The 1,153,433-nt window shown below is 46.5% G+C and overlaps 2 protein-coding genes and 1 long non-coding RNA gene across 5 annotated transcripts; 2 read left to right on the forward strand and 1 right to left on the reverse strand.

Moving 5' to 3' along the window:
- Positions 1-9,566: 9,566 nt before the first annotated feature.
- LOC146797970 (uncharacterized) lies at positions 9,567-42,778 on the forward strand. Of its 2 annotated transcripts, XR_014968574.1 has the most exons (4): positions 9,567-9,685; positions 24,381-24,603; positions 26,128-26,240; positions 36,224-42,778. It is a non-coding gene; the product is annotated as an uncharacterized LOC146797970 (long non-coding RNA). The 2 variants fall into 2 exon arrangements; XR_014968573.1 differs by lacking the exon at positions 36,224-42,778 and having other exon boundaries at positions 26,128-26,925.
- Positions 24,197-507,215, reverse strand: LOC146797971 (cytochrome P450 2C20-like). Its single transcript, XM_085625190.1, has 10 exons — positions 507,148-507,215; positions 424,452-424,656; positions 306,126-306,288; positions 270,553-270,702; positions 268,255-268,415; positions 212,992-213,168; positions 179,990-180,119; positions 42,471-42,658; positions 40,665-40,806; positions 24,197-24,573 (listed from the first exon to the last, which is right to left on the reverse strand). Exons 2-10 carry the CDS (start codon positions 424,626-424,628, stop codon positions 24,377-24,379), a joined length of 1,485 nt encoding a protein of 494 aa, XP_085481316.1. The 5' UTR covers positions 424,629-424,656; positions 507,148-507,215; the 3' UTR covers positions 24,197-24,376.
- A 448,521-nt stretch (positions 507,216-955,736) lies between these two features.
- Positions 955,737-1,121,751, forward strand: SUPT5H (SPT5 homolog, DSIF elongation factor subunit). Of its 2 annotated transcripts, none has more exons than XM_085625192.1 (29): positions 955,737-956,393; positions 1,003,376-1,003,479; positions 1,016,373-1,016,643; positions 1,017,064-1,017,150; positions 1,028,615-1,028,684; positions 1,037,195-1,037,263; positions 1,038,316-1,038,381; positions 1,038,870-1,038,900; positions 1,039,407-1,039,475; positions 1,073,364-1,073,615; positions 1,073,910-1,073,999; positions 1,080,735-1,080,805; positions 1,085,295-1,085,400; positions 1,085,493-1,085,586; positions 1,095,206-1,095,342; positions 1,096,566-1,096,721; positions 1,098,959-1,099,105; positions 1,099,217-1,099,363; positions 1,099,607-1,099,732; positions 1,100,536-1,100,620; positions 1,100,907-1,101,017; positions 1,101,497-1,101,599; positions 1,102,091-1,102,218; positions 1,103,656-1,103,761; positions 1,104,197-1,104,358; positions 1,104,464-1,104,632; positions 1,119,379-1,119,582; positions 1,120,338-1,120,433; positions 1,121,341-1,121,751. In XM_085625192.1, the coding sequence occupies exons 5-29, from the start codon at positions 1,028,635-1,028,637 to the stop codon at positions 1,121,479-1,121,481; spliced, it is 2,916 nt and encodes a 971-aa protein (XP_085481318.1). In that variant the 5' UTR covers positions 955,737-956,393; positions 1,003,376-1,003,479; positions 1,016,373-1,016,643; positions 1,017,064-1,017,150; positions 1,028,615-1,028,634; the 3' UTR covers positions 1,121,482-1,121,751. The 2 variants fall into 2 exon arrangements, with proteins under 2 accessions (XP_085481318.1, XP_085481317.1); XM_085625191.1 differs by having other exon boundaries at positions 956,227-956,393; positions 1,017,064-1,017,132.
- Positions 1,121,752-1,153,433: the final 31,682 nt, after the last annotated feature.

A 1,153,433-nucleotide genomic window follows, 5' to 3' on the forward strand; every position in this document is an offset into this window, starting at 1 on the left:
TTGTATGGAAGGGAAACAGCCTTTACCAGTAGGGCTATTACTACGCAGTATTTACCACACAGGTAAGTACATAGTTTAGGTTTAAGCCTTTACAATGCATCCTTTACCACATGGTACTGCACCACAAAGGTGATTATTATGGTTTAGCGAAGACAGAGGCAACGGCTGGTAGGGATTTTTAGAGTTAAAGGAGGGTAGAGGTGATGGGAAGTTAGGAGTTAAAAAGGGGGCCTTGCAAGGTTACCTCCACAAAAACAAAGAATGCCCCCAATAAAGATACACATTTGTGTGTGTGTATACAATCACACATACATAGATAGATAGATAGATACCACCAAAAATGCATGGTAAAGTCCCACAATGTAATGCAACACTTTGTAAAAGTCAACACATTTTATTGCATGCATGGTAAGGGCGTGCGTTGTTAAGTCGTACATCCTTAAGCAAATGTCTACATTACTTACCAGTGATATTCATTACTCCGATTCCTCATTCCTTGTCCCATTTCGTATTGCACTGGTGAGTCACAAATGAGCATTGCTCAGAAGTGTCTTTCTGCCCTTTCTTTTAAAATATATTCAAGATCACTATATAAAGGGAAGTATGATCCCTTGAGCTTCCTGTTACTCTTAGTTGCTGAAAACAAGTTGGGCGCAATTTTCCAACTGCTGAGCAAATCCTTGTTTGCAAAGGGATCGGAATTCCGAGGTGATTGCTATATACTCAGGGCCCGGTTGGCCGTAGCAGGCACCGGGCGTTTCCCTGGTGGGCCTAAAGGGTGGGGGCCGGTTTTGGACCGGTAGGAGGCATTTTTGTTACTGAGGGCCGGTTTTGCAGCAGTGCTGCAAAATCGTCCCCTTGTACCAAAAGCGCAGCAGTAGTGTGCCTGCCAGCGCTCCCCTTGCCAGTCGGACATAATTGCCAGGGCTGGTGTGCGATCCCAGTCCGGCCCTGTGTATGCTGCACCCGGTAATTACTGGGAATATTAAATATCTCACCCTTCATTAAATCCTTTGGTCCTCAAATATTAAAAGCTTCGAAAAGTCTGGACACCCAACCCTCAATAACTCTTATTGTTTGTAAAGGAGTTCAGAAAACTTAAATAGACATCCACTTTAATTCTACAATGGCTACTAACCAACGTTTGTCGAAACCTCCATGTAAAAACTGAAGATTTGTTTTCCTGGAGAATAATGAAAAAGAGGTCAAAGATTCTTCTGACACCAGTTATTCTCTTCTTGAAAGCTGTATTTTATTGATACCAAATGTCAAATGCCTAATTTTCAGTGAAGTGGGAGGAAATGCACACAAGAGTTGGGCCACTGACTTGTTAGAGCATCCATCAGTACTGCCAATGGATCCAGTAATCAAGAAGAGAATGGGGAAGCAGAGAGATGTGAAGATCCGCAAACAGATCTACTGCTAATTGACCAAACCTCTTGGATATCTCCTGAAAAACCTCAGTTGACAATCTGAGGTTCTAAGATGAAGGAAAAAGCCTACTCAGAGTATCTGCAGCTATGCTGTCTTTCCCCTGAAAACAAATTGCTCTGTGAAACACAATGTTCACAATGTTCTTCTCTGTACATAACCAAATCCTCTGTGACCTAGTTCCAAACTGCTGATTGGAGTAAGTCATTGTCACAGTTGTCTGCCCTTCTGACTGCCACTGAAAATTGAACCCCTATCCAAAAGGTCTGAAGAGTCCCCCATACTACCATGAACTCCTTCCAGTGGGAGGAGTGACCCTCTTCTTGTGTTAACCAATGATCCTAGGCTGTCTTCAAGCCTAGAACCTCTGCCAGCCAAGCTTGCGCACTTCTGTCTTTAGAACTTTTATCCATTGGGAATTCAGTTTACCTCCCCAGACCCTTGGGTTGCAACTACGATTGGAGCTGTTTCTCCAAATTTTCAGCTGCTTGAATAATAACCCCAAAGCCTTAACACTCTGGCTTCCAATGTTGAAGTAATCGAGCACAAGGGATGTTATGTTATGTTAATATAACTTATTGAGCTCACAAATACCCAGAGGTGTCTTGGCGCTAAGGAGCTACAGTAAGCCCAAAAAACTCTTGCATTAATTCTGGAAGAGCCATGTCTTTGGACTCTTTCTAAATGAGGCTAGTGAACTAACACACTTGATATGCATAGGAAACGTATTCCATAGCTTGGCCGTGCCAAAGCTAATATTTCGTCCCCCCCAGCTAGAGGTACGAATCCTGGGAACCATCATAGGTTTGGTACCAGTAGAGCGAAGCTGTCTACCCGGACGGTACCAGGAAAAGATGTTTCTTAGGAACATAGGTCCCGTATTATTCAAGGCCTTAAAAGCTAAGCATAGCGCCTTAAACTTGACACAACTTACTACAGGAAGCCAGTGGAGTCTTCAGATTTCAGTCGAAACTGATTCGTACTTGGGCAGATTTAGGAGGAGTCTTGCGGCTGCATTCTGCACCATCTGCAGTTATTTTATAAATTGTTTTTGCATATTCAAGTACAGTCCATTGCAATAATCTACTTTCGATAGTACCAGTGCAGTCAGTCGCCACGTCTTCCTAGAATCCATAGGGATATAAGGAAGGACCTTCCTCAGTTTGTTGAGCAAGTAAAAAGTGGTGGAAACCGTAGCATTGGTTTGCTGGGAAAATGTTAATTTGTTGTCAATTAAAATACCAATATTTTTTACTTTCTCCACTGGTTTTGGCAACTGTCCCATCTCTGTAGGTCACCAAATATCATCCCATCTGGGTTGGAGGTTGCCAAAAATCACTATTTCGTTTTTCTCCAAATTAAGTTTAAGACAATGCTTGCCCATCCAGCTGTTAATTTACTGCATAAAGTTTCTAGATTGCAATACAGGGGGGGCTTGCTCTTTATATGCAGCTACCACGATCTGTGTGTCATTGGCATACGATGTTAAACCAAAGCCGAAGTGCTGGATCAGTGGAGCCAGCTCCGACACATAGTTATTAAAAAGAGATGAGCTAAGCGATGAGCCCTGTGGAACCCCACATGGCAGAACATAGGGTGCTGATTTAAAGCGATCCAGGGTGACTGTTTGTCTTCTTTCCGTCAAAAAAGATGTTAACAAGGACAGGGTCAGACCCTTTACCCCTAGCTCTCCCAGGCAAGATCGCAGCAGGTGATGATTCACAGTGTCAAACGCCGCTGAAAGATCCAAAAGGATCAGGGCAGCAGCGCCACCCCTGTCCATCACCGTCCTAATCTCTTCAGAAGCCTTTATCAAGGCTGTCTCAGTACTGTGTTCAGGATGAAAAACAAATTGAGAGGAGTCGAGTAGGTCATTTTCTTGGACAAACTGAGCTAGTTGTTTATTCATGATCTTCTCCACTATCTTAGCTGGAAAAGGCAGCCTGGCGATAGGTCGGCAATTGCAAGGATCTTTTGCATCCAGGCTAGGTTTTTTTATCAATGGAAGGATCGATGCGTCCTTCCAACATGCAGGAAAATTTCCCGAGGTAAACACAGTGTAAAAATGTCCGTAAGAATAGGACTGACCTCCTTTATTATACCTCTTAATACAACAGGGGGGCAAGGGTCCAAAGGGGATCCAGATTTGATTTCCTTAATGAGTGTTACCACTTGCTCACTAGTAACTCAGGAAAAAACCTGAAAAGTATTTCTGCAGGGGTCAGTGTTAGGGTTTTCCTCAGTAAACTCCTGTGTAATGGTGGCCTCAAAAGAATCATAAATATTGTTAACTTTGTTCCTAAAAGTGTTGGCTATATCATCACAGAAGCCTTGATTGCTTTCTGTGATATTTTTAATAGGCAGGGAGGTGAGCTTCTTTACAACCCCAAATAATTCTTTTGTTGAATTCTTAGCCTTCTCAATTTGTCCAGTCAAAAAGTTCCTTTTTCTGCAACCAGCATGGTCTTGTATTTGGCCAGTGCAGACTTCTAGTCACTTTTTTCTAGTATATCGTATTGTGCTCTCCATCGTCTTTCCCATCTACGGCATTTGTGTTTTTCCTGTCCCAGGGCCTCTGTAAACCAAGGGGCAGAGGGGGGTTGCCGATTACCTGAAATGTTTCCAATCGGCACTGTGGCCTTAAAAGCTTCATTAAGCCAATCTGCATATTTGCTCGCTGCCAAATCTACATTTGTACTAAGCGTAGGTCTAGACATATCCAAGTGGGTCTGGAGCATAGTCTCATCCATCTTATTCCAGGCATTATGAGTATTTGGGTAGGCTTTGTCCGCAGCCACCACTGGTGCTTTAGGGACAGAGTGATTAAAAAGGATAATGGAGTGATCCGTCTAAGTAAGAGGCTGAATATCTTTACACTAATCCCTAAGAGACATGCTGCCTAAAAAGAGGACAACATGGAATCTGAATTAAAGATGCCTGTACCATTATTCATTCCCCATACTGCAAGTAAAAGGGTGTACATACCATGTCAGCTTGGACCTCGAGCCACTCACTGGCTGAAGCTTGACCTGTTTCTAATAGAGTATACAGCCTCTGTTTTATCCTCATGTTTCTGTACAGTGATAAGGACAGCAACCCCTTTGTCCATCTGGAACCAGGTGATGTTATACACCAAACTCTGATAGCAGAAGATGAGAATTCTGTTACTTTATCACAAACGTAAAGTTTTGAAAGACTTGGATAAGTTCTTTGTATGTTTTTCACTATACAGTCTTGGGAGTGAGGTATAATTAGCAGATTTTCCAAATATTGTTGAGTCTGGATTCTCCCTTTATGGAAAATTGCATCACTGGAGTCAGTACTGTGAACATCCTAGAACAGTGCTTCCCAAACGTTTTAGAATCAGAACCCAATTTTTAGAAAGACAATCTTTCAACACCCACGTAGGTTTAACAGACATGAGGCGGGCGCTGTTTTAATGTAACCAAAGCATCCTCTTGTAGCGCAAAGGCATTTGCAGAAAGCATATTTTCCAATGAAGTGGCTGCTAAATTTGCACAGATACGCAATATTACTGATGAAACTATATTGCCCATAAATGATATTGAGTGGAAATTGGATTTCAGTGAATATTTATCATTTGTGCATCACCCAAGTGTATTGATTTCTTTTGATCCTATTAAAATATTTTCTATCACACTTGAGAATTACAAAAAAGTATGCTTAATGTTTATAACTGCTGAATGTATGCTTTTCATTTACAAGTGTTTACAAGTGTTACAAAAAATGAAACCCTACAGCCTTCCTGTCAGACTTCTTGCACTGCTGCAAGATTGTCACATAATTCATTTTACTTTCTTTTCTCTGACTTCAAAGTGAGAGGGTTTTGCAAACACCAATCCTCATGTTATAAAATACACAGCAATTTGCCAGAAGACATAGCCTGACATTTGACTTATGTCTTTGAAGTGCATCAAATGTGACACGATAAATACATAATTTAAAAGCATTTTTATTTATTGCTTAGAAGTTCTAACTTTACTACTACTAAATGCCTTTTGTGAATACAAAAAGTAGTAAGTTTAGGAATTTATCTCACTTAAGGAGGAGTAAAGTTAGGAGTCCTAACTTTACTACTACTAAATGCCTTCTGTGAATACCAAAAGTAGTAAGTTTAGGATTTTATCTCAGATTAGTTCTGTGAATCTGCCTCAGAGTGTGAAAAGGTAGAAAATAAGTTTGGGCCTGATTACGATGATGGTGGGACCGCCACCGACTGCCCAAAAGTGGCGGTTCCACCACCATCGTAATGCTGAATCCCGCCCGCCACATTATGATGGCCGGTGGAGGCTGGCGGTCTTTTGGAAGAACATGTATTCCCTACAACAGTGGTGGTGCCTGCCAGGCACCGCCTTAGGGATTACAATGTCTCTTTCTGGCCACCTTTTCATTAACCCATCATAAAAAAGCAGGTGGAAAAGGACATTGGGGGCCTTTAACAGGACCCCCTTCCTCCCTGGCCCCAAAACATAGGCCATGGTGGGCACCTACGATGCACCCCAAAATATCCGTGCCCCATGCGGCAACCACTGTATGGTGCCTGTCACATAGTACAGGGATATGCAAAAATGGTATTTTTTGTACTGCAGCATGTGCTGTAGCCCGCAGCACACGCAGCAATACAAAATATACACTTTGAGATCACCTTGAAGGCAGTTTAATTATAATTAGCATGGTGGGACCGCTAACAGCTAGTCGGGCGGTTCCTTCACCGATATGATGGCAGTTGGACGAAAGTCTGACTGCACAAGCCTCAATGTTACGAGGTATGTTTCCGACTGCCTCCACAGCGGTCGGATGGTAATCTGTCTGGCGGGACTGCTGACTCCCTGTCGGTCGGTCCCGTTCCTGACAGGATACTGGTCAGACGCTCATCCAAGTGCCATCATAATCGGGCCCAATGTTATTAAAGATTGATGTTTATATTTTTGGGTTATGTTTTGTGTTTTAAAAATGAATTTAAAACATGTAATATTGAATGTTTGTTGAGGAAATAGGGTTTTTGGATAGGAGAGTGTTTTAATACTCAGGTTTTAATTTTAATAACTGGGTATTAATTTATTATAATTTTTAAATTATTTGGATTAATTTTTTTAAAATATAAAAAAACTCTTAGGGGTGTAAAACCCACCCCCTGGCATGGGATGTGTGGGAAAATGGGTTATTGGGTGGGGTAGTTAATTAATAGTCAGGTATTAATTTTAATACCTGGGTATTCATTTGTTTGAATATATATACAATTAATATTACTGATTAAAAAACATTTTTAAAGAAATCTTGCTGGTGTAACACCCACCCTCTGGCACGGGATGGGAGTGTTAATAGGGGTATTGCGTGGGGGTGTTTTAATAATCAGGTATTTATTTTACTACCTGTGTATTAATTTTGTAAAAAAATTAAGGGGCAGATCTACAAGGCGGCGATATAAAATTATCGCCTCTTTTGCGGCCGTTTTCCGCCAAAAATTGGCGATAATTTTATCGCTATATCAGCAAGGTCACGCTATCGCGTGAAACCTTGCCTTAGCGCCTGAATTCCTAACGCCCATCTTTGCATCTCTAATGAGATGCAAAGTGGCCGTTCCTCCCCAGGATAACGGGATAAATGTCGCTAAGCGACATTTCTCCTATTATCAAGCCTCACGCAAAGCAGCATAGCGACAAGAAAAGTAGCGATAACCTCTGTTATCGCTACTTTCCTTACGCCTGCTTTGAAACTGACTTAGCCATGATATCCTATGGAAGGTGGATATCATGGCTAAGTATGTGAGGCCCTATCAGCAAGCTATCGCCAAACTTCGTGGGATTATCGCTGGGTTTCCAGCGATAATCTCACATTTGGCAGTTAGCGCTAGGATTTTTATCGCTTTTGAGATAAGTGTTGCTAATAACACGCTCTCTCAGCGATAAAAATCCACGCTAGCCGGCGATAATTATCCTAGTGCTAACTGCGCTTAGCGATAAATATCGCCGGTTGTTGCTGATATGCCCCTAAGTAATTATTATATATTTTGTTTTTATAAAAAAATGCTCTTGAGTGTGTAACAACCACCCTCTGGCATGGAATGTGAGGTAAATAGGGATTTTGGTGGGGAAGTGTATTAATACTCGGGTATTATTTCTAGTACCCAGGTATTTATTTATTTCAATTTTTACTATCAATATTATAACATTTAAAAAAATTAGTAATTACTCTTGGATGTTTAACACCCACCCTCTGGCACGGGCTGTGAAGGAAATAGGGTGTTTGAGTGGAGGGGGGGGGGGTGTATCAATACGCAGGTCTTAATTTAATATCTGGGTATTAATTTATTTTAAATGTTAATGATAATATTAATTTTTTAAATACAAAATGATTACTCTTGGGTGTGTAACACCCACTCTCTGGCACGGGATGTAAGGGAAATAGGTGTTTTGGTTGGGGGAGTGTATTAATACTCAGTTATTAAAATACTTGGATACTAATTTATTTGAAATATTAATTATAATATTATTACTTTTTATAGAAATCCCAGAAAATACGTTTGGGAGTAATATCCACCCTCTGGCATGGCATGTCCCGGAAATAAGGGGTTTGGGTGGCGGGGGTATTCATACTCGTGTATTAGTTTAATAATTGGGTATTAATGTATTTAAGTTTTAATATTAATATTAATAAAAAAATACTCTTGCACATGTAACACCCACCATCTGACACAGGATGAGAGGGAAAAAGGGGGTGTGAGTGGGGGTGTATTAATACTCTGGTATTAATTTGAATAAAATATTTCGCATGGGGAGATGTAATACCTATTTAATATTTAATAAAACTGTAACAAATAACACTCTTTTAGATGTGGAAAAAAATATATTTGTTGAAATCATCTAAAAAAAACTGATAAAACACACACACACACACACACACATATATATATATATATATATATATATATATATAGTTTAAATTATTATATAAAAATTAATTCCTTGCAAATTAATTTTATTAGCATATTGTAAACAATTCTTTTAAGTGCTTTCCCACGCTTTTCCATTGAGTTCAAAGGGAGGAATTGTAATGTTTTCCTTTTTACTTTCAGGGTTCACGTACATGATTATGCATCTGTTTCTATAGTCGGTGGAGCATCGGGGTCAAGATCAGAACCAAAGAAGTGCTTCGGTCAGGTAAGACAAATTTAATTTATCAAACAGAGAGCATGGGTGTGGCATGCTTTATTGTAAGGAGAGAGGAGGAAGATAGTTAGATCCATGTTAGTAGCAATATGTATGTTTTGAATGTTTTAACCAATTTTTCATTCCTATGCAGCTGGCGGTTGTAGGCCTATGCCGGGTTGATTGTATTTTTTTAAATTTATTGGTTTAAAAAAAACTTACTTCAAGAAAGATAGAATTTCTTTTAAACAAAAATGAATTTCATAAAAACCTTCTTATCAACATTTTTTGCAACGTGTTTTTTTAAAATTTAGTATACGGTATTCACGGCACTGAAAACACGTGGGAGTAAGGACGAAATAGATGCCCCTGGATCAGCTATTGGTTTTTGGCGACATTTTAAACAAATTTCCTGGATGTTTTGTTTCATCAAAATTTTTGAGTATGTGCACCATTGGATTTTTGGGATTTTGGGACATTGCTTCAAATGAAATGGATGGAATACTATTGTCCAGACAGTGGATTGGATAAATGGACTTAATGCATAGGTACCTTACGGGCAATTTTATTTAGTTCACCGCATTTATAAAACAGCTCAGTGTATGCATTGCCTACCTCATACTGTGAACAACTTCTTACATTGACTATGAGTATTAAACAAGGTATATTGCTCAGATTACTCGACCAATGTAATTTTGCTAATTTTATTGTTAATTAAGTATTTTGAAAATTTGGTGCATCATGTCGATTTTTCCTTTTAAACTGTTAGGGTTTTAACTAACTATACAATAAACTTATTTCTTACTTACTTACTTACAAAATGGATTTGTTGCTGCGTTCTTCTCAAAAAAGCATATGTTTTGGGGGGTTTGCATTTTTTTCAGACTACTCCGTCATTTTTCAAACAGCTGTTTTGTTGGAAAATATGGGTATGCCAATCTGTCTTTTTTGTTAGGTTCTAACAGGTTTGGAGACCTTCATGGAATATGGAGTTGTTACTTTGGGTTAGAGGAGTGTTCAAGACTCTTGGTGAAAAGTGGTTGTTTATAAATCACCAAGAGTTGAAAAAAAGAAGACAACGTCAGGTAAGAAACCTTCAATTAAAATATATATATATTGTTTAAATGGCAAACTATTTCTTTAAAAACATGCAAAACAGGCAAGTAAGATAGAATAAGGGCCTGATTTCGATGTCGGACGGAAGCCGACTCGGTCCTGGTACCGACTGACACCCAGTCGGTGGTCCCAATCTCCGTTTACAATACAACCGAACACTGTTCGGTCGCAAGCTCCATCTTATCAATGGGAGCTCGTGTTACGGCCATAAACCAGCCATAACACAAGCTCCCATTGAGAAAAGGGAGGTGCAGTTCATCCCTGCACCCCATGGCACACAAGTTGCAGGGATTAACAGGGGGGCACCATAGGTGTCCCCTCGACCCCTAACCGGAGGTCTTGCACTAAAGGGCACCCAGCCGGGGGCCCCCAAACACGCTTTCCGATATGATTCCCATGTCGGACAGTTCGGCATGAAAACCATGTCGGAAACTGTGCATCATAGTCTCATGGGCGTAAAGGCCCGCCCTTGAGGTTACTGGCTGGCTTTCAACCGTACGACGGGCTCTCCGAGCCCATCGGAAGCCAGCCAGAATGACCTGCCGGTTTACTTTCTGACCACCTCCATCATTATGAGGCAGTTGGAAAGTAAACCGCGCAGCCCATTACGATGTGGCCCAGAAGGCTCCGACCGCATGTCAGAGCCTTTTCTGCCCGCATCGTAATCAGCCCCTAGGTGTCAATGTTTGTTAGAAATGTAGTATGCGTGCAATATTGTCTAGGTAGTCTGAAGCCCCCATCAGCGAAAACTGTTGGGTTGACCCAATAGTCGCTCGGACAAATATTTTGTTTTTTTTGAAACAAGTGGGTTCAAACTACCTGTCAATGATTGCGCTATTCTCAGTTCTTGGAAACTTTGCTCCTTCCTCAAAATTTCTATGAAATACTAAAAGTTTGGGTGAGGTTTTCCAATTGATTTGCTGAAGGAGTTGTGCCATCCTTCTATTGCATTATTAGTCTTTGCACCTCCATCTAAGCAGGTCGCGTAACAGTTCCACCATTCAACAGGGAACCTTGCTTCCTCCTGTGACCCGACCTGCTTTAAATGGCCAATCCATGGGTCCTCCGGGTAATTTAGTATGGGAGACAATTTCTCAATGTTTGTTGTAAAATACTCATATTTAGTAATTTATGTGTAGAATTTATCCACACTGTCAGGATGTACAAAGCATAATGCTTTTAGTTTGTTTAATTCATACTGCAGTTTACTTTCTGAAATGTAATCCTCAACTAAGGATGTTTTTTTGGATTTTTCTCCAATAGGCCTGTGAAAAGTGAAAAAAAATCCTTACATTTAGATATTGGGAGATAATTTAGTAATGGTGTTAATCATGGGTAATTCAAAATCAATTATCACTTTTCTAGGATTTTTATTGAGTGTTTTAGATTTTACCACTGTTAAAAATTCAGCCTATGTTGAGGTTTGCTTTTCAGGAGTAAACTGTACACTAAAGCAACTGTGGTGAAATTGGTATTGTTGTGAATAGTGTATATTTGGATGAATGGATGGGGTGTGGATTTAAAGGTCCCATCCATCATCAAAATATCACTATGCTCCAAAGGTACAAGGTTTTGGGGTGTGCTAAAGATCAGTATCCCTTTCTGAGGTTTATTGTTGTCATGCTAAAGAAAAGTTTCAGTAAGTTCAGGGGGAATGTTAATGTCTGAGGAGGTCTGGAGTGTTACTTGTTGTGGGTTACTTGCCTGTTTCTTTCTTTGTATAATTCTGTGATGATTAGGAACTGTGGGCATAAATTTGTTTTATGCATAAGAATGTTTTGGGATATCTCCCTCAAAATCGAACCACCGGGTTTATTGGCGGTGGATGCTACAGTTTTGATTTGCTGGATGTTCTCTTTAATCTCAGCCTCCATTGCAGAGGCAGAGTGGTTATGCTCAATGTTTTTTTCAACAATGTCACTATGAGTAACCGCTCTGTCTGTGCAATGGGATACATAATACTGCACACACCTCCAATGATTCCTGGGCTCAGTTAATCTCTCCTTACAGTAAAGGTGGCCACCGTACTTTAGCAGTCAATTGGCTCTGTTAGATTTGATGAAGGTTGCCTCTCTTCCATATTGTATTTGTCTGTAATACAAGGTAGATAAAGTAATTTTGTGTTAGAGTGTTTATAAATAGAAATGTTTATTAGTAAAAACCTGTAAAGAAAATGTGGTCATTATTTCTTGACTGCCATTTGACTTTTCTAAGAACATATTATTTATTCTATTGCTGGACTCTGACTTTGCCAACTAAGATTTTGCACTGTGATTTGAAGTTGACGCCTGTGAGAACAAAGGCATGTATTTTTTTTTGTATTCAGCAATTAGCAGATTTCATTATTATCACATTACAGACAAAGCCTTCTACAATACAAATACAGAACTAAGACAAAATCATTCCAATATAATTATTTGACTATAACCTTTGATCACAGCCATCCTGTTATTGGGGCCCATAATTGCTCACCAAATATCTTTCTCCTGTGGCCTTTCAATTTATAAAGAGCCATTTCAATATTATACAGAGCGAGAATCCTAGCCCTCCATACAGAGAAAAGAGGTGGATACGGGCTCAGCCACAATGAGGTTATACAAAGACGCATCACAGCCATACATATAAAAAGAAATCCCTTCTGTGGTACTGCCCATTTGCTAGTTGTTATACCAAATTCGGTGCCAAACAGAACAAGACCCACATTAAGGACTACCGGTATTTCTAGAGAGAAATTCAAAAAATGCTGTAGATCGCGCAGGAAGGCGGCTAAGGACGGGCATAGATAAAACATATGTGCAGCATCGGCTGCTATCACCCCACACCGAGAGCATTTATCCCCCTTTCCAGTCTTCCATCTTGCAATCTTAGCAGGGGTGTAATATAAATCGAAAATCGCCATATAACACTGACTCTTAAGGCTTCCAGTCAGCAGTATAGAGTTAGCCATTTCCAGAGACTCCTGTAAATCTATATTCGAAATCCCAAGCCTGTTTTCCCATTTTTGTTCCTGTATTAAGAGGTCATCATGCTGCCCCCAAGTGACTTCTCGGTACAATTGCGCCAGCTTGCATCTACCCTTTATTATCTCGAGAATGCGTATGCCCTCAAATGAACAAGTACCCCTTATAATAGCTTTGTCTAAGAAGCTCCGCAACTGTAAATATTTAAAAAAATCAACCCTGTCAAGATAAAATTTCTCCCTCAATAGAGCATACGACATAATTTGACTGTGTTCACAAAGATCCCCAATAGTCCTAACACCGGCCGCACGCCACTTTCGCGCAACAGAATCCTGAAAGACTGTGGAGAGAGCCCCCGTCAGGCCAATAGGGGTATATCAATTGAAATCCCTTATCTTGAGCAACACACGTATCTTTTTCCAGACAAAATACACAGCCATCAGGATTTTAAATCTAGTTTTCTTATAATAGCTCGGCTCTATAATCCTAACAAATAAATACCGAGCTTCTAGGCCCAAAATTAATTCATAGATAGAGGGAGAAGTAGCCAGATCCTGAACAGCTTTCTCCAAAAATTAGAACACCCATGTGCTGAAACAATGATATATAGTAGTAAAGACGAAAATTAGGGATAGACCACCCCCCACGGCTTCTAGGTAAGTAGAACCACTTCAGGGCTCTTCTCGACCTTTTATAGCTCCATAGAAACCGAGAACACATCCTTTCTATTCTCAAAAATAAAGAATTGGGGAACCATAACGGAATAGCTCGAAACAAATATAAAAATTTGGGGAAGATTATCATTTTAATAACGTTGCTTCTTCCAACAGATTGCAGATGATCTAATTTCTCCGAAGTCTTATTGGAGGCTATAACAATAGGGTCTGCATTTAAAGCAGGGATATCTTGTACTTTCGCAGAAATTTTTATACCCAGATATACTGCCTCAGTGACTATTTTGGCATCAGACGGACAGCCCCTATTTGAATGTAAGATCTGAGTTTTAGCTAAGTTCAGTTTATAGCCTGAAATCCCAGCAAATTTCTTAGTCAGAATCTCTATTCTTCTTAGGGCACTGGTCACATCCCTTGTAAGAACTGCTAGGTCATCAGCATAAGCCAATACTTTGACGTCATGTGACTGGGGTTTTACTGGGATAATCAATCAGTCATGTTCCAATTTAAAGATTAGCGGCTCAATATAAAGAGCAAAAAGAAAAGGTGAGCAGGGGCAGCCCTGTCGGGTACCCCTGAACACCCTAAGCTCCTCCGATTCCACCCCCGAAACCCAGACAGTAGCAGCTGGTTTCCTGTATAGGGCCTGAACGGCCTTCAAGAAATCAGGAGGAAATCCCTTCCAAATAAGTACTGACCATAAGTAATCCCAGGAGACCCTGTCGAATACCTTCTCGGCATCCAACAGGGCCACCCCCATCTGGGAGTCTGTCGCATGTGCCCAATCGAATAAAGATATGACACGTCTTATATGGTCAATAGTGCCTCTACCAGCGATAAAACCATGCTGGCGTATTGAGACTATTGGGATAATGACTTTGGCGATTCTCCTAGCGAGTAGTTTTGAGTAGATCTTACTATCACAATTAATTAAAGATATAGGTCGATATGACCCAAGCTGCATCCTATCCTTCCCCTTCTTCTTAAAAACCACAATCGTCATTTTAGACCACGAATCCGGAGGGGTGCCTTCAAAAGCATGCTGGAATAGAGACAATAGCTCTGCCCCCAACTCCACCCTGAATGTAATATAGAACTCCAATGGAATTTTATCAGGGCCCATCGCCTTACCACGCGGAAGTGAGAGGAGAGCCGCCTCCACTTCTTCCCATGTGATCGGCTCCGATAAAATATCTTTCTGTGCTTCTGTTAAAGAAGAGGTCACAATCCCTGCTAAATAGCTATCCGCCTTATCCATTTCCTCGTTAGAGTACAGATCCTCATAAAAGGCCTTAAAGGCTTTCCGCACCCCTTGAGGAGACTCCTGAATTATTCCCTGAATATCTTTGATTTTAGTAATTTTACTTTGTATCTCTTTTTGGCGGAGTCGATTAGCAAGAACCCTGCCAGCCTGCTCACCATACTCATAACACTCCTTCTTATGGAGCTGAAATTTGGCGGCAGCCTCATCCGCAAACTGCTGATAAACTGAGCATCTTTTAATAGCAAGCTTTCTCAGTACCGGAGTCAGATCCGCTCCCTCTTTTATTTTTTTATCCAGCTCACATTTCACGGTGCTAAGGTCCAAGATGCGCTTTTCCATGATCATTTTCATAGTTTTGCGTTTTTGTGCCGCGAAGCTCAGGGTCTCCCCCCTGAGTCCCGCCTTAAACGCGTCCCAGACCATCCCTTCTGAGGCAGAATTCCTATTATTCTGGAAAAAGCCGGACAACCAGTCCCTGATATGGTTACAGTACTCCAAATCTAGCAACAGTTTCCTATCGAAGGTCCAGTTAAAAACACGTGGGGTAAGCATATCAAACTCAATCTCTAAAACAAAGGGATTGTGATCGGAAATAAACCTCGGCAAAGTAAATATGGACACCGGGGCATGTATTTTAAATTGTTAATGTCTGTGTTTTTACCTTGGAAAGTTTTTTTGGTCTTTTGGTGGTTCAGGTCTTCTTCCAGTAGATATTATAGAGTTGGATTATTCCATTCTCGGAATGGTTGTTGGTTTGGCCTGTAAGAAAAGTTGACATAAATGGAGATACTCAAATTGATTATCTATAGTACAGCCTTTTTCTAAAAATGTTGGCTTTCTTATCTTTTTTAACTGATGGTTGTTTGTGTTTTTGGTGGGTTTTTAAAATACATTTATTTGGTTTGTTTGAGTTGAAAAATGATGTTTTGCAATCAATTTACCTCTCAAGGTCTTTCTCTTTTTGTACAAGTGCTGCTGTTGATGGTTTTGAGTCCAGATGATGTTTTTGCTTGGTCCTTTTTGATGTGTAAATTGCAAGTCCTGTGAAACAAAACGATAATGTTGGTATGTTTTACTGTAAATGCATTACATTTCATGGCCTACAACTACAAACACCTTCCTTGAGGCCAGCAACTGGTGGAGTTGGAATAGTAATTTTGCCCCCTCCACTGATCAGTACCTTCCCTGAGGCCAGCACCCACGGAAGTTGGAATAGTAATTTTGCCCCCACCACGGACCAGCACCTTCCCTGAGGCCAGCACCCAGTGGAGTTGGAATAGAAATTGTGCCCCCTACTATTTACCCACATCTTCCCTGGGGCCAGAACCCAGTGCTGTTGGAATAGTAATTTTGCAACTCACCACTGATCAGCACCTTGCCTTAGTCCAGCACTCAGTGGAGTTGGAATATTAATTTTGTCCCCACCACTGACCAGCACCTTCCCTGTAGCCAGCACCCAGTGGAGTTGGAATATTAATTTTGCCCCCCACCACTGTTCAGCACCTTCCATGAGCTAAAGCTTTTTTTTTTGTTGAAAAAATTATTTAATTCAAACTTACAGTGGTTTGTCTCCAGGTAATGTGCTTCAATAATAAGGCTGTTGGTTTATGTTCCAAATCTGTGAATTTGTAAGATAAATTGATATTTTGGGTTGGAAATGATTTGGTGTTCTTTTAGAGTGTGTTTTATGTTTACGTTTCAGTTAGTTGAGTAAATAGGTGGCGCTGTCTGTTTAAGAAACTGTTCTTTTGCTCCTTGCACCTCAGGAGCGTGTTGTCACCACAGAAGTCGGTGTATTACTGAGCACAAAATGGTTGTTGACTGAATTTCTAACTTTGTACAAATTTAAAAGAAAATATGTTTTGGAATTAATTTTTTTGCAGGATTCAGAATCTGACAGAATGTATGTTTTATTATGTGTTCTGTAAAAAGGGTTCTCTTTGTTCCTTTTTAGAACGACCTCCATTTTGTGTAGACTAGCCCTGGGTGGAGCTGACGTAGTGCCACTACGCAGAGGTCAACGGAGTTGGGGAAAAACTCAGTGGAACTCCACTTTGCCACCCGCCTCCACCCCCCTAATAAAATATACTTAAAAAGTAATTTATAAAGAAATAAAGTCACTTACCTGTACTGCGGCGTCCCCGGGCTGCCCTCCTCACCGTACATCTTGCGAGTACTGCTAAAGGCCCCCAAATTCGGAAACTGACTTTGGGGGCCTTTAGCATGGCCCCCTTTCCCCCTGGCCATCCTGTAGCATCTTTGTAAGGCCCCTTTACCCCTTCACTAACCATGTTCTTCAGATACTTGACAATATTTTGTCATCTGTTTCCTTGATTGCATGTATGAAATCTTCCAAAGTCTCTATTCAAGCAGTCCATCGATTGCTATTAAATGATGATTGTGGTTTTAAGAAGGCAGCAGCAGTATAATAATTGGTGGGCAACGGTGGTCTTTCTAACGCATCTTGGTGAACTTGCACATGCAAACCATCTCTAGAGCCTTGTGACATCTTGGCTTCAGGAGCTTTGGCATTGCCCCTGGTCTACATTTGAGAGCTTTATTTTAATGGAGATCTATAGAGTTGTTCTGAGCCTCCATTTTGCAGCTTTTTAGTGGTGGGCTGCTTCATTTATGACCAGCTCTTCATGCACAGCTTTGGTCCTCTCACTGGGACCACTTCACAGCAGACAGTCGTCTGATGACTTTCTTTAGTCATTTCGGTGAGTAGAAAAGTGTTTTCATATTTGAATGTATTTATAAGCAAATAACATTATGATATTCAATTGACTTTGTGCTTACATGTCTCCTTATAACCACCTGGTTGATCTCTGCTTTATAGCACATCAGATTACAGTTTAACTTGCACCGGATTGTCACAATACGCTGTTTTTCGAGACCTGGTTGCATCTGCCTATAGCATTATCACTCCGTATGACATATAACATTGACTTGCGTAGTAGCTCAGTACCTCCGTTTGCGGCCTTTTCATTCAATTCTAGGCCACCTATGTGTAGATTTTCAATGCTGCTATCCAGTAATGGCCGGTGTTGTGTAGGAGTGGTGGGGCAGGCGAGCGGATGGGGTCACAGGACAAAATATATATATATATTTTTTTAATGGACCTGCAGGCGGGCCCCATCAAGCTCTTCCACTACTGTCCTCGCAGGAACGGGCTCCAAGCCTCCCTTCGGCTAATCCTGATGCTTCTCTCTTGTCATGAGAGCAGCATCAGAATTGGCCTGAGTGCTCTGAATTTGTGCTCCCAGGGAGACTGGGAGCCTGTGCCTGCTCTGTCCAACCCAGCAATGCAGCTGGGGTTGGAGAGAGTTTCAGTGTGCATGACGGTTTAGCCGCTCTGAGACGGCCAGCCAAACCATCATGCACAGTACAGGGTACTATCACTCCCCCTGTGCCTATCATTCCCCTAGTCCTGCACCCAAGACTCGGCAGGAAAGGAAAAATAAAATTACAATAAAAAGTGTTTATTATCGTTTTATTTTTCCTTTCTTGCCATTTTGAGGCAGTGGGGCGACGCTCCTTCGCCATAGTGGAGGAGCCACCGCTGATGCTTTCTTTGCTTGCACAAGTCAGACTCCACAGGTGCCAGCGTCAATTCTGCACTTCGACTGCAGCACATGTGAAATGCTCAAGAAGTTTGCTGGACCATGGCAAACTCCCTGTGAGAGAGCTGTTTATCTTTGTTTTACTTATCCCCTACTCATCACCAGTTGTAGCGCCCTGCTCAGCCATGCCACACACAGAGTAGTTATACACGTCTTTATTCTTCCGTGTGTAAGCAAGAACTCAACGTTCTAAACTTGAATTCACTTCATTACCCTACAATGCTTATGTCACAGGTCTACGGAGTCCATCAGGAACCAAAAGCGTTGTGCCATTCTTTATTTACATGACACTACAGTTCAAATGTGAGGGCAACAATCCAGTCATCTTGTGGTGTCTACAGCCAAGCACCAGAGTACATTTGCTCCACTGTTGACATCAGTAAGCCAAACCAGATATCATCACTGCTACTCGAAAAGATCACACCCTAACTGTTCTAATTTTATTAATTAGATTCCCCCAGTGGATTCAAGTTGATGTGCAGCAGAAACTGAAGAAATTGTAGTTGGGAATTAACTTGAAGCATACTTTCATATATATCATAAACTGACAATCAGCATAGAGGGCATTATTCTCCAGGAACACACACTGTAAAACCCCAAAGCACAAGGCAGCAACTACTGATCTTGCAAACACGATTCATGTACAGTAGAAAGAAGAAAATTATGAGGCAGAAAGTACAGTTTGTTTTGCTTGACAAACAGGTGAAGAAGATTCTTCCTTATTGTGATATTTGACACAACCTCAGTATTCTGCAGTCTGTAGGCACTGCAAAGTCTCCTCCACCTCTTAATGTTAGGGAACAAGACATTGTTGACTTAAGTGGCAGATCAGTTTCAGGGAAATGCCTGCACCTACTATTTTAGACAATCTTTCAAGATATCCATTGTTACTAATGATTCTCACTACATTAGCAGCATCTGTTGATTTTTTATTTTTATTGTGTTTGCCATTCCCAATCCTTTGCATTTCATGGAGAAAGACATTTACAAGGCCATTTAAACTATGGTGCAAATGCTAAAACAGATGTAAATGTTCTGCTAGGACTCAGGAGGCATGTGCAGTCCCGCCAAGTTTCTCACGTGCATGCCTGATGTGTTACTCCAAGGTTTTTTCTTTGAATTCTGGGGCTTGTAGTCTTGTTTATTCCATTTTAAAACAGGGTTACAAGCCCCAAAATGCAAACAAAAAGCCCAAACTGAAGCAGCATATCAGCCATAAACCTGGGAAACATGGCAGCGGTGCATGTGTCAAGAAACATCATTTATCGATTCAACTGCTCTACATTTATTGTCACCAACATAAAAGCATGAAGCATGGTAATGGCTGTCCAAGAATGTTAGTGAGCAACATCAAGCTGATCCTTCTTTAAGGTTATTCAGGGATAACTCCATTTTACTTGCTCAGGAAGTGAAGGCCTCAATTATCCTGAAACAGACCATGATGGTGCTAGTCTAGTGTATATATCTTCAGTGGAGAACACTCCAACATTTCCATTTCTTGCAATTCCAACCCAGGAAGATTCTGCATCTAGTCTTCAGCCACACGTCACCAGATACAAAAGCAACTGATGTAAGGTGATCTATCAAAAGAATGCATTATTCTTGTTTGTATTAATAGGAAATCCCTTTGTGAAGCTGCTGTTAAGTTCCTATCAGGCCAGAAAAATATATTTCCCTTTGTGTAGTTGGGTTTCTCTGAGGAATCTCTAGTCTTCCCTTGGTAGCATGGCACACAAGCAGCAAGGTCTTTGTCAGAGAAATTGCTTGTGGTAGAACGATAGTACCAAACCAATTTAGATTAACAGAATAAAATTCAATGGTCAAAATGACAAAACAATTAAGTGAATCTGATGTATGGATCAGGAGTTATTAGGCCTGGTTCACAAGGGTGAACTCACACATTTGTGTAAGTTTACAATTGTTTGCTGTTCACGAAGGTATTTTACTAAAAGTATTTTTATGACTGCAGAGTCTCCGCACATAAAATTAGAAGACAGTCCTATCTTTTTATGTGCGTAGGCTCCGCAGTTGTAAAGATACTACTAGTAAAATACCTTTGTGATCAGCAAACAATTGTAAACTTACACAAAAGTATAAGTTTACCCTTGTGAATCATGCCCATTAAAATTTTCATTGTATTGCCATGCCTTTTGAATGAAAAGCAATAATTTATAAACGCACCAAAAGGTTGACGTGGTTCCAAAAATCAGCAGCCAAAACAGGGGAGCAATGAATTCATTTGATGGTATTCAAATGAGGCCAGGCCACCAGTTAGAAGGGGAATAGTTTTTGGCTCTTGCCTAGAGAAAGCTTTTAACTGTCAGTAATGACTTATTGTGGACCATACCAAAAACTGCAGTGGTCTTAGATCCCACATTACTTTGCATTGGTTGTCTTTCTTGTCACTCTTATTTGCTTCCTTCTTGTACAATGTCTTTACTTCCTGTTCCAGTATATGCTCCACCCCAAGGCATGGATTCTTTGCCATCCCTTTGATTCAATTACTTTTATCCTTCCACTATTCATATTCAGGGAACTAAGGGGCATATTATCAAGAAACGGCGTTGAAATTATCGCCGCTTTAGCGGCAGAAAACTGCCGCTAAAGCGGCGATAATGGGCTTGATAATATGCCCTTGAGAATTCCCATAGGTGCCCATGTTCTGGTGTCAACATGGGCTTGTATTGGAATTCTCTGCGGCATATTATCAAGCCCATTATCGCCGCTTTAGTGGCAGTTTTCTGCCGCTAAAGCGGCGATAATTTTAACGCCGTGCTTGATAATATGCCCCTTAGTTTTCTTTTTCTTTACGTATTCCATACTAGAGCATGTATTTTCTTGCAATCTCTCTTATGTTGGTATTCCTCCAAAGACCTGGCACGAGAGCTCAATGTTGCTCCTGCCTCCTCCCCATGCTGTCTCCCTTGCGTGCTACTTAATACTTGTCCCCACCCACTCCTTTCGTCACTTCACCCCAAGTCGCACATTTTTTGTATTTACATTTTTATTTATCTTCCCTCCGACTCCCTGTGCCCCCACCACTTCTCAACCGCTTCTATAATACTCTCATACATCATGTAGTCCATAATATTACAATATTTCATTTTCAAATTTCTTGGAGGGCCAAATAGCTGTGATTTGCTGCCAGGTAATCCGCTGTGAGAAAAGTGTTTGCGTGCAGTGAAAATACATTTTTTGTTAACTGTTCCATGTGACATTCACCATCATAGATCGGTAAATAAAAAGAAGAAGAAATTAAATGGTGCCTGCATCATTCCATAAGCACGGGCACATGTGTGACCTTTTGGCATTGCCACTTCTTGCTGAAAAATGATGATTATTAAAACCACAGCTTCACTCACTTTAAGTTGACAGGATTATTGTTTGAAAGCAGCTGTTAACAAAATGTTCATACCTGCAGAACTGTTTCATTTTTTTAACTATCCCTCGTGCGGTGCTCCAAAAGTTCCAACAGTTTGAGGAGCGTTCTTTGATCCATCCCATAGTCTCAAGCTAGAAAGGAGCTTTTCTCTATTCTCAGGTAGATCTACAGCCGAAGACCCAGTCACCACAGATATTCCTACTTTACTATCAAGTAGATCCAACTGCATCTGACCTAAGCACCCAACACACTTTTCAAATCTTAGGAAAGAGGTTTCAAAGCAGTAAGGTGTCTTCCAGTCATAACCCTGTGAGGAAAGCAAGAGGCATACTCCCTAAACATAAGGAGCAGATTTTCCCATTCCAGAATTTCATCTCAAAGCTGTTGACCCCCCTCCTCAGTCCTTCAGTGGGCAAATGGGAATTCCCTAGCAGGCAATTTGAAAAAGATTCTTCAGTTCCTATCAACTCTCTGACTTGAAAGTTAAGAATAGCATTTTTTAAAGGTGTACCTCAAATGTGGTCTGTGAGACCCCCTAAAGAAATGAGACTAACATTCTTAAACTATGTCACTTGAGGTTTTGCCACACTATGACACAGTTCTATCCAGATAGGCAGTAAATGGCAAAGGGTACGCTAGTCTTCTGTGTACTAGAGGATTTCAAAATGGTACATCTTAGTCTCAGTGAAACTGTTCTCCCTTTCTGCCAAAACCCCACCCAACGCCAGCCCACTCCAATACTAAAATGGCCAAAGAAAAATTCCACTCATCTTGGGCACATGTGCTACTACTTCCTTCAAGGGAGGAAAGCATCATGGTCTTCTTTGACATTCAGATGTGACATGAAGGCATTGTGCTTGGAGATCATTGCATTGTTTGGGTTGGCCACTTCCTTTCCAGAGAGTAGAGATGTGAATGATAACAATTACCTCTTAGCCCCAGTTGACTCTGTGACAGTATGGGGAATAACTTTCCAGCTCTGTATAAACATGTTTCTAAAAGTCACCTTAGCAAAAGCAACATATACAATAAAATCTCAAGTACCTAATTATTTTTACTTTATTAATGTATGTGCTGTGAAAATGACGTTTAGAATTTCTGAAAATGTAAGTGCTGGTACCTATTACATTTCAAATTTAAACACCAAACAGCTTCTACGTTGTTTAGTTCACTTCTTGGGAGATAACATGTTGTTATTCCCAAGGGGAGCCCTTCCAGGGTAGAAATGGAGGGAACAGACATGACATTGGCCACTATGGAGCTGACTTAGGAATGACACAGAAGCAAGAGTCCTGATCTATTATTATAAACAGGGCTAGGCTCCTGACCTCCCCTTCCCTCCTTGGTTAGTCCCATTGAATGCATGAATGTAAAATGTGGTTACCAGAATCCCAGCTGCTGCTCCAAGACTTGTCCTTTAATACACTTGGGATTGACCTTGATAGCTATATTCCTAGGGGTCATGAAGGCAGTCTCAGGAACAGAAAGTAAATGAAGCTGCAAATCCATTATTTATTTTGCGTTTTTTAGGCTTCTTGTTCATCCCTAATCCATCAGCAGGAAATGTCAGGCTGTTGCGAAATGATTCACTGTTCAGGAATCCACACTTATCAGTTATCCACTCTGGACCTTCTGCTGTCTTATGTACAGACAACTGTTTCTAGAAGCCACTATTTGACCACACACTGGAATATGTCCTAGGCAAGTTCCCGCAAGAAGCTGCCACCTTCTCAGGAGGAGAAAGCCAACTGCGTAAAAAAACTACTTGCTGGACAAAGACTTCAAAGGACTGAAGAAGAACAGGAATCCGGATTCTTCAGGAGTGAGGAGTTTGGATCAGCAAGTGGAGGAAGCAAGGAAACAAGGGAAGAACTACAGCTTTGTGGTGACACATCCTCCAACAAGACTGAAGCCTTTACATAGTAAAATAACAGGAAAAGGAAATTACATCAAACACACAACAGGAAACACAAAGAATAAGGAAAACCAGAAAGTAATCAAGGAAGGTGCAGCCATGATTGAAAAAGGATTGAAAAAGGAACAAAAGCCTGAACTGGACTATCTGTGGAGCAGCTTTAAACAGCAGCTTTAAACAGCAGCTTTAAACAGCAGCTTTAAACCCTCAGGTAGGTGATTTGACAATTTGGAACTGGAAGAGCCGCCGTTTGGAGACCAGCATCCCGAGGGATGGCAGCCCCAGGTGAGAGAAACTCAGTCCACAGCTGCATACTTCATGCTGCATTTACTGAGACCCGGGAACCACGAAGCCCCCAGGGTACAGCGGTTCTCAGACTCTGAGGTGGCATCAATGTCATAGTTGCAAAAGTCACTTCAACTACAGCTACCATTTTGGTGAAGCAACATGCATGGTCGAGGGCCCTTCATTACAATGAATAAGAAAACTGTAGTGTTATCCTCCTACAACACCTGCGAATGAAAAATGTGTCCCTGTTTAGGAGAACAGGAAGTAGGCATGGATTGGAAGGATTCTACAGCAAACATCTAATGTAGAGTTAAACAGAGAGAAATGTTATACCTCCTTTGCCTGAAAAAATACACAGTGTTCCTTGGGTTGAACTATGTTTTATTATAATAAATATATAATTTTACTACAATTTTAAAATAAGCAGTGTAAAACTTACAGTATCTCATGTTAGTTAAACACCAAAGCAACTCATAAAATGCACATTTTGATGTATGCTAATCTTTATATGTGTAATCTTCATGATTCCTTTAGCTGTTCTCTCAGTTCCGCTTTCAGGCCTGTGTGATGTGCCTCGGGACAGCGCGCACCTGGAAGGACAGGCCCGTGCTACGAAATGCTCTCCTCAGGACAGCGAGATGGAGGCTGGCAGGGTCAGCGACAGACTGGAAGGTGAACGTCTGCAGGAGGAAGGTGAGGAACAGGAAGATTTCCATGCGGGCCAGGCTCTCCCCTGGACACAGCCGCTTCCCTAGTGAGAGGGATAAAGACACTGAGCTAGGTAAACATTTCTGAACAGTATAACTCCCAGAAGGGCTAAAAACAGGGAAACATAGAAAAACCAGAGCTTAATTTGAGCCAGTGGTTTCCGGTGATGGGCACCTGCACTTAATTGGTTTGCGGTGCTCAGCACCAGCACTTAATTGTCAAAACTGCACTTATGACAGTCTACCACATGGTGGCACTGCTCATCTAATTTATAGATGAGCAGAACAACGGTTGTTTAGGAATGCAATGTACATTAAAAATTACTAATACCTGCCTCCCAATCACTTCCTTTAACTCTGGGGACCTGGAATAAACTGAACTGTCGCACTTGCAGGCGAGAGGGAAGGCTAGTAGTTGTTTTGGTACTGTCACTGGCAGCACTGGTAGGACCAATGTCCACGTGGTGCAAGGTGCAGTGGCCTCCTGGTCAGGGCCCAGGCACTTATTATTTTACAAACCAAGCAGACACCAACAAATGACAAAATGCAAACAGAATAACATTTTCAAGGGTAAGAATTTTCAGAACTACTATTTCATCCCATCGACCATTCACTATCAACAAGATCCTTTTTGAAACATCTCTTTCTTGTAGCTTTTTTGTATTTTGGTGTAAGGCAGCTACCTACAATGGACTTAAGCCAGCAATGGGCAGGCATCCAACCAGGCATTGATTCACAACCATGCAAACTTGGAAACAAAAGGCACATGAAATTCATCCTCAACCACTGAGCCAAATATGTGGAAACTTGAATGTAGAGTAGTGAGGATGTTGCAGGGAAAGCCCTATAGGTCACAAAAATAAGGCCGGAATGACCGTTCTTGTCTGTGGAGGAGGAGTGCATGACAACTGTATTTGTGTGTGAGGAATAGTCAAGATATTGCAATGAATATGCTTATATCTCCATTGTGGTGTGTAGCTGCTGATACTGCACTGTAATATCTACTTAACTATCATGTGTGAGCTTGTTTTTAAGTCACTAAAACCAAATAAATAAAATAAAAATAAGAGAGGAACAAAAGATGCCGATCTCACCCAGTGAAAACTCTTACATCACAGAAAGGGGTAGAGTTCTTGGTAGCATGTGACCATAACACACCTGTATATGGTCCGACTATATTTATTGAAGGAAACTGGTGATCGTACTTGCCTAAAATGTTGAAATCTTTCAACATTGTTTATTTACTACTGACTATATAATTATTTGAAACACAAGTCTCTACTTTCGGAATGAGCTAAAGATACTTGTGAAAGCAACAACTCACCACAATATAAACCTTCCCACTACTGAATTCTGAGTATAAACTTACTTTCTGCTGGGTTTACTGGGAAAGAGTTCCCCTTATATTACTTCTTCTCTTCTTCTCTGCTTTCTGCGCCCACTGTCTGCCTATTTTGTATATTTCACTCTCTTGAACAATGCTTTGTTACTGTTTTCACAATATTAGGAGGGCAACCTAATTTCCGTGTTCACATTGAACTTTCCAATTCGAATTGCGTGTATCTGTGTAATCACTCTTTTTTTCAATTACTTTACAGGGGTGTGGAAATTTGTCAAAAATCTACTTGGCCAGTGGACAAAATGTTACAGAAATCTACTTGTCCTAGGAAAATATCTGCTTTCACCACCTATTATTTCATAAATCAGTAAGGTGGGTCTGCACGGAGAGAACCTGCACTGCAATCAATGCAACATACTGTGCAATATATATTTCAAGTGAAAGTCCAATTATGTGGTGCACGGTCATGCATTCTTAAATACAACTGTTGTACTGGCTGGTTGTACAGTATGTGCGTAGATGTGTCAGTGTGCACTGCACCCAATTATCAACCAGTATGCATGTGACAAAATTTCAATTGTAGAGAAAGAGTACCTAAAGACAGAGTGCAGACTAGTATTTGACTACATTTCTTGAAGCATATTTGTCATAGACTGTCGGAATATGAACCTGTAGGACAGAAGGGTGTTCTCCATCCTAGGGCCAACTCATAGCTGTGCAGCTGCAAAAATACTCACAAGTGAACATGATCTGATAAAGGTGTGGATGGGAATAACTACACTTCTTGGCCGAGCTCATGAACGATTCATGGGACAGCCAACATCGCATAGCAGAGGTGCTGTGATTCACTGAGGCAGTATCCACAAGTACAAACACACAAGAGGCAGTAAAATCACTCTCTCCTTTTACATTCCTGGGCAGGTGAGGTTTGATTATACTATTGTGCACTCACTGCTAAATCTCTACATTCTTCTTCCACACAAGTAGCATATGCAGCACTGGCAGTAGCAACATGGTTCTCTTGTGTATAGTACTGGTATAGTAATGGCACCCGCAGAGTAAGTGTAGTGGTTTACCTGCCTCGCGCCCTGGCAGCGCGAGGCGGACATTCCGCGTCTCACGCTGTCAGCGATGACGTAGTGGTTTTGACGGTTGGGGATTACAGTTGTATGTTGTGGTTGAGCAACGGTCATTTATTCGTGCCCGTGGGAGTTGGTAAATAAAGACGTGTTGTTCAACGCTTCAGACTCCGTCTTATCATTACAAATTGGCGACGAGTTCGACTCCCACAGAACCCACATTGGACCACGGTCAATTGTACCTGAAGAACAAGACGCTTTCCGCATTCCTCACGTGTTGGTTGGTGTCTATTCTCTGCCACAGCCTTACGCGAGCGTCTGTCTCCTGGTGAACGATCCGGACAGTCTGAGGTGAGGAAACTTGTGACGACAGACGCGCTGTCTTCGCTGTTCGTCCCTCCCTCTCTGCCTGCTGCTGACACGATCTTCCCCGCCCAGCTCTTAAAGAGGCAGCGTCGTTTTTGTCACCTTCTGTGTCTATGGTCAGCTGCGCAAGGTTTATCGACGAGCATTGCTGGAGCTTAGAAAATCGGTCTGGAGTGGTCTAGGCAGTACCTACTTGTACAAAGAAATGCTTTAAGACAAAGAGAGTGGGCACGAACATAATACATTATTCTTCTCGCAGTCTCTTTGGTTGGAGTAAAAAGAGAAAAAAAAAAAGAGTACTAGCTTTGATGTAAGTTCGTACACCCTTGGTTTGGCTACTGTTCACCACTTATCAGTAGGAACATATATACTTACATTTCCTCATTCGTACTTTTGAGGAAAACTTTACATTATGCAGTCTATTCTTCCTCCACCTCCGTTTCTAGACACACCAGGCGAACCACCTGTGCCATGGAGAAAGTGGTTCGATGCATTTGAAAATTACCTGGGTGCAATAGGAGCACATAGGTTCAGGCCAGAAAGGAAAAAGTTTTTACTACTTCATTCTCTGGGGTTTGAAGGGAGAGAAACCCTTAAACATTTACCTGATGTAGTGGGTGATGAAGAGGAAGATAACGATGAATACAAAGACACAGTGAAGAAATTAAAAGTCAGATTTGATAAGCAACCCAGGGCCTCATGTAGGTAAATAAATTTTACCGGTTCTTAAATACCGAGCCGTACCGAATCGGTAAATTAGAATCGGTAAGTTACATGTAGGTAAAAATTCGGTAACAGTTACCGATTCGGTAACATTCGGTAATCACGAATCGGAATTCACCGAATCGGTAAATACCGAGGTGGTATTTACCGATTCGGAAAATACCGAGGTGGTATTTACCGAATCGGAAAATACCGAGGTGGTATTTACCGATTCGGAAAATACCGATTCGGTATGTACGGATTCGGTAAATAAAATCACATGACTTGACGAAACAGCTAATCCTGTGCAACGACAGCCCACCCAACCAGGAAGTGCCCACACCCAGGCAGGTGTACATAATTAGCCGAAGTGGCCACACCCAGGCAGGTGTACATAATTAGCCGACCCTGGAGAGGCTTGGAGTGCAGAGGAGAGGCAGGGAGCCGTTGCATGTGCGAGCGGGTAAACGAACAGCATGTCCAGCCAGAGAACACAGAAAGACGGAGGGGAAAGGAGGAGGAAGCTGAAATTTAGCCCCAAGGAACTCCAGGTGCTGGTGGAGGAGGTGGTGAAGCAGCACCACAAGCTGTTTGGAAGGCAATCCCTGCAAGTGCCTGAGGCTGAAATGCGCAACATATGGCTGGCCATCCAGGCGCAGGTCAATGCTGTGGGAGTGACCCACAGGGACATTGAGGTCCTCAAAAAGCGCTGGTATGACCTGAGGATTATAACCAAGAGGAAGATGGGCGACATCCAGAAGGAGGCCAGCCAGACCGGAGGTGGAACCAACAGGGCACCTGCCCTCACCGAACTGGAGGAGCTGGTGGCGGCCACAATCGAGCAAGAGAGCGTCGTGGGTCTTGGGGACGCCGACAGCTCTGCCAGAGCCGCAACACACCAAGGTAAGACGAAAGCACAGCAATGTAGCCCCCCCTACCCCTATCCCACATCCCCCATTGTGAAACGAGAATCACACTGCAGTCCACACGTGTCAGTGCAGACAGGCAATGCATTCCGGGAGATGTAGTCAGGGCAACACTAACCATGACGTAAATGTTACAGGGCAACATGGCATGTCACGCACTCGAGGCACAATGAGACAGAGGACATATTGGAATGTGAAATGATTTATTGTGACGCTTGCAATGCAGCCCTTCGGGGACACTGAGCCAATGTTGTATTTCTGTCCACAGATGTGACATCATGCAGGACAGGGCATGCTGCAGGAGAGACGGCACACCGGCCACAAATATCACCTCTAGCCAGCACAAGTTCAGACCAGGGAGCAGGCCCACTGGCAGCCGCACCACCAACACAGCCAGCCTCGCCGCACCCAGAGCCAGCATCACCTCACCGAGAGCCAGCATCACCTCACCGAGAGCCAGCATCACCTCACCGAGAGCCAGCATCACCACAACCAGAGCCAGCATCGCCACTCATGTTCGATTCACCGGCCACATCTCCGCTTGCAGGTGTGAGAATGAGGAGGCGTCCAGCAGCCAGGCTACGAGCCTTAGACACCTCGTCAGACGACAGCATGGGCCCAGAAGACCGCACCGGGCCCCAGGAAGGGAGCCATGCCACTGTGCCCCACACCTCACAGGCAGCACAGACGGGAGCAAGAGGGCACCGCAGGTCGCGTGTCCAGAGTCCACCAGCACCCACTGACGGCCATGGTGTCTTCTTGGGGCTCGAGGGCCAAATGTTGAAACAACAGCGCCTGCAATCAAAGGCAGTCATGTCAGTCCAGAGGCACATGCGGGTGATGACGACAACATTAGTCAACATGGACAATAACATTAGCGGCATGGCTGCGGGCATTCGGGACATGTCCCAGTCAATCCAGCAGTTGTGCAGCAAATTAGATGCTGACATCGAAGCACGGCGCCGGGAACGCCAGAGAAGGGACACTACCAGCAGGGCACTCAACCGTCTGGCAACTGCGACTTCTCTACTGTGCCGGCGCTCTGTGACGATGCAGGAGGGCCTAACACAGTGCTGCAGCGACCTGTCTCGGGGGATGGTGCAGGTGACAAGTGCACTAGGGGTGCTATTGACTAGTCAGGCGTCGACAACTGCTGCAGGGGATGCTGCGGAGAGCATCGACACCAGCAGCAGCATCACACCCCCCGTCCCAGAAGCACGCAGGAGCAGCAGGCGGCTTGGGGTTGGCTCTAGTGAGGATGCACAGGCCGTGCAATCCACCACTGCAGCGCGTATGCGCAAACATTGATGTAGCCCTGCTTAGCCACTTCCCATTGGGTGACGTAACCCTGGACATACTCCTTGTATAGATGGTATATTGCCAGATTGGCCTGTTCATGTGTTCATGGCGTGGTGCCACATTAAAACTACGTCATGACTTCTCACAACTCGCTGTGTCCCCTCACTTACTCAGAAATAGTTGCATGTGATCTCTGCCCGTCTCTCTCTCCCATCGATTGCAGTTGGCACTCTAGCTGCGTTGCCCTCTGGCTGGCCTGACTCATCCTCGTTGTCCTCAAAATATGTTAGTTCCACATCTGTACCTTTTTTCGTGGCAAGGTTGTGCAGCATTGCACAAGTGGCAATTATCTTGCAGCAGGTGATGGGTTTGTACTGGCGTGCGCCTCCGCTCTTGTGCAGGCAGCGGAACCTGCTCTTCAGTAGTCCAAACGTGCGCTCCACCACATTGCGTGTTGTTTTGTGTGCCACGTTGTATCGTCTCTCACTCTGGGTTGCTGGGTGTAGGTAGGGAGTGAGGATGAATGACCGGCATGCATATGCACTGTCGCCTGGATGAGTGAAAGGGAACCATCAGTAACATGCCTCTATACACTATGATTTGCAGGTTTCAAGGGGCGTCACTGTTACTTACCTAGCAGGTATCCCTCTCCGAATTCTCCGGCACTCAGTCGTGTGTAGATCCCACTATTCTGGAAGATGTAAGAGTCGTGGGTGCTCCCAGGAAACTTTGCAACAATATCTGTGATGATGTTCCCTGCATCACAGATCACCTGCACATTGATGGAGTGGGTGGACTTCCTGTTCCTGTAGATGTGCTCTGTATCAGCTGGTGGACAGATTGGGATGTGTGTACCATCAATACAGCCGATGACATGGGGGAACTGTGCCATGTGATAAAAGTCAGTTTTTGTTTTCTGCAGTGCAGCCTGTGTGTTTGGGAAGCTTATGTAGTGGTGCATTCTCTGCATCATGGCATCCAGGAACTTCCTGAAGAAACGTGACAGGCAACTCTGGGATACCCCACCCACCGCAGCTATCACCACCTGATAACTGCCGGATGCCAACAGATGTAGGCTGCAGAGCACCTGCACATGTGGGGGTATGGCGTGCGCCCTTCTTATTGGCTGGTCCAGGAGTGGGTGTAGGTCCCTGATTAAGTCCATGATGGTTTCGGGGTGTAGCCTGTACCTCTCATGTATCTCTGCATCAGTCAGCTGGAATAGTGTGATGCGCTGTCTGTAGATTTGTTCCTCCCGTCGCCACACCCTCAGTCCTGCTGCCTGTAGACGTAGGCGCCTTGCAATGACGTACATAGCGGCCATGTTGTCCACGCTCTTGCATTTTGGGGTTGCTTATCTGCACTGTTGATGGTTACCACCTGCTTTCAATCCGTGTTAATTACCGACTCTTATTTACCGATTTTCCTGGATTTCTTAATTACCGAGTGCTCCTACATGTCATTTTTATTTTTACCACTTCATATTTACCACTTCATGTTTACCGAATCGTTAATTACGTATTCGGTAAATCTGAATCGGTATTTTGGAATTCGGTAAATATGAATCGGTATTTACCGCCTCATATTTACCGAAAATTGGTTTTTGGACTCCTACATCTCACTTGTCTCAATACCGGTCGGTAACGGCATATTTACCGAAAATCGGCCGTTACCGACCGGTATTTGGCTACCTACATGAGGCCCCCAGTGTGGTGGTGTCTAGGCATAAATTCTTTAAAAGAGTGCAGAAAACCGAGGAAGATGTAGACACATACATTACTGCTTTGAGGAAGTTGGTGGCAGAATGTGAATTTGAAAATTTCAGTGAACAATTGATTCGTGACCAGTTCATAGGAAAATGTCTTGACAAAACCATAAGACAGAAGCTCTTATCTTTGGAAAATCCCTCCCTGGATGAATCTATTTGCATAGCGAAAAGTATTGAAACGTCACAATCTTCAATAAAGGAACTGGAAAGTAAAAGTGTGGAAGTTGTTACCCCTGTCCGTTGTAAAAAGTATGAGAGGAGAAAAGAGTATCAGCCAAATAATTTTTTCAAAAGGACTGATATCTGTTACAGATGTGGATATCCCTCCCATGTGAAAAGTGGTAGACCGTGTCCTGCGAGAAATGCAACCTGTCGCAAATGTGGGAAATTGGGACATTTTGACAAAGTATGCCAAAGCCAAAAATATAAGAAAGAACAGGTAGCATGTGCCATGGATGCAAGTGGCAGTGACAGCGATGACACTCTTTGCGAACTCAAGGACATGGTGGTAGTCGTCAGCGAAGGGAACATAAGGAGGGGTAACCCCGATGACTGCATAGATCCCTATGCCATCATTGGAGTAGGTGAAGAAAGTGTGAGACTGCTTGTAGACTCTGGTGCAAGGATCACAATGATCAGTGAATCGTTGTTCAGGAAAAAATGGGGTAACAGACCTCTGCAACCGCCTGACCGTGAACCTGTATCCTATGAAGGGAGAAGTATAGAACTGTTGGGGTACTTTGAGGACATCTTGATCTTCAAGAACAGACACATTTATGGGAAAGTTTATGTAGCTGTCAATGGATTAGACATATTGGGATGGTTCCACCAAGGTTTATTCAGTATGATGCTGTGCCCTGGAGCCAAAGAACAGATTCTGGTGGTTCGGGACCAAACACATGTGGAGGAACTACTCAATAAATATCCCAGAGTGTTTTCAGGCGAATTGGGGAAAATCAAAGGATTCAAACACAAGATTAAGATAAAGAGTGATGCGGAACCGGTAAAACACAAAATAAGGAGTATCCCTTTCAGCATCAGAGAAGACTTGGAAAAAGAACTTTTGTCCATGCAAAAAAGAGGGGTTATTGAACCCATAGAATCGTCTGATTGGTCTTCAGCATTGGTCGTGGCAAGGAAGAAAAATAACGACCTCAGAATCTGCATTGATTTGCGCAATCTAAACAAGGTCATCTGGGTGGATTCGCATCCTCTACCGAATATATCAGAAATGCTGGGTGTAGTCGAAGGTGCCAAGGTCTTCACCAAATTAGATCTGGCCTCGGCATATCACCAAATTGAACTGGACAAGGAGTCACGCCATTTCACTGCGTTCAATTCTCCTGCAGGTCTGTTCCAATTTTGTCGAATGCCTTTTGGGTTGGCCTCAGCAGCCTCTGTCTTTCAGAGAGTTATGGTCAATTTACTGAAGGGGATAAAAAACGTGGCCATATTCCAAGATGACATTCTGCTGTTCGCAAAAGACCAACAAGAACACGACATAGTGCTGAATAAGATCTTATCTATATTCCAGGAACATGGGGTAGTCCTAAAAAGAGACAAGTGTGAATTCTCCAAAGACAAAATGGATTATCTGGGTCATACGATATCAAGTGAAGGAGTCACGCCCAAACCGAGTTTGGTTCAAGCCATCGTTGATGCCTCTGCTCCCAAAGACAAAGCAGGAGTCAAATCACTGTTAGGTCTCACAGAATTCTATGCCCGTTTTATTCAAGACTATGCTACAAAGATTCGCCCCATTTCCAAGCTGCTCCAAGACAGAAGTGAATTTGTGTGGGATGATGAATGCAAGACTGCTTTCGTTTGGATCAAGGAGCAACTTAGCACTGTCAAGGCTTTGAAGCCATTTGTACAAGGGGTCCAGTGTACTTTGACTGTTGATGCTAGCAGTTATGGACTGGGCGCTGTTTTGACACAGATTGTGGACCAAAAGGAACATACTGTAGGGTTTGCATCCAGAGTATTAAGAGAAGCAGAGACTCACTATTCAGTCATTGAGAAGGAGCTTCTAGCGTGTTGGTGGGGCATTGAAAAATTTAAAAATTATTTGTGGGGACAAAAATTTATTCTTCAAACGGACCACAAACCATTAGTTGCGATTTTAGGATGCACCAACAACCGCGGGGCCACTCCCCGCATCGCACGCTTAGCTTCCAAACTCTTACAATTCAACTTTGACATTGTACATATTTCTGGGGGGAAAAATGTAAGAGCGGATGCACTGTCACGTTTACCTGCTAACACCAGTCAGGACTTACAAGGGATTGATGAATGTTGTTCTGATGAAAAGGAGGATTATATTATAGCTAGTGTTGAACTTAATAGTGTTTGTTCTATTGATCAGCAAAAATGGAGAGAGGCGTTGGCTGGTGATGAAGTTTCAAAAAAACTTATGAAATATATTTCCCAAGGGTGGCCCAGGGAAAGGAATGTAGATGTTATCTTGCAACCCTATGTCAAGGTGTGTGATGAATTTTCGATTGAGGATGGTCTTATTTTCAGGTTAGAAAAACTTGTTCCACCGGTGGACATCAGATCCACTCTTCTGACCAAAGCACATGACGGGCACCTAGGTGCCACATTAACCAAGCGCAGAGTGAGAGAGTACTTTTGGTGGCCTAAAATGGATAGAGATATTGAAGAAATGGTGCAGGACTGCACTGTTTGTTCCTCTAGTGACAAGAGTCTTCACACTAGTTGTCCCCCTCTCCAACCCATTCCCCTCCCGGGTGGACCGTGGGAAAAACTTGGCATAGATGTCCTAGGACCCTTTCACAGTTTGCCCCAACAATGCAGATTTGCTATTGTTATGGTGGACTATTACACAAAGTGGCCCGAGGCCAAGTTTGTCTCTAAGGTTGATTCCCAAGAAATCATCGACTTCCTAAGGGAAACATTTATGAGAGAAGGGTTTCCCCAAACTTTAATATCAGACAACGGAGTACAATTTGTATCATCTGAAGTACAAGAGTTTCTTAGAGAATCTGCCATTACTCATCACCGTAGTTCTCTCTATCATCCCCAAACTAACGGCTTAGTAGAGAGGCTCAATAGAGTCATAGGTGATTGTGTCAAGTGGGCTCTTGCCCACCACAAAGGTGTTCCCCAAAGTGTCAGGACAATGTTGTGGTTTTATCGAACCACTCCTCATTCTTCCACTGGTGTGTCCCCCTTTGAACTACTGAGAGGTAGGAAACCATGTACCGAGTTTAGACCGGTTTGGATGTCCAAATGGAATAAATCCAATTCTACTCCCCGAGAAATGGATGAGAAAGTGAGGTCCAAGTCTGCTGAGGTCCAGGTCAAACAAAAAGAGTACTTTGATGAAAGGAAGCGCGTTAAGGTCAGAGAATTTGCGGTGGGAGACAGGATCAGAATTAAGAAACCAGGTTTTGTGAGAAAAGGAGAAGCTAAGTATGGGGAAATTGTGGTAGTGGATAAAGTGTGTGGTAATGCTGTTCGAGTCAATGGTAAAGACTGGTGGAATAGTAACAAGGTGGCGAAAGTTAAAAATGTGCGCAATGACGTCAAGTGTTCCAGGTTGAAAAGTGAGGTCTCTCATAGGATCTCTCAAGGTAAACTTGATGTTCAGAGCCCATCTCCCAGCCACGCCGCTGTCAGGAGGAGTACCAGAACAGTTAATATGCCTGTTAGATACCGCCAATGATTTTCTGTGTTTCTTCTAGCCACTGTAGTGCTTATCCTGCTCTTGCTTTCTTTTCTTACTCTCTCTCTCTCTCTCTCTCTCTCTCTCTCTCTCTCTCTCTCTCTCTCTCTCTCTCTCTCTCTCTTTCTCTTGCTCTCCTCTTTGCTGCTCTCTCTATTTCTCCGTTCTCTAAGAAAAGGAGATATGTAGTGGTTTACCTGCCTCGCGCCCTGGCAGCACGAGGCGGACATTCCGCGTCTCGCGCTGTCAGCGATGACGTAGTGGTTTTGACGGTTGGGGATTACAGTTGTATGTTGTGGTTGAGCAACGGTCATTTATTCGTGCCCGTGGGAGTTGGTAAATAAAGACGTGTTGTTCGACGCTTCAGACTCCGTCTTATCATTACAGTAAGCTCCCCTAAAATGAAGAGGTGCAGCTCCCCAATAGATGTGCAAGTTTGTCTCACTGAGATTTGTGAAGTACTAGTCACTTTTTTCTTTAAAATCCGAGTTCTCTGACACTTGTCTCTCTCCTTCCAATGTCCCCAGCCTCCCACTGCCCACCCAAATGTGCCTGTTATCTTCTGGGAAAATCCTGTAATTCTGTTGCCGGATGCTGACATACGAGTATTGGGAAGCCTGGTGAAAGATAAGGTTTTAACATTGCCGAAACTTGTGCAATCAGTTTGTTGTTTTCAGAAGCTGAGCGTTCTGAGGGTCTAATCTAAGGGATGATGCTTGAATATTTCGAAATGGGCACATGCATAAAGAAGGCACAAAGACAGGCACACTGGAAAAACACTCCTTGACAAATCATGTAGGGAAAGAAAGACAATCCTTTATGTCACAGTCTACATAGGACGAATACTCACACAGGTGGCAGAGTTACTTTTCCTTGGATCTGGTATGGGCGCATTTTTACTGCTGACGTAACTGTGCAACCAAAGTGCCACAATACAGCAGTTGCATAAAATTCTGAGGTGGGAATATTGTATAATTTCACGCAGTTGTCAATAAAAGGCGATTGTGAGACCTACAAATTTAAATTTTGATAATTTCTGCTTTTTTTTAACTCGTTCTGCAATGTTTGCCATTTTATATCGTTGCAAATGACAGATGGTCCCCCATTGATGGCAGGTCCTGTGTACGTGCGTAATTGATTTATAACAGAGCCACTCTGATTATGAGATTCAACAGCTGAGGCGTTTTCCTCAAAATTTGCCACATAATCATGCTGCCTAAACTGCATATTTTAACAAAAAATGTTGATTCAAGGTCAAACAGATCAAAAGTTTCTAAAAAGAGGGTAACCCATCCTGCCACACAGTGAAAAGCCCATCACAGGTAGTGACTGGTCACTTTTACATTGCTATTCCTGTATGTGGGTGTTTATCTGAAAGTAATAAGGCAAAACATTTATACTGACAGTGTTAACGTATACAGATGTAAAAAAAATGAAGTAATACGATAAACATAAATGGGCTGCATTCTGCTACATAATTCTAATTATTTGTGGACACAATTTAGTCAACCCTGTCGCATAATTTAGACCTTCCCTGCTGCTTCATTAGTGCCTCCGCTTATTTAGCGCACACTGCCAGAGCACTTTGCATGGTGGGGTGGTTTACAGTAGGTACAGGAGACGAGAAATGCAAACAAATAGAGGTACAGGCTAACAGGAATGAGCCCACAATCTGGAGAATAACTGGTTTCTTGCCAGATCAAGCCTGTAAAATTGACACGGACGTTAGGCTTTTCCTCTGCTGCAGTGGCAAGATTGGAAAATAAAGTGGGGGCACTGATTAAGCGAGAAGCAGTGGAGGGAAGGTGGAGGTAATGAAATAAGGAAAAGGCAAGAAAGACTGTGGGGGAGGGTATTAGGAACGGAGACCGGAGACCCCAGGCAAAAATGTGGACATTGCGATGTTTCAGACGCCAAAAGTGGCCCACATTTCAGTCAGCTGTATGAAATACGCTGCACACATAACATTGCCTGGATCACGAAGATACTTTCTGCCTGCTGCATTATGAGGCGTTTCTTTTATTCAAATTTAGCTGTATGTGTTTAACCCCAGGAAAAAAATGTTTCAATTTACAGCGCACACATAATCTTGCAAGGCTGCCTTTTCTGTAAGACTGCCAGGTGTTAAAGTATAATCCTTTGCTCCATGCTCCCGAATGCGACCTCGTCCATAAAAGCAGACAAACAGAGTAAAGGTCAATTTCTCTAAATAGTGAGCTTAGATTCGTTGTGCTTTCACTCATTATCAACGCTGCACTGGTTGCATTGCAATAGGCGCCTCATTGATCAGCCGATAGCAGTGGAGACGTTCCCCCTTACTGTAAATTAACATGCCACACATTTGACCCTGCCTCTACGCCCACTTATCCCAGACCATTCCATGCAGCATCATAGTTAACATACTTTTCTTAAGGCTCTGACTCGCCCTGTTGGTGAAGCATTCACTGTGTCAGAGATGGCGACTTGCCGCTCACGATTCCAGGAAGTGCCCCCCAGTGCACCAAAGATGAGTGGACTGCCTTGGACGGATCCCAATGGACAGGGTGATCGAGCCCTGCAGCAATCAGCGTCAGAGAGACCACAAGGCCACCCGGCCCGCAGCGCTGGGACCCAGACATCGGCAAAAGTGTTTTCTGCCTCGACACCCGCCCTTGCACGTTCAGTAGGTGGGCTGCACCAGTGTTGAACTCACTTTAGAACACAGACGTCTAGCGTAAGACTCCCCCAGCCAATCACTGGCTAGTTAAGAGCCCAGTCATGGACTTCCAGCCAGTCAAAGGCCTCCAAAGGCTTTCTGACCGCATTTCAATTGCCTGTGAGCCCCAAAATGCCCACAGCTCATTTCTTTTTTGTGATTTAATGTCTACTTGTCCGTCGGACAAAAAAGACAATAAATCTTCTTGCCCTTTATAAAATTCTAGTTGGTTCGGTCGTCGGGCGATATGATTCCTCAACCCATGTACTTTCCATATTTTGTTTTTCAATTAATTTCCAGACGTTGGTGTCTTTTTCCATAAAGTTCTTTTTATTTAGTATCCAATTCCATAACACTTAAAAAAGACCCAGCCAAACGCGTTTCATCCCTTATAGAGACTTCATCAGGGCAATTTCATTGATCCTTCTTCTCAAAATTCTTCTTTTCCGTTCATTCCCCTTTTAAACGTCTGGGCTCTTTTCGAGCCACCTTTTGACGTGTGTATCCTCATTTTACCTGAGTGGTAGCTCTGGTTTAAGAGTCAATAAAACCTGTATAACCTGAGGAATAGCCAAGCAACCTACTAATTCAGGCTAGCTTTTTATTTTCACCCTGCCGTGGGTTAGAAGACAGTGATAATATGACAGCACACCTACCTGGAAAGGACAAGAGGCAAAAATGGAAGACGGTGGAAACAAAAATGAAGGAAAATAAAAAAAGGTGGGAGTTCAATCTGGAAAATCGTAGTGACTTATATCAAAATGTATACCAAATGATTTGAGCGGAACGGAAAATCTATTGCTTTCAGACAACTTCAGGGAAAACCTACTTCATTTTGATACCATGTGTTGAGATCTGTTTCTAGGGGAGGGGATTGGGCCACCAAAAACCTCTGAGAAAAACGAGGCTTGTCTAGCACACCATCAAAGTATTTTATTATCTCATGAGTAACCCCTCAGAACCGGCTATAATAACCTTTTTATCTTAGGGATTTCAAAATTGGGCTGTAAAAGGCACAAAGTGGCCAAAGTCTTTCAAGTCTCCTGACTTCTCAAAGAAAGGCCAGCCTCAGCAGGCACCTCTTGGTGATGGAGATAACTTTATGAATATTTACGAAGAAAAATACTGAAGCTTAAAGGCCATATTCTTTACACATCGAACAGTTAAATGTACTCTTTGGCCCCATTAGTTTAAAACAGGGGTCTCCAACCTTTTATGTAATAGGAGCTACTTATGGTCAATGAAAATCATCCTGAGCTAGCTGGTGGTGTAAAAGTGACATCAGACAAGATTACATTAGTGGTCAACTGAGCAGATCACCTCAGTGAATCAGGCTTGCCAGCAGTACAACAAACAGACTGTTCTCGTTTGGAATGACTATATGAACAATACAGAACAGCCATAGATGCAATGCTAGTGGAACCAGATACTACAATGAGTAATAGGTGTCCCCAACAACTCCCTATTTATCACGCAAATATCAGCTGCAAGGGTATTTTTGTAATGCCACCATTTTTCTCCAAACAACAGGTGTTGAGTTCTGAAAATACTCACATTATAGTCTTGAATACATGATTTTCAATCTCGATATACATATATTTATTCAACCAACCAAAAGTTTATAATTTAGTAGGTTCTGATGCACACAGGAGTGATACTCACAGGTAGCTGGAGAGCTACCAGTATCTCACAAGCTACTCACTGGAGATATCTGGTTTAAAGATTGCCTCAAGGCAGAGATAATTCTCTAAACCTTCCAAGATAGTATTTGCTAGCTTGCGTTATTAGTCAACGCAATGCTATTCTTGAAATTGTTCAGACTGGGGTTTTTTTTATTTGTCTTGCAATTTTTGAACCTCAAGTGGAAAAAAAGCAGGCAAGGTCAGGAAGCACCAGTGCAGGTACAGAAGTGATACAGCATCAGTAGCTATGAGAACTTTCCTCTGTCTTTAAGCAAATAGAATAATATAGATGTGCACTACATTTGCATTCAGACTCCCATCAGGTAGCATGTATTTCTGAGCCTCCTAGCTGAGAGATGAGTAAATGCAGAGATATGTTAACATATAACAGAGATCCTAGCAAAGCCGTTAGTGTTCTGGAAGCTACTGTGATGTAAGAAGATGCCAAGGTTACAATAGCAAAACTCAGACTACCAGCTAACAGACATTGTGTATTATTAATAAGCATCTCTCAGTAGTTTGTGCTTTTAAGTGGACATCTAATAGTCTGTATTCCACAGCAGCAACTGCCTTTGAAAATTAATTTGTTACCTGCAGAGAAAGGCATGAAAGCAGCTGAATTCTTTAACGCCCCCTTTTCATCCAGGAAGTGTGCCGGGTTAAACTCATCCGAGGTCTCCCACTGTTCAGGGTCATGCAGAACCGAGGTAAGAATCGGGATGACTTTTGTGCCCTAGAATAACAATTCATGAAACACAAGTCAGCCACAATCTGTATTGTACAATATTATTTGCAGATGGGCAGATGGGCAGAGTTCTCCCTCACTAGCTCATTCACTTACTCACTCAATAGTTACTTGCCTCTAGGATGCACACATGCCCTTGTCTCTAAGGGATGCCACACATAGGACATTCAAGAGCACACGTTAGACAACACATTTGTGGGTATGTTTTGATGCCAATATCTGAGAGGAACTGCCCTGTGCACAAGTATTTAGACATGCACCCACTCGAAAAGTACACCTGCTACAAAGATCTCTCGCAGAGTGGGATGAATCATATTCCTTCGAATGTACCAATATAAACCATCACTAAATATACCAATATAAACCATCACTAAATATTATGTTGAACATACCAGTATTCACTGACCAAACACAATGACACCAGAGCACATCAACTGTGGTCACCCACCTCAGACCATGAGGAAATGGTGCCTCGGCTTCAAATGCGCTATAAAGCTTTATAAATGGCAGCAGCTTGTAGCAGCACTTCCGTTTTTCTGACCGAGGTTCTTTACAGGTCCAAAAGTGTCTTATTTGGTGGGTTCAGGGACACAGTATCCAGTTGTGCCTTTGAAGTGGGGGTGACTTTAAAGAAGGGTCTTTAAAGTGCACAGAGGTCCTTCCTTTCCAGCCCTGGCTCCAGGCTAACTACAGGGGGGTGATCAACCCTTTATGTGGGGATAGGACACTGCCTATTCAGGTGCCAGTGTCAGCCCCTGCCTCCCATCCTGACCAGGATACCCCATCAGGATGCATATGGACACTCAGATACACCTAACCTTCTTTTGTGTGCGGCTGACTAAAGGGAATGCACAAAGTCAAGCTGTCATCCACCCCAGACGTGTATTGGAGAGAGGCTGTAGGCACACAGAGCTTTAAGAGCACAGAAATGTTCACTTTGTAAGAGTGGCATTTCTAAAATAGTAATGTTAAATCCAACGTTAACAGTAAAGAGGATTTATCTTTACCATCCCAAACATATAAAACACAAAACATGACAGAGCTACTCCTTTCTAATCAGGAATTACAGCTTAAAAGTGTAATACAGTATTACCAATGTTAACCCCACAGTAGAGAACAACGAATTTTGTCTTTTTCACACAGCACTCTGCCCTATGGGCTACCTAGGGCATTCCTTAGGGGTGGTGTAATATAAGGGGAGTTTAAGGCTTGGCAAAGGGTTTTAAATGTGAATCAAAATGGCAGCAAAACTCCCCACAGAGGCCCTGCAGTGGCGGTCCTGAGACATGTTTAAAGGGCTACTTGTGTGAGTGGCACAATCAGTGCTGCAAGCCCACTAGTAGCATTTAATGTACAGGCCCTGTCCACAGTTAATGCACTCTACTAGGGATTTATAGATAAAATAAACATCCAAATTGTGAATATAACGAATGTAACAATTTTAAGGTGAGAAGCACATGCACTTTAGCACTGGTTAGCAGAGGTAAAGTGCTCAGAGCCCTAAGACCAACAAACAAAGATTCAGCAAAAAGAGGAGGTAAGCAGGCAAATAATTTGGTGAAAGACCAACCTAAGGCTGGCAGGTCTAACAATATGATATAGCATAACATAAATGAATCTGTTGCTACCAGTGGCATCTGTGCATTCCATACCTTCGGAATGTGATAGCCATGGAATTCAGTATCGCGGGTCGTGGAGTGTGGAAGAGCAATTGGCGCTATGTCAAGGAAACGTTGAATCTCGAAAATCACAGCATTTGTGTACGTCATCTTCACACGATCATCAATGGTGGGGTGGCGCGTGGGTCCAACCACATCATCAATCTCCTGCTGAATCTTGGCTGGAAGACCAACAGAGAGACCATTTAGTTTCTAGGCTCAGAATGCATGCTGTAATGTAATGACCTAAACTACGCACTCTGAGGTGTTCAGACTCAGAATAAAAATATAGCTTGAGCTTCGAATTTGCATTGATTTTATCTTGCTTTATTTTGTTTTTTGCGGATAGTCCTGTGGCTTTTGTGCTTTTTGTAATAAAGGATTTTTATTTTTAAAATCCTGCTCTGCTTTTCTTTCCATTGTTGCATATAGGTGAAATGCGGAGTAAATGAGTGAATGGTAAGTGAAAGTCATTTGTTTTAGCAGAAAGTATGGACAACATATAGGGGTCGCAGCTGGGACTCCTGGCATGCCCCTTGCAATCTCTAGCACTGTCTTTGCGACCCCTGACCTCAGAGATGGCAAAATCATTACCAAGAACCCAGGGGCAAATCTTACGGTTGTTGGGACTGCACTCTCCTTGTTTTCTGTGCATTTATTCACTATACTAATAGTGAATAATAGTATTTTATTTACTATTAATGCAAAAACAAATGGAGCACCAAGAACTGGAATAAGACCTTTCCTGGCAGCTCAGGCAAGGAAATAAAATGTGTTTGGGCAGATGCTTGTGGGTGACAGTGTGTTTGTGTGAGAAAGACAAAGTGCATATGTGTGAGCTTGGGTGTCTGTATGTGTGTGCATGTGGCTGAACGTGAATGAGAGTTAGTGAAAGTTAGAGAATGAGAATAAGTGAGATTGATGCTAGTAAGTGAGTATTGGTGAGCCAGAGTCAATGAGAATGAATATGTGTGGCAAATGGGTACGCCCATTTAGTTCAGCAAGTTGTTTTGCTCTTTGATCACCCAGTTTGAACTTTTTTACTGTGGGTGAGTATCATTAATTACGTCTCACCCACATTAAACACATGGTTAATGGACTGCACTTGTTTACCGTCAGGGTCCATCTTTTAAGATAATGCTGCTGTGCTGCAGCTAGGATAGGAGGCACTGGTATAGTTACACATGAACACATGTGTGCACAAATGTGGAGGCTGCACATGTGAGACTACTGACGTGCGTAGCCCGGTAATTCCTTGCAGGTATCTTGGTGCAAGAGGGGACTCTGAAAGATTAGATGTTGACATGGGATAGGCCTTATAATATTACTGGGTATTCATAGGTAAGGTCCGTAGGATTACTGGTTTATCTGCAGTTTTACTATATTATACAGATTGGGGAAATCTGACCTAAAGTGCAGTTTGTGCTTTCTTTAGGCCTACAAAGCCCAGTAAGGTATCAAACTGGGGTGAAACATGTGCATCAAGTGTGAATATCCAAGCACCTACATGTACACTTTATGGGACATCGAGAATTGTCATATTTCTCTGGTTTGGGTGAGGCGTGGAGGGGTGATGTTGAACCTTAGGATTGGTCAGGGGTGCCTGACATTTAGAACGTTCCACCCACAAGTAAAAACGCTGGCAAAGGGGGGAGAAGGAGTTGGACAATGCAATTGAACACCAGCAGAAACCATGCACAGTGGGAAGGAAACACTCCCTGATGCCCGAATGGACTAAGGACTCTACCTACAGCTGACACCAAGGCCAGGGAGTCTCTCCAGGTTCAGGGAGGCTGGTTTCCTTACACCTGCTAAAGACCAGTTGAGGAAATATATGGAGTTCTGCCCCCAGCAGGAGGAGAAGAGCACCAGAGACAAAGACAAGGAGAAAAGCTGGCAAAAGGAGACTGACGATCCAGCTCCTGCAAAGAGTTCTGCTTTAGAGGCCAGGAGGCTGGCCGAAAACGCTCCAGGTAGCTCAGGGTCACTACCAGGAGCAACATGTGCCAAAGTTTGTAGATATCAGCCCAAAAGCGTCGGAGATATCAAAGGGAAAAGGATTTATCCTTTGACACCCTGGTTGAGCGACGGGGTGCATGGGGCTCCACTGCATGTCTTCAAATTATCCCCTGGGGTGTGCCAGGGCCCGGGTATTGCTTCATTAATTCATAATTAATGGCCCATGGATGGGACATGCATGGAGGCCGCACCCCAGAGCTCGGGAGGTTCTCGGGACCCCGACCCTCAAGTCATCACTTTCAACTTAGAGGCTTGGGACCCATCCCTGGGCCCTTGACGAAGGATGGAGGGGAGTGCTGTGGCCCCTCCTTCAGCAGAAAAAAGGAAATGAAGAGTCCCATCCCCAGGCCCCTGACAAACAAGGAAAACAGGAGGTAGCGCCATTGCACTCCCCGCAGCAGAGGAAAGGGGCCCGGCACCCCATTCCCAGGCCTCTTATGTGTGGGCAAGGAAGTTGTGCGCCACTGCACACATCAATACAGGTGGGCTCATCCTCACTCACCATGCCTAGTTCAGGTGGGAGCGGGACGGCCTCTGCAAGAAGAGCCCTGCCCGCACAGAGCGGGCAGTAGAGAATCAAGCTGCCGTGCCAGCAGTCAAAGGACAAGTGGGGAACAAGCTGGGCAGCATGGGATGAGCTCCCCATGCTGCCTCTACAAAAGGAGATATTGAGATGCCCGGGTGGAACTAGGGATCCACAACAAAGGAAAAAGCTCCTCAAGAAACAAGCATTGGCATAGCCAATAGGTCTCGCTTTTGGACCTTATAAGTATTTAGTTATGCAGCACAATATCCTTGGTGCAACAACATCAACTGTTGCATGGCTAAACACTTAAAAGGTCCCAAAGGCGAGACCTATTGGCTATGCCAATGCTTGTTCAAAATGTTGCAATTACTTACCTAAACTATACCGCTAGTAACAGCACAATTTATTGCAGTTTTGTACATAAACAAGTCATAACACTTTAACAGACTGTCTGCAACTTAGATTGTATAACTACTCAGCAAGCTACAACAAAAACAGTTTAGTATTAATCACATAGGCAAAACGTAATGCATTTACCAATGTTTTTTTATATAATGTTTGCAGAGGACCCAGATTAGCAAAGATGCAAGAGCACACGAAATGAGGAATCAAACAAAAGGAAACAAATAAAGCCATTTAAGTTGCAGTAGAATTGACAGTTTCCATGCCGGCCCTCCATGGAGCATGCAGCCATTCTTGAATATCTGGAAAAACATTTCCCCTGACTCAAGATGAAGTCATGAACATTTCCCGCCAACTACTGAACAGTGTTGCATTTCTCTGTTTTATTATTTGGCAAAGACAAAACATCCCCACCCGGTTTTCATAGCTCAGGCATGCCACCCGGAATCCACCCCTGATGCTTGCTGCTTCTTCTTGAGAAAAGCCCCTGAGTCACCAGACTTTGAAACTTCCAGGACGCCCAGCGCTGTGAGGAGAAGATAAACGGCGAAAGAACAGGGGGCACATTCAAGGAAGGTGGAGAGAATAGGCAAAAAAGGCACGAGAACAGAAAGAACAGTAAAGAAAGACAAATGTGAGAAAAAGTGCGAGACAAGTAACATTTCAAATGATATGAAAGAATTCTAGATGTGAAGGGATGGGAGAAAAGGAATTAGGGGAAAGGCGTGATATGGGAAAAAAGAAGAGAGAAAGGCACCAAAAAAATGGCAACAGAAAGATAAACTAAGAGGAGAGAGAAAAAGAGCAGAGGGAACAGAAATGGAAGCGGGAAGTGGGAGACAAACGATGAAAAAATGCGGGATGGCAGTAAAGGAAAACAAGATAAAACAATAGGAGAGGATATGGAGATTATAAGAGAACAGGGTAATTGAGACTTTAAAAGGGGGGTAAAAGGGAAAATTGGAAAAATGAAGCAGTAGAAAATGGAAGAGAGAAAAGATGGGATGAGAAATTAGAAAAAGGATAGAGTGTAAGGTGAGAGAACAAGAAATGGAATAGAAAAGAGGTGATGTGACAGAAAGGAAAGAGAGAAAACAAGTGCTTTCATGAAACGTCTGATAACCACGTGCTTAACAATCAGTCTTGACCCATCCTTAAATAGGTACAAAGAAAAGCAGTTTTCTGCCCACTTTAATGGTTTTAGTTTAAGGGAGGGGCTATAATGGACAAAGAGGTGGCGGAAGCTCTTTTTTTAATTATAGAGTTTTATATAGCGCTAACTAGATCCGAAGATATCAGGTATCAGCGCGCTTTACATGAGCACCAGTTTCGTTACACATACATTTTTATTAGGCACGGGGAGATTAAGTGATTTGCCCAGAATCACAGGATGTTGAACGTCATTGCCGAGGTTCGAACCCGGTTCCCCAGCTTTGAGGTCAACAGCTTTAGCCATAAGGCTACATCCTCTCCTTTGTCTCCTATAATAAATCTTTACTCCGATCCCCACTTAGGATCATGGTTGGAAATGGTGTCTAGTCATCAAATGAAGTTCACACTTAGGGGAGACTCAAAGAGGTGTGAATGTTGGCAACTGTGTGTATGGGCGATGTGGGGTAAGCAGACAGTGTGATGGGATCGCCCTCACTCCTGAAAGTTATGCCAGACACACGTGGGTGTGCTCCATTCTGTTGACGATACTGTGTGGTGGGATCGCACCCCGGTAGGACTCCAGCAGCGACTAATGCTTCTGCCAGTGACAACAATCCCAACGTGGTGGAGTCAAACCTGCCTAAGATCAGTCTGCATCCATGAGGGCCAAAGAGTGCCCAATGCCCTTGGAGTTGATGCCAGGTAAGGGTGTGAGGCATCTGGCAACCAGTACTAAAAATGGAAAAATACTCTGGGAATCCCTAAATTTGGATTAAGGACTAATCGTAGAGAGGGGGCTCAGTCGCAGGGAGAGTCATGAGGCGCTGAGTCTGATGGTCAACTTATACATTTATTTTTCAAAAACTCAACCCCAAAGGCTGTGAGGTAGAACAACTGTGGTCAAAATGAACAACCTAAATACCCGGAGCAGGGATGCCCTTGTAAACAGAAAAGTTAAAACCGGGGGGCATGGTGGACCACCGTCATATGACTAATGCCTACCCCCATAGCATATACATTGGGTACGTTAGAAAGGTCTTCAATTTAGGTGCCAAGAAAAGCTTGGTGTTTCTTTCAATGCTTGATACAGTGAAATGCAAGATGTATATTCTATTCCTCATGTTAAAAACGTAATAAAATGAATTCATAAAAACTCGTCCCCAAAGAAACCGGCAGCAAGGGCAAACGTGATGGTACGTCTTTTCTGGCTTATTTAACTGGCCACAAACCAACTGTATTTCAAATTATCTTAGGAGGCTAAGGAAGCTGTTGCAGAGATCTTTGTGCACTAAGCAAGTTCCGGGTTTTGATAACAGTAAGATTACTTTGGTGGTTAAAGTTCTTGCTGGAGAGATCTTTGTGCAGTCTAGTTCCAGCTTTGATTCATCATAAAATGGTGAAGAGGGTTACTATGCCTGCTGCAAGGTATGGCGTGCAACATGCTGGTCACAGATTTGTATTTTATGTAGCTATCTCAGTGGGTTGGTGCTGTTGTTGCAAACATCTTTATGTTACCTGCAAGTCATAAATTACAATTCTTGCAATATAGCTTTGCGAGTTATGAACAGACACCAAAGAGTTGCATCCAAACTATAACAAATACGTTTAGAACCTCACTGTTTTTTTCAGTATTTCATCATTTCAAAATTACTAACAAGTTTCCTTTAGGTACTAATAAACACTTAATAATAGGTGCTATAAAATTAGCAGAGTTACTCATATTGATAGATACATCTGACATTGTGACGGTGCATGCAAATCTCTTAAATGCAGAGCTTAGATACTTCTAAAGTGACAACAAGTGGAGTGTCATTGTTTTTCCAGGGGCCTCCAGCTGGCTACGGCCCAGGATTAGACGCAGACATTTAGAGTAGTAGTGACCCTTTAAGTGAGGCATTTGCATTGGTCTCAGCTGGAACTGAAAATAAGACACCTTTCTCACCTCCTGAAAGTTGATGCTCTGAACCCAGAGCACGCAAAGTTTGAGTGTTGCAGAATGGATTGTGGTGTTGTCATATTGTATTGGGACACGGCATATTTAGTTGAGGCCATCATGGATCCCAGAGACACCTCAGCAATATCTTCTGGATCATCTTTAAAATCCAAATCTCTTATGTATAAATTCAATTTTACTCATGTGACCCCAAATAATGCTGTTAGTCAAGCAACATTTCAACCAGCTTTCAGCTAAGGAGAGTAGTCTTTCCCCGTCAATCTGGTAAAACCTAAGACCAAGTACATTGCACTTTAAAACAGCCTCTCTTTGATCTCCCATCAACAGCACACTCACTGATCTGCAAGGAGTTTTGCTTAAAGAAAAACTTGGAAGCACAATGCTTGAAGTTCCATTTTCGTGGACAGTTAGTAGATATGAACACAAATTAAGGATGTCATATGTAGCTAGATCAGTGGGAAATTAGGCAACTACTGGTAATGCACATATTCTAAATTATGCAGTAAGCACCACATCCCCCTCAGGCAATTCTGCCCAGGTACATTTTGACAGGTCAAGTCTGCCAAAATTTACTAGGGAAAATAAACCCAGAAAGTAGCAGGACACATGTTATGCCCCATTTTGGGCATTAATTGTAATTGGCGCTATTTCTTAAACAGAATCAAATCTAATCCCGGTGGTGTCTGAGTATATTGGTGTATTCGGGATTTAGGAGGAGGTTATCAGCAAAAACAACCATGCATGAGCTATTTAGCCCACCTATAATTTTGGATCATTAAAGAGCTATCTCCATTTAACTATTGGCTAAATGATCCAGCATCATTTATTACACTGAAATGTGCATAAAATACTTTAGCAAATCTAAGACGTTACTTGGGAGTAGCCACTTCAGCCCAAAAAATTAGTTAAGATTATGATTATACAAACATGAAACTTTAGTTCACGCATTGTGCTTATGAAAGGCTGTATACCCAGAACAAGTGAAGTACTGAAGGAGAAATAAATCTGGTTTAATGGGGGAAAGAACATGCTGGGGTGGGCTTCTGTGTAGAAAGAGCACGTAGGCGCCTGGTAGGGATGGTGGTGGTTACATATGTGAAGCTGGTGGCTAACAGCCCAGAAGAAGCTAGAATTAACAATTCGAACACAGAGGTGGTATTTAAAAAAAAAATGATATCAATTAAATATAAACACAATCACATTGAGTCCTAGTTGGCATTGATGAAAGAAATGCATGTAGTGTATTCTTTTGTTTGAATGACTTGTGTTTTGGTGAGATTTGGTGAGTTTATGCGGTTTCTTGCGAGTAGCCTAGCCATACGTTAATTTTTTGTTGTTGTTTTTTCTAACAAAGGCCGACTTATTATTATTTCTCAAGACGTTTGAGTTTTACAAGATTGCTTGTCGGGATTGCAATGATTTTTCTCGGTAAACCTGAATTTGAACTTCTATGCTATAAGAAACACTCGGGAGAGAGGCATTGTGTTAGATAACACCTCTCTAAAGCACCACAGTTCTCTATGAAACTTGACGGGGGTGATGGTGGTCCTGATAGTGGTCCACAGCTCTCCGTTGCCCAAGGGGACTCCAATTACCAAGTACAATGGCGAATCGGGCGCTGAGCAGCTCCGGGTCTCCGGATGACTTTTGCTTCAAGTATAACAGAAACAAGCAATGGCCGCGCGGCCGTGAAAGTGACACGGCTGCGCGGCGCGAAAGTGAAAGTAACATGAAGCTGACCAGAAGGGAGTGGGAGAAGTGAGGGGGTAGGGAGGGGATTCACGCAGGCAGATGTGCACGTCACGCGCGCTTGTGCGCGTAACAGCAAGCTGGTGGCCGGCAAAAGCCTCTGGGAAGCGCTTTCAAAACCGGCTTACTAAATGTCTTGCTTGAGACAGCGCATGCGCTGGCTCAGGCGAGACCCAAAAAAGGAAGATGCAGGGCTGAAGCCCCACACAATGAAAAGGAGCGCTGCTGAACCCTCTAATAAAATAGACATGCTCCTGGATGGAGTGTCTCATAATACCCGGCGGAGCTTTATTCTGCTTATGTTGTTTCCCTTTAGGTGGACCCTGAGTGGCAGGGGCACACCAACATGTAAAAGAGAGTTGTGGGGGGCGGGGGGCTGCAGAAGTGCTGTAGCACCCCCAAAAGATGTTAAAAGTAATCTTAAGTGGATGGGGTAATGAAATGCATGACTCACAGACTTCTCATCATCTTACTCCAAAGGCTGCAACCTTTGTTCTACAGCCAGGGAGTGCAATGGACCCTAGGGGTTTATTCTTGGCTGCATTTTATGTGACCTAAAGGTGTTGAAGAAGGACTTTTAAAGTAGAAGGGATAAAAAAAAATGAAACTGGATAGGTGGTTGGCATAAGCGCCAATGAGCATTTGGAGGGTGTGGCAACCGAGGAGCTAATTGGGGTGGTAACATTTTTACATAAAAAGAATCAGACAGAGGAATTCGTACGAGATCTCGGGTCTAACAGGTGAGCAACAAGGAGAGCGCAACAGGAGCAGGGATTTCAATGGGGACGCATCACTCGAAGAAGAGTGCAAAAAATGCAGGCGCTTACATGGCGTGCTGATGGAAAAAGAGAAATTACGTTTACCGAATGTAAATAGTGGAAGGATACAAGTGACAAACAAGAGGTAAAAAAGCAATTGATCACTTCATTTTTAGCAAATTTTGTTTTAATTTTATTGGTTAACAAAGTGCAAAGAGAGACACATTTACTAAACAGGAAAGTATTACAATTATACATAAAATGCATAAGAAGAAGATTGGAATTCACCAGGTTCAGTCAGCAAATGCGATAACAGTGTTCATAAAAGAAAAAATGAAAACCGTATCTAAAATACCCACTGTTGTGGTCAACAGCATATGTATAAATAACGGCACCAGATATGGGACAGTGATGCAGCAAAACATGAGAGGAAAAGAGGGGTGTTTAGGACAAGAAAGGATGACCACTTAATTAAGACACAAGCAAGTGAGATCGATGAGAAAGACGACCAGACTATGGCCTATTGGGCCAAGAATTGATGTATCTCGTGTCCCGGTTGATTTTATTTAGTCATGTCAGGGTTTGTTATATGCAACAAATTATTATCTGCATGCAACAAGATTCTGTCTCAACCCTCCGACACCACCACAGCCTCTGGACTTTTTAACCAAATGATATTGTTTTCATTTACATTGTAGCACTTTTCTCACAGTACCTCTGCAGCCAGTTTGCAAAACATCATAATTTAAGTCGAATATACAGTCAGCAATAGTTAGTCATTATAAAGCTACCATTCCTGTATTACAGCTGAGTTATTTAGGGTTAGACACACATGTGAAGCGTTAGGTGTAGTGATACATCTTTTTGTATTTTAACATACTAACGAAACATTTCTGGGCAGATATATTGTGCTATTTTTATATTTAATGTATGTAAGTGTGTCAGCGCTTATCTAACATGATGCCATATTATTCTAGTAAAATGGGGATATATTTCTTTGTATGACCCTGTTGAATTGGTGACAGCACAACCTAAATTAATGCATCTTTATGTATCCATCATGCAAGTAGCTCTTGCACCAAAGCGAAAAATCTGAACGACTGGGGCAACCAAGCCTTGTGCCTCTTCATCATCCAAATCCCTTCTGTCCTTCCCATCCTTCTTCCCTCTTTCTCATCCCAAACCTTTCTGACTACTATACACTCCCAAACATCCTTCTCAAACTTTCACCTCTCCTTTTTAGCCATGCCAATCATCTAACAAGCACACACGACCATAACTTACTACTCCCCCTTTTCAAATCCATTCCTACCATTTTATCCCTACTCCAAACTCATTTTTTGGTGCTGCCTGCACATCGCTTGTGCTGTGCTTGTGAGATCTATTGTAATCAACAGAAATCTTAAAAAGGGCTTACATCCTGCCCTTACTTTTCATTTGTTTGTGTGCTTGCCACTTACTTTTGCTCTGTTTCTATTGGTTGTAGCATGCCATTTCCGGTTGTTCTTCTTGTCTTTTTCTTATCACTGGAGCTGAGCCCAAGTACTCCTTGTCATCCACTTTACAAACGTCTGTGTTATTTGTGAGCAAGCGGTTTTGGCGACTGCATGTGATTTTATTTTTGTCCTCCAAACTTCACCTAATCTCTTTATGGCTGCCTGCCTGTTAACTTTTCATCCATTTTTAGGTCTCGCCTACGCAGCGCGCATGCGTTGCTTAGGAGAAAGACCTAATGCCATCGGCACAGCTTTCCCTGCAAAAACGTGCACACGTTGCATTGCTTGCAATGGCAACGCGTACACGTCTGGCGATTTCCTTGCGAGAGCGCGCAGCGCCATATGGTGGCGCCATATGGTCGCACGCTCCCGCAAGGGAATCGCGCAGGCCCCCTCCCCTGCTGCCGCGCGAGGCGTGCGCTTGTTTGCATTGATGCGGGGGCAGTCTTGCCGGAATGGAACACTAGAAAGTCAGTGCTAACTCGATTCACCTGAAGGGCTCCCATTTTGGATGTACTAATAAACAAAGTTTGTCACATCTTCATCCTTCTGGCTCCTACTTCCAAGTTATCAACGGACAAATATGTTGACTGAAATAATACAAAAGAATATTAACGATTTGAAGCCAGAACTGAAATAGAAGCCTGTGTTTTGTAAATTGAAGTGATGATAGGGTCGACATTGCCTCTTTTGTTACAATCACTAGGGCACTCTTGTTCGCAACTGTCTGTCACCAAGCACTTTCACTGCATGATTATATTTAACTTTCAGTGCTACAACAGTGATTAAATAACTGATTTTTTGTAGACACAAGTGAATTCTCTGTTTATTAGGGAAGCAACGTAACTATCCTTCCTCTGAGGGAACCGCTGTTTTCTGTGACCTAACTGGCCCCGGCCAACATCTAGACACATTCAAACATGGCATTTTAAAAAATCTTAAACCAATCTTTCCGCACAAACTGCTTCCAAATCGGTTACAGTACATTTTGGCCTAGTGCCATGATTCTGAACGTAAAAAATTAATTCACAATGCCCTATGACATCGCTTATTGTACTGTAGTAGCTTTAGTTGCATTTATATAGTGCTTCATATACCAGTTGAGGCGCTCAAGCGCATTCACAGATTAGTAGCACACTACTTAATAACGGTTGCTGTGGCTTGATGTGAATCGTGGAAAAAGAAGAGACCAATTGGATGCCTCCACTTTCAGATGCCATTGTACGGATATCACGGAAGTGCCTGAGGGCAGTGGGTGGGGCCTATCTGGACATTGTTTTGGTCCCATGTGTGAATGGCAGAGGCCGCCTACATGGTCCATGCAAAGGTTTTTCTACACGGACGCGTGGAGTGTAACAAAGGATAGAGACAGCTGTGGTAGTGTACACCATCCTTCGGGTGATTTGTTGCAGTTTTGAGTGGGTGTTGATTTGTTGCAGTGTTGAGTGGGTGTTATCTTAAATTCTGTGTCATATATTTCTCTTAGTGGTACTCAGTGCAGTTGTGGGACACTAGTGAAATGAGCACCGTTACGACTGCCTCCCTGGATACCGGGTGAATTTCTGTTTCTTTGTCTTTACCGAGAAATAATTCCATAGCTTGCTGCTTGTATGGAGAAGGAGGCTCCGCGGATGTTTTTCTTGGGTGGGTGGTTGTTCGTTTTAGATTGTGGTTTGTATCATATATGGAAGGTAATGTAAAACCATGTAGCTGAAGTATTTTTATTAAACACCACGTACTGACCTTGTTACAATATTATGACAGTGTGTCAGCGTTTCCCTTTCAGTGAGTAATGCACACAGTATAAATAGAAAACGATGAAAGTGGGCGATTTCGTCAGCATGTTCAGGTTACAAGAAATCCTCACGGGAAATTTGCTGGTAACCTGCAAGCCTGGATAGGCATAGTTTTAGCTGCGACCTTTTATATTTAGCTGTTTTTAGAATCCACATTTTATCACATAAATATCTCGGGACGTTTTCTGTGCTTCTGTTTTTATAACTTTAACATCAGCAAGCTTTCCTTTAAAACTGTAAACTATGTCGACGCACTAATGGGTTTAGCGTTAGTCGTTTCAGGCCATGTTCGTGAAGGACGAAGGCTAACGTGATTAATATGTCAACGTGTGCACATGCACATAACATATACCCCTATTTCCTGTGGACATTGTAGTGTTCTTCGGTGGCACGTGGGGGTATGGGAGGCCTAGGGACATGGGGGGTACAGCAGGACAAATGAGGACACGACAGCAGGGGTTACTGTGTGGGCCGAAGACCTCGAGCGGTCTCGCGCCCCTTTATTTATACCGTCGGGCGTGCCCGCCCTCCGGGTGCGTGGGTGCGTGAACAGCGTGCTGGAACGGGCCGGGTGGCTCCGTTACCACATCCCTCCAATCTTTCAGATACAGAGATCATCTCTCGCTGGACAGTTCAGTTCTTGCGCACACCACGCAAAGTCTCTCAGTCTCTTACTTGGGGCCGGGTTTGGCCGAAGTCCATATGGCCGACTCCGTGGAACATCTCCTCGGCCATTGGGCGCCTCGGCCTCGGCGGGGGCCCCGCCTTCTCTCTCGTTCGCCCCGGGCAGTGGGGGTGCGTTCTGTGATGGGCTTGCCGGCAATCCTGGTGAGCCGCCCCCCTCCGGGGCCTCAAGCTCTTCCTCCTCCTGGTCGGTCTCGGGGACGCCAGATGTTATTCGTTTGAACCAGGACGCATTTCGCGTTACCGTCCGCGTCCCTCTCCTGGCGGACACCATGGTGCCCCGCACTCCGGTCACTTCCCACACCTCCGGTTCGAACGGGGTACGATACTTCCAATTCGGGTACCGGTCCTTCAGGATGACCCCGTCTCCCACCTGGAGACTCCTCCCCCGGGCTCTCCTCTTCAGACTGGCTTTCTCGTTGGAGGTCCGCCTTCTCCCTTGCGCCGCCTCTTGGTCCAGCGGCGTGGGCAGCCACACATGACTCGCCGGGATATTGTCCCTGGGGGCCTTCTTGAACAGAAGGTGCGCTGGCGCACACCTGGTTGTACAGTGGGGGGTCCGCCGGTAGGCACTTAGGAACTGCGAGAGGCACTGATCCGCATCTTCTCCTTGCTCGACTCCAATTCTCAGCGCCCGGTTCATCGTGCGCATGAAACGCTCCACCTCCCCATTCGCCTGGGGCCACTGCGGGGTAATCCTCCTGTGTCTGACCCCTCGAGCCGCAAGGTATTCCTGGAACTCTCGCCCTTGGAACGGGGGCCTGTTGTCTGATCGGACTTCCTCAGGCAGGCCCATCATGGCAAATATGCGATCTAGCGCCGCTCGCACCTGGCTGAACGCCGTCGATGACACTACTTCCACCACCGGGAACTTGGAGTGTGAGTCCACCACCACTAAGGTGTGTCGCCCATCCGGGAACGAACCAAAGTCTATACTCAGCTTGGACCAGGGTTCCAGACAGGGTTCCTCCGTGATCACTGGGTGAGGCGTCGGCTCCCCCCCGTGATGTTGCACGAGTGACAGCTGCGGATGGCTTCCTCAACCAGCGCGTCCATCCGCGGGAACCACACCTTGCTCCGCAGCCTTGCCTTGGTCTTGGAGATGCCTTGATGCCCTTGATGTGCCAACCTGACCACCTCTCCTTGGAGACTCATCGGAATGACGAGGGTTGCTCCTCGCAGGACCACGCCGTGCGGCCCCTCGCTGAGTTCACTCCGCGCGTTCCACACCTGCTGTCGATACACTTTCTCCTCTTCGGTGAGGGCCTGCACTCCATCCAGGAAGTTCCGCCAGTGGTGGGTCGCCAGCATGCGCTTCACCTTCACGAGGCAGTCGTCCAGTTCCGTGGCCTTGCCGATGTCTTCCAACGTGAGTGCCACCGGGCATGCAGCTTGCGACACTAGTCGGACGAACTCCTCCGTCTCCGCCTCATCCGCCTGATCAGGGCGCACCGGCTCCGGGTGGCGGGACAGGAAGTCCGCTGGGTTGCTGGCCCCGGGTCGGAACACGACCTCAAATCGGTACGCTTGTAACTGGACCGCCCATCTCTCGATCCTCGGGGGCCCTAGCCTCGCCGTGCCAGCGAAGAGCGGAACCAGGGGCTTGTGGTCGGTGACCACCCGGAAGTCGTGCCCATACAGGTAGAGATGGAAATGTTGGCAGGCCCACTTGATGGCCAGCGCCTCCCGCTCGATCTGCGCGTACCTCATCTCCTTAGCCGTCAGAGCCCTGCTGGCATACGCGGTCGGGACCCATTCTTTCGCCTCCGTCTCCTGCATCAGGACCGCGCCCAGCCCCACGGGGCTCGCGTCCACCACCACCTCTGTCCGCCGGTGGGGCCTGAAGTACGCCATCACCTTGTCATCGATCAGCGCGTCCTTGACCGCTTGGAACGCCATATCTTCCTTAGCCGTCCAGGTCCACGGATGACCACTCTTCGTGAGAAGCCGGAGCGGCTCCGACAGGGACGCCAGATTGGGAATGAACCGCCCGCAGTAGGTTGCCATCCCCAGGAAGCTCCTGACCTCGGTGGCAGATGTGGGCCTCGGGGCAGCGCGGATCGCTACCGCTTTCTTCGGATCCACTCTCAGGCCTTCCCTCGAGAAGATGTAGCCGAAGAATTCGACCGACTCCTGGTAGAAGGAGCACTTGGCCTCGTGCAGGGTGAGTCCACTATCCGCTAGCCGCTGCAGCGTGTCACGCAGATGCCGATGGTGTTCTTCCAGAGTTCGTGAGAACACCAGAATGTCGTCACTTAGGTTGATGACTCCACGAAGACCCGAGAGAGTCTCCCGTATGGCGTTTTGGAAAACTTCGGCCGCTGACGAGATTCCGAAGCTCAGCCGCTTATATCTCCGCAGGCCAACGTGGGTGGAGAAGGTGGTTATGTTGCGGCTGTCGGGGTGGAGTTCAAGCTGGTGGTACCCCGCGTTGAGGTCCAATTTCGTGAACCACTGCGCGCCGTTGAGGTCGGCCACAATATCGTCCATGGTGGGCGTGAGGTGTCTTTCGCGCTTGACTGCCTTGTTTGGGAGGCGCATGTCTACACACAGTCGGATGGCGCCGGGCTGCTTGGGTTTGGGCGCCACGACCAGGGGGGACACCCACGGGGTCGGACCCGATACCTTCTCAATCACCCCCAAGTCTTCCAATTTTTGCAACTCCTCTTCTACCTGTGGTCGCAGGAGGAATGGTATTCTCCGGTGACGCAGCGCCATGGGCCGGACCGTCGGGTCCACGTGTAGTCTGAACTGCTTTCCGCGTAGGCATCCTAGACCTTGAAACAGCATCGGAAAGTCCTTCAGTATCTCCCTTGCATGCAGATCGTGCACCTGATTTGCGAAGAATACCAGCGCCAGATCTTCGGCGGTGTGGCAGCTCAGCAGGGTGCCCCTCTTGCCTTCCGCCACGTGGAATGTCGTGGCCAACTTCCGGCCTTCGCTGACGACTTCAACGTCGATCACCCCTCGCAGAGACAGTGGCCGGTCACTGTCGTACGTGAAAATTTGGGCTTTGGAGGGTCTCAGGGGTGGGCGTGGCGACAACCTCTCATACTGGCAGCTGTCCATGACGTTCACCGACGCCCCCGTGTCAATGAGAGCACTCACCGGGGACCCGGCCACCATGATGTCACACATGGGCGGCGGTCTTCTCCTCGTGCCTTCTCGGCCTACGAACGACACGAAGAATACTTCCTCTTCTTCTCCCTCTTCATCGAACTCTGGCTTGGAGTTTTCACGCAGGGCGGCGGATTCCTCCGCGGTCAGTTGGTGTACACGCGCCGCCGCCCCACGTGGGCCGGAAGCACCACCGCGCCCCCTTCGGCCACTTCTGCAGACCTTCGCAAAGTGGTTCGCTCGGCCGCACTTCAGGCATGTCTGTCCCATTGCGACGCACCGGCCGCCAGGTGGGTGACCTAGGCCGCAGTTGCCACACGTGCTGCCCTGTGGAGCCCTCGCAGCTCCTCGCTGTTGATTCGGTCGCTTCTGCAGCGCGTCCACTCTCTCTTCCTTGACCACTGGCGGTTTCGGGGCAGTCGCCGGCCGATTGAGGGCCGCCTCCATCGCATCCGCCCGAGCATTGGACAGCTCGTGAGACCGGCCTAGGACCAGGATGTTGTCAAGGGAGATGCCTGGCTCCCGCAGGATGAGACGTCGCAACGGGACCGACCTGCACCCTTGTATGAGTTGAGCCCGAATCTCTGCCCTCTGGTCTGGCAGCACACAGGACAGCGAGAGTTTCCGCAGGCGTGCATAGAAGACGTCAATGCTTTCGTTTTCTTCCTGTCGCGCCTGGCGAAGCTTAAACCACTCGAAATCGGGGTTCGTTTGGGGATCAAAATGGCGGTTCAGGGCCCTTATGGCGCCCGCATAGTCGTCGTCGTTCCCCCGGTCCGGCAGAGTTTCGAAGAGGTCGTACAGTTCTTCACCACCGTAGCACATGAGGAGAGATCTCTTGACCGTGTTGTCCGTCTCCCGCACTCCGACAAAATAGTGCTCCAGCCGTCCGATCCATGACCGCCACCGCACTGCCGCCGTGGAGGGGTCCGACAATCCGCTGAATGGCGGCAGCGGGGCCACCGCGCTGTGTCCAGGCGCGGCGGCCGCGGGCTGCGCGGCGGCTGCCGGCGGAGGCTGCTGCGCCGTGCCACTTCCGCTGGGGGCCGGGGTCGTCATGTTCGTCACCTCTCACTGCTCGCGCCCCCAGACCGTCGCTGCGTGGCAGGTGTCCAGGCGAGACCACCGAAGCACTCTTCCCTTGACCGTGCCGCTGCAGGCCGCCTGCCTGTCGCCGCGTGCGGGCGAGACCTCTGCTGCTGCTGGTGCTGCGCGTGGGCGAGACCTGCGCTGCTTTGGATGCTGCGCGTAGGCGAGACCTGCCGGGTTTTTTTTTTCCTGTGATGTGCTTTATTAGTATCTCTCTCCCTCAGGCACCGCTGAGGACGCCCTCCGCTGCAAACTGCCTTCGGGGCCTTCCCCGGCAGAGCCAGAGCCAGCTACGAGCTCACCTGCAGAGCGCCAGCTGCCTTCCAGACCTCCAGCGCGAGGACGCGCGCGGCGAGGTCCTCCACGTTCCGCCTCTGCGGAGAGCGCCGGGCACCCCCCCAGGCAAGTTGTCAGTGCCGGAGAGGCGAGGCGCGGGTAGGCTCCGCCCTCGTCGCCAATGTGGTGTTCTTCGGTGGCACGTGGGGGTATGGGAGGCCTAGGGACATGGGGGGTACAGCAGGACAAATGAGGACACGACAGCAGGGGTTACTGTGTGGGCCGAAGACCTCGAGCGGTCTCGCGCCCCTTTATTTATACCGTCGGGCGTGCCCGCCCTCCGGGTGCGTGGGTGCGTGAACAGCGTGCTGGAACGGGCCGGGTGGCTCCGTTACCACAGACATGAAATTCACGCCGTATTGTTGCAGGCTGTGGAGCAGAAGAGATCATTCACGCATGTTTTTCGGTATTTAATCTCCTGTAATATGTTTGAATTAGGGGAATCCGTCCGTCTAGGGTTGTACTCCTGAATATCTAGCTCTACAAAATTCAGCAAAAGCAGAAAGTCGGTCCTACTAATTGTATCTGTACGTCTTCCACGGGAGTCTATCTGTTTCCATGGCAGATTCTGGGGCTGTTCCTAAACCTACAGATACTAACATATGTGCAGAGAGACAAATGTACAGTTCACGACTAGTGCTTAATAAATAACGTACAGGCAGGCAGAGCAACTCCAATCACGAAATTCTGCAGCCGTGCATTTTCCGCATAATTATGGATTTGCCACATTTGCCGCATAAGCTGTTGCATTATTTGCAGATTTTTACAAAAAACTCAAACAGATCGAGTGTTTTGAAAGAAGTGGCTGCACGTGTTGCAGGAAAGGGGAAGGTCCTTAGCATAGATTGACTGGTCAACTTTCTGTTGCTAATTAGTGTATTTTACATGCTGAGCTGGTAATAATGAGGCGAAACGTTTGCCCAGTCAGTGCTAACATATGTAAATATGAAAAAATAACGAAGTAATACTATCACACAAAAAATGCTGCACTACACTGTCACGCAACTGGGTCCTCCCCCTGTCACATAATTCCAAGGGTCTGGCATATAGGTGATATTCAGGAACTCTCCCCACATAACAGGCCAGGCTGCCCCACAGTTCCTTTCCACTTTCAGGACTTCCAGCTGCAGTACTAACCCTCCCCCAAAGGATACGTGTGGGAAATTCACATATAGCATCAGGCAGATATATTACTCGCAGGGGCAGGCTCCAAGGATAGCTGACACAGAACCTTTCTCAGACAGCCCGGCATAATGCACAATATGTAGGGCGGGCAATATCAGGCTGAGGAGTTCCACATTTAGAAAGCCAAGCAAAGGCTGGAGTTTCCAAGGACTACAGATAAACCGGTTTTGTTGTGAGAGATGGCCCAAACCCTCAGATTCATCCAAACAATGCACGTCATTTAAACTCAGTCAGTGTGCAAGGCAATTCGCAACCATGTCTGCGGAGAATATAGTGTGTGGTTGGTTGCAGCTTGAGAAATACAGGGCCACTTTTTTTTTATTAAAAGAAAACATTCTAACTCAGGGTCTAACTTTTTTATCCAGAAAATAGTTTATCTCTTTTAAAGAAAGTGTCACTTGGTAGAAGTACCCAGCGTTTCTGAATGTCCTTCGGGAGGAAGGAATTTATCGCATTAGCAACATCAAAACAAGAGTGCTTTCTTTTTTTCATTTTTTAAGTGGCTTCTGAAAACCAGCCTTGGCAGCTTATTTCGTTCATCAACATTTTTTTTTTTTTACAGACATACAAGAGGCCCGGTAGCTGTGCTGGGAATCTGCTGGTATATTTACATGTAAAGGCACACACTGCAACATAAATCACTGGCGGGGAGAGAAGTTGGCCTAACGGCTAGGGTGGTCGACCTGGAATCTGGGGAACTGGGTTCGAAACTCGGCAATGACGCTGAACATCCTGTGATTCTGGGCAAATCACTTAACCTCCCAGCAGTGCTTTAAGTGGGAAAAAAAAACTGGGGGTGCTCTAAAAGGGGCGTGGTTAATGTCTTGAAGGGGCGTGGCCTATCCGAGTAGGGGCGTGGTCTAAATCAAAATAACTAGCACTGTGTGCTTAAGAAAATCATGAGTACCGGCACTTCTCCGTGTTCTCCCATTGAGTACCGGGACTTCTCCTTGTGTTAAGAGAGTACCGGTACTCCTAGTGGCATGCTGTGGTCAGTCTCTAGGTTATGGGTGCTTGACAGTTAATGTCGAGTGGATTCCGGCGCTAGGTTGCGGCTGCAGCCCTACACTCCGAGCCGGCATTTGATAAGATAGCGCCTTAGGCGGAGAGAAATTTGGCGCCCTTGCTAATAGAGACTGAAATGCGGCAGCAGGGGGTCCTTTTTGAGTTGAGCTAAACAGTGACTGCCCCCTGAACCCAAACGCCTCGGGACCTCCCCAGCTCACCTAAATCACCGATAGTTTAGCTGCCTCACGGGGATGTATGACGTTACAACGCATGCTATTACAACGCATACCTTTACAACGCATTTTTTACAACGCAAGTACTACTACAACGCATTACTTTACAACGAACACTTTTACAACGCAAAACCTATTAAAATACTGAAAAGTGCTGTTACAACGAAATGTAGAGACCTACACTGGCTCCCCGTCAACAAAAGAATCACCTTCCGCCTCCTCACCCACGCACACAAAGCCCTACACGACCAAGGCCCGAGCTACCTAAACAGCCGAATCAACTTCTACGCTCCCAAACGCCACCTCCGTTCAGCCAACCACGCCCTCGCCGCGGTCCCCCGCATCCGAAGAGCGACTACAGGAGGAAGGTCCTTCTCCTACCTGGCCGCCAAGACCTGGAACTCCCTCCCGACCGACCTGCGCCTGACCCAAGACCACCTCTCCTTCAGGAAGAAGCTGAAGACCTGGCTGTTCGAGCAGTAGCGGCACCCCCCCTACCCCCAGCGCCTTGAGACCCTACGGGTATGTAGTGCGCTTTAGAAATGTCTTTGATTGATTGATTGATTGATTACAACGCATACCATTACAACGCGATTTTTTATTTTTTTTAATTAAAAGTACAATAAAATCTGGCACGGGATGCAGGGAAATTAGGGGTTTTAGGGTGGGGAAGTGTATTAAAATGTGGAGAAAAACTGAGCGTAAATCTACTGAAATGCATAACCAAATTAATACTCGAGTATTAAAATTAATACTCGAGTATTAAAATTAATACTCAAAATCCCCAATAAAATTCCGTTTTCACACATTTCAAAGTTTAACAAAAAGAACGATAGAATTAACAACAGTGCTTACACATTTTTATCATGATTAAATCGGAAAGTAAGTAAACAGAGTAAAACAGAAGACACATACACATAGGCGCCATTTTAACCATCTCACTTGTAAAACTTGTCCTACAACACTTTCTATGAAAACAATACCAAAAGACATGTTCCAAAATGGATGCCAAAACGGAGCAAATGAGTGAAAACAATACATTTTAAAATGCATTTTTAAATTATCATTTTCCACAGTAAAATAAAGTATAAAAAAAAACACATCGAACGCAGTTTTTAAAAAAATTAATAGTGACACAGAGTAAAACTTATAAATACCAGGAAGACACCATTTTGCAATCAGTTGATTATCAACTACCAGAGAGACCAGACGTCAAAACCTGACCCTCTGTCACCTCCACTGCGACCTCCTCAGAGAGAGCACTGAATTCCTTCGGAAAACCATTATTAGTAGACAACTACTAGTAAGTCAGTAAAATATTTTTAAACCATGGTTTTGCGTAAAATATGTCTACTTTCCATACAAAATATATTTTAAAATTTTTAATATTAACTTTTAAAATGTACTGTTTCTAATTTGTTATGACTAAAAATATATACCAACTAAAAACAACTACTTTCTTTTCCAAAAACAGAAACTTGCAATACATTGAGAATCAAAAATTGGTGTACCTAATTTTGCATCACCTCCACATAAACGACTCACCTTTAGTATTGTGAAGGTAAATGTAATTTAATTTAAATTATTTTAGTTTAAAAATATATTTTTAGCATTAGCTAAAGTGTTGTAATGGCATAGGTGATTTTTTTTCTTTCCTCATTCTCACTACATCATAAACGAAATGATACCATGGTGCAGGGGTAACAATTACTAATAAGACTTCAGTTAGGTACAACACCTGAAAAAGCGTTTCAAGTTACTGAGGTAACTATTAGTATTCTAAGTCCCAGAATGTTCAGCAGTAGAGTAATTGAGTGATAGTGTAGATGTATCCATTATTACTCTTATTTTAAAATGCATTCAATGTGTATTATGTTTTGCTTAACCAATTTTTACTCATACTCATTTGTCAAATATCATACTTTTCAAAAATGAGTTTTTTTTAAACCAACGTTGGCTAAGTAACATTAATTTTTTTTAAAAAAAATTTTTCCACAGTAAATCGGTTACAAAAAATATAACTTTATCCTGCAGCAAGCATTACCTTAAAGGCACGAGAACAAAAAACAACTGAAAAAGGTATTTTACATTATGAGTGTTATAATTTCCACAATTTAATAGTCATTCCTTTTGCTATTGTTACTCCACTAAAGTGCAGAAATAGGATAACTGATGGATAGTGTAGGGGTACAATTTACTATTCCAACTCCAGGAAGGTGCAGCAGTAGGGAAAGTGATGGATGGTGTAGGGGTGCAAATTACTATTCCAACTCCAGGAAGGTGCAGCAGTAGGGAAAGTGTTATGTACTATATGTTAAAATGAGTTTAATTTTTGCAAAAGGTTATTTTAAATTTGCATTTCTCTACAACGTTCATTTTTCTCATTTTTTCCTTTTATCACTTTTGCAGACAATTGTTTTTGTTTTACATTTCCAATCAATACATAAGTGTCTACTCCAGCCTACAGGCCATTCCCACTTAAGAAGACTCAGCAAGAAAACCAATTTAAAAAAAAAAAAGGTATTTTTAAACAACATTATAAGGTGCAGCAGTAGAGAAAGTGTTGGATGGTGTAGGGGTGCAATTTACTATTCCAACTCCAGGAAGGTGCATCAGTAGGGAAAGTGTTGGATGGTGTAGGGGTGCAATTTACTATTCTAACTCCAGGAAGGTGCAGCAGTAGGGAAAGTGATGGATGGTGTAGGGGTGCAAATTACTATTCTAACTCCAGGAAGGTGCAGCAGTAGGGAAAGTGTTGGATGGTGTAGGGGTGCAATTTACTATTCCAACTCCAGGAAGGTGCAGCAGTAGGGAAAGTGATGGATGGTGTAGGGGTGCAATTTACTATTCCAACTCCAGGAAGATGCAGCAGTAGGGAAAGTGTTGGATGGTGTAGGGGTGTAATTTACTATTCCAACTCCAGGAAGGTGCAGCAGTAGGGAAAGTGTTGGATGGTGTAGGGGTGCAATTTACTATTCCAACTCCAGGAAGGTGCAGCATTAGGGAAAGTGATGGATGGTGTAGGGGTGTAATTTACTATTCCAACTCCAGGAAGGTGCAGCAGTAGGGAAAGTGTTGGATGGTGTAGGGGTGCAATTTACTATTCCAACTCCAGGAAGGTGCAGCAGTAGGGAAAGTGATGGATGGTGTAGGGGTGCAATTTACTATTCCAACTCCAGGAAGGTGCAGCAGTAGGGAAAGTGTTGGATGGTGTAGGGGTACAATTTACTATTCCAACTCCAGGAAGGTGCAGCAGTAGGGAAAGTGATGGATGGTGTAGGGGTGCAATTTACTATTCCAACTCCAGGAAGGTGCAGCAGTAGGGAAAGTGTTGGATGGTGTAGGGGTACAATTTACTATTCCAACTCCAGGAAGGTGCAGCAGTAGGGAAAGTGATGGATGGTGTAGGGGTGCAAATTACTATTCCAACTCCAGGAAGGTGCAGCAGTAGGGAAAGTGTTATGTACTATATGTTAAAATGAATTTAATTTTTGCAAAAGGTTATTTTAAATTTGCATTTCTCTACAACGTTCATTTTTCTCATTTTTTCCTTTTATCACTTTTGCAGACAATTGTTTTTGTTTTACATTTCCAATCAATACATAAGTGTCTACTCCAGCCTACAGGCCATTCCCACTTAAGAAGACTCAGCAAGAAAACCAATTTAAAAAAAAAAAGGTATTTTTAAACAACATTATAAGGTGCAGCAGTAGAGAAAGTGTTGGATGGTGTAGGGGTGCAATTTACTATTCCAACTCCAGGAAGGTGCAGCAGTAGGGAAAGTGTTGGATGGTGTAGGGGTGCAATTTACTATTCTAACTCCAGGAAGGTGCAGCAGAAGGGAAAGTGATGGATGGTGTAGGGGTGCAAATTACTATTCTAACTCCAGGAAGGTGCAGCAGTAGGGAAAGTGTTGGATGGTGTAGGGGTGCAATTTACTATTCCAACTCCAGGAAGGTGCAGCAGTAGGGAAAGTGTTGGATGGTGTAGGGGTGCAAATTACTATTCCAACTCCAGGAAGATGCAGCAGTAGGGAAAGTGATGGATGGTGTAGGGGTGCAATTTACTATTCTAACTCCAGGAAGGTGCAGCAGTAGTGAAAGTGATGGATGGTGTAGGGGTGCAAATTACTATTCCAACTCCAGGAAGGTGCAGCAGTAGGGAAAGTGATGGATGGTGTAGGGGTGTAATTTACTATTCCAACTGCAGGAAGGTGCAGCAGTAGGGAAAGTGTTGGATGGTGTAGGGGTGCAATTTACTATTCCAACTCCAGGAAGGTGCAGCAGTAGGGAAAGTGATGGATGGTGTAGGGGTGCAATTTACTATTCCAACTCCAGGAAGGTGCAGCAGTAGGGAAAGTGATGGATGGTGTAGGGGTGCAAATTACTATTCTAACTCCAGGAAGGTGCAGCAGTAGGGAAAGTGATGGATGGTGTAGGGGTGCAATTTACTATTCCAACTCCAGGAAGGTGCAGCAGTAGGGAAAGTGTTGGATGGTGTAGGGGTGCAATTTACTATTCTAACTCCAGGAAGGTGCAGCAGTAGGGAAAGTGATGGATGGTGTAGGGGTGCAATTTACTATTCTAACTCCAGGAAGGTGCAGCAGTAGTGAAAGTGTTGGATGGTGTAAATGTTATGTTTTTGGTATTTCATTTATTTTGTCAGGCTAATTTTTTTTTCTTCTCTTCTCTTTTCAGATAATGTCTAGTCTGGAAGCTGCAAAGTTTATTAAATCCAAGAAGGGCAAAAATTTATTAAACCATGGTGGATACATATATAGTAAGGAAAGAATAAGTTTAACTAGAAATCATTGGAGGTGTGTGCAATACTACACTACCCATTGCAGTGGCAGAGCGGTTACTGTTGATAATTTAGTTGTGAAAACTACAGAACATAACCACTCTGCCTCTGCAATGGAGGTAGAAATTAGAGAAACAATAAACGAAATGAAAGCTATTGCAAGCACCTCCAATGATTCTACAGGATCCATTTTAAGAGAGGTTGCACAGCATGTCCCCAGTCATGTTGCTAGTAACATGCCTATAATTCCTAATTTGAGAAGAATTATTCAGAGACAAAAGCAGGCAAGTAACATTCAATTATCTACACCACATTCTTTCTCTGACATTAGAATTCCTCATGATCTTTCTATTTCTTTTTCTGATGAACCTTTCCTTCTGCATGACAACGAAAACCCTCAGAAACGAATTCTCATTTTTAGTACCCCACATAACCTTGCTAAGTTAGAAAGTAGTGAAATTTGGATGATGGATGGGACGTTTAAAAGTACACCCCATCCTTTCACTCAAATTTACACTATACATGCTAAAATTAACAATAGTGTTATTCCCTTAGTTTATAGTTTGCTACCTGATAAGACTTCTGCAACATACACTGAACTTTTATCAGTGATTAAAAGTAAAACATCTTCAAGTCCTCGAAAAATAATTATTGATTTTGAATTGAGCATGATCAATGTGATCACTAAAACGTACACGGATACCCAAATTAAGGGATGTTTTTTTCATTTTTCGCAGGCATTTTGGCGTAAATTACAGAAAACATCCCTAGTTGCAGAACATTCTCGGGATAGCAAACTACAATTTGAACTAAAAAAATTAACTGCACTTTGTTTTGTTCCTCCCGATAGTGTGGACGAGTACTACACTGCAATTATAGAATCTGTTTATTATACGAGTAACGAAGAAAAATTGGCACCCATTCTAAATTATTTTGAGGACACATGGATTGGACACCTAAGCAGATCGGGTCGCAGGAGGAAGCCACGATTCCATGTGGAGTGGTGGAACTGCTACACGAGTTGTTTAGAGGGAGAAGCAAAAACAAACAATGCCATTGAGGGATGGCATAACTCCTTCAACCACACAATTGGCAAACCACATCCAAACTTCTACTCTTTTTTGGAAACTTTGAAGAAGGAGCAAAGTTTTCAGGAAATGAGAATAGCCCAAACACTCGCAGGTAGTCTAAACCCACGAGTAACAGTCAAAACAAGGGAAATGTCTGAGAGACTATTGGCAATTCTACAACAATTTTCGTTGTGTGTGGCTATAGACTACCTGGAAAATCTTTCTAACATTCTTTCTTTCTAAAATAATGTATTAACTTACTTTCCTGCTTTGCTTCAAAATTTAATATTTTTCAAATTACAATTGGCATACAATTTTTTTTTCTAAAAACTTTTACAAACAAACAAGTCGGGTCCTTTTTTTTTTTAACAAATCTTCATTTCAAGCAAAAACTACCAATGTGTTCAAATTTACTGTCCCATAGTATTTGAACAATTTTTCTAAATCGGAACGCCATTAATATAATTACCGATAACTTCCATTATAATTTCCGTCCTAAGAAATCACCAAAACTCAAACATTTCTAAATTCTACACGTCAAACCATAATCCAAAATGCACTTTGCTGCTTAATCACCATTTTTTAATCAATCTTTCATTTCCAAATTTTACAAGTGCGCTACTTTTTTTCAATTCGAAATGAAGATCGACATTACTTTTGTTACTTCCTAAGTAAAGAAATCAACTTTCTGAACAGTAACTTTAAATTCTTTAACAGTTACAAACTTTTTTTAAATAAAAAAATAACTTTTCGCGACCCGACTTAGGCATACATTAATGACATTAATGTGGACATGTTTAAAAACATTTAAGACATCAATTAGTTTTCCCGCAACCTCTCCTTATTCTTTCCTCACTATATATGTATCCCTTTTAAAGGTTTAATCTATAATATCAAATGAAAGTATTTCCTACCTGACCGCAGATCAGCTTCCTGCTGCTTCCTCCTCCGATGCTCTGCAAAATGGCGCATTACGTCGACGCTCACGTCATTACGTCATCGCGTGCATCAAAATATTCAACGGACTACTTTATTTAACTAATCTGTTAATAAATGTTTATAAATGTAAATAAAATATTAATATGTTTTTTGGAAAATGTTACTTACATTGCAAAATTAAATAAAAATATGGTTTATTTTTTCATTATTTTTGTATAAATAAATATTTTCAAAACAATAATTATTTGCTGTTATTATTTATTAAAAAGTGATTTAAACTTCAAAATTGTAACTATTTAAATGTAAATTTACTAAATATGTTCCTTACCTCGACTCTTTTGTCTTTTCCCTTCAAAACTTCCTCTTTCTTCTCTTTCTGATCCTTCTTTTCTTGTTCCGCGGGTTGTATATTCTGAAGCTGCCAAAATAAATGAAGGACAAATAAGCTCATAGACTTCAATGCAAAACCGTGGGAATTTTGTTTTTAAAAGTAAGTACTTTTTTTCCTTCTCTTTTTTTTAATATAATATTATTTTTAAAATGCATTTTTTATTACTCTTTAAATATTAATTTTTTTTTAATATATGTAAAAAAAAAATTAAAAATTTCTCTTAATATTTTTAAAAAAAGTCAAAAAGTACTCTTCCATTTTATGGAAAATAATTATACTTTATTTTAGAAACTTAAAAATACTCTAGTATTAATCATTCTTATTACTTATTAAGTACTCTTAATTTTTTATTTTATTAAATTTATAATATATTTTTTTTTTTTTTTTAAAAACTCAAGTAATAAAATAATGTAAAAAATACACTTTAAAATTTTAAAAATACTCAAGTATTAATATTTAGTTACTCACTCTTTTTTTATTTTAAATATTAAATACTCTTTCTATTTAGAATAATTCTCAAGTATTAATTTAACTTTTTACAAACTCACTATTAACTCTAATATGTTTCAAATTAAATTTAAAAATACTCTTTCTATTTAGAGAAATACTCAAGTATTAATTTAACTATCCTAAAAAACATTTCTATTAGTCAAAATACTCAAGTATTAATATTTTGAAAAACTACTCACTTTTCAAGTATTAATATTTAGTTACTCACTCTTTTTTTTTATTTTAAATATTAAATACTCTTTCTATTTAGAATAATTCTCAAGTATTAATTTAACTTTTTACAAACTCACTATTAACTCTAATATGTTTCAAATTAAATTTAAAAATACTCTTTCTATTTAGAGAAATACTCTAGTATTAATTTAACTATCCAAAAAAACATTTCTATTAGACAAAATACTCAAGAATTAATATTTTGTAAAACTACTCACTTTTCAAAAATTATATTTCATTTAATAAAAATTAATTATACGATATATATATTTATTTAAAATAAAATACCAACATTAAAAAATGCGTTGTAATAGTATATGCGTTGTAAAAGTACTTACCATATAACATCATGCGTTGTAAATGCATGCGTTGTAAATGCATGCGTTGTAAAGGCATTTTCAAAGAATGCGTTGTAAAGGTATATGCGTTGTAAAAGTACTTACCATATAATAGCATGCGTTGTAAAAGCATGCGTTGTAAAAGTTTTTGCGTTGTAAAAAATGCGTTGTAATAGCATAGCGTTGTAAAAGTTGCGTTGTAAAGGTAGTTCCCCGCCTCACGGTGATGGGTCTGTTGGTGTGTGTATCAGCAGGGGTGAGCCGGTGAAAGGAGCGTGAAGAAAGGGACAATGAGGTGTTAAAACAGTCCGGCCCTGCTCACACCCTGACAGCGCAACAGGACAGGAAGACACCTGTGTTTTTCTAAGCTAGAGGTCTCGACATTGGAACTGTCGCGCTGTGAGTTATAGGGAAAGTTTGCAGATCCGTTGTCTGTCAGAGTGCCTTGAAAAAAAAAAAAAGTCTGCTTTCGCGTAAAACTTCTGCTTCTCATGTTAATGCCCTCGGGCTAAGTTCACGCTATATATAGTTACAACAAACGCTAATTACACCCTGCAGCTATGGGCAGAACTTGGCCAAAGGCACTTTGAACATTGAAGAAGAAAATGCTGATAGTGTACAAGGCTGCCTTGAAGCCACGCCCCCAGACACGCACCTCCCAGGCTCACCCCTATCAATTTGGTGAGTACCGGCACTTCTCTTTTTCCATTTAAAGCACTGCCTAATAGTGCAGCAACAGTGGGCAGAGTCTGAGCACCGGCAGTTTTTTTTTGGGCCCTGAAAACGGGTCCGAAAAAAATAAAAATAAAGAACGGACTACCTTTAGTAGCCACGAAAATAGAGCCCGATAGAGACCCGTTTCGAGGGCCCCCAAAAAAAACTGCCGGTGCTCAGACCCGGACAGACCCGGCCCACTTAAAGCCCTGCCTCCCAGTACCTAACAAAAATGAAGGTGTCCTCATGTAATGCAACTGGTGCTATTTAAAGCGCTCTGATACCCGATTCTGGCCAAGTTTGCGCTATATAAACTCTGTATAAAATAAACAAGCATTGGCGTAGCCAATAGGTCTTGCCTTTGGGACCTTATAAGTGTTTAGCCATGCAACAGTTGGTGTAGTTGCACTAAGGATAATGCGCTGCATATTTAAATACTGATAAGGTCCCAAAAGCGAGACCTATTGGCTATGCCAATGTTTGTTTCATTACTTTCTACCACATCATATGAAGGCGCATGTTTTCGGAAGGTCTCCCTTCCTCCTTCGCATTCCTTCTGTTTAGTTGCTTTTTTGAACTTGTGACATGCAGGTTACTATTGATGTCTGCATCCAGAGTTTAACACACGAAGCCTGCTTCTTTGTGCTGGATATTCTAACTTAGAGGCAAGCACGCACAACATTTAATTTGTAAATCTGCCTGTGTCACTCAGGCCGCTGGAAAGTAACACCTCTCTTCAGAGGCGCAACTAGAGCCAAATTTCGGGGGGGGGGGCTAAGAAAAAATTTCGGGGGGGAATGAATCTTTAAGCAATAGGCAGAGTGGAGCTGCAGGGGCTCTTAGAAGGGGTGAAACAACAGCGAGGCCTCATTAACATGCAAATGGTCTTTTTAAAGACCTGTGGAGTGCTCGGGTGCGGCTGTGCGTCTGCCCGGGAAGCTGTCTCACCCCGGGCTGCCACATACGACGGGGGGGGCGTGGGGGGCTGAAGCCCTTTGAGTCCAATGGGTGTTGCGCGCCTGGTGCACATTGTTTTCCTGGCTACTTTCTGTAAGGTGGTTTTAATTCAGAGATTTATGAAGCCTGCGAGAATTTCTTCGTGAACTTATTTTAAGGTTTGCCACTAAGTGGTATCGGCCTTTATTTATTTATTTATTTATTATGGTGGGACCCAATCCAGCCACAGTAACCCCAGAGGCGCTGCATAGAGTTTGCACAGGCGAAAAATAGTGGCTTTGCCGATGCTTGTTCAAATCTACTCCTATCACTGTAGCCTTACTCCAAAAGCTACTAACCACACATGATATCAAGAGCACAAACCTAACACAACTAATGCACAAGAAAAGAAAAAAAATTGCACTAGGCTACTCGCTATTAATCTTGGGTTAAAGCTTCAATGACTCGTCAGGGGCCATAAGCGCTACATATAACTACATTTGCAATTTACAATGTAAAGTTGATTTTCAATTCTTTGTTGACAGTATATTGCAGACAGTCATTTTTGATAAATCTTGAAATGCTTTACTGACAATCTGACAATAACGGTTGCATCGAAACATGATTATTCATTTTAATTATATTATGGTAATTTTTTACATGTAGATTATTTATCTTTTAATGTGGTGAACCTTCGACAAAACCAACATGGTTGCCTTATATAATAATAAGGTGACCTTTGACAAAGCTATTAGACCTACCTTATATATTGTTGTGGTGACCCCTTGGCTTACAAGTTACTTACCTTCTGTAACGATGTATTTGGTAGAGACGATTCTAGCGGCAGATTCCTTAACATAGAATTATCCCCACACATGATACTGGACCCGGAAAACTTTCTTGCCCAGCATCTCTGCGCGCCGGGGGGTGGTACCACGCGACTTCGCCCCGATGTCCTCTGCTGGTGTGAGGTCAGCGAGGTCACATAAGCCCCAACCCGGTGCGCTGACGTCAGTTTGCTTCGGAGAACTTTTCCGCGCCACAACGTAGAGCCATCACAACAAAACTGAGGAGAGCATGGGAACAGTGTGCGAAAAAAACAGAGAAACAAAATAGAGAGAAACAAAAGGTGAGAAACAGCACCAGGAGGCACTAAGGCACCAGAAGGCGACAACAGGAGGCCAGAGCAGCAAAAGAGCAGAGCATCACTCTGAGGAACAACTGTGCAAGCCAAGGCGAAAGCACCAGGTGGCAGTAAAACACCAGAAGGCCAGAGCAGCGAAGCTATAGCCAGAAAAGCGTAAGCACCACTCCGTGGGACCACCTTGCAAGCCAAGGCAAGAGCCCTCCTGGAGGCACGAGCATGTGAAAGCACCGTGACAGAAAGAGAAAGAGAGAGAGAGAGAGCCTGCAACCACAACCACAAGGGGAAGGTCCACAAGCCCGGAGCAGAGGAGCAACAGCAATCCATCCCCAGACCACACCGCCAAGGATGGCCATACCTCCTGAAAGGAGCAGGAGGTCAAAGGACAGGGAATCCATTAGCAGACTACAGTGTCAAGGAGGGCCATAACCTCTGAAAAGAGTAGGAAGTCAAAGGACAGGTAAAAGAACTCCCAACGAAGAAGACCGGTGGGAATCAGAGACTCCAACAACAGAGGGAAAGAGCAAAAGTAGGCCCACACGCTGGAGAGAAACCAGCTGGAGGGATGCCTGACCGGAAGGAAAAGAAGAGGACACCCACAGAAGACAAGTCAGCCAGAGGGAGGCGACTGCAGAAACCCAAGCAGAGGGTCCTCGCAGAACGGGGAAGAAGGGCGGGTCGTGAAGGAATCTGCGGCTAGAATTGTCTCTACCAGATACATCGTTACCGAAGGTAAGTAACTTGTACATTTGATAGAGACTACTAGCCACCGATTCCTTAACGTAGAATAGGACCCTTGAGGTAGATTTCTCCCCCCCCCTTCGTAGTAAGTATTCTCAACACACTACGAGAATGTATTCTCTCCTTCTTTATTGTTCCGCGTATGTTATCTCCACATGCGCTGAATAAAACAAAAAAAATAAATCAGTCCGTGAAAGGCACAGGAAGAAGGGTTTGTAGCTTGTGGGATCCACTACTTAGGCTTCTCTGGGCTCCAGGTTCCTTCTTCTTTCAGTGGCAAGCACTCGTGGACCCAAATAAAAGAAAACAAAGAGAAAGAGAGGCTCAGGCTATCTGTTTCTATTTCTCAGAAAACAGGGAGGGGAAAGTGTGCACCGTCACCAGCCCTACTGTCTGTGGGGTGCCTAATGTGCAGGGGACGTTTGTGCTTATTCGTGGGTGCCCTTCATGCATGCCCACAGCCCCTTAATTAGTGCAGTATAAATGCCCGGCACTTGTCTGCTTCCACGACCCTCCTGGGCCGTGGCATTGGGAGACCCAGCTACCTCGTGGTTGGGGAGAACAGTGGTCCCGTGGGCAGTGCTCCTCGAGCGGTCGCTGTCTTTCTCGTCTTCCACCCGACCGGTAGGCAGGTCCCACGTGGTGCTCCTTCTGCTGCCGGCGTTGGTGTCTTCCTCCTCGTCGTCCGGGCCGTTCGCTCTCCACTCTTCCTCCTTTCTTGCGTCCGACTCCGACACACCATGCTCCGCTTCTGCCTCCTACCAGTCCTTTGTAGCGGGAACGTCCGCCCGTCTTCCTGAGTCAGCTAGACCGCTGACTCCACTTCCTGGTTTCTCGGCGGCGGTCATATTGGATTGGTCGCCACCGTCGGATGGTCGGAAACCATCACAGATACCCTACCCATACCCAGAAGGGAGGAGGGACTGCAAGAGAGCCTCCCCACCAGGAGAGACACAGGGCCCCAGCAAGGGACATGTCACAGGGACAAGAACGGAAAGGCCAGGAAATCTCAAGCCCAACCAAGGGAGAACCGCCTAACACCCCGCAGGGGCAGACAGCGCCCTAAAAGCCTCAAGAAACACAAGGACCACCTCAACCCCTAGGGAGAAGAGGTGGAACCGGAGGCAGGGCCCACCTGAAGAAACACATACACAGTGACAGAAAGAGCTGTACACACCCCGGCCGCAAGCAGCGGACAAGGCAGGGACGGTTGCACCGCCAAAAGTGCAAACGGAAGAAGAAAAGCACAAGAGAATGCATCGAAGGCCACAACGGTGTAGCAGAACAAGAGGCCAGCACTGGCATGCACAGCCAGCAGCAGACAACACCATGGAACGGTGTACCCAGGACAAGCTAGGTGCCAGCCAAAAGCAGAGGCCAGGAAGGGCCAAGAAGGGCCGAGACACGCCCCAAGGGAGGGGCCGGCACACACTGACCCTCGAATGAAGTGGAACCAGGCATATAGAAAGAGAGAGGGGGATGGACCAAGCCGTCCATCAGAACACAAAAACAAGCATTGGCATAGCCAATAGGTCTCGCTTTTGGGACCTTATGTGTTTATCCTGAAGTTTTGGCTATGTTGTAGAGCATTGTGGCTGATGTGCATTATGTTTAAAAGTTATAATAAAAAGTGTTAAGCATTTTTGTTACCTTTATAAAAACTAAGACGACATGATATACAACTGAAGAACCTGATTAAAAAAATATTTTAATATACAAAATGTCTTTTTTTTTTTGTACTTATGTGGCACAGCGGTATTATGTGGAGTGTATTTGTTGCATTGAATAGAATGTAATTATGACGTGTATTTATGTTGTATTAAGTGGTATTACGTTGCGTGTATTTATGTTGCATTGATTAGAGTGTAATTATGTGGTGTGTAATTATGTGGCCCTGAGTGATATTATGTGGACTGTATTTATGTTACATTGAATAGTGTAATTGTGACGTGTGATTATGTGGTACTGAGTAGTATTTTGTGGTGTGTATTTATGTTGCATTGAGTAGAGTGTAATTACGTGGTGTGTAATTATGTGGTACTGAGTGGTGTTATGTAGAGTGTATTTATATTGCATTGAGTAGAGTGTAATTATGTGGCAGGTTATTACGTGGCACTGAGTGATATTATGTGGATTGTATTTATGTTGCATTGAGTGGAGTGTAATTACGTGGCATGTCATTATGTGGCACTGAGTGGTATTATGTGGAGTGTATGGTGCATTTTGTAGAGTGTAAGTACGTGGTGTAATTATGTGGTACTGTGTTGTGTTATGTGGAGTGTATTTATATTGTATTCAGTAGAGTGTAATTATGTGGTGTGCCCCGCCCACTCGCCACATTTAATTAAGTACCCGCACTACTTTTTTCCCATTTAAAGCACTGGGTACATCCTTAGGGGTCTGTCAGCCTCGTGGGGCAGCTCAGGCCATGGAGGGGGTGAGGCAGAAGACCCAAAGGGATGAGGGGTGTGTTACAGGTATGAGGGTCAGGATGTGCCTGATAATATGGCCAAGGGAGGGATCAGGTAAAGATCCCGTTTCCAGCCAAAGTCATCGAGAAGACCGTCAACAAGCAGATGGCCGCCTTCCTCGAAACGAATGGATCCCTCGACCCCTCACAGGGGGTCTGTCAGCCTCGTGGGGCAGCTCAGGCCATGGAGGGGATGAGGCAGAAGACCCAAAGGGATGAGGGGTGTGTTACAGGTATGAGGGTCAGGATGTGCCTGATAATATGGCCAAGGGAGGGATCAGGTAAAGATCCCGTTTCCAGCCAAAGTCATCGAGAAGACCGTCAACAAGCAGATGGCCGCCTTCCTCGAAACGAATGGATCCCTCGACCCCTCACAGTCCGGCTTCCGAGCCAATCACAGCACCGAGACCGCCCTCATCGCCGCCACCGATGACATTCGAGCCCTGATGGACAACGGAGAAACAGCGGCCCTCATCCTCCTAGACCTCTCCGCAGCATTCGACACTGTCTGCCACCGCACCCTAGTACAGCGCCTCAGCAACGTCGGAATCCAGGACAAGGCGCTGGAATGGATCATCTCCTTCCTCGACGGAAGAACACAGAAAGTCCGTCTACCACCGTACAAGTCAGAGGCCACCGATGTCATCTGCGGCGTCCCTCAAGGATCCTCGCTGAGCCCCACCCTCTTCAACGTCTACATGAGCCCCCTCGCGGCCATCGCACGGCAACACCACCTCAACATAATCTCCTACGCCGACGACACCCAGCTGATCCTCTCCCTGACCAACGACCCCGCCGCCGCCAGAGCCAACCTACACGAAGGGATGAAGGACGTAGCCGAGTGGATGACGACCAGCCGCCTGAAGCTGAACTCGGACAAGACGGAGGTCCTCATCCTGGGCTCCTCACCCTCCGCCTGGGACGACTCCTGGTGGCCTCCCGCCCTGGGCACCGCACTCAAACCGACAGACCATGCACGCAACCTGGGCTTCATCCTGGACTCCTCCCTCTCCATGACCAGGCAAGTCAACGCCGTCTCCTCGGCGTGCTTCAACATCCTACGCATGCTACGGAAGATCTTCCGGTGGATCCCCACCGAGACCAGGAGGACCGTCACCCAGGCCCTCGTCACCAGCCGACTGGACTACGGCAACGCCCTCTACGCCGGTACCACCGCCAAGCTCCAGAAGAGACTCCAGCGGATCCAGAACGCCTCAGCCAGACTCATCCTCGACATCCCACGAACCAGCCACATCTCCGGACATCTGAGAGACCTTCACTGGCTCCCCGTCAACAAAAGAATCACCTTCCGCCTCCTCACCCACGCACACAAAGCGCTACACGACCAAGGCCCGAGCTACCTCAACAGCCGAGTCAACTTCTACGCTCCCAAACGCCACCTCCGATCAGCCAACCTCGCCCTCGCCGCCGTCCCCCGCATCCGAAGAGCGACCACAGGAGGAAGGTCCTTCTCCTACCTGGCCGCCAAGACCTGGAACTCCCTCCCGACCGACCTGCGCCTGACCCAAGACCACCTCTCCTTCAGGAAGAAGCTGAAGACATGGCTGTTCGAGCAGTAGCGGCACCCCCCCACCCCCAGCGCCTTGAGACCCTACGGGTATGTAGTGCGCTCTATAAATGTCACTGATTGATTGATTGATTGAGTGGACTCATGAAGCAGGAACTGGTTCCGGACTCCTTCAAAGAGTAGGGAATGCTTGTATGGTGTCCTGCAAGTGTCTGCACTGTGAGCCATGTCCATAAAGAGAGGCCGCAAAGCCACAAACACTGACACATTGTGAATGTGACTGCAGGGGTTAAGCTACGCATTCCTGGGTCCGTGAACTCAAAGGCAGTCACGAAGCGCTGGTGCAGGTGCAGCAGGGCCCCTGTGACCGCCCCCTCTGCCTGGGAATGAAATGGTTCACAATGTGCACGGTTTTGCCTCAACCCCGGTCCCTTCTTTCCGATTTGAAGATGGAGGGTACCCAGTTTGCTGCGCTCGAGTCTGTTAACTGAGGGAGCGTACACCTGCACAGTGACGATAAAGTCAATTATCCAAGAGACGGTGCCAGGCAGCAGTAAATGCAGGCCATGCCCTGATGTTTTAATTAATGAATGCTGTCGGGATGGGAGCTGTAATGTTCTGCATAAACAATGGGATTCATTAGCAGTAATTACTACACACGAGCTGTTTTCCAGATTGTTGTCACCCATCGTTTACTAATGGGAATGCTCATGGTTTTTATGTGATGTTATGCTGAAGTGCGGTACCACATTACAGGAAATAAGTGGAAATCTATTTATGAATGTGTGATAATTACAGGCGTGCTCGCATTTAAAAACAAGCCGACCGCCTGCCATTAGATATGTGGTGGAGCAAGATTTGGAATATATACAGGATGGAGAAATTATCAGCTTTCCTGCATGATCGAGTTTAAAATTTGTTATGTAGTGTGGCTTACATTTTAAACATACATGTTGGAATTACTACGAAAATCGCAACTGTGTGAGATTTCCTCCTCATCCGATAGTCTAGAGCCTCTGACTCAGATAAACAAGCGTGCGCTTGGCTGTGGCTGTGGCTGCAGCTTGCATAGTTGACAAGCCTCGTGCTAAAAGTGGGAGGGGTGGGGGCAGTGTGGCCCAGAGCACACACAGCGTTTCTCTTTCGGGAGTGAGCCAGGGGCACCATGTGTTTGTAAGTTAATTACAAACATATGGTGTCAGGCTCGCTCCCGCAAAGGAATAGCCAAACGTGCGCGTGTTGCCATTGAAGCCAATGCACCACGTGCATGTTTTTGGGCCACAAACTGCATCAATGGCTAAAGGTCTTTTTCAAGCAATGCATGCACGCTGCTAGGCGAGACCTAACCAGGGAAACCAGTCCCCCCTGGAACACCAGACCGAGGACCAAGGCGGACAGAAAGGCAAAACCGCTACAACGCAATGCCGCAGACAGCAGGCCGGACTAGGCTAGCGACACAGCGATCCAGGAGAAGGACGGACCGGGGCGCCACGCAAGCCATTCCAAAACCATCAGCAGGAACATCGCACCTGCGACATACCGTGACGCCACGGAGAGCAGAAGCCCGAAGGACGACCACACCTCCCCAGCACAGGATAGAGCTATATAATAGCTACCAGTACCCCACATAGGGCATGTTACGTTCCAGAACATGGGAACCCACTTAGGAAAAATTTCCTGCAGCAGAGGACAAACAGAAAAACCTGCGGAGAAAACCGCAGATGGCTTGCAAAGCAGCCAATAAAGAATACACAGAAGGCCTAATCTCAGGGCCTACACAGCTTACAAACAGTTAAAACCACAAGTCAAACCAGGGTCGGACCAGCAGCCAACAGCACCAAAGTTCTAACAAAAGGACCTGAAGGCACATCAACCACACAAAATAGACAACCGGGGCTACTCGCTACAAGGCCCCAGGAAACAACGGAAGAACACCCCCCGAAACACAGACCGACTCACAGGTCACTGAGGGGGAGGAGGAGGACGAAGCCCCGCAAGAAACCTCTGAATGGCAGAATCCGCAGGGGCGTGGAACAATAGAGTAACATCAAAGGGAAGGCCCACCAGCTGTTCCCTAACGTTCTCCAGGAACACACTATCCCGTAGCCAGGCATGCCGACGAAGGGCCACTGAAGAAGCCATGGTACGACCAAGCACCTCCGAAATGTCGAGCGAAGAATAAAAGCCGCCAGCTCCCGGCCATCCAACACATGGTGCCTCAGATCAACACAGGCACCCTCTTGAGAAGAGGCAGACATAAGGGACTCTGCCGAATCCCACAAGCAAGATGTGGCCCTAGCCAATACACCAAGAGTGATAAGGGCCCGCAAAGCCGCACTGGTGGAGGCGAAGATATTGCGCCCCCAGGAATCCAACCAGCGGGCCTCCCGTGACGGGGGAGACAACACCGATGGCAGGGAGGGAAAGGCAGTCTGTAAAAGAGGGCCCCTGGTGGAGGTAAAGACAGACAGGATCATGCGGTGCAGGACAGTGGCGGTGCAGAGGTTGCTGGGACACCGGGTCCCCCGTGGCGGACCGCCCCCAAAAGAGAAGTGTGGAGCGAAGCCTCGAAGGGAAGAAGCAGTTCCCGACCACCAGAATCCTGATGGAGGACCTCCAGAAGATGATCCGTGGGGAAACGGGCAGCTGGATCGCCCATGCGCAGGATCCCCGCAGCCGTGGAAACAGCCCCAGCGAAGACAGCACTCGCCTCCGTAGGGCCCCACGGCGGGGAAAGCAGTTCCTCGGTGGGCGACGGCTGCAAGCTAAGGCGGCCGTCCCCCAGCCCAACCGGTGGAAGGAAAGGCCAAGCCCGAAACGGGGGAGGCTGGGCCGATGAATGGGGAACCTGAGGTGCCTCCGGCGAAGACTGCGGGCATGGAGACGGCAAAGAGCCGTCCTTAGAGGACGCCGGGGTAAAGGCCACGACGCGACGACCCATCTCCGGAGAAGATGAAACCAACAACTGCCGAACCTCTGGAGAAGAGGGGACGTCCAAAGATGAATCAATGACCCGACGTCGGCCCAGCGCCGTAGAGGCCGCCACCGGCGTCAGGTCAACGTCGACCGGCGCCGAAGGGGACGTCGGAACGACCTCCGACACAACATGTGGTGCAGGAGACCGAGGCGGGGTCGGAGCCTGGGTGGCTAAGGATCGGTGCCGGAAAGGCGTCGACTGGAGGGACGAGAGGGGCCCGGGGACACGCCCCGACCCCTAGCCATCCCATTTGGCGCTGCCAGGGCCAGCAACCGCCGGCGCCTGAGTGGCATCAACGCGGCCTCGGACAAGGCAACCGCCTGCCCAGGGACCCCCACGGGGGTTTGCGGCGAGACAGAGGCGCCGTGGTCCAAAGGAGGGAACCCCGAAGGGCCGCACCCCGACGGCACTACATCCTCCGAACCTGGATCCGAACCTGTTGGCGCCGGAGCCGCCACTGCCGGCGACATTGCAAGAGTCCCCGCACGCGGCAAGGGACCCACAGACATCCCAGGAAGAGAAGGAGAAGAAGGAAGAGTCAACGAGGCCTGCAAGGCCGCTGCATAGGCCTCCATCTGGGCTTTGGTCGGCCCGCGCCGGGGAACGGCGGATAGGGTGGCGACACGCGGGCCGCACCACCTGCAGAGAACCCACACCCCCAACAGGCCAGGGACCGGGCCTCGGGGACAAACTGCGACACTTACCAACAGGTGAGCGATGCCTTTGCGGCCTGGGACTGGGACGATGTCTGAGATGGAAGCGGCGTGTCTTGAAGCCTTCCGCGGGGGACGGGGGGCAGCGCCGACGCCGACCGGGACATGCGCGCTGAAAGGAGTTTCCTCCGGCGCTCCCGCCGGGACTTCGTCTTCATTTGCTGACACGCCTCGCAGTCCGTGGAGTCGTGGTGCTCCTCCAAACACCACATGTAGATGGGGTGAGGATCCGTTACCAACATCTGGCGCGCGCAAGACAAGCACGTCTTAAAGCCTGATGACATTCGCACACTGTTCTCAAGAATATAGCCTAAAACTGGAAAAAGAAGGCCTGAAACAGGCCAGGGACAAGATTTGGATCCGTGTGGCACGCGGAAAATAAGAAAACTGACTTCAGCGCGCCGGGGTGGGGCTTATGTGACCTCGCTGACGTCAAGCCCGTGGAGGACGTCGGGCGGAGTCACGTGGTACCACCCCCCAGCGCGCAGAGATGATGGGCAAGAAAACTTTCCAGGTCCAGTCTCACACCTGGGGATAATTCTACGTTAAGGAATCTGCGACTAGTAGTCTGTATCAGATAAAGCCAATAGGCTTGCCTCATATATTGATGTGGTGATTTGTGACAAAACCAATAAGTCGGTTTTATTTAAAGTGACACCCTCCTATGTGTTTTTTTGCAATTTGGTGCATGTGAGGGGACTGTGATTTTTTGGGATCAAATGAGGTTTGATGATGTCACCAAATGTAATTCAATCTGCTTTATGTATACATTTGTAATGTAATGCGTATTATTTTGTAGTGTGTGTGTAATAGATTTACCTTTCCTTTTTCAAAGAAAAAGCACTGATTGGACAATCATATGTGGGGTGTTATTATTGCAATGCCAGTAAATGGTGATTAGTAGCCCAAACCGCCTTCCCTGAGTAGGCCTTGGACTCCTCTGCTTCGCTACCTTAAGAAAGTGCTACAATGGGGTGCCTGGTTCCTGGTAAGGGAACATTTTAGACCTATTACTTGCACAGGCCTCACATCCTGTACAACTAATAACCCAATTTCTTACAATAAGTGAGAGTAAGAGGGACTGCAAGTGATTGAGAGTGGGTTAGCAAGAATGAGTGTGAGGGAGTGTAAGAGGTTGCGTGAGACTGAGTGTTAGAATGAGTGAGTGAGTGTAACTGTGAGTGAGAATGAATGAGTCAGAGTGAGGATGAGTGAGAGTAGAAGTGAATGCAAATGGCTGTAAGTGATCACATATGAATGAGTGAATGGATGTGAATGAAACAGTAAATCAGTGTGAATGAATGACTGATGAGTGAGTATATTATCACAAAGTGCAGGCAAGAGGGGCATTATGGGGCTCACGCCTGCCCTAACTAATTCAAACAAACACAAAAAGTGGTGTGATACCCTCAGAGAAATGCTGTTTGCTTCATCAGCAAGCCAGCGTTTGTACCAGCAACCCAAAGAGTTCTCTGTGTGCAGCTAGTTGTTTGTTACCTAAATTCAAGGCAATTCCAAGAATTGGACGAGGATGGGTCACTTACGTAATGTGACATGCTTCATAATTTGCCACCTCGTCCCATCCCGGTAAGATGTTACTACCAGGGAGGGCTCGACCTCAGAATGGGGCTTTCTTGTGGGAGTTCTTAGATATTTCTTCTCCCAGGACAATGTTTCAGCTCCAGTTTATGACTTTAAAAAAGCATGGGATAATCCACTAAAGTATTCTTTAATTTGGTGGTATCCCTGGTTGATTAAAAGATTACCAATGGGCAAATACAGGAGTCACACTTAGGTGTAATGACCTGTATGCATCACTGTACAAATTATTATGCCAACATGTTTCTGCCTCTAATAAGCCCTGGGTCTGAGACATTCAGCAGGGCCGTGTCTATGGCCCCTACACAGCAATTAGTAAGTGCTAAATGCATTGTAGATCAATAAAGTGCAAGCTGGGGTTGAGCAAGTTTAACCATCCCCGTAGGATCTGCGTCAGTGACCATGACCCCATTGTCATGAGAATCCAGAGATGTCAATAGGTTTGTGGGAATTAGCAACAGTTGGGAAATGGGTTTAGGTAAGTTTATATGAACTCACGTCGTCAGCTAAGAAATCATGCAGGTTGGTAAAGGACTGTGGGCAAATTGGGGTGGCAATTTAAAAACTACATCACCAATTAAAGTGCTGTTGATGCATTAAAGTGCAAAGTGGGCAAGTTCAAGCCTGTTTCCCTTGTGGAAACTGGGAAAACAAGGCACGTCTGGTTCTTCAACAATTCGATGTGCAGCAGTTCAACAAAGTGCAGCGTGTGTGGGTTCTAGAGTGCCAATGCACAGCCTTCTTATACACAGTAAAAGAGCAATGTAGAGCAAAGCCGACAGTTACGAAGATAGTGGCCTGCCCACCATTGAGGTTAGTATATCTGGTAAGACCCACGTTACAGAGGTACATTAAAAGTGCATAGTGAGCGAGTTCAAGTTTATTCATCACCCCTACTTTGATTAAAAGTGAAATGGCTGGAGTGAACGACTGTAGTACAAGCTGATTAATAGCGTGCGGACTGGGCAAACTTAGGTGCAGGTGTGTGGCTCCTGCATGCATGTAGAGGCTGCAGATGTCCATCTTCGGCAACCGATCCGACTGGCGACTTCATTTGGAGTTGTTGGTGATCGTTGCGTTAAGTGCAGAGCAGACCCGTGTTGGCATTCTCTTTGCCACCTGTATGAGATATTTTACCATCCGGCAGTTCACCTGCGGGTCCCCAGGTGCAATGCAAGCCAACACAGCTTGCCTCCATGTGCGGATACCTTTTTGATTGAAGGGGACTCTAAGCAGCTGCCACCTTCCCCCAAGTAACTCCTTGCAGGAGCATGGGAAGTGCCGCAAGTCTTCTTTTCCGTTGCCACATAGGAGGCAGACATTTGATGTAAGTTCCTCTGCCAAGGGGCGAGATGCAGTAGAGAGGGAAGCAATCCTAGGCTGTATTTCAAGAATGTTTCCTTGATGCCTCTAGAATACCCTGTATTAAAGTAATTTTGGGATGCGAGTATTCTGTAGTTGTTTAGAGTCATCCAGGCATGAGCTTTACATGCCATGACAACCTTGTCTTCAGTTAGTGAGAGAAGCTTTATTGTTTCCATGTCAGTTTTTTTTAAACTGAGTGGTTGATGGGAGTCTCATAGATCTGGTTTTGCCCGGTTACTGTCAATGATTCCTGGAGATAATCGCTGTTGGCTGAAGTATCCCTGTATTGCAGCTCCTGCCATAAATGGTAGTTTAAGGAGTTGGAGTCTGCCTTTCTGATTTTGTTCCAACAATTCATTAAACCCCCTTCTGGCCAAGGCCTGCTTTTGCAGTCCAAACTTAAGGCCTGTCTGAGTCAGTGAGGCATAGTTCGGAAGATTAAAGATTATCAAATATACTTTTGTCAATGTACTGTCCTGTATTTTGGCATATCTTTCTCTCAGTAATTCGTTTTCACATGTTATGGTTGGTAATAACTTGGCTTGTGCCACGGTAAAAGGAGGGGAAAGTGCTGGCCCTGACAGTTTTATTTTAAGATTTTTTAGTGTTTCTGCCTGTGTCAGTCCCATCACTTTCTGGCGGGCAAATAGGCAAACTTTATCAATGATTACTCCCAGGTATTTGTATTCTTCTGCTGTCTCAATCTGTGAAGTGGCTGAATACCAGGACGGTGTGCTGTTTTAAATTAATATTAGTAGTCATTGTTTTTATTTTTTCAAGGTTGATGTTCAATCTGTTCAATCTGTTCAATCTGTTCTCAGGAGAGTATTCGTACGTTGTATTAAGAAGGATCACATCATGTTATGTTATGTTATTTATATTTATAACGCGCACGGATACTCCGAAGAGTGTCACGGCGCGAGCCTCGAGGAATTAGGGGATCAAATTAAACAAAGAGTAATGTTTCCCGTTTTTTAAAAACCAAATGGGGTCCTGAATACTCTGGAGAGCGAACAGCAACGAGTTCCAGGCTAAAGCGGCTATCAGGGCAAGGGAACTGTCCCCCATCCTCTGCAGCCGGAAACGCGGAACTTGAGCCAAGAGTTGTGTGGTAGAGCGCAGATATCTCGCAGGCGTATAGAAAGAGAAGCGTTTTCGTAGGTAGATAGGGCTTGAGGCATGAAGAGTGCGGTGAGCTATAACTAAGGACTTGAATTTAACCCAATTGGCTACGGGCAGCCAGTGAAGGACGCGCAAATGTTGTTTTGCGCTACTTCTGTCGGGGACGTTGAGAAGAAGCCTGGATGCCGTATTCTGCACAACCTGCAGTTTTTTATGCAGATATACCGGGATGCCAACATACAGGGCATTGGCGTAATCCAACTGGTATAGAATCAGGGCTCGAGTGACCGTTACTTTAGCGGCCCTAGAAAGAAGTGGAAGGAATTTCTGAAGGCTTCTAAATAGCCCAAAACACTTCCCAGCTAACTTCTTGATCTGGGTCGCGAACGTGAGATTCTCCTCAAACCAGACCCCAAGATTCTTGGCGAGTTGCCCTGTTGAGGCTGGCAGAGCGAAGTCGGACGGCCAAAGTGTATCTCTAAACTGAGATGGAAACTTTCCATACAAGAGGATTTCAGATTTCTCCTCATTACATTTTAGTTGTGCAGAGGCCAGCCACTGAAAGAGCTCGGTCAAACAGTTTTTAACGGAGGAGGTGGAGCACTCATTTTTTCCCCATGTGAACAGTAGCTGGGTGTCGTCAGCATAGGCAATGATTTTAGCCCCCAAATCGTCGGCCAATTGGACTAGGGGAGTGACATAAATGTTAAAAAGCACAGGGCTCAAGGAGGACCTCTGTGGGGCCCCTGTAGACACCCTCTGTGGTGAAGACGATGAGTGGGGGGAGCCATACCTGTTGCATCCTGTCCTCCAAAAAGGATTTGAGCCAGCCCCAGGCAGTGCCAGAAATCCCAATCTCGGCGAGTTGGGTAAGCAGCAGCGAATGAGAGACAGTGTCGAATGCCGCCAAGAGGTCAACCAAAATCAAGGCTGCCCTCCCGCCAGCATTCAAACAGTCTCGGATGGCCTCCGAAACTTCCACTAACGCCGCCTCTGTGCTATATGAGGCCATGAACCCCGACAGAGCCGGATGTAGCAGGCCCCCACTTTCAATGAACTCAGTCAGCTGTTTAGTAACTACTTTTTCATATACTTTTGTCACGTTGGGCAAGAGGGAGATGGGACGGTAGCTTCCTGGGCTTAGAGGGTCAAGTGATGGATTTTTTAATAGAGGTAGAATTTTGGCCTGCTTCCAGGCTGCCGGAACATAAGCCTCCTGACGGGACATGTTAACGAGTCTGTTAACTTCAGGGTTAACAGTCTCTGTCACGTCGGCCAAAAGTCTGGCAGCGCAGGGGTTCGAGGGAGAGCCCGATTTCAGGCTCTTAAGAATTCTGAGTGAGCTAGGCAGGTCGATAGAACCACAGGCAGACAAGGAATGAGAGGGAAAAAGAGGTGGAGCCCCTGATGTCAAGGGCGCATCGGTGTCCCCTCTGCAGGAACTGAATGATGCCTGTATCGTGCGAATTTTATCCATTAAAAAACTGGAAAGATTATCACACCAAGCGATCGAAGGTGGAAGCGAACACACTTGGCCTTTGGGTGCCACAAAGTTCTGAACTATGGAAAACATTTCCTTTGTGTTGTTCCTGACAAGGTCAATACAGGACGAGTAGTAAAGACTTTTTGCATGGGCTATGGCGGTGTAATAGGTTTTTTGATTTGTCCTAAGCAAGAGCTTGGCCAAAGGGCAAAATACCACGAGCCAACCACGCTCCAATTTCTTGCACTCCTGTTTTAATCCCTCAAGATAGGCGTGAACCACAGTTTAGAAGGAGAGACCCTGGAATGCTTATGGGGGGTGGCAGGGGCTAAGAGATCCTCTGTTTTAGAGATCCAGCTTGTAAACCAACCGAGCCCCCTTCAAGATCATTGGCGGGATCGGGTCGGGATCATCAGCATATAGGAAGCTAGAGAGTGTCATGCCTCCTAAATGTTGGGCCGTGGGAGTTATCGGTGTTTTGGCTCTGCGTCAGGTCAGCCAAAACGAGGTTGAATTGGGTTCGTGCAAGAACCCACCCCTGCTTCAGTCTTTTGGTTGTTGGTATTTGTCTAGAGAGGTGTGTTCTGGTGCCCAGCTTGACCTGAACCCACGATTCTGTGTGAAGAAGTATAAGTATATCCAGTAGGACTGAGGTATATTCCAGTGACCCAGCTTGCCCCTGAGTTTGCCCCGGACTACATGATCAAAGGCTGCCTTGTAGTCGATAAAGAAGGGGTGGACAGGGTATCCAGGAGCCTTTTGTTGCATCTATAATGAGTGATATGGCCCTGATGTTAGTAGTCGTGCCTGTCGGATACCCAAGATGTTAATTAGTCTAACAGTGTCCCGGTGAAATATTTAGCTCAGTTGTCGATGAGGACCGGGCAATAGCTTTCTGCCAAAGACATGTCCCCGCTTTTAAAGATGAGCAAGATTTTGAAGCCTCTCTATGAGGCCGGTAGTGTGCCCACGAGCATAATTTGTGAGAAGACTGGTTCCAATGTCTACCCTTAGTACTCTAAGTCTTACTTGTAGAGGGCAGGGGAGATGCCATTAGGGCCTGAAACCCCTCTCTTTTGCCTTTTGCAATTTGGCATCTGAATGATTTAATGTGTGATTTTTGGAAGTGTTCTGTTCACCTGCTGCAGGTTGACGAGGCTGGAGCCAGACTAGCTACCTTTGAATAGATGTATTTGGCTGTTACTTTTAGAATTCTTGTTAGTTCTTGCCGCAAGGCATGTGCAGCTGATTGGTGTTTAAAAGGGCAACCCAGAAATATTGCCCAGGTTTCCTCAGGTATGTATGAAGTAATACCTCAGTGGTGGGTGCATTCATTTGTAGACTGTCTCCCGGTCGAGTGGCTGTCATTGTGCTTTATGTTTGTAAATAGTTTGGTCCAAATCATCTTCCGGGGACCTTTTAATAGCCCACTTTATCTTCTTGAGTGAGGTTTTGTGTAGTCTTAGCATGGTTTAAAGACCAGTGTCCCTGTTTTATGTCGTAGAGTTCTTTAGGTGTTGTTTATTGCCTTTATGAGTTGCTTCAGTTGTGTTAGTTGGGCCCAGGGAATGCTGCCATGCCCAGTGAGTGTTTGGTGAGGCCTTGATTTGACTGGAGAAGCAAAAGTAGTTGCCAGCCATTTGGTGAAGTGAATATATGACGTTATCCCACATACTTTCATCCCGCATACCATCACTCCGCATTTTTCACAACGAAAATGCAATTGCTCCGTGATACCATTACCCCTCAAACTTTCACTCCTCATATGACATTACAACGCAAATGCATGCGTGGTGGGGTCATAAACTGTGTAAAGGTGCTTTACCTATATATATACATAATATATATATATAATATATATAGATCCTCATATATATATATATATATATATATATATATATATATATATATATATATATATATATATATATATATATATATATGTATTATGTATTTATAATTATTTTTTATAAATTTTTTATATACATATATATATGAAAAACCCTGAACCCACCCTTAACCCCAAAAATACCCCAGCACCCCAAAAAAACAAAACCCACCCTGATCCCTAAAATTACCCCTGCACCCCAAAACCTAAATGCACCCTGAACCCCAAAAATACCCCTGCACCCCAAATCCTTTAACTCACCATGAACCCTAAAAATTGCACCTACACCCCAAAACCATAACCCACCCTGACCCCTAAAAATACCCCAGTACCCCAAAACATAAACGCACCCTGAATCTTAAAATGACCCCTACACCCCAAAACCCTAACCCACCCTGATCCCTAAAAATACCCCAGTACCCCAAAACCTAAACGCACCCTGAACCCTTAAAATTCCCCCTACACCCCAAAACCCTAACCCACCCTGACCCCCAAAAATACCCCTACACCCCAAAACCTTTAACTCATCCTGAACCCCAAAAATATCCCTCCACCCCAAAACCCTAACCCACCCTGACCCCTAAAATTCCCCCTGCACCCCAAAACGTAAACGCACCCTGAACCCCAAAAATACCCCTGCACCTCAAAACCATAAATGCACCCAGAACCCTAGAAACACCCCCTACACCCCAAAACCCTAACCCACCCCGACCCCGCAAATTACCCCAGCACCCCAAAACCTAAACGCACCCTGAACCCTAAAAATACCCCTGCACCCAAAAACCTTAAACGCACCCTGATCCCCCAAAATCCCTGCACCCCAAAACCTAAATTCAACCTGAACCCCAAAAATACCGCGGACTACAAAACCTTCAACACACCCTGAACCCTAAAATTACTCCTACACCCCAAAACCCTAACCCACCCTGACCCCTAAAAATACCCCAGTACCCCAAAACCTAAACACACCCTGAACCATAAAACTACCTCCTACATCCCAAAACCCTAACCCACCCTGACACCTAAAATTACCCCAGGACCCCAAAACCTAAACGCACCCTGAATCTTAAAATTACCCCAAAACCCTAACCCACCCTGATCCCTAAAAATACCCCAGTACCCCAAAACCTAAACGCACCCTGAACCCTTAAAATTCCCCCTACACCCCAAAACCCTAACCCACCCTGACCCCCAAAAATACCCCTGCACCCCAAAACCTTTAACTCATCCTGAACCCCAAAAATATCCCTCCACCCCAAAACCCTAACCCACCCTGACCCCTAAAATTCCCCCTGCACCCCAAAACGTAAACGCACCCTGAACCCCAAAAATACCCCTGCACCCAAAAACCTTAAACGCACCCTGATCCCCCAAAAACCCTGCACCCCAAAACCTAAATTCAACCTGAACCCCAAAAATACCGCGGACTACAAAACCTTCAACACACCCTGAACCCTAAAATTACTCCTACACCCCAAAACCCTAACCCACCCTGACCCCTAAAAATACCCCAGTACCCCAAAGCCTAAACACACCCTGAACCATAAAACTACCTCCTACATCCCAAAACCCTAACCCACCCTGACACCTAAAATTACCCCAGGACCCCAAAACCTAAACATACCCGGAGGCCCAAAAATACCCCAGCACCCCAAAACATTAAACGCACCCTGAACCCCAAAAATACCCCCGCACCCTAAAACCTTAAACACACCCTGAACCCTAAAATTACTCCTACACCCCAAAACCCTAACCCACCCTGACCCCTAAAAATACCCCAGTACCCCAAAACCTAAACACAACCTGAACCATAAAACTACCTCCTACATCCCAAAACCCTAACCCACCCTGACACCTAAAATTACCCCAGGACCCCAAAACCTAAACGCACCCGGAGCCCCAAAAATACCCCAGCACCCCAAAACATTAAACGCACCCTGAACCCTAAAATTACCCCTACACCCCAAAACCTTAAACACACCCGGAACCCTAAAAATAGCCCCTACACCCCAAAACCCTAACCCACCCTGACCCCGCAAATTACCCCAGCACCCCAAAACCTAAACGCACCCTGAACCCCAAAAATACCCCTGCACCCGAAAACCTTAAACGCACCCTGATCCCCCAAAAACCCTGCACCCCAAAACCTAAGTGCACCCTGAACCCCAAAAATACCCCCGCACCCTAAAACCTTAAACACACCCTGAACCCTAAAATTACCCCTACACCCCAAAACCCTAACCCACCCTGACCCCTAAAAATACCCCAGTACCCCAAAACCTATACATACCCTGAACCCTAAAACTACCCCCTACATCCCAAAACCCTAACCCACCCTGACACCTAAAATTACCCCAGGACCCCAAAACCTAAACGCACCCTGAACCCCAAAAATACCCCAGCACCCCAAAACCTTAAACACACCCTGAACCCTAAAATTACCCTCAACATCCCAAAACCCTAATCCACCCTGACCCCTAAAATTACCCCTGCACCCCAAAACCTTAAACAAACCTGAAGCCTAAAAATTACCCCTACACCCAAAAACCCTAAGCCACCCTGATCCCTAAAAAAACCCCAGTACCCCAAAACCTAAACACACCCTGAACCCCAAAAATACCCCCGCACCCCAAAACCTTAAACACACCCTGAACCCTAAAATTACCCAAGGACCCCAAAACCTAAACGCACCCTGAACCCCAAAAATACCCCCGCACCCCAAAACCTTAAACACACCCTGAACCCTAAAATTACCCCAGGACCCCAAAACCTAAATGCACCCTGAACCCCAAAAATACCCTCGCACCCCAAAACCTTAAACACACCCTGAACCCTAAAATTACCCCTACACCCCAAAACCCTAACCCACCCTGACCCCTAAAAATACCCCAGTACCCCAAAACCTAAACACACCGTGAACCCTAAAACTACCTCCTACATCCCAAAACCCTAACCCACCCTGACACCTAAAATTACCCCAGGACCCCAAAACCTAAACGCACCCAGAACCCCAAAAATACCCAGCACCCCAAAACCTTAAAGACACCCTGAAGCCTAAAATTACCCCTGCACCCCAAAACCTTAAACAAACCTGAAGCCTAAAAATTACCCCTACACCCAAAAACCCTAAGCCACCCTGATCCCTAAAAAAACCCAGTCCCCCAAAACCTAAACGCACCCTGAACCCCCCCAAAAAAACCTCCACCCCAAAACCTAAACACACCTTGAACCCCAAAAATACCCCTGCACCCCAAAACCTTAAACTCACCCTGAACCCCAAAAAACCCATCCACCCCAAAACCTAAACGCACCCTGAACCCTAAAAATACCCCTGCACCCCAAAACCTGAAACAAACCTGAACCCTAAAAATTACCCCTACACCCCTACACCCTAAACCACCCTGACCCCTAAAATTCCCCCTGCACCCCAAAATGTAAATGCACCCTGAACCCCAAAAATACCCCTGCACCCCAAAACCTTAAACGCACCCGGAACCCTAAAAATACCCCCTACACCCCAAAACCCTAACCCACCCTGACCCCGCAAATTACGCCAGCACCCCAAAACCTAAACGCACCCTGAACCCCAAAAATACCCCTGCACCCCAAAACCTTAAACGCACCCTGATCCCCCAAAAACCCTGCACCCCAAAACCTAAATGCACCCTGAACCCCAAAAATACCCCCGCACCCCAAAACCTTAAACACACCCTGAACCCTAAAATTACCCCTACAGCCCAAAACCCTAAACACACCCTGAACCCTAAAACTACCTCCTACATCCCAAAACCCTAACCCACCCTGACACCTAAAATTACCCCAGGACCCCAAAACCTAAACGCACCCCGAACCCTAAAATTACTCCTACACCCCAAAACCCTAACCCACCCACCCTGACCCCTAAAATTACCCCAGCACCCCAAAACCTAAAGGCACCTTTAACCCCTAAAATACCCCAGCACCCCAAAACCTAAACCCACCCTAAACCCTAAAAATACCCCAGCACCCCAAAACCCAAACATACACAGAACCCTAAAATTACCCCTGAACCCCCATAACATATACCCCTACACCCCAACCGCAAACCCTATACCTACCTTACACTTACATTTAAAAAACATATGCTTTTACCATTCATGCTTTTACAACGAATTTCGTATTTCAGTGATGCAACCCTCGTGTGTTCAGTCATTACCGTTGCCTCTGTGTTGGGAATGGATTGCTCTTCCAGAGCATGAGGAGTAGTGAAACCTCTGTTAACACTAGAGGTGGTTTGATTTTTAAGTGCCGGTAAATCTAGTAATTGAGAGGCCAGTTCCAGAAGTACCTCCCCTGTTTGTCTGATCACTGATCTGAATAGAAGGTAGACACCTAGTTGGATTGATGTGGCATTCTTTTTGTTCCGACTTTGTTTTGCATTTGTATTAGTTCCAAGGCGGTGTCTGGTATGAGATTCTGCTTACCAATCTTTGCCAAGTGGTCCAGTGAGGAAAGTGACAATGCTCCCCCAAATAATCTGCTGGAGTTTTGTGTTGGACTGCTCTCCGGAGTTGCTAGCATACCTTGTGTCTCAAAGTTATTGGCTGCTATCAAAGGAGGTGACCCTCAAGGAGACTTGGGGTGTTGCTTAAGATCTATAAGAAGGTCATTAAGCATAGAAGGAGTGAAGACAGTTTGTCTACAATCGGAGCGCACTTACAGCTTGCTTGCATCAAATCAGTATGACTGTGCTCGTTTGCCGAGCGAGTATAAGTACCCTAGCTTCTCATCAATGCCAGCAACGACAAGAGTTAGGGTTTTAAGCAATGGCAGCGGGATATCCATTTGTTTGCTTGATATTGCAGTGCCTCCACTGACAGCTGCACCCTGTTTTGGAGAGAGACCCAAACACTGTCCAAGCGCAATGCTTTGTCCCAGCCAGGCTTAGCCTCGCAGCCATGTGGGTCAGCTACAGGGGCATTTTCCTAGGGTGGGTCTTGTAGATATGAAGCAAGCATGTCCCCCCATTTTCGTGTTTCGAGGTAGGAAAGCACCCTCTGGGCTCCTTCCTGACCGTCCAAAATGGAGTGGCTTGTTCTATCGCTGGTGAGAGGTGAAGGGGTTCGATGACCAGCAGAGAGGTCTGATTTTATGGCATTCAAGACTTCCTCCTAGGTTGTGGTTAACAATTTATTCAGTAGAAGATTATGGATCTCTTTCTCCGTGGTCCTATAGTCCCAGAGGTGAGTTCGCCTGTCCATGCCTACACTTGAGTAAGCAAGACTGTTGAAAATCCTTTGTGTTGGCGCTGGCGGGAGGTGAAAGCCCTTGCAGGCTGATCCTGATGCCTGCATATGATCTTGGGCAATAGATCCATCCACCAAGGGGATCTGTGAGCCAGACTTGCTTAGTTCCATGATGATCTTGTTCACAGGGGGTAACCCCATCTTCAGCGACTGGCCTGGATCCTGACCTGACTCCTGAACGGTAAGTTACATCTTCGGCAGGGGAGTTCTGGGTGAGTGACCATGGACCCTTCTAGTTTGACTGGCTGCCACTTCAGGTAGCAATGGTGTCGACAGACCCAGGAGTCCATTGGTGCTTGAAAAGAGAGCAGAGCCTGTGTAAAGTTAATATAAGTACTCCAGCCTTGGTGGTTTTCATGTAGGTTTATTAGGTATCAAGTTGTATAATGGATGAGCCCCACCAGGAGCAGTCTGTATGCCGCTCAGCCCTTTCAGCAACTGTCAAACCATACCAACGTTCTAACCCTCAGCATTCTAAAATACACATATCCTGGCTGAGCAGCATACTACATCTTCTCCCTTCTTTGCAATGAAAAGACAGAACCTCAAAGGGGCACAACAAAAGATTACGATCAAAGCATAAGGTGAATAAATCTTGAAGAGATGTAATAAAGAATACATTTTAAAACATGTAATGAGATGATGATAAGTTTTTCAAACATGTAATGAATGGGTAATACATTTTGAAACTTTTAAAAGAAAAGCACTGAGAAAAGCACTGAAGTATGAAAGGCATCCTTCAGGAAGCTGAATTTAGAATATACTTTCAGCCGGAAGGTGTGTTTGAGGTTCTTGGCAGCAGTGGCAACCGTGTCCAGATTGAAAACGCCAGCTGCACAACTACCGGAGGGATCCATATTTTCCTTATCAGGTGTAATTAGCGGTGGCCCATTTTGCAGTTGTGATTGTGCTGACTGAATATGTTCTCTCCTACGTTTTTTCCCTTCTGGCCTTGTGGGGAGTGTTCCCCTTACTCTCCCCAACCTCATTGACTTTCTGGCCTGTTTTCTCCTGGGGCCTTTAAAGTTGCATGATGCCACAAGAGCAGTTGTGGGGGACTTTGAGGGGTAAAGCACTGGGGGTCCCGTGAGCTTCCTTTTCAGGTAGTGCTTCTTAGTCTATTATGTGAGCTGACAGTCAGGTTAGCGCCGCCTCACCCCTCCCATGGAGTGGGTGCCTTGATACAGTGGGTGGGGGGCACAAGCACACTAAAGTTATGCAGAGTAAAGGGCACTCTGAAGCTGGGGGGTAAAGCACTGGGGGTTCCGTGAGCTTCCCTTTCAGGTAGTGCTTCCTGGTGTATTATGTGACCTGAGAGTCAGGTTAGCGCCGCCTCACCCCTCCCATGGAATGGGTGCCTTGATACAGTGGGGGGGGGGGGGTACGAGCACACTAAAGTTATGCAGAGTAAAGGGCACTCTGAAGCTTGGGCTCCAGCCTTGATACCGGGTGTGCTGAAACCGGGGAGCAGGCCCAACTGATTGGTCAGGAGGTTACAGTATTATGGAGGCTGGGAAAAGGCACTTGTGTTATATTCCATAAAGGGACCATAATATAGGCCCAGGTAACTTCATGCCCTTCACCTATATTCTTCCATACATTACACTTATAACGGTTTACAGGGACTGACCTTTTACCTAGCCACGAGACTGCATTCAGAAGGTGTTTTTTCTCTAGTTTGAATTCTCATACATTATGCATGAGGGTTCTTGGAAGCACAGCAGGACTACCATCTCTTGCATAATATCTATGTATAAAGTTCATGCCCAACGTCATCCTTAGACCGACACAGCAATACAGCGAGTTAGGACCCCTGGGTAGACCTATGGGTATATATACATCACTTCTTGCTAAGATAGAACGAGGAGACCAGGACTTCTCAGCAGACACACTGAACAGAGACGCTGAGGTGTCCAACTCAAGACCAGGACGGGGTCCTACAGTCTCTTGCTTCAGGTAATGGGGTTGACTTTATCCTAGAGGGATTCTTGGCCTACACACATGCTAGGTACACTTAGGTACATCTAGTTAGGGAGGCATAGTTGGAGTACGCATCTTTTTAGTGTCATGTCTTTTATATACTTGTATGTATTCATGATTACTGCAAGATGATAGAGCTATACCATCCGCTTACTTTCATAGTACTGTTAATCATTTATATCTTTTACAGTCTAATGGTTGTTGCAACTCATCTATTTTACACCAGGATAACAACTGTTCAATAAATACTTATTGAAAACGCCTAGCCTGTTTATTCTGTGTACTTCTCTAGGACAGACTAAGTAAGCACGAGTGACTGAGCGAAAAGTAGTATATTGTTTCCGTGGTCCTGAGGAATCAGGGTTGTCATGTTCGATGGCTGCCAAGAACTATTCTCTCCTTGGTAAGAGGAGATTCTAGTGGCACTGTGAGCTAGCAGATACAAAGGCCAACATACCCTGTGGGGGTGTTCAGAATCGGTCCGACACCAATCCTACAGTGTATGGTGTCCGAATGCTCAGATCCTGTATAGGTTTTATAGGAGCTCCACGACATGGCGCCGCCAATGTTGGCAGTGAAATCTGAGTAGTCCAGTCATGCTAAGTCTCAGAGACCCCTACTCACAATTCCCCAGAGATGTCTGGAGTGGGTAGGTGCAAACTCCGCCACAGCTGAGTAGGCAAAAATCCTATTTTTTGGCTGTCGGTTAATCTAGCTTGAAGAACACATTGTTCCTAAACTGTGCAAAACACCTTATCTTGGTTTCCTTGAAGAGCTCTTTTTCTCTTAAAAAATGACTGAAGATATAGTAAATGCGGATGGAGTTGTGCAAGAACTAAAACTCTCAGTAGACGAAGAAGATGCAGATGCAATTTCTATTGAGGAGAATGCTAAAAATGCCGTTACCATAAAACTAGGTGCACACAGTTAACATCCAGGGGTGGACCAGTAGCTTTTGTGATTGAGGCACACGAATCATTTAGCACAGAGGTATTCTATTCATGGGTTACTTTCCCAGATGCAAATACAACAAAAACATTTCATTTCTACACAGAGAGTGAAACTCCGAACGAATATTGTCGTTATTGAAGTTCCGCTCACTTACCAGGAGCATTTATACTGGTTTAAAGGTGCCCTCCCCCATACAAGAAATAAAGTAAGACTCGGTCTGCTCAGAAGAGAAGAAGCAACGTGGCCACTATTAGCGGCCTACACACCACATCTTGACATTGAAACAATGCCAGGAGGAGACTTACTTATACTTCATAAAGAATTAATAAAAATGTACAGAAACATAACATAGTTTGTCATGAGGACACTTCTGGTCCAGCCGGCAATGGTTACAACAAACACAAATACAGGTCAAAATACAGCCACTAAAATCACACCAGAATCTTTAAACGCAGTAATGGATAAAATGCCCGCAAAACGTGAACAAATGCCATTCTGGGTAGCTCAAAAAATAACACAGCTAGAAGCAGTATTCCTGAATACTAGCTCCTATGAAAAACACAGAATGCTGACAATCTGCTTGCCCATGGGGATAACACCACAGATAGAGGACTGTACCTCCTGGGGTACAGTTTTTGCTGCCATATATACCAGAACACATGGTATCCCGTCATTAGCAGTAGTACCAGATGTATTAAGACATATACAAAATGAGTACGGAGCAGAACCTACTCTGAACTTAGGGATGAAATTACTAGGTATTTACGCTCAGGTATCAGCTATAATATTAGCAAATATTAAGCGTGAAGCAGCATCAGTGGCAATCCGTCAACGCCTAAGGGAGTTCAGTCATTTACAACCGGAACGTGAATTACCTCAAATAATTAAGACGGCGTATGCAGAGTTAGGCAGAGACGGCTTGGGTGGAAGAGCATTAAAACCCCAATTAATGGGTAGTCCCGAAAAGGACACTTTCAAACAGACACCTGCTTCATCAAAGAAGAAGTGGGACAATAACAATAAGTAAAAAGTTAAAGAAAACAGATCTCAATCCAGAGGGGGATCTTCACCACAGGAGACCCCCGAAAGAAGGTACAACCTTAGCAATAGGGACAATATTAGGAAACCTGACAGGTATCAGGATACTGATACATGTTCATTTTGTTCCTTTCAGGGTTCAACGAAAAACTTTGAGAGAGAAGGACGGTCAGACAGTCAAGAAGAGCGTACGAAGTCCACAGACAAGCAGCTCGCTCAAGTGACTACTTCCAAAAAAGAAGATAAATCTAAACCAAGGGGGGTGTGGCTTGGCGCCGATGTGAGGGGAAGCGGACTCCGGAGCTCTGTTCGTGGCTTCCCTCCACTACTAATGATCCTGTGCAGCTGAAGCGGCCCGCACCGCATAACTGGTTGCGGAAAGCCTAGTGCCCATGCAGCAGAACTGTTGAGGTGCATTGTTGCCAGTACAGGGGCGAAAAGGTAGCTAAATCCCTTGAGCGGGCTCCGGGCTGCTAAGATGGCTGCCGCGCGCTAAGGCAGAGACTTTCATCGGCTGAGGCAGTGGGAGAACTACGCTCTGATTCTGAGCGGCTGCACAGTGCACCGGAGCTCAGCCTGCGGTGAGAATCTACAGTGGCCACAAACCAGGGGGAGTGAGTTGGAGTGGCGAGATCGCCTGAATCTTCCAGTACTGTATAACGTTCCCAAGATGGCAGCTGCAGGATATGAAGGGGAGACCTGTTGCTGACGGAGGCGGAGAGCAGACCGAGGCGAAGCAGTGGAGAGGTACTGCTTGTGGGTGAGATTATTAGCCGCTGGGAAGCGCGCCTCATGCCCGAAACCACAGCATTGGGCAGTGCGATGGTGACAACCGTTGCGAAGTGGCACTGAAGACAGCAGTTGCTGGGTGATTGAGCGGCTGGGAGGTGCTCCGAAGTCATAAGGAAGAAGATTGGGGAGGCGAGGAAATCGCTGGAGCCTTCCTGCATTGAGTTCCCAAGATGGTGGCTGGCTACCACGGCACGGAGATATGATGACAGCGGAGGAGGGAGGCAAGCCGAGGTGGTGTGGTGAGGTGGTTACTGATCGCCAGTGGGGCTGCTGGCTGGTGAGACGCGCATCCCGTGCTCAGGGCCACAGCATTGCGGGGCGAAGTGGCAACTGGACCGGTCCCACTGCGCAGCGACAGATGTAAGGAGGCACGGTGGACAGAGGCTAGCTAGCGGCTGGGGGATGCGGGACTGCTAAGCTGAACTGAGTGCAGGATGGGGAACTTACGGACGGCAGGGGACTGATTAGTGCACACCAACGACTTACTTCCCTGAGGCTCATTGCTACATGTGGAAAACTGAAGTGTCCCCCTTCTATAACGGCCTGGTTGGAACTGTGTAACAGAGAGAGAGAAACCATGACGGCTATGCTGAGACACTGCATCGTCTGCTAGTTGACGCAGATGGGCACAGCGGGGTGAGAAGACAACAGACTCTTAACACAGCACCTGGGTCTCCAATAATTACCTGTGGGATTGGCTAGCTATGCGTGCCGCAGACGACCTGGAGAGTCAGTAATTCCTTCGTCCTCACCTGCACCCTCAGGTGGCTCCGGGTCACCCCTGCTCCTTTCGCCGAGGAGCTGCGCATATTGTGATTGGTCGGAAGCAATCCAGTAATCGCGTGCCACTCACACATGATTGGGAGAGTGTCCAAAAAGAAGGGATTTGCGGTCCTGCGTGTAGAGGAAGCGGAGCAACACACTGATGATGACGAAGATGTGCCTGTGAGGCGGACAGACAAGGCTCCTGTGGACCCTACCCTAGCCGACATTATGCAGGCCATCACCTCATCAAGAGAAGCACTGGAGACAAAGATAGACCCCATAGGAGCAGATCTCACCCTGCTAAAAGATGACCACCGTAAACTTAAAGAGAGAGTGATCCTCAATGAGAAAGCTATAAAGGAAGTCCCGACGGCGGTTTCTACATTACAGCGGGCTCTGAAAACTGTGGAAACCAGGGTCAAGGGGCTGGAGCTGAGGGCAGTGAGGGGCGCTCCCGTAGGAATAACCTGCATATAGGGTGGGTTCCGGAACGAGAAGAGGGGGCTGATGCCGTACAATTCCTGGAGGGCTGGCTTAAAGTAGTGGTGGACCCGGAGGGTCTCTCCCCTTCTATGCACTTGAACGTGCCCACAGAGTCCCAGCTCGACGACCCAAGCCTGGTGCCCCACCCCGCCTGTTGGTGGCGAGGCTGCTTCACTATTGTGATTGAGACCATATATTGCAACGAGCACAGGAGAAACAGGACTTGCAGATCGGAAATAGTAAAGTGATGATCTTCCCGGATTTTGCTAGGGAGGTGCAACGCCAGCGGGCTTCCTTCCTGGCCGTCAAGCGAAAACTACGACAGCTGCAACTCCCGTATGCCATGTTGTTCTCAGCACGCCTCCGGGTGATTGATAACTCTGAGACACATTTCTTTACTACCCCGCACGACGCATGGGAAAGGCTAGAGGTCCGACGGAACGCTGGAACTCGTACCTCATCACCGTGATCGTCTCGGCAGGAACTGATTACTCCTCCGCCTCTTCCGAGAGCTGCTTCGCCGAAGGGATGGAGACTGGAGCGGGACAGAGCTGTGAAAGCGGTGGCGGAGATTAGCCATGGAGACACCAGCCCGAACAGGAATATTACCGAACAAGGAACGGACAGATCTGAGGGCTCATGGGCAAGCAGCGTGCATGGAAAATTAATTGTCGATCTCCCGGACATTACCCCTCAAACTGCGGATGGCATAATCTGAAGCTCGCACATCAGGTGGTATGAAAAGGGGATTATTGCTGCTGGGAGAGGACTTTTGCTAAGGCCTGCGCCTAATGGTGACAGTATGGGGGCACTGCCGTAGAAGATGGGGCCACCACCTGACCTGAGGGAGTGGGGGAGGCTTGGGGGAGGTCTGGGTCCCACAGGATCAGTTTATGCCTGCAACCTTTTGTGCTTAATTGTTCACATGCCTTAGTTTGGATGGGAACTTGTTTGTTTGCACCTGTCCTGGGGAGGGGGAGTTGGGGAGTTTTTATTGTTGAGGGCATTTGGTTTGGGTCCAGGCATGTCACTATGGGGAGACGGCTTCAGGTTGGGACACAGCTTGCACAATGGGACCTGCCATAGGTATTAAATGTATCTCTTGGAACGTAAGTGGGATGCACACCATGATCCGATGACACAAAATACATACATACCTGATTAGGAGAGGGGTACAGATTGCCATCTTGCAGGAAACCCATTTATCGCAGAAAGGAGTTGCATTGCAGCGACGATGGAGGGGGCAGGTGTTTTATACTACATATTCGGCTTTTGCCAGGGGGACTCTGATTTGGGTGCGAGCGGGAGTCCCTTTTCAGTGTGTTAGACAAATAATAGACCCAGAGGGCAGATTTGTGGTGGTCTCGGGGAGATTGGACGGATGGGACATAGCGATAGGGAGTATTTATGCCCCTAACATAGATCAACCTGTATTTTTAGCGCAACTTTCACAGACACTAGCATCGGTATTAACGGGATCAGTGCTGTTGGGGGGGGGTACTTTAACAGTATTACTGATGTCAGCTTGGACTGATCCCACCCGCCGCTTCCTGATGCACCCACACACAGAATTGCTGAGGCTAGATGAGACTGGCAACGCCACTGGGGGTTGACGGACACATGGAGAGCCCAACATCTGGGGGAGAGGGATTATTTTTACTTTTCTGCCTTACACAAGTTACACGTTCGCTTAGACTCGATCCTGTGCTCCCCGGATGTTCATGGAGGGATCAGTCTGAGTCAATACTTGACTAGAACGATTTCTGATCACAATCCTCTGCTGGTGTCCTTGGATTGGGTACGGATTAGGCCTACAATCCCTAGCTGGCGTTTGAGACCGGAAGTATTGGAGGACCAGGTGTTTCGGGCCACGATAAGCGCTGCCATGGAGGATCATTTCCCCGCTAACACCAATACAACATAAAGCCCACTCATTGAATGGGATGCCTTTAAATCCGTTATTAGGGGCCGTTGCATTGGAGAAGTGGTGGGGGTACGGAACGTTCTCCTGCGTGAGGTACAGAGCGCAGAACAGCGACTTAGGGCGGTAGAGAAGGATAAACCGGAGAAAGTGGACAGACAAGCCAATCTCCTAGCAGCCAGAAAAATACTAGCGACACAAGTAGAAAAGTTGAATTGCTTCGATTATAGGGCCTATCTGGCTCGGGCTCATGCTGAGAGAAATACGTCTGGAGCGTTGCTGGCTTGGCTAGCCAACCCAGCACGCAGAGGGACGACGATACTGGAGCTGCGGGGGCGAGACGACGAGGTCTATTATACCCAGCAGGATATTAATCTCCAGTTTTTTTTAATATTATACTGCCCTGTATCAGAGTAGGCTCGACCCAGCAGTGCCAGAGGTGGTGGGATTTCTAGAAGATATAGAACTTCCTCAGATTGATGCTGAAGCTACCGAGGTCCTTGGCAGAGAAGTCGAAATTGGGGCGGTGCGGGGCGCCATCAAATACATGGCCAGGAACAAGACACCGGGGACTGATGGCTCCCTATTGAGTTTTATTCAAAATATGTAGACATATTGGCTCCCCACTTGGTGACCCTGTATAATAGAGCGAAACGTGACGGCCTTCTTCCTGCTTCAACAAGGGAGGCAGTGATAATTCTGCATTTAAAGCCTGGCAAACCAGCCTGGGACCGTACTAGGTATTGGCCCAAGCAGGCTTTATTCCGTCCAGGAATACAGCAATTAATATGAATGAAGACTTCTACGGATACTGGACGCAAACACGTACAACAGAGAGGAGGCATGCCTTCTATCAATTGATATAGAGAAGGCTTTTGATAGTCTCGAGTGGCAGTATCTTTTTAGAGTCCTCAGAGCGTTTGGGTTGGGAGAAGGTTTCGTAGCTTTGACGGCAATCCTATATAAGAATTCTACAGCTAGAGTTAGAACGGGAGGACTGATTTTGGATGCCTGCTCGGTGGGCAGTGGGACGAGGCAAGGTTGCCCATTGTCTCCCCTCTTGTTTGCGCTAGCGGTGGAACCTTTGGCCGTGCATGCTAGATCAGGACGTCACTATCAGGGATTAGAAGTGATCTGACAGCTCCAATTTATAGCATTATTTGCAGACGATCTCTTGATGTTTTTAGCTAACTCTGGAGAGGCTTTACGAGGAGCCAAAGCTCTGCTGGGTATACAGGAAAGAGTTGCGGGACTTAGGGTAAAGTGGGCCAAGACGTGCCTTTTGCCTGCTCTCACGGAAAGGGTTGGTCCGCTAGAAACAGAAGGCGTGCTGTGGGAAAACAGATGCTTGACTTGTCTGGGTGTTAAAATATATCACAACCCTGCAGATTTGCTAGAAGGTAATATAGGGCGAGCGATAAGAAGCACCAAAAGTAATTTTGAGTTCTGGGGGACCCTCTCGCTGTCGGTGGCAGGGAGGATGGCACTATTAAAGATGGTCACGTTGCCTAGATTGCTCTATTGTTTTGGATCGCTACCACTCTGGATCCCGCACAGACTTTTTGCCCAACTCAACACCGTGATCACGGGGTTTCTATGGGGCACCGGAAGGCGGAGGGTGGCACTTAGCACCATGATGAGTCCCAGAGCAGAGGGGGGCTTTGCGGTGCCGGGTTTTGAAGCCTATTACCATGCAGCTCAATTGCAGTGGTTCACGAAATTGATGGTGGGATGCCTCCGGAATGCAGAGGACCCTGGAGGCTGAGATCCGGGTTCGCAGTTCCTATCCCGGGTGTTGTTGCGCCTCCCCTTGAGGGATGGCGCAGCTCCTTCGGATCTACGGGCAGTACGCCGGTGTTGGAATCCATCCCTTAGACGGGCGCAGATAAGGTCTCCTTATGCGCCAGAGATTCCATTGTTGATCTGCGAGGCACTGCCCCATGGAGGAGACTGGCATAGGCTACGGACATGGAGAGAGGCGGGGATCTCTACTATTGGGGGGATTTATATGAGGACAATACCTTGCTCTCTTTTAATGATCTACTAGAGCGTTACGACCTCCCAAGAGGGGATTTCATTCTACATGCTGCCTTGACAGCAGCTATCCGGAAACATTGGCGGGAGGGGCTGGCAGAACCACAGACATCCCTGGCTTGTCAGTATATAGTGACGGCTGCCGGAGCGATTAAGGAGGTCACTTGCCTTTACCGTCGCCTCATGCAGGAGACACGACGACCCCTGACAACCCTACATCTAAAATGGGAAGCAGACTTACGCGAGACCATCGACAAGAAACCATGGGGTGAATTGTTGGAGAGGGCTTGGAAAAGTTCTAGGAATGCGCGCTTCCAGCTGATTCACTTCTTTGTCCTCCACAGAGCGTACCTTACCCCCTGTAAGATTAATAATATTTTGGGGCCCGATCCACCTGCCCGAGATGTACCCTGGAAGATGCAGGGTTTTTACACATGTTTTGGGATTGCCCGCTTCTGGGCGAGTTCTGGAGAGGGGTGACGACTAGTTTAGCGGACACAACGGAATGTGACATAGCGCTGACGCCAGGGTGTTTCCTCCTACACTGGTTTCCTCACACTGCCAGGAATAAGGTCACTAGCAAGTTTATAGACCTGGGGTTGGTGTTGGCCAAAAGGGAACGTACTAGCAATTGGAAGGCAAAAAATCCCCCTAGCGTGCTAAGGTGGACGAGGGAGCTTATAAGATGGCCGGATTGCGAAGGGATCTTCCGGCTGCAAATGGCCCAAAGAACCGGGAGCGAAAAGACATTGGAGGCGGAGAGGGCATGGGTGGCATTAGTGGAGGTCTTGAAACAGCAGAGTAATGACAATGATATACCCCCTGACTGTGCATACCCCGTAGTAGGGAATTGAGCGCTTGATTTCCTAGGTGACCCAGACTGATGCCCGAGAGATCGGGCTGCCCTGTGGAGCTCCTGTTCAGCATGGCCCAACTGTGGAACTACATCACCTGGAATAGAAAGCCCGGTGCCCTATTGGACTGATTAGCATTACCATGCAGGGAATTCGGTGAATAAGCGACATGCCTCGGGGGCGGGGAGGGAGTATGTTTGGAGGGAGGGGGGGGGGTTCTTTTTATTGGTTTATTAAAAGTTAGTTGTGGAGCAGACTACTGAGATGATACACACCTGATACATGTGGTATCGAATACTACAGGACTGCAGAAATTAGGCTGCATTAGGTGAATTACCATCTCCTTGCACTGGAGAGGGACTAATACCTCCTTGCGGAATAACAGCCTGAGATTAGTATGTGTCACCAGAGTAGGATATACACTGGAATTAGATTGTAATCACTGTACTATTTCTGCGATGCTATTGATTGTTTTACCATAAATCAATAAAAATCTGTTTCTAAAAAAAAAAAAAAATCTAAACCAAAACCTTAGTTCAAAAAGAAGAAGGTTGCAGGTCTAAAGATCAGACATGCCCAGAATTCTGAGGACTCAACTAATGAACAGGGAATGGTCTCTAACAATGCTAGACAGTGCGGCAGAAGTTACAATAGCTCAGCAGAACCTGATCGAATTTCTGGTGACAGCAGACTTGAATGATTACATCACGGTGGAAACACCTGATACTAGTGTAAGAGTCCCACATACATTGTATGGAATAACACTCCAAATGGAGGGGGACAAGCCCAGGAAAGTTAGAGGTCTCTTTTGGGAGAACCTGATGTTTGGTTATGACATTCTTTTAGCTGAACAGGATTGGCCGCCAGTATTCGTCATGGACTGCCCTAGGGGAGAAACAGTAATTTTACTAACCTTTTCCGACCCTGTTCCAAAATGTCTAAAACACACATATGCACAGGAGTGGGCGGTAGCCCTAGCCCCGGCATTATATAAAAACCATGTTGGATGGGATGAGGATTCAACCCACCACATAATTCCATTGAAAAATACTCCAACTCCACAGAGACAGTATCCAATAAAGCAAGAAGCTAAAAAACAGGTCAGGGAGATCTTAGATCAACTTGAATACCAATGGGTGAATGAAACTTGCACCTCTCAAATGAATAATCCTTTGTTTCCCGTAATGAAACCTGACAACTCATATTGTCTAGTTTTAGATTACAGACATTTAAACACTTGCACTAAAACATTTGCAGTCTAAAATGCACACAGTGCCACACTAATGAATAACATTGTGCGGACAAAATACAAAACAACACTAGATATCTTAAATGGATTTTTTTGCCAGAATATACCACCTGAAACAGGTATTTAACCGCATTCTCTGCATTAGGGTCCCAGCGTCAAATTTGTAGACTCCCCCAGGGGTATAAGAACAGCCCGGGGTTATTTTCAGCCAGAGTAACTGAATTACTTCAAAAACTGAATGAAGAGGCATTGTCCTATCTGGATGACATTTATCTAATGGATGATGACCTGGAGGAACACTTGACCAGAGTAAATACCATAATATTGGGATTCACCTCTGAAGGCTATAAATGTAATTTTAAGAAATCAAAGATAGCCCACCTCAAAGTGCTATTTCTAGTATATGAGGTCTCAAATGAAGGTAAAAGCTTAGCAGCCAACTTTTTATAAAAAGTTTGCGCTGATCCAACCTCCGAAATCATTAAAGAACTTACAATCAATACTGGGATTCCTGAACTTTAGCAGAACATACATTTTGGATTACGCAGAAAGGGTTAAACCCTTCTACGATTTGATAAGACCTGACTTTTCAGTTAGACAATGGACACAGGAGCACACAGATATCCTTCGTTCCCTACAAGCTGATATTATAGCTTCAAAACACTTACAGACACGCGTGAATCTACGCAACCTGGTGATCCGTATAATTTCGGGGCAATCAGGTTGCACATACCTAACATATAATGAAGGTGAAACAGTACCAATAGCATACAAATCACATTTGTACACAAATGCTGAGATGCGTTTTGCTTCAACATAAAAAATCCTGACTTCAGTACAGACTGCTGTAGTGAGAGAAAGAGCACTGGCTCAGGGAAAACGAATAAAGGTTGTTACCCCAGTACCGGCCTTAGAGGCTGCTACAAAGGCTAGCGTTCCTAACGCTAAAGCATTACATCTGAGAGGGATACCATGGGCTAATTCTCTTACTGCAACAGATGTAGAATACAGGTACGAACCATGTCTAAAAACACAAGCATTCCTGCAATACAAACAAGAATATGTTTTATTTTACAGAGTTTTATATAGCACCAACTTGACCCAAAGGTATCGGGTATCAGAGCGCTTTACATGAGCACCAGTTGCGTCACATGAGGACACATTCATTTTTGTTAGGCAAAGGGAGATTAAATCACAGGATTTTCCGCGTCATTGCTGAGACTCGAACCCAGTTCCCCAGATTCGAGGTTGACCACCCTAGCAGTTAGGCCAACCACTCTCCCCAATATCCTCTCTCTAATGAAATAATGGCTCTAGATCAGTATGAATTTATAATTTACACTGACGGGTCGGCTCAGCCGGCCATTGGGAGTTAGCAACAATACATTGCAATCGTTAAAGGTCGCATGCAAGATGGAAAGTTTCATCCGAGTTATTCCAAAACCCAGTCTCTAGGAGACTGCACGGCACAGCTGGCAGAATTAAAGGCTCTGTTACTGGCAAATATGGATCGAGAATTCCCCACACTAATCGTGTGTGATTCCTTTTACTGTGTACAGTCATACAATGAGTACTTCCACCACTGGGGACAAAATGGGTTAAAAGATACAAAAGGTGGCACAATTAAGCCCAAAACACTATGGGAACAGGCAGTGGAGTTGAAAAACGAAGTACCAAGGACTCAAATGATACACACACTGAGTCACCAATGTGATGGCGTTCACGTTGAAGGAATTCATTGGCGGACGAAGCAGCCAAGGGGGCTGTACGAACGGCTTCTGTAGCTGCAATAACCCATTTAAAAACGAGAATAGACGGTGAGATTATGGTTGCAATTATTGCTACACTCAATAAATCCCAAATACCGAAAAGATTCCCACTAAAGTACTCCTACAAGTTAGATGCAAACAACGTTCCATTCGCTCAGATTCCAGGAGAGAGGGGATAGAGTAATACCAAATATGGATGACAGGTTATGATTAATTCTAGCAGTATAGGAGGGTATAGGTTTTACACACGCAGGAGTAACAGCAACTGTTTCTTTACTGAAACACCGCTACTGGTGGCCAGGATTAACAAAGCAGATTAAGGCCTATGTCTTGGAATGCAACATCCTTCAGCAGATGAAAGGCTCCATCATAACACGTCCAGCGCAGACACTATTTCTAATATCAGACAAACCACTCATGTGTGTTTATTTGGACCACTGCAGCCCCTTACAAACAGATGGGGCTTACAGGTATATCATGATTGCAGTGGAGTCCGGCTCTAGATTCCTATGGGTGTGGCCCCAGCGCTCGGCTTACGCTCAAACTGTTATAAAAGATTTGCGAGTCTATATAGGGACATATGCAATTGGCACATTACATTCTGACCGCGGCCCGCGTTTAGCTCTAGGGCCCACAAGGAAGCCATGGGAAGTTTGAGTATAGCATTGCGGTACTCGTCTCCGTACCATCCAGAGGTAAATTCGGTAGTGGGAAGGGAGAAACTGGGACTTAAAGCAGTCTTTAACAGCTAGAGTATTAGGCTTGGGTGAGAGTTGAGTAAAACATTTGTATGGTGTTCAAAAAGCATTGAATAACATGCCAAGAAGTTCTCTAGGGGGTGTCACTCTTTATGAGGTCCTATTTGGGACGAGAATGTGGGTACCTGATCTTGACTGTGGAGGCACAGTGGCAGATGAGAAATCTTTTGACATCCATAAACGTTTGGCTGTTTTACAGGAGCTAAATGAATCCAGGGTACTACAAAGTAATGTCCAGGTAAAGAGGATTACCACTGGGGAAGTCAAGTCTGTCACAGCAAGACCTGTCTGGGTCCCTAAAGTCGGGGGCCTGATCAGAGAAAAAATAGCGGACAAAAAAGAATATGGGCCATCATACAGAAAGTCTGTACCTGTCCTGGCAGTTGAAGGAACAAGAACTGTACTTCTGCCGCCTCTTGCCAGTAAAAATGAGAAAAGATTTGTCTCAATTGATGTAATCAAACCACACTATGTTGCCAATACTGAGTAGTAGGCCGCGTGGACTTTGGAGAGACAGACAATCTCCTCTCGCTACTATACAAGAAGTTCAAACAGAAAGACTCATCACGGTTCAAGAGTCACCTACACGGAGTGATAACCTATGCAAAAATGCCATGGAACTCGTTCCTCTTGAACCTGAAGTTTATAATCAGAATCTAAACTAAAATGAAAGACAAATTGCAATTTGACCAAACACAGATATCTACGTCAACGTGCCTCATCAAGAGAAGGCTACACTTTCCACAAATCCTGCAGCACTACCAAAAATTGATCGCACTGCATCTGGCTATTTCTTTGACTTTGATACCTTTTCATTGGATCCAAGTGAACCTGAAACGATGCCAGCCCAAAAACACGAAACCAGCAAATTAAGGACTTTCTAAACGTTCTTATAAAGACTTACCTGGTGTCATATTGGGTGGAACTTTGGGTAACTATAGGGATACTTTTCTTTTTTTTCTGGATAGGCTTATTAACTGTCTTTAGTATGCTTATACATGGAACTTATCTTCGAAAAAGTTCTATAGCACAAAAAGTGAATCTGATTCTGAAACCGCATCTATTATCACATCGTGAGAAAAGAGACTTGTCATCAGTGAACATCACAGCAGTTCCTATACCTGATGGTATAGTGTGGGACAAGGTTGATTACGATATATTTGGTCCGACTGAACTCTTAAAAATTCCACATTTATTTAAAATATCATTGAGTGATATCATTACCTCCAGTACATTTTCCGATGATTGGGATTATGAAACTGCAAATAATCTGCTGCCTTTTCTAATAGTGAAATATTGGAAGACACATCAGACTTTGAAACAATGTATTGCTATCAACATTATGGTCATCATTTTCTGCATAAATCTGCTAATCCCAGAAATGTTGTCACATACAACCAATGGGAACATTGCCCAACACCGCCGAGAAGCAGTTCAAAAACACTTGCACAGAAATGTCCTTTTTTTCAAGGTTTAACACATCAGACCCAGTTTCATAATATTATACGGTTACACCAACACCAGCACAGAAAAATATGTTCACAAACACCAAACAGATTTATTCTGCTTCCTTTATTACCCAATTGTCTGAACAAGGTTTTGACTTATGGCAAGACACTATAGACTTAAAATCCATCTGGGGTACTAGAGAGTGGCAGGTACAGGAAACCGAACCGCCATTTCGAGCATGGTTCATTCCTCAGCAAATCATGTTTTTGAATGAGACTGTGTAACAAACTTCCTGTCTTGGAATAGCCAAGAACAAAGACTTAAATACACCTCGGATACCCACACCATCACTCACAGAGGGTAACATAACGTCACAAGAAGGGGTTACGCTAGATGGAATCCTGCAATACAATAGATCAGATCCCGATTGGAAGGGATGGTTGATTTGGCCCACATACACCAATAGATGCCAGGAAAGATTAATGGGTAAAACCAAAGGGTTTAATATACACAGGCCAGATCCACGCTATGTACAGAGAGAACATCCAGGGATAGTGACATCATACAGTGTTGGGAAGTTATGCCTTGATTGGCTAAAAAATCAACACTTACACAGGTAAAACAACACTTATCCTTACTTGCAGAAGATGTGGACCTACAGGATTTTTTATTAGGTCCTAAGAAACCACGTCATAAACGTTTCTATTATGCTCTCTATAATGAGATTTGGAAAATATCCCAACAAGAGGCCGCAGAGAGATTACAGAAATTGATCGTATAAACCTAGAGAAAGCTGTACCTGTGGTTGACAATGATTTAACTACACTAACCTCCAGGATATATTCAGGTCAACATTGTATCTTCTGCAATAGATATATTAGAACAGGATTTGTCCATATTGCAGCACGGGCAATCACAATTGCATTCTATTATACAGTTAAGGTGGACGCTGCAATCTTTGCGCACAGGCTATGTGTCTTAATGTTTTATCAACGGCACATCTCTGTTTTCTGCATACAATCTAACAGAAAAACAGATAGAAATGGCACAAAGGGGAGCAAATTATACAATGCTGCGGATTGAAATACTGGATAGATTAGCTTTTACAGTGGCAGAATCACCATCCATAGAATGGTTAATCCACGGCCACATAACTCTACCGGTCACTACTTTTCAATTTCAATATTGCCTTGAACAAAACAGGCAGGCAGATATGAAGAAATGGGTAGGGAATTCATCAAGGAATCTTGGGAATTACCGTACAGATTTTGGTGCCGGAGTGGGGATAGAGAAGTGTTTTTAAGCGGTTCAAACTGTGAGAACACTTTAAGTGGGTCACTCATATGTCAGCATATAATTCTGCATGGTGCCTGTAACGGTTGAGTAGCAAACTTATCCTGTCACATGAGGGGTGCCCCAGCTGCCTTGAGCACTCCAGTGTTCAGGCTACTTTTGAATGGGAGTTACTTGATGCTGAACGATCAAGGTTGCTGTGGGATGTTCCCGGACATCTTGTATCTGGTGACCGTCAGTTCCAGGGTTACTTGCTATATGCAAGTATTGTTTCCACCGACACATACAGTCAGGGAGGCACCGTTATGGCCTTCACTGAACGTTTCATTAATACGTTTTGATGCTTTGAGCAGAATGAAAGCCATGCTTTTACAAAAGTCTGTGCCCTTAACCTCTGCTCGAGAGACTTTTGATCTCCAGATCGCAAGGTCTTCAGCAGAGATACAGGCGCTCATACGTACGAACTGCCCCTTCCATTAAGCAGAAATCGTAAATCGGATCTTTAACATGTCTGATATGACAGGCATTGTCCACCTATTTAGGACCATAGGTTCAGGCTTATTAAGCACCTTCCAGACGGTCCTCTGAGATGTACCAAACTTTATTCACTCTGTTTCTGGAAGCATTTTTGGAGGACTGCCGCTGATCCTGTTTCTAATAGCAGGGATCCTGCTTCTTGTTTTTCTGCTACGCAATGGATGTCCCTGTCATCTTGGAGATGGAAACAGTACTCCTGGAGCTAAAATACAGTGATCGCATGGTACAACATCTAGTCACACCTCGCCTAAGATAACGAAGAGCGTCTTTGTTCCTGTCATTTAGACCAGTCTGGATGAACTGCATCTTAACTGTCTTCAGATGCCTGTTTTGCGGAGCAGAATGCATGTTGGATCTCTGTCTGACACTCCCATCATGTGCACAACTGAACGTTGATGCTTTACTGGACCCGATAACGACCCATGTTCTGCAGTATCCCCAGCGTCTTCCAATGTTAATGGCAGCATTCCTAGAGCCACCACAGGTAGTATTGGCTCCTGTTGGTATGGACATCGACTCCTCTGACACCCAGGCCTTGGATGGCACACAGGCTGCCCCAGCATCGGTTGAGGACAGTACAAAAGATATTCTGTGCTCAATTGACATAATCTGCGAGGTGTTACAGGGACCATCGTCTGCGGTAGCAGGCAACGAGAATGTTGCATCTACCAGCCAGGACACATAAACTTATTTTGGCTCGTCATGTGCTGGGAGAAATTAGATTTTTGAAACACAAACAGAAAATTGGAACACCACAACAAAATTGACTTTCTTTTTGAGCATGCATAGCTTTCAAATGCTTATAGTAGTTTGAACTGTACCTACGGACATATTAGAGCTATAGCTTGAGTGACAATTTCCATTTTTACCTTTTAGAGAATTTTTTTTTATTATTGGAACTTTTTAATATTGTTTTTAGGGAAACAAAAAACTAATGGTCTTTAACTTGTTGCGTACCAGTATCTAGCCAGCCTAGTAGTACGTTTAGAAACTATCAATGTCTTCCATTTGGAAGAGGAGTGGGTGTTATATTTCATTTAGGCACCACAATATAGGCCCAGGTAACATTGTTACCCTTCACCTATATTCTTCCCTACATTACACTTACAACGGTTAACAGGACCTGACCTTTTACCTAGATACGACACTGCATTCAGAACGCAGGTTTTCCCTAGTTCGAAATCGCATATATTATGTATGAGGATTCTTGGAAGCACAGCAGGACTACCATCTCTTGTATAATATCTATGTATAAAGTGTATGCCCAACGTTATTCTTAAAACGACACAGTAATACAGCCAGGTAGGACCCCTGGGGAGACCTATTGGTATATATACATTACATCTTGCTAAGATAGAAAGAGGAGACCAGGACTTCCTGGCAGACACACTGAACATAGACGATGAGGTTCCTGCATGCAGACACTCCAGCTTACAGTGGTCTAACATCCCTCGGGGGTGTCGAACTCGAGACCAGGATGGGGTCCCACAGTTTCTTGCTTCCGGTAATGGGGTAGACTTTATCCTAGAGGGATTCTTGGCTTAACACCTTTACACATGCTAGGTACACTTGTAGTAAGGACTCCCTTAATACGTACATACATTGTTAAGTTAGCATAACCACGTTAGAGGTTAGAAAGGCATCTTGCTGCTTTTGCGCACGACACTGCGTTCACATGTTATTGCTTAAACAAACTGCTGACTCGAGTTTTGCCTCACACGAGAGCAATCTGTTGTTACCATCCCGAGCTCTGCGCAGCGACCTTGGTCTGCACATGATGTGACAAACAGTCTGAGTTGTTAGACAATGCATGTTTTCCACTCTAGGTTGATCGACCCACTATTTAGTCATAACACACAAGCAGCTGCAAATACCTGAAAGTTGGTGCTTTTAATATCACAGACATCATGTTTATTATTCAGACCGAAGACGAGCCTTCCTGCGAGAAGACTCCTGATGCTCCTGTGATGTGATTTCACTAAGCTGATCTTTGAGGTATGGGGTCCCCTATTCAAGCCTAAGAGACCTTCTACTAGTCTAATAATAATATTAGCTTCTTAGTAAAGGGAAGGTGGTAGTATCCACTGTCATTATAACATGATCACCCCTTTTATATTCTATGGTATTGTAACGATGTTGATGTTTTTGATTTTAATCATTTGTCTGCTTGTATTAGCCAAAGTACTGCATCTTAGGACACGTGGTCTATAAAAATAAACTCTTTTTATTTACACCGTGTCTCGGTTGATTATTGTTGTGGACTGATGTGAGAATAATATACGAACAGGTATTTCCGATTCCCACCATTACTGAGAGTATACTGAGTCGCTTGTTCTGGGTTGTCTTTTCATTGGGACCGCCAAGCTAAATCTCGGATAACGAATGGGACACTTATGCTAGCCGGATACTGGGTTCTGGGTTCTGAGGTGAGTTTCTGGTACACCACAATTCACTGAGGTCCTGGGGTTCTACGCATAGTTCTGTTTATAAGCAGAATCCCTGCAACATGGCGCACCTAACGTTTGGTCTATGAGTTGAAACACCTTAGTAGTGCTTATATTAGTCCTCAACACCCTCATTCTTGTTTCCGGATAACAAGTCTGACGGATTTAAACCTACCTAGTTCTATTGATATAGGTTCCTTCAAGCTTGATCATTAAAAAGGTTATTGAACCCTTGTGCTACTGATAGCTTCGAGTGTGTGTTGTCCTAATGTCGGTGGATATTGCGGCGCATAGCCGTGCAGCTCTGAAACGTCATTTGACGCAGTATGGGGTGCCGGACACTGGTATGAACGTCATCTTTGTGGTGGGAGCCGATGCGGCTCATCCCTATGAGTTGTTCTACTCTTGGGTGACGATTCCGGCGGTGAGTGAGGATGATAATACCTTTCATTCTTACACTGCCGCTGCCGTGTCAGCGAACTATACACCGTATAGGACACAAGAAATACCAATATCTGCTTGGCAGCATCATATTTGGTTTAATGGCGCCCTTCCCCATGTGGTTATACCGCCAAGAATGGGCCCTTTATCAATTGCAGGGGCCACTTGGCCGGTACTAGCCGGATTTACGCCTCATCCCCGTTACCTCACGGTGACGGTGGCTGAGTTGCGTGTACTACACACTGCCCTTATTACGGTATATAGGGCGTTAGTGCAGTACGTGTCGCGCAATATGCAGGCGGGGGCACCTGCTGTTGCGGGGCAGCCTACTGACCACCACGCGGTGGTCATTAGTCCTGTTATGGTTAATTCTGTTATGGGCAAGCGCCCCCAAACTAGGGATGATTTCCCCTTTTGGCTTGCTGAAAAATTTGACCAAATAGAAGCGGTATACCCGAATACATCTCCTGTGGAGAAACACAGGATCCTCACCATTAGTTTGCCTAAAGACGTGGTCCCCAACATAGATGATTGTGTAAATTGGGGCAAGGTCTTTGCAGCGACGTACGCGCAGTGCTTTGGCACTCCGTCTATGTTGATGCTGCCCTCCGTTATCAAACGTGTTCAAGAGAACCATGGTGCGGAGTCTGCGATAGAGTTAGGGATCAGGCTCCTCGGACAATTTGACCTGGTGGCTACCATGATAATGGGAAACCTTAAGGGTGATGCTTTGCAGTTCCAGGTTCGTAATGAACTGAAGCGAGTTGCTGAAGAAGATAAACCGCAGGAATTTGCGAAAATAATCGCTGAGGCATACCGGGATTTGGGTCGCAGCTCTTTAGGAGTTAAGCCTGTGATCAAAATTCCCGATCTAAAACAGCAGGGTAAGGCAGAAGCCTCTGGTAAGGACGACCGACCAAGTTTTCCAAAACAGAATTGGCGGTTTAAACAACAGGGAAAGCAGCAGCAACAGAAACAGGGCTCTCGGCCTGCCTCTCCCGTACAGTCAAGTAGTGAACGCACTTATGATCTGCGCGATCGTGCTACTATTAAGACTCCTGATAGATTTCAGGTTTCTGAACAGCGTTCTCCTCGTTCTTTACAGGAAACATCGGCTACACAGTCCGGTGGCGGAGGCGGTGGCAAAGGTCGGGGTGCTCCACAACAGCGTGACCAACCCCGACAGACTGAGGGTAAAGGCAAGCAGGACGAATTTGCTCGACAAAGACACCCGTTTCAGAAGAAGAAAGTGGCGGCTCTGACGGCAAGGTATCCCTCAGATAGTGCGGACACAGCTTCGGAACCGGACATGGGCGCTGACGCTACTGGACAGCGCAGCGGAAATTACCATAGTCCGTCAAGCTCTGCGTCCATTTCTGGCGGTGACAGCAACTGATATATTGGTTACTGTTGAAACAGCTGACACCAGAGTGGCTCCCCCTGACCGACTTTATGAAATAGTCTTATTAATTGAGGGTGACATACAACGTACAATAAAAGGGATTTTTTGGGATAATCTGACCACCACCTATGATATCCTCCTAGCGGAGGCAGATTGGCCTCCAGCTTTCATTTTAGAGGCTCCTAGAGGGGAGGAGGTAATCCTCCCGTCCTTTGCGCACACAGTGCCTAAGGACCAAGCTGAAGTGTATGCTGGGGAGTGGGCGCTTGCGCTTGCGCCGGCGGTGTATCGTACTCAGGTGGGATGGGACCGATTGTCCCCCTGCCATGAGATTCCATTGCGGTCTATGCCCCAGCCTCAACCACAATATCCCATGCGTCGTGAAGCTAGACCCCACGTCGCGGCAATCCTTGAACAATTGGAATATCAGGGTGTTATTGAAACTTGTGTGTCCCCTATGAATAACCCTTTATTCACTGTAACGAAGCCTGACGGCTCGTACCGTTTAGTTTTGGATTACCGGCACCTAAATTCCCATTGCCGGACCTGCGCGGTACAAAATACACATAGCTCGGCTTTAGTCGACAGTCTCGTGCGTAAAAGGTTTAAAACAACACTTGACATTTCCAATGGCTTTTTTAGCCACAACCTGTCCACACTGAGTAGCCAGTGGACGGCGTTTACTTCGGGCGGCAAACAAAAACAGTTTACAAGATTAGCCATGGGTTACAAAAATAGCCCTGGCGTCTTTTCTGCTCGCGTGGTTTCTCTCTTAGAAAGAATTGACCCCGATGCATACTCCTATGTTGACGATATCTATCTTACGGATGATGAGCTGATGCCACATCTGTCTCGAGTCGACAATATTATAGTGAGTTTTGCTGACTATGGCTACAAATTCAATTTTGCGAAGTCTCACATCGCAGAATATACGGTGTTGTTTTTGGGCTACGAGCTCAACAATGAAGGTAAGGGGTTAGCCCCCCACTTTCTGGAGAAGTGTGCATGCTTAAGTGCTCCTACGACACTGAAGAAATTACAATCTCTGCTGGGCTTTCTGAATTTCGGCCGTACGTACATTCCTGATTATGCCCAGCGTATCAAGCCGCTTTACGCCTTGGTACAACCTTCGTTTTCGAAGTCTAGCTGGCAGCTAGAACACTCTGCAATTTTACAGTCTTTACAGGCTGACCTTCTTGCTTCACAATACTTGCTGACACGTGATAACCGCACTAACCTGGTAATAAGAATAGTACCAGGCGCCGTGGGGTTCACGTATTTGACGTTTAATGAGGACGATACAGTCCCCATTGCGTACAAATCCCACTTGTACACCTCTGCTGAATTACGTTTTTCCACGGTCGAAAAAGTTCTGACTGCTGTGCAGATGGCGATCCTCAAGGAACGCGCACTGTCGCATGGGAAACAGATTCTGGTTGTAACACCATATCCTGCCTTAGAGGCAGTGACTAAGGCAAGTGTACCAAATTCTAAAGCTTTGCATCCACGGTGGATACAATGGGCCACAACACTGACGCCGCCAGATGTCACTTACATCTTTGATGCCTCATTACAGACTCAAGAGTACTTGCAGTATGAATTCGTTCATCCGGCACCTCTGTCTTTGCGCCCGCTCGAAGAATACCATTGTGTCATATACACTGACGGGTCTGCGCAGCCCGCAATTGGATCAAAGCACGCTTATTCAGCGGCTTGCGCAATTGTCGTAGGTACATTCGTAAATGGTGAATTCCAATCTGATGCAGTGCATACGCAGTCATTGGGTGATTGTACCGCGCAATTAGCGGAGCTTCGGGCTCTGGTGCTTGCACTGGAGTTTGCTGATCCCCGAGTCACTACTCTTATAGTGAGTGACTCCTTCTACTGTGTCCAGTCCTACAATGACAATTTACACTTCTGGTCTCAGAATGATTATCGAGACACGAAAGGTAGCACAATTAAGCATAAAACGCTTTGGGTTCGAGTGGCAGACTTTAAAGAACGTCTCCCTCTCGTGAATGTTATTCACACTCTTGGTCACCAACGACTTGGTGTCCATGCTGTCGGCAACAGCTTAGCTGACGAGGCAGCGAAAACAGCAGTGGCTACATACTTAGTGGCAGCAGTTACAAGATCCAAAAGTAAGATTGATGATGACATCTTGGCAGCTATTGCTGCTACAGAGAAGGGAAGTGATTACCCGAAGGGTTTTCCCTCTCGTTATATTTATCATTTAAGTCCTGATAACATCCCATTAGTGAGGATTAACGACGTTGGTGACAGAATTATTCCCAACGCGGACTGCAGACCAGCACTGATCCTAGCTGCGCACGAGGGGTTGGCGTCAGCCCACGCCGGTGTGTCAGCTACAATATCTCTGCTACAACAACGTTACTGGTGGTTTGGTTTATATAAACAAGCGCGCGCATATGTTCTTGATTGTGACATTTGCCAACAGATTAAACCTTCTACTGTTGCGCGCCCACCACAGACACAGCTGTACATCTCTAATAAGCCATTTGGTTGTGTTTATTTAGATCACTGCGGTCCTTTTTCTTCTGATACTGCGTACAAGTATATCTTGGTTGCAGTGGATTCGTGCACACATTTTCTTTGGGTATGGCCACAAAGGAGTGCTGACTTGCGGACTGTCATCAGGGATTTGCGTGTCTTTGTGGGAACTTTTGCGTGTGGTACCTTCCATTCTGATCAGGGCCCTGCGTTCGCCTCAAAGGCTTACAAGGAGGCTATGAGAAATTTGGGGGTCCTAGTCAAATTTTCGTCCCCCTACCGACCTGAGGGTAATAGTGTGGTGGAGCGAATGAACCGTGACTTAAAGCAATCATTGACAGCACGTGTTTTAGGCACAGGCCGGAACTGGCTAGCCCATTTGTATAACGTCCAACGTGCACTTAATAATCTCCCTAGAAGGTCTCTGGGTGGGCGGACCCCGTACATGATGCTCTTCGGAATCAGAATGTTTGTTCCAGACCTTGATGGTCTAGACATGGCGGCGTCGACCGCACCCTTTGACGTAGATGATCACTGTGCTGTTTTGCAGACTCTACAAGAAGCCAGAGACTCTCTTTCGAAAGAACACTTGCCCTCCACATCTGAAGCTGAGGTTCAGATTCCGGTAGTCGGCTGGCTACCCCGAGTTGGAGACCTGGTCCGTGAGAAGGTGGAGAACAAGAAGGAGTTCGGCCCCTCTTATCGTGCACCAGTTCCAGTGCTTGGAGTGCAGGGTACAAGAACAGTCATTTTACCTCCACTTCCTGGTCGCAAAGAAAACAGGTACATCTCTATTGACAATGTCAAACTTCAGCGAGTGGCCGATACTTCTTAGTATGACTACGGCAGTTTCATGCCAGACGATGCAAAGAAATTCAATGTTGGTTCCTGCTTCTAACACGTTGTCTGATGTTGCCATCGAGATGCAATCAGTTACTGATCCCTTGCTGATACCACCGGCTGGTGGTTTGCCCGAAGAAACTGAGTATGCTTATCCTACACGTGGACCCTCGCCTGTTTTACAATCTACAGCACTTGGCCAGTCCCGTTTCTCCTTTGACACTAACTCTTTGCCCTCAACTCCCCCATTGAACATTGCTGTTTTTGTAAGCTGGTTTAAGAGACATTTTTTGATAGCCCCTTGGACATACATCTGGTTGCTGCTTTTCAGTATTTTTTTGTTTATGTCCATTGGATTTGTTACAGTTTTTTTCCGTTTGGTGGATGGCCACTATCTCAAAGAGAGATCGACAATTAGACTTATCAATGGAACTTTGGCCCCCCACTCCTCGTCCCACATCATGAAAAGGGACCAGACTTTTGTGAATATTACTGCCTGGCCCGTCATGGATGGAATCGCATGGGATGCTGTTAAATTTCAAATTCATGGGCCTACAGAGGTCATTAATGTACCTAATGTATTTCGTGTTTCTATGGGTGATGTAGTTAAACAGAACATACGTTCTGATGATTGGGATGTACACGCCATTGAGGCACTGTTTTCAGATTTGAAATATTATGCCGCTTTTGATGCTGAGGATTTGTATGAAAATGCGGCTAATTATGCAGAACAGTATTGTTTTCAACATTATGGCAATCACTTCCTGCATAAAGCGAATACATTTAGAAATTTTGTAAATTTTACCCAATGGGAACACTGTCCCACCCCCTCGTTTGGCAGTTCACATACATTAGTTGATAAGTATACTTATTTTACTGATTTCAGTGTTTCAGCCCCGGCATCCTTTTATTTTAAAGTTAAGCCTGAGTCTGCCTCCAAGGTTAGACTGACACACACCAAATTGCTTTATTCTAAGTCCTTTATGGATGAGTTGTCAATCAAAGGTTATGATCTATGGAAGGCTACTATTGATCTTAAGTCGGTTTGGTGTTCCAAACCGTGGCAGGTTCAGGGAACTGAAGCTTTACACTGTGCCTGTCTAGTACCAAATCATATGTTGTTTTTAAATTCAACCATCTTCCAAACCACCTGTTTCGGATTGGCCACTTCTAAAAAACTAAATTCGCCTTCTGTGCCGGATCTGGGCGCTTACCCAAATTGGGATAACCACACAGATCTGTCCCTTCCTGCTTTGCAGTCATTAGTTTCTAATTCATCTTTCAATATTTCGATATTTAGTAGTGAGGGATGGTTAATTTGGCAAAGCAGTTCTGATACCTGTCAACGTCGTTTTTGGGACTGAAACCGGGGTATACTCAGGAACGCGTAGACCCACGGTTTGAGTCGTCACATACAGTAACTACGTACTCTGTAGGGAAATTATGTCAGTCCTGGCTGCGACATTCCACCTTGGCATCTGTCAAAGTTCATTTATCAAAATTACATGACAAAATAGATTTGAATGATTTTGTTAAAGGTCCTGTGGGTGGCAGATCCAAAAGATGGGCGTATGCTATTTACAACGAAGTATGGAAACTGTCGCAAATTGAGGCAGCTTCACGATTGAGAGCTATTGATCAGGCTAATATGGAAAAAGTATTAGCAGTTATTGATAACAGCATTAGCACTCTTTCTTCTCGAATTTATACATTAGATAATATTGTTTCTTCAATTGTTGATATTGTGCATGATGATATGTCTGTATTGTATCATGGTCAAAACCAGTTGCGTTCTGTTATGCAGTTTGCATGGACATTACAAACATTGAAGGCAGGGAAGGTCCCTTGGGACTATTTGAATACAACATCTTTATTTCTTCCCTTTAACCTTACTGACAAACAGCAGTTCATGTCCATGAAAGATGCTTCATATTCCTTGTTACATATTGAAAAGTTGGAGCCGTTACCTTTCTCTGTAGCGGAAGTAGATTCAGCAGTGTGGTTATTACACGGATTGATAACTCTCCCGTTCGCCCTTTTTAAGTTTACCTCTTGTATGAAGCAATATGCTCTGGGTAGATATGAACAGCTGGGTACCGCTTTCATACATGAAGTCTGGTCCCTCCCTTTTACGTATAGATGTACAAGGGACGGTACTGAGGTTTATCTGAAGGGTGAGGAATGTACAACGACACCTGATCATTCTGTTGTATGTAGGCACATTCAGTTGCACGGTGCTTGTAATGTACACGCCCCGAATTTGGCCTGCGTCCTCAAAGGTATCCCGGTACCAGTGATTACGCCTACTTTCACGCTGCTTGCAAACGGTAGTTATTTGATTTTAAATAATGAAGCTTGCTGCGGGATGTTAGTGGGAATCCCATATATAGTAACTGTATCGCAGAGAGTTGTCTGCTGCAATAATGTTCTGTTTCCTCCCCCGCATGGGCGGCTGGATGTTTCCATCTGGCCTTCGATTCCAACCTTGAAAGCAGAGTTCAACAAGATGAGCAGAATAAGAGCGCTATTGTCCCAAAAGGAGGTGCCATTGACTTCCTCCCGGGAAACATTTGTCCTTCACGTAGCAAATACGCGCACTGAGGTACAGGCGCTTTTGAATACTGACCTCCCCCTGCATTTTGGAGCTTTGATCCAAACAATTTTCAATGCCTCGTCCACGACTGGCCTGGCTCATTTTTTTAAACTTGTGGGCTCGGGCCTCGTGACCTCTTTCCAAACTATTTTTGGTGTGATTCCGGCATTTTTTCATTCTATTTTCTCGAGCGTCTTTGGAGGTGTCCCGTTAATTCTGGCGCTAGTGGCAGGTGTGCTACTTTTACTTTTCATCCTACGGAATGGCTGCTCTTTCTGTGCCACACGACAGCCTGTCCCGTCTGCAGCTTCTTCGTGACAGGATGCTTGAATACTATGGCGTCCTGCCATTGGCGACTTTGAGCCTGGCGTATGGATTATCCTTCCGGTATTCCTACTTCACCTGCGTGCAACCTGTCTTCCACTGCCTAGATTGTCCCTTTGAATGGCCTATGGATTTGTGCTTAACCAACATGGTGTCTCCGGACCCGGATTATGATCGACTGATGAGGCCCTTAGTGTCTCACGAGTTCGCCTGTTCTGGTGTTCGGATTATGGCCTGCGGTGCGGGGCATGGTATCCTGGGTAATTGGGACATCGCGAGAGCGGCATATGACTTCTTGGATATGAGTTATTTGGAAGTACACGCTGGTTGCCCTCTGATGGTGCTAGAGGCTCCGCTAATGGAAGAACATGTATGTTCCTTTTCTTTGATTAACTGGATGGCTGAAACCTTCAGTGGCCGTGCCAATGATTTTCTGCTGGAAGCAGTGGCCACATATGCTGCATATACATTCATGGATTGAGTGAACTGTCGTCCACTGTGTTTTCCTCACGTGTCTTGAACAGTCCCTGTGCGTCTGCACTTCTGCCCGGTGAGGCGTTTTTTCATTTTTTTCACCCCCCACTGCACGTTTGAGGTTTTTTGTTTTTTCTTTCCACTTTTGGTTTTTTCATTCTCGGACTTTGCCTGAACTGACCCTTGTTTTTTACGTTGAATACGCCTTGTTCTGCTCTGTCGCGCTTGAACTCTGCGTTCTCTCTTTTCTTGCATACTAAGTAGTACTTCGATCAAGGGGGCATGTAGTAAGGACTCCCTTAATACGTACATACATTGTTAAGTTAGCATAACCACGTTAGAGGTTAGAAAGCCATCTTGCTGCTTTTGCGCACGACACTGCGTTCACATGTTATTGCTTAAACAAACTGCTGACTCGAGTTTTGCCTCACACGAGAGCAATCTGTTGTTACCATCCCGAGCTCTGCGCAGCGACCTTGGTCTGCACATGATGTGACAAACAGTCTGAGTTGTTAGACAATGCATGTTTTCCACTCTAGGTTGATCGACCCACTATTTAGTCATAACACACGAGCAGCTGCAAATACCTGAAAGTTGGTGCTTTTAATATCACAGACATCATGTTTATTATTCAGACCGAAGACGAGCCTTCCTGCGAGAAGACTCCTGATGCTCCTGTGATGTGATTTCACTAAGCTGATCTTTGAGGTATGGGGTCCCCTATTCAAGCCTAAGAGACCTTCTACTAGTCTAATAATAATATTAGCTTCTTAGTAAAGGGAAGGTGGTAGTATCCACTGTCATTATAACATGATCACCCCTTTTATATTCTATGGTATTGTAACGATGTTGATGGTTTTGATTTTAATCATTTGTCTGCTTGTATTAGCCAAAGTACTGCATCTTAGGACACGTGGTCTATAAAAATAAACTCTTTTTATTTACACCGTGTCTCGGTTGATTATTGTTGTGGACTGATGTGAGAATAATATACGAACAGGTATTTCCGATTCCCACCATTACTGAGAGTATACTGAGTCGCTTGTTCTGGGTTGTCTTTTCATTGGGACCGCCGAGCTAAATCTCGGATAACGAATGGGACACTTATGCTAGCCGGATACTGGGTTCTGAGGTGAGTTTCTGGTACACCACAATTCACTGAGGTCCTGGGGTTCTACGCATAGTTCTGTGTATAAGCAGAATCCCTGCAACACACTTAGGTACATCTAGTTAGGGGGACATCGTAGGAGTACCCATCTTTTTAGTGTCATGTCTTTTATATACTCTTATGTATTCATTATAACTGCAAGATGGTAGAGCTATACCATCTGTTTATACTTTCATAGTATTGCTAATCATTTATATCTTTTACTGTCTAATGGTTGTTGCAAGTCATCTATTTTACATCAGAATAACAACTGTTCAATAAATACTTATTGAAAACGCCCAGCCTGTTTATTCTGTGTACCTCTCTAAGACAGACTAAGTAAGCACGAGTGACTGAGCGAAAAGTAGTATATTGTTTCCACGGTCCTGAGGGATCAGGGTTGTCATGTTCGATGGCTGCCAAGAACTATTCTCTCCTTGGTAAGAGGAGATTCTAGTGGCACTGTGATCTAGCTGATACAAAAGGCCAACATACCCAGTGGGGGTGTTCAGAATCAGTCCGACACCAATCCCACAGTGTATGCTGTCCAAACTCGCAGATCCTGTATAGGTTTTATAGGAACAAAACAACACTTCCTTTGAGCTTAGGTGTGGTTGGAAAATGAGTTGTTGGACACTCCCGACCACAAGCCGCACCCGAACCTAGTCGGGCAGCTTCCATGGCTCAGGGCTCAACCAACCTGCAGCAGGGCCTAACCCCACTGCTGCCTCGCCAAAGCAAAAGCCACCTCTCTTGCTGGGTCTCCAGGTGAGAAGAGCTGTAAGCCGTGTACCCTGCTTGTGATTTTTGCAATACTATGCAGCCGGTGTCATCAGGGTTGAGGTCATGTGGCATCATTTCTTCAGAAGACTTAGGGTGATGGGCATTATTATCAATCCAATGTCAATGAGATCAAAGGGTGTGTGATGGCACATTCACTATCCCTCGCATTTTGAGGATTAGACACACATGGTCAAAGGAATCAGTGAGAAAATGTCGTTAAGAGTTGATACCAAAGGCAATTTGGAACAGCCACTAAAGGAGGATTATGTATGTGGGAAGTTCTGCCTATGCTATTTTTCTGAAGTTTATGCTAGAAGACATCATAAGATATACTATGGATGACCTACACATTGTGCCGGGAATCAGAACACACTGTTTACTATATTTGCTCTGTATTGCATAGAACATGTCAACCTATGCATATTTCAGAGAGGTTGTTCCCAAATATAAACTAAAGATATACAAATTAGGGGTGTGTATAATGATATAGTTTTGGGAAGGTGACAAGTTTTTCAAGAAGTCATAAGGTTTATCGCTATAACAAAGCTTCACCTTCAATATGAACATTTATTTTGTGGCAAGATTGCCCTATTAAATGTTTTTCTATATCAATTCTACTTTTGAGTACATTTTTTCCCACTATCCTTTTAGGTCTGGCTTGACAGCACAGCTGTCTCTAAGACATAGTGTTATCAGTTCTTTCAAAAATACATAAACTGGGTTTTGGCTCCACCTTGAATAGTATTATACGCTCACATTCTGATGTTGGCTGTCATTCTACCTTCCAAGTAGTACTTACGTTGGAAAGCATGAGTAACTATCTTACATCTGAAAATAACACACAATCATCACATTTATGTCTTGTTTAGTTCTTTATCACCTACAAGCAATCCACACTGAAAGCAATCATTTTGCCTACTTTTTATCCCAGCACTGGCACAGATGATAGTCTAGGCTTTAACATAATTAACAACATTTGTGAATGCAGTGCCCGTAAATAGTATTTGGTATTACCTGTGTTTACATGTGTTGGCATATTAAAGCATAATCTAAAGTCTTTGTAAATATTTGTTTAATTGGCAACATTTAGTAGCTTCAAACAGTTTGAAAATGTATGAAACAAGCGTTTAAGCATTTTACTGTGGAATACTTTTATTTCTTCAAACACTTCCAAAAAGAATTAAGGCAATTTATAGCTATAAGTAATAGAGTTTGGTATTCAAGTTCACAATGAAAAAGGAAGTTGATTTCAATGGGGAAATAGCTTGGAGGTCAGAGATAGGGGTAACTTTAGCCTGCATAGTAGAGGAGATCAACTCTCCCTCCAGCATTATGTGGTATGGGCTACCTTTGTTACTAACAGTTATGAACTTCTTGTACTAAATCATGTCTAAAAAGTTCCAGTGAGCTGTAAGTCCTTTCTGGGAAATATCAATTGTTTATCTGACAGAGACAGTTAGTTATACATTGGATCCAGAGAATTTTTTCCTAGCAGTACACCTGCACGTTGGTAGGTGGCATCGGTCGACTCCGCGTTGGCGTCGTGGTGGCTGGGATGACGCCACGGTGCCTACTTAGATGCCGCCCCTGCACGCTGACATCAGTTCTTTCTTTTTCCGTGCCAGCCTAGGCAGATCCGGAGAGAGCTACCCCTTTAGTCACTTTTTGACTAAATCTTTTTGACGTTTAGTCAACTTCTTTTTTGAGTCTTTGTCTCCTGGTGTGTGAGGGATGTCCCAAGGCCGGACCAGGTTAAAGCCTTGCGATGCCTGTCAAAGGCTGCTGTCTGTGACTGACCCACACCTCGTGTTCCTTTGGTGTCTGGAGCGTGAACAGGACCCAAAGTAGTGCATCCTCTGCCGGGCCATGAATCCAAAGTCTTTGCGGGAGCAGTCCCGAAAGCTCTTGGAGGCCCAGCGGTCGGCTCCGTGTCGCTCCCGGTTTCATTCGAGAGGAAGGTCTCAAGGCTGCTCGCGGAGCCACCACACATTGTCACACTCAAAGTCTTCTGGTACGTCGAAGCACAAAAAGAATGCGAAGAAGGACCAGCGGTCTTCACCTTCTCCCCATCGGTTAACTGACGCGATGCGGAACCTGGAGCGTCGACGCTTTAAGGCTCCGTCTCCGGTGCCTTCTTCAAGGACGCCTCAGCGCCTCCCCCCATTTCGGGGAGCCGGACCATCCCCTGCCCAATTTCATACATTTACGAAGCCCTCCATTGCATCTTTGAGTAGCCCGACTCCGCCGGCACACCTTAGGGCCCCGTGGAGCCGTCAGGGGTCCTGGGCCATTGATACCGGCAGCTCCGGTGCTGGAGGGCCCCCGCAGATCCAGGCCTCGATCCAGATAAATGCCGGTCGATCTTACCCGACCTTCCCAGGCGCCAATGCCCCCGGCACCAGTCATGCCCCCGGCCGACGCCGTCCCCATCCTCATCCTAGACCTGGAGCCGGACCAACACCGGTCGACATCGGATCCAACGTCGGAGGGTACTTTTGTTCCCCTGTTCATCCCTGATGTTCCCTATCTCCCAGAAGGTGCCGGGAACTGGGAGAGGACACCGACCCTTTACCATACCACCTGGAAGAGCCGGACTGGAGAGAGGACCTGGGTGATGCCAGTGGTCTGGATACTTCTCCAGACCTTGGCATGATTTCTCCCCCTACCTTGGCTACGGAGGAGGTAAGAAGGGCGGCAAAGGTCTTAGGGGCACCTGCATCAAGGTAGGCTTTTGCGAGTCCTTAATTGCGATTATTAAAGAATCGCAATTAAGGACTCTCAAAAGCCTATGCATGTAGGAATCGTTATTAAAATAGCGATTCCTAAACATTCCTTAATTGCGACTCGCAAATTGCTTGCCATTCATTCCTATGGCCCATAGGAATGAATGGGAAGTTGCATGCACAATTTGAAATTGCAAATTACCATCAACTTGAAGTTGATGGTAATTTGCGATTCTAAATTGCTAAAACGCAATTTGCGATTAAATAATACATCCCATTTAGGGGATCGCAATTTGCGATTCCCTAACTGCATTCGCAATTAAGGGAATCACACAAAATGCCGATTTCCTCAATTGCGAATTGGTAAAAAGGTACATGCATCTCGAAAGGCCATTTTGCGATCGCAAACGGCCAAATTTTGCAATTCGCACTATTTGCCATCGCAAAATGGTTTGATGCATGTGCCCCTTAGGCCTTGAGCTTCCATCAGTGGCAATCAGGACGAACCTCCTGACAGAGGTGCTTCAACCTACGGCATCTACTTCTGAACTCCTATTGCCCTTCAATGAAGCCCTTACTGACGTCCTTCTGGGCACCTGGGTCCAAGCCCAGCACAGGGGCTTTTGTGGAATGGTGAACCGGCCCCGGGCGACCCAGTTTTCCTCACTCAACACCCTTTCCCCAAGAAGCTGGATCACCTTGGGAAGTGCATGTGCTCTTCCTCAAGCTTAGCACTGCGGTCTGTGAATACTGCGTTCCTCTTGGGCTGATATTCCCATACCATCTGGGACTCGGTTGTGCAAGTGCTGCCTCAGTGCCAGGAGGAGGCCCGTGCCGTTCAGGCAGTGGCGGATGGGAGAGACACAGCCAAATTTACAATAAGATGTGGACTGGATACTATTGACTCACTAGGCAGAACGATTGCACCGTCTGTAGCCCTTCGGCGCTACGCCTGGTTGAGGACATCTGGCTTTTCAGGGGATGTCCAGTCTACCTTGATGGGCATGCCTTTTGATGGCCATCCCCTCTTTGGCGACAAAGCAGACTTGGCGCTGGAGCACTTTAAAGATTCCTGGGCTACGGCCAGATCTTCGAGCCTTGCTAGGCCTTCTCATCCACTCCAGTTTGGCTTTTGTCCCTTTCGTGGCTACGGAAGGGGCGCCCAGCCTCATCCAGCTCAGTCTAGCCACCGGTTCACACAAGCTGTCCAGCTTCTGCGTGTCCGCAGACATGGGACCCAGTGATCTCGCGAGTCTGGGGGCCAGTGGGTGGGCCAGCCCACCCCCCCCCCCCTGCAGCAGTCTCCAAGCCTTCCTAGTCTGACCGTTCAGGGCCATCAATGGCCAGTGGGTGGCAGGATTCACCATCACCTCCCCCACTGGCAATCCATCACGTCGGACAGGTGGGTTTTGCAAAAAGTCTGAAGGGGCTAATCCCTCCCATTCAAGACAATCTCTCCCTCCATGCCACTGTCTTTCGATCACATGTCGAAGGATCATTAGGCTCTTCTCCGCCAGGAATTGTCAGTTCTCTTGGCCAAGGGGGCTATCGAGAGGGTCCCTGCACTTGAAGTAGGTTGTGGTTGTTATTCCCGCTACTTTCTGGTGCCCAAGAAGGACTAAGACCTGCATCCTATCCTAGACCTAAGGGCCCTTAACCGCTTCCTCCGCAAGGAGAAGTTAAAAATGCTCATGTTGGCTCTGGTCCTGTCTGGCCTCGACTCTGGAGACTGGATGGTGGCGCTGGACTTGCAGGACGCCTATTTGCATATCCCCGTCCTGCCAGCCCACAGACGCTACATACGGTTCATGGTAGACCATGAGCATTTTTAATTCACCATGCTCCCCTTTGGCCTTCCCAGGGCCCCCTCAGCTCATCTGTGCAGATCAGGGGTTCCAGTCTTCCCCTATCTCGACGACAGGCTGTTGAAGGCGGGCTTGCCCCAGGCTGTCTTCTTCCACCTCCAGACTACGGCGGTCTTCCTGCATTTGCTAGGGTTCACTATCAGTGTGCCGAAGTCACACCTGACTCCCTCTCAGACGCCCCCTTTCATCTGAGCTGTTCTGGACAGAGTGCAGTTTTGGGCATATCCTCCAGAGTAGCGGGTCCGGGATATTCGGGCTATGATACTGATATTTCAGTCTCTATCCAGGATTTCGGTGATAATGACGCAGAGGCTGCTGGGCCTCATGGCCTCCTGCATCCTGTGGTGGATCATTCCAGATGGCACATGCAGGCTATGCAGTGGGATCTGAAGTTTCAGTGGGCCCAGCACCAGGGGAATCTTTCTGACTAGTTCCAGATCTCGGAGGGAACTGCACAACAACTGCAGTGGTGGTTAACGAACCAAGCTTGGGTCAGAGGCAGATCCCTCTCCCTTCCCCAACCTGACCTTATAGTAGTGACAGATGCGTCACTCCTGAGATAGGGCGGCCATCTGGGAGAGGCGGAGATCAGAGGAGTCTGGTCTCTGGCGGAGTCTGAGCTCCACATCAACCTGTTGGAGCTACGGGCGATCCACCTGGCACAGAAAGTATTTCTTCCCTCTCTCAAAGGGAAGGTGGTGCAGGTGTTCACAGACAACACCACCACCATGTGGTACTGCAACAAACCGGGCAGGGTGGGGTCGTGAACCCTCTGGACATGGTTGGAACATCAGGGCATGTCCCTGGTGGTTCAACTCCTGGCAGGTTCCCTGAACTCCAGGGTGGACAAACTCAGCTGTTGGTGTCTGGTAGATCACGAATGGCACCTTAACTCGGAGGTGGTGTAAGTTCTCTTTCAGTGGTGGAGAGAGCCTTGGTTAGATCTGTTCGCCACCGAAGAGAACGCGCAATGTCAGCAATTCTGCGCGTTGGAGTTTCCAAGGCGGCTCTCACTCGTCACCGCTTTTTGTCACAAGTGGAGTTGCGGCCTCCTGTACGCCTTTCTACCTGTACCACTTCTGCCCAAATGCTGAAGAAGATCAAGCGCAACCAGGCCCAAGTTATTCTCGCCGCCCCGGATTGGGCACAAAGGGTCTAGTAACCCGAGCTCTTGAGCATGGCCGTCGATCCTCCAATCAGAATGCCCCTTCGGGAGGTTCATCTGTCGCAGCATCAGGGGACAGTTCTTTACCCAAACCTGTCCAGCCTCCACTTCCCTGCGTGGAGATTGAGCGGCGACATTTGACAGCTTTTGACCTTCCACCCCAAGTCTGTAATGTCATATTGGCAGCTAGGCGTCCCTCCACGAAAACGGCACATGCCTGTCGATGGAACAGGTTTGTGGCATGGTGCACAGCTAAGGCTGTGGATCCCCTCTCTGCCCCTCCTTCAGAGGTCCTTCTGTACATACTTTCTTTAGCCTACCAGGACTCTGCCCAGGACACTCTTAAAGGCTACCTTGCAGCTATCTGCTTTCCTTTGGTTACCAGATCAGTCTTCTTTATTCAAGTCCCATATTGTACATGGATTTTTTAAGGGCATTACTCATCTCTTTCCTCCTCCTCACTTCATAATGCCCCAGTGGGACTTGAATCCTGTTTTAACTTACCTTATGTGTGCTCCCTTCGAGCCCCTAAACAACTGTCCTCTCAGACTCCTCACTCTGAAAACTGCCTTCCTTGTTGCCATCACCTTTGCTCGCAGAGTGAGTGAGCTTCAAGCTCTATCTTCTAAGCCCCCTTTCTTCTCACAAATCAAGGAATCAAGACTGTCCAAGAGCTACAAGGATCTGCAGGTGAACTGGCTCATAGTGGAAATTTTTAAGAAGCTCAAAATCCACTAGAGTGTTGAAGATATGGCAGACACATCAAAGGAGCCTGCAACACCCGTCTAGTCTTTATGAGAGCCAGTATTCAGCATTTCTGTGCCAGAGAAGGGCACATTGTTACCTGTAGCCTTTTTTCATGTTGGCTAAAGTTGGTCACCCAAAGCCTGGTACTTTTTGAAACATCATTATACAACATTCGGTCATATGTTATCATAGTTAATGCACTAGAATGGGATGGGAGGAGTTTAGGGGCAGAAAGGGGTTTAGGTTTCAGGGATGAGTGTAGAGTAGTGGTGGTTGGGCCTAAAACCGCTCAGCACCCCTGTTCACCTCTCCTGATCTGCGGGGTCTCCCAGGGATTATTCCTCAGCCCCACCTTCTTCAATATCTACATGACGCCTCTATCCAACATCATCCAATCTTCAAGGCATCTCCATTATCTCATACACCGACATCCAACTCATCCTTTCCCTGAAGGACAAGACAATCACCTCCAGTACCAATGAACACGAAAATGGTGGCAGTGGAATGTGAATATTCTGCACTTCCCAGGCAAGGAATACATAAGGCAAACAAATTAACATCAAGTGTGCTCAATGGACTAGTGACACCATGCCACCATGGTAGTGTACAGCATACATGAGAAAACCCTTCATATAACAAACATACAATAACATCCAGAGAACTTCAAAGTCTTTCAAAAGGTCTGCAAAATGGAAACAGGTCTGTTTATTGTAGACAATTCAATGATCCAGCTTTGTTTGTACACTAGAAGACAGCTGGCACGTGTTACGTCCTAGACCAGGGAGTGTTTGAGAAACACCATTGCTTCCCTTCTCTGATATGAGCCTTTACACCATACTCTTCAGCCATGCATCTAGAAAATATCTCCACATACAATGATAACCAACTCTCCAATTTCAAATAGATTCCATAGCATTCTCAGAGCAAACCTGGACAGTTTTTATGTCTCGCCTAGCGTTGCAGCGCATGCGTTGCTCGCTCTGCGAGATCTATTGTCGCCGGGTTGGTTTTGGAAGTGGAGTTGAAGCTCCGCCTATGCTTTTCATTGGCGCGCGTCATCCTTTATGGTAAACGCTGGCCTCCGATTGAAAGTGAGGATTTTTGGTGACCACCCTGTCTCCCTTAGGCCCTGCCCACCGGGACTGGACTTGTCGTCTGTTGCTCGTCATAAGCGCTGCGTCTCTTCACTTCTCCCTTCTCACAAGGAGGTGGGCGGGTTGGCACTTGTTATATAAATACACTTGTGTTTACACATCGCCTGACCGCGGTCCTTCCTTGTTTACCCCTGACTCTTCCGGTCTTCTCCCTTGTCACAAGGCTGTGGGCGATTCGACACTTGTTATATAAATACACTTATGTTTACACATAGCCTGACCGCGGTCCTTTCTTTGTTTACCCCTACCTCTTCCGGTCTTCTCCCTTCTCACGAGGCGGAGGGCGGGTGGGCACTTGTTATAGAAATACACTTGTGTTTACACATCGCCTGACCGCGGCCCTTACTTGTTTACCCCTGATTCTTCGGTATGTTCCTGTTTCTGTCTTTTGATAGAAGTCACTTCCGGTGGGGTTCCTTTTTTGCATTTCCCTTCCAGATGTTCTTCCGGTGCGCTGTTTTTTATTGTTCCTCCTCTGGGTCCAAAGATAGCTTCCTGCTTCTCCATCCTGGGGGCGGATGGCGGCTCGGGCATCACTGCTGCTGCTCCTTCTGGGGGTGGCTGGCACCTCCCAGGGGGGACAGGGAGCCCATGTACCGGGACTGTGTGAGCCAGTGTGACCGTAGCAACTGCACAGGGGCCCGCGGGTGGCAGTGGAAGGAGCGGCAGCTCTTCTACATGAACCTGACGGGTGAGTGGGGCAGATGGAATTGTGACTCGGTGGGCATTTTATATTTTTTCTCACTAAGGAAAGTCTGTGTATTACAATCACTTCCGCATTATTCGATGTCTTTCTATATTTGTTCTTGAGAGAAATTCGAAATATATATATATATATATATATATATATATATTCACTGAAAAAACCAAAGGTTTCAGGTGCGTTACAGTTAGGAATTGGCATTTAAAAAACCCTAGAATTTCCCCCGTTATAGTTAGTTCAGCTAACTATAACTCGCGCCCCCGCAATGCACTGCTGATGACGTCACATATTACATCACTCATGACATGGTCAGTGACCTCACTGATGACATCACTGATGACATCTCAAATGACATTACTGATGACATCACTGATGACGTCATCCAGTGACTGTGTTTCTGTAATGTTTAAATATGTTTTATATATTTATAGTGAAAGGCCTGTGGAAGAATGAGTGGGTGTATAAGTGTGTGAATGGAGGATTTTCTAGGTGCGTAACTGACTCTATAAGTGAGTCATTAAATGTATCTTACTGCAGACTAGGGACTAAACTGTGTGAATGTCAGTATGTGTCTGTGTGTTGGTCTATAAGTGGCTGCATGGTTTTGTGAATAGCAATATGAGTGTCTATATGGGTTATTGATTGGTTGTCTGAGTATCTGTATGGGTGCCTGAGTGTTTGTGTGGGTAGGGTATGTGTGACTCTGTGCATAGAGTGGGTGATTCTATGGGTGCATGGTTTTAAGAGTGCAACTGTGATGGACTGTATGTAAGGGTGTGTTAGTGATTGAATGTATATCTCAGTTGTACATGTGTCAGTAACTACATATGTGAAACGCAGTGTATATGTGTGTAAGAGTATATAACTATCTATATGTGAGAGTGTGTGATTGCGGGAGTGGCTGTATGGATGAGTATGTGCTTGTATCAGTAAATGTATAAGAGCGTCAGAATTTGTTAGTATTTTTATGAGTAAGTGAACTTGAGTGTGTTTAACTGTATAGGTGAGTAAATTGAACTGTGATTATTTATTTGCATGACTGACTAGGTGTGTCAGTACCTCAATGGATGATTGGCGGTGTGTGAGTGTCTATATAGGTGTATAAATGCATATGATAGTCCTGTACGGAGTGACTGTAAGTATGAGTGACTGTACAGGTGAGTGAGTAGAGATGTAGGTAGACCTAAGAGTCGATGAGTGGGTATGTAGTTATTGGTATTGGAGTATCTATGGTTTTCAAAATGGCCGTCTGAAATTTTGACTCGTGTATCAAAGGTTATATTAGGGTGTGAGAAGATGCACTAATTTATCACATGGATGACGTCATCAGTGATGTCATTTGAGATGTCATCAGTGATGTCATCAGTGATGTCATTGACCATGTCATGAGTGATGTAATATGTGACGTCATCAGCAGTGCATTGCAGGGGCGCGAGTTATAGTTAGCTGAACTAACTATAAGGGAGGAATTTCTAGGGTTTTGTACGAGGGAAATGTCCAGCTAACTAGAACGCCCCTGAAACCTATGGTTTTTTCAGTGAATTTCTAAGGTTTTTTTAATGCCAATTCCTAACTATAACACCCCTGAAACCTTTGGTTTTTTCAGTGAATTTCAAAGGTTTTTTAAATGCCAATTCCTAACTATAACATGCATGAAACCTATGGTTTTTTCAGTGAATTTCAAAGGTTTTTTAAATGCTAATTCCTATCTTTAACTTATCTCTGAAGATATCATGTTTAATGATTTTGATTGGATTTCTATATTTTTCAAATTCAGTGTGTCAATTTCATAATTATTTTTTTTTTAAATACTTATTTATCGCCATTTTTTTAAACTTATTTTTTCAATTAATTCTTTTAAAAATTAAAAAATATTATTTGAATTTCATGGGTTTTTCAAACATATTTTTTTATATTTTTCAAAATATTTTTTTAACTATATGTTCAAAACTTTATTTTATATATATTTTTTCCATGTTTTTGGATCCGTGCACTCTAAGCGCACCGCTCCCGATCCCTACGCGATAGCATCCGCGCATGGTATGCGTCGGGTACGTGTTTAGTGCGCGATTGCAATGCGACCGGTACGCGACTCCCAGCCTATACGCGACACGTTCGATGTACGTAACACGACGTTTACACGCTTCCGCGATGCGTCATCTGCGTCTATGACGCGGTAGGTGCGCGGATCCCACAAAATATTTAACATTTTAAAAAACATATATATATGTATTTCATGTGAATATTAATTGAAGACAAACTCTAAAGTAGTTTTAAAACTAATATATTTTTACATCTAATCCTATAATTGTTTTTAATTCAATTTCGCGGATGCGCTCTGAGTGCGTGCTGCGTAAGTGCAGGGTGCGCGGATCCCATGTGACCTGCAAAAAAAGAGATTTGATTGGTTCATTACACTTCCTCTTCTAACTATTGAAAGACCCCACCCAATTCAATCATTCTTCTTTGACCTTCTTTGGAGGAGCATCTCTTTGCAGAGAAAAAGATTTTTTAGACTAAGTTTACACGTAGGTCTAACTTTTTTCGCCTAAAAATGGCTTCAGGGCAGCAGGCATCACCTGCATCTCCTCATTCATCTGAGGATAAATTTTTGGTGGAGGCACCACCCAAAGAAAGTTTTTCTTCAGTGGTGTGGAAATTTTTTACTTTTCACGAAGGGAAGAATAAGACCAATGCCACCTTGGTCACGTGCAAGATTTGCAAAAGAGTGCTGTCACGAGGGGATCCTAACAAGAAATACTCGTGCGGCACGGCAAGTATGATGAAGCACCTGAGGACCCTTCATCCAAACAATCTTGCACGACAAGATTGCAAACGGATGAGAAACACTCCTGCTCCTGCGCCTTCCACTTCAACGCAGCCGAGCACCTCAAGAGTGCATCCATCAGCGCAAAATTTGGACATCCGTCCTCGATTTCAATATTTAAAAATACTCTGCGATGCGACTTTGTGCTACGGTGAGCAGTTGATCGATCTGATCTGCCGCCGGCAAGAAAGTCACATTTGCTAGTTTTTTTTTGTTTTGTTTTTATTGTTCCCTGAAGTTCATTGTTTGGTTCCTCCTGTTTTGTTTTTTGTTTTGTTTTTGCAGAAAAAACACAAAAAATTAAAAATTGTTCAGAAACCCCCCAAAAAATATAAAAGAAGAAAGAAGAAAAAATAAAGTTCTTGTAAGAACTAACTTTCCTGGCTTAAAAAAAGAGCTAAATTTCTTTGTTAGTGTGTGAAAGTTTAGATGAATGTATGTGTAGTACGTAATTGACTGAATGAATGCATTAGTAGCGTATGGTGAATGTATAAGTGCAGAACTATGAGGATGTGCTGCAGTATCACACAGTAACCCCTTTAACTGCAGTGTGCTGTAGTACTTCCGAAGCACAGGGATGCAACATATGTACATAAATATGTTGCAAATCTATGCTTCTCTCTGCACGGCTGCTTGAACTGCAGCCATGTGGTGACACAGGCACCCTTGCACCATAGTGCAAGGATATGTGTGTCACATGCTCTTTGTTTTTCTACAGGAAGACACACCTTCCTGCACAAAAACAATGAGAAAATGTATTTTTCTCCTACAATGTATGCTGAACATTTCAGCATGCATTGAAGATATAAAAATGTGGAGAAATTAAAACAATTCTCCTTGTTGTGCTTTCCTACACCAATTTTAGAATGGTGCAGCTTTCACACACATATCGAGATTTATGATTTCTGATAAATCTAGACATGTGTCTTGTTCTATGATTATTAAGTGCAATCATGCACAACAACACTTATAGAACACCCTTTCAACACAAAGTGGTGTGCATGATGAGGTTGTATTTACATGGAATATAAAAAGTGCACAGAGTGCCTTTTCCTCTCTTTGTAAATATGAAAGAGTATCTTGCACAATAACTATGTTACAAAAAGTGACATATTTCCGTTTTTAAAATTCCTTGCGAATGATAGAAGGTAAGCACAGAGTTTTGTCTGCAAAGATTTTCAAAGAAGAATGATTGAAATAATTGCGGTCCTTCAATAGCTAAAATGGGAAATATTATGAACCCCTCAAATCTCTTTTTTTGCAGGTCACATGATATCTGATTATGGTCAGATTTCAAAACTACATAGGTATAAACAGAGTGTTTTTAGAAACGTGTTTCAACTTTGTAGCTTCTTGCAGACCTCCTCATTCTGCATATTGAGACTTAGTTAAACTTACCTTCACAGTAATAGGAATAAAAAATGGTATACATTTTTTTCAGATTTTCATTCTAATCTAAATTCATATAAATTGCTTATTTTAAAATTTGGATCTGTGAAAGAAAAGGAAAAAAAAATTATAACATGTAATAATACATTTTTTACAACACAGCATAATTTCCACAAAGTAATTTGTTTGCCTTTTTTGCTGTTCTCAGAATATATTAAAGTTCACTAAAAATAGTGATTTCAATCGTATTCATCACTTAACAGCAGGCAAAAAAAAACAATCACAAAGATTGTTAAAAAAAAACAACATGCTATTCTCAACAAAATACCACAAGATACAAATCACAGATATATAAAATGGTTACAGCTAACCACGCCCACAACGTTTTCCCTCAGTGGTGTGGAAATTTTTTACTTTTCCCGGGGGGCAAACAAAGACCAATGCCACCTTGGTCACGTGCAAGATTTGCAAAATGGTTCTGTTGCAAGGGGATCCTAACAAGAAATACTCGTAAGGCATGGCAAGTATTATGAAACACCGAAGGACCCTTCATCCAAACAATCTTGCACTAGAAGAGTGCAAACAGATGAGAAACACTCCTGTTCTGTATCTGTAAAAAAGAATCACAAATAAATGTATATTAATAACTTTCAAATGTATACTATTCCATTACTGTACAAACACATTTTATATAAAAACTGACTAAGAAACTATAGCCCTGAACCACAATTGTGACGATCGTTAAAACACTACATGCATAGCGCATACTACTTTGAAGCAGTTCATGCCCTAAAGCCTACCTCAACAAAAGACTACATGCTAACTGACTGAATGATTACAGTACTATAAGGAGACACACTGGGTGAGTGACAGGGTGTTTGCTAGAAGTGTATGAATACTGATTGGGGAGTTGAAGGTGTGAAAGACAACTGTGTAGGTGATTAGAGGCCTGCATGCATAGTGAATATGCATTTGAAGCAGTCTATGTGCTAAGACCTGGCTCACTGCATGAGTACTTGGGAACTGACGGAATGATGAGAGTACAGCAAAGAGAGTGCCTGAGTGAATTTATATAAGTGGTTGGCTTTTGACTAGGCCTGGGCGAAGCACTACGCTACGCTCGCGTAGTTTGCGAAGTTCGCGCTACTTCGCGCTACGCGAACTGCACGTAGCACAGTGCGAACACGCGTAGCGTAGTGTTGCGTAGTGCTGCGGTCATTTTTTGCTTGCTCGCGGTCCTCAACGTCAAGTTGGCGACCGCGAGCATGGAAAATAAACCTCCCGGCGAGATTCCCAACGCGAGAAGGTCAGGTTTCTCATTGCGAGGGGTCGCGTATGCTCGCGACAGCTCGCGATGAGAAACTACCAGTTCGCGTTGAGAAAGCTGCAGCTCGAGTAAAAATCTACTCGAGCAGCAGAAAACTACAGCTTGCACTGTGCAAGATGCCATTTTCAATGATTGCACAGTGCCGGTTGCTTGTCCGCACTGTGCAATCATTGAAAACAACATCTTGCACAGTGCGAACATGTTACTTCGCAGTTCGCGAAGTGCTACGCGTAGCTCGCGTAGTGCGAACTTCACTTTGCGTAGCTTCGCGAAGTGCTACTTCGCGAACTACGCCCACCCTTACTTTTGACACAGTGAATGGATTAGTACTTGGTACTGAATGGGTCACTAGAGGAGTGCAAAGGGAGTGACAGGATGTTTGCTGTACTGTATGGATACTGACTAGGGAATTGAAAATGTGAAAGACAGTGTATGGTATGTTAGAAGACTGCATGCATACTGCATAGACATTTGAAGCAATCTATGTGGTAATATATGGTTCACAACATGAGTACTTGGAAACTGACTAAATCATCAGACTACTGCTAGGTTAGTGCCTGGGTAAAACTTTTACATGTTCAGTTCTGGCACAGTGAAGAGAATAGTACATGGTACTGCACTTTAGTGTCAAACCCTGACTCATTTTATCAATGCTTAAGCAAAGAATAGCTTCTAAAGCTACTAAAACTTGACAACATGACCAATTTTAAAACAGTTATCCGTCAGCAAATACACTGTGTTACCAAATGCTTCTCTCACAATCCTTACCCAAATGTACACAGACTCAAAGTGTGATTTTAGACAAGCAACACTATCCCTAGCAGTTTACCAAAACCCATTCACTAGTTTAGAAGAGGTAATGGTACTGCACACAATCTACATATTTAAGTACAGCACATTAGTGTCAAAGCATGACTCATTTAATCAACACATAAGCAAAGACTTGCTTCTAATGCTACTAAAACTTGACAACGTGACAGGTTTTAAAAGAGTTATATGCCAAAAAATACACAATGTTACCAAATGCTTCTCTCACAGTGGTTCCCAAATGCACACAGACTCACAGTGTGATTCTAGACAACAACCACTATACCTAGGAGTTTACCAAAAATCATTCACTACTGTGGAACTGATAAGGGAACTGCACACAATCTACATATTTCAGGACAGCTCTATTGTGTCAAAGCCTGACTCATTTAATCAAAGCATAAGCAAAAAATGGCTTTTGATTCTACTAAAACTTGACAACATAACAGGTTTTAAAACAATTATCTGTCAGCAAATACACAACGTTACCAAATGCTTCTCTCACAGTGGTTCCCAAATGCACACAGACTCACAGTGTGATTCTAGACAAGCAACACTATCCCTAGCAGCTTACCAAAACTCATTCACTACTGTGGAAGGGGTAAGGGGACTGCACACAATCTACATATTTCAGTACTGCACTTTACTGTCAAAGCATGAATCATTTTATCAATGCATAACCAAAGACTGGTTTCTAATGCTACTAAAACTTGACAACATGACAGGTTTTAAAAGAGCTATCTGTCAGCAAATACACATTTCTTCATCTAGAAGGAGTACTACATTTTAATATAGAAACATAACTCATTTCACAAATTCATAAACAATGACTGGTTTCTAATTCTACCAAAATATAAAAACAGCACAGTTATCTGTCTGCAAACACATGAAAAACACAAATGCTTATCACAGAATGGTTTCTACATGCACACACACTGTCAATAAGATTGTAGAGAAAAAAAGTACTCCCTACACTTTAGCAGGAGAAATACATTAGTCTGATCATCCCCTCACAATTAAATAACTCACCTTTCAAGTTGTTTTGTAGATTAAGAAGTATATCAGTCACACACCAGATTTTCTTTTACAGAATCTCTGCACTGTGCACCTCTCAGCAAAAACAAAGAATGGAAAAGTTTCCCTTTCATTTTCCACACATATACATGTAAACATCAGATCACAATCCTTCACACATAAATTCAAAAGCAAACACACATTTCTATTGGTTAAACATTTCAAACCTTTCCAACTGAAATACATTTCAACCCTTCCCCCAATCTGCCTCCTGCCTGTTACCATAGAAACAGGTCATGGAACACTGCACTGAGCACACAGGTCACAAGTTCAGCACACAATGTTGCTAAACAAGACAGCAAGTGTGCTTGACTTTTCAACATATCAGCTTATCATATATAAAGATCCTTACAATCTGTTTTTGTTAACCAATAAGACTCATACCTTTAAAAAACAGAAATATACACCCTACCTTTCAGTGTAGAAAGTAGTCATACAACCAATGATTTCTTATCTTTTAAAAAAAAAAATTCCTTGGATCCGCGCATCCAGCGTGAGAGAATCCGTGCACCCAACGCGATAGGATTCGCGCACCGTGCGCGCATACGTCGTTAAAAAAAAAGGGGGGCCCCAGGGGATCCTTCTGGGACCCCCTAAGCACCTCTAGAGGGTCAGAATATTTCCACTCTGCCCCCTTTATATGTTTTACACCCTTATTCCCCTTGCTTCTTCAGCCTCGCTTCTACCGAGGCAGAAAATGGCCGCCAACAGTTCCTGGTTTCGAATGTAGACAGACACTCGACAGACAATTAGCATTCAGCGCGCGATCGGGAGGGTGCGTGCTTGGTTCGGGGAAGGTGCGCTCACGGTGCGGGTAGGGTCTGCCGATCCTCCCCGGCCATAGATATATATGTACTTTTAACTCTAATTTTCTCAGGAACTACTGAACGGATTTACACCATTTAAGCAAAAGGCACGAGTCTGAACTGAGTACTACCTCTTTGCCAAATTTGGTGTCATTCCGTTCAGCGGTTCAGGCTGTAGCTGCAACAACAGATCCTATGGGAAATTGCATGGGGAAAACGCGTCTTGGGACCCCCCTTTTTTCTCGGTCCCCGCTTGACGAATCACCACGAACCTTTCAGGGTAGGAGCGGAGCGGAGCGGAGCTGGCCAAAAGTTTGGAAAATTTCACGAGGATTCATCAACCAGCGCCAGACTTATTGGGAATAGAATGTTGCGGATTTCCTATAGAAAATAGGTCCTAACTATAACTATCTACTGGCGACCGCCAGTAGATAATATATATATATATATATTTTTTTTTAACTTCCGTGATGCTCCAATCTTTGCCCCTGCTGCCATCTTCCTGTTCCTTCACTAGTTTTATAGTGATGGAATCTTGCCCTGTTTGAATGGAATGACCCTTTCCGAAAGGTCAGTTTGACTGAAACGTAATCATGCCCTCAGGAGCGTTCTCATGACTTCCACAATGGCATCCCACTCCACTGATGTATTGATCTATCCCCTATGGGCAGAGGCAGTGTAGCACCACGAGATGCTCTTGTAGTTCCCAGGGAGGGACACGACTGCTTCTAGAGTCATGCTGACGAGCGTGGGCATGCCAAGAAACACACATTTTTTCAGACTTTTCCATGCACTGTTCAGTTTGTTAACGCTTCTATATCTATTACGTGTGCAGTGCAGTGCATGCATGTATAAAAATAGTGAATAATCAAGAAGAACTAGCTATTAAATGGAAACTCAAGATGTGTGTTTCTGAAGCAAAGAAAACATTTGCTTTTTATGAAAGCCCTCACCCACCAACCTAGTTGGTGGCATGCTTCACCTTCGGGCCCCACCCGGTGGCACAGAGCGTGCCCCGGGTGTGCTTCAACGCCTGTTTACAGTGGAGTGGGTATTGATTGGTGAGTGTGCAGTGATAATGTGAGTACAGGTTAAAAACTGCCCTAGGGTCCCACTACCCACAAGGGTTATTTAATTGATGGGTCCTTGGCAGTATTAAAAACAAGGTGGCGGATGTGAGTGGAGGTGACTATGGTCTCCCACATCCAAGGTGGTCAACATGTTTCAGCCAGGCCTCATATTGATCTGGCTTTTGTCAGGACCTCTACTTGAAAAAGTGATTAAAAGGTGGTCTATACAGTATATGCGACCAGGTATGTGAGACACTCGCTAAGGTGCGATATGGGTAAGAGGAGGATCTCCTCTAACAGTTTTGTACCTGTGGTGGTTAAAAAACACATAAACTATACAGACAAACACGCATATATGAAAATTAGCTTCAATTAACACACATTCAAATTATGTGGTTCTATACCGTCGTGCCCGTGCTCTAATTGAGTAATAAGCGGCGGTGAGATACGGTACGTGACGGAACTGTGATGCATAATTGTTATTGCAATGGTATGCCCTACTGTGTCCAGAATTCAATAGCGGGATAATTGCATGCATTCACTAGGGTGACAATTGTGCAAAGAGAGGTAAAAAGCGTAGTAATTCTTACTCTGACTTGTTTGGAGAAAAACCACATGAGTTCTGGGATGGGGTCCGGCTTTTAGTCACACACTAATTTGCATAAAGGAGACATACAAAGCATAACATATGTATTAATATAATTAGAAGGTGACCCCCAGCGGTCAGCGAATGTAGGATCCCCGTCATCCCCACTTACTTCGTCAAAGCTCGAGACCCGTGTATTGACCTACTTGGCCTGCATCGGAACTCCGTCGATGTGAGCCCCTGGTCATGGTGAGGTTTAAAAGCCTTCCGTGCATCACAGGTGGAAGTGATCTCCTGTCCAGCGCGAGTAGCATCTGTAAAAGATGCAATTGAAACAAAAGACAGACACAACGCTGTGTGCGTGTAGGGGAGGGTGGACGCCCAGAGAAGTGTGGGCATGCCCTATCTTGGTCGATTGGGAGTAAACATATTCATAAGACTAATGAGTCTAACTGTGTAATTTGACCCCAATAGAATAAAACATATTAGGAGGCATGTGTTGCTAGGTGAAATGAAAAACATTCCAGTCCCCTAATAATGTGACGGCTTTTGCTAGAAAGGGTAAAAAGACTACGGTTTTGTAGTTTATAGCGATATGTAGTTTGTTAACCTGAGAGGGGGAAGCGCTTGGTGTATGATACCGGTGCCAGTGGTAATGATGTGGCACAGAGTGTTCGTTAGTAATAGGAATTTTGGGGTCTATTAGGATGGCGGTCGCAAAATCACTCCGACCGCCATGGTAGCGGGAAAACACTGCCCACTAGGACCGCGGGAAAACCACCGGTCCAATTAGTATGCTCCGCAGTCGAAATCCGACCACAGCGGTCGGATCGCGGCAGTTAACATTGCGGCGGTTGCTGCTGCCACCAGCACCACGATGTCCAAAAAAGCATGTCCTGCTCGTCGCTGCACTGTGTGGCAGGCACTGCACAGTGCCTGTCACCTGGTACAGGGACATGTAGGTCCCTAGGGGGGTACCATCAGTGCACCCACACACACCCCCAACACATTGGGGGTCCGCAATGGACCCCGGAGACATTCTCCGCATGCCTTTCCATGGCGGTCTCACCGCCGCAGAAAGGCTGGCTACCGCCGGCATCATAATCATGCCGGCAGTGCTTGGCCCTGATCCGCCATAATTGTAGCGGTCCAGCTGCACACGCCAGGCAAGCGGGCGAACTGCAACCGGCGGAAAATCACACCGCTGCGCTTACAACCGCAGTGCTAATCAGACCGGCGGTTTCCAGGGTTTCGATTGCCAGCGGATGTCTGCCGCCGGTCCAGCAGTTGCTACTGCCGGCCCGGCTCCGGCCATCCTAAGAGACCCCTTTATGATTATGATTCATATGGGTGCCCTGACGTTGTGACAGAGTGCGTCGAGGTTCCAGATGGCTCATTCTTCTAATTAATCCTGGGCAATTCCATGACCCCAGGAATTTGGCACATATTGTCTAGATGGGAACAATCAAGAATATTATGTCAATGGTATGTCATGACCAGTGTGCTATGGGTATACTGACCAGAGTACTGTGTATAAGTGCTATAGAGAGTACCTAAAGCTTTATTGTTTACGTGAGGTGTCAGGTGTTCAAGGTGTTCCAAGGGATGTTATTGTTTAATCCTTGTAGGTGAGTAGAGAGACGATATATCCAGCGCTGTTCCCTGGCAAGAAGGAGTTTGTCATTATTGATGTTGTGGCACTGAATGTGTTCAATTACAGTCCATGACATATCATTGGGTGTGTGACCTTTTTGTAAGTAATGATCCGTCAGTTTGCTGATATTCTTTTTGCATCGAATGGTGCTACGGTATTCCACAATTCTGGTTCTCACCTTGCGTGTCGTCATGCCCACGTAGCGGAGATTGCAGGGACATTCTATAAGGTAGAATACGTTTGTCAAGTTGCAATTGGTGTGTTTTAGCTCCAGGTTTAGTGTCTTGGTAGACTGTGTCAGGTGACAAACACTAGTCACCGCATGAATAATGCCCAACTACATTGGGTAAACCCCAAGCATTAAGAACTGAATTGGTAGTAGTGTTCTGAAGTGTCCTCGGATGGGTAGATACCAGTTGGTCTTTAAGGCTGCTTGCCTTTTTATATGCAAACAGGGGTTGGTCCCAGTTTCTTGTTCCAGAGTTCAGAATACGCCAATTTTTCTGTATTAATTTTGCTACTCTTTTAGGGGCCTCATTGTAAGTCGTGACACATGTGAGCGGAGCGGTTGTGTTCCTCCGTGTGTTGTCCTCCAGGAGAGCATACCTGTTCTGGTTGTGGGCACATTTCCTGGTGGTTTGGACAATTTTTTGGGGGTATCTTCGTTCTTGTAATTTCAAGGCCAGATCTGCAGATTGTTTTTGGTAGTCCGAGGTCAGGCTACAGTTCTTCCGTATGCGGAGTAGTAATTGGCCGAATGGGAGGTTCTCCCTGAGTGGTTGAGGGTGGAAGCTATCAAATCAAATCAATTCAATCTGTAAAATTAGTTAATTTTTAATGCTTGGTTTGTAGTGGTATAGGATGGGTAGTTGATTAAGTAATAATTAACAATTAATTAATCATTTATTATTAATTATTGAATTGATAATTATGTACATTATGTAATATTGATTTATTTTAGTTATATTTTTGTCACGGGTTGCTAAGTTTATAGGAGTATATGGTGGGAAGTTAATTAAATAATAACAAAATTATTATTATTAATGTACAATGAAATATTTAATTGATTTATAATAATGTTAATATTTTATTGTGTAATAGTTATATATTTTCGGTGTGGGCTGCTAGGTTTGTAGAGTTGTAGGTTGGGAAGATAATTAAGTAAAAATTAATTAACTATTGATTGTTCATTAATTGTTTCATTCTTTATCAATTATGTAAATTTCATTATATTTTAGGTGTGGGTTGCTAGGTTTGTAGAGGTATAGGGTGGAAAGTTAATTATGTAATAATCAAATATGCATTCTTTTTAAGTTGAACATTAATTTTTATATTGTTTTTGAATTTTATAAATTGGATAATTGTCTTTTACATTTTTATACATATATATATATTTTTATGATAAGTAATATTGTTTATATTTAGAGTTCTACATTTTTTCTAAATTAATAGGATTATTCAAGTTTGGAACGTGTTTGAAGTGAAGTGCTTTCCCTACTGTTGCACAGACTGGAGTGGGAATAGTAAATGTAACCCTCTGAAGTCCAATGCTTTCGCTACTGTTGCATAGACTGGTGTGGGAATAGTATATATAACCCCTCCGGAATCTAACTCTTTCCCTAATGTTGCAAAGACTGGATTAGGAATAATAATAATATTTAATAATCTTTATTTAGCAGTAATCCAGCCATAAAAGACACAGAATAAAAAAAACACATTAATAAATTCATTTCAAAGCAATATATCATCATCTGTATAAAATTGCGAGAGTCCCTATATACATCAATCATGTCTCGAGTTTCTTGATCTTAATACTGCTCTTAAAAAATTTGTAACCACAAAAAGCATGTGTATATTGGCCAATAGTTGCAAATACAAAAAGGCTACCCAAGCTTGCCTGAATCCCAATTCTTTTAAAAAAGGTTTAAGATAAAATCGTCTAGGATGGGTAAAATAGTTACATAAAAATACAAAATTTTGGGTATCCTTTGTAGACCTATTGTCGCAGCCACAGGGTCCTCTGTCTTCTACGTGTAAAACAAAACTTGCCGGAGATGCCACTTAGTGATGGAACATATTTAGTCTAAAAAGAGTAATTAAAAATCTATCATGGGCACTGTTTAACATAGAGCGGTGAGTCAATATGCCCTGTACGGAACGGACTTGACTTAGGCGAGTGCTCTGACCATGGGTTTACTAAGCTCCTTATCCTCATGATCTGCCATGACTTTTTTGAAAAGCAACTCTTTGGCCAGTTTCTTATCCTGTTGCTTCACTGTATCATATTTGCTAAAAATTTCTGCTCTTCCCAAGGCCGTAATAGTCTCCTTAATGTACCTTAACCAAGGGATTTTGTAAGCTTGGTCGAGTGAGAGGCAATCCAAAATTACTGCTCGATTGAAGGATGCCTCCTCAATTGAAGGATGCCTCCTCGTTGAAACTGGGATTGAAAATAGTAAATCTTACACTCCGAAGTCTAACGCTTTCGCTACTGTTGCACAGACTCGAGTGGGAACAGGAAATTTTACCCATCCAAAGTCCAACGCTGTCCCTACTGTTGCTTCGACTGAAGTGGGAATAGTACATTTAACCCCTCCAAAGTCCAAAGCTTCCACTATTGTTGTACAGACTGGAGTGGTAATACTAAGGGGCCGATTCCGATTCCGGCCGTAAAACGTACCGACCGACACGGACCGAGAACGGAGACCGACCGACACGGACCGGGCCCGTACGACCCGTGCAGTACGATGCAATGTATGTGGATTGCAACCAACACGTACGGAATACAAGCCGTACGACCGAGCCGTAGGAAAACCAGTGAATCGCCCGTAAACGGGACACAATTCGCACCGACCCACACACACCAGGAATGAACCCGACCGACACGTACCTGCGATGTCCGACACGCGCAGTACGATGCAATGCGTGTAAAACCAGACCGACTTGCGCGGAGCTCAAGCCGCATGACCGACACACACAGAAAACAAGGACCTGAAGCAATAGAGATCTCCGCGACTGACGCGTATGAAACACAGAAGAAAGTCAGCGTGAAAGACCCGGAGAAGCCCGCACGAGCCAACATCAGCGTCCGTCTCGGTCAGAAGAACATCTCCTTCATGCCTAAAAAACCCAAAGGAAAAAATACAAAAAAAAGGACCAAACATGCAATGACAAAGTCAATAAATATTTTTTTTTAAAACTTGTAACAAAGACACACCCACAACTCCACCTATATAAAGGCCACAAATCACTACCATGATCTTTTGCAAATTCAAGAGAACAGCCAGCAGAGAACACCATCAGACAGCAACCACAGACACACTCACAACTCACCCATCACACAACCTTCACACCATTAGCACCTCTCCAAAAGCACTCACACATACACCTAGCAAAACTGACACTTACCCACCCTCACTTGCACCCTCACACACACACATCACTCACCACCACCACCCATCACCGTGCCCCCAAAGAAGAATCCAAAGTTCACAGATAGTGAGTTAGAAGTCCTGGTAGATGAAATCATCAGAGTAGAGCCACATTGTTTGGTACATTGGTCCAAAGGACCCTCATGTCACAGATAACAAAGATGTGGGCGAGGATTGTGGACAAGGTCAATACACAAGCACCAATGTTGCGGAAAAAGGATGACATCCAGAACAGGTGGTATGATGTGCGCAGGAGGGTCAAGAAGCTCATCGAGAAGGATCACGCCTTGAGTCAGCGCACTGGTGGTGGCTCTCCTGCCAAACCAGTATACTTCAGGTCCTGGGAGGAGAAGTTGCGGGACATCCTACCACCAGAGAGCGTCCATCGTCTATCAGACATACCAGAGCCTGGTGAGTACACAACCAATATGCTCAATATTGTGTGGCAATACACACAAATCACTGTCAAAGGGACATTGAAACCATGCACCGTTACCAAAGCCACAGTAACCAACAGATAATCATCCCAAGATGTGTATGCTAGTCAGACAAACACAATACCTGCCATCTCATCGTGACTTATAACTGTGTCATGACATGTACAAACCTACCAACAAATAGAGCAAGGTAGTGGCACAAATCTAAATAAACACTGTCAGACATTTTGCCACCACAAACACACTACCTCACAGTGAAGCTGACTGACAGGAAGGAATACTGGGTATGCTGGTGAAGTGAGTGTATCCAAAAGCATGATGGGGTTTGTAGTCACAGATAATGCTCCCCCTCCCAATTTGCCCATCAAGAACTCTGAACCATGCTCACATCACAGGGAGTGGAAAATCACTGACAAGATGGCTGACACTGGGTCCTGCTGTGGGGAGCACAAGGCCCTGGTAGGGGTTGTGCTCAAATCAGAAGCAGGACACCATTGCCTGACATCCTGAAAGCCAACGTGCACGCCCTGCAATGTAAGCATGTTTCATGGTGGAATGTCTGGCCGGGTGGGAAGGAGGACTGACAGCTCTGACCATACTTACCAGCATGTTTCATCACACACACCCCTCAACACAAACTCCACACAACTCACCTGGGATAATGCATTGATTCACACTCCATTGAAATATCACCCAAAGATACACCACACTGGGTTCTGCTGTGTGAAGCACAGGGGCTCTTTTTGGACTTGTAGCCAAATAAACACCAGGACTGCACTGTCAGCCATCTTGCCATTGCTGTCAACACTCCCTCACAGGGAAGCAGAGTCAAAAGGAAGGAAGTATGGGCATGCTGGGAAGGGGGGTATAGCCAAGAGCATGATGGGAGTTGCAGTCACAGACAGTCCCCACCCACCTACATGGCCCAGCAAGCTCACACTGAACCATGCTCACCTCACAGGGAGTGGAAATGGACTGACAAGATGTCTGACACTGGGCTCTGTTGTGGGGAGCACAAGGCCCTGCTGGGAAATGTGCACCAATAAACAACAGGACTGCACTGTCAGCCATCTTGCCATTGCTGTCACACTCCCTCACAGGGAAGCAGAGTCAAAAGGAAGGAAGTATGAACATTCTGGGAAGGGGGGTGTAGCCAATAGCATGATGGGAGTTGCAGTCACAGACAATCCTCACCCACCTACATGGCCCAGCAAGCTCACACTGAACCATGCTCACCTCACAGGGAGTAGAAATTGACTGACAAGATGTCTGACACTGGGCTCTGTTGTGGGGAGCACAAGGCCCCGCTGGGAACTGTGCACCAACAAACAACAGGACTGCACTGACTGACATACTGAAAGTTAACCTGCACCCACTGCAATGGTGGCACGCTTCATGATGGGATAACTGGCATGGGGGAGTAGGAGGTCCGGATTTAAAAACAAATAACACCGATGCTGGCCATACACACACCTTCTCTGCTAAAACAAATTGCACACGTGGTACCAGTCACTCACAAAGTAAATGCCTGGGCAAGATGGCTGACACATGGGCCTGATAAATGACGTGGGTGCAAATCACACATATGCACTGGCCAACCCAAACACGTTCGCACTCACAGCCATTGCAACCGTATGTTCAAACTCACTGTCTGGGGATGCAGTGTCCAGGGGTGTGTGGTACATCACTTGATGGGAATCGACAACTTCCACCCTGGGATTGGATTCTGGGTGTTGGGGGTCAGAGTTGACCAAACAACAGGCAAAGTACCCTGGGAAGGACAGACATAAGACACAGTCAAAAGCACAGCAGAACAGAATAGAAATGCAATACACATGCACAAAACATGTCACAAGAAACCTACACAGAAACAAGTTAGCATGTCAACACTATTGTGGAGTACAGACTACCTGAAAGGACTTATCACTGAACGCACCCAGTCAAGCAGCACACAGACACACTCAAACAGCAACAGAGCAGCACCAACACATTTCAGGCTAACACAATACATTGACATAACAACCCTGTAAACTCACATTCAGTTGAAGAAGTTGTTGATGAGCTGTGTGTGGACGTCACCCTCATCATCATCATCACTGGCATCGTGGCCCAGGCCTGGATCCTCCACTGGTGGCGGATGTAGGTCATCGTCATCCTGGATGAGAGGCAACTTCTTCCGCACTGCCATGTTGTGTAGCATGCAGCATACAATGATAATTTTGCACACCTTTGCAGAGTCATATGGGAGGGCCCCTCCGGTCTTGTCCAGGCAGCGGAAGCGGCTTATCAGGAGACCAAATGTCCGCTTGATCACCCTCCTGGTCCGACCATGTGCCTCATTGTAGCGCATCTCGGCTGGTGTCACAGGGTTCCTGAGGGGTGTCAGCAACCACGGCATGTTGGGGTATCCGGAGTCACCTAAATACAAACAATTGAACAATTAGCTGAGTTTTGAAAGAGGGTGGAATGCAACATTGCCAAACACACACAATGGTAAACAGTCAGTACACACCGACAAGCCAGGCACGCTGGTTTGGCATCTGTGACATCATCGTTGCAATGCGACTACTCCTCATGATGTAGGCATCGTGCACAGAACCGGGGAAATGTGCACACACATGTGTGATACACATGTCCGCTAGACATACCACCAGAGCATTGATGGAGTGGAAATGTTTCCTGTTTCGGTGTGTCTGCTCATGTGCCCATGGTGGTACCAGGGCCACATGCGTACCATCAATAGATCCGATGACGTTCGGCATCCTCCCCAGTGTATAAAAAGCAGCCTTTATGTCAGTGAGTTGACCTGGGCTAGGAAACTTGATGTACAGGTCAAGGAAATGCAACATGTCCTCCAAGACATCGCGTAGCACACGACTGAACATAGTTTGCGACATACCACCAGCAGTAGTCACAGTGTACTGGAAGGTACCGGTAGCAAAGAAGTGCAGGGCTGCCATCACCTTCACCTCTGGGGTCAGTACTGTAGGGTATGTCCGGCCAGGTAGCAGATGTGGTGCCCACTGCTCCGCCAACTCCTCAATCAGTGGCCTGGTGAAGCGGTACCGTCGAATGCAGTTGCGTTCCAGCATGGTTTCAAGGTCTGGGAACGGTCTATGAACAGCTGGTGCCCTGCAGTACAGAGATGAACTAAGGAAGATTGTCAATTCATCCACCCATGTGGCTACGAACAAGCAAAATATCACGATACATCATGACAATACACAATGTACTGAGGTGTGTGCTGTTGGGTATGGACACATATGTCACCTACATGCCCATCATCTCACATCTCAAGTCCACATGTCTACATAAGTTCCATGTAGTGCAATGGCAAATCATTAGGCTATGTCACAGTACCTATATACTGCTTTCACGTTCACAACACACACCAGGTTCCCCCACCCACAGATACACCATCCCCAAAGTGCTCAGGCCCTCCCCCCTAACACTTGTTTGTCAACCAGCCCCCCCCCCCCCGGTCAGCCTGTTTGTGCCACTGGAGTGGGGACCGTGGACCCCCCTTCTGTCTTGCCGACCTCACCTGAACCCCTTTCCGCTCCCATGGAGTTAGGCATTGCAGTGGAGTCCACAACCACCCCGTCTGACTTGGGCACTGAAGTGGGGTCCCAGTCCACTCCATTTAGGCACTGCAGTTGTGCCAGCACCCACCCCATCTGACTTGTGCCCCACGGTTGTGACTGCACCCACTATGTCAGACACCTCCACTGCAGTTGCCAGTGACTCTCCTGCACCCACCACCCCTTCACTGCCTCCTTCTGCTGAGTCCTGATCCTGTCCCTGCGGTGCCTGGTCTGCCCCCATGTATGCCCCTCCGACTGGATGTCCCCTGTCCTTAGCAGTGCAGGCAATCAACATGTGACAGTTGTCACTCACACCCTATTTGGACTTTAGATATGGACTGGCCATTGGCCTTTGTTTTGCATGGACTTTGCATTTGAATTTCAAATGTGCTGAATAAAGCATTTGTTGTTATCCTTGTGAATTGGATTTAGCTGTACATTATGTTGATGATGTTTACCATGACCTTGCTGTTATGATGCTAAATTTTCAATGTTGAATACTGAGGTGTTGATGTGATGTACTCCATGTGGTCCATGAGATATGTACCCTATTCTGGTCGGTATCCATGTCATTCTTTGCAGCAAATTGGGTGTGTCATGATTAACAACTTTTGCACATAGATGTAAACATTTCATTTGCATGGTCACATCTGTGGCTTGCACCCATGCACATATGATGTGCTTCCCATTGTCCAATTTGTTTATTTCCCTGACTGTGGGCCCATCTCCACTGGACATGCAGGTGTGGGCATCATTGGTGTAGGAGCAACTGTATCCTCTGTGCAATTTGCTAGACATATGTATTGAGTATGTGCAGATGACTTAAGGGACACTCCCGTACCCAGACTGATGTGACCAGAGCCTTCATTGGGTGGTAACTGATAGCTGACTGACCAGGTGTTCTGCTGACATGACTGAGACCTGCTGGGACTATGTTTGGCACAGCTAAACTTCCACAGGAGTTGAGTCCCCTCAACTAAGTGTGTTGTTCCGTGACATTGCCTGGACCCATGGTGTGTGTTGTGTGAGCATGTGTGTGTGTGTCCACATCCCTTTTTCTACACAGGCTGTATTCCCTTGATATGTTCCTGTTGTTGATGCTTGCTGAGTTGTCCTGTGTTCATCCCACATCTTTGTCCTGGGCTACCCGATATGTGGCTGCATGACACACTACTGTTCATTGGTGTGTCATCATTGGGATTTGTCAATTCTGAGTGGTGATGATGTGGTCAAACGCAGATGGGACACAGTCAGGGGTCCCCATGGCACTTGTTTGTTTGCAATATCATGTAGTTGTCACTAGGTGGTACCTTTCAGTGATTGAGACAGGTGTATGTGTATGTGACTGCTCCCACTCATCAGGTTCAGAGGTGTAATGTTGGCAGTTGGCAGCATGTGTGCCTTGTGGTTCTCCTTGGCTTCTGCATCGTCCTGGGACTGTGGCAGGGATTCCGAAGGTCACTGGAGTTTTGACGTCATGGCCATGTACCGCATACTGTGCAGTATGTCTGTAATTTACCAGGGTTGTAGACTGTCCTTGTGTGAGGAGTCTGTGCACCTTAGATCCTACCAACATTACTGTGTTTGTCATGGGTGCATGTGCAATGTCACCAGTCTATGTGGGCTTCACTGATGCACATTGGTGGAGTTCAGTGTGTGTGGTGTTGAGAGTGGACAGATGTGAATGTTTGCATGGCTCGGCCTCTACCTCCCTTTTGTCCCTGGATGACAGGCCATGCTGAGTGATTTGTGTTTGTATAGGTGTGATGTACGTTTTTGGCACAGGACACATGTCTGAGTTTCACGTTTTGAACGACATCTACCTTTGTCATCACAGTGGATGTATCATGCAGGCTTCTATCACCCCAATGTATGGTCCCTGGGGGTAGTGCTGTTGTGGGTCTGTCTCTTGCTGTTTTAGTTGCTGTTCATTCCAGCTTGTGTCACATGTGTCTGTTGGGATCCTTCTCATCTCACAATGCCTGATTGCCCACTAAGGGGTGCCCAATTAATGGGTTACTTTTGTATGGCACTGTTCCAGATCCGTGTCATTGTGGTTCAGCCCCCCTCATGTGTTGTGTAGTTGCCTGGGGATACTGAGACCCACACACACATGTTGTGTCAGATGTGCAGTGTGTGGTTGCTTGTTTGTGTTTGTGCATCTGCACCAGTGCATTGGTATTGCTGTTGTGGGCCATTGGCTCGATGTTTTTGGGGTGATTTTCCCTGCTGTCCCTGTGAGACATATCTCATCATTCTGCACATTCATCCTGGTTGTTAGGTCCCATTACTGCCATGGAATCGGAGTTTGTGACCTGACACCTACAGTCTACACAGGATGTATTGATTTGTGTCTATGTTTGAGATGTGTGTATGCATAATGATGGTCACTTCTGCTTTTGTGTCATTGTACACTGTATGCAATGGCAGCCCCCATGGGTGGTGCTTTTCTGCACATGGCCAAGAGTATGTTTTATTTTCACAGCACTGTTAGCCTCACCACATCTCTGTGGGTATGGGACACAACCACTACTTTGCCACACAAGTGTTTCATGTGTTGGGACCAGGAATCATACATGCTGTTGGGCATTTGCAGCTTTTACCATGATGACACTTACCTTTTGTTCACTGTGATGATGGGAGGTTTAGACCCCATTACCACAATGCTCAACATTTGCTGCAGTTTGGAACCCCACACTTAACTTTTGGGGGGGTTAGTGCACATTGACACAGTGCTATTGTGATGCTTGACTTGTGTAGGCCACACTCAGTTTTTGGTCACACATGTGATGGGAGTTACATTGTATGTTCAAAGTCATATTCACTGTTGTGGGCATTTGTCACAGACTACACACTCTTGTCATGATGTTAGAGGGGTTGTATTTTCCTGACATACCTAATGTTGGTGTATGATGGATGTGTGGCGCATCACCCATCCTATGGGTGTGGGTGTTGTTATTGATAGTCACACAGCACCCTATGAGTGGGGTTGGCAGTAGTGTTAGGCAACAAGTCCCCTATGAGTGGGGGTGGCAGTTGTGATAGGCAACAAGTCACCTATGATTGGGGGTGGCAGTAGTGATAGGCAACATACCCCCTATGAGTGGGGGTAGCAGTAGTGATGGGAAACAGGTCCCCTATGAGTGGGGGTGGCAGTAGTGATAGGCAACAAGTCCCCTATGAGTGGGGATGGCAGTAGTGATAGGCAACATACCCCCTATGAGTGGGGGTGGCAGTAGTGATAGTAAACAAGTCCCCTATGAGTGGAGGTGGCAGTAGTGATAAGCAACATACACCCTATGAGTGGGAGTGGCAGTAGTCATGGGCAACAGGTCCCCTATGAGTGGGTGTGGCAGTAGTGATAGGCAACAAGTCCCCTATGAGTGGGAGTGGCAGTAGTGATAGGCAACATACCCCCTATGAGTGGAGGTGGCAGTAGTTATGTTATAATATTTTTAAAGCGCAAAATGCTACCCGAAGGTGTCCTGGCGCTTGTAGTGATAGGCAACAAGTCCCCTATGAGTGGGGGTGGCAGTAGTGATAGGCAACATACCCCCTATGAGTGGGGGTGGCAGTAGTGATAGGCAACAAGTCCCCTATGAGTGGGAGTGGCAGTAGTGAGAGGCAACATACCCCCTATGAGTGGGGGTGGCAGTAGTGATGGGCAACAGGTCCCCTTTGAGTGGGGGTGGCAGTAGTGATAGGCAACAAGTCCCCTATGAGTGGGGGTGGCAGTAGTGATAGGCAACATACACTTGAGAGTGTGGGTGGCAGTAGTGATAGGGAACATACCCCTTATGAGTAGGGGTGGCAGTAGTGATAGGCAACATACCCCAGATGAGTGGGGGTGGCAGTAGTGATGGGCAACAGGTCCCCTACGAGTGTAGGTGGCAGTAGTGATAGGCAACAAGTCCCCTATGAGTGGGGCTGGTAGTGGTGATGTCCATGCAACCCCTATGGTAGCCTGTTGCTAGTGGACAGGATATGGATCCCCTGGGTGTGCGTGACATTTGGCGGGTACGTGTCGTTTGTTTGTGTGGTGGGTGTCTGACTTACCATCTGCGCCGTCCGCGTCTGTTCCTGATCCGGTCATAGATGTATAGTACTGGTATGACCTGCGCGATGGGATTCATAATGTGTTTGTCTCGTACACGCTGCTTGTTGCTCCGTCTCATACCCGTAGCTAGCTGGTCTGCTTCATAACCGTAGATTGTGTTCTGGCGCGAATCGTACCTGATATGCTGCTTTCCCGGATGCTGTGACGTGCTGTACGTGGCGACCCGTCCGGCGCGTATGATTTGCGCATCGTACTTGTCCGGCCGGAAACATGCTGTGGGAACGGCTTCCGCGCGACTCGAATCGGCGATCGGAGGTACGGCTCGTACTGGAAATGCTGCTGGAATCGCAGCCTACGTGTCGGTCGGAATTGTGTCAGTTATGCGCATCGTACTTCATTGCCCGGACGGAGAGGCTCCCGGAACGTGTCGGTCACAAGGTAAGGCTACGAACAGCTCTCCAGCTCTCGGAGGGCTGTCCGTACCGGATCAGAATCGACCCCTAAATGTAACCCCTCTGAAGTCTAACTTTATCTCTACTGTTGCGCTGTCCCTAGTTACACTGTCCCTAATATTGTTTAAATATAAGTTATTTGAATATTTTTTTACAAAATAAATTTTATAGTATTTGCTTATACTTTTTAATAGTTTGTAAAGTTTTACAGTATGTTTATAAATGTGTTTTTTTGTTTTTTACATTTTATAACCCCTTCGCCGCCGGGGTAATTTCCCCACGGCATGGGGGGGGCACGCGCGGCGCCGCGGTGCTTGTGACGAGCCCAGCTTGTCATGAGGCACAGTGGAGCTGTGCTCATGACGAGCTGAGCTCGTCATGACCCCACCCACTGATTGATTCTCCCGCACAGGCGGGGAATCAATCGCGCGTGGGCGGGCCGCGGCCGCTATGACGAGCACAGCTCGTCATGAGCTCAGCTCCACTGTGCCTCATGATGAGCTGGGCTAGTCATGAGCATGCAAGTGGTTAAATTGTATGTGTGTGATAATTTATTTAATGTTTTGTAATTGAATTGTTAATATTTTTCAGTTTGTGTGAGATATATATATATATATATATATACACACACCAGCTCCGATTCACGTTTATTTTCACTTGCTGTATAATATATAAATATATATATATATAAAACATGCTTTTTATAGTAGTAAATGTAAAGAATTAAACCAAAAATAATATAATGTAAAATATGTACTTTAATAATTATCTTACATTATATAGAGATGTGTGTGTGTGTGTGTGTGTGTGTACATATATATATAGATATATATAAACACATATATTACCTACTGGCAGTCGCCAGTAGATAGTTATAGTTAGGATCTATTATCCATAGGAAATCCGCAACATTCTATTTGGAATAACATTGGCGCAGGTTGACGAATCTTCACAAAATGTTCAAAACTAATAGGGCGCTCCGGTCCGCTCCTATCCAGAAAGTCTCAGGGTGATTCGTCAAGCGGGGGCGAGAAAAAAGGGGGGTCCCAAAACGTGTTTTCCCCATGCAATTTGCCATATGAACCTTTAATCGCATCTACAGCCCGAACTGCAGAATGGAATTACACTAAATTTGGCAAAAAGGTAGCCCTTGCTTCAGAGTCGTGCCTCCTGGTTAAATGGTGTAAATCCGTTCAGTAGTTCCTGAGAAAATCAAAAGTAAAATCATATATATATCTGGGCGGAGCCTAACCACACATCTCATCGTGACATCTGATCGGCTGTCAGCACTTCATCCAAGAAGTGTTGGCAAACATCTTGGGACCAATATACATGATAGCACCTCATTAAAAAGCATTGCAGTTAATAGAAGGTTTTAAGACCTTAGTTACATTATAAATCATTTGTTGATGGTACCATACTAATTTTAGGAATAGTGGTGTGTTCTAAGGTGATTTTACCATGTGAAAAAGCCTTCTGCTGGGATATCATGAATCATGTTTGAGAGAAAACAATGTTCTCATGCTTTTCCCACAGAGGTTTGAAAGGTGATCTATAAGCTAAACTGAGAGCATATTTTCTGTAAATTCACATTATCTTTCTCAGTCATGTGAGAATGAAGTCTGACATTCTCAGTAAAACATGTACATCCAACAAGGCCAGAGACTGTCAGTTGATTACTTTGTGTTCTACTGCAGCTTCCCAGAGTGTTCTAAAGAACAACTAGAGCGCTAACAGTCTTACTTATGACAAAAGTATGGCACACCTGAAGCGTCTGGATTGGAATAAAGTGGTAACACTTAAAACATTTAATTTGCAAAGGAACAAAATGAGGGGGTTCATTTTGCTATAGAAATTATGATTAGTGCTGCAGAAAGAAAAATTAGGGCACATTTTGACTTCTCAAATCCTCTTCTATTTCATTGAAAAATTCTGACATGCAGACTGAAACATGCACTTTGAATACCAGCAGCAGACTTCCCTGGTGAGCAGTAGCTTTTCTACAGTGATCTAATGAGCAACTAGAGTGCTACCATTCAGAATTTATGGCAAATGTGTGACACATCTGAAAGCCTTCTTGATGGAACCAAAGTAAACAAGCATTGAAAATGCAATAGGTCTTGCCCTTTGTTAAAGTTAAAGCAATTCTGTTTGTAATTAGGTGGCTTTTTAGCTTTGCTCTTTTTAGTGTTTTTCAAACTTTCATGTACATAACATGCATATGTATGCATATATGTATATGTATGCATGCATTTATATTTGTATTTATATAGATATGCAGATTATATATATGTTTATATATGTATGTTTATATATACACATACATATATATATATGCATATGCCTATATATGCATATATATATGTGCATATATTTGTGTGTGTGGAGAGAGGTAGTGAGGTAGAGGTGTAGAGGTAGAGGGGTAGAGGTAGAGAGTAGTAGAGAGAGAGGTAGAGAGTAGAGGATGAGTAATAGAGAGTAGAGAGTGAGTAGTAGAGAGAGTAGCAGAGAGTGAAGAGTAGAGAGTAGTAGAGAGAGTAGTAGAGTGAGTAGTAGAGAGTAGTAGAGAGTAGTTGAGTGAGTAGCAGAGTGAGTAGTAGAGTGAGTAGTAGAGAGTGAGTAGCAGAGAGAGAGAGAGTAGTAGAGAGTAGTAGAGATTGAGTAGTAGAGTGAGTAGTAGAGAGTAGTAGAGAGTGAGTAGTAGAGTAGTAGAGAGTGAGTAGTAGAGTGAGTAGTAGAGTAGTAGAGAGAGAATAGTAGAGAGTGAGTAGTAGAGTGTAGTAGAGAGTGAGTAGTAGAGAGCAGTAGAGAGTGAGTAGTAGGGAGTAGTAGAGTAGTAGAGAGTGAGTAGTAGAGAGTAGTGGAGTAGTAGAGAGTGAGTAGTAGAGAGTAGTAGAGTGAGTAGTAGTGGGTAGTAGAGAGTGAATAGTAGAGTGAGTAGTAGAGAGTAGTAGAGAGCAAGTAGCAGAGAGAAAGTAGTAGAGACTGTGTAGTAGAGAGTGAGTAGAAGAGAGTAGTAGTAGTGAGTAGTAGAGAGTAGTAGAGTAGTAGTAGAGTGAGTAGTAGAGAGTAGTAGAGAGCGAGTAGTAGAGAGTGAGTAGTGGAGAGTGAGTAGTAGAGGGTAGTAGAGAGTGAGTAGTAGAGAGTGAGTAGTACAGAGTGAGTAGTGGAGAGTGAGTAGTAGAGAGTAGTAGAGTGAGTAGTAGAGAGTGAGTAGTAGAGAGTAGTAGAGAATCGTAGAGTGAGTAGTAGAGTAGTAAAGAGTGAGTGGTAGAGAGTAGTAGAGAGTAGTAGAGTGAGTAGTAGAGTGAGTAGTAGAGAGTGCGTAGTAGGGAGTAGTAGAGTAGTAGAGAGTGAGTAGTAGAGAGTAGTGGAGTAGTAGAGAGTGAGTATTAGAGAGTAGTAGAGTGAGTAGTAGAGTGAGTAGTAGGGAGTAGTAGAGAGTTGTAGAGAGCAAGTAGCAGAGAGAAAGTAGTAGAGACTGTGTAGTAGAGAGTGAGTAGTAGAGAGTAGTAGAGAGTGAGTAGTAGTGAGAAGTAGAGAGTAGTAGAGAGTAGTAGAGTAGTAGTAGAGTGAGTAGTAGAGAGTAGTAGAGCGAGTAGTAGAGAGTGAGTAGTGGAGAGTGAGTAGTAGAGAGTAGTAGAGAGCGAGTAGTAGAGAGTGAGTAGTAGAGAGTGAGTAGTAGAGAGAGAGTAGTAGAGAGTAGTAGAGTGAGTAGTAGAGAGTGAGTAGTAGAGAGAGAGTAGTACAGAATAGTAGAGTGAGTAGTAGAGTAGTAGAGAGTGAGTGGTAGAGAGTAGTAGAGAGTAGTAGAGTGAGTAGTAGAGTGAGTAGTAGAGAGTGCGTAGTAGAGAGTAGTAGTAGAGAGTAGTAGAGAGTGAGTAGTAGAGAGTAGTAGCGAGTGAGTAGTAGAGAATGAGTAGTTTAATTTAAAAGGAACACAATGAGGGGGTTCATTTTCCCAAAGAAATTATGATTAGCGCTGAAAAAAGAAAAATTAGTGCACATATTGAGTGACTTCTCAAATCCTCTTCTATTTCATTAAAAAAGTTCTGACATGCAGACTGAAACATGCACTTTCAATACCAGCAGCAGACTTCCCTGGTGAGCAGTAGCTTTACTACAGTGATCTAATAAGCAACTAGAGTGCTAACATTCCGAATTTATGGCAAATGTGTGATACATCTGAATGCCTTCTTGATGGAATCAAAGTAAAAAACTGAAAGTATTTCCTACTGAGGAGACTGTAGTAAATGAGGAAATTAGGAAACTTCATAACAAATAAGTCTCCCAAGATGGCCACCAGAGACAAAAGAGCCCAAATGTAGCACAAATATCACCCAGATGTAGCCCAAGTATAGCCCAATGACAGAATGTCCCAGAGTGTTCTAAAGAACAACTAGAGCACTAACAGTCTTACCTATGACAAAAGTATGGCACACCTGAAGCCATCTTGATTGGAATAAAGTGGTAACAATTAAAACATTTAATTTGCAAAGGAACGAAATGAGGGGACTCATTTTGATATAGAAATTATGATTAGTGCTGCAGAAAGAAAAATTAGGGCACATTTTGACTTCTCAAATCCTCTTCTATTTCATTGAAAAATTCTGACATGCAGACTGAAACATGCACTTTGAATACCAGCAGCAGACTTCCCTGGTGAGCAGTAGCTTTTCTACAGTGATCTAATGAGCAACTAGAGTGCTACCATTCCGAATTTATGGCAAATGTGTGACACATCTGAAAGCCTTCTTGATGGAACCAAAGTAAACAAGCATTGAAAATGCAATAGGTCTTGCCCTTCGTTTAAGTTAAAGCAATTCTGTTTGTAATTAGGTGGCTTTTTAGCTTTGCTTTTTTTAGTGTTTTTCAAACTTTCATGTACATAACATGCATATGTATGCATATATGTATATGTATGCATGCATTTATATTTGTATTTATATAGATATGCAGATTATATATATGTGTATATATGTATGTATATATATATATATATACACATGCATATATATAAATGCATATGCCTATATATGCATATATATATTCAAACAAATTGCCCTTCAGCTTTGCAGGATGCACTCAGTAACAGGCAACCCCTCTGGTTAATAATGACTGCTCGCCTTTCATGCAGGGTTTTCAATCGTTTGCCTTACGCGTTTCAAGACACGAAGTCTCTTCATCAGAGGCAGCTTTACAGGTGAGTAACGGGTTGTTCTTGTTTTATTCAAATACATGCTTACATCTCATTGGATGTTTTCCCTTAGTGGGTTGTACTCCATTGGTAACAAAAACATAATGCATGCTGGAATGTATAGTCCAAAAAAGAACAACATGACATCTCCCTTAAGTAGGTTCCGACTCACTTGTCATTTTTAAAAGCTCATTATATTCCTTTAGTAGGATCCTGGATGTATAGGCGGGCGTTTTAAGTCTTGCTTGCTGCGCCATTACAGTCCGAACCAGTTTCAAACTGCAGCCTCTCATATTATCAAGATGGTGCCATCCTGCCACGACGGGGCCGCCGTGTAGAAAAATATTCAAACAAATTGCCCTTCAGCTTTGCAGGATGCACTCAGCAGCAGGCAACCCCTCTGGTTAATAATGACTGCTCGCCTTTCATGCAGGGTTTTCAATCGTTTGCCTTACGCGTTTCAAGACACGAAGTCTCTTCATCAGAGGCAGCTTTACAGGTGAGTAACGGGTTGTTCTTGTTTTATTCAAATACATGAGCTTTTAAAAATGACAAGTGAGTCGGAACCTACTTAAGGGAGATGTCATGTTGTTCTTTTTTGGACTATACATTCCAGCATGCATTATGTTTTTGTTACCAATGGAGTACAACCCACTAAGGGAAAACATCCAATGAGATGTAAGCATGTATTTGAATAAAACAAGAACAACCCGTTACTCACCTGTAAAGCTGCCTCTGATGAAGAGACTTCGTGTCTTGAAACGCGTAAGGCAAACGATTGAAAACCCTGCATGAAAGGCGAGCAGTCATTATTAACCAGAGGGGTTGCCTGCTGCTGAGTGCATCCTGCAAAGCTGAAGGGCAATTTGTTTGAATATTTTTCTACACGGCGGCCCCGTCGTGGCAGGATGGCACCATCTTGATAATATGCGAGGCTGCAGTTTGAAACTGGTTCGGACTGTAATGGCGCAGCAAGCAAGACTTAAAACGCCCGCCTATACATCCAGGATCCTACTAAAGGAATATAATGAGCTTTTAAAAATGACAAGTGAGTCGGAACCTACTTAAGGGAGATGTCATGTTGTTCTTTTTTGGACTATACATTCCAGCATGCATTATGTTTTTGTTACCAATGGAGTACAACCCACTAAGGGAAAACATCCAATGAGATGTAAGCATGTATTTGAATAAAACAAGAACAACCCGTTACTCACCTGTAAAGCTGCCTCTGATGAAGAGACTTCGTGTCTTGAAACGCGTAAGGCAAACGATTGAAAACCCTGCATGAAAGGCGAGCAGTCATTATTAACCAGAGGGGTTGCCTGCTGCTGAGTGCATCCTGCAAAGCTGAAGGGCAATTTGTTTGAATATATGCATATATATATGTGTATATATGTGTGCGTGTAGAGCGAGGTAGTGAGGTAGAGGTGTAGAGGTTGAGGGGTAGAGGTAGAGAGTAGTAAAGAGAGAGGTAGAGAGTAGAGGATGAGTAATAGAGAGTAGAGAGTGGTTAGTAGAGAGAGTAGCAGAGAGTCAATAGTAGAGAGTAGTAGAGTGAGTAGTAGAGAGTAGTAGAGAGTAGTTGAGTGAGTAGTAAAGTGAGTAGTAGAGTGAGTAGTAGAGAGTGAGTTGCAGAGAGAGAGTAGTAGAGAGTGAGTAGTAGAGTGAGTAGTAGAGAGTAGTAGAGAGTGAGTAGTAGAGTAGTAGAGAGTGAGTAGTAGAGTGAGTAGTAGAGTAGTAGAGAGAGAGTAGTAGAGAGTGAGTAGTAGAGCGTAGTAGAGAGTGAGTAGTAGAGAGTAGTAGAGAGTGAGTAGTAGGGAGTAGTAGAGTAGTAGAGAGTGAGTAGTAGAGAGTAGTGGAGTAGTAGAGTGTGAGTAGTAGAGAGTAGTAGAGTCACTAGTAGAGTGAGTAGTAGTGAGTAGTAGAGAGTGAATAGTAGTGAGAAGTAGAGAGTAGTAGAGAGCAAGTAGCAGAGAGAAAGTAGTAGAGACTGTGTAGTAGAGAGTGAGTAGAAGAGAGTAGTAGTAGTGAGTAGTAGAGAGTAGTAGAGTAGTAGTAGAGTGAGTAGTAGAGAGTAGTAGAGAGCGAGTAGTAGAGAGTGAGTAGTGGAGAGTGAGTAGTAGAGAGTAGTAGAGAGCGAGTAGTAGAGAGTGAGTAGTACAGAGTGAGTAGTAGAGAGTGAGTAGTAGAGAGTAGTAGAGTGAGTAGTAGAGAGTGAGTAGGAGAGAGTAGTAGAGAATAGTAGAGTGAGTAGTAGAGTAGTAGAGAGTGAGTGGTAGAGAGTAGTAGAGAGTAGTAGAGTGAGTAGTAGAGTGAGTAGTAGAGAGTGCGTAGTAGGGAGTAGTAGAGTAGTAGAGAGTGAGTAGTAGAGAGTAGTGGAGTAGTAGAGAGTGAGTAGTAGAGAGTAGTAGAGTGAGTAGAGAGTGAGTAGTAGAGAGTAGTAGAGTGAGTAGTAGAGTGAGTAGTAGGGAGTAGTAGAGAGTAGTAGAGAGCAAGTAGCAGAGAGAAAGTAGTAGAGACTGTGTAGTAGAGAGTGAGTAGTAGAAAGTAGTAGAGAGTGAGTAGTAGTGAGAAGTAGAGAGTAGTAGAGAGTAGTAGAGTAGTAGTAGAGTGAGTAGTAGAGAGTAGTAGAGCGAGTAGTAGAGAGTGAGTAGTGGAGAGTGAGTAGTAGAGAGTAGTAGAGAGCGAGTAATAGAGAGTGAGTAGTAGAGAGTGAGTAGTAGAGAGAGAGTAGTAGAGAGTGAGTAGTAGAGAGTAGTAGAGTGAGTAGTAGAGAGTGCGTAGTAGAGAGAGAGTAGTAGAGAATAGTAGAGTGAGTAGTAGAGTAGTAGAGAGTGAGTGGTAGAGAGTAGTAGAGTGAGTAGTAGAGTGAGTAGTAGAGAGTGCGTAGTAGAGAGTAGTAGTAGAGAGTAGTAGAGAGTGAGTAGTAGAGAGTAGTAGCGAGTAAGTAGTAGAGAGTGAGTAGTTTAATTTAAAAGGAACACAATGAGGGGGTTCATTTTGCCAAAGAAATTATGATTAGCGCTGAAAAAAGAAAAATTAGTGCACATATTGAGTGACTTCTCAAATCCTCTTCTATTTCATTAAACAATTCTGACATGCAGACTGAAACATGCACTTTCAATACCAGCAGCAGACTTCCGTGGTGAGCAGTAGCTTTACTACAGTGATCTAATAAGCAACTAGAGTGCTAACATTCCGAATTTATGGCAAATGTGTGATACATCTGAATGCCTTCTTGATGGAATCAAAGTAAAAAACTGAAAGTATTTCCTACTGAGGAGACTGTAGTAAATGAGGAAATTAGGAAACTTCATAACAAATAAGTCTCCCAAGATGGCCACCAGAGACAAAAGAGCCCAAATGTAGCACAAATATCACCCAGATGTACCCAAGTATAGCCCAATGACATAATTTCCCAGAGTGTTCTAAAGAACAACTAGAGCGCTAACAGTCTTACCTATGACAAAAGTATGGCACACCTGAAGCCATCTTGATTGGAATAAAGTGGTAACACTTAAAACATTTAATTTCCAAAGGAACGAAATGAGGGGACTCATTTTGATATAGAAATTATGATTAGTGCACATTTTGACTTCTCAAATCCTCTTTTATTTCATTAAAAAATTCTGACATGCAGACTTAAACATGCACTTTGAATAACAGCAGCAGACTTCCCTGGTGAGCAGTAGCTTAACCACAGTGATCTAATGAGCAACTAGAGTGCTACCATTCAGAATTAATGGCAAATGTGTGACACATCTCAATGCCTTCTTGATGGAACCAAAGTAAACAAGCATTGAAAGGTCTCGCCCTGGTTTAAGTTAAAGCAATTCTGTTTGTAATTAGGTGGCTTTCAAGCTTTGCTTTTACTAGTGTTTTTCAAACTTTCATTTACATAACATGCATATGTATGCATATATGTATATTTATATTTGTATTTATATAGATATGCAGACTATATTTATGTTTATATATGTATGTATATATATACACATACATATATATAAATGCATATGCATATATATGCATATATATATGTGCATATGTGAGCGTGTAGAGAGAGGTAGAGAGAGGTAGAGAGGTAGAGGTTTAGAGGTAGAGAGGTAGAGGTAGAGAGGTAGAGAGTAGTAGAGAGAGAGCTAGAGAGAGGTAGAGATGTAGAGAGTAGAGGATGAGTAATAGAGAGTAGAGAGTGAGTAGTAGAGAATAGCAGAGAATGAGTAGTAGAGAGTAGTAGAGTGAGTAGTAGAGAGTGAGTAGTAGAGTGAGTAGTAGAGAGTAGTAGAGAGTGAGTAGAGAGTAGTAGAGAGTAGTAGAGAGTGAGTAGTAGAGTGAGTAGTAGAGAGTGAGTAGTAGAGTGAGTAGTAGAGAGTAGTAGAGAGTGAGTAGTAGAGAGTGAGTAGTAGAGAGTGAGTAGTAGAGAGAGTAGTAGAGAGTGAGTAGTAGAGAGTGAGTAGTAGAGTGAGTAGAGTGAGTAGTAGCGAGTGAGTAGTAGAGCGTAGTAGAGAGTGAGTAGTAGAGAGTAGTAGAGAGTGAGTAGTAGGGAGTGAGTTGTAGAGAGAGTAGTAGAGAGTGAGTAGTAGAAAGTAGTAGAGAGTGAGAAGTGGGGAGTAGTAGAATAGTAGAGAGTGAGTAGTAGAGAGTGAGTACTAGAGAGTGAGTAGTAGAGAGTGAGTAGTAGAGTGAGTAGTAGGGAGTAGTAGAGAGTGAGTAGTAGAGTGAGTAGTAGAGAGTAGTAGAGAGCAAGTAGTAGAGTGTCTAGTAGAGAGTGAGTAGTAGAGAGTAGTAGAGGGAGTAGTAGAGAGTAGTAGAGTGAGGAGTAGAGAGTAGTAGAGAGTGAGTAGTAGAGAGAGTAGTAGAGAGTAGTAGAGTAGTAGAGAGTGAGTAGTAGAGTGAGTAGTAGAGAGTAGTAGAGAGCGAGTAGGAGAGACTGAGTAGTGGAGAGTGAGTAGTAGAGAGTAGTAGAGAGCGAGTAGTAGAGTAGTAGAGAGTGAGTAGTAGAGAGAGTAGTAGAGAGTAGTAGACAGTGAGTAGTAGAGAAGTAGAGTGAGTAGTAGAGAGAGTAGTAGAGAGTGAGTACTAGAGAGTAGTAGAGTGAGTAGTACAGAGTGAGGAGTAGAGAGAGAGTAGTAGAGAGTGAGTAGTAGAGTAGTAGAGAGTGAGTAGTAGAGAGTGAGTAGTAGAGAGTTCATAGTAGAGCGAGTAGTAGAGAGTAGCAGAGTAGAAGAGTGAGTAGTAGAGAGTAGTAGAGAGTGAGTATTAGAGAGCGAGTAGTGGAGAGTGAGTAGTATAGAGTAGTAGAGAGCGAGTGGTAGAGAGTGAGTAGTAGAGAGTGAGTAGTAGAGAGTGAGTAGTAGAGAGTGAGTAGTAGAGAGTGAGTAGTAGAGAGTAGTAGAGAGTGAGTAGTAGAGTTGTAGAGTTGTAGAGAGTGAGTAGTAGAGAGTGAGTAGTAGAGAGTAGTAGAGTGACTAGTAGAGTGAGTAGTAGGGAGTAGTAGAGAGTGAGTAGTAGAGAGCAAGTAGTAGTGTGTAGTAGAGAGTGAGTAGTAGAGAGTGAAGAGTAGAGAGCAGTAGGGAGTGAGTAGTAGAGAGAGTAGTAGAGAGTAGTAGAGTAGTAGAGAGTGAGTAGTAGAGTGAGTAGTAAAGAGTAGTAGAGACTGAGTAGTAGAGAGTGAGTAGTGGAGAGTGAGTAGTAGAGAGTAGTAGAGAGCGAGTAGTAGAGAGTGAGTAGTAGAGTGTGAGTAGTAGAGAGTAGTAGAGAGTGAGTAGTAGAGAGAGAGTAGGAGAGTGAGTAGTAGAGAGTGAGGAGTAGAGAGAGAGTAGTAGAGAGTGAGTAGTAGAGAGTGAGTGGTAGAGAGTAGTAGAGTGAGTAGTAGAGAGTAGTAAAGTGAGTAGTAGAGAGAGTAGTGGATTATAGAGTAGTAGAGAGTGAGTAGTAGAGAGTAAGTAGTAGAGAGAGTAGTAGAGAGTAGTAGAGAGTAGTAGAGAGTGAGTAGTGGAGAGTGAGTAGTGGAGAGTAAGTAGTAGAGAGTAGTAGAGAGCGAGTAGTAGAGAGTGAGTAGTAGAGAGAGAGTAGTAGAGAGTGAGTAGTAGAGAGTAGTAGAGTGAGTAGTAGAGAGGGAGTAGTAGAGAGAAAGTAGAGAATAGTAGAGAGTGAGTAGTAGAGTAGTAGAGAGTGAGTGGTAGAAAGTAGTAGCGAGTGAGTAGTAGAGAGTGAGTAGTTTAATTTAAAAGGAACACAATGAGGGGGTTCATTTTGCCATAGAAATTATGATTAGTGCTGAAAAAAGAAAAATTAGGGCACATTTTGAGTGACTTCTCAAAATCCTCCTCTATTTCATTAAAAAATTCTGACATGCAGACTGAAACATGCACTTTCAATACCAGCAGCAGACTTCCCTGGTGAATAGTAGCTTTACTACAGTGATCTAATACAAACTAGAGTGCTAACATTCCGAATTTATGGCAAATGTGTGGCACATCTGAATGTCTTCTTGATGGAATCAAAGTAAAAAACTGAAAGTATTTCCTACTGAGGAGACTGTAGTAAATGAGGAAATTAGGAAACTTCATAACAAATAAGTCTCCCAAGATGGCTACCAGAGACAAAAGAGCCCAAATGTAACACAAATATCAACCAGATATAGCCCAAGTATAGCCCAATGACAGAATCTCCCAGAGTGTTCTAAAGAACAACTAGAGCGCTAACAGTCTTATTTATGACAAAAGTATGGCACACCTGAAGCCGTCTGGATTGGAATAAAGTGGTAACACTTAAAACATTTAATTTGCAAAGGTACAAAATGAGGGGGTTCATTTTGCCATAGAAATTATGATTAGCGCTGCAGAAAGAAAATTAGGGCACATTTTGACTTCTCAAATCACTTTGAATACCAGCAGCAGACTTCCCTGGTGAGCAGTAGCTTTACTACAGTGATCTAATGAGCAACTAGAATGCTATCATTCAGAATTTATGGCAAATGTCTGACACATCTGAATGCCTTCTTGATGGAACCAAGGTAAACAAGCAATGAAAATGCAATAGGTCTCGCCCTCGTTTAAGTTAAAGCAATTCTGTTTGTAATTAGGTGGCTTTTTAGCTTTGCTTGTATTAGTGTTTTTCAAACTTTCATGTACATAACATGCATATGTATGCATATATGTATATGTATGCATACGTTTATATTTGTATTTATATAGATATGCAAATTATATTGTTTTTATATATGTATGTATATATATATATACAAATACATATATATAAATGCATACGCATTTATATGCATGTATATATGTGCATATGTGTGCGTGTAGAGAGAGGTAGAGGTAGAGGTGTAGAGGTAGAGAGGTAGAGGTAGAGAGGTAGAGGTAGAGGCAGAGAGGTAGAGAGGTAGAGAGTAGTAGAGAGAGAGGTATACAGATAGAGAGTAGAGAGTGAGTAATAGAGAGTAGAGAGTGAGTAGTAGAGAGAGTAGCAGAGAGTGAGTAGTAGAGTAGTAGAGTGAGTAGTAGAGAGTGAGTAGTAGAGAGTAGTAGAGAATGAGTAGTAGAGTGAGCAGTAGATAGTAGTAGAGTGAGTAGTAGAGAGTGAGTAGTAGAGAGTGAGTAGCAGAGAGTTGTAGAGAGTGAGTAGTAGAGAGTAGTGGATAGTGAGTAGTAGAGTGAGTAGTAGAGAGTGAGTAGCAGAGTGAGTAGTAGAGAGTGAGTAGTAGAGTGAGTAGTTGAGAGTGAGTAGTAGAGAGTAGTAGAGAGAGAGTAGTAGAGAGTGAGTAGTAGAGAGTGAGTAGTAGAGAGTAGTGGATAATGAGTAGTAGAGTGAGTAGTAGAGAGTGAGCAGTAGAGTGAGTAGTAGAGAGTGAGTAGTAGAGTGAGTAGTTTAGAGTGAGTAGTAGAGAGTAGTAGAGAGAGTAGCAGAGAGTGAGTAGTAGAGTAGTAGAGTGAGTAGTAGAGAGTGAGTAGTAGAGAGTAGTAGAGAATGAGTAGTAGAGTGAGCAGTAGATAGTAGTAGAGTGAGTAGTAGAGAGTGAGTAGTAGAGAGTGAGTAGCAGAGAGTAGTAGAGAGTGAGTAGTAGAGAGTAGTGGATAATGAGTAGTAGAGTGAGTAGTAGAGAGTGAGTAGTAGAGTGAGTAGTAGAGAGTGAGTAGTAGAGTAGTAGAGAGTGAGTAATAGAGAGTAGTAGAGAGTAGTAGAGAGAGAGTAGTAGAGAGTGAGTAGTAGAGAGTGAGTGGTAGAGAGTAGTAGAGTGAGTAGTAGAGAGTAGTAGAGAATGAGTAGTAGAGAGTGACTAGTAGAGAGTGAGTAGTAGAGAGTAGTAGCGAGTGAGTAGTAGAGAGTGAGTAGTTTAATTTTAAAGGAACACAATGAGGGGGTTCATTTTGCCATAGAAATTATGATTAGTGCTGAAAAAAGGAAAAATTAGGGCACATTTTGAGTGACTTCTCAAAATCCTCCTCTATTTCATTAAAAAATTCTGACATGCAGACTGAAACATGCACTTTCAATACCAGCAGCAGACTTCCCTGGTGAATAGTAGCTTTACTACAGTGATCTAATACAAACTAGAGTGCTAACATTCCGAATTTATGGCAAATGTGTGGCACATCTGAATGTCTTCTTGATGGAATCAAAGTAAAAAACTGAAAGTATTTCCTACTGAGGAGACTGTAGTAAATGAGGAAATTAGGAAACTTCATAACAAATAAGTCTCCCAAGATGGCTACCAGAGACAAAAGAGCCCAAATGTAACACAAATATCAACCAGATATAGCCCAAGTATAGCCCAATGACAGAATCTCCCAGAGTGTTCTAAAGAACAACTAGAGCGCTAACAGTCTTATTTATGACAAAAGTATGGCACACCTGAAGCCGTCTGGATTGGAATAAAGTGGTAACACTTAAAACATTTAATTTGCAAAGGTACAAAATGAGGGGGTTCATTTTGCCATAGAAATTATGATTAGCGCTGCAGAAAGAAAATTAGGGCACATTTTGACTTCTCAAATCACTTTGAATACCAGCAGCAGACTTCCCTGGTGAGCAGTAGCTTTACTACAGTGATCTAATGAGCAACTAGAGTGCTATCATTCAGAATTTATGGCAAATGTCTGACACATCTGAATGCCTTCTTGATGGAACCAAGGTAAACAAGCAATGAAAATGCAATAGGTCTCGCCCTCGTTTAAGTTAAAGCAATTCTGTTTGTAATTAGGTGGCTTTTTAGCTTTGCTTGTATTAGTGTTTTTCAAACTTTCATGTACATAACATGCATATGTATGCATATATGTATATGTATGCATACGTTTATATTTGTATTTATATAGATATGCAAATTATATTTGTTTTTATATATGTATGTATATATATATATACAAATACATATATATAAATGCATACGCATTTATATGCATGTATATATGTGCATATGTGTGCGTGTAGAGAGAGGTAGAGGTAGAGGTGTAGAGGTAGAGAGGTAGAGGTAGAGAGGTAGAGGTAGAGGCAGAGAGGTAGAGAGGTAGAGAGTAGTAGAGAGAGAGGTATACAGATAGAGAGTAGAGAGTGAGTAATAGAGAGTAGAGAGTGAGTAGTAGAGAGAGTAGCAGAGAGTGAGTAGTAGAGTAGTAGAGTGAGTAGTAGAGAGTGAGTAGTAGAGAGTAGTAGAGAATGAGTAGTAGAGTGAGCAGTAGATAGTAGTAGAGTGAGTAGTAGAGAGTGAGTAGTAGAGAGTGAGTAGCAGAGAGTTGTAGAGAGTGAGTAGTAGAGAGTAGTGGATAGTGAGTAGTAGAGTGAGTAGTAGAGAGTGAGTAGCAGAGTGAGTAGTAGAGAGTGAGTAGTAGAGTGAGTAGTTGAGAGTGAGTAGTAGAGAGTAGTAGAGAGAGAGTAGTAGAGAGTGAGTAGTAGAGAGTGAGTAGTAGAGAGTAGTGGATAATGAGTAGTAGAGTGAGTAGTAGAGAGTGAGCAGTAGAGTGAGTAGTAGAGAGTGAGTAGTAGAGTGAGTAGTTTAGAGTGAGTAGTAGAGAGTAGTAGAGAGAGTAGCAGAGAGTGAGTAGTAGAGTAGTAGAGTGAGTAGTAGAGAGTGAGTAGTAGAGAGTAGTAGAGAATGAGTAGTAGAGTGAGCAGTAGATAGTAGTAGAGTGAGTAGTAGAGAGTGAGTAGTAGAGAGTGAGTAGCAGAGAGTAGTAGAGAGTGAGTAGTAGAGAGTAGTGGATAATGAGTAGTAGAGTGAGTAGTAGAGAGTGAGTAGTAGAGTGAGTAGTAGAGAGTGAGTAGTAGAGTAGTTGAGAGTGAGTAGTAGAGAGTAGTAGAGAGAGAGTAGTAGAAAGTGAGTAGTACAGTAGCAGAGAGTGAGTGGTAGAAAGTAGTAGAGTGAGTATGAGTAGAAGAGAGAGTAGGAGGAGTAGAGAGTGAGTAGTAGAGAGTGAGAAGTAGAGAGAGAGTAGTAGAGAGTGAGTAGTACAGTAGCAGAGAGTGAGTGGTAGAAAGTAGTAGAGTGAGTATGAGTAGTAGAGAGAGTAGGAGGAGTAGAGAGTGAGTAGTAGAGAGCGAGTAGTAGAGAGAGTAGTAGAGTAGTAGAGAGTGAGTAGTAGAGAGTAATAGAGAGTGAGTAGTAGAGAGTGAGTAGTGGAGAGCGAGTAGTAGAGAGCGAGTAGTAGAGTGAGTAGTAGAGAGTGAGTAGTAGACAGTGAAAAGTAGAGAGTGAGTAGTAGAGAGAGAGTAGTAGAGAGTAGTAGAGAGAGTAGTAGAGAGTGAGCAGTAGAGTAGTAGAGAGTGAGTGGTAGAGTAATAGAGAGTAGTAGAGAGTGAGTAGTAGAGAGTGAGTAGAAGAGAGTAGTGGTAGAGAGTAGCAGAAAGTGAGTAGTAGCGAGTGAGTAGTAGAATGAGTAGTAGAGAGAGAGTAGTAGAGAGTGAGTAGTAGAGAGTGAATAGTAGAGTAGTAGAGAGTGAGTAGTAGAGAGTGAGTAGTAGAGAGTGAGTAATAGAGAGTAGTAGAGAGTGAGTATTAGAGAGAGAGTAGTAGAGAGTGAGTAGTAGAGAGTAGTCAGTCAGTGTCAGTCAGTGTAAGTCAGTCAGTGTCAGTCAATCAGTGTCAGTCAGTCAGTCAGTGTCAGTCAGTGTCAGTCAGTGCCAGTCAGTCAGTGTCAGTCAATCAGTGTCAGTCAGTCAGTGTCAATCAATCAGTGTCAGTCAGTGTCAGTAAATCAGTGTCAGTCAGTGCCAATCAGTCAGTGTCAGTCAGTCAGTCAGTGTCAATCAGTCAGTGTCAGTCAGTCAGTGTCAGCTAGAGCAGCTCTGCTGACCTGGTTCTCTGGCTCTACAGCAGGTCTGCTGACCTGGTTCTCTGGCTCTAGAGCAGCTCTGCTGACCTAGTTCTTAGTCTACAGAGCAGCTCTGCTGATCTGGTTCTCTGGCTCTACAACAGCTTTGCTGACCTGATTCCCTGGCTCTAAAGCAGCTCGGCTGACCCGGTTCTATGGCTCTAAAGCAGTTCTGCTGACATGGTTTTCTGGCTCTAGAGCAGCTCTGCTAACCTGGTTTCTCTGGCTCTAGAGCAGCTCTGCTGACCTGGTTCTCTGGCTCTAGAGCAGCTCTGCTGACCTGGTTCCTAGGCTCTAGAACAGCTCTGCTGACCTGGTTCTCTGGCTCTAAAGCAGATCTGCTGACCTGGTTCTATGGCTCTAAAGCAGCTCTGCCGACTTGGTTCTCTGGCTCTAGAGGAGCAGCTCTGCTGACCTGGTTCTCTGGCTCTAAAGCAGCTCTGCTGGCCTGGTTCTCTGGCTCTAAAGCAGCTCTGCTGACCTGGTTCTCTCCCTCTAAAGCAGCTCTTCTGACCTGGTTTCTCTGGCTCTTCAGCAGCTCTGCTGACCTGGTTCTCTGGCTCTAGAGCAGCTCTGCTGACCTGGTTCTCTGGCCCTACAACAGCCAGCTCTGCTGACCTGGTTCTCTGGCTCTAAAGCAGCTCTGCTGACCCGGTTCTATGGCTCTAAAGCAGTTCTGCTGACCGGGTTCTCTGGCTCTAGAGCAGCTCTGCTGACCTGGTTCCTTTGCTCTAAAGCAGCTCTGCTGACCTGGTTCTCTCCCTCTAAAGCAGCTCTGCTGACCTGGTTCTCTCGCTCTAAAGCAGCTCTACTGACCTGGTTTCTCTGGCTCTACAGCAGCTCTGCTGACCTGGTTCTCTGGCTCTAAAGCAGCTCTGCTGACCTGGTTCTTAGGCTCTAGAGCAGCTCTGCTGACCTGTTTTTCTGGCTCTAAAGCAGCTCTGCTGACCTGGTTCTTTAGCTCTAAAGCAGCTCTGCTGACCTGGTTCTCTGGCTCTAGAGCAGCTCTGCTGACCTGGTTCTCTGGCTCTTAAGCAGCTCTGCTGACCTGCTTCTCTGGCTCTAAAGCAGCTCTGCTGACCTGGTTCTTTAGCTCTAAAGCAGCTCTGCTGACCCGGTTCTATGGCTCTAAAGCAGTTCTGCTGACCTGGTTCTCTGGCTCTAGAGCAGCTCTGCTGACCTGGTTCCTTCGCACTAAAGCAGCTCTGCTGACCTGGTTCTCTCCCTCTAAAGCAGCTCTGCTGACCTGGTTCTCTCGCTCTAAAGCAGCTCTACTGACCTGGTTTCTCTGGCTCTACAGCAGCTCTGCTGACCTGGTTCTCTGGCTCTAGAGCAGCTCTGCTGACTTGGTTCTTAGGCTCTAGAGCAGCTCTGCTGACCTGTTTCTCTGGCTCTAAAGCAGCTCTGCTGACCTGGTTCTTTAGCTCTAAAGCAGCTCTGCTGACCTGGTTCTCTGGCTCTAGAGCAGCTCTGCTGACCTGGTTCTCTGGCTCTAAAGCAGCTCTGCTGACCTGCTTCTCTCTCTCTAAATCAGCTCTGCTGACCTGGTTCTATGCCTCTAGAGCAGCTCTACTGACCTTGTTCTATGGCTCTAAAGCAGCTCTGATGACCTGGTTCTCTGGCTCTAGAGCAGCTCTGCTGACCTGGTTCTCTCCCTCTAAAGCAGCTCTGCTGACCTGGTTTCTCTGGCTCTAGAGCAGGTCTGCTAACCTGGTTCTCTGGCTCTAAAGCAGCACTACTGACCTGATTCTCTCCCTCTAAATCAGCTCTGCTGACCTGGCTCTCTGCCTCTAGAGCAGCTCTGCTGACCTGGTTCTATGGCTCTAAAGCAGCTCTGCTGACCTGGTTCTCTGGCTCTAGAGCAGCTCTGCTGACCTGGATCTCTGGCTCTAAAGCAGCTCTGCTGACCTGGTTCTCTCCCTCCAAAGCAGCTCTGCTGACCTGGTTCTCTCCCTCTAAAGAGCTCTGCTGACCTGATTCTCTGGCTCTAAAGCAGTTCTGCTGACCTGGTGGGTCTCTGCCTCTAAAGCAGCTCTGCTGACCTGGTTTCTCTGGCTCTACAGCAGCTCTGCTGACCTGGTTCTCGGCCTCTAGAGCAGCTCTGCTGACCTGAGTCTCTGGCTCTAGAGCAGCTCTGCTGACCTGGGTCTCAGTTTCTAGAGCAGCTCTGCTGACCTGCTTCTTAGGCCCTACAGCAGCTCTGCTGACCTGGTGCTCTGGCTTTACAAAAGTGCTTGGCTGTGACAGTGAGTGCATGTGGCAGTGGTATATGGGTGAGTAACTAGGTATGCGAAAGGCAGAAGAGGTGAGTGATGATGTTTGTGAGTGACGGTATGGGGGAGTGAGTACTTGTGGGAGTGGCTGTATGGGTGAGTGTGTGCTTGTGTCAGTGACTATATAGGTGAATGAGTATGTGTTAGTATCTATATGAATAAGTGTGAGAGTGTGTGTGTAACTGTATGGGGGAGTAAGTGGCTGCTTGATTCACTGTATAGGTGAGTACACAGGTGTGCGAGTAGCTCTATAGCTGACTGACTCAGTGTGTGAGTATATGAGTAGATATGTCAGTGGCTGTATTAGTGAGTGAGTGTGTGTATGAGTGGATGTATAGGTGAGTGAATGGATGTGTGTGTTGATCTATGAATCAGTGAGTGGGTGTGTAAGAACTGGTATGGGTGTGTGAATGGATTTGAGAATGGTGGTGTGGTAGTGGGTGTATGAAAGTTTATATGGGGTGTGAGTGGTTGAATCAGAGATTCTGTGGATGATGTCATCAGTGAAGCCATTTGAGATGTCATCAGTGATGTCACTGACCGTGTCATAAGTGATGTAATATGTGAGGTCATAAGCAGTGCATTGCAGGGACATGAGTTATAGTTAGCTCACTAACTGTAACAGTTACATTTCACAAGTTTTACTTATTTAAAAAGTCAAATACATTATTTTAATTAAACATTATTTTTAATGGGGTTCCATGTTAATCATTTTATGTCACTGACTCCATTATTTTCTATGGTATGGTGTTACAGTATTAGTTGGCCATGTGTAGTGCTGCATTTACAATTGCTCGTCTTTGGCTATAGTAACTTACGCTCATAAATTTGTCTCCATCCTTGTTTCAGGGGTTGGAGACTTGCAAGTCTACACTTGTGAGTAACTCTATACTTCTGGTCAAGCCACACAATTCTTACACGCACTCTCAATGCACGAGCTGGCATGGTCTTAAATAAGGGTAATTTCACCTTTTTGGGTGACTTAGATATACATCTTCATGATCTCAGTTGCAAAGGCACAATAAATCTTATACAGGACCTAGCTTCCTTACAATTGATTTAGGCATTTGAGGTACCTACACACAAAAAAGGTCACCTACTTGACCCAATCTTCAGCATTCTGCACAACGCATCAGTAATGAGTCCTAAAACACAGATTTGGTCGAATCATCACCTCATTCCTATTATTTTTTCCTATGTAGCGGGAACAACTCCCATTCACATTTAAGGAAACTAGATTGATGCTGGTCAAAATTAGACCTCAGTAGATGGGAACACACCCTTTACACAACCCAACTTGAACTCCAAAATGTAATGATTGGATTGCCTCCTCCTTAGATAAGAACATTTCACGTAGGACTCATAAAAAGTGGTTGTCAATCCAAACACGATTACTACCCATTTAAAAGAACTGAAGAAGGAATTGTAAATAGAGGAAAAGGAGGTGGAAAAAAACATATGTTTTAAGTTGAAAATCAGAATATAAAAAAGATGTAAAAAAATATCATTATGCTATTAGAGATGCATCACAAATAGACAAGGCATCTAATTAAACTAAAAATGTATTTAAGATAGAAAATCCTTGGAGAATCCAGTGGAAATGTTCACTATGCAAATGTGAGCCGCTGTAATTTATTTATTTATGAAATGTATATAGCGCGCAAATACGCTGGGGTGCCTCGGCGCTGTGGAGTAAAAGGAGAGCAGCTAAATTAGATGACTACTGGTTGAAGAGCCAGGTTTTTATTGAACTGGCTATTTTTTTTTGTTTAAGTTAATGATATATATGCTGTGCCCTTAGACAAGGCAATAGGATAATAGAGTTAAATATGTGGTAATCAGGATATCTTGCCTGTTGAAACCTCTTTCTGTAATTCCCCTTATTAGTAAAGAAGATTTAGCAGGATTAATTAAATCAGTAAAATCAGGCTCACCATTTGACCCTGCCCCTCCATTTATTATTTCACAAGGTGCAGATTCAATTTTACCCTCATTAGTAAACTGTTGAATCTTTCTCTACAGAGTGGTGTAGTGCCTCCTTCTTGGAAACATGCAGTGGCAAGGCCTTTACTAAAATAAACATAGCTAGACCCTACATTAAAGGAACGGTACAGGACAACATCCTTACTGCCTGGGATAAGCAAAATCTTAGAAAAACATGTTAAATTCTACCTATCATTATTTCTGGAAAATCAAGGCAGACTTTATTGTACTCAGACGGGTTGCAGGCCAGGACACAGCACAGAGACTGCATTGTTAGCTGTCATGGAAGAACTGAGAAAAATTATTGATCAGGTTGGTTAGCCACAGTAATACTACTGGATCTGAGAGCAGGTTTTGATACTGCATCACATCCAGTTTTACTGCAGAGACTGAAGCAAGCAGGTGTTGCCGACTTTGTTTTGAACTGGTTTTCAATGTTCCTAGAGGGAAGGAGTTTTCAGGTTTATGAGAAGCTGTTCTATTCCTCTGAAGTGTGGGGTACCTCAGAATTCATATTTGAGCCCTATGTTATTCAATCTATATGTACAACCTTTGGCGGAGATCGCACAATCTCATGGCCTTAAAATAGTGTTGCACACTCAGATTGTAATTTCTCTCACACCCGATACATCTTTCAACTCCAATCAGCCCAACTCATGCTAAAAAGATGTAGCAGAATGGATGTCAGCAAGTTGTCTGGAGCTCAATGGGGACAAAATGGAAGTGATTGTGGCTGACAATGATTTCAACTGTTGGTCAGCGATGTGCTGGCGAGACTCTCTAGGTAGTCTCCCCATCCCCAAAAATACAGTACAAAATCTGGCCATTTGGCTCGACAATAAATGCATCTTAGAAGTACAAGTACGGACATTGGCAACCAATTGTTTTGGAATCCTGAGAATGTTAAGAAGAATCTGAGAGCTTCTACCCCTTTTATCACAGAGATTTGTGGTCCAGGCACGAATTCTCTTGCGTATAGATTATGGCAATTCTCCTTAACTTGGAAGTCCACAATATGTGGTAAGAAGACTGCAGGTGATGCACAATGAGGCGGCTCACCTCCTGGGAAAGATTCCAAAACACATGTCAATATCCGCTCACTAGAGTCTCTTCACTGGCTACCTGTTCAACAGAGGATTAATTGGAAAGTACTCTGTATGGCACATAGAACTTTACATAATAAGGGTCCTCAACTAGTAAATCATCTGATACGTCCACACACTCCAAACAGGATTTGACTCATATCAATTGGCTACCCCTAAGGTCCTGAAGGCTAGAAGTGGTGGACCGTCTTTGGTATATCTGGTTCCCAGATTATGGAACTCCTTGCCTGAGAAGATACACATGATCAAAGAGGAATTGAGTTGTATTAAGGCCCAGTGGGTAGCCATGCACTTTAGAAATGCCTAGACTAGACTACTCATAAATGATGAGTAGCCAAAAGTGGTAAATTTACTCGAATGCATAAAATTAAACTTACAACTGTGAATTACTCACAGTTGTAAGTTACTTATGTGAATAGCCCATTGTGTCTATAATTCAGGACACAGACATGAGGATGTAAAAACTTGCTAACATAGAACTGTGAAACGATCATGGGATTTAATGTAAGATTCCTAAACAATGCTAAGAAAATGTTAGAATGAAAAAAAGGTGCCTGCTCTCCTGAGTTTGGCAGAGTCAAGGATATTGACTCAATTAAATCCATAAATAGAAGACCTCCATACAACGAATTCTGGAGGGCAGTAGCATACCCTTCAATCTGTTGACTCTCCAATGGTGGGCAAATCAGACGTTTAAGAGGATATCCCAATAAAGTAGTTGGAGAATGGACAGCTTCTGCAGGGTTGTTTAGCTTTGAAAAAGGGGTGACCCCATTGGAGGTTTTGGAGCCATTTTGTTAGTCGAGAATAATGGGAGTGAAAAAGATGACACTCGTCAAATGAGGGTGAGTTGCCAGGTATGTAGATGTGGCAGACCCCTTGTCGGCGCTCATTCAACTGACTTGAGGGATTAGTCGAAGATTAAATCTCAGCATTCATAAGCGCTGCTAAGAGGCTGTACTCAAGCTACATCAGTTAAACAAATAGGTAAATATTTATTTATTATATGAGGAGATTCCTTAACATCTACTTATTTTTGCCATAACCAACGGCCTGTATTAACAAAATTCTGATTGTATCCCTTCCTAGGAGAAAGCAGACCATTTAAGCTCACCAGAAATCTCTAGTAGGAACAGTATGTGAACATTTTCTAACACAAATGTACAGAGACTTTACGATCACAAACGGTCTAGACTTTGGGGAATATACAGTAGTCACTTACCCTGAATGTGTGGATATTTTGCCATCACCAACAGGCTGTACTGGAGGCTTCCCTTAGTGGTTTCTGTCCCAGCAGTGAAAATATCGGATACCGATGCTACCAGATTTTCATTCGTGAACCCAAACTCTTTCTACACAATGTGAAGAAAACAGGAAAATTATATGTTTATGGTTTATTCTAGAATTGATGTTTGCTAGTTTCATGAGCTCATTTGCAGTCTGGTGTGGAGTCTATCAGGTCAGGGGAGTCTATGACCTCTGCTCCCCAGCCCAGACAGAGGACCTTCATTAAGAAATCCTTGCCAAGTAGGCAGAGATCTCTGTGACTCTAGTGAGTCACTATTGCAGTAGCAGTATTGTAGGCACTAACTTTATGCCAGCTTGGCAAATCTTTTTGTTTTCTGAAAACCAACTCCCATAGCTGGATTTTGTTTTTGAAAACAAACTAGCAATTACACAGACATGCAGAGTTTTCTCCCAGAGTGTGACGTCTACTCTACTTATCCCCTTACAGATGTGCTTCAGCTACATAAATCTCTAGGTGACTCCCTTAATTATAAGCTGTCCCTTAGTAACTATACTACTGCTGATCCTTCCGCCCCTTCACTTATAGGCAAGGCGTGTCTATGAATGGCTTTTGGAGACTGTGCCCCATCAGTTTTTTTTCAAAATGGAAACCCTAAGGTATTTACCACCCAGTCCAATGATGGGGGCTTTTCCTTCTCCTTCCACTTGTTCATGGAGCTCCTTTTAACTCAGTTCTCTTTATCCTGTAGTACGAGGGACAGATAAATGTAGATACTTTGCAGGGACAACTGCAGATGTTAAACTGGACTATTGTGATAGAAGGGCTAAGGTTTCCAGAATACTACAATGAGTAATCATACTTGTTTTTACCTCCTGAGTCATACATTTTGAAAATTTGCCAAGCACATAAATGTACGTATCTATGTACTGTTATTTATATAGTGCAACTCTAGCTTGAGAGCAAGTGAGAGCTGTAGATTAAGAAATACAAAAAGCAATTGAAGAGCTAGTACAAATGATTGGGGGTGACTCATGAAGAACAAGATACTTACTTTCGGTAAACCTCTTTCTGGTGGATACTCTATCTAACTGCATATCGTTCACTTTTAGAATATACCCAGGTGCCAGACTAGATCCAGGGAATTATTTTGACCATGCTCCTACACTCCAATAAGTGTGTGCTGTTTGGCTCTGCGGTGACTTAATTCTGCCCAGAAAGGGACGGAGTGGAGCCACATATAAACACCACCCCTTCTGACTTCAGCTTCTTGTAGATAAAACAAATTGTATTAGACAGTGAACTGATCTTCCAACTTGCAACTTTTTAGATGTTAAGGAGGCTACTCAGCAGAACGGGGAGGTGGAAGGGTAGTGAGGAACCTATTGTATAATAGAGTGTCCACCAGTAATTGCGTTACCGAAAATAAGTTACTTTTTTCTTCTGATAAATACTTCTAAATTCAGATTCCTCACCTTTAGAATAGATACTATAGAAGTACTTCTCAAAAGTGGAGGGTCTGGAAAAATGGACTCAGACCATCAAGTCCTGCAGAACCGAGTGGGTGAAGTGACCTTCATACCAGATATACCTGTTAAGGCATTATTGCTTCATGAATATATGCACCGAGTGCCACATGGGAGCCTGGCAGATGTCTTGAACATGCACTCCTTGCATCAAAGCCATTGTAGTGGTCTTGGCCCTGCTGCAGTGAGCCCACAGGCCTTCAAGGGGCTGCTTCTTGGCAAGTATGCAGTATAATTTCTTTTTTTTAAACATATTTTATTGAGTCGAAGTGGTACCATGTGGGCTGCAACCCAGCTTGCACATAATGAAACATCAGATAAATAAAGTGTACCAGATTTCGTATGTAAAATTAACACCAATAACTTTTATAACAAGAAAAATATTGCACGGACCTTTCCATCACCCGTCAAATTTGTTAACAATGCTGTCGTGTTTGTGGCGCTTGAGCTATGGTGTATGATATGACATGTTGCGACATGGAACAGACAGGAAAACACATTCCTCATGGGGTCTGGGAAGGAAAGGGAGGAAGCTCTATGCCCCAGTATTCTGCCTATCTGGACCAATTTTTTCTATGTTTTAAAGGATAACCTCTTTCTTGAAAAACCGCGATTTTGGCCCCCATGCATCTATCAAGTTCCGTCCGCCACTTCCCGATCAACGGGTAGGACGTACCCTTCCAAATAGAAGAAATATCCCTCTTAGCAATAGTCAAGGCCAGGAATAGTAGGTGTTGTTTGTACATATTTCCCCCTATCCCATCAGTGCTGTGTAATAAGAACAGTTTGGGGTCGAATGGCAAGTCCCAGGATAACACCTCACCCAGGCAAGCCGAAACCCTACGCCAAAAAGGCGTAATGTACTACAGTCCCAGACCATGTGAAGGAAAGCTGGTCTTGCCGCTCATATAAGATGGAAAAATAGTGCGCAAATTCCGTGGCCACAGCCGCAGGAGAGATGTGGCCACGGGTCTCCAAAGTATCAGGACAGTTGCCAGTGATCGTGCGAATTGGCAAATCCTATGGAGCATTTGGCTTGATTTGTACCCCCACTGGTAGACCCTTTGCTGCGACGCCAACCAGCTTTCTTTGGCCTCGTCTATGAGATGTTGTTGTAGCTGCTGTTGGGCAAGGAGGAAGTTAAGCCGGAGGGAGGGGCGGGGGTCGCTAATATATTGTATTTTAAGGGATGTTTAATAAGCTTCTAGCTCCGCACGCTGGGCGGAATGTTGGCATTTGTTGCATGTACGATAGCTGATATCAACCCCTCGAAGTGTGGGCTTCAAAGCCTCCCATAGGGTCGTCTTAGATGGGGCTGATAGAGCGTTCACAGCAATATATACTCTTGGATGGCTAAGGTAATATTCTCTTGATAGTCTGGATCTCGAAGGTGCCATGGGGACATTCACCACCGAATGTTTTTTTTTTTTTAAATGCATAAAAAGCTTGATGCTGACTGGAGAGAGGTCGGACAGTCCCCTGGGGAGGATAGTGGCTTGAGAGAATCTGTGTATGTTCCCATGAGGTGTAAATATATAATCCAGCCGGGACAGAGAGCCATGGACGGTGGACATATATGTGTAGCCCAATTCAGCCGGATGAAATTCCCGCTAAAATGTCTGCCGAACACAGCGTGCCCGCAAGCTGAGATAATTTCGAGCTATCCCGTATAGGCCCCGAGCCAGACCCGTGTCATCTATCGAGTTGGAACATTGCATCATTCCAGTCGCCCCCCCCCCCCAAAGGACTAAGCTGTTTGGGAGTTCACTCCACAGCCAGTTGATAATTTCGATGAAAGCAGAGCCCAAAGGGGGGGAGGGGGGGAATAAATACTCCCAATGCTAATGCGTTCACCATATAATGTGCCGCATATTATGATATACCGCCCCCCCGGTCCACCCAGAGCCTCTCATATACGAATGGGACTCGACAGGGGAAAAGGATAGCTGTCCCCCTGGAGCCCCTCGTGAATCCAGCAGGGTATAGTGGTAGCCAAACCGAGCCAGGCAAGGAACCTTGGTTCCTATCAGATGAGTCTCCTGAAGGAGAAGGATGTCAGCCGCGTACCGCTTAGCCTGGCGGAGAATGGCACCTTGCTTGACTTTGATTAGTAAGCCCCTGACGTTCCAAGACACCACTATTAAATCTCATGGAATGGGAGCGTCAACCGGGGTGATTATTTATCATGTGTGTATGAATACTTGTGCCGTGCTACAAAGAGAACTGGCATGTGCGTCCGCGCATGTATAACAATCAACAGAAACATGGATAAAACCCCTTGGACCCCCGTCATACCTCCCGCCCCCCCCACCCCCGATACTGCTGAGAACAAGGAGCATCTTTCATGGCGAGGGGCACAGCCGACCCCCAACAGGGAAGTCAAGAGTCCCCCCTCCAATGGATCCCAACCTTTCCCCAAAACTTCAGCATGGGGTTTCAATGTCCGATGCTGGACAGTCTCTGCACAAGGCGTCCATGCTTACTTAATGTAACAAATGGAACTTTATCTAGTATTAATCAGCTGGTTGGGGCCAGGACCCAGAAGTCCCACCATAAGCCTATTCAGGATGCCAGTTCTGGGCTGGAGGAGTGTCTTCCGGATCCAGAAGTATGCAGTATACTTTGATTCAGAGGACTATCCACTTGACAAGATCCTCTTCTGCACCACCTAGCCTTTCTTTACACCAGTCAATCCCGTAAAGTGCTGAATATCTGTTCAACAGTCCTTTGTGCTGTTACTGTAAAAGTTGAGGTCTCTCTTAGGGTCAAGGCAATGGAGTCTCTCTTTCTAAGTTTGTGGCGGGGCAAAAAAATCTGTCAGAGTGATCATTTGGTCAACATGGAAGGGCGTCACAACTTTTGACCTGAAGGATGCCTGGGTCCTCAGTACCAATGTGACTTGAAAGAAGGTGGTGTAGGGCACCTGCAGTTCATTCACATTGTGTACTAAACTAATTGCAATGTGCAAGATTGCTTTTACCAGGTCACCACTGTGCCTAGACTCAAAGGGTGTGCACATGAGAAATGTCAAGTCAAAGTTCAGCTCACATTAAGACATAATATACGGTTTGGTGGGATATATGTGAGTCAAACCATTTATAAAATCCACCACCACTGGTGAAATAAACTCAGACGGCTGGTCAGGTAAACATAGAAAGGCTGAGGAGGCCAACAAATAACCTTTCCCTGTGCCCGCTGCAAGGCACAAATGGACATCATAAAGTTTGGCTTGTAAGTGTTCAGTGTTTTGGGAACCACACCAGGCAATAAATTGTACCAATGCTCACCAAAGATCATCCTTATGGAAGTGTATCTGACCACAAGAATAACATCAACCACATTGCTCAGTAAGTCAAACTCATTTATTTGCTACCACTCAATCGACACATGAAGATGCAGGTTGGTGAGACTCAGATGTACATCCCTACACTGTTGCAGAGACAGGAGATTCTCCTTCACAAGATACTCCTGAACTGGAAGCCTGATCAGAGCACAAATGCTCAAGTTCAGAAGCTCTGCATAACACATTCTCTTGGCAATGAGAATGACACAGGCCTGTCCTGTCTTAACCTTCCCAAAGTTTGATGCTTGACAGCTAGCATTGGAAATGCATCCAAGTGTCTTTCCATCCAGTCTGGCTGGAATGCACAAAATTGCTGACACTGCACATTCTCGTTGGTGGCAAACAAATCTAGCCAGGGCATACACATTGATCAAAGATGCCCTGCACCACCTTAGGTGGAAGATAACACTTGTGGTCCTCCAGATAATACCTGCTCAGGGACCCCGCTAGGTGGTTGGCAGCCAAGAAGATATTCTACTGGTCCAGCCACCTCCATAGGAGTAGCACCTCGTAACACAAGATCAAGGATTCACTCTGCCTTGCTTGCAATTCCACATGGCAGTCATGTTGTCTGTGAGGATCGGCACCAGTCTCCCTCTGATGGATAACAGAAAGATTATTAGAGCCAGATGGATCCAGGTAAATCTACAGAAAATGTATGTGAATTTGGCTCTTTGCCAGACTAGTGGCCTTTTATCTCCACATCTCGCAGATGTCTCCAGCTCAGCAGTGATGGCGTGCCTCAGGTCAAGTAGGAGTCCTCTGCAGCGAAACTCACAACTGATCCTGAAACATCAGGATCATATCTTCAATGTCCTGCACTTGCCTTAACGGAGGAAAAACCTTGATTTCTCCTGGACCTGTCAGCCACCTTTGACACCGTCTCTCATCACATCTTGAGCAACAGACTATCACATCAGAATTCAGGGAGACACCCTCAAATTGATTGCCTCATACCTCACTGGAAGAACCCAGAGAATCAGTCTCCAATCATTCACCTCAGAACCCAAGATGATCGTTTGCGGCATCCCCCAAGGATCATCCCTCAGCCTCACCCTCTTCAACACGTACATGACCCCCAGGTTCAGCACCGTAAGAACACATGGACTCAACATCATCTCCCACGCTGACAACACCCCGCTCATCATCCCGCTGTCAGAAGACCCCTCCACCACCAGAGCTCCCATCCACAGATGTATGATAAACATCACTGACTGGATGAACGATAACTATCTCAAGCTCAACACGAACAAGACGAAAGTCCTCATCTTTGGGAACAATACCTCTCCATGGAATGACAAATGTTGGCCTACTGAACTCTGCCCACCCCTCTCCCCCACAGGCCATGCCTGCAACCTCGGCATCATCTTGGACAGCCAGCTTTTTATGAAGAAACAGAAAACGCAGTCACATCTCTGCTTCTACACCTTATGCATGTTCTGAAAGATTGTCAGGTGGCTTCCAGTCAACACCAAAAGGACTGTCACGCAGGCCCTCGTCACCAGCAGGCTAGACTATGGGAACACACTTTACGTAGGAATCACAGCACGCCTCCTGAAGAGACTACAAACAATGCAAAACTCAGTGGCCAGACTCATCCTTGACCTCCCCAGAGGAACCCACATCACATTTCACCTCTAGAGGCTACACTGGCTCCCGATCCAGAAGAGATGTCATTTCAAGATGTTGACTCACACATACAAAGCTCTGCACAACGAAAGAACAGCTTACATCAACAAATGCTTGACCTTACACCAACCAACCAGACACCTACGATCTGCCTCCCTCTTCCTCACAGACACCCCACAGATCCCCCAAAGCACAGTGGAGGATGTTCCTTCTCACAAGTGATGGCCAAAGCATGAAATTACCTTCCCCTGCACCTCAGGACCACATCATCCCTCCAGCAATTTAGGAAAGGAATTAAAACCTGACTGTTCAAATGAGCAGATCACTGCAAAGCAAGCAGCAACCTCAGTGCCTGGAGACCCTCACTGGTGATTTGTCATGCTTTACAAATCACTGATTAATTGATTGATTGATTGATTGATTGATTGATTGATTGATTGAATGCCACCATATCCAGAATTGCCCTAATGAATGGAATTCTATGCATGGGACTCAGGTGGTACTCCGGCTCCTTGATCTTGAAACCCCAAGTGTGAGAAGTTGGCCTGGCATATGCTGGTCACTAGTTATAGTGGCCACCTTGCACCAGTCCAATTCGACTCTTATGTTAGATAGGTTAAGACAACCTTTTAAAGAAAGCTATCCTAGTGGTAGCTGTGGAGAGCAGCCTTCAGGCTAAGTCTCAGAGGAATGTAAAGCAGCTTGTTTTACCTTATAATCTCTTGAATTACCAAATGAAAGGACACCACACAGGTATATATATCAAATATATATGTATTTATTTCTAGACACACTCTACTAATCTCTTTATGAGATTAGAAGCCAGGAACACATTCAAATATCAACGTTTCACAATAAGTTAAGCACAAATATGGCTGGGGCCCTAGGGGAGTACCAGACTATATACTAAAAAAGAGGTTTAGGAAAGTCGACTTGCAAGGAAACAAGGCCTAGGGCCTGTAGAATCGCTGGGGCTTCACTAATGCAGCAAAAGCAGGTAAGTAAAACACCCACGGGAGACGCATGCAGTGTGAGAACACAGCCGAGGGTTCCCTATTGATTTCAATGGAGCAAGTCGTGGTTGGATTTTTAAAGTTTTAGGGTACTTCGAGGAAGTCTACAAGCAAGCCACTTACAAGGTTAGTAATTCGAGGGCCAACACACACTAGGGCACCGGAGTGCACGAGTTACCTCACCCAGGGAAGCCGGGTGCATAGGTGTCTTTTGGTGTCGGGTCGCGTCGCTGTTTTCTATGGAGACCAAAGAAGATTTGCTGCTTGCGAAGACTGAAGAAGTGTCCAGTAGAATCCAAGGCTGGATTCAAGATGAAGATGACCTGAAAATTGAAGGGACAGTGTTCACAGTCACTTGCCAGTGACCCGGGGCCAGGAAGATGGATGCCCACGGAAGTCGGGTGATTTCAGGTGATCAAGGGTGTTTTGACTCTTCGCTCACGAGGACCAGGAGGCATCGACGATGACCAGCAGCTGGATTCGGAGTGTTCCACAACGTCTGCAGCTTACTGAGGTGTCGGCAGCCGGATTGGAGCCAACAAGCCTTGGCAACAGCAAGTCTTGTGGAAAGTGAATAAAGTCAGCGGTGCAGACCATCAAGGTCTGAGGGACTCACCCAGCGAGGGTAAGTGAGGGCAGGCCTGGAGCAACCAGGGGAGCCCTTTGGTTTGATCAGAAAGTCTTCGGGGGACCCACAAGCCAATGGGCAAGCGATTGCAAAGACGCCTCGTGAGGAAATGCTTCACAGGAGCCCACAGTCACTCGGGACAGGGTAGGCCTCTGATTGTCGGTGCACAACCTGCTGGAGGCTTGGGCCACAAATGGTCCAAATCACAAGTTCGTAGAACGTCGTGAAGGGGTTGCACTCAACAATAGTGCACGGTTCCCAGGTATTGCAGTTCCTCGTCACTCGTGGGGTCCACTCGCCTCAGCTTTGCTGGGGACTCACAATGGCCGTCGAGAAGTCAGGAAATCTACTTCCAGGGCTGCAGGGACTTCGGACTCCGGCGGGAGCGGGAAAGTTTGCGACTGTTGATTAGAGTTTTTGGTGCCTGCCAAGCAGGGGAGTCACTCCTTGACTCCAAGGGAGATTCTTCTGTCTTCCAAAGGTAGTGGAACGTCGAAGGGCCAGGATTCTTCTTGTAAAGTGTCGTCCAGGGATATCTAACTTGCAATGGCAAGGTTTCCCTATCTTATACTGAAGGTAGGGGAGGGACTAGCTTTATGACCACTCCTCTGGGAGGGTCAGGGTAGGGGGTGGTTACACCCACTTCCCTTTGTCCAGTTTCACGCCAGAGCAGGGACAGGTAGCCCCTGAACCGGTTTGAGCTGGCATATGCACAGAGGAGCATACTGCTCCTCCAGTGCAGGACTTCAAAGCACTCTAGAAGTGCACACACCTAGCCCCAATACACTAAATCCTGTCTGGAAGTTGGTGACACCTCCCTGTGACAGGATGCCTATTGTTGGGCCTCCTCCACTGCGAGTTTCAGTCAGCAGCAGGAGGGCAGCCCAGTGTCTGTGCTGGTGGCATCCATTTTCTGATGCCAGGGCTCTTTCAGATTTCTACCGTGTTACCACAGTAGGCACATGTCGTCCCGTCTAGAAGGGTGGGATCATACTCCCACATCATGGACTGATGTGGGGGTATGATTCCAAGTTGTTTGACACCAAACATGACATGTTTTGATGCAGTCATTCCAAAGTTAGCATTTATAATGCACTTAAGAGTATATGGTTTAACCGCATCCACAAACAGCAACAGAGAATAGACTCTGCCAGCTGCAGAGGGGTCCTGCTCATGCAGAGGCACCCCCTCACATTGTAAACCAAGCACCCTGCCCTCAGGACTGATAGGGCCTGCCATAGGGGTGGCTGATAGGTTTATATGTGTGTGTATATGGTGAGATATAGGGACCTATACCTCAGTGAGGAGTGCTAACACCACCTCACCCAGGCTGCAGTAGCAGGCCTGTGGTGTCAGATTGAGTCTGCTTCCCAGGGGTGGCATAATACATGCTTCCGCCCCTGGTAGGCCTGTGAAGTGCCTATGCCCTTGGTACCTAAGGTACCATATACTAGGGGCTCATAAGGTACCACAGTATCCAATCACTAGTGCATCTAATATGCACACCAAGTCGTTTAGAGAGAACAGAGAGACTGGGGCCCTGATTAGCAGGGACCCAGCCAGACTATAGTCAGAAACCAGTGTTAACATAAGAAAAAAAAAACGGGGCAACATAAGTGCAGATCCTACTCTCCTACACAACCCCCCCCCCCAAACGCAGGGACACTAAACTAACCTTGACCAGTTGAGTCTTCGTGTTCTAAGTGGAAATACCTTGAGAGTCCATCTGCATTGGCATGTTGGGTCCCAGGTCTATGTTCCAGTGTATAGTCCATCCCCTGTAGGGAAATGGACCACTTGAACAGTTTAGGATTTTCACCTTTCATCTGTTTGAGCCATAGGAGGGGCTTGTGATAAGTCTGAAGTATGACGTGAGTGCCAAACAAGTATGTCCTCAGCTTCTTCAGGGCCCACACCACAGCAAAGGCCTCCCTCTCTATAGCTGACCAACGTTTCTCTCTAGGGGTCAGCCTTCTGCTTATGAAAGCTACTGACTGGTCTTGACCTTCATCATTTAGTTGAGACAGTACAGCTCCCACACCCAGCTCTGAAGCATCTGTTTGAACAATTAACTTCTTTTTGTAGTCTGGACTCTGCAAGATGGGGGCAGTGCACATTGCCTGCTTTAGGTCATCAAATACCTTTTGACAGCTAGCTGTCCACTGAACCTTTTTTGGCATTTTCTTAGAGGTCAGATCATTTAAGAGGGTGCTATAGATCCATATCCCTTAACAAACCTCCTATAGTACCCAGTCAGGCCTAAAAAGGCTCTAACCTGTGTCTGGGTTGTTGGAGCTACCCATTCCATTATGGTCTGGATTTTGCTCTGCAATGGTTGAACTTGGCCTCCACCTACAAGGTGGCCCAGGTACACAACATGACTCTGCCCTATCTGGCACTTAGTGGCCTTGATAGTGAGGCCTGCTTTTTGCAGGGCCTCCAGAACATTCCTGAGGTGGACCAGGTGATCCTGCCAGGTGGAACTAAAGACAGCAATATCATCTAGATAAGCTGAGCAATAGGTTTCGATACCAGTCAGAACTTTATTCACCAACCTCTGAAAAGTGGCAGGTGCATTTTTCAAACCAAAGGGCATCACCACAAAAGGATAGTGCCCACCAGGGGTTGAAAATGCTGTTTTGGCCTTGGCATCATCAGCTAACTTGATTTGCCAGTAGCCAGCTGTTAGGTCAAATGTACTCAGATATTTGGCTGAGGCCAAAGTATCAATGAGCTCATCTGCCCTTGGAATTGGATAGGCATCAGTCCTGGTGACTGAACTGAGGCCTCTGTAACCAACACAAAACCTCATTTCTTTCTTACCACCCTGGGTATGAGGTTTAGGCACGCACAAGGACTACTGGACTAGCCCAAGGGCTATCTGAAGGCTCAATCACACCTAGTTTCAACATTTTCTGGACTTCAGTCCTGATACAATCCCTGACATGGTCAGGTTGCCTGTAGATTTTACTCTTGACAGGCAGACTGTCTCCAGTGTCCACCTCATGGGTGCACCAGGAAGTCTGACTTGGGGTCAGGCTAAACATATGTCTGAACTGTTGCAGAACATGTCTGCATTCAGTTTGCTGATGACCAGTGAGGCTGCTTGCCAAAGCAACACCATCAACTGACCCATCATCAGGGTTCTGTGAGAGCAGGTCAGGGAGAGGGTCACTCTCCTCCTCCTGTTCCTCATCAGTTGCCATGAGTAAGCCCATGTCAGCCCTGTCCACATATGGTTTTAATCTGTTGACATGGAGTACCCTAAGGGGGCTCCTGGGAGTTCCAAGATCCACCAAGTAGGTGACTTCTCCCTTTTTCTCAACAATTGTATGGGGGCTCTCCATTTGTCCTGGAGAGCTGCTGGGGCCACAGGCTCCCACACCCACACTTTCTGGCCTGGCTGATAAACAGTCAGGACAGCCTTTTGGTCATGCCAAGCTTTTTGTAATTCTTGGCTAGCCTCAAGGTTTTTGGTTGCCTTCTTCATGTACTCTGCCATCCGGGAGCGGAGACCAAGTACATAGTCCATCACATCCTGTTTGAGAGGTTTGAGAGGTAACTCCCAGCCCTCCTTCACCAAACACAATGGGCCTTTGACAGGGTGCCCAAACAGAAGTTCAAAAGGGCTGTAGCCAAGCTCCTTCTGTGGGACCTCCCTGTATGCAAACAGAAGGCAGGGAAGTAAAAGGTCCCATTTTCGCCTAAGTTTTTCTGGTAGGCCTTTAATCATTCCCTTTAGGGTTTTCAGGAACCTTTCAACTAACCCATTGCATTGTGGGTGATAGGGAGTAGTGAACTTGTAGTTTACACCACACTCCTTCCACATTGCTTTTAGATACCCTGACATAAAGTTTGTACCTCTGTCAGATATAACCTCCTTAGGGAAACCCACTCTGGAGAAGACTCCAATGAGGGCTCTTGCCACCACAGGGGCTGTGGTGGTCCTGAGGGGAATTACTTCTGGGTACCTGGTGGCATGATCCACTACCACCAGGATAAACCTGTGCCTAGATGCTGTTGGAGGGTCAAGGGGACCAACAATGTCAATCCCTACCCTTTCAAAGGGAACCCCCACCACAGGTAGTGGTATCAGGGGGGCCTTTGTTGTGCCACCTGACTTGCCACTGGCTTAGCAAGTGACACAAGAGCGACATAACTCCTTTGTGTCCTCTGACATGTGTGGCCAATGAAAATGAGGGACAAGCCTGTCCCAGGTCTTGTTTTGGACAAAGTGTCCTGCCAATGGGATATCATGTGCTAGGGTCAAGAGGAACCCCCTAAACTTCTGAGGTATTACCAACCTCCTGGTGGCTCCATGGGTAGGGTCTCTAGCCTCAAAATATAGGAGTCCCTCATCCCAATAAACTTTATGGGACCCACTAGCACTCCCAGCAGCCTCAGCAGCAGCCTGCTGTCTGAGGGGTTCAAGAGAGGGGCAGCACTGTTGCTCCTTACTCAGATCTTCCCTGGAAGGTCCCCCTGCCCCCAAGAACTCAACCTGACCAGGCTCAAGTTCCTCTGGGGCAGTTCCTTCTTCAGGCTCTGCTTCTCCTCCCTCAGGAGGGGAATCTGAGATCTGCTCCAGAGGAGAAGGCACTGCCTTAACCCTAGTGCTCCTCCTCTTGGGTAGCATCTGGTCAATAGTTTCAGGATCCAGAGATGGTTCAGCTTTATGCATTTTGGCCTGCGACCTGGTCACAGCAAATACCTCTGCAGGTATGCCCAACATCTCAGCATGAGTCCATAACTCCACTTCAGACCAGGCTGAATTCTCCAGATCATTGCCCAATAGACATTCGACAGGGAGGTCTGCACTGACTACTACCTTTTTGAGGCCAGTTACCCCTCCCCAGGAGAAATTCACAACTGCCAGACTATGGTTGGTCCTGACATTGCTTGCATTGGTAACCTGGTACATTTCACCCAGGATGATCTGTGCAGGGTCCACTAGGTCCTCTGCCACCATGGTGACACTAGCACCTGTGTCCCTGAATGCCAAAGCCTGTTTGCCATTAATTATAGGCTGCTGTTTGTATTTGCCCAGATTACTGGGGCTCACTAGGAAGGACATGTCAATGTCTCCCTCACAAACCAGCATTGCCTGTGTGGTTTCTCTGACTAGGCCAGAGTCCACATCAGAACCCAGGGTCAACCCTACTACACCCTTATTCTGATTACCACTTCCACCAATACTTGTACTAGGGGGAACAGTTGCCTTAGGGGCTTGAGTGGTGGTGGTTTGGTCTTTGGACTTGGTACAATCAGAAGTCCAGTGCCCTTTCTGTTTACAGAATTTGCACCGGGGCTTCTTTTGGCCTTTTCCTTTTGTAGAATGTGAATCCCCACCAGATGCAGATTTTTGGGGCCCTTTTGAAGACTTCTGGTCTTTTGCCTTATCCCCACCTTTATCTGAGCCTTTAGGATCCTGCTTCTTAGTGTCACCCCCTTGGTTCTGGGTTTTCTGCCTCACCCTGGTTCTGACCCATTTGTCTGCCTTCTTTCCCAATTCTTGGGGAGAGGTCAGATCAGAGTCCGCCAGGTACTGATGCAACAACTGGTTTTGGCAATTATTAAGGATCTGTTCTCTCATCATAAGATTATACAATCCCTTAAAATCAGTAACTCTACGACCAACCAGCCAACCCTCCAGAGCCTTGGTTGCACAATCTACAAAGTCTGTCCAGTCCTCATTCTGTGCTTTTTGGGTGTCTCTGAACTTCAACCTGTACTGTTCAGTGGTTAAGCCAAACCCATCTATCAATGCACTTTTCAAGACATCATAATCATCAGCATCCTCTTCTCTAACAGTGAGGAGCTTGTCTCTACCTTTATCTGAAAAGTAGAGCCACAAGATTGCTGCCCAGTGTTTCTGGGGGACCTGTGGAACTTTACAGGCCCTCTCCATAGCAGTTATCCATTTGTGGATATCATCCCCACTCTGGTAGGGAGGAACAACCTTGGGCAAGTTCCTGTGGTCTGCAATGTAGTCTCTGCCTCTAGGGACACTGTTGCTGCCACCAGGGGGGTCTAACCCCTCCTTTTTAGAAGCTCTCTGGAGCTCAAAGGCTTCTCTATCTAAGGCCAATTGCTTGGTTCTGAGGGCAAACCTAGCTTCCTCATACTGGAGAATCTTGTACCTATTTTCAGAGGAAGTCTCTCTTCTATTAGAGTATGAGTTCCTCTGGTGTACAGAATCTCTGTCAAAGTGGTATGAGTGGTTAGATTCCCTTGAGGGGGACCTAGACCTCTCTTCCACTCTGTCAGCTCTCTTAGGGAGAATTCCTCTGTCCTTCAAGTCCACACGGCCTTCAAGTCAAAGAAGGTCATGTCCTTATACTGAGGTTGGGTGGACCCACTGGCTCCATCCCTTGAAGACATTCTAGTGTTATGCAGTGTTGCACTACCTACACTAGTTTGTGGCCTACTGATCCTAGCTTGAGCTGTAGCAAGGGTGTGCTATCCCTTCACAAACAACTCTAAGTTCAGTAGAACTTATTGATACTAAGCTTGACTTTTATAAGTACCTTGAGTACCTTTAGTGGTTTTCAGTTAGTAATTCAAATACAGATTTTCTGGTAAAACAATGGCAAGCTGGAATCCCGCACGCTGCCCACCAATGTGAGAAGTTGGCCTGGCATATGCTGGTCACTAGTTATAGTGGCCACCTTGCACCAGTCCAATTCGACTCTTAAGGTAGATAGGTTTAAGACAACCTTTTAAAGAAAGCTATCCTAGTGGTAGCTGTGGAGAGCAGCCTTCAGGCTAAGTCTCAGAGGAATGTAAAGCAGCTTGTTTTACCTTATAATCTCTTGAATTACCAAATGAAAGGACACCACACAGGTATATATATCAAACATATATGTATTTATTTCTAGACACACTCTACTAATCTCTTTATGAGATTAGAAGCCAGGAACACATTCAAATATCAACGTTTCACAATAAGTTAAGCACAAATATGGCTGGGGCCCTAGGGGCGTATCACACCATATACTAAAAAAGAGGTTTAGGAAAGTCGACTTGCAAGGGGACAAGGCCTAGGGCCGGTAGAATCGCTGGGGCTTCACTAATGCAGCAAAAGCAGGTAAGTAAAAGACCCATGGGAGACGCATGCAGTGTGAGAACACAGCCGAGGGTTCCCTATTGATTTAAATGGAGCAAGTCACGGTTGGATTTTTAAAGTTTTAGGGTACTTCGAGGGAGTCTACAAGCAAGCCACTTCCTTTTTTTTATTTTTATTAATTATATTTTTATTAGCAATTCCGATAAATACAGATGATCAAATCGATCGTACAATAAATATAGCAGCAATATAAACACATTAATTCACACTCTATGATGACAATAAAAAAATATACATAGCGGAAAAATACAAAGCAGTATGGAGGGACCAGTTCAATCTGGGAGAAATTCAAAGACTACTTCCATTCGCCCAAGCTGTAATCGGTGCCCAGATTTTTTCCCCCAAAATTCTAGACCGCAAAGTTCTAGTAGCATATATGGCTTTCTCTTGATTAAACACCCCCACAAATCTGGCTAACCACATCTGAAAGCTGGGCGGATGCGGATCTTTCCATTGTGCTGCTAGTATGATTCTAAAAACAGCAGTCCCTATAAAAAGACAGGTCTCTTCTTCGCGGCTAAGACCAAGGGTATTATCGTATCCAAGAATATAAAGTGTGCTAGAAAACACCATCTTATGACCAAATACCTCCTCCCAGAATCTCAACACCATATTTTTAATTGGTACTAGTGCGAGACAGTCCGAGAACATATGAGGAAGAGTAGCCGGTCCTAATCCGCATCTTGGGCAGGAGTCGTCTGTTCTTTTCCCCCATAAAAACAGTTTGGCAGGGGCAAAATACAGATTAAAAATTGTCTTGTATAATTGTGCCTTCAGATTTGAGGATAGGAATAGTTGAGATATTAAAACCAGGCTCATGTCAATATCGATATCGGGGTTACGTAGTTTTTCGACCCATGAGGCTTCAACACTGTCTAAATCGCTTGGAAGCTTCTCCAGAAGAGTATTATATATAATTCCTATCCGAATAGAATCTCTAACAATGACATCCATAAATGGTATAGTTTCAATTGAAATCGTATTGGACCCTAAAATAGAATTAATTTGAATAAACTTAAAGTAATCATTACTCGAAATTCCAAAAGTGCTCTGTAAGTTTAAAAATCTATGGCCTGTCCCAGCCCCCAAGAAGTCACCAACTGTATGTATCCCTGCTCTAACCCATTTTTTTGCAGTTACATCATTAACATGTGATGGTAGTATCGAGGATTGCCAGAGTGGTGTATATCTATTAAATTTCGGGATTTCCATCAGCTTAGCGGCCTGCCTCCAAACCTTCCATGCACTAATAATGATCCTCAGCTTGTTTTTTTTATAATATCTTGCTTCGGTTTGTCTTAAAAGAAGTCCATGACCTTCTTTCCCCAATGCAATTTCATAGATAGAGGGAATCACAGTATCTTGATTATCTACATTCATCACCAGGAGGGGCGCCATTTGTTGAAGAAGGGCTGCCCAATGGTATAGCCTCAGATTCGGAGCAGCCAGCCCTCCTCTATTTTGAGGAAGAGATAAATATTTCATTGACCTCCTGATTTTCCCATACTGCCATATAAAACTAGACATTTGGGACTCAAGCGCTTTCATGATTTTTTCCTCTAAAAACAGGGGAATTGCCCGAAATAAATACAGTATTTTAGGGAGAGTATTCATTTTTAAATAGTTACATCTACCAATAATGGATAGATGTAAGTTATTTACCCTTAGAAGGTCTTTAGTAATACTCTTAATTAGAGGATCATAGTTCAGGTTGTTAATGTTTTCTATTTTTGCAGTGATGCACACTCCTAGATAGGTCGCATTTATTGCAATCCGGGGGTCAGTAAATATAATATTTTCCGTACAGAGAATAACCGTCTTGTCTCTGTTTAGAGAATATCCTGAATATTGTCCAAATTGACGTGTAATTCTTTCAATTTCGACTATAGCCTCAGCGGGGTCTGATGTTAAAACTGCCACATCATCGGCGTATGCAAGAATTTTAGTCTCGTATTCCCCAACGATAACTGGCTTTATTTTCTGGCTATATAATAATCTAATGATCAGAGGGTTTATGTATAGCGCAAACAATATCGGGGAGCAAGGACACCCCTGTCTGGTACCTCTTGAGATATTAATAGGTCTCGATTCATATCCCATCATTTGTAACTTGGCCCTGGGTTGTTGATACATAGCCTTAATGGAATTAATAAGTCCCGGGCCAAGATTGCATTTTTCTAAAACTCCCCACAGAAATCTCCAAGACACACGATCAAACGCTTTTTCAGCATCGAGGAGGATCATTGACATCGGGTCCCCCGTTTTTGACAAAACATCAAACAGGGTAATAGCCCTACGAGTATGATCTGTTGTACCTTTGCCCGGGACAAATCCATGTTGCCACGGGGATACCAGATGTTCAATAACCCTCCCGAGTCGATTAGCCATAATTTTTGCATATAATTTAGAGTCCGAATTAATCAAGGAGATCGGACTGTACGATGTAGGTAAATCTGCTGGCTTGCCTTTCTTTGGGAAGACGATTATGTTAGTATCTCTCCAGGATTCAGGGGGGTTCCCACTTGATTGTATACCGATAAACAAATCAACTAAATATGGTAAAATTTGAGTACCTAAAATTTTATAAAGTTCGAGAGGGATCTTGTCGGGACCAGCTGCTTTCCCTGAAGCTAAGCCTGATAGAGCTAATTGAAGCTCTGCAATGTCAATTTCTCTATCCAAATCCTCCCTAGTGTCATTATCAATTATTTTGAATCCTTCCGTATCTCTCATAAATTCCCTAATAAAAGTTTCCATTTCATCTGAATTATCAGATTTATCCAAAACAACTGAACCCTCTGGGACATCGTTTTGATATAGCTTTTGGTAATACTGTTGAAAAATTTCCACGATATCCTCAGGGTTCATGTATTCCTGGCTGTTAACTTTAATTGTAGTTATAGTGTTGTATGTGGATTTCTGTCTAGTACGCATCGCCAATTGCTTCCCCACTCTATCTCCATTCTCATATAGCTTAGCTCGATGTGCTTGAAACGTCTCTGCAGCTTTCTGATTCAGCCAGCTGTTAAGTTCTGTTTTGAGAACAAGTATACGACACATACTGGGCCCCGTCTCCCCACCATTTGAAATTAACGACGTATGTTTCTCTTCAGCTGTTATAAGTTCCTGCATCAGTACTTGCTGTTCACTATTTTGTTTTTTCCGATGCCTTGCCACATAGCTAATCGTTTCGCCTCTGAGGGCAGCTTTAAAACAGTCCCATACCGTTCCCCTCGGTGCACTATAGCGATTCATATCAAAAAATTGCTGTGTCCAGTTTTTAATATATATAATATAGTCCTGATTAGATAATAATTTCCTATCGAAAGTCCAGGTAGTGCGAGGTCTAGTGAAATTATCTAGTTGAAGCGACAGAGTCAAGGGATTGTGGTCGGATAGTAGTTTCGGGAGTTTAGTGATCTCAGCATGATCAGCCAGGTCCGTTGTTGTTAATATATAATCTATTCTTACGTATTTACTGTGGGGGTGCGAGAAATAGGTATACCCAGGATCTAACTGGTTTTTTTTAACCCATATGTCCACTAAGCAATGGATATCCATAAGTTGACAAATTGCTTTATGTACTTTTGGTTTTCTTCCCACATACCCTAAACAGTTTAAGCTTGTATCTGGTAATCTCATAGATATATTAAAATCTCCACAAAAAACCATTGATTTAGGCCAGAACACAAGTTCTGATTCAAGATCTTTAAATATTTGAGGGTCATCTAGGTTCGAGCCATAAACTGAACAGATAGTTACGCCGGAGGTTAGTTCTATAATTGCCCATCTCCCAAGGGCATCAGCTTTTTTGCGCGATGTTATTTGAATAGATGATTTTACTAGTATAGTTACACCCCGAGTGTTAGATGTTTGTGTTGTACTAACAGCGATATCATATCCTCCAAACTTAAGCAGATCTTTTTTTTCCCAGGGTAGATGTGTCTCCTGTAAACAAACTATGTCGAAAGATTCTTGCTTAATTATTTGCCCTAGTCGATTTCTTTTATTTCTGTCGTTCAGCCCCGCCACATTCCAAGAACAAATTGTTAGTCTACCCATTTTGAGATATTAATTAATCTATCAGAACTTATCATCTTAGATATACCGAATGAGTAAAAGAGCCTATATGTACGTCTTACATTGCTCATCAAAAAATAAACCAGAACCATCCTCATAGTTATATGTTTTGCCACTGCTTTCGAATTGTTTATTGGAATTGCTTTTTTCCCCATTTTTCCACCCTCCCCCACCCACACACCCTTCCTGTACAGGACAGGCCCCCCCTCCCACCCAACACCCAAAGTGAGGCATACAGACACCAAGGTCTGTTGTGATGGTCGTGCTCGGTACAACCAGAGCGTGTGCCGATTAAATTTCGCTGTGCCAAGTTCAATTAATTCCTTGTATTATTAAAGCAATAACAATAACATCAGCGGAAGAGTAAATCACCTCTTCAAAAGAAAAAGAGCAAAAAAGAAAAAAAAAGAAAAAAAGAAGGGAAGAAGAAAAACAAGAAAGTAATCGGAAGCACAAGCTACTCTCTAACGGATGGATCCTAGTTTTATAGCTATGATTATATTTCCCTCCATGTCCCTCCATGTCCCTTCCCTTTCCTTCCCCTTCCCTTCCCCTTCCCCTCCACTCTCCCTCTCCTTCCCTCTCCTTCCCTCCCTTCCTCCCTCTTCCACTCCCTCCCTTCCTTTCCTTCTCTTTCACTCTCCACTTCACCCCTTCCCTCTTTCCACACCCCTTCCCTGCTCTCCCTATCTTTTCCCTGTTTTTTCCTATTCTTTCCTCTCCCTTTTTTAAATAAAGAGCTCCGTTCTCCATTCCATTCTATTCCTTTCTATTCTTTTACTCTTTCTTTCTCTCTTTCCTTTCCTCTCCTTCCCTCCTTCCTACCACCCCTTCCCTACTGTATCTACTTCAGCTCTTCTAAATACTCCTTTGCTTTTATTTCTGAGGTAAAGAACTTAACTTCTCCTCCCCAGATCACCTTTAGCCGTGCAGGATTATTTAGGTAGGCTTGAGCTTTTTTATCCTGAAAAGGTTTAATTAGCTGGCGCAGCCTCCAGCGCCTTTCAACAGTCGAGTGGCAAAAATCTGGGCGAACGAAGAACGAAATTTCATTCCTTGTTCGCCTAGACTCCGGCCTGGCCTTTTCGAAAACAGCCTGACGAAGCAGGAAGTTGCCAAAAAAGATAAGGATTGCACGAGGGTAAGTCCCAGGTTTCTGCGGTTGTCTCAAGGTAAAAGGCATACGGCGAGCCCGTTGAATTTCTTTGGCCCAATCCCAGCTAGCAAGCTCGGGCATAGTATCACGAAACAGATCTATTACAAAAGAGTGAACATCCCCGCTTTCGGCCCCCTCGGGAACCCCCAGCAGTCTTAGGTTATTTCTTCGCTGGTAATTTTCGAATTCTTCCAATTTCCATTTGACATCTGTCAATTCTGCTTCGTGAGAGCTCACCCTAGCTGCAACTGCTGCATTTTCGGTCTCATTAGAAACAATCCTTGACTCAATCTCAGTCAAGCGCTCACCAAAGGAGCTACATGTCTTTGTTAGTCTGCGCACTACTCCCTGGACTTTGCGCAAAGCAGTCTGTGCCTTACGCCAGTCCTGAGACGTTTCTTCCCGATGTGCGGCAATAGCTTGTAGGATGGTTTCGAGGGCCGAAGGTGCAGGGTCTGTATGGATTGTGGAGTCGGATTGTTGTTGAGAAGTAGGAGCAGGGCAAGGGGCTATAAATTGGCTAGTGGGTGAGTAATCCCATGCTAGGTCTCTCAAACCTGAATGAGTTTTTTTCTTTTTCAAAATCGTTTTTGAGTTAACCTCAGTATCTCTGTCCCTTTCCTCAGACCCGCTTTCGTCGGTGGTGCATGAGGCAGATTCATCTGACCGCCCCCCCCCCCCATCCGAGAGGGAAAAAAATCGCTGGGATCTAGCTCGGTATCTAGCTCAGCACCACTCTCTAAGCTATCTATATTCTCATTCTCATTCTCATGAGCGTGTGTGAGATTCAGCGGGCCATCCGAAACAATTCTAGCTATCATATTACGTTGGGTCTCTACCTCTAAACACCCACCATTGACACCTTTCCCAAGGGAGGAAAGAACCGGGACAGTCATATCTTCCTCTGCCCCTGACCTGTCAAGAGCTGCAGCCACACTGGGAACATCAGGAGCGTCAGGAGCATCACGAGTAATGGCAGCCTCACTCATCCCATCTGACACTGAGAGCGGGGATGAAGCTGCCGGCTCACCCCCATTTTCGGCTTCCGTCTCTGTCCCCAACGCCAGCACCACTACAGGTGAATCAGCTGCAGCTGGAGCTGCTTTCCCGCATTCACCGATCTTCCTTTCCTGACCCGGAAGCGGAGCTCTCCGGAACAGCTCGGCCACCGTAGGACCAGTCCTTGCGCCGCCCTCCTTAGGCCGAGTAGCGTTTCCGCGTCCTGCTGTTTTGGGAGCTGTAAGGGCATCGCGCACCTCGTCGGGGGATCTCGCCGTCTTTCCTCCCACCTCAGCATTCTCCCGCTGTGCGAGTCTTGCCGCTCTCGCCTTCGCTGCAGCAGCCGCGGCCGACACCTTCGGAGCCATCCGGGCACTCGGACCAGCTTCCAGGTGGGTTACTGGTGCTTCTTGCGTTCTACCCCAGTAGCGTAGAACGGAGAGTCCTATAAGCGTTGCCAACCTTAGTATTAAATATTTGCCCTCGGTGGGATGTCCTCCAGAAGGGATCGGAGCCATTCGATCATTCTGCACTGCACAGCATCTGTCTCAGCTTTTCCATGCCGGCACTGCTCTGGTTACCGGGCGCTGCAGCCTCAAGCGACCGCCATCTTGCCCCCCCCTTGCATCCTTTCTAAAGGACCAAGGTAAGTAATTCGAGGGCCAACACACACTAGGGCACCGAAGTGCACGAGTTACCTCACCCAGGGAAGCCGGGTGCATAGGTGTCTTTTGGTGTCGGGTTGCGTCGCTGTTGTCTATGGAGACCAAAGAAGATTTGCTGCTTGCGAAAACTGAAGAAGTGTCCGGTGGAATCCAAGGCTGGATTCAAGATGAAGATGACCTGAAAATTGAAGGGACAGTGCTCACAGTCACTTGCCAGTGACCCGGGGCCAGGAAGATGGATGCCCACGGAAGTTGTGTGATTTCAGGTGATCAAGGGTGTTTTGACTCTTCGCTCACGAGGACCAGGAGGCATCGCCGATGACCAGCAACTGGATTCGGAGTGTCCCACAACATCTGCAGCTTACTGAGGTGTCGGCAACCGGATTGGAGCCAACAAGCTTTGGCAACAGCAAGTCTCGTGGTAAGTGAATAAAGTCAGCGGTGCAGACCAGCAAGGTCTGAGGGACTCACCCAGCAAGGGTAAGTGAGGGCAGGCCTGGAGCAACCAGGGGAGCCCTTTGGTTTGATCAGAAAGTCTTCGGAGTACCCACAAGCCAACGGGCAAGGGATTGCAAAGACGCCTCGTGAGGAAATGCTTCACAGGAGCCCACGGTCACTCGGGACGGGGTAGGCCTCTGATTTTCGGTGCACAACCTGCTGGAGGCTTGGGCCACAAATGGTCTAAAGCACAAGTTCGTAGAATGTCGTGAAAGGGTTGCACTCAACAATAGTGCACGGTTCCCAGGTATTGCAGTTCCTCGTCACTCGTGGGGTCCACTCGCCTCAGCTTTGCTGGGGACTCACAATGGCCGTCGAGAAGTCAGGAAATCAACTTCCGGGGCTGCAGGGACTTCGGACTCCGGCGGGAGCGGGAGAGTTTGCAACCGTTGATTAGAGTTTTTGGTGCCTGCCAAGCAGGGGAGTCGCTCCTTGACTCCAAGGGAGATTCTTCTGTCTTCCAAAGGTAGTGGAACGTCAAAGGGCCAGGATTCTTCTTGTAAACTATCGTCCAGGGATATCTAACTTGCAATGGCAAGGTTTTCATATCTTATACTGAAGGTAGGGGAGGGACTAGCTCTATGACCACTCCTCTGGGAGGGTCAGGGTAGGGGGTGGTTACACCCACTTCCCTTTGTCCAGTTTCGCGCCAGAGCAGGGACAGGTTGCCCCTAAACCAGTTTGAACTGGCATATGCACAGAGGAGCCTAATGCTCCCCCAGTGCAGGACTTCAAAGCACTCTAGAAGTGCACCCACCCAGCCCCAATACACTAAATCCTGTCTGGAAGGTGGTGACACCTCCCTGTGACAGGATGCCTATTGTTGGGCCTCCTCCACTGCGAGTTTCAGTCAGCAGCAGGAGGGCAGCCCAGTGTCTGTGCTGGTGGCATCCATTTTGTGATGCCAGGGCTCTTTCAGATTTCTACCGTGTTACCACAGTAGGCACATGTCGTCCCCTCTAGAAGGGTGGGATCATACTCCCACATCATGGACTGATGTGGGGGTATGATTCCAAGTTGCTTGACACCAAACATGACATGTTTTGATGCAGTCATTCCAAAGTTAGCATTTATAATGCACTTAAGAGTATATGGTTTAACCGCATCCACAAACAGCAACAGAGAATAGACTCTGCCAGCTGCTGAGGGGTCCTGCTCATGCAGAGGCACCCCCTCACATTGTAAACCAAGCACCCTGCCCTCAGGATTGATAGGGCCTGCCAAAGGGGTGGCTGATAGGTTTATATGTGTGTGTATGGTGAGATATAGGAACCTATACCTCAGTGAGGAGTGCTAACACCACCTCACCCAGGCTGCAGTAGCAGGCCTGTGGTGTCAGATTGAGTCTGCTTCCCAGGGGTGGCATAATACATGCTTCAGCCCCTGGTAGGCCTGTGAAGTGCCTATGCCCTAGGTACCTAAGGTACCATATACTAGGGGCTCATAGGGTACCTCAGAATCCAATCACTAGTGCATCTAATATGCACAGCAAGTCGATTAGAGAGAACAGAGAGACTGGGGCCCTGATTAGCAGGGACCCAGCCAGACTATAGCCAGAAACCAGTGTTAACATCAGAAAAAAAGTGGGGGCAACATAAGTGCAGATCCTACTCTCCTACACCAAGGATGTTAGGCGTTTTGCAGTTGTCCGAAGGTGTTCTATGACTGACACGGCAAGCATGCCATTAACAGCCAGTCATCGAGGCTCAGGAATCCATGCACTCCTGACCTGGGAAAATGGACACCAGCCACCGGCATCAACCTAATAAAGAGCCAGGTTATGGCTGAAGGGGAGCCTGGTAAGACGTTCCTGGCTCACTATGAACTGCAGGTAGTGCCCGTGGACTAAAGAACAGGTATATGGAAATATGTGTTCTCCAGTTCAAGGATGTCATCCAGTCTACTGGATCCAGAGCTTACAGGATCTGAGCCAGAGTAAGCATTTTCAGCCCATCCTTCCTCAGAAAAAGATTCGACATGCAGAGGTCCAAAATAGGCCTGAGGAATCTGTCCTGATTACAAAAAATGCAGTTAAGCGAGTATCATCCTCCTCCATTCTTCGAGTCTGGTATCCACTCAGTGGCACCCTTGGACAGCAGAAGGTTGACTTCCAGCATAAGGATTGCAGAGTGCTCCTCCAAACGTTACTCCATAATGGGGGGAAAATGAAAAGGAGAGGAAATGAAGGGTATGTATCCCAGTTCAACAATTTGTAAGACCCACTCGTCCGATGTGGTAAATCTCCAGCCAGAGTAATTCTGTATTGTGTCTCCTACCAACAACACCGGAGTCTGAAAATGCAAACTAAAGAGGCTTGGTACATGCTGCAGCAGCGGATTAAAAAATGGAGGATTGTTGCCCCTACTGGTTTGAACAGTTTCTCATGTCACCATCTCCTTGGCTTCGAAAGGGCTGGGTAAGTTATTGCAGTACAGATTGAGAGCGTTATTCTTGCCAGTAAGCTAGACACCTGGAATAGCCTCTGGGTTTTCTTTACTGGTGAGGAAATTGTTTAGCCGTTGTCAACAGTTTCAGAGATCGTGCTGTGGAGGGACTGTCCTTGAATTATTTCAGCACAGAAACAGCCATTACTCCAAATAGCCTGGAGCCATCAAAGGACGTTTCCTTTAGGAACGCTGCACATCTCATGAAAACCCAGTTGATCTAATCCAAGGCATGCCCTCTGACCACATCACTGGTGCGAACAGCTCTTTTTGTCCAGACCAGTCCTTGAGTGAGTAATTTCCAGTGCTCAGCACCGGCAATTAATTGTGAACACCAGCACTTGTGACTTTCTGCCACAAGATGGCGGTGTCTGGCAAATTAAGAGATGACCACAACAACATGAAATTATTAATTCAATGTACATTTAAAATGACTATTACCTGCCGCCTAAGCCATTCTTATAGCTTTGGGGGCTTGAAATAGTCTGAATCATCACACTTGCAGGAGTGAGATGGTTAGTAGTTGTGTTACTATCATTGGCAGCGCTGGCAGTGGCAATGTGTTGTACAAACTGCAGTGGCCTCCTGACGAGAGCCCTGGCACAATGTTTTTCACAAATTAAGCACTGGTCCAGACCACCGCGGAATACATACTTGGCTACATCCTGCCCGTCATGTATCGTTGGAGCTAATGAGGCCCTAAGTTCCACTGGGATGGCGGGCAATATGTTGCCGGACATATCCAATAACGCATTGGTGTACCTTCCTAAAAAACAAACTGAGTTGATATATCTGAGGACTAGATTAGGTGAAGAAAAGTTTCTAAAATCACCAATTCTTTTCAGTTACCTGCTTGTGCACCTAATTTTTGCTTCTCTCTGTGGCAGTGAGGGCCACCTTGTGAAAATATAAAATCTGATTCTTTCATTTTTTGATTAAGCTATGCTTCATCCATTTTTTACCCCTGCCCTACTTTCAGCCTGGCTCTCTTCTTGACACCGCATCTGTATAAACATTAGGTAAAGAATTGCAGGTTGAGACATTGTAGGCTGTGTAAACATGCAGAGTCAGCTTGCTCGAAGGTTTTCAGGCAATAGATAATCCTTAAGTAAAGTCTACTCAGAATAGCACATCTTGTTGTTCAGCCTTAAAACTGAGAAATTGCACAAGACACCGAGGCTGTCAGATTCTTGCCTTAGCTCATTTGTGTGTTCTTTCCAAAGTTCTATTTACCTCTGGGCATTCCTTGTTTGTGATCTTCCCTATAAAACCCATGTAGCCATTGTTCAAGTTTGCTCCTTACCTTGAGTAACTCCATGGTGCTCGTTGGTTGGAGACCCATTCTGAATGCTTAATAAATTACCTATGGTTTGTACTTTGTTCCACTGTTGATTCCTCCTCACTTGATAAGGACCCTTAGCAAGAGTGGTGACCCTGCACCAAGCAGATTAAAATTAATCTGTTTCACAAGCCAACTAGCTTTTGAGTCACCCTAATAGCAGGGCAGCCTCCGAGGTTCAAGGCCGGCTACAGGCAGCAGAACAGTGTTTCCAGGTGCAGCAAAGACATCTTCTGAAGTACAAAGCAGGCAGTCCTCATATTTCGTCCACTGGTCCAGAAAGTGAACTGAAGAGTGGGTCTGAGGATCCTATGTTTACACGTGGTACCTCTTTTGAATTAGAAGTTTCCTGGGAATCCCCTTTGAAGTGCTTGAAGTTTCCTGCTTTTCCTGCCCTAGCTCCAAGCTGGCTGCATGGACAATGCAGAGGTGAAACGTTCTTTGTGTGAAGGCAGAGCATTGCCTATTCAGTTGCAAGTGGGTGTGTGCCTGTTTGCTGCCTGGAAGTATAAACAAAGTCCAACTGTCTGTCATGTGACCCAGGAACAGGCTACAGCCACCAAATAGTTAGGGCAGGAAAATAACATGTTTCTAAAATTGGCAATTTCAAAATTGTAACTTAAAATCAGACTATAGCATCAAAGAGGGTTTTAAAATACAGTTTCACAGACACCAAACATGAAATGTTTACCGATTCCCTATCAAACGTTAGCACTAATTGAATATAATAAGGCACCCAATGTTATCCCATGGGAGAGGTAGGCCTCACAGTAGTAAAAAATGAATTTACAAGTTTTTACTACCAGGACATGTAAAACTTAAATGTACATGTCTATCCTTTTAATTAAAATCCACCCTGCCTTAGGACCTAACCTTAGGGGTAATTTATATGCAATAAATGGGGAATGAGTTTAAGGCCTGGCAAGGGGATTATATTGCCAAGTTGAAATAGCAGTTCAAAACTGCTTTTATGCTGCAATGGCAGGCTTGGGATATGATTTAAGGGGCTACTTAAGTGGGTGGCACAATAAGTGCTGCAGGCCCACTAGTAGTGTTTCATTTACAGACCATCTGTACATTGTATGCCACTTTACTAGGGACTTATAAGTAATTTAAATATGCCAATCAGATGTAAGCCAATTTTACCATGTTTTAGGGAGTGAGCACAATTACTAATGTCAACAAAAACAAATTCAGCAAAATGCAAGGGTGAAGGCAAAACGTTTGGGGATTACCCTGCAGAGAGGGCCAAGCCCAACAGTCACCAATAATGCAATGCTTCTGTTACCAGCATCAGAACAAGGTCTCGGATGCTGGTCCATGATGTTTATTGTCAAGAAGGCATCAGTGATCTTCCAAATGATAAGAGATTTGAGATTTCTGAATCAATTTGTCCCACCACAAACTTTAGAGTGTCATCCCATTGATTACCTGGGCCGATTTCTTGACTTTCGACCTTCAGGATGCCTACCACGTTCTCTCATAACCCACCCTCATCAGAGGTTCCCCAGGTTTTCAGTAGGCAATTACCACTGGCAATTCCAAGTACTTTCTTTTAGACTTAAGACTTCCCCCAGGATTTTCACCAAAGTCCTGGCTCCAGTCCTGGGTCTCCTGCGCGCTGAAGGGGTGGTAGTCCACCTTTTTGCGGACTATCTGCTCATTCAGTCTCTCTCTCAGTCAGTCGGTGGAGGACACTATCTACTATCTTAACCCTTCAAAAGTTTGGATTTCTCATCAACCAACCAAAGCTTGATCTTACTACATCACAGAGGCTGTAGAACACAGGTGCCATCTTCAACATGGTTCAGGGACTCTGATCACAACCAACATCCAGAAAAATCAAGCTCAGGTACCTCTTGCAGATGTTGATGTCAAAGGATGGAGAAACAGCAAGCGAGGGCCTGCAGATTCCAAGAAATATTGTTATAATCTGATTATCTTACCCTCTATTCTCTTTTGTATCCTCAAGGATAAGAAAGATACCTATTTGTGTTTTCATTCTTCTTTCTTTCAAGTATAGGCGGCAATGTTCAAAATCAACCTGTGAGCTCGATTTTATTGGGACCAGAGGTGTCTCACATTGCAGATCACTGGCTTTAGCTCCAACAAGATTACAAGGACTTGATTCTTGTCCCCTCTTCAATCCAGAAGAAACTTTCTTGATAGATGATGTCCTCATTTCTGCACCGAGAAATATTTTCGCTTACCCCAACCTGGTAGTTCTAACAACAGATGCCATTAGTTTGGGTTGGAGAGCAGTGTTAGGTAATCAGACTGTGCACACATTCTGGAATGCACTAGATATGGGGAAATCATCCAACTGGAGGGAGTTACTAGCAGTTTGGAGAGTGATCCGGTGCTTTGCTTTTCTGCTGAAGGAGAAGGCCTTGATAGTGTCTCCCAACAACACAACAACCATGTCTTACTTGAATCAACAGTTCAGCACAGGTTCCACTCTGTGAATTACATCACTCACCAGATCTGTGTCAGGGTTGGACACAATTTTCTAAACTTCAGAGCCATTTACATTGAGGACTCCCTAAACTCCCAGGGAAGACTCCCTCCGCAGGATTGTTTTCTTGCTCCCAGGACTTTGTTCTAAATCCTGTCATCTTCCAAGGGGTATGCAGGAGGAGGGGAGTCTCTCTGTTGCATTTATTTGCAATGAGAGACAACTCTCAGCTTTAACTGTTTTTCACCAGATACCATGATCACGCAGGCATAGATACCCTAACAAGCCATTAGCTGAAGGGACTCCATTACACCTTCCCTGACACCCCACACCCCAGTTCCCCTGATTCTGTGGCTCCTTGTAAGGCTTCAGACATAATTAGTGGAGCTTCCCTTAGTCCTTTCCTTAAGGAAAATGAAACATTGGTTCTCCTCCTTAGAAACCTTCAGGTGGGTCAAGAGTGGATTCTGCCTCTATCTCCTTCCTACTTGGTTTACCCTCTTCTACCTACAGCCACCCTGGCTCGACTAAGGCTGCCTGAGAGGGAGAGATTCCTGGTTAAGGGTATTTCGCTAGCACTCTCTACAGGCTTCTAGAATGGTGTCTACTAATAGGGCGTATGATCACAATTGGGCTTGCTTTGATCTATGGTGTGCAGAAAGGAATTTCTCTCCTATTACAACTGCAGATCTTCATATCACCTAGTTTTTACAGGAGGCCTCTGAAAAAGGATTGGAGGTTTCAACTCTGAGGTTACAGCAGTCGGCATTTCAGGTATTTAGATCATCCTAGAGTGATCTATCTCCTACAGAACCTCTTGTATCCAACATATTCAGAAGGTTCAAGCAATTGAAAACCAGGATTCATAATCCCTTTCCAGCCTGGGATTTCTGTCTAGTCTTATCCTTACTAAAGGCTGCTCTGTTTAAGTCTATTGAAACTACATTTGAGAAGTTCCTCACTGTAACAGTGTTTTTTCTTTTAGCCATCACCTCAGCTTAACATTTAGGGGAGTTAGGAGCAATTGTCTGTCGACATCCTTACTTGAAGGTGTTTGAAGATCAGATTGTACTCTCCCTAGATCCTAAATTCCTTCTGAAAATCAACACGGTCTTTCATAAGAACCAAGAGATTGTCCTCCTGGCTCTACATCAGGATAACACCAATTCAGACTCCTTAATTCACCTCTTAAATGTGGTAAGAACAGTGAAAATTGACTTAAGTTGAACAGATTAATATAGGGTTTCAGATTTCCTTTTCATTAAGTTCCGGCCTGTCAAGAGTGGAGAGAAACCTTCTTCTTCCACTTTTGCAAGGTGGATTAAGATGGAAATTTCCTCGGACTATTTGAATTGTGATAGAGAGATCGCTGTTACAGTCAAAGCTCCCTCAACCAGAGGAATGGCGGCTTCCTGGCTGAATGGGCAGGCAAGTCCATTAGTGAGATTTGTAAGGCTTCCACCTGGTCGTCTCCATCTACATTTATTTTGCAATATAGGTCACATGTTTCTTAGGGCTCTAAGTTAGCTTTTGGATCACAAGTTATGTTAGGATCCATGCTGGCTTAAAGCATCTACAATTTAATTGTAACCTGCCAAGTTGTGATATCTTTTCTTTTTAATGGAGCAGGGTGACAATGACGGGAAAAAAAGCATTTCTCCTCTACATGGCCTTTTGCTGATGAAAGGGGGTTTTATAATGCTAGGATTACTTACATGTATTCTTCATGACTCAAGATTTTTCCTCACTCTTCCCAGTACTTATGACCCTCCGACCCACCCTGTCCCTTCAACAGCCTCTACTCAGTGACTTGGCAGAGAACAGGAAATTAGTTGGGAAGTGAGGTGTCTTGTGGGTAGCTTCCCTTCCCAGAAAAAAAAAATAGCATGGGAAGTGGTGGTAAGAAAGTAGTGAATGTGTACCTTCACTCCTAGAGTAATAGATTCACATGGGTCAGTATCTTCTGGAAACTAATGGATGCATACCCATTAAACTCCAATCAACACTACAGTGCAATGGGCACATACAAGCATAAGTTGAAATATGATAGAAATGACAACTGGTGGAACCAATTAGCCAAGACATAGTCATAGGGACAGGATGATGAAGCCTCTACCAGCTAAAATATCTCAAAGGTAAATTGATTTTTCAGCTGCAGAGTTAAGAATAGCATTTTCAGCTGCTTCAATAGCACGGAACGGCTAGAGGGCCCAATAAATGCTTGTTGTGGAAAACATCCTCAGACAGAATAATAATTCATATACTACTATATGACATCCCAGTAGTGTCCCGTCCTTAAGGGTGGAGGGTTCCCAGACCCCCAACTTTTTGCAAACGTAAAGAGTGTCTGTTAGGATGAGCAAAGGCCAGTTTTGTTCAGGTTAGGTAGCCAGGTGCTGTATATGTGCTGAATGCGCAGGTGCCTGGGTGCCTGAGCTGAACTTTGCCAGACTGAAGATTTCACAGCCCTCGGGGCATGACCTCCTAAGCCTCACGACAAGGGGGTGCGTCGGACCTGGGCGCTTTAGTTTTAAGCCCTGAAATGCCGAGGGCCGAATTTCCATTTGTGATGCTCTTCACAGAGTAGTGTGGGATCAGCAGTCTAACTGACCCAATCCCACTCTGTGAAGACCCATAACAAGGTCAGCCAATGAGAAGAGGCGGCAGTCCCAATCCTTCCCACCACTCGAGCTCACAGCTGTGGCAAGCAAGTTTTGAAAATGTTTTTTAATGTTTGCTGCATATGTGCATACGTATGTGTGTGTGAGAGAATGTATGTGTATTAGTGAGAGCGTGTGTGCTGTGAATGGGTGTGCGTGTGTATGTGCTGGTGCATGGGTGTAAGTGTGCACAGTTGTGAATGCATGGGGATTAGTGAGTGTGCATGTAGATAAGTGAGTGTGATTATGTGTTAGTCCCCCACCCCAGCTCGAATAACCGGCCGTCACTGTGACATCCTTCGCATATTTTGATTTAATTGATTGAAGCCTGCAAAGAAGCTCAGATACTTTGTGTGCCAAGATTGATGGCAACTCTAAAATATTTGAACAGCAATATTTAATTTAACAAAAAACATTTTATTATTGTGCTTAATGCACCTTAAAAACAGAGAAATTAATTCTATCTGAAAAGCATGTAAGTGCCTGGCATCCAAAATTACATGTTGGAGGTAGCAATGCCTTTGTTACATAAGTCACAGCAAATTCCATAATTTAATACAGTCTAGAGTGGGTGCAACCATTTTTTCCACTGAAACAGCTCTTGCATACTCGGTCAAAGCTGCTTCGGGAAAAAATAGTGTGGGATAGTGATCTGCCAATTAAGTTTTTTTCTGGAGATAGACCCCCAAAGTGATTTCCATTTCGAGGAATATCAGAGCTGATGCCCCACCCCCCCATGTGCTGTGAGTTTAAGGGAAATTTCAGGACTTTTTCTGTCCTGGGCTGTTAGGAAAGGATGCTAATGGGAATTACATTAGAAAGGCTGTCCTTAATTGAGCAGCTCCTCTAATGTAATGTCTTCTGGTCCCTGGTGGTCTCATTTAGAATGTGTGGAAGGCGGGGTTCCTAATGACAGAAAGGGCAATGGAGGTAAGCAGTCAGAAAAGTTACAGTATATTTTATGAATCTCTTATTACCCCACATATCTAAGTTAGGCTCTAAATGCTGCAGTACTGATGACCCAATGGACAGAACTTTTTTTCCTAAGTAAGTGTATCTCATTCACGGGATTTCAGGAGTAAGTTGTAAGTAACAACTGACTCTGGAGTAAGACTCATAGAAAAAGATTTGTGCATCGTGCCCAAAGAATTTGGAGATTCTGGGAAGCAGATGGATGCACGCCCAGGCAATAAGAGATGTATGAGGAAAAGGCCCTTTCGTTTTCATGAAGTAGCGGCCCTATGAGTCCTCCCTAACAAAGCCAATGCTCATGTGACACAGAATGTGGATGGAAGGCGGCTGCTTATATTTTTAAGTCACGCCTTCCAAGACGACATTGTAAAAAAGGCAGCTAATATCTTGTGCCCTGCTGCCTTCTAGAACCATTAAGGGAGCCAAATAACAGAGTTTCAGTTACCTTGTTTTCCTTCATCAGGAAACAGTCTATAAAGTCCCGAGGAGATTCTGTGTTCAAGGTCAGACGGTGTGACTCAATCTTTTTTTGGATAAAGTCCCTCAAAAAGAGGGTTTCCTTTAAAATTCTATGATGAGGTCCAGGCAGGCAGTCCATGATTGTTGGTATCGAGTTGTACAGCTGTGGGGAGTAAAACAAAGGGTTCAACATAAAATTGAAAACAATAAGCGTGAAGAAGGAAGAGAGAGAACACAAACAGAGAGAGGCAAAACAGAGTTGGAAATTAAGAGTGAATAAGAGAAACAAGCATTTGCAATGCAATAGGTCTTGCATTTGCAAGAGTTTGAGCTATTGGCATTGCAAATGACAATGCCTTTTATTCATGTGTTTTGAATCCCGACAAGTGCTGCGTAAACATGCACTTTGTACTTATTTATAATCCTTGCTTACGAGAAGCAAGGCTGGCAGTAAAAGATGCAGAGTTACTGCCACCCTTGCTTGTCGTAAGTGGTGCATAAATATGCACTTTGTAATTATAGTCCTTGCTTACGACTAGCAACGCCGGCATCAATTGCACCTCTTTTATTGCCAGCCTTGCTTCTCGTAAGCAATGACTATAAGTACAAAGTGTGTGTTTACACACCTCTTGCAGGTTTTCAAAACACATAAATAAAAGGCATTGTCATTTGCAATGCCTCAAACTCTCAAATGCGAGACCTATTGGATTGCAAATGCTTGTTGAGCTTTGAGACTGAGGCAGCATCAACCATAAGAAGGCAGGGACGGGGACGCCTGGCCGTGCGCTTCAAAAGCACGTGGGAGGAGGAGGAGGTAGATAAAATTTTAATATCATTCTGTGTTCACATGATCTTATCCACTCTAACAAATGAGATGCAATTAGAAAAATACTTTGTAAAAAGACAGATTTTAAGTTACTTTTTCACAAGGTGCAAAAAGTTACTTTTCGGAGTAACAAAACATAACTGGAGCAAAGAGAATTCGAGAGTACCCTCAATAAATAAGCATTTGGAGAAGGACAGTTCTTAAACTATACTGTCTACCAGTATGGATGACATGCGACATTTCTTAAACTATACTGTCTACCGCTATGGATGACATGCAAATCCTACACCTTGTAGTCCTCTGTCTGATGTAACATTTCCCATACACTGATTTACACACTTATGATTCATTGTCTTTGTGTAAAGTGTATGTGATGCACAGTGCTCTGACACCATACACTGGTATGAGTGGTGCTATAAAGCGAAATAAATGCATGAGAGAGAGTGGTTATGGAGACTTGAGGGACACTGTTAAAGGGTGGTAGTGAGGGAATCAGTGGAGAAGGAGGTCATTGGGGAGAACCAACAAACATTGTTGCACTGGGTGCCACCAATGCTAAAGCAGGCCCTGGACCAAACTTCCAGCAACCCTCAGATCGATTTCGGACCTGATGGTTTTCAAGAAACTGTTTACAACATGGTTATTTAGTTGTTGGGGCTGTCCCTGGTCAGTAGTGAGATGGAGACTGCTAGCATTGGGACACTTGTTTCGAGTAGCTGCGTGCTCTACAAATGCTATCATTCATTCAGTCATTGTTCAAACCACTTGCCCGCTACCACTTCTAAGGTTTGGTGTTTTTATGTTTCTCTTGAATATTCTCTCTGCAGCTCACTCTCTCCTCTTCCCTTCTTAATTTCTGATTTATGACTTTTGAAAATTAGTTTAGGCTCTTATGATTATAAGTGTATAATTTTACTGTATCATAGTTTTGTCTGCTTCTATAAAGCCTTGGCAATCAAGCACTCTCCAAATAAACATAACACAATTGCAGGGTTAGGATTATGTGATGGATTACAGTCAATGTGGCAAGTCCATCTAACAGACAGGATGTGGCTTCAAGTTTCCATAGAGTCCGAAATTTATTTGATTAAAAAACATAGTAGGTCAAATTAAAAAATTGAGCATGGGTTTCCCCAACATCAGCCAAGGATACGATCTCCCCTAGACAAGGTGAAGCACAAATTTCTGCTCTCAAACTTTAAAACCCTCACATTGGGTGCCAGAGATACTGCATGTTTAGGCTTGGAGATGGACACGGGCATGAGTAAGAAAGCGTGGCTGTTAGAGGCTACCTTAGTCAAGTAACTATACAGGGCATTTTCACATTTATAGTACAATCCCTCCTTCTTGTGATTTTCTACAATGCAAATCAAAACATCAATGCATAATTTGATCTTCATTATATGGATCAGTTCATGTCCTTTATTATCTTCTCTCCCTTGCAAATAATCATCATCAAAGTCATCAATCAGAAGCACTAGAGTGAAAGTAGATTATTATGTATTGAGGTGATGCAAATTTGTACCAATACATAAATAAATGAAAGGCAACATTAATGAAGAGGATAGCTCTCATAATCTTCATACCCCAGTCCCCATTTATATTCTGGAATTCAGACCAGAGAACCCACTGTTTAAGTCCATCAACAACAGTATGTAAGCCTTTAACATCATTTCCTAGGTTACTTATCTGCTCGTCCATCTACGTGGGTTTGTTGAGAAGAAAAACACAGCATTCAATTCCTTTTATGGGAGAGATGCCCCGCATTGCAGCCGGTATGAAGTCCAAAATCACCCATTCTATTTTGTAAAAGGACAGTTCTTTGATCAATTGGTTGGGCACTAATATACTTTAGCAACTTGGCGGATCGCTTTAGTCAACAGGATTAATCCCAGTGTGGAAACATTATTGCAAAGAATTGTGCAGTCTGTGGAATTCCTTTTTCTTGCTCCGGTACAAAAAAGAAGATGTGTTAGCAGGTAGCACGTAAGCAGGAAAGCAGGAAATAGACCACTTCTTGGATAACCACAAGAGGACGTCACAGCTTGTTCAGAAGCGCCACTCCAGGGGATTAGTACTCCAGGAGGAAAAACAATTCTAGTCATGGCAACTTCAGAAAAAATAAGGAAAGGTATATGTTCTTTGCCCTGGATTAGTTACATTACATTCACTGTGTCCCATGTATATGCTATCATTCCTTTCTTCGCAAACCAGTTCTTCAGCAGCAGTAGCTAAATGGACAACAGAAGGCAGTACCTCCTGAGCACACCTAGGCACAGTCAAATCAATGAGTGTAACACATTTTGGATTCTTTGATTTTGGGAATGAAGAACCATGTAGATGTAAGTCATTACACTGCTCCTCCCACTCAGTGCATCAGGTTCACTGTTCATTGTTACACCCCCATTGGAGTCAGTGGGCACATGGGAGCAAAGCCAGCATGAGAAAAGCTTTAGGCCTTCGTTTTATTGATCAAAGTCCCACAGGAAAGCACTGTATTTGTAGGAAAACCATTTACCTCTGGAGAGAGTGGGGGGCATTGTTCAGTTGACCTCATCAAGACTGCCACCCACCTGCTTCTTCTCATAAAACCACACAGACAGTCAAATCCTCAAGAGATGAGTTTCCTGGGATGCTTCCCACCACCCAGATCACAAGTCATTGTTCAGATGCTGCTTCTGGGTCAGTCCTTCGTTGTGTGTCCTCTGGAATCTAGAGCAGATTGGGCTTCTACAAGTTCTGTACTTCACTTGCAATGTGATGCACTGATCCAAGTGAGAGTCCCCTGCACTTTATGATGGTGTTGGTGATAAGAAGGACTTGGTAGAGCCCTCGCCACCTCAAATGAAGCGACGACATTTGCTAGTAGATCTTCACTTAGACTCATTGCCAGGCTCCAGGTTATGACACGCTTCAAACGGGGTGGTGAGCAATGCTTCTTGCACGTCAGAACAAAAGTTAATGAAACAGAAAATTAGTCATTTGCACTAACTGAGTCACACCATCAGATATGTGCAAATATAGCCAAGGTTGAGACACTGGAGGGTAAATGTAAGAATTAAACGGATCCCATTAAAATGTGTGTGGGTTCAACTCAGCTTTTTTTATTAGGAATGGTTCTCATTGCCATAAGGGCTAAGTTTAGAGTATCAGTTCACTTGAGCCCAGTTTTAACACATATTTTTGAAAAGCTATTTTTTATTGTTCCATTAAAGCACTACAACTTGCTGGTGGATTCAGTGCTATTGGCACAATAATAATGTTTACGAATACATAGCGTTTTGGACTTTTTCTGAAACATGAATAATACAAAATGAGCCCACTTATCACTTCTGATCTTAAGCAGAATCCCAAAACAAGGAATAAAGTTTCTGCTCAGTGTTTTAGATGCACTGGTTCTGTTCACCCCTGTCTAGGGATAGATTTTCGCTCTTCCAAAAACACATTACAAACCAAAAGCAGCATGGAGGAGCAACAACAGGGCTTCTGAATGAAGTCAATTTGTATGGGAATAAATTGTAGTGTAGTTCCTATATCCCTTATAGGCTCTGCGCATTGGAATAATATACACTATAGTTTTGACATAGGACTGAGGTCAGAATGTCTCTATCGAGTACATTAAAGTTAATTACTTGTGTGTGCCAGCTAACTCAGAGATCACTAGAAACTTCTCAAATAAACAAGAAGGAATTAGTTTCTGACAACCGCATAAACATGACAACTTTGTTTCCCTTAGAGTCGGAACAATCTCAGAATCGTCGAAACAATAGATAACAGTTTCACTCAGTCAATCATGCATGCTTCGTTTCTACAGAGTTACACAGAAATAGAGAGACGGGCGTTTCAATAAAAAGGGTTTATTGAACAGTCTTATTTCTCACGCAAGAGATATGAACTGCTACAATCGTAAGACAGAATGCGAAGTATAATACGTACAGCGTTAGCAGTAAGATAAAATAATACTGCAATAGAATGGTTTATAGCTATGACAGATATTCATAAAAATACATACATAAATAACACAGGCTAAAATGTTAATACTCATCTGATGCTTCTAGCTAGTTGTACCCCAGTGTACCTAACCTAAGTGTAGTACAAGATAAGAAGTAGGTACTGTTTGTCTATAGTCTAGTTTAGCTATAGTTGCCAAGATTTGCCAAAAGTCCCTCTAGGTTCTAGTCAGCTCCATACCTTAGAATGAGTGAGTTTGGAATCTCTTTTCGAGTCTCGATCTCTAACACCCCGCAAGGGGAGTCAGAAATACTGGAGTTGGATTCTATGCGAGGAGGATGACAGCGTCTGGTCAGTGCGTCAGGCGGGGACTTGACTTCCTTCCGAACTTGCCGTGGCGACCCGCGTCGTGCAAGCTGGCAGCCGAACTGTGGTTTGCCATGGTAAGTGAAGGTATTTTTATACCTTGAAGGTGTTTAGGAATTCCAGTATTGACGTAATAGTCGGGCAGAAGAACGTCATGAATGAACCCCTAAGGAATAGATGTTCATGCATAATAAATGAGTTCTTGGAGAAATCAATATTCAAGCAAGGGAAAGTCCAAAAGGCTTAAGAGTCTGGTTTTCCAAGCACTCGTTGTGACGTAGATGAACGGGTGCAGGTGGCCATGCCTGTATTTGGTTAGCATGGATAATGCCTAAATAAGGGTAGGATTTCTATGCCTAAATATGGGCAATGCAAATTGTGCCTACATAAGGGCATAAATCGGGAAACCTATATACGGTATCTAAATCGACACACAACAAAATCAGTCCCAAGGAGAAAGTTGGGCAGCAGACGAGGTTTTGGCACTGCATAAATATCACAGGCTTGAGGAGATACAGAGCTGCTGAAAAATGGTCCCAAAATAATCTGCTAAACATGTGACGTTTATGTCATGAGTCATGTCGTCCCTGCTGACATGTCCAATATCCTGATAATAAGATGGCTAAATTGAGTGACATAATTTTTGGAGCAGCCATTTTACCAGTCTTGTCTCACAACAAACCACTCAAATGACTGAGGCATCCATATTATTTCCACAGTTTATTTTCACTCTCTGGTATTAGTTCCCCCACAGTTGTAAGGTCGGGTATATTGGGCATTAAAGATGCAGTAGTTGGAGATAATGTTACATTGTAATCAAGAGAAATAGCAACTTTCCTAGCAGCATTGTCAGCAGGGTCATTCCCAGAACACACTTTGTTTTCTGAGGCTAGTTAGCAACACATTTGGCTATCACAATCTCCCTTGGGAGTTGAAGGGCATCAAGCACATTTTTACATAGGGTCCTTTCATTATTGGGGCACCAAGGAAGCAAGGAAAACCTTCTGCATCCAGAGGAGTCCAAGGTCTTGAGCAACCCCGAAGGCATATTTAAAATCAGTAAAGATAATAGCAGCTTTTCTTAAGGCTAGATTATTAGCTTGAATACTTACTACAATTCTGATAATGGAGGCTACATAAAGATAGAATTTTTGGGGTAGTTACTAGATGACTCCTAACTTTGAGTAAATGAAGTGTATGCATTATGATGAGAATGCTTGTTTTAGTAAATGTCATGGGACCTTTATATGACACATTAAAGATAACCATTCAATCAATCATCAAAATCATCATCTTTACTCAGTCATAGTTTAACCATAAAAGCACAGAATAAAAAAACATGTACATCTTCAAAAATATAAATAACAATGTAAAAACATCATTAATTTGTCATTAACGTGCATAGGTTCTCCTCAATTTCACAGCAGCAATGATATAACTAAGAACAGCAGTGCAAACATCATGTGTTTGTAAGCTTTGCAAATAGATCAAACCCTCTTTGTAAGAATTAAGGTGCTTATGCAGTAGGACAGGACGTAAAAAGCGCAATCTACAGGAGTCATAAAACGTACAAAAGAACATGAAATGCACAGTGTTTTGGGCACTAACACAGTCACAAGGGCAACATGGGAGGGAAGCAAACCAGTAACCCACTAGCGGGAAAGCCACAAGGATGTGAACTGTGTTTAGTCTCAACTTAGTGAGAAACTATCTGTACTCTGAATTTGCTATAAAATTCGGGTAAAGCTCCACATAAGATGATGTAGAAATCTGCATATATCTTGTAACTACCGGCATATCAAGGGACTTTTCTTGTTAAATTCCCTCTTTATAAGTTTTATGGCTCCTTCTGACTTCCATTTTAAGGTCAGGGCTTATACTTTGCAGTGACTCAAAAAGATGGCTGTACCCCAGGCTATAAAAGGTGTTTCGCATGCAGGCCAACCACTGGATAGCAGTCATGTTATCTAATTTTAGACAATCTAGCAATACCTTCCTCGAAACATCTACATTTGTATAGCTCCATAGCTTTATCCGTAATAAAAGAGGTGCCATAGAGATTCGATCCTCCACGAACCCTATAACCAATTCTAAATGTGCAATGAGACTTGAGGAAGTTTTAGGAATACCCAAAAGCCTGCACAAAAACCTACTCTGAACCACTTCAAGTTTCGTGCAGGCAACACAACCTCAGACTCCGGCTCCATAAGTGCCCACCGATCGACACTTGCTTTTATAAAGTTAAACCATTTCATGGACTGGCATGTGGCATAGCCTTTTTGTAAATCTGAATATTGCATCTTCTGTTGCCCACATCTTTTGGACCCTTTGAGTAAGTAGCCTGTCCCATGATCTATTTGCCTCCCACAAAATGCCAAGGTAGTTAGAAAAAGGAAGCTTTTCAAATTGTGTGTCCCCCCCCATATAAAATGTTTTGGAAAACAGGTCATAATACAACATTTTGGCTGATGTACCTTATGTTCTCAGCATAAAATCATTAAACACATTAAGAAGGTTTTGAAGGGCATTTGCGGTAACACTTAAAAGAACTGCGCCATCCACGTAGAGCAGCACGGGGACTGGCAGCATACCAATCCTAGGGACATCATCACTACAAGCCCTTAAAGTAGTGTCTAGAGAATTATTGTATAATTAAAAAGAAAAGGTGCTAATATGCAACTCTGTACCACCACTCTAGTCACCTTTATTGGAGCTGTACAGTCCCCATTCCGTGTAAAGCTCACGCTCATTGTAGAGTCCCTATGCAGGCGTTTTACCAGATCCACGAGAGGGGGATCAATTCCCATCTGCTCCATTAGGTCCCATAATATGCTCCTATCTACAAGGTCAAAAGCACAGGAGAGGTCCATGAATGCCATATGTATGGCCCCTCTCCTGACTTTGACATATTCACCTATGATGAGATTTAGGTTGAGCGTTTGCTCTACAGTCCCTAAACCGTGTCGGAAGCCATACTGGGCAGGCCAGAAAAAAGAGCTAGCCTCTGCCAGGTCCTCCAGTTTGCACAGAATTACCCTCCCAAGCATCTTTACTGTGGTATCAATCAACGAGATTGGGTGATAACATGTGAGGAAGTTGCAATCCCCTTTCTTATAGATGGCTTTACTCCATAAATCTATAAGATCGCCTTTCAATGCTACCCTCAATACATTTGTGACAAGGGGAGCCCAGAATTCCACATTATTTAAAAAAAGTATCGATTGGAACCCCGTACGGACCAGGGGCTTTTCTACTTGCAGCATTCATAATGGCTTTTTTGACTGCAGCTAAATCTACAAGATCAATTAGCCACTCCTCATTTCTGGGGTAGCGGTCGGGCATATTTGCGCTTCAGCACCCACCATCTTTCTTATCTGGATTAAAAACAGAATAAAGTGGTAAATCCAGTCAGTCTCAGTGATATGGCATTCAATGCTAGAAGCTTGGTTATCCGACAAAAAAGGTTGGTTAACTATGTTCCAGAAGAATCTGGCGTCTTTCAAATCAGCCACTTTATTTAGATCCTCTCAAGCTTTAGCTCAGATGTCTTGTTTCCTTTGTTGCAAGACTAGCTTATATTTATGTCTTGCTTCCCTTATGTCACTAAGATTACGTGGTGTTTTATTAATGGCCTGTTTTAGGGCTTTAAGTTCTCTGGTGCATTCAGAACTAAACCATGGATGCGGGGGTTGCTCTTTGAGGGGTTTATTTGATACGAGCCTATGGGATATAATTTCACAGATCTTCATAAAACAGTCTTGGATTTTGGGCGCATCTTCCTCTGTGGAGAGACAACTAGTGATTTCAATAAAAGCCTCCACCACCAAAGTGTTAAATGATTTTATGTGGATCTATTGAAACCAAATTTATAAGAACCCTCTTATTTGGCTGATAGTTAAACGCGGGCATGATATTACCATGTGTATCATAATAAGAGGAGGCTCAAAAACGTACTGAGATAGGGTTATGGTCGTTGTGGGGGAGTGAGCATACCTCATAATGTATAGGTTCACATGCCATATCCCTAGAAACAAGAACAAAATCGTTAGTACTGCCCTTGCCCCTTCCTACAAAAGTGGGTGGATTGTTTTCACCATTGCCCCAAATATCCGATGAAAAACGTTGGGTTGTGTGATAAAACCAGCTCATTAAGTGTTTCAACATAATTTGAGTGTGCGAAGTAGCCAGTGTTGTCCCCCTGAACATTGCTGAAACCACATATACAGTCACCTTTGTACAAACATTTGGAAATATTAAAATCGCCTGCCCATATCAATGGTGTCTGTTTTTTCTGTCTGTGCATAAAATCTAAAACTGACCTTTCCAGCTCTTCAAAGAATACCTATGAGGTGTGCCGAAAAAAGTTAAAATAAAAATCTATTAAAAGAATATTAAGCTGCTTTGGTACATAAAGATGAAGGCTTTGATAGCAAGGTCCCGGGGCTAGGAAGTTAGCCTTCAAATTTCTAATAGAGCATGCTGTAAAAATAGCTAAACTCCCCTTTCCTCTTCCCGCAATAGACGGGGGTGCCTCAGAGCAGTATGATATAAACCCATTGATGGTGCCTGAATCGAAAGCCCAAGTCTCCAGGCAACATAAAATATCAAATTTCCCAACAAAAGATAGCCAGTCCTCATTTTGGAGTTTGTTTAGTAACCCTGATATAGTCCATGATCGTAAATGCATGCAATGACTATTGGCAATAATACTTGATGGGTAAATATTTGCCTCAGAATCCCAGGCTCAGATGACACCACCCTAGCCCGCTGTTTGAAGGCAAACATTTTACTCTAAATCGATCAGGGGCATGAACCTGTTTCTGAGGGGTAAGCTGAGATTCAGTCAGGGTTTATTGCGAGGGTAATTTGAGCTAATGACCCAGACTTTCAGTGAGACAGATGGTGCTAAATGTCTATAATAGAAACCAAATAGAAGTATGATTATGGTGCTTGGTTTTACCCTGCTATCCTGTGCTAAAGATAAAATGTCCCCAGCAGCTCTAGGATTGTGAACAATTATGATTACAGTGTCGCCAGGGTAATTCATTTCAAGGGGACCAAGAACATAAGTTACTTACCTGTAAACTGTGGTTCTCCAGTATTGGTGTCTTTCATAGATTCACATGCTTGAATCATTCCCCGTCGTCGAAGTGGGAGTCCCAAGGTACACAAAATAGCAATAGATCCATAGTATAACAATACCATAGCTAAAAATATTCCATAGTAGAGATTGTAATATAGCAATTAATAGAAAAAACCTGTCACTTTAATAACGCGTCCAAGTCATTGGGTATAGTCCAAACTCCAGCCAATCAGGCAACAGCACCCTCTAGAACCTTCTCCCCTGAGGCTCAGACCCTCCGATTTTCTAGCACAAGAGTGTCATAATAGTCAAGTAAATGAGGGGAGCCTCTGAGGGGAGGTGAGTGGGTTGCATGTGAATCTATGAAATACACCAATACTGGAGAACCACAGTTTATGTTCTTCTCCAGTATTGGGGTGTCTTTCATAGATTCACATGCTTGAATCAGAATAGAAAGCAGTAATTCCAGAATTGCACATTGCAAACTATAAGTCAATCGTAGTCAATATATATATAAATATATACATATATATACATATAAATATATATTCTGTGCAGGAGGAGGGAAGAAACAGAGGTTCACCTTACTTAAAAAGATTACGTAGCACTGCTTGCACCACCGCTGTGTCAGCATTGTGGGCAGCTTCCAGACAGTAGTAGAGGTATGTCTGCTGGACCATGTTGCAGCTCTACAAATCTGGTGAAGAGGCACACCAGCAAAGAGAGCAGCAGAAGAGGAGACTGCTCTGGTAGAATGTGCCTTGACCGTTGTTTGAAGTGTCTTTCCCGCTTGCTGATGGCAAAAGGAAATCGTACTAGATATCCAACTTGCAATAGTCTGTTCAGTTAGTGGATGTCCTTTACGCATCCTGCCGTAGGCTATAAAGTTGGTCAGTTTTACGGACACTGGCTGTTTTTTGCAGATAAAAAACCTTTTAACATCTAAAGAGTGTAAAGTCCTTTCCGCCGGCGGCTGTGGATAAGGGAAAAAAGTCTTTAAGATGACCGGCTCATTTAAGTGGAAATCAGAAGGTACTTTAGGGACAAAGGCCGGGTTAGTGCAGAGCACCACAGAGTCCCTGGTGAATTGAAGAAAAGGCGGTTTAATAGTAAAAGCCTGTATGTCACTGACTCATCGAGCAGAAGTAAGAGCTAAAAGCAAAGAAGTCTTCCAAGAGATGAATTTGAGAGCAGCCTTATGAATGGGCTCAAAAGGGGACTTCATGAGTTGTGCCAACACAATATTCAGATGCCAAGACGGAGTTGGACGTCGAATTGGCGGAAACATTCGAAATAAGCCTTTGAAAAATTGTTGTATTATTCTTGAAGAATAAAGAGAGTTGGAACCATGCTGTTGGAATCTGGAAATTGCGGCCAGAAAAACCTTAAGGGTAGAGTGAGAGAGCCCAGATTTCGATAAAGGCAAAAGTTGCTCCTGCCTAGAATGAACCGGGTGAACATTTGAAGCTTCACATAAAAGGCAAAACCGTTTTCACTTAAGTTTGTAGGTTTTGATAGTGGAGGGTGCTCTGGCGTCAGCAAGGACCTCCCTGCAGTCCGAAGGCATAACTAAGTTGACAAACTCATAGTGTTCAGGCGCCAGGCTGCCAATCGCAGAGATGTTGGATCCAGATGGCAGACCTTTCCTTGGTTCATAGTAAGAAGATCCGGAATTGGACGAAGCACCATTGGATCGAACTCCGACAGAAGGAGCAGCTCTGAAAACCAAATATGGCGAGGCCATCTGGGGGCTATGAGAAGAATGCGACAGGATTCTCTCGGCACTTTCTGAAGAACCCTTGGGACTAGAGGAATCGGTGGAAAAGCGTAAGCATACATTTTTGACCAGTTCATCAAAAAGGCATTCCCGTACGACCCTGGTTGGGGAAGCCAACTTGCGTAGAATGGGCGGTTCCGTTTGGTCGCAAACAAATCTAGATTGGGGCGTCCGCAAATCTGAAAGATGCGGTCCAGCGTTGGTTGATGAAGTTCCCACTCGTGGTTGGAAGAGATTGACCTGCTCAAGGAGTCCGCTAGGATGTTAGACACTCCCGGAACATGAACTGCTTTTAAAGTTATTTGATGATGAATCGCCCAATTCCAAATTTGCTGAGGTTGTATAGCAAAGTGGACCTCATGCCCCCTTGTTTGTTTACATAATGCATGCTTGTTGTGCTGTCCGTCCGGCTCAACACTGAAGCTCCATGAAGGAGGGTGCGAAGGTTTTCAGCGCCAGGAATATTGCCAGCAGCTCCATGAGGTTTATGTGCCAAGTTCGTTGCTGTGCATCCCATTTTCCCTTGACTGTGAGGCCCTGAAGATGCGCCCCCCCACCCCTCGAGGAAGGCGTCTGTCGTGAGAATAAAATTTGGAGCGTCCACTACACACAAGCGGCCTGCTGAGACGTTTGGCATGTGAGTCCACCACAACAACGCTCTTTCATCTGAAATGAGATGTTGACAACATAATCGAAGTACCCTGAGACCTATTGCCATTGTTTGTCGAGTTCCTCCTGTAAGGGTCTTATTCTGAGGCAACAGTTGGGAATTAGAGAGATGCAGGATAGCATCCCCAGACGCAACTTGAACTGTCGAACAGAAACTGACTTTCTTGTACAAAGGAGAGATGCCAGTTTGCAAATTTGTTGTTGTCTTTCATTTGCTACAAACGCCTTTGCTTGCTGAGTGTTTATGATGGCTCCCAAGAAAGTTCGCACCTGAGAGGGGTTGAAGTGCGACTTCTCCAGATTTATGGACAGGCCCAGCGACTGAAACAGAGACCAGCATATTAGAGTGTGTCTAGTTGCTACTGTGAACGATTGCGCCTTTCTAAGGCATTTGTCGAGGTAGGGAAATATTTGCCCCAGCTTGATGAAGGTGTGCTGCCACCGGTGCCAAGACCTTGGTGAACACTCGGGGCGCCGAGTGGAGGTCAAACAGAAGGACCTTGAATTGGAAGTCTCTGCCAGCCACTCTGAAGCACAGGAATTTCCTATGTCTGGGTAGGACAGGGACATGAAAATAGGCAGGCACCTTGAAGGTCCAGTGTTGTCATGTAATCTCCTTGAGACAGTAATTGAAGTACTTCTTGGAGAGATAACATCTGGAATGATTGTTTCTTGAAAAATTTGTTGAGGGAACGAAGGTCCAGAATGGGGTGCCACTCCCCGGATTTTTTCTTGATGAGGAAGAATCTTGAATAGAAGCCTGCACCCCTTTGTAAATTTGGTACCACATTGATCGCTCCTTTCTTTACCATGACCTTGATTTGGCATAAAACTTCCTTCAGATGGGCAGGAGGAGGACCTCTGGGAGGAGAATTTGGGGGAAAATTTTGAAATTCTAGAGTGTGTCCTCTGTACACTATGTCCAAAACCCATCGATCTGTAGTTATGGCAGACCAGTTTGAGAAGAAATGGGAGATTTGCCCTCCAACCTTGGTTGGGTTGATGGGTAGAGTGGTTGGCAGGTGGCGGCTGTCACTGCTTTTTTGAGGAATCTCTGCCCCTGTAGGAAGATTTCCCTCTGTACTGTTAATAAGAGGCAGCTGGCGGTTGACGAAAAGACTGCTGTTGCTGGCAGAAAGAGTAACGCTGTTGTCCCTGATAGGATTGGCACTGCCGGTTTTGATTGTAGCCTCCTCGAAAAGAATAGGAGGAACCACGACCCATTACACCACGAAAACTCTGCTTTTTAAATTGTAAAGTGCCAATAGCATGTGCGGTGTCAGTATCCTTTTTAACCATCTGGAGGGCGTTGTCAATGTGCTGCCCGAAAAGTGATTAGCTGTCGTAAGGCATATCGATAATTTTAGTTTGTACTTTCTGCCGAAAAGACGTAGCTTTTATCCAGCCCTACCGTCGGAGGACTGCCGCCCCTGCCAGTTGGCGAAAACCCGTGGAAGAGACGTCCACTGCACAGTCAAAGATCTCAGCAGAGATCCGCTCACCTTCTTGGAGAATCTTTAAAGCTTCCACTTTACAGGCTTCAGGCAACATGTTGATAAAGGAGGAAATGTCCAACCACATTTGCCTGTCATAGCGGCCTAGGATAGCAAGAGAATTAGCAGCCCGGACAGTAGTTGCTGCCATGCTAGAAAACCTTTCCCAATGGAATCAAGACGTCTGCCCTCTCGATCAGGAGGAGCTGACAAAGGAGACGAGGGATTTGTGGCACGACGTTGTGCCGCCTGAGAAATAACCGAGTCCGGCTTCGGTTGACCAATTAGACAGGCTGGTGAATTGTCCAGGGCCTTGTATTTCTTATCCAGGCGTGGCAGGACTGCAGGAATGGAGGCAGGGGTTTTCATGACTTTCAAACCCTCCTGCCAGATTAAATCAATTATCGGTATAGCCCAAACCTGTTTCTGTGGTTGATCTTTGAAATCATATAGTAAACAGTCTTCGTCCTTGGTGACCATAGGGAGGGGGAATCTTTTGGCCGCTCTGTCCATGAGAACAGGAAATCCCCCTATATCAACAGGTGGGGAGTCAACGGGAGTTGGAGTGGTAGGCGGCGAAGTCTGGATCTGATAATTGTCCCACTCAGTAAGTAGGGATCTATTATCTAACTCCCCTTCTTCTCTGTCTTCATCAGTGGAATGTGTGTCCTCTATGTTTAGAGATCTTGATGCCACCGGAGAAACTGGAGCAGGTGGCCCAATGATTGATGAAGGTGTCGGGATAGGCGTTTGAGGGACCGATGAAGCTCGCTCCGAAGGAGGAAAGCGGTGGTAGTAGTCATCAAGCATATGTTGCAAATTAGAAACGAGTGACATAGGCATATGTGCAGTCAGATTTTCAGGCTGTGGTTGAATATTAGGCTCTAAGTAATAGTCATACTCTTGGTCATCCTCTATATCCTGTCACTTGATGAGAAGCTCCGAAGGACTACGAGCAGCCCGAAACCTATCATCCTCCTCTGAATCCTCCTCATCCGTCCCATAATCAAACAGTTCCACTGGAAGATTAGGAGATGCTTGAATTGGTAATAAAAGGTCCATGGAAGATTGTCTACGTTGAAGCAAGGGAACATTCTTTGGTTCTGAAGGTGGCAAAAGAGCTGCTGAAGGCTTCAAAGGGACTATAGGCATCAAAACTGAAGGTGAAACCAAAGATTTCGCCGACGAAGCTGCAGCCGTTGACGAGAGACATAGTTGAAGCTCTGTCTGTGAAGGTTTCAGTGCCGTCGACAAAGCAACCATCGACGAAGCAACCGTCGATGTAGCAACCGTCGACGAGGCAGGCGTCGACGCAGTAGGCGTCGACGAAGTAGGCGTCGACGAGGCAGCCGTCGATGGGACAGGCAGATCCTTGGAGGGCGTCGACCGTCTCAAAGAGAGGGAAGCGGTAGATGAATGAGGCCTCACCCTCACCGACACAAGCGTCGACGGAGGAGACGCCGACGACATCACCATAGTAGGTTGAGGCGAAGAGAAGGTGTCAGTCGTCGTCGTAGTTGTGATGACGGATGACTACGTCGACGGAGGAATCGACGCTTGAGACTTAGATCTCGGAGGCGTAGAGGGTGGAGACTGACCCTTAGGAAGAGCAGGAGCCCCTTTTGATGAGGAAGGCTGGTCTTCACGCTTAGAAGTGTGGTGTTTCTTCAGCACCTAAGCCTTTTTGTTTGAGGCAACAGTCTTGAGAGAAGAATCACTCTCAACATCTGATAATGGGTTATCCTTCGTCTGGAGCTTCTGTAGCCACAGAAGAAGACGTCCCTCTCTGTCTCTTAAGGTCTTTTGAGGAAAAGTCCTGCATATTTTACAATCTCTCACCTGATGGTCAGGGTGGAGGCAGTAAATACACTTTTTGTGTGGGTCTTCAGAATGAAGTCACAGTTTCCCACAACACTCACAGTGTCTGAAGAGTGATCTTTTTGTTGTAGACATTGTAGTGAAGAGGTTCTGAAGAATTCCTGAAGGGAAAAGTTGAAGTACTGAGCAGAGCTCAGGGAGACTCCCTTCACACGACGTGCGGTAGAAAATCTGAGGGTCTGAGCCTCTGGAGAGAAGGTTCTAGAGGGTGCTGTCACCTGATTGGCTGAAGTTTGGACTATATCCTATGACTTGGACGAGTTATTAAAGTGACAGGTTTTTTCCTATTAATTGCTATGTTACAATACTTCCTCTGGAATTTTTAGCTATGGTATTGTTATACTATGGATATATTGCTATTTTATGTACCGTGGGACTCCCACTTCGATGGCGGGGAATGATTCAAGCATGTGAATCTATGAAAGACACCCCAATACTGGAGAATATCCCTTACTCGACCTACAAACAAAATCTCATAATTTAAGTCCCACTGACAGTTTATTGAATTGTTTAACCAAAAAAGAACTTTATTCCGAAATTCCCCGGTTGACTCAATGGTACCTACAGGTAGATGGGGCACATTTGCCAGTATGATGACATAAGGGCAGGAAGCTGGGGGAACCATAAATTACTGGCAGATTAACCAACTCTGAGATGTTACTTTCTGCTTGTCTTCCTGATTTTGATACAACAGTTTTAGAAGATGGGCGTCCATCATCTTTATGCTGGATTTGTGAACCTATTTGTGGAGCTGTTCCCACAGTAGGGACCAAAGCCTGAGTAATACTCCTGCCATTTTCACCCAATATTGTGTTTTCAATGGGAGGCTGCAAGGCAGAGTGAGAATCCCGCTTGGTTGGTGTTCGTATGGGCTGTTGCTCGTTTGCTATGTTTGATGGAACCACCCCTGGATTTAGGGTGCGTTCGTCTGCACACTTTAAGAGCTTAGGCAAGCCAGCCTCAACGGCCAGGCATTCATAGATCGGGGATAGTTTGTGTAGGAAGGTGGAATCTGACTGCATGGTTACCCCCACTTTTTGCCTGGTGTTTTGCTGGTTTTCAACTTAGTTTGACTGGGATTCTGCTAATCAGGACCACAGTCTATCTGTTTTCTCCCTAAATTGGTTGTTCATGTACTTTAGGTACACTCCAGATTGGATTCTGGGGTACCCTTATAAGTCCCTATTATATGGTATTCTATATACCCTGGGCATAGGTACCCCAGAGGCCTCTCAGGGGCTGCAGCATGTATTATGCCAACCCGGAGAGACCATTCAAAATGACACAACAGGTCTGCCACAGCAGCCTGTGTAAGGTGGTGTATGCACCCCTTACTTAGATATAGGTTCACTATATCTATCCTTATCACTGCACATATAAACCTATCAGTCACCCCTATGGCAGGCCTTATCAATCCTGAAAGCAGGGTGCTGGGTTTAATGTGAGAGGGTGCCCAAGCATGAGCAGAGCCCCTCTGCAGCTTTCGGAACCTATATTCCGGGATTGTTTGTGATTCAGCCAACCATATTCTCTTAAGTGCATTATAACCTCACGGTAAATGCTATCTTCAAAACGGCTGCATGGAAACATGTCGTGTTTGGTGTCAAATACCTTTGAATCATACCTCCACACCAGTAGCTGGTGAGGGAGGTATGATTCCACCCTACTAGAGGGAGAAATATGACAGCTCCGGTACACCCGGTACCAGCTTTCCTAACCCTGGCATCACAAGATGGATGCTGCCAGCCCTCCTGCTGCTGGATGAAACTCTAGCAGGGGACGGCTGGACAATAGGTTTCCTGTCACAGGGAGGTGTGACCACCTCCCAGACAGGCTTTAGTGTGTTGGGGCTTGGTGGGTGCACTCTGAGAGTGCTTTGATGTCTGCACAAGGGGCACATTTGGTGTCCCTGTGCATAGTCCAGCTCAAACCGGTTGCAGGGGCTATCAGCCCCATTCTCTGGTGCGAAACTGGACAAAGGACATGGGTGTAGCCACCCCTCTGTCCTGACACTCACATAGGTGGGTCCCCAGAGTTTGTCCCACCCCTTCCTTGGGTATAAAGTAGAAACCCCTGGCTACAGGACTTTGGATTTACCTGGATGAAACTCTGCTACAGAAACCAAGTACTTCAACTATCTACACTACGTTGGATGACCGAAGAATCTCCCTTGGAGTAAAGGAGTTACTACCTTGCAAGGTAGGCACCTGAAATGCATCTGACTGGTTTGCATCTACGCAGCTCCTGAAGGACTCCGAAGATTTTGCAACACAGTAGGTGGGTTCCCAAGCTTCCCTGAGGTCGACTAGTGCTCTCAGCAAACCTGAACCCCGCAGCCCTCGTGGGGACCGAGCAACCCGTACCCCTGGACACAGTGCACATTTGCAGCAGCATATGCTTTTTGGCGATCTCTGAGGTGGTGCTTTGGGCTACGGTGATTTGGGCTACTTATAGTCCAGACCCCGAGCAATGATTCCACTGAAGATTACCGGCCTACACTCCACGAGTGTTCCGTGGGCTGGTATTTTGTGATTCAAGTTGAGGTCCATTCGCAATCCCTGGTCTGTCGACCTGTGGGTCCCTGAGAAGGGAACTTTAACTTTCAGTGGGCTTTCCTGGTTGCTCCAGATGTGCCCTGACTCTCCATTGCTTGGGGAGTCCCCAGGACCTTGCCGGTCCTCACCGAAGCATCTTTTCTCTGACTGCGTGGGTTGCAGTTGCCAAGGCTTGTTTGTTTCCAATCCGGACACTGACCCCCCATCACTCGACATCCTTCGTGGAACAGCTCACCTGCTGACTTTGGTTGTCATCGACGTCTCCTGGTCCCCGTGGCTGCAGAGTCAAGCTTCACATCTTCACACCTGAAACATCCAGACGTCGGTGGGCATTCGTCTACCGAGCCCCTGGTCAGCCTGAAGTGACCCAGACTGTGTCCCCTCTGCTTTCAGGTTCTTCTCAGCCTAGATCCAGGCTTGGATCACAACGGACACTTCTCATCTTCCCGGCAGCCGCACTTTGCAGCATCACGCCATTGAAAACGACGAAGATTCCCGACACCATTTGACACCTATGCACCTGGCTTCCCTGGGTTAGGAAACACAAGTACTCCGGTGCTCACATAGGTGCTGGCCTTAGAACCTTCTATGTTTAAAAGGATTTGCTCAAAGTCCTCTCCTAAGTATCCTTAATCTTTAAAATTCCAACTGCAACTTTCCCATAGGATTGAAAGGACCTCGCAGCTGTGTTCTCACACTGCACGCGTCCCCCGTGGGTCCCCTCTGTCACTACCCTGGGTGGTTCCTTGGGGTCCCAGCGATTCTATGTGCTCTAGGCACTATGTCTAGTCAAGTTGGGGTTGTTATACCACTTTCTTAATATATGGTTTGGTCTCCCCCTGGGGCCCACTGTGTATTGTATTATTTACTGTCGTTCTAGTGTATTAATATTGTGTACCTTGTGCTCTAATCTCATAAAGAGGTTAGTGGAGCGTGTTTAGTAATAAATACATATCTTTTATATATATTTTGTGTGGTTCTCCTTTCATTTGGTCATTCAGGAGGTTATAATCTGGTAAACCAAGCTGCTTTACATTCCTTAGAGACTGAGCCTTAAGGCTGCTCTCCATTTACCACTAGGATAGCTTTTAATAAAGGTTGTCTTTAACCTAATCATCAATAAGAATCGTTTGGACAGGTGCAAGGTGCCCACTATAACCAGTGGACAGCATATACCAGGCCAACTTCTCACAGTTTGGCATCCAGGTCAGTGAGTCGTTTGCTCACAGGCCCTCAAATATTCTCAGTCGTAAATTGTAGGGGTATCATATCAACCTGACCAACCTTTTCTAGTACCTATTTGTCGTTTTTTGCTTAAGCGCTTGTTTTGTTGCTCGTTTCCTGCGCTTGGTTATGGTTCTGGGTTAGGAGAACAAACCGGAGAGCTGGATCATCGGTCAGGACGTGCCCCTCTACCAGCGGGGAGACTGGGTTGACGGAATCTCGAATGCTACCCGCGAGCAATATAGTAGGAAGGTCGGGTTAAATATTTTGGGCATCCAATATTCCAACACTCATCGCCAGAGGAGGCATTGATGATGGCTGTTGCAATGCACAAAATCCTCTGTCGTAAGTGAGAGGTGCCGCTCGGCAATTTTTATGTCGTTTACCACAAGGTCCACGGCTCTTACCAAAAAACAGTCAATGGTGGAACAAGAAGAGTGCTAGGGCACTGTGCTATTCCCTGTAAGCGCCTTTCTTTTTCCCATGGTGCCGCAGGTTGCAGCCTCCTGGGACCAGAGGACACAGAGTAGGAGTTGCTGAGAACAAGGTGGAAGTACAGATTGGGACAAAGTCAGAAATTAAGTCAACAAATCAAATGACGACAAGGCCAGAAGGGTAGAAGTGCAGCAAAACAGCAATACAGTAGCAATTGCCCATTCACCTCCTCCCTTGGTCTTGCTGAAGCCGCTGCCTCCGCCCACACAAAGCTGTAGAGGGCCTGTAGTAATATAGCCAGAATTGTAGCAGATGTTAGCTAGGGTTGTGAGGCTGTAGAGCTGCTTAATTAGTTGATTGAATAGGTTAATATTTGCAGCCTGAGGCCATAAGTCCAGAAGCAGGTGCCCAAAGAAACCAGCAACCATGAAAAAACGGCACGAAGAACATTGGATGAGCACTGGAACAGGACATAAGGCCTCTGCCTCACATGAGCTGTGATAGTAGGATCTGCGAGCCCTTCACTTCCCCCGCTGACCTACCGTACACCCGTGCCTGCCCGTTACAGTGGCGGCAAGCAGGGGCAAAAACCAGGCCAAGGCAGTAGCATCAGTGGCAGCGTCAGAGGCAGTGATGGCGGAATAAACAAAGGCACAGCAACGTCTCGAGACCCCCAGGAACCATAGGGACTTCCGACAACAGACAAAGCGAGATGGCTGGCTGTTGGGGGCTCTACTCCACCTCCATCGGGCAGATAGGCCCATCAAGCGGCAGCTCAGGGCTGCGATTTCCCTCCAGGTTGCTCCCTCCCTTCCTGACGTGCAATGTATGGCGTGTGTGGGAGGGCACAAGCATGGCATCAGGGGAGGAGGGCCAAGGCCAGGTCATCACCTAGATGTTTTTTTTTTACACACAAAATAGAAGGGGGACTTCGTGCTAGTGATCGCTGTGATCTAAGGTTGGGGGAAAACCCAAGGGTTTTAAAATTGCCCTTACACACAGAGAACTGTGTCATGCTTCATCATAGGGCTACTAACGCACCTCAGCGCAGACCAACGCTGGAGGTGGAGCAATAGGGAGGGGGAAGACAAAACAACATGTGTGTAGAAAACAGTATAGGATCACAAGTGACATAGGAGCAGAGACAGTGTTTTAAAACTGGTCACGGGAAATCCCAAATGCAACTTTAATCTTGGATTCCCTGTCCAGAGTAAAAAAGGTCACTTAAAGACCAGTGGATTGTGGTATGGGAGGCTATAACGAGTCACCTACCCCTCCACTCTGCAAAACCATTGAAATGTTTCAGCCGGCAAAATTTAATACCCCGGCTTTCATCAGGACTCGCATAAGAAAGATCCCATGCTAGCCCTACCTCCTTGATTCAAGGGTAGGGGGAAGATACCCTTCTGAGTAAATGCTCAGATAATATTTGGTAGAGTAACTTGCTCTCCGAGGGAAACCGAGTTCATTTAAAACCAAAACTTGAACTGGCGGGGGAGCGAGGACAGCTCCCTATAGTCACACTTTCGTCAAGGTGAGCTGTGTCGGACGACTTGTCCCTCCCAGTGCCGAGCAGTTTCCACCTAGATGTGTCAGGTCCAAGTATGTTCGGAGCAGTCCTCTAAAGGTAACCAATATTGTACCCAGGGCACAAATTTGATTACCAATAGGGTCCAGAAAGTGGGATAATTTGAAGGTGACATTTGAAAAGAATTTTGTATTATCGTACATCACAGCATGAGGTTTCCCTTATGTCAGATACCCCACATGGTAGGCTTTTCACTGAGAGATGTGCTACTAAGTGTATCATCTGGTTCCATTAAATCAATATTTTTTGTGTTTTTAAAACTAGGGTTTTAGAGTTACTTGCTTGCCATACTGTCCATATTTCCTTCTGTCTCGACCAGCAGAAGAGACTTAAGCAAGATTAAATACTGAGTTTTCCTATCAGGTGAGATTGACAGTGTACTTTATTTAGCCCCTAAGGGATATTCGTGGTTCTAGGAGCCTTTCCCATGCCACTACCCCCACCGATTATACACATTTTCTTTTTTTTGGTCATCTCCAACTTAGATTTAACCATGAAGAGAAAATATGTGTTCAGTAAATATTAAATCTAGAATCTCCCAAAGTTGAGGACTGTAGCCATAAGGTAGCTATTGAATATCACAAGCAGTTTTTAGTTCACAAAGCTCACGTACACTTTAAATCAACAAAGTTTGCTTTTTAATGAAAATGCCTCTCTGACTAAGGCGGTAGTGACTACTAGGTCATAAAGCAGAATCATATTCCTCGTCAGAAAATGTTTCTGTTCAGTTTAAATGTCTCTATAGTAATGACTGAAGTTAACTCTCAAGTCACTTGTCTTTTCCTAATGCCTTTGAGACACTTCAGCCAATTCTCTGAGATTGTCGGGATGCAGAACATCTTTGTTGCTCTTTTCATTCAGGACTGATGCAATTTTTGTACACCTGATTGGTGAGATGTTCATGTACATCACTTTTCTCCTTGGTATCAGACTGCCATTCTCATTCTCAACTTCTGTTTGCACGCTGTGTGCCGAAGAGAAAAACTCTCACTCGGCTGGGTCTGCAATCAAACTGAAGTTCCTAGATCACTGACATAATATCGGAATCAACAATATCATGTAACAGAAATACCATGTCACATTTATCGTTTACAAAAATATTGATTTCCTCTCTTATAATGGCAATTACAAAAATATTGAGAAAAAAACAGTTGCACACTAATATCGTTAAAAAGTATACAAAAATATTGTTTCTTTATATATATATAGATATATATATATAGTTTAAAATAATAAATCTTACATTTTCAATATATACCATTAATATAATGTACATTGAATAAATCTCACTAATAATACTATATATAAATATATACGTATATAAACACACACATGTCAAAACACAATTACTAAAATATATATTTTACACTATATTCATTTTTTTGTTTAACTCTAAATTTACTATTTACAACTATAAAGGGCACATTATATATGGAAAATGCCAGTATACATCTGTTCTTGACATGCAGAGCTGTAGAATCTCAAGCTTATGCATAGATCGCTATCTAGTGTTGGGCCCGGATGTTTGCACTTTGTTTTTCTTCGAAGAAGTCTTCCTAGTCACAAGGTAGGGGACTCCTCCTTTCGGTAATACTGCGCATGGTCATCGACTCCATCTTCAGATTGTTTTCCCGCAGAGGGTGAGAGAATGGAGTAGTAGTAAAGAATAGAGATGTCCATGTGTATGTATAAATAGTAACAACAGAACTACAGCAGCTACAGGTACCCGGGGAGGTGGGTGGGCGCATGAGATTCTACAGCTCTACATGCCAAGAACAGATGCATACTGGGTATGTAGCATGTTCCGTTCGAGGCATGTGAGCTGTAGCTCACATGCTTATGCATAGACTATACAGCAGTCTCCCCTAAGCGGTGGCTATCCTGTAACTGATGGAGTTGTCTGAAAACAGCATTTCAAGTACTGCTTGGCCCATATTAGCTTGTTGTCTTGCCAACACATCTACACAATAATGGTTGGTGAATGTGTGTCGTGTGGACCATGTTGCATCTTTGCAGACGTCAGTAATAGGGATGTTTCCTAAGAAAGCCATAGAAGCCCCTAGTTTACGAGTGTAATGTGCTCTAGGGGGTACTGTTAGAGACCTTTTGGCTTTTGCATAGCAAATCTGAATACATGTAACGATCCACCCAGCAATACCTGATTTGGATATAGGTTTGCCCTTGTGAGGTGGTGCAAAAGCTACAAAGAGTTGTTTGGTCTTACGAAAAGATTTGGTTCTTTCAGTGTAATACAACAGCGCTCTTCTAAGATCTAAGGTGTGTAAAGCTCGTTCTGCAACGGAGACAGGTTGAGGGAAGAAAACAGGTAATTCAACAGACTGATTTATGTGAAATGCAGATACTACCTTAGGTAGGAATTTGGGATTGGTACGAAGAGCCGCTTTATCTTTGTGTAGCTGAAAAAACGGTTCTTCTAGGGTTAGTGTATGAAGTTCACCCACTCTCCTCAAAGAAGTGATTGCAATGAGGAAAGCTGTTTTCCAAGTAGGGAACTGTAGTTCACATTTGTGCATGGGTTCAAATGGTGTGCCCATTAACCTTGTGAGGACTGTATTAAGATTCCAGACTGGGGCAGGTGGAAGTCTTGGTGGTATAACTCTTTTTAGTCCTTCCATAAATGCTTTGATTACAGGCACTCTAAAGAGGGATCAATGTTGCCTATTTTGGAGATAGGCTGCAACTGCAGCGAGATGCAGTATGATGGATGTATAGGCCAATGATGACTGCTGCAAATGTAACAGGTAGCAGATAATGTTTTGTATGGAAGCATCAAGAGGGTTGACGTTATTGCTATTGCAATAGATAACAAATCATTTCCATTTGGCTGGATAGCAGGCTTTTGTGGTAGGCTTTCTGGCCTCCTTAATTATGTTCATACAGTCTGGTGGAAGGTTCAGATAACCAAATTCTATGACTTCAGGAGCCAAATCGTGAGGTTCATTTGTTTGGGATCTGGGTGCTTGATTTCTCCATGGCTCTGTGTGAGGAGACTGGGAATTAAATGTAATTTTTGATGCAGCACTAGAGAGGGTTCCAACAGGGTTGTGAACCAGGGTTGACGTGCCCATGTTGGAGTTACTAGGAATAGTGTGAGAGATGTTTGCCTGAGTTTCCGAACCACTAATGGAATAAGTGGGAGAGGCGGAAAAATGTAAGCAAATATCCCAGACCAGTTCATCTGTAGTGCATTTCCTTTGGATAACGGGTGTGGATACCTGGAAGCGAAGCTTTGGCATTTTGCGTTTTGGGGTGTTGCAAACTGATCTATGTGAGGGACTCCCCAAGCTTGGGAGTAGGGGTGGAGAACTTGAGGATGAAGTTCCCATTTGTGTATTTGATACCTCTGCCTGCTGAGGTGGTCCGCAATCTGGTTGTTGACTCCTGGGAGGTGTTCCGATAGGAGATAGATATTGTGGTGAATAGACCACTTCCAGATGTCTTTGGCTATGTGGGACAGTTGGAGAGAGTGTGTGTCCCACTGTTTCTGTATGTAATACATAGCTGTCATGTTGTTGGTTCGAACTAAGACATCTTTGCCGGACAGGTGATCTTGAAAGGCTTCGAGAGCTAGAAAGATTGCCATGAGCTCTAAATGATTGATGTGGAGCAACCTTTGTTGGTGGTTCCACAGACATTGCACTGTGTGTTGTTGAAGATGAGCTCCCCAGCCAGTTCGGGACGCTTCTGCTGTTAATACTGTCTGTGGAACTGGGTCTATGAACTGCCGTCCTTTTGACAAATTTGGTGTGTTCCACCACTGCAGTGAGCGATGAGTGCGGCCGCTTACCAACACTAGATCGGGTAATAGACCGTGTGACTGGTTCCACTGACCGGCTAAGCATTCTTGAAGTGGACGCATGTGTAGCCTGGTATGGGGAACGATCATGATGTAAGACGCCATCATTCCTAACAGTTCCATAAAAACTCGAGCTGGAAGTGACTGATTGGCCTGAAACTGGCGAATTAACGCCTGAATGTTTCGAATTCTGACTGCGTTGGGAAATGCCAGAGCCCTTTGAGTATCTAAGGTGGCTCCTAGATAGTTTTGAGTGTTGGCGGGCTGAAGATGTGATTTTAACACATTGACTGTAAACCCCAGTTGGTGAAATAACTGAATGGTGAAGGAAGTGTGCTTGCGGCATTGTTGATACGTGCTGGCTTTGATGAGCCAATCGTCCAGGTACGGGAAGACATGGATGCTTTGTCTTCTTAGATGGGCAGCTACTACCGCCAGACACTTTGTGAAGACTCTGGGGGCAGTGGTGACTCCAAATGGGAGTACCTTGAATTGGTAATGTTGTAATGTTGACCTGCTACTTCAAACCTGAGAAATTTGTGGTGAGCAGGGTGGATTGGAATATGAAAGTAGGCGTCCTTTAAATCTAGAGTAGACAGAAAGTTGTCCTTTTGCAAAAGAGGTAGTACCTGTTGAAGTGTTACCATGTGGAAATGGTCTGACTGTATGTAAAAATGTAGTTCTCTGAGATCTAATATTGGTCTGAGAGAGCCGTCCTTTTTGGGAAATAGGAATACACGCCCGACCCTTGATGTTGTGGTGGCACGGGCTCTATGGCTCCTTTTAGTAGTAGGGATTGTACCTCTTGTTTGAGGAGGTGTAGGTGATCCTGTGAAAGTTTGTGTGACTTTGGAGGAGTGTTGATGAACTCCGGGCAATAACCAGAATGGATAATTTGAAGAATCCATTTGTCTGTTGTTATTGACCGCCATTTTAGAAGGAAATGTGACAGTCTTCCCCAGACAGGCGTTAGATGGTCATGGGGTAAGTGTGGGCAAGACACTGCTTTGTATTGGAGGGAGAGGTGCATCTACCTCTGCCTTTTCTGTTGTTCCCTCTGTAACCCCCTCTGAAGTAATTTTTAGAGCCGCAGGGTTGATTATTGCCCTTGTAAGTGGATGCAGTTTCCGTGGAAATGTTTTTGGACCCTGCTCGATAGAAGGAGCGCCGAAAGGAACCACGGCCTTGTATAGATTGATTGGCTCCCATTGATTTAGCCACTTCAGTATCTTTCTTCATCTTCTCCAGAGAAGAATCTACTACAGTCCCAATGTGATGCTCTTATCAAAAGGTGTGTTCAATATGGAGGTTTGCACCTCAGGTTTGAAACCAGATCTGCGTAGCCATACGTGTCTTCGCAAAAGTACACTAGTGTTCACTGCTCTAGCAGATGTGTCAGCAGCATCTAGGGAGCACCTGATTTGGTTGTTTGACATCAACTGTCCCTCCCGTATTAAGTCTTGTGCTTTAGATTCATGTTCTTGGGGTAGAAATTGCATGAGTTGTTCCATTTCATCCCAATGCGCATGGTCGTATAACACCTGTGTATTAGCAAGTCAGCTGCCTGAGAGGCTACCCTTTTACCTGAAGCATCGAGAAGCTTTGATTCCTTAACTGGGGGTTATGTTATTAAAATGTATATCTAGGCGCAACAGCTACCCAAACGGGTTTCCCGGTGCCATGCGGAAACGACAGAGAAGAAAGTAAACTTACTGAAATAAAAAGCCAGGTTTGAAGAGACTTACGGAACAGAGTAACATTCATCTGTGTACGAAGAGACAACGGTAGAGCTTTACACATATCAGGGCCCAAATAGGAAAAAAACGGCCACCCATACTGGATAGCCTGATCTTTGGTACCTGAAATTTGGCCTGAGTGGTAGATCTTAGAGTGCGTGAAGGCAAGTAAGGGTGAACTAGATTTTGCACGCACATGGGTGCAATGCCATGCTTGATTCTGAACATATAGTTCAGAGCTTTAAACTTAATCCGATTTTCAACTCTTAACCAATGAAGGTCCCTCAAGGAAGCGGAAATAGAAGCTGTTCTCGGAGTTCGGCATAGCAATCTGGCCGCGGAGTTATGTACTCTCTGTTGCTTTCGTGTCACATCTTTGTTAGCTCCATGATAGAGGATGTTACCGTAGTCCAACCGAGAAGTAACAAGAGCCTGGACTACGGTTCTCTGAGTAGGGCTAGGAAGCATCCAAATGATTTTTCTCAGCCACTTCAGAATGGTGAAGCATGTTGCAGCAACCTTCGTGGCCTGTTGACGCATAGATAGTGAGCCGTCAATAATAAAGCCAAGGTTGCGAACATGATGGGAAGGCTGCGGTTTTGCACCCATTTCTGTAGGCCAGTGTTTTGGACCCCACAGCTCTTTGTCTTTCCCCAATACCAGAACCTCAGTTTTTTCACCATTCAGCTGGAGAAAGTTGGCATGCATCCAAGATTCCACCTTACACAGCCCAGCCCGAAGAGCAGAAGGCTCTGAATTTTTAGCCGCAGAGAGTGAGAAGATAATCTGCGTGTCGTCGGCGTAGGAGAATAACGACAACCCAGCTTCTTCGACAATTGTTGCCAGGGATCTAACATAAATGTTAAACAGCAGAGGACTAAGGATAGACCCCTGGGGGACTCCATACGGGGATGAGTGAATCTTGGAGTTTGCTGCAGAAGAAAAGACCAGTAAGAAAAGAGGATAGCCAGCTGAGAGCAGTACCAGTAACCCCTATAGATTGTAAGGCTTTATCAACGCGACATGGGACACCGTGTCAAAGGCCGCACTTAGATCCAACAGGACAAGTGCGACTGTGTTTCCAGCATCCAGATTTTGGCACAACATTTCTGTTACGCCAAGAAGAGCAGTCTCGGTAGAATGACCAGTTCGAAATCCAGATTGTGATGGATGCAAAATCCCATTATTTTCAATGAACTGCGACAATTGACCATTAATATGCCTCTCCAATATTTTTGAAAAAACAGGAAGCAAATAAATGGGCCGATAGTTCGACGACACTATAGGGTCAGCATTGGCCTTTTTCAACAATGGAATGACCATTGCATGCTTCCATTCCAAGGGGACAAGAGATTCCTTTAAAGATGTATTAAGAAGTTTCATAATGGTTGGAAGTGTGGACAGGTCAAGCTGCCGCAGTACAGAGATAGGGAGAGGATCGCAAGGAGAACCAGATTTAATATGGCCCAGATGCTGTTTAAAGGACGTCATGTCAAGTAGTAACCAGTGGTCTATTTTATTAATGGTAATTATTTCAGGCGGAGCGTTGCCAACGGATGGCCAGATTAATGGGGATGGAGGATGATGAGGTAAAGGAAGATGGCATATTCCCAGTCAAGGTGGAATATATCAATTTTACTTTGTTAGTGAAGAATTGAGCAAGATCTTCACATTGTGATTTATTCAGATTAGGGGGAGTGGGCTGCGTGGCAGCACCTGATAGTTCTTTTACCATTTTAAATAATGTTTTAGGACAATTATTGGCCTCAGATAAAGTTAAGGAAACATATTTTGCACGCGCAGCTCTGCAGAGAGAATGATATTCCCTTTTGGCAAGGAGATAAGCAGATTTAGCGTCAGGTGCAAACGCCCTTCTCCATCGTCTTTCCATATTTTTACATTTAGTTTTCTCAGCTTTTAACTTATCTGAGAACCAAGGGGCTGGAGGGCGATGATTGCTAACCCTCTTACGGGAGACAGGGAGGCAAGTATCTGTAGCTTTACTGATCCAATTACGAAACGTTACTAAATCAGTATCGAGAGTGTTATTAAAAGTAGGAGCATTATTACAAAGAAGTTTGTTAAAGTTATCTATGTCCAACTTTTTCCAATTCCTTGTTAGTTTTAAAGTGCTGCAAGATGCCATCTGCGAATTCCCCGAAGTCATTAGTTTAAAACCAACTAAAAAGTGGTCGGACCAGCACAAAGGGATAGCTATTAAATATTCAATATTGGATAAATTAGAAAATATAGGATCCAATAAGTGACCAGTTTTGTGCGTAGGTCCAGAATTATGAAGCAGAATATTGATAGCTGCTAAATCTGAAATAAGAGTACTGCTAATAGTACAGGCAGGATCCTCCAGATGGAGATTAAGGGCCCATAAAATAGAAAAATTCGCTGAACTAAGCAGAAAGGGAGTAACCAAATCAGGGAAGCTTGTGACCCATGGACTAGCCGGTCCAGGGGGTCTATAAACCACTGTCCCTGAAAAGGTCAAATGAGGAGTTAGAGTCAGTTTAAACACTGCAGCTTCGCGGGTGGAGCATCTCAAGTAGTTTGGGAGTTTTCCCTTTTACGTGCATTGGAGACTACCAGCGAGTCTAAGGGTAACTGTCCTCATTTGTACACTGGACCAGATCGTGCTGGCATATTTTTTTTATCCACCCTAGAGGTAAGGCTACATGCCCTGACCGGACCCTTAAATATGTCATCTACATGCCTGATCATTCCCTTTAGCATGGGTAACGTATGTGTAGATTTTTGTGTACTGTTGAGTGTCTCAAAGAGGAAATCGTCTTCAAGGGATTCTTTGTGGAGCTGCATACCCATGGTAATTGGCAGCCCTACCTAGTAACTCGATATAACCTACATTGTCGTCTGGTGGAGAGGGCCTAATAGGATATAGGTCAGGGTCATTGTCCGTGGGCTAGTCAGTGTTGTAGTCATCCCAGTCGTCTGTAGGTCCCATTTGGTCATCATCATTATCATCATCCCTGTCATCTTAGTTGTCAGGTGTATGTAGTAGAGAGTGCTCAGGTGAAGTTGGTACAGGTAGAGACTGTGGAGAAGGTGGTGACGGAAGAGGAGGAGGGGAAGGGTTAGTTCCAACAGTTCTCTTCTTTAATGGAATGTGATATTCCTCTTCAGTATCAGTCCTCCTCTTTAAGGTCACCTTGGTGGTAATATGTCCAGTTTTAGGATGTATGTAAAGCACCTTCTGTGTTGGGTCCGGTTTGTCAAGCGGATCGTCTAAACAGTGCTTTTTTGGTGATTTTGGGGTCTCAGTCTGTTTTGGCGCTGAAGTTTTCGGTGCCGGCGGCTTAGGGGTTGGTGTCTTTGGATCCAAAGTGGTTTTCGGTACCGAGTGGTGAGGTTCGGTTCCGGACTTGGGCTTTGATCCCGAAGGCTTTGGCTCGGTGCCCAACTTGGAGTGGGGCTTTTCAGAGCCAGAAGGCTTTTTGGAGGGCTTTGGTGCCGAGCCTGAAGGTGGGGCGTCGGAAGCCTGTTCTCGGTGCCGAACAGGGCCTGAGGGCGCGGGTTGGTCCGGAGCCTTCTTTTTAACTGGTTGACTTGTGAGTCGGGCGAAGAAGGGACTGTACTTACAGTACGTTGTCCATGCGGGATGTCCTCATCCTGGTCGGAGTCCTCCTCCAAAACAGAGATTGGATCCTGCTCCTCCTCGGCCCCAATAGTGTCGCCAACTTCTTCTTCCGATTCAGGTCCAAAGAGTTCCGGATTGGAGCCTGTGCATTGGCTCTGCATGTCGCGTCGTCGAGCCCGGTGGTTGCGAAGTGTCTTCTTGGAGCGGAACGCCTTGCACGCATTGCAGTCCTGTTCTTTTTGTTCTGGTGACAAACAGGTTGCACACTTCGTGTGAGTCGGTGCGCGGGTATTTCAAGTGTCACCGAGGGCAGTATTTAAAGGGAGTTCGCTCCATCAACTGCAAATCGAATGGAGGCGGTTAGGCCAGACGGCCTACCACAAGTTTTTTGATGAAAAAAACACGATACTCGAAGAATGGAATTCGCGATCGGAAACAATATCGTCGAGGGTGAGTGTTCTACGCACCGAGCGAAACTGAAGGATCAGTGTCGAACTGGAGCGCAGCGAGTAACATCTGAACCCGATGGCGGAAAAAAACGATCTGAAGATGGAGTCAATGACCATGCGCACTATCACCAAAAGGAGAAGTAACCTACCTCGTGACTAGGAAGACTTCTTCGAAGAAAAACAAAGTGCAAACATTCGGCCCAACACTATATGGCGATCTATGCATAAGCATTTGATGTACAGCTCACATGCCTCCAAAATATATATATATATATATATATATTCACTTAAAAAACCATAGGTTTCACACATGTTATAGTTAGCTGGACATTTCCCTCGTAAAAAAACAATGAAATTCCCCCGTTATAGTTAGTGCAGGCAACTATAACTCAAGCGACCGCAATCCTCTGCTGATGACGTCAGATATTACATCACTGTATTTAGACACCTATTTACCCATGTCTTCTTCCATTAATCTTTAGCTATACATATATTACAAATATTTATTTTTCAGAAAGACACATATTTAATCAGTGATGTAATATCTGACGTCATCAGCAGAGGATTACAAACACATAAAACAAACAAAAACTACACCATTAAAATGATAAATATTACAAAAATATATTTAACCAATATTAGGAAATGTATAGGAGTCTGGGAATAATAGATATACTATTCCCTAGCAGAGACATTATAGGACTTCAGAGGGGTTAAATATACTATTACCACTCCAGAAAGCACAACAGTAGGAAAGCTGTTTGACTTCAAAGGGTTATATTTACTATTCCCACTCCAGGCTGTGCAACTGTAGGGAAAGCATGAGACTTCGAAGAGGTTAAATATACTATTCCCACTTCAAACATATTACTTGCTTAAATAACCCTATTAATTTAGAAAATTTAAACATTACTACTTACCATAAACTATATATAAAATTAAAAAAATAAACAATTATCCAATTTAAAAATTCCATAAACAGTTAAATAACAAAGTTTTATTAAAACTACAGCTGTTCAAAAATCCCAATTTGTGATGTGTATGGCTTCAAAACACTGAGCTTTTTTCTTGGAATGCAAAAAGTTAAAGTTTCTTATAGGGTGTCTGTGGTTGCTCACTGCTTCGGCTTGTTAGTTCTACCCTAGAGACAGCCGATTTGTTTTAACAAGGAGGGGACAATGTCCTTGTAAATATGCCCCTATATTCTTGACAACTATATTTTTACAGCACAATATTTTTGCATCACGATATTTTTATTTCCATATTATTGTCTCCCAATATCGATATTTTGTCCAAATATCAAAGTTCCTAGGTCACTGCTTCTGAATCCTAGCTAGTTCCATCGGTGGGAATCTTGAAGCTTTGTGGTTGTTGGAAAACAAGGCATTAGTTGTGAGGCCTGCACAAATAATGGGTCTACATTTGTCCTTCACGGGGAACCAAACACCCCATTGTAGCGCTTGACTCTCAATGGGTAGCGTTGCAGAGTAGTCTAAGGCTTACTCAAGGGAGGTTGTGTGGGCTAGTAATCGCCATTTCCAGGTACGCAGAAATAACACTCAATGCTTGATTGTCCAGTCTGTGCTTTTCTTTATAAAAACAGAAGAGTACATTTATTAAACAAACACCACTCAATACTATGCACCAATTTACAAATATGTATAAGCTGTAGGAAATACTTTTTGACATTGCGTAAATATTTCCACCCCTTCCGAGGTGGGAGGGTCTAGTACCACCACTCAGATGTGTGAACATCATCTTGTCCCCAAATGCAACGGGTCGACCACAACCTGGAGTGAGGACCCTACCCACTGGCACCACCCCAGTGGCGGCCCACCCCATTAATTCAACAAGCATTTATAATGGGAACACCTGCCATAGTGACATATAACCCTGAATGAGTATCTCATACTGACCATACAGTATACACATTTTAATCACAGTGGCTGACAGTCTGGTTGTTCAACTAACGCAGTAGCAAGAATATATGTCTAGGCATTACTTAGAATGACCGGTACTTTCATAGCTGATTACAGGTATAATGCAAGTCAATCACAGCCCCTAAAAGGTATCACACTTAAAATCACATGATTATGTAATTACAACCAGGCACCCTGGCAAGAATGTCTGGCAACATATTTCCAAATTTCTAATCACATGTGACTTCCAGTCCCCTAAAAGAAGCAACATTATGTAAATGCACCGCTGGTGCAATTGTACCTCTACACCTCTCGGGGATGTCTGCCCGAAGATATACTCAGTTCAGCACCTCACACCTCAGTGCAGTCCTAAACATCAACACCCGACTGCAGAACAAAGGTTCTAGCATTAGGTTGGCTTAAAACCATGGCTGAACCTTTGAGGGGTTATTTCCATTGAGCCCCCAGAGACTTAGGGTGGGGACTTTCCACTTTTGTACTGGGGGAGTCTGCGTTGCTCCTGTAGCTCCCCCTGCACCTTTACACACCAATGGCGGTGACCTCATCTACTTGGGGTCAGCACACGCTGAAAACGCAGGTTTTCCTGCCGGCTTTAACATGCCATGCAAGGCATCAAGGCATTATGGGGCGCTTTCCCCCTCCTTGTGCATATAGGGGCAGCGGCTCCCCCGCTGCTACGGGGGTGCTGCTGCTCCTATATGCACAAGGAGGGGGAAAGCGCAGCAGTCGCGGCTGGTACTGAACAAAGGGGGTGGGGCAGGGTGGGAGGTAAGGGAAGGGTTTATAAAATAAATAGCACTTATCTTCTAATGCTGCCAACTCCTCTGTCGTCATCTCTTGTCCGCTTGGTCCGGTGGAACAGGAAGCACAACATGCTCCCCTAACCAATCACAACACTGCAATGCAGCGTTGTGATTGGTCTGACCACTGTGGCTCGTCACCTAGACAGGCAGTAGGAGCCTGTGCATGTTCCCCACCAGGCTGTGTATTACAACCTGGTGGGAACATGCTAAGTGTGCATATTTCCTCCTCTCCCTGCTGGCTGCGTTGACAGCCAAGTCCCGCCCGCCCCAAAACCTGCTTCAGCGTGATAAATAAAATGCTAACAACATCGTGTTGTTATCATCTTATTTTTTCTTCTTTGCACTGCTAAAAGCAGGGGCGATGCTCCTCAACCTTAGTGGAGGAGTTTCCACTCCACTCGGCATAAGCGGAAAACATGTGGGGCTCGTGGCAAGTACAAGACCATCCCTCACTATGTCACCCCTTCACTACAAAATTCTACAGTCTGATGGATGCAAGGACATCATAAAAGCTACACACTCACAACAAATCAAATATAAATAATGCAACGCAACCCACATATGCGCTGGTGAAACTGTTGTGCTTTTGGGGGGGGGGAGATCGGCGTTACCAGTGGTAAAGCAAAATAAGCCTAATCCCCGTAAAAATGCAGCCCAAAACAAAACCAGTATCCTACCATAAAAAAAAAACAACTGATGGTTGGCATCAAAAATTGCAAAAAGAGTTAAAAAGCAAGGGTGAACAGGGAGATGTAAATATAGTGGAGCTGGAGAGGGTGTTGAAGCTGGAGAATAGGGTTTGAGTCTGACGGGAGGCTCAACATCCTGTGATTGGTGAAGGGAAGAAGGAAGGGAGGGAGCAGGCAGAATGAGGCAATGAAGAGGACATGGCTTAATGGCTAGAGCAGTCGACTTTGAACCTCAGGAACTGCGTTCAAGCCTGCACTCCAATACCTTCGGAGTGTGGGACAAAAGTAATAAAAAACATGCAGTTACCAAACACGCAAATGGGAGGAACAAATGCTGCATTAACATGCAAGCACAGACAAGTAGTAAGAGCAGGAAACCAAGAAATAAATAGTAACCCAAAAAACAGCTGGACAACCATAGCGTAATTAGTCCCTAATCTGTGGGAGGAATGGAAGAGAAAGAGGAAGAACAAAGAGGCAGTACTGAATTGAGTAAGCAAGGATTTTTAAAGGACACTAACATAGGCAAATGAAAAGCAATGGGCCGAGTTGAACTCCACAAGGCGGATAGAACAGGTCGCTAAGCGACAGTGCAAGCGCTGTCTAGGCTCGACATACAAAAGGAAAATAACTGGTAAGATTTTAAGTAACGAATCTGATATACCAGGGGAAGAGAAGCCTTCACAGAGTCCAAAATCTGATAAAACTATTGGGCAATATCTCTATTACCTTTTTAGGCAAAAATAATGGAAACGCGTATGAATTTTACACTCTCCAAATTTCCTGAGGAAAATGATATTCTTGATGCAGCACAATTCAGATTCAGGCCACAATATAGCACTGAATCTGCTCTAGTGGTAGCCATGGGGAAGTTGAGTAGCACCTTAGACAACGGTGGGAAGGCAGCGATGATCCTGTTGGATCTATCGGCTGACATTGATATTGCTAGTTCGCGATGGTTTTTTCCTGTTCGCAAACGCAGTTTGCGTGTTTGGGGGGGAAATATCTCGCGAACACGCATGTTGAGAACGCGAACAAGCAAAAACTTCCGCGAAGCTGCGGAACGCAGAATTTTGGGCAATTCTGCGTTCTCCGCAAAACGCGAAATTACCCAAATTCGGCAAATTCCGCGAGCGGAACGGAATTTACCGCCCAGGCCTAATGCAGATGATACACAAATTGTGGTGTCCATTACGAATGGGAAGGAGGGGACTGCATGCCGTTTCAGTGGCTGTATGGGAGCCATTGAAGATTGGATAAGTAGCAATAGTCTAATGATGAATTCGGCCAAAAGTGACATTCTCTTTTTTGGTAAAGAGTGCATGTCCTGGGACATACATGGTGGCCTCAGGAACTCGCCCCTCCCCCACGTGTCATCTGTTAGGAACCTGGGAATATTTTTTTATTCCAGTTTGTCCTTCAAGGTACAGATTAATAAACTGACCTCTTCCTTCTTTTTCTTGCTCTGGAGGCTAAGGAAGGTGCTTCCATTTATTCCATTTGAATTTAAAAAAAAACAGTGGTCACCGCCTTAGTGTTATCAAGATTAGACTGTTTAAATGCTCTATATTTGGGCATCCACCAGTGTTCACTGAAAAAACTTCAAAGCCTACCGAATTTAGCAGCCCGCCTGCTAATGAAAATTCCTACGTTTAAGCCAGTGGCAAAGGCATTGCACGAACTTCACTGACTTCCGGTAATTAAAAGAATCAGGGTTAAGGCCCTATACCTAGCTCATAAAACGTTGTATGGAGATGGCCCAACCTACGTGAAAAAAAGCCTTTGGGGTACTGCCCCAGACGAACGTTGCATTCTACCAACTCTAGAATGGGGATTGTTGGTAAAGCTAGAACAACAAATGGAGAGGCAGGAGTTTTGTATTTTCTGCTGCTCAACTGTGGAATAATCTTCCAGGACATCTTAGACATCAGTCCAATCTTCTCATTTTGAGAAAGCAGCTTAAAACACAGATATTCTCCTGCCCAACACAATCAGCAGTTAGCCCTGAGAGTCTGTTTCTTTTCTTTCTTTCTTTTTTGTCCTCATTTGTGTAATAAACATCCTGGAAGAAAACGGGGGATCTCACTTTCTCACTGGACCAGTGGATGGACAGAGAGCAAGTCCCCAATCTTGCTGTCCCATAGGGTCCAAAAGGGAGAGGTTCTAGAAGTACCAGTCCTGATCCCTGATACCCTGGAGTGATTGTGGTAATGCTTAATCATTGGACTTCCACACCATTTTACAGCCTTAAACCCCAAAACTACAATTCTGTTCCCATATGTCCCAAATTTCATACCTCTTTGTTTCCTCCCTGCTCTGATCCAAATTTCGTATCCTTCGGATCGAGTCAAACCACTCTCTCCTTATGGGAGGGTTCGGGGATTCCCACTTAATGATTATTTCACGTCTAGCTAATAGTATTAACATGATGCAGCGGAGTTTACCAGCTCTACACATTCATATACACAACACTCATTTTGGCCCATATACATTCATACACGCAACTAGCTGGCAAATATCCGCTGGTCATCAATTTTGTTTACCCTAGGAAACCTTTACACCAGTATTCTTACCACTCCTGTCTCCTGAGTAAATGAACAATTCGAAAGATCTAGTAGTAGATTAGAATAGGGAGGAAAGACAATAATGCATTTAACTTTAATTTAAAGAACCACAGACTCAGAAGAAGTTTTAAAAGTTTATCTGAATTAATAATTTTGTGAGTCAAATCAGAACACACATGGATATGCCAAAATTCTCCATCAGGAAAAATAGTAAAGTAGGCTTATAATCAGTTTAATCAATTAAATTCTTGCAATGACAGTACCTGAGGAAAGAAAGAATAGAGAGCAAGTACGGAGCATTTACCCTACAGTTATATTTACCTAGTATGGTATAAGGACCCCGACATCAGAGAGTCAAGGATTCAGGACAGGTTCAGGACAGGGAAGGTGACCTCTTCTAGTGCAACGCCAGTGTTATACCCCTCTCTGGAGCTACTCTCTCCGGCTCGGGCTCATCCAGACCCCTTCCTAGATGTGCCTCCTTGGTTGTTCTGCGAATTTCTCTAGTGTTGGATTCTTCAGACAGATTGCAGCAAAACCAGGCAGCATCTCAGCATAGCATCAGCATCTCAGCATCAAGTGAGTCTAACTATCTAGAACTTACCAATTCAAATGTATGATCCACCCCCAAATGTTTCAATTCTATGTTCACCCGCAATTTGAATGGGCCAAGCAGTGGGGTGAGGACATCACACTATACTAAGTGCAACATTTTTCTTTAGTCTATTGTCTAGTTCTTCGCCCCTTAATTTTAATTCCCACAAGCTTTATTCCCACAGCATTTCATATGTGGATCGATACGACTAAATTACAACGTTGCATCATCTTCCTCTTGTAGGGTCAAGAGTTGGGTTTCCCATGTCCTTGCTGGGCTTAGGGTTTGGCAGTCAGTCAATTTACTTCACTTGTTCAGAACAAGCAGACGTTACACATGCGTAGAAGCCACAAGGAAACAGAGACGCGGTCACCCTCCAAGGCCCAAATATGAACTATTAATAAAGTCAAAGAAGAACAAATTAGAATACAAACTTAATGAATTCACTGTATAACACTTACTTCTACTCTAACCCCATTTACTTAATACATCTTTTGCATTAATAGCTTAGTACAACTTGCATAGGTTAGTTTCAGCACAGCATGTGCATTAGTGCGTTACTTTTAAGCGGCCATATTAAAGCTATTGCGCAGCTGCAAAGATTTCCCCCGAAGCGACAGAAAACGTCATACTATGTAGATGTAGTAGACACATGCGCAGAAGAGTTCCCGCGGTTTAGGCGGCCATTTTAGGACACTCGGGTTATTCATTAGTAAAGCACATAGTAAAGCGTCCCCTAGATACAATATGTAGAATGTGGTGCACTGTTAGTACTTACAGACAGGTTTATTATAGTGTTACAGGTTATTCGAGAGGATTGCGTACAAGCAAGTTTCTTTTTATGCGAAACCTTGCTCCATCAAACACAAACAGCAGATTTCTTCGCTTACTTCACAGATTAATCTTTAACCCCTCCTCCTTCGCAACCCCAAACAAGACCAGACTTGGCTTACCTCCAGGTTCGTGGCCAACACTGTCAAAAGGACCTCACTTACATCATGCCAAAATATCTGAAGATAGGAACATTGTTGGAACATGTGCAGGTCATCAGCTTCTTTCTCCCCACAATTAGGAGAGCTCTTGATCATTTGTTTATTCATTCTTGTTAATTTGTTCGGTGACCAGTATGCCCTGTGTATCGTAAATAAATGATTTTTCCTGAGTGGGACTGCACTAACAACATGCCACAGAGTAGACATTGATACTTGCCAAAGGTTTTGTACATCTCACGACGGCAGATCTTTTCCCCAGACCTCTGTAGGAAGTGTCAACTCTTTTTCCCCAGCAAGTAGAAGCATCCAATACCAGTCCGAAATCTCTTTTTTTCTGTGTAGGTCTCTTTAAAAACTTTGCTTCAAGGTCATTATTCCCCAAATCTTCCTTCTCCAAAGATTTCGCCCAGCTAGCCAATTGATAGTACTTGAATCTGGAGATACCACCGTTCGTCATTGATGACATATGTTCCCAATCTACGATGATCTTTCCTTCAAGCAACTGGCCCCTTCCCGTTATTCCCCCTTGAAAGTTTATCCTTCAAATATTCTGGGTTCCCCAGAGACGCCCATATTGGGGCATAACCACAGTAGCATGGGATATTTAAGCCTTTCCTGATTTGAAATCAGAGTTTACATGCCGACAGTAGTATCTTCAGCTTCACTTTATTTGAAGAATTTCGGATGCCCAAACTTATACAAAAAAAATCAACCTCCAACCATGTCATGGCTTTCCTTTCTTGATGTGCAATCAGCTAGAGGTTCTTTCTAAGGATAATATGCCTTTTAACTTAGGTTTATCCTTCCATTATTTTCAGTGGACATTAGCGCCTAGACGCCTCTGATATTCAGGCTCACTACAAATCTCCTAAAATATCAATATAAAAAAATCTCTAAAAACACCTGAATTAACTGTGTCTTGGATATAAATGATCTTATGACTGCCATCAAGGGTGTGGAGTTGGTGGTAAAATAATCACTGGACACATTGCTATCTAGATTACAGGTGGTTGAAACTTTGCTACCAATTGCTTCAGCATGATGCAGGAAATGAAATCTTTGATGTCCCATCAGGCGGACACTACCTCTATTGCCCAAAAGTGTGATCTAGCTGGGGATTGTCCATCTGTATCCAAGGAGGGGCCTACTGCTAGGATGAGAGTGCTGGTTTAAGGTCGGGATCCACTCACTAGGAGTGACAAACATATTGAAGCCTCTCTGACTTCCTGGCCTAAACCTATCCCCTCATCAAACCCTTCTCAAGTTAAGCAGTCTTTTACTAGCCATCAAGTTAATTTACATTTGCCAGTTGAGGCAGCGCCATATGATATTGTCTTAAAAAATATCCCACCCCTAGAACCCAATCAGACGGAGTCAATGGAGAATCTTAAGAATAGACCTATCCACTGGATTGGGCAGGTAAAAGGTCTGAAGAGATAACTCTTTAATGAGATCGTCATGGTCTATAGGCTAAGTTGGGTGGGCAGGAGCATAAAAAGGGCTCATTGGATTGCACTGTCATGAGTTTTAGATCTTCCAATTTGGTCAAGCTAATCTTCCCGGAAATTGGGAATGCTATGGCACTACAGCACAAAGATTAATGCTGTCCCGCTGGGTTATTTTTACAAACCCAAAGAATGTGGTGACTGTTGTATTACACAAGCACCCAATTTTTGAAGTAATTGTGGTAGTCATATTTTTGACGTTCCTATATCAAATCGTTTCTCTGTACTGAGTTAAATGAATGATAATGACTGAGTACTGGCTCACAGCACTGATATTGGTCAAACAGTTTTGCCTCACAGGAGTGTGTTTAACACATGTCCTGTGAAGGATCATCCTGGTTTTTCGAGTTCTTCTATAGACATAGCAACTAGTACTGGTTTTCAATTGCACAACTGTAAGGATCCTGCTAGTCACTGGTCAAGGTGCACTAGGGCCTGTGTCCAAAGTAATTCTGATATTATCTCTTAATAGGGCTATAAGTTCAGTCTTCATTTTTGGAACATAGCAGGCATCAGGAGTAAGATACATAATCAAGACTGGCTAACTTTTGTCAAACAGTTTCATGTGATTTGTCATCTGGAGACATGGGCCATTGATTGATCCCATGTTACCGGATATACTACATTTCAAATTCTGGAGGTACCTTCTATTGTGGGCAGGGCAAAAAGGGACTTTGTCATTTTTGTCTCTACTTTGACTCCAGTCGGAGTGTTTAGTAAAAGGTTGGACTCTCTTATTATCTGGTTATTGACCTTAATACGTTGAGGAGTTGACGCCTTGATATATTTCATTTTGATAATAATAATTTTCTTGGGACAAGGGTTCTGTGCTACAAACCTCAGAAAAGGATCTAGAAAATATCTACTCACAACTTGAGTGGTCAATTACGTGATATGGGGGGATGATTTTAATATTCATCTTTGTTCTTCTCCAGCAAGAGAAGTGTGTGGATATGTAGATGGCACTGACCAAGGTATAACTAATTTTGGCCATAATGGGTATGGCAAAAGATTAAACAACTTACTTTTAAAATTCAAACTGGTCTTCGCCAATGAGGTTACTGTTCCACAAGCACCTTTCAACTTTACCTCCCTGGACAGAGTCCAGATCAACAACAACTTATTTTAGCCGCAAATACTCTAAGTTCATTGATTTTTACAAAAACATTCTACTTTGTTAAGCGACCATGTTGCTATTGTCTCCCCAAGTACTGCTTCAAAGATTAGAGGTGTTGAACTTATAAATTTAATTGAAGTTGCCTCTTTTAATGGTTTTAGTTTGAAGTGGAGCAGAGTTATTCCTGATGTTTCAAATCTTGTTTGAGATACCATTTCTCTAGGGAATATTTGCCTTGATGACTGTGTTGAGGCGGGGAAATTAAATATGCTTTCATGGAAATTGCTAGCCTTGTGAAAAAGAGGCCGTCATGTCCAATTCTTCATTCTAGTGGGAGGCTGGTTTTATACAAAGTGTACTAAAGCCCTAGTTTATTAAAGGTGGCACTGAATAGACGCCTTAGCGCTAGCAATGAACTTGCAGTCTGTAGATGAGCTTATTTGTTAGCATTGGCCTGTAGTAGAGATGAACTAAAAACTGAGGCATAGACTGCACAAATCACTGCTAGCAAACGGAAGGACAGCAGGACATTCAGGCAGATAATTAAGAGTCCCTATCTCAAAGAACAGTGTGTTTCATCGATTGAGGATGCGATTCCATCAGAAACCTGGGAGACCCATTTTGCTTGTGAAATCTCTTGCATTTAATATATCTTAAAAGGGGCTCTTATCACTTCCTGTTACCGGAGTACTGTGTTCATCTGCTTTTGTGAGGAACTACTTTCTCTGGCTGCATGCATTGAAACCATGTAGCAGCCGTCGTTGCATGTTGTTAAAGCAAAGCATTTTCCAACGACCATTGCATGCATTTAAAGAGTGATTACTATAACGACGATAACACGCATTTAAAGCTTCTGTTGCTTGCGTACTGTTAGCGCAACATCGCCATACATTAATTTACAGCCCTTCTCACTCTTTACAAGACACTCACTGTCGAGGCGCTGTTTGCTTTCACAAAACACAACAACATCTCTTCACAGAGCAGCGACAGTCACATTGCAACAATTTTAAGAAGACTTTGGGCCTGATTATGAGTCCACTCGCGGTGGCGCAGCAGTGGCAGTCCACTGTCCGCCATATTAAGACTTCTATTGTTGTTGCGGCGGTGGACCGTCGGCTGCGCCAGGGAGCAGTCATTTCCTGGCGGTGGCACAGGAGCGCCACAAAGCAATATGCTGAGCGGGGACTGGCGCAGTCCCACTCAGCATATTACGAGTTCCTGGAACGCCAGCCTTTTCATGGCACAGCCCCACCATGAAAAGGCTGGAGGTCCAGGAACAAAGGGGGCTCTACAGGGCTTCCTATGCCCACCTGCCATGGGGATACATTCAAGGGGGCACAACGTATGCCCCCCTGTCTGTGCCCCTTCAAAGTTCCAGCAGAGCATGGACGTAGACGTCCATGCTGTGCTAGAACGTTTTTGCTGTTCTCATTGCAGTGCCTGTGTTCCAGGCACCGAAATGCGAATAGCAAAGGAACGCCTGCCATATTACGAGTTACACATTTGTAACTTGTAATACGGTCGGCAGTGCTTGCGCAGCGGAGGCGGCATTGCTCCATTGCCGCTGCACCAAAGTCGTAATCAGGCCCTTTGTTTTCTTTTTGAAGGGGAAACCAAAACAATAATTTGGGCAAAAATTACTTCAATATCATGTTATCCTCTCAGCACAAAATGGTCAATGTTTTTAAGAGCTGTATTAATTATTTTGTTTTGGGGCTCACTGACTAATTTTAAGTAATTTAACGGTAATTCTTTATCGTATTTAGAAATAAATTTGGGGGGAAGCGTGGTTTATTGCAGCATTTTGTAGGCTTTCTCCGACGACGAAAGCACGCATTTAAAGCGTGCTTACACACAGTTTATCATTGGCTTTCTTGCACAACTGTTCGATGAGCTGAGTACCGGGCAGGCCTCCACCCAAGCTCACTTTTGGAGTAGTCTCTGTAAAACCTTTGGTGAGTATCTGGGGCCTAGAGGGGAGGTCCAGTACTGTCCCAAATGTCACTCCCAGCCAAGTTGTTGCGATTTCCGGCTAATGCAATTAACATTCTGTTCAGACTGGAAATGTATTTATTAAAAAATAGGCTGTGAAACACAAGATATCTGAAGAAGGGGACCCCACGGTGTCGGCCAAGGAGGCAAGCTCCCCAAGACAAGCTGAGGCACGCAATAATCCCCCAACACAATGATCTTGAGTCTATGCATTTTCGATGTAACAACAAGCAGGCGCAGGGATGACCTCATGATCTGAAAGCAGACAACCTTCGACAGTATCAAAAATAGTACACAGTGTCTACAAACACAGCATCATTTCCAAAACCGGCTGCCAGGAACACTTCATCTCCTGGCTCGGAACGGGAACATTTCCAATTTAACAGAGTTAAATTGTGCAAGAAAGCACTTTTAGTACAGGCTACATAAGTCAAGTGTTATACAGGGAAATGTCACATTTATTTTACAAAGCACAGTTGCAAACATACAGAATGTGATGTGGAGAATCACATAAGCATAGGACTTGTGAATGGCCAAGAACCAACGAGCTGGTTGTGATTTTGTCAGTAAGCATGCAGCAGTGCAAACCTCAATGCTCATCAATGTATGGGAGTCTCCTGGACCCCTCTCTGTTCCCAAACCTTGAAAGACACTGCATGAAAGGGGTGAAGCCTTCTCTTATCGGGAAGGCGGAGCAGATCTCCTTACAAATCCAGGGCCAGTCTAGAGACACATGGCATGAAGAGGTGATTATGTGTTTGCCACTGTTTTTAGCTGACGGCGTTTTGCAAGATTAGTAAATTTCCCCATGTGTGAGTTTTTGCGTAGTTTCCCAGTTTACCTTCACCTTTTTCGATGTTTCTGTATGTAGTGAGATAACTTTCAATTTCTAATCAAATGCAGATGTTTTTATCGTGTTTGGGGCTTTTCAATGCACAATGGTGCACAAGAGAAGAACGCCAAGGACTTAATTCACAAAGCTATGTCCACATGTAAGTCTATCTTATACATGCAGATAGCCTATTTTATAAGTCCCAAACCACTTTTGACACTAAATTACAGTACACAAAGATTTTTGTGTGAGTAAATCTAATCCTGCACACTACACTAGACAAGGTAAATCCACAGCAGACATGCTCCGAAACATTGGAAACATCACTCACTCCCACCCTGGAAATAGGCAGAATTTATTCCTGCCAAAGAAAGTAAATACATCTATTTCATGAAGGGAATGAGCAGGTAACACTCCCAAAATTAGTGGGGTGCGGGGAAAAGTGTGCATTCTCATGGTGAAAGATCTTCGAAAGCACACAAGTAGGAAAGCTTTGTGTGAAGAACTCATGGGAACCTGTTATTTTCACATTTTTCAGAGGCACTCTTAGAAAGATTTGTGAAATTCTAAAATTTGGAAATCTGGTCTCAAGTAAGGTCGTAAAGCTGCAGATGCAACAATTATGTTTAACAAAGCTTACAAACTTCCACTAGAGAGATCTTCTGCAAAACCATTCTGTTAACGTAAAAAAATTATATTTTGCAGAATAAATTACAGCAAACGTTGAAAAGTTCTTGCAAACGTAGCAAAGTGAAAAACTTCGCAACCTTTGTGAAGTATAAAACATTTGTGATAGATCTTTCACAAAAACGCAAAAAACTTCTGCAACTTCACCCTCCCTAGTACTGAGTGCAAAGATGGAATCACTTTCAGTGACTGCTCTTTTAAAGGACAAAAAATTATCTTCAACTGGGCCTTCAAGAGAATGCATCCTTCTTACCTTTTGAACTCCATATTCTACCTTTACAAAACATCCCTACAACTGGCATCCACAGAACAGAAGTGTATAAACCAGCCTGCTGCAGCTTCCAGAAAAACACAAATCATTAATGTACACATCCTTGTTTCTCATTTATTCACTCTTTACCACTGCTCCAATCATTCTCTCATCGCCACAAATACACATTATGTGGCTTCATTTGTCTTGGTCAAGCACTTTTATTCTTTTTTCCTCTGTGCCTCTTAATTTGTATATTGCACCAAATTAGTTTGCATTTTGTTTGATTATAGGAGCATAAGAACAAGAAAGGTTTCAATAAGATTATTTGACGATTCAACAGAACATATTGATGAATATCAAAATAGACCGTATTATGACACTGAGGGGCATAAACAACAAGTATGTGGGAGGACACAAAAAAGCGAAATGATCTTATATCATTTACAAAATTAAAAGCACCCTTCATGTCTACAGTTAGACCTGCCATTTTCAAAGTCAGTTTTAGAAATAGGTTACATTTGCCCTAAAAAGCTATAGGTTTCACGTCAAAGGGTACTTTGAGTGCCTTTGAAAAATGACGAAATGCAACCATTTTCAGATCAAGGCAAATCACTGAATATGAATCTATCACCAAGCAAGTGAATATTTCATGGCTTCCCAGAAATATTTTCCCCATAAGTTTCCAAAAGGTAAATCATGAGATTTCTGCTACAATAGGGATGTTTAATTCACAGGCATCATTTAAGCACCAAGTTAAAACAAGCAATTGCAATGCAATAGGTCTCGCCTTACTGATAGTTTGAAGTATTGGTGTTGCAAATAATAATGCAACGCCAATAGCTCATACTTTCAGTAATGTGAGACCTAGTGCATTGCATATGATTGCATAGTGAGCCAGGAACCAGCATTGTATGCCTCAGTGCAGTACCGCAAGCTGCTCCTAGAGCTCCCTAGTGAGTAAGGCACTAGCACTGCTTGTCTAGGTGCAGTACCGCAAGCTGTTCCTATGGGGTCCCTAATGAGCAAGGCACCAGCACTGCTTGTCTAGGTGCAGCACCGCAAGGTGCTCCTAAAGGTCCCTAGTGAGCATCATAAACTTTGAAGATATGGTAAATCCAATGTACCCATAATGCATTGCATGCAAGACAGTATCACGAGTACATTCAAATAGCTATGTCCATTTATACAATTAGTAGCTTTGAAATGTGACAAAAGAATTATAATAATTCCGGATTAGGTTAGGTTGTACTCTATGTGGAGCTGATGAAGGGAAATTTATAGAAGGTCTAATATAAATGTGAGATGTGGTAGGTGCAGTACCGCAAGCTGCTCCTAGAGGTCACTAGTGAGCAAGGCACCAGCACTGCCAGTACCGCAAGCTGCTCCTAGAGGTAGTAGTAAGCAAGGCACCAGCACTGCCAGTACCGCAAGCTGCTCCTAGAGGACCCTAGTGAACATCACAAACCTTAGGTGACATATGGTACTCCCATAATGCATTGCATGCAAGACAGTACCACGAGTACATTCAGATAGCTATGTCTATATACACAATTAATAGCTTTGAAATGTGCCAAAACAATTATTATACTAATTCCTAATAGGTTGTACTCTATTGTCGCGATGTCACCAGCACCAAGTTTGAATTGCCACTAACCTCGGGAGATCACCAGCGGGAACGATGAAGCGTAGAAATATCCCCCCTCTACCCTGAGGCGCAACCCCACGCAGAGTGAAGGAGACACGGCTATGTGAAAAAGCTCCCCGGGGAAAAGGGAGGTGGAGAAAACAAGAAAGTGCTGCTAGCCAACCAGGCGTCTCCTAGTCCTGCTTCTGTTTTCAGGGTTCAGCACAGATGCAGAGGGAGCCCCCCGGGCATAAACTACATGAAGGAAACAAACAAGAAGTGTTTAGGTAAGCGCTGCCCCAGACCAGACCAATCACATTACACAAACGTTTTGTCATGTCAGCCAAAACTCCACCCAGCCACTCACATGATTATGTAGCAGCAAACACTGGATAACGAAGAGCAGAGTAAGTCTACCCGCTTTGGGTAGCAGGTCTTCAGCAAGGTTTTTTCCTTCAAGGAAATAATGTCACGCAGTGATCTAGCACTGAGTTAAAACCGGAAAGGCATCCTTGCCAAACGAAACCCCCAGTGCTGTTGCATCAAAGCAGTGGTGTTTCAAGGAAACGTGCAAACAAATGAAATGCAAATCAAGAAGGTCGAAGGGAAACAAACGGAGTACCTGGAGGAACGCTCCTGCGCACCTCTCTCACCAACATGAAGGTTCCCTGCTTGATTGATTGTCTGCCCGGCGCTTGGAATCCTCGTTGTCCGGAGAGGGTGTCTCGCCGCGCTGCGCCTTCGCTGTTAAAGTTGTTCACGGGGCAGAAAAGCACGATGGTAGGTTGAGAGTCACGCTGTTCGAAAGCTCTCCACAAATGGGAAGCGGACCGTCGTAGTCCATTGGAAAGCAACGGACAAGTACCAATCCCTCGGGGAATGCCATCCGCGTTTATCACCAGGAAGGCTGTAAACAGGAAGGATTGTCAAGCCCTGATCCCTAGGAAGGGAGGGGCTTTATAGTAACAAATCTGGCGGCGAAGCCGGATTCGACTTCCGGTTCGGCCGCCATAGGCATGCTGGAATGTGTAGTGCCTTGTGCTCAGGTACTCCCCAGCGAACCCTTACGCGCCACGCATTCCGCAAACCATACTGTTTCTTGGGGGCAAAAAGGAGGCATCGCTTGTTACGCGTCGCACCCTTGTGTTGATGCGCGCTAATCGCGACAGAACCCCCTCTCGAGGACCGCCGTCTCGGCGGTTGTCCTGGTTTCCCGGTATGCCTAGCATGAAAGCGTTCAACCAGAATAGGGCAGTGCAGGTTGTTGGAGGGTTCCTAGGTACGGTCTTCTTCCCCATAACCCTCCCAGTCTGTCAGATACTGTACTCGCCCTCTCACCATACGGGAGTCTAGTATTTCCCTCACTTCATTTTCTTCCTGCCCGTCTATCTCGATGGGAACAGGCCTCGTTGGGAGTCTCATGGATGTGGGACATGGTTTAAGCAATGAGACGTGAAACACAGGGTGTACGTGCCATGCCTGGGGTAAGGACAGTCTCAGTGCAATGGGGTTAATGATTTCTACAACATTGTAAGGTCCTATGTATTTGGGTGATAGCTTACCCACCCCTTTCAGATGTAGGTTTCTTGTAGCCAGCCATACCCTGTCTCCCACTTGATACACAGGTTCTGGTGCTCTCTTTTTGTCAGCGAAGTGTTTTTGTGCGTTTTGGGTGGTTAATAACTGTCGCTTGGCTTCGCTCAGTGCCGCCCTAAGATGGGCTTGATGCTCCTGTATGGTGGGATGGTTGGAAACAACAGGCCATTCAAACGGAAGCATGTTGGGATGGAGTCCGTAAAGAAAGAAGAAGGGCGAACATCCCAGCGTGGCATGTTCCGCGTTGTTGTAAGCGAATTCCGCCATCCAGGTCAGAGGGTACCAATCTGTGGTGTTTTGTAGGGTAAAACACCGTAGGTATTGTTCTAAAGTTTGGTTGAGCCTCTCCGTTTTACCATCCGTTTTAGGATGGTAGCTGGTGGACAAACGGCCTCTACGTTCATGGTTTTGCAGAGCGCCCTCAGAAACGAGAGGTGAACTGAGTGCCGCGGTCTGTGATAAGAACCCTGGGTATTCCATGTGCTCGGACTACGTGCTGGAGGAACGTGACTGCCAGTTCGGAAGACGTAGGAAGCCTTTTCATGGGAACGAAGTGCCCCATTTTAGTCAGATGATCGACGATTACCAGACTGGTGGTAAAACCTTCACAGGGGGGCATCTCAACAATAAAATCCATAGATACCGTGTGCCAAGGGAGAGGAGGAATGGGTGTTGGTCGCAATAGTCCTATAGGTTTGGAATGACTGGTTTTACCTTGAGCACAAACGGCGCAGTTCCTTAGGTATTCCCTGGTGTCCTTGCGCAGTTTGGGCCACCAAAAGGATCTTTCAATAGTGCCTCTGGTCTTATATTCTCCTAGATGGCCTCCGAGTGTAGAGTCGTGAGCCCAAGTCAATACTTGTGTCTGTAGAGGCGCCTTGGGAATATACAAGGCGTGGTTATGATATGCTAGATCCTCTCTGGTGCTCCTGTGTTCGGGGTCTTCTTGTATCCAGAGTTGGACGTCCACATTTGCTAAGGACACCTTGACATCCTCAAGGAATTCTTGGGATATGAGCAGTGCGAGGATCTTGTCAGGGAAGGAAGTGCTTGGTAGTATAGAAGGTGGTTCCGTTGGTTCCTCCACCTGGTATTCTGCGGGTTTGTCCTTTCTAGATAGTGTGTCGGCCTTACCGTTCTGGAGTCCGGGTTTGAATTTGATGATAAAATCATAGTCAGAAAAAAAAAGAGACCAACGTAGCTGTCGTGGAGTTAAAGCCTTAGCGGTCTTCAGGAATAGAAGATTCCGATGGTCCGTATAGATCTCGACGGTGTGGTGAGCTCCTAGGAGGTAATTCCTCCATTCTTCGCAGGCTCGTTTGATTGCCAACAGCTCTTTGTCAGAAATGGAATAGTTCACCTCGCAGGGGGCGAGCTTCTTGGAATAGAATGCAACAGGGTGTAGCTGTCGCGTGGTAGGATGCCGTTGTGACAACACCCCTCCCAGGGCGTATTGTGATGCGTCCGTTTCCAGGACAAAAGGCAAATGTGAATCCGGATGACGCAAGATGGGAGCTTGTGTGAACCAATATGGGAGCTTGTGTGAACCGTTTCTTCAGTTCCTCAAATGCTTGGTCTGCTTCGTCGTTCCAAAGGAATGGGGTATTGTTCCGTAACAGACGGGTTATGGGGTGTATCACCTTGGAAAAGTCCTTGGTGAAATGCCGGTAATAGTTGGCGAATCCCAGGAAGCTTTGCACTGATTTCACATGGTGTGGTGCCTTCCAGTGAGTTATCGCCGTGACCTTTCCCATATCCATCTGGAAGCCTTGAGCATTAATGACGTATCCTAGGAAAGCGACTTCCTTAATGTGAAAAAGGCATTTCTCCAGTTTGGCGTATAGCGAGTGTCTTTGAAGACGTTCCAGCACGGTTCTCACGTGGGTGATATGGTCTTGGAGGTTTGCTGAATAGACAAAGATATCGTCAATATATACGATATATATAGAATCCAATTGCCCCCGCAGTACCTCGTCCATAAAGAACTGGAACGCTGCTGGTGCGTTGCATAGCCCGAAGAGCATCACCTGGTACTCGTAAAGTCCGAACTTAGTTCTGAAGGCCGTCTTCCACTCGTCCCCCGTCTTTACTCGTACCAGGTGATAAGCACCACGTAGGTCCAGCTTGGTGAAGATCTGTGCGCCCTTCAACTGATCCAACAGCACGGGTATCAGAGGCAACGGCTATCTGTTTTTAATAGTAACTTTGTTGATGGCTCTATAGTCTATACACATTCTTAACTCGTCGCAATCTTTCTTAGAGATGAAGAAGAGAGGGGACGAGGCAGGGGACGTTGAATGTCTTATGAATCCAGACGCTAAGTTTTCTTCCAGGTAGTTTTTGAGGTATCGTGTTTCGGGTTCGGTAAGGGCGTAAACCCTGCTACAAGGGATATCTGCAACTGGCAGTAAATCAATGCGGCAGTCATAGGGTCGATGGGGTGGCAACCGGGCCGCCTTTTGTTTGTCAAAGACAGGCTGGAAGTCCCGGTACTCCTCCGGTAGCAGGGTAGAACAACAATATCCAGGTGTTTCATCTCCTATAGCCAGGAACCCAGCTTGGGTGTCGATGGTTGGCTCCTGGAGCATGGATTGCTTGGTACAATGTTCCCTGCAGAATGCTGAAGACAAGGAAACAGTACGGTTTGCCCACCGTATAACAGGGTCATGCAGTGTTAGCCAAGGCTTCCCCAAGATGAGGCGAAAGTGAGGGGCATCAAAGAGGTCGAAGTGTATAGTCTCATAGTGGTCCCCATTGAAGTTCATCACAAGTGGAACGGTGCGGTAACGGACGGGTCCCGAAGTCAGTGTCTTCCCGTCTACCGCTCTTATCACTGTAGGGGTTTTCTTTTTTACGTATGGAACCCTGATGTTCCAAGCGTATTGCTGGTCTATAAAGTTGCCTGTGGCGCCTGAATCCACTAAAGCAGGCACTCTTAGGGGTGTGTCAGCGTTTATCCAAAGCGTGACACAAACATTCAGGTGGGCCACGGACGGTTGTATGGTGTTTGCCAGGACAGAAGGGATCGTGACTGCTCCTGAACCCAAGACGGAGATCCCGTCCTGACTTGGGCTCTTTAGTTTTCCGCCTCTTGTTGGGTGACTGCTTGTGTCCTGGGAATGGTTCCCTTCTCCGGTACCCCTGCCCAGGCCCAACATTCTCTTTTAAAATGACCGCTTTTTCCACAGTACAGACACAGTTTTTGCTGTCGACTTTTTTCTCTTTCCTCAACGGTAAGGGGGCCTCAGATCCCTCCGATTTGCATGGGTTCGCACCCGTCTGCTGTCTTGGGATGTTCCTCCACGAATGGTTGGGGCCGAGGAAAGGCAAAACGTGGTTCTCCTCTGCTTTTGTCCCCCTTCCTTTCCTGCAACCGATGGTCCAGTTGAACAGTAAGCTCAATCAGCTCCTCACACGTCTGAGGTAGCTGTACTACTTGGGAAAGAACATCCTTCAGCTCACCCCGTAGGCCCTGATAGAAAAGGGTGGTGTGTTTCTCTTGGGGCCAATTAGTCTCCACCAGGAGGCGGTTGAAGGTAGTAATATACGTTAGTAAGTCCTGCGACCCTTGCCGCAGAGTAATCAATTCCCGGTCCAGCGATAACATATGGGTTTTTCTGGCAAAGAACTTCCTCATTTCCCCACAGAAGTCCTGAAAGTTGTGAAGTACAGGATTGTTGCGTTCCATCAGTGGAATGGTCCAGTTCGAGGCATTGTCCCCCATATAGGACATCATGAAGGATGTTTTGGATGCATCATCCTGAAATACGGCGGGTTTGCAAAGGAAATGTAGTCTGCTTTGGTTGAGGAAGGTTTAGAATTTTTTCGGATCGCCGTAGAAGCGTTCAGGGGGTGCTAGAGGTATCCCAGGGTGTAGTATAACATGTACAGTGGGGGTGGTACCTACAGAGGGAGGGGCGGCTACGGATGTGGAAAAGAAACCTGTGCCCTTTGACCCATCTCCCAGGGATGATGCTGGTGGGGGCAAAGTCCACTCCCTGATGTACGAGCCCTTCCCTGTGCCTGAGGGTTTACCGTTTCTTGAGAGACCCGCTACCTCCCTACGTAAGGTTTCCATTTCGTTCCTCAGCTCCTGGGTCTCTCGGCGTGAGGTCTGTACCTCCTGCTGGAGAGCAGTAATGCTCTCCAGCAGCGAGGACATGACCACTGCAGCGTCCATCGTTCAGGCTGGCAACAGTCGTGAGCTTGACAATCTGTTGCGATGTCAGCAGCACCAAGTTTGAATTGCCACTAACCTCGGGAGATCACCAGCGGGAACGATGAAGCGTAGAAATATCCCCCCTCTACCCTGAGGCGCAACCCCACGCAGAGTGAAGGAGACACTGCTATGTGAGAAAGCCCCCCGGGGAAAAGGGAAGTGGAGAAAACAAGAAAGTGCTGCTAGCCAACCAGGCGTCTCCTAGTCCTGCTTCTGTTTTCAGGGTTCAGCACAGATGCAGAGGGAGCCCCCCGGGCATAAACTACGTGAAGGAAACAAACAAGAAGTGTTTGGGTAAGCACTGCCCCAGACCAGACCAATCACACTACACAAACGTTTTGTCATGTCAGCCAAAACTCCACCCAGCCACTCACATGATTATGTAGCAACAAACACTGGATAACGAAGAGCAGAGTAAGTCTACTCGCTTTGGGTAGAAGGTCTTCAGCCAGGTTTTGTCCTTCAAGGAAATAATGTATCGCAGTGATCTAGCACTGAGTTAAAACCAGAAAGGAATCCTTGCCAAATGAAACCCCCAGTGCTGTTGCATCACAGCAGTGGTGTTTCAAGGAAACGTGCAAACAAATGAAATGCAAATCAAGAAGGTCGAAGGGAAACAAACGGAGTACCTGGAGGAACGCTCCTGCGCACCTCTCTCACCAACATGAAGGTTCCCTGCTTGATTGATTGTCTGCCCGGCGCTTGGAATCCTCCTTGTCCGGAGAGGGTGTCTCGCCGCGCTGCGCCTTCGCTGTTAAAGTTGTTCACGGGGCAGAACAGGGCGATGGTAGGTTGAGAGTCACGCTGTTCGAAAGCTCTCCGCAAATGGGAAGTGGACCGTCGTAGTCCATCGGAAAGCAACGGACAAGTACTAATCCCTCGGGGAATGCCATCCGCGTTTATCACCAGGAAGGCTGTAAACAGGAAGGATTGTCAAGCCCTGATCCCTTGGAAGGGAGGGGCTTTATAGTAACAAATCTGGCGGCGAAGCCGGATTCGACTTCCGGTTCGGCCGCCATAGGCATGCTGGAATGTGTAGTGCATTGTGCTCACGTACTCCCCAGCGACCCCTTACGCGCCACGCATTCCGCAAACCATACTGTTTCTTGGGGGCAAAAAGGAGGCATCGCTTGTTACGCGCCGCACCCTTGCGTTGATGTGCGCTAATCGCGACATCTATGTGGAGCTGATGAAGGGACATTTATAGGTCTAATATAAATGTGCGATGTGTAGGTGCAGTACCGCAAGCTGCACCCAGAGGTCCCTAGTGAGCATCATAAACTTTGATGAAATGGTAATTCCACCCTACCCATAATGCACTGCATGCAAGACAGTACCACAGTACATTCAATATATACAATTAGTAGCTTTGAAATGTGACAAAATAATTATTATATTAATTCTGGATTAGGTTGTACTCTATGTGGAGCTGATGAAGGGAAATTTATAGAAGGTCTAACATAGATGTGCAGGTGCACTACCGCAAGCTGCGCCTAGAGATCCCTAGTGAGCATCAAACTTTTGGTCACATATGGTACTCCCCTAATACATTGCATGCAAGACAGTACCACAAGTACATTCAAATAGCTATGTCCATGTATACAATTATTAGCTTTGAAATGTGACAATTTTATTAATTCCGGATTAGGTTGTACTCTGTGGAGCTGATGAAGGAAAATTTATAGAAGGTCTGATATAAATGTGAGATGAGTGGGTGAAGTACCGCAAGCTGTGCCAAAGGTCCCTAGTGAGCATGATAAACTTTGAAGATATGGTAAATCCACTCTACCTATAATGCACTGCATGCAAGACAGTACCACAGTACATTCAATATATACAATTAGTAGCTTTGAAATGTGACAAAATAATTATTATATTAATTCCGGATTTGGTTGTACTCTATGTGGAGCTGATGAAGGGAAATTTATAGAAGGTCTAATATAAATGTGAGATGTGCTAGCGAGTAAAGTAACCACTGCCAACCTTGTTTAGGACCAAGTGAGTGTCCTGTCTGAAGGCCTTTATGAAAATAGTGCCTTGAGGCTGTAATTAAAACCTAGGGCGTAACAACATATGTAATAGGGGATGTCCTCATGGGAGGTTACAAAAACAGACAGGGAGGTACTAAGGAAGGACTACAAAGCCTAATGACCAATAAAAAACCACCATTTACAAAGGACAGGGACAGGAACCAGATAAAAAGATGGGCGGGAAGCAGGTGGAGCTTTATACAAATATCCTGAATACAGCATGTCTCGAAGACACAGCGCAAGCACTGCCTAGGCGAGACCTAAAAAGAAAATAATGCCATTGAAAATGTGTGTTTCCCAAGTGCTCATGTGATCAATAATGTACTCTTCCACCCCACGCAGTGCAGTCTTTTTCCATACCTGACCAATAGAAGAGCGGAGGAATATGATATACTGTTCGACTATGTGCAGGATCTGCAGGAAATCACGGTCCTTATAGTCAAATCGTTCCCCAAACACAACCAAGCAGATTACATTAGCCACTGCACTCTGGAGGTGAACCATCGGGTCGAAGGCTTTTCCTGTTAGGGCAACAAAGTCGCAATAAGAAAATAAATGGGGCGCCGCTTCTAAAGCAAATCAACCACCCTGGAAATATATGGAAAGAAATAAGTGCAAAATTCATGTCTGTGCTAAGACCTTCTACACTAGCGGCCTCTTTTAGAGCTTGGCAGATAGGGAACTGTATCGGTGTACCCTGTCCACCAAACTAACTGGCCGGCAACTATATTTAGAGTCGGGTAGGCCATCATGACTCTGATGGTGGTGCCACCACTGCCGGAGGAAACCCTACAATGATGGTGCAATGGCGTTGATGGTATCACTGAAAGTACATCTCACTGTCTGCGTTACTTAGAGTGGACGTATGATGCAGTTTCTTCTGTTCGAACCACCAGTGAATGTCTAGCCGTTCCAAACAGAAAAAAAATAAAAATTACCTCCACACCCTGGGAGAAAACTCTTCAAGAGTGAGAGTCATTAGAATTTTGTTTTTAAAAACAAAGTCCTACTTTGGGAGTTTGTTTGTGAACAACAAAAATGTATGCTGAGCCTCCAGCAGTGACAGCGTCTCCTCTGAAAGCATAGAGATCTCCACTTGCCTGGCAGAGAACTATAAATATTGTGGGCGGCAGTGTGGCCAGGGTGGCAGAGATGATGACCTCTCCACCCTGGCCGATTGCGTGCCATCTGCCAAACTCTAAATCAGGCAGTAAATCTGAATTTAGAAAGATTTTTGTAAGTTTATGTATGATTATGTCTGGTCTTCCCATTCTACGAGTTGGACGCCTGAATTGTGGTGTATCTCACTCTTTTTTTCAGAGTCAGTGTACTGAACCATTCCTTCTGCCACTACCATCAATCTACATTCTTCAGCACTGTTTCTAGCCCCTTGGACTTGGATGCCCACAAACAGATTTAACTATAGTTTTACATTTTTTCGGCTCTTCCCTCTCCTTTGACAAAAGTTTTGTATTAATATTGCCTGTTATTTGTAGTATTTTGTACTTCCCCCAACATAGACAGAGATATTCTAGAAAATTCTACCATTCTTTTCTTTATATCCTCATTTTCCACTTCTACACCTCAATCCAATATATTTTGTCACTTTTATTATGGTTCTTTTGGCATCATCTCCGAATCTGAAACCAATCGCCTCTATACAACAACTCATAAACTGAGCTATCAAAAGTAATTTCTGTGATGTCTCAGCTAGCTTAATGTGGTCATGACTTGCCGCATGAAAATATCACAGGGCATCATTTAATCTAGTGTCCATCCTGGTTTCTGGGAGACCGTCAATACATCACAGGGTCCGCTAAAGCAATTCTCCTGGTTCTTGGGGAAACCTGCTGCCATGGCAATAAACCCATTATAAGAGGTTGCTTTGCCACTTTAGGGCACATCACCTGGTGCAGAACTTCACCTGGAGCAATAATTCTGGGTGAAAAAACACCACCGGCAATTCCAAGATTTTCCAGGCCCATTAAGTTTGGACCATGGGATACTGTGTCTATTTTTACTGCTGCTTTTCCAAATATTTCCACTTGCACACAGCAGGTGAAAAATGTCTGTGGATCTCTTGCTGCAATCAGAAAAAAAACATGAGTAAAAAGACATGGTATCTTTGGAACCTGTAGTTATTCCTATTCCGGCAAGAAAACTTGTGATTCCTGGAATTTGGAGCAGGGATACCAGCCAGACTCAGAAATTTCAGACCCTTGGTGTCCTGCCCAAAATTCTGGCTATATATATAGTAATGAGGCCCTTTATCCTTTTTTTGCCAGGTGTACTATTGTCACCTCACTCTACTGGGACCATTTGTTACAGTACTGTTCTCACTCTTCAACCTCCAGGTCCTGTGTGGTTAAAATTCACATAGAGTATTGTCTGCATTGTTCTTTCTCAGAATGATCATCGATAAAGTTTGTATTGCCTATAGTGCTCTCCTCAGCTCAACCCAATTGTGAACTAATCCCTTCTACTGCTTTATGTAATATATTGACTATCGCACAAAACCTTCAAGAAGCAGATATTTGGGTGGGCATGTAGAATGCCCATTAGCATCAACTGTTGGTATTACTACTATACTTCCAAACTATTTTCAGAGCTTATTGTCCCTATTGTAGTTAATGAGTTTCTAAATCAGACGAAAGTTACCATCTGTGTCTTTTATGGCCTTGATAAGTTTGTGGGCCTCCACTTGGACCCTCTCCTCCATGGATCTCTTTCCCATTCCGAAATTTCGCAGTGTAGTGATAGTAAACCTGCGCAATCTCTGCCACTCTTCTCCATTGCTGCTAATGATGCCTGTAAGCAAAGGAGAAAAAAAAATAATGCTCAGAGTGAACTCTTTTTGAACCCCATCCCATTAGCTTCTTAAAAGGTAAAAATTTCAGTCACATCAGGAGATCAACAATGATGGTATCAACTTTGATTTATTGTTAAGACTACAGGCTAGTGTAGCCTTACTTAGAGTATCTCTTGTGGCTATGTTAGGCCATCTTATCACAAACTGCTACATGGGACTCGCAACCGCTGCCCCAGTCCTTTAAGACCTTGAAGTGTAAAATAGAGACTAAGGGGCTGATTATCAGTCTGGTGGTCCGAGGACTGCCAGACTTGTGGGCCGGTGGTCGCTTCTATGAGTTGGGTGGTGGGACCACCAAAGCCCCGACAGGGAACCGTCATTCGCTGGTGGTGTAGAGACATCAATATGCTTGATTTTCATGAAACCCCTGGCACAGAGGAAAAGCCTCTGAGTCCTGTGGATGCACACAGGGGGGGCACAACATGTTCCCACCCTGTGTGCAAGCATGCCAGTTCCTGCACAGCATGGACTTTTCAGTCCATGCCAGGCAAGAACTTTTTTGGATGTTACCATTGGCTTGCCTGTTTTTATAGGTACCACCGTGGTAATTCCCCAAAAAAGCCCGCCAGACATGAGTTACTCTCTTAATCTGGTGAGTGGCTTCACCACGAGTTTGGTGGTGCGGCAGCAAGGCGGACCCAGCGCCACGCCGCCAATGTGGGACTCTTCTATGTGCAGGGAAACATGCAGATTTGTTACAAAGGCAACTGTTATCAACCACGTTTGAAGAGGCTGGGCCAGGCCTGCAACTACCTACTTTATGTCCGTGAGGCAGTCACAATCTTGATACAAGATCTCTCATCAGAGAATACCCTGTCACAATGTTGGCAATAGCTGATATACTGATTTCTTCCTGTCTCTATAATCACCACCTTTTGCTCCCTCTTCAAAAAGAGAAAGGGGCCCATTCACAAAAACATTTGGAGTATGTAAACTAATGCTCTTTTACAAACTCTTACATGGCTTTGTGGATTGGCCTCAAAACATCTAAAATGAGAATAAAATGGTAATTTGCATACAGTTAGTACAAATAGAAAGAACTGTGCCTTCTTTGCTCGTTTGCTAATATGGAGTTGAACATTTCAGGGCCAATTCCCAAAGGCATGTGAGAGGATGTAAACGGGTACTCCTGTAGTAATTCTGTAGACTTGAAAGTAGCATAGGATTATTTTGCCCCAAAATAATTTTGGTGTTGTGTCTTAGTGCCTCTCTTGATATGTATTACATGAGTAGGGCATCTAGGCGTCATATCCGTGGACGCTATAGTGTCCACTCCCAGTTCTTTCTTCAGGCACTGGGTCCCCTCTTGATATTAGGGCAACCATAAATAGCATGAATTTGTCTGAGGTGCGGTCTCTACCACTCACAGTTTGCAAGATGTCATTGCTCAGCTTCTGATAGGTGTTTCCTCACACTTAGGAGTAGCTGTGAAGAACCGGCAGGTTTCTATTGTTGACTTGCAGGGGCGGCCTCGATGGTGGCGGTCCTAGCAGCAACAGGTGTAGTTCATAGCTTGGCAATTGCAGTCCTGAAGCGGTGCAGTCCTGATTAGACAGCAGGCTGGTGCAGCCTGTGGTGGGGGTCCTGCTCAATTTTTCAAATGAAGCCCACAAACAGGGCTGAGCCCTCCGGACTTAGGCAGGTGTAGACCCGACTGGCCATCAGGAAGTTAGCAGTTGCAGCCGCAAGTGGGGCATCAGCAACTAGGTAATGCAGCCTGAATGAGCCATTAGCAAGACCTCTGACCTCGTGGTCAGGGAACTCTGCTCTCCGTCCCAGCAGCTCCTCTGTTGCGCTGCTGCCACTTCCCCTACACCTCTCGAGCCAGCCTTCACTGTCTTTTTGTCTGTCCTTTCCATTCTTACTGTGTTTGTGTCTGTTGACTGTCTTTTGTCTGTCTTTTCTGTGGTCACTGTTATTGTGCCTGTTTTTCAGTTTTTTGTATTTTGTACCTTTTGTTGTGTCCTCCGTTTCACTGTGCCCGTTTTCGCTGACCTTTTCCCGCCACTGCTGCCTCTGCATCCCTCCCCCCTGCCCGGTCCCCTCTCCGGTCTCCCAGCTGCGTTTCCCTCCCCATTCCCTATTTAATGGCAGCCGCTGCTCAAGCGATTTAGCAAGACCTCTGACTTCCTGGTCAGGGAACTCTGCTCCCAGCCCCAGCAGCTCCGTCGTTGCGCCTCTGCCTCTGCCGCTGCCCCCTACACTTCTCTGTGCAGGTAGGTGTTCAAGGCCCTCCTCCCCCCGCAGGCTCCTGCCTGCGCCTCGTGCCTGGTTGTCCAGTGGGAGAGCCTTGCTCTTCTGCTGGTCCGCTCGACCAGCATTCTCTGTTTGACTGTCTTTTTGTCTGTCTTTTCTGTTTTTACTGTAAGTATGCCTGTTGACTGTCTTTTGTCTGTCTTTTCTGTTGTCACTGTTATTGTGCCTGGTTTTCATTTTGTTTGTATTTTGTGCCTTTTGTTGTGTCCTCCATTTCACTGTGCCCGTTTTAGCTGCCCTTTTCCTGCCGCTGCTGCCCCCTCAGCCCCTCCCCCCTGCCGGTTCCCGCTCCCGACACCTAGCTGCATTTCCCTCCCCATTCCCTATTTAATGGCAGCCGCTGTTCGAGAGATTGACTAAGACCTCTGACTTCCTGGTCAGGGAACTCTACTCTCCACCCCAGCAGCTCTGTCATTGCTCTGCTGCCACTACCCCCTACACCTCTCTGTCCAGCTAGGTGTTCAAGGCCCTCCTCCACCCGCAGGCTCCTGCCAGCGCCTCATCCATGGTGGTCCAGTAGGAGAGCCTTGCTCTTCTGCTGGTCCGCTCGGCCAGCCCTCTCTGTTAGACTGTCTTTTTGTCTGTCCTTTCTGTTTTTACTGTAATTGTGCCTGTTGATTGTCTTTTGTCTGTCTTTTGTTTTGTCACCGTTATTGTGCCTATTTTTCAGTTTTTTTTGTATTTTGTGCTTTTTGTTGTGTCCTCCATTTCACTGTGCCTGTTTTCGCTGCCCTTTTCCCGCCACAGCTGCCCCTGCGGCCCCGCCTCCCGACCGGTTCCTGCTCCCAGCTGCGTTTTCCTCCCCCGTTCCCTATTAAATGGTGGCTGCTGCACCAAAGGCACGCCAAAGGCAAGCCCGTCTGCGCCCATCCGTGACCTGACCCCAACCAGCGCCAGGGACCCTGGTTCTCCGACCACCCACCACTATGACTCAGCTGCTGTCCACACACTCATCCCTGGAAGGACCAACTGCCAGCTGTCTATGCCGAACACCACCCATGGACAGTTCTCCTATCGACAAACCTTCACCAACCACTGCACCCCCACAGCCGCCGCCCTCGCACACAAGAACTCACCACCTCCAGCATGAATGACTCCTCGTCCCCCACGGAACACCTCCATTTTCAGATCCAGACCAGCCCCAGAACAATCATACTTGACTCCCATACCTACAGACCTCCCGTACCTCGAACCACTTTCACCCCAACCATTCGTGGAAGTGGCGTAGACTGGAGTGGGCGCCCTCCCAGATTACCATAACATCGTCTATATACCGCTTCAAGAAACTGATTTTTGACAAGTAGGGGTTGTTTTCATTTTGTATGAATGTTTTTTCGAAATTGCTTACATAAAGTCCAGCTACGCTTGGAGCAAATGTGCTTCCCATGGATGTACCATGGCATTGTTGGTACATAGTTCCATTGTACTCAAAATAGTTCTCAGTAAGGGCGAGTTGGAAGCATTCTAGAATGAAGTGTCCAGGTGTTTGGTGAGACCAGTTTTGTTTAAACAGTAGCTCTTCAAGTGTTTCCATTGTTTTTTGTTGAGGCAAGCTAGTATATAAGCTCTCTACGTCAAAGCCGACTAGGAGCATGGTGTCATCCGAGAATGTTTGTATTTTTAATACAATGGAACTATGTACCAACAATGCCATGGTACATCCATGGGAAGCACATTCGCTCCGAGCGTAGCTGGACATTATGTATGCAATTTCGAGAAAACATTCATTCAAAATGAAAACAACCCCTACTTGTCAAAAATCTGTTTCTAGAAGCGGTATATAGACGACGTTATGGTAATCTGGGAGGGTGACCACTCCAGTCTACGCCACTTCCACCAATGGTTGAATGCACAAGATGAATGTCTGAAATTTACCTACACTGCTGATCAAAAACAATTGGACTTCTTAGATCTGACGGTCTATGTTGAAGACAACATCATTAGGACCAAAACTTTTTTCAAACCAACTGCAAAAAACAGCCTCTTTTCTTACAACAGTTTCCACCTGCGCCCTCTCAGAGAGAATTTACCTTACATCCAATTCCTGCATCTAAAGAGAAACTGCAGTGAACTAACGGAATACAAGACACAAGCCAAGGGCCTGTGATGTAAACTATCCAAAAGGGACTATCCAGCTAAAATAGTGGCAAAATGCCAAAAGAGGGCGAGGAACCAACCACGAGAGAGTTTACTCGATACCACACCAAGAACTCCTACGCAAAACACCCTGACATGAATGAATGAAATTGAATGAATGAATGAAATTAAATTTCTATGGCGCGTAGCTACCCTGAGGCCTCCTAGCGCTAATGGACCGGACAAACAAAAAAGACACGTCATGTTAATGCGTAATACTGAAAAGATGGGTTTTGAGAAGTTTATGGAAGGCCAGTATGTTTGGTTCACCTCGAAGAGTAGGGGGAAGAGAATTCCAGAGATTTGAAGCATTCAGGGAGAAAGAGCATCCACCCCATCTTGATCTGCGTACTTTTCTTGGGGTGGCAAAAAAAACGTAACTAGAACGAAGACTCCTGGGAGGTTGGTATGGGGTGACCAGGGACTGGATGATGGCTGGGCCTGATTTCCGGATGGCTCTATGAGCCAGGCACATGGCCTTGAATTGTATCCTAGCCCGAATTGGGAGCCAGTGAAGATTCCTCAATGCCGGTTTTGTTGATTGTCTCAGAGGAATCTGGAGAAGTTGGTGGGCCGCACAGTTCTGGATCACTTGTAATTTCTGGAGTGTGGACTGAGGGGCGCCCAGATACTGCGCATTCCCATAATCCAGGCGGGACAGTATGAGGGCTTGTACCATAATCCTTCTTACCTGGAAAGGGAGCAGGGGAAGGATCTTTCTTAGCATTCTCATTAGGCCAAAATATGTTGCAGATAGCTTAGTGGCTTGATGATTGAAACAGAGGGTGCTGTCAAGCCACATGCCCAGGCTCTTAATCTCTTGCTTTGGAACTGGGGTAGGGCCGAGACAGGTCGGCCATATGAGTGCCGAAGAAGGTGACGGGAGTTTGCCCAGAATCATGAGTTCGGTCTTGTCCCCATTTAGCTTGAGGTGAGAGAGTTCCATCACATGTGTCACAACGTACAGTATAGCAAGTAATGCAGTCAAAAAAATAATAAACAAAAACTGGCGCATTGTAACATCGGGTGCACTAAACTGGCCAAAGCCAAGGTTCGCGAACAACAGAACGAGGAATATAAAAGATATGCTAGTGCATACATGACCTCAAGCTCCTCAAATGAACAATATCACCAGCACGTTATGGAACATGCCACCAGTCACAGGTCACTACCCCTGCGGACAATGTTCAGTGTGTAAACTGACAGCCACTAAGAACATACAACTGACACCGTAACTAAATTGGACGATCAGACAACACACTAATTGTAACACAAAACATGCCATCTACATGATCACCTGTCCTTGCAACCTCAGGTACATAGGAATGACCTGCCTAAAAATAAAGCAGAGGATCGGTGAACATAGGAGTAATGTTAAGTGTAAACGTGAAACGACCAAAATGAGCACACACTGTATTGAACATGGACACTCTACCAATGACCTCAAGGGGGTTATCATAGAGACACTAACTGGAATAACCCAAAATACCGAAAAATATATTTTTGAGAAAGAGCAGAGATGTGCACACCGTCTTAAGACAGACATAACAGAAATGAATGATAATATTCCATGGCTCAGTATCAAATGATCCATCTTCCTAACATTGTGTCCCTGAAGGCTAACTGAATAGAAGCAGTGCTTAATTTGTGCCGGTGCTTTCCGGTGCTTAGCACCGGCACTTATTTACCAGGACCGGGGCTATTGATTTTTTTCTCCCCTGTCAGATGAATAGGCCCAGTAATTATTAAAAATAAATGTACTTACCTGTCTGTCCTCCTCCTTCGGTTTGGATGCATGTCTGCCTGGTATGTCTTCTGAGGAACGCCCACCCAGCTCCAGGCATGATGACTGCATTATGTAAGTGATGCCAGCTGCGCATGCTTGTGTGTCAAGGGGCATCATTCTCATTTGTTAAATTGTTACGTTTGAGGGCGGGCTGATGGGTGAGCTGGGCGAGGCGCTGAGGCAGGCTGGGTCCTGGAAAGTTCAGGCCTCACTCAGCCAGATAACAAACTTAATGCGTCGTCTGAATAATTAAATATAAACGTGAGTTGCTGCCAATGCCATGGTTTTAACATTTAACAGCGCACACGCATGACATGCACTGAACTGAAAATCCAGCTGAGTGGCGTCCCAGAAGAAATATCAGAAACGAACAACAGTGCCGGACTTGCATTTCAAAGTTTACCTGGTTCCGCTCGCTGCCAGCACTCGAATCCAGACATGAGCACTGACCTTCTAACGGCTCTCCACCCACTGTAGGTGCCCAGGCCTAATCCTAGTCGGATCCTTACAGTAAGTGTAAAGTGTTTATAATGGAGCGAATGGGACCTTTTTTCTTGATCTCTTCCTTTCAGTGAGACCGCCCACTCACATCCCACCCATCGGTGCTCGCTATGTTGCTCCCACTTAAAGGTCATCCATTCTTTTATGCACCCCTTCCTTCCTCAGTAATCTTTTTGTTGATTTATTAAATCCCTCCCGCATGCTCTTCCACTACTCCCTAGCCCCTTCTTTGACTTTGTTGCGCCTCATAATATTGCATTTACTGGCTCCAAGCCCGTTCCACTATGGCAGCCCGTACCGTGAAGTATATTTTCAGTTGTACTTTTTCCTGGAGGGAACAGCAGCTGCAATTTGCTGCCACGCTCCCCATTTTAAAAACGGCACACACACTGTATGTTTTTTTTATTTACTCCTCCGTGAGCAGCATCTGTCATTTTGGAAACAAATGGTTGCCACTGTGCCATGATGTATGGCATGTACATGTTTGGTGACATCTCCAGGTGCATAATTCACCACCCTGGGGTCAGCATAGTATAACGTGTGCATCATTGCTCTGATGGTCGTGCCAGTGGTTGTTTATTCCAGGGGGTGGAGGTAGGATGAGCCTTTTCGTCACATCTCGTGCTTATTTCAACATGTACACTGGTATCTTTTTATAGACAGAAGCTCCCAAAGACAGAATAGAATTGAAGAGGTTTTTAATCTAGGCCTATGGAATAAAATATTGGAGTGATTGGTTGGCAGATGTTTCATTCATATTTTAGGCCCTTCTGCCTCGCTTGCACTTCAGGCACTTGTAAGCCCCAATAACACTTTTGGATATACAAACCTTTAAACTACACCTACACTCATGCTCAGGCTCTCAACGGAAGGCTCCCAATCTAATTTCTTAGGAAAAAGTTTTTATCATTTACGTCTATGAAAAAACTATTTTCCAACCTTCAGCTAACATATAGTTAGAACAGTCTTCCTGCCATGCTTGTACATTTCCCCGAATGCGAGCTTTACCTTAGGACCAATACTGAATTTTAACCTCTTGTAGAATCTCCATGGCAGGCCTGGGACGTGCCATAGCTGTTGTATGTGTTTTGTGGCACTAACAGTTTTACATGCACTGTCATTACATCTAGATTTCAGCAGTGCCAGTTGAGGATATGGATGGTGCCAATAGAGTAAGTAAATTGAGTTAGTGGAGGATGTGGGTGGAGACAGGGAAGTGGGCGTGGCATCCTAAAAATATTTGAGCATCTGCACTTCATATTTTACAAATTAAGCACTGACTAGAAGTACTAATCTGCAGAATACTTTAGAACCGTGATCTCTACCTAGAGCACAATATAGACCAGCAAGATGGCAGATTTACTTTGTACATAGAGATAATCTCAGAATCCTGATATAACCCTCGATAATGGATACTGCTAATATTGAAGTCATTCTGATTTCCATCTGAAGTTACTTCCATTTCCATCCGAATCTTTGAAGTCTGTCTATTAAACACAGAGATCCATGTAAGTATTTCGTCACAGCCTATGACAAACGATGCATTATAGTCAGTGGTCGAAGTGGGCGGGATCGGCAGGGCACGGCGTGCCCCTACTTCTATAATTCATTAGATCCCGTGCCCCTACTTTTCTCGTTTTAATAATGCGTCCCAGGACGGCAAAAATCGCCAAGGCCTGCAGAGAAGGCTCGTTGTTCCCGCCCTTCGGGGACGGGCGGTGTGCAGAGAAGGAAAAGGACTCCGTCTTTTGTTTCTTGCCAGAGAAGGCAAGGACAGTGTCCACTTCTGCTTCGTCGCTGGCAGCTGATCCCCCCCTCTCTTCCTCTTGAAAACCGTGACTTCAAGAAAGGGTGCTCATCCTCTCTTTCCTCCTTTCGTGTATTTCTTCCCTTGTGAAATGGATCCAAAAAAGAAAAAATACTTTTGCTGCAAGTGTTGTCTTTTTCTGACATTATTCTATTCCAGAGTACAGCTTCGGTACGTGGAGAAATAAAAGGTTCAAAATATTAAAAATAAAGAAAAAACTAAATAAAGCATGACAGTGTTCACAAAGCGGCCAGATTGAGTTTCCCAGTGAAGCGCTACTTTTGTTTTATCTTTTCTTTGAACAGCATTGTTTTCCCTGAATGAGGATGTGCACCATTCCTGGAGATACTGCAATGCCGGATAGATAGGTGGATTGGAAAACAAAATGCGTACCGCGGCTCGGTGTTCATGGATGTGGTCTTTTTACCATACTCCTTGCGTTTTATAGGACATAAGCAGTGGACATTGAAGCGGGAGCCTTCCGGGCCCTGTAGTCATGTCCTTAACTTTTCAGGCACAATCACTCACTGATTTCTGCATAGTGAGTGTAAATGCATTACGTTAACCATGTTGTTCCTGTTTACATTTCACATGCTTAACTTAATCTTGCATTCCTTATGAGTGTTTATTTTTTTCAGGATGTTGTTACGTTTTTTAGGCAGCATATTGCTCTTGTCTAGTGCGTAATTTGAACTGAGTCATATCCAGGTATTTATAGCTGGGCACAACTGGGTTGTAGTTGAAGGCCATGCAAGTTTCTCTCAGTGGGGCAGTGTGGTGTTCAGTGGGGGAGAGGATGTGGCACTATGGTCAGAGCTGCCGAATTGGAATTGGGGAACTAGGTTCAGCCTTCATGACCAGTCCACCAGACCACTCTCCTGAGGGAGCACATTCCCATGCTAGGCCTAAGAAGACCCCGCAAGACCATAGAAGCCCTGGTGTATTAGCACCAGCAGGTTTACCCTAGTGGGGGCAAGAGTGGGTTAACCTTGGAGGCCTGTCCCCTCCAATCCATACTGAAGTTCATCTCTAGTGTTGCGGGCAGGCTTATGAAGCAGCACACCCTGGAGCGAGGTCACAGGACAGGTGCCAGCACTAGGGCGGTGCGACCGGTGTGTTCCCACCGGGAGCTGACTTTAGGTGGCCCTTTGTCTTCTGTAACATTTCCTATACAGTGATTTACACACGTATTACTGATTGTCTCTGTGTAGTGTGTGTGATGTAAAGTGCTCTGAAACCCTACACTGGTATAAGTGGCACTGTGAATCAAATTAAATGCATCTGAGAGAGAGTGTAGTTATGGAGATATTCGGGGCACTGTTAAAGGGTGGAATTGAGGGAATCTGTGGCGGAGGTGGTCATTGGGGCCACCAACAACATCGTTGCACAGGGCGCCACCAGCGCTAAAGCTGGCCCTGCCCTTGAGGCCACTCTGCCTCACCCATTGGTACCTCCATTGGCATTGTTTCAGCAGTAGTAGCTGCAACTCGCCAGGGATTGGCAAAGCAGGATTTGCACGCACACCAAACTATGTTCGCAACCCTCACATTTCTCTGCTTCATGCTCAAGCACTTTTAAGACATGCTGCCTGCTTTGGGGCCACTGGAATTATGCACCAAAGGAAGACAAAATTATGTCGCATTGTTGACTAGATTATGCAGCAAAAAAAGGCTGCAACATAATGCAGTCTTTTTTCTGACACTTTATTATTTTGACATTTTTGCACATGCTAACAGTCTCTGGAAAGATTTTGCCTTATTAGTACCAGTGTAACAAACAAATGCAGCAGTGAGAAAGGTGATCAGTCAACCTTTGCAAAGGGCCGTCCTCTTCGCAGCAACACAAGTTACAATTTTTTTAGTAACTTTTGATCCGTTTAAGCTACAAACAATTTATTAGTTAAAATTGTCAGATTATGTAGCAGATGTTGTATTATGTGGCAAATATGCAGAGCCATAATTATTTAGAAAACTTTTGCAAACTAGGATACTTTTCCCATTTATGTTTGAACTGCTCTTGTGGAAAAAGGGAGAAGTGCTGTTGACAGAAACTCCATGGACCAGAGACAAATGGTTTTTGCTTCCACTTTTAAGCGTATTTGGGACATTCTGTGATTGGAAACATATCCCACTTTGTGATTGTATTTTAATGTCAGTAACTCATATTAAACCTTAAATAATTATGTGCATCCATTCATTGAATTAAATAAAATAATAAGCTGTAACTGGTCAGTGAAATGTCAAACAAATACTAAAAATTGGGACGTTTTGCGCATTCTGGCCACACCTCTGACTCCGCCCACTGATCCCGCTCTCGGGTTATTCCCGCCCTCTGATTCTCCACTCACAGTTCCCCTACTTTTTTTACCCCACTTCGACCACTGGTTATAGTGAATGTGCACGAGATCCCGCCTCTCCTGGGACCCTGAAAGCAGCGCCAGCACAAGTCGTGCAACCTGCATACGAGGTAGGACCAGCGCCGGACTACGAATGCAGAAGTCACGTAACGTACACACTTATGAACTTTGTAAATTGAACCTTACTTTGCATCCAACAGCAGGTACTAAGCTGTCAGCCGTCCCATTGAAGCCCGACTTGGGACTTCAGAAGGTACGCTACATATAAAGTCTAATATCATCGCATGCACAAATCGCGCAGAAGACTCCACGGGTCTGCCGGCATCAGTTAATATGGCCGCTGCTCACACGACTCGATTATATTTACAAATGTTGTGTAGATTTACTAATGTTACTTCTCTATTTAGACTTGTACTGGTAGATTCTAAACCGGCCTGACAATGTACTACTAACAGACTAAGGCACACGAAACGTAATTTGAACCACATAAGACCGAAACCGGCCTCACAATTTATTAAGAACAAACGAAGGCACATGACCCGTAATTGAACCACTTAAGACCACGCGGTGCTAACGTACTATCATGCTGCCACACACGAATTGTGCCACTATACTAATTCATTGCCGTAATTATACGCATCTGTCAAGACTTAACGAGAGCCACACTTTCCTCATTGTTCATATTAGTTCCAGACACATCAGTCGCTACACTTCAGAACTGGTAAAACAGCATTTAAAGACTTGCCATTTTTCCTGTTTGCTTAAAGATACAAAGTATTGCCATTTTTCTCCAAATTTCTTATTATATAAACCATATGTTAAAGTTGAACAAAGGTAGACATCACCATCCTTTTAACTATCAATCAATCAATCAGTTACATTTATAAAGCGCGCTACTCACCCGTAAGGGTCTCAAGGCGCTGGGGGGGGGGGGGGGGGGGGGTCAGTGCTCGTAGAGCCAGGTCTTGAGCTGCCTTCTGAAGGAGAGGTGGTCCTGTATGGCGCGAAGGTGGCTGGGAAGGGAGTTCCAGGTCTTCGCTGCCAGAAAAGAGAAAGATCTTCCTCCGGCGGTGGCTTTGCGGATGCGGGGTACGGCTGCCAGGGCTTGTCCGGTCGAGCGTAGGGTGCGCGGAGGAGTGTAGAAGGAGACGCGGTGGTTGATGAGTTTTGGTCCGAGGTTGTGCAGGGCTTTGTGTGCGTGGGTGAGGAGTCTGAAGGTGATCCTCTTGTTGACTGGGAGCCAGTGAAGTTTCTTCAGGTGTCCGGAGATGTGGTGGTGGCGGGGTATGTTCAGGATGAGTTGTGCGGCAGCGTTCTGGATTCGTTGCAGTTTCCTCTGCAGCTTGATGGTGATGCCGGCGTACAGAGTGTTCCCATATTCCAAGCGACTGGTGACGAGGGCGTGGGTGACGGTCTTCCTGGTGTCGGTGGGGATCCAGCGGAAGATCTTGCGGAGCATGCGGAGGGTGTTGAAGCATGCCGAGGTCACCGAGTTGACCTGTCTGGTCATGGAGAGGGATGAGTCCAGGATGAAGCCGAGGTTGCGAGCGTGGTCGGTGGGTTGGGGAGTGCTGCCCAGGGCGGGAGGCCACCAGGAGTCGTCCCAGGCAGAGGGTGTAGGGCCGAGTATGAGGACCTCCGTCTTCTCTGTGTTCAGTTTAAGCCGGCTGTCTGTCATCCAGTTCGCTACTTCCTTCATGCCTTCGTGTAGTCTGGTTCTAGCTGAGGTGGGGTTGTTGGTGAGGGATAAGATGAGCTGGATGTCGTCGGCGTAGGATATGAGGTCGAGTCCGTGTTTTCTTGCGATGTTCGCCTGGGGGGTCATGTAGATGTTGAAGAGGGTGGGGCTGAGGGAGGATCCTTGGGGGATGCCGCAGATGATCTCTGTGGCTGTGGATCTGAAGGGGGGGAGGCGGACTCTCTGGGTTCTTCCGGAGAGGAAGGAGATGATCCATTCCAGGGCCTTGCCTCTGATGCCGGCGTTGCTGAGGCGACGTATCAGGGTATGGTGGCATACCGTGTCGAAGGCTGCAGAGAGGTCCAGGAGTATGAGGGCCACGGTTTCTCCTTTGTCGGTCAGGGATCTGATGTCGTCCGTGGCTCCGATGAGGGCGGTCTCGGTGCTGTGGTTAGCTCTGAAGCCGAACTGTGAGGGGTCGAGTGAGTCGTTGATTTCCAGGGCGGTGGTGAGTTGAGCGTTGACGATTTTCTCAATCACTTTGGCGGGGAACGGTAGGAGCGAGATGGGCCGGAAGTTTTTGAGTTCGGTGGGGTCTGCTGTTGGTTTCTTTAGGAGGGCGTTGAGTTCGGCGTGTTTCCATTTCTCCGGGAAGGTGGCGGTGGTGAAAGACGCGTTGATGATGTCTCGGAGGTGGGGTGCGATGATGTTGTCGGCTTTGTTGAAGATGTGGTGCGGGCAGGGGTCGGATGGTGATCCTGAGTGGATGGAGTTCATGATGCGGGTGGTTTCCTCGGTGGTGGTTGGGTTCCAGGTGAGGATGGTGGTGTTGTCGGTGGCGGGTTCCAGTGGTGGGTTCGTGTTGGTTGTGGTGAAGCTGTTGTAGATGTCGGTGATCTTGTGGTGGAAGAAGGCTGCGAGGGAGTCGCAGAGGTCCTGTGAGGGAGGGATGGAGTTGTTTTCTGCGTCGGGGTTGGAGAGTTCTTTGACGATGCCAAATAGTTCCTTGCTGTTGTGGGCGTTGTTGTCTAGTCTGTTCTGGAAGGCTGATTTTCGTGCGGCGCATAGGCGTTGGTGGTGTTGGCGGGTGGCGTTCTTGAGAGCAGACATGTTCTCCTCGGTCTGGTTGAGGCGCCAAGTCTTTTCGAGGGTGCGGCATTCTTTTTTGGAGTCCTTGAGGTCGGGGGTGAACCAGGAGTTTTTCTTGTGGTTGTTGGTGTTTGCTTGGGTCTTCAGGGGGGCCAGGAGGTTGGCGCAGTCGGAGATACAGCTCGTGAGGTTGTTGGTGGCTTCGTTGGGGTCTGTGGTGCTGGTGGGTTGCTTCTGAGAGAGGGTCGATGTGAGTTGTTCCGTGGTGATTCGATTCCACTGTCTTCTTGGTGGTTGCTGGGTGTGGTGGTGCACGGTGGTCTTCTTGAAGCTGAAGTGGACACAGCTGTGGTCCGACCAGGCGAGTTCGGTGGTGTGGCTGAAAGAGATGTGTTTGCTGGAGGAGAAGATGGGGTCGAGCGTGTGTCCGGCGTAGTGGGTGGGGGTGTTGACTAGCTGTTTCAGTCCCAGGTTGGCGAGGTTGTCCAGTAAGGCGGTGGTGTTGTTGTCGGTGTGGTTCTCCAGGTGGAAGTTGAGGTCCCCTAGGAGGATGTAGTCGGTGGACGGGAGTGCGTGTGGGCTGACGAAGTCTGCGATGTCTTCGCTGAACTTAGTGCGTGGTCCTGGTGGTCTGTACATGAGGGTGCCTCTGAGGGTGGTCTTGGGGTCGCTGTGGATCGCAAAGTGGAAGTGTTCGGCGTCGGGGAGTGAGTTGTCGACGTGGGTCGAGATGCGGATGGAGCTTTTGTGTGCGATGGCGATGCCTCCTCCGGTGCGGTTGGTGCGGTCTTTCCGGATGATTTTGTAGCCGTCGGGGATGGCTATGGCGATGTCGGGTGTCGAGGAGGGGTTCATCCAGGTCTCGGTGAGGAAGGCGATGTCCGGGTTTGTTGAGTCGATGAGGTTCCATAGTTCGATGGCATGCCTGTGGACGGATCGGGTGTTGATCACGATGCACTCGAGGTTGTTTCCGGGGGAGTCGTTCTTGTCGGGTGCGATGTGTGTTCGTAGGCAGGTAAAGCGGCAGTTGCCTCTTTTCACCTTTAACTTTATTCACTCACAACGAGCATTGCTTCTCTTTCTTTCCAGGTACTACCGACCTTGCATTTAGAGTATTCACTCTGAATTAAATCACTCAGAATTGGACAAACATCCAATTCTCTTACTAGTTTTTAGGTCCTGAAGAAAGCCCCATGACCCTTTAGGGGCACCAAAAAGGGCTGAAACATGTCGACCATCGGATTGGACAAAGATAGTGCGGTGGATTCATAATCAATCCGTCGCTGCACACATCACTTTTTATATAGTCTTCCCATACACCAAACAGAATAAAAATGTTATTTGCAGGTAGTATGAGGATCACTTTTTAAACCACACCTCACCCTGAGCACCTATCACTTGCCATCAATTTCTGATCACTACTATAAAAACCAGTGGTTCCCTCCAGGTGGAGGAAGCATACAGAAAGAGACCCGATGATGATGCTGTCACGTATTTAATAAAGGCGGAGAATCAAGATAAACCGCCACTTGACCTGCCTACGTGAATGAGGGTTTTTTAAGTACTCCCACGAGTACTGACGGATAGAACGCATCGGACCCTGGATACAGGTACAAGTGATCCCTTCTTTTTGATTTTGTTTGTTGTGGGTGCTCCATGATGAAGACAGCCCCAGTGCAAAATGCTGTGTAAAACCTCCCTCTATCCAAAGGCTGTGTCTGGAGAACAGACTTGGAAGGAATACACTTTCACTGTCTTGGAGCACAGTACTCAACCTCCATCCTGTGCTAGGCCAGGCCAGGTGTAGCTAATGCTTGTGCTACACTGACTACACCTTCTCACACTAAACTCGCACTTGGGATGTCAGTGCGAGGTCTGGTCAAGCACATAGAAACAGACCTTTACCCAAGCAAGCTTGTGGGCCTTAATTTTAGTGAGCTAGATAAAAATGCCTGGTCACACTATTGGTCTTTCAACCATGGTATGTTGCTACCACTGCTAAAACAGGGATCGTAAACCTCTTTTAACCATAGTATGCAACCTTGAATAAAAACAAAGACAGTAATCCACTGTCAATAGTAAGCGCATGTTTGATGCACCTCAGAAGAGCAGAGAACAGGGCCAGGGTCCTTGATTGTCAAGGACAGACCAGGAACTCTACACACATGCTCAGATTAGTTTGACACCATTGCCATAATAAAAAGCTAGGATACCAAATACATGCGGTCAAGCACTCGGGACAGTGTATGAAGCCCCTTGTACCAAGCAGGGAACATTCCTGTCCAATCACCCATCAAAGATGTGGTATTACAGCGAGTGCTGCCAACTTTGGAACTGTGACATTGGCTCAATATCCTGTGATTCTGGGCAAATTACTTAATCTCCCCAGGCCTTAAAAAAATGAATGTGACCTTGTGTAATGTAACTGGTACTCATGTAAAGTTCTCCAATACCTTTTGATTAAGTTTGCACAGTATATAAAACCACAACAAAAAAGATGCTTTGCATGAATCGGACCTCCTTATAATCAGAACAGTGCGCAGAAAATGTTGTGTTGGAAAGAATGGAATGTTATATTATAGCCCGGGGAAATGAGTAAAGGCAAGCGTAAGGGTGGAGGAGGGCTCGGGGCAGTGGGTACATTGGACGCGTTTCTGACACGGGCCGAGTCAGTATTAATTCATGAGATTCAGCCGACAGAAAAGAGACTTTCCTGAGAGCCTCAGAGACTCACCATCGGTACTGCACCTACTGTATCATCCCCTATACCTGAACAAAATGTAGTATTTGATTGCTCCCCCCAACTGAGCCATACCTCCCCGGTGCATCAGCAAAATAGGTCTTCGCAGATAGTTAGTCTAAACAGCTCTTCACCCACACTCTCGGTATCCACTTCCAAAGTATTAACTCGTCAGCAAAGGGGCGTATTGGCTTCTGGTAAAGCACCTGTTAAAAAAAAAAAGGAAAGCGCGTGGTCCGCCCAAAACAACGCATCAGTCATTCAAAATGCTGAAATGGAAGCCTGTAACTCTTGGTTGGGAGGGAGGCTCAAAGGAAGCACTGATTTCTAATACGTGGGTACTGGAAATATTAGCAATACATGTAGTAACCACGAGGCGGACCTCGTAAGCAGACTCGGGGAGAAGCTTACTGCCCTTTTGGATCCGTTACTGCTGAAATTATCAGAAATAGACAAGCGATTGTCTGTAATTGAGCAGCGCATACTTAGTACTTCACAAACTTCTAGTGGGCCAGGGCAAGTAGGTATGGTTGAAGTCAGACAGGAGAGTAATACTGACATTATACTACCTACTAGTGTAGCTACGTTAACTTCCCATGTTGAGGAAAGGGCTCTCATGGGAAACTCTATGGCAATCCCCCCACCAAATGTTAATGTTAATTTAATTAATAAAGCAGGCCTAGTAGGTCCCTGGGCCCATCAACAATCTCAGGGGGGGGTTACGAGTCCTAGTATGTCCCTGCATCTTCCACCCGAAGCAACTCCATACACAATTGTATTAGCAAATGTACCAATGCTTTCCTCATGTGCCTATGAACATTGGTCGTCGCTAAAGTATAAGGCCCTACATCTGTTGAACAAAGGAACAGGGATCGGAAATGCTTTATTTAGTGAATTTAAAATGGTACGAAGAATTCCTTGGGTTGGGAAATCCGCGAAGGCCCTTATGGGAGACTGTGTGGTCTTAAGTTTTAGGACAGTGTACTTAACCAAGGACAACATTATTTTCTTCCCCTGGTGTTTTTTTACCAGTCCTGTGACGATCTTGTAAGAGGTAGGGGAGTATTGAGGGATTTAGATTCTGAACCGGGCCCATATAACTACGCGGTTCCTATATGTAATAGGTTTGAAGTCTTTTCCACTTTGGAGGAAATAGATTGACTTGGACATACACCAAGTATCATTAGTCCAGACACATACCTATTTAAGGAGCGGTGTGTGGTTGATCGTATAACGAATATTTATAATAATGGAGCACCCATATTAACAGCATCATCGGGTAACAGGAGTGATAGAATTATGAGTGACAATATGGTGGGCGAAGAAGGGGACTGTAGATCTTCACAAATAAGTATCCCGTTAGGTGAAGGGGTTCCAGGCAATGTCTCTGTAGATTACACCCGCCCCCCGTGTGCAAAGTAAATAAGCCCTGCTCCACGCCAGACCTAAAATTAGTCTCCTGGAATGTAGCAGGGTTATGCTCTAAGATATCCTCAGCGGACTGGTCTATTTTTATTGAAGGCCATGATATAATGACCTTCCAGGAAACCTGGGCTATGGACCATGTTTATCGTCAGGGATTCTTAAATTTTTCAAAACTAGCACAAGGGGGGCAGAGGGGAAGACCCATGGGGGGCCTCACAACATGGGTGAGGCAATCTGACCTCTATAGGGTGGAGGAATTGTATATTGACAGTAGGGACATTTTAATAATTAAACTACAGATGGCAGAAGTCCCTGATTTATTGCTTATTAATGTTTATGCTAGGGGTATGTCAGGTGGGAAAGCCTCTCCCACTGTAGCTCTCCTAGATATGTTTTTACATGATTACAGAGGTGTAAGCAACATGATAATTGCAGGAGATTTTAATTGTTCTTTCGAGCCCCTTGATGACAATGATGTCAACCTCAGTTCTGAGGAGGATGTCCAGTGGGGTATACCCCATTTGGATCTTCCTCCCATTAAAATATGGACAGGGGCAGCATTGCAGTTGAAAGTGTTCTGTTTGGAACAGGGGGTTAGGGCTGTTGATAGGAGGTCCGTCTCTGATAGGCAGGGCTCGCAAACCTTTAACAATGGGTTACGAAGTAGTCGCATTGATTTTATTTTCCTTAACAAGGAACTTTGGCCCTCCCTTGTAGATATGGTAGTTTGGGAGCAGACCAAGAGCGACCATAACCCCCTAGTTCTTTCCATGCAGCTCAAAGGCATTACTATTCCTGTTAGTCAGGTGCCTGGAACTGCATATGTAGAAGCATATTTAACTAAGGATACAAGGAGAGTTAAATGGACTAATGTTATTAAAAAAGAAGAGCATTTACAGCAGATGAGTGAGTTAGTAGTGAGTGCAACAGCTACTCTTCAAAATTGTGCAACTCAAGAGGAGGTGAACTTAAAGGTTTCTCAGGTCCACAGTGATTTGTTTAATAAGCTAAAGGCTTTTTTACTACTATGGCCAAAAAAAACCAGACTCATTCGGGCCCGAAGGCTGCCGCTTGGTATGGTCAATCGTGTAGAAAAGCCTATAGTATTCTAGCTAGGGCAATAAGATCTAACAACCGGGGGGATATAAGAAAGGCAAGGGTGGGGTACAAGTTGACCCAACAGAAAGCTAAAAAGGAATGGGACGAACAATACTGGGCAGAGCTGCTCAAGGCTTGTACAGGGAGAAGCATGGTCACTTTTTGGCATCTTGTGAAATGGGGTAGGGGTGAATCGAGCCGTGTGCCAGTGAACCATGTAGCTCCTGAGCAGTGGGTTTCTCATTATAAGGCCCAGTTTGCAACTACGAACCCCACATAGGAAAATTTGTAATTGCCATGTGTTAAACCTATTCTATATTTTACAAAGAAAGAGGTGGAAACATCATTAAAATCAGTCTCTAGAGGCAGGGCACCTGGGTTGGATTGCATCCCGGCGGATCTGTTCCTCCATGATATAATTAATTGGACATCCTACATTCAGCTCCTTGTGAATGCTATTGCCAGTGGAACATCTATGCCCGATACATGGTCAGGAGCAGTAATTCTCCCAATTTTTAAGAAAGGAGACCGCTCCAATCCAGGTAATTATAGGCCTATAAGTCTCATTGACGGCATACAGAAAGTTTCAGCTAGGATGGTGCTAAGCCGAATCCAGGCTTGGATGGACGAATTTGATATTTTGTCACCACTTCAGGCAGGCTTCCGTTCCTGTACTAGTACTATTGACCAGGTTTTAGGTTTATCTTAGTTTATTGATTGGCCGGTTCGCCAGAGGCACGCCCACGACTACAGCCACGCCCCCTTTGTAATATAACGCACGCTGACCTCGAGCACAGCGTTTTAGAGCTGAAACTCCTGAGGCACAGCCGGGAGCAGGGAACAGATAGCTTTTTACTTTGTACTGCCATTATTGTTGTTTTATCCGGCGTTTCTGTCCCATCTCCCTCGCTCAGCAGACCCAACGCAGCTGACGTGGGCAGGGATTTCCAGCTGCAGTAGCGTGATTGGCCGGTTCGCCAGAGGCACGCCCACGACTACAGCCACGCCCCCTTTGTAATATAACGCACGCTGACCTCGAGCACAGCGTTTTAGAGCTGAAACTCCTGAGGCACAGCCGGGAGAAGGGAACAGATAGCTTTTTACTTTGTACTGCCATTATTGTTGTTTTATCCGGCGTTTCTGTCCCATCTCCCTCGCTCAGCAGACCCAACGCAGCTGACGTGGGCAGGGATTCCCAGCTGCAGTAGCGTGATTGGCCGGTTCGCCAGAGGCACGCCCACGACTACAGCCACGCCCCCTTTGTAATATAACGCACGCTGACCTCGAGCACAGCGTTTTAGAGCTGAAACTCCTGAGGCGCAGCCGGGAGCAGGGAACAGTTAGCTTTTTACTTTGTACTGCCATTATTGTTGTTTTATCCGGTGTTTCTGTCCCATCTCCCTCGCTCAGCAGACCCAACGCAGCTGACGTGGGCAGGGATTCCCAGCTACAGTAGCGTGATTGGCCGGTTCGCCAGAGGCACGCCCACGACTACAGCCACGCCCCCTTTGTAATATAACGCACGCTGACCTCGAGCACAGCGTTTTAGAGCTGAAACTCCTGAGGCACAGCCGGGAGCAGGGAACAGATAGCTTTTTACTTTGTACTGCCATTATTGTTGTTTTATCCGGCGTTTCTGTCCCATCTCCCTCGCTCAGCAGACCCAACGCAGCTGACGTGGGCAGGGATTCCCAGCTGCAGTAGCGTGATTGGCCGGTTCGCCAGAAGCACGCCCATGACTACAGCCACGCCCCCTTTGTAATATAACGCACGCTGACCTCGAGCACAGCGTTTTAGAGCTGAAACTCCTGAGGCACAGCAGGGAACAGATAGCTTTTTACTTTGTACTGCCATTATTGTTGTTTTATCCAGCGTTTCTGTCCCATCTCCCTCGCTCAGCAGACCCAACGCAGCTGACGTGGGCAGGGATTCCCAGCTGCAGTAGCGTGATTGGCCGGTTCGCCAGAGGCATGCCCACGACTACAGCCACGCCCCCTTTGTAATATAACGCACGCTAACCTCGAGCACAGCGTTTTAGAGCTGAAACTCCTGAGGCACAGCCGGGAGCAGGGAACAGATGGCTTTTTACTTTGTACTGCCATTATTGTTGTTTTATCCGGCGTTTCTGTCCCATCTCCCTCGCTCAGCAGACCCAACGCAGCTGACGTGGGCAGGGATTCCCAGCTGCAGTAGCGTGATTGGCCGGTTCGCCAGAGGCACGCCCACGACTACAGTCACGCCCCCTTTGTAATATAACGCACGCTGACCTCGAGCACAGCGTTTTAGAGCTGAAACTCCTGAGGCACAGCCGGGAGCAAGGAACAGATAGCTTTTGACTTTGTACTGCCATTATTGTTGTTTTATCCGGCGTTTCTGTCCCATCTCCCTCGCTCAGCAGACCCAACGCAGCTGACGTGGGCAGGGATTCCCAGCTGCAGTAGCGTGATTGGCCGGTTCGCCAGAGGCACGCCCACGACTACAGCCACGCCCTCTTTGTACTCACCCCTTCACTGCCATAAAGCATGTGTCTCCACCGGAAGCGCAGCGGACGAGCGCAGCGGGCGCGACGATTGCGCGCCGAAGGCGCGCTTAAGGCAAGCTCGTCTGCGCTCGTCCGCGCCGAGACCGGGCCTAGGGCACCCCCCCCTTTCATGTTCTACTCTGTCCCCTAAGGTGTTCAAATACAGTAGGGAAACGCTCATGCTACTGAACCCCCGGGCAGAGAGAGCCGAATGCCCACGTTTACCTCCCAATATAATACATAAAGACAACAATGTATGCATCAATTGTCAAGGATGGCAACCAAATATTAATCCTCTCCCCCCTAAATCTCCTCTGCAATCCGTTTTTACCCTTGACAAGACCGGTCCCCTATCAACCTATGTGGGACATAAGCCTAGCACCAAGGAAAAATCAAAACTAATCAGCGGACTATTAAATGTCAGGTCCCTCCCGAAACATGCTTTGGAAATACAGCTGTTAATCGAGTCCAATAAACTAGACATTCTCTTTCTAACTGAGACATGGATGGCTGCGGGATCAGAATTAGAGTTAGGCTCAGCATGTCCAGTAGGATATAAGATCATTCACAAATCTAGAAATACTGGACGAGGAGGAGGCTTGGGGATCATTTTTAAGGAGGAGTTAAACATTTCAACTTTGGATATCGACACCACCTCTAGCGTTGAAATCCTTGGGATTCGCATAAAACATGATGCCGAACAATGCCTTACAGCTCTCATCTGCTACAGAACACCGGGGCATTTTAATGCCTCACAACAGCAGGAATTGATCACTGCCATAAACAATATTTCAATCACCCACAGTAGGATGCTGATTTTGGGTGATTTTAATTTATGGGACAGCGACCAATTACGCACAGCCTTGAATAACATCACCCAATCCTGCCAAATGTTAGGGCTGAAACAGTGGATAACTACCCCCACACATATACAGGGAAACATATTGGATTTAATATTCGCGGCAGAAGATCTAATGACCATGGATACTATTCTTCCAGTAGGTTGGTCAGATCACCACCTACTCACTTTTAATATATATATCCTGGCATATACAGGGCCCGTAAGGACACAGACCAGAACATTTCTTGGTCGGAACTGGAAGAATCTGTTGAAAAGGAAAGAGGAAGGTAATTCCGACTTTCGTCACATCGGAACCTCGTTCAATTCTGAGAACGATGTTACGACAAACTATCTCTCATTCTGCAATGAGATAACTAAGAAACTGGACGACATCATACCGCTGAAAATAATCAAGAGAAGGGGTAAACCCTCCGCCCCCTGGTATACGGACAAACTGAAGGATTTGAAAAACATCTGCAAAAAGGCAGAGAAGCTCTGGAGGAAAAACTATTCAGATCAGGAGAAAGAACGATGGAGGCTCACTATTTTACAATATAAGAAGGAAATTACTATAGCTAAAACTAACCATTTCGCAGATCTCATTATCAAAAGTTCTAATAAGTCCCGCGACACCTTCAAGATCATTAGAGAGCTCTCTCATCCTGCTTGTGCTGATAGCCAAATTAAGCCCTCACAAGAACTTTGTGACGGCCTTGCAGTATTCTTTCAAGAAAAAATCAATAAAATAATCGAGGGAATGAATAGTAAGCCCACCTCCACATCGCAGGACAATAGCAACCAAGCAAATAGAGATGAATTGGTGGAATCTACCAGGAGCTTCTCTCCAAACGCTAGCTAGGAAAATTTTGTGATCCCTTCTAAACAGGAATTTCTTAGAACAGCCCTTAACACGTCATCAGGATCCCCTCTAGACCCTCTTCCCCATAAAATGGCCAAGAATTTTGAGGCTGATATCTTTCCAGTTTTGCATCAGCTCTGTAATCAATCCCTCCTCACAGGCTCCGTACCAAGAAACTGGAAATTGGCGGTTGTGACCCCGTTACTAAAGAAGCCAAATCTGGACCCTAACAGCCAAAAGAACTACCGACCCATATCCCTCTTACCATACCCGATAAAGATCATAGAGCACTGGGTCAGCAGATCTCTAGCCCTCTTCCTTGAAACTAATGTCATCTTGGAAGAGGAGCAATTTGGTTTCAGACCAGCTCATGGAACTGAGTCAGCCTTGCTGACAGTCATGGATGACCTACGCATGAGGGCGGACAGGGGCGAATCAGCAATTCTCATTCTGCTGGACCTGTCCGCCGCTTTCGATACGGTGAACCATGTCATCCTGTTAAAAAGACTGAAGAACATCGGAGTTGGAGGAATTGTGCTTGACTGGTTTCGATCCTACCTGACGGACAGATGGCAGGCAGTGGCTATCCCACCATATCAATCAGAATTCATTAAAGTTCCGCATGGGGTCCCACAGGGGTCTGCTATCAGCCCTATACTGGTTAACATTTATATGCAACCCCTGTTGAGGATCATAAAAAGTCATGGCATCAGCGTAATAAATTACGCTGATGACACCCAGTTGACGATCTCTCTTGATGGAGCCCAGGCAAATTCAATGGAGACTTTCCACACCTGCATGCTGCAAATGTCACTCTGGCTGAACCATAATTCACTACAATTTAACAGTGATAAAACTGAAATACTGCATTGTGCAGTAGGAAGAATCCCTACAAACTTACCTACAGATTTCTGGCCTCAGCTGTTAGGAGACTCGCCTATCCCCGTGAACTCAGCAAGGAACCTCGGAGTCATAATTAGTAATACTCTGAGCCTTCAGACTAACGTCAACAAGCAGGTTAGCTGCTGTCTTGCCTTGCTGCGTGGATTGCGAAAACTGCTACCTCTCTTGCCCCCACAGACTAGAGCCAACATAGTTAGGAGTACCATCCTCAGCCGTTTGGATTACTGCAATGCTCTTTTGCTGGAATCTCCTGCCTATCTCATTTCCAGACTTCAAAGTATCCAAGCGGCTGCAGCCAAACTGGCACTCTCTTGGGAACGAGGATCTTCCACCACTTCTGCCCTGGCCGATCTTCATTGGTTGCCCATACATCAGAGGATTTGTTTTAAATCTTTATGTACTGTCTTTAAGGCAGTCCATGGGCTAGTCCCTCGACCACTTCAAAACAAATTCAATTGGTATGAGCCGACCCGGTCTCTCCGATCCTCTTCCCTAAATCTCATCAGTATTCGCAGAATCAAGAAAGCGACGTGTGGGGGAAGAGCCTTCAGTATTGCCGCAGCGCACCTGTGGAATAATCTCCTTACTGACATCAGAAAAACAAATGAACTGATGGCCTTTCGAAAAAAGGTGAAAACATGGCTCTTCCCAAAAAAAATCTTCCCAAAATTTCTGCTAAAAAAAAACTTACAAACTTAACTGATCAGTACCTGTCCACTGCTTCCTTCTGCTCAACAGGTCCTCAGCTGTATGTACCTTAGCGCCAGGATGCCCATAGGGTTGCAGAGCGCTCTACAAATGCTATAAAAATAATAATATAATAATATTGGCGTGTGGTAATTTTAGGCGGGGCACTATTTATCCTGCTTTTGTCGACCTTAAGTCGGCCTTTGACCTCGTCCCTCGCGCCAAAATGTGGAGAACCTTTTTGGAACTAGGTATGCCGCTTGAAATATTGGCTTTTTTGGTTATCCTACATGATGCTAATTATGCGCAGGTACGTTGGGATATGCAGGGGAGTGTCACACAAAGGTTTCCTATAGAAAAGGGGGTTCGCCAGGGGTGCGTTCTGGCACCAACCCTCTTTTCATTGTATATCAACAAGGTAGTCCAGTATTTCCAGAACTATCCCACTGATGCTCCAACCCTAGCAGGTTTGAAGATCCCGTTGCTTATGTTCGCAGACGATACTTTGATACTCTCCAAGACACAGAAGGGTTTACAGTCTGCCCTGGAGAGATTTGGGGAGTTCTGTCAGGATCACGATCTCCTAGTGAATGTAGAGAAAACAAAATGTATGGTCCTACATAAACACAAGGTTATTAATGGTAGAGTTGAAATGAAGGAATATCCTGGAACAGACTCAGAACTTTACTTACTTGGGGGTAACTATTGGTAGTAAACTTAGTTGGAAGCCTCAGATTAGATTATTGACTCTTAGGCATGCTCAACTGTCAGGTGCCCTGCTCAAGGAGCAATGTCTCTCTCACACTAAACCTGTTGCTCCAGTCCTTAAAATATATAATACTAAAATTAGTGCTTCGGTCTTGTATGGGGCCGAATTGTGGGGCTTCAACAATCTAGCCCCCTTAGTATCAGCCCAAAATAAATTTTTTAGAGTATTGACTGGCCTTCCCCAGTCAACTCCCTTATTGCCCCTATTTTTAGATCTTGGCTGTTATTCTATTGAAGATATGGCACAATTTAGACCAGTGGCGTACTGGAGAAGGCTCTGGGTTACCCCAGAGTTGTCTAGGTACGCACAAGCACTCTTGGACGTTAGGGAGGCTGACAGCACGCATAACATTTTATGGCTGAGACGAGTAAAAAAAACTCTCTGTGAGATGGGGATGAGTAGATTGTGGGTAAATCCCGTCGAAAAGCCCTTTCCTACAAAAAATGAATATAAGGAAGCATATTGGAATATGATTAAAACGAAGCGTTTTTCAGCCTTAACAACACCATCATTATCCAGGGATTACTTTGAACATAAGCATGAGGTGGAGTATGAAAATTATTGGGACCGTATCACTTCTACTAGAGACAGGAAACTTTACCACCAATTTAGGGTGGGATCACTTCCCACTAATTTATTTGTTAGTAAATGGCACACCCTGAACCACAGCAAATGTTCATTTTGTCCAACGCAGAATGAATCATTAGCACACATTTTATTTGCCTGTACAGCTTATAAAACTCCTCGGCACAGATGGTTAAAACTTATCTGTTTAAACCTGGGGACTAGGTTAAGCAGCGAAGCACTAAGGATCCTAAAAACTGCTACTAATGAATCCATTGTGATTGCCATTGCCAAGTTCTTAAGCTGGATGTGGGTTATAAGTGTAAAGGAGAGGAGGCAATGATAATTGTCTCCTTGTATGCTGTTGGGGGCGAATAATATTATGTATCGTGCACCTTTGATTATAATGTAATTATGATGATTATATATACCATGGTGGGAGCCTTTTTTTTTTTTTATTTAGAGATTTTTTGTAATTTTAATTATTTATTATATATTTATCTATCTTCTCATTGTGGATCTGCTATCCTCTTGTATATCATCTTTTTTAATGTATAAACTTGCTCCCATTGATGTTTATGAAATTTACCATTATGTTTTTATGTCAAATAACTTGCTAACATTGATAGTTTTGGATTTTTTATGGATTTGTCTTTCATGATTTTAAATCGAAATAAAGACTTAGGGCCATATGTAGGTAAGTTAAATTTACCGATTCCTAAATACCGAATTTTACCGAATCGGTATTTAGAAATCGGTATTTCCTATGTACGTAATTTTTCGGTAAATATTTCCGAATCGGTAAAATTCGGAAAATGGTTACCGATTCCACAATACCGACCGGTATTCCAGAATCGGTATTTACCGAATCGGTATTTACCGATCGGTATTTACCGAGTCGGAATTTACCGAATCGGAATTTCAAAAACACATCAATTGAGGAATCAGCCAATCATGTGCAACCCTCACCCCTCCCAACTAGGAAGTGGCCACACCCAGGCAGGTGCACACAATCAGAACCCTCTGAAGAGGCTGGGAGTGCTGAGGAGTGCAACAGAGCCAGTGCCTGAACATTGTCAACTGATCCTGCACAATGGCCAGCCAGGACACAGATGGAGGTGAAAGGAAGAGGAAAATGAAATTCAGCCTGAAGGAACTACAGGTACTTGTGGAGGAGGTGGTGAAGCAGCACAATAAGCTTTTTGGAAAGCAGTCCCTGCAAGTTGGAAAATCGGAAAAAAGAAGGATCTGGCAAGGAATCCAGTTGCAGGTAAATGCTATTGTAGTGACCCCCCGGGACATTGATGTGCTCAAGAAGCGGTGGTATGACATCCGGATCATCACCAAGAGGAAGATGGCTGATCTGAAAAAACAGGCCAGCCAGACAGGAGGAGGAAGGAACAGGACACCTGTCCTGACTGAACTTGAGCAGCTCGTGGAGTCCACGATAGAGCCTGAAAGTGTCGTTGGGATTGAGGATGCAGACAGCTCTGCCAGAGCTGCTACCAACAAAGGTAAGAAGCATGCGCAGCATTGTGCCCCCCCTTCCCCATCCCAAATCCTCAATTGGGCTATGTGATTCCCACTCCAGTACAGGTTTTTGTTCAGACCATCAATGCATTATGGGTGATGTAGTCAGTGAAACCCCTATCATGACAGGAATCGCACCGAACAACAAGGCATGTGACACACATCTGCGATAATCAGGCAGAGAACAATGAGATAGTGTTGCAGAAATGTATTATGATGTGAGCAATGCAGGGCTGCAGGTACACTGAGCTAATGTAAAGTTTCTGTCCACAGGCGACACATCGCGCAGGACTGCCCAGGAGAAGGGAGAGAGGGCACCCCGGAAGCACATCACCGAAAAGGCCACCAAGAGTGCAGGGCACACAACACCACCACAGCCAGCCTCACCACCACGCCAGCCTCACCACCACAGCCAGGCTCGCCAACACAGCCAGCCACGCCACCACAGCCAGCATCGCCACTACTGCTAGCCTCACCAGCATCAACACCACCTGCAGTGGTGAGACCTAGGAGGCGTGCTGTTGCCAGACTGCATGTGTCTGAGTCCTCCTCAGAAGACTCGAGGGGGGATGAAACAACCACTGTGCCACTGGATGATAGCAATGCTGGTGTGCTGTCCACCTTTGAGGGAGCACACACAGGTGCCGGACGCCGCCGCAGGGCTCGTGTGAGCAGTCCACCGCCACAGGGTGAGAGCCATGGTGTCTTCGAAGGGCTGGAGGCAACCATGGTGAAGGTGCAGCGCCTACAAGGCAAGGCAATACAGTCGGTACAACGGCAAATGAAGTGCCTCAATGAAAAAATGAGCAACATTGACAGGGGCATTTCCTCAATGGCTGAGGGCATGAGGGAGATGGCTGCGGGCATGCGGGACATGTCCCAGTCTGTGATGCTGCTGTGCAGTAAAATGGATGAGGACAGAGCAACACGGCAAGGGAGAGACAGAAAATGGAGCACCATACGAGGGCAGTGAACTGACTAGCTACTGCCACCTCTCTGCTCTGCAGGCGCTCCGTGGCCATGCAGGAGGGGCTTGCGCACTGCAGCACTGATGTTTCTAGGGAGCTGGTTAAGGTGACCACTGCTCTTGAGGTGCTGCTGACGAGCCAGTCTGCCAATACTGGTGCTGTGGATGTTGTGGACAGCGAGGACATGACCAGTCGGAGCAGCATTACCCCCCCTGTCACAGACACACGGAGGAGCAGCAGACGGCATGGGGCTGCCACTGGTCCCACAGCCAGTGAGGACAGTCAGTCACTGGCATCCCGCACTGTAGTGCGTGGCCGCAGACGCTGATGCAGCACACACTTCCAGGACAGAGTTGGGTGAAGTAACCCATGACTTCCTACTATGGATGTCACCAATTTGATAGCCCAGTTTGGCCGTTTGGGTTGTGGCGTAGTGCCCACAAATTAAAACGACGTCATTGCATCCAACAACTGGCTGTGTCTCCTTACTTACTTAGAAATAGTTGCATGTGATCTTTGCCCGTCTCTCTCTCCCATCTGTTGCTGCTGGCACTCCTGCTGTGTTGGGCTCTGGCTGTGCAAAATCATCATCATTCTCCTCAAAATCTGTTATTTCCACTTCTGTACCTTTCTTTGTGGCAAGGTTGTGCAGCATTGCACAAGTAGCAATGATCTTGCAGCAGATGATGGGTGTGTACTGGCGTGCGCCTCCGCTTTTGTGGAGGCAGCGGAACCTACTTTTCAATAGTCCAATCGTGCGCTCCACCACGTTGCATGTTGATTTGTGTGCCACATTGTATCGTCTCTCACTCAGGGCTGATGGGTGTAGGTAGGGAGTGAGGATAAATGACCACACGGCATATGCACTATCGCCTAGGTGAGAAAGAGGGTGCCATTAGTCACATACACCAATACACATTCATCTGCGGTAAGTATAAGGGAGTGTCACAGTGATTTACCTAGCAGGTATCCTTCTCCAAATTCTCCCGCAACCAGGCGTGTGTGGATCCCACTGTTCTGGAAGATGTAGGAGTCGTTGGGTGCTCCCAGGAAATTTTGCTACGATGTCAGTAATTATGTTGGCAGCATCGCAGATTACCTGCACTTTTATGGAGTGTGTGGACTTTCTGTTCCTGTAGATATACTCAGTGGCTGCTGGTGGGCAGATTGGAATGTGTGTGCCATCAATACAGCCTATGACATGCAGGAACTGTGCCATCTGGTAAAAGTCTGTCTTGGTTTTCAGCAGTTCAGCCTGTGTGTTTGGGAAGCTAATGTAGTGTTGCATTCTCTGCATCATGGCATCCAGGAACTTCCTGAAGAAACGGGACAGGCAACTCTGGGATACCCCGCCTACCGCAGCTATCACCCCCTGGTAACTGCCAGATGCGAGTAGATGGAGGCTACAGAGCACCTGCACATGTGGTGGTATGGCGTGCGCCCTTGTTGTTGGATGGTCCAGGAGTGGGTGCAAGTCCCTTATCAGGTCCATGATGGTTTGGGGGTGTAGCCTGTACCTTTCATGTATCTCAGCCTCAGTCTGTTGGAAGAGTGTAATGCGCTGTCTGTAAATGCGCTCCTCCCGTCTCCAAATCCTCACACCTGCTGCCTGTAGACGTAGGCGCCTTGCAATCACATAGAGAGCCGACATGGTGATCACGCTGTTGCATTTTGGGATTGCTTATATACACAGTAGCTGATTACCACCTGCTTTCACTCAGTGTTAATTACCGACTCTTAAATAACGAATTTCATGAAATTCGGTAATACCGAATTTACCTACATCTCTTTTCTCGTTTTTACCATTTCCTATTTACCGATTCGGTAAATAAGAATTCGGTAATTCCGAATCGGTAATTTAGAATTCGGTAAAGATGAATCGGTATTTACCGATTCATAATTACCGAATCCTTCTTTTTGGCCTCCTACATCTCATTCGCCTAATTACCGGTCGGTATCATGTTATTTACCGAATTTCGGCCGTTACCGACAGGTATTTAGCTACCTACATATGGCCCTTAATGACTGACTGACTGGCTTACCATTCACATCGCTGCAGGCTCCCCTGTGATTGGCTCAAGGGAGCCTGGGTGCTTCCTGGAAGATGAGCGGAGGAGGACACGACGTGGAAGAGACAGTGGAGAGAAGCGGCGATCATGTAAGGGGCGAGCGGAGCCGGAGGCGGAGGTGAGCGGGCTGTGCAAACCAGCTGACGGGCTCGCACGCCTCACCTGAGGACCTCTCGCGCCGGCTCCGGCCTCAGTGCCCAGCAGGGGAAAACTAAGTGCGAACGCGGCTGGAGCCGCGGGGGGTGCCGCGAAAAGCTGTACGGCGGCAGGCAGGAGCCGCGGGAGGCCGCGGGGAGCGCCGTGCTGTGGTGTGGCTCAACACAAATCTGCCATTTTCACAGGAAGTGATCCATTGTCTTGGTGCAGATTACTCACAGTTTACAACTAGATCTGTTAAATTTGTGAAAGTTGTTGAGAAACAGCTGATTATAAATGACAGTGAGCTGAAACATAGCTGTACTTATTGTACGTAATAATGCTCTACATACGCGGGGGTTTTTTTTTTTGCTCTTTCATGAAGGTTTTGTAAACACTGAAAAATGGTGGAGAAGAGACATATCCAGCCACACTGCGCAGGGCTACATACATTTATCAACATAGCAAACAGGGATAACAAGTGTAGTGTCCTCCCCAGCCCGGGAGCATGCACCACACATGGAGCTCTGGATTGCAGGTCTTTATTCCTCTGCATACATTCTCACTGATCTCTGATTACCTCATAACTGTTAATAACCACACTGTAGCACCTCCAAACCAGTTACATACTTCCACTACTGAGTCCACACAGAACCGCAAGGGTCCTAACATCTCCCCATTTGTTAAATAAAAAGTACAAACACCAGCCTTATTATAGAGTCATTGAGGTGCTTGCACTAGTGGACCACATCAAGTGAAAGGGAGTGGTGGGGATGCACTCTATTCAGGCACCAATGGTTTAGGTTTTGATGCTTGATCTGGACTGTCCGGCTGGACGGCCTCATCAGTAGGTACAAGAACTAAACATCGCAGGGGTAGGTGTTTGAAATGTGATAAGTCCCATGTGATGAACTGTCTGGGACTCTGTGCAGTCACCATGTGTCCTTTGCACGTCACAACCCTCCGTGGATCGACAACAAATGGGAGTGCCTGTTTTGTGATTTTGCTGCTGCCGAATGAGGACTAAGTCACCTTCATTGAAGACTGTCTTTCGGGGTTTCTCCGACGCTGATTGGCATCTGTCTTCATTTTGCACCTTCAAGAAGTATCGGTGACATGAACCTTGTAAGGACTTAAAGATCACTCTGCTGTGCATTGTGGCAGTTTAGTTCCGATGGTGCTTCCAAATTGCAAAATTGAGGGGCTTTTATCCATTGTGGAGTGAGAAGTTGAACAATAAGCACGGAGTGATTGACAAAAGTCTTAGTTCAGTTCAATCCCCTCAAAAGAGTCTTGCTGAATTACCCATTTGAGGGTACGCATAAAGTGATCCACAACACCATTTGCTTGGGCCACAGAGAAGGACTCTTTTGATGCTTGATGTTCATTCTGACTAGGAACTCTGAACTCTTTACTGTTGAACCGAGGACCGTTGTCAGGTTTGAGAATGGTGGGGATACCCCATGTTGCAAAGATGTTGTCTAACTGCTCAAAGACCATGTCATGGATTGCTGAAGACATTTTCTCTACCAAGGGGAAATATTCATCAATAACTACCATGAGATGATGTTTCTTTCGTAGGCGCACAAAGAAATCAACTGCAATCCTTTGACAAGCCTTTGTAGGAAGGTCTGACATGGTCAGTGGATGTTGAGTCACTTTGGGAGAAGGCAATTGTAAAGTTGACACTCTTTAAGTTCCCTCTCAACCCGCCCGTCTAAGCGTGGGAACCAAACTCGGTTTCTTAGGGCACTTTTGGTAGCTACAATACCACAATGTTCTTCAAGGACTAGTTCAATGACCTGTTGTCTTAGGCTGTCAGGTATGACAAGACTTGAGCCTCTCAATCCAACACCTTCTTTGGTTACAGACAGTTCTTTCTGTACATCTTTGAATTTTTGAAATTCAACATCATCAGCAAGAGGCCGAACACTCTTTTTCCAGGATTGAGCCAGAATGATATCTTTGAGTATATGCATGTTCTTGTCAGAATTAGTGGCCTCAATAATTTGTTTGATTGACATGGCCATGGAATTCTGGACTTCACAATGAAGTTGATGTAATACTCAGCTGTCTTGGATGTCAACTGTGACGATTTATAGGTACTCGTAAAAAATAATCCGCATGGTTCTGGTCCTTACCCAGCTTGTGAACAATTGCATAATCGTACTCTTGCAGTTTTAGACCCCACCAATCATTGCGAGGAGGCATCTTGGCTTTCAAATTTCTGAAGATGGTGATTAGTGCTTGGTAGTCTGTAATAATAGTGAAACGTTTTCCGTACAAAAACATGAAAATGTTTGCAGGCCCACATTACAGCCATACTCTCCTTCTCCTGCTGAGAATAGGCATGTTCTGTGTCAGACAGGCTCAGAGTGGCATAGGCCACAATGTTTCTCTGAGCATTCGTTGGGCAAGAATTACCCCCGGCCCCACCAGATTCGCGGCCACTGTGAACTGAGTGTGCAGTTTGGGGGCAAAGTAGACCATCTCAGTTGTATTCTTAATTGCATCTTTTATTCTTTTGAAACTTGGATCACATTCAACACAACATTGAAATGGGACATTCTGTTTTGTCAACTCTCTCAATGGAGCACTTACAGTAGCAAAATCACGAATGTACTGTGAGAAATAACTGGCCATACCTAGAAAGTGTTGCAGCATTTTGGCATCTAGTGGGGGACAAGTAGCTGACAGTGACTTTACTTTATTAGGGTCAGAAATCATTTCCCCATCAGAAAAGATGTGTCCTAAGAATTTGAGCTTGGTCTTGTGAAACTCACACTTTGCTGCGTCAAAGTGAGACCTGCATCAGTCATTAATTGGCACACTGGTGTTAGAGCCTTGTCATGCTCCTTTTGCATCGCTCCAAATACCAAGATGTTATCACTGTAATTAAAAGCATTTGTAACAGGTTGAATTATTCGATGTACAACATCCTGAAATAGTTCTGCAGATGACGACACTCCAAAACTAAACTTTATGCATCTAAAAAAAACAACATGAGTCGAAAAAGGGGGGCTGTACCTGCAATACTCTTCCAACTCGAGTTGATGATTTCCCTTGTTCAGGACAAGACAGGAGCAACCTTTGGCACTGTTCAGTTGCATGATCATGTCCGCTGTGTGTGGACCAGTATGTCTTTCTCTCTTGATTACTTTGTTGGCCTGGCACATATCAACACAGATGTGCACTGCACCCTCACTGTCACTTTCTTGGCACCATCACTATGGGCGACACACATGACATAGGGGCAGTAGAGCACTCAATGATGTCATGCGTCAGCAGCGTTTCTAGTTCTTTATCAAAAGCTTCTTGAAAGTGAAAAGTGACTCTGCAGTTCCGCTGGGCAACAGGGTGAATTTCCTCATTGATGTTAAGTCACTCATTTTCAGGGGGGGGACTGTGTAGCAGACATACCCGGTGACAGAAAAATAGTTAAACTTTTTCATCTTTATGGCCGAACTTGCAATGAGTTGAATGCCATGGTGACATTTTATTGAAATTAATGAGTTGTTGAATCAGTGGCTTTATGCATTCCACTTTTAGGGCCATATGTAGGTCATTTATATTTACCGATTACTAAATACCGAATTTTACCGATTCGGTATTTAAGAATCGGTAAATAGAATGTAGGTAAAAAATCGGTACATTTTACCGATTCGATAATATTCGTTATTAACGATTCAGTATTTACCGAATCGGTAATAAGGCATACCTTCCCATTCATTCCTATGGGCCTGGAGGCCCATAGGAATGAATGGGAAGCCATTCACTATTACCAATTCGGTAAATACCGAATCGGTAATAGGGGGAGCATATTCAAGGGTGGCAGGGTGTCACATTGACACCCTGTTGCACCCCTGAATCGTGCATGTGTGCACATGTGGCGCACATACATGCGCTAAGGGCATGTATGTCTGCCACATGGCACTTTTAAAAAAGCACAAAATTGCTTTTGAAAAGGTATTCAGTATGTACCATCAACTTGTAGTTGGTGGTAAATAACGAATCCTTAATCCAAAAATGCACTCACTTGAGTGCTCCCTACATAGGATTTAAGGATTCTGTAATTTACCGATTCGGTATTTTACCAATTTCTTAAAATACCGAATCAGTAAATTACCGAATCCTTCAATCCAGCCTCCTAAATCTCAAAGTGCTAATTACCGGTCGGTAACGGAAAATTTACCGATTTTCGGCCGTTATCGACCGGTATTAGCCCACCTACATATGGCCCTTAATGTTTTTGAATAACTATACAAAGTAAAATGTTTATTTATTACTTAGCCCCACTATGCTTGCATGTATGTGCAAGAAACCATGTAGCCAGGCAAAAGGTAGTTTCTAATGCAATTCCATGGTTTCATTGTTGAGACCTCCAAGAAGAAAATGTGCTTATGATGAGTCGGAGAAATTGAACATTCAAGTATTCGACTGCCACAAAATACCCCATGGCCCAGAGAACCCCAAGACCCAGAGATGACCTGACCCTGGCCAGATGAATCATTTGACCTAGATTTAAGTGGCGAAATAGAACTAAGGAATTATCTTGAATCAGGAAATTTACATGACCTTATGTTTCTAGAAAAAGCCATTGACCTTTAAAAACCATTGTGGATATGACATTATCATTGCACTTACCAACTGCGCCATTGACTTTTATGTCTGATCTTAGCATGGCTCGTCCGCTGAATTCTTCGGCGTGGTTCACCAGTGCGTCTTTCACCGTGTTGTATCCGCACAGTAGGACAACTGGCGTAGATCCCATCCAGACGGTGACCACTGGGCCATACTTCTCACTGAGCTATGGGGGAGTTGAGCTTACTTTATTATTCAATGAAAGGATACGTCTGCTACTGTTTGGTTCAGAACAACCTTCTCAACTCTTTCTGGACTCTCTCTAATGGCTCACCCCTCCACCACTTGTCTGGGGTGCCACCACCGGATATTGTAAACTGTACCAGACTACTGAAGCTAAATACAAGACCCCACTATTGGGCCCAGCCCTTTCTACTGTGCTTTTCCATTGTGCTCATAAATACAAAAAAACACAAATCAAATTTGTATTATTGTTCCCATTTTTATAATGTGTATTATTACTATTGTTGTTTTTATCATTTGTATTATTATTATAATTGTTATTATTATTGGCAGCAACAATGCTTGCTAATATATCGCTAATGCCAACAATAATAAGAACAATTATAAGGTGGTGCTATTGTACAACTTATCTGTAATCTTTTGATTGATCACAAAAGGGTTGGTTCTACTCATATTCGAATTTGTGACTCAGAAAACACATACAAATATCAGAAAAGAGTACTGGTCTTACTGAGACTTCTGACCAGCACCTCTGAAAAAGTTAAGCCATTTGAGGTTGTTCTTGTTGCAGGAAGGCCAATCAATTCCATTCTGCAAAGCCTCCTCACTTGTTTTGGTTTGTATACCTCTGTATGGGAGTGCATTGGGAGATCCTCTAAGGCATGCTTATTATTTGACTGCTCTCCCAATCTAGCCCGGTTGGTTCAGTTTCCCAAGCCCATATTTATGAAGCCTTTGCATAGTTCTTGTGTCACACAAGGCGACACAAGGACAATGCAAAGGCTTCAGTAATATTTACAAAGCTACCCAAGGCCTGATTTGTGTGGCCTTGCTTGGCTTTGTAAAGAAATGTAACACAAGACAGCTGCTTGTGCTGTGTTATGCTACATTTCGATTTGGGAGGCATTCCATGGGTGGAGTATAGGTGTTCCCATGCATCCACCCACGGAGTTTGGTGAATTCTCAGATTTACAAATACTTGTAAACCTAGGAATGCGTCATAATACTATGCCTTCCCAACTGAGGCGTAACAAAGCAAAATATCTACATTTCTCCTCGTTATTTCCTCTTTCCACGTGCACAGCATTCTGCAGCACACATAGAAAGAGGAAAATGCCTCTAAGAATTGTTTTTGTGCAGGAAGATGTCCCTTGCTGCTCAAAAACATTCCTGCCTGTTGCGCAGGCACCCTTGCACTATTGTGTAAGTATGCCTGCACTGGTGCAAGGCTGCACACAGTGCACCAGCGCAAGAGAAGAACAGAAATGCTCCATATCTTTGTAAATATGAAGCACTTTTGCTCTCTCCTGTTCACGCAACGCAGCATAGCAACTTTGCTTGCTGCCCTGGGTTGCGTTAAAGTTTCGTAAATGTGCCCCCCACTCTTTTTGGAGGTACTCGTTCCAATATGCTTGCTTTTACATGCTTAAGATGCATTTCCACAACACCCATATCAAGAGCTTTATGCCCAGAGGCAAGTCAGTGGTCTACTTGAGGTGTATTTTGTATCATCTAGTTGTGGTTCCCTCCTTTTATGGCTAATTCAGTGTCTTGAAGTTTCTTTTTTAAATGCTGAGAAGTTCTTCTTGAAAACAGTTCCCGGGTCCAGCATTCTCCTCTACAGTCTCCTCGTCTGAGACTGAGAGAGCAGTTCAGACTCTTCATGTCAAGGCTCCTGGGCACAAGTGGTCATTTAGCAGTCACACACCAGGATCTGCTAAAAGGATGGTGTGACTAAGGTGTGCCATGGAATGCTCCTCAGGGGTGCCTAGTAGTGAAGAGACAAGGCTTACAGCAAGAAATGCAAAGATTACATCATAAATAACTTGTTATTATATGTATGTCCACTCCCCAGTCATTCCTAGCCAGTCAAAGCCCTGCATGCAAACAAATTAATTGTAAAATAGGAATGGTGATGACTAATTTGAATAAGCAACAAACGCTTTACAGCTCTACCTCTCCAAATTCCGCCTTGTCCCTGGTATTAAAAGAGGTGTCATTGTAGGAGGCCGCTGTCCTGAAGACAACCTCAATGGAGAATGCTTTGGAACCTAACTAAATGTGCTGTAGTTATTTTGAAATGGAAATTGTGCCTGCTCTGTGTGGAAAACCCTGGAGAGAACAGAATGTTGGCAATGAATTCCTTGCAAGCTCCTCTTTTAATTGTGTATCCACAAATAGGTAAGAAAGTGAATTGGAGTGTTACAAGGATCCACCTGAGGGAATTATCGGTCATCTTATAATTAATTTTGTGTATGGGCTAGTTGGGGTGTGGCCTAAGCTAGTATCGGATATAGCGCAACTCTGCTAAACTGCAGGGCCGGGCTCCCCAAATATCCTCACCCACCAATATAGCGGAACAATATTCACAGAGAATATGAAAGCTTGACACTGGGAATTGCAACAACTTTTGATCGAGGTTGGAAGAGTGGTATAGACGAAAGAGAACACCACTGGAAGACGCCTCTCCCTGATACCACACTGGATCAAAATGGCCACCTCACCCATTCAGCGCGTCTATGAAGGTGAGAAAACAGCAAGTGAGTCAGGCAATCTGATCATCATCTAATGTGCCTACGAGTAATTTTGCCCCCCGCCCCCCCCCCCTTCTGAGATGCATCTACAGTGAGGGCACTGCAGGTGCCGGAATCTGAATTCCTGGTGGATTGCTGGTTGTTGCTGACAGCAGTTAGGGAGTGAAACATGTCATGCGCTGTGGCGTGGATGTTATGAGACCACCCATCCCTACTGCGCACACAGGTGTTCTGATTCTTGGAGCGGAGAGTGCTTGGAAGGCACGTCGGAGAGCAGATAAATGGAGGTTCTCATCAGTGAACCTCAAAAAGTGAACTACAAACCCGTGAGTTGAGTCAGCTGTCTGCCTGTTATGCTGATTCCTGACACCCATTCATTATTGAGCACTTTATAACATTTGCAGAGCTAAATTCTCAATGACTTCCACTAGAAGTAAAACTACCAAAGCAACTTTCATCAAAGAAATGTCGTTTATTAGCAAAAATAGAAAAACGGGCATACAAGATACAATCTAGCCACTGGACGTGACGATACTGAAGAAAACTGAGCAGACTTGACCTCCCCAACTACAAAGGGTGACGTAAACCTACTGTTGCAAGAATTTAAAAAAGGAAATTTCTACTTTGTGAACTGATTTTGCAAAAGCCACAGTTTGATCTTGACTGCTCCTGACAAAAGATAGAAAGAAGGTGGAGCGTCACATCACCTGCTGCAAGTGCAGCAGGCACACACAAATAAGTAAAATGGCATGCCAATGCCATTTTACTTATCAGTGCAGTGTGAGTGCAGGGGGTGGGCAGAATCCTGTGATTATAGGGTTACAGCTGCCCCTGCAGTGCGCATGTCAGTTTTTCCAGCTGGTTTGCTACAGCCAGCCCTATATGTGCAATACGCACCCAGCAATCCCATGGCTGTGAAACAGCCAGGGAATAGCTGACACAAGCCTGACCCTATAAATGAGCACTGGCTTAGCCTGCTCTCGCCAATCCTGGAGCTATTCACGTGCTGAGAGCAGCTCCAGGATTGGTTGTTGGCGTTCCACTGAGCAGGAAGGAAGTCCTTCTCTTTCGTGCTCGAGGACGCTGATATGAGGTGAGACGTGCCGCACCAGGGGGAGCAGTAAATATGGTGAGTTTGGCACTGTCGTGCCTCACCATATTTTTATAGTTGTAGCCGCTACTGAAAGCCAAGCCAAAAACAACCTTATGTAACAGGAGCACGAACACGAAGGACTGACAGAGTGGCTGCAATTGAGACCCAACAGGCAATTCTGTCTGGAAAACATACGACCATTAAAATCGTTTGTGATGAAATAACATAAGGGTCAAAGGCATTCTTTTCTCTGTGAGCAACTTGGAGTTGGCAACCATGTATAATCTCTGTTTCAACATATCTTGAAAATACTAGATTAGAAAAAGGTCTTAGACCATCCTCATTGATTTGATTTAACAACTTATAAAGTGTCAACAAATGCCCGAGGGCGTCAAGGCGCTAAAGCATTTAGTCTACTGGGGGACAAGAGCATCATCCTAAACTAAAAGTACATTACGAGGCAAAAAGCCAGGTCTTCAATGACTTACGGAAAGGAAAAAGGGCTTCCAGGCTAGAGATGGATTGAGGGAGAGGGTTCCAAAGCTTTGATGCCGCCACAGCAAAGGCTCTCCCTTCCCATCTTGCCCTCCAAAACCTAGGAATAACCAACGCATTTATTAGAGCTGAACACAACTGTCTACTAGGGACATATTGTTGAAAGAGATGCCTAACTCCCTCAGGGCCTGAGTTTGTGAAGTGCCTTATGAACAATACATAAGGCCTTAAATACAATTTGTTTGGCAGCCGGGAGTCAGTGCAGTTTCAAAATAGCAGCAGAGACTGAAATGATATTTAGGAAGATCCAAAACGAGTCTTGCTGCAGCATTCTGGACAAGCTGCAGATTATCAAGGGCTGTTTTACTTGTGTCCAGGTAGAGCGCGTTACAATAATCCATCCTGGACATAATTTGTGCCACAGCCGCAAGGTTTACGTGCAGAGAGAGGAAGAAACGGAAATACCTTCCTAAGGGTCTTAATAACCCCAAAACAAGATGGTACTGTCTTATTGAACTGAAGATTAAAGGACAATCACAGAAGTCCTGGGATCTCTCAGTATTAGAGTAAACAGAAGGTATGGATAAAAGATTGATCAGTTTAAATAGATCCCTGGAGGACTTGACTAATGCGAACTTCTGATTGCAGTATAAGGATTTCTCTAGCCTAATGGCTGCTTTGTATTCTGCCAGCTTGGCCTAATGGTTGGCTCTTTTGAGTGGGTCATAATGTTTACGCCAAATGCATTCTTGGCGGCGACAAGCTTGTCTAAGTATTCTCAGCTTCTCAGAGAACCAGGGAGAGGTGGGCTTCTTCCTACATACATAAGATTCTTTAAGGGGAGCAAGAGAGTCAATAGCTGATGTAAGCCATGTCGAGAATACTCTGTAGTTGCCAGATCAGTATCATTAAAGTCAGTCCAATTTTGATTGTTAAGAGCCAATAGAAAATATTCCTTACTTATACCTTTCTAATTTCTTTAAAACACCTTATTAATACCCATTTGGGGCAGTTTCTTGTGTGGCTGGGAAGGAAAGGTAACAAGCATTTGCAATGCAATAGGTCTCGCATTTATGCGAGTTTGAGCTATTGACATTGCAAATAACAATGCCTTTTATTTTTGATTTTAAAACATAAATAAAAGGCATTGTCCTTTACAATGCCAATAGCTGAAACTCGTGTAAATGCGAGACCTATTGCATTGCAAATGCTTGTTTTAGTCAGCTGGGAAAGTAGAAGAAAAGATTACCGTACCTGTAGCGTCGTTTAATTTGACATAGTTGTTCCCCTTCATTTCCCTCAGCTCACAAGCTTGGTTGTGCTGCAATTGAAACGAGCCGAGATTGTGCTTTCTGTGTTAAACTACTGCTTTAAGTTAACTTGCACGGAGGTAACTGCCACGACTTATAGCTGAAGGACACAACAGCTGCTTGGATGAATTTAGTCAGTATGTGCACAAGGTGTCTGATGAATAGCAACGTACACAATAACTGAGTTAAAGCTTTTAAAATGACCTAATGCAGAGGAGGGTTCTGGAATGAAGACCGGGAAAGCGCTCAATGGCTTATACCTCCTTAGCTCCTGAGCAAACATCTTCTGATGTCTCCATGCGTGCAAAATGTCTGTAAGTGTGTATAAGTATCCATGCACACAAAATATCTTGCGAAGTGCTAAGGAGGTGGGGTAGCTTGAAGGTCACGGGCAAATAAGGAGCAAGGTCATGGTTGTACTGAGGGATTGGTCCACACATCCAGCATGAAAGAAAATGGCATCACGGTAATTATAAACGCAGTACAGGTTACAATACATTAGTAGTGTAGATAATAGCAAGGAGGGCGGGTGCCTAGCCCGCTTCTACATTTATTTTTACTTTCGAGGGAGCCTACCCCTCTTGCCGCCGAGAAGCAATCACCGCCGCAGCCCTGTTCGGCAAAACCGGAAGTCAGGCGCCCTTGCCCGGGACGTGGGCGGGGCCTACTCCGGCAGGAAGTGAAACCAGCATGCCGTGCTAACGCAGGGCTCCCATGCTGAAGGGAGAGCCCAGCGGTGGCGGCCGGAGTGGAGGAAAGCCCCAGATCCCAGGAGGGGGCCCGGGTGAAGAGTGCGGGCGGCCAAGGCTGTCCACAGCAGCGCGGGGCTCCAAGGAGTGCAGGGAAGCCCCGTAAGAGAAGTGCTCCGCCGCAAGGAGGAGCCCCCGCCAGAAGAGAGCAGCCCGGTGAGTGAAGAAGGGCTGGGGGGCTCCGTGTGGGCTATTGTTGGTGCCTGATCTGAGCGGCCCCGTCTTGCAGTGGGCTGCTCCAACGGGGATGCCATGTGGTCAGAAGGGGGACAGGAGATGTGCACATCACGTGTGTGGACGTGTGTGTTCACGTGCGCGTACACAGGCTCCAATCCGCAAAAGCCCTGCACGTGCCCATCTCCTGTCCTACTTCCGAGGCAAGTCAGCAACAATAGATCTCGCTGCCGACAGCGCTCTCGCGCTGTGTTCACCAGGAGAGACCTAAAAAGGGACAACATGATGGCCAGACCAAGTGAGTGGAAGAGGTTCATCCACCTTAAGACGATGGTCATTAGAGAAAATGGCAGCAAGGATGTGCCCTGCATCATGAGTAGCTGTCCTTACTAATTGTTCAAGACCATAACATAACAATGTGTCTTTAAAAACCTGCAAGACCTTACAGGAGTCACTGTCAAAATGAAAGTTAAAATATCTCAAAAGGGTAAGGTTTTGTTTTCCAAGATAGGGTTCAATGAGGTTAGCGAAATCCATGGTAAAAGAAGACCAAGATCCCGGTGGCCGATAACGAAGATTTCAGCAAAGGATTTGGTCAGAACACTTTTAAAGAGAAAAATAATGCTTCACAGGAAGTTGTAGGAATAGATAATGGCTCTATAAAACAGGTATAAGAAGATTTATAATGGCCAAACTCCCCCGGACCAATTTTTGCCTGTTCTATCAAGCCTGGAGATGGTATATCCTGGAGGAATAGCATCAACCAGATCAAGACCAGAGGAGTCCCTAGCCCAGCCCAGATCTCCGTAATGAACACCCAGTCCGGCTCATAAGAAATAAAGTTGGAGATATAATTTTTTTTTTTTAACAAGTGATCTGGCATTAATGAGAAATCCAGATAGGATGTTCTCATCTAAGCAAGAGGGGAAGAGGGACATCCTGAGCTATTGTAGAGCCCAATATCAACGAAGTCGGCTGAAAGTTGCAGACAGGGCAGCCAATAATGTAGTCAGTCAGGAATTCTCCGAAATTGAGGGGGAGATAACAGGCCACAGTATTACCCTGTTCCTGTATGTTAAGAAGCTGTACTTTGGGGTAAGTAAGTCTGTTGGCCTTTTGCGTGGTACAAGAACCAGGGGTCCTGGCACAAGGCGCAGTACAGGCATGGACGGGCGCTGACAGGCACGCCCTTGGCACGCCTGCTGCGCAGGTCCACCCCAACATGCCAATTTATGGCCATTCCTTCAGGCACTAGGCTGCTAACTCAGCCGGACGTGCTCTTGCCTAATTAGAGTGGTTCCACTTCCCTCCACTCAATCGGCATAAAACAGTTTAAGGTAGGTAAACAAATTAAAATAAAAACTCAGGGGGGAATAGATAAAAACTGAATGCGGTGCAAGGAAAGATAAATTAAAAACACAGTGGGGAATAGTTTAAAACATTAATGCGGCACAAGGATAGAAGTAATAAAAAGTGAAAAAAAGGACGAGCACAACAAGCAGCCTACCATCAGGCTAACCACTGCGTGTCCACCCCAGCATGCCAATTTATGGCCGTTACTTCAGGCACTATGCTGCTAACTCAGCCGGAAGTGTTCCTGCCTAATTAGAGTGGCTCCACTTCCCTCCGCTCAATCGGCATGAAACACAGCGGCGGACCGGGGAATTGGCTTTAGGTAGGTAAACAAATTTAAATTAAAACACAGTGGGGAATAGATTAAAAATGTATGCCTTGCGAGGACAGATAAACAAATTAAAAACAAAGTGGGGAATAGTTTAAAACATAATTGCGACGTGAGGATAGAAGTAATAAAAAGTGAAAAAAGGACGAACACAACAAGCATCCTAACGTCAGGCTAACCGTTGCACTTCCGCCCCAGCATGCCAATTTATGGCCGTTACTTCAGGCACTATGCTGCTAACTCAGCCGGAAGTGTTCCTGCCTAATTAGAGTGGCTCCACTTTCCTCCGTTCAATCGGCATGAAACGCAGCGGCGGACCGGGGAATTGGCTTAAGGTAGGCAAACAAATTAAAATTAAAACACAGTGGGGAATAGATTAAAAATGTATGCCATGCGAGGACAGATAAACAAAGTGGGGAATAGTTTAAAACATGATTGCGACGTGAGGATAGAAGTAATAAAAAGTGAAAAAAAGAGACTAACACAACAAGCATCCTAACATCAGGCTAACCGTTGCACTTCCGCCCCAGCATGACAATTTATGGCCGTTCCTTCAGGCACTAGGCTGCTAACTTAGCCGGAAGTGCTCCTGCCTAAATAAAACTTGTTGCGTTTTTTCAGCCCTCCAACTGTGCAAACACCTGATGCTTCACATAATGTCATGGGTACACATATTCCAAACAAAAGAAGAAATCCTCTCAGTGGCTAGAAGGGCTGAACAAATAGATTTCACAGGGGACACTATCCCTTTCCTTCAAGATATTTCGCAGTTCATTTTGGCCAACAGGAGGGACTTCAAAGATGTTATAGCCCACTTATGAAAAGAAAATACCCCATATCGGTAGGATTCACAATTCAACCAACCTTTACTAAAACCAATAAGCATGTTTCAGTCAAAACAACAGATGGAGCCAAAGAAATACTGCAACTGGATCCCCAGGATTACAATGACAGCTGCTCAAACACAGCTAAAAACCAGAAGATTGGAGAAACAAAAAGAGATAACAACATCAAAGGGAGCACAAAAGGCATCTAAGAAATCAGCAAGGAACAGAACGGGTATTCATGAGAAAGGACTAAATACCGAAGACAATACTGCTTAAAATGAGTTATGTTCCAACAAGGGAGACCCCTTTATGGGAGGGAACTAGACTGACCGAGATCAGAAAATTGAGAGGCTTTAAACAGTGGGATCTAATAGGGATCTCCAAAATAGGGGATGTAATAGAGAAAGGCACATTGGCCCCATTCACCTCACTTCAAGTCACATATCAGCTTCATGACACTACAATCCTATGCCTATCTCAGACTGAAACATGCCTGGCAAGCAGAAGGACTAGACGCAGAGACGCCGACGGAATATGCCCCATTAAACTGCAGACTTCTGCAGGAAGTGATTCCAACTCAAGCCATCTCGTTGACATATAAAACACTGATTAACAATATGCCTGACAAACTAGGCCCACTTCGAGCTAAATGGGAACTCACCACTGGCCCAATGGAAGACATTGACCGGGAGGCCGCCCTTATGCACCCATGTGAAGTGGCAATTAAACTACGATTACGGCTCATTTAGTATAAAATCTTGCACAGGACTTACTTTGATAGAGCAAGGCTATACTCTATGGGGAGAGCGGACAACCCGGATTGCCTCAGATGCCACACAGAACGCGGTACATTTATACACACCCTCCGGGAGTGCAGTAGGGTTAAAATCTACTGGAGGAAGGTAGTGAAGGAACTAAACAATATACTCAAAGCCCAACTTGATTTGGAAGCAATATTCCTCATACTGGGAATCCCAACAGATGTGGACCTGCCACGTCAAACTCCTGTTGGCTAACTTGGGGCTGGGGTAGCTAAGAGAGACATTTTTTTTTTAATTTCTATTAAATCATTGACAGTTTGACAGATGATCATGGCGCATGAAAATACAAATTGTTATGTGACTAAACATCAGCAAAATCAGACAGCGGAAATCCCACGGATTGCATTTCCACTACAGAAAAACAAAAAAGAAAAAAAATGAGAAGGGAAGGGAAGGGAGAAAGAAAAGAAAATCTTAGATCTTAAAGGAGCAAGAAGAGTAAAGACATTGAGCAAGGAAAGTCTGAAAAAATATGCAAATATACACAGAGCCAAAATCAGAGATGTTTACCCCATCCAGCTAGCAATTGGCAACCAGATTTTCCTCCCCATTTCCCCTCTCCTACGCCCTTTCAATCTGTATACAGCTGATTCCATATTATAAGTAACTAATAACTTAGCCCGCCAAATTATAAATGTAGGAGGGTCAGGACTAATCCACTGAGAGGTGATGCATGTTCTGGCATTAGCCATTGCAACAAGTAAAAATCCACTTTCAGGTCTGGGCCGAGCCATAGTCTCCTGGCTCCCTTCTACCCCCAAGATAATCAAATCAGATGTTAAAGAAACTGGTGTGCCAAGTATCTGGTTCAAAAAGAATTCAATATCCTGGAGGAATTTGACAAGATTGGGACAGGAGAAAAACATGTGTATCATATCGGGAGCCCATGCCCCACACCTACTACATGACTTACCCCGTGGGCATGTCCATTTGGAGATCTTCCCCGGAGTATAATATAAGTCAAATACCGACATAAAATGTTGGGTCCTCAGGCTGCCGGTAGTTAGAATCTGGTTAGCAAATTCCAGAGACAACTCTAAGTCAATACCTTCTTTACCAAACTTCCTATCCCATCTATCAGTCTAGATAGACAAGTCGTCAGGGAGACCGGCCAATAGCGTTTGATAAATTATCCCAATACAAGATCTATTCCCTATTATGTCAACCAGGGGTATTTTACCCATGTTTACGTCTGTTTGAGCCAAAGTTTTATCCTGTTAACTCCTGATCTGTAAACATTTTAAAAAGTGTCTCATAGAAAGGCCAAACTTCTCTTGTAAGTTGGAGAATGAAGTGATTTGTCCCCCACAACAGACATCCCCCAGGATATTAATCCCTAAATTACCCCAACTAGACGCGGTTGGATATTGAAAAACTGAGGGTAAGAGTCTAAACGACGAGAACTGGGTATTACCATTAATATTTGAAATGCCAAGCTTCCGTCGTATCTTTTTCCTAATAGAATAGCGGCAGCAGGGAACTACTACGTTAGCTCCGACCAGCAATATCCCCATATGCTGTAGAAATGCAGGCCAGTGGTAGAGGAGAAGGCTGGGCATCCCCCATCCCCCCATAAGTCTGGATAAGATCATCCATTTAACTGCTCTTCTGGCTCTGCGATACCCCCAAAGGAATCTGAGGCATACCCTCTCGGCCTTAGAGATACAGGATGCCGGAAATTCTAAAGGCATGGCCCGAAATAAGTATACAAATTTAGGAAAAACCATCATTTTGATGACATTGCATCGGCCATGCACTGATAGGTGTAGATGGTCTAGTCTCTCAAGTGTATTATTAATATTCCTTATTATTGGCAAGATGTTTAGCTCGGGTATATGCACCACTGAAGCCATAATCTTTACTCCCAGATATGTTGCTACGGATACAGTTGGAATTTCTTCCGGGAATGAAGTAGCTGAATGTAGAATCTGTGTTTTACCAATATTTAATTTGTAGCCCGACACGGAGCCGAACATCTCTGCTGACTCTTTTAATGTCGGGAGAGCTGATCTTATATTGGACGTGAAAACGGCAATATCGTCAGCGTATGCTAGTGTTTTATAAGCGATGCTGTTAACCGCAACAGCTTTAATCGATGTATTTGCGTCCAGTTTATTAAAAAAAGGATCAATATAAATTGCAAATAATAACGGGGAGCAGGGACAACCCTGCCGAGTTCCTCTGTAAATGGTTTAGATACTTGGGGCCATATGTAGGTAGCCAAATACCGGTCGGTAACGGCCGAAATTCGGTAAAACAGACGTTACCGACCGGTATTAAGATAGTTGAGATGTAGGAGGCCAAAAACACATATTCGGTAAATATGAATCGGTAAATACCGATTCAAATTTACCGACTTCAAAAATACCGCTTCAAATTTACCGAATACATATTTTCCGAATCGGTAAATATGAAGTGGTAAATATGAAGTGGTAATACGGAAAAATGTTATGTATGTAAATTCGGTAATTAAGAAATCCTTCAAAATCGGTAAATAAGAGTCGGTAATTAACACTGATAGAAAGCAGGTGGTAATTTTCAACAGTGCATTTAAGCAATCCCAAAATGCAACAGCATGGACAACATGGCTGCTCTGTATGTCATTGCAAGGCGGCTACGTCTACAGGCTGCAGGACTGAGGATATGGAGACGGGAGGAACGCATCTACAGACAGCGCATCACACTCTTCCAACTGACTGACGCAGAGATACATGAAAGGTACAGGCTACACCCCCAAACCATCTTGGACCTGATAAGGGACCTGCACCCACTCCTGGACCAGCCAACAAGAAGGGCCCATGCCATACCACCACATGTGCAGGTGCTCTGCAGCCTACACCTACTTGCATCTGGCAGTTACCAGGGGGTGATAGCTGCGGTGGGCGGTGTTTCCCAGAGTTGCATGTCCCGTTTCTTCAGGAAGTTCCTGGATGCCATGATGCAGAGAATGCACCACTACATCAGCTTTCCAAACACACAGGCTGAACTGCAGAAAACCAAAACTGACTTTTATCAAATGGCACAGTTCCCCCATGTCATTGGCTGTATCGATGGCACACACATCCCAATCTGCCCACCAGCTGCCACTGAGCACATCTACAGAAACAGAAAGTCCACCCACTCCATCAATGTGCAAGTAATCTGCGATGCAGGGAACATCATCACTGATATCGTTGCCAAATTCCCTGGGAGCACCCATGACTCCTACATCTTCCAGAACAGTGGGATCTACACACGACTGCTTGCGGGAGAATTCGGAGAAGGATACCTGCTAGGTAAGTAACAGTGACGCTACATAGTACTCAGTGCAAATCATAGTGTATTGAGGCATGTGACTGATGTCTCCCTTCTACTTACCTAGGGGACAGTGCATATGCCGTGCGGTCATTCATCCTCACTCCCTACCTACACCCATCAACCCAGAGAGAGAGACGATATAATGTGGCACACAAATCTACTCGCAATGTGGTGGAGCGCACGTTTGGACTACTGAAGAGCAGGTTTCGCTGCCTCCATAAGAGTGGAGGTGCACGCCAGTACACACCCATCCTCTGCTGCAAGATTATTGCCACTTGTGCAATGCTGCACAACCTTGCCACAAAGAGAGGCACAGAGGTCGAAATGACATATATTGAGGACAATGATGATGAGCCTGCGCATGCAGAGGCCAACGCAGCAGGAGTACAAGCAGCAACAGATGGAAGAGTGAGACGGGCAGAGATCACATCCAACTATTTCTGAATGAGTAAGGGGACACAGCCTGTAGTTGGATGCCATGACGTAGTTTAATCAGGCAGCACTACGCCACAACACAAAGGAAACTGTATTGCAACAACAATGAACAATTAAATTTTGTGAGTTAAGGGTTACTTCACCCAAATGTGTAATTGTTTCGCATGGGGCATTAATGTTTGCGCCCACGCGCAGCAGTGCGGGATGGAATTGAGGGGGCGTCCTCACTGGCTGGGGTACCAGTGGCACCACATTGACGCCTGTTGCTCCGACGAGTGTCTGGGACGGGGGGGGTTATGCTGCTCCTGCTGGTCGTGTCTTCTGTGTCGCCAGCATCCAAAGCGCCAGCTGCTGCAGACTGGCTGGTGAGCAGCACTTCTAGTGCACTTGTGACCCTAACCATCCCCCTGGACACATCTGTGCTGCACTGTGCAAGGCCCTCCTGCATCGCAACAGAGCGCCTGCAGATCAGCGATGTGGCAGTCGCCAGCCGGTTCACTGCCCTCGAGGTCTGATCCTTCCTCTGATGTCCCCTGCGCCGTGTGGCCCTGTCCTCATCGAACTTTGAGCACAGCTCCATGATGGATTGGGACATGTCCCGCATGCCCGCTGCCATATCAGCAATGCCCCCTGCCATGGTGGTGATGCCCTTTTCAATGTTTCCAAAGGTGTTGTGTAGTCCACGCATCTGTCGCTGTACGGACACCATTGCCCTTGCCTGTACGCGTTGTATTTTCACCATGGTGCCCTCAAGACCTGAGAACACTCCATGGCCCTGCCCAAGGGGAGGTGGACTCTGCGGCCGAGCCCTGCGGCGCCGTCTGCCAACTGTGTGTTCTCCCTCAGACTCGGACGGCACACTGGCATGGGTTACATCCTGGGGTACAGTGGACGTTTCCGGGCCCCTCGACTCATCGGAAGATGAGTCGGTCACATCCAACCTAGCTGCAGGACGCCTCCTCAACCTGTGCTGTGCAGGTGGTGGTGATGGTGGTGAAACCTGCAGGACTGGGGATGCTGGCTGGAGCGGCGATGCTGGCTGGGGTGGTGTAAGTGCCTGTGGTGCCGTTCCCTGGCCGGAACTGGTGGTGGCCTTCTCTGTGCTGGGTGTGTGGTGTGCTCTCTCTCCCTTCTCATGGCCAGTTCTGTGCGCAGTAGTGCCTGTGGACAGAAAAGCAACAGCAGCTAAGTGTACCTGAAGCTTTGTCTTGCTGACATGACAATACAATTTCTAGACAGTATCTCAATGTCCTCGTATCATGTTTGGCCTTTCAGGGACTACATCTCCCATGATGCATTGCAGGCATGCACTAATACCTGTACTGGAGTGGGATTTGCATGGCACATTTTGGGAGTTGGGATAGGGGTAGGGGGGGGGCACATTGCTGTGCAAGCGTCTTACCTTGTTTGGAGGTGCCTCTGGCGGAGCTGTCAGCGTCCCCAATCCCCACGATGCTTTCTGGCTCAATCGTTGTCTCCACTAGCTCCTCAAGTTCTGTCAGGGCTGGTGCTCTGTTGCGTCCACCTCCTGTCTGGGTGGCCTCTTTTTTTAAATCTGCCACCTTCCTCTTGGTGATAATGCGGATGTCATACCACCGCTTCTTCAGGACATCGATGTCCCGGGGGGTCACTCCTATGGCATTCACCTGTGCCTGGATTCCATGCCAGATCTTTCTTTTTTCTGACTCAGGCACTTGCTGTGACAGTTTCCCAAATAGTTTCTGGTGCTGCTTCACGACCTCCTCCACCAGAACTTGCAGCTCCTTTGGGCTGAATTTGAGCTTTCGCTTCCTCTCCCCTCCTTCCCTCTCTGTGTCCTGGCTGGCCATTCTTGCAGTCTCCAGGTCTGAATCTGGCAGTTGCTCTCTTCCTCTCCTCAGCACTCCCAGCCTCTCCAGAGTCTGCTAATTGTGTGCACCTGCCTGGGTGTGGCCACTCCCTGGTTGGGTGGGGTTGAGGTTGCACAGGATTGGCTGCTTGAAGTCATGTGTTGTTGAACTGCCGATTCGGTATTTACGGAATCGGTATTTACCGAATCGGAAAATACCGCTTCGGTATTTACCGATTCGGAAAATTCCGATTCATGTTTACCGAATTTTACCGATTCGGTAAAGTTTACCGATTGTTGACCTACATATAACTTACCGATTCTTAAATACCGATTCGGTAAAATTCGGTATTTATGAATCTGTAAAAATAATTTACCTAAATATGGCCCCTGATCAGATATCCGGATACAGGCTTCAGGAAGTACATATAGTGCCTGCACTGCTTGTATAAAATCGTTAGGTAGACCTTTTGCATACACGGCGGACCAAAGAAACCCCCAGGAGACCCTGTTGAACGCTTTCTCTGCATCCAACAGGATCATCCCGAGGGGTGTCTTCGTAGCCTGGGCCCAATCAGAGCTATGGAGCGCCTGACGTGGGCCGATGTATCTCGATCCGGGATAAACCCGTGTTGGCGGATGTTAACCAATGGAGTGATAACCTTGCCCAGCCTTAGGGCAATTGTTTTAGAATAGATCTTACTGTCAGCACATATCAAAGAGATGGGTCTGTACGATGATGGGCTGAGCTCAGGTTTATCTTTTTTTTTCAAAACTACTATGGTGGTTTTGCGCCAGGAGTCGGGAATCTGGCCCTTCTGGGCCAGTTGAAATAAAGATTCAAGCTCACTTCGGAGTGTTTGCCGAAACGTGCAATAAAATACCAGCGGTAACGCATCGGGGCCGACAGCCTTACCGGCTGCTAGCAAAGATAGAGCAAGCTCAACCTCATCCCCCGTAATTGGAGCAGACAGCATCTTACTTTGTTCCGGGGTAACCTTCGAAGTTTCGTGGTCCCGCAAAAATTCCTCCCCAGACATCGCTTCTACATGTCTATCAGCAACATATAACTCCCGATAGAAATCCTGAAAAACCTTCAGGACCTCCCCAGGTTGAGTCCTGGATCTGACCTGATTGATCCTGAATACGAGGAATTCTATTAAAAACTCCCCTTTGTTGCATACGTTTAGCCAGCAATCTGCCTGAATTCTCCCCATATTCATATATGTCCGCCCGATGCTGTGCGAATTTAATAGCCAATTCATCCCCCAAAAATTGATGTATTCTGGCCTTTGCAACTGCTATCAGCTGCAAGCATTCGTCCGATTTTTGCATGTCACTGATTACCCGCATAAGCTTTTCCTCGGCCTTCCGTAGCTGTTCCACCCAGCCATTAATCTTCTCTTTAACCATCCTTTGTCGGTAAAGGGAGAAGCTGAGAGTCTGGCCCCGTACCGCCGCATTAAAAGCATCCAAAACTATTATTTTAGGTGCAGTGCCCTTGTTGATGTTAAAAAAACTCGATAACCCATTTGGTCATATGTTGACAGTATGCCTGATCTAGCAATAACTTCCTATCAAACGTCCAGGTCACAGGAAGTTGTAAAAAGGAGCTTGTTGTGAACTCGATCACTAACGGGTTGTGATCTGATATTATCTTTGGAGAAAGCTCAATATTAGCCTTTTCTGTTATTTGATCAAATGCAAAAAATAGTCCAATCGGACAAATTTATGGTGAGGCGCTGAAAAATAAGTGTACCCCGACTCCATCTGCCTATGCCTATGCCAAATATCGATCAATCCGTGTTCCCTGACCAACCCCTGTAGAGCCCTAAAAGTCTTACCCTTTCTTCCCTGATAGGGGATGTTGCTAAAGAGGTTGAAGCTGCTATTCAAGTGAATATTAAGATCACCACAAAGGATTACCGGAGCAGGCCATAAAGCCAGTTCTATACTAAAAAAATTCAGGATTTCTGGATTATCCAGATTTGACCCATACAAAGAGCAGATGGTGAAAGGGGTGCCTAGAATTATAGCTTCAGCGATTACCCATCGGCCTAACTTATCTTCCTTAGTTCGCTTACTAAATGCGATACCATGCTTGACTAAAATAGCTACCTTCTGAGGCAAGATGGCATCCGCAAGTTTGGACGTGTGAGCTGGCTGCTCCCGGGCCTCCCCCTACCCGTACCTATCGGAGTTCCTTATTGTTACGGTGTGGTGTCAACTCTGAAATGTATTTATCGAAGTCTGATGGAAAACAGAATCAGAAGCAAATAAGGGCTCTTTATAAATCTTGCAGGGAGTTGTGGTCGTGTTGAACTGTCCTGCATCTTTAGCTCCAGCTTCCAATGTGCTCGGTCTCAAGGTAATGCACCCCAGGTCTTCTGCTCTCCTCAGATTTTCGGAGACGCCGAGCAAGGACGCCGTAGCGAGCAGCTGGCAGCAGCCGCTGCTTTGCTTCGGGCGGAGGCAGTGAGTGCTTTGAAGTAATTGGAAGTGCTCGGAAGACTCCCGGCCGCAGGTGGCATAACGTGAGAGGGTGATTAGCTCTGGAGAACCTGTGGGGGGTGGCCCTGAAGGTTTGACCCCCGAGGCATGTGAAAAACTTGAATTCCGGTGGCAGTTGATTAAGGCGAATGATTTAAGAGCATCACTGGACTTTATGAAGCAGGGACCTGCCCAAAGCTATTGAAACTGTGTGTTTAGAAGGGAGTAAGGGACAAGCTGTGGAGAGGCAAGATGGCGGCTGCATTTGCGGCCGAGTGAGCTGGAACCCCATCTCCCCCGATTCTGATCTGATTTTTTTTTAGGCAAGAGATAGATGCAGTGAGGTTGTAGCGGCATAAACTTTCCAGCCCCCGCTTTCAATGATTTGGCGCTCGTGGTTTTGGCTGTGGGAGGTCCCGCTGCCCTGCAGGTTAACGTCTCGTAAAACCCATGGTCTAACAGCCTCTCTTGCTTTGGCTACCGGCGTAGTTTCATCCATGCCGGCGAAGTCAGCTTCCAGGAGCTTTAAGGCGAAGGGGCCACCGGCGGACTCTGGCAGTCCGGGAAAAATTGCTCCGGTCCAAGGAGGAAGCCCTGGTGTTGGCAGACGCCGTTCTGTCATGGAAACGCCGGGTGTTGGTGTGCAACTCAAGGGTAGAGACAGCGCTGCCACTCATGCTAAGCAGACGGTTCCTGCTCTGTTTAAAGTGCAAATTTCGAAGAAACAACCAGCAGCAGGAGTCAAAACTAACACGAAAATCAATACCCTTCCGCCCGTCCCTGAAACTGCCCACTTGGTTTTGGATGCTGCGTTAACTTTGACGGAGCGGACCCGGGGTGAGCCCACAGAAGCGGGTACTGATGGGAGGACTTTGGACCAAGGGCCTGATTGTATCAGTACAGATAGCCTCCCTGGTGAGAGTGGAGAAGCTGGCAGCATGACAGGTGTGCTTCCCCTTGAGCCGGTAGCCGGTACATTGCCCGGTACATTGCCCGAACAACCAGCCCAGTGCATTCTGGTACATGGAGTTTCTGCTAGCAATGGACATGTTAAAGGGGCTGTGGACCGGGGTCACCAAGGCAGGGAGGCTGACAGTTTACTGACATGTAGGGCGGAGGATCTAGCGGATAAATTCTACTCCCTGTCAGACCACTCTAACTCCTCCGGTGATGACAGTTGTGCAAAAGACTGGGCGGGGGAAGATAGTGATACTAGTAGCCTGCACTGGGAGGAAGAGAGCGACAAATACTTGATAAGTCCCGGAACAGTTAGAAAATTGAAAGACCGGGGCCATGACCGGCTCAATGACCTGGGATTATTCTTTTTCACCAAATTTGGAAGGAAAAGAAGCACTAGTTGGAGCTGTGGTACCTGGAGTGGCCAGCTTCAACTCCAACAAACCTGAAGAAATCCCCCTCTCCACTATATATCAGTCTATTACGGCCCACCGGGCGGAAACAAGAGCTGAGAGTTCTCGGACTCAAGGGGCCCAATTCACAGAACTAACTTAAGACAAAATCTTAAACTTACTACCATGTTGGTATTCACAGAAGGCACTTACTCATTTTGGTATTCACAGAAGTTAGGAGTCCTAACTTTAGGACTCCTAAATGCCTTCTGTGAATACCGAAAGTCTTAAAGTTAGGATTTTTCTCAGTTTAGGAGTAGTAAAGTTAGAACTCCTAACCTTAGGACTCCTAAATGCCTTCTGTGAATACCGAAAGTCTTAAAGTTAGGATTTTCTCAGTTTAGGAGTAGTAAAGTAGGAGTCCTAACTTTACTACTCCTAAACTGGGAAAAATTCTAACTTTAAGCCTGTCGGAGGATATAAAAAGGCTGTAAATGATCTTAAACTCATCTTATGAAAAAATGTTTGGGAGGAGTTAGCTCAGGCCTGTGAGACCAGTGTAGTTCCCTCTTTTGGAGGGTGACAAATAGGCCTTGTTTTGCCGATGCAAATGGACCGGCCATATGTCATCATATCTCAGAGCAACAATGGATTGAGCACTTTAAATTTTCAATTTTGGGACTAGACAAGGCGAAGGGGACAGGGTTGAACTAGCAAGCGATAAATCCACAGTTGTTTAGATTAGATGCGGGATCTCAGGGAATTCGGGCGTTATCCCGGAATAAGGCTCCACGTCATGATGGGATACCCTCTGACTCGTTTTTGGACAATATCGACAATATCTGGGGCTCAGCCTTGACATTGATTGTAAATGCTGCAGTGAGGGAGGGTGTGCCGCCCTCGTAGTCCACCAAAGTTATTCTCCCGGTCTTCAAGAAGGGGATTAAGGGCAACCCACAGTGCTACCGCCGTACATCATTGATCGATGCAGTAGTGAAGATTCTGGGGAGGGTACTTCTAAACAGACTGATGGTGTGGGCTGATGCGAACAACATATTTTCAGAGGTTCAATATAGCTTTGGGCTGGGCAGGTCAACATCTGTTTGAATGTATGTCCAATTATTAACAAGTATACTGTTGCCTGGCCGGAATCACTTCACCTGGCACTTATGGACCTTCCTTCTGTCTTTGAGAGGGTTAACCGCAGGAAGCAGTGGGGCCTGCTTCTTGCAATGGTGGTGGACCCGAACATTGTGTCTCTCTTATCAGACCTGCATGCTAACAGCTCAGCATTTGTGCAGTTCTCCCAAGGCACAGATTGTACCCAGTCTTTTACTACCAGCAGGGGAGTCTGTCAGGGGTGTATTCTTGCCCCTTTCCTATTTACCCTCTATATCAATGGTTTGGAACAAGCTCTTCTCTCTGTACAAGCAGACTGCCCGAGGGTGGGAAGATGATCGCTGCCGGTTTTATTATATACCGACGATGCGGTTCTCATGGCACAGACGGTTGTGGGTCTGCAATCACTACTGGACAAGTGTGCTGCCTTTATGGCCAAACTTGACCTTGCAGTAAACTTTGCGAAATCACATGTCATGGTATTTGGTCCGCGGCCCACGAGTTCTAAAACTTTCACTGTGGCTAATCACACTTTGGCCAAAGTCTTGGCTTTTTCTTACCTTGGGGTGATATTTGGTGCAACTAAAAATTGGAAGCCCTTGATTAAGGGGAGAAGATGCAAGCTTGTTAAGGCTACTGGGGCAATGGCTAGCTTTGCTCAGAGGCTGGGCTCCTTGTAGCCACGTACTCTACTTAAGGCTAAATGTGTCTTGATTTTCTTATATGGAAATGAGGTTTGGGGGTACACGAATGTTGATAAAATTCAGACGGCCGAAAATCTGTTTTTAAGACGCCTGGTGCAGATACCTAAAAATACCCCAGCCTTCTCTGACCATGAGTAGCTTGGAATTACATGTATGGGTGACTTAATTGCCCTTAGACTGTTGATCTTCTGGATCAAGATCTGGACTGAGGAGGGTCTTAAGATGAACAGACAGATCCTATCCGATTGCCTATCTCTGGATTATGTGCACACAATACCCTGGATTGTCTGTGGCAAGGCAGCTCTTGTCAGTTTGGAGAGGGAGGACAAGTTTTATAGCCCGTCCAGAAACTCTTTGTTGCCGCTGCGGATAAAGGGAGGAGGCGGGGGTCAAGGACTACAATCCCCAGCCTCCCCTGCGTCCGTCACTGCCGATGTTGCACCGCGCCCAGAGGCTCTTTAAATCTCGCAGCGGGCTCACGCAGCGCGGGACTCGCGTGAGCGTGACCGGGCCGCGCCCAGGCAAAGCCTGGGCCAAGGGCAGGCCCGTCTGCACCTGTCGGAGCGCGGAGGAGACTGGGCTGGGTCCCCCCTTTAACATCTAATTAGCAATACAGCGGATAGAGGCCTCGCAGTCAACAGAAAGCAGGTACCGTGTGTTAATGGTTCTAAGCCCCTATTGATTATTGCAACTCCTGCTGTGTAGGCTCCTTAGTACCTGAAGTTTGGTTTTCATCATGAGTGCACGCAAGGGATTAGTGGGGACTTTGAATGCCTTTATTATCAGGGCTGAATCGATGCTCAGTCATGAGATTGAGCTGACGGAATGGCGATTGTCATTAGACACTATCACTCTGCATAGATGCTTATCACTAGGTACTTCTACTGTGGATGGTGCTTCACAAACTGTCCGGACTGTGCACCCACAAAGCATGCAACAAAGTTCGCCTCAGCACCATCACATACCTAGTCCGGACATAGCCACTGTGACTACTTTAGATGGCCCTAATATAGCCACAAGGGCCAGGACTTCTAAACCCCACATGGGAGAAAAGAAGAGAGCGACTTTGGAAAAGAGAAAAAGGGGCGTGGGTACCCAGAAACAAACATACCAAAAAGGGTCATGAGCGGTGATAAAACTAATTCTATCAGCACACAGACTGATACTGCCCCCTACTATTAACAATGAGTCCACCTGGAGATGCTACTCTTGACACTGCTTTCGCATGGTTTAAGGAACTATTAGATAGGAACTTCACTTCCCTCTGGGATCGCTTAGATCATTTGGAAACTGCGATGAATAATACGAGTGGTCAAAGGGAGTCTTCTCAGAATGTTGTTATTGCAGGGGGGGTGCAGCCTATTGATCCAGATGTTGGCACAGGGCCCGATCCTTTGATTTCATTACCAGTAATGTCTACAGGTGTTCCAACTGGCAATTCTTGTGTAAATGTTCAACCTGTTTCAAAGTTAAGAATCTTTTTGTATCCAAGCCCAACGAAGCATCGGGTAACCAGCTTCATGTCACCAACACAAGCATTATACCCGGGACCTCTCAGAACCCGCCCTTTATCAGTCTGCCTGACTCAGTTAATAGTTTGCCTAGAGATAACTCTAAGTCAGGTAATGGCTCTTTGAACATTATGAGAATGGGCCACAATGATGCTAATGGGGAGGTTTGGGGATTACCGCCAGAGGCTTGCCCATACATTTTAGTGTTGGCAGGGGTACCAACTCTCAAGAAAGAACAGGGCGAAACCTGGCTACAATTGCAAAACAAATGTGTGGATTGGCTATCCAAACACAGAAGGTTTAAGGTGTCAGATATGCATAACATCATTATGGTCAGAAGAGTTGGGTGGGTGGGGGTGTTACCAAAGAATATTGAGGGGGACTGTATAGTGATTAATTTTCGCAGCCCGCCCATGGTCAGATCATTGTTGAGGGCACAGGAAGATTTTATTTTTTCTCACACATCTGTACATTGCCATTGGGCTATTTCTATAGGCCGGTTGCTGGACCTTTGACAAATAATGCTCCCTACCCAACCCTGCACAACAGATTTTCACCTCTATCCGACCTAGATAGTCAGGACTGACTAACATCGCACTTGTTAACCACGGAAGTAGACCCCCTAATGAGCGCATATGTGTATTCCCCTGAGCTAACGAGCCATGTCCTGCCTTACAAAGTTGACCTATAGACAAATACTGAAGTGTGCTCTTTGGAACATACAAATTATGCAATGTCTAATGTAGCCGGTCCCCTTCTGGTTGCAGATGGAAATTGCTCTGTGTTACCCATCAAGCTTATTAACGATTGTAAGTTGGAATGTTGCAGGCTTAGAGTCCAAAGTGCTTTTACCTGAGTGGTTATATTTTGTACAGGAGAAGGACATCCTTATGCTTCAGGAGACATGGGCCACAAAAGATCTATATATTGACAAGTTTGAATGTCATAATACACTTGCCCTCGCCCCAAAGCTTGGACGCCCATCTGGAGGCCTTTCAATCTGGGTGAACATTGCGGCTGGGGGTACTATAACGGTGTTAGATACTAAAGATGATAAATTCGAAGCGAGAATATATAAAAGGGGTAAATCCATATGTTTAATCAATTTTTATAACAATGATTTTTATTCAGTACCAAATATGAATTTTATCAATTTGCTTAATTTTATTGCATCCCTACAGCTCGATAACACTATGGGTATTTGTCTGGGGGGATTTTAATGCTAAAATATCCAATGATCTCATGTCACCTATAGGGACTAGCAACAAGGTACATCAATGCAATAGGGGTATTGAACTACGTGACCATTTGTATTAACATAACTTGTTAAATGTGATGGAAATTGCTATAGTAAATTACAATGGGGATACGCCGGAACCAACATTCAGAGGAAGGGGTAGTGCCACCAACATTGATTATATTTTAATTTCTCCCACCCTCGAGGATTGTTTAATTAAAGCTATGGTTATCCCTGCCATTCACGGCGACCATAATCCAATTATGATAGAACTATGAATCGCCCCCAAACCATATTATAATAATGAGTGTGGTGCACGGAATCTGACACCCTCCAACGATAAGCTAAGCTAAGATTGGTGTGGCGCGGAGTTAACTATCTTGATCTTTTCGCCAAGATGGTTAGGGACTACTCGAGTCTTATTGATTCATGTTTGACATTACAGGATCCCAACCTGGAGGTAATTTGAGATTTTGGGAAACTATGTGAGGGGATTAAGTCTGTACTGTCGAAACCAATGTCGAGAGTGGAACCTAGGTCAAGATGGTTTAATGGTGAATGCTTACTAATTAATAGACAGCCGCCTGTGGCATTATCAAAACCCCCAAGAGACCTTTTACTGGTTGAATCCTTAAGGAAAAAGTATAAGGTAGCCGTCCTACAGAGGAAAGAGCAGATTTTGAATGAGCGTTGGGATGACCTAGCAGAGGCCACCATCTTAAATAATGGGAATGCTTTCTGGGCTGCAGTCAAAAGTATGAGATCCCTCGCTCAACCACTATTTTCCATAAGCTGCAATGTGACAGGCCAGGCGTGGGAAGGTCACTTTTGATGATTTATTCATTGCCTTTACAGAACGAAGTATTTTTAGAGCTTGAAGAACCACCCCTGCGATTAAAATAACTTTGCAGGAAGTTGAAGATGCTGTTAATCAAAGTCTGAGTAATAAAGCTCCAGGTCCTGATGGGCTGCCTATTGATTTGATTAAATTTAAACCTGAGTTCTGGGTGCCGCTTTTATTAAATGTTTTTAATAATCTAATCAATGCCCCACTCCCAAGTACATGGTCGACAAGCATTATTGTGCCAGTTTTTAAAAAGGGCGATCGATCGCAACCCAACTGTTACAGGTCAATCTCCCTAATAGACAATACAATTACAATTTTAGGTTGGGTTCTGTACAACAGAATAAGGACTTGGGCCGAGGATGATTGTATTTTACAATCATGCCAACTGGGATTTCAAATCAAAGTAGGGACTATCGAACAATGTTTGAACCTCAAGTGAATCATTGGGAAATATACTGTAGCCAAGCAAACCCCTGTATATTTGGCTTTTATGGACCTTACCTCGGCCTTTGATTTTGTTAATAGGTCACGTTTATGGTCCATCCTTTTGGAGTATGGCTTAGATGAGGTTTTAGTCAATTATTTAGCATGCTTGCATAGAGACTTACGTGCTCGTGTAAGGATTAACACTAGTGGGGAAGTTTCAGGGGGCATCAGAATTGATAGAGATGTGAGGCAGGGGTGTGTTTTGGCCCCCCTGCTTTTTATTTTATATGTTAACAACTTGCATGAATCCCTTATTGTACCTACTGATGATGTCTCCAAAATTAACTGCAATTTAGTACCCACCTTATTGTATGCTGATGATGCTGTTTTAATGGGACGAACGCTGAATGCTTTACGAATTTTAGTTCGGGGTTTTGTGGATTTTATGGGTAGTCTAGATTTGTGTACTAATTTTAAAAAATCATTTATCATGTCTTGTAGCCCAAAAAAGCATCTTTTAAAATCCATTACTGTAGATGACCAAAATCTTTATTGCACTAGCACTTTCCCTTACCTTGGGCATGTTTTCTCTGCCAATGGATCATGGCTTGATCATGAGGCACATAGCAGGAACAAGTTCTCAAAAGTTATTAATACAATCATTAGTCTACCACAGCCTTAAAAGACAGGGATAATACTGGCACTTTTGAAAATTTACAAAACACAGTGCATTCCAACTGCGACATATGGCGCAGAGATATGGGGACACACAAAGTGCAACAGTATTCAACTTGAAGAAAATAGATTTTGTAGGAAAATACTGGAAGCCCCGATTTCTACCTCACAGTTTATTTGCCACGCAGAACTAAAACTACACTATGTTGAAGATTTCGTAAAGGCACGACCCGTTCTCTTTTGGCTTGCTGTTTGGAAGAATCGTGCAGCGTCTCTGACTAGAGAGCTCATTAGAGACTGCCTCAAGTGTGATAAGGGGAAAGATATACCATGGCTCGCTGCAGTAAGGGATGGTCTGTGTAGTATCAACCATGTACAGATTTTTACAAACCCGGATGAAAGCATTGACATGAATAAAAAAGTAATTCAGGGGGTTCTATATGATTACTACAGAACTTTAAGATTCAAAAGGGAGATCCAGAAAATGTCTGTAGATAGTTATTTGCCAATTGTGGAAGAATCAAATACCCCACTTAGCTACCTCCTAAAGCCAATTGAACGTTGGGAGAGGGGATTATTGTTTCGTTTAAGGGCTGGCACAGTAAAATTTCTACTGTGTTTTCCTTTGGGGTATACTGCAAATCTGGATCAATTACCTTGCCCATGTGATGACAGGAGAAGGCAGAAAACACTCCATTTCTTATTCTTTTGTAAATTTTATAGCCTATACACCCATCAGTTTTTGCTTCCATTTTTTTTTAAGAATACCCGACTTATACATCTAGAGGAAGCCTATCTAACAATTCGCAAGTTAGAAATTGATGAGCTAATGGGCCTTGTAGGTACCTTTTTAAAATTGTCAGTGCGTGCTTGCAATTCAATGTGCACCTTATGATGCTCTGTTTTTTCTGAACCAACTTGTAGATGCTTGATTGGGCCCCTGTTATAGAGGCGTTTTACTATGTTCAATGCTATGTGTTTATGCTATGTGTTTTAGAGTCGCGTGGGTTTACGCGACTCATGTATTCTCTTTGTCTGTATTCTGGATCGTTGTCATCCACTCGTGATGATTCCTTATTAACGTCACTCCGGACGTTGGTTTCTTCACGGTTGGATGGCTCCGGTCATGGGTGCTTTGACCAAGCATTAAACCACGCTTTCAACCTCACTTACCTTGTGTGTTATTTAACATCTTGGCGACAAGCGGGATTTCTTCCGGCACCCACCACCTTCTTCAAGCTATCTTCAAGAATTTCTACCGTGTTCCTCCGAGCAGCTGATCTCTTCTTCCATCCACGTCAAGTTATCTTCCAATCAAGAGACTCTGTTCCACATCGTCCCTCACGACCTCGCACTGCTGAAAGGTCGTATATATTTGTCTTTTCCCCTTTACTTCTCTGCATACGTCGGTTCGAACTCAACCGGCTCCTCGCGCTGTGTCTGTTTCAATACTCCGCCTGCACGCACGTCTTACGTCAGGCCACGAAACAACTCCAACTTGTCACAGAAATCACGCACAGCTGTAACCATGGGTACAGCGTCAAGCGTCCATATTTGACCACAAGAAATGCTTTCCTGCCTACCGCGATAGACACGCTGGTACAAATGAAGCTGTCTTCTTCCTACAGCGATAGGCACGCTTACATAAACAAAGTGTTTTTTTTGACTGAGGGAAATGCTTCCAGCCTTTGATAGGCACGTTTTTACAAATTAAGCTGTTTTCTGTCTATGGTGTTGGCTCACTTCTGTTACCACGATAATAGGTTCTCAGCTTTCAGTTTTGAAGTTCAAATTTTTCAGCGATAGGCACGCTTTCATCATCGCCTATTTCTGCAATATGGTCACCCTCATCTGCGTGATAGATCAGTGCATATCGTATTCAGCGATCTGCACGCTCTTTACTTATTGAATCTTTATTGCAATTGTTTTTGCAATTGGTCAGTGTTATTTTATTTATTTATTTATTCTGTTTCTGTCATGGCTTCATCCCAACAATTCCAAACACCAGCTCCATTTTTACAGACTCCCGGCAAAACATCTTTGGCATGGCGCCATTGGCTAAAGGGTTTCGAAAACTATTTGGTTGCCATTGATGCGGTCAAATATCCTCCTGCTCGCAAGGTTGCCATTTTATATGGTTGTCTAGGAGTCGCAGCTCAACAGGTATTTGAGAATCTTCCACCGATTCCTTCTCCTTCAGATTCAGGTGATGGTTGGGACACATACCAAGAAGCCCTGAGTCGTTTGAAAAAACAATATGATGATGAAACCAGTATTGTTTTGGAGCGGCATAACTTCTTTAAGCGTAAGCAGAGTGCAGATGAAAGCGTGGAAGATTATATTGCTCAACTCAGAATTCTCGCTTCCTCATGTGAATTTGGCCCAAGTACAGACACCTCAATTAGAGACCAATTCATTTTTTCTTGTTCATCTAAAAAAGTTCAAGAACGTTTATTAAGTTGTAAAAACCCTGTTGCAGGGATTCTGCTTATACACAGAACTATGCGTAGAACCCCAGGACCTCAGTGAGTTGTGGTGTACCAGAAACTCACCTCAGAACCCAGAACCCAGTATCCGGCTAGCATAAGTGTCCCATTCGTTATCCGAGATTTAGCTCGGCGGTCCCAATGAAAAGACAACCCAGAACAAGCGACTCAGTACATACTCAGGAATGGTGGGAATCGGAAATACCTGTTCGTATATTATTCTCACATCAGTCCACAACAAGAATCAACAGAGACACGGTGAAAATAAAAAGAGTTTATTTTTATAGACCACGTGTCCTAAGATGCAGTACTTTGGCTAATACAAGCAGACAAATGATTAAAATCAAAACCATCAACATAGTTACAATTCCATAGAATATAAAAGGGGTGATCATGTTATAATGACAGTGGATACTACCACCTTCCCTTTACTAAGAAGCTAATATTATTATTAGACTAACAGAAGGTCTCTTAGGCTTGAATAGGGGACCCCATACCTCAAAGATCAGCTTAGTGAAATCACATCACAGGAGCATCAGGAGTCTTCTCGCAGGAAGGCTCGTCTTCGGTCTGAATAATAAACATGATGTCTGTGATATTAAAAGCACCAACTTTCAGGTATTTGCAGCTGCTCGTGTGTTATGACTAAATAGTGGGTCGATCAACCTAGAGTGGAAAACATGCATTGTCTAACAACTCAGACTGTTTGTCACATCGTGTGCAGACCAAGGTCGCTTCGCAGAGCTCGGGATGGTAACAACAGATTGCTCTCGTGTGAGGCAAAACTCGAGTCAGCAGTTTGTTTAAGCAATAACATGTGAACGCAGTGTCGTGTGCAAAAGCAGCAAGATGGCTTTCTAACTACTAACGTGGTTATGCTAACTTAACAATGTATGTACGTATTAAGGGAGTCCTTACTACATGCCCCCTTGATCGAAGCACTACTTAGTATGCAAGAAAAGAGAGAACGCAGAGTTCAAGCGCGACAGAGCAGAACAAGGCGCATCCAATTTAAAAAACACTGGTCAGTTCAGGCAAAGTTCGAATAGGAAAAAACCAAAAGTGGAAAGAAAAAACAAAAAACCTCAAACGTGCCGTGGGGGGTGAAAAAATGAAAAAACGCCTCACCGGGCAGAAGTGCAGACGTACAGGGACAGTTCAAGACACGTGAGGAAAATATTGTGGACGATAGTTCACTCAATCCATGAAAGTATAGGCAGCATATGTGGCCACTGCTTCCAGCAGAAAATCATTGGCACGGCCACCGAAGGTTTCAGCCATCCAGTTAAGCAAAGAAAAGGAACATACGTGTTCTTCTAGTAGCGGAGCCTCTAGCACCATCAGAGGGCAACCAGCGTGTACTTCCAAATAACTCATATCCAAGAAGTCATATGCCGCTCTCACGATGTCCCAATTACCCAGGATACCATGCGCCGCACCGCAGGCCATAATCCGAACACCAGAACAGGCAGACTCGTGAGACACTAAGGGCCTCATCAGTCGATCATAATCCGGGTCCGGAGACACCATGTTGGATAAGCACAAATCCATAGGCCATTCAAAGGGACAATCTAGGCAGTGGAAGACAGGTTGCACGCAGGTGAAGTAGGAATACCGGAAGGATAATCCATATGCCAGGCTCAAAGTCGCCAACGGCAGGACACGATAGTAATCAAGCATCCTGTCACGAAGAAGCTGCAGGCGGGACAGGCTGTCGTGTGGCACAGAAAGAGCAGCCATTCCGCAAGATATAAAGTACAAGCAGCACACCTGCCACTAGCTCCAGAATTAACGGGACACCTCCAAAGACGCTTGAGAAAATAGAATGAAAAAATGCCGGAATCACACCAAAAATAGTTTGGAAAGAGGTCACGAGGCCCGAGCCCACAAGTTTAAAAAAATGAGCCAGGCCAGTCGTGGACGAGGCATTGAAAATTGTTTGGATCAAAGCTCCAAAATGCAGGGGGAGGTCAGTATTCAAAAGCGCCTGTACCTCAGTGCGCGTATTCGCTACGTGAAGGACAAATGTTTCCCGGGAGGAAGTCAATGGCACCTCCTTTTGGGACAATAGCGCTCTTATTCTGCTCATCTTGTTGAACTCTGCTTTCAAGGTTGGAATCGAAGGCCAGATGGAAGCATCCAGCCTCCCATGCGGGGGTGGAAACAGAACGTTATTGCAGCAGACAACCCTCTGTGATACAGTTACTATATACGGGATCCCTACTAACATCCCGCAGCAAGCTTCATTGTTTAAAATTAAATAACTACCGTTTGCAAGCAGCGTGAAAGATGGCGTAATCACTGGTACCGGGATACCTTTGAGGACGCAGGCCAAATTCGGGGCGTGTACATTGCAAGCTCCGTGCAACTGAATGTGCCTACATACAACAGAATGATCAGGTGACGTTGTACATTCTTCACCCTTCAGATAAACCTCAGTACCGTCCCTTGTACATCTATACGTAAAGGGGAGGGACCAGACTTCATGTATGAAAGCGGTACCCAGCTGTTCATATCTACCCAGAGCATAGTGTTTCATACAAGAGGTAAACTTAAAAAGTGCGAACGGTAGAGTTATCAATCCGTGTAAGAGCCACACAGCGGAATCGACTTCCGCTACAGAGAAAGGTAACGGCTCCAATTTTTCAATATGTAGCAAGGAATATGTAGCATCCTTCATGGACATGAACTGCTGTTTGTCAGTAAGGTTAAAGGGAAGAAATAACGATGTTGTATTCAGATAGTCCCAAGGGACCTTCCCTGCCTTCAATGTTTGTAATGTCCATGCAAACTGCATAACAGAACGCAACTGGTTTTGACCATGATACAACACAGACATATCATCCTGCACAATATCCACAATTGAAAAAACAATATTATCTAATGTATAAATGCGAGAAGAAAGAGTGTTAATGCTGTTATCAATAACTGCTAATACTTTTTCCATATTAGCCTGATCAATAGCTCTCAATCTTGAAGCTGCCTCAATTTGCGACAGTTTCCATACTTCGTTGTAAATAGCATACGCCCATCTCTTGGATCTGCCACCCACAGGACCTTTAACAAAATCATTCAAATCTATTTTGTCATGTAATTTTGATAAATGAACTTTGACAGATGCCAAGGTGGAATGTCGCAGCCAGGATTGACATAATTTCCCTACAGAGTATGTAGTTACTGTAGAAACAACCGCAATGGACCGCACTCCGCTGGCCCCTCCTCCGGGTCGCCCCTGGGGAAGCTGGTACATGGAGTTCTTGAGTGGTTCACCCCAGTGGGTGCAAGTCAGTACTTGTTGAACTGATGATCTCTAACATGAAGTTCTTGAGTGGTTCACCCCAGTGGGTGCAAGTAAGTACTTGTTGAACTGATGATCTCTAGACCCGATTCATGTCCCGGGTTTTAAAATATCGCCCAAGACATGGCTCGGGTTTCGGGATAAACTTCCCTCCTCAGTAGAGAAAATAGTTAGGGGTGGAAAAGAGGGCCGCCAAACAACCGTCAAAGGCCTCGTTGCCCGCACAGGCACGCAGGTGCGTCGTCCAGGAGCTCGTCAGCTCAAAGCTCAAGGGAGCCATATTTGTAGAAACAATCGCAATGGACCGCACTCCGCTAGCCCCTCCTCCGGGTCGCCCCTGGGGAAGCTGGTACATGGAGTTCTTGAGTGGTTCACCCCAGTGGGTGCAAGTCAGTACTTGTTGAACTGATGATCTCTAACATGAAGTTCTTGAGTGGTTCACCCCAGTGGGTGCAAGTAAGTACTTGTTGAACTGATGATCTCTAGACCCGATACATGTCCCGGGTTTTAAAATATCGCCCAAGACATGGCTCGGGTTTCGGGATAAACTTCCCTCCTCAGTAGAGAAAATAGTTAGGGGTGGAAAAGAGGGCCGCCAAACAACCGTCAAAGGCCTCGTTGCCCGCACAGGCACGCAGGTGCGTCGTCCAGGAGCTCGTCAGCTCAAAGCTCAAGGGAGCCATATTTGTAGAAACAATCGCAATGGACCGCACTCCGCTAGCCCCTCCTCCGGGTCGCCCCTGGGGAAGCTGGTACATGGAGTTCTTGAGTGGTTCACCCCAGTGGGTGCAAGTCAGTACTTGTTGAACTGATGATCTCTAACATGAAGTTCTTGAGTGGTTCATCCCAGTGGGTGCAAGTAAGTACTTGTTGAACTGATGATCTCTAGACCCGATACATGTCCCGGGTTTTAAAATATCGCCCAAGACATGGCTCGGGTTTCGGGATAAACTTCCCTCCTCAGTAGAGAAAATAGTTAGGGGTGGAAAAGAGGGCCGCCAAACAACCGTCAAAGGCCTCGTTGCCCGCACAGGCACGCAGGTGCGTCGTCCAGGAGCTCGTCAGCTCAAAGCTCAAGGGAGCCATATTTGTAGAAACAATCGCAATGGACCGCACTCCGCTAGCCCCTCCTCCGGGTCGCCCCTGGGGAAGCTGGTACATGGAGTTCTTGAGTGGTTCACCCCAGTGGGTGCAAGTCAGTACTTGTTGAACTGATGATCTCTAACATGAAGTTCTTGAGTGGTTCACCCCAGTGAGTCTGCACCCGCGCGCCGCCACGAAAGGTACTTAAACCTCATATTTTTTGGCAGTCTACGGCACCCCCCACACAGTCCTGCTCCCTGCTGACGAGAGGCAACTACCTCGAAACACGTGTCCAGGGATGGCATTTATTATTACACTTTGTAGCATAGGTGTACTCGCCGCTGCTACTCTATCATCCAGAATCCTATGGGGCTACTTGCTAAAGACCAGCGGAGTGCGACCCACGTGAAAATAATGTTTGAAGCTCCCTGAGCGATTGGCTGACGAGCCTGGAGTCTGCACCCGCGCGCCGCCACGAAAGGTACTTAAACCTCATATTTTTTGGCAGTCTACGGCACCCCCCACACAGTCCTGCTCCCTGCTGACGAGAGGCAACTACCTCGAAACACGTGTCCAGGGATGGCATTTATTATTACACTTTGTAGCATAGGTGTACTCGCCGCTGCTACTCTATCATCCAGAATCCTATGGGGCTACTTGCTAAAGACCAGCGGAGTGCGACCCACGTGAAAATAGAGTATGTAGTTACTGTATGTGACGACTCAAACCGGGGGTCCACGCGATCTTGAGTATACCCCGGTTTTAGTCCTAGAAAACGACGTTGACAGGTATCAGAACTGCTTTGCCAAATTAACCATCCCTCACTATTAAATTTCGAAATATTGAAAGATGAATTAGAAACTAATAACTGCAAAGCAGGAAGGGACAGATCTGTGTGATTATTCCAATTCGGGTAAGCACCCAGATCCGGCACAGAAGGCGAATTTAGTTTTTTAGAAGTGGCCAATCCGAAACAGGTGGTTTGGAAGATGGTTGCATTTAAAAACAACATATGATTTGGTACTAGACAGGCACGGTGTAAAGCTTCAGTTCCCTGAACCTGCCATGGTTTGGAACCCCAAACCGACTTAAGATCAATAGTAGCCTTCCATAGATCATAACCTTTGATTGACAACTCATCCATAAAGGACTTAGAATATAGCAATTTGGTGTGTGTCAGTCTAACCTTGGAGGCAGACTCAGGCTTAACTTTAAAATAATAGGATGCCGGGGCTGAAACACTGAAATCAGTAAAATAAGTAAACTTATCAACTAATGTATGTGAACTGCCAAACGAGGGGGTGGGACAATGTTCCCACTGGGTAAAATTTACAAAATTTCTAAACGTATTTGCTTTATGCAGGAAGTGATTGCCATAATGTTGAAAACAATACTGTTCTGCATAATTAGCCGCATTGTCATACAAATCTTCAGCATCAAAAGCGGCATAATATTTTAAATCTGAAAACAGTGCCTCAATGGCATGAACATCCCAATCATCAGAACGTATGTTCTGTTTAACTACATCACCCATAGAAACACGAAATACATTAGGCACATTAATGACCTCTGTAGGCCCATGAATTTGAAATTTAACTGCATCCCATGCGATTCCATCCATGACGGGCCAGGCAGTAATATTCACAAAAGACTGGTCCCTTTTCATGATGTGGAATGAGGAGTGGGGGGCCAAAGTTCCATTGATAAGTCTAATTGTCGATCTCTCTTTGAGATAATGGCCATCCACCAAACGGAAGAAAACTACAACAAATCCAATGGACATGAACAAAATAATACTGAAAAGCATCAACCAGATGTATGTCCAAGGGGCTATCAAAAAATGTCTCTTAAACCAACTTACAAAAACAGCAATGTTCGATGGGGGAGTTGAGGGCAAAGAGTTAGTGTCAAAGGAAAACGGGACTGGCCAAGCGCTGTAGATTGCAAAACAGGCGAGGGTCCACGCGTAGGATAAGCATACTCAGTCTCTTCGGGCAAACCACCAGCCGGTGGTATCAGCAAGGGATCAGTAACTGAATGCATCTCGATGGCAACATCAGACAAGGTGGTAGAAGCAGGAACCAACATTGAAGCTCTTTGCATTGTCTGGCATGAAACTGCCGGAGTCATACTAAGAAGTATCGGCCACTCGCTGAAGTTTGACATTGTCAATAGAGATGTACCTGTTTTCTTTGCGACCAGGAAGTGGAGGTAAAATGACTGTTCTTGTACCCTGCACTCCAAGCACTGGAACTGGTGCACGATAAGAGGGGCCGAACTCCTTCTTGTTCTCCACCTTCTCACGGACCAGATCTCCAACTCGGGGTAGCCAGCCGACTACCGGAATCTGAACCTCAGCTTCAGATGTGGAGGGCAAATGTTCTTTCGAAAGAGAGTCTCTGGCTTCTTGTAGAGTCTGCAAAACATCACAGTGATCATCTACGTCAAAGGGTGCGGTCGACGCCGCAATGTCTAGACCATCAAGGTCTGGAACAAACATTCTGATTCCGAAGAGCATCATGTACGGGGTCCGCCCACCCAGAGACCTTCTAGGGAGATTATTAAGTGCACGTTGGACGTTATACAAATGGGCTAGCCAGTTCCGGCCTGTGCCTAAAACACGTGCTGTCAATGATTGCTTTAAGTCACGGTTCATTCGCTCCACCACACTATTACCCTCAGGTCGGTAGGGAGACGAAAATTTGACTAGGACCCCCACATTTTTCATAGCCTCCTTGTAAGCCTTAGAGGCGAACGCAGGGCCCTGATCAGAATGGAAGGTACCACACGCAAAAGTTCCCACAAAGACACGCAAATCCCTGATGACAGTCCGCGAGTCAGCACTCCTTTGTGGCCATACCCAGAGAAAACGTGTGCACGAATCCACTGCAACCAAGATGTACTTGTACGCAGTATCTGAAGAAAAAGGACCGCAGTGATCTAAATAAACACAACCAAATGGCTTATTAGAGATGTACAGCTGTGTCTGTGGTGGGCGCGCAACAGTAGAAGGTTTAATCTGTTGGCAAATGTCACAATCAAGAACATATGCGCGCGCTTGTTTATATAAACCAAACCACCAGTAACGTTGTTGTAGCAGAGATATTGTAGCTGACACACCGGCGTGGGCTGACGCCAACCCCTCGTGCGCAGCTAGGATCAGTGCTGGTCTGCAGTCCGCGTTGGGAATAATTCTGTCACCAACGTCGTTAATCCTCACTAATGGGACGTTATCAGGACTTAAATGATAAATATACCGAGAGGGAAAACCCTTCGGGTAATCACCTCCCTTCTCTGTAGCAGCAATAGCTGCCAAGATGTCATCATCAATCTTACTTTTGGATCTTGTAACTGCTGCCACTAAGTATGTAGCCACTGCTGTTTTCGCTGCCTCGTCAGCTAAGCTGTTGCCGACAGCATGGACACCAAGCCGCTGGTGACCAAGAGTGTGAATAACACTTACGAGAGGGAGACGTTCTTTAAAGTCTGCCACTCGAACCCAAAGCGTTTTATGCTTAATTGTGCTACCTTTAGTGTCTCGATAATCATTCTGAGACCAGAAGTGTAAATTGTCATTGTAGGACTGGACACAGTAGAAGGAGTCACTCACTATAAGAGTAGTGACTCGGGGATCAGCAAACTCCAGTGCAAGCACCAGAGCCCGGAGCTCCGCTAATTGCGCGGTACAATCACCCAATGACTGCGTATGCACTGCATCAGATTGGAATTCACCATTTACGAATGTACCTACGACAATTGCGCAAGCCGCTGAATAAGCGTGCTTCGATCCAATTGCGGGTTGCGCAGACCCGTCCGTGTATATGACACAATGGTATTCTTCGAGCGGGCGCAAAGACAGAGGTGCCGGATGAACGAATTCATACTGCAAGTACTCTTGAGTCTGTAATGAGGCATCAAAGATGTAAGTGACATCTGGCGACGTCAGTGTTGTGGCCCATTGCATCCACCGTGGATGCAAAGCTTTAGAATTTGGTACACTTGCTTTAGTCACTGCCTCTAAAGCAGGATATGGTGTTACAACCAGAATCTGTTTCCCATGCGACAGTGCGCGTTCCTTGAGGATCGCCATCTGCACAGCAGTCAGAACTTTTTCGACCGTGGAAAAACGTAATTCAGCAGAGGTGTACAAGTGGGATTTGTACGCAATGGGGACTGTGTCGCCCTCATTAAACGTCAAATACGTGAACCCCACGGCGCCTGGTACTATTCTTATTACCAGGTTAGTGCGGTTGTCACGTGTCAGCAAGTATTGTGAAGCAAGAAGGTCAGCCTGTAAAGACTGTAAAATTGCAGAGTGTTCTAGCTGCCAGCTAGACTTCGAAAACGAAGGTTGTACCAAGGCGTAAAGCGGCTTGATACGCTGGGCATAATCAGGAATGTACGTACGGCCGAAATTCAGAAAACCCAGCAGAGATTGTAATTTCTTCAGTGTCGTAGGAGCACTTAAGCGTGCACACTTCTCCAGAAAGTGGGGGGCTAACCCCTTACCTTCATTGTTGAGCTCGTAGCCCAAAAACAACACCGTATATTCTGCGATGTGTGACTTCGCAAAATTGAATTTGTAGCCATAGTCAGCAAAACTCACGATAATATTGTCGACTCGAGACAGATGTGGCATCAGCTCATCATCCGTAAGATAGATATCGTCAACATAGGAGTATGCGTCGGGGTCTATTCTTTCTAAGAGAGAAACCACGCGAGCAGAAAAGACGCCAGGGCTATTTTTGTAACCCATGGCTAATCTTGTAAACTGTTTTTGTTTGCCGCCCGAAGTAAACGCTGTCCACTGGCTACTCAGTGTGGACAGGTTGTGGCTAAAAAAGCCATTGGAAATGTCAAGTGTCGTTTTAAATCTTTTACGCACGAGACTGTCGACCAAAGCCGAGCTATGTGTATTTTGTACCGCGCAGGTCCGTCAATGGGAGTTTCGGTGCCGGTCATCCAAAACTAAACGGTGCGAGCCGTCAGGCTCCGTTACAGTGAATAAAGGGTTATTCATAGGGGACACACATGTTTCAATAACACCCTGATATTCCAATTGTTCAAGGATTGCCGCGACGTGGGGTCTCGCTTCACGACGCATAGGATATTGAGGTTGAGGCTGGGGCATAGACCGCAATGGAATCTCATGGCAGGGGGACAATCTGTCCCATCCTACCTGAGTACGATACACCGCCGGCGCAAGCGCAAGCGCCCACTCCCCAGCATACACTTCAGCTTGGTCCTTAGGCACCGTGTGCGCAAAGGACGGGAGGATTACTTCCTCCCCTCTAGGAGCCTCTAAAATGAAAGCTGGGGGCCAATCTGCCTCCGCTAGGAGGATATCATAGGTGGTGGTCAGATTATCCCAAAAAATCCCTTTTATTGTACGTTGTATGTCACCCTCAATTAATAAGACTATTTCATAAAGTCTGTCAGGGGGAGCCACTCTGGTGTCAGCTGTTTCAACAGTAACCGATATATCAGTTGCTGTCACCGCCAGAAATGGACGCAGAGCTTGACGGACTATGGTAATTTCCGCTGCGCTGTCCAGGAGCGTCAGCGCCCATGTCCGGTTCCGAAGCTGTGTCCGCACTATCTGAGGCATACCTTGCCGTCAGAGCCGCCACTTTCTTCTTCTGAAACGGGGGTCTTTGTCGTGCAAATTCGTCCTGCTTGCCTTTACCCTCAGTCTGTCGGGGTTGGTCACGCTGTTGTGGAGCACCCCGACCTTTGCCACCGCCTCCGCCACCGGACTGTGTAGCCGATGTTTCCTGTGAAGAACGAGGAGAGCGCTGTTCAGAAACCTGAAATCTATCAGGAGACTTTATAGCAGCACGATCGCGCAGATCATAAGTGCGTTCACTACTTGACTGTACGGGAGAGGCAGGCCGAGAGCCCTGTTTCTGTTGCTGCTGTTGTTTAAACTGCCATTTTTGTTTTGGAAAAATGGGTCGTTCGTCCTTACCAGACGTTTCTGCTTACCCTGCTGTTTAGATCGGGATTCTTTATGACAGGCTTAACTCCTAAAGAGCTACGACCCAAATCCCGATATGCCTCTGCGATTATTTTCGCAAATTCCTGCGGTTTGTCCTCCTCAGCAACTCGCTTCAGTTCATTACGAACCTGGAAATGCAAAGCATCACCCTTTAGGTTTCCAATTATCATGGTAGCCACCAGGTCAAATTGACCGAGGAGCCGCATCCCTAACTCTATCGCAGACTCCGCACCATGGTTCTCTTGAACTCTTTTGATAACGGAGGGCAGCTGCAACATAGACGGAGTGCCAAAGCACTGCGCGTACGTCGCTGCAAAGACCTTGCCCCAATTTACACAATCATCTATGTGGGGGACCAAGTCTTTAGGCAAACTAATGGTGAGGATCCTGTGTTTCTCCACAGGAGTAGTATTCGGGTAAACCGCTTCTATTTGGTCAAATTTTTCAGCAAGCCAAAAGGGGAAATCATCCCTATTTTGGGGGCGCTTGCCCATAACAGAATTAACCATAACAGGACTAATGACCACCGCGTGATGATCAGTAGGCTGCCCCGCAACAGCAGGTGCCCCCGCCTGCATATTGCGCGACACGTACTGCACCAACGCCCTATATACCGTAATTAGGGCAGTGTGTAGTACACGCAACTCAGCTACCGTCACCGTGAGGTAACGGGGATGAGGCGTAAATCCGGCTAGTACCGGCCAAGTAGCCCCTGCAATTGATAAAGGGCCCATTCTCGGCGGTATAACCACATGGGGAAGGGCGCCATTAAACCAAATAAGATGCTGCCAAGCAGATATTGGTATTTCCTGTGTCCTATACGGCGTATAGCTCGCTGGCACGGCAGTGTAAGAATGAAAGGTGTCATCATCCCCAACCGCCGGAATCGTCACCCAAGAGTAGAACAACTCATAGGGATGAGCCGCATCGGCTCCCACCACAAAGATGACGTTCATACCAGTGTCCGGCACCCCATACTGCGTCAAATGACGTTTCAGAGCTGCACGGCTATGCGCCGCAATATCCACAGACATTAGGACAACACACACTTGAAACTATCAGTAGCACAAGGGTTCAATAACCTTTTTAATGATCAAGCTTGAAGGAACCTATAGCAATAGACCTAGGTAGGTTTAAATCCGTCAGACTTGTTATCCGGAAACAAGAATGAGGGTGTTGTGGACAAACGCGAGCACTATTAAGGCGTTTCAACTCATAGACCAAACGTTAGGTGCGCCATGTTGCAGGGATTCTGCTTATACACAGAACTATGCGTAGAACCCCAGGACCTCAGTGAGTTGTGGTGTACCAGAAACTCACCTCAGAACCCAGAACCCAGTATCCGGCTAGCATAAGTGTCCCATTCGTTATCCGAGATTTAGCTCGGCGGTCCCAATGAAAAGACAACCCAGAACAAGCGACTCAGTACATACTCAGGAATGGTGGGAATTGGAAATACCTGTTCGTATATTATTCTCACATCAGTCCACAACAAGAATCAACAGAGACACGGTGAAAATAAAAAGAGTTTATTTTTATAGACCACGTGTCCTAAGATGCAGTACTTTGGCTAATACAAGCAGACAAATGATTAAAATCAAAATCATCAACATAGTCACAATTCCATAGAATATAAAAGGGGTGATCATGTTATAATGACAGTGGATACTACCACCTTCCCTTTACTAAGAAGCTAATATTATTATTAGACTAACAGAAGGTCTCTTAGGCTTGAATAGGGGACCCCATACCTCAAAGATCAGCTTAGTGAAATCACATCACAGGAGCATCAGGAGTCTTCTAGCAGGAAGGCTCGTCTTCGGTCTGAATAATAAACATGATGTCTGTGATATTAAAAGCACCAACTTTCAGGTATTTGCAGCTGCTCGTGTGTTATGACTAAATAGTGGGTCGATCAACCTAGAGTGGAAAACATGCATTGTCTAACAACTCAGACTGTTTGTCACATCGTGTGCAGACCAAGGTCGCTTCGCAGAGCTCGGGATGGTAACAACAGATTGCTCTCGTGTGAGGCAAAACTCGAGTCAGCAGTTTGTTTAAGCAATAACATGTGAACGCAGTGTCGTGTGCAAAAGCAGCAAGATGGCTTTCTAACTACTAACGTGGTTATGCTAACTTAACAATGTATGTACGTATTAAGGGAGTCCTTACTACAACCCAACTCTTGCAGAAATAGTGGATATTGCTAAAGGTATTGAACGTGCAACAACTTCTTCAAGAATTTTACAAGAAAGTCAAGCCCATCAAGTCAGCGTACACACAATTGATGGAGAGTCTCCATCTGCTTCCTGCTCTGTGAATCTCGTCAGTAAGCCTTTCAGACAATCATCAAAGAAAATCATCATTTGCTATAGGTGTGGGTCAAGAAATCATCTGGGCAATTCACCTAGTTGTCCTGCATCTGGAAAAAAATGTTCTTTGTGCAAAAAAATTGGTCATTTTCCATCTGTTTGCAGAGGCGGGAAAAGATTTACCAGAGTTAATAACCTTGAACTTGATGAGAATCTAGAGTGCTGTTCCACTAGACTCAACGATGTTTCATTGTCTATTGAATGTGATTCTATCGATTTTTCAAAAGTCAAGGGTCCATTGTGTGAATTAATTGTGGGTACCATTCCTTTACAGGTCAAAGCTGACTCTGGGTCACCCATCACTATTTTATCAGACCTTACGTTTCATTCAAATTGGGGTAGCAGAGTGTCTCTTTTTGTGTCTGATGTCAATCCCAAAGCCTATGGCGAAAAAGATATTGACATGTTAGGGTACTTCCATTCTAAAATCGAATGCCTTGGTAGAAAAACTTTCACTAAGGTTTATGTCGCCCTCAAAGGTAGAAATATCTTAGGTTGGTTGGATCAAGCCAAAATGGGTTTAATTCTCAAACCCGGGTCGGACCAACCCATTACCTTGGGTGATATTCCAGATGATTATTATTCTAATCTTGAACCTGAGAACTTTCACGTGTCTGAATTATCTGTGCCTACTCATAAAGTTGATCATATACTTGATCAATTTCCAAAAGTTTTTCAAAATAAAGTTGGCACAGTTTTGGGTTTCAAGCATGAAATCCGTCTCAAATCCAATGCCCAACCAATCGTTCATAAAGTTCGATCTCTTCCTTTGAGTGCGAGGGATGAATTAAAAAAAATGTTGAAAAATCTGTGTGATGAGGGGGTTATTACACCTTGTGATTCCTCTGAATGGGTCTCTCCCATAGTTTTAGTTCGTAAAAAGTCCGGCGAGATCAGATTATGTGCTGACTTGCGCTCGTTAAACAACAATATCATCGTCGATTGTCATCCCTTACCCAAGATCCATGACCTACTCGCTAATCTGGGTGGGTCTAAGTTCTTTTCTCTTTTGGATCTTAAGTCGGCCTATCATCAAATTCCCTTGTCTCCAAAGTCCCAAGAATTAACAACTTTTGTTACACCATTTGGGGCGTACAAATATTTAAGGCTTCCCTTTGGTCTAGCCTCAGCTGCCAGCATTTTTCAAAAACGAATGGATAATCTATTCCGAGACATTCCGGGGGTACAGGCTTACCAGGATGACATTTTGATTTTTGCCAAAAATATTGCGGAACACGATCTAACTCTCTCTAGAGTGTTAGGGGTTTTAGAGAAAACTGGGATGACAGTTAGGCATGATAAATGCAAATTTGCTGTCCAAGAATTGGACTACTTGGGTCACACACTTTCGCCTAATGGCATTAAACCCAAATTTTCTTTGATAAAAGCTATTAGAGATGCTGCCCCTCCCAAAGATAGGGATGCACTTCGCTCATTCCTTGGCCTGGCAGAGTACTATGCCAGATTCGTTCATGGCTATGCTCAAATTGTTGAACCTTTAAGGAATCTTTTGAGAAAGGGCGTGCAGTTTGTTTGGTCACATGACCTACAATTAGTTTTTGAGCATGTCAAGAAACTCATTGAGGACTCACCAGCTCTTCATCCTTTTTCTGATGGTTCAAAATGTTTTATTACTGTAGATGCTAGTCTTACTGGCTTGGGGGCTGTCTTAGGACAATGGGTAGATGGTCTTGAACACACTGTTGCCTTTGCCTCTAGAACTCTTTTGCCAGCTGAGACTAGATACAGTACTATCGAAAGAGAGGCTTTAGCCTGTGTTTGGGCCATACAGAAATTTAAACCATATATTTGGGGTCGTGAGTTTGAAATTTACACGGATCACAAACCGCTCATGCACATGCTTTCAAGCAGCACCTCGAACAGAGCCTCTGCTAGGCTTGTTCGACTCCTATCAAAACTTCATGAATTTCACTTTGTTATAAAACACATTTCTGGGGGAAAAAATGTCAGAGCGGATTGTCTTTCAAGAATGTCTTTGAAGGAAAATTCAGTTGTTGATGACGATGTCGAATGTGTTGTCGCTGCAATTGATGCTATTGCGGAATGTCCACCTATATCTGAGTCTGAGTGGAACTCAGCTTATAATGATGATGTCACACTTTCCAAGGTTAAGAGTTTTATTGTAAACAAATGGCCTGAGCGCAGAAATCTATCTCCAGATTTAAGAGCTTTTGCGAATGTTTCCGAAGAACTTTCTTTAGTTAACAATATGATTATGCGTCATGAATTGTTTGTTCCACCTGAATCTTTGCGAAATTCAATAATTCGTTCGGCCCATCAAGGACATCTTGGTATTGTCAAGACATGTCAACGCATCAAACAATTTTATTGGTGGCCTTCCATTGATGCACATGTCAAGAGAATGATTGACAATTGCACTCAATGTCTTCTTTCTGACAAACATTGGAAGACTCTTTCCACTCCGTTGCATCCTGTTCCTCTTCCTGTAGGCCCATGGGATAAAGTTGGTTTAGACTTTTCTGGACCTTATGATATTTTACCTAATGAAAACAAGTTTCTCATTGTCTTGATTGATTACTATACTAAATGGTTATACTATTCTTTTTGCAATGCAGCGTCAACTGATAATGCTATGAAATTTTTGCAAACAGTGTTTGATGTTGAAGGTTTCCCTAAAACCATCGTCACTGATAATGGTACACACTTTGTGTCACAAAAGATGTGTTCTTTTCTCAAGATTCATGACATTGCTCACTTTAAGGTTGCTTTATACTCGCCTTCTTCGAATGATTTGGTGGAGAGGTGCAATCGGATAATTAAGGAGGGCATTCAGACTGCAATATCTTCTAGATTAGATCCTTTGTCCTTTGTACATGATAAGGTCTAGGCATATAACACCACACCACATTCCACCACTGGCATTGCACCTTTTACGTTGCTTAGGAAAAGGAGAGTGCATACTCATCTCAATCCCACTTGGCTTCACAAAGATGATAGTGTTTCACTTAAGCCTGCTTTCATACAAGAGCATGTTAAAGTAAAGCAAAATGCCATGAAAGCACGTTTTGATTCTGGCAAACACTTTGTAGATCAACCCTTGGAAAGGGGGGATTGGGTACTCATCAAAAATCCCAAAAGGATTCCAAAGGGGCAATCTAAATTCTCTTCTCCTACATTAGTCATTCATGTTAGTAGAGGTTCCGCTCTCCTTGACAACAAAGGATGGTGGAACAAGAGAGCTCTGGTTAAGGTATCTCCCCTTCAAGCTGATGTTATTAGACAACATACCTGTTCAGAGTCAGATTCTGAACATTGTGACTGGTTTGATTTGACCTATGAGAAACCTTCTTCTGTTGGTATTTCGGTATCATCTGGTGCACAAATTGCTCAACCCGTTGTTACTGACAGTGATTCATTGTCTATACCTTCTTCAAGTTGTGTTTTGGAACCATCTGGGAGTCAACTGATTCAATCTGTTACCTCTGAACATTTGCCATTGTCTCCTGAAATTCAGCCCAGTGCCACGGGGGCTGGTGAATTTTCGGTGGCAACGGCAAAAAGATCATCACGTTTCAGAAGAATTTCGTGTAGATTGACAGACTATGTTTTGGAATAATGTTATGCATATTTATTCATTTATTTATTTTTCTTGTTCCTCAAAGAGGGGAAGGTGTTATAGAGGCGTTTTACTATGTTCAATGCTATGTGTTTATGCTATGGGTTTTAGAGTCGCGTGGGTTCACGCGACTCATGTATTCTCTTTGTCTGTATTCTGGATCGTTGTCATCCACTCGTGATGATTCCTTATTAACGTCACTCCGGACGTTGGTTTCTTCACGGTTGGATGGCTCTGGTCGTGGGTGCTTTGACCAAGCATTAAACCACGCTTTCAACCTCACTTACCTTGTGTGTTATTTAACAGCCCCATATGAATGTGATGGAATCTATTTTTATGTAGATAATGGTGCCTATCACGATCCGGCAAAAACCGGGTACGAACCGTCGGACGGAGCATAATCTCCGCCCGACGCGTACCCGGTCGACAATTTTTACAAACAAGGAATTACGATTCGCACGGGTACACCATTACCGTACGATTCGTAAAAAAGCCCGACCGAACAAAAAACACCTACCAATGCGATCCGGGAAAGCGCCGACCTGACGTCGGGACGCTCGCAGCCAGCCATTCACGACCCAGGAATCACGATTCGCACCGACGTCACCCCGCACGGTGAATATTTTGCGGCAGCCAAAAACTGCCGGGAAATCAGGACGACGCGAACAAGGACCACCAGTACGCGACGGACAGACGACGACGCGAACAAGGAGGACCAGTACGCGACGGACAGACATGGACCCGAACCTACGAGTCATCCCTGCCCTCATAGCAGTACACCTCCTCTACAGGTTACGACGCAGACGCCGCAGAAGGTCAGAATAACTAAGGGAGGGGGGAAAGTGGGGTGGGGTGGGGGTGGCACGACCAGGGCAGGCCACAAAACAACCACATAAGTCACACACCACACATGGCCTGGACATACCTGACTCCCATGCCCTGGTCACCACGAGGGGGTGGGGGCGTGTCCTGATAAGCCAGCGACCGCCACAACGGAAGTCCGTCACCACGCGAACCGGCAACACAACCAGACAGGTACGTCCCGTACCCACGCCTGAAGAGCGTGGGTACGAGTCGGACCACGCCCACACACGTCACCCCAACAATGGCGGGACGGATCGCACCCACGTGGCAAAGGCCTGGGTACGGGCCGCACAAACATCACATAGCGTGGGGACGGATATGTACGGACCCTACCCCCACCCCGTATGCAAGGAGCGTACCCCCCAGCCCAACAGTGCAAGTACGACCCGTACCCCCACCCGCGTATGCATGGAGCGTACCCCCACCCCAACAGTGTAAGTTCGACCCGTACCCTCACCCGCGTATGCATGCAGCGTACCCCCCATGCTAACAGTGTAAGTACGACTCGAACCCCCACCCACGAATGCAAGGAGCGTACCCCCCAGCCCAACAGTGTAAGTACGACCCGTACCCCCACCCGCAAATGCAAGGAGCGTACCCCCCAGCCCAACAGTGTAAGTACGACCCGTACCCCCACCCGCGAATGCAAGGAGCGTACCCCCCAGCCCAACAGTGTAAGTACGACCCGTACCCCCACCCACGAATGCAAGGAGCGTACCCCCCAGCCCAACAGTGTAAGTACGACCCGTACCCCCTCCCGCAAATGCAAGGAGCGTACCCCCCAGCCCAACAGTGTAAGTACGACCCGTACCCCCACCCGCGAATGCAAGGAGCGTACCCCCCAGCCCAACAGTGTAAGTACGACCCGTACCCCCACCCACGAATGCAAGGAGCGTACCCCCCAGCCCAACAGTGTAAGTACGACCCGTACCCCCACCCGCAAATGCAAGGAGCGTACCCCCCAGCCCAACAGTGTAAGTACGACCCGTACCCCCACCCGCGTATGCATGGAGCGTACCCCCACCCCAACAGTGTAAGTTCGACCCGTACCCTCACCCGCGTATGCATGCAGCGTACCCCCCATGCCAACAGTGTAAGTACGACTCGAACCCCCACCCACGAATGCAAGGAGCGTACCCCCCAGCCCAACAGTGTAAGTACGACCCGTACCCCCACCCGCGGACGTACGGAGCGTACCCCCACCCCAACAGTGTAAGTTCGACCCGTACCCCCACCCGCAAATGCAAGGAGCGTACCCCCCAGCCCAACAGTGTAAGTACGACCCGTACCCCCACCCGCGAATGCAAGGAGCGTACCCCCCATGCCAACAGTGTCAGTACGACCCGTACCCCCACCCGCGGACGTACGGAGCGTACCCCCACCCCAACAGTGTAAGTTCGACCCGTACCCCCACCCGCAAATGCAAGGAGCGTACCCCCCAGCCCAACAGTGTAAGTACGACCCGTACCCCCACCCGCGAATGCAAGGAGCGTACCCCCCAGCCCAACAGTGTAAGTACGACCCGTACCCACACCCGCGGACGTACGGAGCGTACCCCCACCACACCAGTGTCAGTAGACTCGTACCCTCACCTCGAATGCATTGTGCGTACCCCCACCGTGTATGTGCCAAGCGCACATATCCTGAAATCGGAGGTGTGTGTGCAGAGTCCACCCAGCAGTGCCCTGAGACAGGAGGGGTGGGTGTTGAGTCCTCCCAGCAGTGCCCTGAGACAGGAGGGGTGGGTGTTGAGTCCTCCCAGCAGTGCCCTGAGACAGGAGGGGTGGGTGTGGAGTCCTCCCAGCAGTGCCCTGAGACAGGAGGGGTGGGTGTGGAGTCCTCCCAGCAGTGCCCTGAGACAGGAGGGGTGGGTGTGGAGTCCTCCCAGCAGTGTCCTGAGACAGGAGGGGTGGGTGCCTATCACTCCCAGCAGTGCCCTGAGACAGGAGGGGTGGGTGTGGAGTCCTCCCAGCAGTGCCCTGACACAGGAGGGGTGGGTGTGGAGTCCTCCCAGCAGTGCCCTGAGACAGGAGGGGTGGGTGTGGAGTCCTCCCAGCAGTGCCCTGAGACAGGAGGGGTGGGTGTGGAGTCCTCCCAGCAGTGCCCTGAGACAGGAGGGGTGGGTGTGGAGTCCTCCCAGCAGTGCCCTGAGACAGGAGGGGTGGGTGTGGAGTCCTCCCAGCAGTGCCCTGAGACAGGAGGGGTGGGTGTGGAGTCCTCCCAGCAGTGCCCTGAGACAGGAGGGGTGGGTGAGGAGTCCTCCCAGCAGTGTCCTGAGACAGGAGGGGTGGGTGCCTATCACTCCCAGCAGTGCCCTGAGACAGGAGGGGTGGGTGTGGAGTCCTCCCAGCAGTGCCCTGACACAGGAGGGGTGGGTGCAGAGTCCTCCCAGCAGTGCCCTGAGACAGGAGGGGTGGGTGTGGAGTCCTCCCAGCAGTGCCCTGACACAGGAGGGGTGGGTGTGGAGTCCTCCCAGCAGTGCCCTGAGACAGGAGGGGTGGGTGCAGAGTCCTCCCAGCAGTGCCCTGAGACAGGAGGGGTGGGTGCCCATCACTCCCAGCAGTGCCCTGAGACAGGAGGGGTGTAACACATGTGTGTGAGGCCAGAATTATCCACATGCATACTGGCTACAAGGGAACATGTCCCCATGAACTCATGTCAACAGACTCCACACACAAGTACAGTGATCACCAAGGATGCCACGATTGTCGCAGGTGGAGACATGGCCCTGCATGCATGGCCAAAGTAGAAGGGCTCCGTCACACACACAGCTCATGTAGACACAGCTCTGCGCTAAACATTGGGAACACCCTGCAGGGAAGAAAGCTGGGTACACAGAGGAAGGAATACACCCTGGGACAAGTGCACCATGCAGTAACTGCTTACATGAACAAAGAAAGTTAGCCAACACCTTGTGATGGCACACAGATCACAGGGTCCCACCAATGAGCAGTACACTACTACATATCCCACACACCCAAACCCTTACACACCACCCAAAACCATGTAGCAGCCCCACCAACACCAATACCAGCATAGCAGTAGTGTGATAATGAAAACAAAATTAAGCTTTATTCAGCATGAGCACAATGTCCGTGGATCGCAGGCAGTTCAATCTTCACAAAGCCCATAGGGCAGTCAATGATTCTCAGCTGGATGGGGGACACAGTGGGATGCGTGTCCCCTACATTGCCTGCACAGTCAAATGGCATCGTCTTCCACACTGGTGAGGGCATCAGGGGGGGGGGGAAGCGACAGGCACCGCAGGGACATCAGGGCAAAGGGGCGGCGTTGTGGGTGCAGGGATGGAGGACTCCACCACAGGGGGTGGGTCAGTGCCAAAGGCGGAGGCCAGGATGGCACTACACACCTTTGCAAGGTCCTCCAGGGAGTCCCCTGCACCCGAAGGGACCTCAGGCCCCAAGGAGGGGGGGGGGTCAGAGGGATGGGTCGTAGCGCCACCGGGGGAGGGTGGAGACAGGGGGGGAGACTCAACCACCCTGACCGGGGACCTCCTTGACCGCTTGCGTGGTGGTGTAACTGTGGGGCTCAGGGACAGAGCGGCCATGAAGGTGTCCTTGGGGGAGATGTGGCCAGGAGAGCTGAGGGGAGGGGATTTGGAGGGAGTGGACTGGGTGGAATGCGGACTCCCACTATGGCTGCGTGTCACACGTTTGCCCCCCGACCCAGTGGGTGTGCCTACCTCACCCTGTGTGTGCGTGTCAGGAGGAGTGCGGTGGACCTTCCCTGCTGGTGTGGTGCCCGTGTCCGTTGATGTGGGTGCATGCCGACGTCTGGGTGTACGTGTGACAGGCATGGGAGTGGGAAGTGTGGATGGGGCAGGGGTAGGTGGGGGGAGGTCGCGCTGCAGGAGACCCACTGCTGCAGTCAGTGTGGAGTCGATGGACCTCAGCAAGTTGCGTTGGTCAGCCTGCGATGAATGAATGCCCTCCAAGAAAGCCTCGATGTTGGTGAGGGTTTTGCCGTGGGCATGGAGGACATTAAGGATCGCAGCCTGACCAACCTGCAGTTGCCGCTGGATGTCCACAGACTCTGCATTGGCGGCAGCAGTGGAGACAGGGGCAGGGGGTGCGGTGCCTGGCAGGAAGGAGACATGCTGTGACCGGGCACGCTGGGAAGGGACACGAGCAAGTGGGAGGCGGCTGGTGGAAACTGAGGGGGCGGTGCGAGGTGTTGTTCCGCTGTCAGCTGCTGGTGCAGCCTCCGCCCACTCGGAGACATCGTCCCCGGACCTGTCAGCTTCGTAGTCTGATGTGCCAGTCGACAGGTCCTCGGCCACACTCTCCTCCGCCTCTGTACCACTCGATGTGCCAGACCCGATGTCACGGCTGGCACTGGTGCTCGGTCCCTCCGCCTGGTCTGTGTCCATGTCTCCCTCTGTGTCCCCCGACGATGCTGTGGGCAGGGTGGAGAGACAGAAATAATCAGACATCTGTACACATCTGTCACATGAGTCCAATCTACATAGGTAACATTGCATGGCCTGAAAAGGAAGATCCCTAACATCTACTGAACAGGGTACCGATGTAGGGCATGAAACACACAGTTGGTTGAGCCACCATGCCACTGAAATACCATGGAGAGCATGAGACAATAGCTAAACACAGGAAAAGGAGTCTGACATAGCACCCAGGCCCTGGGGACAATCCAGCACTGCATCTGCACCACACAGCGTTGGCGAAAATACCGATGACCAGGGACCATATCCATGAACTTGAGACACATGCTGCATAGGTAATGCTGAAAACATGCACAACATGACTCTGTCACTGCACATTGCGTGTGTGTCCAGACACATCACACACTGCCCAGACCCAGCAAGTGGTAATCAGGATTTAACACATAGGCATTGCCCGCCCCAACAAGACCCTACACGAGGCAAATTGTTGAGACACAGGTGGCACCAACATCTCATAGTCTGGGTGATACACACAGGGGCAGGCAAAAAGCGAGATTGGACGCCAAACAGCCAAGGTGCGCCTGTACAAATAATGAGGTACCAGTGCCCATCCTCAGATGAGTATAGCAAGACACACAGGCACTGGCAACTGTGAGTAAGAAGAAGGACAATCAGGTCAGGCTGCACAGTGGACACCTGTACAAAATAGCACGTCTATATACATGGTGACAGGGGACAATGGCAGAGAGCACAACTTACGCTGTAGACACTGACAGTGGCCACGTTTATGATGACACATACACCACTGAGGAAAAGGTGCCCCAGGGGACAGTAGTGGGCACGCAACTACATGCTACTGAATGGTAATGACTGCAACACACGTCACCATCCCTGCACTATGTGTATCGCACACTCATGCACATCATGTCACAGGCCACTACATGGGACATGCGCGCTGTAAGGCATGACACATGAGAGACCAACTCCCATGTCTGGAGTCAGCATCAGTGCCAACTGATATGGAACCCACATGCAGTGAACTTGACAGTGCACAGGCAATGTCCCACAACCTGTTACACACCACCCCCACACATGATGCTACAGACATTGTTCCCGTGGACAAAGCGCCAGCCTACATTACCCTGTGAAGGAGTGACTACACACAGACCAGGGAACACATTGCAAGGAGGGGAAGGGTGGCAGGGGCACAGCGCTATACTGGGGCAAACAGGATCTGCACAGCACCTTTAAACCCTGCCAGTGAATTCATGCTACTGTGCCCTTACAAATGCCGGTGACACACAACAAACACACATGTACCTACCCCCTTCCGGCTGCTGCATCGCCTGTAAGCGCCTCTCCAGGTCTGGAAAGACCACCGGCAGCACACGCCTGTGGAGGTGGCTCAGACGGCGGCGGCCGCGGTTCTTGTGGCTCTCAGGTGAGTCCCCCAGCAGGAGCCGTGCAATCCTCCGCGTCCAGCACCGGATATCCTGCCAGCGTTTCCTCACCTGGGACAGGCTCCGCCTCCGACCATCCACACGCCTCACGGCACTGACGGCGGTCAGCCAGATCTGCTCCTTGGCAGTGGCGCCTACCTGTGAGGAAGAACAAGTGACACCACATCAATACACCAGCCACATGTCACAGAGAGACATATGGGTACAAATTAGCTGGTTACAACAAGGCATGTCATGCAGCCAACGCATTGCACCTTTGTCATAGGGACATCATCCCCTGGTGAGGGGAAAAAGCACTACGTGCCACAGTGGGTACACAGGTGGAATGATGGCAATGTCACAATCAATGATCAAGGCTCACACTGTGCATCACACCCACCCCTCCTGTCTCAGGGCACTGCTGTTAGTGATAGGCACACACCCCTCCTGTCTCAGGGCACTGCTGGGAGCACACTGTACCCACCCCTCCTGTCTCAGGGCACTGCTGGGAGCACTCTGTACCCACCCCTCCTGTCTCAGGGCACTGCTGTTAGTGATAGGCACACACCCCTCCTGTCTCAGGGCACTGCTGGGAGCACTCTGTACCCACCCCTCCTGTCTCAGGGCACTGCTGTGAGTGATAGGCCCCCACCCCTCCTGTCTCAGGGCACTGCTGGGAGGACTCTGCACACACCCCTCCTGGCTCAGGGCACTGCTGTGAGTTCTAGGCCCCCACCCCTCCTGTCTCAGGGCACTGCTGTGAGTGATAGGCCCCCACCCCTCCTGTCTCAGGGCACTGCTGGGAGACATCAGGCACCCCCCCCCTGGGACCCCCCCGACAGTACATGGCATGTGTGTTACACCTGGACGCAATGGCAGAAGTCACAGTCACAACATAGGGACAGTCTGTGGCAGTGGCCTATGCACTCACCTGATACCCTGGTCGCCCATACAGCATGGAGTACTGTGGGAGGATCACATCCAGCAGAGCCATGTTCTCCTCCAGGGTGAATGGCTGTGTCCTCTCCACAGCCCTTGACATAGTTCCAGGGAATCAGTAGCAGCAGCTGGGTCGACGAATGCAAAGATGTGCAGGCAAGTGCTCCCTCATGGGACCTGGCTGCCTTATATGTGCCCTTCTGCCCAGTCTCATGCACAGGAGTACAGAGAGATTGGTCACTCACATTTGCATCCTATGTTTCCACCAATCCCTACAAACCTAGCAGTCTGTGGGTTCTCTATCGGTTTTATTCTCCTGCATGATGTCAGCCCCACAAACACATTGCAACAAAGTAGACAAATTCCAACTGACTTCTGCTGTGCACCTTCCAGAACAATTTCGAATTTTGAACTTGGTCTCCATGACAACCAGCATGCATGTAGGCCTTAATACTTGTCCCCTATGTAATTTGGAGCATCACACACAGGTACGGTGCGTGTGGGGGCCCTAGGGCACCCCAAATGCATGGCAACGGCCCGTACATGCATGCCTACCCTCTCCATCACTATGGGTCTGCACGCGTATGCGTACCCGTAGTGGTACGGACCGTACACTCGCATCTACGCCCACTATCACTATGGGTCTGCACGCGTATGCGTACCCGTAGTGGTACGGACCGTACACTCGCATCTACGCTCACTATCACTATGGGTCTGCACGCGTATGCGTACCCGTAGTGGTACGGACCGTACACTCGCATCTACGCTCACTATCACTATGGGTCTGCACGCGTATGCGTACCCGTAGTGGTACGGACCGTACACTCGCATCTACGCTCACTATCACTATGGGTCTGCACGCGTATGCGTACCCGTAGTGGTACGGACCGTACACTCGCATCTACGCTCTCCATCACTATGGGTCTGCACGCGTATGCGTACTCGTAGTGATAGTGAGCGTAGATGCGAGTGTACGGTCCGTACCACTACGGGTACGCATACGCGTGCAGACCCATAGTGATAGTGAGCGTAGATGCGAGTGTACGGTCCGTACCACTACGGGTACGCATACGCGTGCAGACCCATAGTGATAGTGAGCGTAGATGCGAGTGTACGGTCCGTACCACTACGGGTACGCATACGCGTGCAGACCCATAGTGATAGGTCCGTACACTCGCATCTACGCTCTCTATCACTATGGGTCTGCACGCGTATGCGTACTCGTAGTGGTACGGACCGTACACTCACATTTACGCTCTCCATCACTATGGGTCTGCACGCGTATGCGTACCCGTAGTGGCACGGACCGTACACTCGCATCTACGCTCGCCATCACGATGGGTACACATACGGCAGCACTCCCACAGTGATTTGGGAACATGCACAGGCCCTCTCAGCAGCAGTACGGCGGATTTTACACATCACTGTGGTGATAGGCGACACACATGTAGGAATAGGGCGGACATACTTGTCCATGGATGGACATACTTGTCCAGGAATGGACATCAAGGCATCGTCTGTGCATTACCACATGTGTGGGGCACAGGTGTCACAGGCTGTGATGTGGAACATGCCTCCTGAGTGGAGAAGGCACCAGATGTATGATGAGATGTGTACATGTGTACTGTGTGAGGGTGCAATGTGTGCCAGGCATGCCCTTGACTCCTTTGACATGTGTGCATGTGGGACTGCGCACTTGGGGTGAGCGTCACTGGCATGGCACCGACACCAACACACGGAAGTGTCCCATGATGCCAGGTACAGGGGTCATGACACATGACTTATCACTACCCACAGTGCACAATGTGACTATGCCATATATGTGTCCGGGATTTACATCAGGTTGATGTTGTAGCACCCTCAAAAGCTGCAGCCGTTGCAGCAACCAACATGCGGCTGTGTGTAGATTGTCATTGCACACTGTTCCCAACACCATGCCACATGTGTTCTCGGATGTGAGGTGCACATGTATGCAAGGGACACGGAGTAGCGTGACAAGGCCATGTCAGCAAACTCACAAGGAATGTGTGGTGAGTCATGACATGTGCACCTTCATGGCAAGGTGTGTGGGCTGTCCTAGTGTAATGTCATGTGACCTGTGGCTCAAGTGTTCCGCTGCCAGTCTCTGCAATCGGCATCACACTTCTGCTGATGTGTGGGTGTATGTCACTCCTGTCTTGCGTCGGGCAGTGCACTTGCACTGGGACACAGCTATTTCCATGGCGTGGCATGGGGAGGTTCTCAATCACCGTGTGTAGCTGGGTCTTGGAAGGAGTGTCACCTTGCATCCATACGTGTCCTGGGCATGTAGCACATGCCTGACTCCCTATGTGGCATGTGTGTATTGCCAGATTTACATGTGCTCAGTAGACATGAGTTGTTCTCGTAGTGCACTCACTCTTCCTTGTCACTTCCAAATTACTGCAGAGCGCCTCCTGTTGCCCGAAGAATTCCAGACTTGGCCACCATGCAGGAGAATGACAGGATCCGGCTCTACCGCTTCACCCAACCGTTGATTCTGGAGCTGACGGCGAGACTGGCACCACACCTGCAACCGCAGCACAGGTATCCTACGGCACTGACACCCCAGCTGAAGGTAATGGCTGCCCTACATTTCCTTGCCACGGGTACCTTCCAAAATACCATAGCTCATGTTGGTGGCATGTCCCAGAGCATGTTCAGCGGTGTGCTGCATGATTTCTTGGAGGCCATGTTGATTCACCTGGATGACTTCATCAAGTTCCCAAACCCTGAACAGATGACTGAGGTCAAGCGTGGTTTCTATGCCCTGGGAGGGATGCCCCATGTCATTGGGTCCATAGATGGGACACATGTAGGTTTGGTACCACCACACGCACGGGAGGTGGCGTACCGCAATCGGAAGCACTACCACTCCATCAATGCCCTTGTGGTGTGTCTGTCCAACATGGTGATTTCACATGTCTGTGCTCGTTTCCCAGGATCAGCACACGATGCCTACATCATGAGGCGTAGCGGGATGCCTGATATGATGATGCAGCTGCGCAACGAACGAGCATGTGTTGTTGGTGGGTACAGTCTGTCTGTCCTGTATTCTGTTTGGCCGAGCAGCACTACCGCTTCGCCAGTTCTAACGATATCCATGTGCTTTCCATTTAGGGGACGCTGGCTATCCCAACATGCCTTGGCTGCTGACACCTCTCCGCAACCCCATCACGCCGGCCCAGCTCCGCTACAACACCGCCCATGGCCGGACAAGGCGAGTGATAGAGAGGACGTTTGGCATGCTGAAGAGCCGATTCCGGTGCCTCCACAAGACCGGCGGCGCACTCCCATATGCCCCGGCAAAGGTTTGCAAGATCTTCATGGTCTGCTGCATGCTGCACAACATGGCAGTTGAAAGAGCTGTGCCACTCATCCTGAATCAACATGACGAGGACCATCCACCCGTGGAGGACGAAGGGCTTGGCAATGGGGCTAGTGATGTGGAGGATGTGGAGCCGCAAGAGGACATCCGGACTCGGCTCATACGCGACTTCTTTGCTTAGTGGTGAGTACCAGTGTCTGAGTGTGCACGCCTTGGTCCCCGTGTGGCATGTGTTGTGATGCGTGTCTCCACCTGCATGTATGGCACGTGAGTCAGAGGTGTGCGTGGGTGTGTCACTGGAGTGATGGTGGCAGTGATGGTAGTATTTCCCCACTCATAATTGTGACCTAGCATTTTTTCATCCATACATGTGTCGAGTCAATGCACATGCAAGTGGCTGTGCTCTTTGTGGCTGACTTCTTGTGTGTCTCTCTTCCCCAGGTACCTGCGCATGCCGTCTTCTGGTTGCATTGTTGTGGCACTGCTATTCCTCATGGACATGGCATCGTGGGCTGACTCAGCGTTACAGGCACGGACACGTTTGGAAGTCTCCATGGGGTAAGGGATGCATCTGGGGTGTATTGGGTGTGGCAGTTGTTCACGATGTGTGCACACTGGCCCGGTCGGGGTTTGGTTCCTCTGCAGACATGTGGCATCCCCATGGGACACAACATGCAGCTGGGTACACCTGAATAGATGGGCTGCCTGGTTGTCAGTCATCAGTGATGGGATAGTGGATTGTGATGAAGGCATCAATGTGTGTGACACTGCCCTCGGACACATACGGTTAACATTGTCTTGACATGGCGTGGGACTTCCACATCAGCGGATGTATGGTGTATGGCAGTCTCTCCGTGAGCAGCTGTGGGTATTTAGCTGTTAGCCGACACTTGTGTGCCAGTTCCATGGCTATCACGCATTTGTGCTGCAGAAGGGGGGTGCCAGTGTTTGAGCCACATGTTACTCCACATGATGTGTTCATGTGTACTTCAAGTTGCCTCTGCAATCCCAAAAACATGACTATTAAAGGTGTCCCTATGCCTCCAAGGTGCCTCTTCTCAGTCAATGCTGGTGTGTTGGCACGGTGCATCCTGCATGTCTGGCATGGTATTCCCAGATTGTGGCTATGTGTCAATGTGTCGAGTGGCAAGATGCAAGCTGTGTGTGTGTGCTGAGACTGTGTATTGGGCATGATGTCCATGACTGTGTGGGTAGTGTGACATGTGCCATCCCCATGCATCCAACGTTGTCCAGGCCCCCATTCTCTGCATCCACCGGACTCAAGCTTGCAGGACATGGTTCTGCCACCTGTCTACACGTACCTGGGTGCCCCCCAGGACACGGGCCAGGATCCCTGACCTCTGCGCATGACTGTTGCTGTACTCAATGTGTCTGTCAGCACGGTTGTTCGGCCACCCCCTCAGCTGGTTCTGACCATCACGGGTGTGTATGGTGCTCCATGTCTGTCTTGCCTAATAAACTGTGACCCATGTGTCCTGTGCCAGACTCAGGCCCCAGGGTGTGGATGGTTGAAGTGAACAGATGACTCAGGCATGTTTAGACTGTACAAGTACAAGACACATGTTAGGTAATAATGCTACCAGCAGGCATCTACTCTTAATAGTGTGATTTATTATTGGGGGGGGGGGGGGGGGGACAAAGTGAGGGGCTTTCCGGGATTAGGGAATCCAAAGTTCAGTAGGGGAGTTGGTGTCCTTGCCATTGGAAATCCTCAGAGTCCATGCCACAGTCTTTGTCAACATTGGTCAGCCAGTGACCAGCAGGGCCATGTGGCAGAGAATGTCTCTTGATGCTGTGATGCTGTTGCTCCAGTGGGCCAGGTGCCAGGCCAGGTGTCCTGGGAGATGGTGATGTAGCAGCCACCCTCACGGTCCTTTCCGTGGACGACCCGGCTTCCTGCGGGGAACCTCAGCAGCAGGCCGTGACGACGTCTGGGATGCTCCGTCGGATGTTTCCTCCTCCTCCTCATGATCCCTCCCTGTGGGTGGTGATGTTCTCCGCCTTCTGGCACAGGGAGGGTCGGCCATGGTGTCGGCCATCCGACGGAGTTCAGCGTGAATCCCCTGGGACGCCGTCACTTGCTCAGCCTGTCTGTCCTCCATCCTCCGTTGGTGTAGCTGTAGACAGGCTATTAGCTCCGCATGTTGCTGGGCCTGCTGGACCTTGATCCCCTCGAGGACGGACACAACCTGGGCCATGCCCGTGGTGTCCTGCCGGTATGAGTCCAGGATGTTACGGACATGGGAAAATACCGGATCCCCAGCCAACTGGTCAGGCTCGCGCCTCCGCCGTCCTCCACTCCCACCACCCCTGCCCACTTGCGTCTGGCCTGCACTTGTGGGCACATCGGGTCTCCGGGACCCCTGAGGGGTGGCATTGGCGTTGTCGCCTGCCTCCTCCTGGGTGCCCGGGACACCGTGTCCCTCCTGGCGAGCCTGGCTGCATTGTGGTGTTGGGGCAGGGATCCTGGGTGTCTCCTGGGATGTGGCAGGAGTGGGGGTGGTGGTTGGCATGGTTGTACCTGACGCAGGTGCTGCAGGTGGTTGGACACCAGAGGGGCCAGGTCGGTCGGGGTCGTCCGCAGAGTGGTGAGAGTGGTCGCTGCCGGTGGGATCGGTCTCCTGCACTCCTGTGAGTGTTCCCCCCCAGTGTTGGGGGGTGCAGCACGACGTTGACCTGTGTGTGAGAGAGAAAATGTTAATTTTGATCCATGCAACATCCATGTTTCATCCGTTACAAAGTTGGCACATTTCCTCTTGGAATTAGGATCTGTCTTGCATTCCACTCACAGTGCACTTGTGCATGTGTGTGTCCCTTGGGCACCAATTTGGCCCCTTTAACTATGTGTGGCACAGTCTTACTTGCTGCGTCAAGTGTGACTGCAGTCAGCAGTGGAGTGTGCATGTGTGCCGAGCTATGCATTTGCGCCTTCCTTGTAGCACTGTACATGTGCACATGGAGTGGATCCACACACTTATATGATGCAGGTGGCTGTCCTTGTGCTCGTGTACAGGTTGTGACATGGCCCTGCGTTTTGCCATGATGAAGAGGGGGTGTTCTGGCACTGGCCACCCTTGTCTACATGCACGCAGTCCACCTGCTGACGAGCAGACATTCCCACACACCACAGGACTGATTTGCTCTCCCTGTGTCTCCCTCCTTCTCTGTCCCCCTCTCCCTCCCTCTCTGTCCCCCTCTCCCTCCCTCTGTGTGTCAGCCTCCTCCCTCTGTCCATCTTCCTGTGTCTCCCTCCCTCTCTGTCCCCCTCTCCCTCCCTCTCTGTCCCCCTCTCCCTCCCTCTGTGTGTCAGCCTCCTCCCTCTGTCCATCTTCCTGTGTCTCCCTCCCTCTCTGTCCCCCTCTCCCTCCCTCTCTGTCCCCCTCTCCCTCCCTCTGTGTGTCAGCCTCCTCCCTCTGTCCGTCTCCCTCCCTCTCAGTCCCCCTCTCCCTCCCTCTGTGTCCCCCTCTCCCTCCCTCTCTGTCCCCCTCTCCCTCCCTCTGTGTGTCAGCCTCCTCCCTCTGTCCATCTTCCTGTGTCTCCCTCCCTCTCTGTCCCCCTCTCCCTCCCTCTCTGTCCCCCTCTCCCTCCCTCTGTGTGTCAGCCTCCTCCCTCTGTCCGTCTCCCTCCCTCTCAGTCCCCCTCTCCCTCCCTCTCAGTCCCCCTCTCCCTCCCTCTGTGTCCCCCTCTCCCTCCCTCTCTGTCCCCCTCTCCCTCCCTCTGTGTGTCAGCCTCCTCCCTCTGTCCATCTTCCTGTGTCTCCCTCCCTCTCTGTCCCCCTCTCCCTCCCTCTCTGTCCCCCTCTCCCTCCCTCTGTGTGTCAGCCTCCTCCCTCTGTCCGTCTCCCTCCCTCTCAGTCCCCCTCTCCCTCCCTCTGTGTCCCCCTCTCCCTCCCTCCGTGTGTCACCCTCTGTCACCTTGGCCCAGCTTCCTGGGCACACACTGTTAGCAGATCTTTGAGTGGCCCTTGGCCTGTTGATGTGAGTTTGTTTCTGATCTCCAGGCACCCATTTTGTCTGCTGTGTGTCTGTGCGCTGCTGCTGTGGTGGTGTGTGCTGCCACTCTTTCACACTGTTGGCTGTTCATTAGCTGCTGGCATGTGCAAAACAGTGCCTTCACCCCCATGTGTTGATGCAAGGCGTCCGCCATTTGCTGGCAAGTCATTCCTGTGTTGGGACACAGTGTTTGTCTGCCTGTGACCTAGGCCATATGGGCAGAGGGCATTGTTGTCTGCTTTGGAGTCGCACTATGTGATTCTTGGTGCCCAGCCTCCCGACATCCGGGTTACCGTGTCATGTGTTGTTGTCTTCTGTGGCCTGTGACTTGACATTGTCCAGCTGGGTGCATGGGGCATGGTGGCAGCAGTGGCATGTGCCTGCTCATGGAGTGTGGTTGAGTAATGCGATGGCTTGTGGTGGTTGCGTGCCTGTTATTAATTTTGGTTGTGGTTGCAGTTCCCCCCATGTGAGGTGCGTTGTTTGTGTACTCACCCGGGTCTCGGAGTCCTTCTACTCCTTCAACTGCCTCCACCGGCAGTATGGCCATCACCCTCTCCTCCCAGGGATGGTACTGTACGGCTCTGCGGGAGGGCCCTCCTCCGGTGGCGTTGGCCTGGTCGTGTTCCTCCTGTCTCTTGGCTCTGACCCTCCTCCGCAGATCGTACCACCTGTTCTGGCAATCCTGCTTGGTCCTCCTGGTGTCCGCAACAGCATTCACAGCATCGACGATGGTCTGCCACATGGCTGTTTTGGCTGCCTGGCTGGTGCTTCTGACCAATGTTCCAAAGATCTGTGGCTCGACTCTGAGGATTTGATCAACAAGGACCTCCAACTCTCGGTGACTGAACTTTGGATTCTTGGTAGTGTGCATGGTGAGGGGTGTGGGTGTGGGTGGGGATGGTGTGGGTGTGGGGGGTGTGTGGATGTTGGGGGGGGTGTGGATGGTTGTGTGTGTGTGTGAATGTGATGAGAGGGTGTTTGTGAGGGTGGTCGTGTGAAGGTGTGCAAGTGTAAGATGTGGTGTCGCTTGTAGTCTGGTTCTGTGGTGTCTGGCAGCAGTGGGTCTGTTGCAAAGGCTCATGGTTTGTGTGTGTGGGCCCTTTTTATTGGTCCATGGGTGGGTGTGGCAGTGTTTGAATTTTGGGTGGGTGTGTTATAAGGAGTGGTGGTGTATTGGGCCTATTGGGTTTGTTTTTGACAGTTGCAGGTCAGTGATTGTGTTATTTTAGTGGTTGTTGGCCATGTTTAGTGGCTGTGTGCCTTTCGAATGGTGTATTGTTGAGTTGTTTTGTTTTGTCCTTGTTGTGTACGTGCGTTTTGAGCGTGTGTACGGTGTGTACATGGGCCATTTGGTTGTACGATTTGGTCCTTGTGTGTGGCTTTGTACGACTCGTACATGCGGTTGTGATGTTGGGGCATGGGGTGCGCTCCGTACTTAGGAGGTTGTGTTGGGGGTGCGCCAGGAACGTACTGGGGTGGGGGTACGACTGGAACGTACTGGGGTGTGGGTGGATGGGGCTATGACACGTCCTGGGGTGGGGGTGTGGCTCGCACGTACTGGGGTGTAGGTACACGGGGGGTACGACACGTACAGGGGGGGGGGGTGTACATGGACGGTGGTACGACACGTACTGGGGTGGGGGGGTGTACATTGACGGTGGTACGACACGTACTGGGGTGGGGGTACGACTGGAACGTACTGGGGTGTGGGTAGACGGGGCTATGACACGTCCTGGGGTGGGGGTGTGGCTCGCACGTACTGGGGTGTAGGTACACGGGGGTACGACACGTACAGGGGTGGGGGGTGTCCATGGACGATGGTACGACACGTACTGGGGTGGGGGGGTGTACATTGACGGTGGTACGACACGTACTGGGGTGGGGGTACGACTGGAACGTACTGGGGTGTGGGTGGACGGGGCTATGACACGTCCTGGGGTGGGGGTGTGGCTCGCACGTACTGGGGTGTAGGTACACGGGGGGTACGACACGTACAGGGGGGGGGGGGTGTACATGGACGGTGGTACGACACGTACTGGGGTGGGGGGGTGTACATTGACGGTGGTACGACACGTACTGGGGTGGGGGTACGACTGGAACGTACTGGGGTGTGGGTAGACGGGGCTATGACACGTCCTGGGGTGGGGGTGTGGCTCGCACGTACTGGGGTGTAGGTACACGGGGGGTACGACACGTACAGGGGTGGGGGGGTGTCCATGGACGATGGTACGACACGTACTGGGGTGGGGGGGTGTACATTGACGGTGGTACGACACGTACTGGGGTGGGGGTACAACAGGAACGTACTGGGGTGTGGGTAGACGGGGCTATGACACGTCCTGGGGTGGGGGTGTGGCTCGCACGTACTGGGGTGTAGGTACACGGGGGGTACGACACGTACTGGGGTGGGGGTACGACTGGAACGTACTGGGGTGTGGGTGGACGGGGCTATGACACGTCCTGGGGTGGGGGTGTGGCTCGCACGTACTGGGGTGTAGGTACACGGGGGGTACGACACGTACAGGGGGGGGGGTGTACATGGACGGTGGTACGACACGTACTGGGGTGGGGGGGTGTACATTGACGGTGGTACGACACGTACTGGGGTGGGGGTACAACAGGAACGTACTGGGGTGTGGGTAGACGGGGCTATGACACGTCCTGGGGTGGGGGTGTGGCTCGCACGTACTGGGGTGTAGGTACACGGGGGGTACGACACGTACTGGGGTGGGGGTACGACTGGAACGTACTGGGGTGTGGGTGGACGGGGCTATGACACGTCCTGGGGTGGGGGTGTGGCTCGCACGTACTGGGGTGTAGGTACACGGGGGGTACGACACGTACAGGGGGGGGTGTACATGGACGGTGGTACGACACGTACTGGGGTGGGGGGGTGTACATTGACGGTGGTACGACACGTACTGGGGTGGGGGTACAACAGGAACGTACTGGGGTGTGGGTAGACGGGGCTATGACACGTCCTGGGGTGGGGGTGTGGCTCGCACGTACTGGGGTGTAGGTACACGGGGGGTACGACACGTACTGGGGTGGTGGTACGACTGAAACGTACTGGGGTGTGGGTGGACGGGGCTATGACACGTCCTGGGGTGGGGGTGTGGCTCGCACGTACTGGGGTGTAGGTACACGGGGGGTACGACACGTACAGGGGGGGGGTGTACATGGACGGTGGTACGACACGTACTGGGGTGGGGGGGTGTACATTGACGGTGGTACGACACGTACTGGGGTGGGGGTTCGACTGGAACGTACTGGGGTGTACCTAGACGGGTGGGGGTATACATATACGGGGGGTACGTGTCGGACGTACGGGGGCTGGGGGGAGTGTTGGGCGCGTATGCGGGCACATGTCTCCATGGTTGCTGTAGGAGTTCGGTGCGGACGGTGTTTTTTCCATACGGTTGTAACCTCGGACGCACGGGATGGATCGTGATTCCTAGGTCGGACTTGGTTTTTCAGGTTTGTAAGGTAAATCGTCCGAGGACGTGTCGGACACATTTTCCGACCCGGGGACGTGTGGGGAATGATTCCCAGTGCGGTTCGTATGGACTTTTTACCATGCGAATCGTGATTGCCAGTTCGTACGGCACTTGTACGATTCGTACGGTAAAAAGACCCGATACGAGTCGCACGGGGGAATTTTTTACCGGATCGTGATCGGCACCTACGAGTTTAGAATAATAATTGATTTATGGGATTTTCTGTATTATTTGTTTTATGTTAAATCAATTGTTAAGCATGATCTTGTTTTTATCGGGTTCTTGAGAATGGATTGCTATATTTACCCTTTTATTATGATTGAGTTGTGCTTTTAGGGATAAAATGTATCCGAATAAAGATTTGAAATGAAATAACCCTGATTCCTTGCTCCCCTTGAAATCTAAAAGGGTGAGTGATTTGTTTTTAAAATGTGTGTAGTTACACAGAAAACAAGTTGAGTTCAAGAAACCAATGGTCTGAGGGTATAAGCTTTTAAAAACAGTCCAGGGCATGGAGCCATATTTAACCCCTTCGCCGCGGCAGGAATTCCGCCGCGGAGCTGGGGGGGGTTTGGGGGCACTGCGGTGGCACCGTGCTCATGACGGAACCACTCCGTCATGAGTCACGGTTGAGCTGTGCTCATGACGGAGTGGTTCCGTCACGACTCCGCCCACTGCGCTAATCGCCCGCACAGGCGGGGAATTAGCACCGCGTGGGCGGAGCGGCCGCCAACGGCCGCAGCATGACGGAACCACTCCGTCATGAGCACACGGCGCCCGTGGCTCATGACGGAGTGGTTCCGTCATGAGCGCGGAACGGGTTAATCCAGGTATTAATTTGTTGCACCATCTTCTGCCAATCTGGCAGCTTGGTGCCCTGCGGCTGCAAAAATATGTCTCTGCAGGACACCTTACATTTTATAATGTTCTGTAAATATTTCAGCATGCCTAGAAAATTGTTGATTATCCAGTTGTTTAATTTCCTGAACTTTATGCAAACTTGTTCAGCGTTTCTGTTTCTGAAGCTGCTCTTTAACGAACATGTTTTATTTGCTGTCTCCGGTTTCTTACGAGCCACGCTGAGATCGAGGTATTCCAGACCTGACTGATTAATTTTGTTGCTGCTAATGGGAATTTAAATTTCTTTGTGATATTAAAACTGTTGTTTATAACTTTTTATGTCTTTGGTTTTTAGTTACCCCACATATATATATTGTTATTCCTATCAATGTACGTGTCATGTTATTATGCTGTTTTTATGGTTGTATCTACAACTGAATAAAGATTTATGAAATTAAGTTAAATGAATCACATAACGGGGAGCGACACACAGTGCTGCCCTAAGTGTAGTTTTAAAGATGCCAATGTAGTTGCACTGGGAGGCAGTCTCGGACCACTGGGAACAGATAATGCATACACTAAACGAAGCGTGTCACTGGGAATTACAATGTAAATCTGAGGTGTGCCTATTGAGGGTATTTTCAAAACTGAAGGCTATTAGAGCTAGTAACAGGTTTATGGACCTTCCATTTATATTGGCCAAACAGTATATAGCCATGCATTGGAGGTCAATGGGGTGTCCTCCTTATTGCAATGGTCAAGACCTCAGCAAGAAATCTCAGAAAAAAACGAAGGAATTAGGAAATACCCCATAGAGGAGGTATAGAATGATTTAATAAAAGCCTTAGAACTGCCTTATCCAGAAATGAATTCAGTGTTAACCCAACATACAAATGGCAGCGAAACATTAGTGGACACAATTTGTTGATGCATTGTGTGGGAAATATATTAAGTATGGAAATGAGATTAGCAGTGGGGGTGGCAATGAATGTAACGGGAAAATGATCAACTGTTGTTTACATTTAAGTTATAATGTTATTGATTAAAAATATGAATCTGATATGGCCAACTTGGTGTCCCCTATACAGACATAAATCTTCTTGGGAAGAAGGTAACTTAAATTGTTATGATATTGTATCAATATTACTAAAATAAAAACGTCATGTTAAACGTGGAATAGGATGGAAACAACGAATACGAGTCACGTAATCTAAGTACCATGAAAAATTTAACTGTAAAAAAACGCAATAAACAGACTTTACAAAAAAATGAAGTCTGCTCGTTTCCCCTATAGATTTTATCCTTCTATACTTATTTAGTTGCAGTGCTAGTGGTGTTAAGCAAATTGGGGATGGTGGTCTATACTGCGAGACCCAAGTTATCTATAATTTTCTGGTAAGACATGACAGTAACCTTTAGATCAACTAACTCCGCTTAAATGTCAACCTCTCATCACTCCAGACTTTCAGCACTATGGTATACTGAAGCCTCAGCTGACTCAAAACAGACGTGTAAGTGTTTGGAGTATGAGTGACGTAAGATTTATTTTTAAAGAGAAAAATTATAGTTAGCTGAAACTAACAAGTTCTCTCAAGGATGTTTCTGATTAGGAAGGAGTGTTTCAATCTCCTTAGTGCTCCAAGTAAATCTGTCTGTTCTTTTCTATGTGTGAATCCTTGTCTTCCTTATTTATGTTGAAAATTCAAACTATCTATGTGTCTTTTTCTTCTGAACCTCATATGTCTACATGCCCTGCTAGGGACTCATTAAAGTCCATCAGTGTTAGGCAATTTATTTATAGAATTCTCCCCTCTGACATATACTTAAGTTTTCCTCAGGATACATCAACTGGTTCAAAAGACAGCATGCTTTTTGCTAAAATGGTCTAGGAGATCTTTCTCTAGACACCTGAGTAATTGTAACGGTTGCCTATTTGTAAATGTGTAATCTTAATGAACCTCTGTATTAGTTTTAAAGCTTTACCAAACAAGAGTTCTACTTTTCTATGTCAGTTTTGTACCTGCTACACTCCTACTTGATATCATCACTTTTCCTCAGCTTGTTTACTATTTGTTCAGAGGGTTAAAAGGCAACGCTAGGGCATCTGTGCCTTCTCTTACTAAGTGGCTAAAATTTGGAATTCTCTTATATATGGTCTTCGTGCCAAAAATGATTTCATGAGTTTTAGGAAAAAAGTTATTTACAATTTAGTTGGAAGTGAGGCACTTGTATCTTGTTCTCATATGGTCTAGCATCAGGATGATCTCATCAGCAAATGGACACTCGAGAAATATTATAAATAAATATAAATGATAATTCTAGGAAATGTGTGTGTGAGCATGCGCACACACACATATGCAGGATAGGATCTCAGATAGTGGAAGCACAGTGACATCTGGTATCTATGGTTACTTTCTCATATTGGGTTAGCTAGGATACCCATCTCCCGGATCCCCTGGTTTTGTTAGGCAAGAGCACCACCCCAAATGGAGAAGCAGGTGGAACATTGAGATGGGCAGAACAAAGCATCACCCAAGGATTTACAGCAAATATAATCTTCCTCCAACTTTTTCTTAATGAGGATGTGGGAAGAACTAAAGATTGCAATTTGTCTAGAACTACATACTTTTCTTTCCCAGGACTAAAGGTCAGAACCCACACAGGACATAGGTGCCAATTCCGATCCGGTAAAAACCGGGTACGAACCGTCGGACGGAGCCCTATCTCCGTCCGACTCGTACCCGGTGCCAAATCCATCCGAAAATGCAAGTACGATTCGCACGGAAACACCATTTCCGTACGAATCGAACAAAACACCGACCGAACAGAAACTAAACACAATTCCGATCCTGAAAGGCGCCGACCTGACGTCGGTACGTATCCAGCCTACGTTTCACGAACCAGGAAGTACGATTCGAACCGACGTCATCCCGCACGGAAAATATTTACCGGCTGCCAAAAACTGCCGGGAAATCAGGACGACACACGCAAGGAGCAGCTGGATGCGACGAACAGACATGGACCCGAACCTACGTGCCATCCCTGCCCTCCTAGCAGTCCACCTGGCGAACAGGAACCGACGCAGACGCCGCAGAAGGTCAGCACAACAACCAGGGGCAAAGGGGGGGGCAGGGGCAGGACACACAACACCAACACATGGTACCAAATCACACATGGCCTGGACATACCTGACCATCAGGGCCTGGTCACTTCCAGGGGGTGGGGGCGAGGCCAGCAACGCAAGCGTCCGCCACAACGGAAGTGGATGGTCACGCGAACCGGTACGTACCCTACCCAGGCCGCAAGAGCGTGGGTACGGAACGTACCACGCATCCCCCTACGTCACTCCAACAATGGCGGTACGGCCCGTACCCACGTCAGAAAGGCCTTGGTACGGCTCGTACCAGCATTGCTGGGGTCATGTAGGGGTACGCGTGGTACGACCCGTAGCCACGCCCCCAAGGCCTGTGTACGGTGCGGACCCCACGGCACCGCAACAATGGGGGGGACGCACCGTACCCACCCACCAAAGGCATGGGTACGGCCCGTACCCAGGCACGCAGAGCGTGGGTAGGGGTATGTACGGACCGTACCCCCACCCGTGGAAGTACGGCCCGTACCCCCACCCGTGCATGTATGCCCCGAACCCCCACCCGTGTATGTACGCACCGAACCACCACCCGTGTATGTACGCCCCGAACCCCCACCCCAGCAGTGTATGTACGCCCCGAACCCCCACCCGTGTATGTACGCCCCGAACCCCCACCCCAGCAGTGTATGTACGCCCCGAACCCCCACCCGTGTATGTACGCCCCGAACCACCACCCGTGTATGTACGCACCGAACCCCCACCCGTGTATGTACGCCCCGAACCCCCACCCGTGTATATACGCACCAAACCCCCACCCGTGTATGTACGCCCCGAACCCCCACCCGTGTATGTACGCACCCAACCCCCACCCGTGTATGTACGCACCGAACCCCCACCCGTGTATGTACGCACCGAACCCCCACCCGTGTATGTACGCCCCGAACCCCCACCCCAGCAGTGTATGTACGCCCCGAACCCCCACCCGTGTATGTACGCACCGAACCCCCACCCCAGCAGTGTATGTACGCCCCGAACCCCCACCCATGTATGTACGCCCGAACCCCCACCCGTGTATGTACGCACCGAACCCCCACCCGTGTATGTACGCACCGAACCCCCACCCGTGTATGTACGCCCCGAACCCCCACGCGTGTATGTACGCACCGAACCCCCACCCGTGTATGTACGCCCCGAACCCCCACCCCAGCAGTGTATGTACGCCCCGAACCCCCACCCGTGTATGTACGCACCGAACCCCCACCCCAGCAGTGTATGTACGCCCCGAACCACCACCCGTGTATGTACGCCCCAAACCCCCACCCGTGTATGTACGCCCCGAACCCCCACCCGTGTATGTACGCACCGAACCCCCACCCGTGTATGTACGCCCCGAACCCCCACCCGTGTATGTACGCACCGAACCCCCACCCGTGTATGTATGCCCCGAACCCCCACCCCAGCAGTGTATGTACGCCCCGAACCCCCACCCGTGTATGTACGCACCGAACCCCCACCCCAGCAGTGTATGTACGCCCCGAACCACCACCCGTGTATGTACGCCCCGAACCCCCACCCGTGTATGTACGCCCCAAACCCCCACCCATGTATGTACGCACCGAACCCCCCCCAGCCGTGTATGTACGCACCAAACCCCCACCCGTGTATGTACGCCCCGAACCCCCACCCCAGCAGTGTATGTACGCCCCGAACCCCCACCCGTGTATGTACGCACCGAACCCCCACCCCAGCAGTGTATGTACGCCCCGAACCACCACCCATGTATGTACGCCCCGAACCCCCACCCGTGTATGTACGCCCCGAACCCCCACCCGTGTATGTACGCACCGAACCCCCACCCCAGCACTGTATGTACGCCCCGAACCACCACCCGTGTATGTACGCACCGAACCCCCACCCGTGTATGTACGCAACGAACCTGCAATAAGAATGGTGTGTGCCAAACACCCCCAGCAGTGCCCAGACATAGGAGGGGTGGGTGCAGAGTCCTCCCAGCAGTGCCCAGACACAGGAGGGGTGGGTGCAGAGTCCTCCCAGCAGTGCCCAGACACAGGAGGGGTGGGTGCAGAGTCCTCCCAGCAGTGCCCAGACATAGGACAAGATACCCCATCAACAAGTTCAGTGACCAACAAGGGTGATACCCCAGATGCAGGCGGAGCCATCGCTGAGCCAGCATGGCTATATTGAACGGCAACCCTCACACATCCAGGAAATGTAGACACAGCACAGCACAGCATTTGGGAGACACCCTGCAGGGAAAATGGCCTGCTCCACAGAGGATGGAACACACCTTGGGACAATGTCACCATACAGTGAGAGCAAACGTGACCAAATACCATTGGCAGAGACCTTTGTGATGGCACGCAGATGGCAGGGTACACCCCATGAGCAGCACACTCCAACATTTCACAGACCCCTAACACATTATCACCACCCCAACTCAGGGAGCACCAGCACCAACAGCAAGTCCAGGAAAGCATCAGTGTGCAAAACCAAAAGAAAATGCTTTATTCAGCAGGAAAATATCTCTGAGAAAATGTCCACTATGTACAAGGGCCATGGGCCAGGCCAGCAGCAAAGTCCGGGGGGGGTACACATCGGGACGTGTGTCCCCTAGCTTGCCTGCACAGTTCACAAGTCCATTTCATCCACAGAAGAGGGGGCATCAGGGGGGAGGGTGGAAACAGGCACCGCAGGGACAGGAGGGGAAAGGGTAGGTGTTGTGGGTGCAGGGAGGGATGATTCTGCCACAGGGGGGGTGCCAGCGCCAAAGGTGGAGGACAGAATGGCGCTGCACACGTCGGCAAGTTCCCCCAGCGACTCCCCCGCACCCAATCCAACCACAGGCCCCAAGGAGGGGGGGGGGCAAAGGGATGGGTCGCAACGCCACTGGGGGAGGGTGTGGACAGGGTGGGGGACTCAACTCCCCTGGCCGGGTCCCGCCTCCACCGCTTGCGGGGTGGTGTCATCCTGGGGCTGGGGGGCACACTCGCAGTGGATGATGCTGTCACCGACTGTTGGCCAGGAGAGCTAAGGGGAGTGGATTTGGAGGGAGTGGGTTGTGTGGACTGCGGACTCCCACTGTGGCTGCGTGTTCTACGTTTCCCACCCGACCCAGTGGGTGTGCCTTCCTCACCCTGTGTGTGCGTGACAGGAGGTGTGCGCTTCGACTTCCCTGGTGGTGTGGTGCCTGTGTCTGTTGGGGTGCGTGCACGCTGACGTCTGGATGTGCGTGGGACAGGCACGGGAGTGGGAATTGTGGATGGGGCAGGGGTAGGGGGGGGTAGGCAGCGCTGCAGGAGATCCAGTGCTGCAGTCAGTGTGGAGTCTATGGACCTCAGCAACTGCCGTTGGTCAGACTGCGCAGCCGACATGCCCTCCATGTATGCCTCCATCTGGGTCAGCACCTGGGTGTGGGCATGGAGGACATTTAGCATCGCAGTCTGACCAACCTGCAACTGCCTCAGGATGTCCACAGACTCCGCACTCACCGCAGCAGTGGTGACAGGGGCAGGGGGTGCGGTGCCTGGCAGGAAGGAGACATGTGGGGACCGAGCACGGAGGGAAGGGCCACGAGCATGTGGGAGGCCGGTGATGGAACCTGAGGTGGCGGGGGGATGTGGAGGGCTGCCATCAGCTGGGGGGGCAGACTCCGCCACCTCTTGGAGCTCAGCCTCGGACCCGTCTGCGTCATAGTCTGTGTTGGCAGTCGACAGGTCCTCTGCCTCACTCCCTTCGGCCTCCGTGCCACTCCATGTGCCAGACAGGACAGCACTGCTGGCACTGGTGCTCAATCCCTCCTCCCGGTCCATGCTAGTGTCTCCTTCCGTGTCCCCCGGCGATGCTGTGGGCAAGGTGAAGAGACAGGAGATAATCAGACACCTGTACACATATGTCACATGAGTCAAATATACATAGGTCACATTGCATAGCCTGAAAAGCAACAGGAGTAACACCTACAAAACAATGTACACATGTAGGCCATGGAACACACAGTTTTTCGACCCACCATGCCACTGAGACACAATGGAGAGCATGACACAACAGCAAATCACTGCACCTGAAATTTTACAGAGGAGCCAGCCTCTGGGGACAAATGTGCACAGCACCTGCACCACACTGCGTCGTCAAAAAGGGATGAGCATGAATCATATCCATTTACTCTTGCCGCATGCTGCAAAGGCAATACATGAAACCAGGCCAAACATGACTGGGTCACTGCACCTTGAGCGTATGTCCAGTCAAACATCACACACAGGCTAAACCCAGCAAGGAGGATGAAGCTTCTGACATGTAGGCCTTGTACGCACAAACCACCCACACCTGAGACAATCTCATTGAGACGGAGAAAGTATGTACACCTCTTACTCTGGGATGAAAACACATGGCCTCCACTAATTAATGACTGTACACACACAGCCCCTGGTGGGCATGTCCACACATCATTGACAGGCAAACATCATCAGATTGTCTCAACAACACACACAGGTAATGCCCACTGTGAGTATGCACAAGCAAAATGGGTCCCCCTGTACAGTGGACACATGTAGCAACCTGTAGGTCCTAACAGTTGAGCCCAGGGTACAATGCCACCCTACCCAACCCATGTCGAAGACACAGTGAATGGCCATATTGTTGGATGACGCACATGATACCTAGGAAGAGGTGCCCCAGGGCACAGTAGTGCCCACACTCCTCCATGGTCCAGGATGTACATGACTGCAAATTAAGCAACCGTCCCTGCACTTAGCAGGCCTCCCACTCAGGCACATCATGTCAGAGGGCACACAATTGGACATGCATGCTGGAAGGCTGTACATTTTGGAGACACACCCCTATGTCGTGATTCACAATCAGTGCCAAGTGACATGGACACCACAATGACTGAAATTGGCCATGGCACACGCAAGGTCCCCATACCTGTGGCACATCACCCCCACACATGATGCTGATAGCATAGGGCACCTGCATGAACTGCCTGCCTAAATAACCTTGTGCAAGAGTGGCTACAGACAGACCAGGGAACACATGGCAAGGAGGGGAAGGGAGGGAGTGAGAACAGCACTGTGCTACTTTGTGGAGAAGTTGATGCACTGCACAATCAAACCCTGGCAGTGTATCCATGCAACTGCACACTTACATTGGCTGGGGACACACAACTGACACACATGTACCTACCCCCTTCCTGCTGCTGCTTCTCCTGTAGGCGCCTGTCCATATCGGGGAAGACCACCGCCAGCACACGCTTCTGGATGTGGGTCAGACGACGGCGCCCACGGTTCTTACGGCTCACAGGTGAGTCCCCCAGCAGGACCCGTGCAATCCTCCTCGTCCAGCACCGGATGTCCTGCCAGCGTTTCCTCACCTGAGACAGGCTCCGCCTCCGACCCTCTGTACCCCTCACGGCACTGACGGCTTCACTCCAGATCTCCTCCTTGGCAATGGCGCCTACCTGTGAGGATGCAAAAGTGAGAATACATTAATCCACATGAGCAGAGACACAGAGACACACATATAGAACAATCCTCATTATGAACAGGCCATGGTATGCATGCAACTAATTGCACCTTTGTCATAGGGACATTATCCACTGTGGAAGGCCAAATGCACTACGTGCCATTGAAAGTACACGGGTGGCATGAGGGGTACCACACACTCACTGACCAGGGATCACACTGTGCCTCACAGGCTACACCAGGATTATGTACAGCACCTCACAGCAGTCACCTGCCCCAGCACACTGATGCTACCTCAGCAGAGTACACAGACACACACAGGTACAGGACAATCACATGGCATTGCCAACTGCGGGTACACACCTCACTCTGCCCATGTGCCAGTAGACGGGGGTGTCACAGGTGTGGGGCTGGCTCAGCACGGCATGCACACAGCACTGCTCCCTGCTCACATCGGATGGCCAGGCTATATCCATCACTCATGCTGCTTGTGTGCAACACTCCCCATATGCACTCACCCACATAACAGGGGACTTACACACACACCAATGTGCAGGGGACGAACACGGCCTTTGGACACTCACAGCACAGGTACACTGACCAAACACACATCCATGGGTACTGACACCTGTCACACTGGGGGGAACACAGGATCACATCAGGACTGTGGAAACAACATCCCCAGGAGGAGTATGCAGGCAGAATGTGGCATGCACCTTGCATTCATTGTCACAGTAGGCACTATGCAAGTGAGGAGTGCACACAGGAAACACAGCATGCTCTGCATGGGTGACATGAGGCCTTCCACACCCTGGGACCCACTCCAAACAACAGTGCATGTCTGTCACACATGGATACAATGGCAGAAGTCACTGGCACACAAAAGGGGCACAGTCTAAGCTAGTGGAGTCTGCACTCACCTGAACCCCTGGTCGACCATACAGGCTCTGGAACTGTGGGAGGATCACATCTATCAGGGCAAGGTTCTCCTCCTGGGTGAATGGCTGTGACCTCTCCACAGTCCTGGACATGGTGCCAGAGGAATCACTATCAGCAGCAGTGGTCATGGATGAATGGATGTGCAGGCAAGTGCTCTCTCATGGGACCTGGCTGCCTTATATATGCCTGGCTGGCCTGTTCATGTACAGGAGTACAGATTGATTGGTCAGTCACATTTGCATCCTACGTTTCATCCAATCCCTTCAAACCTACCCCAGTGTGTGCCTTTGCATGGTTTCAGTTTTGATGATGATGTCAAGTCAACATCCACATTGCAACAATGTAGATTCTTTCAAACTGACTTCTGCTGGGCACCTGGTGCTCAAATTCAAAAATCTAACTCAGTCTCCATGGCAACCATCATGCATTTAGGCCCTTATACTTGTCCCTCATGTGTCCCCTATGTGTTTTCATACATATACACACAGGTACGGTGCGTTCCACGCCCTAGGGCACCCCACAAGCAGTGATACGGACCGTACACGCGCTTGTACGGTCCGGATCACAATATGGGCGCTGGCGTATGCGTACGCCACAGTAGTACGAACTGTACAAGCGCTTGTACGGTCCGGATCACAATATGGGCGCTGGCGTATGCGTACGCCACAGTAGTACGAACTGTACACGCGCTTGTACGGTCCGGATCACAATATGGGCGCTGGCGTATGCGTACGCCACAGTAGTACGAACTGTACACGCGCTTGTACGGTCCGGATCACAATATGGGCGCTGGCGTATGCGTACGCCACAGTAGTACGAACTGTACACGCGCTTGTACGGTCCGGATCACAATATGGGCGCTGGCGTATGCGTACGCCACAGTAGTACGAACTGTACACGCGCTTGTACGGTCCGGATCACAATATGGGCGCTGGCGTATGCGTACGCCACAGTAGTACGAACTGTACAAGCGCTTGTACGGTCCGTACTACTGTGGCGTACGCATACGCCAGCGCCCATATTGTGATCCGGACCGTACAAGCGCGTGTACAGTTCGTACTACTGTGGCGTACGCATACGCCAGCGCCCATATTGTGATCCGGACCGTACAAGTGCGTGTACAGTTCGCACTACCGTGGCGTACGCATACGCCAGCGCCCATATTGTGATCCGGACCGTACAAACGCGTGTACAGTTCGTACTACTGTGGCGTACGCATACGCCAGCGGCAATATTGGCCCAGGGACCCTATACACGCACTCAGAGCGTATGTACGGTGCGTTTCACACCTGTCAGTGGTGACAGGCGGCACACAGACAGGAATGGAGCGGTCAGATTTTGCCGAGGGTGGACACCAATGCATTGTCTGTGCAATACCACGTGTGTGACACAGGTGTGTCAGGATGTGATGTGGCACTTTACCCCTGAGGTGTGGGCAAAGCACATGTACGATGAGCTGTGTACACATGTCGTGTGTGATGGTGCGCATTGTACCACACATCCCCTGCACTCCTTTGACATGTGTGCATGTCGTACACACTAGTGGAGCCATGAGTCACTTGCATGTCCCAGTCACGGACACCCGCACCTGTCCCCTGATGCCAGGTACACGGAATATTACACATGACATGTGTATGGCTGCGTTGCACGCTGCAACCATGTCATGTGTGTGGCATGTGTTTCCATGATTTTGCTGTAGGTGTGTGGTCCAATGCATCAGCAGTTGCTGCTGCCAACATGTGTCTGTGTGTAGATGGCCATGGCACACTGTTCCGCACACCAGCCCACATATGTGATTTGCCATGAGGTGTGTATGTATGCAACTACACGGAGTATCAACACAAGTACATATCCACATGCTCTCTATGTATGTTCTGTCTCGACATGTACTCCTCCAAGGCAATGTGTGTGGCCTGTCCTATTCCTATGACATGTGACCAGTGCATATCGCATCCAACAACCTGTCTGTACCATACGCATACTACTTCTGCACATGTGTGGATGTCTGTGAATCCTGTGATGCGTGTGCATGTTCACTTACACTGGCCCACAGCTAGTCTCATGCCATGTCATCGTGATCTTGCCCCACTCCGTTAGTGGCTGTCCCTTGGTAGGAGTGTCACCTGACTGGCGTACGTGTCCAGGAAATGTGGCACAGACCTGACTCAGAATGTGGCATATGTGTATTGGCTGTGTAACATGTGCTCAGTGCATTGACAATGTCGTTGTACAGTGCTCACTCTTCGGTGTTCCTTCCATTTCACTGCAGGGCTCCGCCTCTCCCTCGACATATGCCAGACATGGCTGCCCTGCATGAACGGGACTGTATACGCCGCTACAGATTCAGCCAACGGTTGATTGATGAGTTGACTGGCCGGCTGGAAGCACAACTCCTCCCGCACCACAGGTATCCCAGTGCACTGACACCCAAGTTGAAGGTGATGGCAGCCCTACATTTCCTTGCCACGGGTACGTTCCAACATACCATTGCTGATGTCGGGGGCATGTCCCAGACGATGTTCAGCCGTGTTCTGCATGATTTCTTAGAGGCCATGTTGGTTCACCTGGATGAGTACATTAAATTCCCAATTCGTGAGCAGTTGACAGATGTCAAGCGTGAGTTCTATGCCCTGGGAGGGATGCCCCATGTCATTGGGTCCATAGATGGGACACATGTTGCGTTGGTACCACCACAGGCACAGGAGGTGGTGTATAGGAATCGCAAACATTATCACTCCATTAATGCCCTTGTGGTGTGTCTGTCCAACATGGTGATTTCACATGTCTGTGTTCGCTTTCCAGGATCAGCACACGATGCCTTCATCATGAGGCGTAGCAGGCTGCCTGAAATGATGCTGCAGCTGCGGAACGAGCGAGCATGTATTGTTGGTGGGTAGACTCTGGCAGTTCAGTGTTTGGCGTCATCTTCCAATCTCACTGCCTGTGCTGACACACTTCTGTCCATGATGTTTCCTTGTAGGGGACGCTGGCTATCCCAACATGCCATGGCTGATGACGCCTGTCCGCAACCCCAGCACGGCTGCCGAGCACCGCTACAACAACGCACATGGGCGGACCAGGAGAGTCATTGAGAGGACGTTTGGACTTCTGAAGAGCCGATTCCGGTGCCTCCACAAGACCGGCGGAGCACTCCCATATGCCCCGGTGAAGGTGTGCAAGATCATCATCGTCTGCTGCATGCTGCACAACATGGCAGTGGAGGAAGCTGTTCCACTCATACTGGATCAAGATGACCAGGACCATCCACCCGTGGAGGATGAAGGCCTTGGTGACGGGGCAAGTGATGTGGAGGAGGAGGAGGCTGTGGAGGACATGCGGAGTCGGCTCATACGCAACTTCTTTGCTTAGTGGTGAGTTCCAGTGTCTGAGTGTGCACGCATTGGGCCGTGTGGCATGTGTTGCAATGTGTGTGTCCATCTGCATGTCTGCCAAGTGAGTCAGTGGTGTGTATTGAAGTGTCACTCGAGTGATGGCGCAATGGAAGGATGTTGTCTGAGGGTCATCATTGTCACCTGTCATGTTGACAACATGATACGTGTTGAGTATATGCTTGCGGATGTGCTCCTTTGGGCTGACTCCTTGTGTGTCTCTCTTCCACAGGTCCATGGGCATGCTGTCTGCTGGTGGCATTGTTGTGCTCCTGCTACTCCTCATGAACACAGCAACATGTGCTGATTCTGCGTCACATGCACGGGCAAGTTTTGAAATCTCCTTAGGGTAAGGGATGCCTCACGGCGTTTTGGGTGTGTGAATTGTTTGTAGTCTGTGTGCACTTCTCCGGTTCATGTGTGTTCCATTTGCATACATGTGGATCCTACATGGGGAACATGACATGGGGCAGGCTTCACCTGGAGCCATGGTCAGACTTGGTGACTGTCATGTGGCAGGGGATTGGGGATTGTGATGAGGCCATCAATGTGTGTAACACTGACCTCGGAAACATACAGGTTGCACCGGGTTGACATGGTGTGTGATTGCCCCATCAGGGCCTCAATGGTGTATAGCAGCCTCTCCGTGGCAGCAGGGGGTGTTTAGCTGTTATCCGTCACTTGTGTGCCAGTTCAATGGAATACCAGCATCTGTGTTGCAATGGGGGGTGCCAGTGTTGCTCCCACATGTTCATCCACATGACCTGTGTATGTGTTGACAGAGTATCATTGTCATTCCAACACACATGACTAATAAATTTGTCCCTCTGTCTCCAAGGTGCCTCTTCCCTGTCAATGGTGGCCTGTTGCCACTGTGCGTGCGGCATGTCTGGCATAGTTTTCAGAGGTGGTGCATATGTGTCTATGTGTAGAGTGACAAGATGCTAGCGGTTTGTCAGGGAGTGGGAACTGTATTATGCACAAGATGCACAGTTCCATCCACCTCAAGGCAAGAGAGACCATCCCCCAGGGCAACTACAACATCCGTGTCGAATCCTACCCTGCAGTCTACGGACATGTGCCTTACGACTCCCATGATACTTGTCCATATCCGGAGTGCATCTGCACAGCTCTGCTACTGCATCGGGCAACCAGGCCACATCAACGTCCAAACGGGATGGGGGGAATGTTTCACAGCCAGCTGCAGGATGACCTTCTCGATCCACGCCCACACTCGTGATGCAGCCCACAACCCCAACACAACCATGTGGCACTGTGATCCAAAACTCCATTCTGGCATCTCCATGCATCCAACCTTGGGCTAGCCACCATTCTCAACATCCGCCTGACGCAAGCATGCAGGACATGGTAGGGACACATGTCTAGACATACCTGGGAGCGGCAAGCCAGGTCACTCCACATGATCCCTGACCTCTGCGCATGACTGTTGCTCCCCTGAATGTGTCTGTAGCCACAGTTGTGCGGGAACCACTCAGCTGGTTGGGCCCAGCACAGGTGAGTATGGTACTCCATGTCTGTATCAGATGATACATTGGGACCCATGTGTGTCCTGGGCAAGACTGCGACCCCACGGTTTGGATGGTTGGAGTTAATTCTGAGATCAGGCATGCTTTGACTTTACGACACACACATGTATTGTAATAATGCAGATTCACGGCATCATCTTGTAAGTGTGATTAATTTATTTGTGGTGGGGTACGGGTTTGTGGGGATGGCAAGAGGTGCACAGCGGGAGTGTAGAATCCAAAGTTCACTGGGGGAGTTGGTATCCTTGCCGTAGCAAAATGTCAGAGTCCATGCCACAGTCTTCGTCAACATAGGTCAGACAGTGACCAGCAAGTCCATGTGGCAGAGAATGTCATGTGCTGCTATTGGGCCAGAGGGCCAGGTGCCAGGCCAGGTGACCTGGGAGATGGTGATGTTCTGCTGACTGTCACAGTCTTTTTCGTGGACGACCCACCTTCCTGCGGGGACCCTCGGAAGCAGTCCGTGACGATGTCTGTGACGCTCCGTCGGATGAATCCTCCTCCTCCTGATCCCTCCCTGTGTCTGGTAATGGCCTTCGCCTGGTGCCACAGGGAGGGTTGCCCATGTTGTCGGCAATCCGACGGAGTACACCGGTCATTTGGGTTTGCACCGCCACGAGCTCAGCCTGTCTATCCTCCATCCTTCCTTGGTGTTGCAGTTGACAGGCATGTTGCTGGGCCTGCAGGGTCTTCATCTCCTGGAGGGTCCCCTTGATGTCATTGAGGGTGGACGCAATCTGGTCCATGCCCCTGGTGTCACGCCGGTATGTATCCAGGATGTTGCTGACCTGGGACACTACCGGGTCCTGAGCTGCCTGGTCAGGTTCGCGCCTCCGCCGTCCTCCACTCCCGCCACCCCTGCCCACGTGCACCTGGCCTGCCGTTGTGGGTGCATCGGGTCTCCGGGACCCCTGAGGGATGGCATCTGCGTTGCCGCCTGCCTCCTCCTGGGTGCCTGGAGGACCGTGTCCCTCCTGGGCAGACTGGCTGGGTGGTCGTGTGCGGGCAGGGCTCCTGGACGTCTCCTGGGATGTGGCAGGAATGGGGTGGTGGTTGGCACAGTTGTACCTGACGCAGGTGCTGCAGGTGGTTGGACACCAGAGGGGCCAGGTTGGTCTGGGTCATCCACGGAGTGGTGAGAGTCATCGCTGGCGGTGGGGTCCTCATCCCGCGGAGCCTGGTCCTGTGAGACTTCCCCCCCAGTGTTGGGGGGTGTTCGTCGACGTTGACCTGTGTGTGAGAGAGACAATGTTAACAGTGTCACATGTGGCATCCATGTTTCATGCATTTCTGATTTGGCACTCTTCCTCTGGGTAGTTGGATCTGTCTTGCATTCCTCTCACAGTGCACTTGTGCATGGGTATGTCCCTTGGCCACAGCTGTCAGGGCTTTACGCATATGTGAGACACAATCTTAGTTGATGCATCTATTTGGGTACACAGTCAGCAGTGTGGTGTGCGGGCGTAGCGAGCCATGCAGAGGCGCCTTACGTGTTGCACTGTACGTGGCCAAATGGTGTTTTGCCAAGGCAATTTGATGTTGCAGGTAGGGGACTGAAGCATTTGTGACAGGGTTCTTACCGACACAGTGGGTGGGTATACTGGGTGTGTGGTTAGGTCTGTGCCTGCAGCACGGATGGACTCGTGCACAGATTGACACATGGACCGGTCTTCATCTACGGAAGGGGGGGTTTGAGGCACTGCCAGACCTGGTCTGCATGCACACAGTCCACCGGCTGACGAGTGGACATGGCCACACCACCCAAGGGTGATTTAGTCTCCCTGTGTCTCCCTTCCTCCCTCCCTCTGTCAACCTCCTCCCTCTGTCGGTCTCCCTCTGTCACCCTACTCCCTCCCTCTGTCTGTCTCCCTGTGTCCCCCTCTGTCTCCTTCCCTCTCATTCCCCCTCTCCCTCCCTCTCTTTGTCACTCTCTGTCACCTCAGGCCAGCTTCCTGGGCACACACAGTTAGCCGGTCTTTGAATGGCCATTGGCTTGTTCATGTGAGTTAGTCCCTGTTCTCCGGGCACCCATTGGGCAGTGTGTCTGAGTGTAGGCTGCTGCTGTGGCGGTGTGTGCTGAGACTCTATCAGAGCGATGCATCTTCATTGTCTGCTGTAATGTGCAAATTGTGCCTTCAGACCCATGTCATCCTGCATGGCAGCCACCATTTGCAGGCAAGACAGTACTGTGTGGGTACACACAGTTTGTATGGCTGTGCCCTGGGCCATATGGGCTGAGGGCATTGTTGTGTGCTTGTGAGTTGCTCAATGTTAGTTTTGATGCCCCCACTCCCAGCATCGACCACATCCTGTGTTGTGTTGGTGTTTTGTGTGGCCTGTGACTTGGCATGGCCCTGATTGATGCATGGGGCATGGAGGCGCTAGTGGCATGTGTGTGTTTGTGGAGTGTTGTTGTGTCCGGTGGTGGCTTGGGGGGGGTGGCATGCATGATTGATTGTGTATGGCATCCCCCCCATGTGAGGTGAGTTGTTTGTGTACTCACCAGGGTCTGGGAGTCCTGGCAGTCCGTGTAGTCCCTCCACCGCCAGCGTGGACATCACCTTCTCCTCCCAGGGATGGTATTGTACCGGTCTGGGGGGCGGCCCTCCTCCAGTGATGTTCCCCTGGTTGTGATTGTCAGTCATCTTCCTCTTGACCGTCCTCCGCAGATCGTACCACCTGGATTGGCACTCGTGCCTGGTCCTTCTGGTGGTCCCAACAGCATTCACAGAATCGACAATCCTCTGCCACATGGCCGTTTTTTCGGATATGCTGGTCTGTCTGACCAATGTCCCAAAGAGCTGTGGCTCGACTCTGAGGATTTCGTCGACAAGGATCTCCAGCTCCTCCTTTGTGAACTTTGGATTCTTGGTGGTGGACATGGCGTGGGGTGTGGGTGTGGATGGTTGTGGGGGTGTGGGTGTGGATGGTTGTGGGGGTGTGGGTGTGGATGGTTGTGGGTGTGTGGGTGTGGTAGTGGAGGTGTGTGTGTGAATGTGATGAGGGGGTGTTTGTGTAGGTGGTTGTGTGAAGGTATGCAAGTGTGAGGTTCAAGTATGGTGGTGTGGGTCGTCTGTGGGCTCTGGCAGCAGTGGGTCTGTTGCAAAGGCTCATGGTTTGTGTGTGTGGTCCATTTTTATTGGTCCATTTGTGGGTGTGGCTGTGTTTGAACTTTGTGTGGGTGTGTTATGAGGAGTGATTGAGTTTTGGGCCTCTGTTTGGCAGTTTGGCAGTTGCAGGTCAGTGTATGTGATGTTTGTGGGGTTGTTGGGCATGTTTGGTGGTGTGGGGAAACTCTAATTGACTCTCCTTGTGTAAATATGGTTTGTCCTGGTTCAGTACGTGTGTTTTTGGCGTCAGTACGGTCCGTACATGCACTGGTGGGGGTACGGTCCGTACATTCCCTGGTGGGGTGTGGGTACGGCCGTACATACACGGGTGGTGGTTTGGTGCGTACATACAGTGCTGGGGTGGGGGTTTGGTGCGTACATACACGGGTGGGGGTCGGTGCGTACATACACGGGTGGTGGTTTGGTGCGTACATACAGTGCTGGGGTGGGGGTTTGGTGCGTACATACACGGGTGGGGGTTCGGTGCGTACATACACGGGTGGTGGTTCGGTGCGTACATACAGTGCTGGGGTGGGGGTTCGGTGCGTACATACACGGGTGGGGGTTCGGTGCGTACATACACGGCTGGGGGTTTGGTGCGTACATACACGGGTGGGGGTTTGGGGTGTACATACACGGGTGGGGGTTCGGTGCGTACATACACGGGTGGTGGTTCGGGACGTACATACACGGGTGGGGGTTCGGGGCGTACATACACTGCTGGGGTGGGGGTTCGGTGCGTACATACACGGGTGGGGGTTCGGTGCGTACATACACGGCTGGGGGGGGTTCGGTGCATACATACACGGGTGGGGGGGGGTTCGGTCCTTTCATACACGGGTGGGGGTTTGGTGCGTACATACACGGGTGGGGGTACGGTCCGTACATTCCCTGGTGGGGTGTGGGTACGGCCGTACATACACGGGTGGTGGTTTGGTGCGTACATACAGTGCTGGGGTGGGGGTTTGGTGCGTACATACACGGGTGGGGGTTCGGTGCGTACATACACGGGTGGGGGTTCGGGGCGTACATACACGGGTGGGGGTTCGGTGCGTACATACACGGCTGGGGGGGTTCGGTGCGTACATACACAGCTGGGGGGGGTTCGGTCCGTTCATACACGGGTGGGGGTTCGGTGCGTACATACACGGGTGGGGGTTCGGGGCGTACATACACGGGTGGGGGTTCGGTGCGTACATACACGGCTGGGGGGGTTCGGTGCGTACATACACGGCTGGGGGGGGTTCGGTCCGTTCATACACGGGTGGGGGTTCGGTGCGTACATACACGGGTGGGGGTTCGGGGGCGTACATACACGGGTGGGGGTTCGGGGCGTACATGCACTGCTGGGGTGGGGATTCGGTGCGTACATACACGGGTGGGGGTTCGGGGGCGTACATACACGGGTGGGGGTTCGGTGCGTACATACACGGCTGGGGGGGGTTCGGTGCGTACATACACGGCTGGGGGGGTTCGGTCCGTTCATACACGGGTGGGGGTTTGGTGCGTACATACACGGGTGGAGGTTCGGGGGCGTACATACACGGGTGGGGGTTTGGTGCGTACATACACGGGTGGGGGTTCGGGGCGTACATACGCGGGCGGGGGGGTGGTGGGGTGTTCGGCGCGTATACGGGCACATGTCTCCATGGTTGCTATGGGAGTTCGGTTCGGACGGTGTTTTTTGCGTACGGTTGTGAAATGGGGAGGACGGGAGGGATCGTACTTGCGCTGTCGGACTTTATTTTTCCGCACGGTGGGTTTTTCGACCGGGGACGTGTCGGTGACTTTTCCCGACCCGAGGACGTGTGGGGAAATCTTCCCAATGCGATTCGTATGGACTTTTTTCCGTTCAAATCGTACTTGGCAGTTTGTACGCTACTTTGACGATTCGGACGGAAAAAAATCCGGATACGAGTCGGACGGGGAATTTTTTTACCGGATCGGAATTGGCACCTTAGTAGGGGACTGCATCTATTTCCTGCTTTTAGACTACCCATTTCGTCCTTTCCCTATACTTGGGGACACCTTTCCAAGAGAGACCCTCTCTCAGTAAGGTAGGTGCTTTGCACCTCACCACTCCTAAAGGTGCTAAGCAACAACCTCATGTGATACTTCATTACCTAGGTACTCCAACACTCTACTCCAACTGACAAACCCTCCCAAAATGTTTTGGCAGAAGCAGACTTGAGACATGCCTATCCATTGACCTGCTAACCACACTTTCAATCTGCGGCACTCCAGCACAACTCTATACTCCAGCTGACACTTCCTCCCATACCTTTCTTGTTAAGCCAGAATTCAGGCATGCCCATCCATGCATTTGCCAGCCACACTCTCATTCAGTGCGGTAAACAGTCAAAATATCGAAAATAAAATTTCGACCTACACTAATATCGAGTTTTAAATATCGAAGGGACAGAATATCGATGTCAATAATATCTATGGACAGAATATCGACCCCAAGGTAAGTATGTTTATATCGATGTTAGTAATATCGAAGTAAGTAATATCGGTATCAAATATATCGATGTTACTAATATTGATGTTACTAATATCGATATTTATATTATTGTTACGTATTTTATTATGTATTTAATATGCATGTGTTATATGTTTTTTGTTAAGTGTTTTACTGGTTTTAAAATATATGTATACAATTTGTATATGTTAATAATGGTTTTTTAAGTCAGTTTTGTGATTTAGTACTGTAGTGGGTTGTGGGTTTATAGGGGAATAGGGTGGGAAGTAATTTAATTATATGAAATTAATTATACATTTTTAGGAATTATAAATTAATTTAAAGTAATTTTTGCGTTTAAGTTCTGTAGCGGGTTGTGGGTTTATAGGGGAATAGGGTGGGAAGTAATTTAATTGTAATTAAGTAATTTATTTTCATTTATTGGTATTGATAATTATATTGTTAATTAAGTGTTAATTGGTAATTAATTTTTATTAATTGGTAATTAGTTTTTATTAATTGATTAATTGATAATTATGTTAAGTGTATCATTTTATTATTGGAGTGTGTTGTGCGTTTATAGGGGAATAGTCTTGGAAGTAATTGAAATCTTATTAAGTAATTATTAAATTTGTTGTTGGGTGTTGATAATTAATTAATTGGACATTAATTATTAATTGGTAAATATTTTAAATTATAAAATTTTGGTTATGAAAAATAATTTGTTGTTGATCAATCATTAATTGTGAATTAAATATGATTAAATATTATGTATTGATATTTCTAATTAATATATGAATAAGTAATTATTAATTGGTAATTAATGTTTCATTATTATTTCGTGGTATAATTTTTGTTAGTTGTTAAATATTTTTTAATTGGTAATTACTTTTTAATAATTCATATGTTTTTGGTTATGAAAAATATTTTATTTTTTAGTATTTGTTATTGGGTAATATTTATTAATTATTTTTTATTGGTATGTATTATTAATTTATTGTTAATTAATTATTAATTGGTAGTTATGTTTGTAATCATAATTTATTGGTATTTGTAAATAATTTTGAGTTATTTAATAATTAAATCACTAATTATTTTAAACAATTATTTTATTTATAAGTATGTTATTTTTAACTTCTACGCTATCCAACACTTTCCCTACTGTTGCACTCTCTGGAGTTGGAATAGTAATTTTTATCCCTACGCTATCCAGCACTTTCTGTACTGTTGCACTCTCTGGAGTTGGAATAGTAATTTTGACCCTTCCGCTATCCAACACTTTGCCTACTGTTGCACTCTGTGGAGTTGGAATAGTAATTTTTACCCCTACGCTTTCCAACACTTTTCCTACTGTTGCACTCTCTGGAGTGGGAATAGTAATTTTTACCCCTTCGCTATCCAACACTTTCCCTACTGTTGCACTCTCTGGAGTTGGAATAGTAATTTTTACCCCTACGCTATCCAACACTTTCCCTACTGTTGCACTCTCTGGAGTGGGAATAGTAATTTTTACCCCTTCGCTATCCAACACTTTCCCTACTGTTGCACTCTCTGGAGTTGGAATAGTAATTTTTCCGCCTACGCTATCCAACATTTTCCTTACTGTTGTTTTTTTTTGGAGCTGGAGTAGTAGTTTTATTGTCTGAGCTATTTAATATTTTTTGTATTATTTTAGCTAATGTAATATATAATTAATTTTAACAATATTCAAATTAAATGTAATTTTTTAAATGTTATATATAATTATTTAATTTGTATTCATGTTATTGTTTTATGTGTATGATGTATTTGTAATTTATAATAATTTTTAATAATTTATTAAAACAATTATTAAAACTGATTAAGTATATATATTATATGTATATGTTTAATTAATGTTTTATTAAATTATATTTATTAATTTTAAACATTATAAAATATATTTGATTGTTTATTTTATTTATAAGTATTATTTGGTTTATTTAACATATTTTTTTTAACTAAAAAATACCCTATATTTTTAAAAACGATATTTTTGACATTCTATATTTTATTTTCGATATTTTTGTACTTACCATGTTGTAGATAGGATGTCGATATTCTTGACATCTATATTTTTGCTCCGATATTTTTGTAGGTCGATTTTTTGACCTTCGATATTTTGTCAGTGATCCATTCAGTGCATATTAGCAGCCATGTCCTGTTATGTTTCATATAGGTACCCGGGTAATATCATACACCTTCACCGACATTACCTCCCTTATACTGCACAGTAACGAGCCTTTAGAATTGAACCTTTACCTAGTTCTAGTCCTGGGTGCAGAAGGAGGGTTTCTCCTGAATAGCGTCCTATAACTTCATCAATGGACTCATACAGTATGAATGAATATTTATGAGGGTTCTTGGAAACCAGGCAGGGGCTACACCACCTACCCCACCATATCTATGTACAAGGTTCATTCCACACGTCATGTTCATATCCAACAATGGCTAATACATGAGACAAGGGACAAAGAAACCCTAGATACTTTTTGTATGAATACAGCACATCTTGCTAGGGTTGGTAGAGGGAACCGAGACTTCCGGGCTGACACACTGACCAGAGATGCTGAGGCTCTTGCATGAAAACGCTTCAGCTGACAGTGACCTAACACATCCCTTGTGGGGTGTGCAACTCGAGACCAGGATGGGGTCCCACACTCTCTCACTTCAGGTAATGGGGTTCGACTAAATCCTAGAGGTATTCTTGGTTTCACACCTACTCACATGCTAGGTACACTTAGGTACATCTAGATTGGCATCGTAGGAGTACACGCACTTTTATCATGCATTTTATATTCATGTATTTATTCATGCTTATTGCAAGATGGTAGAACTGTACTATCCTTATATCCTTATATTCACGGTACTGCTAATAATATATACCTGCTACTGTCTAGCGATTGTTGCAGCACATCTATTTCATACTAGAACAACTGTGCAATAAATTCTTATTGTAACATGCCCGACTGTTTCTTCTGGGTAACTCTCTGAGACCAAATAAGTGAGCACGAGTGACTGAGCGAAAAGTAGTACATTGTTTCCACGATCCTGAGGGATCAGGGTTGTCATGTTCCAAGGTTGCCAGAAACTATTCTCTCCTCGATAAGAGGAGATTCTAGTGGCACTGTGAGCTAGTTAATGCAAACAGGCTACCATTCTCGGTGGGGGTGCTCAGTTCAGTCTGCCACCAATCCTACAGTTTATGTTATCCAAACGTGCAGGTCCTGTATGGGTAATTTAGGAACAACACAACAGTCCTGTGCAGGCAATCCATCAAGCCACTCTCCTTTTGTCATAAGAAATGTTCAATTACCCTGCATTCAAGTCTGCATGTGGCACTGCCACCAAAAGAAGACAATATTAGCCTTCACTCCAATGAGCTAGTCACTGCATTCACTAGAGCACCCACTCTGTATTTATTTACATCCATATATTATATACACCACATTTCACATTTGGCAAGAACAGTTACATCAAATAAAAGTATTTTTCAGAACATATTACACATAAAGATACAGAGAGCTTTCCTGCACATTCCCAAATTTGTTTTCTTTTAGGATGAGGCTTCTAAACTAAGCAAGACAATTTTTAAAAGCTCTCTTTAGACTATGCATTTTGTATTTTTTCGAGCATTGTGATTTGGGACTCTTCCTGTTAGAGAAAGTAACACAGCCGAGCCATCCTAAATGTATCAGCGCCATACCCATTAAGAAAGTAAGTGTGTGTGAACCACCCAGGGGGAACATAAAAGCTATCAACTAATCATAAAAACTAAAAGTATTACCCAATCACTTCTTAAAAACAAGAGCAGCATCAGACCATTTATGGTAAATAGAAGCAATACAGATCCCTTTTAAGAAAAAGTAACAGAACCTACCACAAATGGAAGATAAGAGTATTGGCTACTTGTGTCTTTAAGAGTGACTAAGCCATTCTCTTCCCTTTTTGTCTTTTAAGGAAAGCTTTTGATAGGATTTAGGCACGAAAGGGATCGAATGCACTCCTCAATTTTTTGACTCCCATAGTTAGTTGAAAGAATGCTCAAAGGCAACAGTTTGGCGTGCACACTTGAAAGTGCTTGACCCTAAAGCATGTGTTGAAACTGGGAATGACCGTCGCGCACCAGCATCAAGATGCACTGCCGATAATGGCAATAGCCCGTGACCTCACATTGTGAATCCAATAGAAGACCAGTTCTTCCCTTTGAGACTTATTGGCCTTGCAGATGCGACGAGTCGAGAGCAGAGCGGAGCAGAGACGCGAGCAGAGATTCCGGGACGCCGAGGGTTACCGGCAGGGAGGCAGCCCTCTCGATTCCTGGTTCTGCATGGCTGCTCTGGTCCTGCATGGCTCTTGGTCGGGTCAGGGTGCCATCAGAGCCGTCAGTGCTTGCGGTGTGCTGTCTGTCTGACCGCGAGAAGCTTCCCCAAACGCAGCAAGAGCGGTAGGAGCCTTGGGCGGTAAACGCCGGCAAACGCGAGCTCCTTCCCTTCACGGTGGGAGCTTTTCCTTCATGGCGGGAGCCTTATCTGGACACCTGCCCAGCCGCGAGAGCAACTTGCGTAGGCAGCCGCGGTGAGAGCCGCGAGCCTTGCCGGAACCGCAGTGGGTTTTGCCTTCATCTGGCGGGAGTCGCACAGCATTTTTTGGAGGAGGAGAGCCGTTTCCACACGCGGCGGGAGCACAGAAGCCGCAAAACAATTGCAAAAACAACTGCTACAAGTCAATTTTCAGCCGTAAACCCTTTCTTGGCACCGCAGAAAACTGGTGAGTGCAGCTGAAGCCGCGAGTTCTTTCTAGAAGCCGCAAAAGCAGCGCTGTGCTATGTAAGTGACAAGGGACTGGTGAGGCTGGTGATTCTGACGTAGCCACTCGCCACTCTCCAAATTTAATCCAATTTAGCATATTACATCAGAGGGAAGGAGGAAACTGCTATAGACTTCTGTATTGAGCCGGGTTGAGTGGGGTAGAGCCGGCTGAGCTGAGGAGGTCCCTGCTCATGCCCTTCCGCTGCCGCCGCCGCTCCCCTGCTCGGCTCCCAATCCTCTTTTTCAACCGCGCTGGGAGTATCACAATCCTATCAATCCCACTATTATTCCAGATAGGATCAACTGGAATCAAGATACCAACTGCTGGAGTACGATATAGTTGGAATGTCCAAGAGTTCAAAGGGCTTTTTCTCTTTCTATATTGAACCAATACAGATAATTAGTCTTGGTAAAGGGCAGCATGCGGTTAGGCCATGTCTGAGGAGGCACAATGGTTAAAGGCGTTACAAAAATGCGGAAGCGAAACACCAAGACGCTCGAGGGCACAAGGGATGAACCACCACCTAAAACCAGGCCAGCAACACAGAAGGACTGCTCCCCAATTGAAATAACCACAGATGTAAACATTTCAGGGAAACAAAAGAGCGGGCATCCATCAAAAAAACTGCCAAACCGCGTTCCAACCAAAAATGTACACAAATTTTTGCTTTTTAAAGAACGCAGGGGATACTTTACTTTCAAATGCCAGAGAAGTACCGGGCCTTCAATCTCCTCTTCAGCCAATGCAACCATTACAGTTTACTGGCGAACAGAGAAGCACTTACAAAAAGAGAAATCCTAGCACGACTAGTATGACAGTTAGCAGCTCATTACAAGTAACATCAACTCCACAATGTAATAAAATTCGGGTGGCATATGATACTATAACCACCGACAAGAAACTTACAATCGATACCGAACTAATCCAAGTACATAGATCTAACAAAGCACAAGAAACGTCTGTAGAAGATCAAGAAGAAAGTCAAACAGACATCCATGATACAGTTGGGGCGAGTGGATCAATTCACAGTAAAAATATAATTGGCAACTGCGTCACAATCGACGTACCAACGATCTGCGAACAGAGAAGCCCAGAGGCAACAATTCACTCTAGGAATACAAAATAAAACCAAATGAGGGTAAGGGAGGAACGGAGAGGAAAAGAACTTTCTCTGGTAGCTCCAACTTCAGTTTCACAACAGAACGAACAAGCGACAGATTACAATACACCGCTAAATGAGGGGGGGGGGGTGAAAGAAAAAGAGGACAGGCCAGCATTTCATTCCGCAGAAGAGACAGATGTCTCTTCATACCTGGGAAAGGAATAGTGGGAAGATCTTATGGCCGCCTACTCCCAAGACAAGTGCAGGAGTGGGCCTACCGCAAACAGTTTGAATATGACAACTGAAGGTAACCAGGAACAACATATGGGGTGGGGACTAAAGGAGACCAAAATGTGACAACAAATCCAGGAAGCCAGGAGGGATCACCAAAAAATACAAATTATGGAAGTGCTTGGCCAAGTTTGTTAAAAACAATGCAACTCTTGGTAGAGGCCCCCAATTACCAATCCGACAAGATGGACACCCAACTGACGCTATTAGATACCTAGGCTGTCTTTGTGGTTGCCATCAACAGGAAGTTGGGTACATTAAATACGCTTCTAGAAAACAAGTATGACCAATCGCAAGGTGCAAATTCGAGTTGCGGATGTGGTCCAATTATTGATAAATTGGCCTCACTCCCAGTAATGCTGAGTGACCTAGGTACACAACTCAAAAAGTCCCCGCAGGGCCCATATAAGCAACCTTTTGAGGGCCACACGGAAAATGAAACATACGACCCGACAAACACTATCAATTAAATCCAACAAGAAGGGATGCCCCGGGATAAAGGATTCCCTGGCTCATACGATTAAAGGACAAGAAGCCAGAGAAACCAAAACATTAGACGGCCAAATGTCTGAAGCCTCATTGGAAGACAATGTAGACAAACAAATGAATGCAAGACAAACGCGAGCAAAAAAACAAAAAGGTAGAAATCAAAAAACTAATTTAAACCAAGAAGGATTCAAACGTCTTTTTAGGACGTCATCACCATCAGTACAAAGTGAACTCAAGTCTGGAAATGACATCAGCTTAGTAGGGACCCCTGTACGAAATACAGTAAGTGCAAAAGCAATAAAGCAGACCGTCAACAGAGTGAAGGGGAGTAACTGAGAAAATGCAAGTCTTTGGGAATACTAAGAATGAAGATTTAGAAGCCCCTCATCGAGAAGGGCCTAGCATGATTCCCCAACCAACCAAAGAAGGAAAAACATATTTTGAGCCTGATCAGAACCAATTACAAAAGAGCAATACCACGACTCGTTCTATCATCAATAAAACAACAAATTGTGAATACACTTCGGTAATAAAACTCGAGAATGGAAACGACCAATGCATACTGTCTAAGAAGCCAGGAAAAACAACAAAGTGTAACCTTAAAGAGATAAATGACAGTGAACTGGCGTCCATCACTCAAGTGACTTCATCTATACATATAAGGGCCAACCAGAGAGAAGAAACGCAGGCATCCGCAAAAGAATTGGGAACCACGCTAGATGCCCCTAGGCACGGAGAGGAAGGCCAAATGTTTAAACCAAGACAACAAACAATTCGTCAAAAAGAGAGAGATGAAGTAGAATCTTCCATTTATCAGGCATCATTGTCAGCAATACAAGGATATGAGCCTACACCACTGAGACAAATCAATAAAAGGACCAGGAGTTCAGAAGAATTAAGGAATGCAACAAATTTTATATGGCTCAGTCCGGATTATATCTCGAAAGGTAGGCACGACATACTGAACAGAGGTAATATTTTATGGTTGTTATCTCACATTTCCTCTTTGGAAGAAGTGACAACTTTGGATCTGGCTTCAATCAAATTCATAGCTGAGTACGGAACGGGTGGTGAAAAAAACTAAAGCATCATGGACAACATTATTAATTGCACATAAAATACTAGCAGAGGCTCATACATTCAAAAATTGGGGGATAACAATAACTCCTTATACAAAACCAAGATACCCGGAATTACTAATTCCGGCAGCAACGGAGGGAGCCCGTGCTTCTGTAAACAGACCCGGAATATCGGTACTTAGAGGAGCAGTGGGGAAATGCGGAACAAGAAATGAGCAACATCCTAGCATTATTAGAAGTATCCAAGATGGCGCATCATCACCAACAGGATTAACTGATCTAAGATGGATTGCTAGAACAATAAACAACCATGCAAATTGACAAACCGGTTCACATTTAAGATCAAGTGAGCATAATCACCTAAGAATATGTTCATGGAAAGTTTATGGTCTAGCCTCCAAAATGTCTGACTCAGATTTTGTTAGCTATATAAGATCTTTTGATATTGTGGCTTTACAAGAAACATAGCAAGCAGAACCCGCACCTTCAAGGATTCTGCGTTTCTTTTCTGGTGCAATAAGAGTGGCAAAATACGGTCACCTTCAGGGTGGTCTAGTAACCTATGTTCCAGCCACAAGTGCCCAGGTGGTCAAGGAAGTTGGACCAACTTCTTCCGAGTCAACGACAGTAAACCTTTTCACCTTGCAACCAAAACCAGGCATGGGGAGAATCGATCTTACCTTGATCAATGCCTATGTCCATCCAAAAAGGAAATCAAAGGCAGTAAAAGAATTATGCTACTTACTGGAGGAGTGTATAAGGGAAATGCCATCAACAGATCTTATGCTCACCGGGGACTTTAATCTTAATCTTATGGGAATCTCGACAGATGACGAGAATCTAACTCAAAATTCACCTTGGGATATACCACTACAAGGGAAGTCGCAAGTATCCAAACGAACCAAATTAGGCAAACAGATATTAGAGGACCTCGAACTTTTTAACATTAGAGCATTAAATGGAAGACTTGCTGGAGCTAACCCCCCAGCTACTACATTTTACTCAACAAGAATCAATACTATACAGGATTATACCTTTATTTCATTAACCTTATTTCAACATATGGCTTCATTTCGGATAGGTGAAAAAGCTGACAGCGACCACTGCCCCCAAGAAATTGTCCTCAAAATTAGCAAGCATAAATTGGAGCTATCCTCGGTGCCGAAAGAGTCAGTTTATACTATCAACTATAAAAGGATTAAGTACTCAGCAGCAACCGATGAAATCATACTGGAAAAGGCTAAGCAGCACTTCCACGCTAGAACAGGATCTAGCGAAGTTGCGAAATGGGAGCATTTTATAACTTCTATGGCAGTTTATGCTACAAGACCTAAGCCACAAGTGCGATTGGGCCGGAGCAGCATGAAACACTTTACACAAGAGTATAAAGAGAAGATCAGGTGCATAAAAAAATCAATCTATCACACGATGAGAAAACTTCGTTACAATCCTATGGATATAGCGAAACATGATCTTTTACGGAAATTAAAGGCATTGCTGAAAAAAATATAATGGGAAGCCAAAAGATCCGTGGAGGACAATATGTGGGCAAAACTACATGCGGACACCAAACGGAGCGATGGTGCAAGATTTTGGAAAACCATAAACCACTTCACAAGACCTATGCACGACAGAGTTTCCTCTAACATTACAGAACAAGTATGGGCAAGCCACCTTTGAAATCACTTTAATCAGGATAGAGATCTTAAATTGGAAACAAAAACTGACAATGTGATAAGAAGTTTTGTCAACAATAAATCACAGACACGCCATAGGAGCTCCGGCAATCAAGAAGGTCCTACATTAACCATAAATGATGGATTGACAAGTTTACACAACATCATTAAGAGACAAATTAAAAAAGGAAGAAGAGAGGGGCGCCAGGCCCGAACGGAATTCCACCCATCCTTTACAAACAAGAGGAAAATGAATGGGCAGCAGCCCTCGAGCCGCTATTTTTGGAAATAAAACATTTTAATAGATTGCCGGGCTCCTGGAAGGGCTCAATCATTTATACAATTTTTAAATCTGGGGACAAGTCTCTCCCACAAAATTATCGATTAGTGGCCCTAATGGACAACGAGGCAAAGTATTTTGTAGGTACACTCTTGGAAGAGTTGCAGGCCTGGGCAACAGAGAATTCCTTAATTCCGGTTAATCAGACTGGCTTTGCTAAATCGGTTGGGACAACCACTAATATCCTAACCATGGGTATGCTAATAGATAAGGCTAAACAACTAAAGTGCCCATTCACTTCTGTTTTATAGATTATAAGGCTGCGTTCGGCCATATAAATCGGAACATTTTATGGTCCAAATTGAAGAGTTGGGGTACCAAGGCCTTTGTTAGACTTGCTGATCAACCTTCACACGGTGACATGGGTCCAGATAAAGCTGGGTGACGGATCACTCCGTTCAAGACGCATACCAACCAACAAGGGACTCAAACAGGGTTGTGTTTTAGCCCCCACATTATTTAACTTGTTTCTAGGGGACCTCCTCCCGATCCTCAATAGCTGTAACTCTCATGCACCCAAATTAGGAGGGCTATTATTACCATGTCTTCTCTATGCGGATGATATAGTCCTAATCAGCCATACAAAAGTAGGGCTACAACATCTTGTGAATGCTACACAGGGCTATTCGGATGCAAATGAACTGACAATAAACCTGGAGAAAACGCAGACAATGACAATCAGTAAGAAAAGGAAAAAATCATACACCTGGTTTTGGAACAATGCTTGTATTGAGGATACGTCAGTATATAAGTATCTAGGAGTAAAAATCAATAACAGTGGCCAGTTTCCTGTACAGAAAACCAGCACTAGAGGTAAAGGCCTTGTTTTAGCAATCTCTTTAAAAGCACTAAATAGTAAACTTACTGGCCCATCTCTCCTACCTCTGGTACAAGTAATACAAGCTAAACTCCTGCCAACAATTACTTATGGGAACGAAGTACAGAGAGGTAGCGATGCCAAGATTTTGGATAATACAGTCACAGCTGCGTACAGGATTATTTTTAGCCTGCCCAAATTAGGATAGAGTTTGGCGTCCCGAAACAGCTCCTGGCAAGACAGGGGGCATACCTAACTACTAGGGACAAAGTGCGAATATCCAAACAAGGAACTCTAAATGATTATCTATGGATGGAATTAGAGCAACACCCAGCCTCACCAGCTGCCAAGTATCTCAAAAGGAGCCTGGCGAATATTGGCCAAAATCAGCTTTGGGATACCTTCACAAATCATATTATGCTTAAAAAACTGGTTAGGAAAACAATGAAACATCTTTCGTGGGTTGAAGGCAAGGCATCCCTCACGAAAAGGTCACACAGCTGGATGACCCTGAACTCGTATTCCACACAAGCACCACAGAGCTACCTTGATTTGGGCTATTCCAAAACTGCCAAAATGAAGTTTTTAAAGTACAGGTTGGGCCTGTTACCCTGTATCCGACATTTCCCACATGGGCTAAAGGATAAGGCGGGCTCCCTCTGTCGCTTATGTGGTACGGCACCTGAGGATATGCCGCATTTGTTATGCTCCTGTGACAAACTGTTGGGAGAACGAAAACATCTGCTAAAATTCCATTTTAATCAGCGAGGGATACGCTCACGAAGACAAGCAGTTCTTGCCTGCTTTGCACCCCATGATCCGCAGTTGAACTGTAGTCTTGTGAAGTTTATGAAGGTGGTGGAAAGGAAAATGCCAAGACTTGATTCCTAATTGCCTTTTAGATAATATTAGAATACAAAACTGTATCTATTTTCACTTAAGGTCGCCCAAAAAGTCTACATTTTATGATTTTAAAAAGAAATGAAAAATTGTGACTTGTGATATACTGTTTTTTTAACAATGCATGTGGATGTAATTTTAATGTTTGTATTGCAATGGTTTTAATTAACTATGCAAACAAAAACTACTACTTACTTACAGTGAATGTTCATGTTTGCAAAGATGCAACTGGGTTATTCTGACAACATTTTCCTGTTTTTGTATAGCTACCCCTAACTAAGGGCTTTTTGCCCGAAATGCTTTGGGTGAATGTTTGCATGGTTACCCAAGACTAAAAGTGTATTTGAACGTGTTCCAGAAAAACGTCTGGATGGGTATTTCTTCTACATTAAAAGTTTGAAGCCACTTCGCCTCTGTGTAAATTTCACCAAAATTGGATAATTATGGTTTACCCTGGATTACTGGTTGTCTATTGGATTTACAATGTGAGATCACCGGCTTTTGCCATTATCAGCAGTGCATCTTGATGCTGGTGCGCGACGGCGCACCGGTCATTCCCAGTTTGATAGGATTTAGCCACCAATATCAACAGGGGTTATACTCCCAGTTTGTGCTTCCAGACTTATGCTAGACTTCGCCCATAGGGTGACCCTTCAGAGTCTGTTTGTCAGGGCTGTGACAGAATGTAATACCAGTGACTCTTCCTGAGGGCAAAATATAGCACCCCACCCTTACCCTTAGGAATGAAATGGCTCGAACCATATTGAGAAGAAATGGAGTCTCTAGTTGGCAGAGGTTTGCACCCTGTCCAATTAGGGACCACAGTGCTAGTCGGGGTAAGTCAGAGACACAACCTAAATCAACCTGTGCTGACCCTCTGGTAGCTTCCTACAGAGCAATCAGGCTTAACTTAACAAGCACTGTGTAAAGTATTTGTGCAACACTTTAATTACAGTAACAGTAGAAAACACCACAAAAACGACTCCACACCAAGAAAAATGAAGAATATTTGTAGTATTAAAACAAGACCAAAACAACAAAAATCCAATAAGTAGAACTTGAGATATACCAAACCAATCCAAAAAGCATTATCCCACAGAGTGGTGCCAATTACGATCCGGTAAAAAATGTCCCCGTACGACTCGTATCCGGTCTTTTTACCGTACGAATCGTACAAGTGCCGTACAAACTGCCAATTACGATTCGCATGGTAAAAAGTCCATACGAACCGCATTGGGAATCATTCCCCACACGTCCTCGGGTCGGAAAATGTGTCCGACACGTCCTCGGACGATTTACCGTACAAACGTGAAAAGTGAAGTCCGACCGAGGAATCACGATCCTACCCGTGCGTCCGATCTCACAACCGTATGGAAAAAACACCGTCCGCACCGAACTCCCATTGCAACCATGGAGACATGTGCCCGCATACGCGCCCAACACTCCCCCCAGCACCCATACGTTCGAGTCGTACTCCCCGTGAATGTACACCCCCCCCCCTGAATGTACACCTGTGTACGTGTCGAACCCCACCCGTGTACCCACACCCCTGTACGTTCGAGTCGTACCCCCACCCCTGTACGTGTCGTACCCCCGTGTACCCACACCCCTGTACATTCGAGTCCTACCCCCACCCCTGTACGTGTCATACCCCCGTGTACCTACACCCCTGTACGTTCGAGTCCTACCCCCACCCCTGTACGTGTCGTACCCCCGTGTACCTACACCCCTGTACGTTCGAGTCCTACCCCACCCCTGTACATGTCGTACCCCCGTGTACCCACACCCCTGTACGTTCGAGTCGTACCCCCACCCCTGTACGTGTCGTACCACCGTGTATGTACACCCCTGTACGTTCGAGTCCTACCCCCACCCCTGTACGTGTCGTACCCCCGTGTACCTACACCCCTGTACGTTCGAGTCCTACCCCCACCCCTGTACGTGTCGTACCCCCGTGTACCCACACCCCTGTACGTTCGAGTCGTACCCCCACCCCTGTACGTGTCGTACCACCATGTACCTACACCCCTGTACGTTCGAGTCGTACCCCCACCCCTGTACGTGTCGTACCCCCGTGTACCTACACCCCTGTACGTTCGAGTCCTACCCCCACCCCTGTATGTGTCGTACCCCCGTGTACCCACACCCCTGTACGTTCGAGTCGTACCCCCACCCCTGCACGTGTCGTACCACCGTGTACCTACACCCCTGTACGTTCGAGTCGTACCCCCACCCCTGTACGTGTCGTACCCCCGTGTACCTACACCCCTGTACGTTCGAGTCGTACCCCCACCCCTGTACGTGTCGTACCCCCGTGTACCTACACCCCTGTACGTTCGAGTCGTACCCCCACCCCTGTACGTGTCGTACCCCCGTGTACCCACACCCCTGTACGTTCGAGTCCTACCCCCACCCCTGTACGTGTCGTACCCCCGTGTACCTACACCCCTGTTTTGTTCGAGTCATACCCCCACCCCTGTACGTGTCGTACCACCGTGTATGTACACCCCTGTACGTTCGAGTCGTACCCCCACCACTGTACGTGTCGTACCCCCGTGTACCCACACCCCTGTACGTTCGAGTCCTACCCCCACCCCTGTACGTGTCGTACCCCCATGTACCTACACCCCTGTACGTTCGAGTCCTACCCCCACCCCTGTACGTGTCGTACCCCCGTGTACCTACACCCCTGTACGTTCGAGTCGTACCCCCACCCCTGTACGTGTCGTACCACCATGTATGTACACCCCTGTACGTTCGAGTCCTACCCCCACCCCTGTACGTGTCGTACCCCCGTGTACCTACACCCCTGTACGTTCGAGTCGTACCCCCACCCCTGTACGTGTCGTACCACCATGTATGTACACCCCTGTACGTTCGAGTCCTACCCCCACCCCTGTACGTGTCGTACCCCCGTGTACCTACACCCCTGTACGTTCGAGTCCTACCCCCACCCCTGTACGTGTCGTACCCCCGTGTACCCACACCCCTGTACGTTCGAGTCGTACCCCCACCCCTGTACGTGTCGTACCACCGTGTACCTACACCCCTGTACGTTCGAGTCGTACCCCCACCCCTGTACGTGTCGTACCCCCGTGTACCTACACCCCTGTACGTTCGAGTCGTACCCCCACCCCTGTACGTGTCGTACCCCCGTGTACCTACACCCCTGTACGTTCGAGTCGTACCCCCACCCCTGTACGTGTCGTACCCCCGTGTACCCGCACCCCTGTACGTTCGAGTCCTACCCCCACCCCTGTACGTGTCGTACCCCCGTGTACCTACACCCCTGTACGTTCGAGTCGTACCCCCACCCCTGTACGTGTCGTACCACCGTGTATGTACACCCCTGTACGTTCGAGTCGTACCCCCACCCCTGTACGTGTCGTACCCCCGTGTACCCACACCCCTGTACGTTCGAGTCCTACCCCCACCCCTGTACGTGTCGTACCCCCGTGTACCTACACCCCTGTACGTTCGAGTCCTACCCCCACCCCTGTACGTGTCGTACCCCCGTGTACCTACAACCCTGTACGTTCGAGTCGTACCACCACCCCTGTACGTGTCGTACCCCCGTGTACCTACACCCCTGTACGTTCGAGTCGTACCCCCACCCCTGTACGTGTCGTACCCCCGTGTACCCACACCCCTGTACGTGTCGTACCCCCCTGTATGTACACCCGTGTACGTCAGAGTCGCACCCCACCACAACCTCCTAAGTACGGAGCGCACCCCATGCCCCAACATCACAACCGCATGTACGAGTCGTACCAAGCCACACACAAGGACAGCACCGTACAACCAAATGGCCCATGTACACACCGTACACACGCTAAAAACGCACGTACACAACCAGGACAAACCAAAACAACACAAGAATACACCATTCGAATGGCACAAAGCCACTAAACATGTCCAACAACCACTAAAATAACACATTTACTGACCTGCAACTGCCAAAAACAAACAGAGGCCCAATACACCACCACTCCTTATAACACACCCACCCAAACTTCAAACACAGCCACACCCATCAATGGACCAATAAAAAGGGCCCACACACACAAACCATGAGCCTTTGCAACAGACTCACTGCTGCCAGACACCACAGACCTACAGCACCATACTACAAGCTTCACCACACCTTACACTTGCACACCTTCACACAACCACCTTCACAAACACCCCCTCATCACATTCACACACACACACACCTGCACAACCACACCCACACACCCACAACCATCCACACACACCCCCCACCATCCACACCCCTCACCATGCCCACTAACAAGAATCCAAAGTTCAGTAACCGAGAGTTGGAGGTTCTTGTCGATGAAATCCTCAGAGTCGAGCCACAGCTCTTTGGAACGTTGGTCAGACAGACCACCATGGCAGCAAAAACAGCCATGTGGCAGACCATCGTCGATGCTGTGAATGCTGTTGCGGACACCAGAAGGACCAGGCATGAATGCCAAGCCAGGTGGTACGATCTGCGGAGGGGGGTCCGAGCCAAGATGCTGGAGGAACACAACCAGGCCAATGCCACTGGAGGAGGGCCCTCCCGCAGACCCGTACACTACCAGCCCTGGGAGGAGAGGGTGATGGCCATACAGCCGGTGGAGGCAGTCGAAGGATTAGGAGGACTCCGAGACCCGGGTGAGTACACAAACAACGCACATCACATGGGGGGAACGTCATCCACAACCAAAATCACTAACAGACACGCAACCACCCCAAGCCATCGCATGACTCAACCACACTCCATGAACACGCACATGCCACTGTCGCCACCATGCCCCATGCACCCAGCTGGACAATGTCAAGTCACAGGCCACAGAAGACACCAACACATGACACGGTAACCCGGATGGCGGGAGGGTGGGCCCCAAAAATCACATAGTGCAACTCAGAAGCAGACAACAATGCCCTCTGCCCATATGGCCCAGGTCACAGCCAGACAAACAGTGTGTCCCCACACAGGAAAGACTCGCCAGCAAATGGCGGACGCCTTGCATCAACACATGGGGGTGAAGGCACTGTTTTGCACATGACAGCAGCTAATGAACAGCCAACACTGTGAAAGAGTGGCAGCACACACCACCACAGCAGCAGCGCACACACAGACACTACACCCAATGGGTGCCTGGAGATCAGAAACAAACTCACATCAACAAGCCAAGGGCCATTCAAAGGACTGGAAAAAGTGTGTGTCTAGGAAGCTGGGCTGAGGTGACAGAGGGTGACACACAGAGGGAGGGAGAGGGGGACAGAGAGGGAGGGAGAGGGGGACAGAGAGGGAGGAAGACACAGGGAGACGAATAGAGGGAGGAGGCTGACACACAGAGGGAGGGAGAGGGGGACAGAGAGGGAGGGAGACACAGGGACACGGACAGAGGGAGGAGGCTGACACACAGAGGGAGGGAGAGGGGGACAGAGAGGGAGGGAGAGGGGGACAGAGAGGGAGGGAGAGGGGGACAGAGAGGGAGGGAGAGGGGGACAGAGAGGGAGGGAGAGGGGGACAGAGAGGGAGGGAGACACAGGGAGACGAACAGAGGGAGGAGGCTGACACACAGAGGGAGGGAGAGGGGGACAGAGAGGGAGGGAGAGGGGGACAGAGAGGGAGGGAGAGGGGGACAGAGAGGGAGGGAGAGGGGGACAGAGAAGGAGGGAGAGGGGGACAGAGAGGGAGGGAGAGGGGGACAGAGAGGGAGGGAGACACAGGGAGAGCAAATCAGCCGTGTGGTGTGTGGGAATGTCTGCTCGTCAGCAGGTAGACTGCGTGCATGTAGCCAAGGGTGGCCAGTGCCAGAACCCCCCCTCTTCTCCATGGCAAAACACAGGGCCATGTCACAACCTGTTCACGAGCACAACGACAGCTACCTGCATTATATAAGTGTGTGGATCCACTCCATGTGCACATGTACAGTGCTACACGGAAGGCGCCAATGCATGGCTCGCCACACCTGCCCACTCCACTGCTGACTGCAGTCACACTTGACGCAGCAAGTAAGACTGTGCCACACATAGTTAAAGGGGCCAAAGTGGTGCCCAAGGGACACACCCATGCACAAGTGCACTGTGAGTGGAATGCAAGACAGATCCTAATTCCAAGAGGAAATGTGCCAACTTTGAAACTGATGAAACATGGATGTTGCATGGACCAAAATTAACATTGTCTCTCTCACACACAGGTCAACCTCGTGGTTCACCCCCCAACACTGGGGGGGAAGACTCACAGGACCCGGATCTGCGGGAGCCCGATCCCACCGGCAGCGACGACTCTCACCACTCTGTGGACGACCCCGACCGTCCTGGCCCCTCTGGTGTCCAACGACCTGCAGCACCTGCGTCAGGTACAACTGTGCCAACCACCACCCCCACTCCTGCCACATCCCAGGAGACACCCAGGATCCCTGCCCCACCACCACAATGCAGCCAGGCTGGCCAGGAGGGACACGGTGTCCCGGGCACCCAGGAGGAGGCAGGCGACAACGCCAATGCCCCCCCTCAGGGGTCCCGGAGACCCGATGTACCCACAAGGGCAGGCCAGGTGCAAGTGGGCAGGGGTGGTGGGAGTGGAGGACGGCGGAGGCGCGAGCCTGACCAGTTGGCTGGGGAACCGGTATATTCCCATGTCCGTAACATCCTGGACACATACCGGCAGGACACCACAGGCATGGCCCAGGTTGTGTCCAACCTCAATGAGATCAAGGGGACCCTCGATGAGATAAAGACCCAGCAGGCCCAGCAACATGCGGAGCAACATGCCTGTCTACTGCAACACCAACGGAGGATGGAGGACAGACAGGCTGAGCAAGTGACGGTGTTCCAGGGGATTCACAATACACTCCGTCGGATGGCCGACAACATGGGCAACCCTCCCTGTGCCAGACGGCGTAGAACATCACCACCCACAGGGAGGGATCAGGAGGAGGAGGAGACATCCGACGGAGCATCCCAAACATCGTCACGGCCTGCTTCTGAGGGTCCCCGCAGGAGGCCGGGTCGTCCACGGAAAGGACCGTGAGGGTCGGCGCTACATCACCATCTCCCAGGGAACCTGGCCTGGCACCTGGCCCACTGGAGCAACAGCATCACAGCATCAAGAGACATTCTCTGCCACATGGCCCTGCTGGTCACTGTCTGACCAATGTTGACAAAGACTGTGGCATGGACTCTGAGGATTTCCAATGGCAAGGACACCAACTCCCCTACTGAACTTTGGATTCCAAACTCCCAGAAAGCCCCTCACTTTATTCCCCCCCCCCCCCAAAAATAAAAAATCACACCATGAAGAGAAGATGCCTGCTGGTTGCATTATTACCTTACACGTGTGTTGTAAAGTCTAAGCATGCCTGAGTTCTCTTTTGACTTCAACCATCCACACCCTGGGGCCCGAGTCTGGCACAGGACACACGGGTCACAGTGTATTAGGCAAGACAGACATGGAGCACCATACACACCCGTGATGGGCCCAACCAGCTGAGGGGGTGGCCGCACAACCGTGCTGACAGACACATCGAGTACAGCAACAGTCATGCGCAGAGGTCAGGGATCATGTGGAGTGTCCTGGGGGGCACCCAGGTATGTGTAGACAGGTGGCAGAACCATGTCCTGCAAGCTTGAGTCCGGTGGATGCAGAGAATGGGGGCCTGGCCAACGTTGGATGCATGGGGATGGCACATGTCACAATACCCACATTCATGGACATCATGCCCAATACACAGTCTCAGCCCACACACACAGCTTGCATCTTGCTACTCGACACATCGACACATAGCCACTATCCAGGAAAACCATGCCAGACATGCTGGATGCACCGTGGCAACACACCAGCATTGACTGAGAAGAGGCACCTTGGAGGCATAGGGACACCTTTATTAGTCATGTTTTCGGGATTGCAGAGGCAACTTGAAGTACACATGAACACTTCTTGTGGAGTAACATGTGGGTCCAACACTGGCACCCCCCTTCTGCAGCACAAATGCGTGTTAGCCATGGAACTGGCACACAATTGTCGGCTAACAGCTAAACACCCACAGCTGCTCACGGAGAGACTGCCATACACCATTGATCCGCTGATGTAGAAGTCCCACACCATGTCAAGCCAATGCAAACCGTATGTGTCCGAGGGCAGTGTCACACACATTGATGCCATCATCACAATCCACTATCCCATCACTGATGACTGTCAACCAGTCAGACCATCTATTCAGGTGTACACAGCTGCATGTCGTGTCCCATGGTGATGCTACATGGCTGCAGAGGAACCAAACATCGACAGGGGCAGTGTGCATACATCGTGAACAACTGCCACACCCAATACACCCCTGATGCATCCCTTACCCTAAGGAGACTTCCAAACTTGTCCGTGCGTGTAACGCTGAGTCAGCACACCATGACGTGTCCATGAGGAATAGCAGTGCCACAACAATGCAACCAGCAGACGCCATGCGCAAGTACCTGGGCAAGAGAGACACACAAGAAGTCAGCCACAAAAAGCACAGCCACTTGCATGTGCATGAACTCGACACATGTATGGATGACAACATGCTAGGTCACAATTATGACTGGGGAAATACAACCATCACTGCCACCATCACTCCAGTGACACACCCACACACACCTCTGACTCACGTGCCATACATGCAGGTGGAGACACACATCACAACACATGCCACACGTGGAGCAATGTGTGCACACTCAGACACTGGTACTCGCCACTAAGCAAAGAAGTCGCGTATGAGCCGAGTCCGGATGTCCTCTTGCGGCTCCACATCCTCCACATCACTAGCCCCATTGCCAAGCCCTTCGTCCTCCACGGGTGGATGGTCCTGATCATCTTGATCCAGGATGAGTGGCACAGCTTTCTCAACTGCCATGTTGTGCAGCATGCAGCAGACCATGAAGATTTTGCAGACCTTCGCAGGGGCATATGGGAGCGCGCCACCGGTCTTGTGGAGGCACCTAAATCGGCTCTTCAGCAGGCCAAACGTCCTCTCTATCACTCGCCTTGTCCGGCCATGGGCGGTGTTGTAGCGGAGCTGGGCCGGCGTGATGGGGTTGCGGAGAGGTGTGAGCAGCCATGGCATGTTGGGATAGCCAGCGTCCCCTACATGGGAAGCACATGGACATCGTTAGAACTGGTGAAGCGGTCGTGCTGGTAGGCTATGCAAAATACAGGACAGACAGACTGTACCCACCAACAACACATGCTCGTTCGTTGCGCAGCTGCATCATCATTTCAGGCATCCTGCTATGCCTCATGATGTAGGCATTGTGTGCTGATCCTGGAAAACGAGCACAGACATGTGAAATCACCATGTTGGACAGACACACCACAAGGGCATTGATGGAGTGGTAGTGCTTCCGATTGCGGTACGCTACCTCCCGTGCGTGTGGTGGTACCAAAGCTACATGTGTACCATCTATGGACCCAATGACATGGGGCATCCCTCCCAGGGCATAGAATCCACGCTTGACCCCAGTCAACATTTCAGGGGTTGGGAACTTGATGAAGTCATCCAGGTGAATCAACATGGCCTCTAAGAAATCATGCAGCACACGGCAGAACATGCTCTGGGACATGCCACCAACATGAGCTCTGGTATTTTGAAAGGTACCCGTGGCTAGAAAATGTAGGGCTGCCATTACCTTCAGCTTGGGTGTCAGTGCCGTAGGATACCTGTGCAGCGGTTGCAGGTGTGGTGCCAGTCTCGCCGTCAACTCCAGAATCAACCGTCGGGGGAAGCGGTAGCACCGGATACGATCATTCTCCCGCATGGCAGCCAAGTCCGGAATTGCTCGGGGAAGAGGCGGCGCTCTGCAGGAATTTGGAAGTGACAAGGAAGAGTGAGTGCCCCACAACAACAAATAATTTGTACTGAGCACATGTTAATCTGTCTATACACATATGCTACATACGGAGTCAGGTATGTGCCACATGCCCTGGACACGTATGGCTGGCAGGTGACACTCCTACCAAGACCCAGCTACACACGGAGATTGAGAACCTCCACATGCCATGGGATTAGCTGTGTCCCAGTGCAAGAGAACAGCCAGACGCAACACAGGAGTGACATACACCCACACATCAGCAGAAGTAGGATGCCGATTGCAGAGACTGGTAGCGGAACACTAGAGACACAGGTCACATGACATTACACTAGGACAGCCCACACACCTTGCCATGAAGGTGCACATGTCATGACTCACCACACATTCATAGAGAGGATGCAGACATGTCCTTGTCATGCTAATCCGTGTCCCATGCATACATACGCACCTCACATCCGATACCACATGTGGCATGGTGTGCGGAACAGTGTCCAATGTCAATCTACACACATACACATGTTGGTTGCTGCAACAGCTGCAGCTTTTGAGGGTGCTCCAACATCAACCTAATGGGAACCCCCCACACATACATGACATAGTCACATCGTGCACCGTGGGTAGTGACAAGTCAGGTGTGGTAACCCCTGTTCCGGCCATCAGGGGACACTTGCGTGTGTTGGTGTCCGTGCCATGCCAGTGACGCTCATCCCCAGTGTGCAGTACGACATGCACACATGTCAAAGGAGTCAAGGGCATGCCTGGCACACATTGCACCATCACACATTACATCTGTACACATCTCATTATACATTTGGTGCCTTCTCCACTCAGGAGTAATGTTCCACATCACAGCCTGTCACACCTGTGCCCCACACATGTAGTAATGCACAGACAATGCCTTGATGTCCATCCATGGACAAGTATGTCCGCCCTATTCCTTCCTGTGTGCTGCCTGTCACCACTGTGATGTGTGAAAACCGCCGTACTGCTGCTAAGAGGGCCTGTGTACGTTCCATTATCACTATGGGACTGCTGCCGTATGTGTACCCATAGTGATAGTGAGTGTACGCACACGTGTACGGTCCGTATCACTATGGGTACGCATACGCGAGAACACCCATAGTGATAGTGAGCGTACAGGCGTGTGTACGGTCCATATCACTATGGGTACGCATACGCGAGAACACCCATAGTGATAGTGAGCGTACGCACACGTGTACGGTCCGTACCACTATGGGTACGCATACGCGAGAACACCCATAGTGATAGTGAGCGTACGCACGCGTGTACGGTCCGTACCACTATGGGTACGCATACGCGAGAACACCCATAGTGGTACGGACCGTACACACGCCTGTACGCTCACTATCACTATGGGTGTCCTCGCGTATGCATACACGTAGTGATAGGGAGCGTACAGGCACGCGTACGGCCCGTACCACTAAGAGTACGCATACGCGTGGACACCCAGAGTGATAGTGAACGTAGGCACGCGTGTACGGGCCGTTGCTATGCATTTGGGGTGCCCTAGGGCCCCGGAACGCACCGTACCTGTGTGTGAAGCTCCAAATTACATAGGGGACACATGAGGGACAAGTATTAAGGCCTACATGCATGCTGGTTGTCATGGAGACCAAGTTCAAATTTTGAATTTGTTCAGGAAGCTGCACGGCAGAAGTCAGTTGGAATGAATCTACTTTGTTGCAATGTGTTTGTGGGGCTGACATCATGCAGGAGAAAAAAACAGATTGAGAACCCACAGACTGCTAGGTTTGAAGGGATTGGAGGAAACATAGGATGCAAATGTGAGTGACCAATCACTCTGTACTCCTGTGCATGAGATGGGCCAGCAAGGCAGATATAAGGCAGCCAGGTCCCATGAGGGAGCACTTGCCTGCACATCTCTGTATTCCACGACCCAGCTGCTGCTACTGATTCCCTGGAACCATGTCAAGGGCTGTGGAGAGGTCACAGCCATTCACCCTGGAGGAGAACATGGCTTTGGTGGATGTGATCCTCCCACGGTACCCCATGCTGTATGGGCGACCAGGTTATCAGGTGAGTGCAGTGTCCACTGGCACAGACTGTGTCCCTTTTTAGTGACTGTGACTTCTGCCATTGTGTCCAGGTGTGACACACATGCTATGTACTGTAGGGGGGGTCCCAGGGGGGGGAATGCCTGATGTCTCCCAGCAGTGCCCTGAGACAGGAGGGGTGTGTGCAGAGTCCTCCCAGCAGTGCCCTGAGACAGGAGGGGTGTGTGCAGAGTCCTCCCAGCAGTGCCCTGAGACAGGAGGGGTGGGGGCCTATCACTCCCAGCAGTGCCCTGAGACAGGAGGGGTGGGGGCCTATCACTCCCAGCAGTGCCCTGAGACAGGAGGGGTGGGGGGCTAACACTCCCAGCAGTGCCCTGAGACAGGAGGGGTGGGGGCCTATCACTCCCAGCAGTGCCCTGAGACAGGAGGGGTGGGGGCCTATCACTCCCAGCAGTGCCCTGAGACAGGAGGGGTGGGGGCCTAACACTCCCAGCAGTGCCCTGAGACAGGAGGGGTGTGTGCAGAGTCCTCCCAGCAGTGCCCGGAGACAGGAGGGGTGGGGGCCTATCACTCCCAGCAGTGCCCTGAGACAGGAGGGGTGGGGGCCTAACACTCCCAGCAGTGCCCTGAGACAGGAGGGGTGTGTGCAGAGTCCTCCCAGCAGTGCCCTGAGACAGGAGGGGTGGGGGCCTATCACTCCCAGCAGTGCCCTGAGACAGGAGGGGTGGGGGCCTAACACTCCCAGCAGTGCCCTGAGACAGGAGGGGTGTGTGCAGAGTCCTCCCAGCAGTGCCCTGAGACAGGAGGGGTGGGGGCCTATCACTCCCAGCAGTGCCCTGAGACAGGAGGGGTGGGGGCCTAACACTCCCAGCAGTGCCCTGAGACAGGAGGGGTGTGTGCAGAGTCCTCCCAGCAGTGCCCTGAGACAGGAGGGGTGGGGGCCTATCACTCCCAGCAGTGCCCTGAGAAAGGAGGGGTGGGGGCCTATCACTCCCAGCAGTGCCCTGAGACAGGAGGGGTGGGGGCCTAACACTCCCAGCAGTGCCCTGAGACAGGAGGGGTGTGTGCAGAGTCCTCCCAGCAGTGCCCTGAGACAGGAGGGGTGGGGGCCTAACACTCCCAGCAGTGCCCTGAGACAGGAGGGGTGTGTGCAGAGTCCTCCCAGCAGTGCCCTGAGACAGGAGGGGTGGGGGCCTATCACTCCCAGCAGTGCCCTGAGACAGGAGGGGTGGGTGTGATGCACAGTGTGAGCCTGGATCATTGATTGTGTAGTTGCCCTCATTCCACCTGTGTCCTTTCAAAGGCACGTACTGCTTTTGCCCTTCCCCAGAGGATCATGTCCCTATGACAAAGGTGCAATGCGTTGGATGCATACTATGCCTTGTTGTAAACAGCGAATGTGTTCTAATCTGTGTCCCTGTGACATGTGCCAGGTGTATTGATGTAGTGTCACTTGTCCATCCTCACAGGTAGACGCCTCTGCCAAGGAGCAGATATGGCAGGACGCCGTCCGCGCCGTGAGGAGTGCGGATGGTCGGAAGCGGCGCCTGTCCCAGGTGAGGAAACGCTGGTAGGATATCCGGTGCTGGACGCGGAGGATCGCACGGGTCCTGCTGGGGGACTCACCTGAGAGCCATAAGAACCGCGGGCGCCGCCGTCTCTCCCACATCCAGAAACGTGTGCTGGCGGTGGTCTTTCCTGACTTGGACAGGCGCCTACAGGAGAAGCAGCAGCCGGAAGGGGGTAGGTACATGTGTGTGTTTGTTGTGTTTCACCAGCATTTGTAAGTGCACTGTTCCATGGATACACTTCCATGGTTTATGGTGCTGTGCAGATCCTGTTACCCACAGTGTTGCAGGGCTCTCCTGCCTCCCTTCCCCACCTTGCAATGTGTTCCGTGGTCTCTGTGTAGTCACTCCATCACAAAGTTATGTAGCCTGACACCTTCTCCAAGTGTACAATGCCTGCAGCATCATGTGTGGGGGTGGTGTGTAACAGGTTTAGTGACCTTGCCTGTGCCCTGTCCAGTTCTGGACTTGTGGGTTCCCTGTCAGTTGGCACTAATGCTCATTCCAGACATGGGAGTTAATCTCTCGAGTGCGAGGCCTTCCAGCAGGCATGTCCCATGTGGTGGCCTGTGACATGATGTGCATGATTGTGCGTTACACATAGTGCAGGGATGTTAGTGTGTGTTGCAGTCATTCCCATTGAGGAGCATGGAGTTGTGTGGTCACTACTGTCCCCAGGGGCATCTTTTCCTAGGTATCATGTGTGTAATCCGAGAATGTCGACAATCTCTGTGTCTACAGCATAGGTTGTGCTCTGTGCCATTGTCCCCTGGCACCATGTATATTGACGTGAGATGTATTACAAGTGTCCACTGTCCAGCCTGACCTGATTTTCCAATTACATACTCACGGTGGCCATTGCCTTTGTGTCTTGTTGCAATCATCTGATGATGCCCATTTGTACATGATAATTTGGACAGCCGCACCTTGGGTAGTTTGTGTGCAATATAGAAGTTTTGCATCCCATGTGTATTTCACCCTGACTAAGAGATGTACGTGCTTCCTGTGTCTCCATAGATTTGTCTCATGTAGGGGGTGGGTGGTGCGGGCATGGCCGACATGTCAAGACCTGATATCTCCTTGCTAGGACTGGCCAGTGTGTGATGTTTGCCTGGACATACACTCAAGGTGCAGTGTGCCAGTCAGGGTGGGCATGTTATCAGTATTACCTATGCTGCATGTGCCTCTAGTTCCTGCCTATGGTCCCTGCTCATCCCCATTTCCAGCCACGCTGTGTGGTGCAGATGCAGTGCTGGATTGTCCCCAGGGCCTTGCTCCTCAGTCAAAATTCCATGTCATCTCATTTGCTATTGTGTCATGCTCTCCATAGTTTTTCCATGGCATGGTGGGTCAAAAAACTGTGTCTTGCATGCCCTACTTATGTACCTTGTTTTGTAGATGTAACTCTTCCTTTGTTTCAGGCTATGCACTGTGACCTAAGTAGATTTGACTCATGTGACATATGTATACAGGTGTATGATTAATTTCTGTCTCTTCACCCTGCCCACAGCATCGTCGGGGGACACGGAGGGAGACATGGACACAGACGGCGCAGAGGGACCGAGCACCAGTGCCAGCGGTGGCATCGTGCCTGGCACTTCGAGTGGGACAGAGGCGGAGGAGAGTGAACCCGGGAACCTGTCAACTGGCACAACAGAGTATGAAGCTGACGGGTCTGAGGATGATCTCTCCGAGTGGGCGGTGGCTGCACCACCATCTGACAGCAGCCCTACATCTCGCACCGCCCCCTCCATTGGCATCAGCCGCCTCCCACTTGCTCGTGTCCCTTCCCAACGTGCCCGGTCACCACATGTCTCCTTCCTGCCAGGCACCGCACCCCCTGCCCCTGTCTCCACTGCTGCCGCCAATGCTGAGTCTGTGGACATCCAGCGGCAGTTGCAGATTGGTCAGACTGCGATCCTTAATGTCCTCCATGGCCACAGCCAGGTCCTCAACAACATGGAGGCATACTTGGAGGGCATTCATTCATCGCAGGCTGACCAACGCAACTTGCTGAGGTCCATAGACTCCACACTGACTGCAGCAGTGGGTCTCCTGCAGCGCTACGTCCCACCCCCTACCCCTGCTCCTTCCACACTTCCCACTCCCATGCCTGTCCCACATACACACAGACGTAAGCATGCACCCACCACAACAGACACAGGCACCACACCAGCAGGGAAGGTCCGCCGCACACCTCCTGACACGCACACACAGGGTGAAGTAGGCACACCCACTGGGTCGGGGGGCAAACGTGTGACACGCAGCCAGAGTGGGAGTCCGCATTCCACCCAATCCACTCCCTCCAAATCCCCTCCCCTCAGCTCTCCTGGACACATCTCCCCCAAAGACTCCTTCATGGCCGCTCTGTCCCTGAGCCCCACAGTGACACCACCCCGCAAGCGGTCAAGGAAGTCCCCGGTCAGGGTGCTTGAGTCCCCCCCCCTGTCCACACCCTGCCCCAGTGGTGCTGCGACCCATCCCTCTGACCCCCCCCCTCCTTGGGGCCTGTGGTCCCTGGAGGACCTTGCCAAGGTATGCAGCGCGCTCCTAGAATCCGCCTTTGGCCCTGCCCCACCCCCTGTGGTGGAGTCCTCCATCCCTGCACCCACGTCGCCTACCCTTTGCCCTCCTGTCCCTGCGGTGCCTGTTCATTCCCCCCCACTTGATGCCCTCACCCCTGTGGAAGACAACGGCTTGTAACTGTGCAGGCAAGCTAGGGGACACGCATCCCACTGTGTCCCCCATCCAGCTGTGACTCCTGGACTGCCCTATGGGCTTTGTAAATATTGAACTTCCTACATACCAGTTTTTGGATCATGCTGAATAAAGCTATTTATTTTTTGCCCTTGGAACACTCCTGCTTTGCTGGCATTGCTGTCAGTGGGGCTGCTGCATGGTTGTGGGTGGTGTTCATGTGTTGGGTGTGTGGGAAATGTAGTAGTCTGCTGCTCATAGGGGGGACCATGGGATCTATGTGCCATCACACGGTGTTAGCTAGCTTTCTCAATTAATGTAAGCAGTTGCTGCATGTTGCAATTGTCCCAAGGTGTTTTCCTTCCTCTGTGTACCCTGACTTCTTCCCTGCAGGGTGTTCCCAATATTTAGCGCCGAGCTGTGTGTACATTAGCTGGGTGTGTGACGGACTCCTTCAACTTTGCACATGCATGCTGAGCCATTCTCCACCTGCATCATTCGTGGCATCCTTGGTAGTCATTGTACTTGTGTATGTGGACAATTGACATGACTTCATGTGTACATGTTTTCTTTTTGGCCCTATGCATGCGTATACTCCCAGCCTCGCACACATGTGGTACATGTACTGCAGGGTCTTTGTGCACCTGACTGACATTTGTGGGCATGGTATCTGTGGCTACTCCACCCTTAGCGTTCCATGGGCACTGCTGGGAGTGATAGGCCCCCACCCCTCCTGTCTCCGGGCACTGCTGGGAGTGTTAGGCCCCCACCCCTCCTGTCTCCGGGCACTGCTGGGAGTGATAGGCCCCCACCCCTCCTGTCTCAGGGCACTGCTGGGAGTGATAGGCCCCCACCCCTCCTGTCTCAGGGCACTGCTGGGAGGACTCTGCACACACCCCTCCTGTCTCTGGGCACTGCTGGGAGTGATAGGCCCCCACCCCTCCTGTGTCTGGGCACTGCTGGGAGGACTCTGCACCCACCCCTCCTGTCTCAGGGCACTGCTGGGAGTGACAGGCCCCCACCCCTCCTGTCTCAGGGCACTGCTGGGAGGACTCTGCACACACCCCTCCTGTCTCAGGGCACTGCTGGGTGTGTTAGGCCCCCACCCCTCCTGTCTCAGGGCACTGCTGGGAGTGTTAGGCCCCCACCCCTCCTGTCTCAGGGCACTGCTGGGAGTGATAGGCCCCCACCCCTCCTGTCTCAGGGCACTGCTGGGAGTGATAGGCCCCCACCCCTCCTGTCTCTGGGCACTGCTGGGAGTGATAGGCCCCCACCCCTCCTGTGTCTGGGCACTGCTGGGAGGACTCTGCACCCACCCCTCCTGTCTCAGGGCACTGCTGGGAGTGATAGGCCCCCACCCCTCCTGTCTCAGGGCACTGCTGGGAGGACTCTGCACACACCCCTCCTGTCTCAGGGCACTGCTGGGAGTGATAGGCCCCCACCCCTCCTGTCTCAGGGCACTGCTGGGAGGACTCTGCACACACCCCTCCTGTCTCAGGGCACTGCTGGGAGGACTCTGCACACACCCCTCCTGTCTCAGGGCACTGCTGGGAGGACTCTGCACACACCCCTCCTATTTCACAATATGTACGCTCATGACATACACGGATGTGGGTACTCTCCATGCATTCGAGGTGGGGGTACGGGTCGTACTTACACTGTTGGGGTGGGGGTACGCTCCATACGTACGCGGGTGGGGGTACGTGTCGTACGTACAATGTTTGCATAGGGGGTACGCTCCATGCATTCGAGGTGAGGGTACGGGTCGTACTTACACTGTTGGGGTGGGGGTACGCTCCATGAATACGAGGTGAGGGTACGGGTCGTACTAACACTGTTGGGGTGGGGGTACGCTCCATGCATTCGAGGTGAGGGTACGGGTCGTACTTACACTGTTGGGGTGGGGGTACGTTCCATGCATTCGAGGTGAGGGTACGGGTCGTACTTACACTGTTGGGGTGGGGGTACGCTCCATGAATACGAGGTGAGGGTACGGATCGTACTTACACTGTTGGGGTTGGGGTACGCTCCATACGTACGCGGGTGGGGGTACGTGTCGTACGTACAATGTTTGCATAGGGGGTATGCTCCATGCATTCGAGGTGAGGGTACGGATCGTACTTACACTGTTGGGGTGGGGGTACGCTCCATACATACCCGGGTGGGGGTACGTGTCGTACGTACAATGTTTGCATAGGGGGTACGCTCCATGCATTCGAGGTGAGGGTACGTGTCGTACGTACAATGTTTGCATGGGGGGTACGCTCCATGCATTCGAGGTGAGGGTACGGGTCGTACTTACACTGTTGGGGTGGGGGTACGCTCCATGCATTCGAGGTGAGGGTATGGGTCGTACTTACACTGTTGGGGTGGGGGTACGTTCCATGCATTCGAGGTGAGGGTACGGGTCGTACTTACACTGTTGGGGTGGGGGTACGCTCCATGGATACGAGGTGAGGGTACGGATCGTACTTACACTGTTGGGGTTGGGGTACGCTCCATACGTACGCGGGTGGGGGTACGTGTCGTACGTACAATGTTTGCATAGGGGGTACGCTCCATGCATTCGAGGTGAGGGTACGGATCGTACTTACACTGTTGGGGTGGGGGTACGCTCCATACGTACGCGGGTGGGGGTACGTGTCGTACGAACAATGTTTGCATGGGGGTACGCTCCATGCATTCGAGGTGAGGGTACGTGTCGTACATACAATGTTTGCATGGGGGTACGCTCCATGCATTCGAGGTGAGGGTACGGGTCGTACTTACACTGTTGGGGTGGGGGTACGCTCCATGAATACGAGGTGAGGGTACGGGTCGTACTAACACTGTTGGGGTGGGGGTACGCTCCATGCATTCGAGGTGAGGGTACGGGTCGTACTTACACTGTTGGGGTGGGGGTACGCTCCATGAATACGAGGTGAGGGTACGGGTTGTACTAACACTGTTGGGGTTGGGGTACGCTCCATACGTACGCGGGTGGGGGTACGTGTCGTACGTACAATGTTTGCATAGGGGGTACGCTCCATGCATTTGAGGTGAGGGTACGGGTCGTACTTGCACTGTTGGGGTGGGGGTACGCTCCATGCATTCGAGGTGAGGGTACGGGTCGTACTTACACTGTTGGGGTGGGGGTACGTTCCATGCATTCGAGGTGAGGGTACGGGTCGTACTTACACTGTTGGGGTGGGGGTACGCTCCATGGATACGAGGTGAGGGTACGGATCGTACTTACACTGTTGGGGTTGGGGTACGCTCCATACGTACGCGGGTGGGGGTACGTGTCGTACGTACAATGTTTGCATAGGGGGTACGCTCCATGCCTTCGAGGTGAGGGTACGGATCGTACTTACACTGTTGGGGTGGGGGTACGCTCCATGCATACGGGGTGGGGGTACGGTCCGTACATGTCCGTCCCCACGCTATGTGATGCTTGTGCGGCCCGTACCCAGGCCTTTGCCACGTGGGTACGAGCCGTCCCGCCATTGTTGGGGTGACGTAGGTGTGGGCGTGGTACGACTCGTACCCACGCTCTTAAGGCGTGGGTACGGGACGTACCTGTCTGGTTGTGTTGTCGGTTCGCGTCGTGAAGAACTTCCGTTGTGGCGGTCGCTGGCTTAGCTGGACACGCCCCCACCCCCTCGTAGTGACCAGGGCCTGGGAGTCGGGTATGTCCAGGGCATGTGTGCTGTGTGACTTTGGTGGGGGGTTTGTGGCCTGCCCTGGTCCTGCCACCCCCCCCCCCCTTTCCCCCCTCCCTTTGTTGTTCTGACCTTCTGCGGCGTCTGCGTCGTAACCTGTAGAGGAGGTCGACTGCTATGAGGGCCGGGATGACACGTAGGTTCGGGTCCATGTCTGTCCGTCGCGTACGGGTACTCCTTGTTCGCGTCGTCCTGTCTGTCCGTCGCGTACTGGTACTCCTTGTTCGCGTCGTCCTGATTTCCCGGCAGTTTTTGGCTGCCGGATAATATTCACCGTGCGGGATGACGTCGGTGCGAATCGTAATTCCTGGCAGGCTGCGAGCGTCCCGACGTCAGGTCGGCGCTTTCCCGGATCGCATTTGTATTTTTTTTTTCGTCGGTCGGGGTTTTGTACGATTCGTACGGAAATGGTGTTTCCGTGCGAATCGTAATTCCATGTTGGTAGATTTTGACGACCGGGTACGCGTCGGACGGAGAATTTGCTCCGTCCGACGGTTCGTACCCGGTTTTTACAGGATCGTGATCGGCGCCAGTGTCTCATAAAAGCAGATCACAGATAAAACACATCATTTTCAACATTAAAATACAGTGAATTCATATATCAAGGCGTTAAAATTTCATACAAGAACATGATCCAAGTTAAAAGCATTGTCAGATTTAAAAAGAATCCATATTGTATTGGTTATAAGAGCCATAGTGGGTAAAAATTGTTCGGGAGACTTATTTTCAGACCATGCCACAGAAATATAACTGGAACACATAGTCAGATAACATTTAGTGGTTTTTCATATGACATCTGTAGTACGGGATCTGATTATCCATATCCAGCTTAGAAACTTGGCTACTGCTATTGTAATAAACTGCGACATATCAGTACACAATATTCTTAGAGCAATGCTAACTTGAGATATACATTTTTAAAGATTAAACTGCAAGATAGTGGTTAAAAGCATAAAGCACAAAGTGGAACGTCCGGTCGTACATGACAGGGGTAAATTCAAAGGTTCATGTCGAACGCGATGGAGCTCGGGTCTGATACAGGAACCACGCAGGCTCCACTGAAAACTGTACCTTTCCGAAGGTAGCGTCAACCACGAGAAGCAAGATGAGTCAGTTCCGAGTCACGCATTCGGGAGATGCGTCGCCGCTGAACCCTTTCTACTAAAGGCAATGCACTGTCGTTAAGCCGCACAGTCAGGAGCTGCGTCATCATCAAACCTCTTAGGATGCCGGTGATGTGTCATCTTGGAGCTGCGCAGTTGGTGCTGTGGTGTCCTAAACGGTGCTGCGTTAATAACAGCGGGAAAAGGGCCAGTTCCGACTGGTCCAAAGTTGACGATACGTGGGTTTTGAAGCGAAAAAGCCGCAGAACCCACTTCCAAGGCCCAGGACTGGATTGGCACTTCCTGGCTGGACCGGACTCACAGGCGGCAGAGTCCAGCAGATGAAGAAAGGCTGTAGGAAGTCTTTGATGTACCTGAGACTTCAGAACATAAGCCAAACCAGCAAGCTCTTGGATGCACTTAAGTTCTTTGAGAATGTAAAAATAAAGGTCCAGTACTTCTCACACCCAGACAAGAGGCAGCAGGCCAGCACAGCAAAGCAATTTAGCAGGATGACAGTCCCTCCTGGCAGCACAGCAGTCCTATTTCCTGGAAGATTGTCCTTGTGTCCAAGTATATTGAAGTCATGGTGTCAGAGGTTGTATCCATTTGAGCCTTTGAAGCGAGGGAGACTTCATAGAGAAGCCTTTGAAGTGCACAAAGTCCTATTCTTGCCCGCTTTGGCTCCAAATTAACTATAGGGGAGTATGCAGCTCTTTGAGTAGGGACCGGCACAGCTCTTTTCATGTGCAGGTGTCCGCTCAGCTCCCTTTGTGTGTGACTGTCTAGAAGGAATGCACAAGGCCCAGCCGTCACCCACCCCAGACGTGTATTCTGAGCCAGGCAGAAGCACAGAATGGTTTAAGTAAGAAAATGCCAACTTTCTAAAAGTGGCTTTTTCAGACTTGCAACTTAAAATCCAACTTCACCATAAGTTGGGGCATTAAATTGGGAGTCCAGAGACACCAAGCTTCAAATGTCTATCTTTTCCAATTGGAAATTACACTTATTAAATGTATCAAGGTAATCCCCGTGTTAACCTATGGGAGAGATAGGCCTTGCAGTAGTGAAAAACAAATTTAAGAGTATTTCACTACCAAGGCATATAAAACTGAAAAGTACATGTCCTACTTTTGAAATACACTGCACCTTGCCCATAACGCTGTCTAGGGCCTGCCTTATGGGAGACGTACATATAATAAACAGGAAGTTTTGGGCCTGGCAAGTAGGTTAACTTGCCAGGTCGAAATGGCAGTTTAAAATTGCACACACAGGCTGCAGTGGCAGGTCTGAGACGTGTTTAAAGGGCTACTATAGTGGGTAGCGCAATCAGTACTGTAGGCCCACTAGTAGCATTTAATTTATAGACCCTAGCCACATATAGAGCACTTTAATAGGGACTTATAAATAAAATATGCCAATAGGGGAGAAGCCAATGTTAACATGTTTAGAGTACAGAGCACATGCTCCTTAGCACTTGTTAGCAGTGGTAAAGTGCTCAGAATCTTAGATCCAGCAAAACAGGAGGTCACAAGGCAAAATGCCAGGGAAAACCATGCAAGGCTGCCAGGTCTAATAACAAGCAATACTTAATTACTCAGGAAAGAATATAACCATAACTCACACCTCTGTGGAAAGCAACAACTTCCATTCATTCAAAAAGAAGAAACCAGTAAAACCTCCTGAGCAAGTGACAACACCGCTCCCTCCTGGAAAAAGTTAAAAAACAAATCTCCCCATAGAAAATAATACTAAAGCCCACTTGACATAATATGTCACTCCATCAACCTTCCCATTATGAGCAATATAACTAGTTAGAGTCTTACACTCCTGACACTGCACACAATATGTTGGTCATAGTCTCTTACCTGCAAATACGTTTCATGCAGCAAGTGAGGTTTAATTGTTCTCAGTGTACCCAAGAATGGCAGAGGTGTGGGCCCGGGTGGCAAGCTGCGTCTCTTCTGATGGATTTTCCAGGAAGTAAGAAACAGACTTCCGAGTAAGATACAGACAAATAAGGCAGCTGTTACGGCTAACTCCATTACTTGTCTCCCAGACGGGTACTGCTACCTATGGGAGACAGAGGGTCAAGAGTATTGGGTGATAGGCAGTATCTTCACCTATTAAACACAAAATAAAATGTCTCAACATTTCTTTAGTCCTCCTACTCAATACTAAGACAGTTCCCTGACCCAAAGGAGACCAACCTCCTATCATTACTGGTAACAAGAAACCACTATTAAGGAGTGCAGAATCAAGGCTTTTTAAAGAATTATATGGCAGGTGAAATCTTGCTTACTGAGACTATGGGCCTAATTTATATTTCAGTGGACAGGTTACTCCGTCACAACGGTGATGGATAGCCTGTCTGCCAAAACATAAATTCTATTATATCAATTGGATTTATATTTCAGCGGATGGGGTATCCATCACAGTTGTGACAGAGTAACCCGTCCACCAAAATCTAAATCGGGCCCTGAATCTTTTGAGTAGTTGATCCAAGAGACATTTCTCTGTTTATCATTCCAGATCTCTTGGTGGTTCTCAGCACACTGAAGTATTCCCCCACTTGCTCTTTTGAATTTGATGCTAGGCTCATTTTATCAAAATGTAAGATATTTAACTTCCTTTTGTAGGGTGAACAGCACAGTGTTTGAAACAGTTCCGTTACCTTGGGACCACTTTTCATCAATTATGGTGTTCTCTAGGGTCAGCACTGCCATCAAGGGTTTTCTTAATGTAAATATTAGTGAACATTTTGAGCTGGTGAACGTCACATGCAGATAATGAACAAGGTACTTACTTTTTTTTTTAAACACTCATTCTGCTGGTTCCTGTATCTGACTGCAGATGACCCACTTTTACAGTCCTCAAATGGCACCAGATTGGAGCCCTAAAACGTTTTGCAATAGCTTCCTTGCGCAGGTAGGTGGCTCTATCGAACTCTGTGGTGATCAGTACCACCTTTGGAAGTGACAATACTGAGCCACATATATGTGCCACCACTGCATGCTTATACCAGTGTATACCATGACCAGCGCTCTGCAATGATTCACTGACAAACTGTGGATACTGACAGTGTGCATCATCTAACTTGTAACCTTATTATCTCCTAAAGGTCTACATTACAGAACAAGGAGGTGGGCAGGCGGTGTGGTATCTGCAGTTAGAGTATCTACCACAAAAAGCATTACAAAAGGTAACTTGAAATTAATCAGCACTATAACTGGTTTCTAAACAGGGCTAGAAGGTGAAGCAGTTCCTCTATGTTTAAAAAACACTGCAGATTAAATTTTAATCTGCAGTGATTTAAAGATAGAGGGACTGCTCCGTCTTCCAGTCCTGTTTAAACCACTGTAGTGAAGCGCATACCCCTTGGTGCCCTTACATAAGTTTGTATGGGCACAGAGGTCTATACACTGGGGTCGATATCCCTTGGTGCCCTTACATACTTATGTAAGGGCACCGAGGGGTATGCACTGCACTGTAGTGCATACCTCTCGTTGCCCTTACATACTTATATAAGGGTGCCGGAGGGTATGCACTGCACTGCAGTCCATACAGTTCGTTGACCTGCAGGGCATACCCCTCTGTGCCTTTGCAGAAGTGTGTAAGGGCACCGAGGGGTATGCACTGCACTGTAGTGCATACCTCTCGGTGCACTTACATACTTATATAAGGGTGCCGGAGGGTATGCACTGCACTGCAGTCCATACAGTTCGTTGACCTGCAGTGCATACCCCTCTGTGCCTTTGCAGAAGTGTGTAAGGGCACCAAGGGGTATGCACTGCACTGCAGTGCAGTGCATACCCTTTGTCGCCCTTATATACTTATGTAAGGGCACTGAGGGGTATGCACTGCACATTGCGGTGCCCACTGTGCCCCTTCATGGAACTCAGCGGAATTTTAATATAATTCCACAGAATTTCGTGAAACGAAACACCACCAATTCCGTTCACCTCAAATTTTTAACAGGCCCAATTTCTATTTAGCCAGACTGCAAAATCAAAATGTTGCAGTTTACTTCTGAGACTTTTGTATCACCTTGGGTTCAATGTACTAACAGCTTTTACATTTGCCAAGACTGTGATTTACAAAATCAAAAGCTATGCGATGACAAAATCACATCTACTAATGTGCTAAAGGTACTTTGTGAAGCAGAAATATCTTTACAATTTGAAAAGTGTCTTTTGCGACCCACTTCGAATCTCATAGGGAAGAGGTATAAAAGAGGTATAAAAGGAGCAATGAGAAATATCAATGCTTAGAAACTGCAACTCCAGTTGCAAAGCACTTCTGAAATGACAACAGAGAAATCACGGCAAAAACGTATTAGAGGTGGACCTATAAGCCTGTTTGTGTGCCCAGAGGATCGAAGAATTACAAAAAATAGTAAGGCGAGCCCTAACACACCAGGTATCATGCTTCACCACAGAGCTGTATAATTCGTCAGAAATTATTATGGTGACAAATAGACTCCCTGATTACATGGAGTATTTTGTATGAGGGTGATGATGTGGGATCCAGAGTATTAGCCTAAAAATCTCGAGGCCTCTGCCCAAAGGATATTACTGGGGGCCCAAGAGCTGATTAAAATGGAGTGAGGATGCATAGGAGGGCTATTTCTCCACCATCTTTCAGGTCGACATGCCTCAGTGGGTCGTGCAGCCCTAAAACGGGTCCCCGACCTTTATCAGAACAAGGATCTTGATGTCAATTGGTCATTGTGGCAGCAGTCAGACTATTTGCATTCGTGTAATATAGAACTATAGTTCCTAAATAGTGCTGTCCTGCAAAATGTAAAAATAAAATAAACATTACAGCAGAGAAAACTTAAAAAACATGGAGAGAAAAGCCCCTGGTAACATGGCTGCATGCATGTTTGAGTGCCCTCTGCAAAACAGACGTATGAAAGTGCACAGCAAATCACACAGAAAACGAATTTAGTAAGACTAAAGGTGTTTAATTGTGTCATACAAAACTCTTACAGCAAATTATTCTTATGCAAAAACAATAGGGATTATTTTGAATTTTCAATAGCCACAAGAATCAGAGCTTCAGAGGACTCTGCAAACCTCTCATTAGGCCAAAGTCGTCCGAGGCCCTGCTGCCTCCAGCACCACCAGGCGTATAAATTGATCCATTTTCATTTTTTGTGCCATTTTTGTCAGAATGCCCTTAACCATGTTGTTATACTAATGGGTGGGTAGCTCTGTAATTCAGATCCATATGGTAACGGTGGAGTGACGTTGGGGGAGGGACCCGAAAATGGCAGTCCTTTTATGTTTATTCCCACTGGGAAGTGTCTTGGCTGCAACTGTAAGCACAGTAATCTCCGTCCCCGATGGTCAAAATGGGTAGGCGCGGGTAGTTGACACTCCAATCCAAACGAGGGGGTCGGGTAATTCACACCATGTCTCAGTCCTGTCTCTGTACATGCACCCAGGCAACCTGAAGGGGCAGTCCACTGGGTATGGCTGCCGACCACAGCAGGAGCAATCCAGATCCACACCCACTACTGCAAAAGAGAGGAGAGGTGTTGCCAAGTCCAACAACACCTCCCTGGCCTCAAACGCAGAATCAGAAGACAAAGATAGGGGACACAAACAGTAGATCAATGTCAACATATTATCATTTTTGGAGACCTTTTCAAATTTACAGACGTAATAGCACCATCAGACTTCCAAATGCTTAGAAGAAGTGTAGAAAGCATATGTGCAAGCCTTGGGAATGTAATTTTAGGGCCTTTATTCTTTTCTTCTAGCGAGCTCGTGCAAAATGTAAGACAGATGAAAGGTGTGGAAAATGCAAAACTTGCACAAGACATTCAGGGGTATATTTACAAGCCCCTATTGCCATAGAAAGGTCACTTTTTAAGACGTTCCTGTGGCGAGAGGGGCTTTGCCTTATTTACCAGGCAGCGTTAAGTGGCCTTGTAAATAAGGCCCTCTTTCACGATTTGCTTATCGTGAAAGGGGGGGCAATGAATGTTGCTGTGAGCGTTCCACCACAGCACCCATTGATTCTGACGCAGCCCCCTATTTACAAGGAAGGCGTTAATAGGAGGCAGGCCTAGAATTAATACCAGGGAAAACCTGGTCTTACCCTGGCAAAACGAGGAGAAATGTTAAATTTCTCCTAGTTTTTGCTGTTTTCATGTGTGCTGCGTTGTACAGCACACATGAAAACAGCAAAAGGCCAATGATTGTTTACGTACAAGAAGGTCCGCCTTCCTGCATATAAACAATAATTTTTTTTAAATGCTAGCATTAAGCAGCACACATAGAAGTTACAAAACTGTGTTTAAAGATTGTTTATGTGCAGGAAGGGGGACCTTCCTGCATATAAACAATGTTCTCCTGCAAGCAGACACCCTTGCACTATGGTGCAAGGGTGCCTGTGTTGGCGCTAGGCTGCCAATTGTAGCGCCAGTGCAGGGGGAAATGCAGGGCTGCACCATATTCTTGCAAATATGGTGCAGCCCTGCGTTTCTGAAGCGGCGGAGTGAGGTGTTAAGCCAAGAATGCAAACACGGTGTTCCGCCACTTCCCTTGTACATATGCCCCTTAGATAGAAAAATTGGCCCCATCAACTTTAGAGATACTTGGATCAAGACCAACGTGTAATGTATTTCTAGAAGAAACTTCAGGGTAAAATGTTATAGAAAATATTATTGCTAAGGGAAATCAGTCTATTTAATGAGCATCATCGATAAATGAATCAATTTAATGAAGAAATACAGCAGCTATAAACGTTTAAAAGCATAACTTTTCAACTATTGGTTTTAAATCAATGCTCATACATTTAGACTTCTTTTTTGCATACTGTCTAGTGCAAAGAAGCTTCAGTAAACATGTGCTTATTAAATTAATGCAATAAATAAATACAACCATTATAATGCGATACAATTATTGTTTTGCCATCCGTTGACATCTTAGATGTTGAAGGACTGCTAGCTCCTCTTTATGGAAAAACTTAAAGAACTGCACTAGGTAATTATCTAAAACTGCAGTATAAATAATAACTTTATAGTTTACACAGAAAAAGAACTTGGAAATGGAGGGAGGGGTCACATAACTGAAATACAGACATGCCAACTCACATGGTGCCACTGTATGTCCTATGATTCCGGCTCCTTTCACAAGATCACCTGGTGAGAAGCCGAAATCACACGGTGGTAGGGGAAAACGTGCTGAAAACCACTGTAAACAGTGTATTTCCAGCTCGCTTTCAGAGGTACTAAGCAGCTGATGTCCATTTAACGATGTGAAAACTCCCCAGTAGATCGATGAAAGCCTCAATGATCTTTTGTTTTTCAGGTCTCGGCTGGACAGCGCATGCGCTGTCTCAAAGAGACATGTTGTTTTCAATCTGTGGGCTTCAGCCCGCCCATAGGTTTACCATTTGCTTGCTCCATTGTCGCTCTCATATCCTCTGTTCCCATTTATCCATGGAATGGATGCATCACGCCTCATCTTGTGTTTAGCCCTCCCCAGAGCATGGATCAAGTACTTGTGTCCATCCACTGCTCCTGTTTTAGGAGTGACTTTTTTCTTAGCATTTGAGCACTACACACTAGTGCTCTTGTTTTCAATCACTCCATTCTCTATCTCCTGTTGCCTCTTTCCCCCTCCCACCAGCACCATACCAGTATTTCACGGCACAGAATTCTCCCATGTAAGCATTTTCTGCATTAATGTACCGGCAACATACATATAACTGACATGAGACAGCTAGTGTACATCCTCACTGATTCTTCCATACAGAGCTCCCTTAGCTCCCTTTCAAACAAACTTTAGTTATTTGTTTACATGAAATATGTTAAAGTGTCTTTACAGCTGCCTTAAAGGGGCAGACCCAGAAAACGAAGAAAGATCATGGCTTCCCTGCCTAAATTGTGTGCTCTTGGCCTTCATAGCTAAAATTCATTAATATTGACAAAGCCAATAACTCTTGCATCACGAGACCTATATATAGCGCCGCTTAGTTAGCTCTTGGCAGCAGGCCCGCCCCCTTCAAGACCCCGCTCCCTCCTCACACTGTGAAACTATTTTGTAAGTTGGCAGGTATGGAAATTTATTATACCAACAAAACACTATAGAATTTAAAAATGTTTGTTTGATAACATCGAAGACTAACGATTCCTGTTGTTTTAAAGATTTCTATGTAAGATGGTAATAGTTGCTGGCGTGTTTACCATACATAAATATCTCACATGTGGCTGGTCATTTACAGTTCAACAGAGTGGTTAAGCAGTGCCATAGCTTGGCGGTGTGCCCGCCCTGCCGAACTTGAAAGGACTTTCTTTAGAGGTGGGGAATTGTTTGGTGTCTGTAGATGAAGCCTAAGCCTTGCCGCCAGCTGTTTGCTACAGTGTCTTCTGATTCTGACCACAAAGTGTGCAGCTCCACCCTAAAATGGGTGAGACCACCACCACTCATTTTTATTGTCCAATACTGGCATAACTGGTGAGAGAATAAATAAATGTTCCTAACATGCAGGGGAGACTATTCGTACACATCATGTTTTTTTAATTTTACTTTTTAGCACCAACCCCCCTCCCGCAGAAGAGGGCAGAGGCAAAGACCTCCACTGACCTGGTAGGCAGTAGACAATAAAACAGATGTCACTGCTAGAATAATGTCACTAAGACTTAACCTGCCCCAAACAGGCTTCTCACTGCTCCTTGGCCTCTGGCCCCCCTGAACACACCACCACCCCACCCACATTGCTTCATGGCAACAAACAAATCACCAAACCACAGGGTGATGGTAATAGGCCACAGTTTAGTAGTATTATGTTACATGTCTGCACCATGGACAATGACTGCGATCGGCAGAGCATATGCTGTTTGTCTGGTATCGACCTTTTTTAAAATGCGGTACCACGTAACCCCGGTCATTACAGGCCCATTTGATGTGGGCCTCACCAATGACGTGCGCAAATGTTCACACACGTGCCAAGTCAAGGCAGAAGCAGGAAACGAAGGAGAGACCAGGCAGGTGTGTGACAGCAGGAAGACCCGCCCTTCTGCTCCCTCAAACTCCCCCCTGGCCTGATCACCAGCCGCCATCGGGGCCCATTAGTCGTGGGCCTCTCAGGGTCCATCTACACCTCCCTGCCACACTCTTCTACCCTTTGAATATGTTATATAACCACTACAAAAAACACAGAGCTACAACTTTGTGATGCCAACGTTCCAACAATTGTGCATCTAGACAAGCTTTCTTTTGATTATAGGTGGTTATGTAAATTGGCCGACACAAGAGGTAAAGAATGTCTTGCACGTGCTAATATGAAAAGTTTGTCATGTATGGAAACTTGTAACTACGTATGTCTATAAAGTGGAATTTGTAATCTTTGACTGACCAAGGAAAAAAAAATGTTCCAACAATTGAAAACCATGAGGGTAGATTGTATTTATTTGCCATAAATTTTAAAAGAACTCTGCAATTGCTATCTGTTGATTATGTTTAACCTGTTTTTTGGCCTGCTCACCTTGTGTTTTTATTGTGGCTGAAATTTTGGGTAGATTTTCACTTAGTGCTCTAGTGTCTGAATCACTCTAAAGACCCCGGAAGCATGCGCAATGGAGCCTCACCCTTCATAAGATTTCAGCCTGTCTATGCGCTAAGTTGATGTAAGATTGTTTTCATCTGCAATAAAAAAGGACTCTCCAATTGTTATAATTTATATGTTGATTCTGTTAAAACTTGTTTTGTGGCTTGCTTGCTTGGTAGGTTTTATTACTGTGGCCATGTTGGGGGGATTTTCGGTTAGTAATCCAGTGTCTGAGTCACTAGAGACCCAGAGAGCATGTGCAAGGGAGCCTAGGGCTACATAAACCATGCTGTAGGCCGTACAAGTGGCAGTGCAGTGGCTGCTTCTGTCTGGAGCAGTAAAAGGACTGGACTGAACTTTCTGCAACTTCTTTCTTTGAGTATCTCCAAAGGTTTGATGTAGAGCTTGCCCCCTGTTCAAGAAGTCTCAGGAACAGCAAAGACTTCAAGTTCTTCTTCCATCAGGCCTGGGGACTATGTGTTTTGTGCTGCAACAGAAGAAAAAGCAGCCTGATTCAGTCTACGACACCGCTGCCAACTCTGTGTCCTGAAGGCACCGCTGCAATGCCGCAACACAACCCGGGTCTCACCGACGATGCCATCTGACGCTGCCACCGAGCTGCTGCTGGCACTGCGACCTGAGGGCGCCGCACTTCGCATCGTATCGCTTCACGACGCCGCCTTGGTATCCCCGACGACGACGCTCCCCGCCGAAATCGACGCTGCTGCTTGCACCAGGGTTCAAGGGCACCGCTCGTAAGTTAGACGACGCACCATCCTCATCCCGCCCCGCAGCCTTTCGACTCCAGTTCGTCAGCCGACGACATCGCTTCAGCAACGACGACACTGCTGCCTGCACCATGGCCTGCCAGCACCGCGACGAGCCCCATATCACTTCGCACCGCGACCCAGGTCTCATCGACGACGATATCTGATGCCGCCACCGAGCCGCTGCTCGCACCGCAACCTGAGGGCATCGCACGCCACTGCACTTGGCACAGCAGCACACAACACCTGCCGACGCCAGAGAACCTGACTTCAACCGCAAGGAGTTCGATCTGCAAGCATGTGACTTCAAGGGACTGACGACTCTTGCACGACCTCCCAAACCGACGCCTGCGGGTGCAGTGCTCTTCGAGCCCGAGAGGCCGCCGACGCACTACATTTCTAAAAGTACTGTTTTGAGGGTCTTCCCGACATCGTAGTTGGCCAGCGACGCCGCAGTCAGCCAGAACTGTTTGGATTTGTTTGTTCACAATGCCGTGATAGCCCCAGATGGAGCTATCGACTTCAAGAAACTGTATTTCAAGGTTATTTTGATAACTGAAGATTTCTAAGTACTGTATTGTGGATTTATATTGTTTTTGGTCTTGTCTTAAGTATATAAAAATATTGGATATTTTTCTAAACTGGTGTGGTGTCCTTTTAAACTCCTTAAACTGAATTACTGTTGGTTATGTGCAAATGCTTTACACACTGCCTCTAAGATAAGCTTAACTGCTCGTGTCAAGCTACCAAGGGGGTGAGCAGGGGTTATTTTAGGAGTGTAACTCCCTTATCCTGACTAGAAGAAAGGGTCCCTATTTGGACAAGGTGCAAACCATTTCCAACTAGAGACCCTCATTTCTAACAGTGACAGACAGTGAAAACTTGCCTTTTGTCTGACCACTTTGAATAGAGCAGACGAACAAATGACTAAACCTCTGATGGCTGCTACTTTTTTCAGACTGTCGGAGGGTACTCCGGGACTGTTGCAACGGAGTACCCTCTCTGCCAAATTGTAAATTGAGCCTTTAGAGCCCCTCAGCCAATCAGTAAATATAAAATGTTTCAGTCCCCTATTAATCTTTATGCCAGCCCGTTGACCAAATGTAACTGGTTATCTTCTGAACGTCTGACTGAGCTAACACTTTCGATCTTTATGCTACGGAAACAAAAACATTTTGAAAAGTGGAAAACTGGTGTCACTAAAAACTGGACTGAAAATTCAGCAATCGAAGAACAATGACATTTCAACAGCTAACTCCTCTATACTGCGTTCACTGACTGTGACGAAAAAACTAATGTCAAGCTTGATTACTATGCCCCCAGCATACGTGAAACCAAAGTTCAGGAAATCTACAAAATATATTGAATGTAAAAATTATACCTTTTGAAAATATAGTCCCAATGAGTGTATGTAAAATGGAGTAAGGCATCCAAAACCTTCCAAATCCTCTGTGATGCAACAAAGTAAAATTAGTTCAAGATAATACACAGAAAATGTGACAAATCTAAATGTAAGATTCGTTAGACAACATGTATATGAAAGCATAGAAATAAGAAAAACATATACTGTTGCAATATGAAATATACCCTCATCAAAATATCTTATTTTACATTTAATGTTAGAAAAATGTACATGGGTTTGTGTCAAACGTCTGCCACCATTTCATTTTCCCCAGTTGTGACCAACACTTTCCTTGTGGAAAAATACCTTCAATAATTAAAAATATAAGGTACACATAACAAAGGTCATAAATACCCTCGTATCTATTTATAAATACCTCATAATGTTGGTTATATAGATAGCATCATAATTTTTTAATTTCAGTTTTGTTAGGAAAATGTTATCATTTTAACAAAACACATACTTACTAAACAAAACAAAAGAAATATGATTTTATAACTTTGTATCAAAAGCTATGTATGCATTAATAACTTAGTTAACATTAAAAAATATTTTACATTAACAATATACTAAAAAATAAGGGGGGGCGACCATTTGGATTATACATGGTGTCTAGTGGAACCCAGTAGGCAGGGAATACTCTTTTTTTCTCGCCAGTCCACCAACTCCACACGCGGATTGACAGATTCCTCTGCTCCCTTTATGTCGCGGTCCAAGTCACCAATGCCACATACCTAGCCAAAACCTTCTCTCACCATAACCCCCTGGAGATCCACCTTACATGGTGCAGCGTGCCTACTCCGTTCCCCACATGGAAGCTTTGGCCCCAGATGCTAGAAGACGCTCCCTTCCCCAGCACATTATCCAAAGCCATCACAAATAACTTTTCCGAAAACTGAAACACTGCCTCTTCAAACTTGATTGCGTGGGATGCACTCAAGGCGGTAGTACGCGGCACTGCGATAAGCGCCACTGTAGGGGCCGGGCACGAAATACATAAAAATCTCATCAGGTTAGAATATTCACTGACTGAATTGGAGCAGGCAGAAGGGAGCGATCCGACTAAACAAGACACGCTGCGAGAAGTGCGCATACAACATGCCAAACTGCTAGAAACTCTCCGGGTGATAGATCATAGATCGTTCACACAGCTGAAGCACACTGTGGCTGACAAATCTGGGAGACTACTGGCTAGAATACTGCGGGATAATCCAACACCTACGGTTATAACCATATTAATGTTCCAGGGATTGGCATGATCCACTCACAGCAGGGCATAAACTAAGTGTTCTGCAACTACTATAGCGAGCTATACAGCGAACCCGCACACATTGACGACTCACTGGTCGACAACTTTCTAGAGGGTCTACCCTATCCACAACTCACAGCAGACACCCAGAAAAGCATCTCGGGCCCCATTACCAGAAAGGAAATAAAGGCGACCATCAAAGGACTTCCGCGAAACAAAGCACCAGCCCTTGACGGCCTGCCAATAGAACGCTTTGACTCTTACTCGGAGGGCCTCATCCCTAAATTGGGAGAATTATACAATAAGGCACTGGAATTAGGCTGCGTCCTGCACACCACTATGCAGGTGCTGGTAATATCGCTCCCAAAGCCAGGGCGTGACGACGCAGATTTATCGGGCTACCGGCCATTGTCTCTATTAGCATCAGAGTATAAAATCCTAAGCAAGATCTTGGCGAACCGGCTTCAACACCACTTGCACAAACTGATACACAAGAACCAATGCAGTTTTTTGCCGGCGTGCAGTTAAGCTTTAAATATCAGACGGCTACACCACATTATGGCCACTGCTCCTGCGAAGTGTGCTAATGCTGGCTGTATAGCACTAGACCTACTTTGGGCTCCCCAATGAATACCTCCGCTGGGTCCGATTGCTCTATACAGCCCCTACTGCGAGAGCAGGCACTGCCAGCAACATAGCTCAAGAATACACAGTACACGAGACAGGGCTGCCCCCTCTCCCCCTTATTATTTGTCCTTGCCATAGAGCCGCTGGCGCTCGCGTTACAACAAACTGCTGACCAATCGGGGATTCCAATAGCTAATACAACCCACCTGATATCAGCCTATGCGGATGATATTATTGTGTACCTACGGGACCTCACAAACTTGTTCGAACCTCTCCCCACCATTTTCTTTAACCCCTTCGACGCGCATGACTGAACGGTTCCGTCATGCACGTCGGTTGCGCTGTGCGCATGACGGTACCGTTCCGTCATGGCCCCGCCCGCGCACGGAACCTTCAGCGTGGCGCGGAAATCCGCGCCGCGCTGAAGGGGTTACGTTTGAACCCATCTCTGGTCTCGTCATTAATGAAGGGAAGTCAAACGCATTTTTCCTGCATGAAGGTCCCAGCCCAGACGTAATTAGCTTTGGCACATAAAGTATACCGGTGGCACATACTACATTCAAATACCTAGGTATCCACATTTATAGATCACACGCGGCTCTGCTTGACGGTAACTTGCTGAAAGCAATTAGTGCAGGGCGATCAAGAGTGACATTCTGGTCGTCCCTGCCACTATCGATGATGGGGTGAGTCGCCATTTCCAAAATGGTGGTACTCCTCCGCTTATTATATTATTTCGCAACCTTGCCGATACTAGTCCCGCCATCCACATTCCGCGCCCTAGACACGCTATTGTTGGATCTTCTGTTGGGGACTGGTCGCCGGAGGGTGAGTCTCAAAAAACTGCAATTAGAACCGCATAGGGGAGGGCTAGGGGTACCGGAATTTAGAGCATACTATTATGCCTGTCAGCTACAATCGCTATCCTACTGGAGTGCGGACAGAAATCTACAAGAAACAGGCTATACAACACATGATATAGATCGAGGATCACTCCACACATTGTTGCTGCCAAAAAGCAAACTCTGCCTGCTTGCACCACCACTACTCAAGACACCACTTCAGTGTTGGAAGCAAGCGCTGCATTACACACCTGTGCCATTCCCTACGCTGGAAACATTCCTCTGCTGGGGATACCAATCCCTGGTGGCAGACTCACAAAGAATAGAATACAGGGCTGGGCAGAAGTGGGAGTAGACACAGTAGGCGCCTTGTTAAGCGACAACACCCTTCTAGACCATGACAACTTTATGCAAGTCACAGGGGCGCCGGGTCACCTCTACTTAACACATGCCATGGCGTCACATTATATAAAAGAATTGGGCTCCCCAACGGCAAGAGCCTCCGTCACATGAACTAGTTTGTACATTATACTACATGGGTGAGGGTCGCCATCTCATTAAATGGCTGTATATTGGTATCCGCGCACAGGCGTCTGTCCCTCTCACCGACTTGAGAACTAAATGGTCAGAAACGATCGGTTGTGAAACATCCGATAAAGCGCGGGCACGTATACTAGTACGCCCCAAGCGAGTGTCACAAAATGCCAAATTCAAATGTATACAATGCATGGTCCTGCATAGATCTTATCTAACCCAGCGCTGATTACACCGAATGTTCCCAGACACCCAACACTGCTGTCCTCGCTGTAAATCTGAGGAAGCGGGCTTCGTACACATGCTATGGGCTTGCCCTCACCATAGTGAATACTGGGAGGGGGTGCGTGGTGCTGTTAGGGAAGTTACGCATGTGCAGATTGAAGACTGTATAACTGAATGCTTATTAGGACTCCGCAAACGCACATGTGCCCAGAAAGTTCAGCTCCGCTTCTTGGACCTTGTCTTTATATTAGCTATACGAGCTATTACGATGAGTTGGAAGTCTACGAAACCTCCTGCGATATCCACATGGTATGATGAGGTGGTGCGCTGGAGTGGCGCAGAAATTGCGGCAATCAGGCGCCAAGAGTCTGGGGGGCTGCGCAAACACAAAATCTCGGGTTTTAAAGCACTAGACCGCTTTCCACACCACGTTACCCCTACCCCATCGTAATTGGCATTCTGGACTATATTGGGCAATGTGAATGGTGGACGAAAAGAAGACTCATGTAACCGCACAATGACATATGGAGTGGGAAGCAATGTTCACACACGCAATTATTCTGCCAGACTAACCGACCTGGCGGGCCAGAATGTGGGAGGGGGAGGGAGGTTTTTTTGGGGGAAAACTGTTAACAGTTATGTTGATAACCTATTCAAACTCATGCATCTTTATTACAATTGCATCACACAAACTGTTTTGGTATTTCTTTTTGTATCAACGACATTACACTGGTGTGCCTCTGTGCCCATGATGTAATACTCTTACTAGCTTATGCTAGCTGTACAATAACAGAAAATACCTCAGTAAAATGTTGTGTAACAATTGGATAATACTTTCTGGTAAATCAATAAAGTTTGATTTAAAAAAAATAATATTCAAAAAATAAATATTAGTCTGATAGATACGCTTACCCTGTCTCAAAATAGAATGATATTCCCAAACAATTATAAAGGTAAAAAGGAATTAGGATTGTCTAATATGTTTACACCAACTATACCACATACCAAAAGGCATTAAACTCCAACATTAAGGTAAGCCTAAGAGATCCATCACTTATCACCAATAAAAACTTTACCTAAACTTCAACCCATATTAGGTTGATCTAAAAATGCAGTCTTGAAAAATCCGCAACATCCAATAGTATTTAAACAGAAAGAACATACTTTCAGAAATACTTCATAATAGTAATAGTACTAATTGTAAAATTCAGACGCTATAGGCCCAATTCACAAAGGTAAAGTTAGATCAAAAGTCTAACTTTAGACCTGATGACTAAGTTTAGACCTAAAGTCTAACTTTATGCCTGAAGTCTAACTTTACACCTGAAGTTCAACTTTACACCCACAGTCCAAGTTTAGACCTAAAGTCTAACTGAGACCAAAAGTCTAATTTTACTTCTTTTCATTATTCATAAAGGTAAGTTACAACTAGTAACTTTACTACTAGTAAACCTACTAGTAGTAGTTACTACTAGTCCAAATTACCAGTAGTAAAGTTACTAGTAGGAACTTCACTTTGTGCATCCTGAAAAGTAGTAAAGTTAGACTTTTTGTCTAAACTTAGACTTCAGTTCTAAACTTGGAGTTCAGGTGTAAAGTTAGACTTCAGGTATAAAGTTAAACTCTAGGTCTAAACTTAGACTCTTTGTCTAATTTCCCCTTTGTGAACCGGACCCTAAAACACCAACAGATTTAATCCATCAATCAGTATTTGAAATGTTAACATTTTAAAAACACATTCAACTAAAAAAAAAAAAAACTTCAAAGCACAATTTTTACCATGCAACAACATACATAACACTTTAGTGTGTTTAAAATATTTAGATAATCAAAATAATATTCACAATATCAGATACCATATTAAAATAATAATTTGTAATCAACAAAATGTTACATAATGGATCCAGAAAACAAAACCCTTCACTACGTTGCTGTTAAGTGAAAAATAATATATAAAAAAATTCCTACATTACCTGATAGTACAACATTTAACATTACCTCTAGCATCACCTCGAAATTTCATCCTATGAACCATACTACTGGCATCAATGTCAATTTTATCTTTTAGATTAAGTACATTCACAAAGCAAGTTCTTATCACGGTTGACTACTTACATCGTACAAGTGGTACTTTTCTTCTTGAATTCAATATCAGTCTCAAAACATACTGTGACTAGTAATTTCACTCCACAGTATCCAACAAGATTTTCCAAGGTTTTCTCTAATTTCACATTCCCCAATTTCTTCAAATTTTTCACATATATGTTTTATTCATATAGTGTATTGGGGATCATAAACCCATCCACACACTTTACTCCGCCCACCACCTGAATTATGCAATTTGGCAGCTTATATGATTCATTTAAACAATGTTCTCTATGCTAACATTATATGCACATACAACAGAACTAAGTAAACTCACTCTTTTCGACTTTCCATCATCAAATTTACAAACACCTGAAAAATGCCCGACTTTTCTGCACTGGTAATACTTTACATTAAGTGTGGGGCAAATATTGGCTGAAGCTACGTGTCTTAAAATGCCACAACCTTAATATTTCAATCATTGAGCATGATTTTCAGTTACCCTCTTCTGTCACGGGAGAGCAATTTAAGACACTCCTCAACTTTGGTTACCTTGATCTTATAATTCTAATTTGAAGCTCTGATAGCTTAATCAAATTCATCATCTTTTTCTTCCAGCTTCATGTCGTCCTCACCACATATAAAGTTTTTGAAACTGATAGTAGTTTAATAACTTTCCTATCTTCAACGCCCAAATTATGCTTCAATAGGGCCAATTTGCATCAGGGAAGAAAGACTTCCTCATCCACTGCCTCTAAAAAAGTTATGTTTTCATTGGAGCTCCCAACAATACGATGTTCTAATTAATATTGGAGCAATACAAATGCAATGTCATTACTGTGCTTTATGCCATGTGACAATTGAATGCCGGTGTTATGTAATATTTGGTATCCCCTCGGAATCAGTTAAATTATATATATATATATATATATATATATGTGTGTGTATGTATGTATATGTGTATATATATATATATATATGTATGTGTGTGTGTGTGTGTGTGTGTGTGTGTGTGTGTGTGTATACGTATATATATATTCACTTAAAAAACCATAGGTTTCACACATGTTATAGTTAGGTGGATATTTCACTCGTAAAAAACCAATGAAATTCCCCTGTTATAGTTAGTTCAGATAACTATAACTCGCGCGCCCGCAATCCTGCTCATGACGTCACATATTACATCACTCATGACATGGTCAGTGGCATCACTCATGACATCACTGATGACATCATCCTTGTGATAGAGTGGCAGTCGCGCGAATTATAGTTATCTGAACTAACTATAACGGGGGAATTTCATTGGTATTGGTATATGGTATTAAATGCTAAGTTATGTATGTATTATTATTTTTTTTATATATTTATTTTACAATAAACTACGTATTAAAATATATATATATTTTTTTGTTTTTTTTAAAAAAAATGAAAACATTTTTTCTGCCTTCGGGGTCCTTCAGGGACCCCCTGACAAAGGCTAGGGGGTCAGGAACTCTCTACCCTGCCCCCTTTTCACGTTCGCCACCTTCCTTTTTCACTCTCGCACTGAAAACAAACAAAATGGCGGCCGACACTTCCTGATTTCGACCGATTCGAACGTTGACTAACATGTAACCACCAATCAGAATTACGCTCGCGCACGTTAGGGTGCTCGCACGGTGCGCGGCTATAGATATGTATGTGCTTTTAACTGCAATTTTCTCAGGACCTACTGAACAGATTGACTCCATATATACAAAAGGCACATCCCTGACCTGAGGACTACCTCCCAGCCAAATTTCAAGTAATTCTGTTCAGCCGTTCGGGCTGTACCTTCGACTAAAGGTCCTATGGGAAAATGCATGGGGAAAACGCGTTTGGGACCCCCCTTTTTTCTCGGCCCCCGCTTGCCGAATCCCCCCGAGACTTTCAGGGTAGGAGCTGAGCGGAGCGCCCCATTAGTTTTGAAAATTTAGCGAAGATTCGTCAACCAGCGCCAAAGTTATTCAAAATAGAATTTTCAGATTTCCTATGGAGACACGGTCCTAACTATAACTATCTACTGGCGACCGCCAGTAGATAATATATATATATTATATATATATATATATATACATTCCTAAACAAAGGCTGAAGAAGAGATCTTTTGCTTCTGTCTGATTGTGCCTGGGTGGAGTTTCTTTTCCAAAGGCAGCCAAAGAGTAGGGGATAAACAATTCCAAGGGGATACCGGATAATACCACAGAACAACCACTCAGCAGGCCAGATGAGGTGGACCTCTCAGAGAAGGGCAGACAGCAAGATTCAGTGAGGCCTAGGACTTTTTAGCAGCACCGGTTTGGCAATGGTTGGCACAACTTGGCAGGATTCATGATGGATTTTATGTTATTAGTGTGATTGTGCCATGGAGCTCACAAAAGAGCAGTCACCTTCGCCCATAGCACACCAGCACCTCCTGTTATGTCCCCTTTAATATATAGGTGCTCCAGGGCACCTATGGAGGATGTAGTGCAGAGCTGACTGTTCTCCCAATCTTCCCAACAACTAAAAACCCAGAACCATAACTACACCAAGGATCTTTTTTTTTTTTTTACAAATTAAGTAAAAATGTTTTTCACCTCAATTATAGCAAAACAATAAATAGCGATTACTAGCATGACTCGTATAAGAAATACAGCCTGTCTATGTTCTACATTTTCAAGTAACAAATCACAATCATACCACTTGTCCTTCAAGACTTCGATGTAGTACTCTGCGCATATATGTCAATCTGAATACAAAACAGTGATGGATGGAATGCTTGAATTAAATTAATCTCAGCCACTGGTGATCACTTGCGGCTGCATCCCAATCCATCATTATTTTGCACACCATGCCACCTCAGTTTGGGCCCAAGTATGTGCAAATCAGTGTTGACTATTCTCGAATAGGAACTGTCTAGCCTGAACTGCCAAGCCAGGTCCTCTCTGACAGAAACACAAGCAACCCAGGACTGGTAGCACCCTAGTTATGGGCTTATCAGCCAGGTACAGCTAGGATCCAGTGACACAGTGTGCACGGGACCCACATCTGGACATAGCCATCCCAATTACAGTGACACAATAAGTAGGCAGCTATCTTTTCATGTAGGGTTTATATGAATTTTAATGAGCTGGTATAATGTGTTTGAAAATTTTATGTATATCGAAAGGCTTTTTAAGTACTAATTGATTATAATATGTCTCTTTTTATAATGGACTTTTCTTGTTTTAATTGTTATGCATAATGTTGCATGTTTTCTTTGCACTTTATATGCTAAGAAAATATAGCAAAATAAAGAGTTTTGACTGACTGACTGACTAATACAATAAGCATACAAAACAGTGATGGATGGAATGCTTAAATTCATCTCGGCCACTGTAAACAGTTGGGTCCCATACCAATCCATCATTATTTTGCACACCAAGCCACCTCAGTTTAGACCCAGCTATATGTAAATCAGTCTTGACTGTGCTCCAATAAGAACAGCCCAGCTCAAACTGACAAGCCATATGACAATCTGAAGCAGATTGAATTATCACATAGCTTTTAATTCGTATGGATTATCAACCTGGATATCTTAAAAGCAGTCTAGCATAATATTGCCATCAATTGAATCTCAGCCAAATCTGATAGCAACTTGATAGCATAATCTTCTGCTTTCCAAATACAGTGGGGATGATTCATATAAGCATTTATGAGTGCAGGAAATAGTACTACAGGAGTACTCTTTAACATTCTCTTACATGCCTTTGAAAATCAGTCCCATAATGTCCAACTAACTATTCTTAAAAACGCACAGAGGACACAATCCTTTTGATTTGCAATAATTATTATACGTCTATTCCTTGACTGCAACCATTTTAGATGTTTTGAGGCCAAATCAATTGCCAGCGATCAGCAGTTTTGATATGAATTTAAAACAATATAATCTATAAAGTGCTCATCACTGGTACGATACAAATCCTTTGCGATCAGGGAAAGGAGTGCTCCACTGAGTACCCAAAGTACTACTGTGCAACCAGTGCGGTCGTCTGTCTGACAATCAGTCTGCCGGAAGTAAGGAAACATCACCTCAAGCCTGCAATTGGAGCTGTGGATCTGCCTGAGAGCTGACTGCCCAAAAAGCAAACTGGAAGTGACCTGTGTGGCAGAGGATCTTCCTGAGTTTGACCTTGCCACATACATTAATTTGTCCACCTACCTTAACTGCAAAGCAACTTGTTTGCTTAAGATGGTTAAATCTGACTTTGAATGTTTGTGTTGATTTATATGGATATATATATATATATATATATATATATATATATTCACTTAAAAAACCATAGATTTCACACATGTTATAGTTAGCTGGGCATTTCACTCGTGAAAAACCAATAAAATTCCCCCGTTATAGTTAGGTCAGATAACTATAACTCGCGCGACCGCCACTCTATCACAAGGATGATGTCATCGTGATGTCATGAGTAATGCCACTGACCATGTCATGAGTGATGTAATATGTGACGTCATGAGCACTGGATTGCGGGCGCGCGAGTTATAGTTATCTGACCTAACTATAACGGGGGAATTTCATTGGTTTTTCACGAGTGAAATGCCCAGCTAACTATAACATGTGTGAAACCTATGGTTTTTTAAGTGAATTTGCAGGGTTTTTAAAATGCTAATTCCTAACTATAACGTGTGTGAAACCTATGGTTATTACAGTGAATTTGTACGGTTTTTGAAATGCTAATTTATGTATTTATTTATTTATTTAAAGTTTTTTCACCGTGCGCGCACCACGCGCCCACGCTGTGGGCGCGTGGTGCGCTTCGCGCACCGCGCGCCCACGTTACGTAGTTCGCGGAATTTTTCCGTTTCTACCGTGCGCGTACGCTACGCGCATTCGGCGATTTTTCGTAAAAAATTAATACATTTTTGCCCTTGGGGGTCCTTCTGGGACCCCCTGACCAAGGCTAGGGGGTCAGGAACTGTCCAGCCTGCCCCCTTTTCACGTTATCCACCTTTTTTTTTTCACCCCCTCAGACTGCGAGAGACAAAATGGCGGCCGACACTTCCTGGTTTCGACTGATTCGAATGTTTACTAAGATCTAACAACCAATCAGAATCGCGCTCGCGCACGGCAGCGTGAGCGTACGGTAAGCTTACGGTACGCGCTCGGAGCGCGCCCATAGATATATATATTGATTTAAATGCTATTTTCTCAGGAAATACTGAACAGATTTACACCAGACCTGAGGACTACCTCTCTGCCAAATTTCAAGTAATTCTGTTCAGCCGGACTAAAGGTCCTATGGAAAAATGCATGGGGAAAACGCGTTTTGGGACCCCCCCTTTTTCTCTGCCCCTGCTTGACGAATCACCCCGAGACTTTCAGGGAAGGAGCGGAGCGGAGCGCCCCACCTATTTTGAAAATTTTGCGAGGATTCGTCATTCGGCGCCAAAGTTATTCAAATTAGAATGTTGCGGATTTCCTATGGAAACACGGTCCTAACTATAACTATCTACTGGCGACCGCCAGTAGATAATATATATATATATATATATATATATATACACACAAACATACATACAAAGTCAAATTTAAATTCTAAGCAAATATGCACAGACACACACACACATATACACACATGCACTTTGTAATTAGCCTTTGTAGATGGCTCCATCGCTTTTAATTGCCACTGGAGCCTTGCCTGCACCACAGACAGAGTAGTTAAAAAGCAACTCCAACTGGAAAGGTTGCCTCTGTTAAATTAGAGGTCCTCTTAGCTACCTATAACTGAGTTACCAGGTCCAGGTACCCTGCCCTGCAATAAGACATGCTTGAGACCTACCTTTAGCAGTACTTTAGTTTCTGCTTCAGCCGTCTCACAAAACTGGCACTGCTGAAATTTAACTACCGCTGCAGCCCTTGCACTTTGTTATCTCCAGTAACTGCTGCAGACAAGTCCAGCCCTAATGGGAGGAAGCAAAGAGTAGGAGTGCAACCTCACTAACAATACACCACTGCTGGAAATAGAAGCACTATCTGGCAACGCTCTGAAGAAGTTTCTCTGTGCATGAACTGGGTTTATTCTTTGTTTTCCTCTACGCGTGGATCTCTTTGCCAGTCATATTGTGTCACTCATATTGCGTCACTCTGTAGGGTGACCACCTGACATGGATGCAAATTCTGGACAGGACTGTAAAAATTCAGGACAAAGGGTCAAATCCAGGACAAAAATTCAGGACAGAGGTTCAACTTTCAGGACAAAAACTCAGGACAAAAGGTAAATTCTAAGGACACATCCAAGGAGAGGCCACACCGCACTACTTTATCAGTGCACTTATTTACTATTTTCTACATAGCACTGTTTATTCACTATGGTCTTCATGTGAATGCCTCTAGTTATGCTACATTTAGGTGGCAAATTATGTCCTTGTTCAATAGTAAATTAATGCCCCTGAGCACTGTGTCAAGAGCATCACCTCTATCCAGATTTACCCAAACTTTCTTGGAGAGAAAGCAACAGCACAATTGGTATATGTTTCTGAACATTTTAAAACCTATGGCAAACAGTTTGGGAAACATTAAGGTTTAAGGTATGTGACCAACTGCTAGTTTAGACAAGGTGAACAAAAACATCTGGCTCATCTCTATGTCGATTGTTAAACAACAACAGACTAATGAGGCAGAGCAGATGGTGTGGGCGACAGTCACACCCCTAATGTCAGGATGTGATGTACCCACAACTTGTCTGTAGTCTCACAGCACTTTAGTGTGCTTCCAACACTCTACATTCAGCTCAGAACTGGGAGCTCGGAATACCAGATAAATAAAATTAAAAAGCAGGATGAAATCGACATCAACTGATTCAAAGGGTCGTTGCTAAGAACAGGAAAAATGAGGGGACAATTCATAAATCGGACAAGATGGGCCCACTATGAGTATCAGAAATGATTGTGCTCCCGGTACAGAGCTGGCTTTAAGACGGTGCAACCAGTGCCACTGCACCGTGCACTGACTTGGTGGTGGGAGAGGGTTGTTTTCAAATACATCATGTTTTTAAAAGCACCTGCTGTAGTGTTCCTTGCCTCTGGCTATGTTCAGTCAACAAGAAAATGTCAAGATAAGTTTGGTGATTAATGTTCCTGTTAGAGAGAGATGAGTTTTGTCTGGTGCCAATGTTTACTCATAAAGTAATGCAGAGAGTTAATATGCCTGCTGCAAAGAACATGCACCATGCAGATCACAGAAGTGCATATAATGTAAATAACTAAGAGGGTTACTGCTTTTGTCAGGGAGGTATTCTTTTGTTACTTTAAGTTTATAAGAAAAAAACAATTATAGAGCAGAGAGCCATCAAAGAGCTGCATGCAAACTGCAAGGTATAGGTTAAAGCATTATGATGGGGGAAATAGTCTTTCATTATCCTAATGTTGCAAAAAGTGTTCATTTTTTTAAAAACTCATTTTTATTAGTAAAGACAACCCCCAACCATGGTGTTGCGTTTTGAATTCTGAGTCTATGTTCCTTCAGCCCAAGCACCCTTAAAATATATTGCTTATCAATATTGAGGACATATGGCTCCTACACCAACACTCCTGTGTTGTATGTAATATTTCCTATACAGTGATTTACACATGTATAATCAGGGCCATTGGAATTATGTGGCAGGGGAGGGCCAAATTATGCCTCAGGATTGAGTAAATTATGTGGCAAGAAAATGCAAATTATGTGGCATAATGTGACACATTTTGCGATAGTATTACTTTATTATTTTATCATTATTAAACTTGTTAACACTGCCTGGGTATTGGCTGCACCTCATCAGTCCCAGTATTACACCCAAATATAGCAATAAGCAACAGAAAGGTGACCAGTCAACTTGGCAAACAGCCTTACACTGCGCAGCAATACATCACTGCATTCTTATTGACTTTTGAACTGTTTGAGATATGAGATAAAAACACATTTTTTGCAGCAACTCTATAATTATGCGAAAATCGATGCAGCCACACAATTGCATGATCCCAATGGCCCAGCATATGATTCATTGTCTCTGTGTAATGTGTGTGTGATGTAAAGTGCTCTGACACCCTACGTTGGTATGACTGGCGCTATAAAACAAAAAAATGCATGTGAGCGTGGGTGGTTATGGAGTCTTCAGGGTCACTGTTAAAGGGTAATAGTGAGGGACTCTGTGGATGAGGTGGTCTTTGGGGGGCACCAACAAATATTGCTGCACCGGGCGCCACCAGCATTAAAGACAGCCTTGCCAGGGGCGCTCTCACACCTGAGAGGAGAGAAACATAAGAGGCACTATCAAGTGGCTGAACAAGTAGCACCCACCCACCCTGGCAAACACTGCTGGAACAATGGTCCACTGGTCATGCTTGTGACAGGTGAACAGGGGCCAAACACCTTGGAAGGCTGTGCCCTTGGCAATTGCACACTGTGTCCATGTCTTAAAATTGTTTTGCAGTTGACCCACGTTTGAACCAGTGATCTGGCTCATCCCTAAGTGCCAAAGTATATGCAGAATCTTCAAAATATCTGCGATGTAAATTATACAAGCAAAATGTAAGAACATGATAAAGATTTTATAATATAAGAAGTGTTTTTCCTTAACATATGGTAGTTGTTAAAAATGGGGGCTCTAGTTGGCAATGGTTTAAACCTTGTCCAATTAGGGACCCTTCTTTCTAGTCAGGATAAGGGAGTTACACTCCTAAAATAACCCCTGCTTGCCCCCTTGGTAGCTTGGCACGAGCAGTCAGGCTTATCTTAGAGGCACAGTGTGTAAAGCATTTGCACATAACTAACAGTAACACAGTGAAAGCACTACAAAAGGACACCACACCAGTTTAGAAAAATATCCAGTATTTTTATATACTCCAAACGAGACCAAAAACGATATAAAAATCCACAATACAATACTTAGAAATGTTCAGTCATCAAAATAGACTTGCAATATAGTTCCTTGAAGTCAATAGCTCTGTTTGAGGCTATCACAGCGTCGTGAAAAACAAATCCAAACAGTTCTGTCTGACCACGGCGTCACAGGCCAGCTATGGTGTCGGGAAGACCCACAAAACAGTACCTTTAGGGAAGGTGGCCAAGATGGCGGCTGAGTATGACTTATCTGCTCGCAGCTCCGGCCTTTCGCCCGGGCCCCAGTCCTTTAGCCTTGTATAGGGCCCGGGAAGGAGCAGATTATTTACTGACAAGCCCGGTGACCACACCCGCAACCCGCTCCGCCCGGAGAGAAGCGGTGGCGTAGCGCAGGTCATGGAGAGCTTGTGCCTGCCGCTCCAGCGTCACTGTAGCCCCGAGCCACCCAGCCAAGGCGAGTTGCGCACGGCCTCCTGATCTGGTTGCGATCCCGCGCGGACGGCTCGGAGTGGCGGACAATGTCCATCTGGGCAGCGGAGGGAGCCAGCCGTCCTGGTGAGGTGGAGAGGTCCTCCAGCGTGAGTGAACCGGCCCGGTAATGGCGAGCCCTCTCTGGCGAAGCAAGCTGGCCCCGTCGACGTCTGGAGACTCTCTGGTGGTGTAGGGGCGGAATTCCGGGCCTCAGAGGCCGGTAAAAACTGCAGCGCGGCAGACCTCGATGCAGGTGAGCCTAGCCATCTGGGAGATGGACCACCTCCCCCTTTCCTCTGTGATCCGGCCTCCCGCAGCATAACTGTGCCTGCTGAACTGCCGCTGCAAGGGAGGGAACAGTAAGGGTGTAGGCGCCGGGAGTACATAACCCCCACAGTGGGCGCGAAGGGCACAGAGGCAACGGTGCGGCCCACTCCAGGGCCTTGAGGCACGGGGAGCCCTAAAGGACTGACTCCGGTGGCCCCCAAGGCTAATGGAAGAGCTGCAGTCTGGGAAGCTGCAAAGCGGACGATTGGGGCGAAGAGGGCTCCCATCGGAGAAGAATGACAGGGAGCAATGTGACCAAGAGGTAGGCCTGGCGGCAGTCTGAAACGGGCCTTGTGGGCTTGCAGAAGTTGGTGGTCGGATAGGCAGGGAGGCCGGTGCGACCGGGCGAGCTGTCCTGCAAAGACTGCTCTCCCCCCGCAGAGGATAGGACGGAGCCCGGTGCGGCTATCTGGGAGGGCCTGGAGACTCGAGGGCTTGACTTGAAAAGGGGCTACTGCCAGAGGGGGCAGCAATAGTCAGATCGGTGGAATCCTGGTGAGTGCGAATCATTGGTGCCCTCCCTTCCCCCCTCCAGGCTTTGCTGCCCTTACACTTTAAGTCCCTATCCGAACCCCTCAGAGGTTAGCCACAAGAAGGGCAGTGGGGTCTCGCAGCCATGGTGGCTAATAAAGACAAGAAGGAGCGGAGCGATCAGTCAAGGATCTCCTCCTCAAAGGCAACGCTGGAGGAGCTGAAACGGCACCATCCTCGGGGGGACATTCATCAGAACATGAGCAGGGTGACACTGATGGGCCGGTCACTCGTGGTTTCCTCGAGTTCCTCTTCGCTTTGCTGAAAGGGGAATTCCATGCCATGAAAAGAGAAATATCCCAGGAACTTCGGGAGCTGCGACAGGACATAGACTCAGTTGGCGACAGGGTGGACACACTGGAGACACGGGTATCGACAAGAGACGAGGAGATCGACCAGCTCCAGCAGGAGGTCCTACGCCTTCAAGTTCAGCAAATGGACCTCCAGGCCCACACGGAGGACCTCAAGAATCGTTCCAGACGGTAAAACATCAGAATTCGGGCGATTCCTCAGGGTGCGGAGGGACAGGACATACAAGCCTTCGAGGAGCTCTTTCGACATATCCTGGGTGCCCCCCCGGAGCAACAGACCAGACCCACCAGGTTGGGCCTAAGAGACCTGCTACGGCTCCCCCCCACATCTTAACATGTGTTCACGATTTCCAGCTCAAGGAACGGATCCTCCGGGAGGTGCGAGCCAAGCACCCCATAGAATTTCGCTCATACAGGCAACCTCTGTTCCAGGGCTTGGCGGCCTCCACTCTGCAAAAAAGAAGGGAGTTCAGGTCGGTCACAACCTTCCTGCGCTCAAAGGATTTTTCTTACTCTTGGGGACACCCCTTAAGGTTAATCTTTAAGTGGGAGGGCAAGCTCCGTCAAATCCGCTCCGTATAGGAAGCGAAGTTGCTAATCGCTAAAGTTGGAAGCCCCGAAACGGGAGGACCCAGGGGTTGACGTGGCGGGGCAGGCAGATGCCGACGGGTGGGAAGGTACCCTTCGCGCCTCCGCCCTGACCCTGAGACACTGGCAAAAGAGCAGAAAGCAGTTATTGCTACACTGGAGGAGGACTCAGCCGCATAAATCCTCGGGCCCGGACGGATTTTCCTCTGCCTTTTTCAAAACCTTCTATACAATATTGGCCCTGCTGCTGGTGAGGGTGTACAACTTGATTGGGGATTCTAGCCCTCTTCCACCATCGATGTTGGAAGCACTGGTCACTGTGATCCCTAAATCAGGCAAGGACAAAAGGCAGTGCGCTTCTTTCTGTCCTGTCTCCCTCCTCAATGTGGACCTTAAAATGTTCACTGGGATTTAAGCACAGAGACTCTCCACACATTTACCTGGGTTGATAGTTCGGCTTCGTCTCCAGGCGTCAATGCTCTGACAATACGAAACGCCTTCTACACCTAGTGGACAAATCTGAACGCTTTCCAGCTGAACGTATGATATTCTCTGTTGACACCGAGAAGGCATTCGATAGGGACCACTGGCCGTACCTCAAAGCGACTTTAGCCCATTTTGACTTGCCACAGCGTTTTATTGCCTGGGTGCTCAGTAGCTGCACCAACCCCACTGCCTCAGTGTGGGTGACTGGATGCTCAGTAGCTACACCAACCCCACGGCCTCAGTGCGGGTGAACCGGGTTGTTTCTAATGCCTTTCCCATCCAACAGGGGACAAGACAGGGGTGCCCACTGTCACCACTCTTGTTCGCCCTGTAAATGGAACTCATGGCCCTTCATCACAGGAGTGCACTTCGGAGGTGAAGAGCACAAACTTACTCTATACACTGACGATGTGGTGGCCACATTGGAGAAGCCACGGGAATCCCTCCCCGCCCTGCTAGCAGAGCTTGATAGGTTTGCTTTAGTGTCAGGCTTCAAGGTTAATGTGCACAAGTCACAAGCTCTTAATCTATCTCTTAGCCCCGACACCCTGGGAGTGCTGCAGCGGTTCTACCGGATTCACTGGACACAAGGTACAATCCCCTACTTGGGCCTGCAGCTCTCGGCCAATATCCAGGAAATTAACTCGATGAATTATAGGACATTGTTACAGCATGTGCGGGATTGCCTTCGTAAGTGGAGGCCCCACTCGCTGTCGTGGTTGGGCTGGATTGCGGCGATAAAAATGACCATACTCCCTAAGATAATATACATATTTCAGACACTCCCGCTAGTTTCCCCCTCTGGGGTCCTAATCTCATTACAAAGGGACATAGAGCGTTTTATTTGGCGGGACTAGAGACACCGACTGCGTAGAGAGTTAAGCTATGGGGATCCTGTCGAGGGTGGTTTGCGAGTCCCTAATTTGCAGGCCTACTGGCGAGCGGTCCAGCTGCGAGCGTTGGTTGAGTAGTCTCACCCAGAATCCGAGAAACACTGGCTGTTTATGGATAGGTTCCTTGCCAGGCAGCCCCTGTGGGGAGTCCCCTTCCTTACTAAAGCTGCCAGACCTCGGAACTTATACCTTTCCAAGGTGGCTTGTCCTACCCTCCTTGCGTGGGACATAGTAGCCAGCTCCCAAGGACTTACGACCTTCCCGTCTATAATCACGTCCATAGTGAACAACCCAGGGTTTATGCCAGGGCTGGACTCGTTGTGGTTCACACACTGGACCAAGGAAGGCCAGCGCTCTATAGGACATCTTTTTGATACAACAGGCCCCCTGACCTTTTCTGATCTCCGCAGGGAAGGAGACATTCCGGAGACAGAACAATACCACTACTTACAGATTCGGCACTGGGTGCTGCACCCCGAGGTGCGTGAGGGGGCAGAGAGCTATCTCACACCGTTTGAGAAGTGGCTGCTCACAAGGCACACAGACGCTCACAAGACATCAGATATGTACAAATTCATCAAGCACATCCCCAGTGCTGAGAAATCCCCTGGCCAGTTACGATGGGAGGGGGAATTGGGTAGATCATTGACACCTAAAGAATGGTCAGACATATACCCCAGAGTCCGACACACAGCAAGAAACATAGCATCTGTGGAGACAGCCATGAAAATTGTCACCTATTGGTACCCAACTCATCCCTGGCTTCATAAGGGTAACCCCTCTCGAAACCCTCTCTGCTGGAGGGCCTGTGGCTCGCAGGGTACCCTTACCCACCTATTATGGGATTGCCCTTCTCTGACAGATTATTGGAAACAGGTAATCGACAAGATCGACTCCCATTTGTAAACACAAATTCCCCGTTTTCCAGTTTATATTCTCTTGGGTCTCCCCAACTCCATCACCTTCCCACTAAAGGCACGGAGGAGCAGACAAATGGTGCTAGCATTGGGGGCAGCCTTACAAAATATCCTCTCCCACTGGAGCACTACGACCACCCCAACCCGCTTGGGATGGCTCCATAGACTGTGGAACATACTTGGGATGGAGAAAATCTCACTATCTCTTACGAACCCAGGTGCCTCCTTCCAGGACCTGTGAGAACCCTTTTTAAAACTGTTGACTTCGGAATTTACAGAACTTACCTGCCCTAAGTACCTGCGACTGTTACGACTGGCGGACCTGCCTACACACACAGAATCGGAAATCATGCACAACGTTAGGATCTATTCAGCAGAGCTGACTGACTGTTGAGGACTCGATAGAACACAGTACCGGCCTAACTCATTTGACAACTGGAACGGGGGAGGAGGGGAGGAATGGGTGGGGGACTCTCCTTCTTGTTTAGTGTTTACTTTAGTTAAAGGCGGCAGTCCCACTGGTGAACCTCAATATGATAGTCAAAGCACATGTTTGTCGTGTATGGCGTTATGCTTCTTGTTCTGAAAAGCAATAAAAGAAATGTAAACATAAAACAGTACCTTTAGAAATGCCGGGCCCGGCGACCTAGCGATGCACCCCGAAAGCATGGCATCCGCAAGCATCGGTTCCGGAGGTCGGTGCAGGAGTCGTCGGGCCTTTGAAGTCACACGTGTTGCAGATCGAACTCCTCGTGGTTGAAGTCGGGAGCGCCTACGTCAGGGCTGTGGTGCGAAGTGCAGCAGTGCGGCATGCGGTGCCCGCAGTACAGGCAGCGGCTCAGTGACGGTCGTCTAGCTGCGTCGGTGAGACCAGGGAGCAGTGCGAAGTGATGCAGTGCTCGTCGTGGTGCTGGCAGGTCACGGTGCAAGCAGCGGCATAGTAGTTGCTGAAGCGCTGTCATCAGCTGACGGACTGGAGTCGATGGCGCCGGCGTCAGTAGGCCAAGGCTGTAGTGCGGGATGAGGACAGTGCGCCGTGTAACTTACGAGTAATGCCCACGAACCACGGTGCAAGCAGCGGTGTCGATGTCAGCGGGGAGCGGCATCGTCGGGAATACCAGGGCGACAGCGTGAAGCAAGTCGGTGCGGAGTGCGGTGCCTACAGGATGCGCTGCAAGCAGCGGCTCGGTGGCGGTGTCAGATGGAATCGTCGGTGAGACAAGGGTTGCGGTGGGGTGTTGCGTCGGTGCCCTCTGCGCTGCCTTCAGGAAACTGAGTTGGCAGCGGCATCGTAGATGCCATTGGGTTGCTTTTCTTCTGTTGCAGCACAAAACACACAGCCCTCAATGCTGAGGGCAGAAGAACTTGAAGTCTTTGCTGTTCCTGAGACTTCTTGAACAGGGGGCAAGCTCTACCTCAAGCCCATGGAGAAACTCACAAAAAGGAAGTTGCAGAAAGTTCAGTCCAGTCCTTTCACTGCTCAAGACAGAAGCAGCCACTGCTGGCCAACACAGCAAAGCACACAGCAAAGTGGTAGTCTCCCCTCACAACTTCTCCAGTTCTTCTCCTTGGCAGTCTTCTTGGTTCCAAAAGAGTTCTAAAGTTTATGGGCTTGGGGCCCACTTTTTATAGCCCAAAGCCTTTGTTCTCTTGAGGCAGAGAGTGTCTGTGCCCAGCAAGAACCAGTCTTGTCCTCCCTGGTGCAGCTTCCGGGCAGGAGGTGGAGACTGCATTGTCAGAGGCAGACCAGGCTCATTCAGGTGAAAGGACATCTCCTCCCCTTACTCTAAATGCAGCCCAGGTCTATTCAGCCCATCCCTGTCATGGTTCGGTGGAAGACCTGCCCCCCCAAATATCTGGTGTGTGCTGCTTCACTCATGCAGAAATGAGTGTTCCTCACTTCCGTGATGCAGGCGGTTGGCGGTCCAGTTCCCGCTACCGGAACCGCCGCCACGTCACACAGCGCTTCCGGGGGAAACCGCATAACCACAGCGGTTCCCGACGGCTCAGCGCTTCGGATTGACGCCCTTGCCATTGACGGATTCCCGCCTCTGCATCAGACACTATCACAGGTATAGCGAGGCAGCGAGGGAGCATTTTCCCCAGTCTCCCTGCTAGCACGAACCGCATTGTCAGGACCTTGGTTCCTCTTCCAGTGCAAACACGCTGGGAAGTGCCTTGACAGTGTTTGTATATTTGGCACGTACTTTGGGGGTCTAGTTATTTGGTGTCTGGTCGAGCAGGAGCGCTTGTCACTGATTACCACATCGCGCTGGAGCGCTATTGTTTGTTTTCATTCATGCCGCGCAGGAGTGCTTTCTTTTGTGTGTGCCACATCGCGCTGGAGCGGTTTCTTTTGTGTATGCCACACCGCGCTGGAGCGCTTGTTTTTGTTTCTTTTGCACCGCGCAGGAGTGCTTGTTACTTTGTTTTGCACCGCGCTGGAGCGCTAGTACCTGTTTCCCATTGCACCGCGCAGGAGCGCTTATTACTTTGTTCTGCACCGCGCTGGAGCGCTAGTGCCTATTTTCCATTGCACTGCGCAGGAGCGCTTTTTAATTTATTATGTAGATGGCTTCTGGTTATATGGTGTTTCCAGTTACAAAGTAACTACTGCTTCCTGCATGTGTGTAAGGAGTGACAAGAGGAGGGTTTGTCTGTGCTTGTTGTAACAGGGTCTCCCCTTGTCTTCCTTCCCAGCCGGTGTTCATGGTGACTCCGAACAGAGGGAGGTCCTCTACTGGTCTTCTGGACACCATCTCTATCATCTTTAGCTTCCTTCCCTGATCCCATCTCCATCCTGGTTTGTGTACACGTCTCAATTGGGGTAAGGTGGGTACGGGGGCGAAAGCTCATGTCGTCTCTGCAAGATCACTCCGCAAGCAACAGGTAAGACTTGTGGGGTACTTGACAGAATCCGAAGCCCAAGTGTTTCATCTCGCCCGGATGACATGAGCGATCCCGAGATCACACTGCAGGACATAGCGGCTATGCTTACCAGCATGCAGGCAGAAAACCTCAGCTTATGCCAGGACATGACGGACTTACAAAGCCAGGTGGCGGCTGGGGTAACAGGTCCTTGGGGTCCTTCTCCCACTACTAGGGTTAGACAGGAGGGGTTACTACGTCCTCCCTTGTTCACCTTTGGAAGCACCCCCTCTGCTTCCAATCAAGACAATGCCATACAAGTAATAGCTCCCCACCCCGTACAACAAGCTTCACCCGAACGCTTTTATGGCGATAGCACCAAATACTGTGTCTTTCTTCACCAGTGCCATCTACACTTCATGGCCAGAGCAACCGCTTTTTCGGACGACGCATCCAAGGTCGCCTTCATCCTCTCCTACATGGGTGGCGATGCCGCCCAGTGGTCCATCTCATTGGTGGACAATGACGACCCCATGTTGTACAATCTGCCGGTTTTCAAAGAAACAATGCGGCGGATGTTCGCCCGTCACACCTTTGTTCAAGCCGCAGACAACGAACTGCTCAGTCTGAAGCAAGACAACACAGACCTGCTCCATTATATCACGACGTTCAGTAGACTTGTAATTGAGGCCCGTTGGCCCGAGTCCAAGAAAGTGTCCATATATTACAGGGGTTTACGCGACAAACTGAAGGACCTAATTTCACAGATGCCTGAACATCCCGAAGAAATAGGTTTGTTTATTGATCTGGTGGTCAAGGTGAACTACAGGATACAGGAGCGAAAGAACGAGAGAACCAAGGGAGGCGATAACCGGTTCTTGACCTTCAAGGACAAAGCGAAGGACGAATCGGCTCCATCCAGTGACGTGCCTGAACCAATGCAAATAGGTGGCATACGGGGACCTCTCACCAATGAGGAAAGAGACAAAAGGAGGAAACAGAACCAGTGCTTGTACTGCGGCAAGAACGGACACTGCATCAGGGAATGCCCAGTAAAGCCTACCTGAGCTAGAGTAAGAAGACCGTTCGCATTTCCCATCTCCAAAGGTGACAAGGCGGGAAACGGAGAAACCCAGTAGGTAGCGGGGTCCGACTACTGGGTTCTTCGTCCAGCAAGACAGCGGCCCCTGCCTTTTTCGGTGGCAGCCATCATTTGGGTGTTGAGTTGGTCCTACGAGCATGGACAGGCCAGGTATGGAAGCTGACCGACCTTCTCGATTCAGGAGCAACCGGCAATTTCATCGACACCCAGTATATGAAGGACCTGGGTATGGCCTCTGTACCTAAGGCGAAACCAGAAACAGTAAAGGCAGTGGACAGTACGGACCTTACCTCCGGTCTCATCCGGTACCAAACAGAGGACATGGTTATGTCATTCAAAAATAAACACCCAGAAACCATTGCCTTTGATGTCATCGATGCACCCCAGTTTCGAGTGATATTGGGTCTTCCGTAGCTGGTGAGCCACAATCCACGGATTGATTGGGCGTCCAGGATTATATCCTTGGATTCAGCCCATTGCAGTACTTCCTGTTATACGCAGATCAACTCTTCCTGTGCCCATGCTATACAGACCCACGCTCTACCCTTGACAGGAATGGGTATGATAACACAGGAAAACATACCAGAGGCATACCTAGACCTTGCTGCAGTGTTCGACAAAAAGGGAGCCGATACCCTTCCTCCTCACCGCTTGTTTGACTGCAGAATAGATCTGATTCCTGGCTCCACACTTCCTTGTAGTCGAATGTATTCCCTCACGGAAAAGGAAAATGAGCATCTCAGCTCCTACCTGGATGAGTACCTACGTAACGGGTTCATACGCCATTCAGGTCCCCGGTGTCCTCTCCTCTTTTCTTCGTGGCTAAGAAGGAGGGGATCTTAGGACTTGTATAGACTTCAGGGCTATTAACGCCATCACTATTAAAAACAGGTATCCTTTGCCTTTGATTTCTAAACTGTTGGACCAGGTAAAAAACACCTCCATTTATACCAAGCTAGACCTGCGGGGGGCTTATCATCTCGTCATAGTCCGGAAGGGTGTCGAATGGAAGACTGCAATCCGGACCAGGTTTGGCCTCTTCGAGTACTAGGTCATGCCTTTCGGGCTCTGTAACGCCCCCGCGGCGTTCCAGTACTTCATCAACGAGGTGTTGAGAGACTACATAGATATCTTCTGTATAGTGTATATCGACGATATACTGATATATTCACAAACCATTACAGAACACATCCAACACGTACGCTCCGTCCTCCAGCAGCTAGGACAACATGGTTTGTACGTCAAACTGGAGAAAAGCGTCTTCCACACCACACCTGTCGAGTTCTTGGGACATGTCCTCACTCCTGCAGGAATCCAAATGGACAACAAGAAGGTGGAAGCCATCTTGCAATGGCCTTCTCCGACCACCGTCAAGCACACAGAGGTTTCTGGGATTTGCCAATTACTACTGCCGTTTCATTACAGGCTTTTCCAGGATTGTCACTCCCATCACTCGATTGCTGCGCAAAGGAGTCCAATACTGCTGGGATTCAGAAGCCGAACACGCTTTTCAGGAACTGAAAAGGAGGTTCACCACAGCTTCCATTCTGATACACCCCGACTCAGAACAGCCATTTATTGTGGAAACCGATGCCTCGCAAGACGCTCTGGGGGGTGTGTTGTCACAAAGAGACACTGGAACGGGTCTCTTGCACCCCGTAGCATTCTATTCCAGAAATCTACAACCAGCCAAACGCAACGACACTATATCAGACCGAGAACTCCTGGTCATCAAGACAGCGTTCGAAAAGAGTGGCGCCATTACCTGAAAGACGCCAAACATCCAGTGACTATCTACACAGACCACAGGAACTTACAATTCCTTCGCTCAGCCCGTACCCTCACATCCAGACAACTACGATGGACTCTGTTTTTTAACTAATACGATTTTTATATCAGGTACCGACCGGGTAGGGAAAACGCCAAGGCCGACACACTATCCCGTCTTGAGGAAACCGACGAAACCGTGTCCACCGCTGAACCGGTGTCTATCATTCCTGAACAATGTTTCCAGGATGTGATTCTTTCCTCTGATTTCCTTTCCCAGCTACAGGATGACATAAATCAGGCTGATCCGGCTTCCTTGGCAGGGAACCATGAAGGTGTAACCACACAGAACGGATTCTTGTATAAGGAAGACAGATACTACCTTCCACTGGTGGCCCGCCAACAGCAAGCCCTGTACATGTATCATGATCACATCCTGTCCAATCATCCGGGCTATCACAAAACTGTGGAACTATTGCAGAGACGTTTCTGGTGGCCTACATTGGAAGTGGATAAAAGGGCCTATATAGCTCGTTGTGCTGTTTGTGCCCAAGGAAAGAACATGACAGGATCCTCTGTTGGGCTGTTACATCCCATTCCTGTTCCTCCTCACCCCTGGCACACCATCTCCATGGATTTCGTCGTGGAACTGCCAGCCACCGAATCTGGTTATACCACTGTCCTTACCATAGTAGACCACCTCACAAAGATGGCTCATTTTGTACCTCTGAAAAAGTTGCCTTCGGCAGCCGAACTGGCAGTGGTTTTCCTGCAAAACATGGTTGGACTGCATGGCATACCGTCTGTGGTGATAACAGACCGGGGTTCACAGTTCGTGTACCAATTCTGGAATGAAGTGTGCACTGCCATGGACATGGACGTACGCGTTAACGTACGCGTACCACTCCCAGACCGACGGTCAAGCAGAGAGGACAAACCACACCATGGAGCAGTACCTCCGCTGCTTGCTGTTGGCAGTGGAAAAGGAATGGGCGGAAGTACTATGAATGGTGGAATACGCATACTACAACAACAAGCATTCTCCCATCGGCATGTCTCCCTTCTGTTGCTCCCAGGAAAAGCATCCTTGAACAATATCATGGGAAGAACCGCAGAACAGTCCCCTGCCCACGGTTCAGGCATACCATGCCAGGCTTTGCGATCTCTGGCAACAGGCCGATTCGAGTTGGCCACGGCCAAAGAAACCTATAAACAATACGCGGACGACCGCTGGAAGATGGAACCCACCTACAAGAAAGGGGACAGGACATGGTTCTCCATTCGAAATCTCAACGTGCACGGCCCCAAGAAGCTTTTGCCCCGCTTTGTGGGACCTTATGTCATTGAGAAGGTGATCAACCATGTGTCCATGAAACTCTCGTTGCCTCCTCAGATGAAGATACACCCTGTCTTCCATGTGTCCCTTCTATGTGCCGTTCACCCTGAGTGCACTGTATCTTCTCCTTCTCTGGTTCTTAGGGACGATCACGTTGAGTATGAGGTCCGGGCTATACTTGGTTCTCGTCGTACAGGGGGAGGCTCTTTTACTTAGTGGACTGGAAAGGGTACAGTCCGGAGGAGCGGTCCTGGGAGCCCCTGTCTCATGTTCGTCACGCTCCCCGATTGGTTTGTGCCTTCCATGTCAGTCACCCGCTTAGCCCTCGCCCTGCCACCCCTGTTTGAGACTGCTGTTTTGGGTGGGGGTTCCATTTTGGGAGGGGGTACTGTCATGGTTCGGTGGGAGACCTGCCCCCCGATTACCTGGTATGTGTGTGTGCTCCTTCACTCATGCGGAAAGGAGTGTTACTCACATCCGTCATGCAGGCGGTTGGCGGTCCAGTTCCCCGCTACCGGAACCGGCGCCACGTCACACAGCGCTTCCGGTGGAAACCGCATAACCACAGCGGTTCCTGCCGGCTCAGCGCTTCGGATTGACGCCCTTGCCATTGACGGATGCCCGCATATGCATCAGACACTATCACAGGTATCCCGAGGCCGTCCTGGAGCGCTGCCTCATTTTCTTTGTGACATTTTCCCCAGTCTCCCTGCTAGTGCGAACCGCATTGTCTAGACCTTGGTTCCTCTTCCAGTGTGAACGCGCTGGGAAGTGCCTTGACAGTGTTTGTATATTTGGCACATACTTTGGGGGTCTAGTTATTTGGCGTCTGGTCGCGCAGGAGCGCTTGACACTGATTACCACATCACGCTGGAGCGCTATTTTTTGTTTTCATTCACACCGCGCAGGAGTGCTTTCTTTTGTGTATGCCACACCGCGCTGGAGCGGTTTCTTTTGTGTATGCCACACCGCGCTGGAGCGCTTGTTTTTGTTTTATTTGCACCGCGCAGGAACGCTTGTTACTTTGTTTTGCACCGTGCTGGAGGGCTAATATCTGTTTCCCATTGCACCACGCAGGAGCGCTTATTACTTTGTTCTGCACCGCGCTGGAGCACTAGTGCCTATTTTCCATTGCACCGTGCAGGAGCGCTTATTAATTTATTATGTAGATGGCTTCTGGTTATATGGTGTTTCCAGTTACAAGGTAACTACTGCTTTCTGCATGTGTGTAAGGAGTGACAAGAGGAGGGTTTGTCTGTACTTGTTGTAACAGGGTCTCCCCTCAACTTCCTTCCCAGCCGGTGTTCACGGTTACTCCGAACAGAGGGAGGTCCTCTACTGGTCTTCTGGACACCATCCCCGTCATCTTTAGCTTCCTTCCCCGATCCCATCTCCATCCTGGTTTGTATACACGTCTCAATTGGGGTAAGGTGGGTACGGGGGCGATAGCTCATGTCGTCTCTGCGAGATCGCTCCGCAAGCAACAGGTAAGACTTGTGGGATACTCGACAATCCCTGACCCATTTAGACTCTCAGGAGCCATTGCTCCCCCCCAGCCCCTGTCATCCCAAATCCAGACAGTCAATCCACAAACCCAGCAGAGGCACACTGGATGGCTAAGCAAGAAAATACCTACTTTCTAAAAGTGATATTTTCAAACACAGACTGTAAAAATCGTCTTTACTAAAAGATGCATCTTTAGATTCTAAGTTCAGGCATATTAAACTTAATTTTTCTACCTTGCTTCCAGAGGCAGTTATGTTTATAAAATGTTATAAGCAAACTCCCCATTCTATCCTATCGGAACAGTTAGCCTTGAAATAGTGAAAAAACTGAATTGGCAGTAGTTCACTATCGGGACATGCCACACACACCAGGGCATGCCCTACCTTTGACATACACTGCGCGCTGCAACAGGGGTACCTTGCGCATCATCTAGGGGTGACTCCTGTGTAAGGAAAGGGAAGGTTAGAGCCTGGCAAGTGGATGCACTTGCCAAGTCGGCATGGCAGTACTAGACCGCACACGGAGACTGCAGTGTCAGATCCGAGTTACCTTTTCAGGGCTACTCATGGGGTGGCACAATCAGTGCTGCAGGCCTACTTAGTAGCATTTGATTTACAAACCTCAGTGCACTTTGCTAGGGACTGACTAGTAAATCAAATATGCCAATCATTGAAACACCAATCCATAGTACAATTTACAACAGGAGCACTTGCCCTTTAACACTGAACAGCAGTGAGAATCTGCCAGTACCCAGACGTCAAATCAAATGTGCTGAGGAACCTGGCAGCTCCCAACCCATCAATGAGCTCATCAGCTCTGGGGATGGGGTGTGTGTCAGTTCTGGTGATGGCATTAAAGCCCACGGTAGTTCACACAAAACAGCAGTTCTGGAGTGGCACCGGGCGCAGCAGCCTTTGGGACCAAGACCACTGGGCTGGCCCAAGGACTGTTGGAGCGCTCTATCACTCCTAATGCCAACATTGGAGACCTCCTCTATGATGCTGGCTCTGACGCGGTCAGTCAACCTGTAAATCTTGTGTTTCACAGGAGGGCTGTCACCAGTGTCCACATCACGGGTACACTACTGAGTAACACCTGGGGTCAGAGAGAACAGTAGGGCAAACTGTCCTAACAACTGGTGACAGTCAACCTGCTGCTCTGGGGTCAGTGTAGGGGAGAAGATCACACCTTCCACTGACCCATCGTGCTCCTTGGTGGACAGGAGGTCAGGGAGAGGTTCACTCTCCTCTTACACCCCATCATCTGTCGCCAAGAGCATGCTCACTTCGGACCTTTCAAAGTGCGGCTTGAGGAGGTTCACATCGAGGACCCTCAAAGGGTTCCGGGGAGTCTGCAAATTCACCAGGTAGGGGACATTACTTTTGCGCTCCACTACCTCAAAAGGCCCAGTCCACTTGTCCTGCAAGGCACAAGGTTCCACTTGGGCTATAACCCACACTTTTTGGCCAGGTTGAAACTCTACCAGAGTGGCATTCTGGTCGTACCAACGTTTCATCTCCTCCTGGCTCGCTTCTAGGTTAGCCTGAGCAAGTTTCCTGAAGCAGGCAGTCTGGATTCTGAAGGCCAACATGTAGCTAAATACATCCTGGGGAGTTTTCCTGGAGCTGCCTCCCAGCCTTCCTTCACCAAACTCAGAGGTCCTCTCACAGGGTTCCCGTACAAAAGCTCAAAGGGATTGAACCCTAGAGACTTCTGTGGTGCCTCCCTGTATACAAAGAGAAGGCATGGCAAGAGGATGTCCCAATTACGCCTCATGGGTTCTGTATGACCCTTGATCATGCCCTTCAAGGTTTGGTTGAATCTCTCTTCCAAACCGTTACCTTGTGGGTGGTGAACTTGTAGGTTACATCACACTCCTTCAAAAGAGATGTCATATACTTCGATATGAAATTGGCTCCACAGTCAAAAACCACCTCTCTGGGGAAACCCATGTGCCGTAAACCCTCTAGAGAAGGGCATTATTTCTGCTCCCTGCAGAATCTTTCCTGGTGGGACCACCTTCTTGCTGCCAATGAATCAGCTCAGAGATGTCCCCCATTTCAGCTACCTGCTCCCCTGTAGGTACTGGGGCATCCCCCTCACGGTCGGCCTCCTCCCGGTCCGTGGGAACCTCAGGGACTAGTAAATCAAATATGCCACTCATGGAAACACCAATCCATAATACAATTTACAACGGGAGCACTTGCACTTTAACACTGAACAGCAGTGAGAAAGTGTGCAGAGACAGTAAACCAGCAAAAACAGAGTCAAAACCAGGAGGTTTCATAGCTGGGGTATTTGTTTGTTGACATCTAGCTACTAGATTTCAACACCCTTATGCCAGACTAGCTCAATTCCTTTATTACTAACACCTTATACAATCGTTAAATACCCTATTTTATGTCCACCACCTAGCACCAACCCCACATGAATTGTACCAGATGCTGTCGACCATAGGGACTGGTGGCAAATTGATAAGATGGGTGTACAGAGCTTTTCTGCAACATAGCGACCACTACAGGGCTTCTCTAACTAACTGAGAGATTGAAATGGCCAAACCTCTGCACGATGTGTACTGGGCTAAAATATTAAAATATATCCACACAAAGTATCTCACAGCTCCAGTTTTAGGTATATTCAATGTAATATTCTAAACTGAGCCTACATTACACCCGCCCGAATTAACAAAATATATCCGGGAGCCACAGCTGCATGTTCTCGCTGTATGCAATTAGACAACCGATTTGTTTCACATGCTTTGGTCTTGCCCACACTACTTTCATACTGGTAGAGTTCTCGAGGTGCTGTCGATCAAGAAGGGCAGTGTACTAACAAATTACCTAACAGTGGTCCTATTGCATGTATCTCCCTGCCCAAAGTTCGAGAAACCCTCCACCAAGTTCCTTAACCTGGCTCTTCTTCTAGTGAAACACAACATTTCATTGCTGTGGAAGGATTCACTTCCTCTGGTTATTATAAGTTGCACTGAGGTCTGAGAAAACGTTTTATTGCACAGACATGGGATATTGTGTTGGAGGGCTTTAAAGACTGCACCAAGGATTATTCTCTGACCCTGTAAAACACCCCAATAAATACACTCTCAGTTTCTATGTACTAGTTGTTCTTGCCACATCTAGGTAACTACTCAACTGTACTGGAACTGTACTGGAAGGTTTACCTCAATTAGACATCTCACACAAGGTGACCTTTGTTCTGTAGTGTAATGACAAGGATCATGCAAAAATGTTTTTTTATTGAAAGAATTTCCAGCAACAACATCTGCAAGTAACTACTGCTAAATATGGAATTGTGCAATTGTTTGCAATTAGTACAACACTGATTTTCACTCAGCACTGTGTTGCATGAATAAAAGTAAATCTGGGCTTTGGTGTCAAGCTTTGTGTACCTTTTGCTGAGACTCCTCTCTGTCCCCATATGTGTCTTTTGGATGTGGCCATGTACCTGACTTGAGCATATGGGTATATGTCTTACTCTGCATAATTCACATACTACGGCTATGCTCATTTTGAGGACCTCAGCATAGCAGCTCTTTCAAGATGTGGTGAATGGGGAATAATTTGCAGTATTATGTCCAGATAGAAAACTCCCCTGTTAAAGTTATATACCGGCAAAATAATGAAGAATGAACCATATCAGCTCTGTCCTGGGCAGGAAGTCAAGAGGGTACCTAGATTGTTATGCATGGTTGGTAGAGTGTAAGTTTGTAATGTGTTTTATGATGTGGGCCATAGTAGGGGATGTACTTGACAGCAAAAGGGTGCTCGTGGACCTTGAGGAATAAGTGTAGCACTTCTATGTGTACGTTATGCAAAACACTGAATAGTAGAAGAGTCATCCTTGACCTTACAGTGTATTATCCATTTATCATCATTGATGGATCTTTCACTGTTAGTTTATAGGTTGAATATAGATAGAGTAGTGTTAATGGTTGGGTGGCAGGTCAGGTACCTGGAACCAGCCAGGTTGTTAACACTCTTCAAAAATCTAGTATGGTGTGATGGTCTCTTATTCTAGTTGGGAGTGGGGTCCTCTACCTGTCTGTTAGTTTTGCAACGGAGGTCTGGAACCTTGGAAACTTGGGTGTGTTCAGAGGTGGGGATAGATTTGAGGATCCTTTTTAAGTAGTAAGTTCAAAATGTGTGTTGCAAAAAGATTGGTCCAATGCAATAAAAAATATTTGTGAGAGACACACACACTACCTTATATACGACTTGCAATCTGGAGCCAGTGTAAAAAAAGATCATAGGTGCTGAGGTGTAGGAGCTGTCTACTGAGTGCATTCTGGCTGCGGTGAGATCTGTAGAGTAGAAAAATGTTTGGCCGCAGGTATAGTTTGATGACATAATCAAGGTGTGAGACAGTCAAGGAGTTGGAAATCTGTACATCAAGAAGGAGTGAGAAAATGCAGCGATGGGTCCTCATTGTGAAAGAGGAAGATAATATCACTTGATTTACTTTTGCATTGTGAAATATAAAATATCTGTGTGGTGCCACTGACACAGTTCAAAATACAATAGCTGGCGTGGTCAGTTGGCAGAACAAGACATAGCAATGCATTGACCGGGGTAAAATATTGATCGTCAGCCCTCCTAGGATATCCAAACAACAGCCTTTAGTAAAAAGCATTGGCATAGCCAATAGCTCTTGCTTATGCGAGATCTATTTGGTTTTGCCTTTTTTTAGTGATGTTGTACATTTGTCGAAACGGATTATAATAGAATATACTATAATATATTTCAATATGATAGTATGATTATATGGTAACGTTTGTATGGTATGGCCTGGCACTGTATAGTATGGTATGGTATAGTATGCCTTTCACTAAATAGTATGGTATGGTATGGCCTGTCAGTTTATAGTATAGTATGGAATGTCTGTCTTTGTATCGTATGGCATGGTATGGCCGGTCATTGTATAGTGGCATAATATGCCTGTTGTAATATGGGAAAATATGATGTGGTTTTTCACTGTATGGTATGAGCTGTCATTGTAAAGTATAGTATGGTGTGATCTGTCACTGTATAGTATGATACAGTATGATATGGTATGGTATTCTGATTATCTAATAGTATGGAATGGTATAGTTTGTCATTGTATAGTATGTTATGGCATGGTTTGGTATGGCCTGAGTACCAGAGTGAGGCTGGTGACATCCCTTTCCAACTTTTAACAGTCACTGGACGGCTGACAATTTTAGCAGATCTTGCAATTTAAGGCATCACAGGTGATTTACCAGCGATGACTCTCTCTTACCTGGAGTCAACCAAGTACTTTCCGAGAAAATGGAGGAAAATAAATGCAAAGCATTCAACTAATGTTTAAAGTGCAATGCTTTCTACAATGCAGGAAAGACGTCCAACTTATGTTTGTAATTGATATGAAAAAATAAAAGAGGACTCCTGTCATAAATGCTGTAGGAAGTAAGATTTTTTTGTTACAATTGTTGTTGTTTTTTTTATATAAGTCTCCGTATGCTGCTTCTCAAGTTATTTTCTTCTTAACAACAATAGTTTGCCCTCTAAATCCACTGCCTTCAGCCCATGTAATCGAAATACCACTTTCCTCCCCGGTTTGTACTTAATTCCTCTTTTGATGCCGAATTATGTTGCTTCAAGTCTTAGAAAGGTAGCATGGAAAGCCACACACCCCTCCAAATGGAGGTGGAAACACACCTTTAGCTGTGTTATACACAAAGCAAAAGGACATTAGTATGTGGGCTAATTGAAAAGGAGACATTTTGACAGGGGAGACTTTTTTCCAACCACCACAGTAACGCAGTAAACATGTGAGATCAAGGAGTTACTAAAATTGAAAGGCTCTGGGAGAGGCACACAGCTGGTCAGCCTGGCTGCCCCCTTTCAAGTCTGTTGCTCTGCAGCAGTAGTGGTAGTGAGAGATATGAGATTACTTTTCTACCTCCGGCGGGCAGAAGATGGGAGCGTGGTGGGGACTGGACTGGTGCTTCAGCCTGATATGCACAATCAATCAAGGACATTTATAGAGCGCACTACCTACCCATAGGGTCTCAAGGCGCTGGGGGGAGGGGGGTGCCGTTACTGCTCGAATAGCCAGGTCTTCAGCTTCTTCCTGAAGGAGAGGTGGTCTTGGGTCAGGCGCAGGTCGGTCGGGAGGGAGTTCCAGGTCTTGGCGGCCAGGTAGGAGAAGGACCTTCCTCCTGTTGTCGCTCTTCGGATGCGGGGGACGGCGGCGAGGGCGTGGTTGGCTGAGCGGAGGTGGCATTTGGGAGCGTAGAAGTTGATTCGGTTGTTGAGGTAGCTCGGGCCTTGGTCGTGTAGGGCTTTGTGTGCGTGGGTGAGGAGGCGGAAGGTGATTCTTTTGTTGACGTGGAGCCAATGCAGGTCTCTGAGATGTCCGGAGATGTGGCTGGTTCGCGGGATGTCGAGGATGAGTCTGGCTGAGGCGTTCTGGATCCGCTGGAGTCTCTTCTGGAGCTTGGCGGTGGTGCCGGCGTAGAGGGCGTTGCCGTAGTCCAGTCGACTGGTGACGAGGGCCTGGGTGACGGTCTTCCTGGTCTCGGTGGGGATCCACCAGAAGATCTTCCGTAGCATGCGTAGGATGTTGAAGCACGCCGAGGAGACGGTGTTGACTTGCCTGGTCATGGAGAGAGAGGAGTCCAGGATGAAGCCCAGGTTGCGTGCGTGGTCTGTCGGTTTGGGTGCGGTGCCCAGGGCGGGGGGCCACCAGGAGTCGTCCCAGGCGGAGGGTGAAGAGCCTAGGATGAGGACCTCCGTCTTGTCTGAGTTCAGTTTCAGGCGGCTGGTCGTCATCCACTCGGCTACCTCTTTCATCCCTTCGTGCAGATTGGCTCTGGCGGCGGCGGGGTCGTTGGTCAGGGAGAGGATCAGCTGGGTGTCGTCGGCGTAGGAGATTATGTTGAGGTTGTGTTGGCGTGCGATGGCCGCGAGGGGGCTCATGTAGACGTTGAAGAGGGTGCGGCTCATCGAGGATCCTTGAGGGACGCCGCAGATGACTTCGGTGGCCTCTGACTTGTACGGTGGTAGGCGGACTCTCTGTGTTCTTCCGTCGAGGAAGGAGATGATCCATTCCAGAGCCTTCTCCTGGATTCTGACGTTGCTGAGGCGCTGTACTAGGGTGCGGTGGCAGACAGTGTTGAATGCCGCGGAGAGGTCTAGGAGGATGAGGGCCGCTGTTTCTCCGTTGTCCATCAGGGCTCGGATGTCATCGGTGGCGGCGATGAGGGCGGTCTCGGTGCTGTGGTTGGCTCGGAAGCCAGACTGTGAGGGGTCGAGGGATCCATTCATCTCAAGGAAGGCGGCCAGCTGCTTGTTGACGGTCTTCTCGATGACTTTGGCTGGAAACGGGAGGAGCGAAATGGGGCGGTAATTCTTGAGTTCGGTGGGGTCCGCTGTGGGTTTCTTGAGTAGAGCGCTGAGTTCGGCGTGCTTCCAGCTCTCAGGGAAGGTGGCGGTGTCGAAGGATGTGTTGATGATGTCTCGCAGGTGGGGTGCGATGACAGCGTCGGCTTTGTTGAAGATGTGGTGGGGGCAGGGGTCGGTCGGAGATCCTGAGTGGATGGAGTTCATCGTGCGGACGGTGTCTTCGGTGCTGATCGGAGTCCAGGCGCGGAGGGTGGTGGTGGGGGGTGGTGGTTCGGTCGTGGTGTGCGTTGGTTGGTTGTTGAAGCTGTTGTGTATGTCCGCGATCTTGTTGTGGAAGTATGAGGCGAGGGAGTTGCAGAGGTCTTGCGATGGGGTGATGTCGTTGTTTCCTGCGCTGGGGTTGGAAAGCTCTTTCACGATGTTGAAGAGTTCCTTGCAGTTGTGTGCGTTGTTGTCCAGCCGGTCCTTGAATGCAGTTTTCTTGGCGGCGCGGATCAGCTGGTGGTGCTTCCGGGTGGCAAGCTTGAAGGTGGTCCTGTTGTCCGGTGTTGGTTCCCTTCTCCAGACTTTCTCAAGGGCTCGGCAGTTCTTCTTGGAGCTCTTGAGTTCGTCGGTGAACCATGGGGCTTTCTTGCTGCCGGGTCTGCTGGGCGGGGTCCTCAGTGGGGCGAGCTCGTCCGCGCAGTTGCTGATCCACTTCGTGAGGTTGTCTGCGGCCTGGCTGGGGTTCGCTGAGCTGGCAGGAGGGTGCTGGCTCAAGGAGGTGGTGAGCTGGTCGGCTGTGATCTTGTTCCAGCTTCTGCGGGCAACCTGTTGCTGGTGGTGGTGGGTCGTCGTTCTTTTGAAGGTGAAGTGGACACAGCTGTGGTCCGTCCATTGAAGCTCTGTGGCGTGGCTGAAGGCGATGTCTGTGCTGGATGAGAAGACTGCGTCGAGTGTGTGTCCGGCGAGGTGGGTGGGGGTGGACACCAGCTGCTTGAGTCCAAGATTGGCGAGGTTGTCGAGCAGGGTGCTGGTGTTGCGGTCGTTGTTGTTCTCCAGGTGGAAGTTGAGGTCCCCCAGGAGGATGTAGTCAGCGGAGGGGAGGGCATGCGGGCTGACGAAGTCGGCGATGTCCTCGCTGAATTGGGTGCGTGGTCCCGGAGGTCGGTAGATCAGGGTGCCTCTGAGGGTGGTCTTCGGGTCGGTGTGGATCTGGAAATGCAGGTGTTCGGCGGCGGTAAGGGTGTTGTCGGTGCTGGTCGTGATACGGATGGTGTTTCTGTGGATGATGGCGATGCCTCCTCCCATCTGGTTGGCGGTGCGGTCCCTCCGGGTGATCTTGTAGCCCTCTGGGATGGCGATGTCGGGTGCTGAAGAGGCGTTCATCCAGGTCTCCGTGAGGAAGGCAACGTCAGGGGCTGTGGTGTCGAGGAGGTTCCAGAGTTCGATGGCGTGTCTGTGGACGGAGCGGGTGTTGAGCAGGATGCACTTGAGGTGGGTGCTGCTGGTGTTCGACTTGGCGGGTGCTGGTGCGGGGCAGGTCCGGATGCAGGTGAACTTGCAGACGTGGCAGCTGAAGGGTCCGTGGGTGCGTCGTGGTGTGGCTTGGTAGTATCCTGGGAGTCGACCGGCGTTGAGTGCGCTGAGGTTGGCGGCGGTGTACGTCAGGCGGGTCGGTCGGGGTCTTCGAGGGCCAGGGGTCCTGGCACTGGGCGCGGTCCAGGCGCGGACGGGCGTAGACGGGCTTACCTTTGGCGCGCCTTCGTCGCACAATCGGCGCGCCCGCTGCGCGTGACCGCTGCGCGTTCGCACGGTCGCCATATATGGACAAGTGCGCGGGGGGGCGGAACAGCTGGGAGGCGGGAGCGGGGAGGGTACACAAAGAAAAGGGGCGGGGCTAGCGGTGATGGCGGGAAGCGGGGAGGGATGAGACGGGGACGTGAAAAAACAAAGGTGAAGTCAGGCACAAGTGGGGAAAGAAAACAAATCAACAGCAAACAGCACAATACAAATTAGCAGATCACTATGGCAACAACGGGGAGACGGGTGCGTGAAGAAAAAACGAAGGCGATATCAGGCACAAGTGGGGAAAGAAAAACAACAGCAAACAGCACAATGCAATACAATACAAATTCGCAGATCACTATGGCAACAACAGACAGGAAGCTGGCACAGACCACGCCGCTCGATGTCAGGGGGCGTGGTCACGCGGCGGAGCCGGGGCAGCGAGGCAGAAGGCGGGGAGGCACACGCAGCAGCTGGTGGCCGTGCGGCGCGGGGGTGTCCCAGAACTGCACAATGCAGTGTATGTGTTTACAGCATGCTGCGGGGGGGTGGCAATGTGCCCGTCGGAGCTAGCCCTCAGTTCACAACCTAATGTAATTGTGTGGGGCACGTGGCTCCACTCTAATGCCTCCTCATGTTTTACCAGTTATACTGTGGCACTGTTAAATTAAAGAACAAGCATTGACAAAGTAAATACATCTCGGCTATGCCAGAGGTATAGCCTTTGCTAATGTCTTTTAGCCAAGCAGCATTCAAAGGAGGCATTTTCCTTATTCTATGTGTGCTGCAGAATGTAATGCATTTGGAAACGGGGAAAAAAAACAAGGAGAAATGTAAACACCCACAGCAAAACCCATGAAAACACCCCTTCCTCACATTGCCTTACTCCATGTTTACAAGGCCATGAAAAGCAACGCAGAATGGCTTTGCATGGCCTTGTAAATATGGGCCGGCACACTGCGCGTCCAGAGCGTCAAATAAATGACACACTGGCAGCGTAAAAGTGCCGCAGGGGCATTGTAAATATGCTCCTCAGTTTGCAGTAATTAGGATGTAAAGTAGAGCTTTGCATCAACCATCTCACTCAAGGCAGCAGGTACAGATCAGGATAATCTCTACATGAGATGAGACAAGCAGCAGGCTGGAGGTCAGTGTCTCCTTTTCCACAGCTCTGCTCAATCCCTCCTGGGTCATAAATCAGTACAGCATTATACACTGTGGGCCTCAAAGTTCTTGGGTAAACAGCCTGCTTTTCCACGAGTCTCCAGCATAGAAAAGTTTTGGCAACATCTCATCAACACAGCTGCTCTGCAGTTGCGCATCCTATTTTAAAAAGCTGTGTTAACCAGTTCACAAAGACTTGAAAATGGTCTTTTAAAGCCCTGTGCACACAAGCAGTTGATGGATGGAGCGCTGAAACTTTTCAGCACTCGCCCACAGTCACAGATCTGGGGTTGAATCCATCATCGTTCTTTAGCTCACTGCGCCACCCCAGGTCAGACCCAGCCATATGCAAATCAGACTGGACCATGGGCCTCTCCTTGGGTTTGCTTTTACAGCCCTGTGAAATACTCTTGCGAGGCTGAGATAAAATGCCAGACATTGCCTAGCCAAAGTCAAAGCCTTTCATGAAGCAGGACAGGACAAAGGCAACTGGCCTCTGGATTATTGATTGTGCTGGGTGGGAGGCCAACTTGGCAATTGGAGGGAGGGGCAACCCATAGGGAAGAAGTAAACAGATGGTCGGAGGGAACAGATGACGGAGCCAGCTGCAAAACATGCTCTCTGTTGAGCGGCTCATCAAAAAGAAAACAAATACCTCTGAAAATTGCAAGCAGTGTAAGGTCACAAGTACTTAGGCCATGATCTAGGGGAGGGTCACATGCAAGAATAGGGAAGTGCCGATGGCAGAGCTGTCCAGCAGAAAGCAAGCAATTGGGAGTGACTTTGAAGCTCACCAATGTTAAATAATGGGCGGCCTCCAAGTAATATGACCGTCAAATAACATGTCTTGAAGAGACAGCGCAAGCCCTGTCTATGCGAGACCTAAATGTGGAGCAGATGTTGGTAATTATGAAACAATTAGTACTAACATGCTTAAAGCTGTTGGCAGACCAACTAAGTTATGTAAGCAAGAGAACAGGTTGCTCTCAGAATATCCCTTTTAAGCATTACTCCGGCCCACTCCCAAACCATCACTTAAAAGACCACCCAAAACATCTATTTTTATAGACACGTTTACTTTATTTAGAGGGGAAGAGTGGGCTTGTGGATCAGCTTTGTCTTCCTCTTTTTCGTTGTCAAGCAGGACCTTACTTTCAGCACTGTAAAAACATATTGGGATTGAATCAAATCTGGCAGACTGTCTGCACCTTTGGACCCCTTTTAGTTATGAAATACCTGCTAAATGTCAGATGCTGTGCCTGCGGAGGCAAGGACACACACATGATAAACAAACACAGTCAGCAGTAATGCACAATAGTCCTAAGGTTATCATGAGTGGAAGAAGGCACAGCCGTTTTAATAAACCTTCCTCTGAATGTCATTTTCTGTAAAATTCCTAATAAGTGATGAAGAGTTTAAAGGCTTCAAAACTGATGTAGCCCGAGCATAGTAAACTAAAGACAAAAAAGTAAGCAATTGATTCTCTTAGATGTCACCATCCGAATTTTTGTACCTTCCCATTCAAATTCCTGCATAGGGATCAGAATTTACAGTCAGACACATAATGAGGCCCTAGCTGTTTCTTTACTGTTTATTGCTGAGAGTTTAGTGAGTAATTGTTTGAAGAGCACACTGAAACAGACCTGACGTTCTCAGGGTCAAAATTCACACTGGGCGCACCTTGTTCATACGTGATGACATCACAGGAAGTTACACTCTGAGGATCCCTTTAGGGAAATGAATTACGACCTCTCTGAACAAGAGCTTTCGAGATGCGTGTGTATTTGCTAACATGAACTGCAGGACGGCTCTTAACAATTACATTTTTGCCCAAAACCATGACATTTAGGCACTGAATTTGAGATTGTAACCTAGGGTTTGCGTAAGAGAATCTTCATTTCAGTGACACAATGGCCTCTATAACCTTTTTTTAGATTAGTGGAATCTCCAGTTGAGCTGCGCTGTGTATCATGGTTTCAGGTGCCCATCAAGGCGAGCTCAGTGGTTTTTGGAAACCCAGCAAGTCTTCAGATTTTTAAAAAATGTTTCAAAATACAGTATTCTCTGCTTAGGTGGTCCTCACCATCATGCTGCATCTCTGTATCCCAGTGATGATTCATAGGGTACACAGAACGTGACTCATGGATGTTGTTCCTTCCCCAGCCTATGTTCAACCAGTTCAATGTCTGACTTTATTTTGCTCTTCTTTCTTTGTTACATCACCGTTGATTCAAGCACCACCTAAGTCCAGGGGTTTTGGATAAGGGTAAGCCATGGTTGCTGCTTCTTGTCAGCCAAGCAAATTCGTGGCAGAGGTACAGAAAACCAAGGAATGAGGTGTAATCTAGAGCTCCATTAAAGACAGACCAAGCTCATGTCGATGCCACCTCCTTGCTCCACAACAATACAGAGTATGTTCTTTAGAGTGCACGTGAACCTTTTCACCTCTTCATTTGTCCAGGGCGAGCAGTGCATGATCTTGTGTCAGTGAATATCTGAAGTGACTAGGGAATTCTGAAGGTCACCTTTATGAAATAGTGAGCCGTTTCCTGAGACACACTAAGGGGCATATTAACAAGGCGGCGATATGAAATTATCGCCGCTTTTGCGTCCATTTTGGGGCGAAAAGCGGCGATAATTTCATCGCCTTATCAGCAAAGACACGCTATCGCGTGTCTTGCTGACTTAGCGCCCGTTTACAGCACGCCTCCGATCGCATCGCTAATGAGATGCAAAGGAGGCGTGCCCGACAAGGCTCCCTTGGGAAAATATTGCGAAGGCAGCTTCGCGATATTAACAAGGGAGGGTAGCGATTTTAAAAATCGCGTTAAGTATGCCTTAACGCAGGAATTTAACGTCTGTTAAATTCCTGACTAAGGCATACTTAACATGGGGGTGGATTTTGTGGCTAAGACCACAGGCCCTATCATCTAGGATATCGCCGTTTTCCACCATGGAAAATGGCGATATCCCAACTATCTCTGGAATTTTTATCGCCTCGGCGATGTGCGTTGTTAATAACGCGCAAACCGGGTGATAAATTCCAGAGATAGCCGGCAATAAATATGCAAGCGCTAAGCGCGCTTTGCGATATTTATCGCCGGCCCTTGTTAATATGCCCCTATGAGTGGCAAACTGTTTCCAAATTTGCAGTTATTGCCTTCACCATGGTTGACGTACTATTTCCAATTCAGCATGAAGATAACATGCCCACCTTGAACAAAAACGGTTATTCATTGTAGACCCTACAGACGCCAGCACTGACTGCTTTAAATTTCCATGGTGAGAGTGTTCAAGATGATTCCTAGCTAGGTGCCTGACGTACGAGGTATTAGGAGATCATCTGCTCGACCTATTTGTTTACCCCCTAGTACCAAACCTTTTGGCAGATATGGGCTTTAGTTTTTTCAAATCAAAAAGGCCACACATAAGCCAGATGCTGAACCCTTTTCTTGAGGGATTCCAGCATCACAATCATGCACCTTCTTTGTCCGAGCCATATAGTGGACACTGGAAGCTGTTGTTGGACATGTGAGGGTTGCACATTCTTCCATATTTTATATCTGCTCTAGTGCAGTGGTGGTAAGACTCTACTAGGTTGTTTCACAAAGTCTAAAGGTGAGAATTTGTGAGAAAGGGGAGGCATTCTACTGGGTGGATAACCTAGTTGAGTGTATGGACGTTTAAGGCTTTGGCCATGGTCCCTTTTATAACTGGTCTCAAATATTCCTACAGCACATCAGCTGCTTCCTACTCTGCTATCGTGGCAGTTCTAAGATTTCACGTAAATGTTGTGTGGTCTGTTTTAGGCTGGTATTTTGTCTTCCATTTGGTACTCCTGCAGAGTAGGATTTATTTTATTTTCATTCCTTGATCTGGCCAAGTGGTGGAATACTGAAATATTAGCACTGGAGGATTCTGGTCTGTGGCAACGTTGAAAGGATGCTCATAGCCATGCAGGTAGAAATTACAGCATCCCAATAAAACTGCAATTGACCTGATTACTTATCAGTTATCTTCATTACATTGAGTCCTAATGGTGGCTGTCTTTATCAAATGAAGACATAGCAAGCTAAAAGAAGAAGTCTTAGGGAATATAGCCAGGCATGGTGATAGTGCACATGTGAAAAACATTTAATCAGAAACATGAAAAGGCACTCACACTGCCATGGCCCTAACTGTAGCAATATCCAAGCAAGAGCCAGATGCCACCACCTACAACCTGTAATATTGAGCTCAAAATGTCCTAAACACAGGCAGATGTTCCTTGAGATCAGGAGACCACCATAGCTCTTTTGGAGTCCCAAAACAGATGGAGGGAAAGGTACGGCGACCTGAGACCAGGACATAGAAATTGCAACCAACCTCCACCTACTCAGCATAGAATACCTTTTCGGTCCTGAAGATTCAAAGCAACCAGAGCATTAGAGGAACGGAAAGAGGCTGTACTGGAAAAATAGATCTGAAACTCCTGGTCTCCATTCAGATGATGAAGCCGAATATAATCTGCAGTGAAATGAGAAGGACACAGGTAAAGAAGGAAGAACCTTTGACAAAAAGTCAGGGGCATGGCAGAGAAGTAGCTCCTTGGAAGGGAATGATCCCTAAAGTATGGCAGCTATTTCCCAAGAAGGTGAGCCAAAGCCATGATCACTGAAAAAACACACTTTACTGGAAGGACCCCTCAGCACAACCTCCAAAGGAAGCACATTGAAGAGTTCTGAACACAAGAGAAATAAATGTGGATGTCACTGGCAAGCATGGCCAAAGAGAATTTAAACTTCACATACATTACTCAGCCAAACAGAAGGTACAATCCAAGGAACCAGGTCAGCATGCACAGCTGCAAGTTGACCCATAAGGGTAGATGGTTAAGAGCAAAAGAAATCCACCCATTAAATAAACAACTACATATGCGGGATCTTAGCCTCGAGAAAGAAGATCACAGGAGGAATACTACTACACATAGAAATCACTGTGGTGGTCATACAATCTAAGGTTGGAAGTGAACCTTCTAAGACTGTTGAATGGAAAAGGAAATATCAGGGGAACATTATGCCGACACAACCAACACTACTCTATCCATTCAGAAGTCAGATGGGTAATTACTGACATAGGAGGACCTGCAGAAGGATAGACCAGCGGGGAGGCCGATGGGACACAGGGCAGCGACCACTCAAAACCCTCAGACAGATTGTTTTTAAGAAAGGAAAGCAATATTTCATCTTCAAGCATGAGCTACTACAGTCACATTTAATGTCCCTTCCCAGAAGGGAAAAAAGAGGGCAGGAATAAGGGGGAGCTGGTGGAGGTCATCATATCAACATAGTATATAATCCCTCCGCTCTCACACCTGCCTTCAGGTGCAGATCCTGACAAAGGAAGTTGAGTACTGTCCCTGTTTGGAGAAAGAACAGCCAGACAAAGAATAAAGCCAAAATAATGCTGATACAACGGATCCATCACCAAGACGAAATTCACAGAGTAGAGAAAAGCCCTGCCCAGAATATCTGAACACACATTCTCCACCCTCAAAATGTAGATGGAAGTCAGTGAAAACATGTCCAAGGGCAGACGCAGAGGAATGAGAGCTCAAGGAGTGAGAGCGGAAGCTCCCTTGACATTTGATTTAGGACTTGGAAACTATATGGGCCACCAGAACATGATCACCTGATGCTGAAACACAAGAGGTATGGTCAAGAGATCATGGAGAATAATTTACAGTTTCAGTATTAATTTGATTCCAGGTGGGATCAGAGATTTAAAATAAAAGGTGGGGCCCATGATCCATCACTCCGCAACTGATCTGATCTGTGTCAGTATTTCTGACTGAAGGTGGAGACAGACTACAATCCCAGGACAGAGTACCTGGAGAGACAGCGGGTGGGTCCTGGTAACCAAAACCTTCCTGTTTAAGTCCAGAGAGTCTGGGCTACAGTGGGCCAAAACATGCTGAACCAGCGGCTTCAGGTGCAAACAGATCCTAAGACTGAAGCAGCCATGTCTACTTGGAAACCACTGACTGGAAGGTGCACGAGGAGCTGCCAGTGGGGTATAACAATGAGACTGTAGTTTCTGGGTTTTAAAAGTATATAGGAATATCTTTCTATTGGATGGCTGAGGAGGCCTCCACTGTACTTAAGGTACTAACTGGGTGGTGGAAGTGACTGCATTGGAATGTGCCATCGATTTCACCACTATGCGTGGATTCAATACCCCGGCCCTGAGAATCCTGGTCAAAAAGAGTGTAATTTCTTTGGTTCCTGTGGCATAAGAGGTCCACTTATGCCGTAGGGCCGGCAAGACAAAAGAATAAGATAAACACTGGAGCTAGAAATTATAGTCACAATAGTAGGGTATTACAGATGTAGAGATTAGATGGTTTATGCAATTAACTGGAACAGTATCCCTAGTAGCCATATGGAGGGAAAGCTACTGTTTTAAGATTAAATCAAGGGTAGAAATTAGCTGCATTCATCACACAACCTAGCACTGCTCTGCTCATTACCAAAAGGGGGTATGAAAACTTTGGGCCAAATTCACAAAGGTAAACTTAGACCTGAAGTCTAAGTTTAGACCTGAAGTCTAAATTTAGACTTCAGGTCTACAGTTAGACTTAAGGTCTAAAAGTATACTTTTGGTCTCAATATAGGCTTTAGTTCTAAACTTACACTTCAGGTCTAAACCTAGGGCCTGATTCACAAAGGAAAACGTAAACGTTTAAGTAGGTTTATGATTGTTTGCTATTCACAAAGGGATATATGAGTAGTATCTTTACGAGTGCGGTTCCGCAAATAAAAAGATACACTTTTTTATGCACTGAGACTCCATACTTGTAAAGATACTACTCGTAAATTCCTTGGTGAATAGCAAACATTGGTAAACTTACATAAAAGTGTAAACCTACCTTTGTGAATCAGACCCTAAGACTTTATGTCTAAACGTAGACTTTAGGTCTAAACTTAGACTTTTGGTGTAAACTTAGACTTCATGTCTAAACTTAGACTTTCGGTCTAGGTTTACCTTTGTGAATTGGGCCCATGGTCTTCAACAGAACTGTGGAGTTGAAGCCACAAGGGTATGAAAACAATGATCCATAATGTTTTCAATTGGTCATTTTTGATAATTTCCCCATCACTGTGGATTAAACTTGCATTGGGGTTGTATTTACTTGCTGTTGGGCTTGTCTACATTACATTTTAACATTTTTATAAAAAGATGGGAACATGAAAAACATAGTTAACAATGGCAGTGTTCAGCGTAAGATACATTAAAAGCAGCATCAGTCTATCATAAGACTCGGATTTAACAGTGACAGGCCAAAGTGCTCAGCAATAATCAATACTCGGCCCTCATTACCAGGAGCTACTTAATTCCAGTGGGGCCAATAACTGAAATAACCAGACCCATTAGAATTATGAGATAAGGGGGAACAACACAGACCGGTTTACTTTAGCTAGGAGACTTCAGCTGCTAAGATCAGCTGAAATAACTGGGTAAAATCCTCTGCAAATTGAGGAATTACCAAGTGAATTGGCTCCACAGTTACGAATCCCCTGCAAGTTCTAATTTCTTAGTGGACCCTCAGAGTCCAACTCATGTCCACACTCCTGGAATTACCAGTACCTCCAGTATAGGTAACTCCAGGACCGGGGAAATACCTGCACACTTCCTTGGCCACACACAGGAGTGCCAAAGAATTCACCATTGGCAATTTTCTCTGCTGAACTTGAGTAGTGTCCTCTTTTCCCAACTCATGATCTGTATCCCATACTGCCCTCTTGCTTCAAGTCCACCATTCCTTGTTACCTGCCTGGACCTCAGTCATCCCTCCCACCATCCTGTTTTTCTTCCTCCCAGAGTTTTATATAGCGCGAACTTTACCCAAAGGTATCAGATCGCTTTACATGAGCACCAGTTTTGTTACAGACGGACACATTCATTTCTGTTAAGCACGGGAGATTAAGTGATTTGCCCAGAATCACAGGATGTTGAGCGTCATTTGTTGAGACTCGAACTCGGTTCCCCAGATTTGAGGTCAACCGCCCTAGCCGTCAGGCCACATCCTCTCCCCAAGAGAGTGTCGGGTCCTTGGCGTAACATAACGAGACTCTACGGGCCGAGCAGCCTCCGAGGACACAGAGCCAGCATTACTGCTTGCACCCAGTCTCTACTCAAGACATTCTGGGTCAGCAAGAATCATATCAGGTTTTGATCCCGTCTATATTATACCCTTTAATCCTGGAATAGAAGATAAGCCGATAATATATTTGACATGCCCTGATGAAGTCTGCTGTCATGACTACAGCTTAAAATGAAACACATGTTGGTTGAAAAAATGTAAATAGCTCAATAAAGAACAAGTTGATACCATGACCTCGACAGCTGAAATAGCCTGTAAATATGTATTTAATCTACAAATTACCTTTTATCTAATTTGTCCCAGGTTTAGAATAAATGTATGCTTTTATTTTCTATTAATATTTAACAGAAAAGTATTTTAATAATATCTTTAAGGTTTAAATAACTTTAAAATGTTTCCCTATACTTTTCCAAAGGGAGATCTCCACCCTGGTGGCGGATATTTCCGCTTAGTGTGCAGAATCATAGAATACAGTTTGAAAGTTACTATAGTCGTAAATTGGGCTTTGTCCCCTAGTTTCTGGGGGTAGAGACATGCAAATCTACACTTTTTAGTAAATTTACACTTGGAAATTGTGAATAGCCAAAAGTAACACATTTACTAAAAAGTGTAAGAGTATATTTTCGGGTGCAGATGTACTCATGTGTAGGTTTATCTTTGTGAATAGGCCCTCCAGTATTTAACTTTTCCTCACTCTTAGACATGCACACTTCATTGGCCCATCAAGTAAATTACACCCACTTCTGTGGTTAGAGAATTAGCGGGCAAAATAATTTGTATTAACTTAGGTTATGTTTCAAAAGGCACAAATCTTTTGCCCATGCAATCAAATTAGCACAACCAGCATTCACAAGGTCTGACTCCTTGTTCTTTTGTTAATTTTACTATGTTTTAGATATATTACTGCTACAATGACTACACCTGCTGTTGGTATACTTTGTCAGTAACAGCCTGAGGCACATTCAATTCTGTTCTATTGGAATTTGAGTAGCGCAAACAAACACCCAAAAGGATAACCTAGTGCTAATGGAAATGCTGAAGAAGGCAGACTAATGAACAGCACAGTTCCAATAAGAAAAGACAGGTTTAAGCGCTGCCTGGAAAGTCAAAGGATCAGAAATATGGCATAACAACAATGGAGGGCATTCCAATTTTTTGGTACCAAATAAGTGAAGGGTCATCCGCTAACCGCAGGCACCTAATCCTGGGTACCTTGAGTAAAAGAAGAGATGAGGATATGAGTGTTCTTATAGATTTGTTGGGAGTCAATCTATTATGAAAATAGGCTAGTCTAAAATGATGGACAATGCAATGACTCACTCAGAGAGCCTTGAACATTTTTTGTTTTGGGATAGATAACCAGTGAAGACAACATCTGGAGGAAGCAACGTGGGAGTCTCCAGGGACAGCACAGATCATGCAAACTGCCATGTTCTGAATATGCTGTAGAAGTACAATTAGTCTAAAAGGGAGTACTATATTGAGTAACTTACACTAGTGTAGCCTGGTCAGAATTAAAGCTTGGATACCTTTTTGGTGGAATTGAAAAGGACATACTATCAAAGTATCAGATGATGAAGCCATGTACCTTACTGATCATGTGCATATGAGATATTCTCATCAAACCAACAGCCTAGGTATGAACTTCATTACCTGGGGGTGGGAGCAGATGTGAGTACATTAGGCTACCAGTTGGCTGAAGAGCTAGCACTTTTCCCCAGTAGGTGAATATCAGTCTTGTTTCCATTGATTTTAAGAAAATTAATATTCATCTCATTAACAACTGCTAGGAGAGGAGCATTGTTGGGAGGATCATAGAAGTTAAAATGATCTGGGTGTCATCAGCATAAGTAGCTAAAAAACAGGTCAAAGAACAAATTACCCTGGTTAAAAAACAGACATACACATTAAAACATGGTGGCTTAGGGATTAACCCTACAGCACTCCCTGCTCCAAACTCAGATATTTTGACCTAACTGGTGGAAGATGAATTGCATGAGCACGATCAGAGAAGTAGGACACAAGTCACAGGCTATTCCCTGAACTCCGATCTCAGAGAAGCGAGATAAAATACTTTTCTATGTGATTGTATAAAAACCCACTGACAATTCAAGAAAGATCAAGGATATGAAGTGGCCCTGGTGGTCTGTTTGAAGTTGCATATCATCCATTCTGTCCTGTGAAAGGCACTAAATCAGACTGCGCATGATCACGGCTACCATTATGTTCAAGAAAAAAATAAAGTTAAGTATGGACTTTCTTTTCTGTAACTTGATAGTGAATGGAAGTAAGGAACAGGGTATGTAATTACATAAGAAAGAGATATGAGCTGCAGGTTTTTAAGAATTGGAAAAACCAAGACCTGCTTTCAAGAAGCATAAACAAAGCCTTCATCCAATGAACAATTGCAAAGATTGTGTAAAGCAGAAGTTATGTCATCAGTGGATAAGTGCAGGATGTGCATTGGGCAAGGATCAAGAGGTGACCCAGATGTAACAGAAAGCACCAAACATTTACGATTGACAAAATCCAAGGGTGCAAACTCGGAGAATGGGGTTTTGAGAGAGGAAAGAGGTAGAAGTGGAGGTAGCTGTGTCCGCTGATGATGTTAATTTGGAAAGGGATTCAAAGATATTATTAATTTTGTTATGAAAGAAAAGAGATAGATCATTGCATAATGTTTGCAAATGGGGAATTGAATTATTAAAACATCCAGGGGTGAGTAGAAGAGTGACTATTTGAAAATGTAGTTTAGTAGAATTTCTAGTTTGGTTCACCTGTTGTGTGAAGAAGGTGGCTCTGGTGGTTCTTAATTATTTTTGAAATACGTCAATATTTTTTGATAGAGCTGCCTTTAGTCGATGGAATAGTCTGAATGCCAATCTCTTTCAGCCTTTTTGCATAGAAGTTTAGCTTCTCTGAGTATCTCAGTGAACAGAGAGCCTGATGCACTGACTGTAAAACTTTGGCTGAGTTTATTAGGAAAGATTCAACCAAACGTAGATTCTAACAAGTTGTGGTAACTTTCCGCCACACTGTCTAAAGAGGATTGTTCTAAAGGAGGTATGTTACTATTTCTAATGTGATTTTATGCCAGGTTGTTTGAAAGACATTACAGATCATTTTGAGACTGCTGGGGTTAACAAGAGATTGCAAGTATAAAGAATCACATAATGGTTGGATACAAAAAGAGGGAGAGTGCCATATAAAAAAGACAAGTTAGGGTGAGAAAATAGAAAATCTAAGATATGATCAGCCTTATGAGTCTCAGCAGTAATCATTTGGGTTTTGCAAAGACCTTTAAAGGTTTCCAGAAGAACACTTGAATCAGGTAAAGAGGGCTGGGAGGCACAAATATTGTAGTCTCTAAGACAAATAAGAGGGATTGAGAATGATGGGGGTTAGAAAATGAGAAAGCTTGCCGTTAAATTTAGTAGCCTTCACGGGCGGGATAGACTACAATGAATATGGTGGAGCTTTTACAAGATAGAGCTAATTTGAGACCAAACATTTCTGCTTCAGGAAAGGGGTCATGAGGAAAGGATGCAGCAAGACTGAGAGATTATTTTAAGATGACAGCCAATACACCTCCTTTCTTGCCTAAACAATGAAGGTAGAGTACTGTGAAGCCAGCTAGGCCTAAATCTGGAGTGGAAGCCTTGTGAGTCCAGATTTCGCTTATAAATATAATCTTCAGCTTTAAATCTGTTATGTGATTTAAGATTTAAAATGTATGCTAACTGATATGGTATTAATTAAGCTAAATTTAAATTAAAGTGTTATCCTGACAACCAGGGTAGATGGGTGAAAAGAAATAGAAAATACCAATGGGAGGTGTGTGGAAGGCGCATAATAAAAACAGATGTAGCCTCGAGTTCACCTGGAGGTGAAGGCGCTATGCAGGGTTAATTTGGGGTTGGAGGCGTCCTGTAGGGAAAACCTCCCAGTGAAAAGTTGGTATCTTTTTTATTAGCAGGGTGTCTTGTGTTAGTGGCGAACTGGGAGCAATCAGAGACGAAGGAAAGCCAACGTTCCTCAGAAACTGAAATCTGGAATGTATGATGTTGCAATTGGCATCAAAGAGACACCTTTCAGTGGTGGACAGGGAAGAGTGGCAGTGAGAGGAAGCAGATAACTGCCCCACTGAAGCACCGGAAAGATTAAAAAACCCAAGCACTGGCAAAGCCAATATGTGTCGCACATGAGACCTATGAGCTCCGGCAATGATTTTTTTAAAAATGTTTTTATTTGCATTTTTCTCAAAACAAAAGACAAAAGAAAGCTGAGTTTCTTCAGTTAGTCATACAAAGGCATACATATACAGTCTTCATCACAACTAATCCCACATCATCATCCCTTCGGGCATCTGGAGCTTGAATAGCCCACCCCCACTGCATCGTGCCATGAATCTTCCCCGTCTTGAATGTTCGGGGACAAGCGGGTCGATGCCCACCCCCAGAGGGAATGTAAGGACCCATAGAAGGCCCGCTAATCATCACCCAGTCCTCCATCCAGCCCATAGTGGGCCCTCCATTTCCCCCATACCCTACGGAACATTCATGGGCAGCCCCTCGCCTTATATGTGACCCTCTCCGCCGCCATGTACATATCCAATTCCCATCTTCTATTCTCTGAGCTGAGGTGGGGCTGTCACTCCCCATGTTTGAGCTACGTCCCGTTTTGCCACCACCAGGGCTAACATAGCAAAAATGAGCTGTGGGCCGCCTCTGTCTACATCTCAGAGGATGCCCAGCAGTATGAATTTAGGGTCCAATGGTAGTGTCACATCTAGAACCTTGCTCAACTCCCCCAAAACAGTGCCCCAGTAGACCTTTAAGGCGGGGCAGCCCCAAATGATATGGTAAAAGTCTCCCTGTGTTTGTCCGCATCGCAGGCAGCTCGGGTCTCTGGCGCGGCCCATGCGGTGGAGCCGGGCCCTATCGTGGTAAATCCTATGTAGGACCTGGTATTGAATGAGACGGAGACGGGATTTGATAGCCACCTCGCGGTGGTGCATCAAAGCAGCCTCCCAGTCTATATTTTCAAGTGTGCCCAGGTTAAGTTCCCAGGACTCCCTCAGTCTCCCTAAGCTGTTTGGCGCATTATTATTCAAGGTCCGATATGTTAGAGAGACTGCCTTGCTAAGTACGTGCTCTTGTAGTAAGCGGCCCTCCAATGGTGTATACTCCGGCAGCAAGGAGGATAAGGAACCCTCCGCCCGCCAGGCACGTCGGAGTTGTGCATATTTGAGAAATTGGGGGGCGTGCAACCAGAAGTCCGTCTGCAACACACGGAATGTTTTGAGTTTACCCTTAGCTAGAACGTCACCTATGGTCGAAATGCCAATAGCATCCCATCCCTCGAAACCCCTCAGTTTGTGTATTTCTTTTAACCAGGGACAATGCCACAGAGGCGTTTGCTTTGTAGGTTTGCGATCCCACACCCAATGTCTTCGATGCCCTGTACCAGACCTCTAGCGTAACTTGTGTGGCTGAGAGAAGTCTTCCCTTGCCCCTTCCCCCATAGAGATAATACATGTATGTGCGGTTTGCCATTGTGTCTCTTTCTAGCCTGTGGGTAGGCTGATCTGCCGAGGCGTGGAGCAAGTCGTTCACCGAAGTTAGATGTTCCGCCCAGTAGGAGGCCTCTATATCGGGAAGTGAAATCCCCCCATTGTATTGGTTGCGGCGTAGCATGGACAATGCAATCCTCGGCTGCCTTCCGAGCCATAGAAGGGAGCGTAGCTCAGCATCTATTGCCCGAAAGGTTTCCCAGGAGAAGGGGAAGTACTCGTTCTGGAGGGCGTGAAGAAAACAGGGCAGGGTAATCATTTTAAACATAGCCGCCCGCCCTAGGATTGTGAGGGGGAGGGATTTCCACCTCTGTGCATCTGATGCAAAATTGGTTATGACCCGCTGGATATTTTTCTGGTATGAAAGTCTCCTGTCTGTAGTAAGGTAAATCCCTAGATAGGTAAGCCCAGTATGGGCTTTCTGCAAGGTCCCAGGGAGAGCAGGCCAGGCAGCCACGGCTCGTGGGCTGTTGATGACCGATTTGTGCCAGTTTATGGCGTAACCGGAGCATGCCCCGTAGAAATCCATGACTTCAAACAGAGCTTGGATCGTGCTAGTCGGGTGAGTGATATAAAGCAGGATGTCATCCGCGTACAGCAAAATCTTTTCTTCCGCAGCATCCGTTGGGGTGTTGCGGAAACCTCGATTCTCTGAGCTCTGACTAACTACACAGGCCCCAATCTCTATCGTAAGAGCGAAAAGTAGTGGGGAGAGTGGACTTCCCTGTCGGGTGCCCCTTCTCAAACGCCTTTTCCGCGTCTAGGGACAGTAGGAAGTGCGGGTCGTCCCGGTCCTGAACCGCCATGAGCCAGTTGTGGGTCCTTCGTAGGTTCAGCCGGGTCGCCCGACCGGGCAAAAAGCCCGTTTGGTCTTGGTGTACTAGGTCAGTGATAATCTGACGAAGTCGCAGGGCCAGGATAGTCACTAATATTTTCCCCTCCATTTTAAGGAGGGAGATGGGGCGACAGGACGCACAGTCCATGGGGGGCTTCCCCTGCTTGTGGATAGGTATAATCGTGGCCATTCTCAGATCCAGGGGTAGGATTCCCCCTTGAGAGGCATCCTGGAAAAGCTGCAGGAGGTGTGTACCTATGAGATCGGCGCTATTCTTATAGAATTCGGCAGGGAGGCCGTTTGGGCCTGAGGTCTTCCCAGGACGTAGCCTAGTTATAGCCAGTTTGATTTTGTCTACGGTTATATCCGAGTCTAGGCCCTCCCTGTCAGCATCGTCCAATGATGGGGTTTGAATGCCCAGCAGATAGTCGGCTATGGCCGCAGGCACCCTCAAGTCACGGGCTTTGTAGAAGCGCTGATAAAAGGACGCAAATGTCTGTACTATCTGTGTATCTTGTGTCTGTGGAGTTCCTTGGGAGTCTACCACGCTCTCCACCCAACGGGCTTCCATCTCTTTGCGGCTAAGCCATGCCAGGAGCTTTCCTGATTTGTCGCCCACGTCGTACAGCCTATGCAAGGTTGCTTGGGCCTATGCCTTGGCCTCTTGCGTAGCAAGAGCCCTATGCAGGTCCCTATGTGTGAGGTGCCGCAGTTTTAGGGTAAGAATTTGGGTTTCCAATGTGGCAAGTTCTTTCGGGCAATGATTTTTAACCATGTTGTACAGCAGAGTGGCTGCTATGCAGCATGGCTGAATATAATGCAATGTAAGATGGATTGGTAAATAAATTGTTGCACGAAATGTGCTTTTTTTAATATAACGCTTATATGCTTTTAAAAAACAAAAGGGGGAAGGGGGTTGGGGTGGGCAAATCATGGAGAATGAGGCAATACAGAGAGGGGAAGGCAGGAGAGAAAGATGTGGGTGAGGTGAGAAGGGCAAGTATGAGACAACAATCAGGAAATACTGACAATGGGGGGTGGGTGGGAAGCACACAGAAAACGGAGGGCAGGCCAGGAGGGGAAAGCACACTGACAATTGAGGATGGGGAATGGGAAGCACACAGACATCTAAGACAGTGAGGGGTGGGGATGAGGAAGCACACGGACAATGGAGATCAGGCATATGGAGCACACGGGAACAAAGGGCAGGGATGGGGAGTCATATAGACAACAAAGGGCAGGGATAGGGAAGCACACAGACAATAGAGGGCGAGGCTTGAAAAGCACAAGGACAAAAGAGGGCGGGAAAGGGGAAGTACAAAGACAACAGATGGTGGGCATATGGGAGAAGAAGAAGCAAATTGTCAATACAAGAAAGATGGGGATGGGGAAGAAAGAGCGGCACCAGAAGGTAGGTCAGGGTGTAAGCAAGAACAGCAACTGAGGGAGGGAGGGCGAGGGGAGAAACACATAGGCGAGAAAGAGAAACACAAAGTAAATGAGGGAGCAGCTGGACAACTAACCAAACAGAAAAATTAGCTCCTGAAATGAGAGCAATGGAAGGACACAAGTAATGGGTCCCTGCTCCACAGGAGTGACGATCACCAGAAGAGAAAGAAAAGCCCACCGAAGCTGATGAATAAGAAGCAAGCAAATGAATGACAATAAAGCTAGCCAATGGTAAGTAATACGCGGCTATAAGTCCTCAGTTAACTAACAATATGTCTCAAAACAGAAAGCGCATTCGTCATCTTAGGGGAGACCTAAAAGTGGCCCATAGTGCACAGCAGTCCAAGTCTCAGGAGTCCCACTCTGACTCTTCCAAAGTTAAAAGTGTTCCAGAGCCCGAAGCTCTATGCAGCAGAACAAGTTCCCGGGTACCTTCCAGCCCGGTAATCAGTCTTAGCTTCTGCTGCAGGGATTAAGTTACCAGAGGTTCCTGTAGCTTTTCACTCTCTGACATTGCAGAGGGTTGTAGCGGCTGCTGATAATGAGCAGCACCCTTGGCTCTGCATGAGCAGCAGCTTGATGTCCACCGTGTTTCCTTCAGTACGATAGTAAGTTTCTCTGATCCTTCTCACAGATACAGGAGCAATCGCAGAGGTTCCAGTCCTCAATCAGGGCTCAGGCGCTCAGAGGTCACCATGGCGTCCTGTCCCCTTTGATGATAACGAACCCAGGCAACGTTCCGCGTTCTTCATGGTGGTCACCTCTGGCATACGGGATCACCGACCTTACTCTGCACATTGGCAACAGTTCAATCAGCATGGCAGTAACTTTTTTAGGATAGAGTTGCCTCTGGTATATGTGGCTGCCGACATCACTCCACACACAAGCTTCAGCCTCATTGTCACAGCAGTCATGCAATCTTCATGATGGCCCACTCTAGCATATGGGATCACCAACTTTACTCTGCGCAGGCGCTGACTGGTGCACCCACAGCTAACTTCAATGCGGAACCCTCTCGCATATGGGGTCACTTACTTGTATCTGAACACAGGTGATCACTCGATCATGGCAGCAGCCATCTCCTCACACCTTGCTATGGGAATCCACATGCCAGGATTCCCCACTGGACCTCACTACATCCAAGCGCACTCTTCTTCCTCACAGGGTATAGTGGTCTCCGCAAGCAGGCAGGCATTGGTTCACTAGGCTTCAGGGTCCGGTGGTTTTAGATTTCCCTGGGTGATGTCCCTTTACCCAGCTGGGAGACTGGCAGCCCTTAGATCTCACTCCTGGTCACAAGCAGACTGCCTGTAGCGTTTCTCCTCCTTGATAAAAAGCCCAACAGGCTGCTTGACAGTTTGACATTTTGGAAACCTTGAGCTCCCCTTCTTATAGTCTGTTTCCAGACAACAAAGGTCATTTAGAATTTGAGTCTCTCAATTTTCTGTTGGGGCTCTGCTTCTTCTTGAAGTGCCCACTCCTTGTCCTGCCCTTCCTCCAGAAAGCAGTCTGTCAAAACAGACAAACTCAAAATCTGATGTCCCAACAAAGTCCAATGGGAGTGTCTAGAGGTTCGCACCTGGATATCAGCCACAATGATATGTGCATCAAAAGATTACTTCAAGCCCCAGTCCTACTCTTCATGATTCTCTTATCAGCTCCACGCTCCTTTCCAGTGACCTCTACCTGATACCCTTTGAAGTGTACTGAAGAGCCTGGTTGTCCTTCCTCCAGTGTGTGTCCCACTCAGCTCTCAGAAATGCAGCAATCCACAAATCTGTCTGGAGGGATTCCTCTACCTCCCCATGCTCCTCCAGTCAGCCCTGGTTCTACCAAAATGGGACCCAGAGTCTTGCATGTATTGTACCATTCATAGGCACACATACACACAGAACACACATGCAACCACATATGAGCTGCACAGCACTACATAATAACTTGATGTAGGTAGGCCAAGGTTTGAGTTAAGCACTCAGCTGTAGAACTTTACATGAATGAACCTGTAGGCTTCACTTCAGTGAGACAGAAAACAGACTTTTCATGCCTACTGATCACTACACAGAATGCTGCCACTACCTCATTTGTGCTACTTAACTCCTAGCAAAGGCAGTAGCCTTTCACCACTAGAAGGGTAACACTTTAGGCGCCCCTCCTGGTCCAAAAAGACTGAAATCTGTGAGACAGGCCTATGTCATGGCACCCACGCATTATCCGTGTTCGCCCAGAACAACAAAAATCAGCAGCAGGGATCCAAACCTTGTTGCAGCTGGGGCACTCAAGGCAGGAGTGCAGGACTGTCACGAAGTGAAAGGACACTTCCACCCCAACAATAAGCATGAGAAGTGGACTATGATTCATATATGCCTAGTGATTAACCTCAGGTTGTCCTGCAAATACATTGTATCATATCATTGATTTCCTGTGTTTGCATTTAACTTCTTCCGTGCTCAAGACAAGCTCAGCTCGTCATGAGTCACAGTGGAGCTGAGCTCGTCATAACGGCTGCGGCTCACCCACACGCGGTAAATTCCCCGCCTGTGCGGGATCATTAATCAGTGGGCGGGGTCGTGACGAACTCAGCTTGTCATGAGCACAGCTCCACTGTGAGTCATGGCGAGCTGAGCTCGTCACGAGCACAGCGGCGCCGCGGACCCCCCCCCACACACCGTGGGGGAATTACCCCCACAGCGAAGGGGTTAAATACTCATCAATAAGTTGAGTCTAGAAAATGAATGAATCTTATTTACATCATTACTGGAGCTTCCCAAAAAAATATCATTGCTGACTTGGTAATACTCTGGTTCTCATTAGTACACTATGTAGTTAAAATCATTGCATTCATTTGTAATGCTTCTTTCCAGTCCAGGGAGGACCTGGCTTGGCAGATCAGGCTGGACTGTTCCCATGCTGCACAGGGTCAAGACTGATTTGCATATGCTGGGTTCAAACTGGAATGGCATGGTGTGCAAAAAATCGATGGATTTAGGCCCAGATCTCTGTACTGGGGTAAATGTATGACATTGTTCTGCATTCTGTCCATCAACTGTTGTTTTTGCATTTGTCACCCCGAGTGGGACGGGTATGCCCGGACGTGGGTCCCATGCTCTCCATTCCACTGGACTCAAGGTATCCTGGCTGAAGAGGGGTGAAACCCCGAAACCGGTCCTAGAATGCTTGTTTCCAGTCCAGGGAGGACCTGGCTTGGCAGTTTGGGCTAGACTGTTCCCACGAGGCACAGGGTCAAGGCTGATTTGTTGTATAACTTTATTCGATATAACAAAGATATCATAAAAGTAGGTACATTTACAAGCGTTCTAAGATCCATTTATACAACAAATGATTTAAAAGCGATAAAAAAGTTTTTTTGTTTGTTCTTTTTTAAATAATAATAATAGGCAGATAGTAAAACATTAAAACAGTCAAGATAAAGCAGGGACCAAAGCTCATGTTTCTTCGATAACCTGGCTCTTATGGGATTTTAACAGTTTGCAGCGGATCATTCAGGCGCATCCCAAAAATTTGGCTACCCCGCATACCACCACCATGGACGAGGCATCCGTTGAGAGGGAGCGGAGTGCCACCTTGTTATTCTCAAACCCCAGATTCCTGCAAATGGGTCTGAGCCACTTTCTCCTGGCCGCCCTGTACAATGGGCATGCAAAGTGGAAATGGGGGATGGATTCACTAGGGGCAGAGCACCCCGGGCAAACAGCGGTTGTTGGGGACTGACAATTCCACCCTGCAACCCAGGAATTCAGGGGGAGGGACCCAAACCTAAACTTCATATATAGCGTTCTGTCGCGGGGGCATTGGATGAAGTCAAGGTAGTGCTCGGTTTTTGCCACCAGCTTGTGCTCAAGAAACAAGTTGGTGAGAGAACATCTCTTGGGGTTTCTTGTTTCCTCCCCCTTTACCCAAACCCAGTATGCTTTTTTGATGACTTGCTTTGGCGGTGGGGTCTGGTTAAGCCATGCCTCGCCATAGCCAATATCAGTCACCAAATGCTTGAGGTTGGAGATCCATTTGATCTTAGAGCCTGTGTTTATCTTAAGGATCTCATCCAAGGCGTCGGCGTAACTATCCAGTTCAGGGGTGCGTCTTAGGCGGACCCAGAAAAGCAATGGCCGTAATCTTGCGATGTCCCTGATGGGATGTTTACCCAGATCCATACGGAGCGGTAGCAAGGGAGTAGAGAGGGGAAGAGAAACCAAGCCTCTCAAAATGTGATTCTCTGATTTCTCCAGAACGGATAGGTTCTCAAACCCCCAAAGCTCCGCTCCGTAGAGGGCCGAAGGCAGTGCTTTCCCATCATAAATCTCCAGTGCCGGGATGATTGGTCTGCTGAAAGAGAGCCGCTGTTTTCTTAAAATAGCTCCCGCCACCCTCTTGTGATTGAGGAACATTTTTGCTATATGATCGTTCCATTTCATTGACTTATTAATCCTGATACCCAAATAGTCAAAAGAGTCTACTAATTCCAGTGGAGCACCATTAAGGGAGATGTTGTTCTTGAAACGTTTGGATGGGGCAAGTGTCATTAGTTTAGTTTTGGAAGTGTTGATTACTAAACCTCGTGCATCACAGAACTGGCAGAACCTATCAAGCAGCTTTTGTAAGCCGCTTGGGCTTTTTGACATCAGGAGGGTGTCGTCGGCAAAGAGGAGTGTAGGTGTTTTTTCCCCTACTAGAGTTGGAGCGTCTGAAGGGATCTCTCTCAAGTAGTCGACCACCCCATTTATATAGAGCGAGAACAGGGTTGGGGCCAGCAAGCAACCCTGCCGAACTCCCCTGTCTACCGCCACCCTGTCAGTCAGCTGACCCTGGTTGCCCCACCTGATCTTTGCATAGTTCCCCTCATGGAGGCGCGTGATGAAATCCAGTATCAGGGGGGGGGGAAACCAAGGTCAGACAGCACTGACCAGAGTTTGGAGCGAGGGACCAGGTCAAAAGCAGTCTTTAGGTCAATGAAGGCCAGATATAAGCTGCCTTTCCCAATGACAACCGCTTTCCAGTAGATTGTAAAAAACCGGAAGACCTGGTCCATCGTGCCCACTCTTTGTCTAAAGCCCGCCTGGAGGTGAGAGAGTATACTTGCTTCGTCCAGCCAAGTCCTGACCCTCATGAGGAGGACCCTGCCTACCACCTTCTGAATGACATCTATTAGGCTTATCGGCCTGTAGTTGGCAGGGTCCTCCCTGTTTCCCTTTTTAAATATCGCGACAACTTCGGCGCCCTTCCATGAGTCTGGGACAGGGTGACCTCTAGCGATCAAGTTCATTAGAACAAGAATGAAGTCTGACCAGACTTTCGGGTGTAAAGAAGGAGGTCGCCCACAATGCCATCCGGGCCTGCCGCCTTCCCTGTGGACAACCCTGAGATGGCCAAAGAGACCTTGTTAGGCTTAAAGAGATCCGAGTCCATAACGGACACTGAAAGCGCAGCTGATGGAAGGGCCTCAGGTGGTATAAGAGATGGGGAAGTTGTCAAAAGTGGCTGGGGGTTATCCGCACTATACAAGCTGGAAAAATGTGTATGCCACTGATGCGAGGAGATGTGGTTGGGAATAGGAGCCTCACCCATACGACTGCCTTTGTCAATAAGTTCCCAGAATAACGTGGCGTCCTGCAAAAGGGCCGCGGATCGAAGATCCTGCCAGTGTGCTTCCTCCCATATACGTTTAGCTTTCTCAATTGTCTTTTTGTACTCATTTCTCGCTAGCCTAACCATAATTATGTTGTTGTTTTGGAGGGCAGCTGTTAGCTTACGTCTCATCTCCCTGCATTCCCTAGAATACCAAAGATTGGTGGACCCGCTAAATGGTTTGTGGGTACGGGAATCTGGGATGCTGAGGAGAAGACCCATTTTATCGATGAAATCTTGATACTGAGACAAGAAGGGGGGGTTTAGTGCACCCATAGAGAGCTCTTGGAGGATACCAAACTCCCTAGACTTCTGCTCAACTAAGGTTTTTATTTTACACAATTTCTCTTCGTCTTGAGCAACCTTATGCCATTTAAGGCGTCTATTGCAATGAGAGGGGACTACCTCTTTTGTAGTCAGTTTCATTGCATAACCAGGTTTAGGGACAGACCAGGAGGTGGTTAAAAGCATGCATAGCGGATTGTGATCGCTATCCTGGGAAGGTGAAATTTTCATGTCGACTAAATCCTGCCAGAGTCGTAGGTCCAACAAACAAATGATGGACAGAATGCTGACAATGCATACATTCTCCCCCAGTCAAGAGATCTGGGTTAAATCCATCGTTCTTTTGCCCACTACACCACCCCAGTTTAGACATGGCCTTATGCAAATCAGTCTTGACCCTGTGCCTCATGGGAACAGTCCAGCCCGAATTGCCAAGCCATGTCTTCACTGGACCGGAATCAAGCATCCTAGGACCGGTTTCTGGCTATCAGCCGTCATCAGCCAGGATAGCTTGACTCCAGTGGCGTAGTGAGCACGGGTCCCACGTCTGGGAATACCCATCCCACTTAGGGCGAAAAGCGTTACAAAAAACAAATGATGGACGGAATGCTGATAATGCATACATTCTCCCCCAGTCAAGAGATCTGGGTTAAATCCATCGTTCTTTTGCCCACTACACCACCCCAGTTTAGACATGGCCATATGCAAATCAGTCTTGACCCTGTGCCTCATGGGAACAGTCCAGCCCGAATTGCCAAGCCATGTCTTCACTGGACCGGAATCAAGCATCCTAGGACCGGTTTCTGGCTATCAGCCGTCATCAGCCAGGATAGCTTGACTCCAGTGGCGTAGTGAGCACGGGTCCCACGTCTGGGAATACCCATCCCACTTAGGGCGAAAAGCGTTACAACAAACAAATGATGGACGGAATGCTGACAATGCATACATTCTCCCCCAGTCAAGAGATCTGGGTTAAATCCATCGTTCTTTTGCCCACTACACCACCCCAGTTTAGACATGGCCATATGCAAATCAGTCTTGACCCTGTGCCTCATGGGAACAGTCCAGCCCGAATTGCCAAGCCATGTCTTCACTGGACCGGAATCAAGCATCCTAGGACCGGTTTCTGGCTATCAGCCGTCATCAGCCAGGATAGCTTGACTCCAGTGGCATAGTGAGCACGGGTCCCACGTCTGGGAATACCCATCCCACTTAGGGCGAAAAGCGTTACAACAAACAAATGATGGACGGAATGCTGACAATGCATACATTCTCCCCCAGTCAAGAGATCTGGGTTAAATCCATCGTTCTTTTGCCCACTACACCACCCCAGATTAGACATGGCCATATGCAAATCAGTCTTGACCCTGTGCCTCGTAGGTCCAGCAAGATATAATCTATCCTGGACGGGCAGCTAGCTCTATTGTATGTATTGGCCCCACAGATATCAGAGCGTGATCTGCCATTGACGGCTCTAAGGTTGTGCTCCAATGTGAGGGCGCACAATTGTGTTGCCCTTTGGGACCATTTCTTAATGGGGGCCAAACCAAGAGAAGGAATAGCAAATTTAGTATCCTGGTCCGCGGTGCCCAAGACGTCCAAAGTACAAAGAGGTTCACATGTACAGTTGAAATCGCCGGCCACAATAACAACTGATTTGGGGTTGGTTTTAGATAACTCACTCTCTAATGATACTATGGTTGGAGAAAATTGAGCCCCAGAAGAGCCTCTGGCGTAGACATTAAAGATTTCTAAGTTGGGATCGTTTTTAAGCCTTTTATCGTTAAGTGCAGAATGTCAATCGAGGGTGTTAGGTGAAAGGAAACTACCCAGTTAAGATGCACATTAATCCAAATGTGAAGTCCCCCCGCAGGACGGCCTTTCCCTGATCTAGTGGCTGGGATATAATGGGTGGTGAACCCGGGCTTATGAAGGGGCACCATACTCCACGTTTCCTGAAACAAGCAGATGTCTTGATCATCTATAAAGGTGTTCCACTCAGGCAGCAACAGTTTTTTTTTTAGCCCCACGATGTTCCAGGAAAGAAAACGTAGTGGTCCTTGTGGGCTGACAAGCGTTCCGGAACCACCTACAAGGATGGGAAGCATGGGAGACGAACATAGCACAGGGGTCATGTGTGGCAACGGAAAGGTACATACGTAACAGACAAGGGGATTGGGAAAGACTAGGAAAAGAGCATGACGAGCTGGGACAAGGAAGGGAAAAATGAGAAAGGAGTTGGGAAGACGACGGGGAAGAAGGAGAGAAGAGTGCAAGCAAAGGTAAAGTGACAGGGTTGGGAAAACAAAATGACACAGCTGACCTAGTATTCAAGAATAAGAAAAAAATGGAAAATAAAGAATTGAAGGTCCAGAAATTGCCGTACTTGGTGATAACAAAGCCTTTGGGGCTCATTTGATGGGGACTACCAAAGAGAAAATTTGGAAAGGAGAATACATGGAAGTGTTTAAAGCTATTTAGAGACGTGAGGGTGAATAAAGGGGTCCAAAGAAAGGGATATGAATTGGCTAAGTAGCCTAGCGTTCTGGTAACAACTGAAAATTGGACAGCAGCATTTTTTATTTATGCCAGCCTCTACTGTGAAAAAGTTCTAGCGATGTGTTGCTTTGTTTAAATACATGGATGTTATACAAAAGGCGCACATAACGTTCAAGCGGTATGCATGTGTAAAGTATGATGAGGAGTTTTGTTTCCAGGTTGGCAGAGGATGACGAAGGGAAATGGGGAGAGTTGGACAATGATCTCTGCTTACACACAATGGGCTCTGCAAGACCAGGGCCTACAATCTTTACATCCAGTGGGTTGCCAGTAGTGTACCGGCCCTTCCACGGGTGTCCCACCTAAGGAGGGGTGCTAAAAGCAGGAAGTAAGCAGCCAGGGCAAGGGGGGTGTACTGGGCATTCAGCAAAGGCTTTTGTAACAGAGAGGACTATTAGTTTAGACATGAGTGCTCCAAATGTGTGGCCCGGCACCCAGTCATACATTGCATGGGTTTAGAGGAAGGAGCACAAGGGATGCAAGGACGGCTGTGGCAGTCTCAGGGTCAGAGAGGCAGGCACGGGGCAGGGACTTGCAGGAAAAGGCTCAACTCTAATTAAGGTGCACAGACTGGAATACTGGCTACAGTGGTAAGAGAAACAAGAGAATGCTACTTTACTGTTGGGAGGGTTTTAAAAATAGGTGTTTAAGCTGGAATATACAGGCCCCCGCTGCAGGCAAAGGGCGGAAAGTTGAAAGTCGGTAAAAGAGCAGACTGAAGTAGTAAGGGAGAAATTGGATAAGGAGGTGATGGAGGAACGGATGGCGAGCCCCTTTAAGGAAAGGCCTCTGTAGTCACTAATATAGGAGTGGTACCTAAAAAAAGAGAGGGGACAGTTCAGATTAGTACAGCATCGATCTTGGTCAGAGGGTCAGTCAGTAAACAGTGAAATTTCAGAGGACTTGACTTCTGTGTAGTACGTGACAGTCATGTAGTAATTGACCTGATGAATACAGTGGGGCAGGTGCGTTGCTGACTAAAAGTGACATCAAATCAGCCTTTAGATTGTTGCCAGTGCACCTGGCTGACTTTTAACAATTAGGTGTCACATTTGGAGGCAGATGGTATTTGGACAACACATTGTCAATGGGATGGTCCATATATTGTGCATTGTTTGAGATATTTAGTTCCTTTCTACAGTGGCTGTTCTCATTTGCTACAGGACACACGCAGTAAAACATTACCAGGATGATTTATTTCCCAGTTCCACAGACTGCCACTAGATGTTGGATAAGGAGCTCATGGAGAATTTCTTGGTTCCCCTAGCAGAGGACAAGATAGTAGGGCCAAATACAGCACTGACATTTAAGGGGATTGAGATTGATACGGTGAGAATGGAGGCAAGGCTGTCAGGCGAAAAGCGAAAGGGGATGATGCCATTGATTAAGAAGATGTTGCGAAAGAAGAAAGGGCAACTGAAGGAGATGTAACTGGAGCATCTGAATTTCACATGCAGATCGGTGCGAGCGGGCAGAAAGGTTTGTAGGAGACTGGACAAGTCATCGGTAGGCTAATCACTGCCACATCATAGACTGAGACCCGGAAGTGATGGTGAAGGAGAGTTTAAGGATATGGTTGGCCTTTTTTGCAGCATTTCAACTTAATTTTCTTGGTGGGGTTGGCAGATGAGGCTGAAGTGGATAACAGCATTGCGGACACTTTGTCACATTTTCAGTGGCACAGATTTCGTGGTCTAACTACAGGTGTGGACTAGAAAGGCGCTGTAGCAGTAAGAAGACAGAGGATGCTGCAATTGCTAGTGGGCTCCTTAGCAGAGTCGGCAAGGCAGGCAGTTCTGGAGGGAATTGTTTGCAATCCAGGGCAAGGAAGAGAAAATGAGAGAGGGAGGCGTGGTGGAGGCGTGAGAATGTGGTTGACTTTATGATGGACAATAATAGGAAAGGATGGTCAAAGGTGACAACTGCAGGAAAATTGGCAGGTACGCCTTGTCAGCAGGATAACAAGGTAAGAGGTTCCTGAAAGGATGGGTGCAGGAACAGGGCAATGGGGAATGGAAGAGGCGGCCACTGGTGTGGTCACTAATGTGGAGGATGTTGGGGATACTGAAGGTGGTTTTCAGTGACAAACATGCAGTGGTACCATTTTCAGCACTGATGGCCATCCTGTTTTTTGCTGCATTTGAGGTATCTGAATTGATGGGAGCAGAGAGGGGGGTATTGAATGAGGTGACGTGGAGATGAGTGACTTGTCATTGATGATGTCATTAAGGAAGTCCAAGTCAGATCAGATGATATCATTAAGGAAGTCCAAGTCAGATCAAAGGGCACAAGGGTTGAAGGTCATGTTTTTTTAAAAATAACTTTATTTATTAATTTCAAGCAGGTGGAATAACAGTGGAGCAGACCCAGCACTGCCCGCCCTCGGCCTAACAAACCCCAATACATAGCTGAGGCAGCATATCCTGGCTTATAACGCTGAAGGCGGCTACAGACAGTATACTAATAACAAGCAGTATCTAGTTCAGCCCCCCGTCACAACCCACCCACCTTTTCCCCCTTTCCTCCCTCCTTAACCCAACGCCCACTCCCCCCCCCGAGATACCCGTGTGTAGCTGCGCTATGGAAGTGCGGAGGTGAGGCAGCCCCTAAGCTGTATCCCGAGACTATGGGGCATCGGTAAGTCTAAGCAGGCGGAGGTATCTGAGATATGTAACTTCGTTAAATTCATGTGCCAGCAGCGCCAGGATAGGACGCCAGATAGTGCGGAAGGAATCTGAAGAATGAGATAGGGTAGCGTGTATGCGTTCCATCCCAATAATGTACCACAATTTGTGTAACCACCCAGTATGGGACGGGCGAGTTTGCGTACCCCAGAGCGCTAATATGTGGTGTACTGCTGCGCCCAGTGCTAACCCCATTTGTTTCCCTCGATTAGATTTCAGTGGAAAAGTAATGGCATTAGGCAGCCCTAACAGAGTGTAGGCAGGGAAGCGGGGTATTTCAGTTTCAAAATAAGTATCTATATCATTAAGGACTGCTGTCCAGTACCCCATCACCTCTCTACAGTCCCATAGGATGTGCGTCAACGTGCCCTCCTCATCGCAACCCCTCCAACAGGTGGGGCTGCGGTCTGCGCTAATTTTATTAAGGCGGGGCGGGATCAGGTACCAGTAAAGGACAACTTTAACCCCTGCTTTCCTACTCGCTGTGTTTCTGGCAGTATGATTAGCTCTATAGTAGATCTGTTGCCATTCCTTCCAGGAAAGACTCCTACCTAGCTCTGTCTCCCATCGGCGCTGCCCAGCAGAGCGCTCCAGGAGGGCCGGGGAACGTAACCGACGATAAAGTTCAGATATCAAGTGGCGGTCAGAGTGCTTCGATAAAAGCCATTTCTCATAGGTCGTGAGATGTCTGCTAACCAGAGGCCGCGTGTCGGGGTGCATTAACCAATGGCGGAGTTGGAAATATTGGAAGCGTTTGGGATGTTTAATGCCGTGCCAGCCAGTCAGCTCAGCAAATGGGAGGAAGCCGTCAATATCAAATAGATGCCCAGCAGACTTACAGGCCGAAGCCCGCCACTCTGGGAATGCCCGTGCATCAAGGCCGGGAGGGAAGGCTGGGTTATCGAATAGGGGCGTAAGTGGCAATGAGAAGGAGGTGAGATGGTGCCGGGTCGCCACCGCGTCCCAATCCCGCACCACCGATCGAGTGACAGGAGATTTGTTAAGATATGTTGGTCTATCCGAAGGCTTCAGGAATGGTACCTTTCACAAGGAAAGACCGGCCATCGCCCTGTCTTGAAATAGCCATCGTTTCTCTGATTCAGGCCTACTCCATTCAACGAGGTATCGGAGTTGCGCCGCCTTGTAGTAAGTCAATAGGTGGGGAATCCCCAGCCCCCGTCATCCGGAGATCGGTAGGCAATCTCTCGACGCACTCGTGGGCGTTTCCCTGCCCAGATAAAATGGTGTAGCTCCCGTTGGAGCGAGTGGATATAGCGCATGGGAGGTCCCACCGGGATGGTCTGAAAAATGTATAATATTTTAGGCAAAATGGACATTTTAACCACGGCTGCGCGGCCCAACAGCGACAGAGGATGGGACCGCCATTTGCGAAGATCGCACGTGATTAGGGAGTGGAGATGGGAATAATTTCAAGCTATTGTCTGATCCGTGGACGGGGTTAGAATGATCCCTAGGTAGGGGAGCTCAGGTTGCAGTCGCACGCCCCCGAGTTCTGGAAAGGTGCTCTTGAGATTGTTCTCGTTAAGACCCAACGGCAGCCACATTGATTTCCCCACATTAACTTTAAAGCTTGATACCTTGCCAAAATCAGTCAACTCCTGTAAAAACGCTGGGACCGATCGGTTGTGAGTTTCAAGGGTCGCCAAAATATCATCGGCATATAAACTGACGATGTGACGCTCCCCCCCAAAGGGAATACCCGAGATGTTGGGGTTGTCCCTAATCCGTTGCGCTAGGGGCTCGATATATAGCGCAAAGAGCAGAGGTGAAAGAGGACACCCCTGTCTTGTGCCCCGTCTGATATCGAATGGCTGCAAACTAATCCTATTCACCCGGATCGTCGCAGTGGGTCGGTCGTAGCAGCTCGCAACCCAGGCCCTAAAACGGTCTCCTATGCCGAAGCGCTGTAGCGTCTGATCTAAGAAGCCCCAATCCACCCTGTCAAACGCTTTCTCAGCGTCAACTGAAAGCAACAGAGCGTCCAGCCTCATATAATGAGCTTTGTCTATTAAATGCATCAGCCGCTTGGTGCTATCACTGCTTTGCCTATTGGGTATAAACCCCGATTGATCGAGTTCAATAATGCCCGGCAAGCGGGGGCCCAAGCGAGCAGCCAAGATGCCCAGAAACAACTTTAGGTCGAGGTTAAGTAGGGAGATGGGGTGGTAAGCCACGCACTGAGTGGGGTCCTTTCCGGGTTTGGGGATCACCACGATATCGGCTTCCAGCATATCCATCGGGATAGAACCCGGTCCTTCGAAGGAGTTAAACAAGCGAGTTAAAATCGGGGCTATAGGCTGGCAGAAGGCTTTGTAAAAACCCGCCAAAAACCCATCCAGTCCCGGGGTCTTCAGGGGTTTGAGGCAAGAGACTGCACTAATGACTTCCTCGACCCAGATTGGCGCATCTAACGCTGCATCGCCAGACTAGTTTAAAGCGGTTACCGCCGCCTGGTTGAGGTACGCTTCCCCCGAGCCATCGACTGGAAGGTCACTACTATACAGAGTGGCATAGAATGCACGGAGAGTATCTGCGATTTGTTCATCGCATTAAACCCGCTCACCGGCCGGAGTGCGAAGGGCCTCGATTTTAGACCGCTGAGCCCTAGCTCGGAGTTTGCTCGCAAGAAGCCTCCCCGTCTTGTACCCCCCGACGTAGTATGAGTGTTTGAGTCGTAGAGCGGCATATTCCGCCCTATCCAAATCCAGGCCAGCCAGTTGGGCTTGAGCCGCTTTCAGCTGCCGCCAGATTCTCGGGGCCCCAGTGCGACAGTGTACCCTCTCAAGCTCCACCACTTTGGCCGCTATATCTGCCTGTTTCTCTTTACGGACCTTGTTATCCGCCGCAGATATGGCTATAAGTTCCCCTCTCACCACCGCTTTAAGGGCTCCCCATAGTCCAGTCAAGGGGATGGCAGGGGAGTCATTGAGCGACAGGTAGTCAGTGATACATTTATTCACTTGCCTTGTGACCTCAGGGCGCTGTAGAAGAGACTCCCGGAGACGCCATTGCCCCCCCAGACGGCGCAAGGGGCGAAGGTCGAGCGAAATCGTCACCGCATCGTGATCGGACAGGGCCGCCGGAACAATCTCCACAGTGCCAACCAGAGCGTGAAGGTCGGGCGTCCCCAGAAAATGATCCAATCGAGCATACGTTTGGTGCGCATGGGAATAAAATGAATAGTGAGTGCTGTGAGGATGAGCTGCTCGCCAAAGATCCATCAGCCCCCTACTCTGTAGCCAATCCCTCCCCACACTCGATATCGCCCCCGCCCCCCGTGTCGCCGACCAGATCTGTCTCTATCGGGATCCATGACCAAGTTGAGGTCGCCGCCAATTAAAATATGCCGATCATGGTGGTGGAGTATTTCGGATAGGGCATCTATGAAGAAGGGTTCCTGCCCAGAATTGGGAGCGTAGAGGGAGCCCACTACAACAGGGGTACCGCCCACCCAGACCCTGTACGCTAGTAGCCTTCCTTTTATCTCCACTATTTTGTCGCCAATGCTACCATGAAAGTGTCTCGCTACTAATATAGCCACCCCCCCTTTCTTATCTGGCCTAGAGGAATAGAATTGGTGAGGAAATGCACGAGAACTCATCCTATGCCAGTCTTTTGGTAGGAGATGCGTTTTCTGCAACAGGCAAATCGAGGCCCCAGAATTCTCCAAGTAACTCAGGATCGCCCGCCTCGTAATGGGGTTATTCAGCCCCTTCACATTGAGAGTGAGGACTTGGGTTGTCATGGGAGACATAGCAGGTCTGTGGGGGTGTGCGCGGTGACCACCGGCTGGAAGTGCGTGTAAAAAGGTGACTCGGCGACTTCGCCCCCCTCAAGCTCCCGGGCCGGGGAGCTACCTGCCTAAGTGGACCCCCTGTGGCCACACTCCGGTATCCCCCGTCCCCCTGCCCCGCAACGCCCACCCCCATCCCCCCCAACCTACATGAGTGGTTGCTTGATGCGAGCTTCCTTCAGTATGCGCTCCTTAAGGGGGAAGTCCGGCAAGAAGGCCAAGATATCTGGGGGTGGAGCCGGCGCCCTTCTCCCAAGTCCCACCCTGTGGGCGCGATTGATGCGGATTTCAAAGTCCTGGTCAGCCCCCAGAATATCTCGAAAGAGGCCCTGGAGATATTCAGTGACGTTGGCCCCTTCCGCTTGCAAAGGGACCCCCGCACGTGGCTGTTGTTGCGTCGAGATCTATTTTCGAGGTCCTCTGCGTGCGCCTGAAGGTCAACCTGCTGATCCCTAAACCGAAGGCCCTCCTGTTGCAGCTGCTCCAGTTCTTCAGATTTAGAATGCTCCTCGCTTTCAATGGCGGCAACATGCTCCCCTAGCTCATCCACGTCTCTGCGAATTTCTCGCACCTCACCGCCTCTTCCTGTCGAGGGGACTGCGTCGGTAGGGACGGGGTAGGGCTTCTCCCAAATCCAGCAGCTGCCCCTTTTGTGAGCATGTCTTTTAAAGAACGGTCTCCTTTCTTCCGCATGTTGGCCATGCTAGCGCCACTGGTAAAGAGGGAAGGCTTAGGGGTCGCAGCCGTGATCTCACGTGCAGGGTCCGCCTAGACACGCCCTACAGAATGTCAGAAAGGTCAAGATCCACTGCCCCCACAGGTCGCTGACTAACCTCAGGACAATGGGTGGACCGTCGGAGGGGCAGGAGTTGGGCCCCAGCAAGGGCGAGGTCGGAGGCTCAGACAAGTTGGGGGGCACCCCACGACTAATACTGGGGCATACAGCCCGACGAGAAGCCCCTGCCCAGGCGAGGTACAGCGCCAACAGGACCGAGGTGACCGCTGGAGAATCTCCCAACTGGGGTGGCACCCTCCGGGACTCCAATGCCAGGGCAGCAGACCCAGATCTCAAGGCTCGCGGATGGTGCCTATTGTAAAAGCCCCACACCCGCAGGGGAGCTCCAAAGGCCTTAAGTGCGTGACAGGGGAGCTTGTCCCAGGAGTCTAGCAAGGATGAGGGCCCCCGGCCCAGGTCCCAACCAGGCCGAGACCAGAACACTCCGCAGGCTGAGCCTCCAGGCGTGAAGAGGCGGGAGCGGGCAGGGCAGTGGGCCGAACACCGTGGCAGGGACAACGTGCCTCGCGCTGCCCAGACAGGAACCCCTCCTAGCAGGTGTCTGGAGTACAGACGGGCAGCGCGCGTCCTCAATATGCCCACCGCCCCAATGCAGGAGCTTCCCCCCAGTTGCCGTGTAGGTGGGATGGAGGCCGCAGGAAAGTCTAAGAGTCCGGGCTACTTCCCCAGGTCTGGGAAGGCACGCAGCACACCAGGGCAGCAAGGTACTGTAGGCTTGAGACGGTCACCCTCTGCTGGACAACCAAAAACTGGGGCAAGCAAGACGGGGCCCCTCCACACGCCCCCAGCTCTCACCAAGGTGGGCAGTAACAACACCGGCCCTTGCAGTCTCCACTCCGCCCAGGGTGGCGCCGCCGTTGGATCAGCCCCTCACATGCTCCGGGGCCGGTGGGCGCTCAAAGGAATCTCAGACTCGCGCCGCTAGGCCTGGGAGCTCCACTGGTCCACCGCCGGACGATCACACCGTGTGCCACCGCCCGCCGGTGCCTGGCCACCCCTAGACACAGTGCCGGGCCCAGAGTCCAAGGCGGTAGCTTCTAGACTGCCACCCTACCGTGCCTCCCTTGTCTAGTGGTAGAAGGGGTTGGATCCAGGTCCGTCTGTCGCCCCGCGTTCACTGCTGTTCACCTCGAGGTCTGGTGCAGCCCGTCCCTGGGCCCTCTCGCGATGCGCTCCCAACAGCGAGCGGTGGGGATGCCCCTATGCAGTTCTCAGAGCAGCTCCGAGCAGCTCGACGGTCCCCGCTGTGCTCTCGTCGCTGTGGAGGCCACGGGTTCTAGTCAGTCAAGTCAGACCGTTCACCCCTCTCAGGCCAGCCACACTGTTGCCGCCACTCCTGGTGTCGCTCCAACAGCAGCTCTAGATGTTGGACAACCCGGGCGCCATTTGCTTTCAGAGCCGCTCGTCCTCAGAAGGTCAACCCGCTTAATGAGAGCGAACCCTTCTTCTTTTGCGCTTTCATGAATGCCGCCTCTCTTCCTCACTTTTCGCCGGTGTCCGTGACGTCCAGGTGGGGGATTACTGCTAAGATATAGTCGGAGGAAGGAGCCAGGCGTGAGGAGCCTCTGGAACAAGCGACCGTCTAGATCGCCATCTTGGCCACGCCCCCCCTGAAGGTCATGTTTGAGAGTTTTCAAGTGCAACTTTTTTGCCTGGTTTTTAGGTGCCATAGCCTGAGAGCGCAGACGTAGAGCAGGTCGGATCAGGTGTTCCTACATATGGACGAGGAGAGGGTGACAGCTTATCAGTTGCTTCGAAAAGCACTGGGGAAAATGGGGTTGCCAGCTGCAGACTACAGGACAAATGTCTTTAGAATAGGGGAGGCGGTGGAGCCTGGGGAAAGCGGTTGTCCCAGAGAAAAGATAATGGGTCTAGGAAGGCAGTCATCAGATTGTTACAGGAGGTATGTAAGAGAAGAGAATGCAGATACAGGTGGCAAGGAGAAGCTTCAAAGAACATTTGGGTTTTGGGAGCCATAGGTAAAAGTAGTATGGCATGAAAAGGGGGCATGCGGCAGAAGGAATTGTTGCCAATTCTAGGTAACAAGAGATGTCCGGACATGTTAGCCATTCACTTAGGTGAAAATGATTTGGGGCCCCGATAAAATTATCGCCGCTTTAGCGTCCGTTTTTGGGCGAAAAGCGGCGATAATTTTATCACTTTATTAGCAAGGACACACTAGCGCATGTTTCCTTGCCTTAGCTCCCGGCTTCTTTCCGCCTAGCCTTGCATCGCTAATGAGATGCAAGGTAGGCGTGCAACATAAAACTGCATTGTAAAATATCACAAACGGGCCTTCGGGATATTTACAAGGCTGTCCCGGACACGCGTAGCGATTTAAAAAGGCGGGCTAAGCGCGGTTATCGCCGGTGTCTAACGTCTGCAAAATGTCAGACTTGCCTATCTGTATAATGGGAGGTGGATTATAAGGCTACGTCCACATTTCCCTATCAACAAGGATTTCTCTATTGTTGAAGTTTTATCGCTGGATTTCCAGCGATATTACTGCATTTCGCCACTTTTGCCAGATTTTTTATCGCCTCGGTGATAAGCGTTGTTAATAATGCGTTAACCGGGTGTTAAATTCCAGCGATAGACGGCGATAAATAAGAGCCAAGCACGCTTTGCGATATTTATCGCCGTCTATTGATAGTATGCCCCTAGGTGCTTAAAAAGGTTTAGCACTGTTAAAACGGATGAAGGCAGGCATAAAAGAAAATAAGCATCATTGGGCTGGTACCTTTGTTTTGTGGATGAAGCTGATACCTAGAAGGGTGGCACGACAGCAAGCAAGTCAAACAAGTTCTCTGCAACACATTCCCCCCCCCCCCCCCGAGCCCCCTCTAGCCCCCATCTCAGTGGCACCTGGGTCTCCTCACTACGAGTTTGGAGGAATTATCGTGTAGGTGAGTAGGTCAGCCAATAGAGAAGAGAGTGCGGTAAATGCACACACTCCCAATGTTGCATCAATACCACAAGAATTACCACATACACATTATGAGCCTTAGGAGTAGTAAGATCCATTGGACAAGACTCAAGTGCTTCAAAAAGCCTGGGACCTTCTGTTTAGACCGCCCAAGATCCTGAGATCTCTGTATCCATTGTATTTGACAAAGCATAAAAGGCCACACCAAGCCACGCCTTGCTCGGCGCCTGCACACCACTGATAATGCCTCACGCCCCTCCCTGAGAAACGCTTACCTGAAGACTTCAGTTGCTGAATCCCCAAGAAGGACCCAAGTCCGATTTTTCTTCTTCCTCCTCTGCTGCTGTTTTTGTACTTTTCCGATGAACTTGACAGAAAAATTTATGATAGGTAAAGGCTTTAATGTTTACACAAACTCGAGCTTCAAGTTAGAGAAAGTTCATGTGTGTTAGGAGGAGCAAAAGTGAGGATTTAAGTTGAAACATTAATCTCTGCTAACGGATACAAAAAAACAAGAATGTTTCTGATAAGTTGTGGTAACGAAGGAGGCAGGAACAACGATGAGGTAGGAAAGAGGCTTTATTTGAGAAGCAGTTGTACACACACGACCTGCAGGGCAGCCAGTAACTGCCACCCTCTAGAACCGTAGGCACGGTGCAGAACTAGAATGATCATTCAATGTTCCAATGATCATTCTAGTTCTCCTCGCATCTTAAGACCCAACACATCTTCCCCCTTTTTCTTTTACAGAAAGATAATACAAAATGAGGGAACAACAGAACACAAGATAGGTAAGGAAAACATGGCATAGCTTAATACAGTATAAACATACAATGAGGAGAGTAAATAGAATACAAGGATTTGCAATAAAGAAACCAGAAAAATATATCCAGTAGGGTCCTGATACCATTATGACACATAATCACGTAACCATTGCGGTTGCGTCTCAACCCTACAGGACCTAAGAGGCCCCTGTTCGGAGGAAGGAGAATCTCTTGTCACAGGATCATTACCACAGCTATCTAACCTCTTTTGTATGGCCAACTTCTCCTTATTCCACCATTTGGCATCATCCAACTGAACCACATATCTCTTAACGCACACAACTCTTTTTAGCCCAGAGAATTTCGAATGACCTTTGGCAATGTTCCCGGGTAATCTCGCACGCACCACATCTCCAACTTTAACGTGCAAGAGTCTACTGCACTCTTTGGAGACACACTTACTCTGTGCACACTCTCTTTAGGTGGTTACATCTGACTTCTTGCGCACATCCATGGTATCACACATCCAGTGACACACCAACCTATTGGCAGCCGCCCTCCCTTTTAATACAACAAAGGGAGACAGACCAGTGGAAGCACATGGAGTTGCTGGGGCAAAGTCACCCAAGAACAACTACAGACAAGCCTCGCACTCAACCCTCCGATGAACCCCACCAACCCAGATGAAGGTGCACTCACCCTCGAACGCTGGATGAACGACTGCGCCAACACCGTCGCCCCACTGAAAAACCCCACCAGCAGAGACTCCAGCAGAAGAGTCAGCTGGTTCACCCCGGAACTCCTCGACTCAAAACGCACCTGCCGGAAAGTGGAAAACATATGGCACAGCGACAAGGCGCCAGACAGCCGCACTGCCCACAAAGACGCCACCCACAACCACCACCACCTCATCAGGACCGCCAAAAGAACCTCCTTCACAAACCGCCTTGACAACAATGCACACAACAGCAAGGAGCTCTTCACCATCGTGAAGGAACTCTCCAACCCCAGCTCCAACGACAACGACATCCCACCATCGCAAGCCCTGTGCGGCTCCCTCGCCACCTTCTTTCACCGGAAAATCACCGACATCTATGACAGCTTCAGACCCCGGATGACCCCTGCCGACCACACCGCCCCCGACCCACCACAACCCACCGCCCACACCACCCTGACAACCTGGGCCAACGTGAGCATCAAGGACACAATCAAGACCATGGGAACAATCCACTTCGGTTCCCCATCTGACCCTCTCCCGCACCACATCTGCAACAAAGCCAGCAATTCTAGTTCTCCCCGCATCTTAAGACCCAACAGTTTCTGTCAATCAAAAGTGCAAGGTATGCCCAGAAACGTTTTTTAGAGAAAGCGTGCCGCATTATTAGAGAAAAGTAAAAATTAAAGCGCTAAGAAACGCAGAAGATTACCTAGGAATGTTTAGGTTTAAGTTGTTGTCATGCACTTACATCATTAAAGCAGCCTCTTGCACACTATAAGTTGTAATTGTCTGGGCCGTGCCTTCTTGTCCAAGAAGACATCATCAGAGAGCAAGGCCTCGGTGTGCTAGTGGTGTCAGAGGCACGGATGCTAAACAGTGGGGTGTCCGAACTGCCGGTCTGCTGATCCCAGGTGACTGCTGACCCCAGACTGTCGCCGCATCTGCCCCTTCTGCCGCGTTTCGGCCACCGAGCCAAGGAGGGCTCCGAGCACCAGTGGGTAGTGAGGAGCATGACGAAAAGCACGAGGTCAAGGTAAAAGGCGGTATCCAGTGCCTGTGGTGCAACCTCCTAGTGGGACCTATTGCAGCGGCAGGGGGCGCCACGGCGTTAGCTGCGGAGGCCATAGAAGGTTGAGTTCTGTAGGTGCGGAGAAGCGGCCTAGGCGCAGGTGCGGCTTGAGCCTGCAGTCCGACTCGGCCACTGCCCGAGCACGCAGGGAGTTCGCGCCAAGAGGCACCATCCGTACAGCAGCAGCCACAAAAGGCTGTTATGGCCCCAACCTGCGTATTGCAACTTTTATTTTGCAGCCTGTGACTGATGGAGACCGTACGCAAGCACGTGCCATGTACGCTAGCATGTTCTGGAAAGCGGAAGCAGCATCAAGCGCATTCCGCAGACTACTTTTAGACAATGTTGCCAGATTGGGCTATTTCCCGCACAATTGGGTGACTTTTTTCCCAGTTGTGCGGGAAAAAACCATGCCTGGCGGGGGGCTACTTTTTGGGCTACTTTTGGATGGTTGTGCGCAATTTTGTGGCCTGGGCGGGCGCCGACCACGAGGAGTCCGTTGCGTGAGTGCGTGGGCCAATGTGGGGGTCCCCCAGGGCCGTCAATCCAGTAGCGCGCGAAAACGCTACCAATGACGGCCCTGGGAATCATTTTTTGGCCAGCCCCTGCGTGCGTGCGTCACGGTGCTGGTGAGGCAGCCGGCCGGGCTGCGGTGGGGCTTCGGCTCTTCTGTTTCCCCGTATGGAGCGATCTGGTGTAAGGTGAGAAGCACCCACGCTTCCGGGCTAATGTGTCCCTGGGCTGGAGACGAACGCCGTGGTCGACATGCTGGCCAAGATGCCGGGGCGGCTGATGAGGCTGTCCTCGCGTCTGTCTACATCGTCTCAGGTAGGGGAGGGACGCTTTCACGGTCGAGTTATTTATTGATAAATTAGGTGAAACTGATGACTGAAGGAGTGAGTGCGCACTGCGTGTTACTTGGGAGATCTGCAGACAGGGACTTTTGGTTACACTTATAATGTGACCTTAACAACAGAAATGCCGTCCGCTTTCATAAAGAACGAAGGGCCTTATTTGGAGTTTTGCTTTATAGACTTCGGCACTTACAGTACGGCGGATCTGGGATATTACCATGTTTGACCCCGTATATCCCGCCCTCCATTCTCCACATTAGGCCCTACATTTGGAATTGGAACCTGGAAAGCTGCCGTGTTATATCTAATCCCAGCAATGCACTAACAGGCAGTGTGCTTTGAGAAGAAAAATGCACTCTTCATGGCAGTTTGGGAACCCCCTCCAGGATGTGCCCGCACGCAGTCATGCAGTCAGCCTTCGGGGTTTCCCACCTGTCAGAGGTTTGTAGCTGTGAAGCATGGCTTCCTTTGAGAGAATGTGTATAGCTCCGTGGTTTGTGGAGCGGTGAGTAGTTGTGCAGTGCTTTAAAAAGAAATATAGAAGTGCAGGTACTCGCTATTTGGAGTTCCGGTGCCCACGAAGGTGGCACAGGCCTGAGCCAGCGCATCGTGTGGGTGAAAAGAGGTGCGAGCCTGTCAACTTTGAAATCATTTCCACTGTGTGACAGTAGGGAGAACGAGGAAATAGCGCTTTGTGTCACACGGTTCTCACCGGCCCGAGAGAACACGTGATGAGTGCCGAAGCCTTGTGTCACACAGGGCACCATCTGTCGGTGTCACCCCCATGCGATGGTGTCACCCGGTGCGGTCCGCACCCCCCTAGTGACGCCACTGAGTCTGCGTGTCTGTGCGGCGGTGTCAAGTGTGGGGATCGGGGCTGACTATTATTGCTCTTTGATTGATGCCTTGTATCGCATTTGCATCTGCTTCCTTATTAATAATGTGATGCTAACTTCATTCTATCAATGCTTGTTTGACTGATACCTGCTATCGCATCTGCATCTGCTCCCTTTTAAAATATTTAAATAATGTGATGCTAACTTTCATGATCGTTCATCTTATGTTTTTCATGCCTCAGTGACCGTGTGTGGGGCAGCCCGGGCTGAAATAGCTTCCCGGGCACCACACAGCCGCACCCCAGTACTTCACAGGTCTTTAAAAGACCATTTGCATGTGAATGAGGCTTTGTTGGTTTCACACCCCTACTAGAGCCCCTGCATCGCCACTCTAACTATTGCTGGATGAATTAGCACGTTACACAATACCAAGCCCTGTCAGCTGAAACCCCGAGCAATCGGGCTTCTGGATGCTTGAATCGGGAGGCGGGAGACCAGCCTTGAAATCGGTAGTCTCCCGCCTGAATCGGGAGGGTTGGCATGTATGCCATGGCATTGAATGACTTTGGCAGACCTGCGCTACCAGGCATCAGCCGTCACTTGTAAATAAGTACTTTTACAAGTACATCCAGGGTCCTGTGCGTGCACCTACAGGAGGCCGTGCTACATATTAGAGCAGCCCATGCCTACGTTTTATGCATATCACGACGCTGGCAGGTAAAACCCCAGCAGTGCGGTGCATCCTGAGCCCTCCCCGCAGACTTATCTGGACAGGTGGATGGATGGATGAGTGAAAGGGTGGATGGATGAGTGAATGGATGGATGAGTGATAGGGTCAATGGATGGATTCATGAGTGGATGAGTTGAAGTATGGGTGGATCGAAGAAAGGAAGGATGGCTAAGTGAAAGGGTCAAAGAAGAGAGAAAGGGAGGATGAATGGATGACTGAAAAGGGGACTGGGTGGTAGGATGAGTAACTGGGTGGATGGATGAGTAAGTGAAAGGATGGCTGGATGGGTGAGTGAGTGGATAAATGGCTGGATGGATGAGTAGATGGTTGGGTGGAAGAGTGGATGGATGAGTGTACAGATGGATAGGGTGAAAGGGTGGATGAAAGGATGAGTGAAATGATGGATGGAAAGATACGTACATTTTCAAGTGGATTAATGTTTGGATATAGATGGAATTACTTATACACTATTACGTGACCACCTTTGATGTGTCTGTAAAACGTACCTTTTGTCCCAAAGTTTTGTCCTGAATTTTGACCTCCCGTCCTGAATTTTTGTCCTGAATTTTGACCCTTTGTCCTGAATTTTTACACTCCCCGTCCTGAATTTGCACCCATGCCAGTTGGTCACCCTATTTGTAGGAAGTGATGAATATTAATAGATGCCAGGAAGTTGACGTAGGTAAAGAGTGTTTTAACACCCAAACCAAAACTGACCACATCGGTTGTTCGTAGACCAGCCCAGCTTCCAAAACAGTCGTGCAGGGGCCACCCAACCTCGCACGCACCTGCTGGCAGCACCGCATGCGTCTGTTTACCACTGTCCTGGCATGGATCTGATACTCCGTGCTTCACCACGTTGCTGATGCCAAGGCGCGCACTGACGCACACTGTTTGCCGCTCGAACTGGAGCTGATTTCGGGGGGGGGGGGGTGCTGAATCTTTAAGCAATAGGCAGAGTGGAGCTGCAGGGGCTCTTAGAAGTCGCAGTGAGAACTGGTCTTAAAAATTAATAGCATTAAGGCAGGTGCCCAGTTAACACCCTCCCACCATCTGTATATTGAATAGAATGTATATTTGTCGTTAAAATTGTTTCAGATGACAATTTGTGCATAATTGGAGACTTGCTAATTTGGGCTGGTTTTTGGGCTGGAACTGGTCTGATTGGGCTTGTTTTGGGCTTATATTTGAGCGGCTTTGGGCTTGGGACGGGTCTAAAAATCTGGCAACACTGGAAGCAGCATCAAGCGCATTCCGAAGACTACTTTTCAAGAGTCCCATAACAAGCAAGCATCGCAGGCTGTACTCGACTTTGACCATCCGCTATAATTACAGCAGAGCACGTCGAGAAACAGCGTCTAATCTGATAAATCTAGGCTAATTTCAGGAAAGGCTGACAATGGGGGGGTATTATAAAAGCGCCCATCCCACAGAAGGCATGAAGAAGAAATATCAACAGAGCTTTAAAGATGATGTCCACGCAGTAGCGAATTAGAAACAAAGAGAAGGGAACGCAACAAGAGCAGCGATCACTAAAAAGGCCCTGCGTGTAAAGAGGCTTCTAGATAGGGCAGCCAACTGAAGAACTTTAATTTGAAAATAATCATTTCGCAGTCGTTCTTGGGCTTCCAATTGTATTCCTTACACAAGTAATGGCACCGCACCCATGGAGGCAGAAACACCCCAAAGAAAACGGGCATATGAAGCAGAATCTAATAAGAGGCAACCTTTGTCTTAGGGGAAATCCAATCTGATTTGGACAGATAAGGAAGACAACCAACTGACTGAACCCGACCTGTGTGCAGAATTCCCTGCCACTCCATTAGCCCTTACCAGTGTCCTCCGAGTCTCTTGGCTAGCAGCGGGCCTCTGTTTTGACTCTGTGAATCTAAAAGCAGAAGACATGCATTCTGCCCCAACCAGGAAGCCAACAGGAGTGCTTAATAAGTCAGTGACAAACAGCTTTTCACCTCTAGTTCAAACGCGCCCTGGGTGGAAATTGCTCTAGAAAAGTCCAAAACCAACTCTACCTCCTCATCCATCTTCCTGTCCCATTCCTTACCAAGGAGCAGCTTGTCTGCCCTGCAGAAACCCATTACCTAGCTAAGTTGAATTCTTCCCCCAATATGGTGCTGCCTACCTGACCCGGCATGCATAAAGAGGGAAGTGCGTTATCCATATACCCTTAGAATACCAAAGAAACCCAAGAAGAAAAACACAGATAATCACCAGAGACAGAAACAGGGCAGGAGGGACGGTCTCTGGAATGGAATGGGAAGACCAGAACTCAGAGTAATGAAGATTACTGGTGAGTAAACGGGCATTCAATTCTGCATGATTAAAGGAATGACTTGACCAATTGGTATGAAGTTTCGGCTGCATTGAATGTAATGATTACAGCACTATCAAGGCTAAATGCGATCATGGAAAAACAACTAGCCGCTCCACATGAATTGCAGTCTTTGGTCGAGGGGACTGACTCCAAGCTTAAGGATCTGAATTCATTAGTAGCTCGAGTGCAAACAACAACCTTGGACCCACCAACCATATGCTTTTTTCTGCACCTTTATATCATATTAAAGCTAGAAGGAATCCCACTCATCTTACAATTTGTTGTAGAAGATGTTAAGGCAGCTACCGTCTCCCATTCATTTAGCTCGCCTGGCTGCATGGACAGTGCGATTAATAAAGCTACGCAAACCAGAGAAATTATCATCACAGGGAACTCAATACCACAGGACTTGCAAATGGATTTAACTCTACCTCAATTGCATATTGAAATAGGCTGTCTAATCCCAAATGCAGCAGAAAAAGAGGAAGCCATTAATGTCGCTAGTCACATAGCGCATGCAGATTTCCCTTAAGGCCAGTGGAAAAAAAACACATTAAAAACATCTAATGAAGGGTGTGAGTTGGGAGGTACGCCACAAGTAACAACAACTAACGAAACCGTCACTGAGGAAGGTAAAGCAAACCCAAACTCCGCCTCCAGTCAGGAAATAATAAATAAGACAACAATGTGAGTTTTGCGCCATTCCTGTCCAAGAAAAACCGCAAGAAAATTAAATAAAAGTAAAAAACAGAGCAGCGCCCAGATAGGCAGCCAGCTGAAGCTATACCTTTTATTCCTGAAAAAGGCTGCCAAACCAGTGGAAGATTTGAAACCCCGCTTACCAGACAGAGAAGAAGGAGGCCTGGTGAGCACATGGTCCCTCCCCCAACTACACTATCAGCCCTTCCTTCAAGCCTACCTCCAACCTCTAACATCGACTCAACAGATATCATCATGGCTGAACAAGGGGAAGGAAAGAAATTACCAAGCCACACTTTTATTTACTAGAGCAGCGTCGGAGAGCCTCGATTCTCCCGGCCGAGGTACCATATGTATTGCTGCTGCCGCTGTAGAGGACACCAGAACCTCAGAATCCTTATACACTCTGGAACTTACATAGCAGACAATAATTGTCAAGGAGGCCCTTCACTTTGAAGTATACCCAATGACAGCCTTTTGCTGCCATCTATTTCGAATGATTTACAGGCTGAAATAAAGACATCCTCACCATCAAGCAAAAAAGTGGAGCTTACTTGTGAGAACCATGACAATCAGGAGGAGTTAGACATTCTGTGTTAAAACCACTATATGTAGCGCATGGCCCATTAAGATGACCTCAATCAATTAAATATAGATGATATAAATAAAAAGTGCACATATTTTATTAGAGCAAATATTATAAACATATTTCTCAAGATTAAAATGAGACCCAACATAAGCCAACGAAAAGAGGTGGTTACTTTTCTGGTGATTTATTTATTTGTATAAGTTTTTATTGGCACTTGTACAATAAAACACAAAACAACAGTAGCATACAGACAGAACCTTTCTGGATATTTGTGCCGAATTTTGATAACAGTAGAAGTCCCTCCTCCCAATTCCAAAGACTCAATCCCTTTTCATCGTGTATTATCAAACATCATACACCGAGTCATATATATTACTGAGGGCGAAATAATGGTGCATTCTCCATAGCATAGTGACGGCTCCCCCACTAAGGCGGAGGAGCGTTGCCCCAATGCTATGAAGCAGCAAAAGAAAGAAAAACATCAAATGATAATAACGTAATGTTATTATCATCTTATTTTGTCCTCTTGCTGCTGCAGCTTGCGTGAGGGGGCGGTCCTGCAGAGCAGGGGAGGAGTGGTAGAATACTCCTAAGTGTGCAATGACTGTCATGCGCATTTTCCCTGTTCTCCATGCAGGCTGCATTACAAGACAATGGTGTCTTTCTGGTTTCATGCCGTGCAGTGTGCTGCTCAAGATTACTACATGTCTCCTTGGTAGCGTTTGTCGATTTCTGGCTGCAGCAGGCACATGTGTTTTAAGCTACTGGTGTTTAGTTGTAGATTCCCAGAGCACTGAGCTGGTATTTTTGCTTTTTCTGTTTTAAAAAGAGTGAACAAAAGGAAATGGTTAAAGAAAAGGGAACTGGTGTATCAAGGAATTGGATTGATAGTGTCATTTCTTGTTTGTCATTGGCTAGGGGTAAGGACTGGCTATATGTATATATCCAGCTTCTGCAAAAATGTTCAGTGTTGTTTAAAGCATGGAGGAGAAAAGTTCACTGAAGAGGAGGCATTGTTCCTTAGAATCTTCTTTGAGTGAAGAGGATACATGCCATACAAAAGAAAGGATTGCAGTGGAAAAGTCTGCCCCCGTCAGGTGTGCCGGACAGTGAAGAGGGCAAGATGACGTTTGAGTGAAGCCACCACTCTAACCTCTGTTGCAGCCGAATCTCCAGCCCTCAAACTCGCCGATCATATGGGAAAGCAACATGTGGGGTGGAATCTGCTCCTGCATTAAGACCCTGGAGGTCAACTGCCGGAATCAGAGTTGCAGGAGGATTGTCGGCGCAAGTTGCGCTCGTGGTGCATCTTCACCCTTTTTGTTGTTCCCGGCAGCGGACTTACGACGCTGGTTCGGAGGCCGACTGTTTTGCCTCCTGTCTCCAGCAGGGGCGTCCCTTGATGGCAATGGCGGGGCACTGTGGCAGAGTTGCTAACAATGGTCTGCCCCCTCGACTGCAGCTGCTTCCTTAACAATGGTGACTGCTCAGCCTTTCCCACGAAGTGAGACTCAGACCTGCAACAAGAAGGCTGACAGCCGAACCGTTAAGGAGATAAGTGTGAGACAGTGAAAAAAGCGCCTCAGCGGACATCCTCGGGATGTACAAGGGTCTCAACTCTTAATTGCTAATTCGTTTTTTTCCTTCAGGAGCTGCTCAAATGCTCTCTGATGGGCAGGAGAGGGGGCGTGGAACTGAACCCGCTACCAAGTTTAACACTGTTAGTGAGAAGCCTATTTGGTGGAAGGACCGCGCTCAGAAGGGAGCAAGGGCTTAGGGGGAGCAGTGGAAACTGAATCGGGCTCATTAATGCAAGTTAATGGAGCCTGTCTTAGAGGCTCCACGTAAAGGAGAAGGAATGGCCCATCATCTAGGTCCCTTGAATGGGGACAACACTGACGAGGCAAGTGATTCGACAACACCTAGTACGGTGTAGCCTCTGGCTGATATAGCCACCAAGGGTAAAACAGTGAATACTCCAGAGGTCGAGCTATGTCCTCTTATGTGACTGAGAAATGTTATTCTTGGACAGATGAGTCAGATATTTCTGATGCCAGCATAGCAACTTCTAGTGTAGAGAGGGCAGCCAATTCTAACAGCAGCTCCAGACCAGACGATTTGGCAAGTCCCCTAAGGCAAAGAAGGTCTCATCTCTAAAAAGGAGAGAAAGAAAGAGAAGAGCCTACGGGAAACAACAGACTGAGGCAGTGCGGGGGATCTGAGGTGGGATTATTCCGCCCTACAGCTTTCCGCCCCAGAGGAAGGAGGGGGTAAAAATGGCAGAGATCTGGCGAAGTCTGCTATGGCAAGTGTGTTTTGTACATCAGAATCCGGAAATATGCGGGATCCCTCTCCAGCAATGATTCTGCAATACATCAAAAGCTTACAGGAGGAAGTTAAAAGTGATAATCGTAGAGTCAGACTTGCTGCTAAAAATCTTAAGGGTGCCATCAGGAAAGTTAGTAAAACCCTCTCTGACATTGCAGAGAGAATAGCAATTGTGGAAATTCGTACGGAGAACCTCAAAACAGAAGTGGCGGCCCTCAAATCTCAGGGTGTGACTCATGAAGGGCTAGTCAAGGGCATGATGTGGCAAATGGAAGAGCAAGAAAACCGGCAACACTGCAAGAAGTTACGATTTTTGGGGGTTCCAGAAGGGGTCAAGGGGAATGATGTTAAGAAGTATATGGTTTGCCTACTAAGTGGTGCTTTTCCTGAGTTGGTGTCATGGGACTGGGACAAGGAAATCTAGCGAGCTCACAGCTTCCCTTTATATCTGTCTGAACGCACCCCTAAAATCCCAGTTCGCCCACGGGCAATGCTGGTGTACTTTGGTAACTTTTTGCTACAACAAGCTCTCTATGATCTGGCCCTTCTTACTGCCAAAAGTTAGGATGACGGAGTGATCTTTTTTACCAGACCAGATTTCGCTTATGCTACTGTAGAATGAAGGTGGTGTTTAAGGCAGCTGTTTGCCCCATTTCAAAAACTGGGAGCTGAAGTATATCTTGAGAATCCATCTTGACTGAAGATTGTCTTCAGGGGGAAATACGAAGTTTCACCTCAGAAATTCAGGCTCAGGCTTATTTAAAGGATATTACAGGCAGGCCCGGGAATGGGGTCTGATGGATCATGGACTGATGGACCATAGTATTTCATACGATTAACAGTGTTACCCTTGGTGGGAGGATAAATAAAATAACCGTATGGGGGTGGTGTGGCAATAGGCAGATTCCTTGTTTACTCTCTGCTGGTTGGCAATCCGTGGAATGGTTAATTTAATTTTCTGTTACAGATTGCTGGAGAGAAGCACTGCAGGGTGGTGGGGGTTGGATTGTGTCGGATGTCGTCATCCTGGTTCAGGTTAAGTCTAGTTACCTTTGTTTTGGTGGTAGGGGTTTGTGGGTGGGCGGGGGGCTTTAGGGAATAATTTGGCTAGGAAGTTTGGTGTGCTGGTGGGAGTGGCTTTTGTTTTATTGATCTTATGTTTTGCAGTAAATATTTTTCAGAAGTACTAGGATCTTTTCATTTTAGGAATGGGTAATTTACGCATAGCCACCATTAATATCAGTGGGCTTAACAACCCCATGAAAAGGCAGAATACTGCGGTGGGGTTACAACTATTAGCCACCTATATTTAATGCATTCAGGGGACTGATATTGAAGATGCCCAACTTCATCTTCTGAATTCAATGAGATATAGACTGTTTGGGGGTAGAACACAGAATACCCGGATGCGCAGGGTGGCTATCTTGGCGCTCAACATTAGTCTGCAATTCACTCGTATGTTAGCCAATAAATCTGGGCGATGGGTCATAGCTGAATGTCTGATATGCACTGGGGAAACATTTATCATATGTTCAATTTATGGCCTTATGATGAACGAATATCTCAGAGCAAATGCGGCACCCAAAGGCCTTTGGGTCCGCAACGCCCCCAGAATCTTTCTACATGACATCATCTTCAGAAAGACTTGGCAGCAATCTCATGGAAATGTACTAGAGATTATCTGGTATTGATTATAAAAACAGCTACAAGACTGTCAGAGGTACTAACAATAAAAATTCAACTATTGGAAGCTAAACTTAAAACAACAGTGCAAATCTCTGTTTATAAAAAACGACTAGAAGAGATCAATATAGAGATGAACGAGATGAAAGACTATACCACTAAAAACAAAATACAAAACTAGGTAAAGGCCTGAAATGGTTCTCGCAAAAAAAAATGCACCCTTTCACCACAAACGACTACACCCCACCAGAAATTGACATTGACAACTTCTCGTCTGCCGGTAATTCATCCGATAGCTCAGATTGGAATAGTAGGTGAGAAAATAGACAGCAATGACGGGGCAGAACAAGAGGCAGAAACCCAACGCAAAACGGAACATGACCTGGAGAACACCTACCTTTGGAGATCACCAAATGCTAGTGTTTCAACCTTTCTACCCCCAATTCCATGGATGGATGAACCCCTATATTCACAACGAACCACCACAACCCTTTCCTATAATGCGCCCACCGTTTTTAGGAAGAAGTCAGAATCAACAAAGAGGCAGGAAGAAATGAGTGCACTACTACGAAACAAAACAAGGAGTACAGACCCGGAGTATGTCCAAGGATCGGGACAGACCAGGACCGAGCACAACTAATCATTGGTCGTAGGCAGAACATGTACTCACGGAGGATCAACTACATCTACTGAACAAAGGATTAGGTTTTGTACCTACCCCAACATTCGATCAATTTAAACTACATTGTGAGGTTGCTGAGTTCTGTTGTAAGTTAAAACTGAAAGTCTGTTTCAAAGATAAGCAAGAACCCCACCAAGAGGGACACAATAACCTCAGGTTAAAATCCACCTTTTGTCCACCAACTCATGCAGTACCGGTAAAAGTACTAACCTTTGAACAAGCTATGTTCAAAGAAGTTGAATCTTTAAAAACAAACACAAAAAAAACATTCATGAACATTATGAAAAAGGAACAACTGACACTAAGTGAATTAAAGCAAAGGAAAGACTTGATAATATAACTGACGGATAAAGGTGGAGGCATCGTGCTCCTATCAACATCAGATTACCACAAACAGTGCACAGATCTTCTAGGTGATGAGAGACACTACAGGACTGTCCCTCAAGATCCGATAGCGAGACGCAAAAGAACCATAAACATCATGACAGAAGAGGCAGAAATGAATCGCTGCATCACAAAAAATGAGGCTGGTTTTCTAAGACCCGCAAACCCACGGATACCATACTTCTATTGCCTACCAAAGATCCACAAGAATAGGAATCCACCACCAGGGAGACCAATAGTCTCAGGGATAGGCTGTGTGTTAGAACCTCTATCACATTTTGCTGACTATAACCTGAGACCCCTAGTACAATAAAAATCCACCTATCTAAAAGACTAACGTGATCTACTGAACCTTCTAAAAGATGTGACATACCAACAAGGAAGCACCTGTTTAGTGGGTCCAGACATAGAGAGCTTATATACGAGCCTCCCCCAAGAAGCCACTCTGCAAACTATCGAAGAGCTACTATTCAAAGAAAACTGGCTATATAAAACACAGAGACACGTTGTCCTTGAGTGCTGTCACCTAGCGTTAACAGAAAACTATTTTGAATATGATGGGACCCTATACCTACAAACGCACTGGACCTCAATGGGAAGTACATTCACCCCTAGTTTGGCAGGCCTCTATGTGAGTACCTTTGAAGAAAAACATATTCTGAGTGAAACTAACCCTTTCAAGGCGAAGATCCTTTTCTGGAAAAGGTCTATAGACAATGTACTAATGATCTGGTGAGATAAACCTGAAAACTTACCAGAATTTCATACATGGATCAACCCCGAGAAAAATTTCTCAAATTCACCTACACTGCAGATGAAACTACAGTAGACTGACATCCGCATCTACGCAGAAAATAAACTACTCACCAAGGGCCATATGTAGGTGGGCTAATACCGGTCGGTAACGGCCGAAAATCAGTAAATTTTCCGTTACCGACCGGTATTTATCCCTTTGAGATGTAGAAGGCTGGATTGAAGGATTCGGTAATTTACCGATTCGGTATTTTAAGAAATCGGTAAAATACCGAATCGGTAAATTACCGAATCCTTAAATCCTATGTAGGGAGCACTCAAGTGAGTGCATTTTTGGTTTAAGGATTCGTTATTTACCACCAACTACAAGTTGATGGTAAATACCGAATACCTTTTCATAAGCAATTTTGTGCTTTTTTAAAAGTGCCATGTGGCAGACATACATGCCCATGTATGTGCGCCACATGTGCACACATGCACGATTCAGGGGTGCAACAGGGTGTCAATGTGACACCCTGCCACCCTTGAATATGCTCCCCCTATTACCGATTCGGTATTTACCGAATCGGTAATAGTGAATAGCTTCCCATTCATTCCTATGGGCCTCCAGGCCCATAGGAATGAATGGGAAGGTATGCCTTATTACCGATTCGGTTAATACCGAATCGGTAATAACGAATATTACCGAATCAGTAAAATTTACCGATTTTTTACCTACATTCTATTTACCGATTCTTAAATACCGAATCGGTAAAATTCGGTATTTAGGAATCGGTAAATAGAAATTACCTACATATGGCCCCAAGACTTTTTACAAACCAACTGCAAAAAACACAGCCTTCCCTCATTTAACAGCCTCCATCCAAGGCCTCTGAGAGAAAATCTTCCGTACAGTCAGTTTCTGAGGATCAGGAGGAACTGCAGTAGTATACAGATATACAAACAACAAGGAGACGACCTAAGCAAAAAACTCAAGGAAAGAATATACCCCAAAACAATCATCACTAAATGCCAAAAAAGAAAGAGAAATTAGAACTGTGATAACATCCTTGACACAGTGCCCAAAACTACAAATACAAACATCCTTACCTGTGTAACAACATATACCATAGCATCAAACCAGGTCAAGAAGTTAATCCTCATAAACTGACACATTCTCACTTTAGGCAACTTGAAATGGTCAAAACCCAGATTTTCTAAGAGAAAATATTTGACATCTCTGAATCTGTCAGTGATGCATCAAACACATGATTTACAAAGCCATCAAAGAGGAATAGTCAAGAGCATTTACACACATCAGCTATTGTGAATGTGTACCTAACATCATATTTCCCAATTGCAGCCGTGTTTCGTCCAGTGACCACCTTTGTTTGACACTGAATGGCTTGTGTTCTCACCCTTACAGAGTCAGACACATGGACTCACTCTTTTGAATGGAGGGAATGGAAAATTTAAAAACATCGTGTGTAAGGTCAGTGTGACATGTGACCAGAGTTGGCGTAGCTGTGATTGTCCCATGGGATACATTTGATTACACTTAGCAGCACGACTGGGACCAAACATTGGCACACTGACCAAGCAAAACTCACCTAGGCCTGAACATGGACAACACATGCTGCCACAATGTATAGCATGGGCTTTCCATAACTGAGTACTCCAATTACAACATACTTCACTGATTTGTTAAAACCACACTGAGAACAGGCTTACCCATCAGTCATGTCAACCTATGGCATTACTGCTGAAGCCTATCCACATGCACATGTGTTATGAATTTTTGCTGAACACGTGCATGGCACTACTGTCACTACCCTGCACATAACTTACTCACATGTCCCTGAGGAAAGGGGCATAACAAGGCATCTAATGATCCATCTGCATATGCATCTTTTGAAAATAACAGTGGGTTTGGCTGATTTACGACCTGTAAAAGTGCCATCAGGATAAGATATTACAAAAGGAATGCTTAAAGATAGAAGTGGGACAGAGCACATACTCACCCCCTCCTTGCTGCTGTTTGGCCTTCAACCGCCCATCCAGATCAGGGAAGGCCACCGCTAGGATGCAGAGCATGTGGGGGGGGGGAAGGTTTGGTGCATGCCTCTCTTGCCAGGTTATGACAGGCCAAGTTGGACCTCAGCTATCTTATTGGTCCAGCCACGAAGGTCCTGCCACCCTCTTGCGGCAACAACAGGCACGCCAAGTGTCCAACCCCATGTCGCACACCTTCCGGGCGATGGCCCTCCACATCTTCGCCTTCTCATAGGGGATGACCTGTAAGAATAACATGGTGACAGTGTCTTAGTTCACATGCAACATGTTTTTGAGTCAGACACTTCTGCACATAGGTCATGGTCAGTTTGGCAAAAATATCTAAGGGGTAGGCATATGGCATCATGTGCATGATGTGCATTAGTCCTGTGTTCAATGACGACTCTGTCCCCTGATAACAGTGATGATATGTTTGCCCCAGTGTACACACTTCTACAGCAGTGTACCTGCCCAGAACAGTTCCCTACACACTGTTAAACTTTCAGAAACCTGACTTAAATTTTTGCAAAAGAGATTCCTAATACCAGTAGTGCATGGTAATTGCACATGTCCAATGGCAATGGCAATGCACTGCAATAATCACTCACCTGCTTCTCTGGTTTGCCGTACAGCTGGCTGCGCAGTGGCAGGAGTGTGTCCAGCAGGGCCTGGTTCTCCTCCTCTGAGAAAGGTGGGGCCCTGGGCTGTGTCCATGCCATAGTAGCTACCAGAGGTGCTGATAGCAGCAGAGAGATGGGGAGGTGCAGGAATGATGCAGGTAGTGCAGGCAAATGAAGTCTCTAGGGAACAGACAGACATATCTAAACAGCAGAGGTGGTCTCAAATCCATGCATCAAAAGTGATAGGTTCGCATCGGTGGCATTTTCCGAATCGGTCCAATGCATTACATTGCTTGCAAACGACACACCTACCGCAATGTTCAAAAACCCATCTTAGCACCACGATTGACTTTGATACATTGGTGATGGGAGGTAACTGAGTTGGTTTCCATGCGATGAAGACATGAGCCCAATCGCATGTCGCTCACCATAACGACCAACAACCAATGACTGTGACCGAATCAGTTCAGATCTGCCTACCGCGTCCTTTGAATACTCACCCGTTCGCTCACCATAACAACCAACAGCCAATGGTGGTGACCGAATCGGTTCTGATGCGGCCACCACGTCCTTTGAATACTCACCCCCGTCACTCACTATAACAACCAACAGCTAATGGCTGTGACCAAATCGGTTCTGATGCGGATACTGCATCCTTTGAATAATCAGTCGTCAGAGCATACACTTCTGTGATTGTTGTTATTTTTGTCCATTACATGTGTCAATGCAGTTTTTATAAAATAAAATTGACCTTTAAATGATTCAGATGCACTCCCATGAGGAGATAACCTTGAGGGGCACATGACACTCTGTTTCATGGGCAAATACATGCATGTTAGAAGATAAATCCAGTTTTCCGCATAGTATTGGTCACAGTGACAAATAAATATTTGTGGATGTACATGTGCCTTGTATTTGTGGACTATATGACCCATTGTGCAATTTTGTCATTTCAGACTGTAGATGTCTGTTGTGTAAGTAATTCCTAAAGCTTTTAGACAATTATTCTGCATTTTCAACTTGTTTGTGTAATGTGAATTACTAGTCTATCTGTGTGCCCAAGACTTCAGTGGATGGTGTTGTTACATATATTTGCATCATCAACATTGAACAAAGTCTGTGTATGTGATTGTATGTGTAATGTAGACATAACTGTATGAAAGTGTCCACCCTGACGAGGGCCGGACTGGGAACCAAAACTGGCCCTAGAAAACTGCTCGGCCACCCCCCCCCCCTTGGGGGGAGGGTCGGGGGCGAGCTGTTTGCCAGGGCCGGTATCAGCCGATTTTGTTACAGGGGGTGATATTGCTGGCCACCAGTAACACACATGGCCCCTCAGGGGCCCTAAACCGGCCCCCGCCTTGGTGGCCCACCGGGGAAATGCCCGGTGCCCGCTACAGCCAGTCCAGCCCTGACACAGTGGTGGGTATGATTGAGACGCTGTGTATATCAGGTGTCACACATCTCTTGCATTTCATGTTCTACTCTGTCTACCTATTAAACATGTAATTGTTCATAAAAACATACATGTTTAATATTTTTCTGTGGAACAGTTGAGTATGTGATGCTTGCTCAAATTAATGATGTCAGACACTAGTGATTTGTACACTACACCAATCTAATTGTTGTGTCACCATACCTTGGGAAAATGTCCGGGAAGGGTAGTGATGCTGTGATATGTATCTACGGTCATGTGTGCAAATTAAAATCTGTTTTTCCAATGTTCTGTTGCTTCAGTTGTGTTTATATTTCATGTTCTGTTTGTCTCAATGCATGTTGCTTAGTACATTGTGACCTGACACCAACTGTGTTTACACTCTGCACATAGGTACCGCAGACGTCCTCCAGTGTACAGTACCTTTCCAGACCTACAGACCATGAAAGAATGTGATACCATCAGGAAGTACCGATTCACCAGGCCAATAATTGAACGGTTGCCTGCACAGTTGTCACCTCATCTGTAGGCTGGTCACACATATCCTACTGCACTGACGCCCAAAGTGAAGGTTATGGCAGATTTACATTGCTTTGCCACCGGTTCATTTCAATACACAGCGACAACATCTGTTGGAATGTCACAAACCATGTTCAGCCATGTTCTTCTTGATGTTTTGGAGGCATTGCTCCGTTACCTGGACCACTACATTAAGTTCCCAACATCTGGAGAGTTGTCAGACATCAAGGGGGAGTTCTATGCATTGGGACAGATATCCCATATTATTGGCTCTATTGATGACACCAACGTTGCATTGGTACCACCATGGGCAAATGAGGTGGTGTATTGCAACCGCAAACATTACCACTCCATCAATGTCCAGGTGGTATGTTTGGCTGACATGTCCATCTCCCACGTCTGTGCAAGGTTTCCTGGATCAACACATGATGCATATAACATGAGGAACAGCACCCTCCCCGTTAGATGTCTCAGCTACAACCTGACCATGCCTGGCTTGTTGGTAGGTGATGTGGCATGTGTGTGTGGTGTGTTGTGTGTTGATTGTATGTCAGATAATGCACTGTTACCAACAACAGATTATTTTTTCTGTGTTCAATGTAGGAGACTCTCGGTACCCCAACCAGCCTTGGTTACTGACACCAACCCCTAACCCTGTCATCCCTGCAGAGGTGCGGTTTAATGAGGCCCATGGTAGGAAGCCGGCGAGTCATCGAGCGGACTTTCGGCCTCCTGAAAAAAAGATTCCGCTGTCTGGATCGGATCGGAGGAGCCCTCCAATATGCCCAATTGAAGGTGTGCAAGATCATCGCAGCTTGCTGCATGCTCCACAACCTGTCTATACGGAGGGAAATACCACTTATACAGGGCGACGAAGACCAGCAGCCACCAGCGAGGGAGGATCCTCGACAGGGATATGATGACAGTGGGGATGATGATGATGGTGTGGATTTGAGACAACAGCTTATCCATAACTTTTTCACATGAGTGTAGGTATGCAATGAAAGTAGGAGACTACCCCCAATTATTTGTTGTTGTGTTGCTGGTGGACAATATGTATGTATGCTTGTGAGTGTATGAAAATTGCCATGATGTTTGTTGTATGATAGGTTTTTGAGATGGAAAAGGTGACATGTACAGTGTTACTGTGAATCCTAGCTAGTGTCCACACTGTAAATCTTGTGCTAAAGATTACATTGTTTGCTAAATTGAACTGGCTTAGTCCTGTGTGCCTAACTCTTTTCTATGTTTTTCCTTACCAGGGTACTTTGCCATGTCAACTGCAGAGTTGTGACCTCACCAGACCCCTGATGCTGTGACATACTCCAACATTGGACTGTTGTGGAAATCCCTGGCATGCATTTCCTTTTGGACTGGTGGACATTTATCTTAACTTTAGAGCATTTTGTTACTGTGTGATGTCATTTGACATTGGGCTAAGGTGCCAGGTTGTATCAGGAGAATAAACCTGTGCTCCACAATGAGGTGTGCCTTGTCTGTTTTCATACATCCAAAGATTATTTGGAAACAAAACATGCTCCATGATGAACTGGTTTGCAAACAATTATTGTTGATTGTGCTTGTAAATGGTGCTAGTATTTTAAGCAATAGACTTGCCTTGCATATGTACCATGTCCTACAGGTTATGTTATGACCTTGTTGTGTCTATCTACAATGCTATGACAAGGTACATATACTCACAAGCCAGTAATTTACGTTTGAAAAGTGATGTGTTATCAATGTTGTTAACACTTTCTTCTTTGAGATTTAAAAAGTAATTTATTTTAGTGCATAACGTGATGAAATCAGTCCTCATCATGGTGGTGTACTCAACAAAAAAGCTAAAAATCAAAGTGTAGATAGGAGTTGGTAGTGTTTGTAGGTGAGGTTTTCCAAAGTAGATCCACAGTTATCTGAGTCCATTGTCCAACTTAGACCCTCCAGCCAATGTGGGACAGTTCAGTGACAGTCAAGAAAGTGAACGCTTATTACACAATGGAGGATATCAGGAGCAGGTTGTGACTTCCTGGGGGTGATGCGTAGCAATCAGTCTCTCATGGTTTCTCCTTAAGACGACCCTATTTATATTTTTCAGGAGGACCCTCAGGTTTAGGCAGCAGCGGTGCTGGGGGCGCTCCACCAGAGTCCACATCCCTCCCTGTGGTTGGTGCACATGTTGATGCACCAGATGTTGTAGGCACACAGGGAGTTGTGGACATGTTGGTGGCAATCTGATGAAGGCAGGTGACAATGTCCCTGTGCACTGCAGTCATGTCATCACTTTTGGCCATGAACATGTCCAGTTTTTCATTTTGAGCTGCCTTCTGCTGTTGAATTGTCCTGAGGATCCCAACGACCTGGCCAAAATCTCCTTGTGAATCCTCATAAACATGAAAGATTCTGGAGAGGTTCTGGATCTCCTCATCATCAGCACCAGCTGCATGATGGCACAGGTCCGCACGGCCCCTCCCACCACCCATACCCACCGAGCAGGATCAGTTTGTGCTGGCACAGTCAACACACATCCTCCTTCATCATTGACAGTGACATTGTTGTTGGGCAACGCCAGAGTGCCCCGTGTTGCTGAGCTGTTGGTGGTCTCCTGGGTTGCTGTGTCCATGCGGGAAGGGGTCAGCCGGGTGTTGTCAGCTGAGGAGGTAGTGATCACAGAGGATCCTGATGTTGCCGGCGCTGGTGCTGTGGGATGACCCAAACCAGAAGGTCCAGTTCGTTCCTCGTCGTCCGAAGATGGATGAGAGACATCAAAGCCGGAGACCTCCTGTTGACTAGAGACTTGGGCTGGCTGTCATGGATGGTTCCAGTGGTGTTCCTAGCTAGCCCTGTGGGTAAAGTAACAACACAATGACTGCTGTGAATGTCCACTGTCCCTCACATCATACACATTACAAGGCTACTGAATCTAATGAGGAGTGAATGTAGATAGTTAGGCTTCCTTTATCCATGTTGCTGGCCTATTTTTTGGGATAACTATGTATTTTGGACAAGAGGGGGATTGGTGGACATGTCCAGGTATGAACATAAATTGGCATGTTGTGTTTAGTTTACAATTACATGCCCAAATACATTGACTGGATCCTGACACCCTGTGAATGACACAGGTGTGTTTGTGTTGTCCACATCTTTACTTTCTCAGTGAGATACATACACTTTCTCTCCATACGTAGGTATTTATTGTGCCTGTGTACTGGTCTTAGTGCATGTCTATAGCAGTCACATTCTGTTAACGTAGCCAGAAAGTTGTGGGAATGGAGTGAGTGAGGTGCTTCTTGTTATCATCTCATTCTACATATGTGAATGGCTATAATTAGCAAAATGTGTGACTGGTTAACTTTTTGGCTACACAGATCATGTACTTTGTACATCGACTCCATGGTCAGATGAGTTCACATATTCAGCTTTCTGCAATTTTGTGGCAATAAACTATGAAAAACTCATGTTTGAGTGCTTGTTCTCTATTTGTGAAACTTACACCCCTCCTCCCACCCAGCCACACCAGCCCACCAGGAAGAGTGTTGTCCAGACAATGTTTATGTGTACTTGCAAGATATTTGTCACTGGTGGCTGGTGTTTGGACCACATAGGCAAATCCGGTGTTGTGTGTTGTCATTTGAAGATGGCACGAGTGCTCTTGCGCTCGTGTCTACTTCAAATGTCATCTCGCGTGTGATGTATTGTTTCAAATCAGCACGGAGGATATAGACATGGCGGGTGGTGGTTAAGCGATTCATTCGTAACTGTACCTGTTTGTGTTGGCTTCATTAAACGACGCTCCGCACTGGATTGGTGTTTTTCTCTTCTTTTCTTCTGGATTTACCGGTGTCTACAGCTTCCATTACAGATAGGTTCAGAGAGCAGTCCCTAGTGTCTGTCATCTTGCTAGTACATATGAACTCACTGTGAAGTAGACATAACCCCCAATGAAGTGGTTGTGCTGTGTGTGTAGGAGTGTTTGCTGTTCTTCAAAGTCCCATCAGGCCCAGTCCTACATACACCTTCCTGCCCAGCGCAAACAGACCAACAGGACATAAGCTTACCTCACAGTGTATCAGAATGTCCCTGCTGGCTGGCTGGCACTGGGAACTGGTGTCTGACTTGAATACAACTCCCCTCATGGCCTTGTGCTCCATACCCCAAGCCCCACTCTCTGCCATTTTATATTTGGATGTCCTCTCACTGTCAGGTAATCATGGTTCGTAGTGCTCTTGTATGGCTGTGTGTGAGGAGGAGTGTGTGCAATGGCCAGACATCCCACCAGGCCCTGTACTACACACACTCTTTCAAGCATGCAAAAACAGCACCCCTGGAACTATGCTTTCTTGCGAGTGAGTGGATATGTAATGACAAAGATGGCTGACACTGGTGCCTGGTGTTTTGAGCACAAGTCACTGTTGTATTTCTGAAAAAGTCAGACACCAGTGCACAATGTCATGCATCCTGCTAGGAAATTCCAAAACACTGTGAGCACGCTTAGTCCCTAATAGTCTATTTGTGATGGTTGAGAAGGTGTATGTTGGACAGTGCCTGATGTGAGTTGTAGCCTTTTGAAATACTCTTTCTCCCACCAGCCCAGCTAACTTCTCTGAGACTATGGCTAACTGGCAGTGAGGGTAAATGTGCTGACACTGGTGCATGGAAAAAAAATTGAATCCAAATCCCAACAAGGACTTGTGCCCAAAACACCATGCACCAGTGTCTGGCATCTTGCTGTTGCACTTCCATTCACTATCAGATAGGCATAGGCCCAGATGAAGTGGTTTTTTGGGGTGGGTGTAGTAGTGTTTACCATTACACTGACTCCCATCAGGCTCTGTCCTTCACACACTCTTCCCACACAGAGACAACTGACCACATGTCAGAATGGTTTCCTGAGAGTGATTGGTAATGCATTATCAAAATGAGTGACACTTGTGCCTGGAGTCTGATCTGTCCACACATCCCAACAGTGCCTTCTGGTCCACACAGCAGTCCTCAGTGTCATCTATCATACCAGTACATATCCACTCACTATCAGGTAAGCTTAGTTACAGGGGGGCTGTTTGTGCTGGGTGAATAGTATGGTGCCGATCACGATCCGGCAAAAAATATCCCCGTGCGACTCGTATCGGTCCTTTTTACCGTACGAATCGTACAAGTGCCGTACGAACTGGCAATCACGATTCGCATGTTAAAAAGTCCATACGAACCGCACTGGGAATCATTCCCCACACGTCCTCGGGTCGGAAAATGTGTCCGACACGTCCTCGGACGATTTACCGTACAAACGTGAAAAACCAAGTCCGACCGAGGAATCACGATCCATCCCGTGCGTCCGAGCGTACAACCGTATGGAAAAAAACACCGTCCGCACCGAACATCCATAGCAACCATGGAGACATGTGCCCGCATACGCGCCCAACACTCCCCCCAGCCCCTGTACGTCCGACACGTACCCCCCCGTGTATGTATACCCCCACCCGTCTAGGTACACCCCAGTACGTTCCAGTCGAACCCCCACCCCAGTACGTGTCATACCCCCGTGTACCTACACCCCTGTACGTACCAGTCGTACACCCACCCCAGTACGTGTCGAACCCCCCGTGTACCCCCACCCCAGTACGTTCCAGTCGTACCCCCACCCCAGTACGTGTCATATCCCCCGTCTACCGATACCCCAGTACGTTCGAGTCGTACCCCCACCCCAGTACGTGTCACATCCCCCGTCTACCGACACCCCAGTACGTTCGAGTCGTACCCCCACCCCAGTACGTGTCGTACCACCGTCAATGTACACCCCCCCACCCCAGTACGTGTCGTACCACCGTGAACCTACACCCCAGTACGTTCGAGTCGTACCCCCACCCCAGTACGTGTCGTACCACCGTCAATGTACACCCCCCCACCCCAGTACGTGTCGTACCACCGTGGACCTACACCCCAGTACGTTCCAGTCGTACCCCCACCCCAGTACGTGTCGTACCACCGTCAATGTACACCCCCCCACCCCAGTACGTGTCGTACCACCGTGGACCTACACCCCAGTACGTTCCAGTCGTACCCCCACCCCAGTACGTGTCGTACCACCGTCAATGTACACCCCCCCACCCCAGTACGTGTCGTACCACCGTGGACCTACACCCCAGTACGTTCGAGCACCACCCCCACCCCAGTACGTGTCATATCCCCCGTCAACCGATACCCCAGTACGTTCCAGTCGTACCCCCACCCCAGTACGTGTCATATCCCCCGTCTACCGATACCCCAGTACGTTCGAGTCGTACCCCCACCCCAGTACGTGTCACATCCCCCGTCTACCGACACCCCAGTACGTTCGAGTCGTACCCCCACCCCAGTACGTGTCGTACCACCGTCAATGTACACCCCCCCACCCCAGTACGTGTCGTACCACCGTGGACCTACACCCCAGTACGTTCGAGTCGTACCCCCACCCCAGTACGTGTCGTACCACCGTCAATGTACACCCCCCACCCCAGTACGTGTCGTACCACCGTGGACCTACACCCCAGTACGTTCGAGCACCACCCCCACCCCAGTACGTGTCATATCCCCCGTCAACCGATACCCCAGTACGTTCCAGTCATACCCCCACCCCAGTACGTGTCATATCCCTCGTCTACCGACACCCCAGTACGTTCCAGTCGTACACCCACCCCAGTACGTGTCATACCCCCGTGTACCTACACCCCTGTACGTACCAGTCGTACCCCCACCCCAGTACGTGTCGTACCACCGTCAATGTACACCCCCCCACCCCAGTACGTGTCGTACCACCGTGGACCTACACCCCAGTACGTTCCAGTCGTACCCCCACCCCAGTACGTGTCGTACCACCGTGGACCTACACCCCAGTACGTTCGAGCACCACCCCCACCCCAGTACGTGTCATATCCCCCGTCAACCGATACCCCAGTACGTTCCAGTCGTACCCCCACCCCAGTACGTGTCATATCCCCCGTCTACCGATACCCCAGTACGTTCGAGTCGTACCCCCACCCCAGTACGTGTCACATCCCCCGTCTACCGACACCCCAGTACGTTCGAGTCGTACCCCCACCCCAGTACGTGTCGTACCACCGTCAATGTACACGCCCCCACCCCAGTACGTGTCGTACCACCGTGGACCTACACCCCAGTACGTTCGAGTCGTACCCCCACCCCAGTACGTGTCGTACCACCGTCAATGTACACCCCCCCACCCCAGTACGTGTCGTACCACCGTGGACCTACACCCCAGTACGTTCGAGCACCACCCCCACCCCAGTACGTGTCATATCCCCCGTCAACCGATACCCCAGTACGTTCCAGTCGTACCCCCACCCCAGTACGTGTCATATCCCTCGTCTACCGACACCCCAGTACGTTCCAGTCGTACACCCACCCCAGTACGTGTCATACCCCCGTGTACCTACACCCCTGTACGTACCAGTCGTACCCCCACCCCAGTACGTGTCGTACCACCGTCAATGTACACCCCCCCACCCCAGTACGTGTCGTACCACCGTGGACCTACACCCCAGTACGTTCCAGTCGTACCCCCACCCCAGTACCTGTCGTACCACCGTCAATGTACACCCCCCCACCCCAGTACGTGTCGTACCACCGTGGACCTACACCCCAGTACGTTCCAGTTGTACCCCCACCCCAGTACGTGTCATATCCCCCGTCTACCGATACCCCAGTACGTTCGAGTCGTACCCCCACCCCAGTACGTGTCATACCCCCGTGTACCTACACCCCTGTACGTTTCAGTCGTACACCCACCCCAGGACGTGTCGTACCCCCGTGTACCCCCACCCCAGTACGTTCCAGTCGTACCCCCAACACAACCACCTAAGTACGGAGCGCACCCCATGCCCCAACATCACAACCGCATGTACGAGTCGTACAAAGCCACACACAAGGACATCATCGTACAACCAAATGGCCCATGTACACACCGTACACACGCTCAAAACGCACGGACACAACCAGGACAAAACAAAACAACACAAGAATACACCATTCGAAAGGCACAAAGCCACTAAACATGTCCAACTACCACTACAATAACACAATCACTGACCTGCAACTGCCAAAAACAAACAGAGGCCCAATACACCACCACTCCTTATAACACACCCACCCAAATTTCAAACACTGCCACACCCACCCATGGACCAATAAAAAGGGCCCACACACACAAACCATGAGCCTTTGCAACAGACTCACTGCTGCCAGACACCACTGAACCAGACTACAAGCTACACCACACCTTACACTTGCACACCTTCACACGACCACCCTCACAAACACCCTCTCATCACATTCACACACACACACACCCATCCACACCCCCCACCAACATCCACACCCCCCCCACACCCACACCATCCCCACCCACACCCCTCACCATGCCCACTACCAAGAATCCAAAGTTCAGTCACCGAGAGTTGGAGGTCCTTGTTGATCAAATCCTCAGAGTCGAGCCACAGATCTTTGGAACATTGGTCAGAAGCACCAGCCAGGCAGCAAAAACAGCCATGTGGCAGACCATCGTCGATGCTGTGAATGCCGTTGCGGACACCAGGAGGACCAAGCAGGATTGCCAGAACAGGTGGTACGATCTGCGGAGGAGGGTCAGAGCCAAGAGGCAGGAGGAACACGACCAGGCCAACGCCACCGGAGGAGGGCCCTCCCGCAGACCCGTACAGTACCATCCCTGGGAGGAGAGGGTGATGGCCATACTGCCGGTGGAGGCAGTTGAAGGATTAGAAGGACTCCGAGACCCGGGTGAGTACACAAACAACGCACCACACATGGGGGGAACTGCAACCACAACCAAAATTACTAACAGGCACGCAACCACCACAAGCCATCGCATGACTCAACCACACTCCATGAGCAGGCACATGCCACTGCTGCCACCATGCCCCATGCACCCAGCTGGACAATGTCAAGTCACAGGCCACAGAAGACAACAACACATGACACGGTAACCCGGACGGCGGGAGGCTGGGCACCAAAAATCACATAGTGCGACTCCAAAGCAGACAACAATGCCCTCTGCCCATATGGCCTAGGTCACAGCCAGACAAACAGTGTGTCCCAACACAGGAATGACTTGCCAGCAAATGCCGGACGCCTTGCATCAACACATGGGGGTGAAGGCACTGGTTTGCACATGACGGCAGCTAATGAACAGCCAACATTGTGAAAGAGTGGCAGCACACACCACCACAGCAGCAGCGCACAGACACACATCACACCAAATGGGTGCCTGGAGATCAGAAACAAACTCACATCAACAAGCCAAGGGCCACTCAATGATCTGCTAACAGTCTGTACCCAGGAAGCTGGGCCAAGGTGACAGAGGGGGACACACAGAGGGAGGGAAAGGGGGACAGAGAAGGAGGGAGAGGGGGACAGAGAGGGAGGGAGACGGACAGAGGGAGGAGGCTGACACACAGAGGGAGGGAGAGGGGGACAGAGAGGGAGGGAGAGGGGGACAGAGAGGGAGGGAGAGGGGGACAGAGAGGGAGGGAGACGGACAGAGGGAGGAGGCTGATACACAGAGGGAGGGAGAGGGGGACAGAGAAGGAGGGAGACACAGGGAGAGCAAATCAGTCCTTTGGTGTGTGGGAATGTCTGCTCGTCAGCAGGTGGACCGCGTGCATGTAGACAAGGGTGGCCAGTGCCAGAACCCCCCCTCTTCATCATGGCAAAACGCAGGGCCATGTCACAACCTGTACACGAGCACAAGGACAGCTACCTGCATCATATAAGTGTGTGGATCCACTCCATGTGCACATGTACAGTGCTACAAGGAAGGCGCAAATGCATGGCTCGCCACACCTGCCCACTCCAATGCTGACTGCAGTCACACTTGACGCAGCAGGTAAGACTGTGCCACACATAGTTAAAGGGCCCAAAGTGGTGCCCAAGGGACACACCCATGCACAAGTGCACTGTGAGTGGAATGCAAGACCAATCCTAATTCCAAGAGGAAATATGCCACCTTCGAAAATGATGAAACATGGATGTTGCATGGACAAAAATTAACATTGTCTCTCTCACACACAGGTCAACGTCGTGGTGCACCCCCCAACACTGGGGGGGAACACTCACAGGACCTGGATCTGCAGGAGCCCGATCCCACCGGCAGCGACCACTCTCACCACTCTGCGGACGACCCCGACCAACCTGGCCCCTCTGGTGTCCAACCACCTGCAGCACCTGCGTCAGGTACAACTGTGCCAACCACCACCCCCACTCCTGCCACATCCCAGGAGACACCCAGGATCCCTGCCCCAACACCACAATGCAGCCAGGCTCGCCAGGAGGGACACGGTGTCCCGGGCACCCAGGAGGAGGCAGGCGACAACGCCAATGCCACCCCTCAGGGGTCCCGGAGACCCCATGTGCCCACAAGGGCAGGCCAGGCGCAAGTGGGCAGGGGTGGTGGGAGTGGAGGACGGCGGAGGCACGAGCCTGACCAGTTGGCTGGGGATCCCGCATTGTCCCATGTCCGTAACATCCTGGACACATACCGGGAGGACACCACGGGCATGGCCCAGGTTGTGTCCACCCTCAATGAGATCAAGGGGAGCCTCGATGAGATAAAGACCCAGCAGGCCCAGCAACATGCCTGTCAACTGCAACACCAACGGAGGATGGAGGACAGACAGGCTGAGCAAGTGACGGCATTCCAGGGGATTCACGCTACACTCCGTCGGATGGCCGACACCATGGCCGACCCTCCCTGTGCCAGAAGGCGGAGAACATCACCACCCACAGGGAGGGAGCAGGAGGAGGAGGAGGAAACATCCGACGGAGCATCCCAGACGTCGTCACGGCCTGCTGCTGAGGTTCCCCGCAGGAGGCCGGGTCGTCCACGGAAAGGACCGTGAGGGTGGCTGCTACATCACCATCTCCCAGGACACCTGGCCTGGCACCTGGCCCACTGGAGCAACAGCATCACAGCATCAAGAGACATTCTCTGCCACATGGCCCTGCTGGTCACTGGCTGACCAATGTTGACAAAGACTGTGGCATGGACTCTGAGGATTTCCAATGCCAAGGACCCCAACTCCCCTACTGAACTTTGGATTCAAACATCCCGGAAAGACCCTTACTTGCCCCCCCCCCCACCCCCACTAATAAATCACACTATGATGAGTAGATGCCTGCTGGTAGCATTATTACCTAACATGTGTCTTGTAAAGTCTAAACATGCCTGAGTTATCTGTTCTCTTCAACCATCCACACCCTGGGGCCTGAGTCTGGCACAGGACACATGGGTCACAGTTTATTAGGCAAGACAGACATGGAGCACCATACACACCCGTGATGGGCACAACCAGCTGAGGGGGTGGCCGGACAACCGTGCTGACAGACACATTTAGTACAGCAACAGTCATGCGCAGAGGTCAGGGATCCTGTCCAGTGTCCTGGGGGGCACCCAGGTATGTGTAGACAGGTGGCAGAACCATGTCCTGCAAGCTTGAGTCCGGTGGATGCAGAGAATGGGGGCCTGTCCAACGTTGGATGCATGGGGATGGCACATGTCACAATACCCACGGAGTTATGGACATCATGGCCAATACACAGTGTCAGCCCACACACACAGCTTGCATCTCGCCACTCGACACATTGACACATAGCCACAATCAGGGAATACCATGCCAGACATGCAGGATGCACCGTGCCAACACACCAGCATTGACTGAGAAGAGGCACCTTGGAGGCATAGGGACACCTTTATTAGTCATGTTTTTGGGATAGCAGAGGCAACTTGAAGTACACATGAACACTTCATGTGGAGTGACATGTGGGTCCAACACTGGCACCCCCCTTCTGCAGCACAAATGCGTGATAGCCATGGTACTGGCACACAAGCGTCGGCTAACAGCTAAATACCCATAGCTGCACACGGAGAGCCTGCCATACACCATAGATCCGCTGATGTGGAAGTCCCACGCCATGTCAAGCCAATGTCAACCGTATGTGTCCGAGGGCAGTGTCACACACATTGATGCCATCATCACAATCCACCATCCCATCACTGATGACTGACAACCAGGCAGCCCATCTATTCTGGTGTACCCAGCTGCATGTCGTGTCCCATGGGGATGCCACATGACTGCAGAGGAACCAAACCCCGACCTGGGCAGTGTGCACACATCGTGAACAACTGCCACACCCAATACACCCCAGATGCATCCCTTACCCCATGGAGACTTCCAAACGTGTCCGTGCCTGTAACGCTGAGTCAGCCCACGATGCCATGTCCATGAGGAATAGCAGTGCCACAACAATGCAACCAGCAGATGGCATGCGCAGGTACCTGGGGAAGAGAGACACACAAGAAGTCAGCCACAAAAAGCACAGCCACTTGCATGTGCATTGACTCGACACATGTATGGATGACAACATGCTAGGTCACAATTATGACTGGGGAAATACTACCATCACTGCCACCATCACTCCAGTGACACACCCACACACACCTCTGACTCACGTGCCATACATGCAGGTGGACACACACATCACAACACATGCCACACGGGGACCAAGGCGTGCACACTCAGACACTGGTACTCACCACTAAGCAAAGAAGTCGCGTATGAGCCGAGTCCGGATGTCCTCTTGCGGCTCCACATCCTCCACATCACTAGCCCCATTGCCAAGGCCTTCGTCCTCCACGGGTGGATGGTCCTCGTCATGTTGATTCAGGATGAGTGGCACAGCTCTTTCAACTGCCATGTTGTGCAGCATGCAGCAGACCATGAAGATCTTGCAAACCTTCGCCGGGGCATACGGGAGTGCGCCGCCGGTCTTGTGGAGGCACCGGAATCGGCTCTTCAGCATGCCAAACGTCCTCTCTATCACACGCCTTGTCCGGCCATGGGCGGTGTTGTAGCGGAGCTGGGCCGGCGTGATGGGGTTGCGGAGAGGTGTCAGCAGCCAAGGCATGTTGGGATAGCCAGCGTCCCCTACATGGAAAGCACATGGATATCGTTAGAACTGGCGAAGCGGTCGTGCTGCTCGGCTATACAGAGTACAGGACAGACAGACTGTACCCACCAACAACACATGCCCGTTCGTTGCGCAGCTGCATCATCATATCAGGCATCCCGCTACGCCTCATGATGTAGGCATCGTGTGCTGATCCTGGAAAACGAGCACAGACATGTGAAATCACCATGTTGGACAGACACACCACAAGGGCATTGATGGAGTGGTAGTGCTATCGATTTCGGTACGCCACCTCCCGTGCGTGTGGTGGTACCAAACCTACATGTGTCCCATCTATGGACCCAATGACATGGGGCATCCCTCCCAGGGCATAGAATCCACGCTTGACCTCTGTCATCTGTTCAGGGGTTGGGAACTTGATGAAGTCATCCAGGTGAATCAACATGGCCTCCAAGAAATCATGCAGCACACCGCTGAACATGCTCTGGGACATGCCACCAACATGAGCTATGGTATTTTGGAAGGTACCCGTGGCAAGAAAATGTAGGGCAGCCATTACCTTCAGCTGGGGTGTCAGTGCCGTAGGATACCTGTGCTGCGGTTGCAGGTGTGGTGCCAGTCTCGCCGTCAGCTCCAGAATCAACGGTTGGGTGAAGCGGTAGAGCCGGATCCTGTCATTCTCCTGCATGGCAGCCAAGTCTGGAATTATTCGGGCAACAGGCGGCGCTCTGCAGTAATTTGGAAGTGACAAGGAAGAGTGAGTGCACTACGACAACAACTCATGTCTACTGAGCACATGTAAATCTGGCAATACACACATGCCACATAGGGAGTCAGATACGTGCTACATGCCCAGGACACGTATGGATGCAAGGTGACACTCCTTCCAAGACCCAGCTACACACGGAGATTGAGAACCTCCCCATGCCACGCCATGGGAATAGCTGTGTCCCAGTGCAAGTGAACAGCCAGACGCAACACAGGAGTGACATACACCCACACATCAGCAGAAGTAGGATGCCGATTGCAGAGACTGGTAGCGGAACACCGGAGCCACAGGTCACATGACATTACACTAGGCCTGCCCACACACCTTGCCATGAAGGTGCACATGTCATGACTCACCACACATTCCTTGTGAGGATGCTGACATGGCCTTGTCACGCTACTCCGTGTCCCATGCATACATGTGCACCTCACATCCGATAACACATGTGTCATGGTGTGCGGAACAGTGTGCAATGACAATCTACACACAGACACATGTTGGTTGCTGCAACGGCTGCAGCTTTTGAGGGTGCTACTACATCAACCTGATGTAAATCCCGGACACATAAATGACATGGTCACATTGTGCACTGTGGCTAGTGACAAGTCATGTGTCATGACCCCTGTACCGGGCATCATGGGACACTTCCGTGTGTTGGTGTCCGTGCCATGCCAGTGACGCTCACCCCAAGTGCGCAGTACGACATGCACACATGTCATAGGAGTCAAGGGCATGCCTGGCACACATTGCACCCTCACACAGTACACCTGTACACATCTCATCATACATCTGGTGCCTCCTCCACTCAGGAGGCATGTTCCACATCACAGCCTGTGACACCTGTGCCCCACACATGTAGTAATGCACAGGCGATGCATTGATGTCCATTCCTGGACAAGTATGTCCATCCATGGACATGTATGTCCGCCCTATTCCTACCTGTGTGTTGCCTATCACCACAGTGATGTGTACAAACCGCCGTACTGCTGCTAAGAGGGCCTGTGTATGTTTCCAAATCACTGTGGGAGTGCTGACGTATGTGTACCCATCGTGATGGCGAGCGTACAGGCATTTGTACGGTCCGTACCACTACGAGTACGCATACGCGTGCTGAACCATAGTGAGAGGGCCGTACACTCGCATGTACGCTCACTATCACTATGGGTCTGCACGCGTATGCGTACACGTAGTGGTACGGACCGTACACACGCATGTACGCTCACTATCACTATGGGTCTCCTCGCGTATGCGTACTCGTAGTGGTACGGACCGTACACACGCATGTACGCTCACTATCACTATGGGTCTCCTCGCGTATGCGTACTCGTAGTGATATTGAGCGTACATGCATGTGTACGGTCCGTACCACTACGTGTACGCATACGCGTGCAGACCCGTAGTGATAGTGAGCGTACATGCGTGTGTACGGTCCGTACCACTACGTGTACGCATACGCGTGCAGACCCGTAGTGATAGTGAGCGTACATGCGTGTGTACGGTCCGTACCACTACGTGTACACATACGCGTGCAGACCCATAGTGATAGTGAACGTAGGATGCATGTACGGGCTGTTGCCTTGCATTTGGGGTGCCCTAGGGCCCCGAAACGCACCGTACCTGTGTGTGATTCTCCAAATTACATAGGGGACAAGTATTAAGGCCTACATGCATGCTGGTTGTCATGGAGACCAAGTTCAAATTTCGAAATTGTTCTGGAAGGTGCACAGCAGAAGTCAGTTGGAATTGTTCTACTTTGTTGCAATGTGTTTGTGGGGGTTACATCATGCAGGAGAATGAAACTGATAGGGAACCCACAGACTGCTAGGTTTGAAGGGATTGGTGGAAACATAGGATGCAAATGTGAGTGACCAATCACTCTGTACTCCTGTGCATGAGACTGGGCAGAAGGGCACATATAAGGCAGCCAGGTCCCATGAGGGAGTACTTGCCTGCACATATTTGCATTTGTCGACCAAGCTGCTGCTACTGATTCCCTGGAACCATGTCAAGGGCTGTGGAGAGGTCACAGCCATTCACCCTGGAGGAGAACATGGCTCTGCTGGATGTGATCCTCCCACAGTACCCCATGCTGTATGGGCGACCAGGGTATCAGGTGAGTGCATAGGCCACTGCCACAGACTGTCCCTGTGTTCTGACTGTGACTTCCGGCATTGTGTCCTGGTGTGACACACATGCCATGTACTGTCGGGGGGGTACCAGGGGGGGGGGGGTGCCTGATTCCTCCCAGCAGTGCCCTGAGACAGGAGGGGTGGGTGTGGAGTCCTCCCAGCAGTGCCCTGAGACAGGAGGGGTGGGTGTGGAGTCCTCCCAGCAGTGCCCTGAGACAGGAGGGGTGGGTGTGGAGTCCTCCCAGCAGTGCCCTGAGACAGGAGGGGTGGGGGTGGAGTCCTCCCAGCAGTGCCCTGAGACAGGAGGGGTGGGTATAGAGTGCTCCCAGCAGTGCCCTGAGACAGGAGGGGTGGGTGTGGAGTCCTCCCAGCAGTGCCCTGAGACAGGAGGGGTGGGTACAGAGTGCTCCCAGCAGTGCCCTGAGACAGGAGGGGTGGGTGTGGAGTCCTCCCAGCAGTGCCCTGAGACAGGAGGGGTGGGTACAGAGTGCTCCCAGCAGTGCCCTGAGACAGGAGGGGTGGGTGTGGAGTCCTCCCAGCAGTGCCCTGAGACAGGAGGGGTGGGTACAGAGTGCTCCCAGCAGTGCCCTGAGACAGGAGGGGTGGGTGTGATGCACAGTGTGAGCCTTGATCATTGATTGTGACATTGCCATCATTCCACCTGTGTACCCACTATGGCACGTACTGCCTTTTCCCTCACCAGAGGATGATGTCCCTATGACAGAGGTGCAATGCGTTGGCTGCATGACATGCCTTGTTGTAACCAGCCAATTTGTTCTCATATGTCTCTATGTGACATGTGGCTGGTGTATTGATGTGGTGTCACTTGTTCTTCCTCACAGGTAGGCGCCACTGCCAAGGAGCAGATCTGGCTGACCGCCGTCAGTGCCGTGAGGCGTGTGGATGGTCGGAGGCGGAGCCTGTCCCAGGTGAGGAAACGCTGGCAGGATATCCGGTGCTGGACGCGGAGGATTGCACGGCTCCTGCTGGGGGACTCACCTGAGAGCCACAAGAACCGCGGCCGCCGCCGTCTGAGCCACCTCCACAGGCGTGTGCTGCCGGTGGTCTTTCCAGACCTGGAGAGGCGCTTACAGGCGATGCAGCAGGCGGAAGGGGGTAGGTACATGTGCGTTTGTTGTGTGTCACCGGCATTTGTAAGGGCACTGTGGCATGAATTCACTGGCAGGGTTTAAAGGTGCTGTGCAGATCCTGTTTGCCCCAGTATAGCGCTGCGCCCCTGCCACCCTTCCCCTCCTTGCAATGTGTTCCCTGGTCTGTGTGTAGTCACTCCTTCACAAGGTAATGTAGGCTGGCGCTTTGTCCACGAGAACAATGACTGTAGCATCATGTGTGGTGGTGGTGTGTAACAGGTTGTGGGACCTTGCCTGTGAACTGTCAAGTGCACTGCATGTGGGTTCCATGTCAGTTGGCACTGATGCTGACTCCAGACATGGGAGTTGGTCTCTCATGTGTCATGCCTCATAGCGCATGTCCTATGTTGTGGCCTGTGACATGATGTGCATGAGTGTGCGATACGCATAGTGCAGGGATGGTGACGTGTGTAGCAGTCATGACCATTCTGTAGCATGTAGTTGCGTGCCCACTACTGTCCCCTGGGGCACCTTATCCTCAGTATTGTATGTGTCATCATCAACGTGGACACTCTCACTGTCTACAGCGTAGGTTGTGCTCTGTGCCATTGTCCCCTGTCACCATGTATATAGACGTGCTATTATGTACAGGTGTCCACTGTGCAGCCTGACCTGATTGTCCTTCTTCATACTCACAGTTGCCAGTGCCTGTGTGTCTTGTTATACTCATCTGAGGATGGGCACTGGTGCCTCATTATTTGTACAGGCGCACCTTGGCTGTTTGGCGTCCAATCTTGCTTTTTGCCTGCCCCTGTGTTTATCACCCAGACTATGAGATGTTGGTGCCACCTGTGTCTCAACAATTTGCATCGTGTGGGGGTTGTTTGGGGCGGGCAATGCCTATGTGTCAAATCCTGATTTCTACTTGCTGGGTCTGGCCAGTGTGTGATGTTACTGGACACACACGCAAGGTGCAGTGACCGAGTAATGTTGGGCATGTTTGCAGCATTACCTATGCAGCATGTGTCTCAAGTTCATGGTTATTGTCCCTGGTCATCGGTATTTTCACCAACGCTGTGTGGTGCAGATGCTGGGCAGGATTGTCCCCAGGGCCTGGGTGCTATGTCAGACTCCGTTTCCTGTCTTTAGCTATTGTCTCATACTCTCCATGGTATTTCAGTGGCATGGTGGCTCAACCAACTGTGTGTTTCATGCCCTACATCGGTACCTTGTTTAGCAGATGTTAGGGATCTTCCTCTTCAGGCTATGCAATGTTGACTATGTAGATTGGACTCATGTGACAGATGTGTACAGGTGTCTGATTAATTTCTGTCTCTCCACCCTGCCCACAGCATCGTCGGGGGACACAGAGGGAGACATGGACACAGACCAGGCGGAGGGACCGAGCACCAGTGCCAGCCGTGACATCGGGGCTGGCACATCGAGTGGGACAGAGGCGGAGGATAGTGCGGCCGAGGACCTGTCGACTGGCACATCAGAATACGAAGCTGACAGGTCCGAGGAGGATGTCTCCGAGTTGGCGGAGGCTGCACCAGCAGCTGACAGTGGAACAACACCTGGCACCGCCCCCTCAGTTCCCATCAGCCGCCTCCCACTTGCTCGTGTCCCTTCCCAGCGTGCCCGGTCACCGCATGTCTCCTTCCTGCCAGGCACCGCACCCCCTGCCCCTGTCTCCACAGCTGCCGCCAATGCTGAGTCTATGGACATCCAGCGGCAAATGCAGGTTGGTCAGGCTGCGATCCTTAATGTCCTCCATTCCCACGGGAAAACCCTCACCAACATCGAGGCATTCTTGGAGGGCATTCATTCTTCGCAGGCTGACCAACGCAACTTGCTGAGGTCCATAGACTCCACACTGACTGCAGCAGTGGGTCTCCTGCAGCGCGACCTCCCCCCACCTACCCCTGCCCCATCCACACTTCCCACTTCCATGCCTGTCCCACGTACACCCAGACGTCGGCATGCACCCACCACAACAGACACAGGCACCACACCAGCAGGGAAGGTCCACCTCACTCCTCCTGACACGCACACACAGGGTGAGATAGGCACACCCACTGGGTCGGGGGGCAAACGTGTGACACGCAGCCAGAGTGGGAGTCCGCATTCCACACAATCCACTCCCTCCAAATCCCCTCCCCTCAGCTCTCCTGGCCACATCTCCCCCAAGGACTCCTTCATGGCCGCTCTGTCCCTGAGCCCCACAGTTCCGCCACCACGCAAGCGGTCAAGGAAGTCCTCGGTCAGGGTGGTTGAGTCTCCCCCCCTGTCTCCACCCTCCCCCGGTGGCGCTGCAACCCATCCCTCTGACCCCCCCCCCTCCTTGGGGCCTGAGGTCACTTCGGGTGCAGGGGACTCCCTGGAGGACCTTGCTAAGGTGTGTAGTGCCATCCTGGCCTCCGCCTTTGGCCATGACACACCCCCTGTGGTTGAGTCCTCCATCCCTGCACCCACAACGCCGCCCCTTTGCCCTGATGTCCCTGCGGTGCCTGTTGCTTCCCCCCCCCTGATGCCCTCACCAGTATGGAAGACGGTGGCATTTGACTGTGCAGGCAAGGTAGGGGACACACATCCCACTGTGTCCCCCATCCAGCTGGGAATCATTGACTGCCCTATGGCCTTTGTTGAATTTGAACTGCCTGCGATCCACGGACATTGTGCTCATGCTGAATAAAGCTATGGTGGTATTGGTGTTGGTGGGGCTGCTACATTGTTTTGGGTGGTGTTTAACGCTTTGGGTGTGTGGGATTTGTAGTAGTGTTCTGCTCTTTGGGGCGACCCTGGGATCTGTGTGCCATCACAAGGTGTTGGCTAACTTCCTTAGGTCATGTCAGCAGTTACTGCATGGTTCTAATGTCCCAGGGTGTATTCCTTCCTCTGTGTACCCAGTTTCTTCCCTGCAGGGTGTTCACAATGTTTAGCGCAGAGCTGTGTCTACATGAGCTGTGTGTGTGACGGAGCCCTTCTACTTTGGCCATGCATGCATGGGCATGTCTCCACCTGCAACAATCGTGGCATCCTTGGTGATCACTGTACTTGTGTGTGGAGTCAGTTGACATGAGTTCATGGGGACATGTTCCCTTGTAGGCAGTATGGATGTGGGTAATTCTGGCATCACACACATGTGTTACACCCCTCCTGTGTCTGGGCACTGCTGGGAGGACTCTGCACACACCCTCCTGTCTCTGGGCACTGCTGGGAGGACTCCACACCCACCCCTCCTGTCTCAGGGCACTGCTGGGAGGACTCTGCACACACACCTCCTGTCTCTGGGCACTGCTGGGAGGACTCTGCACACACCCCTCCTGGGTCTGGACACTGCTGGGAGGACTCTGCACACAACCCTCCTGGGTCTGGACACTGCTGGGAGGACTCTGCACCCACCCCTCCTGTCTCAGGCCACTGCTGTGAGGACTCTGCACCCACCCCTCCTGGGTCTGGACACTGCTGGGAGGACTCCACACCCACCCCTCCTGTCTCAAGGCACTGCTGGGAGGACTCTGCACCCACCCCTCCTATCTCAGGGCACTGCTGGGAGGACTCCACACCCACCCCTCCTGTCTCAGGGCACTGCTGGGAGGACTCTGCACACACCCTCCTGTCTCTGGGCACTGCTGGGAGGACTCTGCACACACACCTCCAATTTCTGGATATGTACGCTTGGGACATACACGGTGTGGGTGCGCTCCATGCATTCGAGGTGAGGGTACGGGTCGTACTTACACTGTTGGCATGGGGGGTACGCTCCATGCATACGCGGGTGGGGGTACGGGTCGTACTTACACTGGTGGGGGTGGGGGTACGGTCCGTACATCCGCGGGTGAGGGTTCGAGTCGTACTTACACTGTTGGGGTGGGGGGTACGCTCCTTGCATACGCGGGTGGGGGTACGGCTCGTACTTACACTGGTGGGGGTGGGGGTATGGTCCGTACGTCCGCGGGTGAGGGTTCGAGTCGTACTTACACTGTTGGGGTGGGGGGTACGCTCCATGCATACGCGGGTGGGGGTACGGGTCGTACTTACACTGTTGGCATGGGGGGTACGCTCCATGCATACGCGGGTGGGGGTACGGGTCGTACTTACACTGTTGGCATGGGGGTTACGCTCCATGCATACGCGGGTGAGGGTACGGGTCGTACTTACACTGTTGGCATGGGGGGTACGCTCCATGCATACGCGGGTGGGGGTACGGGTCGTACTTACACTGTTGGCATGGGGGGTACGCTCCATGCATACGCGGGTGGGGGTACGGGTCGTACTTCCACTGTTGGCATGGGGGGTACGGTCCGTACGTCCGCGGGTGAGGGTTCGAGTCGTACTTACACTGTTGGGGTGGGGGTACGCTCCATGCATACGCGGGTGGGGGTAGGGTCCGTACATATCCGTCCCCACGCTATGTGATGCTTGTGCGGGCCGTACCCAGGCCTTTGCCACGTGGGTACGATCCGTCCCGCCATTGTTGGGGTGACGTGTGTGTGGGCGTGGTACGACTCGTACCCACGCTCTTCAGGCGTGGGTACGGGACGTACCTGTCTGGTTGTGTTGCCGGTTCGCGTGGTGACGGACTTCCGTTGTGGCGGTCGCTGGCTTATCAGGACACACCCCCACCCCCTCGTGGTGACCAGGGCATGGGAGTCAGGTATGTCCAGGCCATGTGTGACTTATGTGGTTGTTTTGTGGCCTGCCCTGGTCGTGCCACCCCCACCCCACCCCACTTTCCCCCCTCCCTTAGTTATTCTGACCTTCTGCGGCGTCTGCGTCGGTGCCTGTAGAGCAGGTGGACTGCTATGAGGGCAGGGATGACTCGTAGGTTCGGGTCCATGTCTGTCCGTCGCGTACTGGTACTCCAATCGCGTCGTCCTGTCGCGTACGGGTCCTCCTTGCTCGCGTCGTCCTGTGTGTCCGTCACGTACTGGTCCTCCTTGTTCGCGTCGTCGTCTGTCCGTCGCGTACTGGTGGTCCTTGTTCGCGTCGTCCTGATTTCCCGGCAGTTTTTGGCTGCCGCAAAATATTCACCGTGCGGGGTGACGTCGGTGCGAATCGTGATTCCTGGGTCGTGAATGGCTGGCTGCGAGCGTCCCGACGTCAGGTCGGCACTTTCCCGGATCGCATTGGTAGGTGTTTTTTTGTTCGGTCGGACTTTTTTACGAATCGTACGGTCATGGTGTACCCGTGCGAATCGTAATTCCTTGTTTGTAGAAATTGACGACCGGGTACGCGTCGGACGGAGAATATGCTCCGTCCGACGGTTCGTACCCGGTTTTTACCGGATCGTGATCAGCACCTATGTCGATGTTGCAGATATAGTCTCTGATAATCATTTAGACCTATTGTTTATCACTGAGACTTGGCTTGATGTTCTCTCTAATCCTATTGTGGCTTTAGCCACGCCAGCTGGCTATAAAATCCATCGAGTTGATTGCCCTGTCGGCAGAGGGGGGGGGGGCTGGCTATTCTATATAGAGAGTGCTGGGCTCTGTCTAGCGAAACATCTTCCATCTGGGGTGCATGTGAGGTTCTTGATTTTAGCTTACAACTCTCTGCCCACTTAACTTTGGGGGGGGTCTCTGATTTATCGTCCACCGGGGATAGCTAATGTATTTTTGGATTCATGTGGGGATGCCCTAGCTGACAGAGTTCTGCGGTTCTCGAACTATTTGCTTCTCGGGGACTTTAATATCCATCTCAATTCTATGATTCAACTACTTTTATCGACTCGCTGCACCTGGTCCATCTCTCTGAATGGGTCACTTATCCTACCCATCAAGGAGGACATACTTTGGATTCCATTTGCTCCAATTTTCCTATTGTAGTTGAAAGGCCTCGCCCGGTCGCCTGGACGGATCATTTTCCTATATTTTGTTCCTGGGACATTATGCGTCCTACCCGCCCAGGCAGTGTCCATCAGCCGCCTACTTTTAGGAAACTGGATGCTGGGCAGCTGAGTAGCTGCTTGACAACCTCTCGCCCTTCCTTTTCTGAGGACCTTGAGGCTAATGTGTCAAGGTTTGCTGATTGAATCACGACCGCAATCGGCGCTCCCCCTGCTCCGGGTCATACTATTTTGAGAAGAGACTCCCCTTCTAAGCCTTGGTTTACTTCGGAATTGGGGATTCTGAAGCACGCCTTTAAGGTACTGGAGAGAGCATGGCGTTCCAGCGGTTATTGCCCCATAGCCAAACTTGCACTCAGAACTAAACAAAAACTTTATTATGCGGCTATTGGTTTGGCCAAAGGTCGATATTTCGCCGATCGTATTGATCGTGCAAATAATAATTCCAGAGAAATATTTTCTATTGTGAAGAGTTTTGTGTCTCCTAGTGCCCAAGCTTTGGTGGTACCCTCATCGATCACCTGGTGTAACACCTTAGCTAAATTTTTCAGGGAAAAAATAGTTAGCATTCAGGACTCCTTTTCAATGGTGTCCATGAACTCTACTTCTGCCTGGTTGGGGAAGCAGATGTTAAAGACTACTTCCATTTTTTCAACTTTTAAACCTGCTGATCTGGCTTGTACCCTTAGGATTCTTAAGGCGCTCAAATCTGGTTCTCTTAAGGACCCTTGTGCAGCTAGGCTTCTTTCTGAAGTGGCAGACTCGATTAATTTCGAAGTCAACCATATGGTCAATGCATCACTTTGTGAGGCCTGTGTCCCATTATCATGGAAGCAGGCACTGATCCTCCCCCTCCTCAAGAAGCCTTCTCTTGACCCTCTACTTCCTGAGAACTATCAACCTATCTCGCTCCTACCAAGTTTGGCGAAGGTTTGCAAGAAGGTTGTTACGTCTCAGCTTACCAACTAAATAGAGGTGTCAGGTTTGCTTCATCCAGCTCAATCTGGCTTCCGTGCTTTTTATAGCACGGAGTCAGCATTGCTGGAGGTGACTGAGGCAGTGCGGGAGTGTTTGAATGCCGGTGGGAGAGCGGCCTTGGTTATGCTTGATCTCTCAGCGGCATTCGATACTGTGCCACACTCTTTGCTTCTTGATCGACTAGAGGTAATTGGTGTTTCGGGAGCGGTGCTGCGCTGGATTAGATCCTTTTTGGAAAACAGATCTCAGCAGGTCTGGCTTCCACCTTATGCCTCTATACCTATGCAGTTGGTAACCGGTGTTCCGCAGGGGTCATCGCTTAGCCCTCTCCTTTTTAACATCTATGTGACTCCGCTGATTTATCTTGCGGAGTCACTGGGGGCTAAGGTGATGGCCTATGCTGATGATACTCAGCTATTGTTCTCTTGGAGGAAAGGAGACGACTCGGTTGAGGCCGTACAGCACTGTTTGCCGGCCGTGTTTCACTGGCTGGTGAGTGCACACTTAAAGTGCAACAAAGAAAAGTGCTTTTGTATGGATCATTCCCTGTGGACTTTAGGGAAAGGATTTGGCCTTCGGGTTTTCCTCGTCCATCTATAGGTAAGGGCTCCGTAAAAAATCTTTGTGTCTGGTTCGATGAAAGCCTGAACTTCTCCACTCATGTGAAGAAACTGGTAGGAACCTGCTTCGGCACTCTAAAAATTTTGAGGAAGTTTCTTCCTCTTTTACCTGCTAGTGCCAAGGAAACTGTGGTCCGGGCCTTGATTTTGTCTCGTTTGGACTATGCCAACGCCATTTTGGTTAGTAGCCCAGGTTATTTGGTCAAAAAGCTGCAAGTAGTTCAGAATTCAGCAGCTAGACTGCTTCTGGGCCTTTCTTCCTCACATAGTGTCCGGAGCCATTTACACAGCTTGCATTGGCTCCCTGTTGAATTTCGGCTGAAATTTAAGATGTTATCCATTGTACATCGGGCCCTGTACGTGTCAGGTCCCTCCTATCTTCAAACGAGATTTGTTTTCTATAGACCTAGTAGACAGCTTCGTTCTTCTGATCAGCTGCTGATGCAGATTCCTAGGTTTAAGCGCCAAAGGCTTGGTGGGAGGTCTTTTGTTCGTAAAACCGGTCTGGCCTGGAATGAGCTAACATTGGCACTCCGGGACATTCAGGACCCATTGTTGTTTAGAAAAAAGCTTAAAACATTGCTCTTTTAGTTTCTGATGTGTGTGTAGTTCACCTTTTTTCTGGAGTAAGTGCCCGGACACTTTGAGTAGCCGAGCGCTTTATAAATTTAATATAACATAACATAACATACTGTTGCCCTCACTGGAGTGGGAAAAGTTATTTTTATCCCTCCACTATCCAACACTTTCCTTACTGGTGCACTGACTGTATTGTGAAATTTAAGATTAAATATTTTTTAATAGTTAAATGTTTTAATTTATTCTAGAATTTTGTTTTTTATATTTTAAATCATTGATATATATTTTTCTTTTTTATAGAATTTTAAACTTTTAAGGTAAATTAAAAATAATAGTTTAAGTAAATATGTATGTATAAATAATAGTGAGTTTATCTTTTTTTATTAAGTTTATTTGTTATATTTTATTAAAATTTATATTAAGTATATTTCATTTTGTTAAAATTAAATTTAATATTTAATATATAATTTTATTTTATATTTATATAAAAGTCGATATTTTATACATCTATATTTTTTACATCGATATTTTTTAGTCAATATTTTTGTACTTACCTGTTTAAGTATAGGAGTAGATATTTTTGTGGTCTATATTTTTTAATTAATAGCTCTTACATCGATATTTATGGCATCAATGTTGTGTCAGGGAACCCCAAAACCGCGTCTGATGCATCGTCATCTGCTCGCGGGTTAAACCGAGTCTGATTCGTAACTGGAATGCTATTCTTGAGCGTTTCCGTATTAGTTGGTCGCATCGGCCCTGTTTCTGGACGGTTCAGTCAGACTGATTGCATTCCGTACGACTCGGTTGGAGTTTAACATGCAATGCATCGTACTCTCTCGTTCGAAAGCCTCGCGGTCGAGTTGGTCGGAAAGCATTCCGGAACCGATTCATTCAGAATGCTTTTCAAACGAGATTGAAATCGACTCCATAGTATAAGTGTAAGGAACAGCACTGGGTGTATGAGTGCAAGCTTGACTCACATGCATAGCTAGATTTCCACATACAGAACATGGACAGCATCTTCAGCAGCAGCAGTCCAAGCTTGTATGTAAGCACACACACACTGTCCAGTATTTGGCAGCAGTGCAAGTTCCCCTAACACACAGCACAGGCACAAGATGGACAGCAGCAGTGCCAATTAAAATATCCTCACATAAAAAAACAGGTATAACACTGGCAGCAACATCTAAGCTTATTTCAGCCACAGAATTCCCAAAGTAAAGCATAGAGGTGGGTGAGTCACTGAAAGCTGAAGAGGGATGAACAACTTTGGTTCTGTTTGAGGTCTTCTTTAGCCCTTGAGCCCAAAATGAGCTGAGCTTTCCAGTGGCTACTCTCTGCTAACCATGCTCTAACCTCATGCACCAAGAATGAAAGACAAATCATTACACTTTGAGGCCAAACAGGAGCAAAATAGGAATAGCGACCTAGTGGCTGAATTACACAATGTGAAACCAGAAAACCTGGGATCTATCCCACCTTCACCGCTTGACCAAATTGTGTGATCGAAGGCAATTATTTTATTTTATCGTGCTGCCTATTTCTTTCATTATTGCATATGAGAAAACCCTGAAATACATGAGGATGTGTGCTGTACAAAAATCTCTAGTGTTTGACTTAATGGACTATATGTTGCTCAATGTAAAAAAGAATATAGCCCACAAACAAGGTGCACATGGCAACTGACTTGCCTCTTAGTTCACTAATGATATTGTCATCGGGGAGGAGCATGAATATTTCCAAGTTCACGCTTAAAAAATATTGATTTTAATAAATGTCTCTCAATGTAGTGATATAATTGGATGTACTAAGGTGAAACACTTAGTAAAAATATACTTTTTTGAATATTCAAGCCACTTTTTCTTATTTTTGCATAATATTTGTTGAGCAATTTTCATGTCAAATGTTTCCTTCGGCCAGGTGATCCTTGGGCTCTTTGAGCCAAGACGGGGTCCTGGAGCCAAGAGAGACTCTTTTCTCGACTCTCCCTGTTATTATGTTGGTTCACCCATGTCTACTACAGTACTGTGTATAACAGTTACTCAAATTCCACCTCTCCCAGGATCTCACTCTGGGGAGCAACTGTTTTCTAGCTGGATTCCAAAGATCTCAAATGGATAACTATTCTTACTTCTGGTTTTAATAAGGAAGGATTGTGCATTAGCAACTAGAAGAAGTTGTTTTAAAGTTACCTGTGCATTTATTTTAGCATACAATGAAACAAACAACATTCAAATAATTATTTTTTTCTGTTCCAGCAATCTGTCATCAGTAGGTCTATGTTCTTTGATTAACCATCATTGTCTGGCCTCAACCCATCAGGCTGAACATACTGATTACTGTGACTCTCTTGGCTTCAGAAACCACGCAGCAGCATGGGTGGAACTTCTTCATGGCCTCTGCTGACTGCAGGCAGGCAGGAGTGAATGGCTTACTTAGTGAGCATGCACATTGCTTGGCCAATCAGTGTACGCGCAAAGAAGATCTTTGCAGTGCTCTCACAGGTGTTCAGTGTATTCGACTACTCAGAGTATGAATCCTGCAGCTAAGGGTATCAGATGGAGCTAACAGCATACTCCCAGTGCTGTAAGAGCAGCTATGGCTTTGGCCCTAGTAGGCCATGGTGCTGGAACAATTTTCAGACTATGGGTACTGCGATCATTGCTACATCAATGATGTTATATGGATTCTGAAAAAAACAAGCAACAAGTGTCACAAATGAGCCACACCTATTGAGCAAAGGAGTGGTATGGATGTAGTATGTAGCTGATGTTTCTTTTAGGAGCACACTGCCATAAATGACCACTACATATGCATGGACATATAGTTTTTCCAAGAAAACCATATAATGCAAATGGTAATGTGTGGAAATTGGGGTTCAGTGAATATTTGTCTTTTGCGCATTATCAAGTAAATTGTCTTGATTTGATTTGATCCTATTAAAATCTTTGTTTCCATCACACTTTAGATTTACAAAAAGTGATTCATTTGTGCTTTCTTAAATGTCAATTTATTTTGAAATGTGTGAACAGTTCATTTATAGGTATTTCAATTTGGTTGTTTCAGAAGAAAACAACATGCTACAGCCTTTACTTTCACACCAGCAAGATTGTCACAGTTCACTATACAAAATCCTCACACTTTGCAGTAAGGGAAAGAAAAGTAAACAACATTCTTCGTGTCAAAAGAATAAGCAGCAATTTGTCAAAAGACTAGATTGACATTTGACCTCTGTCTTTCGAACTCTCAGCAAATGTGTCACAATAAAAACTAAGGGGCTTATTTATGAAAACTGCTGCATCACTGAGTGAAAACAGAGTGTGTATGTGTGTGTTTGTGTACATGCATAACAAGAGTGTTGTCAGCTGAGTGGCTGGTGCCTGGACAGAGAAGATTCTTCCACTTTTGTGGATAACTTGATTGTTAAAAGAATACATTTTGGAGATTCGATCTGGTGGCCCTTTCTTGGAAATGAGTCTCGATCTTGCCCTGCAACTAAATTAGAGCTTTCCTAGGGTGGGCTTTCTTGGTAATAAGAAAGAGTGTAAAGCTGATTCTAATTACCACAGGCAGTCAGTGAAGTGTACCTGAGGGAAGCCCTGCTGTTTATTGATAAGCATTATGAAATCTGTGGAGCTTTTTATTCTGCCATCTTGGCCACCCAAGCGCATTTCTGTTCATATCATCTGACTGAAAATCTACTTGGAAGGGTCAGGATGTAAAAATGAATGGAGATGAAATGTAGAAAAGAAGTATAATCCTATATATACACTTTCAAGGATCGCCGGCCCAGTGCTTATTTAGAGCTAGGGGTTTGACAGCCTGCCACATGGTGTCACTGTTTGTCAAATTTTGCGAGAATCACAACAATAGTTGTTTAATAATTCAATATACATTAAAATGACTAATACCTGCCACCCAAAAGCTTTAAGAATAGCTTGGGCGACAGATATTAGTCATTTTTTATGTAAATTTGAAGTCTGACTTGTCACACTTTTAAGTGTGTGAAGGTTAGTTGTGTTGCTCCTGTCATTAGCAGCACTTGCAGGGCCAATGGGTGGTGCGAGCTGCAGTGGCCTCCTAACAAAGCAATAGGCACACAATTGATGGACGGAATGCAGAACAAATCAAAACATTCACCCCCAGTCAAGAGATCTGGGTTAAATCCATCATTCATTTGCTCACCATACCACCCCAGTTTAGACCTGGCCATATGCAACTCAGTCTTGAACCTGTGGCTCATGGGAACAGTCCAGCCCGAACTGCAAAGCCAGGTCCTCCCTGGACCGGAAACAAGCATCCTAGGACCTGTTTCGGGGTTTCACCCCTCAACAGCCAGGATAGCTTGATTACAGTGGCACAGTGATCCCAGGACCCACGTCTGGGCATACCTTGCACACTTAGGGCGAGAAAGCAAAAGACACACAATTGATGGACGGAATGCAGAACAAATCAAAACATTCATGCCCAGTCAAGAGATCTGGGTTAAATCCATCATTCTTTTGCTCACCATGACACCCCAGTTTAGACCTGGCTGTATGCAAATCAGTCGTGAACCTGTGCCTCATTGGAACAGTCCAGCCCGAACTGCCAAGCCAGGTCCTCCCTGGACGGAATGCAGAACAAATCAAAACATTCACCCCAGTCAAGAGATCTGGAACCCCGGAACTGGTCCTAGAAGGCTTGTTTCAAGTCCAGGGAGGACCTGGCATGGCAGTGCGGGCTGGACTGTTCCCATGAGGCACAGGGTCAAGACTGATTTGCATATGGCTGGGTTCAAACTGGAATGGCATGGTGAGCAAAAAAAAGATGGATTTAGGCTCAGATCTCTGTACTGGGGTGAATGTATGACATTGTTCTGCATTCTGTCCATCAATTGCTGTTTTTGTCTCCTGACAAAGGCCATGGTACTTTTTTGTTGTTGTTACAAATTAAGAACTGGAGAAGCCGCTTTGAAATGTATACCCATATTATTTGAATAACGTCTGAAACCAAAGGTGATTTACACTTCAGAGTTTGATTTCCACTCTGTCATGTTGACAGAATAAAATACATCATCGTCCTGTAGGAGGAACTGCACTCCAAATTTAGAATTGTCTAAACTTCTTGGACATCTCTTACATATGGCGTTTCCTGTCAATATGATGGTACCATCTGTTAAACTTTTAACAATTTTTATTTTCAAAAACAAAATCCCAAAGCAGGATTTGTTTTTGAAAATAGAAAAAATAATGAGCCCACACCTGGGGGGTTTCTCTCATGATGTGGGGGTTATTTTGGAGTTGTCACTGCCCCTTAAAACCAGGCGGTGATGGGCAGTGAAAACTGACTATTTGACTGCCCACTCTAAATCAGGCCAGATGTCAAATTGTCAAATATCCGGCAACCCTTACTCCATCTGAGAAATGTGTCAGAGACAGAGTAGTCACTGTCACTGACATACTGAAGGCCCTCTTGACTCTAAATAAGCCAAACGTACGTTCAGTTTGGTAGAGAGGGTTCTCAGTGTCAAACTCTACATCAGGTTGTTAATCTTTTTACCTGATGTATTCCTCTGCTGTAAATATACGTGGAGAGAATGCTGAGCAGTGAGCATCTATATGTAGCGTTTATCGACTTAAGGGCAGTCTTTGACCTTATTCCTAGGGGCCTGCTTTGTCTGGCTCTGCATAAAATGGGCTTACCAGGTCCATTGGTATCCTTGATTATACCACTGCACGGTAATAACTTTGTGCTGGTTCAGATGGGGGACAAGGGGGAGCTGACAGATAGAATTTCAATAGAGAGAGGTTTTCGTCAAGGCTGCGTGCTAGCTCCAACCTTATTCACCCTCTGCATAAATGGGATAATTGAGCACTTGTATAATTGCAACAACGAATCCCCCAAATTGGGAGGCAAGAAGATTCCCGCCCTCCTCTTCGATGTCAATACTCTTTTACTATCAAAACCTCCAAAGGGTCTGCAAACTTTGCTTGAAGAATCGTTTGGGCTAGAAAAATTATCAGTAAAAGAAAGTCTATGCCTTTCAGCCTACCAAGGTCGTTTAATGGTCAAATATATATCCAAGGTGTTCTCCGGAGGGAGTTAAGGAGTTCGATTATCTTGTGGTGCGATTGATGAACACTATTTCGTGGTCAGTGCAAACCTTGAAAAGTAAGGCGCTGCTGCAACATAGGGCTGGGGCTGTGCTGAGACCCTTTATAATCTTCTACCTTGTGGCCGCTATCTCCAGCACTGCAGCTATATCGTGCAAAAGCTGTCAGTGCAGCTCTATATGGTTCGGAGGTGTGGGGAATAAGTAATGTATCTCAGTTGGTAACAATTGAGAACAGCTTTATACGTTCTCTCACTGGCCTCCCACAAAGTGCCCCTTTGATCCCTCTAAGGCTGGATTTGGTGGAGCAAAACATTGCAGACATTGCACATCTTAGGCCTCTTTAATATTGGTGAGGATGTGGTCGTCTGAAGATCTGAAATAATATTGATTGGCACTCAAGGAGTTAATAGACCCAGGCTCAAATTGGTTAAGAGATGGCTCTCCAAACTTGATTTGAGTGAGCTTTGGGATAATCCTTCTTCATGCAACAAGGGGATGGTGGGTCAGCTGAAGATAGCAAACCCTACTTGATGTCTCGCTCCGGTAGTTTATCAGTAAGCCTTTAAATGCAAAATGTGCTCCCCAATAAGAAGTTCTTTATAGAATAAAGCCCCTTGAGGTGAGATCTCTGTAGTTGAAATTTCAATATGGAATTTGACCTGTGAACAAGCATATAAGTATTTGGAGTGTGCAGCTGAGAATATCTCCAGAATGCCTGTACTGCACATCTCCTCTTGAAACAGTAGCACACTTTATGTTTTTTTTTCCCCCGCATATGCGGACATTAGGGAATCTTGGTTGGTCCTTGTGTGTAGATAATTGGGAGAGAGGAATTTTGTGAATGCCCTCAGAATTTTAACCACAGATAATGCTGATCTATGTGTGTATGCAGTGGCCAAATACTTGTACAAAGCCTGGACGCTGAGATACATGTTTAGCGTGGAGAAATCACCCCTATGTGAGGACCGCAGCTAGTTTTAATAAGCTAATGTGGAGGCTAATCATTCATATATAGATTGGAGTTCAAGATACATGATAACAGTTGATTAATTTTTCGCATGAGATGAGCAACAAGAACAGTTGCAAATTGTGATGAATTTTTCACTGTATTAGCCGATGGCTAGCTGTACTTGGCCCTGTTTTATGTATTTTAACTGATTTTAATTTCTTTTAAAGTTGCCAACTCTCAATTACTGTACTCTGTAAATTGAATCTTTGTACATATGTTTTTTTACACTTTATGGAATGCTTGATGAATGTTATTGTATTTTATAATAATCTTTTATGGCCACTAATGGCCGAAATAAAATAAAGAGAAAATATATATATATATATATATATATATATATATATATATATATATCGAAAGATCCTCACCACCTCCTGGTGAAAAAATGAGCCACTTCAGATTGTGGTTTGTAGATTGATTAGATTTATTTTAGGCAAAGATAACACGTTTTGACCTGTGATGGTCTTAATCAGATAACTTGTGTGTCGAGTCCCCGTGTTTTTTAAACAATTATTGCATCACTGTGGACATTCATTGTAGACATGGAAAACAGACTATTCAGGCATAGTCACAAACCATTTTTTTAATGCATAAACAATAAAATAAAGTAAAGGTATGCGTGTTATTGTACAACAAATTCATCATCCATCTATGAAAATTTCATGAAAAAAGTATACACAGTGCTCAAGTTCAAGAGTCATTTGCGCCATTTGTGGGAACCAGCGAAGGTATCTCTGCTGTTACAATAAAAGGTCACTTCCCTCCTGTTTTTATCACAATACTGTGAGCTGCATTTGTATATATGTCTGTTCAGCCGATTTTGCCAAAGTCTGTTTTTCATATTTTTTAAATTAATATGCATGTGGGCACTTTAAATATCACTGAGGATACCGTAGTGGCGTCATGTGATCAAGGCAAGGCTTGGCCGAAACACGTCATGGCGAACTGTGAAAAATAAAGAATTAAAGATTTACACAAATACTTGGTGTCCCGACGTCTCCTGTGGTGGATTGACGCAACGGGTGTGGAACGAATATATATATATATATATATATATATATATATATATATATATATATATATATATATATATATATATATATTACCTACTGGCGGTCGCCAGTAGGTAGTTATAGTTAGGACCACGTTTCCATAGGAAATCCGCAACATTCTATTTTGAATAACTTTGGCGCCGGGTGACGAATCCTCGCGAATTTTTCTAAATAGGTGGGGCGCTACGCTCCGCTCCTACCCTGAAAGTCTCGGGGGGCTGAGATAAAAGGGGGGTCCCAAAACGCGTTTTTCCCATGCATTTTTCCATAGGACCTTTAGACACAGCTACAGCCCGAACGGCTGAACAGAATTACTTGAAATTTGGCAGAGAGGTAGTCCTCAGGTCAAGGAAGTGCCTTTTGTAGGTTTGGTGTAAATCTGTTCAGTAGATTCTGAGAAAATAGCCTTTAAATCAATATATATATCTGAGCCAGCTTACGGTGCGCTTACGGTGCGCTTACCGTACGCGTACGGTGGCGTGCGCGAGCGCGATTCTAATTGGCCCTTAGATCTTAGTATACATTCGAATCGGTCGAAACCAGGAAGCGGTGGCCGCCATTTTCTCTCTCGCACTCTGACAGGGGGTTGAAAAACAAAGTGCAAATCATGTAAAGGGGCTGTTTACACAGCTCCCAAGCACCTAGCCATGTCGAGGGAGTCCCCAACGATCCCCCAAGTGAAAAAAGGCAATTTTAATTTTTTCGAAAATTTCGCCGATTACGCTTACCGTACGCGTACGGTAAGAAATAATAATAAAAAAAAAAAAAATATCCACATTCTCCCCACCCCGTGTGCAAAAGGTGCCCGAAGGGCCCCTTTTGTGCATGGCTCATCAGAGATAAACAAAACATATATTTTACCTGTCACAACGATGCTCATCATATGACCTCCATGTGCGCACGGTGCGCGAAGCGCACCGCGCGCGCACGGAACGAACTGCGTTAAGTGGGCGCGCACGCCACAAATGGCGTAAAGTAACTTAGCATTTAAAAAACCGTACAAATTCACTAAAAAAACCTTAGGTTTCACACACGTTATAGTTAGGAATTAGCATTTAAAAAACCTTGCAAATTCACTGAAAAAACCATAGGTTTCACACATGTTATAGTTAGCTGGACATTTTACTGATAAAAAACCAATGAAATTCCCCCGTTATAGTTACTGTAGGCAACTATAACTCACGCGACCGTAATCCTCTGCTGATGACATATGTGTCTTTATGAAAAAAAAATATTTGTAATATATGTATAGCTAAAATTTAATGGAAGAAGACATGGGCAAATAAGTGTCTAAATACAGTATTAGCATCAGCAGAGGATTACGGTCGCGTGAGTTATAGTTGCCTACAGTAACTATAACGGGGGAATTTCATTGGTTTTTTATCAGTAAAATGTCCAGCTAACTATAACATGTGTGAAACCTATGGTTTTTTCAGTGAATTTATATATATTTTTTTTTGGGGCTTGAGGGTTGTTTGGGGACCCCTATATCAATGCTGGGTGGTTAGGATGTGACGAAACTGCCTCTTTAGCCATTTTTTGGCTTCGTTTTTGCTGCCCAACTCAGAGAGCGAGAGAGAAAATGGCGGCCGCCGCTTCCTGGTTTCGACCGATTCGAATGTTTACTAAGATCTAAGAGCCAATCAGAATCGCGCTCGCGCACGCCACCGTACGCGTACGGTAAGCGCACCGTAAGCGCACCGTAAGCTGGCTCAGATATATATATTGATTTAAAGGCTATTTTCTCAGAATCTACTGAACAGATTTACACCAAACCTACAAAAGGCACTTCCTTGACCTGAGGACTAGCTCTCTGCCAAATTTCAAGTAATTCTGTTCAGCCGTTCGGGCTGTAGCTGTGTCTAAAGGTCCTATGGAAAAATGCATGGGAAAAACGCGTTTTGGGACCCCCCTTTTATCTCAGCCCCCGCTTGACGAATCCCCCCGAGACTTTCAGCGTAGGAGCGGAGCGTAGCGCCCCACCTATTTTGAAAAATTTGCGAGGATTCGTCGACCGGCGCCAAAGTTATTCAAAATAGAATGTTGCGGATTTCCTATGGAAACAGGGTCCTAACTATAACTACCTACTGGCGACCGCCAGTAGGTAATATATATATATATATATATATATATATATATATATATATATATATATATATATATATATATATATATATATATGTATGTATGTATGATTGTATATGTATATATATCAATTAACAATCCCACTATTTTGACACATCCAAAATCTAAGCAAGCACGTATTCTTTCAAGGTGCGTTTCAGTCAGTGCTTAATTTGTGCCGGAGCTTTCCGGTGCTTAGCACCGGCACTTAATCATCAGGGCCGGGTCTATACTCTGCACATCACATATTGCATTGAAGTCAATATTAAATTGAATTGACATATTTAATTTACCTCTTCACTGTAACTGTACCGCCGCAGACTAATGTTGTTCTCGTGACCGTCTCCCAAGTGAGTAACGGTAGGAAATAGTGTTGCGGGTCTTGTGGCAGCGGCTGAGACTGAACCTGAGCCAAACCAGAGCAGTAGGAGTTTGAGATTCATTTAATGTTGCTTGATTGATGGCGGCCCTTGCTTCAGTGTTGCCTGTTGGCGGGACACTGAGTCATTGGGCTGGATTTTGGTTCTGCTGGGGGGTAGGGGCTGTGCGGAAGCGCGCACCGATTTTTCCCAGATCGCCACGCCCCAGCATATCGGCACACGCACCTCATCCATTCAAGGCAAGCCACTGGCACAGCCAGTTACTGAGCAATACCACCAGGGGCCCAGTCCCGACTCCCGCCTAACGGTTACGGAACCACTGAGTCAGTTAATAAGGCAGTGAGTGTCTCCGCCGGCCCTTCACAAGTACAGCACAGGTAAATTAATTTAAGTACTAAGTTAAGTAGCAGATAGTAGCCATGATGCCAAGAATATGATGTGGAGTGGATTTTGGTTCTGCTGGGGGGTAGGGGCTGTGCGGCAGCGCACGCAGATTTTTCCCAGATTTCCACGCCCCAGGATACCCGCACGCGCACCACACAGCGAGTCTCATCCGTTCATGGCAAGCCACAGCCAGTTACTGCGCAATACCAGGCCCAGTCCCGCCTAATGGTTACGGAAGCAGTCGGTCAATAAAGGGAGGCAGTGAGTGCAGTGTAAGTCCCGGCAGGCGCCTGGTCCACCACGTGTACAGCAGGTAAATTAAGTACTGCCTAAGTCTAAGTTAAGTCGTTACCATGCCAAACCAATGCTGCTTTTTTTTTTTTTTTTGCGTGGTGGCATGACGGTCGTCGGGTCAACGTTGTGGTGGTAGCTGAGTCTGACTCCACAAAATTCGATGATCATGTATATGCAGTGGTCGAAGTGGGCGGGATCGGCAGGGAACGGTGTGCCCCTACTTCTTTAATTTTATAGATTCCATGCCCCTACTTTTTTATTTTGAACATGCGTCCCATAAGAAACATCCAAGGCCTGCAGAGAGGGCTCGGCATTAGTGGCTGTTCGGGACGGCGGGGAGCAGAGAAGGAAAAGGTCTCCGTCTCTTGCTTCCTGCCCAGACAAGACAAGGAAGGTGTCAGCTTCTGCTCTGCCGCTGGCAGCTGACCCGTCACCCACCCTCTTTCTTACTCCTATTCCCTCTCTGTCTGTCTAACTCCTCCTCACATACCGAAAACCGTAACTCAAGAAATGGTTCTCACCCTCTTTCTTCCTGTCGTTCATGTGTTCCCCTGTGAAATGGATCCAAAAAAGAAAAACAACTTTTGCTGGAAATGCCGTTTTGACATTGTTCTATTTCAAAGTGCAGCCTCGGAAATAAAAAAGTTCATAATATGAAAAATCAATAACTAAATAAAGCAAGATGGAGTGTTCTTAAAGTGGCCAGATTGGTTTTATTCAAACCCCAAAAACATTAGCGTCACTTTACCGAGTTTGCCAGTGAAGCGCTGTTCCCCCCCCCCCCCCCACCTACCACCCCCGTGGGGAAGTGCGCCAAACCTGGAGGTATTTCAATACCTGGTTGATGGGTGGATTGGAAAACAAAATGTGTACGGCGGCTTTGTGTTCACGCCTGTGGTCTTTTTAAACCATACTGCTTACGTTTTGTAAGTATATGAGCAGTGGATATTGAAATGGGTCCTTTCTGGGCCCTGTAGTTTTCAGGCAGAAGCGCTCACTGATTTCTGAATTGTGAGTGTAAAAGCGTTAAGTTCACCATGTTGTTTCTGCTTACATTTCACATGCTTTATTTAATCTTTCATTCCCTATGAGTGTTTTCTTTTTTCAGGATGATGTTACTTTTTCCTTTAGGTAGCATATTGCTCTTGCCTAGCGCGTAATTTGAATTGAGTCGCATCTAGTTGTTTATAGCAGGTCAAATTGGATTGTAGTTGAAGGCAGTGTGAATTTCTCTTAGTGGGGCAGTATGGTGTTCAGTGAGGGAGCGGATTTAGCACTGTGGGCAGAGCTGTCGAATTTAGAACTAGGGAACCAGGTTCAGTCTTCATGAAGAATCCCCCAGACCACTCTCATGACTCACCGGTGTGACTGCAATGGGTGCTGACTTTGAGTGGGGGCGTTGTAAATTATGGTTTTAAAAGCACTTGCAGCCTCCTTCCTGGCCTACAGCAATTTTCGGCAATAATAAAAATGTCATGATAACTCCGGTGAATAAACTTCTTCCTAGAGCGAGATCGGAGTTTCGTCTAGTGGAAGTTTTGACTCATGGAAAGATAGTGCAGAGGGTTAATGTGCCTGCTGCAAAGAAAATGTACCATGCCCATCACAAAGTGCACATTTTTAAAATAGGTCAGTGGGTTACTGCTTTTGTCAGCAAGATCCTTTTGCTCCATGCAGTTTATAAGTTAAAATCCTAACAAAGAATAGTGAGCTATTAACTTTCATCTAAGAGCTGCAAGCAAACTGCAAGGTATAAACTAGAGCTTTTTGTTTTTTCCCTAAGCCTTTGATTATCATAATGTTGCAAAAAGTGTTCATTTGGATAGAAATCAATAATGATTATTAATGAGAACCCCCAATCATGGTATTAAGTTGTAAATTCTGAGTTTGTGTTTCTCCAGATCAATCACTATTAAACTATACTGCCTACTAATATGGTTGTCATGTGACTCCTACACCTTGTAGTCCTTTGTCTTATGTAACTTATCCTATACAGTGATTTACACACGTAAAATTGATTGTCTCTGTGTATATTGCTGACGGCAGAAACTCCATGGCTCGGAAACAAATGGCTTGTGCTTCCACTTTTAAGCGTATTTGGGACATTCTATGATTAGAAACATATTCCACTTTGTGAATTTATTTTAATGTCAATAACTCATATTAATCGTTAAATAATCATGTGTATCCATTGGTTGTATTACATAACATTATAAGCTGTAACTGGTCAGTGGAATGCCAAACAAATACTAAAGATTGGGATGTTTTGTCAATCCTGGCCACACCTCTAACTCCGCCCACTGAACCAATCCTCAGGTTATTCCCGCCCTCTGATTCTCGCCTACAGTTCCCCTACTTTTTTTTCCCCACTTCGACCACTGTGTATATGATGCAGACTGACTGATGCACTCGTTGCACTGCCTGGCCTGGCCTAGTAGCCGCCACCGGCGTACACTTCTATCATGATAGGGGCTGGCCCGGCTGGGGTTAAGTTAAAGTCCTACCTGCCCGGCCCCTGCCCTTGAAGTATCGTCCCTCCCCTGCTTCAGAGTACTGGGCTAAATCTGTGGAGGCTGGCAAAAAACAGGCTCGTCTGACTGTGTCTCGCTCTCGCAGTCCTGGAATGACCGCTCACGGCCCGGGGATGGCAGCAGGGAAGCTGTAAATCAAATTTTTTAAAAAGTAGCTAAAGTCTGTTCTCATGGGTTTAGGTTTACCAATTACTTCAACTTCTAAATCTAACCCCACTCCTGGCCTCAGCACGTACGGTCTTGTAGACCATAAGTAAACTACTAGTCCCGTAATGCTTGGTGCTGTTGTCAGCAAGACTCAGGAATAGCAAGCTGACGCTTACTTGTACCATTATTCCCAAAATCCATGAATATAATACACTGCTCACGTGAGATGTCAGGCATAGAGGTTGATTGTGCGACACACTGGTGCTGGGAAGAGAAGGAAGCACCATCTTGAACCTGGCAAAGGATAGGATTGTAACTTTTATTTTGATGCGCAGCCGCAGGCATAACAATATTGACTCTAAGGCCGCGAATCCTTTGTGTATGCAAACGGGATTTTAATTGTACGCAAATCGCGGGAGCTAATTGCACATTCACTATTCGTTTTTAGGTCTCGGGACCATCCGGTCTGCCGAAGGCAGAACCGGAAGTTGAGAGATTTAATGTTTTGGAGAAGAGGGGCATGAACCCGCCCCTCTTCTCGCCTCTTCTCCATTGGCTGGCCTCTTGAATGCTGGCCAGCCATTGGAGAAGAGGTTTGTCTCTCCGATCAGGCCCCGTCCTTTTCGGATCGGGGGGGGCGTGTTTTTTGCAGAAAGTATAATTATCTCCTCCAGCCAATGGCTGGAGGAGATAACAGCAAAACACGCCCCCGAATCCGAAAACGACCTGCGGAAATATGCTTTTTACAAAACGCTGCAAGTACTGAGGTACCGAAGATTCTCTGTTGCAGCAAGGCACTGAGTGGCGGTATATATCCCAAATTATATATAACAGTCAGTAGACGCATGCCTCTACAGTGTTCTCTTATATTTTGAAACCAGAATTGGTCAAGTTCGTATCCTTTCAAAGTTCCCTTTTCAAACAATCATTATCAACGCCAAGTCTGGCCCTGGCACGGTAGTGCGATTTTTGCTTAGTATTAATAAAATTTGACACTTCAGACAGCAGTTTCAGCAGAGAGGACAAAGAAGGAATGGGCATGGAATCCAAATACTAATCATGCATATTAGTCTGGGCCACTGGCATTTTGCGATGCTGCAGCGTTTTCCTCATAATTATGGATTTGCCAAACTTTCCAAATAATGCTCGCATAATAAATCTCGCTTTTGAGAGTGATTAAGCTATTGACATTGTAAATAACAATGCCGTTTCTTTAAATGTTTTAAAAACAAAAACATAAACAAAAATAATGTCATGAGCAATGCCAATAGCTCTAACTTTAACAATGCCGAGACCGTTGCATTGCAAATGCTTGTTTTCTATTCAATTGTGTCACAGCGCTACCTAATGAGCGTCCCTACCGAGACTCGAACCTGGTGCCCCAGCGCCAATGTTGGCAGCTCTGGCCGTTATGACTTTAATTTTTCTTCGTGCAGCAGTGCACTGCACTTTTCACCTCTACACCTTCATGATTTGTGTGTTGCTGTGAGCTTTGCAGAGCAGGAGAGGAACCACATGTTCGCATGGGGGTCTGGGACTGGACTCTGTAGGACAATGAGCTCCACCTTGCACGTGAATGACTTGTGTTCCTGTAAGCTCCAAGGTGCAGAGCTAACTCCGAAATCTGTGCACTTGTCTTGTGACACTAGCAGATGTGCAATTTCCACCCACAGAATGCAACATAATCATGATAAGGCCAGAAGTCGGTCTGAATCTTCACTGTGCAGTGTGCAAGCCTCAGACATACGTTTTCATTCATGTAGTGCACACCACACACTAACATGTCAGTTAATACTTTAATCATGCCCTCCTAGTACCACGCCATGGCACACTGCTGTTATGCACCTAGTTACCTGTTAATTTATCTCGGGATTAGCCTGTCGAAGTGAAAAGAACGGAAATTATACTGCAAATCACAACATAAAGTATACATAAGAACTTGTAAAGCGCACCTTCACCCAAGGGTATCTTGGAGCTGAACAACAGATCAATGGTACTCATTTTATCAACCTCAGAATGATGAAAGGCAGGGGACCTGCCAGGATTTAAACCTGTGACCACACAGACAGGAAATTAGAACCTCTAACTGTGGTGGATGACGACACCCATGGCTCCATTCATTGCCTGCCATTTGAGCAGTTGCAAGTTTTAGTATTAATCCACATATTTAGGCTTGCATTAAAAGATCAGTGAGACTGAGGAATTATCTTCACTCTCTTCTGAACAAAAGCTTAATCACAGATCGCGGATGCAAAAAGGGTCCATTTATGCCCCACTTTACCCCGAATGAGTAGCTAAGCTGAGCTCTTGTTTCAGGTCTGACTCCAGATATTATTCATGGTTGTGTACCTTCTCTTTGCTGTCCTAGAAATCTGCTTTTCTGAACTGCTGATTCAGTTTATTTACTTGCTAAATGCTAAATCTTCTAATGATAAAATTCCACATTTTGTGTTATATGGCTGTGTAGGCACACACAGATGCCATCCAAAAACCTGACATGCCTCATGCCTGTTTTAATCTCCCAAAATAAAGAAAAAAAAAAAATTTATAGCCAAGACACGATTCCAACTTAAGAGCGTACAGCTAAAACTGAGCATGTTTCTGGTAACAGTTTCTCCAAAAGCCCACCTTTCTCTTTGCATAGCTTATTTTGAGTCCTCTCATCATGCCCTTTGTACCTAAATCTAACTGCTCCCTTCAGGTCGTACTTGCATCAAAGACTAGTAACATGACGTCCACCCCTGGGCATTTCTATGACTGTGGTTTGTCACTTAATTCTGGTAATACTCCTGTCAACAGAAAAGCCAGATGACGCAATACAGCTGTTAGCATATAACTGATTTATTTATTCGAAGTACTAGAATTGGCAAAGCAGTATATTTTATAGGTTGTGAACACCATCATACAGAAGCTTATTTTTCTTAATGAGATGTGTAAAATAGCTGCCTTTAAAAGCATAAGCTTATTCAGTACAGTAAAACAGAAAATGACAGTTTGTGATATGTGCTAAGCATTCTCTGATACCCCAGTATTGTCCTTTCCCCAAATCAGCACACAGAGCACTGAAATTGTCCCTTTTCAATGCATTAGTGATTTTAGCTAATTTATTCCCAAATTGTGCTTAAATGCACTTTTGATTTAATCTTTTACAAAATTTTCACAGGGCATGGGAACCTCCTACCAAAATCTTACTATGAGGAAGGCTCCTTTGCTGAAATTCAGATCAGGTGTTACATCTGACTTTTAGCAGTGCCAGTTGAAGATGTGGGTGGAGCTAATGGAGTAAGTGGGTGGGGCCAGTTGAGGAAGTGGGTGGAGCCATAGAAACGTAGGTGTGGCCTCCGACAAACATTTTTAGCACCTGCACTTCATATTTTACAAATTAAGCACTGGTTTCAGTTATATTTTATTGATTTTTATCGTCTTTTCTTCGTATTGTGCATAATGCATGGCCCATGACTTGTTTCGACCGTTTTTGCATGACCTTGATCACATGACCTACTGCGATTAATGGCGTACTATCTAACCCTATACCCATTGCGGTACATGAACATAAGCAACAGACTACACTTGTCATTGTGTTACACTAAATCCATAATATATATCTCATAATTAACAATTGTAATACGAATGCTGAACGTTCATTCAGTAATTCTAAGTACATATTCTCAGCATATATATGAAATGTAATCTTAACATTTATAACTCTGTTGCAAATCACAATAAGATTTCACCCTAATAAAGTGCTTGGTGCTTGTAGCGTGCAATATACATAGAAAAAGTGCATTGTTCGATTCGTTTTAGCAGCAATGTATTGCAATTCATATCTAGGTATTTGTAAACCCTATCCATTCCAATCATATGTTTCAAAGACCAATTCCCAAAATTATGCTTCTATTATCATCAAACTACCAATCCTTACTGCACCAATGAAGTTGCCATGAATTCTTGTTCCCTTTAGCCAATAATTCTTCTTCAATAAAGTGCTAGTGCTTATTCATAAAGTGGCCTGAGCAACTTGCCAAATTAAGCATGCATGAATGCATAATAACTGTAATCAGGTCACAACATGTACGTCCAAACTTGGCCGACTGGGTGATTCAATATTTCTGCGCTAATTCATTAAATCATCCCCTCGTATACGACAGCCATGTTAAAATAAAGTGCAAATGCTGATTATCAAGTGGCCCGAGCATGGCTCAAGGTTAGTTATATGACATGTGTTAAAGTTATTATGATGTTGCCATTAAAGTAGTTCATGGTTGTGCCAATGTCTATAACTGGAATTGAATTCGCCATCCTAATTTACACATTTCTAAAGTGACTTGTGCAAAGACGAAAATATGTACAAGGAAACTTAAATAACTCATCAGTAATCATTGTAAAAGATATCATGCTTTAGTTGGTTCCTTTCTGTTAGAAGCCTCCACATAATAAAAAATATATATATGTACACACAGTGCCACAAAGATCTTACATGTTAATAAAATAACTGCTGATATCAACCTATGTCGTCATCAAACTTATTGTTACTCAAATTCTAATATTAAAAACAGATCTAATTATGAAAAATTGTGCAGATTCTCACTCATGTTCAATCCATTTGGTATCTATCTATCTATCTATCTATCTATCTATCTATCTATCTATCTATCTATCTATCTATCTATCTATCTATCTATCTATCTATCTATATTACCTACTGGCGGTCGCCAGTAGGTAGTTATAGTTAGGACCACGTTTCCATAGGAAATCCGCAACATTCTATTTTGAATAACTTTGGCGCCGGTCGACGAATCCTCGCGAATTTTTCAAAATAGGTGGGGCGCTACGCTCCGCTCCTACCCTGAAAGTCTCGGGGGGATTCGTCAAGCGGGGGCTGAGATAAAAGGGGGGTCCCAAAACGCGTTTTTCCCATGCATTTTTCCATAGGACCTTTAGACAGGGCTACAGCCCGAACGGCTGAACAGAATTACTAGAAATTTGGCAGAGAGGTAGTCCTCAGGTCAAGGAAGTGCCTTTTGTAGGTTTGGTGTAAATCTGTTCAGTAGATTCTGAGAAAATAGCCTTTAAATCAATATATATATCTGAGCCAGCTTACGGTACGCTTACCGTACGCGTACGGTGGCGTGTGCGAGCGCGATTCTGATTGGCTCTTAGATCTTAGTAAACATTCGAATCGGCCGAAACCAGGAAGCGGCGGCCGCCATTTTCTCTCTCGCACTGAGAGTGATGATGAAAATACAAAGCACAAAAACATGTAAAGGTGCTGTTTAGACAGCGCCCACACACATAGCAATGTTGAGGGAGTCCCCAAAGATCCCCCAAGGCCAAAAACGGAATTTTTATTTTTTCGCTAATTTCGCCGATTATGCTTACCGTACGCGTACGGTCAAAAAATATAAAAAAAAAAAAATTATCCACACTCTCCCCACCCCGTGTGCAAATGGTGTCCTAAGGAAACCATTTGTGCTTGGCTTCTAAACTTTTGGAAAAACTGAAATATAAAAAATAAAAATATTTAAAAAAAAAATTATACACACTCTCCCCACCCCATGCGCAAATGGTGCCCGAAGGGCACCATTTGTGCATGGCCCATCTAGCGTAACGTGGGCACGCGAAGCGCACCGTGCGCGCACGGAACGAACTGCGTTAAGTGGGCGCGCACGCCACGCATGGCGTAAAGTAACTTAGCATTTAAAAAAACGTACAAATTCACTGAAAAAACCATAGGTTTCACACACGTTATAGTTAGGAATTAGCATTTAAAAAACCTTGCAAATTCACTGAAAAAACCATAGGTTTCACACATGTTATAGTTAGCGGAAATTTTACTGATAAAAAACCAATGAAATTCCCCCGTTATAGTTAGTGCAGGCAACTATAACTCACGCGACCGCAATCTTCTGCTGATGACATATGTGTCTTTATGAAAAAAAAATATTTGTAATATATGTATAGCTAAAAATGTATGGAAGAAGACATGGGCAAATAAGTGTCTAAATACAGTATTAGCATCAGCAGAGGATTGCGGTCGCGTGAGTTATAGTTGCCTGCACTAACTATAACGGGGGAATTTCATTGGTTTTTTATCAGTAAAATTTCCGCTAACTATAACATGTGTGAAACCTATGGTTTTTTCAGTGAATATATATATATATAAACAATGCAGCACTACTTTCCAAAATGTTCTTCCTTCCCCTTATCCTTCTCTGGGGAGGGTGTTTTTGCTCAGTCACTCTGTGAAGTTTTGGCCCATGAGTTTAAAAGTCCACCTAGGGACACAGTCAAAAACATCTAGAAATGTTTTACTATTTAGACTTTTTTGAGTGTATTGGCACCTGCGTGTTTATTTCATGCATGCCACAGGATTTTGTTTAAAGAGTAAACCAGTGGGATTAGACAAATGCAATGCACAGATTTGGCTCTTACTGCCCTATGGCACGGGTCCACACTCGGGGAGTGTCGACCTATTGGACAGCTGAAGGGAAGACCCACGCAGGACATAAACATGAAAGTGCTCATATAGTTACAAAAGTCTAATAAGTTAAATATTTCTAGATGTTCTCGACAGAGGCCGCAGGTGAACTTTTAGACCCATGGGCCAAAACTTCACATACTGACTGGACAAACACAGACGCCTCCAGAGAAGGATCAGGGGAAGGGAGAACATTGAGAGGGGAGTGGTGTCTGTCGGTCTGACCCAAAGCGTTAAATGAGGGAAAAGTAAAAAGTAAAAAACTAATTACGCAAGGTAGGCAGCTGCATAGACACTGGCAAACCACATTTCACCCTGCAAGCATAATTTCGAATAATGGCTCAGACTTTTAATGGAATTCTCTTTGAATTTTCCTTCTTGGTTCTTTCACTATGGTTCTTTTGCATCTCAATACATATAACTTTCGATATTCTTTGCTTTGAAAAGCAAAAACCACTTTTTTGCACTGGTATGGTAAAATTCGAGTATTGTATATTCAACTGTTTCCATCTGATTTCACATTTTGTACAAACCAAGAAAAATGTGTATTCTGTCTTTATTTCAGCGTTGAAAAAGTCATTTGGATAAGACGAAACACGTGTCGGCTGATTGTTGTGAAAAGAAAAAGAAATTAATAAAACAACAGTGGAATTACTATCTTTCATGAACTTTTTTTGCGCATTTACATTAAGAGAAGAGATACTTTCCAACTTTGAGTCGTTGTAATTTTTGGTACAATTGCATATATTATCTTGATGCTATCCGAGGACCTAATGGTGTTTACGGTTTACTTATGAGAGTGCTGTCATAAGGTTCTATTACCAAGACACCAAGCACTGCAGCGTTGCAGTGCATGTCACACATACACCACAATCGTAACTTTTTTAAAATTCCTTTGGGATTATTGTATCAGAACGTATAAACTGAAAATTAGACCCAGTACCTGTTGGAGTGTTGGTGGCCTGACTCATGATTGTGGTTGATAGTGAAAACACATCTGTGCTATTCATGAATAGGTCCTGAATGAATGCACTGCGACCCTTTGCGCCTTGGGGGTGTCAAATATATGGCAGGTCTTTTCGCAGTCATTTTATCCAGACTGGATCCAATACTCTAATTCAGTTCATTTCAGTTACTTTGTATGTGCCTGAGGTATTTTTTATTGGGCTGTCATTTCATTTAGGAGCTCAGTACTTACAAGCCGCTCCCCGGCCTGTAACCCTGAGGACAGGTACGCAGACAAGGACTCTTACTCCCCATAGAAACCATACCATTCGGTGGCCCAGGTGTGTGTATTTGTAGTGCAAATTCTTTATAGCTGTATCTATAGCCAATCGACAGGTTTACCATGGGTCTTTAAATCAATGTAGAGAATGGCAATCATAGGCATGTGTAGAGGCAGCGTTCTACCCCACAATTATGGAACTGAGTCAGCACTGGTGTTTAGGGCAAGCCTGTCTACTGCATATGAAAGTTTATTAACTGTGTTCATCAGCGGAAGCTTCTCTGCAATGGTGGAGGAGCATCGTCACGCCTGCCAGCAGCCGCAAACCTAAAAAAATAAAACAATCATTTTATATTTAACACAAATGAGTCTTGGGGTGAGGCCAGACGATGACATGCGGGAGGGGGAGTGCTTGGACTGTGATCAGTGCGCATAACGGTTTGGCAGGCCGTCTCACGTCCGCCAAACCGCCATGCGCACTGAAGCTGTCTCCAACCCGAGCTGAGTTGCCGTTTGGAGACAGCAGGTACAGGCTCCCAATCTCCCTGGGAGCACAAATTGAGGGTGCTCAGGCCAATCCTGACACTGTTCTCATGCATGAGAGCAGTGCCAGGATTGGCCGCAGGGGAGCCTGTGCAGTGCCGCAGAAGAGCCCCGAGTCGGCAATGCGTCGAGCAGCAAGCTGCAGGTAAGTGTTTTCTATTTTCTTTATGGTTGTCCGTCCGAAACACCCTACCCCCGCCCTGCCATTCTGCCTTGATACTAGCTACAACTGATATTCATATTATTCGGTGTAATGGCTGCCTTGAACATGATGGACTATGCTGGTCTACTAAGTCTACTGAATTGTGGAAGGTGTCATGAAGTGGACCTTAGGATGATTTTGGAAATTTGTTGGTAGAGAATCAAGGGTGAGAGTGGGGACCCTATCAACTCCTTCCATCGTCTTTGTATATTGAGCAAAGGTGTTGGTAGGTCACTGTTCCTTTTTCAGGAGTAATATATTGTTGTTGGTATTTTCTTGCGGATTGTCAATTTCTCTGTAAACTGGTCTGTGTCATCACTTTCTCTGAAGTTCGTTACTTTCTCACAAGAGTATTTGTTTCTGTTAATTGCTCTCAGAAATGGTTGGTGTCATGTTCTCTTGGGTATTACAACTTTCAATCATGATGGGATGTGCTGTTATTTCTTCCAAGAGCGGTCAGTGTTTTACTCTCGCTTAAGAGGGGTTAGAGCAGTTAATATCTTTCAGAATGAAATTGTTTTATAAATTCACTTCAGGTAGGTTGGCACCGTCACCTGTTCTCAGAACGGGGTGATGCTGTTATTTCACTAGAGGACTGATTCGTGTAGTTACTTTCCCTGTGAAACAGTTGTAACATTTACTTATCTCAAGAGGGTTAGGTTTTAAGATTTCTATCGGGCAGTAGGGGTCGTTCCTTTATATGAGAATCACTGGTACCTTCACCCCACATCAAGAATCTACAATGGCAATATGTTATCGGCCTGTGGGACCCACATTTCCACCTCCATATCACAATCTTGAAAAACAATGGCTCTTTCTCCATTTCATGATTTTAGCCATTGCCATAATCAACAGACGGTAAATTAGCAGCGACGGGGGCTACCTGGAGACACAAAATTGGCCCCTTTGCATGTTGCGACCACCTTGAACTGCACTGGGCCTAGTAGCAGCAAAACGAGAAATTGGCAAGACTTGGAAGGGAACAGAAACTCCATGGTTAGAATGCAGGAAGAAAGGGGTAGATTGCGCTTTGAGCCTGGATATTCTGATATATGTCATTAGAGGCTTTCCTCAGAAACACCATAAAATTTGATCAGACTGATGCCAATACAGAGGGATCCTCCTTGATCCAAAAGCAGCCATGATAAATACCCTGGATGCAGAAATCTGAATTCATGATGGACTTCGGCCACCCTGAGAGGGGGCGAGAGGCAGGAGAGATTAAGAGAGGGATCAATAATGTACATTTATGCCCACTTTCTCCTGCTTCTTTCAGCCAATTGTGTTCTGGTCAGGAGAAACCATTGTGCTACCCATGTATCATTGCCTTGGTAATTGATGTCTGCAATGCAAAAAAACAAAAAAATGTGTTGTAAAATACAGACAGTAAATTAATGATGGCAGGAGGATACAAAGATTATCACAATTGGTAGTTGAAAGATTAGTGCTAACGGTACGAAAATTTACAAAGACACTAGATCAGGGGTCTCTAACCTTTCCTGTAGTAAGAGCTACTTCTGTTCAGTGAGAGTCATCCCAAGCTACCAGTTTTATTCGAGATGTAATAATCATCACGTAAGGCAGGATTACATTAGTGCCCCTTCCCCCACTTATGCAAGATCACCAGCAGTTATCACCTCAGTGCCTCAGGCACACCTGCCTTATATTGGGGCGTTACATAGACGATTGTTTGATGATATGGACTGGTACAGAGGATTCCCTTGAAGAATTTTTTGTATACTTGAACACTAATGATATGAACATTAGATTTACTACTTGTTTCAGTAGGACTAAAGTAATGTTTTTAGATGTGGAACTATATGTTCAAAACAATAAGATCCAGAGTAACATGTACAGAAAACCGACATCTTGTAATGCGATATTACATGCTAGTAGTGCTCACCCTCGTCATCAAATTAAAGCTATTCCATATGGAGAGATGATAAGGGCGAGGCGGAATTGTAGTAATGATACTCAGTTTAAACAATGTATTGAAGACATGGAAAAAAGATTTATACACAGGGGTTATTCGCGACATGAGATAGTAAAATCAAAGGCAAAAGCCCTAAAGACTGAACGTTTGACCACCTTGCAATCAAAGACTAAAACTGTAATGGCTACACAACCAGTACGGATGGTAACTGATTATACACCACTCAATATGTCCCTTCGGAAGAGTTTAAATAAGCACTGGCACATTTTACGTGCGGATAACACATTAAGAGATTGCATAACTGAGAAGCCTCAAATTACATACCGAAGGGGCAAAACTATAGGTACAATGCTGAGTCCTAGTTACCCCCGAGTGAAAAGACAAGATACCTGGTTAACGACACTAACAAAAGGCTTTTTTAAATGTGGACACTGTGGCATGTGCAGGTATGCCAGGGATAAAATAAAATGTTTCACTGATAGCAATGGGAAAACCTATAATATAATGACTAACATTAACTGTTGTACAAAATATGTTATCTATATTATTGTCTGTAAATGCAGTAAAATATATGTAGGTAGTACAATCAGAGCTCTCAAGGACCGTATAAGTGAGCATATGAGGGCTGTGAAAAATAATGACATCAGATATCCGATAGCAGAGCATGTACACAATTGTGGGGCGCAAAGTCAAACAAAAAGTTTTGAATTTTATGCTATCGAGCACATTTTTTTGGACCCACGTGTAGACAACAGGGAACTTCAGTTGCGGAGGCATGAGGCAAGGTGGATCATGCGCTTGCGGGCCGTGGAGAACGGTCTTAATTATGATCACAAACTTCAATATTTTTTAGGAGATTAAGACATTGAGATCTATTGAACCCTCAGGCTGCTATTTTCAAGATATGCGATTTATCACACTTGTAACTATTATAGGGTCAGAATGCGGAACAAACTAAGCTGATATATTCAACGAAGATAGATAAACTATAAATGGATTTGTAGAAATTTTGCTAAATAGCAACTGGTGATTATAAAGTTCTTACATACTCTAAACTATTTGAATGCATTCAATATTGGTCTAGGATAAGGTCAATGAAGATAGCGGGTTATATTACGTATATGGTATACGAAACTTTGGTATCGGTTAGTGTATAAGTGAAACGTTGATATGTGATATTATGATATCAGATTATTTCAGAAATTTCTCCATATTATGAATGTAAATAAGGATACTTGGGAGAAATTGGGGTTATGTGCCCATTATAAGATGGCGCCGAGTTAGTACCTAGTTAAAGAATAAGGCGTCATCTATTCATTCCGAAATAGGATGCTTAATAGTAAAATAAAGTAAAGGTACTGATGTTGTGGCGGGAAGTAGACCTATAATCAGACGGAATATTATATGGGATATTAGGTAGAGGTAATATATCCTTACGATGCAAAGATTGAATTAGATTGAAACTCGTAGAACATTCCCATTCTAAAATGGCGCCCATTGAGAACGCCAACATGGGAAAGGCATCGTCGATTTCGACTATTTGGTATATATACGGATTGGGACAGTACTATACCGCCGCTGTATTACTGACGGAATCTGGTTGAAATTTGACAGGTACGTTTTTAAGTGAGAGTTACGATACAAACATTTAATTGGGATTTTAAAAATCTTTTTCGTGGGACAGTATCTTACTGTTACTCTCTGCCTATCTATAGAACCCGTACTCCAGGGACAGAACTATACCGCTATTACTAATGGCATACTGAAACGTATTGCGGCCACAAATACATCTTCCTAAAGAAATTAAACGAGGTAAGAGTGTGACGAGCAGATAGATGATAAATGTTAGACAATTTATGCCGTTAGTGGCACAAACAAACTTAACATTTAGAATGTGTAGACAATAGAGTGGTGACATTTCTTTAAAAAGTTCATATGCAATGCATATTTACTTCTGCAGGTATATGGATAGAATTGGCGTAGGCGAGTACGAATTATAGCACTCTAATGTTGGATACGAAATGGGAATAATAGGAGTATGATTTAAGGTATGAGAATCATCGTTTGTTTCCCGCCAAACGCAAATTGAATAAGAGTGCATCTAGATATTTTGCCTCATGTGTTCCACAACTTACCCTGTTGCTATCTATTGGTCAATTTTAGATCTAATATCAGCGATTGAAGCCAAAAGGTACCTAATAGTTAACACCATTGGATGATTCACATTGGTACACTATGGTGGCATGTTGGTATGTGTAGGTGGTTTGTACTCACTACAATGACACTCTGGAAATATGAATCCAAATAATGAGAATACCTGAATCATGGGTTACTTTGTCCCTATATTTGGACACGGTGAAAACTTAGGATCACAGAAGTCATATACTGCGGAGCAGTTATACATGTTAAGTGGTGGTTTTACGTACGTGGACTCACTGAATTAATTATATATGTGCAAAAGATATAGTCCTTCAAGCAAGGGAGATGGGCTGTAGCTAATATAAAATTACAAAGCAACGTGTTTACAATAGTAGGGTACTATGGTCCCAATTGTGATGACTCTGAACCCCTACAAAACCTATATACTCTGCTGCTATCATCAACAGCCCCCATAATCTGGGGGGGGGGGATTTTAACATCATTTTAGATCCAAAACTTGACAGGCATCCTTCAAGGAAAGAATTAAATCTACCAAATATGAGACAATGGTTATCGCTGTGCATAAAAGATCTTGGATTGGTGGATATTTGGAGAGGAAAAAACCCCGGAAAAAAGGGATCTACCTTTCATAACAAAAGACTGAGCCATTCCTCTCGAATCGATTTCTTCCTCCTTGACTCCAGTCTAGGGCCAATTACCACTCGAGTAGATCACATCCCTGCACATCTATCTGACCATTCAGCAATAGCCCTGGACCTACAGGTGAAAAAAAACAACGCTCCAGGGCGCTGGACAGTAGATCGTACGATCTTTCTGGATAATCAGAACATAGACCTTCTCACGATGGAAACAATAGAATTCTTTAAGATAAATAAAAAGGAGATGTTACCACAAATTGTCTGGGATACTTACAAAGCAGTTATGAGAGGCAAAATCCTAAACATTGCAGCCTGGAAAGCCAAAAGGAGTAAATCCAAAATTAAACTTATGGAGGATGAATTACAAATTCTTGACACCAAACTGGCAGAAGAAGCATCACTCTTAAACAGAGCGCAATTGATAGCGGAAAGGACTCAAAAAAAGACAAATCTAGCCGACCACTTAGAGATTAAATCAAAGGAGAAATGGGAGATGAGCAAATTGTCACACCATGAATATGGCGAAGGCTGTGGGAAGCTATTAGCATGGAAACTAAAAACTGAACAAACTAGAAATAAGATACTTAAGATACGAAAGGGTCAATCGGGAGCGTTAACAGTAGAAGACATAGAAATCAGAGAAGAATTTCAAAATTTCTTCAGCGGCCTTTATAATGAAAACTGCTATCCGACCGAGACCCAACTTCAAATCTATCTGGAGTCTATAGACCTTCCTCCTATTAGCGAGCAAGAGAGGGTAGAAATAAACAAGGAAATAGATGAAGAAGAAGTCATAGAAGCTATTAGGAATCTCAAGAGAGGAAAAGCACCCGGGCCGGATGCTCTACCAAACGAATTCTACCAGTCATGAAGCAAAGCCTTAATCCCACACTTAACTGAATTAATGAATGACATTTTCATCAATAAAAAGAATCTCCCTACTTCATGGAATGAAGCGACTATCAGCATTATCTTGAAACCTGGAAAAAACCCTTAACAGTGTGAATCACATAGGCCCATTTCCCTTTTAAATTGTGACTACAAAATTTACACGCAAATTTTAACAACAAGACTGACCAAAGTAGTCAATCCCCTAATTGATAACAACCAGAAGGGTTTTATGAAGGGCAGACAAATTCAAGAACTAACTCAAGAACTTATCACAGCTATTGACATAGCAACCCAGGAAAAACTTCCATTAGCTATCATCACCTTGGACGCAGCTAAGGCGTTCGATAGGGTTAACTGGGCATATTTGAACACGGTTCTGAGTAGATACAAACTCGGAGACAACTTTCAAGATTCAATTAAATTAATATATAAAAATCCCTCAGCCAGAGTCCTAGTCAATAATAGTCTCTCAAATAAGATACAAATCATGAGAGGCACTAGACAGGGTTGCCCTCTGTCGCCACTTCTTTTTAACCTGTACATAGAACCTCTAGCAACAAAATTAATGAACAACTCTAATATATCTCCATTTTCATATAATGGATGGACGAAAAAAGTCGCCCTTTTTGCAGACGATTTGATGATTTTCACTGACAACTTTTCAACTTCCCTCCATGATATTGAGGTTTCTATTAACCAGTTTGGTGCACTCTCTGGATATATGGTCAACCAGGCCAAATCTGAAATCTTGGTGTGGAATTGTACTAATACTAACAATCATCCCTTGATAAAAACGAAAATAAGATACCTAGGGCTAGACATAATTACTGACATATATAAAATTGCGGAAGTAAACTTTAAAAGGTTACTTAGTGAAACTAGAAAGCTTCTAAAAACTTGGAGTGGCTTACCGTTAACTTTTATGGGCAGGTCAAACATTATTAAAATGACGATACTACCGAAATTCACTTATATCTTTAGCACGATCCCGTTGGAGTTTAACAGAACATCAATAAAGATACTGCAGAGAGAGCTAAATTCCTTTACTTGGGCTAATAAATCCCCTCGAATTGCATGGAATAAACTCAGAAAGAAGAAAGATCAAGGGGGCATTGCTAGTCCAGACCTATTGCAATACTGTTGGGCCTTTCAGTTTAAATATGCAAGAATTTTATTAAACGACTACGAATTCTATCCACCCCACCTGCAAGCCATAACGAGACCTGTGGGAAAATTTTTATATAAATTCGGCCACCCAAAATTCTACAAAAAAATAAAACTAAAGATCCTCCTATCTGCTGTCAAATTGTGGACACAAATAAGAAAATCGACTAAAATTCCCTATTACAGTGATTACGCCCCGATCTGGGAGTCCCTGGGCACGCCAGAATGCCTCCAAGATAGTCTCTCAACTCCTCTCCTAATAAATGGGATTACTAGATGGGGACAACTGATAAAACAGGGTAACATCATAAGCTGGCCTCTCCTGAATAATACCATGGGAGGCTCTCTATCCAAATTCAAGTTTTATCAATTATCCAGTTGGATCAAAACCTTGAAGGATCCCTATGAAGGAGACAGAGAAATAGAACTCAAAATGCTTAATATCGGAGCTCAAAAGAAAGAAGTCTCCATATGGTATTGGACACTTAAAGAAACAGGAGAAGACAACCTCAAGACATTAGAAAAGATCTGGAGTAACGCACTGCCGACAAACGACATCGAAAACTTATGGCAAGTATCTATGGGGAAATGCTAGGGTGTTATAAAATCTACCGCCCTAAGAAGAAACCACTTGTTCACTCTCCATAGAGCGTATTGGACGCCGAAAAAAGTTTCAAAATTCAAAAATTCAGTTCCGAAAAAATGCCCGAAATGTGATGAAGAAGAAGTAGATGACTTGCATATGTTTCGGCAGTGCCCTCAGATTGATGTCTTCTGGAGAGAAGTGTCCAAAACCCTGGAGGAGGTATTTAAACTTCCAGTCGAAGTAAGTACCCACCTGGTTATTTTTGGGGTTAGAGAAGAAGGGGCAAATCTTGCTAAATTAACGAAAGAGCAAGAAAATCTGCTCTTCACCTTAATTCTTCTCGCTAGAAGGGAAATATGTGTGAATTGGATAAGATCTGTTACGCCTTCACATATGGGGTGGATAAACAATGTACATAGGATTTCACGTTTAGACAGGAGTGGGAGCGTCAACAAAAGATTTAAATTTTGGGAAATTTGGGAAGAACAAAATGGCTTGATTAGTTAAACTATAGGCTGTTTCAAACGAGTCCAATGATTAAGCAATAGCAATACATCAGAAGTCTAGACGACTGGAGTAGCCTGAAGGGCTAGCTCTTCCCACTTTCCATAAAAGGGTTAAAGAGATACAGTACCCTTGACAACTCTCTATAATGGGTGCCGCGAAAGAGAGTAACCCAAACGTCAAGAGATCCCTGAGAAATCTCAAAACCCGGTATTGCACAATGAGGACTAAAAAAAAAAAAAACTAAACAAAAAGATATAGTCCTTATGCATGAGTTTCTATAGGGGCTCTTCTACAATTAATATTTATTTATGTGAATTGGTTAAATCTTTGTGCATAACATATATTACAATGGAAGTTGTTTATTGCTTCCAGCCCTGATGAAGTCGCACGGTTGACTACCTAAGCGACGAAACGCGTTGGGATTGGAAGATTGAGAATTTTTATCTTGAATTCTGAAAAAAGTTGCTACTATGCTTAATTATTGAGTGTGTGCACAAACATATTTGTACGTCACACCTGCCAGTAGGTATGTAAAAAATGCTCTATCAATTTGGAATGCCTCTAAATGGATCACACAAAACAGCCGTAGCTGCAATGTCCATAAGAACAAGTTCATAATATTAATAATAGTTTTCCCGGCTCTGTTTGATTTTTATCACTCAAATATCAGCTTTTAATATATATTTTGGATATTCAACTATTTTTCCCTATGCATCAGCTTTTGTATTCTGCTAATACATATATTTTTGTCTTGAATATACACTTTTTAGTTTTGATATACATATAATAATTCAACCAAGCAAAAGCTTATCATTTAGTTCATTGGGCTGCACACAGAAGATCTAATTATGGGTAGCTGTTGAGCTATTAGTAGCCCATGAGCAACTCATTGGAGAAGTCTGCACTACTTCATAGCTCTAATCAATTTAGAAGTCAAAGAAGAATTCTTTTGGATCACAAAGGGAGCTTATTTCGGATGAATTATTGAAGTTAATTGAATAGCCATAGCTTTATCTAAATTGTCTTATAGACAACCTTGCCCTCCTACATTCATTCAATTCCTTGCTTTCACTCATCAATTTTCACCATCTCTTCCCCTTACGTTTTTGTCTTGTTAGGTATGGGTTTCTTTAATGAGAAATCTGGGGTGTTACTTTTCACACAATGTACACATCTATATACATATCACAAAACTACCTCCCATGAAAAGGAAGAAAACGCACTCACAAAGTCACATCTATTTTTTTATTTTTTATTAATTGAACAAGATCTTGTAACCCTTGTAATAGTTTAGCAGCATTTTGGCAGTCCATTGTATAATCATTGTATTTATTTTTGCAGAGTTTTGATTGTCCGATGCGTTTCGGTCTTTGCGACCTTGTTCACAGATCCCCGGTCAGCAATTCCCTTCCACTGAGGACAATCACTATCTTGTTGTTTTTGTACAATTTAGGCCCCTGGTGCCCCCCCCCCATGGTGAGTGAGAAATCCACTCTTTTTCAAGCCTGTGGCATCCAACAGTCTGGATTTTCATATTCAAGAATCATTCAAATTCAAGCCCTCCCGTAGGCAACATTTTTTTTTTCTTTTTTGTTTTTACTAATGCAACATTAATTGGAAAAGTAGCATACCTTTGTTTCAGTTCAGTCCATTTTCAAGGCTAAGTGAAACCATAACCACAGATTCCGTGGTGGCAGCCCTTGCCTGTTAGCTTTCAACAAGCTCCACAATAAGTCGGCCCATATTTGGTAAGTTGGCGAGCTTAATCTGGTGGTACCTCTGTTGCGGCAGAACGAAGCCTGGTATATCACAAAATTACCTCCCAGGAAAAGGAGGAAGTCGCACCTACAAAGTCACGATGGGCCCGATTCACAGAACTAACTTAAGACAAAATCCTAAAGTTACTACCATTTTCGTATTCACAGAAGGCACTTACTCATTTTGGTATTCACAGAAGACACTTACTCACTTCGGTATTCACAGAAGTTAGGAGTCCTAACTTTAGGACTCCTAAATGCCTTCTGTGAATACCGAAAGTCTTAAAATTTGGATTTTTCTTATTTTTAGAGTCCTAAAGTTAGGACTCCTAACTTTACTACTACTAAATTGAGAAAAATCCTAATTTTAAGGCTTTCGGTATTCACAGAAGGCATTTAGGAGTCCTAAAGTTAGGAGTCCTAACTTTACTACTACTAAATTGAGAAAAATCCTAATTTTAAGACTTTCGGTATTCACAGAAGGCATTTAGGAGTCCTAAAGTTAGGAGTCCTAACTATACTACTACTAAACTGAGAAAAATCCTAATTTTAAGGCTTTCGGTATTCACAGAAGGCATTTAGGAGTCCTAAAGTTAGGAGTCCTAACTACACTACTACTAAACTGAGAAAAATCCTAATTTGAAGACTTTCGGTATTCACAGAAGGCATTTAGGAGTCCTAAAGTTAGGACTAACTTCTGTGAATACCAAAATGAGTAAGGGCCTTCTGTGAATACCAAAATGAGTAAGTGCCTTCTGTGAATACCAAAATGGTAGTAAGTTTGGGATTTTGTCTTAAGTTAGTTCTGTGAATCGGGCCCAATGATTTTTTTCTTTGTTAATTGAACAAGATCTTGTAATTTTTATATTAGATTAGCAGCATTTTGGCAGTCTCTTTTATAGAGTTTGTATTGATTTTGGCAGCTTTTTGACAGTCTGACACATATTGGTCTTTGTGACCTTGTTCATAGATCCTGCCATCAGCAATTCCCTTCAGCTGAGGACAATCACTGATTTGCTGTTTTTATACCATTTAGGTCCCCTAGTGGCCCCCCACAGGGGAAGAGAAATCTGCTCTTTTTCATTAAGGGTGGGCATAGGGGGCGTAGTGGGGCTACGTGAAGCAGCACGTAGTGTGCCCAAATCTACGCACACTATGCGCTTTGCGTAGCCCCACTACGTGCCACCCACCTCCCGCCCGCCCTCCTTTATAAAAGATAACATTAATTTATAATAAAGAAAATTAAACACCACTTACCTGAAGCGCGGCGTCTCCGGGGCTCCCCCTTCCTGGTTTCCAACTTTTCTGACAAATGCGCATGCGCGGACGCAGGCGCATGCGCATTTGTCAGAAAAGTTGGAAACCAGGAAGAGGGAGCCCCGGAGACGCCGCGCTTCAGGTAAGCGGTGTTTAATTTTCTTTATTATAAATTAATGTTATCTTTTATAAAGGAGGGCGGGCGGGAGGCGGGTGGTGGGCGGCAGGCAGCTACGCTTCGCCCTCGTGTGCGTAGGCGCTGCCTGCTTCGCCTACTTCGAAAACTGCGAAGCAGGCAGCGCTACGTACACTACGTGGGCGAAGCGTAGTTGTCAGCCCAGGGTTATTTGTCATGTCTGAGGCATTCAACAGTCTTGGTTTAATATTCAAGAATTGTTGCAATAAACACCGAACATTTGTTTATGATAAAGGTAACCCTACAGCCGTTTGCATTAAATACAGTTTTGGCCCGATGATAGACCCCCATGATGGGTTGCAGTTACAGTGCATGGTAGGAAACCGCCGCTCTGTACGGTGTACTAGAATAAAGTACACTATGTGGAGAGTGCAAGATATCCCCAAAAGGCAGGTAGAGGCAAAAGTAGATAATGCAAACTCTCTTTTTGTGGTAGTGTGGCTGAGCAGTTAGGCTTGTCCGAGGGTAGTGTTAAGCATTTGTTGTACTCACAGAGGTAATAAATGAAACACACACTCAAGAATAAATCCAAGACCAATTTGTAAAAATAACTTACATTTTTATATAATTTTTAAGACCCTAAAACACAGTTCAATGGTAAGTACTTTCAGAGTCACGATTTTTCTAAGTTTGGAAAATATGTCACTTCTATGGCCAATTACGCACCACAGGAAACAATGGGGAAAAGCAGAAAAATACATAGAAATTCACGCAATACTTTTGTAGGAAAGTAGGATCTGCTTTTTATGGTTACTCCCACTTTTTGCTTCATGTTATACTGTTTTTGACTAGTCTGACTGGGATCCTGCTAATCAGGACCCCAGTCTATCTGCTTTCTCCCTTAACCTGTTATGTACTTAGGTACACTCCAGATGGATAGTGGGGTACCCTTGTCAGTCCCTAGTATTTGGTACCCATGTGCCCAGGGCATAGGTACCTCAGAGGCCTCCCATGGGCTGAAGCATGTATTATGCCACCCATAAGAGGCCATGCAAAATGGAACTACAAACCTACCATTGCAGCCTGTGTAAGTTGGTGCATGCACCACTTACTTTAGATATAGGTTTACTTTATCTAAGGGTCACTGCACTTAAAACCTATAAGTCACCCCTCTAGTAGGCCTTTACAATCCTGAGGGCAGGGTTCTTGGTTCTAAGTGAGAGGGTGCTACTGCATGAGCAGTAAACCCCTGAACTCGAGGGAGTCCATTCTCCCGGGTTGTCAGTGTATCAGCCATTTACGACACATAGAGTGACATTATGCGAATGCCTACTGACCAACTCTAAAACGGCTGAAAGTAACCCTATCGTGTTTGGTGTCAAACATTGTGGAATCAACCCCCACACTGGTAACCGGTGTGGGAGGTATGATTCCACCCCTCAGAAATGAGCTTTGTGAGGTCCCCGGTGTTCTCGATACCAGCCTTCTAGTCCCAGGCAGCCCAAAATGGTTGCTGCCGACCAGAGACACATTTATGCCCTCCTGCTGCTAAACCAAGATCGAGCAGGGAAAGGCAGAACAATAGGGTTCCTGCCACAGGGAGGTGTGACCACCTCCCAGACAGGATTTAGTGTATTAGGCCAGGGTGGGTGTGCTTGCCAGTGACTCAAAGTCTGCATGAGGGCCACATTTGGTGTCCCTGTGCATAGTCCAGTTCAAACCAGTCCTGGGAGCCGTTGGTTCCTTCTCCGGCGCGAAACTGGACAAAGGACATGGGAGTAACCTCCCCACTGTCCAGATCCTCCGCTGGGAGGGTCCCCTGAATCTATCCAACCCTCTCCCATGGGTACAAAAGGGCTTACCTGGCTGTAGGACCCTAGATTTGACGTGGACAAATTTCTGAACCAGAAACCACTGAACTTCGACCGTCTGGACACTCTGAACTTCGCTTGACTTCGTTTGGGCCCAACTTCGTCTCCCTCTCAGTCTGAAGCATCATCTGTGCCTGTGCACCATACAGGCTCTGTGCAGGACCTGTTGGGCATCAAGGACAGCTGAAGATATCTCCCTTGCAGTGAAGGAGTCACTCTCCTGCAACCGCAGGCACCACATCTCAACTGACCGGTCTGCTGCTCCTGAGTGCCTACAGACTCCGAAGTTCCTAGAAACACAGGAGGTGTGTTTCCAAGTCCCATCATTGGTATCAGTTAGGATTAGTAAGACAAGATGTTTGGTACCATATTTCTCAGAAATCAGTGAAGCCATCATGGAGCTAGGAAACTCGTGTTGAAGTATCCAGCCCATGTACTTTTTATAACTTCCCTGTGCACTTACAACATCCCAGAATGGACTGGACATTGTAGGGGCATATCTCCTCATGCTGATATGCCCACACAGAGGATATAGTGCACCGTGCCTTAGGTCTAAATGCCTGCAGTAGGGGTGACTTACCTATATCTCATGCAGTGCATGGGTGGCGTGGTGATCCAGCGCGCGGAAAACCCAGAGGAAAAAGAAGAAAGAAAATGCAAATTTTGCAACTATCCTCCCTGCGTCGCAGACCCGACGTCACACTAGCTCATTGACACACGCATTCATTGGTGGGGCCCATAACACCAACACTCGCACGCCTCCACTCACCAGTCTGCACACAGGAGGGATGATAAAAATCAAGCGCTGGACATGTGGGGGAGTACCTTATTACCTATAGGGAAGAAAAGTTATTTTACAGAATATACATTAGCATCACCACCTATAGAATCCTAACCTTAAACATCAAGGCACTCCACCACTTGGTCGATGGACCAATTAGTTGGACTGGTTGATGGTGATTTAGAACCAGCTAAAACACATTTAAGACTCAGAATTCTCTATTCTCTTCATTGAAAAACCACAAACTCGTAATTTCTGTTAATCAAATATTTGTTTATCTAAATATTGTTTGCAATTAATATTAGCATTTTAGTCAATCAAAGTTTAGAATTCTTGTTCATTCAGCATAAATTTCATGACATTTATATTTACCTATTCTTGCTATCTGGATTTTTCCTAATTCATTTGGCTCTGCATAACCGAATTTAGCCGTTAAATTGTCCAAATAAAGCAAGCCAAAGCTCAAAGTCCGAAAGTTCTTTGCTCAGCACGTTACAGTCCCAAAAATCTCCAAAGGACCAGAAATCGTGCAAGCATCTGTCATCGCCTGTGGGGTCGATAGGGGTGTGCAGTCATCGAAAACCGCAGGATGCCTTGAATGCCCCTCCCTATTCTACTACCCTTTTTATAATAAAATTCGGGATAACATGAAACATTCTTAGGCTAAGAAGGCAGATGATTGGCTAATTGGAAACGTCCGATTTTTACATCACTTGAGGCTCTCATGGATGTTGCTGGTTCACTTCCTCTGTCCATGTTGCCCTTATGCAACAATGTAAAAGTTTTGCTTGTATGTCCCAATTGTTCATTTAGACCAGATTTTACTGACTGAAATTTGGCAGTCCTCCATGTTCCTATCCTTGACCAGGAACACTGTGCCTTGCGGTTGCCTGGAGGTCTATGGAGCCATCCGAGTCTGCGCAGTAGGCATCGCGCTCACAAGACGGTGGCCACTTCTGAACTCCATTTTGGACGCCATGATTTGGTAGGCCCAAATGCCAACTTAAGCGAAACAAACACAAAAGAGTAATTAATACAAAGAAATGAAGATTCTAATGTTAAACCCTCACTAATCCCTTTATGTATTAGTATTTTCCTAGCTTTTAGCGACAATTAAAGCAATAAAACTCACCCTTACGGTCCAAAACGGGAACACAAACATCACAAAAGCAACATAAATCATGCGATATCCTATTACCACATGTACTACTATGAATATGCATACATAACTTAGTTATTAGAGTTATTCTACCATGCAAATAGCAATAAGTCCCACGTGAAATTGGTGTCTAACAAAAATGCAAATAGTTGATTAATATAACACAGCAAACCATTAGTAAAATTATAATATAAGAAGGTTATATAATTAGAATTTTCATGCAAAATAGAGGAGGTATACAAAATGTTGCTTTACCTGCTCCATCAATCCCCCCTTTGGTGATTTTTAATATCACCACAATATCATAAATTTTGATAAAATTTGTAAATAGAAATGAATTCAGTTCTCTCAATATTTTGTTAGATCACATGATTGTTTCCCGTCTCTTCTTCTCTTGTCTTTTTATACATATTCTCGTTCCATTCTTCTAATTCTACCTCTTCAAATTCTCTTTCTTTTCTTTCTTTCTCTCTTTTCTTTACAGTTTCTCTTTTTATGTTATTTCGTATTTTCCTTCTTTTGCTACATAAACATCCTAATCTCAGAATTAATACTAGAATTTTCACACATGTTACTGGAAATAAAATCTTACCAATAAAGGTACTACCTAATTTTAGTAAAAAGTCTTTAATAGTAGAAAACCTTTTTCCAATCTTTTCCCAAATTCCTTCAACATCCAGTGGAACAATCTCCTCATGCAAATCAGTTATATTCTTTATGTACGTCTTTAAATCTTGACTTTCGTCAGGAATATAAGTACAACAATGTTGAACCTTCAGCATTCCTCAGACTCCACCCTCTTTTGCAAAAATTATATCAAGGGCAAGTCGATTTTGCATCACCATGGCTCGCATGGCAACCATTTCGGTATTAACCAATAAAAATCCTCCAGCAGTGCTTGTTGACAAATGATCCACTACTGTCGATAATTTTCTAATTTTATGTGCATTCAGAGATATTCCAACTGCTGGTATCAATGCTCCAAAAATGTCTCCTACAATTTCTGACCAAGATTCTCTTCTTCTACGTGTTAGTTGTCTGCCTATCTCATGTGCACCATCTTTTTCTCTTCCCGCATGAAAAATCTTTGGGAAAACCTGGCCTAGATAACATATGCCATCCCAATGGTTGGGCAATCAATAATAAGCTTTATTCCCACAGATAAAATATAATCCAGGAAATACCGGATCATTTCCTCCTTTAAGTCCCCATCCACTCATGATTCTATAAGTATCATGGCAATCACTTACACCTATGAAATAGTTATCATATGCAGTTGGATTTCTTATAATACACAATTTCCCTTTCTGAGGCCAATCTAGAGCCATTGCTGGACTAGCTTCTCCTTTCAAATGTTTTTCTCTTTCAACATCCCAAACTGTCTATTCTTCTTTTCCCTCAGGTATCTTCTTTTGCATTTTTATTCTCCTTTCTTCTACCATATCTAAGAAAGTCTTCTCCTCTCTTTTCAGACTACAAGTTAGATTATTTTTGAATACTGACTCCAATGTTTATTCTTTAGTTTCTAAGAAAAATTCACCTCACACTTTACCAGGTTTTACTTTATTCAGTTTATGGACTACGGGTACTTGTGAAAATATGTTATCTACATCTGAAAAATAATATTCTAGTTTCCCTATTTTGTAAAACAAACTTGCTAATACGCTAAATGTTATTCCATATGTCACTGGAAGGTGATGGTACATCACTCCCTCAGACACTGATGCAGGCAACTGCATGCATAGATAGCCATCTCTCACATCCATTGTTTTTACATATTCATATAATAATTGTGAGAAAACATTGTTAGAAAAATCAGTTATGGACCTATCTTTATGAAAATAATTTCTATCTATTTTAGTCGGATAAATCTTCTGAATCTTTTCTACATCAGTCTTATTCTCACTGTGACCTTCTATTGTTTCTAATGTAACCTTAAATGAGACCATTAAAGCCAACACACTCCACAAAAGCATTAGTAATCCTGTACAACAACAACACATTTTGCACCATCTTCGAAGGAACACACATGTAGATTTTCTACTTTCTGTGTTTGCCATTTCGGAAAATGATCAGTGTCTTTTGACTTAGCCTTATCTACTTCACAACTAGTTTTGTCTAAACCCAAGGCTCTAAGCACCTACTTGGTTCTTTTCTGTTATGTCTTTTATTTAGTAATTTTCAAGATTCTCCTTTTAGAGCACTTTTGTCTCTTCAGTTTGGCATTTGATCGTCTTTCACTTTTCTTTCACAATCTTGATTCAGAATTTCCTGAACATCCGTCTCTTCCCCGATGTGGGAAAAGATAACTCTCAGGATTTCCGATTCTTCGTTGTCCTCAACCACTTCTGGTATAGTCACCTCTAGATCTCCTTGGCTGTCTGCCTCTTCTTGTACTTCAGGAAGTGCCACATACGACCATTCTGGTGACTTATACTTCTGGTTAGGTTTTCTAGTCCTTTTGCTTTCCTCTGATGGTGTCTGTTCAAAGTCTTTTGATTTCTCTTGGCTAGACACCTCATTTACTTGTTCAGCTCTGGATGATTTTACTCGCGTCAATCTGTATCTCAATCTCTTTATCTTGTTTGGCCAAATTTCATCCTTTGCTGTCCTTTTTAACTTATTTCCCTTTTCATTTCTCTCAGTTCTCCATGCTCTTTTCCTCAGGACTCGACCTTCTGGTACTTCTTCGTCACTGTCCTCGGATTCAGTTCCAACTTGACACTTACTTTCAGTTGTCCTTCTTTACACCACTTCCTTTTTCTTATCTACTTCTGTCCATCCTCGTGGTTCTTCCACACAATCTTCCTGCTGACTAACTGTCCCTTCTTCTACCTGGATGTATGGTTTCCCTACATCTCCTCGGGGGTCTTCCACAACAATCTTTCCCTCTCTCTCTATATCTGGTACCTTACCATCTACTTCTGTTATTTCAGGTGGAATTTCTCTTAAATTTTCATACAGAACTTCTTTATCAAGAATTTCTTTGACAGTCTCTCCACTGTTTTTGTTTACACTCTTATGTGCTTGTACTGGTTCAGTGTCTCATTCTGAGCTGGTGTCAGAAATTTGCAATTTTCTTTTTAATGGTAGATCCTCTGGTGCTATAGCTGAACTTGGTTCTGACTCCCCCCTTTCCGGAGTTGGTCTTGCTCTTATTTCTTCTGTATCTGATTCGGAACTTGTATCAGCTGTCGTCGTGGTCAGGATCACCTGACGTGGTTTACCCCACCTTGGGACCAAACAATTTCTTCTTGTATGCACTTTTATTCTCACCCAGTCACCTGGGCTCAGATCATGAGCTGGCTTCTTTTCAAGAGTGGTTGCATCCGATACGACCTGATGAAACACAGAATGAATGGAATCAGCCAACCCCTTGCAATAATCCAACACCAAGTCATCAGATATAGGTAATAGCTTGTTGACAGGTATGAAAACATGTCTCATTGCTCTCCCCATCACAATTTCATGAGGACTCAAGCCAGTATTCCTATCCGGAATAGATCTAATAGTCATGAGTTCCAGAGGCAAGACACCAGGCCATTTCAAACCTGTGGCTAAACACATTTTTCCCAATCTATTTTTAATGGTGCCATTTACTTGTTCCACCACACCAGAAGCCTCTGGGAAATAGGCCCAATGTAGTTTCTGTTGTACATTCAATGCTTCACAAATTAATTTCATGATTTCATTATGGAAATGTTTTCCTCTATCTGACTCGATCGTGACTGGAAAACCAAATCTAGGAATGAACTCTCTCAATAGTAGCTTGGCTACTGTGATTCCATCACTCCTTCTAGTTGGGTATGCTTCCACCCATCGAGAGAACAGACAAACCATCACTAGAACATACCTCAACCTGTTGCAGGGGGGCATTTCAATGAAGTCAATCTGCATTCTTGTGAAAGGCCCTCCTTCTCGTCCTATTGTTCCCAGACTTACCACTGTTTTTCTTCCAGGATTGTATTGCTGACATATAAGGCAACTTTGACAAAGGCTTTCAGCTACAAGTCTGAACTTTGCACTATACCATGTCTGTTTGAAAAGTCTGATCATAGCATCTCTTCCTACATGTGCTTGTCCATGATCCATCCGTGCCATGGTAGAAACCATGCTATCAGGCATGACTGGTCTTCCATCCCGATAAACCCACACATGATCTGTTTCCCGTGGTGCACATCCTGCTTTTACCCACTGTCTCATTTCCTCATCTCCTGCTTCTTCTTGCAACTGCCTCACTTCTTCCCATGTATTCACAGTGTTAGTAAACAGCAAGGGACATGAATTCATGTATTTTTCTCTACCCTGATTTACAGAGTTCTGATTTCGTGCACAAGACTGAGCCATGTCGATGGCAAACTGATTCCCCACTGAAATGTAATCAGCAGACTTTGAATGTGCAGCACCTTTCACCACTGCTAACTGCTTAGGTAGCTGTATCGCCTCAAGCAATTTTCCAACCACTTCAGCATTCCTTATACGAGTTCCACTCGATGTCAAAAACCCTCTTTGGGACCAAATCTTCCCAAAGTCATGCACCACACCAAAGCCGTACTGACTATCGCAGTCACTCTCACATTCTTTCCCAACTTGCATGCTCTTGTTAATGCAAAAAGTTCAGCAACCTGGGCTGATTTTACTCCTTTCAGACAAGATGCTTCCAGTACAGCTGCTACCGTACATACTGCATACGCTGCACTCAAAATTCCTTCATCCGTTCTCAAGCATGTTCCATCCACGAACATCACGTAGTCACTTTCTGTCAAACGTACATCTTTTATATCAGGACGTGGTTTGGTACAAAAATCAAGCACTTCCAAACAGTCATGATCCACATCATCTCTGACTTCCACATTCTCAGCATCAGGTAACAATGTTGAAGGGTTCACATTCAGACATCTCACAAGGCTCAGATTCGTTGCACCTAAGATAACCTTCTCATATTTAGTCAGACGACTATGCGTCATGAACTGAGTGCGGCTCTTTGTTAAAAGGATTGCCACATCATGAGGTACAAACACTCACACAGGATATCCCATCACAATTCCTTCACTCTGTTCCAGACTCTTACAAGTAGCTGCTACAGCTTTCAAACAACCAGGCAATGCTACAGCTACAGGGTCTAACATGGCTGAAAAATAATCAATTGGTCTCCTCAATTTTCCGTGTTTCTTTCGCTGCAATAGAGTTCAAATTCTTTCTCATAGTCAGGCATGCCAAGAGTTGGTGCTTCACACAAACCATCTCTCAATTGTTTAAAAGCCTTTAACTCTTCTTTATTCAATTCAATGGGATCTTTTACATCACTCCTTGTCAAGCTTACCAGAGGTTTTGCAATCAAGGAAAAATTTCTAATCCACTGACGGCAATATCCAACCATTCCAAGAAACATTCTCACTTCTCTCTGAGTCATTGGGGCTCTCATTCCTTTTATTATCCTGATTCTATCTGCAGTTACTTTTCTTAGTCCTTTTTCAATTTTATGGCCCAAATATTGTACTTCTTTCTGACAGAATTGCAATTTCGATGGGGATACTTTAAGTCCTCCATCTGCCAAATGATTCAATAATGCAATGGTATCCACTACACAAGCTTCTCGAGTTCTCGATGCACAAGTAGGTCATCGATATATTGGACCAATATAGAACTTTCGGGCATTTTTAAATCTTCTAGGGACTTTTTCAGAATCTGATTGAAAATTGAGGGACTCTCTGTATAACCCTGTGGGATTCGGCACCATGCCAAAGTACGTTCGCCAAACCGAAACGCAAAAATCTGTTGGCTATCAGGGTGCAACGGAATGGAAAAGAAAGCATGAGACAAATCAATCACTGTATACCATTCTGCATCATGAGGAATCTGATATAAAATCACAGATGGATTTGGTACAATGGGACAACATGATACAACGATTTTATTTATTTTTCTCAGGTCTTGTACTATTCTGAAAGTTCCGCTTTTTCAGACCCATAATTGGTGAATTACATGGACTACTCATTATTTCTCTCAAAATACCTTGCTCAATCATTCTGTCTATTATAGGAGTAACTCCTGCAATTATCTCGGGTGTCAATTTATACTGTGGAATATTTGGGTAACGTACTCCTTCCTTTACAGAAATTTTTACGGGATCTACATTTTTCATTAATCCCACATCTTCTCCTGTGAAATCCCATACCTCCGTTTTTACTGTTTTCTTCAATTCTTGAGGCAATTCCTCGGGGTCAAATACAGCAAATGCCTCAGTGATTTCAGGTTCCATGTTAGCTATAGTCATTTTGTACAGTACATCCTCATCAGGAGTTTCAAAAGCTATTCCATCAGGAGTACAGAATATTGTGCACGACGAAACGGTGCATTTCAGAAAATATCCCTATTTTACCTTTAACTGGTTCAGTGAGATACGTTTTTATCTGTCTGTTGGATACTCAACTACTTGGGTTGTTTCATCCGAGAGAGGAAGATTTATGACATCAGCTGACCTAACAGTTGAACGAGTAGCACCAGTATCTACTAGGAAAGTAATGTTTTCGTCATTTAACTTTCCATCCACAAAAGGGCCTGTCTGGTCTACTTCTAGAGTTGCGCACTCTTCTTCCTCCCCTCGGCACCGTCAATAACTTTCTTCTGACTCACTCTCATCGCGTTGTAGCCAATACTGCGAAACAGCACTAGCGTGCGGCAGCTTAGTTACCTGTTCTTCGTTGTAGAATCCTGTCTCATTACTGTATTTCTGAGGATTTACGCTCTGTGGAAAAGGCGGTTTTGGCACCTGACACTGTTGGGCAACAACCTGCTGCTGTCGCTGCGGTTGACAAATCACCTTATTCTGCACCTGTGGATTCAATGATGCATTATCGCCATTAGCACTTGGGGGAAATTTACTCACGGTTCTTCAATGCCCTATTCTTCCGCAATTATGACATGGCCACTTCTTTTTGGCTTCTTCTATACTAATCTGTCCTTTCCCTTTCCCAATGTTGGGTTTTTGTTTCATGCTCATACCATTTGCTTGTTCAATCAATTGGGCTTCCTGTCTTTCTGACACTTTTACTTGAGCCCACATGGCCTTTTCTTTTAATTTACTCTGCTTTGCTTCAATCTCATCACTAAAATATTTTGCATGTCTCAGTATTTCATCTATCTTTTTATTTTGCCAATCCACTGTATGCTGTTTAATCATTTCGCTTACTTCAGGACGCAACCCATACACAAATCGATATACAAAATGACTCAAATCCATCTCACTCTAATTTCCATCACCACTGTATAGTTTAAAAGCTAACAACAATCTCTCATAGTAGGCATGTACAGATTCTTTTACTTCTTGATGAGTTCTACAATTTTTACCCAATCAGTTTCTTTAGGAGGCACTTTATTTTTCAGAAAGGTAACGACTTGTTCATATTTTCTCATTACTTCTGGATCAGGAGTACCTGTTTTTGGATCTCTAGGGTATTCTTGAGTATACCAACCTATTGTAATTGTACATTCTGCCAATTGGTCCGCTGGCACAATTATGTCAAATAAACTATTCAAATCAACCCATAGTAAAGTCCTTAACCATTCACTTAATTCATCAGAAGTAGGACCTACAGGAATTGTTTCATTTCGTATTTGTTCTAAACTTTTTGGTGACCCTGGTCCTGATTCTGTCGTCATTATTGCTCTATGCGCTAGACTCTGATTTACTGTCAAATTTTTAGGAGTACTATGTTCAGAAGTTCCTACCACTTGTCCCCATGGATTTTCTCTTGAGCCTCTTCTTTCCATTTCAGTTTGTTTATTACTGTTATAAGGAATCGTCAGACAAGGCTCACTATCCTTTTGCTTATCAAAAATAGGCATTACGGGTCCTATTGTTACAGGAACAGTTACAGCTTCCATGTTTTTAGTCAATTCCCTAATCTTTTCAGTTAACTCTAAAGTAGTTCTGGCTAATTCAGCTGAATTTTCATTTGTCATTTTACCAGGTTGTATATTTTCTATTTCTCTAAAGGGATTATTTCTTCCTACCTCAGGTGGTATTGACTCAAACTTTATATTTTGTGGTGATTCTTTTACTGGGGCACTTGGTGTCAACAATGTGGAATTTGGTTGGTACGGGGTGGATTTTTATAAAACATGTCCTCAAGAACATCATCCTCTGACTCATGCACACCATACTTACAACCTTCTGATCCTGTATTATTTCTCTTCTCTGTACATTTTCTACTACTAGTCTCTTCAGCACTTCTCATAGGGAACATACCATCAGCCATATTTGCACTTCGCCATATCCTCATTCTATCATCATGATTCTCTTGTCCACACGGTCTACCAAAAATATATTTGTACCTTCCGCCACTCCCGTGTTGTTCTCTGTCATACATCTCATCTTCCCATTCTGTCAATGCTTCAAACTGAGTAGGTCTAGGTCTTGGTTCTAATCTCATCATTCTTTCTCTTAAATTTCTCAAGACCGCTAAATTAAATGAACCATGTTCCGGAAATGCTAAAACTCCATCATCTTTTGTATACTTTGCCCAATTGTCTAGCCAAATACATGTATGATATCCATATTTCGCAACCATAAAGGATGTAGGTGATTTCGGTGGAGGAAGCAACTGTCCCTCTCTAGTCACAATCGTTTTGTCCTTTTTAAATAAATAAACTCTTGATCTTTCCGAACCAGGACTTTTTCTCTTTTTCTGGTGGATCGTAATACATCAATTTTCTCTTCTCAGTATCGCTAGATTTCTCCTACGACTATTCTGTTGTTTTATCCAATCGTAGCACGACTCACACTAACGCACCAATCCGGAGCGTCTATGTCACTTCTGTAAATTTCCAATCCCAGCGCGACTTACACTAACGCACCAATCCGGAGCATCTACGTCACCCTGTAATTCTCCAATCCTAGCGCGGCGTACACTAACGCACCAATCAGGAGCGTCTACGTCCCTTACTAACTGGCCAATCCCAGCGGGGTCTTTTCTGACGTCAGCTTTTCTCGCTACTCCTCCTTCTGCTGACCCCTCCTTTACAAAATGTATCGGCAAACTTTTCTTACGTTCTCTTATACTCAAATTCTGTTAGTAACGACATAAAAACGCCACCATTATCTGTTTCGCTGACAAAAGAGATAGTCTTGACCTTTCTCACAAGAATTCCGTCTTTCCCGAGAGCAGCGCTTACCTCTGCCATACTACGGAATTATTACATTCGCCGATAAAGTAGCACTTCCTTCTACCTTACCCTTCTAGCAAGCATTAACTACCCGTTTCTCTGGAAATAAGACACCTGTTGGAGACGCACTGCTCCTGAGAAATAAGACCAGAGTTTCACAATTAAGTCGAATGCTATTTCATTTACACACAATCATACGGAAAATGTAGTTCATTCACACAGAATCCTGTCTTTCCCGAGAGTAGCGCTTGCCTCTGCCCTACTACAGAATTATTACACTCGTTAATAAAGTAGTACTTCCCTCTACTTTATCCTTCTTAAAAGCTTAGGGAACACCTATTACCTTTCCAGCGATAAGCATCATCAGAGTTCACGTGGACTCCTGTTACTTAAGACCAAAATTTCACAGGTGGCCTTCGCTATCCATTCACCACTTTCATACAGAAATGTCCCTAACGGTAACACACGGCGATGTCACCAAATCGAACCCAGACAATGCGTTGTGCAATTTCAATCGTCACACGTTTTCCCCGTGTACCTACAGGGCAACAAACAATTCACCATGTGACTTCACTTGCCACAGGCCATCCGACTTCCTATATCCCAGAAGTCTTCAAAAACAACATAGAATGCAACGCGACTCAACATAGAATGTTAGTACATAAATCAATACTCATCCAAACATCCGCAATCAATAATCAATAATCAAAAACCGGAAATCAATAAGCAATAATCACCAAACTAGCCAATAATAACCATCATTCTCCTACCAGAAAAACGGATCCAGCGTGCGGAAAACCCAGAGGAAAAAGAAGAAAGAAAAGGCAAATTTTGCAACTATCCTCCCTGCGTCGCAGACCCGTCATCACACTAGCTCATTCACACACTCATTCATTGGTGGGGCCCATAACACCAACACTCGCACGTCTCCACTCACGAGTCTGCACACAGGAGGGATGATAAAAATCAAGCGCTGGACATGTGGGGGAGTACCTTATTACCTATAGGGAAGAAAAGTTATTTTACAGAATATACATTAGCATCACCACCTATAGAATCCTAACCTTAAACATCAAGGCACTCCATCACTTGGTCGATGGACCAATTAGTTGGACCGGTTGATGGTGATTTAGAACCAGCTAAAACACATTTAAGACTCAGAATCCTCTATTCTCTCCATTGAAAAACCACAAAATCATAATTTCTGTTAATCAAATATTTGTTTATCTAAATATTGTTTGCAATTAATATTAGCATTTTAGTCAATCAAAGTTTAGAATTTTTGTTCATTCAGCACAAATTTCATGACATTTATATTTACCTATTCTTGCTATCTGGATTTTTCCTAATTCATTTGGCTCTGCATAACCGAATTTAGCCGTTAAATTGTGCAAATAAAGCAAGCCAAAGCTCAAAGTCCGAAAGTTCCATGTTCCTATCCTTGACCAGGAACACTGTGCCTTGGGGTTGCCTGGAGGTCTACGGAGCCATCCGAGTCTGCGCAGTAGGCATCGCGCTCACAAGACGGTGGCCACTTCTGAACTCCATTTTGGACGACATGATTTGGTAGACCCAAATGCCAACTTAAGCGAAACAAACACAAAAGTGTAATTAATACATAGAAATGAAGATTCTAATGTTAAACCCTCACTAATCCCTTTATGTATTAGTATTTTCCTAGCTTTTAGCGGCATTTAATGCAAAAAAAACTCACCCTTACGGTCCAAAACGGGAACGCAAACATCACAAAAGCAACATAAATCATGCGATATCCTATTACCAGATGTACTACTATTAATATGCGTACATAATTTAGTTATTAGAGTTATTCTGCCATGCAAATAGCAATAAGTCCCACGTGTAATTGGTGTCTAATAAGAATGCAAATAGTTGATTAATATAATACAGCAAACTGTTAGTCAAATTATAATATAAGTAGGTTATATAATTAGTATTTTCATACAAAATAGAGGAGGTATACAAAATGTTGCTTTACCTGCTCCATCAGTGGCACACAGGGCTATGGTCCATGGCGATTGTTCTAATTGGTCTGTACCAAGAGACACAGCCTACAATGGCAGAGTGCATAACCTTGGTAAGGGGTTCCTGGGGGCACAACCAGTGCTGCAGCCCCAGAGGACCCTCTTCAGTACCCATGCCCTGGGTAGCAGGGGTACCACTTATTAGGGACGTACAGGGGCCACCGGCGTTTTGCCAATTGTAGTACAGTTTTGGGGAAAGAGATCTGGCACTGAGGACTTGGTTAGCAGGGGCCCAGTGTACTTAAAGCTCAAAATTACACCAGACATCAGTCAAAAAGTGGGGCCTTGCCATGTCAAAAGAGGCACTTTCCTACACATACAAATTCAAGTGGTCCAGTGGGCAATGTGAATGTTTTTCTTTTTTGTTTACTAATGCAACATGGATTGGAAAAATCACATACCTTTGTTTCAGTTCAGTCCATTTTCATTGCTAAGTGAACCCATAGCCACATTATTCCGTGGCAGCAGCCCTTTGCCTGTCAGCGTTCCTCGCGCTCCACAACAAGCCAGTCCATTTTTGGCAAGTTGGCACACTTAATTTGGTGGAGCTTCCTGTTGCTGCAGAACCAAGCCGCTGTTATATCACAAGACTACCTCCCATGAAAGGAAGAAGTTGTACTCACAAAGTGGCAAAGATTTTTTTCTTTATTTTTTCTTTATTAATTAAACAAGATCTTGCAATCCTTGTAATAGTTTAGCAGCATTTTGGCAGTCCATCATATAGTCCTTTTATTGATTTTGGCAGCATTTTGACAGTCCGACACGTTTTGGTCTTTGTGACCTTGTTCACAGATCCCGCCATCATTAATTCCCTTCAGCTGAGGCCCATCACTAGCTTGTTATTTTTATACAACTTCGGCCCCTAGTGGTCCACCACAGTGGGTGAGAAATCCCCTCTTTTTTAAGCCTGTGGCATCTAACAGTCTTGATTTTCATATTCAAGAATCATACAAATTCAAGCCCTCCAGTGGGCAAAGCCATTGTTTTTCTTTTTTTGTTTACTAATGTAACATGGATTGGAAAAATCACGGACCTTTGTCTCAGTTCAGTCCATTTTCAAGGCTGAGTGAACCCATTGCCACAACATTCTGTGGCTGCAGACATTGCCTGTCAGCGTTCCTTACGCTCCACAAGTCGATCCATTCTTGGCAAGTTGGCACGCTTAATCTAGTGATGCGTCCTGTTGCTTTAGAACCAAGCCGCTGTTATAGCACAAAACTTCTTATCTATATACAGATATGTACATTAACAATCTAGCAAAGAAACTTACCAAATACCAGCCAGTTAGAACCTTCCGCTCTAACAGCAAACATTTTTTAACCATCCCCAAGGTCCGCACTGTCAGGAACGGTTGCAGATCCTTCTCCAGAACTGCGCCTGAGCTATGGAACACACTGCCCGTACAGCTCCGCCTGGAAACCGACCACAAAAAATTCTGCAAAGCCCTCAAAACGTGGCTATTCTAACGCTCTGCCCTGCCCTCCCTAGTTTTCTGTTTTCAGCTAGCGCTATGAGACCTACGGGAGATATATGTGCTCAATAAATATCTAATACAATACAATACAAGTGGCGGTCACCGCTGGGTAATCATAGTTATAGTTATGTCTGCGTTTCCATAGAAATAGCGTTTTTTAGTTTGGTTATAAGTCTGGTGCTGTTTGACTAATCTTTATGAAACTTTGCAAAAAAAATGTTCATTCACCTCCGTTCCTTCCTGAACACTTACTGGATGATCCATCAAGCGGGGGCCAAGAAAAAGGGGGGTCCCAAACCCAAATTTCCCCATTTATTTTCTATAGACCTTTTCAGGCAGCACTATCGGAAAAACTGCTGAACGGAATTACACTAAATTTGTCAGGAAGGTGGATCTTGGCCTGTAAAACGTCCTTTTCGTGATTTTGGGTAAATATATTCGGTAGATTTAGAGAAATTTAGATTCAGAAATATTTGTATATCTTGACGGTTTGGTTCGAGGGACTCCTGGGAGTCCCTCGTATCCAATTGAAAAAATGGAGCTTTCTAATTGGCCTGTAAAAAAAAGCCTCTGGATGTTCGGTGCGAACCTGCTGGACTTCCACTGGAGCCCAGAGGGCACAAGGCAAACATTTTAAAATCCCTGCAGTAGTTTTTGTTTATTTTTTATTTGGGGAGTATGGTGTCCCATCCCCGGAGCTGATTTCATATTAAAGAGGAGGGGGGTGCGCAGCCCCCTCCTCGGCCTGGTCACCCCACCACATGGAGCCAATACTTTAAAAAAAGAGGAGAGAGCACGCAGCCCCCCTTTATGTGCTTATAACTTTTTTTTAAAAAGGGAAGTCAGTGAGTAGCCTCTTCCCCAAGCTTGTTAAGGCCCAAAGAACCCCATCCCCAGGGCCGGCTCAATGACTGTGTCCCAGGGAGCCCACCTCCAGGACACAATAGTTTCCCTGTCCGCAGGAACGCAGACAGGGAAAGTATGTCTACTTCCACCGGGTAGGAGCTTACAAATACTCCCACCAGGTGTGAGCAGACATGTGTTTCCCAGCCTGCATTCTTGTGGGCAGGAAAATTCAGATTGCTCCCGCCCAGCGGTGGCAGTGAAAATTACCTACTACTGCCGGGCGGGAGCAATGCTGGCTCCCAATGTATCCAGGAATGGGTACATGCAGGGCCCCGCGGCCCCAACATAGTATTTTGTGGGTGTCCCAGGTGGGCACCTGGGCAGGTCCCTAGGACCACTATTAGCTCAGGGAGGAGAACCATGCACCACCCTACCCTTACAAAAACAAAAGCCCAGGGTGATGGGGTACCCAGGGCACCAAATTGCTTGGGGGGACATAAGCCCATCTTCCCTGACAAAAACACAAAGGCCCCATGCTATGGAGTCCCTGGGGCATGAATTGGCTCGGGAGGAGGGCTGTGTGTTCCCTTTCCCTTAAAAACAAAAAGGCCTATGGGGATTGGGACCCCGATGCCCAAAGTAGCTCCTAGGGGCTGTATGCCCCATCCCATTATTAAAAAAGAAATACCCAAGGGAATGGGGTCCTCTGGGTACAAAGTGACTCAGGGAGGGGAGCCACGTACACCCCACGCAAACCTCCCCCCCTTAAAAACCCAGGGGAAGTGTGTGAGAAGTTGGCCTGGTATATGCTGTCCACTAGTTATAATGGGCACCTTGCACCAGTCCAAACAACCCCTTATTGATGATAAGTTAAAGACAACCTTTATTGAAAGCTATCCTAGTGGTAGCTATGGAGAGCAGCCTTCAGGCTAAGTCTTGAAGGAATGTAAAGCAGCTTGTTTTACCAGTCTAAAATCTCTTGAGTGGCTAAAGGAAAGGAGACCACACCAGGTATATATATAAAATATATGTATTTATTCCTAAACAAACCCTACTAGTCTCTTTATGAGGCTAGAGGTAAGAGCACATAAGTTACACTTCAAATATTACAGTAAATTGGCACAATACACGTTAGGCCCTAGGGGCGGACCAAACCATATACTAAGAAAGTGGTATAAGAACCGCGACTTGACTAGGCACAAGGCCTAGAGCCTGTAGAATCGCTGGGACCCCTAGAACCACCCAAGGTAGTGACACAGGAGACCCACGGGGGACGTGTGCAGTGTGAGAAGACAGCCACGAGCTCCTGTTAGCTTCTAGGAGGAAAGTCGCGGTTAGATTTTTAAAGTTAAAGGACACTTAGAGATGGACTAGAACCAAACCCTCTTGGACTTAGACAGTTCTATGGTCAACACCCACGGGAGCACTGGAGTACTCGAGTTACCTCACCCAGGGAGGCCAGGTGCATAGGTGTCAAATGGTGTCGGGTCGCGTCGTCGTTTTCAATGGCAGCTCGCAGAGAAGTGCTGCTGCCGGGAAGATGCGAAGTGTCCAAAGAGATCCAAGCCTGGATCGGAGATGTAAAGAACCTGAAAGCAGAGGGGACAGAGTCTGGGTCACATGCCAGTGACCAGGGGCACGATAGACGAATGCCCACCGATGTCGGGTGTTTCAGGTGCGAAGAGGTGAAGCATGACTCTTCAGCCACGAGGACCAGGAGGTGTTGAGGACAACCAGGAGCTGGATTCGAGCAGTCCCTGTCGAATGCTGCAGCGTCGGTGCCTGGATTGGACACAATAAGCCTTTACAACAGCAACCCACGCAGAAAGGAGAAAGATGCTTCGGTGCGGACCAGCAAGGTCCTGGGGACTCCCCAAGCAATGGAGAGTCAGGGCACGTCTGGAGCAACCAGGGAAGCCCAATGGAAGTAAGAGTTGCCTTCACAAGGACCCACCAGTCGACAGACCAGGGATCGCAAAGGTACCTCGAGTGGGAATGCAAAGAGCGGGCTCACGGAACACTCGTAGAGTGTAGGCCCACAATCTTCAGTGCAAAATGCGCTCGGGGACTGGGCTATAAGTAACCCAATGCACAGCCTCGAGAGACATCTGGAAGTTGATGCACTTGCAAATGTGTATGGTGTCCAGGGGTTCCAGTTCCACGGTACCCACGAGGGCTACGGGTCTCAGCTTTGCTAGGGACTCGGTTCAGCCTCTGGGAAGTCTGGAAACCTACCTCCTGGGCTGCAAAGTTTTCAGTGTCCGGCGGGAGCTTCGGAGATGCAGATTGGACAGATGCGTCTTTGGTGCCTGCAAAGCAGGGGAATAACTCCTTTAATCCAAGGGAGATTCTTCAGTCATCTGGCGTTGAATAGATCATGGAAGGTCCATGATTCAGTGTCAGAGTTTCGTCCAGGGATATCTAAAGTTCTGGTTACAGAGGTTCCTTCTTTATACCCAAGGAAGGCGTTGGACTAACTCAGGGGACCCACCTATGGGAGGGTTTGGAAAGAGGGGTGGCTACACCCATTTCCTTTGTTCAGTTTCGTGCCAGAGCAGGGGCTGGTCTCCCCTACAACCGGTTTGAGCTGGACTATGCACAGGCTCACCAAATCTGCCCCCAGTGCAGGACTTTGAAGCACTCATGGAGTGCTCCCGCCCAGCCCTAATCCACTAAGGCCTGTCTGGGAGGTGGTAACCCCCCCCCGTGACAGGAAACCTATTGTCCTGGCCTCTCCTGCCGGTGTTTCAGTCAGCAGCAGGAGGCCAGACCTGTGTCTGTGGCTGCAGCATCCATTTTGTGATGCCAGGGCTCTTTTAAGCTGGTACCGCGTATACCGGTGCTGTCATGTCTCTCCCTCTAGAATGGTGGGATTATACTCCCACACCAGTTACTGGTGTTGGGGTATGATTCCAAGGTGTTTGATGCCAAACACAACATGTTTCCGAGCATCCAGTCCAAAGTTAGCATTTACCGTTTGGTTATAATGCACTTAAGAGTATATGGTCAGGCTGCATCACAGACAAGCCCGGAGAAGAGATTCCGAAGGCTGCAGAGGAGCTCAGCTCATGCCTGGGCACCCTCTCACACAAAACCAAGCACCCTGCCTTTAGGATTGATAAGGCCTGCCATAGGGGTGACTGATAGGTTTATATGTGCAGTGATAGGTGAGATATAGTGAACCTATATCTCTGTAAGGGGTGCATGCACCTTACCGCAGTAGCAGACCTGTGGTGTCATTTTGGAGGGCTTCCCAGGGGTGGCATAATACATGCTGCAGCCCCTGGTAGGCCTCTGGGGTACCTAGGCCTTGGGTACATAGTATACCATATACTAGGGACGTATAAGGGCACCGCAGAATCCAATCTGTTGTGTACCTAAGGTACTAGGAATCAATTTAGAGAGGAAGCAGCTAGGCTGGGGTCCTGAATAGCAGGGCCCCAGCCAGGCTAAAGTTGAAAACAGTGTTACATCATCAAAAAGTGGGTGTAACCATAGGAAGCAGATCCTACTCTCCTACACAACCCCCCCAAACGCAGGGACATTAAACTAACCTTGACCAGTTGAGTCTTCATGTTCTAAGTGGAAATATCTGGAGAGTCCATCTGCATTGGCATGGTTACTCCCAGGTCTTTGTTCCACTGTATAGTCCATCCCCTGTAGGGAAATGGACCACCTTAAAAGTTTGGGGTTTTCACCCTTCATCTGTTTTAACCATAAAAGGGGCTTATGGTCTGTCTGAACAATGAAGTGAGTACCAAACAAGTATGGCCTCAACTTCTTCAGAGCCCAATCCACAGCAAAGGCCTCCCTCTCAATGGCTGGCCAACGTTTCTCTCTGTGGGTCAGCCTTCTGCTTATGAAAGCTACTGGATGATCCTGACCTTCATCATTCAACTGTGACAGTACATCCCCTACCCCCAACTCAGATGCATCTGTTTGCATGATGAACCTCTTGGAGTAATCAGGACTTTGCAGAATGGGAGCAGTGCACGTGGCCTGCTTCGGGTCATCAAATGCCTTTCGACAGCTAGCTGTCCACTGAACCTTTTTGGGTATTTTCTTGGAAGTAAGGTAATTCAATGGAGTCACAACGGATCCATAACCTTTCACAAATCTTCTGTAATACCCAGTCAGGCCTAAGAAGGCTCTCACCTGAGTCTGGGTAGTGGGAGCAACTCAGTCCATTATGGTCTGGATTTTGCTCTGCAATGGTTGAACCTGGCCTCCACCTACAAGGTGGCCCAGGTACACAACTTGACTCTGCCCTATCTGGCACTTAGTAGCCTTGATAGTTAGGCCTGCCTTTTGCAGGGCCTCCAAAACATTCCTTAGGTGGACCAGGTGATCCTCCCAGGTGGAGCTAAAGACAGCAATATCATCTAGATATACTGCACTATAGTCTTCCAGGCCTGTAGGGACTTGATTCACCAACCTTTGGAAAGTGGTAGGTGCATTCTTCAAACCAAAGGGCATTACCACAAATTGATAGTGCCGACTAGGGGTAGAAAATGCTGTCTTTGGCTTTGCATTATCAGCTAGTCTGATCTGCCCGTAGCCAGCTGTCAAGTCAAATGTGCTTAGAAACTTGGCTGAGGCCAAAGTATCTTTCAGCTCATCTGCCCTTGGGATGGGATGGGCATCAGTCCTAGTGACTGCATTGAGACCCCTGTAATCCACACAAAACCTCATCTCTCTCTTCCCATCTTTGGTGTGAGGTTTAGGCACCAGGACTACTGGACTAGCCCAAGGGCTAGCTGAGGGTTCAATGACACCCAAATCCAACATCTTTTGAACTTCTATCCTGATACAGTCCCTGACATGATCAGATTGCCTGTAAATCTTATTTTTAACAGGCAGACTGTCCCCAGTGTCCACGTCATGAGTGCACCAGGTAGTCTGACTTGGAGTCAGAGAAAACATATGTCTGAGAACCTTTCCGCAGTCAGTTTGCTGCTGGACAGTGAGGCTGCCTGCCAAGGCTACACCATCTACTGATCCATCATCAGGGTTCTGAGAGAGCAGGTCAGGGAGTGGGACACTCTCTTCCTCCTGTCCCTCATCATTAGCCGTGAACAAGCCCATGTCTGCCCTGTCAACATATGGTTTTAGTCTGTTGACATGAAGTACCCTATGGGGACTCCTGGGGGTTCCAAGGTCTACCAAGTAGGTAACCTCCCCCTTCTGTTCAACAATTTTATGGGGGCCACTCCATTTATCTTGGAGGGCTGATGGGGCCACTGGCTGAAACACCCACACCTTCTGCCCTGGCTGGTAAACAGTCACCACAGCCTTTTGGTCATGCCAGGCCTTTTGCAATTCCTGGCTAGCCTCAAGGTTTTTAGTTGCCTTTTTCATATACTCAGCCATCCTGGAGCGGAGACCAAGTACATAGTCCACTATGTCCTGTTTAGGGGGTTTGAGAGGTAACTCCCATCCCTCCTTCACCAGACACAAAGGACCCCTAACAGGATGGCCAAACAAAAGTTCAAAAGGGCTGTAACCAACCCCCTTTTGAGGCACCTTCCTGTTGGCAAACAAAAGGCAGGGCAAAAGGATATCTCATCTGCGCCTAAGCTTCTCTGGGAGTCCTTTGATCATGCCCTTTATGGTTTTGTTGAATCTTTCAACTAAACCATTGCATTGTGGGTGATAGGGTGTGTTGAATTTGTAATTCACTCCACACTCTTTCCACATTGCAGTCAAGTAACTAGACATGAAGTTTGCATCCCTGTCAGATACTACCTCCTTAGGAAAACCTCTTGAGAATATACCCAAGAGGGCCCTTGCCACCACAGGTGATGTAGTGGTGCTAAGGGGAATGGCTTCTGGGTACCTAGTGGCATGTTCCGCCACCACCAGGATAAATCTGTGCCCAGATGCTGTTTGAGGATCCATGGGACCAACTATGTCAATCCCAATCCTCTCAAAGGGAAACCCCACCACAGGTAATGGTATCAGGGGGGCCTTTGTGGTTCCACCTGCCTTGCCACTGGCTTGACAGGTGACACAGGAGCGACAAAACTCCTTAGTGTTTTCAGACATGTGGGGCCAATGAAAGTGAGGAACAATTCTGCCCCAAGTCTTGTTTTGGCCCAAGTGTCCTGCTAGGGCAATATCATGGGCTAGTGTCAGTAGGAAGCCCCTAAACTTCAAAGGTATTACCAACCTCCTGGAAGCACCAGGCTTGGGGTCTCTACTATCTGAATATAGGAGTCCATCATCCCAATAAATGTTATGGGCACCACTAGCATTCCCAGCAGCCTCATCAGCAGCTTGCTTTCCGAGGGGTTCAAGAGAGGAGCAGTTTTGCTGCTCCTGGCTCAGATCTGCCCTGGAAGGGTCCCCTGTCCCCAAGAACTCAACCTGGTCAGGTTCAAGCGCCTCTGGGACAGTTCCTTCTTCAAGTCCAAGATCATTTCCCTCAGGAGGCTGTGTCTGTGTCACTGCTTGCAGAGTCCAGATGGTGCTCTGCAGACTCCCAACCCTGTCTCACGAGGTGAGTGATTTGTATTTTATGGCTCCATCTGACTGGCTGTAGGATGGGTTTTACCTTAGGTTATGTTCAAAGTTTCTTTATTATAGTTACACTTAGAAACAACTAAAGAATGTATGTAAGCACTACATGTTTATGACTGTAAATATTGGATTTTACACGAGTGTGATATATTTTTAATAAGAAATACTGAATACATATACCGACAATTCTGTTACAGTATATTCATCAACTTGTATATCACAGAAAAGTGGTAACATTCCTTTGGTTTACAATAAAATTAAAGTATGTTTGTGGTTTTTTGGGGCAGTCAGAGCGGCGTGACATAGAGCGTGGAGCAGGGCAGGGACAGAGGAGCAGGGAAGAGACAAAGGGGCAGTCAAAGGACAGGCAGAGCGGGGAGAGTAAGAGGGGGGAGAGCCTCGGAGGCAGAGAGTGGCAGGAGGAGGGAGAGGGGCAGTTGGGCCAGAGACAGAGCTCTGAGTGTAAGAGGGCAGAGAAGGGCAGAGACAGAGGGGCAGTCAGAGCGGCAAGAGAAAGAGTGTGGAGCAGGGCAGGGACATAGGAGCAGGGCAGAGACAGAGGGGCAGTCAAAGGACAGGCAGAGCGGGGAGAGTAGGAGGGCAGAGAAGGGCAGAGAAAGAGAGGCAGTGAGAGAACCACAGGCAGAGAGGGGAGAGTAAGAGGGGGAGAGCCTCGGAGGCAGAGAGTGGCAGGAGGCGGGAGAGGGGCAGTTGGACCAGAGACAGAGCTCTGAGTGTAAAAGGGCAGAGAAGGGCAGAGACAGAGGGGCAGTCAGAGCGGTGAGAGAAAGTATGTGGAGCAGGGCAGGGACAGGGGAGCAGGGCAGAGACAGCGGGGCAGTTAGAGAACCGGCACAGCAGGGAGAGTAGGAGGGCAGAGAAAGAGAGGCAGTGCAAGAACCGCAGTCAGAGATGGGAGAGTAAGAGGGGGAGAGCCTGGGAGGCAGAGAGAGCAGTGGGGCAGAGACAGAGAGTGGCAGGAGGTAGGAGAGAGGCAGTTGGGCAAGAGAGAGAGCTCTGACTGTAAGAGGGCAGAGACAGAGGGGCAGTCAGAGCGGCGAGAGAGAGCACGGAGCAGGGCAGAGACAGAGGGGCTGTCAGAGGACAGGCAGAGCGGGGAGAGTAAGAGGGCAGAGTCAGAGAGGGGTAGAAGGAGGCAGATGGGTAATTAGTGAGCCACTGGCAGAGCAGGGAGAGTATGAGGGCAGAAAGCACTCAGGGTTCTTCAAATTAAAGCAGGGTGCACTTTCACTCAGGGTTCTTAAAATTAAAGCTGGGTCCACTTTCGGATTCAGGACCAAGTATAAATGCTGCTCAATGGCAGGTTCCACCACAACTTTCTGACATGGATACATGTGTGCCAAACTAAGCCGATCTGCTTCTATTTATAGATTGGTGTACGAGAGCACCCAAAGTATGTCAGAGAGCGCACGTTATTACACTTTAGTGCTGTAAAGAGGTCTACAAACCCAGAATACCTACATAGAGTTTCACATTGTTGCAAGTGTTCGAAACCACATCAAAGGCTCCTTGCCGCCTACGCTAGGTGGCTGGCACGCCATTTGATGCCTTTAACTTAGTAGCGTAAAATGCAGTGCAATTTGCGCAACAGATTCTGCTGACAGAAGGCGAGAGTAGAGGTGAAGTGGGAACCCTTCTCTCAGCAGACTCCTGAGGCTGAGTGAAGTCATCACTAACACAGTGAGGTAACGTTTAATAATGGGAAAGAGTAGGCAGTTTTTTTATATGTTTGTGCTCCAGTTTTATGGTCTGGAAGGCTGCTTTTACTGTTTATTTCTCTGGTACTACCACAAACATTGTCTGCAGCAAGTAAAGTGCATGCAATCTCCCATACCTTGCAAAACACCTATATGAACTTAGACTTCGATGTTTCTGGGGGTACAGAGCTGATCTCGGGTGACTGTCCAATTTACAGGCAATTTTACTGATTATGCAGCAGTGATGCACTGTTGTGCTTTGTTATGATTTTTAAATATTTTTTTCAGCAGTTTTTCAACTGTTGGCTTTTATATTTTATAGAGCAACAACAGTGTACACTGATGCAGCGATGTTTCGCAGTGAGAAATAGTTACGGAATGTATTTGGGAGATTATGTATTCCGTCTAGTGTCCTTTTTTCAATAAAAGCCACAATGCTGAGGCAGGATAGGAATGTCGTTGTGTATGTTTTAGTTATTACAGAAGGAAGTGTGTTTTCACATTAAAGCTTTCATGGTGGGTCTTGTGCCTTACACTGCCCACTTATGTTTTGATTTTTTGTTAGATTTGTGACAAATAAAAATACAAGTCAGGTTTAGTCCAACACTATGTTCCTAGACTGCTTACTGAGGTGCAGGTGTACTTTACTAGAAGTGTTCAGCCTCCCTCCTTACAATAATGCCATCAACAAAGAGGCAGCTCAGTTGTCGTGCACCCTATATGTGGTCTAGATTCTTATTGCCTTTTCATTGTTTGTGTCTAAATTAGCTTAAAATGCACTGTTTGCCCTTTTTTTCTTTCAAAAACTTCATAGATGAAGAACCCCCTCCCCCTGATCTTGACTTATATCGGTTGGGCTCAGTTGGTTCTAACTTTTTTACACTTTGAAAAATCACCAGCTGCCACTGCTTTACTTATTTTACGAGCTCAAACAGTTAAGGTGAATGCTTCAAAAAAAGAGCATTTTGATGGCAAATGTGCTATGTATGAATGGTACTCAGCATTGTTATCTCGAAGTCTGCTATGCAGTTCTGTGATTATACTGAATAAGGAACTACCTATGTTATTAATATGACATTGACATCTATTTATTAATGTAATAACTGTAATTTCACAATTGCTTTTTTAACCTTCTTGTTTTCTCAAATTTGCTTGAAAATGCACCATTTGCCTACTCTTTTTCAAAATTTTCTCAGGGGAAACACCCCCGAACCCTCCTTATGCCGATCGTACGCGCTCGCTCGCTACGGTGCGTTCCACCACACGTTTTACGCCTCGCCACTTTCAATTGTAACCAGCCACCACTGCACCAGGTACTGATGCAACAGCTGATTTTGACAATTATTAAGGATCTGCTCCCTCATAATTAAGCTGTACAATCCTTTGAAATCACACACCTTCCTGCCAAGCAACCAGCCCTCCAGAGCCTTAGTAGCACAATCTACAAAGTCCACCCAATCTTGATTCTGTGCCTTTTGGGTATCCCTGAACTTTAACCTATATTGTTCAGTGGTTAGGCCAAACCCATCAATCAGTGCACTCTTCAAGCTTTGGTAATCATCAGCATCATGTTCTTTTACAGTGAGGAGCTTATCTCTGCCTTTGTCTGCAAAGGAGAGCCACAGGATTGCTGCCCACTGCTCCTGGGGGACCCTCTGTACTTTACAGGCCCATTCCAGTGCAGTAATCCATTTGTGGATGTCATTCCCACTCTGGTAGGGAGGGACAATCTTGTTTAGGTTTCTATGGTCATGAGACCTCTCCCTAACAATAGGGAAGTTGCTGCCACCATGGGACTATAGTCCCATCTTTGTTCTAGCTCTATGAGGTTCTAGGGACTCCCTTTCTAGGGTTATCTGTGCTCTTCTGATCCTAAGCTGAGCTTCCTCATACTTAGCAGTCTCTATTTCCTCTCCTGAGAGGGTTCCCTCTTATGAGAGGAAACAGAGGTCCCTATGGAGGTGCCAGATTGGTTAGATTCCACTGAAGGAGATCTGGACCTTCTAGGCATACTCCCAACTCTTCCTGGTGGAGTAAAGAGAGGGCCATCATGGCCATCTTCTTCATCTTCAGGAGGAGTTGCATCTTCCAGGGTAGGATCATTGTCATCCTCCTGGCCAGCTCCAGAGGTCAGATCAGGGGTGTCTGAACCCCTGGGCCCTTCCTCATCAGCTGCCCCACCCACTCTACCTACCCCATCAGACCCTGAGGTCTTTCTGAGATCATCTAGGAAGAGTACCTCTATGAGGCGTTGGGTGTTTGCCCTCTTGCCTGTCTTCAACTTCCTAGTACTACACAATGCTCTCAATTCCAAGAATGGGAGTTTGTCATACTTGGAGACTAGAAGCCCATTGGCTTCTGGCAGAGACCCACTGGTTCCTGGCCTTGAAGACATTACTAGTGAGGTGTGGTGTATGCACTACCTACTCTAGTGTGGCCTACTAAACTCTCTTGAGTTGTAGAAAGGGTGTGCTAAGCTCTTGACACACAACTCTAAGTTCAGAAGAACTTACTGTATTTTAAGCTTGTATTATATGTACCTTAGGTACCTTTAGTGGTTTTCGGTTAGTCACTCACTTGAGATTATCTGGTAAAACAATAGCAAGTTTGAATCCCACCGCTGCCACCAATGTGGGAAGTTGGCCTGGTATATGCTGTCCACTAGTTATAGTGGTACCTTGCACCAGTCCAAACAACCCCTTTTTGATGATAGATCAAAGACAACCTTTATTGAAAGCTATCCTAGTGGTAGCTATGGAGAGCAGCCTTCAGGCTAAGTCTTGAAGGAATGTAAAGCAGCTTGTTTTACCAGTCTATAATCTCTTGAGCGGCTAAATGAAAGGAGACCACACAATACACGTTAGGCCCTAGGGGCGGACCAAACCATATACTAAGAAAGTGGTATAAGAACCACGACTTGTCTAGACAAAAGGCCTAGAGCCTGTAGTATCGCTGGGACCCCAAGCAACCATCCAAGGTAGTCACACGTGTGCAGTGTGAGAACACAGCCGCGAGCTCCCGTTAGCTTCTATGGTGAAAGTCGCGGTTAGATTTTTAAAGTTAAAGGACACTTAGAGATGGACTAGGACCAAACCCTCTTGGACTTACACAGTTCTAGGGTCAACACCCACGGGAGCACCAGAGTACTTGAGTTACCTCACCCACGAAAGCCGGGTGCATAGGTGTCAAATGGTGTTGGGTCGCGTCATCGTTTTCAATGGCAGCTTGCAGAGAAGTGCTGCTGCCGGGAAGATGCGAAGTGTCCGAAGAGATCCAAGCCTGGATCGGAGATGTGAAGAACCTGAAAGCAGAGGGGACAGAGCCTGGGTCACTTGCCAGTGACCAGGAGCACGATAGACAAATGCCCACCGATGTCGGGTGTTTCAGGTGCGAAGAGGTGAAGTTTGACTCTTCAGCCACGAGGACCAGGAGGCATCGAGGACAACTAGGAGCTGGATTCGAGCGGTCCCATGAAGGATGTTGAGTGCTGCAGCATTGGTGCCCAGTTTGGACACAATAAGCCTTGGCAACAGCAACCCAAGCAGAAAAAAGAAAGATGCTTTGGTGCGGACCAGCAAGGTCCTGGGGACTCCTCAAGCAATGGAGAGTCAGGCCACATCTGGAGCAACCAGGGAAGTCCAATGGAAGTAACAGTTGCCTTCACAGGGACCCACCAGTCGACGGACCAGGGATCGCGAAGTTACCTCGAGCGGGAATGCAAAGAGCGGGCTCACAGAACACTCGTGGAGTGGTGGCCCACAATCTTCAGCACAAAAGGTGCTCGGGGTCTGGGCTACAAGCAACCCAATGCACAGCCTCAAGCTGATGCACTTGCAAATGTCCACAGTGTCCAGGGGTTCCGGTTCCACGGTACCCACGAGGGCTATGGGTCTCAGCTTTGCTGGGAACTCGGTTTGGCCTCTGGGAAGTCTGGAAACCCACCTCCTGGGCTGCAAAGTCTTCAGCGTCCGGTGGGAGCTCCGGAGATGCAGACCGGACAGATGCGTCTTTGGTGCCTGCCAAGCATGGGAGTAACTCCTTTACTCCAAGGGAGATTTTTCAGTCATCTGGCATTGAACAGATTGTTGAAGGTCCAGGATTCAGTTTCAGAGTTTCGCCCAGGGATATCGAAAGTTCTGGTTACAGAGGTTCCTTCTTTATACCCAAGGAAGGCGTTGGACTAACTCAGGGGACCCACCCATGGGAGGGTTTGGAAAGAGGGGTGGCTACACCCATTTCCTTTGTCCAGTTTCGTGCCTGCAACTGGTTTCGAGCTGGACTATGCACAGCGACACCAAATGTGTCCCCAGTGCAGGACTTCAAAGCACTCCTGGAGTGCTCCCACCCAGCCCTAATCCACTAAGGCCTGTCTGGGAGGTGGTAACACCCCCCTGTGACAGGAAACCTATTGTCCAGGCCTCCCCTGCCGGAGTTTCGGTCAGCAGCAAGAGGCCAGACCCGTGTCTGTGGCTGCAGCATCTATTTTGTGATGCCAGGGCTCTTTTAAGCTGGTACCGGGTATACCGGTGCTGTCATGTCTCTCCCTCTAGAAGGGTGGGATCATACTCCTACACCAGTTACTGGTGTGGGGGTATCATTCCAATGTGTTTGACACCAAACACGACATGTTTCCGTGCAGCTAGTCCAAAGTTAGCATTTACCCTTTGGTTATAATGCACTTAAGAGTATATGGTCAGGCTGCATCACAGACAACCCCAGGAGATGAGATTCCAAAGGCTGCAGAGGGGCTTAGCTCATGCCTGGTCACCCTCTTACACAAAACCAAGCACCCTGCCTTCAGGATTGATGAGGACTGCCATAGGGGTGACTGATAGGTTTATATGTGCAGTGATAGGTAAGATATAGTGAACCTATATCTCTGCAAGGGGTGCATGCACCACCTCACTCAGGCTGCAGTAGCAGACCTGTGGTGTCATTTTGGAGGGCTTCCCAGGGGTGGCATAATACATGCTGCAGCCCCTGGTAGGCCTCTGGGGTACCTATGCCCTGGGTACATAGTATACCATATACTAGGGACTTAAAAGGGCACCTCAGAATCCAATCTGTTGTGTACCTAAGGTACTAGGAATCAATTTAGAGAGGAAGCAGCTAGTCTGGGGTCCTGAATAGCAGGGCCCCAGCCAGACTAAAGTCGAAAACAGTGTTACATCAGCAAAAAGTGGGGGTAACTATAAGAAGCAGATCCTATTCTCCAACAAAGTGTTCCCTAAGGTGCAAAGAGGGCTGGGGAGGAAGACCCTGTGTCCCACGCCTCTTAATTAAAAAAAGGCCCCGGGGTTGGGGTGCCCCTCACTTTTATTTTTAACAAATTGACCCAGGGGATGGAGTCTGCCTGAGTGTGGTCAGGACCTATGAGACCAACTACACGCTGTGCATACCAGAAGGCATGTACTACATTGGGTTGGCTGCCCGCAGGGGGGTTGTCTGCAGGGCCAGGCCATGCATCCAGCCCCAACCACCTATGCCAAAAGTTGAACGCCACGTTTAAAACTAAAAAAATGAGATTAACCAGGTATTGTTATCTCTAGTAACTATAACTCATGCCGTAAGGTAAATATAAGTCATCCCCTTGACATGCACAGCTAATTAACCCACATATTACATCACTCTTGAAGTTCCGTGACAACACTGATAAGATTACTGCAATATTTGAAATGACATCATTCATGACACAACTGTGCATGGGCCTTTTTCTTTTGTTGTTGGGTTCTCTGGTCCAACCAGATGCACCCAGATGCACTGTATAATAGGTGAGGCTGCTGAGATGCCCTTAAGCACCTGTATCCCCAGAAGCCTCCTTGAATCTTGCAGGAGGTGAAATTGTCTTGGTGCTGCTCCTGCAGCAGAAGCAGCTTGTCTCTTGCTTTTTCCACATCCATGCTTCTTTCCAGGTGGTGGAGAGAGTCCTGTTCGTGCTTCCCACACTCTTGTGGAGTGCGGACAGGTGTTACCTCTTTTGGCCCTCTGTCCTCCCAAACGCTGGCACTGGGGCAGAGGAGACAGACCGCATCACTCCTGGGGCTCTGAACATCCCAAAGCTGATTTTGAGTGTGGTGGATCTCAATGCAGTGCCTTGGTTTTTTTCTGTGTCTCTGTGAATCGGATCCCCAGAACTCTGATTTGTATGTCGGCCCCGGGGATGGAGCCCACTGGGCAAATAATGGCTCCAAGATGGAATTCCCCAAGAATGTCCCTTAACCCATAAACTAATAAAATGCTGTTGGGCCGATACCCAAACCTTGGCCCTCCCAGGGATATTTGTGGAAATTCAGCAAAGTTCCATGTGCTCATTTTCAGGATTTCTTGTGTTTTGAAATACTAATCATTTATGCCGGGTCTGGTGGCTCAGTGGACTAATGCGTCTGCTGCAGGGGCCTGTGTTCGACCTCATGGTCACAGGTTCAAATCCTGGCGGGTCCACTCAGCCTTTCATCCATCTGAGGTCGATAAAATGAGTACCATTGAGTTGGGTAACAATAAACATCTGTTATTCAGCACCAAGATACCCGTAGTGGTGAACGTGTGCTTTACAAATACACGTGTTATTGAATAGGCATAAATATGTCCCTATTGATCATTTTGGGCCCATTTTTGGCATTAGGCCTAGTTACAAGGAGCATTTTAATCTGGCTTTCTGGCCTCAAAAGGGTTGTTTTGTGTGGGGAGCTGGATATTCTGTCTCCCTGCACCACCCTTCTACTTTGCCTGGCACCTGGTACTCCTCTCCTGCTGGTAGGGCCATCATGTGCAGCCCCTCTGCTAACATCCTTCAGAAACACCCTCTTGCCCACACTTCCAAGGCCCCAGAGCCTCACTTGGCTGTTTACAGAGAACATGTGTGGGGACAGTGGACTCCAAGTTTCCCCCCCCAACAGATCCTCAGGTGGTATAAGGGGGGCAGCGGCACTGGCACTGGAGAGACCCATCCTAGTCATGGTGGTCAGCTGGAGTCAAAGTCCTCATTCCTTTTTTGCAGGACATCAGCTGGTTTCTCTTTCCAACTGGGCATCCTTTTTGCCGTCATCGCCTCCCAAGTCCAGGGTCTTCTCATCTGTCTCCCCTTTGTGCAGCTGAAAATTCTAGATGCCAGGCACAACTGGCCAATCCTAGGATGCCACATCATCCCCCAACCCTCCTGCACAGCATTGTTGAATAATCCAAGATGGCGGCTTCATGAATTCTCTGGAAGGAGCTCCACTGAGGGCCTCAGCTCTGCCCCTAGATGACATCATTGCCTGATCTCTTCCTACCAAAACTTCAAAGGTGTGCCCCTACAATGTTGGCTTCAGAGGTCTGGCCCTACCCATTTGTTCTTTCTTGCCTGGGCTGTCCCAGCCTGCGTGCAGTGTGACAAGTTGATTGTGAGATTCCGATTTCCACCAGGCCCCTTTCCTCTCCCAGGAACTTGATCAATCAGTGATAATTGCTCCTTTTGTGTAGGGAGGCCTTTTTAGCTCTGCTGGTGATCCAAGTAATTAATCTTTCTCAATAGGGGGGACCAAGGCCTGGAATTGATTATTAGCTAAGTCAGATAAATATGACACTTTTCAAAGTCCAATAAGTTGTGGATGTAGTGTAATGGGAACTGCAAATTCAATATTGGTGTGTATGTTTTATGCCAGTTTGATACATTGCTGGACCCTGTTGGCCTAACTGGAGCAAAACTGTACTTTAGGGCGGAGTGCCTATTCATTTAATACAGTGAAAGCACTACATATTTTCCCAGCAAGAAGCCCTACAGACCTAGGTCAGGATGAATCCTTGCAGAGTCCCATCTGTGACAGGTTACCTGTGTGCAGATCCGTGCTGCACACAATGCTAATCTCACACTCGCAGATCACACAGAGGCGCACAACTGTGTGCGCACATGTTCACATGTAATCAGCCAAGTGCCTCTTACCCTAGCTGCGCAGCAGCGGCCTTACTTTAAAAGGTGGAGATTGCCCGTTAACACTCTCAGTCCCATTTCTGTAAATTTACCATGAGTAAAACTTAGGTAGACAGACCCACTCACAGTGAAAAGTAAAATAAATCGAGTGGACATAGCTGAAAATTCTAGGTAGACGAAATGGGCAGAACCCATTACAATTGAGGTGTTAATCCCCCACACACAGAGCTAGGACACCTACCTTCAGCTCGGAACCAAATTGTGCCAAAAAGAAAAAACACAAAAGCCCTTCTCATTCCATGCACCAAGGTTCTGGACATTTGGACGGCCCCAACTAAGCTGCACTTTAGCAAACTGTTGAACACTCACCCCATTAAAGAACACTACATTATGATGCAGTTACAATAGACAAATCAGCTACCCCTCCTAACACATGTGTCCCATTGCCTTTGACCCTGTACAGCTCTCCACTGCTTGGCAAAGTTTGAGCTACATAAATACTACCTATATGCCATAATAAAGAACTAATATTAGTTTTGGAGGGTCCTGGGCCAAACTTTTGCAACCAGTGTCACTAATATAATGTAATTCCATTTAACAGAGCTTTAACATATATGCACTTCTTTTATTGAGGTTATTAATTATGCTTTTATTGTTTTACAGATTTCTGCACCAAACAGCTTCATCTTCCAAATCACTTCAACAATGCCATTGGATTAATAGTCCATAGGTGCCAGGGCCGGATTGGGAACCAAAACCGGCCCTGGCAAAGTGCTCGGCCGCCCCACTCCCCCCCCCCCCCCCCCCCCCCCCCCCCCGGGGGATTGGGTGCAGCCGAGCTGTTTGCCAGGGCCTGTTTCGGCCAATTTTGTTACAGGGGGTGATATTGCAGCTATCCTGCAAAAACGGCCCTATAACAAAAACAGTCCCCCAGGGGCCAAAAACGTGCCCCTAACCTGGCGGCCCACCAGGGAAACGTCCGGGGCCCGCTACAGCCAGTCCGGGCCCTATAGTTGCCAACTGTCCCTTTTTTGTCGGGACAGTCCCAGAAAGTTGGAAACTGTCCCAGGTAATTCACTATTCCGGTAACAGTCCCGGCATGCCTGCTTTGGAGCATAATTGGCAAATCATTTAGCTTTTTCAGATTGCTCACTTTAATGTGAAAATAAAACGTGGTATCTGTCTTGTGTGTATTCAAAACCTCTGGTGGAGTATTTTCGTCAGAAATCCAGCAGATGGCACTCCTGTATTAGTTTTGAAGTGTTATCAACATTTTGCTGTACTTTTCTTAATCTTGTAATCACAACAGCCAAAACTGAACTTTTAAATTATTCTAATTATGTGGGCTGGGCAGAGTGGGCGGAGCTTTGAGCCAGTGCGTATGGTACATTTTCAAGTAAATTACTTATAGCTGTGCTGCAAAGTGTCCGTGGAAATGTTTTTCAAATGATGGGAACTATGATAATCAATTAATGGCACTTCTTTTGATATAAGGTCCTATACAAATAAGAGGGGCCTCACGCATTCGTTTCCTGCCCGGGGCCCAAAACACTAGAATTGTCCCTGGAAGACGAAAGAAACAACGTTTTCGCCATGCTGTGATATATATTCTTAATCCAAATTCGTTTGAGTGTTTTCATTGATGCATAGCTCCTAAGGATTATTTGTGTAGCTCGAGCGCCCTCTCGTGACTATTTCTGGGATAGCTCACATATATTGCAGCTTTTAGTCGTTGTAGTAACTTTATTCGATATGTAAAAATATCATAAAAGTATAAAGCATTATAAAAACAGTCTTTTAAAAAAAACAAGAGCCCACTACAACATTAGGTTCCCCATATATAGAACATAACATTTAAACAATATCCAATATGGCATAGTTCATTATCATCAAAAGACAAACATATTTTATGAAGGAATGCGATAGGAGGGGGGAGGAATGGGGCTGTAGATGTTTATTACTTACAAACTAGAGAATAGGGCAAAGGTAATAGAGATGATGTTCTTCTCAATAATGAATTAATGCTTCTTGAGAAGCCTCTGCCTTATCCTCCAAGCTCCCCCCAAAAATTTTGCAGTCCCGATTATAACGCTGGGGACTGTCGTGTCAAAAGTTAAGATGCGCAGCGCCACCCTATACGACCTGCAGCCCAAGTTGGCGCATACGGGTTTCAACCATCTGGATCTGGGTGCATGCAAACAGGAAGTGGCCGATAGAGTCCGTGGGGAAGCACAACCTGGGCAACCTATATCATCATCCTTCCCACCTTTCCACCCTGTTTGAAAGTCATACAGTGGTAATGTACCGTACCTTAATTTAAGGTAGAGTGACCTGTCACTGGGCGATTCAATGATGTCCAGAAACGCCTCCAGGCTGGGGGCAGGTTTAGCATCCAAGAATTTTTCGGTAAGGATGCCTCTTGGAGACCGCAAAATAGCAGCGATGACCCAGTCCCAATAAAAAAATTTTACAATGGGCTTAGAAGGTGGTTGCTGATTCTCCCAGAACTCGCCCAAACCTAGCTCTAGCACCAATTTTTGTACATTGGATAACCACGGAATCTTATGACAAGCTCCAAGGTGTAATATATCATCCAAGGTGGCGACATATTGGCTTAGGTCCGGGGACCTTCTCAGCCTTACCCAGTACAAAAGGGGGCGCAACTTAGCCACATCAATTATGGAGTGTCTACCAAGGTCACTACGGAGAGGAACAAGTGGAGTGGACAGAGGAAGCGAGACTATGTCTCTAAAGAACTTATCTTCAGATTTGGTCAGCTCTGCTAGGTTTTCAAATCCCCATAATTCCGCCCCGTAGAGAGATGCTGATAAAGCCTTCCCCTGATAAACCTTGGTTGCTGCAGCTATGGGCCGGCTATAAGACAGCCTCTGATGTCTAGCAATGGCTCCTGCGGCTCACTTGTGATTTAGGAGCATTTTGGATATGTGAGGTGCCCATTTCAGCTTATTGTTAACCCTCACCCCAAGATAATCAAAGGCTGTCACAAGCTCCAGGTTACAATTGTCGACCCTGATGTTGTTCTTGAAACTTTTAGAAGGGGACATGGCCATTAACTTGGTCTTAGAAGTATTGATCTTCAGGCCTCTAATGTTACAAAACTCGGTAAAGCGGGACAACAATTTTTGGAGACCCATAGGGCTCTTTGAGATCAGCAGCGTGTCATCTGCAAAAAGCAGGGAGGGAGATTATTCGCCGTTCAGGGCTGGGGCGTCGACCCCGTCGTCTCTCAAATAGTCTGCCACCCCATTTATAAAGAGAGAGAACAGGGTCGGTGCCAAAACACAGCCCTGGCAGACCCCTCTTCCTACCGCTATTCTCTCCGTCAGCTGGCCCTGGTGCCCCCATCTTACTCTCGCAAAGTTGCCTTCGTGAAGCCGTTTAAGAAGGTCCAGAATTAAGGGGGGAATGCCCAGATCGGCCAGGACTTGCCACAGCTTAGACCGGGGTACCAAGTCAAAAGCTGTTTTGAGGTCAATGAATACCAGATATAGGCTACCTTTTTCAATAATAACAGATTTTCAGAAAATTGTACAAAATCTGAAAACCTGATCAATCGTTCCGACCCCTTGCCTGAATCCAGCCTGGAAATGTGAGAGAATGCCATCCTCATCGATCCAGGCCTTAATCCTGGTCAGGAGGACCCTACCTACCACTTTTTGAATCACGTCGATTAGACTGATTGGTCTGTAGTTGGCGGGGTCCTCTCTATCACCTTTTTTGAAGATGGCCACCACCTCTGCCCCCTTCCAGGAATCTGGTACAGGGTACCCTGTCGCTATACTGTTCAGAGATTGTAAAATAAACTCAGCCCAGAGTTCCCTGTCATGAAGAAGGAGGTCTCCAGGGAGACCGTCGGGTCCGGCTGCCTTGCCTGGCGCTATCATTTTAATTGCTGATTGGATCTCACTAAGACTAAACTGGCCCCCTCCCCCTAGGGGAACTAAAGGCTCGGGGGCTGGACCCAATTCCTCCGGAGAAAATTCAACTCCAGGAGAGTATAAACCAGAGAAATGATCGAACCACTGGCGCCCCATTATATGGTTTGGGATTGGGTCTGTCCCGCCCCTTGCGCTGATGTTTATAAGATACCAAAACGGGGTTGAATCTTTGAGTCGCGCTGCACGCTTCAGGTCCTGCCAGTGATCCTCTTCCCAAAGGCGCTTTGCTTTCTTTATGGCGCTATAATAGGATTTCCGAGCAAGAATGATAGAGGGCTGATCCCTTGCCTTTAAGGCCCTAGCAAGAGCCTGTCTACTTTCCCTACAATCACTGGAAAACCACAGGTTTGTCGTATTCAATCTGGGTGGCTTGCAATCCCCTTTGTCACTTGATACAAAGAACTTCCCCACCTTACAGTCTCGAGATATATCTGATTAAAACCCTTAGCTAGCATGGTGTAAGGAGCACTAGCAAGGACAGCGTCCATTAAGCTTGTGCTTTCTTCCACAATACTTTTAATCCTGCCCAGATCCAGCTCTCGCTTTGCGACTCTAGACCATTTGAGCCGTCTATTGCAATTAGATGGAACAACCTCTCTAGACCAGAGTATCTGGGCGCTATCGAGCTCGATAGATGTAGTAAACGACTCGTGCTTGAGTTGCATGGTTAGCGGGTCGTGGTCGCTCTCATGCCTAGAAATAACTTGCATGTCAATGAGATCCGGCCACAATTCGACATCCAGCAAGATGTAATCAATGCGCGATGGAGCCCTGGTTCTGGTAAATGTAGGTGCTCCCCTGGTGTCTGAGCGGGTCCTGCCATTTGTCGCCCTTAGATTGAACTCTAAAGTCAGGGCATTGATTTGCACAGCCCTTTTTGTCCACTTTTTTAATGGTTGAAGGCTAAGTGGGGGAATGCCTCGCTTGGAGTCAACCTCGTCGATGCCCAAGATGTCGTTGTCGCTAAAAGGCACAAAGGTGCAATTAAAATCGCCGGCGACAACAACACCCGACTCGACGGGGATGGCTGAAAGTTCGGACTCAAGAGTTGTTATCGTAGGGCTTGCTTGAGCACCTGATGACCCTCTAGCGTAGATGTTGAAAATTTCTAGGCGAGGATAACGTTCTGACCCACCAATGGTTAAGTGGAGAATGTCTTGAGACGCACATACATTGTGCTTGACTATCCAGTTCAGATCGATGTTTACCCAGATTAAGAGGCCCCTCGATGGGCGTCCTCTGGTAGAACTAATCGCCGGAACAAAATAGGTAGAAAACCCAGATCTATGGAGGGGAACCAAGCTACAAGTTTCCTGGAAGAGAATGATATCAAATTTATCAATAAAGTCATTCCATACAGGGTCGGCAAGGTTCCTTTTTAATCCGGCGATGTTCCATGAAATGAACTGAATAGCTCTCGGGTGGTTCAGAATAGAGGAAGAAGCTACTACTATATCCCTACTCTCTGGACCCTCCCCATCTAAATCCCCCTCGAGAGCTACACCAGATATCGCAGGAAGAACTAATCCAGCCCCTATGGGATCTAGAAGGGGGACAGGGTTCTGACCTGATCCCTCAGGACAGGGGCACTCCAAAGTTGGTGAAAAGGTGTTTGCATGGGGATTAATTAGTCAGTCCACCTGTCTAAGCCCAGAATCCTCCTGCTCACTATAATATGACCAAACCGGGGAGCTGCGGATTTGGATGGAGGAGTGGGCGGGAGGTGATATCCTGTATTCTAGCAATATTAAATTATCCGCTAGGGCCAGATCTCTAAGCTCGACCTCCACACAATCCAATAGCGAATCCTCTCTAGACAGCCGTCGCACTCTCAATATATCATCTCTGATGATTGATCTACATCCTCTAATATGCCTCAGCCAATGAATGACTTTATTATGCAGTGAGTCGCTTCTTTCATACCCCCCCTGATTAATCAATTTCGGAGCGTGGGTCATGAAAACAAGGGACTTTAGAGGAAGATGGCATGGCGTCAGACCACCAGCCACAGGATGAGAAGAGAAGCCATACTCACCCCTACTAAGGGGGTGGGTAGCATAAGTACTGGGCCTAGTTTGAGGGCGTATATTTGACTGCCTATTGGGAGCCAAGGTACGCGTAACATCGGCAAAGGACCTAGAGGTGGAAACTGATTTGTTATTGGCCTCTCCTAAAACCCTACCTTGGGCCTGAGCTAAGGGGTCTTTTGGCTGGGGGTGGGTAAGAGGGAACGAGTCGATCAGCTTTAGGGTAGGTATGGATCCCAAAGGTGGTACTGGGGCAGGAAATTCCGGAAGCATACTTTTTTATTTGAAGCAAGGGTCTCTACCCTGGTGTTAAGTACTGCGACCAGCTCTTCCAACCTTTTGATCCTCTCCAGGAGCTCTTCTAGGGAACCAGGTGAGGGCTTGACAGGGCTAACGGGGGTTAGAAGCGCCCTATCAGAAGATAAAGTGAATTTGTCGGGATTAGGATCTAATAAAGAAAACCTGTTAGAACATAAAACAGGATTAGGAAGGAGCTCGTAATTATGTAAAACTGGTGCAGTGGGTACGGTGGTCTGGACTTCAGTAATTAAGGGATCGACAACGTCCTTTGGTGGAGCAGTGGCTAAATCAAGCAAATTGTTTCTTTGATGTTGATTAGAAAACATCGAGGGGATCCTTTTCTTGCCATTTTTAAGAGCGGGCTTCACCGCTTTACACCCCCCTTGAGTTATAACATCAGTGACTCCAGTGGCAAGCGACTCTTCACAATCATTAACAATTTCCTCTATTCGGGACAATACACAATTCATTGCGGCATGAGTAGCATTTTTTGGTGTTTTCCCTTTATTGCTGCTGACCACCAGGCCTCCCTCTGTACATTTTCTCTTGCCCATGTTGATAATCACCAGCACAAATTAACAAAAAGAAAACGAGTGTCAGTGCGTTGGATAGTCCCAGCAAAAAACAAAAGGATGACGTAAGTCACTATGTGTGAGGCCCGGGAGCCCCCGAGTAAATAATATGAACTTTAATACACTTGATACAGATCACAGTACCTTACTGCTTTCAGCGATGGCAAGTGTTCCTTATACCAGTCTTCAGAGGGATAGCCCTGTCCGGCCCCTTACGGACCCTAACGGCCCGCCCTTTGCCCGGGCTTGGCCCGGCGCGTCCCACGCGCGTACTCACGGGACAGCGCCCACACGCCGATTTATGCACCTCCAGGCGCAGGTGTACGGGTCATCAGCTGCGTCGCCAGAGTTGAGGGGCTGCTGGGAAGTGTAGTTCCCGGCCGGCCGGCCGGCGTAGAAAGCCCGGCCGGACGGTAGATCGAGGGTGAGCTGTATGACAAGTGCCTCAGCGCAAGCCCGGCCGCACACAGGAGCCCCCAACAGCAGCACACCACGTCCTTGGGCCCACACGCCGATTTATGCACCTCCAGGTGCAGGTGTACGGGTCATCAGCTGCGTCGCCAGAGGTGAGGGGCTGCTGGGAAGTGTAGTTCCCGGCCGGCCGGCGTAGAAAGCCTGGCCGGACGGTAGTTCGAGGGGGAGCTGGATGACAAGTGCCTCAGCGCAAGCCCGGCCGCACACAGGAGCCCCCAACAGCAGCACACCAAGTCCTTGGGCCCACACGCCTATTTATGCACCTCCAGGCGCAGGTGTATGGGTCATCAGCTGCGTCGCCAGGGCCAGAGCTGAGGGGCTGCTGGGAAGTGTAATTCCCGGCCGGCCGGCGTAGAAAGCCAAGCCGGACGGTAGATCGAGGGGGAGCTGGATGACAAGTGCCTCAGCGCAAGCCCGGCCGCACACCGGAGCCCCCAACAGCAGCAGCTTTTACTCATATTCCAGGGATAGCTAAATAAAGTAAATAATGTTATTCCTCGTAGGTCTTTACTACTTGTTCGTAAGGTTCGGTTGCGCACACTATTTCCCATTCCATTACATTATTTCTATTATTCTTCGGATTAACACAGTTTTGAACTTATATTTATAAGTCCTCAACTGTTTTTACTTATTTTTTATAAATATTAAAAAATCCCTATTCCAAAACAGAAGCACTCCACTGAACCCTAAAACCATTAACTATATATATTACAAGTTGCACTTTTCACGATTAAACTTCTATTTCGTACTTCCTGCTTGCTGCGCAGACAATTTTTCGCATGCACAACATACTTTTTATTGCAGTTGATAAGGACGATATAACATTTATATATCACCACTATTAGTATCAGCTAATTGTTTTGTTTTATCCTGTCCAACTTTAAAAGCTGCACGTTTATTGAACATATGCATACAGTGCAGGTTTTCAGGACAACCGGGATCTAATGTGTTTTCTAGTTTCGAACTGAACTAATCTGTCTGCATATGTTGATATCGAGAAAAATTATGATGTTTTACCCATGGATTGCTTTCTCTAATATCCAAACTGTATGATTCCTTCATTGGGAACTTAGGGCCTCATTTATGAAAACTGTTGCATCGCTGCGTGAACACAGCAATGCAACAGTTTTCTCTGCGCCCTCCTGGCGACAGGATGGATGCGCCGTATTTAATGTACAAAGTTCCATGACGCAAGGAGTTACAGATATGTCAGCATTTCTGACGTATCTGTAGGCACAAAAGTGACACATTGCTGGGGTGTGTCTGAAAACAGAAGCAACTCCAGCAATGTGTCCTTTCACATGGGGCAAGCCCCATGTGAAAGGGCATGAGTCAGTCTTACGCCTGCTGAGAGGCAGGTGTAAGATATTGACACAGTAGCGTCTTAGCAGTGGTGCACTGAAATCTTATAGATTTCAATGTGCCATTTCTACTAGGCTTTTTGTGGGGTAACGCCCACCATGCATACATTATACCGATGTGGCACAGGGGTTTACAAAGTGATGCATCTGCCTATATGCGTCACTTTGTAAATAGGGTGCAACATGGCACATTTTTTACACTGCCGATGCATCACAAAAAGTGACGCAATGGCGGCGCAATAGTGTTGCAAGGCCACATAAACAAGGCCGTTGATTTTAGTCCTGGGTTACATTTTTATTTTATCAGCAGATCATCTCTTTCCTGATCTTCACAAAGTAACTAAAATAGAGGAAATGTGGAAAATATTGAGCACTGAGCTACAGATCTTATACATTGAGAACATTACATTGGTAGATTGCATATATTGATTATTTTTCAGAAAAATACTTTGATGCCAGTAGCACTCCTCTACGTCACAGCCAGCGAAGAGATTCAATATATTAAGCTTTTCCATATCAATTAAGTCACCTAATATTGTCAGTCATCTGGATGCTCTAATCTTAGAGTGTTTTTTTAACATTAGTTAGTTTTGCATTGCCACCCAAACATCATAAATTGTATTGGGATATTCTACATGTAGAATTTTACATAAAGCAACTCCGTGAATTGGTTGGACCTCGTGCAAAAAAAGTGGCTAGTTACTTTCAAAAATGTAATTATGTAGTATTGGATGCCCTCCTCTTCAAAGCTCTCTGAGACTCCAAGCAATTTGTTATTCAGACATATGACCGATTGTCTGCGATAGCACAGCACATCTGTCACAGCACATCCTCATACCATTTTGGGGGCTTCTTTATCAGCCCCTTGTGCCACCAGTGTGTCACTTTGCCCCGTATTTACAAGGACACATAAAGCCACTCTGCATGGCTTTTCATGTCCTTGTAAATATGGCCCTTTTACATGCAACACTTTGTGTGAAAGGGCCGAGTCATGGATGTTGCTGTGGGTGTTCCCACACAACACCCATGGCTCTGCTGCATTTCCGGTTTTATGAGAAATCGTAAACCTGGAAATGCTTCAGAATTCTACGCCTCCCCAGGAGAGGCATAGGGAGGCACAACGAAGAGACATTTTTTAATTTCTCCTAATTTTTTCCCTCCTTCAATGCGTGCTGCATTCTACAGCACACATAGGAAGAGGAAATCACCTCTTGTGTTTGTTTTTGTGCAGGAAGGTATCTCTTCTTGCACAAAAACAATTATCCCCGTGACACAGGCACCCTTGTACCATGGTGCAAGGGTGGCTTGCAGAACTGCGTTGCGTTAATTCCTAGCAAATAAGACCCTCAACAAAAGGTACGGTGGCCTAGACAAAGAGTATGGAGTAGCAGATGGATGCTATCAAGAGTGGGTCAGGGGTTACCCAAAACTGACACTGGGGAGGCCTTATGAGCAGACCTTCTCCTTACCTCGGGAAGAAGTCTGACTTAGAGAGCAGAATGGGTCACATCACCTGGTTGGCTATGATGGTATGGTCCACCTACTGAGATGCAGCTGTGAGCAAGCTAGGGTGAGTCACCTCACAGGTGGAGTCTGCAGGTGGGGATTCCCCATGAACAAGGTTAATGCCTGAGATACATGCTGATAGGTAGGTTCAGGGGGGCATAAAATAGAAAGGTACCACTATACAGGCAGTAAAGATGTTCTACTGCCTGAAAATGGAAGCCCTTCAAGGAACTGATTAGCCTACCGTAGCTCTTGGATGGCGCGGCCTGTGTAGGAAATCCACCTGTTCTGCGTGGTCACCCTTTATTTTTTGCCTTTACTGGACCCTTTATTTTAGCTCGTGTTAGATCTCTGGGCACTTTCACAATGCTATCCAGTGGTACAGTGCCCTTGTTTACAAGGTATTAACACAGCGTGGTGCTACAAGCCATTTGGCAGCGCTGCGTTGCTTTAACCCCTTCCCCGCTCATGACGGAACTGCTCCGTCATGAGCCACGGTTGCCGTGTGCTCATGACGGAGCGGTTCCGTCATGCCACGACCGTTGGCTGCGGCTCCGCACACGCGGCGCTGTTTCCCCGCCTGTGCGGGGGGACAACGCAACTGGGCGGAGTCATGACGGAACCGCTCCGTCATGAGCACAGCTCAACCGTGGCTCATGACGGAGTGGCTCCGTCATGAGCACAGCGCCACCGCGCTGCCCCCCCCGCACCCCCCAGCGCTGCGGCGGAATTCCCGCCGCAGCGAAAGGGTTAATTCTGAAGCAAAGGGATACGTCATATCTACAATGATATGCTGGATCCCTTTGCTCTCCCTTGTGCTGGCACACAATTAACTGCCATGCGCCGATGCAGGCACCCTCGCACCATGGTACAAGGGTGCCTGCGTCACAGGGATGATTGTATTTGTGCAGGAAGGGACACCTTCCTGAACAAAAACAATCACAAGAGGTGATTTCCTCTTCCTATGTGTGCTTCAAAATGCAGCACGCATAGAAAGAGCAAAACAATTAGGAGAAATTAAAATATTTCTCCTCGTTGCACCTCCCTACACCTCCCCTGGGGAGGCGTAGCATTCCGACGCATTTCCAGGTTTACGATTTCTTGTAAATCTGGAAATGCAGCAGAAGCCATGAGTGTTGGTGGCAACACCCACAGCAACACCTATGGCACGCCCCTTTCACGCAAAGTGTTGCATGTAAAACGTGAATAAGCCATGCAGGGTGGCTTTACGTGTCCTTTTAAATATGGGGTAGTAGGTTGCGTCGCCGGTGTATCACAAAAAGTGACGCACCAGTGGCACAAGGGGCTTTTAAATAGGCCCTCGAGTTTTTAAGGTTTCTTAAGCATTATAAGGAGTAGGTAAAGCTAGACAGCAGCAGTAGGGACCTAGGGTAGACCCAAACATCTATCAATTTATAACCCTAACCAACTTATTCACTTTCAGTGTTGGCCATCCCCACACACTATGTAAACTGGGGTGGACATTGGATTTCCAGTTAGAAACAAACCCGATGATGAAGCATGCCATGAGGGCGATTAGATCCTCGGCCTTGCGGATCTTCATCAGGACAGGGTGGGGCAACCTAGGAAGGTATGGGGCCTAGTCACATACCTAAGGAGTGAGAAACCAGAAGTCAGGTCGTTGCACTGGGGGTTAAAAACTGGCAGCATAATTTAGAAGTATAAAGATAGTTCACCCACCCGTAGGCTGCCCCACCCTGTCCTGATGAAGATCCGCAAGGCCGAGGATCTAATCACCCTCATGGCCATAAGACGGGTCGAAACATCGACGCCCCTTTAATCAAACCTGGAACCTCAACTTTACCCCCCACTTGCCACCCTAGAATGGATTTCTATGTAAATTGAAACTGTAACATACTTGTGATTGTATATTGAAAAGTGTGGCCAGGCTCCTAAGGACGGTGATTTATAACCAGTCCAACTGTTTTGATATATTAAACTTTTCTATGTCATCTTTTTGAATACCCCTTTCTTCAGTACCTTACACTTGAGCACACTTACTCCTATGCACGTTCCCTCTGGAGCAACCTTCTTTGCAAAATCGATAACGTACACAATATTGTCTGATTTTCACCATTTAACATGAAAATAAAAAGCATGGTGATCCAGATTATGGTTTGTTGCACTTTTTTATGTTGTAAATAATGTATTAAGTCCTATGAGCAAATAGCTCATAAAATCATTGGCTGATTTATAAATGAAGGTCTAGGACCACTGTTTTTTGTATCCTACTAATGGGCCCAGCTGGGCGAACACGCGGTTAGCGTTGCCTCAGACTACTGGTGACAGGGGGGTAATTTAGCTCACATCTCGCTCTCGCTGACATTGGGGGTTTACTGCGTATCACATGAACTGTTTTAACTGAATCTGAATCTGAATTGTTTAAATTGTGGGAATTTGTTTCTAACCGTCCATTGCGCTATTTTGCACTCGCACTTTTTAACCAGTGGTGACACTCAGAGACGCCATCTTTGTTAGCACTCTAGTGTTCACAAGATCATCCTCTACTAATGGGACCAGCTGGGCGAACGCTGTTATCCCAGCATCTGGGGGAGGAGGTCCCTCGAGAGCTACAAAGGTGATGTGATCCCAGCATCTGGGGGAGGTGGTCCCTAGAGAGCATCAAAAGTGATGCGACCCCGGCATTTGGGGAGGGGGTCCATAGAGAGCAACAAAATAGATGTGACTGCTGCATCTGGGGCAGGGGTTCCCTAGAGAGCAACATAAGTGATGAGACCCCAGCATCTGGGGAAGGGGGGTCCCTAGAGAGCAACATAAGTGATGAGACCCCGGCATCTGGGAAAGGGGGTCCCTAGAGAGCAACAAAAGTGATGTGATCCCAGCATTTGGGCAGGGGTTCCCTAGAGAGCAACATAAGTGATGAGACCCCTACATATGGGGCAGGGAGTGCAAAGCGTTCGTCTATAGCCTTTCCTCAATACCCTTCCATTATGAACTACAACCCATTACTGCTTTACCTGTTGTTTATGTATACTAACTACCTTATTTTACAGATCTGATTGTTTCTTTTGTGAGTATACAAGGTTGCAATATGCTACGTCTTTTCCATCTATTCTTTACTGAAAATTAAACTGTGCAAATTATTTACTTCACTTCTATTGCAGATCTGTATTTACTTTATATTGCAGACCTTTGCATCCAAATCACATTGGTTCTAGTTAGACTGAGCAAAATGTATAGCATGACTGCAAAATGTGCAAAATGCCTGAATTTCGCATTGAATGTTATTCATGAAATTTCACATTTCATATAATTTTAACTTACTGGTTCATGCAGAAAAGACTTGACAAGAGACATTTTCTGCTTGTGCTGGTGTCCTCTCAGTATTTCTCAGTACTTTTTCATGCCAGGGCATACTTCATATAAAATACTTACACAAGATAATGACAAACAGGCTTTTCACCCAAATATCATTACTTAACATGATTGCACGTAATTTTCTTGAAATTTCACAATAATATATTATGGAATTTTGCACACGTCTAGATGGAATATGTATGTAATGCCCAAGATATCTGGTTACTATGGCACCTGTGATTTCACTACTGAATATTGACACCAACAATATTGTGGCATACTAAAATTGAGGTCAGAATATCAAGGGACAAAATATTGGTAGGCAAGTGCGACTAGGGAATTATTGATTTACTGTTCCTATCCACATCTACATACCTGAAGATATATGTACTGTGTGTAAGTACATATATGTGGAGTTAGGTATTGAACATCTAGGGGCATATTTACAAGGAGAGTGCGCCACCGGAACATCACTTTTATCGACGTTCCAGTGGCACAGTGCCCTGCTCGGTATTTACAAAGTGGCATTAAGCCACTATCTGTAGCTTAATGCTGCTTTGCAAATATGGTACCCTTTCATGCAAGTATCTGCATGATGGGGCGTGCAATGGGTTATTTTGGGGGAGTTCCACTGTATCACCCGTCGCTTTTTGACGCTGCCCCATATTTACAAGGATCTGTAAATCTGAGGCAGCGCCAAAAACTAATGCCATGCAAGAGCAGGCGTTAGAATTGCGAAGTGAGGACAAATACTTTTATTTCTCCTCGTTTTTGTTTTTTCTATCTGAGCTGCATTTTGCTTTGTCACCCCTTCACATGTACTAGGTTCACACATCCACCACCATGTGCAGTGTAAGGTGGCGCAAACCAGAACAGCCTCCCCTGCACCCCGTACATTGGTAGCACCCGCCTACCTAGAATAATGGTAGCGTCCGTCTCCCCAACAGTTATATACAAGGTGCAGCTAGTTTTACTTTGAAGCTGAGGGTGGTGTCCACTTCACAGACACCGAGCTTCTTGTTATAGCACCTTTGTATTTGTTGCACGCTTTATCTTGATGAGCACGGCGCCCGCTTCATGGATGCCCGCTTTAAGTTTCAGGACTCTTTTATTTTTTTTACTTTGAAGCTGAGCCTGGCACCCACTTCACAGACGCCTCACTTAATTTTCAGCCCCTCTCCATTTGTTGCATGCTGCGTATTGATGAGCGCGGTGGCCGCTTCACGGACTCCGCGCGCCATGGTTTAAATTGTTTTACATTGAAGTTCAAAATGGCTGTGTATTTGCTAGCTAATGATATTGGTGAAGGCAGACATCTTTGTCCTTAGTCCTTCGTCTATACCTATGTTTCAGCTAGTAGCTGCGCTCTTCCTGTTATACAGAGCAGCTGAGTCAAACAGCAGAAGCTAAAAGACAGCAGAGTATTTGGTAAATGGCATTTGATTTTCCTTTATTAACTCTTGGACTAGATGAATGTGGCACCTGGCCGCCATGTAGACATCTGTTGACCCCCTTAATGTATGCACTTTCTCAAACAATTGTGAGACTGGAGTCAGAGTTGTAAGTTGACATCCCCCTCAAAGTATGAAATTTCCCCAATGTTTGTTAGACTTCTAAATTTGCTCTCCCCATATATGCACTTTCTCCAATGTTTGTTAAAATGGAGTTCGAATAGTAAATTTGACCCTACTCCCAATGTGTGCAATTCCACAATATTTGTTGGACTGGAGTTGGAATAGTAAATCTGACCTTTCCCAATATATGCATTTTCACCAATTGTTTGTACAGTGAAATAGGGATATTAAATCTGACCTCCCTAATTTATGCACTTTTCCAAATGTGTGTTAGACTGGAAATGGAATAGTAAATGTAATTCCATAATGTATGCACTTTGGTCAATATGTGTTTGACTGGAGTGAGAATAGTGAAGCTGCACCCCCTCCTCAATGTATGCATTTTCTCTTGTTTGATAGAATGCAGTTAGAATAGAAAATCTGACCCCTTAAAGTATGCCATTGTGCCAGTGTTTGTAAGAATGGAGATATGATAGTAAATGTGCCCCCCCAAACCTACATTTACACCAATGTTTGATAGAGTAGAGTTATAATAGGGAGTCTGTTTACCTTCCCCTCAATGTATGCACTTTCTGTAATACCTGTTGAAATGTGATTATAATAGTAAATTGGGCCTGCCCAATACATGCATTTTCACCAATCTTTGTTTGAATTGAGTTACAATATTAAATTTGACCCGCTAATGTATGCCCCTCCCCAAATGTTTCTTAGGCTTGTGTTAGAATAGTAAATGCGACCTCCTAAGGTATGTACTTTGCCTAGCCTTTGTTAGACTGGAGATTGAACAGTAAATCTGCTACCCCACCATCAATGTATGCAGTTTCCCAGTGTTTGTTGCACTGCAGTTAGAATATTAAATCTGACCTCCCCCCTCCAATGCTTGTACTTCCCTCTTGTTTTTAGACTGGAATCGTAAATTTGCCCCCTCGCAATTTACATTTACTCCCATGTTTGTTAGACTGGAGTTACAATAGTAAACCTCCCCTCATCAACTCCCTCCCCCCCGCAAACGTATGCACTTCCCAATATCTGTTGGATTGTAGTTATTGTATGCCTCCCTGCCAGAAAAGCAGCGGGAAAAGAGGATTGGCAGCTCCTGCAGTGAAATTGCCACCAGAGAAAATCAGGTACATTGTTGCTACATCCAGGAAAACTAAGTATAAGAATGCCGACCTACTCTGAATCAGGCAAAACGGAATTGCGTATGAGAGTTCCCCTCCGCCTGCCTGATGATCAGAGCCTTAGTATGTAGTCCTTTTCTCCACTTGTCAGTTAGGCACGACTTGACAGGTACATGGGGACCTTGAGGGTTGACCTTGGTTACACAAGGCCAAGAGCATTAGAGAGAAAAAGCTAAAACCAGTTCAGGTCATGCACATGCAGGTGTGGAGGAGGGCTTTCTAGACCCTTCTTAATGTCTCCAGTAGTGTACCCTGGATTCATTGGGATGAAAAACAAGCAGGCAGGGCTTTAAGTGGGCCGGGTCCTTCTGTTGCTGGGCACCAGCAGTTCTAAAAAAGTATCTGCTGAGACGGATCGCTATTGGGCTCTCCATTTTTGCTCTCGGCCTCAGGGTGAAAAACAAATCTAAACTTTGAAGCAGTACCACCCTTCACAGCCTTTGATGTAACTTCAAAGAGACTCAACTCATAATAGTTCTTTCACAGGCTCATAATTTCAAAACCGAAGCATTTTCAGTATTCTATACCACGAAGCCATAGTTGTTGCTTATTCATCTTATGTAACTAACAACCATTGACAAAGCCAATAGTCCTGGCTTGTTTTAGATGTAATGTTACTTGTTGTATTATATATGTGGATGCAAATGACAGAAATAGCAAAATACTTGTCGGGTGGCACACTATGCTAAACAGAGATTTTTAGCTTACGTATTTTAAGCCACGCACTTTGGCGGGAGCAATATTTCACCACTTTTTTTACAAAAATTTAGAGATTGCCAGCTATTAATGGTGCTAACAAAAATATCAGAAATATTTGTTGGTGACCAAGAGAAAACTGTAAGAGAAATTCCCTTAAATCTATCAAAAGTGATTGTGATAAAGCAGAGGAATATAGCGAATGTACTTCGAAATTAATTTTAAAGACACTTTCCTGAATCCATGTAGGGAGGCCACGTTTGTATTTCAGGTTAGATGCCTTTATAAGCAAATCCCTATTATTTTAATGACTTGATGCAGTGTGTGCTCTCTGTCTCTTAGTGAAAACAACTGATTCGGGTTTGGGTGGCACTGCTGGCACACACACCAATTAGTTAAGAGAAAGGTTGAGCAGCAAAAAGATGTGTGTGTGTGAAATACACAGAATAATTGGGACACAATGCCAAGCACCACGCATTTTAACCCAACGGTGTGGGGACACCAACATCTTGCCAACCCACGTCTAATAATCGACCCCAAAGACAGTGGAGATTAGAGGTAGCCAATCCCTCTGTGTTTAAGATCCTAATAAGAAGACTGTACACTCGCTGCAGGTGAGCTCTATTGCGCATGGAAGCTAAATCAGAGGAAAAACACTACAGTGAAAAATTATACAAATAAAGATAAGCTTTTACAAACAAAAATTCGAAGCATCTTTACATTTTCTAAAATGATCACATCTGTACCAGAATATACATTTCCTAAATTCAAGAGCATCGATTATACTCCAAAAACACTCATTAGTCATTTTTATGTAAACATGTGGGCAGATACTAGATGAAGGAATACGTCATCAACAGTCAGGCTTGAGGGGAGGGAGATCAACTTCACAGCTGATGACTGTGAGCAAATAGCATCACTAGACCGAGGGTGCAGCCGGGGGCGGACAGGTGATAGGAGGGCAGCCTCAAAGGAAACAGGAAGTGCACTAGCCGCAGGAGAGAGCTGGTCAGGAGAAACACATCCATCCACAGAAGCCACATCTCCAGTGTCACAAGGTTCGAGCTACATGCCCCCAGATCATTATGGTGAACATCTAATTTACTTTAAACTGACTAAATCGACATAGTAGAATTCATTTGGGACAGCGCCCGTGCCTTCACAGCAGCACGAGAAGCAGAACCCTGAGAATGGAACACTTGTGACATCACAAGCCCGGGCTGCAACGTGATGTCCAGGACCTGGGTAGGCGTGCAGGGGAGGCCTCTACTGCGGCAGAGAGAAAAGGAAACCACTGTGGGAAAATGATGACCGGTAGCATGAGGGGCTTCTTTTCACGTTCACAGCTGGATCATTTTTCGCGACAGGAGTAGGATCTCGTCGAGAAATAGGATGGGGAACGCCGCCCTGGTAACATGAAAAACGTGGTATCACCCATAGTGGTGACGTATGATGACGTTGAAAGGTCTCCATTGTGACTGTCCTTGGTATAAAGGCTGGTAACCACGCACCAGCAGCAATGCACTGAATTTCGGCAGATTGGAAGGATCAATGCTGGTGATTTGGAGAGAAACTGAGAAACCGGAAGCAGCAGGGGTTGAGCAGGCTCCAAAAAGACTGGGAGGCAGTGGGTGGAGGCAAGGGAACAAGGTGAGTAGACGAACCAAATTATAAGTGAAAAGAAAACCAAACATCCCTGAAACCTGAATTTAAACCCATACTGAAACTGACTTGAAACCTTCATTTACCATAATCCTTAATTTGTTCACGTCCATTCTTTCAACTCAAACCCATTCTAACCAGGCCCGGCTCCAGGAATTTTTATTTGGGTGGGCCAAGGGTGCATTTGGGTCGGCCACCGCGGGCTCGATTTGTCGCATATATGTCTAGACAGGCCTGCTTCAGGGCCCTCCTTTACCTCTTCTTAGTGTTACAAGGCCCAGTAAAACGCACTCTTTTCCAAATCTCTTTCTAAATGTTATCACTCTCAAAAAGTGATTTTCCATGTAATGTTCTTTTGATGGGAAGAGGAGGTTTCTGAGGTGGGAGTATCAGGCAAGTGACACTACTCAGGCTCCCTCTGTGCGAGTCTTCAGGGGGAATCTCTTCATTACTTCCTCCACCTGACCCCGGACTCTGCAATGCACTCCCTTACAGGCTTGATTAGCCACTATTCCTCTCCAGTGCACCTTATCTCACAGCTGACCTTGGGCCCCAGCCCCATATCAGGCACCATCGGGCTCCACTTTCATTTTTCCCGGTAAAAACATTAGTAAAATCACCTCAAACGTAAAACATTGAATATAGCAGTAAATATAATTAGCATGCGCTTTAAAGTATGTTCCATTGTAGCCCTTATGACCCGACTGCTAATTAAATAAACAAAAACAGAAAGGCCAAGACAGGGCCGTGTTTAGCGCTGATGCTAAAGTCTTTTTTGGTGCCACACCAATAACCTCTTTCTCCGTAAATACCTTTACTACCACCTTCCAACAGTGCCCTTCATCCCTCCCCTATTGACCGCTTCCTCGGATTCCCTCACTGCCACACGCCACAAGTGCCCCTCATCTCCCCATAGCCCCTCCCCCTCGTGACCTCCTCCACGGATTCCCTCCCTGCCACCCTCCACCAGTGCCCCTCATCTCTCTGTAGCCCCTCCCCCTCATGACCTCCTCCTCAGACTCCCTCACTACCACCCTCCACCAGTGCCCCTCGTCTCTCCCTAGCTCCCCCCTTCACCCCATGACCTCTTCCTCGGATTTACTCACTGCCACCCTCCAACAGTGCCCCTCATCGCTCCATAGCCCCTCCCACTACCTCCTCCTCAGATTCCCTCACTGCCACCCTCCAACAGTGACCCTCATCTTTACGTAGCCCCTCTCTCATATGCATTTCATTTGTTGTATAGCACAACTCATATCAGTGTAGTTTGTGTTAGTACTTTACACCACGCACACATTATACAGAGACAATGAATCAAGCCAGTATATAAATCAGTCTGCAGGGAATGTCACATAAGACAATGAGGATTACAAGGTGTATGAATCACATGTCATCCATACTGGTGTGCATTTTAAGAGTGTTTGGTCTGGGGAAACACAACCTTAGGATTTAAAGAGTATTCCATGGGGGTCAGCTTTACTGCTTTACTGATAAAAATGTATATTTGCCCAAACATGCTCATTTTAACAACATTAGAATAATAAAAGACTGAGGAAGTTCTAACTATATAACAAAACAAAAAAAGCGAAGTTCTAACTATACCATTCATGTTTGTATGCAGCTCTTTGGTGACAGTTCATTGGTCACTGTCCTATTGTAGGATTGTAACTTCTGAACTGCAAGTAACACAAGGATCTCTGTGACAAAGCTTCCACATAAACTACAGTTCATCTACATTTAAAAACTACTAACAGACAAATGATTGCTCTCCAGCAGGATCATTAATCACCAGTTATCTGAGCATTTTGAATTTTCTTATTGTTGTCCTGCATCGGCCATGATAAGGATAAAAACTGTTTAAATGAAGCACACACGAAGTATGTGTCCTGCTGGTCCTGTGCAAATTTTAAATCAAAAACAAATAGTAACAAATTCTCTTACCTACTCCATTAGTCAAACTTTGTGTCACAGCCTGATGTGATAAGCTGCTGCAGAGGTCAGGAAAGGTGAATAGGAATAAACAAACTTCTTTTCTCCTACACTGTATAGAAAAAGAAATATCCATGCAGAAGGACAGTAGGCAAAGGTTACCTATGTCAAAGAAAGGATTTGTCCCTTTCGCCATGTGGAGATGAAGGGGTGAAAAAATAAACAAAGCCTCATTAACATGTAAATGGTCTTTTAAAGACCTGTGAAGTACTCAGGTGCGGCTGCGATAATCTAAAAAACTGTCTGCGTGTGTGCGCACCTAGGAAGCTGTCTCAGCCTGGGCTGACACACACGACTGGGGGTTGAAGCACTCGGAGCCAAATGGCGTTGCGCCACTGCCTTCAAGCCCTCACTGTGATGTCATCAGTGATGTCATTTCAGATGTCATCAGTGATGTCATCAGTGATGTCACTGACCATGTCATGAGTGATGTAATATGTGCCGTCATCAGCAGTGCATTGCGGGGGCGCGAGTTATAGTTAGCTGAACTAACTATAATAGGAGAATTTCTAGGGTTTTGTACGAGGGAAATGTCCAGCTAACTATAACGCCCCTGAAACCTATGGTTTTTTCAGTGAATTTCTAAGGTTTTTTAAATGCCAATTCCTAACTATAACGCCCCTGAAACCTATGGTTTTTTCAGTGGATATATATATATATATATATATATATATATATATATATATATATATATATATATATATATATATATATATATATATATATTATCTACTGGCGGTCGCCAGTAGATAGTTATAGTTAGGATCGTGTTTCCATAGGAAATCCGCAACATTCTATTTGGAATAACTTTGGCGCCAATTGACGAATCCTCGCGAAATTTTCAAAATAGGTGGGGCGCTCCGCTCCGCTCCTTCCCTGAAAGTCTCGGGGGGATTCGTCAAGCGGGGGCTGAGAAAAAGGGGGGGTCCCAAAACGCATTTTCCCCATGCATTTTTCCATAGGACCTTTAGTCCAAGCTACAGCCCGAACGGCTGAACAGAATTACTTGAAATTTGGCAGAGAGGTAGTCCTCAGGTCAGGGATGTGCCTTTTGCAGGTCTGGTATAAATCTGTTCAGTATTTCCTGAGAAAATAGCATTTAAAAGCATATATATATATCTATAAGCGCGCTCCGTGCGCGTACGGTAAAACTTACCGTATGCGCACGCTGCCGTGCGCGAGCGCGATTCTGATTGGTTGTTAGATCTTAGTAAACATTCGAATCGGTCGAAACCAGGAAGTGTCGGCCGCCATTTTGTCTCTCGCAGTCTGAGGGGGTGAAAAACAAAGGTGGAGAACGTGAAAAGGGGGCATGGTGGACAGTTCCTGACCCCCTAGCCTTAGTCAGGGGGTCCCAAAAGGACCCCCAAGGGCCAAAATTTCCTTTAATTATTTTGCGAAAAATCGCGGAGTGCGCACGGTGAAAAACCTTAAAAAAAAAAAAATAAATAAATACATAACTTAGCATTTAAAAAACCGTACAAATTCATTGAAAAACCTTAGGTTTCACACACGTTATAGTTAGGAATTAGCATTTAAAAAACCTTGCAAATTCACTTCAAAAACCATAGGTTTCACACATGTTATAGTTAGCTGGACATTTCACTCGTGAAAAACCATTGAAATTCCCCCGTTATAGTTAGTGCAGGCAACTATAACTCACGCGACCGCAATCCTCTGCTGATGACGTCAGATATTACATCACTGTGTCTTTCTGAAAAAAATATATTTGTAATATATGTATAGCTAAAAATTAATGGAAGAAGACATGGGTAAATAAGTGTCTAAATACAGTGATGTAATATCTGACGTCATCAGCAGAGGATTGCGGTCGCGTGAGTTATAGTTGCCTGCACTAACTATAACGGGGGAATTTCAATGGTTTTTCACGAGTGAAATGTCCAGCTAACTATAACATGTGTGAAACCTATGGTTTTTTAAGTGAATTTGCAAGGTTTTTTAAATGCTAATTCCTAACTATAACGTGTGTGAAACCTATGGTTTTTGCAGTGAATATATATATATATATATATATATATATATATATATATATATATATATATATATATATATATATATATACACAGGGGAGTCCAAAGAGAGTAGCACTCGAGTCACAGGTCCACTTTTCCCCAAAGCCTTTAATGGTATAAACAACTTCGCTCGCCGTTACTTAAAAGCGATCTGGCTGTGGCCCGACGCGTTTCGAGGACTTCTCTTCTTCAGGGGCATACAGTCAATGAAAGCATATTAGACTTCACCTCCCTTTTCAGCAAAAATTCATACGCCGTAAATCGGCAGCTCTGTATGAGACAGTACATAGCGGTTCTGGGATCTGTAGTCCGTAATTTTCCCACAATGGATGCTTTCAAAATTCTTTGCTGGATTTAAGGCTCAACGTGAGCCCCAGAGAGCGTCGTTGTTCTAAATCCATGGCCTGTGCTCCACAAGATGAGCCCCGCAATCTGGAACTCCGTGGCCCCCTTGTTGTGGTATGGTGCTCACTCAGTGGCAGGACTGCCGCTTACATATAGATACACACAGGGGAGTCCAAAGAGAGTAGCACTTGAGTCACAGGTCCGCTTTCTCCCAAAGGCTTTAATGGTATAAACAACATTCGCTCGCCGTTGCTTAAAAGCAATCTGGCTGTGGACCGACGCGTTTCGAGGACTTCTCTTCTTCAGGGTCAAACAGTCAATGAAAGCATATCGGACTTCACCTCCCTTTTCAGCAAAACTTTGTACGCCGTAAATCAGCAGCTCTGTATGAGACAGTACGTAGCGGTTCTGGGATCTGTAGTCCGTAATTTTCCCACAATGGATGCTTTAAAACTTTCAAAGGTTCCAGATTGCGGGGCTCATCTTGTGGAGCACAGGCCATGGATTTAGAACAAGGACGCCCTCTGGGCTCACGTTGAGCCTTAAATCCAGCAAAGAATTTTGAAAGCATCCATTGTGGGAAAATTACGGACTACAGATCCCAGAACCGCTACGTACTGTCTCATACAGAGCTGCCGATTTACGGCGTATGAATTAAACGTGTTTTACTGAATGCATGGGTTACTGACTAAACTGTAAATGTCTGTATCAGTCTGTCAGTTGGTGTGTAAGCGGTTGCATGGGTTGGTGAGTAGCTAAATGAGTGTCTATATGGGTTATTCATTGGTTGTCTGAGTATCTGTATGGGTGCCTGAGTGGGTGCCTGAGTGTCGGTGTGGGTGGGTGGGGGTGGGTGACTTTGTGCATAGATGTATGAGTGGGTGATTCACTGGGTATATGGGTTCAAGACTACATCTGTGAAGGGCTGTATGGGTGGGTGAGTGTATGTACGGGTGTGTTGGTGAGGGTTTAGATGTCTCAGTGGTACATGTGTGAGTAACTACATATGTGAAAGGCAGTATATGTGAATGTAGAAGTATATACATGACCATATGTGAGAGTGAGTGATTGTGAGAGTGGTTGTATGGATGTGTGTGTGCTTGTATTAGTTATTGTATAAGAGTGTAAGTATGTGTTAGTATATGTTTGAATAAGTGAGGTGGTGTGTGTATAACTGTATAGGTGAGTAAATGGGAGTGTGATTGATTGTTTGCATGACTAAGTGTGTAAGTAACTCTATGGAATAGTGCTGGTGTGTGAGTATCTGTATAGGTATATGAGTGCATATCATAGTGCCATATTGATGGTTGACTGCATGTATGAGTGACTGTATTGGTGAATGAGTGGATGTGTGTGTAGACCTAGGAATCAGTGAGTGGGTTTGTAGTAACTGGTAGTGGTGTGTCTATGGTTTCAAAAATGGTAGTCTGTATTTTAGAGTGGGTTTATCAAAGGCTATATTAGGGTATGTGGAGGAGCATCAGATTATCACGTGGATGATGTAATCAGTGATGTCATTTGAGATGTCATCAGTGATTTCATCAGTGATGTCACTGACCATTGCAGGGGCACGAGTTATAGTTAGCTGAACTAACTATAACGGCCGAATTTCTCTGGTTTTGTACGAGTGAAATGTCCTACTAACTATAACGTCCCTGAAACCTGTGGTTTTTTCAGTGAATTTCCAATGTTTTTTAAATGCTAATTTTTAACTATGCCTACAGAGGTAGGACATGTGCAGAAGGAGGAAGAAAGGCGCAGAAAGAAGCAAGAGAAATGCAGAAAGAGGTAACAGAAGTCCAGAAAGATGAAGAAAGGTGCAGACAGAAGCCAGAGATGTGCACAAAGAACCAACAGAGGAGCAGAAAGAGGCCTTGTTGCAAAGTCATCCTGTGCCCCCAACGTTTTGCTGATGGGTACTGGTGGTAACTGACTCTGACTAACCAGGCCTAGAGCCACTGCTATGCTAAAAGACACTTAGAATACAGTGAAAACACCTACATACACTAGGGAACACTATGCGTTGCAGTAACCCTGTGATTGGCATGACCTCCTCTGTAAGCCCCTAGTTCATAATAGGGCAGAGGGTTAAAACTACCTCTAAGTCAGAGGTGCAGAAAGATGCTTCTTTAAGTAGTAGTTAAGTTTTCAGAGTGTTGGAGAAAGGGTGCTGGGCCTCCGACCAGCGCTCCGGAATTCTGCTGCATAGTACTTAGAGGAGGTACCAAGAGGGCTTCTTGGCCCCCAAAGTCCCTCAGGAGAAAATTGGACTTCATCCCCATCCCATAGTCTGCCAGGAGGCGCGTTTACAGAGTGGTGGAGAAAGGGGGGCATGTCCTCCTTAGACACCTTAGCAATTCCACGGTGTGGGATTTGCTGCAGGTAACAACAGGGGTAGCTTGCCCCCAACTACCTCTCCTATTACCTCCAGTAAGTCCCACACAGCAGGATTGCTAAGTTCTCACAGCAGGCCACGCCCCCTTTGCCCACCACTCTGCAAACGCGCTCCCTTGCATGCTCTTGGATGGGGATTGAAGTCACCTTTGCTGCTGGTGATCCTTTAGGGGCCAACTAGTCTACATCTCACCTCCAGTAAGCCCCACACTGTGGGATTGCCGAGAGGTGGACAAAGGCCACACCCCCTTTCCCCACCTCTCTGCAAACGCGCCTCCATGCGCATTCTAAGTTGGGGTATTAAGCCCCCTTCATTCCTGAGGGTCCATGGGGGCCAACTAGCCCAACAGTTACCTCCAGTAAGCGCCACACATCTGGATTGCTGAGAGTTGTCCAAGGCCACACCCCCTTTTTACACCACTCTGCAAACGTGGCTCCTGATGCACTGCTGCTTGGGGGATGAAGCCCACTTGTGTCAAGAGGCACATTTGCAGAGTGGTGTAAAAAGGGGCGTGGCCTCGGACCACCTCACTGCAAACCAGCTATGTGGCGCATACTGGAGGTACCTGGTGGGCTAGTTGACCCCCAGGGACCCTCAGTGTTCATGGGGACTTAATTTCCCATCTTACAACGCACCAGGGGGCGCGTTTGCAGAGTGATACAGGGAGGGGACGGGGCCTCCAGGTTGATGCCGGCATTTTAAAAAAAAAGAACATTTAGAATGGGGGCTGTGTGGCCCCCTTACTTTTACTATTTTTGGGGCCCTGAGGACCCCATCCCCCAGGGCCTGAACCCTTTTTATTTTTAAAGAAAAAAACGGGAAGGGGCCACGCGTCCCCTCTCCCGAGGCCGATTTCAGCCCAGGAGACCCATCCCCCGGGGCATAGCCTCCTTTTTTTTTAACATAATTAAAGGGAAGGGGGTGGCGTGGCCCCCCTTCCTTGGGCCACTTTTGGCCCCGGGGACCCCATCCCCCAGGGCATGGCCTCTTCTTTTTTAAATATTTACAGGGAAGGGGGGCCGCATGGCCCTGGGCCACTATTGGAAACAGGGACCCCTTCCCCCCGGTGCTTGGCCATTAATTATTTTATTTTTGAGGATGGGGGCCGTGCAACCCCCCCCCCCCCTCCCCAGGCCAATTTTGGCTCCGGGGACCCCATCTTCCGGGGCCCGGGCATTCTTTTTTTTTAAGAAAAGGGAGGGGGGCCACTCCTGGACCCGGGGACCCCATCCTCCGGGCCGGCCCTTTGCAATAGGGACCATGGGGGAAGCCTCAATGCCCCACGGTCCTGCCGGCTCCCTGCCTCCTGCGGGAGCTGGCATTGCTTTTGAGCAAGGGGAGCTACTTTGCTTCGTTGCAGCGAAAGCAGATTTTCCTGCTCGCTTCAATGAATCGAAGCAGAGTTTGCTATGGCATGGCGGGAGCCGTGCTCCCGCCCTGCCACCCAGCGCAAATTTGGCCGTTTTAAAAAAAAATAATGCTTTTTGTGGCCCGGGGGGGTCCTTTTGGGACCCTCTGAGCAGGCCTAGGGGATCAGGGTGTTTCTACCCTGCCCCCTTTTCTTCATTTATCACTTTTTTACCCCCTTTTTCTTGTGACTCAGTTACCGAATCACAAGATGGCTGCCAATACTTCCTGGTTCAAAAGTCAGCTTGTGCTCGGGAGGAGTTGCAACTCCTCCTTGGTGCTCGGATATTGATATATTTTTTTAAAAAAATTTACAGGAACTACTGAACGGATTTACACCATTTAAACAAAAGAGTGCTTTCTGGACAAAAAGCTACCTTTTGCCAAATTTAGTGTAATTCCGTTCAGCAGTTTGGGCTGTAGCCGTGTCTAAAGTTCCTATGCAAATTAACATGGGGAAAACGCGTATTGGGACCCCCCTTTTTTCTCGGCCCCGCTTGACGAATCACTCCGAAACTTTCAAGACAGGAGCTGACCATAGCGTGCCATTAGTTTCGAAAAGTTTGCGAAGATTCGTCAACCGGGGCCAAAGTTATTGGCAAATAAAAAAACGCTTTTCATATGAAAAATACATTCTAACTATAACTACCTACTGACGACTGCCAGTGGGTAATATATATATATATATATATATTTTTTTTTTTTTTTATTGGGGGAACCCCTCGCCACAATAAATTAACTATAACTCACCCCATTCTCCATGCGCTAGCTATACCCTTGAATATTACATAAGTTATAGCATGTGAAATAATTGCATTAACTAAAACAATTATGACATCTGAAATCATAATATTTGCCAGAGCAGAGTGGATGGCGAGTTATAGTTAATATAGTGTGGCGAGTGAGGAGACAAAACTGTGTACGGAGGTGCACAAGTGATATTAATTTAAAGGTGGTGCATACGTATAAATGTGAGTTATAATTATGATTTATAGTAATGTGAAAGTGGTGCGTAAATGATAAATTCACCAGAATAATATACATTCGGAAATTGTTATGGTTGTGTAGAGCAGTCACATACAGTGCAGTCGTGTACAGTGAACTGGGATACAATAGAGTGGCATAGAGTGTAGTGGCATACAGTGCAGTGGTATACAGTGGTATAGCATACAGTTAAGTAAGGTAAACTGGATTTAAGTCCTGTAAATATTATACATTATATTCACGTACACTACTGGCACACAGGTTAGTGCTATACACTGGAGTGTTATACAGTGTAGGGCCATATATTTTGAATATTGTGTACTGAAATAGAAATAGAAATAGATTGAGGTGGCATACAGCGGAGTGTGATAAAGTGAAATAGCATACATACGGTGGGGTACAGTGGAGTATCATACAGTGGAGTGAGGTTCAGTTCAGTGGTGTACAGTGGGTTTACACAAAGTGGAGTGTGGTACAGTATAGTGTTAAATTGTTTAAAATGGAGTGGCATATATTGAAGTACTGTACAGTGCAGTGAGGAATAGCATACAGTAACAGTGGGGTTCAGTGTAATACAGGACAATGCAGTGCAATAGCATTTAGTGGAGTTGCATGAACTATAGTGTGATACAGTGGAGCAGCGTAGAATTCAGTAGTGTTCAGTGTAATAACTTTGAATTTAGTGACGTTAACTGTTCACATGTGCACTGAAGTGCGATGTAGTGGAGTAGCGTACTGTAGAGCATCGTACAAATCAAAGGGTTACTTATATCAGTGTAGAGTCTAGTGAATTACAGTGAAGTGTGGTTTAGTGGAGTTTTCACAGAATGTAGTTTTGTGAAGGGAAATAGCATACAGTTGATTTTGTTACAGTCCAATGGTGCATACTGCATTTCAGTAGAATAGAGTACGGAAGAATGGAGTAGCGGACAGTGAAATAACGGACAGTGCAATAGCGTACACTCCAGTAGTGTATCATCAAGTGGGGCATACTGGAATGGCATAAAGTGGAATATTTTAAACTGGAGTTTTGTACAGTGGAATAGCGTACACTTGCAAGCATTACAGTTTAGGGGGCTCCAATAAACAGGCATGCACTAAATTGTAATACAGTGGAGAACAGTATAATAGCGTAGAGTATAATGGTGTAAACTGGAGTGGCGTAGAGTGGAGGTGGGTGGAGTGGAGTAGAATGGAGTAATGTACAGTGGATTAGCGTAGAATATAGTGTTGTATACTGTAGTCTCATAAACTGGAGTAGGAAACTGTTGATAGCGTGCAGTGCGTAAAGTGAACAGTTATACAGTGGAGTGGTGTACAGTTAAATGTGTAAATTAAAGGAAACGTACCGTAAAGATGTGCGAAAAGAGGAACATTTTAATTCTCCAAAATATATATTCTAATATTTGAATGTTGGCGGGGGTCTCAAAAGGTGCTTAAATCCAAAGTATTTTACATATACTTCTATAGATTGTGTATGGCACAAACCGTCATTCGTATTGTGTTAAAACTTGGCAAGATGACATAATATGTTACGCAGATGATTATTTTGGGTAGTGCAGGTAAGTAGTGTAACAATTTAATACATTTTGATTTATTTAAAGTTTGCAAGAGCTGTTTTTGTGGTATTTTAGGGAAATATGGGTGTATTTCGCTGTACTACCACGGTACGTAGTGATGGCAATTCATTAGCTGATTGGCTAATGACTGCCTTTCCAAAAGTTTTTTTAAGTACACTTTTGATGTGTTGTGTGTTACGCCTTCTGATGTAGGAAAGAATTAGGTTTGTTAGGTTTGCCCTACCTATTGACACTCTAGTAAAGTTGTGATAGGTCGTACAAAATATGTATACGTTTCTATATATATATATTTTTTAATATGGAGTAGCACAATAGTACCGCAGTACCTTTCAAAGAATTTCTATGGTGACCATTGTTGTTTAATACATTCCTCTATATTTTTGTAGCACTCTACGGAGAACTGCATTTATTCTTTTAGTATTGCAGTCATTTCTAGTAATTAATGCGCTACTCCATCACCTTTTTATGGCATATTTAAATATGTTAAATTTGGAAAATACAGTTTAGCACACTATATTTCCACATTTTAAAATTTTATATTATCATTATTTTGGTACCGAGGTAATACCACAGTACTCCATAATTACCTTTTTAAAATATAAACTTGTAAATATTTTTTCCTACCTAGTACCGCTTTACTAAAGTGGTATTAGGTATGGGAAAAATATCAAACCTAATACTCACCTACATTGAATGGTGTAACACAGAACCAAGGGGAACTGGAGCTGAAAACAACATGGCTGTCTTTAACTTTTGTAAAGGCAGTCATTAGCCAACCAGCTAATGACATGTCATCTCTATATACCTTGGTAGTACCGCGGTACTACTGCTGCCATGGAGAAAACTACGTTTAAAACACTTAAAACTTAAAAAATACTTACCCTACTTACCTGCCGTATACCACAAAATCATTTGTGCAGCGTAATGTTTAATCCTGCCAATGTTTGTAAAAAACTATTGACGGTTTTTGCACTATGCAAAATACAAAAGTCTATGTAAAATACAACCCCCCTATTTTCTTTGCAGGCCCTTGACCAAACTATATACCCAACTACATCATATATATTTATACATATATTTGTGTGTTCCACAATTCCCAATGCCAGCCCTCTGTATTTGCCACTGCTGTGCCCAGGCGCAGCCGTAAAGTTTCAACAATGTTTGTTTTCTTTATTGATTTTTTGATTATCACCAGCAAAGTGTAAGTGCATTCATGACAAAGCGACCTTCGCGTTTCGGCCTACGGCCTTCGTCTGGGTCATAGAGTCGAAGTGCAGAGTGTCTAATAAAGGGCTAAACCCAGCCCCCCAATCACATGATCACAATACTTTAAAGCGGAAAATTTAGCACGTGGAGTTTTAATAATATTACACGACATACAAAGCATATACAGGTCAAGGGTCTCAGATCACAATATATCAAATATGTGAATTAAGGTTCATTTCAAGTTAATGAGTCTAATCATTTTGCTGTGTTTACGTAGACTCATAGCAAGGGATGCAATATATTGTATACATTTTACAGTGGATATATAATTGTTTGTTTTTGCTGTTCACATAGTAAAGCACCTTTTTATAGACTACACAATAGCAATGCATACAAATGAGGTGAGTGAATCAGTGAGAATAGAATACACTGCAATAGCACTGCAATATATATTATATATCATTTAAAATGATTATATTCTTGTTGGTTTTGTTATTCATGTGGTAAAGTACCCTGTTATGGACTAAACAATAACAGTAGCAGTGCATGGAGAAGAAATAACAGAGTCAGGAAGAATTGGATAAATAGCACTGCACCATTCCTTGTTATATTGTAGGAGATTATTCTCCTCAGTTGTAAGTCATAGTGTGTCTTGGTTTGACAATTATAAGTTATTACTATTACGTAAAGCTCAAAATATTTACTCTTGACTTTCTAGAGTATAGGCTAAATAACAAGAACTTCCATATATGAGCAAATGTTCATGCCTAACTGCTCCATTGCAAAATACCAGCTAATCTGTATATAAAGTGCCAAACTTGTAATAAATATACACCTAAAATGATTGTATATAAAGTGCTAATGCTATTTTGTATCATTGTGCAAAGGGAGCCGAATGCCATTCCAAATATCCAATGATCACACTGATATACTCCTCTATATAAAGTGCAAGTGCAGTCTGTTCTTTACAATAATTACATTTCTCTCTATAAGGTGCAAGTGCCATCTGTTTGGACTCAAATGGTTTTATCCAAAACTAAAAAATATCTGATCAAGGAGCATCTTCAGTTTTTATCCCCATTCATTAATTCACAAAACCTCATATTCTGCGCTTTCAAACACCCCACTAAAAATGTCAGACATAATAAAAAACACAAAAATACCCATATTCGTATCAAACATCATCTCTCGTCTATAGTAAACATTCTTGGGACTGATCTAAAACATGCACTGACCCTGTATAGCATTATCTCTGTTTTAACTTTCTTATCATATTGGCAGAGATGAATAGCATCTTGTTCAATATTGAGGGAGGATAATATACATAGTCAGTCATTAGAGGCCATAAAAGTTTCTGCTGTTTATTAGGAGAATTCATAGGAAGGTGTATAGTTCCGCATCCACATTGAGGCTAAATGGGATCTCTGTTCCAATAATGATATTCATCTGGACTCTGCTTTTCTCAAACTGAGTTCCCGGAAGCCACCTCTGATTTTCAATGGGATGTGTTTGATACCAAAGAAAGAAAAATTGATGAGATCCCCTCCATGATCCTTCCAGATATGCTTCAACCATGGTGTATGTATAGTCCCTATTAGTAATGGCTCTCAGATGTTGCAGGATGCGTAATTTCATTTTATTGAAGGTGCTGCCAATGTAGCTTTTCCCACATTTACACTGTAAGACATACACCATATGAGTTATCTCACATAGGATCCTCTCTCTAATTATTTGCTTCTCCCTGCTGAAAGTTGTTACGTCTTTACAATTCTGTCCATACTGACACACTTTACATTTCTAGCACTTAAAAAAAAACCTTTGTTCTAAGCCAGTCAAATCCCCCTTCACCTTACCCATGTCTCTGAAAATAACTCAGTGTCAGTAAATCAGCTAGGGATGGTTCTTTTCTATATGTTATATTCAAATGGTCTCTGGTGCTTTCTCTCAAATCTCCATCCTTCCTTAATATCTTCCAATGGCTTTGCAATGTGTCCCTTATGATTCTACTTGACGTGTTGAATTGTGTAATTAATCTAAGGCCAACTTGATCTTTATCCTTGTTATCCTCCGGATTCTTTGGGTGCAATAAAAGTTCCCTGTTCTTTTGCATCGCTCTGAGCTTGGCATTCTCTAATACTGCTCCAGGATGTCCTCATCTAAAAAATCTGGCAAACATCTGATCTACCTGTTTTAAAAATTCAGATTCTTCTGAACAGTTCCTGTGAGCCCGCAGGAACTCACAATAAGGCACACTCCACTTGAGACACTTGGGATGAGCACTGTTTGACGTAAGAATGCTATAGCAGGCCGTTGGTTCCCGAAATAGTGTAGTACAGATTTTGTCATTCTGAATATATACACAGATATCCAAATACTCTATTTCTAGTTTGCTCATTGTGTAAGTGAAGTTTAATTGGAGAGGATTCTTATTGAGCGATTTTTAAAAAGACTCCAATTCATCAGTGGATCATTCCCAAATTAAAAATAAATCATCAATGTAGCGTACCCATAATACCACTTTTTCCATTGTCTGTCTGTTCTCTTCCATCCATATGTATTCAGCTTCCCAAAAACTCATGGTCAGATTGGCATAAGTTGGTGCGAAAGATGTTCCCATGGCTGTCCCCCTGTTTTGCTTATAAAATTTCTTGTCAAAGACAAAAACATTATTTGTCAGACAGAACTGCATCATGTCAAGCAACATCTTTGTATGTTGTATCAAGTTCAGTGAACATGTCCTCAAAAAAAATTCACTTGCCCATATTCCATCCTCATGGCGAATGGAGGTATTTAGGGGCATATTTTCAAGGGCTGACGATATAATTATCGCCGCTTTAGCGTCCGTTTTTGGGCGAAAAGCGGCGATAATTGTATCGCAATATCATCAAGGACACGCTAGCGCGTGTTTCCTTGATGTAGAGCCAGTTTTTTCACAGCCTCACCTCGCATCGCTAATGAGATGCAAAGAAGACGTGGCTGTGAAAACAAAACATGTTAATACCGTGAAGGCAGCTTCGCGATATTAACAAGGAGGTGCAGCGATAAAAAAAATCGCGCTACCTCAGCCTTAACTCAGGAATTTAACGTCTGTTAAATTCCTGACTAAGGCATACTTTTAATGGGAGATGGATTATGCTGATAGGACCACAGGGTCATATCAGCAATGTTATCTTTGTTTTCAATGGAACATCGCTGGCCGTTGATAATATGCCCCATAGTGAGACCACATCTATTGTGGCCATCACATATTCTTCTTTCCAAGGTATGCTCCCAATTCAATTGAGGAAGTCCATTGTGTCAGAATTTAGGAGGGCAAGTTTTCAACAAATGGAAATAACAAGATGTCTACAAAACGTGATGTGTTTTCCAACAGTGAGCCACATGAGCTCACATGCGACGACCAGTGGGATTATCCAGACTCTTGTGGATTTTTGGGAGTACATATGTAGTTGGTGTAATAGGATAAGTTGTTAGAAGATATCCATATTCTTCCTCATCAAGGAGTTCTTGTCTGTGCCAATCATGCATCAACTTATGATATTGTGTAGCTATCTGTGGAGTTTGATCCTCCTAGAGTGTAATATAACATGTAGAATCACTCAGTTGTCTCCTGATTTCCTGGTAATATTTTTGGCAATCCATTGCCCCCCTTGTCTGAGGGTTTTCATGATTATGTTGCAATCTTCTTGGAGATCTTCTAGAGCCCACAGGTCGTTGCTTGTCATATATACTTTTTTTTAGGTTTCTGTCTTTTTTCTCTTTCAAGTAGATGTCCCGGAGATCTGCGCTCGTGAGTTCATGAAAGATGTCTACCTTTTTGCCAGGTGGAAGTTGTGGACAAAACCTAGAGCGCGGCCGGCACTGACTACTCACTGAGCTGGTGGTCTCTATACCCATCCTATCCAAACCTCTTCATTGGTTGCACTCTCAATTAAGAATGAGTTGTTTTCTATTAAATGCTCATTTTCCAGGCGATGCTGAGTTCGCAAAGCTATTATGTCATTTACTGTAAGTGGTGTCAAAGTTTGGGATTCTGGGATTTCAGGAGCTCTTGGAGTTTGATTTATGAAATGCTTTTTGGCAGAATTTATAGAGATCTACCCTGGTTGTGGCCAAATCCATCCCATTAGATGGGCAGAAGGTCAATCCTTTGTTGAGCAAATTAAGGTGTTTTTGATTCAATTTCTTTGATGATAAGTTGCTGACCAATTGATCCTTAGCCCTTTCATTCAAAGTTACATCTAATGTTTTCATTTTTTCACATCTTTTGCTTTTGTCTTCTTGCTTTTTTTTTTGCTAGTTTTTTTTGTGCTTTTTGTTGTGGTTCCTCTCTTCTTTATGATCTATGTCCTCTCCCTCTTGTCGTCATTTGGATAAGCCGCATCTACCCTTGAAAGTCCAACCTTACTCAGCTGTTGGTAGGCCCCTCATCCCAGAACTTACTTCTGAGCTTTCAGCGCTCGATAATTTCACCTGTTCCTGCTCTCGAATCTTGTCTATAGTTTGCCAGTTAAAGTTAACATCGTAGCACCAAGAAAATGTGTACACCCTTTGGGTGGCATAGTTCACTTTGTCTCAGTGGAACTTCCTGAATTTCTTGGTCTGTACCTCCTTTTCATGCTTCTCTAATCTTTTTTCCAGCTTCTCAAATAGTTTTGCCCCTTCTGTGGACTCCTTGAATTTATCAAGTGATTTTTCAAAATATGTAGCTCTCTCTGTTGCTTGTTTAAACCTACTTTCAGCATGAATTATGAGGGTGTTAATCAATTTCATGGAGCATTTGGTCCTGTCCAGTTGCCATTGCGATAGTAGATCTGGGTCTAAATCACTCGGGATCGGGAGGACAAAGATTCTTAATCCCCTGGGGATGCGTTTGCAGTCCACATATTTACTCAACATGGCGCCTTCCCACCATTTATTTATTTCCATGATTCTGGCATAGGCCAATTCTCTCATTTGCTGTTTAGGTGTACTCCCAATTCCCTGGCTTGAAGAACGTATGTCTGTTTGGATTTTTGTTAACTCTCCCTCTTCATCAAACATTTCTTTGAGAAGACATTCTCTTTTACTACTTCCGTCAGCCTTTGTCAGATATTCGATTTCTGATTTATGTCCTTGATTCTGTAAAATAATCCTTGTGGACAAAATTCCTTCTGTGCGCTAATCCTGAATACACTTAAAGTGTGAAAAACTGACTCTCCAAGTCGCTTCCATCTGCTGCTGATTTGCGAGTGGTTGGAATATATTGCATGTGGGGCACACAACTTCAATCCAATCCTCACTAATGCCAAACTGCAGCTACCATGTCAGTTCAATTATAGGCATGTGTGTTGCGGTGATGGCGGTAGAAATCCGGCAGAGAGATGAGGCGAGACCCACAGAGGCCAACCCTGAGACATCATGCCTTCGGCGAGCCCCCCAGAGAGACCAACAGTGTTTACCACACAAGTCTCCTAGTGTACCGCTAAACTCCGCCACAGCTTTCATTGTATCACACTCCTCTTCTCTCGACACAGGTGCTGGAAGCTGCTTCCCTTCACAGAATTTCCTCCGATTGCCGGAACCAGGAAGTTGCTCCACGTTTGGGTGCTCATCCTGCGTGGTTTGGCACCACGTTTTACTTGTTTCACAATTCCCAATGGCTGCCCTCTGTACTCTCCACTGCTGTGCCCAAACAGAGGCTCTGGAAGACAGCAGCAACGCAGCAACACAGCAACGCAGTAACGCAGCCAGAAAGTTTCAACAAGGTTTGTTTTCTTTATTGATTTTTCGATTATCACCAGCAAAGTGCAAGTGCATTCAAGACAAAACGACCCACGCGTTTCGGCCTACGGCCTTCATCTGGGTCATAGTGTCTTATAAAGCGCTAAACCCCAATCACATGATCACAATACTTTAAAGCAGAACACGTACCACGTGGAGTTTTCATAATATTACACAACATACAAAGCACATACAGGCCAAGGGTCTCAGATCACAATATATCAAATATGTGAATTAAGGTTCATTTGTAGTTAATGAGTCTAATAATTTTGCTCTGCGTACGTAGACTCATAGCAAGGAGTGCAATATATAGTACATCTTTTACAGTGGATATACATGTTTGTTTTTGTTGTTCATATATATATTTCTATATCTATCTATCTATCTATCTATCTATCTATCTACCTATCTACCTATCTATCTATATATTTTATATATATATATATATATTCACAGAAAAAACCATAGGTTTCAGGGGTGTTATAGTTAGCTGGCCATTTCACTCATACAAAACCATAGAAATTCCTCAGTTATAGTTAGTTCTGCTAACTATAACTCACGCGCCCACAATGCACTGCTGATGATGTCACATATTGCATAATTCATGACATGGTCAGTGACATCAATGATGACATTACTGATGACATCTCAAATGACCTCACTGATGACATCACTGATGACATCATACACTGAATGTGGTTTAGTTTGAAATTTAAATATGTATTATATATATACCAATCTGTATTGAAGATTGAGTGGATATATAACTGTCTGGATGGAGGATTTAGTAGCTGTCTGACTGTCTTTTTAAGTGAGTAATTAAAAGTGTCTCACTTAATACATGGATTAGTAACTAAACTATGTGAATGTGTGCAGCACTGTCTCTGTTGTTGTATAACTAGCTGCATCAGTTGGTCACTAACTACATGAGTGTGTATATTAGTTATTGATTAGTTGGGTGAGTATTTGTATGGGACACTGAGTTTGTGTGTGGTTGGATGGGGTGTGTGTAACTCTATGCATAGATGTGTGAATGGTTGATTGACTAGGTGTATGGGTTTAAGAGTGCATGTGGAAACAGTTGTTTGGGTGACTGCGTGTATTTATTTGTGTGTTGGTGAGCGAATATATGTTTTAGTTGTACATCTTCAACAAAGTAAAAAAATAAAAGGCATTGTATGTGAGAGTTGGTGTATATAAATAATTATGTGTAAGAGTCAGTGATTGTGAGAGTAACTATATGAATGAGTGTATAATTGTAATGGTGCTTTTTTAACATATTAACGATGAGTTACTATGTGTTTGAATAAATGAGGTGTTGTTGGATAATTGTGTAAGTGAGTAAATTTAAGTGCGATACATTTTTTTCATAAGTGAGTAGGATGACTGCATAACCGACTAGGATGACTGCTGATGTGTCAATGTCTATATATGTGTATAAGTGCATTTGATAGTGTTCTATTCATTAATGACTGCATGTATAGATGATTCTGTTGTTGAATGGGCAGTTGTGTGTGTAGACTTAGGAATCAGTGAGTGGGTATGTAGTAACTGGTATTGGTGTGTCAATGGTTTCAAATATGGTACTCTGTATTTTACAGTGAGTGATGAAAGGTTATACTAGTGTATGATGAGGTGTATCAGATTGTCAAGTGGATGATGTCATCAGTGATGTCATTTGAGATGTCATCAGTGATGTCATCAGTGATGTCACTGACCATGTCATGAATGATGCAATATGTGACATCATCAGCAGTGCATTCCGGGCGCGTGAGTTATAGTTAGCAGAACTAACTATAACGGAGGAATTTCTATGGTTTTGTATGAGTGAAATGGGCAGCTAACTATAACACCCCTGAAACCTATGTTTTTTTCTGTGAATTTCTAAGCTTTTTAAATGCTAATTTCGAACTATAATGTCTCTGAAACCTATGTTTTTTTTCAGTGAATTTCAAAGGTTTTTTAAATGCTCACTTTTAGGTGTGATAGTAGTTATATCTATTTTTTTGTACTGATTTTCTACAGTTTTTTTACTGTTTATTTATAAATATTTTATTCATTAAATAACTATATATTTTTCTGAAAATTGCAAAAAAAAGATTTTTTTTTATTAAAACTGAAATATTGATTAATTTTCTTGTTTTCATTTTTTATTTTAATATATTTATATTATATTCTTTTTTTTAAATTCCAATTTTTTTCGGATCGCGCACTCAAAGTGTACACATTACGGTGGGTGCGTGCATTCTAGCCGCCATTTTAGAAAAGTCATGAAGGATCCGCGCATGGTGTGCGACGGCTGCGTGTTTTTCAGTTACATCATATACATTTAATATCACGTGATATGCGCGATTGGTATGCGACCAGTCTGCGACTCCTGCTCCCGCGCATTCGCGACACATGCGCATTACGGTACGAGATGTTTGCACGGTTGCGAGTCCCGCGTGACATCATATACGTGCTGTGGCGCGCTGGGTGCGCGACTCCCGCAAAAAAAATGTATGTTCCAAAATGATAAATATGTGTCTTTAATATACATATTAAGGCAAGAGATTATGTAAAATATTCATCAAAATAATATATTTGTACTTATAATAAACTTATATTATTTTTAAATATATTTTCGCGAAGTCGGGTGCGTGCATCATGAGTGCAGAAAACCAGGTCAGCAGAGCTGCTGTAGAGCCAGAGAACCAGGTCAGCAGAGCTGCTCTAGAGCCAGAGAACCAGCTCAGCAGAGCTGCTGTAGAGCCAGAAAAACCAGGTCAGCAGAGCTGCTTTAGAGGGAGAGAACCAGGTCAGCAGAGCTGCTTTAGAGCCAGAGAACCAGGCCAGCAGAGCTGCTTTAGAGACAGAGAACCAGGTTAGCAGAGTTGCTTTAGAGCCAGAGAACCAGGTCAGAAGAGCTACTCTAGAGCCAGAGAACCAAATCAGCAGAGATGCTTTAGAGCCATAGAACTAGGTCAGCAGAGCTGCTTTAGAGCCAGAGAACAAGGTCAGTAGAGCTGCTCTAGAGCCTAAGAACCAGGTCAACAGAGCTGCTCTAGAGCCAAAGAACCAGGTCTGCAGAGCTGCTGCAGAGCCAGAGAACTGGGTCAGCGGAGCTGCTTTACAGCCAGAGAACCAGGTCAGCAGAGCTGTTGTAGAGCCAGAGAACTAGATCAGCAGAGATGCTCTGTAGCATAAGAACTAGGTCAGCAGAGCTGCTCTAGAGCCAGAGAACCAGGTCAGCAGACCTGCTGTAGAGCCAGAGAAACCAGGTCAGCAGAGCTCCTTTAGAGAGAGAGAACTAGGTCAGCAGAGCTGCTTTAGAGCCAGAGAACCAGGTCAGCAGAGCTGCTCTATCTGACACTGACTGACTGACACTGACTGACTGACACTGACTGATTGACACTGACTGACACAGATTGACTGACACTGATTGACTGACACTGACTGACTGACATTGACTGACTGACTGACTGACTGACATTGACTGACTGACTGACTGACACTGACTGACACTGACTGACACTGACTGACACTGATTGACTGACACTGACTGACTGACACTGATTGACTGACACTGACTGACAATGATTGACTGACACTGACTGACACTGACTGACTGACACTGACTGACACTGACTGGCTACTCTCTACTATACTACTGACTCTCTACTACTCTCTACTACTCTCTCTATACTACTCACTCTCTACTACTCACTCTCTACTACTCTCTACTACTCACTCTCTACTACTCTCTACTACTCACTCTCAACTACTCACTCTCTACTACTCTACTACTCACTCTCTACTACTCACTCGCTACTATTCTCTACTACTCACTCTCTACTACTCACGCTCTACTACTCTCTACTACTCACTGTCTACTACTCACTCGCTACTATTCACTCTCTACTATTCACTCTCTACTACTCACTCTCTACTACTCACTCTACTACTTTTTACTACTCTCTACCACTCACTCTCTACTACTCTACTACTCACTCTCTACTACTCTCTACTACTCACTCACTACTACTCTCTACCACTCACTCTCTACTTCACTCTCTACTACTCTCTCTCTACTACTCTCTACTACTAACTCTACTACTCTGCTGCTCTCTACCACACACTCTCTACTACTCTACTACTCTCTCTCTACTACTCACTCTCTACTACTCTCTCTCTACAACTCTCTACTACTCACTCTCTACTATTCACTCTACTACTCTCTACTACTCACTCTCTACTACTCTCTTTCTACTACTCGCTCTCAACTACTCACTCTCCACTACTCACTCTCTACTTCTCGCTCTCTACTACTCTCTACTACTCACTCTCTACTATTCTCTACTACTCACTCTACTACTCTCTCCTACTCTCTACCACTCACTCTCTACTACTCTACTAATCACTCTCTACTACTCTCTCTCTACGACTCACTGTCTACTACTCACTCTACTACTCTCTACTACTCACTCTCTACAACTCTCTACTACTCACTCTGTACTACTCACTCTCTACTACTCACTCTCTACTACTCTCTACTGCTCACTCTCCACTACTTATTCTCTACTACTCGCTCTCAACTACTCTACTACTCACTCTCTACTACTCTACTACTCTCTCTACTTCTCACTCTCTACTACTCTCTCTCTACTACTCACTCTCTACTACTCTCTACTACTCATTCTCTACTACACACTCTCTACTATGTGCTCTCTGCTACTCGCTCTCTACTACTCTCTAGTACTCACTCAACTACTCACTCTCTACTACTCTACTACTCACTCTCTACTACTCCACTACTCTCTACTACTCACTCTCTACTAATCACTCTCTACTACTCTACTACTCTCTACTACTCTCTCTCTACTACTCACTCTCTACTACTCACTCTCTACTACTCTCTACTACTCACTCTCTACTACTCTCTACTACTCACTCGCTACTACTCTCTCTCTACTACTCTCTACTACTCACTCTCTACCACTCTCTACTACTCACTCTCTACTACTCTCTCTCTACTACTCTCTACTACTCACTCTCTACTACTCTCTACTACTCACTCTCTACTACTCTCTCTCTACTACTCTCTACTACTCACTCTGCTACTCACTCTCTACTACTCTCTAATGCTCTCTCTCTGCTACTCACTCTCTACTACTCTCTACTACTCACTCTCCACTACTCTCTACTACTCACTCTACTACTCACTCTCTACTACTCACTCTCTAATACTCACTCTCTACTACTCTCTACTACTCACTCTCTGATACTTTCTCTACTACTCTCTATTACTCTCTACTACTCACTCTCTACTCTCTATTACTCGCTCTCTACTCTCTACCTCTCTACCTCTCTCTACCTCTCTCTCTACTACTCTCTACCTCTCTACCTCTACCTCTCTACCTCTACACCTCTACCTATACACCTCTACCTCTCTACCTCTCTGTACATGCACACATATGCACCAATATATATATGCATATATATGCATATGCATTTATATATATGTATGTGTATATATATATATATACATATATAAACATATAAATATAATCTGCATATCTATATAAATATAAATGCATGCAAACATATACATATACATATATGCATACATATGCATGGTATGTACATGAAAGTTTGAAAAACTCTAATACAAGCAAAGCTAAAAAGCCACCTAATTACAAACAGAATTGCTTTAACTTAAACGAGGGCGAGACCTATTGCATTTTCAATGCTTGTTTACTTTGATTCCATCAAGAAGGCATTCAGATGTGTCACACATTTTCCATAAATTCTGAATGGTAGCACTCTAGTTGCTCATTAGATCACAGTAGTAAAGCTACTGCTCACCAGGGAAGTCTGCTGCTGATATTCAAAGTGCATGTTTCAGTCTGCATGTCAGAATTTTTTAATGAAATGGAAGAGGATTTGAGAAGTCAAAATGTGCCCTAATCTTTCTTTCTGCAGCACTAATCATAATTCCAATGGCAAAATGAACCCCCTCATTTTGTTCATTTGCAAATTAAATGTTTTAAGTGTTACCACTTTCTTCCAATCAAGATGGCATCAGGTGTGCCATACTTTTGTCATAAGTAAGACTGTTAGCGCTCTAGTTGTTCTTTAAAACACTCTGGGACATTCTGTCATTGGGCTATAATTGGGCTACATCTCGGTGATATTTGTGCTACATTTGGGCTCTTTTGTCTCTGGTGGCCATCTTGGGAGACTTATTTGTTTTGAAGTTTCCTAATTTCCTCATTTACAACAGTCTCCTCAGTAGGAAATACTTTCAGGTTTTTTACTTTCATTCCATCAAGAAGGCATTCAGATGTGTCACGCATTTGCCATAAAGTCGGAATGTTAGCACTCTAGTTGCTTATTAGATCACTGTAGTAAAGCTACTGCTCACCAGGGAAGACTGCTGCTGGTATTGAAAGTGCATGTTTCAGTCTGCATGTCAGAATTTTTTAATGATATAGAAGAGGATTTGAGACGTCACTCAAAATGTGCCCTAATTTTCTTTTTTCCTCACTAATCATAATTTCTATGGCAAAATGAACCTCCTCATTGTGTTCCTTTTAAATTAAACTACTCACTCTCTACTACTCACTCGCTACTACTTTCTACTACTCACTCTCGACTACTCTCTCTCTACTACTCTCTACTACTCTCTACTACTACTCTCTACTACTCACTCTCTACTACTCTCTCTCTACTACTCCCTCTCTACTTCTCACTCTACTACTCTCTACTACTCACTCTCTACTACTCACTCTCTACTACTCTACTACTCTCTACTACTCACTCTCTACTACTCACTCTCAACTACTCACTCTCTACTACTCTCTCTACTACTCACTCTCTACTACTCTCTACTACTCACTCTACTACTCTCTACTACTCTCTACTACTCACTCTCTACTACTCACTCTCTACTATTCTCTACTACTCTCTCTATACTACTCACTCTCTACTACTCACTCTACTGTTCTCTACTACTCACTCTCCACTACTCTACAACTCACTCTCCACTACTTGCTCTCTACTACTTGCTCTCTACTACTCACTCTACTACTCACTCTCTACTACTCTACTACTCTCTAATACTCTCTCTGCTACTCACTCTCTACTACTCTCTACTACTCACTCTCTACTACTCTACTATCTACTACTCTCTCTACTACTCACTCTCTACTACTCACTCTCTACTACTCCCTACTACTCTCTCTACTACACACTCTCTACTACTTGCTCTCTACTACTCACTCTACTACTCACTCTCTACTACTCCCTACTACTCACTCTACTACTCACTCTCTACTACTCTCTACTACTCACTCTCTACTACTCCACTACTCTCTACTAATCACTCTCTACTACTCACTCTCTACTACTCTCTACTACTCACTCTCTACTACTCTCTCTCTACTACTCTCTACTACTCACTCTCTACTACTCTCTACTACTCACTCGCTACTACTCTCTCTCTACTACTCTCTACTACTCACTCTCTACTACTCTCTACTACTCACTCTCTACTACTCTCTCTCTACTACTCTCTACTACTCACTCTCTACTACTCTCTACTACTCACTCTCTACTACTCTCTCTCTACTACTCTCTACTACTCACTCTGCTACGCACTCTCTACTACTCTCTAATGCTCTCTCTCTGCTACTCACTCTCTACTACTCTCTACTACTCACTCTCCACTACTCTCTACTACTCACTCTACTACTCACTCTCTACTACTCACTCTCTAATACTCACTCTCTACTACTCTCTACTACTCACTCTCTGATACTTTCTCTACTACTCTCTATTACTCTCTACTACTCACTCTCTACTCTCTATTACTTGCTCTCTACTCTCTACCTCTCTACCTCTCTCTACCTCTCTCTCTACTACTCTCTACCTCTCTACCTCTACCTCTCTACCTCTACACCTCTACCTATACACCTCTACCTCTCTACCTCTCTGTACATGCACACATATGCACCAATATATATGCATATATATGCATATGCATTTATATATATGTATGTGTATATATATATATATACATATATAAACATATAAATATAATCTGCATATCTATATAAATATAAATGCATGCAAACATATACATATACATATATGCATACATATGCATGGTATGTACATGAAAGTTTGAAAAACTCTAATACAAGCAAAGCTAAAAAGCCACCTAATTACAAACAGAATTGCTTTAACTTAAACGAGGGCGAGACCTATTGCATTTTCAATGCTTGTTTACTTTGATTCCATCAAGAAGGCATTCAGATGTGTCACACATTTTCCATAAATTCTGAATGGTAGCACTCTAGTTGCTCATTAGATCACAGTAGTAAAGCTACTGCTCACCAGGGAAGTCTGCTGCTGATATTCAAAGTGCATGTTTCAGTCTGCATGTCAGAATTTTTTAATGAAATGGAAGAGGATTTGAGAAGTCAAAATGTGCCCTAATCTTTCTTTCTGCAGCACTAATCATAATTCCAATGGCAAAATGAACCCCCTCATTTTGTTCATTTGCAAATTAAATGTTTTAAGTGTTACCACTTTATTCCAATCAAGATGGCATCAGGTGTGCCATACTTTTGTCATAAGTAAGACTGTTAGCGCTCTAGTTGTTCTTTAAAACACTCTGGGACATTCTGTCATTGGGCTATAATTGGGCTACATCTCGGTGATATTTGTGCTACATTTGGGCTCTTTTGTCTCTGGTGGCCATCTTGGGAGACTTATTTGTTTTGAAGTTTCCTAATTTCCTCATTTACAACAGTCTCCTCAGTAGGAAATACTTTCAGGTTTTTTACTTTCATTCCATCAAGAAGGCATTCAGATGTGTCACGCATTTGCCATAAAGTCGGAATGTTAGCACTCTAGTTGCTTATTAGATCACTGTAGTAAAGCTACTGCTCACCAGGGAAGACTGCTGCTGGTATTGAAAGTGCATGTTTCAGTCTGCATGTCAGAACTTTTTAATGATATAGAAGAGGATTTGAGACGTCACTCAAAATGTGCCCTAATTTTCTTTTTTCCTCACTAATCATAATTTCTATGGCAAAATGAACCTCCTCATTGTGTTCCTTTTAAATTAAACTACTCACTCTCTACTACTCACTCGCTACTACTTTCTACTACTCACTCTCGACTACTCTCTCTCTACTACTCTCTACTACTCTCTACTACTACTCTCTACTACTCACTCTCTACTACTCTCTCTCTACTTCTCACTCTACTACTCTCTACTACTCACTCTCTACTACTCACTCTCTACTACTCTACTACTCTCTACTACTCACTCTCTACTACTCACTCTCAACTACTCACTCTCTACTACTCTCTCTACTACTCACTCTCTACTACTCTCTACTACTCACTCTACTACTCTCTACTACTCTCTACCACTCACTCTCTACTACTCACTCTCTACTACTCTCTACTACTCTCTCTATACTACTCACTCTCTACTACTCACTCTACTGCTCTCTACTACTCACTCTCCACTACTCTACAACTCACTCTCCACTACGCACTCTCTACTACTTGCTCTCTACTACTCACTCTACTACTCACTCTCTACTACTCTACTACTCTCTAATACTCTCTCTGCTACTCACTCTCTACTACTCTCTACTACTCACTCTCTACTACTCTACTCCCTACTACTCTCTCTACTACACACTCTCTACTACTTGCTCTCTACTACTCACTCTACTACTCACTCTCTACTACTCCCTACTACTCACTCTACTACTCACTCTCTACTACTCTCTACTACTCACTCTCTACTACTCCACTACTCTCTACTAATCACTCTCTACTACTCACTCTCTACTTCTCTCTACTACTCACTCTCTACTACTCTCTACTACTCACTCTCTACTACTCTCTCTCTACTACTCACTCTCTACTACTCACTCTCTACTACTCTCTCTCTACTACTCTCTACTACTCACTCTCTACTACTCTCTACTACTGACTCTCTACTACTCTCTCTCTACTACTCTCTACTACTCACTCTACTACTCATTCTCTACTACTCTCTCTCTGCTACTCAGTCTCCACTACTCACTCTCTACTACTCTCTGCTACTCACTCTCTAATACTCACTCTCTGCTACTCTCTACTACTCACGCTCTACTACTCTCTACTACTCACTCTACTACTCACTCTTTACTACTCTCTACTACTCTCTACTTCTCACTCTCTACTACTCACTCTCTACTACTCACTCTACTACTCTCTCCTACTCACTCTCTGCTACTCTCTCTACTACTCTCTACTACTCTCTCTCTACTCTCTACTCTCTATTACTCATCCTCTACTCTCTACCTCTCTACCTCTCTCTACCTCTCTCTCTACTACTCTCTACCTCTCTACCTCTACCTCTCTACCTCTACGTCTCTACCTCTACACCTCTACCTCTCTACCTCTCTCTACCACTCTCTACACGCACACATATGCACATATATGCATATGCATTTATATATATGTATGTGTATATATATTTATTCACTGAAAAAACCATAGGTTTCACACACGTTATAGTTAGGAATTAGCATTTAAATAACCTTGCAAATTCACTGAAAAAACCATAGGTTTCACACATGTTATAGTTAGCGGAAATTTTACTGATAAAAAACCAATGAAATTCCCCCGTTATAGTTAGTGCAGGCAACTATAACTCACGCGACCGCAATCCTCTGCTGATGCTAATACTGTATTTAGACACTTATTTGCCCATGTCTTCTTCCATACATTTTTAGCTATACATATATTACAAATATTTTTTTTTCATAAAGACACATATGTCATCAGCAGAAGATTGCGGTCGCGTGAGTTATAGTTGCCTGCACTAACTATAACGGGGGAATTTCATTGGTTTTTTATCAGTAAAATTTCCGCTAACTATAACATGTGTGAAACCTATGGTTTTTTCAGTGAATTTGCAAGGTTTTTTAAATGCTAATTCCTAACTATAACGTGTGTGAAACCTATGGTTTTTTCAGTGAATTTGTACGGTTTTTTAAATGCTAAGTTACTTTACGCCATTCGTGGCGTGCGCGCCCACTTAACGCAGTTCGTTCCGTGCGCGCACGGTGCGCTTCGCGCACCGTGCGCGCACAGTGAGCACGCGGTGCGCTTCGCGCACCGCGCGCCCACTTTACGCAGTTAGTGCCGTGCACGCACGGTGGGCACGCGGTGCGCTACGCGCACCGCGTGCCCACGTTACGCTAGATGGGCCATGTACGCACGATGCGCTTCGCGCACCGTGCGCACATGGAGGACATATGATGCACTTCGTTTTGAAAGGTAATATTTTAATTTTTCGTATATGTTATAAGCCATGCACAAATGGTGCCATTCGGGCACCATTTGCACACGGGGTGGAGAGAGTGTGGATAATTTTTTTTTTTATTGTTTTTTTTTTAAATATTTTAGTTTAACTCATCTTTAATAAGCCATGCACAATTGGTGCCCTTCGGGTACCAATTGAACACGGGGTAGGGAGAGTGTGGATAATTTTTTTTTTTTTTATAATTTTTAACCGTACGCGTACGGTAAGCGTAATCGGCAAAATTAGCGAAAAAATAAAAATTCAGTTTTTGGCCTTGGGGGATCTTTGGGGACTCCCTCAACATTGCTATGTGTGTGGGAGCTGTCTAAACAGCCCCTTTACATGTTTTTGTGCTTTATATTTTAAACATCACTCTCAGTGTGAGAGAGAAAATGGCGGCCGCCGCTTCCTGGTTTCGGCCGATTCGAATGTTTACTAAGATCTAAGAGCCAATCAGAATCGCGCTCGCGCACGCCACCGTACGCGTATGGTAAGCGTACCGTAAGCGCACCGTAAGCTGGCTCAGATATATATATTGATTTAAAGGCTATTTTCTCAGAATCTACTGAACAGATTTACACCAAACCTACAAAAGGCACTTCCTTGACCTGAGGACTACCTCTCTGCCAAATTTCTAGTAATTCTGTTCAGCCGTTCGGGCTGTAGCCCTGTCTAAAGGTCCTATGGAAAAATGCATGGGAAAAACGCGTTTTGGGACCCCCCTTTTATCTCAGCCCCCGCTTGACGAATCCCCCCGAGACTTTCAGGGAAGGAGCGGAGCGTAGCGCCCCACCTATTTTGAAAAATTTGCGAGGATTCGTCGACCGGCGCCAAAGTTATTCAAAATAGAATGTTGCGGATTTCCTATGGAAACGTGGTCCTAACTATAACTACCTACTGGCGACTGCCAGTAGGTAATATACATACATATATAAACATATATATAATCTGCATATCTATATAAATACAAATATAAATGCATGCATACATATACATATATGCATGCTATGTACATGAAATTTTGAAAAACACTAATAAAAGCAAAGCTAAAAAGCCACCTAATTACAAACAGAATTGCTTTAACTTAAACGAGGGCGAGACCTATTGCATTTTCAATGATTGTTTACTTTGGTTCCATCAAGAAGGCATTCAGATGTGACACATTTGCCATAAATTCTGAATGGTAGCACTCTAGTTCCTCATTAGATCACTGTAGTAAAACTACTGCTCACCAGGAAAGTCTGCTGCTGGTGTTCAAAGTGCATGTTTCAGTCTGCATGTCAGAACTTTTTAATGACATAGAAGAGGATTTGAGAAGTCAAAATGTGCCCTAATTTTTCTTTCTGCAGCACTAATCATAATTTCTATGGCAAAATGAACCCCCTCATTTTGTTCCTTTGCAAATTAAATGTTTTAAGTGTTACCACTTTATTCCAATCAAGATGGCTTCAGGTGTGCCATCCTTTTGTCATAAGTAAGACTGTTAGCGCTCTAGTTGTTCTTTAAAACACTCTGGGATTTCTGTCATTGGGCTATACTTGGGCTACATCTCGGTGATATTTTTGCTACATTTGGGCTCTTTTGTCTCTGGTGGCCATCTTGGGAGACTTGTTATGAAGTTTCCTAATTTCCTCATTTACTACAGTCTCCTCAGTAGGCATACTGTCAGTTTTTTACTTTGATTCAATGAAGAAGGCATTCAGATGTGTCACACATTTGCCATAAATTCAGAATGTTAGCACTCTAGTTGCTCATTAGATCACTGTAGTAAAGCTACTGCTCACCAGGGAAGTCTGCTGCTGATATTGAAAGTGCATGTTTCAGTCTGCATGTCAGAATTCTTTAATGAAATAGAAGAGGATTTGAGAAGTCTCTCAAAATGTGCCCTAATTTTTGTTTCTGCAGCACTAATCATACATTCTATGGCAAAATGAACCTCCTCATTTTGTTCCTCTTTAAATTAAATGTCTTAAGAGTTACCACTTTATTCCAATCAAGATGGCTTCAGGTGTGCCATACGTTTATCATAAGTAGGAGTGTTAGCGCTCTAGTTGTTCTTTGGAACACTCTGGGAAGCTGCAGTAGAACACAAAGGAATCAACTGACAGTCTCTGCCCTTGTTGGATGTACATGTTTTATTGAGAATGTCTGACTTCATTCTCACATGACTAAGAACGATAATGTGAATTTACAGAAAATATGCTCTCAATTTAGCTTATAGATCACCTTCCAAACCTCTGTGGGAAAAGCATGTGAAAATAGTTTTCTCTCAAACATGATTCATGATATCCCAGCAGAAGGCTATTTCACATGGCAAATCACCTTAGAACATACCACAATTCCTAAAATGAGTAATGTACCATCAACAAATGATTTATAATGTAACTAAAGTCTTAAAACCTTCTATTAACTGCAATGCTTTTTAATGAGCTGCTATCATGTATATTGGTCCCAAGATGGCTGCCAACACTTCTTGGATGAAGTGCTGACAGCCAATCAGATCTCACGATGAGATGTGTGGTTAGGCTCCGCCCAGATATATATGTGACTTTACTTATGATTTTCTCAGGAACTACTGAACGGATTTACACCATTTAAGCAAAAGGCACGAATCTGAACCAAGGTCTACCTTTCTGCCAAATTTGGTTAAATTCCGTTCAGCAGTTCGGGCTGTAGCTGCGTCAACAGGTCCTATGGGAAATTGCATGGGGAAAAAGAATTTTGGGACCCCCCTTTTTTCTCAGCCCCCGCTTGACGAATCAGCACTAAACTTTCATGATAGGAGCGGACCGGAGCTGGTCAAAAGTTTGGAAAATTTTGCGAAGATTCGTCAACCGGCGCCAGACTTATTGGGAATAGAATGTTGCAGATTTCCTATGGAAAATAGGTCCTAACTATAACTACCTACCGACCTTAACTATACACACAATGTATGTGTTACATGCATTGTAAAGGCTGTTAAGTGGCAAATTGGTCCTGAAAAGCTGGAGATGGTAGATTCATACCTTTAGTTAGGGAAACTAATAGCGGGTAGTACGAAGGACAAACTTCATATTGAACATAGTTCCTGTAAAGCTAATGGTTTGCGTATTTTCTACAGTGCCATGGGCAGAATGCATATTTTACATCTATTGATGGTTTTCAAAGCAGAAATCCCTCCAACCCTGCTCTATGCCATTGAATCGATCACTGTTAAGGACTGGAGCTTTTTAGATAGGATTGAAGGTCAGATTTTACGTAAACTATGCAATTTTAACACGTTAGTTCCATCAGCTGCTATTAGATTGGAATTTGGCTTGATAAGCTCCCATATCCATGGTTTATCCAGGGCTTTACGTTGGGGATATCAGTTAAAAAACAGAAAGCCTGATTCATTAAGAGGTTTCATGTGTCTAGAAATCTTCGGCGATATGGCAGGGAACTACTCCTTTTATCATGATTTCTCATTGGCACTAAAAAAAAATTGTGTACAAGAAGAATCAGTGATTACTCTCCCGCCATTAGAATTTAAATCTTTTTTAAAAACCTTAAGTGGCAAGATTAGCTATAATAGAGATATTACATTTTGTAGGTCTAAAGAGAGACTAAAGATAATAGTCAGGACAAACTCACTGAGAATCTCACAGAAATATCTATTCTGGAACTTAGAACATGGAACTTGACGACTGCTCATTCTATGTCATATGAATCTTTTACCTTTAAATGTCTTGACATCAAACTGGTCCCAGAATTTGAAAAATGGAAACATTTGTAATTTCTGCAAGCTGAGCATTCAGACCCTGGATCATGCCTAGTTTGTCTCTCCAGCATTGGTTATGAGTCGTCGTTGTTGGCTTCGGCCGATGTTTTTACAAAATTGTGTTAAAAATGTAGCTTCAGCCCATGACTTTCTCTTTTGCCCGAAGAATGAAGCAGGCTGTGTGAAACTATAAAATTATTTTAAGGAGTTTATGTATATATTTTACATTTTTTATATATTCTTTTAAATGGGCTGTTAAACTCTGTGTATGTCACCCTTTTATGGAGTATTAATATTATCTCCTTTTCAGATTGTATTTTGCACATTTATTGGCTGCTATTTATTGCTCTTTGCACAATTGGGATACGTTGTGCTCGTCTCCCACTCTTTCTCTTGTTGCGAATTTTAAACCCCAATTGAAGCAGGATTTTGGATTGTATTTTGCACATGAACTGGCTGCTACTGCATTTCTTTCTGCAAAGATTAGGATATGCCCTGTTACTCCTTTTTTCTTGCTGCTAATATTAAACTGAACACTCCGCCGAAGCTGGATTTTGTTTTATACTTTGCACATGAACTGACTGCTACTTATTGCTTTTTGCAGACTCTGGGATATGCTCTGTTATCTGAATCCTCCTGCCGCTAAACCCAAACCCTATTTTCTGCCAACGCGGTTATGTGTTGCTGCCTAAATGTTTGAAAACATTTTTTATTTAGCACTGATGTTATGCATATTATCTTATATTTACATGAAGCTGCTGTTGTTTAGTACGGTCCTAAACATACGTCACTTGTTATGGTAGAGGTGTTTTGGGCCTCTGTTTTTGCCTATGAGATAAATGGATTTTTTTTTAAAAACCTTAGTTATTTCCCCTACTAGGGTAAATGACAACATCTACTAATGTTATGTGGGGAGAAATCTAGACCTGCTACGTAGGCTTTTGAAAATTTATGATGGTCCAAGAAATGAGTTTTCCTTGTGTTTTATTATATTTATGTAATAATTTGCATGTATTTTACTGTGGCCCTCATTAGAGTTCCAAATCTTTAATAAATATTTAATTGAATTGAATAAAGGCTGTTTTCCCCCCTCCATCCACCTTCAATTAAGAACCCTACTGCCTTCCCTTCCCTACCATTTCCTTCCCTCAAACCCCAAACCACTTCCATTCACGTCTATACAACACCCCTTCTATTTCTTTCTTTATCTTCCAAACCCCTTCCCATTGGTTCTTTTCCTTTCCATCAGCTAACTTGCAATCACTATTAGAAATTGGGGTTCTGAATGGCAGAGGTCTGCACCCTGTCCAAGCAGGTGCCAAAATCTAGGCCAGGTTAAGTCACAAAAGCATTCCAAATTATATTGTGCTCTGGTAGCTTGGCATAGAGCAGTCAGGCGTAACTTGAGAGGCAATGTGTAAAGTATTTGTGCAATACTTCAAATATTAAAACAGTGAAAACACCACACAAATGACTCCACACAAGGTTAGAAAAATAGAACTTAATTTTATAAGTAAAACAAGATCAAAATGACAACAATCCAATATGTAGAACTTGAGATATTTATCTTTGAAATGTAAAAGGTAAAATAGCACTTAGAAGCAATACGCGGCTATTTGGGATATTTGGTCGTGCTGGACTGGGGCAAAGTCAATGATTCAGGCTGAGTGCAATGGAGAGCAGGCTGGATATAAGGTCCAGACTTGGCCCACTGAAAAATTACCTTGATGCATCAAATACGATGAGATGTGGGGTGCAGGTGAGGTGATGCTTCTATGACGGTCCACACAGCATAGGCGATGCATCAGTTCCGATTGGCGCAACAGTGATGATGTGTCCACAGTGGAGTCGATGTGCCACGCAGCAGCTACAATAAACTGGCCCGATCCTCGCAACGACAACAATGCGTACGCTGTGTGGAAGATGAGCCAGTTCTGAGTTCTGCGTCAACAGCAATGCGTGTATTCTGCAAGAACAGCACTTTAAACTCACTTCCATGGGTCCAGGTCTGAGTTGGTACCACATCCCAGAGCAGATTCACAGATGGAAGAGTCCAGGTGCTGGAGCAAATGAGATGAGATAGAAGTCTTTTATGTCTCTGAAACTTCGGATCAGCAAACCAGTCAGCTGGCACTTGGAGTCACTCTGGGTTCAAGAGATGTGTGTCCAGTCCTTCTCATTCAGGCAAGGAGGGCAACAGGCACTAGGTTGTTATTGTTATCAATATTTATAAAGCGCATTGTAACCCTACGGGCATCCTGGCCCTGAGATACATGTGCACTGCCACCATAAGTGCTGAAAAGAAAACCATGCTACATTAGAAATGCTTATGCTCTGGGATAGAGCCAGGTCTTTATTTTCTTTCGAAACTGCAGGAGGTCTTTCATCTGTCTCAAATCAGTGGGAAGACCATTCCAAAGCTGCGCTGCTGCAATGCTAAAAGCTCTTCCCCCCAATTTTGTTCTTTTAATCCTGGGCACTTTTACCAGATTGGCTGAGGAACAGCGAAGACTGCGGATGGGGGCACACCATCCAAATTTGCTCTGCAACGGTTTAGGCCCAAGACCGTGCAGCGCCTTAAAAACAATGCAGAGCGATTTAAATTGTATCCTCTGTGATACAGGGAGCCAATGCAGCTCCGCCAGAGCCTGAGATGCTGATTACCGTCGTGGTCTCATTAATGCAAGCTTTGCCGCCACAATCTGGTTTCTCTGGAGTCTCCAATCAGGTACCTTGGAGACTCCAGCAGCAAAGCGTTGCAATAATCCAGTCCACTCAAAATAACACTCCTTACTACTAGTGCTCAGGCCTGGGTTGGTAACATCAGAAGAATCTTCCGAAGTACTCTGATGAGAGAGAAACTGCTCCCCACAATCTTATTAACTTGAGTTTCTAGACTCAACTTATCGTTGAAACTAATTCCCAGATAGCTTACCATCTCAGAGGGTACCAATGGTGTTACCCGTGGGAATAGGCCAGAAACCAGTTGAGAGTGAGAATGGCACTTTCCCAGCAGCACAGCATAGGATCTCTGTTTTGTCACCGTTGAATTGCAGGGAGTTATTTCTCAGCCAGTGTACCGTATCCTGCATACAGGAATGACATTTTTCTAGTGAGACGGAATGATCCCCTTCAGTGTCAGAATGAGCTGTGTGTCGTCAGCATAATTCACAAGGCTGACATTATGTGACTTAATGACAGCAATCAGAGGGCTCATGTAGGCATTGAATAATATTGGGCTGATCGCAGACCCCTGAGGGCAGTGGCGGTTGGTGACATTTTAAAGTGGTGAAGCGTAACATCATTGTCGTACTGCAGTGCGGCGAGTGAGCCTGACCAACCTACAGGGGGTTTGGGGAGGTTCTCCCCCCAAGAAAATTCTGAAAAAAGAGCGGACATACGATGCACCTCCAAGCAAATTCGAGGAAGCAGGAAGGCCAACAAAGCAATTAGTGCTGGGCCCAATAAACACAGATCGGTCACTGCACCCCCCCTCCCCTCACCCCACACAGCCTTGCTCCTGTACCTTCACCCAGCTCCACAGAGACCCATGCCGAGACAGTGCCGTGTCCAAAGTGCCCCCATCCTGCCCACCACCAAACTCAACTGTCCCACCCAACTCAAAGGAAAACCAGAGACTCAACCCTGGCAGTTTCCCACAACACACGCACACACTCTACAAAGGAAATAGACACCAAAGCACACAGCTATACTATATGTAATCTGTCCCTCTACCACAAACACCCGTTCCCCAAATTCCTTTCAACGCCCCGTCATACCCTGCAATGATGCAACTAGATGGTGGAGCAGGTAGGATTTAAAAATAAATGACATAGGAAACGCCCAGCAGAGCTGTTCAGAAGTCTGGGATACACACTCTAGCAGAAAACCCCCCTCCCGGCACAAGTGCAACCGTCACACCGTAATCGCCACCACCAAAATGCATAAAGCAGCTAGAAGCGACCGCAATGATTTAAAATTTAGTTCAAACAAAGCAAACACACTACATTGAAACATCAAAGCTTCGAAATGTGGAATAAAAGGAGTGCACCCCCTATTTGTCTACTGACATCCAGTGAAAATGGATGATGTGTTTGCTAAATATTTATCAAGGAGAAACATTGACTTCTTGCATGTGCACGTCAGACATCCATCATTAACAGGCTTTTCTTTACTTGTTTTTCGGGTCATTCTCTCTGCGAGGTAAGAAGAAAGGTAAGCATTGTTTAGTGGCTCAGGCTGAGAGTGCATTTTGTTGTAAGAGGATTGGTTCCTTCAGTGGGATGGAGAGAAGGGCTGTGAAAAATACAGCGTGAATGAACTGTGCATTCTGGGAGTCCTGGTGAAACTCGTCGCGAGCGCCCAGCCATCATCCGTTCACCAGTGTGAACACCTGCTGCAGTCAATAACTTAGCATCACCCATTCACCAGTGCAAACACCCGCTGCAGTCAATAACCCAACTATTGACGATGAAACCCACCAGCTTTCCACACAGCACTTTACCTCCGAACACCTCCAAAGAGAAAGACATATTTTTGGACCTAGATAAAAGCAGACTTTTTGCCCAATCCTGTCACTGACCCATTCAAGTCCCCGTGCGACGCCTTGTTAACAGAACTCATCACTGGATATGTTCGTCAACAGACCCCCGAGTTACCTCCCACACATACCCCCCTCTAGTGTGCCTCCCTGCCTGTGTGCCCAGGCATCTGCCCTCGTGTCCAGCACGTGCCTGCTGCTGGACCCGTGCCCACAACACAGGCCGGACACGGACGTCCCAACTGCACAGAGCCCCCCATGCACACCAATGGCTGAGACCAAAAGAGAGCAATGAATTCAGCATCCAAACCACGAGGAAGACCACGAACGTGCACAAAATATACACCAAGGCCCGCTCATGCCACCATGCTGGGCCCTGGTGAACAACAACAAGGCGACCTTCGACCTAGGCAACAAATATCACAGTGCCTCAAGGTAGTGCAGCTGCGGCTGGCATGCCCGAGGGAGGGGGGGGGGGGGGGGCGCAGAAACAACACCGGCCCAAGAAACAGCTCCTGGATGGGCACCTTCAACACAAGTCACAGCTTGAGTGTAAGTGCAAGGACAACGCATGGACTTCAAGGCTGAGGCAACAGAGCACACCTGCTCACGCCAAAGGCAACATGGCAGGGACTGGGATATTACAGCATAGATAACATGTCAGGTAAACATTGCTGCACTACACTGTGACGACACTGGAATACCAAGGCACAGATGACATGGCAGAGACGCATCAAAGAACAGAACATATAGCGCCGCACCACAACTTAACCCCTTCTGTGCTCCTGTCGGCCAACGGCCGTCGCAAGCACTACCCGGCTAGTACTGCGCACATCCGTTGGCCGACACGCCCCTCACCCGGAATTCGCGCCGCTGTTAAGCGGATAACAGTCAATGGAACATTCCCTCGCACACAACATGACACCGAGCCATCAATGCACGTCTGCCGCTGACCGCGGCCCCCGCAGGGGGCCACTCGGCGGTCGGCGCCTTAGTGGCCCCGGGGCCCCGGTCACCCCTCCCCACTCCCTCCTTCGGGGGGGGGCGGGGGCGGGGATCACGATTGTTGCCCCCCTCCGTGTCGAGGGCCGGAAGTGACGCGAAAGGCGCGTCACTTCCGGGCCCAGGTGTGAGGGGAAGGCTATTTAGCCTTCCCCCACCCTCACTGGCGACCTCTTTGTCGCCCACCTCGCCTTTTGGTCCGTCGTCCGCGCCTCCTCGTGCTCCGCCGGCCCCCACGCCTCAGTGATCGTCGTCGCCTCCACGCTTCTTGTCTGGTGAGTCTTGCAGCACCTACTCCGCCCCGGCCCTGTCCCTGGGCAGTACCAGGTCGACGGGGCCCTGTGGCGAGGATCGCCACGGGCGGAGGGGATGCAAGATGGGGGGCTGGGGAGGCGTTTTTGGGCTAAAGAGCGCGATGTTTTGATTTCGCTTGGTCCGTTGCGGGGTTTTGGGGAGTGCGGGCCGCGCAGGGGGCAGTTCCGTGCCATTGTGTCGCGGGCTCGGCATCTGGTGTCGATTATTGAGCTACGGTTGCCTACTCCTGGGCGTCGGGGCCCCTGGGGCGAGATCCGGGTCGCATCCTTTCTGTACATCGGGGGAAAGGGGGCACTGGGCAGTCATGGCGTTAGATGGACATCGCTGTGGCAGAGATATCGAGAGCAGCAGTGCACGGTGCCTAGTAGGATCCTGGTGCATGCAATCTGTGGCGCTCTCGGGGTGTCGAGCATCGAACAGCGAGCTCACTTCCACATCCCGGGAGTCGGGGCAGACCACGTAATCTTCCGGTGTAGGAATGGTCGGGTAGATACGGCCCTGCTGCAATTCATTCGGGTCGCGTGCCCGCTAGATAACGAACGGCGATAATGATTCAGATTGCAATCAGTGAGGCACAGGTCCTCAAACACAATCGGTCGGGTTTGTGGTGTATCGGGGCCGCGTTTGCATTCTGTTTTTTCGGGGTGTTTCACTCAATCCCCCCCTGTTTTAAGATGTAGCTTTGATACGTTAGGCTGCTGCTGTGCTAAGGGCCGCGGCTCATGTTCTCAATCATGGGGGATGCGCGTCCGCATCGTGCCTTGTAGGAGAAAGATTGTGGTCGGTTGGTTGGTTTTCGTCTTTGAGCCGGGAAACCAGGGTTCGAGCCTAGAGGTCGACTCCACATCCTGGTTTCTGGGTGAATCACTTAATCTCCCCGTGCGCGAATGCAACCGGTGCTCATTTAAAGAGCCGTCATTTCGGTCGCACGGTTCAAACCTGCTTTGGAGGCGTAAGGTAACCGGTGCTCATGTAAAGCGCCGTCGAACCGTCGCATAGTACACACCTGCATTACATGAATATTGTAACCCTGTTGCAGTTAAAGCGCTGTCGTACCTTCGCAAAATACAAACCTTCGTCAATATACATAATAAGTGGGGGGGGGAGGCTCTCATGCGGCACCCCCCCCCCCCTAGACTCCACACCATCTTGATTCTGGGCGAGTCGCTTACGTTTAGTAACTGTTTGTTGGCGGGCATCAAAGCACCGTCATTTCTGGCACTGGGTAATGTGTGTGAAAGCGCTGTCATACACTCGCGCTGTTAAAATCTACACTAATTAGATATCGCGACGGACGCTCAAGTGTAGCGCCGTCACACCTTCGCGCGATTCAAACCTACATGGAATTAACCAAGAGCTATAGCTCAATGTTAAGTCTGGTGCCTACGGTCGTAAATTGTCTCACAGGACAGGGGTTCGAGTCCCGGGAACGCGGTCAAAATGTCATAAGGTGGCGAAATTTCGAAATCATCTTTCTAAATTACAACGATGCTTAAACCACCGCTTGCGTCTAGCACTCCCATTACCTTGGGGTTATCTCGACGCTACATAGGAGGTGCCTTTGCGGCGGGGGCAGCATGATAGAGGTGGGCACCGCTGCATCTGGCCGGTGGGGCGATGGCTAAATGGGCAACCTAAACTTCAGTGGTGTGGCGCAGGCGCGCACCAGTTGCCGTGGTTGGGGTGGGGGTTGAGGCGAGCGAGGTGGGCATTGTAAGAAGTGATATGTATGACCACCCGTTGGGCTCTCGTCTCTGTGCTCCAGATCTCCCCCCCCCCCCCAAAGGGCGGGCTTCGAGCCGCGGGTCGCGTCGCCGTCCTGGGCAAAGCATTATTCCCCGTGTGTATGTAATATGTAATGTAAAGTGTGCCAATAATTTTGTAGGCACGCTACAATAAAGGCAAATGAACGGAGATTTGGTCGTGTTCGTTCACGCGAGACTGTGATTTTGGGGCAAATGGGCGCCAGGAAGGTAGTATGGGGGTGGGGCGCAAGCGAGCACCATGCTGCTTGCCAGGTTCAGGGTGGGGATGAGGGCAGACGCGAACAGGGTGTGCGTGGTTAAACGTGATGTGTATGAGCACCTGTGTCCTCTCTCCCCCCCCCCCCCACTCTCCCCCCCCCCTTTTTTCTTGCGGTACAGCCACGCCTTTTCGTGTATGCATATTTCTTGCGCTTATGCTGGTTTCTTTTGCAGTACGTTCGTCCGCTTTCACTGACTGGAGGATTATTAATTGGCGACAGAGAGACGCGAGACAAACACCGTCCGTATTCGGGGCTCAGACGGGAGTAAGTACGGGCAGTTGGGGGATGGGGGTACCTCTCGGAGTAGCATGTGGCACTCAGGAGCGAAGAACTAACCTCAAAGGGGGTGAACAGGCGGTTAACTTTCTCTCTTTCCCAATTGCAGATAAGAGAGAACAACTGCTAAGTGATGGACAGCCAAGGATTATCCCCCCCCCTTTTCACACCAGGGACACAGGTTGAGGAGTCCGTGCCGGACACTTCGGAGGAAGCACGGATTGCCGCTTTCTTGGAGCTGACGAGGGCCAAGGGTTTAGCTTGGGCGACGGAACTATTGAAAGCCAGTACCCCCCCAGACTCTGGGATAGCGATGGACGGTCCGGCTACGGATAAGGATGTAGGGGAGGTTGCGGGCCCGTCACGGTCGAAAAGAATCCGCCGCCACACGAGCAAAGACTTTCCGGTTGAACAACCACCGGCGCGGAATAGAGCGGCCCCTCCTCACAGGGCCCCAGCGCCCCCCCAGGCGGCAGTTAGCTTGGGGACGGGGGCGCACAACGGACTGCCTGGCCCGCCCCAGGCGACATTTGCCTCAGCAGAGGATTTGGGTAAGCTTTCAGACACTTTAAAAGACTTCATGGCTGAGGTCAGATCCGGTCTGCTGCCTGCCAGGTCACCCCTAGGGGTTGGTCCGGCCGCCCCACCGCCGCCGACTGTTCACCCGGCGCCGGGGGGCTTCACGCAGGTGTGGTGTCAGCCGCCGGCTGCGTTGGAACCTCCTCCGCGGCCCACACCCCCAGCTGCTGCTGTGGCCGAGAGCGCGGCAAGTGCGGTCGATACTGCAGTAGTGGTTCCCCCAGTGGTACCGACGCCGGCACCAACGCTAGCCGTAGCACCTAAGCCTCTAGTTACCACGGCCCCGCTAGTATCGGGCCGCTGTTCACTCGCTTGGATGGTCCCTCTAGTGGCCAAAGAAGGGATTTGGCGCAGGGAATTTATTGATATCTTCACCCTTCTCATGCATGGGGCGGAGGGGGTAGATACCAGGAGGATGGGCAACAAGGAAGAGGACAAGCGGGTGCGGTATCATGTATATCCCACCAAAAATATTGTGACTTGGGGTCAGGCCTTTGCCATTTTTGCGGCAGTGATAGTGGAGAAATTCCCAGATGAAGGGCCTGGTCTCTTCCACTATGCAAGCGTGATTACTGAAGAGGCTGCTAAGGGTGGGGGCATGGGATGGTACCACTACGACTGTGACTTCCGCAGACAGAGAGCAATCTGCCCAGATCTTGAATGGGACCAGTTGGAGGTCCGTTTATGGGTAAAACACATGGGCAAGCATACTGAGGGGTCTACGACGAAGTCAGGTACAGAGAGCGGTGTAAAGAGCAAAGAGAAAGAGGATAAAAAGGAGAGGAAATGGGAGAGCAGGAAGTCCTTTCGGGGCGGGCGTGGGGGGGGTCGCAGGCCTGGCTTTCGGGCACGGTCTTCTGGAACTTGCAGGCTCTTCAATGCAGGGTTCTGCTCCTGGGACAAATCATGCCGTTTCTCCCACAACTGCAGCGTGTGCGGGGCACCCCATGCCGCTACCGCATGCTCCAAGCGCGACACCCCCGACAAGCCTTCATCGAGCAAGTAGCCCGGGGGGGTTCCCCCCTCCTGCGCTTTGGCCCCCTGCGTACACAGCTGCCAGCGCGCATGACCTAGCCCCACACGACCATGTGAAAGGGCCCTCTCCCATCTGCGTAAAGAACCTCCTCAGCGCACTCCGCGGTTAGACTGGCAAGGAAGGGTCCCTCATTTCTGAGGGTTTCTTAGACGGTTTCCGCATTCCTTATCAAGGCCCCTTAGTGAGCAGGGATGCGGAAAATCAGAAGTCAGCTAGGGAACACCCGGAGGTAGTGCGGGATAAAATAGCGAAGGAGGTGTCTTTGGGCAGGGTGGCGGGCCCATTTTCATCACCCCCTATGCCCCACTTTGTGATTTCTCCCCTGGGGGTGGTACCAAAAAAGGAGCCAGGGGCTTTCCGACTTATCCACAACCTATCACACCCAGAAGGGGACTCCGTGAATTCCTGGTTGGACGAAGGTAAATGCTCAGTGTCTTACTGCTCCCTAGACCTGGCAGTTGACATGATCAGGAGGGCAGGGAAGGGAGCCTGGTTGGCCAAGTCTGATATCGAATCGGCCTTCAGGCTCCTGCCAGTACACCCGGACAGCCAACACCTTCTGGGCTTCAAGTGGGGGGACCAGGTCTTTTATGATAGGTGTATGCCCATGGGATGCTCGGTGTCTTGTGCGTACTTTGAGGCGTTCAGCTCCTTCCTACAGTGGGCCTTAACAAACAGGTATGGCATTGAGGGAATGACCCACTACCTGGATGATTTCCTTTTCATCGGGGGAGCTGACTCGCAAGATTGTGCACGGGCGCTGCAATGTTTCAAGGAATTGGCAGGACACTTGGGCGTACCTTTAGCTCCTGGTAAGACCGAGGGTCCGGCGCAGGTTTTGGTATTCTTGGGCATCGAGTTGGACACGGTAAAGGGCGTGTCCCGACTCCCTGCGGATAAGGTACAGGCCCTGCGTCAGGAGATCTGCGATCTACTGGGTAGGGACAAGGCTACTCTGGGTGAAATCCAATGCCTGCTAGGGACCCTTAATTTTGCGCTAAAGGTCATACCCATGGGGAGGGTCTTTGCACGCAGGCTAGCTAGGGCGACTGCTGGTATAAAGAAGAAACATCACTGGGTCAAGCTGGGGACAGGGCTGAAGCAGGATCTGGCGGTATGGAGCGAATTCCTCGCCTGCTTTAACGGGACGGTTATTTGGAAGCAGCCCTGGATTGATAGCCAGGAACTATGTCTTTTCACAGATGCCTCAGGCAGGGAAGGTTTTGGGGCTATCCTGGGCGAAGAATGGTGCGCGCAGGGATGGCCCAATGTTTGGCGCAGGCGTAGGATCACCAAAAATGTTACTGTGTTGGAGCTCTTCCCGATTGTTGTTGCATTACACCTATGGCCAGCGGCATTGTCAGACAGAAAGGTGGTGTTCTGGTCTGACAACATGGCGGTCGTTCAGGCAATTAACAACCAGTCCGCCAGGTGCCGGCTGGTGCTGTGCTTACTAAGGGAGTTGGTCCGGGCTTGCCTGCGCATCAATGTGGAGTTTAAAGCCAGGCACATTGAGGGGATTCAAAATGTGGCAGCTGACGCTCTTTCTCGTTTTCAGTGGCTCCGATTCAGGGAGGCCTGGCCGCGGGCGAGAGCGCAGATGACCCCATTCCCGGACCATCTATGGAGGATCCTGCAGTGGGACTGAGCCTGAAAGCGATGGGAGAAAGAGCTCTGGCCCCAGGTACCAGAAAGCGTTACAGCGCCCACATGGCAACATTCAGAGCAACTTCTGTGGCACTGGGTACTTCAGGGGCTGCGTTGGTGTCCCAGGTCCGAGCATTCCTGGTGTGGGCTAGGGGACAAGGGAAGAGCCGCTCATGGGTGGGCAGTCACTTGGCAGCCGTAAGCCACGACACTAGGTTGTCTGGCGGGGCGGATCCCACTAACTCCTATCCCATCCGGGCCGCCTTGAAGGGTTGGGCTAGGGAGGAGCCCAGGGCCCCTGATAATCGAGCGCCCATTGATTTCGAAATCCTGAAAGGCATGCTAGGGGCTCTCGAGTTAGTCACCTACTCTCATTACGAGGCCACGCTGTTTTCAGCCACATTCTGCTTAGCATTCTTCGGGGCTTTCAGAGTCAGTGAGTTAGTGGCTAGGTCCAAGGTCGACTGTTCAGGGGATGCGCTGGCAATTTCAGACGTGTCCATTTCCGGGTCACTGACCATTCTTTTACGCAAGTCCAAGACTGATCAGGCGGGGCGGGGGATCAGGGTGGTTCTCCAGCCCCTAGGTGACCCCAGGTTCTGCCCAGTACAATGGGTAAAGGCGTTTTTGGAACACAGACCGCCTGGCCCGGGTTATCTCCTGTTGCATTCAAATGGTACCCCTGTAACTAGATACCAGTTCGAGCAGGTAATCAGGGCCAGTTTAGCCAGGGCGGGGCTCGCCCGGCCGGACAGAAGGTATTCCAGCCACTCCTTCCGCATTGGCGCTGCCACCGCCGCTCACCTGGCGGGATTAGAGGCCGCTCAGGTGAAGAAACTGGGGCGTTGGGAATCTGATTGCTATAAGATATACGTTCGCCCGTGAGGCAGCTGTTAGTAATGTGTTTGTGATTTATGGTGTGTATCGTTGAAATCACCCTTTCTGATTAAATAACTTGTGTGTACACCATGTCTCCTCTTTATTAGGACGAGTGGTGTGGGTGATCGGGCATTCATTTGTCGCCCGGGCGGCCCAATGGGCATTGCACCGAAATTGGATGCGACACTTCCCTCAGACCGAAGTGGAATGGATGGGGGTGCCGGGGATGAGATGGTTCGAACTCAGGAATAAGATCGAGCAGAGACTAAGAGCACACGGGTCCACCTTGCCCCACCTGTTGGTGATACACCTGGGCGGTAACGACCTTGTTACCCTAGGGAGACGATTGCTGTTATTAGCCATGAAAAGAGACTTAGGGGAAATCTGCAAACGTCTGGGCGAGTGTGAGATCGTGTGGTCGGAGATCATCCCCCGCAGGTCTTGGCGGGGAGCTAAATCCTTAGAAGCGGTAGAGCACTCCAGGAGGCGCATTAATGGAGCAATGCGTAAGTTCACAGCCCAAAGGGGTTTGGGCTTTATTCGCCATGAGATGATTCGGGGGAATGTGAAGGGGTACTTCGACTTGGATGGAGTACACCTCTCCCAAATAGGCATGGACCTGTTTTTATTGGATTTAAGCGAAGCATTGGTGAATAGAGGGTGCAGGTAAAGAGCTAGGTTGGTGGGGGGCCCTGGCTGCGACGGTTAGCCGCCTCCAGGGCTGTGGCGGAGTTACAGGGCGATCTGGAAGCAGGCCGGTACAAAGGGTACCTCTGCGCGGCACCACGTGGTGCCTGAGCCAAAACGAGGAGCCTCCAGAGAGGTCCCGGAAGCCGGTCGGCGCCCCGCTAGGCCTGTGGGCGGTTGTGGGCCTGAACAACCGGGGGCTTGCTATGCGACGCTCCGCCCCGAGAGGGGGGGTGTGAGTAGAATCTCAACGGCACGTGATCGAAAAAAGAATCACTTGGGGGGCAGCACTTGCGGGTCGTTCCCGTGCTGCCCGGCTCATCAGGCGGGGCAGGTGAAGTAGATGGCCGCCTGCCCTTGGATCGCCCGTAAGATAACCCACCTATTACTTATCCTGGAATTATGTAATAAATCCTGCAGCATTTGTTACCCATTTACAACTGTTTCTTGTGTCTTCTTTGGGTAACCTAATTTGGGGGAGGGGGGAAAGCGGGGTGCCCCTGGGGGTACTATGCCGCTGACCGCGGCCCCCGCAGGGGGCCACTCGGCGGTCGGCGCCTTAGTGGCCCCGGGGCCCCGGTCACCCCTCCCCACTCCCTCCTTCGGGGGGGGGCGGGGGCGGGGATCCCGATTGTTGCCCCCCTCCGTGTCGAGGGCCGGAAGTGACGCGAAAGGCGCGTCACTTCCGGGCCCAGGTGTGAGGGGAAGGCTATTTAGCCTTCCCCCACCCTCACTGGCGACCTCTTTGTCGCCCACCTCGCCTTTTACCCTCCCTACCGCTTACCCGGCGTGGTGTGGTGGGGTGGGGGTTTTTTGGTGAACGTTTTAATGTTTTCTTTTCGTTGCAGGCGGAGTTACAGGGCGATCTGTAAGCAGGCCGGTACAAAGGGTACCTCTGCGCGGCACCACGTGGTGCCTGAGCCAAAACGAGGAGCCTCCAGAGAGGTCCCGGAAGCCGGTCGGCGCCCCGCTAGGCCTGTGGGCGGTTGTGGGCCTGAACAACCGGGGGCTTGCTATGCGACGCTCCGCCCCGAGAGGGGGGGTGTGAGTAGAATCTCAACGGCACGTGATCGAAAAAAGAATCACTTGGGGGGCAGCACTTGCGGGTCGTTCCTGTGCTGCCCGGCTCATCAGGCGGGGCAGGTGATGAAGTAGATGGCCGCCTGCCCTTGGATCGCCCGTAAGATAACCCACCTATTACATATCCTGGAATTATGTAATAAATCCTGCAGCATTTGTTACCCATTTACAACTGTTTCTTGTGTCTTCTTTGGGTAACCTAATTTGGGGGAGGGGGGAAAGCGGGGTGCCCCTGGGGGTACTATACAGCCCTGCATGAGATCACTGAAACACTAAGGTGCTGATGACCTGGCACCCAGTCATCAACACACAGACGGCATCACAACATGACAGCCCAAGGCACAGATGGCCTGACACTGAGCCACCAACTCAAGTGTATAGCGCTGCGTGACAGCCACCGAAATACGAAGGCGCAGACTGCATGGGAGTAAAGCATCAATGTACATCTGGCACAGAACTGCTCTACAACCCGAGCAGCGCTAGAATACTAAGGCATACGACAGAACATACAGTGTGCAACCAAAGAACAAATGACGCAGCAGGGAGTCGTCCATGCACACCCGTCAGGAACTGTAGGAACAGCACAACACCACAGCTTGACCAGAGCCGGACCGGCACGGAAGCTGCAAAGCTCTGGTGAGCCGGCACCGGCACTCCAAAACACAGCCAGCTTGAAAGTGACAGAACAAAGCGCATTGAGACTCCAGAAACAAAAAAACAAAAAGTCACCCACCGCGCCGCCTCCGCTCCTGGCCGCCCGGTGTAATGGTGCAGCTGGAATCTGATCACGCGTGCCCCTGCGGGAACAGGAAGCAGCCAGCAGGCAGCTTCCCTCCCCTAACAAAGACCTGGCAATGGACGGCACTTTTCATCAATTCTTACTATAAATACGTAGAATCACTCAAAGGGTAATGTATATATCTATTTCCTCTAAATCAGTCATTCTTTGCATGAACTCTGAAATGATACCTTGTGCCTTAAAGATTAATATTTAATAAATCCCACAACGTGAAGAGAAACCAGCCAAAAATAGAGTCACTCAACCAGCAACCATCAATTTCAAGAAGTGTGATATCACAAAAATTATGATGTGCCAGAAAAAAGTGTGGAGAAATGAGAAAGTATCTCACGTGCGCACCACATGAGGAGCTGCTGGCAGGTACTCACCAGTTTCCCACGTACTTATCATCATTGATAACTTTCTCATGAAAAGAAAAAACGTGTCCAGTGTAGGAGAAGTGTACAAATAATTGAAAAACTAAGCGAAAAACCCCAAATGAAAAAAGAGACAGATATAGTGTCACATAAAATTAGGTTCAACTCACGTATATACTTTCAACGTCTTTATTTCACAACGTGAATTATCCCAAGGTTAAAAACACAGCATGTTGTTAACCACATCAAGGAAAGAAAGTTATCAATGATGATAAGTATGTGGGCAAACTGGTGAGTACTTGCCAGCAGGTCCTCTTATGGTGCGCACGTGAGATACTTTCTCATTTCTCCACACTTTTTTCTGGCACATCATAATTTTTGTGATATCACACTTCTTGAAATTGATGGATGCTGGTTGAGTGACTATTCTTGGCTGGTTTCTCTTCACATTGTGGGATTTATTAAATTTTAATCTATAAGGCACAGGGGATCATTTCAGAGTTCATGAAAAGAATTACTAATTTAGGGAAATAGATATATACATTACCCTTTGAGCGATCCTACGTATTTATAGTAAGAATTGATGAAAAGTGGGGGGCGTGGCCAAGCCGCATGGCCGACAGGACGTGAGCTCCACCGTCTCCCGATACCTTGACCCCAAAATCCTGTAACAACGATCCTGCCAGGGCCCCTGTGCCGACGGATGGAGGGCGCATCGACCCCCTAAGCCCTGGGGATCGCTCCGGAGCGTAGTGGAGCGGGAATCCTGCGGCGACGCCGAGGTACGGCCCCTGCTGTTGCAAGCCCGGACACGAGATTACGAGAGGCCGGGGTCTGGGGCCTACTCCCGGACGCTGGAGACGGCTGAAGCGTGGCAAAAGGCGGAGATCTGGAGGTGGGGAGGCCGGCGCCTTGACCGCCTTGACCGGCTGAATATCGCCATATCGGGTGCCCGGGACGGGTGCACCGGGGGCCTCCGGTCACCAGGCGGACGAGTCGGAGTGTGGCGGAGCGGCTGGCGGGTCTGAACCGGCCTACCCCCTTGGTGAGGGCGACATCCTGGTGCAGTGAGTGGCTGGGGGGCTCGCGGTCAGGAGCCTCCACGAGTGCCTGGTGGGGACGCCGGAGAACGGACCCTGCACTCCCCGGCCTGGGTACAGGACGACGCGAGGCCGAGGTCTGGGGCCTACTACTGGACGCCGGGGAGGCCGAGCCGCCCCCAAGCGGAGATCCTGAGGTGACGTCGCCGCCGCCTTGGCCGGAAGGACGCTGCGGGAGGCCGGAACGGGCACACGGGGGCCGCTGGAGGGCCCAAGAACGTGGTGGAGTGAGGCGAGGCCTACCATCATAGCGGGTACGGCGGCCTGGTGAGGAGGTTGGTGGGGAGGCCCGTGAATGAGAGCCTGTGAGTGCGGCAGGAGACGGAGTGGAGGGGCTGCCGGGCCCGACTGGAGAGGAGGTGAGAACGGTTCCCTTCCTGCGTGGGAGTGCCTGGCGCCTACACTTGGCGGCGAGAGACCGGACCTGTGACGCCGAGGGGCCCTGAGGTGCGGAGCTGCGAGGGGGACTTGGGATGGCCTCGCTGTAGGGAAGCTGGAGGTTCCCCTGGGCCGGGCTCTCACCGGAACACACTGCATAATCCTACGTCGGCCCCGGTCCTGAGAGGCCCAGTGGGGGCTGGCCGGCGGCGCCTGGACCGGCTGGGAGGGCATTGGCGCCTCGGAGGAGAGAGACTTGGCCGCTGCGGGAGGGGGCGAGGCCTAGCGGTGAGCGGCGGCGCACGCAGCGTGGTGCCGGGAGAGGGCCTGCTCCGGATACTTGGCCTGCCACTTGGGTGCGGCCGCTGAGGTGACGGACGAAGGAACGGCCGCTGGGATCGGGCGGTGACTCCCGGGAGTGGCGGCGGGGGGGTCAGCGCAGCCCCGGGATCCTAAGCCATCAACCCTCGCCTGAACGCCTCCCACGGTTGGGAGAGAGTACCGACTTCGGGCCCCTGCACGGCCTCGCGGTGGCCTTGAGCGCCCCAGGAGGACTCGGGGATGACGAGGGGTAAGATGTCTCGCTCGACGCAACCGAATACGATCACGCAATATACCACACAGAGACTGCCATCCCAGCGGCTTACATGGCAGACGGGCCTAAGCGGGGCGGAGGACGACCCGGCGGAGCCCTCCCGAGCGGACTTGCTAAAAGCGATACAGGGGTCCCATTCGGCACTGGAGCGGCAAATCGAAACGGTCTCCATAGATGTGAATTTGCTCAGGACAGACCTCCGGAAAGTGGCGGATAAAGTGGCCGATGCAGAAGGGAACATAGAGCACCTAAAGGGAGAGGTGACGACCCTCACACAGACAGTCGCACAGCTCAGGGCGACGACAGCTGCCCTGGAACGGAGGGCGGACGATGCGGAAGGGAGGGCCCGCCGCAGTAACATCAGGATCGTTGGTGTACCGGAACGCTGGATTCGTACGAGTCTGTGCCCGAGGGGGCTGTCGGACGTGTTCGTTATCGAGAGGGCACACAGGGCACTGGTGCCGCCGCCAAGACCGGGGGCCCCTCCACGGGCCATCATCGCCAAAATCCTTAATTACCGCGACAGGGACTGTATTCTAAAGGCGGCGAGGGAGGTGGCGAATCTCATGTATGAGAACAGCAGGATCTCCATTTACCCGGACAATACGCAGCAGGTGCAGGAGCAACGAAAGTCATTTCTGGGAGTTAAACAGAAACTACGGGGATGAACCTGCAATACATGCTGCTCTATCCTGCCAAGCTGAAGGTACTGTGTCAGGGGAAGGCTCACTTCTTCGAGACCCCGGGAGAGGCTTGGGAATGGTTGGAAGCCCGGGGAGAAGATATCCCGTCGGGAGCGGGGAGAGGCCCCCGTGAGGCGTGGGGCATGCGGCCACCGCGGAAACGTCCCAACAGGCGAAGGTATTCAGCGGGGCCGGTGGCAAGCCATGATGGTGGCAGAGTGATAGTGGGAGCTGACGGGGCGCTGCAGTTGGGACAGGTGGGTGCGGAGGAGTGGCCGGAGCCTTCCGCAGGATGCCCGGCGGGCCCCGAAGACATTTTAGTCCCGGACACGCCGCTGGCCTTGGAGGGAGAGGTCTTGGCCGCAACCTTGGCGATCCCGGAAACTGTGGGGGTTGGGACTCCAGGCCGGGGGGAGCCCTCTTGAAGCGACATGTTGCCCAGGCTTGAAGAGACTGGGATAGGATAAGACACTACCCTGGGTTGCGGTGCCTGTACTAGGCAGTGTGGGGGCTGGGACATGGACCCGGGAGGGACTTGCCGTTCATGTGGAATTTGAGCGATGGGGTGGGAGGGAGTTAGGTGGGGGGACTGAGTGTATAAGGGAGATTTGGTCAGGTTGCGCCTGGTATGCATGGCTGGTAACGGGGTCAGAACGGGGGTCGGGGTGGGGGGGAGTGGTTGTGTGAGTGCGGGGGCATAGTTTGGCTGTGTGAATGGGGTGGCTGTGCACGTCCTGGCACCAGCGGGGTAAGGGCATATGGGCATGTTTGGTTGTTGCTGGCATAGTGCTCGTGGGTGGGGGGAGGGGGGTATTGTTGGGGGGTATGTTGATGGGGAAAGTTGATGGCATCAGGTGTATTGCAGGTCAGGTACCGGAGTGGGGCTACGATGGGACAGGTTGGCCGAGGTAGGGTGGAGTGATTAAGAGATCATGGGATATAAGTTTTTGAGCTGGAATGTGAGGGGGCTCGGCACGTGCACAAAGAGATACAGGGTCCTCTCCCTCCTCCGATGGCACAAAGTATTGATAGCGTGCCTGCAGGAGACCCACTTAGTGGATGAGGGGGCGCAGAAGTTGGGGAAAAAATGGCGGGGACAACTGTTTCATTCGTCCTTCTCTACATATGCCAGAGGGGTCCTGATTTGGGTGGCGCCGGGGTGCCGTTCGCCATCCAATATATGGAGGCAGATGTCGAAGGCCGATACCTGCTCCTCCGGGCGCGATTGGATGGCAGGGACATAGTTATTTTGAATTCCTACGCGCCTAATATAGATGACCCCGCATTTTTCGGGGCCTTGCAGGACGTTTTGACTTACGATCTGGGGACCCCGATACTCTGGTGTGGTGATTTCAATTGTGTCCTGGATCCGGTGCTGGACAGGGCGCCCCCTCGGGAGGGGACGAAACCACGTATGACTGAACAACTCAAAAGGGTGATGGCAAACATAGGGGTGGTGGATGTTTGGCGCCAAAAGAACCCCACACAGAAGGTGTTGACCTGCTTTTCTCCCACGCATAACACATATAGTCAGTTGGATCGGGTCTTGGTGGCGGATGAGCGGCGGGGTATGTCAGTGGAGGTCACACACCTGGCTCGCTTCTTATCGGATCACTCGCCTGTGGCATGCGTGGTCCAGTGGGGACCTCCGGTGGTCCATCTTCGTACTTGGAGGCTGCCGGCGGACCTCCTCCGGGACCAGGTGGGGAGGGAGCGCGTGGCGGCAGCCATAGGGGACTATGTGGCCCTCAATTGGGGAGCGGGAGACCTGGCAGTAGCCACAAAGTGGGAAGCCCTAAAGGCAGTGGTGAGGGGCGCATGTATGGGGCTCACCTATGGGGTCCGGAAACAGCTTCTCCGGGACTTACAAAAGGAGGAGGACTTCCTCCAACAGATCCAAAGGGTGGGGGACCCCGATGCGGCGCAACAGCAGGAGGAAAGGGAGGCTCGGGCACGGGTGCAGGACACCTTGGACAGGTTGGATAAGTTCACTCTGGGCCAATATAGGCAACGCCTCCATAGAGAGGGGGATAAGTCAGGACGGCAGCTAGCATGGATCCTGCGGAGAGAGCAGGCTCCTGAGCATATCGTGGCTCTGCGGGATTCTACCGGACGTGTGGTATGCTCGGAGCAGGAGCTACTGGGGGTACTCCAAACGCATTTGAGGCGGGTGTACGAGGCGGCCCCAGATATCTCGGAGGCCCAATATTTGCCATATTTACAAGGGCTGAGGATGCCGACCCTGGCGGACTCGGATCGGGAAGGTTTGGAGGAGGGCTTGTCATTGGCGGAGGTCCGCGGAGCGCTGGCCCGCTTGCCGCGTGCTAAATCGCCCGGCAGTGATGGTTTTCCATCAGAGTTCTATCAAGAGTTCGCGGAGGAGCTGGCTCCGCTCCTGCTGCAGGTGTTCCATGCGGCGTTGGAGAGGGGTGACCTCCCACGGACCATGGTCCAGGGCGAAATTTGTATGATCCTCAAACCGGGGGGTGATAAGTATGACCCGTCGTCCTACCGCCCGACCACCATGTTGAATACGGACGTAAAAATCCTAACGAAATTGTTGGCCACCAGGCTGGCTCCCCATATGGCGCATCTAGTGCACCAGGACCAATGTGGGTTTATCCCAGGGAGGAATACGACGATGAATCTCCGACGCCTGAACCACATACAGCATGAAGTGAGAAGTCGGGAAGATCGGACGGTGTTGGTCTCTATTGATCTAGCTAAGGCGTTTGATACCGTGGATTGGGCGTACTTACAGGAGGTCCTTCGGAGGGTGGGCCTTGGGCCCATCTTTTGTCGGTGGATACAGATTTTATATAGCGCTCCGAGGCCAAGGGTGCGCCTGGGTGCTGCGAGATCGGAGGAGTGGCGGCTGGGATGGGGCACGAGACAGGGATGCCCCCTCTCGCCGCTACTTTTTGCGCTGGCGATTGAGCCGTTCGCGGTCACGATTAGGGCGGAAATGGAGAAATGGGGAATCCAGGTGGGGGATACGCGGAATGTGATATCGCTCTATGCAGATGATGCCTTGTTTTATCTGAGGGCGCCGACAGAGGCAATTCCAGTCTTGCTGCACCACCTGGACCGTTTTGGGGAGGCGTCGGGTCTGAGAATTAACTGCAGTAAATCTCTTATATTCCCGCTTTCGGGCTTTGATGCAACGCCCTGCGAGGACCTGCCGGTGCTGGGGTTGCGCTGGGAACGTGCAAGTTTCCGGTATTTGGGTATCCAGGTGGCCGCCACGGAAGGATTGGCGCTCGCACGGAATATGGATCGGGTACTTGCCTCACTTCGGCAGTCTGTGACATTTTGGAACGCCCTGCCGCTTTCCCTAATGGGACGCCTGGCTGTAGCCAAGATGGTAATGCTGCCACGGACCTTGTACATCCTTCAGAATACCCTATGCCCTCTCCCTCCTAGGGTTTTCCGGACCCTCAATTCGCTGCTGACCTCCCTGCTTTGGGCGGGGGGACGCAGCAGGGTGGCCCTCAGGACGGTCGTGCGCGCCTATGAGGAGGGGGGATTGGAAGCCCCACGCTTCGATTTATATTATTATGCAGCGCAGCTCCTCCCGGCAGCCAGATGGTTTGCAGACACGGACGTGTGGGAGACGCGATTGCTGGCGGGCAGGGCCACGGCGACGGACCTTCAATTGGCCTTGATGCGGGGGTCGGGGGCGGACGCTGCGTTGCCCTACGTGGTGACACATACGGCACGGGTATGGCAGCGGTTTGTCGAGCAGGTCTTGGGTGCGGCACCCTTCCATAGGTATTTACCAATTTGGATACTGGCCCCCATGGTGGAACTAGAGCGCCAGGTGTCATACCGGGACTGGAAAGAGGGGGGTTGTGAAGTGTTGGCAGACCTGTACCCCTCGGAGACCTTCCTGTCATTCGAGCAAGCGGAGGAATTTTATGGCCGTCGTGGGGGACAATATCTACATTATCAAGGGCTGCGTGCGGTGGTGCGTTCGGTCTGGCCGCGGTGCCCGGAGTTGCCCCCGATGACGCAGACTCTCAATGTAATCCTGACGTGCGGCCGGGGCCGCAGATTGATTGCATTGTTATACGCGGCGATGAAACGCGATTCGGCTCCCCCGGAGCCTCCGGCGTGGGCGGCCTGGGAGGCGGACTTGGGAAAGCCGTTAGATCAAGGGCAACAAACGCGAATCGGAGCCTTGACGAGGAGAGTATCCTGCAATGCGCGGTTTAAGCTCACCCATTTTAATTTCATGCACCGCACCTACCTTACTCCGAAGGCGCTGAGTAGATTTGGAACGGGCAGGGGGGACGACTGCCCTCGGTGCGGCGCAGCAGGGGCGGGATTTTTACACCTGGCCTGGGACTGCCCGCTGATAGAGAAGTTCTGGGTAGGGGTGGTAGGCCGCATCGCGGCCGCCACTGGCCTCCGGATCCAACGGACACCCCTACACTGCCTGTTGGCCCTGGTTCCCAAACCGAGGAAACGGAAGCTCTCCTATAAATTGCTGCAGTTAATGTTGGTTTTGGCGAGGCATAGGGTCGCGATTACCTGGATGGGACGGAAGGCCCCGGAGCTTAATACGTGGCTCAGGGATGTGAGGGAATGGACGCTGGCGGAAGAAACACATATGCAGTGCTCTAGGAGGGACGATAAATTGCAGGAGGACCTTCTGGCGTGGCGAGTTCTGTGTATGGAGGGGTTGGCGGAGGAGGGGCAATCGCCACAGAGTGAGTCGGAGGGAACGAGTGGAGAGTTGTATTCCCCGCTAAATTCGGAGGGGGGGGGGGGAGGAGATGAAGGCGAGGCTGCCCCTGTGCGGCACTGAGCGGAGCTGGACCAGATACTCTCACGTTATAGCCGGTGTCCTGACTCACTCCAAGGTACTACCTATATATATGTTTGCTGATTGGACCTGTATGTACTGCTTTTCTCTGATGTCGGGGGGAGGGGGGAGTAATATGATTGTTTGTTTTAAAACGAAAAATAAAGTTTAAAAAAAAAAAAAAGAATTGATGAAAAGTGCCGCCCATTGCCAGGTCTTTGTTGCTGGATTATAATGTGAGTGGAGGGTGGCCTGGCATTTACTACCCCTCTATAGCTCTCTATAGCTCCTTGTTGGTTTAGAGCTTCCCTCCCCTACCCAAGCCAATCACAACACTGCCATGGCAGCATTGTGATTGGTGAGGCGCAGCGGAGAGCGCCCCAGCCGGGACATTTTCTCTATGTAGGCTGCATGCAGCAGCCTACATTGAGAAAAAGGGGGAGTGCCCATGACTGCTTTGTTCGGCCTTGGGGCCGACCAAACAGTCAGTACCCACAACAGTGGACAAAGTCACTCCCCCCCTGCCCTCGCGCAGGACCGCCCGCCCACAACCAGGCATCAGGCACTTCTGCTTTCTCGCAGTGCGAGAGGCAGAGCCATAAAATGGTAGTTTTACCAGTTTGCTTATGCCTTCTCGCACTGCGAGAAAGCAGTGGGGCGACGCCCCCATGGAGGAGCCACCACTGCCTGAGGGACACCGTGCCTAATATCAACCAAATCTGATTGATAAGGGGGGAGAGCCACTGCCTGTCGTCTGTTGGCCAGATAATATTGAAACAATTTCAGCACCACACCCACCACCCCGGCTCCCTCCAGCCTTGCTAAAAGGACCGCGTGGTTAACCTTGTCGAATGCGGCAGACAGGTCCAGCAAAATCAATATAGCTGATTGTCCCCTGTCTGTTCGCATTCGAAGATCATGCAGAACAGTTACCAAGGCAGTCTCCGTCCCGTGTCGTGGCCGGAAGCCAAATTGCACATCCTCCAGCTTGTTATTGACCTCCAAGAACTGGGAGAGTGCCTTGCTCACCAGATGCTCTGTGATCTTCACTGGATAAGATAGAAGAGAAATGGGCCTATAACTCTTAGGGCAAGCTGGATCAAGCGTAGTTTTTTTCAAAAGTGGAGTGCTTATCGCTTGTTTCCAGCATGTCGGTACCAGTCCGCTACTCAGGGATTGACTACACATCTGTCGGAGTATCGGGAAGAGTTCAGAGCCTAGCTCTTTCCATATTTTATGAGGAAGGGGGTCCATAGTGGAACCTGAGGAGACACCTAGCGCTACTTTATTAAAGTCTTCCTTTGAGGGTAACTCAAAATTATCTAAGAGGGCCACCTGATCTGATGGCTTTATCCCACCTACCCAACCCTCTTGCTTATTTGGTGGTGGCCTACTATCCACCCCACCGGAGATGACCAAATCGTCCACTTTCATCCCTTCAATGATTTTGCTTATCTTATCCTCGAAAAAAGTTGCTAAACTATCACATAGATTTTGTGTGGGAAGAATCTTGTTTTTTGTGCAATCTGGGCTGGCAATATCATTCACAATTTTCAAAATACTCTTAGTACTGCTGGGTGCCTTCAGAATAACATCTGCAAAGTACTCTGCTTTTGCAGTGATGATTTCTTTTTTTTATAGCTAGCTATTTTCTCCTTCCAGGTGGTTTTATCCTTATCTACATACGCCTTCCTCCACTTCCGCTCTGCCTGTTTACAACCCTTTTTCAAATTCCTCAGTTTTTCATGATACCAAGGGGCTGAAGTTCTATGTAATTTTTAAAACTTTTTTAAAGGGGCAATCTGTACAAGCCTTTTTATTTATATGTCCACAAAAAGCTGCAAAGTTCTCTTCCACCTGTTTTCCTGAATCGAAGGACCCATTAGTATGGAATACAGGGGACAGTGTTGCCCTCTTCAAAAGTCCATTCCAGTCCCTGCCTAGAAAACTAGTTACCACCCTGGTGGTTGAAGCACTCAGCCTTGGGTTATACACCCAAAATTTAACCAAGTGGTGATCGGAATAACCCACCGGTAGGATATTTTCCACTCTAATGGAGTTTTTATCAGCAAAGATCAAATCCAGTACATGCCCTCCCCTGTGTGTAAGTTCTGCAATCCATTGTAGCAGGTTCAAGTTCTCACAGGATTGTAGGAGGTTTTTATAACTTGAATCCAGGCTCCCATTGGTCCACAGATTAAAATCTCCTAGGATGAGCAGTCTGGCATGAGTAAGTGCCATATTACTAAAAACATCAGATCCTGCTGGTGTTGAAGACTAACTGCCCCAGGGGGCCTATAACAAATAATACCAGTCAACACATGTCCTTTGTGGTCTTTTAATGAGAAGCCCACAATTCAATACCTGCCACCTCATCAATATCCATTGGAGAGATATCCCATATCTCCTTAAAAATAATCCCAACCCCACCACCCCTACTACTAGATCTTGGCTTATGAAATGCTTTGTATCCCAGTGGAGAGGTCAGGCCCAGCTATATATCTAACCCAGGATGCGTCCATGTCTCTATCATGAACAGGACATCCAGATTATGTGATTCCAGCAATATTTGAATCTCCAGATAGTGCTTTGGTAATGACCTGACATTAAGCAGGCCATACCTCAGGGTATCCCTTTTGACAAAGTCTGACTCTAGCCCATCAGTCCCTGCCAACTTAAACTCCCCAGCTCCACCTCCCCACTCACCTATGTCCCGCAGTTGTTCACCTGTATAGCAGTAACCTAGCTTCCCGGTGGAGTTCTTCCCCAAACCGGCAGTATGGCTGGCGCTGTGCGTGCCCAGTGCGCGGACAGGCGCTGTCAGAACGGCTTTACGGCAGGGGGACGATTCCCTCGGAGGCAGATGACCTGTCCCAATTCCAACCTGCCCAAACCAGCGACAGGTGAAGGCAACTGTCACCGACTTCAGCTCGGGGGAAAGGGGAAGTGGAAGACAAAACAAGAGAGACTGCCTCTTGACTCTGGTCGCTCTCCTCACTTCTATATTCAGAAAGGAAGTCACCTGCAAGAGAGAACACAACATATACTTGCCCAACGTTCTCAATTACTTCTCTTGCCCTCTCTCTATTTTATACCCATTTACCTGAGTCTCTGCTGAGGCTAGCTCCTCTCTATATGCCTTGTCTGAATTGTGTAATAATCTGATTGACTGGAAGGACCACCCTCAAGAGCTTGAATGTCACCTTGTTTTTAGGAAGTTTCTCATATAAGAAAACGTAGTGTATCCAACAAGTATGAATAAGAAGAATATACTGAGTTCCTTATAAAAGTAGTTCTCAATCAATTTGGAAGTCCAACCATAACTTAGTTCTTTTCAGTTCAGTTCTCAGTGACCTCTAGAGCTCTAGATTGAATGGTTCCTTGTTACTGCTACTCCTTATCACCAACAGTTTCTTTGGTCTGAATGCGTGAACCTTGAAAATCACTTGAACACTCTTACTTGTGAGACGGGGGCTCTTCTCTTCACAGAAGCTGCTCCCCTTACCAATCTTCGACTCTCGCCTTTCTTGCTCAACGGAGGTCTGAAGCTGCTCTGGTCTTCACCTTTTTCTCTGGTAAAGAATTTCAGAAAAGGCTTGAGAAAACTAATATACATGAAAAAACTACAAGATAGCATTCACTACTTCCCTACTGAAAACTTTGAGTCGCCTTATATCTTCTCTGAGGTACTTCACTGGGTTGACGCGAAGCGCTGAGGAAAAACGCTCCTGTCAACGGTTTTCAAATCGTTGAAGTGCGCTGCGCGATATCCGCGCATGCGCATCAGCCCATCCAAGCGTCTCGAGGGCGTACAACTAGACAGCGCACCACCACAGGAAGTGGACACAGTCAAGTCTCGATCCCCTGCTAAGGGGTGCTTCAAATTACCAATAACAGCACACAGGAAGGACCTCCAACCAGGACTAATTCTCCTCCAACGCGGATACTTGGCTGCAGGGATCTTTATGGAGACATGTCCTTCCTTGCCATCGTGATGCCTAGCATAGACGGGAGCGATCCTGACAGGCGCAGACGGGCTTTCCTTTGGCACGCCAGCGGCGCGGTCGCGCCAGCGTGACTATTTATGGCCGAATGTTAGCAAAGACTAGAGCGCTGACCCAAGAGTGCAGCGGGCCCGCTCTCACAGGTGGACACTGCCAGGGTTCAAATGCACTAAGAGGAAGTATTGTGGAGGATTAAAAAGGACACTAAAATCAGTTTATATTTAAAATAATTACATGTGCAAAAAAGCAAAGTGCAACAAGCAATGGCAGCAACAGCACACACTCGGGATTAGCAGTAACCACGTATCATACGCTGTGCGGTCCTGCCAGCATGACTATTCTTGGCCAAATGTTAGCAAAGACTAGAGCGCTGACCCAAGAGTGCAGCGGGCCTGCTCTAACAGGTGGACACCGCCAGGGTTTCAAATGCACTAAGAGGAAGTATTGCGGAGGATTAAAAAGGACACTAAAATCTGTTTATATTTAAAATAATTACATGTGCAAAAAAGCAAAGTGCAACAAGCAATGGCAGCAACAGCACACACTCGCGCTTAGCAGTAACCACGTATCATAGGTGCAGCAAGAAAGCAGTTATTCCAGAGCAACTGTCCAGCAGAGTGGCAGTCCTTCAGCAGCACAGCAGTCCTTCTTGGCAGGGTATCCATATGTTCAGAATGTACTGAAGTGGTAGGGTCTGAGGTTCAGATCTTAGACTCAGTGGTGCCTTTGACATGGGGGAGACTTCAAAGAAGGATCTTTGAAGTACACAGAGGCCCTACCTTCCTGTCCTGGCACCAGACTCACTGTAGGTGAGTATGCAGCCCTTTGTATGGGGACAGAACACAGCCTACTCAGGTGTGTGAGGTTGTGCCCAGCTCCTTCCCTCCCATCCTGTCAGGATGATCCATCAAGTCAGACATTAGTTCCCTTTGTGTGTGGCTGTCTAGGGTGGAAATACAGCTGTCACCCAACCCAGACATGCAATCAGAGATAGGAAGCACGCACACAGGGCTAACACCAGAAAAATGCCAACTTTCTAAAAGTGTCATTTTCAAAGTTGTAATAGAAAATCTAACGTTGCCATCAAGGAGGACTTATTATTACAAGTCCAATGGTACCACACATGGCAGATCTCCTCCTCTCTATTAGGAATTACAGCCAATTAAATGCAATAAGGAATCCCCAATGTTATCCTATGAGCAGGGTAGTCCTCACAGTGGTGAAAAATGAATTTGGAAGTTTTTTACTACCAGGACATGAAAAGTTTACAAGCTCATGTACTACCTTTTATGTACACAGCACCCTTCCCTATGTGGTACATAGGGACTACCTTAGGGGTGACATATGTAATAAAAATAGTGTTTAAGGCAGTGTTCTATGGTAGTGGAACACTGCCTTCAGGCTGCAATGGCAGGCCCAGAACACATTTTAGAGGGCAACTTAGGTGGGTTGGGCCACAAGTGCAGGCCCACTTGTAGTATTTCATTTTTAGGCTCTGAGTGTGGTATACCACTCTACTAGGTACTTGCAAGTAAATTAAATATACCACTGAAACCATGTTTAGGGGAGTGAGCATGAGCACTTTAGCACTGGGTAGCAGTGATAAAGTGCACAGAGTCCTAAGGCCAGCAAAAAGGTTTCAGCAAAATTGGAAACAAGCAGGCACAAGGTTTGGGGGAAGGCCACCCTAAGGCTGACAGTTTTAACAATCACCTTTCCCCTACCATCTGTACAATTCCACAATATCCTCTCATCCCTTGTTTTGTCTCACTTCTCTCTTTGCAAACACCCTCTTTCTTCTTTTCCTCTCCCTGTCCTCTTTCTTTAATTCTATACCCTAACCCTTCAATTTTTCTTCTCTTCTTTTCATTTCCCTTCACTTCCCTCTTGCTTTTTCTTCCCCAAACCTCATCCAATTCTTCCTTCATCTTGTCCTTCCTTTCCCTTGTCCCTTCCCTTACCTTGCAAACCTAATTTGCCCCCTTCCCTTCCCAACCGGTTTCCTTCCCAACCTGGTTCCCTCCCAACCCATTCACTCCCCTAATATTGACATCCATTATTTAAAACAACATCCATTTCTTTTTTATACTCCTGCCCTCTTCCTTCCCCTTCTTTCCTTTCCCTTCTCATCCCCTTCCCTTTACTTCTACCTTACCCTATTCACTCTTCTCTAATCTTCTCTTCCTTTCTCAATACTCTTCCCATCACTTACTTTGTTTTCTATTCCAACTTTCCTCGCCTCTCCCCACTCTTACCCTTCCTTCCCTTCATTACCCTTCCTTATCATCCCTTCCCTTCCTCTTTGTTCACTTCTCTTCCCTTTCCATCTCTACCTTACTCTATTCTCCCCATTTTTCTTTTCTTTTCTCTTTTCTTTTCCATTCCTGCCCATTCTTTTCTCTTCCTTTCCCTTTCTTAAATCACTCTCTCCTTTACCCCTATCATCTCCTCTCTTTTTCCCTTTCTTTCCCTTGCCCGAATGACTTTCCCTTCCCAATGCTCTTTCCTTCATATTGCTTCACTCTACATCACCCCATCTATTTCTTTCTTTCTTTATCCTGTTCTTTCCTTTTCTTTTCATTTCCCTGATATTCTTTTCTGAACTCCCTATGATGCATACCCTATCCATTTCTTTACTCTCTTTCTTTCCCTTATCATTTTATCCATTGCTAAATTCCCTTTGCTTTTTCTGTCCCTCTCCCTCCCCATTGCCATTGCCATTCCCCTTCCTTTTCCCCCTCCTCCACTTTTCCTTGTCTTGCCTTCGCTTGTCTTCCATTCTCAACACCCTTCACTTGGCTTGCTTTTTATGATCTGGCTTGGCAACGCAGCTGTCACTAGACAATTATGTGAACATCACTAGAAAGGGGTTTGGGAGTCAGAAGTACATATTTTGATTGGGCAGAAGTTGTGTGCTTCCACAAAAAGGGCTTGCCTCCACGCACCTGTGATCAGTTTCTTTATTTGTCCAGTAGGCTGAGCTTGAATGTTCAAAGACACACAAATAACATTGTTATGATGGAAAAGTGCCTTTAGAAAACTCGAAAATTTATGGTGTTTTTGTTTCTCCAGTGGCAGCACAGCTAGGAGGAGGGCAGTCATAAGCCTACATGGATTTTTAGGTCTGGCTTGACAGTGCAACTGTCACCTGACATTTGAACCCACATCAATATTAGTGTACATTTCTTTGCTTTCCAACAAATGCATATTCATTCTTGTGCTATTTACTTATAATGATTCACATTATTACCATACACAATTCATTTCAAACCAGAATTATTGACATTGTGAATGCTTATTCATTTTGATTTTGAGATTTACTTAAAGCCAGGAACTAGTATTCAAAGTGCTTATGTGCTTAAGAAGTCTTAAGGATCCTCCTAATACAGAGCCTCCAGCCATGTTTTCTCCACATCAAATAACTGTATCCATCCATTAGGAAAATATACAAGATTTAGTTAAAGCCTGCAAGTTGATGGAACAGTGAAACTGTTCGTGCTAAGATCACCCTATTACTTAACCCCTTCCCCGCTCATGACGGAACCACTCCGTCATGAGCCACGGTTGCGCTGTGCTCATGACGGAGTGGTTCCGTCATGCTACGGCCGTTGGCGGCCGCTCCGCCCACGCGGCGCTAATTCCCCGCCTGTGCGGGCGATTAGCGCATTGGGCGGAGTCGTGATGGAACCACTCCGTCATGAGCACAGCTCAACCGTGGCTCGTGACGAAGCGGTTCCGTCACGAGCACAGCGCCACCGCGCTGCCCCCAAACCCCCCCCCCCTCCCAGCGCCGCGGCGGAATTCCTGCCTCGGCGAAGGGGTTAAAAGAGCCCTCCGGATTCATGACACACAAGAAAATGTTAGTTATTTCACACACAGAGCTCAGATGACAAATTAAAATGCTATCATGCTCCTCCCAGTGCAGTTTGGCATGGTGAGCAAAAGATTGATGGATTTAACCCAGATCTCTTGACGGGGTGGGGGGTGAATGTTTTGATTTGTTCTGCATTCTGTCCATCAATTGTGTGTCTTTTGCTTTTTCGCCCTAAGCAACTGCTATGCCCAGATGTGGGTCCTGGGCTCACTTTGCTACTGGATTCAAGCTATCCTGGCTGATGAGGGGTAAAACTCCGAAACCAGTCCTAGGATGGTTGTTTCCGGTCCAGGGAGGACATTGTTATGTTAAATCCTTTTATAGCGCGCAATAGCTCCTCCGAAGAGTGTCCCAGCGCAGAGCAAAGATGAATTTCTGACTAGAAGTCAGCAATTACGGGAACAGATGAGTTTTTAATAGTTTCTTAAATGCTAGCGGGTCCTGAGTATTGTGCAGAAAAAAGGGAGTGCATTCCAAGCCTGAGAAGCCTTGACAACAAGAGAGCAGCCCCCCAGTTTGTGACGGGAGAAGCGAGGCACCCTCGCCAACAAAAGGGCAGAATATCGCAATTGTCTAGGCGGGACATAGAAAGAGAACCGTTTCTGTAAATGAGTGGGCCCAAGATCTTACAGTGCACGGTGAGCGATCACAAGCGATTTGAATTTGACCCTCTCCGCCACAGGCAGCCAGTGAAGGGCGCGAAGATGAACACGCACACTCCTCCTCCTAGCGATTCCCAAAAGCAGCCTGGCGACCGCGTTCTGGATCACCTAAAGTCTATTCATAGAATAAGCAGGGATGCCAATATACAGGGCATTAGCATAATCCAACCGAGATAGGACTAGTGCCCGAATGACCGTCTCTTTGCAGACCTAGGAAGGAGAGGGAGAAAACTCCTGAGTGTTTTAAGGAGACCAAAACAGCTACCTGAAATCTTTTTCAGTTGAACAGAGAACAAGAGGTTGTTCTCAAACCACACTCCTACATTTTTAGCGGATTTCCCATTAGAAGAAGGAAAGGGAAATCCAGGAGGCCAGATTGTATTTCTAAAATCCGGGGAAAATTTACCGTAGAGAAGGATCTCAGATTTGTGTTCGTTACACTTGAGGTGTGCCCTGGCAAGCCACCCAAAGACCGAAGACAAACACTTCTGTACAGACAAAACTGAGTCCTCATCCTTACCCCACGTAAAGGGGAGCTGGGTGTCATCAGCATATGCTATCACCTTAGCCCCCAACTCCTCGGCCAAGAAGACCAAAGGAGTAACATAGATATTAAAAAGAAGGGGGCTAAGGGAAGACCCCTGAGGGAAACCCGTGGTGACCGCCAGCGAAGTAGAGACAGCCGGTGGCAGCCAAACTTGTTGCGCTCGCCCTTCCAGGAAGGACCTCAACCATCCCAAGGCCCCACCAGAGATGCCAATCTCCGTGAGACGGGTGAACAGCTTGGAGTGCGGAACCGTGTCAAACGCAGCCGACAGATCGAGCATGACCAAAGCTGCTCTACCCCCGGTATCTAAACAATCACGGATGGCTTCAGAGATCTCAACCAATGCTGCCTCCGAGCTGTACGAGGCACGAAACCCGGACTGCACCGGATGCAAAGCATTGGATTTATCAACAAACTCTGTAAGTTGTCTGGTGACCACCTTCTCACAGACTTTGGCTAGGCTAGGAAGGAGGGAAATAGGACGATAGTTCCCTGGAATCAGAGGGTCAAGAGTAGGCTTCTTCAAAAGGGGAAGAATTTTAGCCTGTTTCCACTCACATGGAACCCGGGCCACACCAAGGGATGCGTTGATAATAGCATTAACCTCAGGGTTAATAATCTCCGCTACTGCTGCCAGCAATCTCGCCGCACAGGGATCAATAGGAGAGCTGGACTTCAGGCCCTTGAGGATCTTCAAAGAACTGAATAGATCCACAGGGGCGAAAGCTGACAGCACGTGTTTTGGGACACCCTGCAGTGAGGCAATAGGCCCTGAGGCAAGAGGAGGACCAGGGCAAGAGGAGAAGGTCTCCTGAATCAAGCGTATTTTATCTGAGAAAAAATTAGATAAAGTATTGCACCAACCCACCGTGGCCAGGAGAGCACACGTTTGAGCCACAGGAGACGTAAAGCTCTGAACTATATGAATAATCTCCTTGGAGTTGTTATGGGCCTGCTCAATACGGGTTGTAAAATATTGTTATTTTGCCTGAAAAATGGCCGCATAGTAGATTTTTTGTCTGCCCCTAAGAGCTGCCTTAGCCAGGGGACAATAATTATTATGGCGCCACATCCGTTCAAATTTTTTACATTCCTGCTTAAGCAGGCGCAAGTCTGAAGAAAACCAAGGGTTAGAAGTCAAGGCCCTCGAGAATCTAGATGAGGTGGGAGTGGCAAGCGAGGACATCTACTTGGCTAGTCAATTCGAGAAGCCCGCAAGGCTCCCCTCAAGATCAGGGGTAAGGGCAGGTCTAGATGCCGCCAGAACCACTGCCAAATTAGAAGGATCAACTTTTTTGAAAGCTGGTTTCCGAGAGTTAGAGCCCGTCACACAAGCCGAGGCTAACTTCCAGGAGAAGAAGGTAAGAAATGGTCTCACCATGAAACTGGCAAAGGATCCTCGGCCGAGATACTAAAATTAGATCATATAGGGTCAAGGATGTGACCGCCCTGATGAGTCGAGTGAATGACCTATTGCGACAATTGGGCGAGCTGAAGGATATCCCCCAGTGCAAGGGCATCTTTCAACTCCACCTGATCAAGGTGGATATTCAAATCCCCTAAAAGCACATACTGCGAAAATCGAAGAGCCCTGGTGGCCAGCGCATCACCCCAAGACTGCAGGAAAGAATGAGCAGAGCCCGGGGGGCGATAGATCAAGGAACCACCTAACAAAGAATGGGGAGAGAACCTAATACTAAAGTCCAAAGCCTCCCCATCACCCCAAGCATGAGTCTCGCCCCTAATAAGATCCCACTTCTCTCTGAATATGATCGTCACTCCTCCACCCCACCCATCCAGGCGATCAGTCCTGGCGATTTTATATCCCATGGAGATGGCCAGAGAAACAAATGGGTTGGAAGTTTTATCCAACCATGTTTCCTGTTTCCGTGATGAACAAGAGGTCGACCGGTCGATCAGAGAGAAGTTCAGACACTTCGCAATAATGTTTTTTTAGGGAGCGTACATTAATCAGGGCCGCGGAGATAGATTGCGGCTTAAAGGGCTTAGGCCGAGAACTCAGGACTTGCGGGGGTGCGAGAGGTATTGGGGGTAAGCAAAACCCGCAGGCAGCACAGGTATTATCCTGGGCCACCTGCAAGTCAAACTGGAGATGAATATGACCAGTAGACTTACGGAGAGCTTCAAGCGCGTCCCTAGTGTAAGCCACCCTAATTCGGGCGTCGGTAGGCCAACGGGCAGAGTAACTGGCCCTGGCCGCTTCCGGGACGCTGATGGGCTTGCCTTAGGCTTGCCTTTGGCGCGCCAGCGGTGCACCTGCTGCACTCGTCTGCTGCACGTCCGTGCAGCGTGCATATTTATAAGACGGCAGCCAAAAAAAGCTAGAGAGCGCACTGCGAGAAAATGGCGTCTCTCAATGGCTGACCGGCGATGCAGGAAGTGAGTACAGCCCCCCAGAGAAAATCGGTAATCAATTCCCCCACACATAGTTGTTTTTAAAAAGCAATACATTGTTTCAATTTAGCAGCAGAAAATCACATCAATAATTAAAAATGGTTTAAAAAATGGCGAGTAGCTGGGAAATGTGCAAAGAGCAATACTGTTACGAGGCAATCGTAGCTATGTGAGAAACCTTACTTGGCAATTCGGGCTGTACTGTTCCCGTGAGGCACAGGGTCAAGGCTGATTTGCATATGGCCATGTATAACCTGGGGTGGCATGGTGAGCAGAAGAATGATGGATTCAACCCAGATCTCCTGACTGGGGGTGAATGTTTTGATTTGTTCTGCATTCTATCCATCAATTGTGTGTCTTCTGCTTCCTCGCCCTAAGTGCACCGGGTATGCCCAGACGTGGGTCCTGGGCTCACTGTGCATGAATGCAAGCTATCCTGGATGATGAGGGATGAAACTCCAAAACCGGTCCTAGGATGCTTGTTTCTAGTCCAGGGAGGACTTGGCTTGGCAGTTGGGGCTGGACTGGTCCTATGAGGCACAGGGTCAAGACTGATTTGCATATGGCTAGGTCTAAACTTGGTGGCAGGGTGACCAAAAGAATGATGGATTCAACCCAGATCTCTTGACTGGGGGTGAATGTTTTGATTTATTCTGCATTCCATCCATCAATTGTGTGTCTTTTTCCTCCCAGTGCAGATCACTTTGGTCAAAAAGTAGAATGGGTACAAAGATATTTCAGGTGGCCAGACAGAAAGACTGGGCTATAGGAGTATGTAAATAAGTGCCCTGCCTGTGCTGTTTCAGAGAAAAGTACCCAACTTCATGCCAAATGATTTCCATTCTGGCACTGACCCAACCTTGGACGCAGATTACAATTGAATTAACTACTATCTCAGAAAAAATTACAACAATAACCCTAATTGTGGAATATACTATGACACATTTTATATGTTCCCTCAAAAAACTCACCACCAAGGAATTATCCTACCTTCTTATGGTTTATTATCAAACATCTTTTCTAATCAAGCAACACAGTTCACCTCAAAGTTTTGGAACGAGCTAAGGGTCTGATGTTGTTTGGCAGACAGGTTACTCTGCCGCAAATGTAGTAGATATCTGACCACTGTATTATAAGTGTCTTGTATCCTTTGTACTTGTAATATGGCAAGTGAGACATCCATCACAGTTGTGACACAGTAAACTTCTTACTAAACTTTAAATCATGCCCTAATTCATTTACTCCAGATTCAATCACCATATTCTGCTGCATTCCATCCCAAGACTGATGGGCAAATTGAAAGGTCAAATTTCACATTAGAGCAATTTCTTTATTGATATCCTCAAAATCAACATGAAGGCTGGAATAAATAGCTTCCTTTTGTGGAATTTGCATATGATAATTCCATATACACTACACAGGGAAACACACCATTCTCTAGATCTTATGACTAACATCTAGTTTTTTTACCAGTACAGTTTTGAACATTCTTTAACTCCACCTGCTTCTAAATTCATAGACAGATACAAAAGACACAATAATTATATAAACATATTCCCCCACTCACTCCGACCCCCGGGCCCCAGACTCCCCCCTCGCCCACCCTCCACCCTTTCCCCAATACACAGGCAATAGGGCCTATGGGCCTTATGATGGAAAGTGACTTCGCGACCCTGTGGTCCCCCACACCTCCAACACATTCCTGGCTGAATTATAATCAAGGCCAAACATTTGCAACATCATAAGGAGACAATAATTATACTACCCTAACTTTTGATACCACATCCTAATACATCTTCTTATGTCTCCCTGCACTATTGACTCAAAGCCAAAACAAAAGCTTATTTACATAACAAAAGGTCTGCTCAAATAGACATCAAATAATCCTTATTTGCACCTCTGAAATAAAAAAACGCGTTTGCCCCTTACAGATTACTTTAAGTATGGCAGGGTTTAACAAAAAAGCTTGTGCCCCCTTTCCCTGGAAGGGAGTGATTAATTAGTGTAGCTGCCACCTTTTCTCAACCTTATGATGGCAGTAATCGGGTCTAAAAATTGCGTGCCCTTTCCCACCTTTTTCCTATCTGGCCGTGCAAGATCATAAACGGCCTGACGCGCCAAAAATGTATTCAGACAGATCAAAATCGCCCTTGGCCTTAATTCAGATTGCCCCCCTTTCGCAACCCGTTGCTTGAATTGGAACCTGTGCGCGCTTTGCACTTCACTGGCCCAGTTCCACACCGTCAGTTCAGGAAAAGCCTCTGTAGACAACTCCACCACAAACTTGCGAACATCCTGGCCCTCCATCCCCTCAGGTATTCCTAGTATTCTGAGATTATTCCTCCGAAGCCTATTCTCCAAATCCGCAAGTTTATGGTGTGTATCGTCTTTGTGAGCACTTATAGCTTCTGTAGCTGCTTTCTGAGCCACCATTTCATCCTCAAATGTAGATATTCGTGCCTCAGCTTCATTCATTCTCTCAGTAAATTCATTGCACACTTTGGCAATTCTCCTCACTGTGTTCTGAGGTTTACGACAAGTCGTGTGAGTTTTTAAGTTCTCCGTACGTGCCTCCACTCTATGATCTAAAATACATTGGTAAATTGACTCCAGGGAGATGTCTTCATCTGGTTTTTCTGCTAAACCATCCGTGACCTGACCGGAGGGTTTTACACCTTCAGGGGTCAATTCGACTGAAGAGGAATAGTCCCACAGCAAACTCTTTGCTACTTCTGACTGCACCCCCTTCTCCTTAATTGGGGCTTGCTTACGCACAGTGGATACCTCAAAGTTTTCATCCTCCAGATTTGTACTATTCGGATCACTACCCATGCTCATTATTGATCCCTCCAAAGAGCCCGATTTATGACCTATATCACAATCATCATCCGATATATCTGAGGGGTCTGAGAGGGGAAAAAAACTTCTCCCCTGAATCACTCTGTCTGCTAACAGCATCGCCAGTTGCTCCAGGCTCAGCTTCTACCATACCGCTATCTCCAAACCTACCCTCAGCAGGAGTATCCTGAGCGATTTTTATTTTCAAGTCTCTCTCATGAAGCCTTATTGTCATCATATTTTGTTCAATTATTGCCCCAGACTCTCCCGGAGCAGCACCAGTACCCATAACACCCTGTTCAGGCTCTTTTTGACTATGTGCTACCTCGTTTTCTAACATAGATTTCCCCTGGTCTGTATTGCTAGCCCGACGATATCCAAGTTGCCTGTTCCCCCATCTAACTTTTTCTCAGCAGCAACCTTAAACACATGCAGGGTTAAATATTTTTTTTGTTCACTGCCAAAAATATCTGGGGTACTTTTTTACTCTCCACACCTTGCTCACCTCCTTGCACCGGGTTGTCCATGAAACCTACAGCTCCCTCCAGCAAAGCCCTAGCATTGCGCCCCGCAACAGCCGCTCTGTTCCCTGCCACAACTTCAACAGTAGCTCTGGATTTCCCGCCGTGGGCTGTCTTGGGAGGCATGTCGGTGTCCACACCGGCATCCAAAACTGATGAGGCAGACCTCCAACCGCCAACTGCTTTACCGTTACCACTGCATACTTTCCTTACAGCGCTACCGATGCCGTTTACATTGCCTGCTCTTCCACCACAAGTATGCACGGCAGATTGGCGTGCCTTGCCAAGAAAGACTTCACTCAGCGTTCCTACTCAGTTGTTTTCACCATTTTCGCCGTTCTCACCGTTTCCCCGACACTTTGCTGCTACTTCAGCATACCTGCCTTGCAGCTCTGCCGATGCCGTTAGCATTGCCTGTTCTTCCACCACCACAGGTGTATGCAGCAGGTGAGCGTCCCTTGCCAAGAAGACCTTCACTCAGCATTCCTGCTAAGTTATTTATGCTGTTTACACCGTTTTCCCGGCACTTTTCATTTCATTTAAATCTATGACTTTTCCCTCCGCTGGATCTCCGCAAGCCATGCCGTGCTCTCGACCCGTTTACCGCAGCAAGAGAGGGAGGGGGAATACAGCAGGGAGCTACTCACTCACATGTCCATCCAGTGGACGCCATCTTGCCCGGGGTGGGGCACGGGGAGAGGGGGGAGGGTACGCGCAGGGGTAAAAATTCAATCCATAATGAGAAAACATGACTTTCATAAGTAGTATTATTTATATCAAAAGTATAATGTATATGCTGCTAGGATACCTTATAAGACATGGTGGATACATTGATGGATCGTGGGCTACGTATTTGTTCATTTAATGTTTGTGGCTTGAATACAATAGTAAAAGACAACGGGTTGCAGCTGATTTGGGGTTAATGTAACCTGATATTTTATGTTTACAGGAAACACATACACCCTGGGGCAGACGTATGGTGTTGAAAGAACTTGGATTTAGCTTAGTTGTGGTATCCCAACAGACTATTATGAATAGGGGTGTGGCTATAATGGTTCGACAGGGATTAGTGTGATTGGGAAGACAATGGCAGATAATTTTTGGAGGTGGGCCATTGCAGAATGTGTAATAGATGCGATGAAGGTGGTCATAGGCACTGTGTATGGTTCAAATTTTGATGAAGCAGAAATATTAGCAGGATTGAATGTTGAGTTAGCTATGTGGGACACTCCGCTGATTTTATGTGGAGATTTTAATATCCATGTGGAAGGGCAGGAGTGGGATCCTAATAATAAAAAGTATGAAGGTCGGAAACCTAAGGTTTTTAAAGCATTACGGCAACTAATCTTGGATCATGGATTGGTAGATGTGTGGTCAACCTTAAATTATCCGGATCCGGGATATACTTTTTATTCGCACCCACACCATAAATTAGTAAGACTTGATTATGTAAATATTTACAAATGGCAGTGGTGGAATAATTGGTAGCACATCGATCGATTCCCCTTGTGCATTTAATATGACCAAACAAGTACTGGTGCCCCTCGAGGTTAAGAGAACCACACCCCACTGCCTAAGGTGCATAAACACCGAAGCCCAATTGGACCCAGTGAAAACATAAGACAGAAATCAACCTCAGCACTACTATTCAATTTTATGTTGATTCAAGTTATTTGAATAAATCGGTTCAAAATACCAGCAGGACATCAATATCATTCTTGTCGTATCAATTTAATATGAATAATTGTCAGAATATTGAGTTACAAATTTAAAACACAGTAACAATATGAACAGGATCATGCAGCTTGATGTGACAATCCTCCTTTCAAGCGTTGAACCGGCAGCCGACACGCGTTTGGTTTCATAGAAACTTTTTCAAGGCTTTAATCATTGTTTGCAAGGACAACCAAACAGTGAAATAAACATGTCCAAGTCTTGTCATGGGGATTAGTTTGTCCCTAGGTATATAGCTATATGTCGAATGCGGAATGACTGCGCCGTGAGGGAGTCTCGATTTTAAAAGAGGCATATCACAGCCCAAGACTATGTAACCACAAAAACTAACAAATAACGTGAGAACGCATACCAAATAAGACATGACGCGGTCGTCTGTTATAACAAAGAGAGACAAAATATACCTAGGGACAAACGAATCCCCATGACAAAACTTGGACATGTTTATTCCACTGTTTGGTTGTCCTTGCAAACAATGATTAAAGCCTTGAAAAAGTTTCTATGAAACGAAAGACGTGTCAGCTGCCGGTTCAACGCTTGAAAGGAGGATTGTCACATCAAGCTGCATAATCCTGTTCATATTGTTACTGTGTTTTAACTTTGTAACTCAATATTCTGGCAATTATTCATATTAAATTGATACGGCAAGAACGATATTGATGTCCTGCTGGTATTTTGAACTCATTTACTCAAATAACTTTATGAATCAACATAAAAGTGAATAGGAGTGCCGAGGTTGATTTAAGACTGGATTATGTGTTTATGTGAAGACAATATATGGTGGGAGCAAAAATGCAGGTATGGCCTAGGATCACGGCAGATCATGGCCCATTGTTTGTAGATGTTAATTTGGTTATTCAAAAGAAGGTGGGTAGGGCCTTTACATTCAATAGGAAGCTTTTATTGGATAGTTTTTTTGTAGAACATATGAAAGCTTGTAGTCTACAATTTGTAGAAGTTAATAGAGGATCCACCTCTAAGGCTATGATCTAGGATGCCATGAAATCTGGATTGCAGGGTGAGACAATTAGCTATGGATGGGGTAAGAGGAAGCAATATCAGGATACATTGCGAGGACCCTTGGATGATCTTAGAAGGGTAGAACAGGAACTTATGCTGGAAATAAGGAGGGGGGCTGAAGTTAAGGGAATACAAGCTAAGATAGCCTGTTGCAAAGCTAAAATCAATAGGGTCTAGAGTAAGGATATTGCTAGTCAATATAAAACATATAAAGAGGAAAGGTATGAATTTAGTGAAGCTACAGGGTGTTGTTTGGCGCAGTGGTTGCGAGTTAAACAATCTCTAAAGAAAATAAATGCATTGGTGGATCCGGCTGGGAATGTGTTAGAAACTGCGAAGGGTATATTGGGAGTCTTCCACGCATTTTATAAAGAATTATATTCTCAGGATGATGGGAGTGAACAAGCTATTATGGCTTTTCTGCAAAAAGTAGACTTATTATAATTAGGACAAGAGGAGCAGAAAGTGCTTGATGCCTTGATAACTATGGAAGAGTTTGAGGAGGCAGTGGGGTCGCTGGCTCACGGAAAAACAGCAGGTCCAGATAAATTACCACTTGAGGTATATCAAATGCTGTTTCAGATGCTCAAGGAGGACATGTTGGCTGCCATGCAAGAGGCACAGGCTGGGAATTCGCCACCATCATGGGATGAGGCCAATATAGTGGTATTCAAAAAGAAAGATAAACAATCAGATCTACCAGGGTCCTATAGGCCAATTTCTTTGGTGAATGCGGATGGTAAAATATATGCCAAAATCTTAGCAACTAGGCTGGCGAGGGTGATTACGCCCATGGTTTCTATACATCAGCATGGATTTATACCTGGCAGGAGCACGGTCAACCTTATAGATAGAGTAGTTACCTTGATAGATTATGCTAATGTACATCAAGCTAGGTTTGGATTGATATTCCTTGATGCCGAGAAGGCATTTGACCGTGTTTCCTGGCCTTTCTTATGGGCTGTTTTACACAAGATGGGGTTTGGTCCGGGCTATATCCGAGCTATTCAAACTATGTACGCATCACCCAAAGCCAGGATATGTGTAATGGGTAAAGAATCGGAGCCAGTGTTTATAACTAGGGGAACTAGGCAGGGTTGCCCCTGCTCCCCGTTGTTATTTGCATTATATATTAATCCGTTCTTGGTTATGCTTGAAAATAGTAACAGGATCAGCTCCATGACCTGTGGGCAACACCAAGTTCGAGTTTTAGCTTATGTAGATGATATTGCAGTGGCAACATTGGATCCAGCGCAAGCAACTGAAGAGATAGAAAGTCTTGCCCAAGTATTTGGGGAGGTGTCCGGATATAAATCAAATCCCACCAAAACTCAGATTGTGTGTACAAAGGAGGTGTGCCCTGGGGATTCTCTGGTAGTTGTGGAGGCTACATACCTGGGTATAAAAATCAGGATGGATTTGCAGGAGTTAATAGGGGTCAATTAGGGAAGTATAGTTGTAGGGGTTCAACAGTGGTTGGAGCGATTGGAGTGCTTGCATCTTTCGCTAGTGGGAAGGTGCAATGTCCTCAAGATGTGCATTCTTCCTAAGATCATGTATTATTTTAGGGCAGTACCATTAGAGTTAACCCGAATACAACTGCAAAAATTACAAGCTATTGGCGATAGGTTTTTGTGGGGACAAAGAAAAGCTAGGAGGGCTTTTAAGTATATGATGCTACCACGGGATAGTGGGGGCTGGGCTGTACCCAACTTTGCTTTTTACTATTATATCTGTCTCTTTCAAAATATGACGGTATTGTTAACAGGTGAGGAAGTGGAAACATTGGCAGAAACACCATCAATTTATTTTATGTTATGTTATGTTACATAAATTTATAACGCACGCAGATACTCATGAGTGTCCCGGCGCGAAGCCTAGTGGGGTATGGAGAGAGACAATCAGGCAAAGAAGTGTGTCTTTAATTTCCTTTTAAAAGCTACTGGGTCCTGAATGGGCATTCCAAGCAGCGTCAGCCTTCACTGCAAAGGAGCTACCCCTAGCCTCTTATATCAGTTATTGTTGGGGTCAGAGGCGAGAAACTGTTTATTTACATTTTTGGAGCCAAGCTATTTTAAAAGAACACGATTTAAAGTGGTATCTACGGCATACAACGTTTGGTAAGCTGGTTAGAAAGAGGGTAGGAATATCAGGGATATGTTATTATACTCCCATAAACACTACCTCAATGCTGTTATGGATTGGTATTTCCATGGTTGGCATATTTGATTTACCTGTCAGTCCCTAGTAAAGTGCACTGAGCGTGCCAGGGCCTGCAAACTAAATTCTGTTAGTGGGTTGCAGCACTGGATTGTGGCACTCACACAAACGGCCTGTAAATGTAACTCTGGCCTGCCGTTGCAAAGCCTGTATGCAGTCTGGGACTGCCATGTCGACTTTACAAGTGTACCCACTTGCCAGGCCCTAACCTTCCCTTTTCTTACATGTCAGTCACCCTTAAGGTAGGCCCAAGGTACCCCTGTGGGCAGGGTGCAGTGTATGTGAAAGATAGGACATGCCCGGGTGTGTATGGCATGTCCTGATAGTAAATTACTGCCAATTTCGTTTTTCACTATTGCAAAGCTACCTGTTCCCATAGGGCAGAATGTGGAGTTTGTTTATAACATCTTATAAACATAACTGGCCCTGGGAACTAGGTAGAAAAATAAAGTTTAGTACGCCTGAACTCAGAATCCAAAGATGCATCTTTTAGTGAAGGTGATTTTTACATTCTGTGTTTGAAAATACCACTTTTAGAAAGTAGGTATTTTCTAGCTCAGCCATCCAGTAGGCCTCTGCTGGGGTTGTGTATTGACTGTCTGGGTTTTGGATGGCAGGCGCTGGGGTGGAGCCGTGGCTCCAGATAGTCTAGGTGGGTCAGGAAAGGGGTGAATGGACTTGGGCTGCATTTAGAGTAGGGGGAGGAGATTTCCTTTCAACTGAATGGGCCTGGTCTGCCTCTGACAATGCCGTCTCCTCCTCCTGCCAGGAAGCACCACCAGAGAGGGCAGAACTGGTTCTGGCTGGGCACAGACACTCTCGGCCTGAGAGGACAAAGGAATTTGGCCTATAAAATGTGGGGCCCAAACCCCTGAACTTTAGAACTCTTTTGGACCAAGATGACTCCCAAGAAGAAGAGCTGGAGGAGCTGTGAGGAGGACCTACCACTTAGCTGAGTGCTTTGCTGTGTTGACCTGCAGTGGCTGCTTCTGTCTTGGGCAGTGAAAGGACTGGACTGGTCTGAACTTTCTACAACTTCTTTCTTTGAGTATCTCCAAGGGATTGAGGTAGAGCTTGCCCCCTGTTCGAGAAGTCTCAGGAACAGCAAAGACTTCAAGTTCTGCTCACAGCACTGGGAACTGTGTGTTTTGTGCTGCAACAGAAAAAAAAGCAACTCGACGCCGTCTACAACGCCGCTGACTCCGTGTCCTGAAGGCACCACAGAGGGCACTGCTGCAATGCCGCACCACCACCCTGGTCTCACTGACGACGCCTGCTGATGCCGCCACCGAGCGGCTGCTCGCACCGCGACCTGTGGGCACCGCACTCCGCATCGCCTTGCTTCACGACGCCGCTCCACGCCAAAATCAACACCACTGCCTGGACCATGGTTCGAGGGCACCGCTCGTAATGTTACACGACGCACCGCTCTCATTTCGCACCGCAGCCTTGGCCGACCGATGCCAGCGCCATTGACTCCAGTTCGTCAGCCGCCGCTGCTTGCACCGTGACCTGCCAGCACCGCGACGAGCACCGCATCACTTTGCACTGTGACCCTGGTCTCACCACCAACGCCATTTGACGCCGCCACCGAGCCGCTGCTCGCACCATGACCTGAGGGCATTGTTATTGCACGCACCGCTGTACATCGCACCGCAGCACCCGGCGCCTGCCGATGCCAGCACTCCTGACTTCAAAAGCGAGGAGTTCGATCTGCAACACGTGTGACTTCAAGGGCCCGACGACTCCTACACCGACCTCTGGAACTGACGCCTGCGGACGCCATGCTTTCTGAAGCTCAACGAGAGGTCACCGATGCCCTGCATTTCTAAAGGTACTGTTTTGCAGGTCTTCCTGACACCGTAGCTGACCCACGACTCCGCGATCAGCCAGAACTGTTTGGATTTGTTTGTTCACAACGCCATGATAGCCCCAGAGGGGGCTATCGACTTCAAGGAACGGTTTTTAAAGGTTATTTTGATAACTGAAGATTGATAAGTACTGTATTGTGGATTTGTATTGTTTTTGGTCTTGTCTTAAGTATATAAAATATTGGATATTTTTCTAAACTGGTATGGTGTCCTTTTGTAGTGCTTACTCTGTATTACTGTTGGTTATGTGCAAATGATTTTCACACGGCCTCTAAGATAAGCCTGACTGCTCGTGCCAAGCTACCAAGGGGGTGAGCAGGGGTTATTTTAGGAGTGTAACTCCATTATCCTGACTAGAAGGAAGGGTCTGTACTTGGACAAAGGTGCAAACCGTTGCCAATAAGAGACCCCCATTTCTAGCAACAGTTAAAAACATTTAATTACTATCCACATAGGTTCACAGCACACCATGCCACATATTTCCACTACACAACTCCATACCACACAATCCCACAACACACAATTCAATGACAAACAATTCCAATGCAACCTATCCCCACATCGCACTTCCACCAACTTTGTCATCTCGCCTCCACACACCCACTGCCCCTCTCATCTCTCCCACACTCCCACCACCCGCTCTCAACTCACAATTCCACTTCCCCCACTCATCCCACCCTCACATTCATTAACTCCTCCTTATACTGCCTGCTCATACATGCAACCTTCCTGTACCTCCTTGCGCTGTGCACTGGTCCACCTCTCGCCCCTCCCCCCAATCTGGGTGCCTCTCCTATTCATCCCTCTCTCTCGCTCATACTCTCTCTCACTCTTTCACGCACTCTTCATATCTCTCTCATATTAGTTCACTTCAGGTCTTCGAGCACAGTTTCTTTCCCGTCCCTTTTTCAAGATTTCCATCACTCAAACCCACGATGTCCTCCTCTTCTTGGGGTTTCTTCTGCGTACACAAGCGTACCTATACCTCTGTATGCATCTGTGGCCTGTTCTCTCATTCTTGTTCTCTTTCTCACACACTCTTTCTGCTCCTCTGCCTGGAGTTCATTCACCACTTTGTGCACAAGCTACCTATCCCTCTCTATCTTCCTTTCTACCTATTCCACCCCACAAAATTCTGCAACTAACAATTCCAATTCAACCCACACATTTTCACTATAAACCACAAACGCTGCGATTCACAAAAAACAGCATTTGCGATTAAAAATTCGCAAAACGGGATGTATGAGGCAAATTCTCATCGCAAATTTAAGGATTCGCTAATTTAGCGATTTCTTAATTTTGCGTAAGCATTTAAGAAATCGCAAATTGCGATTTCTTAAATGATATGTAACACGCACCAAAGCATTGCGAATTATCCTTAAGAAATCGCAAATTACCACCAACTTCTAGTTGGTGGTAATTTGCGATTTCTGTTAAAAATGCACTTTTTGGAATTTTACAAAGTGCCACGTGGCGCACATACATGCCCTTAGGGCATGTATGTGCGCCATATGCACACACATGCTCATTTCAGGGGTGCATCAGGGTGTCATCATGACACCCTTGCACCTTTGAAATTATTCTCAAAATGCGATTAGCAAATTGCGAATCGCAATTTGAGAATTACTTCCCATTCATTCCTATGGGTCTCCTGGCCCATAGAAATGAATGGGAAGGTATTCCTTAATTGCGGTTTCGCAATTTGCTAATCGCAATTAAGGAATTTTAAGAAATCGCAAAAGTTTTGCGATTTTTTAAATACATCCCGTTTTGCAATTCTCAAATAGCGATTCTTTAAAAATCGCTATTTGAGAATCGCAAATGGAGATGTTGATACATATGCCCCATTGTCATTTACAACGCCAATAGCTCTAACACTCGCAAATTTGAGATTGATTGCATTTCAAATGCTTGTTTTGTGTTATATGGTGGAGGAAAAGGAATACGGTCGGTAAGCGAAAGCAAAGGAAAGCAAAGCAAGGCATTGGGAATTTAGCTGAGGAGAAAATAAAAAGATAAGAGAAGGGGAAAGAAGGGGAGAAAAGAGTATGAAGAAAAAATGGATATGAAATTGTATAGAAAAAAAAGGTAGAAGTGAAAGAAAGAGGGTTGGGAAAGGAAAGGAAAAGAAAGGAAAGGAAAGGAACGGAAATGAAAGGAAAGGAAAGGAAAAAAGAAAGGAAAAAGAAAAGGTGAAGCAAGGAGAGGAGAGGAAATTTAGCAAGGGAGGGAAGGATAAAGGGAGTAAGGGGAAAGAATAGGGGAGAATAGTTTAAAGAAAGAAATGGATGCAGTATGGTATCAAAAGGAAGGATGGAATTAAAGGGAAAATGGCAGGAAAGGATAGAAAAATATTAGAGGAGGGTAGGTAAAAGGAGGAGGGGAGTGGAAAAGAGAGGATGGGTTGAATAGAGGGAAGGGGAGGATAGGGGATGGAAGGACATGTAGAAGAGAAAGGGAAGGGGGAAGAGCGGGTGGGATGGGAGTAGGCAAGGGGAGGGGGAGGGAAGATGAGAGATGAGGCTAGAGGTGGGGAGGGTAAAGAAGGAGGGATGGGGGGTGGAAAATGGGAACAGATAGACTGGGGAACCAAAACCAACTGTGGCAAAAATGCTCAAACCAGCCCTATACAATGTGTCTCTTCCTCCAATCTCTCTCTTTCCGTCCATCTATTCTCCATCCTCTCTCTCTTCTCCCTCTCTGATAGCTATCTCTCTATCTTCCCCCTCCCTCCCTCTCGTTCTTTCTCTCTTTTCAGAACTCTAGTCCTGCCACAGTCCACATCAGGGAGCTGGGGAAAGTGACAGAGGCAGGAGGAGCGATCCTGGGCTTTCAGAACAGCACTCCAAGGCTACAGCCCCTGAAATAAAAGGTCTTTCCTGCCCTGGAGATGAGAAGAGGAGAAGAAGGGAGTGGGAGGACAAGGGAAGAGGGGATAGAAATGGGATGTGAGGGGAGTAAGCAAGGGGGGAGGAGGAGGAGGGGGAGGGATGAGGATAGAACAGGCAGGGAGGAACAAAAGGGAAAGGAGGAGGGGAGAGGAGAGTAGAGGTGGGGATGGGAATGTAGAAGAGGAGAGGTGAGACTGGAGCAGGCAGGAAGGGAAGGGAATCGGAGGGGCAGAATGGAAGAGGCAAGGGGAGGGAAGGGGAGATGAGTAGAGAAGAGCAGAGTGAAGAGGGGAAGGAAAAGAGATGAGAGGAATGGAGCAAAGGGTAAAGAGACGGGAGGAGAACAGAGGAGAAATGATGAGGGAGGGGGGAGAGAAGATGAGAGAGAAGGAAAAGAGGGAAGGGAATAGGGGAGGGGAGAGGAGGGGACGAGAAAGGGAAGAAGTAGGCATGGGGAGCTAAAAGAAAGAAGGAGAGAGAGTGGGGAAGGAATGTTAGCATTGGAGAAGAGACAAAGGGACGATGCGAGGGTAGAGGGGAATGGAGGGACATGGGGGTGGACAGGAGACAAGAGTTGGGGAAGGTAGAGCAAAGGAGGAGAGACAAAGGGAGGCAGGACAGGAAGAGAGGGGAAGGGATGGTGGGGCGAGGGAAGAGAAGAGATGAGGGGATGGGATGGGATGGGAGTGGAATGGAAGGGAGCAGATACAGCAGGAGTTGAGAAGAGATGAGACGGTAGGAGGAAAAGTGAGAGGAGAGACATGGGGAGGTGGTAGAGAAGGAAAGAGAAAAGAGAAGTGAGGAAAAAGGAGGGGAGGGGAGGGAAAGATTTGGGGAGGAGAGGTGAGGAGTTGAGGGGTGATGAGATGAGAGGAGAGGAAAGGGGAAAGGACTAGAGATGAAGAGAGGTGGGAGACAAGAGGAGAGGATGAAGGGAGGAGGGGAAGGGAAGGGAACAGAAAAGAGGAAAGGGGAGAGACAAGGTAAGGTGAAGAGAGTAGACAAGGGCAGGCGGTAGACAAGAGGAGACAGAAGAATGGAGGGAAGAGGAGTGGAGGGCAGTAGCGAGGTGAGGAGGGCAGCCTGGGCAGAGGGAAATAAGAATATAAAAAAGCTAAAATAATATGGGAGTAGACAAGCAGAGAGAGGAGTCATAAGAGGAGCGCATAGGAGGGGTGGGAGGAAAAAAATTAGAGGAGAGGAGGAAAGATGATAGGAGATGGAGAGTTGAGGGGAGGGGAGAGGCAGGTATGGGAGAGAGGAAGGGAGGAGATGGAAGGGAGTAGGGTAATTGTGTCATGATCTAGAATGAGATGACCATTTAATGTGTATCCTCTTGGACAAAGCCAAATAACAAGTAGAAAAACCTTGATTTTACAGGACTACAAGTACCATGATCCTTTGTCCTGACCTGGCTGGGTGTCTCCTGTTTATAAGGTAGTCATACCCAGTGACCAACGCTTAATATTTGAAACAATCCTTTGATGCACGGAAAGGAGGGGTGCTCTTCCTGTGATTTCCAAATATCATGTTCATGGAACCTTGGAAGGAGAGTTTGTTAGCTCTCAATCATTTACAATCCTTGTGGAGCCTAATCGCTCAGAAATCTGCTGAGTAAATGTGGCCTCTGTGTGGGGTAAGCAGCACTGAGGAAGCCTGTTCGTTTTTGGAAAATCAAAGTTTTATTTTAGAAATATCTGTTTCAGTTTTCTGTTTAAGTGTGACAGGATTGCATCTGTCTATCTTGGCTGTGAACACTTTTTATCTGCATTTCAATTTCTAAATTTGGAAGACTTTGTACAAGCATTTAGATCTTCCGAAATCATAAGACTGTCATTGTTATCAAGAAACTAGAGGAAAATTCATTCAGCTTGTTTTCTGCTTTCAATTTAAAAAGTTAAGACTTCTTTCCAGATTAACTCTTCTGAGACTAAATAAGATTCACTGGGGTTAATAGTCGGTGCGTCACTTTTAATATGGGAAAAAGTGACGTACTGGCGGCGCAAGGAGCTTGTAAATAAGCCCCACTGTGTTTACCAAGAGGCTCGAAGTATGTGGATTTGTCATGTTCTTCAGTGCACTCGTTTAATTGCTTCCAGTTTCAAATGGTTGATAAGACTTCTCAACAACAATTAACTCTTTCGAGAAAAATACGACTTGCTTGTCCTACAGCTCCAGGAAAGTAAAGGATTTATTACCTAAAGCTATCTTCCTGAGCAATTTAGTCTCATTTGTCATATATTAACTCAGATCAAAAGTTTGTTGACGTACTTAACTAGTGCTGAGGAAAGCGCAATCCAGGTGAACTATATCATGATTATTCAATTCAATTCAAGAATCTTTATTCGGTGATTAAAAAACACCATAAAAGCACACATACATATACATAGATAAAACGGCATTAAATATTAGTCAAGATCCTTGTGCATAAATAACAATAAAATACTAACATACAAGGCTGTAAATTTAAAACAGGGAGTCACAAGTCTTTTAATCCTCTCCCCTCGTCTTCCTTAGTCGGACCGCAACCTTGATAAAATTCATAACACAACACAAGGTTAGCGGGTCAGAAGCTTTTTGCAAGTAGATTAGTGCATCTCTGGCATGTTCCAGGTGGGCCTTTTTTAGGATGTCTACTAGGAATCTACGCCTGGGCATTGAATAATAGGGACAGAGCAAAGTAAAATGAAGGGAGTCCTGCGGAGACCGATTGTCGCAGCCGCAGGGTCCCTTCTGCTCGATTGACATGGTAAAACCTGCTGGCGAGGCCAACATAAAAGGAAGTAGGCTCAGTCTGAAACGGCACATAAGAAATCTGTCCTGTGTATTGTGTACAAGATACAGGTAGGGCTCCATACCCTCCACACTCTTCACCAAAGTATGAGCCCTTATTGACTTTTTTTCCCCTTCAGCCAGAGCACAGCATTGGGTTTTCCGCTCTAGGAAAATTTCCCCTACTTGTTTCTTGTGCTGTGCTGAAATGGTGGTGGGGTTCTTGAAGAGGTTTCCAAACCCTAGTTCCTCAAGAGTGTTTCTCACATATTTGAGCCATGGGATGCGCATGCAGTGGGTCCTACCTAGGCAGTCCAGTAAGATTTTTCTACTTAGATGCGCGTCTGGATTTACCCAGATTTTTAGCCACGCCACAATTGGCCTAAGTTTTAACAAATCGACCAGATATGGCCTCCCTAGCTCCCTGTGAGCTATGAGTCCAGCAGTGCTGGGTGGTACCCTCAGGATAGATTTCAGATGTTTGTTCTCTTCCTGGTCAATTCTAGAGGTATTCACGAAGCCCCAAACTTCTGCCCCATAGCTTACTTTAGCGCATGTTATGGAGCCGTACAGGTTCATCACCTGTTCCGGACTCCATCTGCCCAACCTCCTGCCATATCCGGCTATTGCCCCATTAGAGGCAATCATTTTGTTACAGCGCTCTTCCACCAAGGAGTTAAATTGAAGAGCACCATCAAAGGTTACTCCGAGATAGGAGAACGTTTTAACCTCCTCTAAACAATGGGAGCCTATTGTGTAAGAAAATTTTGAGGAAGGTTTTTTGCCTGCCAGGAGCACGTAAGATTTGCTTAGGTTGACAGATAAGTCCAGATCGCTCATAAACTTGACGAACCCATCTATCAGAATCTGTAGGCTTCGTGGTGTACGCGCCAGCAAGACCGCGTCGTCTGCGTAAAGCAGGACAGGGATTTGCCGCGTCCCAACCCTTGGGGAATCTGCCTTTAAGCCCAAAAGAAACTGTTCCAAATTATTAATGTAAAGGGAGAACAAAAAAGGGGCAAGAATACAACCTTGTCTGACTCCACTTTTGCATGGAAAGGAGTCCGTCAAACCTCCCTCCCTGTTAAATCTAACTCTAGCCGTGGTGTCGCTATGCAGCTCTCTTAGTATGGTAATTAGGCCGCTCTCGATCCCCATCCCTGCCATCATGTCCCACAACTTCCCTCTGTTGACGTGATCGAATGCTGCTGCCAGGTCCATGAATCCCATATAAATGGGTTCCTTACTGGCCAGAGTATATTTGGCAGTCAGCATATATAGGTTCAGGCATTGGTCGCTGGTGGACCTCCCTGACCTGAACCCATATTGAGTGTCCGAGAAGATGTTGTTCTCTTCGGTCCACTCGGACAATCTGTTCAGGAGTGCCCTTCCCAGAAGTTTAGCCGAGACGTCAATCAGGGAAATAGGCCGATAACACTTGGGGTCGTCCTTGTTGCCCTTTTTAAAGATTGGCACAATGATCGCTTTAGACCATGATGGAGGGAGACCGCAGGTGATAGCAGTGTTTAGGACCCTGGTCATCAGTGGGGCCCAAAGATCTATATTACTAAGAAAAAGGTCAGGGGGAATTCCATCTGGGCCCGGGGCTTTATTCTTAGTTAGACTCTCCATCCCTGCCGTGATCTCCTTAAGGGTAAATACTACCGGAGGAGCCTGACTTGGGGTTACTGATGACTCTACGTGGGGACCCGATTCATGGTTATACAGGCTCCTAAAGTGTGTGACCCACTGCTCCGGGAGGATGTTAGCCCCTATCTCCGGAGAATCATTTTCTTGAAAGGTCGGTTTATTGATGATTCTCCAGAACCCCGCTAGGTCCCTTCTTTCCCCTGCCTCTCTCAGATCTGCCCAAGCTTCTGCCTGCAGGGTGAGTTTCCTCCTTTTGGTCTCTTTTTTATATTTTTCTCTGCATGCCCTGATTACTTGTGGATCTCGTGGTTTTGACTTAAGGGAGCATTTCAGTTCCCTCAGTGCCTTGGAACAATCTTTATCAAACCACCGGGGATTGACCAGATTACGCGTGGGCGCACTGGACCTTAGTAATCCGTCTATCAGGTTGGCAATATGGTTAAATACTTCTAATAACCTTGGTCCCTGGACTTCCAGATCCAAACATTCATTTATGGCCAGCAGACCCTTATCGCTCAGGTTTTTATAGAACTTTGCCCCATCTATTTTGGACCATTTCAGTCTCCTGCCTTGATCGGTGACCCTCTCCACGATTGAACGATGGGCATTGGGGCCAATACCCGCCCTATATGCGAGCATTAAAACAAGCGGGTTATGGTCGCTGAAAGTGTTCCAGTCTATCCCTACACTGACTACTTTATTAACCAGGGATCTCGAGACCAGAATATAATCTATATTAGACGAGCAGCCCCTGCCCTTAAAAGTTGGTGGGAGTGTACCATCCGACTGTGGGTCTACCATATTAATGGTGTGCTCTAGGTCGTACTTAAGCCGAAGCAACCTAAGAGCCGACCCAGTAGGCGAGTGAGAAAAATGCGGTCCCTTCTCAATTGGGCATTGCGCCCAATCTGTGTTCTTTTTGACCAGTGCCGGACAAAGGTGACAATTAAAATCCCCCACCACAAGCAGTCCACCAGACGGTCCCTTATTCTGGGATAGGATTTCTTTTCCTAACCTTTGGTCGAGTTCAGTTAATACCGGGGTGTGGCTATTTTCTAACTCGGTGCTATATATGTTAAAAACAGAGAAACGTAACCCCTTTCCCTGGAACCGAACCGCCTGTATCCCATATGAGAACCAGTCTGGAAAGGACCAGGTGCCTGGCAGGTCTAAATCTACATAGATGGACAAACCGCCCATTGCTCTCCCTGAGCTAGATTTTCGGGCGGGAACAAAAAAACACTTGTACCCCTGCAGATGGTAGTTATTCTCCACAGCCCATGTCTCCTGTACACATATAATGTGAAATGTTCTAATGAAGTCCACCCATTCCTTATTGTTGAATTTGCCCGCTATACCCGCTATATTCCATGAGATAAGTCTCACACCCTCTCCACTCCATTCAGCACCCCCCTGGGCCCTTGGTCTTCTTTCCCACATTGATCTTTGCATTCCCTGCCCATGTCCCCCTCCTGTCTTGTCTACAACTATTTCCTTTGGCACAACGCAGTTTGGTTCCCCCTCACCAACCACCTGGATTTGCTGAGCCTTGGATCTTTGCTCCTCCAGTCTTTCTACCGTACCTCCAATTTCTATACAACCCTGGGGGGCATTGTCTGTCTGTCAATCGACCCCTTCAAGGCCATTTAGGCAATGGAACCGGTTATAGGAAAAAAAGGGTTGTTCAGGTCGGCCAAAAAACGGCCTAGGGTTAAAGGCCTGGTGACTCCCCCTCCTGCCAACCCTCTCCCAGTTGTCATGAGTTTGGGGTTGCTGAGATAGGACTGGGATGATGGGAAAAAAGAACGACACATGGAGGGTTTGGATGGTGGATTCCCTAGATCTGTTTTTCCCTTGACATATATGGGACACCGTTCCTGTGTCCCTAAAACTCACCAGTATGCAGTCCCCTTTAATGGATTTTTGTGTTCTTCCCACCCATGGTACCCTTCTTACCATTATAATTTCGTTATTAAAGTGTGTCGGGAGGGGTCTATTTATGTTTAACCACTTGATTACCCTACTTTTTAGGGCACAAAAGTCCTCCGTTTCACCTTCCTCAAGTGGGGGGACACCTGCCATAACGACAGTAAAAGCATTGGTCTCTGGAGGTAAATTGGGTCTGCGTGGTCTCAGGGTGAGCTTCATTAAAGGGGTCGGGGTGCTCTTGTCTACCGGCTGTGCGGGGGGTACAGATCCTAAAGGAGGGTTGGGCATATTGGTGTTAGGGGGCTTAGCTGTTGCCGGCTTTGGCCTTGTGGGTTGTTGCGAGGGTGCCACATTCACAGCTTGTGGAGGGACTGGGTTGGCGACACTATTTGCCGACTGCTTAGGGGCTACAGTGGAGGGAGTGGACTCTGATTGCCTTCCCTGTCTGCCAGCTGGAGTTTTCAGACTGCCCAATGTGGCCTCTAAAATGGTTAGTCTGATCTCAATCTTTTTAATACTCTCGCTGATCGGTAATAACAGGGACCTTAGCAAAAATTCTAGGTTTCCCAGTGGGACAACAGACAAGGGAATATTAGCAATACCAACTCCTGTGTCTTTTATCATAGTAGGAGCTGGATCCTCATGAGCAATGGGTTTAGGGTGTAAATCGACCAATGGTTTCTCTACTAATGTGGGGGTTTTTAAAAACTTCCCAAAATCCGAGTGTGGAACCTTGGGTTTGCTCTTTCCTTGAACTCCCCTCGATTTCCTCCTGCGTTTATTTGGAGGAGGTCCAAAGGCTACTTGTGTGTTAGTTGGCTTAGATTTAGTTTTCCTAATCTTCGAGGCTGGAGGGGCCGGAGGGGGTTGGGACACTAAATCAATGGTCACCCTTGGGGGGCTAGAACTAATTTCTGGGGCTATACTCAAGGCTTCAACTGGTGACATGTTAGTGCAATCCCTCAGCAATAGTGGGACATCATCAATTCGGGACAACTCCTCCCTTGGTAAAATAAGTTGGTCTCCGAGGGGCGTGTTTTTCATATTATCTATTGAGCGTCTCCGTTCTGCCCTTAACCTGGACAGATTACACTCTTTGTCCCCCTCCCCCACTGCCCGGGAGAAATAATTCTCTAGAGTCCTATTCTTTGCTCCACCCGGTTTTAGTGGGGTGCTCTCCCTTGCAGGGGACGGCATAATGTTCACAATAAATTAAACTCGGCGGGCGGCTCCACCGAGTGTAAGAGACCAGGGGTCGGAAGCACAATCCAAGAGGGTAGGCCCAGCCCGGCCACCTTCGGCCCCGGACGGCCACAGACGGTCCCGCCCTTGTCCCGGGCTTCTCCCGGCGCCCTCCCGCGCGCTCCCGCGCCGCGGAAGAAGCTGCACCTGATATAGGGGGAGGGTGCTTAGGGGGCGTGGCCAGCAGGGAGAGCGTCCAGGTGCAGGAAATGATGGCAGCACAGGGACTCCTGGGCAATGGAGTCCCTGATCCTCACCTGGCGCTCGCAGCCCTGCTCCCCGAGATTCAGGCAGCTCCCCTGTCAGGAATCAGCAACGATGCGCCCAGGCACACGGGCGAAGCGGGACCCGCGGAGCGGGTTCCGCGAGGTGCAGCCGCAGAACAAACAGCCCAACAGGAAGGACCTCGCAGGACAGAGCTCGCGCTCACAGGTCAGTCAATGTCTCCCAAAGAGCTAGGGACAAGCAGGCTCTTTTCAGCTGTGCTTAGGGGGCGTGGCCAGCAGGGAGAGCGTCCAGGTGCAGGAAATGATGGCAACACAGGGACTCCTGGGCAATGGAGTCCCTGATCCTCACCTGGCGCTCGCAGCCCTGCTCCCCGAGATTCAGGCAGCTCCCCTGTCAGGAATCAGCAACGATGCGCCCAGGCACACGGGCGAAGCGGGACCCGCGGAGCGGGTTCCGCGAGGTGCAGCCGCAGAACAAACAGCCCAACAGGAAGGACCTCGCAGGACAGAGCTCGCGCTCACAGGTCAGTCAATGTCTCCCTATCATGATTAATGAAGCACCAAGTGCGGAGGTAAAGCACAATTGTTTGGAGTTTTCAAAGACGCAATAGATTTGCATGCTGAAGTAAGCACAATTGTGAGAAGTTATCACAAGACATATTGTCATGTTTAATAGCACTTTTGACCATCCCATGCCTGAAACAAGAGAAAAGAGGGCACAGTTGATGGCAAACATCACGTTCCTCAAGGAAGGCCATGGTGGTATTGAAAAGTGGGACCCTCTTCAAAGATGGCTGCCACAGCTATATTTAAATGACCCAGAAACGCTGGGTGAGCGTCTATTATTCAAGAATCACAATGCATTTGGCAGCTAGGCGTTGTTCTTTGTTGGTGACAGTGTTCTTGAATTTGAATACGGGATCCAGTTCAAGACTCCAACCTAAGTCGGGTCAGGTTAAGAGCTCGAGTGAGGCAGTTGTGTTGTTGGTGGGCGGGAACCTCAGCGGCATGTGGCCCCAGGCATTCACTCTTGGACTGGGGCCAGTGTTTAGTATTTCATGAAGAGACGGGGTCTGTCATCTTCATCCTATTGACTCTCTCACCCCCCTTCCATCCAAATTTTTCGGGAAAACAAACTGTTCTCGATTGGTACGTGGTGCATGTGAACAGCCTCATTATTATCTCACCAACTTCCGTCTTCAACTAAGAAGTGTAAAATTATTCTCTATTGTAAATAAGCTTGCTTATCAAACCTGTGGAAAGTAATGGTGATTTTTTTATCCGCTAACTCGAATTACGAGTCACATGACGAGAAAGTTTATGACGTGATGTTATATGATATGTTTGGACAGAATATGTGTAGTTGATGTTGTTTCTGAGTCATAAGCTTATGGACCTCCTTTGCCCTGATTTCATTGTCATTGTATGTAAGTTGTTTGTGTGGCATACTTAAAGACACAGAGGGTGTTTGTTAACCAGCTTTGATGGTAAAAGTTGGTATTATATCCATTCGATTTTGGCTTCTCCTCTGCTGCTATCTCAAGGATTATTTACATGAGATTGCTTGATTGGTCATGCGAGAACTGTTACGTTGTTTTGCCATTTTCTCTGCAGCTCTCTCTCCCTTGGGTACCTACCCTATAATACCCTTTCCCCCGTCTGGCCACTCTGTCACTCTGGTGTATATTATGCAGAGCCGAAGCTCTCGAAAGGTGGGCCTCTGGGAGGTACTGTTCCTGAGAATCCTAAGGCCCTGAAACACATCCATAGTGATATGGTTCAAGCTACGTGAATTTTTACTTTAGGAGAGAAACATTGTGGAAAAGGTACTTCCATAACCACGGATTTCCCTTTCTACATTTCCTTAAGATTTATATACTTATAAGGACCTTATTTCTGGAAAGACTGTTTCCCATTTGGAAGGAAGGATTTTCAAGCCATTTATTGAAGGTACCAGTGGTATTACAAATACATAAATTGTAGATGAATATTGATTTTGAGATATACACATACTACGCTAATTATTCTTACATTTGTCATTTCAGAACTCCTTCCCAGCAGTCCCTTTCCTTCCTCCTTCCTCCTTCCTCCTTCCCCCCATCGGGCATGTCAGGGGTCCTGTGTTAGTTTCACATAGGAACCCAGTGGTGCCTGGAGGAGGGTCCATTCTTAGCATTGTGCCATTCCTGAGACAGATCTGACAGAATAGTAAGCCAGAAACATTTTTCTTCTCCTGGGTGACACAAACTTCAGAATGGCTTCTTTAGATGATGTGCTCAATCTGTTAGCCACGCTACAGCAAGAAATGGTAGCCACTAGAGCTGAGACAACAACTTTAGCAAATGAAGTAGCTATGATTCAATCCAATATCACCCCTCTTCCTACAAGTGGAGACACTAGTTGTCTAGGACCCTCATTGCCCCAAAATATTTCTGTGGCTGTGCCTCCATCAAAGCCCCTTGAACCATCTTAGAGGATTGTGGGTGATCCAAAAAAATACAGCTATTCCTAACTAAAATACAATTGCATATTATGTGGCAAGCTCAATCCCGGGTCGCCTTCCTTATTTCTTAACTTGGAGGGGATGGTGCTCAGTAGGAAGTTTCTATAGTAAACCAAGATGCCCGGATCTTATATAACTGATCTAGTTTCAAGGCAGAATTTGTCAAGATATTTGATAGAAGAGCTGCTACCCTGTCTGCTGATAAGAAACTCTTAGAATTAAAACAAGGGAGTCAAGACCTTCATGCATATCTAGCCCATTTTAATCGGTTAGTTGCAGAGACAGCTTGAAGATAAAAGGGAGCAATATTTTATCAGGTTTTAAAAGATGATCTTAAGGATGTATTAGTACAGGTGGAACCCCAACCCAAGGATTACACTGACCTTATTAATCTTTCCCTCAGACCTGATCATCGAATGAATGAGTAAAAAGGGGATCAGCGTAGAAATTTTGGATGAGTTGATCAGGTGTTCAAGTCCACAACTGGACCAAATTCCCAATGCGCAGGGGACCATATGTTCTCCACTTTCCAAAGAAGAAAAAGTGTTTAGGTGCCGAACAGGTCTTTGTATGTATTTTGGTAAGAAAGTTCACTTTGTGAGAGAATGTCATACTAAACCTAAACCTAGAAGCGGGCCGAAGTCAAAATCAGTAAACTCAATTCAAGAAAACCGGAAGGAAAAACTAGAATGCTCACAGGGTAAAGAAGGGGACCTTTTGGGCAAAATATGGAGAATTCCTTTCCTAAATTCTGAACTTTTAAAAGGACCTCAGAATACCTCATATTGTCTATGACCTTGACATTTAACAATTCCCTGCACGTGACATTCAACTTATGATTGACTTTGGCACCACTGGAAACTTTATTGGCTCCACTATGGCCTGAGATCTTTAGATTAAGCTACATAAAAAGAACATACCAGAGTCTGTGTTTGCTGTAGACGGAAAACCTTTGACATCTGGCCCCCATCATAGACCACACAGAAGAAGTACAGTTAAGATATGTAGGGGTCAATGGTATAAACGAGGAGCTCATTACATTCAATCTTATTGATGCACCACAATATGCATTCATCCTTGGAATGCCAAGTCTGGTGCTTCACAACCCTTTGATATATTGAGACTTCCACACACTAGGATTTCTCTCTGTCTATTGTCATGACAAGTGTCTACAAACATTGAGTGATACCAAGGAGATAAATTGTACTTCTCCATTGCAGTCTCTCATAGCTTCTCATATGGTCTTCAAAGCCGCAAAACAAATACTTAACTACCTGATCAGTATATACATATTTCTGATGTCTTTGATGAGAAACATGCAAAACAATTACCCCCAAATTGACCATATGATTGTCAAATAGACTTAGTGCCAGGAAGTGATGTTTGCAACTGTAGAATATATGCTGTTACTGAGAAAGAACCCCAACATCTCAGAGAATATCTTGACAGATATCTGGCCAATGGGTTCATTTGACCATCTAGATCTCCTGCAGCCTCCCCACTTTTCTTCGTACCCAAGACTAGTGGTGAGTTAAGAAATTGAATTGACTACCATGCTTTGAATGCGATCACTGTAAATAATAAATATCCTCAGCCTATTATTCCAGTTTTACTTGACCAAGTAAACAGAGCCCACATATACACTAAACTAGATTTGAGAGGGGCTTATCATTTTGGTACGAGTTTGCAAAGGAGATGAATGGAAGACCGCTTTAAAAAAAGGATTTGGTTTATTTGGGTACCTTGTAATGCCATTTGGGTTATTTAATACCCCATGTGAATATATGAACGAGAGTGACCCCTTGTGTATTGCAAGGGAATGAGGTACTTGTAACACTAAGAACGGTACAATCCCTCTACTAGGACACTATGGTACAAAGTTCATAAGACATGACACAAAAAACAATTCTATACACTCTAAAAAGTCACCAGATATTAATCACATTTATTGTATAAAAATTATACATGTATTTCATAAAATCAATTACACATTTACAGAAATGTTTAAAAACACAATAATTAATACCATATACCAATTGACCACTATTAGTTCAAGTACATATAAAAACCTGTTATGATCCCGCATAACAGTAAACAAACAGAAGACAATGCACTTTGTCATATATTACACATCTTGTTGGGTCATGAATAAATGTCCGTAGTTAGTGATATGTTCCTCAATTATATCTACTACAAGTAAACCACGGTTCTCCCAAGATTGTGTTGTTCAGAGGCGTCGACGCGTTTCGATGGTATGTCTTATAGATCCATCTTTATCAAGACAAATTATAGGCTTTTAGTCCTCGTTATTAAAACTGGGACTCCTCGATTTCCAGGACGATTATCTTAAATTCTGTTTCCGTCGGTTCACTTGGTTAATATTTTCTCATCTTCTCATCGAGGTAATGGGGACCCGTAATGTCTCTCACCTCTTGAGCGTCACTTTACTGTTTCCAGGACGGTTATGTAATAAATATTCTCATCAAAGTGACGGGGATCCGTAATTTCTTTCCCTCGATGTACGTCACCTATATACTTGATGTTTCTCGGCCTCAAATGCGGAAGCATTTCCGCATTTGAGGCCGAAAAACATCAAGTATATAGGTGACGTACATCGAGGGAAAGAAATTACGGATCCCCGTCACTTTGATGAGAATATATATTACATAACCGTCCTGGAAACAGTAAAGTGACGCTCAAGAGGTGAGAGACATTACGGGTGCCCATTACCTCGATGAGAAAATATTAACCAAGTGAACCGACGGAAACAGAATTTAAGATAATCGTCCTGGAAATCGAGGAGTCCCAGTTTTAATAACGAGGACTAAAAGCCTATAATTTGTCTTGATAAAGATGGATCTATAAGACATACCATCGAAACGCGTCGACGCCTCTGAAGAACACAATCTTGGGAGAACCGTGGTTTACTTGTAGTAGATATAATTGAGGAACCCCAGCAGCATTCCAGTATTTTATCAAGGATGTGCTCATGGAATTCTTAGATCACTTCTTTGTAGTTTACATTGATGACATCCTGTGATATATTCTACAGTTGTATTCTAAACTACCTTAATGTGTGTTCCTTGCAACGGAAGTCAGGTTCTGGGGGTCATTCTATCTCCTTCTGGCATGAGTATGGCAAAATACAAGGTCCAAGCAGTCGGAGATTGGCCAACCCCAAAGAATATACAAGTTGTGCAGTGTTTTTTGGGATTCAGCAACTTCTAAAGAAGATTCATTGATTACTTTTCACAGGTTATAACACCCATTACACATTTACTGAGAAAAGGAACACTATTTCATCGATCTCCAAATGCTGAGCAAGCCTTTCAAACATTGAAAAAATCATTTACTGAAAAACCCTTCATTGTGGAAGCTTAAGCCTCCAACGTAGCCTTTGGTACAATATTGTCCGGTCAATTTCACCCTATAGCCTATAGGTCAAGAAAAACGCTCCCAGCAGAAATAACAACACGATTGCAGAAAAAGAACCATTAGCCATTAAAGAATCTTTCAGAGATTGGAGAGATTACCTATTGAGAGCAAAACACACCATCGCTGTCTTTACTGGTCATTGCAATTTGCAATTTATGCGATCAGCCAGATTTCTTACACCTCATCAATTATGCTGGGTGCTTTCCTTCTCAGAGTTCAATAACAACCTTTCGTCCAGAAATGCAAAATAAAAATGCAGACCCATTGACAAGACAAGAAAGTGAAGACACTTTATTGAAAGGTGAACAATTATCTATCCTAAAACCTCAACAGGTAATTGGTGTTTCCAGTCAAGATACCTTTCTGGATGAAGTTTGTCACAAGTTCCCACTAGACAAACTACAAGCACGGGTCGAACAACACCCCAATCGAAAAATCATTAATTATTTACCATTTCAAGAAAAACTTTTCTTCCTACTAACAAACTCAGACAAATGGTATTTACCTGCTGTCACATAATAATAATAATAATAATAATACTTTTATTGTGTGTGATTTTTAAAAATCTTTACAATAATAATAATTCCAAAAATATCTTGGATAAAGTAGCAGTTAATAAGTTATGTGCAGAATGCATGGAGCAGCAATTAATACATTTCCTAAATATAGTACCAATGTGTGTAAAAACAAGCAGAAAGCAGACAAGCGTTTGATGTTATTCTGGCGCTGCCGGTTTTCATAATCTTCAAGTTTCCATCTTATGTCCTCTGACATCTTCTCATGTGAGTCTTTGAAGGCCTTCCAGCGAGAAACGTCATCTTCTAGCCTGGCTGTACGCTCCTCCACATGTGATACTCTATCTGCCATTTCCTTATATAGTATATTCATTTTTCTCATGGAGCTCTGTATCTTTTTTGTCGCCACCTTAGCTCTTCGACTCTCGGTTCTGGCCTCTACTTGCATCTGAATAAGAGTCTCATACATTAGCCCCAGTGAGGGTGTTGGAGGGGGAGCACCCACATTAACTACCCCCTTGACTCCCCCCTCAGCTTCATCCTCCTGATATAATGAAGCCGTTGCGGAGTAATCCCAACAGAGTTTCGAGTCGGAGGGTTGGAGTTGAGGGCTGCTTGAGGGATTTATTTTACCTCGTCTTTTACTTCTCTGAGAATTTGCATGCCCTGGTGGCGCTTTCTGAATAGAAGATTTAGCTGCAGGGGGTGGCTGAAGGGATGGAGGGGGAGAATGTAAGGGCCTATGTAATAAATTTGTTAAAGGGGGCTTTCCCAGATATTACCAAATGGAACTGGGAGAACGAGGTGCAGAGGGTCCACCGGTTTCCATTGGTGCAAAGAAAGTCATATGGGGAGTCGCAACCTGCGAAACCTAGAGCTATCCTTATATACATCGGGAATTTCTTAGCCAGGCAAGATATAATGAATAAGGCAAGACCAGAGGCTAGGCGTAGCTTTGAGGGGGCCACAGTTTTTGCAAGACCAGATTTTTGCCATGCTACGGTGGAGAGGAGGTGGCGCCTTAGGCAATTGATAGCTCCAGTACAGAATTTAGGTTATGAAGCATTCCTACTCTACCCAGCAAGACTCAAGATTATTGTTAAAGGAAATGTTAAGATGTTTACCTCCGAGATAAAAGCCCATCTATACATCGACGAGCTCAAGGGACAGGTGGGATAGGCGATTTGTAGATACGGTAGTCTTAGTTAGGAATTCTAGGGTTGTTAACTTCCTTAATTCTTAATCCAGGTCCTCTCTACTCAACGATGTTGGTTTTCACATTAAGGTTGAGCACTGAGTGGTGGAGTGGGAGGGAGTAGGTAGGTTAATATTCAATGAGGGGGGGGGGTGGGACGCGACTGTTGCTTTCAAAAGCAGCCACACATAGGTCACAGATGACCTATTTGCCTGTAGACGGGGGTGGGGGTGGGGGAGGGGGGTGTGTGCTCGAGTAGCTTGAGTAGGGAAGGGGGGGTCAAGGGGGGAGAGGGGGGAGAGGAGGGGGCGGTTGGATCTGTAAATTATGGGGTGCCGCTCGCAGGCGAGGACTTTGGTTCTTAACCCTTTTTATCATTTTGTTTCCCTTGGAGGTGCCGTCTCGCCACAAGTGAAGGTGCGACTCTGCTACGGGGCTGTAACTGCTGTCGGGGCTGCGAGGACCAGTGTGCTTTGCCGGATCATTGCTCGACGCACCTGGGTCCTCTTCCCGGCCCCACCCCCCTCGCCTTCATTAAGCCTCGCGGCCCCCGCTTCGCGGGAGCCGCTCGCAGGCGAGGACTTTGGTTCTTAACCCTTTTTATCATTTTGTTTCCCTTGGAGGTGCCGTCTCGCCACAAGTGAAGGTGCAACTCTGCTACGGGGCTGTAACTGCTGTCGGGACTGCGAGGACCAGTGTGCTTTGCCGGATCATTGCTCGACGCACCTGGGTCCTCTTCCCGGCTCCACCCCCCTTATTTGACTACTTAAGGCACGTCCAGGTCCGCGTAGCGGGACGCGTGCGGGGCGCACCCCGGGGCGAAGCCCGGGCCAAGGGCGGGCCCGTTTGAGCCCGTTCGAGACTGATTGAGGCTGGGCTGGGCATTCCATCTGACCAGCCCCTCTCGAGGTAAACACATTTTGGCTAGCGGGTCCACGAGGCTGGCTCTCAAGGGGTGCAATGTTGTGGGGACCTTGGACAATTTCATTACTCGTGCAAGCAATGTTTTAGCCTACGAGATTGCTGCTACTGAACGCAGGTTATCCATGGGCCCCCTTCCAGGAAAACGCTCTTCATTGGGAGGCATTATGTCAGTACCCTCTCCTGATAACGCCTCGATCCTGCACCCTGACGACCCACCAGACGAGCATTTGACAACAGAGTTAGTTCCTTCTGCTGGCCCCATCCCACCCAATCCCTCCGCTACTAGGTCTATAGATCCTCATCCATCATCCTCCGAGTCCCTTCCATTAGTTCCCATTTATAAGTGTGCTACAACAAGGTCCATGTCGGACCGTAGTGTAAGAAGTAAGTGCTCCGGGGCGAAGTTACCAGCTACAAAGGGGAAGAAACGTGAAGGGGCCCCTATGAGATGTCCTTCCAAGAAAAACCAAAAAAACATGTCATGTACAAATACAGATTCCAACATCTCTACCAAGGAAATTGATTCACCTAGAGGCCCTACCCGGGCCCCTGAGGTCCCCCCTACCCCTATATCCATAGATGAGGAGGTTACACGGGGCCTAATTAATTATGCTTTTTGGGAAAAACTGGCATCTATAATTGCTGGGAGCCTGTCCCCCCTTTCCAACCGGTTATCTCTACTAGAAGACAAAATAGCAATGATAGCCAACACCATCAACTCTAACCCGGTGGTAATCGCCCACCCAGCCCAGAAGGCACACCGTCGTCAACCCGCTCCACTATCTACCATTAGATCAAGTGAGTCAGGTGTCGATCATTCCTTCCCCTGTAACTCACCCCCAATTGAAAGGGATGTATCAACCAGCCATGATGGCAGGACTGACGTTCCTAACTTCCCACATCAGGTTCAAGCCCTAGGCGACACCGGCCGTTTGGCTTGCCCTCCACAGCAACCCACACCCCCACCCCCCACTATTCCCAGTAAAAACACTCCCCCAAGTCTTAGGAATCCTCAAAGAATTGATTTGCCCCCAGACTGCAGTCCATATGTTGTGGTCCTAACAGGCGTTCCTGAACTCCCCCCCGATAGAGACGAATCTTACCTGTCTTTGAAGAATAAGGTAATCCATTGGCTGAACGAAAATAGACCCCTTCCACCTAAACTAAATGGGGAAATTTTGATGGTGCGTAGAGTCTCATGGGTTGGACGGGGTGCGAAATCTATAAGGGGAGATTGCATTGTTGTAAATTTTAGGGACAAAATGGTGGTTAAACATGTGGGGGAGGGGGGGAGGTTTACAAAGGCTGATGGAATTCAAACTTCCTTCCTATCACACTTCTATCCCCTGGGAGCATTTAACCACAGGTTGGGCTCAGTGAAATTGTACGGGGCAATAGGTGGTACAGGTCTAGGTAACAATGGAATCCCAGAGGTAGATTCTTATGATCCACGCTTTAACATACCATGTTATAACAGGTTTAGCCTGCTGGACTGCGTTGATTGACAGTTGCCGGCTTTTGACACTGGGCCCAGTGACTCAACGCAGGTGGAGATGTTCGCCCGGGCGAGTTGGCATGCCTTTTCCCATCCTCAGGCTAGCAGGGGATATGACTGTGGGTCATCCCGGAGGGATGGGAATCCCGCGAGATTAGGGGGGGGGAGCTAGCTGTCTCCCTGTACTGACCCTGAGCCCAGTCTCAGATGTATGCAGTATAAAAGGGATATTCCAGCAATCTAGGGCGAAGCCAGCGGAGATACCCAACCCAAAGTTAACTGAGACCCACTCCGATACCTTTCCCAGCAATTTGCCGCTCCACGGGCCTCCCACAAATTTGAGGCTAATCGATAACATCAGGGGAAACTCTAATACCCAACCTGGAAATAATTTTACCTCCCAATACCTAGACTCTGTTATACACTCCACTAACCATATAGAGGGGTTAAAAATCTTATCATGGAACGTGGCGGGATTACCCTCCCTGTTAGATTCTGCCGACTGGGGGGAATTTATTGATGAACACGACCTCTGCCTATTCCAGGAAACATGGGCATCGAAGCCCTATCACCGTCTAGGGTATGTCACCTACTGGGAACCGGCAGTGAGGGCTAAAAGGGGGAGGCCATCGGGAGGGCTGACCATCTGGGTGCGAACACATCTGGGATGCGCAATCAGGAAAGTTACCACTGACTCACTCGACATTATGTGCTTAGCCATGACTTTCCGGGACAACCATGAGCTGAGCCTGATTAATATCTATTCTCGCCCAGTGAATTACGGCCAAGTGTCTTGCACTCTCACTTGCCTAGAGAAATTCTTGAGCTCATCTATTAACCCAGATCATTGCATAATCGGCGGCGATTTTAACTGCCATTATGAACCCCTGAATGGGTTGACCAGCTCAGTATCACAGGAAGAGGACCAAGCGTGGGCAATTCCCTTATGTAACACCTATACCACGAGGGCTTGGACACCTCTGGTCCTCCAACTTACTTCGATAACTCTTACCTTTTCTCTAAGGGCCTGTAATGGAAGGTTTCCGGCAGATAATCCTGGTAATTTTACTTTTGAAAGGAATGGACAAGCCACCATTATCGACTACATAATGCTTAGCATGGGACTGTGGTCTAGGATTCTGGACTTTCATGTAAAGCAACGATGTGAAAGTGACCATAACCCCATCGTTGTAACTATGGAGGGCTTTAGTAAAAGCCCTCATCCCGGCAACAATTCGATCCCCCAAAAGGCCCTGGTCACAACCTGTGGCGCTCGAAGAGTCAGATGGGAAAAGATCGCCCAATCCCAAAGGGAGCTTAGTCTCATGTATAGTGAGATCTGTCCCCTTTTGGAGAAATTTCTGGGCGAAGCTGCCTTGGGAGAGGGTTCCCCAGATCAGGACTTGATAGGACTAACCCACACAGAACTTTGTGGCATCCTAGAGACCCATTTCTATCGGGAAACTAGGAGAAAATCGGTTCCCGCGAAGGGGAAAAATACCTGGTATAACAAGACCTGCAGGGAAGCAAAGCTAGTGCTTTTAACAACTCTTAAAAAGGGTAATAAGCCACTAATCAAGGAAGCGAGGGCATTCCATAAGAAAGTTACTGAAGAAGCAAAAAAAGAATGGGAACTAAATAGATGGGAGGAGATTTCTTCTGCACTGAAGAACAGGGACTCGAGGTTATTTTGGAACTTGGTGAAAACCGGGTCATCAGGTTCCCAGCAAGCAGTTCAACCCAATGTTGGGGAAGAAATCTGGCGTCGTCATTTTGAAGATCTCTATGCCTTCAAGACAATAGAAGTAGATTGTTCTTCTCCCCTCCCTAATGTAACTATACTACAAAATCAGGGGGTGGCCCATAGGTGCACGATTGCTGAAGTTAAACTGGCCCTTAGCAAAGTCCTCCCAAACAAAGCTCCAGGCTTAGACAGGATCCCAGGCGACCTATATAAGAGCGAGCCGGACATCTGGGTTCCTTATCTTTATGGTCTCTTTAATGCAATATTGGCTGGAATGCCGTTACCACCGACATGGGCTGGCGCCGAGATCATACCAATTCATAAAAAGGGTTCCCCCCTTGATCCGGCAAACCATAGGCCGATTAGTTTAATTGACGTGGCACAGAAGATCTTTGCGCGCATTCTACTAGGGAGACTTCAAGCATGGATGGATGACTTTAATATTTTAACACCTCTGCAGGCGGGCTTTAGAGCCAAAATGTCAACAGTGGATCAGCTGTTTAGATTACAGATGATCCACTGGAAATCTATTATTTTAGAAGGAGGCAGTCTTTATCTCACGTTTGTAGACCTGAAGTCTGCCTTCGATATGGTGGATCGTCGTCAGCTGTGGGGGCTGTTAAAAGAGATGGGTGTGCCCTCCTATCTATGCAATCTATTAGATCGCCTACACAAAGACACCTTTGCCAGAGTCAGGTTCGGCCTAAATGGAGAACTTACGTCTCCATTCCGTGTAGAGAAGGGAGTGAGGCAGGGTTGCGTACTAGCGCCAACCCTCTTTTCTCTCTTTTTAAATGGGTTGGTCGAGGACCTTCTGGCCTAAGAGATATAGACGCACCCAGGTTGGCGGGCAGGAAAATACCTGCACTAATGTTTGCAGATGACACCCTGCTTCTGTCCAGGACCCCTATGGGAATGGAAAGAATCCTGGATGGATTTGCCCTATTCTGCAGGAAAAGGAACCTGGTCATAAATGTGAGTAAGACCAAATACATGGTTCTCCACGCGGATACTATAAACCGCCCCACGCCAAAACTGGACGGTCTGCATTTGGAACGGGTGAACATATTCGACTACTTGGGCGTAACTCTTAACAACAAAATGAATTGGGGGCCCCAGATTTCAAAAGTAAATTTAAAATTGGCACAGATAACCGGGGGAATCATAAAGATGCACAAAAATAACCCACTAAAGCTAATTAGCCCATTAGTGGAGATATACAAGGTCCAGGCGAGGGGGGTTGTGACTTACGGTGCTGAACTATGGGGCCACAACACAGTCCCGACTTTAACCAAGTCGGAAAACCATTTTTCTAGACAATTATTGGCACTACCCACGAGTACCCCTATGCAGCCGCTCAGGATGGATCTGGGTATACACACAATCGCGGATCTGGTTGCATCACGTCCGGTTATGTACTGGCGACGTCTATGGAGTACTCCCGAACTTGCTAGTTTTCGGGAGGAACTGAAATCTATCCTGTTGATCCCTAAGGCTGGCGCTATTCCATGGCTAGCCTTTGTAAAAAAATCCCTGAGGGCAATAGGGAGAGAGGATCTTTGGCTTAAACCAGAGGAGTCATGCCGTAACCTTTCAAAAAAGTCACTGGCTAAAACCCTGGAGGAATTCAATCTGATACAGGTCCTACGGTCCACGAATAGTACCAATCTGACCTCGGCATTTCTTGAGGTGAAAAATGGCTATAGTTTTGAGCCCGCATTAGATTTGATTCACCCGGTAATCGCCAAGAAACTATTCATGCAATTTAGGCATGGTTCTCTCCCTCTTTTTTCAAGAACAAACAAGTGGGTTGGATCTAGCAGACACTCTTGTCCTGGGTGCGGTGTAGAAGAAGAGTCAGAGGTCCATGTCATCTTTTTTTGTACAGCCTACTCAACCCCCCGTCGAAAATGGATCATCCAGCTCGCTAAAAATACGGGGGCCAGGAATCATAGAGATCTGTTTAGGCTCTTGAAGTATGACCCATCCCCCTTATTTGTTACCGTGATAGCCAAATTTTTATTTTTAATGTGGTTAATGAGAAGACGACTACTATCACGCTAAGGTATATCTTGTGTTAGACCTCTCAAATACAGTGTTTTTTCTTTTTGTTGTCTTGGCCAACGTGTTTGTTTATATGTCCTCATATTTACATTTTTATTGTTGCACCATTTTATTATATCTACTGTTTTGTAATATTGTGATTTATGAACTTTTATGGCTGTCAGCCGAAATAAAGTTTTCTTGACTTGACTTGACTTGTAAGTTATGCATTTTTCACAGCATGTATCATATTGCACATTTGTTAATGCTTTTTGATGTTTACTTTAGTTACTTCAAGGTATTGGCTTCTCTAAGTGGGGATACATTTGATGTGTTTTAATGTCATGTAGAATTGCATCAATTAATATATGTGGGCTAAATGATATCAACAAAAGACTGAGAGCTGCTGCATTATTTAAAACGCTTCGGATAGATATTCTGGTGCCGATTACGATCCTGGAAAAACCGGGTACGAACCGTCGGTCGGAGCGTTTTCTCCGTCCGACTCGTACCCGGTCGTAAAACTTTACAAACATGGTAGTACGATTCGCACGGAAACACCATTTCCGTACGAATCGTAAAAAACACCGTCCGACGAAAATATACATACGAATGTGATCCGGGAATGCTGCGACGTGACGTCGGGACATATTCAGGCAGCGTTTCACGACCCAGGAAGTACGATTCGAACCGACAGCAGTCCGGACGGCAATATTTTTACGGCACCCAAAAAGTGCCGGAAAAGCGAAGTACGCCGCGAAACGACCAGATTAGGGGGCCCGGTACGCGCCGTACCCCCCCCAGCCCCCGTGAGTACGCGCCGAACCCCCCCAGCCCCCGTGAGTACGCGCCGAACCCCCCGTGTATGTACACCCCTGTACGTGTCGAACCCCCGTGTATGTACACCCCTGTCGTACCCCCACCCGTGTATGTACGGTGCGTACGTGCTGGGGGTACGCACCGTACATACACGGGTGGGGGTACGACTCGAACGTACAGGGGTGTACATACACGGGGGTTCGACACGTACAGGGGTGTACATACACGGGTGGGGGTACGACTCGAACGTACAGGGGTGTACATACACGGGGGTTCGACACGTACAGGGGTGTACATACACGGGGGTTCGACACATACAGGGGTGTACATACACGGGTGGGGGTACGACTCGAACGTACAGGGGTGTACATACACGGGGGTTCGACACGTACAGGGGTGTACATACACGGGGGTTCGACACGTACAGGGGTGTACTTACACGGGGGGTTTGGCACGTACTCACGGGGGCTGGGGGGGGGTACGGTGCGTATGCGGGCACATGTCTCCATGGTTGCTATGGGAGTTCGGTGCGGACGGTGTTTTTTCCATACGGTTGTAACGTCGGACGCACGGGATGGATCGTGATTCCGCGGTCGGACTTCACTTTTCACATTTGTACGGTAAATCGTCCGGGGAGGTGTCGGACACATTTTCCGACCCGAGGACGTGTGGGGAATTATTCCCAATGCGACTCGTATGGGCTTTTTACCATGCGAATCGTGATTGCCAGTTTGTACGGCACTTGTGCGATTCGTACGGTAAAAAGACCGGATACGAGTCGGACGGGCAATTTTTTTTACCGGATCGTGATCGCCACCTCTGTGTCTCCAAGAAACACATATTGAGGGAGGTAAGGGATATCTTCTGGAGCAACTGGGTTTTCATCTGATGGCTTATTCGAAGCAGGGGACAAGTAGAAGGGGAGTTGCAATCCTAGCCAAGAGTAGGAAGGTTGTGGTAAATAGAAAAAAAGAGGATCAATGGGTACTGGTGGAAATAATATATAAGGGAGAGAAGTGAACGGTGGTTACACTATATGGCTCCACGGAGGACGACCCGGAGGTCTTTCAATTATTAGACACTGAGTTGGCTCACTGGCCAGAACCCATAATATGCTGTGGTGACTTCAATATACATGATCCACGAAGCTCCTTTGCGCAAGAAGGGGGGAAATATACTGGTAGAAAGAAGAAGATGCACAGGGCCTTGGCTGCTATGGTACACCATAACGCTCTGATTGATCCATGGGTTAAGCTGCACCCCCATAGGGAAGGTAGCACCTTCTTCTCTGTACCGCACAAAGTTATGGTTAGACTTGACTATTTTTTAATTTCTAGTTCTCTCACTACAGGCTTATTGATGGAAAAGCAACCTAGGATCATTTCAGATCATAATCCCCTGATTTTAGCAGTGAATCTAGGGCAGTCACAAAGGAAAATCTCACAGTGGACATTCGAGAGAGCAGTATTAAAAGATGAGGGATATAGAGAACATATGAGCATATGGATTAAGGGGTTTTGGGCAATGAACAGAGGGACAGCATCCCCAGGAATGGTATGGGACGCGTTTAAAGCTGGGATCAGGGGGGAGACTCTCAGCTATACTGGCTATAAACGCAAGGGGGATAAGGCTAGATTGGATGATCTGACTAAGGAACTTTGTAAGGCGGAAAATGAGTTGGTACAAGGAATTCAATTAAATTTACCTTTAGAGGATCTCCTGCTTAAAATTATGCTGATCAAAACTGAAACTATCGAGAATATTGCCACAAAAGCAGCAGTTAGTTATCTAATAAGAAAAGAGAATTCATATGAATTAAGTGAGAGAGTGGGGCACATATTAGCCGTCCGTACAAGACAGAAAACAGCTGCGGCGGACATTAAGGAGGTTACAGACGGACAGGGTAACCTGATCTCAGACTCCGATGCTATTAGAGAAGTCTTTAGACAATTTTACTCTGATTTGTATTCCAGAGAGGGTGGAAAACATGTAATCGATGTTGCAGGGTACACTATTAATATAATTCCATCAAAACTCCCGCAGGAAGAGAAAATAACCTTAGATTTACCAATTCAGTTGGAAGAAGTCGAAACCGCGTTGAATAGTCTTCCCTCAGGCAAAGCATCCGGCCCTGACCAGATCCCACTTGAGTTTTATAAGGTATTTCAAGATATACTTATGCAAGATTTTTTTGATATTTTGAGTCTAGCACAGACAGGGGAATCAATTCCTAACTCGTGGGGGGGAGCAGACATCGTAATAATTTTGAAGAAAGGAAAATCCCCGGTACTTCCCGGATCCTATAGACCTATTACGTTAATGAATGCAGATGTTAAGATATTTTCTAAAATCTTAGCTAAAAGACTGGGTAGAGTCATTGAGAGTATGGTCAGCCCATCACAGCATGGTTTTATTCCGGGGAAAGGCACTACCCACCATATTAGGCGGTTGGTCACACTATTTGATGCAACGGAAGTCCTGGGAGACCCTATGGCAGCCCTATTCTTAGACGCAGAGAAGGCGTTTGATAGGGTCTCCTGGGATTACCTCTGGGCAATCATGAGATGGTTTGATATAGGGGAGGGATACATACGAGCAATTCAGACATTATATAGAGATCCTATAGCTAGGATAAGGGTCAATAGAGGGTATTCTTCAACATTTAGGATAAGCAGAGGGACTAGACAGGGGTGCCCGTCATCCCCATTAGTATTTGCCCTTTTTATCGACCCATACCTACGTAACCTAGAGGCCAATGCTAAGATACCTGCAGTTATGATTAACGGAAGAGTGTGCAAAATATTGGCATACGCGGACGATGTAGCCATCATAACGTCTAATCCGTCGGAGGCCATTAGGGAGGTGGAATGCGAAGCTTTACGCTTTGGGCAGTTGTCAGGATATAAACTCAATAGCACTAAGACACAGAGGTGCCGATCACGATCCTGCAAAAACCGGGTACGAACCGTCGGACGGAGCACAATCTCCGCCCGACGCGTACCCGGTCGTCAATTTTCACAAACAAGGAATTACGATTCGCACGGGTACACCATTACCGTACGAATCGTAAAAAAGCCCGACCGAACAAAAAAACACCTACCAATGCGATCCGGGAAAGCGCCGACCTGACGTCGGGACGCTCGCAGCCAGCCATTCACGACCCAGGAATCACGATTCGCACCGACGTCACCCCGCACGGTGAATATTTTGCGGCAGCCAAAAACTGCCGGGAAATCAGGACGACGCGAACAAGGACCACCAGTACGCGACGGACAGACGACGACGCGAACAAGGAGGACCAGTACGTGACGGACACACAGGACGACGCCACCAAGGAGGACCCGTACGCGACAGGACGACGCGATCAAGGAGGACCCGTACGCGACAGGACGACGCGAGCAAGGAGTACCAGTACGCGACGGACAGACATGGACCCGAACCTACGAGTCATCCCTGCCCTCATAGCAGTACACCTCCTCTACAGGTTACGACGCAGACGCCGCAGAAGGTCAGAATAACTAAGGGAGGGGGGAAAGTGGGGTGGGGTGGGGGTGGCACGACCAGGGCAGGCCACAAAACAACCACATAAGTCACACACCACACATGGCCTGGACATACCTGACTCCCATGCCCTGGTCACCACGAGGGGGTGGGGGCGTGTCCTGATAAGCCAGCGACCGCCACAACGGAAGTCCGTCACCACGCGAACCGGCAACACAACCAGACAGGTACGTCCCGTACCCACGCCTGAAGAGCGTGGGTACGAGTCGGACCACGCCCACACACGTCACCCCAACAATGGCGGGACGGATCGCACCCACGTGGCAAAGGCCTGGGTACGGGCCGCACAAACATCACATAGCGTGGGGACGGATATGTACGGACCCTACCCCCACCCCGTATGCAAGGAGCGTACCCCCCAGCCCAACAGTGCAAGTACGACCCGTACCCCCACCCGCGTATGCATGGAGCGTACCCCCCATGCCAACAGTGCAAGTACGACGCAAACCCTCACCCGCGTATGCAAGGAGCGTACCCCCCAGCCCAACAGTGTAAGTACGACCCGTACCCCCACCCGCGTATGCAAGGAGCGTACCCCCCATGCCAACAGTGTTAGTACGACACGTACCCCCACCCGCGGACGTACGGAGCGTACCCCCACCCCAACAGTGTAAGTTCGACCCGTACCCCCACCCGCGTATGCATGGAGCGTACCCCCCATGCCAACAGTGTAAGTACGACTCGAACCCCCACCCGCGGACTCACGGACCGTACCCCCACCCCAACAGTGTAAGTTCGACCCGTACCCTCACCCGCGTATGCATGGAGCGTACCCCCCATGCCAACAGTGTAAGTACGACTCGAACCCCCACCCGCGGACTCACGGACCGTACCCCCACCCCAAAAGTGTAAGTACGACCCGTACCCCCACCCGCGAATGCAAGGAGCGTACCCCCCAGCCCAACAGTGTAATTACGACCCGTACCCCCACCCGCGAATGCAAGGAGCGTACCCCCCAGCCCAACAGTGTAAGTACGACCCGTACCCCCACCCGCGAATGCAAGGAGCGTACCCCCCAGCCCAACAGCGTAAGTACGACCCGTACCCCCACCCGCGAATGCAAGGAGCGTACCCCCCAGCCCAACAGTGTAAGTACGACCCGTACCCCCACCCGCGTATGCAAGGAGCGTACCCCCATGCCAACAGTGTAAGTACGACCCGTACCCCCACCCGCGGACGTACGGAGCGTACCCCCACCCCAACAGTGTAAGTTCGACCCGTACCCTCACCCGCATATGCATGGAGCGTACCCCCACCACACCAGTGTAAGTAGACTCGTACCCTCACCTCGAATGCATTGAGCGTACCCCCACCGTGTATGTGCCAAGCGTACATATCCTGAAATCGGAGGTGTGTGTGCAGAGTCCACCCAGCAGTGCCCTGAGACAGGAGGGGTGGTTGCCTATCACTCCCAGCAGTGCCCTGAGACAGGAGGGGTGGGTGCAGAGTCCTCCCAGCAGTGCCCTGAGACAGGAGGGGTGGGTGCCTATCACTCCCAGCAGTGCCCTGAGACAGGAGGGGTGTGTGCAGAGTCCTCCCAGCAGTGCCCTGAGACAGGAGGGGTGGTTGCCTATCACTCCCAGCAGTGCCCTGAGACAGGAGGGGTGGGTGCCTATCACTCCCAGCAGTGCCCTGAGACAGGAGGGGTGGGTGTGGAGTCCTCCCAGCTGTGCCCAGAGACAGGAGGGGTGGGTGTGGAGTCCTCCCAGCAGTGCCCTGCGACAGGAGGGGTGTGTGCAGAGTCCTCCCAGCAGTGCCCTGAGACAGGAGGGGTGGGTGCCTATCACTCCCAGCAGTGCCCTGAGACAGGAGGGGTGTGTGCAGAGTCCTCCCAGCAGTGCCCTGAGACAGGAGGGGTGGGGGCCTATCACTCCCAGCAGTGCCCTGAGACAGGAGGGGTGGGTGTGGAGTTCTCCCAGCTGTGCCCAGAGACAGGAGGGGTGGGTGCAGAGTCCTCCCAGCAGTGCCCTGAGACAGGAGGGGTGGGTGCCTATCACTCCCAGCAGTGCCCTGAGACAGGAGGGGTGTGTGCAGAGTCCTCCCAGCAGTGCCCTGAGACAGGAGGGGCGGGTGCCTATCACTCCCAGCAGTGCCCTGAGACAGGAGGGGTGGGTGTGGAGTCCTCCCACCAGTGCCCTGAGACAGGAGGGGTGTAACACATGTGTGGGAGGCCAGAATTATCCACATGCATACTGGCTACAAGGGAACATGTCCCCATGAACTCATGTCAACAGACTCCACACACAAGTACAGTGATCATCAAGGATGCCACGATTGTTGCAGGTGGAGACATGGCCCTGCATGCATGGCCAAAGTAGAAGGGCTCCGTCACACACAGCTCATGTAGACACAGCTCTGCGCTAAACATTGGGAACACCCTGCAGGGAAGAAAGCTGTGTACACAGAGGAAGGAATACACCCTGGGACAAGTGCACCATGCAGTAACTGCTTACATGAACAAAGAAAGTTAGCCAACACCTTGTGATGGCACACAGATCCCAGGGTCCCACCAATGAGCAGTACACTACTACATATCCCACACACCCAAACCCTTACACACCACCCAAAACCATGTAGCAGCCCCACCAACACCAATACCAGCATAGCAGTAGTGTGATAATGAAAACAAAATTAAGCTTTATTCAGCATGAGCACAATGTCCGTGGATCGCAGGCAGTTCAATCTTCACAAAGCCCATAGGGCAGTCAATGATTCTCAGCTGGATGGGGGACACAGTGGGATGCGTGTCCCCTACCTTGCCTGCACAGTCAAATGGCATCGTCTTCCACACTGGTGAGGGCATCAGGGGGGGGGGAAGCAACAGGCACCGCAGGGACATCAGGGCAAAGGGGCGGCGTTGTGGGTGCAGGGATGGAGGACTCCACCACAGGGGGTGGGTCAGTGCCAAAGGCGGAGGCCAGGATGGCACTACACACCTTTGCAAGGTCCTCCAGGGAGTCCCCTGCACCCGAAGGGACCTCAGGCCCCAAGGAGGGGGGGGGTCAGAGGGATGGGTCGCAGCGCCACCGGGGGAGGGTGGAGACAGGGGGGGAGACTCAACCACCCTGACCGGGGACCTCCTTGACCGCTTGCGTGGTGGTGTAACTGTGGGGCTCAGGGACAGAGCGGCCATGAAGGAGTCCTTGGGGGAGATGTGGCCAGGAGAGCTGAGGGGAGGGGATTTGGAGGGAGTGGACTGGGTGGAATGCGGACTCCCACTATGGCTGCGTGTCACACGTTTGCCCCCCGACCCAGTGGGTGTGCCTACCTCACCCTGTGTGTGCGTGTCAGGAGGAGTGCGGTGGACCTTCCCTGCTGGTGTGGTGCCCGTGTCCGTTGATGTGGGTGCATGCCGACGTCTGGGTGTACGTGGGACAGGCATGGGAGTGGGAAGTGTGGATGGGGCAGGGGTAGGTGGGGGGAGGTCGCGCTGCAGGAGACCCACTGCTGCAGTCAGTGTGGAGTCGATGGACCTCAGCAAGTTGCGTTGGTCAGCCTGCGATGAATGAATGCCCTCCAAGAAAGCCTCGATGTTGGTGAGGGTTTTGCCGTGGGCATGGAGGACATTAAGGATCGCAGCCTGACCAACCTGCAGTTGCCGCTGGATGTCCACAGACTCTGCATTGGCGGCAGCAGTGGAGACAGGGGCAGGGGGTGCGGTGCCTGGCAGGAAGGAGACATGCTGTGACCGGGCACGCTGGGAAGGGACACGAGCAAGTGGGAGGCGGCTGGTGGGAACTGAGGGGGCGGTGCGAGGTGTTGTTCCGCTGTCAGCTGCTGGTGCAGCCACCGCCCACTCGGAGACATCCTCCTCGGACCTGTCAGCTTCGTATTCTGACGTGCCAGTCGACAGGTCCTCGGCCGCACTATCCTCCACCTCTGTCCCACTCGATGTGCCAGCCCCGATGTCACGGCTGGCACTGGTGCTCGGTCCCTCCGCCTTGCCTGTGTCCATGTCTCCCTCTGTGTCCCCCGACGATGCTGTGGGCAGGGTGGAGAGACATAAATTAATCAGACAGCTGTACACATCAGTCACATGAGTACAATCGACATAGGTAACACTGCATAGCCTGAAAAGGAAGATCCCTAACATCTACTAAACAAGGTACCGATGTAGGGCATGAAACACACAGTTGGTTGAGCCACCATGCCACTGAAATACCATGGAGAGCATGAGACAATAGCTAAACACAGGAAACGGAGTCTGACAGAGCACCCAGGCCCTGGGGACAATCCAGCACTGCATCTGCACCACACAGCGTTGGCGAAAATACCGATGACCAGGGACCATATCCATGAACTTGAGACACATGCTGCATAGGTAATGCTGAAAACATGCCCAACATGACTCGGTCACTGCACATTGCGTGTGTGTCCAGACACATCACACACTGCCCAGACCCAGCAAGTAGAAATCAGGATTTGACACATAGGCATTGCCCGCACCAACAAGACCCTACACGAGGCAAATTGTTGAGACACAGGTGGCACCAACATCTCATAGTCTGGCTGATACACACAGGGGCAGGCAAAAAGCAAGAGTGTACGCCAAACAGCCAAGGTGCGCCTGTACAAATAATGAGGTACCAGTGCCCATCCTCAGATGAGTATAACAAGACACACAGGCACTGGCAACTGTGAGTATGAAGAAGGACAATCAGGTCAGGCTGCACAGTGGACACCTGTACAAAATAGCACGTCTATATACATGGTGACAGGGGACAATGGCACAGAGCACAACCTACGCTGTAGACACTGAGATTGTCCACGTTTATGATGACACATACACCACTGAGGAAAAGGTGCCCCAGGGGACAGTAGTGGGCACGCAACTACATGCTACTGAATGTTAATGACTGCAACACACGTCACCATCCCTGCACTATGTGGATCGCACACTCATGCACATCATGTCACAGGCCACTACATAGGACATGCGCGCTGTAAGGCATGACACATGAGAGACCAACTCCCATGTCTGGAGTCAGCATCAGTGCCAACTGACATGGAACCCACATGCAGTGAACTTGACAGTGCACAGGCAAGGTCCCACAACCTGTTACACACCACCCCCACACATGATGCTACAGTCATTGTTCTCGTGGACAAAGCGCCAGTGTTAGACCTGTCAGCCCTTTGGCAGTTCCCTCCTCATTTTATTATTTTTGTCCCTTTCCCCCTTCTCATTTTTTTCTGTCTACCTAACTTTTTAGGTGCTAATGTAGAGGTTCTGGGCGCTTTACTCTCACTACCTGAGGGAAAGGCGCAAGGTGCTCCTCTGAGGAAAACTAGGGAAGGCAGGTGAGATTCTAAAATGGTGGCACCAACTGTCACCTCAGCACCTGGACCATGACTGCCATGGGGGTTTCCAGAACTTTCTGGGCCCTTCTGGCAAGTCAGGCCCAAGGTGATAAATAGAGGTGGCAGGTGAGCGGCCATTTTAGAAGTGTGTGAGAAGCCAGATAGTGAGGAGTAAGGCACCTGAGTGGGGAGGTGGCTGCACTAGGTCAGGTGAAGACAGGTCTTAGGGTCTGCAAGATTTTCCTAACCAGTGATGCCACTCCCCATCTTCTGACCGGCCCCTGACGTCTGCCACAGAGGGTGAGGACATTGTGCCCTGGGGGAAGCTTGAGGAGGCTATAACCCTGAAGGAGGACGGAGGGAAGAATCGCTACCTGGGCCCCCTGTCTCTTATCCCCACTAGATCGGAGCCAGGAGCGCAGCTTGAAATTAGCGCTTCCCCCCTTGATCCCTGTCTGTGGGGGAGATCGGTACCCCGCAGTTGTGAAGGGGTCCATTGACATCTTGGCTGGAGACAAAGAATTTCTAGCCCTCGAAGGTTCAAGCCACCCCCCCCCTTTGGTTACGAGGCGTTACCTGGAGTTGTCGCCACCCCCCCCCCCCCCTGGATCGGGAGGTGGGCAGGTGTCCCCAGGAGATGGCCCGTTGTTTCCGTGGAGCTTTAAGGGGGGCTCGGTGACCGGTGAGGGGGCACTGCTGCTGCCTGCCTGAGAAGATTTGGGCAGTGGAGACGAGCTCCGGGCTAGTGACTGCCGTCCCTGGATCACGTGAGTGGAGCTGACGCCGTAGCGCCGCCCCACTGCTGTCAGACCTCAGCGCAGGCCGCGCCCCTGCGAGCGGCACATCGACGTAGAGCTGCCGGCGCGCTTCCTGAGGAGAGAGAGGAACAGCGGCGGGAGCAAGTGCGCTGGGGAGAAATCCGACAGCGGAGAAGTACACTCCCCCAGGGAGTCTTGAGTGAGGGGGTAGAGGGTTGGGTTGATTTCGCCAGTTTCCCCGATCCCTGTCACTCGCGGGTGAAGCCCCGCCTGCTCTGTGGGGACGCCACACCAGACTTCACCGGACTGCCCTGAGGAGAACACCGAGGAGAACTCAGTAAGCGGGGCAAAAATAGACCGGGAGGGAGAGTTTGATGCAAGTCTTGCGCCCACGACGCTGTGTTTACTCTAGTAATTGGCAGGCAACTGGTGAGACTGGTGGGTTTAGCGCTAAAGTTAATAGATTCCTTCTTAATGACCGAGGGAGTTGCTAAAGTGATGTGAATTTGGAAACACAACCTTTCAAGTTATTTACTTAAGTCGCTACAGCAGAGAATTGATGCCAAGGGAATATTTCAATGTAAAGTGATGTAACTATGTGATTTTGGAATGTAGCAACTAGAGGTAACCATCTGCTTCTTAACAGGAGGGGAACAAGTTCAAGTAAGCATCTATATGTACCATGAGGATGATATATGGTTTTCTGGAAGTATTTTGCTTAGGGTAACCGCCTGATCAAAGAGCCTTGTGCAGACTAGGTGGCCATTTAATTGACTCATTGAAGTGATGTAAAAACTCGTGGATGTAAAAGTAAACTGAAAGAAAAGTATTGTTGATTAATGTGATGAAATGTTATAAAGTTATAGTAACTCTTTTACAAAAAAAAATCGGTGTAGTGTTCTTTTTGAGTGATGTGGCGCAGGATTGCGAGCTGAGTGGGATGCAGGCCTGAAAAGCCAGAAGGAGTGTTGAGCCAAGTGACCTGAGCCAAGCTACCCCCTTAGACGTAGGTCCAACAAGTTGGTGCTCAGCGGTGGGATTACTTATTCAGTGCTTGCATCCGCTTAGTGGCAGTTTTGCGCGCATCACCACCTACACTGGATTGTTTTGACTGGAGTTTTCTCCAGATTGTTTTCTAATTGGAGGATTTTTTTTTAAATTGTCCTGTGTATATTCCCTTCTGGAATAAAGTTCCTGTGTTGGGGTCCCATCTGGTAGGATGGAATTCGAATTGGGTAGGCTGGAGGAGTACACAGCGGCCCAATTGAGGGAGTTCTGCCAGGAACGGGGGGTATTCTTTAAGCAGGGGGTGAAGAAGACAGAGCTCCAGGCAAGCTTAAGAGCCTGGGTTATGGCCCACCCTAGCGGGAAACGGGAAGAAGAACCAGAACTAGATCTCCTAGAAGAACCGGAAGTCCTTCTACCCCCTGGGAGCGGTAATATGGACGTTGGGTCCAGGGCCCCATCAAGAGTGGGAAGTAGCGCCTCAGGGGGAAGCCTGTCCTCTGCTGACCTAGTTGATCGGAGGGAAGAGAGACAGCTTAGAATGGATCTGGCCCGGTTGGAAAAGGAGAGGGAGGAGAGGAGGTTCCTCCACGAGCTTCGCTTAAAAGAGTTAGAGCTCAAAGTCCTTCAACTTGGAACCCCCAGCAGTCCTAATGGTGGCAGCATACCGAGAGAAGTCTCGAGAGAGTCCAGGCCCTACCTGCCCAAAGACGTGGTTGCTAGCTATGGCATAGGGGATGATATTGTGAAATGGCTGGCTGCCTATGAGGTTTCTCTAAGAGCCCATGGGGTCCCTGAAGCCCAGTGGGGGGGTGGCCTGTATAGGTATATGCCTCCGGTGGGGAGGGATGCCTTGTTAGCGCTAGAACAGCCAGACCAGACCAGGTACCCCGTCATGAAGGTAGCCCTAGTAAGGAAATTCGGACTGACCCCTGAAAAATTCAGGCAGAGGTTCCGGGGTAGTCAGAAGTTGTCCACTCAGAATTGGGTGGACTTCTTGGACTATGCCCGGAAAGCCTTAGAGGGCTGGGTGCAAGGTAGTGAAGTCAAGGACTATGAGGGACTGTACAATTTAATCTTAAAGGAGCATCTCCTCGAGAAAAGTTTTCCAGAGCTGCGTCAGCACCTAGTAGACAGCAAGCTCACTAATCCCAGGAAGCTTGCAGAGGAGGCGGATATCTGGGCGAGTACCCGGGTATCCTCAAAAGGGACTGGAGGGAATTTCCAAGGGGCTGGACAGGGCGCCCCCCAGAAGAAAGGGGGGGAAGACAAAAAGAGGGAGTTCTCTAAAGGCCCCCAAAAGAGTTCACCAGGGAAGGGAGTAGGATTCCCTCCTAAGGTTGTTCCCCACAAACCCCCTTATCCTGACCGTGGTCAGCAGCCTAGGGTTGTCCGATGTTACGAGTGTGGTGAGGTTGGGCACTATAAGGGGGATGCCAAGTGTCCCAAGAGACCACACCCTCCCATTGGAGGAAAGACCCCTGGAGTGGAAAGTGTAGTGCTCGGGGAGGAGTTGCCCCTAGATAAGGGAGGTGAGTGGGCAGGGCTAACCCTAGTGTCCTTAGGGGATTGTGAGATGGTTCCTAAGACCCAGATGCCCTCGAATACTACTAAGTACAGGCAATGGGTCACCATCAATGCCCAGAGGGTGGAGGCTCTGAGGGACACAGGAGCCAGCATGACTATGGTAAGGAGTCAGCTGGTGTCCCCAGAGCAGGTGGTCCCCAATGTAGTCCACCCGGTTGTGATGGCTGACAACCGAGAGGGTCACTATCCGGTGGCCCAGGTTCCCTTTGAGTGGGGAGGGGTGGCGGGTCCTCTACGAGTTGCGATCAGCCCTGCCATGCCGGTCGACTGCCTGTTGGGAAACGACCTTGAACACTCGGCGTGGAAGGAGGTTGAGTTCAGGGCCCACATGGGAATGTTGGGGACCCCTGAGTGGACGTGTGCCCACACTCGGTCCATGACCACCCGAAGAGGGGATTCACAGAGGTTGGAGCCTGGGACAAAGGCCCAACCAGCTACCGGAAAGGGTAGACGGGGACGGGGACGGGGAAAGCCTGCCCCGGCATCTGACCCTCCAAAGGTGGATGGGGCAACTAAGGTGGTCCCGGAGTCTACGGAGGGGGATGTAACGTCCCTGGAGGGCTTGCCTACCCCTGCAGACTGGCAGGTGGAGGGAGGACCCACTAGGGAAGAGTTTTGTCGGGCCCAGAAGGAGTGCCCTACCCTTGAGGGTTTACGGCGGCAGGCCGAAGCCCAGGCAGCGGGTAACGATTCGGGGAACTTCCACATATACTGGGAAGATGGACTCCTGTATAGCGAACCCAAGGCTCCGGTGCATGGTTCATCCCGGGCCTTGGTAGTTCCCCAGCGTTACCGAGCTTTCCTATTAGGACTGGCTCACGAAATACCCTTGGCAGGACACTTGGGACAAGACAAGACCTTTGCTCGACTTGTCCCTCATTTTTACTGGCCTCAGATGAGGATTACGTCCGATACTTTTTGTAGGACGTGTGTAACCTGCTAAGCTAGTGGGAAGACAGGGGTGAAGCTGAAAGCTCCCCTGGAACCACTGCCTGTCGTTGGTACCCCCTTTGAAAGGGTGGGCATCGACATTGTCGGGCCATTGGATCCACCAACATCGGCCGGTCACAGGTTTATCCTGGTCCTGGTGGATCATGCCACACGGTACCCAGAGGCTATCCCTCTGAGGACCATTACTGCACCTGCGGTGGCACGGGCCCTTATGGGAATTTTTACCCGGATGGGATTCCCCAAAGAAGTGGTGTCGGACAGAGGTACCAACTTCATGTCGGCATACATGCGGGCTATGTGGAAAGAGTGTGGAGTTACCTACCGGTTCTCCACTCCTTATCACCCCCAGACTAATGGTCTGGTGGAAAGGTTTAACAAAACCTTGAAGGGCATGATCCGGAGTCTGCCCGAGAGCCTGCGGAGGAGATGGGACATCCTCCTACCTTGTTTGCTGTTTTCGTACAGGGAGGTACCACAGAAGGGAGTGGGCTTCAGCCCCTTCGAATTGTTGTACGGGCACCCTGTGCGTGGACCCCTCAGCCTGGTGAAGGAAGGATGGGAAAAGTCTCCCAGAAAACTTCCCACGGATGTGGTGAGCTACATGCTGGCCTTTCGTAGCCAAATGGCTAGGTTGTGGAAGCAAGCTTCTGAAAACCTAGAAGCCAGCCAAACGGTCATGAAGGAATGGTATGACCGAAACGCTCACCCGGTGGAGCTGGAGCCTGGCCAGAAGGTGTGGGTGATGGAACCTGGAGAGCTTAGTGCCCTCCAGGATCGCTGGTCAGGTCCCTTTGAGGTGGTTGAGAAAAAGGGCAAGGTTACCTACGTGGTAGATCTTAAGACCCCCAGGCAGCCCCATCGGGTGCTCCATGTCAACCGCCTCAAGCCTCACCAAGAGAGACCCGAGGTCACGTTAATGATGGTGACTGATGGGTCAGAGGAAGAGGACAGTGAACCTCTTCCCGATCTGTTTGCGTCCCGAGAGAAGGATGGATCGGTGGAGGGAGTGATCCTTTCACCGTCACTTACTCCTGAACAACGGAAGGACTGTCGCCAAGTACTGGAGCAGTTTGCTTCCTTGTTCTCCCTTATTCCGGGAAGGACTCATCTGTGTACCCATGATGTGGACACAGGGGACAGCCCACCTGTGAAGTCCAAGTCCTACCGACTGTCGGATAAGGTGAAGGCTAGCATCCATGAGGAAGTTACCAAGATGCTAGAGCTAGGAGTAATTGAGCCTTCAGGAAGTCCTTGGTCCAGTCCGGTGGTACTGGTACCCAAAGCTGCCCCACCGGGCACTACCCCAGAACTCCGGTTCTGTGTGGATTACAGAGGACTGAATTCAGTGACAAAGACAGATGCTCATCCTATCCCGAGAGCGGATGAGCTCATTGACCGGTTGGGAGCTGCCCAATATCTCAGTACCTTCGACCTCACATCTGGGTACTGGCAGATTTCCCTAACGGATGGAGCCAAGGAAAGGTCAGCCTTCTCCACCCCCGAGGGTCACTACCAGTTCTGTGTGATGCCCTTCGGGCTCAAGAACGCCCCTGCTACGTTCCAGCGATTGGTGAACCAGGTCCTCTCTGGAATGGAAGCCTTTTCAGTTGCGTACCTGGATGACATCGCCATCTTCAGCCGCAGCTGGGAGGACCATCTGAGTCACCTTCAGGCCGTTCTTCAGGCCTTGCAGCAGGCAGGTCTGACGATCAAGGCCAGCAAGTGCCAGATCGGGCAGGGGTCGGTAGTGTACCTCGGTCACTTGGTGGGTCGGGGTAAGGTGCAACCCCTTCAGGCCAAGATCGAAACCATCATGGCCTGGGAGCCCCCCAAGACTCAGACGGAGGTCCGGGCCTTCTTGGGCCTCACTGGTTACTACCGACGCTTTGTCAAGGGATACGGTACCATCGTAGCCCCCTTGACTGAGCTCACTTCCAAAAAGCACCCACGACGGGTGATCTGGACCGAGGGATGTCAACAAGCTTTTGACACCTTGAAAAAGGCCATGTGTGCGGCACCTGTTCTCAGGGCCCCTGACTTCGCTAAGGAGTTCATCGTCCAGACAGATGCGTCGGAGCACGGTATTGGAGCAGTGCTGTCGCAACTTAATGATGAGGGTCTAGACCAACCGGTGGTTTTCCTATCTAGGAGACTACTCCCCCGGGAGCAGAGGTGGAGTGCAATTGAGAGGGAAGCTTTTGCGGTGGTGTGGGCTCTGAAGAAGCTGCGGCCATACCTGTTTGGCTCGCACTTCCTGGTTCAGACCGACCACCGGCCCCTCAGGTGGCTGATGCAAATGAGGGGCGAAAATCCCAAGCTGTTGAGGTGGTCCATTTCCCTACAGGGGATGGACTTTAGGGTGGAACATCGCCCAGGAGTGGACCACGCCAATGCTGACGGTCTCTCCAGGTATTTCCGCCTTAGTGAAGAGGACTCCCAAGGGGTTGGGTAGCTCTCCCCACTTTCAGCTGGGGGGGACGCGTGTTAGACCTGTCAGCCCTTTGGCAGTTCCCTCCTCATTTTATTATTTTTGTCCCTTTCCCCCTTCTCATTTTTTTCTGTCTACCTAACTTTTTAGGTGCTAATGTAGAGGTTCTGGGCGCTTTACTCTCACTACCTGAGGGAAAGGCGCAAGGTGCTCCTCTGAGGAAAACTAGGGAAGGCAGGTGAGATTCTAAAATGGTGGCACCAACTGTCACCTCAGCACCTGGACCATGACTGCCATGGGGGTTTCCAGAACTTTCTGGGCCCTTCTGGCAAGTCAGGCCCAAGGTGATAAATAGAGGTGGCAGGTGAGCGGCCATTTTAGAAGTGTGTGAGAAGCCAGATAGTGAGGAGTAAGGCACCTGAGTGGGGAGGTGGCTGCACTAGGTCAGGTGAAGACAGGTCTTAGGGTCTGCAAGATTTTCCTAACCAGTGATACCACTCCCCATCTTCTGACCGGCCCCTGACGTCTGCCACAGAGGGTGAGGACATTGTGCCCTGGGGGAAGCTTGAGGAGGCTATAACCCTGAAGGAGGACGGAGGGAAGAATCGCTACCTGGGCCCCCTGTCTCTTATCCCCACTAGATCGGAGCCAGGAGCGCAGCTTGAAATTAGCGCTTCCCCCCTTGATCCCTGTCTGTGGGGGAGATCGGTACCCCGCAGTTGTGAAGGGGTCCATTGACATCTTGGCTGGAGACAAAGAATTTCTAGCCCTCGAAGGTTCAAGCCACCCCCCCCCTTTGGTTACGAGGCGTTACCTGGAGTTGTCGCCACCCCCCCCCCTGGATCGGGAGGTGGGCAGGTGTCCCCAGGAGATGGCCCGTTGTTTCCGTGGAGCTTTAAGGGGGGCTCGGTGACCGGTGAGGGGGCACTGCTGCTGCCTGCCTGAGAAGATTTGGGCAGTGGAGACGAGCTCCGGGCTAGTGACTGCCGTCCCTGGATCACGTGAGTGGAGCTGACGCCGTAGCGCCGCCCCACTGCTGTCAGACCTCAGCGCAGGCCGCGCCCCTGCGAGCGGCACATCGACGTAGAGCTGCCGGCGCGCTTCCTGAGGAGAGAGAGGAACAGCGGCGGGAGCAAGTGCGCTGGGGAGAAATCCGACAGCGGAGAAGTACACTCCCCCAGGGAGTCTTGAGTGAGGGGGTAGAGGGTTGGGTTGATTTCGCCAGTTTCCCCGATCCCTGTCACTCGCGGGTGAAGCCCCGCCTGCTCTGTGGGGACGCCACACCAGACTTCACCGGACTGCCCTGAGGAGAACACCGAGGAGAACTCAGTAAGCGGGGCAAAAATAGACCGGGAGGGAGAGTTTGATGCAAGTCTTGCGCCCACGACGCTGTGTTTACTCTAGTAATAGGCAGGCAACTGGTGAGACTGGTGGGTTTAGCGCTAAAGTTAATAGATTCCTTCTTAATGACCGAGGGAGTTGCTAAAGTGATGTGAATTTGGAAACACAACCTTTCAAGTTATTTACTTAAGTCGCTACAGCAGAGAATTGATGCCAAGGGAATATTTCAATGTAAAGTGATGTAACTATGTGATTTTGGAATGTAGCAACTAGAGGTAACCATCTGCTTCTTAACAGGAGGGGAACAAGTTCAAGTAAGCATCTATATGTACCATGAGGATGATATATGGTTTTCTGGAAGTATTTTGCTTAGGGTAACCGCCTGATCAAAGAGCCTTGTGCAGACTAGGTGGCCATTTAATTGACTCATTGAAGTGATGTAAAAACTCGTGGATGTAAAAGTAAACTGAAAGAAAAGTATTGTTGATTAATGTGATGAAATGTTATAAAGTTATAGTAACTCTTTTACAAAAAAAAATCGGTGTAGTGTTCTTTTTGAGTGATGTGGCGCAGGATTGCGAGCTGAGTGGGATGCAGGCCTGAAAAGCCAGAAGGAGTGTTGAGCCAAGTGACCTGAGCCAAGCTACCCCCTTAGACGTAGGTCCAACATCACCTTGTGAAGGAGTGACTACACACAGACCAGGGAACACATTGCAAGGAGGGGAAGGGTGGCAGGGGCACAGCGCTATACTGGGGCAAACAGGATCTGCACAGCACCTTTAAACCCTGCCAGTGAATTCATGCTACTGTGCCCTTACAAATGCCGGTGACACACAACAAACACACATGTACCTACCCCCTTCCGGCTGCTGCATCGCCTGTAAGCGCCTCTCCAGGTCTGGAAAGACCACCGGCAGCACACGCCTGTGGAGGTGGCTCAGACGGCGGCGGCCGCGGTTCTTGTGGCTCTCAGGTGAGTCCCCCAGCAGGAGCCGTGCAATCCTCCGCGTCCAGCACCGGATATCCTGCCAGCGTTTTCTCACCTGGGGCAGGCTCCGCCTCCGACCATCCACACCCCTCACGGCACTGACGGCGGTCAGCCAGATCTGCTCCTTGGCAGTGGCGCCTACCTGTGAGGAGGAACAAGTGACACCACATCAATACACCAGCCACATGTCACAGAGAGACATATGGGTACAAATTAGCTGGTTACAACAAGGCATGTCATGCAGCCAACGCATTGCACCTTTGTCATAGGGACATCATCCCCTGGTGAGGGAAAAAGCTGTACGTGCCACAGTGGGTACACAGGTGGAATGATGGCAATGTCACAATCAATGATCAAGGCTCACACTGTGCATCACACCCACCCCTCCTGTCTCAGGGCACTGCTGCGAGTGATAGGCCCCCACCCCTCCTGTCTCAGGGCACTGCTGGGAGTGATAGGCCCCCACCCCTCCTGTCTCAGGGCACTGCTGTGAGTGATAGGCCCCCACCCCTCCTGTCTCAGGGCACTGCTGTGAGTGATAGGCCCCCACCCCTCCTGTCTCAGGGCACTGCTGGGAGTGATAGGCCCCCACCCCTCCTGTCTCAGGGCACTGCTGGGAGTGATAGGCCCCCACCCCTCCTGTCTCAGGGCACTGCTGTGAGTGATAGGCCCCCACCCCTCCTGTCTCAGGGCACTGCTGGGAGTGATAGGCCCCCACCCCTCCTGTCTCAGGGCACTGCTGGGAGACATCAGGCACCCCCCCCCTGGGACCCCCCCGACAGTACATGGCATGTGTGTTACACCTGGACGCAATGGCAGAAGTCACAGTCACAACATAGGGACAGTCTGTGGCAGTGGCCTATGCACTCACCTGATACCCTGGTCGCCCATACAGCATGGAGTACTGTGGGAGGATCATATCCAGCAGAGCCATGTTCTCCTCCAGGGTGAATGGCTGTGTCCTCTCCACAGCCCTTGACATGGTTCCAGGGAATCAGTAGCAGCAGCTGGGTCGACGAATGCAAAGATGTGCAGGCAAGTGCTCCCTCATGGGACCTGGCTGCCTTATATGTGCCCTTCTGCCCAGTCTCATGCACAGGAGTACAGAGTGATTGGTCACTCACATTTGCATCCTATGTTTCCACCAATCCCTTCAAACCTAGCAGTCTGTGGGTTCTCTATCGGTTTCATTCTCCTGCATGATGTCAGCCCCACAAACACATTGCAACAAAGTAGAAGAATTCCAACTGACTTCTGCTGTGCACCTTCCAGAACAATTTCGAATTTTGAACTTGGTCTCCATGACAACCAGCATGCATGTAGGCCTTAATACTTGTCCCCTATGTAATTTGGAGCATCACACACAGGTACGGTGCGTTTCGGGGCCCTAGGGCACCCCAAATGCATGGCAACGGCCCGTACATGCATGCCTACGCTCTCCATCACTATGGGTCTGCACGCGTATGCGTACCCGTAGTGTTACGGACCGTACACACGCATGTACGCTCTCTATCACTTTGGGTCTGCACGCGTATGCGTACCCGTAGTGTTACGGACCGTACACACGCATGTACGCTCTATATCACTATGGGTCTGCACGCGTATGCGTACCCGTAGTGTTACGGACCGTACACACGCATGTACGCTCTCTATCACTATGGGTCTGCACGCGTATGCGTACCCGTAGTGTTACGGACCGTACACACGCATGTACGCTCTCTATCACTATGGGTCTGCACGCGTATGCGTACCCGTAGTGTTACGGACCGTACACACGCATGTACGCTCTATATCACTATGGGTCTGCACGCGTATGCGTACTCGTAGTAATAGTGAGCGTACATGCGAGTGTACGGTCCGTACCACTACGGGTACGCATACGCGTGCAGACCCATAGTGATAGTGAGCGTAGATGCGTGTGTACGTTCCGTACCACTACGGGTACGCATACGCGTGCAGACCCATAGTGATAGTGAGCGTAGATGCGAGTGTACGGTCCGTACCACTACGGGTACGCATACGCGTGCAGACCCATAGTGATAGTGAGCGTAGATGCGTGTGTACGGTCCGTAACACTACGGGTACGCATACGCGTGCAGACCCATAGTGATAGTGTGCGTAGATGCGAGTGTACGGTCCGTACCACTACGGGTACGCATACGCGTGCAGACCCATAGTGATAGGGCCGTACACACGCATCTACGCTCACTATCACTATGGGTCTGCACGCGCATGCGTACCCGTAGTGCTACGGACCGTACGAATGCCTGTACGCTCGCCATCACGATGGGTACACATACGGCAGCACTCCCACAGTGATTTGGGAACATGCACAGGCCCTCTCAGCAGCAGTACGGCGGATTTTACACATCACTGTGGTGATAGGCGACACACATGTAGGAATAGGGCGGACATACTTGTCCATGGATGGACATACTTGTCCAGGAATGGACATCAAGGCATCGTCTGTGCATTACTACATGTGTGGGGCACAGGTGTCACAGGCTGTGATGTGGAACATGCCTCCTGAGTGGAGAAGGCACCAGATGTATGATGAGATGTGTACATGTGTACTGTGTGAGGGTGCAATGTGTGCCAGGCATGCCCTTGACTCCTTTGACATGTGTGCATGTGGGACTGCGCACTTGGGGTGAGCGTCACTGGCATGTTATGTTATGTTATGTTATGTTATGTTATTTGGTATTTTTATAGCGCACAGCTGCCCCAGCAAAGGGGCGTCCTGGCGCTTTGACAGATGCTATAACATAACACACAATAAAAGGAAAGAGATTAACTAGATACCGGGAACAGGAAGGTTTTAATCGCCTGCCTGAAGGTGAGCAGATCTTCAAGAGCACGAATGTGTACAGGGAGCGAATTCCATAGGCCTGCCGCTAGCACCCTAAAGGAGCGGCCACCCATTCTGCTCAGCTTGAAGCGCGGACAGATGGCCAGATGAAGCCCTTCCGATCTCAAGGATCTCGAAGGCATATAGGGTGTAAGAAGAGGAACAAGTGTCGGCGGCGAAAAAGATTTCAGAATTTTAAAGGCCAGGCACAGCGCCTTGAACTTAATTCGCTGTCTGACCGGGAGCCAGTGCAAGGCCGTGATGGTGCCAGACACTGAACAATGTCTGGGAAGGCCCACAATGGCACGTGCCGCGGCGTTTTGTACTCTTTGGAGCCTAGAGGCCTCCGCTTGATTCACCCCTAACAGCAATGAGCTGCCGTAGTCCAGCCGAGAAAGTATTGAGGCCTGGACTACAAGCTGTCTGGTAGGGGGATCAAAGTACTTTAAGACCGGCCTAGTACCACGCAGAATTCCGTAACACGTAGCAGCCACCTTCTTGGTGTGATCTCTGAAGGTCAGCGCAGAATCTACCCATACTCCTAAATTTCTCAGTCCAGCGGCTGGAATAGGAGTGACACCAAGCTCCGATGGCCACCACTGATTTCCCCATAACTCCGCATGCTTACCTAGGACCAACACCTCCGTTTTGGTGGCATTCAACTGAAGGCAGTTGGTGCGAAGCCAACCGGCTACTGCCAAGAGACCCGCACGGAATCTGGGGGCCTCCACCTCAGGGTCTTCACTAAGTGTCACCGCTAGCTGTGTGTCGTCCGCATATGAGGCCATCGTGAGACCCCACTGTTTGACGACACCAGCCAACGGTTTCACATAGAGGTTGAACATTGTCGGGCTCAACGAAGATCCCTGTGGTACCCCGAGCTCCAAGGGATAGGTGGCAGATTGACCAGGTGGTATAGCCACTTTAAAGGAGCGGTCTGCCAGAAAAGACCGAAACCACTGGAGGGCGACATCCGTCACTCCCGCCTCCTGTAAGCGTTGGATAAGTATATGGTGGGACACAGTATCGAAGGCAGCGCTTAGATCTAATAATATAAGCGCTGCAGTATGACCTGAGTCAAGTACCTGGCGAAGATGTTCCGTGATGTAAAGTAATGCCGTCTCGGTACTGTGTCCTGACCGGAAGCCGTTCTGACTGGAATCCAGAATCTGGTTACGAACCAGATGCTCGGACAGAACAGAGTTGACATGGGCTTCTGTTACTTTGGCAATCCAAGGCAACAGGGAGATAGGTCGATAGTTTTCTGGCAATCGGGGGTCAGAGTTGGTTTTTTTTAATATCGGAGTGACCACTGCCTGTTTCCATGCCGTGGGTACCGTTCCACAAGACAATGACATATTGATGAGATTCAATATGGGGTCACGGCACAGCGGGGAAAGTGTGTTAATGAAGGCTGGCTTTAACGGGTCCATAGGAGAGCCTGACTTGACCTTAAGGCTGAACCTGTCAAAGGCCTCAATAGACAGTTCAGGTAAAATGGCCAAAGGCTCAAGATCTGTCGTAACAGAGGTAGAAGCCAGTCGGTCCTGGTGGAGTGTGGCATGGCACGGACACCAACACACGGAAGTGTCCCATGATGCCCGGTACAGGGGTCATGACACATGACTTGTCACTACCCACAGTGCACAATGTGACTATGTCATATATGTGTCCGGGATTTACATCAGGTTGATGTTGTAGCACCCTCAAAAGCTGCAGCCGTTGCAGCAACCAACATGTGGCTGTGTGTAGATTGTCATTGCACACTGTCCCCAACACCATGCCACATGTGTTATCGGATGTGAGGTGCACATGTATGCATGGGACACGGAGTAGCGTGACAAGGCCATGTCAGCAAACTCACAAGGAATGTGTGGTGAGTCATGACATGTGCACCTTCATGGCAAGGTGTGTGGGCTGGACTAGTGTAATGTCATGTGACCTGTGGCTCCAGTGTTCCGCTACCAGTCTCTGCAATCAGCATCACACTTCTGCTGATGTGTGGGTGTATGTCACTCCTGTCTTGCGTCGGGCAGTGCACTTGCACTGGGACACAGCTATTTCCATGGCGTGGCATGGGGAGGTTCTCAATCACCGTGTGTAGCTGGGTCTTGGAAGGAGTGTCACCTTGCATCCATACGTGTCCTGGGCATGTAGCACATGCCTGACTCCCTATGTGGCATGTGTGTATTGCCAGATTTACATGTGCTCAGTAGACATGAGTTGTTCTCGTAGTGCACTCACTCTTCCTTGTCACTTCCAAATTACTGCAGAGCGCCTCCTGTTGCCCGAAGAATTCCAGACTTGGCTACCATGCAGGAGAATGACAGGATCCGGCTCTACCGCTTCACCCAACCGTTGATTCTGGAGCTGACGGCGAGACTGGCACCACACCTGCAACCGCAGCACAGGTATCCCACGGCACTGACACCCCAGCTGAAGGTAATGGCTGCCCTACATTTTCTTGCCACGGGTACCTTCCAAAATACCATAGCTCATGTTGGTGGCATGTCCCAGAGCATGTTCAGCGGTGTGCTGCATGATTTCTTGGAGGCCATGTTGATTCACCTGGATGACTTCATCAAGTTCCCAACCCCTGAACAGATGACTGAGGTCAAGCGTGGATTCTATGCCCTGGGAGGGATGCCCCATGTCATTGGGTCCATAGATGGGACACATGTAGGTTTGGTACCACCACACGCACGGGAGGTGGCGTACCGCAATCGGAAGCACTACCACTCCATCAATGCCCTTGTGGTGTGTCTGTCCAATATGGTGATTTCACATGTCTGTGCTCGTTTCCCAGGATCAGCACACGATGCCTACATCATGAGGCGTAGCGGGATGCCTGATATGATGATGCAGCTGCGCAACGAACGGGCATGTGTTGTTGGTGGGTACAGTCTGTCTGTCCTGTATTCTGCATAGCCGACCAGCACGACCGCTACACCAGTTCTAACGATGTCCATGTGCTTCCCATGTAGGGGACGCTGGCTATCCCAACATGCCTTGGCTGCTGACACCTCTCCGCAACCCCATCACGCCGGCCCAGCTCCGCTATAACACCGCCCATGGCCGGACAAGGCGAGTGATAGAGAGGACGTTTGGCATGCTGAAGAGCCGATTCCGGTGCCTCCACAAGACCGGCAGTGCACTCCCTTATGCCCCGGCGAAGGTCTGCAAGATCTTCATGGTCTGCTGCATGCTGCACAACATGGCAGTTGAAAGAGCTGTGCCACTCATCCTGAATCAACATGACGAGGACCATCCACCCGTGGAGGACGAAGGGCTTGGCAATGGGGCTAGTGATGTGGAGAATGTGGAGCCGCAAGAGGACATCCGGACTCGGCTCATACGCGACTTCTTTGCTTAGTGGTGAGTACCAGGGTCTGAGTGTGCACGCATTGGTCCCCGTGTGGCATGCGTTGTGATGTGTGTCTCCACCTGCATGTATGGCACGTGGGTCAGAGGTGTGTGTGGGTGTGTCACTGGAGTGATGGTGGCAGTGATGGTAGTATTTCCCCAGTCATAATTGTGACCTAGCATGTTGTCATCCATACATGTGTCGAGTAACTGCACATGCAAGTGGCTGTGCTTTTTGTGGCTGACTTCTTGTGTGTCTCTCTTCCCCAGGTACCTGCGCATGCCGTTTGCTGGTTGCATTGTTGTGGCACTGCTATTCCTCATGGACATGACATCGTGGGCTGACTCAGCGTTACAGGCACGGACACGTTTGGAAGTCTCCATGGGGTAAGGGATGCATCTGGGGTGTATTGGGTGTGGCAGTTGTTCACGATGTGTGCACACTGCCCCGGTCGGGGTTTGGTTCCTCTGCAGACATGTGGCATCCCCATGGGACACGACATGCAGCTGGGTACAGCTGAATAGATGGGCTGCCTGGTTGTCAGTCATCAGTGATGGGATAGTGGATTGTGATGATGGCATCAATGTGTGTGACACTGCCCTCGGACACATACGGTTAACATTGTCTTGACATGGCGTGGGACTTCCACATCAGCGGATGTATGGTGTATGGCAGGCTCTCCGTGAGCAGCTGTGGGTGTTTAGCTGTTAGCCGACGCTTGTGTGCCAGTTCCATGGCTATCACGCATGTGTGCTGCAGAAGGGGGGTGCCAGTGTTGGAGCCACATGTTACTCCACATGATGTGTTCATGTGTACTTCAAGTTGCCTCTGCAATCCCAAAAACATGACTAATAAAGGTGTCCCTATGCCTCCAAGGTGCCTCTTCTCAGTCAATGCTGGTGTGTTGGCACGGTGCATCCTGCATGTCTGGCATGGTATTCCCTGATTGTGGCTATGTGTCAATGTGTCGAGTGGCAAGATGCAAGCTGTGTGTGTGTGCTGAGACTGTGTATTGGGCATGATGTCCATGACTGTGTGGGTATTGTGACATGTGCCATCCCCATGCATCCAACGTTGTCCATGACCCCATTCTCTGCATCCACCGGACTCAAGCTTGCAGGACATGGTTCTGCCACCTGTCTACACATACCTGGGTGCCCCCCAGGACACGGGCCAGGATCCCTGACCTCTGCACATGACTGTTGCTGTACTCAATGTGTCTGTCAGTACGGTTGTTCGGCCACCCCCTCAGCTGGTTCTGACCATCACGGGTGTGTATGGTGCTCCATGTCTGTCTTGCCTAATAAACTGTGACCCATGTGTCCTGTGCCAGACTCAGGCCCCAGGGTGTGGATGGTTGAAGTGCACAGATGACTCAGGCATGTTTAGACTGTACAAGACACATGTTAGGTAATAATGCTACCAGCAGGCATCTACTCTTAATAGTGTGATTTATTATTGGGGGGGGGGGGGACAAAGTGAGGGGCTTTCCGGGATTAGGGAATCCAAAGTTCAGTAGGGGAGTTGGTGTCCTTGCCATTGGAAATCCTCAGAGTCCATGCCACAGTCTTTGTCAACATTGGTCAGCCAGTGACCAGCAGGGCCATGTGGCAGAGAATGTCTCTTGATGCTGTGATGCTGTTGCTCCAGTGGGCCAGGTGCCAGGCCAGGTGTCCTGGGAGATGGTGATGTAGCAGCCACCCTCACGGTCCTTTCCGTGGACGACCCGGCTTCCTGCGGGGAACCTCAGCAGCAGGCCGTGACGACGTCTGGGATGCTCCGTCGGATGTTTCCTCCTCCTCCTCATGATCCCTCCCTGTGGGTGGTGATGTTCTCCGCCTTCTGGCACAGGGAGGGTCGGCCATGGTGTCGGCCATCCGACGGAGTGCAGCGTGAATCCCCTGGGACGCCGTCACTTGCTCAGCCTGTCTGTCCTCCATCCTCCGTTGGTGTACCTGTAGACAGGCTATTAGCTCCGCATGTTGCTGGGCCTGCTGGACCTTGATCCCCTCGAGGACGGACACAACCTGGGCCATGCCCGTGGTGTCCTGCCGGTATGAGTCCAGGATGTTACGGACATGGGAAAATACCGGATCCCCAGCCAACTGGTCAGGCTCGCGCCTCCGCCGTCCTCCACTCCCACCACCCCTGCCCACTTGCGTCTGGCCTGCACTTGTGGGAACATCGGGTCTCCGGGACCCCTGAGGGGTGGCATTGGCGTTGTCGCCTGCCTCCTCCTGGGTGCCCGGGACACCGTGTCCCTCCTGGCGAGCCTGGCTGCATTGTGGTGTTGGGGCAGGGATCCTGGGTGTCTCCTGGGATGTGGCAGGAGTGGGGGTGGTGGTTGGCACGGTTGTACCTGACGCAGGTGCTGCAGGTGGTTGGACACCAGAGGGGCCAGGTCGGTCGGGGTCGTCCGCAGAGTGGTGAGAGTGGTCGCTGCCGGTGGGATCGGTCTCCTGCAGATCCGGGTCCTGTGAGTGTTCCCCCCCAGTGTTGGGGGGTGCAGCACGACGTTGACCTGTGTGTGAGAGAGAAAATGTTAATTTTGATCCATGCAACATCCATGTTTCATCCGTTTCAAAGTTGGCACATTTCCTCTTGGAATTAGGATCTGTCTTGCATTCCACTCACAGTGCACTTGTGCATGGGTGTGTCCCTTGGGCACCAATTTGGCCCCTTTAACTATGTGTGGCACAGTCTTACTTGCTGCGTCAAGTGTGACTGCAGTCAGCAGTGGAGTGTGCAGGTGTGGCGAGCCATGCATTTGCGCCTTCCTTGTAGCACTGTACATGTGCACATGGAGTGGATCCACACACTTATATGATGCAGGTGGCTGTCCTTGTGCTCGTGTACAGGTTGTGACATGGCCCTGCGTTTTGCCATGATGAAGAGGGGGGGTTCTGGCACTGGCCACCCTTGTCTACATGCACGCAGTCCACCTGCTGACGAGCAGACATTCCCACACACCAAAGGACTGATTTGCTCTCCCTGTGTCTCCCTCCTTCTCTGTCCCCCTCTCCCTCCCTCTCTGTCCCCCTCTCCCTCCCTCTGTGTGTCAGCCTCCTCCCTCTGTCCATCTTCCTGTGTCTCCCTCCCTCTCTGTCCCCCTCTCCCTCCCTCTCTGTCCCCCTCTCCCTCCCTCTGTGTGTCAGCCTCCTCCCTCTGTCCATCTTCCTGTGTCTCCCTCCCTCTCTGTCCCCCTCTCCCTCCCTCCGTGTGTCACCCTCTGTCACCTTGGCCCAGCTTCCTGGGCACACACTGTTAGCAGATCTTTGAGTGGCCCTTGGCCTGTTGATGTGAGTTTGTTTCTGATCTCCAGGCACCCATTTTGTCTGCTGTGTGTCTGTGCGCTGCTGCTGTGGTGGTGTGTGCTGCCACTCTTTCACAATGTTGGCTGTTCATTAGCTGCTGTCATGTGCAAAACAGTGCCTTCACCCCCATGTGTTGATGCAAGGCGTCCGCCATTTGCTGGCAAGTCATTCCTGTGTTGGGACACAGTGTTTGTCTGGCTGTGACCTAGGCCATATGGGCAGAGGGCATTGTTGTCTGCTTTGGAGTCGCACTATGTGATTTTTGGTGCCCAGCCTCCCGCCATCCGGGTTACCGTGTCATGTGTTGTTGTCTTCTGTGGCCTGTGACTTGACATTGTCCAGCTGGGTGCATGGGGCATGGTGGCAGCAGTGGCATGTGCCTGCTCATGGAGTGTGGTTGAGTCATGCGATGGCTTGTGGTGGTTGCGTGCCGGTTATTAATTTTGGTTGTGGTTGCAGTTCCCCCATGTGAGGTGCGTTGTTTGTGTACTCACCCGGGTCTCGGAGTCCTTCTACTCCTTCAACTGCCTCCACCGGCAGTATGGCCATCACCCTCTCCTCCCAGGGATGGTACTGTACGGCTCTGCGGGAGGGCCCTCCTCTGGTGGCGTTGGCCTGGTCGTGTTCCTCCTGCCTCTTGGCTCTGACCCTCCTCCGCAGATCGTACCACCTGTTCTGGCAATCCTGCTTGGTCCTCCTGGTGTCCGCAACAGCATTCACAGCATCGACGATGGTCTGCCACATGGCTGTTTTGGCTGCCTGGCTGGTGCTTCTGACCAATGTTCCAAAGATCTGTGGCTCGACTCTGAGGATTTGATCAACAAGGACCTCCAACTCTCGGTGACTGAACTTTGGATTCTTGGTAGTGGGCATGGTGAGGGGTGTGGGTGGGGATGGTGTGGGTGTGGGGGGTGTGTGGATGTTGGGGGGGGTGTGGATGGTTGTGTGTGTGTGTGAATGTGATGAGAGGGTGTTTGTGAGGGTGGTCGTGTGAAGGTGTGCAAGTGTAAGATGTGGTGTAGCTTGTAGTCTGGTTCTGTGGTGTCTGGCAGCAGTGAGTCTGTTGCAAAGGCTCATGGTTTGTGTGTGTGGGCCCTTTTCATTGGTCCATGGGTGGGTGTGGCAGTGTTTGAATTTTGGGTGGGTGTGTTATAAGGAGTGGTGGTGTATTGGGCCTCTGTTTGTTTTTGACAGTTGCAGGTCAGTGATTGTGTTATTTTAGTGGTTGTTGGCCATGTTTAGTGGCTGTGTGCCTTTCGAATGGTGTATTCTTGTGTTGTTTTGTTTTGTCCTTGTTGTGTACGTGCGTTTTGAGCGTGTGTACGGTGTGTACATGGGCCATTTGGTTGTACGATTATGTCCTTGTGTGTGGCTTTGTACGACTCGTACATGCGGTTGTGATGTTGGGGCATGGGGTGCGCTCCGTACTTAGGAGGTTGTGTTGGGGGTGCGCCAGGAACGTACTGGGGTGTACATGGACGGTGGTACGACACGTACAGGGGTGGGGGGTGTACATTGACGTTGGTACGACACGTACAGGGGTGGGGGGGTGTACATTGACGGTGGTACGACACGTACTGGGGTGGGGGTGGGGCTCGAACGTACTGGGGTGTAGGTTCACGGTGGTACGACACGTACTGGGGTGGGGGTACGACTGGAACGTACTGGGGTGTACATGGACGGTGGTACGACACGTACTGGGGTGGGGGGGTGTACATTGACGGTGGTACGACACGTACTGGGGTGGGGGTACGACTGGAACGTACTGGGGTGTACATGGACGGTGGTACGACACGTACAGGGGTGGGGGGGTGTACATTGACGGTGGTACGACACGTACTGGGGTGGGGGGGTGTACATTGACGGTGGTACGACACGTACTGGGGTGGGGGTACGACTGGAACGTACTGGGGTGTACATGGACGGTGGTACGACACGTACAGGGGTGGGGGGGTGTACATTGACGGTGGTACGACACGTACTGGGGTGGGGGTGGGGCTCGAACGTACTGGGGTGTAGGTTCACGGTGGTACGACACGTACTGGGGTGGGGGTACGACTGGAACGTACTGGGGTGTACATGGACGGTGGTACGACACGTACTGGGGTGGGGGGGTGTACATTGACGGTGGTACGACACGTACTGGGGTGGGGGTACGACTGGAACGTACTGGGGTGTACATGGACGGTGGTACGACACGTACTGGGGTGGGGGTACGACTGGAACGTACTGGGGTGTACATGGACGGTGGTACGACACGTACAGGGGTGGGGGGGTGTACATTGACGGTGGTACGACACGTACTGGGGTGGGGGTGGGGCTCGAACGTACTGGGGTGTAGGTTCACGGTGGTACGACACGTACTGGGGTGGGGGTACGACTGGAACGTACTGGGGTGTACATGGACGGTGGTACGACACGTACTGGGGTGGGGGGGTGTACATTGACGGTGGTACGACACGTACTGGGGTGGGGGTACGACTGGAACGTACTGGGGTGTACATGGACGGTGGTACGACACGTACAGGGGTGGGGGGGTGTACATTGACAGTGGTACGACACGTACTGGGGTGGGGGGGTGTACATTGACGGTGGTACGACACGTACTGGGGTGGGGGTACGACTGGAACGTACTGGGGTGTACATGGACGGTGGTACGACACGTACAGGGGTGGGGGGGTGTACATTGACGGTGGTACGACACGTACTGGGGTGGGGGTACGACTGGAACGTACTGGGGTGTGGGTAGACGGGGCTATGACACGTACTGGGGTGGGGGTGTGGCTCGAACGTACTGGGGTGTAGGTACACGGGGGGTACGACACGTACTGGGGTGGGGGTACGACTGGAACGTACTGGGGTGTGGGTAGACGGGGCTATGACACGTACTGGGGTGGGGGTGTGGCTCGAACGTACTGGGGTGTAGGTACACGGGGGGTACGACACGTACTGGGGTGGGGGGGTGTACATTGACGGTGGTACGACACGTACTGGGGTGGGGGTGGGGCTCGAACGTACTGGGGTGTAGGTTCACGGTGGTACGACACGTACTGGGGTGGGGGTATGACTGGAACGTACTGGGGTGTGGATAGACGGGGCTATGACACGTACTGGGGTGGGGGTGTGGCTCGAACGTACTGGGGTGTAGGTACACGGGGGGTACGACACGTACTGGGGTGGGGGTACGACTGGAACGTACTGGGGTGTGGGTAGACGGGGCTATGACACGTACTGGGGTGGGGGTGTGGCTCGAACGTACTGGGGTGTAGGTACACGGGGGTACGACACGTACTGGGGTGGGGGTACGACTGGAACGTACTGGGGTGTGGGTAGACGGGGCTATGACACGTACTGGGGTGGGGGTGTGGCTCGAACGTACTGGGGTGTAGGTACACGGGGGTACGACACGTACTGGGGTGGGGGTACGACTGGAACGTACTGGGGTGTGGGTAGACGGGGCTATGACACGTACTGGGGTGGGGGTGTGGCTCGAACGTACTGGGGTGTAGGTACACGGGGGGTACGACACGTACTGGGGTGGGGGTAGAACTGGAACGTACTGGGGTGTAGGTAGACGGGGCTATGACACGTACTGGGGTGGGGGTTCGACTGGAACGTACTGGGGTGTACCTAGACGGGTGGGGGTATACATATACGGGGGGTACGTGTCGGACGTACGGGGGCTGGGGGGAGTGTTGGGCGCGTATGCGGGCACATGTCTCCATGGTTGCTGTAGGAGTTCGGTGCGGACGGTGTTTTTTCCATACGGTTGTAACCTCGGACGCACGGGATGGATCGTGATTCCTCGGTCGGACTTGGCTTTTCACGTTTGTAAGGTAAATCGTCCGAGGACGTGTCGGACACATTTTCCGACCCGAGGACGTGTGGTGAATGATTCCCAGTGCGGTTCGTATGGACTTTTTACCATGCGAATCGTGATTGCCAGTTCGTACGGCACTTGTACGATTCGTACGGTAAAAAGACCCGATACGAGTCGCACGGGGGAGTTTTTTACCGGATCGTGATCGGCACCAGATTGTTAAAAATAGGTACACACACTGCAATGATGACCGGGTTGTTAACTCGGCAGTATATCTTGGTGTTCAGCTCTCCGCGGAGGTGGAGAATGTGGTAGAGCAGAATATGACCCCTCTCATAGCGACGGTACGGCTAGATCTGGAACGAATGAACAATCTTCACTTATCTTTGGTTGGGTGCACCAATGTAATTAAAATGGTAATATTGCCGAAATTTCTTTATTTTTTAGATCTATTCCTCTGTTTTTTTAGGCTAGGTGGTTCCATGCATTAGAGTTAATTTTGAATAGATTTATTTGGGCTCAGGGGAAAACACGGAGGGCTTATAAATGTATCTCTCTTTCTAGAGAAAGGGGGGGGTGGGGCGCACCGGACTTTAGATTGTATTATTGGGCTGCAGCGCTACAATATATGCAGGGCCTAATTGGGGGGAGGGGGCTCACGATTGTTGGGACATTAATAGCTCCATGGATGTATATGCAGTGGTTTTTGGCGAAGAAGTTGGAAACTGTCTTCTGAATTGTATTGACTTTTCATACTACAAGAGGACTAGGTTTAAGACAGTTAGTGCAGCTATTAAGATCTGGACTGCATTTAGGAAAAAATTTGGAATGGGTAGGCTCAATAGATATACTCGATTATATCGGAATAGGTCATTCCCGGAATTGATTTTTGCGGATAATGTTATGGCAGAATGGGCGAGCAAAGGGATAGGGCAGATAGGGGACCTGATGGATCAAGAGGGAGTAGTGCAGTTTGCGGACCTAATTATTAAGTACCAGCTGGATGTTAGAAGTTTTTTTAAATATCTTCAAATCAGGAGTTTTCTGAATACTAAGAAAGGGGGGCACGCTGGGCTTGGGAATAACGCAATATTGGATAAAATAAGTAGGGGGCAGGAGCGTACAATACGTGGTTTTTATGCAATATTAGCAGAAGCTAAAATGGATGATAATTCCAAGTTTGACACTAAATGGATGGAGAAGCTATCCATTGAGTCGGGATTTTTTCAGGAATCATTGGCTCTCGGACATACCGTTCTGTGTTCAGCTCCACTTCAGGCCCAGCATTACAAAACAATATACGCTTTGTACTATACTCCTGCTAGAATTGCACAATGGGGGGGGTACCAAGGGGACGAGTTGCCCAAGATGCAATTCTGTAGGAGCAGATATCATTCATATATTTGCATCTTGTCCTCAGCTATATACATTAAGTCGGGATTTGGAAACGTTTTTAGCTACATATTTAGGTATCCAAGTTGTACTTACACCGACTTTGGTGTTACTTGGGGTTAGTACAGATCCATCGGTTCTACATCGGGAATTTCTGTTTATAGCAATGGCAGTGTATAGATTAATGATTGCCAGGGCTTGGCTGGATACAAGAACCCCGGACATGCATCAGTGGCTGGCAAGTTTATTGTCTGCCTATAATTTGGAAAAAGCAATTTATGCACGTAAAGGTAAAAAGAAGAGGCAACTTGGGCTGAAAATCTGGGAGCCTGTAAGGATATGGAAGGAGGGAATGGTGTCAGTTTAAGGATTCTTCTTTTATTTTTTTTTATTTTTGAACTATTTCTTTTTTATACCTGCATATATACCCATTTTATTCTTTTGTAATGCTCCTTCTGGTTATGAAGTAATGACCAAAAAAAATATCAATGTTGTATGATCAATGTGTTATAAAGTAATGTCAATACTAATTGAGCTAATATTGTATATAGGATTATCTCAAATGCAATATACTGGATAATGCTGTGATAATGATGCATTAATGATGGAATATAAGTAAAAGTTTAAAAATCAATAAAAATGAAAAAAAAAAAAAAAAAAAAAGAAAGCAGACAAGCGTTTGACTGGGAGTGGAGAAAACCCTGCGAAGAGCAAATGGGTGTTATAAGTTTGTACTTCATTCAGGTATGAGGGCAGGTTGCTGGAAGGTAAATTGGGGCAAAACAGAGTTGATTATAGGGACAGTGCCTTGTGTGTTGCTCAGCTTTTTTGTTCTGCCAGTTTGAGGGCCTTCTCGATCCCTTGTAAGTACTTAACGGCCCTGGCAATAGAGCCTTGGTCTGATGCGTTGAAGCAGGATGGCTTTCCTGTAAGTGCACGCCCCTTGCTGGATCCATTGAGGCCATAGGAGTTTTCCCCGAATGTCCAGGGTATTATTGCAAAGGCACATGGTGTGCGCCAGGTTTTCTGTTGTTTTGCCACATAGTCTGCAAATCGTTTCCTCGGTTGGCCTCAGCCAGGGCTTACTGTGCAGTAGCATGGGAAGTTCTCCTATTCGACAGGTCAGAAATGTTTTTTTTATCTTGGGATTTAATGCTTCGCCCAGGTATTGCTGAGGTTTAAGAGTTGTGTAGCACCTTATCATGACCCAGCCGTGTGACCTTTTGGCTAGGATGAACCTGTCTACAAGTGATGCTAGGATTTTGGTAGATTTAGATGCAGTTTTTTTAATTGATCTTGACTTAAAGTTTTTGACCATAATTCCCCAAAGCTTAGTAGGTCAATAGTATCATTAAGATATTTACAGGCTGACAAGTGTGGTTCCTTTGTTATCACTTCCCATATGTAGTGATTGATGGTATTTGCCTCTGAGTTTTTTAAATTGTAGCAAAAAGTAGCAAAGGATGCCCTTTTCAAGTAAGACTGCTTTGTTGGCCTGAACTCGAGACTGATTTGAGCTGGGAAAATGCAGCAGGGGAGCTGGAAAATGTTCCTGTATATTCGGGTCACTGCTTTGTCCAGGGCAAGGATGTCTCTCCCACAAAGTGCTTCACTGTCATAGGCCAAGGTGGGGACTACCTTAGCTCTGGCGATTTCGTGGATCGGGCAGTGTGAGGGTCCATTTAAGTGCCTTGATCGTGTTGCCAGGCCAGCTGTGAGGGCAAGTCCTTTCTTTTTGGTTTCTGCTTTGTGTGCTCTGAAGGAGCTGTCACTGTCGAGTATGAGGCCAAGGTATTTGTAGCAGTTTGTTTCCCCGATCCTACTCCAGCCTAGTTCCTGGCTTTTTCCCTCAGGGCTTTTGTGGCATGAATAATGTTTTAGTTTTTGTGCTATAATATTTTTATCCCATTTGCATCACTTGTGTTCTACTATGCAGCACTAGGCCATCTGCATATAGTAGTTTTGTAGGTGGGTTGTCCCTAGTTTGGGAACGTGCGAGTTGATGGAGGTGAGTATCAGTGGGAGGTCTGCTAAAAATAAATTGAAAAGCATCAACGCCAGCGGGAGCTTTGGGGTTTTTGAGGAGTCAAATATTAAGGATAGGGCCATTATGTTTGTAGTCATTCCTAGTGAACCCTGTTTGGATGTAGGGAATGATGGAATTAGATTCTACCCACTCCCGGAGGTGCTCGAGAAGAACCCCGGCATAATATTTAGCCTCGTTGTTAATCAAGACGATCAACCTGTAGTTACCAGGTTCGTGTTTGTTACCCCCCTTTGTGGATGGGGGAGATGATGTATCCTCTCCAGGATGTTGCAATAGGTTTATCAGCAAGGGTGTGGTTGAAAGTGGTGCTAGTGCTTTAGCCCATTTTCCTGGGCTAGTTTTGTATATGGCCTGGGGGATGCCATTTGGCCCTGGAGCCGTCCCTTAATTATCTGCCTCTGCACCTCCTCTGATGCGATTGTGAAGATGATATACTTATCTGTCCCCTACTCCAAGTCCTGTGGAGGATTTTCAGGCCCCAAATTGTGTCTGGTTGGGTCTGGGCCCTCTTGTTGGCTGAAATGGGCTTGCAGGTGGATGGCCCAGTTGGCTTCCGAGACGTTGGAGCTAGGCTACCCGTGGGTTGGCTTCTATGAGGCGTTACCCGTGTTCCATAAATTACTCAAATTGTTATGTTTGAGGTCACACATACGTTTTGCCCGGAAGGTCTCACTGTTTTCCCTTTTGGCTTCCCGGCATGCATGTCTGAGGTACTGCTTTCCGTCCCTCAGAGTGACCACCTTAGATTTGTTTAAGGGGTTCCATCGAAGTGCTTGCAGGGATTTATTCACTTTCCACTTTCGATTCTTAGGTTTTGCTGACTTACAACAGTTGTGACTGAGTGGGTTAACATGCCCTGATTGTGTGCCCCTGATTTTCACTTTTGTGGAGAACTGCTTTGTGAAGTTGGTTGTGAATTCTACCCATTTGTCCGTTATTGTGCCCTGGGACTGTTCGGCTCTTTGCTGGTGCTTGGTTGCCTCCTGTTCCAAATGCTCAGTTGTGTCGGATAACCATTTGATCCTTTTGTGATCGATTGAGAGAATTGTCCCGGCTACTTCGGATGTCTTTTTGTTTCCAGTTGGGAGCATGGCCAGGTTCAGCTCCTAGGTAGAGGTAGTCGCTCTCTGATCTTAGACCCATTTTGTACGTGGTCACCAGGTGTAGTAGTGGGAGTGACACTAAGGTGTGCTCTATTAGTGAGCTCCCTGATTGAGAGTAAAAGGAGAGTGCTGGGACAATGTTACCTTTAGTTTAGCCATTGAGAGCAAGTAGCCCAAGGTGCTCTAGTTTCCCAAGCATGGACAGGCCCAACCTATCCTTTGTGTGTTAAGTTCGGTTTGTGTTGGGATGACCTATCCCGTTCCTGGGCCTCTTTTATTTCATTGCTGTTGGGTTGGCCTACCAAGGTCATATTGAAGTCCCTGTCACTATCAGAGGGATACTTGGATGTTCTCCTTCTTGGCTGATGATGTGGTCAATTACCTTTGTTGATAGCTCCATGCGGTCATTCTTTGTCAGCGGCACATAAAAATTAGTCAGCGTTAAATGTTCCTTTCCCTTAACTGTTATTGATAAGAACAATATGTGGAGCTTATCTTGGTGTGTGGTTTCTATCTTGCATCTTGTCTTTAGTGCTGTTGATATGTATACTCCTAAGCCACCTTTCAAGCGCCCACATTTGGCATCTTTGGTGGCTGCGGTGGTGGCATGAATGAATCCCATGATAAGTATTGGTTCTGATGCCTCATGGAGCGCTATTAAGGAGTGTCATGTCCTTTAGGATAGTCTCATCATGCACATACCAAATTACATACGTTTTGTCCCATCCCCACAACATAATGGTCCTACACAGGTGATCTTTTACCTAGTCACTTACTTCTGTCTCTCCCTCATCAGGCTCTTGGTACCCTATCTTAATCCCTGTACCTGACGTACATAAACATGTCCCCAGGCACGGCAGAGTTATTCTGTATAAGGGTCACCACTTTTTTCATCCATGGCCAACAGCAGGCTGTGCATGATAATGTTTGTTTAGAAAAGGATTAGCAGAGGATTAGCGAATGTTTTCAAAACATTTTGATTCTAGAAGAAACCCTGGAGTGGCCACTTTAGTATAAAAGACCCTCACTTCCCCTTAAAGACAGAGAGGAGAATTCCTTCCAGGCTGGACCGAGACTCTGCAGGCTGATCCTTCGGCGGGCAGAGACCTGACATCCCTTGTGGGGTGCTATCCTCGACACAGAGATGGGGTGCTTCATTCAGAACCATCAGGTGAGGGGTTAGCACTGGGGGGTTAGCGCTTCCCCAGGGGTTTCTTGGCTCCATTAGGATCCATTCAAAATTTACATACACAGGCTTCACCTACATATCCAGGCTAGGTACATTTAGGTAGACTACACATTTTAGGAGTACGCCAATGCTATTTTTTTTATAATCCGCTTTTAATAATCTTATTAGCACTATAGTAGAAATGTATCTGCTATTTACGATATTAGTGCTAGCGATCACATTTGTCTGCGCCTGTCTTTTGATAGTCGCAGCTTTTATGTTTCACACTAGACTGACGCTTGACCAATAAACCATTATTGAAACCGTTCCAATCGTCATTCTATGTGTACTCAGAGAAAAGCAAGCACGAGTGAGTGAGCGAAAGATACCATATTGTTTTCCACGATACCTGAGGAATGTTCGGTGGTTGCCAGAAACTACCTACACCGCTGTAGAATACAGGGGGATGATAGTGGCACCATAGAAATAGCTGGTTTAACAACTGACTCATCCTGTAGGGGGGTCCAAAGTCTGTCTGCACACCAAGCCCTCAGTTTAGGTCATCCAAAAAGCACAGGTCCTGGGGTGTCCTAGGAACTACATGACAGGAGAATGTGTCAAGGTAGCTTAATATGTTTTGATTGTTGAATTTAGCTTTCAGGCCGTGAATGTTCCAGGATCAGAGCCTTAGGTTGGGGGCCGCCTGGTCCCCAGGGCCTTGGATCAATCTGTTGCAGGCTGTTGATTGATTGCACCTGCAACCCACCACCATTTGTTCCTGGTGGACTCAGTCCCTGGGTGGTCCATAGGCGGGTGGACTGGTCGTCTCCTTTTCCTTGGTAGTTCCATTTGGGAGAAGTGCCAATTGCGTTCCTAAGGACTGAGTATGGTGTGAATAAGGACATAGGGTTTTCTTGCAGATCGCTTTTTGGCCATGTGATCGGTTGTGGTTATCCTGAATCAAGGTAGTGTTCTACTAGGATCCCCCAGTTCATGAACTGTTTGCTTTCATCCATTATTTTTTAGCGATTTCGGGTGAATTCCAGATAACCCTAGTTGAGTCGCTGTGTTGCCATGGGCCGGGGTTGGTAAATGGTATTCATCTGGTGTCACATGGTTCCAACAGCAGGTCATCCAGGTATAGAAAAAACCATGGATCATGTTCAGAGACAATTTTGGTGACCTACATTATGAAAAGACATTACAAAGGTCGTCCAATATTGGTATGTGTGTGCTCAAACCAAAGTGGATCATTCGAAACCTCAAGGATTGTTGCTTCCTCTTCCAACTCCTAATGAACCATGGGAACATATTTCTCTTGATTTCATCACTGGTTTACCCAAGAATCAAGGAAAAGACAGTATTCAGGTAGTTGTAGACTGTCTCATAAAAATGTCTCATTTCATTCCTTGCGAATAGATTCCTACCTCTAAGGAACTAGCACATATGCTAATGGTTCACATAGTGCATCTTTGTGGACTTCCACAAAAAAGAAAAAACATTTCTGATCGAGGGTCGCAGTTCAACCCCAAATTTTGGCAGGCCTGGTGTTCAGTACTTTAAATCAATACCACCATTTGCATTAGCTCTTATCCTCAAACAGATGGCCTAACCGAATGAGTCAACTAAACTCTGAAACAATATCTCAGACACTATTTAGAGGATTCTCCAGGCTCTTGGGTTGATTTGCTTTGGTTGGCCAGAATTGCATACAATGATGCTACACACTCATCCATGGGTTACACCCTGTTCTACAGTAACTATGCCAGACATCCCTGTTTTCTTCCTTTCAAAATGAAAGTCAAAGAATCCAGAATACTCTGTATCTCTTATTCTACTTGATCATCGACCATAAGTGGCGTTGATGTTTTGCGTGTCTTGGGAATTGCTGGTTTTAATAAAGAAGTGTGAAATACTGGATAAATCCTGGAATTGGTAGGTAATTTCAGTTTGAATAAGACAGGATTGATTTGTGAGAATTGAAGATTGCGAGTACATAACCACACTTGATCCCCAATTTTATATGCAGATCCTTTTTTGTCTTTTCTTAACCGTTTGATTTTTGTATCTGGTCTTTGTCTGTATTACATTCATCCTGGCAATTTTACAAACATTTTCAATATTCTGGATTTGTTTCAATACCACAGGAGTCTTGGATTCTTGTAACGTCGTAACAAATTGTGGTACTTACTGGCATGGAACGGTTAAGGAGCAGAAGAGAATGCCTGGGAACCTGCAAAAAATTTTCACACTCTTCAACTTGTGACACATTTCCATTCTCAATATTCGCAAAAACCAGGCCCCATGAAAAAGTCTTGAGAGGGGGTACTGTCATGATATGGAATGAGATCACTGTTTCATGTATATCCTCATGTACAAAGCGAAATAAGAAGGAAAAACACAAACTTTGATTTTACAGGACTACAAATACCATGATCCTGTGTCCCGACCTCGCTGGGTGTCTCCTGTATATATAAGGTAGCCACACCCAGTGACCAACACTTACTATTCGACAGCCACGGTCCATTCTGGTAACAGCGGTAGGGTGGTGAGGCTGGGTAAGGGGGGGACTGCGAGGGACGATGCCAAGGGAATATTAAATAAATAATGAATTGTCCCTCTGCATCGTCCCTCGAAATCACTCCTAACCCGGCCCCACCGCTGTTACCTACACGGACCGTGGCTGATATTTGATTAATCCTTCAATAGACGTAAAGGAGGAGTGCTCTCCCTGTGATTTCCAAATGTCATTTTTGTGGATCCTTGGAAGGAGAGCTTGTGAGCTCTCAATCATTCAGAATCCTTGTGGACCTTAATCACTGGTAAATTTCCTCAGTGAATGTGGCAGCTGTTGAAGCACGTTCGTTCTTGGAAAATCAAAGTTTCATGCTAGAAATATGTTTCAGTGTTCTGTAGAAGTATGGCAGGAAGCAATCTGCCTGTCTTGGCTGTGAGCACTGTTTATCTGCATTTTAATTTCTAAAGTTGAAAGACTTTGTACAAGAAATTTACATCTTTCAGGATCATAAGATTCATTGTGATCAAGAAACTAGAGGAAAGTGCATTCAGCTTGTTTTCTGCTTTCAGTTTCAAAAGTTAAAAAGTCTTTTTTTTAAGATAAACTCTTCTGAGGCAAAATAAGTTTCACATGTTTTCACGTGTTTACCAAGAGGCTCGAAGTATGGGGATTGTTCATGTTCTTCAGTGCACTCTGTTAATTGCTTTCAGTTTCAAATGGTTTATAAGGCTTCTCAACAACAATTAACTCTTTTGAGACAATTAAGACTTGCTTACTTTACAGCTCCATGAAAGTAAAGGATTTATTTTTTACCTGACGCAATCTTTCTGAGCATTTCAGTCTTATTTGCCATATATGAACTCAGAGCAAAATATCAGTGACGTCACTTAACTGGCGCTGAGGAAAATGCAGTCCAGGTGAAGTAAATCATAATGAAGGACCACGTTCATAGGAAATGCACAGTTGTTTAGAGTTTTCAAAGATACAGTGAATTTGCACGCTGAAGTAAGCGCAATTGTGAGAAGTTATCACAAGACATAGCCATAATGAGTAGGTTCAAACTGGGTGTATTTTTTCTTTATGAGAAGAACATAAAGGCAGGGTGAGGAGGGGAGGGTAAGGGAGACGATAGAGAGAAGAGAGAAGAGGAGTACATGGAATGAGAGTAGACAAGAGATGAGACAAGAGGTGAGGAGGGGATGAGAGGGAAGGTGATGGGAAGGGCAGGGGAAGAAGGTGATGGGAGTGGGACGGAAGTGGAAGACAAGAGAGAATGGAATGGAAGGGAAGGAAAATAGAAGGGGAGAGTAGGGGATGAGAGTAAAAGGGAATACAGAAGTGGTGAGAGGAGAGGAGTGGAAGGGGAGTGGGGAGGAAGGAAGTGGAAGGGGAGTAGCTGGATGGAAGAGAAGAAAGGAAGGAGATGGACGTGGAAGAGAAAAGGGGAGTGGGAAGGAGGAAGTAGAAGGAGAGGGGTGTAAAGGATTGGAGAGAAGAGAAGAGATAAGGGAGAGGGAGGAGAAAAGTGGAAGGGGAAAGAGGAGTGGGAGGGAAAAGAGAGAAGAGAAAGGTGAAGGGAGGAGGGAAGTGGAGTGGAAAAGTTGAGGGAGGGGAGAAAAGAGAGAGGGGAGAGAAATGAAGCTGGAAATTAGGGTGGGAGAGGCAAGGGAGGAGGAGATAAGGGGAAAGGGAGTGGGGAGTGGGGAGGAGGGATGTAGAAGGGAAGATGGGAGTGGGAAGGAGGGAAGTGGGAGGGAAGAAGAAGGAATAGGAGGGATAGGGGAGAAGCAGAGCTGGGGGAGGGAAGTAGTAGGGAAGGGTGTGCAGGCAGAATATCAAGTTGGATTTGACGAACTACCGAGTTCTTAATATTGTGAGTCAGAAATATCGACAGCAAGAATATCGTGGTCAAGTATATCGATTTTAAGGTAAGAAATATAGTTTTTAAACATATAGAAGTCATTATTATTGTTTGCACAACTATAGTTGTTTAAAATATCGAGTTTTTAATTAGTGTTATGTATTTTAGTATATGTTTTAAATGTATGTGATGTATGTTTTTTGTATGAGAATTATGTTTTTTATTATATGTGTTAAATATTTACTAGTTATCAATTTTATTTTAGTTAAATTGAGCGTTTTTTAGTGCCATAGCGGGTTGTGGGTTTATAGGGGAATAGGGTGGAAAGAAATTTAACTATAATGCATTCATGATTATATTTTATATATTAATATTGATTTAATTGAGATTTTATAGTGTTAATTGTGGGAAGTAATTTATTATTAATTAATTATTAATTGGTTGTTGATTAATAATTAATTGCTAATTATTTATGGTCATTGTGTCATTTTTTTAGGTGTGGGTTGTGGAGTTTATAGGGGTAAAGGGTGGGAAGTAATTTATGTTTAATTGATTAATAATTAGTTGATCATTAATATTATTTAATTAATTGATATTTAATTAGGGTAATTGTTTATATTTTTTGTGTGTGGGTTTTAGTTTTATGGGGGTAAAGGGGGGGGAGTAAATTAATTTTACTTACTTTATAATTAGTTGTTCAATATTATTTCTTTTTTAATTGAAATTAAGTTCTAATTAAGTGTGTAATTAATTTTTTTACTTAATAATATTTCTTTAATTGGTAATTCATTATGTTAATTAAGTTATTACATTTTTAAAAATTTAGATTTGGATTGGGAACAGTGGGGTGGTATAGGGTAGGAAATAAATAAAGTAAATTTATGTAATATTTAATGTTTTTGTTCGTAAATATTTTCTATTAAAACATATTTGTTTGAAAATTATGTTTTGTTTTCTTTAATATAATATTTGTAGGTATTTGTCATATGCATTTAACATTATAACATGTTTTTTTTAAATTTGTAATATTAAATATTTGTAGTTTAATTTTTAACATCTTCATATATTTTTGTATTTATTTTATTTTTTAAATATTTTTTCTGTTGGTAATATTTTGTTTGTTTTTAATTTTGAACTGACAGAAGTGAGAATATTAATTGTTACCCCTCCGCAATCCAACACGTTGCCTACTGTTGCACTGATTGGAGTGGGAATAGTAAATTTTACCCCACCACTATCCAACACTTTTTCTACTGTTGCACTCATTGGGGTGGGAATAGTAATTATTACCCCTCCGCTTTTCAACACTTTCCCTACTGTTACAATTATTGGTGTGGGAATAGTAGATTTTATATCTCCGCAATCAAACAATTTCCCTACTGTTGCACTGACTATAGTGGGAATAGTAATTTTTATCCCTCCGCTATCCAATGCTTTCCCTACTGTTGCACTGACTGGAGTGGTAAATTTAAGTTTAAATATTTTTAAATAGTTTAATGTTTTAATTTATAACAGAATATTTTTTTAATGGATTTTATGTTATTGGTATATATCTATATATATTCACCACCAAATATCCAACAAAGGACAGAAGAGCACTCCTTGGGTTTCATACACCATTTATTTATGGTGATTAGTGCCTTTCTCAATGTTTATTCAATAAAGGTTTAGTCAAATTCACATCCTTTAACTTTAAGCTCAGTGCTCCGCTCTTATTGGATGATTCATCTGAGGCATTGACGAAGGACTGCAGTATTGCCATGAATCGGACGCTCTCACTGGCGCCATCTTAGTGTTCTATTAACCACTGTATTACAATTACAAGCACTGAGCTTAAAGGAAATGGATGTGAAATTGACTAAACCTGTATTGAATCAACAATGAGAAAGGCATTAATCGCCAAAACGCATCTGTTAGATGCAATAAATAGTGTCTGAAACCGAGGAGTGCTCTTCTGTCCTTTGTTCGATATTTGGTGGTGAATATTTTGCGTGAGATGCCACTCTCACGAAAAGAGCACCCGCCCTGAAATATATATATACATTTTTATATAAGTTTAAGATTATAAAATACATTTAAACTAATAGTTTAATAATTGTTTTAAAGTAAAAATAAATATATATATTTATTATTATGTATGTGTGTTTAACTTTTTTAGTTAAGTTTATTTATTTTATTTGTTAAAATGTATATTAAATCTATTTTATTTTTTTAAATTAATTTTCTTATGTAATATATTTAATATTTATTTTATTTTATATATATATAAAAATTGATATTTTGCACAACTATAATTTTAACATCAATATTTTTTCCGATATTTTTGTACTTACCTGCTTAAGTATAGTGAGTCGATATTTTTGCATTCTATATTTTTTCATCTATATTTTTTACATCTATATTTTTTATATCGATATTCTGTCAGTGAACCGTAAGGAAATGAGGAGGTTAAGGAGGGAAGGGAAGTGGAAGGGAAAAAGGAAGTGGTGGGATGGGGGAGCAGAGGGGAGCTGGGGGGAGAGAATTGGAAGGGAGTGGTGGGAGCGAAGAATAGGAAGGTGGGAGGAGGAAGAGCAGGAGGCAAGAGGATGGCATGGGAGTAGGCAAGTGGAATGGAAAAGAGAGGAGAGATGAGGGAATAAGGAGGGGATGGGAAGAGGGGACGTGGGCATGGGATGGTGAGGGGCTGGAAGTCGAAGAAGAGAGGAGGGGGTGAGATGGGGAGGGGAGGAATGTGTAGAAGGTAGAAGAGGCTAGGGATGGAAGAGTAGAAAAGAGGCAAGTAGAAAAGGAAAAGATGGCATGGAAAAGGGAGGAAAGTAGAAGGAATAGGGGAATAGAGGGGAATGGGAGGTAGAGATGGAATGGAAGTGAAAGGTAAGAAGGCATTGGTGGGATTGGAGAGAAGAAAGGGGAGTGAGGAGGACGAAATTGGAAGGGAAGAGAGGAGTACGAATTGAGGATGTGAAAGGAGTAGGCAGGAGGAAAGAGGAGACAAGAGGAGAGTTGAGGGGAGGTGTGGATGGGAGGATTAGGGGATGAAAGGGGAGGAGGATGGTAATGAAAGGGAAGGAAAATGGAAGGATACAGGGGAGGGGAGAAAAGCCGGGAGGGGGAGGTAGAAGAAAAGTGGTAGTGAAAAGAGGAAGGGAGAAGAGGGAATGGGAGGCAGGAAGGAAGTGAAAGGGAAACGATGAGGATATAGAGGGGAAGGGAAGTGGAAGGGGAGTAGGGGATAGAGAGAAGGGACAGGAACTGGGGAGGAGTGAGTTGGAAGGGAGTAGAGAGGAGTGCAAGGAAGCAATGGAATGGGAAGGATGGAAGAGGGGAATGGGGGTGGAAAGTGGAGGGAAGAGGAAGAGAGAGGTTGGTATTGGATGGGATGGGTGTAGGAAAGTGGAGAGGAGGGTAGATGAGAAGAGACAATGGAATGTGGAAGAAAGTGGCTGGAGGTGAGGAAAGGGAAGGCATAGGAGAGGAGGGAAGAGGAGGCGGGAGGGCAGGACAGGGAGAGGAGGGAGAAGGGGTATAGAAGGGGAGAAGAGCAGGGCCGAACTGAGAATGCAAACCAGCCCTGGAAATGAAGTCGGACTCGCCACTGGGGATGTGGGTGTAGGAGGGGTAAGAGTGGGGGTGCATGCTGGTGAAAAAACACTCCTGCTACTTTTGTTACAGGCGGCCAACATTGCAGCACTGCTGCAAAACCGGCTCCCAGTAACAAAATCCGCCCCCACTGGTACAAGACTGGTCCCTACCCTTCCGGCCCACCGGGAAAACCCCAAGTGCCAGCTATGGCCAGTCTGACCTTGGAGAAGAGGAGGTAAGTGGGAGGGGGAGACAGAGCAAGAGATGGGAGGGAGGGAGGGAGCTGGGCAGGGAAGTGGATAGGGGAGAGGAGGGAATGGAAGGGGGAGAGCAGAGGATGGAATGATGGTGAGGCGAGAGAAAAGGATGGGAGGGGATTGGAAGGGAAGAGAGGGATTGTATGGGAGAGAAGTGACAGGGAAGGGGGGAGTGAGTGGAGGACATGGGAAAAGTGGAAGGGTAGAGGAGGAGATAAGAGGAAAAGGAATGGAAAAGAAGAACAGAGGGGAGAGGAGGTGATGGAGAGGTAGGTAAGGGGAGAGAAGGGGATGTAGAGGGGGAAGTAGAAGGGAAGACAGAAAGTATGAGGGGAGGCTAGAGGAAAGGGTGATAGGGACAAGTGGAAGGGGAAGGGACGAGGAGGGGATGGGAGGGTTGGATGAGATGGAATGGAAGAGAGAAAGAGATGGGAGGGAGAGTGGAGGAGATGGGAGGCAAGTGGAAGGGGAAGGGAGAGGAGGGGATTCAAAATGGGATGTGGAAAGAAAGAGGGGTATGGGAGGATAGAGTAGAGAGGGGGAGAGACTAGGAGGGAAGTGGAAGGGACCAGTGGGAGAATGGGAGAGAGGAAAGAAGGCTGGGGGGACGGAGGAGGGAAGTGGAAGAGGGGAGGGAGAAGGAGAGAGGAAAACAGAGGGGGGGGAGAAAGAATGGGCAGTAGGGAGGATGAAGAAGCTAGACAATTGGATAGTAAAGGAGCAGGAAAGTGGAGAAGGGGGAAAAGAGGAGGGCCGAGGGAATGTGTAAGAGAGGAGAGGAAGTAGGGATGGGATGTGGTGGGAGGGTGCATGGAGGAAAGTGGGAAAGGAGAGGAGAAGATGGAAGGAGAGGCAAGTAGAAGAGAAAAGAAAGCAGAAAGGGAAGGAAGTGTAAAAGAAGAAGAAAGTGGGTGGATGAATGGGATAGAACAGAAAAGAGGGGAGAATGGAAATGGAAGGGAAGAGAGGAGTAGGTGATCAGAGAAAAGAGTGGAGTGGGCAGAAAGGAAGTAAAAGGGAAGAGTGGAATGGGAGAGAGGATGTGGAAGAAGGGGGTGGGAAGGAAGGAAGTGAAAGGAGGTGAGGAGAAGGATAAAGGAAAGAAGGAGGGGGAGAGGGAGATGAACGAGGAATAGAAGAAGGAAGCAGAGAGGCTTGAATGGGATTGAGTGGGAGTAGGCAAGTGGAGAAGAGGAGAGAAGAGATGGGATGAGATGAATACGGAAGAGGAGAGAAGGTAGAAATGGAAGAGGAAGGGAGAGAAGTGGAAGGGAAGAGGGGAGGGCAGAGAAAAGGAGGGGATGATGGGGGAATTGGAAGGGGTGAAAATAGAGGATCGCCTAGAAAGGAAGTAAAAGGAAGAGAGGAGGAGGAGATGAAAGGAGGAGGAGGGGAGAGGCTGGGATGGGATTGAATGGGAGGAGGCAAGTGGGGAGGAAGAGCAAGAGGAGACAAATGAATGAAGAATAGGAGAGGAGGTGATGGAAGGGGAGGGAAGAGGGGAGGAGACAGTAGGAATGGGAGGGAAATGGAAGGGAAGAGGAGGGGAGGGGACAAAGGAGTAGTAGAAATGGGAGAGAGGAGGGTAGGATAATAGAAAGGGAGAGGGGAGGGGATGGGCAATGGAGGGCAGTAAATGGGATGAGGGCAGAGAAAAGGATGGTAGAGGGAGGGATATGGGTGGGGAAGGAAGTGGCCAGGACAAGAGGAAGGGAAGGGGAGGAGAGGTAAGTGGTAAGAAGGAGTAGCTGGGAGAAAAAGGAATAAAAGGAAGTGGAAGGGGAAGGGGAAAGGAGGGGATGGGGAGGTGAGCAAGTGGAAGGGAAAAGGGAAGTTGGAAGATGAGAGGTGGAGTTGAAGTGGGAGGGATGAGGGGGAGTCAAGATGAGGAAGTGGAAGGTAGGAAGAGGTGTGTAGGAAAGTAGGATCTGCTTCTTATGGTTACCCCCACTTTTTGCTTGATGTGATGCTTTTTTTGACTAGCCTGACTGGGATCCTGCTAATCAGGACCCCCGTCTATCTGCTTTCTCCCTAAACTGTTGTGTTCAGAACCTAGGTACGTCCCAGATTGGATACTGCCAACCCCTAGTATATGGTACCCATGTACCCAGGGCATAGGTACCCCAGAGGTCTCCCATGGGCTGAAGCATGCATTATGCCACCCATGAGAGACCATTCAAAATCAAAATAGGGGCCTGCCATTGCAGCCTGTTTAAGTTGGTGGATGCACCACTTACTAAAGATATAGGTTTACTATATTTAAGGGTCACTGCACTTAAAACCTTTAAGTCACCCCTATATCAGCCCTTTACAATCCTGAGGGCAGGTTGCTTGGTTCTAAGTGAGAGGGTGCCCCTGCATGAGCAGGACACCCCTGCAGCCTAGGGAGTCTATTCTCCCGGGTTGTCAGTGAAGCAGCCATATACTGTATAGAGGGGCACCTCGTACTTGCGCGATGATCATCTCGAAAATGGCTGCAACTAATCCTATCATGTTTGGTATCAAACATGTTGGAACACCATAAATGGTATGGGAGGTATGATTCCAAACACTGGAAGAGCCCTCCGTTAGGCTCTCAGTATTCCTGGTCCCAGCCTTCTAGTTCTGGACAACACAAAATGGTTGCTACCGACCAGGGCAGAAACAACAGTTGATGGACAGAATGCAGAACAATGTCATACATTCACCCCAGTACAGAAATCTGGGCCTAAATTCATTGTGGTTTTGCTCACCATGCCATTCCAGTTTGAACCCAGCCATATACAAATCAGTCTGCTACCGACCAGGGACACATTTCTGCCCTTCTGCTGCTGAGCCAAGCTCGAGCAGGGGAAGACAGAACAATAGCCATTCTGTCACAGGGAGGTGTGACCACCTCCCAGGGAGGATTTAGTGTATTAGCGCTGGGTGGGTGCGCTTGCCAGCGCCTGAAAGTCTGCATGAGGGGCACATTTGGTGTCCCTGTGCATAGTCCAGTTCAAACCAGTCCTGGGAGCCGTTGGCACCTGCTCTGGTGCAAAACTGGACAAAGGACATGGGAGTAACCAGCCCCCTGTCCAGACCCTCCCCGGGAGGGTCCCCTGAATCTTCCCAACCCTTTCCTTGGGGTACTTAAGGTCTTACCTGGGTGTAGGTCCATAGATTCATTGTGGGATAAGATTCAGAACTGAAACCACTGCACATCTACCGTCTGGGCACTCTGGACTTCTTTTGGGCCTGACTTCGTCTCCCTTCCAGTCTGCTGCATCGTCTGTGCCTGTGCATCATACAGGAACCTCCCAAGGCCTGTGAAGAATCATGGACAAGTAATCTTCCTTGGAGTTAAGGAGTCACTCCCCTGCATTCGCAGGCACCGCAACAAAGACGACCAGTCTGCAGATCCCGAGCTCCTCTGGACTCCTTGGGCTCTGAAAGACAGGTTTTGGTTTTCCCCAGCTCCCAAGGCCTGCTCTACCCTCTTACCAAGTTTGAGTAGTCCTCGTGAGGTTTGCAATAATCAAACCCCTGGGTACCGCATCCCCTTTGCAGTTGCAAAGGCTTGTTGACATCTTTGCAAGAAGATCTTCGGGCTCCAAGTAGCCCCAACCTTGAGCACCTCCAGTGACCAGAATCTTTAGCCCCACCGCATCGTGTGCATCGTGGCCTGCATCATTTGGTGAGCTGCTTGAGGTCCTCTCACGACTCCTGTACCTTCGGCCTGTGGGTCCATTTGAGGGTCACCTTTCATTTCCTTGGGCTCTCTTGATTGCTCAGGGCCTGTCCTGACTCCCCTGCTTGTGGTGAGTCTCCTGGACCTTGCTGGTCCCAACCGTGCACCTTCTTGACTTCCTGCGTGGGTTGCATTTGCCAAGGCTTCTTGGTGCTCCCACTGGACACCGACCCCTCAGCACATGACATCGTTCGTGGGACAGCTCGTATCCGGGTCCTGGTCATCCTCAGTGTCGCCTGGTCCTCGCAGCTGTAGAGTCAAGGTCACCATCATCTTTCCTGCAGCACCCGACATCCGAGGACATTCGTCTTCCAGGGCTCCTGGTCACTCCAGAGTGACATAGACTCTATCCCCTCTGCTTTCAGGTACTCCTCTTCTAGAATCCATGTTTGGATTCCTCTGGACACTTTCTCCTCTTCCAGCAGCGGCACTTTCCTGAAATCCTAAATAGGGTTCGACCGCGGTTTCCGAGGGCACTTCACACCTATGCACCCGGCTTCCCTGGGTTGGGTAACTTGGGTACAACGGGATACACAGGTGAGGTGGCTCTCCAACCTGTCTTTCACAGGGTTTCTTCAGGGTCCACTTGGAAGGGTCCCTAATCTTTAAAATTCCAACCACCCCTTACACATAGACTTGTACGGAGCATGCGGTCGTGTTCTCACACTGCACACGCTCTCTGTGGGGTCCCTATCTACCTTCATTGGGTGCTTCTGTGGGTCCCCAGCAATTGTACGTCCTCTCGACATTGTCTTGACTCGAGTCGTTGTTCTTTTACCACTTTATTAGTATATGGTTTGGTCCCCCCAGGGCCCACTGTGTATTAGTGCTATTTACTGTGATTTCTTTGCTAAAGTATTGTGTGCTTTGTGTCTATCTCCGTATAGGAGATCCTGTAACGTACTAGAGAGTGTTATATGATAAATACATATTTTTATAAATACTTTGCTTGGTTCTTTTTCATTCCATCTATACTATAAGATTGCATTCTGGTCAAACAAGCTGCTTCTCCACAATACCACTTGGATAGCTTTCTAAGGTTGTATGAGACCTCTTAAATCACCATAAGGGTTGTCTGGACTGGTGCAAGGTGCCCACTTACATTAGTGGACATCATATACCAGGCCAGCATCTCACATTGGTGTGCAGCGGTTGGGATTCAAGCCTGCATTGTTTTACCAGATAAATCTTTGTATTGATTAACTGAAAAAGCACTAGTACTAGGCACATATAAATACACGCTTAGAATAGTAAGTTCTACTGAACTTAGGGTTGGGTAAGTCAAGGGTCTAGCACACCCTTTCTCCAACCTCAGAGAGTTTAGTTCCCCCTAGGTTAAGTAGGAGCAACACCACACCTCACTTAGTATGTGTTAGACCTGGCATCCTTGGCGTGGTTTTCCCAGAATTTTTGACTCTACCTCCTGTGTTTTTGATGCTGTGCTGGATTTCGTTTTTGCTGGCTCAGATGCTTTGGGCACTTTGCTACTGCTGATCAGTGTCAAAGTGCAAGTGCTCCCTGTGTAAAATATTATTGTGATTTGTTCTCCCTGATTGGCATATTTGATTTACTAGTAGGCCCCTAGTAAAGTGCACTAAGTGTTCCAAGGGCTGGTAAATCAAATGCTACTAGTGGGTCTGCAGCAGTGATTGTGCCACCCACATGAGTAGCCCGGAAAAGATGTCTCAGGCATGCCACCACGGTGCCTGTGCGCAGCTTGTTAACTGCCATGTCGACTTGGCAAGTGCACCCACTTGCCAGGCCCTACCCTTCCCTTCTCTTACACATAGGACACCCCTATGGTAGGCGCAAGGTAGCCCCCTGGGCATGGTAATAAGGGCAGAAATAACCAACTACTACACCCACAACTCTGGTTCGGTGGACACGGAAGCCTCCCTTTGGGAAGCCTTTAAAGTGGTGATTAGAGGTCAGTGTATTGCCCGCCAAGCGGGAGTGTTAAAAGCCATACTGGGCACGCATGCCTCCCTGGAGTCCCAAATCAGAGGACTTGAAAAACAGTTTTATTCTTCAAAGGACCTTAATATCCTGTCTCTCCTAAAGGCCAAACTGCTTGACTACAATGAGGAGGCACAGCGGGAGGTTAGGTTTCTCAGGAAATATGCCGAGGCATGGAGGTATGGGGAGGGCGATAGGCCAGGCAAAACACTGGCTAGTATGATACGCACCCCACGCTCAACCACCTACATTCCCGAGTTGGTTACCACGCAAGGAGTTGTCACTAGAGGGCAGGCGGGTATCCTAGATGAATTCTCTTTGTTCTATTCTAGACTCTACACTGCCACCCAGGAGACGTGCCCAGAGGGAATGCAGTCCTTTCTCGACTCTTTGGAGTTGATCTGGTTAAGTCAACGGCACAGGGACTACATGGACTTCCCGTTTAACGTAGAGGATGTCTCACAGGTCATAAGAAGTTTACCTCTGGACAAGGCCCCCAGGTCTGATGGCCTAACCACCGCCTTCTACAAGGCTTACGTGGAAGAACTAGCGCCACACTTGCTGGCACTATATGAGGAAGCTCGTACTACTGGTATATTACCACCAACTGAAAACCCGAGACCAAGCTTGATTCATATCGACCATTGTCATTAATAAATGTAGGTGTTAAAATTCTGGCCAAATTGATAGCAAATAGATTGCAACCCCTGCTTCCCCTTATTGCACGCCCCGACCAGTCAGGATTCATCCCCGGGCGATCCACATCTCATAACCTCAGGACTGTCTTCTCGGTGCTGCATTACCTCCACCCGGATGTTCAGGCCTCTGCAGTTTTTCTTGATGCCACTAAAGCATTTGATACGCTCGAATGGCCATACTTATTCGCTATTCTAGCCCGCATGGGGTTTAGCCAGCTTTTTATAAATTTCATCTGGTTGTTATACACTAAACCCACAGCTCGAATCAAAGTGAACGGCCACCTATCGGAACCTTTCCCTATTTCGCAAGGCACACGGCAGGGATGTCCCCTGTCCACCCCTACTTCTCGTGATCGCGATGGAACCCCTCGCTGCGTGCATCAGGGAGCACCACATGGCCAGGGGGATTGGATTTAGTACCAGAAGTCTCCTTGTCCTGCTATATGCTGATGATGTAACATTATATATTACTGACCCTGTGTCGAATCTGGACCCCCTTTTGAGAGAATTTATTAGATATGGCGGGCTGGCTGGTGTCTCCATAAATTGGGCTAAGTCCGTCGTGTTCCCCTTAACGGAAAACACAACCCCGGTGGCCTCTGAGTTTCCTCTGAAATGGGAGGCCGGGGTGGGCAAATTCTTGGGCATCTGGATAAGCCAAAGCCTGCAGGAGGTATGGAACTTAAACTACGGATGTGCTATCGCCTGGTTGGAGAAGAAGGTAACACTATGGGCTAAACTCCCGATATCCCTAGCGGGGAAAATTGCCCTAGCTAAAATGGTCGTATTACCAAAATATCTTTATCTATTTGTTAACATCCCGATCCCCCTCACACAAGCCTTTTTCAAGACCCTCAGATCATTGCTGATTTCTCTGGTGTGGGCAGGTGGGCAGGCTAGAGTGTCATGGAAGTTGCTGACACTCCAGTTGAAACAGGGTGGAATGGGTGCTCCAGACATGCAATTATATGCGTGGTGTGCTCAGGCTCAGTTCCCCCACCATTGGGTTCACCCGACACCCTCCCAGCCTCACGTAGCAGTGAAGACAGACGCGGTAGCGCCTGTCCTTCTTCATGTGGCACTGTACCAACCATACTGCCGGCCTCGGGACGGCATAGACACCTCGGAGACTCTACGTTGGGCGTGGGATGAACTGCGGAAATGCGCGAGCGCTCCCGTTTTATATGCCCCTTCTATTCCGTTAGCACAATACCCTATGTTACCAAATCTAAAGGACGGAATTAGTAAAACAATGGCGCAAAAAACTAACCTCCGTACGTTTGCAGACCTTTTTCCGGAGACACACATTTAGATCTCCTCCGACGGTAGACCAGGGTCACACAGTGCCATTTGCTGAAATCTTCTCATATCATAAGTTACGCGCCACTTGCCGTTCCCTACACAACAGTTTTCTGACATCCCCCACCACTGTCAGCATTAGAGAACCTGCTGAGCTCCCCATCACCCCGTAAACTTGTCACACGCCCCTACACACATATGCAAAATACGGCCTCATTGGTGAAGCCCAGAGCATTACAGGGGTGGAACAACGAGCTTCCTGAGCCGCTGACTGAAGATCAGTGGATGTACTGTTGCTGCCAACTCACCGAACCGTCCCCAAACTATAGGCTTCGCCTGATCCATTTCAAGTTCCTCCATAGATTTTACAGGACACCTATAGGTCTACACCGCATGGGACTGAGGGATGACGATAGCTGCCGGCGCTGCGGGTTCACACCCGCCTCCTTCTTACATATGGGATGGGACTGTCTAAAGCTGATGACATTCTGGTCCACGATTTTCACATTGATCAACCAGATCAGTGGTACGTCTGTCTCCCACTCCCCTGTTGGGCTTGCTGAGCTATGTCAAGGATACCCCACCTAAGACACGCAAACTACATGCCCTACTTCTCCTGTTTGCAAAGCGCCAGGTAGCCGTACACTGGGGGAGGAGGAGGGTGCCCTCTATTAAGGAGTGGGTCAGGGACTTCGCGTATGGTCACTCTCAACTGACCAGGTTTTGGGAACTAGGGCCCCCACTTCCATACCTAGGGACATTTGGGAACCCTTCATTTCATGAGCCCGGGAGAGGCAGGGGTCAGGCGGGGACACATCAACTCACACAGGGCCATCTGATGGGCTACCGTGACTTGTTACAGCTGTCTCTCTGTATAGCCACCCTGCCATTCCTGGACATACACCGCTGATACACTGGTTGTTAAGTTGTTTGTGTTTTTGTATTTTCCTCTGAAAATGCCAATAAAAATAAATTTAAAAAAATAAAAAGGTCAGTCTCATCTCCTTACGTTTGGGGGAGTGGGGTGTTGTGTAGGAAAGTAGGATCTACTTCTTATGGTCACCCCCACCTTTTGCTTGATGTGTTGCTGTGTTTGACTAGTCTGACTGGGATCCTGCTAATCAGGACCCCAGTCTATCTGCTTTCTCCCTAAACTGTTGTGTTCAGAACCTAGGTACATCCCAGATTGGATACTAGGGTATCCTTGTCAGCCCCTAGTGTATAGTACCCATGTACCCAGGGCATAGGTACCTCAGAGGTCTCCCATGGGCTGAAGCATGCATTATGCCACCCATGAGAGACAATTCAAAATGGAACTACATTCCTTGCATTGCAGCCTATGTAAGTTGGTACATGCACTACTTACTAAAGATATAGGTTGACTATATCTAAGGGTCACTGCACTTAAAACCTATAAGTCACCCCTATAGCAGGCCTATGCAATCCGGAGGCCAGGGTGCTTGGTTCTAAGTCAGAGGGTGCCACTGCATGAGCAGGACACCCCTGCAGCCTACGGAGTCCATTCTCCTGGGTTGTCAGTGAAGCAGCCATATACAATATAGAGGGGCACCGCGTAATCGTGCGATGACCATCTTGAAAGTGGCTGCAACTAATCTTATCTTGTTTGGTATCAAACATGTTGGAATCATAACCCAACACCATAAATGATATGGGAGGTATGATTCCAAGTACTGGCAGAGCCCTCCGTTAGGCTCTCAGTGTTCCCGGTACCAGCCTTCTAGTCCCGGACAGCACAAAATGGCTCCTGCCGACCAGAGACACATTTCTGCCCTCTTGCTGCTGAGCCAAGCTTGAGCAGGGGAAGACAGAACAATAGGCATCCTGTGACCACCTCCCAGACAGGAGTTAGTGTAATAGGGCTGGGTGGGTGCGCTTGCCAGTGCCTGAAAGTCTGCATGATGGGCACATTTGGTGTCACTGTACATAGTCCAGTTCAAACTCTGGCGCGAAACTGGACAAAGGACATGGGAGTGACCTCCCCCCTGTCCAGACCCTCCCCTGTGAGGGTCCCCTGAATCATTCCAACCATTTCCTTCGGGTACTTAAGGGCTTACCTGGGTATAGGTCCCTAGATTCGTCGTGGGATAAGATTCAGAACTGAAAACAGTGCACTTCTACTGTCTTGGCACTCTGGACTTCGCTGGACTTCGTTTAGGCCTGACTTTGTCTCCCTTCCAGTCTGCTGCATCGTCTGTGCCTGTGCATCATACAGGAACCTTCCCAGGCCTGTAAAGCATCGAGGACAACCGAAGTAATCTTCCTTGGAGTGAAGGTGTCACTCCCCTGCATTTGCAGGAACCGCAACGAAGATGACCGGTCTGCAGATCCCAAGCTCCTCCGGACTCCGTGGGATCTGCAACACAAGTGATGGTTTTCCTCAGCTCCCAAGGCCTGCTCTACCCTCTTACCAAGTTTGAGGCCAGTAGTTCTTGTGGGGGTTGCAATAACCAAACCCATGTGTAACACGTCCCCTTGGCAGTTGCAAAGGCTTGTTGACATCTTTGCAAGAAGATCTTCTGGCTCCAAGTAGCCCCAACCTCGAGCACCGCCAATGACCAGAATCTTCAGTCCCACCGCATCGTGTGTATTGTGGCCTGCATCTTTTGTTGAGCTGCTTGAGGTCCTCTCGTCACTCGTGTGCCTTCGGCCTGTGGGTCCATTTGAGTGTCCCCCTTGTTTTCTTGGGCTCCCCTGATTGATCGGGCCTGCCCTGACTCCCCTGCTTGTGGTGAGTCTCCTGGACTTTGCTGGTCACAACCGTGCACCTTCTTGACTTCCTGCGTGGGTTGCATTTGCCAAGGCTTCTTGGTGCTCCCGTCGGACACCGACCCCTCAGCACTCGACATCCTTTCTGGGCAGCTCGTATCCAGGTCCTGGTCATCCTCAGCGTCGCCTGGTCCTCGTAGCTGTAGAGCCAAGGTCACTGTCATCTTTCTTGAAGTGCCCGACATTGGAGGACATTCGTCTTCCAGGGCTCCTGGTCAATCCTGAGTGACATAGACTCTGTCCCCTCTACTTTCAGGTACTGCTCTTCAAGAATCCACGTTTGGATTCCTCTGGACACTTCCTCCTCTTCCACCAGCAGCACTTTCCTGAAGTCCTCCATTGGGTTCGACGGCGGTTTCCTATGCCACTGCACACATATGCACCCGGCTTCCCTGGGATAGGTAACTTGGGTACTGCGATATCCACTGGTGGGATGGCTGTCCAACCTTCTGTCTTCCACTGGGTTTCTTCAGGGTCCACTTGGAAGGGTCCCTAATCTTTAAAATTCCAACCAAGACTTACACATAGACTTGTACGGAGCATGCAGTTGTGTTCTCACACTGCACACGCTATCTGTGGGGTCCCTTTCTACTGACTTTGGGTGGGTCTGTGGGTCCCCAGCAAATCTATGTCCTCTCAACATTGTCTTGCCTCGAGTCGTGGTTCTTATAGCACTTTCTTAGTATATGGTTTGGTACCCCCTCCCCCAGGCCCACTGTGTATTAGTGCTATTTAATGTGATTTCTTTGCTAAAATAATGTGTGCTTTGTGTCTATCTCCGTGTAGGAGATCCTGTAACATACTAGAGAGTGTTATATAATAAATACATATTTTTATAAATACTTTGTGTGGTTCTTTTTTATTTGATCTATACTACAAGATTGCATTCTGGTAAAACAAGCTGCTTTACACTCCTTCAAGACTAAGCCTGAAGGCTGCTCTCCACAGATACCACTTGGATAGCTTTCTAAGGTTGTCTGAGACCTCTTAAATCACCATATGGTTTGTCTGGACTGGTGTAAGGTGCCCACTTACATTAGCTCACATCATATACCAGGCCAGCTTCTCACAGGGTGGGATTGGATGGGATGGAAGTGGAAGTGGAAGGGAAGAGAGGAGGGAAAGGAAGTAGAAATGCAGAAGGGAGGAGAGGGGAGGAGATGGGGAAGGAGAGTGAAGTGGCAAGGGACAGGGGAGTGGTAGGATGGTAAGAATAGGGAGAAGAGAGAGGGGTAGGAAAGAGGCAAAAGAAAGGGAAGAGTGTAATGGGGGAGGGAAGAGAATGGGGAATGAAGAGGAAAGTAGAAAGGAAGAGGGGAATGGGAAGTGGGAAAAGGGAAATGAAAGGGATGAGGGGAGTGGAAGGAGAGAAGAGGGGGTTGGGGATGAAGGATGAGGGGAATGAGGAGGGAAGAGTGGGGAGAAGGGAAGACGGGAGTGGGGAGGTGGAATGGAAAAGAAAAGAGGGAGTGGGGAGGAAGGAAGTGAAAGTGAAGAGGGAGTGAGAAGGTGAGAGGAATGAGGGGGAAGGATGGGGAGAAAGAGAAATGGTGGGATATTATGGCACGACGCAAATGGCAAGGAGGAGAGACGATTGAATGTAAAAGAAGAGAGGAGAGGAAGTGAGGGCATGGAAGGGAAGATGGGAGAAGAGGGGAGTGAAGTTGGAGTTGAGAAGAGGAGGAGAGGATAGTGTAAAAGAAGACAAGAGAGAAGGGCATGGGAGAGGGAGGGAAGTAGAAATGTAAACGAGAAGATGCGGGGAGAGACAATTGGAAGGGAAAATGAAAGGGAGAGTGGAAGGGGAGGGAAGGGGAAAGGAAGAGGGGAGTGGGGGATGGGGGATGGGATACAAGATAAAAGAGAGACGAGAGGAAATGATGGAAGTCGAAGGGTAGAGGGGAATGGGGACGAGGGAAGTGGACGGGAGGAGCATAGTGGGGAGGTGGGAAGAGCAGTGTGAGGAAGAAGGAGGACTGATGAGTGGGGAGGAGGGAAGAGATTAGTGGGGAGGAGGGAAGTTGATGTGAAGAGGGGAAGTGGGGACTGGGGAGGAGAGAAGAGTAGGGAGGATAGAAGAAAGGAGTGAGGAGGAGGGAAGGATGAGTAGGGAAGAGGGGAGTGCAGAGGAGGGAAGGGGGAGTGGGAAGTAGGGAAGATGGGGTGGAGAGGAGAGGAGGGAAAAGGGTAGAGGGGAGAAGTAAAGAGGGGGTGGGGTGGAGGGAAGAGGGTTGTAGAAGTGGGGAAGAGAGTAGTGGGTAGGAGGGGAGTGAATGTGAAGAGGGAGGAGGGAAGAGTGTCGGGAGGAGGCGAGAAGAGCATAGCGGGGAAGACTGATGAGTGGGGAGAAAGGAAGAGAGGTGTGGGCAGAAGGGAAGTGGATGTGAAGATGGGAGTACAGAGGATGGGAGAGGGGAGTGGGGAAGATGGAAGAGTGTGGCGGAGGGAAGAGAGGAGAAGGGAGAGTGGGTAGGAGGCAGGAGTGGGTACGGAAAAGGGGAAGTGGGGAGGAAGGAAGGAAGGAAGGGAAGAGGATGGGATGATGTAGGAAAATGGAGAGGAGGACAAAGGAGGAGAGCTAAAGGAATGAGGAAGAGGAGGTGTGGGGAGGGAAATAAGAGATGGAAAGGGAAGGGGAGGGGAGGGGAGGGGGAGGAGAGGAGAGGAGATGGGAGGGGGAAATGCAAGGGAAGATGGGAAGGGATGGAAGGGTGAAGGAGAGAGAAGAGAAAGGCAAGAGAGAGGTGGATGGGGAAGTGGAAGGGGTGAGGGAGGGACGTATAAGTGAAGACAGGGGGTATAAAAAGAAGGAAGAAGGAGGATAAGGAGGGGAGAGGTTAGGATTATGTAGACAAGTGGAGAGGAGGACAAAGGAGGAGAGATGTCAAAGTGAAGGTGCGTGGGGAGGGAAGAGGGGTGGTGGGGATGGAAAGGGGAGGGGAAGGAAGTGGGATGGGAGCGGAAGAAATGGGAGTAGAGGGAAATATAAGGGGAGGGGGGAAGGGAATTAGAGGGTAAGAGAGAGGTAGATGGGGTAGTGGAAGAAGAGGTGATGGGATGAGGGAAGAAATTAGAAGGGAAGACAGGAGGGTATGGAGGGTAGGAAGTGGAAGTAAAGAGGAGCGAGGGTTTGGAAAGAAGAGGTGGAGTGAGGAGGGAAGTGGAAAGGAAGAGGGGAGGAGGGAAATGAAGTGAACGAAACAGGGATGGGGAGGGAGGAGGATGGAGGGAGAAAGGGGGAGGAGGGAGGTTGAATAGGTGAGAGAAGAAATGGAAGGAAGGAGGAGGAGAGAGGCTAGGATGGGATGGGAGTAGTCAAGAGGAGGGAAGAGGAAGAGAGATGTAATGCAGCAGAGGAGGTGAGGAGAAGGGAATGGAAGAGGGGAAGGGAGAGGAGGGGATGGGCGAGAAAAGGAGGCACAACAAGGGAATGTGGAAGAGGAGAGAAAGTGAAGTGAAGGGAAGAGAAGAGGGGAGGGAAGTGGGAGCGGAGAGGAGAAGATAAGATGGGGAGAAGAGGGAAGTTGAAAGGAAGAGGAGAGAGAGGAGGGAATGGGAGGGGCACTGAAAATGAAAAGGAGAAGATGGAGGGAAAGGGAGGGTATTGGAGTGGGGAGGAAGTGGAAGTGGAGAGGAGTGGGGATTGGAAAATAGAGATGGGGAAAGGGGAGGAAAATGAGAGGGGAGAAGGAACGAGGGAAGTGTGGAGGAGGGAAAAGGGGAAGAGGAAATGGAGGAGGACAAAGGAAGGGTGGCTTTGAAGAAGTGGTAAGAGGAAAAGAAATAAGGAGGGGAGAGGCTGAAATGGAAATGGACGGTTTTGGAGCAGGCAAGTGCAGAGTAAGGAAGAGTAAAAGAGACGATGTAAAGCAGAAGGAGAGCAAAAGAGGTGAGAGAAAGGGAAAGGAAAAGGGAAAGGGAGAGGGAGAGGAGGGGATGGGCGAGGAGGGGATGGGAGAGGTAGGGAAATGGAAGGGGAGAGGAAGAGATGTGAGATGGGGAGGTAAGAGGAAGGGATGGGAGGGAAAGGGAAGTGGAAGGGGAGAGGTGGGGTTGGAAGGTAGAAGGTTGAGTAGGGGATGGGAGAAAAGAGGACAGGGCAGTAGAAAGAGTAAGGGGAGAGGAAGGGTTGGGGAGGGGAAAAAAGAGCATGGAGGGGGAGAAAAGGGGATGGCAGGGGGAGGGACATGGAAGGGAAGAGAGGTGGGGTGAGTAGGAAGTAGAAGGGAGAGAAGGAAAGAGGCCAGGGCAGTGGAAGGTGAGGGTGGAGTGGAGGGAATGGGAGGGGGAGGTGGAGGGAAGGGAAGAGGAAAGACAGAGAGGAGGGGCTCAGATGGGTGGAGGGACTTGGAAGGGGAGAGGTGGGATTACAGTGTGAGAAGGAACTGGACGGAGGTGAGAGGAGGGGTGGGGCAATTGGAGGGGAGAGAATCAGATGGGTGGGGATGGAGAGGGAAGGGGAGGGAAGGTGAAGAGAAGAATGAGAGGAGAGAGGAGAGGATGGGATGAGGAGGGAAGGGAAGTAGAAGGGGAACCAAGCACATTGGAGGGAAATAGAATTGAAGTGGATGAGGATAGTGGAGAGACAGGGGAAGAGAAGTGAGTAGGGGGAAGTGGGGAGTGGGAATGAGGTAAGAAGGGAGGACAAAGGAGGTGATAGGAGAAGGAAGAGGGAGGACAAAGGATGAGGAAGAGGAGAAAGAATAAAGAGAGAGGATGTGATGGGATTTGATGGGATTTGATAAGAAGGGAGTAGGCAAGTAGAGAGGAGGCAGGACAAGGAAATGCAATAGAGAGAAGGTGGAGGGAAGGGAAGGCAAGGGGGGAGGAGTGGAGGATGTGGGAGGGGAGGGTAGAGTAGAGGAGGGGGTGTTAGGAGGAGATGAGGGAATGGAAGGGAAAAGGAGGGGATGGGAGATCCAAGATAAACAAAGGATGGAGGGGAGAGTTTGGGAGGGGGAAAGGAGGGACGTGAAAGAGAAGAGAGATGGGGATGTGATGTGATGGGTGGGGGAGGGGTGCAGAGGGGATGGAGGGGAGTGGCATGTAAGAGGGGATTGGAGAGGATGAGATGGAAGGGGGAAGTTGAAGGGTAAATGAGAGGATGGGAGAGAGGGAAGTAGAAGGGAAGAGGAGGTGGGAGATGGGAGGTAAATTTGAGAAGGGAGGAGTGGAGGGGAGAGGATGGGAAGGGGAGGAGGAAGGACAGTGGCATAACAAACACTCCTGCAGCCCCCGTGGTGCAGGGGGGCCCCCAATCTTCAGTATGTGAAGGGGCCCCCTCAGCTCATCCGTAGAGAGCTGTCTGTCTCTTGCTCTAAGCAGCTGCAGTGTGCAATCTGCTCTGAGCTCCTCTGGTTGACCCAGGACTGAAGAGAAACAAAGTAACAAGTTACATTGTTTCTCTTCAGTCATAGCCCAGCCGGAACAAGGATGGGGGTGGGCGCCCTCAGAGTGTTACAGAGTCTTCATCAGAGCCAATTTGCTGCACATGGTAAAGAAATTCAGCCGTGTATTAAAGCCCCTCACTCTCTCTCTCTCACTGGGGATATTGTAATTCGAAATTTACATATTTCAGGGGAAATACAGAATACCTCGAATTATGGATTCCAACATATTGGAGGGCTTGAATTGTGTTCTCTTCTTTAAGTTGGTCTGGGTCTGCAGTGACTCTTTTACAGGGACAGTGACGATGATGGCGTCATGATATGTTCCACCTCCTTTGTAAATAAATGTTCAACTTCTATTTTATTTGGATAGGATGGGGCCGCAGGGTCAAGCCGGGCAGTGATTAGACTAGGGACAGGCGGCTAACTGACAGAGTCATATGACTTGAGACCATACAACAGACATGGAGGGGAGTGGGGGAGTTTAGTTGGGGGAGGGAGGGGGGTTGGTAGATAAAAGGTAGCTGATAATTTCGGAGACAGAGACCACAGTAGTTATGCATGGGATTCACAATGTAGAGGCAAATGCATAGGAGAAAGGCCTCGGAGATAACAGCAGGGGCGTAACACAGGCCCCCAAAGCCCCCTCGGTGCAGGGGGCCCCAAGTTCCAGGGGGCCCCCTTGGCACTGCACTCTGGTCAGAGAGCTCCTTATTGAGCCTGGAGGGGGTCCCTATTCGTACCGTGCAGGGAGGCCCCGTCAATTTTCGTTATGCCAGTGGATAACAGATGCAGATCTGACTGCAGCTATACTGTAAATAGATTATGGACTGTGGTGCATGTGGCCTGCTGCTCTATAATATATGAAAACTGAATATATCCTGATTGTTTGTAAGGTTTTTTACAAATGCCAATAAAGATATCTAAAAACTTCTATTTGTTTTGGTTATTCGTGTATTACTCTTGGTGCGTAACAACCATGTAAACATCATCGAAATATCAGACAGTATAAAGTAGTATTCGGGGTATAAAACACAGGTGTGTGCACCATGTCAGGTGGGCCTTTCCTGGTGGAGTGAGGCATGAGATACATAGATATTTGGGCTTCGGTATCCTCACTTTGATGGTGTGCAATGGTTGCCGCATCCACAGCTGCCATCATTGGTGAGGTTACCTTACCTCGTATTTCAGTACCAGCTCTTACCACCGGCACGTTTGTAAGGCTATTTGGTGCTGCCGGCGCTTCCTGTCATCGTTGCTGCACTTAATCTGGTGCAGTTGGGAGACTTCTCAGCAGGACCGCTGTACTGAACCTGATTCTGTGACACTGCACCAGTGCCTCTCAGCTATTATTTTATTGAATGGATGCACCTCAGCGCTGTACACTAGCGCCGCACTATTCGTCTATTTTAGGTGTGATTAAAGTTTGGCACGCACTCAGCAGAGAGGATTTGATAACTGCTGTTTAGCGCATCTGCCAATTTTAAGGCTGTTATCATTTCTGTTGCCCAATTTACTGGTACTCGAGTCACCGACCTTGAAAGGAGGAAGAGCTGTGTAGGCCGTGCCGCCATTGGAGTGGCACAACTGGCGTTTATGGTTGCTATCCGATGGCGAGGGGTCAGGTCAACAGAGGAGGATAGGGCCATGGGTTGGCACGAGAGACTGTGTGCTCCTGTGAGAGGCGATACACCTAGTCAGTTATGGAGGGTGAAAGGGGGAGCCTGGTTCCTCTGTATCATCGTTTGAGGCCTGAAGCTGGCTGGTGGAATTGGGGGAATCTCGCCGAGTGCTAGAAAGATAGAGGCATGCTCCTAGGTATTTCAACTACTGCAGACGTATTTCTTATTATATGGTATTTGACACAACTGAAGCCACGAGTGAGAAATACGCGGAGCTTCCGACGCAAGAGCGAGTGTGTTGTGGGAGGGTTTAAAACATGGGTACTCACAAACTTTCTCTCGGGGGCCAAATTTACTTTGTGGTTTTGTTCCACACATGGGGAGAGGAGGTAGATGGGTTGGATGCTTAAGCCCAAACAGAAGGCTTGCAGTGAGCAAAAAATCAGCAGGAATGCACTTCTGTTCACAAATCAAATAACTGTGAGGTGGTAGCCATGCAGTTTCCTTTTACAAACTGCATTCCTGATGCTTTTCACTCCAGTAGTGCCTTTCACCAGAGTCTCCCTCTCCCCTCCATTTCCAGTGCACATTACCACACCAAAGCAGGGTATCACTGCACTGCGCCGTGTTTTCATTGGATGTGAAACAGTGGAGTAGCAGTAACCCCAACAGCTCCCACTGTGTGGGGGGACCCTGACCTCTACGGAGTCCCCTCAATCACTGTGCATGGGGGACGGACCCCTGCCTGCGAGCTTCTGACTGGGTCTGGAGCGTGGGGTCCCCCTCCATGTACTTTGCAGGGGGGCCTCCTCAAGTTTTGTTGCGCCACTGTGGAAGGAAATAGGATGGGAGTAGTATGGGATGGAAGTGAAAGTGGAAGGGAAGAGAGGAGAATAGAGGATGGGATGGGAGGAAGAGTAGAAGTGGAAGGGAAGATGGGATTGGGGAGGAGGGCATGTGGAAGGGGAGAGAATTAGACAGAAAGTGAGGCATGGACGATGGGAGGAAGAGAGAGTAGAGGGTAGAAAAGAAGTAGAAGGAATGATAGGAAGAAGAGAGAGTAGTAGTTATGAAGGAAGTGGAAAGGAACAGGGGAGTGAGGGAATTGGAGAGAAGAGAGAGTGAGGCAGCGATGAGGAAGGGGGGAGGGGTGGAGAGCAGGAAAGCGCAAGGGGAGAGGAGCGAGAAGAGATGGAAGAAGGAGGGGAGGAGGTAGTACGGGGAAGGATGAGGAGGAGTATGGAGTAGAAATAGGCAACTGGAGGGGAAAAGGGGAGAGACAAAGGAATGTGGAAGAGGAGGAGGTGAAGGGGAGTGAAAGGAAGATGGGAGAGGAGGGGACAAGGGGGATAGTATGGGTTGGGAAGTGGGAGTAGTGATGGGGAATGAAAGGGGAAGGAGAGGGAAGTGGAAGAGTAAAGGAGAGGGGAGAGGAGAGGAGGTGATGGGGAAGTGAAAGGGGAAGTGAAAGGGGATAGGAGGAGCTGAGAAGGGAAGGAAGTGTAAGGAGAGCGATTGGGAGGGGAATGGGAAAGGGAGGGAAGTGAAAAGGAAGAGACAAGTAGGGTGTGGGGAGAAATGAGAGGAAGGAAGTGAAAGGGAAGAGGCTAAAAGGTGGATGGGGAAGAGGGAGGGTAGGAAGAAAGTAGAAGGGAAGAGTGGGGATGGGAGAGAAGGGAAGAGAAGATAGAGATGGAGAGGAGAGGAGAGAAAAGAATTAGAACTGTAGAGGGGAGTGGGAAAGAGGAAATGGAAGGGAAGGGGGAGTGGAGAAAGGGAAGAGGGAGGATGAAAGAGATTAATGGATAGGAGGGAAGAGTTAGGAGAAGGGAGAGGTGGAAGAGGAGGAGAACGCTGGGATGGGATTGGATTGGACAGGATGGGAGTAAGCAAGTGGGGAGGAGAGACATGGGGAAAGAGAGGAGTGGGGAGGAGGGAACAGGAGAGTGGGGAGGGGGGTTGGGAGTTGGGGATGGGAGGTAGAGAGGAGTTGAGGGAAGTGGGAGGGGAGGGGAGAGAAGATGAGATGAAGGGATGGGGATGAGGGGAAAATGGAAAGGAAGAGGGTAGAGGAGAGGAGGGGCTAGGAGGGAAGGGAAGTGGGAAGGGGAGGAGATGGTATGGGAGGGGGAGGGGAGAAGAGGGAAATGGATGCTAAAAGAAGAGGGAAGAGGGGATGGAGAGGGTAGAGAAGCTGAAGAGGAAAAGGAGAGAGAACAGGAGGCAATGGGAGAAGGGGAGGGAAGTGGAGGGGACAGGAGAGGAAATGGATGAGGGTAAGATTTACAAGTGAAAGAAGGGGAATTGAATGGAAGAAAAAGAAAAAGAAGGGTATTGAAGGGGGCATGAGGGAAGTGGAGGAATCAAATGGTAAATGATGCATAGAAAAGGGTATGTTAGAGAATGTTTTGTAGGGAAGGAAGGAGGTCGGTCAGGGTTTGGAAGGGATGGAGGAGGAAAATGAATGTCAGGCTGCATTGCATAGGCAATTGAACAGAAGAAGAAAGTGGAGGGAAAGGAACATGGAAGAGGGAAAGGAAGAAAAGGAAAAGCAGAAAGGGTAGAAAGGCTGAAGGGGTAGGTAAGGGTAAGTGTGGGGGGGAAGAAAAAGATGGGATAGTGGCGGATTTAGTTATGAAAGGGAAAGAAAAGGAGAAGAGAAGGGAGAAGAATGGATGGGTAGGTATTAAAGGCCTCTAGACGGAAATGTGAGGAGAGTTAAGGGAAGGGTTTAGAAGAAGATCATAAGAGGCATCAATGTTGAATGAAAAGAGGGAAGTGGTAGGTAAGGAATATGAGAGATAGGGGAGAATAGTAAGGTGTGGTGAAAGAAGGGGAATGGGCAAGGATGGGAAGGAAATGACAAAAAGGGCAGAAAAGAGATGACTGAACTGCAAGTGATGTGAGGGTGTCAAAAGTGAATGGAAGGAAAGGAACATGAAGTGATTAGGAAAGGGAGAAGGGAATGGAAAGAAATGTTTGATAGGGAAGAGGGAGAACTGAATGGTAGAGGAGAACAGGTGAAGGAAGTAGCGTTTAGGGGCTACCCGGGTCACCTCTTGTGACCACCTCTCAGCCTTCTGTATCTGATGAAAGAGTCAGGAATCAGTGGAGAATATATTCAAATAAGTTATTTATTCATTACGCTCATGAGCGGGCCCCATATGCACAGTCCTGAAGAGTCTGCAGAGGGAACTGCCAGACACAGGAAAGCAGCAGGTTATATACATCACAAACGGCTAGGAACCAGACAGTCGTAGGTGTACACAGACATGATGAATTACCAATAGTCAGGGATGATTAACAATCTCCAAAATAGATGCGGACGGGGATCACCACTCAGTCTTAAGATAGTCTGGCCGCATGACATGTGAAGCATAACATAAAGGCTAATCACTAACTCCCCTGGCCATCAGTCACCTTGAGTCTAACATCGAAAAGCAGAAGTGCGCACCTGTGGCGCCAGTAATATAAACAGGAATCTCCCTGTGGTTTCAAAATCAGGCTATGCATTATATATAGGACGAAGGTCATACATCTGGTTTCTGCAAAGGAAAGCATGAACCTCAGCAATCCTTTCGCTGCAGCTGGCATTAGTTAATTATAGCAGGGAAGTAAAGACAAATACATCATCTCCTTTGCCTCTGCACTCTGACCTACTAGTGTACCATGGGAAAGAGGAACCAACATATGCTCTTTGCACTCATAGACAAATGTAAATGTGTCAACAGTTCCTCTTGTGGATGGGAACATTCCTGTCTGCTCAAGCATTAAATAAGGGTGTAAATGCTCTACTGGGAGAGGAGTCTAGATTTGCAACGCAAGCTATTATTCTCGTAGGGTCGGATGGCAACTTAGTTTGATACAAAATGGAGGCACTTAAGTCCATATAAAATTGCATTTCCACAATCGGCCCTTTGGACGTAAATCCAATCATTTTTGTAGCTCAGAACACATGTTCATAGATTGGTCGACTGTTACTATAATGGGCCCCGCTGCACTCATTGACATAGTCAACATTTACTTCATTCGGGGCGGCATTATCCGTAATGTCTATGTCCATCCACTGTTGTGTCACTATGTCCTGCATGATAAGAGCATTGGTCAATGTCACAGGGGGCATCGGGGGTGCCTTCATCATATGCCCTAAAAGCTGACAGCACATCGGCAGTCAATTAATAAGAACACAACATCCAATCACCACCAGGAATATAGTTATTAGGAACATCCCTATCTTCCATCCCCATGCTGATGGGACATTCCAAAAGGACCCAGCAATATCCCAAGATCCAACGTCACTGTGGGCCTGGGCCCCAATGGTGTATAATCTCTTCACAGCCTCCCTAACTGGGGCGGAGGAATCAGGCACATACGAGCAGCAGGACGCCCCGATGACCCTACAGACTCCACCCCATTCCACCAACATCTTGTCTAAAACCATCCGGTTCTGAAGAGAGACCAATCTAAGAGCATTGAGCTCCTCTGTTATGTTTTCGATGATCCCTGCCGTCTCCTCTATTGTAGCTTCTAATAGCCGGGACAATCTATGGATATTCCTGGAGTTTATGGCAGGGCCATACCACAGGACGAAGGCTTTTAGCAAATCATCAGCTATATCAGATACAGTGTCCCCTTGTTCAACACTCTTTTTGCCCCTTACTGTGCTTACGGCTCTATTCACTTCCTTGGTACTTTTGACGGATATAGCCGGTGTTACAAGCCCCAGATGACAACAACCTCCCCAGTTCACTGGCAGCCAGGTATTGGCCTGTTCACCACAAATGAAATACATTGAATCCCCTATATAAAGTGGGATCATCATTTCATGTGCTGTCATCTTGAAAGTTACGTTGCATTTGGTACTGTTTCCTAACACTGTAGTACCGTTGCTACTTATACAGATACTCCCAGTTACCTTACGTTGTCTCATCTTCAGAAAGGGGGTCTTCCTCAAATTTCTATCTACCGGTGTAAAAACAATACTTTCGTTATTTGTTCCCAGGAATACTTGGGTGAATATATTGGAGAAGGGGAACGTTGTATTGGGTAAAATTACTTCAATACAGTTCCCTGTATCCAGGATATCTTGTTGAAAACGTGTGTACAGGGAAGCAGTAACTGTTCCAGTGGTGGAGCAGGAAGCTACCAACCCTTTAAGGACCCCTATGAACTCAATTTTTAATATTGCAACATGTAAGGCATAACAGGATGCTTTAAAAGGTAGGGGCACCTGGATGAGGGGTATTCCTTCATCCACGAAGGCTGGGAATTTCAGACATATACAGCAATCTTTTTTATTCACTATTTCATGTGTCTGATGTAAGAGAGTGAGGAATGAATCGTGTCGCATCTCCTCCCTGTGGTCCATGTCTTCAGGAGGTACCGTTATTGAGGAGATCGTGTCTGGGGACAAAGGAACTGGTCCTGACATGGCATACTTCATTTCTAATATATACAACAGACCTATCACTAAAGATACTACACAAAATATTACACAAAATATACACAGCTTGGAGCACCTTTTCCCTTCCTTTTTCAGTTTAAGGGTAGAATACGTATTCTCCATTGTATTTGCAATGTCACTTTGATGATTGTATATGTTTATAGGAACATCCAGCTATTCTCATAAAAACAAAGTTCAACAGTGTCCGTTATAAGCCTCACTGTTACAGGCTTCTATTGTCCATCAGTTGGCGCTGTTGAGCACCGGCATTGGAGCTGGCTCCGGCAGAAGCTCACCTGTCTGATCTTTCGTAGAAGTTGGTATACTTTCTTTGACCAATGTCCAAACAACAACAACAGGTGTTTATTCATTCTTTATTTAGTTCACCCCTAGTCCTTCTTCTTCTTTTCCTCGCTTGTTCTCGCTCGAGGACGTAAATTGTACCTGGCAACTCCAGGCACTGTCTGATCAGTGAACAAAGGCTCCTCAGTGGCTCTTATCTCTGGTGGAACAGTCTCACTCAGAGCTATGTTGGTTTCTTGATCTGTTTCTGTCCATATCAATTTGGCATTGCTGAACGGCACAAACCTAGGGATTTTCTCACATTCGTCGTCTCCTATGCCCTCCTTTACCCATCTGTCGTAAGGAAGAGGTAGCGGTATTCTTTTGCAGTGAGTAGCGTGCACCCAGTTTTTTCTTCCAGCTATCTTCACCGCTGTCTGTGTGGCCAGCAGGACTTGCTTCGGCTCTTTCCAGCGGGGCTCCAGATTTTTCTTCCTCTGGAACTTCCTCACGAGGACCCAATCCCCTGGCTGGATAGAGTGGCCGGGTCCTTCTGGTTTGGAGGGCAAGGAGTCACGAACCTGTTGGTGAATAAAACGTACATTTTCGGTCAACTGTTCAAGATAATCAAGCAACATTGGATATTCTATTTCAGAGAATTTCTTAGGGCGAGGCACACCCCATACATTAGCTGGTCGACCAAACACTGCTTCATAAGGAGATAGTCCGGTGCGTGAGTGTGCTGTCGCTCTAGTGGATATTAATACTAATGGGAGGGCATCTGACCATTTCAACCCTGTTGTCGCCTGTATTTTAGCTAGCTTTAGGTTGAGTGTCCTGTTATATTTCTCTACGAGACCGGCCAACTGGGGGTGGTTGGCCGGATGAAACTTCTGACTAACACCCAATCCTTCGCATATCAATTTAATCACCCTCCCATTAAAATGAGAGCCGTTGTCACTCCAGATAATTCTGAGCATTCGAAATGAGGGAAGTGCTTCTTAAGGAGTGTTTTAGCAGTGGTGAGGGGGCCGTATTATCTTTCACAGGATACGCCTCTACCCATTTGCTAAAAGCACAGACTACCAGCAAAACATACTTTAAATTGCTACAGCGTTCTAACTCAATGAAATCCATTTGCAGGACTTCAAAAGGGTATGTGGGGCGTGCAAAATTGCCTGGTGGGGTGGGGACACCTTTTCCTGGGTTATGCATCAGACATACCATACAGTTTTTCACCAATCGTTCCGCTGTTTTGGGAATACTACTGTTTTGCCAGACAGATGCTAATCATCTGCAAATTCCCTTTGCACTAACGTGTGCCGGTCCATGTGCCATGGTCACAACTGGGAGAACATATGCATCAGGCAACATCCATTTTTGTTTCTCTGATAAATCAGTCCAACATCCTTTCTCATTTAAACGTGCTGTACTTTCCTTCCAAACTGCCAATTCCTCGATAGTGGCTTCACTTTGAATTTCCTTGACGCTTTCAACTGTATTTTCAAACATCCCAACATCAGGGACCCATCGGGCTGGTCCTGCCACATACATTCTCTTCAACTTCCTTTGAGCTGTCTCCTTGGCTATCTGGTCTGCGAATGCATTCCCTCGTCCTACATCATCTGTCACCTTCTTATGGGCACTACACTTCACAATAGCCATTGTTTTAGGGAGTGTCAGTGCAGTCAATAATTGTGAGATCAAATGTCCGTGTTGTATCCTAGTGCCATGCGATGTAAAAAACCCTCTCTCAGACCAGAGACGCCCAAAATTATGTGCTACCCCAAAGGTGTACTGGCTGTCTGTGTAGATATTTACATCAAGACATTCGCTTAGCTCGCAGGCGCGTATGAGGACAACTAATTTGGCGGCCTGTGCTGAGTGGTAAGGTACTCTTGAAGTCTCTACTATAGTATACAATGTGGTAATGGCGTAAGCCGTGGTGGTGGTGCCTTCTGGTAACTTGAAACAGGAGCCATCGACCTATAGTTCCCCTTGAAGTTCAGATAAAGGAACATCAGTCAAGTCTACCCGTCCTTTTGTCTCCTCCTCAGTCCGAAAGATGCAGTCATGTTTGTCGGCTGCAGCAGTGTCAAAAGGGAGGGGTAGTAATGTGGCTGGGTTGCAAATGACACATCTTTGTATCGTAATATGTTTAGAGAACAATGTGAGTTCATAACCGGTAAGATGGGCACTGCTGAGGTGCTGTGTCTTTGTTTTGTTAAGAAGGGCGTCCACAGAGTGGGGTACCATAACCGTGAGGCTGGTGTCAAGTACGAGTCCAGCCGATTGTCTAATCGAAGTGGCCGTGGCTGCGACCGCTCGAAGACAGCTCGGGAGGGAGCTGGTGACAGGGTCAAGTAAGGCAGAGAAATAAGCACAGGGTCTTTGTTTGTTGCCAATTTTTTGCATTAAAACAGAAAGAGAGCAGCCACCCGCCTCGTGGACATATAATGCAAGGGGTTTGTTATAGTCAGGTGTCCCCAGGACTGGTGCAGAGCAAAGCACAGTTTTTACTTCATCAAAGGATTGTTGGCATGCAGGTGTCCAAGGTAAAGTTTCATGGCCGTCTTTTGTTGTTATTGCAAGCAAGGGTTTGATTAGTAAGGAGTAATTAGGAATCCACTGGAGAGACTAGGAAGTGATATCTATGAAAGCACGTACATCATTTTGGGTCTGAGGCAGGGGCATCTTATTAATAGTACTTTCACGTTCTGGTGTTAGCGTCCTTCCCTCCCTCGACAGGAGGTGACCTAAATAGGTAACCTCCTTTTGACAATATTGAAATTTAGAAAGGGAGACCTTGAGACCATGGTGTGCTAGATGTAGCAATAAGGCAAGCATACTTGCCTTGCAACCTTCCTCAGTATCAGAGGCAATAAGCAAGTCATCAACGTACTGTAGTATGGTGCTACCAGCAGGAAGGACGAGAGAGTCCAACTGACCCTTCAGCGCTTGGCTGTAAATACTGGGGCTCTCAGTATACCCTTGAGGAGCTTTACAGAATCTGAAACTCTTACCGGCTAATGAGAAACCGAAAAGATATGTGCTGTCGGGGTGTATCGGGATGCTAAAAAATGCATTTTTTAAGTCAACCACAGATAAAAATTTAGCAGTGGATGGAATCATTGTCGAAATTGTGGTAATATACGTAACTTCCGGGAACTGTGGAACCACTATTTTGTTGACCTCACGCAAATCAATCACAAAACGATAGACATCGTCAGAATTGATAGGTGGGTTAAGGGCCGCACGTTTCAGAACAGGAAGAATGGGAATTGTTAGAATCCGGGGTCTCTGGTTGGCGCAAGTATGCACTTGCGACAAGCAGGGACCCTTTCCTCTAAGTCAGGGCGAAGGATTACTCTGCGAAAATAACCCCTGCTCACCCTCTAGGTAACGTTGTGCGAGCAGTCAGGCTAGATTCCAGAGGGCATTAGGTTAAGCATTCAAGATGTCCCACACAATAACCACCAACCCACCACACAGAGACACAAGGCTGTATTTTTGTAAAAATATACTCTTTCTATAAAAGGTTTCTTTAAGCAGGGTTTCAAAAATACAGTTCTTTACTCCAAATGGGGTTCCAGTTACTTGCAAGACTTTTCAAAGAGTCCACAGGTCTTAAAATGCACTTTTCATGTTCAAATATGCTCCTTTTGGGGTCTGTGCGCTTCGTAGCGCCTTCGGTATGTTTCGTACGGGGTTTTAGGCGCGTCGTGCCGTTTCTCACGCTTCTCACGTGAGCACGCGTACGCTGGACTGAAGCCGTACGGACCGTACCCTCATAGGTACGCGTCGTACAAGTCCGGTACGCCTCTTGCCGAACTTCACGCTTCCCGCGTGAGCAAAGCCTATATATTTTCACCGGTACGGACCGTACCTTCGTGGGGACGCTTCGCACAGTTGGTACGAACCTTACCAACGCTCACGCTTCACGCGTGAGTAACGTAGCGCGACGCTGGCACCGTACAACGCCCGTACAAAGCGAAGGAAGCTTCGTACAGGGGCGCTTCAACACACAGTACCTGGTTCTTTGGGGGCAATGTTCGTGGCGGCCTCAGCAGTCCCGTAAAGGGCGTCCCACGTCGCGTTGCAGTCCCGGCTCTTCAGCGGACGGCGATGATTCGTGGGGCACTCGGGGACGTCTCAGCACACAACGAAGGGGTCAGAAGCAGGAGGGGCAGCACGGCGGTAACCCTCAGCGGCGCAGCGCTGTCGGCTACGGCCAGACGGCGAACAGGGTGCCTTGGGTCCTTACAGTGGTCTCGGCGGCGCAGGGTCGCAGAGGCTCGGCGCTTGGACACCGGTCGTCTCTCCTCACGTTGCGAGCTACGGCTCGAGGGGGCAGTTGCTTGCTTTGGTCAGACCAGGCGGGCTGGTTTTCACGGTGCTCACAGCAGCCCGGGCAGCCAGAAGTCGCGGTGCTCAGTGAGATGGAGGCACACAGGTTCTCTGGGGTCAGCGTTGCAGGGTCACCCACAGCAGCTTCCTCTTCTTCCAGGGGAAAGGTAGCGCCCACTGTTCCTGGGGCGCAGTTCAAGGGGCAAGTTCACAAGCAAGCCCTTGGAGATTGTTTGTAAAGCACAAGTTGAATAAAAATCTTTTCTTCAGTCTTTTCCTCTCCTTCCAGCAGCAAGGCACCCACCACAGGCCAGTCTCTCAGGCTTAGAGACAGTACTCCTCCATGCAGCTTTCCCAGGTCCTTCTCTTCAGGCAGAGTTTCTTCTTGGCGCAAACAGGATCTGATTTCTTAGGAGCAGGGCTCCTTCTTTTATACAGAAATTCTTTTGTTCTTTGTCGCCAGGGGGCCTGGGCCTGGCTCAGTCCGGTTTTGGAGCACTTTGTTGTGGTGACTCTGCTCTTTCCTTTCAGCAGCAGGGCAGAGACATCAGCCGCTACACAGGGGGCAGAGCCGGCCTTGTGGTGGCAGAGCACAGGTCTATTCAGAGTCAAGGTGTACTCCTCCCACCCATCCTGGTGTAATCTCTCTACCCACCACCTGACAGCCAGCCTGTCTCCTGGAATTCCCCAGCCCTGCTCCCCACTGAAACTAGGCAGCACACACACACACAGCAAACTTTCTAAAAGTAGTATTTACAAACACAGGATATTAAAATAAACTTTACTAAAAGAAGTATTTTATTATTCTGAGTTAAGGCATACTAAACTTGACTTTCTACCATGCTCTATGAGTCCACTGGGATTACAGCGTGTAGTAATTCCAGCAGCCCATTCTGGCCTATGGAGAGCAGGTAGCCTTCAATAGTGAAAAACAAAAATGGCTGTAATTCACTATTAAGACATGCCACAAACATCATGGCATGTCCTACCTTATGCCTACAATGCACCCTGCCCTTGGGCCTACCAGAGGGGTGACTAATATGTAGTTAAGGGAAGGTTTAGGGACTGGCAAGTGGGTGCACTTGCGCAGTCAGCGCGACAGTACCAGACTGCACGCAGGTTCTGCAGTGGCAGACCTTAGACACATTTTACTAGGCCGCTTCTGTGGGTGGCACAACCAGTGCTGCAAGCCCACCAGCAGCATTTGTATTTACAAGCCGTGGCACTCCTGGTGCACTTTACTAGGGGCTGATAGTAAACCAAATAAGCCAAACATGGACACCAATCAATGTATACATTTTTCATAAGGGAGCACTTGCACTGTGGCACTGATTGGCAGTGGCACAGTGCTCTGAGCAGCCAACACCAACAAAACACATGAGGCACATCAGCAAAACGTGGAAGGGGAAACTCACGCCAAGGTGCCAGGTCTAACACGTGTCCCCTCTAGCTGAAATGTGGGGGGAACTACCCTACCCCAGGGAGTTCCTCTTCACTAAGGCGGAAAAACCTGGACAGACCGTCAGCATTGGCGTGATCTGTGCCAGGGCGATGCTCCACCGTAAAGTCCATACCCTGTAGGAAGATGGACCACCTCAACAGTTTTGGGTTCTCACCCCTCATTTGCATCAACCATCTGAGGGGCCTGTGGTCGGTCTGAACCCGGATGTAAGACCCAAACAAGTAGGGTCTTAGCTTCTTCAGCGCCCAGACCACAGCAAATGCTTCTCGCTCGATTGCACTCCACCTTTGTTCCCGTGGAAGTAACCTCCTACTAATGAAGGCTACAGGTTGGTCCCAGCCCTCCTCAGTCATCTGTGAGAGAACAGCCCCTACACCATTCTCTGATGCGTCTGTCTGCACTAGGAATTCTTTGGAGAAGTCAGGAGCCAAGACCACGGGCACCGTGCACATGGCAGTCTTCAGGGTGTCAAAAGCCTTCTGACAGGTGTCAGTCCATATCACTTTTCTGGGCTGCTTCTTCGAAGTCAGCTCTGTCAAGGGGGCAACAATGCTGCCATACCCCTTGACAAACCTCCTGTAGTACCCGGTGAGTCCTAAAAAGGCCCTTACCTCCGTCTGGGTCTTTGGGGGCTCCCAAGCCAGGATGGTTTCCATCTTGGGTTGTAGGGGCGCCACCTGGCCGCTCCCTACTTGGTGTCCCAAGTACACCACGGAACCCTGCCCGATCTGACACTTGCTTGCCTTGATCGTGAGGCCTGCCTTGCGCAGTGCCATCAACACTTGCCAGAGATGTTGCAGGTGTTCTTTCCATGTGCCACTGAACACTGCGATGTCATCCAGGTAGGCGGCGCTGAACTCGGTCAGCTCAGCCAACACCTGGTTGACCAACCTCTGGAAGGTGGCAGGGGCATTCTTCATCCCAAATGGCATAACCCGGAACTGGTAGTGCCCATCTGGTGTGGAGAATGCGGACCTCTCTTTGGCCCCATCAGTCAAGGCGATCTGCCAGTACCCAGACGTTAAATCAAACGTGCTGAGGTACCGTGCAGCCCCTAACCGATCGATGAGCTCATCAGCTCTGGGGATGGGGTGCGCGTCAGTCTTGGTGACCGAATTGAGTCCTCTGTAGTCCACACAGAACCGGAGTTCGGGTGTGGCACCCGGCGCTGCAGCCTTTGGGACCAAGACCACTGAGCCGGCCCAAGGACTGCTGGAGGACTCAACCACCCCAAGAGCAAGCATCTTTGAGACTTCCTCTTTGATGCAGGCTCTGACCCTGTCAGTTACTCTGTAAGCTTTGTGCTTCACAGGCAAGCTGTCTCCTGTGTCCACATCATGGACGCACCAATCTGTGACACCAGGAACCAGGGAGAACAGGTCAGGAAACTGCCCAGCAGCTGGCGGCAGTCATCCTGTTGCTCAGGGGTCAGGGTGGGTGAGAGGTTAACTCCATCCACTGACCCGTCTCACTCTGAGGCTACCAGGAGGTCAGGAAGAGGCTCAGACTCCTCCTCCGTCCCATCATCTGTGGCCAAGAGCATGCCCACTTCGGACCTCTCCAAGTGGGGCTTCAGTCGATTGACATGGAGGACCCTCAAGGGGTTCCTAGGAGACTGCAATTCCACCAAGTAGGTGACAGAACTCTTGCACTCCACAATCTCAAAGGGTCCTGTCCACTTGTCCTGGAGTGCACAAGGCTCCACAGGGGCCAGGACCCATACCTTTTGACCAGGTTGAAGCTCAACCAGAGTGGCGTTCTGGTCGTACCACCGCTTCATTTCCTCCTGGCTGGCTTCCAGGTTTGCCTCAGCAAGTTGCCTGAAACGCCTAGTCTGGTTCCGGAAGGCCAGCATGTAACTGTATACATTCTGGGGAGGTTTCCTGGGAGATTGCTCTCAGCCTTCCTTGACCAGACTAAGAGGTCCTCATACTGGGTGGCCGTACAGAAGCTCAAAGGGACTGAACCCCAGAGACTTCTGTGGCACCTCACGGTACGCAAAGAGAAGGCATGGTAAGAGGACGTCCCACTTACGTCTCATGGGTTCCTCAAGACCCATAATCATGCCCTTTAGGGTTCGGTTGAATCTCTCAACCAACCCGTTTCCTTGGGGATGGTAAGGGGTGGTGAACTTGTATGTCACACCACACTCTTGCCAAAGGGATTTCATATATTTCGATATGAAATTGGTCCCCCTGTCAGACACCACCTCTAGAGGGAATCCTACTCATGAGAAAATTCCCATCAGTGCCCGTCCCACCACGGGGGCCGTCACTGTCCTCAGAGGGATGGCTTCAGGGTACCGGGTGGCATGGTCCACCAAGACCAGGATAAACCTGTTGCCCATGGCTGTCTTGGGGTCCAGTGGCCCCACAATGTCAATCCCCACTCGCTGGAATGGGGTACTGACCACAGGGAAAGGTTGGAGTGGAGCCTTTAGCTTCCGTCCACTCTTACCACTTGCCTGGCAAGTCTGGCAGGTCCTGCAGTGAGTGTCTGAACTCCTGCGCATTTGAGGCCAATAAAAGTGGGTGACTTTCACAGGTCTTGTCCTGCCCCAAATGCCCTGCTAATGGCACATCGTGAGCCAGCCCCAGTAGGAAGGCTCTGAACTTCTGGGGTACCACCAGCGCTCGGGCTGACCCAGGTTCAGCAACCTTAGGCTCTGAGTACAGGAGGTCGTTCTCCCAGTAGATTAAGTGAGTACCGGACTGATCACCATTGGCCTGGGCTGCAGCCTGCTGCCGCATACCCACTAAAGAGGGGCACTCTTTCTGCTCCCTGCAGAATTCCTCCCTGGTGGGGCCTCCTTCTTGCTGCCAATGCGTCAGCTCAGGTAGGTCCCCCAGTTCGGCTATCTGTTCCCCGGTAGGCTCCAGGGCATCCCCCTCAAGGTCTGCTTCCTCCTGGGCCGTGGGAACTTTAGGGGCCGTTTTCCCGCGCCTCCTGCGCCCTCTCCCTAAGGCCGGTTCCTGGGCTTCTCCCTCAGGCTCCAGGGTCCCTTCAACACCCCTACTGGCTGCCATTGACCGGGTGGTCACGCACGCCCAATCAGGTAAACCCACCATCCGCAGGTGAGCTGTCTTCTCCACCTTTTCCCAAGGGGAGCTCTCCAAATCATTCCCTAGGAGACAGTCTACAGGCATGGCAGTTCTCACACCGACTTGCAGAGTACCAGAGACCCCCCCCCCCCCCACTCAAAGGGAACTTGAGCCATTGGACAATGACTCTCTGTGTTGTCAGCATTGACAACCCGACAATAGGCATGGGTTACAACCTGCTCTTGAGATACCAGGTGCTGCCGCACTGCAGTCACGCTGGCGCCTGTGTCTCGAAGAGCCTCTACCTTCTTCCCACTGACGGTCACCACTTGCCCATATTTCTTAGTGTTAGAGGGCAAGTCGGCGTTAGGGACCATCTCACTGTCTCCTAGTGAGACTAAGGTCAGCTGGACGGGGTCCCACCCACCTGGGACTTCTACCTCCTCCCCAAAGGCTACTGTAGCCACTTGCTTCGGTAGAGCACCAGTGGGTGCTGGTTTCACATACTGGCGATACTTGGGATCACTGGCAAAGTGACCTAGTTCACCACATTTATAACATTGAGGGGGCCCCTTGGGAACAGGTTTACCTGTCGGGCCCCTGTCGGCTTCGGGGGTGGGGGAGGCTGAGAACCTTTCTGCTGGTTCCCTTGGGTATTACTTTGGGGGCCTTTTGGAAACCCTTTCTGTTTTCCCCTGTCCCCCCCACTCTTCTGCTGGGGACCCTGCCCACCCTTGGCGGAGTCTCCCACTTGACCCTTGTGGACCCTGGTGCTGACCCAGCAGTCCGCCTCTTCAGCAAGCTTCCTAGGGTTAGTCAGCTTGCTATCTATCAGGTGTTGGCGTAGCTCAGGAAAACAATTAAGCGACAAGTGCTCCCATGCAATTAAATCAAAGAGACCTTGGTAATCATCCACTTTGCTACCCTTCACCCAGCCATCCAGTGCCCTGCAGAAAAAGGTTACATACTCCACATACGTACTCCCCACAATCTTGGTACACCCCCTGAACCTCTGTCTATATAATTCAGGAGTGAGCCCATATCTATTCATTAAAGCTTCCTTCATGTGGGGGTAAGAATTGTAGATATCAGAGGGCAAATCTAAAAGTGTGTCCCGCCCCTCACTGAGGAACCGCCCCCACAACCCCGCTCCCCAATCTCTCTCAGGGACCCGGTGGGAAGACATGGCTACCTCATAGGCCTTGAACCATTGCCCTATGTCGTCATTCTTAAAGTATTCCTTAACTACATCTTTTGGCATGTACACCCTTGACTCTACCTGCACCGGCATTGCGCTGCCACCAGAGGGAGGGTTTTCCAAACTTTTCTCTTTTATCGCCAACTCCCTCATTCTCGCGTCGTGCTCCATCTGAATCTTTCTTTCTTCAAGAGCCATTCTCTTTTCTTCCAGAGCCAGCTTCTTGCTTTCTAGCTCCAATTGGCCATTTAATTTCAGCTTTGCCAAAGTGATCTCTTGCTCTCTGGCGGCATGTCTGTCTGCCAGCTCCTCTGGCGACAGGCCTCTGCCAAAACTATGGACGCTCTCTGCTGGTTCCACTACTATAATCTCCTCAGTTGCATTCCTCGATTCAATCCAGGCTTTCAGCGCCTTGTAGAAATCTGTTTTGTTCTTGCACCCTGCATGGGGAACCTTGAGTTTCCTGCAGAAGTACTTGAGTTCATCTTTCTTGTAGTTGTCCAGCTTTGACTCATCCCATTCCAAGTCTCCTTTTTCGGAGGTTTCAGAGATTGATTTCTCAATGCTGTTTGTGCCCGGCATGACTCCAAACACAAGGGATCTTCTTTCTTGGCAAGCAAAGTTAAAATTTTAAAGTTCTGTGGTTCAAGCTACTGGACTGTCCTCACTGTACAATGGTAGTAATCACTGCGCAGACACCAAGAATGCAAATCCGTAAATCCTCACCGCTGCCACCAATGTTAGAATCCGGGGTCTCTGGTTGGCGCAGGTATGCACTTGCGACAAGCAGGGACCCTTTCCTCTAAGTCAGGGCGAAGGATTACGCTGCAAAAATAACCCCTGCTCACCCTCTAGGTAACGTGGCGCGAGCAGTCAGGCTAGATTCCAGAGGGCATTAGGTTAAGCATTCAAGATGTCCCACACAATAACCACCAACCCACCACACAGAGACACAAGGCTGTATTTTTGTAAAAATATACTCTTTATATAAAAGGTTTCTTTAAGCAGGCTTTCAAAAATACAGTTCTTTACTCCAAATGGGATTCCAGTTACTTGCAAGACTTTTCAAAGAGTCCACAGTTCTTAAAAGGCACTTTTCATGTTCAAATATGCTTCTTTTGGGGTCTGTGCGCTTCGTAGCGCCTTCGGTACGTTTCGTACGGGGTTTTAGGCGCGTCGTGCCATTTCTCACGCTTCTTGCGTGAGCACGCGTACGCTGGACTGAAGCCGTATGGACCGTACCCTCGTAGGTACGCGTCGTACAAGTCCGATACGCCTCTTGCCGAACTTCACGCTTCCCGCGTGAGCAAAGCCTATATATTTTCACCGGTACGGACCGTACCTTCGTGGGGACGCTTCGCACAGTTGGTACGAACCGTACCAACGCTCACGCTTAATGCGTGAGTAACGTAGCGCGACGCTGGCACCGTACAAAGCCCGTACAAAGCGAAGGAAGCTTCGTACAGGGGCGCTTCAACACACAGTACCTAGTTCTTTGGGGGCAATGTTCGTGGCGGCCTCAGCAGTCCCATAAAGGGCGTCCCACGTCGCGTTGCAGTCCTGGCTCTTCAGCGGACGGCGATGCTTCATGGGACGCTCGGGGACGTCTCAGCACACAACGAAGGGGTCAGAAGCAGGAGGGGCAGCTCGGGGGTAACCCTCAGCGGCGCAGCGCTGTCGGCTTCGGGGAGACAGTGAACAGGGTGCCTTGGGTCCTTACAGTGGTCTCGGCGGTGCAGGGTCGCAGAGGCTCGGCGCTTGGACACCGGTCGTCTCTCCTCACGTTGCGAGCTACGGCTCGAGGGGGCAGTTGCTTGCTTTGGTCAGACCAGGCGGGCTGGTTTTCACGGTGCTCACAGCAGCCCGGGCAGCCAGAAGTCGTGGTGCTCAGTGAGATGGAGGCACACAGGTTCTCTGGGGTCAGCGTTGCAGGGTCACCCACAGCAGCTTCCTCTTCTTCCAGGGGAAAGGTAGCGCCCACTGTTCCTGGGGCGCAGTTCAGGGGGCAAGTTCACAAGCAAGCCCTTGGAGATTGTTTGTAAAGCACAAGTTGAATAAAAGTCTTTTCTTCAGTCTTTTCCTCTCCTCCCAGCAGCAAGGCACCCACCACAGGCCAGTCTCTCAGGCTTGGAGACAGTACTCCTCCATGCAGCTTTCCCAGGTCCTTCTCTTCAGGCAGAGTTTCTTCTTGGCGCAAACAGGATCGGATTTCTTAGGAGCAGGGCTCCTTCTTTTATACAGCAATTCTTTTGTTCTTTGTCGCCAGGGGGCCTGGGCCTGGCTCAGTCCGGTTTTGGAGCACTTTGTTGTGGTGACTCTGCTCTTTCCTTTCAGCAGCAGGGCAGAGACATCAGCCGCTCCACAGGGGGTGGAGCCGGCCTTGTGGTGGCAGAGCACAGGTCTATTCAGAGTCAAGGTGTACTCCTCCCACCCATCCTGGTGTAATCTCTCTACCCACCACCTGGCAGCCAGCCTGTCTCCTGGAATTCCCCAGCCCTGCTCCCCACTGAAACTAGGCAGCACACACACACACAGCAGAGGCGGACTGAAATGGCCAGGTCAGTAAATACTAACTTTCTAAAAGTAGTATTTACAAACACAGGATATTAAAATAAACTTTACTAAAAGAAGTATTTTATTATTCTGAGTTCAGGCATACTAAACTTGACTTTCTACCATGCTCTATGAGTCCACTGGGATTACAGTGTGTAGTAATTCCAGCAGCCCATTCTGGCCTATGGAGAGCAGGTAGCCTTCAATAGTGAAAAACGAAAATGGCTGTAATTCACTATTAAGACATGCCACACACATCAGGGCATGTCCTACCTTATGCCTACAATGCACCCTGCCCTTGGGCCTACCAGAGGGGTGACTAATATGTAGTTAAGGGAAGGTTTAGGGACTGGCAAGTGGGTGCACTTGCGCAGTCAGCGCGACAGTACCAGACTGCACGCAGGTTCTGCAGTGGCAGACCTTAGACACATTTTACTAGGCCGCTTCTGTGGGTGGCACAACCAGTGCTGCATGCCCACCAGCAGCATTTGTATTTACAAGCCCTGGCACTCCTGGTGCACTTTACTAGGGGCTGATAGTAAACCAAATAAGCCAAACATGGACACCAATCAATGTATACATTTTTCATAAGGGAGCACTTGCACTGTGGCACTGATTGGCAGTGGCACAGTGCTCTGAGCAGCCAACACCAACAAAACACATGAGGCACATCAGCAAAAAGTGGAAGGGAAACTCACACCAAGGTGCCAGGTCTAACAGGAATGTTACATACATTTCCATTAGTCTCTTCAACGACCCCTTTGCATATCAAGTCTTGAATAATGTAGAGGAGAGCTTGTTCTCCAGCCTTTGGTATTTTATACTGTGGGATACGCTGTAATGTGGCATTTTCTTTAACTTGGATAGAGAATGGGGGGATGTGCAAGAGACCCACATCGGTGTCACCTTTGGCACACAATGCAGGCGGTACGTGGTCAAATTCGGGGGGGAAGTGGGGCGTCTTTAGACAGACATTGTTTCTTCAAGACATTTGGACCCATGGTAAGGTAGACACCATCAGGCGAACAGTATATAGTAGCTTGTAATTTCTTTAATAAATCCAAACCCAACAAATTCTCACCACATTGGGATGTTAAGAGCAATTGAGTTAGAGCGAGGGGGAGAGAAATGGGGCTTACGACTGGCTTTCCCGAAAAACCCACCGGAATGTTATTTTGGCCAGACAGGGGCGCCCCAGGGACAGGGCGTTGAGATATTGAACTTTTCGTAGCACCTGTGTCAATTAAAGATACAGTAGTGGAGCCTTGTAGTTCCACCTTTACATAAGGTCCTCGCTGATCTACAGGTATATGAACTGGTCCCTCACCCTGTCCCTGGCTGTCCTAGTTAAAAGACAATCCTGTCACGTCATCAAAATCATAATCATCATTGTGGACGACTTGCAGTGGGAGCAGTATATTGCTGCTGTCTGTTTGTCCCCAGGCCCCTGTTACCAGGTCCTCCCCTTCCGCTCATGGAGGGGAAGGGGAGGACTCGGTGACCTTCCCCAATGACCTTCCCCAATGACCCTCCTCTTTGCAGTAAGCGCATTGGTTTTGTCACAATGGTGACATTGGGGGTGCTCTGGCACGCATGAGTGGCTGTTTGGGCCCCCTTACTCTATTGCTACCCCTTTATGCCTGTTGCATCAACATCTTTGTCTTCAGGTTTTTATTCCTTCTGTCATTTTTATCTTTTTCTTCATTTTCTCTGTGCTCATAGTACTGAGCCATATTTAATATTATGGACGTACTGGATGTAGCCCAGGTACTTTCGTCTGCCTTTAACTTGGTGGCTATTTCGGGGAGAAGGTTAGTAACAAATCTGTCCACAAAGAGGCGGACACCACCTCCCGTGGACATGTCTTGTCCGCTGTAATTGAAAAAAGTCTCCTTGAATCTGGTAAAGAAGTCTGACACACTTTCATCCTTCTTTTGTTTACACGCTGATAATTTGTCCCAACTAACTTTTCTGGGGGCAATCAGTGTTTGCATATACGTTATTATGCGATACAGGAGGGCTAGTAGTTCAGCAGTCGGTTTATTCCCCGGTTTTCTGTCCCGGTCCCACCCTCGTATTACGGTCCATGTACCTCCCAACTCAGTTACGTGGTCCTGTGTGTGTATCTGTCACCAGACATCGGCAGGGACTAGGAGACCGAAGAACATTTTGAGGTCTGCGGGGGGCGCTAGGTGGCGCACGCGCAAGATGGCCGCACAAATGTGAGGCTCCTGCGGCCCGATGAAATTCTACTACATTTATCCTGCTCATCTGGTCTCCCCCCTGCCTGGAAGAGGTGGGGTCTGACACCGCTATGCTGGCTGCTGCTTTGGGGTGAATTGTGGCACATTTGCTACACAATCGGGCGAGAACTGGCCCCGAGGATCCCCGACCGAGAGGAGTGACGGAGCGAGTGGCTGCTCCTGTGGCGGTCCCTGCTACTAAGAGAGTCCGCTGCTGCACGCGTGGTGACTGGGCCCGGAGGTGCTGCCCGGACAGCAGCGAGGACCGCGGCCAGCGACCAAGATCTGGAGCTCCGGAGCCGAGTGTGGTGATTTCCCTGTCGGCGAGGCCCCGGGGTTGCTGCGACAACGGCAGGAGCGTCGCCGAGCTGTGTCACGGAGGCCTCCGGCAGCTGGGAGATCGAAGGTAGCGGCGCTGCCTTTGAGCCGCGGAAACCTCGGCCCGCGGCGGCATCGGTGGGAAGTACATCGACCCGCGCCGTGGGGGAAAGTTAGTGGTGACCGCAACTGGTGGCGACGCGGGGAGAAGGCGGAGCACAATAGGATACTGTGGATGTAGCTGTTTTTTCTTTTGATCGGACATGGGGGCCACAAAAGGAGAGGCTCAGAACGCCAGGGGCACATTAAGGGAGCGGGAGCCAGGAGCGACTGTAGAGTCATATGTGCCCTCCTCCAACTAAAGAACTGATTGATTTGTCGGCCCCTGGAGTGCCAACGGCAAGCGCGCACTGGCGAGATTTGAGGGGTGGGGCCTTGAGGGACTGGCAGGAAGGGCACTGAACAATAGCGGAGATAATTGCGGAGCACTGCGTCCTAGCACTTGACGCTGTGGGGGTGCTGCGGTGCCGGATTGACCTAACTGGTGCTGATTGGAGCTAGTGTGCGTCCTCGAAGAAAGAGCTGCCGGGCCGCCTCGGAGTGGTACGGAGCGGACGCATATTCTGCCCCCTGCACTGTCGCCGCCATGGGCAAGTCGGATACTCGACAGCCGAAATTGACTTTTGACACCGCGAAGAAGGTCCCTAGGGCTTCCCAGGACGACCGTCACTCGGACACAAGGGTTGTGGAGCAGGGAGGTGCGATGTCCCATGATACCGACGTCCAGAGTATATAGAAGTCAGGCAAGGGTTTGCCACTATAGTGGACAAAGTGGACAGGATGTCCACGCGAATGGGTGCTATAGCTCATAAGCTGGAGGGGCACGACGATCGTCTAAAGGAAGCGGAACAACGCCTGTCGAATGTGGAGGACGCGACGACCAGCCACACGACTCAGTTAGCCCAAATGGACAAGCTTCTGAAGATCATCGCCGCGAAAAACGAGGATTTGGAAGCGCGCAGTCGGCGCAACAACATACGCGTCATAGGCATTCCCGAGTCCACCAATATTGGTAAAAGGGAAGAGTATGTTGAGAGGCTGCTGTTGACCGCCATTGGAGCTGAATCCTTTTCCAATCAGTTCATTGTGGAGCGGGCTCACCGCTCGCTGGGGCCGCTACCGCCACCAGGCAGCAGTCCTCGGCCAATTATAGCACGTTTGCTAAACTACAGAGACCGGGATGCGGCCTTGAGAGTTGCAAGAAGCAAACGGAACTTGAAGTATGATGGGAATGCGTTTTCCATCTACCCAGACTTCACGCCAATCGTTCAAGAGGAGCGGCGCAAATTCGTAGATGTAAAGAGCAAGCTGAGGAAGGCACAAGTAGACTATGCGCTACTGTATCCAGTGCGGCTCAGAATAACTCATCAGGGGAAACAGCATTTTTTACGAAGCCGCAACAGGTGGAGGACTACCTCAAGCGACTCAAGCGCACGCATCGCGCGGATGGAGGCGGAGAATCGTCACAACATTCGTCACCGTTGAGAGAGGAGGAGGACTCGCGGGAACAGTGACTTTATTGTGGAACTGTGATAACCTTATCCTGTATTACACGACTAATATAGCAGTTGGACACATAGACTAGCTCGCTGGTCACTTCTACTGTATGATGGGGGGGAACCTGTTTTCTTGAGCATTACCCTATATACATCGGGCACCCTCTGCCTGTGTGGGCCCTGACTGACTGTCAGCAGTGGGCTCCACAGGTGTGAGGTATCTGTGCCGCCACCTAGTAATGTCCCTCTTTGGGCATACCCCGGGGAATGCTTTTTTTAGGCTCATGGTAGGGATGTTATTGGTGTTTTTGTTTAAGATGCAAGTAAGGGAGGGTGGGTGGGAGACTATTTCTGGTAGGTTGGGGTTGGTTCAGTGGGAGGGGGTGGGCGGAGGGCGAATTTGTGTTGGAATTTGTATGATACTCATTTCTCAGGGTATTCTTGTTGAGGCTCCGACAATGTTTTTGGTCGGGCAGCAGTACGAGCACACTAAACGTATGCAGGTAATTTTCTACATTAGTGTCCATAACATGGAGGGCCTTGTGGAGAGTAGCTTGCCAGATGACGATACAGGCATTTGCATATGTCCGATACCTTCTCAGGTGAGCTGAACATCATCACATGGAATATTAGAGGCATGGGAGACCCACGAAAGAAGAGGCACATTTTAGCATATCTGGATAGGCACAAGATACACATAGCCATGTTACAGGAGACTCATCTCATTCCCCAGAAGCCAAATAACTTTGCGCAGAAATGGGCGGAGTATAGAATTTTCTCCTCATATTCATCGTATGCAAGGGGAACGGCAATTCTTATTAAGAAACAAGTACCGTTTCAGTTGGCCGGCACCGCATGTGACGCGCAGGGTAGATATTGTCTGGCGTGGGGGAGATTGGGCTCGGTTTCGGTCACATTAGCTTGTTGCTATGGTCCAAACTCTGATGCACCTGAGTTTTTCACATCGTTGTGGGCTAGGATCTATGATATTGGCTCCAGTCATATCATCTGGGGCGGGGACTTTAATGTGGCGTATGATCCAAGATTAGATAGGTCGCATCCTGCGCCTCACCACTATACCAGGGAGCGCGCAGCTCTCCAGGATGTAGATGCTTGGAGACATACCCACCCACATGCTCGCGAGGGGACGCACTACACAGCGTAGGCAGCTTCCTGGGCGTGGCTAGATTTCTGGTTGATGTCTCGAGGGATGGGACCAGCGATAGTTCAAGTACAACACTTGGCACGCACCTATTCGGATCACGCCCCCGTCAAGATCACGTTGGCGTCCTCCGAATTCTACATGCCCCGGGCGGCTTGGAGAATGTACGCTCCCATTTTGTTAGACACAGTCTTTCAGACAGAGTTGCGAGAAGAGATTAAGGATTTCTTTGTACGTAACAAAGATTCGGTGAATAGTGTGGAGATCATTTGGGAGGCGTTTAAGGCCACGCTCCGGGGGTTTTGTATTGCAAAAGAATCAGGGGTGCTCAAAGATATCACTAATACCCTGAATAGACTGGAGAGGGAGCTCAAGTCCCTGGAGGCCCAACTTGCCTTGACCCCGAGCAGTGATACCCAACTCAAGTTTCGGGAGACGCTTACGGAATATATGGATATGGCGCAGAGGGAGAACCGGTTCCGGGGTAAATATTGGGTGGCGCGCTGTTATGGTGAGGGAGATCGCCCTGGTAAGGCCTTGGCACAGACAATCAGGAAGCCTCGTTATTCTGGGTATGTTCTTGAACTGGAGGATTTAGACGGAGGGGTGTGTCATGATACTGACAGTATTCTCGAGGTCTTTACGCACCACTATACCCAGCTGTACGCCACCCGGGGGAGGGACAGACTGGATTTGGAAGATTTTTTAGGAGACGTAACGCTGGCCTGGTTAAGTGATAGGCAGCGGAAATTTTTATGTGCACCATTTGAGTTGGATGAGGTCCGGGAGGCTATCATGAGTCTGCAGTCTGGGATGGCTGCGGGATCCGATGGCATTCCGATAGAATTTTACAAAACCTATATAGACCTCATGGCCCCCATCTTGCGGGAGGTGTATGAAGAATCCTTTGAAGTAGGCCGTCTCCCTGCTTCTATGAGAGAAGCTACTATTATCTCTCTTTTGAAGCCTGGGAAATCACCCCGGAAATGTGACTCCTATAGGCCGCTATCGCTTCTTAATTGCGATGCCAAAGTTTTGGCCAAGCTCATTGCCACGCGCTTGAGTTTGCTTATGGAAAACTTGATTCTCCCGGATCAATCGGGTTTTGTGCCCGGCAGGGCAACCTCCCATAATTTACGCACGCTTTTCGCTGTTATGAATAATGTAGCGCCGGAATTGCCCTTGGCGGCTGTATTTCTGGACGCCACTAAGGCGTTTGATTCCCTTAAATGGGATTATATTTTTGGAGTTCTATTGCGAATGGGCTTCCCGCCATTATTCCTGTCCTGGATTCGACTACTGTATCAATCGCCGACTGCCAAGGTGCTCGTTAACGGTCACATGTCTCAGACTTTTCAAATCACTAGAGGCACCAGACAGGGGTGCCCGCTATCCCCACTGCTTTTTGCCATTGCAGTGGAGCCGCTAGCGGCGAAGCTGCGCCAGCACCATAATGACAAGGCCCTGCGATGTAATATGCGGCAAATTTTGATATCTCTATATGCTGATGATATCACCTTATATATACGAGACCCGCAGCAGAATATGAATCCGATACTGCGTGAATTTATCATATTTGGGGCTCTGTCGGGAATTCAGATTAACTGGGGTAAGTCCTGCTTCTTCCCATTGACGGCGGCAGTGACACGATACCCGGTGGATTACCCATTGGAGTGGTGTGATGACGAGCTGAAATATCTGGGCATCAGAGTTACAAAAGATAAGGAGGAACTCATACGCTTAAATTATGGCACCGCCATGACACGCCTCTCCGAAAATGTTAATCGCTGGATAACACTTCCCCTATCTATGGCGGGAAGGGCTTCACTAATTAAAATGGTGGTACTCCCCCAGCTGCTTTATCTGTTCTTAAATATACCCCATCATCCAGGGGCTTTTTTTTTCAAGACACTCAGATCGGAGTTGGTACGACTCGTGTGGGGAGGGAAGCAGCCCAGACTACAATGGCAGGTGCTCATTAGGCCGTATGCTCAAGGTGGGTTTGGATTGCCGGATTTTGAGTTCTACTATCTTAGCGCGCAGGCTCATCATGCGTGGTTCTGGTTAAAGCAACCAAGGTATATGCCGCAAGTTGCAGCTGAGCACTGGCTCGCGCACCCCACCCCGTTGGAGGGAGTGCTATTTGACCCAGCTACGTCCAGAGAGCGGGAGCGGACTACACTCACAGGCACGGCGGGGGCTTGGCAGCGTATTGGCCGTATGTTGAATGCCGCCATGCTCTACTCCCCATTGATGCCTCTCCGCTATCCGAGTGTGCCCCTGTTGCAGGAAAAAGTGTTTCATCAATTCAGGGAGCGCGCTCGTATCGACACTTGGGGGGACCTCTTCTGTGATGGGCGCTTTCGCACTGCTAAGCACATCTTTCGGGACATGCAACAAACCTCATTGGATGTCTTCCTCTATATCCGACTTCGATCAGGCATTCGGGCGATAATCCCGGACTTCCCGGCGGAACCACAGGCGCTGGCACCCGCTCCAATCCGTACTAAAAAATACAACGAATAAACGGCTTGCCTCCACAATATATAGGACGGTGCATGTGCAGAGGAAATTGCCGGCCGCGCTCTCTTGTTCGCGTTGGAGCGCGGAACTGGGTTTTGCACTAACTGATGAACAGTGGGAGTACTGTTGCTTGCAAACTGAGAGAGTTTCGGCTAGTAGCAGGCTTCGTATACTTCACTACAAATATCTTCACAGATTGTACTACACTCCGGTCAGGATGCACAAATATCAGATGCAGGAATCAGATTGTTGCAAGAGGTGTCAGGCCCCAGGAGCAGACTTTCTTCATCTGGTCTGGGACTGCCCAAGCGTGCGCGAATTTTGGGAACAGATTTTTGACGCCCTGGCCATTATGACGAACACGCGCATTGAGCCCACGCTTGGATATGTCAAATCAGTACAGGCGACACATCGCAAATACGTCGCTCTTACTTTACTTTTGGCTAAGAGGCGGGTGGCGTGCCGCTGGGGCAGAGGGCGTGCACCTAAATTTAAGGACTGGGTGGATGACTTGGTGGCTTGCCAGGACAAACTCACCACATATGCTGAATTGTTGCCAAGAGCCTCAGACCTAGAGACATATGGGCTCCCCTAACATGCTACTTACTGTCACGCCCGCGAGGGATGGAACCCCCTGATGAGGGGGGGGCGTGCAGTTAAATTTGTGTCAGAGATGGGAACGCTGCGCTGGTCCCTTATAAGCGTCCTATACTTCATACATGGATAGGCGACCCTCCAGAGTGATGGTGAGGTCTGTGGTGCAGGCCGCATACTGGTGACTCGGAATGATGTGTTGAGCCATGGGCTGAGTTACTGAGTGGCGATGGGGGGGCGGGGGGGGCCCTGGATCGCAGGGGTCTCTATGTTGTGCCTGAGGATATGATGTCAAAGGGGTAGCCTAATAGTCTCTCATGTATTGAAAATGCAATGCAATGCTCTAACATATGCTGAAATCTGGTCTCAGACCTTCCATGCTGGAGAAACATGTCTATAGCTGATGTGCCAATTATTGCCTGTATCGGTGCTTGTGTAATTTGTTGCTGTGTTGAAAAACAATAAACAGAATTTAAAAAAAAAAAACATTTTGAGGTCTGCGAGGGTCATTACACAGGATGAGGTGGCTTCCGCGAGCTCTATGTAATGACCGGTTGGGTTTTTACGAGGGTCAGGCAACGTGGATTTTAGCGCTAATACTTTCCCTCTCTTCCAAGGAACATATACCCACATCTCTTGAAATCGTGCCTCAACGGCTGGTGTCACCACTTGGTCTCCCGCTTCGTTCATTACAGCGGGAACGAAAGGGTGAAATACCAGTGGGACATCACGCATAGGAAAATGACTAGTGTGTTTAAGACTGGAGAGGAAAAGTTTATCCCTATAGGCGAGTAGTGTTACCAAATGGGAATATAGCGCGTCCCTCATGATGTCACCGACAGTGACTTTGTCATACATTTTCTGTATTTGTTCGGGAGGATCGTGATCTAATATCTCCACCCACTTCTCCTGTAATGTCTCACACATTGTCAGGAAGGCATCACTTTGTAACAAGGCGTCATAGTGCCGCATCGTTTCCCAAATGTTCCTGGGGGTAGAAAGGCTCCTCCGCATCCAAATTTTAGCCTGCTTCCTTACTACACCCTTCTCATGCACACCTACCTGCGACCGTGTTGTTCTCTGTGACTGGTCCAGGGCAAGCGCTGGAAGGGGGCTCTGGACAGGGGTAGGTAGAGTAGGTAACGCATGTGCGGACGCTGTGTTTGCTAATGCGAGGAGCGGGGTAGGTGGCTGAGCTGAAGGTGGAACAGGTCTAGCGGGAAGAGGAGGATATATGCTTTGAGGGACATACAGGGGAGGTGGGCGAGTGTCTAACTTTGTGCTCATTAATGGATCCTTTTCCTCCTCCCTTTGGTCACTTTTTGCCACATAACTTCTATCTATTTGCAGCCTAAATTCCCTATCCTTTCTCTCCACACCTTCTTCTATCTTTTCTTTTTCATGGGCCATTGCCTTTTGGGTGAACGTCTGCAAATTGTGGTGGTGGGAATCTTTTTCGCCCTTTATTCGCCTCCGCTTGACTTCCTTCTGTCATATGCGAAGGGAGTCAAACATAGACTGTCTACTTCTTCTCTGGAACAACTGCTCTGGCAGGAACTCTTTTTTTTTTTTCATAAAAGGTGCCCGTTTGAGGCCATTGCAATTCGACATTTCCTTTAGTATATTTATGCCACAACGTACCAAATAGTATGGGACCTATCCCATGTTTAGTATACATATCAAAGTTTGGCGTTCCTTCCGGTGGTGCAGACTGAGACTGGAACAACAACACAACCATTTAAACTTACTGAACGGGCATTATAAAGGAAAACACAAGTTCCTTACTTTACCCGACAAAGAATTTGCAAATACCCTAACAAAACAATTGTTATCTAAAACAAACCAAAAAACCCTTTTTACTGTGGCACCTCAAAACTGGAACAGGCTCACCTGATATTAAGCTCGCACATGGATCGGACCTCCACCGCTGACTCTCTGGACTAAACAGTCAATCTCACAGGGTCTGCCGTTCAGGACTCCAGTCGGGATGGCCGCTGGGCGAGCCACTCTCCGGTGGGACACAGGCAGCAGCTGCGAGAAACCGGGCTCTTCGTGCAGGGATGTCCTCGTCCTCCTGTCCGTCTGTGGAAACTGGATGGGACAATTCACCGAAGGAGTCCCTGTTCGGGCACCATTTGAAGGAAGTAGCGTTTAAGGGCTACCCGGGTCACCTCCTGTGACCACCTCTCAGCCTTCTGTATCTGATGAAAGAGTCAGGAATCGGTGGAGAATATTTATTTATTTATTTATTTATTTACGCAACTTTTATAGCGCGACAAATACCCGAAGGTGTCTCGGCGCTGTAGAGCAACTGGAATCTATCATCAAGTCATCCTCTTACTGATTAAACAGCCATGTTTTCAAGAGCCTGCGGAAGCTCATCAGATTCGGGGCAGTTTTGATGGCTAGTGGCAAGAGGTTCCAAAGTTTTGGAGTGGCCACAAGAAAGCGCCTGTCTCCCCAGGTGACCGATCTTGTGCGTGGCACCGGGAGGAGACTGTTATTGGCCGATCTTAATTGCCTCCTAGGAGTGTACAGCTGGAAAGCTTCAACCAGGAACCTAGGTCCAATGCCATGTACAGCCTTATAAGCAATACAGAGGGCCTTAAACTTGACGCGGCTCTCCACTCTCAGCCAATGAAGCTGACGAATACCAGGAGTGGTAGATTTGCGACGAGGGATGTTGAGAAGAATCCTAGCAGCCGCATTCTGAATAGATTGCAGCTTCGTTGTGACACGCTTCTGGGTGTGAAGGAGAAGTGCATTCCCATAATCTATCCTGGAGAAGACTAGGGTAGAGACCAGGGTCTTCCCAGCTGACGGCGGGAGATAAGGCAGCAGCTTCTTGATTTTTTTCAAGATGAAAAAAGACGACGACACAACCTTGTTGGTGTGGAGGTCGAAAACCAACTTATTATCAAAGATCACTCCCAGGTTTCTGGTTTTTTCTACTGGGACAGGTGGAGGGCCAAGCTTTTCTGGCCACCAACCAAAGGACCATTCAGGGGAGAGTCTTCCAAAGGTCATGATCTCGGTCTTATCCGAATTGAGGCGAAGGCAGTTCAAAGCCATCCAGCTACTAACCTCAAGCATAGCTTTCTGAAAGTTGGCTGCTACCGTGAGACCATCCTTATGGATGCCCAGCACCAGCTGGGTATCGTCTGCATACGATGTAAGCTGTATCCCATAGGCCTTTATTATCCTCGCCAAGTCCGCTACATAGATATTAAAAAGCATGGGACTTAGCGAGGAGCCTTGTGGGACTCCACAAGGGAGTGCAGAGATAGGGGAATAGAAATCTCCCAACTTTACTGTCTGGGTACGGTTTGCCAGGAACGATGAGATAAGATCCCTGGCGCAACCGTTAATCCCCAAAGCAGTGACACGGTCGACCAAGGTGGCATGGTCGACCGTGTCGAAAGCTGCTGACAGATCCAGAAGGATAAGAACAGCCGCCCCTCCCTGGTCCATGATCACCCTGATCTCGTCAGAGGCCTTTATCAAGGCAGTCTCTGTTCCATGCCCTTTCCTAAACCCAAACTGCGTATCGTCGAGAAGCTGGTGAGTCTCGACGAACTCTGAGAGCTGTCTATTCATCAGGTATTCGCATACTTTGGCAGGAAAGGGCAGGCACGCGATCGGTCTGTAGCTTACAACAGCTGTGGGATCTAAGGAAGGTTTTTTCAGGAGGGGTTTTATGACAGCGTTCTTCCATATACTTGGAAATTGGCCTGTCGAAAAAGCAGTATTGCAGATCTCCATGAGAGGGCGGGAAATCACTTCTGTGAGTTTTGACATCACGGATGGGGGACAAGGATCCAGTGGGGAGCCCGATTTGATGGTAGAGACGATTTTAATCACATCCTCATGTGAGGCGGGTAGAAAGCATGGAAAATGGTCATGGTTGTAGTAAGACAATGCTTCTTTCCCGCTACCACCTCTACATTCGGTTCTAGAGTTATCTTCAAAGGAAGCATATATATCTGCAACCTTTGTGATAAAGAAGGCTGCTAATTCGTTACAGAAAGCCTGTGAGGGCTCCACTTCAGGCCCGACAGGGGGGGTAGACAAGCTGGTGACAACAGAGAAGAGTTCTCTGGCCGAGTTAGCAGCGGTCTTAATTTGTGCCGAGAAAAATTCGGTTTTTCGGGCCAAGATTGCCTTTTTGTAAATCTGAAGGGCATCTTTATAAGTTTGTCTGGCTATGGGGCAGTAGACCTTCCTCCAGCGCCTTTCTAGATTTCTGCAGTGTTGGCGATGTAGTCGAAGCTCTTCATTGTACCAGGGGGCCGAGGGGGATACTCTGTTGGGCTTCGTAATTTTCTCTGGGGCCACTAAGTCAGCGGCGCTTCGGATCCAGTCCTGAAAAGCCGAGGCCGATAGTGCCGGAGTATTTCCACCCTGAGGGCGGGAGGAAGCCAGGGAATGTAGCATCTGAGGCATATCTGCAGTTTTCCAGGCACGAGTGCCCATTCTGGTTCCCGGCCTGGAGACTAAAGGGGCAACAGGTCGTATGTCTATTTGAAAGATAATGGCCCTGTGGTCAGACCAAGTAATTGGGATGATATCTAATACAGATATACCAGGGTCATTCGTGAATAGACCATCAAGGGAATGTCCAGCTTGATGCGTAATGCCCTTGACTAGTTGGTGCAACCCTAAGTTGGAAAAATCAGCTGTGAGTTGGGCAGTATCGGAGTTGTCCTGCTCTTCCAAGTGAAAATTAAAATCTCCCAATATAGTGTAAGTATCAGAACATATAATAATGTCACTTAGGTCAGAAAGGGAGGAAAGAAAAGAATTACGGGGGCCAGGGGGACGATAAAGTATGACACCCTTTAGTGCCTGCTTGGGGGTAATGCTAATGGCAAAAGCGGCTGATTCGCAGTTAGCCGAGTTTATAGGATCAAGTGTGGTACGATATTTATCCTTAAAGATAATAGCAAGGCCGCCACCTCTTCCTACAGGCCTATCATGTCTGACAACACTGTACCCCACCGGAGTAGCATTACAGAAATCCGGACCAGACCCGGCATCTGCCCAGGTCTCAGTAGCAAACAGTAGATCCAGATCATGAGTAACGATAAATTCATTGATATAAAAGCTATGACATGGAAGTGAGCGCGTATTGATGAGCGCAGCTCGACATCCATGCGAAGCTCTGTTCACTACAACATAGGACCTGCCATCCTGTAGGCCAGAATGGGCAGGAATGCTGGATTGGGGGAGAAGATATCCACAGCCTGGACACACAAATAATCGAGTGGCCATCGCATCTTTCAAGGGGGCCGTAGTACAGGTCGGACAGATCTTACCAACATGCAACTCTTTTAAGTGCCGGGAAGAGTACATCAGTCGGGGGGCAGGGGTTATGGCCCTGGGCCGTGTCCGGCCGCGGACGGGCGCAGACGGGCTTGGCTTTGGCGCGGCTTCGGCGCGCGCCCGCTGCGCCAGCCCGCTGCGCCGTCTGAACATGGTACTCATTATATAGAACGTGAGGAGGGTGGGAGGCCAGCGCGACTAGAGCGCAGCCCCAGCCCACACCCAAGATGGCGCCCGCCGCCGCCTTCCCCAAAACAAAAGCGGTAAGGCGAGGCAAGAGAATGATAGTGCAGCGTGAGTAGGTGTCAGTGTGCCTGCTCTCAATTCCCAATTAATCACTGTATTTTAAAAGTCCCCCAAATTATTTAGCACATAAAAATGTTTTTGCTTAAAAACGCTACTTTCTGATCAATAAAACGACAGGAATTGGATGATACACGCAAGTTTGCTCGCAGCCCTAGTACTCCCGACTAGGGAGAGCTCTGAAGGCAGCGAGCGGCGATAAAATCACAGCTAAATAGTCTGGGGAGGGCGGGAGGCCAGCGCGACTAGAGCGCAGCCCCAGCCCACACCCAAGATGGCGCCCGCCGCCGCCTTCCCCAAAACAAAAGCAGTAAGGCGAGGCAAGAGAATGATAGTGCAGCGTGAGTAGGTGTCAGTGTGCCTGCTCTCAATTCCCAATTAATCACTGTATTTTAAAAGTCCCCCAAATTATTTAGCACATAAAAATGTTTTTGCTTAAAAACGCTACTTTCTGATCAATAAAGCGACAGGAATTGGATGATACACGCAAGTTTGCTCGCAGCCCTAGTACTCCCGACTAGCTCTATATTCAAGTAAGTTATTTATTCATTATGCTCATGAGCGGGCCCCATATGTACAATCCTGAAGAGTCTGCAGAGGGAACTGCCAGACACATGAAAGCAGCAGGTTATATACATCACAAACGGCTGGGAACCAGACAGTCATAGGTGTACACAGACATGATGAATTACCAATAGTCAGGGATGATTAACAATCTCCAAAATAGATGCGGACCGGGATCACCACTCAGTCTTAAGATAGTCTGGCCGCATGACATGTGAAGCATAACATAAAGGCTAATCACTAACTCCCCTGGCCATCAGTCACCTTGAGTCTAACATCGATAAGCAGAAGTGCGCACCTGTGGCGCCTGTAATATAAACAGGAATCTCCCTGTGGTTTCAAAATCAGGCTATGCATCATATATAGGACGAAGGTCATACATCTGGTTTCTGCAAAGGAAAGCATGAACCTCAGCAATCCTTTCGCTTCAGCTGGCATTAGTTAATGATAGCAGGGAAGTAAAGACAAATACATCCTCTCCTTTGCCTCTGCACTCTGACCTACTAGCGTACCATGGGAAAGAGGAACCAACATATGCTCTTTGCACTCATAGACAAATGTAAATGTGTCAACAGTTCCTCTTGTGGATGGGAACATTCCTGTCTGCTCAAGCATTAAATAAGGGTGTAAATGCTCTACTGGGAGAGGAGTCTAGATTTGCAACGCAAGCTTATTCTCATAGGGTGGGATGGCAACTTAGTTTGATACAAAATGGAGGCACTAAAGTCCATATAAAATTGCATTTCCACACAGGAAAGGGGTAGGACTGGGGAGAAGGACGCAGAGAGGTAGGACGTGGAGGGAAGGGGGGAAAGAGGACGGGAGCAAAAGAAAGGCTATTAATTTGAGAAAATATTAGGTTGAGAAATTAAAGATTGGGTGTCTAGTGCTGCAAGTTGAAAGAAGGGTGAAGAAATTATGGATTAGGGTGAATGGGAATTTCAAGTCAGTTTTCGGTTTGGTTTCGAGTTCAGTTACGTTTTCATTTGGTTAATTTACCCACCTTTTTCCTTTGCACCCAACCCCTGTCCCCATCCTTTTTGGAGCCTGCTCAGCCCCTTGCAGTTTACGGCTTCTCAGTGCCCTCAGCTCCAGTCACCGGCAGGGGTCCTCCCGGTCTGGTGTCCTTGTGTGCAGTGACGCAGGTCCCTGGATACCAGCCTTATACCAGGGACACGTCACAATGGAGACCTTTCAACATGTCATCATACATCATCGCTGTGGGCGATACCACGTTTTTCAAGTTAACAAGGAGGTCATGCGAGTTCACGATCCGATTTCTTGATAAGATCCAGCTCCTGTGGGTAAAAGTGATCCAACCGTGAACCTGAAAGTAGACCCCGTGCTACCTGACAGAACGTCCCCAACAGCGACTTTCTCTCTGTCGCAGTGGAGGCCTCCCCTCTGCACATACCCAGGTCCCGGTCTCGAGACACCACATTGCAGGACGTGATGTGTTCCGTTCCCAGGGTTCTGCTTCCGTTGCTGCTGTGAAGAGACGGACGCTTTCAAATGAATTTTAATTTTGACATCTTTTTATTAAGATTATATGAAAAAAACAGGTTGACATGATTACAAATTAATTTTAGAATGTACGTTTTTCTCAATTGAAAATAAATGACATATTCAATATAAATCTCCTCACAACCTGTGTGCACAGAGCGGATTCGATGTATATATTAAAGGATTCACACTACGCCACGTCCCCATCTCCGTGTGTGCCCGGCGCCTCTTAATACGCTCCAGTAATCCCCTGGTTTCAAATTGAGCCTAGCTCTCACGAACGACACACACACATGTATATTCTAAAATGTTAATTGATCTAGGTGACAGAATGAGTCTCGACTCTGGAGCCCCGTAGTTCGAACCCTGCGCCATGTTGGTAGCTGTCTCAATCGACCCTCCTGCTTCTGGAGATCTGGCTTCTCTGGATGGCTGTGGTGTTGATGATGAGGTTTGACCTGAGACCAGTGCACTACTTGTTTCCTTTGGGGATGTCCTACTGTGACCTGCGTCAGCCCCTGACTTTCCCCTCTGTCTGGTGGTGCTATCTGCTCGTGTTTCTTCCAGTGCAGTGGCGTAACGAAACTTGAGGGGGCCCCCCTGCAAAGTACATGGAGGGGGCCCCCATGCTCTGGACCCAGTCAAGGCTCTCAGGCCAGGGCCGGACCGGGAACCCAAAGCAGCCCTGGCATATTTTGTAAGACCAGTCCCTCTATGGTACGTAGCGAGCCAGCATGACTCTTGCAAGTGGACTTTTAAAACATAGTAAATGATGACCTTACAGTGCACAGGGATACCCAGTCATACCCATGTTCTTACAGAGAACATAGAAAATAGACCAGAGAAGCACCACTAAATCTGTATCTCTTTCTTTTGCATGTTTTCCATCAAAGGTCACTGCTTTGTCTGTAATGTTTGGCATCTGAGGGTGGAGCGTGGGTGGCAGACAGAAGCCACATGGTCTGAACGGAGGGTCTGATATAGCTGCTGTGCCGGAGCTGGTCAAGGGCCAACACCCCTCTGGAAGCAGGATACCAGGAGAGAGGAAAAATGCCAGGCGGAGCCTAGCTCCCATCAAGCCTCATTTGGAAAGCGGCCTGCGCAACTGGGATGTATGACGTTACAACGCACACTTTTACAACGCATGCACTTACAACGCATTTTTTACAGCGCATAATCCATTACAACGCATGACATTACAACGCATGACACTACAACGCATTTTAAAAAAATACCTTTACAACGCATTTCCATTACAACGCATACTACCTTTACAACGCATACCATTACAACGCATAATATTAAATTACATTTAAGGTAAGTATTAGATAGTATAGGGGTAAAAGTTACTTTTCTAACTCCAGGGGGTGCAACAGTAGGGTAAGTGTTGGATAGTATAGGGGTAAAAATTACTATTCTAACTCCAGGGGGTGCAACAGTGGGGTAAGTGTTGGATAGTATAGGGGTAAAAATTACTATTCTAACTCCAGGGGGTGCAACAGTAGGGTAAGTGTTGGATAGTATAGGGGTAAAAATTACTATTCTAACTCCAGGGGGTGCAACAGTAGGGTAAGTGTTGGATAGTATAGGGGTAAAAATTACTATTCTAACTCCAGGGGGTGCAACAGTAGGGTAAGTGTTGGATAGAATAGGGGTAAAAATTACTATTCTAACTCCAGGGGGTGCAACAGTAGGGTAAGTGTTGGATAGAATAGGGGTAAAAAGTACTATTCTAACTCCAGGGGGTGCAACAGTAGGGTAAGTGTTGGATAGTGTAGTGTAATATTATGCGTTGTAATGGTATGCGTTGTAATGGTAGTATGCGTTGTAATGGAATGCGTTGTAAAGGTAGTTTTTAAAAATGCGTTGTAGTGTCATGCGTTGTAATGTCATGCGTTGTAATGGATTATGCGTTGTAAAAAATGCGTTGTAAAGGTAGTGCGTTGTAAAAGTTGCGTTGTAAAGGTTGTTCCCCGCGCAACTGGGGTCTGCCAGACACTGAAAACATCCCAATAGAAGCAACGCTTTCCCACCACCTCTCACTGAGAAGAGAAATACAGAACCCCCATAGAGTAAGAATGCAAAGAGGTTCTAGGTCCACTTCCTGCTCAAGTGGAAATATGCCTCAGAGGTGCGGGCACCGCCCACAAAGACTGAGGCGATGCAGCTGGAAAACTGCCGGATGGTGCCCTTCACCCACGCAAGGGAGCTGGCTGTATAAACCTTCTTGTGCCCACCCCCTTCCCTCGTGTGTCTTAGCACACTTAAGTAGACCTCCATCTGCCTACAGCACTCTTTAAATCAGCAATGGTATGTAGTATCACAGCCCGGTTACATAACACAATATAAAAGCATAACAACGTAACGCATAGAAAAACTTGGCACACCATACTATTGAACAACGTAACATATCATGCAATTTCATTATACCATAACCCAACATACATGACATAGCAGCTCTTATAAGGTGGTCCGATTCTTACAGTGTTGCTCTCATAGTTTTATGTTTAATATACCCTTTCATTTAAAACAGCAGGATCACAGATTTTTGACATTTTCAAAATAATCTTAAGAGTCGCACTTTCATCAAACAATCTACTACACTCTGTCTCGGGTTAAAAACAACAATGGTGCAACCTCAAACAGGGCTGGTCTGAGGCATGCACTCAAAATATTGAGTCCTGCCCCTTATAGGGTCATTCAAGAAATCAGGCATCCGAAAGCCATGCCAAGCTAACTAACACATAAGGTAGCCTCACCCATGCACCCCAGGGCCTTACAGTCAGGATTTTGAAAAACAAGCTTTTCTGAAAACATTTTTTTTTTTTTTAAATCTAATCTGATGTCAATAAAATTCACCTTACTAATATGCTTCTTACTATTATGACCACATTATCAATACTTTCAGCCACTGTAAAACTATATCATAAATATGCCCACCCACACTTCCTGTCAATGGCATGGGCTGCACTGGCAATGTGGTGTCAAGAACACACACATGCTGGAGAAAGTATCTCTTTGTAATAAATATTACAGTCAATGGTGGCGGCATATTACCAACTTGGTAGCAAACCATAGCATCCTTAGTCAGTTGTTCTCAAAATAGCTACATTGGGTATTTTTTAATCCTTTGCACCTTAGCAATGACAAGGACCACTTCAAGTCTGCGTTATGACGGAAAGGCAGACATTGCGCTGTAGAAAATACAGGGGCATCCATGGTAGGTCCAGGAGGGCCAGACCCTTGCCAAATATTTAGGATATCCAAATAGACGACATCCACATAAAATGACTCTAAATTGCATTTGTTTGCATAGTGCGTGAAAAGCTGAATATCTTGCATAGATCCGGTTCTCCTAGACCTATTTTGGACACCCCTGAGAGACTCAACGTTTGCATTTCTTTCAGAGGAGGCACAGAAAGAAAAAGTAGCAAGAGAAACTTTGTATTTCAAGTGGCTGCTGAATTTTAACAACTGTAGATTTTAGAGCTGACAGTTCTAAAGGCAAATCAGCTATAGTGCCAAAGGATCAACCATGGACAGACGCACAGATAACGCAAGCTAAAAAGAAGATGCATGGACATTAGAAAAACCAGTCTGCACCAGGGGAGTGCAGCCCAAGTCGATAAAAAAAAAGTAATTAGTGGAGGTGGCAGCCTACAGAAAATTTAGTGGAAAGACCTGTACGCCGACCGAGCTACGGTACAAAGGGCAAGCTGAGTTATTTGCATGATTATGAGTCATGCTGTTAATTGCAATATTATAATAGTAAATCAGAATTTCTCTGCATCGGCTCTCCAACACCTTCCTTTCTGTCTCTGCATAAGCTACTCTTAGCGCCAAAATGAGCAGGCTAGAAGGCCTCGCTGTTACCTCCGCACCTTATCAGAACAACAGAGGTTTTGTTCCGTAAGATGAGAGCTGTCTTTTTCTGTCTGTGCTTTCAGAAGCTATGGCATCTCCAAGCTGGACGATTAACCCGTCTAGAGCATGGTGTGTCTTCCTTTTGCCTTCAGAAAGAAAAAGATGTCTACAGCTTTCTTCTGCAAGACCCTGGAATCGAAGAGTCCTCTCTCTTCCTATAACATTCTAATGCAAATTATATGCACTACTTAGACGTTATTGAATATTATTGAAACAAACAAACCAATATAGGAGTCCTAATGCCCTTCACCTACTTATGTTCCAGTGAAACCGTGTGTACTCTCTTCCTTTAGCACAACGCAGCAGCTCTACTGCTTGCTGTGCTTGTTTACATGAAAACTTCGTAAATCTGCCCCTGACTCTTGTGAATTCTACAGGTTATGCATGTGCTGTAGTAGGGGACACATATCTCCTCATCATATAGCTGTCCTCATCCGTCTGTATACGAATCAATGAATGAATAAACAGCCTGCCCACCCTGCAGTGCCGCGCCCACACACCATTCCTTTGGCTGCAGTTACAGCCTCTTCCATGCGTGCGCACCAAGGCACCATTTAATTTATAAAGTGCCTCTAAGGCCCGGCCGGGGCCCAGCGTGCGTGCTCACCATTTAATTTATTATAAGAGGTCGGGTCACGGGTGGCGGGCGTGCGCACCATTTAATTCATAATGAACAGCAGCACAAGAGGCTTGCTGAGCCAGGGGGCCCCTGGAGTGCAGGGGGCCCCCTCGCATGCCTAGGACAGACTTACCTGACCGGACGACTTGAGGGCTGTCCTGCAGCTTCAGACTCAGAGGCAGGCGCGAGCGGGGCCGGGCAGCACAAAAGGCAGGGCAAAGGCAAGCTAGTCAGGCAGCAGAGGCTAGTAATAATTTAAATTATGGCCCGGTGACGGTCCTTTTCAGTCTCTGACCAGGGCGTTAGTTGTAGCGTGGTGGTGTCACGATGTCTCGCCCTCGCTCACCTCAGGCTCACAAGTCTCACCATCACGCGCACTTTTAATTGCGGCGCTCCGCAATGCGCATGTCTGACAACAAATTCAAAATAAATGGCATTGGTCGGTCATCAGCCCCGGCCCCACCCGCGCAGACAACTGCGCGCCGCACGCCCGTGCACCCAGCACAATTTAATAAATTAATAAAGAGCCTCAGTGTAGTCAGAGGCCCGGCCCTGGCTGGGGCCCGCACACCATTTAGAGTATGTGTGTGACGGTGCAAATCACTTAATTGCCCCGTTCACTATTTGCACATCGCATCACCGGAGGCCGGGGCCCAGGCGTGTGTCCACACCATTTTATTAAGAGGTCGCCAGCCGGCCGGGCCATTTAATTCATGAAAGTCTTGCTGAGTCAGTGTGAGGGGGCCCCTGGAGCGCGAGGGCCCCCGAGGCGTGCATGCGGCGCGCACCATTTTATTAAGGGGCCACCAGCGGCCATTTCATTCATGAAGAGGGCAGAGGCTTGCTTGCTGAGTGTGAGGGGGCCCCCTGGAGCGCGGGGTCCCCTGGTGTGCGTGCGTACCATTTTATGAAGAGGCCGCCAGCCGGCCATTTAAGAGTCAGTGTGTGGGGGCCCCTGGAGCGCGGGACTCCGCACCCCCCCCCCAGGCGGGTGTGCGGCGTGCATCATTTTATTAAGAGGCCGTGTGCCGGCTATTTAATTCATTAAGAGGCTTGCTGTTGAGGGGGCCCCTGGAGCGCGGGGCCCCCCCGCACTGCGGGGGCCTTTGTTACGCCCCTGGTTTCTTCCCTTCAGAACCACACATGAGGCATTCCTTTTCCTAGTGCACGCTCACATGTTTATCTAAAATAGCATAATTTAAAGTGTTTAAGTGTATCCAGAACCGCACCATATATTATTTAGTGGAACAAGAAAACGTTAAATAACAAGCATTTACAATGCCATAGGTCTCGCATTTACGCGAGTTTGAGCTATTCACATTGCAAATAACAATGCCTTTTATTTGTGTTTTCGTTTGTAAAACATAAATAAAAGGCATCGTCATTCACAATGCCAATAGCTTAAACTCGCGTGAATGCGAGTGTACCGGGGGATGGAACACCACAGCTGTCAGATGGACTCTTACCTGTCCTGTAAAGGGCTTAAAGGGGGATAGTGCATCTCAAGAGAGAGCACTGAATTGTATTCTATGATTTGTCTAAACTGACGGTTTAAACTGTTATCTGCCAAAGTTTCACTGAAGCTCAGCCGGAGCTTCTGCGTCTCAGCTGGGGGTTTCCAACCGTGGCTTTCCTCCCTTGCTTAGGACTTTATGGGTCCACTGGCTTTTAGGGAGCCGAGGGTTACTTTGACAGACGGACTGCCTTATAAATATTGGGATAATGGGAATGGCGTGATTTCAGGGTGAATACATTTCGGTGGTGACATTAGATTCCCATCAGCATCACTTGAAGGAGTGATGACAAGGGAAATTTAGTGGCTGTGGAAACGACGAGTGACGGGTATAGGAGGAAAGATTAATGGTTAGTATGGCAAAGACACAGATGACTTGTGAAGGGGATGGACAGGGCAAGAGCATCTGGTGCTAATCCAGTGACAGCCCCCCCCCCAATCATCATTACTGGGGGCCTATACACACACACAACCCGCCACGTGCTGCTGGTGCTAATGTAATGACAGCACCCCCCCCGCCCGTGCCAATCCAATAACAGCACCCTCCCTCATCATCACCGGGGGCCTATCCCCCCACGGGCTGCTGGTGCTAATCCAGTGACAGCACCCTCCCACCATCATCACCGGGGGCCTGTACACCCCACCCCCATCACTGGAGACCCATGAACACCCCCCACCCACCACTTGCTGCTGGTGCTAATCCAATGATAGCATCACAGGAGACCCATGCACCCCCCCGCCCGCCCGCCACGTGCTTCTAATCCAATCCAATGACAGCACCCATCTTTGCTGCTGGTGCTAATGCAATGATAGCATCCCCCAATTCATTATGAGGGGCCCATACACACCCACCCTGAGCATGCGCAGCTGTCACTAATCCAGTGACGCCCACCCCTGCTGAATCTATTATAGAGCCTCCAGCGTGCCCTGCTGCCACTAATCCAATGACAGCGCCCCTCCTCCCAAAAAAACCTTTTTCTCCCCCCTGCACATATTTATTAGAAGGCTTCCTTACTTCTCGCTATCCTCGGGGGGTGGGGGCACAAAATCAATAATAAGCCTTCTCTCTAGCCCCACCCTCCATTGCCGAAGGAAGGGGGTTACGAATCTAATTTTAAAAAATCCTTCTCCGTACCCCCGGGGGAGAGGGGGCACAAATAAAAAGCATTCTCTCTACCCCCCCCCTCCCCGCCTCCTCTGGTGGGGCGGGGGGCAGGGGCACGAATGTAATGAAAAGCCCCGGTGACAGTTAAAGCCCCCGGTTTTGGGGCCGAAGGGTCCGCGCCCACCTCAGATCCAGTCCCAGCCGCGGGTGAAAATACCCCACGGGGCTCCCGGAACGGCCCCACCCACCCGGGTATTTACGTGTCTTTGTTTGGAAACAAACTGATACACAGTAACAACCGGTGCCTGATACACATGGACCGGCCTTTGTAGTTACAAACACTTCCTTGTGTTTCTAACAAACCGATTCCGAGGACTGCACCCTTCAGGGAGGATTTCCATATTTCACATCACTATGCGCAGCGGACGGATTTACTTTCGCCGCCCCTAGAAACCTCACCCGCTTTCCAGGAAAACCGAATCAAGGATTTGAACGGTTTAAAGATGAAGATAACGGTTTAACGCTGCAGGCAGAAGCGCTCCTCTCGCAATGGAAACCTGTACAAAAGTACAATGCAATGAAATATCGATGCAGTGAAGAAATCTATAGAATTACAGGTTACTGAAAATAAACGGAAACAAGCCTGGGATCATTGTACTCTGGGTACAGAGGGGCCCGCCACCGCCTGGCTCTGGCCGGGAATGACGACTCCTTCTCTTCACGTGCGCACGCCATGACGTATTTGCTCGGCTTTCCTCGCTTGTTACCTTTTGCGACGAACGCAAAGCAGGCGAGGCCGTCCAAATGGGACGGCTCAGAAAGCCAAGCAAATACGTCACCGACACTTCTTTTCCAATGGCTGGCCACCGTTTAGTATAAACGGTGACGCCAGCCAATGGAAAAGAGGGGCGGGGCTTAATGCCCCTTACAGAAAATACCCACATCTCATTAAATCTCGCCAGCGAGACTGCGCATGCGCGCAGCCTACGCTAGGCGAGACCTAAAAATAGCAAATGTGCATACTTAGTCACGCATCTAATCATTTTAGGAAAAGTAAGATGCTTTTAATTTGCGTTTTACAAATCTTCACTTTATTCCCCATACTTTTCATAAAGTTTTGCATTAGCGTTTTTCCTCATTGTACTGTAATATAGCATCTAAGCGCTATAGCACTTATCTGCACAGAGTGTAGTATCGCCTTATTCGGATCTTACCCACAGAAGGATTGGTCACCTATACTCCCCGCTGGCTGTGGGGTTATTTTTCCAAGCTCTGTCGTTGTTTGACACCATTCTAGGGTTCCTATACACGTGAGTTTAAAAGTGCGATTTGTGTGTCTGTGTTCCAATTCATGCGTTTCTTTCACACATCGATACTTTTGCTACTCAACCTTTGTCTTAGTTTAATGGCTGGTATTGTCCAGAAGTGCCACCGAAACCACTGCTTGCTGTTCACAGCAAGAGACAGAAAGCACTTACCCGCATTAAAACACTAAAATAAAAATACCAGACCTTTGCCTATAAATGCAGGTAACATGAGAAACAAAGAGGGTACCGATGCTTTTATTAAGGAATGGCGTCTCTATTAACAATTTGAAAACCTCTTGCCATAATGTGCTATTTTCACGTTCTCTCCTGAGACATTTGTGGAAGTTCTCTGGACTTTTTTCCTTGGTCACTAAGAACAGTGCTTGCATTTTTTGGTTGTCCACGCCCCGCACATCCTCACTGGCAATCCCCGTATTTAATATAACACAGGCATCTTTTTTTGTTCATGCATGCAGATGCATGCTTTGGCATATTAATACCGGTCCGTTTTCTATTATTACTAGGATGGATTATACAAACAAATAACATTCCATGATGCGGCTTAAGATAAACGATTTATGATACAACGAGATAAAGAAAAGATATGACCACAGTTGAAAATATTGATCTTCCTATATAAACATAGAACTGGCAACCATCATAGTAATAAACAGTTTGCTTAAGCTGGATAATGGAAAGAACCCCTTTTGAGTAGGGTCTCTCTAGGAGACCTGTCACTCGCTCCGGGATAATAACCACTCTTGGTCATGAGCTATGAAACTAAAACTCTTGCCTCTGTAATGATTTAGTACTGGGCAAAGCTAGAGCATATGTAACCAATCACTAGGTACCCCATTAGCACATCTTAGAAATCTCGGGTCTTTGCTTGTCTCAATTCCGTGAACAAAAATTGATATTAAATATAACAAGTATTGACAGTAACAGTGGATAAAGTGAAAAATGGAACCACTGAGTATTGAAAAATTAAGAACATTGTCATATTCCATAAATAATTATACAAACCCCTGAGCACCAAGAAGTAAAATTATTTAATGTCCAAAAAATCCAGCCTAACCAATGTTTCTTAATTGTGTTCCTTCACAGGCATTCAGCAGTCTAGACTAGTCTTGCAGCCAACACGTGTTTCATTGTTATGGTATGTCCACCACCGACTTCATCAGGGCTACAAATGAACAAAGTGAAACAGTACATGACTCACTATTATGTAGCAATCTGTCACCATACCTCTGGTACTAGAACTTATGAGTGATCCCATAATTCAAACCTTTTTAACAGTTAAGAAACGGAAGTGCAACCTCAGGCAAAAGAAAAAGATCAAAAAAGGGAAAACTAATTAGCGCACCATGGATAGCTAAAAAGTGAGAACATTGAAGTCCAACCTTGCAACCCTTAATTTAGCAAATGCAACATTATAGTTGTTAAAAGATCACTTGTGTAAAGAAATGAAAATGTAAGACAAAGGAATCATGTAAGTAAATAACATATGCGGAAAGAGAAGCCCAAAAACATTTGTGTAGTCCTGAGTAATAGACACTATCCTACCTATAGCTCCTTACCTAGAAGTAATCAAGTGTTCCAATGTAGACAGCTCATGCTTATGGGTCGGCAAATATTCAAAATTGATATATATCTGAAACAAAAGCAAAAATCTACATAACAATGTTATCTATAAACACACATATTGCTTGTGTCCCAAAGTCTCGAATCTTACCTAATCTCAATAATGTAACTGTGTACATGTATATAGGTAAATTCTACTTAAACATATGCATTTCCTGTAACAGATAATCAAAACAAACTCTTATTCAGTTTCTTCTGCAAGGAATACACTGATTGCACCAATTATTATACTATTACAAGCGAGCTCCAAGAAGTAAAAACAAAAATAATGTAGAAAATAAAACATTTAGAGATTGAATATCAAATGCCCTAGGCAAATCAATGAATGGAGCAAACACGATAAACCATTTCGTTTTAGTGCAAAGGGTATGAGAGCCAATACCTCATTGTACACACAAAATATCAGTGTCGCAAATAGCGCACAAGTGTCCAAATCTATTGGTATGTTATTACTCAAATTACAATGTCATAATTCTCACATATCATCCGAACGCACATGCGCCTTCCCTCCATGTCCAGAACCAAAAGTATACCGGTCTATTGTCAACACTTATTATACATCGAGCTGCACTCAGTGCCCACAGCGAGCCGCTAGCACACTAAAATATTATAGAACTGCAAGTTGCTTACTGTGAAAAAGTGCATTGCTACAACAGAAAGTAGTCCAATCACTATGTGTTTACCGACATGTACACCAAGGGCCATCTTAGAATGTCAATTTATAGTCACTGCTCTGTAAAAGCAGTAAAGGACCGACTATGCCCGACGTGGCTTGTCTGGGTGGATAGGTCTTCATATAGAGAGTGTAAATGTGGCGCCCATTTTGAAACCACTGCCGACATCATTGTATCGTTGTCTTTTATGACATCATTATGAAATCCCTGTATACACGTGAACCGATCAATCATTCTGAATCAGAGTTAAAGCATAGAAGTAATTCCTGCCATCCTAATCAGACTCAAAATGTTATAAAACAAGGAAAAACGAAAAACACAAGACCAGAAAATAGCCGATACTGCAAAAGGCAATTGAGACAGGAAAAGCGGTATATCCCCTGCTGATATTTACACAGTCCACACAATCTCAAATATATAAACCCAAATCGTAAGCACATATATCTGTGGTTTATCCATACCCTAAATACTTGTATAGACCACTCATGTATTTTCTGATGTGTCATAAAGCCAAATTCTACAGCGAGAACACCACATCATACTAATACCACATTAACCATTTGTTAGCTTGTTCCTCCAAATCTGTCTCAAAACCTGTACTCTGATTCCGAGTAACATAGAGTTAAATGACCTGTAGTAAACCCAAGTTATTAAAATACGATGATCCAAGAGAATGAAAATCGAAAGAATATAAGACACCATAAATATGACCACAGTGAGGGACGGTTCGGCTAGCTTAACAGGCCCTAAGTGCCCCAAGGAAATATTGCATCTCATGGTCAATATTTAAGCCTTTCTCCGCTGAGTGCAAATGCCGGATCCACTGAGCTACACGCTGTCGTAATTTCAGTTCTCTGGTACCCCCAGCATCATTCTGTACAACATCAATGCCATGAATCCGAAAACTTAGATGTGTGTTCTGAGCCTTGCAATCTTTGGTATCCAATGTTATAGGATACCTGACATCTTGATTCTTATGAGCTCTAAAATGTTCAGTGATCCTCTCACATAGAGGTCTGATTGTACTCCCCACGTATATTTTCTCACATTTACAAATAAGTACATAGACCACATAGCCAGTGCTACAATCAATATGCATGTGAATAACATTATCACGTTAATTACAGACACTGAATTTAGTTATGCCGTCCACAGCCAACCGGCACAAGTTACAGTGTCCACATTTGTACAAACCCTCAGTCAACCTAGCTAGCCATGTGTTTAGAACACATGTTGGATAGCTAGGACTAATAAGGTTCCGTAATGATCTACCCTTGCGATAAGTGATGCGAGGATGTTCAGTAAGAAATTGTTGCAAGGTCCTTTCTAGTTTTAGCAAATACCAATATTTGCATAAAATATTGTACACCTTATTGGAGGATCGTGAAAATTAGTAACTAATCTTATTAAATATTTTAGTTTTTTGGTGTCACGTCTAGTATCCAAAAGTGTATTGGTACTATTTCTGCATGACCACGCACTTGCTCTGAAGGTCACTTATTCATTGTATCCTCGTACTAGAAATCTCTTCTCTAAATCACAGTGTTTGTGTAAACTCCACGTCCTCATTACAGTTTCGCCTTGCTCTCAACATCTCACTAAATGGGATAGAGTAAATATGACACTTTGGGTGAGAACTAAGAGTAGGGAGTTACATGATATCTTTTTTCTAAACATGCTACTGTGTATTTTGTCATCACATATGTACAGCTCTTTATCCAGAAATACAACCCAGTCTTTACTAAATTCAAAAGTAAACAACATGTTGTATATATTTGAATTCAAAAACTCAAAGAACTGCTCCAATTCTACCTGATTACTCGTCCAAATCATCAGGTAGTCATCTATGTACCGCCCCCAGTAATGGATGTTGTTATTCCATTTTACACCGCTTGGGCCCCAGATATGCACCTCCTCAAACCAACCCATAAAATGGTTTGCAAATGATAGTGCAAATCTGGAGCCCAAAGCTGTCTTGCAAAGTGGCTTGTACCACTCTCCATTGAACAAAACTACATTATTCTCAAGTATCAATTGTGACATCACAATGAGCATCTCTGAATGCTCCAAAAGTTCAATTGGTCTCTTGTTAAGGAAATTTCGAAATGCAGTAACCCCATTTCCATGTAAAATATTAGTAAACAGAGAAACTACATTTGTTGTCACAAGTAACATCCCTGATTCCCATGTCACATTGTTCAACAAATTAAAAATGTGCTTGGTATCTCGTCTATATGATAGGAGATTTGACACAAATAGAGCCTTTCCGTGGGACCCCTCCAATACCTGCTAATATTGGTCTGCCTGGGGAAAAAGGGCAATTCTTGTGTGTCTTTGGTAATGTGTACATACAGGGATATCTTGAGCGATCTATCACCATGTAGTAATACTCATCACCCTGATCAACTCCAATCTGTGGCATTGTTTCAAATGGGTATTCATCTGTTTTGAGATCTCAAGGATTGGGTTATGGTTCAGTTTAAGGGAACAGAAGGAAGTGCTCAGTTGGTTATAAATCTTATTGTCTTAATCTACTCTGTCCATCACTACCATATTTGCTCCCTTGTCCGTCGCTCTGATGATCAATTCTTGATCTTGAAGTAGTTGTTCATAGCCTCACGTTCCCCATAGGTGAAAAGATTCTTGGTGTGACCTGTATGCCTCTATTGGGAACTCACTTCCCATCAGTCTATTTCAATCACTATAGCTTTGTAGAAAAGATCCACATTGTTGCCACTGGCAAGTTGGGGCCTCCATTTGGATTTCTGTTTGAGACCGCTATCCTTACTCGGATGTGTACATAGCTCAAGGTCATTTAGTACCCTCTGGATGGACACTGGGTCTTATTCACATTCTGATATAGATGTCATATCATGTATAGCATGAATAGATACATCTTTGACTACATTCTCCTGTGTAGTAGCTTTATTTTTCATAGTATTCAAAGCAAAACATTTTTAAATGTTCAGTTGTCTCACAAACCTATAGATATCTATCTTGGCGTCAATACTATTACAGTTGGAATTAGAGCAAGAACTCATTCCTTTCTGAAGCAGAGATACCATATCATTAGTTAAGGTTTTACTAGAAAGGTTCACAACTTTAACATCTGAAACCAGATCCATAGCTACTGTTTGTTCCTGCTCCATGACCTTGTCTGCATCCCTCTTTTTTCATTTATTTGTCCCCTTTCCCCTTGCTCCCCTTCGGGTTTTTCTCACTCGTTCACTCTGGACCTGGAATATACATCTCGATTCCACATTCTGATTCGTAAAACCTCGAGTAAAAAAGTATTCTCTTTACATTGTTCAGACCTACCCTACCTCACTGCTAGAAATATTGCTAGATGAGGTGGCACTCTTCCCACTTATGGAAGGTGATTTGTTCCTCCCCAATATTGAATCCTTTTTAACCAAATTAACAAAGGGTTTAGCAAACGTAAAGCATCTTCCATTGATATAATCAATTTAATCTCTCTTAACTTGTTTCGCCTTTCTCTGTTTTATCTCTTCTTCATATTTGTTAAGAATACTTTCCATTATATCATAGTTCTTCTTTGTGGCCTCCGGTAAGTTCAATTCCGAAATGTTTTTCTCAACCTCATTGATCTCATGTAATAGCTTGTTGATTTTCCTGTCCGCATTCTCTATGAGGATATTCATTAGATTCATAGAATTACAGGTGAGTTTCTTTCCACACCGTAACAATAGCTCCTCATCCAGATCATCATAAGTAGGGAAGATCTGAGATCGGAGACCCCTTGGGATCCTGGGCAATCGAATATATTGCTTTAGTGTTCAAAATAGTTTATTACATTTTATAATAAACAGTGACAATACAAAAAAGAGTACTATATAAAGTACCCATATAAGAAACATATCTATGAAGAACAGTAATTGAATATAAAACTGGTACAATGTAATATAGAAATAATAATCATAAAAATAAAAAGAAAGGTATAGGAACAAGCATAAATATCGTAAAAAGCAATTTAAGTAGAGCTACTATAAGTTAAAACATGTGCAACTTACAATATAAGGGAATACATAGATGTGAATGTAGCTAAAAAGATAAATAATGATCAATCGATTTCCAAAATGAATGATAAGAGTTACAGTTGTGAGTAATACCAGTCACAGACAAATTGGCATCTCTTCTAGTGAAAATAATCCATGACCACCAAGCATGAACAGATAATAATGAGACATCCTTCCAACACATTGTAAAAGACTTTTGAGCAGCTGACAACAGAAAATTAAAAAGTATACATTCTAGGCCAGACAGTTCCTTAGAAAGAGCAACAGATTTTCATATCAATTAATTAAATGAAAGTTCATCAGAGATATCAAGTATTTTTTGTATAACGTCCCAAACTTCATTCCAAAATTTAAAAACAGATGCATATTCAAAAAGCATATGCTTTAACGAACCAGTATGTGAGTTACAATGCCACCAATTTGAACTCGGAAGAAGCTTAGCCTGAAATAACTTTAAGGGGGACCATAAGCAATTAAACAGAATATAAGAATTTGTTTGATAGATTGATACAGGTAACCATCTTGAGATATTATTCAACCATATTTTTTCCATGTATCATAATAGAAAGAAGTCTAGAGTTCATTATTCCAAAATGTTGAAATCGTATCAATATTGTTACCTTGAAATGCATTCAAGTTCTTATACATTAATGAAACAGCATGATACGAAGAGGATACAGTTTGAACATAAATTGTTAAATCTGATTTTATATTTCAAGGAATATTACTAGGAAAGGAATCTCATATAGAATTACATAAAAGTTCATATTTGAAGAAATCAGAAGATGGTATGTGAAATTGTGCCTGTAATACATCAAACGATATAAAAGTATTATTATGGTAAATATCTTTGAGGTAAAAAATACCAGCTTTAACCCATGAATGCCAAAATTGAACAGTTCAAGAAAGTTTTAGGCGTGGATTGTACCACAATGACATGTCTATAGTATTTGAAATAGTTGATTGAAAAAGTGAATCAAAATCATTTAATATTAGTTTTGTGGATTTCAAAATAATAGACTTATGAAATAATAATGACTTGTTCGACATGGTTAATAACGTAGACAATGGAAACGGATTTACCAGACTTTTTTTTATAAGAAGCCATGTAGGAGGATTAATCAGATGGGAATGATTAAACCAAAAAGAGAGTTTTGTTTTGAGATAAATGCGTTATGATAATTAAAAAAAAAAATCTGGTAAACCAAATCCTCCAATACACTTTTCCATTTTTAGTTTTTTATAGCCAATACGAGGTGCTTTATTATTCCAAAGAAACTTAGAAAGATGTTGATAAACAATTTTATAAAACTTCATAGGAAATTGACTAGGAATCATAGCTAGGAAATAAAAAAAAATTGGTGCTATAGTTATTTTTATTGAATCCATTTTCCCCCACCATGAAAGGTGAAACGAAGACCATTAAGATATTTTATCTTTAATGTCATTTAAAATAGAATCACAATTTAATGTTATTGTTTTTTTCATAGACAAAGAGAACAAAATGCCAAGGTATTTGATCTTATCTCTTTGCCAAATTATTTCTTTTATGGGCAACATATCTGGGGTACAGTGAGGATAATATCTAATAAAGGAGCAAGTGGGGATTCAGGATTGCTAATAAATGAAAGTACATCATCTGCATATGCTGATGCTTTAATAATGACCTCATTAATATTAATACCAGCGATATCATTACATTTTCTAATGGAAACTAGCAGAGGTTCAATAACAAGAAGAAATAGTAACAGGCACAGTGGACAACCTTGTCTAGTACCTTGTAAAAGAAAAAATTGATTCAAAATTTGACCATTAATAAATAAACGAGCAGTGGGGACAGAATAAAGTGCAGATATTGTTGTATGGTTGGTAGGTTCATTGTCGACATTACTAAGTTAGCATGTGGTTCGCTGCCATGAGGCTGCTTTTGCGCATGTTACTACTTGCATTTATTTTGCAAGACTTTGTTTGTGCCTTTCACATGAGAACTGTCTGCTTTTCGCGTTCTCTGCTGTTCTCTGGGGTTTAGTCTGCACACGATGTACGAAGTCGATAAACAATGCCCCTTGCTATTCTGTTCTGGTCAGTCCCTTGCACCTAGACATAACACGACACACAGCTGCACTACTGTAAGTCGCGTGCTTTAATATTGCAGAACTGCATGTTATTCTACACACTTGGAGAGAGGCCTCTCCAGAGAGAAGAGCTGTGCTGGTCCTGAGATGTAAGCCTTTCATCTAAGCCTTGAGGTATGGGGTCTGCTGACAAAGCCCAGCGGTCTTCTTTTTTACAATAAACTATTTCTTACCACGGGAGGGTGGTTAGGTCCTATAATCCTTTTCCACTGTCTTTATAAAATGACATCCCGTTTTGTATTCTGTGGAATTGTAACAATGCTAACGGTATTGTGTTTATGCATATTGTTGCTGGCAATGGCACGTGTACTGCACCATAGAGCACGTTAGGTAAAATAAACATTTTAAACTATACCGTGACTCTGATTACTCTTATGTGGACAAGTATGAGTAAGTGAGCGAAAGAGTTGTCTTGCTACCGCGATTCCCGAGAGAGTCGGGAGTGTTGTGTTCTGGGTTGTCTAATCATTGGCAGCTTCGTTATTATCGGAGAATGAATGAGACACTATAGCTAGTCGGTTTTGGGGATTTTGGGCACTAAGGTGATAGTTTCGTACACCACTATACACCGAGGTCCTGGTTTCCTGCGCATAGTTCTGTATATGTGAAGAATCCCTGCAACATGGCGCCACCAACATTTGGTCTGATTCTTATCTGCGAGACGCTTGAGTAGTGCTTGTGTTTGTCCACAATACCCTCACTTCTGTTTCCAAGGGTGGTCGTGACGGTGTTTCCTCCCATATTGTGAATTTTTATGTGTTTTTCGAGCTTGAATTTTAAAAGGTCTTTTCATTTAATTTTTGTACTCACTATCGTGCTACCACACGTAAGTTGTTATTCACTATTTCTTGCTCATGGCGGCAGTAGCTATTCCGCCGCCTAATAGACCCGCATTCAAAACCTATTTGACTCAGCATGGGGTCCCTGATGCTGGGGTTGCGCTCATATTTGTAGTTGAGATGAATGCAGCTTATCCTTTTGAGGTATTTTATTCTTGGGCCACATTTCCGCCGGTTGACGGAACGGATAATCTGTTTCACTAAAATACTGCACGGCCTTTCCTGTAGGCTATCGCCCATACATGTCTCTTGAAGTTCTGCTCACAGCTTGGCAACACCAAATTATGTTCAATGGCGCCCTTCCTCACCCACTAACGCCGGTCCATTTGTGCCCCTTATCGTTTTGGCTGGATATACTCCATGCCCACGTTATGCCACTATTGCTACACTTGCAGAGCTTCGTGTGTTGCATACCTCGTTGATACGCGTTCATAGCTCAGTTGTTCACTTTGTTTCACGCAATTTCCAGGCGGAACCGCCTGGGGCTGCTGCGCAACAGGCAAGGCCAGCTTCGGTGATCATCAGACCCGTTATGATTAATTCTGTAATGGGCGGGGAGGAGCCTAGCGCGCAACCAAGATGGCCGCGTAGGTGCGAGGCTCCCGAGGACCTCCGCAACCTCCTACGATTATCCTGAAATTATCCTGTCCTGGATGAGGGGACTATGTTGGTGAACCCGAGCTGAGGTGGCACCCGTTTTCCGCTTCCGAATCGGACCTCGAACACCGGAGTGAGCACCGATTGAGGTTTGCGGCCTTCCCCTCGCCGGACCCCGGATTTGCGCTGTGGGGTGATCCAGTGGCAAAGTGAACAACAGCGGCGGGCAGGGCCTGGCGACTCGCGTACCCCGCACTTTCACTTTCACTTTCGCAACACCTTGTCGTTTCTGCGAGGTTGGGTCGCGGAGCCATTGGTGTTGGTGTGGTTTGGCCTTGCTGGGAGATTCTGCTTGCCTGCCGGCTGTGATCCACCCCGCTGCTCTGAGTGAGCCCCCCCGGAGCTCGTGGCCCTGCTTTCCTGCCCTAAACGACGTGGCTGGTGCGACTGGGAGACTGGTGGCCATGGCCACGAAACAAGATGGAGACCGGGCAAAGACCAAATCGACCCGGCGTGGCGCCGTCCATCAGGCCAACAGTATGGACCGCTATACCCTCCAGAAGGGATCTCCCGATGGACCGCGCAAGTCCCCTGAGAGCCCTCCTGATGCCCCAGACCTGCCCGCAGATCTGACTCTGCGAGATGTCATGGGCGCCATTGCCGAGATGAAGGCCTCGGTGGGCCAGCGGTTTGATACACTGGCGCAGAAGATTGACTCGGTCCTTGTGGATGTTGGCCTGGTGAGGGCCGATCTTTCCAAAACCAACGACCGAGTAGATTCTTTGGCCCACACCGCATCGGGCCTAACGACAGATGTGGCGGCCTTGCAAACAGAGGTGCGCCGGCTTAGTCAGGCGAGTGCGCTTATGGATCGACGCCTGGAGGACTCCGAGAGTCGGGCACGGAGGAACAACGTCCGCATTATTGGGGTGCCCGAGGGACGCGAGGAGGCGGCGGCGGATCTCTTTGTTGAGGACCTGATTACTACCCATCTCCAGCCACGGGGGCTGAGTAAATTCTTCGCTGTGGAGAGGGCCCACAGGGTTCCCGGGGGAAGGCCGAAGGTCGGAGCCCCTCCGAGACCTCTCATCGCCCGGATTTTCAATTTTCGGGATAGAGACGCTATCCTGCAAACCTCCAGACTGCATGGACCGGTCAAGCTTGACAATATGGAGGTTCATTTTTATCCTGATTTCACCCCAGCGGTCCAGAAGCAAAGACTGAGCTTCCTAGGCGTCAAACGCCGTCTTCGGGACCTAAACCTCAAATACGCCATGCTTTTCCCGGCCAAGTTGCGTGTGGAGGTGGATGGTCGCACTCACTTCTTTGATCGTCCCGAAGCGGCCGGGGACTGGCTGGATACTCTGCCCGGGGATCGTGATCGGGGGGGCGGGGGGGGGGGCGGCGGGGGGAGACGGCACGCTGGATCGGGACTGAGGATCTAATATTGGGCCTCACTCTGGACGAAAATGTTGCCACTTTTGATTCTGCGTCAGTTTTTGTAAGTTCCCCTCCTATGGAGGTTGTGTTGGGTCTATTGGGGGTTCTCCCTCCTCCTCTAGGGGGTTTAGTTAGTCTAACTATATATGGGGCGACAGGCACACTGCACGTTGGGGGGGCTGTTTGGGCTCATGCAGGGGTGCAGGGAGGGGGGAGTTCTGTTGGGGTGGGTGGGTAGGGATGGGGTGTTGTTCGTTTTTATCACAAGGCAAACGTATTTTTGTGTTAGTTCTAAAGTGCTCTCCGGGGGACGACTGATGGCTTCTGTACATGATGGGGGGTAGGGAACTAACTTTGTTGTCTTGGAATGTGAATGGACTGGGGGACAGGATCAAACGGGGTGTGGTCCTGCAGTTTTTGAAGCGAATCTCGCCCGATGTAGTCTTTCTGCAGGAGACACACCTTATTGGCAACTCCTTCTGCGCCATGAATCGGCGTGGTTATCGCCTAGTGGCTCACTCGGGCTTTACGTCCGGCTCAAGGGGTGTGGGCATTATGGTGAAGAACTCGCTCCCGTTGGAGCTTGATGAGGTGCTCCACGATGACAGGGGACGCTACACGGTCTTGGTGGGAAGATTGGAGGGCAAAGTGGTTGTCTTTGTGTCAGTATACATCCCACCGGGGCTGCAGTCGACCACCTTTGCGGACCTTGGGCGCCTTCTCCTTGGCCTTCCGGGGGGGCTTTTAGTTGTGGGGGGGGATTTTAATGCGGTGGTATCTGGGTCTGTGGATCGTCACCCCCCTAGGGACCTCCCCCGGGCACAGGCGTGGCTACCCGGCCTCTTGGATACATTTGGATTAGTGGACTGCTGGCGTTTAAAACACCCCACGCAGCTGCAGTACACTTTCCACTCGGGAGCCCATGGTAGTCTCTCACGACTAGACTATGTCCTTGTCCCGGCGGCCTATGTTGGGAGGGTGGGAGAGGTGCGCCACTTGCCACGGGGTATTTCGGACCACTCCCCGCTCCTACTGCACTTTGATGTCTTTCCGAGGGGTGAGGGTAGGGTGGTCCCGATCAATCCTTGGTATCTGCGCGACCCCACCATTCGCGCTGAATTGATCAAATCCCTTCGGCGATATTTTGATGAGAATGTGGGGTCTGTGACTTCGGCTGTACCGCTATGGGAGGCCTTCAAGACAGTACTCCGAGGGGAGGCCCTATCCCTTATTTCCCACGCCCGGAGGCGCGAGCGGGAGGAGGTGACCCGGATGGAGGCTGAAATAGCCGAGTTGGAGGGTAATTTAGAAGGTGGGGTGACGGATGCCGCATTGCATGTCCTCCAACTCAAGCAAGCGGCCTATAGGGCCCTCGTCACGGAGGCGGCCAGGGGCCTCAGTAGAGAGCAACAGGGGCGACTGTATGATGTGGGAGATAAGGCTGGTAAACTTATAGCGTGGTTGGACAAAAAAGAGAGAGCGAATCGTGTGGTACCGCTGATTGAGAAAACGGATGGTGTGTGTGTAACTGAGCCAGAAGAAATTGTCTCCTGCTTCGCGGATTATTTCCGTGGGGTGTATTCCCCGGTGTCTCCCTGCTCGGAAGAGGATTCCCGTGCCCTGCTCAGTGATATCGCGCTGCCGTCCCTCTCCGGGGATGACAGGGTGTCGTTGGACGCCGCTCCCCCCTCCGACGAGATCGCCCTCGCCATACGCTCGGTCGCTTCCGGCAAGGCCATGGGTCCGAATGGTCTCCCTATCGAGTTGTACAAGTTGCGACCGGATACGCTGGCGCCCCACCTCCGGGCTATATTCCTGGCGGCACACTCGGTGGGCTCCCTCCCGCTGGACCAGCGTCTGGCTACAATCGTGGTCATCCACAAGGAAGGGAGACCTCGGGACCGGGTTACATCCTATCGACCCATTTCGCTACTGAATGCGGAGCCCAAGATTCTTGCCAAGGTACTGGCCAATCGGCTGGTCGGTGTGGTGGGCGATTTGGTTCATCAGGACCAATCGGGCTTTATTCCCCATCGCAACACAGCCCTTAATCTGCGGCGTTTGCACGGTGTGCTCGCACGTGCCCCGTTCATATGGGAGCCGGCCATTTTGGCGTCCTTAGACGCCACTATGGCGTTTGACACGCTTGAGTGGCCATATATCTGGGCGATGCTTGCGAAGTTTGGATTCGGCCCAGGGTTCATCAGTTGGGTCAAATTGCTGTATTCGGGCCCATTGGCGCAGGTGGTGGTGAACGGAAGAGTGTCAGCTCCGTTCGAGCTGGGCCGGGGCACACGGCAGGGCTGCCCCTTATCGCCGCTCCTCTTTGCACTTGCCTTGGAGCCCCTGGCGGAGTGGCTGCGGTGGGAGCCTTCCATCCGTGGTCTCCGCTGGACCCCTGAGTATGAGGACCGCGTATCCCTATACGCTGATGACATCCTCTTGTACCTAGCTTCCCCACGTAAATCACTTATAGTACTGGTTGATGTTTTGCATTCATTCGGTCGTAACTCCGGTCTGGTCATCAACTGGGCTAAATCGTGTGTGTATGTTCTCTTTGGGGAGGCTCCTATCCTCCCGCGGGGCTGTCCGATCCAGGTCGCCCCGCGGGGATTTAGGTACCTGGGTGTCTTCATTACTCTGGACCCGGAGGCTCGGTATGTTCGGAACTTGCTTCCCCCCCTCCAGCGTCTGAAAGAGGATGTCGCGCGCTGGCGGCGTTTGCCGTTTTCGCCGCTCGGCCGGGCGGCATTGTTTAAAATGATGTCGCTGCCGCGTTTCCTGTACGCGTTGCAGAACACTATGGACCTCGTCCCGGCGCGCTACTTCCGCGAAGTGGAGAGTTTGCAGCGCCGCCTGCTCTGGGACGGGAGGCCGCGTATTGCCCTGGCGAAGCTGACGCTCCCATGGTATGATGGGGGGATTGCCCTTCCGGATATCAAACGGTACTATTGGGCCTCCCAGCTAGCCGCAATTAATCAGGGCCTATATGGGCCCGCCTTAAACCCGGCATTTGACATGGATAGGATGCTCCTCCCGGGTGGTGACCATAATCGAGCGCTCTATTCTAGCGCGCCTGATGCTCGCCTAACGGGCCCCACGCGTGTCATGGTGCGCGTGTGGCACGCGGCCAATGCAGCTATGGGATGGAAGGACCGTCTGACCCGGGCGTCACCACTATATGCGTCTGAGCGGCTGGGCTCCTTGTGGACCTCGAAGGGCTTTGAGCAGTGGGACTTAATTGGCATTAGCAAAGTGGGGGATCTCTGGACGAGGGGAGGATTTAAAACGTTTGAGATGCTGCAGACGGAATTTCAGTTGCAGGGCAGCGAGTACTTTCGGTATTTGCAGGTCCGGCATGCGCTGGGCTCCGTCTTTTCGGACGTTGCCTCCATCCCGGAGTGTTCCCCCCTGGAGGATAGAGTGCTGGATGGACACGTCCCTGACAGCACGATCTCACTGATCTACAAAAAACTGATCAACGACCGCTCAGACTTGTTGATTGCCCTTCGTGAGGCTTGGGTGGCCGATGGGTTGGAGCTGGACGACGAGGACTGGATCTCCGCGGTGGCCTCCCCGAAAGAGGTGGCCATACCGGCTCGCCTTCGCTTCGTCCAGCTCAAGATACTCCACAGGGTCTACATGACGGGGCCAAAGCTCCTGCGTATGGGCTACGCTGAGGACGGTTTGTGTAAGCGTGGGTGTGGTGCGCTGGGAACTTTTCTGCATATCTTGTGGGAGTGCCCGGAGGTGGCGGGGTTCTGGCGTGGTGTGCATGAGGTGCTGCGAGTGGTCACGCATGTGGCGCTGCTGCCCGAAGCGAGGAGATGCCTGTTGAATGTGTGGGAGCCTACCGATTACTCGGTGCCGCAGACGTGGTGGGCGACTCTGGGGTATATGGTTGCCAAGCGTGATATTGCCCAGCTGTGGGGATCCCAGAGGCCCCCGACTGTCTCGGCCTGGAGGGAACATATGGATTGGTGCATGTTTCGGGAAAAGGTGGTGTATGTGGCGAGAGGTAAGCCTGCGACATGGGTGAAAGTGTGGGGCCCCTGGAACGCCTACCGCGGGGGAATCTGTGCTCCACCGTTATTGCCCGATCCGTCGCCTGCCCCGTCCCCTTAGCCAACTCATCCCCCCAGTACATTAGGTGTACCCAGTCCTAGTTCTGATCTCTCCCCCCTCGTGAGATTCCTATGGATGGCTAGGATCCCCCCTCCAGGGGAGCACGTGTTGCTATTTCCGATTGAGGATTGCCTTGTGGGTTTGTTTGTCTTTGTTGTTCTTTAAGTTTAAAATGGAACCGTATAGTGGGGTCTGGACAGTGTGGCTCGCAACGATGTTACCTCCTGTGCATGCTCGGCCGCAGCACCATGTGTTTTATAAATGTATATCGTATGCCCCTTTCACTGCTAGCGGCCGGCCGGAAGGTTGTAGGCCCATATTTGTATATTTTTGAGTCTTGTAATAAACGGTTTCAAAAAAAAAAAATAATAATTCTGTAATGGGCAAGCGTCCCCTATATAAGGACGAGTTTCCTTATTGGCTAGCTGAAAAGTTTGGGCAAATCGAGGCAGTCTTTCCCAATACTACTCCTGTGGAAAAACACAGGAGTTTGACAGTGAGCTTACCTAAAAACCTGGTTCCTGACTTAGCTGGCTGTACTACATGGGGTAAAGTATTTGCAGCGGTATATTCAATATGCTTCGGAATCCCTTTCATGACCGTACTCCCGTCCGTGATTAAGCGTGTTCAAGATAAGCACGGAGCCTAAGCGGCTGTAGAATTGGGTATGCGACTGGTGGGGTTGTTCGACATGGTGGCTGATATGATCCTTGCTCATGTTAAGGGGAATGCCGTGAGCTTTCAGGTGGCTAACTGCCTGGAGTCCGTGGCTGATGTGGACAAGCCACGAGAATTGCCAAAGATTATTGCAAAGGCTCACAAAATTATAGGGCGCAATAGTCTGGGGGTAAAGCCCTTTTCTCAAGCACAGGCGCAGGCCCAAGCGCCAACAACTCAATCTGATAAGGATGGGATACCATTCTTTTCTAAAAAGAATTGGTAAAATAGAAATAAGGGGCAACAAGCCTAAAAGTTTAAGCATTTGCCTGTGAGGTATAAGAATAGCCCTGGGGTATTCACTGCACGTGTCGTCTCTTTGTTAGGCAGCATTGACCCTGATGCATACTCGTACGTTGATAATATTTTTCTGACGGACAATGAACCATGGCCGCATCTATGCCGTGTTGACCGCATCATACTTATGTTTGCAGAGTACAGTTACAAATTTATCTTCACCAAATCACACACCGCTTACCATGTGGTGCTCTTTTTGGGCTATGAGCTCAACAATGAAGGTAGGGGCTTAGCCCCCCCCTTTCTGGAGAAATGTGCAAGATTGCAGTCTCCATCTACACTGAAGAAGCGTCAGTCTTTGCTGGAATTTTTTAATTTGGGGAGGACTTACTTTCCTGATTCTGCCCAGCGTATCAAGCCTCTTTATGCTTTGATACAACCTACATTTTCAAAAGCCAGCTGGCTTCCGGATCATTCAGATATACTGCAATCTTTGTAGTCTGATCTACTTGAATCTAAGTACTTGTTGACACGTGATAACCACACAAACCTCGTGATACGAATCGTGCCAGGCACAGTGGGTTTCACTTACTTGACGTACAATGAAGGTGACACAGTACCTATTGCATAAAAATCACATTTGTACACTTCAGCCGAAATGTGATTTTCAAATGTTGAAAAAGTTTTGACAGTGGTGCACATGGCGGTCCTAAAGGAACGCGCACTGGCACAGGGTAAACGCATTCTGATGGTTACTCCTTTCCCTGCTTTAGAAGCAGTGACAAAGGCAAGTGTGCCGAACTCTTAAGCGGTGTGCCCTGACTTTTGACTCCTACCTGCTGCACTCACGTCTCCCACAGCTACCGGGTCCAGAGGAGGGCGGGACTGCGAGGACCAGCTTCCCCAGCGCCTGGAGCAACAGCGGCGCAGCTGGGTCCTCTTCTCTGCCACTCCCCCTGATTGACGCCGCTCGGAGTTTAAAACTCCTATTTTCAGCAGAACTTTGGTGTGCCCTGACTTTTGACTCCTACCTGCTGCACTCACATCTCCCACAGCTACCGGGTCCAGAGGAGGGTGGGACTGCGAGGACCAGCTTCCCCAGCGCCTGGAGCAACAGCGGCGCAGCTCGGTCCTCTTCCCTGCCACTCCCCTTGTAGTTTTCTTCCACATATATACTGTCCATTCCATTCGCGCTAGCGGAACGCGCGCGGAACAAAGCCCGGGGCGAAGACCGGGCAAAGAGCGGGCCGTTTGAGGCCGTTCGAAGACAGACGAGGCAGAGCCAAGCCCTGGTATCCACAGTACTTTTGGCTTCCAGTATCCTAAAATACAGTGACTATGTCGGCCATAGAAACGAGGAGCAGATCAACGCGAGCCGCAGGACCGGCTAAAGGTACTTTAGACACTTATTTCGCCAAAGCTGGCTCACTGCTAATTGATGAAATATCCATCCTCGAAAGGCGAATATCCCAAGAGATTGACTGGGTTAGAAGATCCTCATTAGGACCACTTGCACTTGCCACTACGCCTAAACAAACTGATGCACCTAAATCTGGGGGGTCAAATGGCACTCCTGTCGTGGCAGACTTGTGCAGCCCTGCTGAAATTACTATTGATTGTGATATGACTGCTATCACGGACCTAAGCATTTTGCCCCTCCCTTGTGTCAGGCCTCCCTCACTCCCGTCGAGCATCATCCGCTCTTCCGTGGATGCAACTAGTGAGAAACCTATCTCTAACTCTGAGTCTCCACGAAGGGCGAGGGAAGGAGCGATCCCTAAAAGAAAAACGAAGGCAGGCGCCAATGGAGGACATAAGGCGCTTGCTTCTAAATACAACTCAAAAAACGACCCCAGTTCTTACACCTCTAAAACGAAGTTATTGAACCATACTGGGAAAAATAGGCTACCGCCTACCTCCAACATGCCTGAGCCACCTCCCAGTCACAATTTAATATCAGTAAACGAGTCTCCCACCCTACTGGATATCCGTATCCTCCTAAAGGAAATTTTATGTCCTCTGGAGGATCGTATCTCCAGGATAGAAACGTACATATCGGAAATTCGCAAGGATCTTTCCTATATGGTAGAGGGGAAGCAGCCATCCAGTGCCAAGACCAGTGAGGAGCGTGAGAGAAAATCTCCGCTCCCCTCTAGGAATGGCTTCATTTCATCTCAGCCCACTCCAACATGTGTAGTTCCGACATTCCCAACAAAGTCTCTTCCACCACAAAAGCTAAATCAAAAAACACAAGAAGCTCAGGCTGTATCCCCAGCCGAGGCATTGTCGAAGGCCCCACAGGATATAACAATTAATCTGCCACCACAGGCTAATCCTTATGTGGTGATTCTTGCTGGTATTCCTCAACTGAACCCTTCTGTCAGAGAATCTGCAGGCGCATTAAAAAATAAGATCATCCACTGGCTCTCCAACAATAGACCCCTACCTGAGGGCATACATAGCGAGGTCCTTATGGTGAGAAGAGTCCCCTGAGTAGGCACCACTAGGAAGACCATCCAGGGTGACTGTGCTGTGATCAATTTTAGGGACCCCGCTACTGTAAAGTATATCTGCAGCTGGTCCAGGAAAACGCACGAGTCACCCATTCATACCCTCCCCCTCTCTTTTTTTTTACCCCTTGGCAAGGTGCGATGAGGAAGGAGAGGGGTGGGAAATGGTACCCAGAAGGGACCGCAGGAGGAGACCAAATTTAAATAAAGAGCACCCCACCTGTAGAATCATTCCAGATAACTATTTCCCTACATACAACAGGTTTAGCTACCTGGATGGGGTGGACTGACTGAGTGAGGAAGGGTCGGTGATGTTTTGGGAATAAAAAGGCCTCTACTTAATGATTCACAGCCAGACACCTCCTTACAGGGTGACGGATTTAAGCAGATACAAATCAACATGGAATCCTGTGCGGTGGTCTCCACCACACCTACCATTGTAGATTTAGAGAGTCCAGTACAGGATGTAGTGATTGCTGATCGGAAGATTGATTCGTTGGGCACTGTACCCTTACCCCCTAAGCCTGCTAGATCTCAAGCCCCCCTCCTAAGCATCCTCTCCTGGAACGTTGCGGGCTTGTCAAACAAACTAAATTGCCAGGATTGGAATAGTTTTATAGAAACTAAGGACATATGTCTCTTCCAAGAAACATGGATGAGGGAGGACATTACCCGCACTGGTTATGCTGTCTTTTCAAAGAATGCTAGATGGAGTGGCAAAGGCCGTCCCTCTGGCGGGCTTGCAATTTGGATAGCCACGCACATAGGTTGCAGGGCTGCTTCTTTGACAGTAAATTCAGAGGATATCTTGGCAGTCCTACTGGAGTGGACAGGCTCGCATAGTCTCTTGGTTATAAATGTCTACTCAAGGCCAGTCAGCAATTCGCAAGAATCCATTACTATTGCTGAGCTCGATCTTGCCCTAAATACAATCCCGGAGGGCACCCCCTATATAGTAGGTGGAGATCTGAATTGTCATTTTGAACCTCTCATGGGTTCAATGGATGGCTTGGCTCAGGAGGAAGATCTCGCATGGTCTATACCATTGTCCCATCTACCAGCTCCAAGAGCTTGGTCTCCCCTGGCGGTGCAAATCACTTCTCTTACCCTTAAACATGGGCTTAGGGCCTGTAATGGCAGGTTGCCATCAGATATTCCCCCTAAATGTACATATCATAGAGAGGGAAAAACATCAAGACTCGACTACATTCTGGTCCCTCTGGCCCTATGGCCACAAATAAGTGACTTTAGGGTATTACAAAGAGAAGATAGTGACCACAATGCCTTAGAGCTTGAGCTACATTGTTCTGTCTTGGAACCGAGGGAGAAGAACGGAGTGTTACCCAATTCCGGGTTACTCCTGTAAAATAACAGACGCGGAATAAAGTGGGAGAATTTAATAGCTAAACAAGGGATGCTATCCAACTTATATGCCCTACTTACTCCGATTCTAGAGAAGGCTCAAGTATTAAACTTGCAATCAAGCACGCCGGGATTATTTAACAAGCTGCGGCAGCTACATGCAGACCTTATTATCTCCACAAAGCAAATTCTTACTAGCAAACCCAAAAGGGCCTCTCGCCCTACCTCCGGTCCCTCATGGTACAATCCTGCCTGCAGGAAGGCTAAGAGCGATCTTTTGTCCACAATTAAGATAGGCAAAGACCGGGCAGAAATCAGGGTGAGAAGATTAGCATACAAATCATTCATTAAGAATGCTAAATCTGAATGGGAACATGACAAATGGGAGAAACTAACGAAATCACTGGCACAGGGGGACTCCCGGAAATTCTGGCGCTGTGTAAACACCGGTTCAGAGGAGCCGGTCTCTGCGGTGGAACCTAACATCTCAGCCAAGTCCTGGCAGGATCACTTTCAGTCCCTATATATGCTTTCTGGGGGGACTGGGGTTGACCTTGCCCAGACAGAAGCCAGTACTTCGTTGGGTCTCTCCTTTTCCCTAAAAGAAGTTAGAGTAGCTATCATGTGTCTTGCGTCAGGTAAGGCACCAGGTCTGGATGGGCTACCGGGAGACCTTTTTAAGCAAGAACCTGAAGTATGGGCACCCTATTTTACGCTTCTATTTAATTCCATCCTGGAGGGTATGGAAATACCAGATACTTGGCTGGGCGCAGAGATTGTCCCAATTTTTAAAAAGGGCTCTCCTCTGCTCCCAGCCAACTACAGACCAATTAGTCTCATTGATGTCTCCCAAAAATTATTTGGTAGAATCATCCTCAACCATCTTCAAGATTGGATTGAGGAATCTAATATTTTGAGCACATACCAGGCGGGTTTTAGAAGAAAAGTCTCTACCATTGACCAGATTTTTCGTTTAAACTTAATTCATTCAAAGACCGTTTTAATAGAGGGTGGCACTCTATACACGGTCTTCGTTGATCTACGTGCCGCTTTTGACCTAGTCCCGAGGGAAAAATTGTGGGCCGTTTTGGCTGATCTGGGTGTCCCAAAAGATATACTCTCCGTTTTGATAAGACTTCACCTGGGGAACTTCGCAAGGGTGAGGTGTGGGAGAGGGGGTGCCCTTACGGATCGTTTCCCCGTTGCTAGGGGGGTCAGACAGGGTTGTGTGCTGGCACCGACTCTTTTCTGCCTCTTTGTCAACGGGGTGATCAGCCATTTGAATGCGTTGGATGATACCGACGCTCCGAGGCTTGGAGGCTCAAGGGTACCCGCTATCCTGTTTGCGGATGATACCCTGCTGCTCTCCAAGTCTCCTATGGGCATCCAACGGATTCTTGATGGTTTCGCACTTTTCTGTGTGACCCGGGGGTTGGAGATCAATGCGTCTAAAACAAAGTATATGATCTTCAACCCCCCATCGAAGACACGAGCGAATCCTACACTTGGGCTATCTAGGCTAGAGAGGGTCACTACATTTGAGTACCTCGGGATAACACTAAATCAGTCCTTGACCTGGGATTCGCACTGTACCAGGGCAAACCTGAAATTAACCCAAATGATAGGAGGACTGACAAGAATGTCCCGAGGTCTGACCTATCAGCCGCTTTCCCCCCGACTACAAATTTATAGCATACAGGCAAAAGGGGCAATAACCTATGGGGCCGAATTATGGGGGCACACTGTTACTCAGACTATGCAGGTGACTGAGAATAATTTTATCAGACAATTAACAGGTCTCCCCTCTAGCACCCCTCTCTTACCCCTGAGACTTGACCTAGGCCTCAGACCAATTACGGAAGAATTGGGCCTCAAACCCTTATTGTATTGGAGGAAATTATGGTCCACGCCAGAACTGCTTAACTACAGATCTGAGCTCCAGGAAATCATGAGACTTTGTAATCCTGCACGGCTCCCTTGGCTCAGACATATTAAACAAATATGCGAGGCACTAGGTAGACAGAATCTATGGTCTGACCCGGAAAATACTTGCCCCAGAATTTCAAGGAAGTCTCTCTCTAAAGCCTATTATGAACATCATTTGCGTGCTCAAATCAATAACATACAGGAGAGGCCCCTAACGGGAAAATTTTTGGGGTCAAAAGATTCATACCTCCAAGAGCTTGTATATGACAATATTGGCCCCCCGCTCACCAGGAAGCTCTTCATGCAATGGCGATACAGTACCCTCCCTCTTAAAGCGCACACTGTCTTCTGGACAAATTCTGAGACCTCATCGCAATGTCCAGCCTGTGCACATCTGAGCGAGTGTGACTTGCATGTAATATTCTTCTGCCCAGCATATAGAAGAGCAAGAAAGTATTGGCTTGTTCCAATTCTTAAAAATTTGGGTTTTAGAGGCTACCTTCCGGCTTATAGGATTTTAAAAAGAGATCTTTCGGCCCCAATCGTATTTGCAGTCTCTAAATTTTTAACGGCAATGTGGCATAGACGTAGCCAATGTATTAAGTTATTATCAATTGAATAATTGTTTTATATTCTGGTCATTTGTCTGTAAATGTTTCTGTATTATATTGTCTTAAAATGTTTTTATGCTGTACTCTTTTATGGTCCTAGAGACCGAAATAAAGATTAAGTAAAATACATCCCCGTTGGATTCAATGAGCTACTTCTCTGACGTCTCCTGATGTCACGTTTATCTTTGATCCCGCTCTTCAGACACAGGAGTTCTTGCAATATGAACATGTTCATCCTCCTCCTCTGTCTTTACTCCCTTCAGAGGAGTATAAATGTATTATTTACACCAATGGTGTGGCACAACTGGCCACCAGCTCTAAACACGCTTATTCTGCAGCTTGTGCTATTGTGGCTGGTACAATGATGAATGGTGAATTCAAGTCTAACATAGTGCATACACAGGCGCTAGGAGACTGTACCACCCAACTGACTGAGCTGCGCACTCTGGTTCTTGCTCTCGAGTTTGCAGATCCGAATGTGAATACTCTAATTGTGTGTAATTCTTACTGCTGTGTTCAGTCTTTCAATGACAACTGATTCTTTTGGTCTCAAAATGATTATCGAGATTCTAAAGGCAGTACGATAAAGCATAAACAGCATTGGGTTCAAGTGGCAGAACTTAAAACACATCCCCAACTCACACAGGTTATCCATACTCTTGGCCATCAGTGTGTGGGAGCACATGCTGTTGGTAATTCTTTGGTTGATGAAGCAGCCAAATCTGCAGTAGCCACCTGTTCCGTAGCCACCGTTACAAGGTCCATGACTACGATCGAAGTATTCTTATCAGTTAACTCCCAAACAAGTTCCTTTTGCAAGAATACCAGACGTTGGGGATCGGCTGATATCCAACACGGACAACAGGCACTCTTTGATCAAAGCCGCACATGAAGGCATGGCTTCTGCCCATGCCGGAGTGTCTGCGACACTTTCAATTTTGCAGCAACGTTACTGGTGGCGTGGTATATCTAAACAGACCCATAATTATGTCCTTTATTGTGACATCTGTCAGCAAATCAAGCCTTCTACGGTAACACACCACCACAAACACAGCTATGCATTTCTAATCAGCCTTTTGGTTGTGTATATCTTGATCACTTCGGTCCATTTTCTTCTGATACTGCATATAAATATATTTTAGTTTCATTTGATTTGTGCACTAGATTCCTTTGGGTTTGGCCACAACACAGTGTTGACACTCGAAATGTCATCAAGGATTTGCGTGTCTTTGTCGACAACTTTGCCTGTGGCAACTTTCCTTCAGACCAAGGTCCAGCGTTCGCCTCTAAGGCCTAAAAGGACGCGATGAAGTCTTTGGGGTTGCTAGTGCAATTTTCGTCTCTGCATAGGCCTGAGGACAATTCAATTGTGGAACGAATGAACCGTGACTTGAAGCAATCTTTGACAGCTAGAGTCTTGGGTACTGGCAGTAACTGGCTGGCCCATTTTTATGGAGTTCAATGTGCCCTTAATAATCTCCCTATAAGATCTCTGGATGGGCGTACCCCATACAAAATGCTCTTTGGCATTAAAATGTTTGTGCCAGATCTTGATGGTCTAGACGGCGTGGCTACTGCCGCAACCTTTGATGTAGATAATCATTCTACTATGTTACAGGACCTACAAAAGGCCCTCTTCCACTGACGCTGCATTGCTGATTCCGGTTGCCGGCTGGCTCCCAAAAGTTGGTGACCTGGTCTGAGAAAAGTTGGAGAACAAAAAAGAATTTGGTCCCTCTTATCGTGCACCAGTTCCTGTCCTTGGCTAGAAGGGTACTCGTACAGTCATTTTACCACCGCTGCCTGGTCGCAAAGACAACCGATACATTTCTGTGGACAATGTCAAGCTACAATGTCTGGCCGATTCTGAATAGTGTCACGCCTGCAGTTTTGTGCCCCACAATTTCTAGGACTCAGGGGGTAGCTGCAACTTTGAATGCTGCTCACAACACTGTCATCAAGATGGAGCCTATTGTTGACCATTTGCCTGTCCTACCTACTTCCACTTGCAACGAAGAAATTGAATATGCTTATCCTACAAGAGAGTTTTTGCATGAATTGCCGGAAAGTCCTCTACACCATACCAGCTTCTCCTATGACTCATCCTCCACTTCATCAATTGGCCCAACCAAATTATGTATTTTTGTCTCCTGGTTCAAAAAGAATTATTTAGTCCCTCCATGGACCTACATCTGGTTGCTATTCTTCCTTATTTTTCTTTTCATGTCAATTGGTTTTGAGACAGTATCATACGGATAAATGAAATGCCAAAATTAAATGCTGCTAAAGTATGAAATAGAAATTGCCAATAAACTTTGTCAAAAGCTTTTTCAGCATCCAATGCAAGTACTCCATATGGGAAAGATAAAGTTGACCCCTGTTCGATAGCATGTAATAAAGTTCTTGTGGTATTGACAGAATATCTATTTTTCATGAACCCAGATTGATCAGGATGGATAAGGGAATCCAAAATAGAGGTTGGTCTAGTTGCGAGTATTTAGGCATATAGTTTACAATCCTGATTTATTAAGGAAATAGGGCCATAATTTGATACAAGTGTCGGGTCTTTGTTAGGTTAGGTACAATCAACCCATCAGTAAAGGAACCTGAACTTGATCCTGTAGAACTAAAAAAGGTAAAAAGTTTAAACAAATGAGCAATAAGTTGTAAATTAAATTCCTATAAAATTCTGCTGGAATGCCATCAGGGCCTGGGGATTTATTTTGTTTAAGAGACCTAATGGCTAATAGAATTTCTTCTTCAGTAACAGGTAAATCTAATTTATCTTTGGTTAACTGAGGAATTTAATGTAAACCACATTTATATAAAAAAGAATCAATCAAAGAAGGATCATCGAAATTTAGGTTTATTATATAGGGTAGCATAATAATTTAGAAATTCATTAACAATATCTTTTTGTGATAATGCAATTTTCCGATTTGGGCAATGAAGTAAATTTATTTGTGTTTTATCTTTTTTAATACGTAAATAGTTGTCCAAAAGCCGACCAGATCTGTTAGCATTAAAACAAAATTTGGCTTTAGAGTTAGAGAGTTGTATACCCACTCTTTTGCTTAAAATTGAGTTAAACTCATATCAAAGTTTTTGTAGTTTCATTCTATATTGGGGGTCATTAGAAGTGATAAAAAGTCTCTAGAATTTTGCAATTTGTTTGTCTAATTCCTACATTTTTGCACTGAAAGTTTTGTTTTCATGTGCCATAAGAGAAATGGAGGTTCCTCTAATATAGGCTTTGAAAGCATCACATCGATTCCCCATAGATGTAGAGCCATCTGGGCTGAGTTGGAAGTATTCTTGAAGTGCAGATATTATATTTGGCTTATTTTGTTCATTGAGGACAGTGCTAGTATTCATGCACCATCTGGATTGAGCTTTAAAATCTGAGTAAAGTTGTAGTACCATAGAAATTAAGGCATGATCAGAAATATCAATATTACAGATATTAGGAGTAACAACTGGATTATTTAATTGTTGAGAAACTAATAAATGATCTAGTCTTGAATAATAGTTGTGAAGGTTAGAGAAAAAAGTGAACTATTTTTTCAGTAGGATAATGTAGTCGCCAGATATCTACCAATTTAGTAGTTTTAAAAAAAGACTTTAAAGTAAGAAATGCTCTTGGTGGTCGAAATTTAGTGGGAGAAGATCTACCTAATAAAGGGTCAAGTATAAGGTTGAAATCACCTCCAACTATAAGTGGGACGTTACCCAACTTGAGAACTTCAGTGGTTAAAATGGAGCAGAAATTAGGATCATCAACTGTTGGGCCATACACATTAAGTAAAAACATAACTGTATCATGAATTTTAACCTTCGCTATAACATATCTACCTTCTGAATCCGAAGATTTGCTTAAAATTTGACAATGTAACCTTTTTGAAAAAAGAATAGCAACACCATTTTTTTACCCATAGCAGGAGAAGGTATAATAGAATCAACCCACTTGTTTTCATAAAATTCTAAACCTTATCTTCAATATGTGTTTCTTGTATGAAGCAAATATCCGCTTTACAACTACCTAAATAATCTAAAATTTTTGTACGTTTTACAGGATGTTGTGAACCTTTGACATTCAAGGAAACTATTTTAATATTATGAATGTTAGCCATAGTAAAGTAGGAAAAATACAACTAAGAAGAAGAGACAAAGGTTGAAGTAGAAGAAGAAAAATAGTAGCTCTAGAAAAGGACAGTAGGGAAAAAAGGGAAACTGAAGAGACAAACAAACATAAAAAAACAACAACAGTTAAACATTAATAAAAATTTTGAAACTCACACACGCTTTGCAAGCATGACCAAACCATTGGAGCCCTGTGAGGAAATAAACAATTAGATTAGCCAGAAGAAATAATGTAGTAATATTCAAGTAGCAGGCTCATGTGTATCCATAGAATGCTGTGAGTGATGATCCAGAAATATTTGCAAGTCTTCAGGGAGTTGGAAAGATTTAGAAAAACTATCTTTCCTGATTCGCATTGTCGATGGATCAAAAAGACCATATTTAAATCCAAGACTTTTTAACCGTGGATGAATATCAGTGAATTCCTTGTGAATCTTAAAAGTATCTTTAGCGAAGTCTTGGTGAATAAACATTTTATTACCATTTACCATTAAGGAAGGAATTTCTCGTGCTGCTTTCCTTATCAAGACTAAATTATGGTGATGTAAAACCTTAAAAATCATTTGTCTCGGCTTAGTGTGGTGCAGATTTCGATGAGAAAGAAACTTATGAGCTTTATCTATTTCATATTTCTCAGGAAATTTTATGTGAAAAAGAACAGGTATCAGATTCTCCAAATATAATCTACAATCATGACCTTCTACATCCACTGGTAAATTAAAAATGTGCAGCTTATACTGACTGTTACAATTTTCCAAATCCAGAAGAAGAGCAGACATAGGAGATATTTTTACCACAAGTGGTGAAAAAGCCTCAATTTTAACTTTATTGTCTTGAATTTTAATTGCTTTGTCAGATATTTTCATTGACATACTAGTCATATCTTATCGCAAGTTTTTAATCTCTGATGCAATAGTATCAGTGCTAGCATGAATTGCCTGAATCTCATCAAGTAATAAAGCCAAAGAAGGTTCACTAGATTCCACCACTTTCAATTTGACAGGAGGAGGAAAAATTTGTTGTTTCCTTTTATGATGTTGAGCTTGTACATTTTTGTTCTCCATCTCTCTTAAAATAAACTTCAGCAGGCAAATATAATCAATATGTAAGAAAGGGTTAATAATGAAGAGGAAATCTCTCAATAGAGGCTGGTGCAGCAGCTAAAACTGACAGTGAGAGTAACTAGACCGAAGCCTCCCCCTTTCCTGAATAATACTCCGCCCCCCTGACTGGAATGCTGGGCTGTACCTTGGTGAAAAGATTGATGCAGAACCAGGGTGGGAGAAGAACAGTTTCCGACGCTCAGCAAAGCAGGAAAATCACCTCAGCGGTCAGTACACACGTTAGAACACTGCTGCAGGTATTTTTGATAAGATTCTGGAATATAATCATCCAGAAATCGTCAATTAAGGGCTAACGCGATGAGGAGCTCACCAGGGGGCAGCCATCTTGAGTTTCACAAGTCTTTTAAACTTATTTTTGAGTCCCTTTCTTGTCTTGGGGTTACCTTGATTATTCGCTTTATTAATTGTAACAACTGGTCTTAGGTTTTTCCAGATAACTAGGCCCACACGATTTTGCGCAACCTTATGACCTTGCCTACGCGTTCTTTCTTTTGCTGCGTATTCCATGAATACCCTACTACTGTATGAAAAAAATGGCATAAAGGACTATTTGCAGGCCAGAGAATTAAGAAAAGATGAAAAGTGGAAGGATGGATATTTTGATTAATGAAACCATTCCCATTATAGATACCAAGTGTTATTTCTGTCTACAAAACAGCAAGTGAAACGTTTTAAGGCATTGTTACATTTCATATCGGTACCCTAATATAGGTCCAGGGAACATCGTACACTTTCCCTACATCAGCTCCCGCTATTTCATATGAACGAGCCTTATAAGGACATAAATCCAAATAAGGACAGAATGCCTTATATGAACATCACGCCTAATAAGGACTGCAGCCTTTCATGGACTAAACCTTTCACCTAGTTCCATGCCGAGGGTGGGTTTTTCCCAATCGATATTGCTAAGACGTCATCCTTAGCGCATATGAATAATTGATGAGTACACTGTCCCGGGGGTACACTTCACCTCTCACACCTACGCACAAGGTTTACTCCTCAACGTCATCCTCATACTGAACAATAGGTAACACACGTACATAGACTGTATAAATACAGCACCTCTTGCTATCAGGAGCCAGGAGGAACCAGAGACTTCACAGCCGTCACACTGACCAGAGACGCTGCAGCTCTGAAATGCCATCGCTCCAGCTGACAGTGGTCTAACGATCCCTTGCGGGGTGTCCACCTCAAGTCCAGGACGAAGTCCCACACTCTCACTATTCAGGTATGGGGGTTTGACTAAAACCTAGTGAGATTCTTGTCTCTTAGGCTCTTAGGCTTAGGCTATATAGCACCTACTCACATGCCAGGTACACTTAGGGACATCTTGACAGGCATCTTAGGAGTACGCACTTCATTTTATAAATGCATTTCTTATTCATGTATATGTTCATGACTATTGAAAAATGGTAGAACAATACTATTCCTTTTTATTCACTGTACTGCTGGTTCTATATCTCTGCTACTGTGTTACAGTTGTACAGTTGTAACAGCGCACATATTCTACATGAGAAGAATTACTGTACAATAAATTCTTATTGTAAGCACGTTCGACTGTTTCTTCTCTGTATCTCTCTGAGAGCAAAAACAAGCATGCACAAGTGACTAGGTGAAAAGCAGTATATTGTTTCCACGAGTCTGAGGTTATTGTGTTCTAAGGTTGCCAAAACCTAATCTCTCTGATAGCAGGAGATTCTAGTGGCACTGCGACCTAGCTAATGCAAACCATAGGCTAATATATGCGGCGGGGGTGTACAGAGTCAGTCTGCCACCAGACACAAAGTATATGTTGTTGCGGTGATTCTGCTGATGCACAGAACTATGCCCAGGAAACCAGGACCTCAGTGAATTGTGGTGTACCAAAAAACTCACATCAGTAACCTGAACCCCTATCCGACTAGCATCAGTGTCTCATTCGTTCTCCGTACTACAGCGAAGCTACCAATGATTAGACAACCCAGAACAAGCGACTTAGGTTACTCTCAGGAATGGTGGGAATCAAGAACACTCTTTCGTTTTAATTCTCATATCAGTTCACAACGTGAGTAATCAGAGACACGGGAAAGTTTAAAATGTTTATTTTTAACTACGTGCTCTAAGATGCAGTATCTTGGCTAACATAAGCAGACAAATGATTAGAAATAAAACCATCAGCATTGTTACAATTCCATAAAACACAAAGGGAGAAATCATATTATAATGATAGTGGAAACAGGTCTTATAGTGCCTTGTGTACCACCCTCCCCTGGCTATAAGCTAGTTTTATAATAATAGAAGGTCTCTAGGCTTGAATGGGGAACCCCATACCTCCAAGATCAGCTTAGGTGAATCACATCACAGGATTAGCACTGCTCTCTGTGTCTGGAAAGGTTTTCTCCAAGTGCCTTGTGTCATGTATGCAATGCAATATTAAAGGAACCCGAGTTTCAGATATTTGCAGCTTTGTGCTTGTTGTGTCTAGAGCGTGGGCCGATCAACCTGAATTCAACAGCATACATTGTTATTTGACCTTGACGGCTTCTGCACACAGTGTTCAGACTAAGGTCGGGGTGTGAGTCTAGGGATGTGAAAAACAAACCGTTCTCATGTGAAGAAAAAGCAAGCAAGCAGTTTTACTTATAATAACAGCTGCCTGTAGTATTGTGTGCAAAAGCTGCAAAGTGGCAAGATAGCGTTAACATCTAAAACGCTTAAGCTAACGTGCAGGCAAAACCCTGTCCTCACTACAATGTTATCCGTATACGTCGTAGGTCCTGCATGACAGGGTACTATAGGAATTACACTACAGCATGGCTTATAATTAGGGTTCCCTGTTTTTTGTTTTTACTGGTTTTTACAGATAAATACAGACAGAAAACATTGGGTTTCCTGTCAGTACTTATTTTTAAAAATAGAAAAATACAGATAATCTGACTTCTTTTAAGTGAGTCTCCATACTGAGATTAATGACTTTCAGGCCAATAGCTGTACATACTGGCAGCATGGGGAGTTACAAAACTCAATGAGATTTGACTAAATAACTGCATATTTCAACATGTATTTGGGCTATTGTGCTATTTTTTATGTAGGTTTATTATTCAATTATTTTTTGCTGTGTAATGTGCTAAAGCCTGACAGGCATCAAAGTATGAGTGCATGTTTATACTTTAAATACATGTAGAAAAATACCAGTTATCACCTCATCTTTTCACAAAATAAATATGGATATATACCAATAATACGGCCTAAAAAATAAATATGGATAAATACAGACAAAAGTGTTAAAAAAATAAATACCATAAAACCGGAAGCCCAACTTATACTTTTGGCGGAGCTTGCATTACCTCCAAAGCAGTGCCTCTTGGAGGCTTATATTGTCATAGCTCTCTTTCCACAGAACATTCCAGAGTTTGGCTCTGTTTTTAGGAGAGTTCAGTTCCTTTGTGTTAAGTGAAACAGTTTTAATCAATTACTGTGGTCAAAATGTGAATGTTTGTTAGTAATCTGTAATGGGTCGTCTGCTACCCTCGAGTTCTCTATTGGCCTAATCAAGGGGGATGCTGTATGTGTAATTCCACTCAAATAATGCTGAGGACAAGTAGAACTCACTCCTCCCTCAACATAACTCTAAAACATTCCAACTTCAAAACAGTGCACAGTAACCTTGCACCAGTGCTTTTGGCCCTTTCCCTTGGAGATCCACAGTGAGCCTGAATTATATAAGCCACTTTTCCACACTGGAGTGGTATGATACTACTAGGGGTTCAGGTGAGCAACCCTGGGTCAAATTGTAAGATTATAAAGCATAAGAAGGGAAAATGGAGAAGCAATAAGAATGAGTAGAAAGAAGGGACCCGACGGACCTCGTGAATTACAGACCCATTTCTCTGCTTCCCTTCCCAGCCAAAGTAATTGAGAAGGGCAACAATGCCCAACTCACCAAATTCATTGCAACAAACCACACCCAGGACCCCTCCCAATCAGACTTTAAAAGCAACCACAGCACCGAGACTGCACTCCTCGCAAAAACAGATGATATCAGCAATCTCCTGGACTAAGGCAAAACCGCAGCCCTCATTCTCCTGAACCTCTCGGCCGCCTTCGACACCGTCTCCCACCACACCCTCTGCACAAGACTCCACGATGCCGGCATCCACAGCTAAGCTTGAAGTGGATCATCTCCTTCCTCACTGGCCAAACTCAGAGAGTCAAGCTTCCACTGTTCTCCTCAGAACCTATTGAGATCAGCTGCGGAGGTCCTCAGAGCTCCTCTCTGAGCCACACCCTCTTCAACATCTACATGGCCTCGCTTGCAGTTATCGGCAGAAACCATGTACTCAACATCGTGTCCTGCACCAACGACACCCAGCTGATTTTCTCCCTCACCGACGCACCTACAGCCGCTAAGAGCAACTTTCACAATGTGATGTTGGCAGTCTCTGCTTGGATAAAGGACAGATGCCTCAAACTCAACTCCGACAAAACCAAAACCTTCATCATATGCACCACTCCCTGTGCCTGGGACAACTTCTGGCGTCCTGCAGCACTCAGAACCCCCTACACGTACCAACCACGCACGTAACCTCTGCATCATCCTCGACTTCTCGCTCTCAATGAACCGCCAAATCAACGCTGTATCATCCTCCTGCTTCCACACGCTCCACCTGCAGGCACTCATCAGCAGCAAGCTCGACTACGGCAACACACTCTATGTCAGCATCACCCAAAAACTCCAAAATAAATTGCAGAACATCCAGAACGCCTCTGCCAGACTTATCCTGGACATCCCCCGCCACAGCCACATCTCCAGTCACTTGAGAGACCTTCGCTGGCTCTTAATCAACAAAAGGATCACCTTCAAGCACCTCACGTACGCCTACAAAGCCCTCCACAACACCGATGGACATACCTCAACCACGCCCTCTCCTTCTACACACCCACCAGACATCTCCGCTCTGCCCAACTGGCCCTGGATACTAACCCACGTATCCACAAGACATCGGCCGGAGGAAGATCCTTCTCCTACCTCACCACGAAGACCTGGAACTCTCTACCTCTACATCTCAAGCAATCACCTGCACTGCCTCAATTCAGGAAGGACTTCAAGACCTGGCTCTTCAACTGATCTGCGGGCTCCTTCCCCCCACCACAACCCCCAGTGCCTTGAGACCCTGACAGGTGATTAGCCGCGCTCTATAAGAACCCTAATTGATTGATTGATTGATTGATTGATTGATTGATTGATTGAGAATAGAAATAGGGTAATAAAAAAGCCATCTTAAGTCCCTACTGTATGTAGATTTTGAGCAGCTAGTATCAGCCCAGACCAGGGAGGTGGGCGAATGCCAACCTAGTGAAGCTCTAATCCACCCCCAGTTTCTCATCATCATCCAGACTGTGCCCGCAACCGCCAAAAACAGCCAGGGGCTCTGCGGTCATAACAAAACTATCAATGCTGCACACCTTATTGTTCAGCAGTAAAGCTTGGCTGATCGTTTGAACAAACTGCAGTTCTTATTATAGCCACTAGATGCCAGTATGAGCACAACCCTTAAGACTTAGGCGTTGTGAAAACATAAGGCTACAAAAGACAAGCATTGGCATAGCCAATAGGTCTCGCTTTTGGGACCTTATAAGTATTTAGTTATGCAGCACAATATCCTTGGTGCAACAACATTAACTGTAGCATGGTTAAACACTTATAAGGCCCCAAAGGCGAGACCTATTGGCTATGCCAATGCTTGTTTTTGTTTTTTAAAGGACAAGCAGTGCTATCAGGCTCCGGCTGCCACTTAGAGGTAGAGAGAGAGAGGTGTGTAGAGCGAGAGAGAGAGGTGTGTAGAGAGAGGTGGGTAGAGGGAGGTGTGTAGAGAGGTGTGTAGAGAGAGGTGGGTAGAGAGAGGGGTAGAGAGAGTTAGAGAGAGAGGGGTAGAGAGAGTTTATTTTTAGAGCAATATGAAATGTAATGCTTTGAGTGTCTCTGCAGGGTTTGTCATAATTTTTCTGTTCAACATGTAGTCTATGGCTTAAAGAAAAGGAGAAGTTACCCGTGTGGAATGTTTTCATCTTTTGACGTTTTTGCTTTTTTGTTATTTGTTTATATGTTAACTGAACATGTTTGACTCAGTTCTTGTCTAAAGGTATTATAGGTTTGTCAACAGCATGGACTCTTGGAGTTCCTTCCCCTCACCTTGATCTAGATTGTTAATACCAAGGGCAGAGCTCAGGGTCTCGGGGAGGGGGGGGGGCAGGGGTGATCATCTTCCTCTTCCCTTATTTCACTCACCTTGCTTGTGTGGACTGCATCTAGTATTGTCAGCCTCTCTATGAGCCCTGACATTAGAGTGACTCTGCCGCAACACTTCCGCCTTTTAAATTCACTGGTCTGTAAAGCCTGAGATGTGACTAGTTGCTTTCCTTCTAGGCAACTACACACCTGAACATCAACATGTGAAGGAGTGGAGCCACCAGCCCCAATTCTCCTCATTGCGTTCCAAAACAAAACTGGTCTATATGCCCTAATGTCACCATGTTTTTATTGCATGTTTTTCAAGAACAAGCACTGGCAAATCTAATAAGTCAGGCTTGAATTTCGAGAGTCCTGACTGAAATATTTTAAAAAAAAACTTTTTACAGTAATAGAAAGTTCAACAAAAAGCAACTATGAGACACAGAATAACGAATTTAACGTGTGATGAATTGGCATGCTTTTGAGATGTGAAATAGTCCTTCATACATTGCAATGCAAGCATCCAACAGGAGGTGGTACAGTAAACAGCCAATAGCATCAAGTGAGAGAAAGAGCTAAGAAGGATCCGGTAAAGCTCGGCTAACTATTTTTATATTTTAAGGAACTGGAAACAATAGGTCGGGGACGACTGCGCAGTCAAGACACACCTTTAAGGCAACCCCCGCGCTAAGAATAGAAGTAAAAGCGCGCATCGCATGAGACCTACTACGCCTAGAGTGTTAGGTGACAAAGAGAGACACGTTGGAACGCATTGAGGAGAATAGATTTTTGCGAGCAACAGAGAAAAAAAAGCATGCATTAAAATGAAAAACATGGTGACATTTGGGCGTATAGGCCGGTTTGTTTTCGCTTTCGCACTCGGAGAGAGTGTGCCGATATTTCTTGTAGGCGTCTCGAGCTTTCTTTTCTAAAGAGAACCTGTTGTCATCTGCAGGGAAGTAAGTGATAGCAGTCTTTATAAATAGGGCCAGCGCAGCCCAGCCCCCTCGCGCGCGCACGTCCTTTCTAACAGTTTATTGGCAGGCGACGCGCGTGAGTCACGCCGCTGCCTGCATGCCCAAACACGAGAGACAAGCATTTCTCCTTGTTTCGCCAAGTTAAGACGAGGTTTTCCCTGGTCCTAATTTTGGTGCTGCCTCCCATTTACGCTGCTCTTGTAAATAGAGGGCGGCGTCAAAATCAATTGGTGTTGCAGGGGAAACGCCCACCGCAACACCCACTGCCCACCTCTTTCACGCTAAGCATTGGGTGAAAGGGGGTCTTATTTACAAGGCAGCGTTAAGCTACGTTAAAGGGCTTAACGTGCCTTGTAAATAAGGCGAAGCCCCTATCGCCACGGGAACGTCTCAAAAAGTGATGTTCCCATGGCGATAGGGGCTTGTAAATATGCACCTAAAATCATTAGTAATTCTAGTATTTTGCGTGCACACGTGTGTTAATTTTTTTCGAATTACTGTTTTAATGTTTGAAATTTAAATCCTACAAATTGCTTGGGGGTCCCCAGCTTCCAGTGGTGACTCAATGGGGGTCCTCAGGAGTCAAAAGTTTGGGAACCACTGCTTTAGGTAGTTCATCGGGGTTGAATACAGCATATGTTTCCTTAACCTCATTTTCTCTGTTAGCTATGGTCATCTTATACAGTACATCATCATCTGGTGTTTCAAAAGCTATTCCATCCGGAGTACAGAATATAGTGCAATTCATTTTGCACAACAGGTCCCTACCTAATAAATTCACAGGACTGGTGTCGCACACAACAAAGCGGTGCATTTCTGAAAATTTCCCTATGCTAACTTTCACTGGTTCTGTAAGGTATGTTTTAATCTGTCTGTTGGATACACCAACTACTTGGATAGTTTCATCCGAGAGAGGAAGATTCTTAACATCAGCTGATCTAACAGTTGATCGAGTAGCACCAGTATCCACTAGGAAAGTAATATTTTCGTCATTAACCTTCCCATCTACAAATGGTCCTGTCTGGTCTACTTCTAGAGTTGCGCCAAGTACGCACTCTCCTTCCTCCCTTCAGCACCGTCAATAGCTTTCTTCTGAGTCACTTTCATCGCGTTGCAGCCAATACTGCGAAACAGCGCTAGCGCGTGGCAGCTTATTTACCTGTTCTTCATTGTAAAATCCCGATTCACTACTATACTTCTGTGAGTTTCTGCTCTGTGGAAAAGGCGGTTTTGGCACCTGATTCTGTGGGGTAACAACTTGCTTCTGTTGCTGCAGTTGACCACTCACCTCATGCTGCACCTGTGGGTTCAATGATGGATTTTCATTGTTAGTACTTAGGGGAAATTTACACTCGGATTTCCAATGCCCTATCCAACCGCAATTATGGCATGGGAACTTCTTTTTAGCTTCTTCTATATTGCCCTTTCCTTTCCCAGGACCAAATTTCTGTCTTGTTCCTGTGTTACTTGCTTGTTCCACTATTTGAGCTTCCTGTCTTTCCGCTACCTTTACCTGTGCCCACATAGCCTTTTCTTTCAGTTGTCGCTGTTTTGCCTCAATCTCATCACTAAAGTATTTAGCGTGTCTCAGTACTTCATCTATTTTCTTATTTTGCCAATCAACAGTATGCTGTTTAATCATTTCACCAATTTCTGGACGTAAACCACATACAAATCTGTATACAAAATGACTCAAATCCTTTTCACTCAGATTCTCATCTCCGCTAAACTGCTTAAAAGCTAGTATTGGCCTCTTATAATATGCATGTACTGACTCTTTACTTTCTTGATGTGTTCGATCAATTTTTACCCAATCTGTCTCTTTAGGGGGCACTTTGTTTTTCAAAAATACCATAACCTGTTCATATTTCTTCATTACCTCGGGGTCTGGAGCTCCTGTTTTAGGATCCCTAGGATATTACTGAGTTGGCCAATTTATCATGAGCTTGCACTCTGTCCATAAATCTGCTGGTACTATTATGTCAAATAGACTATTCAAATCAATCCATAGAACTTTAGACAATTTCACAAATCTGTCTACCTGCCTGTACCACTCGACGCGCTTCTCGCGCAGTCGACGTAAATCATTCGTAAAAGACAAAATATCCTGTCTTGTCCATGGGACATGTACATATCCTCCTCCCGGAATCTCTCTCATAGGGCATTCTGTCACTACCTTTTCCTTTTCTCTTACAGGAAATGCTGAAAATGTCTTATCTGAGGCATCATCACGTTTTCTATACCACCTGCTTCTCCATTTATCCACATCTCCCCATTTTCTCAATAAAATGATTATGTCCTTAATCTGACCTATTCGTCCTGTGGTGTTCAAATTTTCAATATCCTTTTCAGTGAAATCAATTTGATAGGGCTTTTGCAAAGCTTTTACCTTTTCAATGTCTATTACCATCTCATTTGCCACTTCTTCTAACCTTTTATGCAGGTTTTTCGCTCTCCATGTCACACTTTTGCACAAAAATAATAATTCTTCATCCTGAAAAGTTTTCAATTTTTCTGTGGGGATAGTCCCTTCTATTAATTCTTCCAATACCATTTGTAACTTAGCCACATCAATTGATTGGGATTCTTTGTCTTTTCTCTGCAAGCTTCTTAACCATTCACTTAACTCTTCTGTCGATGGTCCTACTGGCTTCTCTACATTTCCTTGTCCAAAATCTTTTTGTGTTTCTGACATCATCTCTATCATTGTCATACGTTTCTCTGCACAGTTCTGACCTACAAACGGGTTATTTGAAAAATTCGGTTCAATTATACTCATAGTCTGTCTCCATGGATTCTCACTCTGACTCACTCTTGGTTGTTCAACCGGTTTATTACTTTTATATGGAACTGTCAAACAAAGTTCACTGTCTTTCTGCTTGTCAAAAATAGGCATTACTGGACCTATCGTTACTGGAACAGTTACCGCTTCTAGAGTCTTAGTCAATTCTCTTATTTTCTCGGTTAATTCTAGGGTCGTTTTTGCTAATTCTGCAGAATTTTCTCCATCTATTTTCCCTTCAGACTTCTTTTCTACCTCTCTAATGGCATTGTTTTTACCCAAATTTTGGAACTCTGGTTCCGATTTTATAATTCGTACTGTTTCTTTCATTGGAGCACTTGGAGTTAATATTTCTGGTTCTGGTCGGTACGGTGGTGGATTCTTATAGAACATATCATCAAGAACATCATCCTCGGACTCATTCACTCTGTACCCTCTCGACTCCACATTATGCATCTTTTCTACGCACTTTCGTCCTTCATTCTCTCCTGCAGTTCTTACGGGAAACAAACCCTCAGTCATACTCGCATTCCGCCATCTTCTCATTCGATCATCATGCGTTTCATGTCCGTATGATCTGCCAAACAGGTACCTATATCCTCTACCATTTCTTTGTCTCTCTCGTTCATGCATTTCGTCTTCCCATTCCGTCAAAGCCTCAAACTGCGTCGGTCTAGGTCTTGGTTCTAAATTAATCATTTTCTCTCTCAAATTTCTCAAAACAGCCAAATTAAATGAACCATGTTCTGGAAAAGCTAATACTCTGTCCTCCTTTGTGTATCTCACCCAATTGTCTAACCAAATACAAGTATGATATCCATATTTCGCAACCATAAAGGATGCGGGGGTTATCGGTGGAGGAAGTAACTGTGCTTCCCTAGTTTTGACCGGTTTGTCCTTCTTAAACCACTTCTTAATTTTTCCGAACCATGACTTTTTCTCTTTTTCTGGTGGATCGGAATACATTTTCCTTTTTTCCGTGAATCACTAGTCTCTCTTTACAACTGTACCGCTATTCTGTCCAATCGCAGCGCGACTCACACTAACGCACTAATTCAGAGCGTCTACGTCACTGTCACAATCCTTAAATCCCAGCGCGACTCACACCTGTATTTCTCCACTCCTAGCGCGGCGTACACTAACGCACCAATCCGGAGCGTTTTATAGTTCTGACCGACTGTCCAATCCCAGCGCGGTCGTTCTGACGTCAGCAGCTGCTGCGGCGGCTCCTGCTCCTGTCTACCCCACCTTCACAGAATCGCTCAGTAAGTTTTTGTTTCAATTTCTACACTTCTGTTAGTAACAACATAGAAATGTCTCCACTGTCCGCTTCGCTAACCAAAGAATAGCAAAAGACCTTTCTCACAAGAATTCCGTCTTTCCCGAGAGCAGCGCTTACCTCTGCCCTACTACGGAATCGTTACTTCCGTTGATAAAGTAGCACATCCCTCTACCTTACCCTTCTAGCAAGCATCAACCAACCGCTTCTCTAGAATTAAGACACCTAGTTGGAGACTCAATGCTCCTGAGAAATAACACTAGAGTTTCGTAATTAATCGAAATGCCTTTTCATACACACACTGTCATACAGAGAAATGTAGTTCATTCACACAGAATCCTGTCTTTCCCGAGAACAGCGAACAGTCTGTCCTACTACAGAATTATGACATGCGTTAACAAAGCAGCGCTTCTCTCTACTTTGTCCTTCTAACAAGCTCAGAGAATACCCATTACCTTTCCAGTGATAAGCGTTATCGGAATGCCAGTTGGATCCCTGGTACCTAAGACCAGAATTTCATAGGTAACCATCGCTATCATACACACTTCTCTCACACTGAGAATGTCTCTAAGGGCAACACACGACGATGCTACCAAATCGAACCCAGACAATGCGTTGTGTAACTTCAATCGTTACACATTTCCCCTGTGTACCTACAGGGCAACAACAATTCCGTCTTTCCCGAGAGCAGCGCTTACCTCTGCTCTACTACGGAACCGTTACAAACTTCTGACTTCCTACATCCCAGAAGCAGTGCTAACGACATAGAACTCGACGCGACTCAACATAGAGTGTTAGTACATAAATCAATACCAATTAATAACCAATAATCAATAAGCAATGTACAAGCAATAATCACCAAACCAAACAATAACAACCATCATACTGCTACCAGAAAAAGTGCTCCAGTGTGGAGTACAAAATCCCTCCCTCCGTCACAGACCAAAGATCTCACAAACACACACAACCAATACATTCGCTGGTGGGGCCCATAACACCAACATTCACTCACCATCAATCTGTGTTTCTCGGGTGATGATTACTCCAAACGCTGACATGAAAGGAAATACCTCTTTACCCTAATGAGCAATAAATCCACGTAACCTTCTGATACTCATTAGGCCCTGAATTTCACCTTTGGTATTCCTCTCATAAATTGGGATGAATCAGTTAAGTGATGGTTTAGGTTAATTTCTAATTCTCTATTTACCTTTGAATCAATACATTTTCGATGAATAAACAACCCAACTCATTTTGTAATTAATCAATTCAATCTTTAATTAATGCAAATTAAATCATTCATTTATTCAAGCCGCCAATCATCATATTTACCTATTCTGGCTAATCGTCATCCTCTAAGTCAAATCCAGTAGTCTCACAAATCTATGCCCATCAAATTTATTAATTTCAGTTCATCAGGAGATTGGGCATTAATTCAGTTCGTCAAAGATTCAGGGAAACAGCTGTCCTGCAGCGTCACCGTCCTCTCCGTCAGCATAACGTCAGGAAAATGAGAAAGCGTTCTCCAACCTCTCTATTCTACCATAATTTATAGTAAAATCGTTGTCAAAAAGTATCAAGTATCAGTTTTCAGCTCTTCTGATTGGATAATCAGAGATCGTCCGACAGAGTTCACATGGAATAATGTCTCTTAGGTCATCAGTCTTGCTTGTTCCGGTTTAAAAAAAAAAAAAAATAGATTGTATTTGTCAACAAGTACATAAAATGCAGGCCCCTGATGTCCCAGAGGTACCTGCCAAAGCATTGCAATCATGATATTATTGACCTTTTACATTAATAGAATACTTAAAGATGCACTACATCTGAAAAACAAGCCCCCACCCCCCCCCCTCCAACTCCCGGATCCCCGCTTGTTCCGGTTGTAAGAGGCATCTTATTGTTCTTCTGAAAAGCTGGCTTGCTTCCCAGGGCGACCTTGGTGGGTATAGTCTGGTTAGGGTCACGACGAGGCCACTGTTGCTGGCGTTAGCGCAGGCGCACTTCACCCAAAACCTCATGTAGCGTCGTCAGTCAAGTCAGGTACAGGAGGCAGCCATTTTGTGGCAGGCCCAAATGGTCAACAAAAGGTCAGCAAAAGAAACACAAAACGCAATTAATACATAGAAATGGCTAAATAAATGTTATTCCCTTGCTAATACCCATATGTGTGTGTATTTATCTAGCTGAAAGCAACACTCAAGTGGTTTATACTTACTGAATAAAGCACAAATCACAAATACATCACAAAAGCAACATATATCATGCAGTATTCTAATTGTCTATCATTAGTATGCATACATAATTTAGTTTACGTATTAATTAAGTCATGCAAATGCAATCCCACGTGTATTTCAGTTATTAATAAGATTTGTTAATAATTGTCACTTCAATCAATTAGTTTGATTATATTTAATTAATTAATCTAATTAATATAAACATGCAGAAATGGGGAGGGTATACAAAATGTTGCATTACGCGCACAGCGCTTAATTACCCATGACAACAAAGGAAAGGCAGATGGCGGCTATGCGCGTGATTGTGCGCGTAACCGCAAGTTTGAGGCCAGCAAAAGCCTGGGTAGCACTTTGAAAATCCACTTACTAAATGTCTCGCCAGAGCAGCGCATGCACTGCCTCAGGCGAGACCTAAAAAACTATATCCTTCAATGGATTTTCATCCAGCCTCTCTGAACTGCTGGACATCCGCGCAACTACAGATTACAGTATTTTGAGCCATGTTTGAGTAAGCAGGAGCTAAAATAATGCTTGGCCTCAGTTAATGAGGCAGAGAAACTGCTGGAGGCTGCAATGTTGTGCAGCACACTGAGAATAGCTGGTCTCAGGACGGATGTGCAGCTGGCGATTCTGGCTAATTGGGTGTTTTATTTATTTATTCATTTATTTTGAAAGTTTTGTATAGCGCAAACATGACCACCGAGGGTATCAGAGCGCTTTACAGATTATGCATCACGAAGGGTATAAGCAAACAAAACAGAATAAACAAAGCAACCAATTCAAAGTCTAAAATTGCCCAACATTCTCATGAGGGAAAAACAGCCACAACAGAATCGACAACGCGACAAGATCACCGTCTAAAATTGTCAGAGATACTCGTGAACCAGGTGGCTGGGTGTGAGCAATAGACCACGCCAGGAGCTCGTCGTCCCTCCCACTCCAATAACTCACGGGACTACCTTCAGGTATGAGGGTAAGGGGATACTTTTATTTCGTTAGTCCTTGACTCAGTTACAACCCTGTACTCTCTGGGTGTCTCTTTATATCATTCCAGGGGAAGTGAGGCTTGGAGGTATACTTAAACGAAAGGTAAAACAAAGTCCCTGGAACGTGGGGCAGGCAGGATCCTATGTCGGTCCTTGTTGGGCTGGTTCCAGTTCTGGCGGACTTGGGGTAGGGCTCCGTCCGTCTCCTTGTGGGGGAACCGGCAAAGGGGAAAGGAAAAACAAAAGAAAAGAGTCAGGCCTCCCTCCTAGCTTTGCACATAAGGGAAGAGTGCTACCTTCACCCATTCCTATCCGTGAGGTGCCTAAGTGTGGGAAGGGTTAAGGTGCTTCACAGTACGGTGCCCTGTATTCCCACCCACCAACCCCAAATTATAACCAACCCTGGCACTTGCCTCAACCCACCGCCCTCCTGGACCACAGGGAGGGAAGTCACAGCCTCCATTTCCCTTGTAGGAATACCGGACTCAAGGGCGTTGCTCCTGGAGCGGACAACTTCACTGCCTTCCTCCTCGCGTCGGGTCGGGTTCCTGGGTGGTGACGGGTCCGCGGTCTCGACAAACTGGATAGAGGGATTGCTCTCACCATCTTCCTGGTCCACGTCCTTGGTCTTTCCTCGTGCTGCCTTCTCCTTGGTTCTGGTCTCCATTTTAAAGATGGCTTTTCCAGCCCCACTCCCGGGGTCTGCTGCTACCGGCAAGGAGTTTTCGTTTGGCCGTCTGGACCACCTATCCCGCTTCCTGTCAGTACCTCATTGTCCGCCATGTTGGGGTGGTCGAGGTGTTCCGGGGAGTAGGGGAAACCACCTCATTGCTTTCCATCCAGGAATGGACGAGGGGGCCATTCGGATACCGGATACCGGGAGAGGAAGTCCACGTTCGACTGCAGTTTCCCCGGGACATGCAAAGTGCAAAAAGAAAAAGGTTGTTAGGCATGGAACCAGCGGAGCACCTTTGGGTTTGAATCTTTATGCATGGAGAGGAGCCATGGTTGGTCAGTAGAAGGAACTGTCGCCCAAGGAGATAGTATTGAAGTGCTTCAACCACCCACTTGATGGCCAGACATTCTATTTCTATGGTGGCATAATTTGTCTCCTTGGGGAACAGCTTCCTACTTCCTAAAAGGATAGGGCACAGATCGCCTCTGTCGTCAGGTTGGGAAAGAACAGCCCCAAGCCCCCTGCCAGAAGCGTCCGTTTGGAGAACAAAGGTTTTGTTGTGGTCAGGGCAAGTAAGGACAGGGGCATTGCATAGGGTTTTCTCAGGAGGGTGAAGCTATGTTCCTGAGGAAAGGACCATTGGAGGGGCTTCCCTGACGTGGCCTTAGTCAGGAGGTCGGTAAGGGGGCTAGCGATGTTGGAGAATTGAGGGATAAACCTCCTATAGTATGCCACCAATCCCAAAAAGGAGCGATGTCTTTCCTGGTGATAGGACGAGGAATGCGTGTGATGGCCTCCAGTTTGTTCACTTGGGGTCTAATCTTTCTGGCTTGGATGTCATACCCAAGGTATTCGATATGGTCCATACCAAAAGTGGTCTTCTTGGGATTGATTGTGATGCCCACCTCCTTCAGGGTATCTAGGATGGCCCGTAGATGTATGAGGTGGGTCTCCCAGTATGTGTGGTGGTCCCGCAAGAGAACGTCCATCAGCCTCTGTAACGTTGACGGGGCACCATGAAGGCCAAAGGGAAGTACTTTATATTGGAAGAGGCCTGACGGGGTGAAGAAGGCTGTTTTTTCTTTGGCCTCCCTGGCAAGGGGAATTTGCCAGTAGCCCTTTCTGAGGTCAATCGTGGACATGATTTTAGCGTCACCCAAGCGTTCTATGAGTTCGTCATAGCTTAGGGCTATGCTTCAGGTCACCCAGCCCAGGTGTAATCGCTGAACCGCTGCGGAGCTGGGCCCTTCCTTTAACTTCTGGGCTGGCCTCTCAAATGGTGCCTGATATAAACCGTGCACATCAGCCGATCAAGGGCAGGACGCACAAGTCAAGCGGATAATGGGTTCACTTTACAGCAGGAGTTGTGCGAATGCCATTTTTATTTATATGTAACCTAGAGAAGTGCAATCTTACTCCGCTTCGCACACGAGGTAGTTAAACATCTTTCTCTCTGGTCTCTCACCCATCTTATTGTGTCACCTGTTTCTCTCCAATCTGGTTCACGTTCTCGCTTCTGCTTCTCTCGTTTTTCCCTCCCTCTGCTTCTGTAACCTTGTCACTACACCCGCCCCTCTCACACATAAAGGCTTGTCTCTAGCTTTCCTTTGTTTCTCACACTCATGTGATGTGACCCCTCTTGCACTCTCGGGCCCTGCAGTTCACTTCCCTCCCTCTGCCTGTGTTTCCCATAACTTATCACCAGCAATGCTTCTCACCCCTTATCCTTTTGGGACTCCCCTCCGTTTCTCACGCTCCCTTCTCCACTATCCCATAGATCTGACACCCCCCTCTTACTCCATACTTCTCTCTCCCCTTCAACCCCCTCCTGCACACACAGCTATGCAGTTTCAACTTTACGCCCTAGGGACCCCTCATCCCCGGATATCCCCAGAACACCCTGCAACCCTAGCCCCTTCTTTTGTATTTCTGCTTCTTCAGGGGTTCGCACCTCTCTCACATAATTTTCAACCTCACTCCTAATCCCTCTCCCCCCTTATTCTCTGCCTATCTCCACTCTCTTTCTGCCCGCTGTCTTGTTCTCTCTCTGTCTCCCCTCACAGACGGGTCTCTGCAATTCGTCCCCCGTGTTCCCCAACACTCTGCAGATGGCGCTCTGCTGCTCGCCACCCTATCTGGGAGTTGTTCTTGGCAGCGGCGGCTGCAGCTCAATTGCAGGAATACTTTCTTTTATTTAGGAGCAGCCAGGGGTTGGGAGCGCAGATTCTAACATCTGGATCTCATTGGCACCCATTTGGACAAAATGCGTTGCCCTTATATCTATATTTTTTAATTCTTTTAAATCTTTATCTGCCACGGGGTAAGAACAGGAATCCAAGAGCTACGTGTCCCAAGCAGGAAAGGGAGGGCGAGGGTCCAAGATCAGGCCATCTGGCTGCCCTGTGATTTTTTTTATTTAGTGCATTTTTATAAAGCGTGGACATTACCTGAAGGTGTCAGAGCGCTGTTCAATAGAACCAGTTATGTTAAAAGAGAAAAGTGTTACACAATAGAACATTACAGAGATAAACAGGACACTTAAAAGGAAGGGTACACAAACACTGAAAGACGCCATACGTATATTTACTTGTTTACTTTTTGTCAACTTCCTCGTAATATTGTGGTACATTTGGGAATTTAGTGAACCAGGTGTACAGCTTTTCCTTTGGAGCAACAGGGAAGTGGGGAGTCTTAAACCTGAACCGAACAATGGGTCCCTCTGCCCTCATCCGCCATTTTAAAAGCTTGCCCAGGGTCTGTGCCATCTTAATTCAATGTGGCCCGCTACGAGCATCCTGCCATGTCATATTATTCTCACTAGTTTTCACTTTAATGAGCGTGGCGCCGTCTTCACGGACACCGCACTATGCAAAGCAATAGGTATTGCTGTTGGTATTGTAAATAACAATGCCAAAAGTCATTGCCATTTACAATGCCAATCACTCAAAAACTCCTATTGCAAGGCCCTAATGGTTTGCCGATTGACTTGTATAAGCTGTTCCCGGATAGGGTTGCCCCTCACCTGCGCGCCATGTTCGTGGAGGCGCGGGGGGGTGGGTCCCTTCCGTTGGACCAGCGACTGGCGACGATTGTTGTAATACACAAGGATGGTAAACCCCGAGACAAGTGTGCCTCCTATCGGCCAATATCACTCCTTAATGCTGAGCCGAAAATTCTGGCTAAAATTCTGGCGGGCCGCTTGGTCAGGGTGCTTGGAGACTTGATCCACCCGGATCAATCCGGCTTTATCCCGCACCGTAACACTGCGTTAAACCTTCGGCGTCTTCATGGAGTGATTGCCAGGGCGAGCACGCTGCGAGAACCAGCTATTGTGGCGTCTCTTGATGCCACGATGGCTTTTGATACGGTGGAATGGGCATATCTGTGGGCTGTGCTTGCCAAGTTCGGCTTTGGCCCTGGTTTTGTGAGCTGGGTGAGGTTGCTTTATGAGGGCCCCCTTGCGAGTGTTGTGGTAAACGGGCGGGCGTCGACTCCGTTCCAGCTTGGGAGGGGCACCCGGCAGGGTTGCCCCCTGTCGCCTTTGTTGTTCGCCCTTGCCCTCGAGCCGCTGGCGGCGTGGATACGCTGGCACCCGGATATACGTGGACTTAGATGGTCGCCCGAGCACGAGGACCGTATTTCGCTCTATGCCGATGACATCCTGTTATATCTCGCCTCGCCCAAGAACTCGCTTATAGTGGTTTGTGACGTTCTGACATCTTTTGGTAGGAACTCGGGTCTCGTCATCAATTGGAGTAAATCATATTTGTATGTTCTGAGCGGCGATGTTCCGCCTGTCCCGCGAACTTGCTCGATCCGGATCGCCCAGCAGGGCTTCGTGTACCTGGGGATTTTTATCTCCACTGATTCCACTCTGCGGTATGAGAGGAACCTGCTCCCCCCACTGGCGAGTTTGCAGCGGGATGTTGCGGGCTGGCGGAGGCTGCCGCTCTCCCTCGTCAGGCGCGCCGCCTTGTTTAAAATGATGTCTCTCCCCCGGTTCCTCTACGCCTTGCAGAATAACCTTGATTGGGTACCGGCCAGTTACTTTCGGGAGGTCGAAAGCCTCCAACGATCGTTGTTGTGGGATGGACGGCCGCGCATAGCGATTGCTAAGTTGACGCTTCCGTGGTACGACGGGGGTATTGCGCTTCCGGACATTCGACGCTACTATTGGGCCACCCAGTTGAGCGCGATTAATCATGGTTTCTATGGTCCGGCTCTAAGCCCCGGCTACGCCATGGACCGATGGTTGCTGCGCGGCGGTAATTATCATAGAGCGTTGTACTCGCGGGCGCTGGACTCGTCCCTCACGGGGCCCACTGGGGTGGCGGTGCGCGTGTGGAAGTTGGCGACTGACTCGCTGGGCTGGAAGGATAGGCTCACCCTTGCTACCCCGTTGTTTGAATCTGAAAAATTGGGGAGGCTTTGGCATACGAAAGGTTTTGATAAATGGGACTTGATCGGTATCTCCAGGGTTGGAGATTTGCTGATTAAGGGGAGGGTGAAGTCCTTTGAAGAGCTGCAGCAGGAGTATGAGTTGGGGAAATCCGAGTTCTTCCGCTATGTTCAGGTGCGTCATGCCCTGCGGTCAGTCCTCGTAGAAGGTGAGAAGGTGCCTGAGTCCTCTCCATTGGAGGACCGGATCCTCGATGGCCATATGCCAGAGAGTACGATTTCTCTCATATATAAGAAATTGATTAATGTTCGGGCGGACCTGCTATTGGGGCTGAGGGACCAGTGGACTAGGGACGGACTTGAGCTGGATGACGAGGACTGGCAGTCTGCGGTTTCCTCTCCTAAGGAGGTCGCGATCCCATCGCGTCTGAGGCTGGTGCAGCTCAAAATACTCCACAGAGTCTATGTTACGGGGCCAAGGCTGGTTCATATGGGATTTTCTGAGGAGGGCTTATGTAGGAGGGGCTGTGGTATGGTGGGTACCTTCATGCATATCATTTGGAATGTGGCGTCATCATGGAATTTTGGAGGAGAGTCCATGCGGTGATGGGGGAGGTGACAGGCATTGCTATGCAGCCGGAGGCGCGGTGTTGTCTCCTGAATGTTTGGGGGCCTACCGATCACGATGAGGCACAGACCCTGTGGGTGACTCTGGGTAACATGGTGGCTAAGCGAGACATCGCGCGCCTGTGGGGCTCTGCGGGACCCCCCACATTGACTGCGTGGAAAGAAAATATGGACTGGAGTATGCTAAGGGAAAAGACAGTATATTGCGCTAGAGGGCGCCCTCGGAAGTGGCATGCCATTTGGGGGCGGTGGAACCAGTATAGGGGGGGCATATGTCTTGCCCCTGATTTGGATCCCCCTGATGAACAGCTCTCTCCCTAACATTCTTTCCAGCTTTGTATATATATCTGATTGTTAGTTGACTTCTTGGGCCTCTGCTTTTCCCCCTTTTTCCTTTTATCACAGTACTGTGACTGTTAGACGAGGGGGGTCCGGTCTCCCCTGAGGGGCAATCACCAGTGGTATTCAGTGTTTTTCGCCTTGCTGGGGTTTTGTGTGAGTTTGTGTTTATTTAAAACAGAACCTTTCCTGCTTCTCCTTTTATGCACTGTGGACGTTTCTTTGTTCTGCTCTCTTAAAGCTGCCGAACCTCCGGGTTGTCGGCTGAATAGCTGTGTCCATGTTTTTGAAGAATAAAGGTTTTTAAAAAAAAAAATAAAAAAAAAAAAACTCCTATTGCATCGTAAATGCTTGTTTTGTATGGCCTGCGCTTTTTCCATGTTTGCATGGACCTCCTCCCAGAGAGACACCAGTGTGTCTCTTAAGTCCTGCTGTACTGTAAAAGGGGCTTACTGTCGCCCTCCTCCTCCACCCATTACTCAACTGCCATGTCCAGGATAGTACGAGGTTTCCGCCCAAACAGAAGTTCGAACGGGGAGAAACCCGTAGATTTCTGTCCATGGGTTTGTATAGCAAATAGCACCAGGGGTAGCTGTCGGTCCCAGTCCCTGCCCACCTTGTCAATAACTTTCTTTAGCATGGTTTTTATTGCTCTATTGTACCTCTCAACCAGACCATCTGTTTGGGGGTGGTACACCGCTGTGCGTATTTGATTCCTAACAGGCCGCATATCTGCTTCATAAGGCGTGAGACAAATGGAGTGCCCTGGTCAGTAAGCAATTCACAAGGGAACCCCACCCTAGAAAAGAAGGAGACCATAGCCTGGGCCACTGCTGTGGTAGTAATGCTAGTCAGGGGTATCGCCTCCGGGTACAGGGTGGCATAGTCCACTAATACGAGAATATATTGGTGACCACGAGAGGAGGGCAAAAGGGATCCCACGAGATCCATCCCCACCCTCTGAAAGGGTACATCTATTATCGGGAGTGGGTGTAGCGGGGCCTTGGGAGGTGACGGCCTATTGACCAACTGACACCTATTGCAAAAGGCACAATACTTAGCTACTTCGTGGTAAACCCCAGGCCAGTAGAACTTCTCTAATAGGTACTGTAGCGTGTGCTCCTTCCCATAGTGCCCCCCACCCTGTTTGGTTATGGACTGGATCCAACACCTGTTCTCTGAAAGGTTTTGGGACTAATAGCTGCTCCCCATAGCATCCTGCTTCCCGAGTGACCCTGTATTACAAACCCCATTTTACACAAAACAGTGGGCTCACCTTATCGGGAAGATCCTCGTGGGTTTGGTCCCAGGCATATTTTAATGTCAAAAAACATCAAAAAACGAAAAACTAAATAGAATACTTGGGTCTATTGTGAGAGAAGAAGACAATGTCTATATCACACAGACCTAACTGTGGGATGATCCCTTTTAAGGACGAAATCCCTCACCCACTAAAGGTGGCATGCTTCATCATTTGGGATTCTCCTCTCAGAGAAAAAACCTAGTTCCTCTGAGGGCTACAACCCCCTCTCTGAGAGGGAGGAGCACAGGCATGTTTTGCTGTCTACTCTACACGGGTATTCTAAATCCACCAAATGAGACACATAGTGTGAGTGAGGGTGCAGCGCAAAAAAAGAATAAACGTGAAGGAAGTGATAATAAAACTAGCTAGAGAGGACACGGTAAATGCTTTAATAGTGTGTTCTCGCTGCCAGGTTTAAAAACAGTGCACCTGCGGTATGGATTTAAACCGCATGTGTGTGATGGAATGTAGCTGTCAACATGTTTCAGCCATAATAACCTAAAATTAGGCAAGGCTTTCGTCAAGACCTAAAAGATGCTGCTGCTTGAGTGATATGTGAAATAACATAAATTGAAAAACAAATACGGAATCATTAGTAATGTCGGTTCATCTTCTTGGAAAGGTGACTGTACCCGCAATTGCTGAGTTTTATAACTTCCCCTCAACCTGGCAACAGCTTAGGGAAAGGGGCACCGCTCTCTCCGTCGGTACCTCACACTGAAAGAGCTGTGTGTTTTAACGTGCCATCATCTCGCTGGACTGCACGGAAGTTCTGTCCAGGTGTCTGGGGAGTTTCTGTGGAAAAAAGGAGAGGAGACGGTAGAGCACAACGGGCTTTTAGGTACGACGCCCGCTCTTCTCTTCTTTCCTTGGGGGATTTAGTTTTGCTTTGTTTAGGGTCTTCTATTCTTTCTTGGGAAAATGGTGCTTGCCCTAACCACCCTAACAGGGAAGACGGAGAGGTGAGGGAGGACAGGTATTCTTGGAACCTGGGAAGATCTGTCCCAAGTAGGATGGACTCAGGGAGAAAGGGCATCACGCCCACCCTTTGTAACTGGGGTTCCCCGTCTATCTCCTGCAGGACTTCAGCTATGGGGATACATCTTCTTCTCCCCGTGTACACATGTGACTTGTATGTAATCCCCCCCTGGATCTGAGACTCCGGGACGAGTTCCCTACTGACTACGATATGGTGACATCCAGTGTCTAGCAGGGATACCACAGGATTCCTGTTTACATGTATGTTCTTTTTATAGAGTTGCGGGCTTTCACAGCTAGCAATACACGGCCACGGGTGTATCCCACTTCCATGGGCTCCTGGGGAGGGTTGCGAGCAGGACACTGTCGGGCTATGTGCGCCCATTCAGCACAGTGGAAACACTGTGGACCTTATAAGGCTGGTATTCCTTGGGTAGGTCGGGGTGTGGTTCTCACAGGGTTTGGGACCCTGCCTTAAGGGACCCTAACCGGGGGTCTAGGTACGCGTAAGGGGTAACGCTGGGGATTGGCCTTGAAGCCATGGGACCTGTGATAGGCACATGCCAAGTCCACAGCTAGGGTGACAGTCAGGTGAGGGTGCTGTTTAACCCAGGTCCGGGTGTTGAGGGGGCGAGCGCCAGGGTATTGCTCCAGATAGACTTTTTCTGTGACATCGTCTATAGTAGAGGAGGCAGGATGTAGTCATCAGTTGCCTAGATTGCGTATCCGGAAGCACAGGGCTCTGGGGTTGACCCCAGCGGACCATTTTTCCTTGTGAAACCGAATGCGATAGTATTCCTGGTCGCAGCCCAGTCTCTCCAGAATGGCTCTTTTTACGTTACTGTATGGAGTGGTTCCGTCGGGGTTGGTAGCTTGAAAGGCGGCCTATAGTTCTCCGGACAACAAGGGGGCGATGTACTGCCCCCACCTCTCTTGGGACCAGGCCGCTGTGGTGGCAACCCGCTCAAAATGAACGAAAAAGAAGTCGAGGCATTCCCCTCCTGGAATTTTTGTAGGACTGTGCCTCGCACATTGGGGTGCACCCACGCACTAGATATGGCGTCTGTCAGACGCAGGATGGCTGTGTCCTGCACTTGTTGGTTTGTTGCCATGAGGGATGCTTGGTCCTTCAGAGCCCGGTGCAAGGCTTCCTGTTCCTGCTGTGCCATTTTGGTCTGCTCCTCGAAGACGAGCTGAAGGTGGCGTTGGCCTTCTGCCAGTTGAAATATTATGGACTCCATGGTGAGGGTTGTGTCGTGATAGGCTAGACACACAAGTATTCCACTTCTGACAGCACTGTGAGCAATAGACCACACCAGGAGCTCGTCGTCCCTCCCACTCCAATAACTCATGGGACTACCTTCAGGTATGAGGGTAACGGGGTACTTTTATTTTGTTAGTCCTTGACTCAGTTACAACCCAGTACTCTCTGGGTGTCTCTTTTATATTGTTCCAGGGGAGGTCGAGCTTGGAGGTATACTTAAACAAAAGGGAAAACAAAGTCCTGGAACGTGGGGCAGGCGGGATCCTAGGTCGGTCTTTATTGGGCTGGTTCCGGTTCCGGCCGTCTTGGAGTAGGGCTCCGTCCGTCTCCTCGTGGGGGAACCAGCAAAGGGGAAAGGAAAAACAAAAGAAAAGAGTCAGGCCTTCCTCGTAGCTTTGCCCATAAGGAAAGGGTGCTACCTTCACCCGTTCCTATCCGTGAGGTGCCTAAGTGTGGGAAGGGTTAAGGTGCTTCATAGTGCGGTGCCCCGTATTCCAGCCCACCAACCCCGAATTAAAACTGACACCGGCACTTGCCTGAACTCACGGCCCTCCTGGGCCACAGAGAGGGGAGTCACAGCCTCCGTTTCCCTTGTAGGAGTACCGGACTCAAGAGCGTTGCTTTTGGAGCGCACAACTTCACTGCCTTTCCCCTCGCGTCGGGTCGGGTTCCTAGGTGGTGACGTCTCCACTGTCTCGCCGAACTGGATACAGGGATTGCTCTTGCAGTCTTCCTGGTCCACGTCTTTGGTCTTTCCTTGCGCTGCCTTCTCCTTGGTTCCAGTCTCCATTTTTAAGATGGCTTTTCCAGCCCCGCCCCCAGGGTCTGCTGCTACCGGCAAGGAGTTTCCGATTTGGCCATCTGGACCACCTATCCTGCTTCCATGTTGGGGTGGTCGAGGTGTTCCGGAGAGGAGGGGAAACCACCACACTGGGCCAGAGTCAAAGGGTATGGACCCAGAATCAGATGAAGGAGCCAGGCTAAGGCAGACATTTCTCCATCAGGAGCCCTTTGACTTCTGTTTTGAAAAAGACTGTGGAAGGGTTCACCCTGACTTCTGGGGAAAGGGAGTTCCAGTTCCTCGGAGCCATCCTTGAGAATGATCGGTTATAGGTCTTTTTTTTCTTGAATTTTTGTGGTGTTAGCAAAAGGGTGCTGGCGCTTCTGGAGGCTCTAGAACCACAGGAGAGCTCCAGTTTCTGCGCGAGGTACAGCGGGATCTTGAAGTGGATGGCTTTGTGAGCTATGCATGCAATTTTTAACTGTATCGGAGCTTCATATTGAAGCCAATTCAGGTCCCGCAAGTCCAGAGAGATGTGGTGGTATTTTTTTGTGCCAGGTAAGAGACTAGCAATGGAATTGAGGGTCACCCTAAGAGGAGCCGTCCTCACTCTAGGCGGGCCGCAAAGTGTTGTGCTACCATAGTCCAGCTTTGAGATCACAAATGCTTGTACTGCAACCTTTAGGTCATGAGTAGAGAGAAAGGGTTTGAGTTTTCTAAGTAGGCTGAGTTGGAAGTTCGCTCCTTTGGTGAGGGAACTGATGTGCTTCTGCATGTTCAGGCTTTTGTCAAGAATGATACCCAGAGTTTTATTAATAAAAGTTGGGCTAATTGGGTAGGCAGGTCCTGCTGCCAGTGAAAGACTGGTGTCACTTTTCCAAATAACAAATAAGTTACATTAAAACAATGTGGCCTTAATTTTCTTACACATTGACCCTTACCAGCCCTCTTCAAATATGAATGTACAGAGATTGTGCCTAAACTCTCCTCACCCAGAAATAGATAAGTAAAGGTAAATAACTAATCAAGGCGTTTTAATCTCCCATCATGCACGTCAAATGCAGGTCACACAAGAATATGGTTGAAATCACTGCCATTGTGAACAAAGCAAGGCTCTGCGATTTCCTGTAATCTGTCAATCTCCCCCTCTGAAACAGACATTTAAAGGGGTGGCGGTATGAGATCTTTGAAATGAAAGTGTGCATAGCTGTTGAGATTCTGCTGCTCCAATTTAAGGAGGAAGGTGATTGTGCGAGCAAGTGGGAACTGTTTGAGCTCTTGACACCTGCCTGCACCGGCATCAAGCCCCAGCTTCTAGGCAAGAACAGACATTTAAGAAACAACTGCACTTGGAAAAAGGACATTAATACATCCTAGTGGCACCTCTGATACAAAATGATTTTTTTATGGAAAAGGACAAAATACAGCCATTGCCCTGACACTGAAGGGAGCTACTTATTATTCGGTAGAGCACAATGTGCAAGAACAAAATGCTGTTACTCACAGTCAGGTAAGTCAATGGTTGAACTGGGCCTACACTTTGCTCCATGCTATATGCTGTGGTGGGCAGAAGCAAAATGTGAATAATACCACAGGAGAATAATAATGGGTGAACAAGGATGACAGAAAGCCCCTGAAAGTACGTATATAATATTCTTTTTTCATAAAAACAGAAGGTTTGGGTAACTCCCGACCTCAAACGTTCCCGGTAGAGACCAATTAAACAATGAAGTTTCTCTTTATCCAGGACAGGTGTCCAGTGCACTGTCATATCCAGATTTAAAGACATCTCTTGATCGAGAATATGGTCTCAAAGCAGAGACCCATCTAGCCATATAACATCTCTTTTATTTTGCAGTTTTATATAGCACGAATCCCCACCCTCCCCCCAGGCCAAAAAATAGTAATGTCACGGGGAGCTGCAGCCAATGGCCAATTGGTCAAGGGAGTCGCGGGTCAAAAGATTTGGGAACCACTGTGTTATTGCAAAAACACCTGGGATGAGATTCAGAAGGGCATATTGCCTGCCTGTCTAAGAAGCTCTAAATTTCTGCATGTATAAAAGTCTGCTCTTGAAGGGAAAAACTCAGTTGTCTGGGGGCAAGTTGTTGCAATGGTGTACTGTAAAACTAAAGTGTGAAACTCTTAACTTTTTCTAGAACCCAAGCATCCAGTGATATCAATTACCAATTGTATAGAAAATAGTGCACTCTGCCCCCTAAAATCCCACGGCATAGGAATAATGTTTACCTGTAAATCCAGATCCTGATCCATTTGCAGATGTTCCTATGTAGCCATCTCAAATAAACCAAGTGTGGCCACCTCTGGCGGGAAAAAGGTTCCTCCTCTGGAGCCATCAAACCAGCATCCTCGTCTATGAGAGGTAAACCCCCCCTGGAGACTTTGGAGTAATAAGGGCATGACGAACGTACCCTGTATAGACATGCCCTCCCAAAAAGGCCAAGTTGAAGAACATTTTAAGAATAGCTGTGCTTCATCAAGCACCTTGAAGGTTGTGATGAATCTTCCAAATTGTTTCACAAATGGTTCGGCAAAAGGCATGCCTTCTGCCACTCGACTTCTTTCGCCGAAGCTAAATCTGTTCTTTCTGGAATGATGTGCGTTAAAGTAGGGCCGTCACGCCACAGAGATTGCGCAATTCATGTTGCCCAATGGACAAATGCCTCATTGAGCCCACCTGGCTTAAGTATGTGGATTTATGGACAAAGCTGACTCATTCACCTGATGGACTAGTTCCAGAATTTTTGCCAAAGGACATGATAAATCCAGCATTTTATGCTGGCATACTTGCCCGGATTTATCAATCCCCTTCTTCAGATCTCTGGATTTTTTTCCATAAAGATCACAGGAGTTCGGATTGATATCTGATGTGTCAGCAACTTTCCCTGGCAGAACCAGTGTAGGGCATTCTGCCCAGATGAGATTGTATACCTTCTTTTGAAACTCTTTCTTAATCTAGTTTACACATATTCCACCACCTCCGGAGTTGATACCCAATCTGAGGATCTTGGAGGAATAATGTCTCTCGGGTCAAATGTCAGCATGCTTAATTGTCCCTTAGCAGGTCTCGAAAAATTTTGAAAAACGGTGCTAGACCTGCAGGTCTAGTAACATAAACTATCTACTCGACCTATCTGTAATACACTCGACCCAGTATGGTCATATATATATATATATTTCTTTTGGTAATTTGCAGCCCCGGCCAAGGCATCTCTAAAATCTGTGGGCCATCATGTTGCTGCCAGACAGAAAAACTGAATTTGTCACTAACATACTTTCCTGAGAAATGAGCCATGTGTTTCATAGGTAGGGGGGACTTTCCAGGATAACAACACTTAGGGCCATATGTAGGTGGGCTAATACCGGTCGGTAACGGCCGAAAATCGGTACATTTTCCGTTACCGACCGCTATGTAGCCCTTTAAGATGTAGGAGGCTGGATTGAAGGATTCGGTAATTTACCGATTCGGTATTTTAAGAAATTGGTAAAATACCGAATCGGTAAATTACCGAATCCTTAAATCCTATGTAGGGAGCACTCAAGTGAGTGCATTTTTGGTTTAAGGATTCGTTATTTACCACCAACTACAAGTTGATGGTAAATACCGAATACCTTTTCAAAAGCAATTTTGTGCTTTTTTAAAAGTGCCATACATGCCCTTAGGGCATGTATGTGCGCCACATGTGCACACATGCACGATTCAGGGGTGCAACAGGGTGTCAATGTGACACCCTGCCACCCTTGAATATGCTCCCCCTATTACCGATTCGGTATTTACGGAATCGGTAATAGTGAATGGCTTCCGATTCATTCCTATGGGCCTCCAGGCCCATAGGAATGAATGGGAAGGTATGCCTCTTTACCGATTCGGTAAATACCGAATCGGTAATAACGAATATTACCGAATCGGTAAAATTTACCGATTTTTTACCTACATTCTATTTACCGATTCTTAAATACCAAATCGGTAAAATTCGGTATTTAGGAATCGGTAAATAGAAATTACCTACATATGGCCCTTAGATACACACAAAAAACAAAAACACAGTGGTGAAATAACAAATCAGTGCAAAGGTTCAGGCACTTACCTTTTAGATCTGCTGCTTTTTTTAAGAAGCTCTGAAAACTAGTGTTACCGTTAAACAATTTAAAACTGAAGTTACTGATTTTTGGAAGGATGGAAGGCTGAGCCACCATATTTGGATTTGGGTATGTTATGATTACTGTATATTTTCATCAATACTTATTAAACTAATTGAAGGCCAAAATGAGTTATATGGAGCGCTTATCTGCCTTGACAGTTACTTCACTAGTGCTCAAAGCGCAGCAGTACACACAATAAAAGTGCAGAGGGTGCTACAGTTTGATGTGGAATTGTAAAAACGTTTTGTCAACACATCTCAGTTGCATCACTGAGTGTGTCACTAGTTGCCAGCCTCATTCATAGCAAAAGATTACTCCATGCAGACCTTACTCTTGCCCTCCTAACATATATCAGTTGATCTGACTCCCTCAACTGAGTTGGGTATCCTTCCTGACCTACTAGGGGCCATATGTATGAACACATTTTCCCATTGCCACAGAATGGGTAAAACCCTTTGATACATCTGGCCCCTAGTCTTTTGTATGTTGTCTCTGAGTAGGTGAAAGAACGTTTTGTTATTAGCTTGGGGTTGTACTACAATTCACTACATTGGGTTAGACTAGTGGAGACACAGTCAGGTCACTTGCAAAGTGTAGAATTGTTAAAGGAAGTTTATTTCATGGACTGCCTAACTTGTCCTTTTAAGAGAACTTTTACTGATAGGTGGTAAGCAAGGCTTGAGGTTAAGCTCAGAGGACAACAGCAATCGACCTGATCAGCAGGTCAAAAACCTATGTGGTTTATATGATTGATGCACAGCTCACAACCTACACCATGCCTGCCCTGCACAGCTCTTGTCGGACACAGTTATCTTTTCTAACTCTGATTATCCCCCTTGCACAGCTCTGATTCTGCACAGCCCGCACCTGGCACAACTCATGCTGCTCGCAGAGAGAATGGTAGAAATCATGAAGCTCACATTTCTGCCACGTACAACTCATTCAAGCTGCACACCTAACATCCGGGCCAGCATTGTTCTGTACAGTGCAACTCATATGTGCATAGTTCACTTATGCACAGCTCCTCCCTCTTCAGTGCATGACATTCCACTCGGCTGATACTGCTTAGGTCGCTTATGTCTGTTGCTCAGCTCCTACACTGCACAGGTGACTCAAGAGCATAACTGAGCTTTAGGGGTAGGTATGCCAACACATGAACAGGGAGCACTGGGGAGAGGCTTGGCATGGCACCGAGAACAAGAGCAGAAGCCGAGACATAAAATTATTTGGTTTGTGAATTGTCTAACAAACGTATAAAAATATGACACTCTAAAATGGAGCCAAGTTTACTCTTTAACATTTGGAAGTGTTTGAATAGAGTAATGGGATGTACTAAATTGAGTAACAGTTATTAAAAGTGAAAGTTTCTAAACATTAATGAAGCCCTTCGCCCTGACCGGCATGCCAAGAGGGAACTGAGAAACAAGTGTGTGCCCTTCAAATAGGGCTAATAGGGTCATTATAAATGAAGCAACATTATGGTATTTTAAACCATATAGAGAAAAGATTTTTGTAGAAGGCACACCCTGAATTTAATGCTCTCAATGTGATGTTCAAGAAAATTGCGGGATAGCGAAGTGAAGTGGTTTTACTAAGATCACACGAGTGGGGAAGCTGGTTTGAACCAGTTCAGCCACTGGATTAATAACAACTTTTCTATCCTGTTTAATACTACTGCTTTTTGTTCTGTTTTATCGGGAGATAAATATTGACCAGTGTTAAATAAATATAGTTATTACATGTTAAATCAAGGGACTCCAATTTAGGTGCAGAAGGACTGAATCCATGCTATATTTTCAGTATTCTTGATCCAGCCTTCTTAGAGCCATTACTAGACACCCTTGTATTAAATCAATCTGACATATATCATCTTTCAAAAAAGTTCCTTTAAGGTAGAATAGAGCGCTATTTAAATGCCAATGCCTGTACAGTTTCAGTGCACTGTTCACATTGGGCACAGTTCACATCTTGACCTGCTTATACCTTTTAACTCTTTATGACCCAGCACTGACCCTATTGACTATAACAGAGAGTGAATGGGAGGGGGGCCCACTTAGGTTCAGAAGACAGGACCCCACCGTCTTGACACGATTCATTGATTGCAGTCAGTTAACACCAGAAAAGTTTCAGATAACAAGGTGCGAGTAGTTAAATTGTAAAGCTTTGGATTCAAAGCCAGCCAGTGCTGGGAAATAAACCAGCAACTCAAGGAAACCATGTTTGTTTGAAACTAATAGCAATACAGTGTTGCAGCCATCCCGGACTTTAATCTAGAATTACCGGGGACCAAATCTTGAGGTTCAGTTTTACTCCAAAGAGGAGCCGAGAATAGAGGAGAGGATGTGGTACGTCGGCTTAAACTGCCGACTTTGGTGCAGGAAACCAGGGTTCGATCCTCGAGGTCGCGTCCACGTCCTGTGATTCTGGGCAAATCACTTAATCTCCCCGTACCTGAATGTGTAATGTAAATACGGTGCTCGTGTAAAGCGCTCCAATACCTTCGGGTCGAGTTCCCGCTATATAAATATGCAAAAAAATAAAAATGACATGGCCACTCTTACAAACTCCATACAGAGTGTCAGCCAGGCCATAGAGACAGTACACAAAAAAGCAAGACTTACTGACACCCCCACAACCAACAGCTCTATTCAGACAGTCACTTTCACAGATTGAAACATTCAAAGGTAATCCTGTTTTTTCCCTAAGAGGGTGTGCTGCGCTGCATATACAGAAGGGTTGCAGCCCCATGCTTTAATTAGAAAGGCTCGGAGCATTAGGCACTGCTCATAACTATTTGTGTAGTATTCCCTCGACTAAGAGGACTAGTAAGACCTAGAGGGTTCTCGCCCAACAAAAAAATCAGTTTTGAAGTTTAGGGGGGTAGACACTTGATATCCCACTTATAGAACGCAATGATAACGGACACGCCCAGACCAAGGGCGAGATTGGCATGGGAGGTGGAACTGGGGGCGCCATTCACGGACTCAGAGTGGAAGGAGGCCTGTAAATTAGTTAAAAAAAAAAGGGTTTATGCAATGCGGAATTCAAACTAGCTCACTTCAATTTTCTATACCGCACACATATCACCCTGGTGCTACTACACCTCATAGACCTCATGTAGTAAATATGCAGACGTAGGCAAGTAACTTCTTGTAGAGTGATTTATTAAGTTAGGAGCAAACACAAGAGCGGACTCTCCACGACAGAAGCCAACAGCAACTGCCTAGGAAGAGAACCTAGAATTCACCAGGCAATAAAAAACATAGGTGAATAAACATTCTATCATCATAGAGAATACTGAGCATGTACTACACATCTTCTTCCTTTCTAAAGAAAACAAACAAAATAGAGCAAAAAAAAAAAAAAAAAACATCAACGTACAAAATCTTGCAAATAAGCTGGAGCCCTCCTAAATCGTGGGGTGCGATTAGAGACCAAAAGCATGGGTAAAGAAATGGAATTAGATGTACACGAATCCCCAGCACCCCCATCCACCAGAGGTGCAGCAACCAAAGAGTTAGACTCCAAAGGCAGAGAAGCCAAAAGATACCCACTGCTTTCTTCTTCGGAAGAAGGAGATTCTCCAAGACTTTCCAGAGAAACACCTCTTCTATAGAGAGCCACCCGCCTGAAATTCCAACACTCCCCGTTATTAAGAATAACACAATGGTCCAAAACCTTCTTTACTGTAAAAGGTCCCTGGAATTTCGATAACCCTTTGGTTATCCTGCCCCTTTTTACCTTGACCAAATCCCCCACACAAAAAGGACGCACAGGAGAGGTAGGCAGCAGTGAAGAGAGATTCTTTTGCCCAGAAACCACCCTCTTCATCCAAGCAGGAATTAATTTAGAACCAGGGACTCGCCCTCTCATGATTTGAAAAGGAGACAGCTGACCATCAATTAGGGGTGTAGTGCGATATGCCCACAACATTTCATTCACCATTTTCCTCACAATAGAACCATCAGTAAAGGCCATTTGTATGATGCCCTTCACCACCCTATTGGCCCTTTCACAGATTCCATTGCCCCGTGGGTTGTATAAGGATGTGCGATGATGAGATATTCCACACCCCATGAGAAAAGATTGCATATCAGAAGAGATGAGTTGTGTACCATTATCAGTAATGATTACAGAAGGGAGACCCTCATCCTTGAACAAATTTCCCAAAAATCTGATAGTGGTGTCAGTAGTAATATTGTTGGTAAATTCCACAACTAACCACTTTGAATACACATCAACCACCACTATGGCAAATCTCTCTCTCTCATGTAGTTCACCCATGGGACCGATAAAATCTAAACAAATAATGTGCCACGGTGAACCTGGATTAGGTAGATGCCCCTGCGAAGTACCAGGACAAGTTTTGAGTCTCTTTTCCCCCTCTCTACATGTTGGACAGTTCTCCACCCAATCCACAACCTGAGAATCCATACCAGGCCACCAGAAATGATCTTTAAGACGACGTTGAGTGAGAGTTTGACCCAAATGCCCTTCATGAGCCAAGGCCAAAAGTTTGCTTCTTAGACCACAAGGAGGTATGAACTTTTCCCCTTTCGCAATAAGATTGTCACCAACAAGCGAGAGATCATCTAGTACCTTGAGAAAAGGACGCACAGAAACTGACACCGCACTCTCCCTTCTAGGGCCAAGCGAAATAAGCTTGATAACCTCTTGCAACGTTGTGTCCACAACCATTTCTCGCTCCCAGTCACACACTTGGAAAGCCCCTTTACCAACGAACACAGCATCTTCCACCGAAGCCACCGCAATGTCATTAGAAGCACTGGAAGTCGAGGAATCGATAACTGACCTCCAATCTAAAGACAACCTTGAAAGACAATCAGCTTGAGTGTTTTTCCAGCCTTGGATGTATTGGACAGTGTACTGGAATTCTTGAAGCTTAGAGGCAAGCCTAGCCAGTCTAGCAGAACCCTTGCCCGTGCCCCCAGGAGAGAGAACTTTTATGAGAGGTTTATGGTCAGTTTTCAGCACAAACTTCAAACCCCACAAATAAGTTCTAAAATATTCCACCGCCCAAGCAGCAGCTAGAGCCTCTCTCTCAATCACCGAGTAATTTCTTTCCGCATCAGTCAAGGTTCTAGAGGCAAAAGCAACTGTACACTCAGACTGATCATAAATTTGAGATAGCATAGCTCCCAAACCAGTAGCACTGGCATCCACCGTCACAACAGAACTCTTTTTAATGTCAAAAGGAGTAAGCACTTTTGCATCACAAATCTCTCTTTTGATAGCCTCAAAAGACTCTTGCAACTGAGGAGACCATACAAAACTAACACCCCTCTTTAAAAGTGACCTCATAGACACAGTCTTATCAGAATTTTTTTTTACAAACTTGGAGTAGTATTCAATAAGTCCCATGAAGGAACGCAACTGATCCTTGTCTTTAGGCCGAGGAGCAGAGTGAATAGCACGACACAAGTCTTGTTTTGGACGTACACCACTTGCACTAATTGTGTATCCTAGATAGTCCATCTGTTCCGTCAAAAACTTACACTTGTCTCTGCGTAGCGTCAACCCAGCTGACAAAAGTCTGTCCAACACAATCCTGAGAGTAACATTATGTTGCTCCTCAGAGCTACCATAGATCAAAATGTCGTCTTGAAAAAAAACGGTGTTGCCCACACCTTCAAAAAGATCAGTCACCATCCTCTGAAACACACTGGCAGCCGAAATGAGACCAAAGAGCAAGCGTGTGAACTGGAACGTGCCAAAAGGTGTGATGAAGGCTGTTAAGTGTTTAGAGTCCTTGTGAAGATTAATTTGGTGATAAGCACTTCTGAGATCCAACTTAGAAAACACCCTAGCCCCGTGCAGTGTAGTGACCAGTTCTGAAATGTTAGGGAGGGGAAAAGTGTCCGCAATCACACAGTCATTCAAAGACCTCAAATCAACACAGAAGCGGAGTTTGCCATCCGATTTTTTTGTAACGACAATGGGAGAAACCCATGGTGAAGCTTCTACAGGTTCAATAACCCCAGAAACCAGCATCTCATCAATCATATTTTTAACCTCTTGCCTGACAACTATTGGAATACGCCTGGCTTTGTGTTGCACTGGAACAGAGTTCTCCTTCAAAACAATACGATGGGAATAACCCTTGAGCTGGCCCAAACCCTCCCTGAATACCGATTTGGCATTCTGTAAGATATCTTGTAAACCACTGTCCTCAACAACCATTACTTGTGGAGAAGCACGGGGATTGACAATTATCCCTAAATCATACTGATTGACCCACCCGAGTATCGCTGGACCCACCTTTGACACATAAACCTTGCCATGTATATTCCTATAGGAAAAAACAATGCTCGCTGTGAAATATCCAACAATGTCAATTGACTCGCCTTGATAACCACCCGGGGAAATGTCCTTGGGTAAGAGACACCTGGAACTCCATTTGTCCCTGAAAAGATCAAAAGGAATAATTGTGTACTTCGAACCTGTATCCACCATTAAGTACACCTCTTTACTATCAATGGTAAAAAGCGCTTTAGGCCTAACTTTGCGCCTATCATCAACTTTCCCTGTAGAGTCATCATCAATGACCAAAATTTTATGACCCTACTCATCGAACAAGATAGAGTCTTCAACAGTAGTGACCGAAGAGCGAGGTTTGCCACGACAGACTCTCGCATAATGGCCCATTTTACCACACTTTAGACACTCTTGTTTAGCTGCAAAACAAAATTTTGAGTCGGAAGCATGAACAGAACTACCACATCTGTTACACAAGCGAGGTGAAGACAACGTTTGTGTACTTGGAGGTTTGGAGGTAAAGTTCTTTTTAAATACATTCTTGTTCTTCACTGCAGCAACATCAGACAGTTCACCAGAAGCAAACATTTGTTCTGAGTACTCTTGAGTTGAAATTTCATTAACATCACTAGAAGGCTTCTTCTCTAATTCTTTCATGTATCCCTGCGACTCTTCTACTATTTTTGCTAACTCAATAGCGGTTTGTAAGTTAGGATTTTTAGCCGCCCAAAGACGCTCCTGGACTTTCTTATTGTTACATTGCACAATGAGTTGATCTCTAATAAGCTCATCAGTCATATTGCCGAACTTACATTTCACAGACATTTCTCTTAGTCTTTCCACAAAGTTATCAATTGATTCGCCCATCTTTTGACCCTTGGTATAGAATCTATACCTATTCATGACCAAATTCTCCTCTTTGGCATATCTGACCTCTAAGCGACAAATTGCTTCCTTGTACTCATCTGGGACAGGTTGGCCGTTTGCCTGTAGAGCTTGCGGTAAATAACGAAAAATGCGTTGACCTTCCTTGCCCAAAGAACCTAGTAATAACGCTTTCTTCCTTTTCGCAGCATAATCTTGCGCATCCAAAGCGTCTAGATAGTTCTCAAACATTGGGAACCAATCATCCCAAGAGATGCTGGGTTGACCAGGACTAGCTAGAAAACTTGGAGGGAGAACAATCGACGGGTTCTCGTTGGTCATGTTAATTCCACGAAATTTGTGCGCACACAGCAAAGTAAATTCAAGTAGAAAAAAAACACACCCAGAAACAGGAGAAATAACAGTACCTGTGTGTCTCTTAGAAGTACACCAAAAGCGTGTGTATTGCCGCTGTTGCCAGGACGTTGTAGAGCGAAGATCGGAGACAGACGATAAACAGTGGCCGTAGTCAGGACAACAGTGTCAACAACCAAAGATGGCCGCCACGTACGGCCACGTACAGTGCGTGTGGACGTCAGAGCGTCAGAGCGTGAGGACGCTTGTGCGCATCACACCGGAGATCTGATTCTGGAAGACGAAGATCCTGCTACGCCGCTGTAGAAGAGTTCTACGACATCACCATTGAGCCTGCAGTCATCAAGATCGACGGAGCTCCTCCAGCACCAACTGCCACCTCAGCACCAGGCGGGACGAAGAACGAAGCAGGAGACAAATGGTAAGTAGCTACTTGCCCCTGGGGAACCTTAGAACTTGGCTCTGCCTCACACACGAGTAAATCTTACTTCCAGTGACAAAGACTTGTTTGACGAACCTTGAGGTCAGCGTTGACCAACCAGCTGCTTTTGCGCCGACAAAATGGGGAAATTCACACCTTGAGCCGATGAGAAGATAAATCGGAAGTAGATTTCGAAGAAAAACATGCATGTGTGGAGGGTGAAGATCTTCCGCTCTTGTGATGAAACAGCTGTATGCCTTGGATATGTAGCGTGGGTTGTTAACCAGTCGTCGCCAAAATTGTAGTAAATATGCAGACGTAGGCAAGTAACTTGTTGTAGAGTGATTTATTAAGTTAGGAGCAAACACAAGAGCGGACTCGAGAACACTGAGCATGTACTACACCTCACCAAACCAAACACGTGTCCACGATGCCACACGGCTCCATCAACATTTCTACACTTGGCCTGGGAGTGTACCACAGTACATTCTTATTGGGGCCGGGTAGTTGAGACACTACAGAGTGTAGGGGGAGTGACACTAAAGCCAGAACCTACAGCTTGTTTATTGAGCATGCTTAAACAACGTAAGGGAAGAAAAATGCAATGGCAATTTGCACAATTGGCCCTATTGCTTGCAAAACTGCGAGTAGCCATGACATAGATGGGCACTGGGGACCGACTTTGGTAAAGATGTGAAAGAATGGGCAGCAGCGGAGGACCTAAGGCTACGCGGATGTAGGGTAGATTAGCATGCAGAAGATGAGCTAGCATTATGGAGAGAGGCGATTGAGAACTTTGATGTAACAATAGCAATGGGGCAGGATACAGTGAATTCAGGGTCTGTGGCGGAGGAAGGGAATTCGCCTACGAAAAGTCTTGAACCCAATGATGAAGGAACCTCCCCTACGAGCCGCAAGTAGCACAAGTACTTTATTACTGTAGGCCTTTAAAAAAAAAGAAAATCCTTCTGGGAAATGTACCATTGGACACTGCACTGTGAAAGGGTGGAATGGCTATAAAGTTTATTTCATGTTTGTAAAGATTGTACGATTTAACACTGTTCATTCATGTGAACAATTGTGAAATCAAAAATAAACAAATTCCTAAAAATGCTAAGTTATGTGTAGTGCAATGTCTAAAGAATTATTAAGAAAGTACCTGTAATTTACGACCTGTTGGTTGTATGAGATTGTTGTTCGCTTTGCAAAAACCCTTCAGACCTGTGACGTCTGCCACCATTACTAGATAGCTGAGGTCAATCATGGCAGAGACTGGTATTTACACGCAAATGTTTGGTGCTCATTCTGTGAGAGGGGTGATGGCCTCTAAGTCATACATGCTGGGTTCTACATTCAAGATATAATGAAATCTGCTGATTGGTCTTCTGACTCTATGTTTAAACAGTTCTATTATAAACCTGTGGGCTACATTAATTCTGTAGTTTTTGATAAGCGTTAAACTAGCATTATCTGAAGTCTCTAATCCTGTGATAGAATAAAAAATGCGCTAGCATTCACGCCAAAACTTTTGTCGTGAATGGAGGTGAATATTATCCCGGCCATTTGGCATTACCATAAGTGTTTTTTTTTTGTTTTGTTTTTCACAAACCTTTATTGCACTTCAAAAAAAGGAGAAGGTGTACAGCTTAGCATACTGCCTACAACCACTATCTGGCCGGCAATGCAAAAGTTCAAAAATGCAAATAATTGGTCAATACATGAAGGGATAAGGGGATACACAGCAAGCCGCCTACAACCCTTCCGGGCCAGCCGCATTGATAGAGATTTTAAAGTATGTAGGCAGTGACATCCGTGCAAGCAGTTAAGAAGTACATTAACGGTCAACAAGAACATAAACATAGAATGGTTCCACTAAGGCACTGTGCTCTAAAAGGGTGTGGCTAAGGTGACGAGGCTTTTTTAACTAATAATTTCAGGAGCGCCGCCCCGTTCTATCCCCTACTCTACCGTATGCGGTGTGTGCAGGCTCAAGCAACAAATTCTACAGATGGGGTGTAGGCAATTCTCGTTTGGTTTCCGTGTCTGTATCGATGGGATGTTCCAATAAATAGGTTTGCAAGGGGGCCCATATGTCTGCTGGACGTGATGAGGGGGGTTGAAGACCTGCATATGTGTGGAGTTGCTCCTGACAATAAATAAGATCCTGAATCCAATACTTAAATTTCAGCGCTCTACCCCTTCCCCATTTGCAGGCAATTCTCCTTTTGGCGAGGCGCAGCGCATGGGAGGTGTATTTACGTATTTTGGCAGCGAGAGGGGCAGTGTAGCCCAGCAGGGCAGTCAGGGGATCTTTGGGAATCTGTAGGCCTGTCATGAGGTCCAATGCAGCAAGTACCTCTCCCCAGTAGCTCTGTATGGGCAGACAATCCCAGGCTAAATGCTTAAAGTCCGCCCCCTCCTGGCCACATCTATCAGAGCAGGCATTATCTCAGATCTTCAACCGATACGTTTGCGCTGGTGTGTAATATAATCGATTAATATATTTGTAATGTATTATTCTAAACCTACTGCTGGCGGAGATCTCCCCAGTCTGCTTACAGCAGTATGTCCATTGCTCCTCCATAAGGGGGTGTTCAAGTTCCTCCTCCCATCTGGTGCGAGCTAGAGGCACCCCATAATCCCCATTAGTTTGTACAGTACGATACAGAAGCGAGAGCACGTGGGCGGGGGCCTCCTGTTGCAATAAAACATGCAATGGGAGCATAACCTGAGGCTCAAGAGGGAACGTGGGTGTGGCAGTTTTCACGGCTTGACGGAGTCTAATATAATAAAAGCGTTCCAGTGGGGTCGGATTGATATCTTTGAAGAAGTCTGCACTGGTCTTAAACTTCCCCCTTGTATAGTGGTGTCCCCAAGTATGAATAGAGAGGTTACGGAGGAGCCAGCGGCAACCGCCTTCCTACGTAACCGGGAGGTCCTGTCGTCCAGAGAGGGACAGGAGTGGGGTGTATAGTAAAGCGCAGTGAGTTGCCTTGGCAAGGTCATGCCACGCACTAATCGTGGACTGAACGGTAGTGTGCACAAGGTGTCGCGGGATCTCGGGACGACTCAGATAGGCCGTGCTTGGTGTGGGGGTCATATAACCATCCTCTATCGCCAGATGGGGCATAAAAGGGGTGGGTTTCATCCAGTACACGGCATAATGTGCCTGTGCACAACTAAAGTACAATTCAACATCCGGTACTGAGAACCCACCTGCATCGAAAGTACGCGTGAGAACATGCCATTTTAATCTGGCTTGCTTGCCCCCCCAGACAAGTCTTATTAGTTGGGTCCTGATCTCCGAGAAAAAGTGACGGCTGGGGGCATATGGGATATTTACAAATAAATACAAAAGTTTGGGCAAGATAACCATTTTGATTAACGCTGCTCTACCAGCCATTGACGAGGGCAGTGCGATCCAACCAGTAACTTTGTCAGTAATAGAATCTAGCGCCCGCCCATAGTTGTCCCTCATGAGTTCTTCACGATTGCAAGAGAGTATGATCACCAAATAGGTGAGGGTGGTGTCACACCACTTATGGGGAAAATCGGGTTAGAATTTGGCAGTGGAGGCATTTAGGGGAAAAATTTTAGACTTGCCCCAATTAATGTTGACTCCGGATATCCCATGCGCACCAGAACAAACGAGAGGTAGTCCCACTCCAGGGAGTCAAATGCCTTAGTGGCATCAAGGAAAATGGCCGCCACATCCGCTTCTGGATCTATGTCATGGAGAAGCGCGAATAGGGTACGCAGGTTGTGGGCCAAGCTCCTTGCCGGGACAAACCCGGATTGATCCGGGAGGACCAACACCGGCATAAGAGGACTGATCCGATTGGCGACAAGTTTGGCAAGGATTTTAGCATCGACATTGATAAGAGAGAGGGGCCTGTACAAATCTAATTGCATGGGCGATTTACCTGGCTTAGGTAGTGATATTATAAGCGCCTCGCGCATCGATCGGGGCAGGATACTGGTTTCTCTGGCCTCTTCGAATACGTGCCGCAATATCGGGATAATGAGGTGTCGATATAATTTATAAAACTCGTAGGCCGTCAGGGCCCGGTGCCTTGCCAGATTGTAATTGCATAATAGCGGAGATTATCTCCTCATCCTCTTGGTGGGCCAAGAGGAACTCTCTCTGGCCGTCACCCAGCCAAGCTATAGCTGTATCCTCAAAAAATGAAGCGAAGTCTACCGGAGCCTGACGATGCGTAGAATACAGTGTTTTGTAAAACCGTTTAAACGCCTCTAGTATAGCTGAGGGACTCCTATGCATTAACCCGTCCTCATCGACAATTCCTGCAACAGTATTGGCAAACCATGATGGTCGGATAGAGGAGGCCAAAGCCCGCCCAGGTCACTCGCCCTCTCCGTAACAACGAGCTTTATGATATTTACCCCTAAATTTGCATTCCCGCTCAGCAGTATCTTGATAGTCTGTAATCAGTGTACGCAAATGTGCTCGCAATGACGGCGAAGGTGCGATTTGAATGGCCAGCTCGGTACTCTTTATTTCTGATTCTATCCTGCGAAGCGTGTTACGAATATCTTTTAAAACCCCTCCACTTTTCGCTATGCAGATTCCACGAATGGTCACTTTAAAAGCCTCCCAAAGTGTAGAATATTGGGGGACAGAGCCAGTATTACAGGCAAAAAACTCTGATATCTCTTGTTTGAGTTCAGCTTTAAATACAGGGTCCAGGAGCGACTGCGGGTTGAGGCGCCAGGAAAGATATGGAGATTCTTCTCACACCGGGGTAAGTGTTAGCTGTACAGGAGAGTGGTCAGAGTACGTGCGGGGGAGGTAAGACGTATGCGATACCCAAAGTGCCAGTCCCCGGTCGACAAGCCAATAATCAATGCGGGACCAGGAAGCATGGGCCGAAGAGTAGCAGGAGCCCTGGCGAGTCAGTGGGTAATGTGTCCTCCAGGGATCTGTGAGGGCATGTTCCTTGACTATGTGTTTAAGGGCTGACTGCACAGCTGTATAATGATGTGATTGTGGGTGGGACCTATCCAGATGTGGATTGATTGTTACATTAAATCTCCCCCCATAAGAGATGTGTCGTGCCTATATCCTGTACCTTTCCCCACAATATCCGAAAAAACTCCGGGTCATCCGTATTTGGACCATAACAAGATATCAATGTGATAGTTTGCCCGACTAATCTGCCCCACAGAATGATGTATCGCCCTTGTGGGTCTACATAGGATCCAATGGGGGTATACGGGAGCGTGTGCTTGACCAGGATGCAAGTGCCCCGGGTGTAGGAGGAGTAGCAAGAGAAACCGCTGTGGGCCGCCCAGCGCTTGCCAAAAGTGGGGAAGGAGGTGGGGGATAAATGTGTTTCTTGCAGCATAGCACATTGAACATTATGGCGATCAAGGTATGCAAGTATATGACGGCATTTACGGGGATTGCTTAAGCCTCGCACATTCCATGTTAAAAAGGTATACTGAAGTTTCTCAGGGCGAGATTCCATTTCACACGGGCAGCAGTGACGTTTGGTAAAGCATAGTGTACAGCGCACCATGAGAACTCATCCCTATATGTAATGAGCACAGTGCCGAACCAGAAAATAAACGGAAAACCCAATCGTGGTCCCTCCCCCCACCCACAACAGCCACCCCAACCTGCCGTGCCAAATACCTCCCCCCTCCCCTCCAACCACCCAATCCCTAGTCCCAACTGGGGACGGGTATATACTTTCCCCAACATTTTATGAAAAGTCTAGTATTAGGGTTCACCTGGTGGGCGGCAGCCAGAGGGCGACCAGGTGCTCCTCGCAAGGGCGAGGGTGTTCGGGTATAAGATCATTAGTCCATCTCGGCTTATCAGTAGGTGTGTCCCGCCGGATTGTCCATAGCTAATTCATAAGAAGCATTGCATTATTGGAGGCAGCGCAAGTGTACTAAGGTGGTTCCAAACGAAAATAATTCCATTTTAACTATGGATTGGTACTGTTCCTTGCGCATCACACTTCGCCTGTAGGCAGACTTACATCCAGGCCGTGGGTGGCAGGTAAATTCAACCTATCTCTGAGTGTGAATCAACCACACCTGGTCAACATGATAATACAGAATTCACTAGGCTTGTCCGGCAAAGCAGTGCGGCAAATTCTCATGCAAAAGTAAGGCCTTTGTAAGAATACAGAGTCATGATGATGCCGTCACCAATCCCCAGGAGCACGAGGGCTCCAGCTGTTCAGTTAGCGCACTAGATAACCTGGATGGGGTCACCACCGACTACGTGAGATGATGTTACTCGATGTCTGATGCGCCTCTGTTTTCCTCCTCCTGCCGCTCCGTGGACGGACGGTTCCCAGTTGGTCGCGGCAGCTTCTTGATGAAGTCCTGGGCGTGCTGTTGGTTGGTAAAGAAGTGTTGTCGGCCTTGGGAGGGTACCTTCAGGTGGGCTGGGAATAACAGCATATGACATATTAAGCTGACGAAGCTTCTTTTTAACTGGAAAAAATGTACGTCTCTGTTCTTGCACAGCCATAGTAAAGTCTGGGTAGAGAGAAATCTCCATCCCCTCGTGCTGTAGGCAGCCCCTCTCTCTGGACAATCGTAGCGCAATATCCCTATCGCAATAGTTCAACAATTTGGCAATAATTGGGCGCGGTGGAGCCCCAGGAGGAGGGCGGGTCGCCAGCGACCGATGTGTGCGTTCCACCTGGAAGACCGTGGAAAACTCCCCTCTGCCAAAGAGTGTGATCAGAAGCCATTCAACGTATTCCTCCATCTTCCCAGTGGCTGTCGTCTCCGACACACCTAGAATACGGAGGTTGTTCCTTCGCGAGCACGATTCCATCTCCTCATTTTTAGCGGCTATCACTCTCATCACTTTGTCCAGCTCTGAGACGCGGCTAGTGGCAGCAGTGCAGGTATCCTCCAGGTCCGATATTCGTCTCTCTGCTTCGGTAAATCGGTCATCGTGCTTATCCGCCATCTGGCCGTCATGAAATCCATTTTAGAATCTATAGATGTCAGACTTGACTGCATGACCAGCAGCAGCTCTTTCATGTCCGCCGTCGACGGGGCCTGAGCCTCCTTCCGGGTCCGATTGCGCTCGGGTATTTTTCCGGGTGTCAAATGTAAGCTTCGAATGCTTACCGTCTGGTTTCCCCATTGCGGCCCGGTGAGGGGTCATACAACTCCGCGGGGCACCGGGGACTCAACGTATCCCCCGAGGGACGGCAGGACCAGAACTCCAGTTAGATAGGGAAGCGGGCTGGCGCAAATTCTGCGGGACCGTAAGCGCTTCGCTATTGTTCACCTGACCATACAGCTAAGTAGCATTATATGCCCCTCTGGCGCTGAACTGCACAACCTCCACGCCGTGAGCTCAGCCAACAGCGCCCCAGGAATGGTCGTCCCCCAGATGCACAGAACCCTTCAGGGTGCCGCCGGGCAGTTAGTGCTAGGCCCCCAGGCCAGTCCAGGCATCCCACACTCTCCAAGACGCAGGAAACAGCGGGGACCCTTGGGGCGTATATGTCCTCTTAATCTTTCTGCTTGGTGCCCTGCATCGTGGGGATCCCCGGGTGCTGGCCCTGATGCCGTTATGTTGAGAAATAGACCAGTTCAGATATCTGGGCATCATGGTCACACGTACCACTCTGAAATGGAAGCAATGCAATATAGATAGAGTGACAGAAGGTTTGGCCCGCTCGGTCAGCTTCTGGAATGCTCTTCCTATGTCCATTATGGGCCGGGTGACGGTAGCTAAAATGGTGTTCTTGCCTCGTTGCCTTTATGCCCTTCAGCATTCACTGGACACACTCCCACGGTCAGCATTTAAAAGACTCCATTCCTTACTAATAAAACTGGTATGGGCGGACGGCAGAAAAAAAGTGAGTAGAGAGGTATTACAGCTGCCCCAAGAAGAGGGAGGGTTGGTGCTTCCCAATTTAGAATTTTATTACCTAGCATTCCAGCTCCAAAATGAAGCACATTGGATGACCAGGGAGAACAGCTGGGAGAAAGAACTCCTGACAGAAGACACGAGGGGAAAAACATTGCCCCAACTACTACATGGAGGGCAGAGGGGACAGGTAGAGGGCTCCTACTTGATTAAACATACAGCAACACTTTGGGAAAGGGCGGTGAAGGTGGTACTGAGGATGGCCCCCTTTGCAAAGGATTTCACGTTTCGGGACCTCCCGGCATTTATGCACTTGGTGTTGAAGGTGGATGTAACGGGCTGGAAAGATGGGGGATGCCTGACGTTGGCAGACCTTTTCCCCGACACACTGATTTCTTTTGAAGCAGTGAAAGACAGTTTTGGGGTGGGACAGGGGCAATTCGTTCTCTACGCCAGCATCACTAATATAATACGGGATATCTGGCCTACGTGCCCGGTCGCTCCGGAGTCCTCAGTCTTGTTTAGAACGCTGCTGAAGTTTAGGGGGGGAAGACACTTGATATCCCACTTATAGAACGCAATGATAACGGACACGCCCAGACCAAGGGCGAGATTGGCATGGGAGGTGGAACTGGGGGCGCCATTCACGGACTCAGAGTGGAAGGAGGCCTGTAAATTAGTAAAAAAAAGGGTTCATGCAATGCGGAATTCAAACTAGCTCACTTCAATTTTCTATACCGCACACATATCACCCTGGTGCTACTACACCTCATAGACCTCACAAAACCGAACACGTGTCCACGATGCCACACGGCTCCATCTGCATTTCTACACTTGGCCTGGGAGTGTACCACAGTACATTCTTATTGGGGCCGGGTAGTTGAGACACTACAGAGTGTAGGGGGAGTGACACTAAAGCCAGAACCTACAGCTTGTTTGTTGAGCATGCTTAAACAACGTAAGGGAAGAAAAATGCAATGGCAATTTGCACAATTGGCACTATTGCTTGCAAAACTGCGAGTAGCCATGACATAGATGGGCACGGGGGGGACCGACTTTGGTAAAGATGTGAAAGGATGGGCAGCAGCGGAGGACCTAAGGCTACGCGGATGTAGGGTAGATTAGCATGCAGAAGATGAGCTAGCATTATGGAGAGAGGCCATTGAGAACTTTGATGTAACAATAGCAATGGGGGGGAGGAGCCAAGATGGCGACCGGGACGGCAGCGTAGGCTCCCGGCTCCGTGAACCTCCGCACCCCGCACAGATATCCTGCACGAGATCCTTAGCCTGCGCCATCTACCCGTGTTGGTGAACGCGAGCGGCAACCGGCCGTGTGACCCCGAAGTTTCTGGCAGCGGTACCGCCGGAGAAATGACCGTCTGAAGTTTGCGGCCTGTGCAGCCCCGGAGCCGGGACCTCGAGTGAACGCCGTGGCCGGGCGGCAGTGCAACAACAACGGCCTTTGGTGACTGGGTGGGGTCGGACTGCCGGAGTGGTGCGAATATCGGACCGCGCTCCGCCGTGGTCGCTCCTACCACTAAGCGTAGCTGAACGAGTGCGTGCCCGTGGTGGCAACTCCAAGACTCTCCGGTGATTGCTTCAGCCTTCGCCGGTGAGCTGCCCGGACGCCGCCCGTAACTTGTCCCAATTCTTGCGGGCTGCTCCCGGATTTTCGCGGGCGCTGGTCCGTGGTGGGGACGACTGTGGCCCGTGACCACACACCGGACACATTGTTTGCCTGCCCTCGGAACCCAGTTACCAGTGCCATGGAACCCGAGGCGCTTGTGTCTGAGCCCCGGCCCCGATCTGGGATGGACCTACCCAGCGGCCATTTTGGTATGCCAGAGTCCACCATCCTGTACACCGGGTTGCAGCAGGATTGGGAGGGTGCGACTCTGAGGAGCGTAGCGGAGCGAGCGCCGGGAGCTGTACTGGGGTACGGTGACCTTCTCGAGGCTCTCGGTGCCCTTCACTCCACCCTGATTCACGGAGCCTGGGTGCTGGGGAGCAAGCTCGATGGAGTGACATCAGCGTCGGAACAGTTGCCGCCTGCCTCTCCCCAGGTACACTGGGACTTCTCACGCCGCGCACGGGGGGACAGTGTCGTGGCCGCCCCTGTGAATAGTGCACGCCTGGACTCTCCGGACAGTATATTAACGTGCGATCAGCTGGCTGTGGATTTGGTCTGTCCCGGAGGTTTCGGACCTGAGTGGGGGGTGGTGGCCTTGTCCCGTGCGCGGTCTCCGACGACCCAGGCAACGTCCAAGCAACGGTCGCCCGCCCTGGCTGATTCCGCCTTCCTGGGCCTGGTGTGCAGTGTAAATCCTGGCTCGGCATCGGGAAAGACGATCCTCCCTAGAGCTGACTGTGTCGATCTTCAGAGCCCTCTACCCTACCTGTGTGTGTCGCTTCCTGAGTTCTATTGGACACTTCTCCTCCTGGTAATATTGGACATGGCACTGGGACTGGGGGTATGCATGGGTGGGTTTGCAAAGAGTGGCCAAGGATGATGCTGACCCTTCCGAGGTGGTCACCTACTAGGCGGGCGGGCTCGGGAGTTGTGTGCTCTCACGGCATAACTGTTAGTGTACCAAGTGCGTAATGCTCCTTACTCCTCTTTGACAGGGTCGATTTTGTGTTCTTTATTGTTTGCTTTATGGGAAACCGTGTGGTGCGGGAGGGAGAAGCCGGGGGCGTGTTTTGCAGGCCCTTCTCCAGTTTATTAATACTCTCTCTACCCCCCCGTCTGGTGGGGGCTCTTTTCCCACTTCTTTTCCCTGTTTCTTCTATATTTCGGGTCTGGTTCCGGGGCGACAGGCACACTGCTGGGGGGGGGGGCCGTACTCATCTGCAGAGGTGCAGGGTGGGGGGTTGGGGGGGGGATCCTTTAGTCTTTCACCTCCTTTTTCTATGGCCTCCTTTTCTTCTCTTATTCTCCTTTGTCTTTTTCTGGGATCAGCATGGTAGTACTCCTTTGTTGTTAATCACTGCTGTTTCCGGAGTGCCATAATTTCCGTGGAGTTTCCTGGGTCTTGGGGCAGGGGGTTGCGGGCGCAAATGGCCGTGTCATTCCTCCACATCCTGAACTTCCTGTTTCAGCGCCATTGCTTAGATAGACTGCTGTGTATTGTTTACGTTCATCGTTCTGCCTGCCATTTTTCGCTGCTGGGAAACTGTTTGGCACCTGATCCTTCCATCCTTTTCTATTATAAAATGTAAACCTTGATTATCCTGGTCTCCTACTTGGGCTGTTCAGAGACTGAGAGAATGCTAACGTCGAGATTTTGCTCCCCGAGGTACTGACTGGGATAGACCTGCTTTCTGTTATTCTGATTGTTTAGCGGCCGGCCCCGGGGGTTGTAGGCCCATACGTGTAATTGATTGAAATGTCAATAAAGGTTTTCAAAAAAAAAAAAAAAAACAATAGCAATGGGGCAGGATACAGTGAATTCAGGGTCTGTGGCGGAGGAAGGGAATTCGCCTACGAAAAGTCTTGAACCCAATGATGAAGGAACCTCCCCTACGAGCCGCAAGTAGCACAAGTACTGTATTACTGTAGGCCTTTAAAAAAAAAGAAAATCCATCTGGGAAATGTACCAATGGACACTGCACTGTGAAAGGGTGGAATGGCTATAAAGTTTATTTCATGTTTGTAAAGATTGTACGATTTAACACTGTTCATTCATGTGAACAATTGTGAAATCAAAAATAAACAAATTCCTAAAAATGCTAGGTTATGTGTAGTGCAATGTCTAAAGAATTATGAATTTTACGACCTGTTGGTTGTATGAGATTGTTGTTCGCTTTGCAAAAACCTTTCAGACCTGTGACGTCTGCCACCATTACTAGATAGCTGAGGTCAATCACGGCAGAGACTGGTATTGACACGCAAATGTTTGGTGCTCATTCTGTGAGAGGGGTGATGGCCTCTAAGTCATACATGCTGGGTTCTACATTCAAGATATAATGAAATCTGCTGATTGGTCTTCTGACTCTATGTTTAAACAGTTCTATTATAAACCTGTGGGCTACATTAATTCTGTAGTTTTTGATAAGCGTTAAACTAGCATTATTTGAAGCCTCTAATCCTGTGATAGAATAAAAAATGCGCTAGCATTCACGCCAAAACTTTTCAATTCTAATAAGGACATGGAGGTAAATATTATCCCGGCCATTTGGCATTACCATAAGTGTTTTTTTTTTGTTTTGTTTTTTACAAACCTTTAATGCACTTCAAAAAAAGGAGAAGGTATACAGCTTAGCATACTGCCTACAACCACTATCTGGCCGGCAATGCAACAGTTCGAAAATGCAAATAATTGGTCAATACAGGAAGGGATAAGGGGATACACAGCAAGCCGCCTACAACCCTTCCGGGCCGGCCGCGTTGATGGAGATTTTAAAGTATGTAGGCAGTGACATCCGTGCAAGCAGTTAAGAAGTACATTAACGGTCAACAAGAACATAACCATAGAATGGTTCCACTAAGGCACTGTGCTCTAAAAGGGTGTGGCTAAGGTGACAAGGCTTTTTTAACTAATAATTTCAGGAGCGCCGCCCCGTTCTATCCCCTACTCTACCGTATGCGGTGTGTGCAGGCTCAAGCAACAAATTCTACAGATGGGGTGTAGGCAATTCTCGTGTGGTTTCCGTGTCTGTATCGATGGGATGTTCCAATAAATAGGTTTGCAAGGGGGCCCATATGTCTGCTGGACGTGATGAGGGGGGTTGAAGACCTGCATATGTGTGGAGTTGCTCCTGACAATAAATAAGATCCTGAATCCAATACTTAAATTTTAGCGCTCTACCCCTTCCCCATTTGCAGGCAATTCTCCTTTTGGCGAGAAGCAGCGCATGTGAGGTGTATTTACGTATTTTGGCAGCGAGAGGGGCAGTGTAGCCCAGCAGGGCAGTCAGGGGATCTTTGGGAATCTGTAGGCCTGTCATGAGGTCCAATGCAGCAAGTACCTCTCCCCAGTAGCTCTGTATGGGCAGACAATCCCAGGCAAAATGCTTAAAGTCTGCCCCCTCCCGGCCACATCTATCACAGCAGGCATTATCTCGGATCTTCAACCGATACATTTGCGCTGGTGTGTAATATAATCGATTAATATATTTGTAATGTATTATTCTAAACCTACTGCTGGCGGAGATCTCTCCAGTCTGCTTACAGCAGTATGTCCATTGCTCCTCCATAAGGGGGTGTCCAAGTTCCTCCTCCCATCTGGTGCGAGCTAGAGGCACCCCATAATCCCCATTAGTTTGTACAGTACGATACAGAAGCGAGAGCACGTGGGCGGGGGCCTCCTGTTGCAATAAAACATGCAATGGGAGCATAACCTGAGGCTCAAGAGGGAACGTGGTTGTGGCAGTTTTCACGGCTTGACGGAGTCTAATATAATAAAAGCGTTCCAGTGGGGTCGGATTGATATCTTTGAAGAAGTCTGCACCGGTCTTAAACTTCCCCCTTGTATAGAGGTGTCCCCAAGTATGAATAGAGAGGTTACGGAGGAGCCAGCGGCAACCGCCTTCCTACGTAACCGGGAGGTCCTGTCGACCAGAGAGGGACAGGAGTGGGGTGTATAGTAAAGCGCAGTGAGTTGCCTTGGGAAGGTCATGCCACGCACTAACCGTGGACTGAACGGTAGTGTGCACAAGGTGTCGCAGGATCTCGGGACCACTCAGATAGGCCGTGCTTGGTATGGGGGTCATATAACCATCCTCTATTGCCAGATGGGGCATAAAAGGGGTGGGTTTCATCCAGTACACGGCATAATGTGCCTGTGCACAACTAAAGTACAATTCAAAATCCGGTACTGAGAACCCACCTGCATCGAAAGGACGAGTGAGAACATGCCATTTTAATCTGGCTTGCTTGCCCCCCCAGACAAGTCTTATTAGTTGGGTCCTGATCTCCGAGAAAAAGTGACGGCTGGGGGCATTTGGGATATTTACAAATAAATACAAAAGTTTGGGCAAGATAACCATTTTGATTAACGCTGCTCTACCAGCCATTGACGAGGGCAGTGCGATCCAACCAGGAACTTTGTCAGTAATAGAATCTAGCGCCCGCCCATAGTTGTCCCTCATGAGTTCTTCACAATTGCAAGAGAGTATGATCCCCAAATAGGTGAGGGTGGTGTCACACCACTTGAGGGGAAAATCGGGTTAGAATTTGGCAGTGGAGGCATTTAGGGGAAAAATGTTAGACTTGCCCCAATTAATGTTGACTCCGGATATCCCATGTGCACCAGAACAAACGAGAGGTAGTCCCACTCCAGGGAGTCAAATGTCTTAGTGGCATCAAGGAAAATGGCCGCCGCATCCGCTTCTGGATCTATGTCATGGAGAAGCGCGAATAGGGTACGCAGGTTGTGGGCCATGCTCCTTGTCGGGACAAACCCGGATTGATCCGGGAGGACCAACACCGGCATAAGAGGACTGATCCGATTGGCGACAAGTTTGGCGAGGATTTTAGCATCGACATTGATAAGAGAGAGGGGCCTGTACAAATCTAATTGCCTGGGCGATTTACCTGGCTTAGGTAGTGATATTATAAGCACCTCGCGCATCGATCGGGGCAGGATACCGGTTTCTCTGGCCTCTTCGAATACGTGCCGCAATATCGGGATAATGAGGTGTCGATATAATTTATAAAACTCGGCCAGTAGGCCGTCAGGGCCCGGTGCCTTGCCAGATTGTAATTGCATAATAGCGGAGATTATCTCCTCATCCTCTTGGTGGGCCAAGAGGAACTCTCTCTGGCCGTCACCCAGCCAAGCTATAGCTGTATCCTCAAAAAATGAAGCGAAGTCTACCGGAGCCTGATGATGCGTAGAATACAGTGTTTTGTAAAACCGTTTAAACGCCTCTAGTATAGCTGAGGGACTACTATGCATTAACCCGTCCTCATCGACAATTCCTGCGACAGCATTGGCAAACCATGATGGTCGGATAGAGGAGGCCAAAGCCCGCCCAGGTCACTCGCCCTCTCCGTAACAACGAGCTTTATGATATTTACCCCTAAATTTGCATTCCCGCTCAGCAGTATCTTGATAGTCTGTAATCAGTGTACGCAAATGTGCTCGCAATGACGGCGAAGGTGCGATTTGAATGGCCAGCTCGGTACTCTTTATTTCTGATTCTATCCTGCGAAGCGTGTTACGAATATCTTTTAAAACCCCTTCACTTTTCGCTATGCAGATTCCACGAATGGTCACTTTAAAAGCCTCCCAAAGTGTAGAATATTGGGGGACAGAGCCAGTATTACAGGCAAAAAACTCTGATATCTCTTGTTCGAGTTCAGCTTTAAATACAGGGTCCAGGAGCGACTGCGGGTTGAGGCGCCAGGAAAGATATGGAGATTCTTCTCACACCGGGGTAAGTGTTAGCTGTACAGGAGAGTGGTCAGAGTATGTGCGGGGGAGGTAAGATGAATGCGATACCCAAAGTGCCAGTCCCCGGTCGACAAGCCAATAATCAAAGCGGGACCAGGAAGCATGGGCCGAAGAGTAGCAGGAGCCCTGGCGAGTCAGTGGGTAATGTGTCCTCCAGGGATCTGTGAGGGCATGTTCCTCGACTATGTGTTTAAGGGCTGACTGCACAGCTGTATAATGATGTGATTGTGGGTGGGACCTATCCAGATGTGGATTGATTGTTACATTAAAATCTCCCCCCATAAGAGATGTGTCATGCCTATATCCTGTACCTTTCCCCACAATATCCGAAAAAACTCCGGGTCATCCGCATTTGGACCATAACAAGATATCAATGTGATAGTTTGCCCGACTAATCTGCCCCACAGAATGATGTATCGCCCTTGTGGGTCTACATAGGATCCAATGGGGGTATACGGGAGCGTGTGCTTGACCAGGATGCAAGTGCCCCGGGTGTAGGAGGAGTAGCAAGAGAAACCGCTGGGGCCGCCCAGCGCTTGCCAAAAGTGGGGAAGGAGGTGGGGGATAAATGTGTTTCTTGCAGCATAGCACATTGAACATTATGGCGATCAAGGTATGCAAGTATATGACGGCATTTACGGGGATTGCTTAAGCCTCGCACATTCCATGTTAAAAAGGTATACTGAAGTTTCTCAGGGCGAGATTCCATTTCACACGGGTAGCAGTGACGTTTGGTAAAGCATAGTGTACAGCGCACCATGAGAACTCATCCCTATATGTAATGAGCACAGTGCCGAACCAGAAAATAAACTGAAAACCCAATCGTGGTCCCGCCCCCAACCCACAACAGCCACCCCAACCTGCCGTGCCAAATACCTCCCCCCTCCCCTCCAACCACTCAATCCCTAGTCCCAACTGGGGACGGGTATATACTTTCCCCAACATTTTATGAAAAGTCTAGTATTAGGGTTCACCTGGTGGGCGGCAGCCAGAGGGCGACCAGGTGCTCCTCGCAAGGGCGAGGGTGTTCGGGTATAAGATCATTAGTCCATCTCGGTTTATCAGTAGGTGTGTCCCGCCGGATTGTCCATAGCTAATTCATAAGAAGCATTGTATTATTGGAGGCAGCGCAAGTGTACTAAGGTGGTTCCAACCGAAAATAATTCCATTTTAACTATGGATTGGTACTGTTCCTTGCGCATCACACTTCGCCCGTAGGCAGACTTACATCCAGGCTGTGGGTGGCAGGTAAATTCAACCTATCTCTGAGTGTGAATCAACCACACCTGGTCAACATGATAATACAGAATTCACTAGGCTTGTCCGGCAAAGCAGTGCGGCAAATTCTCATGCAAAAGTAAGGCCTTTGTAAGAATACAGAGTCATGATGATGCCGTCACCAATCCCCAGGAGCACGAGGGCTCCAGCTGTTCAGTTAGCGCAATAGATAACCTGGATGGGGGCACCACCGACTACGTGAGATGATGTTACTCGATGTCTGATGCGCCTCTGTTTTCCTCCTCCTGCCGCTCCGTGGACGGACGTTCCCAGTTGGTCGCGGCAGCGTCTTGATGAAGTCCTGGGCGTGCTGTGGGTTGGTAAAGAAGTGTTGTCGGCCTTGGGAGGGTACCTTCAGGTGGGCTGGGAATAACATAGCATATGGTATATTAAGTTGCCGAAGCTTCTTTTTAACTGGAATAAATTTACGTCTCTGTTCTTGCACAGCCATAGTAAAGTCTGGGTAGAGAGAAATCTCCATCCGCTCGTGCTGTAGGCAGCCCCTCTCTCTGGACAATCGTAGCGCAATATCCCTATCGCAATAGTTCAACAATTTGGCAATAATTGGGTGCGGTGGAGCCCCAGGAGGAGGGCGGGTCGCCAGCGACCGATGTGTGCGTTCCACCTGGAAGACCGTGGAAAACTCCCCTCTGCCAAAGAGTGTGATCAGAAGCCATTCAACGTATTCCTCCATCTTCCCAGTGGCTGTCGTCTCCGACACACCTAGAATACGGAGGTTGTTCCTTCGCGAGCACGATTCCATCTCCTCATTTTTAGCGGCTATCACTCTCATCACTTTGTCCAGCTCTGAGACGCGGCTAATGGCAGCAGTGCAGGTATCCTCCAGGTCCGATATTCGTCTCTCTGCTTCGGTAAATCGGTCATCGTGCTTATCCACCCTCTGTGTAAGGCTATCCAATCTGGCCGTCATGAAATCCATTTTAGAATCTATAGATGTCAGACTTGACTGCATGACCAGCAGCAGCTCTTTCATGTCCGCCGTCAACGGGGCCGGAGCCTCAGCAGGGTCTCCTTCCGGGTCCGATTGCGCTCGGGTATTTTTCCGGGTGTCAAATGTAAGCTTTGAATGCTTACCGTCTGGTTTCCCCATTGCAGCCCGGTGAGGTGTCATACAACTCCGCGGGGCACCGGGGACTCAACGTATCCCCCGAGGGACGGTAGGACCAGAACTCCAGTTAGATAGGGAATCGCTATTGTTCACCTGACCATACAGCTAAGTAGCATTAGTCAAACAGGCAATGCAGCACACCACAAAAGTAACATACACCCCTAAGGCAATCTTATTTTCGGGTGTAGTCCGTTAATTGTAAATATTGTTCAAAGAACACAATCGATATCCGTTCTTGATATCACTGGATATGTAATATTTATTTGGTAGTAATCATACAGGTGTCCAATTTTCACAGCGCAGCCGACGCGCGTTTCGCCCAACGGGCTTTCTCAAGGCTGCATATATACAAGAGAAAAGAAAAACATGGTATCTAATAATCTGTACGAACAGATATATAACCAATATTATCAACTGTACTACGTGTACAAAGTGAAGTCATTATATTTAATATACAAACATAATCAAGGATCTGTCATATAGTTTAACACATTCAAAGCAAGGCTCCAGGGGAAAGTACCCTCCAAAAAAGAATGCTCCCCTAGAGTGGGCGATTTATAGAGAGATAGGTCCCGAAAGGTTCCCCAGATGGAAAGATCGTGAATGTAAAAAACACAAATGAGTAACTGAATCCTGTATCCTTGAGTTACCCAATTAAATCATATGCATATCACCGATATATACAGTGAGTGTTAATGGGGGTGCCCATGTTAGATACTAAATCAGCCAAAAAGGGGGACATGCCCGTGAGGTGCTCCGGGTAAATGTATACGAGGTGATAAGGTCTCACCTTGTACAGTTCAAAATCTCGTTCGTGAATAGTATGAGAAGTTTGTAAAATCTGTAAGAAAAATATACCAGATATACACACTGGTGATAAACTGTCATGATATCTAGCACACCGTTTATCCAGACGTTAGGTATTGCTTACCTAATCTTAACAGAATAGTCCCGTATATATCATATAGAGTGCCTTAAGTTGGCCTCTGTCGGCGTTTTCGGTAGTTGTAATGTTGTTGGAGCAATAAGAAGGACCAGGATCCGTCCCCTCTGAAACGAGTATATTGTAAAAACAAGTATTTACTACCTTGTACCGTACATATCATTACCGCAAAGAATCTCATGAGCGCGTATGTATCTAGGATTCGGTATTCAAAACCCGGGAATTAAAGTTAAGTCAGAAAGTGACCGTGGCGTCAACAATGTTAATTAGTTCGTACGTATTTATATTAGTTATCGTCCTTTGGTTATCCTTATGTGTGTCAAAAACGGCATTTTTAAATATGACATGGTATCGCTCCTATAAGCCCAATGTCTCAAATGTCTCATAATGATTCCCAAATAGCATCTGGCCCGGAAAAAAGCAAAAATGTATCCGTGGCCATTACGGTGTGCATAGTTGCGCTAAGTCAGCTCGCATTTTATAAAAATCGTCACATAGACCAATCCGTATCACACTCACCTTGCTATTGTAACTAATCCTCTCACAGTATCTGGGCGTTTGGAATCCGAGTGCCTCCCGCCATTGTCGGAAATAAACGCGGAGCGTGAAGTCATAAAAATAGAAAGTGGACTAAAGAATTAGGTAGTCGAAGTTCACTTACATGGGCTGGCGGCCATATTGGAACGATCCAATATGTATGTTATAACATAAGTATGTCGAGTATCTAGACATGTCACAAGTCTCTTAATAGGAACGTAATTGTAAATTATCATAAATAAACTATTTTTGACCGATAAAAACAGAAATTTTGTATCCACAGTGTTGTTAGATAGACCAAAAGTCCTAATGTTATGTGATAAGTATTCACAAATTAGAAATAGAAAGGACAGATAGCAGCAGGTCATATGGAATAAGAATCCTGGAGCCACAACATATGTCAAGAATACTGTTCTATAGAGCATGAAGTCCAAATAGTCTTTCGTTACATCATTAGTACATGTTAAATTTAGAAACATTAACAATTAAGATAAACATCAGTCGAATAATTTCCCAAAACAGACAATTATAGTAATCTCTCAAGGTACATAAAACATTGACTTATAAAAATTCAAATAGCTCCTTATCAATGTTAATACCGTGTTCTACAGCTCTAAGGGAGATGATCCATTTACATTCATTCTGTCTTAAGACACTCACTCTATTGCCACCTCTCTGATGTGGCAGTATCACCTCAAGGCCATGAAAAGTTATCCTGATCAGTTCTGTATGGTTGTGTAAAGTATTAAAATGTGAGGCTAACGGATACTGGGTATTATTGTTTCTGATAGCCCTTAAATGTTCTTGTATCCGTTCCTTAAGTGGTCTGATCGTACTACCTACGTACATTTTCCCACATATACAAATAATACAGTAAATGACAAATTTCGTGTTGCAATTGATGAAACCATTAACTGTATGGATTTTTTCAGAATTGTATTTAAAGGTAGTTGTCCTGTTTAACGCAAAGGGGCAGACATTACAAGTCCCACATTTAAAAAACCCCTTTGGTTTGGCTGGTGACCATGTCATTTGAGCAGTTTTTGGGATAAAGCTGGGGCATAAAGTTTGTCTCAGAGTATTACCCCTAGCAAAAGTAATATTAGGTCTGGATCCCACCGCCTCCAAAATCTTGTCATCATCTGTCAATAAGTGCCAGTGTCTTTTCAGAATTTTAAATATTTCAGGACTGGCATTGAAGTACGGTGTTATGAACCTAATAATTTTTGTACCACATGGCCTTTTGTTGGTTTTGGTGCGGCCCTTCAGCAAATCTGTTCTTGTCATGCTGTTTACATTGTTTCGTGCCTTTCGGATATCTGATACTTTATAACCTCTGGCCAAAAATCGTTGTTCAACTGTGTTTAATTCCTTCTCCAATATTTGTGTGTCGCTACAATTTCTTTTTATGCGGATAATCTCCCCCAAAGGAATTGCTTTAATTTGTGAGGGTGGGTGTGCGCTGGTGGCATGCAGGACTGCATTGCATGCCGTGTCCTTTCTGTACGGACGTGATTTTAATTTGTTCTTATCCACTATGATTGTAATGTCTAGAAAATTAATATGTGTGGTGCTTTCTGTTTTGGTGAAAGTTAAGTTGAAGGGATTGTTGTTGAGATACTCAAAAAATTAATCTAACATTACCTTTGTGCCTGACCAAAACATAAGTATGTCGTCTATGTAACGGCCTAAAAAAAGGACATTTTCCGTTAATAAACTGGGGCCCTTCTTCCAGAGATGATTGAGCTCAAAATAGCCCATATAGAGATTGGCAAATGAGGGCGAAAATTTCGCCCCCATTGCCACACCTCTAATTTGCCGGTACCAAGCATCATTGTGAATGAAAATGTTGTTTTTCAACACCAATTCTATTAGTTCAAGTATCATGACCGTGTGTTCTAGGTATTGTATAGACCTAGATTCCAAAAAATATTGTGCTGCCAGGATTCCCATATCCATGGGTATACTTGTGTAGAGGGAACACACATCCAAAGTGACAAGATAGTGTCCCTCTACCCAGTCTACATCCGAAATCTTGCTTAACACCTCCGTAGTATCCTTTATGAACGATGGTAAGTTCACTACCAGTGGTTGTAAATATGAGTCAATATATTCTGAGATACGCTCAGTTGGAGATCCGATTCCCGAAATGATTGGCCTACCCGGGGGAAAGGGTGCATTTTTATGTATTTTGGGTAAGACGTACATGCACGGTATGGTTGGTGTGTCATTGTAAAGGTATCTAAATTCGATATCTGAAATCAAACATTTATCTTTCCAAAACCGTAACGTGTTGCATATAAGTTCTTTGGTGGTATGAAGTGGATTGTGATCTAGGAGTTGGTATGTCATATCGTCATTTAATTGTCTGTTTATTTCAGCCATGTAGTCAGATTTATTCATGAGTACCACATTGCCTCCCTTGTCAGCCTCCCGGATGACAAGGGAGGAATCATTTTTGAGATTGAACAAAGCCTGTTTTTCCTCCCTTGATATGTTAGTTGGGTGATGCATTCTCTTCAAAAGATATTTGTCTTCTAATTTGTATAGATCCTTAAAGATATTATGCTGGAATCTATCTATCAAATTATGACTTGGCATTTGTGGTGTAAATCTAGATTTGTGTCTCAGCCCACTGTCGGAGCTGGCAAATGTATCCAAGTCTAGATCCATTGCTACGTCCTGTAGTGATGGGGTCCTGTCACTATCATCAATTGAAAGTAGTAATTGAACATCTTTAATGTCCCGAATTGAAGGTAGATTTTCTGAGTGAGTAGCAGTGTCAGTGGTACTGACCAGTTGTTGTTTATCTTGAAAGTATTTAAACAGTTTGATCTTTCTAACAAATTTAAAACAACTCACATGTAACGATGTAAAGTTTGGAACAGTACTGGGACAGAAACTCAGTCCTTTGCTCAAAATTTTAATTTCATGTTCATTCAGCACATGATCCGAAAGATTCACAACATTCACAGTATCCGTGCATGTGGAATTATCAACATTCATCAATTCTTTTGGTTGCGTGCACTTGATCTCGTGGTCACCCCTGTTCTTTCTTGTCCGCCTGTGACTAGTTTTTCCCCTTCTTGCCTTTTTTGGCCCATATCTTTTCTGTATGACTGCTTGTTCCCTTTCCTGAAACGTTGTAGTTCTAAAAAAAAGGGATCAGATGTAGCCCCCTCCCCCCGTGTTTGTATGTTCAATGATTCACAACTAGTAGCACTGCTGATACTGGACGTGTCTGGGGTACTGGCCGTGTCAGTTGGTCGTGGGGGATGTCCAGAACCAGCTGAATTCACGTCCATTCCAACATTATCAAATTTTTTGGCGAAGGTGTAGACCCTTCCCTGTTTGTAGTCTCTTTCATCTCTCCTGATTTTCTGAGATTTTTTATCTTTTAAGTATAACTGGTGTTTATATAGTACTTCTTTCAGGATTACTAGGTTTTTGTCCCTTACTTCCGGTAAATTTAATTCTTGTATTTCCTCTTCCAATTTCGTGATCTCTAAGATGATTTTACTACGTTTAAGTTCAGCATCCTTGATCAAAATCTCCATCATTCCAACCGATGAGTTAGAAAGTAATTTTTCCCATTCTTTGAGATGACCCCTGTCCAGATCTTCAAATGAGGGAAAAATAAGAATTCGGAGACCCCTGGGTACCTGTCCCTTTTCTATGTATTTACGTAAGATTGTTGCGTCCCACCATCTGGAGAGTTCCTGACGTTTCAACCTCTCTAATCTAATGAATTTTTGTCTCATTCCTTCTTTGCCAGTTGCATTAGTATTAGCTTGACCTGAAATTGTTTCGTTACTAAAGAGATCTTCTAGCAACGCATCTCTATTATCCTCAAAATTAGCCATTATCAATTGTCAGAACACAGCACACAGTGGGTAAGTAGTCAATACCCTAAACGCAACACAATTCAAAAAATAGTAATATCACATGTGATGGTAAGTTATAGGCAAAACGAGTGCTCGATCAGCAAAATTTGATATATCGATATACTTAACAGTGGATATGCTATGAGGACCTGCACATCGTAAGGTAAGCGCTGTAATGCAATAGGTTATTCTTAACAGTTGTATTGGGTGCTAGCAAATCACCACATACTCATCCACCAAGAGTAATAGTCATCTCCAAGAATACAGAATTCCCAAGATGTTAAAATTTGTCAAACAGGCAATGCAGCACACCACAAAAGTAACATACACCCCTAAGGCAATCTTATTTTCGGGTGTAGTCCGTTAATTGTAAATATTGTTCAAAGAACACAATCGATATCCGTTCTTGATATCACTGGATATGTAATATTTATTCGGTAGTAATCATACAGGTGTCCAATTTTCACAGCGCAGCCGACGCGCGTTTCGCCCAACGGGCTTTCTCAAGGCTGCATATATACAAGAGAAAAGAAAAACATGGTATCTAATAATCTATTAGGGACTATGGATCGTTTTATCACCAGGGTGGCGGCGGTGATTGAAAAGGAGATTGCCATGTCTGAGCGGCGTTTATCTGAGGTTTACCTCCCCTCAAGACGTTCATCCCTGGGGTTCGACGCTCAATCATCATCATTTATACCGTCCAGTGCCCAGGTGCAAGCCGCTTCTTCTCCTAGTGTGCCAAGTGTTCCCATAGACCCCCCCCAGTTGGTTGGCATAGAACAAAATATAGATAGGCTAGAAAATTTGGCTGCTCTTTTTCCCATGGTTACTGTGGAGGCTGATGGCCTTGGTAAGCAGTCCACTTCAGCATCCATTAATCCCCCAAGTGAAGTTATCGTTGATCCGGAGCCCTCAACACCGCTCACTTCGCCCTTAGCTCTACCAGAAGGGGAGATAGTTAGGTCTCCCATAAACTCCCAAACTCCAATCATTAGACAGGAGAATAGGCCCATAAGCAAAAAGGCTCGTAAACGCAAAAAGGGTTGCCCAGTCAGACAGGCCGCTCTTTACCAAAGCTTAAGAAAGCCTTTTGGAGTAGGTATGAGACCCACAAGGGGTAAGGCTATAGTGAATGAATCTGACATAACCGGGGATGTTTTGAATCCTGCCGAGGAGTTATACCCAGATGTAAATACTGTGAAGCCTTTAAAGCTTCTTGACTTAGCAACGGCTGAAAATATTTTTGAGAAGGTCTACAGCCTCTTGAATCCGTTGCTAACACAAGTTAAAGGCCTTGGGGAAAGGATAGATAAACTTGAGCAATCAACCCTTGACGGCTTTCATTCACTTAAAACAATAGTGAAACAAATAATTAGAGAGACTGAAATTAAGGACTTGGGTGCAAATGGGAACGAGCCCCTACCTCAGAGAGACCCTAAGCACCCAATATGTCTTAACAAGGGTGCTTCTAATAGTCCATTAATTCCAGCTCTCATATCTCCCCCCGGTCCCAAAGCAGGACCACAGCAAAAGGGTTCACTAACTCACATAGAGCGTGATAAAAATAAGCCTAAGTCTCTCCAACAAAAGCAGTCACAGGAAGCTAGTGGCAAAATGGAAGCTCCCCAAAAACCAGGGGCATGTAGCAATTCTAACAGGTTAGCCCTAGAGAAAGCCCCTAGGCCTGTTCCCCATCCTACCACTATATCTACCCCTTCACTGGCCTCCAGTAAGCCAGTACGACGGATCCCCCAGTAAACCTCCCACCAGACTGTCAACCTTTTGCTGCAGTCATGGTCAATGTGCCCCCTCTAAAGGACGGCCAGTTGGAAAATCATCAATCACTTAAGAATAAGTGTATCCACTGGCTGAAGGCAAACAAGCCAATCCCGCTGGGTGTGGATGGCATTATCCTAAGTGTCCGCAGAGTGGACTGGGTAGGGCAGGGGAAAAAAACCCAGGAGGGGGATTGTATAATCATAAATTCTCAAGATCCAAGAGTGGTACCATCGATTTGCACCCCTATTATAAGTATGGGGGTTCCGGGGGTTAAAGTGGTAGATCTTTCCTACTTTTACCCCAGGCAAATTGTTGATTCTACTGGAGGAAGCTTAAGTCCCCCTGCTCTTGGACAGAATTGGGCTGGGGTTTCAGGGGTTGCTAGGGAGAAACATTTGTGGCCAGCAGGACCTATTTGACTGGAAATTGGGTATAGAGCAGATTCAGCGGAAGTATTATCACTTAGCAAAAGAAATCCTACAAGTGGGATAGGCGACTCTATACCCACCTTGTATGACCCCCGCTCCCCTCATTTTCCTCCGAGGAGGCCTACAGGCAGGGGCATTTCGGCGCCCTGCGACACTCCAGCTGTGACGGACCTAGCCCTTAAGGTTTTCAGCTGGAACGTCGCAGGGATCGCAAGAAAACTGGCTCTACCGGATTTTATTGCTTCGGTCGACGAGCACTCCCTGTGCCTTTTCCAAGAGACATGGAGTTGTGTGCCGGTCCATAGGGTGGGCTTTTCTTCCTATTCTTCCCCTGCGCAGGTTTCGGATTCAGGGAGGGGGGGTCCAGCGGGTGGCCTCCTTATTTGGGTCGCGGCTTCTCTAGATTGTAGAATCATGGAGTTCCCCACAGGTTCCCCTGACATACAAAACATCACCCTAATAGATCAAAGGGGAAGAGTTGTTTTATTTGTTTACAATGTTTATGCCCGGGGAACCGTGGGCGGGAGAAAGTCTCCTGTAATATCTCTCCTCGAGACTTTGTTAAACAATACCTCATATAAGTCTCGTACATTGGTTGCCGGTGATATGAACTGCACGTTCGAGCCCTTGGGCTTGGACGTTTCCCTCGACCTAGAAGAGGAGGATACCAGGTGGGGGATTCCGGCTCTGGAAATCCCACCGATTAGAAGGTGGTCAGAAGTGGCGCTCCAGTTATACTCCCTGAGCCTTGAATTCAACCTAAGGGCAGCAAATGGGAGGACACCCTCGGATAGGTTGGGCGCCCACACGTACAATAGGCCAGGGCATACCTCTAGGTTAGATTATCTTTTAGTGGACGTATATCTATGGCCTTATGTAAGGGACATGCAGGTGGTACCCTCGACTGAAAGTGACCACAACTTGCTTTCTTTAAGTATGGTCCAGTGGTGGCGACACCCAAGTAAGGATAATATAAATCGGGTAGTAGCACCACCGGATGACTCTGAAGTCTCCCCTTGTGGTAGACGAATAAAATGGGCCAAACTGGTTTTGTCAGAGGGAAAGGTAGAAGAAATACAATTTCACCTAAACCACATGGTATCAAACCTTGGAATCTCCTTAGAAGGGGTGGGTAGAGTGAGTGGGCTCTTCGTCTCCCTGGTAGAAGCCTTAACTAACGTCTTTACATTACACCATAACAAGTTGGGTAACAAACACTCTAAAAAACCAGTCGATGGTTGGTATACCCAAACATGTAGGGTTTACAAGGCTAAGCTAGTTGAGGCGATCAAAGTCAAGTCCCGTACTGCGATACAGGAAGCAAGGAAGGCCTACAATAAGTCCCTTAAACTTGCCAGGAGGGAGTGGGAAGACAAATACTGGGAAGACCTGCTCCAGGCCAGTAAAATTAGGGACTCAAGGGCTTTCTGGCATCTTATAAGTGCACGGAAAAACCCCGATGCACTTGTGAGACCCTGTAATATCCCGCCTCAAAGTTGGGTAAAGCATTTTGGGTCCCTATACCTCCCTCCAGATGGGGATCGTAATGTGGGGACAGACCTCACTCGAATAATTGAACCTCATGCCTATGATCTCTTCACTCCGTTAGAGATTGAGGGGGTTATAGGGTGGGTAGCCCCTCGCAAGGCAGCGGGCCCAGATGGCCTCCCGGGGGATCTTATGAGGGCATATCCAGCGGAATGGGCACAGGTCATAGCAGCTCTACTTAATGATATCATGATGGGAGGGGCAGTGCCAGAATCGTGGAAAGGGGCGGTGGTGGTCCCGATTTATAAAAAAGGGTGCAGGGAAGCACCGGGGAACTACCGACCTATAAGTCTGATTGACTCCACCCAAAAGATAGCTGGTAAAGCTATCCTTGGAAGGATTCTCCACTGGGTGGAGGAGAACAAAATCTTATCAGACTTCCAGGCAGGTTTTCGGGTTGGAATGGGGACAATAGAGCAGGTATTTAGGTTGGTATTATTGGGGTGGAAGGTGGTGGAACTGGGCAAGGGTAGTCTTTATTTGGCCTTTATAGACCTGAAGACTGCCTTTGACCTAGTACCCCGGGAAGACCTTTGGAGGGTACTTTATGAGTTGGGTTTACCCCCTTACATCTTGTCCCTTCTCATTAGCCTTCACGCCCATACCTTTGCTCAGGTCCGATGGGGTAAAAACGGAGAACTCACTGAGAAGATTCCAGTGTCCAGGGGCGTAAGACAGGGCTGTGTCTTGGCACCCACCCTATTTTCACTATATGTGAACGGGGTGGTAAAACATCTACAACAAGAACCAGCCGACGCCCCATGTCTCGGAGGAGTCCGTATCCCCACCCTGCTTTTTGCGGACGACACGCTCCTGATTTCGAAGACCCCTCAAGGCCTCCAGAAATTACTAACCCGATTTCAGGAGTTCTGTGCTGCTAGAGGATTAACAATAAATGTGGACAAAACAAAATATCTAGTCCTAAATCCTCCTAAGAAACTGGGCCGTCCACCCACACTCAACTCGATCCCCCTAGAGAAAGTAGCCGAATTCGATTACCTCGGTATTCGGATTACGGATAGGATGTCCTGGGCTAATCATATTGATAAAATGGTCCTCAGTCACAGGAGAGTGGGAGGTGCCCTCATGAGGGAGTTCAGGGCCTCTCCAAGGAGATCACTTACCCCAGTAATTGATATCTACAAGGCTAAAGTAGTGTCATCAGCCTTGTACGGGGCAGAACTGTGGGGCCACTGTCGTTTGAACGCCCTAGAGACAGCGGAGAGCAAGCTATTGAAATCTCTTATCTCCGTGCCCCTGAGCACACCATCTGTACCAGTTCGGTTGGACATGGGCTGTAAAAACATTAAAGACCAGGCCCAGCTTCGCCCACTCTTGCTATGGACACGAATCTGGAGGGGTGAAGAACTAAAGTCCTATGCTGATGCCCTGGGGGAAATAATGAGCTTGGGGGGTTGGGCCAAGATAAAGTGGCTAAGAGAAACCAAAAAGCTTTTGGAGAAGATCGGTCTAGGAGGCTGTTGGTCATCACGTTCAGCCCCTCCAAAAGAAGTTGTCAAGGCGCTTTATTGGAATTGGTGTGCGGAGCGTCTAATTACAAACTCTAACCACTGCAAGTCCACTGTCGCCTTTTTGCAAATTAAAGACATTGTGGCTTTTGAACCCTACCTGGACTTGATCACTCTCCCCTTTGACCGAGCCCTTTATTTTAAATTTAGAGTTGGATCCCTCCCCCTAGGTGCAGTGGTATCGACCTGGTCACCAGCGGCCCGTATTTCTCCCAACTGTGCGTGTTGCCCAAGCAAGGCTGAGACCATTGTGCATGTCTTATTTGTATGCCCGGATTATGCAAGGCCTAGGAGATCCTGGTTGAAACCCCTCTGTCGAAATATGGGCACACGTAGCCACCTAGAAGCCTTGCGTATCCTAACCACGGACACTTCCCCCCCTTTAGTGTGTGGAATTGCAAAATTTTTAAAGTGGTCTTGGCTTATTCGTTGTAAGAGATTGTCAGTAGCTGTTTAATTCCTTTTTAGCTAATTTATAACGGGCACTTTACATCCTTTTATCTTTTTATGAATTTCATACTGGCTTCTTGTAGCTTTTGGTTTTTTTTGTGTTTATTGTAATAATTGTATCTTTTAATGTGCTTACAAGATATCTTGCATATCGAATAAAAGCTTATGACTGACTGAATAATCTGTACGAACAGATATATAACCAATATTATCAACTGTACTACGTGTACAAAGTGAAGTCATTATATTTAATATACAAACATAATCAAGGATCTGTCATATAGTTTAACACATTCAAAGCAAGGCTCCAGGGGAAAGTACCCTCCAAAAAAGAATGCTCCTCTAGAGTGGGCGATTTATAGAGAGATAGGTCCCGAAAGGTTCCCCAGATGGAAAGATCGTGAATGTAAAAAACACAAATGAGTAACTGAATCCTGTATCCTTGAGTTACCCAATTAAATCATATGCATATCACCGATATATACAGTGAGTGTTAATGGGGGTGCCCATGTTAGATACTAAATCAGCCAAAAAGGGGGACATGCCCGTGAGGTGCTCCGGGTAAATGTATACGAGGTGATAAGGTCTCCTTCGCGAGCACGATTCCATCTCCTCATTTTTAGCGGCTATCACTCTCATCACTTTGTCCAGCTCTGAGACGCGGCTAATGGCAGCAGTGCAGGTATCCTCCAGGTCCGATATTCGTCTCTCTGCTTCGGTAAATCGGTCATCGTGCTTATCCACCCTCTGTGTAAGGCTATCCAATCTGGCCGTCATGAAATCCATTTTAGAATCTATAGATGTCAGACTTGACTGCATGACCAGCAGCAGCTCTTTCATGTCCGCCGTCAACGGGGCCGGAGCCTCAGCAGGGTCTCCTTCCGGGTCCGATTGCGCTCGGGTATTTTTCCGGGTGTCAAATGTAAGCTTTGAATGCTTACCGTCTGGTTTCCCCATTGCAGCCCGGTGAGGTGTCATACAACTCCGCGGGGCACCGGGGACTCAACGTATCCCCCGAGGGACGGTAGGACCAGAACTCCAGTTAGATAGGGAAGCGGGCTGGCGCAAATTCTGCAGGACCGTAAGCGCTTCGCTATTGTTCACCTGACCATACAGCTAAGTAGCATTATATGCCCCTCTGGCGCTGAACTGCACAACCTCCATGCCGTGAGCTCAGCCAACAGAGCCCCAGGAATGGTCGTCCCCCAGATGCACAGAACCCTTCAGGGTGCCGCCGGGCAGTTAGTGCTAGGCCCCCAGGCCAGTCCAGGCATCCCACACACTCCAAGACGCAGGAAACAGCGGGGACCCTTGGGGCGTATATGTCCTCTCAAGTGAGCCCTACCTTACAGTATGACACTGGGCTTGGTGGTCCAGGCGATAGCAGCGCAGTCACAAACCCCAGCCTGGATTCAGTCCCATCAACAGCAGCATGCTCAGCCCTCAAAGGCCCAGGGGTGAATCAGACACAGCTTTACCGGCTCCCGGTGGGATAGCAGGGGGCCAGGGCAGCGAGACAGCCCCCTGGGCGATCCGGCAGCCCCCGCACTCAGCAGGACCCCAACAGGCGTAATCACTCGGCGAGGCCCATGCGTCCACTTGTCTAGGCCACGCCTGACCCGCGCCGGCCCACCACACCAGGCCACGTCACAGAGGAGCCCCGGGCAGCCAAGTCCGTTCCTCCCTCAAGAGCGCTGGTAGAAACCCAGTGCTCCAGCGACCGTCCCGCAGCTCCGAGGCTTTCAGATAGGGGCACTTACCCCAAGCTCAGTAGCAGGACGGCGTCTCTGCTCCACCGCCGCCGCCAGATGTCTCCGAGCCCGCCGCTGGGCTCTCACAGCCGCCGGCACTCTCCCCAGCCGCCACGCTCGGAATCGCAGTAGGGCGGACCAGGGGTGGCAGCAGGACCGATCAGCAATAGCGGCCACAGTGAGGAGGATCTCCGCTCAGCCCCCACACTTCTGTCTTCACAGCGGCAGCAGTGCAGGAGGCGGCAGGCGGCAAGTTCAGGCAGGACCCATCTGCGCTTTCAAGAAGCACTCACCGCCGCCATCACTGGAAACGTGGCCCCGCAGGCTCAGCAGTCAAAGGTCGGTAATCCCAGGCGCAAATTTCTTTTCTGTGGGTGGCAACAGCCGCACAACAGTGCCAGCGGGATCAGAACTGTATTTAGGAAGATTTTTGGGCCTGGATGGCAAGGATATAGAAAGGATGGTCCCCCAAACAGCAAGAGCCTCACACAAGTGCGGCCATCTTGCTTGGCGCCCTCTAGCACCCCCTACCATAAGTGTTACATAATGTTTCCCACCCTTATAAGATGGTTGTTTTCCACGGGTATTACAGATTCCTTTTTTCTTCCAGGTGCAGATCAAAAAGTGAGAGTGATCCTTTTTCAAGTCCTTGGTCAAGTTTGACACTTTGTGTCCTGGTTCACGTTCGGACTATCGTTAACGTCAAAGATGGCCGCTGAGAGAGCTGTTGACGCTGGAACTTTTTACAGATGTTGCTGTTATTTCATTGTTGCTGCAAAGAAAGAGGCTCACAAGATGTGGTTCATGTGACTTATATGGACAGATGGGCTGTGATTGGTGGTTACACAGTGTGGTGTTATGGGAAATGTAGTTCGATATATATTTTAAATGTTTTCATTGGCTGCTGAGAAAGACAATAAAAGAAAGAGAAAGCATACTCATCGCCTCTGGGTCCTAAATAGAACTGAAAATTCTTGGCGCGAATGCTAGCAAATTTTTTATTCCAAGAGAAAAAACCCTGGATTGCAGCATTACATCACGCATGGACATTGAAGACTTGCCAGCTATGCCACAAAAGGGCGTCTGTCGTATTTAGAGGGTTAGATCCATAGTATTAGGTAGATTCTATGGCAATCCACGGAGGATTCTGATTATGCTTCTCTTTCTTAACTGAAAGAACCACAGCAGCCAATAAACTTCAAACGGCATAACCCCGGAAGGACAACCCCCTCCATAGTATGCACCAATCACGAAACCCCCAACGGCATAAATGTCATTGTACACTATTCTTCTTCCTCTTTCTTTGCAGCTGCAGCAGAGAGATAAGTGCTCTTTAACTTTTTATTCATTCTTAATTGGTATGGTTAATTGGCGTTGTTTATCCGGTTTGGATTGCTGTTGTGTAATTGAGGACTCGCGTTTTGGGTGCGAGCGATTCAGTTTCCGCCCTCCGGCACTTACTGGGTGGATTGGTGTGGAGCGGGAGCGGTTCAGATGTGATCTGCGAGCTCGGGGAGCAGTCCCTTTTTGATGCCCATGTTGCACGCACATGCGCGAGCAGCCGGATCGTTCTTTTATTAACGATCGGCTCCTCGCTCTTACGTGCAACTGATCACTGCTCAATCCCTTGTCCCTTCTGAATGGCCGACGGGGCAATTAAATGGATTAAGGCACTGCAAGAGGGGAGAATAAGGGGTGGCTCCCTCCACAAATAGAAATTGCCTAATTATACAAGTAAGTGGTAGGGAGAGTGTTGGAAGCCGGAGTCCCAGTCCCGCACTACTGTCAGCAAGTGTGCGACCTGGGGCTCCCCACTCAACGTTAGGCAAAGTAAGGACACCGTTTGAGATAGCCCTGCTCACCCCCTTAGTAGCTTGGCACGAGCTGCCAGGCCTATCTTCAAGGCACAAGTGTTCAGTATGTGCAACCATGCCCACAGCAATCCCCTGGTGACACCACAAATGGACTCCATACGAGTTTGATACCAACGAGTATAAACTTCATACAAAAAGATATACGATCAGCCACACGATACATAAGCCAACATAGAAAAAAGGGTAATATTCGTTCCGGCTGGCTGGTAGGTTCAAATCCCAACCACCGCTTTCAATATGCTATGCTGGTCGCAATGCTAGAATCACACATGTTGCAATAGACAAACAATAGTGCACTGCGTAACAATATAATCCTGTGCTGGGCAAAAGAGATATAATACAATGCGTAACGATACACCCCGGTACCTGCAATGGGCGAAATAATGCAATGTGTACCGCTACCTTTATGTACTGCGCAATGAAGGAGTAATGCAATGCGTCACACCACAATCATGTACGTTGTAATGAAGAAACAATGCAATGCGGGCCACTACAATCATGTACTTTGCAATTCAGGAATAATGCAATGCGTAACGACAATCATGTACTTTGCAATGCAGAAATAATGCAATGCAGGCCGCTACAATCATGTACTTGGCAAGGGAGAATTAATGCAATGTGTGGCGCTACAATTGTGTACTTCGTTAGCCAATAATAATGTCAGGCGTCCTAAGACAGTCCGGCAGTTCGTTAGCAGCAATGTTGGCAATGTGTTTTGCACCAATCAGCCTCTTCGATAACAGTTGCCCCCCAAACGCTTCAACGATGACACAGAGTACAGCTTATTACTCTGGCCCCTGTACTGCCACTCCTTTCGTCACTACGGGCCTCACTCTGAGCCGAAGCAAAAGGCTCACTTCGTCAGAAGGACTGAGAGGCCGAGAGAGTGTCCCTCCGAGCCCGAACCCCGGCCAGGTAGTAATCCACGTTACCTGGGGGCGCAACCCCACTCTCCTCTCCTCTCCTCCTTCCTTGAACTGGGGCTGCCGTGCAGAACTCTCTCAACGGGCCTCAGCGGCTCGGCCAGGCAGCTCAGCTCTTCCAGGACTGCCGGTCCGGGCCGCCACTGTTAAGAAGGTCTCACGCAGCTGCAGGGCACACGTACCCCACGCCCCTGAGATTACTTTTACTCCGGGTGCACGTTCACCACTGCACCCTCCAGATATCCTCTGGCACGAAGCCAGACACACAACGCTGATGGTACTTCACGTCGACTCCGAGTGCACGCTCACCAGACACTCCTCCTTGCGGTCTTAGTTGGTACCAGGACACGCTCACCGCGCTGCAGAGACTCACTTTCTTTTGGTGCACATGATGATCAGCCGATCACTTCCATAGTCCCAGGTTGCACCAAAGCATGCATGCTGCTTCACTGAGACTTACTCCAACTCCAGTGCCCCGATATCCAGGCACTCTTCACCAACGCCTCTGGCCGCACCTCGACATGCTCACCGTGTCCAAGCCTCACACTTCTCTGGTGCACTCGATCACCAGGTGCTCTTCACCAACACCTTCGATGCACCCGACACGCACCCTGCGCGTCCGAGGCTCACTCCACTTCCGATGCACACGTTGGTCAGGCGCTCCTCACCAACGCCTCCTGTGCACCACGACACGCACCCTGCGCATCCAAGACTCACTCCACCTCCGATGCACACGCCGACCAGACGCTCCTCACCCGCGCCTGCGGTGGACCACGACACGCACCCTGCGCATCCAAGTCTCACTCCAGATTCAGTGCATATGCTGACCAGGCGCTCTTCACTAATGCCTCCTGTGCAGCATGACATGCACCACGTGCGTCTGAGTCTCACTTCTCCTCTGTCCAAGATCACAGGGTACACCTTCCGAGGGTCTCAAGCTGCCACAACATGCGCCCACAGCGTTGCTTGAAACTTCTCCGGAAACTTTTATGTTCCTGTGTTTCCAAACAGGGAGCCAACTCAACTCGGGCCCTTGGGGTTACAAGACACAGCACAAAGCACAGTCTTCGTCAAGCAGGGAGACCCAGAACCTCCAAGCACTGTCCCAATAACCTCTTCCTTGGTTAGAGCAGCAAACTGCAGACCAGCCCCAGATCACAGAGCAAGGATTGGTCTTTCCCCAGCAGTCTCTTCAGTTACTCCTTCTTTAGCGAAGGTTCCTCTTGACCACAAAAACGGCTCCAAGCCTTTTCAGTCTCAATACATTTCTGTTTCATTCCAACGTTCAGGGGGTTCAGCTCTCATAGTTATACCCCTTAACTTCTTTGAAGTTTGTTGTGCTCAGAGGTCCCTGACCCCTCCCTAAATCAGTTCTGGGTGTCTCCCTCCCAGTGTCACCTTTCTCCCTTTGATACTGGGGTCTGGATCCTTAATCACTCAGCAGAAGATGGGTCAAATGGTTTATAGCACCAGCCCAGGCCTTTTCACCTCCCGGGCTTCTCCTCCCCCTACTCTCCAGATGCAGGGCAGCCTGGTGCCATCTCAACCCCTCCCTAGGTCAAGACCTCTCCCAGCTACTCGCACCTCGCAGATCCAGACAGTCAATCCACATTTAGCAGAGACACACAGAAATGCTTAAATCACAAAACGAAGCCACTTTCTAAAAGAGTGGTTTCTGAACACACGGTGACAAAACCACTTTCATAGAAAGATGTGTTATGACACTGTGAGTTCATACATACTGAACTTCACCTCTCCATTATAAACTTACAGGAAACTAGGCTAACAAACACAATACCTAGCCTCCCCCATTCTGTCCTATGGGTAGAATGGTCTTCCACCAGTGAAAAACGAAATTGAGTGTTTTTCACTGTCAGGACATAACACACACCTCAATATATGTCCTGCCTTTTAATCTACACTGCACCCTGCCTAGGGGTTTCCCGGGACCTACCACAGGGGTGCCCACTGTGTACACAAAAGGAAAAGTAAGGGCTGACAAGTGGTTACACTTGTCAGGACAACAGGCTAACTTAGCACTCAGCGCACAGGCCCTACACTGAAGGCCTGAGTTCCCTTCTCTGCGTGCCTCTGCATTACTAGCCCTGGCACACACAGGGCACATCACTGGGGACTTTACTGGTAAGGCAAATATTCCAATCATGGCCAACCAATTACGATTACACTTTACATAGGGAACACTTGTACTTTGACACTGATCAGCAGTGCAAAAGTACCCAAAGCATCTAAATTGGCAATTCTATGTCAGGGAAATGGTCTGGGGGAAAAGCAAAAGGTTTAGGGAACTTTAGCCAAAATGGCCAAGTCCTACACAACCCCCTCCCAGCCAAAATGGACTTCCCGACTTCGGGTGATAGAACCAGGACGCAGGCCCTCTACCACAGGGACACCCTCCTGTTCCACGCCTTCCTGACCCCACGGGGTCTTCTTGATCACTACTCCCTGAGCCAACAATGCTGTTCCATGGATCCCTCCAGGGGTACCCCTCCAGGGGATGCTGTTCTCTCGCCAACCCCACCCTGGAGTGGTACCCTGGGAAGGTCCATCGGTCAGGAAACTACCTCCAGTCATCCTGTCCTCTATGTTAAGAGTGGATCTACCTTGGTCACTCCTAGGGGACCTAGCCCTACAGGCTGGTAACTGTCCCCTTGGTGTCCCCACCGGTGAACACAACCCTCTCTTAATCTTCCATTTAGTCTTCTGGGCCTGCCACTTAGGAATGGCACCCACATACTTCAGGACGGCAGGAGCTCTGGCTACAGACTCCCCACGCCCTCCTGACTCTAGGTGTCCTTCCTCATACCTCTGGCAAGTAGGCACTAGGCCTCCACCGGGGGGCTCTCCTATGCCCCCCCCAGTTTCCTGGCTGGTACTGCTGATCCCTGGGGATGCTGCTTACTCTTCCTACCCCTCTCTGGAGACAAGGGGCTAGCCAGCAACCCCTCCTCCCTACTCTGGGATTTCCTTGCGCCACTTGGCCCTCCTTCCCTCTCTGTTGCCCTTTCAGGCCCCTGGACCCATGACCAGGGGTCTGGTTCTCGTGCAGGCTCCCGGGAATCAAGGAGCCCACACCCTAACCGGGGGTGGCGCAATCCTGGAAAATAATTTCTGAGCCTAGGCTCCCCTGGGGCCAAATCGCATAACCCCTCCAAATCATTTACCATGCTAACCACTACCCCATCTTCCAGTGCACGCTTGTAATCATCCACACTTGGCACTGGCTGTGCGCTGCCACTAATCAAACTGGACTCTGTTTGTTTACCCTTAATGTCCAGTTCCCTCACACTTAACTCATGAGCCAAGAGAATCCGTTTCTCTTCCAACGCGAGAGCGTTCCTGCTCTCCTCTGTTTGAGTTTTAAGTTTTAACACCTCAAACTCATGCAGCCTGACCCTGTGCTTTTCCTCCAACTCCTCTGGTGAAAAACACCTCCCTGAATGGCTACTACCAGCCCCCACGGCTGGTCCCTCCACTGGCAAATCCCACGTACCAAATCCATTCCCTGGGTCATTCTCATCCACCTCAACATCACCCATCTCCTGAGCCTCTTTGGTTTCCCACCATGCCCTCAAGGCCACTTGCAGCTCCTCCTTCTTGGAGCTACCCTTCATGGGACATCCCAAAGCTCTGCAGAATTTCTTCAACTGCTCAACCTTGTAGGTAAACAATGCCTCAATGCTAAACTCTAATTCGGCAGCCTCAGTCTCACCAGCTATCTGGCTCCCCTCCTGAGACATGATGTGTGGTTTAAAGGTCTCTTAACAATAGAACCACCAAATCAAAAAAATATGTTGTTGCGTCATGGTCTGCAATCAATTTACAATGTACACCAATTACTGTGAGTGGTTTTGCACATATGCGTTTTAATCACGTTAGGGTCGTATCCCACCACTGCCACCAAATGTTGGAAGCCGGAGCCCCAGTCCCGCACTACTGTCACCAAGTGTGGGACCCGGGGCTCCCCATTCAACGTTAGGCCAAGTAAGGACACCGTTTGAGATAGCCCTTATCACCCCCTTAGTAGCTTTGCACGAGCAGCCAGGCCTATCTGCAAGGCACGAGTGTTCAGAATGTGCAACCATGCCGACAGCAACCCCCGGGTGACACCACAAATGGACTCCACACGAGTTTGATATAAACGAGTATACTTTTTATACAAAAAGATATACGATCAGACCACACGATACATAAGCCAACATAGAATAAAGGGTAATATTAGTTCCGGCTGGCTGGTAGGTTCAAATCCTAACCACCGCTTTCTATATGCTATGCTAGTCGCAATGCTAGAATCACACACGTTGCAATAGACAAACAACTGTGCATTGCAAAACGATATAATCCTGTGCTGGGCAAAGGAGATATAACACAATGCGTAATGATACACCCCGGTACCTGCAATGGGAGGAATAATGCAATGCGTACTGCTACCTTTATGTACTGCTCAATGAAGTAATAATGCAATGCGTCACACCCCAATCACGTACGTTGTAATGAAGAAACAATGCAATGTGGGCCGCTACAGTCATGCACTTTGCAATTCAGGAATAATGCAATGCGTAACGATAATCATGTACTTTGCAATGAAGAAATAATGCAATGCGGGCCGCTACTATCATGTACTTGGCAAGGGAGAATTAATGCAATGCGTAGCACTACAATTGTGTACTTAGTTAGGCAATAATAATGTCAGGCGTCCTAAGACAGTCCGGCAGTTCGTGAGCAGCAATATTGGCATTTTGTTTTGCAACAATCAGCCTCTTCGATAATAGTTGCCCCCCACACGGTTCAACAATGACACAGAGTACAGCTTATTACTCTGGCCCCTGTACTGACACTCCTTTCGGTACGGGCCTCACTCTGAGCCAAAGCAAAATGCTCACGTCGTCAGAAGGACTGGGAGGCCGGGAGAGTGTCCCTCCGAGCCAGCACCCCGCCCAGGTAGTAATCCACGTTACCTGGGGGCGCGACCCCACTCTCCTCTCCTCCTTCCGTGAACTGTGCCTGCCGTGCAGAACTCTCTCAATGGGCCTCAGTGGCTCGGTCTGGAAGCTCAGCTCTTCCGGGTCTGCCGGTCCGGGCCGCTACTGTTAGGAAGGTCTCAGGCGACCGCAGGGCACACGTAACCCACGCCCCTGAGATTACTTTTACTCCGGGTGCAAGTTCACCACCGCACCCTCCGGGTCTCCTCTGGCACGAAGCCACACACACAACGCTGATGGAACTTCACGTCGACTCCGAGTGCACGCTCACCAAGTACTCCTCCTTGCGGTCTCAGTTGGCACCAAGACACGACTCACCGCACTGCAAAGACTCACTACCTTTCGGTGCACATGATGATAAGCCAATCACCTCCACAGTCCCAGGTTGCACCAAAGCACGCACGCTGCTTTACTGACACTTACTTCAACTCCAGTGCCCCGATATCCAGGCACTCTTCTCCAATGCCTCTGGCCGAACCTTGACACACTCACCGTGTCCAAGCCTCACTTCTCCTCCGGTGCACTCGATCACCAGGCGCTCTTCAACAACGCCTTCGATGTACCCTGACACACACCCTGCGCGTCCGAGGCTCACTCCACTTCCGTTGCACACGTTGGTGAGGCGCTCCTCACCAAAGCCTCCTGTGCACCATGACACGCACCCTGCGCATCTGAGACTCACTCCACCTCCGATGTACACGCCGACCATAAGCTCCTCACCAGCGCCTGCGGTGCACCACGACACGCACCCTGCGCATCCGAGTCTCACTCCAGCTTCAGTGCATACACTGACCAGGCGCTCTTCACTAACGCCTGCGGTGCACCACAACACGCACCAAGCGCCTCCGAGACTCACTTCAGCTTCGGTGCACACGTTGACCAGGCGCTCTTCACTAATACCTCCTGTGCACCACGACACGCACCACACGCGTCTGAGTCTCACTTCTCCTCCGAGTGTCCAAGATAACAGGGCACACCTTCCAAGTATCTCAAGCTGCCACAACACGCGCCCACCGCGTCGCTTGAAACTTCTCCGGAAACTTTTATGTTCCTGTGTTTCCAAACAGGGAGCCAGCTCACCTCCAGCCCTTGGGGTTACAAGACACAGCACAAAGCACAGTCTTCGTCAAGCAGGCGGACCCACGCCGCCAAGCACTGTCCCAACAACCTCTTTCTATGGATAGAGCAGCAAACTGCAGACCAGCCCCAGCAGTCTCTTCAGTTACTCCTTCTTTAGCAGAGGTTCCTCTTGATCGCAAAAATGGGTCCAAGCCTTTTCAGTCTCAATCCATTTCTGTTTCATTCCAACGCTCAGGGATTTCAGCTCTCATAGTTATACCCCTTAATGTCTTTGAAGTTTGTTGTGCTCAGAGGTCCCTGACCCTACCCTAAATCAGTTCTGGGTGTCTCCCTCCCAGTATCACCTTTCTCCCTTTGATACTGGGGTCTGGATTCTTAATCACACAGCAGGAGATGGGTCAATTGGTTTATAGCACCAGCCCAGGCCTTTTCACCTCCCGGGCTTCTCCTCTCCCTACTCTCCAGATGCAGGGCAGCCTGGTGCCATCTCAACCCCTCCCTGGGTCAAGACCTCTAACAGTTCCCCGCACCTCTCAGATCCAGACAGTCAATCCACATATAGCAGAAACACACAGAAATGCTTAAAGCACAAAACTCAGCCACTTTCTAAAAGAGTGGTTTCTGAACACACAGTGACAAAACCACTTTCATAGAAAGATGTGTTATGACACTGTGAGTTCATACATACTACACTTCACCTCTCCATTATAAACTTACAGGAAACTAGGCTAACAAACACAATACCCAGCCTCCCCCATTCTGTCCTATGGGCAAAATGGTCTTTCACCAGTGAAAAACAAAATGGAGTGTTTTTCACTGTCGGGACATAACACACACCTCAGTATATGTCCTGCCTTTTACCTACACTGAACCCTGCCTAGGGGTTACCCGGGACCTACCACAGGGGTGCCCACTGTGTACGCAAAAGGGAAAGTAAGGCCTGACTGACAGCATGCTAACTTAGCACTCTGCGCGCAGAACCTACACTGAAGGCCTGAGTTCCCTTCTCTGCATGCCTCTGCATTACTAGCCCTGGCACACACAGTGCACATCATTAGGGACTTTACTAGTCAGGCAAACATACCAATCATGGCCAACCAATTACCATTACACTTTACATAGGGAACCCTTGTACTTTGACACTGATCAGCAGTGGCAAAGTACCCAATGAATCTAAATTAAGTCCTACAGAGAGTGTGTGATGTGATAACTAGGGACAGGATAGTCAGGGTCAACTGAGTAAATTGCAATTGCAGTTTAGTTTCAGTTTAGTCCAGAATAAGTTTGACAACCCTGGGTTTTCTCCCCCCCCCCCCCCCCTGAATCTCCTCCATACCTCTTATAACACAATGGCGAACTACGCCAGGGAGGATAGCCAGTGGGTAGAGTTTGATGAATACGCAGAATATGAAGAAGTGCCTTATGAGCACCGAATGGAGGAGCAATTGGTGGAAGCTCTAGATACCCACATCCAGGGCTCCGTGAACAGGGCATTAATAAAGGCCTTGCAACTTTTTACTAAGCCCCTAAAAAACTATTGCAAACGTAATTTTAATGCCTCTTTGGGGGAAGCCTCATGCCGCTCCTCAGCTGAGGTTCTATCACGAATGGCAGGTAATGTAATTAATGATCATGGTTATGGCGGCTCCCTCCCATCTGGTAATTCTTCATTCCTAACTTCAGGGGAGGCGGAGGAGTCTTCTCCAGCCGCGCCGGACACATCGGACTCAGATCAGGAGTCAGAAGCTCCAAAAAAGGCGACAAAGCGTAAACGCAAGTCCCATAACAGACTAATAAAAATTTATTGTTTGACCCCAGGAATATCATACACCCAAGATCTACAGAGTGGGTTTGGGGTGTTGAGGTGGAACACTATGTGCAGGAACACCTCAGACAGGGTTTTGAATGAGAGGTTCGCTCTGCGCTGCGCTCAGAGTGTCCAAGGCCTTCCCTGCTGTGAAAAGTGGCAGATACCCCTGAGTTAGACCCTAATATGGCCACATTTATGAAAACATTCGCGAAAGACCCCAATATAGGACTAGATCGAGCATGGAAGAGATGTCAGGGTAAACTTCTGGATATATCACCAATATCCTTAACGCAGTGGTAACGGACAAAGATTCTAATACACCACTGGATCCCTGGGAGATCCTGGAAGGGGCACAGAAGGCAATATGCTTCCTAGGTAATGCGAATTGCGCCCTCTCGATGGAAAGGAGGAGATTATTCCTTATGCGAATTGACCCGCAATTGGCAGACATGGCCACTATAGACGCCGGCACCCTGGTAAATGGCATGCTCTTTGGAGATACATTTGTAAAAGAGCTGGGAAAGTATGTGGCACCATTTTCAACATTAGACAAGGCTCAGTCTAACATAAAGAAAGTTTTCCATACTGGCCTTTTTAACAGGGCCGAACGCTTCAGGGATCGAGCAACCGGCCGAGGTTTCAACCAGACCTGTAGAGGTTTTGACCGACGGGCCGAGGTGGAGCCTAGCGTTCCAATTTCTAGCCCACCCGAAATCGTGGTGGCAGAGGCGGACAGAACAGAGGAGGTTACAAGGGACAGAAAAATTCAGGAGACACCTCTTATTCAGGTAAATTTGGTGCAAGCCGGGGACGTTATGGTGGGAGGTCGGATTGCTTTGTTCCAGCTCGAGTGGGAGAACCTGCCGCACGACCCATGAGTACTTCAAACAGTAGAGGGGTTTCAGATAGAATTTTACGCCTCCCCTCAGCAAACACACATTCCTCCACCCCTACATTTTTCCTATGTAGAAATGTCTTTCATAGACAAAAAGGTGGACACATTGATGGGAAAAGGGGCAATTGTGGAAACGCTTCCACATCCTCACGGCTTCATAAGCACATTTTTTCTGGTCCCGAAAAAAGATCAGGGTTTCAGACTTGTGTTAAACCTCTGAGATTTCAACTTCTGGGTAGTGTACTGCCATTTCAAAATGGAGGATAATACACTCACTGAGGGATTTTCTCTTAGAAAAGGATTGGATGGTGCATCTGGATTTTGAAAGACGCTTATCTGGTGGTGCCCATTTTCGCTCCACATCAGTTCCAATGGAGAGACCAATGGTTCGAGTTTTCAGCCATGCCATTTGGTCTCTCGTACGCCCCTTGGTGTTTCACCAAATTGTTAAAACCTGTGGTTCAATATCTGAGGGAAAGAGAGGTGAGACTCATAATTTATTTGGACTACATCCTTAATATGGCTCAGACTGTGGACACAGTACTTCTTCATCTAACCTGGATGATCCGACTCCTGTAAGAGTCGCAGACAAGTCTATTTTGACTCCAGCACAATCGATGGAATTCCTGGGGTTTCAAGTGAACTAGATTGTAGCGCAATTACTCTTACCACTGAAAAAGAGAATAGCAATCAAGAAGGAGTTGAGGAGAGCGCTTGCCTCTCCAACTATATCCTTGAGGACATTAGCTCGCTTGGTATGTCACTTAGCCTCATCAATCCAAGCAATATTTCCGGGGCCCCTACATTATCGAGCACTTCAGAGACTGAAGATTATGCACCTACACAAGGGCCTGAGTTATACAGAAAAGATTCTGCTTTCCACGGAGGCCAGGACGGAGATTGCCTTGTGGTTGGAACACATGGACGCGTGGAATAGCAAGGCCATTTTTGCAGCAATCCCAGAGATAGTAATAGAATCTGATCCAGCAGATGGGGCTAGGAAGCCCGGTGCGGGTCAGTGGAAACTGGGGTCAGATGGTCTCCAGAGGAACTGAAACTCCATATAAACTGTCTGGAATCACTTGCAGGCTCATTTGCTATTCAAACACTCTCCCCACAGAAGGCGAGTTGCTGTATCCTTCTGTGAATGGACAATGTGTCGGCAGTAAGATACATCAATCGTCTGGGAGGCACGAGATCTCGCCTATTGGTGGAGATAGCCAAAGACTTTTGGCACGTCTGCCTTTTACATCACATATCAGTAACGGCAGAGTACATTCCGGGAGCTCCAATGTGGTAGCAGACTGAAACTCCCGGTTCCTTCGGAACTCCAGCGATAGGAGACTGCATCCCAGAATATTCAGGGACCTGAACAACAAGTGGGGTCCATGTTCAATAGACCTATTTGCATCCAGAATAAGCACACAACTTCCACAATTTTACAGTTGGCACCCCGAAACCCTGGTGATCAATTCAGACGCATTCCTTCAATCATGGACGACGGGCATGCTCTATGCCTTTCCCCCGTTCGCCATGATTCAGAGGGTATTGGCACAGATCTGCAGGCAGACAGCGAAGTGATATTGATCTTCCCAAGCTGGAAGGCACAACCTGGGTTTCCAGTGGCACTAGCCTTGCCTTGTGCTCCACCAGTGTGTCTACACTCGTTCCCAGGGATACTGGTGGACCCTCTGTGTCAACCCCATCCACTAGTGGTACAGAAGCAATTGTCACTCATGGCATGGAGACTTTCAGAAGACATTGGCAAGATGCCAGGAGTTTCGCAGGAAGCTATGTTCTTCTTATCACACCTTGGGCACCCGCTACACATAAACGATATGAATCAGTTTGGCATAGATGGGTTAGTTGGTGTTGTGAGCGACAGGGGGATCCCTTGGGATCCGGTATTCATATGATTGTTAATTTCCTTTCCGAACTGGCAAAATCAGGTATAGCCTATCAGACGGTCAAGGTAAAGTACTGAGTTTAAGGGTTCGCAAAGAAAGAGGAAGAAGAATAGTGTAAATGACATCCTTTATGCCGTTGGGGGTTTCGTGATTGGTGCATACTATGGAGGGGGTTGTCATTCCGGGGTTATGCTGTTTAAAGTTTATTGGCTGCTGTGGTTCTTTCAGTAAAGAAAGAGAAGCATAATCCTCGCCTCCGTGTCCTTAATAGAATTGAAAATTCTTGACGTGTCACCTAGAATTTTTTTATTCTGATTGCACTGTGAGAAGTTAGTGTTATGATGAGAATTGAAGTTTGTATTTTGAACCGTTTACATTGGCTGCTTTGTTTCAGTAGAGTAAAAAAACAAGCTTAAACCAAACCTACACAAAACAGAACATGCTAGAAATAAATAGCACGAAAACAAAAACAATGGTCATAACGCGACGTCACAAACCATCACCAACCTTTTTAATAGATAATGTTAAACTTGAAGCGGTTGGAAGTTACAAGTATCTTGGGATACAGTTGGACAAGCGCCTTAATTTCCACGTACAATTCACTAGCATGGAAAAGAAGGGCATGGCCCTAATGCACGCCTTTATGAGTCTAGCAACTGAACTCAAAGGTCCTTTGGTTTCGCCTCTGCTAACAATAATGAAAGCTAAACTAATCCCAACTATAGCTTACGGGAGTGTACTGCATCATGGCAAAAGTGCACAACTTTTGGACAAACTGCAAATGAAAATCTATAAACGCGTCTTTGCGCTACCAACCAACGCATCACCGGCCCAAGTAAGATTGGAATTCGGCCTGAAATCCCAAGTGCTGCTGAGAAAATATGAGACCATAAAATTCTGGTATCATGTCTGGATGAATCAAGAGATCATGCTCTATCGAGCTATGTGGGAAACTATCTCCAAAAATCCAAACTTAAATCATGCCAAGTACTTCAAAACATCAATAGAGTCAACAAATCTGGCCAGCCTCTGGGAATCTAAGCTCCCAGTACCCTCATTCAAACAGTTGGTCAGGAAGGCAGCCATGAAACACTCATTGCTGGACGACAAAACAGCTTTTAGCCGCCGGTCACATGCCTGGATGACAATCCATTCCTACAAAAAACTAATCCCGGCGCTTTTCTTGGACCTTGCTTTTTCGCCTTTTATCAAACGCAAATACCTTAACATAAGGCTGGGCAATCTGCCAACTAACACTGAGCAACCAAAGTGGAAGCCCCAAGAAAGTGAAGGGTGCGGGTTATGTGGCGCAGCAAGGCAAGATTTCATCCACCTGATTTGTATATGCCCGGCGCTTATACAGGAACGTCGGAATTGGTTGAAAAACAAATTCAAGGAGTATGGAATACGTACATGTCGGTCCGCTGTCATACAAACCCTATGTACAGTAGACCCACAATTCATCTGCAGAGCAATCAAATTCATTGAACAGTTTGAGAAAAAGCAAAAAGCATTAGCAAATTGCTGAACTTGGAACATGTTATTTTTATAGTAGAAAGACATCTGTTTTATCTTCATTTTTTTTAGTTTTTATCATATGAACGGTAGTGTAAATTTTCTGTGTTTTAACATATCGTCATATTTACATTTTGTAATGGTTTTTATTAACTATACAATAAAGCATTTACTTACTTACTCTGGTGCTGTCATATAATGCCTTTATGTGCAACATGTTATGATTGGCTATTTTGTTGAGATGTTTTATGACACACTGTACTGAAGATTCGTGGGATTTGTAGTTTATCGTATTTTGGCGAGGTGGGCGACAAAGAGGTCGCCAGTGAGGGTGGGGGAAGGCTAAATAGCCTTCCCCTCACACCTGGGCCCGGAAGTGACGCGCCTTTCGCGTCACTTCCGGCCCCTGACACGGAGGGGGGCACAATCAGGAACCTTGCCCCCGCCCCCCCCGAAGTATGGAGTGGGGAGGGGTGACCGGGGCCCCGGGGCCACTAAGGCGCCGACCGCCGAGTGGCCCCCTGCGGGGACCGCGGTCAGCGGCATATACTTTTATTGATATTTAAATGGCTGCTGAGTTTCAAATAAAAAACAGAAGGCATAATCCTCTGCCCCCGGGCTGCTTGTCCTGACATAGATCTGCAAAAACTGCCTTCCAGATTTCTACCGAGGTATTAGTAAGGAGGAAAAAAGATGATAGGCGTATTTAGGAAACGCGCATCTAAAAGAAGTTGTAAACATAATGAACACTGAGCTGACCACGGCAAGTGACGCAGACTTGACCCGCGGTAATGTCCGGGTGGTTCTCGTCGTCCTTAGTCCACTCAGCAAAGCCTAAGTGCACCGGCAGGAACTCTAAAAGAGACCACAGGAAGTGACGCGCTCCTAACGTAGTGTTGTGCTGGCCGGGTGGCTCTCGTCTGGGCGGAAGACAGAAGGACTGTAACGTCTGCATGCATATTCGGGGACTTCCAGTTCTCTGAGGCCGGGACGCCGCTCAATAGGGACTGTCAAAAGTCTTCCAGTGACGAGTGGGGAGCCCGTCTTCTGACGGAAGGCGGCGATCGCAGCAGGTACGTCCTGTGCCACAGGTTCCTATGTTAGTAAGGGAGGATGGACTGGGGGTCTTATGTAGGTCCCACGTACTTGATTCAACGGGAGCGGAGACTTGAATTTCTGACCCACACTGAAGCGCGCCCCGATCCTGCACTGTGAGCGGCTGCATGAAGTGCAGGGCGTTCTGCACCCCCTTGTTTGGTGTTCAGATTCCACACTACATGAGGCCGGCCTCCCTCTTCTGTTTTCGTTTCTCCTGGATTATTCGTGGCAGATAAATTTACAGCCCACATAACTTCAGGGGTCTCAGCCAGTGTCCGCGACTCCGCACCTGATTAGCCACACTACATTTAAACCGGAAAATGGTAAGGTGCTCTTCGGAGTCCATAAATGTAGACCACAAGAAGCTATTGATATATTTTTTTTCAAAAATAGGGCCCAGCTTTTGTTTCTTTCCTTGAATATTTCGTTAATCAGTTCCCATACCAGATGGGTTGACTATTCTTCCATATTCTCATTGACCTCCTTAGAAATTAGCCGTGGCAAGGAAGTGGATTGTTCAGTTCACAACTGCCACGTTTTCATTATCCTTATGTGTTGCATTTTTATGATTTCAGTGTACATGAGTGGCATTCTACTGTCAAACAAGATACTTTGAGTGACGCGTTCTCACAATTAAATAAGAGCAATAACCAGTATTTGAGTGACTGCATATTTTCTGTTACTGTCTCGAGACGAATCAAATAACAATGAGCATATGCCTAAAACTAACCAGACCCATTGCTATTCCTTGCTAGCCCAGACCTTTTGCTGATGCTTGCTAGCAGTAGCAAATCAATGAGTAGTAACACGGATTATACTGTGAGTAATTAGAACTGAAAATGATCAAATTATGAGAATATTTGACTGCGAATTATAAATGACTAGCCGCTAATCCAATCCTAAATCGAGTTTTCAGTCATGCTCCATTATGCACACCCAAACACAATGTGAACTTGCACAGATATTTGGAAGCAACTCAGTTCACCTTTTAAGAGTCATCCGTTGAATTGAAACAAAGTAAAGAACCAAAGGGCTGCATCCCTCGCATGGATTGAATAGTTTAAGCATTGAGAAAGCGATCTGCGCAGGTGTATTTCAGACTATAATCCTGCTTGCCCCTGCCTAGATGCTGCTGTGTGAGTGCTCTTTCAGACTCCGGGGTAGATATACAAACATTTTGCGCTGGGTTAGCGTCACAAAAGTGACGCTAACGAGCACAATTTTTTTCACCCTAATTTACTTTCCAGTGCAAAACTTGTTTTGCGCTTGAAAGTTCTCTGAAAGTAACGCAAAGCACTGCTTTGCGTTACTTTGCGTCAAGCGAGAGTTACATGGGTGTTACATGGGCCTTCTCATGCAACCACCCATGCCTTTTGATGTAAATCCCCATCTACAAACAATAGTAGCCGCCCGTGTTAAGCTCCAAAAGTTAACGCCATTTGAAAGAAGGCATTAAAAGGAGAAATGTTTTTATTTCTCCTTTCTTTTCTGACTTTGCTTGTGTGTTGTGCAGCGCACATACAAAGTAGGAAAAAGTGTAAAGTGTGTCTAAGCATAGTATTTTGACCTTGGAAGGGTACCCTTTCAATACAAAACCTATGGTAGATGCAGGCACACACCCTTGCAGTATGGCACCAAGGTGTGTGCCTGGCGCACAGCAGCTAAACTCTATGCCAGTGGTAGGGAGAGGGGAGGAAAGAGCCATACATACCTGTAGATTTGGGGCTCTCCTGCTCCCTCCTTGTCACGCAACGTAGCATAGCATTTTCGGCTGCTGCACTGTTTTCCGTGACTGTTTTGATAATCTTGGCCAAAGACTCAAACTGGAGCAGTGTTGGACTGGGACAGAAAATAGGCCTGAGAACCAAGATAAGAGTCTCCTTTTAGTGAATCCGACTGCTAAACAAGTGACCACATTTACAAATCGGGGGAATTTTGAACTTGTGCAGACATGCTGTATAGGTGTTTTTCAAGGAATGGGTAGGCTGAATGCATTTGTGCTTGCTGCAGGCTTTGTTTGTGGTAATATTTGGGAAATCAACTATAAAAACCGTCCCGCCTGTCTAAGACATGCCCAGAAATAGTGAAAAAAATAGCCCATGCATTCACCTGTCAGAAAAGTCCTTTTGGCACTGTCAGATTTCTCTATAGGTCTGTCCGACCCTAGGTCGGAGGTCTGGACAGAGCAGTGAGAGTGCATGGAACTTGCTGGGCCTTGTGGCACAGAGTGCTTGGCGGAGAATTGCTTCTGGGAGCAGTGCCAAATTCAAAGCTTTCTCTCGAGATTGGCATTCTGCTCAGAGATTGTGTGTGTGTGTGTGTCTTGAGAGACACTTTGATCATTGTTTCTGGAGGTGCGTACCAGGAACAGTGCACATAAATTGTAACAAACTGAACCTAGAGGAGTTTTCCAGGGCAACCACTGTCACCTCTTCTCTGGGCCTGGCTCATATCACATAAAGATTAACCAAACGAGCGATAGCTGTGCTCAAGCCACACTGAAAGCATAGCTCCTCACGCAATGCTCAGAGGAGCAAAATATACGTGATAAAAGCATTTTAGCGTGGGAATGCAAGGAAGCACACTAAAATGTGTTAAAATAACCCCATGTGCTGTGAAACATGGTACTTTGCAGGCCTGTCTGTTATATAACTTTGTTTTGATCTATGATTAGAAGCCAAGGCAATTCTTTGTGGAGCAAGGGGGCTGTTGAGGTGGTTTTGAATGTCTTTTATTAAACTGGTAATCACTGTTGACAAGACCGTGCTCTGTAACCTAGATGATTAGGCTGAGATTCTCCAGATGTTATTTTTGCCTGTGATTAAAGGCATATCTTATTGGTATACATTTTTAGGTCTCGCTGAGACCGCGCAAGCTGTCTCTTTGAGACATTTTGTAAGTGGGTTTTCAAAAGTGCTACCCACATGATTTGGCAGGCCTAAAGCTTGAGTGCACGATGGTGTGCACAGCTGCTGCTCGCACTCCCTCCTCCCTTCTCCCCCTCCCTTTTCGTCAGCTTTAATCAGGCTCCTCTGATTCTTGCATTCCCCCCTCCCTTCTCGCCCAGCCCTTCTTGTCACCTCGGCTTGTTTATTCGCGCGGTCGTGTCACTTTCACGGCCAATGCTTGTTTGTGTTTACTGCAATGCTTCATGATTGCAGCAGTGCTCGATGCATGTCTGTGTCCGTCCCACCCCTCCCGCACTGCCACCCGCCCTCTGTGTGCCACCCCCCTCGTTCCTTGTTATTATTGTTTCCTGCTTGTGTCTTTAGTACTTGTTTATTTTGTAAGCAGGTCACTGAAGGCATCTGCTTGTAGCTGCTGGTTGCCGCGGGGTCATGTTCGGGGTCTAGTGCTTGTTTTAAAATAATTTTCTTTCACTTGCTCTGCTTCGTGTTCCGCTATTTTCTTTTAGTCCCTCAGGTTTGTTCTTTAAAACGCATTAGGAAGCATATGTGCATGTTATTATTTTGTGAGAATCTCACTAGTGATCACTTTGTCTTGCCTCCAAAACAAACGTTCTCCGCTGGCTGCATTTTTTTTTAACACACACATTCTCGTTTCATTTTTTATTAACAACGAGAAGAGCTGAGACCGAGACCCTGCCCACACCCTGTTGCCAATGTACATGAAGGAGGTGGAGGCAAGAGACTCTCTGCAGCTTTCCACTTTCACTCGCTAGCACCAGCTTCTGCTCTCCTGCTCCTCCAGCCTCATGTGCTCCAGAGCAAAAACACCGGCCAGGAAAGCAGACCAGTACTACCCCGCCCCCTACCCGAGGAAGCCCTGACTCCAGAGCATGAGCAATTAAAGCCCCCTCCCACCGAAGCTAGTCCTCTTTTCCAGAAAGTTGCAGTGGTTTGGGGCTTTTACGGAGCGCTCTTTCCCATCCTGGGCCCTGCAGCTTCAGCTCAGGTAAGCATGGTGCACAAGGAGCCAGAGACCACATGGCTCCTCCAGCGTGGCCGGAGGAGCCATGTGCTACATACAAACTCTGGTGGCCGCTTAATATTCATTGTCAGCAGGAGTGCAGTGCGTGATCAGGAGCCGAGGGGTCGGCACGATACCAAAACTCGATCATAGTTGTATTTTATTGTTAGCCTAGAGCTGGAGTGACTTGTTGCGCACGCTTTCGAAGGCAACTTCTAAGTCACATACAGGTATGAGTGCCTAATTAGAGAGCAGATGTTTCAAGGCAAGTGCCATCTGAATGTCAAACTATTCTGTGTTTTTAGTCTGTTTTCTGGTGATGTTTACTACTTTCTCACAGTTTTTATATAGCCTGAACTCAACCGGAAGGATTTGGAGTGCTTTATAAGATCAACACTTACATTATACAAGGGCACGTTAACTTTGCTTTAGGCGCGGGAAGATTAAGTGAATTGCCCAGGATCACAGTGTTTTAAACCAACATCGGGACTCCAATCCGGTTCCAAAAGCGGCAGCTGTAGCCCTAAGCCAGATATCATCCCCACCCTTTCCTGTTAAGCTCTCAATGTGCACACGATTCTCCTCCTTTAACCTGCACGCTTCACCCATCCCAAGGCACTTAATCGCCACCCCTCTTGCACAATACCGCCAGTGCAGCATCTCTCCCTATAACTTTATCCCTTTTCACCCCATGTTCCTTCTCCCACCTGTGCCCTCATATTGATTCACCCACCTGCTCTCTGTGATCCCTCACAACCCCCACTTCCTGTTGCTCTCCCCTCCAGTGTTACTGTTTTCTTTTATTTTTCTTCAACTGGGACCGGCAAACAAAATCTATTTTGAAAAAAGTGCTTCTCATTCCGTTGGTGCATGCGTGCTTGGGGCTTGCTCCTGTAAAATACACAGCCGACAGCGTATGCCTCTTCGTCCTCCTTTTTTAATTTTTTTAAAGCAGTGCTGCACAGCATCTGGGATGCTGTTCCGCAGATCTCAAAACGTTAGCAAAGCTGATAGGGTCCAGGGGCAAGATATATTGGCTTTGCCAAGAGTTGTTTTTGTAGCGATGATGATAAACTCACCTTTTCTGACATCTGAGACAGGCCCATTCACCTCTATGAAATCTCGCACTCATCAGCAAATTTCACATTGAGGCGTAAACTGAAGTTCTTTGGTGTGGCGATTACTTCTAGGTCTTCTCTGTGGGAATTTGTTTATCACACATGTTGGTGATAGGAGAGAGCCTTCAGTTTCCATGTCTCACGTTACAGTTGTTTTTACTACACCCTGTGATTTGTTTAACATGTTTGTATTGGTGATAACTTGAACAGATAGCAGCAGAATGTGCAAATAGGTCGTTTAAAGCATATAATAGTTAATGAGAGGACACCAGAATTTGATGGACGACAGATAGTCAAAACCACATAATTATACCCAAATCAATACCACATAAATATACCACTCATAAAACCACTCTGTCACATAGCAACATTCAATATAAATACACTCCACGCCACGTAATTCCCATCAGCATAATTGCACTCAATATCACAGTTCCACGTTACATAATTCAGCTCCACACCACATAATTCAACTCAATTCACTTACACAACACAACGCCTGCATCCATTCCACTTCATGCCACAAAATTCAACAGCACTCAACATAATTAAACTCCACTACATATCACAACACAAAATACCGAATGACCTAATTACATTCCGTAACAATCCCACTATACATAATTTCAGTACACTCAATACCATATAAATACTATCCACATAATTTCACTGCACACCATGCCACATCATTCCACTACTCAAAGCCACTACACGCCACACAATTCCACAACTAAAAATTTCAATCCAACCCACATAATTCCATTCCACTCCACACCACAATGTGGCTGGCGTCCCGTGTGCGTCCTTTCTGGCCGGCTACATGATAACCTGCGTCAGTTTCAAAGATATGTCCGTCAATTACATAAGCTGCACTTGCCGCAGAAGACGATGTGGTTTCCAGACCAGTTGCAGTTGAGGTCCGCAGTCACTGGGATTAAACGTGTCAAGCCAAAAAATGTACCTTTGTTCCAGTATACATACAAGTCTGCGTCGTTCTAAAGGGATGCTATACAAAACCACACAGAGGCTTTACATTTATATTACAGTCCACCTTCCCCGCATCCACTTTGTAATGAATTCTTCAAATGCAAGTGTGCTTTGCAGTCTAGTGCCAGAAACTTCTCTTTGCTTTAACCACTGCTTAATTTGCCCTGGTGTCCGTTGCCGGTAGTTGGTGTTTCTTTTAGTGAGATCACAGCTTCTCCCCCGCCACCCAAGTCTACAAAACTCTCTCTGTCTCTCTCTCTGTCTCTCTCTCTGTCTCTCTCTCTGTCTCTCTCTCTGTCTCTCTCTCTGTCTCTCTCTGTCTCTCTCTCTCTGTCTCTCTGTCTCTCTGTCTCTGTCTCTCTCTCTCTGTCTCTCTCTCTCTGTCTCTCTGTCTCTGTCTCTCTGTCTCTGTCTCTCTCTCTCTCTCTGTCTCTCTCTCTCTCTCTCTCATAGACTCTCTCTCTCTCTCTCTCTCTCTCTCTCATAGACTCTCTCTCTCTCTCTCTCTCTCTCTCTCTCTCATAGACTCTCTCTCTCTCTCTCTCTCTCTCTCTCTCTCTCTCTCTCATAGACTCTCTCTCTCTCTCATAGACTCTCTCTCTCTCTCATAGACTCTCTCTCTCTCTCATAGACTCTCTCTCTCTCTCATAGACTCTCTCTCTCTCTCTCATAGACTCTCTCTCTCACTATCTAACTCCTTACTAACTCTCTCACTCACTAACTAACTCACTATCTCTCTCATTAATTAACTGACTGACTAACTCACTAACTATCTCACTAACTGTTACACAAATACTATTTCCCAAGATTCAGCCTTTTGTTATTTATACCCCCCATAACAAAAAAACCCCATACCAAGCAAGCATTAGCACATGCAGAAACAAGTTGCCAGCATTCAAAGGACAAAATTAAATCAAGGCATTATTTATGGGTAATACTTTTTTAATATGGTCTTTTACTTGTACGTCATGCTTTCTTGGTCATATATAAGGTATCAAAAATGCTTTGAACACTTATTTATTATAACTTTTAAGCATCCTGTAAACTGATGTACAGCACAGCTTAAAAACATAGGCAAAGTCAATATCTCTAGCTAAACACTTCTAAGGTCCCAAAGGCGAGACCTATTGTCTATGCCAATGCTTGTGCTTCTTGTTGTGCGTGAACCTGACACTGTAGTCCATTTTTCTCTCAGATAGTCAGGTTCAGGTGCAGTGATACCGGGGCACGTTGTGCTGTGGGTCTCTTTCTCTGTTCCCGCATTCTGGGACAGCCCAGCACCACCCAATCAGCAGCAGAGCGGCCTATAATCTCTATTTGGATTTGGGCTCGTGGTACTCTTGCTACGTCACTAGACTGCTTGCACGGGTTTAGTTCTTTAGATGTGTTGCATGGTATTTCGAAGGTTATTTTTCTGACCTCTGGTGGTAGCCAGTGTAGTTTTTTTCATTATATTTTCTGGCCCCTCCTACCTGTGTTGCTGCTGAGTTTATTCTGGCTGTGGGCGGTCTGGCGAAAGATGTTTTCAGAAAAGCACATAGTGCTGCGAGGCCTCCACCCAGCTGCAAAAAACGTATTGTTCCAGCTTCTTGGCGGAGGTCGTCTTGTGGTTTGATTTATCCCGGTTGATATATATAAGTAACGCATTGTACACTAAGTTCACCATATGGAAGTGCATATTGAAACTGCAAAAGCCTGGTGATTTTTTTAATGTTCTTTGTGCAGTCTTAAAGCGGAATGCTGCGCCCAGGGGTACATAAAGCTGTAAATGTTGGTGCTGATTTCGGTGCCATTCTTAGCAGTTTGTGTTTCTGTAGCCACCTTCTGTAACACAGCTATGCATTGACATGAATGTTTAGCTCCAAGCAGTGTCTGTATTGTCATTAGGAAGGGTACAAGGGCTCCTTTTTTAGGTCTCGCCTGGCGTAGGCTGCGTAGACATGCGCAGTCTCGCTGACGAGATTTAATGAGTTAGGGTAGATTTTACTAGCGGGGTTTAAGCCCCGCCCCTCTTTTCCATTGGCTGGCGTCATCGTTTATGCTAAACGGTGGCCAGCCATTGGAAAAGAGCTTCCAGTGACGTACAGTTTTCTCTTTTAGAGCCGTCCCAGTTGGACTGGCTCGCTTGGTTTACGTTTGTGGTAAAAGTTTTCTTATCTTTATGGGGCCATGTGTTTCAAGCACATGGCCCCATTAAGACAAGATAGCTTTCGCGAAGGACGAAAGTGAAAGCAGACTGTGCCTTAAAGCGGACCTTGCCTTAGCAGCTCAGCCAGGCAACACAAGTCAGAGCGGAGTGTTTGGACAATTGCCGATCTCACCGTTTAATTTTTGTTTTGATGTTTTGTTTTCAAAGGATCGCTTTTAAAAGCCTGCGTTAACATAGCTTGTATTGTCTTTGACCTTCAGTATCTGTTACTCCCTCCTTCTACTCCATATTGCTGTCCCACTTCCGCTCATCTGTTGCTTACCGTCATCTTTTCCCGTGCACTCAGCGTTTTTTGGTGTACATAAAATTATGCCAGTCATCTGTCTGTTCTTGTTCGTCGCTGCTCATTGGCAGCTATTTCATCCCCCCGCCCACATTCTTTGCTTTCAGACACACTTACTCTTTCTTTGCTTGCTACTGGCCTGCTTGATAATCTGCTTTCCCATACTTTTTTTTACCATCTTAGATGGGTGAAATAAAATGCACAAACATTGTCGTGATGCTGGGGTCATGTGTGTATTACATCAGAGGCTATCAGTGCTTGTAGTTGGTATAGAGTCAAACCAGACTGTTCATTGCTGTAACGGTGCTTGCCTGGGTGTCCCGAGCAGGACTGCAGTGGGCTTATGACCGCAGCAGCTGTCTGTCCGTGCCGAGGGTTACTTCTCCTTGGGTGGGCGGAGCCAAGGAAGAGCAGTCATAGCTGTCCGACTTCAGATGTTGTCTGTCCCTTCCTATGTGTTGCATAGCCTCTGCCCCCTTCTCTCTCTCTCTCTCTCCACACACACTCTCACTCTCTCTCTATTTCTTGTTCGTAATTTCTTTCTCTCTGTCACACACTTTCTCACTCGCACACAAACGCGCACCCTTCTTTCTCCTTCCTTCTTTGTCTCTCCATTCTCTCAGTTTTCACTTACACACACATTCACAGAGCTTATTTCTCTCCAAATGTTCCCATACCAGGCGTGTCACGCAGTTTCGTGCTTACTTTCCCTCCATATTAAAGAATAGTAACTATTCCAGCACCCAGGCTAATATGCTGCATTGTTAAATACATATAAGGTCCCAAAGGCGAGACCGATGCATTGCAAATGCTTGTTATAGTACTACTGTTAGGCTAATTTCTTTGATGTGATTGTTAATAATAAATGGGCTAGGTAGAACATAATGTTCATAACCGAAGAATTGTGGGAATGCACCAATAATATGAATTTCCATATTTTTAGGTACCAACATATGCCACCTGTATTGTTTAACAAATGGACACCTACATTCTTACACAAAGTAGTTATCAACCTGCAGCCACAGCGCCTAAATTAGGATATTGGTTACTTATGATCTGGTGTTGTCCTTAGTTGAAGGAATTCTGACAGAAAATCTTTATAACTGTATCCCAATTAATTCAGTTACTGCTTTTATCCAAGTCATAGCCATGTTTGCCTGTTCTCTTGATAAAAGAAGCATATTTAATGTTCAAATTGGAACACTTTTTTTTTAACTGTATTTTTCTTTTTATGCCCATATACACAATACATTAGCCATGTTATACCATCATGTCACTCATTAGTGGGAGAGAGAATCGTGGAGAGAGAAAATACATTCCAAGCATTATTGAGTAAGATAATTTAAGCATATGTCAGTGGAGTACCTCCAACAATCTCAACGAGCCATACATTTTAAAACAAGATAACTAACAATGATCACATAGTATCTGCGCAGTACCCTTGAATGTTGCTCCTCTGGGCACACCCACGGCACCTGAGGTTCCATCCAGTCAGAAGTGCCTATATGCCACACCCCGGTATTAGCCTTCCCCTGCCTCGGCCCTCTCTCCCCTTCATCAGCTGCCTTGTGATATGCCTGATAAGGTCCGCATATATTCCGTGGTCTGCTGTGTATGAGCATGAGGGCATTGTAATTGTCCGACTGTGTATTGAAGTAAGACAGGTCAATGCACCACTCCGATAATGTGGGCAATGGACCCTTCATTCATCGCATAGCAATTCTGCTCTTTGCCAGTAACATGCCAAGTGCTACCGATCTTCGGGATGCTCTCGGCACATACTTGTCGAATCCCAAATTAAACACATTTTTATAATGTTGGTCTATTATTACAGCAAATTACAAATCATCTAGGCCTCCAGTATTTGAAGACTGGGTTAAGAAATTGTTGCCTTCACATCCTCATGGGTATGGTAAGGGGTTAGGGCAGTCAATAAATTAATAAAAAGTCTGGAATTTCTGGATGCTTGATCTGATTAGTTTGGAAGGTATAGGGGGTATGTATTTTTTTTTTTCTTTCTTTCAAGACAAAATCCTCACAGCTTTATTGGTAAGGGTCTATGTAGAGCGGCCTATGTTAATACACACACATTATGAACATTTCTAAAATTTTAAAATCACTTCATTCAGCACATTAAATATCCTGTTTACAGGTGGAATTTAAGCTAGATTTGCATTTTAATTGTTTAAGGGTATACAATCCAAAAACGGATCGAGGTTAATAATATAAAACGTGCTAATATTGGCATACTAAACATTCTTGCAATTAATAGAACATGACCCGATCTTGATTTGGTAGTAGTTCATTATAACTGGCAAAGAAAATTAGAATACACATGTGAACATACATAAACAATACTGGTATAGTTACTCAAAAACATGAGGCAAGACTTTCAATTCCCTTCTTGTTACAATCGAGGCAGACCAAATATAGCTTGCCACAGACCTATATATCACAGAGGTGTCCATTCTAAAGCAAAGTGCTTTGTGGCAAGTCTTTATTGCAAACCGCTTAAACAGTGGAACTAGCCATTTACATCATTTATGCTTGGTTTTTGTACAAACCAGCAAAAAGTGCAACTGTGTGCCGTTCCCCAAACAGGGGTATGTATTTTTTATTTTGTTTATTTAGCTCTATTACCCCCGTCCACCCCTACATTTCTAACCAAGTTTTAAGTTTTACCTATTTGTATCTATCCAGAATAAAAAAGGAAAGAAAAAAACAGGAAATGGGGGTTTTCAATACAACATGCATAAGAATTGTTGGCCTCTTGGCGTGTTTCCCCCGAGTTTTTGGTTTCTGACCTTCCGGTGTTTTTGCTGGCGTAGTGTTTCTGCACACTTTTCTCACTGATCAGTGGTAAAGTGCTCCTGTGGTAAATTATGTTATGGATTGATGTTTCCATGATTGGATATTTGATTTACTTGTTAGTCCCTAGTAAAGTTCACTGAGTGTGTCCGGGCCTGTGAATCAAATGCTACTAGCGGGCCTGCAGCACTGATTGTGCTACCCACGTGAGTAGCCCTGAAAAGGTAACTCGGACCCGCCATTGCAGAATCTGCGCGCAGTTTGTAACTGCCATGTCGACTTCACCAGTGCACACACTTGCCAGTGCCTCACCTTCCCTTTTCTTACATGTCAGCCACCCCTAAGGTAGGCCCAAGGTACCCCTGTTGGCCGGGTGCAGTGTATTTGAAAGATAGGACATGCCCTGGTGTGTGTGGCATGTCCTGATAGTGAATTACAGCCAATTTCGTTTTTCGCTATTGCAAGGCTATCTGTTCCCCATAGGACAAAATGGGGAGTTTGTTTATAACATCTTATAAACATAACTGGCCCGGGGAATTAGGAAGGAAAATAAAGTTTAGTATGCCTGAACTTAGAATCTAAAGATGCATCTTTTAGTGAAGGTTATTTTTACATTCTGTGTTTGAAAATACCACTTTTGGAAAGTAGTTATTTTCTTCCTCAGTCATCCCGTGTGCCTCTGCTGGAATGTGGAATGCTTGTCTGGGTTTTGGATGACAGAAGGCTGGGGAGCAGGAGTGGCTCCAGATAGTCTTTGGGGGTCAGGAAAGGGCTGAATAGACCTGGACTGCAATTGGGGAAGGGGGAGGAGATTTCCTTGCACCTCAAAGGGCCTGGTCTGCCTCTGACCATGCTGTCTCCACCTCCTGCCAGGAAGTCACACCAGAGAAGGCAGAACTGGTTCTGGCTGGGCACAGACACTCTGTGCCTAAGAGATCAAATGATTTTGGGATATAAATACTGGGGTCCAGACCCTGAACTTTAAAACTCTTTTGGAACAAGAAGACTGCCAAGAAGAAGAACTGGAGAAGCTGTGAAGAGGGACTACCACTTTGCTGTGTGCTTTGCTGTGTTGGCCTGCAGTGGCTGCTTCTGTCTTGGGCAGTTAAAGGACTGGACTGAACTTACTGCAACTTTTGCGAGTTTGTCCAAGGGCTTGAGGTAGAGCTTGCCCCCTGTTCAAGAAGTCTCAGGAACAGCAAAGACTTCAAGCTCTTCTGCCCTCAGCACTGGGGACTGTGTTTTTTGTGCTGCAACAGAGGAAAAAGCAACCTGATGCCGCTGCTAACTCTGTGTCCAGAGGGCATCGCCACAACGCCGCACCGCGACCCTGGTCTCACCGATGACGCCTACTGATGCCGCCACCGAGCCGCTGCTCACAGCACCTCGCTTCACGACAACACCTTGGTATCCCCGACGACGACGCTCCACGCCAAAATCTATGCCACTGCTTGCACCGTGGTTCGAGGGCACCGCTCGATAAGTTACACGACGCACCGCCCTCATCCCACACCATAGCCTTGGCCTGCCGACGCCGGCACCATCGACTCCAGTTCGTCAGCCGACGACAGCGCTTCAGCCACGACGATGCCGCTGCTTGCACTGTGACCTGCCAGCACTGCGTCGAGTACCGCCTTCACCTCGCACCGCGACACTGGTCTCACCGCCGCCGCACCGTGACCTGAGGGCACCGCAGCACCTGACGCCTGCTGACGCCAGCGCTCCTGATTTCGACAGAGGGGAGTTCGACCTGCAGCGCGTGTGACTTCAAGGGCCCCGACGACTCCTGCACCGACCTCCAGAACCGACGCCTACTGGCGCCGTGCTTTCGTAAGCTCAACGAGAGGCCGCCAACGCCCTGCATTTCTCAAAGGTACTGTTTGCGGGTCTTCCCAACACCGTAGCTGGCCCGCGACACAGCGGTCAGCCAGAACTGTTTGGAATTGTTTGCTCACGACGCCGTGATAGCCCCGTACGGAGCTATCGACATCAAGGAACTGTTTTTCAAGCATGTTCTCATAACCGAAGATTTTTAAGTACTGTATTGTGGATTTTTATCGTTTTTGGTCTTGTCTTAAGTATATAAAAATATTGGATATTTTTCTAAACTTGTGTGGTGTCCTTTAACCCCTTCGGTGCTCATGACGGAACGGTTCCGTCATGAGCCACGGTTGAGCTGTGCTCATGACGGAACCGTTCCGTCATGACCACGCCCGCGCAAGATTCCGTCAGCACAGCGGCGGAATTTGCGCAGCATGGAAGGGGTTAAAAGTGCTTACATTGTATTGCTGTTGGTTATGTGCAAATGCTTTACACACTGCCTCTAAGATAAGCCTGACAGCGCGTGCCAAGCTACCAAGGGGGTGAGCAGGGGTTATTTTAGAAGTTTAACTCCCATACTAGAGTGGTGGTTTCTGTCCGACTTTGGCACATGCCCTAGCCAACCAAAAATCCCATTTCAAGCATGGGGGTTTTCAATACAACATGCATAAGAATTGTCTGTTAACACGTGACAGTTGGCACTTACTTAATTGCTATTCTCAAGCAGAATTCGTAAGGAATTACTCTGCTGTTTAAATGATATATTGGTGCCTTGGTGCCTGGTGCCTGGTTAAACCAGGTTTAAGGACTAAAAACATCAATCCTTTTCCTCAAGCACACCCATGAGTGTATATCAACAACTCTTTTATTTTCTAAACATATTATTTCATAGATTCTCTTTTTGTAAATCCTTAGTTCATCAAGTAATTAACTATATTCATGTTAATACTTCAAATTCTGTTACTAAACCATAATAACAGCATCATTTATTCCCTTTCTTTTTCATGACATTTTGATATCACGTGCACTCTTTGCTTTCACATGTGGCATATCATTGTAATTTTATCTTTTTTCCCATTGTGAGAATTATGTGCCAATTCTTCTTTGATACTATAACTGGATTCAGCTGTTTACGTGTGGGAATGCTCCTACTTCCTGTTTACTTCTTGTTCTTTCATTGTTGCTCTAAGTTCCAGAGCTAAACTTTCATTTTGTTAGTATTTTGTTTAAATACTTATTTCAAGTATCGTATTGAGTTACCATCCAATTAGTGTTTGTACTGCTCTTTATCTGTGTAGATTGTGACAATTGTTTTACATCGATTGCACAGAATTTTGTGTTCCTTTTGTTTATATAGAGTGTTTTTATTTAATTTTCAATGTTATGCATAACCCATTTCCTTGATAGGACATTATTGACTTTTGGGATGTAATGCTCCAGTTCCTCCCTGATTCTGACCACAGCAAAAAACACCATGTATCGCCCATAAAATAGCTGAATTTTTCCATTCATCATTTTCTAAAACCCCTATTAATAGTATTTTATGTAGATGTTAGCTATTGATGGGGCTACGTTAGATCGCATTTACACTTCAGTCACCTATAAAAGAATTCTCTTTCCACTTAAAGTAAATGTAGGTCATTATGGTCTCCCACAGGCGCAGTAAAACACATATTTGCATTACAATGTTATAAATTGAACAGTGCACGTTCCACACATTCCATGTTGCCGGTGTGAATAATATTGGTATATCCTTCCAGTAGATATTTATCTAATTTGACTACAGTCTTTCCCAAATGTTAGTTGTATCTTGTATGTATGATTTCATTTCTATCACAATTTTTTTTTGTTTTAGAAAAATAAATCCAGATATGTTGCTTAGGTTGAAACAAAATGAGAAATTGTGGTAAAACTCCTTCACTTTTTCAGTAATCCAACTATTTTCTTTGGTTAGTGCCTCAGCGTTTTAATAATCTCTTGTACACTTGTGTTGGCTTTCTTTCCATAGGTATGTAAGCGCATGTGTCTTGTAGATACAATTCTTCTTTCTGTTCATAGTAACCACTATCTAGCAAAACTCTTTTCATTTTTTGGGACCAGGCTCTAAAAACGGCCTTGTGTTTTTTAAAATGTTTTGCTTTATTGTATGTTTGCCCTATAGGGACCAGTCCTCACCTCTTCCTCTGTATCTTGACAATGACTTGTGATTTTCATGGGGTAAAGTCCACATTCTGTCCAATGTGTCTCTTATTTTTCATATTCTGCTGCTCTGTCCATGAATATACCGTATCTCCAAGGTAGCCATGTACCCCTGTTTAAATATTCTTACTGTTCTTTGTTCAGTATCCTTTTTAGAACTAATTTATTCCAATGTTTGGTAATATCTTTTATATTTACCAAGTTCTTCAGTTTGTCTCTGAGGGATTTAAATCTCTAGATAGTTTTTCCAAAATTTTTAGACAGACCTTCAGTTGTTTGTAAAATTATATCAAACTCTGAGCTTTAAAGATTTTTTGCCATTTTCTACCAAACTCTTGATTCTTCTTACATAAGGTTGGTTTCAGTGGTGATTACAGTATTCTACTGGAGTACTTTCATGTAGTTCATTTTTTAACCTTCTTTTCTACCATGTGCTTCAGTCTCTTATTTTGCCCTAGCACGAACTCTGTCTGAATAACTAGGCAATATTTTAATCAATGAGACAAATAATCCTCCTGGCCTCTACATTAGATACTGAGTTTGTTCTGTAATCTCTCCTCCTTTTTTGTTTATTTATATTTTTTAAAGACATTTCAAAAGGTGCTGCAATGTATTCTTGCTTGCGACCAGCATTTTCTTTACTGCGAAGGAGTAGACTTGATGTTTTTATGAATTGTGGCATATTAAAACCCCAAATGGATGCACACCACTTTATAACATGTTGGGAAATACCATGAAATGGGAGCACACAAAATAAATGATGGCATTAGTATAAAAATTGGAAGACGTAAATTATTTGCCATGCCAATTACAAATAACATTTAGCATTTATATACTCCATACTGAGGGCTATGTGGGCATCTATTAAAAGTCCATGCAGAGGAAATAGCAGATAAGAGTAGGAACATAACAGTGTTGAACAAGTATTCCTTGATACCTCCTATTTGGATGCACTGAAGCAAAGCCAATGAGCAGGGTTAAACAGGAATTTTAAACAATCATTGTGATCCCATTGGGAGGGGGTCCTGCTCTTTCCCTATTACCTCTCTGCAGCTGTGTACCAAGAAATAAGAACATAAGGGACCCTATACGTTGTGCGGTCATGATGTCGGATGTTGAGGCAATCCGTATAGCTCAGTAGATTAGTTGCAGAAGACAGTATTTCTAAACTACAGTACAATAGAAAGGCGGTCGTGGTAGTTACTTATTACAAATAAATAATAAAAAGGCATTCACCACTCTTGTTTTTTGTGATGCTTGAGTCAGATTTACTTCCAAATTTGAAAGGCATCAAATGCAATATAACGTCAAAGCATTTCTTAATGGCAACACAGTTGCTCCAATGAATTATCAGTGCGATAAAGATTTACACTGTTCTTGGTGTGAGGGGAGAAAAGGAAAGAGTAGGGTAGATGGTGGTGAGTCTGTGAGTGAAGGACAGGTCAAAGGTATCGTGACCTATATACATCATTTATGCATAGAGTACAACCTTTCCAACCCAACATAGATCAATTGTTCCTGGATATAAACATAGCTCAAGTGTACATATTATTAGTAAAAATCTATCATTTGAGCTTGTAGTGGGGTTGCATGTTGTCTACGTTTCGACCCCCTAAGGTTGAGGGTGAATTCTGTCCTCACGTTGGGGTCTTCATCGGGACAAAACTGAGAAGAGCACCTATGAATAATCAGAAAAACAGGTGATATGTACAAAAGGGTGAGTGCCTATGTAAGTAAGGTAACAGATACCTACTTGTAGAAGGGGCACGATCACTGTGCAATTCAAGAGGCAATAGAGCGCGTACGTAGCTCCTATAATTAAAGAGGGAGAAACTTGTTGAGGTTACGGTGACTATTGTGGCTACTCACTCAATAGTCTAGCCCAAAAGTGGCAGCTTACTATGTTGAAAAAAAGCTAATCACGAGATAGATACATCTCTCGCAGAGGGGAACCAATCCAAACAAAATCTAGTCCAAGGAGAAAGAGGAGGGTCAACATGTTACTGCTACAAGGTTGGCATGGAATATCTAGACGTATACAAAACAAGTCTAGAGGGGCGTGAACTCCGTGCGTGATGGAACTGCTAGCTCATAGTGACAGTGCTCAACAGAATTGAGGACAGTCGAAAATGCGGTCCAAACATGACCGAACCGGTAGGCTACTGGTATTGTAGAAAAGGGTTACTTAAAAACACAAGGCGACAAGGGTTCTATGAATTGAAGAGACTCGCTAAGTGTCAAATAACCAAAGTATAAAAAATGACAGTGTGCTAGATCGCTCAAGCACCCTCGGATGTGCGCGTATCATGTATTACATGTGAAACCAAGAACAAAGACCAGATCTAGGGGGGCCTGGATCCCCGTCAAGGCTGTGCGTGATAGAATGGCTATCGCACATTCGTGACTCGCGGTCCATACTGTACCGAGCCTGTGGACTCTCTACTGATATCACAGTGCGTGGAACCCCGTAGTGGTGGGGCCTCTCTGAAGTGAGGCTTCTCGCTTCATAGCCGATTACTCGTGATCTAAAGGTCATTGTACTGAAATCGCTCTAACTCCATAAGATGGCACTGTAGGTCTAAAATCAGGGCGTGCCGTGCATAGCAAGTGACATCAAGCGCGAGACGTGACAGCGTGAATTAAGGTGAAACAAATGTCCTGCATGCACTACAGATCATGTCTAAAACCTGTCTACGCTTGGAATTGGAATGCGTGGGTAAGGCTTACCTCATCAGAGGCCATTCGGCTCAGCAGTGAGCGTGACTGCCGTGTCCCACGCTTTATGAGGGAAATCAGCCTGGCGTGCGTGCACCGCGAGGTGCAGCCGCTAGATGCTAAGGCAGGGGCTCGTCAGACGACGGCCAATAGCAGCAGGGGAGGACGTCATTGCCCGAAGGGCTGATTACTCCATTGCGTAAATGGTTAGAGGAGCTCATCTAAGCCATATTATGTGGGATAAATGCAAAACGGTGAGGAAAGTGTATCAATGTGTGCATGTGTATACATCCTCTTGAACTACATATATCATCTTTATAAACAAATGCTTGAAATGGAAGTACCAATTCTATCACCGTGAACCGGTGTATGTTAAATTTGTCCGATTTGGTGTGTGATACACCTACTGGTGTACAACATAGAGCTTTTACATATGGTGCTAATAATTGGACAATAGGGTCTGAGCATTGATTTCTGGATTTTACGCATGGATACTGTGCGAGTTACATGTATGATCTTCAGGTTCCGGACAAGTATGTGAAACATAATCAACAGGACCCCACCTGCATAACATCCTCATTATATTTGCAGTTTATTTTACACTATCAGTCTGTTGAGAGACAACAGTATGCACCCCCCCGCACAATAGGTGTTGTAAATGTGGAACACTGGAAGGGGCTGACAATGAGCTAGTCACACGTGTGTCACAGAATCATTCCGTTGACAGACCAGCTAATTGAGCATTCGTACCATCTAGTTCATTTAGTCCATTGGTCACAGTGTCAAAAAGATAAATCCATTTGCACTCCCTAAGGTTTAGTATAGGACCCAAGTCTCCACCCCGTTGTCACAAAGATACCTTTTCAAGTACCACCCACCTAATGGATTCAGGTGTGTGTGTGTGGCTTGTAAAGTGTTCGACAAAGGGGGCCCCTACTGTCTTGCATCAAATTCTGCTGCAGTGCTGTAAGATCCGTGTTTTGATTTTTTTTGTTGTCTCGTTTGTCCAATGTACAGCTGGTTGCACGGGCACAGGATCGCATACACATCACATGAGTTGCAGTTGGTATGTGCTTTGAGTTCTATGTTGTGATGATGGTAGCAAAATGTTTTAGTTTCAATGGTCATCTTACATACCTTACATTTAGTGCATTTATAATGACCCACCACTTCAGGTAGGTTCCACATACTTTGGATGGTCGTTTGGATGGCATGTCCAAGAGTGAGCGGACAACATAGTCTCTGATGTTTTTGGCCTTTTTGAACGCCCTGGACACACCTTAAGTCCTGAGGATTGGTTTCGTAAGTCTCTGCGAAGAACTTGTATGCAGTATTTGTTTTTCCTCCCATAGGATAACATTGCCGCCTATGGAAATTGCACTATGCGTCCATTTTTAAAACCGAAAAGTATTTGTGTCTCAAAACGTATTTATCTCAGCGTATTGATTCTGGAGCCTAAACCTATATAAAGATGCCTGTTATTTTTAGGTCACGCCTGGGTAGCACTTGCGCTGCTCTGCGAGGCATGCCGTATTTGATATACGGGCTATCGGGACTTTGGACAAGCCCACTGCTTTTGGTTAGTTGGGCTGCTTTTTAATATTCTCTTTCTCTGGTTGGTTAATATTGTGCATCTGTCCCTCCTTGCGATGTTTGGTTCCCTTCCAGTGGACATCACCAATTGATTTTGTTTTGGTTGGCCATCTCTGGCCATCTCTTGGCTCCTCGCTCGCACAACCTCCTCCTCCATCACGTGCAATGTCCATCCAAGTCGTTTAGGCCCTTTTCTACAGGCCACTGGCCTGCTGAAGAACGTCCTGGGATTCCAGAGGTAAGATCAAGATTAAATAAGCATTTAAAATGCAATAGGTTTGCATTACTGAAAGTTGGATCTATTGGCATTGCAAAGAATAATGCAACACCAATAGCTCAAACTTTCAGTAATGCGAGACCTATTCCATTGCAAATGCTTGTTATAAATGGGTGTGGATGTCCTTTGTGAGTTGTTCGTGCAATTTATTGACTGTGTGTGTGTACAGATATCTGACACTCTTCTGATAAGCCTAAGGCTGCTCGATCACACTAACCCCCCCCCCCCCCCCCCCCCAAGCACCTAGGGGATTGCTGGAGCAAGCCCCTGTCCACTAGTAAGGGATACCTGGACTTTTTGCACAGTATATCTCTTTTTGATATACTATATAAAGAGGCAGCTTTCTACAGGGGTTACATGCGATGGGTGACATATTCCCATCAGGTCAGTCTCTGGAGTGCCGGACGGTGATGGAGGGACTGGAGCCCTCACCACCTGGCATCTATGCTTCAGGCACTATGCAAAGAGGTCTGTCTGACTCTCTCACAAGAACCCACGGAGTCAAACACTAACACTGCTTCTGCATTCCCCCAAAGTTAAGCGCTTGGTGACAAACCTATACTCCTCCATCTAAGCTAAACCTCCATGCTGAACCTCGGGGCAAGAGCACAGTGAGAGATGGTACTGTGAGTGGGCCTACTTCTATAGCCAAATTGAGAACTATTCCCTAATGTCAGGCAGCGACTTAATATAAAAATACATCCAGCGAGCTTATCGCACCCGTCACACATTATATCTAAAACTCAGAGCACTCCTGCATTGTCGACTATGATGGACAATGTGGTAGACTTGACTCCCTAAAATGACATTACTTGGGATATACCAAAAAAATTCCGAGCTCTGTGTGGTGGTTTGTGTCGCTGGCACTGCCGCTGGACAAGAAATGGTTGTCCCGTGTGTGGGGAGAGACCCCAGAGTACACATCTGGTTGTGAGACATACTGCACTGTAATGGCTAATTGCAACTGTACTGTACTATACTATGATCCTATAGACTCTGCAACCTAACAATATATGGGGCCCCCTGCATGCCTACTTCTACATCAAGATACTGGGGATACGGAAACGGAATGATTGAGATGGTCTGGTGCAAGTAAAAAGATAACTGTGACACGCTGTGGCGGTGGAGAATGGATTTTATTGGCCCATGGGAGATGCTATGGAAAGCTTTGCCCCTGCACCGGCAATAGGAGTATGGCTTGCATTGAATCAGATCAGGGGGTGGCTGCATTGCACGATGCCTATATGAATGATGACTATGTTGATATTGAGTGCTATACTTCATATAATCCAATACAAGCATGTAAGGAAGCACATGTCGGGAATATCTGATGTGTTTATTCATGCAAAAACTCAATTACAAAAAACGGGGCAAGTGTAATGAATCATCCCTCTGGGAAGTGATGACTCCTAGTAGTGCACTCTCTCTCCAGTAGGATTTTTTTGACCAGTGCTTCGGATGTTAGGGTACGATGCATTATCCAGGAGGGGCATATCCAAGCAATACCACAATCTATGCCCAGCACAACGGCAGTAAGAGCACTTCCTCTTCAGCTCCATGGTTTAAAACACAGTTGAAAGCAGAGACACATAAATGCACCGAACTAGATGGGAAGTTGCAATGTAATTTTGCAGCTGAGGATAAGTCTAGCTATAATGCTGCCCTTAAACCGTTTAGAAAGAGTAAACGGTCAAAAGCCTGCATGTTTGCAAAACAAATTGATGACGCAGAAATTCCAACTAGAACTACATTTAAAATTGTAGATTCTTTCTTGAACCCTAAAGCAGGAAAGCAATCAATTCTCTCCTCTCAGGCGATAGCTGACAATCCGTCAAGTTTTTTCCACTGTAAAGTTTTTGTAATATCTATTCTAAAATTAAAGATAACAAGCGTCCTGTTCCCTTCAGGGCACCTCCAAAATCTCTGGGCAATGTCCCTGAACTAATCTCTTTTAACAAGATATTGCTGAAGAATTTCAAAATGATCATCCAATACGCCAGATCTGGTTGTCCATTTGATGTATGCTCTTTGAAAGTTTTGAAGCATGCAATTCTCTAAACGTACATATTAATTCTCTCTTAACCTTTCCGTAGAATCTTGATCTGTGCCTACAAACTGGAAATAGGCAATGGTGCTTCCACTGTTAAAAAAAACCCCACTAATTCAGACCCAATCAATCAATCAATCATAGCATTTGTAAAGCGCAATACTTACCCGTGAGGGTCTCAAGGCGCTGCGGGGGGGGGGGGGGATGCTGCTACTGCTCGAAGAGCCAGGTCTTGAGGAGTCTTCTGAAGGTTAGCAGGTCTTTGGACTGCCGTAGGTGGGTAGGGAGGGTGACCCAGGTCTTGGCGAGATGGGAGAATGATCTGCCGCCGGCGGTCGCTCTTTGGATGTGGGGGACTGTGGCGAGGGCGAGGTCAGTGGAGCTGGCGAGTGGGGGTGTAGAAGCTGAGTCGTCTGTTGAGGTACGCTGGTCCGGTGTTGTGGAGTGCCTTGTGTGCGTGGGTGAGGAGCTTGAAGGTTATCCTCTTGTTGATGGGGAGCCAGTGCAGGTCTCTCAGGTGGGGTGTGATGTGGCTGCGGCGAGGGATGTCGAGGATCAGGCGTGCAGAGGCGTTCTGGATGCATTGAAGCCGTTTCAGGAGTTTGGCCGAGGCTCCTGCGTAGAGGGCGTTTCCGTAGTCCAACCTGCTGCTGACTAGGGCCTGGGTGACCGTTCTTCTCGTTCTGGTGGGGATCCACTTGTAGATCATGCGGCGTTGACCTGCTTAGTCATGGAGAGGGTGGAGTCCAGGATGACCCCTAGGTTGTGTGTGTGTGGTCGGTCGGTTTTGGAGCTGTTCCCAGTGCGGTCGGCCACCAGGAGTAGTCCCAAGCCGAAGGGGTGGATCCGAGGGTGAGGACCCCCGTCTTGTCTGAGTTCAGCTTCAGTCGGCTGTTCCTCATCCATTTGGCGACTGCCTTCGTGGAGGTTGGTTTTGGTGGTGTGGGGGTCCTTGGTGAGGGAGAGGATCAGCTGGGTGTCATCGGCATAAGAGATGATGTTAAGATTGTGCAATCGGGCGACGTGGGCGAGCGGTGCCATGTAGATGTTAACGTTGGGATGAGCCCTGGGGTATGCCCAGATGATCTCGTTGGCTTCGGAGCGGAAGGGGGGGGAGAGGGACGCTCAGTGTTCTGCCGGAGAGGAAGGAGGTGGTCCAGTCCAGGGCCTTCTCTTGGGTCCCGGCGTCGTGGTGGTGTGTGCCTAGTGTGCGGTGGCAGACCGTGTCGAACGCGGCTGACAGGTCAAGGAGGATGAGGGCCGCGGTTTCTCCGTTGTCTAGCAGGGTCCTCATGTCATTGGTGGCAGCGATGAGGGCCGTTTAGGTGCTGCGGTTGCTGCGGAACCCGGACTGGGATGGGTCCAGGATGCTGTTCTCCTCGAGGTAGCAGGTCAGTTGTTTGTTGACGGTCTTCTCAATGACCTGAGCAGGGAGATGGGCCGGAAGTTCTTGAGGTCCTTGGGGTCTGCCTTGGGTTTCTTGAGTAAGGCGTTGATCTCGGTGCGCTTCCAGCTCTCCGGGAAGGTTGCTTCTCGAAGGAAATGTTGATGGCTTTCCGGAGATGGGAAGCGATGGCGGTGCTGGCTTTGTTGAAGATGTGGTGTGGGCATGGGTCTGACGGGGATCTGGAGTGGGTGGTGTTCATGATCTTGATTGTGTTGTTGTCATTAATGTTGGTCCAGGAGATCAGGCGGGTGGTGGTCGTGGGGGCGGAGGTCTCAGAGGTTGTCGGGGCGGTCGTGGCGTTGAAGCTGTTGTGGATGTCTGCGATCTGGAAGAAGATGGCCAGTGTGGTTGAAGGAGACATGGGGGCTTGCGGAGAAGATGGGGTCCATCGTGTGGCCGGCCGAGTGGGTGGGAGTTCTGACTAGTTGGCTGAGTCTGAGGTTGGCGAGGTTGTCTATCAGGGTGGTGGAGCTGGGGTCGTTGTTCTCGAGGTGGAAGTTCAGGTCCCCGAGGAGGATGTAGTCCGTGGAGGCGAGGGCGTGTGTGCTGATGAAGTCGGCGATAGTCGCTGAACTGTGGTCTGGGTCAGGGGGGTCTGTAGACGAGGGTTCCTCTGAGGTTGGTGTTGGGGTCGGTGTGGATCTGGAAGTGCAGGTGTTCGGCGGTGCTGAGGGTGTCGTCGTTGTTTGTCGAGACTTTGAGAGTGTTCCTGTGGACGATGGTGATACCTACTCCGTTGGCGCGGTCCCTGCGGGTAATCTTGTAGCCTTCTGGGATGGCTATGGTGATGTCGAGTGCCGAGGAGGGGTTCAGCCAGGTCTCCGTCAGGAAGGCGACGTCTGGGGAGGTTGAGTCGAGCAGGTCCCAGAGTTCAACGGCGTGTTTGCGGGCGGAGCGGGTGTTGAGAAGAATACATTTGAGGTAGCTAGGTTCTTTCCTGGTCGGTGGTTTTGCGGGCCGGATGCTGGTGAAGCTGCAGTCCCGGCAGGAGAAGGGTCCTTGGGTGCTCTAAATCAGTTACTTCCTGTGCTAGTTAATGTTCCTCCTGAGGTATGCCCCTATGTGATTGCATTATCTAATGTGCCTTGTATACCTGTAGATTCGATTGAGTCGTTGACCCTTTTCAAGCACAATGGTTTGGGCCCTTTGCAAAAAGTTTTCATGGAGACCGTGTCGTTAATTTTAGGTCTCCTACTATCGTACATAAACTATTGTTCAACAGCTCCTACTATAGTGAGCCACAGTCCCATATTTCTCTTCCTCCACTGGGCTTATTTTATCGCAGCATGAGGCCTGTTCTTTCAACTCTTCTACCCAGACCAGGGACTCGCATTAGCAATAGAACCAACTTTCGTTTGACTCCTCCTGCACTTACGGCAGTACTATCGTCCCTTACAGACGTAGATTGACTGCACATTGATGATAGCTCTGCAGATGCCCGGTCTATCCAGACTGCCCTTTGTTAGCCCCCGATTGTGTGAGCAGAACCTTTGTCGATATTGAGTGTCCATCATCTACTACTTTCTATCCTCAGTTGTTGAGCAGGGAACATGCTAATTGTAAGCCCATTTGGCCAGCAATTCCCTCGCCACCCCCTTGCAGAAGCTGCTTTCTCCTCCTCTAATTCAATATTTCACTCCATAGCTATTACCAGCTGGAATGTTGCATGCATTAGGTCCAAGCTTCCTGAGGCTGCATGAGGCCAGTTAATCACACAATTTGCCTATTTCAGGAAACCTGGGCTTACCCGTGTTTCGAAGTGGTTTCAAGAGCTGTTGTATCCCTGCAATCAGATCCTCCGCTGTGCATCCATCAGGTGGGTTGCTTGTTTGGGCGAGTACCTTTCTCTTCTGCTCTGTAGCTGAACTCCATTCTGGCTCACCAGACATTTAAAGGCTAATCCCTTTTCTCCCTAACACCTGCAATCGGAGTCTTGGGTATTGGTAAGAATTGCCTACTCTCCATTTGCTGGATAAAATGGACCGCAGATCAGAGCCTCATTATGTTATTGTGGTAGGTGACTTAAATCTTACCTTTGAACCCAATGGCACTGCTCAAGATCTATCCAGTTTGAGATTTCAAATGTGCGGAATTCCGGAATGAACTTCTCCAGTGAGGATGAATCTTACAAGGGCCACCCTCCAAGTGGTAGATCTTACCCTAGCACATTGAAGTGCAAGCTTGTAATGGCCGCTTATCCTCCAATGCTACCCCTGCACCCACATTTATGAGAGGGTTGTGTGCTAGATTTATCGACTATATAATTCTGGATGATAGTTTATGGAGGCCGATGGAAGATATGTTAGGGATATAGCATGATGAGAGCGACCACAACCCTTTTGTATTAACTATAAAGCAGCTGATTTCCCTTGTTCCTCCCCCGCTTTCAAGATGTATGATCAACAGTTGGAAGTTATGAATTATAATAGAAATATGAAGTGGGAGGTGGTGTGCTCCTCCCAAAATGCCCTCTCAGGCATTTGCTCTGTTCTTGCTTCCCTCATGGAGGTTATGAATGACAACTGAGGAAACCACAAAGAGATTATAGTTGAGCATAACAGATTATTTGACAAGTTCAAAGATTTGTCAAAATGTTTTTTGAGACCACTGGTAGTGAATTCCAAAAAAGGATGGTTTACCCAACCCTGTAGAGAGGCAAAGACCGAGCTCTTAAGAGCAATTAAAACAGGAGTTAGCCAGGTGAAAAAGAAACACAGAGCTCAATATTGACTTGAAATAAAGCAAGGCAAAGTTGCATGGGAATATAAAAATGTGTCTGATATTCTGCAAACTTCAGCTAAGAACAATCTCAGCAAAGTTTGGCGACTTGTTTTTGTAGGCTATGAGAAATCTTGGAAGCCAGCAGAGTCCTCTATCCTGCAATGTGAATGGGTTGCACATTTTGGGAACCTTTATTCTTGTGCTCAGGAATTAGACCAAGCCTTTCCCTGCGTGGAGGGTGGCTTTACGTCCAACTCACACTCCACTCCAATAGTCTTCTCTACAGCGAAGACTTGCTCTTGCAATAATCTCATCGAAACAAGGGAAGGCACCAGGGTGAGACAAGATTCCAGCTAACCTTTTTAAATCCGATAACTCTATTTAGGTTCCATTTATCAATGTGGTCACTAATGCAGTTGCGGCTGGGGCAGCTTTCCTGTCACATGCAAAAGCGCAGAGATTGTTTGTTTTTAAGAAAGGAAGTCCCAGCAACACTTCAAATTCCCTTGTAATTTGTTACATATAAATATGTATCTCCATGATTTAAATTACGCTAGGGTCTGGTGTGGCGCAAGAGAGGAGCTGACTAAGGCAATTTTTATCAATAAGGCTGTGTGCCAGAGTATGTCTTGGTGCCTACACGTTTTCTTCTGTATATTAACAGCTGTATCAAGTATCTGTTTAACTGTGCGATTTCCCCCTTCTTGACAGGCCAGAAAGTTCCAGCCCTTTTTTTTTTTTTTTTTTTGTACCGCTAACGACGCCCTCTTACTTTCCAAAACTATGAGGGGCATCCAAAATCTTGGAGATAATTTTAACCTGTTCTGAATATGGCCTTGAAATTAATCCTAACAAAACTAAGCAGATTACCTACTCCTAGGAAAAATGGGTGAAGGCACTATAATTGTATTAAAGGATGTTTTGGAAAGGGCAGGGAAGCTTGATAACCTAGGAATTCATCTGACCGACTCTGGGTCTTGGGCCTCATAGATTTTTTTAAAAGTGCAAATGATAGAACGTAGAGCTGGGGCTAATCTTAGGTTTGCAAAAAGGGCTTCTTGTTTCCCAATCCTTCCAGCCATGGAAATCCTGTAAGATGCAAGTTAAGCGTGTAGCACTGTTTGGTGCATAACTATGGGACCACTGTGTTACGGGTACCTTGGGCATTGCTGAAAATAACTTTATCGGAGCCCTAACTGGTTAAGGGAGGTGTGCGCCATCAGTCCCGTCGACATCGGACCTTGGTATCAACTCTGTTACAGAGTTGGCCTTTTGAGGACGTTACTCTACTGGGTGCACATTTGGGCCACCATAGAGAGGGGCATGGCGAAATTATAAAATTGCAATCGTCTATGAAGATCAAGTGGCATGTCCATCCAAGCCAATGCTGCTCCAGTGGTGAAATTATGATTCCAGGAGAATGTTGCTGCCCATAAACAATTGCACAGTTCCACGCTCAGCCTCACTAGACGCTTCCTTTTGCACAAATCTATCCTTAAAGCAGAGGAATTTTTTTATTATATTTGCCCAATGCGTGCCCGCTCATTGTTCTTACAGTTTAGATATGGGACTCTTTCAATTGCAGCTTATACTTCAACATAGGATTCTGTCAAACCTGGCACTCTCATTGCTTCTTCTACACTCTTCTGGATAAAACAATGGAACCCTTGATGTTCTTCGTTACGCTATTTGCAAAACCTAGAAGGAAGATCATTGTCCCTCTTTGCCAGTGACTGAGTCTGACAGAATACAAGCCCTTAGGATTTGTAAAAGCGACTCTTCAACTGTAGTTGTGATGGCTGTATCTAAATTTCTGCATGCAGCATGGTTCATTAGACAAAAGTTGCAACCACAATCCTAATGAACAGATGTATCTCTATAGTTCCCTTGTCTTTTGTTGCATTTTTGCAATTTTTTATTTTATTGCTGTAAATATGTGAGAATCTTGGGGTTTTATTTATTAAGATTAATTGATATGTTTTTATATCGCATTTTGTTATTCTGTGACCTGCTTCGATGACAATTATATTTTCGATCCATCAATAAATTTGAACACTACATAAGGATGGCAGTTAGTACGAGAATTATTGTACCAAAATTGACACGTACTGCCTTTTGCATTAAGATAGGCATAATGCTTGGTCAAAAGGTGAAGTTTTGATCAAGGTAATTCTATGATGACGTGGCTCCAAAGTTTAGTTTAAAATTCTCCATAAGCAGTGGGGGTGGAGGGAAGGGGGGCAGGGGGCGGGTGGGGGGGGCACCAAAGGACAAACTGCAAATTACTTGAGTTTTTGTTCTAAAGGATTTGTGGCATGTCTGAAAGAATCTATCTTGTCGCAGTGAGCCCTTTTAAGTCAAGTACTTATTAGTTGCAGGCAAGGAATGCAACATTTTTCTCTCTGAAAATGAGAAACAAAACTATAATAATGCTCTCTATCATCATTACGGATTATTCTAACATGAAGGGTCTCCTTTTGCAGCAAGTCATTTGAATCCTCCATTACCCTGTTAAGTAATTATAAGAAATTGGGTTACTAGTTGAGCAAGGTGGAAGGCCACCTCAAATAATAAAACCAGTCCATGACAGGGTGAGCAGCAAAAGTCAATAAAAAAACTTGAGGCAATGTGTAAAGTATTTATGCAGCACTCAAAAAGGAATAAAATGAAAACGCAACACCAGAAAAAACCCCAAACCAATTTAGAAAAATAGTCCATTTTAATAAATAAAATGACCCCAAAATGGTAAAAATCCAATCGGTAGAACCTGAGATATTCATCTAAAACCTTTTAGGTCACAAAAGCGGCGAAAAGCACAGAGCGCCACTTGTGGTTATCTGGTCGCGCTGGACTGAGGTAAAGTCACAATTTCAAGCCAACTGTGATGGAGCGCTGGTTAGATACAGATGCTGGGTTCGTCCCACCGAAGAGTTACATTCTGAAGTCCGTGTGAAGAGTGCCATTCGTGGGGGCCGCGAGGAGCAGGTCAGGCGTCGCAGAAGTTGCCACTGAAGAGCCGGTGACCACATGAGATGTGCATTGGTGGTTGATACGGGCTGTCGGCGCGAAGAGCAGGTCTTGCTGGAGCTTTCCCTTGGCGGTCATCATGGACGGTTTCCCGGCGCAAAGAGGTCACAGTTTATTGTGTTCTAAACTTTTTTTCTGGAGTACACTCTGATGGCAGCCAAGGTACCAGTTCCTGAGGAGCACCCATTGGGGAACGGGACTCACTTCAGAAGCAGGGCTCAGGCAGGTCCAGTTGGTGCTGGTCAGCTAGGCAGTTGCAGGGAGGCATCTTGAAGCTTATTGCGTCCTTGTAGCTCAAACAGGGGGTCAGCCAACTGACCATTAGAATCACTCCTGAAAGCCTGGGTTGAAGGTAAGCAGGTACAAGCTTCCTTCTGCATACAGCATGTCAGTCAGCCTGAATCTTCCACAGGTCCAGAAGAGTTCTGATGAAGAGTTATAAAGGTGCCATCTTTATCCCTGGTGCCAATCTATGTGTGGGTGAATTCCCTGGCCTGACCCAAAAACGGATGTTGGTAAGTTCTTTCCCTGGCCCTGTGCTCCAAACTGTCTAGGGTGACAAAGACAAGGGTAGGGTTGGGGTCGGGTTCCTTTGTGTGTGCTGCCAGCAGGGCCCTTTCTAGTATAGTCAGGGCAGGGTCCACTCCTCCCCAGCCATCCTGTCAAAAATATCCACTCCTCTCACACCTAGCCTTCTTTTTTCCAATGCCTGGAAAGTATACAAAACCCACAACAGGAAAGCCATTCAGTCATATGACCCTGAACACTGATAGAAAGGCACACTTGTTTTGGCAGAAAAATGCTAACCTTATAAAAGTGTAATTTTCTAAATTGTAACTTAAAATCCATATTTACCATTAAAAAGGATATTAAATTACAATTGATTTGATTTGAGATAGCACTTCTCTATCTGGCCCCATACTAAAGTTACCACTTATTAAGTGTAAGAAGGTATATGGGAGAGATAGCCTTACAGCAGTGAAAAACTACTTTGGGATTTTTTCACTGCCAGGGCATGTAAAACTTAAATACACATACATGCCCTACGTTTTAAATACCATGCATCCTTCCCTACGAGCCTTTAGGTCCTACCCTAGGGATGATTTTATAAGTATAAAGAGGAGGATTTAGGCCGGGCAAAAGGATATTTTGCCAGGTTGAAATGGCAGATTAAAAGTGCACTACAGACTACAGTGGCAGGCCTAAGACATGTTTTGTAATGCTACTTTAGCGGGTGGCACAATATGTGCTGCAGCCCACTGGTAGCATTCAATTTACAGGCCCTGGGTACAAGTAGTATTTTATAAGAACAGTGGTCCTTGAAAATGGGCGAATGTAAATGAACAATAAATGTAGACTAGAATCAGTACTATATTAATACTGTCCAGCCAGTCATTCAGTTTTAATGTATAGCGATGATGGAGATCGAACAAGAACCAATAAAGTGGGACACAATCCTGCGTCCTGCTCATTTACAAGACATAAACACAACATATATGATAAACAAAACATTCAGGCAGGGCAGGAAGGCTTGTTTGTGATGCAATTAATCGAACAAGCAATAAAAACGACAACCGTTACACTGGATTATCAACTAAGATTGTGTACATGGTGTACAAACAAGTCGGCGATATTTCTATCCTTTACAACAATATTAGGATCATCATGAGGACAATTTAATACAAGCCTGAAGAGCAAGGAGCCGACTATGCAAACGGCCGGAAAATCTCAAATGCGTGGTGAGTAAAGGTCAACGAGGAGAAGCCTCAATAATTCGCAGTAGGAACTTGCGATGTCGAAGCAGTTTAGCTTGTTAGCAGGTAGTAGCATGATGTAAGGAGATGGTAGGGAATCGTTGGCCGCAATGGGCAGTTCAGCCGTCCATGGAAGGGTTTCTAAGGATAGAGTGTTGAGGTGAGGACACTGCACAATGGCAAGGTATTTTGATAGTGGGGACCATCCGTGGTTAAGTGGTCGGGACGATGGCAGTCGGATGTGTAGTGCGATGGCGGTGATACTGGGCCATATAAGCAGTCATCCTGGTAGATACAAGATCCAGGGGTGTTCACAGGAAAATAGTCAAGCTGGGTGATTTCAAGGGAGTTATTGGAGAGATCAATTCAAAAGAAACATTTGTAGTTTCTTTTTTGAAGGCGGTAGTTGAGGGGTTTGTCCTGGTTCTTGCATACAGTGTGTTCTATAGTCTTGCGGCTTTACTGGAGAAGGAGTGGTTGTACGCTATATATATTTTTTTTAACCTCTGTGGTTTCATAATTGGGGAGTTAGCGCTTCTTTAGGTACGGCTACCACCGGATTGTTAGACTTTTTGGCCAGGTAGATGGTAGTGTTGTGGTGGAGGACCTTGTGTGTCATGCGGGCCATCTTCTTATGCATTCTTGCTCCAAACAGGAGCCAATTTTGATGTTTTAGGTCTAATGTAATGTGGTAAAGTCTTCTAGACCCCCCTGATGAGCCTAGCAGCTGAGTTCAATGTGGCCCTAAGCGCCACCAGCCTTTCTTTGAGTAAACCTCACAAGAGGCACTCATAATCTAATCGGGAGATGACTAGTTCTTAGACTGCAAGCTGAAAGTTAACCGGGGAAAAAAGGGTTTAATTTTCCTTAGTGTGCTCATTTGATAATTAGCTCCTCTGGTGGTTGCACTGATATGATCTTGCATGTTCAGGTGTTTATCCAATTTAATACCTATCTAGTAGATTCGTTAACGCGGGGGATGCAGTTGAGAGCTGTAAGTTGTTTGAGCCATTCTTCTATGGGGGAAGAGTGATCGTGGAGGCGATCGAAAAGAATTTCATTTTGAGAGTGTTGAGCATTAGGTGATTGCGGGTTAAGCATTGTGTGGTTTTCAGTAGGGTGCATTTGAGATTTTTAATAGCTTCGTGTGAAGAAATTTTCAGGTACAATTGTGTATCCTCTGCATACATATGGAAATTAATGTTTGAATGCTTCAGAATATCAGTCAGAAGTTCCATGTACAAGTTGAGTAATGTGGGTGAGAGTGTGGAACCTTGAGGCACTCCAATCGAGGACAGAGTGATGGCCGAATGAAGTTGATTAACTTTGATTCTTTGAGCTCTCTTATGGAGGAACGAGGCAAACCGATATAAGACTGGACCATATAGCCCCAACTTATTCTCAAGAAGGTCAATCGGGTTGACATGTTTTAACAAGTCAAAGGCAGGGGAGCGATCAAGAAGTATAACCAGGCAGCATTCGTTCTGATCAAGCTATCTCAGGGCATCATCTACAATGTGTGAGTGCTGTTTCAGTACTATATACTGTTCTGAAGTCAGATTGAGCAGTTTCATCTCACTGACCACTGCCAATATGGGTGCACAGTGTCTGGTGTACATATTTCTCGAGTAGCTTTGCTTGTGTTCAGATGTTTGTGATTGGACGAAAATTGTTGAGGTCAGACATGATTGCTTTTTTTTTGGGGGGGGGGGGGGGGGATTGGTGTGACCTATCCTATCTTTAGGCAGTCGGGAATTAAGCCTTGAAAAAGAAGCATGGATAATTTTGGACCAAAGCGGGAGTATGGAAGATCTAAGCACTTTGATGAGCTTGGCGGACAGAGGATCGTTGAAGTGGTTGGAGGATTTTATTTTTGTTATTATTTTGAATATATCCGCTTCATCCAGAAGTTTGGAGGCACTCCAAGTAGCATTATTTTTAATAGTGTAGCCAATGTGAGGTGATTGCAGCAGGTGTTGCACTGGTGGGAGACTGGGTTGTACCTGGGTAAGTAGACGTTGGGAGGCAGGTTGCAGTTCTGAAACAATCCTCCTTCTCTTTTCTATGAAATAGCCGGAGAATTAATCTCCACTTGTCTGTGACCCATTATCTACCGATTGGAGGTTAGATTGGCAACTAACTTGTTGTTTGACAATTTCAAATAGTTGTTTTGGGTCTGTTTTTGGCATTGTCTAGTTGTGCCCTAAAGTTTTCTACTTTTGACTTTTGGATGTTTGCTGTTGGAGCTTCTTGTTGACCTCAGGTGCTTGAGGTGTGCCATGGAGGGAGGGATTCTCCATGATCACAGCAAGCCTGAGATTGCTCCTTTCCTCAATATGGTTGCCGTTCAACTAAGGTTTGGAGTGTTTTCTCTGTGTTCTTTTTAGCTGCTTCAGAGCAATTGTATCAAGTATGTCTGTCATGGATTGGATGTAATGATTGGTACGATCATTTACATTTGTCATGCTTGTAGCAGTAGGTAGAAGGTTGTTGCTCATATCGTGAAATTAATATTTCTTAAGTCTCTGGACCATTGTCTGGGTTTAAGAGGTTGTGTCTGTCTAATAGCACCTTTTTTTACAAAATGCGGAAGGAGATTAGGTAGTGATCTGACCAATCACAGGGAGATACGGATTTAAGCTGTATGACATTATCCTTGGCGATGATTAGATCAAGGGTGGAACCTCTATCATGAGTTGGGTTGTTACATGATTGGATAAAAGTGGAGTTCCAATAGGAAGGCCTTGTAGGTGTTCAGTAAGGGGTCATTTGAATCGTTCAAATGAATGTTGAAGTCCCCAAGGAAGCTCTGGTTGGTCCACGTTAGATGAGATGATCTCCATTATATGTTCAATGAAAGGTAGGTTGTTTCCAGGAAGGTGGTAAATCGTATGGAGTTTGCAAACTATTGTCTTATTGTTCCATATTTCAATACCTAGCTATTCACACACAGGTATTGGAGCAGTTTGTGCACTTTTCAAGGTGCGCATAGGGCGGTAAATACATGCTGTGCCACCCCCAACTCTACCAGGATCTATCCTGTCTGATGATCTCATAGTTGGGTGGAATTAGAATGTCCATAATTGGTGTGGAGGAATCATTAAGCTGTGTTTCTGTTATGATTATAAGGTCATGGTCTTGTGCTAGAATGCGATCCACGATGCCAGCTGCGTGTCTGACCACAGGCTCGCAGTTGAGAAGCATAGACTTGATGTGAGATTTTGTTACTAATGCTTCATGGTGAGTTATGGGGACATGTAATAGATTGTTATTGTTCTTGATACTAAGCTGGTTGTAGGGAATAGTCTGGATAGTGACCTATGGAGGTGATGAATCCTTATATGTAGAGGAAAATGAGAACAAAAGTGAGTGAATGTTAACATATGATAAATGGTCAGTAACCCTCCGGGGTCTGGAGGAGGGTCTGAGATAGGGTCGGGAACTCCAGTGCCCGATCGATGAGTTCTCATTGGTCGGTGTCTCATGCCAGAGGTTGTTCAGCCTTCCCCTTGTAGATGGATTATATTGTTTTGTGAGTGGGGTCCTGTTGAACCCAGAGGTCAGGCTGGGGTTCAAAATGTTCTCCAGCTTCGAGGTGATGAGAATGAGGTCCTGGAGATTGACTTTGACTGGTTGAAGGTGTTGGCTGAGATTAACAAGTTTGTCTGCCAGGAAATGAGGGTGAGTAGTAAAGCTGAGAATGTAGTGTGGCCTAGGATCGGCTAGGGAAGGAAGATGTGTGTGGGTCCGCCGGGGCAGGGGAGTTTCCAGCATGCTGGAAGGGGAGTGGGTGGTGAGGATCTAATAGAGGAGGTGATGGGAAGATGTGGGCCCATAGAGGGCGCACTATGAATGATGATTGGAGGAAGGGATTAAGAGGTCTCCTAGGAGCGACGGTAACAGGTAATGTGCTGTTGAGTTTGCTGTGAGCAGGTTGGAGGGGTCGAGTGGTTCATCCGTTGGGTCACAGATGGGGTGGGAGAGGGGGTGTCATTGATCAAAGGAGGGCCATTAGTGGTATTGAGTGTCTCCTGGTTAAGGCTGTTGCCAATTCTGGAGCTGTGAGCATTAGTTCCTGCCCTTCTGTGAGCTGAGGGACTGAGCTAGTCAAATAAATGGAGTATGGGGGAAAGGCAAGGCAGTAGATGATCTGGAGTCAGCAGTGACGGTTCCAATGTTGGAGCAGAGGGAAAGGTCGAGCTGAGGCATAGGTGAAAAGGTAGAGGTAGTTCTGGATGGTGCATGTGTTTCCTTCACGATGGGGATGTTATTCAATACCCCATTTTTGATCCTCAGGAACATTTTGTCGAACCGCTCCAGGTTCCGGTCAGATGACTGAATGAGGACATTTCCATTATTGTAGAGGCAGATGGTTGGTTCAGCCTTGAAGGCCGGCAAGACTACTATGGAAATACGTGGTCCATGTGGGGTGTTCATAAAGGTGTTAATTCGGAACATTGAGGCTAAAGCTTTTCTCCATTTAAGGTCTTCTTCTAGTGTAGAAGATTAAATCATTAACCACAATTCCTTTTTTTTTCTTACATAGAAATAAGCATTGGGTATGAGCGTTTCAGAGTTCCATCTAAGGAGCTTGTTTGACGTTCTTGGCTGCGTTTTTACATAGGTTGGGGAGGTACGTAATCTTGAATGCATTGCAACCCACCTGTGCCAGCAAACTATCGCTAGTGCATAAGTTGTTTAGATCCATGGTGGCTATTGAAAAAGCTGTTTAAGGGTTTAAATTGGCCAGTTGATTACATTGTGCCAATATGAACGTAACAAGGCTACAAATAACTGTCAAAGGTTCTCTGGGATGGGATAGCGGCAAAAATGCTGTCCGAGGGGTATCTCATGCACTGAAACTCTTCTAATACGGCAACTGAGCTAGTATAAAAGATGCGACTTATATCCTGAAACTCTGCTAAAAAGACAATAACATGAGAGGGAGTGAGAACGCTGCATTATTAGGCTAGCAGACCCCTTCGGTTGTATTAGGAAATAATCCATTACCATTGAAAGATGTCTGCCCTATTGCAGGTCCTATAATGCTGTGTGCGCATAGTCTCTTTCCTTAGAGAGGACTGAGGGTGGCTTCAGTCCTTTGTCAGCTTCACTACTGGTCATAGGGCCACCATCTCAAGGATCGGGTGAAGGGTAGAGGGGTACCTCAAAATGAAGGGTTAATCAATCCCTGCACAACCCCCATTGAAGAGGTAAAAGTCCTCAAAAACAATTAGCACTGCTAAAACATCATAAAATCGAATTAGGCACAATCAGCCGAGCATATAAAGGAAGGGTCGCAGATCAGAGGCGAGCAGTGCTCGCTTCTGGTACAGTCAAACTCAGTCAGGCATAATCAAAGGGAAATAAACACAGCAAGGAGGGCTTCCAAGTTGGGGCAAGCAATGCTCGAAAAACACAGTAAGGGGGGGCTTCCAAGTAGGTACGAGCAATGCTCAAGCCGCACAACTAGATGCTCTTGAAGCAATGACCCAGAACTACCATTACCACCAATACCATGTCTGATGACGTCTCGAGTCTCCGATCTAACAGTCCAGCACAAAACCTCAGCTGAGACATGTTTCCACGGGTGCAAGATTTCCGGGTGAGAGTGAACTTACCAGAAGTTGCCGGAGGGAGGTGGTCCCAAGGAAGGAGGCAGCCCCTAAAGTCAATGGTAAATATAACCGGGCCGCAACGGGAACCAGGCCCGCAGAATAGCCAGATTGTCTTGTGGTGGAAAGTGCAGAGAGCCCAAATGGCAACAAAAAGAGTACAGCAAATCCAGGGAATGAAGACACAAAGTCTGGGTTAATTCCACACCAAGGATGTCTGGTCTAACAACAAGGTTTACTGACAGTGTCTCAACCATTATGCTTCAAATGCAGATATTTTGTGATCTGCATGCACTGCAAAGTAACTTACATTCTTAAACACGTCTAAAAGGCACTATTCTGAAATTAAGTTGAAAAAGATGGAGAATTTGATAATGACTTTTCGTTGCATTCAGTTTTTTTCTTATGAGTTCTTTCTGTCATGTGATCATCCCATGCAACTTCCTTCAATGTCTGAGTACTGCTTGGCCTAACAAGAAGACTGGTAAATTGTGTTCTGCTGCTTTGTGTAAATGTGTGTAGTCTACTTAACGTGCTAAGCTATCTTACTACCCAAAGAGAATTCTCTTTGCCTGTTTAGTGTATGGAGTTTCTTACTGATGGTACTGGGCCTTCTTCCAGTGATTCTTGCTGTCCAATCCTGTCTTCTTTACAGCATTGTTTGGCTATTGTGAATTGTGGTTATGTGTGGCTCTGGTAACTTGGTTGCTTTTGGCTTCCACTCACATCCAGGCACTCCAGGTACTCTGAAGAGGTGCTTGCCCTGTTGGAGGAGAGGGTACTTGCTGTACCTTACAGGTTGGTAGCAGTTTTTTTCCAAGCTGTGAGCAGAGGACATCACAGCCACAGGATTTTAGGCCAAGTGGTCCCAAAGTTGGGATTGTGACATTTCCAGGATGTAATTAGTTTTTTGTTTAGCGGGTGCTTCATGTTCTGACATGGGTATTTATTGCTTGCTGATTTCTCTAGAAGTTGACCCATTTTCTATCTCCAATAACTTTTTTAGCTATTTTACAAAATTATACTCTTGTTCCTTTGCTGTCACCACTTTACCAGCAAGCTGAAGAATGAGATGACTCCTGCTAGGATGTTGGCCTTTGCTGCTTCCTAAGCCCCCTAACCCCACCTCTACCAAATATACACCCATAAGTTGTTTCATAAGCCACTTTTACTAAAATCTAAAGCGTTAAAGTGACTCCTAGCCACTTGATATTTATGCCCTCAAAACCTGTGTGTATTGACAGTCACACCCTTAGTAGTGCTTGTCACTATTACAGTTTATGCTTATTAACCCCTTATATATACAGGGTAAATTGCCCTAGGGAAGTAAAAAAAAAAAGAAATTGAGAGAGAGGGTGAGACTGAGAGAGTGAGACTGAGACTGAGACTGACTCTGTTTTGGAAAAGTAAGTACAAATAAAAAAGACAATCACTCCGGGGAGAGAATTTCACTTTCTTTGTCACTTTTTGAGACAAGCGAGCAAAACATTTGTGAATAAAACAAAGATAGTAAAGAAGTGGAGAGCCCCCAATAGGTGGGGACAATTACATTTTTTGGCCCCCCACTTGTCTCTCCTGATGAAAATAGCTGACCGTCATGGTACCGTCATTTGGAGTTGAGGGCTACCCCACAAAAGCTCCTGATCTCTTCAACTTCCTGGCTCCCCTTCTGGTAGCCTCTCCACTAGTAGAGCCTCTATTCGACATTGGGAAACATAGTCTGCCTTTGAAAGGAAATGGTCGGCATGTTAGACATCTGCTCTGAAACCAAACTGACTGCCAATAGCATACCTTTTAAATGCCCCGGTGCAGTCCGCATCATGAAAAATTGTTATACCTATGAAGAATGCCCTTAAAGCCAGGCATGGATGTTCTTAGTGATTCAGCGCTGATGGGCAGAACAAGTGGGCCTGCAGTTCAACAGTCAACAAAGTAGTAGTGTGAGCTACCCTTCACAGAGAGAGACATATAATGGAAACTAAACACCTGACGGCAACACCCTTTTTCGTCTACGTGTCACATCCTTAGGACCAGGAAAGATGTAAATAAAAAATGAAATATTTAAAATAGATCACAGGCTGTATGCTCTAGCTGTAAGATGGTCATTACTTAATACTACTAGTGTTTAAGTTAAATCCGAAGAACTCTGGAAAATATTGCAAAATATAGTATGGCATGGACCCATACCTCTTACCTTCCTGTAATCTCTTAGAGCTAGCTAGAGTACAGATTGGACAACGCAATGTCACGAATGAATGTATCCTCATTTATCATTGAAAAATAAATGTCCCACAATCCTTAAAGAGAACCCACGTCTTTTATGGGACATTTTCGAACTTCAGAATGTTAAGCCGTCCCCTGCCCTCATCTGAGGCAGAACATTTTTTAAACTCAATGACTGGGAAACTACAGCAGGTCTCTATTTTTCACTTTGTAAAGCACATACAAGTTTTCCTATGAAAGGGAACGCTGCAGAAGTCCAATCTTTAAACTTGATTTATGATCCATTATTGGCAGATTTAGGCTGAATATACCCCCATTTCATGCTCGAATAGTGAACTGGAAAAGGGCTGGAATTGTATCTGCAATGTGCAGTTTGACTTACAGGTTGAGGGCGATCAGATGTGTGTTATCTTGCTGTGTACAGTTCGTGAGGTGACACCCCACCCTTTTGACATTTCAACTTGTGAACTGTTAGGAAGAATTTCTTCTTTGATGGAAGTGGGAGAAAACTGGATGTTATGTGTGCAGTGTGTTCATTTTGTAAAATGGACACCAATGAAACCTAGATTTCCAATCCGTCTGTTTATTTCGGATATAAAATTCATAAAACAAGTAAAAAGAAGAAAAAAACAGTTCCGGCGATAGCTGGGATGAGAAAAGGGTACATTAAAATACAATAAATATAACAAATTTGCTTACCATTACAACAGTTATCTCCAAACTATTCTGTATAAAGAGCTACTTATGTTCAGTAAAAATCATCCAGCGCTACTTATATTAATACTTTTGTAATAGTTACTACATCATAAAAGATTACATTAGTGGCCAGCTGTACAAGATTATCAGCAGTAATCACCTTGGTGCATCAGGCAGGGTTGTCAGCAATAAAGTAAAAAGGATTTATTAATATGGAATGCCTTTACATGTGTAATACAAAACAGTCATAGCTGCAATGCACAAAAGTAATTATATGCAACACTGCTTGATTTATCATTCAGAAATCCGCTTTAAATATAACATAGCATATTGTGTATTTGTAAAGCACACGTTCACTTTGAAGAGAAGCATGGAGAATACATAAACATCTTTGTTACCCAAGTCATTAAGTGGAATTGTTGAATTATACACTTTTGTTATACAAATATTAACTCAACCAAGCAAACCCTTCTAATTTAGTAGGCTGGGCTGCACACAGGAGAACTATTTTCAGATAGCTGGAGAACTACCCACGAGCTACTCGTTGGAGAAGCCGGCATTACAACCATCAAAAGTGCCCATGCTCCGCTACAAATGTAGGCAACCATTGTACTGATACACATTCCGTTCAATAAAATGCTACACATGCAACTACAAACATTAAAAGTGTGGGTGCTCAGCTACAAGATGTAAGGCAACCATTGTACATATAACAATTCAGATCGATATAGTGCTATGGTCGCCAATCCTCACAATGCCCTATACTCTGACACCCTTACTAATAAATGTACAATTTTAAACTTGCATAATCTAGTGATAAAAGGTAGAGACAGTAAAGAATAAAGTCAAAGAACTGTCAAGGGCCAAATACTAATTTCTGACTCAATCATTGTGTTTCCGTATGAGCCATGCTGCATAAATATATTCGCCACCCCGACAACAACCTCTTCTATGGTGTCCGAACGCAGCACTCTGAGTGCAACAGCATATTATCTAAAGCCCAGAAGCTTGCATGCCAGCTTTAACCGTTTCCTGCTTTGGCGCTTATATGCTTTACAAAAGAAGGCAAAATGATGCAGAGTTTCATATTCTAAAACGACAATTTGGAAGTTTTACTGTTGGGACATATTAAAGTATATGTCCCACTTAATAATATACACCTCCCTGCCATAGGGCTCGATATGCCTTCCTTACGAGAGACTTGTATACATTGTTTAAGGAAGTGGGGTCTTTGCCATTAGTTTAAGTGGCAAATTCCAAGTAACTGTTATAAAACTCCTCTTCCAGGCTACAGAGGTAGTCTGGTTATCATTTTATACTTTGTCACACGCAGAGTGCTGCAGCCCTGGGTGTACGCTCTAACTTAAATGCCTTAGGTGCCCTTGGTACCATATACTTGGGACTTATAATTAAATCAGCTTATGCCAATTGGGGGTAGCTAATTCAACACACATTTTGCAAGGGGTTAGAACACTGGCACCGAGGTCTAGTTAGCAGGCTTCAGTGCACTCACGGAGTTGAAAAACCTCAGCATCTGTCCAAAACTTTGATGGTGATCATGCTAAAAATAGGCATTTCCTTACAGTAATTATTTCCTTACCCTGACTTAACCATTCCAAAAATATCTCTGCGGCTGTGCAGTATTCTCTTTCAGTTTTCTGTCATGATGTTGTCCCTGTTCAATTAGCATTTTTGTGACCTGCTTGCCCTGGTATTTCATAAGTCCTGCTTCGGATGCTGCTATTCCAGGCCTCGAAAAATCATAAAAATGTTACTAGACCTGCAGGTCTAGTGACTTGAATAATATACTCGGCCTATTTGTAATGCTCTTGAACCATAAACTGGTTCCAAGCTATGTGATTGTGGCCAAATATTTTAATTCATTGAGCTGCCATTTTCTTCATTATCACATATGAGAGCACCTTTAAATGTGCGAGTTAAGCATGTCTGCTGTACAAAAAACTATTTTGTTTGATTTAATAGACTAAACTGTTTTTCGATATATAATACAAATCTAGCCAAAGGATGCACATGACTCCTGACTTGCCACTTAGTTCATCAACAGGATTGTCATCAGGGCAGAGACAGGAATGTTTCCCAAATCATGTTTAAAAACTATCACTTAAATACTTAAAGCATGAAGTGGTAGCACACTGTCATTTGTAATCAGCAGATTCTAAAGAAGAGGAGGTCGCGATCCACTCCTGGAGCCCTTAGTCCTCATCTTCCCACTTGAGGTCCTCGGGACACTTGGGGAAGAGGCCAGCGGACTTCATCTTCACCTCGGCTGTCGTCCATCGACAAGAGAGGTAAGAAGCACTGACACTCTAGGTACGGTTCTGCGGAGCCGGAGCCTGGGTTAACTTTGCGCCTGCCTCCCTTTCTGGGAGCCGGAGCGACACCCGCCCAAATAAGAGAATTTTGCAAGGCCATGCGCTGTTTATTTGGGTGGGACGACCCCGCTGGTGAGCCCTTGGGGCCCCGTGGAGTCAGAAGGGGCCTCATCGAGTTGACGCTATCGGCTCCAGCTAACGCAACCTCCGCCGGCGTCTGACCCGGAGTTGGAGCCTGCAGCGCCACCGGTGCCCATCTACGGTGCCAGCCCCATCCTCATCCTCATCCCCGAGGTCACGGAGCCGGAACGATGTCACTCAATGACACTTCCGGCGCCAATTAAACCCAGAGGTTCTATGTTGTGGTCTGAGCACTTTGAAGATGTGCTAGACTCAGTAGGAGAATGGGAGGGCTCTACGGACCCTCTGTAACACCAGGATGGCTCTGTGGAGCATTTGGACCGGTATGGGGAACTTGTGGAAGCAAGTGGACTCTCCAGATACTGGCATGCTTTCTCCTCCAACAGTGGCTATGGAGGAGGGGGCATTCTATGCCATTGTGGTAAAGAGGGCAGCTGAGGTCCTTGGACTAGAACTACCCTCTGTGCAGGTTCGGACTAATCGCCTGACCGAAGTGCTTCAACCTGGGGCTTCCGAACCACTTTTGCTCTTTAATGAGGCACTTACAGACATCCTTCTAGACTCATGGTCCAAGCCTAGCACACGGGCTCCTGTGAATAGGACGATTGCATGCCGTCGTTGCCCAGCACAGGGCAATCCGAAGTTCCTCAGCCAACATCCCACCCTTGAAAGTTTGGTGGTACTGGCCTTTAGGTCATAGGGCACGGGTAGGGAATCCAATAGGCTGGACTCGTTTGGGAAGAAGTTGTTTACTTCTCCAGCCTGGCATTGCGATCAGTGAATACCCCATGCTTATTGGGATGTTTCTCCCACTCCCATTTGAGAGTGCTGCCTCAAGTCCCGGAGGAAGCCGGGCTGTGCTCTACCAAGCAGTCAAGGATGGGAGAGCTGCAGCTAAACTCACCATACAGTGTGGCCTAGACATAACAGATTCGCTGGGCACATCAAGTTCAATGACAGTGGCCTCGAGGCACCACGCCTAGCATAGGACAACTTGCTTCTCAGGCGATGTCCAAGCCAATCTGGACATGCCCTTTGATGGAACCAGTCGTTTTGGAGAGAAGGCAGGCTCGGCCCTAGTCCGGTTCAAGGACTCTCGAGCTACGGCCAGGCCAGATCCTTGGGCCTCTCTTCCAACTCCTTGTGGCCAGTCTTCCTTTTGTGGCAACGGAAGGAGTTTCCTGCCGCGTCAGCCCTATCCCAGCCGCCGTCCAGACTGCCCAAGCTGTGCAGGGACGTGGTGCATTCCAATCCAGGGAAGGAGGCCAGAAGTCGTCGGCTACCCTGCCCCTGGCAGCCGCAGCCTCCAAGCACTCGTGGTCTGAGTCTGCAAGACCACACTACCCCAGTTGGAGGGAGAATTTGTCATCATCTCCCCCACTGGAGATCCATAACATCAGAAAAGTGGGTCTTTCAGATCATTCAGGAAGGCTATTCTCTGCCTTTCCTCTCTTTCCTCCTCTCATTCTGCCCAATCAGGAACGGCTGATGGAGGATCATTTTAAGGTTGGCTCCAAGAGGAAGTTACAGCTCTCTTGGCCATGAGAGCTTATAGAGAGGGTCCCGGTTTCAGAAGTAGACAGTAGTTGTTCCCGTTTTTTTCTGATTCAGAAGAAGAACAAAGGGTTGCAGCCCATCTTAGCTCTTCGGACCGTCAATCTCTTTCTCAAGAAGGAGAAGTTCAAGATGCTCACTCTAGCTCAAGTCTTGTCTGCCCTAGACCAAGAAGACTGGATGGTAGCGTTGAACTTGCAGGATGCATATTTCCACATCCCCATTTTGCCGGGCCACAGGGTTACTTGCTGTTCAAGGTAGGCCGCGAGCACTTTGTTTACACTTCTCCCCTTCGGCCTGACCAGTGCCCCTCGGGTGTTCACCAAGGTGATGGCGGTGGTTGCAGCTCATCTCCGCAGGTTATGGGTATCAGTATTTCCCTACCTCAACGACTGGCTGTTGAAGGCGTCCTCTCCCCAGGCTGTCGTCTCCTACCTTCAGACTACGGCGGACCTCCTGCATTCGCTGGGGTTCTCTATACATGCCGAAGTCACACCTGACTCCTTCTCAGACTCTCCCTTTCATCAGAGCAGTTCTGGACACAGTGAAAGTTCGGGCCTTTCCTCCCGAGCAGCGAGTCCAGGATATTCAGGTTATGATTCCGATGTTTAAGCCTCTATCCTGAATTTCGATGAGACTGACTGAGACTGTTGGGCCTCATTGTCTCCTCCATCCTGTTGGTAAAGCATGCCAGGTGGCGTATGCAGGCGCATACGCCACCTGGCGTATGCACCTGCATATTGTTGTGTGTTTCCTCAATGTTGTGACCACTGGAATTCCAGTGGTCACAACATTGAGGAAATCTCACCAACATGGTCCAGATCTCTGAAGGAACCGCGAGAGATCTGCAGTGGTGGTTGACGAACTGCGATTGGGTCAATGGCAAACCCCTCTTCCTTTCCCTACCAGAACTCACAGTAGTGACAGATGTGTCACTTCTGGGATGGGGGGCATCTGAGAGAGGTGGAGATCAGGGGACACTGGTTTCTGGTGGAGATGGGGCTCCACATAAATCTGTTATAGTTCCGGGCGATTCGATTGGCATTGAAAGCATTTCTTCCCTCTGTCAAGGGTAAGCTAGTGCAAGTGTTCACAGACAACACCACCACCATGTGGTGCTGTAACAAGCAGGGCGGGGTTCTGGTCGTGGACCCTTTGTTGAGAGGCCATACGTCTCTGACATGGCTGAAACAGGGCATAATCCTGGTGGTACAGCACCTGGCAGGTTCTCTGAATGCCAGGATGGATGAACTCGGCCGTCGATGCCTAGCGAATCACGAATGGCGTCTTCAGTCGGAGGTGGCACAAGGTCTCTTTCAACAGTGGGGAGAACCTTGGTTAGAATTGTTTGCCTCTGAAAAGAATACGCAGTGTCGGCAATACTACGCGCTGGAGTTTCCAAGGCTGCTTTCGCTCGGTGATGCCTTTCATCGCGAGTGGAGCTCAGGCCTGCTGTATGCCTTTCTGCCCATACTACTCCTGCCCAGGATGCTGAAGAAGATCAGGAGCGACCAGGCCCAAGTTATCCTTGTGGCTCCGGACTGAGCAAGGGGAGTCCGGGATCCAGAGCTTCTGAGAATGAGTATCGATCCACCGATCAAGCTGCCCCTCCGGGAAGATCTTCTGTCGCAGCAGCAAGGGATGGTTCTCCACCCAAACCTGTCAACTCTGCTCCTCCATGTGTGAAGATTGAGCGGCACTAGTTGATGGCTTTTGACCTTCCTCCTGAAGTCTGTAATGTTATTCTGGCAACCAGGTGTCCCTCCACTAAGACTGTATATGCCTGCCGTTGCAAGAACTTTGTACTATACTGTACAGAAAGGTATATTGACCCACTTTCTGCTTCTCTTTGTACTGTCCTTTTGTTCATTCTGACCGTTGCCCAACAGGGCTCTGATTCGGGAACTCTCAATGGTTAACTTTCTGCTTTGTCTGCTTTTTTGCGGCTTCCAGACCAACCATCTCTCTTCAAATCTCCTGTTGTGCATAGATTTCTAAAAGGGCTGGTTCACCTGTTTTAATCTACGCCCTTTGTTATGCCGCAGTGGGACCATAATTTGGTCCTCACCTACCTGATGTGTGCTCCTTTTCAGCCTTTACACAATTGTCCCCTCTGGCTGGTGACCATCAAAACAGCCTTCTTAGTAGCGATTACATCGGCCCGGAGGGTGAGTGAGTTGCAGACGTTCTCTTGCTCTCCTCCTTACCTTATGTCCTTTCTGGACAAAGTGGTGCTTCGCACCCGGGCATCCTTTTTACCAAAAGTTGTGACCCTTTCCATCTGGGTCAGTTCATCATGTTGCCCACCTTCTTCCAACTCTTTGTGGGATACGTGGGAACGAAGAAGGGAAGGACAGAGCAGAAAAGGACCATCTCTCGCTGGGCCGTTCTCTGCTTTAAGATCTGTTATGCCTTGGCAAAGAAGCAGCCCCCTTAGAGAGTAAGGGCCCATTCCACCAGGGGAAAGGCTAGGAGAACGACCTTGGCTAGGGGTGTCCCAGTGCAAGACATCTGTCAGGCGGCAACGTGAGGATCTTTGCACATGTTGGCAAAACACTACTGCCTGGACGGTCAGGTCCTCAGGGACGGGCACTTTGCCCGCTCCGTCCTCCAGGACTTCCTAGTATACAATATTGATCCGCAGCACACTGCCAGGATGGTATGGCATGGGTATCTAATTCAAAGGTAAGGAATCTGCAGCTAGATAGAGTCTCTACTAGATAATGCGTTACTGAAGGTAAGTAACTTGTTCATCATTTGCATATCACCAAGTAAGTGTTCTGGTTTGTTTTGCTGCTATTTAACTCTTTGTTTGCCTCACTCTTTTTAATTTGAAATAAATTTGCTTTCTTAATTTCTTATATATTTTGAAATATTTGTAATATTAATTAACAGGCTGTTTATTTAAATATTATGTTTATGAGAAAAATAACTGATATCTTCAGACAGCTCACTTGAAAAAAACCTCTAACTCTAGTAAGTGAGAAAAATAAACTCCATTTTCCAAGCAGCAGTTATTAAAAAGACAAAATAACATTTGTCCTCCTTCCTTGAACAGACTACAAATGTGTCAAGATAAAAACAAGATTTAATGGCACCTTTATTGCTCATTCATTTTCTGAATGAACAGAACACCTGCTCCTTTCCAACCTAAATTCACTGGCCAGATGGGACTAGTAAGTGCTAAAAATATCTCAACTTGATAAAATTTACTCGCAATTGCGAGTGGACGAGTGCATTTTACGGGGCGCATATTCTTTTCCTAAGGGCACTAGGAGCTTTGAAACTGTTCCTTCCTTAAAATGAATGTATTTAATAAACTCAAGTGTTTTTGGGAATGTGGAAAGTCGCACCTTTCTTTATCAGATTGAAGAACATGAAAGTTTATGTAAAATGTTACTTTGTTGGTTTTTGCAACTGTATGTTGCATACCTAACCAGCTTTTTGTTTTTTGGGCAGGACACAGATAAAACTCTGTGAAGATGTCGGACAGCGAGGACAGTAACTTCTCTGAGGAAGACAGCGAGCAAAGTAGTGAGCCAGAGGAAGCAGAGGAAAATGAGGTTGGCCTGATGGGAATGAAGAGCAAATAGGGACTGTGAATTGGGGGGGAGGGATATGTTAATTGATATTACAAAAAGGTTTAGTAAACTCCTTGAAGAGCTTGAGTGAAAGAAAGCTGCTGCCACTTCAGGCTCACTCACTACATGATTCATTACCAAATGGATCCCTCACATTGCTTAACTGATAGTCTTTGATAACTTGTTTTCTAGACTTACTAATAAATTTCTCTCTCTTATGTTTTAATATGTTAATCTGGTGCAGATTAAATTAAACTGTACGCCCAGATGGTATAAATGGTGAGAATAGCTGTGTATTCATGATTTCACCTTTCCTCTAGCTGTGTGTAAAGGATATCTGGGAGAGCATGGCTGGTGTGAAAAGTAATAATAATTTAAAGTTTTTAAAGCTTATAAAACCATAAGGTATCCAAGTGCTATAACTGGCAGGGTTATTCAATCAATCAATCAGAACATTTGTAAAGCGCACTACTCACCCGTGAGGGTCTCAAGGCTCGGGGGGGCGGCAGCGCGGGGTGCTTCTACTGCTCGAATAGCCAGGTCTTGAGTAGCCTCCTGAAGGTTAGTAGGTCCTGGGTCTGCCGTAGGAGGATGGGAAGGGTGTTCCAGGTCTTGGCGAGGGCCTGGGTGACGGTTCTACTTGTTTCGGTGGGGATCCACCTGTAGATCTTGCGGAGCATGCGGAGGGTGTTGAGGCAGGAGGACGAGACGGTGTTGACTTGCTTGGCCATGGAGAGTGTTGAGTCAAGGATAAACCCTAGGTTGCGTGCGTGGTGGGTGGGTGTCGGTGCTGCTCCCAGTGCCGTTGGCCACCAGGAGTCGTCCCAGGCTGAGGGGGGGAGACGAGGATGAGGACCTCCGTCTTGTCCGAGTTCAGCTTCAGACGGCTGTTCTTCATCCACTCGGCGACGGCTTTCATTCCTTCGTGGAGGTTGGTTTTGGCGGTGAGGGGGTCCTTGGTGAGGGAGAGGATCAGCTGGGTGTTGTCGGCGTAAGAGATGATGTTGAGGTCGTGCAGTCGGGCGACGTGGGCGAGCGGTGCCATGTAGACGTTGAACAATGTCGGGCTGAGGAATGATCCTTGGGGTACGCCGCAGATGATCTCGGAGGCTTCGGAACGGAAAGGGGGAAGGCGGACGCACTGGGTTCTGCCGGAGAGGAAGGAGGTGGTCCACTCCAGAGTCTTGTCTCTGATCCCTGCGTTGTGGAGGCATGTACGTAGGGTGCGGTGGTAGACGGTGTCGAAGGCGGCTGATAGGTCCAGGAGGATGAGGGCCGCGGTTTCGCCGTTGTCCAGCAGGGCCCTGATGTCATCGGTGGCAGTGATGAGGGCAGTTTTGGTTCTGTGGTTGCTGCGGAACCCGGACTGGGACGGGTCCAGGATGATGTTCTCCTCGAGGTAGCAGGTCAGCTGTCTGTTGACTGTCTTCTTGATGACCTTTGCCAGGAACGGGAGCAGGGAGATGGGCCGGAAGCTCTTGAGGTCCCTCGGATCCGCCTTTGGGTTTCTTGAGTAAGGCGTTGATCTCGGTGTGCTTCCAGCTCTCTGGGAAGGTCGCGGTCTTGAAGGAGATGTTGATGGCCTTGCGTAGGTGGGGTGCGATGGTGGCGCTAGCTTTGTTGAAGATGTGGTGTGGGCATGGGTCTGACGGAGAGCCAGAGTGGATGGTGTTCATGATTTTGATGGTGTCGTCGTCGTTTTTGTTGGTCCAAGTGAGTAGGCGATCGATGTGGGTGGTGGCCGTGGGGTCTGTGGTGTGCCTGGCTGTCGGGACGGTCAGGTTCTTGAAGCTGTCGTGGAGGTCTGCGATCTTGCGATGGAAGATGGTGGCAAGGGAGTCGCACAGGTCTTGCGATGGTGGGATGTCGTTGGTGTTGGAGCTGGGGTTGGAGAGTTCCTTCACGATATTGAAGAGCTCTTTGCTGTTGTGCGCGTTGTTGTCGAGGCGGTCCTTGAAGGAGGCCCTTTTGGTGGATCTGATGAGGTGATGGTGTCTGCGGATGGTGTTCTTGTGGGCTGCGTAGCTGTCCGGTGTTTGTTCGCAGTGCCATTTCTTCTCTAGTTTTCGGCAGGTTTGCTTGGAGGCCTGGAGGTCCGCGGTGAACCAGCTGGCTTTCTTATTAGTGCGTCTGTTGGAGGGTTTCTTGATCGGGTTGAGAGAGTTGGCGCAGTCGTCGATCCAATGCCTGAGGTTGCGGCGGCGGTGTCTGGGTCGGTGGGGTCGGCGGATGAGCTTCGGGCGAGGGTGGTGTTTAGCTGGTCTTCGGTGATTTTGCTCCAGCTGCGGCGGGGGATCTGTTGTGTGCGGTGGTGGGTTTCCAGAAGGTGAAGTTGATGCAGCGATGGTCGGTCCAGTGGAGTTCGGTGGTGTGGCTGAAGGTGACGTGGGAGCTTGCGGAGAAGATGGGGTCAAGCGTGTGGCCGGCGGAGTGGGTGGGCGTTGTGACGAGCTGTCTGAGTCCGAGGTTGTCAATCAGGGTGGTGGAGTTGGTGTCGTTGTTGTTCTCGAGGTGGAAGTTCAGGTTTCCGAGGCGGATGTAGTCTGTGGAGGCAAGGGCGTGCATGCTGACTAAGTTGGCGATGGAGTCGCTGAACTGAGGCCGGGGTCCGGGGGGCCTGTAGACGAGAGTTCCTCTGAGGGTGGTGTTGGGATCAGTGTGGATCTGGAAGTGCAGGTGTTCGGCGGTGCTGAGGGTGTCATCGGTCCTGGTCGAGACCCTGAGGGTGTTGTTGTGGATTATGGCGATTCCACCTCCTACTCCGTTGGTGCGGTCCCTGCGGGTGATCTTGTAGCCGTCCAGGATGGCTATGGCGATGTTGGGTGCCTAAGAGGCGTTCATCCAGGTCTCTGTAAGGAAGGGGTTCGACGGCGTGTTTGCGTGCGGAGCGGGTGTTCAATAGTATGCATCTGAGGTGGTTGCGTCCTGTCACGGTGGGCGGTTTGTTGGCTCGGAGGCTGGTGAAGCTGCAACTCTGGCAGGAGAAGGGTCCTTTGGTGTGCTTCGGGGTGGCCAGAAAGCAGGTGTGCAGTTGACCGGTGTTGAGTGCGTGGAGGGTGCTGGCGGCGTAGTGGCGGCAGTCGGTGTGGCATTCGCGGGGACCAGGGGTCTGGTGCTGGGCGCGGTCCAGGAGCGGCCGGGCGCAGACGGGTTTGCCTTGGGCGTGCTTTTTGTGCGCCAGCGGCGCGTCGGCTGCGCAGAGGCCGCCATAAGAAGGGGAGGTGGAAGGGAGGAACAGCGGGGAGGTGGGAGGAACAGCGGGGAGGTGGGAGCGGGAAGAATGGGCGAGCGGGGGGGCGGGGACGCAGGGTGGGAAAAGCGAGAGGGTAGAGCGGGCGGAGGATACAGAAGGCAAAAAAAGCACAATAACAGTACAAATAGTACAAAAAGGAATAAAGGAGAAATACAACCGATTACAATGCAAGGGCAGAATGCACAATCACAGCGAGGCAGACAGGGAAAAAAAGGGGCAGAGCGAGCGCAAAGAGCTTACGGCCTACCACTGGCCACCAGGGATGAGGCGCATGTGGTAGCCTGCGGGTGGAGGAGGTCCTCGAACTTCCAGCAAGCGGCAGCAGCGGTCTCAGGGACACGAACACACAGGTGGTGCTGTGCGGCGTGGGAAGCGGCCTGCCTGGAAGCAGGGTCAAGGGTCGCTCTCCTCACCACGCAGCAGCCGCCATAAGAAGGGGAGGTGGGAGGGAGGAGCAGCTGGAAGGTGGGAGCGGGACGAATGGGCAAGCAGGGGCGGGAACGCAGCGGCGGGAAAAGCGAGAGGGTAGAGCGGGCGGAGGATACAGAAGCAAAAAGGGCGCAATAACAGTACAAAAAGAAATAAAGGAGAAATACAACCGATTACAATGCAAGGGCAGAATGCACAATCACAGCGGGCAGACAGGGAAAAAAGGGGCAGAGCGAGTGCAAAGAGCTTACGGCCTACCACTGGCCACCAGGGATGAGGCACAGGTGGTAGCCTGGAGGAGGGCCTTGAATTTCCAGCAAGCGGCAGCAGCGAGCTCAGGGACACGGACACACAAGTGGTGCTGTGCGGCGTGGGGAGCGACCTGCCTGGAAGCAGTATTGGGGGCGGGGGGGACCAACAAAGGCAATTATAGTTGTGAGAAAAGCCAAGTAATGCTAGCGATGTGTACAGGAAAAGTGTTCCAGAACGTAGCAGCTGGCACAGAAAATGCACGCTCACCCCATCTCGCCTTCCTTAAATGGGGAACAGTCACTTTCCTCTGCCCAGCTAATCTCGACTGTCTGCTGCAAAGACACCAGTTGAAACGCTTCTTACATAATAAGAGCCCTGCTTGTTAAGATCCTAAACAAGCATTGGCATGGCCAATAGGTCTCGCTTTTGGGACCTTATAAGTTTTTATCTATGCAACGGTTGCTGTTGTTGCAGCAAGTATATTGTGCTGCATAACTCAATACTTATAATGTCCCAAATGCGAGACCTATTGGATATGCGAATGGATAGCTAATAGGTATGGTTTCATCGACCTTTTAAGTATTTCGTTATGCAGTTTAATACTATTGGTGCAACAATATTACTTTTTGAATGGCTAAACAGTTATAATGTGTGTAAGGCTAGACCTATTGGATATGTTTTTTTTTATTTTGTGAGTGGTTTTTGAATGTAGTTATTGTGAGAATGTGATAGTTAGGGAGAGAGTGAAAATGTTTATTAGTGAGAGTATGTTAGTGAGAATGATTTTTTTTTAGAGTGAGTTTGTTAGCTATTGTTTGAGAGATGCATGGTGTTTTTGTAACTGAGAGTTTGTTCATGTGAGTGTTGTGAGAAAGTGCCATCTTTCTTGCATGGTATGCCCCCACTTTTTGCTGAATTTCTGAATGTACTTTGACTGAGTGTTCCCTGGACTCCTGCCAATCAGGGGCCCAGGGCCTATGTTCCTTCCCTAAAACCCAAATTGGCAAACCCTGGCCACATGTCAGCCCCGGGTAAATGGTACCCAGGGCCTTGTGACCAGGGAAGGCCTCTAAGGGTTGCAGCACTTATTGTGCCACCCTTAGAGGCCCTGTACCCTAACACAAACACACTGCCCTCGCAGGCCGAGTGTCTGGGTACAAGACAAAACAAAGAGTTGACATGGCCCACATCCCTGTGTGCCATGCCCACAACCTACACTGCCCTGGCATACATCAGCCACCCCTCTAGCTGGGTGCCCTATGCCAGTGGTGTGGGCACAGGAGCATGAGCCCTGTGCCACTACAGTACCCAGGTCCATTCCTGGGCACTGTAAGTGCAGTGCTGCCATTTAAGAGTATATGGTGCTGAGAGCTCGTCAAACACGAACTCCACAGCACCATAATGGCAACACTGAAGACTGAGAAGTTTGGTATCAAACTTCTCAGCACATTAAACCCGCACTGATGCCAGTGTGGGATTTAATGTACAAAGCACTACAGAGGGCATTTTAGAGATGCCCCCTGAAACCTAACCTACAATCCACGTCTTGTCTGAGAGGCTGCCACACAGCAGACATGTTGCTGGACCCCTGGGTGGAGAGCTCCCGCTCTCCTGGGCCTGCAACAATGCACATCCTGGGCGAGGTGCTAGGTCTCCTCCCCAAGGATGGGCAGGGGGAAGCTTCAAAGGCATGCCGCCTTTGTGAGCTTCTCCAGGCCACTTGCTGTAACCAGCAGCTGCCCCCCCCCCCCCCCCCCCCCCCCCCCACCGGTTCTGACCCCCACTCTGGCGGGAAGACTGGCCGGAAACCCCAAGTAAGGACAGGGGATGTGCCAGCCTCTGCCAACCCCACCCCTCAGGTGGGGGAGGCGAGGTGAAGCACCTCTCCGGGCTCTTGCCATTTTGAAGATGGGAAGCCCTGCCAAATCAAGACTAGGCTACTGCCCCCTCCCACAGGAGAGTGGCAGGATAGGGGGTGTACCCACCCCAGGGCAGGGACCCATTGGTCCCTGCCGTTTACCTACCTGTAACGCCCCTAAATCTAGTATTTAGGGGCACCCTGAACCTTCCTTCCTCAGATTCCAGATTCTGAAAAAGCAAAGAAGAACAAGAAGAAATAAGACCTGCCGTGCAGCTGCTAAGAAGAGGAAGACACCAACTGCTTTGGCCCCAGCCCTATCGGCCAGCAACCTCACAAACCCCGGAGGACCTGGCTACCTTGTGTCTCTAAGCATCTGGGACTCCTATGAGCAGTGGCTCTGCTCAAAGCAAGTTTCTAACCCCTGGCATCAGCCCGGAACCGCGAACCCTGCACACTCTGCACCCGCCAAGCCTGGCCTGTGCCGGAGTGGACAAGACTCCGAGGACGTCCCCCCGGCAACTGTGACCCCAAATCCGGCACCCAAGGACCCACCTCGACGCTCCTCACGATGCCTGCAGCCTCAGAACCAGGGACCCCCCCAACCGCGATCAAAAGAGGGTAAGATTTTCCGACATCAAAAGGCACCCCTGCGGCCCCCTGTGCCCTGCGGCCCCCTGTGCCCGACTCCTGGGTACCTACCTATCCTCCAACTACCCAACTTACCTCTCGAAGTGGTGGTGGCACCCGAAGAATCTTCGTCCCCAAGCTTGTAGCCTTTGTTCGTCCTTGAGCTTTCCCATTGAAATCCATTGAGTGCCCGAAGGTTCAAACGCACCCTGCACCCAGCCGCCCGAGTGGCCCTGGCAGTGCAACTTCTACTCCTACCTACTTCCCCATTTGCCCTGAGCAAGTGACCAGGAGCCCAGCTCCCACAGCCGCGTGGCCTGCTAGTCAGCAGCCACCAACCAAGGCCCCCCTGCCTCACATAGGATACCATTGGGCCCAACTCACTCTGCACCCAGCCGCCCCAGTGCCGCTGAGGGTGTAACAACTGTACCAACCTGACCCTGGGAGACCCCTGAGTCTGTGCTCAGAACCTTAACTCTGCCAGTCGAGTACTTACCCAAAGCCCATAACTCCATAGGGTAACATTGATTGGTTTCTTCAGAAATTTTTTCTAAGTGTGGAGTTTCTAAAACTTAAAATATTCACCTAAAATCAACCAAGTAACGAAAACGGAAATACTCACCTGCTATTAGGAGAGAACCCAGTGCTGGATCTTGGTGCCCAGCACTGACCCTGAAAAGTACTCACAACCGTACTTACCACTAACCCAATTTTCTTCCATAGGAAATCATTGACTGTTTTTCTTTGATATTTCTTTTAAGTGTCGATTTTAGCAAACTACAAATATTCTCTAAAAATCATACGAACTGTGAAACGTAATTACTTACCTATTTTAGATAGATGCCCCAGTGCTGAGGCTAGGAGCCCAGCACTGGATTTCAAAAGTAACGAGAACATACTTTACCCGTAACTTGAATTTTCTTCCATAGAGAACCATTGACTGTATTTCTATGAAATGTCTTCTAAGTGTCGATTTTACAAACTTATAAATATTCCTTAAAAATCGCTTGTACAACTTAAACGCAGTTTCTCAACTGCTTACAGGTGGTACCCTAGTGCTGGATCCAGGATCCAACACTGACCTAGAAAAAGTACCCATAACCCCACTTACCTGCTTAGTGAAATTCCTTCCATAGGATAACATTGGTAATTTGATCAGAAAAAGTTTCTAAGTGTCAACCTTTAAAATAGCAAAATATTGCTTAAAAATCACCACAGTAACTTAACCGAATTTACTCACTTGTTTCCAAGAACTGTCCCAGGACTGAATCTAGGATCCAGTCCTGGAGTTAGAAAAGTAATCCTGAAAGTAATTAATTGCATACAACTAAAAGTTCCCATTGAGCTCAATGTATTATTGTGTTTGAAATTGTGTTGCCTATTGCAACAACCTGTAACTATTACCTACAAAAGTCAATTGCATATTGCAAAAGTATTTAGCTAAAGCATCTCATTCTGAGAAAGTATATTTATGATACCTATTGTTGGTTCTAAAATAAAACACCTATATATTGTTTATATAAACCATTGGCCTAGAGTTCAGTTCTTGAGTGTGTGAGACCATTTGCTGACTGAGTGTGTACAACAAATGCTTTACACTGTCCTCTGATACTGCCTTACTGCTCGACCAAGCTACCACTTTAGAGAGTAAGGTTATATCTAACTTTAACCTCTGCCAAACCTCTGGGGACTGTGGACTCTGTACACACTGTACCTATTTGGGAACAGTATATACAGAGCCACTTTCTCACAAGTGTGTATGTGATAGCAAGTTAGAGAGTTAGTTATTTAGTGTGAGTGAGTGTGTTAGTTTGTGAAAGATATTGTGAGAGTTTGTTAGTGAGAGAGTGTGAGAGTTAGGTAATAAGTGAGCGAAAGTGGGTGATTTAGTTATTGAGAGTGATTGGAAGAGTTACTTTTTTAGTTAGTGATAGTGAGTAATTGAGTTAATACAAATGAGACTGCCGAACTTTTAGGCGCTATCTATCAGTTGCTCATATTAAGGAGATCTCAGCTGAGAGCTTTGTCAGGGCAGCACACACACCTCAGGGGAAGCGCTGGATGCCAGTGAGAGCATCGAGAAGACCCGGGGCACTCCCAGAATGCACCACCATGGGACAGGGGGTGGAGGGTGGTACAGAGGGGGGTGGAGGCAGTGTAAACAAATGAGAAGAGCATGCACAGAGCCCGGCTTGGGAGCACACAAAGGGAGCATGCACAGAAAGGACCGGCTGGGTACAGTTGGCAACATTCACAAGAGCAAGAAGCATGTTATTAAAAGCCTCAGGATAAACAAAGAAGTGAAATTGTGAGGCTGTTTTTTTGTTTTTAGAGTCACTTTCAGGATCATCACATTTGTGCTAAAACTAAAAGAACAGACTTAAAGTGTTGTTGAACATCCGGAAGTAGCATCCGAGGCTTCGGAGCTCTGCAGAATTGGCAGTAAATTTAAACTTATAATATATATATATATTATATAGTGCTAGCTAGACCCGAAGGTATCATAGCGCTTTACATGTTATGTGATAATGCCATTCAAGCTCTTCTTAGAAAGGCTGCGATGCTTGTGATAGGACATTACGAGTTTTAACCGCTTAAACGTGGTTTTTTAAAACCTACAAATAATTACGAAATTCTAAAAACTACCTTTGACAACACAGTGACTTTACAGCTGGATTTAAAACATCACTTCCTCCGCCGTATTTCAAATTGCAGTTAATTTTGTGTATTATCACAGAAGAACTTGTGTGTTGCTACACTTTTACCAGGGTGGCTATCTCGACGGTCCCACTCCAGTATTAATGGCACTTGTGGGCAAGGCTGCTAAACTTGTAGGCGCTATCTATCAGTTGCTCATATTAAGGAGATCTCAGCTGAGCGCTTTGTCAGGGCAGCACACACACCGCAGGGGAAGCGCTGGATGCCAGTGAGAGCATCGAGAAGACCCGGGCACTCCCAGAATGCACCACCATGGGACAGGGGGTGGAGGGTGGTACAGAGGGGCGGAGGCAGTGTGAACATATGAGAGGAGCATGCAGAGAGCCCGGCCAGGGAGCACACAAAGGGAGCATGCTCCTTGAATGTGTTCACATAATAGCTAAAACGTGACTTCTACATTGTCCACATCAGGGGTGCAATCTGGATTTCGCGGCCGCGAAAGTGATTCCGCACTGGAAGAAAATGAAAGTGAGCGGCTGGCTGCGCGGCCACGAAAGTGATCCCGCGCTGGAAGAAAATGAAAGTGAGCGGCCAGCCACAAAAGGGATCGCGGGGAGGGGGAGGGAATTGAAAGTGATCGCGGGGAGGGGGAAAAAGTGACGCGGCCGCGCGGCCGTGAAAGTGGCCAGGAGCAGCAGCAGCCAGCGGGAGGAGCTGGACGCGCTCTGTGGTGGGGGAGGGGCGTGCATTGAGGCATGGGAGAGCGAGAGGAATGCCAGATGGTGGCTGTGCACGTAACCGCATGCTGGTGGCCGGCAAAAGCCTTTGGTAGCACTTTAAAAACCTGCTTACTAAATGTCTCGCAGACAGCGCATGTGCTGGCTCAGGCGAGACTAAAGAACCAGACACTAGCCTTTGAAAATCAGCTTCTTCCTCACTGGAACCCAGTGAAGAGTCCTCAGCGCCTCCCTCACCAATAGATGTTTAGGAATGCCCAACACCAGGTGCGCAGCTGCATTTTGGATATCCTGAAGTCTACTAAGTGAATACTGGTTGGCATTCAAATACAGAGCGTTGCACTAGTCAAGGCGAGATGTTATTAGCGCAATGACCACCAACACTCTTGGCTCCTTAGGAAGGAAGGGAAAGATCTTCAGGCACTTGATGATCCACAAGTCTCTGGCCACCAACGGTCAGACCAAAACAAATTCTCTGCCTCGAAGACCACAATCTCCATTCTATAGGCATTCATCTTGAGCCAGTTCTCTCACATTCAGGTGCTGACTTTCTCCATGTACAGCCTAAACGTGTCCGCTACTCCTGCCTAATCACCTGATATTGAAACCATGATTTGTGTAGTGTCCGCATAGGACGCTACCTGAAAGCCAAAGGAGCAAAATAGCTTAGTCAGAGGGGCCACATAAAGATTAAACAATGTGGAGCTGAGGGAGGAGTCCCGCTGGACACTACAAGGAATCTGGAAAGGTTTAGCCCTAAAGTCCCCCAGTTCACTTTCTGGGCCATATTCGCCATGATGCATTCTAAAAGATTGAGAGCAGAACCCCCTCAGCCCACCCTGATGCAGATCCAGGTGGGAGATGGTATTTGAAGACTGCGGATAAACCTACGAGAACTAGAGTAGCCGCACCTCCCTGATCCACTTGGCGGCAAATGGAATCTGCCACTGTGGTCAGTGCAGATTTAGTGCTGTGGCTCCTCCTGAAGCTGTTCTGTGAGGAATCTAGAAGCTCACAGTCTATATAAAAACTGTGCTAGTTCCTGGTTTAAATGCCTGTCAAGGATTTTGGCTGGTGCAGGCAACAGGGAGATGGGTCTAGGATTATTTTAATCTCCTAGATCCCGTTTGGTTTCTTTTTCAAGGGAATAATAATCGCTTCTTCCCAGCACCGGGGATACAGTCCGGACTCCAGCACCTGGGCATAAACTTTATCCTTATCCAGAAAAGAAGCAATTAGATCTTGTGTGAGTTGAATCACTTTGGGTGGACAAGGATCATCAGGGGAACCTGATGTAATTTGTCCCCGGAGAGTTTTAATTTTAGCAGCCAGCAAACTAAAGAAGTAGGGCAACTCATAATTAATGGGGGTCCGCCCAAAAAAGTCATTTTCCATAGATGTAGGAGCTGAATCATCCTCCGCATCTTGGAATTCAGAGAGAATCTTCAGAATCTTATCCTCAAAAAACGAGGCCACCCAAATTAAATATTCTTGACTTTTCCAGCTCCTGTAGAGCTGGCAGCGAGGTAAGATTTCGTACTACCTTAAACAGTTCCCTAGATGCATTAATCGCAGATCTTATTTTAAGGGAAAAGTATGGGGATTTTGCCTCTTTAATGGCACTCTTGTATTTTTGAATTGCTTCTTTTTTTTTTTGTCCTTTTTCTTCTGAAGTACTCAACAATCTCCGCCTCCATTCTTGCTTACGGCATTGCCACTAGAGGTCTTTCAAACTCTCTGAAAACCATGGGGCAGAAACCTTAGTCTACCTTAATTTTGGAAATAATGGGGGCTACCTCATCAATAGCTGACCTCACCCATCTATTAAAATCCTCTGCTGTCTGTCCCTGACCGCAAAATCCTTTTGCCTGAGAAGAATCAAGAGCTTCCTTCAGTTGATTGCTGAAGATTTTATTCCATCTTCTGTATGCGGCCCACATGTCCTGTCTAGTCTTATCTTCCTATTCATCCTTCACAACAAACCCTGCAACATAATGATCCGTTCAGCTGAGAGACAGGCAGTCTTTAACCAACCGGTCAAAGCCAAGTCACGTCACATAATCTTTATTCGATAATTTCCCAGATGATCATAAAAGACGTGCATAATTTAAAACACACTCAATAAAAACAATCCAATATTTAAATGTTTTAAAATGCATTAATAGAAATAAAATACGTATCCGGCACGAAGCCATAAAAAAACCTATTCTTAAAACGTGGACTAATATAATAAATGATACAATTTGAACAAGCAATCATAAAGGCCAGGACATAAGGTACAAATCGAATTGTGCGATCATTGTTTAAAATAACATTACCTCTCCCACACGTAAAATGCCCCTCAAAGACCAGCTAACCAAATAACCGGTATTTTGGTCATTTAGTTGATGTAAAAAAAAAAAAAAAGCAAATCAGCTTTACACTTAGTAAATTCGTGCCTGCGCATTAGAGGCAAAAGGAATTTCCTGGTGCAGAGGAGATAAAATTACAAAAGAAAAAAAAGTGTAATAGGGTCTGGTTTGATTGCTCATCACACGGGCAAATACACAGTTTGTTTGGACAGTACCATCCAGCATGTGACCATCTGTATGGTTTGAAGTTTTTCATTAAATCCGAAAGGTCCCTAGTGTCATTACAACTTTCATCCAGATAAAAATTAAAATCCCCGAAGATGGTAAAATTTAGAGCAGGAAATGAAGGGTTCCAGCACCTGATTCCACTTCTCAAGAACTGTTTTCTTGACCCGGAAGGCCAGTATACCAATAACCCCGCAAAAACATGTGAGGTTGCTTCTAATTCTAAAATTGAAAGATTAGTAAGGTCCTGACATCTGCAAGGAAGCTGATCAGCCATGGGACTGACGAAGAAGAGGGCCAGCCAAAAGTAGATGTAGAGATTCAGCTTCAGAAGGTTGAAGGGATGGAAGTAGGGAGTTTACGAAGGAAAGGCGTGGAGGCATATATGTTTAAAGCCTCCTATGGCAAGTTCAAAATGGGTAGAAATGGCTATGTGAGATCATTGGATTTGCCAGATTACTAAACCTTATTTCCTTTTATAGCAGGAGGCAGAGGAAGAGCGAGTGAGCCCTGCCCGCAGTGAGAAAGCGGACGAAGAGGAAGCTGAGGAAAATGATGATGATGATGATGATGCTGATGAAGCTGAAGAGGTTGATGAAGCTGAAGAGGCAGATAAACCAGAGGAAGGAGATGAAGGTTCCGAAGAAGCTGAGGAAGAAGATGATTATGATGAAGAGGAGGAAGAGGAGGATGACGATAATGACCGACCACGAAAAAAATCTCGGCATGGAGGATTCATCTTGGATGAAGCCGGTATTATTCCAGACAGTGACAAGTTCCCCTGTCTCCTCATATGTTTTATTCTGTCAATGAGGTTCTCACCTCAGACCAACTGAGTCTCCACCCTGGATAACTGCGGCATTCTAAGCGAGCGGGTGGTGTAGGGGTCATGAGTTTTATGAATGAATTGCAACTTCAAATAAACGAGAATCCCAGAAGCCAGACTGCCCTTGTGTGTTGATCCACTAGTGGTAATTTTGGCTGCCCTTCAATGAATTGGGGATTCCATGTTGAACTGGGGCTTCCATTTTGGTGTTGCTAGTTTATCTGGGTTTCATGGGTCATTTCGAAATGTTTTAGGCTTGTGGAATTCCTGATATAATTGAAAACATCTCTGTTTGGATTGTTCCTTTTTTTGAGACTGAAAATACAACTTTGTGTTTCTTTTTGCAGATGTGGATGATGAGTATGACGACGATGAAGATCAGTGGGATGGTGAGACGGAGCAGATTATCGGCAAAGGTGAGAACATCTGATCTGGTACCCTGCCAGCTGAGGACACGGCACAGGGGGTATTTTGGGGGTGGTGGTGTGCGTGCACTGATTGCTAAAACGCTTCGTGTAGAAAAAACCTTCCTGACTTAACTATTGTTTTTTTTTTTTTAATTGGGTAATGGCCAAACAATGTAAAGGCATTTTTAAGAGATAGCATTTGCATATTGCGACCAGAGGTATTAGTGCAGGCAGTCCTTGCAATGAAATGTGAAGCATTGTCTCCCAAAAAAAAGTCCTAATGTGTAGTATTTGCATTTTCTGATTTGCGATTGCATCTTTACACATTAAGCGTTGAACAAAAATACACTGTGGATGCATGTGCCTTTTAACCTTAATTCCTGGGCCCTTTAGGCTTTGGTTAGAACTTGAACAGTCCCTTGGACTTGAAAGTGTGGCCTATTGCTAGTAAGGTGGTATTCAGAATAGTCACATGTAACATGTCAGAGGCTGCAGAAATCAGAATAAAACTTGAAAGGAAAAATGGAACCTAGAGTGAGACTAGGTGAGACCAAGATGTGGCAGGATATTGTGCCCCGTTCAGTGTGATTATTATAACTGTCTATCACAGAATATATCCACAGTAGATGCATATAGATTAGCACAGATTGCCATTTCCTGGGAAACAGTTCATACGAATTTTATAGCTCCTCAACATAAAAAGTCCTTTCCACCATCCTTCTTACTGCCATTTTAGCTCCGTCTTTTCAGTTAGATAAGTACGCAGCAACAGTTTTGTCATCAGCATGGCTTACAAGATAAGATTTATATTAGAAGCACCTGGCTAAGGCTGCTTTTTAGGTCAAGGGACCATCCGGTCTGCCGAAGGCAGAACCGGAAGTCCGGAGATCTTATGTTTCTGAGAGTGGCTCTTTAGCCCGCCTCTCTTTTTGGCTCTCCTCCATTGGCTGGCTTCCTAAACGGAGGCCAGCCATTGGAGGAGAGAGCCGTCCCTCCAAATAGGCTCCGTCTTTTTCCGATTCGGGGGCGTGTTCCGTGCTCTTCTTTCCACTTTTTAGCCACGCCCTTTTTTAGGCGTGTTTTTCTCTCCTCCAGCCAATGGCAAGAGGAGAGAAAAAGAAACACGCCCCCGAATCTGAAACCGCCGCTGCGTTTCTCTGAGGCATTTCTGCTTTGCCTCGGAGAAAGGCGGCGGTGTTCATGGCGTCCTCTCCCCCTGCTCTTGGCTCCCGTGTTGGCTGCTGCTCTGGTCTCGTCCCCCCTGACCGAGCCGCATAGGATCCTAAGGTGTCCGTTTTTTCATTATTTAAATTGTTGAAATAACTGAAACTAAAGAGAGAGCTCAGTGTTTGTTTGTCCGGCCCTTGGAAAGTTGTGAGTTAGACCTTGACGAACTCCTACGTTGTGTATTTAATGTTGCGCAAGTCGTGCTGGCAGAAAGGTGACGCCAGAGACGCAATGTCGGCTTGGACAGAGTTTCCTTCCGTTATGCTCGTTGTTTTCAAGGCTGCGTGCAAGGCCTTATTACTATGAAAATGATTGCGCGACAAGGCCTGCCCTCGTGCCAGATAAGAGCACACAGAAAAAACAAGCCTGCCGCCTCGATGGCTCCCCTGTACCACTCTGGGCCCCGGCTCTCTGCCTGCCTTCCAAAGCTGAACACGCTAAAAGCGGCTGCCAAGCATGGCAGGCCAGGCTGCTGAGTGCCCGGATGAAGACACATACAGTGTATGACAAAAGTGTGTGGGTTGTCACTTTTTCAATGTTACTCTTGCACAAACGATGAAACTCAGTGTGCACGTGCCTTCTTTAGTCAGTCCTTCTCGAAGTCCAGCTGATGAGGAAACTTAGCTGGATTGTGTGTGTTTTTTTATTCATCCGTCAGAAATAGCACCGTTTGCTGGGTAGTGTACTGCTAGGGAGTGAGGGCACGTCCCCTACTCCTTTTGCAAACTAACAGCTGTAGAAGACCAGAGAGGCGGGCCAGTCTCTGAAGAGAGGAATTCATAAGTTAGAAAACTCAAAAGACGCCTACTATAAATGAAAGATCCCCGCTCCCAAAAGATCATATTTTAGTCAGCCTCCCTCACTACAACGGTGTAATTCTGAGGCCGCCGTTTGACTCACCGCAGCCCCGTAGCTGTGAGATTTCCAACAATAGCCTTCTGCCCTGCTGGACTGTACTTTCAAGGGCTCGCCTGAGTGATCGCTTTATTGACTCGTGACATGCTTGCTACATGTGTACTGTGTACCTTCCAATCAGCATGCGCGCTGTTCTTTCCTTTTACCAGACACAGGCTGAGGCGAGTGACAGAGGCTGAAATACGTGTCAATCTTTCCTCCACGACCCAGCCCACCGCTTTCCCCCCACACACATACTGAAAGTGGGCAGCCCAAACAGCCCTTCGTGCACACTACCGAAGGAGCGTAGCGCCACACACGTCAGTGAAGCACACAACCACAGTATTCCACACACAACTCGCTGTAGTCATATAACACCACGACATCACAGACACATTAGTGTGTTGCTACTTTTCATTTATTACGACAGAGATCGATGCAGTCGATGCAATTTGTAGAGAGAAAAAATTCTGCATTCAAAATTGCACAATTTTAGAAAGAGCTCTAACACAGTAACGGTAATTCGAATTTTGAAATGAATATAAAGTATATGGTTTTATTTTAGAGAAAATACCTGAAAATCTTTCAGTGTTGAACGTCGTAAGTAAGATGAGAGCTAGACGTAGACCGCAAAATTATAAATGAATGCTTTGTCAGTAGGTCTCAGGTAATAATTATATGCGACGCAAATCTGGCAGGGTTGCGTATTAAATATATTTTTAAAAAAATAGTGAGAACAATAATTTCAGCTTGCATTGTAATTTACAGCTAAATCTCTTTCATATTTTCATCTACCAATCGTTCATGTAAGCATTTAATTGCGTAACTATTATACACTTATTTCTCTAATACAACTACAATCGAAGATGGCCACCAAGAGAGAGAACCTGTCACTAAACTCAGCAAGGCGCCGCGTGATTGTGTCTGTATTGTTTATCAGTTCCTATTATGTCTTGACATTTGTATGACAACAATGAGGCAGCTGTGCAGCTTCTGACATTTAGCAATCTTACCTGCGGTGTAGTTGCGGCTCCTTCATGTAGGACACACTGCTTAATTTATGTTACGAATGTATTGTGTTACACAGAACGACCTTAAACCAGCGAGGTTTCAAAGAAATGTCCAGAGTAGGTTTAAGAGAACCGTGTATATGCATTGACCGAAAATTAATAAGATGCAGAGTTCAGAATTAGAAGCTCACAACCTCACAACTTCACTCTCTCTCACTCACTACCTCAATCACTCTCTATCTCACTACCTCACTCTTTCTATCTCACTAACTCACTTTCACTCTCTTTCACTACCTCTCTCTCTATCTCACTACATCACAACATCACTCTATGCTTATATATCACTACCTCACAACATCCCTCTCCCTCACTACCTCACTCTTTCACTACCTCACTCTCTCTATCCCACTACCTCACTCTCTATCTACCTCACTCTCTATCTCACTACCTCACTCTCTATCTCACTACCTCACTCTCTATCTACCTCACTCTCTCTCACTACCTCACTCTCTATTTCAATACCTCACTCTCTCTCTCTATCTCCCTACCTCACTCTCTCTCTGCCAATGCAATAGGTATCACATATGCAAAAAAAAGCTAATGCCAATAGAAATGACAATGCCATTTATTTAGGGATACAAAAATGATTAAAAAAATGACCAATAGCTCTACCTATAATATTGCCGAGACCATTGCATTGTAAATGCTTGTTTGTCTTTGAAACTGTAATAAGTTCCTTACTTAGATTCAGACCCACAGCATACCATTGAAGTGTACTTTGAGCTGTGGAAAGCTTTATCATTGGTGGAGTGGCTACAGAAACTTTCTGCTACACATATTAGCATGACCGAAATAATGGTGTTGTGGTGTTTCTATTGTGTGTATTGCCGTCACGACAGATCGCTTGACATTGCCAGTGCTTCTTTTGTTGAGTTTCTTTGGGAGGTGGACGAAGCGTATACACCTGAAGATAAGATTTCTTCAAAGTTTCATATCTGAAGACCATTGTAAAGCACTGAAGTGGTATAGTCACTAGTCATGGAAGCAGCTGATGTCCAAAAAGTCCCCTTCCACTCAATGAAATAATTACACGTTGTTGAAAACATGAATGCACACCAAGAAAGCAAAACATGTTAAGTTATCTTGTCACGCTTTGGTAAAAGACTTTGGTGGTGAATCTTATTCTGTGCAATAAATTGTCATTAACTTCCATTTATTTCCCTTGGATTTGCATAGGTGTTTTGTTACTTAAACCGCGTACCACTGTTGTTTCTCCAATTACCCAGCTTAGCCTTCTCTATTCCTCCCTAACTGATGCAGTGTGTTTTCTCTTGTGACATAGTGTGAGTATTTAGGCGCAGTTGAAAAGAATGTCACCAGACAAAATTAACAATTAAAATTATCGAGATGAGAACACAGTGCTGCAATCCTATGATCCTATGAAGAAGTAAAATATTTGATGAAATATCACATTTATCCGAAAGAACCACTACAGGAGATCATGGACACCATGCACCTACGTCTGATTCTGTAGCAGAATTGAACTGGTTCTGTAGATACCCAGCAAAGACATGCTTCTCAGATAAAACAAGCAAAGTGTAAGAGAGCCCATAAGAAAGTTTTAAGGAACCACCTTTATGAAACACGCATTGGCAAAGCCAGTAGGAAGCACCTTTAGAAGGTGAGTGCTCAGTTATTGGCTATGCCATTGCTCACTTACATGAGCAAAAAGAAAACTAAAGATCCAAAATGCCTGCCAGTGTGTCATGGTACATGGGTGTGTATGGATGGCCATTCTGGAATATGAATATATACATATATATTTGGTTTTTATTTTAAATAAAGCTTTTTGTGCATGTGCGTTCTGACACACAAGTGGCCATTTTCGGATATTTGTTGATTAGCATAGATAATCTGACTTGGAATTAGTCTTGTTTTGTCATTCTAGAATTGGGGTCTGCAGCATTGATGCCACTCTTCCCAAGACAGAGTAACTGCAGTTGAGGTTAACATAACGTACAACGCCCTTAGCCATAAAAAAAGATTCTTTTTTTGGTAACTCGGACTTTAACATCAGTGTGAACTTTACAACCTCAAAATGAAAGTAAAATTGCACTGAAGGGTGAGCCTTAAATGATGAGTATTTTGAAACCTATGTCACTTTGCATGTGTGTTGGAGCTTTAAATACCAAAGAATTAGTAAAAAACACCTTGTGCACACTAGAGAAGTCGATACGATGAGAACCTAAACTACAATTGTGAGCCTTTTGATCCATCGATTTGACATATGGACTTGAGCAAATGATTTCCGTTCATTTAGTCTACAAGGATTTTTTGGTTGTTGCAAATTACTACTTGGTCTTTGGACTTATTACTGTGAGTGAGTCTCAATACTTGAGTCTCAGTCACAGAAAATTCTGTAATTGGACTGAGTGTGTTTACTACCAGTGCCCACCTTTTAAGATAAGGTCACTGCTGCGTAGCTAGGGTAAGGGGCACTTGGCTGGTTACACAAGAACATGTCTGCACACGTGTTTGGGCGGCACGTGCTAGATTGCCATCTTGCGCAACTCATTAATTGCGCACAGGTAGCCTGACGCAGAAGGGACTCTGCAAGGATTGGTGCCGACCTGGAGTACACCATATAATAGTGGGCCTTCATAGTGCTGGTTTGCAGGGCGTACTTGAAAAACTATAGTACTTTCACTGTATTATACATCCAGAAGAAAGCTGCCCTATACGCTAAATCCACATCATATGGGACTTCAGCAATTGTCATGTTTCTCGGACTTCACTCATAATCGTCCCGATCCGCCGCAATCTAGCTACCTGGGCCCTATCCCATTTTGTTAATAATACCTCCCCTGAGGGCAATGATCACTGACACACCTGCTATCCTGGCGAGCTTTACACTCTTCTACACACATCTTTATAGCTCACAATACTCTGCTTTGACAAGGGACATTGCTGATTATCTGTAGAGTGCTGCTCTGGCATAGCTCTCTACAGGCCAGCGAGAATATCTTACTCAATCTATAACAATAAATTATATAAAGGATGCCAAACTCATGCTACCCAATGGCAAGGCCCTGGGACTTGACGGCCATACCAATGAATTCTGTGAAGAATTTGCAAATATCCCTGCACCCCATCTCCATGCACTATACGAGGAAACATATAACAAGTGGACTCTACCGCCCTCCTTTAGAGAGGCACTAATTATTGCACTACTAAAACCTGATAGAGCGCTGGAGTACTGAGTGTCCTACCAACTGCTCTCCTTAATACAGATGTAAAGATCCTTGCCAAAATCCTGGCGAACTGACTGCAGCCACTCCTGCTTTGTTTAGTGCTGCCTGACCTGTCTGGGTTTGTCCCCGCCTGCTCAATTACACATAATTTGCGCACAATCTTTGCAATATTGCATCAATTTAATCCCTTTTAAAATGCAGCAGCAGTCCTATTAGACGCTGTTAAAGCATTCCGCAACTCCATTGAATGGGAATACATGTTTACTGCTCTGAAATGCATGGGATCCCACCAACCTTCCTGCAGTCGCACGTTATACACTGACCCAGTGGCTCTAATACAAATCAACGGGTCAACGTCTGAGGTGGTACATATCCATAGGGGCACTAGACAGGGATGTCCTTTATCCCCATTATTATTGCGATCATTTTCGAACCACTAACATGCATACTGCACCAAAGATATGCCACCTTCGCATTAAGATTTATGCTGCAGCCTCTAAGTATTTCATTATATGCGGATGATACGTCGCTGTATGTGAAAGTCCCCATCACTCATTTAGTGCCCATAATTGGTGAATACATTTGTTTTGTTCCTTATTCAGGCCAGCGTATTAACTGGTCCAAGTCCATTATCTTCCCCTTGACTCTGACCGCCGAACAGTATCCATTTGAATTTCACTTATTGTGGAGCACTAATCCTGTGAAGTATTTGGGGACTTGGCTTCACAATGACCCAGAATTAGTGCTTCAATACAACTACGGCAGGGCAGTGGACACAGCTTGAGGATCCGGTGCACAGATGGGCTAGGTTGCCATCATTCAATGGCAAATAGAGTGACTGTCATTAAGATGGTGATGCTACACTAGTTTCTTTATCTGTTCACCAGCATCCCTATCGTGCTCTCAATACTTTTTCAAAATACTAAGAACAAACAATAACACTGGTGTGGGCGGGCAGACAACCCAGGGATCGCTGGGGCACACTCATGTTACCATATGCCAGGTAGGCTTCGGAGTGCCAGACTTGAACTCTATTACTTGTGTGCAGGAGCTCACTTCGCACACTATTGGGCCCTTCCCCATGATTGCATCCCACACCTAGCAATAGAACATGATGATGCCAGCCAGCTCCTGCTGAACACCACCGAGCTGCACAAACTCCCTCCTATTGCTAGCACTGTTCAATGCACGACAAAATTGTGGCACACGCTTTGGGCACAAACCCGTAAAAAAAAATTATGCTCCCCAGCACCCCTCTGCTATACCATCCTGCTGTGTCGGTCACGCAGGAACCACGAGCGTTGAAGGACCTTGATAGGGCAGGTTTAACCACCTTGGGGGTATGTCTACTCTGGGTGGGTGGGGGGGGGGGGGGGCATTCAGCACCTTAGAAGATACATTGCATGCACAGGGTCATACCCTGTTGCTGACTTTCATTTACTTCTGTCTTCATGCTGTATTTGGTAGTTGTACCCACAATTCCCGAGGGAACCCCCTACACTCAAGGCACTACACGTCTAACTGACTAGTGACACACGCAGGGGACTCATTACTAAGTTGTATGCTTCGGTACAGAATGACAGGCCCCCAGCCCCTGATTAGGCAGTGGAGAAATAAAATTTGGTGCTTGTCCCACCGTTGAAGCTGACGGTTTGGGCGTTTTGTTTTGCACCATCTAGTATGCTTACCCCGAACTGTAACCTACGCATAATTAATTTCAGGTATATCCACCAAATGTACTATACACCTATGATATGATGTGATATAAATTTGGGCTGAGAAAGGAGGCTAATTGTTTAGGGTGTGGGATGCTTGATGCTGATTTCATGCATTTGGCATGGTCCTGTACACCGTTTCTGGATGCAAATCACGGAGGCCTTGACAGACATGGTGCTGGGGCCAGTGCTCTGTCGCCTTCTGGGCTTGGTCAAGGACCTGCAGCTGGCAAATTGCAGACTCATAGCGGTGGTGCGTGTTGGCTAAGAGAAGAGTTGCAATGTATTGGGGCAAACGTGAGGCACCCACCAAAAGGAAATGGCTATCGGATATGGTACACTGCAAAGAGCAGTTGGAACTATATACTAAGGAACTACCGATGCCCTCCATACCTAAAGATACATGGGGGGCATTGGCCGCTTATTTGCTGACCATCCCTGACCTCGCCTGTAGGTGGGAAGGATGCATGCTCCTTCTAAAACTGTGTAAAATTCTAGTAATGGGTGTTTGAGTGATGTACAGGATATACAGATAATGTGCTCCATCTGATAAATGCGCACTCCTGGTTTTTATGTTGTTGGTACATCAAATGCATACGCCACAAAATACCAATAAAAAAAAGTAGTTAAAATAAAAAGAAAAAAAACAATAACATGGTCTTTACGACTGAGTGCCTAAAGTATAATTTTCTATATTGGCTGATACAATAGCTCCTTAAAAAAAATTGCCTTTAAAGTACCCATTTTTGTATGCAAACAAAGTCTACATAAGGCATCAGGGTGCATAGGGTTATAAAGACAATTTAGTACGTAAATACATAATGTGTGCTGCTGTTTCTGGTGTGTATCGTGTTTTCTTTACTCAGGCAAACCATTTTCTCTGATAACTTGGGTCTCTTTGTGGCAGCTTCATTTACATGTTGGCCCAGATGAGGCTGGAAAGCTTCCAAAAAATCAAGTTTGGTATTTATTCTCCAATTAAACACAATGATTACTATTACATAGTGACACATGAGGTGCACTTACTAAAGCCAGTTGAGTGGAATCATTCCCTCCTGCTATTTGAGATCTCTGCTACTTTGACAATTCCATTTCTTGCGTTCTTCCTGCAAATAAGTATTAGACCTACATGCTCTGTGGTGGTGATCTTTGGCTGATGTGTTTTTCACCCCTCTCCCACACTCCCCTCCCATGCTGTATTCCTTTTCCCTACTCTTAGATACATCCTTTTTACTCTGCTGTTTCTGGAAACTGTCTTACTTGCTCAATGAGAAACGTTGGCCGAGGAGTATTTAGTAAACATATTGTCCTTGAGTTCTCATCTGTGTGGCTAAGGGAGAGCAAATATTTAGTTATAAACACTTATCCAATTTCACTATAAAACACACTTGTCCATAGAGCTGCTATAGCTTCTGGTCTTGTGAGGTTTTCTTGACCCTAGAGTGTTTCCAGTCTTATTCCTGCCATGTATAATTTTTGTCATCTGAAAGTCACTAGCAGAGATGTTTTAATGCCCTCCGCTATGGGATACTGAGTTTTAACTTCAGAGAAATTGTGGTGTAAGAGTGCTGTTAGAATTCTTTGCTTTAGGAAATCATCAACGCAAACTTGTTAGAAAGGTGTTAATAAAATTGTACACATGTTGCATGCCAGTACCTGAACGATACATGCATGATACAAAACCCAAGTCCCTTTATACAATCAAAGGTTACATCTAAGAAGTCAATTAATGTTCCTTATGCCCTTTAATTGAAATATTTGTTGGCCTTCCAAATGACATTTGCGCCTCTGTTCTTATTTAGCCTATTCCAGCTTCTCCCCTGACATCTTCAAATTAGTATGGTGTAGTAACTGTCTGATTAGGATGAACGTAGTTACTTTACTTGGCTCTGGAGTCATTGACTGCATTTTTTATGCGTTTGTTCTTCCTGTTTATAAATGACTGCCTTTGTTGATCCTGGTGAATTACTTTGAATCTTTTCCCCAATGCATGTGCTTTTTGTGAGTGATTGCTTTCCTACCAGCCATGCAGGTGCATTGTGTGGATCATCTCTTGGCGGGTGGCTGCAAGCTGCTGGGTGTGTTGGCCATTGTGCCTCTCCAGCAAGTGTTCCTCTCCGTGAGAAAATCAGCTTTTAATTTTTAACATTTCATGCATTCATTCATGCTACTGTGTGCTCTGTTTTTAATTTCTGCCCTTCCCGTTTTCTATCCTCTTGTTCACCCTGTGGTTGGTTTTGCTGCCATTGTTTGGTTCATGCTGTCCTGTCTTTACGCCGCCTCCAACACGAGCAGAAGAGATCGAGGGTGAGTACATGTTGCTTTCTCATCTTCCAGTCATGCTGTGCTACCGGAACCCTTCCTACTTGCAGTGCTGTATTTCTGAGTGAGAGAGGGGAGGAGGGTCGTTGATCAAGGGGTTTCAGCTTTCTAAGGTCTTGAAGACCCTCAGTGTGAGCCCAGGATAGTGAATTGAATTCTGTGCGCATTACGCTCATGCTAATTGTTCATAAAAATCACACAGGTGCCAGTGAAGCAACTTGTGAAGATTGCATGTTCATGGATTATGTGAAATTCACGGTGAATACTTAGTGTAAGATCTGGGGAGATGTATTCACTGACTCCATGTAATAGCAGTATACCAACATTTGGTGAGACTCTTCAAATTAGTGCCAGTACAGGGCATCTTGTCTGTCTGGGAATTATTGGTTTGAAGCTTAAAACAGTCTGTCATCTGAGACTTTGAGCTTGGACGTTTATTATTGCTTTATGTAATGCAGCTGTAGGGTGCTAAGTGTGTCAATTTTGTTTTGGGAAATTCAGAAATTGCATGGTATTGTAAAACCGGTTGCGACAAACAGACCTATCTGCCTGTGCTCTGTAACCAGTTGGGTCCCAAATTGAAGCACGCAAATAAACTGCCCATTCTCCCAGTTGCTGTTGGGCAAGGGCTTTGTAGGAGCTCATTTGGGAGAATTTCTGTAAACGGCCTCTAGTTATTCAGAACAGCCCAGAACTAATGGCTGTCTAATGCTATGTGTGCTGTTAGCATTGGGGTTTGAGTTGACGTGTGTAGCCCTGGACTGGCTGCAGCAGAGCGGCGGCTTGTTGATTGGCTGGATATACCTTTAAAATTATGTCACATGGCTGGCTATGGTGCCATGCTACACCGCCTGCTGTCTCTCCACCTTCAGCTTGTATGCAGGACCACACATTCACCCTCGTGTGCTCATTCACTGAGAAGCCCACCTCTCCCTCTTCTTCAAAAATGATAAATAGAAGTGGCGTTGTAGTCTCCCGGTGAACGATAAGTTGATGTTAGGAGCAGTACCTAAACTGTGCAGAGAGGTTACTTTGTTGCCTGTTAAAACCAGCTTTTGTATCTTTGCTGCAGCCTCCAACATTGATAATGCCATGGTGAATGAGGACCGGTCTGGGGCACGCAGGCTGCAGAATGTATGGAGGTATGACTTTCTCACTATGCTCTGACTAATTTAAGGCTGTTGGCTGATCACCATTTGACATCTATGTCCACAATAAAGTAAACATTCGTGCTAGGCTTCACTTGGTGCATTTGTTCTGCATCTTTTTTTGCCTATTACACCATATTTGGATATCTTTTATGAGTCTACTTGCAAGTGGGGAACTACAGAGCCATTCAGACTTTCATCGTGAAAAACATAGGAACAAGCTTGTATCCAAAATGCAGACCACCCCTGTATCTGCACTACATGGTTACTGGAGTATTAAGCTTTAATTTCTAATGCAACAAATTAATGTGAGCCTCCATTTCTTTTGATAACGGTTCTGGCAAGTGTATGGTCTTGCTTCAGTCATTCACAGCTTTGACAACTTTTACATCATCATGTTTCAGTCCAAGATTAATCATGTATAGTAGCCTTCATCAGTACCTTTTATGGCTTGTCAACTAGTTTTTTTGCATCTCTTCTTTTAATGGAATATCTTTCACAAATGTATGCACTCTTGAGATATTAAATGACAATTTTCATGGTTATACTAAGGCCCTCATCACGTGTGACGTGATTAATTGTGAATTATTGAAACCAGGCGCTTGATGGTTAATACCACATGCAGGCACTTTTCCACCAAGACATTTTGGAGATTTATTGGACAGGAATAAATGCAGATTAATAGGACATAATGATTTTGCTGTGTTAAACTTCAGCATCTGCTTGTTAATCCCCGTTATCGGGGACTAACTTGTAATGAGGGAATTATTTCTGGTACCTGATCAATTCCACCCTGAGGAGACCGCTTTTATTGGGACTAATAAATATAAGCCCAAACACCAGGCCACTCATTATGAGGACCTGGGTTGTGTCATCTGAACAATCTAATTGCCTGTTTAGTTTAAAAAAAAAACGTAAAATATTTTTTTTCATATGAAGTATGGAACCGTTTGGATCCCATAGTCATTAAAACCACCTTCAGTAATAGGATTGCTGACCGTAATGGGGTATCTACTTTTGCATATGTAATAGATATGGGAAAAGCTGTAATTTATTTTTTTGTAGGTGGTCTAAGCTCTATTGTCGTTAAACCTTATCTTCCCCCTTCTACTCATCACTGTTGTGGTCTCCTTTAGTTCTACAGTACCCAAGCATTTAGTCAGATACATTTGCTTCTCTCTACTGCGGTGCATATACAGATACTTCATTTAATTAGCAGTTGGCAGCACCCTTTTTCAGTATTCCAAATCTATCAACCTCTATATTTCTTTATTTCAAGTTAGGTGGATGCTAAATTGTCCTCCTAGCGAAATGCTATGAGATCTTCACTCTGCATAATTCCTGAAGAGCTGTGTGGAATAGATTTGTGTGTAAACCTATCTGTTACTGAGGCAAAACGTTGTTTCTTGTATATGATATTTTGTTCCTCTTAAGTTATTTAATGCCAGACCTGTCCCCTCCTGTTCAGAGAAATTAAGCCCCCTTACATTTAGTCTCAAAACCATAGCTAGCCTGTCAAGAGATGATTTGTCTTCGGAAATATCATGGGAGTCCTTGACCTTCACCCCCCCAAATAGCTCTGTTAGACCAGTGTGCTTCTTTGTAGATTTATCTGGCTTTCGGGCAGCTGGGCCTATTTTCTGTCCTCTCCATCTTAAAGTGATATTGCAGGCCCCTCCATCTCTGTACACCATAACTCTCCAATGAAATGGTGTTTGCTGGCAAAAGTGTTTCAACTGTTCTGTGAGTTATGTACATTAATAATGTACTTTGTTAAACCTGTTGATATAAACTGATATTTTATTAACTGCCTCCATTGCTTCTGAAACATCCAGACGGTGATGTCATTACCACCCCACCCCAATAATCACCACCCAACTAAAGCAGTCTGCAGGCCCACTAGGATGGGTCTGTGCTGTATAAGTGGTACCTAAAAAGAAAGACATTTTATTGTATATTTTAATCTATTATTGCCTTTATTCTTCTCTCTCTAATGCCTGTTGTGAAGTATGTATCTTCTTTGGTGATTTCTTTGACAAGCTCTTTCTTTTAAGAACAGATTCCATCTTTCAGCTGAATGTTGCCTTTCCTTGCCTGTCTGGTGCTTTTCAGTTTGTTGAATTTATCCTACATGGTCCCTTGACTGCTAAAGTCCTACTGCCTTTGTGTTCATCTTATTCCCTGCTGTAAGAGATTGCTGGTGTGGTGCCTCATATGTTTTGACCCTTCCTGTTGTATATTTACCCTTAAATTTCTTTGTGGGTGGACTCCTTCCTTCTGTGCTTGGGCTAGAGTATTAAATATAATTGTCACTTTTTCTTGAAGTCTTAAATCACGTCACCCAATCATCTTTAGAAGAGACTTGCCTTTATTCAACTTAGCTGCACTGTCAACTACTTGGGCTTCTTGTGGTTGCCTGTTGGAACTTATTTAATTCTCACTCTTTTTCAATCCATCCTATCACTATTAAAGGTCTCCCTAACTTTTGTCGTGGGCATTCTTCATCAATATGTGCATTTAATTCCTTTAGAATGTCTTTGGGCTGATGGTTGGGCTCAGTTCCACCTGCTACAAGTCCGCATGAGCAATATTTCCTGCAGGCTGTATATCTGTGCTCCTCGTTAGCTGTATAGTTACTTGTCAATATTGAGGCTTCGTTCTGCGTCTTCTCCCATTTAGCTGACCATGTTTGATGCAGTAACCCTGGTGGCTCTAGATGGCTACCTCCCAATCCTATCAGTGGGCATGTGTAGTAGGACTTAAAGCTTCTGACTCCTGAGCTTTATTTGCAAGCGCTGGCAGTGATTTTACAGTTAATTGTCAGACAAGGTGTACTGTGCTTCTGAACATTGTTAAGTTGAAAGGTATTTCATTTAGTATTAATATCCCTGCTGCCCATCACGGGTTCTCGTCCCTTAACCATGAATACAGGAGAACTTCACACTATTGGTGATTATCTATTTTCTTAAAGTGAATAGATGGTGTACTTTTTTCTATCAGGGCCCAATCTCCACAGTGTTGTATTTTGTCCACTGTCATGTGTGGTGATGGAGGAGACCATCCCTGATCATGTACCTGACCTTTCACCTACCCACTTTCAACTATGCGAGGTAATGATGCAAGGCTGAAACTAACTATGGCCCTAGGGTTTCAGGAAGAGGTGGTCACTGGCCACTTCATGGTTTCATTCTTCCCTTGGATACCCTCTGGTGGGTTGTCTCTGCTAACCCCTTTTCAAGGCTCTAGTAAGTAATTCTTGTCTTCTACTCTTGATTGTTACTGACCCTGACTGCTGCTTCATTGACAGCATCTTCTTAAGCCCTCGGAAATATCCTGCTTTTCAGGTCATTAGCAGCATAAGTTTTGTATACCTAAACAGAGAGTACCTTATTTAATTTAAATTAACCAGAGTCGAGATAGCAGTCAGGGAGCTTGATGGGATCAGCCTTTTATTCTACTCACTACACCCCCCCCCCCCCACCCGCCCTCCTGTGAGTGCATGCTCCCTCCACGTTTTCTTTTTTTAAAGTTCTAAGCTGTTCTGTTCGTTCCAGATTATTCATACAACCTTAAAAAAACTGATGTTTACAAGTTTGTTAGCTAATGATGATGTTAGTAAAAGAAAAAAGAACATACATTAATGTGTATCTTAATCAACAGTTCAGACATTCAGCAAAGTATCTACAAAGTAGAGATGTTTCCTGTGGAACAAAATATGGTTGGCCTACATTCACAGCTGTTGGTCCCTATTGTCCTCTCAAGGCCTCACGCTTGATACAAGGTATAGGGTGCTGCTTTAACAGCCCATTGAGCTCACTAAATGTGATACTTCTTGGGTGAAAGAAGTTTATGCAAAAGGTTTTGATGCCTCTTGAGTGATGGCCTGTTCTTATTTTTGTCAAAAAGAGGAACAGTGGGGCTTTTTAAAGAGTTCCAGCATAGGTGCCCTGTCAGATCCTTTAAGCAAAAATGGATGCTGTTCCTCTACTGGTGGTGCCTAGTTAACTTAGGTACGTGGACCAACCGCCAACAGGTAGGTGGTGGTGGAGGGGTAATACTGGGAGAAAAAGGGATATGGAAATCCCGCTCTTGCGGAACTAGGGTCCTCACACACCCAGCATGCTAGGTGTCATGCTTCATCATCTGGACCTGCTCCTCGTTGGACCGGCGCTGGAATACCCAACGGGCACCCATGAAGGGGCTCTTTGTCGGAGATCTTTTGTTCCTTTGTCGTATGATGAAGTGGGGGGGGGGGGGGGGTGGCCCGTGAAGGTGTAGATATAGTGAAGTGCAGTGGGTGTGTTAAAAAAGGTTAGATATTCCAAATAATATTTGTATTCTGGTTGGTAATCCACCTCGTTAAAAACGTGTAGAGTGGCAATTCCCCTGTTGAGGGGGTTCAGTTGAAACTATGCTCATCTCTTAGGGTCAACATGTTTCTTGCCAGCTGGTTGCTAAATACCGTGGCAATTCTTCAGGACCTATTATGTGAAAGTTTAATTTATCTACACTAAATGGTGCAGCTAATCGCTAACTACCATACGAAAGCACTACATCAGGACGCTCCAGTAGTGCTCTTTGAAAACCTGGGGAGACATTATGCAAAAGAGTATATCCTTTCATATAAGTTCTCCTATACGATATTGTGAACATCCCTATAATTACATGCTGATCACATGCAACCTCCTCATTCACTTATGGTAATTAAAAACTAATTAAAATCCCAATGGTGTACCATACGCCATTGTAGTACACCAAGTGTTTGTAAAACCTGGGTGTGATGGTCAACTCCAACAGCATTAAAAAGACATAGTTGGAGGCTGTCCAACCATACATCAGAAGACATGTCTATCAGTAGTAACTGGTTAATGACGTGAGGTACAGAATTCAAACATACACCAGCGCGCGAACATGCACTCTGTCCTGGGCAGAGCCAGCTAGTACATGTGTGGTAATCGCGGGGTGAGTGAGATGCCGCGCTGAGACTCACCTCCCAAATATGGGATTCACGCCTCAGCTGGTACGGTGAGTCAAATGGGCTCCTCCAAATTTGGTGTCCTGCAAGATAAAAATCGATAGCGGGCAGGGGGCAGGTTAGTGGTGCAAACCACCTGGTAGAAGTGTGTATCCACTCCTTGCTCAAGGCGGACACCCGCTACGTGGTGTACCCCTCCTCTCTCCCACCACAAACCACCATCAACCGGAGGTCATGGGCGGGCACGGCTTGTGTGTGCGGACACACCGCCCAGTAACCGGCCAACCCCCAAGTGTACCGATAGTCGGTCGGTGGGAGGGAGCGGTGCGCACCCAATGGCTGCGGCGTCGATGCCTATACCAAGTAACAGACAAAAGACTAAAGGTAGTGTCTGCGTGATGCTGGGTGCCCGGCCGTTACCCCTGCACCCAGAGAGTACTCGCGTGTCCAGTAGGGGGACCGCAGTGGATCACCTACTCTCTTCGCCCGTACCAGGATAAATGCTCCTGTCTCCTGGTGGAGGACAAGTACTATTTCCGGGTTGCGTGTGCGTCGGGGAGGCGAGCGGCGTCCAGCCTGCGTCATGGACTGCTAGTCGTGCTCAGTGAGGCACGTACGCGGCTTGCTCCAGTGGCCATCTTGGGGTGTGCAAAGGAGCGTACACGGTGGTGAGTGAGGTTGCGGTGTGGATCAACAGTTGTGTGTGTGAGACATATTGCCCATGGGGACCATACTAGGTGAATATGTTCCGCATTATGTGAGCTGTCGTTCGATCTCTAAAGAAGATCTACCGTGTGGGACTTGCCCGAGAATCCCGTGGCGACAGAGTGTTGATCGCTTGTCATGTCTAAGTGAATGGCAAAGACGGTTTCGTCAGTATACAAATAATGGTTGTCTGGAGCAAAACAGTCCACTGGTGTGTGGAGAATTCCTAGTGGGGGATCAAGGCAATAGCAGATAGTGTACATGCCTGTAAATATCCGTCACCCACACACGGGGGGTAACAACCACGTGGGTGAAATAATGGTACTGGACCCCACCAGTTGTGTGCATTAATCATCAATACTAGGAGCATCGCAGTGCTCGCTGACCTGGGGTGCTCTCATGATGAGTGTTCATAGGCGCTGCAAGTGTACCGGGGTCATGCATGTCGTGGAGCTCCTGGTAAAGCGAAGGTTTGGAAATACATGTGTTGAGCCAGTGCTCATCTGTTGTTCAGGGTCGCCCACGGAATGTCATCTTTAAGCCATGGATGGATGTGAATAAACGGTGTATCCCTCGTTGTTCTATCCTAAAAAGTGCCTGTTGGGTGATCTTGGGGTGGCATTTTAATACCAACCATTGTAGTGAATAGGGTTGTGTCCCTGCTCTCGGTAGTGTGTATACATTCTGGTTATGACACTTTGGCATCTAATATTGCTCTTGTGCTCTGTAATGCGGATCCTCACTGGTCTCATTGTCATACCCACATACATTTTGCCACAAGGGCAGGTAACCAAGTAGATTCATTTAGGGGTGTTACAATTTGTGTGTTTCTTCATGGTCCATCTGAAGGTATCTGATAGGACTATTGTTTTCACCACTCTGGTCTGGTCACAGACCATACAGCCACCACAGGGGTAGTGTCTGGTGACGTGGGGGGGAGGCCCCAGAGTGTTCTCTGTGCCTCATTCTATTTAGTTCGGGGTCTAGTGTGCACAATCACATATTTCAGATTCTGCGTTCTCTTGAAGGCGAATCTAGGCAGGGGGAAATCTATTTCACCAGTGTTCAGGATGCCCCAGTGTTTCCTGATAATTCCCTTAATGTGTGTGGAGTTAGGTGTGTAGGATGTGACACAAGTCAGTGACTCCGTGGGCTCTTTATGTGTATTTTGCAAGAGTGCTTCCCTGGGGTTGTTCAGTGCTCTCTTGGCGGAGTCCCTAACCAGTTTGGCGGGATAGCCTCTGTGTTTAAGATTGTCTTCAAGTACCTTGGCCTCTGCTCTGTAATCGCTCGTGGAGCTACAATTTCGTCTGAGACGCAAGAACTGCCCAAATGGGAGATTGTCCTTCAGGGCCCTCGGGTGGTGGCTCTGATACAGTAGTAAGCTGTTCCTGTCGGTGGGCTTTCTGTACAGGTTGGGACTAAGGCCTGTTTGCGTCAGTTGTACAGTGAGGTCTAGGAAGGGTATATTGGTCTCTGAAATGGTGTGTGTGAATCTTAAGTATTGGTTTTGTGCATTCACCCACTCACAAAATGCCTCGTAGGTGGCGCGGTCACCCCTCCAGAAGATCAGGATGTCCTCGATAAACCTCTTCCATAGGGTGAGGTTATTGATGTATGTGTTATTTGCGTTCCTGATGACATCCTTTTCTCCCAGTTTTACCCCTCCACCACCACCTACCTGTTGGCAGTTGGTCCATGTACCTAAGTTAACTAGGCACCACCAGTAGAGGAACAGCATCCATTTTTGCTTAAATGGACTGTTCTTAATCAGGGACTTATTATAATAATTTCAGCCTTACATTGATGTGCGATACTACAGAGTTTAAGTTATTTGTGAAGACAATAGTGAATTGATATGGCGATATAGATTTCTATTTATACATGACATGATTTAGAGTTTTATATACCAAGTCTCTTTGTCAGTAAAATTTGTGTATGGTTAAAATGCTAATTGAGTTTGAATTTCCCTTTATCATAAATCCTCCACCCCGCAGCAGAGAAGTGCTTATTCAATAAAAAGTAGGTTTATACCTTTTTGCCACATTATACATATGAGAATGTGATGGTGCCTCTGGAAGAAAGTAATGTGTTAATATCTTAGTAGTTTTATTCAAGAGGTTGGAGCTTCACATGAATTTTCTAAAATTTTAAGAGTGTCATTTCCACTTTTGTTCATACTTTTGCTAGATAGCACTATCAGAAATGACACTGTTGATAGCACATACCTCACTCACAACGTCTGCTCTGCATTGCTGGCGTTTTATTTTATCTGTAGGGTGTTTTCAACTCCATCTACGACCTTCGCAGTATGACGTGACCTGCAACATTCACTATCTCGTAGTTCATGCCAGTGCAGGGATTTAAAGGTTTTTGCTCCCACAACCTACGACTTCCATGTACCCTGATAGAAAGCCACAAGTGAAAGAAGAGCTTACATACTGATCACTTTGTTTTCCTCATCACTCATGGTGTCAGTGGGTCATCTGAAGTTAGAATTAGGTGATAACTGGTTGCTACTTAATATGTGGATTAAATAATTAGCCAGGGGCCCTGAAGAATTAACCCCAAGTCCAGTGTATCTCCAGCAATATGTCGATATGAGGGTTGTTTTATTTCAGGTTGTGGTTTACACAAGGATTAAAGAGCAGTGTGCCTAGTAATCCCAGGTTGCTTATTTAATAACCACTCTACACATTCATCATCCTTATTGGAGCAAAATGAAAGAACTGTATTTTTAGGTGCAAAAGATGTAAATCTATTGTGTTTATTTTCGCTCATGCCATTTACTGACTATTTGTGTACGCTTTATTTCCTCTAACAGGGACCAGCGGGAAGAGGAGCTGGCAGAATATTACATGAAGAAATATGCAAAGTCTTCAGTAGGAGAACAGTGAGTACTCTTGGTGGAGTAGTGCTGCTTATGGGGTTATGGAATGATTGTTGTTAAAATCCATACTTATAGATGCCAGTCAGCATCATGTGATTGTCGCTCAGTGATTTTCTTTTTAGCTTTATCAACAAATAGCTTATGCCACCTCAGTGTCAGTATCTTGATGGCCTCTGCTTATACTGTTCCATACATAGCCTTCAGTTATTGCTTGCATTGATCCAGCCCACTAATAGCTCATTCAGCAGAATTTTTGTTAAGTGGTCGAAACAACCTTCTTGACATGACTTAGCGGTTAGCAAGCATGACTCCGGTGCGTGAGTGTTGTTGAGACTAGGACGAGACTAGTTATTTATACATCACTTATATGTAGACATGCAGGTTGCTGTTCCTAATTCTTCTGGATATTAGAGCTTTGACCTGACATAAAAAAGCATCAGGATATTTATTCATAGGTGTTCCTGGCAGTGGAACTCCGTATTACTTCCCTTGCCAAGGAAGTCCTTGTAAACCCAAAGTAACCAGGCAATCTCAGCTCCTTATGACAGCGGAGTGCTGCACTCAGATCCACAGTAAGACTTTTAAGGACACGCCGATGCAATGCTCTCCACTGAGGCCAACAGTGGGGCAGTCACAGATCTTCTTGTCCATGCAGTGCTGCCCTAAGACCTATTGTAAGCACCAAGTTCTGTTTTTGTTGGCTAGGTTTTGCACCAGATTTCACAGCTTGGCAGTCCAAGGCTTTTAAATGGTTATGGTCTTAAAATTGACAGCACAGTAATTCTTTTCTAGGAGATTATGAAGCTTTACATAGAGACCCACAACACTGCGCTAGTTTTAGCTCTTGTTGACCATGGAGCAGGCCAATGAAAGTCTTAGGAAACACATTTCTGGGTCTAGGTAACTGTACCCCTAGCCATGTGCTGTCTGCTATTTAGCCTTTCTGTAGAAATTAAGCTGAATCACTTCTCTTGATGGATTTGTTTGTCGTTATGTCTCTGCTGGTACATTGACTTTCTGCTAATCTGTACCTCCTTTCTCTTCTTGATTTGCAGTGTCCATGGCGGATTAGACGAACTGTCAGATGACATCACCCAGCAGCAGTTATTGCCCGGTGTCAAGTAAGAAATACCATGTATTTTGGATTAGATGGGAGTCTGGAATAATATTTGTGTCACTATCTCGTTCTGTGTTTGTCATATTCTCCAACAGCACAGTGGTGTATGTGTGTATGCCTGCCTGCATCTGGGACACAAGAAAGTGCTTTTCTAGAAGTGCCGCACAAATCTAAATTTCGTTGCAGTACACCCTTCTTTTTCTGTCACAGGTTTGAACTGTCTTATAACAAGCATGAGATCCTCTCAAACAGGTGTTTTTCATGTGTCCTTCTAGTGGGGCTCAAATTATCTTGTAGCCTTTATTTAGGGAATAGACATATGTATGTAGGAGTCTTAGTCGCTTTGTGTGTGTTGCCCAGGGAAGTGGTCTACTATTTATGAACTGCATACCACTATATATCCCATTGATAATCATTTCCGCTAGAAAATGCATTTCAGTGACCCATATTTGTGTCTGCTCTGCTAACAAGCCTTCTCTCCTCTTCAAACAGAGATCCTAACCTCTGGACAGTGAAATGTAGGGTAAGTACAGGATTTATGTCCCTTTTCAGGAAAACAATAATCTAGCAGGAAAATATCTCGTGGAGTAGCACACATGCAATTACGATCTGTATGCTTCTTGCATATTATATTCCGTATCAGTTAGGTTTCTAAGAGCAATGAATGTAAGTACCATTGAATTTGATAACTTCAATTGAGAAGTAAGTTAAGAGTTATTATCACTGTGCTGTTTAGGTGTGGTTGGTGAGTGAAGAACCATTGTGCGATCGGAAGTGCGAGAATTCAAATAAGACCGAATGTTCTTTCTACATTAGATTTGTGTTTAATAGCCAGTGAGACTGAACAAACCAATATAGAACTTGCTTGAGTTAAGTAATGACATTGCCAGAATTGCCTGTTGAGGAATTATCCCTTTGTCATTTGCCCCTCTCGGGTCTCCCCTAAATTAGGTTATCATTAGCACTTGTTGTTCAGGATGGACATGGGGGGTCAGAACTTAATTACTGTCACTCTATTCCTCTCTTTAGATCGGTGAGGAACGTGCAACAGCCTTTTTGTTGATGAGGAAGTATATCGCCTACCAGTTTACGGACACAGTAAGTCAAGAGTTGCTGCTGTTGACTTTGCATATTTTTGCCAGAACAGTACAGTTCATGTTCCTTGAAATTCTTGTGTTGACTGCACTGTGGCCTAGATAGAATGATCTTGTTACATTGGTTCAGTCCCCAGCTAGCAATAATATTCAGTTAAACTAGTTTGCATTTAACATTTTCTTAGCAAAGGAAATAAGTACAGTTCTGATTGTGTGAGAAATGTATTGCTCTTGCACGGTCACTGTGCAAATTTCTAATAGATACTTTTGCTTTGATAGATTGTTTTATTTGAAATATACCTGCAATAGATTGAAACCCTGGGTGTTTAACTTGCATCTATTTAGCCTGTTGGGCCCACTTGCATTACAACTAAACGTGATTATGCTCTAGTACATACGTGGTCTTGACTCACCCAAGTTCCATTCTCATTGTATGTCTAGGTGTGTGTGACTCAGTTCAAATCCATTAAGGGAAAGATCCTCTCTGTAGTGACAGTTACACAAGAGCATTTGGCCTTCTCCTTCCCCACCATGCCTATGCCACAGCGTAGCTCAGAGTTCGCAATACGTTGTAGAATCTTTCCAAATGGCAACATTTGGAGAGGTTTTACATGGGGAGAGTGGCAAAATTGATCAAAGGTGCATATTTCAATCTACCCAGCTACTTGGGATTTTAGTCCCACAGTCAAACAGTCTCTGACTCTATTGTCGTACAGGTCCTACTAATTCAGTAAGACTGTGCATTTGGGCAACATAAGCATCAAAACTATGGGGATTATGTCCTCTCATACCATTGGAATATGTTGACCTAGTTCTTAGCTAGCTCACAATGCGCCATCTGGACCCCTAAACCTCACAGGGTACCTGATGGTGTCTGCAACCTCAGAACATGACAACCCTAATTCCCCTGAGGAAATCATGGAAACAGATCAACTCTTTCATTGTTAACTCAGACATGCACAAAGGGAGACACAAGAAATACACAAATTGGCATTTCAATATTTATGGAAGTAATTGGATACTTGTTTAAAAAGAAATAATGTGCGCTGCAATGATTAGTAGAAGGAAACAAAGCAATGTAACGGTAACTAGCATTACAAGGATGATGAAAAAGATGCATAATTTAACCATGATGATTATTGCATTGGTTATATGAATACATATAATTTAACTCCTACCTAGCACTACCTATCCTAGAGAGAGAGCACAGGGTGAATGTGATTCTGCCAGATACCGTGGATTGGTCTAACTCCCCATTTGCCTGTTTCATCCGGAAACCAGTCTGGCGTAGAACAGACCGCCGTCCCTCTCAGGATAGTGATGAGATTCAGCTGGTCAAGAATTCAGGGAAAAGGAAATGCTCTTCTGCCGAATAAAGGCTTGGGCAGCTTATATAATGAAAACTGGACCCATTCGCACTGTGCCTGAGTTCAGATCCGGCTGTCATTGTTGATTCTACCAATTCAGAGTTGTCTCTAAATAAACAACAATATGGTAGGACGCAGTGTACTTGGTCCTTGATCAAAATGTATGGTGGTATGATAATGTGTCTACAAAGAAATGTATTTGTAAACAAAACACTTCCGAGTACACTATCTAATGTAAGCACGCACGTTAAAATGCGCCAAAATTCATTGGCTAAAAAAAAATGTGAACGTGTAAAAACCTCATTTAAAAAGCTCTTTTTTACATATTGCTCTCCTGCCACTTTTAGTTGCGTCATGTACTTTCTATTTGTTGTGTTGTTACTGACGGAACATCAACAATGTTTTACTTCATCAAGGAAGGAGAGAACCCAGGTCTCGTTCTTTGTCTACTAGAAGTTGCATTCATCCAATCTGGAATCAAAGAAACTAGAAGTAGCTGCTTTAAACAAACCTTTTCATGCAGTTCGCAAATAGAATAAGAACCACAAATTTATTCAGTCCGAAATTCTTGAACCTGGGGTTTTTACTTGGATTCAGAACTTGCTTCTCGAATGGTATTGAGGGAAAGTCTTTGCTAACCTGTTAGTTGGTCTCAAATATAATCCACAGGACTCTCCAAAATTTAAAAAGTGCAATTTTAGTATCACCAGCTGTGGTTCTCGGAACAACACCTCTTGTAACACAAACAATGTCCCTGTTGTCCATATCGCCTAGTACTGTAAGAGGAATCAATTTTTCATTCCTACCTACAGTTGCAAACTTGAGAGCCATGTTTCTAAAAACAATACAAAAATTGAGAGCGGTGTGTTGAGAGATTAGGTGTACAACTCCACAATAGTTTGCCTCCTTCCTTGCTAACATCAGTCATGTTGTATCTGTGCCTCCCATTGGATTTGGTTGTTGTCTTAGAGGTTCACCAGGAGTTGGCACACTTCCCAATCTCTTTTCCGTCTCAAATTATAGCCCCTAGGGGAGTTGATCTGTTATTTTGTTTTCAAAGTCCTTTGACGCTGAGTTTTCAGAGTCATTATGAAACATCCCTGAGCATCTTCTGAATTTGCTTAGGTTACCCAGAACAAGTAGTGTCTTGTAGTCCACCATTCATAAAAAGTAGGTGAGGAGGTAATTTTCCAGTTACGTTTTCTCTGGATATGCATAGTCATCATTCTATAGACTATATTATGTGATCTTCTGTTGTGTGTGTATATATATAGCCAAGTAAAATACAACTTATTTGGGGTGAATGCACTAGATTGCTGAGTTTCTGAAGGATATTAGTCAACATTCCTGTTTTAGGAGGTATGTTGCAAGCATGTGTAGTTTTTCTGATGAATACTTCTAACCGCAGACTCCTCACCTTTAGAGTATTCCTCCCGGCGCCAGACTGAATCCTGATTTGTTCATACTATTCTTTTCGTGTGCCACCAGGTGGTGCTGTGGCGCTCAGCATTGGCCTCATTCTGCCCTGAAAGTGACAGAGGGGGGAGGGGGGGGGCACATTTAAGCCCCACAGGCCATGATGTGTATCTTTAGCACCCCTGAAGAAGGCCTTCAAGTGCCAAGGATCCACAGGGGCCCTCAGTGTGATTTCTGCTGGTGGATCCATCCTCTGCACTGTCTGAACTTCTCTGACCTGTTTCAGGTTTAGCACCAACTCTGGTGGTGACTTTCACACCCTCTCCAACACCATCGTCTGTCCCTCCTTTTTGCCGACTCTGGAGGAGAATCTGATGCAGATTCTGATGTCTGACCCCAAACCAGCATCGGTTCAATCCCGACGAGGTTGCAATCTGAATCTGCAACACTAAACAGAGTATCCATTAACAAAGGGCTAAGGCAGGACTGTGTTCTAGACCATATTCTTGTAACATATTAACCGCAGATATAGAACCCTCTTTGATAAATCCAAAATCGTGCCCTCAATCAACAATCAATCGCTCTCTATTATACAATATGCTTACAATACAGTACTGTTATATTTTTTGCCCATTGGGCTGCAATCTTCACTCAACAACCTGGCTAATTACTGTAACACCAACACGCTAGAAATCAATCCAGTAAAAAACAAAATTGTCCTTTTTCAAGGGGCACGCAAGCGGCACTCCTGGTCGTAGAAATGAGGAGATCATATCATAGACAAGACAAATTCCTATAAATATCTCGGCATAGAGTTCTAGGGCTCGGGTGCCTCAACTCTCCATATGGAAGCCCTGCAAAAAAGGGCCACAAAGATAACCGCGTTGTAGGAAGTGCCTCTTTTTTTTTACATGGTCGCCCCCACGTTTTGCCTGGTACATGATATGATTTTAACGGAAAGTGCACTGGGTTTCTGTTAACCAGGTCCCCAGTTAAAGATCTTTTTCTCCAAAACTGTACAATTGTGTCCCCAATTGGCAATACCTTTAGCACTCTCTGTAAGTCCCTAGTAAATGGTACCTAGGGCCTGATGTACTAAAGAGGGTACCCAAGGGCTGCAGCACGAATTGTACCACCCTAAGGGACCCCTCACCAAATCGTGCAGGGCTGCCATTGCAGGCTGCGTGTTTTGGTGCAGACAAAAGTGAAAACACAATTGACATACATCCCTGTGTGCCATGTCCTTTAACGCTGCATGTAATATTTGTAAGTCCACCTACAGCAGGCCTTACAGCTCAAAGGCAGGGTGCATTATATTACATGTGAGGGCATATCTGCATGAGCAGATATCCCCTGTGCTGGTCAGTTCCATTGCACAAGTGATAAGGGCTGCAAACTAAGACGCCTGTCCCCATGCCCCGGTGGAGGGAGAACTGACCAGCCCCTGTGGGATGGGAAACCCACGGACGAGTGGGGAACCTGAGGGGTCTCTGGAGAGGGCAGAGAAGCCTGTGTGGCCGACAACTGTAGAGAACGGAAGAGCAGGTCTGGGGGCTGAGGACGTGGAGATGGCGTAGAATCCGCCTTGGAATCCGCCAGGGAAAAAGCCACGAGGCGGCGCCCAGTATCCGCAGAAGAGGAGACGAGGAAACGACAACCCTCTGGAGAGGAAGGGACGTCCGGTGAAGAATCCATAAGCTGACATCGGGACGGCTCCGGGGAGTCCACCACAGACACCAATGAATCATTGACTGGCACCGAAGCGTCCACCTGCGGCTTCGGGTCGGCCTCCCCCACCACGTGCCGCATCGGAGAGGAAGGCGGGGTCGGAGCCGAAGCGGCCAATGAACGGCACCGAAAAGGCGCCGACTCGGCAGCCGCCTGCGCCGAGGACTGAAAGGGGCCCGGGGAAGCGCCCCGGTGCCCGGCCTCCACCCGTGGTGCCGCCACCGCCGGGGAGGAAAGCCGCTGACGCCGAAGAGGCGTCTGCTCGGCCTCCGGGAAGACAGCCGCCTGCCAAGAGGACCAAGGGGGACTTGGGGGCGAGCCCAGAGTCCCGGCAACCACCTGTGACAACGCAGGGGACCCCACAGAGCTTTGCGGCGAGGTACCCTGGGCCGAGGAGGGGAACCCCGAAGGGCCACACCTCGACGGCACCACACCACCAACTCCTGAAGCCGAACTAGTCAGCGCCAGGGGCGAAGCCGCCGGCGAATCCACAGAGGGCCCCGCGCGTGGCGAGGAATCTACGGATAGGGTTGGAAGAGGAGAAGGTGGAGGGTCCAAGGAAGCCTGCAGAGCTGCAGCGTAGGCTGTTATCTGGGCCCTCGTCGCCCCAATGATAGGAAACGGCGGATAGGTTGGCGACGGACGAGGGTGCACGTCCCGGGAGGGACCAGCGCCCTCTGCTGAAGGAGGACGGGGCCTCGGCAGCAAACTGCAAGACTTACCGACGGGCGAACGACGCCCATGGGGCCTCGGCGAAGGACGATGCCACAGCCGAAAACGGCGGCCCCTGTTCCCATCCGAGGTAGGAGACGGACGCTGCGACAACAACAACACCGACCTGGACAACCTGGCCGACAGCAACTTCATCCGGCGCTCCCGCCGGGACTTCGACTTGAGATGCTGACAAGCCTCGCAGTCCGTAGAGTCATGGTGCTCGCCCAAGCACCACATGCAAATAGTGAGGGTCCATCTCCGACATCTGACGTGCACAAGAAGTGCACGTCTTGAAGCCCGAAGGCATGGTACACTGTTCCCAACTCAAGGGCTAAAGAGGCCCGAAAACAGGCCAAGGAGCTCGCTCCGGATCTGCGTAGCACGTGGAAAAGAAGGAAACTGACGTCAGCGCGCTGCGGTGGGACTTATGTGACCTTGCCGACGTCACGTCCGCGGACGACGTCAGGGCGGGGTCATGTGGTACGGCCCCCGGAGCGCAGAGATGCTGTGGCAATGTTTTCCGGATCCAGTCTCATGCCTAGGTATAATTCTACGTTAAGGAATCTGCGGCTAGAACCGTCTCTACCAGATACATTGTTACCGAAGGTAAGTAACTTGTACTTCTGACCTCCCAGGGTTACAGCCTCTGCTCTCAGGAGGTCAGAACCAAAGCATACACGGGAAGAGGGTGTTCAAACCCCCTCCCTCGGGATGACCTGCTGTTAAGCATTCCAAGGCAGGAGAGCTTCAAAGAAGCCACTGCTTCTAAAATACAAATCTGTCTCATCTCACTGGAGAGGAAGCCCATACCCCCTTTGTCCATAGGCTTTTGGCACATGAACAGGCAGGAAAATCAGACAGTTAGGCGTGCCCACCCTCCAGGCAGTACTACCCCTAAGGTGAGAAAAAACAATGTAAGCAGTGGTGAACTAGACAGACTGCACTTCAGTCATAGTTTACACATTATATATAATGTCCTGTGCACTACTTAACCGGCGCCTGCCGCTTTTTCTGTGCCACTGTCTAGCAGATCAGAGATTATTGCACATGGAAAGGTGCACCAGCAAAAAGTAAACAATCAATATATATTCAGAATATATTCTTTATAATGTTTATTCTACAATCCGAATGGATAAAATACAGCCAGCGCGTTTCGTTCCAACTACTTCTGGAACTTTCTCAGGGCTGAAAATAACATACAAACATATAAAAAATACAATTCAAACAATAAACATCTAACAAATGTCACATTGATATATGACAAATTTACATAAAAGACTATTCGATAGACAAATGACCTATCATGAAACACACACTATTTCTCAGACTGGCACATTAAACATGAAATATAAAACGTAAAACAATCCCTTCATCAAAATCTCATGTAGGGCAATACTAAACTTTAGTGTCATTGCCCATTGTACATGTATAAAACCGTTGTGTAAATGACAGAAAAGAACATAGAAAACACCCTCAATGTAATAACCAAAAAATATAACAAACAACGTGGGGGGAAAAACAGACATTCAGCACAAATTGAATCTAATAACCACATAATAATTATATCCTAACGCATGAGATAGGTTTGCACCCCATTTACCATTAGTTTTTAATATACATGCACATACATTCTAATCGATATTTTTATATCTTCATAAAGCTGAACGACGTTATTTTAATAATCCTATACATTTCCCTCCAAGAAAAAGATTTTTGTTTTCACCTTAAAGTCATTATATGTAGATGTGTTCTTAGATTATATATACTAACATATCCAAAATATATAATAATAGTCCTTCGCAGTAATTCGTAGGTAAAGTTGTTATGTCTCGGCTTGTATCGATAGAATTAGTCTAAGTCTCTGTTCGATACCTGCATGGATAATATAGCGCAATAATTCTCGTATGCCTTGTAAATGGAGCTATTCAGAAAGGTAGAAGTATAACTACAAAATAATAATGGTAGATAAGAGTTGTATAGCGCCGCCAAGGTGCCTATTTCCACCACAATAGTCAAAAGGCCCCCTTTCTATGGTCAATAAGTGCAACCATGTCAGATTATGAAACTGGCGCCATGGCTGAAAAACGCAGTGCCTCAACACCTAAGGTACTTAAAACTTCTCTTCTGCCAATGGGCTTTTCAGGGGCCCAATCAAACCATGCATCGTACCGAAGATTTACAAATGCGGAAAAAACAAGCCCACCGGTCAACAACACAAACTCACAAATTCACTCGTAGCTAATACAATTGAAAGAAGCGGAATGTATATTTTCTTTAAATTGTATAAGCTACGGGTGAATTTTTTTTCGGTAATTTACGGGGCTTTATAGCGTTGTCTTTTCACATGGAATATTCGTATTTGGGTTGTTGACCGGTGGGCTTGTTTTTTTTGCATGTCTTTGGTACTATGCAGGGCTTGATTGGCCTAGCCAGAAAGCCCATCAGCAACAATACATGTATTCCGGCTAATCTTTTGGCGCCCTAATTCCTCCAGGGAATCTTAGACCTAATTAGAATTTGGACTCATAGACCAAACGCTGGGCCAGAGCACCAATTTATTGAAACTGTGGCTCAAATTAAAGCAAGCCGATGTCGGCAGCTTCTGATTTCACCTTGGCCAAGAGATGTTGATTTGGTCCTCATCCACCCTGGCAAGTGGTCATTCTAAAGGCTCTGATTGATCAACCAATGACTCTCCCTTGCACTCTGAACATTTCATACGACTCATTCAGAGGTCTCTTAAGGAGTATTATTAAAAGCCAGTAAGTAAAAAATGACTTTCTCATACTACAAGCTATCTCATAAGCGGTTTGCAGTAGCGACTTAAGGTGAACTGAATCCTCAACCCTATCTGACACTCCCTTTATCAAAACCTTACAAACTAAGTTTCCTAAGATTACAGATGGGCCTATTTGACTTTGTGGAAGTAGCCCAAAAGTGGAAATTCACACAGGTAGGAGTCGCCTAGTGCTTCTGCCCCTACCCGAAGGAATCTGGCACACGTATTGCGCATCTGCCCTGGGTTTGAGTGGGAAAGGCGATTCTGGCGTAAGCCATTATTTCGAGAATTGTACATTCCCCTCTTGTCAGGAGGCGATTTGTACACTGCTTCAAGGGTAAGGGCGGCAGGCTCATTGAAGTCCTTGTGAAGTTAATGTAGTGAACAGCCACAAAATCTGTTTCATGGGGGAAACTCTGGATTTCCCGCAAAGGGAACACATCTATGACTTTCTAACACTACCAAAGTCTGAGCCGATGCTTCCACTACTGCAGAGGTACTCTCATAGATTCAAACTTGGATGAACGTTTACCAGCATGCGGAGAAGACAGTGGGGTTGATTTACTCCTGTACTATGATGATGACCGCCTTTACAAGGCTGGTGAGCTTGATACTTTCCTTGATATGGGGTTGAATTTGCTTTTTGAGCCCGCCAATGGAGGGAAATGCCTTCTTTGCTGTCATAATTCATGGACCTACAACTGCCTTCCGATGCAGTCAAAAAAATGTCTTCACAAAATCTTTTCAGCCTGAGCCAGAATTACCTGCACTCTTTCTTATTTGAACGAAGCCCTCACTGAAACCTCAATGGGCACTTGGTCTAAACTCTGTTCTTGCCGCCAGTAAATAGGCAGGTAGCCAGATGTCACAGCTGGCTGGGGTGGTTGGTGGATTCGAGAGGTTTCGGGTCTTGTTTTTCCTGAACTCTAGAGCTATCTTGTATTCTTGATTGTTCAAGTAAAGATGAATCTGATAGAGACATCTAGCCGCAGATTCCTTAACTTAGAATATCCCCAGGCGTCAGACTGGATCCGGAAAACCTTTTTTGCAGCAGCACCTCTGCGCGCCGGGGGACTGCACCACACGACTCCGCCCTGACGTCGTCCACGTACGTGACGTCAGCGAGGTCATATAAGTCCCTCCCGGCGCACTGACGTCGGTTCCCTTCTTTTCTGCGTGCAACGCGGATCCTGAGTGAGCGGTTCCTCTGGTCTGGCTTCGTGTCTGGAACAGTACTTCCTGTTCGCGGCAAATGTCCGCGACAGACCAGCATCTTATTTGTATGTGGTGTCTGGGCGAGCACCACAACTCCACGGACTGCGAAGCCTGCCGACACCTTAAGCCGAAGTCCCGGCGGGAGCACCGGATGAAGCTTCTTTCGGCACGACTGTCCCGGTCGGAGTCGTCTCATCCCACTGCCTCTTCAACGCAGTTTTGCCGTCGATCGCCCTCTGGGGCCCGAGGCCGTCGTTCGCCACTTCTTGGTAAGTTGCGGCGCAGGTCGCCAAGGTCCTCAACCTCACTTTCATCTGTTGTTGGGGGCACTGGTTCCCGGAATATTCCGGACGTGCGCCCCCGACAGTCGTCCCCCCCCCCCTCTATCCGCCCTATCCGGGTGCGGGGGCGACTCGGGCCCAAATGGTGGCTTATGCCACGGCTTTGCAGGCCTCCCTTGGGTCCTCTCCAGTCCCTGGGGCGTCCTCACGGCCTCCCCTATCTGTGGGGTCCCTGACGGACTCGCCGGTGGGTTTGCCCCTGGCGTCAAATGAGCCTTTGCCCTCCAGGGATGTCGCAGATGTGGTATCGTCCATATGGCGTCGTCCGGGTGCGGCCCGGCTTGGTCCCCCTCTACGACCCATTGCACCCCTGCCGCACCGCATAGTCCTGTGGGGCTCCCTGTGGTGTCGCAGGTGGTTGCTGGTGCTCAAAGTCTCGCTTTGTGCACGCCTCGGCCTTCTGGGCAGGCAGCCGCCTGTCCGGAGCCCAGGACGGCGCCGTAGACTCTCCTCCCCAGCTGTGCCTCCGCTTCTTTCCCTGGAGTCGGAGCCTGTTGTGGTTGAGGCTGTGCCGGTGCGGCGCCGGAGGTTTGCCTCACCGGCTCCGGCGCCTTCTCCTTCAGAATGAAGAGCTTGTCGTCTCCCCGGCTCTGCCTCTGCTTCCATCGGAGTCGGAACCAGTCCGGGTTGATGCTGAGTCTGCGCCGGTGGCTTGCATCCCCGGCTCCGGCGCCTTCTCTTTCTTCGGAAGGGGAGCTTATCGTGGATTCGGCACCGGATGGAGCCGACTCGACGCCGGATGGAGACGAGTCGGCGCCGGACAAAGCTCGGTCGGCGCCTACTAAAGTGGTTTTGGCGCGGCATCGACGTCGGGTTGTTGACTCTTCTCCGGAGGAGAGAGTTTGGCGTCACCCTCACGCCCGGCATCACCAGATGTATTCTTGCCTGTGCCTCCCTTAGAGTATGTGGATCCTGCAGGATCCCCACCTTCTCAAGAGCACCCGCACCAGACAGGCTCCTCGCCTCCTCAAGAGCCTCATCAGGACCCTGTGAGAAAGTGGCTCTATATATACTGTTACCAAATAGGTAGAGTGTGTACAGAGTCCACAGTCCCCAGAGGTTTGGCAGAGGTTAAAGTTAGATATAACCTTACTCTCTAAAGTGGTAGCTTGGTCGAGCAGTAATGCAGTATCAGAGGACAGTGTAAAGCATTTGTTGTACACACTCAGTCAGCAAATGGTCTCACACACTTAACAACTGAACTCTAGGCCAATGCTTTATATAAAAAATATGTGGTTGTTTTATTTTAGAACCAACAATAGGTATCAAAATATACTTTCTCAGAATGAGAGGCTTTAGTTAAATACTTTTGCAATATGTAATTGACTTTTGTAGGTAATAGTTACAGGTTGTTGCAATAGGCAACACAATTTCAAACACAATAATACATTGAGCTCAATGTGAATTTTAAGTTATTTGCAATAGATTACTTTCAGGATTACTTTTCTAATTCCAGGACTGGATCCTAGATTCAGTCCTGGGACAGGTCTTGGAAACAAGTGAGTAAATTCGTTTTAGTTACTGTTGTGCTTTTTAGGCAATATTTTGATTTTTTTAAAGTTGACACTTGTAAGAAATGTCATAGAAAAACAGCCAATGAGTCCCTATGGGAGAAAATTCAAGTTACAGGTAAAGTATGTTCTCGTTACTTTTGTAATCCAGGGCTGGTCTCCTAGGCTCAGTACTGGGACCTCTATATAAAACAGGTAAGTAATTACGTTTTCACAGTTGGTACGATTTTTTTTAATTTTTTTTTTTTTATTTCAAATCATTTTTATTGAAATAGCAAAGACAGTACAGTAACTCTTCCGTACAAAAAGGTCAAATCAGTCTATGTCCGACACTACAATACAGAAATCAATAGAAACAAATAGCTATACAAATAATAAAGCAAATCCACTCCAGCTTGCATCATCAGTATACAGGTACAACTGTGTATATACAATACCTAATGTGTGGGTGCGGCGACCCTGGGCTCAAGAAGTTAATCACAACCCAACTCCCAACCCCGAACAGAGGGACCAAACCCCAGCAAAATCTCAAGGTGGCTCGTAATGAAAGGAGGAGGCGTCCAATGATTTCCAAAGCCTTCTGTTGGAAGGGCTCCAAGTAGAAGCTTGCAGGGCCGGATTATTAGAGCCTCTTAGGAAGGATAGCCATTCCTGCCAGATTTTGAAGTTCACCTCCTTCGCATTTTTCCATTTGCAAAGAACCACTTTACATGCCATTGTTAACATTAAGTCCAAAAGCTGACTACCTTGGACTGTCGGTATTTGTGGGTCCAGCGCCCCCAAAAGAACGTACACAAAGTCCTGTACAGGCCGTATCTTGAATACATGATAAATGCAGTCAAATATTTTCCCCCAGTAATCCCCTAATGAAGGACAGGTAAATAGCATGTGTGCAAGATCACCAGAGCCTGATTGACAATTCCAACACTCAGGAGACTCCCTTAATTTACATTTGAAAAGCTTGTCAGGCGTCCAATATGCCCTGTTGAGCAGCATGTATTTCGTTTGAAATAGGATGGGTGAGACTTTGTGTGTCAGGGCCAACTTATGGATCATATCCCAGTCAAAAGCTATGCCTGTTGAATTTGGCTCAGCCTCCCATATTGATTCCGCCCTTTTATGTTTTGCTGTGGGCAAAGGCAATAACAATTTATACACCCTCGACACGAAGTGGCCAGCATGCACAAGACGAGGGATATGAAGTATTAGCCATGGAGTATAAGGAGAGAAATTACGTGCGGTCAGCATCGCTTTGATTCTTAGAAAGTCATAAAAATCCATCGGGGTAAGATCATACCTCTGTTGCAAGGTCGAGAACGGCAGTGGAGCCGTATCATCATATAAGTCCCTCACCAAATTAATGCCCCTCTTGGACCAAGACTCCCAGATTAGACTATTACCATTATATTTGAGATGGGCATTTCTCCACAAGGACATAAACGACGACCTAGCGAATGTCAACTTTGTTTTATGCGTTTGGTCGAGTCTAAGCAATGCCCTTCTAGTATTCAGCATAATATATTTGGAGTGTGGTAGGTGTGACAGGTCCATCGTAAGAAGGGCTTCCAGAGGCGCATGTTCTACCAGTGACTTCTCAATATTAACCCATAGTGGCGTATAAGCTGGGGATTTTATCAACCACTGGGCACCCTGTTTGCAGAGATACGCTGTCTGATAGTTCCTGAACGAGGGGAGACCCAGGCTGCCTTTATCTTTTGCTAATTGCAGCTTCTTCAGTGAGACTCTGGCTTTCTTGCCCTGCCACAGAAAATTACCAAACAGCTGATCCACCTTGTTAATAAAATTATCCGAGAACGTCATAGGGAGCATGCTGGCCAGATAGTTAACCAGCGGAGTTGACATCATTTTGAGCGTCTCCGCTCTACCCCACCAGGAGAGAAACTTTGGAGACCAACCCTCCAGCAATGTAGATATCTTTTTAAGGGTCAGTTCTTCATTCACTTTCAGCGTAGAGATCAAATCTTTATCGAAGTCTAGCCCCAAATATTTAAAGCACCGAGGCTGCCATGTAAGACCGGAATCCCCAATGATCCCTTTATCCCCAACATTGTTCAGTAGCTTAACCTCCGTCTTGTCTTTATTGAGTTTATACCCAGATACTCTGGAGAATTCCTCAATATCAGACATGAGTGCAGGTATGGCCTCATCTGCTCTTTCTGACATGACAAGCACGTCATCTGCATATGCCGTTAATTTAACAGTGCAATCTCCAAACGGAATACCAGCTATCTTGGGGTCATTCCTTATATGAAATAAGAACGGTTCTATTGCTAACAAGAACAATGAGGGTGACAGGGGGCATCCCTGCCGCGTACCTTGCTTTAAACAAAAGGGGGAGGAGAAAGATCCACCCGCTCTCACTCTTGCCGAAGGACAGCAATATAGGGACATTACCAGTCTTGTAAATGATTCCCCCAGGTTGAATTTACACAAGACTGCTTGGAGGAAGGACCAATCAACCTTATCAAATGCTTTTTCAGCATCTAGTGTTATTGCTGCAGTTGGCGTGCCCAGGAGTTTCGCTTTCTCTAATACATGCGCCAAAATCCTTGTATTGTCACTGGACAACCGATTTTTAAGGAAGCCTGCCTGAGAAGGGTGAATCAACTTGGGAAGAACCCTCTGGAGGCGAGCCGAGAGAATCATAGCCAGACGTTTGCAGTCTATGTTGATCAGCGAAATTGGCCTGTAATTTTTTGGCAGCGAGGGGTCCTTCCCATCCTTAGGAAGCACAGCAATTATAGCTTCCGCCAATGTACCCCTGACCTCACCAGATTTATTAATATCTTGAAATAAATGTAGGAGGGGTTCGACTAAAAGGGAGGGAAAAGTTTTATAAAATTTCGCCGTAAACCCATCAGGGCCTGGAGCTTTCCCTATTTTCAGATGTTTAATTGCAGTCTCTATTTCTAATGCATTAATTGGGCCATTAAGACCGACCTGGTCCTCCACAGAAAGCTGTGGGAGATCGCACTCATCGAAGTACTCCTTAATCCCGGATTCCTCCACTGCTTTATTCTTTGCATAAAGGTCTTCGTAGAATACTCTGAACACCTCCGTTATTTTATCTGGGTCTGAGTGCGAGGATCCCAATGCATCCTTAATGACATTAATAGAGTTTTTCTGGACCTTAAACTTCAAGTACGAGGCTAAGGACTTGCCTGCTTTATTAGACTCACAAAGCTTAAACCGCCTACCCTTATCAAGCCAGACTCCCGCTCGTTCGCTAACTATTTTATTATATTCATATTTTTTATTCGCCAACGCAGCAAGAGACATATCATCCCTATCCTTTAAGTGTCTATTCTCTAGAGTCATAATTTCGGTCTCCAAGGCCTCCAACTACGCATTATAATTTTTGTTCATTGCTGACCTAATCTTGATACACTCTCCCCTTATGGTACTTTTCAAGGCTTCCCACCTAGTGAGATCGGACGTGTCCCCCTTTCTATTAATCTGAAGATAGGAAGAGATCGCCTCATGTATTGTGGACCGGTGCTTATCGCTATTTAGGATTTCATCATTCAAACGCCAAGATGTCTGACGAGAAGATGGTTTGACATTAGCAATTGATAGTGAAATGCACGAGTGATCAGACAGAACACGAGGTTCTATGGTAGTAGACTCTAATCGAGGGACGCCATTCTGAGTTATGAGGATAAAATCAATCCGGGAGTACGAGTCATGTGGGGAAGAGTAAAAAGTATAATCTCTCCCAGTGGGATTCTGGAGCTGCCATGTATCCACTAAGTTGAAGCGACGACACAAATTGAGAGAAGCTTTATGTGATTTATTTGTTTAGAAGGGACAACGTGAGTCTCTATCTAAGGTTGCATCCATCGGAAGATTGAAGTCTCCAGCTAATATGTGTACCGTATTATCTGGAATAGTTTCAAGGTGTTTGTTCAGTTTGTTTCAAAAATTCAAATCGCTAGTGTTGGGGGCATATATATTAGTAACATAAAACTCTGTATTATCCCTACTCATTTTGGCCGTGACCCATCTACCGTCAACACTCGCTTCAGAGGATAAGATCTCTACCTTAGACATCCTTGCAACAAGAATCAGAACCCCATTCTTTTTGTTCACAGCCTCAGCACCCACAACCTCATTATGAAATTTATTTCTCAGGTGGTAAAACTGCTTAGCCTCAAGCTTCGTCTCCTGAAGGAAAACAATATCACCCCTTAATCTCTTAACATAATCTAAAATCTTCTGTCTCTTGACAGGCTGGTTCAGACCTTTAACGTTAAAGGACAGTATCTTCAGTTTGTCCACATTGCAGACTCCCAACGGAGAGTTAGTTGAGCTAATTGGCATCGCAAGGTTGCATCATCATATTGATACTTACATATTTCACAACAAGAGCCCAGATAGAGCCGTAATAGAACCCGTCACCACCCTCACCCACGAGCATGAAGGAGATGAAGATTATGCAAGCAAGAGGACATAAAAGCAAAATACACAGAACACAGAACCCTCCCCAAAAACCCCTCAACCCCCCACCCTCCCCACCCCAACTATACGTTGTAGGCATGGTGACTGGAAAGAGATTGCATCGCATCTCCCCCGTGCGTAATCAGTACAGAAAAGAGAACAACATGGAACAGAGGAACTAACACAGTCGATCTGGGGTATGCTCCTACCCACTGTAATATCAAACAACCTGCATTAATATAATATCCGTCATAGACCTCTTCAGCCAGCCTAAGACCAGCAACCCAGCTAACAGGCTACCAACTATCCCATCATACAACCATAAGCGAGGCATGTGGAGCATAACCAACAGCAAACAGGGCCAAGGAAACTGACACCCATTGGAATGAAAGGCATTAACAAAAACATACTATGCAAACAGGTATCAGACACAATTACATTCAATCAACAGAACCATCATTGGAGAGTGACTGGAAGCGGAGAATCGTGCTGTTGGCAACCCTCCACAGGAAGTAGCAAAAGCCCACATAGGACATGAGCGTCAAAGAGAACAGGGATCATTCACTTATAACCTGAGGCCGAGGCCTGCTCAACTGCACCCACTGAGGTATTGGTCTCCATTTTTAAATCTTCCGGGCCATCCAGCATGCGTTTCAGTTTCAAGGGATCTGAAAACAGGTGCGGGGAGCCGTGGACCAACACACGATATTTTGCAGGACCCACGAACCCATATTGGAAGCCTCTTTTCTTTAGTAGTGGTCGTAGAGCCAAGAATGCCTTCCTAACTTCCACTGTCTCTTTACTGTAATCCTGTGAGATGTATATTTTGTCCGATTTCCACAAGATATGATTGTTTTTCCGCATGAAGTCAAGAATTTGCTCTACATGCTGGTATCGTAGTGGCTTACACACAATTGCTCTAGGACCTTTCTGATTCTTACTTATTCTGCCTGGCACCCTATGGGCCCTATCAAACTCCAGAGGTTGGCGAAAGGACAAGTTAGTAGCCTGGGTGAACCAAGACTCCAAGAAGGCTCCACAGCTCCCATGTTGATCCTCCGATCCTTCCGGCAGACCAAAAATACGTAGGTTCCCCCGTCTATTTCTATCTTCCAGCTCCGCCATTTTCCGCGTTGTTTGATCCGTGGTTATGCATAAGCGCTTGATGGCTGCACATGATTTTACCTCTAGGTCCTCAAGTCTGCTAATCCTCGATTCTGCTTCCAACAGCCTTGCATTGGTTTCGCGATTATCTTGCCTAATAGCCGCTACCTCGTCTTTGGTCGCCTTTGCCAGCTCTCTTACCTCTTCTAGCTTATTAAGTATCGGGTCCATCGGGTCCGGATTACTTTTCCCTCCCTTGCTGGGTGAACTTGGATTCGACTGGTCAGATTTAAGTCTCTTCATGCTTTTAACCGAGTCTTTACTGTCAGCCATGGTTGCCAGTCGCACAGATTCCGTGGTCGGTCGCAACAGTCCTCACGTGCTCCACCCTTTACTTGCAGAGATTCTTGCGGTCGCCGTCACCACCGTTGAGTTGTAATAGCCAATTCAGCGATACGCACATTAATCCAATAATTCTACCACACGTGATAACTGAAACGTGTCACCTGGCCCTATTCCAACCGCTACCCCTGCGATTAGTGGATTACCGTGCGGGAACACGCACTTTCATCTGGCGACATTGTCATGTAGTCACATCATAGAAACAGCATATGTGTGCCAGGCTAGACCGCGCAGTCATACGATGGAGCCGTGTGGGAAGGCATAGGATGGTCACGTGAAATCATATGGTAGCAGATGGCAAGATTAAAACCTCGCAACGTAGTGCCAGAATCCCTCACAGCTCCACATTGCCAGATATAGGCTCTGAGGTCGCCGATCCAGGAAAGCAAACCTTACTTCCAGTGGTGTATCAGGATCGGCCGAGAACCCTTGGCTCTGCCTGGGGAAGAGCACCCTCTCCACATTCTCGTCTAGGCGCCGACATTACCACCATTACACGCGAAGCATATCACCAGTCAAGCCCCACAGGCGTCGCAGCAACAACGAGGACCCACCGACTAGGAAACTGGTGCCGCCATCTTACGTGCGCGACAGGCGTCAATGACTCTTCTCCGTGCTACGCCGTCCGTCCGCACCAGCACCTTCGCGCTCCCCACCACATACCGGTTTGTCACCGCATCAGTCCGCAGTCAGTTTCGATGCCATCCGGTTCCGACGGGTTCCGATGGGTGACTTCCAAGCCGGCCGCCCGACACTGGCAGTCAGGCGGTCTCGTCCCCAGCCTTGCTCCTCACGATCCACAGACGGAGCACTCGAGGCGACAGTAAAACTGCTTTCCTGCTTCAAAAAGCCTCCAAACTGCACCTCGAGATCCCCCTCAAATTCCGGTTGATGATTCCACTGTTAGTATCGTTGTAGAAGCGGCGAGGCCCGTTCCTCCGCCCTTATTCGATCTACGCACGGGCAGAGAGAATCACCGAGCCGCCATCTCTCTCGGCGTCCAAACCACGCCCCCGTTGGTACGATTTTTAAAGAATATTTGTAGTTTGCAAAAATCGACACTTAGAAGAAATTTCACAGAAAAACAGTCAATGATTTCCTATTGAAGAAAATTGGGTTAGTGGTAAGTACGGTTGTGAGTACTTTTCAGGGTCAGTACTGGGCACCAAGATCCAGCACTGGGATCTCTCCTAATAGCAGGTGAGTATTTCCGTTTTCGTTACTCGATTTGATTTTAGGTGAATATTTTAAGTTTTAGAAACTCCACACTTTGAAGAAATTTCAGAAGAAACCAGTCAATGTTACCCTATGGAAGAAAATTGGGTTATCGGCTTTTGGGTATGTACTGGACTGGCTGAGTTAAGGTTCTGGGCACAGACTCTGGGGTCTCCCAGGGTCAGGTTTGTACAGTTGTTACACCCTCAGCGGCACTGGGGCGGCCGGGTGCAGAGTGAGATAGGCCCAATGTTCTCCTATGGGAGGCAGGGGGACCTTGGTTGGTGGCTGCTGACTAGCAGGCCACGCGGCTGTGGGAGCTGGGCTCCTGGTCACTTGCTCAGGGCAAATGGGGGAAGTCAGTAGGAGTAGAGGTTACACTGCCAGGGCCACTCGGGCGGCTGGGTGCTTTTAAGCCTTCGGGCGCTCAATAGATTTCAATGGGAAAGCTCCAGGACGAACAAAGGCTGCAAGCTCGGGGGTGAAGATTCTTCAGGTGCCACCACCACTTTTAGAGGTAAGTTGGGTAGTTGGAGGATAGGTAGGTACCCAGGAGTCGGGCACAGGGGGCCGCAGGGGGCCGGTTGCAGGGGTGCCTTTTGGTGTCAGGAAATCTTACCCTCTGTTAATCGCGGTTGGGGGGTCCCTGGTTCTGAGGCTGCAGGCGTCGTCAGGAGCGTTGAGGTGAGTCCTTGTGTGCCGGATTCGGGGTCACAGTCGCCGGGGGGATGTCCTCTGGGTCTTTATCCACTCCGGCACGGGCCATGCTTGGCAGGTGCAGAGTGTGCAGGGTTCACAGTTCCGGGCTGATGCCAGGGGTTAGAAACTTGCTTTGAGCAGAGCCACTGCTCATGGGAGTCCCAGATGCTCAGAGTCCCAAGGTAGCCAGGTCCTCCGGGGTTTGTGAGGTTGCTGGCCACAAGAGGTGCCGGGATTTAGCAGGAGCAGGTTCGAGGGTCGACAGGCCGGTAGGGCTGGGGCCAAAGCAGTTGGTGTTTTCCTCTTCTTAGCAGCTGCATGGAAGGTGTTCTTTCTTCTTGCTCTTCTTTGCTTTTTCGGAATCTGGAATCTGGAGAAGGAAGGTTCAGGGTGCCCCTAAATACTAGATTTAGGGGTGTTACAGGTAGGTAAAGGGCAGGGACCAATGGGTCCCTGCCCTGGGGTGGGTACACCCCCTATTCTTCCACTCTCCTGTGGGAGGGGGGCAGTGGCCTAGTCCTGATTGGGTAGGGCCTCCCATCTTCAAGATGGTGAGTGCCCGGAGATGTGCTTCACCTCGTCTCCCCCACCTGAGGAGTGGGGTTGGCAGGCTGGCACATCCCCTGTCCTTACTTGGTGTTTCCTGCGAGTCTTCCCGCCAGAGTGGGGGTCAGAACCGGTGGGGGCCAGTTTGCTGGGTACAGCAAGTGGCCTGGAGAAGCTCACAGAGGCGGCATGCCTTTGAAGCTTCCCCTTGCCCATCCTGGGGGAGGAGACCTAGCACCTCGCCCAGGATGTGCATTGTTGCAGGCCCAGGAGAGCGGGGGCTCTCCACCCAGGGGTCCAGCAACATGTCTGCTGTGTGACAGCCTAGGCATCCTCCCAGACCAGACGTGGATTGTAGGTTAGGTTTCAGGGGGCATCTCTAACATGCCCTCTTCAGTAATTTGTACATTAAACCCCACACTGGCATCAGTGAGGGTTTAATGTGCTGAGAAGTTTGATTCCAAACTTCTCAGTCTTCAGTGTTGCCATTATGGTGCTGTGAAGTTCGTGTTTGGCGAGCTCTCGGCACCATATACTCTTAAATGGCAACACTGCACTTACAGTGCCCAGGAATGGACCTGAGTACTGTAGGGGCACAGGGCTCATGCTCCTGTGCCCACACCACTGGCATAGGGCACCCAGCTAGAGGGGTGGCTGATGTATGCCAGGGCAGTCTAGGTTGTGGGCATGACACACAGGGATGTGTGCCATGTCGACTCTTTGTTTTGCCTTGTACCCAGACACTCAGCCTGCGAGGGCAGTGTGGTTGTGTTAAGGTACAGGGCCTCTAAGGGTGGCACAATAAGTGCTGCAGCCCTTAGAGGCCTTCCCTGGTCACAAGGCCCTGGGTACCTAGGGTACCATTTACCAGGGGCTGACATGTGGCCAGGGTTTGCCAATTTGGTATTTTAGGTTTTAGGGAAGGAACATAGGCCCTGGGCACCTGATTGGCAGGAGTCCAGGGCACACTCAGTCAAAGTACATTCAGCAATTCAGCAAAAAGTGGGGGCATACCATGCAAGAAAGATGGCACTTTCTCACAGACCCCCATTTGTCAATAGGGCTCCCCTCAATTGGGCATTGGTCGCACCCTCGCTGTCTTGGGAGGGTTAACTTACAGCCCTCACCCACTGATGAGCTACTATCCCCTCCTCGGAGGGTTACCGAGGCTGGTGCAGCTTTTCTCAGTGGTCTCATTGGCCACTCTGATTTTGAACATGCAACCCCCTTCGGCGCCCTCAGCCCTTTGAAGCTTCTCTTTATGGTGCCCTTTTGGGCACCTGGGTTTGGCCAGCTTCCGGTGACCCGGTGGCTCGTTCGGTCTTGAACCGCCACCGTCCTGCTCCACATGATCCGGTCTGCTTATTTGTGCATCCCGACGTGCAGGGGTTTGTTTTGCAAACTGCCTTCCCTTCCTTGCCCCGGCTATTGTTTCCTCTCTCCTGGGAGTCCAGATGGCTTGAGTCATGGGTCGGAACATCTTTGCCTCCACTTGTGCTGCACTACGGTCACTAAATACAGTGTGTGTCATGGCTCAGGCTACCTCTGCCCTGTGGGACTCTGCAGAGCCTTTCCTCTCCACCAGCACTGAAGGCGCTCGTGTTGACCTACTTCATCTTTTCCGGGATGGCCGTGACCTTGCTGAATTTACGGTCTGCTCTGCCTTGGATACTGCTGATTCCTTAGGCCGGGCTATGGCTTGTTCAGTCGCCCTGCGGCGCCATGCTTGGTTACGGGATAGCGTCTTCCCGGAAAATATACAGGAGAGTCTTGTTGATTTACCCTTTGATGGGGTTTTATTGTTTGATACACACGCCGACTCGGCTGTTCGGCGCCTCCTTGCGGGCTTTCGCCCCCCCTTCGGCCTGTGTTCCTCTGGTGTTTGTTCTGGGGTGGTACCTTTTCATTTAGTATCCTTTTGATGCGTTATGTGTTTTAGGCTGATAGTAAGCCTCAGGTCTTCCTTTTGCATGGTCGGAGGTGATTACCCTTCAATTTCTCATCCTTTGGATGCATTATCGTTTTAAACTGGTGGTTAACCTACTGTGGCAGTGTTCCACAGATTGTTCCTCTGACTGTGGCTTGCCCTAATAAACGTGTTCCCCGTTGTTGGGGTGTACATACTCCGTGTGGGGTACATGTTTGCTATTATATAGGTCTGTTATGTCAACTGGACCTACGAGTCCCTTTGGCCTCTAGGCGTCCTCTGAGGCTCTCATCTACTTTTGTACGGTGCTCAATGTTGTGCCTTGGCATCATCTTCGATACGTCATTGGTCATCTTGCTTATTTGCTTCATTTTCCTCCTTCAGAGGTTTTCGGGGTGGTTGTCGCGCTTTAAAGGCAGCTTCCGTCTTCCATTAAGGTACCAGGTGTGTTCCTCTACAACCAGGTTGCATAGTCGTGGCTAGTTTACCCGTTTCTGCTATATATATCTGTAAATAAGTATATATACAAGTTCCATGGGTACTCTTCTTTCTAACTCTTCACCTCTCTTCGAGGTTGCAAGGTCTGGTCCGAAGTCTCCATGTTTCAGGGACATTTCCAGTGATGCATGTGGCATTACCAATAAGGCCCTTTTCGCGTTCCGCTTACTAGGGTGGTTCCCCGGTTTTACACTGCTCCTTTCTTCGTGTTCAGTTACTGAATGCTTCTCTCTTCTGGACAAGGGTTACTTTCCTTCCAGTCGGAGGGTGTGGTCTGAAATTCTGCGATTATTCCTTCGTTTCTACGCCTTAGTACTTTGGTGCCTCTGCTGCACCTTCCTTCGGCTCTGCTATATTGTATCAGCTGGGCATGCGGGACGGCTCTTCTGATGTCAGTCGTCCTAGATCTCCACCCTGCATATCTGTATTTCGTGTGTTGGTTCTCACCTTGGTCTTACAGCTGCCTGGTAGAGAAGCCTTATGCTTTTTTTAGCTATGCCACCTTATGGTCTCTAACTGTTTGCTCTGCGCATGTTTCTGTGTTGGCCTGCACTAGCGTGCTTAAGATTGTTACTGTTCGCCCCTGTTCCCCCTTTTGGGACTGGGTGTGCACTTGGCGTGCTGATTTCTAGTCTTGACCTTTGGTTCTTGGCTGCAGCCTCTCCGGCCTTCTTTCCGAGGGCTAGCCTGGTAGGCTCTGGTTGCATCTCTTTAATCGGTGTTCACATAGTACGCCATTACGCTGAGAGTGGTCCTTCTTCCTCTCTTTCTTTTGTTTGGTATATGGCTGGTGTTGTTTCTACCTCTCATTCTTATGCAGGTATGGTGTAGCACCATTATGGCATTTTTGGGCTGTCTTGCATCCCGTTATCTTTTGCTCTTTTGCTCTTCCGAACTATTTGGGTTGCTGTCTGGCTGTTCCGCCAAAGCCTTCCCCATTGTCCGTCACACTGTTGCAGGCTCGAATGCTTGGCGCTTTCTGTTGTTCTGTCGCAGACCCACCTCCCCTTTGGGGTATGGCTGTGGTATCTATTCTAAGTTAAGGAATCTGTGGCTAGATGTCTATATCAGATGAACGAGTTACTTACCTTCGGTAACGATGTATCTGGTAGAGACGTTGTCTAGGCGCAGATTCCTTAACGCCCACCCAGCCTCCCCGTTCTGCGAGGACCTTGCCAAGTGGGGTTCTCCGCTGGGCCCCTTTTACAGTTGGCATTGTTTTTTCTCTCATGGGTCCTCACATTGTTGCGTCCCTTTGACATTTGCCATAATACAGCTGACTCCCTCTTAGTGTTTTCTGTTACCGTAATACAGTTGACTCTCTCTCTCAAGGGTTTCTTACCTGTGAAATAATGCCTTTTGATTAACCTTCACCAAGAGATTCCTCTTCATTTTCTTATCTTCTCCTGCTGCCTCCCCTCCCTCACACCTTCTCTATTGGCTCAGGGTTCTAGTCTCCTCTACAGTAGTCTTCTTTGGGGATCTGTTGACCTCTGTTTCAGACCTCCATTTCTATAGGGGCAGTACCAGACTTCATACCTTCCTGCGGTGGACTGTTGTTCTCTCTGTGCTCCGTTCTTGCTGGATGACACAGTTCTACATGGTACTGACAGTCTATTTCTGTCTGTTGTTCTGCATGGTAATAACAGTCTGTTGAGATATTCTTCCCTTGTTGCACTTGGGAAGGGTCTTCACTTAGCTTGAGAGGTTCTTTCTCACAGCTTTTTCACTTGTATGTGGGCAGTGTCTGATTCGGTCTTTTACGATGGTGTCTTGCGCCATCCTCCTTATTTATTCATGGATTTTCACCCCTCGCACACTGTTCCCATACGTTCACAGTTTCTTTGTTGGTGGCTCCGCGTTGTGTCGCGGAAAAGCTTCTCCGAAGAAAACTGACGTCAGCGCGCCGGGAGGGACTTCTATGACCTCGCTGACGTCCTGTACGTGGACGACGTCAGGGTGGGGTCGTGTGGCGCCATCCCCCGACGCGCGGAGGTGCTGCTGCAAAAAAGTTTTCCGGATCCAGTCTGACGCATGGGGATATTCTAAGTTAAGTAATCTGCGGCTAGACAACGTCTCTACCAGATACATCGTTACCGAAGGTAAGTAACTCGTACTTTACAGTTCCACAGAGACGTTTCTTTTCTACTAATTCTCATGTGTAGGAAAATGCCTCTTTTGCATATTCACCCCCACATGTTTGGATTGATGTCGCTGATTTTTCGACTCTGAGAAAGCACTGAGGCCTGCTAATCAGACCTCATTCCCGCTGTTCTAACCCCTTACAAATTATATGTCAAATTCGCTACCCCAAATTGGCAGAAATTAACTTACAAATCCCTAGTATATGGTACTCTGGGTATGTAAGGTTCATTCAGGGCTGCAGCACTGATTGTGTCACCCTGTGTGTGACAAGGTATAGAATGGCTCCCAGCTTGCCACTGCAGACTGGAAGAGCAGTGGCAACTCTGCTAGTTCGACTCTGCCATTTAAACCAGTGGCAAAGCCCCCACTTTCCTTGACAATATATAGAAGTCTGCCTAAGGAAGCCCTGTCGATTTCTAGAGCACGGAGCTGTATATTATCATGTGAGACATACATTTTTTTGATATATGTCCTGGTAGCTACACTTCAAAATGTTGTTTTGCTATGGGAGAGTTAGTAGCCCCATTTGCTTACACAGTTACTGGTTGACCACTCAGCCCGGCAAACCTCCGCATGGGACTACTGAGATGGGTACTGTAAGGTATCAAATAATCGTGGCATTTAACCCGACTTGATGCTCAAGTCGAATTTAATGTGACTATTCAAGAAATGCAACTTTTAGAAAGTTGCCGCTCTGTGAAAGTTTGTCCAGTAGCCTCACACGGTTACTGATCACAAGACCGCTTTCTGCCCTCCTGGGGAATAGTGTGAATGACTCCCAGGAATAGTAACAATAGCAGCCTGCTTCCCAGGAAGCGATTTAGGTTGTTGGCCCAGAAGGCGAGTTTCAAAGGCAAAGTTGCCTTTGGTGGGCAAATGGTTGACGGCGGGAACAGAGAGGGAAGACCAGTGCCCAAACTAGATTTCCTGTGGGTGGGTAGCCCAAATGTAGCCACACCTCTAGGGTGGGGCTACCTAGCACCTAACATCCGATGAGTGGTTCAGACATCTTGAGAGTGGGCAGAATAGTGCTCTGTAGGAGCCGTACATATTATCATTGTTTGCACCAGGCTCACCTTTCAAAAGTTTCAAATGTTCCCTAGTATGGTGACTGCGCTGCCCCCAGCCGCGAACTCTCGCTGTCCCCAGGGCAGCGCATTCATGTGAAAACACGGAGCAGCTGCTCCGTGTTTTCACTGTGCAGGCGGCACCCGCCTGCACGTTCAAAGGGGATTAGAGATCGCCTTGCAGGCGGGTGCAGTCAGGGACTCCACCCGCCTGCAAGGGGATGTCAGGGGTGTGCATGGGACTCCCTTCACCCTCGGCAGAGGGCAGCTCTTAGGGGGCACACTAACAGTGCGACACCTTTTAAATGGCGCACTGTCGGGGCGCCTCCAGCGGGTTTCTTTGACTCTGCGCCACTGTCTGTAATAAGACTCGGTCGCAGAGTCAAGGAATTCCCTCATTTGCATAGGGCACACCCCTATGCAAATGAGGGAATACCCTCTGAAGGTAACGTTGCCACATTAACTGCGCCAGCGCTACCGGTATTATAGAAGGGGATGCACAAGTGTCTGCGCCCCCTTCTATAATACCAAAGTGCCCCGGAGATGCGCAAAGCGGGCGCAAACGCCCGTTGCACCCCCAGGGCACCTTCTGTAATACGGTCCAAGGATTGCTAGATGCCACACAGATCCAGAAAGTTGTTGTCAAGCAGGAGGGGACCTAGTAGCCCATTGGCTAGTGACTGCATCATCTCCCATGGGTCTTTCTAGGTATAACTATGGCGCTGCGGGAACCCTGAACCTCCGATCATACCAGAACTGGAACAAGAACCGAAGGAGGACTGCCCTTCTGACCACTAGACTTGGCCAAGAGAGGCTGCACTGTCTGCTCGACTGCACCTGTCACACCTTTAGCTAGCGAAGAGAGGACTGTGCCTGTGGCTCCTGGCTTGGGGAAAAGTTGTTCCCAAGCCCCTGGCCAAAGAAGGGACTCCAAGGGTCAGTTGACTGACCCCCTGGAACCAGCACCAAGGGCACCAAAGCAGAAGTAGCCCAACTCTGCAAATAAGTAGCAACTTCTGAAGGATCGCCACTGACTGCCAGTGGGCTTCTCAAGACCTCAATCCTCAAAAGCCAGTTGCACTTGATTCAGAGGAACCTGGGGTGTCGTCCGAGTCCAAATTGGCTGCCCAAGAGGGGCACCAGCCCCCACCAAAGGATATTGCTGGGACCGAACAGCACTCGGAGCATCTTTGAGCATCTTCTATCTCCTGCATCTGCAGCATCTGGACCTCTCACTTGAAGTCTATGGCAGCTGAGCTGTAAAGTTTACAGTTACCAATGCTTGTTTGTGGTTAAACTGAGATTTAAGTGTTTTTCAAATCTGTATCTCCGGAACCATCCTGTGCAATTTGCTAATCTTAGACTATAAAAATTCATAACAATATAATCTATTTTTTATAAATTGGTATCTGATTTCTTTCGTGTTATTTCGTTGTTTGGTACTGTTGAATACTTCACACTAGTTCCTTTGTTTAAGCATTGCTGCTCACAACCACAGCTACTAAGGGTTCAGCTTAAGGTTTTACAAACGAGCCCGACTGGATCCAAGACCGTTTTCATGAGTGTAATACATAGTAAGGCCACACAGCCATATCATATAATACACCCAAATTCTTACCTCTTGTTTTGTAGCCGCCTATACTGCTAAGTGACTGTCTGCATTTTATTCATGCAATTATACCTGCTGATGTAAGTAGTACTCTGTAAATAAGTAAACATAATGGCAGCACAGGTGACAGTCTTGCTAAACTGCAAGGAGAGGGAAGAGGATGTAGCTTCACTGCTAGAGTGGTTGAGACTGGTCGACTGGGTTCCAGTCTCGGCAACGACGCTCAACATTCTCTGATTCTGAGCAAATCACTTAATCTTCCTGTGCATAACAAAAATTAATGTGTCCATCTGTAATGAAACTGGTGCTCATGTAAAGCGGTCTGATACCCGATGTCTCTGGTCTAGTTCGCGCTATATAAAACTAAAAAAAGACTGTCCTCTGCATTCCATTTTTGATCGAAGCCCTGTTCGTTTTCCCTAATTGGCCAGTAGAGGTAGCTTAATGGATACATGCAAGTATTCTGTCAACAATGTTTAACAACACCTTGCAAATCTATTTTGTTTAGGGATGAGACTGTAAAACATTATCAGTGTTCACTAAATCTGTAACGTCTTATTTGAAAGCCAACTTCTCAATGGAACTTGGAGTAAATCCGTGCTTCAGTTATGCACACACATTTGAGGTAAAAAGTCTTATTTGCACTTTCAAGTGAAGGGATGAGTCACCAAGGCCTGCTAGTGTTCTCCGGCATATTCTCGTTTCATTAAATGCAAGGAACTTTATTTTATGCCATCTAATCAGACCACTCCTTTTCAAGGACATGTGTCTATTTCTTTCATGTGGTGTTGCAACATTGACTACTCCTTGTGCTTATTGCGAGCATTATTGCTAGGTGCAACATCCAGAAATGCAGATGTTTTTAGAAACCCCTGCAAAAAGATTGGCTTGAAGACTGGCCTACATGCTGTTCCCGTCTGCATGCAGCTGCAGACCGAATTAGACGTTGTTTCATATTGAATAGAATCAAATATAAACGTTTTAATGTAATAAGGACCAGTTAAGTTAACAATCTTTCTGTTCCGCCTATAGAACAGTATATCAAAGAAACACGTTAGTGTTAGATTCCTTACCTTAGAATATCCCCAGGCGTCAGACTGGATCTGGAAAGTTTTCGCTAGCAGTACCTCTGCGCGTCAGTAGGTGGCTACGTGCTGCTCCACGTCCGTCGCTGGTGTCGTATGCGCCGAGATGACATCACGGAGACTACTTAGGCACCACCCATGCGCGCTGACGTCAGTTCGTTCTTTTTCTGCGCCAGTAAGCGCAGATCTGGTTCGAACACCTACCGTAGTCACTTTTTGACTATCTTTTTGAGACTTTGTCTCCTGTAAGTTTGCGTTTACTCTGGTGCACGTAGGGATGCCTGGTTTTAAGTGTTGTGGGGCCTGCCGTCGCAATATGTCGGTGGGGGACCCCCACGACGTCTGTCTCTACTGCCTGGAGAGCGACCACGACTCCCGGTCCTGTATGGACTATCTGGCCATGGCCCCGAAAGCCTTGAGGGAGCGGCGCCGGAAGCTGCTTGAGGTCCGGCACTCGTCCCCGTGCCGTTCACGGCCTAGGGGCTGCTCCAGAGAACGCTCGCGGGGCCACCATCATCGCTACTCAGGCTCCAAGTCTTCACCGTTGAATTCGGGTAAGAGACGACACAAAAAGAAGTAGAAGAAGCGTTGTCGCTCTCTGACGTCTCCCAGTCGGTCCACAGATGCGGACGAGGGGGACAGGGGTTCTGCCCCTGCGACTCCTTCGGAGCCCGGGAGTCCCGCGGCCTACCCACTTTACCCGGGTCCGTCGGCGACTCTGGCACAGGTCGAAGAATTTCTTGCTACCATGGACCGCCTGTTTAGGCCTCGGGCTCCCGCCGGCGCACTCTTGGGCCCCGCGGTTCCGTGTCCGGATCCTGTCAGGCCACCGGCAGCTCCGGCGCCGCAGGATCCTGCGTCGCTGGCTCCGGCCACGGCGCCGCAAGGTCCCACGCTGCCGGCTCCGGCCCCAGCGCCACCCTCGACTCTGCCTCCGGTGCCGCAATGGATGCCATTTGTTCCGCCCCTGCCCAGGTTCCAGGACACTTTTGTCCCTCCCTGGGATCCGCATTGGGACACGGTGCCGGTTCGGCCCAATCCGGCGCCGTTCCCGGTGCCGTTTGTTCCTTCCCCGGTCCCTGCCCTGCCGCCGCAGTCTGTATCACATACGGCGGAGGTGGAGGACGACTGGGAGGGGTCCGAGAACCCTCCTGCTCGTCAGTGTGACTCTGAGCAAGACTGGGCGGACGAGTTAGAGGAGGCCGGCGACCTTGATGTCACCTCTGACCCGGGGTTTGCCTCTCCTCCGCCTACCATGGAGGAGGGCGCTTCTTAGACGGCGGTGGTCCGTCGGGCAGCTTAGGTCTTCAACCTTGATCTCCCTATGGTGGCCCTAAAAACTAATCTCACTGAGGTGCTCCAGACGGGGTCCACTTCGTCGGAGCCCCTGCTACCATTTAATCACTCCCTCACTGATGTCTTACTGGGCACCTGGTCACAGTCAGCCACAGGGGCCCCTGTGGATAAGAACGTCGCCCGGCGTCATCGCCCGGCGCCGGGTGACCCTGCGTTTCTGACCACTCATCCTACACCCGAGAGCTTGGTCATCCAAGCTTCGACGTCCCAGAGTGCCTTTCCCACGGCTCTGCCGGATAAGGACTCTAAGAAGCTGGAGCAGTTCGGCAAGCGGTTGTTCTCTTTGTCCAGCTTAGGGCTGCGGTCGGTGAACACCGCCTGCCTCTTGGGCCGCTATTCCCACGCGATGTGGGATACAGTTGCACAGGTGTTGCCTCAGTGTCCTGAAGAGACCCAAGCTGTACTGTCCCAAGCTGTTGCCAAGGGTAAAGATGCGGCTAAGTTCGCCATTCGGTGTGGTTTGGACACCGCAGACTCACTAGGTAGAGCAATTGCTACGACTGTGGCGCTTCGTCGCCACGCCTGGTTGAGATCTACCGGGTTCTCGCCCGATGTCCAAAGCTCACTCCTGGACATGCCCTTTCATGGCACTCGCCTGTTTGGCGATAAAGCCGACACTGCGCTGGAGCGTTTTAACGACTTGCGGGCCACAGCCAATTCCTTGGGTCTTTCCACGAAAAGCCCAGCCACTCCTAGTTTTCGTTCCTTTCGTGGCCACGGAAGGGGCGCCCAGACACGTTCCTTCAGCAAGCCTGTGCAGACCCAGCCTCCGCGCGGCCGCGGTTTCCACAGGGACGGGTCTGGGAATCAGCGTGGGGGTCAGTCCATCTCCGCCCCAGCTGATTCTACCTCCGAGCCTTCCTAATCTGAACTTTAGGGGGCACCCCACGCCAGTGGGTGGCAGGATCCGCCGTCACCTCCCCCACTGGCACGCGATCACGTCGGACAAATGGGTGTTGCAGATCATCCGCAAGGGTTACTCCCTTCCCCTTCAGTCCACCCCTCCAGCCATGCCACCTCAGTACCACCGCATGTCGGGGGACCACTTGGCACCTCTCCAGCGGGAAGTCACAGCCCTCCTGGCCAAGGGGGCCATCGAGTGCGTTCCTGGGCCAGAAGTAGGGAGTGGTTGTTATTCCCACTACTTTCTGGTCCCCAAGAAGGACAAAGGGGGTCTGCGTCCAATCTTGGACAACCGGAACGTCAACTGCTTCCTCCGGAAGGAGAAGTTTAAGATGTTGAATTTGGCTCAGGTCTTGTCTGCTCTCGATCCAGGGGACTGGATGGACTTGCAGGATGCCTATTTTCATGTTACCGTCCTGCAGGCTCATCGGCGTGATCTGTGGTTCATGGTAGGTCACGAGCTCTTTCAGGTTACCGTGCTCCCCTTTGGCCTTACCAGCGCCCCTCGGGTGTTCACGAAAGTGATGGTTGTGGTCGCAGCTCATCTGCGCAGATCGGGGGTCTCGGTCTTCCCCTATCTAGACGACTAGTTGTTGAAGGCGGGCTCGCCCCAAACGGTCTTCTCTCACCTCCAGACTACGGCCAACCTCCTGCATTTGCTGGGGTTTTCCATCAATGTGCTGAAGTCACACCTGACTCCATCTCAGAAGCTCCAATTCATCAGAGTGGTTCTGGATTCAGCACAGTTTCGGGTCTATCCTCCCGAACAGCGGATCCGGGATATTCGGGCTATGATTCCGATCTTTCAGCCTCTATCCGGGTTTCAGTCAGGATGACCCTCCGGCTCCTGGGCCTGCTGGCCTCCTGCATCCTGCTAGTGCAACATGTGAGATGGCATATGTGGGCTCTGCAGTGGGACCTGAAGTTTCAGTGGGCGCAGCATCAGGGCAACCTGTTCGATCACGTTCAGATCTCGGAGGGCACTGCACGTCACTTGCAGCGGTGGCTCACAAATCGCGATTGGGTCAATGGCAGAGCCCTCAAACTTCCCCAACCGGAGTTAACAGTGGTGACGGATGCGTCCCTCCTGGGATGGGGTGGCCACATGGGAGAGGCGGAGATCAGGGGCCTCTGGTCTCCGGCGGAATCCCAGCTCCATATCAACCTTTGCGGGCGATCCGACTTGCTCTGAAAACCTTCCTTCCCTCTGTCCAGGGACAGGTAGTGCAAGTGTTCACAGATAACACCACCACAATGTGGTATTGCAACAAATAGGGCGGGTGGGGTCGTGGACCCTATGTCAGGAGGCTCTGTGCCTCTGGACATGGCTGGTACATCGGGGCATGTCTCTGGTGGTTCAACACCTGGCAGGCTCCCTGAACGTCAAGGCGGACAAACTCAGCCGCAGATGCATGTTGGATCACGAATGGCGTCTGGCCTCGCACGTGGTGCAAGGTCTCTTTCTGCAGTGGGGAGAGCCTTGGTTAGATCTATTCGCCACCGAAGAGAACGCGCAATGTCATCAATTCTGTGCGTTGGAATTTCCAAGGCGGCACTCGTTCGGAGACGCTTATCGTCGCGAGTGGAGTTGCGGTCTGTTGTACGCCTTTCCGCCTATACCACTTCTGCCCAGAGTGCTGAAGAAGATCAGATGCGACCGGGCCCAAGTCATTCTTGTGGCTCCGGATTGGGCAAGAAGAGTATGGTATCCCGAGCTACTCAGTCTGGCAATCTGTCCTCCGATCCGACTGCCTCTTCGGGAGGATCTTCTGTCGCAGCAACAGGGGACGGTCCTTCACCCGAACCTGTCCAGCCTTCACCTCCATGCGTGGAGATTGAGCGGCGACAGTTAACAGCTTTTGACCTTTCTGCCGAAGTCTTTGATGTTATTTTGGCAGCCAGGCGTCCCTCCACTAAAACGGTATACGCCTGCAGGTGGAATAAACTTGTGGCATGGTGCACAGCGAAAGCTGTGGATCCCCTTTCTGCCCCTCTTTCAGAAGTTCTTCTGTTCCTCCTTTCTCTGGCCCAGCAGGGCTCAGCCCTGGGCCCTATCAAGGGCTATCTCTCTGCCATTTCCGCCTTTATAAGGCTTCCAGATCAGCCTTCTCCTTTCAAGTCCCCTGTTAGTCGTTTCTTGAAAGGCATTACACACACGATCCCTCCGGTCCCCTTTATAACGCCTCAGTGGGACTTGAATCTTGTGTTGAATTATTTGATATGTGCTCCCTTTGAGCCGCTTCACAACTGTCCCTTACGTCTTCTCACCTTAAAGACTGCTTTCCTGGTTGCTTTCACCTCTGCCAGAAGAGTGAGTGAGCTCCAGTCTCTTTCTTCTAAACCTCCTTTCCTTTCTGTTCATCCGGACAAGGTGGTGTTAAGGACCCGTCCTTCTTTTCTGCCCAAGGTTGTCGAGCCCTTCCACATCGGGCAGACCATCACTTTTCCCACCTTCTTTCCGCATCCTTCGAAAGAGGAAGAGAGGCTCCACCGTCTAGACCCAAAACGTGCGCGCTCGTTCTATCTGAAGCGCGCACAACAGATCCAGGTGGATGATCAACTCTTTGTTGGCTACGTGGGCGCCAAGAAAGGTCGGTTTGTACATAAACGAACCATCTCTCGGTGGGTCGTTCTGTGTATTAAAGCCTGTTACTCCTTGGCTAAGAAGGAGCCTCCTGTGGGGCTGCGTGCCCATTCTACTCTGGCGACGGCAGCCACTACCGCTCTTGGAAGGGGAGTCCCTTTGCTGGATATCTGTCAGGCAGCTACGTGGTCCTCGCTGCATACCTTTACCAAGCATTATTGCCTTGACAGCCAAGCCTGGAGAGACGGCTTCTTTGGTCGTTCTGTTCTCTGGTATTTTCTGGTGTGATCTTAGTTCGTAGACCCTCCACCAGAGTTGGTATTGCTGGGGTATCTATTCTAAGGTAAGGAATCTAACACTAATGTGTTTCTTTCAGATGAACAAGTTACTTACCTTCGGTAACAATATATCTGTAAGAAACATTAGTTCGTGTCCAGTTCCTTACCGCCCCACCCATCCTCCCCTTTCTGCGAACTGATTTCTAGGGTTAAGGTTATCCCTTTTTAGGGCCCTAGTTTTATGCACCAGTGGTCAGTCTCTTGCGTGGCTCTGCGTTCCTGGCGCGGAAAGTCGTGTACAGAACGGACGTCAGCGAATATGGGTGGCGCCTAAGTAGTCTCCGTGACGTCATCTCGGCACATACGATGCAAGCGATGGACGCGGAGCAGCACGACACAGTCTACTGACGCGCAGAGGTACTGCTAGCGAAAACTTTCCGGATCCAGTATGACGCCTGGGGATATTCTAAGGTAAGGAATCTAACTAATGTTTCTTATAGATATATCGTTACCGAAGGTAAGTAACTTGTTCGATAGGACATTAATGTTTGTGTACAATTTAAAGATTGACTCTATGGCACCTTCTTAAAAGAGAAAAAAAAAAAAGGTTTACATTTACAGAATTTGCTCAGAACTGGCAAGGTGTTTGCACACCCTATAGTGCCCCTACTAAAGTCTTTAAAAAGATGCTTATGTGGTGTGGGAGAAAGAGCAGTCAGTCTAGTATCCCATTAGACACTGTGCTCGACGTTGGAGAATTTTGCCTCTATGATTGTACAGTTAAAATGTGAAAGATGTTCTACTTTTTAAAGAGGCAGACTGCATGAATAAGCGTTAACACTTGGCTGTGGTTGATAAAGGTGTTGTGCGACAGAACATAGACTGAGGTTTCCTTTGCTAAAGAGGAGCCTACTTGCATCTAACTTTGCCTTCTGAATCCTACAGCCCCTCCAGATCAAGGCTGTGGTAGCGCCTGAGCACGTGAAGGGATACATCTACATAGAGGCTTATAAACAGACCCATGTGAAGCAGGCAATTGAGGGAGTGGGAAACCTGAGGATGGGCTTCTGGAACCAGCAGATGGTGCCCATCAAGGAAATGACAGACGTGTTGAAGGTGGTGAAGGAGGTATCCAGTCTAAAGCCGAAGTCCTGGGTGAGATTAAAACGTGGAATCTACAAGGATGACATCGCCCAGGTAAGGCTGGTCATGCTGTCTCAGCTGAGTGAATTCCATTCATAGCCGTGAAATTTTTGACGGAAAGTACATTGACTTACTTGCCTTTGTGGTGGATTTCCTCTTCCTGTTCATACGTTTGCTACTCTTTCACTGCCATAATGTGTCTTCCAATTTTTTGTCCATTGCCTCCTGTCCATTCCAGAGCTATGGCTTTCATTAAACGAAAGGTCACTGTGAAGTAATTCCTGCTTAATGGTACATACAAGCGTTTCTTTCGCTCTGGCTTATTGCTTGTCTTTTGCTTCTCAACAGGTGGATTATGTGGAGCCAAGCCAGAATACAATCTCCCTAAAAATGATCCCTAGGATCGACTATGAGAGGATCAAAGCTCATGCTACCATGGTGAGGACTTGCTTAGAGTGGCAAATGTTTTCCCATCTCGACTTGTTAAGCAATCACTGTATGCAGAAGCGACATTCAGGGAATGTGAGGAACATCTAGAAATTGGATAAGTTGTCTATATAGTGGTGGAGTGAAATTTAGTTAGACAACAACACAATGGAAAGGTAAGAAAATAAAATGTGTTCTGCAGTTCTCCTTTGCTACGGTTTGGCACAAATCAGAGTGCAAATTGATTTGAATTGTGTTATGGGTTTAATTTTCAGCAATATGCTGCAAATCTGTTTACACACTCCTTGTTGTTGAGATTGTGTTGGACTGTATTCGGGGGAGGGGCAGGGTGTACTGTAATGATGCTTAGTTATTCAGTAGTGGATCTGTCTGCTTCTGCAGCAAATGTAAATGTCCCCAGTTTCCTGTTGCAAGTCGTGGTTCCTGGGATTCCAAGGTAGGCAGAGATTTTAGGTCTCCAATTGCGGCAATTTGAATCATTTATCATTGACATACTTGAGCCAAAGCTCTATTGGACCCTTTAGCGGTTGTCTCTCTTTGGTAAAGCGACATATCAATGAGGTAATGCTGGTTTAGAATAAAGTTTGCACAGCAATACTAGTCAATAAGGTCACCTTTACATTATAAAAGAGGTACTTTAATGTACCTAAACATAGTGAACTAATTAATTCTCCAGCTCCTTATCCGAAGATAGGATCCTAAACGCTATTACTGCGTTTACGAGGTAAGCACGATATTTAGATTTAGCATGGGGACCTATGGATAATGTTCTCTAATCTATAATGATCACAAAAAACCCTGGTATGAAATATTCATTCTTTATGAATGTTATGGGAAACAATAGGACCAAAACCTCAGTCTTGTTAGGAGACTCTTTAAAAGGGTATCTACTCGCAATGCTTAAAAGGCAGATGTAATTTTCAGTTTGCACAGAAATTATGTGAGTTTTGTCTGTTTTACATGAATGTTGAGATTTTTATCACAGCCCAGCTAGATCGTGGGAGTATACCCGTCCCTAGTGTGCATACAATGGAATTCCCAGGCCCAGGGGTTGGTGCAAGATGGTTCAGATGGCAATATATTGACAGCCACAGGTGTCAACCAAGAAATTCCTGTGGCATGGGAATGGAAATCGTCACTATTCACCGACAACAGCAAGGAGAAGGCTCTCAACAAAATATCTGATGGTGTATCGGCAGGCGTTTCCAACATATCTCTGAATCTAACCACTAGGGTTACAAAGATGCAGCCAGTGGTCCAGACTCAGGGGAGCATCTCTGAATCTCTAGTCTAGGGGTGAAGTCGAGGTAATCCTCAAGACTACTGGAGGCAACTGTAAGCGTGTACATGTTTTCTTGCAGCATGGAGTGGGTAAGAGAAGAAGAGGCATACCTCAACATGAGTACAAGATTACAGTTGTTCTGGCTGTTGGTGATACAGACATGATGTTGGTTGATTTGCAAACAGCTGGCAGGGTAAGGAACTCCTATCCTGGGGCCCTTCTAGACCTGAAATAGGTCCCATAGGCCTCCTTTGGTCAGCGGGACTCCAGGCTTCACTGGCAGGCAGCATTTACCCATGAAATGCAATGTCCAGCCTAGTATCCTACATGCACCAGTCTCTTCTTGCACATGACACTCCAGGCCTCTTCCCTTGAGTCTTTAGTCCAAGCGTGTCCCCTACCTCAAAGGAAGGTAGTTATTAGCAGAGAGCTACTCCGGTAACTGTCTTCTCTGCCTCACTGATGTGAAGCTTCACATTGTGTGTTTAGTCGATCCTTTAAAAACCTACATTTAAGGAAGCCAGTGCTTATGGTCATGTCTGTCAATTAACGTCTCTTGTAATGTTTGAGTACTGAAGGGTTCCACTTTTCCATGAGGAGTATGTATTCTGGGTGGTTGTACCATGCAGAGCTCATGGTGAACTGTAGCTTCTCCTTTGCTTGTTCTAAACAGGTCAGGTAAAATATATATCCACCAATGTATGTTTCCTAAGAGACTGAGATCCTGTCGAAGAGGAGATAACACTTCACAAGTGTGATTTACATGCATACTCCTCTGGGCAGCCTCTCAGACAGCCAGCCACCATCTTGAATGCCAAACATAGGTGGAGTGCATATGGCACCAACATGCATTTAGTCAGAGATGCACACATACCTCACACTCACCCACAAAAAAACACAGGCATGTACATTCGCACTCGACAAAGTATGGCTGTGAATGACTGCTATTGGGGAAGATTAGATGGGCCTTTTACATAGGAAAAGCAAATGGGCATCTCACTTGAAGGATACAGGTGAAAAAGCTGTCCCTCCACTATACTCAAGCTAACACCACTGTCGGACTTTCCATTCTCAAAAAAAGGGCTACCGTTTGGGTGCCCCTTTGACTTCTGAGCTAGGGTTAGAGGAGTTAGGAGCCTCAGTGGGTTTGTTTGGTTGTCAGGCTTGCTAGAGAAATGTGATAGACTGGAAAAAGACCCAGGACAGGGCATCCTGCCTCTGCTGATCTACACTTAAGACTCTACGTCCCAAAACATATTCTGAATTGTCAATGGGCCTGGCTGCCTGAGGTACAGAGCCAAATAGTTTTATAGTACTTAGACACAAGTTATCGAACACTGAAGTATATGGCCAATATTCTTCTATTGTCGGGGATTTGGAAGGCTTCTGTAATGTTCAAAAGAACATGGACATGTGCAAATGATGGTCTCTCACAAAAGGGTAATCCCGACAATGAAACAAAGGCAAGACATAATAATTGCAACAACTGTATCTTCGCCAGTCTTACCATTTCTTTCTTTTCCATGCATGTTAAGAGGTCTTCTTAAAAATGATCAACAGGTTATGTTCCTGCTTTGGCAACTCTGGTCGGCCAAAGATTCTGGTTAAAAGGGGCATTTCTGACTGACTCCTGGCTGTCAACTGAGTATTTCACATTGGTACAGTCAATTTTCAGGGTAGAACTGGTATTCTTCGAATGAAACTGCTTCAGCAGTGGTCACACACGCATTGGCAAACTTCAAGGGCCTGGGCCTCTGGAACCTGTTTAGAGTTAAGAGGTTTCAGTGTACTCAGCAGCCTTGGATGTGAGTGCACTCACTGGATGAGTTACTGTTCATTGGGAACAGTGAGAAAAGAGAAAAGAATGAATCCATTGTAAAGCTAAATCCACCTACCCCTATTGCTTCCTGCGGCTGATGCTGTAACAGTGACTGTGTCGAACGCTTGCCGACACGACCAGCAAAATTGGAGCCCTGATCTTAAAAGGCCTTGATGGATTCAGATACCTCTAGCAGTGCTGTTTTAGTGCTGCATCTTGGCGTAAAGCCCGATTGAGAAGTGTTGAACAATTCAAAACGTTCTAGGTATTCAAACAGTTGGATATTCACAAACTGTTCCGACATTTTTGAACTAGCTGGCAGCAGAAAAATTGGCCTAAAGTTGAAAACATTGGCTTGGTTAGCTGAAGTATTTTTAATAATAGTGGTATTTCATTTGCTTGTTTCCACTTTTTTGGGACAGTAGCCGTTGCCTAGGAAGTGTTGAAGATCTGATTTAAGACCAGGTTAATTGTGCCAATTGCCAGGGCTAATCACGCAGGAGGAGAGGGATCCCTAGAAGATCCAGATTTTCAAATTAAAATGGCCTGCCTCAAGTCTTTGAGGGTAATCTGGTGGAATTGTAAGAGCATACTAGAAGCTCTAGTAGTTATAACAGGTAGCCACTGCTCATGTGCTCTGGTATAAGTTGAGTCAATCAGTGATTATTGTATTTTTCTCACTTTCTCCTTGAAAAAGGTGGAGATGTTATCATAGAGCTCTTTAGAGGGCGGAATCTTGGCAATAGCTGCTTTAGGCTGAAGAAAATCTTTAGCAATCTGAAAACTTTCACGAGTAAAATTATTAGCTGTACTGGTTCTTCCCGAGAAACTCCACTTGATCTGTTTTTATTGCTTTTCGCTGGTTTGTTTCTTCTTGTATATCTCATTTTCTGCTGTTTTCTAACCTCCCATTTCCTCTCGAGTGGAGCTCTAGCCTCCTATACACTTTTCGCCAATACCACTCCTGTCCAGAGTGCTCAAGAAGATCAGGAGGGACCGGGCCCCAAGTCATTCTTGTGGCTCTGGACTGGGCACGTAGAGTCTTGTATCCCATGCTTCTCCAACTGAGCATCTATCCTCCAATCAGACTGCCCCTTCGGGAGGATCTTCTTTCGCATCAGCAGGGGAATGTCCACCACCCGAACCCATCAACTCTACGGCTTCTTGTGTGGAGATTGAGTGGTGGCAGTTGATAGCATATGACCTGCCTCTCGAAGTCTGTAATGTTACTTTGGCAGCCCGTGGTACCTCTACCAAGACCTTGTATACCTGTCTGTGGAACAGATTTGTAAAATATTGTACAGAAAGGTACTTTCTAACTGCTTCCCTTTCTCAGGGCTTGCTTTTTATTTTGACCCTTGCCCAGCGCGGCTCTGCACTGGGTACTCTCAAAGGGTACATTTCAGCCCCGTCTGCCTTCCAGATGCTGCCAGACCAACCCTCATTATTTAAATCCCCCATTGTAAATAGATTCCTTAAAGGACTTTTGTACATATGTTATCTCCTCCCCCTTTCATCATGCCTCAGTGGGACACTCTCTCACCTTTCTAATGTGCGCTCCATTTCAACCTCTGCACAAATGCTCCCTCCGGCTGCTTACTATCACAACAGTCTTTTTAGTGGCATTCACATCTTCCGGGAGGGTGAGCAAATTGCAGGCTCTATTATCCAAGCCTCCTTACCTGACCATCTTCCCTAATAACTTTGCACTAGGGCCTCTTTCTTACCGAAGTGGTAACACCATTCCATGTGGGGCAATCTGTCACCTTGCCCACTTTCTCTGCTCCTCCGCACCCCTCTAAAGAAGAGACACAACACCACCTTTTGGACCCTAAAAGAGCATTGTCGTTCTACCTTGACCACACTAAACCGTTCTGGGTGGAAGACCAACTCTTCATGGGTTACATTAGAACAAAGAAAGACTGTGCGGTGCAGAAGAGGACTATCTCGTGATGGGTTGTCCTCTGCATAAAGATTTGCTACGCGCTGGCCAAAAAGGAGCCTCCTGAAGGCTTAAGGAGTCACTCCACCAGAGCTAAGGCTGCTACCCCGGCGTTGAAACATGGAGTTCTAGTCCTCGACATTTGTCAGGCAGCAACATGGGCATCCCTGCACACGTTTACCAAGCACTACAACCTGTACAGTCAAGGCTGCAGGGACGGCCTTTTTGGCCGCTCTGTCCTGCAGGACTTCCTGGTCCAAACTGGTCCGCAGTCCCTCCTCTGGGGATGGTATTGCTTGGGTATTTATTTAAAGCTAAGGAATCTGCGGCTAGATGTCTCTATCAGATGGACAAGTTACTTACCTTCGGTAACACCTTATCAGGTAGAGACGTGATCTAGCCGCAGATTCCTTACCGACCCACCCATCTTCCCCACCCTCGGACAAGATTTAGGGTCAGGGCTGATTCCGTTCAGGGTCCTTGTTGATCAAAAACAAATGTGTCAGTGCACTTCATGGCTTTGTGCTTCTGGAATGGAAAGTCGTGCAAAGTAACTGACGTTATCGCGCTGAGGTGGTGCCTGTATAGGTGACGTGGATGTCAAAACGGCACCGAAGACATCACGCAGAGCTGACCAACACCACCTACCGGCGTGCAGGGGTATTGCTCAGAGAAAAATCTTCCCAAGCCAGTCTGATATCTGCGAATTTCAAAGGTAAGGAATCTGCGACTAGATTATGCCGCTACCAGATAAGGCGTAACCGAAGGTAAGTAACTTGTCCTTCTGGGAGTGTGATAGTGGCATTTAAAAAGACTTAATTCATACAGCCTCTCGTTCTCACATGCTTTGCAATCCTGCAGTTACCTGATTGTGGCAGCTGTAGTCTTGGAGGGTGCTAGACAGACTCATGCGGTTGTTCCGCTTCGGGGGTGGGGGGTCTGTCTGTCCCCAACAGCTGTCCACTTGGATATAGTTGGAATATCTCCATGTAGACATCCTTGACAGTGGGCTGCTCCTTTGCACAGTTGAGCTCACAAGAGGCTGCTCTGGTGAGGCTATCAGACCGGTTTGAATAGAATGTGTATTCCACACGAATCCATTTGTGAGCATACCGGAGAATCTCTGTAGCTCAGACAGCATGGACTGTTAGTGCAGGGTGCCACATTCCCAGAGATTACAAAAATCAGAAAGTGACCTTATTAGGGCTATATTCCATGCAACCAATGTGCTCTTATAACATACAGCATATAGCTTACTCAAACTGCACTTAAGCAGGAGAAGTGAATGATGCCAGTTAAAATAAGTGAACGGATATCACTATGAAAGTCTTTATGTAGATCTTCCAGGGATGCAGATAAAAAAGACTTGTGCCTCTTGTACATCTAAATACTGGCGCCAGCAGTCTGTCTCCTATAGCCAGGGAGATAAGCCATTATCCAGTATTAATGATGGTTCAATTTCAGTGTACCCCCAGTCCAGTATAGTCTTGTGGGTTAGTAATGTTGGCCTGGGTGATGCCAGAAATGGTGGCCAGAAATTTGGGGAGAGGGGGACAGGGGGAGCACAGCTGTCTGCACTATGCGAGAAATTACTTTCTCACACTTTCAGTGCAGTCACTATCTCATTGGAACCAAAGTAGTCACTGTGGTGAATAACGTTTACTTGCTTTCCTTTTATTTCAGAAAGACTGGTTTTCCAAAAGGAAGAAGTTCAAGAGGCCTCCACAGAGGCTCTTCGATGCCGAAAAAATTAGGTGAGTGGCCTATTGTATCTGTAAAAGTAAAAAACATGGCTTGCGAGTTAGTTGTTAAGGGTAAATGATTGTATTATATGTTCACTAGTGCCTTTATGTTTTTTAATTTTAAGCTGTGTGCTGAGGTGCAGGCAATCTGACACCCTGAACTAGCTTTTTTGTTTTTTAATTATCATGGGGTATGAACAATGTAGGCTGGGCTGTAAGATTAACATTGTCATGGGTAGGAGTATTGGTGAGGTGAACCTTTTGACATTTTCTAACTTTCTTTTGTATGATGCTACTGTGCATGTTGTAAGTCTTAGGGCAGGTATGGGAATCATGTGGCTTGTGGAGGTGCTGACATGCTGCCTGGGGTGGATGGCATATAGTGAAGGGGATAAATACAATACTGATTATTTATTCAATTGTTTTACATAGCCTTGTCTTGTGAGCACTTTTGAGCTACAAGAAAAATCTGGGTTGATATGCATGGTTTCCATTCACTGTTATGATAACTTGGAGTGTGACTGACCAAGAAATCTCAAAACTAGACTTCTTTAAATTCAACCCCCCCCCCCCCAGCCCCCCAGCTGAATGTGCCCCAGAACATTTTGTATCGATGAGGAGCTGTTATTTCTCCTAAAGGTGTACCTCTGTCATGTCTTTGTATGCTTTGAAGCATCACACAACACACAGCTAAGCGGAGACGGCAAAAATTGGGTGCTAAATTACTCTGGAATTGGATTTAGTACACCTAGTTACTGGGAAGGAAACCCCCTCTGGTGTAAATAACCTTCCTGTATTTTTGAGAGCTCATACATCCGAGACGCTTCTGCAGGACACAAAGCACAAAATCATGGCCAATTTTGCAGAGATCTCCTTCCCTGACAAAAACCTGTTGGATTGCCAGGGTAAAAAGAGATAAAAGACCTGGTTAACGTCCCAAAGAGTAGAGTACCTGGGTTTCATAGGTTGGGAGAGGTTCCCAAAGCAACCTTCTCATACAGGGGCGCACAGCCAATTGGGGCATGCCATGCCTATATAGCTAAACAGAAAGAATTTACCAACCTGTAAGCCATTCCGTCCACCGTCAGGCTGAACAACTAATTTGGTGACCTGAACTACGTTTGCAGCCACAGGATTCACATCCCGTTGACAGCATCAACCCATCTAACGCTCCCAAGTGGGATTGTATCGTTTGACCATGCTATCTGCCCAGACCTTAGAGGAGAGAACCTCAGCTTGGCTCCCAAAGCCCTAGGATTTTTCAATGTTGCCGTTTTTCCGCCATGCCATCGGATTAAGTGAGCTGTCCAGAACCAACCAACTTGGGAGGAGAACTGACCAGCCAAGCCCACCTCCAAGGAGGCGAGGTCACCCAACTTTGGGTCCATCTTAATCAACAAAGACGACAAAACGTAATTAGCATTACCTTGGAAAATAACCGCGCGCTGAACCCAAGGGAAATAATAAAGGAACCAAAATGTTTTTGTCAGGGTTCCAGTGATATCCAGATTTTTGTCTTGACAGGAGAGCCAAGACCCATCGATCCCCTTCTTGGGATCTTTAATATACTTTGCCAGCAAAGTTTTATTTTATAGTCTATTTCGGTGGCGAAGGCAACTTTGTCCTCAATGGAAGGGCGAGACCATTCCGCCCCGGCGACAGCTGTGAGCCTCCTTTTGGAGTGGTTTGCGCCAACACCCTGCCACGTATTTTTGCCAATTTGTCTGCCGGGGCACAGTCCGATGACCTGGAGTGGAGGATATCCTCGGGGTAAAGCATGTCCAACGTTGAGTCTGAAGGGGGCTGGCCCTGCGGAGTGGCAGGGCCCTGATATCTGCACCAAGGTCTGGAGGGAGGTGCCCACCTCCCCGTCGAAATCCCCATGTGGGTTGTCCCCATCCACATGATCCAAGGTTAGGGTAAAGTGGGGGCCAAGGGGTCAATGCCAGGGGCAAGCGCAGGAGGTACTTATGTAGCCTGGTCTAGGAAGGCCTGCTTTAGCCTGTCAAAGGGGTCCAGGTCTCCCCCCTGCTTCCAGTTTGCACTTCTGTTGCTCAGGTTCTAGCACAGGTATCACTGCACTGAGGTAGGAATAGGGGTCCCTGAGAAGGCCAGGGTAGCAAGATCAGTGCGGGGGCCTTGGTGCACTGTTCATCTATTTGCCTGAAAAGGCACTCCTCAAGCGGGACCACGGCCTCTGAAACTGCCTTGTAAATAGATGCCTCCACCACCTCATAGAATTTGTCATTCTAGGCTAGTACCACCCCTAATGTGGGCTACTGTGAGGTTGACACTATTTTTCAGAAGTAGCCATTTTTGTGATGGCATACTTAGAAATTATGGGACTGGATTATGCCCACTTTCCACAGGAAGTGGTCATATAGGGTGCATAGTGACCCCAAGGGTCAGTAGCTCATTTGCTACTACCCCACACTCCCCTAACATCCCTAAATTCAATATTTAGGGGAGTCCTTGGCACCAGAGAAGCAGATCCTGACGACCTAGGAAAAGAGAGGCCACCAAAGAACTGCAAAAGCAGAGAGAGAAGAAGCAGCTGAACTGGTACAAACCCTGCCAGCCTGTCTGCATCCTTCGTCGAAAACTGTGCTAAAGTCTACTCGTCCTTCAGCTGTTGACTCCAGATAACTAGGAGGACTGCTTGCTTTCGAAAAAGACCCAAGACCTCCCGTGAGCAGTGGACCTGTTCTGAGGAAACTCCAAACATAAAAGACTGAGGCCTCCGGAACTGCCAGAACCCGACACCCAAAGTCACCCCTGCACCTCTTGTCTGTGGCCCGAGTTGAAGTGGGCTAACGGTGTCAACAAGTTCCCCCAGCCCTCCAGAGCTCAAGTCCCTCGTGGGTTCGCCCCTCGTGGACTCCCCAACATTGCCTGTAGCCTCTGCACGCAGGCCCCCTCAACCACAACTGCTCTGGCAACAAAAAACCCAACGCCTAAGGACACCCCTGCACCTATCGCCCCTGGGCCTTGGAGAAGAGGACCAAAGGTGTCCCCCCGTCACTGAGCATTGCAAGCCTTGAACCCCTTTGCTGGTTCAGCCCGACTGGCCTCCTGGCCTGAGCCTGCAGCCTCTTTCCGCAGAGTCCTGCGGTGTACTGCTGGTGCTGCTGTGGACCTTGCCCACCACTTACCTTAACTCCTGGAGATTGGTCATGTACGTCACTGTACTATACCTGTTTGCAGAACTTGTTCTTCCTTCCATAGGATAACATTGCAGAACTCAGAAATTGCACTATATCAACGTTTTAAAGTGAAAAGAATTTACATTTAAAAACCTACTTACCTGAACCCTTTTCCTCTGATGTGCAAACATATGTAAGGATACTTGCTATTTTATAAATTGTTGTGGATCTCCTTCTTGAGTTGTTTGTCATTTATTAACCATTGTGTGTATTTGCAAATGTCTTGCACTCCTCTGTGTTAAGCCTAAGGCTGCTTGACCACACTACCCAATAATAGAGTACTTTTGGAATTGCATAGTAAACCACTATCCACTCATAAGGGAACCCCTGGACTCTATACATGGTATATCAGATTCTTGATATATCACATAAAGAGCCAGCTTCCTACACAGCAGAATAACAGGCATGCATATATCACACTTGACTGGAAATTTGTGCTGTAAATTTCGTATTATGGCAAAATGATACTTTAAAGATTAGCTCACCGTCTTTGTTCATCAGCTCACTCGCTAATTTAAACATCATTATGCAGGCATCCGGTAGGCATAAATGTTGAATAGCCAGTGTCCATCTGTAAACGTCCGTGCCAATACTATTAACTTGTGCGTCTTGAAAGTGGACATTTATTGTACCCCAATGAGATGTTGGCTGCAGAGTACAGTCTTAAGCCCTTATTGGAATGTAATTATCAATAGAGTAAAATATAAGTGGATGTAATGGAGAAGAATCGGTAGTTCCATCTCTCAAGAGCATAGATTGATTGGGCCTACATGCATGTTTTCTTCTTCTTGCATAAACCTGCTTAGGGATTAGTTGTATACAAAATGTTGAACCTCCATTTCCTGAGCAACATAGGGTGTCTATAGAAAAAAGTGATATGCTCCGGATCAAACAATAGGGCCCAATAAGATTACAGCCCAAGATTGTGTTTGCCTTATTCCACAGTTGTAACATACCCCACCATCACCTAGCAGTGCACAGTTCCTTGTTTGAAAGGATTAATTTATTGTCACACTCAAACGGGCTGTAACTTTGGTCTGATAGTTGCAGATAATTGTTCCAATACCCAGAATTCTCATTCCACAAATGATTTAATGCTATTCTAGGGCTAACTATAGAATCTAAGTAAAACGTTTGTTCAGAGTGGCATGAGCACTAAATAAATACGAATACATGAGTCAATAATCTTTATCTGGAAATAAATAATTGAGCATGGATGGGGAAGTAAAACCCATAGTGTCTTACCATTTGCTGGTTTGTGGCACCCTCAGTCACACACACATCCTTTTTCCACTCAGGTCCCTTGGTGGAGAGGTAACCTCTGATGGAGATTTCCTTATCTTTGAGGTCAATCGTTACAGCCGCAAAGGTTTCTTGTTCAAGAGCTTTGCCATGTCTGCTGTTGTGAGTATAAACATTTGACCCATTTAATGTTGATGAAAGGTTCTACATTGCCAGGACCTAACTGCACACTTTGTGTACCTTATGTGCTTCAGATCACCGAAGGAGTGAAGCCTACTCTATCCGAGCTGGAGAAGTTTGAAGACCAACCTGAAGGAATTGATTTGGAGGTTGTAACAGAAACCACAGGTAAGGCTTTACTTACTTGCATATTTTACTCTAACCTTGGTGGAAAGCACAGTTGGAAACTGTTTGTGCCACATGGTTCTTCATCCAATACCAAAAAAGCCAAGTGCATAGTTTCCCCCTAATACATTTCAGTGACTACAGACTTGCTAAAAAAAAAAAACCCATAAATAGCACTGTCAGTTTGGGTGGATGCCTGATTAACAAAATTGATGTCATCAAAAGAAACCTAATGTGACCTGGCCCCACTCCCCCCAACCCCCACCATCCCCCCTCCCCCCAAACGACATCACAGAAAGAGTAATAATATGACAACCCACCCCTCATGTAGTTCTGGTAATCTGTAACAGAAGAATATATCTCCTCGTAAATGTGTATGTATTGTATGTGTATTTCTACTTGAAACTATGACTTATTAGGGTCTGTTTATTTATTTTTTAATCAAAAGGTCAAGATTCATATATAAACAACTCATGGTGTCTAGGGATTTGGCTGTGAACAATAGTGCTTTGACAACGTGATCAGGAGCCTGGCCCAATATTTGTTCTCATAAGGCTACCACGCTTCTTTAAGTCTGCGGGAAACTCTGCCAAGCATTATAGATAGTGGTACCACTCTCTCTGGTAAATGCATTTATCCTCTTTTCTTAATTTATTTGAGTTGGTGTGACCCAGCATCATGTCTTGTTTCACAATTGGGTTAATGAGATGCAGGTTTCTCTTTATTCCTACTACTAGTGCTGCCTGTGTTCTTTGTGAGGCTCAGAATACACATCTGTACTCCACTTCCTAAGGTTGGGGTTTCCTTCTAACTTTGAGCAATAATCCCTTTGTAATGCCACTGTTGTGTAGATCAGCCAACCACGGTGGACTGCATTGTCACTTGCCACAGAGACTTTCTGACTTCGGTCTTTGTGGCCCAGGCGCTGATAGATTCTTTTTTCCGCCATTGGGTTCGATAGCACAGCCAAGTCCTCCAGAGCCAGAGAGGAAAGGTTTTTCACTGAAAACTACAAAAACATCAAAGACGAAGGCAATTGCAGCCTAGCTACCGATGGATGTCAAAGGAACACTAAAGCGAACACAAGACTGACAAAACACCAAAGGTTTTGGACAAACAACATCTTCTTCAACCACGTGGGTCGCACAGCGAGCGAGGGGCATGGAGCATACCACTTTTAGATTTTGCCCCATCTGCCACAAACATGCATTTTCTGCCTACCAAAGGACCACAGGGTTCACTGCATGCACGAAGGTTCAGACTGTGACCTCAGGGCAAGGGAAAAGCAGAGGTAGCCTCTATGGAAGAGATTCCTTCTTGCACTGGGAAAAAACTCTCAGTGCAAGTAGGAATCCCTTAAGGACGTGTGGTTGTCAAGTGACAACAGACACATCAAGGCACCAAGTTTGCAGAGGAGGGAAGAACTCTGTCGAAGATTTCATCAAGACGCAGAGAAATGAAACACCCAAAGACGTTGAAACAAAGAAATGGCAGGTAACTCACTTAGGATGCACAGCGACCATGCCAAAACCCTTGGACTCTAGGCTTGCTAAAACAATCTCACTGCTGAAACATTCAACCCCAGAAGGTAGGCAGAATTCAAAAGAATCCCACAGATCCCAGCAAAAGGATACCATTGAAAGCCTACCCTCAGATCCAGGCTCAACACCAAAAAGGGATTGAGAGCGTGGGAGAAACAAGGAAATCCAGACGCTGAAGAAGAGAACTGTAACTATCTAAAGTAATCAAAAGTCTCTAGACATCAGGAGAAAAAAACAGCAACTCTAAGCACAAATGAAGGCTTTGATGGGAAGGAAGCATGGGTTTGATTATTTAAGAAATACAAAATCCCTCTAAAGCCTCCACAAGAGGAGGACCACATTAGGTGGCAGACCTAGGCCTTCTGCTTACACCTGAATCCTAGGAGGAAGTCGAGGTAAAATTCTTCCACTATGAGAAAGAGGGAGGAATGCTCGAACAAGATCCATCCAAGGTAGGAGAGTACCGGGAAATGGCAAGACCTATATACAGACTCACCAGAGGAAGGGATATATTCATACCAGACTACCGTCACCCCAGGTCACCATTACTGCATAAAGAGGGTTGCAGACATCTGGGTATGATGTTCAGCTTGAATAGGAGCAGTCTGAATCATGTTTGCCATGGTGGAGAGAACATGAAGACTGCAGCGCAGTGGAGAATATCTACCTCTAACATGCTGTTGGACAGAGGTGCTTGTCAACAATGGGATGGGATGGGATCTAGAAGCTTATGCAGAATTTGCCGCTCAAATGGAAAAAGAGGGCAAAGACAGTGGTCCAGGAGATCAAGATTTTTGGCAGCACTTGCCTCTAGTCTGCATTAGATAAAGCAGAAACTGCCAGCAGACAACTGTGTGCAGCAACTTCACTATGCCAAAATGCCTGGCTGTAGGTGTCTGGCTTTAAATGAGATGCAAGCCTCCGTAATCAACATGTCCTTCACCAGGAACAGCCTTTTTAGGTCTCGCCTGAGCCAGAGCATGTGCTGGTTTGGCCAGACATTTAGTGAGTGGGCTTTAGAAATCCGACTACAAGCTTTTGCTTGTGGCCTAAAGCTTGTGATTACGCGCGCGGGCTGCGTACAGCCGCCATCTGCCTTTCCTATCTCTTCCTCACTAAGCAAATTGCTCAAGCGCATCGCTCACGGACTTCAAGGCTCAATCCCGCCCAGCTGCAAGAGTTGCACTCGCGTGTGCACTCCCCCATACCCCCCCCCCCCCCCTCTCGCACTTGTTTTGCATCTCCGTCTACTTTGTTCAGCCTATTTCTCTGTGTGGCGAGCAGGGCTGGCTGAATGCATTTTTGTGATAAATTGCGCGCTCACAACTCCCGGGCTTGTTTTCACAAGCATCTGTTGTGAATTCTTTGCAGACCGCTTCCCTCCGTCTGCTTTGTTCAGCCTATTCCTCTGTGTGGCGAGCAGGGCCGGCTGAATGCATGTGTTTTAGCGCTTGTTTTTGTGGCGATTGAGTACTCTGTACTAGTGTATCTGCTGGCAGTCTTCTCTCCTCCCCGGCATGTTAACTGACCACCCGCCGCCGCTGCTTTTAAGAAACCCCCCTCCGCTGCTTTTAAGAAACCCCTGCCGTTTCTTTTCACCCACCATGTCTTCCTCCCTGCTCTCTAATGTTTTACCACCCCCTGCTTCAGCAACTCCCATGCCCTCACTCCAGTCCCTGAAGGCGCCTCTCCCCCACCACAGAGCGCATCTCGTATGTTGGTCCCTTCGACTCCACTCTGCTGGCCGCCATATCCGTCCTTCCTCCCTTTCACACTAGGCGCCTGCACTTAACCCCTCCCCCACCACAGAGCGCGTCTCGTATGTTGATTCCTTTGACTCCACTCTGCTGGCCGCCATGTCCGTCCTTCCTCCCTCTCACACTCGGCGCCTGCACTTTTCTTTTACAAGTCATCACTGTCGCTGTGTTAGTTCAGTGAAAAATGCATATTTATGGCCAATGACAGTCCGATCTGAACCCACCCACTGCCCTTCCTGGACCGTCTTGCTTTTGACCTTCACATACATTTTGATCTGACCATATTTCATGTTTTCAGAGTCGCATATCGCTGCAAAGGACCGAAGTACAGCAGCGTACTTGGGAAAACGATGTGGCTTATAGGCATGAGCTGCCAACTTTTAAAGTGGGGAACCAGGTTCCCGTCTGGCGTCGGCTCACCATCTTGTGATTCTGTGCAAATCACTTAATCTTCCCATTACTAAAAAAGAGCTGATCCTGTGTAATGTAATCTGGAGCTCATGTAAAGTGCTCCAATGCCCTTAGGCCAAAATTGCACTATATAAAACAGCAACACATCCATTCTCTTCTATTGATTTTCCATCTTCTGGCTTCCTTGAGTAGAATTTGTATCTTTCCATTATGGTGTTGACTTTCCTTTCATATTACATTTATTTGACTGCATAATCAAATGCATATCATTCTCCCAGCGGATACAAAGGTACCTGAATCTTTTTGAGTCATTCACAGCCATGGCTTTCCTATAGATAACTTTCTCTGATGAAAATACCTTTCACCCCTGTCTAATACTTCCACATGAGCTAGGAAAACCTCTAACATACTCCTCTCCATGGGATGTTCACCACTAGATGGTAGACATATGGGAACAATATTGGACATATTTAAGGGTGTCAGCATAGAATCCTCTTAAGAGCAGGTATCAAAGTGGTAGAACTAAATGTAATCAGTTGTGTTGTTTGATGGTTGTGACGTGTGCACAATCCTAGTTCACTAACCAGCGCTGTTCTTTTTGTAGTAATTTGGGTCTGCCACTAGGTGGCGCCGTAAGGTTGCGCCTTATTTCGTATTACGGAAGTGCCAGTGTTTTATTTAAAACGCTCCCTGGGAACAGCTGCACCTGGCTCTGAAGGAACTTTAACCCTTCACCTTTCACCATCCCCCTGGCTTCTGCTCTGTCTGGCCACACTACACAGTGTGCGTGGCCCGAGCACAAGCTGTTTTCTTCCACAGCAGCACCTGCACATTCCAGGAGGGGTGTTCCCTCGTCTGTAATGGATTGATCCTCTCTGTGCTGGCACAGAGCGTGCACAAGTCAGTGCCAGGGCACTACAATAACAAGCATTGGCATTGCCAATAGGTCTCGCTTTTGGGACCTTGAGTATTTAGGTATGCAGCACAATATCCTTGGTGCAACATCAACTGTTGCATGGCTAAACGCTTATAAGGTACAACGTTTAGCCATGCAACAGCTGATGTTGTTGCACCAAGTATATTGTGCTGCAAAACTAAATACTTATAAGGTCTCAAAAGCGAGACCTATTGGCTATGCTAATGCTTGTTGGGAATAGTGTTGAGGAAATGCTATAGGGCCTGCAGTAGGCCACGACAACAAATGCAATGAGGCCTTACAATAGAAGGCAATACATATTCTTCTATGTCAAGATGACTGGTTAATAAAGGAAAAGTCATTCAGACAGTGCAGGATTAGTTAGGGTTTGCACTAAACTTCTGAAAATAATTGCTAAACCCAGAAAGGGAAAAAAGGTTTTCTAGTAGCAATGCTAAACCCAGAAAAGACCAAAGCATTTCCAGTAACAAAGAGTTCAGGCAAGAGTAGAGCAGGCTGCCTCTAGCAAATGGTCAGAGTCTGGCAGTGAGAATGGTGGGAAAGATGATGAGCATGATGGCATCTTGCATTCCTTTACTATTCCAGGAGAAGCTGCCCATGAGACCTCAACAGGAGTGTCTTAAACAACAATGGTCACAGTCAACCGGGAGTTAGGACTATCTTGTGGTTATCACCAACAGAGTACAGTGAGAGATGCAGTGGTGGAATACGAATACAATTACAGGGTGCAGACCGTTAAAATTATCAACTCACTCAGCAACCTTTACAGCAGACGCTTCGCATATGGGGTGGAGTGACCAAATGGGAAAACCGAATATCTGGGGACTGTGGAAACCGAAAGAGGCAGTATAGCATATAAATTGGTTGGAACTCAGGACTGTCATCTTGGCACTGAAAAGCCTTCTGGACACGCATGGAGGGATAGTCCGTCAAACAGACAAAATGACCACAATTTTCTTCTTTACGAACTGGAGGGAACAAGATCTCACATGCTTTCCAAACTGGCACAGGATGCATGAAAATGGTCTCTAGAACGGAGTACAACGCTAGTTGTGATACACCAACTTGGGGACTATAGTAGCAGCAATCTTAGCAGACACACACGAGTAAGTGCTAAAAGAAAGGGTGATGAAGGGTATCTTTCAAAGGTTGGGCACATCACACATAGAATTGTTCGTAAGCCGCAAAATCTCAAAGTTTCAGCTCCTGTTTTCACACTAACCGTCATTAGGGAGTGCCCTGCTGATAGAATGGTAAGGGATTTTTGGCTACGCTTTTTCACCTATACCCATCATACCACGTGTGATACAAAAATGCAAGGAGGCACACAGGACATTAATCCTAAAAGCCCCTCAGTGGGCAAGACTGACCTGGTTCTCCGACATAGTGGAAATGTCGCAATACCAGGTCATAAAGTTTCCGACAGATCAGGACCTATAAGCAACACAGGATGGACAAGTATTCTGTCAGGAACCAGCTACACTGAGCTCGACAGCATGATTCCTGAGGACCTATAATTTGTCCCAGCAAGAGCCAGGGAGATACTTAAGAATGCAAGGAGACCAACCACAAGGAAGTGATATACGGACAAGTGGAACAAATTCATACGTTGGTGTGACAGGAAGTGCCTTGGTAGAGGCTGGATACAATACACTACAGTGATCAGGTGGAGGCTGGACACAAGACCCTACAGTGATCAGGTACCTTACGCATTTGCTAGATAAAAAGCTCTCTTGCGACTCGCTGTAGGTTCGCTTAGCAGCCATAGTGGCATGTACAAGATTGGAAATTGGCAGACGCTTCTTCACCACGCCATAATAAATGTTTCCTGGAAGTAGCGAAGAGGATTGCATGCCCAAGGGCAGCACCCACACCTACATGGAACCTCAATCTCGGACTGTGTCAACTAACTCACTGTTTGAACTCCTGTGGAAATCCGAACTCAAATACCTTACATTAAAAAACGCTTTCTTAGTTGCCATTACATCATTAAAGATAGTGAAATACAGATGCACACAACACAGGAACCATATCTACAAATCCACAAGGATAATGTAATGAGGAGAGCAAATCCACAGTTTCTACCAAAAGTCCTATCACACATTCATGTGATCGTCTTTCCACAACCCAAGCTGCAGACTGAGAGAGCCTTGCATATGCTGGATGTTAGACACACAGTTTGGTTTTGTCCTTTGCAAGTAATACCTATCTGGTAAATTGAGTACATTTTTATCTCCTATTCACAAGCAAGCAAAGGCTCTCCTGTTACAAAGGAGACTATTGTGAGATCAAGACTGCCAAAAAACCTAGGGTGTTATACTGGAAGAGAGGCTAAGGGTCCATTCAACAAGAAAAAAAGGGGGGGGGGGGGAGTCCTAATAACGAGGCTCAGGAGGGATAAAGTGTTAAAACACTTGTTTGCAAATACACACTCTCAATCACAGCCTTCCAAGAGAAGAAGATACAACTATGAAATCAGTGCACAACGTGAATCCAGAAAAGATTCACATTTCAAAACGGATAGGTGACCTACCAGTTGAAGTAGTTTTGCAGCTTGAAGAATTTTCGCGATTCCTGTGCAATCCATCCCCCTCCCTATGCCACGTGCATTTGCTGTAATAAGCCATAACAGTAGTAACTCATCATGGGGAAAAAAGGATTTTAAAGATGGCAGCTGCAACAGAGTTTCCAGGGCATGCGTATGACATCATAAGAGGAGGGATGAGAAACCAAATGATTGACTTGATTCTACACCCTAAAAAGAGGTTTTAAAAAGCTTAAAGACCAACAATTTCAGACCCAACCACTAGAAAGCGGGATAATGCACAGCATGTGAATCCAGAAAATTATTCAATCTGCATAACTACTCCTACTTGTAAGTAACCCTTTTCGTTTTGTCAGTGGCTGGGAGACTACTGCACATGCCAGTAGTCTGTTGCCCTTTTCAGTAGAGTTGTAACTTGCAACATTTGCATCTAACCTCTGAAGAAAGCCCTGGGGTATGAAGGGAGTCCTTACACATTATTTACCCATTAAGAGATCATAGGTAGAAACTATACTCTCAAACTCCCTCCTGCAGCCCTAACTGCTGTCTGTTCTGAAACTCATCCTCTCGCATCCTTAGTTACTTCCTGGCTCCTGACCCTCCAGCAAGAACCTCCATTATGAACTGACTCTTCTGAGATGCTTTGAAAAATGTAGAAGTTCAGGCAACAAAAGATTGGGAGAGTTAGTCATGTAGTCATATATTGAGTGTCAAACGTATTCATCCAACGTCATCCAAGCGCAGATTTAAAACACAGTCCTCTCTCATAGCTCCAGAGGTTACAACAGAAGTGACGAAATACTTCCTTCTCCAGTTTCTCACAGTCGCCTAATAGCATATCACTCCTGACAAGTAATGAGGCACACAGAACATTTATTCACTCCTCCTATGTGGCACCAGAGCACTCTGGGACATCACACAGCCCAAAAATAACAAGACTTCGCAAAGTGGGAGAGTCGCCAGGATGAAAGATTGGAGACCAGCCTGCACAGCAGAGTGGGTGGGGCAGACAGAGGGTTCGGGGGTGGGAAGCTCTACTGCGTAACTGTGATTTGATCCAACAGCACTATATACTGTGCTTTGCACCTTTAAAATCAATTAACTGTGTAGAAAAAATAGTAACTCTACTCCTCCCTTAATACTAAGTACTGAAGGCACAGGCTAACTCAAGTTATGACACAGCTCCCATCTTCAGAGACTGTTGTATCACTATCACACGGGAGAAACTCCACACACCTTATTGACCCATCTACAACAGATAATATGGATTAGAAACCATTCCGCATATGCTACGATATTACCCACAGTTAAGAATTACGAGATCATCCCAAATGTCCATGTGAATATGGGTATCAAGCATACACTTGGAACAGACGTTCACATGGAGCTCTTGTTAAACAAAAATGCAAATATGACAGAAATGTCTTGTCTTGATTTATCTAGGTCACAGCTTTGATAATAGGACAGAAGATACCAGTCAAAAATCTGGTTCCATACACTACAAACAGCCAGGCAGCCTGAGACACCCATATGGCTCATACTTGAGGACCTAGTAGCCCATACAACCATGCAAGTGGCCAGAGTGGACTTTTCACTACAAGAAGAAGACAAACGTGTTCCCAGCTCCACTTGAGCCATTGGCATTTTCATCACCCCCTATCTCTCTCCACTCATCTCTAGCAGGCCGGTCTCTATTCATCTCAAGCAGCTTTCGCTTTAACCCTAGTTAATGTGTCTCTTCTACGGTTTTCTACTAGTCTTCCCCCAGGAGGATCCACTCCTCCCACACGTTTTCTTGTCATCTCCAGTAGGCCGCCAGTGAACTCTGGTAGGCCTCTTCATACCCCCATTTAGTGTCACTCACAGCAGGCCCCTTGCACAATTCCCTATTGACTTGCATGCACTTCCTCCTAGCCAGATGTTGGATTCTTGATGAGGGTTTCGAGACAGGATGAGGTGGGTGGGAGCAGCCAAGCTTGCAAAGTCCTCCTCACATGGGTAAAGAAGTGATCTCCAGGCAGATGTATAAAAGATGGTCCTTTGACCCAGTTCCAACAGAAGATTGTGTAAACATGCCCCTTCAGTTGTGGGCGTTCGACAGGGCACAAAGAGCATTAATTCCCTCCGCATTCTGCGGCATTAAAGCACACCCTCCCTCGCCCTGCATGTAAGATTACCAAAGCGTAGAAGCGGTCGGATCTGCCGATCGTTGTGGTTTTCCAGTGTCACTTCAACTGAAATGCTTCATACTTGTGTCTAAAGCTGCTAATCGATTTCTCATGGTAGAGGTGTCATGCGACGTTAGCCGCCGACTGCATTCTTATCCCTCAATGGAGAAGGTGTTCTGTAGTCTTGGAAAAAATATATATATTACTGTACATTTTGCTTGCGGGGCAAGAATGTTCTGATGTTTGTGTTTTCGTTGGTGTAGGGAAGGAACGTGAACACACACTACAGCCGGGAGACAATGTGGAAGTCTGCGAAGGAGAATTGATCAATCTCCAGGGTAGAATTTTAAGTGTTGATGGCAATAAGATTACCATTATGCCCAAGCACGAGGACCTAAAGGTAAAGGGGCTTTTCACTGAACTTATTGCATGATACACTGTATTGTCAAGTCAAGTCAAACTTTATTCGCAATGTTTCCATCGCATAAAAGTCACACAGTAAAATTGATAAAAACATAACGCATTAAAGCTAAAACAGTACATCCAAAGTTAAAACCATATACCAGGATACGTTCAAAGTTAAAAACTCCATCATATCTAGCACATAAGTACATACACTTTTAAAGTTCTGAATGATGTACCCAATAGCAGCAAAATCAGTAAACATGTATTGTCCTTGAGCTTGGTCAGCAGCATGAGTCCGAGGGTAAAGAGCAGTCGTGAACAGGAGCTCTTAGTCTAGTTGCAATTGTTACAGGTGTGCGTGTGAAAGGTGTGTGTTCTTAGTCACTTAACCAAAAGGAACACCGTCTCAGTGAGTATTGTGTTAACTGGGCAGTGAGGCCCAACGGTTGAATGAGCATGGGATTTGATGCTCTGTATTCACCTGTAGAGTTGGAAGACGTGGAGACATCATGGATCATGATGGGTGGGTTGCGTTACTTCCTATGCTTATGTACCTGAATGAATCGCCACACTTGAGTGCCATCCTTCCAGGTATGTTTTCCGTATAGTCATATAGTGTTCCTACAGATAGGGCACTAGCAGGACCTCCCTGTTTTCCCACTTACAAGCCTTTTCTTCACTCTCAGGTCTGTGTCTCCTTTATTACTGGTAGTGTTGTTCCCTTCTGTCTGTCCCAGTTTCATACACAAGCACGATGGACATTTGTAATCCCTGTGTTAAGGTCACTATTCATTTTGTGTGCTGCTTATGTTTTATTCACAGTATGCATCTTTGAGTTGTAATGTTTTTGGTTCCTCAACACACCAAGACAAGCATGTTTTGCTATCTGTGTGTGCAGACAGTCGCTGGTTTTAGATCTTTCATTTTTAAGCTTTGCTTGACACCTCTTCTGGGTCTGCCTTGAGCTCATTCCAAATAGAAATTTGATGTTGAGGGGTCTTCTCTTGCATGTATGCAGAGTGTGCCCAAGATTAGCCTGTAAAGTTTTAGCGAGGGGAAAGTGAGCCAAAGTTTGTCTGCAAAGTAAGAACTGTCAGGAATGACGTGTAGGGGTAATTTGATGTCAAATGTAAGGAATAAGGTGAATCTCGTGCAAGTGGCAGGCACAGGTTGAACTCTGCTCTCGTGAGTCTCATCCCCAGTTTGTGTCCCCTGCAGGATATCCTGGAGTTTCCAGCCCAGGAGTTGCGGAAATACTTCAAAATGGGAGACCACGTGAAAGTGATTGCTGGACGCTATGAGGGGGACACAGGGCTGATTGTGCGCGTGGAGGAAAACTTTGTCATATTGTTTTCAGATCTCACAATGCATGAGGTAAGAGACTGTAGGTTTACATCTTTCTTTTTGCACAGCTCTAATCGACGACATGGCCCGCCTGCCTACTCACCATACCTTTCTTGTGTGTTGCATGAGTTTTCCCCACTGCTTCGGTCTACAGCATTTCAGTATACTCTGATTTACATCCTTTTTATTTTCCTCTCCCAACAAAATACTTACGAAATATAGAAATATTTAAGAAAGGCACATGACTAATAAGTGCCATTATTCCAATAAAATACAGTACACTAATAATTTAGCAGAATATTTTTTTACATTTTATAGACAGACAGATAATTCTGCCAGGCTTGTAGTGCTCCAGTGTTGTGAAATATGCATTACTTTTAAGAACAAAAGGTCCAAACCGTATACACCAAATCCGGTTAATCCGGCAGAGTTCCACAGGGGACAGCCTTGCTCCACCCCCATATTCACATATGTGGCTTTACTACCATGGTGTTGATGCTCTGGTATTCTTTTTCGTGTTAATCTTAACTGAAAACAAAATGGTGGCTAACTCACTTAACATGAAGGACCCTTGTTGATGGGGACTAATCATATAACCCGAAAGCTGAACCAAAAATGCTTGGTTTAACCTTACTCAGCATGTTGATACACCAAATTCAAGACTTGTTATTTTTGTGCTTCTTCACTGAATATCGTAATATGTATGGTTTCTGGACAAATGCCAGCTGCAGCTGATAAGTGTAGTAGTACACAAAGAGATGCTTAGAACATAGTGATGGAACCTGCAATTCAGTGAGATCACATACCCTTGTTTTAAGAGCTGGGTGTCGGATGCCAAATTTCTAGGTTTACGCAATACAAGTTTTATAAAAAGACAATAAAGACCCAGCGATAGCGATCGCATCACCTGTAAATCTCAAGCTAGTAGAAACAAATAATTTAGATTTTGATTACTACAAGTGGAAGTGTTAAAGCACATGATAGGATGGCAGATCTTTTTAAACCGTGACATACGCTTTGTCTCTGTGGCTGGAGCTAATTGGCAGAACAGACCATGGAATGAAAATAGGTCTAGGGTGGCTGAAGTGATACAGCCTTGATCTGCCAAATTGTGATGAGCCCCTAAGAAATATGCTCTAGAATGCGATTGATACACTAAAAATAAATGGCAAATCTCCTCTGCAAACAACCCCTAGTTGCCAGGTAACGTCCTGGTTACAGTGCGCAAATGAGGAAAGGAGAAGCAGCGGAATAGATCACCAATGATGTATTTAGAAGAGCCAGCTAATTAATATGCGGCCTCAGACAGAGATGCTTGCCTCATGAGTTTTAATCGTTTTCAAATTCGCATGTCAGGTCGCTTAGTTAAAAGAACGGAAACAATGACTCAGTAAGAGCTTTGTGTTTCAGAACTTTTAATTAATCCATTCGTATTTATCTGGACTTTATTGATGCTGAATCTCAGCGCATAGTTATATTAACTCAACAAACGAAACAATTAGGTAAGTAGGGTGTCCGCAAATGACGGACGGTGTACCCTCCTTTGGGCAAATAAAGAAAGAAAACTGTCTAAGGAATCCAACACTAATAAATTATCGACGAACTGCTGTCAAATAAACTGAGTCCATCATTAGGTGTATGATCTACTGGTTACAGGGCTCATCGATGTGTTTACAATCCACAGAGCCCCTGGGATATTACATCTTCCTTTCCCCTGCCCAGGATCTGCCCTATTGGCACCACACCTGCATGCCTCCACTTTGAGCTCTGCTTACCATCCCCTCCACTTCTAAATACCCCCCTTGTGATGAAACTTCTTTCCACTCCTGACACTAGATTCCCATTTCAATTACTGTGTGCCATATGTTTGTGGCCTGATTCATGTAGTACCACTCCATATGTTAACACATAGCGATTTAATTAAATGAAAATGTCTGCAGTGCTCTTGGTTGTAGTCTGACAGCAGCAGGGCAGAGCTGTACAGTAGGCCCTCAGCTTGTCGTCTGTGGCCATTGTTGGATATGTGGGGAGCAGTTCTAGGGAGAGGACCACTGGCTCGTTTCTTTCTGCACCTCAACCATCCTGGCCATTCTCCATCTTTGGTTGGCCTGAGATTAATACGGGCTGACTTATCTAACCTATCGCTTCCAGCCCCACTCCAAAGCTGAAGACTCCCATGATAAAAATCACTTGATGTCGAGACTTTTTACTCATTAAATCCTTTAATGATCTGTAATATGAAAATCTTTTTGCCTCTAATTCTTCAGCTGAAAGTACTACCTCGGGACTTGCAGTTGTGCTCTGAGACCGCATCCGGGGTGGACGTCGGTGGTCAGCATGAGTGGGGAGAGCTGGTGCAGCTTGACCCTCAGACGGTGGGGGTGATTGTTCGTCTGGAGAGAGAGACTTTTCAGGTGGGTACTTCATGGCCATTTACTGATGGCACCTGGGTCATGTCCCCAGGCAGCACTGCGAATTATTGGTGTGTTTAGACATGATGTAATGGTCTCCGCCTCATCCCACAGATTCTAAATATGCATGGGAAAGTGGTCACAACAAAGCACCAGGCTGTGACCAGGAAGAAGGACAACCGGTTTGCAGTAGCCCTGGATTCTGAGCAGAACAACATCCATGTCAAAGACATTGTGAAAGTCATCGACGGGCCTCATTCGGTACAAGATGCTTTTATTAAAGTTAACAAATGTTTGTCACATTGATTAGACGTGTTCCAGGCACACACTACATGCACAGCAACAGGTTTTATTGTATTGTTCTTCCCCAACTGAGTGCCCTTTCCATCCCCCTTCGCCTCCCTTTCCAATAGTTCATGATTGTAGATGGTGATGTGATTTGAGACCGAGATTGAATTTTGGATTTGAACACTGATGTGTTGGTTTTTCCTTTGTTTCCTGCAGGGTCGTGAGGGGGAGATTCGCCACTTGTTTCGAGGCTTTGCATTCCTGCACTGTAAAAAACTTGTGGAAAATGGAGGCATGTTTGTTTGTAAAACGCGCCACGTTGTCCTGGCTGGAGGCTCCAAGGTAACTGCTGTGTAACAACAAAACGTGTTTGTAAGGAGTAGCTACAGAATTCTCCCAAAGTGTGTTTAAATAAAAAGTTAGAATTGTCACTGGGTCTTTCCCGTGAGACATAAAGAGATACTGCAGTATACATGCCATAATACCCCATTCAGGTGGAAAACTCACAATTTTTTAAAAGCCCCAAATGGCTTACGTTTAAGTGTCTTCTGCCTGAAATTGCTACTTGTTCAATGTTAGCCAATGGAGAAAATAAGTTTCCCATTTTATTTACATTTTTTGGTCATTCTCTCCTCCTGTCCGGTTTCAAAATGTTGCCATGTATACTGCAGACCCTAGACTCTTTCAGTGGTATTGCAGAGCCGGGCCTCCGCTAGACCGCAAGGAAGGCCGCAAAGTTTTCAGGCATGAGATGCTCTTGTATAGCCTGGTCTTGTAGACATGGTTGCAGAAGAGCGTAGTCTTGCCCCATAAACTGTGCCGAGACCGGCCATTAGGGCTGATGCAGTGCTTCATCCTTATAAATATTGGATGCTCCGTTTTTGGCTGCACTTGGGGCTTCACGTGATAACAAAGCGCTGTATAAGTTCTAGATCAAATACAATATCTTTGTTCTGTTCTGGAATGTGCCATAGGTACTTGTCTTCAGGGTGCAGTAGGGAATAGTTATTGCCTACAAAATGCTACAAAGTCTGGGCTTCATTCAAAGAATGCTGAGAGTCTAGTATTCTTAACACTTTCGTTGGAGGGGGAACTAATATGAACAGTCTCCTTAGGAATGTTTCTATCTCTTTTTCTATTTACAGCCTCGGGATGTCACAAACCTCACAATAGGAGGATTTGCGCCAATGAGTCCTCGCATTAGTAGTCCTATGCATCCTAGCGGGGCAGGTGAGAACATTTCTTGCTACATCTGCTGTGTACCCAGGTTATAGGTAGTCTATAGTGTGTAAATGTCATCTTTGGATAAAAACACCACCACTTCTCATGCCCAACAGGACTCATACCTTGTAGCTATGTCAATCTAATACGTGGTGCCAAATAGGTGGCTTGTTTTTCGTTCTTTCTCTAATTTCGTCTTATGGGATGATCAGTCTAGAGTGTAGTGCTTACAAAGTGGGGAGCTGATGCCCTGATGTAGTTTTACCATCCTATGCTATGCCTGTTTACCTTACAGCTGGGCCAAGAGGCGGTGCAGTTGCAGGAGCTGGAATGGGTCGAGGCCGGGGACGTAGAGACAGTGATCTGATTGGGCAAACTGTTCGCATTTCTCAAGGACCCTACAAAGGTAGGAAGCAGATGAGACTTGGTTGGAAAATTGAAATCCCCAAAACGTCCTATTTCTGTTTATGCATTTCCAAGAATCCCCCAGTTTGCCATACACCTATTCCTTTCCAGCAGTAGGTTCCTTTTCTTGCGTTGTGGAGGTGGTAATTGGAGACTCAGCAGTGAAAAGGCATTTTCAGAAGTCTCCATTCCTAGCTTGCATTCATTGACACCAGAATTTCACAACATGCTCCTCTGACCGCATATCCTATTCTATCCATTTTAGTTTCTTTATATTTTTTGTCTTATTGCTCATTATTCTCTACTTTCCTTTCCAGATTTCATTCCATTTAATCCTCCTTTTATAATGGAACTCTTTACTTTTCTCTCCCACCTATCTTCCTTCGTTCCACTCGTGTTTTTTGTGGTGCACCGACTGCTTATTCCCATGCTCCAGCCCTTATTTTCCGGCCTTGTATAGTGACCTGATTGTCTCTTTAGGGTACATTGGAGTCGTGAAGGATGCCACGGAATCCACTGCTCGAGTCGAGCTCCACTCCACCTGTCAGACTATCTCAGTAGATCGTCAGCGTCTCACCACAGTGTAAGTGCTGCATTTTTCAGGGGATGGGGGTGGGTCTATTGAAGGGATCAGGTGTAGCCCCTGAAAAAAAGGGGAATCTATTTATTCAAAGTTGTTATGAAGATATGTTTGATGTGGAATTGGTGGTACAAAGTACCTTAGAGTTCAGTGTGCATGTGGACTTAGGATACAAAAATTACCAGGAATTTTGGGTCCAAAGAGGAAAGCATCCATATGAAATGTGGAGGCCAAAAGGATGCCCTTGTGAAATTGATCCACATGTTGCTGGCAGATGTAACACACCCTGTATTTGGGAGGCCTGACATTGCTTTGAAAGAGGGATGAATGACTGCTCAAACTACTTTTCATTGTCTAGTGTGCTAAATTCTAAGGACACTTCTAGACTTCCTGAGGGGGTGATGCAGGAAGCCCTGAGGAGGTTCTGCATAGCATAAAGCTGTGACTCGAGCACAGGACTGGGGTAATTAAGCATTTTTTATTTTCGTTTGCAGGGGTGCTAGACGTCCAGGTGGAATGACATCTGCTCACGGCCGCACACCCATGTATGGCTCCCAAACACCCATGTATGCCTCTGGATCCAGAACACCCATGTACAGCTCGCAGACACCTGTTCATGATGGTGAGTACTTGTCCCCATTTCCCCTTGTGTACTTCCCTCAACTTTTCAGCTGCTCCCCACCACCTGCTGGTAGCACTGTTCTTCCTTCTATGAGTAGGAAAAGTTACTTATGATTGTAGCTTTCCTCTGTGGAAATCTTTCACCGGTTCCAAGCTAAGATTCTTCTTCTAGCATCAGAGTGGCTGATACCTCCCTAAAAGAAGCAGAAACATTCCATGTTTCAAATTTGAGAATAGTCCTAAGCTGGAGAAGGCAGGGTTTAGCTCTCTATAGACAGATTTGGTGAACAATATTGTTGTTTAGACTTTGATTATTGACTTTGGTTTTCAAGTTTGTAGAACTTGCAAGTTTAGTTCAATGCACTTAGGTAATACAAAGCCTAGCCCATCTTTTTGTGAGCTTCAATTTATGGCTCTTATTCTGAACCCAGCCTTTATCTTTCGAATGCATGTTATTGATCCTTCACCTGTTGATCAAGCTCTGAGAGCTGTGCTTTGGTTTCTAAGCACCGTGTTGCAGCAGGAAGTGAAAGGGCAGTCCTCTCTGGTATATCAAAATACCACTCTTACCTTTCACTGCAGTGATTTACAGCGCAAAGTAGCACACCAGTTTTGATAATAATAATGTGAATTCTTCTGTCCTGAAAACAGGATTGACTGGTTCACAGTAGGAATGATGAATGTCCTTCAGAGTATTTCTACCATCTCTGTTTATTTGGTGCCATATTATTACCTTGTGTCTCCAACACTTAACTCTGTTCACCATTTCTGGCTCTTAGCTGTGTCTACAATGTTGCCTTTCCTTGTGTACAAGGGCCATTTTTTCTTATTTATTTGTCCTGTTTTCACTCCTTTCGTATAGAAGCGGACAAAATGATTTTGGCATTCTTGGGGAAACCAGAATACCTCTTCTATCCACTAAGCCCCACAGCCAGATGTAATTATTACCCATCATCCTACAAACAAGGAACAAAACAATATATGTGGCAAGGCAGGGTGTTCCCTTAGTGCAAGCATTCGCTAAACACTGGTTCAAACTCATACTTCTGACAGGATGCACAAGTGAGACAAATACATCCTCAGAATCCCAGCGACTTCTTACCCAATGTTCTATAAACTCCTTTATGAAAATGATGGGTCTGCTCAACGAATATCCTGAATGCGTCAATGTCTTTATGGGCATGCACATTTCTGATAGACATCACATGAGGATCTGGTTATTTTAATGCACCCACATTGTTACCTACCATTCTATTTTGAAGGGCTAATCTGAACCAAATGACTAACTCACAGGATTTTGAAATTGTTTAATTTAATTAGGCACCTAGCTACAATACCACTGTTGCAAAAAAGTAACTATCCCGTGCTAGTGTTGTTACTGATTACCTTTTTTCCTTTCATAACTATTAACTTGCTACTGGTTCTAAACTCTTTTCAGGAAGCCGGACCCCTCACTATGGGTCACAGACTCCTCTCCATGATGGCAGCCGGACACCAGCGCAGAGCGGAGCCTGGGATCCAAACAACCCTAACACACCATCCAGGTTGGTGGGATTTCCTTCATCATTTCCTGTAGGGATTCAAATTGAGTTTCTCCTGTGTGAAGCATTTATTAGTCATTTAGCATTTTAGGCAGATGCTATAATAAGCGCCATGCTAGGCAATCGATCTTAAATGAAGAGTACTTGATTTTCATCATTAAGACTTCACTAGTCCTTTCATTGTGTGCAGAACAAGGTTAAAAAGGCTTTCTACATCTCCTGCCTTCCCACCAGTTATAGATACATGTGAAAGAATCAAGATGGCTGTGTAAAAATTGAAGACTCTTCCCACCAGTTACAAAATTGATATCATGAGATTGTATCAGATGCATTCTATGATGAGAAGCATGTGGGTCTGTACCATATGTACTGAGAACAACTTGGCATAAACTCATCACCAGTGTTTCATTAAAGTTAATATTCTTTTGTATTCTTCAGGGCTGAGGCAGAAGAATACGAGTTTGCTTTCGACGACGAACCCTCACCTTCTCCGACGGGATATGTTGGGACACCAAACCCACAGACACCAGGCTATCCGGATGTGCAGTCCCCGCCAGTTAATCCACAGTACAACCCTCAAACACCAGGCACGCCAGCAATGTGAGTGTTCTCCCCACTGTAAAACTAGTTTCCGTACCTTTTCTGTCCCATATTGGCTTGTAGTCCAGTACTCTCCTCTTATTTTACAAACCTATCTTCCTTCAGGTACAATACGGACCAGTTCTCCCCATACGCTGCACCATCTCCACAGGGGTCCTACCAGCCAAGTCCAAGTCCACAGAGTTACCACCAAGTGGCACCAAGTCCTGTTGGCTACCCAAATACCCTCTCACCTGCCAGCTATCATCCAACCCCCTCTCCCATGGCGTACCAGGTATGGTTTGTTGACGCAGTGATCTGCTAAATGAGACTCGGCTCATGACACCCTTTAAATAACCGCATGCAGTGTTTTTTAACATACATTAGCTGCCAGTATTTTATTTTGCCAATTATTGCAGCAATCTGAAGTGAATTGGACAGTTAACTTACTAAATCATGTCACCTTGGCTTGCCTTCCCTCCCCCTTCAAGCCAGTTCATGCTTTTGAGGCAATAAAGGTTTGTATCCTGGCACTAGAAAGCCCAACCATTCTATGCAAATCTAAGTTTCTCAGAAGACGAAGTATTGGCTAAAACATATTGACCTGCTGATAGTGTCACGTGCCAGAGCCACTTAGCAATGTGATTTACAATTTCTGTGATAGCTTTGCACTCCATACCCCATTGTCTTGTAGGTTCTCAGTGGTGTGCAATTATTTGAATGTTCTACTTTTTGAAATGAAGATCTGCATTGACATCAGGGACACTCTAGTATGTGCCAAGAGAGCGCTCTGTGTTTCTGACTTTAGGGTTCATGTGATTTATTACCATTCTGGGTAATTTGCGGGCAGCTGAATCCTACTGTTATTCACATCAATTAGCACCTGTACCCAGTGGCACCCTACAACTTCACCACTGTGGAAGATTTTCAGCCACAATTGGAGGTACAGTCACTGTAAGACATGTGCGCATATAGACTGTAGAGATAGTAACACATAGGAGGCTCAGGCTGATACTGTGCCTTTTTGTCCTGTTTTGTTTGTAGGAAGCTGACTTTTTATATAGTGGACCAAAATAAGGTACACCGTGTAAAGAGTCCAGGCAACCCTTATTGGTTTACAGAGGCAAAAATGATCACACTAAATGCTATCTTTTGTGGTAGTGTGGACAAGCAGTTTAGGCTTATCTGAGAGTCGTGCTAACCATCTTTTGTACTCACAGTGGCAATAAATGAGAGACCCACTCAAGCATAAATCAGATACCAATTTAGAAAAATAATTTGTATTTTTATAGAAATTTTGATACCAAGAAATTCGTTCTCAAGTAAGTACGTTTTAAGCATGAATTTTTACATACAAGTAAATATTTCACTTGAGTGCATCTTTACGCAGTGGTGCTTCCCTAGAAAAGGCATATGTGCATGTAGTTATTTGTGATCAGTGTCTGGGTGTCTCCTTCAGGACTTGGGGTCGTAGGGGGCCAAGGTCCAAAGTACCACCAGTAGTTATTCTTTACCTGCCCTGGGGCATCCGGGTACAGATGTGCTGGTCGGCTTGGTAGCTGTGGATACTGCACCGGTGGAATAAAGGAGGACCGCCTCACAGGCTCTGTTTGCTGCAGGGGTCTGTTACCCTGGGTATTAATCCAGTGCAGCTCCAGTTGGTCTTGGTGTCCTCTCACTGGGGGAACAGATCTGACCTTCAGGAGCATAGGCTCCTCTTCCTGGGAGCGGTATTGTGTCTGGCTGGCCAGGGAGCCGCAACTCTGTAAACTGGAGTTTGGTTGTGTCTGCAGACTGCAGAGGAGTAGTTCCTCTACTCCCAGGAAAATTGCTGGTAATTTGCAAAGGGCTGGCAGTCTTCCAAGGTTCTTGGAAGCTAGTCATCTGCTGAATAAGTTGCTAGTCACAATTGTCGAGAGTGGTGCAGGCATGGTGTGGCACCAAAAGTCCACATCAGTCTTCAGTTCTCGCTGCTCTTCTTTGTCCTCTTTTTCTTAATCTGTTGAATTGAAGTTCCTGGTGTCAGGGGTGCCACCTAAATACTCAATTTAGGAGCGTTAAGGGGCGTGACATGTAGTAGCCAATGGGCTACTTACCTTTAGGATGTCGACTCCCTCCATATGGCCACTTCCTTTGAGAAGTGGGCATAACCCTGACTCGGAGAGCCTAGCCTCAGAGGGGGACATGCCTCCAGACTAGCCAATTTTCCTGCCTGTCATGGTGCCAAATGGGACCGGGATTAGGGGTGGCATTTCCCATGTTTGGGGAAGCCATGGGTCAAATATCAAAGGCAACAGAGGCCCTTGAAGCCTCCTGCCTTAATATGCTGATCACTTAGCCATCCTGCTTTGAGGAGGTGATAACTCCTCCTACCAGAGTAGGTATTGTTCTGCCCTCTAGGAGCGCGGGCTCTCACCTGCAGGGCATCAAAACCTGTCTGTGGTGGCAGGCTGGATTACACCAGTCAGCCAGAACACTAGTATTCGGTAGGTTTTAAGGGGCACCTCTAAGGTGCCCTCTGGATGCATGTATTAAAAAGTCCATTACTGGAATCAGTGTGGGTTTATTAATACGTGTTGTTTGATGCCAAAAATCTCTAGTTTCAGTGAAGCCATCATGTAGATGAGAAACTCGTAAACACCAGAGTCCAGCACATGTTCTCAAAATGGCTTCCTTGTTCACATGTAATATCTACAAATCGACTTAGACATCACAGGGGCATATCTACTCATGCAGATATGTTTACACATGTAATATAGTGCACCCTGCCTTAGAGCTGTAAGGCCTGCTGTAAGAGTGACTTCCCTATACTGCATGCAGTGTGTGCCATCTCGTGTCTTCACTTTTCTCTGCACCATGGCACGCAGTCTGCAATGGCAATTTGATGCTGGTGCTGAGGAGTCCCTTAGGGTGGCGCAACACATACTGCAGCCCTTATGGACCCTCTGTAACCTCCTTGCCATAGGTACCAGGGGAACCATTTATTAGGGATTTACAAGGGGGGGCTAAAGTTATTGGCAATTGGGGTAACAATTGTACAGTTTTAGGGAAATATCTGGTACTGGGGACCTGGATAGCAGTAATCCAGGGCACTTCTGTCAAAATTGCATCAGATACCAAACAAAACGTGGGAGTGACCATGTTAACAAGCATATGCAATGCAATAGGTCTCGCATTTACGCGAGTTTGAGCTATTACCATGGCAAATAACAATGCCTTTTGTTTTTGTTTTTAAAACATAAATAAAAGGCAGTGTCATTTACAATGCCAATAGCTTAAGCTTGCGTAATTGTGAGACCTATTGCATTGCAAATTCTTGTGTTCTACATGATATGAATTAAAAGAAACAAGAAACTTTATGATATTTACTCCTCAAATCTACTTATGTTCATGTGACCTCTTTTGTACATACTAAAGCATATGTGCCCAGGATTTGAATGTACACTAGTGAGAGCACCCCAGCCCCTGAAACCTCCTCTCGTGGATACCAGTGCGAGCAGACTTCAACCCCAGGACACTGGTGGTAGCAGCCCCCACCCAGGACACCGGTGAGCCCCCTGCACACTAGTACTAAAAGCCTCCACGCGGAACAGACCCTAGTGGGAGCCGCCTTCAGCTGCATAGCCGACGGAGCGTGTTTGGGACAGTTGACACCCATGAACAACTGGCGCCCCTCCCTCCACGATGCACGAGTTGGCGGGCATGTCCGTGTCTGACCCAGGGCAGAGCGTCCGCGCGCAGTCTCCACCCTCAAGGGCAGTGCGCACATTCTTAATTTGGAGCAGTGCCTGCTGGTGAGGCTCACCAGCACCTATTTCTCACTCACCAGTCTGTGACCCTGTGAGAAGTTGGCCTGGCATATGCTGGTCACTAGTTATAGTGGCCACCTTGCACCAGTCTAATTCGACTCTTAAGGTAATAGGTTTAAAAGACAACCTTTAAAGAAAGCTATCCTAGTGATAGCTGTGGAGAGCAGCCTTCAGGCTAAGTCTTGAAGGAGTGTTAAGCTTATTGTTTTACCATAGATAACCTCTTGAATGACCAAATGAAAGAGTAGTCCACACAGGTATATATATATATATATAAAATATATGTATTCATTCTAAACAGAATCCCACAAGTCTCTTTATGAGGCTAGAGGTAAAGTTACAATTCAAACAAGCATTTATAGATACAATAATTAGCACTGGAAATCACAGGGCCCCAGGGGGGGACCAAACCATATATTAAAACAGTGGTATAAGAACCACGACAATTCTACAGACAATGCCTAGGGCATTTAGGATCGCTGGCCCCTTGAGAATCCACCCCAGGTTATGAGGAAGGGGACCCACGGGAGGTGCGTGCAGTGGAAATAGCTGCTATCGGGATCTCTATTAAAGCCTATGGAGAATGTCACAGTTTGATTTAAACAGATTAAAGACCCTTCTAGCAGGAGTTCAAAGTTAAAAACTTAGAGTTAAGCTTTTGAGGAGCCCACTACCACGAGAGTACCGAGGTACCACTGTTACCTGCCCCAGGGAAGCCGGGTGCATAGGTCGTTTTCGATGTTGGGTCGCGGGCTGATTTTCAATGGGAAAATTTACAAAACTGCTGCTAGCCAAAAGGGTCGATGATGCCGTGAAGATTGAAGTTGTAGATCTTGTAGAGAAGAACCTGAAAGCAGAGGGGACAGAGTCTGGGTCACGGCACAGTGACGAGGGAGCTCAAGGAAAAGAGCCCTTCAATGTCGGGTGCTTCAAGTGGAAAAGGCGTAGCTTGGATCTGCAGCCACGGGCTCCGGGAGGCTTCAAGGAAGGCCAGCTTCTGGAGGGCGACTGTCCCACGAAGGATGAGGGTCGCTGTGGTGTTAGTGTCCGGATTGGATCCACTAAGCCTTGGCAACCGCAACCCACGCAAGATGAACAAATCAGCTACTGGTGCAGACCCACGAGGTCTGTGAGAGGTCTCCTTCGAGGAGACTGTAGAGCAGGCCTGGAGCAACCAGGGGAACTCTTAAAAGTAAGGATTGTCCTCCGCCAGGGCCCACAAGTCGAGAGACAAGGGACCGCAGAAGGCAGCAATTTGGAGTGCGTAAAAGGGTGCCCACGTGCCACCGGGGTGAGCTAGGGCGCTGATCTTTGGCACAGTTGCTGCAGAGAGGTTGGCTCAATATTGGGTCAAAGCACAACTTCCCCACTGGTCAGGGTCGTGTGCTACGCAAGAGGTGGCCGGTGTCCTGGGGTATCGTGGATCTCGGCACCCACGCGGTCCACAATGCTCAGACTTGCTGGGCACGCTCACTGGCCTCTGGGATGCTAGGAAACCCACCTCAAGGTTGAGAGGAGTCGTCGATGTCCGAAGGAGCAGCGAAGTTCCAACTGGGTCACTTGCAGTGTTTCAGGTGCCTGCCAAGCAGGGGGGTAACTCCTTTACCCCAAGGGAGATTTCTTCAGTCAGCTGGGCAGCAGCTCGTCGAAGGTCAAGTCTGTTAAGTCAAAGATTAATCTGATTCTCCGGGGACACGTTATTCACCTTTATCCACAAGATTAGGAAAGTGTCCAGATCAGTGTCCACCAATGGTAGTTGAGGCGGGAAAGGGTGGCTACACCCTCTCCCCTTTGTGTGTTTCCCCCCTGGGCGAGGGGCAGGATGCCCCTGAACCGGTTCCAGGCAGTGTATGCAGAATGTAGGCGCTGTAGCAGCCTACATGCAACTCTGAAAGGTATCCTATGGTGCACCCACCCAGTTCCAATCCACATAGCCTGTCTGGGAAGGTGCTGGCACCTCCCTGCAACAGGATCCCTATCGTTCAGCTGCCGAGGCTGGGGTTTTGCCCAGCAACAGGCAGCCAGAGTCGTGAGGGTGGCGAGTGGCATCCATTTTGTGATACGTGTGCACCTTTAAATTGGTGTCTAAATTCTGCCGCTTTTCCCATATCGCCCCTCTAGCAGGGGGGAATCATGCCCTCATGCCCATGTTTGACACCAAACACGATATGGTTCTGTGTACCAATTCTCAAGTTATCACACTATCGCGATATACTTATAATGCGGTTAAGAGTATATGGTATGGCTACACTACAAACAAACCAGCAATGGTTTTTACGAGGGTTGCAGAGGGGCCCTACTCAGGTAGGGGTCCCCCCTCACACATATCTCAGCACCCTGCCTTGTAGGATTAGCAAGGCCTGCTTGAGGGGTGACCAATGAGAATACATGTGTTGTACATAGGTGGGATACAGGGTACCTGTATCCCTGTAAGGGGGTGCAAGCACCACCTTACCCAGACTACAGTAGTGGTCTGGTGGTGTCATTTGGTATGGCTGTCCCAGGGTGGCACAATAAGTGCTGCAGCCCTGGTAGGCCTCTGAGGGACCCATGCCCTGGGTACCTAGGGTACCATCTACAAGGGCTGACAGGGTATCCTCAGTATCCAATTGGGTTGTACCTAGGGTACTTACATCAGTTTAGAGAAGAAGCAAATAGGCTGGGGCCCTGGTTAGCAGGGCCACAGCCTGGCTAGAGTCATAAAACAGTCAAAACATCAGCAAAAAGATGGGGGCAACTATGCAGTCGAAGCCACTCTCCTACAGACCCTGAGCATGGGAGCAAAACACTAAAGGGAGAAACACAAGAAGCAGTGGCAAAGACAACAGGGACACAAAATAGCCTGAATGAGAGTGGTGAAGGGACAGAGCGATTGACTGGCGGTGGATTAAAGAGGGACCGGGTGAAATTAAGACCACGCAGCCTTTGTATTCAGGCAGCACTTGCTGCTGACTTCCAAAACTTGGGCCCGGCACGTATTCTTTTACAAATTAAGCACTGCACGGGTCCTAAACCGAACGGCGAGGCGTCGCCCAAAAACAGCTGTTTATGCGTCGAATATGTGAAGGGCTCTCTCCACCCGCCTCTCGATGGGAGCCGCCAGTACCGCAAGGGGTCAATGCTCTGATGTCAGAGTGTGCGGGTGTCACTTCCTCTACCCAAGCCTTTTGCCTTTCCGTTTACTGCACATGGGAGCTCTGAGTGAGCACCCATTTATACGTCATCTTATTGGGGGATCTATTTTTGGCTGCCTTCTCGAGCGCAAGGAGTTAGAAAGCTAAACCACAACACGCATATTAAACAGCTGCTTCGTGGCGCTTTGCCATGCCAAGAAAAATACTCCTCCTTGGTGCAGCTCGTTGTATGATGACGCCTAGTGTGTTATTAACCGCGTTCGAAGCGTTTCAGATGTTCAGCCAACGACATAAAACGTGAAATATGTAGAATTGCGAAATTATAGTCGTGCAGGTGATCCGGGATTAGAAATCGATTTGTGTCCAGAAATTGGCACTGCAGCCCGGTCGCTGAGGTGGTGAATCTGTGGGTCTACAATGGTTTCATCCCCTGCGATGTGGCGCCAGGGTTTAAATAAATGGATTATTTGGAACCACGGAAAGTTAAACATGCCGCTTGCAATTCCAGCAGGTATAACGATTGTTTCCAGAAACTCGACAGAAATGTCATTTTTTTTTTTATTTTATTTTTTGCAAACGTTAAATTTGGATGTTTGCCATGTTTCCAAGCACTCCGGGTATAGAAGGCAAGTGAAGTGAGTCACGGGCTTGTCCAGGATCAGACGTCTGGTTATGTGGAAACCCGGGTTAGCCCGCTGGTTTCACGAATACAACCGTTTAAAGCATAGACTGGATTTAGAGCCGAAACATGGCATTTCGGTGAACATTTGCAATAGACATGGAATACGTCTAACAGTATTAAACAGACACTGGGGGTGTTGCGCATATATTTTCAAATCACCGATCACAAAAATAAACACAAAGGTACATCGCGAGTGGTGCGCGAGAGCGAGCACTCGTGTGAGGGAGCAAGCCATCTGTTTTGCATTATGGCGCACGAGTCTGGGCATGATAATGCAAAACAGATGTCGGCCGTGCGGGTAACAGACACCAATAGTCTGTGGGCGGGGCAAATGCAGGACATGCGCCCGCATTTGCCCAATTGCGTGCTGTCTTTGTTAGAGAGACGCACGCAACGCCCAATAGCCTGCAACGATAACAAAACCACACACACGAGTGTGTGGTCAGCTTTCTGAAGCACCTACAAGAAGTCTCGCAATGCGCGAGCAGGCTCCGCACTGCAACGCTAGGCGCGAGACCTAAAAAGGGCCAATTTTCTACATTGTCCTGTATTCTAGAAGTCTGGTTCCATTATGTAGGCAAAATAAGTAATTTACGTTTTCAAAAGTGTTTTTCATTGGGCTCCTCAATGTTATCCCTGAAGGCAGACTTCATTTAATTACAATAATATTTAATATATAATTAGGTGCTCCTGGTATGAGACTGCTACCCTGGTCCTAAAATATTTCACCGTGTGATGAAAATCTTTACCATAAAAGAAGACTGTTCATTACTTGTTTGTAGTCCTGTTAATTATTTTAATCCTCTGATATAAGCAAATCTTCATTTCTTATTTAAGAACAATTTATGAATCCTTTTCAAAACAATTTTCCGTCCAAATTAAAACATATATAGAAATTTCTCAGATTGACCAGTTTAGCAATTTCCATGCCAATGCGTTTTGTTTCATTACAATCTCCTTCAGGTGAAAACCGATACATAAATTATTTTTACGTTTTTTTCAAATTATCGCTGAAAGTTATCAAAACATAAAGAAAATACTAAGTTAATGGAAATGCTTGATGTTAAAGAAGTCACGTTCACCCTAAATGATTATCCTTAAATATTTGGGAAGAATAAGTGACTAAGATTATTTTCATTATAGTCTCTCTCATATCTTAGGCATCCATAATACCCCTAAAGGTTTCAGTGTCCAAACAAATGGTATTGCATTTGAGCCAATATCAAGCAGTATTGCAGTATCCAAAGTCCCTTTGTAGTGATCTCATTATTTAAAACAAGCATTTACAATGCAATGGTCTCGGCAATATTATAGGTAGAGCTATTGGTATTGCTCATTATTTTTTTATCATTTTTGTATCCCTAAATAAATGGCATTGTCATTTCTATTGGCATTAGCTTTTTTTTTGCATATGTGATACCTATTGCATTAGCAGAGAGAGAGTGAGGTAGTGAGATAGAGAGAGAGAGAGTGAGGTATTGAAATAGAGAGTGAGGTAGTGAGAGAGAGTGAAGTTTTTAAGTAGTGAGTGAGAGAGTTTTTTACTGTGGTAGTGATATTGTGTTGCTGTGAGAAAGAGAGAGTTGAGTAGCGAGTTAGAGAGTGAGGTAGAGAGTTAGTGAGACAGAGTGTAGTATAGTGAGAGATAGTGAGGTAGTGAGAGATAGTGAGGTAGTGAGAGAGAGAGTGTTAGGGAGAGAGAGTGACGTAGTGAGAGAGCCAACCCCACACACATACAGAACCACCCACACAGAGCCACACACATACAAAGTGTATCACCCAGACATACATACAGAGCCACACATACAGAGTCAGCCAGACACAGATAGAGAGCTATCCACAAAAATATTCAGAGCTACAGACATCCACATACCGAGCCACTGACTTACACATACAGAGCTAGCCAGAGACATAGTCACTTAACACACATACCGAGCTAGCCACATAAAGATACTGAGCCATCTATACACACACAGAGGCACCTATGCACTTATTGAGCTACACATACACTGAGCCACACACACGCACAGCTACACACATAGAACCACACAGACATACACAGACTTACACATACTGAGCCACACACACACAGAGCCACCAACACATACAGAGCCACACACGCACAGAGCCACACAGTAACCTCAAAATTTGACACATATTTACTTTTTGCTACTTCAAATGTCACCGCTACCATAGATCCAGTTGTAGAGTGCATCGATTAAACTATGAATACTGTGTTGAAGATGGAAGGACGCAGGCAATACCGCAGTTAGTTATTTATAGCAGCGGCGTTGCGTTATGATTCTCAAGCACAATTTAGAATAGTTCCACCATAATTTACGTTAAAAGCATAAAACAGCAATATACGTGTGACGTCATTCCCACCGGAAAATACCATAGGCTTGAATCTTCTGGCAATATTTACATCGTGTCCGTGGGCTCAATTAACTAGTAGTCCTTTAAAGGGTTTCCTTAATTAAAGGGGGTTAAATTAGCTGTAGATACTTCCACTTGCCAGTGAACTCGAAAGGAGGGTATTACAGCATTACAAGTTCAACCCACCTTCAGCTCTTCGCCCTCTGCGGCTCCTAGGCCCGTACGTGCCCAGGTGAATCCCAGAATGCAGCGCTGCTGGCCCCAGAGATCTGACGTACGTCACAACTATTAACTGGCCCGGGGCAGGAGTTTGAACTCCTGCGAATTCAGCTAGCATGTGATGTGTCCGAGGCCCAATTGGGCAATATTAAACGGTGTAATGACAACAGCTATTGCTTACAGTGCTTTGAAACATAAGTGAGGCACTATATAACAGTCAATTTGCAGGGTGCCCGCTAGGGCCACACCAGGAGGTTGACTGTGTCACAGATGACACAGGAAACACAACCGGTGCTCCGTCTCCCTGCATCACTTTATCAGGGTAATAAAACACGGAGGACTCCGTATCAAAAGCTGAAGAATTCCTTGGAGTACCTTACACCCACAGGGCCGGGAGTGTTCAGTCAAAGAGGTGCGCAAGAACAAAGGCGAGACACTGAGCATCAGTAGCAGCCAGGATCAGATAGGATCTACGTTGGCTGGGAACCCGGGATTAGCAGTTGAAGCCTGCACCCTGCCCCCACAGTAGCCCACAGGTCCAGAGTCAGACACCCCACTTCTGCACCACTCAAGGAGTCAAGACAGGGGGGGGGGGCACCTCACTAAGTGACATCACCCAGTACGTGCTCACATTTCCATCTTGTGGTCGGAAGTGCGGCCGCCAAGCCCCGCCGCCAGACAACTATATTACGTTTCGGGTTGTTTGCCCCCCACGGGGGCTCCTTCTGTGGCTATTGTTGGGAGACAAAGGCGCCCCTGTGAACTGTCTGCAGAGGCCCGGGGCCAGGAGATACAGGCCTGGGGGCACGGGCGTGTCTCAAAGTCGGCAAATCAATCAGGTTTACAACTTTGTCGTGAGAGCTCACATTTAAACACAAATCACAGATAAGATCTGCAGGCTGTAACTAGAAACAGGCAGCAAGCAGAAGGACCCCCTTAATGAATGTAAGTGGCTTCTACACCTGGGCTCCCTAAAGGAAGCAGCCTGGACTACCAAATTAGGTAGCTCAGCGAGCTAAGCACTCGCTGACGAGAAACGCAGGTAACAGATTCAAATCTCTACAAAGCTGTCCTTTTAATCTGTTAAATGTTGTTAAAATGAGTACACGAGCACTTTGCCAGGGCCGGTTTTGGTTCCCAGTCCGGCCCTGGATGGAATCAGCCTCAGCAAGCCTCTTTTGGCATCGGCATTATTATGTCATTTTGTGGTGTATGTCATGTACTTATAGTGGAGGGGGCGAGTACAGGTCAGGAGCTAGTCCTGCGAGAGTAAAGAGGAGCCATTGAAACAATAGAAACCATGCGTGTTTTAAGTTTTTGGTTGCCAGCTTTCAGCACATGATGAAGTACTGTTTTATAGTTCGAGATTAAAATCCACTCTTTTTCCTATTTGTGAGGGACTACACAGCAGGGCATGGCCATCCTCACATAAATTGTCTGACAGCAGGCTGGGAGACAAAACTGTTATGAATCCTTAGCAAAATTTCAACAGTGGCTATAGTTCTGAATATTGCAATCCCAAACAGGACAGCCTGCTTCTCAGAGGCTTTATCTGCAGGGGTCTGTCTGTCTGTTAAAGTGTCTGCCCGTAGCATGGACTGCAATCTCACAGATGGGCCAATACGGCGGGTTGTGGACATCATTTGGGGAAGAGGTTAAACAGCTAGTTCACAATATTTCCTTGTGCAAGCATGTCAGTCCATCATTAAACTACAAAAATGATTGCAAAAATAACAGTGACATGTTTATAAAGTGGCATGTTTGTATAATATGAAGTTAAATTAACGTAAATAAGGGCATAGCTTTATTTTAAATATTGCACTTACACTTAAAACAGAAATGAGGTCTTTTGCTTAATTACATAGGAATGGTTCAGAATGTAAACGAAATTACCACCAACAAACTTCACACGTGTTCAGTCACTAATATAAGGCTTCCAAGAAGTAGCGTACAACCCGCAGGGCATGCACTTCAGTGCCTCGTAATGTGTAGTAGACGATAGGCAATTAGTTTAGCCTGCCCCCACTCCCAAAAAAAAGGGGGCATGCATATTTCTTTAACACCAGTCTAGGTTTTAATGATGCCCCCCGAATTGTTTTACTATCAAGCATAAAAGAGTATCTCCTGCCCCTGCACATAAAATCATCTCTAATCTTACAACTCAATGGGGCATCGATGCTTTAGTCCCAGCAATTTCAATCAAAGCGAAAACAGAGACAAAAAACAGCGCAAGTCACATTTTAAAGCTAAACGCAGTTAAACCTTTTACTGCCTGTGTTTGTATGCCGGCGTTTTGAGCATTATCTGTATTCCTGCACCTTGCTTAATGTAAAACCACGGGCCGCTCGCATGACCATAGACATTACAATTGCCCGACAACTTGAAACTCCATCCTGCACAAACGAGTTTCAGTACTGTTGGCTGTCACACAATAGCACTGGTAACCTCAATAGAAATACGTGCAGGTTAGTACCCGATGTGGAAGCAGGAGCCCGGTGACTATGTGGGAGAGGTAGAAGGGAGGGGAGAGTGAGAGCAGAGAGAGTGGGTAGAGGAGCAGGGAAAGAGACACAATAATGAAAGCATAACTAGCACGGCAGTCTCCGGTTTGACGGTGTTTGTTTAGCCAAAGCTCTGCAATATCTTCGGGTTGAGTTTCCGGTATTTAAAAAATTTAACAAAGAAAATAAACAAAAAATCTGCAGAGCGAGCTGCAAGGCTCCTTATGTGTAGTGGACCAGTCACCATTTTAAACCAGCATCATTAGTCAATGTTAGCAAAGCCTGTGCCACGCTCTTGCGATCAGCTAACAACAATGCACGCGGGAGGCATACACAGCCGCGAGCGTTATCTGGGGTCGAAGAGGCGAGGCTGGCACAGGCCGGGGGCTCCTCCAGTCTTCGGGACACTAGGCTCCTGGTGAAGCTGCACGGAGAAGGAGCTGAGCAGCCCTTTCGGTTTCAAACGCACCTCTCGGCTCGACGCTGACATCCTGCTGGGCAGCCCCTCTCTCTAGCAGTGAAGGGGCTGAATGGAATCCCGGCTGCTGGAACATGCCTGGCTTATCAAACCAATCAAACAAGGAGCGAGGGACGGTGGTGGTGGGGTGGGCAACACCGTGAAAAGTGGCGCGTGTATATTAAACATATGGTGGATGGAAGCTTTGAAACTCGTCCTAGGGCCCTGCTGATAACATCCAGTTACAGAAGGTTCACAAAAACCTCGGAGCGTCTCCAAGACAATGGCTTCATTCTTCTGTCACAAGCAAAGTGCGTGATCCTTACGAAGTTCGTAATTCGAGCCGTTAGGGTCTATCGGATGGCTCGCACAATAGGGAAAACGCACAAAGGAGGAAAAACAAGCACAGCGTGAAAACCCGGTGTGCAGGGCAGCGAGGAGGACGCAGGCGGGCAGCGCGCGAGAGCAACAGCAAGAAGATCCTCACGGTCAGACGATAGATAAAAAATGGCGAATGGGAGCTTCCAAACTTTTTCGGATTCGGGGGCGTGTTCCTGCTGTTCTAAAAGGGCGTGGCTAAAAAGTGGAAAGAACAGCAAGGAACACGCCCCCGAATCTGAAAAAGACGGAGCCTATTTGGAGGGACGGCTCTCTCCTCCAATGGCTGGCCTCCGTTTAGGAAGCCAGCCAATGGAGGAGAAGCAAAAAGAGAGGCGGGCTAAATAGCCACTCTAGGAAACATTAAATCTCCAACTTCCGGTTCTGCCTTCGGCAGACCGGTAGTCCTCGACCTAATGAGGGCATTCTCCTGTATCTGTAGCGGGATCCTCATGTTCAAAGGCTACCGAAAGAAGTCCGGAAGTGTTTGTATTTTATATATCATTTGTTTGTAATGAATTGGTGCTTTTATGATCTCTAATAAGTGATCGAATAAAGATTTTGAAGAAAAGAAGTCCGGAAGTCTTACATTTTAGGTTTTAACCCTTATTTGTCCTATACGTTTTTTCTACGTTGTTATAGTACCAGGTACTGACTTAAAACTTACTTTTCATCTGATTGGAACTCCTTCAAATTCTGTTCAATGTCTATGCTTACCTTTCTAAAGGTGGGTGCCAGCTTGAAACATGTTCACCTGATTATATTGAAGAAGGTGTATAAAGCAATCCAATTAACAAATTCACTGTGACTTTAGAAAATTATTTCCTAGTGTTGCAGCTATTACACAACTCATTAAATGTTGATCCTCACTCATACCCTGTGGGGTATATTTATATTTGTTTGTTTTTCCTTATTAGGGTTATCAAGCAGTGCCATAGTTTAAAGCTGAAAAAGTCACTTATAACAACGATTCTGCCAAGCTACAAGTATATAGTCCTCCAAGAGCCCTTTCCTTACTAAATACCCTTTTAAAGAGAGACTCAAACCCTTTTGTGTGGGGATGCCTGGTGAGAGGCTGTTGGGATTTACCGTTTTGGCTACCAAGCTCTTACTCTTCCCATAGTGCCAGTTTTCCCTTCTATAAAACCTACTTATAGATTTCAGGTAATGCTTTTCCCTACTAGTCCCCCCGCCCCCCCCCATGTAAAATGCTCTTGCTGCATTCCTTTAACACGTTATCATTCATGCGGGCGCATTGTTCTTTGTGTAATACTGAGCTTCCATTTCTGTTTTTATGATTGCTTGACTCACAAGAGTGCAAAACAGTTGAGATGAACTTCATTTATAAAACTAATACACATTTGCTAACTATCATTCAAGAGCTTGTGTTGTCTGCATGCAAACTGAGACTCCTACTCTGTCAGTTGATGAATCTGGGCCTCTTTGAATGGAAAGAGACTCAAAACTGTCCTTATTTCTTTTTAGGCTAGTCCCAGTCCGAGTCCAGTGGGGTACAGTCCCATGACACCCGGCGCCCCATCGCCAGGCGCATATAACCCACACACTCCCGGCTCCTCCATTGAGCAAAGCACCAGCGAGTGGGTCACCACTGACATTCAAGTCAAAGTTCGAGACACTTATGTGGACAATCAAGTGGTTGGGCAGTGCGGCGTAATTCGCAGTGTGACAGTAAGTGATTGTTCTGGAAAGAGACACTTCCCCAGACAAAGATCTCTTGTCAAAGTGTGAGGGCATCTCACTTGTTGCCTAGACTATTGTGCCTACCTATAGACAGTATTGGCTGTTAATTTGTGTAAGGTAAAGATACCCCTGAGCAGACTGGTATTTAATAAATCAGAAGGGGTATGAGATTAAGTAGTCTCTTGAGTACAGTGCCAGAAGATGCTTCAAATAGATGTTTATAAATCCTAAATGTATTTCCCTCAGATTCAAAATGAAAAGGACTGCATTTGATAACTAAGAGTTATCTCAGCGCCAACAGACCTGTTGGTGTACGTGCGCTCTATAAATCCCCATTAACATAACATAACGTGCTCAAGAATAATAGTTGCAGTTCTCTACATCACAGAGTGCTCTAGCCATAAGGCATTAATACATCTTTGCATTGGAGACTTATGTGCACAAAGGCAGCGACAATAGATCTGCGTACATGTGTATAATGGAATCGTTTTAGGTGTACAGAAAGAGTGCGCAGAGTAAGGATTGAAGAGGCCACTACTAATAGACCTGAATAAACGATTCATCTGAATCTGTTCTCTTGTCAGCGGTTAATTCCTGAGAACTTGATGGTCTTGTTTCTCAATGTTAGAGCACACTCCTTATCCATGGATTCTGATAAACTCTAGTGTGGCTTTTTATAGATTTTGTCGAAATGTAATCTCATTCTGGGTCTCAGGTGATTGATCGACTCTCTTTATCTCTAGGGTGGATTGTGCTCTGTTTTCCTGCAGGATGGTGAGAAGGTAGTAAGTATTTCTGGAGAGCACCTGGAACCCGTTACCCCAACCAAGAACAATAAGGTAGGGATCATTACCTTCTCACATCAGTAAGACATTTTGTACTGCTCTTACTATGTAAACATTAAACCATGGTTGTTGGCAATACGGTCTGTTGTAAGTTTTCGATATTGGGCAATATTCCTTTTTATGTGATGTCAGAGGTGCCATATTCTTTAGGTCTGGTGTGTATTTTAATTAAATACACTGCCTAACTTTCAGTTTCTATGTCATGCATATGTGATGTGTTAGATGAATGCTGCATTGATACCCTCTACCTTCACGATATAATGCTGTAGGTAGGGTTCCGCTTTGGGGAAGCCATGTCTGTCTTTATTTCTGTGATTTGGTAGATGATTTACTTTGCTGAGCCCTGGTGACCTGAAAGTGTATGATGTTTTAGATTAGGCACTACATTTGGCTTGGTCCATAATGTTGTGAATGTGTAATATCATATAACCCTATTAGTGCCTGTGATTCCTAAAGCACATTTTTGTAATATGCCTCTGCTTGTGATATCACATAATATACGGCCCTTTTCTTTACTGCATAACATAGCCATACATGGAGCAGTGCATCAGGACTGTGTGTCTGTTGCCAGTAGTGATGTCATAGATGATGCATTCATACAAGTTAACTCTTTGGCATGCTTTTTATTTGGTAATTGCCAGCAGCGGCCCGTGCAGGTAAGAGCGGTGGGACCGGGGGGCATTTTGACCGAATACCAGGGAAAATAATTATTTATTTAATTTTCCCTCATGGTCGTCTGTCGAATCCCTCCTGACCTCGTCCCAAAACTCTTACCTGCACGGGCTGCTGCTGGTAATCGCCCACCTTGCTCCTCTTCGTATGACATCTGCACTGGGCAATTCTCATTTGAAGTGGTGTTTTTTTCTTTCCTTTTTTTGACTATGGCTTTTTGGTTTTGCAGGTCAAAGTAATTCTGGGAGAGGACCGAGAAGCTACAGGGGTGCTCCTGAGCATTGACGGAGAAGACGGAATTGTCCGAATGGAACTGGACGAACAGCTTAAAATCCTCAACCTGAGGTTTTTGGGCAAATTGGAAGCATAGGAAGATGACATTTTTAATCTTTAGACACTCTCTTCGGACCCCTGTACAGATAGATGTCTTATGTTCTGTTTTCTGAACCAGATATGTATACCTTTTTGTTTGTTTGTCACTTCTGCACTTGTGATTGGCCAGCGAAGACCATGATGCATTTCTTTTTGCTTCATAATGAAGACCGAGTGTAAGACTTCACGCACCTCCATGGGTGCCCTCTGAGAAGAGCAGGCCCTCCGCTGTGTAGCTGTTGTTTCAATAAAAGCATCTCGAATGCAATCAATCTTTTCTTGGCCCTTTCCTGAAAGAGAGCCTATTGACATGCATCCACGTGTCTTTCCATTCTCCACATGCCATGAAGCAGCAACGCCGGATCAGTGGCGGCCTTCTTAAACGAGCTTTTCCAAACCTACAAGAAGGCCCAGCCTTACCAAAAGATGAGGTAAGTCAGTTGCTGTGCAGCCCACCAACTGGGAGCATCAGATTGCTGCTTTGCTCTTGGGAGCAGCAAATACAACCCTTTTTGGTTGGGCACAATCTCCAAAATATGCCTTCATCTGTGGTGCTGTAAATTCCCTCACCGTTCCTGCACTTTAGACTCATAATGTGTGCAGTTTGCCAGTTGTACTGTACTGATTTAGCTTTCCGATTGGTTCAGTCAGTGTAAGAGGCCAGGAACTTGTTCATCTGGACTGAGCTATTGTTTAGTTGGTTGATTAACCTATGTCATGTCAAGTGAATATGGCACGTAAGGGTTTTATTGGTCGTCAAATTCTGGAAATCATTCGTTAAACCTAACCGTTTATAAAAAAGAGGGAATTTAACCACTAAAATCTCAACACTACTTCATTGCACAGGGTTACAAGGACAGTGGTGTGTCACAACGTAAGGCACAAAATTGCAGTGTGCGCCACATTGAGGTTGGGCAGAAAATGCAATGGTCAATTCCATAGAGACGAAGTTTGACTTTTTTGTTGGAAAAATTATTTCTGTCAGTTTTCGAGCTGCACATATCAATGCCCTAGAGGCCACATCTCCCAACCTAACCAGGAATGCAAAAACACCACTAGTCTGCTAAGATGTGGCAGCGATTCACCCTACTCTTAAGTCTCTCTCCCTGATGTTGCCACAGCAATATTTTACATTCTATTCTTAAAAACGTCTGTTCTCTAATTCAGGTTTGAAACTTTGTTGTATACACTTCTCCTAAAACCTAGCTGTCGTGCATGGATACTGACCGTCCGATCTGGGGTGCAACTTTAAATTAATTGTAGTGAAAAGGTCACTTTTCAATTGAATGGATAAAAATAAAGATTTTGTTAAGTATAGTGATAAAATGCAGCAAAGCCCTTAGCAAAATATAGTCAGTAGGTCCCCTTAGCTCTGTGGTACTTTCGAAATGTGTGGTTCTCTGAATGACCAGTGTCTCTAATTTTTCTGATGCCACTATTGTTCCTTACATCTGGGTTTATTTTTATATGGGTGGCACAGTATTAATCGAGGAGGCAATTAGGCCATCATTGTTTGCCAGAAAGCTTTCACGTGCTGCCCGATATGATCAGACTCACAATTCGTTAATTGTGCAGCTTAGCCCGCCCTTCCTCTCAACCAACATAACCACACCCTCTGCCTGCATCTTGCCAGTTAGTACCTTTAGAAGCTATTGAACAGTTCTATTATCCAGAGCTCTTGTATTCTTCCTCCATAAGGAGTTAACTGCATTCGCATGACAGCAAGCAACTTATGATCTGAGGTATAATGCCATGCAGGTAGACCTTCCCTAGGTGAAAGGAAGTGCAGAAATTCAAAAGCAAGGGCCAGAGCTGCTTACCAAAAGCCCTATTGCTGAAGCCATTAATTTGCTGAAAAGGGAAATTGCCATAAGTCAATCGAGTGGACTATTTTTAGGGTCCTGTGGAAAACAGGTTATTGGACAATAACTAGTAAATCTACTGTTGTTTAGCACTTTTGACCCAGGACCACAAAACTATTGCACTCGAAATGAAGGAATATATTTTGTTGTAGGGTTCATAAAAATTAATTTGCAACAGGTGCTGCTTTAGGCCACATGCTGTACACACTCCTGCCATCTTGTGCTGGGCTTGGACATTGGCAATTTGTTTTATTTATGAAGATGTTTTAGGCTTTGAGGTGTCTCGTGATACCTCCACTGAAACCCACACTGCACTAGTGCACAAACTCTACCTCGTATTGTTTTTTTTTCTGCCATCAGGTTTAGACATGTTTGGACTACTCTTTACCTTTGGGCACTGAAAAAAAACTTTGATACTGGAGGACTCGAACACTTTGTTATCAAGATATCGAATATACAGAGTTTTCTGATGGATACTTAAAACTGCAGATTCCTCACCTTTAGAACACTCCCCAGGCATTAAACTGGATCCAGCAATTCTTTTGTGCACCGCTATGTGGTGCCATGTTGCTCCCTGTGGCCCTGTACTGCCCTGGAAATGACAAGTGGGAACCGCATAGAAGCGCCACCCCTGCACGCTGACAGTGTCTTTCTTAACTTGCCTTGTGATGTGGATCTGCTGCCACATTTGTCATGCACTATGGAACTATGTTCCCTCCAAGATAGGCCTGATGCTAAGTTGTGATTGCAAAAAAACGATGTCGGTCACAGACCCTTAGAAGGTGTTTCTTTGGCATATGGGCTTGGGGCATGAAGTTGTGCAATAAGTGCTTCGTTATAAGGCAATCTGAGACCGGCTGGCAAAGCTGTATGTCTCCTAGCAGCAGCAGAAGAAGTTGTAACCTTTGCGTAGAACCCAGGCCAGGTCATGGGTGCAGGCCTGTTCTCACTTTTGGGGCTGCTCTCACGAAAGGTCCACCTCGTGGTCGAAGTCCTCCTATAAGTCACAAGTCAAAGTTAAAAAGACAACGCAAGTGGTACGAATCCTCATCCCGCCACTCTGTGTCCAAGGAGAAGGTGCAAGGGTGTTACGATATCAATCAGTTCTCATCCAGGGGATACTCATCAATAGTCATAATCTATGAATAATCCCTGCCCATGTGCGGGATCCCGGAGCATATAGAAAATACATATATATATATACATATATATATACATATGTGAAAACATATAAATGCAGCCTAATAATGTTCAAAACATGGCAATGCTGTCAATTACATATTTTTGCATAGTAGTGCCCCCGTAACCCGTAAGGAAAAAAGGAAGCATCAGGCAAATTATAACACAGCACTGCTTTATTGCCATAAAGCAACATGTAATTGTAGGCATTCGCCAGTAGGCTGCAGTAGAGTATCAAGAAACCAAGAAAACTGACACCCTGCCTTTAAGGCATTAGAGTAGGGGGACCGTGCCTTTAAGGCCTGCCCGTGACCCCCTGCTCCCATGATGCACTACAGGTGGCAGTTGGGCCAGTTCTTTTTTCCGGCTCCTTCTGTGAGGATCCTGGAGCTTGAGCTCTTCAGTTTTTTGACAGAAATTTTGAATTACAGCTTTTTCAAGCTTTTTTCGACGTTTTCTGGCTTTTAAGGGCTAATTCTGCTGGTTTCCAGGGAATTTTCCAATTTTTTCCAGTCAGAATGTCTCCTTTATTTAGAAAATGCCCTTCTTGTGGTAATAAAATGGCACTGGCAGATCCACACTCGGTGTGTATTGTGTGTTTACCATCAAAACACGATCCTGACCAGTGTCCCCACTGCCAGAAGTTCTCAAAGCGCACTCTGAGGGACAGAGAGCGCATTAAACTGCATGCAAGACTGGAGAAGGAACGAAGCCGTCGTGAAGGCGAGCATTCCTCATCAAGACCACCTTCTTCAGCTACGCAAGTACAGAAACGGCGACATACCAGCTCCCCGGGCTCCAAAAAGACCAGGAGTCCAAGAGGTTCGCCGTCGACGTCGAGGATGCCGGCGAAAAGGCAGAGAACTTCGGCGTCGAGGGATTCATCCCACCATCAAGAGTCTCCGCCGCGCAAAAGTAAGTCGGCGTCGAGAGGCGGCCCTTCGGGCTCGAAGGCTGCTAGTCTGGTGACATCTGGACTGTCTCCGTCGACGTCGAGGCTTCCGTCGACGTCGAGACACTCCCTGCCACCCTCGAGGGGGTCGACGTCGAGAGATGCGGCGATGTACATTCCGCCGCGAGTGGGCCGGTCGCAGTCGATGGTTACCCCCACTCGGCGACATAGAAGGTCGACGTCGAGAGGAAGATCGACGTCAAGATCACCACGTCGACGTCGAGAGAGGTCAACGTCAAAGTCGCCCAGTCGACGTCGAGAGAGGTCGACGGTGAAGTCGCCCAGTCGACGTCGAGAGAGGTCGAAGTCGCCCAGTCGACGTCGAGAGAGGTCGAAGTCGCCCGGTCGACGTCGAGAGAGGTCGAAGTCGCTCGGTCGACGGCAGGAGAGGTCGACGTCAAAGTCGCCCAGTCGACGTCGAGAGAGGTCGACGTCGAAGACACGGCCGACGTCGAGGTCATCTAGCCGACGTCAGGTGCCAGAGAAGAGAAGATCGACGTCGAGGTCTCCGCGATCGGCGTCGAGACCGCCGTCGAGACCAGAACGGCATACCTCACACTTGCCGATGGTGACGCAGACGTCGTCGACGTCAAGGGATTCGACGTCGAGGGCGAAAACTGGACCGCCCGCGGAGAGGTCCCCAGGAGAACAGTCATCATCTCCGGGACTGCACATCGTGCAAATATCTCCGGAAAGATCACCCGAGGCTCCAGAGCGGTTCGGACTGTCACCGCGCTGGTTACAAGATGTGGGCGCTGGCGCATGTCGGAGTCCGGGACCGGACTACTCCCGCACGTATTCCCCACCGCGCAGGAGTAAATCGCCTCCGAGGGATCCAAGGCCAATTTCACCACGCCGGTCTCGTTTTAGGGACCGTCGCACCGCGCCAAAACGTCCAAGATCTCCGTCCAAGCGCAGATCAGGATCAAGGGCTCACCATAGCGAACGCTCCCACAAGAGGCGACGCACCAGGTCGTCCACAGGGACTTCATCCACAAGATCCTCAGTCCGGGACTACTCTCCTACTTTTTCATCCACGCCTCCATCGCGAGTGTCCCCGGTGGATGACATTATAACTTTCTCGGACGTCCTGGGTAGAGGGGCGCAGAAGTTGAACATCGCACTGCACGTCCCTCAGGCACCCACTTCTGTGATCTTTGACACTTTACACCATCGGTCAGCTCCCAGACCTCTGCTCCCGTTGGTGCCAGGATTGTTAGAACCAGCGATGGCCACGTTCCTTACACCGGCTACAGCGGGCTCGGTCCCCTCGAGAATAGCAAAGAAGTACAAGGCTCCGACCGAGGACCCTTTATTCTTGAGGGCGGACCCGCCAGCGGATTCGGTGATCGTGGCGGCGGCCATGAAGTCTCACTCAGCCTCAGTATCTGCTTCTGTCCCCCCTGAGAAGGACAGCAAGCTGATGGACTCCTACGGCAGGAGAATGTGCAACACCTCTGCCTCGCACATGAAGGTCGCTAGCGCTTCAGCCCTGCTGGGGAGGTATGATCGCTCCCTATGGGATTCCCTGGCCAGATTCGTGGAGAAATTGCCTAGGGAGGACAGGCAGGACTTCACGGAGATCCTCCATGAAGGCGGACTGGTGGCCAACCAAGTAATAAGCGCAGCGGCGGATGCATCAGACTTAGCCGCGCATGGCTACTCCCATGGCATCTGCTCCCGCCGTTCGGCCTGGCTCAGATTAACGGTCCTCAAACCAGATGCGCAGAAAAGAATTCTTAATCTGCCGTTTAATGGATCATCGCTATTTGGAGCTCATGCGGACGACCAAATGAGCAAGATGAAAACGGAATTGGACACCGTAAAGGCTGTGGGACTGGAAAAGCACAAAGAGTTCCGCAAGCGCTTTCGCCAGGGCGACAAACGTGCCTTTCACCAGCGCGTTCAAACGCCCCAATGGTCCTCTCAAAACCAACAGAGGTCCCAGTTTCAGCAAAGGGGCCGGGGCAGAGGAAGAGGAAATGCTAAACAGCAGCAGTCCTCTAACAAGCAACCTCCCAAACAGTGAAAACTTACTTCCTCCGCGCTCGTTCGCCACTCCGGTAGGAGGAAGTATCACCGCTCACCTGGCAGAGTGGAATGCAATTACAAACGACAGATGGGTGCTGAGTATTGTAGAGCGTGGCTACTTGCTGAGGTTCAAATCTCCCCCTCCGCAGGTTCCCCCACGGAAACAGCCACTCCCTCCCAGCCAAAACAAGCTTTTAAAGGACGAAGTTGCCACTCTCCTCTCCAAAAACGCCATAGAGGAAGTTCCAAACAGGCAGAGAAATCAGGGAGTGTATTCCCGGTACTTTCTTGTTCAGAAAAGAGGAGCGATCGGAGATTACAGACCCATCCTCGATCTCCGCCTACTCAACAGATTTCTCAGAAGAGAAAAATTCAGGATGCTAGCACTGCACCAGATCTTCCCACATCTACTCCAGGGGGACTGGATGTGTGCCATCGACTTACAGGATGCATACTTCCACATTCCTGTCTCAGCGAAACATCGGAAGTTTCTCAGATTTCACATCTTTCGCCAACATTATCAATACAAGGTCCTGCCATTCGGCCTCAAGTCCGCGCCACGAACATTCTCAAAGTGCATGGCGGTGGTGGCTGCATTTCTCCGCAAACGGAAGATATTAGTCTACCCCTATCTAGACGACTGGCTCTTAAAAAGTTCCACTCCGGCTCGACTCCAGAGTCATCTCTCGTTCTGCCTAAACCTTCTACACTCGCTGGGCCTTCAGGTCAACTACAGGAAGTCGATCCTCAATCCAACTCAGCGAATCCACTACCTGGGCGCCTCTCTAGACTCCTCAAGCGCAAGCGTGTGTCCTTCGGAGGAGAGGTTATCCTCCATGCTGCAAAAAAGCCGCACGCTTCTCAGCACGGAATATCCCACAGCCAGACAAGTGTCATCTCTCCTGGGATCCATGGCCTCGTGCATCTACATCGTGCCCAACGCACGTCTGCACATGCGTCCTCTGCAACAAGACCTAGAGGATCAGTGGTCGCAGAGGTCCGGCCGCTGGGAGGATCACATTACCCTTCATCAAGCCGCCAAAGATTCTATCCGGTGGTGGATGAAGCGCTCCCATCTGCTTCACGGCGTCCCTTTCCATCAGGCGCCTCCGACACAGACAGTGGTCACAGACGCCTCCATGCAGGGCTGGGGGGCTCATATGGGCCGGCTTCAAGTACAAGGTCTCTGGTCCGCTACCGAACAGAGCTATCACATCAACTTCTTGGAGCTACGAGCAGTCCATCTCGCTCTCAAGTCCCTGTACCCATCCCTGCAGACCGACTATGTTCAAGTTCAGACGGACAACACCACAACTATGTTCTATCTGAACAAGCAAGTAGGGACCAGATCACGGGTCCTGTCTCTGGAGGCCCAGTCAATCTGGAAATGGCTTCTGGCGAGAAACCTGACGATCGTCGCTGTTCACCTGCCAGGGACCCTGAACGTGCAGGCGGACGGCCTCAGCAGAGACTTCGTCGAAGCGCACGACTGGGTGCTCAACGAAGACGTCGCTCAAGACATCTTCCGCTTGTGGGGCATACCGGACATCGATCTGTTCGCAGTCGCGGACAACAAAAAATGCCCCGTCTTTGCCTCCAGGTTCCCTCAACGGGGGTCGCAGGGGAACGCGCTTTTGATCAGCTGGTCGAGGACATTGCTTTACGCTTTTCCTCCTCTCCCTCTCATCCCGGCTGTGATTCAGAAGTTCTACAGGGCCAGAACTCGGATGATCCTAATAGCACCGGAGTGGCCCCGGCAGTGGTGGTACCCAGATCTACTCCAGCTGTCGGAGGGACCACAGAGGAGGTTGCCATGCCTGCCGAACTTGCTGACCAAGGACAAGGGGAGAGTGTTCCACCCCAATCTCCCCTCCCTCCGCTTGTCGGCATGGCTCCTGAATTCATCCAGTACGGACATCTAGATCTTCCACCGGACTGTATGAGCATTCTTCGGGAGGCAAAGAGGCCCTCCACGAGGAAGTTGTATGGCTTTAAATGGAAAAGATTCTGCTTCTGGTGTAGAGATAACACCCTTGATCCGATCCGGGGTCAAGAACAGGTTATTCTCCCCTACTTACTGTACTTGGCGAAGTCTGGGTTAAAGTACTCTTCCATCAGAGTGCACTTAGCTGCTATTACAGCCTATAGGAAGTCTCCTACCCAGACCTCATTCTTTCAGATGCCAGTGGTAAAGGATTTCTTAGAAGGGCTTAAGAAAGTTTACCCACCTGTGAGGTCTCCTTCCCCTTCCTGGGAACTGAACATCGTTCTCTCTAAGCTGATGGGAGCCCCTTTTGAACCGATTCATAAGGCCTCTTTGCAACATCTGACCTGGAAGGCTGCCTTCTTAGTAGCCATCACTTCGGCCCGTAGGGTTAGTGAAATTCAGGCCCTCTGCTGCAAGGAACCTTACACTGTGTTTCATGCTAATAGGGTGGTGCTCCGTACCCATCCGAGCTTCCTACCCAAGGTGGTCTCGGATTTCCACATTAACCAGGTGATCACGTTGCCCACCTTCTTTCCTCAACCGACCACTCCCCCGGAGAGAGCCCTACACTCTCTTGACCTCCGGAGGGTTTTGAAATTCTATCTGGCTAAGACTCTTACTCTTAGAAAGTCAGACAGGCTCTTTGTGAACTATGGGCCCACGAATACCAGGCTGGCTGCATCCAAGACATCTATTTCAAGATGGATTGTCTCTTGTATAGCTTTGGCTTACCAACTATCCCACAAAGTTCTGCAGGGTAAACCTAGAGCACACACTACTCGAGGGAAGGCTTCTACGGTAGCACTCCTTCGCAACGTTCCCATGTCTGAGATCTGTAAAGCGGCTACATGGCGCTCAGTCCATACTTTTACGCGCCATTACTGCCTAGATTCAGACGCGCAGGCCGACGCCCAGGTGGGGCAGGCTTCTCTGAGGAACCTGTTTGCATAACTGTAAATGCAAAATGTGTTTTGCTGTTTGTTTTTTAACTGTTTTTTGCTAGTCCGCGAGACTTTGGGTATGGGCTTGCTACTCTATTCATAGATTATGACTATTGATGAGTATCCCCTGGATGAGAAGGATTAGTTACTTACCTGTAATCCTAGTTCTCATCCAGGGGTATACTCATCAAAGTCATAAGCGACCCACCCACCTCCCCGGACGAGCCATGTTTTCTCTTTAAATAAGTGATGTATGGAAGGCAGATCTACTCAGGTGCGGAGGCGCCGCCAAAAAGAACTGGCCCAACTGCCACCTGTAGTGCATCATGGGAGCAGGGGGTCACGGGCAGGCCTTAAAGGCACGGTCCCCCTACTCTAATGCCTTAAAGGCAGGGTGTCAGTTTTCTTGGTTTCTTGATACTCTACTGCAGCCTACTGGCGAATGCCTACAATTACATGTTGCTTTATGGCAATAAAGCAGTGCTGTGTTATAATTTGCCTGATGCTTCCTTTTTTCCTTACGGGTTTCGGGGGCACTACTATGCAAAAATATGTAATTGACAGCATTGCCATGTTTTGAACATTATTAGGCTGCATTTATATGTTTTCACATATGTATATATATATATGTATTTTCTATATGCTCCGGGATCCCGCACATGGGCGGGGATTATTCATAGATTATGACTTTGATGAGTATACCCCTGGATGAGAACTAGGATTACAGGTAAGTAACTAATCCTGTTCTCTAGGGTCCAAGAGTATAGAACCGGTTCCCTAGCAATGCACTCCGAGTTTCCTCGGTCTGACTAAAGCACAATCGCCCATCATATACCCTGATTCTGTATCACAGTGGCTGGGCTACAAGAGGCTCAATTGCCTTTGTAGGTCTTATTCTGAAAAAGGTACACCACCAGAGGGCCATGATTATGGTTGGGTAGAGGATGGTGATTTTTTCCCCTCATTATAATGATGACATTTCTGATGGACACTTCTGACTGCAGATTCCTCACCTCTTGAATATTCCCCAGACATCAAGCTGGATCTGGAAATTTTCAAGCAGTACCCCAATGTCGAACTCACCTGACGATGCCCCAACAGGGACCCTGCTGGTCAGCCTTCCCTCAGTGCCACTTGGACCCTCTGAATCCACTGTGTGTTCCGCACTAGCACCGCTGTCAACTTCGGTCCCAATACCAAAGTAGGAAGCTGGCTCTGTATATGATATTGCCACTAGGTGGTAATACCGCACACAGTGTCCAGGGGTTCCCGAAAAGTGTACAGGGCTCAATGTAAAAACCAAAGTGTTCTATTAATGGTAGTGTGGGCGAGCAGCCTTAGGCCTTACACAGGAGTGTAAGACATTTATTGCACAACAGTGAACAATAATGGACACACGACTCAAGAAAGAGATCTAGACCAATTTTAGAAAAGTATACCTTGTTTGTACTTTATATGCATCAAAATCTGAGTTCGGCCCAATACTTTCCAATGGAGACCGGGGGTGCCTGGAGCCACACAGCTGGCAGGTAAGTTGGTTTGTTGCAGGGGCCAAGCGTTGGTGGTTAGGTTAAGCACAGGGGCGGCCACAAAGCAGCACCAAACATACACCACCAGTGGCACAGGGGCGGCCAGGTGCAGTGTGCAATTTTGACATTGGGCGGCCAATGCTTTTCAATGGGGATTCTTCTTTTGGTAAAGTGGCTGCAGGTGTGGCACTGGAGGTTGCAGGAGGAAGACCAATGAGAAAAGAGCTAAGTAGAGGTGTAGGTGCACCGTTTGTTGAGCTCACCAAGGTCCAGGGGCTTTGGGTGCAGGGTTGCCTTTCGACATCTAAAGTCTTCTTACTGGAGCCAGTTGCTGTCGTGGGGAGCCTCTGGAATCACACTACAGGCACTGTTGTGGAGGTCAGGAGCGGTCAGTCAACGCTGGACACAAGGTCAGAATCGCTGGGAAGACCTTACTGCACAGGTTAGCCACTCAGACCTGGGCCAGGGGCGTCTGGTGCAGAGTGGGTTGGAGGTGCAGATCTGCCTTGATCCGGGGTCCTTGGAGTTGGTTTCTTCTTGGGCAGGTCCGCTGTCCTCAGGAGATTGGAGTCTTTTTCGAAGGCAGCAGTCCTCCCAGGGTTTTCAGAGGTCACTAGCTGCAAGACAGGTTGCAGGTTCGTAGTATCTAGAGACAGGTCGGTAGGGCTGAGGCCAAGGCAGTTGTCCTCTTCAGTCTTCTCTGCAGGGTTGTCTTCTTTCTTCTTAGGTCGTCGCAGATCTAGTTTCTAGGTCTGGGGGAGCCACCTAAATACTAAATTTAGAAGGTGTTTTAGGGGAGTAGTCCTAATATTGGCCCTATGCCAATGGGCAGCTTACCTTAGGTTGCTACACCCTCAATTATGCCACCCTCCTGTGGGAGGGAGCATAGACCTATTGGAGGGGTCGAACCATCTTCAAGATGGCGGGGACTGAAAGTTGTGCTTCACCTCACCTCCTCCACCTTAGGGGTGGGGTTGGCGGAGGTGGGCACACCTCCTATTCTTATGAGTTTTTCCCACCGGTTTTCCCGACCAAAGTTGGGGTGTAAACCAGGGGTGCCAGCAGAAGCTTGGGGTTGCATTACAAAGGCGACAGGCCTTTAAAATGTCCCTCTTCGAGCACTGGCTCATCCTTGGGGAGGAGGTGTAACACCTCTTCTCAGGATGTGCATTGTTTCTGGTCCCAGAGAGCGGGGCCTCTCTACCCAAGAGTCCAGAAACCTGTCTGGTGGTGGCTGGCTGCCTACAGTCAGTCAGACCACACCAGGGTTGGCAGGATTTCATGGGGCACCTCTGAGGTGACCTCTGGGTACATGGTACAATAAACCCCACACTTGAATCCGTGGGGATTTATTAAAAGGAGTAGTTTGGTACCATCCTGGTGCTGTGGAACTAGAGTTGTCGAGTTTCTAGCCCATGTGCTCCCTATGGCTGCACTGGCACTTACAATATTAGGACATGGACATCAATATTGTAGGGGCATGTCTGCTCATGCAGATATGCCCTTATCTGGGGGTATAGTGCACCAGTAGCGGCTGCTACCGGACCCGGGTGGTTGGTACGGGGACAAAGAAAAACAAAAAAACACTTAGCTGAAACGGCTGTGGCCTCTCCTTCGTCCTCCATACATCCGACATCTTCCTGCACTCCCGGCCAGCAACAGGAAGCACCCAGCCTCCCCATAGCCAATAACAGTGCTGCAATGCAGCGTTGTGATTGGTCTGAGCGCTGTGGGTTGACGCGCAGACAGGACTGGGAGGGTTTGCATGTTCCTGACCAGGCTGTGTAATGCAGCCTGGTGGGGAAGATGCAACGTACGCGTGACTGCTTGGCCGGCCGAAAAGGTCCGTCCAAGCAGTTGTGTGCTCTCCAGGAGTGAAAACCACTCCTCTCCCTACTCTACCAGCCCGCCCCGCCTGAGAGCCACTAAAGTTAATAGGAAAAATAAAATGATAATAGTTATCATTGTATTTTTCCTTTTGTTCAGTGGGGCAACACTGTAAGGCGCCCTGCCTTAGGGCTAAGAGGCCTGCTAGAGGAGTGACTTACCTTTGCCTTCAGGCAGCGTTAGCTGGCATGGCACCCAGGCAGGGTGCCATATTGACTTTGTTATTTTCTCCCTCACAGGGGCATGCAAGGGCAGTGGCATGGTTCTAGTGAGGGGGTCCCAAGTGACCCTCCTAGCCTCCCAGGCCCTAAGTACCCAGGGTACCATTTACTGGGGACTTTCCGGGGGTAGAAGTACCAACTGGGGATTTGTCTTTAGGGAAGAAGCACTGTCACAAGGGACCTGGTTGGGAGGGACCCTGTGCACTACAATTGTAACCACATCAAAACTGAGCAAAAAGTGGGGGGCTAACCCTGCAAAAGAGGCACTTTCTCACAACCAAGACCTGCGTTGGACTTTGAAGCATCAGCACTGATGCAGACACCTGAAAATGACTCACACACGATAGTGATGGCGCTTTTGGATTCTTGAGCTGACCTCTGCTGAGACCGTACCCCATCACTTCCAGCACTAGTCTAACTGCAACCCATTGGACTCTGGACACATTGCCCCGGCCTCGTGGCCAGGCACAGGTTTTTAACAACCTTTTTGGGCACGGACACTGATAACTACCAACATGATGACTGTGTCGAACTGGTTCCTCAGTACACTGATAACAATTGGTATGAGGAGTTACAAGCTGCCAGTGCCCTGAACACTTCCTAAGCTACTGGGATGGTCTCTCCTTCTGGACCCTGCCACTGAGGAAAGTGGTACTTGACCTTCAACTGCAAACCAGTAAGGTGAAAATGTTTTGAATGAGGTCCCTCAGCCAGGCCAGATGCACATGCAACCTCTGCTACCTTTTAAAGAGTCCCTAACCGAAACCTCACTGGGAATATGGGCAAAACCATGTTCTCGGCTGCCTATCAGCCGAAAATAGTGCTTCTCCAGGTGACCCAACCTTTCTAACCCAGCATCTGACACCTGAAAGCTTAGTGGAGCAGGTGTCCACCTGTAGGGACAATCCAAACGCGTTCTTCTCTGCCCTGCCGGACTGCAAGTCCAAGGGCATTAGGACACATATGCTAAAATGGAGAACCTTGGTTACATCTTTAAGCCACCAACAAGAATGTGCAATATCATGATTTTTGTATGTTGGAATATATATATATATATGACTGCCCTAAATATATAAATATATATATATATCTTCCCTCCCAAAGTCGTTGATGACATCCTGGCAATCAGGTGTCCCTCCACGAAATCAGTATGCGCCTGCCGTTGGGACAAGTTTGTGATGTGATTGGGGACTCAGTAGATTACCACTTCAAGCCAAACTCTGTAAAGTGTTTTATTGTCTTGTCTCTAGCCCAGCAAGGACTTGCTTGTGGCACAGTGATGTTATTTGTCTGCTTTTTGAGGTTGCTGGATCAGCTCTTTTTATTTAAATCACCTGTTGATAAACTTATTTGAAAGGCTTGCAGCATGTTTCTAACTACACCTTCATCATGCCTCAGTGTGGCCTGAACTTAGTCCTCAGATTCCTAACGTGTACTCCCTTTGATCCGCTGCAAAGCTGTCTATTACAGCTTCTTGTCCAAAAGACAGTTTTCCTCAGCGCCATGAAATCAGCAAGGCGTGTGAGTGAAATACAAGCTGTCACCGTCAACCTGCCATACACAATATTGTAAGCGGACACTTTGATGATGAGGACCCGAGCCTCCTTTCTCCTAAAAGAGGTCACTCCTTTTCACATCAAGCAAAACATCCTCCTGCCATTCTTCGCTCCATCTCACCCCTCTAAGAAGGAGGAGCAGAGACAATCCCAAATGAGCTCTTAGCTTCTACATTGATCATACCATGGAACATCGGAAGAACTATGAAATGAATTAAATGAAAGGGGCTTTTGTATAGCGCTTGGCTACCCAGAGGCATCCCAGCGCTGCGGAGGTGGCTAGGGAAACGGATGGGTTTATGGGAATAGCCAAGTTTTCAAATGTTGGCGAAATGTCAGATGGTTAACTTCCTTGCGGATAGGAAGAGGTAGGGAGTTCCAGAGCTTAGAAGCATTGTAGGAGAAAAGGCGGCCGCCTGTTCTGGCCTTCTTAATTCTGGGGACCTCAACCAGGTGAAGCTCGTCCGAGCGAAGACTTCGAGTAGCCTTATATGGTTTAACCAGATTTTTGGTGATCGGTGGACCTTTGCCTTGCCAGCCTTTATGCGCAATGCAGAGGGCCTTAAAATGTATTCTCTCCTGTACCGGAAGCCAGTGAAGAGAACGAAGGGCAGGCTTTGCTGAGCAGCGTTTTTTGTGCCTGTAAGAAGTCTTGCTGCGGATTTTTTAACCACTTGCAGTTTGACAATGACTGAGTTGGCAGCGCCCAAGTAAAGAGCATTGCCGTAATCCAGCCTGGAAAGGATAAGCGCCTGGATCAGAAGCTTTCTTGCGTGGCAGGGTAAAAGAGGAAGTATTTTTCGGGTGGTTCTGGGCAGACCATAGCAAGCGGCGGCCATTTTCCTTGCTTGGGCTCTAAAAGTGAGATCATTGTCGAGCCAGATGCCCAAGCTTTTTATCTCCTTTTTTGGCGTTGGAGCTGGGCCCATGCAAATCGGCCACATGGTGTTCGAATTAAAGTTTGCTTGGTTGCCCAGCAGCATGAGCTCCGTTTTGTCACCATTGAGTTTCAGGTGAGATGAGCTCATCCAGCTAGCGACTTCCTTGAGGCAGGAACGTAGATCCGTAGGGGATTGTTCCGCCTGGTTCAGTGCCACGTTTAGCTGGGTATCGTCAGCGTATGTAACTGTGGATTCCAAAAGGGGCTATGATCTCTGCCAAGGGGGCCATGTATACATTAAAAAGTGTGGGGCTCAGAGACGAGCCCTGAGGAACACCACACTGCAGCAGGACTGGTTGGGAGCGGGTATTTCCTTCGAATACTTGGAAGAACCGTTCTTCCAGGAACGATTTCAGCCATGATAAGGCCGTACCTGTCACTCCCACTTTTTTGAGACGGTGGACCAATGTACAGTGGTTCACCGTGTCAAAGGCTGCACTTAGGTCCAGGAGGATGATGGCCGAAGATCCTCCAGAGTCAAGAATCTTTCTTGACTCCTCCACTACCGCGATCAGTGAAGTCTCTGTGCCCTGACCAGGGCAAAAGCCAGTCTGGGAAAAGTGGAGCTGTTTAAAAGTTTCCAGGTGCGCAGAAAGTATACGATTTACATGTTTTTCTGCAATCTTGCTAATTCCGGGGAGTAACGACATGGGGCGGTAATTGGCCTGCTCGGTGGGGTCTAGATGAGGCTTTTTTAATAACGCCTTCACTATTGCATTTTTCCAGTCTTGGGGGACTGAACCCGATGCTAATGAGGCATTAATTAAATTGGTGATGGGAGAGGCGCCTGTGGGTGCTACCAGCTTCAAGATGTTAGGAGGGGCAGGGTCAAGCGGAGACCCGCTCTTGACCGATTCTAAGATGGGAGAGAGTAATTCCTTGGTAAGTGGAGTGAATGATTCTAGGAGATGAAAGTTATTCTGAGGTTCTGAGTCGTAGAGCTTGGGTGAGTGCTCATTGTCGGTGGGTGGGAGGAGATTGAGGAGATTTTGAATTTTGGTAGAGAAGAATCCTGCTGATTCCTCACATCGGCGACCAGATGGGTCAGGGACTGCAGGAGAGTTGGGAACTTTCATGAGTTTTTTATGTGATCCGAAATATTTCTCTGTAGGAGTTAGAGGAGGATCGGATTTTTTCCTCATAGTAGGCAACCTGGACTGCTTTTAATGCTGTTTTATAATGTGCGATGGATGACCTGTATTCTGATTTTATTTTATTTTTTCGCTTGAAAAGTCTTTCCTCCATGCTCTTTCCTATCTTTTACACTGTTGTTTCAATTTGCGAAGTTCAGGAGTGAACCAAGGGGATTTATTAGGTCCCGTTTTTTTAATATAGTTTTCCTGGGAAGTACTATATCAAGCGAGTTCTCACTCCATGAGGAGAACTTTCTATTAGCTACTGAAGGATCGGAGTCATGGTTGGGTATTGTTAATTCCGATTCGCGGGTCCAGTCCTCTACGATCAGTTTGGACCAGGGGTGAATTTGGATGCGTGAAGCTAGCGATTGTGAGCCCAAGGTGGGTGGATGCCAAGAGAAAGGGACAAGAAAGTGGTCTGATGAAGGAAGGGGGATGGGGTCATTCCCTTTTAATTCAGCTATACTTGAGAAAATAGGATCAAGGAGGTGACCCTTAATATGTGTTGCTTGGTGTGCCTTTAGGTCCAATTGGTAGGCTGCAAGATCATGGGCTAGGTTGTTAGCCACCCTGTCCAAAGGGTCGTCAAAATGAAAATTAAAATCTCCCAGAAGGTTAAAATTGGGCGAAGCACTAGCAAGATTTAAGACAGTTTCCAGTAGTGAGCTGCAAAATTGTCCCTGTGCTCCTGGGGGGCGGTATAAGAGAATGCCAACGAGAGTAAGTGAGGGAGCAAATTCAATAGAGAAGTGGGCATTTTCGCAGTCTAAGAGGTCTGTCCAAAATACGGCAGATGAAATGGTCTTTATAAATGTTTGCAATGCCGCCACCCTTCCCACTTGTTCTATCTAAACACTGAATCGGGTAGCCTGGGGGGAACGTTTCAACAATGTCTGGGTCTTAACTTAGAGATAACCAAGTCTCCGTAAGAAACAGAACATCTGGTTCTGTGTCTTGTAGAAGTATCGAAATTTCCGTAGGGTATTTTGGCAGGGATCTGCAGTGAAGCAGAGCCATATTGAACAAGCTCCCTGCCGAGGGGGGGTGGGTAGTTAGTGGGGCCAGTTCGTATGAGCAGTGTAAACACCTGTCCTGCAACTTCTCGGGGGAGATAGAATGGATGCATATTAACTTTGGGGCTTTCTGCAGGTGTATTAATTCTTCCCTAGTATAGCGGAGGAGGGCTAAGGTGGTGGGGCAGGGGGATTGGCCCCTGGGTCCGGACGTGCGCGGATGGGCGCAGACTCGCTTGCCTTAGGCGAGCCAGCCGCGCGCCCTCTGCGCGCATCTGCTGCGCGTCGAGGCAGGTATCTGTATTTATGCTGCCGGTTAAGCAGCTAGACTGCTAACCGCCGCTGTGCCTATTGTCGAATGAACAGCACTTCCGGTCTGCGTCACACTTCCCTCCACCCAACCGGAACAATCCATGGTGGACCGGGGAAGACGCCGAGTTGAACTACAAGTTCTTTGTTGGATTTGCTGGTGCAAAAAAGGACAGCGCAGTGGAAAAAAGGACCATTTTGCAATGATTTGTTCTCTGCATCAAAATCTGCTACGCACTGGCCAAGAAGAAGCCCCCAAAGCTTCTGGGTTGATTTCACCAAAGCCAAGGCTGCTACAGCTGAGTTGGCATTGGAGTGTCTGTTCAGGACTTTTGCCATGTTGCTACGTGGGCTTCACTCCACATGTTCATGAAGCACTACTGTCTGTACAGCCAGGTCCGACAAGACGGCACATTGCCCTCTAGGTCCTGCAAGGTCTGAATCAGTTAACAGACCTACCACCTAGGAAATACTGCTTTGCTATGTATTCAAAAGGTAAGGAGTCTGTTGTTAGAAGTATCCATCAGAAGAACAAGTTAATTACCTTCAGTAACTCTTTCTGGTTGATACTCGATCTAACCATAGTTCCCTCACTAACTCTCCCACCTCCCTGCTCTGTGAAATTGACTCTTTTTCATCTAAAAAGGTCTCAAGTCTAGAGATCCGTACACTGGTCAGGGCCTATCTGCTCTTGAGCCCTGCGTGTGGTGACACATACAGCCTAAAAAGAAACTGGTATCTACACACCTGGGTGGTGGTTAAATGCTGTCCTCATGCCACTTCCAGAGCGGAACAACGCCGCACGGAGCTGCACAATGCCACCTACCAGTGTGCAGGGGTACTGTGAAAATTTCCGGATTCAGTCTGGTGTCTGGGGCATATTCAGAAGGGGAGGAATCTGTTAGAGTATCCAATCGAAATAAGTTTGCTGGAGGTAAGTAACTTGTTCTTCTACACATACTTGCAAAAGGCCAGTGTGCTGGATACATCCCCTGATACAGGGTTGAACTCGCCACTTGAACCACCTATTGGAGAGAATGGTCATTTGCGATATTGGTTTCTAAGGTCAGCTGAAGTCCTGGATTTACAGTAGCCTACTGTTGAAACTAAGACTAATGTTCCCTCAGTAATTCTACACCCATGGCCTTCCTCATTTGAGCCCTTGTTTCAATTCAATGAGATCTTCACAGATACTTTTATAGCCATGAGGTCCAAACCATGTTCCTGCCAAGCAGTGAATGGGCAGGTGACCTGGCATCACAGACCAGCCCCTGGCAACCCTGATTGTCTCACTAAGCACCCTATTCCAGACTGGTTAGTGGTGCAGGCATCTTCCAGTAAGGTTAACACTAATTCTTTCCCTAAGGCTCAACTGGATAGAGTTCGAGCGGTTAAGGCTTTTGGCAAACAAATGTTCTCTTTGGCCTACATGGTGCTGAAACAGTTTGTTTATTCGGCTGCTATATGCATGCCCTATGGACCATAGCTAGTGAGATCTTGCATGCAGTTCCAGAATACCTAAGGCCCTCTGGCCCAAACAATAAATGATGGACAAGACTCAGCCAAATTTGCTATTCATGCTGGCTGTTTGAGGAGGGAAGCTGGTCCCAGCGTTGTGCTGCACCACCATGCATGGATTTTTGTCCATGGGATTTTCGGGAGACCTGCAGGCTTCTCTCATGGATCTACACTTTGAAGGCTCACGCCTCTTTATTGTGCTGGCTGACTGGTATCATCCAGCCTGTCACCAGAGACATGTTTCTGATGCCCCTGCAGGTGAGAACCCACACTTTCTGAGGCCAGAAACAATGCTTGCTCCGGAGGAAGGTGTTCCCACCTCCTCCAGCAGGATGGCTAGTGAACCTGCATACCAAGGCCAGGGACTTAATAGTCCCTGCCACCTTAGATATGCGACCTGGCTTCCCCTAGACCTGGGAGATTCCACCCCCTGCCCTGAGGCCCATTCGATACCAGGGCAGGAGGGAGATCACGTATGCAAGGAAGTGTGATGCATTACCAAGCCAGTCACACCATTAAGTTTGGCTTCCTGATGTGCTGCATGAAAGAAGGATTCCACATTTTGATTTTGGCGGAATTAGGAACTCTGGGACAGGGATATGCCCACTCCTCACAGTAAGTGATCATAGAAGGGGAGTAGTGGCCCCAAGGGTAAGGAGCCCATTGGCTACTACCCTTCACTCCCTTAATGCCCCTAAATTCAGTATTTAGGTGGTCCCAAATGGTTTTTCTGTAAAGTAATTGTGTCACATGACCGAACTGCATGCCCTGTTCAGCCTTAATATAGTACCTTTTTTCCAGACCAAAGCAGCATTTCTGCCAAAGGTTGTGACTCCTCTTCTTTTTGGCCAGTCCATCACTCTTCCGACATTCTTTACTCTGCCTCACCCCTCAATAGAGAAGGACAGACTCCATCACATGGACCCCAAAAAGTGCTTTGACTTTATACATCAACTGTACCAAGGACCATCGGGTGGGCAATCGACCGTTTGTTGGGTTCTCTGGGTGAAAAAAGGTTAAAGCAGTACAGAAAAAGATCATATTAAGGTGGATAATTCTCTGTATTAAAATCTGTTACGCATTGGCTTGAAAACATCCTCCAAAGGGCTCTGAGAGTTCATTCGACCAGAGCCGAGGCTGCTGCTACTGTATTGTCATTTAGACATCTGTCCAGCCACAACTTGGGTGTCAATTCACACATTTAGGAAGCACTACTGCTATGATAGTTGGGTCCAGCAGGAGGGTTACTGCCCGTTTGATCCTGCAGTATTTTTTTATTTGAGGCAGTTCACAGACCCACCACCTGGGAAGTACTGCTTTAGTATCTATTCACAACTTGAGGAACATGCAGTAAGATGTACCCATCAGAAAAACAAGTTGCCTAGGTTCGGGAACGCCCTTTCTGGTGGATACTCTAAATAATTGTAGATTCATCACCGCCCTCCTATCTGTGGAATGGTCTCTTTTTCTCTCTATAAAAAGGTCCCATTGTAGCAATCGCCGCAATGTTCCATCTGTTCAATATTAGTCTCCACGTCCGATGGCACGGACAGAATTGAGAAAGGCAAGAGCCATGTTTCTATGCAGCTTCAATGTAGCTGTTGGGGCAGAAAGCCACACAGTGGCATCTGCTGTCGTGGAGAAACAGTAATGACAAAAATCTCTGCATCCAGCAGGCACCCGGGGGTACTTACAAGATGAGGAATCTACAGTTACAGTAGCCACAAAAAAGAGCATTTCCAGTGGTAAAGAACTTGTTCTTTGGGTCAAGATTCTATCCCTTCTGGTTTTTTATAAATAGAAGTTTTACTAAAACCCTACCACCTTTCTGGATATTAATGTTCAATTCTTTTGCTACAAGAACTTTATCTCCTCCCTCATGAAAGGAAACTAATATCGCTATATTTTGGAAAAATACATTTTGTTTCATATCTGTGAACTCCTCCTCTAAATTGTGACTCTTATGATTTTTAGGGAAATATTGGCTAATAGGATTTCACCTTGGATTGAAGGATGGGCTGATCCTATGCCTTTTGGATTTGTTCTATCACAGGATGTGACCGATCACACAAATGTGGCCACATAAGTCCTTGATGTTGCTATGGTTACTGGAAAGCCAACTGCAATGATAATGCTAAGTACCAAAAAGACTTTTGATAGGGTCTCTTTGCCCTTTCTGTGGCAAGTTCTGTATAATTGCAGTTTTGACCCATTGTTCATCCACAGAATTCTGCTCCTCAATGGAGGATTAATGGCTCATGTTAGATGTGTGAGAATCCTTTCCGCAAGATTTGTGATTTTTGGGGGAATACGTCATGGGTGGCCGAGGTCTCCTCAGCTATTTGCCTTGCATCTCAAAATATACTTTGAACATCGAATGATGAACACAGACATTACAATTTTGAGAGTCAACAGGACAGATAAGAAGTTAGCTGATTGTGCAAATAATAATGCTATTTCTCTATCTTACCACCAATCCGACATTAGCTCTTCGTGGTATCAAATAGGAAGCGGGTAGATTTGGAGAACTCTCAGGATACTTTTTGAATCCGAACAAGACTCAATTCTTGCATAGTGATCAATTTCCTTATTCGGATTCCCGCTGTCATGAAGGTTACATATTAAGTAGTGAAACTGTAATTTCAAATTTGAGATGTTTCAAAACGTAATTATGAATCCCTACTGACTGTTACTGTAGCCTCCTTAAAAATAGTAATCGGTTCTAATAGGTGTCATCAGAAGATGTAAAATGATTCAAATGAAATAGTGCCCATATTTCTATTCAGAGCCTTATCTTTGATCATATCCTCTGTTTTCTTGAAGAAAATTGTCTCACCTCTCACAATTTGTATGACAGCATAACAAACCTTGCAGGGCTATTCAATATCTTCAACTTCCCCTTTCTCAGGGAGGATGGGCTCTACCTTGTTGCAGATTTTATTATTGGTCCGCTTTCTCATCTAGGTTCTTAATTACTTGAGCTTAAAGTGAATCGGACCCTAATATGGGCTTTTTATGAAAACCTTTAATTATCTTTTTTTTGTTATGCTTTACACATCAAACGGATAAGATTTAAGTCTCTTGCTGGTTATGATCATTTATGGTTTGCAATGACACAACATTTAGATATACCTAAAATTTATAAATATGTGCCTCTCTGGAATAAACTCTATACTGCCAAGAATGTTCAAACGATGCCTTTTTTAAATGTACTATCCGGCTCCACACTTCTGCATGTGGATCAGCTATTTAATGGACCAATATTCCAATCATTCAGCTCACACATTGCTGAATACTCAGTTCCATGGAGAGGTTTGTTTTTTTAACAATATTTATAAATGTGACTTTATTACAAACGCTTCAGAGCCAAGGTTAAACCTTGTATTCTTTCCATATATTAACGTCTTGGATATTAAAACTTCTAAGAAGCTTATTGGTCAGACATACAAAATCTTTCTACTGCAAATACCAGATGATATGCTTCATCTAGCAAATAGATGGTCAGATAAAAAAGGGGGCTATAAGCAATGATGAGATTATTATCAAAAGTTTTATATTAGAACATAAGGTAGTCAACCTATCACAGCGTTATACGATGCTACAGGATGTGTATTGCACACCCAAAAGACTTCATTCTTGGGGCTTTCGGTAGCACTCTTAAGGTTTATTGGATACTTGTATTTCAGGAAGTGAGCAGATTAGGTAATTTTCCACTTCAGATATCTAAACCGTTAATACTGCTTGGGTTTTATACATACTTACCTATGTAATAGGAAGGAATTATTTTGTCTGCAATAGTTACAGCTAGCTTTTGCATTGTGAGACTTTGGCTTGATATTAATCCACCCAGAGCATACAGTTGGTGGTTTGATCTCTGTGGCTTCGAAACGGCTATCATTATTAAAAAAAAATACATACGTGAAATAATTCTGTTATCTCATGGGTGCACATACTTACACACTTTAGAATAACTTTAATCTTTTAGAGGATTGCTTGATAAATCATTTACTTGTATATATTTAATCCTGTAGAAATTAACTGCTTGTTGCTAGGAATTGTCTTTATTTGTAATAATAGCATTATTGTGCATCAGCTCTGCTTAAAAAAAAAAGCTTTTTATAAGAAACTAAAGCTAAGATCTTCCTTCACTCAGTTAGTTAAAAAATTAAAAAAATAATGATGTTAGTCATGGCTAGGCAGAGTGGATGTCGACAACAATAGAGCTTATCTGCATTTATTAAAGAGTTGAAACAAATTAAAACCCTACCGTTCTCGTGAATTGTAGATTGTTTACCGAACAAAATCATCTAGAATTCAAGGGAAGATGTACAATTTTTACATACATCGGAACTTTTCCCAAATTGTTTTTAACAGCAACGTTCAGGAATTTCACAAATCTGCTGCACGTTGGTGAATACCCCTCAAAAACTGGTCCATACACTCCTCTGTAGTTCAGATGCTTAGTAATGTAAAAGATGTTTAAAGCAGGCTAATAGGATTGGTTCTGATACAAGAACAACCGCTCAAAACATGGGAAGTATCTGTGCACTGCTAGTTGCAAAGTCTGCAGCAGCAAAGTGTGAAACTGTTGCTCTGTGCTAATTTTAGTGGTCCTGGAAAATGATGGTAATAACATTTCACTGGTCAAGGAGCAACTAGCCAGGTCTCCTGGAGACATGTTGGACAGCTGGGTCTTACAAATCATTCAAAGGAGCGAAGTCTAGCCCCGTTTTTTCCCATCAGATTTAATGTCAGTGGACCATTGTGCAATCTTGTTGATGGAAGTCGACCTTCTGCTGGCCAAAGGTGCCATCAAGTGGATGCCAGCTTTGAAGATAGGGTTCACATTACCTGTTAACAGTGAAGAAAGGCAGAGGCTTTAGGTCTATATAGACTTCCGTCCACTAATTGCCTCTCCGTGAAAATGCTAATTCAATATACTTACATGGTCCCAGATTCTTTCTGCTCTTCCTACAGAAGATTGGATGGTGTCCCTTGACTAGCAGGATGCCTATTTTCATATACCCATCATGCAGTCCCAGAGGCATTATCTGCAGTTCATGAGGGGAATGGAATACTTCCAATTCGATATGCTCCCCTTCAGCCTTACCGCAGCCCCCAAGGTGTTCACGAAAGTGAAATCGGTGGTTGCTGGCCACTTCTGTAGGTTGGGGATACATGTTTTCTCATACTTCAACAAATGGCTTGAATTTAGTGTTGACCTTTTGAGCCAATGCATAGCTGCGCACTGTGATTACAGATACTCAAAATAGTCTTCCTAATTACCATCAGCTCTGCAAGCCCCATGAGTAAACTCTTGGTGCAGCAATCCTACACTCCCTTGTTTCATGACAAGATAATGATGGGGACCCTGGTGGCTGCCTTGCCCAATGTTGTGAGAGCTTTCCGTGTTAACCAACCGATCAGTCTGCCATTTTTTGCTCCACTTTATCTTTCAAAGAATGAGGAAAGGCTACATGAATTCCACTCTAAAAGTGTGTGGAGCTTATAAATTGACTACACAAGGGACTACCGTGTAGATGACCAGCTCTTTGTAGGATTTTCGGGAGTAAAGTTTAAGTTTGGGGCAGGGGGACAGAAGGAGAAAGATTTTTAAAATGGGGTCAGCGTACAAGGGTGGCACTAATAAGCGGCTAAGCTCGGTCACTTGCAGGGGGAAAGAGTCACCAGGAAGTCACATGGTGCTACCTATCAGAGCACAGGAACATTGCCGAGAAGTTTCCAGTCTGGAGCCTCGCGATATTCTTAAGGTGAGAAATGTGTGGTTAGATAAGAGATTCCACCAGAAATAGGGTTACCAAAGGTAAATGACTGGTTATTTGCAGCACGAATTAATGATATTTTGCAGTTGAACAATTTGAGGTAAAGGTGGGTTGGAGTTATTTTCCCGAGTGAGTGATCTTTTGGGGCGTTAGTAAAAGGTCAAAGTGCAGGTGAGAGACATTTTATGTGAGTTTGTGTGATATTTCTCGGTTCGGTGATATTTTACGGATAATTAAGTGATATTATGCATGCAGGTGAGTGGCCTTTTGAAGTATAGATAGTGGAATTGCTAGTTTGGTTGGGTGCATCACAGTCAGTGATATTTCTGCATGCATATTTGGGAATGACGTGATATTGATGCATGTGTGTGATATTTATGCATGCAGGTGAATACTAGGGAATCTGGTGAAATTGGGGTACTGATGTGTAAACTTTGGGTTGCAGAGGAGAGATTATGTTTTGCCGAATATAATTATACGGCTGAAGATGAGTGTTATTTTGGAGTGTGGGTAAGAAACATATTGTTGTGCAGGTGATATTTCGGTGAGACACAAATTACATTGGTAAAATGTTTGAAAAGGTTTGAGCCACTCACCTAGGCCAAACCCCAGTCTTCCATTTTGTTCACTATGCTTTCGTAGACAGTAACCAGTCATATTCAAATCCGACTAGGCCCTTCACCAGTAGGAACAGTTCAGTCAGACAAGTTCCCAACTAGATTGGAGAACAAGCAATCCTAAACAGGTTTTGGCCTTCTAGAGCCCTTCTCAGTGAGGTGCATCTTGATTCCTGTGGCACAGAGAACTTGGGACCCATATCTAGGCATACCCAATGCTGTTAGGGAATCCCACTGACTCACAAAGGGGATAGTTGAAATACTTCAGTCATTGGCAAACGCTCAGACAGCATTTCATACCACTGTTTTTTTGCCCACTGTGCCACGTCAGAATTGGATCAACATAGGTAAGAGATATTTTGGGCATTTGGTGAATTACCTGTTTGAATGTGGGAAACTGATTGATCGCGGTTGGCATATGAGGTAGTCATCTGATTTTTTTAAAAAAATGTATTTTGCAGTTCAAGTGATATTTGGGATGCAAATGCGTAATTTTGAATGCAGCTACGTCACTAATAGCCTGAGGTGAGTTTGAGAGTTATTTTAGTGTGAAGTGAGTGGTATGTTGCAGTAATGCATTATCTTGTGCCATACACTAGTAATATTTCAATATCTGCATGGGAGAACGAGATATGAGGGTGTGATTGACACATATTTCAGGGGATGAGTGATATTTAGGGGTGAACATAACAGTCGCATAAGGAGCTGGTAAAGGATACATCAGGACAGATGAGAGTAATATTTTGGAGTGCTGGTGATCTTTGAGGCCGAGGCGAGCGTGAAACATCCTTTACAGTGCAGGGTTAACCATGCAGTGTCTTTAACGTATTCATTTACCACACATGCATTTTATTAGTGCTTTTACCACGCATACCCTTCCCACGCATAAGTCTAGTTTACGTAAGTATATTTGTGTGTGTGATGTGTATATATATTTATGGGTTTATGGGGTGGGCGGGGTATAGGGTGGTAAGGGTATTTTTATGGTTTGGGGTGGGTAGGGGTATATGGTGGTAAGGGTATTTTTAGGGTTTAGGTCGGAGTAAAGGTATTGGGTGGTAAGGGTATTTTTTAGGGTTTAGGGGTGCGTAAAGGTATTAGTTGTGAGCATATTTTTAGAATTTAGGGATGAGTAAGGATATTGGGTTGTTTAAGATGTTTTAGGGTCTAGGTGTGGGTAAGGTTATTGGGTGGAAAGCGTATTTTTAGGGTTCAAGGCAGGGGTGAGTAGGGGATGGGGTGGTATGGGTATTTTGGGGTTTTAGGTGTAAGGGTATAGGGTGGTAGGGATATTTTAGAGTTTGGGGAGGGTAGGGGCATAGGGTGGTATGGGTAAGTGATAAGGGGACGTTTGCAGAGTTTGTCCCCAATAAAAATGTAATTATTTATTTCCAAAAATGGCAGGATTGGGGGCTCTCCCCCCTCCCCCCCCCCCCAAGTATTTTTTAAATAATATATATATTCATTAAAAAAACAAAGGTTACAGAGATGTTATTGTTAGGTTCAGATTTTACCCACATAAACACATAGAAAAATCAGCAGATATAGGTACCTCAAGAAACTATACCTCATGCCCTAAGGTAACTATAATTCAGGCCCCGCAATGCAGTTTTCTCATCAATACTTTTATTGCAAATGTTGCAGTGATACTATTAATGATGTCATAGAAGGTGTCATGACTGATGTAATATGTGGGGTAATTAGCAGTGCATGGTGAGACTTTTGACCCCAGGGTCACCATCTTCCGGAGTCTGGTGCGTTTGTTTAGGGTGAGGGGGTCACGGGTCCCCCTCCCCGGTCTGCTTTTGGCCCCAGGGACCGCATCCCCTTGGGCCTGGCAACATAATTCAGGGGGAGAGGGGCATGTGCTCCCCCTTCCCAGGCTGATTTCAGCTCCAGGGACCCCCATCCTTGGGGCCCAGCACCATATTTAATGGGTAGGGGCACGTGCCCCCCTCCCTGGGCTGATTTTGCACACCGGAACTCCATTCCCAGGGGCCCAGCTCATTTGTTTAGGTCAGGATACACATGGCCCCCTTCCCTTGCCTGATTTTGCCCTTGGGAACCTACCCCTCAGGGCCCAGCCAACATAGGGTGGGTGCCCTGGTGCCCACCTAGGGCACCCACCACACTATGGTTGGGGGCCACAGGTGTAGCCTGAAGGCCCCCCGGCCGTCTCCCTGTCTCCAGTGGGAGCTAACATTTCTCCTGCACGCAGGGAGCAGATAAAAATGCCTCTCCCTGTGGTAGGGGGCAACCTTTCATCTGTTTCCCTGCCTGCTTCACTGTGAGCAGAGAAACCAAAGGTTACAGGGACGTTATAGTTAAGCTCAGATTTCACTTGTACAAAATCATACATTTCTGATAATCTTCCTGAGATTGGGGTGTTTTTAGGACGTTTTGGCTCATGGAATAAGTATGCCGAAGCTGTTGCCAGGCTTACTAACAAGCTTTCAGTAGAATCTAGTGTCTTATTGAAGTGTCTAATTTTTTTTAGACGCAAACAGAGTATTGAGGAATCTGTGGAGGAGTACATTTCAACTTTAAGACTTCTAGCTTCTTTGGTTAATTTCGGAAATTCTCTTGAAACTCACATGAGATCAATTTGTGTACAGTTGTGATCTAAAACAATTCAAGAGAAACTATTAAGCATCAGAGGCCCCACTTTAACCAAAGTGGTTGACATCGCAAAGTGTATTGAGATTGATTGTTTCAAGTAAACTGGTGGTTCGCATACCTATGGGTGCGGCATGCGACTCTTCGTGTTTTTCATGCCGTGCCTTTCCCTTCCAGATATGCAGTCAATCAATCAATTGGTACTTATAAAGCGCGGCTAATCACCCAAGAGGGTATTTAGGCTCTGTGCTACAGGTATCAGTCGAAGAGCCATGTCTTGAGTCCCTTCTTGAAGTCAGTCAACGAGGGTGAGGTATGGAGGTGGAGGAAAAGGGGAAGGGTGTTCCAAGACTTGGTGGCAAGTTGGGAAAAGGAGCTCCCTGTGGTGCGACAGCGACGGAGGCATGGTATCTGTTCAAGGGCGAGGTGAGCGGAAGTTTCTGGGAGGAAGGTGGAAATTCAGGCGGCGGTTCATGTAGGCAGGTCCTAGGTTGTGGATGGCTTTGTAGGCGAGGGTCAGAAGCTTGAATTAGTATCTTTCCTGGATGGGGAGTCAGCTGAGGTTTTTCGGGTGCTAGGTGATGTGGGTCCTCCAGGGCAGGTTGAGGATCAGTCTGGCTGCTGCGTTCTGGATCGTCTGGGGTCTTTTCATGAGTTTGGTGGTGGTGCCTGGATAGAGTGAGTTGCCGTAGTCCAACTGGTTGGTGACAAGAGCCTGTGTCACCGTTTTTCTGGTGCTAATGGGGAGCCACATGAAGCAGCATTGGCTTTCCTTCTACTCGGCTAAGAAAAGGGCTGGATTATGTGACAGGCCCTTAGTGGTTATAAGTCTGTGCTATAACAAATTGAATACCCTGCCCAACTGCGATATACAGCATACAAAAGAATGATCTACAAAGGATCAACAAGCAGATTTTGGCAGTTTTAAAGAGATAAATTAGGTGATAAACTACACCAGTGATAACACGGGGCAGTTGCATAGGTGGCCCACAATGGTGGGTGTGGCTTGTGACACCTTGAACTATTTGGTATTCACTCCATTCAGCAAGCACAGTTTAGGTTCTCTCTTCTCTGGCTAAATGAAGCGGCACTGAATTCGTAAAGTTGCAGGAAAAGGTTCCATTCCAGCAAAATAAATCAAGAATCCCAGACCTCACAACCATTCTGCAACATCTGGGGGGCCAAGCACAAGAACCTGGGAATTGGTTCAAATAGCAGACCTCAAATTGCGGATAGAATATAAAGGGGAAGCAAAAGTAGTGTGGAGCATAATCAGTGCCACAGAAGACAAAAACGAGAATGTGCCCATAAAGGAAACCCAGAGCTCTGCCAGAGGGAACAGCGGATGCCACACGGAATACAGGTATAAGGGGAGATAACCTGAGGACGTTAAGTGACCTTCATCCTAGCCACCTGTTTCCCCTTATGTGATCAATGACCCCCTACTCAAAATAAAAACTAGTTACTGGGCCACACGCCAATAACAATTCAAGGCTCTGCAGAATCAGTGAAGGTAGCCCGTGATATTTGAGATCATTCCAGTCTTTAAAACAAAATCGTTTTACCCCCTGTTTTGCCTCTCCATTTTGAACACTTCCCTGGTGGAAGGAAGGGACCAACAGCAAATAAAGGCAATAAGTTGCAACTTTCCCTTCTAGTTAGTGCAGCTCACCACAAAAGTGCCTCCGATACGAACTGGAAAGTCAACAAAAATCCCCCGGGAGAACATAGTCACACAAAAAGATACAGATTTTCCGGGCATAAGCTCTTCCCTCCTACTGCCACCTCCAATACAGCCTCCAGAGAATCTTCAGTCCAATTTGCTAAATCCTTGAGCAACTGCTGAATTTTCAAAAGGGCAGCCCGCTCAGCTGACAGAGCTGCTGCAACAAATATTAGAGGAGATCACTGAGCTACAGGGAAAAATAGAAGAAATGGAGAACAGATACCACCACTCCAATCTCCGAATGCAAAGGTGGACTGTCTGTCGAGGATGCTCTTAAATACTGATACCACAGAAGAACGAATGAATGATGTGGAATATGTTGTAGCCCTTGTTGGTGATTGCAGTGAGGATCAGTGCACTATTTCTAACAAAGAATGGTTAGAAGCTTTGAATGCAGATCCACTACTGCAGCAAGTAGTCAAGTTTGTAAAGAATGGGCGGCCCAAAGACAGAAACTTAGAGCCAGGTGTGCCACGCTGCCGATGAACTGTCCCTGGTGGAGGTTTTTTTTATTGAGACATGATCTTCTGATCCCACCAACAACCTTAAGAGAGTGTTTGTTTGGGAATGCTCATGAGGGAAATTTATGGATTATAGCTACCATTTGTAATCTCAAACAATTTTATTGGTGGCCTGGCATGGATTTCCAGGTCAACAGGTGGGTTGCGGCACATCTTGTTTCTGATGAACACTGGAGGACGTGAGTTTAGTCTACATATGGTTCCTCTACCCAATGGATCTTGGATTAAGATATTGCTTGATTTTACAGGATCATTTAAGCTTTTACATGACAGTCCTAGTTGATTACTTATCAAGAGGTGTCTATTTTGATTTTCTCACCACACCTAATACTGCTTCTGTTATCACATTCTTACAGAAAGTATTCAAGGTGGAAGGACCACCAAGTGAGATCGTCATTGACAATAAAACCCATTTTTAAGTCTATTCAAATGAGAACAGTTTTGGAAAATTTGCACATCAAACATTTACAGGTAGCACTCAACTCTCCAACTTCTAATGGCATGGTAAAACAAGTGAATAGTTTTTTGAAAGAGGGGGTTCAAACTGCGCTGTCCTCAGGTGCTCAAGTTGAAAACTTTTTAAGAAAAAAAGTATGGAGTTTCTTGGTGACTCCACATAGTACTACAGGTGAGTCACCATTCAAATTACTACCCAACAGGTTACGCAGGTGTGCGTTGTGTCCGGACTGGGTTAGAGATCCTAAAATGAGTGCTGGTGTTGAAGACAAAATGTTGGCTGTGAAGAGGTTTGTAAAAAATAAAGAAGATGCTGTTGTGGAATATTTTTAGAAGAACCACACAACTAATTAGATTAATTTTAACATTGGGGATTGGGCTATCATTAAGAAACCCAACAGAGTCAAGAAAGTGAAATCCAGATTTTCCCTGCCTCTTAGAATTTCTAAAGTTTCCAAAGGTGCCATCCTGTTGTAAGGAAAAGGGTAGTAGAGCAGAAGAAGTGTTGTTAATGTATTTCCAGAACAAGCTAAGAAAATTATGGAACTCAAGGGTGCTGATGTTAACTGTTTTGACGACCGTTTGGATGTCTCGTGGTGAGAGAACCTGGATTGAAAGGGTCATTCCTCGTCTTCTGGGTTATTCTGCAAAGGAAAAGTGTCAACTCATAATATTGGTAGCCCAGTTGTTATTAGCAATGAGTCCCGGTGCAAAAACAAAATGGCCGCCAGAACGTTACAGAAGCAAGGTTCGACGCACACCAACATGGTCAAGCGGCGACATCAGTTAAGACAAATCGACACAGAACAAATTTATCCTCATCTAAATCATTGTCAAACAGTTCCGTATCATTATCCAGTGACAGAGAAGAAAATGATTGTGCCATGACGATGTTTACCTCAGAAAAGTGTGAGTGCATGTTGGTTTGGCTGCCTGTGAACAAAAGTGTCAGTCAAACAAAGATCGACATGCCAAAGCACCAAATTGATTCAAACACCGTCCGAAAATTACACTGAAAGTACATGGCTTTCGATACCTTTCATTATTGACAGTGGTGCATCGATAAACATTATGCCTGAGAAGAAATACAATTAATTATCTCCATTGCTGCAACTAATACCATTGAAAACCAAAGTGTATACATGGGCTGCATCAACGCCCTTAAAAAGT

Source organism: Triturus cristatus, chromosome 9 (genome assembly GCF_964204655.1).
Source record: "Triturus cristatus chromosome 9, aTriCri1.1, whole genome shotgun sequence".
Taxonomy (NCBI): Eukaryota; Metazoa; Chordata; class Amphibia; order Caudata; family Salamandridae; genus Triturus; species Triturus cristatus.

Excerpts from the sequence above, each read along its gene's own strand:
- LOC146797971 (XM_085625190.1), bottom strand. The coding sequence starts at position 424,628 with ATGGAGTTAGCCGTAACAGCTGCCTTATTTGTCTGTATCTTACTCGGA. Across the intron at positions 213,169-268,254 it reads TCCGCTCTTCTATTGGTCAG|CTGTACAACTCGATACCAAC; the intron begins GTATGGAAAAAG and ends TACTCCCCACAG. Across the intron at positions 24,574-40,664 it reads TTTCATGCCTTTCTCTGCAG|GGAAGCGGCTGTGTCCAGGG; the intron begins GTAACAAATTAA and ends CCCTCTCACTAG.
- SUPT5H (XM_085625191.1), top strand. The coding sequence starts at position 1,003,399 with ATGTCGGACAGCGAGGACAGTAACTTCTCTGAGGAAGACAGCGAGCAA. Across the intron at positions 1,016,644-1,017,063 it reads ATTCATCTTGGATGAAGCCG|ATGTGGATGATGAGTATGAC; the intron begins GTATTATTCCAG and ends TTCTTTTTGCAG. Across the intron at positions 1,101,600-1,102,090 it reads CGTCAGCGTCTCACCACAGT|GGGTGCTAGACGTCCAGGTG; the intron begins GTAAGTGCTGCA and ends TTTCGTTTGCAG.